This window comes from Acanthopagrus latus, chromosome 11 (assembly GCF_904848185.1).
Source record: "Acanthopagrus latus isolate v.2019 chromosome 11, fAcaLat1.1, whole genome shotgun sequence".
NCBI lineage: Eukaryota > Metazoa > Chordata > Actinopteri > Spariformes > Sparidae > Acanthopagrus > Acanthopagrus latus.
Window position 1 is genome coordinate 2,439,447 of NC_051049.1, and position 1,144,624 is coordinate 3,584,070.

The 1,144,624-nt window shown below is 41.6% G+C and overlaps 14 protein-coding genes and 7 long non-coding RNA genes across 42 annotated transcripts; 10 read left to right on the forward strand and 11 right to left on the reverse strand.

Annotated features, from left to right (window-relative positions):
- The first annotated feature begins 837 nt into the window (after positions 1-837).
- On the forward strand, positions 838-394,389 carry nlgn1 (neuroligin 1). Of its 4 annotated transcripts, XM_037115594.1 has the most exons (13): positions 838-922; positions 3,917-4,546; positions 114,879-115,960; positions 116,811-116,870; positions 204,475-204,534; positions 214,554-214,706; positions 376,880-377,092; positions 379,459-379,725; positions 379,822-380,183; positions 381,514-381,674; positions 383,462-383,618; positions 384,769-384,846; positions 385,733-394,389. In XM_037115594.1, the coding sequence occupies exons 3-13, from the start codon at positions 115,423-115,425 to the stop codon at positions 386,333-386,335; spliced, it is 2,652 nt and encodes an 883-aa protein (XP_036971489.1). In that variant the 5' UTR covers positions 838-922; positions 3,917-4,546; positions 114,879-115,422; the 3' UTR covers positions 386,336-394,389. The 4 variants fall into 4 exon arrangements, with proteins under 4 accessions (XP_036971489.1, XP_036971488.1, XP_036971490.1 ...); XM_037115593.1 differs by lacking the exons at positions 838-922; positions 3,917-4,546 and adding an exon at positions 82,592-83,077; XM_037115595.1 differs by lacking the exons at positions 838-922; positions 3,917-4,546; positions 116,811-116,870 and adding an exon at positions 82,592-83,077.
- A 4,210-nt stretch (positions 394,390-398,599) lies between these two features.
- Positions 398,600-400,179, reverse strand: LOC119028040. The gene is made up of 2 exons (XR_005077553.1): positions 399,485-400,179; positions 398,600-399,234 (listed from the first exon to the last, which is right to left on the reverse strand). It is a non-coding gene; the product is annotated as an uncharacterized LOC119028040 (long non-coding RNA).
- A 296-nt stretch (positions 400,180-400,475) lies between these two features.
- On the reverse strand, positions 400,476-401,478 carry LOC119028041. Its single transcript, XR_005077554.1, has 2 exons — positions 400,769-401,478; positions 400,476-400,655 (listed from the first exon to the last, which is right to left on the reverse strand). It is a non-coding gene; the product is annotated as an uncharacterized LOC119028041 (long non-coding RNA).
- An 18,532-nt stretch (positions 401,479-420,010) lies between these two features.
- Positions 420,011-813,813, forward strand: LOC119028127 (inactive N-acetylated-alpha-linked acidic dipeptidase-like protein 2). Of its 3 annotated transcripts, XM_037113698.1 has the most exons (19): positions 420,011-420,050; positions 425,898-425,960; positions 463,470-463,504; positions 520,992-521,029; positions 575,223-575,399; positions 578,220-578,397; positions 578,650-578,811; positions 631,813-632,080; positions 642,424-642,543; positions 646,552-646,684; positions 676,091-676,234; positions 688,474-688,566; positions 695,388-695,575; positions 696,949-697,077; positions 713,249-713,395; positions 749,121-749,210; positions 783,604-783,697; positions 796,407-796,605; positions 807,555-813,813. In XM_037113698.1, exons 5-19 carry the CDS (start codon positions 575,231-575,233, stop codon positions 807,799-807,801), a joined length of 2,361 nt encoding a protein of 786 aa, XP_036969593.1. In that variant the 5' UTR covers positions 420,011-420,050; positions 425,898-425,960; positions 463,470-463,504; positions 520,992-521,029; positions 575,223-575,230; the 3' UTR covers positions 807,802-813,813. The 3 variants fall into 3 exon arrangements, with proteins under 3 accessions (XP_036969593.1, XP_036969591.1, XP_036969592.1); XM_037113696.1 differs by lacking the exons at positions 420,011-420,050; positions 425,898-425,960; positions 463,470-463,504; ... (2 more) ...; positions 578,220-578,397; positions 578,650-578,811 and adding exons at positions 624,061-624,178; positions 711,153-711,347; XM_037113697.1 differs by lacking the exons at positions 420,011-420,050; positions 425,898-425,960; positions 463,470-463,504; ... (2 more) ...; positions 578,220-578,397; positions 578,650-578,811 and adding exons at positions 624,061-624,178; positions 711,156-711,347.
- Positions 453,171-455,361, reverse strand: LOC119028131. Of its 2 annotated transcripts, none has more exons than XR_005077611.1 (4): positions 455,089-455,361; positions 454,810-454,926; positions 453,928-454,031; positions 453,171-453,528 (listed from the first exon to the last, which is right to left on the reverse strand). It is a non-coding gene; the product is annotated as an uncharacterized LOC119028131 (long non-coding RNA). The 2 variants fall into 2 exon arrangements; XR_005077612.1 differs by having other exon boundaries at positions 455,053-455,361.
- Positions 650,342-654,406, forward strand: LOC119028130. The gene is made up of 3 exons (XR_005077610.1): positions 650,342-650,564; positions 652,670-652,757; positions 654,275-654,406. It is a non-coding gene; the product is annotated as an uncharacterized LOC119028130 (long non-coding RNA).
- Positions 813,814-816,593: 2,780 nt separating the features above from the next.
- si:ch211-51h4.2 lies at positions 816,594-888,202 on the forward strand. Of its 3 annotated transcripts, XM_037113699.1 has the most exons (18): positions 816,594-816,812; positions 824,238-824,279; positions 826,274-826,347; positions 826,850-826,918; positions 827,833-827,935; positions 832,494-832,632; positions 836,718-836,783; positions 842,128-842,251; positions 856,054-856,153; positions 856,608-856,666; positions 857,974-858,038; positions 868,411-868,560; positions 880,765-880,807; positions 882,908-883,022; positions 883,548-883,650; positions 885,061-885,130; positions 885,267-885,370; positions 886,291-888,202. In XM_037113699.1, exons 1-18 carry the CDS (start codon positions 816,668-816,670, stop codon positions 886,499-886,501), a joined length of 1,782 nt encoding a protein of 593 aa, XP_036969594.1. In that variant the 5' UTR covers positions 816,594-816,667; the 3' UTR covers positions 886,502-888,202. The 3 variants fall into 3 exon arrangements, with proteins under 3 accessions (XP_036969594.1, XP_036969596.1, XP_036969595.1); XM_037113701.1 differs by lacking the exon at positions 882,908-883,022 and having other exon boundaries at positions 886,291-886,430; XM_037113700.1 differs by lacking the exons at positions 880,765-880,807; positions 882,908-883,022; positions 883,548-883,650.
- Positions 888,203-888,950: 748 nt separating this feature from the next.
- On the reverse strand, positions 888,951-925,925 carry tbl1xr1a (tbl1x receptor 1a). 3 transcript variants are annotated; one of them, XM_037113703.1, is made up of 16 exons: positions 925,866-925,925; positions 911,109-911,174; positions 898,268-898,369; positions 895,825-895,970; positions 895,516-895,741; positions 895,201-895,333; positions 894,569-894,710; positions 893,996-894,059; positions 893,624-893,721; positions 893,461-893,521; positions 893,227-893,348; positions 892,891-892,965; positions 892,588-892,715; positions 892,293-892,458; positions 891,522-891,623; positions 888,951-891,350 (listed from the first exon to the last, which is right to left on the reverse strand). In XM_037113703.1, the coding sequence occupies exons 3-16, from the start codon at positions 898,323-898,325 to the stop codon at positions 891,324-891,326; spliced, it is 1,548 nt and encodes a 515-aa protein (XP_036969598.1). In that variant the 5' UTR covers positions 898,326-898,369; positions 911,109-911,174; positions 925,866-925,925; the 3' UTR covers positions 888,951-891,323. The 3 variants fall into 3 exon arrangements, with proteins under 3 accessions (XP_036969598.1, XP_036969597.1, XP_036969599.1); XM_037113702.1 differs by lacking the exon at positions 925,866-925,925 and adding an exon at positions 924,521-924,868; XM_037113704.1 differs by lacking the exons at positions 911,109-911,174; positions 925,866-925,925 and adding an exon at positions 924,521-924,868.
- Positions 925,926-976,929: 51,004 nt separating this feature from the next.
- Positions 976,930-980,885, reverse strand: LOC119028095. 3 transcript variants are annotated; one of them, XR_005077586.1, is made up of 4 exons: positions 980,636-980,885; positions 980,145-980,205; positions 979,459-979,674; positions 976,930-976,950 (listed from the first exon to the last, which is right to left on the reverse strand). It is a non-coding gene; the product is annotated as an uncharacterized LOC119028095 (long non-coding RNA). The 3 variants fall into 3 exon arrangements; XR_005077587.1 differs by lacking the exon at positions 976,930-976,950 and having other exon boundaries at positions 978,281-979,674; positions 980,689-980,885; XR_005077585.1 differs by lacking the exon at positions 976,930-976,950 and having other exon boundaries at positions 978,281-979,674.
- Positions 980,886-984,302: 3,417 nt separating this feature from the next.
- si:ch211-247n2.1 (calcium-activated potassium channel subunit beta-2) lies at positions 984,303-1,002,431 on the forward strand. 7 transcript variants are annotated; one of them, XM_037113864.1, is made up of 10 exons: positions 984,303-985,114; positions 985,825-985,917; positions 986,007-986,281; positions 988,147-988,385; positions 990,204-990,333; positions 994,770-994,949; positions 999,763-999,870; positions 1,000,568-1,000,738; positions 1,000,830-1,001,025; positions 1,001,464-1,002,431. In XM_037113864.1, the coding sequence occupies exons 6-10, from the start codon at positions 994,882-994,884 to the stop codon at positions 1,001,746-1,001,748; spliced, it is 828 nt and encodes a 275-aa protein (XP_036969759.1). In that variant the 5' UTR covers positions 984,303-985,114; positions 985,825-985,917; positions 986,007-986,281; positions 988,147-988,385; positions 990,204-990,333; positions 994,770-994,881; the 3' UTR covers positions 1,001,749-1,002,431. The 7 variants fall into 7 exon arrangements, with proteins under 7 accessions (XP_036969759.1, XP_036969758.1, XP_036969760.1 ...); XM_037113863.1 differs by lacking the exon at positions 985,825-985,917; XM_037113865.1 differs by lacking the exons at positions 984,303-985,114; positions 985,825-985,917 and adding an exon at positions 985,281-985,400.
- Positions 1,002,432-1,002,886: 455 nt separating this feature from the next.
- Positions 1,002,887-1,009,458, forward strand: LOC119028193 (meprin A subunit beta-like). Its single transcript, XM_037113859.1, has 15 exons — positions 1,002,887-1,003,003; positions 1,003,091-1,003,118; positions 1,003,818-1,003,868; positions 1,003,959-1,004,002; positions 1,004,404-1,004,482; positions 1,004,553-1,004,670; positions 1,005,376-1,005,554; positions 1,005,651-1,005,869; positions 1,006,738-1,006,887; positions 1,007,429-1,007,629; positions 1,007,745-1,008,001; positions 1,008,364-1,008,574; positions 1,008,662-1,008,838; positions 1,008,928-1,009,178; positions 1,009,292-1,009,458. The coding sequence occupies exons 1-15, from the start codon at positions 1,002,887-1,002,889 to the stop codon at positions 1,009,334-1,009,336; spliced, it is 2,127 nt and encodes a 708-aa protein (XP_036969754.1). The 3' UTR covers positions 1,009,337-1,009,458.
- A 1,552-nt stretch (positions 1,009,459-1,011,010) lies between these two features.
- Positions 1,011,011-1,021,822, reverse strand: uhmk1 (U2AF homology motif (UHM) kinase 1). Its single transcript, XM_037113860.1, has 9 exons — positions 1,021,005-1,021,822; positions 1,020,560-1,020,689; positions 1,019,982-1,020,168; positions 1,019,704-1,019,901; positions 1,019,349-1,019,443; positions 1,019,143-1,019,219; positions 1,018,959-1,019,057; positions 1,018,761-1,018,849; positions 1,011,011-1,018,438 (listed from the first exon to the last, which is right to left on the reverse strand). Exons 1-9 carry the CDS (start codon positions 1,021,306-1,021,308, stop codon positions 1,018,292-1,018,294), a joined length of 1,326 nt encoding a protein of 441 aa, XP_036969755.1. The 5' UTR covers positions 1,021,309-1,021,822; the 3' UTR covers positions 1,011,011-1,018,291.
- Positions 1,021,823-1,023,931: 2,109 nt separating this feature from the next.
- Positions 1,023,932-1,029,943, forward strand: akr1a1b (aldo-keto reductase family 1, member A1b (aldehyde reductase)). 3 transcript variants are annotated; one of them, XM_037115202.1, is made up of 9 exons: positions 1,023,932-1,024,081; positions 1,026,861-1,026,956; positions 1,027,443-1,027,562; positions 1,027,739-1,027,890; positions 1,028,187-1,028,382; positions 1,028,480-1,028,679; positions 1,029,153-1,029,225; positions 1,029,406-1,029,492; positions 1,029,637-1,029,943. In XM_037115202.1, exons 2-9 carry the CDS (start codon positions 1,026,876-1,026,878, stop codon positions 1,029,700-1,029,702), a joined length of 975 nt encoding a protein of 324 aa, XP_036971097.1. In that variant the 5' UTR covers positions 1,023,932-1,024,081; positions 1,026,861-1,026,875; the 3' UTR covers positions 1,029,703-1,029,943. The 3 variants fall into 3 exon arrangements, with proteins under 3 accessions (XP_036971097.1, XP_036971096.1, XP_036971098.1); XM_037115201.1 differs by lacking the exon at positions 1,023,932-1,024,081 and adding an exon at positions 1,024,088-1,024,236; XM_037115203.1 differs by lacking the exon at positions 1,023,932-1,024,081 and adding an exon at positions 1,025,838-1,025,992.
- A 716-nt stretch (positions 1,029,944-1,030,659) lies between these two features.
- On the reverse strand, positions 1,030,660-1,037,163 carry c11h19orf44 (chromosome 11 C19orf44 homolog). The gene is made up of 10 exons (XM_037115200.1): positions 1,036,684-1,037,163; positions 1,036,429-1,036,590; positions 1,036,160-1,036,290; positions 1,035,582-1,036,062; positions 1,034,224-1,034,590; positions 1,033,589-1,033,668; positions 1,032,547-1,033,093; positions 1,032,309-1,032,398; positions 1,031,359-1,031,525; positions 1,030,660-1,030,942 (listed from the first exon to the last, which is right to left on the reverse strand). The coding sequence occupies exons 1-10, from the start codon at positions 1,036,792-1,036,794 to the stop codon at positions 1,030,853-1,030,855; spliced, it is 2,226 nt and encodes a 741-aa protein (XP_036971095.1). The 5' UTR covers positions 1,036,795-1,037,163; the 3' UTR covers positions 1,030,660-1,030,852.
- A 2,261-nt stretch (positions 1,037,164-1,039,424) lies between these two features.
- On the forward strand, positions 1,039,425-1,040,852 carry LOC119028687 (G-protein coupled receptor 84-like). The gene has a single exon (XM_037114932.1). The coding sequence runs from the start codon at positions 1,039,425-1,039,427 to the stop codon at positions 1,040,700-1,040,702; it is 1,278 nt and encodes a 425-aa protein (XP_036970827.1). The 3' UTR covers positions 1,040,703-1,040,852.
- A 5,290-nt stretch (positions 1,040,853-1,046,142) lies between these two features.
- Positions 1,046,143-1,057,927, reverse strand: LOC119028748 (protein shisa-like-2A). The gene is made up of 3 exons (XM_037115007.1): positions 1,057,620-1,057,927; positions 1,051,383-1,051,519; positions 1,046,143-1,049,178 (listed from the first exon to the last, which is right to left on the reverse strand). Exons 1-3 carry the CDS (start codon positions 1,057,799-1,057,801, stop codon positions 1,048,991-1,048,993), a joined length of 507 nt encoding a protein of 168 aa, XP_036970902.1. The 5' UTR covers positions 1,057,802-1,057,927; the 3' UTR covers positions 1,046,143-1,048,990.
- An 11,353-nt stretch (positions 1,057,928-1,069,280) lies between these two features.
- Positions 1,069,281-1,070,007, forward strand: LOC119028944. The gene is made up of 2 exons (XR_005077859.1): positions 1,069,281-1,069,534; positions 1,069,773-1,070,007. It is a non-coding gene; the product is annotated as an uncharacterized LOC119028944 (long non-coding RNA).
- A 6,234-nt stretch (positions 1,070,008-1,076,241) lies between these two features.
- On the forward strand, positions 1,076,242-1,106,274 carry slc1a7b (solute carrier family 1 member 7b). Its single transcript, XM_037115938.1, has 11 exons — positions 1,076,242-1,076,382; positions 1,089,830-1,089,909; positions 1,091,917-1,092,132; positions 1,095,186-1,095,228; positions 1,095,347-1,095,572; positions 1,095,686-1,095,785; positions 1,096,563-1,096,796; positions 1,097,268-1,097,462; positions 1,101,423-1,101,557; positions 1,101,702-1,101,801; positions 1,102,133-1,106,274. Exons 1-11 carry the CDS (start codon positions 1,076,242-1,076,244, stop codon positions 1,102,391-1,102,393), a joined length of 1,731 nt encoding a protein of 576 aa, XP_036971833.1. The 3' UTR covers positions 1,102,394-1,106,274.
- On the reverse strand, positions 1,097,682-1,102,121 carry LOC119029237. The gene is made up of 4 exons (XR_005077933.1): positions 1,101,877-1,102,121; positions 1,101,682-1,101,779; positions 1,099,041-1,099,138; positions 1,097,682-1,098,096 (listed from the first exon to the last, which is right to left on the reverse strand). It is a non-coding gene; the product is annotated as an uncharacterized LOC119029237 (long non-coding RNA).
- A 132-nt stretch (positions 1,106,275-1,106,406) lies between the features above and the next one.
- podn (podocan) lies at positions 1,106,407-1,121,540 on the reverse strand. Of its 2 annotated transcripts, XM_037115826.1 has the most exons (12): positions 1,121,359-1,121,540; positions 1,118,955-1,119,025; positions 1,116,615-1,116,896; positions 1,116,408-1,116,501; positions 1,114,708-1,114,772; positions 1,112,399-1,112,508; positions 1,112,151-1,112,307; positions 1,111,919-1,112,034; positions 1,111,396-1,111,609; positions 1,110,851-1,111,294; positions 1,109,472-1,109,620; positions 1,106,407-1,107,560 (listed from the first exon to the last, which is right to left on the reverse strand). In XM_037115826.1, the coding sequence occupies exons 3-12, from the start codon at positions 1,116,876-1,116,878 to the stop codon at positions 1,107,431-1,107,433; spliced, it is 1,743 nt and encodes a 580-aa protein (XP_036971721.1). In that variant the 5' UTR covers positions 1,116,879-1,116,896; positions 1,118,955-1,119,025; positions 1,121,359-1,121,540; the 3' UTR covers positions 1,106,407-1,107,430. The 2 variants fall into 2 exon arrangements, with proteins under 2 accessions (XP_036971721.1, XP_036971723.1); XM_037115828.1 differs by lacking the exons at positions 1,116,408-1,116,501; positions 1,116,615-1,116,896; positions 1,118,955-1,119,025; positions 1,121,359-1,121,540 and adding an exon at positions 1,114,844-1,115,068.
- A 4,015-nt stretch (positions 1,121,541-1,125,555) lies between these two features.
- scp2b (sterol carrier protein 2b) lies at positions 1,125,556-1,133,782 on the reverse strand. The gene is made up of 5 exons (XM_037115839.1): positions 1,133,626-1,133,782; positions 1,132,240-1,132,330; positions 1,130,533-1,130,662; positions 1,130,102-1,130,181; positions 1,125,556-1,126,209 (listed from the first exon to the last, which is right to left on the reverse strand). Exons 1-5 carry the CDS (start codon positions 1,133,646-1,133,648, stop codon positions 1,126,114-1,126,116), a joined length of 420 nt encoding a protein of 139 aa, XP_036971734.1. The 5' UTR covers positions 1,133,649-1,133,782; the 3' UTR covers positions 1,125,556-1,126,113.
- Between the last annotated feature and the right edge of the window lie 10,842 nt (positions 1,133,783-1,144,624).

A 1,144,624-nucleotide genomic window follows, 5' to 3' on the forward strand; every position in this document is an offset into this window, starting at 1 on the left:
AGGTCCATCTCAAGGGGAGCTGGCCTGCTCTGGAGGAGAAAGACATGGGACTTGTGGGATTACAGTAAAACATGGCATTATCTTCACTCCTGTTTGTATACTGTAATGTTGACTGCAGACTGGAGCTGTCGGGAATAGATGGACTTTATGTTATGAAGGAGACATCAGAGAGGAGGAGAGAGGACCTGGGGCTGATCGCTGACTTTAGTGAGAGGTTGACTTGAAAGCAGTGACACACAGCCCATGCCGTGGGTCGCTATTTTACAGCTCATGTAACCTGTGAAGTGATCCGGCTGTTTCTGCAAGGTGAAAATTCACCTCACTGGTGATGAGCGTACCACTTAACATCCATGACACATTTTGTGTCATTCACACAACTCAACAAAATTCGTAACAAAGGTCTGGTTGCTTTTAAACTATTTATTACAGAAATCTTACATATCGTATTACACTTTTAATGTCAGTACCAAAGATAAACAGCAGGCAGTGTGCTTGGAAAATGTAGAACATTCTACAATCCAATTTAGATCGATTGTACTGCTGAAAGTATAATCTGCTAACATTGTTCTTCCCCTGATGACTTTATTTGATCATTGCATCCTAATGGCTGTAATCCGTGCTACTCAACAGGTCAATCGCAGTGTCAGACCACTCTGGAAATGCCATAATTCAGGGCTTTTAACGCTTCAGATCCAGTTCCCTGAAATGTTCTATTGTCTGTTTGAAAGAGGAAATCATGTTTTCACTGGATTTTGAAAAAAAAAAAAGTCTTGTAAATTTACTTTGTTTGAGTGCAAATCTGATTCCTTTTCTCTTTACGGACTATTGATCAGATTAAGTGTGAGTTGTGGAGACGAAAAATGATCCTCTGCTATCAAGAAGTGCATTTGCTTTCAGGCTGAGGCGTCAGAAAGCAGCAAAGGTGAGAACATCCATTTTTTCCCTGAGCATTTTTTTTTTCCCAATTCTATACTCAGTTTCAAGCACCCCCCCCACCCCACCCCCCATTATCCACCACCCCATTTCCTGGCAGAAAAAGGAAAACACATTTAAGAACATCAACTCTGCACTTCTAAAGGTCTGACTGCACGCTCGCTACAGCAGAGCAATACAATGTGCCTGTCGGAGGTTTTCAAATCTGGGACACCAAAACCATTTCAGCATCTTGTTGTTTGAGAATAAGGTTTCCGTTTGTGTGAGTGTGTGTATGTGTTTGTATGTCTGCTATTAGCAAAACAAAATCTGTCACAACCAGGCAGTTCCAGCAAAGTGCATGAGCTGTCTGATGAACTGAGCTGAAGGGGAAAATGCAGTCACGGTTGTTGAGCGTGTAAACAAGTAAATATTTCATGTATGCAAACCTTCAGTCACTGTATACTATAAAAGTATTGATTGGTGCCACTTGTACTTCTCACCAGACTTAGGAATGACTTTACAATGTGAAAACCCTCTTTGAAAGTAGTTACCTGAGTAACTTTCCATCTTTATTTTCACTTGAAGTTGTAAAAGACAGTCTCCTGGCTGCGCCAAAGATGAAATTGTTGAGTTTTTTCATTCATTTAGTCTTTAATGCAGACGTGAAACCAGACTGAAATGGTTCACCAGTCAGCCTCATTTTTCCAGGAGTGCCTGGTGACAGACAAGTGAGGTATATAGGGAGCCAAAAAAAATGCTGATAGTGTCATTATTCTATATGCATTACATCACCAATCACCATTAACTTCATAATGACACAATGAGGAATGATACTCAGATTTGTTTCTGAAATCAGATCTGAGAAATTTGATTTTTTGTTTCCATCCATCAGCAACATATCTGCATAGGTTGATGTAGTAACGTTGTAAGCATCAGTCCCTGACCCTGAGAAATGGTGATCCAACCAATCAGGCTGTCAAGTCGTGGAGCAAACAATTTATTTCAGCCTGACAGCTCACGGACTGTTGTTCTCTATGTCGTCCCCCGTGGGACATGGCATCATTGTTGTGTGTCTCATTGTGCAAAGGACACTTTTAAACCCGGACTGAGACACGTCTGTAGAGGTCTGATTGGAACTGCATTTCAAATCACCTCCAAATGTAGTTTGGTTATGCAAAAAATTGCATTGTTTTTCCTGTCAAGACTTCCTAAAATCAATCAGGACATATTTTGGATATGCAAACAAACTTATCTGAGCTGCCCGTCAGAACAAAGCCAACAAAGACAACACCCGCCCAAGCCTGTCTGTATGTCTGTATACAGAAGTATCCACTGCAGTACCACCCGACTACAGAGCAGCTTCTTTCCTCAGGCTACAAGACTCCTGAAGTCACCATGAACACTGCACCTCTCACCCTTCTTGTATAGCAGCACATTAACTGGTATTTTCTCATATTTACATGCAAATGTTATATCCACAGAGACATTTAAAAGCTGATTTAATTGCACAGTCTGACAAAATGGGGAACTGTCTAGCTCCTTGTGTTGTCTGCTGTCTTACCTTACATCTAGCAGGCAGATTAACCTTGAATTAATTAATCAATATCCATTAGCATGATTCCTTCCACATATACAAACAAACAAACTTAAGACTGTATCTAAGTTTTTATAAAAAATAAAAGTACATCAGCAAATCACCATGGCCATCTTTAAAGTCCTTCAAAGTGATGTAGATGTCATTTTTTTTAAACCTGAACCACTTATCAGAACTTATTGAACAGGGGATCCTGTTGAAAGTAAACTTGAAGACAAAAATGTGTCTCGGAGGAAGTCAGGTAGTGTTGTGTGCCAAGTGGACTCAAAAATCTGAATCATCTTCTACCATTTCTCATTTCAGTCTGATTTGCTGGCATGAAAGTAAAGGAAAACCAACCCACTCAAAGCAACAATATTTGTGGATGAAATTCATCATCCCACCTTATTTTTGTGCATATTAGCTGCTCGACAGTAGAGTCTACAGAGAGTCAATCTATCACCAAATGAAGGATTCACTGGCTGATGTGTGACTGTGCCTTATGTGGAGTGTCCACTGGATCAGCTGTTTGGTGTTATTTAGCACATAGTTTCTGTTATCACATATCAAAAGATCGAGATATCCAGGGACAGTCATTAAGATCAGTATCAGGGCTTATTTAAATGTGTGCTATCAGCTAAAATAAATCTGACAAATCTGTGTTTTGTTCACCTCAGGCTGCTCATCTTTGCATCTTTTATCTCTCTTGTTTATATCAGGAATGAGCAGTGCACAAAACATTCAGGTGTCGGTTTTGCATTTTTAAATTAAATTGCTGGAACCCACTTTTCCACAACTCCACCGGTCCTGTTTGTGATATTCATGGACAGAATCTCAAGTCACAGTCACGGTGAGGACAGTGTCCGGTTTGGGAACCTCAGAAATACGTCTCTGCTTTTTGCCGTGACCCGGTTCTGCTGGCTGCTTCAGTCGGTGACCTCCTGGTTTGAAGCTAAGTTTGAGGTAGTTGGGACAAACGTCAACAACTTTCAGTACAAGGCCATGGCTTGTTGCTGTCGAGAAGGATGTGACTGGAGTGACTGGAAATGCTTTGTGCTGCTGTAAGACTTGAACCCTTTTTAGTCCAAATTAATCTGACTTCCTCATCAGTGAGTCATGGCGGATGTTTTCCATTAGAACCTGCTGTGACATCACTAAACGGGGTGTGGCCACCGTTGACAGAAGGTCAGAATCTGGTAGCTGATTAACATATGTGCGCTGCCTGGAGCTGCAGAGAGGGATGGATTACTGAATCAGCTTCTGGAGGAACCAGGACACAGAGTTGTTTTTTTCACTAATGGCAAACAATTTACAATTATCACTCAGTTTTTTCGTTTCACATCCATTTTCACTCCTGTGCTTCTTAATTCACATGTGGTTTTATCTTTTTTTATTTTATTTTATTTTTTTTAATTTGTTCCCCTGTAGATTGATGATCACCACCCATGTTTGAATGATATTTCCAGAAAACCTTTAACAAGTTACAGCTAAACTAAATGAGTGACAAACCAGCCAGTCCAAGAACAAGTGTGGCACAGACTTTAAGTATGGATTACTGAGCTGGTCAGGAGCCCCGGAGTTTACAGGACAGCCTGCAGGCACCGCTGCGCACCACCAGGGCGCAAACCGGCACCTCTCCGGTGGTTTCGTCTCCCGGATTATCCCTCCGGTCCTGTTCGACAGTTTGCTCACGGGAGCCCCGCTTCACGAAGGCAGGGAGGAGTGATCGATGTTGAAACTTTACGGAGAGGACGGACGAGGGGGTTTCCAGCACCGGCTCGACATCGATCCTTTCCCCTACTGAACTATCCCGAGTTGTGCGGCGGAGGAGAGGGACGTGTCTGGGATTGTTTAACGGAGAGTAACCGACAACCGAGGGGGAGCACAGGGACACAGAAACCAGCCTCCGCCTCCTCTTCTTCTTCTTGTTTTCATCCAGAGTTTCTTCACGTGGTCTTTAATGGAACGGTGGATTTGCACTAAAGACGCACAACTCCAACATGGGAAGGTTTTAATTCATCTGTGTGGACACTGGAAGAAGACTGATTCACAGCGCAGGTGGGTGGGATGGTTATTCTTCTGGTGATTCCGTTTGCGCACGCTTGTGTGTATGTGCGTGCGCGCGCGCGTGTTTGGCTCTACTCTCCCTGTGGATGTGCAGTTCATCAGAGTCTCTGTTTCTCTGTGTCATCCGCACACACACGCAGACGCGTCTGCAGCAGCGCACAGACACACATATCCACGCTTACACATACATTCACGTCAATATTACCAACAGGGCACTACATTTCAAGACAATTTAAGAGGGGACCTGAGTTTCTGGTCATTTTGAAGCAGCAAAACACGCGCGCGCACACACACCGTCACTCACTCACACACACACGCACACACACACAGGTGCAGTCAGTAACCCGTTTCACAGCCGTCAGTTTGGCACTGCGGAGCTGTCTGTGGTGCTGAACAACCCAACAGACTGTTTCTGTCTCTCTCTCTCTCTCGCTGTCTGTATCTCTCTCACTCTTTATATTTGCTTGTAAACTCTGTTGGAACTGTTACACACAATGAACTAGAGTGACCCAAATAATTCAATCAAGGCCCAGTGACTTGCAAGAAGCACTTTGGATTTAAGTTGCAGTGCAGCCTGCAATGATATTGCACACCAAAAAAAAATACACACACACACACACACACACACACACACACACACACACACACACAGTTGTGTCTCTTTCACTAGCTATTCCTAACTGTTACTGATAATGATAATTGTGGTAATGTAGCAGTGGCTCCTCCCTCTGTGTGTGAGTGTGTGTGAGTGGTTATCGCTCATGATGAGCAGGTGGCACCTCTCCGCCTCCAGCGTGTGAATGTGTGTGTGAACGTGTGAATGCTAGGTTGTGTTGTAAAGTGCTTTTAGTGCCCAAGTCTGGAAAAAGTGCTGTATTAATAGAGTCAATTTACTATATCCAGTTAGCTTAGCATTTTATTTTTGCTTAATCTTTATACAAATAAAGGTGTAAAAACAAGTTGTGGTTTTACAAACTATTGCAAAGGTTGAGGTTCTTTTTTTTTTTTTTCCAGAAATAGTCCAGCACATGAAACCACATGTTGACATTTTTACTTTGAGACACAAGAGTGGTTTCAAGATGGATTATTCTCATCCAACACTCTGCAAGAATGAGAATAAGTATTTTTCCTAAAATGTTGTCCTTTAATAAATTGATAGTAAGAGGATTTTGGTCTGTGAAGATAAATGAAGTGTCTGTAAAGGAGACCTTAGCAAGGAGATTTGGCCTAACCAAACCACAACCATTCTGTTATGTTAATAACAGTCCAAAGGTTGTAATGTCATAGTATATCTAATGTTTGTCTGCAAGCTTTATTTTGATAGTCTAATTGGATGTTGCATATTTATTTATGCTAACTTTAGAGGTGAGAAGAGCAACAAGGCTGCTGCTAGCCATTAATTAAGCACTAAACACTCAAGGTGATGGAAAGTGGAACCATAGTCTTTGGTGGTGTGGAGCTATATCTGCTGATAGTGTTCTAGATGAAATTGTCAATGCGAACACCTTTTTAACTTTTGCGATGTGTAAACTGCAGCCTGCCTGTTTTTTATTCTCCAAGTGAAACAAACCATCACTGCTCTTCCTACCATCAGCATCATAAGCACATTAGCATGAAGCAGCAGGGATGGCTGGCCAGCAGTTAGAGACAGGAGCTTGTGACTTGAAGGTTGCCAATTCCAGCCTGGCTGCCACCGAAAATCTGGAGGCAGAAGCTGTGGCAGCATCGGCCAGCTCTGAGTGGGAAGTGTATGATGCTGGTGAGATAACACACTCGTTTATGAAACAAAAGCAGGAACGCAGTGTGATTTCTGATTGGTATACGACCATGAACAGTCATTTCAGGTCCACATCGTACTGCAGCAAATGCTCCTGTAATCTCAGTTTACATGACCCTTTCCCGCTCTGTGGTTGGGTAAAGCTACTGCTAATGCACTTTTGTGATGCCTTTTCCACTGGAAATATTTTCATACATCAAAACAGCGGGAATGTAGTGGGAGGTAAAGCCATCTGAGCTCAGCCAAAGCTCGCTTTTCTGGATGACTTTAACATTTAGAAGATTAATTCAGAGAGAGCAACGATAAATAGTCCACAGAAGAGGAAATGAAGGTAGAGTTGATGTATGTTTATCTTGGTGCATTGCCTCACGGTGACTGAAGGTCATAGTTTACCAACCTTTTATTTACTACGTCAGTTATGAAGACAAAGCACCCTCTCTCTCTCTCTCTCTCTCTCTCTCTCTCTCTATGTCTCTCGGCCACCAGTCAGACTGTGTGAGGGGCGCTGCTGAAAAGAGAGCAAGCACACTGAGTCACGGCTGACACAGACTGCCCGCTGAGCTGAATCAATTCCATTTGACTCAGTTTGATTTGAAGTCTGTGCACTTCTTCTCTTTTTGTGTCACGCAGCTTAGTGTTAGGGCTCCATATGTGCTGTTTGTGTTTGTATGCACACATCTGACTGTTTTAAATGCACCCACTGTTGCCATGTGGGTGTAGACCCACGTGTGATATTGTCTTCTGTCAAGGACTAAACGGGCAATTTGGTCTGTGGAGTTTACTGGGAGTACATCTGTGCTATTCAATTAAAGCTGGCCTGGTAGGTTTCGGACGGGATTCTGGATAAGCTTTGATTATTAAAGCATTTATTTTTCACAATATCATATCTTGAACAGCTGTTTGGCATCTCAAGTTTTTATTTTGAAAAGAAAATGCATGATGATATCTATGAGGTTACTACAGGTTCATTGGCCTGATGCATGCTGCGCTTCAATATACAGACATGAAGGTTTCTGAGAAGAATGCACTTTTATCCATCTGATAATATTTTAGACTTAAAGTGGGAAAAAATGGCGAGACAGGGGATTCGAATGAGGTTGCATGTTGCCTTTGCCATCAGCAGTAGTTAACAGGACAATAATACAAAAAGATTCCATCATCCAGCACAGTTCACTCAGCTGGACCCATCGAGCAAATCGGCACCGATAACATAGTCTGTTATTATAATGAATCCTAACATTATTTAGTTAGGATAATACCATGCATCATAAGTTTCCCCAGGCTTAATTCTGGGAAGGTTTTCTTTACTTCAGAATACAAAACACTTAAAGTGCCCATTAAAGAACAATCTGCAACGATTGAAAGTGGTTTACATATAAATAGAAACCATAAACATATACATATAAGGGACAGAGTTAGAATGTGGATAATATTTGGGTTCAAAAGGCATTTATCAAATACAAACCGCGCCTTAACTAGGGTTGGGTAGAGTCATGTTTTTATTCTGGCCTGGTCCAGTGTATGAACTTAACCAGTTCGATTCTTTGGGTTTCAATTTTCAAGGTTCTTAAGGTGAAACATTTGCAGGAATGTGTTGTGCTGGGCCAGAGTCTTATTTTATTTATTATGTTTTGGATGTTGAACTTTAAAAAAGTTTGGTTGAATCATTGTTGAGAAAAAGTTTTTAAAAAAGACACAATAGTGTTTCTCACACTGCGCTCAGACCCAGGCAGACAGAGCTGAAAGCTTCCACACTGGTTCAGTCCTGACACATTAGAACTTTTGCTAACCTCAACTGCAGTCTGGGGCTTTCTGGCCTGGTCTCAGAGCAGAGTTAGCCCCCATTTAACCCAAGGCTAGTAGAAGGTGCAGTCTGAATTGTGCAGGTCTTTGCTTTGGTTAACCCTGATGGAATGTACAGTCTCTTTCATAGGCTCTTATTTGTTTAACTCAGGAAGTGTCTGAGTCACCTGCAACCCAAACAAACCAGGTATTACTCCTCTTGTTTGATGTTTGGCTAATGTCAAGCTGCATTAAACGTCTTTAACTCAGCTCAACCCTTTGGCCTTAACACATTCAAATTGAATTAGTTAATATTTTACACAATTCCATACCAATTTACTGTACTTTTGTCTGCCATACGACCACTGGCAGTGGTTCGTAGTAGAGCCTGACTGATACATCATATATTGGCCTATCACAGATACATTGGTATCGACCTATATGTTGCCTGGTATGTGCCAAAATAAAAATAAAAAAAACTTTCTCTTTAGAGATTATAATGCAGATAAAGATGCTTCTGATAATTATTCTTTATTACATTCCCAGTGAAGTTTATTGTTTCAGCGCACTGTAAACTGTGATACAATATATTGTGACTTTTACCACTCACAATCAAATTTCAGGGATAAAAGCCAAAACATGTGTATATCAGTCAATACATGGATATCACAATTGTAATATCCTGATATTGTTATCTGGATCAGTGCTCCAGTGATTGAGTATCATTCAAACTGTAGTTTTTACTGTTATTCATGGGACAATTTGTATTTGTTTAACAGAAAATGTACTTAAAATGTATCTTTAAAGGTAGTTACAGTACATTCTTTATGGTAAGCACAGTGACTGCAGTCCTGACTCTAGCTCCGTTCTTAGTGCACAGAACACAAGACTGATATTTATCCTATCAAATGGAAACAAGGCAAATAATCACATCCTTGAAAGTGTTGGTTCATGCATTTAAAGTCCATTATCATTATTCTTATACAATATAATCCAATTATTTTCTGGATATTTGAGGTTTTCACATGCGGCGGCGCTGTTATGAAACAGTTTGGTAGATTACAGTGGCTGCTGTCTGCACTCAAACAGTGAGTCCTTGATTACTGGAGAGGCTGTGTGGAAGCCAAACACACACACACAGACACACACACACACACACACACACACACACACACACACACACACACACACACACACACACACACACAGCGCCTGAGTCAACATGCCACTACTGTCTATTTTGGTAAACACTTCAGAAACAGGTGATCACCTAATCTGCTACTGGTTTTGCTCAAATCCACTTCCTAACTTTGATGTTGAACTAAACACTTCACATTTAAATGACGCGAGCAGAACTTCTCAAGGATTTCAACAGTAGCTTTTGAAATAATCTGTTAGGAAGTTTCAGCTTCCAACATTACTTTTTTTTCCTACATTTTCCGGGACAAAACACAACTTTAAAATATCTCCAGTTTCTTTTGTCTGGAATAGATTTAGGTGCTCAAAATGAAGTCATAATTTGCACTGCACATTTTAATCAATTTGCACTTGCAATCTGTGCGTAATTAGCGTCTGATTCACTAAGGCAGCAGCTCATTATGCAATCAGTGACTGGCTGCCCTCTAGATGCTCTCCAAGCGCAAAGAAGAAGACAAGAAATCTGAATATATTCAGAATAATGATCTTCCAACACATTTACTAAGGATACAATACGTGTCTGAGAAAGTGATCTATTATTGATTAAATGTTAAAAATGTTTACTTTGTAGAAATGTGTCTAATTAAAGCAGAGGCAGTCATTAAACACACTGTTGTCATGCAAATGTGTGATAAGAAAGGGAGCAGTCACCTCAGTACAGCTCTGTGAATGTGAAGTTCAACTATATTGACAACCGCTGCCTCCTACAAACAGTGTACACTCAAGATTAACAAATGCAGTTTAACTGGAATGTACTGAAGAAACATTTAAAGAGCATCAGCTTATCATTCACTGATAACATATTAAGGGAGTGAATTAATTAAAATGTCATTGATTTTATAAATGATTGTCTATTGTCAGAAACAGAGTAAGATATGTATTATTAGGGTTTCATCCATGTATAACCACGTGAAACTACTAGTCATTTAGAATGAGCCTACCATAGGGGGACATCACGGGGGGGATGTTATGAAAACATAATTTTAAAGTATATAATAATGTGCAATGAAAAGACTTGCACTAATTGAATGTGCAGAATGATGTAGATTAGTGTCCCCCCTCCATATGCCTCACAGTGGTTTGGTCCACTGCTAATCAACCTGCAGCTCACACACCTGTCTCTGTGGAGCGTCTCAGCATGGTGCTGGTTGTGCTGGCGGTGCTGGTGGACCATAGTAAGTAGATATTTTGCAATAGTTAACTTTAAAAGAAAGATGCTGTTTTTTCTCTTGTCACAAAGTTTTAGGTTTAAGCACAAAAAACAGAAAAAAAATTGTTTTGGTTTAAAACGACTCCCTGTTTCAGTCGCCACAGACACCACTGTGGATGTCCTGAGCTCTCAGTTAAAACGCCTGGTTTTGTGGTGAGAACATTGTCAGGTGTGTCTTTAAAGATATTCTGGCAGGGGGGGCGGCTCTCCTTCTGGAAATTTATTGTCCACCCTCAAACAATGAAGTGATACATCCACCCTTGCCTTGTGATTCTGAAAAGAAATACTTGATATTTAGGAATCTTACTACTTTTAAATATTTTTTGATGGGGGAAAAAATCCCAACATATTTAAATGATATATCGGCTAACTGATGTTATTCCCACCGGCTTTGTGTTTGCATGCTAACAAGCTAAACAACAATGTTGAGCACGGTAAGAATTATACCCGCTAAATATCCGCATGTTGGTATTACTGATGTTAAAATTGAGCTAAGTCAGTCCCATAAGCAGAGAAAACATTATCTTGGATGGGCTTCTGATTTCTCTTGGCAGACTGTTGATTAATAATTAAATGCTATTACATTTTATTTCATTTATTTCATTTTATATACATATTGTTGGACAGATTTCACAGAGTAATTGATTAAGTTCATTTTGTGAGAGAGCATTCCATCATGATTCTTCTGCAGGATCCACAATATTTCCTGATGCAGTGTTGACTTTCTTAATTCATTCATGCAGTGTATTTGTAAGTTAGCCAATAAAACCATTAGACTTAACACATCAGACTGTACATCACACCTTGACAGCACCATATGGTATAAAGTAAACTAAATACTACGAGAAGATGGAGAACCGTGTTAAGAAAAGCTGACTACTAAGGCGTCAATATTTGATTGCAATTTTATCAAAATCACAATATGGACAAGAGGAATATCCAAATTGCAGAAGCTGCAATTTGTTTAATGTAGGTAAAATGTTTAACAGACTGAGTTAAAAAGTGCTGTGGCCTGCAAATCTCCCGATGTGAGAATGGACTGGAGTGGTTTGGTTTAGCCCCCAACAAATGTTACATCGTCATGATTTTAATTGTTGTTTCAGTGAGAATAAAAATTGTGTTGTGATAATGATCACTCCCACTTGTTGTGAATCACGCCGTGTTTTTAATATCTGTCATAATAATCCCTCTGTTTGAGAGCTGCGTTTGGAATATACTTTATATAAGACAGTATCCTGTCTGAACCCCTCAGCTCAACAGGCCTGCACACAGAATGTTACATAACACTATAATAATAGTATATCGAAGTATCTGAACAGCTCACACTGATTGCAGTAAATAAAATCCATGACTTCATGGGTGATGGACTCGGGGAAGGTGGGGTGCAATGCTACATAAAACAAAACACATGATGCACCTCACCTGGGTGTGTGTGGAAATTTCAGAGGACCAGCTGTGCGAGGTGCACATGAGTCATCAATTAAGTGGTCAATAAAAACACAATGCACCATGGGTATTTCACATCACTGCCCGACCTGTGTGAGTGTCCTAGTAGCTGCAGATTCTTAGTGTTGTTACTCAACACAGGGAAAACCTTGTTTTTATTATTTTGCATTTCTTAGATTTATATAAAACTCTAATTTAATCTTCCCACCAAAAACGTCCTTTAACATTGCTGCAAAAATCTGTACAGCGGCAAGGAGGCGAATCTCCTGCACATAACTGCTCCTCTCAAACTGCGTGAAGCTTCATAAATCTGGCCGAATGAACGCATCAACAACATTTATCTCCTCCAGTCGTTTGTGCAATCTTGTTTTTTTTATTTTTTAAAGCTCCAGGTTACGCATCTCTGCATACATAGAAGCACACAAAGTCTCTAAAATGAGTTGCACGAGCTGTCAAGGCCATACATTTCAAACACGTTTTCTCTCTTTCATTTCAGTAAGTCTCATTCCAGGTCTGCACTCCATATTCACACAGTGTTCACTTTTCTCCTTGATAATGCATGGAGGGCAAAACTATGAAACATAGTTTCAACACAACAATCTTTTCATTGTTTTTCAGCTGTTTGTTTTTTTGTGGCTCACTGTAGAAAAATAAGAGCAGAGAAACAGAACCTGCATTATTTATAACATCTGTAGGTCTAATGGTATGGAATCAGTTGGCAGCAGTAAGCTATCATGTTGGAGAAAAAATGTGAATGTCACACCTTATTTGTTATCACAATCCATATCAGTAAGAGACATGCAGAATTACATTCATTATAATGAATTTGCTATGAGATTAGTATTGTTTATATGATTCCCCCAGTTAATTTCACAGGTGGCGGCAGGATGATTTATGAGACTTGATACACTTGATTTATTGTATGGACGTTTATTATAATGTTTTTTTTTTTTTTTTTTTTAGCCTTAGTGATGTGAGCCTAATGAGAATTTGCGACAGTCAGATTATATAAAGATAAAACACATTATCTTTACCACTGTCCAGATATTATAGGCCCATATCCACGCTGAAGAAACCCATTATCTTTTTTTCAGTATGATATTAGAAGAAGTAAATCAGAGCTTCATGACTCCTATGCTCCACAATTTATTGTCTTGAATTTATTGCCTCCCTCTTCATTGTTGTTTTTACAATGTTCATTTTAGTGAAACTCACCACATCAGGGGAAGAAATGACTCACGTTCGTCTGCTGTTACGGCTCTCTAATACAAGATTTAAGAGTCAGACACTCAACAACAACATTTTTGTATGCAAAACTTTGCCCGATTAATTTCCGCCTTTGTTTCTTGGAGTGCAATTACTTGAAGGAAATTGAATCAACAAACAATTTTTAAATTTTAATTATCAGTTATTTATCCAAAGTGAGGAAAAAGATCGCAAACATTCTGATTTTAGCTTCACAAATGTGCAATATTTGCTGCCTTTCTCTGTCTTGTAAATCCAGTATTATTCAAATATATTGGAGAAAATGATTGACATGACTTTAGAGACTAAACCTCACACTAGAATTGCAGCCTTGACGTCTTTCTGGTTTAGTTCTCCCAAAAAAGTCCCAGATGTCTGAGCTTCATAAAACAAGCCAGTAATGACAATGATGATGTCACTGGCTCGGGTATAATTACCAGCAGCATCCGCTGGTAGTGTTTTCACCGTTGAGACTTTGTTTGTGTGTCATCATGGTTAAATGTGGTCCTGGAGACACCTTATGTTGCAGGAAGTGACACAAGTGGTTTTGAGTACATTGGCTGGTGTTTATATTTTGGCCTGCTTAGTCAGAGCAGTTGTGTCACAACCCTGCATGGTACAGTCATGAAACCTTACAGGTGTAAAGTTGCACTAAGTTTTGGTAGATGGTTTTGGTCCACACCATGAGTTAGAGGGTGAATTTGTTGATGGGCTGCTGTGATCCACTTGCAACATGGTCTCTTGTTTTAAGTTTGTTGCTAAAATAAGCTACACAGAATAAAACAATACAACAATAGCACAGCAATAGTTTTTCCACAAGTTAGTCACTAAATTTGTATGTCTAAAGTTGCAGAGTACAGTGAGTTAATCTGAGAGGTTTGTGAACCCCCTGCTGCTCATTTGAAGAGGTGAGTTAGACTGTTAAACCAAAAGACTCTGAAGCTCTCACCTTTCACCTCCCAGTCGTGTGATTCACTTCCCATATACAGTCAACATGTATACACTGACATACAGTGTGTGGACACACAACTCCAGCCCCACCTCGCCTCTTATAGAGATGTCCGCACGCTGTGATAATCCACTCCAGTACCCTTCCAGTGCCCAGTGGACTAATGTTGAAATGAGCCCAGAGCTTAGCGTCACACAGACCTGAACTAAGATGACCTGACTTAGATGATACAGGGCAAACATAATTCCTGTGGCATCCATCCAACATCCACTTAACTGTAAAACACTGAACCAGAAAGCCCAAACTATTTGCTCTTCATCGCTTTTTTTCCCCCTTGCTTACATTACAGTGATTTATGAACTGTGCAGTTTGCATATCACTTGCTTAAGTAAGGAAGGTTATGAAGAAGGCTGATTGAGGATTTTATCCCCCACTGCAGAGATTTTAGATCATGAAAATTACAATAATGTTTTAACATGCATCTTCAAGATGCTTCCAGTAGAATTAATTGTTTGAGCAGGTTTCTAGAATAGGTTTACATGCTTTAATGCTCAGTTTTCTCTTAGTGCTGCAACATTTTATCATCCCTCTGTCTGTTTTATCCCCTTGTCTCTTTAATGCCCCCTCCTCCCGACTACCCAGCCTCCTTTGCTAGGTCAACCTGACCCAGCAACGCTAACAACAGAACAGCTGTGCTAAATCAATTAAAGAAGTCATGGAAGTAAATGGACATTTCAGGTCTTTTGATATGAGGTAGTATGAGGTACTTATCTGTTGTCAGTGTGTTACTTGCTCCCAACCTGTATGGAGAAACAATGAGTATCCCCGACAGGAGACGGGGTATAAACTGCACCAGCAGCAAGGTGTATTTTACCAACCTAATATAAGTCCTACTAGGAAAATATATACCAGCAAGGTGTGATTGAAAGAGAGAATTGTGACGATTGAAAGACAAACCGTACCATTTGTACCAGAGATGTGGACGGATCATTGTGATGTGAGGGTGTGAAGTGTCTGTTAGGGTTGTCAGGGTGATGGAACAATCCAGTCAACTAATGGAGCCACTATGATGGCGACAACAGTCACTTCTTTTTTTTTTTAAAGATATTTTTTTGGCCTTTCTGGCTTTATTTGATAGTGCAGCTGAAGAGATAGACAGGAAACAGAGTAAGAGACAGGGAGTGACACGCAGCAAAGGGACCCGGGCCGGGAGTCGAACCCGGGTCTGCTGCAGAGCCTCGGCACATGGGTCGCGCGCGCTACCGACTGAGCTATGCGGCGCCCCGACAACAGTCACTTCTGAGTAGAAAACTGGCACTTGATCTGCATAGCGAAGAAATGTTAAATCTGCAAACTTGTTTATTTTTATTATGGCATTTTCAGCCATTAAAGTAAAATTTTATAGATAAATGGTGAAACGTGATGGTCCAACCTATTTGACGTTTCTACCCACGAACGTGCTGCCACCTACCCGGTCTTTAAGGCTCCTGTTGGTACTCGAAGTTTTCTGCAGAAACTGATGCATATTCTTTACTGTGTTACCTGTGTTTCTGTTTTTAGATAGAAACATTTGAGCTATTTATTAGTGTTGCACTGCTACGTGCGAGGAAATGACAATAAATTGACTCTAACCCTAACCCTTGAGTTAAACAAGAGGGAGGTGTTTGATGAATAGCTGCAGGCAACAGGCTGCACACCTCCACCTGCTCAGTCGGTAACCAACTCCATCATGTGAAAGATAGACTGCTCAATGAGATTTCTGACAGCAAGACTACGACATCAGTCGTTGTCATTGTCACAAGACTCCTCCATGAGGGCTGATGCTGTGATGTGGATCTGTCAGCTCTGAACTCTGACTGAACTGATCCACCTCTTTAAATGCACTCGAACACGTTGTGCTGTGGACTGTTCTGTTTCCATGAAACCTGTTTCACGATGGTTACAGTACTTATGCTCACATATATGCATTAAATCTGTTTTAGGTACAACTGAGCAAAATAAAGCAGTTTTTACCTCACAGATGTACGACTAGTATGACACTACACCTTCTTCTACTGTGTGTCTTTGCCTTAAATGTAATGCTTTCAAGTGAAACACATATCGGCAGTTTCATGTTTCAACTCTCATTTTACTTCATTTGACTCGCTTACCACACAGTTACTTATTCAGTTGTTCAGGTACGAGAATGTGTCGACTGCATTCATTACACAGTCCCTTTGCTTTAGAGGCACTGAGCCTTTAGGCATTCAGCAGAATATAACATTCAGCGAGGACAGGATTTTTATTATGTTTATTACGACAGGAGTGAATATACAGTACATTCAGCATACATAATGAAATGCAAGCAGTGAAGTGTTTTTTTTTGATTCAGTTGTTGAATAAATGTAATGGTGTTCTGTAAGCTTGGTGCATTATGCCAGTTGTTGTACATGAACCCATGTTGACATACTTGTGGATGTAAAAAGCAATTAGTTTGTGAAATGTGGGCAGAATGGGACAAAACTGAAAACCCTCCCTGTAGTTTGACTAGTCACATACAGTATTATTTAAATTTCACTGTTTATATCACGTAAAGTGCTAAATGAATGGTGCATAGTTCATCATAGATTAAATCATTTGTTCGAGTAGCAGTGCTTTATAAGTACATATGTTTCAGTTAAAAGGTATGCAGTCAAAGCACATAACTGTTTTTGTCGTACAAAGTTTATCATAGTAAAACTTTTTTGCCTTCTGTGTTGAAAAACTGACTCTTTACATTAAGAACTTAATGTGAAATCACACTTTATTGTGGCCGGCCAGATATACACAATCAGAAAGCAGTATTGTTATGACAGGAACAAGCTGGAGCTCGATTAACTTTTGTTAATAATCATACCCACTTTATTATGTGTGTATCTAGAAAAGCCTCAGACACAAACAGCTGGAACTTCAGAAGACAATCAAAGCAGCAGCAGGTGCTGTGATGAAGAATTGAGGGTGACTACAGGCTGCTGATGCTGAAAAATGTGATATTGGTACAACCTTTTCAATTAAATGTTATTAGGCCCTCTGCATTTCATTTAGTGGCTGCAGCTAGTGTGCCTGTGTGTTTGTGTATGTGCTTGTGTTTGTCTGTGCCAGCACTGTTCTTTCACGTTGACTAGGGTGTCAGAGGAGAACTGTGTCGCATGTGTGCAGACGGCTGTTTGTGTGTTAAATGTGAGTGGGGTATTGCATGCAAAGTAAGGAAATGCGGTATGTGTGTGGGTGTATGTTTGTGTGTAAGTGTGCGTAATGAGATTTGTTACACTGTAATAACCAGTGACCAGGGAAGTGAAACGGAGAAGGTTCTCAACATTGATCACCGCCAAGGATTCCCCTTGGAATCAAGAATCAAATGTGTGTAGTTGCAGTTTTGTGTGTGTGTCTGTGTGTGTATGTGTGTGAGAGATACGGCCAAAGTTAATTATCAGAGAAAGCATTTTGTGTGTGTGTGTGTGTGTGTGTGTGTGTGTGTGTGTGTGTGTGTGTGGGAGAGGGTTGTTATTGCAGCCAATGAAGCAAAGAGTTGGGTGCAGATTTGTATTCAAAAGCTGTGCTGTTGGTCGCTGTGCCTCCTTTCCTCTTTCGCACACCAAGATCACAGCATAAACACATGCACACATGAACAAAATGCTCACAAGCACACAAAACTGCTTTGCACTCACTTATGAAAATGACTGCTTCATTAAAAAGCAGCTGACCCCTTCACTGTTACACAAACACACACAGATCTTGCAGAAGAACATGGTGGCACATCTGGCTGGTTATTTAAAGAGTGTCCAGTTCCTCCCGTCAGTCTCCCATCAGCCCTTCCTTCCTGCAGCAATAGGTACAGTTTGAGACAAGTGTAGATCCACATCTAAAGTCTGTGTCTGTTGGTCTTTGCATGTCTGGGCCTCTCAGCTCTCTGCCATCAGTCTGAAATTAGACCGAGGATCATTTATACGTCTTCTTCACTGCTGTGGTATTCCAGTCATGCATAACTGCTGGGCAAATAAAGACGGGCTGCGACAACCAATTATTTTCATTAGAGTCATCTATTGTAAGATTTTGGATCCATTTTTTTAAATCTAAAAATGTGAACAAATAGCAAATTGCAGTCACAGTACATTTGATTTATTTAGCAGATGCTTTTCTTCAAAGCAACTTAAATAAATAAAGTGTGTTCAACCATTAGGATACAAACCGAAAAACAGATGAATATTGTTATGTTTTTTTCAAATGGACAGATATGTTGTTCAGCTTTCTACCAAACTTGTGCAGAGTTTCTGCTGATTTGATGTCAATGGGGAGTTTGTTCCATGAGTGAGTGAGCCAGGACAGCAATCAGTCAGGATTTTGTTAAACGGTGACGGGGCCACACTCACAGTGAGGGTGTGGTCGAGAGGCCGCGGTGTCCTGGATTTAGAACAGGACCGAGCCTTTCACAGCAACAAAGGCAAGCACCAGTGTCTTGAATTGAGTTCGAGCAGCCCGTGCAGGGTATGGAGGGTAGAATGAAAACCAGTTAGGCTGCAGCATTCAGAATACTTTGCAGTAATCGGATGGCCCATGCAGGCACATCTCCAGTGAGTTGCATAATTCTAGACAGGCTGACAAGAGCCTGTCTGGACCAGAACCTGTGCCGCCTCATGGATAGGGAATGGTCATACTCTCCTGATGTTGTGGAGTATTTGCAGGAGTGGGTTGTTGCAGTGATGTTGGCAGCAAAAGACAGCTTGTCATCCAGTGACACACCTGGGTTCTTTTTAGTTTGGGCCAATGATACCACTGTGTTTTCAGTGGTAGAGGAGAGGTCATGAAATAGAAATAACTTCCCGTGAAGGAAGAGGAGCTCAGTTTTGTCAAAAGTGAGCTTCAGGTGGTTTGCAGACATCCACTGAGAGCTGCCAGCCAGACACGCAGAGATCTTATCCCTGTTTGAGATCCGGGAAAAGACAGAATTAGCGAGTTGGTGGAAAGAGCAATGTGACTTGGTGTAAAGACAGAAGAGGAAGGGACCCAGAACTGGACCCTGAGGGACCCAAGTGGTGCGGCAACAAGGTCCAGACACAGATTGACTCCAACTCACCCTGTTAGTATGGACCTTGAGGTAAGATGTGAACAAGGATGATCTGCTGAGAGGTCCAGCGGTATGGAGGCGACAGACAGACGGCTCTAGAAAGGCGGAGTTCCTCTTTGACAGCAAGAAGGGCAGTCTCAGCTGAGTGGCCTGCCTTGAAACTTTACCGGTGGGGTCAAGACGGTTGTTCTGGTGGAGATACGCAGAGAGTTTAGTTGCACTCTTGATTTCATTGTTTGCTTAGCTTAAAATGACAATAACAGCCTTCAGGTTCTGTGACTGCATGCAGTGTTTTAGAAAGAAATGGAAGAGAGGGATCACTAGCTACTTTAAGACTGTGTGGAAAACAGCCAGCTATCAGAGAGATATTGACGAGAAGAGGAAGGAGGTCAGCAACAATATACTGAACGGGTGAGAGGGGATGGAGTCAAGAGAGCAGGTCACTGTGGGGTGGGAGGTTACCAGGGTTACCAAAACATTGGAAGGGGGGTTAAGGAGGGAGGAGATGGTAGAAAAGAGATTGTTGGTGTTGAAGAAGGAAGGTTGATTTTTTTTTTTTTTTATTATTGAAAGGACAGGCTTTTACCTGCAGATAAGGAGACAGAGAAAGAGGAGAGAAGAGACTGTGAGGCAAGAAGGTCCTCAGAGTGCTTGGATTTGCACCATTTTTCCACCCACGAGGTGGTTGAGTCAGACAATAACAGAGCAGGAGGGGTCAGGTGAGCCTGCTGAGAGGTGAAAGCATACAGAGTCCAGAGAACAGGAGACAGTAGAGAGGTCATTGTTTGTGGCAGAGTTGGGAGGCATGAGGAAGAAAGGAGTCAGGTGAGGCGAGGGAGGAAGGAGAGAGGTGGCGAAGGTTTCAGAGATACAAGGCGAGCAGAGCAGAACACGTGTCTTGTTGTGTGATGGCTGGAGGTTTCATTGAATGTACATGCACTTTTTAACCCAGGTCACTCTGTTTTTCACTGGCAACTGTATACATCAGCATTACAAAAAAATCTAAATTGAGGAAATGAATGTGTCATGCATGCTTTAACAACATGCTGTAGGCCAGGAACAAGGACTGCGTGACAGTAGTGTGTGCTGGGGTTTCTCTATTGTGTGAATCTGGCCTTGCAGGGGGAGTCACTTTATTTAAAAGGTGTCAGGACCGGTGCAGTATTGCTGAGGTTCTGCTGGGTCACAGTGCCTCAGGGCTTACAGGCTGGACACATGGGATGCATCCCGTGTGTCCAGCCTGTTTAAGCATAGATCTGCTCTGCTGAGGGAAGCTGAGAGCTGAAAAGAAGGAAGACAAACAGCGAGGGAGGACGAATTCAGCTTGGTCTCTAGGATCTAGGGCAGGTGAGGCAGTTACAGCAGCCAGGTCTGTGGAGTAGTTGATGATGACCCGCATGAGTAAAATGAGGTGAATTAAGAACCATGATAATCAATTCTTGGACATTCTTGACATTGTGAATGCCAACAAATGAAATGCTCAGAGAAAATGGCAAAGACTTGACAGATGCTTCTTCAAAGTCAGATACAAATCAAGTTGATTAAGCTAGTCTCTGGCTGTGTACAAGCAGTTCTTGAAACTTCTACTGATACAATATAAATTGAACGTTACAAACAAAAAGATGTCAAATGATTTATTGAGCTGCATTTTATTGATGACAACTCAAATTGGCTTTACTTGATGTGTCTGGACTTCACATTTAGCAGCTGCCATGCCTTGAATATAAGTCCCAAGACTCGAGTCCACATCTCAGAAGACTTCCCCACAATATGTAACATCCACCTTTTTGCAGAAACACTGCACTCTAATATGAAAAGTGGTCTACTGTAAACTATTAGTCGGTCTTTGCAGTATGTCGTAGGGAACTGAGACTCGGCTTGTCAGAGTTCTTGTGGTACTCTGACTCTGTCCGTGGTTCTGATCCTCCTGACTCGCTTCAGCAGGGAAACCTGGAGCCAGACAGGGTGAACGACTAGTATTTAGCCCTGAACCATGTAGTCAATATCCTCACTATTATTTCTCTCTTTTTCACACACACACACACACACACACACACACACACACACACACACACACACACACACACACACACACACACACACACACACACACACACACAAACTTGCAGATTAAAGATTACAGAGATTACAGAGCAGCAGATCTCTGAAACTGTCAGGGTCACAATCAAGGGCAAGCATTACAGACACACACACACACACACACACACACACACACACACACACACACACACACACACACACACACACACACACACACACACACACACACACACACACACACACACACTCCCCTGACCAGTACTTGTAGAGCAAATTCACTTTTTTTCCTAATAGAATTTGCTGAAATGTATATCCTCGCTCCTCATCTTCCTCTCCCTCTCTCCCTTTGTCTCCGGCTCTCTGTAATGAGTTTAGCCTCAGTCTTGGGGTTAACACTTGTGGTAAGTACAGAGTGGAAAATGTAATTATTCTAATTGTTTATTCTCCCATTCTCAAACTCTTCAAGCTAATGGGTTGGTACTATCAGCATTTGCCTGAATAGCCTCTTCCACTTGGCAAACAACCAGAACTATTATTCCACTTCTCCCATATGTACAACTGTAGCCCATCAAACACAGGGAACACAATATTATGACATGTTCTCAGCGCTGCCATGTGTAACCTCTTTCCCTCTTGGAATTCATGTTATCCATTGGGCCTTTGTTTAGTCTTTTTAAAACATTTTTCTTATAGATATTATGTGTCATTGCTGACTTCTGATTAGTGTGATTGCTCTGAGTCGCTCATTGTTGGTCAAATCCTTTGGACTGATATCTTGTTATGAAGCAGGAATTACATCTGCTCCCTCTTCCCAAGGAAATCTGTGTTAGTGTCTGTACTGTACTGACTTGGATGTGAACTAACAACTGAATGTACTGAGGAAAAACTATATCAGACAAATGTTACTGTTCCTAGCATATTTTTGATTGTATCCAATTTCTTTGAACAAATTGGTGTGATGTAACAGTAGGTAATGGTAATGGTTATAGTGCATCTAAAAAAGTACTTTTACATACCACGTCTTTGCATGCCAGCAATCAGTAAAGGGTTAATACGAGGGAAAAAAAGGGGGATGCCTCTTTAATTCCTCCCAAGACTAGACACCATGTAAATATGATCTTTTTGTGACAAAAGGTTTAAGTCCCACTAGAAAGTGCTAATCTTAAGATAATTCTGTTTTATGCAAAATGTCAAGTTTGGTAAGACTGGAGTATGCAATCAGAGTAATACTGGAGAGGGGTTAAGCTGAAGTTTCCTTATTATTAGATGCGATAGTGCTGTCACCAAGGTGATGGTTGAAAAAACAATTTTGCAACAAGTGCCACTTTAATTTTCAATTTCAGCAAAATGAAATAATATTTAGTAATCTCACATTCACATCCTGTGGGATGGAAAAGATCACAGTGGCAGTTGGCTCAGTTTCTGTTGTTACTTCCACCAAAAATGTAACCAAAAACAAAGCAAACAAACCAGGAATATATAGAAATCACAAACTTTGCTTCATATTTTACTTTTTTTATTTTAACAAAACAAGATCCATCAGGCATTTAGGTAAAAGAGATGTACTTAAAAGCTTTTCAGGTCGAAAGATATGAAATGGTAATCATGTATAATGTTATAAGGATTACGAGTGAAGGAAAGGCAGAGAGGAACGATCGAGTTCTCAGCGACTGCAAGAAGATTTAACCACAGCAGCACAATCACATTCTCGACTTTACACTCAGCTCTGTCCAGGAGATAAAGCATTCTGCACCTCCACAGCTCTGTCCTCTCACTAGTCTCTCTCATCTCTCTCCTCCCTTTCTGCTTTTTTTTTCTACTTTTTGGGCTGGCGAGACAACGTTTGCAACATTAATGGAAGCTTGAAAACATCGACCGCAGGCTTTTGAGGCAGCAGATACAGCCCCTTCTCCCTCCCCCTCTCTTCTTTCTCTTCTCTGCTGCTGCTGGAGAGCTGATAAATGTTGCATGGAGCCTGCTGGACAGATCCTTCTCCTAATCCTCTGGTCAATACAACAACTCTCTTTTCGGCTGGTTTGGAAATGTTCCTGAAAAATACAGCAGACTTAAGTAGTATTGGCCAACAGGATGCTGACATGACTCTTGCACCTCATCAGATGACAAGGACTTCCTTTTTGCCCTCACTACATTTTATAGCGGTGCAGGAGTTGTGTTTGGCACGTTCATACAATCAGTACACTCAGGGACTCCAGTGAGGAAATAAAATCATAATTTCAGAACATGTACTAGTACTCATTATGTAAGTGGGAGGGGCAGGACATATTCCCAGAAGGTTTTGTGAGTGACAACATAGAAGTATAGATTTCCAAGTCACAAAATCAAACAGGACCTTGAGTTAAGTCTGAAAATATGACATGACAGCTGCATAATAACATAAGATAAAGCTGCATCACGCATCCAACACGCCTGATTCAAATGTTCAGCTCACCATCAACACCTCGTGTAAATCAGTGTGTGTTGGCGCAGGGAGACAGCTCAAACATTTCAAAACAAACTGGATACATTAAAGAGCACTGTTCCTGGGGGAAAAGATCTAATTTCAAGTTTTAGTCTTCCATTTAAAAAATATATATATATATATTTATTTTGTCACATTCCACTGATAACACATCTCACAGTGTGTGTCTGATGGTTTAGATCCCATTCAGCTTTAGAATGAACAAAACTGTAGTCTCAAAAATAACCATCAGACCCAACACCCCTCACTGGTTATATTATCATATCACCTGTAAGACATCCACAGCAAAAACAGAAAAATAAAGTGCTTGGCACATAAGATGCAATTAAGACACTTACTGAAAAAGGACTAAAGCTAAAGTAATTCAGTTAGACTTGTTATTATCGGTCAGATGTTCATACAGATCAACATCATTCAGTGTCTGTCACAGTCCCAGAGAGAAGTTACTCTGTGTTTTCTCCTGCAGCACACCTCCCTCAGGTGTCTCTCTTTTGCCGCTTTTCATCTAATTTAATCATGTTAATACTTGGAGTTTTTTCTCAATCATATGGCCCTCATGTCCAAAGTGAGTGTATGTGCTATTACATGTAATTAAATGCAGACCGAAACACACGTTCGCACTCTTTCATCAGGATATTGCTATTGTATTGCTGGACGTGGGAGGTGGGAGGTTGCATAATCATATCAGCTCGTGGCTTCTGAATTCCAACAGTCAGACATAATGAATACAAATTTGTCTTTAAGAGTGACCAAACCTAAAGAAACACTCACATACTGGGCTGGAACACCTTATTAAAATGGCTTCAGTGAGGAAACAAATAATGACTCGAAGCCTCCAGAACAGGAAATGCAGTGCAAGATGAAACCAAATAAAAACAGTGGGAGAGTGATTAACTTATAATGAATGCACTGCACGCTGTGAATGAAGAGGTTAGGTGTTGCTACAGTATGTGTACTGTACTGTACACACTGAACCTGAACCTGCACCTCTGGGGGTGTTGATGGAGACTGAGGGAGGAAACGATTAAAAAAAAAAAAAGTGTTCCTCTAAAAATACAGTCATTTTCCACTTTATTAGGAACCCACGTACAGTAAAATGCAATGAAATATAACCGTTCTGTCATAAAATCTACCTTTTATTTTTGTCATACAGTTGAACAGGTCATAGTTAGTTAAAGAGCACGTTCATTGAACGGTGAACTGAACAAATCCATTTCCAATGAATCATGTTAAGCTGAGTGCTGTTAACTCCTACGAGAGCTGACGACTCATGTTCTGATGATCCGCCCTCCTCAGCGTGTGATTGGTTTCCTTCCTTGGTTGCTGTTTCTACACTTGAGTCAAACAGTTACAGCAGTTCATGTGTTGTACTTTTACTGGTAAAAAGGCCGACCTATCCAGCCTAGAGTGGCTCTGACTTATTCCGGTACAGCAGACTGGCCAGCTGTCTGCAGGATGTGCTGCCACCAGGCTTGTCCACCACCCGACCTGTCCGCTCTACCTAACAAGCCCAAAGACACTGCAGCTGCGACAGCCAAGTGGTCGTTGTGTTCACCAGGGAAACTACAACTCATAACCCGCTGCATCACAAGAAACACACAAGCACAGAACATTACCATCAGACAACCTCTAAACATACAGCCAAAAGAAATATAGAAGTATGTGAAAGAAATGAACGTGAGCTAGTTCACTTTTGGGACTATAATCTTGTTCTTGTAAGTATTTACTCACACAACACCAGTCAGGGATGTTTCCAATATTCTGATCCCCTCTCGTATGTAAATTGGACACACAAAATGCGGTCTAGTGTGTGCATGTGTTTGTGTTAGAAGGTAAAGTTAATGAATAGCTATCAGCACATCATAATAAAACAATTATGGCTAATGGATAATGTTTCTGATCTGAGAAAGATCATGACTTGGAATAAAACAACTACCTTAATGAGGTTTAGGGACCTTTCACATCATGGTTAGAATAATAAATGCCTAATAATGACTGTGGTCATGCTATATAAAAACAGTGTTGACTGAAATTAGAAACAGTCTGTGTGAAAGTCAGATGTTTTGGTGACCCATCCATCCACCTTGACCTCCTTTCTGTCTATGAAAGTGTTAATGTTATCCCCTCATCTGTCCGAAGCATAGTCTGGAATGTATTTATATTTAATCACATTATGCATATTTCTGTGTTGGTGGATACACAAACTTTTATTTGTCTTCCTCCTGGCTCCACACTGCAAACTGACACAGGCTTTGGACCAGCTTATTTCAGAAGAATCATTATTTTACTGAACATTGGCAAAAAAAAAAACACAACAAATGGCCCAATTGAATTATTTTTATCTCAACAGACAGCACCAAAGTGTGTTAACCCAGGACAAAACAGACTTTGAATGAGTGTTCAAGGATAATGAAAAAAATATAGGCCAAACTTAGAGCTCAGGTGCAAGGATGCAGAAATAAAGAACCGTTTCTACAGGGATGAATGAAGAAGGTTTAATTTTGAATATGAATGCAGAATTTAAGTGATTGATTGAAACACAGGGAACACTGCATTGTAGGTAGATACAAAACATCCTTACCTGTGGTCATGTCAGTGTAACGCTCCGACCACCTGCAGGGTTCAACTTGTTCAGGTAGTCCTATTTATTTGTCCACAGCTATGGTTGCTGCCTGTTCACGTGGGTGAACAGTGAACAGTATACTTTTTGGACTGAAAAGCAGATGAGAACTCCCAATATGGGTCGTATAATAAACATGGGATGTTCGATATGTCACATTTTGCACAAATATTATATTCAATAGCCTATGAAACCTGCAGACCAACCAAACCTGTGGCTTGCAGAAACGTTGACTACACAGAGTAGTTGGTTTGAGAAGAAGAGAAAGAGAACATGACTCACTCTCCTGTTGTCTCTTGTCTTGTCTTGTGTGTGTGTGTGTGTGTGTGTGTGTGTGTGTGCCTCTTTTAAACTCAGTATTTTCCCTTCTCTCTCTGCTTGCTTTACAAGCCAGAATTACCACTTCCAGGGTGTGAGAGCCATAAAGAGGCGGGTGAATGTAAATGCAACCAGGATAATGGGGGTGTGATGGGCAGTGCTGAAAATTTTACTGCCTGTTAGTACCTGTTACATGTTGCTTTTATTCATTTATCCCTCTACTTTATAGGGAGGGACACTTAAATGGGAATACTGCTTGATTTAAAACTGCCTAGCATAATGGTGTTCCCACTATCCAAATTCGAGAGTGTGAGCAACCCTCTCCCCAAGGACTCTGACTAAAGGACCAGATTTAAATACACTTTCTCCACAGGATGTAAAAAGGGAAGCATTTTCTTAGAGGGCTGTTTTTATCAGTACACATAACGAGTGTTTGAGCTTTTACTGTGTCTCCAAAATGAGCTTCATTGCGTTGTACTGCTAACTTGCTAAAATGAGACGACATCCCATGAAATCACCCGGAGCACTGTTACTTTATGTGCAAAGTCAGTCCCCGGGAGTGATTATGAAAAGAACTGTAGCCGTGCTCTTTCCAGCTTTGAGGTTGACTTGTTCACATTCCACACCTACAGCCATCAGTCCAACTTCAAAGCTTTGTGTGAATTATTTTGGGTGTGTTTTTCATTGTTCTGGTTCCTGATTATGCAGTATAAAGACAGACATGCTACAGTGAAGATGCCCTTGATTCTTTTGACGTGCTACACAAAAGAATAAAGTAACGAGGGAACAAATTCTGTACTGCGTTGTCTTTACAATTTTCTGCAAGTAACTCTGGGCCATGTCTTTTGAAATGCATAGAAACTCTTCTACTTGATGTTGCTAGGGTCTTGTTCATCATGTGTGCCATTCTCTGTATTAAACCCAGATCGTAGGCGTCTTTTTGTTTTGTATGGAATAGTCAGAGCAAAGCAGTGACGGAATGTAAAGCAAATCACTGGCCCTCCTCTGTGTGATGAGCCTGTCCAAGAGCACCAGCAGCCGAGAGAGTTTCCAGTGACCGACTTTCATGCCCTGAAAGTCAGGCCAGCAAAATTCAGGAAGTAAACACAGCTGTGTTTACTCTGAACCGAGTTGTAAACGCTTAAAAGTGTTCACTCACATCGTCAACGTCAGCATTTCTGTACGCACAGTGTGTGTCGTCATGAATGTGCGGGCTGAATATAAAACATAAACACTGTTAGGAGGTGTCCAGACGCTGGTAATGATGGATGATACTGAAGTGATGAAGTCACCACAGCACAGTTCCCTCAGCTGGATCTGGATCATGCAGACTGCTGGACTCCCCGATCGAACACAACAGGTGCCACTGAGTGACAGAGACCCACAGGTGTGCCTAGAACACAGGATACATCATAATCAGGCTAAATGTCAATGTATTAGCTGCAGGTAAAATCAGAGCTCAAGTGATGGGACATGTAGCACCAATAAGAGTTATTACACAAACTGTGTTTAATAATTTGACCAGTGATTAAATTTCACAGTCTGCATCATAAAATCATAACAACTCCTTGTTGATCAGGCAACAGTGTCTGACGCACGTATTAAAAAATAGGGGCAATAATTCAAATGTACTTCAGGTAAAGCATACACAGAGCTGACATAATGTGACTACTTCACCTTAAAATAACTGCTTCAGATTCATGTTACTGTTACAGAAACATTTAATAGAGTGACGCTTGTCTCTGTCTCAGCCACTCAACTCTCCTGTTGTTTTCTGCACTGGGTAACTCATAGCGCCTCATGCTCTATGGCAGCACGTCACACACAGCACCAACTATTAGTGATTTTTGGGAAACTGGATAATATTTTATTTGCCAAAACAGACACCAGAAACAGAGCCGGGCGTGCGGGAAACTGAACCAGGCTCAGCAGAGACCAAAGAGGACGTTGACGGAGGAAGCCAAGAGTCAGATTCAAATATACTTTATTGATCCCTGAGGGGAATTTGGTAACATTTCTAAGAAGAGAAAAAAAGACCTTGACTTGAGCGAAAAAGAAGAAACCAGAGCAAATCTCAGACTGGCTTTTAGTTGCTGCTAGATAAAAAGCTGCACGACAGACTCTGAGCTGGACTTGTTGCTGTTAAATAGTAAATAATATTGGTCTTGCTCGGTTATACTTCTTCTGTTGTTGCTCTCGCTTGATATTTGGTCGTGTTACCACTATCGACCACCTGCTAGTTTTTGATCATAAGCCAAGTCAGCCCATTTCGACAGAGGTTTAACCGGTACCATGTTATAGCCCGGTGTTATTGTCCCTGGTTCAGGTACTGTTAGCTTGGCATGCTGTTGTGAGAGAAACTGAGCTTGTGCGTTAACTTCAAGACATACATTTATTTTATTTTTTGGACCCTGCCATCTTTGTACCTTCAGGCAGTGTTCTGGGGAACTTATTTTCCTTTGAGAACAGCTTGTTTATTCAGTTATGGATTCATTACTGAACTGGAGTTTGTAATGCTCTCATTTTAACAGCAGAGACTTTGGTGATACTGTTTGTAAAAGCCAAGCCAGCAGGAGAAAGTGAGAGCTTTTGTCAGAGCCCAACTGAGAATACAAGACTTTCTAGAAGCAGCAGGGGGAAAAAAAATGGTCCATTACATTTTTGCCTGCACAGGTTCAGTTGTTAAGAGTAACAGACGGTGAGAGACAGAACTCAATATTCAGACATACCAACTGTGACCTGGGGGGAAATAATGGCAAGCTATAGAACTTCAACTCGAAACTAAAAAACTCAAGTCAGTTCAGATTCAGCTCCTTTATTGATTTTTGTCATTTCTAAACCTGAGTGGCTACAACCATGAAGGAAAGCCGTAAAGGTCCTGGTGACTGACATACTTTAAATCTTTTTGGTGCCAAAGACACAGCATTTTGTCACTTTTCCTCATTCGAACTCGCTGACTGACAGGTCGAAGCTCTGCGGGAGCTCTTGTGTCTGATGAGGGCTGATATTAAATGTGTTTTTAATGAACATTTCACACACAGCTTGGCCTAGCTGAGGCCTGATAAATTATTCCTTGTTGATAATGGTTTCTGTTCGTAGCAGAGCTTTTTCATCAGCATTGCACCAGACATCAGCCGGTACATTGGTAGTTGTAGAGGGGGAAACCTTTTTTGCTACCATTGAACTGTTCTGATGTGTTTCGTTGCATTTTTTTATGCCTGTGACAATATTTTGAATAAAAATCTAAGCTTTTAAGTCTCCCACTTTTATTTAATTCCTGTAACAAGTAAAGCCAGATTTTATGCTTATGACGAGGTGCTCCTACAGTTCGACCGTAGCTGCCTCTTGCGTAGGAACCGATTTATGTTTCAGTTTAGGATTTACTAACCTGCTCATTGTCACAGCACCTCTGCAGCATTACATTGGTTAATGTCGAGTGGTATATTATAACCAAATTTTATCTTTTTATTTTTTTTTAAGTGGACAATATTGACTCAATTCAGATGCATGTTGAGAGACATCAGCAGGGCCTCAGAACTGATATTTGTGCGATAAGTTTAAGTTCATGCGTGACCTCAATAGTCCCCATCAAGAGGCAGCAGCAGCGCGACAGTACACAAAGTTCACTCACTACAGTAATTGTTCACTGTACTTTTCTTTGATTATCTTATAAAAGCATTAGTACGCTGTGCACTAAACTCTTTGCCCCCCCGGCTTATGATGACACCTTCTGTAGCTGCTCTGTCGGGCTGAGGGCCCAGAGTTTACTTGTCCTCGTCGATATTACTCTGGAGCTCTGCCAGAACTCACCTCTGCTACCAAAGCAGAGAAAGTTACGGTCTGAGAGAAAAGTGGATGGAAATAGAGTTAGTAAAATGGAGAACAGCTCATAGAGAGATGGAGATGGTATGGGTAAGATCAACATTTGGTTTTTTTTCAGAGCAGATATGCATTATGAACATGCTGACATGTTTTGTTTACTAGTTTTCACAGATTTTTTTCTTCATCTCTGTTGTAAATTGGCACAAACTGGATTTAGGCATAGTTGAGATGATCTCAATGATGACTTCCCTATATATGAGTCAGCCAGTCTGTTTTTTTTCTCCTCAAGTTGCCATGCTTTAGCATTGTCATGAGATAAAGATATGTGTGCAACGTCAGGCAGGTGAATGAATCTGAAATGTTTTAAAGAAATGTTTTAAAGATCAACTTCTCTGAAGGTCTGAATACTGAATAAAAAAAACCTCCACCTCCTTATTTTTATCATATTTGTTGTAATACACACATTGCCAAAATGCAAACAAAGTGGGAATGATTATTTTTTTATGATCAGACCCCATCTTCTCTTTCTATCTTTCTATATTTGTTTATATCGCAGATGTAGGGTTCACATAGTTCAACACAAATTCAGTTATGGATGTATTATCAGATGATGAGCCTCAGGGCTGAAGCACATAGAACAATCCTCCCTCTTCTTGTGTGTTGCCAAGTGTCTCAGCACTGGTGGTTTAGAAATGACAGCTGATCTTCCTGACAGTGTTCACAGCAGACTGTCTCTATGAATCTTTCCCAAAGTTTTCTGCAAGCCGATAAATACCTTTCGCACTTCATTATACCCAGGAAGTATAGCTACAGCATTAAATAGGAAGCCATCGTGGAATTCTATGCAGTGTTTCCTCAGGGAAGGAGTTGTAGCAGCAGAGGTGTCACACACACTCACACAAAGTAAACACTTCAAAAAAAAAAAAAAAAAGGTTATGAGAACTCTGTTTCAATACATTATGGTCCTTTTCTTTATAACAAGCATGAAACAATCACTCCAGGTTTATTGGTGTCATGGTAGCTAACTCACAAGCTGGCTAGCTAACCTTCCATTTTTATTGATTGTCTATGACAGTCCCACATTTTGATGTATTTATTAAATGTTGTATTAAACCCCTTTTGATGGCACATGACACCCATGGTGGATGTCATGTGCCATCAAAAGGGGGTTAATACATCATCAAAATACATCATCAAAATGCGGGACTGTCATGCAGAGTCTGAACATGTTGCTTTATTAGCCTATAAAGCATGTGATGAAGCAGGGCTCTTTTTTATTTGATGACTTGATTAATAGCGAGAAGTTGTGAATGAGTTGCATCACTGGTATGTCTTTGGGGTGTTCTCTAGTAGTTAAGGGTCATCGGGTTTTACGTGGACTTGTGGGGTTTTCATTGACTGTGATGATAACAGGGTTACCATGGTAATCCAAGAGAAATCATTTTAGCTGAAGAAGGCATTTCGGAAAATGTCAGGTTGTGTCTATTTACATACATGCCATTGACAACAACTGACATATGAAGGCCTTGAGAGGGGGCTCGTTTCATAGGGGGAGATTTCAGTTCTTACCCCTTGTAACTCTGTTCTGAAGGCACTCAAAAATGAGGGCTAGGGATCAAAACTAGAAATGGAACAGAAACTAGAATTGCTTTGTCACCAAACTTAACATCTGAATGTAGGCTGGATGACAGTTTCTGGTTTTCTTCCCGGCACAGAACCAGTTGGAAATGAAACATGAGATAGGATCTCTTTTATTTATAACCCACTGCATCATTCATGGTTGACACTCTAAGTGCTTATCCAGTCTTACATGGAAGTCCTCATTAGCATAGGTTAAAAAGGCTTTGTCATGGTCCCCACATTACTGTTTTCCTCACATCTACTCCACTCTTGATTAATATGAGAATTTCCTGGCAATCTTTTCTTACTCTCGCAGTGAATGGGGTTGAAAAATTAAGTCTGACAAAAAGTGGATGTTGGTGATTCTGCACTCGTATTCAGCTGCCATAAATCAGCTGCAGTGGCTCCTTTATGGATTCCTCATCATGCATACAGGATGTCTTTACCATATGTTACAGCAGGGACTGTTAGCTGCCTCATAAATCAAGCCATATTTAGTGTGCCGGGAGCAGTGATACTGACACCTGTGAGGTACCGAGACACGTCAGTTCTATATGTTAGGTCTCATAATGCTGTCATGCGTTAAGTAGGCGTGATGATCAGACGGCTGGCACTATAACACAGCATGTGATGGGCCATGCCTGCCAGATGTTTCCAAAAACAGTGGGAGGATTATTAAAATTTTCAACGAGGAATAAGCCTCTACATGCTCTGTGTGTGTGTGGTTATCAGTCACTGTGCAAAAGTTATGTCATAGATTAAGAACATAGATGTTTTAGTTCTCAGAGTTCGAAAAGCTGAGGAGGGACAACTTACAGCCAGAAAGAATAACTTCTCACCTGAGTCTCTTCTTTGTTAAAAACTTTGGATGCTTTATAGACTTTATTTAAACTGGCCTGCTCCTCTCGCTCTGCATTTCTTCCTTTGTTTTGTCTTTTTTTTGGGCTAACTCACTTCGAAAACACTTCATCTACAGAGACAGTCTGGGCTTGATTTAATTTGAAAAACAAAAATTTGAAAGCTTGCTACCTGTATGCAGCTTCAGCCTGAATATGGTCAAAATGGAATGTGAATATAATTTTGATTTATTGTGACAAGCAGTGGCAAATGTAGATGAGATCTAGTTACATTTATTGTGAACAGTTGTTTAATTTACTGAAATAAATCAGTACTTTCCATTTGATTCTGGAGCCCACTGTACAATAAGAGCTTTTAGAAAGGTATAACAGCCAACACTCTGACATAAAACATGTCTTCATCACCGTAGGAAAACATGGAGAGGCATTAAAATAGCTGCTCCGAGATAACGGCTGTCTCTCATAGGATGGGACAGACGGTTCTCACTCCCAGTGCGTCATATACAGCAGGCAGGTCAGTGACCCTGCGCTTCTAAGTATGACGCAGTAGTTACCCCTCCAGTGTCAGTTCTGGAGGCGGCCCTCTGCGCAGTTATATAAAAAGCAAGCAAAGTCTGATCGAAAGTCTGGTGGTTGGATGGGTCATACGCAGGACTTTACTGCAGCAGACTGGGTTTTGATTAGTTGATCGATTTGCTCCAATACAGGTAATTAAACATGTGAATGGCATTGCCAACCGTGTCATCTAAGTGTAGAATGTAAGAATAATACTGTAACAATGGTGAACTGGATCTGTTTCAGAGTAAAAGCTAAGTCCCCCTCAATGCAAATCAAAGAACAGATGCAGACATGTCAGTGGGTCACAGTATCAAGACAAATGCAGGAGGCTGGAGCGCTCTTTGTTGTATAATTCAGTGATCTTCTCTGTGAACACAGTGTGCCCTTTGATGTGACTGCACATCCTCCAGCAACAGGTTGAGAAGACAGGCCAGCGACTTGATATCTGTCCTCAAGTTCTGACTTCTCCCTGCATGAGTTCAAGGCTCTCCTGCCGGGCAGGTCCTGAATTTGGCATGTACTGCTGTGTGCACTGTAAGTTTGGTTCGGGTTTGAATATGCCACAATATTGCTCTATTAGGCTTTATAAGTTGTCACTAATGGCTTTGTTAATGGGTATTATATTATTTACTAATTCCATTAAACAGAACAGCACTATAGTTGTTGTTGCACTCACAGCTGCAGACCAGATTGTATTTATCATTGGACCAACTTTTAGAGCATCTTTTGTACCTAATACAAAGGCTAAACACACCCATAAATCCCATACATTGTTTTTAATAACAGCTAATCTATAAAGGATTGGTGAACTTTTTGATATTGATATAAAAATAAGATATAATCTATGTTAAATATGATAGAAATTAAACAATGTTGAATCAGATGGGCCAACATCGTTTAAATTCACCTCTCCATTGCCTGAACTGGCGTTCATTTTCTTTTTTCACTTGCTGGAACAATGTCTGACAGGCACACCCAATTAATACAGATTGTCCAGGCGAGTAGAGGTGAGAAAGTTAGCAGAAGTTGAACTTGCATCTCACCCAAACGTATATTTCAACCTTCGATTGTAGCCGTTCAGAACTGGACATAAACACTTCTACCTTTATAGACAAGTGTGGACAACATATCACAAGACCGAGCTTGTTTAAAGAGTAATGACACCTTTGGCAAATAATGTTATTGCTAGAATAAAATCCCTCACCAGCTTCCCACCAATCCAGATTCCCAATTGTGTTCGTGGAAAAGTCACTGACCAATTAGAAGAAGTGGGTGTGTACTGGAAAAAAAGACTCTAAAAACCCTGCATAGGAAGAGAAGGAGGGTTGGCTACTTGGGCGGAGGGTGAAGCATTTTGACCTTGCTTTTGCCAAAGATTTGAGAATATCAGAGTGCGGCCGATTCTGATTCGGACGCGGGCATGAGATCTATTTCAGTAAAGATTGCTCTATCGTTCCACCCAGTCTTGCTTCCGCAGAATTCTTTAATCATCAAACTACACGCCGACACCTTTTGATGAAGAGAGCCCAGAAACCACACCACAACAATCACTGCCTGATAAGAAATGAGCCACATTAATCAATTAATGAATTAAATGCAAGTGTGCTGCTGTACCATTAATTTGCTTGATAATGAGCCAAATGGTCCCGCATCCTAAAATAAGCGTTTGTTATACATATTTGAAAACAACGTAACTGGATTTTAACACTTGAACCTGAACTGGTAAATTGTGTAATGATGGCTGGGGGGTGGGGGGCAGAATAGCTGGAGGAAATGACTGTTCTCTTCACTTTGTCATAATCCCATTTACTGAGCGATGTGTATTACATCAGGAGCAATACATCCATCTTAGTCTCTCCTGACAGGTGACTTACTGTGCATCCCAGAGAGACACACTTCAGAAGCTTCACTCTGTGTGTGTATTGTATTGTTCCCTTCTTGATATTAAATCGATTTTGCTTTTGTAACTTGTTCTTTCTCTCTCAATTATTTGTGGTGCAGTAATGAGATTAATGGCTTGGTGTTGTGTCATCAAGCTGCAATAACACCTCTGGTACAGTCAGGCAGCTGCAGAGTGTTTTTGATAGAGAGGAGGAGTGAGTGTTAGGGGTGATAGCAGGGAAGGATTCACATTTTTGGACAAGAATGGGTAACAGAGAGATTAGGGGAGTGAGGTTTGTTGAAAAAAATATCATTTTTATATAGGTCAAATGTTTTTTTTTCTTGCCTTGCTGCTGTGTGTTGTACACCAAACTTAAATATATGATATGAAATGATTCTGCAGAAAATGTCCAAAAACTAGACTGGACTAGACCTTTGTAATATATACAAGGAAGTAGGTTGCGTTCAGAGACTGTGCCTGTCCAGCTTTGAGGGGCAGACAGACAATGTTAGCAAGTCACAGATAAAATAATTTAAGCCTTTAGCAGCTGTAGGACCTGATATATGGCCAAAATCTTGGTGGAGTCCAAATCAACGTAGAGACTAAAAATTGGACTGGATGTGTCAGTTTGACACATGAACAACTTGAAATTAATGCTAATATATCTTTGTATGTACTTGATATGTCAATAAGCAACTATGGTATTCGCTACAGTGATGACATGTCAATGCTGACTTCACAGCTTATTGTTTTTCTCAATGTAGGAGAAAAAATGTAATGTAAGTTTGTAATATGATACCATTGGACCTGGTGCCTCTCCAGTTTACGTAGGAATATGTTTTTAACTTGTGGGGGAAGAACAAGTAACCATTATAGTCAAAATGTAGTAAGCTTATGTGTATTTTGCGTATGTAGTTAAGGACAATATTGTATTTTTTCTAAATCACTCAAAAAGAAACAGAGTGAAACCATATGTTTGTCCATATAGTGCGCTTATGCACTTATGAGTTGTTGAATGATTAGCATGAATGGCATCATGTATGTAGTATAATATGGTGATATGCAGGATCGTCCAATGTCCTTTTTTGAATTGTGTCAGGGAGAAAAACGAGGAATATGCTAACTCATCAGATCTGTTTTATTGATGTTGTCTTAACATTTTCTTTGAAAGCCCATTGTGTGTGTAGGAGGCATGAAAGAAAGTGACGAGTGTACGCATAAATACATTACTTTCACTTCATGATGCACCAAGTGAAGATCACAGTTGAAGGTTACATCAAGGGAGAGCAGAGAAAGACGAGCAGAGTGAGCAGTATATTTTGCGTTTATGCCATTGTAGCTGTCATCCTGCTAACATACAACTCTCAGTGAGCGGTGTTATATGGTAAACGGATTGCGTTACATACATCTATTGTAAATGCTTTGACAACAATGCATTATAAGGAGCATTAAGAGATGACTACAGCGCTTGAGAGTGCTTTCTCCTATCAAACTTATATCATATGTGGCTGTTTATTAAAGGTACTCTAATGCAGTGCTTCTCCTTGATGCTGCATGCAAATCCACAGGCCCGAGCAGGCCATACTTTGAGCATTGTCATGAAAATATACTGTAGCTATGCAGTATAGATAGATAGATAGATAGATAGATAGATAGATAGATAGATACTTTATTTATCCCGAGGGAAATTAACTTATTAAAGCAACTGTTTACCTTAAAACAACAAATGTGATGGTACACTGATTTGTATATGAAGAAATGTTCCTCTGTTATTCCCATTCTGCACCACAAATGGCTCTTTTAGCACTGTGAATCTTGGGTGGGTGGGTACTCTCTCCTCCTCCTTTTTATGGAAAAATAATGTTTTTTTGTTCTTCTGAAATCCTCTAACTGCTCTCGATCAACTCAAGAGTTTGCTGAGTATTGAAAAAGTACAATGAGGAGGAAGCTCCTTCAGCCATCATCTGTAGATAAAGAGGAAGTAGAACTCACTGAGGCAGAGACGGAGACCAAAGAGATGAAACAAGAAGCATCCAACCAACTTATTCAGTCGTAACTCTTCTGAGACAAGGGGCAACCTTTTTTCAGAGGCATCAAAGCCTCTAATTATTCTCCTGCTCTGTTTGGCTACAACTCAACAGGATAGGATGCCTCCTCTAATCTCTGAAAATCAGCTGTTAACCATGGGCACCAGCTACTGATGTAGCGTATCGCTGATTGAAGTCTTTTCCTTTTTTTTGTATAATGTTTCTCTTGAAGATCCTCTGAAGCATTGCCATGTGACTTGATCAGAGCCACATATTGAGCCTCTTGTGTGTCTGTCTGTCTAATAGAGTTTGGCTATTATACAGAACTGACTATCAGTTACCATCCATATATGAATGAGTTATTATGGAAATGTTCAATTAAATGTCTGCAGCCATTCTTAAAAGCATTACCTGGGCATAGTGGTGTTTTTGGGTTAAAAGCTAATCCTTGTGAGCATGTTTGCTGATGTACTCTCAATGACAGTTCTGACATGTTGGTGCTAAGCAGATATACAGTGTTGAATACAATCAAAAGTCCTTATAGGAAAGTCTCATCTTGGCGACACCCTCAGCTTGTTACTGTGGGCTAACGAGTGACGCCATTAGGTCATCCTATCAGCATCAGGACAAATAAGAGTGTTTAATGTGTTTGAATGACTATGTATTTGTGTGATATTCTACTTTTGAAGTCCATCAGCACCACACCTATCAGCTGAAACAGTTGTAAATCCCAACCGTGTGCTGGCTAGTGTGCAACAACACGATCGGTTAATAATGATAATATAAGTCACTGCAAGTTGTTGCTTTCATCAGTCTTTCTGAAAAGGTTTAACTGATTTTTTTTTCTTTATTCAAAGCTGAATATGTATCTGTAGACAGTCAGGTAAGTAAAATTCAAACATCTTTTTAATAATTAAAAAAAAGGGATAGAACTCAGCAGCAGCATAAACCGTCAGTGAGAGCTTTTGTTACCCGTCAAATCAAGGTGAAAGGTGTATAGAAATGGTCCATATGTACATACTGACTGAAAACTCTTGTCATGCAAGTTAATTAATGATCGTAGGTGGGTGTCAGTCATCTGTAGGTGTCAAGTATGAAAATCCAATCATCTGTCTTGACAGAAGACTTTCATGGGTTCATGGACTGCCAGTGTCTTTGTGAAGTGGTCTGGTAATATCACTTTAGTATATTACTGTCCAGGCTGTTGCTCTCTGATGTATATCTCTCTTATCACCTGCTACTGTCTCTCAATCACAACTAGACAGGAAATGATTTAGCTGTGAGCGCATTCACAACAGACCTAACACGATTTATATCAAATGTTCTCTTTTGACATTGTGTGTGTTGCATTATCACAGGCAAATATATTTCTTTAGACACAAAGGTAATTTTAGTCTTCGAGCATCAATCGTGTCCGTCCCGTATTTTCTGGAAATGCTAGCAGCATTGTTCTGGGGATATCTCTGTCGGTTGGCGGATCCACAGGTTTGATACAAACCAAAATGTCTCAACAACCCGGTTGCATCGATTGAAACTTCGCACTGACAGGAAGCTAAAAACTTTGGGGATCACCAGACTTTTCCTTTAGCACCACCATGAGGTTGATATTGGTGGTTTTGAGCAACACTGGAACTTCATTCCACTGTAGGATGACTTAAAAACTTAAGAGTGATCTTAAACTGTCTGTAAAGCTCTGGAAGGCCAGCAGCAAATCACAGTGTAAAGTCTTTATGTATTCATAAATATGATCCCTTTAATATTGTCACATTGTTTTCACATTGATTGAGCTGCTTTAAACAATGAAGTAGAAGAAGAAGTAGTTTTGGAGCATTCACTGAACTTTTCTGTCCCATATTTGTCTTTCATTTATCTGCTGTGTCCCTCCTCGCTGTCTTACTGATCCGGTGGGAGAGTGGTCAAAGCCTGTTTACTCTGACTCCCGAGGAAGTTTCAGGGTCAACCATTAATATGCCTAAAAGTGGTTTAGCCCCAGGTGAGAAATATTGAAGTGAGATGCAACAAAAGCTGCAGCGATAAGTCAGAGCCAAGGACAAACAGATTGGCGCTCTATACAGATGCCAGAGAAGGAGCCTATTAGATTATCTGTAAACGTGAATTCTCCCTCCGACGTTTGGCGGCGGCTGAAAACAGATCCATATTTCGCCGGAGGGACCTACAACACGCACGTAAAAACTATTTAAAGGTCTTTAAAAGAATGAAACTTCATTATTTTAGGCCTGCTGCCGGATCCAGTGAGGCACACACACACACACACACACACACACACACACACACACACTGCTAAGCGAAGCAAAATGATGAAAATGTAGTGAAGGAGGACAAAACAATGTACTCTAATACATTGTTTGTTTCTGTGTGTGTGTTACTGAATTGTCTAGATATTATGTCTGACGATAAGTTTGGTTTGTTTTTGCTTGAATATATAAATACAGGTATATTTGAAGTTATTTCTCAGATTCATACAGCATGCTATAACTTTACTTTACCTGAGCTGCAGTGATCGATTAAAAGTGTATAAGGGATGCTGCAGTGAAACAATAATTAAATAGAAACATTCAGTTGAATTGTTTCACAGCTATAGTTGTGTTTTTTGAGCCTGTTGGGACTGTATGGTAGGCTGCTGTATAATAGACTATTAGTAAGATGAACTGTAATCCTTCTATTAGCAGACTGAAGCCTGACTCCACCTGCTACACCTGCTACACCTCTGTGACCTCCCCTGTTTTGTTCAGTCCCCTGCGCAGCTTTATAACACGACTGGGAGTCTCTCAGAGGTGGAGTGCCATGTCTGCCCTGAAATTGCTCAGATTGTGTTTATTTCGACACTTTTCTTTAGATTTGTACTTCTTCCGTTGTTGATCAGGTTACGTGGTTAAATTTCCTGCCTGGTTCGATCTGCTCTGTGCAGCTCGACATGGCTCCTGTCCGCTTCTGTCAAACGTAAACTCCGTAAATATTCTCCATGGAGCAACTTTAAGGAGGCTTATGAAACACACTGTGGCACTTTTGTAAGTCTATATATGTAGGAAGGTGTTTATAACAATGGGGTGTGGTTCGTGGTCTGTATATCATTCATGGCAGAATGTTTCTGAGGTGTTTGTCTTCTTGTGAGATGGTGATCTTCCCCACCAAGTATTTCAGCTGAGAGATATTTCCTTTGATTTACTGATATATATAAGTCCTAAATAGGATATTCTGTGGGTGTTTTCTGCTAATTTTTTCACTTCTACTACTAGTTTGGTGATATTGTATATCCAAAATTCATGTAAAGATATCAACAGTATGACAACCTTAATGCCACGAGTTTGATTGGTGAGCTACTCTAGTTGACAGTGAGCTTTGTGTACTGGGAAACCTGAGGAAAAGATGATGATACAACCCCATTAATCAGCCACCAATCTCACTTCATAATACAGACCAATGGTCTCTAAAACAATAAAGTAACAGATAACAAGGTATATCTAAAATGTTTAACTGAAGTCACTGTAACGTAGCTTTCGATAACACATTTCATTTTTTTATACCCAAAAAATTAAACGTGAAGCTCAGAAACACAACATGTATTGAGAATTTGTGCTGCATAATTTACCACATATGAAGTGAAAGTTTACATTACATTTTACCCCCTGAGTAGACGGACGAGTATCAAAGGAGAGACTGAGCTCTGTTCAGACAGGATTAGTGTCTCAGGGGCACATACAGTGTAGCAAGGCTCTTGACTTACATCACCTATTGATTTGCCAGGGTTTTAAATTCACAGGCTGCTGTTATTGTCACACGTAGGATTGAGGATGCACGCTTCACTTGCATTCCAGTGAGAAATTAAAGCATACATAAAACTGATACATCATGATCGTAGGGTTTCCAAAGTCGAACAGAGTGCACTGATGCTGATGAAACCACAGATGTTTTTTGGGGCTGGACTTCATTGTTGAAACATGCTCCGAGGCAGAGTGGGGATTAGGATTACGGAATAGAGTTGTTACAAAATATGACTACCCAGAGAACAGAACTGTGTTAAAACCTTCAAGCAGCAAAATGAACTAAATGTTGTCTTGTGTAATTTATTAAATGTGGTTATGACACCACAGTGTCTCATTGTGTAACCAGTTGTTTCATTTGTCCTCCATCCCAGGTCGCTGCATCGTTTGTTTTGAACAGCAAGATGTGTAAGAGCCAGTAAAAGCCTTTGATAACAGCCAATATGTATTCAGACTCAGTAGATAATACGAGGCTAAATTAAGTTATATTGGAAGCATATGAAAGAAGGAAAAGTAAAGTACAACAAAAACACCAAACTCAATATAAAGTACAGTGAGGCCACAGATAAGGCTGCCAGTCTTGTCCCTGAGGATGATAAATGTAATAGTTAAAGGGATATTCTGGTGTAAATTTAATCCATGTTCTAACACACCTTGACACTGAGTACGACCCCCCCTCGAGAAATAAAGTTTGCGGACTGCTAGCTTACGTAGTTTTAGCATCCTCAGAAACGACCGCACAAGAACAATACACTGCAGCAAATGGATCCAAGTATAAATCGCCATCAAAAAGCCACAAATAATGCTCAGAACAGCACCAAACGTCAGCAACATTAGAAACAGGCACCCAGCACATTTCGAGGAATCAAACATTGGATATCATTGCCGGCTTTGTCGGAAAAGATAAACAAAACTCACGACCCGAGAAGCCTCCTTGTTGTGGGGAAGCCCTGCGAGTCGATTACCGAGTGCAGTAGAGTTCCGCAGCTCAGTGAATATCATTACTGCTTCATGTCTCGAGGGGGAATCAGAAGGGTCTTTGGTTACATCCATCCTTATCACATTTAGATTAGATATTTTTGCAACCATGGTGAACGTTAAAGGTCCAATTTGTAAGGAAGTTAAAAAGTATCAACATTTCCATACGTAAAAATCAACTTCTATACGAATTGAACCTTTTAAAAGAGCAATGTGTGAGATAATTCCCAGGAAAATATGTGAAAATGTTAGAAAAAATAACTGACATTATCAACAGAGAGTGAAGAAACAGCAGTGGTGATGCCATGTTGAAGATACTGTGTTACACTGATGTGTACCGTGTTGGTTCGTCTTTCCTCAAACACCTCTGGTTTGGTTGAAATAAATCCTCAACTCACAGAGAAGGATGTGAGAATATTCCAGCTCAACACGCTGTCTTTCACCCGCTGCTGATGTCCGACTCCCTGTCGTTTCCCTCCCACTGCTCGCCTCTCACGTCCCCGGGGATATACATCTTAGTAGAATGATTTGGTTTTCATCTTTTCATAGCATTTGTTGACACCTATTGTCAGTGTATCCAAAGCCTGATATTTCCCATTCCATTGCACCGAATTTTGTCAGTTTTCCACATCAGTTTCCCGCCATCTGAGCGGTAAACACCACAGGGGCCAGCCGTTGACGAAAAAAGATGTTCCTTTTTTAAAAAACAACATCCTAACTGGAGGTATTTCTTGTAACATTTATGTTTTGCTGTACTCTTGTTACTACTGTTGCATTGTTCATTTTACCCCTCCCAGTAATGACTAAAATAGAAAACATTACAACCAAGCTGCATGGAGAAGAGAAGTCTAAAGAGGCCAAAGGTGAAAAGATGTCCATGGATTTCAGAGTATCTTAGAGTTTTGTTTGGTCCCCTTTTGCTTTAATGACAGCATGTGAATGAGCTGGTGTGGACTCCACACCTGATGACACATATTGTACCAGCATGATTTGACAGTCTTCAGGTGCTCCCGTTAATGTTCAGTGGGGCTGGGTTCAGGTGACTGAGCTCCGTGACAGTCAGAACCCGATGGTCTTCTTTTTGGTGTCCAAGTAGTTCCTGCAAAGCTTTGTCATACTGTGTCACACAGTTCTCTGCCAGTGGCTGCTGTCAAATGTATTATGCTGAGTTGTCAGGTACTGAGTAAATATTATGTTGCTGTGTTATGTTTCATGTATGAGAGAGACCGAGGAGCCAAATGTTTTCAATTGTGAATTTCTCGCTTCTACACATCCACATAAGAGCACCATCAGTCACTCATTATCCTTGGCCACAGTGGCATCCTGTCGATCAGCTATAATGGGCCTAAACTGTGCATTCCAATTAATGAGGCTGATTGGAGGTTTCTGCTATTTTCAGGGACACGACATGTTGAATACTCTATGACACAAATCAATAACAGTGAGAAGGAGGCTACAAGAGAATACATTTGGTTTCTGTTGTAATTGAGAAGAGGTAAGAATGTGATCATCTGTAATGATTTCCACTGTCAATCTTATAATTCCCTTCATGATGATCTTAATTAACTGTACTGTGATTTCAGTGTTTGGGACTGCAACCATAAAAAAAATGATTTTGTTTTGCTTATTGGAAAGTTTAAGTAAATGACGGGTGCCAAAAACCTGTTGACTTGGAAAGAATGTATGATGCACTGACAAGGTTACATAGACTTTCTTTCATCATCGATCATGGAGGTGCAGATGCAAGCTGTGTGCACACTGGAGTTGAATATCTGGACACCTGATGAACGCACATCCCTCCTTTTTGCATCAATTTGTTCTCCACCAATTCCTGAAAGTAACATCAGGCTCTTTTATGCTCCTTCACCGTAGCATATGTTCAGCAGCTTCTGGATGTGTCTGTAGCTGCTGGGTGGGTTCCATACAATGGTTTTTTTCCAAGCCATTTTTTTTTTTTTTTGCTCATATCCCAGGAGCCAAAAATCTGTGAGACGATAATAAAAGCTATGTCTTTCTGAAGGGAACTAGAGTTGGATGGTAAGTGTTGGGTGGGGGTGAATACAGTATTCCAACTGGTGTTTTTTATTAATATGTAGCTACCTAAAAATGAGAATTGTTGCGTTTTTGTTGCCTTAAGATGAGCCTTGAAGTCAAAGGGAGCTCGTCCTCTTTCATAGAGTCTGCTAATGTATAGTGACATGTCCTCCAGTTGGTGAAGACGTGTACAAAGGAGCAATATTGTTCTTATAGCAATACAGTGCAGAGTCATTTTTACATGAGGACAAACGATCTGAGGACAAATTGACAACTGAGCAGGACAAAGATGCTAATGTTACCAATAACCACTCATATAGTATCGTCCTGGACAAGATATACACCAGCTCCTAAACAAAAGTACCTGTAACGTGCACAATAAGGTAGCTGGCTAAGAATATACTAGTGAGCTATGCATGGTAGCATTGGTAGCAGACAAATATCTAATTGAATTCATTACTAACTCTTCCATCCTTGGATTTTTGGGAAATTTGGTTTGGAAAGGTGAGAAATCTCTGTTTGGGGATAACCAGTGGTCAACTGAGCTCCAAACTCGATAACATACCAATGGCCTTGTGTTGATGTATAAATCCCAACAGTTATATTTAGCCAAATATTGAATGCATATGTTTTATCTTCCCAGAAACACATTTCAACTCCTCCAATAGTGCACACAGAATCCATTTCGTCATTAGATATCATCTGGTTCAATCAGCAGTTACAATGTTAAAATGGAACATCATTAGAGGTTCTCGACTGCAATCAGCGCTCACTGCTCAAAACACAGCAGTGGCTGTGACTTGGAGAGGTCAGTGCAATCAGTGACTTTATTGGTTAGTTTAATGAGCAGCAGATTATGTAATCATTGCTCTATTTTATGAATGAACCCAACAGTTTTTAGCCTTTGAATCGACTCGGCTGTATCACAACCGTCTCTTAAAGCTGACTTTTATTGACTGATCTCTCATACTTTGTTTTATTGGTTTTGCTAGCTGTGGATTTACTTTTCAGGCATATTGCAAAGCAGTTTCTACATGTTTATAGAAAAGTGCTACTTTGAAATAATGATGACTATTAGTTAATTTAGTTAAACAAGCACTTCATGCAGATGTTTCAAAGTAAAAGCACATTCAGAAGGCCTGGAGGAGTATGGTTTAAGCTCTTTGAGCAAAGTTTTTCATTGACAATAATGGACAAATAGAATGCTAAATGGTTACAAATCTTCCATGGAAACATTAATTCTAGGAAATGGAGAGAAGCAGAGAGGAGGGTAAGATGTGATTGTTTTGTGGTAATTGACTAAGTGCCATGAAAATGCATATTATCTTGAATTTATCAAGATGAGAAGAAAAAAGTGTTGAGTTTGCATTAACAGCAAATGCATTAGGGAAAGTTAAAAACCAACAGATATAGATGTGTACAATATATACACATATAGTTAGAAAACACGGCTTCATTGGGACAAGATGGGATGTTTACAGAAAGTCATTGCTTGTGTGATATTTGACACCTCATGCTGAGAGCGACTTTATCACTGTGACCGGAAAAGTTAAGTTGTGGCTCTTGTTAAATTCATATTTCTTCACATGTTGTAGCCTATCTTAATCATTTCAGTGGATTTTCAGCATGAATTAAAGTTGAAAATATGAGAGAGAGAGCTGCTCTGCTCTGATCTTTTTTTTTTTTATTACAGTATTTCAAAGTTCAGCTGAGTGTATTTTCTTTTAACTTAGAAAAGATTATACTAACTTCAGAAATGTCTGAATGTGATTTTGTAAGCAAAGTCAAGATGTGCACACACGATTTCTATATTCACTTAAACACTTTTTTTTCTGTGAGCACAAATATATAAAGTTTTCCTTTGGTTAAAAGTTTGCCACTGGCTGTGCATGGAAACAAAAAGCTGTGCTGGGAGAATAAATCAATGCTGCCTCGGTCTATTTGAGATTCCATATGATGTACAGTAGCAGAGGTTGGACAGCTCTGTCCGAGGACGGGTCTGTGGCCGTTTCCAGCCAACAGCGCTTCATCGTTTCAGTACTTCTGACAGCTGAGTCCTGAGAGGAGCTGGAATCAGACCAGGTGAATATCAACTCGGATCTCACACGCGTTCACACGAAACAGCTTTTTATGCTTTCTATGTTCCCTCGAGCTGTTTGAGTTACACCTCTATGTCTTGTCATGTCCTTAAGCCACGGCGTCTCCAGCACACACTGACAGAGCACAATGTGTGTGTGTGTTGGTTAGAGGGGCAGGCTGCACTGCAGGAGTAAACAAAAAGAGCAGTGTGTGGTGTGTGTATCTGTGCCCTGGAAGGATGTGTTGTGCAGCTGGCTTCTACCTCTACCATCTCTCAGTGTGTGTGTGTGTGTGTGTGTGCGTGTGTCACACTCATGAGGCAGCTGATGAATGTATGTCGTGTCATCCCAAGGTAGCAGCTAAATGGCCCAAGTGGCACAGTGCCCGCCACTCATCTGTTAGCACCTGCTGACAGTAACTGACAGACTTTCACTCACACACTGCACACGTTATGTGTTGTAGATGCAGGCATGTATGCAGCAGAAGTGGACTTTCATGTAAAGATACAAGATACAACATAAACTGAAGTGAGAGGGAGATAAGAATCCTACTGCCGTCGGTTCAGACTTACAGCACAACATCCCGACCTTGACACAGAGCAACATTTGCCTTTATTTAAAATTGTGTTTCTGTTAAGCTGATGATAAATCCTGGTTTCACTCTGCTCATTCTTTAAAAAAACCCCAAAAAAACAAAACAAAACCCTGAGAAAAGTATTTGTTTCCTCAGCTGCTGAATGCTTCACTATGTTCCTGAGGGTGATCTCATTTATTTTCATCCCTGATGGGTTTTTTGACTGGATCCATCCAGGTTGGATGTTCTATGTACTTGCCACACTCAAGATGAAAAGACGACATAAGGGCTTGACTTAACTTGGCAGGTGTGAGTGGCTCAAGAAGTGGATGTATCACATAGTATCTGGTCATTCTCTTGGAGACGTTTCTGTGTACATCATGGGTAAAAAAACAAATCTAACCATAACCCTCATTGACATTGGGACAGTTTGGCTTCCTGCAGCGTACGAGGTTTGATCAAAAAAGCTACATGCTAAAAGCAAAATGTTTTGAACATCTCTTCATGGACCACAGAAGCAGGCAACCAGGTTCTGCTGCTGGTCTGTACTTTTCAAATGTGGGTTGAGACACTGTCTAATGCACTGAGAGCACCACTGCCAGCCAGTTCTGTTGGCTGCCAAAGGAATGTTGAGGAGAGGAAAAGCCAAGCTGGTTAACTAATTAAGAGGAAGATGGGTCTGGCAATTATTTGGCAGTAATGTTGGTGTCAGTCTGTTTTTTTTGAAAATTACATAAAGAAAAATATTAGAAAATATGCTCATGTTCAAGAGGTGAGGAACTGTGATTTAGATAAGCAGAAAGTGGTTGTGTTTTTTTTTGGATGATGTGTCTTTCCAACACGCCATGGAAGATAAGTTCAGTCCTTCTCTGGGCCAAGACTCCTCTTTCTACAGGCTAAGCTCACTGAAGCAGCTGCACTGCTCTTGTATTATACCTTTAATGATCACTAACCAGGTCAGGCTACTCTCATTCATCGTGGATTTATTCTGAAGACTCGTCTGCAGAATACAGTCTGCACTGCCTCTCTGCCAAGATTTGGGCCACATTTTTCTATTCAATCTGTGTATTATAGTATGGAAGCTTAGCTGGAGATTGCACAAAAGGAGAATTGGCAGGGACATGTATTTGTCTGCGTGTAGAACAATGTGTCTCATCACAAACACACACACACTCGCCAATTGTCCCTGTTTTTAAGGATAAGACACATTTATAGCTCACAAACAGGCAGCATTGTTTCTGGTGGCTAAGCTCCTCATCCACACATCATACTCCAGACTTGATGAGGAGAAAATTACCAAATGAGTTGTAAGGATGCCATAATAGGATTTCCAGATGAGGTCTGTCTTGTATTTGGAGGCAGTGCAGCCATTAAAGACACACCTTGACACTGGGAGTTTGTAGTTCGCAGCGTTAAGTCTTGCAGTATTACAGAGGGAAAAAAATAATACCATGCTGGCACTTGAGCTAAATGAAGCTAGTTTGGGATTTTCCCATTCAAACTATGGGAATCTTCTGCTTTCAGGATGGGCTTAGCAACTGTAAAATTGGAACAAAAAGCCTCGGGCTGTGTTATTTCAGTGTCTTTTCCCCACCGCTCAAAACCTCCTTCCACCACAGGTAAGTATTCTCGTCAAGAAGTGACAGAGTTTGTAAACCTTTAACAATAACTTTCATTTATCTGAGCATTTTTCAGCCCAAAGACCCGATACCAGTTAGAGATACAGAGCAGGGATCAGTATTGATTTTGTTCAGTATAATTATGTTGCATACTTAAGCTGAAGTAGAACATTCTAGAAAAAGATAGTTGATTATTGAGTCTCATTCCAAATTTATCGCATACTGAGTGGACATCCACTGTCCCGCTCGACAATCGTTCTCTAGTGTTTTCTGCTACAGCTTGAAACTTGGTTTCCATTAGAACCAATAATCTCCAGCAAATATGAGACGTCTGGGTTGACATCAACTTCATTCAACTAAAAAAAACAAACAATTGACTTGCAGTCACTGATGAGGCCAAAATTGTGTATTCCTTTAACTTGAATGTTCAAGTTATCAAAATGTGTTATCATCATAATTTAAAGAAACTGAAACTATGTTTATATTATAACTTAACATTGTACTCACTTTTAAATTAAACAAAACAGCTTTGGTCACACGGTTCCATTCATACTACAATGAACTCATGTAAAGCCTACGTATGGGAAACACTGAGAAACCTCTGATATTATCTAACAGTAATGGTGGCCTCCTTTGGGTCATGGACCCCCTGATGAATACCCAGGGCATGAATAATGAAGTAGATAAATACAGTTACATTAAATGTTCCCTTGTGTCTGTGGCAGCTTTTGCTGTTTGCTTAGCTGCTAAAAAGGAAAGTTAAAGATTTGCTGATATACTTCCTTTTGTGGTCATCTGAACAGAGACCATCTGTACTCCGAGGCAATGATAGAAGACTTAACAGCTCCTCTTTCTAAACTTTTCCCTGAAGTGCAGCTGAACCCTTTTTAAATCGCTGTTGCTCAGCAGGTGGCATCAGGCTGCTCACTAGTTCCCAGTGAATAACGGCTTAAAACCCTCCCAGCTTTGAATGTATGCTGATGGCCCATTAAGTGAATAGTCGGTATGGCTGGTTTGCTTGCTCAGAATGTCTGACTTTTACACCAAATAACACAGTTTGCAACTTATCTCTGACCAAAACGCCAACACTGGTTTGTTGAAATCACCAGGATCTTTTTTATAAACTCACAGCTGCACTGATGCTGATGTGAGCGGAGATTGCGGGCTGGAAAGTCAAGCAGGCTTAGAGAGACGAAGGCAGAGTGGAACTGTGGCGTAAGGTAATAATTTTTCCAGCAGCCATCATTACACGCATTACACACTGTTATTTGATCCATTCTACACATATTGGGTGATATTTCTCACTTATAAGTCATTTTTGGAAGGTTTATGACTCCAGAACTAGCAGTGTTAGTTTTGTCAGTGATCCCTCCACATGTTGTTCCTCCTGTTCACAGCTGGAGGAGGTTTGGAGAGGACTGTTGTCACATGCTGTTTTATCTGTGCATGTATAAAGCTTGATGAAAACTGGACACAAACAAGGGAGTCAGATGAATAAAAAATGGAATCCACCAACGCTCATCCATTTATGTCACATTTAGGAAAGAAATAAAATAGATGCACCACCTCATTTCACTCGCTGCATTAATGCCTTCATTGGATCCTTAAGTCCTTTTATAAGAGATTGTTTCTAGGTTTGTACTTTGAGTTGTATCTGCCTGATTGCATTGTTTCGCTTCTAAATGGGATAATGGGAGCTCATGAGTTTGGTTGTAATTGGCAGTACTCACTAGTGAGGCTGAGGAGTATTATCCGCTGCTTCTATAAGCCTCCCTAAGTCAGGAAGCCAGCAGTTAATGGGCCCTCATGATGTGAGAAAGTCCTTCAGTGACATGTCCAAAGTAACAGCATTAGCTCTGGTTAGAGGTGTGTGTGCTCCATAATTACAATAAGTACCTTTGCTTGATATTCTGACACTCAGTTAGACATAACATATACCTTTTCCAGCTGGATTGAACAAGTGGCTTCAGTGCTGAATTCTTGCTCATTGCGGTGAGCAACATACACTGGGTCTCTGTTTGTCGGATCAGATAGGTAGTCGATGTTTTTTGTAAACAGTGTGACCTTCACCGCTTCACTTATCAGACAGCAGCATTAGATACGAGCTGTTACTGCAGCAACAAAAGGTAAAAATGAACCCCAAAAAGCTATCCAGTGTATTTTTACACATTCCCTCACTTGACTTTCAGCTGAGTCCTCAAAGGGAGAATGCAACCTCCTGCATGTTTTAAGTTAAAAGTCAGATTCGGACTGTGAAGCGTTACCTCCACTGTCACTGGTTTAATCACACAGGTTTGGCTGGTCGCTGTCCTCTCAGCCCCTCAGGAGGTGGGTGCTGACAGGATGGCTGGTCCTGATGATGGTGTCAGCAGGAAGTATGCGTCACTGTGGACTGAGCATGAATAACAGTTCAAGTGCGGTTAAACACAGCTGATGATTCACCTCCAATGTCAATTTGGAGTAAGTACTGTACAATGTCAGGGATCATTAGACACCTGGTATTCTTCAGTTATGATGACTTTTGGTTGTTCGGCAGTTTCTCTGTTATAATCTCTGCCTTGGTTCTGACTGAAACATCTTTGTATTTGTCAGTGTTTTGTCCTGACACAAGTGATGAGATTGCATCATCTAGTATGCAATTTAGAAAGCCATCACAAGCCACTTGGTATCAGACAGATGTAAAACTTTGAAGTCAACAACAACACAGTATAGTGAAGTACAACAGTGCAGACAGATATGAAATAAAACTAAATATATGTAACATTTCAGCCAGTGGAATGTACGAAAAATAAACTTTTTTTTCAAAAAGTCATTAAAAGGCTTTGAATTATTTAGATGTCTAGTTTCTAGGATATTTGCATTTCCTTCATGCAGAAAAATGCTCAGTCCAAATATCATAAAAAATGTGTTTTTGAGCGCTGAATCTATATTAAACAAGATGTGTGAATCACATCGCCTCTGAAGGGAATTTCATAATACTCAGAGAATCAATAATTGGTTCTAAGTTCTGATTTTTTGGAAATAAAATATTTATTTTTGGGGGGTAAAAAATATGTATAGGTATTATTGAAAACCTTGCAACAACTTTTGTGCATTTTGGATATTGAACAGAATATGTATGATTATGAATACATATTACATATTCCATCTGATGAGCTGGTGTTTGGTTTGTCCATTCTGGGCTACTGTATAAAGATGGTGGTGCAACATGGCAGACTCCTTTTAAAGAGGACTGGCTCCCTCTGTAGATATAAAAGGTAATGAAAACATAAAGAGATTAACACTAATGCAAACAGAGATCCTTCTAAACCTACACAACAGACCTTTAGTGTTTGGACCGACATTCCCCGTATGAGGTCATGTTTTCACCAGGGTCTCGGCCCAGAATCGACTCCATTAACTCTTTGTACAGATTCTAGATTTTCTTCTCACTTTTTTTTGACATTGTGAGAGAGGGGTGTTATTCTACATTTACCTTAATCTCTCAGGGAATAATGTGTGGATCTTGATGAAGAAATCAAGTGCATTTGCAATTGAAATTGTAATTTTGTCTGCATGGTTTCGTTGTCCCAGCAGTTGGTTGTTACAAATCTTGTGAGCTTTTTTTTTTTTTAATTTTATTTTGTTGGCTTTAATTTTCGAGTGAAACAGGGATGTGTCTGACTTTGGATTAGGCTTGATTGAATTACAGGGGCATTGTGGGGTTTTGGCAGAGGTGTGTGCTCAGATAAGTGTACCAGTTTTATTGTGAGTTTGTAAATCAGTTGATCACAGTTATAAGGTTTTGTTTAACACAGAACAGCAGCATTAATAGTAGTTATTTTCCATTTTAGATATTAATTAATTTAAAAAAGATTGTCACTTGTTTTCTCTGATCTTTCCCTCCTAATCTGCATTTGTTTGCTTGTCACATCATTTACACCTGTATTTCCTGTCTGAGTTCTGTACTCGTGTAAATGTGTTTTTATAAGATCCCCTCCTCACATGTTTGCTAAATTTATCATTACTTTTTTTAATTTGGTTATGTGACCTTTCAGAATCTTCAAATCCAAAATGTGGTGGTGGCGTTGTGCTTGTGACTCATGAACACCAACATTTGTTTGTTCATTAACTTTTGAAAATGTTATACTTGCTGCCCTGGGAGCGTTTATTTTTAACAGAGCTTATTATGGTTTGCGTTACACATCCACAAAGGACACTTGTGTTCTCACTTACAAACAAAATGAAGGAAAACTCAATCAGCTCTCCTGCAGCGAGCAGGGAACACAAACAGCGTTGATACTAAATACTTCTGTCATGTGCTCGTTGATGAAGTGAGGTTTGGATGTTTCTATCCAGAGACAGGCTCCAGTGTTTCTCACTTATACTACTCAAATTTCTCCCATTACCTCAATTTCTGTTGTAATCCATTCCCTGACTCCAGAATATGCTCCGAGATTAATATATCCATATAACGCTCCAGTGATTAGATCAGATTTAAAAGAATTGGCCTTGATTGACAGATTTCATCTGCACGACTGCGTTTGCTGAAACATTTTACAGAGGCCCATCCCAGCTGTGTTTCACGGGACCAGTATAGCTTGGATGATTATTCCAGTAGGAGTTGTGATGTGCATATTAATCAGGACGAATGTTCACTTTCCCGATCCTGCATTCTTCACTGCTAATGTATTCCTCGCTGTAAATACCTTGAGGAGTAGCAACGCTGCCACTGATAAATAATGCACCACTGATAAATGAAGCAGTGTGCTGGTTCTGTGTGTGTGTGTGTGTGTGTGTGTGTGTGTGTGTGTGTGTGTGTGTGTGTGTGTGTGTGTGTAAGAGCACGTGAACCCTCATTTGAGAGAATATGTGCAAATGCAGTCACTCCATTTTGTCTGATGGGGCTTGTGTGTGTTTTTTTGTCAGTGTGCCGCTATGATAAAAACGCAGCATATGTTCCTTGCTGTACCAGCGCCTCTGTCACAACCAGCAGCCTTGTAAGGCTCTCTCCCCTGACAGAACAGCTGTACCAATTACACACACACACACACACACGTGCACACACGCATGCACACACACGCTAGCTCTTGGTTGGGCCCTAACCCACATTTCTGTACAAGCATATACAAACATCTCTCTTTGCGCTCTTCCTTGGATATGATTAGAAAACACGCAGGCATCATAAAAGATGAAAACTTATGAAGGCGGATGTCTTTGTGTGTGTTAAAGAGTGTTTTCTTTCTTTCAAAAGGTGTAACACAAGTAACTTTCTTTGCATATAAGTTAACATGGAGTCTCTTAACTATTAACTAAAGTTTGAGATCAGAGCAGAGAAAGCTGACCGAATTTTCCATTGTTGTTTTAATTTGTTCAGTTTGATGTTACATTATATGCAGAGAAATTGCACTCAACACTCATTCAGAACTGCATCTTCCATCATAGCATCGGTTTTACTCAGTTGCTCTGCATATCTGATTGTACAGTTGACTATCATGTGCATAGTGTATATTGAAAGGCAACATATTGGTGCACTGCATCCTGATGTTTTGTTCTTGGTTTCTACAAAAATAACACATGTCAACTCAGGTTTGTTTAAGGTTCGGAGCATGTTGTCATATTGAGTTATTTTCTCAAATGTTTTTGACGATGTCCAAACCCAAAGAAATCCACACGTTTGTGAAAAAATTCACATATTGTTGATGTTCATCAACGGTGATAGCTGTTTAAGAGTCTGTTCAATCACCAGTGAGGCAAATTTTCACCTTGTGTTACTTCCACAAGTTTTCCCTCTGGATAATTTGTTGAAATTCGTTCAAAACAGCTAGATTACTTCACTGGACATTAATAGTAATCTAGCGAACAAAGACGTGCGTTTGTGTCTGTTGGAATTCAGTTCAATGTCTAACTAAACTCAACACTCACCAGAGACTTGTGTCTCTGTACCTTTTCTCTCTGTATATTTCCCCTTCAGCTCCAGCTCCAGAGCACACATGCCCTGTGATAACTGGAAACCCACAGTTTAAAACAAGACTCAAATGTCTGATGAAATGAACAGTCTTTACTGGCCAGTACTCAGGAAAGTCAGTCTGGTCTGTGGCAAACAAATCAAATAAGGATCAGGCAAGAAAACAGGCTAAAAGAATTAATCAGAAAAATTAAGACTAGAGAATAGATTGAACAATTGACTCAGAGGTCAAAGACAAACCAGCACAGAGGACTGGGCTTCATAATGATTAAATACACAAGGAAGGCAGGGAGAAATGGGCACAGGTGAAAAACATCAGGGCAGGTGGGGGTCTGAAACGAGAGGACAGGTGAGGCACACGTAGAAATCACTGAACTTCCTGGTAGCAAACCAAATTAGTAATGGAAATTTAACTTGGATCTTTAAACTCTGCGTCCTGTTGTTTTACAGTGGCAAAGAGAGAAGGCCTTTTCTTTTTTAGCTGGCTCAGTTTTATCAGAGCTGACACAGACTGGAGGGTACAGCAGGATGGACAGTGAAATGGGAGGGCAGCGGCGGCCTGCACCCTCACAAATAATACCAGAATAATAAGCATGCTGTGTAAATCAGAGAGGCCACGCTGGCAGACATCTCTGCATCTGAGACGTCACTGCAGCCTTCCAGCACATTCCCTGGTGCCATCTGGAGCTGCAAACCCTGCACCATGTAGCCATTCAAACACCTCTAATTTGTGTTGAAGGAAGGTATCTCAGGTTTTTAAATAGAACTCAGGGTGTTTTTAAAAAAATGTTCAGTGGTACCTGGAACTGAAATGAACAAAGCCGAGAAAGTGAGTCATGAGTGGACGGTGAGCTGATTGAAGGTGTGAAACTTAACATACTGTAAACTGAATAAAACCAGGCAATTAAAATGTTGAATCTTGCTCAAAACTTTAGCATATTGGCCAAGAGCTGAGCGAACTAGTGTTGCTAAGTCATATCTGAGGTTGTTCCATTAATTGGGGTAGTGAACTTTTCCATTGTGAGAACCTTCTTGGATTGCAATGATTGCTTCAAGTATTAGTCAAACAATTTTGTAGTTGTTTGATTCAGGGGCTTGTCATCAGGGTGGATGATTGGCTATACATGCATTCTGGGCAAGAAACACAACCAGTCAACAAGCTGCAGTTTTGTCAGATAAGCTTTGTTTGTTGGTTGCCAAGTGCTGCCTGTAAAACTCAAAACTATTTTTTTTCTTTCATTCATTTCTTGTCATTGCCATATGTTGTGCATGTTTTTTTTGTTGTGTGTGTGTGTGTGTGTGTCCCTGTACTAGTTTGAAATGAGGTCTTCTTTATGAGGACGTTTTGCAGTAAGGACACTTAGTAAGTGGAGTGTCCTTGTGAAGACTGAAGTACACAGATGGATGTGTGTGTGTGTGTGTGTGCATACAACAAGGTTTCTTTGCACACACTGACATCCACCATCATGCCTCATTGTGAGGATGGAGTATTTGTGGTGATGTGCAAGGTTCCATTTTGGTCTCATTAGTCCAGTGGTCTGTAACCACAGGGCCGTTTGGTACCAGGCCACAGAGAAAGAATACATACGTTATTTTATTTCCGTTATATTGACGAACATACCTGGAAAGTTATTTTATTTTGAAAAACAGATTCTCTTTTAATAACGTCAGTCTGTGCCTCTTGGTGCGCTTGACACCTACCTGTTTCAGTCACAGTATACCTTAAAAAATAAGCTGTCAAGCTTGCTGAAATTAGTGGAAAACAAACATCTCCGGAGAGCTACTTTGCAAAGAAAAAAAGGAAAAGGCCCAATAATGAAACAAAAGAAGAGGGAGATGGACAACTGTATTCAAGTTGTCTGATAAAATGGCTGACCTGCAGCTGCGGGGACGGCGAGTGGATAAGTGCTGGAGATTGCAAATGACGGTGGCCTTAAAGTACGTTACCTTAGTAAGTTACGTATCAGACTGGAGAAAGGAACAGACTTCGGGTGTTTATTCACTTTGTTGTATAATTTTTTTTCCCACGTAATCAAGCTGATTAATGGAGTCAGTTCTGGCCAAGACTGATGTCAGATTCCCAGGCTGAATTATTCCTCTGGTTCACCCCTGTTAATAACAATGAAAAATAATGGTGCCCCAATCAGGATTTTTGGAGCCAATCACTGATCATTGTCACCTACAAACTGTACTTCAGTACATTTGTTCAACTTCAAACTTTCAGTTCTGTTGTGACTAGCTCAGCTTTAAGCTGCCATCCCAATCAGCCGTTAGCTCTGTTAGCTCTCATGCTACAGGGCTTGTAAAGAAACAGGGCCACACTGTCCCACCACTCGGGACGACAGAAAATATGAATATATTGCTCTGCTTAAACTAAGAAGGCACTGAAATCCGCATTGACACTGGCAAGAAGAGAGCAAGTGAGCTGTTAGCAGCAGAGTTCTGCGATGTGTGTGGCACTTATCTGATTGGCTCTTCTGGTCGGGCTTTATAGAGACCGCCACTCAAAGGTTTTACAATGCATATCGGCTGATAATGATCGGTGCCTGATCAATCGAAGTGCCCTTAATGAAAAACTAAATCGACAGACGATATACAATGGGTTTTGATTTTGGGCAATACCTTCTGCTTCTGCCCTTCTTCTGCCACCAAACTGAACTCAAACATGACTCACTACTTCTCAGACTATAAACGGAATCAGGAACACTGATACCAAAACTTTGTCTCTTGCCTACAGCTTCCTCATTCATACACAGATCTGTTTATAGAGATAATCACTGTCTAAACACATCCTTTGTGACAATCTGAACAATGAAGGAACATTAATTGCAAACTCCACACAGGAAGGATTTCTTTCAGGGCTATTATGCTGCATTATGTTGAAAGTTCTTCTGTTATTTTTACGTCCTTTGTGTATAAATCAATCAGTTTTTGAATGCACACTGGTAAGCACGATCAGATGAATGTACAATTGTAAAGTGACAAAATGTGTGAGCTCACACAGACCAGCTGCATGGTCAGGACCACTGCGGTGCCTTGGCTACCAACTCCAGGATACTGAAATGGAAAACTTCATGTGCCACAGTAGTAGCACTTGTAGCTGAACACAAAGTCAAAAGACTGTTTTCTATGCAAGATCACACACTACTGGCTCCTTGCTGCACACTAAGTGTTCAGAAGAGCAAAAGCAAGCAGTAATTTTATCACTTACACCCCCCTGTTTAGCAAAAATCAGCCACTGAAGCTTGACTCCTACTTCTGTCTGTGATGTCTCTGGTGTGTGTTAAAATGATGCAACACTATCACACAGTAGAGTTTCACTGTTGGTAAACCACGCGTGTACGTATGCATCCCCCGTTCATGTGCTTGCTCTTTGTCACCATTGTCGTCCCATCTGAGTTTGCAGACCGTCATTGGCAAACAATCACAAACTTAAACCCCTGCCTTTGCCTGTGATGTTGTGCCACACGTGCCTCTCATATAACCTTGGCACATCCTGAATTATAAAGATCTGCTTCACACGATCTCTCGCTCCTTGTCTGTCTGACACGCACTCACACACTCAGACTCTCGCCCTCAACAGCTTTCACATTGAGGTGTTCTGAAGTGCCTCTCCTGTGTTTTTTTTGAGGTTATCCATACTGTGCTTCGCATAATGGCTCGTCTCGTGTCCATTATGTTGAGGCCTAAGCAGATCAAAGTGAATTATGGGTGGAAAAAACAACCTGTAAATGATACAAGTGCTCTGCTCTCACCCAGAAAGAGTCTCTTTTCCCGCATGTCAGGCACGATTACATTAGAGGAGAGAAGTGTGGAAGAGAGGGTACGAGAGAGCGGGAGCAGGAGAACGACAGATCCCATGCCAGGCTCATTTTCAGGTTCAAACTTTTATGTGGAGTGTCTACTATGCTTAGGCTTTACTATTGAATTATGATTACTGTTCATCGGTGCTGCGCCTCTATCCACCCTTTGTCTGACTGTTCCAGCTTAGCTGCTGTCTCTTGAGGGCTGCCCCTCTGAAAAGCCTAATCTGCTCTGATTGGACAGCTCTCACAGGCCTGATCAGGCCCCGCCCACCGGCTAAGGATGGTGATTGTATCGTTGTGACATCACAACCTTACTGAAGTCCTGCCGATTCATTTGAGGGTGATTTCTTTTGGAATACTGAAGCATGTGTGCATATTTACCTCATGATACCATCACACTATTCACAAGTATAGTGCCTTGATCTGCTTTATAACCAAGAAGACATGGAAATCTCACCACGAGCCTCAATGACAATTTCTCAAGATGGTCATATTTCTAGCTTTATGTTTGATTGCAGCTTTTACAAACAGCTGAGGAAAATCCAGCCACATTCTATGTAAACACAATGCTGTATACAGGTCTAAACCAAGGTTACTGAGGTCCCCTCTTGAGCCCTTTTCATGCATTTGCATGTTTTAAGTAAGTTGTTTTTTGTTATATTGAAGGTAACTGAAGATACAGGATGCACAGTGACGACCTTCCAAGGGCATCAAACAAGAACTCAATGTCAGTGTTTAGGTCAGAGACGGAAGTTGAGGAGGAGGGAATGGGGGAGCCGAAAGAGAAGTAGTAGGAGGAGGAATAGCAGGAGGTGCGTGGAAATCATATAGCACCGGCCCTATCTGATTGACCTTGCTAGAAAATGACAGAAACAAATTGTTTCCGTTAGTCGCCTCTCCTCCCCTCTGCTCTCCTTCCCATTCTTCCCCCTCCCACCAGGTTCTCTCCATCCTCCTTTTCTCTGCAACACAGAGGACACTTGATTGGATGAGTGACTTTAATAGAAGCAGATATTTTCAGTTTCTCCTTTCACTTATTGCTGGTTCTTTCTCTACATCATCATCTGTTCATCTCTTTCAGTATATCTGTTTCTCTAACAGTTTCCTTCCCCTCATCCTTGCTGTCTACTAACACTCACATCCTCCTTATCGCCTCCTTGCCTCTTCATTTCTCTGTCTCGTGTGGTAATAAGTCCGGACTGTTTGGGCCCTGGGGCACTTCCACTTGTTGGCCCTGTGGTTTAGGTTTAAACTTGATTTAATGGCCGGTAAATTAGTGCCGGCAATACTTCCGCTGACCACATTAGAGGCAAAATCCAAACACACAAAAGTAGCTGATAGCTTGAGGACAAAGATGTGAGGGTACTGGCCAGAAAGCCAGGATACTGACATGGCAATAATTTGCCCGCATGAAAAGTTTATGTACTTATTCCTTCATTTGTTTTGCTAATAACAAGCGGTGATTCCCTGATTGCAATGCGAAGCTGCATGAGACAACTCAGTGGCTGGTGCCTTCAGCCAGTTAAAAAAGTGGATCAAAACATATCAGGTATGGAATTCATTTGAAAATGCCTGGGTCCAAGATGAGACCAAACATATCTGTGGATGTCACTTTTCAAGCAGCGACAAAGACCCAAATGGGTCCAGTAACACACTGCAGAGATGACTGCCGTAAAGCTGCGGTGATATAAAACAGAGCTGTCATTAAACAAGTTGTTTTTTTGTTTTTTTTTAATTGAGTTCCTTGATCATACCATTACATATAAGGTTGATCAGTCCAGTAGTAGGCAAGATGCAGACAGAAGGAAAAAACAAAATGTGCGATTCTAATGAACTCATTGTACACGTGGAGGTGAGCACATCTTAACAAATCCTATTTTAGATATATGAATCGGCAAATACGTGTGTGTAGCATGAAGGTACCACAACTTTCATTTTGTTGTGTAACCCCATGTTGTTCAAGGACAGATAAATTGCTTGAACCTGAGTAATCAATTTAAGACATGACTTTTGCCAGAATGCATTATGGGTATTTGATCATCAGATTTTGAGGAAGCTCAGCCATTGTTTTTTTTTTGTTTTGTTTTTTTTACAGTTAACTAATAACTAATTAAAAATTCCGATGGTTTGATTTGAAATAGCCTAAACTCACCTGATGCTTTTGTAACTGTGAATGGTGACAATAATGGAGAAAAAAATTGCCACAGTTTGAACTGAATAATAGGATAAATTTAAAGCCCTTTGAATCAGAAAATTGCATGAATTTCGAGGTCTCAGGTGTTTTCTCCCCCTCGGGTATACGATCGCTGAATTCGGCCAGAACCAGAGATAAATAATCCATTAACACTTGAAAGAGCAAGAAAAACTACACTGCCCGGTCTCTATTGCTTTAGACCGTAATTAGAGCATAATTATGGAAATGAAGGAGCTCCACTAAAGAGGGCTACCTAACGTACCTAGTTTGTATCTGCACGTCCATTCTTTGAGTATCTGGGCATCTAGGGCAGGAATAATGGCGTGGTTAATTGAGGCAGACAAACCTGGACGGCGAGAGATAATGATTTCATCAGTCTCTTTCAGTGCTCTCATGGCTGATAGGTAATTGAATTGTAATTTGACTCCGTTTCAGACCAGCTGGATAATGTGATGATTTTCATTTACAGCTTGTCAGCAAGTCACTACAGATGACAATGAAACTGTTGATAATTTCTATTTTGAACCAACAAATTTGCTGTTACTCGATCTCCTCCCCCCCCTTAATCAGGATAAATCAGATAGACACAAACCAGACAGACAGACAGAGGAAGAGCAGAGGAAGAGGCTGTGCCAGATAAAGTAATGAAATACTCCTGTGATTTCCTTAATTCATTAATCATTCTGTGTGGCCAACCCCTAATCTCTGGCTGATAACCTTCCTACCTGCTGCACTGAGGATAAGCCTGACCGTACTGTGTGTAACTGGATTACTATAAAGGTTTGATTTTAAAAACAAGCCAGTCATAAAACAGCACAATCTGACAAGAAGACTGTATTGCAAATTCAGAGATCATTCAGAGGCTGAGTTGCTCACAAATAAACCCAGGCTGTGAGGATGATAGTTGTCATTAGCAACTGATGAGGTGCTTTGACGCCCTAGTGAGGAGGCAGTTCGGTCAACTAAGCAGAGTGTGTGATGTTAATCTGACAAGACCTGAACGATTTAGTCGGAGCGATGCTGTTTTTTCCTGAATGTACACTGAACAATGACTGCAACCTCATATATTACTATATATCTATATACTGTGTTTGTAGTGTGTGTGTGTGTGTGTGTGCTGTAAGCTAAAAAATGAAGACCACATTTCAAAGAGAGACGGAGGATACAATCAAAATACCTGGACAGTAAGCTTGAGACGTGGAGAACGGTGATGTTTAGGCCTTATATATTGAAATACTATTTCAGTTTTGACCAAGTCCTCTCTCTGCTGTTATAGGAGTCTGGAGTAGAGGGTATGTGTAGGCTGTTCACACACTGATGTCACTGTTTAGCAACATGGAAACTGCTAACAGCGTGGCTACTCTAGGAACCCCAGTTTGACCTAGAAATCCTGATGTCAGTGCTATGAAAAGATGGAGGAAATCTCAAGTCACAGTGGTAAGAGGAGAAACATAAATGGGGGTACAGATGTCGACACAGCACCGGAGCGACCGGGGAAAATGATGCCTCTTCCTGTTTAGATTTACACAATGACAGATGTACTTCCAAACAGAGACGAATTATCAATTCAACGTAATGTAAGCAAAGAAAATTAAACATCAAGTTAAATGCAGTATTTTATTCACGTGGTGTCTATGTTATAAGGGGGCTGTACTTTGAGATCACTATTAAAGGGGAAGTGGCAACGTTGAGTTGGGAAGAAGTGAGATTTCCACACCGTCACACATTCCTCATCTCCACTAGCAGCTCGAGACTACATTCACTGTTACTGGCATCTGAATCTGGACTGGAACATGTCGGCAGTCCAGTAGCATTGTGGGTAATGTAGTGGTGGACAAGGTGTTGCCGAGAGAGAGAGAGAGAGAGAGAGAGAGAGAGGGTTTGTTTTGGTCTTTGCACTCGCTTCACTCCCCATAATTTAATAAATGCCTGTTTCATTTCTCCCCCTCCGCTTTTCCATTCCAGCCTAAAACTCTTCTATTTCATTCTTGTGTCTTCCTATTTTTGTTTACGCCCTCTCACCTCCTTTTCCCTTCACTCCCACATCCTTGTCCCTCAACTCTCCTCTCCTGACGACGTAGATTCATTACAGTTTGATGATATCAGATGATTGCTCTCTCCCAGCTGGAACAATAGGTTTGTATCCTCCCCTTCCAATTCCCCCAGGCGCTGACCGACTCATCCCCTCTTCTTCTTCTGTGTCGTCTTCTTTGTCTTCTTCTTCTTCACCTTCTTCTTCCTCCTCACCTTCTCCTTTCCCCCATCTGTCATCTCACACTCATAACTTCTTTCTCTCATCTCCTTTACTTAGTTTTCTCTCTAGAGCCCTGTCGATACTGGATTTAGGAAATCAAAATCAATATTTGAGAGTGAAAACAAGCACATATACGGATGTTCCTGTTGTTTTGTAATCCTCAAACTTTATTGGTATAGAGCCCTCTGATTGGTTCTGACAATAGTTATGACAAAGGTGCATTTGTTATTGTTGATTAATATTTATTTGTTTATTTCATGAAGTCCAATACTAAACATCATTATCATCATCATACTCTAAATGAATGACAGTGGAAACTGATCAGTACGAACACAGACGTTTTGTGAAACTCTGTAAATAAAAAAAAATGGTCATAAATACATAATGATAGACTTTAGAATATGAATGTGCGGCAGTTTGAATTTGCATATCCATTTGTCCCACAGAAATGTTGCCTGGTGCTCTGTTTGTTAGCTCGGCTCTGTCAGCGGAAGTTTAATTCATCTGTCAACATTTCTGCAAATCTCTTCAAAGTTGTGCCATATTGACATTTTTACAGTATGTGTCATATCTGCTGACTTATCAGCCAGGCAGTGGAGAAGGCTTCCACTCCAGTGACCACAGATCATGTTTGAGTTTCAACATCTGTGAGCAAGAACCTACTGATATCTTTGACAAGGTACATGTCAATTTCAGTATATCTAAGTACGACACCACAAAAGTATTTTTAAGGAGAGCTCGGGACAGTTTCCAGCCGTGTTTGTGGTGACAACACCAGATGTTTCAAGTCAAAACAGGATATTTTCCGAACTCTAGCCAAGTGATCTTTGTGTCTTAAGCTAACTAGACCATAAGGAATACGACACCACAACAAAAACTGAAAACTGAAGAAATGTAAAGATTTATTCTGGTGATAAGTGTGTGCAGCTGGAGGAGTTGTGCTTTGACAAACCAAAGTTTTCTCATTTACAGCTTAAACATTTTTACATTTCTTGTCACCTCTCGATTGTCTTTTCTGTTTGTTTTTTTTTTTTGCTTTCTCTGTTTTCACCTCCTTGTTTCTCATGTCTCCTGTTTCCTTTCCTTTTTTCTCCCCTACCACTCCTTTAAGAGATTTACCCCCATCAGCCTCAGTGTTCTTGATGTAGCAGCAAAGTCACAAATTGAACAAAACCATGTTGTCTTTATTTGTACGTGTGTTTGACCATGTTTTGTTGCACTTCACCTGAACTCAGGGCACAGGTCATGACACACTGTATTCTGTACAGCCATTAAATCAAATTAACCTTTCCTCCAATCCATGCAGTCAGCACCCAGGACAGAAGAGCAAAAGTAGTGTGAACATAAATGCTTATCAGATGACGAGGCTGCTGCGAGACCGGGGAGAAGTAAGCAGTGCGTTAGGAGGATTTAGAGCCGGTGAATAAGCCAGCCATGGGAGGGTTCAGGGCTACAAATAGCATCACATTGAATTAAAGGTTATGCCGGAAAGGGGTTTCATCCTTATGATTCATCAGATTGACAACAATGCAGGGAACAATTTGGTATAAACTGTGTTTTCTCTGACTTCAATGATAGAAGTTGTACAAATGTAAAAAACATGATGTGAAGCCATTAAATGACTGGTTGTTACTGTGTACCAGCCCTGTGATCAATCCCATATGCAGCTACTCACCAGCTGCTTATCTGCATTTTTAGGTCAAATGTCATTCTGGTGATTAAATTAGTTAATTTAATTACATCAAGCAATATTACACGAGAGGGGGCACGACAAACTAAAGCCAATAGTACACTGACTGCTTTTATTATATCATGGATATGTACGACATATTATTCATAATCAGCTCTCTAAGCAACAAGCACAGAATTGACCAATAAAAAATAATGTTTCTGGATTAATATTACTGCTGTATTGCTGTGGTGTAGAGGTCCAGCTAGTCCAAGAGGGATTTTAAATGCTTTATTTAGCTTAAAGAGGAACATTTTCCCAAAGCAGAAGGGAACATCATCCCTCAATCTGTTGCTAAAATTCAAAATCCATACATTTATAGATACTTGGCTTCCCCTGGACTCTATCAGGCAAATGCATTTAATTGAAAAAGTCAAGTAAAGCACAAGTACTTCAACTTTGCATTGAGTTCACACATTCAGTTACATTCCACATGTGATATTTTGGATTCATCATCTGGACACCATGAATGTCTTAACAATGCCAATTCATTGTTTACAGTCCAGAACATTACCTCCCGTAAAACCTTGGATTCTCCTTTCTACACTTCCAGACATCGATCTATTTTTTATTACCAGACTAGCTGTTCAGTCTTGGTTCCAGTCTTTTTTCCATAGCCCATGTGATTGTAGCCTCATATTTAACCGATAAATAAGAGTACCATCCTTCTTCTAAACTAACTCTCTGGCAGAAAGAAATAAACATATTTCCTGGAATGCTGAATTATTCATCTAAAACTGGAGGTTACAAATCGCTGAACATCTCGTCTCCAAATCTGATCCTTGGTGATAAAGATGTGACTAGTGACTTTGCGCGATCATTATTCGGCTTTTTCCGCCACAATATAATGTTGCTACTTGTTCGAGCTGCACGATACATCGTTTCAGCAGTGATATTGTGATGTGTACAAACGTCACATAGCAACATGTGCGATGTCAACTATGGCAAATACCACAAACCTATCACGCTTCAATGTTTTTCTGTGTGCTGCAGAGAAAAACGTGCACAGTGCTCATTCTCCATGAGTTGGCGGTCAGTTAGTGTAAAACCTGCAGCAAACTTGTTGTCTTTCTATTTTGTGGCTGTGAACTGGATTGGAACAGAACTATTGTGGGGTTGTGGCGAAAACAAAATGAGCGTTTCACAAAGTAATTTGAACTCTTGTCAGTATTGCTCTACCTGCTTGATTTAATACACCCATCGGAAACTGTCAGTTGAACTGGGTTGTCGTCTTTTTGTTTTTGAAAATCAGTTTTTTTTGTCTGCAGTTCTATTTTAGACTGGCACTCCGCTTTGTTTTGAAAGTGTGAAACCTGCTATAAAACTGGGTGGAGGATTGAGCCAGTACGTGTGATGAAAACTTCCACCTTGTGCTCAGAACACATAACGGCTAGAAACACTTTATTTATTCGATTCATGTATGATGTGTAATAAATACACATTTTGAATGTATTTACTCTTCACTCTTCATATCTCTCTCCATGATATCTTGCAGATCTTGTTTCCATTGCAGCATCAGGCAGTCTTAGAATGGAAGTGTAAGTGACACCAGGCCGTACACTGGAGATGTGTTGTTATCCCTGTAGATATGACATGTGATCGCAGTGATGGAAACCTATCCGTCATTAAACACCATCCATCACTATAAGACCCTTTTGGATCCTCAGAGTTAACAGATCTGACAAATCTGTTGATTCGTTCTTATCTATAAAGAAAATAAAGCACTTTTTCAGTCGAGAGGATATTTGTTTTGCGTGCTCAGGCCTTTAGTTTATCAGTCATACCATCCTGTCATTCTCTCTTCTCATGCAAGCTCACCCATAATTCCATCCTGTCATTGTCTGGGGTTGTAATTTTAAATAACAGGTGTTCTCATCTGCTGGTCACAACAATCCAGAGACACACCGCGATTGTCATCTTGCTGCTTGCATCATCAACATCATTCTGTCTCTGCCTGCAGCTCACACATGCTGCTGTGTGTGCCCCTCTATCTCCCCATCACGGCCCAGTCCTGGCAGATTCACCAGCTTTATCATCCCATCAGCCTCATCAGTCTCAGTGGAGTCATGAGCCACCACCCGTGTCTTGACTTGTTTTATTGACAGCTCATTTGACCAGATAGGAGCTTCTATGCCTGCCCTGGAACCTACAACAGCCAACAAGTAATCCTTAGAAAAAGAGATCCACTCTCTGTTCCTTCCCCTCTCTCCTGAGCCACTAACACACCATCTGTTGGATGACTGACACATCATGTAGCCTATGAGATTTCAGCACTTGTTTTATGACTGTTTCATATGAACAAAATCATTGTTCATCTCAAGCAGGGGTATTACTTTTTGCATTAGATAGACGGTGCTCATTAATCTTTCATGGTTTGGTCCTAGCTGATCTCAAGCTTGTGCTTCTATATCATCTCTGATCACTTAGTGCATCATTGTTAACACAAAAGGATGCTCATGAGTGTGGAGTACAAGAATCATGACTTTAAATAATCGATAAATACATGTCAGGTTTGGGTTGGTTTTCCACAGCTCAGGTCCAAAGTTCAGGATTTGCTCTGAAAGTTTTGATCCAGTCTATAAAGTAACTGCATCCTACCACCTCCAGTCTCTTTTGAATGGAAGACGTGCTTCCTTCCAGCACACAATGTTGTGGTTTGCTGCACTGTTACAATTCGTGTTTAGCGATGAAGGAGTCATTTCTGATCGTCTTGGCTGAAGAATTTGTGTTTGGCATGTCATAATGCCGATGCCTCACTCTCTCTCCTCCGACGTCCTAACCTCTCCCCGTCTGTCTGTCATCAGAAAGCTGACACTGCTGAAGAGTCGAGTGTGTTGTGTTGTTCTCGTAACAGACAGCTGCTCTGTGGTTATTCAGCGTGTTCGCTGCCTTGAGGGAGAGACGCTGCAGCCATCGCAGTTCATAAATAGAGTTTCCTCTTTACTGCTTTAGCACTTTCCTTTGAAGTGAGTTTTTTTTTTTTTATATATATATATATTTTTTTTTTTTATTTTTTAAACAGTAATGTGAAACGTTTTACTTTGTAGTTCTATTGGCAGAGTGAACAGTGACTCCTTGATGAGGAGGCCAATTCCAAAGTTGAGAGTATGGGCACACACACACACACACACACACACACACACACACTCTCACACACACACACACACACACACACACTTTTATATACTCATTACAGGGCACCTGCATAACTAATTAGTGCTGACAGCTCACTTGCTTTCTCTCTCAACGAAACACTCCCATACTGTAGTCACACAGCAGCATCAATCACAAATGGAAGCATTTTCATTTCCATTAATTTGGCTGTGGATTAAAGCTGACCCAGTTCTGCTAATGGAGCCTGCTTTGGACAGGATGGATGGGGAAATGAGGACAAACAACACCAATGGTTATCATACACCTACATGAAAGGACGGGCGTACCTGCAGGGCCTCTCTGACAACAGGTTCACTCCTTTTGGATTTTTAGTCCTAAACCACACACGAGCACAGGATTTGAATATCTAATTGTTTATCAGAGACTGTATTAACAGTGTACATTTTGCTGGGAATAAAGGAACCATGTTTCATATATTTGAAAGTATAATGCAACAATTTTGTTTTCACCTTATATTCCAAGGATGCTGTTAAACTTTCTATGTGTAACCTACAGTAGCATCAGAAACTGGTCTAGTCTGCAATCTGCAACACTCTGCTCGTTTTGAGCTACAGTTAAAATGAGCAGACCGACTAAAGGATACATGTAGATATTGGATGTAATTAGCTGCATGCACAGGTGACCTATATGTCTGTGTTTCAGGAGAAATGGAGACTGGGGTGACAAAGACAGTGAAATGGCATCAAATTTATTGATGGAAAAACAATTGGCAATATTTTCTTGTACGTATCTCATATTTACCTCAGCTAATATGCTTTTAATTTATTTCTCTCTCTTTCTCGAGACTTTATAAGATGCAGATGTCAGTAAATAAAATGCTCAGTATTTCAGTACAAGCAGTACATGTGATCCACACTTTATGTTGTCAGTCCAGCTGTCAGCTCCTCAGATGTCGTCCTGCTTTTCTTGCTGAAACTCTCAGAACAGGACGATCCAACAGTCACATCCACTTCACACAGATGAGATGAGAAAGTAGTCAGTGTTTGAACCTCTCTCTTCTGTTCTTTCTATAAACAACTATAGTACTTCTTCACATTTGTATTGTTCAACCTTGATTGCCTTCATGGAGAGACTGGCCCAAAAGACGCAGCTGAGGACAGGAAATGCTAATATTTGATCAACGACCACCAAGGACGATGTTTTATGTTCATAACGAAACAGTAATCACACACAAAGCAATTTAGTAACAAGTATTAATGGGAGCACTTGTCATAACCATTAAAAATCAACAAGGGAGGTGCGTAGAAACAGCTGCTTAAGGTTTGCATCGCTCTCTCATTGTCCTTTTCACTTGCCCACAGATCTGTTTACAACCACTAAAAGCAGGCAGGCTAAAGAAACGAACCAAATAACGTCTGCCTGTCTGTATATTTCTATCAATTGATTCCCTCTGCTTCATTTCAGTACTATGGATTTTCACCATTTCTCAGCACAAAGGCCGAATTGCTTGTGGGCTTTAAGTGATACAGTGCAAGAAAGTGAAGACACCAGAAAGTATTAAACCTTGAAAAAAAACAGCCTAGCTCATGTGACGTGCACAAACTCAAACCCTTTAGATGTCAATGGATGACCGTACGACTTAATTTTTCTTAAAAATGATATTTGAGCATTCGAAATAGGCAAACAAACAACTTAAGAATAGTCTAACGTTAATAGAAAGGTGGGATCCTGCGCAAATATAGTGCATTCCATAACCAAATGCTTAGATGATTCAAGAGGCTGCTTTTAGTTTTTGTTTTTTTAAGGAGCAAAACTAAAAATCTAATGATAAAATTGTCAGGATAGAGGAAACTCTACGGAGAAAACAAAGTTAAACTTTTAGCTTCTGCAATTGAATAATTTTAAACGGCTCTGAGGGAGCTCAGGATTCATCAGGAGGATGGCTGCTTTATGAAGCCAGACTTTCTGTGTCACCTTTTAGATATGTAGAATATTAACATTAAATCCAAATGAATCCTGCCGGCCTGTCGAGAGATTTGAATAATTAGTGAAGTTGAGCTGCTGTGCGTAAATGTGCACAGGGGACGCTGATCTATCTGAACTACGAACTATAATAAATTTACAGTCGAAAGATTCATTTTTTGTATTTGTTTGTTTGAATTTTCTGTTAAATCCCCTCATTTCATTCAGTTTATTTATTTCTGACTCTGCAGTATTTGCGTTCGGGCAAATTCCCGGTCCCACATCTTGATTTACTTTACTTGCTGAAATCATAATCCACCGACTGCAAGTAAATGTAGGACTGTGTTAGTACGTGTGTGAGAAAGCTTAGGATACATAGTACAAGAGAGGCTGTGTGCAGAGTGGTTGCATGCATAGACTTGTATGTGCATCTCTATGAATAGATAGGTGTGTGTGTGTGTGTGTGTGTGTGTGTGTGTGTGTGTGTGTGTGTGTGTGTGTGTGTGTGTTCACTTGGCGATAGCAACCAGTCCCCAGACTCTCTCTGTCTCCGCTAACATCTGGCCTCTCACAGACTTTGCCTGGAGACACGTACATACACAAACTCAACATGCAAGCTCAGACTGACTCACCCAGTCTATCTTACAATTGCCCACTCACTTACACACACACACACACACTTTGTCACTCATTTAGTCTCACACAGACACACACACACACACACACACACACACACACAAGCAAGGCGGCTCTGGTGCTGCAGGCCAATAAATTTCTCCAGTCAGTGTTCCAGGCTCCTCAAGTGATTGATTGATCAATTGTAGTGAGGAATCGTTTGGTCCGACCAGGACTGACAAAGAAGCGCTATTATCACATTGGTAAAATATCGGTCCTGGCTCACAGCTGATTTGTTCCTGCGAGGCAGACATACAGTATCAATTACACACACTGCCTCTGCTGTGAGTGGTAAACATCATACAGGAGCGTCCTGGTGGGCGTCTCAGTGTGAGTATGAATGTTTCCTTCCAACGTGATCGACCTCAGCTCAAAAACCTGCTGTTCCATCTATCTCAGCACCAGTGATTACCGCAATGGGGAATCTTCCTGAATTGCTTTGTGACACTTTTATGGTGTTGTGCTGCAAATAGATGTGTTAACTATGATTAAGTATAGCTCATATCTCTGACAACTGAATGTATTCAAGAATAATTGGGGGTGAGAATGAATCCCAGTCCCTGTACACTCCTTGATCCTACCAGTGAGCTCTACCCCTCGGTTTTGTTCATTCACACCTTGGAGGAGGGTGTTTTGTTTCTTGTTGGGATGGAAGTGTAGTGTGAAGTGTCAGGGCAGCATGTCCCTTCAAACACTTCAAACTGAGGGTTATGAGGACTGATGTTTCAATTAAGTACGATCCTTTTTTTTTCATAACAAGCATAGAACTATGCCTACTAGTTTTGCCAATGTCTTGGCAGCTAACTTGCTAGCTAGTTAATTAAAAATAGTTTGTTGTATGTGACACGTCAGCAAGAACTGAAGGGTTTGAAGGTTTAAGTTCTTGCCAGCTACTGTCAGCCTCAAGGACTAGAACCTTCACCGCTGCTCAGCAGGGACGGTCTTGGTGGGTCTCATACTACCAGATAATCTGTGCTGAGCAGCATGTTTTCATTGAGCACTGCACTAGTTAGATAAATGTCCAATAGTTCCACGATTATACCTGGATTACCACAGCAACACATAAGACATCACCACAGCTGAGGGCAGCGCAGTGGAAATGTCTTGTTGTGTCTTTTTACATAAACCCAATCGGCAACGACTAATGAGTGAAGTTTGAGCATCTTGATGAAATTTAAACAACTATCCCTTGCTACCTAGTTCTTAAGGGGTATGGGAACACAAGCCCAGCATGGAAGTGATCCAGTCAAACCTTGTTGGAATAACATTGCGTGATGCTTTTGAAGCAGCTAACCAGGACTGCAGGACTGTAAAGAATCAGTGCTGATTGTCTAACCTGGTTCCCTCTGATTTTCTTGAGATTTGTGTGCTGATTTTCATCCCACTGGGCATTTGTAGTGAAGGGCAGTGTATTTATGATCAAAATGTAATTTATTTTAACAGGACAAAATCAGCAAAAGAAAATCATTGAAGCTTGCACAGTTCCCCTTTGGTAGTTGGATTTCTAACTTGATGATGGGTTGACATGTTTCATTGTGTGATCTTGGACCAGCATTTTTTACATTTTTTTTATTTGACCACCCAAAAAATACAAAATCTAAGGCGGCCTCATTTGGTTTAAGGACTAATTTAATCTGCCTATACACAAAAAAGACAGAAAGGCCTTGTGATGATAAAAACACCTGACTAATTTTACTGCTGATGAGAAAATATTTTCCCTGCTGACTTATTTTCCTGCCCAGAAAAATTCCACAGCAAAACATACAGTTGTCTTGGCCTATGCACTTTGGCAGCATTAGACAAGTTTTCTATGTCTAATTCATTTCTATTTTTCTCCACCAGGCTGCGGAGGGACAGTAAATTACTCTGGGAAAGATTTTGGATAGATGCCTTATTTTCCAACTGTCTTTTTCATTTCCATGCCAATGGGAGAGCCAGTGATGTGCCTAGTGGCTATCATCTTGGAGAGGCATATGGAAGCAATGGCACAGCGTGACGACATAAGAGCCTCACAGATCAGATGAGGCTGAGAGAGAAAGGCAGAGAAAAGGAATCACAAAATAAGAGAGGGAGTTGAAGTTGCTGATAAGGTTCTAACTTGACAAAATGCATCCGAAAAATGTGCTGCAAACAGGCCGGAGTTACATTAGACGCCAAAGTATTACATTTCAGCATGTTGTTATTTTATCTCTTAACATCATCTGGGGATTAACCTACTTTTTCCATATATTGGAGTAGTTATAGTCGCACCAACAATCATCAATCATAACAATAAATGTGACAATGGTTTATTTGTTCTCGCACAAGTGGAACAGAAGTTGGTTGTGAACCATAGCTGTATGCCAACAAGTGAAATCAAATATGTCTTTGGATATGCTTAGAACATTTCATAGACGTCCTTCATGATGACACTGAAGATGTTGATCAGCAGACAGACTGGAAGGTGAGTCCTGGTCTGTAAAGTAGCACAAGCTGTAGCTGTCCAGGGATAATTAACATGATGAGCCTTATTGACAATTTAATATTTTGTATTTGTTTTATTTGAAATCTAGTAACGTGTCAGATACAGTGGAGTAAAAAATGGCATTTTTTTCCTCTCAAATGCAGCAACATATAAGTATAGCACAAATATCTCAAAATTGTACTTGAGTACAGTCTCCGATATTAGTTAGCGACAGTGGTTTGGAATGTATTGTATCTGTATCTGTGTGTCCTGTATGTGCAGTAGAACATTTGATTAAGAAACCTTGAATTGACTTAATAAATCAAATAAAAGCTTTCGTCCGACTCAGGATTTGTAAGGAGTGTGCGTGCTCGTGCAATCCAATTTGCAAATAATGGCAATCTGTTCTCTCAGTCAATATATGCCAAAAGAGGAGAGGGTTACAAAAAGTACCCACTGTGAACACAACGGGGCCAATCTGTGTCCGAAAATGATGAAATATCAGCAAGGCCACCCTCAGTCCTCACTGCTGGAATAACAATCACAGCCACAGCAGTGGGGGCGAGAACAAAAGATGCAATGAGATGATGAAAGAGGCGGAGAGAATGGGAAGACATGCCATTATTGCTGGGAGACATGTCAGTTCTCCGTGTTGAAGGTCACACCAGGACTTCTAGACGCTGAAAAACAAAAGTTCATAATAACACTTTGACTAATGCGCTCCCTGCAGTCACATGATGTGGAAAATGGCGCCGCTTAATTAATTAAAATACAGTGTTTAAAGGCGTTACGTAACACAGAGACACAAGAACACATAACAAAGTAAGTCACCATTGCCAGAGGGGTGGTGAGGTGGTGAGGTGGCCCAGCACACTCAGATAAAAACAGATATTTAGGTATTTGAACATGTACTGTACGTGTACTGGGAGTGTTACATCCTTTCAGAGACGTGATGTTTCACTCTGGAGAAATGTTGATTTCTCTGACATCGTGAGAACAGTGACTGCAGTCGACTGTGAACGTTGTGACAACAATCACTCACAAAGAGTTTTTACAAATACAAAAAGTGAGAAGTGACAGGAGAAACGTTTTCAGATGTATTTTTACCTTGTTGGTGAACATTAGTGCCTGAGTAATGTAGAACGATTGGTGGTCGTTTGTTTAATGTCACATGTTACGTTAGCATTAAGCTAGTGAGCGCGCAGCTAGAGTTTGTTTGTCTGTTTGAATTCAGGTCTCCAGTTGTTGTCGTTCTCTCCTCTCCTCTCTGTAACATCATAATAATGGAGTATAGTTAATCCTTCTCTTGCTATCGTCTGCGATCAATATTACACCTGACAGTGGAGGTCACCTCTGTGGATCACTGCCATGGTCAGAGGGATAAACGAGAGTGATGATACATCCAGTTTTTTATATCAAAAGGTAAAAAGTGATACCTGAGCTCTCCTCGTGTCGGTTACCTGCTCCAGATCAGATCGGATCAGAATCTGATGTGTCAGTGGTGTTTACTCCTCCGCAAGTTCAGCCTTTTCACCGGTCTGTCCTCCAGAACCGGCCAGCTCAGATCAGCTGAGCAGGTAGATGACGTTGAAATTTACATAGTCCACTATTTATCATAAAAACAATTGTAGCCTTTTCCGGCGACTGTGAGTCGCCTCAGAGGGTACAAATCACACAGTGTCTTGATTTAAGCTTTTTATTCAGCTTAAATCGTTTTCACCACAATAATACAGTCCGGGCCGAATGCGGCTCGTACATCTCGGTCTGCGCCTTCACTGGCAGCTTCCACATCGGTTCTCCGGAGCGTCTCCCCGGCGTCTCCTCTCTCGAGGGCAGGTGTGCTACTGCATTTAAAGGGAGTGAGTGATTAATAACTGGGTGCCAGCTCTGTCAATCTCTCACCTGGCTCTGCTCTCCTGAGCGCTCTCCACCTCTCTCTCTCCTGCAGCCCCGACCACAACAATTTATGGCTATTTTTTTGTAAATGCCTCTGTCATGGCCGGCTACTTTTATTTTACTGTAGACCGAAAGCAAAAATTTGTCAAGAAAACAGTCAAAACAAGTTGAATATGAATAATAAATGCTGTAGACATCACATTTATTATTAAAGGACTAATTACCATGATATTATTGTACATTTTGCATTGCTTACATTCCTAGCAGTTTATAATTTAGTTTTATTCACTTAAATTTACTTTAGCTTATGATTTCATCATGATCCTTAATCATCTGACATTTCTGTCAAACACATAAACACATGATAGTACCTGGTTACGAGACATTTGCTAAGATTGTATACAAGTTTTCAATGTGGCTTTGTTTGTTTATATCAGATATAAACTTAAAGTAATGTGTTTGACACTTGACACTCCTCTGCAAAGGAAGGAAGCTCAAAACTCGTGAACAAGATGCTTCAGCTCTACAGAGGGAGGTCTTGTGGTAAATGAAGACTCAGTCCTAGTTTGGTGCATTTAGCCAAAATGTCATGCCATCAAGATGTGTTCACTCCAGCAGCTAGCATGTGCCTTCTGGAAAACATGTCACGGTTTTTCCCTTTTCATTGCCTGCTTCACAACACTGTTAGTGAGCCACACATTGAGTTGTTTGCCCCGTTTTTGTCAATTGTCAGCAGGTGCGATCGACTGCTACAGTAGAAACAGCACTTAGCCTTCCTCCCGACTGGCTGAACCCACTCGCTTTTTCTGGCCCTTAAACACACAGCACACCCACACATGTGATTTTAGTTTGTTCAGGATGATTTAACCTTAAATCAGTTTCAATTAAGGTTGTGACAAGACTGCCAGAAGACTCATACCTGCTTTATAGCTTTCAGTGAATCTTTGAAAGATGATCACAAATCGGTACAGTTTGATTTTTTTGTCTTTTGTTGTCTTTGCGGACGGATGCATGGAAAGCGTGGTGCCGATGGACTGGCTGGTGAAAGAGGTAGCAGCAGGTCACTCCTGGGTCATGGGAGCCTGCCAACTAAGAATAAGAATTGATTTGATTTTAGACGCATATCTGTGCTTTATTTTTGATGAACCCCCCACAATTGCTTATACGAACATTTCAAAATCCTGTGGATCAAAAATAATTTGATAACATGCATCCCTTTGGGTTATAATGACAAACATGAAACTTCAGTCACGCAAAACAACAATTAAATCTGAAGATATCAGTTATCATCTATGATCCTGTTGTAACTGTATAACATGGTTCATGTTGAAGCAGCTTGTGGAATACAAAAACAGGCTCACAGCTCTGATTGTGCCCTGAGGTGATGGTGATGGTGATGGGAGCACTGGGTCTCGAGCCCTGTGTTTGTGCAGAGAGCCAGAAGTAAGACACCTAACCTGACCCAAAAAAAAGGAGTCTAATGCACGTGTTAGGATCTTGAGAAAAAAAAAAAAAAAGTGGCACAATTGAATCTGTTGTAAAGATATAAATTTACTGGACCGAACAACACTGGGTCGGTTTGTTTGTGTGGAGAATCTTTAAACCAAAGATTTCACATTTGTCAAGCTTCCTTATTGTTTCACCTGACATCTCAATGTGGATTTGAATGTTTGAGCCTGGGGTGTGTGTGTGTGTGTGTGTGTGTGTGTGTGTGTGTGTGTGTGTGTGTGTGTGTGTGTGTGTGTGTGTGATGGGCTATAATCTTAAGGGCGCCGTTCCTAAATGCTGACGCAATACTATAGATTTAAGTGACAAAAGGTAAACAGAGAGCTTTTTGTGATTTATAAGTCACAAAAGAAGGATGCAGAAATGAAAAGGAGAAGATGGCTGACTCATCTACTGAGAGGCAAACGCTGGTAGATCTGTGACGTACAATCTTATTGCTAATTTTCAGCGATGTAAACAGACGCTGCACTGAAATGAGTGTATGACTCACTGCACTTCTTTTAACCAAGGGGGAAAAAAAGCGCAGTAACCCAAATGGTTTTGTTTGAATTTGTATATTTTTGTTGTCACATTTGTATTTTTGCTCTTTCTTCTTCTTCACATCTAAAGACGTCTGGTCCTCGGATGACGCAAGACACGCAGCAAGCGCAATTTCAAGCTGTGATCCAAACTGGCAATGCAAACATTTGCAAAACTCTAAATATTGCAAGAAAGTTTTTTACAACGCCTGCAAATCCAAAACGTGTACAACTAATGATTTCAAGTTGATCTGACTTCTGGTCAAAGAAAAGCATCGAAAAAAAACAATGTGGTGAAGTTGTTTGGCTTGCAATCTCTCTCCTGAATTCCCGCGTTTTTCTGAACGTGAGCTCGTGCTGCACGAGTGCCGACTCACTCTTGATGCACCGTCTCTTCACATTGTTGATGAATGATTCTTTGGAGTAAAAATAACCTTTTCTGTGACTCTGCTGAGCACCCGCTCGAGTTTCAACATTCCATTTCAGCTTAACTTTTTTCTGCCTGAGCTTAATGTTATTAACGCCAGATATGAACAATAATGGTGTGAGCACTTGGGCAGAGGTCAGTGAGAGCAGGGATGAGCTCGAGGAGATCTGGGATTTAGCCACCAGACAGACAGTAGGTTAATCCATAGGGCAATTCACAAATCAAATTATTGAATCTAATTATATTCCCACAGAAGAAGACAGTGTGAGGTTTTGTCTGGACATCACTGTGGGCAGGTTTCAGTCAGCGTAAATGGGAACGGAAACACCATTAGTGTTGTCTTTGCTGACTGAATTCACTCAGCTCACTGTGATCCACGACTCTTCTCAGGGAACCTTGTCATTAGCGTTGTGGAGGTGTCATTTTTCACTAGTCCTTTTAGCACAAATATTCATACCTTTAACAGTGCATGTGCTGAAGGCCAGCAGCTGAACGTGTTGATTAGATGACATCAGGTTGATGGTCTTCTCATCAGCCCTCTCAGTGAGTTTTCAACATTTTCTATATTGTTATCACAGAGTGGCAAAGTCGATTTAGGGTGGGGGAGGATGCATCAGTCATCAAAAAATCTGACTTTTTAATGATTCATGAATTAATGATTAGCAAAAAATGTTGGGTCCAAAATTGTCATTTTTGTTGGTGCCAGTTTGAAAAAAGAAAAAAAAAAAAAATGGCTTAATGTTAGCTTCCTCGCTTTAGCAACATTAACATTAGCCAGCATTATGTTCATTTAATACCACCTAGAGTAAATACCTTTTGGTTAGGGAATTAAGCAAATCTGAAATCAGGTGAATGTGTTACTGTACTCTCACTGTGTAAGAGTGGAGGTTCCATCTATTTCACTGTTACTCATTTTAAGGAAAACCGCTCTGGCCAGTGTCTGTTTTGACAGATTGCTTTTCTTTTTTTCTTCTTACAACTGTCGCCCTCGCTCTTCTGTACATTCATCACAGTTACAGGTGTAGTTACGGTGCACAGATGGAATCAATGTGATGTCAGGCTGACAGCAACGTATACTTCCAGGTTGACTGCTGCCGGTGGATTTGCTTTGTGCATGTGTGAAATATTGTTGTCTGACAATTGTGTAGCGCTTATTTGTATGCACTGTTTTGCATGGCGAGCGATCTACCCAACAGCGCCTCTCTGGCTAACTGTTGTCAAGGGGCGATTTAGGTCAAACTCTGGCTGTCTGACCAGAACTGCTCTCTCAGTGTATTCTCTAAGTGTTCTCTTATGCAGAGCAGCGAGATCATTTAGAGACAAGTTTCACTCAGTAAAATGCTGTTCAGTGTGGGTCAGGGTTAAGCATTAGAAGAGTGGCGAAAAAAAGTTGAATACCATTTTTTACAAAAATATTTCTTTAGTGGATATCCAGAGGAGTTTTTAGAGGAGATCATATTCATTAATACAGTAATCCTGTACTCATTCCTACCCACAGCCCTTTAAAGTGTTAGCATACATTATAAGAAAGGTCGTGTGCTGGCTACATGTTTTCGTTTTTAAATATTAGTTCATTAATCTCTTCTTTGTTCTTTTTAAGAGCTACTTACACTGGATCTTGCTGATGCGGAGATTTTTGGCGGGAATGGGTAGGCTGTTCGTTCATCCAATCAAAGTATCACAGAAATATACTTTTCAAAGTTTGATCCAGTCTAGACATTTTAGGCTTGTGTTTTACATAATGCAGCGTGACTCAGAACTCTGTGGTGATCCACTGATGGTGCGTCTCTCCAGCAGTGCACTCATGGAAACAAAATGTGACTCACACATGATCTGAGTGTCTGTGGCTGTTTTGCGACAGCAATGATCGGTAGAGTAGCACAATGATGATCGTGTCAGTCGCCTGCTGAAGGGGCAGCAGCGAGTGACAGGAAAATGTTGACATGTCACCCACCCTGACGTGCCACTATTCTAAAGAGAGGCTCCCTCAGATGATCTGTGGACATGGAGGGTAAGCAAGTCAGTAGCCGCTTATTTGGACTGGAACATGTTTTATGTTGCTTGGTCAACAGGTAGCAACAGAGAGGCTGTGAGTTAAAATCCTGGACAGTTTCCCCAAATCCCTCAGTAGAAGTGGCCACACAGCCTGGTGCTGTGTTATACAACCCTGTCACCAGAGTTTCATGATGGCAATGTACGTTTCTGCAAACCAAGCATATGTTAAGATTCTACATAACTTCATGTTGCAAAAAAAGATGGCTGTAAAAGATCATGTTTTGGATCCAGTGCCACAAACATGGCTGGAAATTTGTCATGTTGTCTTGTCGGCTATGTTCCCATTAATCGGGCTGGATAATGAACTGACGCCTCCTCAAGAATAACCAGTTTTGTTGCCAGTGATACGGCTGGGGGATTCCCCATCGTCTTGTCAGAATTACAGTTTTGTTGCCACAAACACTGCTAGAAAATGTCTCAACATCTTGTCAAAAAAAATGGGATTCATTGTTAGCAACGTGGCTGGAAAATATTCAGACGTCTTGTCAAGAATATTTCTTTCCACTAACATGGCTTGAAAATGTCAAGGTTTCTCCTCAAACAAATATTCGGTTGTGTTGCCCCAAACAAAAGTAGGAAGAAAGTTTTGTTCCAGCGTTGAAGGAAACCAGAAACCCCTTCAATTAAACACGAGCTTAATAAATTGTTTAATATTCCCATCTTAAAGAGAATCAGAGTCGCCCTGAAAGGATGTTGATATGATATAGAAGACGTACAGATTTGAACATGGTTTGCAGAAACTTAAAGTACCAACATGTTCTTCTGGCGCCTGGTCCGGTTATACTGTCCCCCTCAGGCAAACCCCCGACTTGAAGCCAAGGTGCTGTGGGATGCCCAACTGCAGCACCATTACTGACTGCGAGATATCTTTTGGTTTGATTGAATGAAAGCCACACAGGATATCCTGTACTACAAGGCTGAATAAGACACGTCTGCTCCACTTTCATGAACAAACAAAAGTAATTCAGGGTTGAAAATGTTGTGTTTTTGACAGTTTAACAATCGGGGTCAAGCAACAGAGGTCTTAGAGAAAATTTAACAACAGCTTTGGGGTGGAGATGACATCCTCAGACTCGCCTTCATTTAGCTGTAGAAAGTTTTGTGACATCCGTGACTTCTTATCAGCGAGTGGGAGGCTGAGAGGTGCCAGGCCACCGGGGTCGTTCCACTTCACCAGTAAGATACAGCTGTGTATGGTCTGCATATCAATGAAATGATACATCCGTTTCTTTATATTATAGAGCCAAGTTGAGATATATATACACTGGGAGGAAGAAAGAAAGACTCGACCGGGAGACAGAGGCCAGATTTACAGATGGTGGAGGAAATTATAAAATGCTGCTTTTAAAAGAAAGCATAGAGAGGCATCTTTTGTAAAAATGTACTAGTTCACAATCAGGGTAGGAAATGAAAACATTGTCATGCGTCTCATTTTTAATTGTCTATTATTTCTCTATTATTTAGCCAAAGCTCGCACCTCATGCACAGAGGCTGTGAGGCCCCTCTCTCTCTCTCTGTCTCTCTCTCTCTGTCTCTCTCTCTCTGTCTCTCTCTCTCTCTCTCTCTCTCTGTGTGTCTCTCTCTCTCTCTCTCTCTCTGTCTCTCTCTCTCTCTCTCTCTCTCTCTCTCTCTCTCTTTCTTTCTTTCTGGTTCCCGTTGCTGTTCGTCTATCCTGTCAAATAAAAGCCATAAAGGTGGAAACTGTTTGATTGACAGCTCACAGCTCGAAGTCATCCTGTCATGAGGTGTTCGCTGCACGTGTACGTCACATTTTCTTAAACACACAGTATCTAATGACTGTTCACAGACGCGGTGACGGATTAACGTTTGAGTCACATCGAGTCGCGCTCGCAGACTTCCTTCATCACTCTCTTGACTTTCTCCCGGAAGTTATGGCAGCCAAATGAAATGTCACCTGAAATGTACCGTCACCTTGGTTCAAACACGGATTTCTCTGACTTTGAAAACTGCTGGAAACATCTCGGATGAGTTAAAAGTTCAAAAGATGAACAGACCTACAATGGTCCAGCTGTTTTTCTTGCCTCTCATCTCCCGTCAGTTGTAACAGTTTGCTGCTTTTTTGTCTGAACCCTCTAAGAGAAAGCTCGATCCTCTCCATGTGATTTATGATCAGCTTTCAGTGGTGTGACACGTGTCTTGTTTGGGATGATTTGGCCTTCATGTCCCACCCACATAGTTTATTTCTTTTTTTTTTCACTGAGCTGTGGTTGTTGGCAAACTACTTTTGTTGATTTTATCCACTGGAATATATATATATATTGTGTTGCTTGAGTGTCTTCAGTTATGATTTAATAGCCTTTGTATTTACTCTCTGAACTTTATTAGACACATTTACATGTTCAGTAACTGAGATACAGGATTACATCAGTCTTTCACTGAAAGACACTTGTAGGATTATATAATGTTAAATGGCTGAAGTCTGCTGAGGTCACATGTGGGCAATAATCTATACAGAAGTCTAAAACATCTAAATACATCTTTTTAAAATTATAGTTAAGAAAAATAAACTAATGATCCCGAGGTTCTGTCTGAGCGTATAATAGACCAACAAGACCAACTTAAGACTGTTTTTAAAACAATATATCTGGTAAATTCATCCACTCTCAGGTGAAGCAAATATAAAATTGGGACTTTCAGTGAGTCGGACTGAAACTTGTGATTCTCCTGAAGTCGTGAATAACACCTGATGTTGTCTGCTGGAATATGACAGGATGAACAAAATACAGTAAATAAAGGAGAGTTAAGTTGAAGTTCTCAGTCTTGGACGTAAAGATGGCCACTCCTAACTTTATATTATTTCTCATATTAAGATATGAGGATAATAACTTGTTGCATCCTTCTATTATTCAGTTCATGTTTACAGTGAATTCAGTGGCCTACCTACAGCATTACTTTATGCTTATTTCTTCCTACTCCTCAACATGCACTGTTGTCCCCTCCATCGCCTGTCTGTCCTGGTGGAGGGATTCCTCCTCCTCTGCCTCCTCTGGTCCCTGTTGAAGGTGTTCGGGCGGGGCGCAGCGGGGGGCCATGTTCTCTGCACACAGCTCAGCCTGTTGCAGCACATTTGGAAACATTCCCTACAACAATCATCCTCCTCTGTATCTCTGTGACTAATGTTTTTTCTCCCTCTTCATAATTCATTTTGGCTGGTTGTCAAATTGCACTCGGATCTTTTCTCCCGTCATGTTTATTTTATAACATGACCGATGTCATGTGTCATGTCTCCCCTGGGAGCCGCACATGGATGGAGAGCCGCACATCCCCGTGTGACTTTAAGAGCAGCCTGCGGTGGGGGCGGGGTGGAGGGGTGAACCGTGGAGTTCCCTCCAAGGCCGCTAGGCGCGTCTCTGCTCCATGAAAGCTACCGAGAGAGACCGAGGGCTGGAGGAGTGGAGGAGGAGGAGGAGGAGGAGGAGGAGGACGATGAGGAGGAGGGAGGGAGGGGGGCAGGAGAGGAGGAGAGAGCAGAGAGAGAGGACGGTGTTTTATCAGCCAAGTGCAGCCTGGATCGTGAGGAGCGGACGATGAGGGGGAAAAAAGCCCACTCTTGTTTCTTTTTCTCCAACATCACCGTCATTAACATGTAGACCGGCGCGCGTCAAGAGACCCGGAGCGTGAATGGTATCTGCTGTCTAGGATGAACATAATTCTAATTATAGTTGTGAATTAAAAAGACATTTTGGATTAACAGCGGACTTGTTTCTTGGACTGGAAGAGGTTCCCTTAAATTGTTTTTTTCTGCGCCTGTGTAGATGTTTGGACCGCATTTAACCTGAGTTTCAACCCATCTGGAGTGAAAAGTGCGCCAGTCTTATTTCTGAGGCTTATTTCCAGCGCTTGAGCGTCGGGATTTTTGTGGAGGGGGGCTATGTGGCTTTGGAAAAGGAATGCACCTTACCCTAACGGGACATAACGCACAGAGGAATATAGTCTGAGGTGGAACACGAGCAGCGGATGGGGATCCCGCCTTCACGGTAAATACACATTCGGACTTTAATTCTGCAGACATGAATGAATGAATGTGCTGTGAGCTTTGACACTTGAGCAACTGCGATGCAGCGGGCTGCTGCTCTTAGTTCATGGTTTACTCGGCAGGATGATGTGCTGATGGTGGAGGACAAGTTCGAGTGGATGTTGAGATAACGAATGCCGTTTTTCCTCCCCATGACGTTATTTTGTGCTCAGTGGAAGGTGGGGGGGTTAGTGATGAGAGGGTGAAGTGTGAGAGGCTGTTGGGGGAAAAAACCGTCCTCCGTGCACGGGCTAGAAAAAGCTGCATCTCCTCTCCGCTGCTGTCTGCCACTTTGGGTCCCTCTCACTCTGTTCCAAGCGCATGGACGCACAGAGCTGCGCACTCTCAGCCCCAGCGAGCTGCGCAAAAAAAAAAAAAAAAAGAAAAGAAAAGGTTGGGAAAATAACGGTGCGGCTGGAATGTCTGAGTGGTGAACGTGTTTCTCAGAGATGTCAGCCCCGCTGCAGAAACTGTGTGTGAGATATCAACCGAATTCAACAACCGTCGGTCCCGCCGTCGTTTGCCACCTGCAGACTGCGCGTCTAAATCTTCCGTCTCCAACTGTCACCGCGCGGCACAACACCGATTCCATTCATTCTCATCAGACATGAGCGATCTGACCTCGTACATTTTTTGTGGGGGCTTTTGATTGTGAAACACTTGCGAATCAAATTAATGCAAAATAAAACTAATAAATAAACAAATAAATAAATAAATCAAATCTCCTCCGAGCTTATTGCTGGGGGGTCAGGATGGAGGGGGGGCGAGAGGAACGGTGTGTGTGTGTGTGTGTGTGTGTGTGTGTGTGTGTGTGTGTGTGTGTGTGTGTGTGTGTGTGTGTGCGCGCTGAATGGAGTCTCTCTATCCTCTGTCCGAACCGGGAGGAAGAGGAGGAGGAAGAGGAGGAGGAAGAGGAGGAGGAGGAAAGTTGCGCCCGTCGGCCGCTGCGGGGGCACCATCACACCATCACCATATAAAACTGGATGAATGCGGTATTTGTGTGTGTGCGCGCGCGCTCCAAGGACTTGTCATACCCCCCAAAAAAATGAAGCTAGAAAAAGAGGCTTTGGATGGTGCGATGTGTCCCCCCCCCTCCATAGATGCTTCTTTACTGACATTACCCGGACACAGGTAGAGGCCGGAGCACGCCTGCAGGCTGAGGAGTGAGCGCAGTTAAAGAGATGTTAGTCATGACTTTAGCAATGTGGGCAGCTGAAAGACTCGCCTGGCAGGTGATCCTAATCAAGCCTGAGTGATCATGCATATTTTGTGTGTTTTTCATGGAGGCTGCTGTCAGGAAGGCACAGCAGCTCCCAAATGTTAAACGTGATCTCGTGTGTTCAGGTTTGTCAAAAAAAATACAGCAGGGGTGACTCCGGCTGTCCTGGACTACATGTGGCAACCCCCTGCTGCCACCCCCCAGTGGGGGATCACAGCACCTTGAGGCCCACATGAATGTACCTCAGCTTGCTTTTTTTTTTGGGGGGGGGGATAGTTTCTCAATCACCAGGATTGAACGTCTGCTTTTAAGGTCACATGTGACATCTGTGTGATGGGGGATGTTTCTCAGTGTCTCCTTTTCATTAGCTGAATGAGAGAGTGAACAGGACGAGATCACGTTGGGAGGAATAAAGCAACTCCAGACATTAGATGATCTGCACATGAACCCCCTCCTGTTCCTCACCGCGTTACTGTGTTCTCCTCAAATGGCGGTGGAGGCTGCATCCATGCTGTTTCCGGTGAAGGCTGTCGTTGGGAGGTGGGGGGCTCCAGTAGTTCACACCACTCAGTCCCAGGGGCTCTGATCTACATAGCTCAGCCCTCAAGGAAAACATCTCCTCACCACTCATGGCTGTCTCTGTCTCTTCTCCCCTCACCGATCCCTCTCCTGATTTACCCACATCCCTCCCCTCTCCTCCCCTCTCCTCTCCTCTCCTCTCCTCTCCTCCCCTCTCCTCTCCTCTCCTCCCCTCTCCTCTCCTCTCCTCTCCTCTCCTCTCCTCTCCTCTCCTCCCCTCTCCTCTCCTCTCCTCCCCTCTCCTCTCCTCTCCTCTCCTCCCTCCCTCCCCTCCCCTCTCCTCTCCTCTCCTCTCCTCTCCTCTCCTCCTCTCTCCTCTCCTCTCCTCCTCTCTCCTCCCCTCTCCTCTCCTCTCCTCTCCTCCCCTCTCCTCTCCTCTCCTCTCCTCTCCTCTCCTCTCCTCTCCTCTCCTCTCCTCTCCTCTCCTCCCCTCTCCTCTCCTCTCCTCCCCTCTCCTCTCCTCTCCTCTCCTCTCCTCTCCTCTCCTCTCCTCTCCTCTCCTCTTCCGTTTCTGTACATAGGAGGGAGCTAGTTGGTAAATTATAGATTCCTTGTTGACTCATGCTGTGGTCCTGTTGTTTCTGGAGAAAGTGGCCGCCTCACTGCCTGGGTACCTGTTTCGTTTCTCTTTTGTTGTTTTGTTTTTCTCTCCATGTGAAGCTGACTGTTGGAATTGCAGGAACGGTTTGAACAGTTTAAGTGCAATTGGCACGTGATGCCTCTATCTGTGGCTGAATCGAGTCGTCCCAGTTCAACAAACCGCTCAGATTTTTGTCTTACTAACACCAGTAAAGATGAGATGAATGGGTTTTTGAATAACGTGACACAAATGGACATAATTCACACTGAGTGCTTCAGTTTTCCAACAAGTGTGTCCCAGTTCACTGGTTGGTTGTGTCCTTCTGAGGACGACTGTGTGAACATGTATCCCTCAGACAGCTGAGAGACAGTGTGTCTCCTCCCCAGGTGTCATAGTCTCCTTTGCATTTACTGAACAGTTGGTGTTCATCAGCTTGTGAATTAGGAAATCCTGCAGAAAATGTTCAAAATGTTGTGGCAAAGTACGATACGACTAAGAGATATTTCATAAAACTGCAGACACACTTCATGTTAATTATATTCAATTCTAACACGTGACTGTAGCACAACGTGTGTGGTGCAACTTTCCTGTGACCATGTTTGCAGATACACATTGAAAACTGACCTGCATGTGACAGTTTTCTAGTGTCCTGAAGGCAGCAAACTGCAGTGAAACATCAGCCTTCATCTCTCAACTGCATTTTGATCGAGCTTTTTGACTGGGACAGGAATTGATGGCACATTATGCATCCACTCAGAATATAGATTTGAAAGGAACAACTGAGTGAGTTACAGTTATTCTTTGCAATACAGTCGAGTGTCTGCACTTCATTAAATGTGTTGCCAAACCCAAGTAAAGCAGTCGTCATGCACATTGCCACCGTAAAGGTCCTGTGTGTTTTTTTTTTAAATATTTGATTTTCCAACTTGTTTGGAAAACTCAAAATTTGACGAGTTCGGAAATGAGACTCCATCTTACAAACAGGACTAAAGTATTCTGAATTAACATGAACTAATGAGTGTATTTGCTGAAAAAGTGAATGGTGGTGAAACAATCTGCCATGACACCATCCAGCTGATCACTAACAGCTAGCTACCTGCTACTGGACTACAATGAAGAGCAGCAGCTTTGAATAACTGAAGATCGTTTTCCTCACAAAGTAATCATCGAGTTCCCGGGGGAAGGTTTTACTGGGGAAACAATTACATGTGACACTTCTGGTGCTTGACTGAACAAGCACAGTTGCTGATGTACTGGCAGCACTTTCAAAGCATTAGAAGCGTTAGCTAAGTGGGCTAAGCAATAATAATAAATACCTGACGACTCCTGCACGATAACGTCGCTAATGCAGATCTTTATGAATGAATGTTGCTCTGAGGAAGAGAGTCCTGATGTGACAGGACGCCTCAGAAATAATACCAGAATTCACACTTACGGGATAATGTGGATGCATAAAACATTTAAAAGAGCATTAAAAAGTTATCCCAGACAATACTGTATTTACTGCAGATAATGTATGTGAACTGAGGTGACTGCAAGGTTCACCAGTGTTGTGCAAAGAATTTTACCAACCAATTTGTCAAAGTACAACAATTTTCTCTCCAGCAAAGACGTCACGTGTTGTTTGCTAACAATTATTAATGTACTATCATTAATTAATGTTCTCAGGGCAGATGGTTGGTTGTGTAACATGTGTAACTTTTACTAGAAGTTTACTTTGGTTTCTTTCAGCCATGTTGGTGATTGTTTCTTTAAAGCTCCTGCAAACACAGAAGTAGAAGTAGACTTTACCTGATATTTAAATTCAGGTGTGACTGCTTGTTATACGGGACATAACGTGTGTGTCTGTGCAGTATGTGTTGTCGATGGTCCGTGGTGCAGCAGGTCAGACTTGCCATAGAGGCGGACTAATGACTACGAGGTTGCCGGTTTGATCCCCAGCTGTGTTTTCTTAAGGCTACAGTGAGGATGTGTAATGGTATTGAATCAATAGTGTAGAAACACTGCTGAATAAACCATATTTTGTGAAGATCTAATTGCACTGGATTCGTGGCAACAAGGAAACAATTACAATATTTTAAATATGCATCTTTCTTTACTGAGACAGCAGAAAATAAATTAGGTATTGACAGGGATACAGAGAGGGCACAAGTGCTTTCACCCAGCTAATCTATACTTTCTTCCAGAAGAAAGCGGCTCAGTTTTCCACTTCTCACATGTTGATAGAATTTTTTATTGCTTGCTTCTGCTCAAGTAGCGGGCTGATATTTACCGGATTGAATGGAGAATAGTGGATTTGTCAAGGTTGCAAATCGGGAACCAGCTCCAGCTCGGCCAGAATCGGCCAGGAAAGAGAGAAAGAAGTGTAACGAATAGTTGGATTTTATGTGTGACCATGAAATATTCTAACACTACTATCAGTGTGAAGCCTGACAATAGTGTTAGAATATATTGTGATATGATTACAAAGTGACACTTGTTCATTTGCTGCTTTAACAAGTAACATGCACTTAAGAAGACAAAAAAAAAGGTTTAGGGTTCTTTTCTTAGTCTTTCTACAAGACAGGGTTGTACAATGAATTGCAAGTTGTAGTTCCTTTGTGCTACACAAGAAAATTTAAACAAATATACATGGTTGAGTCTCACAGCCTGAGGAGAGAAGCTGCCGTCTGCTAGTCTGGTTGTATGGCGGTGGATACTTCCGTATCTTTTACCAGCCGGCAGCCTGGTGTTGTCTTTCAGTATCCTTTGGGTGGAAATCACTGATGTCTCTGACACTCGGTGGATGGTTCCCCGTAATGTTCTGGGAGGTTTTTAATCTTCCTGTCCCGGGTCCGTGCACGAACCAACCTGGTTTGTGATGTTTCCAGTCAGAATGCTTTCTGTTGCTCCTCTGTGAGAGCTGATGAGAACTTCTCAAAATTGAGTTTAGTTATCACAGTTGAAATGTTGTACCAAACTGAAAATAGAAATGTCTGCTCAACATCCATTTGGATTAAATTGGATGGAAATGTAATTCAAAAGCCCCGTCCAGTATTTGCATGGAGAAGTCCCGGGATGTGTTCACACCTGGCCTGTGCGGTGCAATTTACCTGAATCACATTGTGTTCCTGTTTGTTTAGGTGTGGTTAATGAGGGGACTGTGAACTCAGTTTAAGTTATGTGGAAATGCATAATCATACCTCAAGAGCAGTGTCATCGTTTTAGTTTTTTTTTTTCAGTAATTAATTCGTTTTGTGTCTCATTCCTCAGTGTACAGCACGCTCCATGAATCCTGTTTTGTTTTGGTTGTCATAATGTCATTTCTTAAATTGGCTTTTTTAAGACATCCTCATTTTGACAAAGGTATTTAGAGATTATGTGGCACTTAAGATGGAGTACACCATGTTCTTCATAGAGGGACATTTCTGTCATATAAATCAAGTCTTTTGAAACATTGTCTTTTGAAATTGTGGGACTGTAAATTATGATTTTCCTTTTGATGAGCCTCATTGTTTCCATCCAGATGCATTTCAAATTTTAAGTGAATATTGATAATATTTAAGCTTGTTGTTACATCAGTGTTTATCATATGTCTATCATCCACTATCATTATACAATTATCAGGAGTTGGTTTGTTGAGATAAGCGAGGGAGCAACGCTACGTCGTTAAATGAGTGACTGTAAAACCACAAACAGTGAAAAACAATGTAGGAAACCTGACGGACAAACAGGATTTCAGTTTGATGAATGTTACAGTCTTCACATCGCTCTGATGTTCCAGTCTGCTGCTATCCAGTGGAGCGGAGGCTTCAGGAGATGTTAAAGTCACATGCTTCATGTACATCATGATGAATTCACTGTGGTCTGGGTTCACTGATCCTCTCGCATTTTTCTTTTACTGACTCACAAACTTCTTCACCTCAACCAACCAAGTCTGAAAACCGGTTGATATTAAATCCAGTTAGAGCGTTACATACGTGAGCTCGTCCATCCACACAGATCACAACCCCATCATGTGGTTATTACAGCTAGAACCTGCTGCTTTTTGCTTTTGGATGCTTCACTATAGGATGTGAAAGCAGAAACAATCCTTTAGGAAACCAACTCACGCTTTTTGTTGACGCACAATATTAGCATGACTATCATTTTCTCGCAGCAGCTACCCGGCCTGCTGTAGGTGCACATTGCTGCTCGGCTCGTGCTGTTCCTTTTGATTTTTACAATGTTGTATTTGCATTGAATGAAAATAAAACAGAACAACTGACAAATGTGTCAAAATACACCAAAGAAGCGCCCGTCATTTGAAGTGATCGTGTGCATAGACGTGAGGGTAAAACGTAACAGGGGAGTCGTGATTCCTCCAACAGCCACATTCAAATAAAGAATTCAGAGATGGAAGACGGGGAGGAGGCTGTTCCTGCTCAAATAAAGTAGACCACAGGGTGTACTGATACCTGCATGTTATCAGTGATGACAGGCAGAGGTGATAAGAAAGACAGCAAGCGGGCAGAAAAGATAGAATACCGTTTCACAACGGCACCTTGTTCATGGCCGGTGGCTGCCGAAAACAACTCCATGTACCGAGAATCCAATACAGCAGTGCAACGTCTCAGGAGTCGAGGGCCGGGCTATTTTTAATGGTGGGAGGACTTTGTCTGTTGCACAAAATAACACGGTGTCTGTGCGGACCAACACTTGTTGAAGCTCCTGGCAACTGCAGGCTTGTCATCTGCTGTGTGTGGCCACTCCTGTGCTCACTGATGCGGATGTGCAACCATTGGTTGGTCTTATCTGCACGCTATAATCCAAAAGGACAGGAAGAGGAGGAATGAGATGGAGGGAGGTGGAGACCAGACAGGATGTCCAGGAGAGGACTGGACCTCCGCTGCTACGCTGTGATGTTGTACATTCACCCTGCATCAGACACATGACTGGTAGCAGCTGATTATTATATCAGAAGAAGCTTCAGTGCATACATGCTCTCTCTGAAAAACAGTATTTGCATAGTGGGAATTGAACTGATTCATCATCTCTCTGCTTTTTTTCTGAGAATTGTGTTATTGCTTCTTTCAGTGGACAGTTTTAGTGTTATTGTAACAAACCGCATGAAAGCTTGGCTGGTTTTAAAACGCACTCATACCACTATTCAAGAAGCTCTCTGTTGAAACAGTGCTGATTAAATTCAAATTTTCTTAGGTGAATCATTCACCTGTAAAATTGTTCAGTTTACAACAGATAATGTGGAATATTTTGTGCTGCGTGATGATTGATGATGATTCAGAGCGTTTTAACTGTTCAGCACTGCAGGGACAGAACATGTCAACATTAAGCAGAAAAACAGAAAGCAGTTTTTATACTTAAAACTAACTAAAACTGTTACAAATAACAATGATGAAATGCGTCTTAGTCACATACTTCAGGTCACTTTTATACACTTTTATGAATGTGATCCACATTATTTCTCTTTATTCACAGTCTGACAACAAAACAGATCCTTCACTGGTTGACATGCAGAATACAGTAAACAATATTGAAAATGAAAATGTCCCACACTTTAACTTTCACTCGTGGGTCCTGCTGTTTCCTGATGATGAATATGTGATGTGATGTTGAGGAAAAGACATGAACTTGTGATGTCTTTTCACTTTCCACCTGCATTGCGGGTCAGGATCTGTCTCACGATTCAGGTTATTGATGTTCACTTAAAGTATGAACAATGTAAAGCTCAGGACTTTGTTCTGTTGATGGTGGTGTCATTGTGTAGAAATACTGTCAGCAGCCAACTGTGTAAATGGAAAGTTTATGTATCTAAAGAATCAAACCCAGTGAAATGGTGCATAAAAGCATTTTGTGTTGCGGGGCGTTCAATTTAAATCAGCTGCCGTACTGTAGTTTCCACTGTAGATCCTGCAGATCTGAGAAGATCAGAGAAATAGTGGGTAGCAGCACAACATTCATCTGACTGCTCTTCAAACCACTGGCTACACTGTCTGCCTTGCTAATGGCTCCTGACAGAAAGGTCTATATAGAGTAATGGGGATCCCTCGTTCTTGCTTAGTTTGCTGAGTGAACACAGCTGAATGAGCTGAGCAGCGGTAGCGGTTGAGGATTTGCATCGATGCATAAAATAAAGTATCGTGCCTTTTCCAGACAAAACCATCAACCCACACTTAACATCACGATGAGGTGGAAAACACAGAGAGGGACAGTCAGGACACCATGATAAGGGCCTCAAAAAGACGAAGCACTACGCTGGAAACCAAACGGTGAAATTAGCCGTTGCTAAACCGCCGAAGGAAATGCCGTCCTCTGAGAGGATGAGCCGGTTTAACATAGAGTTGCCACCATAATGCAAACACACGTTCATTGTCGCTGCATTATTAAAACGTAATTCTGATATGCTATGTTGTTGGAGGGGACAGCATGTGCTTTCAGTCTTCACCAAATGTTTGTTAGTCTGGTCATAAAGCATGTGACACATTTCAGCACTGTGATACATGTAAACAGATATGAGTGGTCCTCAGACGAGTGGTGTGTGTGTGTGTGTGTGTGTGTGTGTGTGTGTGTGTGTGTGTGTGTGTGTGTGTGTGACGTGGCTGAACAGAGCAGATTTCTACACGAGCCGTCTCAGAAAGGGAGCATTTATTAGAGTGTTGCTCCATCTCACCAGGAAGTTCATTCATATTAGATGATCCTTCAAAACATGAGTTGCGGTGGCAAAATGAAGTGCCAGTGCAGTTAGTATGTCGACGGGTCGGCTGTGTACTGAATGCACAACATGTTGTACATTCGTGGACGATTTCTGAGTTGTTGTTCACTCACAGGTGTGTAATTAACAACAATGACACATGTAAAGTGTTTCAGTAAACATATTTAACTGTGTTCTGTTGACAGTTGAGGTCTTGCAGTTGCGAGCTGTCATACGAATCTGAGTGAGGAAGACGCAGTGGATGATGGATCGATTAAAAAAAAGAGCTTTTATTCACATTTTTCTTTAAAGAAAAAAAAGATGAGATTTTAAATCACTGGCTTTTTCATGGCTGTGTTGGAAAAGACCAGCTGCCGAGTGAGAGGAGAGGAGGGGGGATGATCGGAGTGCTCAGCCTCTGTACCTGCTCTACCGACCGAGCTGCTGGGTGATCAGATGACTTCTATATGAAGTGGGTCAGGAGGATTTCCATCATAACAATACAGTGTTATGTTGAGTGACCTATAATTTGCTTGTGATTACTTTAGTGTGACCAAATTAATCTGCCCCCGCTCCTGTTAGTGGATAGATTTTGCCGTCACGCTGACACGCCTGAATACAGAGCATGGTGCCGCGGTGAATCAGTTGGTGTTTGCAAGAGTCATCGTCCTCCTTTCAAATGTAATAAATATGATCGACAATGAGCTCAAGAATTTAATCACTTGTTTTGTCTAGTTTACATGTGGCAGAGTAAATAAATGGCCACAGGAACCGCAAGGGCAAAGAAGGAAACTGTGGAAAATATGATATGTATACGACAAGATTACTCATTGAAATGAAAAATGGCATAAATTGGTAAAAAACATGGTTAGATAGTTTTGATTTGGATCCAACTGAACTAATATACAATGAGATGATTCCCCCCTCCTCTGTCTTGTGTCTGTGCCCAAGGGGTGTCTCTTTAAAGCCTTCAAATCCTTTCACACATTTGTGTCTGCTGAAAGCTCACCTGAGGATAGAGCTGAAAAGAACAGACTGTGCTGGCAGGCTGATAGGGCTGTTAAGGTTACATGGCTGGAGTGTGTGTGTGTGTGTGTGTGTGTGTGTGTGTGTGTGTGTGTGTGTGTGTGTGTGTGTTTACATGGCCAGAGTGTGTGACTGCGAACCGACTATGTTGATAAGTGTACGTGCAGACAAGCGTTACTCAGTCGAGGGGTTCCTGGAAAAAAACACAGTACAAATGGAGCAGCATTAATACACTGAGCTGCTTCTGTTACACACGACTGCCGCCGCTTCGTTCCACTCTTCCCTTTATCGTCAGCATCTATTTGTTTTTTTTAATGCCAGCAGGGTCATTTAGGAGACCTTGGGTGCACAGAAAATACCAAACCCTTTCATATTTTTGAGAGGATCTTTTATTCACAGTTTGTTTATACGTTTATCGATTTGATCCCTTCATTTCATTATTTATATTTTAAGTTATTTGAAAATCAGTCTGCTCTGAACCTTGATCTGCAACAAAATACACATCATGTTGTTTTGATTAACTGGTATTGTAAGAATGAACCTTCACATTCCATTAACTACAATCATTTCCAGTCAGTGGTCAATCTGCATTGCAGAGATACGTGACATCTGCAAACATGCTTAATAAAGTTCTCTTTTCCAGCCTTAACTGAACCGTAACTGCACTTCAACTGTGTTTATAGATATATAGCTTACTTGTTATATAATTATTTAAAAAGTTATTATGCTGTAGATGAACACGGTGGTACTTCTGATCTGAAGTTTCTGCTGTGCTTATTTTATGTGCTGGTTTGCTTTGCTAGCATAGCCCCAACCTCAGTGGACTCTGATAGTCAGGCAAAATAATGTTGTAATATGTACAAACTTTAAAGAGTTACCAACCCAGGCTGACATTTCTGGGATCTGTTACCACAAACTGTGTTTCCACAATCAATATATTTATGCTTTTTGTTTCAGTGTGAATTTCAGTTCTCATGTTGCCAAAACCAATATTTTTAGGGGGGCAAATTTCTTTTTTTTTAAGTTTGAAGTACATGCTACACGCCGCCTTAGGGTCCATAATGTTTAAACTTCAGTCTGTTTTGATGTGTGTTGGCCAAATCGCCTGAGCATACCAACCTCACTAACTCTGTGATTTCAAAAGGGACAACCTAGGCTCCTCACAAGAGATGACTTTCAAAAAAAAAAAAAATAAAAACTTGAGCGTCCTCAGAGAGGCAATTTAGACATCACGCCTTGAAGTCAAAAGTTATATAAAACAGCATCAAAAAGTCATGAAAACAAAATCCCAGACCACCGGCCCCAGCATCGGCCGTCACATAGCCCGGGGACGCAGCTTTCCACATATGTACCTCAAACTAACTGGCTAATTATGTCTTTGAAGCGGGGTTGAACTCTCTCAGGTCGGAACGCAGGTGGGAAAGACGAGTCGAGTGATTTAGAGATGAAAGCAAATGAATTGGATTGAGCAGAGTTAGAATGTAAAAGGTTAGGAACACGATATAATGAGCCAACCTGCCCGGGCTCCCTGAGATTCGGGTGTATAAATGAGTGCATTTTTTTTGCTGAGAATTGTGTTGACACTTGAATGCGTGTGAGCCTTCTGGAGGCAGCTCGCTTCACTGTGCCTGTGTCCTGAAGGGATCCATCTCGCACTGAGCCAGTGTGGTGGCGAGGAAAGCCGGTTTCACGCCAACCCACCGCTTTCCCCATTGACCCTACTGGCAACCAGGCACAAAATGTCTGCCAGGTGAACCAAGCAGAGAGGGGGAAAGCTCGGCTCTTCCCCCACCCACACGGATAACACCGGCCTGCTTTCCACTTTATCCAGTCTACGGAATAAAGCACCAGCCTGCTTAGTATGAACGCCCACTGACCGACTGTGTGACCGAGAGAAAATATCCACGCATCGATTCTGCTCTGCCGAGATGATGGAGTTGAATATAGTGCAGGCAGATTGGTGCTTAATGCACTCGTCCTTTGTGTGAGGTTATTAGGCTGCTCCTGTTGATGTAACAGACACATTTTAAAGCAGGTGTGTGTGTGTGTGTGTGTGTGTGTGTGTGTGTCCCCTAGATAGATTTCTAGTCTAGTGCTTCTATCACAGCCAGTTATATAAGCTTGTTTTTCTGATTTTAGTGTCTTGTTTTTATTACTAAACTTTGATTTTACCAGAGTAGATTAAGCACGTGCTGACATCTCTGTTGTGAGTCCGTAGAGGGAAGAAAAGGAAAGGAAAGGGAAGGAAAGGGAAGGAAAGGGAAGGAAAAATGTGGGAGATGAGAGGAAGAGGAGCAGAACAGGAGGCAAAGTGAGTTGACACATCCTCTCGGTGCTCATATACCTTACCGCTCCCTAGGCGAGCATGTGTGTGTTTGTACGTGTGCTCGCGTGGCCTGTGTGTGCGAAGTGCTGGAGGCTCTGAGCTGGAGTTAAACTCTGTTCGTGGCAGTGCAGGGCACGCTGATCCAGACTGACAGGCCTGAACACAGGCTACATTCCCCGGTCAGCAGCCTGAACAACAGTTAGCCAGCCTCCTCCACAGGCAGGCGGCCTAAAGACCGACATCTAACAGTCAACAGGCAGACAGCAAACAGACAGCAAACAGACAGCACACCTTGTTTAAAGAAATGGAAACAAAATAATTAAAGGCATGTGAATGCTTTACATGTAGGTCCTTAAAATGAACATTAGTTAACAGGTATTGAGGCTCTCATAAGTCCTTATGTGTGATACTTTTTCGAGGTACGATATGGAAAATTAACAAATAATCTACAGAACGTTATGAAATTAAAAAGTTTTAACAACGATGTGTATTCATGAAGATTACTGAGCTCCCAGTCTGGACCGCTAACTGCACAGCGAACTGAACTAGCTAGCTAACGGCAGCAACAGTTTTGAGGGGTGGACTATTTTTACATGTTGCACCTTTTACATGATCGTATCTAAGGCCAGAGCAGTGACTTATTAAGGTTAATTAAATCTGTAACATGTCTTCATACCTAAACAACTGAATAGGTTAATTGCCAGTGACTCCCACAGCGACATCCAGCTACATGCAGACCAGACCTTCTTGGTATGCCGGCAGTCTGGTTGGCTTTGGGCAAGTGAACTATGTGGTTAGGATTGGAAATTATCGGCATTTGTGTTGGAGGAACAATGTTACTCATGCAACTCCAGTTGTGAACGTACCTAACTTCAGTTTCATTTTGTACATGACACAACTTCACTATGTTAGTAAGTAAAATAACTCACCAACCTCCTCTGTTTCACTCCATATATTACTTTGCATGTCTTCTGCCACAATCTAACAAGAAACATACATTAGGGCCATTATAAGCTGATTTTATACAATGGATCTGTAGTCTTTTTTCTGATGAGGACAGCCTGAAATCTTAATCACTGTTGTGTCATTCATGCACAGACTGTATAAGGATGGACCTTAAGACCCATTAACTAACCCGGTTTTTGACTGGTGTTTGTCTCTTATTCAAGATTATACAAGAGTCCATGAATGTCTGTGTTTAGGCTTGTAGTTAACGTCCTGAGTACAGGAAAACAACTGAGACACCCTTGTTTGGTAAACTTAAACCGAGGCCAAGAGCTCTTTTATTTAATGATAGTCTCAATTAAGAGCTTGTGAAATGGACCAGCCAGCCTTAAAGGGCTTCTGTGTCTAATCCTAACGCAGGCTGACTGAAGGATTGACGAGGCTTTGCTGTTTCAAAGACCAGGAAGCCCAGAATGCGTGTTTATCAGAAATGACCCTCATCGTCATTCAAAAGATGAGATGGCTGATCTCAGATAAAACAAATCCAGGCAGATGGAGTCAGAGGAGAGAGATTTTCAAAGAGAATACTGTGTGACGTGGTTGTGTGTGCTGTGCTGTGAGCTCCAGAGAGAACTCCTGCCTGCCACTCCAGTGCTGAGTGAATTGAATACTGTTTCACTCCAGTCCCAATAAGTGAAGTGGTTGTGGATCGGGGATGGCTGCTGCTCCACACATCGTGTCTGAGTGTTTTCGAGGGAGACCGATAAACAGACAATCACTTAAATGTGTTACCTGAAGCTGCAGTAACTCCATACCTTTTTACTTTTATGTCGCTCTGACAGTTTTGACCCGGAGCTGCGTTGTTCCAGCCAAGATGACTCACATGATGCTACTTTACTAATTATTTATTGTTCAGCTTTATTGTTCCCTCATTACACCTTCGTTCTACTTGTTATTACTTCCTCTACACATCGATTGTTGGTCTTTGTTTCCCGTGGATATTTCTGATATATTTAATAATATATAGAGCATTTTGGTGCCATTGATTTAAAGAGAAACATTAAGAGACAGCTGGTGGTTTTATTAGAGGTACAGTAACGATGGCATTTGCCTTTACATTCACTTTATGCTGTCATTGTTGAAACCGGGACAGTATCCTGAGGAATTACGTCCATATTGGACATTTTTTCTTAATTTCTGCCCAACATTCAGAGGCAATGCAGAAAATATTTTGCCCTCATTGTAGTGGGATGGAGAATAAATGAGTGGATTGGTAGAAATTTCTTAAATTACCACAATAATTACCTCAAATATTTATTGGAAATTACCCCAACATGACTGATGATCATAGTCTGCAATTTTCATAGCAAGCACAATTAAATGATAACATCTTTAATACTTTGTCAGGAAACTTCCAACTGGATTCTGCTTGACTTGCTGCTGTTCCTGCCAGTTTATCTTCTAACTAGTTTCTGTCTAACATCCTCTCAGCAGGTCACTGAACTCAAGTGAGCTGTTGCAGTGTAATTGTAATAATTGCCGAAATTGGGGATAATTTGAACTACAAAATAAAATATATGGCTTGGTAATTACCATCTACTTACCATGAAATATCCAGACCTGTAAAATGAAATATTGCTCACTTTGTAACAGTATTGAATGTGAATGGAAGCCGCTACATTGAAGTGAGTTGTTGCAGCTTAGTTTTTTAATAACTGTGGTTGGGGGTGATATCAAATTATTTTTTTTATTAAACAGGGACCATGCATGTTAACATATCCAATAAAAAATAATGTAACTGACATGCTGCACAGAGCTGTCGCTAATTTTCAACTCTTGTCCCCGTTTGGACTTTAACATGTAAACCATCAAACATACAGCTTTCACTGGTCAGCATCATAAAATCACCATGCAATAAAATATAGATACCTCACTACATCAACTAACACAGAAACTGGCTCAAAGTGCAATAAGCTAATCACTGGTTTTCTGAGGTTGTCACTGAACATATTCAAAGGTTTGGTACAGTTGTTCAGTATTTGTGTCTTAAATCTAAATGAAAACTGTGTGTGTGATGCTCAAAGTGTCCGTGAGCCAACAGCATCATGCACGCTGGATTACTGAAGCCTGGATAACTTCCCTTCATGGACACAGCAGTAATTGTACAACTTGTGATGTGAAACTATTTATAGTGGACTTTGTCAGAAGGGTTCATCCTCCTCCCCCCTTTTTGCTGGCTCATCTTGCCTTCTTCCTCCCTCTCTCTTTTTCTCCCCTCTAATGCACACACACACACACACACACACACACACACACACACACACACACACACACACACACACACACACACACACACACACACACACACACACACACACACACACCATATTCTTAGGCTGACTGGTTCTCTCAGACCAGCGAGAGGTTGAAGCCGGATGGACCTGCAAGCTAAGCACATCCCTCAAATAGTCATAAGCACCTCTTCAATAAATCCCTTCCACAAGCCCTGATGTGTGTGTGTGTGTGTGTGTGTGTGTGTGTGTGTGTGTGTGTGTGTGTGTGTGTGTGTGTGTGTGTGTGTGTGTGTGTCACAGGCAGAGGTGAGATGAGATGCTTAAAATAGGACAGACAAAGGGGTGGAGGGATGGCCAAAATGCTGTGATGTTGTGAGGATTTATCACACGACGGCGGCGAGCGGAGAGATGGATGGATGGATGATGGGAAGTAGAAGGAGGATATGGATGAGACTGACTAAAGCACAGGCTGATGGAGTGTTTAGCTGGGTGACTGACTAAGCCATAAGTCTCCCGTGAGCCCTTATGCTCCCTCTCTCTCTCCCTCTCTTTATCTGTTCTATCCCTCTCTCAGCCTCTCTTTAAAATAACACTACGTTCTGTGTGGTGACAAGCCGGGATGAAATGATTGGCCCTTAGTTTTCCCCCGACTGCCCTCTCAGATAATCACTACACCTACTGGCTGCCTCCACATGCTGACTCTACTTTATTAAAGCCCATCATTCAATACATTATCTTACTGTGGTTAAGTGTCACTGCTTTGACCGGGGTGGGCTTGAAAAACTCGATCGATTCAGCAAAATTTAGATGCTTCCAGTCCCGAGCGTATCTGTTCTGGGATCAGTTTTAGATGGATATCTAAACACTGCTATCATCGACAGGGACACGGTAGAAAGTAGAGGTCGAACGATTAATCAGCTATTGGCTTTTTCATTAACTACTGTTATTATATCAGCCTTTGAAGAACTACTATCGGTCGACCTCTAGTAGAAAAGTAAAAAGGCTATCACCAGGACCTTGGTGGTGCTACGTCTCAGAATATGATGAGGTTATGCAGCAGCTGTCTGAAGACGAGGAGAGGAAAAGTGCTGCTAAGGCGAGACAAACAGAAGTCTTTTGGTTCTGGCAGACATTAACCAGGTCCAGAGACGGAGAGAGAGAGTTTATCACTGTCATTGACTGGACATGATTCATGTCCGTCTCAGCCTTGGTGTGTGTGCTGATGTTTGAGGAATTCCCCGCGTTCTTAAAGTAATGGAATGCTGTTTTCTTTTGCTTTCCTACACAACATTTCTTTGTATTGTGTCGGCACCAGCGTTAGCAGCCGGTTTAACCACATATTGGATTGGAAATGAAACCAGTTGCATCAAACATCTGTAGTTTTCACCTGACAGGTCTGATATTCACTCTCCCTATAGCTGTTTTCTTCTCTGTGTCCACTCTGTAGCACCTAAATGTTCACCAGCCAGCTGATAACTTTGTCAGGTGATCGGTGTTGGCGAAGGTAAAGCAGGTGATGTTCCCTTATGCAGCTGAAGAGAAGGTTAGTAATAGTGTTTGTAGGTTGGAAGATCACAAAAATGAGCTCGGATTTTCTTTTTCTTTAAATACACTGTAGAGTCTGAATGTTGATCACTATGACTGATTCCTTCCATGATAATTGAGTTTGTTTGAGCGTGAACGTTCAGTCACGACCTTCAGAATAATAGTTTTGACCAAAGAATCACAAGACCTTTTATTTTCAGTCAGTCATAATCAGTGTTCTTAACATCTCAGAGAACACAGAGCTAATGTTGGCAAATAAATCAAAACTGCAGCTTAAGAAATAACACGTTTGTGTAGTATTTTGTCAATTTTGATAAATTATTTATGAAAATAAATATTTATTAGTGCAGCTTTAACATAATGATAGACATTAACATTGAATTTTTAACACGGGTTTGTGCTGCACTTTTTTAGAATGTCCAAAAAAGGATTATGGCAGAATACTGAGTCCCTGCTGTCCCACATTCAGAAAAAACAACAACAACAAAAAAATTAAACGTTGCACCAATTATATCACAGGACACAACACAAATCTGGAGATTTGTATCCGGTGGAACAGTGTGGTTGCTCAGTAGTTTGCTTGTTAAGAGCCTTTATGCATGTGTATCCCCGTGGGTTTATTTATCTAGACAGGCTACATTAGCCTTGTGTGTTAAGTGTGTTTCTGAATATACAATGAGAGGACGCTTTCACCGACTCCACATGCAACATCTGGCTGCTTGTTACTGAGCTTTGAATCACGACTGAGTGGAAATGCATGTGGAGTGTTTATCCTTCATATGTCATGAGTTCAAACTCTGCTAAAGGCCTCTGGTGAATCGTGACTTTTGTGGACTTACGCAACAGGACTTAATTATAAACCTGAGAGATGTTTTGCTTTTGTTTCATCACAGTGGTTCTGCAAATCATTCTGGAAAACCATAGCTGAAGCCTTCAATGTCCCTTATGAGACATTTTCTTTCCCCGGCGTTTGTTAACATGACGTGTGTGTTTTAGTTTTTAACCCGTTGAAGCAGTATGACACTGATTGAATAAAAATATCTGTCCCCATCCAAAATCATTTTAATGACTGTACTATTAAACCACCAGGAAAATACTTTTCGTGTTGAGCGTATAAAGAGTTGTACAGTAACACTGAATGTACAGAGTTGTGTCACATTCAGACTGTACTCCAGCACCGGAAATGTTTGAGAAAGATTCATCTGCACACATATTTATTATATACTTTCAAGTTGTTTTACCGCCATTTTTCATGTTTTGACAGCCTTAAATCAGTTTCAGGCTCAGTTAGATGTTGTAATAGATGCTTATATGGCTGTTCCTAATTATGAGAACATCTCGTTGCTGTCATCATTGTTGTGATTAGGATTTGTATCGGCTACAATTCAAAAGTGATTCATTTATATATATAAAAAATATAACATTTATCTTAATTTGTGGTCGTGTTTCACATTTGCTTTCAGGGGATTAACGACACAGGTGACACACAGAACACTGAAGCAAGTGACTGATGATATTGCCCCCTTTATTGTTCATTTAATCAGGTCTGTTTTGAATAAAGAACTGTTTTGAAATTAAAATTAATTTTGAATCAAATCTGTGAATTGGAAATCAAATTGAATAAAATGGTGAGAATACCAAATATTCACTACTTGCTTGTCTTTGACACTGGGCACATTTCCCCACCACTCTCGGAAATTAACAATTTTGTCCCCTCTCCTTTCAAAAAGTACTGATTGCATCAGGTAATATTAACTAACAAATGAGATTGAATTAATGTTAATGCTTCATTATTATATTTTGCATTAGCATAATTTTCTACCCTGACCTCATGTGACCTCCTCATTACTTTTCCTTTAATCACATGCTGAAGACCACTTCGTCCGAGCCCTAATGTCCACATGACTTGTCAACAACAAATGGACTCTTGCCTCGGTGTTGCAGTAAAATCATGATTTGACTGAACACACTGTAGTTTTAATGAGGCCAAATCTAATTCTTGTTTTTTTTTTTTGTCTGAAAACAGAAAATGCGGATGAAACTGTCTACAATGTGAATTTGAGTGTGTTCCAACACGATCATGATCGCAGACAGCAGGAGGAGATGTCGATTTGTATACTAAGCAGCCTTAAGCTCAAATAGTCCACACACGTGCAGATCTGCATCACATTTGTGACACACACACACACACACGTCACTTTAATAGCCGTCACTCAGTGTCAGTAAAATGGCAGCAGAGTGGCTGCAGGCTGCCGTGGCTGATCTGAGCTCATTAGACCAGCGACTCAGACTGAGGGGATTCAGCGGGGATTTGTTACGCCGCTATAGCACTCCTGCCCCCGCCAGGAGGTGAAATTAGGAGAGATGAAGTGAAGGATGAGGGAGAAGGTAAAGAGATGGGGGTCAGGGGAGGAGAGGAGGATAGAATTGGGAGCAGAGTGAAGGAAGTGAGCTAAAAGTGAAGAGGAAGAAGGGAGGAGAGATGAGATGGGGAACGGAAGAAATAAGAGCGACAGCCGGGAAGAGGAGGGTGAAGTGACTGCGAGGAGGAGGAGACGAGGAAATGATGTAAGGAAGTAAAAGTGAGCATGAAAAACAAAGATGATAAGGATAGGATAAAACAAGAATGAAAAAAACATGAGAAGAGAAGAGGAGAGGAGGTTGTGAAGAGCTGCAGCACAGAGGAGGAGAACAGTAAATAAGTGGGAAGAGATGGAGGCTAGATGATCTGATTAAAAGTGTTAAAAGAGAGAGGGGAGAGGAGGCGATGTAGGAGTGAGGACGAGAGCAGGAGCTGTGATGGTGTGAAAAGATAAGATGGAAACTTTATTGATCCCTGCAGGGCGAAGCAGCAACAGAAATGAGTAACAAAACAGAAGAACACAGACGAGAGAGGAAGCATGAACTCACAACTTCAAAACTACTGAAGTGACTGAATGAAAATATTTTCGACAGCAGCGGCAGAAACTGATGAAAAGGTCGGAATTATTCAAATGAATGCCAGTTTGTGCATGCAGAGAGAAATATGAGAGTGTGATAAAAGGATGGACGGCTGAGTGTATATTTAGAGCAGGCAGTGAAGACGTGCTGGTATCCACATTAACAGGTCTACAGAGGGTCGAGCGTTCGTACATGTGCGCAAACATGAATAATGAGAAGCTGAAAATGATGCTGAGAAAAAAAAAATAGATATCAGGACAGAAATGAAGAGGTGCGAGTGAGCAGAGGATGGGAGCCAGAGGACAGGGAGGAAATGGAACGAAGACGCGGGGTGAAGATTGAAGAGGGATTTTCCAGTTGGTTACCCAGTCCCGACCACGTGTGAAATTTGCTCTGAACACCCGGTGGCGTTCAATCACCAGTCAAGTGAAGCAACAAGGAAATTAATGCCAAAGTGTAGAGGGAGAAACGGAGAGAGAGAGAACGAAAAATAAGTAGAAAAAAGATGGAGAAATATATTTGTGATATTTCACAGCGGTATTCTCTTTTGTGTGTCTGAAGTACTTTTGAGTACCTTGGAAATGCTCATATAACAAAAGTCAATGAGTGCAAAACATTACATCTATGAAACCAGAAGAAATAATCAGCCAATGAGATGATGTGATGATTATTTTCATATTTACATTGAGTCTCTAGTTCTGATTACTGTACAGTCCTTTGCTTTCTTTTCAGCTCATGTCTGTGAATAGAAACTGCTGTTAAAACAATTATACTGTGTATTTGTTACGACTCAGTGTGTTTCCAAGTGTTAATCCCCAGGATGATTTGTTTTGGTGAATTAGAGGGCAGCTGGTGACACGTAGCGCATTTTATTATATGTAACCTATAATTCAATTTGAGACCCTGCAGGGGGTAGACGAGCAATTTTTGTGTTGTGAAGCCTGCTCAAATGTTTTATTTTAAGGTAAAGCTGGTGGCAATATCTTATTTTTTTGTGATGATTGATAGATGAAGACGCTGCAACCAATGTTGAATTGATCCTATTAGCAAATATTTCTCTGTGTTGCCACATAGTTCTATTTTGAATTGGTTTAAGATGTGAAACTGTGTTTTTCTGGACAAATGGTAATATAAGCATAACAATTTTTCTTTTAATTTTTGAAGAGTATATGAATTTCACAATATTTCCAGTCATGTTTGGTCGGCATGATCGTGCTGTGGCTACAACGCAAAACCCCTCTTTGCTTAGAGTAAAAGTTTGACTTCTAACACGTTCATTTAGTTTGTGAATCCTCAAACATCCTGTTTCTTTCCAGGTTCATGTAATACAATAAGACTTTTGGACCCTCATGTAGTTTACACCACTGAGCTATACAGTCTCTGTTGTCCAGAAACTATTATAATTGTACAACACTTTCTTTTAAACTTTTTTTCTTTGACAAAGTTAAATTACAAGACTGTGTGACTTCTTGGATTATTGGTGCAATCAAAATGACTCAGTTTGAACATGGCATACTTCTGTGACAGAGGTCAAGTTCTCTAAATTGCTTCAAATGAGCTCAGAGCAGCAGGAACAAGAACAACAGCTGTGCTCGTAACCACATTCATCATCACCACACATGATTGGCTGATAAGTGGTCAGTTCAGACCATATGAGTAACAAGACACAAGCTACACTTATACCAACTACCAATGTCTATACATATGTAATCATACATTATGGCACATTTAATGGCATTATTAATCATAGAAATCACAGAGAACAAAATTACTGTGCTATTACGTGAGTAATCATGTGCCTGGAAGTGCTGGTGATGAGCGGCATGTCCATGCTGCTGACGTCAGCCTCAACCTCTTGTATAGCTAAGTTGTTTTGATCCTACTTGTCACCATTTTCTGGTCATTTTGAAGTCATTTTCTTTTCTGGCTCTAGCACATGAAGAGGGCCCCTTCTTTACCCTGTCTGAGGGGCTCTTAGCAGTCAAACCCGGAGAAAAGAGCTGTCATTAAGATATTGGTGTTGCCAGAAAGGTATGGTAGAGTTTAAAGGCTCATCATCACAGAACAGAACAGTCAATTTTTTCTAAATGTGCCACAAAATCTTCTACTCCAGGGAAACACCTGTTAATTCTGCTATTTATTTGTGGGTGTTTCTTCATTGGACAATAAACTGGCCAACTGTGGCTCATAACATTTGAAAGGATGACTCCTTCTTTTCTCTGTTTCTTGACTTTGTTAAGGCAGGGTCCTCATTTGATGGCGATTTCCCTGTTGCTTCACAATGAGACAGAAAGAGACAGAGAGAGAGAGAAGAAGTAAAAGAAGAGGGCAGCGAGATGAGAGCAGGCTGTAAAGAATTTAATGTTACAAACCACAAAATACCAAAATACCAAAGGCAAAACAAAGAAAGAGCAGTCATGTGGCAAACACAAAACAATTTCAAAATAAGAAAATAAATCCACATATAGACCCTCAAGAGACAGTGGCATTAGCCTGTCATCCAACACTATTATTGTCCAGCAATCTGAGGGCAATGCTTCCTTTTGTAATCTGGTAGTGTGATCTTGCAATGAAAAAGGTGATTGCACACTGGGAAAGATTAATAACTGTTTCAGCTGGCTGTCCTGTACTGTAATAGTTAGACAACACTGAGCCCTGACCATGACAGGAAACACAACCTGCTATGTGTCAGTTGTACATGTTTTTTTTTGTTTGTTTTTTTTTGTGGTGTACAGGAATATTCACAGTGATCATTCTTATTGGGAAATTGTGGACTTTCCTCCATGTTTTGCTTCTATTTAGTGAGGACTGTAATTCTTAATTTACAACAGAGACAACTGAATTGGCCAAACAACAGGTAATCCAGATGATTGGTGGGAATTAGAGCTCTTTGAAGAGAGCTGGCTCTTACAACTCTGTTCCCATCTAAGAGACATTCAAAATAATGGGTTTGTCATTTTATTTTTCTTACCAAACTACCAAGTTTATCTGACAGATAATCACAAGGATAATATTAGGGTAAGATTTGGATCAGACTGAAACTTCAAGACATCCTACCACTGGAATGTAATTCAGCATGGCTTGACTACTTTGGGGTTCAGCAGCACTCAGTAGGGTTTGCATCAAGAGTGAGACCAAGAGTAATTTGTTTTTAAGTTATGTTTACATGAGAAAATAACAAAATGTACATTACATATTTGGCATCCCTACATCACTGACTTTAGGTAAGTGATGTACTTATGTCATGAACAATGCATAATGCGACAAAACGATTCTGAACGTAGTTATTTGAACCCAAAGTAGGAGTGAGAACAAGTTGCCGATAAAATAAAAAATAAATAAATGTTCTCACCGAGTACGTCTCACCTCCATTCGTTAAGAGCAGCTAAGTGAACTGGATCGTTCTGCAAATATGATATCACTTTTTGAGATGTTGCTCACAAGTCGATCCTGTGCCTGCAAGCCGCTAGTGGGCCAATCAGTATGCACCATTGGGTTTCAAGGTTTGACCAAATCACATCCAGGTTATCAGATATGAAAGAGTAGACCAGATGAATGTTTACCTCTTGGTGTACACTGTGATAGGTGCTTTTTTCTGTGTGCTTCCAAACTACCGGGGTCTGACTCGTTGCCTGGTTTATGTTCCTCTCAGCAGTTCATGTGTCTGTGATGACAGAGAGCAGCATGTCATTTTCTTTCTTTTCCAGCTTCGCCATAAACACTTTTATGGACTCGTTAACAAAACCATGGAACAATCAATAAAAACAGCTTCCTTTTCAGTGCCCTCGCTGCCTCTCTCTCTTGTCGGTCCACTTTTATTCTACGAGCTCTGGCTCCCAGTTTTGCATTCATTTGTGTACATATCAGTTTCTGTGTGTTGTTGTCAATAAACGGCCATTTGTTTTGAAATATAGTGCTGGGGAGGACGGGTAGGAGGGTTTTCTGTCTGCCAGTAGGGCTCTTTGGGGGTTGGGAGGATGGTGGAGTTGACTGTCAGCTTCATCACCATGTGTGGTTTGACTGGAGAGAGGCACTGCGTCTGGGATTACTTAGTCTGACTCAACAGATGTTTCACAGAGAAAAAAATGGGGGTTTCTACTCTGTTTCTGAGCCGGCAGATGGGAAACTCAAATTGTTTGCTCCAGTAATGCTTCACCTTCACTCCCACGTTGTTGCCACTCGACCGGCTGCCGCCTGTATCCCATAAGGCCTCCGAGGAAATAACACCAGCAGACAGCAGGAAAAGAAAGAAAAAAAAGCCACCTGAGTGAGACATTAACTGCCAATATTCACTTGTTATTACATATAACATGAGAGAGAATCTTGTCCATCTTCATCTGGTCCGACTGTGTGAGAAATAGAAAAAAAAAAATACACCATTATTTATACAACATGCACATCAAGAGGCTGGCAAGCTCTATGATGGCAGCTGTGGTTAATCATCCAAACTACCCTGAGTAATAAACATCTGATAACATGTGCATAGGAAAAGTGTAATCAGGAACAACAGAAATACAGAGCCATATAAGAAAATATTAAATATACAGCTTATGTATCAAATGAATGCATGCATATCAACATCATCCTAGCGTCAAACAAGAGCCAAAGTGACCTACATTTTCACATATATTGAAGTCAGATAAGAAAGAAGACTCAAGAATTGTATAATCATGTCCTGTACATTCAGCCCCCAGTATATTTAAGTCCTTGTAAGTCTTTGTTGGTTTGTCTGTGTCCCTCTGTCTGTTTACCCAGTCCTCCATTGTGCCTCATGTGTCCTCTGTGTCCTTTAACACTTTAACCAACTGAGAAGCAGGAACGGAAACAGCAATCTCTTCAAAAAGTACCTATAACTGAAATTGTGATTTAGTGTGTTTTTCTCAATATATAAAGCAGATAGAAAGAACATAGTTTCCTTGCATTTAAATAATGCTAGAAGAAACATATTGGATATATACCAGTGTTCAGCCTATTAAGATGTGAAGCATGTTCGCATGAACAGCGGCGTATTGAAGAGACAGTAATATTCCTTTAATATACAGAGAAAGTGGGTTTATTCCATTGGTTTCCTCATTTCACCTGATCCGAAGGGACCATTTAGCATGCTTTGGTTTGCTAAAAGTAAAAGAGGTTTAGTAGGCAATTCTTCTGTGTCCCTGAACAAATAAGGGAAAAATATGTGTGTATATATATGTGTGTGTGTGTGTGTGTGTGTGTGTGTGTGTGTGTGTGTGGTGAACTAACACATTTAAAAGCACCTTTAAAGTAGGTGTTCTGTTCTATGTAAGTTTTTTTTTTTTTTTTTTTTTGAATGACCAGAAACACAGGTCCCCTCTTGGATGGTAGAGACATTGAGTGCCCTGTTGGCAATATGGACATGTAAGTGTGTTTGTGAGTGTGTGTTTGTTTTTCATGACAACAGCTCAATGCAGCTGTTGATTAACAAAAAAGCACTTTGATTGGTTGATTTATTTTTTTTTTAAATGTAGATTGTTTTTTTTTGTTTTTTTCTACAATACTATTCTCCAATCAAAATGTTACATTCTCTTGATAACATGTATATTTACTTGATATATAACAGATGAGTAACAGATGCTGAGTAAAGAGGGACAGACACAGATGGTTGTGGAAAAAAACTGAGTGATGAAGCTGTGAAGTCAGCTTCATCATGTTTTTACTATATAGAACATTTATTGAGTACAAGTGACATATTGGTGTCATCTAAGCATCACTTCCAGATACATATGTTTGATATAAAGCTTTAGTTGTACAGCGTCACACATGTCCATTAAACATCAAAAAACAGCTTTCCTTTCCTGCTGTATGTTAGTTTTTAACCATTTGTTTATCACACCCCTCCTGTCTCTCTTGCGTTTTTGCAGTGTCAAATTAATTCCTATGAAAAGTGTCATCATTTAGAATAACAAGTAACAAGCACAGTTTACCCAAGTACTGTACTTCAATACAATTTTGAGGTACCTCAATTCAGTATTTTCTGCTACTCTATGCCCCTTTTTAACTTTAGTTACTAATGTAGTTACTTTGCAGATTGTGATTACTCGGTTTTGATTGCTATTATTTATGATATGTTATGGGTGGGACATTGAGCGAGAGCACAAAGTGGGGACCAAATACAGAGTAAGGATGCTGCATCACAGCCAAAGTAGTGTGTTTTTGGATTAACTAATTTAATGGCCGATTGGACACAAAAACCCGAACCCTGCTGAATATCAGCCCTGAGATCCAGCTGGGCCAGTAATCTGCCTATCCCTACTGCCCAGTACATTTATTTCCTGTGGAGGTTGATGGAAGTGTAATGAAACATGTCACTTCTTTGCAACCTGTGCAGGTGGAAGTGCTCCTTTCACTAACACTTACTTTACTCCATCAACACAGACACTGTTCCCCAATTTCCCTGCGTGTGGGTCTCAGTGGGTATTGAGAAGCTTTTATTCTGACAGTGGTAAACAGCTGCACTTAAAGCAGGAAGCATTGCAAGAACGTGCCGCTATTCCCAGCAACGGCAAACAAGGGTGAAAGCAGAGCGGCAGTGTTAGAGAGAGGGAGGACAAATAAGTTTAGGTTGACTCAAATAAACCTTGTGTGACAACAGTCTCAATGCATCTGTGTGTGTAGTCACACCTGTGTGTTCCTGCTGAGCACAGCTGGGATGTTGAAAGATCAAAAAATCCTTTTCTCTATTTTGGAAACACAGTTCTGTTGTTTGAGCGCTGAGATATGGTGAAATAATTTGTATTGCCGGTGTAGTATCTGTCAAGCAAAATGATTGGTTGTCTCTATATTTCAAGCTGCAGTGAAAGTTCTGAAGTACTGTGTTACTGTACGGTCTGATGGTGCAGCCGCATTCCTCATTAAAACCTCCACTCCCCTGACTTCAAACAGAAATAGAACACATGATCGTCGCCATTGAATTTAGGTCTTCACTCGCAAATATAGCAGGCAGATTTGGGCACACAAATAGACCAACCAAACACGGCAAGACGGAGGAGGAATCAGTCTGTGAATTTTGGAAATGAGAGGACATGCTTGTACACAAAAGTACAGCAGGGTGGATGATGAGGACGAGAGCTGAGTTTGGGGAGTGGGATGATACAGGAGCAAACTGGTGTCAGAATGAGGCTCTGACTTCACTAGAAAAAGAGCAAACATGGCACATAATGATGCAATTATTTATCGTGCCAACTGAAACAATAACATATTTGCGTTTTATCATGTTCTAAATTACATTAACTATTAAGAGCATTGTAATATACTTGATCCTATGCAATACGAGGCACTGACACTCTATATGAATAAGACGGTAACTTTCGCTGACAAAGCTCAAAAAATACATACGTCAATCTGTTGAGGGAAAGTTACTGTAGACAAAAAGTAGTTTGAAGATAAATAGACATGATCTAGTTAAGTAGTTGAAAGGTTCCTGGAAATGCATTAAGAAATGACCAGCCGTTTATTAATTGCCTGTTGGAAAATAGACTAATTATTAAAGCATGTAGAGGTAATTTCAATACATTTTCAGTACATTATTGTGGTAATATAGGAGGTAGTTGTTAATGCACATGCTGATAATCAAGGTTTACACAGATGAGAATATGGGTGATCTTCCCTCATCTGGATTTTAATGGCTGGCTAGTAAAAAAGAAACTGTTAATAGCTGTGGTTTCCAAGAAGTAGGGGGAATTGAGCATGAGAGTTTTATTTTTCCACTTTTGGTTCCTGATGTTTCAGCAGAAAATGGGGAGGAAGAAGAAGAAGAAGAAGAAACATGAAATCACCATATTAAAGAGCCTGTTGAATGTGCAATTATGCTGCAGCTGAGATTGGTGACATGATTGCTCCTTTGTGCTGCTTGTCATGGTAACGCAGGCTTTCCGGCTCATGAGTTTTGCTGTTGCACAGAAATCAAACTTTGTGACTGCCAGGGCGAATGAAGGAAACATTCTCAGTGTAAATTAAGCTCGAACAAATGCTGATTACAGTTGGGCAATAGAACGTAATTTTTAAACCCACACGAAGCAGATACCAACACTTTAATGACATACTTTTAATTAACATGAACAAGGAGAAGCCGCCTTGTTAAAACCAAGAATCATACTGCAGTATTCTTCCTATAATTATTTCACCGAGCATCTCATGTTGAAAATCTTTTGCAAATCATGTGTTAAAAGTAATTCTGTTCTGCAAAACACAACATCAACATACAGAGACTATAGCATTAGCTAATTTATGCAAATGTGTAGGCACACACAGGACTTGGTTAAGAGTAAAGAAAGTCTTGATTTCTCTGCCATCCATATGCAAAGTCGGGTGAAGTTTTGTACTCAAAACATTTCTGGTGCTTCACAGCAAAACAGTGTTTCAGCATTCTCCTAAACAACTGAGGTCACTAGGGACTGAAAAAAAAGGAACGATAAAATGGCTCCATGCTGTTCATCCTGTGTATTCCAAGTGTTTGGGAGCCCCAAGATCCCAAATTGATTTGAAAAGACGTCATGTACAGCCTCGAGTTGGGCATCCACTTCAGACAGGCTGGCTGCTTTTAGCTTAGCAGTTACAGAAAAGACTCTGGCTTAAAAAGAATTTGTACGTAGCATTTTTTCAAAACAGTTTGGCTTCCAGAGACTTGGATTACTCTGGACAAGCTGCAGGGAGCCATTCTTTTTACAGTTATTGTTTTTTTTTTCCAAACTTTTTTAAAAAGTAGTCCAGCTGTTTATGAGAAAGCTTTAGGGGAAACGCTGTTTTGATGTGAAGCTCCAGAAATGCATCTCAAGCTACAAAACAAATTTTAAATCATGGGTGAAGTGTTCCTTTAATACATTAATAGGTTTGCAGTGTATTAAAGCTTGATAAATCATGTGTTTAACTTTTAATGGAAACCACAATCTTTTCCAAACCTGAACCAAAGTGCTTTCATTGAATCTAACAACACATGGGAGTCAGCTGGCCACCCTGACGCCTCCACGCCGCTTCAACACAAAAGTAGCAATTACTAAAAATGGTGCTTGTGAATTTTTGGTCATCTGATTGATTTGACTTCATGGGTTTGGTGTTTATGAAGATGAATGACTGAATCAAACTGGAAAAGGCTTTGAAATTCTCTAAGAACACCAGGCTTGATGATGTTAAAAAAAAACAAAACAAACAAACAAAACAAAACAAAACAAACATATGATCCGAACACTGAATATTGTGCAATTAGACCCGCTGCGGACACCAATCAGTCACCTTGAATTTCCCAGGGTGTGTGTGTGGGTGTGTGCATGCGTGTGTGTGATACATGAACTCATATCTTAGTTCCAGTTTCTGACATCCCTCTGTTTCTCATCATGTTTCTGTAATTACCTACAGTTTGCTTGTGGATCATGCTAAATTATCCATGATCAAACACTATCTCTCTCTGTCTCTCTCTCTCTGTCACACACACACACACACACACACACACACACACAAACAACAGTGTGTATTTCACACTCTGCAGTTTGATCTATATCTCCTCCTGTCTTTGTTCCCCTTTTCCTCCCATTATGGTTCAGCTGCTGCTCATGTTGTAAATGTCTGTACGTCTTGTTCTTTCATACCTGCCTGCCACTCATTTTCTGCATTTCTAACTTGGATGTGTGTGAGTGTGTGTGTGTGTGTGTGTGTGTGTACTGCTGTGAGGAGAACAGGCTGTGTGTCTTGCCTAAAGTGTGTGTGTGTGTGTGTGTGTGTGTGTGTGTGTGTGTGTGTGTGTGTGTGTGTGTGTGTGTGTGTGTGTGCATATTTCCATGTGCGTGTGTGTAATCACGTCATATCTCCCTGAAGGCGTCTCGGCTCGTTGAGGTGTTTGCGTGTGAAAATAGTGTATTTTTGTCAGCCGACCAGACAGCTTGTCATGTCTGTGTGTGTGTGTGTGTGTGTGTGTGTGTGTGTGTGTGTGTGTGTGTGTGTGTGCATGCAGCTAAATAGGATTTCCTCAGTGTATGAAATCTGAAGGTGAGCTCATCCAGGTGGAACATTGACTCCGAAGCTGTGTGGAAAAAGAAAAAAAATACAACCCATCATGTTCCTTAACACACATGCACACACACATATACACACACTTGCATAGATAACGAACACACAACAACATATACATTTTGTACTGAAAATCCTTTCGTCCTGGTTCTGTAAAGCGAGAGATGGATTTGGATTTATTTTAGTCAATTTGCTTATTTTTCCCTCTCTAACCTCACTCTGTATATTTTATGATTTATTGTTTTGCAGTTAGTTCCGTGTGCATTAAAACAGACATGCCTTGCACAAATGGTGACTTATTAAAATAAAAAATAAAACAGATTAGTGGTGAGTATGAAGCCTTGAAGCAGCCTTTAATGGGGAAACAAAAACAGCCTATTTTTGCACTCTCTCAAATGTTTTTGGTTCGGATTATCACCATTTGTACAGGAGACCAGAGAAAGATGATTCAAAAGTCTGTTTATGTTCAGTTTTCAAAACTTTTCTAGCTGCTTACTGAATCTCTTTAGTTTCTCTCCTGCGTCCCTCTTTGCGCTCTCAGATGTCTGCTTTACTTTATTGCATTATCATCGTTCGCTTTCAGCTATTTCAGGAGTTGTGTAGATTTACTGCTTGTGAAAATGCAACATTTCATACTCTTGCTTCAGAATTAAAGCAGTTGAATGCCTAAGTAATTGGGGGTTTTCATTGTGGAAGAAAAAAGAATATGAAGTTTAGCTTGTGAAACTGAATACTGCAGGGAGGAAGAGTATTTAGACCCGCACCATTTAATGATATTCAAGACAAGTGTATCATCAGTTAAAGACACACCTTCAAGCAGGTAGCCATGTTGTTCTGGAAATGTGAACCCCTGCCACGCTGGGCTGATGTTCTGAGTCACTGGATGGTTAAAGTCCTTAAAGCTTAAGCTAAAGGTTAAAGCTAAGTTGCAGTTTTACTGTCTACAGCATTTGTGCATGGCAGACAGCACAGGTGAGGATTTAATTAAGGGAAAGTGGTCACATTAAAGTGGGACCTTAATTGCAGGTTTGTTGCAGGACACAAAGTCCAGCCTCCCGTGTGATAGTCTGACCTGTCACAAATGCATCCTCCACCTTGACCTCCACACTTTGACTCTCTGCTACATTAAAGGGCACAGTACCTCTTCCATCGGCACTGAGCCTTGGCATTTAAAAACCTGTCACGATATCCACTTTTATTCTGAACGTGTGTCTAATACAGTCCGTCTTATTGCTACTGGCAGTGCGCAATCAAGTCTACGACTCCGTCCCAAAAAGATCCCCACTTTCTAGCCTGACTCTGGAGGGCAGTCTGCATTAAGTGCAGGATGTAAAGTTAAACTGGAGGACAAACCTGTCACACTCCACCATAACCACGAAACATCTGCCACCATGAATACTAATGGAACCCTCACTTTTTAAGCTGTTGAGTAATATTACCTGCTTTCATGTGCCATAAATACATATTATGTTTCTGTGTAACTGATTGATGTGTGTGAAAATCAAATGGCGCTTCTGTTATTTGTTGATCTTCTCATGTGCTGCGAAAGTAAAGACTCCTGAGTAAGACTATCTTCTCTTCATGTAAACGCTGATTGTTGCTGTGTTTCTGTGTTGCAGGGGACAGACTTCGGACTGGACCAACCTCCTCCAAGTATAACAACCACGACCACAGCATCACTAGTCCTGCTCCTGCTCCCGCTGCTGTTCATGGCGGTCTGCTCGCCTCAAAATGATGGAAACCATCATCACTGACTGGCTGGTCTACTTTGTGAAAAGTGGAGCTTAAAGATGGTATCTTTACCATCGTCTTCATCACAGCTGTTGTTCAAAGGACCTTTTTGAGGAATATTTTCCATATTGTGAGGAATAATTCCCCGTTTTCCCCTTCAACGAGGCAGAGGAAATTGATGGCTGCAACTTTTCCACCGGATGGTTTGCACTGCCGGGATTTTCAAAAGGATCACTAACAACCACCACTCCGTCTGCTCCGGAGTTACCCTCTCACTCATGCCTGTGAGTGAATGTGATTTTAGTGTGATTATGTGGTTGTGTTTGCGTCTGCATGGCGTAAGTGAGAGCTGAAACATAAGGATTTCTTTTTTTTTTTACTCTGAAAGGACAAGAGAGGACACAAAGAAATAGAAAACAAGGAGTAGCAGCTATGTCCCAGTGGAGGCACCATTCGAGGACTGGGTGTCGACTACTTCAGACTGCCAAGAGTGGGAGCAGGATGATAGGATTCGTAGGGCTTGAAGGTTCCTTAAGCGCCAGCCGGTGGGTGTCCTCTCTAATATGGCTGGGGCTGCTACTGCTGCAGGCGTCTCCAGCTGCCGTGTCTGCTGAGAAACTGGATGAAAATGACCCTGTGGTCACCACCACCTACGGCAGGCTGCGCGGCATGAAGAAGGAGCTCAACAACGAGATCCTGGGTCCCGTGGTGCAGTTTCTGGGCGTCCCCTACGCCAGTCCGCCCACTGGTGAGCGCCGCTTTCAACCACCGGAGCCTCCAGCGTCGTGGCCGGAGATCCGCAACGCCACACACTTTGCCCCGGTTTGCCCTCAGAGCATCGTGGAGGGCCGTCTGCCGGATGTGATGCTGCCGGTGTGGTTCACCAACAGCATTGATATTGTGTCCACATACGTCCAGGACCAGAGCGAGGACTGCCTCTATCTTAACATCTACGTCCCCACTGAGGATGGTGAGTTAGCCTGCGGGCTCAGGGGCAGGATGACTGTGGGGGGTGGGGGGTGGGGCGGCTATTTAACCCGCAACCTTCTGTTGGAGAGATGAGTGTGTCTGTTGGGGTGTGTTTTATTTGTGTGAGGGTGCATTTCTGTCTCTGTCCATGTCTGTCTGTCCGTCTGTCTGTCTGTCTGTCTGTCTGTAGAAGGAATGCATGACATTGTGCATGTTTAATGTGCATGACACTGCTTATACTACATGAGTGTGTGAGAGTGGCTTTATGAAAGAGAGAACCGTATGCATGCGTGTGTGTGTGTGTGTGTGTGTGTGTGTGTGTGTGTGTGTGTGTGTGTGTGGGTGTGTATGGCATCTATTGAGGCCAACTGATCCTTTCATTGAACTCCATCTCCTCCTTCCTCATCCTCTTCCTCCTCCTCCTCCTGCCTGTTGATCCTCTATCTCCTTCCTGTCTTATCCTCTGCTCCTCTCTCTGCTTTCCACTCCCCTCCCTCATGTCTGTAGCTCATCATAGCCTATTGTGCTCCGCTACAATGGCTACAGTTCATTAAACAAGACAGTCGTTGTCAAGATCATCACCGATTGATTTGGCTTACTGGCTGAATGACTGGCTGGCCGACTGGTAGACTGAATACTGCGCTGATTGAGCTGGAGTGATTCATTCTTCCCCTCTGTCTTTGCGTCTCCCTTTCCTTCCTCTTTCCTCTTTTTCAGTCGATCAGCTTTGTGCGTTTGTGTGTGTGTCTGTGATGTGTGTGTGTGTGTGAGTGTGTGTGCATGCCAGCTCCTGTGTGCGTTGCGCGTTCAGGGGCTCCATGTTATTCTTTAGTCTTTTATTCATTTTACAGTCAAAAGAATATCCAAGGAATGTGCCAGGAAACCGGGCAAGAAAATATGTAGACAAGGAGGTATGTATGATCTGAACGCAACCTATACAATGCCACAGAAAGAAGAAAACCATCTGATATACGAAGAAGAAAAGAGCAGCGGAGAGCAATCGTGAGATCAAGGTCTACGAATTATTCAGGTCTCGACTCAGGGATGCTGCAGGTTTCTAGAATGCTAAATTTGAGAGATGGGACCTTTTTTAAACACTGCCTGGAAGTGAATTTAAGGCCAATTTAAAAAAGTCAAAGTGCGGCGAACCAAACCGTCAAGACCAGTCTACCTCTGACTGAACATACCTAATGCAGTTCAGAGAGTATAAGTGAGCAGAGCGAGCACTTTCTCAGAAAGAACCACTCAACACCCTGCAGACAGTAGCAATGACATATATGCAACCAAAATAAAAACAAACCCTGAATTAGCCGTGTAATTTGTAGACCTTGTGACGGCGGGATGATGGTGAGGCAGTGTCGCACCACACTCATTGACTCAGACGTGTGCTCTCATTGGTCAGCCTGGTTTGGAAGACTTGACTGGCTGCCAGATCAGGGGGTCAGAAGGCATGTATAGTAATGATGGGTGATGTGTGTGGAGATAGCAGCATATTAGATCAGGCACATTCTCACAAACACACACACACACACACACACACACACACACACACACACACACACACACTCACTCAGGGTGATGTAGTTGTATGCAGTGTTAAACAAGATGAGCTCAGGCTGGACCTTGACTGTGTAATCTCCATTAAAAGAAAGCGGGGCTGTGTTCAGGTTGGCTCGGGCTACTGTATCAAGCACTGTTTCATCAAGATAATGCCTCCTCCTCCTCCTCCTCTTCCTCCTCCTCCTCCTCCTCTTCCTCCTCTCTCTGTCTTACTCTGCCTGTCTCTCTGCCTGTTCCTCCCTGGACGTGGACAAGTTCCTGTTTATGTGCCAGTGTGTGTGTGTGTGTGTGTGTGTGTGTGTGTGTGTGTGTGTGTGTGTGTGAGAGAGAGAGAGACTGATGCCGACAGTGTCCTTGATAAGGTCTGGGCGTTAATGTCATTGTCTTGGCAGCCGGCTACATTATCACTTAGTGTACATTCCTCCTCTTCCGACTACACAGATACATGTAAACTCTGACCTGGCTGCTCCTCCTCCTCCTCCCTCCGGAGGGGGAAATGCATTTAAACAGGGAGATTATGGAAGCTTACATATTTGTCACATAGCACTGAGAATCGTTATAATTCCACGTCCTAGACAATCTGTTGTGGATTTTTTTCTTCTTCATTTTATGGAAAAGGGAGATTAGGTTTAGAAAACAATGTATTTTGCACATAAAAGCAAAGCAAGATGTGGCGCTGTGACAATAGAGGCTGCTTTGCTTTGGTTTGTCTCCTTCTGCTTGGGTTTATTACCTGCTGGCTGCGCGTGGAGCAAAAATTAATTCATTCTTATGAAATGTCAGAGACCTACTCAATTTTATATACAGTACTCTCACAGTAAGTACTTCATTAGGCAAAGCTCTATGCAGGCGGTCTACTTGTCTATACAACAGTCCATAGGCAATTAAAGTGTCCATAAATTACCATCAGATTAATGCTTGAAGGCCATGTTAATGTAAAGTGAACAATAATTTATGTGTGATGCTCAGATTGAAGTAAGAAATGCAGCGGTGATTTCTATTATGGGATTTGCGGTCAAATGTCGATGCTTTGACCCACGTTTTCTAAAAACGGCTCCATCAAAAGACTCATTTGAACTCATTGGTTTGCAAATTGAAGCAATACAACTATTATAGATGGATGACAATTGAAAAAAATAAATAAATAAAACAAATAAAAGAAACGTTGCAAATGCTGAAGGGCGCTAAGTTGTGTGAAGTATTAATATTATGCGAATGATGTGCTACGACCTTCACAGTCACCAGGGCCCAGATTAATCAAACTGCTAACTGACATTTTTTTGACTTTAGTGAAATAATAAAAGTAACCTCTATTTGCAGACCTAAAAATAAAAGCTATTAATGTGAACTAGGAAACACCAGGCCCACAGAGGTCTCTGAGGTTGATTAAATGTGGGATGAGTGATGCTGGAAAAAGATAGTAGTTGTTGAGTCTCATTAGAAGGTCGTCAAATTCCATCGTCCCGATAATGAGACACAACAATCAGTCACTCACCTCAACTTTTGGAAGCTGCTCAGACACGTTATGTATGTTTGTCCTGAGTGATCCGATCTCTGACTGTCAGATTACTCCGGGCGTTAACATTAATCCTGAAGGACCCCGTGTGATTGGCTCTCACTTCTTTGCTTTGCAGTGCGCAATCAAACATTAACATCAGTGGGACAGATGGACACAGTGTTTTTTTTGTTGTTGTTGTTGTTGTTTTTCTCACAGAGAGTACTCAGTGTATAGCAACTGCCAAATGTACAAGAAGGCCTATATATTAAGAATTTGTCAGAGACAGCATTTTGCAGTTTTGAATAAGTATCTCCCAACCCAGCAGCTCTCAGAACTGACTGGGTTACAAGGGAATCTGTGGACTTTCTCCAGAGGTGACAAAGAAGTGGCCTATATTGGGCCTTCTTTGTAATAGTATTCCATCTAAATAGTAGTGTGGACGTTAAGTGTCGGCAGGGAGAACACACTCACGACACAGACGAAGACCGCCTGAAACTTTTTCAGAGGAAAAGAAACAACTTAGTGTATCAAGTTTCGTTGGAGAATTGAATTGAATGATTTGGAATTTGCCATTGATTATGTTTCACAACCCTTATACAGTATCTCCCTCAAGCTCTTCAAAACGGCATGCTTTGTTAATGTGGTCTTGGGGATATTTCAGTTACTAGCGCTGGCTGGATCAGCTGAAACAGATATTGTGTTCACAGACATCTGCTGCTAACATCAAAACATTTACAAGAGCCCAGACAGGTCATTAACATTACAGTAAACAGAAAGGAAATCGGATAATGTGTAATCTGTTGGGGCTTCTGTCGTTGTTCTGCGGAGGAGGTCAGTTGAGTCGGCAGTCATTCATCGTGGCCCAGGACACGTGTGCGTTCACACTGTTCCAAGATTGTGGTCACCAGCAGCGTAGACCTCCTCTGAATGTGATCAGAGTGACTGGATGTTTCTTAATGGCATTCACACCTGTACTAAGCACGGATCACTCTGGACACACATTGATATCAGGTCTGAACAGTGTAGCTGTAAGTGTAGCTTATCAGGGTCTCTACACGTCTCTGTGAATTCATCGCTATATATAGCATTGGTGATTATGAGCAGTCATTTCAGAAAGGGGTAGTTTTATCGCCCTTGAGAACCGTTTTCTAAAGGACGCACTCTTGATAAGATGCTGCACCTGATACTCCTGAACATGATAGCTTCCACACCTCGTCTAAGGACACGTTGATGAAGCTTAATGATCATGGAGGAGCTAGCCAGATGAGTCCTTTCAAACAGATGGTCACATTTCATGACATCTAGTTAAAAACAAAATGACAGATGACAGAAACCAAGTCATCTTTCATACTTTCACTTTGTCCCATTCCAGATGTGATCTGTGCCATCCCATTATACCCAATAATTACACCCAAAATGGATTTTGCACCTCAGTATTTACCTCCACTGCAAACATTCAGTGTAAATACAGGAAGTGCTGTCCTTTAAATATAGTTCAGAGTAGTTGATGGGAGTTTGATATTGGTATTGATGCCAAAAGACATCTGGCATGCAGTAATCTCTATTGACAGATATCTCCATATGAATGCAGCATTTGACAGCGAGGGACAAGAGATTCGAAAGCATTTTGGTTTCCATTTCATTCCAGAATCCATTGTTGCCCAAGTGAACTTTGGTTCCAAGCAGGTAAACAGGCTGCATGGAAGAAAAATAAAGACAATATTTTAAATCACCTGCAGTCAGATGCAGATGTCTGTTCATAAAGATGAACTGTGATGATGTGAACACAAATTACCTTGCGAACCCTGAAACACCCCATGGGTAAATCATCATCAGGCTCTGGGTTCTGAGATTCTATTGATGTTACGACTGTCTGACTGACTTGAGTGTTGTCTGTGCAAGGTGTAAAGTGTACCTTAAGACTGATGCAGGCCACAGATGTCCAGTTTCAGTCATCAGTGGTTCTCTGGAATTGTGAAAGCTTTTATCATGTGAACATGCCCACTGAAAATCTGCACAAACAACATGATGTGATTGAGTCACAGCACCAGGACTCTTATGGAGATGAAAGCAAGCATACTAGTTAGTAAGTGCCAACAGTGTGGACTGCTGCAGTAACAGCACACATCTTTCTGGAGTTTTCTTTTACAAAGGTAGAGCCCGAGTTTGCAAATACTTATAGAAGTTTATTCATTATCAGCGTAGCAGTAACACAAGTAGCACAGAGTGCAGTCAGTGGTGCGTGGTGTGAGTGGACATATCATGGTTATTGAGCGGGTCATTTCATGGCTAGATGTGTGCAGCCACAGTCCGGTAACAGGGAAGAAATAGATTATCACTGAGTGTGGTCGGGGCTCAAATCAGTCATGATTGATCAAATCAACTGTGTTATGTCTATTTAAAAGTGGCACACTCAGTACCACAACACTATGACGGTGTTGTAATGATGAGAACAAAACTGGTGTCCTTGAGCTGCAGCTGGAAAAGCATCAGGGGATTTGTGAAACTTTAGATTTAATTGGCTTGTGCCGAAAATACTGAACTCACTAACAATGTTGCCAAAGTGTCTATTGATTAATTCTTGAAAAGGTTGAGCAGTTATTCCGACAGAGAAGTGGTGACAGATTTCTTGCACCATGGTAGGCTTGTTTTGTCTGATTCAGTTGGGAAATTGGATCGACACTCCTGCCAACAATACCCACATAGGATTCTGGAGAGCATTTCTTACTATCCCTCTGCAGACTAACCGTAGAGATCATGATGTGCAAAGAGAAACAAGGTCAAAGTGGGCCAGAGGAGGAGAGCCAGATGTGTGGACAGTGATGAAGAGCAATGATAAAAGGCAGACATGGAGTGAAATTAAAGTAAGAAGGACAAAAACAAAGACCAAGACTCAAAGAGTCAAGTAATAGAGCAGCACTTAAGACCCATCTCTTTGTCCCCGTAAGGACGATTGTACTGTCCTGCGCCTGCGCTGGTTCAAAGAAGTCTTCTGTGGTTAAAACTAGTGTCTTTGATGTGTCTGGGATGGAGTACGGTCATTAAGTTATCACATGCTGGGATAGCGGTCTCTGTAATGAGATCAGACGTAGCACCGCTGCGGTTGGTCTCCTCTCCCAGCAGCATACATTCACAATTCATTTTTAAAACTGAGGTAAATGTAGAAAAGACACACTTATTACAGATTACAGTTAGCTGAGCGGCAGAAAGACGTCAAAAATGACAAAGTCCGAGTGACACAGCAACATGGTTGAAAAGAGATAAAAAGGAATGTGCTGCTGTGGCTCTTGTGGATCGCAGTTTTTACAGTGCTCGTGTTGGATCAGAAAAAAGCTCCAGCTCGTTGAATATCACATTAACTTTGAACGACATTCCCCTGATGGTTGATGGTGACTCTAAAACTAGAAATGTTTTTACATTAGAATCTTGCATAACATTAAGAGCTGTGAAGGATCATCCATCCATGTGCAGAATGAAGATCGCTAACAGAAGATGGCTGCACACAGTTCTGTGTTTTGCTGCTTTAGATGTTCCTTTTGTTATTCAGAGCGGTTTAATGTGTCGCTGCTTGGTGTGCACTGGCAACTGGCAAAAAAATAATCTGTGACTATTCTGATAATTGATTACTTGTTTAAGCTGTTTTATAAACACCCAAAATGCTCTGGTTGCAGATATCCCAATGTGAGGATTTGCTAGTGGTCCATTTTATATTCTCCTTGCAAGATGGCTGGTTTCTGTCATCAGAGTTCATGCAGATGTGTTTGGCTGAACACAAAGGTGTTCGGTGTCTTTTGAGGGACAACCAGCAAGAAAAGTGACCGTTTGAAGAGAATAATGCAGCTCTGGAGGATGTTAACAAAGCTGTGGTGGCAGGAGTTATGTCAGAACCAGAGTTTATCTAATTCAAGCAGAGCGAAGAACAGCAGTGAAGGCTTCTGTCAACAGAAAAGATGTTTTCACTTTTCTCTCGCCTGACTTTGGTAAGAGTTTTTATTTAGCAACAGCAACACTGTTTTGGGCTGTTTGCTGCAAAACAAACATGACAACATCAACAGGATTATGGAAAATATGATGCAGTTTTTCTCCATTTGATAACAATTTACTGACCAAAAATGATCAATTAATGAAGTTTACTATAATAATGAAAAGAATAAGTTATTTACAGCCTTAGATTGCAATCAAATCAGTTGCATATGCAGTCATGCTGTGTATTCTGGAACATTTTTCATTGCTGTCCATCTTGCAAAGGGGGACGACATTTCGCACAAAACACCATCTCTATATAAATTACATTTCTGGGGGAGATGGGGTGGTACAATGCCTGGTCCCAGTTCTGAATATCTACTCTGTGGTGCATTTCAGTTTTTGGAGCGTGTTCCTCATTCATTCTGTGCTCTTATTATCGCCGTCTCCATCTAAACCCACAGTGGACTGCGGGCATGTTCATGCTTCAACTCTGCAGGTTGTCAAGATGCATTATGTTAAACAGCAAAACACAAGCTGATGCACAAGTACGTGCGAGAGGGTGAAGAAAAGTTCATTTAACACAAATTATAACACTGAGGAATAATAACAGGACATATATTATGCATTGATATCAGGAAAAAGCAGTTCCAGAATGACAGAGTTGCTTTTTCGTTTGCAGTCCGTTGGTTTCCAGTTGGTTTAGCAGCTGGTTGTTTTTTCAGATTTTGCTGTCACTGCAGTGTCCTGAATGCACCGCATTTTATATGTATTTATTTATTTAGTAACATTTTAGTAGGAACTTACAAAATTTGTCACAGTAAAAAGAGACTGCTTTCTGAAAACAAGCCTGAAGCTACGATGATGGCGGATTAGACAGAACATACGGGTCTATGAACAGTGTGTGAAATACAAGTCAGCTTTGACTGAGGGTAATGTGGACCCTGGACTCTGAGCAAGTATGTCATTCAGGATACAGTGTACAGTGAAATCCTCCATTCTGCATGGTATGATAACGACACCCTGCCTTTATGCCTTTATACAATATCTTCCTGCTCTAGTTTGTCGTACAGCAAACTGCCGGTATGTTTCATGGGAACAACTGCTCACCCTTCAACGCTGTCAGACCTTGTAAAAAGAAAGGAAAAGACAAAAAAGGTGTCTCTGTGGTGGTTGGAACTCCGTTTATGTTGAATTAAGGGTTTGGCTTTTAAAACCCAAACTAGGACATTTAACTGCAAACTAGGCCATTTCCCAGCGCGTGTGCAAGCTGTTTAATATCTCAAATAGTTCCGGAAGTATTTCAACATGTTGCATTATTCTGAGATTTCTGTGTGCCGTCTCCACTCCAGGGGGGTTTACAATAGAAATGCCATTGTAGATGTGAATTTCATCAAGATGCAGGCAACTTCACAGACGGTGAAATGTTGGCTGTCTCCCCCTCTCCCTCATCTCTTTCTTCTCCTTGTGTCTCTTTCCATCCGTCTTGATGTCCCTCCACACAGGTTGGCCTTTTCCCTCACGTCCGTCTCTCTCTCTGTCTGTTCTGACCTATTCACCGTCCCACATCTCACCTTCCCTCCTGTCCTTTGCTCGAGTCCTTCTCTCTTATTCCTCGGGCTTTGCCCCAGTTTTGTAGTCGCTGAAGGAGGATCCTGTGGGAGGCGGCGTGCACACATAAGACTCTCAGAGTGGAGGAAATAGAAGGCAGAATTAAGCATGTCCCTTCTTGTGTTCGGGTCTCCCCAGAGGGCCTCTGTCACCTCCACTCACAACTTAACGTCTTTGCACTGGTGTGTCTTGTTATATTGGGGTGTTGTGTTGTGCTTGTGTGAATGTGTGTCTGTGTCTGTCTAGATGCACCCATGGATATCTGTGTATGTCTGTGGATATGTGAGAATCAAAAAAGTTCTGTCTGACAGTCAAGGCAGAGCTTGGCTGGACTTTCTGTGCTGGTTGGCAGGTGCTGGTCTTCTCATTTTCAGCTCAGCCCCATTGGACTTTGTGTTGATTCTTAACCAAACTTAGAAACACAGAGAGACTGAGAGAGGTAGTGCAGGGAGGAAGAAGGAATACATCTCATTTGGGGAAAAAACATCTCATGGCATATGGCAGTATTGGCAAATGCAAGCATGCTGTGGATCTACTGTTGGTTATTTGAACCAACGTTGTGTTTTCTCTCCATTTTGGTTGTGAGCTGACCTGCTGTGGTAGAAAGGTAACCTGGCTGTTTGGAAGCATACAATCTTTGTGAACATGACTTTAAATCAATATTCCCCTCTATAAAGACTGTTATTCAGGGTGACTCTTTAATAATAATGAAAAAAAAAAAAAGAAATACAATGTTGTGGTCCAGTTATTAGAGAAGCTCGACTCAAAGTGCACTACAGTGTTCAACTGGACCTTCGTCAGCACAGCAAGGTATCTCAGTTTTCATGGCTAATCAGCTTTTGTCAAATGAACAAATGATAAAACGTCAATGAAAGGAAACGGAAAGTTCTTTAGAAAAATCTGACGTTATGTGATTTAAGTTTTGGAAAAAAAATGTTTTCAGGTAAAACCCCTGAGTTTTGTCAGAAGTACACAAAAGTCATAAATGAGTAAAAGCGAAGATATCTAGTCAAAATATGGCTTTGCTAAAATTAAAAGTAAACTGTTCAGACATTATTTAAAGTATCTGATATTCTTAGGTATCAAATGTTAAACAACAATGATACATATATTTATTATGGGTTGACTCATTTTCAGTTTGGCAAATTATCAGATCCCATATTCAGCACTTCTCTGATGCAGTTTGCCATCTAAACTAGCAACTACGGGAGGTCGCTGATTCGAATCCCCAGCTCCCCCTGGCCGCATGCCGAAGTGTCCTTGAGCAAGATACTGAGCCCTAAATTGCTCCTGATGAGCAGTTAGCACCTTGCATGGCAGCCTGTCCATTAGTGTATGAATGTGTGTGTGATTGTGTGCTATAAAGCACTCTGAGAGGTGTGTAGACTGGAGAAGCATTGGAGAAATGCAGAACTGAAGTAAAGTTACTCAAAATCGTACTTCCTGCATTACTAATGTACTTGGATACAATCCATCACTGAAGCCCCTGTTTTGCCAGATATTGTGACAGTATTTAACACAAACAAGTATTTTAACACAAAACTGTGTGTTAGTTTACTCAATAGTGGACAAAAGTTACTGCTGATCATAACCTGAGGCAAAATCTGCATTTTCTATTGTCTAACAGCTGCATTGATACAGGCATAAAGTTGTGTGTGTTTTTATTCACCCACTTTGCAGTAACAGATGTTCAGCTCTCTGGAAAGCTGTGATAATTACTGCGGGATGGTGACGACACGCACCCGAGGTCTCTGTTTGTTACGGCAAATAGTTTTTAACCGGCTGAGTTTTTACACAGGTGAATATGGCTTGAATTAATTTGGGAGAATCTGCGTGATTGTAATAATTATACATGAGACAGACTGACAGAGAGAGAAGGAGAGATGGAGAACAGAGACAAGCACACATTAATGAGCAAGGTAGAGTAAATCTAAACTAAAAAAAAAAAAAAAAAAAAATCAATGTCAAGCATCGTTCTCATCCGTACCAGGGGCGATGGAGAGAAAATGGTCCCATGAGTCCCAGTAGCCAGGATTAGGGTTAGATTTATGGGGTCAGTATTGCAATCACAAGGCAAATCCCTGCTGGAGGCCATGATGTGTACCTCAACAGACAATACTCAACAAATTAAACAACATGCTAATGAGTCTACCATTGCTAAAGACTCAGAAACGGTGCAAAAAATGCAGCCTTAGTCCTGCAAGTGGTGGACAGAGGAAAGGTCATGACAATCCCCCCCAGCAGCATAAATACATATTCTATCTTTGCCATGGTAATTCACATCCAAATCCATATTCCAATGCTCTGAGCTTTTCAAAAAGTGGAAGGAAATGCTGTGTCGGCTTCACCAAAAAAAAAAAGATTTAAGAGACTCATGAAGAGTGACAAAATGGAGCTCATCTATTCCCTCTAATTAGTCTTAAAACCTGTCAAAAACATGCAAATACAGAACAGTAACCTCAATTGGAAAAGCAGCCATGTGAGGGAGAATTTCTGCTCCACTTGCACAAAAAATGGTCAAGCAAGCATGTTAGCTGTGACGAGCTCGATCTCAACCCTCCCTGCGACAGACAGTGACTGATCTCCCCCATGTCCGCGTCTCTCATTAGACTCAATTACGAGAAATGGCACAGTATGTACGGAAAAGAAAACGGCTTCTGAGAGGAAAACAATAGTTTGTGTTGTTCCCCCTCCCCCCGCCACCACCAACACTGGCTGGACTCCCACCTTTGGAATATTTGTCGGTAACTCTCAATGAAGCTTTGAAACCCCAAAATACTATTCAGGCCAACCCTAATAAAATAAGTGTACTACATTTCATGCCGATCTGACCATTGCTTGCTGACATATCTTGCTCTCCAATCTGTGACAGAAGATGTACTTCCAGCCTCAACATCTGTCAATATTCCTGTGAGGGCAGCATCTTTTACATCGATCCGGACTTCCTGCCTCCTGTAACTTACCAGGTGACATGTGGTCTAGCTGTCACAGTAGATGAGGACAAATGTACGAGTTATTTGTGTTACCCACAGTCCTGACTCTACAATGATGCATTAGACATTTCCTGGTAGACTGTGGAAGAAACAATACAACAGACTGGAGACATCCCACAATCTGTAAATAAACCTTCACATTTAGTTTTTTCTTCCAAGAGTCAAGAGAGAAACACAAGTGCTGAATAAATTGCAGTTTTATCACAACAAACTGCTTCACAGACACAAACAAAATTATTAAACAAAGCGAGGAAACCAATTTGGGCTACTTGATGGGGAAAAAAACGAAAACTACAATCCAAAGTAGAGTCAAATATCATCTGGTTAATAATGAGGACTGTGAATTGGCAGAATGTGTCTGCACTGCTAAGAACAGTGAAGAGCATCAGATACTTTGCAAAAAAAGTGATTCATGCTTCAACATTTTTTGATATACTTCCTCTAAAAGTCGATAGCAGTCAAGTCTTTGCTCTCGAATCTGAGCGTGGAGAGAGAACCAACATCTAATCATGCATCAGAAGATTCTAAAGTGTTGGAAATCAGATATACTAGTTTCTTGTCCATCGTTAATTTGGAGTGGACGTCTGTCAGTCGTTAAATTCCTATCCAGCGTTGGTTGCTTCTTAATTTGATCTCTGCCAATTTGCATGAACTTCACAGAATCTCAAATCTGACTCATCAATCTGGCCGTCTTTATCAAGCCCATAATGATCAGTTCTCACTGGAAATGAGTAAGCCCACATTCGATGGGTGCTGAATGTGTTACCACACATTAAATATGAGATGATCATATACATAGCAGTCTATGTATACATTCATCCATCCTAAGGATCCTCCTAGTCACTCTCTGTACGTATCTTTGTAGAAATTATTCCCCATATTGAAAGATTCAACGCATCATTTTGTAACATTGTGTTTCGGTGCAGGAAAGAATGTGCCCGTGTTTTAGTTGGGGAGAAAGTGGGGATGTGGAGGTCGGGGTGGTGAACAGGGGTGTGGTGAGTCAGACTTTGATGCGATTTCACTCCCATCATTGACCGGGAATTAAAGGGGCTCTGTGGAAAATGTATGTTTCGCTGGAAGCCGGTTGTAAGTTTAAGTTAGCGGACTCCATCTCTAAACTAACATGTCTAAAATTGATTAAATCCAACCTGAGTCCCTCACAGAGAAATCCAAAGTCCAGCAGCATTAATCAGCTGAATCAAAATGGCCTTGTATAGTGAATTGTTGGCATTATGTGTAATCATTATTCAACACAGTCCAGCGTTTTACAGAATTTTTCACTGCAAGTGTTCTCGCCATAGATAACAGACAGGGCTTTGAATTACACAACATACATAATGCACAATATCTCTCTAAGTTAAAGGGATTTAATGTGAGCTGAACAAGTCACTGGTTAAAATCCTTTATTGAAAGTCGACTAGGTGCTCGTTGCCTGGTCAGGGAAATGTCACAGGTAAGAGAAGAGTACAACCTTGGCTGCCTGCACAAACTGCCTCCGATCTTTTGTTTTCCCAAATAGTCAGACACACACACACACACACACACTTGCATACATCAGCATCCTAAACTGAAACCTGCACACACAAACACACACACGTACATGTGTGAAACTCTGCTCAAGGTGACAGCATTGATAGCTGCTCATACATATTCATGACACTTGCATTACAATAAATAAATAAGCGGCTTATTTTTCTCTTTCCTGAATATTAAATGAAGGACATTTGAACCTTCGGCACGCCGCCAAAACACCAGCCATTGTAGTTCCACAAATTACAGCAACGGCAACTGCACAAAGAGGCCGGGATACAAATGTCATAACGTTGCCCCATTTCTAAGATTCATCCCGTGAAAAAAATCAATCTTTTCTTCTCCGTCCCTCCTTTTCTTTAGCGCTCCGTCGCTGTAGCCGTAGCGAGGACACATTTTGCCTCATGCATATTTCAGTCGCAGCACATTGTGAACAACGCATATAGACACGGCGTGGTGAAAAGTAACAGCTTTTTTTCCATAGTTTCCATTTCACCCCTAGCCATTATTTATGGGGGCCCTTTCCAAAACGGCCATACAGCTATGTAATGCATGAAGCTATTTGCTTCAATGATGATGGAGAGGCAGCTGTAAACGAACTGCAGGCAATAATGTTAGCCTCTGCACACAAACAGCAGGAGAGAGGGAATGAGAGCTGCTGAATGAATTATAATATTGTTTGTGTTGTAGCGTAGTCTTGTTTTGATCATTGTAAGGTGAATGGTATCAGCAGTGTAGCCGACTGTGATGGTAAAACAGGTGCACCTGGATCAGAACAGAGATAAAGACGGAAGAAGAGTTAATAAGAGATGAGTAAATGAATTGTTGCCAATGAACGTGCTGCAGATAGATGTTCGTTTTGCTGCTCCTTGAGTCAGTCACGTTTAAGACACCATTAACAAACGACCTTCACTGATAGCAGGTGAAATGGAACCACACGCAGGTAAAACAGCATCGTTGTATCCTTACTTGATGGCTGGAGTAAACATGTGACATGTTGAATTAAGATTATCTGGGCTGTGGATTAATGGCTGAAATGATCTGAGACTAGCCAACAGATAAGTCCTTTCACAGCTTGTTAGCTATGAACCGGCAAACCAACCGCCAAAACAAATGTTGGCACTGAATGTTTCTGCTAACCAGATATGTTGAAACTTTATACATTTCGTTATGTTGCAACATTTCTTCAGTTTACGTATTCAATGTAATGTTGTCGAAGCAGCACCAAGAGATCCTGACACAACAGATAATCAGTGAGGAAAACGTCACAGTACTGTTGATCTGACAGCAGTGACCTCTTTACACGACTCAACAAGCTCAATTAATTACAAACTCAATTACAAACTCCATCTCTGCTGTCAGTGAAACCACACAAAAGGCAGAATTCTGACTGAACACTTTCACTCTTTTGATCGAGCTAGTTTAGGATGCAGGAGGATATTTTGTTGAACATTCTCCTCTGTTAGCTTTTTAATTATTTAGCCAACCTCTGTGCATGCTAATGATTTAGCAACAGGAGTTTGTTGAGTTCATGTATAAAGCACTTTTTGCATCATCCCTCGGTACTAAATGCACAGACCTGAAACTGCAACCAGTGTCCTCACCATGACACACTAACTACACCAAGAGGCTAATTGTTTAGACAGCCTGCACAGTTCCTTGAGATTAACTTCCAGAAAGTCTTTGAGGCCTGAGCACGCTGCACCAAACATGGACCCTGTGCAGTGGTGCAATTAGTTACATCGAATATCTTCTTTTACTTTTTGCTCTGTAAACTGTTCATGCTCAGGACATGTAATTGTTGTAATTGCATTAGAATATAGCAAGTCAACTCATACTGAGATCTGAGACAGCTGTTAAAGATGTCCGACTTTCTTTGACATGCAATACTCTTTATTTAGGGGAACAAGAAGCCACCCTCCTGTGCTGGTGTGAGATTCTGTGCTACATAGGATCCTGCAGCCCCATACAACGAGCTCTGGTCTCGTGCAGGGCACCATCAAATCTGCTGTTTGGGGGCTGCCAAGTTCCTTTAATTATGCTGTGATGTTAAATTGGGTATGGAGGAGTCGAGCAGGCTGCACGCTGTAACGCTGGCCTCATGCCCAGGTCCAATGTACCCATAGATACATACAGACCACCACTGCTACCCAGTTCTTTACAGGGCTTGTTGGCACAGTGAAGTTAGCCAAACCTAGTATTTTTTTATTTATTTTTTTTTTATGTGTGGCAACAGAAAAACACAAAGATTTTCTGTAAAGCTAGCATTATAACAGGTGAGCCAAAAAATAAATCAAATGAAAAACCTGACTTCACCACACCCCAGTTTGTCCAGTGCATGAGGAAATATCAAGGTTTTTTTTCTGTCTTTTGTTTCTATGCACGTCCACATTACTGTGTGTGTGTGTGTGTGTGTGTGTGTGTGTGTGTGTGTGTGTGTGTGTGTGTGTGCGTGCGTGTGTGCGTGCGTGCGTGTGCGTGTGTGTGTGTGTGTGTGTGTGTGTGTGGGTGTGTGCATGAGAAAGTAAATGGACAAGGTGATGCTGGGCCAGATGGTGTGTATGTTGGATGCTCAACACAGAAGCCAAGGTGTCACCTTGGCTCGGTAATGAGACAGGGAGTGGTGTGGCAGGAGCAGTGGGGTGGTTACAGAAATACAAAAGACCTAATGAGTTGTGAATGCGCACTTTCTTCGGCTTACACAGCTGCGGTGCCAAGGTAACACATTCTTGAAGCTTTTTACACAGTCTTTCTTTATGGGATAAAACAGGTCTTATGATCATCTCCTGCTGTCCGAGACGTTGCAATGAGTTGTGAATGACACTGATACAACAGCAAGACCTTGGAAATGCTTTTAACTATTCATTCATGAGTGATATTTATACTGAAAACAGTCTGTAGTGACCATTATTTCTCTTCACATCCCCTTCATATATGGCATTAGCCCGTGGTGGAGGAAGCACTCATCATGCTGAGTTGCATATATGAGATTAAGGTATATCATAGTATCGGATTTATATTTGATGCATTAATACAATCCTCACTTTCATGTTAAGACTTTAATTAGAGTATCTGCTAACTGGTCTGTGAAACTCTCCTCCACCTTCCTGTTATTCCACACTATGATTTATTTATTCGTTTTATTTGATATTATTAAATTAAATTTGTAAATAGTAATTAAAGTTGTCAAATAAATGTAGGAGATTAAATAGTACCATATTTGGAAAATAAATGATAAACAGGTACAATAGAAACTAATGGGTCGTTAGCGTTAGCTAATGTTGCTTTGTGTTAGCTGAGCAGAGAGAGGCACTGAGATGATGAGTACACAGTTACATTCTTTGGACTGTCACAGAACATCTAACCTGAGTCTTTCATAAAGAACGCCACAGTCCAGCAGCATTAAACAACTTGGACATAAGTGTCCATAAGCACCCGGGACAGACGAGGAAGGTCTCTTTGTTCATGTCACATTACAATCTGCTGGATGGATGAGTATATTCTAACATTTTTAGACTTCAAGTCCTACTAGAGATTAAAGTCTGAATACTTTGGTCTCTGCCTCTTTGATTTGCACCATTATTTTCAACCTGTCTCCTGTAAATCCTCCACATTAATTGAAGTGCAATGGTGAATTACTGGAATAACCTTCAAAAGTGGAGGAAAAAAACAGAGAAAACAATTTTACGATGTGTGTGTGCCTCTGTGAATTTGGCTGAACATCACTCAGGTTTGGTGGTAAACTCTGAGGAGTTACCTTTCAGAAGAGAGACGTTTTATGTGCGTAATCAAAAGAGCTCAAGTACAACGAAACAGTTTCAGTAGTCTACACACAAACAGGTGTGCTTGTTCAGTGAATCCCTGAATAAACATGTATATAAGCATGAGTGAGGTTCTGTAGATGTTATGTGGCAGGTCCATGATGTATGTTCAGTAAAGCTGTCTCATATAGGATTAACCTTTGGTGTGACTGCACATGAATGAGCTGTAATGCTGTCAAAATGTCCTTCATTAGCGTCACTGCCACATAAATAAGCTCCTTTTGAAACCGGATTAGTTCAGAGGAGGCTCGGCAGCCACTGGAAGCTCGTCACGTCTCGCTGTCTTGATTATCTTGATTTTTCATTTCAAGACATTTGGAAATGTGCGGATCTCGTCCACGTCCACCTTCAGTCTCCTTCCTCTGCTCTGTTGGCTGTTTACTCACACACGAGCAGATGAAAAGTCATTAACTCCATCCCAAATTGCTACCTAGTGTCTCCTCTGTAATATTTATGTGCTGCACTAACAAATACAGAAGAATGACAGAACAGCTTATTGCCACAATGAGAAGTAATGAGATGTAATTTGCTTTTGCACTACTACATAAATCACTTAAAGCCCTGCAGTCATATTCACTCCAAAGGTGCTCTGCAACGGACGAAGCTTGGCATTAATCGATGTCTCTCTTTCTGTGTCTCTCCGTCTGTGTGCTTTGTATATTCATGCTTTGTGATTCAGGTTGGTAGTTTAGATACATCATCTATATCACAATTATGTCTGGTGAGGCCAGTTTTCATAACTACACACAGCTTTGCTTTTAACCTACATATGATCAACCAAGCTGTTTTAACCATTCATGTTGTCTTCAGGTCATAAATGTTGTTTTCTCAATTGGAAATTTCACGATTTTTCCTAAAGTGACCGCAACCCCAAAACTTATATAACTAAATATTGCCTGCATTCTTATTTGGACGCTGTACGCCACAAGGGTACAAAGATTGTCTTCAGGTCATTTTTGACCTGGCAGTTAAAATCACAATCAGAGAGTCAGTTACAGATCACAAAACACACACACACACACACACACACACAGACACACAATAGTGTTAATTGATCTCAGACAGAACTAAAGACACACTGCCCAGACTCAAACCAATAGCCAACTGCCCCTATCCGACCACTCTGTTGCCTCTTGTCTGACCCGTTCGGCAGAAAAGTGGCATTGAACACACCGCTTCAACGTGCTGCCAACTCCACAGACTCCCCAACGCTTCAGACGGCCACTGGTTGGCCCGGTGTGCTTCAGGTTTAAGGCTCTCTGGTGCAGGTGTTCCGTCACCTTTCCACGACCTCATACACAACTTTCAAAGATCAAAGTTCAAATAGTTTCAGACACAAATATCAAAGTGTTGTTTACTAACACTTCTACATTCAGACTGTAAACATGCTGCAGGTGACAGAACCCTCAGTGCTCTCTGAGCTGCAGAACACAGATCTGGGACCAGTGGGTGAAGCAGCTGCTGGTTCTGCTGTAGCAGAACACTGATCTGGGACCAGTGGGTGAAGCAGCTGCTGGTTCTACTGCAGTGGTCATGGTCGCCCTCTCAGGTCACCTTGTTGCTTCATGTTGTTCACATTTGACTATTATTGGAAGTGCCTTCAGTAAATTGCATTCTAAACTAATCACATGAATAAAGATTCAGCATTGGAACGACTCAATCATAATTACAAGGCAGCAAGTGGGTCATGATGTTAATTGCAATCAGAAAAGAAAAACAAATGTCACTCACTGCTGTAAGAGTACACATGTGAGACTCGAACAGCATGTGGCTCCTTACCAAAAAGGAATATTTATCCTTGGCTTTATTGCAGCAGAATGTCAAAGGTGCCTAAAAGTAAAAATCATTAAAATCTAACAACAGATGTAGTCAGACTGCTAACAAAGATTACTGTGATGTGGGTGGAGGTCAGTTCACAACTCTAACATCAAGTTTTCTGCAAGTGTCATAACCTTGTTTCCAACTTTTATCCTGAAGTGTGACTACTGAGTGTTTTAATATTTTAGATGCTACAATATTGTGTCTCAATCCATCAACAAACAGAGATGGAATAAACAGGCTGCCGTGGCTGCAGCAGGCTGCTCCATGTGTCCAGCCTCATTATAAAGTTTAATATGAATACAAGTTACAGTTCCATCGGCCGTTAATAGCGCTGGAGTTTCTTTGATAGAATTCCCAGCAGCGATTGGTTCAGTGCAGCCTATTGCACTTATATTGCATCAGTGCACAAGATGAGGCCACTTTGTAAACAGAAAATATACTTACTGAGATTGCATACAATAAATGAAAGTTATGCCCACAAGCCCTTTTATGATGGGCAGTAAACATATATGATGAAGAATACAGCTCAAAATAATTTATTCACTTAGTGTTTGTGTTTATCAAATCTGTCTTTTTGCACATTTACACAATCTTTAGTCTGTAACCGTTTCTGGTTATACTGTTTTCATATTATTATCTATAAATGTCTCTGTGAGACATGAGTAAAGCTACTTATCATCCCTTTCTTTCATCAGCCTATCTTTTTCAGACACACTGTTAGTTATTTATTGGTGAGTGGTAACAGTGCAGGGGTATTGCAGTAACTCCCAGCATGCTTGAGGCCGGCCTGACACGGCCGAGCTAACATTTCCTCCACAACAAGCTACCGAGCTGCTGTTCATTTGTGTCCCTGCTCGTTCAGCCTCCCGCCTCCAGCAGCAGTGATAACCTGTGGGACGGATGTGAACAGCAGACTACAGCGCTGGCTAATACTCAGAGGGGTCATTGAGTTTGAAGACCACAGTTACATAGGTAGTATTAACAGGATGATCAATGTTTCTGCCTTTTTAATGAATCTTGCCATTATATTCTCGTCCTCAGAATCTAACTTCAAAAGGATTTCTACCTTTTCATCTCATTGGTTTAAAAATGCACTTCTTTGTAGGTGATGCATGCGATTGTTGAGGCGTCTGCAGCTGATTGTAGCTCTATTGGAAAATCCTGGAGAAGGAGTCCGAGAATCACAAAGGCTTTTAAAGAAGCTTTATGAGACGGCCTCAGCTGACACGGTGTAACTTCTTGTCAAAAACATCTGGTGTCTGGTGTCGCGAGCACAGGTGGAAACGTGTTGTCTCAAATGTCCATCTTTTAGCTCCTTCCCTGTACGTCCTAATAGACTCTGAATGTGCCTCCTCTCTTTTTTTTCCTCCCTCTCTCGACCTGTCTCGCCGTCTTTAGCTATTTCTCCAGAGAAATTTATTAGGAAGTCGACATCATTAAGCACCTTGACTCATGTGCTGCTGGGCTTTAATGTTTAATTTCACACCAAACGAGGGGAGGAGGACAGGCAGGAGGAGGAGGAGGAGGTGGAGGAGGTGGAGGAAGGTAGAGGATCACAGGGGTGGATGTGTTTGTTAATTTTACATGTGCGTGGGGATGTGTGTGTGGAGTCGTCACAACTAAACCGTGAATCCGTCACGGTCCGTCCTCCTCAGTGTGTGTGTGTGTGTGTGTGTGTATTGGGGATACACAGTTGTGTACATATGCTCATTATTGTGAATCCAGTAATTAGCCTGAACCTCGCATTGAGTCCATGGTCCTGATTGGATACTTAAACCCGCTGCCACTCAAATGTCTCCATGTGCATCACATAAAGGTGCTGAAATGTGCACACACGTTAAAAACACACACTGATCACTGAAGCTTCAAAGCGTGTGCACAGCTGGGTGTACTTCTGCGCACACACACACACACACACACACACACACACACACACACACATAAACGCACACACACACACACACACACACACACAAGATAAATAGCCTTCATGGACCGGTGTGCTCAAAGATGATGTACTCAATATTCACTCATTACCAATAACATCCACTCACACACACACCCAAGGAGACACGACCATTTTGCTTGGAATGCTGTATCGGGCACCTGTGTGTGTTTGTGTGTGTGTGTGTGTGTGGGGGTGTGTGTGTCAGCAAATTGACAGCAATAGACACCTCAGCAGCTTCAGATACCAAGCATCTGTCAATAACTCATCACTTCTTTCATTAAGCGTATTGGCAGCCGGTCAAACAGGCCGTGTGTGTGTGTGTGTGTGTGTGTGTGTGTGTGTGTGTGTGTGTGTGTGTGTGTGTGTGTGTGTGTGTGTGTGCGTGCGTGTGTGTGTGTGTGTGTGTGTGTGTGTGTGTGTGTGTGTGTGTGTGTGTGTGTGTGTGTGTCCTCTTATGTTTCTGTTTGTTCAGTGACTCTTTGGCGGTTTTATGTTCACTCAAAGTCCATTTGACCGGTCAGCTACTGTGTGTTTTTTTGTGTGTGTGTTATAAAGTCTTCCACATATGGAAATGTACCCAGGAATAAGTCTCTGCAGGCAGTGTGTAATAAAAATAGATTTATTTAGAAAGCATTTTTTCTTAACAAGGTTACAAGTAAAAACAGCAGACAAAACAGAAAACTAAATAAAACAACACGCGGACGATGAAACACTGCGGGAAGAGGTTAAAAAATGTTACGCAGCTGAAGTAGAATGAAAAACCCAGTAACTTAATTAAGAATTCATAAAAGCTTTCCCATAAGGCAGTTTTAGGAAAGGATTTAAATGATCCTAATGTTGTTAAGGGTAAAGGTGATGAAACATATTCAGTAACAGGTGTGTGCGTCTGTGAGTACGTCGTCGGTGAACAGGTGAAGGTTAGAGGCAGAGTGGAGACTGTAGAGCGACGACACTCTTTCATGGATCACCGCTGGATGCAAGTTTATTGAGGTTAGAATATGAACACTGGACAAATATTCTGCATTACTGCATAATGAATCTAATATGAATTATTCTTACAGCACCTGCTGTTGACAGCAGCTGTGTATGAAAAGCTTCTCCTCCACTTCATTAAACCCTTGCAGCCGTCTGAAGGCGACAGAACACGTGCGCTGATAGATCTATAGTCTCTGGACTGAGGATTGCAGCCCCGGAGCGATCGTTCGCTGTGTTTATCTCCGTTAAATTGTATGCGAACAACACCAGACTGCTACAGAGGAGCCTCACACACCTCAGCACTGGGACTCAGCGTCCTGTGCATCATCATTTCTATTCTCTCTTATTTACAATGTTTGAGTCGACAACACCAGGTATATCACGCCAAAATGTGATCCGTTTCGAAGCCTAACCAAGCGGTTCCTCACCACAGCATTGTCACAGCATGAAATTGAAAACTGGACCTAAAGAAACAAAGTTTGCAACATAAACTCTTTGGCAGAAAGGTACATTTCTAACGTTCTCTCTGGCAACTGAGTTTGAGCTCAATAAGCTGCTGTTCTTATGGACACCCACACAGTCTGTGCACCCAAGCCCTATCGCTTGCACCATTAAAACAGACCCCGGCCTAGCGCTGCACGAACTACCGGCACCTTAAAAGGAACATCAGTCTTAACTTAAGCCCAGTGAGGATGGAAGCTATTGTGTTGTGGTGTCGTCTGTTTTTCTTTTTGTAATCTTATTTTTAACAAAGGCCAGTTGAATGCAGCAAATGTAACGTACCCAGGGGCCTGAACTCAGTTGCTCATGTCTTTGTACGTTGTCTAGAATTCGCAGTCCAAAAACACAACGAGTTTCTTCTTGTCTCAGAAAGAGCTGACACTTTCTCAGAGCCTCAAGGTTTTTTCCTCTGACGGTAGCGATATGTTGATGCCACGAGGGAAATGCTGCAGATGGACGGGTGCAGCAGCGGCTGTTGGCAACTCAGGGACTGTCATCGAGGTGGAACAAGTACAAAAAGAAAAAGAGACTGGATGGTGTTGATTAAAGCAAGAAACTGAGGTAAAGATATGAAGGAGTTAAGTGGGGGCGGGCACGGAGGACTTCAGAAGGCGTAGAAGAAATGAACCGAATGCTCTCACATACAGTACACCACCTGCAGTCAGCCTCACTGTACAATTATGGATCGATTCCCGGCATTCAGCCAAAGAAAGTGACGGCAAAAGATATCTACATCAGCTCCTCTCGTGACTGTACCGAGGACAATCTGCCTTCAGAGGAGCTGTGCTGCATACTCTCATCCAAACCTACAGTCCCTGTTGTTGTTATAGTGCACAGAATCACACACACATCCCCCAAATTCCTCCCCGCTCACCTCTTCCGTACAAACGCAACCGTTTGCTACTCTTTGGGAAAGTTTTTTTTAACCACTCAGATGGGAGGTATTAAAAACACAGATAAAAAAGATGGATAAACAGACAGACAGCCGTTTGAACTTCGTAATGAAACTTGCTGCGGCACTCTATAGGCGAAGCAGCCTGATTATTTATTCATCCCACTTTTATGTTTTGCGCCTGTACTCTCATCGCCTCTCCCATGTGCCGCCTCTTTCTAGTTTTTCCCCCATGTGCTCCCAGATTAGGTGCGTCCACAAGTTAATGTACTGCATCAATAATTCTATATAGGGGGTGATGAGGGAGCAGAGGGAGTGGCAGAAGGAGACAGAGATGGATCCATCACATCCTAAGCTCCTCGCATCTTACACCATTCACCACCAAAACCTTTGAAGTCTTCCGATCCTCTTATGAAATGCCTTTTACTTAATTCTGGTTTATTATGATTATTATTTACCACTTTCACTCCTTTCGTCTCACATCCTCTTCACTTTTTTTATTGTCATGGCAGCTGTTCCAGTATTTTCTGCTGCTGATGAATGAGGCCCAAAAGCAGGAGAACCTGGAGCACATCCACGGTTTACTGGACTTGCTTGGCACTAATTTAGCAGACAATTTAATTTAGATCTGTACCACTGTAGTGTAGTATAGTTACAGTCATCACAGCCAGGATGCAGTGATGGTGCCCCTGCAAAATGGAGTCAGGGACAACTTGTTTGGTGTGTAGGTAGGGAAGCCCTGGTAGTAAAATCGGTAAATCCCTGCAAAAAGAAAATGTAAGACCTGCTAGCTTGTTAGAGGAACTTGCTATTTCCAGCATGTAGGTCGCTAGTTCTGTTTTTGCTGTTTCTTGGAGTGACAGAGTATTTTGAAAAACAGCACGACAGCAGGAGGAAGGACAATGCTGCCTGCATGAGGCCCTGTTCACACTTACACAATAATTATTGTGTCTCAATTCAGGGTCTGCAATTCGAAGGATCCTCCAAATGCTCCTTCTTTTCCATCTTTTTGGAAGATGCATCCCTTCTATCCTTCGTAGCCTCACATATCCCAAGATTCTTTGCGCGCCCGAAAAAGAAGAAAGAAAGAGAGAAAATGACGACATCGCATGGCGTAGATCGTCACTTTTTTGCCGGGGTGGCAGAAATCGTGACATAAGGTTAAAACATCTGGTGATGCAGGATTTGTGGAAACAATGAATACTATTGGCTCACAACCTTGTTACAGGCTGGAACCAACTGTCCAAACTCTTACACTGAGATACAGAAAACATTTTGGATCCAACAAAATCTTTCAAATTATTACTTCACAATGTCTCCACTAAGTATTCAGATGGGTTCAGACATGGCGACTGCGACTCGTCAAGCCTTTATGACTGATCTGAAAGCAACTGAACACTCCTGTACTCTCCATTTGTACAGTGCTTATTCCACATTCATGTTGGCCCTCTGATGGCTGGATGGTTGTCAGACCATGGCACATTCATCCAGGGAAGTGTGTCAAAATAAAGGCACACTGACTACACACCAAAGCTGATAATATGCCGAACAGCAGCTAACATTCCAACGCTATCTAAACATAAAATCGATTTCCGGAAATGAAACAGCTTGGGGATGAAAACTTACCATCCAGGACCAGGTTGCTCCAATATGTCCGACAGAAGGTTGTGTTACACTGTTGAAAGGCTTCGCTGTTGATGCCCATGATGGAGGCAGGTGGAAAAAGACTCAAAGTATAGGGGATAAAATGAGAATGAGAGACAGGAAGAAGAGTGGAAGAGAAAAAAAAAAAAGGAAAAGACCGACAAGAGATGTGAGAGGAAATGCATCCCCCTCGGCACAGCTGGGCTCGCTGTCATGTCGGCCTGTCACATGGGATCTGGCTAGAAATACTAGTTCTCTGTCTCCTCCAAACAGAAAATAGGCCACATCCTGTTGAACACAGCCCATGCATGGCACTCGTTCACAGTGCAACATAATACACAAAATACAGACATGACAACACGGCTTCAAACAGAATTATTCAATGTAGAGATTTGCAACCGAAACATCACCTGTTACACTGTTTGTTGCTACGTATAGATAATGAAAACGGTGCAGTTTGTTTATGCCTTTAATGTTCTTTTAAGTTGAGTTCAGCACTTAGTTGAAGTGTGTTAGTGCCCCCCAATACCCAGGCGCCAGTGTGGTTTTCAGGATTTTTTGATGAAGTCTGCAGCAGCTCTCAGCATGTGGTGTCAGTATAGTGGGTCTTCAAAGCAAAGCATAGGTGGTGGTGTTGAGAGGGGAGGGGGGGTTTAGATGTTCATTAATATGGAAGATTGTAGTGTGTATTTGTTTTGTAAATCATCATATCATCATGCATTTTCTGGCATTTATTTATTTATTATCTATCTTTGAAAATCATTTTCTAATGTGTATTTTACATGTAAAACTGTTTCGGTGTGTTGGGGTGGAGAAAAGGATTTTTGTCCATTAAATATTTGATTTTTCATTGTTTAATAGCCATCAATAATCACTGGTAGATTTATAGCTGATTAGATTTTAGTTTATCATTATTTCATTGTTACTGGACAATGAAATGCTTTATAAGCTACTATTAAACAACTGTTTATTGTTGCAACGGATGTTGACGACACCAACAAATATTTTGTAAAAAGTCAAGAAACACAGTGAAGTTCATCTTTAATCATTATTTGGATTGCCATTATAAAGTTGCAACTGATGTTCACGGAGCTCTATGATTGCTGAATAAATGGTATGAATCAATAGCCTCATTCACACTGCCCTTTGAGTACGAGGATCCTGCGCCAATTCTCCACCTCCTCCTCTGTATAAAAGTCTCAGAGGCGGCGAGGGGTGAAGTTTCACTCCAGCACTGATCCGCCTCTGGAGGTCGTATCAGAGGCGCAGTACTGGCAAACTGAACCAGTGTGAATGGATAAGCCAGCGGTGCGTATCGAGGGCGTGTCGGTCTGCTGTGTGATAACCACACAAGTCCTTCACTCAGTAAATTGAAAGACAAATGTTCCACAAATCAGTGTTACATAACCAAACAACAGTAATGCAGTAACTGGTTGTGTCTTTGGCAACTTACATGAGGAAAATAATAGTGCAGCTCTACAGGGAGAAGCGTCTGTCCTCCCGCCAGTCTTACCAACTCTTCATCACATTTCTGCAAAAAAACAGCATCTGTCACCAACAAAAAACTTCAACTGACCGAGTGTTTGTTTTGAAAAAGAAAAATAAAATACTGCAACGGTCAGCCCTGCAGACCGAGACTTCAGCAAACTTTCCCCCAGAAAACAGCCTCCTTCCCCTGATGACGATTATATAATTATGTAACTGAGAGCGAAAAACTTAACTTTGTCACTGTTCAGGATGTTTGGTGGGTCAGGATCTCAATTACTACACACTGTAACAGCATCCATATGACTATAAACTGTCCACAGGTTTAGATTGACAGGGGGGACACCGGGGACACACTTTGAAAGAAGACACACAGACGTCATCATCATCATGACATTTACCATCGCGCATGTTTAGGCTCCGCGGCACCAGCTTGCTGTGTGAATAACACAGTCAACGAGTTTGACATCTGAGAAACACTATCTATCAACTCTGACTGTGTGCGTGAGCACCAAGCATCGATATTACAAACACAGAGTCCACCTCTCCTCGTCCAGCTGTAGTCCTGTTCTCTTGATTTTGTGGGCAAAACGGTCTCAGAGTTCACATTGTTGAACATTTGTCCATTACCTTTCCCTGCGACTGGACACAGACCAGGAGAATCCTTCAAACCACGCTGGATTAGCATCGCTCTGGATCCTGCTCTCTTCTTCCCGGGGGTGATCCGGCTGGTCAGTTTCAATGGTCGAAAGATGCCGTGGGCAGCGACTGTCTCAAAGTCTGCTGCTCTTAATCTTAAACACTCACTTTCTTCTCTAATGCTGGCGACAGTATTTCTGCCCTAGGCGATATGTGTATTTGGCAATAAAGCCAAAAAAAATGTAGCAGCTCCTTGGCAAGAAGTTGAAACGGATTTAACTTTTGGAGGGACACAGCCTGATGTCACACTGCAGTAGACAATCATTAGGCCAGTGATTAGACTGTCTGGTCGATAATGATGTTACTAAAGCCATTTATAATATAAAATAACAATATGAATGTAGCCCACTGTATAATTTGTTTATTGGAAGTTTCTCATATTTTATTTTAAGCTCTGATGAAATGGCATGTTTTAATCATACAGCTTCTGTCATATAGGCCCAAAAAAGACACATTGACAAACATTTGATTGGCCGAATTGATCTGAGTTTCAGTTATTGTGCTTGGTACCTCAAAAGACACGCTGCTGTGAGGACACTGCACCAGCAGGGAGGAGAAAACCTGCCTGGAAGAGTTGTTGCTCGCGAGCTGGGGAGCTGGAACCGAACAAAATGATGATACTCGCTTAGTTGTGTCTTCCCCCCTCAACTAATCGCCACAGCGCCTGATTTGGTCTGAAAGAGGCCTTAGGGTGTTTTTTGCAACTTGAGATGAAAAAAGGTGTTGCGTAATGTAGCCTGAAGCATGACGTGAGCCGAGAAGTCGGGTCGGGTCAAGTGTCACTGTACATTTCAACGTACTGTGCTTTGTACCAAGATGCAGACCAAGTGTTGAGTTGTGAAGGAAGTGTAGTGTGAAAAAGTCATTTCATGTTGATTTCTTAACTGACTAATTAGGTCACGTAGGACATTTATGTTCTTTTCTTCAGACACCAACACATTCAGCTGAGCTGTATGTTCCACAGCAAGCAGTGCTGTGTTGCTAAGTTTCAACTATTTAGAGACCAGAAATTATAGTTTTAACTTGAAATATTTGATGTGGAAAATATATGATTAATGGAAACAAATAGAAAAGAGTTACTCAAAATGTGTTTTCCATTTATGATCCCCATAACAATCAGTCAAAATACAAAAAATATTTGAATATTGTTATACAAAATGATAATGATTGTGACATTCAGGCTATAGACAGTTTATAACAGTAATTGAATTAAAATAGACTGGATTTGAGATTGTCACACAATCCATGTCTGCTGTGGCTGTGACTTTAGATTAATAACCTTCCCGTCAATTCAGAAGGTGTACATCTCACTGAGCTCATTAAGCACATGGGGCATATCATATGACATCATTTTCTGAGGATAATGATCATAAGTCACTCCGAGTGTCCTTTCAATGTCTTATTAATGCCATGTGAGTGGCCATTAGCAGCAGCTTCTGTTCCTCCTCTCCTTTCTGCTCTATTTGAGGTGCCAAACTCAGCCGTCAATGACACGTTTGTCACCACAGCTCTCTGATTTGGATCCATTAGAGGGCAGACGCTCGAGTGACAGCTGGGGCAGAAAACAGGAAGAAACAGAAACTGGTGTGATGACTATTTGTGAACAAGTCTTGAATGTGAAGAAGAAGGAATGACGTTGGATAAATAGATTGATTAGGTTGAGACGTCTCAAGACTTCAGCAGAGCTCGGCTCAGTCGGTGATATCGGTATGACTGATGCTGCGCACGAGACCTGCTGCAGCTCACAGGTGAAATGGGATTCAAAACCATCCACTTTCAAAAAGCTGGCTGAAATATAAAAGATTTCTCAGAGCAATAGCTGAAAGGATAAAAAACACAGAGCTTTAACATGAACTTAGAATATTATGACTTATGATACCACCATGCCACCATGACATCACTCATAGGTTTCTGAAGAGCCGCTGTGAAGATCAAAGTGGGGCGGTACCGGCCGTCAGCATCTTGACGGCTGTCACACTCTCCGGCTACTTCTGGTTACTGAAACTTGTTCACCTGGCTGGAAGGTTCCAAGCTAGCAAAGGCTAACAAGTGCGCTCTGTTCACACAAATTCATTAAGAGGGATTATTCGCCCAAACCAGATTTCAGTACCTCCATGACTCGTTACTGCAGACAAGTTGAGAAGCGAGAGAGAAGATAAACGTTTATTATAAGACGTTTATCCCTCCAGAAGCTCCAGGCTCTGCCCATGCCTGTCTAGTGATTACTTGTTGATATACAACACTATTGTCTACCACTCCATGATGGGATGTTGGTCCAATTATCACAGTTAGCCATATCAATTATCTAATATTTGCATTAAAAATCATCCATAAGTTACCAACACCTAAAACACGGCCAAGTCCTTTGACTCAGTTTAACTCAGGTGAAGCCTGGCAAGCAGCTTTCTGCTAGCTGACACTCAGACCAGTCACACCCTTTATTATGCCTAATTTAAGCCTCAGTGTCACTGAAACGAGCAAGTTGCATAAAAATTCAGCCCTCACACAGTTGCCATGAGTCAGGACGACAGCTATAGAGACCAAAAGCTTTTTTTTCTGTACCACGCTGTTATTGCGTTGAGCAGTTTAACTCGAGGTCTAATGGGGACTGACTCGCTTTGTGGAGCCAGCCTCAAGTGTCCATTCAAGGAACTAATTGTTTTCATGGTTTCTTATTTTTATGTTGATTCAAATTCAATGCTTGGGCAGCATATGAAACACAAACATGAATTCCTATAGAAGATTTTAATTTGCATGTCAGGTTTATTTTTTTGTCAGAAATGCTGACAGGAGTGACGCCCCGACTGAAGAACTAGCATGTGGTAGGAAGTCACAGATCTCTCCATTATCCTCTGTCTCAATACTGTCTCAATTCACTTTCAGATGAGAACTCCACAGTGACAGAGAGAGCAGGAGGCTGAGTCACATGGAGAAACAAGTCAAGGATGTCTTTACCTGATATTCATATAACCTAGTATCAGCATATCAAAGCCCGTCACCTGGCTGAGGTCTTGTCTCAGCTTTCCAAAGGGAATGTCAGAGATGAAAGAGAGTATTTGAAGAGTTAAGGAAGAGCTGTTCTGAAATGGCATCTCTTTTTAAATAGTCGTTTTAGGGGGTTTGAGCCTTCTGAACTCCTTGAGAGTCGACAAGTCGCCTTGAAGTGATGAAATGCTGCTGTGACCGCACATTCAAACTTAAAGAAATTCACTGCTGTCATTCCTTTACTGTTAGTCATTGATCAGAACCGGGTGTGTGTATGAGTGTGTGTACACTGCCGTACTGTTTCCCTGTCTGGTGCACTACAGTTGCAGGACACCGTGTACTGCACCGTGCTTTTGTTTGACTCATTTCCGCATAAAATAACAGATGATCTGATTTCCTTACCTTCCAATGATGCACTAAACCTTCAGAGTTTAAAAAAAAAGAAACCTCAGGAAACCCGACCAGGCGCACACTCTCCTCACTACCTTGCTTTCTGTTAGGCCGGTCACGAAATTCATCATTCAGAGATGAACAGGTAACATTTTGTGCTGATCAGATGGAAATGTTCCTGATTTTTTTGCAGTATTTTTCAATAAAAAATGAATCCAGGTGCAGCAAATAAAGTTAAACTTTTGGAGAGACACAACCCGGCGTCACGTTGCGGTGGCCAGTCAGGTGAGCTGGTGGAACGACTGCGCTCGATTTGTCTCCGGGTTGCTTACGACTATATTTTAATCTGTCTATCTGACCTACAGCCACTAGTAGTTCACAACATAACGTCACACAAACACAGGGAATTAAAATGCCCGATTCAGTCTGAGTGCAGCCTTACTCTTGAGACACCTTAGCAACTCACAAGAAGGCCGCTTGAGTCAACGACCCACAAGTGGCCCTAACGACTTTGTAAGGACACTCCCACACATTGTTTCAAAGCCTGCGACTCCCCTCTAGTTAGATGGAACTGAAGAAGCCTCTTGGCTGAGAGGTGAAACGTCTTCAAGAAACTGAAACAAGTCCGGTTGCGTTCGATATAGAATTACCATGAGCTGGATGACTGAGAACCTTCATCAACTTACACTTACAATGATGAATATGAAGACAAACATTCAACACATTTTCTGGACTGTGATGAATTATTAGGCACAAACAGTGCCCATAGCTTATCGTATTGTTAGCATAGTGCTGGATTTAGGTCAGATCAGCTGGGTCAGTTAAACGACTGAACACTTTCCCCCATGAAGTGAAACGTCTGAGTGTAACCACTGCCTGGGAAACTCACTTCAAGTCAGGAGATGTACTACGGATGCTACGTTGTCCCAAAAGGCTAGACAGATGCAGAAACAAGTATTCAGGGATAATCAAATGATTCAATCATCAAACTAAATAATGAGGAAGGAAAGGGATATTATTATTATTATTATTATTATTATTATTATTATAATTTTGGAAGTTGACAAAATATTCAGCACTTGTTTATGCTTCCCCTCTGGGGTTTTGCTCTAATTTATAACTTCAATAACTTTTTTGTTTTATTTTTTCCAATGGCTCACGGATTCACAACTTTTATTATCAGCTCTGATAGTTGAAGCCTGACTACATTTCAATCGTTTCACCGTGCAATTCATATTTTATTTTGAAAGTCCAAAGAGAGACAGAGACATAAGAGTCATCCCTTCACTTTTTTTGTGTTTTTGTTCTTGTTGTGCTCTTAGGTAAGTGTAAAGAGCCGCCCGCACTGTAAAATGAATGCATCACAAATAAACCGATGCATTAAGTGTCCCCTTATGATTGTTCCTGTTTTTATCTTTAAGACTTAATGATGGACAGTGACAGGGCTTTTAATGTTAGCGGGACAATCTGCGCCAAGCACAACAAGAGCAACGATAAAAGATCACACAGCTTTGAATAATTATACTCAGGGCATGGTGTTAGGTGTGAGTGATTAACGGTGTACGTGTGTGTGTGTGTGTGTGTGTGTGTGTGTGTGTTTGTGTGTTTGTGCATGCGTTGCAGAGAGAACTTGAGGAGGGAATGATGATTAACGATGAAGCAGACCTTGAGAAGGACAGGCTGCCGGTGGGACAGATGACAGGAGATGGAGGGCTGGGAGGAGGGACTGAGTGGAGAGGTGGACAGGGCTACAGAACCCTCTCATTCTGGCAAATGGCTGTCGAATGCTGACACGTACAATAGCAGTCATTTGCTTACCGTATCATTTATTTCCCCACAGTGCATTGATTGATGATGCATCATGTGTTAATGCCACAGCCTTTACGTAGAGTTTTGCAGACAGCGGGGGGAGGGCGGGTTTCTACGCTTCTCTACAACTAAACAATAACACCACGTTTGGAATCGTTTCCTCAACTCGCCAGCATTTGTTGTTTCTTGATTCATGGTTTTGTTATATTTTTCAGTTATGCACCTGCACTCTAACTGTAGCTGTTTTAGCAGACAGTACACAGAGGAAAATAAAGACTTTTCAACGTGCTCTAGACTGAATGTTGGAGGGTTTTAGTTGCAATTGTGTTCTTCTCACATCAGCTTTTCACTCAACACTCTCCAGAGGTTTCTTTCTGGTTCGCTGTTAATGGTAGTTTGAAAGCATGATTTGTCATTGGGGTTTAGGATTGATGAGTTTTGTCTATGTGCCTGTAATGCTTTATGAACTAATGCTTGCTGAGAGCTGTAGTTTTAAACACCATCGTCATGTAATCCGTGTACAGATTGCCCTCACAGTTCAAGGAGAGAAGGGCAAGAGGAGGGAGACAATAATAGACAGCTGTGACGTCAGAACTTTGGCTTTGGGCTTTCGGTTCTATCAGGCAGTAGTTGAAGAAATATTCAGATCATTTACTGAAGTGAAAGTAGCAATACTGCACTGGGAAGTATTATCAGCTGGATGTTTTTAAAGTGCTCATAGGTCATTTTGCATTTTACTGCTGTAGCTGTTAATGGTTGAGCTCATTTTCACTACCGAATTGACTGTTGGAGAATTTAACTTACAGCAATGCATCATTTTCTATAAGATCATCATATATTTTAATGCAGCTCGACACATTCAGAGACACAGTTTACTGGACAGATTAGCTATGAGAAGTAAAAAGTAACACTTTTTTCTCTTCATAAGAAACATACAGTAAGTGTTATATAGATATTTTTTCTCTGAGATACTGTTAAGTAGAATATGAAATTATAAAATGAAAGATCTCAGCAACGTGTCAGTTACAGTGACTGAAGTAATTTACTCATGCACTCTATTTCATACGTAATATGGAGCTGGACCTCCCAGTCTGCTGCCAGTGATCAGAGGCTCATTAAAGCTGGTGTTCATTACCTCTCTATGCAACCAGCTAGCAAACACTGATTCCAATCATCCAAATGCTACATATCTGTATAATATTGCTGAAATATACTAAAGTACCAGTATATTAGATATCTGAATATTTCAAATTAAGTACTGTTTGTATGGGTTACCAAAGTCATTTGCGCCACTATAACTTTTTGGTCATTTTTACAACATTTAGTACTTCAGTAAATACTTTTTTTTTTTTTTTTTTTTTTTTTTTTACTCCACTGGCATCAGATTTGTGTTTCCTTCATGCCAGAAGCCTGAGCGAGCTTTAACACGTTTAATCTCGTTCATTCAGACTCGTACGGTGACTGAAATGTTAATGCGTGCTGTATGTGTTTAGAACATTGGTTGTTTTGTGAGAATGAATGCAAGAAAACACCACAAGAATCTGTAAATCTGTGAATATTTAAACAACAAAACTGGTCCACTGAGATGGAGGCTCAGGCAGCCAGTTTTCATGTGACGAATCTCTGCTGTGTCTAAATGTTTCCTTTGCATGTGTCTCTTACACATGTCCTTGGGATTTAAACATCTCTGATTGAAAGCATTAACTTAGTAATGTTGAATAATGAATAATATAAGGCATTTAGTTAACAAGTCCTAAAGAGATAAGATAATTAAGAATGGCTTGTTTTTGATGATGAGCTCAGACTCATGCGATCACATGTTCCCATTCAGATATAATAACTGTGCAAATGTTAAATGTAAGAGTCGACTGTGAATACAAGCAGCGATACTTTTTTTTCCTCACATAAAGACCTTACATAACAGTACTACTGCGTTTTCATAGCAGTGATTCCTCTGAATTGCCGTGAGATGAGTCCGGTGTGGGCCGGAGTGAGGTGGCAAGCCGACTGCCTCAGATTGTACTTTTCTCAAATCCATTTGTTCCAGGCACTCATCTGAGGATTCCAGTCAGCAGCAGCAAAGAAAAGGCTCCTCTTCACTCCCATCCACAGGGACAACACCATGGCTAAAGCACAGGCACCCAGAGAGGCTGCTGCCGTCTGCCACACACACATCATATATATACGCTCACACACTTGTACAGTCCATTGTCACACACACTCTCTCTGGGAGCCAGACTTGGGAAACCACCCTAGTGTGAAAGCTCTTAGTCGGGGGGCAAATTAGCCTCGAGGAGTGGATGAAATGTGGTTATGGGTTTTTGTGTGTGGATGCATACTGTATTATGCATGTCTGCAGTGTGAGTGTGTACACAGACATGTTGTGTGTCTGCAGACGTGTAGCTCTGTGAACTCGTGTGCATGTGACACAGAAGGAAGTGAGCTGGAGCAACGCGGCCATATTTGGTCATAGATGTTTGGCGGTGAAGATGCCTGACTCCTTTTGACTCTCTCACACACACCGTTTTCTGTCAGGATGAGGATGCTGTTTTATCGTGACCAGACCTCCTGCTTTTGTCAGAAAAGCTTCTGACTGAATATTACGGATAAGGATGGCAGTGTGTTAATATTGTTACTGCTGTGACAAAACTAAGGTTTACTGTCTTTTATTCATCTGTGCCATAGAGCTGCATATTTGTCCAAAAAGTATTAGAAACCCATCATCACATGACACGTTCTTTCATTACCTGCTGCGTGTAATCTGATACACTGCCTCCAGTTACGCCACTGTAGTGGCTAATTTGCATTGTGGGTAATGAAGGCACCGGATTTTGCAAAGGAAATAATATGTATGGAATAAAAAAGGCGATGCCTCTGGTTCAGTTGTAATGATTTTAAGCAATTCTTTTTTTAAAGTGTGCATAATGAGTCCTGCAGGAGTGCAGTGCTACATGAGTGGACTCCCTCTCAAAATCTGGAGCCTACATTACCCACGATGCAAATTAGCCACGCAGCGACATCACTAGAGGCATTTTATCAGATTACATGCAGAAATGATTTATATTACTTGTATCACATACGCAGGAGCACTTCTCTTGACCTGTAAAGTCACTTTGATGTGTAAAATTGTTGAAGTTACCCTTTAAGGACTCATTTTTACAGACTGATGACTCCAGACAGCAACAAATAACAACCTTTCAGATGCAGTTTGTATGGAAACAGTTTGATAAAAGTGAATCTCTAGTTTATCTCCACTGAGTTGTATTAAGAGTGAATGTCGATATGTAATACAAGGCAACAAAATAAGGGGACATTTCCAAACTTTGGGGTTTTTGTTTGCATTTCTATTGATTATAACGTTGTGACTTTGCTACGATGAGGTCGGACAGAGACACAAGCAGTGATCAGGTTGCAAACGAGCCTAATTTGTTGTGTTGAAGTGTTAATATTACTCCCTCGTGGCACAGGACAGCTGTGTGGACACAACCACCATAGGTCAGGGGGATGGTGATGGATGTTTACAATTTTGATAATGCATTTACCCTTCATCAGGTTTTCTGTTCCAAATAACGTGGAATCAGATCCAGAGCATTCTAAAGTTTACCTCATCTTATCCTGAGGGACGTTTCAATTTTTAATCTTGTCTTATTTCACATCAAGCTGTTCTCGTTTTACTTGATTTGTCTGCTTTAAATTTTAATTGCTTCATTCATACCTGGTTTTATTATTTCACTAATTTGGGCTTTTTTAAATTTTGTTTTAATTATTGTTAGTTTTTAAATTCCCTCTTTATCCGAGCTGCCTGCTTGTGTTCCCTAGCTGCCTTGGATCTTTTGCTGTGCTGTTTTATATTCACCTATATTGTGAATGAGATAACACATTTTAAAAGAATAAATTAATTAAAGATTAATTAAGTTTGTTTAAAAGGTTGACTTGTTCAAGTACAATCTTATTACAACTATAGGAATAATTGGTCGAAGCTGCAAAAACAACCGGCACTAGTGGGATTCAGTATGTGCAGACTGAGACTTGGTTTCTGGGTGGTTGGAGCAGAATGCAGAATATTAATTGGTGTGCGTCATTGACATTAATTAAAAAAAAAAGAAAAAAAAAAAAGCTGGAACTTGCATCTTTGTGTGTTCACAGTTAAATTATCCTCTCAAAGTGTGTCAATCAAGTGGAATGTGATGGCTGGGGGTTGCCTGGGCTCCCGCAGCCGCGGTATCAGCTGTGAATTTATACGCTGTAATTGCCTGATGAAAGACACATAATTGAATCTGTAGAAGGGCACAATATTACAAACCCCTGACTGCGTTTGTGTGGGTTTGTCTGTTAGCAACTGTGATAAATTAAAGAAATAGCTTCCTTCCTAACCTTGGTCAGATGATGATTTGAAGTGTGTTCTCTTCTTATCTTCGGTCACTGTGAGGAAAGAATTTAGTCTCTTATTATGATAATAATCATGTCATGCTAATGCTATGCAGCCTGCACACAGACACACGGTGAGTCATGCAGTCTATTTTCACGGCGAGTTATTCCGGAGAGGCAGAAACTGCTTTGTAGGTGGGAACGCTGTCATCTTTCACGCTACAGACTGGTATGTGAACCATGTCAAGCATGGCTCAATCACAGTGCTTTGGTCCTCTAACAGGAGGTCATTTTCAGCTTGTAATTCATTTAATTTGTATTTTGCCCACATATACAATGTCAGTTATGTGTTGATGATGTGAAATTTAATTCGCCTGACGCGTCAAACATGTAATTAAATCAGCTTCAGGCCAACAATGTTAAACCTCTCTCCATCTCTCCCTGTTCACCCAATCATGGGCCGAGAGTCATGTAAGGACCAGCCAACACAATGATACAAGTGATAGTTTGCAGCAGAATGGAAGAAGCATACCTGATTAACAAAACAGGTCTGTTACACAAACTTCTCATTAGAGCTTTCTCCAGTCCACCACCTCCGCTGTGGAGGTTTCTTAGAGTTTAGGCAAATAAAGCGACTTGGTTAACAAAAGGTTTGTTGTTAAGAGAAACTAATTAATGAAGACAAAATGATCGGCCATCTTGAGTGCTCTTCTTTAGTTTAGTCAGTTAAATGCTAAGATCAGAAAAGTGTAAAAAGGTATATTATGCAGGATTTTCCCCCCCAAAAAATACTATGTTAAGGGTCTTACAAAAATAAACTCTATCAATCATCACTTATGACTCACTCAAAGTGTTTTTCAGTGTCCGTATCTGCAGAGATTGTGCCTTCTGATGACGTTTTCTTATTTTTTGGTGTTTTGCTGTCAACCTTTGGACAGTGGCATGTTGCCCCCCAGCCATCATCAGCAGGAGGTAAAAACACTGGGACCAGATTACATTCCTGTCTGCGTTCTCCTCTGTTCTCGGACTGTTGTTATGGATTCCTAGAACTGCAGGTCTCTGGGTCTTTTCGAATGAGGGCAGGGCTGAGCCACACACACACACACACACACACACACACACACACACACACACACACACACACACACACACACACACAGGCAGAGCAGAGAGGATGAGGCTACACTTCAGCTGCATTCACACAAAACCCACAGGACTGATCAGACTTGTGAGGGTTCTTATTCGTGCTTTAGAAAGCAGCAGCCATGAAACAATCAGAAAATTAGGCACTTTATCGCTTCTCAAGCAGCAATAGCAAATCCCACATTATGTGTTTTTGAGGCATTGATTTATACTCTGCAATTTGTCCTTACTTGATTTCTGTCAAGCTCGTCTTTCCAACAATCAGACGCTCCGGGCTATCAGATGCCAACATCTGTCTCCCAATCAGCCATAACTATTATCTCCGAGGTGGTGCGCTGTGTCAGTCCTTGTATATCACCCTGCATTTCACTCCAAATTCACATTCTAGCCCAAGTGTCATTATTTGATACCACCTGAGATCAAGCACCACTATAGCTATGACCGTGTGGCACACTGCACCAAAGGAAAGACGGAAACACACACACACACACACACACACACACACACACACACACACACACAACAGACAGACAGTCAATTATTCTTCTGTCTCTCTATCGGTGTCTCTCTTTCTTCCAGTCAGGTCACAGAGAGCCAGTTGACTCCATGTTGCTTCTGCCTCTCTGTCAGCCAGCCGCACCGGGGCTATGATGGTTAATTAAGAAGTTGTAGAACAGCAGACAGCTCTCCCTGTCGCTTCCTCCCAACCTCTCCTTTCTATGACTCTGAATACAAATATCTGTGGAACCCAAGTGTGTATGTGTGCGTTTCCTTTAATATGACTGCAGACTCAGGTAATTAGCGAGATATCACTCTGTGATCTCCCTGTCAAGAGTCAATTAGCCCGGTGGGTTTGCGGATGTGGCAACGTCAGTCCTGCGGTACGAGGAAGTATTTGTTAATGTGTTTGTATAATGGGAAAGGGTACGTTGGCATGTAGAGGTGTTTGACAAGTATTAATTACCTCAGGGCTTGTCAGAAGCCCAGGGCAGAGAGAGAAGAGAAGACAAAACGAGGGTGACGAGTTATTATATACTCCATATTGTTCAAAACCAAATAACTGGTCATCCTACCGAATGAATTCATCGTGATGTAGTCAGCATAAGCCAGATAACAGAGCTGGTCGGTGTTGTCTGCCTCATCACCAGTCCCTTAAAACGGTTTGTAAAACTCGCAGTTAAACTCTGTGTTGTTTTATTCTTCCAATCAGCTGTACGGTGGTGTTTTAGTAAATGAATCCTTCATTTCCTGCAGAAGTCTAGAGTTTTAGCTGCTATTAAATATACAGCGTGGGTCACCCTGCCTTCAGCGACTGCTAACCTTAAAGTGTTTCATTAGTCTAGAGTTTAACAGCAGAGCTTTTGTGTCTCATGAGAGTCGAGCTGATGTTTCAGGGGCTTTTCCACCTTGAGAAGAGTAAAGCTACAGGGTGCACATTAAATCTTCCCAGATTTTGTTTTTTGTTTTTTTGAAAAGTGGTCACATTTTTGATAGAACCAACTTTTAGCATGTCGTTATGACCTAATTATTTTTGAAGAGGATTTCATTAGTGGACTGGATGCTGCTCCTGTGTTTATCTTCAACACAACCAGGAGCTTCAGGGCAAGATTACAGGAATCCATGTTGAAGAAAAAAACCCACTGTCAGTTGAAACCCTGGAGGTGACATCTATTCCTGGCCCCCATTTGTTCCTTCCAGTACTTTTACCACATGCAGCAGTCCTCCCAGGGTCCCTTCCTGCCTTGGTGGCTGTCAGCTCAGCTTCCTTGCAGCTCTAGGTGTTGGTAATGAGCAGCTTCAAACCTCATTGCCCCCTCATTACAGTCAGGGCCTGCTGGAATTGCTGCTTCTTTCCTTCGCTCCAGGATGTCACGATCAAAGACTGAGCGCGCTCACTGCTGGACACAGGTAGACTTCTGAGAGACACGGTGACGTGTGTGTGTGTGTGTGTGTGTGTGTGTGTGTGTGTGTGTGTGTGTGTGTGTGTCTATCCCGGGCTGTGTACAGTAAAGAAAGGCCATATTCAATATTTTCTTGTGTGCCATACCTTCCATCTTTTGTTGGTCACGGGTCTCGAGTGTATTTATCTGATCATATCCAGACTGGTTCTCCTAAAAAGCATATACGTACATACATGATATACACTGATACTTGTTTGAATGGTTTTGAAAAGGGACATTGAAGACTCACAAATTTCAGTTTAACAAAGTTGACCCATCATGGTTGTTTGAATATTTCTCAAAAACCACGTGCTCTTTTTAATTCAGCTGAGCCGCCAGAGTCCCTCGGTTCAAGGACAGAATGGGAGGCAACGCTGGAGGTGGTCATCTGCTCGTCTGGCTGTCTGTTGAGGGGAAACCGTAAGAACGAATGATAGATGTAGTTAATACTCATCCAGCAGGGAAATAGATTTTTCCCTTTATCAACTAGTTGGCTGACATTACTTGAGGGATCATATCCTCAGTGCCAGCATGTAGTGGCACTGCTTAGCGTTCTGAACAGTAGGATGTTGGATCAGGATAGGTGTGTAATGTGTCCAACTTTTATGCCAGTGACTGCAGTTTGTGTTTCTGTTCAATTAATGTTGGCTTTTTTAAAACCATGGTGTGATCTTTTCCCAGCTGGGTTTACAGGCACTGGACAGATTAATTAAACGGGCCAATAGTATTTGTTATACTTAATCGTTTATTCTAAACAACATCACTAAGTTTAGTTTATCTGGTGTTTAATCAACCTTTTTCTATTATCATAAACATCCCAACAATGAATAGCTGGTTTTAGTGTTTTACAGAAACAAATTAGAAAACTACACATTTAAGGAAACAGAGTTGCAAAGTAATAAAGACGTTTTCCCTGAAAACAAGCTAACAATGTCCTGAACTGAACTTACTGACTGTTCCAGGCCATCCTAAGCAGAGAGATTGTCATGTAGATGTACTGTGAACGCAGCTTATTACAACCAATAACTACATTTATTTTTAGGTGGTGACCTTAAGCAACTTTATTGATTATCTCCTCCACAGGCAAAGTCTGGGAGGAGAATGTGGACAGTCGGGTCAGACAAGCTCAAGACTTTCAAACGTAGTAAAGTGATGGTATGTGCATAATTTAACTGACGTTACAGAAATAACATAGTTACTTGGTTAACCCTAACCCCGACCTAGAGGGGTTTTTTTTAAGCAGAACTGCAATCTTTTCCTAAACCTTACCAAGTTGTTGTGGTGCCTTCATTTTGACCACAGTGTCAGACCACAATGTTTTCATAGGGTAGAAGAGGCTAAACACAACGGTGTCAGGGTGGATTTTATGGTTTGGTTTGATATGTGGTCAAACTTAGTCGACAGAGAGGTGATATGATCCCATCACTTCCTCCCAGCCTCACACTCTATAAATTTTGGACTGGATCAGTCCGTTTGGCTTAATTGGCTGGTCCTTACATGACTCTTGGCCCATGATTGGGTGAACAGAGAGAGATGGAGAGAGAGGTTTAACATTGTTGGCCTGCAGCTGATTTAATGACATCAAGGCACATTTTCTCTGTGTATTTCCCAATCCCTCCGCTACTGCAGTCATGCTAATGCTGTCCTGACTATAGGCTTTTACATCAACAGGAGGGTTCAGTGTCAGTTTGCGCAGCATCATTCAACAGCATCACAATAGCATGCCAGCATTCCCACACAGGCTCACCACATGCGTGCCAGCGAGCAGAAAAGGAATTGTGTCTGCTATCGGCTGCTTCAGTCCACAACAATAAACATGTAATTGTGGATCGGGCCAAGTGGGAATCCCATGAATGTGCTCATTGGTTTAGCAGTTAAAAAACGCTAAAAAGCTTATTTTTTTTTTTCATTTCATTAAAATCATAAGCTGCCTTTGCTCAAATGTACTGTACTTGAGAGAGGGTGCATGTCAAATCCAGGCCTCGTTCCTGCCAAAAGTACAGTATCACCAGCTGTCTTATTGCCAGATCCCTGTATTTGTTTGATTTCCCACACTCAGGGCCAATCCTTGCACCTACCAATGCATCTACAATGATTTTACCCATTGCAGCCTTGACTGTAATGAATCTGCCTAGTGGTGCTATACGCAACATATCCCCCAGTCATTTGTTTTGCCTATTTAACCGCACTGCACCTGTCTCCCTGGAGAGTATCCCTCCACCCTGCAGCAGGTAGCTCATTCCAGCGCCGCTAGCCACCAAGGCTCAAAACTTTATTACCCACACAGGCCAGGGGTGGTATTTGTGCCTTCCTCTCTCAGTCTCCAGGAGGACTTAACCATCATTGGCGAGGCAGAGTACTGAGCCCTAGAGAGGAGCTATGGAACCCCCTGCGTTTAAATTTAGCCCCCCATTTTATCTTGGCTTTCTCATTAGCAGCACTGGAGACTAATTGTCACTGGTTAAGTCTTTATTGCTGCGGGTTCTTTTACTTGTTCCTCTCTCTCTTCCTCTCTCTCCCTCTCGCTCGTCTGTTTTTCTCTCTGCTCTTTTCCAAATGGCACAATGGCAGGGGCGGCTCTTTGTATGGCGGTAATTAGCTTTTATGGTGTTGCTATGATCGGGGTCTTTTCAATGCCGTGGCCGTCACTCTGCTCGGCCTGTCGCTTCATCACCCCACCATGCTCTGGGCAATTAGTCTGCAAGCTCACCTCCCACCCCACCCGCCGCTGCCATCGTCCAGCCATATCCTTTTAAACCCTAGCAGAGAGAGGGAGACTTTCACCTCCCTCCCACTCTGCACTTTCACAGCAGGAATAAAAATCAGCCGGTTGCACAAAGACCTCCTTTTTGTTCGGCAGTAGCGCTGGATCTGACCCGCTGTATAAAAACTGGAAATGTCTAATTGTGTTACAGATGCAGCATGTTATTTTGCAGAGGGCCCGGCACTGAATGGGATAATTGTCAACACACAAAAACAGGAATTAATGACGGTCGCTGTACTCTGCATCAGCAGACAATTGTTATTTGATTTCCGCTCCTTTGTTTGTAGTCCGCACTCCACAAAAATTATAGCTGTAGTGTGCAGAATCCTCCTCACTAGGCTTGCTTTGGAGCATCATTTGTGTTCTCATGGAGACTCATCTGCCCACACACACCACACGTTCTCACCAAATATGAACAGTGATGCAGATCGCACTAGAGAAGCACCAAAAAAGCAGCCAACAGGGAATGAGGATTTGTTCAGCCTTGGTGCTCCTATTTTCATTACAGCTGCTACAGTCGACTGAGTGGACACCGTAAGGCACTATAAAACGAATACGCAGTTATTTACTACTTTTTTAATGATTACCGGGACCCCATGTGGAGCCCTTTATTGTGAAAAGGAAGCCTCCCTGGAAAACTCCCTAATCAAATGATTGTATTAATACCTTGGTGCTGCTTTGAAGTGAGCTGCTTTTGAATTATACAGCAAGAAACGTAAAAGCGGGGCTCCCTGCATGCACAGTTTGGTTTAACAGCACTTTGATATCTGCCCCCTCCGGAATGTGTGGCTGTTATTCCGTAAACAAAAGTGTGACAGGTGTGAAATGTGCACATTTTATCATGAAGGAGGTAGAAGAGAGCTGAAAGGACGAGACTCGGGCAGAGCAAATACAGTTAGATAGAGCTTTACTGGTTAATCAGACAGGCAGGCTAGAACACACACGTGTTGTTAGCTTTGTTAGCAGCTCATGTGTACAAGCATCCAAAATTAAGAACCATTCAGACTTGAATGTGTCTCTTGTCTGACAAAGCCCTCCACTTGTCCTTTTGGGAGCAAAGGAGGGAATAGTGAGATGTCGTTACCAGGGTAACTGGCACAGATAATGCACTATGAGTATCATATGATGTAGATATCAGTATTTGTGCTGAAGGAAAATTCTCATTTGGTAGTTCTTTGGATGATACCACATCGATGTCAGACTCAAATTTACAACTTCCTGTCAGTCCTGATGACTTTAAGCACTGTCCACCTCTACACCTGTGTCAAGTACAGATACGGATACAAGTAATTTAGTTGGATGAAAATAGCGTAATTGTTCATCTCTAGTCATTACACAGTCAGACAGTCCTTGGATCGAAAATGTCGATACAGTCGGATGGTTTGCTCCCATCCGTGTCGCCTTTTCTATCGACAGTCATCATTGATTTATTTTATCCACAGGGGAGCAATCAGTCCGCAAACCGTTCCTATTATCAGACTGTTTGTTCTCCAAAAGTCGGATCAGAAAATGGTTTTATTCGTAATGGTTTTAGAAGACAATGGCCAAAAATGTCATCCTGCCATTCTTGATGCCAGTTACAGCTCATGACATCTAGTGGGCAGGCATGTCACGACAGCTGGCTGAAGAAATCACTTTATAATAGATATATTTGCCTAATCACAAATATCTGGTTGGTTCCTCTCCTCTTGCACAGTGCATGATATGCTACTGTGATCAAAGCAATTTATAAAAAAGTAGAAAAAAGATCTGGGTAGTCTTTGTGTTGTTATAGCAGCATGTCTGAACAAATGCATAAAAAAAAAAAAAATGAAACCAAATCAAAAGAAATACCTCAAACTCAGCAGAAAGGGAAGACATGTCACAAATTATTAGAGCTGAGCGCTGGTTTCTTGCTAATGCGGTACAAAACTGCCAGCTTCGGTGAATGCTAAACTCCAAGTGAAAAACCATTTATCTTTGCAAATTCAAAATCAGGGTCAAGTTGACAGAAAAATGTCTTTAGCCTCATCTCTGACTGTCAAGGCAACATATTTATTGCCTCAAGTAATTTTTGGGAAGCTGTTCAAAATAACTGCAGATGACAAATGGTATTAGTCAACTAAATGTGTTGTGATCGTCTTCAGTCTCTGAAACGTTACCGATTCGGAATATAAACCACATTTTTCTTCACAATAATTTTCACCGCTCCAGTAAGAATGACAAATCCCAACTCAGGGGAACATTTGAACTCCTGGGACCTATTGGCGGTCTTGTCACTGAGCTGTGGTCTTTCCCTCTTAGCTCAGATATTGATCTGCCGCTTAGGCAATTAGTCTGAGCAGACCCCTTTCCCCTTCTTATCCCTTCTCCTCCCTGCTTCAATCTAAAGCTCTAAGAAAATACCAACGGATCGCCTGAAGTCAAAAGAAGCCAAATTACCTTACTTTTCTTCCTCTATTGTGATCACCTGCCAGCTACAGAGGCAAGGAAAAGGTGTCAACTGTTGATAAAACTCAATCAGCCCTTTCTTTGTCCCTCATACTGCACCCAAGGCCTCCTGCTGCCTGGACTGGAATCACAGAAAACAATGAGGCAGACACAGGCCTGTTTAGCCCTCTTAAGGTGACTGTAAGTAGGTGACTGAGAGAGGAATGCTCCTCCCTTTAATCCTGAACAGCTAAGGTAGCACTACTGAAGTGTCACATCCCGCAGAGTTCAATCCAGTTTCTACTCCTAACACCCGAATGAAATCCATTCCAATTAGAAAAGGACCAAAGACTCACATTCACTGTATCTGTATTTATGAACACAAACAACTCTCAGTCAACAGTACGACCGGAAAGATTGTCCAAGACCAAAGAATCTACTTCTTTTATGTGTTGGTCTTTGTCAGTGCTGTTGTTAACTGAAGTTCAAGGTTTAAATCTACTAGCCATCGCAGCTGCCTTTCATTTTACCAGCTTGACACTGGACTCAATTTGGACGGTCTCCTTGTTGAGGCAATCTCCATTTTGCTCGTTTTCACCCAATATCGTGTTCTTTTTTCCTGACGATGGGCACTGAAATAAGGGGCGAGCTGATCAAAACAGTTGCTGCTTGTTTGTCTGTTTGCGCTCGCTGTGTTCTCAAGGTTTTTCTAAAAAAAAAAAAAACAAGCAGCTACATGGCTCAAAACTAAAATAGTAGGTCTTACTGGTGTCAACAAGTAAAGTCCGCAGCTGCTGCAGAGAATGAACAGGAGCGCCGGTAAATACAGGAAGGAAACAAGCCAGAGTGCTTTTACAATGTCTGACAACCGAGTGGAAAACCAGACCAGACTCCCACCCGCGTTCACACCCGCATACATAATTTGGCCTCAGTGTCCACTCAAGTCCACAGTGCCCTTCATAGTGTTGGAGAGCAGTGACATTACACGAGTATTTACACAGACATTTGTTTCGGACGATGCAACAACTGCAGATTAGATGGCTTGTGATTTGGCAGGGGGGGAGCATGCAGAGTCCTGACATGTGGTTAATTGTGTCAAAATCTAATTGGCTGAATTTAGCCGGTTGTGTTAGATGCAGACGAGACGGGAAAGAAAAAAAAAACTCAAATAAACAGATTGTGCATGAAGTCTTTCTCATCGAACCTTCAAGTCACAAATATTTAACCATATTGTTTCATTACGGTCCAAGAAATAACTGATAAGCAAAGTTACCAAATTAACTTAACGACATGGCTGGTATACGACCGGACTACAAAGCAGCTTCCTCCCTCAGGCTACGACTCCCCAACTCATCCACAACACTGTGCCATGAAATGGTTTATTTTCATTATATTTGACTTAGTCTATGTGGTTTTAGTTTGTCTGTGGTGGTAAAAACAACTAAACTTCCATGACACAATCCTGTGTTGCTTGATGAAAATTGAATTCCTGTTGAACTTTTGGATCGTACAGCGTGGCACAACAAAGCAGAAGACAATATTTAGACAACACAAGAAAGGGGAGAATTCTCGACACGCGCTGCCGTACTGAGATGCCGGTATTAACAATTCTCTCATCTTTCATCTTCATACGATGCCTTATGCTCATATAGAGAATAAAGATATCTGTTATCCTTTAACCTTTAATGATAACGGCCTGCTGTGTTGTCAGTGGGAGCTCAAGTTCAATCCTTTACATCGCAACATCTAACCAGTCCAAATGTCAGCCTTTGTCAGATTTTCGCTTCCATATGCATCCGTGTGTATCAATGCAATATCTCTCCTCCTGACATTTGGTTAGCAGAAAGTAAAAAGGGAGGGAGCATCACTTTATTTAATTACTGGGTGACGCTGTGTTCAGGAGGCTATTACAAGCTAATGACTGCAAAGACACGTCCAGAAGTCCTGCTTACATGCGTGACACATAGTTTTACATATACATCAGCCATACGGATTTGTGAGGGCGTGTGCCTGGGAGTGCATATAAGTATTTAACTGTGCAAATACATGTGCCTTGCCCCCCCGTGTGGTTACATAATGCGGCTGTCATTGACTGATGAAGCATCCTCAGCCATTTAGGATAAAAGACGTCTCACTTTGTCATCGTTTCTCAACTCGCCTCATCAAATTGACATAATTAATTTACCTATTGACAGACTCTCCGTGCCCTCGATGGATAATTTTTTAACTCAAACAGAAATTTCCAGAAAAAGGCAGCAACATTTTTAGTCAGCTAATGAAGCAGTAACGGCGGTGATTGTTTTCCTATTTGGAGGAGAGTTTGGTGAAACTAATGACTTCTAAGCGATAATTAATTGATTCTCGGCCACCTGAATAAGCAGAGTTTTAATAAGAAGTGACAGGGAGAGCAAGTCCTAGTATAAGTGTTCCTGTACCACGTGAGGGGATCACTTTGTTTCAGTGTTTTGGGAGCAAAATGAAATGACTCGGTGAGTTGCTGCCTCTCAGTCCTAATCAGTGAGACATTTACTGTATTTATGGGGAAGCAGAGCTTTGAGACAATTTGAATTGTGATTGTGATTGTGATTTTATGATGAAGAGTCTAAAGAATGATGGGTGCAGTGGTGGGATTTTTTCTTCACAGTAAATTCCTTTCATACTGTATCCTTGACTGAGAGTTCAGAAGGAGAATAATAAGTGGTGTACATTAATCATATGAATCGATGTCTTTCAATTCGAGTCAAGTGTTACAGACAAAGAATTTCCCTTATCAGAAATGTGAAGCGTTTGTTTGTGGAATGAGGATGAATTCAGCTGCTACAGTAGAGCAGCAGTTCTTACATCAACACAAAGGTTGCAGGAGTGAAGCTGCTGATAGGTCAGTGCAAACCTCTACAGCACTGTTCCCAAGTGAGGGCGAGTGATATTTTTCATTGTAAAGCACATTTTCCACATGCTTGAGGTGCAATTGATTGCTGCTTCTCCACGTCTCTCTCTCCAAGGTTTTCACTGAGAGATCTATTACATCTGTTCCTTTGGGCCAACAAAAGAAGTGCCAAGTTTACTCCAGCAGCTTCATATAAATATGTGCCACACATATGCACAGTAATACTCTGTGGGCATCGTGTCAGTCACAGAAACAACTGCATATATTGTTTAATTTGAAGGTGCGATTGGCTCTGCATGGCACATTATTATGTAAAGGTTTCCTAAACAGCCCAGGCTTGACAACATAGAGCATCAGAAACATGCCGCTGTAAAGACAGCTCTGGAAAGAAGGCACCTTTTTAGTCGTCGGTACATCGTCTGATATGCTGTTTGTGAGTCAAGGTGATTCCCTGAAGGCCCGAGGAGCTCTTATCTGCACTTCACTTTGAAACCGATCTCTCTTTTTTGTTTATTTCTCAAGGAGCATGTCTTATGCTCTACGCTATCTTTATTTAGTTTAATATTTCTAAAGTTTGTTTCTAAAGATGCACTTTTACCTGAGTTTGCATTTCAAGTTGGAGTACAGCTTATGACTAACTTTAATCAGCGGAAGGACTTTGATGTTGAACATTCTACAAAGCCCCAAACTGAGGCTTTTTTTTTTTTTTTAATTTATTTATTTATTTCCAGCTAAATTCTTTATTTATCAGTATCTGGTAGGTCATTCACAACTGCTGCATAGTACTAGTCACCAATCAATTAAGTGGTCAAAGAGTTGGAGATGTATTGTTTATAAATGATCAATTGCTGTCAAATAAAACCAATGAAGGGTGAGTCTCTGTAGATGGGACCAACCTGGGTGTAGGTGAAATAGCAACTGGCTCCGTTTGCAAATGAGCCGTGATCTGATCAGGCCGTGATTGGACGAGACGCCCTGCAGAGATTGTCTGAGCTGTAGATACTGTTAAACTGCAGCAACAGCTCAGCCGCTCTCTTGAAGCGATATCAGGAGTCTTTTCTTCTCTAAATCCCTGAAGTTCTGTTCGTTCGAGATGGCATTAAATGACTGTTTAAACAAATGTATGTTCAACAGCTGAAGTTACGGGCACCGGCTGTTGTTAGATTAGTATCTCTAAAGCTCTGAAGGATGATGCATTATGATGTCACTTATTGCTGCCTACATTGTGGATGAATATTGAGTCCATAATAATGTACAGTGTGGAATAGATGTTTTGATCATTTAACTAGTCTATTATTTGGTGAAGCCATGAGTATCTGCCCATGGCATCTCGGCCTACATGAGGACAGGGAATGATCAGCAGTAAAGCACTTAAACTGAAGTCAAGGTTTAATGTTAATGAAACATCGATATTTGAATGTAGGATTTTTATTCCTATTGAGACTGAGCTGAACAAAGAACAATGATAATAATCAAGCATGGCAGAAAATACCAGAGAGGATGAGAGTATCAGATAGCAAACTGGTTCAGGTATGGATGGTGTCAGTAGCAATTAGCTTTGCTACTGTTAAGGATGGATAATGCTTGCAATAATGCTTAATCATTTCATCTCACAAATACTTTATATATGCGGTTGGTTGTTATTTTTAGGGTTAAAAAAACAGGTGTGAGTGAGTGTGTTGCTGGTTTAAGTTGCTGCTTTCAGTTCAGCATAGCCACTAAACTCTAAGGTTTATATGCTCGACGGTTTACTACTTGTGAAACATCCCAATTGTTTCTGTAGCTTTCACAGTCTTCTAATAAACTTTTAAAGAGGACACAACATGCAAGATCCTTTTTGTTTAGTTGTTCACATCACTGGGGACTTCACTGCACTTCTGATGCCAGCAGTCAGCCCGGTTAAAAAGGCTTGGAGCCTTTCAAACTCGTCCCCATGACCTCTCTTGGCCCGTCACTCTTTTTCTCTTCTGCCTCTGCCGTCTCGCTCTCCACCCACACCCTCTCATTCACCTCTTCCCTCTTTTCATCCTCAAACTACGTGTTTTTTTTTTTCTTCTGCCCTCCGAACCCTCCTCTTTCTGCTTTGTGTCATGGTGAATCTATTATCTGTTTTCTCTGCTTTATCTTCTTCCATCTCATCTCTTGTGTTCTCCTTCACTCTACCCTTCTCTTTCATACTCATCACACTCTGTCCTTCTTCCTCATCGTCATTTGTAAAAAAGAAAAACATCTTTATTTGATTGTGTGATAAAATTGCAACAACAACATTTGTCATATTTTTTTTATTATTTTCTTTCTGTCATTTATGGATTTGACAAGTTTGAAGACAATTTTAGAAATGGAGCAAAATAATTATTCATATAATTTGAAACAATGTCTCAAGTTTTTCTTTTAAAACAAACTTTGACTTGTTATTCTTATATTTAAACATATTTACTAAAAATGCACTTACATGCTAAAAATATACAATATAGAGGCAACAGAGAGACACCGGTCAACAGTGGAAGTGGAACATTTAATAAGTGATTATATTTAAAGAGTGCCATGTTGAAATGGATGAAACACAAACTGGAAAGACTAAATCTGAGGACTATTACCTGTAGGAAATATTGATATTAATGAATGCATTCATTCATTCACTACTTAAAGAAATATCATTGAAATAACATCACATGTTCAAATAAACTTAAGCATCCATCTTTCTGTGTTCAGCACCTCCATCCTCATAAAACATTAAGAAGACAACATTTAATTCACTGGTATCACCCTGAAGGATTTGCAGGGTTATAAACTCCTCAAACATCCTCCTCCACTGTGTCAAGCTGTCTGCTTCTGCTCTTAGGACAAATTAGTATTTAAATACAAAATGTTACTTTCCAGCTAATGGAATCAGCAAATATGGAGTTATGTCAAGAAGGAAAAAAAAAAAAAAACACACACACACACTGAACTCTAAGTCTGACTGGAGACAAGCTGAGGGCGGCATGAATATTAAGCAAACACCATTCTGTCAAGTGAATGCTAAGTGATGCTCCCTGTATGTGTTGTACTGAGGTAAATACAGGATGTCATGTATGTCACTGTTATGCTGTTTATGACATCAGCGACTGAGCTCTCTGGATACGGGTGTGTGGCTTTGGGAGTTTTGTGTGTGTGTGTGTGTGTGTGTGTGTGTGTGTGTGTGTGTGTGTGTGTGTGTGTGTGTGTGTGTGTGTGTGTGTGTGTGTGTGTGCGCGCGCGCCACAGCTCGGTGGCACAAGGGACTCAGCATTCCAATGCACAACACGTCCTAGGGCAATCGCCACAGCGATTTACCCTCTGCTCTGTTGCCGTGGTGACTGAGTCACTAAGGAGGAGTGTGTGTGTGTGTGTGCGTGTGTGTGTGTGAGGTGGGGGTGGCAGACAAGGACCCTTGTTACTTAAAGATGATGCCCCCCCCTCTCTCCCTTCTGTCTTATTTTCACCCACTCCTCTTTGCATCTGTTTCTCAGAGCTCCAATCACACACTCCTTCCTTTTTATCATTCTGCAATTTAACTTTAAACTCAAGCTTATCAAAGCCTTTCCTTTGCTTTCCTTTCCTTTCCCACTGTATGCTGCTGTACTGTAAACTAGACTGTACATCTGTGGCCATGCACCTTTCAGCAGGCTTGTCTGTCTCAAGGTTTATGCTTACAAATTATTAAAATGATTGTAATCGCTCTTTATGAAACAATCCAATTATCGTCTTCCACGGCCTCTGGCTTTGTCAGTCTGCCCGTGCATGTTGGCCGTTTCTGACAAAGTGAGAGGCTGAAAATATAAGACACTCAGAGAGAATAATGCTTAATAGCATGGATGAAGCGTAATACACTGCTTAGTGCTTTATTAAAGGTTTAGATCAGGGGCTGGAGAAAAGAGAGAAGTGCTCTAAATCCTGGAGCCTTGGAGGGCTTAAGGTATGATGGGAGAGGTATGAAAATCGTGCAAGTCAGCGTGTGCGTGAGATCGAGGGGGGGAGGGAGGGAAGATAAGATGCCAAAAATAGGATGGACCGAGCAGAGAGAGATATTTAGAGAGAGATAGTCGTGGTGAAGATTAGTATTTAATAGGAATCTGAGCTTCCTTTTAATCGTCTCTGTCTCTTGTACTTAGCCCACGACTGTGTGTGTGTGTGTGTGTGTGTGTGTGTGTGTGTGTGTGTGTGTGTGTGTGTGTGTGTGTGTGTGTGTGGTCTGATGAAACAGCTTCATTATAAGACCCGGTGCTGACCAATAACATGCTCTCATCAGTGTGCACCCTCCTGCAGTAGTATGCTGATGTTTCCTACAATGACTTCCTTGTGAAAGTCCATATAATAAATATGCATTCAAAAACTACGATCAGGCTAGCAGCTAGCATCAATGTATTCATCACTGCAGCTGGTATGTGCATACGTTTTAAATGGATGAACGTGAACATTAGGCTGTTGAGTGTCATTAACTCTGCAGACTAATTGTATTAACCCAAGGTTTTTTTTTTTTTTAACAATGTATTATTGAAGCCTGTCTGTCCTGAATTGTGTCACAACATTTATGTGCTTAAATGGATAGAAGCTGCCAAAGAAACCATTAAAACATGGCTAGTAAACTAGAGTCTCCTGCACACATGATTAAATACATTTTACTATGAAAAAACTTACTAGAAAATAAATGCATGAGTACACTGACCTTGAAGCATTACACACAACACGTATAAGAAGCTTAGTCTTTTTTTTTTTTTTTTTTTTTTTTGAGGAGTTCTCACTTTTCATGATGTTGTTTCTCCACCTTCTGCCACGATCATTGTCTATTAATAAAACCCACATAGAGAATCGCCCACATCAGTAGGATTTTTAATTATAGCCTCGTAAATACACGCTAATACCTCAATGTATCTTTACTACGTGCAAAAGCCTACTGGCTCAGACTTTTCCTTTAGTCTAACCAGCAGATCCGAGTTTTGACCTTCATAATTTACCTCAATGTTTGGTGCAAATATGTTAAGGCATTCATACTAACCAGAGGATCAAATCCCATCGATATGAATGTCTGTGGTAAATAGCTGTTTCCTGACTTTTTTCTCTTGCAACACAGTGAAATTGGTAGTGCAATAGCAACGTCTCAACACCTGTAACATATGATGTGGTCTTTTGAACTAGGTGATCTCCTGAATTTTAGCTAACACTATCATTAAGTTTCATTTATGTTTTTTAACTGTGCTATACTATAAATTGGTACATTTATTTGTGGGTTTTTATTATTAGCATACAGATCTGTACTCCATTCTAAATATATGCTCTATAAGTACACATATATACTTGGCAGTGTGCGGTAGGTCTACATGTTTCCTTTCACACATCAAGTAACAGGACGAGTAAGAACCGAAATAACACCTCATACTGAGGACGCAGTCGAGCACTGCCCATATAAACATAGCAATACTGACAACAAACCCAACACATAACACTCCACCTCAGTAAACACACAACACCTCCATCAGCAATATGGGATTCTGAACATTAAACAGTCTGACCCGGAGAGTTAATGACCAAATATTCGCATTACCTGGCAATGGATTTGACACGTCGAGGACATTTAGATACAGCGGAGAGATGACAGGGCATCTTTGTCTATAATTAGACCGATAGCATTGTCAGTTCAACAGAGTGAGTGGATAAAGGCAACACTGTTAAAGGTTGTCCTAATAGCACTATTACGATCAGCCAATCTGCCTTTTCTCCCTTTTGTTCATCCCGCTGATTATTATGCCAGTGTAGAAATGGAATGGAGATGAGATGGGAGAGTGTGCAGACATTCACTGAGTTTGACATTGCCCTTCGGTTCCTCTGGGAGGAAGCCTTAAATTAAGTTGCCTGAGATTCAGCCTTTTCTGTCTGAGGAGAGGTCAAGGAGTGTGAGGCAATGCTTATTCACCGGAGCAATCCTCCGTATGCCTGTTGAGCTATTAAAGAGGACCAAGTCAAATTGTTTCACAGGAGAGGGAGGGTGAAGGGGAAAAAGGAAGAGAACAAGTAACTGACATTGCATCCTGCTCATGTTATACATCTTGTAAGCAGCAGAAGATGCGTTCTATAAACCTCCAATTTAAACAAATAAAATAAAAGACGTATCTCTGTCTTTCTTGGAATCTGTAGCAAGGGTTGTTATCATGTCCATCCCTCTGTCGTAGTCTCGTGAACTTGATATATCAACAACACACTGAGGGAATATCTTACAAAATTGGCACCGATATCCACTTGGACTTGAGAATGAACTGAACTAGATTTCAGTGGTCAAATGTCAACAGTCACTGTGAACTCACAACCAAATTATTTGACCATTATTGTACACAAATGTCTAAGAGGATAAGATGAGGAGGATGAGATGTCATTTTATTTCCCAAAGGTTAAAGATCAACTGCTGTGTTTATGCCACTGCATGGACGAATACAACAACAAGGCAGTCTTTTTAGTTTTTTCAGTGCATCTTTACCCCGAATGCTCTAAACATTTCTGCAAACCACACATGGGTTCAATGTCATATGTACCATATCATGTTCATATTACATGTATATGAGCTGACTCTGAAGTTACGAGGAGGAGGAGGAAATGACAGTGGTGTGACAGCTAACGGGAAGACTTCAAAGCCAGAGATCACTGTTCAAAGCTCCGTTTCAACATTTGAAACACAACAGTATGAAACAGCTAGATGTTTTTGATACATTAGAACATTTCTAGCTGTGTTTTGGCAGCAAAGGAAGGTATTTCATGCAAAAATATGATCTTTTCTGAACCCTAACCAAGTGGTTTTTGTGTCTAACCCCAACTAGACTCTACCTAACCTGAATCCGATGACTTGGTTGGGTTCATCCATCACTTGGTTGGTTTGTCTGATTTCTATGTTCCAGAGTTGTCAGCGTTGAAAGGGTTCAGGTGAAAGGTTTGATAAAGGATCCAATCACATTACTGCTTGGGTCTTGTTAGACAGCAGGTTGCCACTCACGACCTCTCAAAACCTTTAGTAATGGAAGTTCGTAACCTTGATTAATGGTAGTTTACCTCATTAGTCTTCTTGAGAGCCTTCCTCCACATCAATCAGTCGTCATTAGTGAACACAATTGGGTCAGTTGTTCATGTGAAACCTCTGTAACATGATGGAAGATGATTTCAAGTCCTTTTTTTGTTTTTTAAAACTTTTGCACTGAATGGGTTAATGTATTTTTTTTTTATCCGTTCCTTGTGTTTGATACCAAAAAACAACAACATTGCATGATTAGCTAGAGTACCTGTAGCAACTGTGTGACTAATGACTGTTGTTGTCTGTCAGGATCAACCTGCGTCAGTAGCATGTCGTTGTTACAGGAGTAGGTGGAGGCAGATGGAATGAGTGGACCAAACAACAGAATTTGAGACAGGAGACAGCTTTTATTTCTGGTTTCCTAACGGCTGTCAGTGTTGTTTTTCTTTAAACTGCCTCAAAGAGCATTTTCATACCACAATCAAGTCCTGTATGTTTTGTGTCCTTAGTTCTGGCTGCACCGTAATAAGAGTTTGAATATGTGAATAGTTTTCAACATGAAACCAATTCACTCTTTGGATACTATGAAAGGTTAGCTCATGACCCCACTTCAATCCCTGCTGCTGCTGTCGCTTTATCGTAGCACTCTGTTTATTCAGGATTGCTAATTAGGATTGTCTTAAAATGCGCCTGTGAGAGAACGACTGAGAGGAAGACAAGTAATGGGAGTTATCCGCATAGTTCTCATGCTCAACGCAGGATCTTCAGATTGTCAGAGCGTGGGTTCATTCTGATGGCTTCCATGGCAACAGCAAAATTACCTGCAACAAAGTGTGTGTACGTATCCGTGTGTGTGAGAGTCAGAGAGAGTAATGAGCTGTTCAGATCTGTCAAGGACTCGTGTGTGTGTGTGTGTGTGTGTGTGTGTGTGTGTGTGTGTGTGTGTGTGTGTGTGTACACCAACACACTCTGAAAAGCTTCTCCTCTGTTCCCTCCTCTCTCCATCCACCCTGCTCACGTCATCGCCATTCTTATCAACTGATGTGCACAAAAACTTAATCACCACAACTGTTGACTGATTAACTGTATTGTTCAAGAGGTTGAAAACATGCAGTCACATCCGAGCAACAATGACAAACAATGATTAGCCTGTTCGTTTCACAATAATACGCTGATTAGTTCATCTAAAAAAAAAAAAAATCATCTTGATGGAATTTAGAGCAAAAATTGTATAATTACAACCATCTGTCACCCAGCGAATTAGACAGTTCCAAGTGTCTGATTTCGTTAGTTTTAAGTCTATAATATGTTAAAATGTCTTTAATGTCTTATTTTGTCACCAAACATACCCTACCCACCACATAATTAATACAGGATAGAGTTGGTAATACAATATGTGTCATATGCAAAATGCAACGGGTCCAGAGGTCCCTTAACAATTAGTTTTCTGGTGTCATTTTTCTTACTCTGCCTATTAATAGTTTCAGATTTTTATGAGCTGTATTCAGAAACAGGCTCTGTTGTTTCCCTTAAACTGCTCTTTAATTCAATTCCAGGCTGCATTAAAAGAAGCTTTAGTGAGTTTTATATTTCACCTCCTAAAATTTGTTGTAATGTGTGTGTATTAATGTAGGATTTCTGATGTGGGTTCTGTTGTGGTGCTGATGCGGGTCCGCCACAGACTGAATCATTTTCATCATGCCAATTGGGCAGAACAAGCACTAAATACAGTATAAAACTTGAACACTGAAGACCGCAGTAGTGACGACCGCTGCCGTGGCTCTGTTGGATTGTTGCAGGGGGAGTGTTCATCATCCCTGAGTGGCTACAGCTGAACTGGGATTACAGACGCTACTTTATTATTCCGGGCACATAATGAGGTGGTCTGAAGGGGTCCATAACACAGAACGGTGCAGTTGAATTCTTCTGCAGACACACAATAATTTCTTGAGAAAGGATCGAACAATCTTGAAGGAAATCGGTGCAGTCTGTGTGGCTCTCATGACTCTTAGTCTTCCATGTTGGGGCTGATTTCAAGACAGTTGTATGATTGATGAGTTTCTTGCAACACTACCATCATAAATACAAACCCCACGTCTGTAACAACTCACCAAACAGTCACCGTCCTATCACAAGAAACTGTAGCTTTGCATTTGTTCAGGTGTTTAAGTGTTACATAGTGTTGCTTTAACAACTCCTTTGCTAATAGTGCTCTGATGGATGAGTTAATAAGCTACGTTTTGCTCATATGTTTGTCAAAATACAAAATTTCAATTGTACAAAAATGAGCTTTAAAGTTCTGTTTTTAAATAAAACATACAGATTAACATACTTCCACTTAATAGGATGTACTGAAAAATGTATAAGTTGCATATCTAATAACTTTCTGTATCGCTCTGTTTAACTGCCCCCTCGAATAACATGTAGAGAAGTAACCCTCCACCATCAGTCACATATGTGTGCCTGTCTGACAGTTCATGTGTGTTAAGCAACACTGGAATCACCAGGGATGCCCATAGACTCACCATACGACCGAGATCAATGGAGCAGGAGAGGCCTCGCAGTCGATGTGTAGTGCGGTGCATTCTGCAACGATTTCCTGCCGACATTTTAATGTATCTATAGGACAGGTCGATGAGCACGCCGGGAAGAATTCTATATTTCTGCTTGATGAACTACTTAATCATCTCGGGGATGGTCGGCTGAGTGAGAAAAATCCATATCCATTTTACCTTTTGTCTTTCATTGGCCGCTGCCTCTCAGGTCATCAAAAAATAGACGGAGGAGTGAAGCGGGGGAGGAGAGCGAGAGGGTGAGAAAGTATAGCTTGACAGAGAGAACAAGAGGAGGAAGAAAAACGAGAATTATTGTCGATCATAATTTACAGAAAGAAAAGTTGCACAGGGCAATAACTCTCCGAACGATATGACGACCGTACTCGACGCTGAGACTTGTGTAAAAGTGTAATAAGATTCTGGGGGAGTTCTGCAGAATACACAAAACTTTGAACACAATTCAACTATTAAGAATTCAGAAGTCTGTGTTCATACAGTTGCTGCTGCAGGTCTGTACATCCCTCGCTCACGCCTCATCTTCACTGGCCTCTCGAGTCACCTGGAAACAGTCTGCTAACTCTTCAGAAGATCTGAACATGAAGGATTCACTTCTTCCATATTTTGTCTGATCTTGTCTTAGTTTCGGTCCTGAGATCAGAAGTGTTACTGTCAGTCCAGTTAACCTTTTTAAACAGTTTTTCAATTAACATTCCACCGGCATCACAGATCTTGTCAGAGCAAACACAAGCAGCCCGAGCTGACCATTCATAATTCTTCACAGTCTCCATGCTGTATTTTCTGTAGCCCCCACACGCCTACACACTGGCTGTGTGAGCAGCGCGTGTACTTGGCAGAACATCTTGCTTTTTTCAATTCAGCGCCCATTTTAGTAGCGGTGTCTCCTCTTGAGATTCAGGGTGTCGCCTGTTTTTTTTTTGTTTTTTTTCCCACTTGGTGCTCAGGAATCTCAGCAAGAACAGGGAGAAATGATCTGTTGACCGTCTTATTGACATCATACCAGCCACGTTACACTTCCCACAACCACGTCAATATCTATATCTGTAATATGTCAACGCCAGGTGAAGGCAGTAAATCACATCATTATAATTCTGATGGCAGTTATCAAAGGAAAATTCCATTTGCTCTGCGGTGAAGACAAGTTCATGATACTCATACCGTTTGTTCCGCAAGAAAATGTTGACAAATGAACAACACTTTCATGCTTTTTGAAGCGTAGAAGTAGAAGAGGTCAGAAGAAGCTAACATCGAGCTATAAATGAACTACACTGTGGTAACATCAGTTCCACATCACCAAGCTCAGTATGTAAGCTGTAAAGTTAAGATTAGAATAGTCTGCCTGTAGATGGACTAGTCAGTAGATGAGTGTTTGGCATGATGAAACAACAGACATGAATCTTGTCCTTTGCAGTTCACCAAGAAGTTTTGGTTAACTGCAGCTTTCCTCAGCCGATGCTTTATTCTGCTTGTCCCGCCCCTTTTTCAAACATCATCAGACCCATCAGACGTTCAGACAGCTACAACTGATTCTGAGGTAGTTTTCACTCCCGAACGTGGACACTTGACGCCTTTCAAAAACATCGGCTATGATTGTCATTGCTCAAAGCGTCCGCCACATGTAATGCGAGCTGTTAAGCAAAGTGCCTTCATAAATTACTCCACAATTGCCACTGCTTTTTGAAGGAGCAGAGAAAGGTGACGGTGAGACCATAAAGGAAGGCGTGAAACAGATGGAGAAAAAGACTGATTGGCTGTAAATGATTGTGCTTTATCTTTTGTCACTAATTAGGCTTTCTGTGGGTAATTTGCTTGCCTATTAAAGCACCTTTTCTGGAAGTGGAAGAAAACTTTGCATTTTGAAGGCCACCGATTTCTCAGAAGTGACTCTGTCTGTGTCGACTAAAACAAAGAAAGGCAGGGGACTTTCAGCAAAGCTTTCCATTAAGTGAAGTGCTGCCACTGCCGGCTCTAACGCCACTCCGTCTCTCTCTACTCGTCCCCGTGATCTCCTTCGCCTCACTCTACCATGTTCCAGCCTTGTCGTTTTTCACTCCCTCACCTTTATTGTCTCACTATCTTCATCTCCTGTTTCCCCCCACAGCTCACTTTCTCCATCGTTCAGTCTCACTTCTTCTCCGTCATCTCCTCGCAGTCCCACGCCTCTCACTCACACCGTCCTGTGCCAAACGTCTTTTTATCCATCTCTACAGAGTTTGTCTGTCCGGGGACCGTTCAGAGTACATATTGGTAGAGCAGGAAGACAAACACCAAAAAGGCATTGGAAATGGAGCGAGCAGGAGAAACAGCATGATAGTTATGTTTTATGTTTCGAGTCCCATCGTTATTTGCACAGTTTTTCTCTTTATCTCTGCGTCTCACACAAATATACATTGTGTGGGGATTCAATAACAGAACAAGCTGACTGAGCTTTGTTTCACCAGAAGTCTGTTGTGTAGGTGGATGTAGGGACTCTGACCCTCCAGGTGTCAGAGTCCCTTCTTGTAATCCATGCATAGCTGCGTTATTTTTTAAGCTATATTTGTTTTAAATTAAATATAATTTTCTTTCTACATTTACAGGCACTGACATATATACATATGTACAGTTCATAGAAATTCCGCACCCACCTAAAATCCACACACTGGACCTATAATAACAGGTACAATAGGTATCCATTTGAATGTTTTATAGCATGAGACATTCAAAAATAGATTAAGAAAAAAATCTATATTAGTACATATTTTCTCTTTTTCTTGAAAGTAAGACAGTTTTTTTTTGTATTAATAAATCAACAAATCAAAGTGATTTGCCTTCAGCAGTGTTGAGTGTTTCTTCGTTCAGCTGCACTAACACTTTGTTTTCATGTAACATCAACATTATAATCATTTCCCTGGTAAACTGCGGGATGGTTAACCCGCTTTCTTCTTGCACCGTTCTGTTCTCACTGCAAGATCGAAGGTCACTCATCATGCCGCGGTTTTAGTAGTTATGTGACCGTTCACTACTTCAGCAACACGAGGAGAGGAAAAAAGGACTCCTGACAAAGAGTTGAGATGGGGGGCATGACTTATTGACTCGACTCTCTGTAACTGCAGCAGGGTGCGTCGTACTGAAATGTTGTGGTCGCTCGGTTCAAATAATAATTGATTGGAAGGAAAAGAAAGTCATTAAGTGATTTTTTTTTTTTTCCTTTCCTTGGTTTAATGATTGAACAGTATTTCACATCTCTGAGGGGTTTCCATGAAAAAATTCAACACATTTTTGATTAAGTAAATTTTTACAGCATCACATTTCCAATTTGCAAACTATCGTTGAATGATTTAATGTGTTAGATTTTTTTTTTTTGTTATAGCATAACAAAATAAAATGAACTCCATGCAAGGTCCTAGATGTCAACCTCCATGTGCTGATAAACGCAAGACTTTTTCATATTATATTATTTCACTTGTTAAAACACACATCTTACACACGGCATTATTTTATTTTCACATTTTATTTTTTTAGTTCACTCATAATATATCCAATGGCAAAGGAAAATATGTCACAATGTGGAATTCACAAGTGAAATTTGGTGTGAACATGTTTTAACGGACATGTGGAAACAGCCAGTCACATGTAAAAGGTTTAATTCCCCTCAGAAAACGTAAATTCCACGTGCAAAACAGCAGAGACATCAGAACAAGATGTCTGCTGACCAGCAATACTGACACATTTGAACCTGTCGTAGACCTACATTCATAAATAGAGAGTGGCTTAATACATTTCCCATTAAATAAATGATTTTGAGATATTCAGGAGAGTGTGCTGCAGCTTTCTTCCAGTGGAAGGTGAGGGTTTAAAGACGGTGTCAATAATGCCCAGGGCCTTGAAATTAAGATCAAATTAAGTGTAATTCTTAACCACCTACCCACGGCCTCAATTAGATAAGTACTCAACCTACTACTTCAGTGTATGTTTAGTGTCTTCATTGATTCTGGAGTAAGTCAAACGACCATAGGCAGGTTATAGTAATCCAGTGGGCTCTACAACTAGTTGCGATTCCAAGCGAGTAGTCAGTAACCTTGAAACAGATTTTATTTTGAATGTCTAATGTGATTGATTTGGGATTGCTGCTTGAAGTGTCGGTGCCCATCGAGCCACGGACCAGTTTAAAAGGAGGAGGAGATCAATTAGCCGGGCATTACAGCTGAAGCTATCGACTAATATGCAAACAGAGGGCATTGATTGGGCTCCAGGCTGCACCGTAACATTTTCTACCCAAACTACCATTAGTCACAGAGAAGTGAGCCAGTGGCAGTCAGGAAGGAGGAAGCCGGGTCGGACTGATTTATCGTTGCCGGTATTTATCTCGGATTTACCATCCGATCCAGTTTGTGTGGTCCCCAGCTTATATGATGTACATGCAACCTTAGCAGCACTTTGTAGATGACTCACAGCAGATATCAGAGTCATGCGGTGTGGGAGGAGTTTGTTTAAAACCTCCCTAAAGTCTGCCTTCAGGGAGCTGCTAGCCTACGTAGGAGAAATTCATTAGAATGGTTTCTAAAGGAGATTAGTGTCTCATGATGCTCCAAATGCCGTCTCCTCTGAGACAAGCATCCATTTCTTACGGGGGGGAAAAAAAAGAATACTTGGCATGGAAGTGGATAAATGTAAAGATACTTAACGTCAAGTCTCCGAACAGCAGCTCTGACTAAAATATATCTGGTTCCTTGACACTCCTTGTCCTATCTGTGGATTGTTTAGGAGATAGTGCCGTGCTGCCAAGCCTTTGGTGCACGTCTGAAGATAGATGAGCGAGATTTGTAATTCAGCCAGTGCACCTTTAATTACACAGAGGAATTATTGCTGCACAGTAAAATTACTGACAGAATAATAAGCAGAATTGTGGACACTTAGATTAATTTCACAGGTGCTTCACACTTAACTAATAACTAATTGGGTGTGGGACACAGTTTTCGGAGGAAGGCGTCAGGTTTAAACGCGTCACTTGAGATAAGATGTCTTGGGTGAGAGCTGCTATTGTCTCTTCCAGGTGGAATCACAACGTTTCAGGATAAAACTATGTATATCCATGGTCTATTCACGTATGTGTTCACTTAATTTGCCTGCAACATCACTGTCATTCTCCTGTTAATCCATCATCTTGCTAACTGATAGCAAGATCTGCTGAAATCACCAGGATGGATGAAAATCTGTTGTGTAACAAGTGATTTATAAAAACATTCAGATTGCGTTTCTGTGAAACTGTTAGAGAGCGCCTCCTCACGTTGTTTCTCGTCTCTTTACCCTTCAGCGGTCTGTAAAAAACTTCTGCTTGAGTTCCCTCTGAATCTGTTTGTGCAGTCGATTACACAGCGGCTCTTTACCATTTCAGCAGTGTTTCCCATGTTTTTCCATGTGAATGCATCGGTGGCAGATGCTGACTGTTACGTGTTAGCCACTCCTGGGAGGAGGGACTGTAGTGACTCCTGTGTAAACAATGACGTCAAAGCATCCTCTCCTCTATTAAAGATTAATTAAAGAGGGCGCATGATGATCACCAGGGGAGGAGAAAAACTACTACAGGTTTTTTTTTTTTCAAGACTTTTGTCTGATCTGTGCTACAGCTTAACCTATTTAGGCCTCATAAATGATTCAAATGAAAGAGTCTGGGAAGAAAAAAAAAACACACTTGAACTGCTCACAACTCATGAAAGCACCTTGTGACCCGGAGTCTTGAATATATTAGTTCCTGGCATTAACATGCGTTGATCCGTTCACCCCTGACATTAAAATGCATCTCAATATCCATCTCGAGTGACCGCTGATGGGATTTTAGTTCCCCACTCTGAATGCAAATAAACACCTGATTGGGACAAATGTGTCAGTGTCACATGTGCCGAATTCATAAGGAGGCCTAAATACTTACAAACTGATCTTAGATACCATTTTACAAATTGTATTATGTCCCTTCTAACTCATCAACTCACAAAATTGAGCAATTTGTTTTGGGAGTCTGGGGACTTCATCGCCAGGCAACAAAGAAGTAGACTCTATTAGTTACTGTTTACCATATTTGTAAAGTTTTCTTTTATAAATTTAGTGTGAAGATGCAATCAGTTGAAACAGCATTCAGACAGCTGCTAAAAGGACGGCGCACGCTGTAGACAGCCTGGCGCAGCGATGCCACGATGGAATGACACATTTTACAAGGAATGAAGCAAATTAATGAATTGCATTTAATGCTGAATTTACAACAAAGGCTCGGATGATTCAGAAGTTGCCACAGCTGCGTCACCAAGAGCTTTCTAAGTTTCACCTCACTCAGTGAAATCATGAATTCAGGCGAAAACATTCGGCGTGTTCACAAATGTTTGCTGTTGCCGAGGCAGGTAAAAGAGTCAAGGCATCCATTTTATCTAGTGTTTTGGCTTCTTCTTCATTTTTTTTCTACTGAAGATGTCAGTTAGCATCCTGTCGCAATAACAACCGCCACAGTCCTGCATTCATGGCGTCCTTGTTGTAGATGCATCAATGTGCATTAGCATTTACGCTACAAAAAAAAGCACTTGGTTCAATGTGTCCCAGACACAAGTGCATTGAGTGATCGGGATCGCAATGCCTCTTTGTGGTTATTCACACTTCAGAGCTGCTCACTTCTGTTAAGATCACCCACGATGCATGTTGATGCCAGAGACAACAGCATCTGAGTGTTACAAGTAGATATCAGTGCGTCACTGGAAAAGGCTGGAAATGAGTATAAAGCATAATGTATCCACTGTTGCTACGGTGACTGGACTAAAATATTAGCTGTTGAAAAAAGAAATATTCCTACACAAATGAATGCAGTTTAATATAATAGCTCTTCAGTACAGGCTATTTTATTGTATTGTATATTTAGTATATCCTCACACATGATTATACCCAAACGCAATGCAAACTACAGCCTACAGTAGAATCACCACCATTTCATTGTAACCTGTTTTTTTGTTTTTTTTTAATTGCAGCACTGTCATATTCTGTGTTGTTAGTTTTAGCCAAGGGGACTTAAAGCTCACAGCTGAGTCTGAGTCACGTCATGCCTCAAAATGCATCTAAAATTCATTTTTCCGTTGTCCATTGAGGACTGCAACATAAGAGGTAAAGACGCAGAAGTCATTACACACCTAATTTGTGTGTTGTATTTTTAGGGGTAATATAATGAAACTGCATAATCACAGATGTGAGCACATCAAATCCCTTAAATGGTCCCTTTTAAATGGAGCCCTGATAGTCACAGAAAGCAAGAGTGAAAACACTGTTCACAGGTATTTTTTTATTTTTTTATTTTAGTAGGTAAGTAGATTTCTGAAGTTTCCACACAGACCTGTGGAGGATGTATTCTGCCCAGCTCTGACTGCCAGTCTCTTGCTGTAACCATAAATATCAAAGATGAAATGATGAGCAGTCGCTTGACTAAACAAGCAACACGGGGGAGAACGGTAAATCAACATTCAATCCCCCAACTGTGGCACTGCAGATAATAAAAGCAGTTCAACTTAAAGAAAAAAATAATAAAAAAAAAAGAACACCTAGTGTTTTTTTGGTCCTTTATGCTTTTTGTCTTTTTGCCATGACAAGAAAATATCTTCCTTTCTTTGACTTTATCTTTTTTTTAAAGCTGCCTCTCCTCCCTTCCCGTCTGCCTCATTATTCCCTCCCCTCCTCTCCACCAACCCTACCTGTTTTAAAAATAAAGAGAACAAGTGAGAGAGAAAAAGAGGTAAAATGTTCCTCCAGGGTGTTTCCTGCTTTGCTTTGGTAATGTCTTCTTCTCCTGCTGTCAGGAAGTAAGTTTAGATTTTAGCCTCCAACAAGGGATGTTAGGGCAACTTTTAACTATTTTCATTAATGAAATAGGATGGAAGAGGAGCGACTTAGATACAGATGGGAAAAAAATAACAGTGATGTGCTGAGTGTTCTTTGCCTGTCAGTGCTGTAGTTTGCAGTGTGCACATTTTTATTCACAGTCAGACTCTTGATTTGTGCGATTCTTGTATTCGTCTGCTTATTATGTGTGAAACTCAGATTAGCTTTATTTGTATTTAGATTCAATTTTTCTTTGTTTTTCCCTTTAACCTTCCCCTGTTGAAGTGGGGGCGTGGATGGCGTATTCCATTTTAATTTCAAAGTTCACGTTCACCCCTGCCATCAGCCAAGCAATACAGAAGCATCTGCTGCCACACCACCACTCTGACAGCACCTTCACTCCTCAGACTGTCCTGAATAAGTCCTCTGCATTCCACCCCCGCCCCCAAAAAATGATTGTTTTATTTTTATGACTTATTATTTATTCATCCATTTATATAATTTTTGTTTTATGGTAGTAGCATAATGGAACTGCTAATTAACATTTCATTATATAACCCTGTGTTGCAAAAATGATGAATAAATGAGCCATGTATCATGTACCTTGTACCTTGCAGAGAGGGTTTCTGCCTTCCCCCGCCTCAGTTCATTCTTTTTCTGCTTCACTGTACCTCACGTTCTCACACACTATATATATATATATATATATATATATATATATATATATATATATATATATATATATATATATATATATATATATATATATATATATATATATATATATATATATATATATATATATATAATTGATCAGGCAGATGGGCACTCATTCAGCTTTTAGCATAAAACGCCTTGTATGGATGTATGTCACAACACACTGTAAATGACCTTAAGCACACTGCTTGTTGGCTCCATGATTTGAGACCAAGATTTTCCTTATTTAAAGTGCTTTTTTTTCTGGACCTTGGATTTTAAGCCCCTGTACACAGCTCTGAGCCTCCCATCCCAACAGTTTGACCCAACTGGCTCTGGTTTTCCTTTACACACCGAGGCAAATGACCCCCAACAACCCGCCCCAACAGCCAGTGCTGATTTAGAGAAGTAGAAAGAGCCGAGCCCAGGATGGATTGATGAAATATTGATGAAAAGCTAAGTGTGTGATTTGTAGCAGGGCATCAAAGGCATCTGCTTCACTGCAGTGAGGGAGAGAGGAGGGGAGATGGGAAGGCAGACGGAGGCAGGGAGGATACAGAGATGCAGATGAACGACATGCAGCAGAGAGCCGAGATCTCGAGAAGAGCTGGTCAAAGGTTAACTTTTTGTTAGACAATCCTGTTGTGAAGTGAGTCACCTCGAACTTAATGAAAATTATACTTGCAAGTTAATGTGATGGTATTTAGTAGGATTCAGATCAAGATCAGTCCATTACTCAAACAGTCCATACATCCAAATGGTTGGCAATGGCAGTTTTGATAATCAATAAATCATTTCACTTATTTATCAACTAAGATAGTATTTTAATATTCATTTTTTTACATTGTTCAGTTTGTCAAATGTGAGGAGTTGCATTTTCCCATTTCATTTAATTGAAAAGGTAAAACTTTAAAGCAGCTTTTGCATTTCAGACAGTTATAAGACTCATTTTATGATTGTGATAAATTCCTTCTCACTCTTTATTATTTCCCCAGGCTTTCAGTTGGAGTATTATTTAAAGATGTATTAAAAGCATCACCTACCCAGGTGCTTGTATAGCCACACTGGGGAAATCTAAAACTGAACTTTTGTTGTACTTACCGGCACAGAAAGGTTTCTTTTGTTAGCACAGCGCCTCCTCAGCTACTACCTTCTGTGGAATAATCGGCTTCTCGTTGTCTGTATATATGGTAGCATGTCCCTTGTGTGAAAGTCCCCATGCCTTGATCCTCCATTGGTCACAACTGCTTTATCATATATATTTGGTCAAATTAGATGAATGTTTGCTTTATAGTAGAGGTGCTAATTACTTTTGGGCTGCTGTGGTTTACGTTTCTTCTTCTCAGATCATTGTAACTCAGATTAGTTAGATTTTTCCACTGGAAGTCAAACTGTTTTTTTTTTTTTTTTAACTTGGACTTCTGACTAGCTGTTTAAATATCTATATTTCATAATCAAAGAAATCAAGTGGTACAAACGTACTTTAGAATCAAAACATGTCTGCTGGTAAACACTCATCATAAAAGATTCTGGTCGAATAGTAGACAAAAAGGACTCCTAACTAGAAGAAACCAACTGGCTGACTGAACTGAAAAACTGACACGAGAGCATTCAGAACAGCCCGCTGCATGGATATAAGCTTCTGTCACTAATTTTAGAAATGAAACCAAAATATCCATGGCAGGATCAGCACATAAAGTGCATTGCTCATTGCTCTCATTGCTCTTCTCTTTCCTCCACCCTCTCCTTTATGTTTCCACCCTTCCACCCCTTCACTAACTCTACTTTTATCCAAGGCAAATGCTAATGCAGCCAGACGGCTCTTTGAAATTGAAATGATGTGAAAATAGAATTGCAGTGGCAAATGAGCTGTGTTTGCTGGTCCCGTCGGGGCCAAATGAGCCCTTTGAACGTGCCTCTCCCCCAGCGAGGAGGCCCTGTTCTGGGCCGCGGTCTCTCTGGCTCTCCCCTCCCTTTTCACGTCAGCTGGAAAGCTCCCAGAGGAGCTCAGATCAAGCTGAAACTGATTGGGCTGGAGTTTGTTTTACACATGCGCACACGCACATAGATATATATGTAGCCACATTTGCACATATATGCATCCTTGCAACACAGTCAAAAGCATGCAGAGATAGGGTTAGGGTTAGGGTTACAGCACAGTGCTTGAAGGTCATATGTATGCAAATGCATAATAATAAGCTGAAAAAACACACAGTCATGTTCAGTTCTTAACAGACAGTTTCTACAGTACAGTCTGTATGTTAAGGTACAATCATATCATGCTGTTCTCCAGCATATTGGAATGGATTGGAAATGAAACAATGAGGCTGATTTTAACTTTCATGCTGATCAGATGAAAAGTGTGAGACTTATACAACACATCCTCAGACCTAAACAACTGAAAAGGTCCCAAAACCACAGATATCACCACTCCCAAAACAGGAAGACTAACAGGCTCTTCATCGTACTCTCACCATTTGACAAGTCTTTAGGTTTAAGAGAACATTGTATACATAGTTCCTAGTTTCATTTTCCGTTTTGTGATGATGCAATGGTACTGTTCTGTTATCCAACAGGTACAAAGAAATATTTGAACAAGGAATCGAGGGCTGGATACAGAAACAGCTCACTTTCAAAGTAAAAGTTGTGCATTTTCAAATGTGTCGGCTGCAGTTGTTAATTCAGGAGACCTGAAGTAAATAAATAGAGAGAGAGTCTGAGTAATGAACATAATTCACAACTGTTATACAGTCATATTTCTGCCACTTTCCCACAACTGATCGTGAATAAATTGCCAATGGGCACAGAGTGCTGTGATTCATCTATGTAATGATTCATTAATATAATCTTCAACCTTTTTGATTAAAGCTACTTAATCTGTGACTTTGGGTGAATGTTAAAAAAAAGCTAAAATAGTGTTGATACTGTGATGAGTAACACCAGTATCTGATGCAAAAATCCTTCTGGTTTATTACTGTTCTGAGATACCCTAAGTCTGATAAATAATATCATGGTCATTGGTCAAAGGTTTCCTAACCCTAAACAAGTTGAACGTGTGCGTAAACTGAACCAAATACATTTTGGATGGTGGATGTTTCTTTGAAATCCAATGTGCAGGAGAGCAAATGAATGCTTTGCTTTGCGGATGAACGTTTGTGTGAATATCAGACACATGCAGACACACAATTGTCTTTAACAGTTTCAACAAACTTGCCAGTGTCACAACAAAAAGCTGAAAAACTTTGTGACGAGTAATCCGATCATCAGCATGTCGGTGAGGAGGAAGACGACGGCACTCAGGAGAGAAAGCAGAGAGACGGACAGACAGACAAAAACAGAGAGAGAGAGAGAACGCAAGAACGTAAAGACACGGGTCGACCGAGACGTGAGAAGAGAAAGGAGAGGAGGGAGTGTGTAAAAGTCAGTGTTTAAGATGACAGCCGTCCCAGCCCTAATCCCCCTGAATCTGTTTCTGCTTTTTAACACAAACAGCAGCGGAGTGGAGCGAAGCATCCGACTGTCATCCTGCAACAGAAATGGAGACGAGCACGTCCCAGAGTCTGATTAATGAATGACAGAGTGCAATATAAGGAGAAGAGCAAATACTCAGTCTTTCAGTTCAGCATCTGAGCAGAGAGATGATGCTCTCCTGCTCACATGCAGAAGAGAGAAACGTTTTTAAATTATGAAATGATGAGCATTAAATGGGTAATGTACTGTAATTACGTGTGTGTGAGTGTCGGCCCCTCACTGGGCTGTTTTTGATTGAAGGCCGATCACATGTTCACTCCCACAGCGGGGTTTCCGTTTCTTCTTCGCCACGCTGTGAACAAGCCACAGTTGACGCCTCACTTCCCTCTCTCGATTTTACTCTTCACTCAACCCATTTTTCCTTCCTACTCTTCAGCTGTCCTCACATTCAGTTAAAATTTCTTCCAAAGTTTCGCACATTTCATTATTTTAGATGGCAACATTCAGGCCAGCTGTACTGTTAAACAGACTCCTCAGAAACCCTTTAGAGCCGTGACGCCAAACGAAAGACTTTTCTAACTAGAGAACTACACAGCTCATTTGAGACGTCAAAAACAAGTATGGCAAAGTGAAGACAGGTGCAATATAACATATTATCTTTCTCCAACAACGTCAGAACAGCTGTTATTTCGACATTCTACCTGGACATTTATAGCGCCCACACATGCACCTGAAAACATCTGCATTTAACGCCAGAAGGATGATGAATAAGCATCTCGGAGTGACATTTTACACCTACACCTCATATTTCATGTCAGCTTTCTCTAGAAAACGTGTGTACACACGGTATGATATTAGCCTGAGGTATGCACATTCTTCATTTATTCATACAGTTCAAGTGTATTTATGGAAAACAAGACTCTCCTTGAGGCTGGTTTGTGATGAATTGAAGCCGATAAGGGCATCGGATTAGAAAATGCTCTAATTGACAGTTTCGGTAAAAATCTTTCCACTCATTGAAGATGAATACTAAGTGATGGAGAGGCATGTGGAAATTGTCACTTTTTTTTTTTTTTTTTATTCCAGGGCACATCAAACAAATGCATGTTTTTCTAAATGAGGGAGAAATATGTATTCTGTTAAATGTCTCATGGGGAGATTGGATTAGAGGACAGAGTGAGTGAATGAGACTGAGCGACAGAGATCGGGACGGATTGGATTACAAGAAGGAGAGAGTGAGTCACAAGAAGGGACAGAAGGAGAAGAGAGAGGAGGGAAAAAATGTGATTGTGCGCGAATGTGTCTGAAGGTAAATCCCTGTGTGTAAATACAGCAGTGTGCATGTGAATATACATGTACAGGGGGAGGATGCTGCTTGTTTATGTGTGTGTGTGTGTGTGTGTGTGTGTGTGTGTGTGTGTGTGTGTCTGCGCCCCTGAGTTCTCCCTGCCCACATGCTGGTGCCTGTCAAAGTCAAGGAACTTCAAGCGATTTCTGTCTTTAAGAAAGAAAAAAGAGCTTCAGCTTCACAGTCGGTGGCTGCATACGAAACGGCAGCGTGGCTCGACTTCGCCTCACTTCAGTCTCTGTGCTGCTGCCTCCGGCATCACTCTGGCGCTGGCCTGCAGCCCGGTATGGTAATACCCCTCAGCCTTAATGGACATTTCATTTAATAATCAGTGATTGATCCGCGCTGGTAATGATGTATAAGCAGGACAATTCAGGGATAAAAAAAATTCTCAGTCAATAATTGGAAAAGGTAGAGCTCTGTGGAGAGACGGGCCACTCTGTTGCCAATAGCAGCGTGTCTCCTTAACTCTCCAGTTGTCAATATGGCATCTCTTCATTTGCCAGTGGCAATTAGCGCTGTGGAGCCGTGTTGTTGAGTTAGAGTCACATCAACCTCACACAGCTAATTAGACACACTTGACCTTTTCTACATGAGGCTACTTTTAGAAATGGGACTTCACTTGAAGACGAGCAAGGACAATTAGATCAGGGGAACAAGAAATGTTTTACAGACCTCCGGATCAGCACAAATAACAATTCAGATGGATGATTCACTTGTGTCCTTTCTCCTTTTTGAATACAATTAAAGGGCGGTGATACTGATCTGTTGTTGTGAGTGTATGTGCCAAAAGTAGCACAGATATAGAAACCAGTCCCTGGATCCACCTGTCTTGTCCAGGTAGCTATTCACGAAGCAGATCTGAAGTTAACAAATTCACTCTCTGTATGCTAGCAGTGGAAAAGAGTTGTTACATACATATGTTCTCAAAAAAATGATGTAAAAATTGTGATGAAGCTTCTCATCAGTCTTTTAGGTCTTTGTCTCTTTCAGCCAAGCCTCCATTTAATTCTCCCTGTTTTCAACTCCAATGGCTTGTAAACAAGTTTACATGGTTATGTGGCGAAATCAGTCCTGTGTGAATTGGCTTGTGGTTTTTGCTGTTAGACAACTGAACAAGTAAGAAATTAGATCACTGCTAATAATTTGCTCAACAGCAGTGAGCAGCTGAGGTTTGCTAGACTGACGCTTAAAATTAGTGATGACAGAAAAGGTTAGGAGTGACAAAAGGTTGTCATATTCATGTTCTACCACAAAGCAACTTTTGTCTAAATAAGCTTAAAATGTATGTTGATGCCTGTAACACATGTAGAAACTGGGCAAATCAACACATGACTAATTTGGCTCCAAAATAATAGATTTTTTTTTGGCTTCTGAAAGTTGACTTTACACAACCTTAATATCATATCCAGGAGATAATATTAGTGAATAAGTGTAAAATTCAGAATCCTGTGCAAATGTGCCACACAAAGCTCAACCACGGGATGGTTATTTTTGAGCCTAATGAGGCCCCCTGGTCATACTTGTCCTGTGCAGCAGGGCTTTAGTTGGATAAAGTCGACACTGACTAACCTCCCATTCTTCCATTCTGTCCATAACCATGCCATAGTTTTCATAGCTTGACCACATGTGGGACGCAGAGCGCAAACTCTGTTCAAACACTTTTTATGTGAACGTGAATCAGGCAGCAAAACCATTTTAGTAACTGCTGTAAAAACATACATTTAAAGACATGCGGTTGATTCTTTAAGTAGGGGCTTTGACATTTTAGGCTTAATGACTGCAAAGTGATTGAAAACCTTTCAGTATTAACTGTTTTTTTTTTTTTTTTATCAGCATTAGTAGCAGCTGACTACCATATGGTAATGTAAGTTGAGCTGATCTCACATGGATGGTTTTAGTTTCTCCTCTCCTCACTTAATGAGGCAGTCTCTCCAAAACCTGGTTGCGTTTTTTATTTTTTATTTTTCCAATCCATCCACTGTGCTCAGGCTGAGTTTGGCTGGGGTCGGCATACTGTACGGGTTGGTCGTGTAAATAATTCAACAGCGCGCCTTTCTTCACCACACTGTAGACCTCTCTTGTGACTAATGAGCTGTCCACCATCACGGTCTTCATTGATGTTTTTGCCTCCTCAGGACCCGTGGGGAGCTTCTCCAATCAAACACACACTCAGGGACAACACACTCTGCCACACACAAACTTATACCTTAAGATGTTTGAAAGTCAACCATGCTTGTGACATTTAGTGACATTTAATATTCATGAAGATGCCGGTGCTGTTTCCATATGTGACAGACTTGTGCTGAACGGGATACACACACACACACACACACACACGTTGTTATCACAGTGTGACACACACTCGTACATCTGCTCTATACTTAATGTGATGTATGCATCAGTGACTGTGTGTGGAGAAAATCCATGACTGTGTGTGTGTGTGAGACGTATTTAACATTGGAAAAAAAACAAAAAACAAAAAACAATGCCAACAAAAAGGGTATTCTCAGTCGAGTGTGTTCACATTCAACATACTGACACGATCTTTCTGATGACACTTGGATACTTGGAAAACATTCTAGCATCTTCTTTTGACAACTTTACCATGATTAGATTATATGTTAAAGTCAATGCTGAGGCCTGACTTCTCTCCCAGAATAAATCTTGAGGGAGTACTTTGTGGGTATTTATGGAATCCCAGATGGTCAAATTTAACTGCACGGAATTTAATACCAGTCTAAAATATAAGAATCAGTCATTGGCCTTCAAAATCAATCCACAGATTATCTATGACTTCTGGACTCACTTGTATTCCCCTTTAAAGACACGTCTTTAGTTACCTAAATGAGAGCCGGGCGGTCTGCCCCCTTTAAATGTTTTACTACACATTTCACTGATGTTATAGTGTCGAGACAGACACCAAAGGAAAGCTATGACAGCAGAAAATGAGCTGGGATTCATTCCCATGCAACTGCATGTACGTGGCTTTTACACTAATTAGTTTTGTCACCATGAAGCCCAGAGCTTCCTTTTTAAGATCTCCTTTACGTCATGTACACACAGTGGGGGAAAAGCAGTTTGGAAGATGCTGATTTTCACTAAAATGTGGCTTCTGGCTGTCGTGGTAGCTCAGCGGGCCAAAGCACATACAACGCGTGTGTGTGTGTGTGTGTGTGTGTGTGTGTGTGTGTGTGTGTGTGTGTGTGTGTGTGTGTGTGTGTACTAAATTTCATCCCATTTCACCATTTATGTCACTGTCACTGCACAATGTCTAAGAAAGGAAACACAATTTGAAAGTATTAATGGTTCGAAGAAAATACAAGAGACGCGGTTCTGTCTACAGGGGATTCTGAAGAGGCAGCGCTGAACCCCAACAGGATATTTGTAGCATATATTTGCAGCAGCGAGTCTCAGTCTTTTTTTATGGAATGCAATGAGCATGTCACTGTTTAATTTACCAGTGCTAAAAGAGACTAATCACATAACTACACTGTCACAAACACAGAGAATTATTGGCTTATTGGATTTCTGGTTGTATTTAATAAAAGTAAAATCACATCCTAATTGATGGATGTTTTAGTGAAGTCGAAGCATTGCATTTTTTTTTAGACTTTTAAACTATTCCCAAAGTGGTAATTATAATTGAAAGATAATTGAATTAAAATTATTTGAAGTGGAATTTTTTCAAACCCGACCTCCTCGTGTTTCCCAGTAGTATTACTGTAGCAAAGACAGCAATACAGCTACCGCTAGCAACCTAACGGCAAAATGCAACCGTAAGAATCCAGTTTTAACCCAGAAATCCTGACCTTACTATTTATAATAGTAATACAGACCATAGTAGACTTGTTTTGTCACTTACTGATGTAGTCAACAGAAAGCTGCCTTTGACTGTCTCAACATCGGGAAGCAGACCTTGACACAACACTGGCGAACTCCACTGAATGGAGCCCGTCCGTTAATGCTTGTTTTCTGTCACTCTTCCTCTTCATTATATCTACCTGGGGTTTGTGACCAGGAAAAAAAAAAAATCTTTTTTTGGTTGTGCAGTGGCAGATGCACTTTCAACCTCTGTGTATCTGGGAAAAATCAGAATACTGAATATTGTAGCGAATGCAAGACTTACAGGGAACCAATCTATACGTCGATGACGTCCTTCTCTACAGCCATTAAAACGTGCAATCAGTATTTTCTTCAGAACGATATGTTTGAGCGAAACAGTTGTCTTTTGCAAATTAAGATTAAATGGAATTTAAGAAATGATGATGTTACATTATGATCAGTAACTAGAAACTATAAAAAAAACAAAAAAACAACAACAACAGCAAAAAAAACAAAAAAAAAAACATTTTTTTTGGGTGCACTAAGCAGTCTGTGTAACAAAGAGGTTAAATGTTATTGGATACCCTTTAAACACCTAAACCTACGAGCTAACAGCCAATCATTAAAAATGAATTAGAATAAATAGAAAATGACTTGTGTTCAATGAGGTGGATGTTTTTATTTCACTGACTCCTCTTTTTTTCTTTTTCTAACCTGATTATTTAACAGCCACAGACTGCTCTTTTTACTCCATCACCCGCAGAGATGATCTGATACTACGCATTCATTCAGTCTGTTTCATTGACTTTCCACTTCATGTGACAAAAATAGAGCAGAAGTACATGTGAAAACATCAACCCCTGCACCTGGCCAGTGTGATGGCCTCCTCTGGGCGAGCTGTCAGGAGCTCAGCAGCTGAAGCCAGGGAGGAAGCGCTCTTCATCGCATTGGCATTTTGTCACTGAACCTGGATTACAGGGTGCTTTTGATATGCTTTGATAGTATGATAATCCCTGAGATTTTTTCCACTTCACTACCTTGGATTTCCAGTAAAGGCACTCAAATGTCAGCCTCTCGAGTACAGCAAAATGATAGACTTTACAAGTAGAGACGTAACTTTGTAGTGCAAAGCACGCAGTATTCCAAAACACAGTTATCTGAAGATTAACCGAAGCATTTTCTTATCTGCATCATTAAAATGAAACAGGAGCTGTAATATACATATTACTGGAGCTTCAAATCATGCATAAATTCAATGCATTCTGCCAGTGGAGCCATTCCTTATATGGAGTTACGCAAACATTCTGCTGAGTCTTGCCTCAAAGCCTGAAGTCAAAATCCATATTTCTTTCTTGTGTAAGTAGGGTCACAAACTCGGGTTTAAAACCTCTGCAGTTCCTGTCATGCCATATTTCACAGAGCAGTGGGCAAACACAGAGCAGAGCTGACAAGTCTCACTGCATGAGGAGAGAAGGCTCGGCTCAAAAACAGCTTGACTCCTTGATAAATGGACTGGCCACTGGCCTATTAGCTGACAGTGTTGGTCAAAATGAGTCACTTAACAACAACAAGAAAAAAGAAAACTTGTCTCTTTAGATGTGAGACATGCAGTCCTGACACATCCTGAGATATATGTGGAGAGACTGATCAGTGACTACTGAACTGCTTTGGCTGAGGTTCAGCCCCCAACTATGACTGGTGGTGAGCTGAGTCAAGTCCTGACAAAGTCAGTAACATAATGGGTGCCTGCAGTGTGGTTATGACAAACCTCAAATCTTTGTTACATATTTTCCAGTCAACAACTTTTCAGATGAAGACATATAGTTGTTATTATGAACTGGAAAGGAAGAATGGTTCAGACATGTTCTTCAAAGGAAAATCCTGAATTGGTTGAGCTTTTGGTGTTTTCCCACAGAACATGAAGGGAAGTTTTCACACATCGAAATTACAATGAAAGATTATGCAAAGATGCAAATTAACATGAATGATGTGCCAAGATAGGAGAGCCAGACCTCCTGGAGGAATAAACACCCAGAGTCTGTTGTGATCCAGAGCCGTTCCTCAGTACATGCCATTGCCTAATGGATTACCGACAATGTACGGTAAAGTATTCTGGCAAAATTTTCAGATTCCAGCTTCTTAACCGTGAATATGTTCTCGTTTCATTCCTAACAGTAAACTGAATATCTTTGGGTCGTCGACACAAAGGCATTTGAGGACGTCATCTTGGGCTTTATTGAGCATTTTCCACCATTTTCCAGCTTTTTATAATGGATTAAATGATCAACTGAATAACTGACTGAAAACTCAAAATTATTGTTGGCTGCATCCCTGCGGTTCTGCTTCAACACAACCTCCTGTTTTTGTCCCATACAGGGAGGTGTTTTGTCTCACCTGATTTGAGAATCAAGAGACAAAGCAGGACATCCATTAACTGCAGGGTTGGCAGTTTGATCTCCAGCTCCTGCTGTTCACTGAGTGACTGGAGGCCATCACGGCAGGATTTTTTGGCCAATTTTGAAGTGGAAAACTGGAAACAACTTCTTAAAATGAAGAGGATGTGGAAATGCCCTTTAATGCTAGTAAAGTCATTACAGTACATGATGTGCTTTCCGTTTGATCTGCTGCTTTGATGTTTTACTAAAGCCTAATGCTCCCACACTCACATCTTACTGTGAAGGACATTTGACTAATATCCCACTATGTAAGACCTTAGCCAAGATTTTTGCTGCTAGTCTCCTCTTTCATAAGTCAGAGCCTTGACTGGAGGGAAAATCTTGTCTATGTGCCTGATGCGGCAGGTTTTCCTAGTGGATGAATGTATCTGGAAAAACTACCAAAAAAACAGCAAAGGGCCCATGACATTTATTTCTAAGCTCTCCACATCCTTGCTCGTTTGTAATAGTCACACATCTTGTCCTCCCCTTGCAGGCCTTTTGCTGCTTTGAATTGACTCACTGTCATTGACAGCGTGGGTGTTTGTTTTGTCAGCAAGCAGTAGAAAGAGAGAGAACAGTGGGGGAATGGGGGAATAAAATTATTAATACAAGGTAAGAGGAGGAGGACTATGGGAAGTGTGAGTAGGTGAAATGGATATAGAAAATGTACTGTGGGGACGATGCAAGGTGAGAGGGACATGAGAGTGGGCTCGGGAGCTCTCAGATCTCAGATGCATCGTCTCTCAGATGGCTCGGCCATTCATTGTGTGTGTTTGCAGGTAGACATTTATGGATAGTTCAAGAAAACAGCGAGTTATTGACTTTTTGGGAGATCTGGCATTCCTGGATTCACAGCAGCAGATGTGCTGTTTGCATGGAGCCTATTGCTCCACTGGTTTTTGTAGTTGTAAAGTTATTGGCTAACCAGTTTCCACCTGTTTGTTCTTTTATTTGCGTGTCTGTGTTTTACAGCCATCACCAATATAAATTGGTAATGAATGCAAAGTATTTCCGGTCTTTTTATTAAACCACTCAAATGGGCCAACTTTTATTGTCCCTGAGAAATTACTGAATTGTTTTGATAGATACAATTTTACTGAAATATAATTACTCTTTTAAATGATTATGTTTTTATGTGTCCCTTATTGTGGATAATTAAGATGCACATGGTTTGTATTCAGAAACTAGGACTTAACAACTTGTCTTTCTAAAGATGGCAATGACACAGGGTGAATCGTGGTGCTGCAGGAATAGACAGTTTATAAACAATATGTTTCTTGTAGACATCCAAGTATGAACATCAAAATGAAGATAATATGGAAACTTTAATGTTATTTCTTTCTTTCTTTCTTTATGTTTTTTTTTTCAAACTGGCTATGCAAAAGAAAGCAGGTGTTAAACAATCGGGGTCATCTGGTTATACCTGTTGAGTGTATGGAGTTGTCTGATGCAAATTACGGTATGCACAAATGTTTTTCTTCATTATTTCATCTCATTTTCCATATGCTGTGCTTGAGACCAGGGGCCTCATTTATGAAATAGACTGGAGATCGATTTTCTGTGTGTTTGGCTTTTTTTGTTGACCCACTACTCACTCCAGGTGAACATGTATGCTGCCAGGCTACAATCTCCACTGCCATCGTGAGATCTCGTCTTCCAAAAACATTTTCCTCTGTTGGTCCAACGCTGTACCTGACTAAAAACTAATTTGTTCTGACATTAAATGAGGGCAAATCTCAAGGCAGGTTAAGCATCCCATTCTCACTGCACACAGCCTCTGTTAATCAAACGTTTGGAGATTGAAGCCTGACTTAAGCAATGTTTTTTCTTGCTTCAGGTCTAATGAATCAATGCGTGCATACCACCTGAAATTATTTTAAAATCAAGTATAAATCTGAGAACATTTTAAAAAAGAAGCCTCAAGTTGCCCGCCTGTAACTACACAGCCATGCACACTCTCACAAACAGAAACAGAGTGCGGCATTTATTTAGTCTGGCAGTCTCCCCGATAACATCAACATAACTTTTACGATACAATAGACGAGTGATCGTTCAGAAAACTCATTTATAAAACTATTTTTTAAGGTTTAGTTTTGTTCTTATGGAGAGGATTGTCATGAAATGATTCTCAGTCCTATCTGCGCCTCTTCTGGGTAATCCTACTTCATATGCTGAGGGCATAAGAGCCTGATGCTGATCTGGAATATTAATGCATCTGTTTCCCCCGACACATTTAGGATTGCATAATCTCATGATCGATGTTAGGACACATTTTTCCATTTACATGACATATTTAAGTCATTTCCCAGACACCACACACACATTGTGTTCCACCGTCATCTGGATAAATGGCAGCATTATTCAGTTCTCGAATGCGCTAACTGTTTAGATAGATGGTTTCACAGAGGCCTCTTTTATTGCTCTTATATGTAAAGTATCAATTTCAGAGAAGGCGTAAGAACAATAAACAGCTGTAAACATGAAATGCAGGTGGAATAACAGCAAACATGATCATAGCAAAGAAACTGAGGAATGCAGGATAATAAGAAATCTTTAAGTGCTACTTTACATTCTTAAAGCTGACAACACTTGAGGTAAGGGAAAGATTCTGATTGGTTCAACAATATGCTGTAATAGATGGTGGCTGCATTATCACTTTGAATGCCCAACCTTCCACCCACGCCTCGTCACTGAGGCTTTTTCTGATGTTTCTGATGTCAAAAGTAACAATCCAGCAAGCTCTTTGTGCAGTGATTGGTCAGGTGTGGCGAAGTGAGAAAAGCAGGCAAGATTTGAGCTCCTCACACAATCTGTCTTTTTTTCATTTTTTCCAGATCTTCTTCTGCCACTTTCAGTATGTACAAATGAGTGCAGATCCATTAATGACTTCCAGGAGACACATTTCCACTATTCAGTTTCAAACTCAATTGGGCTAGATTTTTAAATCATGAAATATAGCTGGGCCAGACATTTTCAGCAGCCTTCCGAAAATGGTTTTCAGAGTCAATTTTACATTTCAGGTGTTGACAGAGAATAGATCACTTAACTACTTATGACCGCCTATAACCAAAAGAGTGGAAAGAGCGGTCAGAACTGTATTGCATGACAAAATATTGATTTGTTAAAGAAACCTGATCTGTGCACCCTGCCTGATTAATACAACCCTCAACAGAGATGAGAACACAAAGATTGTTAGAGAGAAGAAAAAAAAAAAACCTTTAAGCATTTTGAATAGAAACATCTTTGATGGCTGTTCAGTGACACATATCCTTCCTCTTCCCCCAGAAAACTTTTTCATAGATTAACTGGGAAACATATCAGCCTATCATGTTGTTGTTGAGGCATGAGAAGGATATCATGCTAATGCAGAGGATTAACAAGACAGGTGAGGTTATTCAGACATTATACATTCGACTCATGCTTGTTCTTGCGCTCTGTTGGGGTGAGCTGACAGCATCACGTCACAGCACTCTGAATTGAGCCGTAACAGAAGCTAGTGATGTCAAACCGTGTGCGTACGAAGTGGGTATATAACCTGTGGGGGGGGGGAATCAATTTTAAACCTGAAAGGCAAACTTCTTCTTAATCACACCCGACTGGTGCAGTTTTTTGTCCCTGTAAACACTGAAAGGGAAGCGATGGCTCTCTCCCCATTCATTTAGACAGGGTCCTTGTCTTGTTCGCTTGAAATAACTGTTTTAGGTGTTTGCCTGCCGAATAGTTTCTATATTGGTAAATTTGTAATTATACAGAACATATTAGGCCTGCAGCTATCAACTGTTTTAGTAATCAAGTAATCTACAGATTATTCCTGCGATAAATCGAGTAACCAGATAAGCATGCAGGAATGTTTTCATTTAATTACTTTTGGTTTATTAAAGATAAATAGTAATATACAGAGGAGAAATCAGATAGTCAACCGTCTCTTATAATGAAAAGGCAACTAATTGCCTTTTCCTTCATCAGTATTTTTGCAAAAATGTGTCTGTGCAGTTTGCACCAAAACAACTATCACATCTTATCACCCTGAGTCCTCCTGACATTAACATGCCACAAGCTTAGCTTTCTTCTGACAGAAAGCTATATATATATATATATATATATATATATATATATATATATATATATATATATATATATATATATACAATAAAACAAACAAACAAAAAATACTGCATTTAATCATTATTTTATGTACTTCTGAAATTTAAAGTGCAAAAACAAAACATTTACATTACCTTAAGGTAGGGTATATACATGTTGGTAATTGATGGTAGGGCAGGTGTGGTTATTAGATATTAATAATTATTGATGATAATGACTTAAATTAAACCAATTAAAATGTATAACAATTATGGCTTAGTCCTCACACGGGGCACCATATGCTGTGCACTGCATCACAGAAGGTAATCTAATGTTAATGTATCCCTGATAATCTTTAATTATTATTGCTAGCTATATTTAACTCAAAACTCCCTTTTAATGCTACTACATAACTGTGCCTTGTGTGATGCAGTGTATGACACAACCTTATAGGAAGGCATTGTAATTGTACTTCATAACATTCCATCACTGGTCATAATTTGTGTTCCTGCCGTCATCTGCAGTACACGTTCCCTTACTTCACCTGATGTATTTCAGTCTCCTGTCTTTTCATGCACCCAGCCAGGCTTTAATATCTGATCATGAGATAAAAGTAACATCTGTGGATGATTGGCCAAAGTTTATTCCTTTACTGCACAACTAATCTGAACGTGAGTGAAAACTGATGAGAAGATATTGACGAGGAGCGCTGCGGAGTGTCTGAGGCAAATTTATTTTGCAAAAACTTTCTGATCGAAATCCATTAAAATGCATTCATGTCTGTCTACAGCCCTATTACGTGAATGTACCACAAATTGTTGAAGCGTGTCGGCGAATGAAACACTTGATCAGTCTCATTCAGGCTTTACCAGTGTGGGCGGGACGCACAGTGAAGAACAGAGTGGGGAGATGGTCAGATAGAACACAAGTGACTGCAGAATACAAAACAGATATAGAGTCCACTGTGCAAAGATTGAGTTATACCTTTTCTCACTCGATAACTCCATACACACACTATATGAGTGTGTCTTTATTAGACTCTTCTGTGACCTATGTTCTGTGTTTTAAGAGGTGAGCCTCATCATCACACACCACATACAGCAGTGTTCCTGAGCTTACTCACCGCTCACAGCCTCTGTTAATTCCTCTCATCAGAGGCTTTGCTGAAGTGCATTAGACTCACAGTTTTACCTTGGGGGATGGATTCTGTATTTATAGTTTACAGCCTGTAGGGATTTTATCCAAGGTCAGTAGTAGATTACCTATTTGGCTCATTGAGCCGTGTGCTCTGTTAGATCCCCCTTTTTTAATGTGCATTGGTGATTGATTAAGCCGCTGCGTTTCTATGCCGGTGCGGACCTTGACTAATGCGTACCGAGAGCAATATGTATGTATGGATAGCTCTTGTGCTGAATGTGCGATCGATGCATGGACTCTCCTCGTGATAATTACCTCATCCAGGAGAGGGGGAACGCCTGAGGGTTGAGTCCGTGTGTGTGTGTGTGTGTGTGTGTGTGTGTGTGTGTGTGTATGGGGGGGTGTTATCCTTGATTCCCAGCTGGCTTTTTTTGAGTCATGGATTGTTGCAATGTCAGAGAGCGTGAAACTCCTCTTCATCAGTCTCAAATCAATACTGATGGTGGAGAGAGGAAGGTTTGATGGTAGAAGAGGGAGGCAGATGGAGAGGAATCAACAAACTTTACAAGACAACAGAATACAGAGGGGGCAGATTATAGATTGAGAGACTGAAAATCAAAATGTAACATCGGCTGTGCTGAATGATGGACCGAAATCACAGAGAGGAAAAAATTGATTACGTGTGCTGTTTTTGGTTCTTCAAGGCTTGGACAGCAAATTTGTACCAGTCATTCCTCTTGTTAAAAATGCACTCACCAAGCGAGCTGCGGAAGTCTGGGAAAATACTTCACCGGAAAAAAGTTTAATGCCACACCAAACATGAGCTGCCACATTCTAAATTCTAAACTACTTTGACTCTAATTTTGTGTGCACACAGTTTCTATGTTCCACGGGAGATTAATGTTTACAAAGTACTCTACATGCACAAAAGTAGTAACAAATCTAAAGACCAAGACAAAGAGGTGGAATTAAAATCATATTGAGGCTTTAAGTACAATTGTGGGTTGAACAAATAACTGAAACGTGCCAAATAGCATTTCTCCACAAAGAAAATATTATAACATTATTACTGATTTGGGGGTCACTGGCAGTTCATCTATCATTAGGTCATTGAGGTATTAGGATGAGATGCATATTGGTGTTGATTTAATTAAATAGTTCAACACAGAGGTCACAATGATGGTTGTTCTGAGCTGCTTTATATTAAGAGCTATTTCTAATATTCTGCCCCACCATGTACATAATTGACAAATGCAATTTGAAGCACTTCTCAGTATAATACGATGTGATGGCAGAGCTGTCCTATTGGATTGCATTAGATTAGACTAGTCATCAAATATTGTGGTCGATAGGTGTAACTTTGACATATTAGATTTGATTAACAGAATCCTCTGTGTCCTTAATAACACTAAACAGTAGTAGCACCTGTTGATCTATGTCCAGTCAGAGCCGCATTTCCATAAGACATTCTTATATTATATCCTGGCAGAGTCTCTTCAGGTGTTTTAGCTTTTGGTGGTTTTGAAAGAAAAAGAACCAATAAGACTGACTTCCAAATCTGACCTCGTGTCTCTGATGGTCTTGTTCTTGTAGTAATTTCAGCATGAAAGTCTTCTCTTGCAAATATTAGTTTGACAAAATAATTCTGACACATCTTGATGGCTTTTCACTCAACAATAGCCTGAATGAGCATCTGAGACAGACGGTGTGACCAAAGCCTCTCACAGTACGTCTCAAAGTCATCGACCAGTTGTCAGCAGAAGGCCAGAGGACGATCAAAGAGGACATTCACATCTGACACCAGAGACAGAGGCGACCGTCCTCCCGACCACCAGTTATCACATGACCAAAGTTCAATATGACGCCAAGGAAACGGGATGACACTCGAGTACATTTCATCCACGGATGAGGAACACTAGGTGCTTGAAAGTGGGCCTGGAGTGATGAGTACTTACTCAAATAACTTTTAGTTATGTTTATAATGCACAACACGCTTTACATAGAATGTCGGATAATAAAGAGGGTGGATGGGTGAGATCATTCTGACATTTTCATGAACACTGAGATGGAAATCAATGGAATGGAAACAAAAAGAATGGAAACAAAAAGAATGGATTGATGAAAAACAAAAGAAGTTCGAGCAGAATGTGAGGCAGAGAAGATACAAATAAAAAGTACAGAGCGATGACAGACACACAGTTGGATGGAATGAAATGAAAACATCTCGGGTTCCTAATCACTGATCAGGGCTGAGGCCAGCTGAGACCTCACCAGTGTCTCTCACACGCGCACGCACACACACACACACACACACACACACACACACACACACACACACACACACACACACACACATATGCTCACAGTGGCAGGTGTGGGCGTCCAGGTCAGTGTCGGGGCCTTCTTGTCACTGGGCAGTTTAGAATTGACACCTGATTGCTGTGTGATGTCTCTCTCTCTGTATGTGTGTGTATTCATGAGTGGGTGAAAGTGTGTGTGTGTGTGTGTGTGTGTGTGTGTGTGTGTGTGTGTGTGTGTGTGTGTGTGTGTGTGTGTGTGTGTGTGTGTGTGTGTGTGTGTGTGATAGGACCTGTCATGCAGCTGTCTTGTCTGCTCTGATCCCCACTAACCCTCAGTCAAACAACATGCCACTGTAATAGCGGCACATGTGCAGTCCAGCGAGCGGCCACATCAATCACTTCCTCTTTGATTCTCGCAGGATTTCAAGTCGCTCATAACTCACTCCGCCAAACTTTTTATTTCTTTGTAGGCTGTTTATTTCACAAAGGCAGTGGTTTACAAAGTGTTTTCATTATATAATACATTGTGTTGATTAAGACATGTTTACTGTGTTTGGATGAAAGTATGTTCATGGTTTTGAGCCTGTGGGATGGTGAGTAAATAAGACAAAAGTCTGGATTTGTATTTGATTCTTTCTCGGCCCTGACTTTATAATGCTGTAGTGTATTGACCCAATATTCTTTTAGTTGTTAGTATTTTTCTTAAGGGGGCTATTCATTGTTTAAGTATTTGTTTGGGCACCTTTAATGAGGTTTGATGAACAATGTGTCGGTTTTAAACTATAGCCCACCTCTTTTATATAAACTGACCAAGGCCATTCAGAAAAGACTAGTTGTACAATACAGCATCTAAATAAAGTTAGTTATGGCTGAAAATTGCACATAGAAACCATTCATTTTACATACATACTGTCAAACAATCCTTGGTGCTGAGCGTGTCTCAGAAGTTTGTTTCGTCTTTGACTGACGGGATATTTGATGGCGTCTCGTTCAAAAGCATGAATAAAATTAGACATCAAAAGATGACAACTTCGGAACGGAGTGTTGGATTCTCCCAACTCCTCTCATCTTTGATTCTTTTTTTATTTCTAAAAACATCGTTCTCTTGGGGCTCTTTTGAGGAGGAAGGTGTTTCTCTGTAGGTCATCAGTATCCACGTTTCTAGCTGCCAACACAGCTGAGGTGTATAGTGTGTGCTCGGCGTCATCATATGCAGAATGTTAGTCTTCATCACTGTGGATGCAAACGTTGTTATTGCTATTGCTGCTGTTATAGTTGTAGTTATAGGAGTAATTGTTATTGTCGCAGTCCTTAACACCAGGGTAAATGTGACTTTGATTAGTCTTCATCAAATGACTCTAAATGCTAGTTTGGGGGATTTGGGGGACCTCAGGAAGGTAGTTCTGGCTCCTCATGCTACTCTACATACTGTTTGTGAGCGGAGCCATGTCTCCTGACATTCTTAAAACCAGCCCACTTTAGTTTGCATTAAATGCAGTATGTGTGCCGAATCAAGAACAGGCTGTAAGGTCACGCTGAAGTGCTCTTTAAAAATGTGATTCAGAGTCAAAATATACGATATTCCCTTAGGCTGTCACAGAGCTAGTTGTCTTGAGTTGTTTTCAATGAGACCATAGGTCAAAAAGCAACATATAGACATTTAGACATTTTTCAGAGTATGAAACAAGTTTCTTCAAGAGATTATATCATAGATAGGCAAAGGAGAACTGAAGAGGTTCAACAGCCATCTTAAAATGTCATTTTCTGTTCTTTAATCTTTCATATTATTACCTCATTGATACATTATAACAAGAAATATTAATAATGATTAGAATCCAAAATTTAATTGAAATTAATTGCAAGGAAGTTTCACCAAGAATTCTTCAGGCATGATGTTTTTGTGAGATCGTTCCTGTTTTAAACTAAAGCAACTATATTTTCTGACTAGAAAGTTTTGTCAATAAAATAATATTAAGTAATAAAGAAAATAATAGGGCACACACAGAATAATACTGTTACGACAAGACACAAGTATTCAATATAATTTTAATACGGCATCCATTTATTTTATACATGTATCATATCCTATTTATAAATGTTCTCTCTTCTATCAAGTAGAATCTGGATGCTGAGTTTTTTTTAAATACATCAGAATAAAAATCTTTAATCTGTGGTGAATGTTTAAGTATCTGAGCACCTTCTATCCATAAACAGCCTTTACATATCTGCTTTGACACTGATGTCTCAGTAAACCTTATAAACAGGTAACACGTCCTCAGGCAGCGGATACCCAGTGTTTCTTAGACGTTCTACATTTTGAAAGAAATGATTCCTGTGTCTTGGCGCTTATTCAGCACATGGAAACCACAAGTCAGCTCTTGCTTATCAAATTGCTTGTCAAATTCACAAAAGAGAGCAGGGAGACCGCTGTAGGACGGAGTGATACGCAGCGAGCCAGATCTCTTGTTAAAGTCAGTGGAGAGAAATGGTTGGTCTTGAAATAAACCAGGATGGTGGATGATAGAGGAATTATTACTCATCAACACGAGTCTACTGGCTTCGAGTACATTGAACCTTTCAAGTGATTCATCTCCTATTTTTTTATTCCACTAACACATATGTAGCTTACTCCTGTTTTTTTCAAGGCCATTTTTCGACATCAAGAATTGAAATAGATTTGCATCCATTTCCTGGCCTTTTGGTGCTGCAGCTCATAAAGGATAAACAGGACTGGAAAGGTCTTTTCTTCATCTGCAATCAATAGATGGACAGTTGAAGCCATGTGTGCCGTATGTGTGTGTGCTGTATGTATTTGTGTTACGTATCAGGGAATGTTTCTGGCATAAACACTGATAAATAGTCCTCATGTCGACCAAAGACCAGTCCTAATGCAGCAAAAAGTGATTTCTGAGGTCCTGATTCAGTTTAGGGGTAAGCTAGGAATTGAGTTGAGGTTGAGGTGATGGTTAGACTGTACAAATGAATGGAAGTCTTAACAAGGATAGCTGTGCAAATGTGTGTGTGTGTGTGTATGTGTGTATGGAGCATGCAACCTGCTATCATTCATCTTAACTTCAGTACTGCATGTTTCAGATCTGGTATGTAGCATGTCTATCTGTGTGTGTGTGTGTGTGTGTGTGTGTGTGTGTGTGTGTGTGTGTGTGTGTGTGTGTGTGTGTGTGTGTGTGTGTGTGTGTTACTTTTGTTTAAGCTAGCATGTGATTATGTCTTCAGATGTAGAAGGCAGTTGTATTAAAATGTCAATGTGATAGTTCTGATAAAGAAGCGGAGACCACTTCCCCTGTCAAACGATTCCACACAGGTACTTAAATGCTGTTAACCTCTCTCTGGTTCAGTTGTTTTTTTTGCCTTGACAAGAAAATCATAGCGGAAGAAGAAATAGTTTAACACGTTGGAAAATGCACTCAGATCACAAATTATATCTTGGGTGCAGTGACTTCTTTGAGTCCTGTCATTGGCTAGTTTTCCCTCTTTCCAGTTTTGGGAAAGCTAACAAGCATGTTTTCCAAAATGTTGAACTATTCCTTTATTCCCTGTCCATCATTAGATGGCCACTGTATGTATCGCGGCAAAGAGGCATGATTGGAATCGATCTGTCAGTTGTGCAGTATGTGCATGTCAACACATAACAGGGGGAGTTTGTCACATGCTTCTGTTAAGTGCTCTGCTCCTAACATGCTGCTTCCTTTACAGCATCAACCTTTTTTCTCTGCTACAGTGATCATTTCAAAATGTTAACATAATGTCTTTGATATGTATAATTGATGCTACTGTACGCACTGATTCAAAGAGGTTTATGTCTTTTGATCCTAAGAGGTTCATCCTCAGTTAAGTCCTCATCTTCAACAGAGAGATCTAATATTTTTTTCGCCTCTTTTTTTTTCAAAGTCCCTCTTTTCTTGCTCCTTAGCTTTCTTAACTGAACTCAACCACAGTAAATTTCTACTGTAAACATGTGAAGTGGACACTGTGGTAAAGTTTGCCCACTGTCCTTCTCAGTGTGAAGATTTTTTAAAAAATGGGGCTGCAGAGACAGTAATTGTTGACGTACTTTCTTATCTTTTGAGAGCATCTTTTGAAAGCTGTGTGTGTTCTTGATCACCCTGTTTTCCTCCATCTTCTCCTTCTTGGTCCTATAGGTCCCCTTACAAAGAAACACACTGATGATTTAGGTGATAATGACCGCACGGACGACGAAGGTATTTTTTACCCCCGATGCCAAACTGATTTGCATGACAAGGGAATCCAAACTTACCCTTTCTCCTCCAATTTTTATCTTCTTTGATTTTCTTACATTTCTTGTCCTTTTTTTGAAAGTGATGGACATTTTCTTTTTGCTCTTTACTCGTAAACTCTCTTTTTGGGCTGGATGTGTTTTGTCCTTTTCAGCTTGATGTCTACAGTTTACATGTCTACCACCATTCTTTGATATTAATACTGTAATGTAGATTCTCTGCTTGGATTTGCTGTTTCCTTTACCTTTTCTTTCCTTTTCTATGTTGCATCCCACCAACAGATCAGATAACTATTAACCCCTCAGCCAGCTCTTAACACATTTTTGCATGTTTTTCTTTTAATTCGTCTCGTTTATTAAAAAAAAAAAAAGAAGAAGAAGAAAAAAAAAATCAAATCATCTTCTAAAGATCTACTACTGGCTAACTGGCTTGCACCTGTACTAACACTTGACCCTGTTCATATTTTGGGCGTCAAACCAACAACCAAAGTACATGAAGAGTCTGCAACAACAAAGTAAAACAAAAAACCAAGGAAGCTTCTGTCTCGGTCATTGTTACTGCACACACGTGTGGGTTGTTATCTCTCCTGGCATGGGTTCCTCTTCTACAGGGCAGTCGGGGCAAATTTACTGCACACCAGTTTGTGAAGCTAACTTTCTGGTCAACCTCCTGCAGTTGCTGTTAAATTCTGAATCTAAGTCCCAAGCTGCCAAATTAGGGGTATTGTTGTTACATAAAATGTGGATTGGCGAGCAGATATGACAGACTTGGCAAAAATAAAATGAGCAAGCGTTTGGGTGGAGCTGATTTCAAGTGCCATTAAAGTCATTATGCTTTTAATTGATCATCTGGGCTCTCCATTTGTAATACATTGTGCAAAGCACACAATCAAAAAAAAGCACATAAATACCTTGTTTCTATTGCATGATCATTTTGATGGCCCACTCATGTGGCTTCTGTCAATATCATGAATCCCAATTTCTGAGGACTGCTTGCGCAGCAGATTGTCATTTAAAATTTGCAAGCATGAACAGACGAGGCAGAAAGAATCCTACTGGCTGAGTTCAATTTCCACAGAAGTTTCTGTGAGTAACAGACTGACGGTAAGAGAACAGAGCAGATGGACCCATTTTAATAATGTCTGACCATAAAAGTAGCATGTAGTATACATGTGCCTGTAAATGTATGTAGCTGAGCATTTAGTCTCTTTCCCTCCTGCAACATGATTCTCAGAAAACCAACATATAAATTAATAAAACAAATATGGTTAATTCATCTCATTCATTCCATTTGTTTACTTAAGTGAAGTGAGAAATACCACACAGTAGAATGCACATGTACAATCTCTGCATCCAAAACTCTATTTGGGAAATAAAATGTATACAAATATAATCAGTAAAATGTATTTAAAGGATAATAACCCTGTCAGGTAGTGGGCTTTCTTCCATTTCCATGTAACACCTCAAAGGTTTATTATCACTTGAAATAGCAGTTAATAGTTTTATTTTATTGATGATACTAAAACGATATCTTATTGAGCAATTGTAAAGGTTTATAAATCAGCTGCAACATTATAATGACCATCCAAATAATGTTTATAATTGAACTTCACCATATTTACTAACCAATAGCAGCTTTACAATAAATATTGCTAAATAAATGGTTATAAAATCATTTTGTTGTTGTTCATCAGTGAAATTACTGTCACTGTAAGCTCAGAAAATGTTTTTTCAGAGAAAAGTTTTCTTAATTATCGCTTGCATCAACGTGCAGTTAAATGGTATGTGTACTTTATATATGTTTGCCTCATTCAGTACCTATATATCATCAGATTGAATTGCAAAAGGTGATTATTTGCTCTCCGTAGAGTGACACGCAACAATAGATGTCAGGTTAATGTTGTAAAGTTGAAATCATTTTCTTTTCTTATTTTAGGTATAAAAGTCGAAAGTATTGTACTGTAAATATAAATTAGAGTAAAGTTGAGTACAACAGCTTCAAAATTTCACTGTAGGTAACTACTGATTCAGTTGCCTTTATCCAGTTAGAGAAAGAAAAGATTTAACGAGACGGCTCACTGCATCTGTGCTCCATCTCTCTTGCTTCTTCCCACTGAGGTCTAACTCAGATGTTACAGTCACTTCTACTTCCGTCAGTCGTGCCTCTGAGAAATGTTTCTGTTATGTTTATGAACCTTATCCTTACTCAAACTCCAATCTGTGCGAAAGCCTCGCAAAGATCTCTCGCACCGCCCACAGTTTCCAATTGAAAAGTAATCTCCAGTGTGATTAAAGCGATCACTCAAAAATATTGTGCAAGTGTAAGGGAATGGATCCCATATCAGCAAAGAGACTCCACACCGCCTCGGCGTATTGGTACTGTGCAGCTCAGTATTTAAGCGCATGCATACATGCAAGACATGCAAGTTACCTCATATATCAGTGGCCTGATTCAGTCAAACTCTCAAATGTTGGAAACTAAATCACATGGCAGCACTGAGGTGTGTAGAAATGCAGTAAAAAAAAAAAAAACCTTTTCCGCATGCTGTTGATGCTTTAAAGGCATTTAATCCTATACGAGTATTGGGAGTACACTGATGAAAAGGAATACTTAAGGGATCCAGTGAACACCCAACACAGGCTATATGACTGAAACATTGCAATTGCTCTTCCTGATATTTAAATTAAGCGTTGTTTGAAAGCTGAGACGGTGTGCTGCTAAATCCATTACTCTCAATAATACAAAAAGATGAACCTTTGCTTGGTTGTCATAAACAAGCAGCCCCCTTTGAAAAGTCGTATTAGAAATAAAATGTCCTTGATAAAACCCCCGCGATAGAGTCGCATCCCCTTAAGGCTGCCGCAGTGCAACTTTAATGACAGGCAGAGAGTCTTAATAAGGCACCTCTACTGTATAATGTGACGAAGTAAACAGCAATTACATCCAAATAAGACTCACAACCCTCCCGATGCCTTTGATCTATGCCATCACGCTGTTTTTGTGAGAAGTCACACACACACACAAACACACACACACACACACACACAGACACACACAGACACTCACAAACCAATAAGATTAGAGAGAGTCGCACAGATCCATTCAATGAAATCCCAGCGAGCACCAAGCATTATCTCGATAAAGGGATGCGGGGCAGACGACTAATCCAGTTTAATATAGAGAAAAATATGCTCGAGAACACACACACGCTCACACACACACACACACACACACACACACACACACACACGCATACAGTCACACCATGCATTGCCCAATCCGAGCCGACTCTGATTAGCTCGGAGCCCCCCGTCAGTGATTCCTGATGCTCTTAACCTTTGACCAAGCGTCGCCTTGTAGATGCAAACTGAGTGAGGACATCCCCCATCCTTCTCACCCTCCCACGCAGCAAATCTTGGATTTTACAATCTCTTTATACTCAGTAAAGCTGGTGTTTGTAATCCTTTTGTGCTGGGAATAGAGATGTAAACAGGAAAGTCCCTGAGAGCTGAGGATTTGTTAGACGCTCTATTCTTTTTTTTCCATTCTCTCTCTCTTTTTTTTTTTTTTTTTTTTTTTTTTTTACAGCGAACACTGCCGTAGTAGTTAAGAGTCAGTATACAGAAGTGGAGATGTCATGAACTGTGGTGTCTACAAGGCTCTTATAGGGCCCCTGGTACCCTATATAAATTGTTATATAGCAATACCTGTGAGATATTAATCCTCCTATACACTATGGATGTATTACTTTGAGTGTGGAGGGCACGAGGATATGGATTTCTGCTGACAGCATAGGGACAATCCTGGAGCTGGAGAAAGGATGATAAAAGATCAACGGGGGAATGTGTTGGCTTTGTTGTATTGAGCTCACCCAGAGGCTCCAACTGTGACATTTCAGGAGTCACTCCAACAGCTGAGGCTGCATGACATCACATAGAGGGAGTAACAGTGAAACTTCTGTCATCATCATACTTCTCATCATCGTATACAGATGAAAACACAATGATTTATAAATTCTTAAAACAACATAGAAGGATTAAAGTTGCCTGTGAAGACAAAGTTGAAGGGATAAAAATAAAATGTATAATTGTGTAACAGTTAGTTTACCACAGAGCCCTTTTTGACAAATTTGAATGTATCCCTGGTTTGCAGAAATATGAACTGCCAGCATTTTATTCTAACACAATTCTAATGATGAGTTGAGCAAACTGCATTAACACCGTGGCAGTCATGGAAAATCTTCTTTTCTCTTCATCCCCACATGCGACCAACAAGCTGTAATACTAAACCCTAAAACAAATAAATAAATAAAATGACCCATATGTTCCAAAATTATGATGATATTCAGATGTGCAACCTCAACAGTATGGTTATTTTAAGACATTGATGTTGACAGCTAGTTTCAAAATCAAACACTGTGTTGACCCGACCATCCATTCTGACTCCTGTCTCAGCCATTTAGCAAAAGTACTACTATGACTTTGATCCATCATGGTAACCCACCTGCAACTCAATGGAAAAAAGTGTTTACAGTTTTCAGACAACTCAAGAAATTGGTTTTGTATATATATGATGTCGAAACACAGTGGAGGATTCCTGCTCAGGCCTGTGAGAGCTGACCAATCAGAGCAGATCGAGCTTCATAGGAGGGGGCCCTTAAAGAGACAGGCACTACAACAAAGTGTTCACACAGAGGCTGAATAAAGGCGCTGCAGCAAAAGACAGTTTGTGAAAACAGCTGTGTTTTGTTTCAGTGTTAAAGCATGTAAGCATTTTCTTTTAGACAACCCAAACAGATATATGAACTTTAAAAGGAGTACAATATGGGACCTTTAAATGTGGGTTTCATTACCTACTTGTTTCTGATGGGAGGCATACAGATGTGTTTCTGCATTTTTAACTGGAGCTGTACGCCTGAGTTGAATTATGACGTGAACACTATTTTCAAATTGAAGAGCTGGTAATCATGAACTCCATGAACACGAGCAGCCGTATGAAAAGACAGTAATTACCCTCCAATTTGCAAGAGGTCACTTGTCAGCAGCTGAATATAAACATTGGCCATTTAAGCAATAGAAATGATTTACCAAGCTTTTCATTCTTCATCCAACAGTGTTTTTTTCTGCTCGTAAGAGCAGTATCACAGCTCAAACATACATATGTGTTATGTGATAATATAACAGAACAATGTATTAGTTCAGCTCAGATTCATTTTCTTGAGAATATCAATCCCCTTTTTGCAAATGAAATATCATGCAAAGCAAATATTCGCTTGCATATGGCAGAGGTACACTAAATATGCCATCATATATGCATGTCAGTCCATGTTAGTATTCATGTCATTCTACACATGCAAGTGGCTCTAATGAGTTATATCAGTACAGTTGCACTGACTACACAGGAGCATTTCCCCCCGGAAGCTTTTGAATCGGTCTTCACCACCAAGCCTAATTTTTTTTTTCCTGTTGCTTTTTCTGAAAGTCCCCATGGCTTTGCTTCCTGCAGCAAAAGGCTGAAGCCAGGATAAAAAAAAAACAGCTCTGGTCCTTGTGTCTGCCGTTGGTTTGATAAGTCCTCTACACCGGCAGACGGAGAGGATACCGAAGGTATTGCAACAGCCCGGGGGCATCTCTCAGGGTTTGCTCAGAGAAAATCTAAAGCACCTGAATCTCTTTGATCATAACCTCATCCTCAAGGAAGCAATGATCTACTCCATGTTGGCATGGCACCCATCCTCTGACAAATTCTCCCTCACCAACACTCATCCCCGAGAAGATTGAATGGTCGGATCACTACAAGATTGCATCTCATTTTGGCTCTTCTCAAAGCAAGCTTTAATCTTACTGGCCTGCTGTGAGGAAAAAAAAAAAAAAAAAAAGGAAGAAGAAGAAAAACCCTGGAGGACAGTTGGATGTTCTTGCCTGTTTCCAAACAACTTTACAGGAAACTGAAAGCATTTAAAGTTGCTTTACAACGAACACAGCGGACACAGGACACATTGATATTAAAAATAACCATGTAAATGTTAGATGTTCCCGTAATCACCTCAAATATACTGTTACCTCACTTCACACAAGAGGACGATGGAAAGAGATTAAATTTGCAATCAGCCGAATGAGGATTAATTGATAAGTTAGGGGAATGAAGGGAGAGACTGGAGTTTAGAGGATTTTTTTGGCACTGGGTCTTGCGTTGGCAGCCAACGGAGGATGCCAGGAAATCAAACTGAGAGCAAGCTGGATTGCATAAACCTAAAACCTCAAGGCACGGCGAGTTCAATATACACTGGGACTTGTTTCAGCCAGTAAATCCAGGTAAATTCAGGTAAATCCATCAAATTCTCAAACTCTGCCAAGACAATTTTATCCTAACCTCACCTCATTACCGCTGACCTTCAGGGCTGAACAAAAAGAGGCCAATGAAACAGCAGCGCTGGAGGTATCTCACCTCAGCAGGAGTTAATATATTCATGTAACACCAGAGAGCACACATTATGATCATACAGGAAACTGTTTTCATTTCATACAGCTCCGACAATGTGTGTATGGACATGATAAATCATTCATATTAGGTTTTCTAAAATGAAAAAGGCCTGACCCAGAAGCCTTTTTTACGTATAATCAACAGATACAAAAATAAAATCCCTAAAAGTTGTGTTAAATAAAGACACTGTGTTAAATGCAACTAAAAACAGATGGCAATATTTGCAAACGAGCTGTTTAACAACAACAGATTGATAAAGTGTTACCAGTGAACCTGTTTACCTGTGGAATGTGCCTCACAGGTGTATTGTCGCCCATGTCCCGGCTTGTTTGAGACATGTTGCATCAAAAGCATAAAGAGCACATATTTACCAAAATCAGCGAGTGAGGTAAAAGATGAAATATATTGACTTATTATTATAACATGATGTTTGTTTAGTGTTTAACACAGTGTCACAAGTAATTAGGAATTTGGGTTTTAATATCACCATCATCATGTTATCAACGTCATAGCTGCTATGATCATCACAGTTTCCAACGTCAAAATTAAAGTAATCGTCATGCTTATGATTGCATCATCAGCGTAACTGTCATGGCTTTCCTCATCACTAGTATCAACAGTTCATCATCATGGTGTCTGTTGTCATCACTTATAATAGTTACAGCAGTAGTAATAATAATCATAACACTATTGTCAACATTACCAATATGGTACTTATGATGATGATGATGATGATCATCATCATCATCATCAAGGCTGATACCATTACAGTCACTGAAATGGCAAACAGCAACATGTTTAACGAACATTGTCATCAACACCATCAGTGTCATTGTTGTCGTCGCCACCTACACAGTTGTTGCTGTATACCTGACCATATTATTCTATCATGTATATCATTTGAATAAGTATCATCATCATCATCATCATCATCATCATCATCATCATCAATCAATAAGGCCGTTACCGTTATTATCATCCCAAGCGTCGTCCTCATGGTTGTTCCCATCATTGTCTCCTGATGTCCTCGCTGTAATAGCTGAACATATTATTATAACCAGAATCATCATCACTGTCATGTTTATCATTACCATCATTGTTATTGATATCGCCATCCCCACAACTGTTGTCAGCATCATCATCAAGACTGTCAGTTCCCATCACCGCCACACCGCTGTCATGTCTGTCACCACGACTGCTGACATCACCATCACATCGCCATCAGCATCATCACATTACCCACGTAATAAACAGAGTTATAATCGTCATCAGCATTACCATTATTGTTCATTATCATCATCTGCACCTTTTGTCTCCCCTCCTCCTATCCCTTTGTCATGCTACACACATATCCTCGCTGTGTTGTCCACACACACACACACACACACACTCTCTCTCTCTTGCCATAGTCCCCTGACCTTCTTTGTCAGAAGTTTCTGGAAGGCTTCCAGAGGAGAGTTATGATGTGCCGCTACACTGTGGCCGCTGCCTGCTGCGACAGAGGGAGCCGGAGAACCACGAGACAAAAAACAAAAACCCTACAAAGGACAGAGAATGATAGAAGTGATGTAATGAGCTCTGCAGCGAGAGACAAACGGAGGAAAGGACAAACGTAACGCGTGCACAAACACAAACATGAGGAGGCGGCGTTTCACCCACATGTGCCCAGATTTCCCTTTTCTTTTACCCCGTTTCATTTTGTCAATCAAATTTTTTTTTTTTTTCTAACGCTGTGTCTGTTTTATAGTCTCTGTTGGGGAGAAAACAATTTCTGTAATATTTAGTTCCTCCCTCCGATGTATAACATCCTCTTTCCTCAGTAATGAATCATATTTCCGCCTTTACTCTCACACAAGGAAGGTAAACCCACCAAAATTTCACCATCCTAATACAGTACTTTAATAAGATAAGTCAAGACTCCAGTTACATTATTCACAATAGAGTACTTCAGGAGGCCCAATTTAAAAGCATAATCAAGACATCTTCATGGCAGTGTTTGTTCCTGTGATTAAGTTCCCTCAGAGTTGAACTTCTTCCCTGAGGTGTTTACATTATTTCGTCTACCCCTGCATAGTGAGTACTTTAAACACACTGTGGGAAAACTTTCAGACACAAACACTATCGTTCTGCCTCTCGACCTTCCCCGCACAATTGAAGCTCTTTTATTTATTTATTTATTTTTTTACTCTTGTCTTGGAGGTAACGCTTTTCTAGTTTCTTGCTTGGTTAATTTTTAATTCCGCGTAGACTCACTGATCTCTCTCTGGACCCGAGTCCCTCAGTGGTAAGGCATCAGCGGGATAAACGATGTGTGCTGCAGCATGTACTGATGGAGATAGTTAGCAAGCGAGATGAAAAGCTTCATCTCTGGGATACAGAAGATGAAAGCGAAAACCTTGTTTTGAACGTGGGCTGCAGCAAGTTGTTAGATCTCTCCAAGTCGTCTCATCCTTTTTGCTCATAATCCAGCCCATATTACAAGCACGTCAAGGGCTAACGCTTTACAATACGGCCCCTCTTTCTTCCACTCTAATCAGCCAGATGTAACACATTTTAAGACCAATTCTGCTCCCGACAGCAGGCTCACCATTCTCCTTACCTTGACCTCATTTTAACAGAAGCAACTGCACATTTAAAGGAATATTTCCTCGCTAATAGAAACACACCTCCTGCTTTGTTGCAGTATCAGTAATTTCAGTACGACAAGTGATCGTTTGCTGCATATTTTGTTTAGCTATTGTCTTATTAAACTGTAATTATGAAGATGATTGAGCAGTAATTTCAAAGCTGAGTCAACATCACGTCCTTCACATTCAACAAAAACCCCTTTCAATGATTTAGAACGACGAGCGTCCCCATTTAGTTCCCTTTAATTTCCTCTGCTGCCAGTGAGTTCTCGCATGCATTTATATTCACAAAATCAAGGGAAACATTCCCCTCCAGCTAAACAACTGTGAAGTGCTAACCTGAATTTATATTAAAGTTTCAATAAAGCGCTGCTTTTTCATAAAATTGTCAAACTCAAAATGCCATTTTATATTAGATTTTCCTCCAGATTAATCGTCCAAGTTTTTTTTTTTATTTTTATTTTTTTTTACCTCAACACGGTCTGACAGTTTAGATTGCCACTCTTGCATGTTGACAGTCCATCGCCTGGAGGAAAATTAAAACTCACCACATTAAATATCCTGTTTTATTAACACCTATATGGAATCTAAAATAGCTTAATAAATAAATAAAACAACATTTTTCCAATCACCTCAAACATGTCACGGCCTTCATGTAGGAAAATGATTGGTTTGACGCCTCCAACTAACAAGGTCTCCATGTTAAAAAGCCAGTATGCCAAGATGACTCAGAAAAAAAGAAAAAGAAAATTCAAATTAAAGAGGTGGCCAAAGCCCACTAAAGTATTGAAATTGCATCTCTGGCTGTCACCTTCAATCTGTCATCTAATCAGTCCCTCTGCCTTCTCCACCTCCTCCTCCCCTCTCCTCCAGACATTAGGGAGAGTGGAAGCCCCAAGCCGGTGATGGTTTTCATCCACGGGGGCTCGTACATGGAAGGAACTGGGAATATGTTCGACGGCAGCATCCTGGCCAGCTATGGGAATGTGATTGTCATAACTGTCAACTACCGGCTCGGCGTCCTAGGTAAGGAACCTGCTGTATACAAGCAGTGTTGTCATGTGATATCCCCTTTTTTCTTTACTCCTAGCACTTCTTTCTTTCTTTCTTTCTTTCTTTCTTTCTTTCTTTCTTTCTTTCTTTCTTTCTTTCTTTCTTTCTTTCTCCCTTTGTGTGATTTTATGTGCTGCTGCTGGTATTTAACGATCACTTGAGTTTAGCATGAAAGCTCTTGGTTTCTGGGTCCTTGCTGTTGTAGTGGCTCTCACTGCTTTTTATTTAATTACAATTGAAAACATTTCTAGCTGAAGGCTTGGTTTCAGTTTAGGTTGTGATCTGTCCCTCTTTTTTGTTGTGGACTAATATTGGGAAGGTCAAAGGTGACGTGTAACACAGCGTTGTATCAACAATTCTTATTACAGTCCATTTATGTTACTCACACAACAACAGCAACAACAAAGAAATGTCATGAAAATAAGTATTTTTTGAAGTGGATTCTCATGATTCCTGTCAGTTACAGTGTGTGATGATACAAACTGATGTTGTTTGACATATTTTGGGCGTAATGCTACCAGCTCCTTTTATTGTGAAAAGAAAGGCCGGAGCATCCGATGCTCGTGATTGATGTTGTGATTTTGTTTGTGTCTCAGCTTCACCAAATTTTGTGGTGACAGACTTCAGACTCATAGTGAAGCTATTCAACATCAAAGTGTTTGCTGGGACCTGAGGTGTTGTTCCTGCGCTGACACATGTATCTGCTGGAAATGACACATCCATAGCTGAGCTGACTCCTGGATTTAACCTTGATTGCCATGCTTTTCGGCATTTACCGTCCCCATCTCCTTCCTCATATGTACTAGCATTTAATCTATCATGGCAGTATTTTCTCTGATGGTTTTTTTCATTCCCACCTCCACCTCTGTTTTCTCCCTCCTCTGTCTTATCGCTTCTCATCAGTATAATTCCTAATTTCTTTTTCTCCTGCGTGTGGATGTCACTGCCTTACCCAGAGGGTGGGTGTATATTGCGACATATGACGGAAACAAAGGTTCTCTGCCACCATCCTGAATGAGATTATGCTGTCACTTGCATGGATGAAGGAAACCCATTCCATCTCATATTTTGGTTGCTGGGGGATTTCTCCCTTTCTTATTAAACTTTACCACAGTAAATATATAGGGCAATATCCTCCTTTCACTCAACTATAACAGTGCTTGTCTGTGGGCGCTTGTGTGTGTGTGCATATAGTCATGTGTTTGCAGACAAGAAGAATATGCACAAAGGCTTAAAGGCGATTCTCTGAGATTCTGATAGACGTTAATGTCCTCTGCAGGTGGTCCGCATCGTCTCTGTGTTCCCTAATCACGTATTCAGGCACCGATCTCTGTTACATGGATTGTATTTATTTGTTTGAATTGCAAATACTGAGCATAACTACTTTTGTGCACATAATCTGGTTATAACACTTTGATATTTAGATTCCTCACATCTGGAAATGAGGTGTTGCAAAACTAAAATAAATAGAAATGTTCCATCCGTGGATGCCAGCAGAGGGAATAGTGGTTCACATCTATGGAAATGTAACTGTCAGTCAGCCAGTGACTGGATGGACAGCCGCCCTCAGCAACCTTCGAGCCCTGCCAAAACCACAAAAGTCTATCTTAAATAAGTACTCCATCATCTGCGGTAATCATTCATGAACTCCTTTTCAATGCCCACTTATTACCTCTTAGGGTCATGAGGGGACAGGAGACTATCCCAAGTATACAAATGGTGATGCATAGTGTGAAAAAGATGATGTATACATTCACAGCTATGGGCATTTTGTCAGTAAGCCTGCGTGTGTTCAGGGCTGAGATTCAAATCCTGACGCTCCTGTTGTGATGAACAATGCTAACCACTGCGCCTGTGAATACTCACTTTCCACAACACGACCTGGAGTCTGGAGTTACAACATGATAGTGAGAAGCTTGGCACAGTGATATTGTCATGGAGACGTTGTTTGACAGAAAGAGATTCAGCAATTGAAAAAACTGATCCATCATTAGCCAACCAAATATGGCAGACATTTTTTTTTCTGTGTTTTTAGCAGTGTTGGGCGTAATACATTACTTATTACACTATGTTTTAGTTCCTGTTAACAACATGCCGAAATGTCCTACAGCAAACAATTGAATAGCCTAGATCTTTTCAAATAAACCAGTGGCTTGGACGCAGGGATGAGCAGGCAGGAGGGGAACAAGGGTAAAGGAAAGAATATTTTTAATCTTAGGCTTGGTCATATAAAACACTTTAGTAATACCTAAGTGAAATATTATTAGTAATGTATTATCATTCTCTGTTACCTCTCTGTTACTGCTAAGACAAATATATTACTGTAACATGCTGCTTTTTGTTTTTAAAGTTAGAATATGGCCTCAACCAAAGCTCTGAAACCAACAATCTTCCAAAATTGTCACATTTGGCCTCGTCTACCACTGGTCTTGCAAATAAACACTTCCTTCTCACCATGTTGTATAAGCTTCACATAGGATTTAAACCCTCATCTCTGGTGAAAGTCTTGGTAACGACCCATCCACTCAACCCTGACCGGCTCCCTATCTGGACTTTCAAGCGGATCAGTGGGTCTATAGAGACCCGGCTGATGCAACAGTTATGATATTTCTCAGGGAAAAAAAATGCTGTTCAGTACTGAAATGTTACCATGTTTACTTTGAATTATTAAGAGCATCATGTTTACCAATTCTTTCTTCATATTACAAGTTAGAGTCATCTAGAGTGCTAAAGTGCATGACACTGTCTACTGTAAAGCAAAGGAAGGGAAAACAATCTATGAAATTATCTGTTATATTGTATAAATCCTAATTATTTTGAATGTGGCAGAATGCCCATGTTTCAGGTCTCTCTCTCTCTCGCTCTGTCTCTCGCTCGCTCTCTGATGTGTGAGCTTGTTCAGTGCTGCAGGCCTCGTGGTGTTGAGCAGAACTGTATCCCTGCTGGTTAACATGAGGCGCCGCTGTTTGCTCTCAGATTAGGCTCTATGTGTTTGTGTTTACCCCCCTGGCAATGGGCAAAAAGCATACGGCTTTACCTCCCCAAACATGTGATGTGATGGTGCGTACGTGTGTGTGAGTGACGGGTAGAGAGTGTGTACTCAGCTACAGTAGGTGTAAAACTCGTAACCGCTGGGCTTCCCAGTCAGTCATCCAGTTTTTAGTAAGTAGAAGAGAGTTCAGTAGCTCCAGTGCCCGAAAGCTCCCCTCTTGACAAGGCAGCTAGTCTTGTACAGAATAATGCAAAAAAAGATATATGTTTCATGTATGCCCTAACATTGTCTCAGTACCTTTTTTGAGATATTACTATTGACTGTCAGTGGATGACAAGATACTTTGGGTTATAATAAGATGCTTTCACAGTCCACCTATATGGGTTGAATGGACAGTTTATAAGTATAAGACAGGTATAAGTATAGTATACCTTATAATGTCATGTCTATGTGTCATGTTGACCAGTCACATTGTTCAGATGCTCAGTGTATGAAGTGGTTTGTTTCAATGATTGGATTGACCATAAGTTAACCCCATCAGAGCTCAATCGAAGCTGAACCGCCACCATATTTTGTTGTAGACCCAACAGTGGTTTTACTGGACCCACAGTTAACTGATGTCACGCTCAAGACCCAAATAGACAGAATTCCTTTGTAAAAATGACCTTGAGTCCAGAAAACGACTCTGATTGGCTTATGTCTAGAAACCCACCTAGGTCAGGGCCAGGCCAGGGCTTACCATGCATGACAATGAATGAATGAGTTAAGGTGAGTTCTGTCCACAAGAACCCAGAAAGTATTTTTTAATGTTTCAGGACAGAAATACTCAAAAGCAATGCAGAGCCCCTAAACACCTCCCTATATTAATTACTCTTAACCATCTCCCAGACTCATAATTATGTTCTCCAGACGGCCAGTTAGCCTCCTTGGTTAAAGCGTGCGATTGACCTTACCCAGCCAGCCACAGCAGCACCTGTTGGCTTGGCGATGCTGCTCTGCTGACAGAACTCCCTACCCTTGCACCAGTGATTTTTCTCCTTGGCTTAGTGTGCGTTTGTTAGTCTGTTAGAGCCAGCGCTTTGCAGGAAGCCATTAGTGGTTTTAAATATGCAGAGCTGCTGACGCGGAGCTGTATTTATTGTTTAGGGGCCTTGGCTACAATGGATTTGGCCATGGGGCACGTATATAGTATGCTACTGTCAGTATGTGTCCGCGGGTGTGACTGCACATCTCTGTGTTTAATGAATCAGGAGTTGCTCCTGTGTGCAGAGGAGGTGTTAATGGAACACATGGTATAGCGCCGTCAAAGTGCCATCATTAAGGATGACAAGTATTTATTGTGTTTGTCATCTCACTGCCCCTCGCTCCTTGGTCTATAATGGGATACTGTGCTGTAGGGTTGTATTTATTTAACTTAACACTTTTATTACTCAAGAAACAAAGTACCCTATCATCCAGATACAGTTTCACATATTCGGACAAGTGATGAATGGTGCTATTCTGGGGGGCGCTTGTGGGTAGTGTCATTATTTTTGTTGATCCGTGACTCTGCCCCCAAATGGATAGGACATAATATGCAATACTTGAACAATTAGGAAGATGGTGAACTGAGTTGTTGGCACTTGAATATCTTGGAAATCCAGTCTGCTACCCCAACATGAGCCATAGCGGTGTTCTGACCAACACAAAACCACAAAAGTCGAGTGTAACTGCCAATACCTCTGCAGGGCTTGTTTGTAGTGCCGCCAAACAGTGGACTGTGCCTTTAAGGCCAGACCCCTAACAGTGTTGAGTTTGTTTCGGCCCAGCCAAAACCTTTAATCATGCTGATTGATGAGGTGCATTTCCCTGACTCAAACCTTCTCCAAATACCCCTTCCATTCCAGCCATACATCAGCCATTGAGCCAATTCATCAAGCCTCTGATTGTTTTAAGATATACCTGGCCAGTAAAATATCCATTTCTCTGCACGGCACCACTGTTCTAACTCTGCCTGGCTTTCAGCAGCACAATCGCATCTAAACAGACCCGACTTGAGAAAAAGGCCATGCGGTAAAAAGACCAGCGAGCAGTCAGAGGCAGGAAATGAGCTGTGCAAGTCTTAAAAGCAACTGATTGGGTGTAATTGGATTAATATGATAGTTAGTGAATAATTAATTAATAATCTGTCTGTAGAATTTTGGTGTATGTACTTATTGTTGTTATTTTATGACTCGATCAACCTGACTAAAAAGTACAAATAGGGGCTATTTTTGACGAACTACACACTGAAAAAGAATAGATAGTCGCTCTGCGGTGCAAACTCAGATAAACATTAGCTTCATCATTATCACTCTGGATGTCAGTGGAGTGATTTAGTGCCCCATGATGGTCCAAATCCTGCGGAAATTCACAGCGTGTGTACTTGTAGCTTCTTCAGCATGCAAAAACACACATTTATCAGATCCAGCTAGCATGGCTTTAATTGTATCCAAATTACCACACGTGTTTGCTCGAGGAGCATTTCCTCTCACACAGGCATCATCCCTGATGTTTACCCTCCCCAAATATCACCCTCCCTCACTCCCACCCTCTTTATCTCTGTCTCTATCTCTCTCATTTATCTTCTTTCCTTTTCTCTGACCACAATAATTTGGCTTTCTCTTCCCTGTTAGTTTTTGTCCTGCTGGACTTTTATTTTCATGCTTATTAATTTCTTTCTCCCTGAGACAAATACTCCCAGTGATTTAGGTTCATTAATCTTTCTATGCCTCTGCGCCGTATCTCCTCTCCCCTGCCCTCTTTCTCTTCCTTGCTGGTAGCCCTGACACAGCTCACTCAAAAGCTCATGGTATGCATCTGATCCTTAGAAAACAAAGCCCTTCACTGGAGTCTTTATTAGCGGCTTAAAGGTTGTTTTGAGGGGTATAAATAATTACCCACTCTCCAAACATCAGGATTTGGGTTAGTACTCTTTCGCCCTGTACTGTTGTTGAGATCAGCTTTCCCTTAAAAGCATAAATACAGACTTTTTTTTCTTCAAATTGTGCATATGCATACACATCCCAGTGGCCAGAATAAATGTTGGCAATGTACGTTTCTGCAAACAATGTATACCTGGAAACAGAGGATCAGTTTGTTTGTTTGAAATGCTTTAGTTTGGTCACCAAAAACATGGCTGGAGACATCCCAAGGTCTCCTTCAAAATACCCACTGGTTCACACTTTCAAATGTTGAGACACAGCCTTGAACTGCAGTCAGTGGCTTGGCAGCTCTCTCACCTCTATCTCCATCTCTGTCACCTCTGACCCCCAATATGACAGTCAGGTCATAAACATAAGGACATATAAGACACCTACAACAAAAGCTATTTTGTGAGAGTTCCGTCAGCTATTTAGTTCTTTATCAAGCCAAAATGTTTAGTGTGTAAGCTTTGCTGCCCTGTTCCAATTTTTGTTTTTGCTCCCAAGGCACTCAGTGCTGGAAGGCTTGACAAGTTTATGCTTTTGTGTGTGTGTGTGTGTGTGTGTGTGTGTGTGAGTGTGTGAACCGTCAGAAAACCTTTGCCATGCTGTTTGGATGTTCCCTCCTGTAAATTAGCCAAGTGATGCTCAAACATTTCCTCAGCTATTTTAGGGCAGCGGCAGCTTTGATCAGTGGACAGGCTGCATCCAGACATGTTGTAATTTTCACTGCAGTATTCCAGACTTTCACTGCCCTGCTGTGCCATAATCTCACAATTGGTGTGGAGAAATGGTTCAAGATATTTGAGATTTGCAGTAATATATATATATATATGTATATATATTTTATATTACCTCTGGGTATTGACAGACAGACAGTCAGACAGAGAGATAAATGGAGAAATAATGTCCCTGTCATTGCGAGAGGTTGCACTAGAATCAAACCTCAGACGGAACAGAAATATAACATGAGGCCATCAGAGACTTCAGAGTCCAAAGCGTTCCATCAGATTTGCTGTGAAATTGGCCCAAATTTTCCATCAGACTGCGGTCTGCTTCAGTCAGTGTGGTCCACATTTGATAAGATAATTGATTACATTTTTTTTTTTTTTTCCAAACTGAATGGTTAAAATGGAGCACTTTACTTAGCTTTTAAAATCCATCTCATATCAGATGTTATCATCAGCCAGTTTTTCATTTGAGATGTGCTGGTACTTAATGGTCTAAATGCTGTTTCAGGCTTGGTAAGAATACAATTTGAGTCACTGAGTCATTGTGAGAATCTGCAATGTTTCGGTTGTGTGTCATGCTTTTAAAGTTATGTTTTAAGTTAGTTATGACAAATGAACTCTGGCTAACTAAGAGCAGCTTTATTACAAATGTAATAAACACACACACACACACACACACACACACACACACACACACACACACACACACACACACAGTGTCTTAGTCTTGAAGCTAAAACCACCAGGACTGTATTCACTATTTGGAAACCACTTTTTGCTGTTTGGCACTATGATGGCATTATATTGTAGTACACTCCTGGCCATTGTGTAGTTCCCTCTGTCTGCCATTGCTCATCGATTAAGTCCTGCTCCTTTGGCTCAAGGGCCCTGGCATAATGATTTACCCATTGAGTGAGCTATGATACCAATGGAAGCTATGCTATGTTAATGGCGATCTGGCAACAACAGGGCTGGCGTGGCAAGGTTTACAGCAGCTCTGCTGATGCGTCAGGGATTGGATTAATCTGGCCGAGGCCGAGGCAACAGGCGACCATCTGGGCAGGCTCAACAGCGCCAAGCGTCAGAAGCCAGAACTTGCCACCACACAATAATATGCATGTTTCATGTATTATGTGTCTGGTTCCAATATACAGTTGTTCAGTAGAAGGCTCACAATATCATATCAATATTAACGAATCAATGTACAATTGCTGCTGGTTTCATCGGAAGGCAAAGGTGCCAATGCTCCAGATTAGCAGCCTGCAGAGCATGCACATGCAGCATTTTGAAAACAAATTGTGTGCAACAGTTAATCTGAGTTTAAGTAATCTGAGAGTTTAAGTGAGTAGTTTGACTGATCAATCTCAAATCAAGGTCCATCTGCTAGCTATAATACTCCATGTTGGTTTAAAGATAAATATGGAAGTGTATGAAGCCAACGTGGATGAGAAGTTATCAAAGTCCTGTGGGTGAAATCATATCAGCTACAAGTTTCCATCTCCATGAGAACTGATTAAAGTACTGATCTACTGATGAGGACCTTGTTATGTAGCTGACAGCTTGGAAAACAGTTAGTAATGGATGCCAGGTTGGGATTGTTTTGTCAAAATACTATTGGAGGTCATGAATGATCCTTCACTTTACAGATCACTAATCAGTTACTCAGAGCCCAGCTGTTGGACACCTAAAGGCAGAACTTTAAAATGTTGTAATATTGACTTTAACGTCCCAAAACTGCTCTGTGAATGTTGGAGAAAAGTCACAGTCACGGTTAAATAATAAATTCCTCTCTGACTTTGATTGACTATTAACTGCTCTCTGGTGTCTTCCATTCCATGCAGTAATAATTCTGCAAGACACAAAATGTTCTGTGATACCAAAGTGTTCAAATGAAACCAGTAGCCACACTATTCATGTAACTTTCTTGCATGTGCATGTTTTTTTATCCCTGACAAACTGGGAACTAACACCTGACCCTGCTTCTTATCCTTTTCTGATCTTGTGTTACTTTAATAACCTCTCCTCCTCTGACCTAAATACTAAAAATACTAACATCAAAAACACTAACTGAAGCAAAACAATTCTACTAAAGAAACTACTAACTCTACTAATCTCAAAACATACTAACTAAACTGCAGAATGTGCTTCCTGTATGCTGAAAACTAATGATGTTACTGATCTAAGAGCCTGAATCGGCTCTGTGAGGTCTGAAAACTCATACAGCTCGTAAGCAATTAACCATCAAATCCAAATGTATTTTATAAAATAAGCTGCACTGACAGATTTTCCACATTTTGTATTGATGTTACCCAGTCATAAGAATCAGTATGAGCCTTCAGACCAAACCGGTTCTTTGTTTTTACTTTTTTAACCTCCTTTCCTTTTGTCTTTCATCTCATTTTTCTTAACCTTCATTTCCTTTGCATGCATTTTAGCTGCATTCTTTCTGCCCGGTCTAATCAACAAACCGTCTAAATGCTGCAACTGATGCTGTGTTTTTCTTTTTTTTTTTTTCTGACGAATGTTTGAATGGCTGTTCAACATGTTTGCCCCAAAAGACCCATATTACAAATAATCATACATGAGAGGGTAATGACTCAGAAATGGCATTTTGCAGGCGGCCAATCCCAGCATGCACTGGGTGAGCAGGACCCTGGAGAGGTTGCCACTCTAGCACTTTATAATTTTACATTTAGTTGATACATAAGTGGATTAGGTGGATTTTTAAGCTGGACAAAATATAATATTACTTATATTTGCAGTTCTTTCTAACCCCTAAAAAAACCTTTTTGGATTTGATTCCTCAAAATGACGTTCCACTCTTTCACAGCCCCTTGCAAGAGGCTGCGCAGTGGTGAAGAGTTCAGCAACAAATGAATTTCTCCTCTCAGTTACTGTCTCCCAAATACTGTTCACAGCTCGATTCAAATTTAAAATTCCACTGAAGTATGAAATATGGGCCTGCTCACAAAGTTTGCCTCCTGGGCCAAATGGGATTCACCACTCAAGTTCAGCTATGTGTTCTTACGTCAATAAGAGTCTTGTACTAATGCTGCTGTTGGCCTGGCAGGAGTCATACAGGCCATTCGATTGGCTAGAGGATAGATAGAAGCTGATTGGTTGGACAGGGAGGCAGGGGGCAGATGGAAAGTTGGGTAGAGATACAAACAGAGATAACATCCTTCCACACTGAGCTATCACCAGGCACCTCACTGCAAACTGCACGTTTGTGTGTGTGTGTGTGTGTGTGTGTGTGGATGTACAGAACCCCCTGTGACAGTGTTATTTATTGATCAAAGCTTTGGCCTCTGCTTGTGTGTGAATGCATGCTCGAGCATGCGTGTATGTGCTTGTGTGCATTTGTGCTTCCCTGTGTGCGTGCGCTGGGGCTCATACAGCAGATGGACATGTGCAGCAGCAGGATCAAAGTGTGTGGTGTGTATCACCTCTGATCGCTGCAAACTACATATGTAGGGGAGTGGACCAGTCCAGTCTCTGAGCAACTGTCTATCTGTGTGATGATATTTTTGAAAATCTTAATTTAAATGTTGTTCTCCTCACATACAGTGTCACAGTCTCATTTGATTCTGTTGACTGGTTTGATGGTGTTCCAGGTAAGCCTGGTTTCGATCTGTTCAGATTCTCAGGCTGTCAGCCTCTCTACAGCCCGCTGAGGAACTCACCATACTATCTGCCGGCACCAAATAAAACCATCGCCAACAAGCAATAAAGAAGACAGAGAGACTGAGGGAGAGAACGATGAAGAGAAAATGTGATTTAAGACTCAACGGGGGTCGTCCGCCCTGCACGACACGAGCCATCTGATTGGTTATCAACACGAGCCACAAATCTGCCGTCGCCATATTTTTAGAGGTCAGATAGGAGCATGTTGCTGAGACTCCAGGCAGCCTGGGAGTGAAGGGAGGGAAACAGCATGTGTGTGTAACAGTGTTAAGAGATACATGTGTATGTATGCATTTGAAGGTTTGACTGACATTAGTCTGGTCAATGTATGGCCTTAATTAAATATGTGATATTGAACCGAATAGTGGTTTACAATTTTAGATTTCATTAAAGATGTCATTTTAAATGATGTTCTAACATGATGAAACTTTGCCCTAAAGATGTCATTAATGACCTGCCCAGTTTCTTAGAAATTACATCATAAACTATAATTGCACCTATTAATTTACATCCAGTGCAGGAGGACGTATGCATTTGCATTGTGAGGCAGAGGTTGCTGGGGTTGAGGTGGTGTTCTGACTGTCTGATCATGAGTCTACATTACAAATTCACATTTTAATGAACTAAAATGACTACAGGACCTTTCACAGTAGTAGAAGTAGTTGTTGCTTATTTATCTTGCAGCTAATGTGTCTTTTTGGGGCATATAACCCCCCAGTGAGACTCACATGAACACCGGGTGCCATCATGGTGGCTCAGTCCGCTGTTGCATTGTTAGCCAGCAGATTGTCAGAGGAGAATGAGGAGTAGCAGACATCAGCCGACATCATGAAAGCATCCGATCCAATATCAGTCCAAGGAATGTAATGTAATGACTCGCCGGTCAACAGTGACTGAAGTTTGAGCTCGAAAAGTCAATATGTCTCATCCTATTTCACAGTCAAGTGGGCAATATGGAATACACAATGTCCCTTTAGAATGAACAAAAAAACAGTTTGCTCAGAAATGTTTCAAGTGGAAGTCACAGCTGGGTTAGTTTAAGACACCAAGACAACTATTACCGACTTCATTTCTTCACTTGTTAAGTGGACCCCAGTGTCAAAGTCTTGTCTCTGACCCGCCTGAGATCCCTGCCCTTCATGTCTTAGATGTTTCTCTGCTCCAACACACCTGATTCAAATGATCGACTTGAACATCTGAAACATGCAGGACAGGAGCCCCTCAGGACCAGGACTGGAAAACACTGATCCACAGCCTCCTCCCTACGTAGACTTTGTTGCTCTGCATACTACACCCATCCATTGTACCCCCCTGCTGATACTGCACCTCCGTAAGTGTTTTTTTCACGGTATCCTCTGGTACAGGGTTTTCTCATTCCTGTCACTGAGGCCTGAGAATGACCCATTCATCTGAACCAGGTGTGTTTGGATGGAGAAAAATTTCGAACGTGCAGGGCAGGGGGCCTCGAGGACCGGGACTGAAAAAACCACTGCTCTAGTGGATCAGATGTGAGAGATTAGACTGAAGCATCACTACTCTGACCATGTTCAGTCAGTCTGTCTTTATGTCCATCCTTTTCTCCTCTGCTCTTCATTGGTTACCACTTGCCCCCTCTTACATGGCACTAGAGTACTGATATATAGTTCAATATCTCCTAATTTGACAGTTTTTACAACGACATCTTTCAGGGAAGTGTTTTCTGTGTGTGTGTCTGTTCTGAAACAGCATTAAATCATCATGGGACACTAAAACTTTCTCTTAGAAACCCAAAATGAGAGTCATAAAAAGCCATACTCCTGTGGGGAATCCGATCCAATTGTTTCACTAAAAACTTCCAGGAGAGATGGTCTCCATAGACGACCAGTGTAATAATAAGTTAAATAGTAAATGTGCAATCCATCAAATGCCCATCCCCCAGCAACACACACACGCGGTACGTTAACACAGTCATCCTCTCCTTTCGTCTGCCACTGTCTTAGTCTATTTACAATCAAGGCATCTCACTGCTAAATAGTCTGTTCTACAGAATACATCTGCCATATTGCTCTCCTCCCTTTATTCTAAGACAAATCCCATAATCCTCTCAAAGGTCAGCCTTCTCTTCTCTCTCTGGTCCCGCGCTCACCACTTGCCATGTATTCATTTGTCTTTCCTGACGGAAATAATACAACAATGTGGTGGATAAAAAAATAAAAAAATAGAAAATGTGAGGAGGTGGAGGAGAATGAGGGAGATCCTGATGTTTCCCTCCGTACCCCTCAATCCTCGCTGTTCGCGCTCACTCCCTGTTAGTTTTTGGCTTAATTTATTTGAACTCAGTTGAATGATTTATTAGCACACACAGCATGGTATTTTCAGAAGCTCAACAACAAGCGCTTTATACGTTCTCAGTGTCCTGAAATGACTGATAGGGAAACTTGTATTATCACATTGTACACAAGTCATCAATATCTGTAATAAAAGAAAACATTTTTGTCATATGAATAATTCAAAAGCCAGGCAGGGGATATGTGTGCATGAGACGCGAGGATGCTTCAAAATAGCCAAAGGCCTGACTGTTTATCTGCTTTTCTTTTTAGCTTCTGTGAGTCAACATAATCTCTCACAGACTGAGTTGTTTATGTTTACTATCAATATTCTAAGAAAAATTAGTATTTATCACAGCGCTTGATATTAGAAGTTGACCCCTTTGTGATTTTGACAAAGTAAAAGAACTTTCCACTTCTTTCTGGCAGTGAATCTTTTAACAAGGTCGATTTGATGAACCCGTCAGCTAGGAGTTGTCTCTGTTAACACATCCGGGAGAAACAAGGTGATGTTAGCATTCATTTCTGATCACATCTCAATATTCACTCCTCTTTTTGCTCTGGTTTGGCCTCCACCACTTACAAATACCTGATGCAAAGACTGCTGCACCAACGTTCCAGCATCTCGCCATTTAATGCCTCATTGTGTGTGTCTGCTGCTGGCTGCCGGGCTGCTGTCACACAGTTGTTTTAATGAGAAAAGTGGAAAGAGGGGGTAGAGCTGTGGAGTAGGTGGTAAGTCTCAAATCAGTTATTGTCATTTCATCCTCAGGGTATTAAGTAGTTCACTGTATCTGTTGATTGCTGATTGATGTCTATCATATTCACTCTTCTCATCAAGGTTCATCTCATTCTGTACCACAGGGCTGTACAACAAAATGCTTCACAAGAAAAAACAAACAAACAAACAAAAAACGTTTTTCTCATAGCAGCGTTCTTCTGTGTGGAGAGGGGAGTGTCATCTTTGCAGACTCACTGTTGATTTGCATGTGTAAAAATAAACCTGCAGCATATTGCATCCTGCTGCTCATTAGAGAAGTAACCATTCACATAAACCACTTAATCATTAATATTAATATGCATAATTATTAATAATTCTGTTTCCCCTCGCCAACATGATGGCACTGCAGGGCCTCAGCCACTTGTGTTTACACCATCATCTGTCTTCATTATACACACACCTTCTAATAATCAACTCAATCTCTTGTGACCCCCCCCATCTCTCTCTATCTATTCCTCATGCACTCGCAGTATGTGGCTCAGTCATCTGAAGCCTCTCCCTTAGTTAGTAATAGTAGTAGTAAGTAATTAGTAGTTAGTAATTTTTAAAAACACAGTCTTCTTACTTGGTGTGTTAGTGTGACATACATTGTGGCTTTAAACAAGACTCACTACTTGCAAAAAAAAAAAAAAAAAAAAATCATCTGTTCACAGCCTCGGATGACATCCACAAACACATCCACAATTCATATTCACATGAACAAGTAAATAAAAGCCTGTAGGTCTGCAGTGCTCGAGTGTTTAATTGTGTTTTTCGCAGAAAACCTGAAAAAGTTGGAAACATATAACACCAATCATCACAAATGCAATGCTTTTTTTTAAAGGCATCATTTTGTAGGAATCTTGATTTTTGCATAATTGTCTGCAACAATGCTGACTTTATCATATTGGATATGAATATTACTTCACAACTTTGATATAGGGCTGCACAGCTTATTGCAAGAACTGTATTTATTTTCTTAATATGAAATGAGTTTATATTTTGTAGGGCTGCAGAGATGCTCTGCTCTACAAAGTTTGTTCCCCAGATGTCATAAAACATGTTTGTTTGGCAGAGACCAGGATAAACTCCACATCATCATGATTATACTAGTTTTACAATGAAAATGAAAATTGTGATGTAAACTGAATCAGACATTAATCATCATGAATTATATCGCAATCGCAGCATCCATCAGAACAATCACAGTACCATGTTTTGAACATCATGCAATTCTACTTTAGTATCACTAGATGTGTCCTGGATTTTATCTGTAGATCTTGTAACATCATGAACACATGTTCATGATGTTACATCTTGTTTTATTTTTTGGAAAAAAAATATTTTAAGTTTGTTCGTCAAACTCAAGGCAATACACGCAACCCAGACTCCAAAAACATAAATCTAACAGGAAGTCATTATTTATTGACTCCTTTTTTTCCTTTTACACAGTTACCCAATTGAAACGCATCCACAGACAATATGTTTAATATATGATTTGTATTATATTTGATTTATGAATATTTTCACATAATTCATCATTCTGAATTTGATGCCAGTAATAAACATATTATAGGTGTACTGATCCTTTAACTAACTGCCATTACATCGCACCAGACATGCTTTCATACTCTTAATCACAGCTTAAGTTCATTCAGGTCCAAGCAGCAACCACAACAAATACCTCTTAGACATATTAGTCGTGTATTAGTGTTCAGTCCAGTCACACACATACAACCTGTGTGTTTGTGTAGGTGTGTGTTTGTTTGTGTATAGGTGGAGGGAACTGGAGGAGAGATCTATAAGTGCTGGCCTTGCAGGTTCATAACTGGCCCCATGGGAGCCATGAACTGGTCATGGTGTTGACAAGTTGTGTGTGTGTGTGTGTGTGTGTGTGTGTGTGTGTGTGTGTGTGTGTGTGTGTGTGTGTGTGTGAGAGAGAGAGAGAGAGAGAGAGAGAGAGAGAGTAGGTGGTGTTGCCACAACTTCTCTGATGGAGAAATGAAAGTGGAGGAGCATTTCATTTACTGCTCCAGGGAGACCTTTCCACCGCCATACATTTATTGACGCTTGCACTTTAACCGCTGCTGACCCAGCTCATAGCCTGAGCCTAGCCTTTACCTGCATGTAACACAACGTTAGAATCCAAGACCAACCACCACATCCTCATTGCTATCAGTCTTTTGCCTGTTGACATCACAGAATCTGAGGAAGTTGGTATATTTAAAACGGAGATACATTTCAGATGAGTAAAGATAACGTGTCACTTGAAACGATTGGGATGGAAATCATGAACATCATGGCAGTTTTTTTGGGCTCCTTTCAAACCGATCAAAAGATTATCTCAGTAAATATATCACAGAAACAAACAGGTTTATGTAAATTCTTTTCTGGTTTCACCTGATTATTATCCAGCTGTATATTAAAGCTCTGCAGCGTAGTCGTCTTACTTCATGTCTTCTTCAAAAGTCCTTTGCAAAAATCTGCCTTAATGCCACTTCTATGAAACGTTTATTATTATCTCACTGAGTTTGTCCATTTAGGGAATTCAATATGAAGCACATAAACAGGATCACAAAGCTTCAAAGTCATCTTTAATTTGAAGGCGGGCAGGGGAAATATGGGCCAAGTAATTTGATTCACGGCAGTGGATTTATTTATTGATTTTACTTTTTTTTTAGCCTTGAAGCTTAAATCCAAGAAATAAATCACTACAGACAAATAGTAACATTCTTCAAAATTAGATTATTTAATATCTGAGGGTATTGTTTCATTATGTCTGACCCAGGTCATAGCCACAGCCTCCTGATGGCAGCACTGCTGTGAGTTGGCAGTATTTTAAACAAAGTACCAGCCTTAGCTGTGTTGTTGTTGCCCTCCAGTTTAACCTGATTGCCCCTAAAACACAAATCAAACTCTGACCAATTTATCATCGCAGTGCCTGATGGCTCATTTCACCATGATTGTCTTTACAAACCTTATCTGTCTGATGAGATGGGGACTGCCATCATATGAATGTGAATAATTACTGTAATGATAATTAGAAGATTTCACCAGACAGCCTAAGTATCACATGATGGCCCACACTGTTTCAGACGTATCCCACTAAGAAGAGTAATAATGTGACTGGAAATTAAAATCTTTTTATTTATGTATTTATTTTTTTGAATATTCACATGCATTGCTATTTTATCTGGGTAGAATGACACCAAATAAACTGATAAATCACAATACTGCTGCACCGTCACAATCCAGACTTGCCACTGGTTAGACTGCAAATATCCCAAGAGGCCGTGCTCTCGCCAGTGGGCCTGACTGTAAAGGCAGAAAAAAAAAAACAGTGGCAGGTTAACATGCTTTCCATATGCCCTTAGGTCAGGTTGTAAAGCAAAGCACAGGCTCATGGATTGGCACAGAGCGTAATGACACAGTGTGTAAAGATGGTGCCTGGAGTTTATGTGCAGAAACACTGAAGGAAAGCAGATAGATGGATCGATGAGGCTGCGTTGTTCTCCAGGACTCTTCATTCTTTTCTGGCTGATTCGGAAGTTTGTTTTTAAGTACGTCATCGTGTGTGTGTGTGCATGTATATGTTTGGGTGTTTTTATATTTCTGTGTGTGTGTGTGTGTGTGTGTGTGTGTGTGTGTGTGTGTGTGTGTGTGTGCATGTATATGTTTGGGTGTTTGTATATTTCTGTGTGTGTGTGTGTGTGTGTGTGTGTGTGCATGTATATGTTTGGGTGTTTGTATATTTCTGTGTGTGTGTGTGTGTGTGTGTGTGTGTGTGTGTGTGTGTGTGTGTGTGTGTGTGTGTGTGTGTGTTTGTGTTTGCTGTTCTGGGCAATAGAGTAACATCTGTTGTGCCTGAGGGCCAGAGAGAGCATCGACCAGGGGTCTATCCCAATCAACACACCACACACACACACACACACACACACACACATACATGCAGACAGACACTTATTCCAAGCTACCTTTTTTTCAGGTCTGCATATCTGTCTCTCTCTCACTCTCTGCCTGTCTCTCTCTCTCTCCATTTGTGACTCTGCACACATTGCAGAACTTAGTATTTGCCAAATAGCCCAAAATACCCAGATACAACACACACACACACACACACACACACACACACACACACACACACACACAGACATTTTAGCACAGACGCACACAGAAGCATTTTTTCTATGTTTGGAAGTCACACATGGTGACTGGTTTCTCGCAGAGCCACGAGGGGCGACCAAACTGTGACACATCACCAAGGGTGACAACATTATGTATGTGTGTATGTGTATGATTATACCCGACATTGTGTATATCTGAGTGTGTGTTTCGGCTTGAAACACTAGAAGAAGGTCGTCAGTGAGTGGTGACGGTACCATTAATAAAAGTTATTAGGCCGGCTTGTGTTGAGTGACACAAAGTTTTCTGAGTCAAAATAATATCGATTATAACTCTGTGTGTGTGTGTGTGTGTGTGTGTGTGTGTGTGTGTGTGTGTGTGTTGGTGTGAACACTTTGGCGTGCATGTATAGAGCTCTGTGATTCATACTGTTAAAGATATTACAAGTGACACATGGTATTAATCACAGTAATCCAATTCTCTTTATCAGTACCCGCTGCTGTGCTTTAATGAGCGATCCACACAGAGAGGCTCTCACATAGACAGAGTGTTGCTGGAAGATAACCGAGGCGCCAACTGTCTCTCTTAACCACACACGCCTTCTTGTCAAGCTCACATCTCAGTCAAGCGAAAAAAATATACAGGTATTCCTCTAAATAGCGCTTCTGTATGTTGCATTGAAAATGAATATAATGTGTTAAATGAGGTGTGAGGTAAGGAGCCACCATCCGCACACTGCTAGATTCTCCGCCTGGCTGTTCTTGAGTAAATAACAATTGGCTGCGTGGTTGGTAGCCAGGAATATGTGATCATATGCACAATCCTGATCATGACGCAAAACTGTTTTTTTGGCCGAGCATGAATTCTGGTCTCTAGTGCTGTGGCACCGAGAGACATGCTACACACCCAGCTAGCACCCTAATACCTAATACTCTCTCCCTTGCTACATTAAGGGCAAACGACTGTGTGTGTTGGCACTGAACATCGGCACATGAATCTTCCAAATTCTTAGGGATACTGGGCTTTCCTTCTGCTTCAGGGGGCTTACCACTGATGAAGCCTGCTACGTTTTAGACGTCTTCAGGCAGATCTGAATTCCTGAAAAACAGCATAACTCTTGCCAGCACTGTCTAAGGTCGGGTCAAACTCAGGCTGCTGCAATGAATGGCTCAGCACGTTAAATGTTAGAGATGAATGTGGCTGATCAAGAGTGAGGTGAAACTGATTTTGGGTGCACGAATAGTTGAATAAGCTCTTGTATGTCAAGAGTGCAGTGGGCCAGGTGTAATCTGTATTATGGAATAATGACTTTGACATCAAGGGATAATGTGCTTAAAGTGTGATATTACTTGACATTGTCCAAGGTAGTCTGACAAGGTAAAATGAAACTAGAAGTGCTGATCTCTTATTAGCAGGTGTCTTGCATTATACATTTCAATTTGAAAGTGCTGTAAAAGTCCAGGGCAACCCAGCAACAACCCTGGTATTTTTTTTTTTTTTTCTTCTTTTTTTAAACTTCAGTATTACAGTCGGCGAGCGGTGGAAGACAGTTTGGCTCTGTGTAGCCTTGCTGTGAGAGTTGCAAGTGATTCAAGTGATTGTGATTGGCCTGGGTTAAAGGAAATAGCTGCTTGAGCTGGGATATGGAGTGCTTCTCTGATATCACTGGTTTAGAGAGCAAGACAGTGAAAGAACAAGAAGAAGAGAAATAGTGACGGTTTACTGGACTGATACTCTCCAGCCTAAAGTCAATGACATGTCATTGGCACATCTAGTGCCATATCATAATTCTTGAACAGACTCAAGATATTACACTGATGTTTAGTATGCAGTAGCTCTTTAATGTCTATAAAATCATATCAGCATGAACCCCAATTTTAATACTTGGGACATCGTGGATTTCGACATTGACTGTTTTAGTATTTGTGCTAACCAGTGGAATGTGATGTGAAACTGATGAACTGAATAGCAAACGCATAGCCCAACAAAAAAATAAAAATATTACTATACATCTACCCATTATTTTTATTTATTTATTGTTTCAGGCAGACTAATACTAATCTTGAAGAAATATTGTGGTTTGCTGTTAAACTGCCTCACGATAGGGTCACTTCCCAACAGGGCAAACAAAACCTCTTCCCTCTGTTTTCATTATGATTTTTTTTTTTCATCTTGTTCCCGTCTCATTCTCTTGTTTTAAGCACAGGGTCATTTCCCCAGGTTGCAGCCCTCTGCAACCATATCTGACCACAACTATTGATCTGTGACGAAGGGGTGTGCGACGGACTCTACAGCTTCAGCCTTTGTGAGGCTGATACAGTGTGAGCAGCAGTATCGCAGTGCAGTCTCTGCTGTAGCATGATCCCACTGTGTTTTAATCAAACCTGCCAGAACCACTGCACAACTGTTTGTCTACGAAGGCCTTGTCAGTTGCGGGATTCTGCCACGGTCTTGTTCTTGGCTGATGCTCAAATGATGCTTGGATCATAAAACTACACATCCACTATGTGAGCAAAGTAGAGTATGAGTGAAGAAATTTAATATTGCAGTGAGCAAAAGTTTCAAAAGCACTTTTAGCAGCATTTTTTTTTTTTTCAATTCTGTGCATCATATTGTATATAAACATTTGCTGTTAATGGTCAGAAAAGTTGTAGGGTTGGGGTACAAGGGTGAGCATTTGGGAGGATAGCAGGAATTGTTTGCACAATCACTTCTTGCCAAGAAAACTTAAAGGGAATCTCCACCAATTTCACACATTAATGTATGTTTACAGGTCGCAGGTACAGTACGACTGTAGATGTGGGGGAAAAGTACTATAAAAAAGGTTTGTAGGCTCCAGAGGGTGCTGCATGTAATCTGATAAATTGTGTCAACTGATGTCACTCATGTGCTTTGTTTTACTTTGGGTAATGTAGGCGCCAGGTTTTGAACAGCAGTCCACTGGTCTAGCATTGCGCCACGATAACGCTGTTACAGTGGCGTCACTGGAGGCAGTTTATCAGATAACATGCAGCTTCCTCTGGAGCAACAACAGGCTTTACAATCCTTTTTTTTTATATTTTACATATGCAGTAGGACTCCCTAAAGACCTGTAAAGATGCTTTATTGTGTAAACCTTCTTAGAGCTATCCATTTAATATGCGCTGTTTTCACTCTTTGAACATAGCACCAGTACTGTCATCATTCTAACGAGGGCAGTGTTGTTGTTCAGAATATTCAGTCACACAAGGTCAGTAATGGCGAGGTCAACAGCTTTGAGATGACTTCAGGCTCAGCACCGCCGTGTCCGAGAGGGAGCGAGACAGCCTTTCCTGCTGACAGATGACTTCACAAGTGAGCTGGGTGTTAACGTTAACATGAATGTATTCTGAAGGTCAGGGCTTAACTTGAATATGTATCCATCATATGGTCCGCTGATGATGACACAAGCCTTTTCATGTGCTTATGTAACAAGAAATCGCAGCGTCCAAAATTCTTTTTATGATTCATTGTGAGCAATTTATGAGAATGTGTGTTTGATGTTATTTGTGTTCTTTTAGAGTCTGCAGTGTAATGCTAATGCTAATGTTTCTGTGTTGACATGCACTGAAGACCTATTTAAAAAAAGCTGTATATCAGGACTATAGTGCATACCCATGTGTTGCTATAAATGCAAGAGGCTACACAGAGCCACTGGACAGACGGATATAATGGCTGGTGTATATTAATTAAGCTTGCTGCGACTGGACACTCCTGGGGTTATGTAGAGACATGGGTGAAGAGAGGACAAACAGAGGAAAGAAATTCCATTTACAGGTACAGGGTGAACTGTTTCTTATGCATTCTGAGCAGGGATGATCCTCCAGTTTTCATAATGAGCAGCTCGCCAGTTCTCTCTTCTACTTGTCCACACTTTCTCTCGCCCCCCTCGCCTACCTCCGACTGTCTCCCCCTATCATCTCTCATTTGTCAGGCTCTCTTGGTTTATGTATTTTTAAATGCAATTTCGCCTATTCAAATTTAACAGTGAAAGATTGTTTTCATTAGCGTGTGACAATAAATGGGATATTTAAACAGCCGACTGGCTTTTCAATTTCACATCTCGAGCGTCACGGCTACGCTAGGTTCATAACAGCCCAGCCACCAGTAAGGAGGAGGAGAGACAGAGAACAAGGGGGGAAAGGAAAGCGCGACGAGCGGCAAAGGATGGATTCACTAACGGTTAGCGCAATTTAATTTCAGCCTGAGATGAAATTGAAACATTTGCATTTGAGGGAGACGAGTGTGGCTCCGCAGTCGTATTAGGAGTGTGGGAGGAAATTAGCTGCCCACCGGAGAACAGCTGAGTCGGATTACACTTTAGTTGGGTTTCTTTTGGTTTTGTAGATTTAACACCACATTATCTTAACTTATATGTATATATATACACAGTGTGTTTTATATGTAATGCAAATGAAACAAATTGCATGTGCCCTGTTTCTCCAGTCTTCCCTCTCCATAAACATACATTGCCTGAGATCTTAAAGCTCTGTTTATGGCCCACACTGACTCAGTGGATCATTGAGAGCAGGTCCAGGCCACAATAATATTGGTGCAGCGCTTCATTTAGCCATATTTGGAAATGTTCCACCAGATACATTGTCCTTGTCAAGGCAAATTAAGCAATCCTCAAGTATTCTTTGGAGTGCAGAAAATCAAATTTGATCTATATTTATATCCCTGCCAAGCCGGTTAAGCAGCAGTCTGAGCATTCTTGTAGAGACGATCGCAGTGTTTGTTTATTCTTACTGGAGCCAAGGCGGATCAGAGAGTTGGATAAATTCAATCTGATCCATGTTGTGTTTTTTTACCCAGACAGTCGAGTTAGTAAGTAATGTGGGTGTTACTGAACTTCAAGAACTGAGCAGGATATAACTCCATTTGTCAGTGATGATGGCGCTGAACGCTCCCTGACTTTGACTTGGACCAGTTGATTTTCAGAGAATATGCGTCTGATTGCTTTGGATTATCAATAAGCGCTTCTGATGTCATTCCACATCTCTCGGTTAAGCAAAGCAGAGAGATGTATGACACTTTTCAATGAGTCACTGCAATTTCTGCCACTAGACGTGTTCATAAGTGCTCGTTTATAGGCTCCAATTTACAGCTGAGATCATGGACAGCCCCTAACAACTTTTAAGGGACTAGCCACATCAGAATTTATAAAAATATACTCTTTCCAATGGGATCCATCTTGATCATTCACTTGCAGAGGCAGGGTAAATCCACACACAGAGATTTAAACTTTCTGGTGAACTCTGACATTCAAAATCGCACCACTGACCAACTACGATCCATCTTGATAGTGCAGACTTTTTTAAGGTCCAGGGCGTCCAAAATGGAGGAAGCTGTCACATTAGCTGTGCCACAACATTCACATTTATATAACCCTGTTCTGCTCGCATGAAGACTGGAGGGTAAAGCCTAAGAACGGAGTGGATGGCAAAAATACCTACCCTTGAATTGAATTGAACTGACCTGTTATTGTACTGCAGAGTTAACACCTAGAGCACGCGAAGTCGCTACATCACTGAGCCTCCAGCACCACCCTTATCATGAGAAACACAACCTGGAGGTCCTAGTGGACGTTAGGGAAGCAAACTTGTGACCAGGGTTTTTTTTAGTGATCCGGTTTGACTAAAAAACTGCCAATACGCGTAGTCATCTTAGACTGATCCCTGAATGTTCCCAATTCTGAAAAAAGGGAGGTTTTACCATTTCTCCAATTCTGCCAACACATCAACACATCTTAAATGTTTCATTTTGGCATTTGCTTGGGCTGAAAGTGGTGTGTTTAGCTTTGGATACGCCTGTGCTAATTATTTTTAGTCTCTCCCTTCCTTGATGAAGGGGATCTCCCTTGAGGTGATGGCACACCTAATAATACCAGAATCTGATGTAAAACTATGATGAATCTTGTACAAACGCTGACGCTGTAGCTCCTCACGTATGATAACGCGGCAGATAGAAACAGAACGGTGATGGAACGAGAGCTGGCACACAAGATTGTAGAATTAATTCAGAATCCCTGGAAAGGACATAAACAATCTGTAGTTTCATTAATCACAGCAGCTGGTTGCCATTGTGTGCGTGTGTGTGTGTGTGTGTGTGTGAGAGAGTGAGATAGTGTAAAAGTTAAACATCAGACACATTCACACATATGTTCTTTTTTTCTGCACACAAACACAGAGTGACAGATGCCAGCGGGACTGTGTGAGTCATGTATGAGACAGGAAGGTCAGGATTCACAGCAGTTGCAGCAGCTCTTGACCTGTTCTTTCCTCTGTGTTTACATGAGTATCGATCGTTTGACATGCTTCTGTGTCCTCTACGTGTGCTCATTCACTGTGTAGTTGTTCTCAGTTCTTAACTAACCATTTACAGATTACCTGTCTTTGTCTTCAAGACAAGAACTCTAAAGGGTGTAAGAGGCATTCTTTGTAAGAGTAAATGTAGGACATAAAGTCCACGTGTCATTAAAACCCCCACATTTCCTGAAAGAATAGCACTAAATCTAAATCCTCTCATACATACACTCATTCTAAAGACAAAAACCTAACCTGTTTCCATTCAGAACCTCATCTGTCCAGTGTGTCTGACTGCCTCCACATATGTCCAGAAGTATTGAAAGTGTCGAGGCAGGAGATCTGAAATCAGAAAAAAAAATAAACTAGTTTCCAAGTTTCCAAAAAGACAATTAAAACCCTAATGCGCCAAATTCAACTCGGTACAGTTTGGACAAACTTTTCGCTCTGGTTGCTGTTTGTGTGTTCTCCGGGTGTCTCGCTCTCTCTCTCTCTTTGATGCGTGAGGCAGGTTGTTTGATAGAGACATGACAGCTTCACACAGTTGTGTGTATGTGTGTCTATTGACAGCTCCAGATTGCTGTGAAACGCACAGAGAGAACAGTCTATTCCCTTTTCAGTCTGAAGCACAGGCAACATCCATCACCAGTGACAGAGAGAAGGGGGAGGGAGGGGGAGAGAGTGAGGGGAGGGAGTGGGGAGTGACAGGTGAAGGAGTGATCTTAATTCTGAAGGGAATCTCTGTGTTTAAAGCTTGAATACACATCAGGTTACATTAGAAAGAGAACTGCTGGGGTGGAGATGATGCTGATTTTCTCCTCGTCGCCGCTGCTTTTTTCGGTGTGTGTTTCCTGTTTTTAACTCACCCCCAGACAGCGCCTCAAACACACACACACACACACACACACACTGACATTGCACAAGGCTTTTAATATAGTTTTCAGCTAAAGCCAAGCTGGTGGGGGGGACAGAGTGGAGACACTTAATGCAAACCACTCTTCCTTGTCTCTGATATGCGTGTGCATGTGTGTGTGTGTGTGTGTGTGTGTTTGTTTGTGTGTATGTGTGTGTCTTTCTCTATCATTCACCCACATTGATCCTCTCTATCTGACTCTCCTTCTGAAATTGACCATTAGCTTTGTTAACTTCCAGGAGCTTTGACTTATCGCTCTTTTTTATATTCTCCAATTTCCCTCCTGTTTCCTTTTCTTTTTTACATCGCGTCCTCCCTCACTCATACCTCAGCTCCTCTTCTCTCCCTCCTGCCCTCCATCCCGCATCTCTTTTTATCTGATTAGAACTAGAGTTATAACTCCTTCAAGCTGATCTATATAGTTGTCTATCCTATTTACAGGGGCATCCATTGGATTATACTGGCTCCTCTGCTTACATCTAGTTAGGCTTATAGGATTGATGGCTCACATGCACACACACACACACACACACACACACACACACACACACACACACACACACACACACACACACACACACACACACACACACACACACACACACACACAGGCAACACAAATGCACACTCACACAGACAACCACACAAGTACACAAGTACACAGGCATAAACACAAAGTATATTTACACATGCAGCAGCTCTGGCATACTGTACACACAGATACACAACTGTGTAGATTCATGCAAATTAATGCACGTGAGCAGGAACACACACACACAAACACTGCACTCTTGGCTTTATTATCTTGGAAAATATAAATAGTGTATTTGTAATTTGGGGTCAGGGCTGCAGATGGACAACATCAGGACTCTCACCTTTAGTTTAAGATGTACACTGCGTAACTGTATATATATTCACAAATCATGTTAATATCATGGTCAAAAAGGACATTTTACCAAGTTACAGAATATCACAAATCAAACTGATGTTCAAACTAACTGTAAACTGTAAACATAATTTATGAACTCAGAAAGTCGATTTGATGAAGTCACTCTTTAAATCTAGTTCAGGATATCTTAGGAGGAACAAACTAAATGTGCGGGCGCTCCACGACTGAATGTCATGTATTTCCTGCTGTGGCTCTAGAACGTGTCTGTCTTTGCTGTGTGAGCAGCTGGAGGAGAGCTGATATTAAAAACAATAGATGAAACTAGTAAACTTTTATTCATACAGCACTTTCCAAAACAAAGTTGCTACGTGCTTCACATGGTTGAACCGGGATTAAACATCACAGGACTGAGGCGTTGAGGAGAAGCAGTGCGACTCGCTCTAATTTGCTGCTCTTGACTTGAAGAGCCTCGCTCAGGCAATAATTGCAGACCCCTTGCTCGGGGTAAATCAGTCTAAATGGAACAGGCCTGGTTGATGTTACTCTACTTGACCGACTCTGTTTCCTTCCTACTTCTGATTTTTTTTTTTTTTTTTCCCCAAATTGCTTCTCTGACGCTCAAGTGACTGTTAAATAGACTTTGCAGGAGAAGACACGCACAGGAGCGTAATCGTATGCACACACAAAATGTTCTATACATGCTCGCACAAATTACTGCCACTCCAAAATGCATGAATAAGTCTGTCGGGGAGTAGAAGGAAGATTTGATAGACGTCCTAAACCAACCTGTGAGACCAACTGTCCTTACTGTGTGTTTAAAATGAAAACTGAAATAACTTAAAAACACATAATTCATGAAGTTGATTTGATGTTACGTCACTGTTTAAATCTGGTTCAGGACATCCTCCAGTTTTCTCAGCGCCAAACGAACAAAACCAAATATGCACATTCACAAAATAGTACAGTGAGCTACATTTCTGCTCATTTTCAGTGACTGACTTTGATTAATCACATATCACACATTATTTGCTGGGTGGTGTTACGCACTGGGAAAAGAATTGGGGTGAAATTGACTTCAACACACTTTCTCCTTGTTAGAAACACAGAAAAAAAAAAAAAAAATCAAATGCCGTTACATATTCCAGAGACGCAGCGACTCGTGGGAGCTCCGTGATCAGGCGCTGTACGACTTTATGTAATTTATTTCCTGCTGTGGCCTCAGACAGTTTCTGGAATACCCGACGTAGATGCTGTTCGCCTGAGTCAAAAAGATTATTTGACAGACATGTTAAAACCCAAGCACAGAACATCACATAAATTAAAAAAATAATAATAAATTTAAATGTATGAAATAAGTAATCACATCTCAGGCGATGGGCCATGAGCCGGATGTGTCTTGGCGGGTTTTTGAACACTGACTCAGAATGAAGTTGCGAGCAGCTTGTGGGATTTTGTTTTTTTTTTTACTAACATCTTGACATTTGACCGTGGGCCTTTGCATTTACACCCGGTATTCTTGTTATCTTGATTCTGCCTGAGGTAAACAGCGCTCGCTGGCGAACACGGGAAGCCCAAGGTTGAGAGAAACAAAGCTGCTGCATGGGCTCCGCTAATTGTTCCTTTGCACTGGAAGAGATCCTCCAGATACAGATCGCACACACAGTAAATATGAGGCACAAACGAGGGTATTTGTGCGGAAATTGGCAGCAAAGTAAAAGCACTGAGCTGTGTGAAATACACAAAAGCTTACAGGTCACAGCAGCAAAACACCATCTATTCCCTCTGATATGTTACTTGGCTTTGGATACAAAAATGAGAATTTATTTTTCTTATGTACACAAACAATAAGTGCAGTGAAACGCAGGGCGGAGGGTTCGGATAGCAAGGCTGCTGCAATAAAAACAAGAATGATCAGAATTGGACGAAGAAATAGAATTAGAAAAACAAACAAAGGATGAAAGAGGCTCATCACACACAACATGTAGCCCATCATAAATCATTCGATGCCCCTTTCTTTTACAATCACCAATTTAAGCGTCTCTTCACATAGCTGAGATGACCCTTACATTGACTAAAAGATAAACATGCCATGATTCACTTCCTGCCTTCCTGCAGACACAGTAGTAGTGAATACATCCATATTGTGCCAACTGAAATACTCTGCCTCTCTTTCTCCGTCTCACCCTCCCACCATCTCCCAGGTCTAGCTAAGCACTCATAGAGCCTCCTATTACGCTGTGTAATTGCGCGTGGTAATTATTTTGCCATTATGATTTCACAGCGTGTTGCTGCTTATCAGTAATGTGTCTGTTTTGCCAAGTTTTTGCTGTACTGTTATGAAACAGGGCTTTACTGCCTGTGTGGCGTGTATCTGATGAAGTCCAGGCTCTTTATAGTGTGTGAGATAGTGTGGAACAACTCATGACACGCTGAACTTCTTGAAGAGATCTATAACCTGCATGTCTGTCTGTGCCGTCTTAAACGAGTGGCAACCAAATATATCCACTGGGTTTTATCCAGCCTACCTGTTTGCTTTAGGAGCTGCAAGCAATGGATCAATAACAGATTGTGTCCTGCAGCCAGTAGGACCATGGGAAATCAGTGATATTTAAGAATTTATTGTAGAAGCAGTGATGCAAAATCTGCCGCCAAAAGATGTTGATTCTATGAGGTGGACCAAAATGTTGCATCTTTAAAATGAAAATCAAAAACAATTTGAACATGCATGAATAAAAATAGTTAACATATCAACCGTGGCAGAAATAAACTCAGGTCCTGTAGATGGCCTGACTCCTGAACATGAAGCTGGTGTCGGACCTTCTGTTGAGGAGAGAATAATAAGAAAGGACGCAGACATTTCACCCCGTAATGAAGGAGGGAGATTAGCCCGTGTTTGCCCCCTGAAGTCCGACTGCATGTTAATTTAATTCTGCTGTTTGAAAATATGTGATGCAAATGAAAAAGTTCCTTTGAAGCAGACGCATTACATCCTCTCATGCCGCAGACTTTAAACTCTGACGGTGCATATTCGATGAGCTGAGTCGAGCCTGTGTCTAGAATATAAAACTTTTACTCCTTCAACTATAAACTCAGACAGATACAACGGAAAAAAAAGTTCATTTATTTCATCACAGTGAGAATAATCTTATTAATTACACATTTTACAAATATTTAATTACACATTAGAACCTTATTGCTACACCGAGCGCAGGTAGACATTGTGGTTCAGCTCTCTGGTAATGGTGTTGGAAATGTTATCACTTTCTGTGTAATGCTCCATATGTACTGATGTATTATCACTGTGCTTCTGTGTCTCCAAAGCTAAAGAATTCTATTTAAGATTCAAGATAATTTTTATTGAAATTCTACAACACAAGATAGCAGTTCCCTAAACTACACCCGCAAAAAACATCAGAGACTAGTGAAAAAATAAATAAAAATAAAGTCTCACAGTCTAAGGAAAAGAGGCTGCTCTGTAGTCTGATGGTACAATAGCAGATACTTCTATATACTTTGTATAGCAGGGTGTATTAATACAAATACATTTAAAAAAAAAACAAAAAAAACATTCACATTAATCGATTCAACACTTCTACAAGTAAAGAACAGGAATTGGTTTTCTTTCTGTAGCGAAGCAGTAGGAAGGGAAGCGAGGTCCGAGTGGTGCTCATATAAAAAAAAAAAACTGGAGCTGGTTTCTTTTCCACTATTTTGAATATCCATAATATCCAATCTTCACCACAATGTTGTTTCCGTATGTAGCTGTAGTAGCATGTGAACAGTTTGTAATAGTGTGGTACAGTTTAAATTATCCAGCATCACTGTTCTTCACTGTCTGATGGTGGAAGTCCATCTGGGGATTTCTTGAAATAATAACGTAAACTTGAACATGTAATTGCACATTAGCTTTGTAATTTGTGTTATTTGAGAGAAAATTAAAATGCAGTGCTGATTAGTTTCATGTACGGGCCTGTTACACAATGCCCCAAAAGCAAAAGATGGTGCTTTGACACAACAGATTTCTGCCCTGGAGTTCCCTGATAGGCTTAATTAAGCGAACCATCACTCAGATAAATTTGACAGCACAGTCACTGCCATGTGTTCGGCTGACCGGCCAGTCTGTCTGCCTGCTGACCAGTCGGACCTTTAAAGCGTCGACCCCTCTGTCGATCAGCCTGCCGGTAGCTGCTTTGTCCACATTGTGCCTCTGCTGTGTGCAGCTTCACCCCCTTATCGCCCTCTCTCCCTCTGTCTGTCTCTGTCTCTCTGCAGCCCCAGGTTCACGTCACACCATAACAGGATTCATCTAAGTCAAGGGTTAGATAAAGAGCAGTGGGAGGGACTGAAATAAAAGAGGAGAGAATCCTCTTTTTCATCTCAGCCTCTCGCTGTCTCTCTGTCTCTGTAAGTGCTTGTAGACTGTGATGGAGCGTTGGGTGTGCGCCGCAGGTCTCGGCCCCAGCCAACCACTGCTCTAATCCTGTTTCCTCTTTCACACGCTCTGTGATCGACTACTTTGGTGCACGTTCATGCTCTGAAATAGTCTGTATGAGCTATTTCATGCATGTTGCGCCATGTTGTCTGCCTGCTTGTCTGCGCCTTCAGTACCAGGACACGAGGTGAGATAGTGAGCGTGCGAGTGTGTTGGTCAGCGGGTCCAGCAGAAGGGATAGTGATGATATATGGGCGACACACACACCCCAGAGGTCGTTGTGGGAGCATGGTGCATTACTGTGATTGAAGCCGATAATGCACCAACAGACTCCGTGCTGTGCCCCTTCTAACCCAATCACAGCTTTGCTGATGGCGAGCCCCGCCATCTGTGCTTCTTTGATTGGATGGGGGAGTGATTGATGTGCACTTGAACCTATTCCAGTGAGTTATTGTGGCCCACTGTAGTCTTTAAGACAAGACCCTGTGGTCATTTTTCAACCGCGGACGCCAGTTTGTCGTACTGTCCGGCCTTATCCCGCTTCCATTGACTCCTTGATGCAAAGCTGAAATGCAATTACAGTGTTTCACAGTTGGGGGCGGGTGTATGGTAGTCATTTCCTCTCGTCTCTCATGAGTCCTGATATGCTCCCATAATCATTCAGATAAACTGACAGCAGAATGACACGGAGACAAAGCTACAGGTGACAGAATTGGACTTTTGGAGAAGTCTGGCAGTGCTAACTGGAACTGGATTGAAACATACCAATGGAAGCAAAGCTGTGGAAATCAGTCTTAATGAGATTCCTCAAGACTGATGAAAACTGCCAAGAACATGAATAGAAACAGCTTGTGGAGACACGAGACGAGATCTGTGTATCATTTGAAATGTTTTCAGTGCTGGTGCAGATATGATTGAGATCATTTATTCTCTTTTTATACCAGAATTCTAAATTCTCCATGTTTCTTCACAAACTTCTTTTCTTATTTTGACAATACTAACTACATGTTTGACTGTATCAGTAGAGGCCAAACCTCGTAAAATATTAAATCTCATATGGACATTATTTAGTAAGATACAGTCTGAAATTGGAAAAGTTATCACCCTGGAAACAATCAAAGACAATTTTAACAAAGAGTTTAACAACTCAGAAACTAAGTCAGTCTGCTTCATTAGGACTGTGTGGCTTCGTCATATTTCATCATATACACAGAACATTAAGTGTCACATAAAGCAGAAGCTTATCGTACTGCACACCATGTTCTGATGTTTTTAATACAAGGACATAAGCAGATTCACCCGACGCACAGGCAACAGCTTCACACTTTAGTTCCTCACAGTGTGAGTACATCTTGACTTACTTAAGTTAAATCTGTCATCAGCCAGAGAGTACACTGTTGACCGTGGGAGAAGTTCAACAAAATAATCGTAGATCAAGGTTAACTCGCTCAACTTTGTCACTTTTACTGCACAATTTTTAAACCCTGATTTCTGACTGATCACACAGCTGCACGGGCCACTCAAAGTCATCATCCATTATCACTCCAGCGTCCACTTGTTGGCTGCACCAGTAAACTTCCAGATGACACTCTGGACCCTTCCCTCTTTCAATTTCCACTCCTCTTCCATCGACTCCCACATCTGCTGGATTGCAAATGAAGTGCCAGACGAGCGAGGAAGAGTAGGACGAGGAGGATTCCACAGTGTGACTGCGCTTAGCGTGGACGCTTTGAGTAGCAGCAAGAGGAAGATGTTTATAAAAAGAAGACAAGGACTTTTAATTGCGTGTGTCCGTGCTGCTGTCCATGTCCATAATTCTGTCCATTCAACGCTTCATTCAGTCTGTTTTCTCCCTGCTGACAACAAACAGCCTCACTTCCTGCCCGCCTCAAATGAGCCATGCTTCCATTTCTGCTTGTGTGTGCATCTCATTGAGGGTGTGTGTGTGGATTATTTTTCCTTAGCATATGAGTGTCCTAGTGTGTGTGAGTGTCTGTGTAATACGTACTGCAGAGAATAGTAGAAACATCGCTCCAGTAACTTGCTGCATAATTCTCAGTGCCAGGGGAGACTCGCCTGGTTGGTTCATTTCTATGGAGAGATGTCTCCCAGTGTTTGAAGAGTCTAAAATAGAACAGTACAAAGCATGTCAGGAAAAAAAAAAAAAAAAAAATCTGTATTCCCGCCACACACTCTGCACTGCAACAGGGGAATAGCTGCTAGTCTGTCTGCCTGACTGACTTGACTAATATTTTTTTGCAACCCACAAAAAATAAAAATAATGGGAGGGACTTTCATCTTTGAAGTGGTTGTAGTCAGAGATTTGGGAGTCTCTCAAATCTTTCTACTGCTGAATGCACAGAGGAGGCAGCGCCTTCCACTCTGCATGCGACGAGTCCACTGAACCAACTGTGTCAGTTCCCGGTCTTTCCATGAATCCCAAGAAAAGACAGAGAAAAAAAGGGATAGGATGGAGTCGAGCAGCTGTGCAGGCAGGCAGCTCAGCAGAAACATAACAGGAAGACTCTTTAATTATCTCTATTGTATCAACATACATCTGAAATCAAATATTCACCCACTGTCAGAACAAGCTTCTATGTAGTGTTTTTTTTGTTTGTTTGTTTGTTTGTATACCTTTATTTAAAAATAATATGGATCATAATCAGACAGTGTTATAAAGCTCCTGAAGGTAAATCTGGCACGTTTGTGTTCTTATCTGCATGACAGTGCATTGTGCCATATAGCATATGGCATATGTTGTATACTTGGAGTCTTTAAATAAGACATATACCGTGGGAAGAAATACATAATTTAACTTTCATAACTCATCTTAGCTTCGCAGAACATTATGATGGGATATTGAGGATCTGCAGTGCTGTTGCTCAGCGGTGGGAGTGAGAGATTGAGTTAACTTATTTTCATACCTGCTGTTTCAAAGACATCTCAGTCCATTATCACCATATTCCATAAAGGTACAATCGCTCTTTTAGCTATCTTGGAAGTTTAAAATAAAAATAATAAAAAAAAAAAAATCACTCTCAAATGAAAAAGCTCTTATGTAGAGTCTTACTTCCCAGAGGAACATTTTACTGCTCAAACTTGCTCCTTTATGACTATGGAGCTGTAAAGGAGCTCAGTGAGAGTTCTCATTTCAGTCTCATTGTTGTCTTTTTTTGGTCTCAAACATTTCTCATTTGTTTCTCCTAAAATTTCTTAGGAGCAATAGGTGAGACTTGAGACTTAAACCTTGCTCCTCTCCAGCACTGGGGAGACATTCTGAAACTTCACTGAGAGCTTGATGAGATCTCCTTTGAAACTTACAGGAAGCCCAAGTTGAGATTTTCTGCACCTGTTTCTCAGGAGAAACAATTGAGAAACAGGAGAAATCAGCCACAGCCTCACTTTGGCCTCACATAGATCTCATAGTTGTCTAGGTGAAATGAATGAGACACTTCTGAGATCTCTTTCCCAATTTTCGTTTCCTCTGGGTTTGCATTTTTACTGAAGATCCTGATACAAGATTTCAATCTAGTGAATTTGGAGAGTATTCCAAAATTGAATGTGAGCAATACAGGGAGAGAGAAGGAGAGAGTGAAAAGAGCGGAGGAGTGTTGTTCCCTCCAGGATGGAGGTCAACACCGCTCAAATATAACCTTTAAAGAAATGACAACCTGTATATACCCAGATTCTCCCAGCATCCCTCCTGTTCCTCAACCTCATGAGAAGGGCCAGAGGTGAAGGCCTTCATCCAATCAGAACATGTATGTGTACAGCACAGTATGATCAGTGTGCCAGAGCTGCAGACAAAACCAGCACCTTACGATCCTCACATGGATGAAGCCTTGCAGGTCATAGCATCAGCTCAACCTTCCTATTCATGGTTACATCTCCTCTTCACAGTCACAGGAGCCGTCTGACTCGACCCTGAATAATGACTTCACCGTCCGGGCTGGCAGCATCAGAGACACTGTCATGATGGAACGGTGTTTGCACCTTAGGGTGACCATTATCCAGCCATTCAAAGGAATCATGACATCTAATGGCTGCCTGTGCCGTGTGTTGACTTGTGTTGGTAAACCAGCAGTACACATTGCTCAGTACACACTAGAGGTTGCCAGACAGATGCAGAAAGCTTCAAGTGCTATCTTTTCATATGTAAGCCTTGTGAAACAGCTGGGCTCCTTTAAAAAAACATAAGAGGCATTGAGAGTGAAAATGCAAAAACCTCTGTGCATGACGCCCCTCGTGTTGTATTCCTTTCTCCCGGCACATGCACCTCGTGCCCTGACTTATTCATCACGCTTCCTTCCATATTTTGCTCGCATGAGGCCAAGCCCGATCCTTTAACAAGGACCAAAGGTGACGGGCTGTGCCGTCTTTTACTATCCACAATACAATCAGCACACGTCAGGGTGAAATGCAGCGTGTGCGTGTGTGTTTGTTCTATATAAATGTGGAAAGACTGGAGAGGTTCTGCAGGAGACGTGAGCAGGTAAGAAAAGTGAAGGACAAGATACGAGAGCCGAAGGAGATATGAAGAGAAGAGTGGGGTGTAGAATGGTTGCCAGGGTGACGGTCAGGGTCGCGACCCCTTATGTCAATCCCCCCATTTGGAGCATATTGCAGAGTAAGAGGATTGGATTTTTATGGAGATGGATTTCATCTGCTGGAAAGCTCTTTCTCTCTCTCTCTCTCTCTCTCTCTCTCTCTCACCTCCTCTACCTGCTCTACCTCTCGCTCTGACTTTTTTTTTTTTTTCCTTCTTGTGATTCCATGTGTGATTTCTCAGCTGACTGGATTTCTCAAGCTTTTTCCTCTCCTCTCCTCTCCTCTCCTCTCCTCTCCTCTCCTCTCCTCTCCTCTCCTCTCCTCTCCTCTCCTCTCCTCTCCCTGCCTTCTCAATCTCACTATGATGGTGTTTATTCGGCCACATCAGGATCGACATGATCCCTTGTGATATTTTCCAAATGCCAATTTGTCTCTCACACCTAAGAGATTATAGTATATGTTGCAAGTCTTTTTCTGTTTTTTTTTTTTTTCTTTTCTTTGTGTGTGCTTTGTTTCTGTCCCTGGGTCTCAGTCAGAGGTGACAGAGAGGCTGTAATAGAGAGAGCTTAGCTGGCTGCCTTTTTTTTTTTTTTTTTTAAATGTCACACTATTCTCTTTCCATCTACTGCACACAGCAGCTGGTGGAACATGATAACACACCAATACTGTTTGATGTGTTCCACTATGGAGGGCACACATTAAGCTTTAGACCCATGTGTTAAAATAAGTTGAGTTGGACATGTTTGTGTGCAGTTAAATGGAATTCTAATGGGAAGGAAGTCGGTACAGTGGTGGTTTTGAACTCCCTGTGAAAACAATGAACCTACAAGAATCGGTCCAGTCCTGATGAAAAGCTGTTTTTCACCATCTGATGGTTGTATATCGTTTTGTTTCTTCTTGTCTCCAGTCTGTGTTTTAGTGCTGCCATGATATCAGATTATCACAATCAACAACAACGTTATTTTTGCATTACTCCACGCCCCTGCACAAAACACACGCATCTCTTGACCAAGGAAGTGAAGCAGCTGCAGTCCAAACAGCTCCTCCGTGTCAGGACAACTTGTGCATGGTGCTACAGTGTGTCGGCTGGTGGAAGAGAAGAGACAATCGCAGATCAAAAATAAATTACATTTTTCAATTTGAGTGACTCTTAGGCAAAGAATGACGACTTAATCTGCACATCTGCAAATAATGTGGTCTAATTAATGAATGAATGCAAACAAAAAATGGCTCAGGAAAAAGATAAGTCATCTGAAAAATAAACATAAAGCTAACTGAGCAACTATTTGACAAACTGGCACAAATGTGATATTGTAAGCTGTTACGATATTAATATTTATTTACTTAGATAGTAATTATGCAGAGTCTACAGGGATGATTATTAGTATAATTAATTTGAGTGGTTCTGGATTGTGCACTTGATATTATCATGCGTGTATTATTGACATTGTTTCAATATTTCAGTTTTAAATTTGTAGCTGTAGCTCGTCTCCTCTGCTGTTTGCGTTCATCTGACTCGAGAATACTCTGATCTGATTGGCTGAGTGGCATCGCGTGAGGTGATTAACAACCCACGGGTCTGTGAGTTTTCCTGGACCCACTAGTGCCAGAAAGGGTAGAAAAGAAACGCTCCACTAAATGTAAATATTCTCAGTGATTGATCTTCATCTGCGGGTCTTGGTATGGATAGGACAGCGTCCGGATCCACGACCCAACACCAGTCCGTCTATTGTTGACCTCAGGTGGAATGGAGAGGGATGAGAGGTGAACAAGGAGCATGTTGGTCTTTTGCTAATGAGAGGGATGATGCCCCCTGTGCACAGTCACAGCTCACTGATTGCCCAGTTTTCCAATCGACAAGGGGATGCAGATCAAAACTCTGCTCAGAAGAGCAAATTAACTGTGTGTTCTCCTTTGTGCCTTGCAGTCACATAGCTTTGTCTTGCACCTGAATATTTTTGCCTGTATGCACACGTGATTTTTCAGCTTTCTAAAAGAGCCTATCAAACAGTCGATCTAGCAGGGAAATGAAATTGGATTGCCTCTCCGGCCCGCGTTCGGTGATGCCGTTTTGTGGCTTCTCGCTCGCTGCCTTCATTGACACTGGAAATGTTTGCTGAGATACTTCTCTTTAGTTGCCGCGCTTCCCACTCACGCATCTCCATGCATCCTCACATGGGAGATACCTAGAGAAATCAGCGCTGAGGTCACCGCAAGCGCCTCGCTAAAAGGCGCCTCGCTCGCTGGTGTGTCTCCCACCCACCCCATCCCACCGAGTTCCCCAGCTGTTTCAGGGAGTTCAATTGGTGACCTTAACTGCATAATGCTGCTTCTTCAGGCTGTGCCCGCCCACGCGCCAGAAAAAAATGTATAAAGCGAGTTTTAAATAAAAATCTGAGTTTCCTCTCAGTGTATGCGTCAGGAAAATAGAATAAAAAAGTACAGTGGTGACTGCTAATAGGGTTGAAACAGGATCTTTAGGATTTTAAACAAACTACAGAGCGTTTCTAACCTGACAGAGGAAAGCCCGCTAAATGTCAATCAATCTTTAATTCATGTTTTTTTCTGCCTCCTCTGTGTTGATTATGCAGCACAACTGTTTCGTGGTGCCCCCTGTGTATGCGTGCACGTGTATGTATGCCTGTAAGTGTGTGTGTTAGTGTGTAGGTAGGTGTGTGTGTGTGTGTGTGTGTGTGTGTGTGTGTGTGTGTGTGTGTGTGTGTGTGTGTGTGTGTAGGCAGCATCTTGAATCAAGCTTCTGAGTAATCTTATCATGCCGACCTCCTGCCTCGGTTTACATGCTGAGGGTAAGTTAGAGTGTGTGTGTGTGTGTGCGTGTGTGTGTTTTGTGTTTAGGTGTATGTGGGAGGGTGGCAGGTTAATAAGTCACTCAGTGGGGGGGTTCTGGTAAAAGCTGACTTCTTCGTGACACCCCACATTGCACCAGTATGTTTGTAAGTGTGTGTCTGTTTGAGTGTGTGTGTGTGTGTGTGTGTGTGTGTGTGTGTGTGTGTGTGTGTGTGTGTGTGTGAGAGAGATGTGTGTCGAGGCTGTGTGAGTGAAAGAGATCCAGCCAAATCACATCCGCCCCAGCGCGAGTCACAGTGGAAATAGCCTCTCACCGTTAAACGAGCCCATCCTTCAGAGATAGACCGGTGCTCTGCATAATGTCTCCTCTGTGACACACACTTACACACACACCACACACACGTTCGTACACACACATGTTCGCACACACACTCACAGGAGAAACAGAGAGTTTCAGATCATTAATCTCTGTAGCACTCACCCCCTTAACCCCCCACCTCTGCTCTACTGTCCTCACTCCCTTTGGCAAAGTCATGGCTGTCTTCCTTGACCAACACACACCCCCTGAGGCCCATAAGTGAGTCTGTGTGTGTGTGTGTGTGTGTGTGTGTGTGTGTGTGTGTGTGTGTGTGTGTGTGTGTGTGTGTGTTCTCATTGTGCCTGCAGGCCAGGCATGTGTTTGCACTTTTTAAGGTACGTGCGCAGTGTGCAATGTGTTTGCGTGTGTGTGTAGTGCTGAAGGAGAAACACAAAACACACAGTAATAAAGATGCAGAGTGTGTGACATGGAAGAGGAAGGAGCATGTATCCTTATTTGACTGCCAGTAAGAGGACTGCACGCCAGCCAACCGCATGGAGCTCTCTCTCTCTCTCTCTCTCTCTCTCTGGAGGATGCTGTCCTCCTTTTTTATCCCCCCCTCCCCAAAAGAAAAAAAAAGAAAAAAAAATCACTAAATCACATGCTGGCACACAATTCACTGTCTCTCCATTGGTGTCAAAATGAACTGTGAGCTGCCAGTTGTCTTCACATGGAGGCTCGAAACAGATTGGGATTTTTTTTTGTTGTTTTCTTTAATCACTGTAGTAACTAAGACATTATAAGACAGCATAACCACATTAAAACCAGAATACTGAAAGCAAAATAGAATTAGTGACCGCTGACTTCAGGTTGACATGAGAGTGTTGTGGAGATTAGAGAGAGAAAAACACACTGTGGAGATAAATATTAGCAGGATAGCTGGAGTAGAGCACAAAAGACATAATAATTAGAGCTCCATTAAACAAATCATTGTTACTTTTATACTACAAAAATTGCAAATATGCCGTTAATGATATGATGTTTTATCAAATGGGACTTTTTTTTATGTTTGTCTGCTGATTATGTGAAGTTACTATACACTCAAATGTTCTGTATAATAATGGATGTATTGCTCTCCTATAGGTGCACTGCTATTACTTAACATAATATTCAGCTTTAGGAATCAAGACAGTATTTCAAATTACAGTTTGTATATATGTAAATGTACAGTATTTTAAATTAGCAATCCCGGTTGTCATTGTCCTTCCTGTGATGGACATTAATTTTCACATTTGCTTCAGTAAAATGCGATAACCACACATAGTCCCTCCCCATAACAATATAGTGAAAGCTGTAGTCTGTAGGCATCCCCCCGCTCACATATTTATTCTGCAGAGGTTGCTTGGTCTTGGGGTTTATTATCAGAAGCACAGACACAACTGAATGGTCATATTATAATAATGATAAATTTATAGGCACATTATAGGAATACTAAAGGCAGCTGTGAGTCTCACTCTTGGCTGAAACAGGAAGAGATAAACACTGATTTACATAGACTACAGTATAATATATAGTTTCAAGGCTTGTTGATTTCTGAGTAAATTTACAGAGCGGTGGGAACGAGAGAGAAAAAAGGTGCATCACAAATATTTCTGCTACTTCAGCACCACGGACAGCGCTGTGGCTTTATCACCCTGCAGCAGCAGAGTTTGGTTTCTGATGTCGGGGCTTTGGCAGTTTAACAACGCAGATGCATTTTAATTAATTGAATTTTGCTGTTGCATTTTTTTCAATTCTGGAATTTATTTATTTTTTTCTTCACAATTAGACTATATACAGACCTGGAATATTGGCCTGTAAGGAGATCGGCTAAAAAAAAAATCCAATCTCAGTACTCTAAGTGCTAATTTTTTCATTGGCATCTTGGTTTTGGGGCACTGCTGCCCTTTGTTGTGATAGTTGACAGTGTGGAGACAGGAAGTGTGACAAGAAAAAGGAGGGACAACGTGCAGTAGGTCCCCCGGCTTGAATCTCCCAAAGGGATGTGATATTCACCTTAGCTCGCGAGGGTGCTCACAGCTGCGTGAAGTTGGTGCACAGTTATGATGGAAGATGATCGTATCGATCGTCTGTCTTCTCTTATCTGGATTTTGGCAGCTGAACTGTAAATGAACACTGCTTAGGGCTGCTTAAGTAAGTAAAACCAAAATCGCAGCTATGAAAATAAGGGGAGACAAAAATAGCATTCTGACATTTGAGTCGCAGAGTGTTTCACATGCAGTGTTACCACAGCTTCAACTTAAATCATGCAACAGTGTAATGAGGGTGATATTTTCAAGCTGCTCCCACAGTTACGTAATCCGCAGATGGTGCTGGATTTACCTCCACATACCGTTCCCTCGCTGCACCCCTGCCTCGCTCCAGATTGACCTATTCACTCTGCGTCTCTCTGGATTACCCCGACACAAGAGACTGACACATGACAAAACACCGTTGTTCCCGATCCCTGGCTGAGAACAGGCCTGTCAGGATGGTCCTCTAGCGTACCTGCCCTGTAAGAAGGAACATCCCATAATACATGTGCTCTGATCCACACAAAACCAGCTAGTTACCCACCACGCTGAAGATACTGCAGCTTCTTTTCACTGTCCATTGCTGTAAAGTTGGCCGAGCTCACAGTTGAGAAAAAAAGACTTCCCCTCAGTGAGAGGACCTTGTGACTGTAGGTTTGTAGTCAGGGAGGAGTGTTAATGAGGTTTGGTCCCAATTCTCCCCATCGTTTTAGCGTCATTCTTTGGTTGGAGTGACCCTCCAAAAAACTATGGGGGGTGGGGGCAGTGCTAATTACTCCACTACGGACCAGAGAAGCCAGCAGTAAAAACCACACGAGTGAAGCCAAAGGGTGTGCAGGCACATCTATTTTTTTTCTTGTTGTTATTTTAAAGCATCAAACTTGAACCTAATTATTTGTAACAGTTCATTTGAATTCTAAATCAAACTGTACGGTGCTGTGGACGGTGCTAGTGAGAAGTTTCTCTACAATCTTGATAACGAAGTGTCGGGTTGGGGGCCTCTCACGTAATTAGACAAAGAGATGAAATGGAAAGCGTAATCATGTCATGCTATCCTCATGTTCATATTGTAAAAAGGGTCTTTGGCATTGGGTGTTATTGTCAGATGTAATACAGTTTTAAGGATGAATGAAAATCTGTGCATTAGCCGACTAACGGGGAAAAACAGGTCCTCCCACAGACGAGACATCTGAGGCAGGATCTGGAGTGATGAGATCTGATGTCACTGTAAGACAGTTTGACATGAAGCGTGTTTCCGTCGTCCCTTTTTATTCCAGACCCTTATAGAATTACATTCATAAATCACAATTATTTCTGGTGTCTGGTCAAGTTATCGAAAACAATATGCGACACGTGATTTTCATTCGTAACCCGTGAACGACATCTATTTATAGAATATGTAAATTGCAATATGTAAATCCAGTGAAATGTATACAGTATATGTACTGTGTGTGGGGGGTGGGAATGTCCTGTGAAGGCGGTGGTGGACTCTCTAGATAAGGAGATATAACTGTTCTTGTCTTCTGTTTGAGCTGCTGTGTGATAAAACCTCCAGCACGTCTTCCTCACTCGGTGTATCGAAGAGCTCCACATTTTACACCTTGTAATTGTGTAATTACAAATCCATTAAACTATTACAGTACATATCCATGTAGTATAATTTAATATGACAGTTCAGATAAAGAGAAAGCCAATACACAGAGGCCCATTGTCTTAACATAATCCCTGCACTGTGGGGGCAGAAGCCCCTTATTCTTCTCCCATGACACTATCAGCCTGCAGCCACAGCGGCAAATCCAGCTGTTGTTGGATGAAGACAAGGAATTACTTCCTGTGTCAGATTACGGTTATCGTAGCAAGGCTGAGAGTTATTATTGTTGTGACTGATATAGGCGCCCTTACACACACACACACACACATACACACACACACACACACACACACACACACATTGCATGGGAAGCGAGAGAGCATTTACAGGGTTATCAACCCATTATAATGTTGGATAATCTGCACTCCAGGGCAGTTAGCTGGCAGCTAGATTCTTCATGGGGAATTTGGCCTGCATAAAAAAAAAAAAAAAAAACTACAACAAGCAAATCCATAGTCACATTCTGTAGAGACTGTGCTGGGTATTGTTACATGATGGGGGGGAAAAAAATAGTGCAACATTTTAGTCAAGAGGTGATTGTTCAAGGCAATTTGGAAAATGTAATTCTGCAGGCTAAAGAGAGGCGGTGGTGGTGGTGGTGGTGGTGGTGTTGGGGGGGAGGATGTGAGACATCATAAAAGTGAAGAGGAGAGAAAATGGCTCTGAACGCTGATTGTTTGGCAGTTGAACAAATAAGACACAGATGGAGGAGCAAGAGGAAGAACGGATAAAAGAGGAAGAGAAATAAAAGCGAAGGGAAAAGGGAAAAAAAAAAATCATTTTCAGTTCTGACAGAACATGAAATGAAATAAAATGCCTGGATGTGATACTGAGCGAGTGCACTCACACACACACGCATTCTTTCTGCCCTGTCGCCGTTGTAGAAAATGCAGACTTTATGCACTTTGTGGCCAAATGCATGCAGATTATTCAACATTAGACTCATACTTGCTGAAAAATCTCACTCCAGTTTCATACCTCGCTGCAAGGATTTGCTCCCATTCTAGTAAACAACAGTAAGACTCCACAGTCTTGTTACCACATACAGTTGGAAGATGTCTCAGGTGTCCATCAGTGCAAATCTTTCACCCATTCAGCCAGCAGAGCATCACTGACGTCAACCTCTAACGTCCGGAAACGCAGTTCGTCTCTTTTCAGTTCATCCCGGAGGTGTTGAATGTCTGTCGTCTTTAAATGTCAGTGTATGCTAAACAGAACCTACAACACAGGGTCAACCACACACGGACATAACCTGTGTTTCTGTAATAATAAGGGATCAAATGACGAGGAGGAGGTGCTGCTTGATGAGCCTCAGGAGGATAACCACCTGAATCTGCTTTCATCAGCTTTACTTCACGTCTCAGCTCATCGTTAAACTGTTGTTTTTTGATCACAGCTGGTTTTAGTGAAAAAGCTTCAAACACCTGCTGGACACTACTGTTTCAGCATCAAACGCCTCGCCAGTGAACAACACAGTGAAAGATGTTGTAGCTAAAGAGCCGGACGTTTCCAGAGACTAAAAGAGAACAGAATGTTGGACTTACTTTTATCCGGTGGAAAATAAAAAATGGAAACATATGACTGAAAACATTGAAGCTGAATGTGCTTCTGGTTCTTTCTGCTGAACACTGCAGGTGCTGTTTAGAAACTTCATGATAATGTTGCCCAGAAACTGCAGGATGAACTTATTTGCAAATTTCCGCAAACAATTTAATTTTATCAGAGTTGTGGTCCAAACTTCCTGTTGCCCCAACGAGGTCAGAGAGATCAGGCACTGTTGGAGTTTTTTTCTGAAGTTGGCTTCAGGAAATTCAACTCAATAAATTAACCAAAACTGCACAAGATGCATTTTTTTTTTCAATCTGAATTTAAGATCCACTTACTTGCTTTTTCATGAGCTGTCAATCATAACACAGTGCCTGGAGTTTAATGGGAACTTGGCGTGCATTATCTGCTGATGATGACTGTTTAATATAATTGAAAGCTTCACAACAAGCAAATATTTTGACCTTGAGTGGAGATTATGTTGTCGACTGCTGTCGTTTGCACAGACAAGAATGAACTGTCAAGCTCAGGATCCCAATTATTCAGATCATTTGTAAAGGCATTAAATACATTTGTGTTATTTTATGAATAAATGATACATGCTTTCTAAAAGATTGGACACTGTATGTATTTTTCTGTACCGTATATTCATTTGGAGTCCAAAGGGAACGCACTGTTGATCTCTTTGTGACATATTGAGATAAAATTAAACACTGAACGTTCCTTGTTCCTGTCGATTCAAACGCACAAGACAAACAGTATATTGTTTCATATCCAACTTGGCAATTTAATGTTTCTTTATTGATTTAATAAATCATAATTTCTGTGGAAAATATGCATGTCGCTCCCTTGTTAGGTTAATTTCCATGCACAACATCCACATCAAGTCTCTTGTTTAGGTTAATTCAAGGGCAGCAGATACAACTCGGGGCCCTCGGTGTGATTAATTTACTGGAGGTACACAAGATACAAATCATCCCCGTGTTTTGGTTAATTGCAGTGCATATTATACCTTTTTAGTCTGCCGTTTGGTAATTTGGAATAAGGAAGGTTATTGTTTAATTGGCGTGAAACAAGGTTATTTCATCAATAGATGTTATTAACCTTTTCCACTTCCTTTCAGTGACACTGAGTCTTATTTTCCCTTCTAATTCAGATAAACAATCCCCCAGTTTTGGTTCATTTGAGTGCACATTGTTTCAAGACCTATGTAGCTGTTAATCACGAGGGCACCTGTTTGTGTAAGTCATCCGTGGTAATGAGTGATTGCTGTACGTGTACGTCAGTGCGCAGAGCTCTGTGGGTAAGCAGGGTGCAGAAGGACAACACGGTTTATTTTAGGTGTGAGGATGTCCCAGCGGGTGTCGAAGGTTAGGACACACAGACGGAGGGATATTGACTCTGCCAGAGAGCTGATGAGTCTGGAGGCCAACGCGAGCAATGTGGGACAAATGGATGGATACATGCTGAACCCGAACCTTGAAGCTGAGGTTGTAAATCCAGCTTTCGAGCAATAAGGGACCGCTGCGAGAACAAAATCGGTGAAGGTGAAAGGGCGAAAGGTCAGAGTGGATTGAGATGGATATTTCTGAGAACACATGGAGGGCGTAGAGAACCAGTCTGATAACCGGCTGGGTTTTGATGATGTCATCCATGACTGTCACTCCATCCAACTGCAGTCAGATCAATCACTGATCATGATTAGCCGTTGATAACTGTCGTTGACAAAGAGTCGCGGCGCCACTGAATTAAAGTGTGCATGTTGATTTTGCCTCATGATTCAGCAGCTCTGTGGAACTTTTTTTTTCACATTTTATGCAACAACTTCACAATTCTGTTAATTAAGCCGACACTTAACGGGGTATTAGAGGGCAAAGCAGGCGACTGGCCCGGGGCCTCAGACCTCAGAGTCAGGTTTGGGGTTCACTGAGTGTCAATTAGACTTTAGCGACTTTAGACTTGTTGGATTAATTGACTATTTGTTGGGGCATTTGTGCCACTGAAGAACAATATTAACTCGGATCAAGCCTTATTACCAGCTGCAGAGGGGGGCCTGTGTACCTTTGAGAGCTTAATTGTTTTAGTTCTCATTGTTCTCACGTCGCTTTCACTGTGAAGTTTTTGTAATTTGAATGACTACAAACCAACTTAGAAATAAAGACAACGTATCAAATCGTTCAAAATCTAAGACTATAAATATTCTCATATCAGGATAATAATAACTTTACTGTATTTGTTGCTCAGTCCTGTGTAATAGTCAGTTTCTAACTGTGGATGCCTTGAAAACAATGTATGATTAAATATTCATCTCAATGTATTTACATGTTCTTCTTACAGTACATAGTTTGAAGTGAAAACTTAGTCTACATTAATTTGTGAGGCCATCTAGACGAGCCCTGTGGATGGGGTGTAGAAAACCTCTTCATATAAAGACTCAAGTTCAACATTGACTTGCAAAATTTCACTGACAACACTCTAAAAACAACTGGTTTTAAAATCCAAAGCACATTTATAATGCAAACATAGGACCATTACAGTTGAACAATGAAAAGCAGCCATCAATGTGACATATACTGGGCATCTGAAACAGATTCAGAAGAAGAAGAAGTAAAAGAACTTTTCTTCTCCTTGGTGTAACTCCAGCTGGTGGCGGCCTCGGCAGCTGTCTCATTCACCTATGCACAGAAAACTTCCCTGACCCGGGGCCAGGTTGTATTATTGGCACAGGTGTACTGTTTGGTATCTGGGTGAATAATCAAGCTGATTTGCACAGTCTAGCATGTGCACTCTATGAGGAGTTGGAAGTGACGGTGTATGAAGGAGGATCAACTGAGGCCCAGGAGCAGATGAGCAAATGTGTGTGTTTACACCATCAGTTCCAGCAATTTCTCAGATCTGTTGGTTTGATGAAAAGTGAACCTGCCTTGATAGTTTAGGGTCTTAAATCTCACCTGGATTTTGGTTGCTAGTCTGTTCAGGTTCATTTATCTGTCAGCAGATACTTCTGTATCTTTTGCCAGATGGCATCAGGGTGAACAGACTGTGGCCGGGGTGGGTGCTCAGTGCAGACATCTCACATCACTGATCTCACTGATGCTGGGTAGATTGGTACTGATGATGTTCTGGGAGATTTTTTAATCACCCGCAGTAGAGCCTTCCTGTCCTGGACTGGTCTCCAACCCGGCCAGTTTGTGATGTTTTCAATCAGGATGTCTATTGCTCTTCTGCAAAAGTTTACTAGGACTTGTTTCCTTTGAAGTAGAGCCTTTTTCTGTGCTTTGCTCCCATGGTTAGATAAAGTGTACATCCACAGTGATTATAAGTACTATGGAAATAGATGGCACTTGGCATTTAAAGAAGTGAATCATAGAAAAACAATTGCTGCACATTGCACATTTGGTCTGACAATAACCTGTGAATTGCTTTATATAATCGATGTGTGAGCATTAACATGTCGTACGCCTCTTTAGTATTTGCACCCATTATAGTACAATCAGCAGATACTTCGGAAGGCAGATTTATATTCTGAAATCCTTTGCAATTCACATGGCTCCCATCATGTGTCCTTTTCTCTAAGAATGAGCCTGGTAAACCGGTCTATGCTCACCCGTGTTGCTTCGATCGCACACATCAGCATCTCTTTTTAAAAAAAAAAAACAATGCTAATAACTTGCGGAGTCGCTGCCGCCGCTGTCGGACAGGGGGAACAGCTTGTTGTCAAATCAATAATAATTACACGATGAAAGGCCTTTTCCACTAATGATTTTACACAGCAGAGCTATATTAGAGGACTCGGTGTAATAAACATTGCTCTTTTGTCTATAGAGAAGGAACGGTGGATGGGGATCGGGCTGCAGTGTGGGGGGATTAATGTGAAGAAGACCAATGGAGGCTTTGACTTTGCGTTCTTGTGGCAGATAAAACTTCTTTTAGGGCGTCTGAGCAGCATCAGGAGCACCGATTGAGTGCATTCTACTCTCCAGACATAATGCAGTACACTACGACACAGATTATTAAAATTAAGGGTTAGCTCACTATCAGAACACAAGGTATTATCACGATTAGATTAGTTCAGATTAGATTAGGTGCCAGTGATCTCCACTGGGAAACAGAGCTGTTACAGCAGCGAGCAATAACAGCAGACAGCAAATAAGACTGTAACCAGGCGGGGGCACATCAAGGTGATGTAACAGTCGTGGTTTGGAAACACTGCGGTAGAATTAACAAAATTATTAAAAGCAAAGAAAAGAGATGTGACGTGTGAATTTGACAAGCTGATTGACGTTTCCCTTTGTGTGTGCAAGTGTCTGGCTTTTTTTTTTCTTTTTTTAACTCTGTCAAAGAGTCAATTTCCTTCTCTAATATTTGAAATAATGACTCAGGGCTGAATTATTAATGTCTGCCAATGGCTTAGAAGGGCGGAGGAAGAAAGGGCGGAGGTCCTTTGAGTGAGAGACGTGGGGATAGACTCAAACGGAGAGGTGAAAGGAAACAGAGATTCAGAGGATTCATTTAGACTCAAAGCATCAGGACGCTCGTTACCACACACGGCGTGACGGATGCATCATAAAACTGCACAAAACGGCCGCTGCATATATCTGTAACACACCCCCACACACACTGTTTGCAGGTGATTGGTCAGTACGTCATGTCTGAGGTGTGTTATGGATATTTTCTGTGGTCCCACACTCGATAACAATGTCATTATGGACACATACAGTGTGAGAAATCACATTAGTCTGGCTCACAGCCTCTCACACTGTTTGCTCCTCCGGCTACTTATTAGATAGACTGTGCTCTCCCTTCTTTTTATCTGTCTCCCTGTCACTGTCGCTCCGTCTCTGGATCTTTTTCCTCTGTGAGAAGTATTGCTTTTATCCGCCTGATATTGCCCTTTTATTAAAATTCAGATTCCATCCCGTCCCCTGCCAACGAGATGGAGGCGAGGATGTGTTGTTTTTTGCTCATCAGCTCTGAGGGTACCAGTCTGTAAAATCTGCAGTGAGAGTGGCCTCACCCTGGCTTAAGGAGCTGCTAACCCACCTAAAAACAATTTCATTTGTCATGGTGTCAGCGGAGAGTTTCACTGCCTCCAAGATGGTGTGTAAGTGCTGTTTCACAAGGCGTTTTCACCCCAGCTGGAGAAGAGGAAACACCTGTGGTGGGGAACCTGTTAAATCAACTAATAAAAGCATTCACTCACACCCAAACTCAAGCACACAAACAAATCTTCGCTTTCTGCTTTTATTAGGTGTAAACTCTGGACCACAGTAGCTTTATCCAAGCTTAGATAGGACACATATGACGGGCATGTGTATGGTTGTTCTGTAACACTTTTTAAGTATATTTAAGTATTTCCATTACAGTTCATTTTCAGAGCAATGTTTGGTGACTCGCTGCCTTTAGAAGGGTTGGGACATTTGCATAAACTTAAAGATTCAGTGTGTCACATTAAGTGGTACATAGCAGTTTGGGTGCAACCAACTGAATACTCCTCATCTCTCCATCTCCAATTATGGCTGCTGAGAATGTGTGAAAAAACTCAAAGGCCGTCTTTACAGACAGTTTTTCTGGGCTGCTCCGGGCTGTTAGCTGGCCTCATGATATTGTCATGATGCCAAAATATATCACTTCGATACAATACCAATAAAACTATTGATACACGATATTGTGTTCACTGCACAGGGAAAAATTGACACAAGGGACTATAATTTTCGACAGTTATTATAAGACAAACATAACATGACTCGTGTCCTTTGTGTTAAGAACAACAACATCTAAGTTGGTTTACTTCTGGAGGCTTTGTCAGTCGTGTCAACTCTCTGTTGGAGAGGAGTATTGGTGTATCAATACAGCACAATCATGAGTATTGCGAGCTGATAGAATATTTAGAATATACAGTATATATTCTGATATATTGCTACTTTTGACGAGACAGGTGAGAGCTGTTTATGTTTAACTTTTGGTCAGAACATCACCTGATCTCTAAAGTTCTCAGTGGAAAAAGTTAAAGATAAAAACTCACAGAATATCTGCTGTCGGCTGCTATAATAAATCAACAGAACTGTATGTGACCTCTTAAACCTCTGAGTTGTTAAAGTCTATTGTTTCAGAATCTTCTCCTATTTCTCTCCTCGTCTGTCTTTTGTTTGTCCCCACAGCGCTGGTCTGAATTCCTCATTATTACTTCATGCTCTGTTTGCGGTGTGCCCTTACTAAATCTATTTTGCATGCTTTAGGATTTTTGCATTCAGAGCCGATGTGATATAGTCGAGGCTCGACGGGCCGAGGCCGCTGTTTGTCCTTTTTCGTGTCTTGTCTTGTTTATGGTAACAAGATGAACCCCACCCCGGGTAGTGAGCCGGCAGCCAGGCGTACACGTCAAATCAGAGATTTAATGAAAAAGCCTTCTCATTCAGGAGTAACATCAGGTGCTTTTCACTGCTGAGTACATTGAGGTAGTAAATAGAGAAATGAATGGTGCAATAAGTTGGTTGTGGCATTCGGTTTGTTCGTGAGCTAATTTCTGTTTCATGCAAATGATGATGCAGTGTGTGCTCGGCTCGCTTCATATCCATCCTTGAAAACAGTGTATTGTTCCATAATGAGTCATCATTACTATTCCTCCAAATTTCCAAAATATTGTTTCTTGTAAACCAATGCAAACTTATTAGTCATTCATAGAGCTCAAGTTAACTTCTCCTGACTCTCCGGCTGGCCCTGTGCACCCTGTGTATCCTCCAGGCCTGTTTTTTGTATCTGACGGTGATATGGGGGTCACCTCAGGATGGCCCTGGGGCCAACCCATCCAGGAAGAGCTAACAGTGTATAAACACCTCCTCCAGCATCGCCCACAGTGCCGAGCGCAGCAGGAGACTCAGTAGGAGAGAGCGTTGATCACAAATTAAAGGCCTCCCCCTGGTCTCCTACCTGCAGAGAGAGGTTGAAGCTCAAGGCGCCAGGGAAAGACAAAATCAACATCATCTACAATGCAGGCGCAAATAAGCAAGCTTGAGGGGGTCATTAGATTCTGTGCAAGGTGTTTATGTGTCAAAGAGGTTTTCAAGGCATTTACTCAGAGATAATGTAGAGATTAAAAGTTTACCCCTCTGTAAATATTAGAAAAACACCTGGTGTCAGATGTTGTGTTAAGGAAGAATATTTATGTGTGTTTATACATATATATATATATATATATATATATATATATATATATATATATATATATATATATATATATATATATATATATATATATATACATATATATATATATATATATATATATATATATATATATATATATATATATATATATATATATATATACATATATATATATAGTGTGTGTGTGTTTGTATGTGTCAGGATAAGTGGTGGAGACGTGGTGGCAGCTGAGCAGGATGAGCTCCAAATGTTTGCAGTAAGAGTCTCCTCTCATTTTGCCCCCGGGTGACTCTTACCCCCGAACACTCTCATGTTTGAGAAATAACTGGTCGACAACAATTTAGTTTTCTGCATGGCTGAGCTCCTACTGGGCATTCTGGATGACTGCCATGGTATATACATGGATGGATGGAGGGAGAGATGGATGGTTAAGCAGTTTCTTAAGATGCAGCATTGAGGAAGAAGAAGGGGAGAAAAAATTAAACAAGGATTAAAACATTTAAAGACCTCAATGAGGCAGATAAACTCAGACAAGAGAAAATATTAAGACATAGAACAATGTTATAGGATAATAGAGAGCCTTTTTTAAAGAAGAACCTTTGAGCAGTGAGCCTCAGATCCTCAGGCTCCCTGCCTGACAGTTAACTTCAAAAGCCTGGTCACCTTTAGCTTTAAGCCAGGATTCAGGAGAAGCCAGCAGATCTCTGCCTGAGGTTCAGAGGCTGCACGCTGGCTTACAGGAGAGCAGCAGCTCAGCACATTATGTGTTGTGGCTTTTTTATGTGGAACCAGCATCAATATGCTCTGAGGCGGGCGTTCCCCTGTCACTGGTTGACTGACATCGAACAGCCGGCATTGCTATGAGAAACACTGTCAACTGTGCAACTGGCTAGCAGCAGAGGTGGAGTTTATTGAAGCTAGTGACAGAAAAAACAGATATTTTTGACAGGAAGTGGGGACAGCCGTGTTTGTGGTGACCAAAGCAGGTATTTTGAGCCAAAACATGATATTTTCCCAACCTTAACCCAGTGATATTTGTGCCTAAACCCAACCAGACCATAAGCACAAAGTTGTCACAGCATAGAATATAAAATATGTAATTTTTCAGTGTGTCTGTGGTTGGCGGAAATGCACATGCCCACATTTATTCTGGTGATTGGATTGAATTACCAGACATTCTCTTCGGATTGGATGGTTGTATTATACAGTTTCATTCTAAATAGTCCTCCTGAAACACAATAAACTTGAACATGTTCTGTTTGTCACAAGTGGCACAGAAAACACATAAATTAACTTTTAATACCGACACCACTCTTGAGTCCCCAGCTGACTTCAGTCTGAGGGGTAAACTGACGGACGTGTTCCATTTACATAACACGCACGTAGCAGACAGATACTTACGGTCAAGAGACTGCTCGGAGCGAGCGGAGCCGTGCACGTGCGACGACGTGCCATCAGCCCGTCTGCCCCGAGAGCGCTTCCATGTAATTGTGCATTTTAAAATGGCCGTTGTTATTGTTGTTGTCGCTGCAGAAGGAGCGGAGAATGAATGGACAGATTTGGGCTTTATGGTGCGCCGCTTAATGTGGCGGCAGACACCAGTTGCTGGAAGCGGGAGTCAGTGTTGTGTGTGTGCGTGTTTGAGTGTGTTGACAGGCCAGACATCAGTGTAATGGTCTCTGCGTTGATTGAAAGGCCCAGTAGAGGAGTTCAGGGACTAATAACTATTATGAAATTGATAACCTTGGCAGATGTCGGCTCAATTCACACCTGCTACTGTTTTCAATAAAACAAGGGAAAAGCGACATCATTCACAAATTATGGCCCGAATATGAGCCCACTTCATTTTATTCTGCCGTTTCCACTCTGCCGTAACAATAGCAGAACAGGGGAGGAAGGAGTGAGAGGAGCAGGTGACTGGCAGCTCATTGATTGATTTGAAAGGCCGGATCAGATGCAAATCCTGGTCAGGAAAGGTTGACGGAAAAACGCTGCGCATTCCATCTGCAGCCGCTGCCAGGAAGTGCCCTGAAGCAAGGCACTGAACCTTCTCGTTCTCTGTCTCTGGCAAACAGCCCAGAGCACGTTCATTACTTGTTGAAAATGTAAATCTTTGAAATAGGTCAAATATACAGTCACATTAAAATAAAATGCTCTGTAATTCCCTTAAAAACCTTGTCACCATAGTTTTTTAGCGATCGTTTCTCCAACACGAGGTAAGAGTTCATTTGTTTGGGACTGTTTTCAGCTGTGGATTCATTCACATTCAGTGCTCTTTTGTTTTCAATGGGATCGAGTGATAAATAAACTGCAATGAGTGTGTGTGTGAGTGTGTGTGTGTGCGTGTGTGTGTGTGTGTGTGTGTTTATTCTAATGAAGGACCATGTCAGCCAGTGCATCATGTGGCTCATTAATGTGTTCTTAATTGTTCTTGGACAACAATGGAGCCCTGTGGCACGGAGGAATGACATCACTGCGATCTACAGGACGGCATGAAATGACTTAACTGTAGTGAGTATGCAGTGTCACACTGCTTTTGTGTTTGTTTCTTATTTCCTTTTTGATCACCTTACTTTTGCAATGCCAGCTCTGGTATTCACCGTTTGGTGAATACCTTTGTACAAACTCTATTATAGCGACCGCTATCTAATCGTCTACCTGTCTACTGATAGTTCAGTAGAAAAGTTTGAAGTTTTATTCAGCCGACGTCTCCCAAATGTTGTAGAACTGCAGATGTTGAAGCTTTACTGAGTACTTTGAAGACTTCCTGTATTTGTCTGCTTATTCAATTTAAATAATCTGTTATTTTGTCACTATTGTCAATATTCTTCCAGTATTTCGCATAATTCATATATATATCTAGAGAGAAGATGCTTTGTGAGAGATGATTGATTTGTGGAGAAGTGAAAACAAGTTCCTTTTTTTCTCAGGTCCCTCATTACAGCTCCCACTGCTCTCTAATGCACAGACAACAATGACTTAAGAGTCTCAAGTGTTCATGAAATTGCTCGACAAAACTTTGAGATATTCCGGCGTACACATGAAAAATAACAGACAAGATGTTTACTTTAAAAAGCCTCACAAACTTTAAAGGCTAAATGAACAAGTAAATCAATAAAATATTTGCTTTTTTACTCATTTATTATATTTATTGTTAACATTATGATATGTGTAAATCTCGTCATTCAAGCTATATGAACATGGTAAGTTTCGGCTTTTTATGCATAAATCTCATCTTCATCATGTTTTGCATTCTATATCTAGCCATCTAGCATGCACACACACACACACACGCACACACACACACACACACACACAGACCTGGCTCTGTATAGGGAGCAGCAGAAGCTCAGGCCCCATAAAAGATGGAGGCACGGGCCCAGAGAGTGACAACAGAGACACATTAGGACAGAGACAGATGAGTGAGAAAACACAGAGAGATCTCCTTCATACTTTATATGCTAATTGAGGTGATGCTCCGACACGCTGTAAGCATCCTGAACACAGCAGTCAAACAGTGACCTCGAGGTGATCGTGAGGTGTAACACACTGTTGGAAGCTGATGCCAGGAGAGCGTCTGCAGCCAGAACTAGTCTGTGAACCGTCAGCTCATCCTGTGCACCGCGAGCCCGACAGCCTGGACTTTGTCGATTTGCCCCTTTGTCTCATTTACATTTTACTCATCAGATTGTCACTGATTGGCGCATGTCAGCTGGAGCAGACGTCAATAATGTGATAAGGAGTTATGTATTTCACACAAGTTTGAAGCTGGAATGGCTTAAGATTACGTTCACGTATCTTCACTCTATAAAATAATCTCCAGCAACATCAGTGGATGCTTTATTGGATTTTCCACTATTTTTGAGATTCTTGATAACACTGCTTGTCATTCATTTGATGATTAGCAGCAATAAGACAAGACCAATGTGCAGAATGGTTTGCGGACTGTTCCACAGAACACTGGTTATAGGGGGTCGCCAGATGGTTGTCGAGAAAAAAAAGAATATATTGTTGACTGTAGATTGAGTGTGTTTGAGTATGAAAGAGTCCTTCGTCTGTTTTGACAGTTTCAGTGAGGTATTTGCCATTAAACAAACATGAAATAATAATACATAAAAGTTGTTGAATGATGTTGAAATTGCAGCCTTTTAAATCTTCTATCCATCTTTTTTCTCAGAAATGATACACAGATAAAGCTGCAGTTTCTTTTTCTGCAGCTCTGGCCATAAAAGAAACGTAAAATAGAAGCGAGATGAGTGAATCCATAAAAACACGTCCTGCATTCAGTTTGTTTCAGCTTGTTGTGCAACTGATGTTTCTTCAGGGAATTCAATATAATTGGAATGAAAAGAAAGGGAACTCTTTACAAGCTGAATGATTGCTTGAATCCATATCCAAAAGATCTAAAGGAATCCGTCCAAAGTTTTGTTTTTCACTGCAGAGCTGTTTCTCCGCCAGACACCCTCTTCACAGAACGAGTGTGATGGGGGGATGAAGACGAAGGAGGCAGGTCGAAGATGGAGTCAGAGGCGTGAAAGTCTTTACACATAGTTATGCTGATGCATGATATGAATGACATGATATGAGCTCGAGCAGAACTGTGTTAGAGGTTGTTGTGTTTTTTGTCAGCTGACCTTGAAGTTCAGCATCCCCGTCATTGCTGCAACAAAAAGCCTATGGGATGTTTTTACCATTGGATTTCATATCTGTGCAAATATTAAGGTCTTATATGATTTTTGAATGAGCAAACAGTTAAAGCTGGGCTGAAGACAGTTGCAATGTCACCACCAGCAAGTGTTTTCAGTATACATTTTGAATTAAATTAATTAATCAACTATGCAACTTGTAAAATTAGAGCTAGAACAGTTTGCAACTGAAGTCTGTTTGACTAGTGAGGAGATGAGTCCGGTATGATGATGTTTAATATTATAATATGTATGACATACAACCTTAGCAGTGGCCTATGTTTGTCTTTTTACATGTTGTTTTATGGCCTTATATAAATGGGACAGTCTAGAGACGACAGGAAACTGGATGAGAGAGTTGGGGTGACATGCAGGTGATGGGAAACGGGTCGGACTCACTGGCTTCCAAAGGGATGAAACTGGAAGAGCAAAAATAACAATGTATTTCTTGGTTTTAAGGCTCTAATTCTCGCAGCACTCTATTTAAAAGCAAATTGCCACTTTGACAAAAAAAGCTGAAGTTAACCAATGCTTCCTTCATGAAGGGACACATGGTGACATTCAGACTGATAACAACGGCTGCTGACATTTAACATGTGCCTGTTGAGATCACTTATTGTATGTTGGTAATGAACCTCACCCTAAGTAAAAAACAGACTTCTTCAGATCTAAGCCATTGCAAAAACGTATAAAAATGTTCTCTTCACTCCTCTGTTTGGTGATGCTTTGTCATCTGACTGAGACTTTCCTGATAACGTGGTTTACTCACCATTTTCAAACGCAGTGTTTGTTTAGCAGACACTATTTTTCACAGTGAAGCTCGGGGGAGCTACCTTTATCACTTCACAGAGTATTTCAACAATATAAGGAGAATAAACAGCTATAGCTCCTTTCTGTTTTATTTTCTCTCTTTCTGGGACAAATTCCGACCCTCAGTAGATGTGACGAACAAGACAAAGTGTGCCAAAGCGTAAAGTTTTAACCTAATTAACATACACTGTTTCAAGGTCTTGAACTTGGGATGAGTGTGTGCCAGAAGAGGTCATGACATTGATGTGTGTGTTTAAGTGTGTGGGTGTGTGTTTGTGTGTGTGTGTGTGTGTGTGTGTGTGTGCGCTGTTTGAAAATCTGCAGGCATGCCAAAGCCGCAGCCGCCACAATAGCCTAATTGTTCTTTTGGTTGACTAATACTGGGAAAAGCCTTGTGGACACAAAAGCTTTAATTAAATTAGCTGGAGGGTTTACAAGTTTGGGAAGCTGCTCCTGTCGATGCCTCCGCTCTCCAAAACTCTGCTTTTGTACAAAACCGAACTAATAAGCCAAACTGGAGGACGCTTTGCGGAGCGGAGACACTCTGCAATTACCACAATGACCCATATGTCCTCGCTATTGTTTGAATGATTTGTAACCACGAGCCACAGCTGTTTTACGACTCTTTGAATGCGCCGATACGCCGTTTCGTGTTGTGCAACCAAACACAAACTGAGCATCGAATGCGTGTCTGTCATTTTAAAGAGTATAATTTGTTTGCTTCCGATACATACAGTCATTGTTTTTGGATAAAAAAATTGTGCCAGTAAGGCCACTGAACAGAGAGAGAGATGGGAGGCATAAAAAGAAAGTGTGAGTCAGGCAGGACGGGTGTGTGAGTGGAATCCTTAGCGCCAACGGGCTAATTTATCATCGCCCCCGTTGCTATGGGAACCAGCATTCTGGGCAGATCATGGGATGCTGGAGTGGTGTTTTTCTCCTCATTTTCCCCTTCTTTCTTTTTTCTTTCTTTTCCATCTTCAGCCTGGGTGGAGGGACTTACGAGTTCATCCCGTCTGCATTAGAGAGGAGAAGAGGTCTGGGAAGACTGTCGCTTTAATAGGTAGTTTAATCGAGCATCTAGCGGCTTCAGATCCAGCCTTTGTTATGATGAGTGAGGGGGAGAAACATCAGGCAGTGAAGTGAGATAACTCCACTTGGTTCTGATGTAAATCAGCTCGCATCAAGATGTTTTTACTTGAGAACGTCGAGGGGTCGCAGGTCGCTCGCATCCGACTTTCTGACTGAATTACCAACTTAATGACTGGATGCTTTTGTTTCAGCAGACCGATCTGACGGGGTTAACCTCGGCAAACATATCGACCCAAAAGGACCACGTGACAGGTTTTACAGGGTGTAAGGTCGATGGTTCTTGACCAATAACAGTTACGGTTTATTTTACAGACATTTTGTATATGTTGAGTTTTTACTGTATGCTTTAACTGACATTTGCAGCCCAGTTGGCAGGACGAAATGTTGGCAGTAATGCATCCCCAAACCAGTACTACTTCAAATGTGTCATTGTGCCATTACATGTTTATGACCTGACTTCCATATCAGGGGGTGGAGGAGACGGTGCTGGTGGTGGTGGTGTAGCAACTAGGCAAGGAGGATCTCAAGCCTATAGCGACAGTTCAAGACAGTGTTTCAACCTTTTCAAGTGTGAAGCCATCGGATCTTTTCAGAAGATCTTACCTTTCCAAATGTGATTGTGGCCACAAAAGCAGATGTTTTTAACTAGACCTCAGGACATCTCCAGCCAAAGATCAACATGTTCTTAACCAAATATTTTGTGTGTCTAAACCAAAACAGTTTAGAGAAACCTTCCTGACAGCACCATCTGTGGCCCCAAAACAATGTACGCTTCTTTTATCCATGACCATGACTGTGACCGTTTTCCAGTCTTAACCAGCTAGCTGATGCTGTGATATGATTTGTTTTCAGTGGTAACATGTAAGGGCTTTGGAAGGCACTGATCATTGACCTGTTGTCTTGTTGCTCGGGGGTGTCAGGGCAGAAATGTAATTAGAAACAACACATGTCATCATTAATTGTTGTTTTATCTACATGGTATTTCACATTGTGTTTATTACGATGACCTACAACGCCTCACTGACCTGTGACAAGTCAGATTAGTGACAGGGTGGATTTGTCGGTAACACTGTGGGGTTTCGTAGAAGGAATATTCTTCTGGAAATTTCAAAATCCCAATGTTTTGAGGCAAAGTAGATATTTTGGAATTAGATATGTTGTGTGGCTCACTGACACTTATCATATTATAAACACTTTTAATAAGTGTATAATCATAACGCAGTTCCGTGTCCATTCTGTTTGTCCAAACCACGCAGAAGATTAACATTTTGTCGGCCAACCACATCTAAATTGGGACGGGAATGTGTGACGAGGGAGCGAGTGGGAAGGGTGAGAGTTTGAATCACAGAGATGGAGAGAGAGGATGTCATGGTGGAGTATCAGAGCTGATCGCCATTAACAGACGCCCACTGCACTCTGTACGAGGAGGACATCGGATTGGACTGCCGGGAGCAAACACGCCTGTGTGTGTGCGCTGTGGTCGTCATGTGTGGAAAGAGAGGAATTCATATCGGGATTAATTAGCACATATTTGTTGCACATGTACGTCTCATTAATACAGATGTATTACTGAGATTTTAAGCTGCTCTGTGCTCAGAGCTTTAGTCCTCCAACACAGAGGCACAAAGCTAAAGGGTCGTCATATGATTTACATGAAGGTCTAAAAACCTGGTTCCCAACCTGGAGTGGGTTGTGAAATGATTAAAAAGAAAGGCAAGCAGCTGCAGAACATTCTGCATTGTGTATTTTCTACTTGCATCTAGTTTGACATTTTTTTTATTTTTTTTTTACTTTTTGGGGTCTCTAAATGATTTTCAAATTTAATTCTCACACTGATGAATAAAAAACTTCACAGTTCCACACTGAGTTCTATTTTTTGCGCTCACACGATTAGTAAGCAGATGTCTTCGACCAGGCTGCAGTAAACTCACCTCTTCTTTTGCATGAGGATGCTGTCTTGTTCTCATTTATTCCGTGAGAAAGATTATGATAAAAGCACCCAGCTGCTTTCCCTTTTTTCTAACCTCCTCCCCTCAAATTATGGAAGGAAGGAGGAAAACATGTTTACTATGCTTTCTCATTCTCTCTCCCGCTCCCTCCACAAGTTGACAGCACATCATAAATCCATCTCAGCCTGGAGGAAGAGCATCTCAAGGCTGCCGCTTCTCCCCAACAAAAAAAAAAAAAAATCTTATTCTTAAAGAAAAATATATAAAGAAATCCTCCAGAGCTCCTGTGAGGAGGGAGGAGGAGGAGGAGGAGGAAGAGGAGAGGCGAAGGGAAGGAGGAGCAGGAGCATTGAGAGGAGAAGCAGGAGGCTCAAAGAGAATTATTCATCCTCTGTTTGGAGAGCAAGTTGGTCTAAATGAGGCTTGGCGAGCTGCTTTAGCAACAAACATACACTTCAGCTGCAATTCGTAGTGTTACAGGATACACACACACACACACACACACACACACTTATACAACCCTTCTCTACACACACACAGATCCTCTCACGTGTGTTCCTTAACACTTTCTGACTGATCTGGGATGACACCTCAGGGCCTGAGGCAAAGGTATTAGAAAGTGAGTGAGTATGAAGTTCCTAAACACTCCCAATTACAGCACAGTGAGTGAGTGTGATCAGCAGCACGTGTGTGTGTGTGTGTGTATGTGTACGATACGTGTCAATATGTGGCTGATTGTGTTTGTCCGGTCATGCTGTGCTTGTGCTCCTTTAATACTTAAATTGTTCGATTACCTTAAAACAAACTGCATTTCTTCTCAGTCCCAGATGAATTCAAGGACGGAGTTTCTTTTTATCTTCATTTGTCATGAGCAGCTTCTCAGATTGCTGCTCAACATGCACAGCCTTCATTTTTTCCCCTCAGTTTCATTGTGATGACAAACCTCATTACTGCCAAATCACGTTTGCAGGCTGTGTTTCATCAACACAATGTATAAAGCGCCAAAACATGAATATGGCGCAGCCTTACATTTCTTTGGATTTAATTTAGCATTTTTTTTGTAGTGACTATGTGCTTAAAGTCCGGTTAGTTTCTATCCTGAAAAATCAGAAGGTTAGGGTCGGGTTTTGGTCGCCACACGGCTGCAGACTGGGCTGTGTTTTATTTCAAAGGTGCGAATGTCAACTATTGTTTTGGCCACTACCAACTAATCCGAGAGGTCCAGTCTGCAGGATTAAGTGGCATCGAGTGGTTCGGTTGCAGATTGCAATCAACTGAACCCCCCCTCGTCTCATTCTCCCTCACAGAGGCTGTTAAAAATGTGGAAAATACAGACAAAGTACAATTCAGGAAAACAAACTGTAGCACATACATACACAGAGCTCCTGCTCACAGCTCTATTCTCTAGAACTTGACTCCATGTTTTAGTAATTTACAAAAATGCAAATATCTGTGTCTGAGAGAGCCACTCGAAGAAGTGCTGAGAAACAAGCCACCCAGCGCTTCCACTCCAGATAAACGCTCCTACATGATGTGAACGAGGCGCGGCACTCAAAGAGTCCAAAGTGAATAAGCTGTAACACTCCAGAGACACACCAGTGAAATACTCCGACTCTTCAGCATGAGTGAAGAGCATCTGAGCATCTGTCATACAATTTCCTACAATAGGTAGAAAATACCCACAAATCACCGCGTCGTCGGCTGTTTCAAAAAGCAGCGCTGTGAGATAATGAGTGGAGCTCGTTCATTTGCTCGATTAGAAGGTCATTAAACACACCAAAAAAAAAAAAAAAAAAAAAAAAAAGACAGCAAATTAAAGAAGGCAAATTAAAAAAAAAAAAAGAAAAAGGTTTGTTTTCTCTCTGAGGTTTAAAACTAAGAAATCAGTGGAGTCAGTCAGTCCAGACAGAAGAGGGCACAAACCTTTTTTTTTGTCAAGTGTCTATGATTTCAAGCTTTAGACTGAAGAGTGCTTGTCCTTGTCCTTGGCTGGTCGGTCGGGCTGTCTGGACAGAGTGTTCACTCTTTTCTGTTTCAAGAGCACCTTCGTGTTTTGATTTAAATACTTGACGTTCTTTTCTGAACTCTGGAAGGACGAGACTGCCCTCGCCACAAAACAGAAAACACAGGAGCAATGGCCACTTGTATGAGAACATAAAGTGACCACGTTCATGCTTTCTGTCCTCTCTCAGAAAGGAGTTTGACATTGTTGTGCCTCAAAAAACCTCTGAGAGAGTTGATCAAGGCCAAAACTCAATGCTGCAAGTTAAGTTATTGCTGCTTCTCTGGACATTTAGTTCGTACATTGGTCTGTTTCACTGCACCTCGCTGGTTCTACCTAAACTTGATCAAGCTTTAAGCACATATTGGAGGTGACGTAGAAAACAATTAGCTCACTTGGGTCATTTATCAGGGGGGTTCTAGTTGCTCAGCTGATCTGAGCTCTCCACTGTTTTCCACGTCTTTTTTAATCTCATTGTGTTTGACAACAATGTTTGTGAGTTTGTGAAGAACACTATAGTAAGGGTTAGGGTTAGTGTTTGTCCTGAGCAGGTGTGTCTGTGTGTGATGGATACCACAAATATAAATCCCAGTTTCAGCTCGGAAACAGTTGAACTTTTAGGCCCAGCGTGTCTCCCGTCCTGCTTCAGAGCACCGTTTGACCCGTCGTTTTACCCTTTAATCTCTGACACGCCTGTCGCCCACAAGCGCAGGAGAAACCCCACCAATGAGGGGTTTCTTTCTTTCTTTCTTTTTTTTTTTTTTTTTTTATGTCATTAGAGGGTTTGAAGTGAATCTAGGCCAGCTATTTCTGACTCATTTTCATTACCGCTAAAAGTCAGAAACACTGTTGGAAAGTGGAACACCCGAGTAGAATGGAGCATGGCTCTGTAAGTGTGTGTGTGTGTGTGTGTGTGTGTGTGTGTGTGTGTGTGTGTGTGTGTAGAGCTATGAGGCACTCTCACTGGTTCACTGAAGGGCCAACTAGGTACATGACATCACTGCAGAGCAAACAGAGAGCACATGCATGTTGTGCCGCCTGTCTGTCTGTCTGTCCAGTCAGAAGAAGAAAAAACACTCTCTGTCCTGCTACTTTCTCTATTTTGAGTTTTATTAGCGAGCTCTGTATGTCTGGGGCAGATGTGTGGAGGCAGGGAGAGGAGGGGGGATCAGTGAAGGAGAGGGATGAGGAGAGGGAAAGCGAGTGTCAGTAAAAGGAAGCGGAGTGGCAGAGAGAGATAGACTTTCACACAGCGAGCTGCCACCGCTGCGTCTGCTTCCTGCAGTTGTTGATGTTCCCTGTTTTGAATCGGTGGCAGCGGGGTGCCGCTCCACCACCGCAGGGGCCGCATACATCTGATCCTACCGGCAGCCACAGCATTCTACAAAGCAGGCTGAAGTTGAGCTCATGGTCACCTGACAAACTCAACAATGTCTCTATATACTCAGTTGAGCTCCTGAAGGAAATATTTAGCTGCTGAAAATGTCTGCTTTGCTCACCAGATAGTCACTCAGTCTTCCTGTCTGCTGGTGGGAAAAACAGTATTCCATCACTTTTCAGAGCTTTGCTAGTAAAAACATGTGATTATGGATCCCACTGCTTTTCTTGCACTCCGTGTTGATGTCAGCAAAAGAATCTTAATAAAGAGACAAATAGAAGCACTTCTTCTAATCCTTCAAGCTGTTCAGCAGTCAGCGTGGTGCACAACTGTGCCGGAGCTGTTCTGCAAAGTACGTGCGTCCAGTGGAATTTCTGTACTAGACTTGAAAAATGAATCTTCCTCACAAGTAGTTCAAATGTTATTATTATATTTAACTGTTGGAGTGTTGGACTGTTTCATTAGGTTTAGGCACTAAAAAGTTCATGGTTAAGTTCAGGAAAATATCATAGTTTGGGTAAATTACTAAATTCAGACTCGTCATGTAAGTGACGTGAGTTGTGTCATTTTAGGTCCGCTAACTTGGACCCTCTTGGTCCAGTATATGACCTGTCTACCCGTTCTGTCCTAACTTGCCCTTTTCTTGCTCTGTACACCACTAGTGGCTCGTTCAAAAAAGTGACTACAGCCCAAACATTGAACGCACAATGACATTAAAGATTCCTTGAATCTTGGATCTTGTGTTGTGACCTTGCACACGATAATCTTGACTAGTGTGTTGAGAAGAAAAAGGTCTCTCCACGCTGCTTTCAACTACAAAAGAAGCTCTGTTGATGAACAACACAGGCTCTGTTGGTTGTGTAAGTTAAAAGAAATGCATCTTATATTGTTGTTTAATTTACGATCTGAGAACGAGGTCACTGTCATGCCGGCTTTGTCGTCTTTTCTAAGTAAGACGTATTATCCAGCTAGCTGACAAAGCCATAAGCGGCGCAGCAGCTCACTATTTCTTTCTTTTTTTCTTTTGTTTTCACTTCATCTTTTCCATCTTACACGTACGTCTCCTTTTCTGCATATTTCTTTGTTCTCCAGGCAGTCATTGTGGCACAGGAACACTCTAACCTTTTGTATTCCTCTGTTTTCATTAAAGCATCCAGGGAGACGAGAAGGGAGGCAAAACGCTGGAACGCTCCAGCAAATCTCAGCCAATTAGCTGCGTTGCGTCACGGTGCTCAATGCCAACAGCTAGTGACATTTCACTCGAGCCGCACACACGCACACAGGGACATGTGTGCACACACACATGCACGTAAAGGTGCCAGGAGGTATTCCCACCCACGCATATAGTCACATGCTGCACTGTACAAGTTAAGACAGTCTTCTGAGGTGCATACATATGTCCAATACATATAGAATGAAGTCTGTGTGTCAGTACACACACGAGTGTTTAACAAAGGATTAAGAATTCATTTGGTTAATGTTTAGCGTCGTGGCTCATATCAAAGAGACCGCTGTGAGCTGCAAGGCTGGTTGGTCTGAACTGGCTCTGTGGCAACTGAGTGAGTGTTGGTGTGTGTGTGTGTGTGTGTGTGTGTGTGTGTGTGTGTGTGAGAGAGAGAGAGAGAGAGTTTCTGAGGGCCTTATCAGTCTGTGGGAACGGAGTGTGTGAAGTGTTGAGGCCGGGGTCACAGTGAAAGGAGTCCCCTGGTTATCAGCGTCCATACACGCTGACAAAGAATGGGAAGACACACAGGACGGAAGGTGATGGAGAGAAGAGACGGTGTACATGCTCGGAACAAAATCGTAACACCTGGCAGACTGTGGTGCCCAGAGTGTTCATGTTCTGTAACTTCGGGGAGAGACTCAGACAGTCAGGTGGGTTCATCAGTAATGGTGGCTGTTTAACAATGAAGACACACACCTCCAGTATACAGATAGCAAGTTACTTAAAGTCTTATAATGTGTTGTTATTGGTATGACCCTTAGTGACAAAAGTTATTCTCCTCTCTGTTTAAAAAAGATACTTCATTTCAAATAGAAGAAATTAAGGCAACATATCACGAGACACTGCTTTTGTTATGCTGACATCAGTTGTAGAAAAGATTACAGGTCACGTTCGTAAGGGTTCTGTAAATATAATAATAAGCGGCTCCCAATAATATGTTCTAATAAATGGATTTTTTGAAGGATTTATCACTGCCTGGTGCATAAAACATGCAGCTAAACACAATGTGAATCAAATCTTTGTCATCTAATATAGTTCAGCACTAACAATCACATGTATTCGTTGTATGTTACCAGACGTTAAAATCACATGCACACAAATACATGTTATGAACACAACTATATTGAAATTCTGGCATCAAGAGAAATGAGCCACACAGGAAGTCCACATGGTCGGCTGCCAGACGCTGGGGCCGCATCATGGCACTGGAAGGTGCTCATCACCCCCGGTGTCGGTTTGGTCTGTTCACAGTAATAATAATCACCCTCTTATATGGAATATCAGAGAAGTATCCTGCTTTTTTTAAACGGCTGAGAGAAAAGAAATGAGCGATAGATTGAGTCTGAGTACTAAGCAGAGGCAGAGAAAGTGCAGTCATGAGGATTCACAGAGAAGAAATGTATCCGCTAAGAGGAGGATTGAGAGATGGGGGAGGAGGGCCAGTTGAAATTGGGGGCAAGTGTAAGGCGAGAGGGAGGAGGAGGAGGAGGACAAGGAGGAGGCGGAGAGACTGGAGAGGAGAATCATTACTTCAAAATGTAACACTGAGCGCCTCCTGAGAAAGAGCAAGTCGAGCTGGAGGGGGAGAGGAGCATCATTCACGGAACCAGTATAACAGATGAAGTGTATGTAGTTGATGAATTGAATGTCGTCTGATAATTGATGTTTGGTATCAGGACAGAGATTTTCTTCACAAACTTACAGTATTAGAAATGTTCATCAGTGGACAGTGACCCGCAGGAAACCTGCATCATTTCAACTCCACCTCCTCCTGGACCTTGAACACACTTGCAGTGCTTTATCTTCCCACTGTCTAGACAGGGTACTTTAAATAAAACATCTTTTCTGCTGCAGTCAGATCCTCTTCAGTTCCTTTCAGTTTTTTTTCTTTTTCAAGCACATAAGAGAAACAGGTAGAGAAACAAGACAAAGAAGAATAAAAGCGTCTCGGGTAAACTGTAATAGAGTCACTGACTGAAGCCGGAGGAGGAGGAGGAAGCAGGAAGTGTCAGGCTGGTCCGATACACAGCAGTCTGACAGAAAACTGCATCATAGAAGGCGTTATGTGAACATGTTCCATACCATGGCAGGATTTTTTCTACTTCTGCTACTTGCATCAGTCGGTGTATTCATGGTGTAGTGTTTTTGTGACGAAGTAGAACAGAACAGTCGTTCAGGGGAGATTAAAGTTCAGGCTGTGGTGACAGCTGAAGGTGAGTTTAGTTTGTTTTCAGTGAAATTCTGATTACAGGAAAAGTCAGCTTGACATAATACAAAGCACAAAGGGACAAAGAGCCGAAGTGATGCAGAATTAATGTAAATGTGAAATGTAAATGTAAACATGCTGAATACAATTAATGAAGTCAACAGATGGCATTCAACTCCATACATAAAATAAGGGCTTATAATGATTTATATTTGTAATTCTCACAATAAGATTGATAAATATTTTGCAGTTATATTCCAGTAAAAACGTCTGACTGGCGGTAATAAACCTGCGTTTCTAACACTGCGAGTCTCCGGTGAAGCTGCTGTAAAACGGCTGTGAATAACTCTGTAATTGTGCCCCGGTGACACACCAAATGCATTCTGGCCAAATTGTGCAGCCCTCGTCAAGGAGCGGCAAGCTCAACAGAATTACTCTCCTCGAAAAGTAAAAATTCATGAATTTATTGATTTTTCATTTTCCGTCTGTTTGGATCGGAGTGTGTGAAGAGCTCTCTCTCTCTCTCTCTCTCTCTCTCTCTCTCTCTCTCCAAGAAGGGAGTGATCGTATCAGCGGGGGGACGAGCTGCTTCACCGACGGCATTTCTGGAGTAATGGCATGTTTCTTTTATTTGGCCTCACAGCTTCAAGCTAATGTTGTTAAGGTAAATATTCGTACAAGAGGAGGAAGGCGGTCTGGTTAAAACAGTCAGGAACGTATGTCAGTGTGGTTGTTAAATGAGCTCAATGAGTGAAAAAGAGCCTCTGATAGTCCTGAAAACGATGGCGCTCTCTGTTGTTTGAAGCACGAGTGGACGCTTGATCGTTCTCTCAATGCATCCCACGTTTTGGAGGTTGTTCACAAATGCACTGGAGGGTATGTAAATAGCCGCTGGGTGTTTGCTTCCTAATGCAGGAGTGATCCTCTGTTGCTGATTTTACAGTGCTTGAAAAGTGCTGAGTAGTTCTTGATGCCGCCCGCTTAGTGTCTGACATCCGAACAGTTGTGCGTAGCTAAACTCTGCGCAGACTCCCTCAGCTCTGTTTTTGTTGGATGTGCTAGAAATTGCATACAGCTGTTGTTGTATATCACCCATACGGTACTGTACTCCGTTTAAATTCCTGGCAATTAATGTTTCAATGTTCAAAGCTATACGTGGGTGTTCAGCCTCCCTGTACACAGTGTGAAGTCCTCCAGCTGTAGTATCTGTTCACATGACTACTTACTGTGGTCTCGACTGAAGTGTCCCCGTTCATCACTTCAAGATCGCCTGCTCCTGCTAATTGAACCTCGGTCCAGAATACTTTGTTTTTTTTTCTATGTGCCGGCTGCCTTCCTAGTTTCATCCCCCCCGCTGCTTTACATGTCATTCAGCCCAAACTTTTCCATTACAAGCCAGGGGTGGTGCTGCTGTACGTATGCTTGACCTTGAACCGAGCTGCTGTCTACATAGTTGAGCATCGTCTCCCTGACCTGTCGAAACACGTCCTCAGCTCTCGGCGCTGAAAGCACTCTCCTCTGCCTCTGGATCCGACCTGTGTTGGCTTTCTGCGGTAGCTTCCTGCAGCCTCTCCTGCTCGCTACCATTACTGCTACCCACATATGCCGTCATCACCATCCTGACTCACTGAGGAGCATCATGCTGTGGATTTCTGACAATTGTCCTTTGCAGTTGCAGACTTCTGATCCTCTCTGACTTCTGGCTCTTGGCGGTTTGGCCCTTTATTTTTGCCTGTTTACATGACGTCAGCTTAATTACCCAGCAAGCCCTTCGCTTAGTGTACTAACTCTAACAGTTAGAACTCCAGACTATTAAAGTACGTATAAAGGCTAATAGAGAATATGAAGTGTGAAAGTTGGTCTGTAAATGAAAATGTCTTTTTGAATTTGATCTGATGTAATTTAAACCACGTGAGGTACCGGATCAGTGCAAATACTGTAGGTACTGGAACACAGGCAGGCAAACACCTGAAGGTAACAGGATCCGGCACAAATTAAACCCTGGAGACCGCCGGGCTGCAGAGAGAGCAGAGTAAAATAAGTCAAACCTGAACTTATTTCTGTTATCAAAGAGTCTGCTGTAGCTGACATTCTGATTAGATCTCACATACCATGGTTATTTTCCAGCCCAGAGGCAATGCCTGGGACGTGTGTGTGTGTGTGTGTGTGTGTGGAGGGGTAGGCATATGTTTTGGTATATGTGTGTGTGAGTCTCATGCATCCGGTGCTCCATTGAGCCAAGATTGGGCGCGTGGCCTTTTTGATGAGCAGAGCGATTGTTACATCCTCAAACGACTGAAAGATGGAGCCGTCCTTCATCTTCTGTCAGGTGGTGAGGAAGCTCTCGCTGCGACACGGTCATTGTGTGTGTGTGTGTGTGTGTTGTGTGTGTGCGCGTGCAAACACTGTGAGGGATGTTAAAAGGTTTTTAGCTCAGGTCCTTAAATACTTTGTTACTGTCTAAAGACACTTTGGCTCTCTTACCTCTCCCTCCACTCTTTCATATAAAACATGAATTGATAAATTGTATACGAGGTGAACTGGACACTTTGATGCTTTATTCTTTATGACGGATGGCAAAGAGTCATGCTTGCTTGCATAATTACTTTCTAATTGCCGTGTTTCAGCAAATGACATTTTAATCAGTAACACACTGCTGCAAGTATTACTGAGGAGATACACCGACTGTGAAGAAACGCATGCTAATGAAGGAAGCTGCAAAACCGTATGAGACAGAACGCTGCAGTGAAAACAGAGAAAGACCAACACGAGATGAAAACAATTTATATTTCTGATTAGATGTAAATGAATTGATCGTTATATTTTGAGGTTTCAGCATGAACATGTCCTGATTTATGACAAATTGAACACATCTGGGGTTTGAACTGTTGGTCGTGACAAAAGAATTTAATTGAGAAGGTCACCTTGAGCGTCCGCTGAGCCCGAGGGACGACCAGAGGTGACGGCTCAGAGTTAAATGGTCTCGGTGGGATCTGGGGATTTAAAAGGTCAGATAAGTGAAAGGGAGCCAATCCTTGAAGTGCTTTTAAAACAAATACTTAAACTTTAAGTCTGAACTCTTAAACTGACAGAGAGCCTGTGGATTCAGAAGTCCATACTTCATTCTGAAGTCCATACTCTGTGCCTCCAGTTCACTGAACTGAGATTCACGTTGGACACGGATGTTAAAAAAGCCTTTAAGTGTGCAACTATGCTCTGAAATCACCCTCACAGTGAAGCTAAAGCATCCGAAATGAAGTGACAATAAACAAAAGGTCTTCTTCAGTGACACTCATTTATTAATTAAACATTTCTGTCAATCCCAGCACTGGCTGCAAATAGGATGCAGAAACACTTTACTGGTGACCATGCTGTGAACTCTCGGTAAATTCAGAACTCCTCTGTATAGGGCACAGAATCGTGCCACGTCTGAGGGGTGTTCGCCTGCCAAAGCAGCTAATTCAACTGACAGACATAAAATCCTAAAAGACTTCTAACACGATTACCACAGGCTGGTGGTTAGTATTAATTTCAAGCTCCACTTGCGGTATTTTGATATTTAATATGTGTGATGGCTGCCAGAAAATTTCCCAAGTCAACAGGCTTCCGTAACATGACAGTCTAACAAGCAGCAAGAGCCGAGGATCAGGCGGAGCAGCCTGTTGACACTCTCTGGCTGCTCCGGTAATAAAGGCGAATGATGGCGAACAGCAAGACACAATTTTAGCTCGGCGATGGAAAATAAAGCTGTGTAATGAAAGCACAGATGTAATCTGTACACTGTCTGCAGAGGGAGAGGAGAGACAGCAGAAGAAAGATAGAGGCAGAGGGAGAGAGGCATTACTCGCAGATCGATAGAAGAGATGAAAAAATTTGTTAATAGCGCAGTTTTTGGGGTGACAGGGAGGAGTGTTGCTTTTGTAGCGTTTTCTGTTGGAATGCATGAGTCATCAGAACAGTTTTTTTTTCCTCCCTGTTTGTCACACTCTTCTTTCTTCTGGATGGAGTTCATGAAACGCTGCAAACCTCATATCTTATCATCTTATCTAATTCAGTATCAGTTCAATCAAACAGCATACCGGTGACACGCGGAGCTGATTACAGAGACAAATTACACTCAGATTAAATTTGTGTATCTGCTGGACACTTATCAGCTCTGTGAGCCAATTAAACCCTCATCACCTGACACCATATACACTGTTGATACAGCTTTGATGAGTTTTTGATAACTATAATGGCTCCATTTCACCATATGAGGTAAACGGCCCAAATTATTTATATTCAAGAAAAGCCACTGTATGGAGGAGAGTGAACTGCCACAATATAACACGAATCAAGAAATGGCTCATTAAATAAGTTAACATGGCATTAAATGCACCAAAATTAGTGTTAACAATAAATGTAGTCATTATTTAATGTATAAAATGTGTAAAATTGATATTTGCTTCAGTCTATTTATGGGGAAATGCAAAGGGGAACGACATTATCACACATCATCTTGCATCTGACACCCTTTTGATGATGATGATGATGATGATGATGTCACACCACATGATCAGAGCTGTCGACGGGCTTCGTGACATATTAACACACAGACCTGATTGTGACTGATTACATCTTTGGATTCAGCCCAAGTGAGATCCCAGGAGGAGTCCGTGAGCAAATTCTATGAATAGGTTCCTCACATCGGCTGCTGATTGAGCAAAACCAACCGCATTTAATATGTTGTCAAGAAGAATAGAGCCACAGCACACCTCTGCAGTGGGTTAGATTTGTGGGTTGTCCCTTTTAAATGAAAAAAAAAGAAAGGTTAATTGAGCTAAACCATCATTATTCTGTTGATTAGAAGACTCAGCATGGTGATTTAAAGGTAGAATATTTGGAAGTGACCCGTCCTCTGCTTGTTTTTTTGTCTGGTCTGTACGTGTATTGTCTGGTGTCATATTGCATTACACTGCAGAGAGGCAGATTACATCATTATTTACACACCTCCCTCCATCCAGTGTTTTGTTCTCCTCCACTTTCCCCACATCGTCGGCTGATTCCGTGTCTGTGTGCTGTGTCCTTCCCCTCGTTCGCTGTGCTTTTAGTAGCAATATATGGGTCAGTCAGCTATGATGAATTAAAACTATGTGCTTGTGTGATATATTGCAACATTGTGTGTGTGTGTGTGTGTGTGTGTGTGTGTGTGTGTGTGTGTGTGTGTGTGTGTGTGTGTGTGAGTGTGTGTGTGGTATGTGTTTGATATATTAAAACAGTGCGTGCGCTGCATCCATCTCAGGCAGCCATTCTGTGGCGCCGATAAATCACCATCAGTCTCAGCGTCACGTCCAGGAAACCTGACAGGAGATGCCACTGTACAGCGCCAGGACGCAGTGTGTGTGTGTGTGTGTGTGTGTGTGTGTGTGTGTGTGTGTGTGTGTGTGTGTGTGTGTGTGTGTGTGTGTGTGTGTGTGTGTGTGTGAGGTGGCCACCAGCTAATATATTGTAAACCTCACTAAGGAAGAGCTAGAATGTGGGCTAAATGTTCAACATTTACAAGCAAAACAATGACAAAAGTCTGAATTCTAACTATTTCCTTGTGTCATTTTTGAAGATCCGATTTACACAGAAGTATCAGAACATACTGACAGTTGATGGATTTCATTGGTCTGACACATTTTAACCTTGTGACAAAGCCAGTAGAGATATTAGGTTGAGTGACAAAGTAGGTTTTAAAATACGACAGCGTGTACAGATTTACAGGAACGCTTCACTGTTATAACGACTGTTGAAGAGAATCATTAAGAAAGACTGAGGAAGACTTGAAATGATCAGACAGAGAACACATTTACATAAACAGCATTCCAACAAACAGTTGACAAGGAACCATCTTATGTTTGACTCTAATCTATTTATACGTTTCAGTAGAACAGAAGAGAATAACGTTTTTTTTAACTTGGTCGGATGGAAGAACAATCTTAAAAATCTTTACAGGAGACAAAGATAGAAACAAAAACTGCTGAGTAGAATTTTTTTTTTAAAAAAAGGTCCCTGCAGATTATTTCAGTGAGGAACGAGACAGAGAATAATGCATGAGGGATGAAATAAAGGAAGAAAGTGGGGTGAATTTTCTGGGTGAATTCTTAACTTGAAAAAATGTTCAAAAAATGTTCAAAAAATGCCTCATCAGGAGGATTCAAACACGACAGAACACGAGTACATTTTAGTTTCACCAGTAGAGTGAAGTTGGGGAAAAAAAAACTGCTTTCACTTCTACATTCATTAATTCTGGAATTAAATGTCACATCAAAGTTTGTTTTTTTTCTTCTGACATTTGCACAAAGGTGACAGGGCTACCAAGCTACGGTGGCAAACTGTTTCTCATCGGTGAGCGACATTATACGCTGCGGTTATATTGTTCAGCTCTGACTGAATCTGCAGCTCGTCTCCCTGCCAAACTGAACCGAATTATAAATTCTGTCATGTAACGCTTCCACGCGAAATCCAGCTGCTCGTACGATTCTAAGATAGAAAAAGAGGTGATCCATTAATGTCGGATAATGTCTGGTGCTCAGTTAGGATCAAGCTGCTGGTGTCGGGTCATGTGCGTTTGTTGCCGGCCCAGTTTCCCCCCAAAAAAGCTAAAACCTTACACAGTAAAGAGAATAATACCATCCAGCACAATACAAGGAGACGGTAATCCATGCTTTAGTACACAAATCGTACACAAAAAAACATCCTCTAATCTGAGAATGGCTGTCCAATCTAGTAAAAGGGTTTTTAGTGCTGTTTCATTGTGTAAAACACACACACACACACACACACACACACATACAGAGGAACACCTCAACACCTGGTCTGTATGAGATGGCAGTTGGTCACAGATGTGCCCATCTGGCCTCCACTCTCAGTGTGTGTGTACATGTGTTTATCCTCATGCATGTGTGTAACTGTGTGTGGGTGTGTGTGTGTGTGTGTGTGTGTGTGTGTGTGTGTGTGTGTGTTTCAGTGCCCTAAAAGAACAGTCAGTCCTAGAAACAGAGCAGGATCACTCCACGTTAGAAAACACCTGGGGGCTGGATTGGGGAGTACAAGCATTTTAGCTCAAAAAACAAAACAAAAAAAACCTGAGATGAGATTGTGTTGTTGTGGGGTCAGTGATGTTCAGGAACGAGAGATAAAGGACAGTCGGATAGAGATATAAACATGGTGAAGAGAGACAGAGGGAGTTTTCTTTTTTTTTTTTTTTTCTTTTTTTTGTGGGAAAACATGAAGCCGGTGAAGTTTAAACTACCTAAATAATAATTTACCGTCACAGATGACTTTGAAGGTTGATAACTAACTCTAACTCTTAACATATTCAGACATTTGTTTCTCTGCTATAAATGTGCGTGTGTGTGTGTTTGGGTCACCTCTGAAAGGGCTTGCAGACGTTCTGATGAGGGTCTTTTTCATGACACTGATCATTTTCCAGAGGTTCTGGTGTGAGACATGAATGAAGATTGAAGGGTAATTCCACCAACTGTTCACCAAGATCTATTGCAGATGTGAAAGACAGTAGTTTAACGGGATAGTTTGTTTTGGTTTTTTTGAAGTGGGGTCATATAAAGTACATATCTATAGTCGGTCTGTTCCCTATACTGTAATCACCGATCAGCACAGCCTCAGTTTGGAGCCGCTCCAGCCCAGACGCTCAGCTTTGTTCTGCAATGAACGGAGTAAGTAGGGAACAGACTATCTATAGATATGTACTTTATATGACCCCACTTCAAAAAACCTGAACTATCCCTTTAAAGCATGTTGTGACTCCAGAGGAAGCTGCCTGCAATCTGATAAACTGCCTCCAGCGATGTCAGTCAGTGGGTCAAAAACCTGGCACCTATAGGTGATGTATACATCACCTGCACGTCAAATCAACCACTGAGTGACTGAAGGCAACGTTTGAAATCACATGCAGCTGTAAAAAATGCTCTATGCTGCATCTTTCACATAAACAGAAGTTCTCCCTGAGATCAGTGGGCTTACCCTTTAAAGAATGTACATCCTCCATCTTGTTAAATATAATTTCTATAATCTTGGGTCAAATTGCCAAAGGGCTTGTTTCGACTCTCTCTGACTCCCATTTAAAGTGAATTAGCTCATATGCTGGCTGTAAGCTAATGCTGCTACCTGCTGCTACCTGCTGCTACCTGCTGCTACCTGCTGCTACCTGCTGCTCAGTTTGGGTCACAGCTGTCATTGGCTTCGGGTGGAACAAGCAGCGACCTGCTGGACAAAAATGAGCAGCACCTAACGTTACTGTAGCTTGTTTCTATGGCTCATGGTAATATGTTCCCATAAACTCGGCCTCATTTGCTGCTGTTCATTTTAGTCTGGCAGCAAACCAGCTGGCCTCCAATCGGTGCCGCCCCTCCTGCCAGGGGAATCAGAATAGTAACCCCCTTCTGTGCAGCTCTGTGGTCTTTATTACCCTCATGTCTGTCTGCACACCCTCTCTTATTCTGTGCTTTTGGTACCGTTCCTTTCTTTCGTCCTTCTACTCCTTGTAACCAGGCCATGAGCACCTTCTCCCCTCCGGCCTCCTCCCAGCCTGTTCTCATGTAACTCCTCTTCCTCCTTATTCTCTTAATTTGTTTCTTTGCTGCAAATCCCTTCCTCTTTCCTCTGTGTTGTCTTTCTTATCTCTCCTCTCCTCCCCTCTCCCTTTTTAACCTCCATCCATTCTCCCTTCTGTCGTCGTGTTCCATTCGAGGTCGACCCCTCCGTCTGTCTCTGGCTCGGCGGAGGAGGAGGAGGAGGAGGAGGAGGAGGAGGAGGAGGAGGGTGGCGCTGACTCGCCCTCCTCCTCTCGTTATCTCATTAAGATGGCTGTCAGAGCGCACTGCAATTACCAGAGTCGCCACGCCACTGCTCCGCCTCCGCCTCTGCCTCTGACTGTGCCTGCATGTCTGTATGCATACAATATGGCTGTGATGGGATTATGGGAATATTGTGATAACAGTGTGTTATCTTGCAATCCTTGGTGTAAGGATTTTGTATTTCTCGACACTTTTGCTCAATCGTAGTGGACCATCAGAGCTGTAACGATTTAATGTGAAATAATACTGGAGTGATGCTTCTGGTTGAGTGTTGATGCATCTGGATTATAGTGTGAATAACCTGGACAATCGGTCATTTTCATTCATCAGTTTGTTTGTTTCTTCCTCTCGGTGATTTTACGCTGGTTTGCCTTACTGACTTTGGACCCAAGATGGAGTATAAAATGAATACATTGGCTGTGTCTCAATTCGGGGTCTGCATTCTTCGAAGGACCCAGCCTTTGCGGTCTTCGAAGGCAAGTCCTTCAGAGAGACCTCGTTAAAGGGATAGTTTGTGTTTTTTGAAGTGGGGTCATATAAAGTACATATCTACAGTCGGTCTGTTCCCTACCGTAATCAGCGACTAGCACAGCCTCAGTATGGAGAAGCAGAGAGCCGCTCCAGCCCAGACGCTCAGCTTTGTACTGCAGTGAACAGGGTCCAGAGAAAAAGCACCTAAAGCAAGGCTCACCTAAAAAACATCTATAACAGTTCAATTGTAAGATGCATAGAGAAAATTCACACTGCTTCACATCGCCGTCAGACCGCCCTGTCTTTTGGCACTACATTTTCTCAACCGGAGAACCTCCATATCCCTACACAGTGGTGCTAATGCGTAGGGATACAGAGGTTCTAAGGTCTGTGTCTGAAATTGTTAAGTTTAGTTTTGATCAACAGTAAATTGTGTCACTGTAATGTAGCTGTGATAACTGAGCATTAAATAATTCCAGGAACTAGCTGTTGTTAGCACAGTTAGCCATGCAGCTAGCGGTTTAGAATGGGGAGAGAACCAGCACAGGCTGCTTGGTATTGGGGCAGGCCAGGGCTAGCTCGTTAGCAACTTCAGTCGAATAGGGGACAAAAAAAACCAACTTATTTTTTCACAATCTGTTGATGATTTTATTAAATCTAGAAATATTTTTAACTAAAATTATTCTACACTGACTTTTCAAGAGTAAAGATTGTTAATGTGTCCTTACATCCTTTGTGTTGTGGTTCAGGAAAATGAATGTAGATACTGAAAGGTTGTTTTATCTTCATTTTCAGACACAAATAAGCTTTTAAATGTGACTTTTATTTAAACTACCGGTCCTCTGCAAAAAAAAAAAAACAAATCTCTAATTGAATCCAGGCATCATTAAACGTCCTAATTAATGATGAAGATCGTCCTGCACCCAGTCTGTTTTAATACATCACAGTTTTGTATGCTCTGATCTGAACCTTTTCCAGAAACAAAGGCCCCTTTGCAATTCATTCATGTTTGTATTGATAATATGCAGCCTTGGAATGGATTTTTTAAAATAAATTACCTCATACCAGGAAAATATTTCAAACTTACAAAAGATTGCAACAGAATGAGCCTGTCACTTCCATTCCAGGATTTAGAGGGAGTGATAATTCTGTGAGTGTGGGTTTGGAGTCGGAGCCTTGACTGAGTCAGCGGTTCATTGCAGGTTTGATCTGGTTATACAGAGTATACAGGCAGCTCAGAGAGACGCGTCAGAGGCAGAATGAGATGGAGAGCTTGATGAAAGAGATTTATTTTGGGTTGAGATTTGATAACCTGTATTCACTCTTACCTCCGCCGTGCTCAGCCAAGGCTCTGCAGATGCTGTGTGCCTTTTTCTTTTTTTTTTCCTCTCACTCCTCTTTCATAATTTCTTTTCAATCAGTTCCACCTGCCTTCTGTGATGGCACTGGGATAAAATATCGGGCTGCCTCGAGCCTCTAAAGTGGTTTATCGCCACAGAGACACGGTACAATTCTGCACTAAGGCCCGAGATAAAACACTGAAGGACCTCAGCGCGTAAAAGAATCGACAACCCGTTGGACTAATGCAGCATTCAGATCTCATGGACGACCGTTCACCTCAGCTTTCAACACTTTATGGCGGGACGAATGCGAGCCAGGTGCTTTTTATTTGCTGCAGAATATAATTTGAATCATTAAAGTTTGACGTGTCGGGACGTCTCGCGGTCATCAACCATCAACAGCTGATTTAACTCCTGCACTTTGTTTTGTTTCTGTACTAATGTGACTTATCTCGCACCGTCAGGCTGCACTCGCTCGGCAACTTTTAAAATCGAAAGAATAAAAGAAATGAAAATCTCAGAAATGATGCTCGGAGAATTGACATATCCATCATCGTTAATGATGGGGTTCCGTCGTTAATGTCGTCTACATGATTTGCTGTTTAACTCGTTATAATGATGCAGTGTTCCAAAGGCAATAACAAAGCAATAAAAACTAGATGACTTGATTCTTTAATTGTGGCTTTACAATACCGTCTGAAACTCAATGTGAATAATGTTTTCATGTCACAGACTATGTTGTTTTGGATGCTGCACAACATGACACACATCATTTAAAATACAACAGAAGACGGGAACTTTTAGTGGTTTTGTTGGACAGGAGGGAAGCAGGTGACTCTGATTACATCGGCACACGTACAGTATGTCTACTAATGTTGCTGCTGTTTGCTTACGGACGTCCTAGTTTGTCTGGATTAACGCCCAAATAAGTCTGTCTGTCTCCTGATAGAGTCTCAGCTGCGCTCGCTGTGCACTCTGCAGAAACAGCCTGATAGCAGAAGCATCATCAGAAAATAATATCCAACCTCCAACCAAGCATGCACCGGACACCAGCAGCACACAGCCACCTGTGTGACATGTCGTAAATCCAAAGTGTTGAGTGCATTTCAGGTGTTTTATTCACTGGTTAAAAGTATTCTTCAAGCATGAATTAATGTGCAGGACGTTGATGGCAAACTGTCCGCACAACAATCTCCAGTTCTTTGTTAAATGTACATTTGGACGGACAGGGTAACATCTAGTGTGCTCAGTTAGCATGCGCCGTGTGTCAGCAGGACTTTTGGCCGGTGCTTGTGCGTGGGACTCTATCACAGATGCAGACAGGGAAGAAGCGATGTTTCCATTTTCCAAAATGAAGCCATCCTCAGCCGCACTGATAAAAATCCAGCCGGTATAGCAGTTAATCCCCCAACGCTGAGTGAGAAGATAGGGGCTAGCATGTTTTTATCGATTATTGATAATTCCTCTTCACATTTCCGTGGAAAATGTGATTTGCACTGCTTTTCACCGATTATTTCTCCTTCCATGCTCACAAAAGTTAAGTTTTGTGTGTGTGTGTGTGTGTATTGCTGTTTTTGAGGACACTGCCACACACAGGGTCAGCTCAGAAACATCTGCTCATAGCATGAATGTAGACAGAGTTGTGAAATGACATCCTTGATCTTAGCCTTGTTTTCTTTATCATTAACATTATGTGTTAAAGGACAGTTTCCCTCACAGCTGCATTTTCCATTCCATCGTATTTCTTTTCCATATCTGACTGTGTTGTTGAGTGGCCAGTGTCACCGCTGGGATGAAAACCTTCCTCTTTCAGTATAATGACATGTAATGAACTGGATCCTCAGCTGGTGGCTCTTTGTCTTTGCTGCTCCTGATGAGGGGACGCAGCTGCAGTCTTTGGTTTTCTTTAACAGAAGCAGCTCGCTCATCCGATGTGTTTCACACTAACTAGTAAACAAACAACAACAACAAACAAACAAGAGAGCCAGAGGCCGAGCAGTGTCCTGCAGAGTTTCCATGGTGACTAGTTAAGAGTGCTCCTAGCCAAAAACCTTTTTCTTTCTTTTCTTCCATGTTGATTTGCATTGCAAACAGTGGATCTCCAGGAGCTGTGTGTGTGTGTGTGTGTGTGTGTGTGTGTGTGTGTGTGTGTGTGTGTGTGGATGGGATGACTGACACCTAAGCCAGACAAAGGCGGAAGGGTTTAGTCTGGAACTCCGTGGTTAGTGTGCTGAGAAAAGGAAAAGGAAAAAAAAAAAAACCTCTCCTGTCAGTCCTGACATCTTCAGTCTGATTGGGTTTTTGTAAGCATCTTCTTTCTTTGGATTCACTTTGCTTTGTTAAATTGCTCCACAGTAGGAACTGCATGCATGAACAGGTTTGCTTTTTACTTGTGCGCATTTTATATGAATTCTTATTAGCGCTGACTTGTGGTTTGGCAACAGAAGGAGGAATTGTTACGATAACAAAACCGCTTCCATTCTCATTCTGTGAAAGTGACAGGTTGATGGACACGCGGGTTAATGCTGTCTTCTCTTCAGTCACTGCTGTGTTGGTATGATTTACCTTATCATATTTTCCAGTGGCTTAAACTCAAACTAAACACCATAATGAAGCAGCGCAGACACAGCTCTCTTTCCCCTGCTTGAGTTTTCCATTGAAGCCCGTTTTTAAGTTGATTGAATTTGAACATTTAAAAGCATCCAGCTGCAAGAATCAATGCAGGAGCGAGATTTCATTATCAGAGATTTAATCCTCCGAATGATTCACAATTTCTTCAAAATTCAAAGTTGAGATCGAGAGTGACAAATTCACAACAAGTGGAATATTTTTCAGTAATACATTTAGTATGTGCAATCCTTTAAATTGCATCATTTTCAGCAATATATGTCCCATAATCCCAATTAAAAGCCAGCATTCAAACAGTGGCCAAGTCTCAATAAGTGCCAGTTCAGACAGATGAAGGCTAACAGGCCGGGTCACAGTCACAAAGTGTTGTGTTTCACTGATCATTGCTGTCAACTGACACAGTAACAGACCATGTTACTGTTCCTCAAGTCAGTATTCATATAACAGTGACCAATCAATCACCTTTATCATCATGTGTGTCACATGCATTCTTCAATTATCTGCATAATATACAGATTATGGCTGTCAATCGATTAAAATATTAAATCACATTTAATTGCATGATTGTCCACAGTTGACTCTAATCACACATTTATATCTGTTCTACATGTATCTGTGAGATACTGTTCAAGTTTTTGAGACTCTTATCAACATTGGAGTGAATAAATGGGCTTTTTTTATGCAAATGTATTTTTATTAGTAATGCAACGATCCAGAACAATGTCACATATCGTCCAGGATTTTCTCTAGATAACCTCAAAGGAACTGCAGGCTCAAAAACTATGTGTTATTATCACTCTAACTTTGACAGCACTAATACAGATAGAAGAAAAATCATCAAATGCACTTTAATGCAGACTTGTGGAACGACCTCCTCATATCTGTGACATTCAGCACAGCGATGGCGTTCCGGTGCGTCCGTGGAGAGGCTCTGCAGCCGAGGCAGTCTGATGCTGACTTGTGTTTGGCCTTTTAAATGCCATACATTACAAAATGTGCGTACGTAAATGCATAATGGGAATGGGTTGTGCTCCCTGAGCTGCTGGAAGGCTTTACATGTGAAAGGGCTAACGTGGAAGTGTTTATTTCAAATGACAGTAGATTAATAGAACGGTTCAGTAGAGATGTTTTCAATCACTTAGCATCGCTTTCAAAAAGGGCAGAATCCCAAATTCTCAATTAAACATTCCTGTTTGGATCGTAAAGCCCACTGAGGCAACGTGACTGTGATTTTAGGGCTGTATAAATAAAGTTGATTTGATCAGATTTTGATTCCAGGCGTAAAGAGGACACTTTCCACACGACTGGACTGTGGTACTGATGCATGTGATGTCATGGAAATGTGCATTATGCTGGACTTAGCGTGACAAAGGCTTGAACAGGGACAGGGAGGAATCTTTTAGAGCGTGAACAAAAATAACGGAAATGAAAACTTTGATCGAAATAAATAATAGAATGGATATAAAATGTCTCCCGTACAAACCTGTCAGCGTTTCCTCTGCAGCTGAGGAACAGCTGATCAAGAGGATGAGAAGGATGACTGGCAGAGAGATTTGACGGAATAAACTCTGAGAGGGAAGGAACGTGTCTGTATGAGTGAAGAGAATGAGCCAGTGAGAACACATGCGGACATCTAAAAGTAGATAGAGAGGTAGAGCGAGGGGTGAGAGACATCTAAACAAGGCGGGAATGATCCAGAGAGAGAGAGAGAGAGAGAGAGAGTCATAGCTTATTTATAATCTCTGTTATTCTCTGCTTTGATTCAGGCTCAGATCATACATTAGATCTCTCTGAAACAAGCCATGTTTCCTCTCCGCGCCTCTCAAACTCAGCTTCTATCTTTAGCTGCCATCACTGTTCCAAATAGACTGTCTCTGCATCCGTCTCCCTCAAATCTTCAGTGCCGAGAAAGAAAAAAGAAAACTGGAAAACAAAAAAAAAACATAATAATACAAGCGATGACAGAGATATATTGTACATCCCTGGTGCAGCTTTTATCTAAAAAGCATCAGCTTGCAGCAGAAATAAATCTGGTGTGCTCCCGGTTTGTAGTCGGGGTGGAGCAAACCGTCACAGGTCAGGTTTGTGGATCAAATCCAGTCGGCCTCTGCCGATAACTGTCCCACCTTATGATTGGATTATAGGTCAGTTTATCTCAAAATGGCTCTCAGTCATAATTAGAAGTCTGGACCACGTTGACATCAGTCGACATTCTTGAAGTTTGACCGAGCTCGAGCTGACATACAAACCATCGATTCCATCTTGTGATACAGCATGAAGTGCGCGTTTGTCACAGAGTAATACTGTGTAATTGTGGGGCGTGCACCCCTAGTGTTCAACGTAAGGAAATACAAGCAAGCTCAGTGTGTTTCTATACGCACACGGAGCCCGTTTGAGAATTAAGACTCAGCTCCTTGTTTTCTGCAGCAGTGATTTAACTTCCAGGCAGAGAAAGTGGCTCAGACTGATGCCTCTGATATTCTGTGTCAGTATCAAGTATCTTTGAATCTTACTTTACTATTGACACTCATCAGACGTACTGAATGTTTCACAGCATCTTATATACTCACTTTATTCCACAGGTCTGTTTTTCTGTGTTCCCTCGGAGTGTTTTCCCGAGGCTCTCTGCGCCCAGCTTCTTGGCATGTTAGCCAGACTATTCCAGCGCCGGTGTGTTTTGAGCTCCCCAATGATAGAAAACAATTGACTTGAAATAACAGCACTCTCCAAATCCATTCCTGGTTGTGTGTGTGCAGCGTGTGCAGTGTGTTTGCACCCTGTATACAGCAGATGTAGTCGATGGGTCACCGGCCATCTGGTGGCTACAGTTGTCTGTCTGCCACGCTGGCATCAAGGTCAAATAACTCACTTTCTGCTGAGGACCACACACACACGCACACACACACACACACACAGGCGCACACACACGCTCTAAGAGTAGCAGCACAATAGTTACAGACTTTTGGTTTATGGAATCTCACTTCAGAACACTATCAAGTGCTCATGGCCGTGTACAGTGAACACACGTCCTTTCATCAGACACGTTGGCACATTTCAGGTTTTTATATGTCGGATAATTTATATTTGTTGACTCATATTTTTTTTTTCTTTTAGTGATTAGAAAGAGAAAAAACAACTAAGAACATTAATTACATTCTCGCACAACACTTCCATTAATGTTACTCGAGTGGGATTTTCTATCGTACGATAATGAGACGTTCAAGGTAAAACACGAACAGCTCATCATGACATCATGGTAAAGGAGCTCAGATGCTCATTTTAGGGCATCGTAACTGTTTTTCCTCATCAAATCATTCTTTGAACATTTCGTTCATATTTAATTGAATGCCATGAAAGGCAGAACTCTTTATGATCTCTGTTGGAGATGAATTAACTACAGCTGTACATACTGTTTGTAATGAGAAATGTGTCTTTTATCATCTGAGCTGATCTTAAAAAACGTGTTTCAACTCTCTGTCAGCATAAACACATTGAGAAAGCAGTTCATGGTTCTGATTACACAACACAAGAGAGAGAATTCATCCTGTCAACTTATTTGATGCAGAAAAAAAGGGACAATCAGCAATGTGGTCTGACACAGTGACACCAAACGGTTTGTCGTTAAATGCGCACGAAGGCTTCACATTCATCACTGACGTCATATTCAGTGCATGCGAGTCATTTTACAGGGTGTAAAGGTCGACCGTCGCTGCCTGCTGTGTCTGAAAGCAAAGCTGGTGAAAGCGATACAACACGACATTGTGTTTGAGTAGGGTGATAATTATCTGCGTGTTCGTCGCCATGAGTGACCCCGTTTACATTACACGAAGCCCCTTGACCCGCTGTTAGTACAAACACAATGATGAGTGCAGCTTAAACAAATAGACAAATACAGCCGATGACGGCTCTGCATGTATGTCGACACTTGTTGCAGAGAGAGAGAGAAAGAGAGAGAGATGAGTTTTCACAACATGTTTCCTCAGGAAATCCATGTTGCTGTGGAAGTGGGTGGGTTGTTCAAAAAAATGTGAAGGATTAAGCAAGGATATCAGCGCAAATCAATATGTACCAAAGCCTCAGCCAAACACTTTGTAGGCCACGCACTCCCGTATCGCTCTCTTTCCCTCCGTCTCTCTTCTATTCTGCTTCAGCTACCTCTCTCTATCACTCCATCTCCACAGCTCGTAGTTCTCGCCTCGGGTGCAGGCTGTTGCTAAGAAACGGATAGGGGAGCCGGTGTATGTTTTAGATATGCTTTCTTTTTTTTCTTTTTTTTTTTCCAGCTCTCTGTGACGAGTTCAGAACTTTTTCAGCGGGAAATGTCACAGAAAATCAATCCCTTCCACCCTCCCCAACTTCTTTTTACTTTCTCTCCAGATCTGTTCCTTCTGCCTCGCTCTGTCTCTCGCTCTGTGTGCTGGCTTCAGTCTAAATATACACCAAGAGCTCAGCCTGCCGCTGCTCGGTTGTCTTGACTTCATGACAACAACATGTTGACTCTCCCGTGTATTGAAACGTTGCTCGGCTCTGCTCGGCTTTTCTTCAGTTTCCTAACAAGAGGTTAACTTCATGCAGTTGACTTTCTTGACTTCCTTGATTAAAAAGGAGAAGAAGAAACAAAAAAAAAAAACCTCCCTCTTATGTTTGCCGTTCAGACAGAAGAGCTGTTTTTTTAATGAATATCACATCAGCTGATTTTCTAAACCCTGAATGTCTTTAGTTGATAATTCATGACAGCAAACCCTGAAACACGGCTCACATCTTGTTTTCTGTGATTCAAAAAGATCTTGTGTTTTTCCTGGCTGGAAAAACAACCAAACCAATCAGAGCATTGTCAGTGAGATTTAGAATGAATATGTCAATTTGACAAATGTGGACAGAAATTGCCATGAAAGAAGTGGACAGCATGGATCAGATCAGTGCTGTTGAAAGTGGCTTTGATCAATGGTACAAAAAGTGAAGTGCTCCCATCAAAATGCTGTCAGTGGTCAGGATGTTAATACCCTCCAGGGAGCCCCCATCAATTTCCAAAAGACTAAAGGCTAATGTGAACTTGATGTCACACTTAATGATGAAGTGGAAATGAAATGGCAATTCGTTCTGGTTTTAAGGCTCCAACCTAAGAAGTCATCCTCTCTATGTTTTATTGAATTATCTACACATACAGACTCAGCCTGGCTTTTTGATTGGTCCTCATGTACCTGAAATGATCCTTAACACCTTTTTTTTTTAAATAATATCTCTCAATTTATGTGATGAGGCTGTTTGGAGAGTCACACAATGACACTCAGGCTGTTTCTCCCATCAACCCATCCAACATCCAGTTGACATTGCCCAAGTATGTGTTTGTGAAGTTGTGCTTCATCTGTACCAGTGATGCACTTCATATATGACTTAGAATCAAAACTGCCGTCACTGCCAACAATGGCAGAACTTAACCCGGAACCTCCATCAGCGCCCCTGTGGGGCACTTGACTTGGTTCAGCCCACCATTAACCCAAGGTGAAGGGCAAGACCACCTTGGGTGAAATGAGGGGTGAAGGAACACATTGACTCTGTCTGCTGAGGGGCAGAGCTAATGAAGAATAGATTATGTCAATTAACACTCACAGCATGGAGACATTAATCAGCTAATGATGGTTCAGTGACACCCAGAGAGGAGGTGGACAAAAAAATAAAAACAGTACGTCGCTGAGGGAGAGGAAAGATGTGCAGGGTGTGCATCCTGTACTTACTGTGTATTATTTATGTCACACCCGCTGACATTACAGTACAGTTTCCATGGTACACACACAAAGACCGGGACGGTGGACACATTTCTAAACACTGGAGATCAATATGATCAATAATAGTATGATATTTCATGAAAAGTACCAAAAGTCAATCCTTAAGTTATCGCTACATCGATATCAGAGTTGGTTTGAGGTTTTGGAGTTTTTGAGAACATTTCAAAATTGTTGTTGAATTTTGAACTCACAAACAAATGTTCATTGTGTCCTATTCAGATACAATGAATCTGTCCGGACGATACAGAGAACATGGTTTCACTTCGTAAGACATATGTGGAGTTTTGTCAAAAACAAAAGTAATGTGTATTGTTGAGAAACACATGCCCCTATTGATGTCCATACATGTACTATAGGCAGATACACACCCACCGATCTACATGTACCTGCATATATGAATTTAATGTGTGCAATTTGTTCCCTACTTCCTTTCATTTGTAGCTTTAATTATTCTTTATTTCTTCCAGAAAAAAAAATCATCAGTTCTATCTGTTTCTTCAGGAAGGTGTGTACAAAATAGATTAAATACCAAATAGATTAAATATACATTTTATTCCTCCTTTAACACCGGTCCAGTAATAGATTGCATGACTAAAAGATGTGGGAGACATTTGCGCACATTTCTGCCCGCCAACACACAGATGATACAGAAACAAATGATATTCAATTCATGTTATCCGATATATCTCGGTCTGTATTTTCCCCGACCCGCTCTCTGTGTAACTTTCTAGTCGGGAGCCCACTTCTCTGACCTCCATGTCGCTGCTGCCTCCTGTATGCTGTCTCTTCCATGTATCTGCATGCATAAACTCGCTGCAGCTTTCACACATGTTTGCTCTCGGGGATGAGCCTGCAGACAACACAGTCATGCTCCCTGTCTGTATATTTTGTGCAGCTAGTCTTCGTATAGTTAATGAGCTGTAAAATGTAGGCCAGAGATGTTTCTCTGTAGAGGACGATATATGGACCACTGCTTCTCAGAGTGGGCTTTCGGGGATCCTGAGGGATTGTCGGCTGCAGGCAGCCCCCGGGAAGAAGAGGCAGAGTTTAATTTCTCCATAATATTATGTGTTTAAAATGAAAGTGCCTTTAAGAATGAATAGTTTAATCCTACATTTTATTCTCAGCACCACTATCTTGTTGAATATGTTAGTGTGAGATGAACCACCCATACTGACTTTTAGAACATTTTGAAAAAAAAAGAAAATGACTAATTAAAAGAATAAGGAATAGGTGCAGAATACCAGCCAAACAATATGAATTCAGCCTGTTTTCTGAGGATTGCTTCGCCTCCATGTGCGGCTGATTAAATTTGGGTGCGCTTGATTTGCTCCAGCAGGCAGCTGTGCGCCGGTTGAGAGATGACCGCGATCTGTATGTGAAGAGGTATGCAGTCATCAGAGAAATGGTTATTTGCCTCAGCCTGCTGCCGGACGGCATCGCAGCACAAATGTGTGCGTTCATGTCGCTTTGATCTAAAACGGAAATTACAGCAACAGCTCCCATCTGTTTCCACGCGTGACGACTTTATCTGCTGACATTTTCAGGCATATTTGCATCTCACATTGATTTATGGCTGCAATAAAGCCAATTAAAGGGAGCGCCAAAAATTCCATTTTCCCACAGAAACGGTCAGATATGCTTATTTTATTCTTTGTTCGAGCATGCGGTCTGGATTTGCCTTTTTCTGCTGAGAGCATTACTCAACTCACACGGTCGCACACACACATGCAAATGCTCACACAGACAGTGTGTGATTAGCCAATGTCTGGCCAGCAGCCAGTGCAGATGTGACAGAACGTGTTAACATGTGGGGGAAGAAAAAAAGTTACAGAGGCAGTTGGACAGACGAGAAAAAGCGTGAGCATTCAGCCTGATGTTTGAAAAAAGAGAGAGTGATCACAAAGCGCTGCGTTCTGCAGTTAAAGGACTCTTAAAGAAAGCTGTGTTTGTCATACTATCACACAGAAACAACAGCAGGCACAAATGCTACATCCTCAACCGGCATCAGTATCGCTGCTCGGCTCTGATTAAAGCTGCACTTGGCACGCTCTCTCAGTGGCAGCATGAGGTACCTGTGAATTTTTCATCAGCCAGAATCCCTGAAAGGAGAGCTCAGTAACATAAACATCTTTCTTTCTGGCAGCACTGAGGAGTCTCTGACGTCTCCAGTGCAGTGACAGTGCTCATGGAACGGCTGCTCTTTGCTCCTTGTATCATATTTTCAGACACGTTTAGCATTTGTCATCTACTATCATGTGCTGGCGTTAATACTAGCACGAGAATCTAAATTGGAAAACATCAATTACTGAGAATAAAATGCTTGCTTACCCTTTTTTTTTAAATTCTCAGATCCATATTTGATGAGCAGTCATACATATATTAGGAATGGAATTTTGCAAAGCAGGCTCAGCTTGCATGCAAGTAGGGCAACGCTATGCAGTGAATATCTCACACAGACGTTAGCGCTGCGGAACGAGCAGAGACAGGACGAGGACCGCGGCGCACATGAAAGTCAAACTGCTGAAGATGATCTCCAAAAGACGACATCGCCAGAATAATACAAGCAACAGCTGGAGTAAAGCTGAATAAACACACTGAAGGATGTCACACTAATATCACAGATAATAAACAGAAATAAGTAAGACAGAATTATGGTCAGCTATTATTGTAAAAGCAAACAAACTCTGAAAATGTACATACAAATTTTGCTGGGTGACGCTGTTTAAGACTCACTGACCACGCGAGCAAGTCAGTCCCGGAAAAGCTCAGCCAATGGCTGAAGACTTCCTGTGGAATGTTGCTGCCAGCGTGAACTGAGGCGAACCCGTCAGACATCGACTCCCCCAGCTGCTGACAGCTCTGGGATCAGCACCTTGGAGAGCGCCAGAGCACACAGGCCTGTTTCGCCCACTGAGCTGCACACAGCCATCATTCAGAGATGATCTGTAATAACTGGAACACGGATACATCGTCTGCCTACAGAAGATATCGGACGGAATTTACAGAAAAAAAAAACTGATAACGTCATAAAAAAATAACCCTTATTCAGTTTAATGTGTTGTATTAGTGGACACCTAATACTCAGGCTCACTCCTCTTGCTAAAACTGATGCAAATTCAGTTATTAATGTTCATCCATGATATATTAATTAATAACTACTAATATGGAAGAATAACAAAAGGAGGCGTTGTTGAGAATTGATTGTATTGTATCAGAAACAGCGTCTTGAGCAGTGCAGGAGAGTGAGACTGGAACATGGTGAAGACAGAATAGATAATCTCGGTTGAGCTCAGTTAACCTCGGTATCGATTGGCTGCAGAAGTTTCCAACTTCCTACTAGGAAGAGATAGCTGACCTCACCACACCGCTGAGCAGGAAAGAAATGAAAAATAAATAATACATTTGGTTTATGGCTTCCGCTATGGGTGCAGAGGCTGGAGAAGGGAGGTCTGGAGGGGGAGGAAGTGGAAGAAAAGAAGGAAGGATGGAAGGACGGAGGGAGGGACGAGGCTTAAAGGAAAGAGAAGAGCCGGTGAACACTGAAGAGGAGAGGAGGCAGTCGAGATTGGCTGCGGGAAGGTGTTTCATTTTGTAGCGTAACAGGCCAAACATGAGTGCCGAGCTGACCACCTGACTGACTGGATGGCGGACCCGCCACCTGCGTGACTCACTGGACAGTAAAACAGTCGTCAGTGTGCATGGCAACCATTTGACAGTGAGTACATATGTTGAAGTTCTTAAAGCAACTATCCGTGACATGTTCCATCTAATAATTATGTTCTATATCCATAAGCAGCCGTTCACCTCGAGGCCAAGTCATGAAGGCTAATGCAGGAAATATTAAACATTTCTGGGCCTATAAAAAGAACCGACTGGATGCTTGTGTGAGCACTAATAGCCACAATGGCTGAATAAATAATAAAGATAAGGACGCCTCCTACATAGAACAACAATGTACCAGTGCCGGCGCCCACAGGATTTGATTTACAAGTGAACCCTTGGAGGTGTTGAGCAACAATAAAAAACACAATGCAGTGCTCGTCGATGCATAGATTATATAAAGTCTCAAGTTTTGCAGGGGGAAGTAAACAAGTATTAAACCAACAAGTCAATGATTTAACAAATTAATTGCTTGACAGCGAGGGTCAAAACACAGCATTTCAGATAATATTACATCCAAGAACGCTGGAAAAACACTGAAAGGAATTTGTTTATTCTCATTTTATTAGACGTATTGTGCAGCTGTGAGGAAGAACATATTTTTCTTCAGCTGAACAGCAGCTTTTTTAATGCTAATTTTGTATAGTTGCATTCAGTTATCCGTCTTTAAGAAGTTAGCTCAGTGTTCTCGGTAAAATCTACGGTGGCTCCCAGGGGTCAAAACACAGCAACATTTTAGAAAACATGACCAAAAAAAACACAAGAAATACATTTTTTGTGTGTTTCTCTGAAATGTTCTTGCGTTTTTCAGTAACAGTGTTGAGTTTTGACCCTCAGAGGTCGCCGCAGTTTCAAGTCTCTAGAAAATATTCTAGAAATAACTTCTTAAAGACGGGAAGACTGTGAGTCGTTGATGATTATGTCGACTGACTGTTCAGGCAGCAGCTCCTCAATAGCTGATTGAGAATTTTCAAAAGAAAAGAAGAAGAGGACGATCCTCGAGGCTGCAACAACACGTCCAACTGAATGAGATCTCTTTCTTTTGACTTTCATATTCAGTTTGATTTATCTTTCAACTGGTGGCCACCTCAGCCAATGCAAATTCCTCTTCAATCCAGCGAGGTGACAGTTTCAGTCCCTGTTTTGATCCCATTTGAGTTGACAGACAAGTTCGGTTCTCTCTCTCTCTCATTTTTCCTTTCATTTCTTTTGAGAAGAGAATAATCTGTCTTCCAGTGTGATGATCCAAACTCTGTCTCTCTGCGGAGTTGGACTTATCACGTTCGCCCCCCAAGAGTCCGATTGTCACATTTTTTCCAAGAAGAAAACTAACAGCAGGAGGTTGAATAAGACAAGTGCTCAGTAACATGAGGACATTAAATGAATATAATGCCTAAATAAATAAAAAATATATATATATCATCTTGAATATGTCTCTGTAAAAGTTGTAGAACAGGTAGAGTTCTGTTGTTTTGTTACGTTTCATGGAGTCGGTAGAAATCCAGACACAAAGTTCAGATTGTTTCCAGTATTTATTCCACATGAGCTTGAAAATGTGTTTATCATCCTTCACATCCATTTACTTTCCTTAGGACATAAAATTCTGCAGGTGATTCAGATAGTAATGAGATAATATAGGTAATACTGCTGTTTATGTCTCAGTCTGCCTCTCTTTGTGTGTGTGTATGTGTTTGTTTGCAGATTAAGTTGAAAATTGTGCCTCTAAACAAGTTTATAGCCAAACCTACTCCCACTGCGCCGGAGTGTGTACAATTAAATAAATAAGGATTTAAAAGTGGATCAGCACATTTCGAACAAAGACGCAGACGGCTCCCTTAATTCTCACAGGTTAAAGTGAACATCTGTTCAAAAAAAATGTGCGTTTTTAAATGAAATACCCGGCCTTGCTCCTTGGCGGTTATTCTTCATCTGCTAATGCAAAAGAAAAAAAAAATACCAACAAAAGGGATTTAGTGGTAGAAGGGAAACAATAAAATCCACTTTAGAGTAGCTCTTTTGCACAAACACTATAGTCCCCTCAGACAGTCTAAACACATTTATTATTGCGCAGCTAGTAGTTTACAAAGGCCCAGACAAGTTAAGTATCTACTATACCACATGCTCTCTTTTTCTCATTTCCCTTCTATTTTCTCCATACTGCCCCTCAGTCTGCCTCTTTACTCTAATACAACAAACAGAGGAGCCAATGTGTTTTATTCCACACGTGGAGATGTTTGAGAAGCTGCTCTGACATAACTGAGTGGGGAAGTTAGAGATGCTTCAGAGCAACAGATTATTTATACCGATTGTGCCACTTTCACTTTCATTAGCATCTTTTTGTTGCGGAGGATGTTTAAGTTTCACCGTGGCTGTGATCGAATGATTTTATCTGACGTGTGTTTCGTGTGTCATTTAAAATGGGACACGATATACACGACAACGCAGCTCGAACATTCACGTGCATCATTATCCGCATGTATGAAATTGACCTGATCTCTGGTTTGGATGTGAAGAACTGAGCCTCCTTACTTAAAAATATAAGCTCAAAACAAAGATGTATCTATTGACCGAAAAGATGCAGGCGTGCATGTAAGTCTTGGTTAATGGTGTCTCTTCGATGATTATTATTTTGGGAGTCTGGATTCTCTTCCAGGTTCATCGGATCTGTATGGAAAGACACAAAAAGTCGTTCACAAGGAGAAAGAATGACCTGCAGTTATTTGTTAATTTGCTCATGAAGACTTGTGTCTTACTTGTCTCCAAGGTCTGAAAAAACTGAGACCAGCTTTTAAAACCTTGAAACTCGACATGGACTCTTCGACCTTGAAACCAGCTCACAAAACGAGTAAATAGTTCCTGATAGTTGGACTCTACAAGAATTAATAGTAACAATCAGCAGAATAACAGATATGATGCTATTCTGTTTCTTTATGTGTCTCTTTTCTTCAGTTAATTTGCATGAGCTTATGTTCTGGTCAGGTTTAAGCTTTAATAACACTTTGGGGTTATCAAAACTCCCGGTTCTGTCGACACAGTTGGAAAATGTCCCAGCACATCGTTATATATCCTGAAGTTCTCTCAACAGAAGATGAGACACCAGGCTTGGAGGCTGTCGTTGCCTCGCTGTCATGTCGCCACCGTCCCTCTCACCCTCCTGACACATGTCAGCTCGTATGCATGTAATGTGAACATAATGTGACATATATTGGAGAAATGCTGATATGAAATGTATGTCATGTACGGATTTTAACATCTGTGGTAACGGTTTGTTCTGGCTGCTGGGCCGACGCAAACTCATCTTTCCTTCTGGACATCTCTCGACAAAAGTGTCATCACAGAGGTCGCAATTGTTGGCAGCGGCACTTTCTCTTTATCATCTGAATAATAAAGTAATTGGTTAAATTTATATTGGCTATAAACCCCCTCTACAGAAAAGCAGACCGCAGCCCTCTGTTTCCACCTGCTCGTTCTGCCTTCTCGTCTCTGCTCATCCAGCAGCTGATTAGACTAACAGAGGTGGATTTTCCAAGCTTTTAATGGTTCCCATTGAGAGGCTGGGCAGTGTGCTGCTGGATGGTTCACGGTGAATGGACATCAGGCTCTAATGAGGCACAAAGAGAATGGAAGGGGTTTGTCTGGCCTAATTTCATTAGCATCCTCCTGTCCCCAGTTATTGTAGTCAGAGATAAAGAGGACATTCTCCGATGGGGTATAATAGTCCAGAGGACAGCATGACGCTCAGATAACAGCTGATATATTGTTTATGGAATGGTGGCTGAGAGTGCTGCATGTGTCCGCTGATGAGTGCATGTGAGTGTTAAACAGGAAATCAGAATTACAGGGTTGTTTCTCAGTTGCTACGACAGAGTTCTTACACGATGAGGATGGTTTTTTTTTTACATCTATTAACATTCTCATGGGATGGAAAACATTCGAACCACTGTCATGACCCTTTAAAATCCACTTTTATCCAAAGTAAGGATACTGGAGTTTCCGTGTATGAATAGAAAGTAAAGATTTAAGCAACACCGACAGCAAATTCAGTGTGAGCAGCCAACAGAAACAGAGTGGAGGGACGACAAACACGCTGTCGTCGCGCTCAAAGCGCCGAGCTGCTGCATCCGTGTAGAGCCGCGCAACGTAGACAAGAGTCACACGTCATCACTTGTGTGGACGTTTTTTTGTTTTTTTTTAAACGAGAAAACAACATGAGGGAAAAAAGTCTGATAATCCTTCTTTGCACACTACATCTTATACTTATGCATCGGCCATGAGAATCAGGTAATTATTGATTAATCGTCTTGGCTGAAAAAAATCCATATCGAACCTGCCAAGTAACGATGGTCCTGAAACTGGGCTGAAGGAACTGAGAGAAACAGTGAAAGAAAAGGAACTCAGCACTGTGTTTGTATTTGTTCTAATGTCACTTGGTAATGAACCACTAAAAAAAAAAAGTAATTGAAACACATTTCCACAGTTCCACCCTGGAAAGATTATGAGAAATGTGAGGTTTCATTTTCATTTTGTTCTCATTCTGTTTCATTTACCGTTTCACTCTGTTGACATGGCATGAATGCAGCTTTATATTTTTCCAACTGGAGGCACACAATGTAAAATGTAAAATGCAGCGAGGGACCCCGCGGCAGCTGCCAGCTGACTTATTGATGACCCATTGATGCCAGAATTATGCACAGAACACTTAGCTGATAGTTGAGGATTAAACCGAGTTAAATTGAATTCTCCCGCTGTTTGATTCCGGAGATGTTTGTCAAAGTGTTCATTTGTGCGTTTGAAGAAAAGCAAGCAGCAAGAGAGCGTCTCTCTCTCTCTCTCCATGTCTCTATCTCTCTCACCCTCTCACTCTCTCTCTCGCTCCTCCTCTCAAGGTGCCATTAAAGAAATCCCCAATTACTCCTAATAATGATGTAATCAAGCACGGCTGACGTGCCAGCGAGCTTTAATTAAGTTATTAATTAGCTGAATAATGGGGTTTTTATTCACCGACACAGACGCCAGAGTCTCCCACGGTAAGAAGGTGTGTGTGTGTGTGTGTGCATGTGTGCGTCTGTGTAGGTGAGCCGTGACAAGGTGTGTGTGTGTGTGTGTGTGTGTGTGTGTGTGTGAGCAAGACAGACAGACAGTGTGTGGGTGAGCGGATGATGTAACTGTCAGAGAGAAGACAGAAAATTGTCGGGGAAAATGTTTAATTCTGCCACTCCTGTACAAAAAATGAGTTGTCATTTTTTCATGAAGGACAAACACACCGATGAAGTCATTTACTTCATCTATTGTTTTTTTTTTTTTTCCTCCAATTACAGCATAGCATCGTGGCCCCTGAAGAGCGTTATGATAATATTTCACCCTACGTGCGCCCTGTGCTCCGCTGCCGGAGGCCAGTTTAACCTCCTCACATGTTTTGCTTAGTGCGGGCCGTAGAAGGCGGGCTGACAAAAACACATCCACTCAGTACATAATTACCTGGATATGAATAAGCCGAGGTGACCCCAGTGACTGCAAAGGTGCACCGCCGGTTGATCCAATTAACTTTAAACTAAGGGCCTTAATTTATCTGCAAATGGCTGCACTTCTCCAGGGAGGCTGATAATGTCAAGCTTCTTATTCGCTAAACAGCTCCTCTTTCTTTATTCCTTTCTGTCTGTAGACTCATTTTCCTCCCCATCTTCTCCTAACCTAAAACAAAAAAAAATATCTCCCCTTATTTTATAAGATGTCATGCGGCACAAGGTGACGAGCACCCACAGCCTTCTGCTCAGCTTTCCCTCCCTCCTTTATATTATGTCGCTGCTCGGCTGTTTACATGTGTAACCCTTGTGAAGAGACATGAGGGACGTGGGAGCAAAGCAAGTGAACATCCTCCCCCGGTGTCGACTGTCTCTTATCTCACAGTGAGCCCCAAATCATCAAACCACCGGAGCCAAGCTGTCGCACCCAGGTTCCAGCATGAGTTACACATACGTCGGTGTTTGGTGGAGTAATGGCAGTTACATCAGAGAATATTGGACGCAAAACACGCTGCTAAATGTTCGGGTTAGGCAACTGCAACATGTGTTCTTTTATTTATTTGTGGCTCAAGAAAATCCAATGTCTGGGTGTTATCTCAAGTGACAGAATACAGATTTACATGCACGCAGCATCAAGTCCAACACAATTTCTAATTTAATTCATGTACTCATATCAAGATATTTTTCAGTAAAGATTCTGAGGAAAAGAAGGTGTGTTGGATCGTAGGACCAGCTGTGAAACGACTCCTTTGAGTCAGCAGCTTTCACAAACGACTGAATGATCCTCAAACACTTGAGAAACATCCAGTGTCGCACTCTCTTTTCCCCATTTTCATTTTTTTATTTTATTTTTTTTTACCATTACCAGACATCACTGATAACTTTGTAACATCACGCATTTAAATTGAGTCCTCCGTATGTTGGGTCCTTGAGGGTACAGCTGGGCTTTAAGGCTACGAATGCTTACAGTGGCCTCCTCAAAGCCCGTCTGGGTTATCACTGAATGGGAAAGCTATCAGGAGCCAAAGTGACTGGCTTTAATAGAGATTTAGAGATTCCTCTCGCCTGTTTCCATCCACTGTGTGACCTTGGTGCGTGATGCAAGGTCACAGCGCTGCAGCCTGACGGTCCAGTTAGCATGCAGCCGTCTGTGTGTTTATGTGTGAAATATGCAGGTGATGCCGGTGTGAACGCTCCTCCTCACCTCCTCCCCATTCACTCCTCTACGTCTCTGCCGTCTCCCCTTCTCTCCCCCTTCACCCCCCGTCGCTTTTGTCCTCCTTCCCTTTGCCCTCCCATATATTGTCTTAGCTATCAGCCAATCCACCAATAGCTCTTATTCTTCAATAAGTGGAGGCGATCTCGGTCCACTGGGGAAAAGAGGATGGAGGCCGTGTGAATACAGAAAGGCCTTTTATCTCTCTCTCTCTTTATTCTCCTCTGTCTCCCTCATGTTTCCATTCCCTCGCTCCCTCTCTTTATCTCTCCCCTTCCTCTCTCTCTCTCTCTCCCCCTCTCTCTCTCTCTCTCTCCCTCCCTCTCTCTCCCCCTCTCTCTCTCTCTCCCCCTCTCTCTCTCTCTCTCTCTCTCTCTCTCCCCGACTCCCCCGTCTGTGTCTCAGGAGATTGCTATGAAAGCTGGGGTGCATGCTGAACGGGGTCGCTTTGCCTATAGCGGCCTATGCTAACAGAATTATCAGCTCGGCTCCAGACTGCGTTTCCAGTTTGACTCACCTTCACCTCTCTGCTTTTTGCACACTCTCCCGCCCCTGCCAAGCCTGTACAGCACCGACCGGCCTTGGCTGGGCAAATACAGAGATCCAGGCCGTGGAGGAGAAGCCTGAGGCCTGTGGAATAAAGATGTATTAGGTTTTAGTCTATAGTACCCGCTCAGCCTTGAGGGTATAATTCAGGCTGACTGCAAATAAAAAAAAAAGTGGCGCTTCGGGAGGATAATTCAGTGAACTGGGTGATCAGAACCAAAGGGAGAAGAGAGAGAGTCGGTCTACTTAGAACCACATAATTATTATGTCTGTAGTGTCCAGGTAAATTAATCAAATTCCAAAGTCAATCAGCTGTTCAGTAACACTTTATTTGGATGACCCACCTACAGAGCGATCGCAGCGAAACGTAACATACCAACAGCTGATTATGTCAACAGCTTAGCTCCATCTGTAGATGTTACACAGATCATCTGTCTGTTACACCATCAAAATAATGTGTCATCAGTCTTCTAGTAACACATGCAAAGCCAAAAGAACGACCTCAATCAAAGCATCACGTGTAAATCTACAACTCACACAGGTTTACATACAAAATGTCAAAATATTTAGAACTGAACACTAAAAGTAGCAGGAAAAAAAAGGTTCTAGTTGCAAATACCTGTTTTATTTTAATCTTTAATTTGATATCCCAGGTTTTTTCTCTTAGTGTCTGACTAATTCAACTGTTTCATTCTTTCTGTGTTTAAAAATCCATTTCTGTTTCTATTTTCCTCTAGAGACAGTTGAAAATGTCTGCCTCTCCTTGACATGGCTGAGGGCTGAAAGATCTTTATTTGTCACAAGCAGGTGATCAGTCACTTGCATTGTGCTTTATTTTGAAAATATCCAGTCCAGCAGACCATGTCCTCGCTCTGTTAGTGCAATAATGTGAATGTATGTATGCAGACCAATCACCAAAGTAACTGTCGGCACTGTATGTTTCTGCAAACCGTGGAAATGTTAAAACGTATTATCGAATTCATTTGATTTGATTATTTAATCCTGCTAAAAAATAAACCTGATTTGCTTAAGTAATCATGTTAATCTTGCAGTATGAAACCATCCACTGAACTTTACTCAGACCAACCAACCAAACAACCAGTTACCAGGATAAATGTTGGCAGTGTGCGTTTCTTTGTGTTGCAGCTCCACGTCATAAACATGTGATGTGAATTTGATACGATACGTTTTTCTAGAAGTGTCAATGCGGTACGTAGCTTGTACATGCGTACAAATATGAACGCGTCAGTGGTTTGCAGAAACATTCAGTAACGATATTTTATCTTGGTGTATACAGACATCACAGCCAAAGAAAAAAAAAAACGCACAGTATGACAACTACAACTGTCCCCTAGACTATGATGACTGAGGGCTGAATGCATTGAGGTCAGTGAAGTGAACACTGAGTGGATGCTGTATTAGCTCCCTCCTGTACCTGTTTATTCCAACCTCTCACAGACCATCTGAACCTCGGCCTTATGGGAACTGAACAGTAACCGACATCAAGGCAGCTTCCTCCGCCTACGTTTTATTACACGTAATTTACCTCCATTGCAACATATGGCCACGTAATGCATATGAGACTGACCTTATGCTGTGTGGTTGCTGTAAGTATCCCGACCTTTCCCCCCTGGTGAAATGATGTAGGATGGTGGGAGAGAGCTCTCATCACACGCTGGTTAATCTAGTTGCATTTGAAACTTTTGGAAAAACTTGCGGACAAGATGCAGATTAGCATTCGCTCTTATTATCATGTTCTCCAACTCATGGCAGCAAACGAAGTGCGGTGAACACGAGGAATATATTTACACATGGGAGCTGTGAGTTTGCATGCATTTATTTCTGTCACGTCGGGGCAAACGCTAACGCTCGCTAACATGTTCTCACCACAGGAAGTTATCACGACTGAGATCTACAACAACAGACACGTGTTCCTGCAGCGCCACACGTAACTGCCTCACGTCACGTTAGAGTCAAGGCTTTTTTTTTTGTTTTGTTTCATTATTCTGTAACGTCGTAGATGTAATTATGCTGTTTTCATATCAGATATGCTGAATCTCCCCACCACTTCATTAGCTGGTCCAATTATAAAGCCGTGTCCACTTGACACTGTGTGGGAGCAGTCGGCTGGTCAGACGAGCATCCCGCCTCCAAACACAAACCCTCCCACACGCCGACTGTGTTCGCTGCCGGTGCTCCTTAACAGGCAGGGAGATATTTATCTGTTTATATGAACCAGCCTAATTATGTGTCAGCTATAGATTGCGTCAGCATCATCAGAGGGTTTAAGTCTTAAACCAGCCTCATTACACAAACTCCTATCAGTCCTAATTGACAATACAGGAGCTTAAAGATTCTGCACAGCACTTCATATCACAGCATGTCTGTGGAACAGATGAGGCTGTTCAGTTGTCCTGTGTTGATCAGTGCTTTACTGCTACAGGTTCTTGAGAGGCGAGGATCATTTCTTTTTTGATTTTGTTCTAATGCAAACTATGAAAAACATGAGACATTAAAATATTTCAAGTATCTTTTTCACCTGAGTGACAAGGCGGAAATTTTGCCACGCCAGACACCAGCGTTCAAAATAACAATTCAATGTAGCGTGATCTGAGCGAGGGAGTTTCATTTTGCAAGATTACTATGAAAACTTATGAAGTAGATATGGCGAACTTATCACGCCCCCCCCACACACACACACACACGCACTCTGGCATTTCCCTGTGCTGTCACTCTTGGCGTTGCTGTCACCACACGGCTACAGCCAGCAGCTTGGCTACTGTCCAAAGGAAAAAAAAACAACTGTAAAAATCCAAATTTGAAATAGAAACCCTGATCTCAGTGCTGTGAAAAGGTAGAGTATAACACCTGGTGGTGTTGATAAGTGGGCAGGTTCTTATCTAGTATCTTATCTACTGTCTCAAGTTCTGAAGCTGAGGTGAAATGCATTTGAGCAAGGGGGAGCAGACTTTAACATAACTGATTTTACTTCAGAAAGACACATCAAAGCAAAAAAAAAGTTGTCTACTGCAAGTTTAAGAAACAAGATGTATTTTTCCAGGAAATTCTGTTTTATAAAATGGCATTAAATAATCCGACGAAATGAAAAGTCTTCCCCCCAGACGGGCCCGGTCCTGGGCAGACTGGTTTTCAGACTTAATCAGCGCTGCAGTTTACAGGGCAGACTAAAACACAGCACTTTCAGTGATCCTCTGGGGCAGATTCCTGTTTTTACTGCTGTACTGTGAACAGGAGTCTGAGTTGAACTGCAGCACATATCAAATGTTTCACTTTTGAACATTGTGTGAAATGCTTGTGTGTAATCACTGACTGACTTCAGATGTAGGGATCAGAACTCTGTAAATCTCAGCACAGCGTCTGCGACACATTTCAGACAATAACTGCTTTGCTCCATGACTGACAAATCTGCTTTTGAAAAGAATTTACGTTTTGCAATACATTAACATGAATGTTTTGATTAATAAATAATTCTGATCAACGGCTCTTACCAGATGTGCCGTGTCCACAAAAATGAAGACAGATACAACAATATTTATATGATCAAAAGGCTCTTCTGTCACTTGTACAAACCTAGAAGTATGCACACTAAACACAGATTAGATCCCTGAATGTTAATCAATTTATGTTAATATTGCAGTTCTGTCTTCACACTTGTGGTTTCTCCATTGTGAACTGATGTGCTCTGCGCCTGTCTTGAATCTGTGCTTCATGAATAAGCAGCATCCAGCTAGTCTGATCATATTGTTTCCAGATTGTTTTTTTATGAACCAGCTGGATCAGTCAGGCTTGTATAAGCCATGCTCTCCACACTGAGCCTCGCTCTGGGAACTCCTCCTGAAATAATACTCGGGGCTTCTAAAGAAACATCTTTAAATATGATCCATTTCTTTTGTCCATCGGATGTCAGAATGGCACAATATTGGTTGTACTGTATTATAATAAGCAGCTAAAGACAACTGTATGTGTAGTGTGTGTGTGTGTGTGTGTGTGTGTGTGTGTGTGTGTGTGTGTGTCTAGTATGTCTACATCTGCAGAGCTGAAAGTCTACGTGCTGTTCCTTTTCTTGCCTATAGGTGGTGCATGCTGCCACATTTAGAGCTGCAGCTCTGGAACTGCTGGCGCAGCTCCTCTGCAATTGGATGATATTGGTAGCGGGTTAGTCTGGTTGGTCTGGCTCGCTGTGTTGTTGACAATAGATTAGTCAGAGCTGCCAGTGTGTGAGTGTGTGTATTTGCTTGTGTGTGTGTGTGTGTGTGTGTGTGCATGTGTGTGATTGAGTGTGTTTGGGAGAACATTGATCCGCCGGGCTCTGATAGTCTGTTGTGTTGCAGTCTGGGTCAGTTCCACACACACACACGTGTCCCATGCCGCGGGGCAACGGCTGTTGTTGCATTGCCCAGAGGGTATGTGTGTTTACGATGTGTTTGCTATGTGAATGTGTGTCTGTGTGAAAGAGTGTGTGTGTGCATGTGTGTGTGTGGCTGGGCAAGGTTCAGACTCGATCCGCTGGCCTGCCGGCTTGGCGTTTTGTCTCTCGTACACACTGAGCCGGTGGGAGTTGGATGTTGGTCGTTGTTCTTTCAGCAGCTCTGCCTGCTTTCTGCAGCGCCTCCCACCAGCACGCACACACACACACACACACACACACATATATACAAACACATCCTCCCACAACCACTGCAAAATACTCAACATACTATACTATACTGAACATCCATGTAGATTAATGCATGAATAACCTGCATGACTTTTGACCCCCCCAACCCCCCAAATAAACACACACACACACACACACACACACACACAAACTACTTATCTAATGGCCTCAGTTGAAGCAGCTTGTTCAGCACAAGCCTCAGAGGAGGAGAAAAAGGCTGTGGGAAATAGACAAAGACAGAAAGAGAGAGATGCATTTCCGATATCAAACTCCACCCTGTCAGCATATTACCAGCTGCAGTGGAGGCTCGTTGCATTCCGAGCACATTTTTCTTGACTTTTACCACCTTATGCTCAGGCAATGAGCTCAAATGGTAAAACAAGTGGCCTGGGAAAATGTTCAGCAATCATCTAGGAGCTACGCATGGGGGGGAGTCATTCAGAGTCGGGTGTTGTGATGGATGAATTTGAAATAACCATCAATAATGATATTGCTGGTAATGAATTGATTCCAGAATTGCAAACAGCTAAAGATAGAAAAGGATTCATGACACTCAAGGGCATGAAGTGTGCACACGCCTATTTCAATATCGCCGAGGAGATTAGAAGTGGATTGAGAGTTTCCTCAGTTGTCATGGAGATTTGGGTCGTTGATTTGATGTATGTTACGTCAGTTACCTGGCAGCACTATCGCTGTTCAAAGATCAAGTCTAGTAAATCTGAAGATGTGAGGAACTTTACACTCAAGATCCACTCTCTCATAAATAACCATAACACAATTCCATTACAGTGGAGGTGGATATATGATGATAGTGAAGTATTATCCTATGTTCTTGCTGGTTAAGCTCGATGCTTCTGAGTCTGACACTGTAGCTAGCCCTCTAACATCTCTCCAGGATAAGTCCCTCCAGCGTTGAGGTATACGATGAGTTATAGAGAAGTGTTTGATTCCTGTGTGAGACCAAGAATCAAGACGGATTTGTTTTTAAATGATGTTTTCTGAAAAGTAAAGCGTGATCTTCTTCTGCACGATCGTCACCAAGATGGGTGAGATGTGTCACATGTTTGTCAGCAGGCTTTATTTTGAAAAGTCTAACTGGATGCTGCACATGGATTATTGCTGCCCTGACAGCAGAGCCCTTCACATGCAAATCTGACACGACAGGGGTCAGTAGAGCATCTTGAAGCTTAAGGTCACCGACCAAGTTGTCGTATTTTACGAGCTGGGAGCGATAGAATGTGTTTTAAGAACCTTATGTTGTTTCAGATGCTGGTTCCCTGTTCCACTCATTGTGTCTCTTTATTATAATTCATGTATTCTTATTAAATGGACAGTTTTCCCTGAGATGCAGTTGCAAAAATAAGTATTATTAATGAATATGAATGCATTTTTTTTGATGATATTGTGGCAAAGGTGAACTGATGCTTTGACGTAGAGTCTAGTTTATCCATAATATGTGACTACATCTTTCTTGTAAAGGGTCACCAGTATTCAGTCACATCGAGCATGGCTGCATACTCGTGATGAACAAAACGAAGGAGCTGAAGCGCTCTAAGACAACCTTTTGCACACCACACACACACACACATACACACAAGCCATTGTGTGCTTTGTGTATGCGCTTCTGAATTATTAAGTTTCCCACAAAGAGCAAAGAAGGGATTTCACTTCTCTCCCTGTGTGCTTCAGGATGGAGAATCTGGGCAGCAGCAGAGATGGAAGGCGAGACACAAAGAGATGGATAAGATAAAAGCATCATTTTTTAATGTTTAACACTCAGTGTGACTGCTGGAGAGTGTGACTGAATCATCACTGCATGTGTTTAACTCTGTCCGTTTTGAGGGGGGTTTTTTTGCCATTAAAGCTGCAATGCTGTTCTTTCTTTTGAAGCCACTTAGGTAAACAATAAATGAAAATGTCTCCATATGAGAAAAGACAGAGGTGTTTGTTGGTGTCTGTTGTGTTCACTACAGCGACGTAGAGGGACACGTCGCATACAGCAGTCAGACGGGGAGACAAAGCTGAGAACGTGGTGACTTGAAAGGAAGATAATGAACAGGAACATGAAAGGACAGAAGAAAACAGAATAAAGAATCCAAATTAAAGTTTCACGAGGGGGGAGATTTTGGCAGTAAGATCGCTGGATGGGGGAAATCAAGAGTTTTGTAAGGTTTTCGCTGCTGTGCTGTCACACAGTGCGACTGTCCACTGGGATCTGTAATGTGAAAATGCTGTATCAGTCGTGTTTACCTTGAAAGTGGTGGCAAATCGCCATTTCTTCCATTTTATCCCCTCTTGCTTCCGTTTCTTTCTTTTTGTCCCGCACAATAGTTGCCACACACAAACACAACTAACACACACACGGATTTCTCTCCCTGTTCATGTCACCTAATTTATGATAAAGGACAGATTGCCATTTGTCTGAAAGCTTTTTATGACTGTGCAGACCTTGTTAGGGTACCACACCGTGTATTCTGTGCCGGAGGTGTGTGTGTGTGTGTGCGTGCGTGCATGTGCGTGTGCGTGACATGGATTCATGCAGTAACACTATAATAGGACCTCTATCCTGCAGGCGTTATTTATGCATTGGCCACTCTCTGAGAAACCCCGCTCTCTATGCCTGATTCATTATCCTGAGCGAGAGACAGAAGAGGTGAGAAGGGAGAAAGAGAAACCCGTAGCCAGCCCTCTCCTCCTCCTCCTCCTCCTCCTCCTCTTCCTCCTCCTCCTCCTCCTCCTCCTCTTCCTCTTCCTCCTCCTCCTCAGGCTGCTCTTCCTCTTCCTCCTCCTCCTCCTCCTCCTCTTCCTCTTCCTCCTCCTCCTCAGGCTGCTCTTCCTCCCCTCCCCTCTGTCCTCATCCTCCCCGTCACATGGATCTCCCCCGAGCAGGCGCTGTGAGTGCGTAGTGCCAGTGCAGCAGGCTTTTATTGTGATTGAGTCTGCCGCTTACAAGGAATGATGCAGGGGAGGCTGTCTCCGTCTCGCAGACAGACAGATAGCTCAATCCTCAGCTGTTTCAGCCCAATCCAGCCAGGACGTTATATGCACGTAGAGAAACCACTGCTGGTACATACAACTGGAAATACATGATTCATTCATTCTCTCTCCACTTCTTATCTCTGCATTTATCTTTGTTTCTCTTTCTATCCACTCCACTGATTGAGTGGATGTCTTTCCTCTCCCCCTCTGAACTCTTGTCTCTCCACTCTCTCTCCCCACTCATTTGGCCGCGGACGGATAGAGGCAGGGTGAAAAAGAGGAAAAGTGATTGAACATTTACAACTATCCTGGAAATCTCATTGCCGAGGCCTCGTCCCTGCTTTTATTGCCTTTCACTGGGAACCTTCAGACAGGAGAGCCAGCATCATCTGAACACACACACACACACACACACACACACACACACACACCTCCACGACCGTGCACACATACAGTACACACTTGATTGCTCATACATATATTATGAAAGCATGTCCACGCCGGCAAGAGAAACACACATGCGCACACGCACATATACGCACAATGTCCCAGAGGTCTGTCATAAATTGGATTTTGTCAGTATGAAAGAGATATGGGAAGAGAGAGAGTGACTGACAGAAAGCTAGGACCATGTCGTCAAGTGTGTGTGTGTGTGTGTGTGTGTGTGTGTGTGTGTGTGTGTGTGTGTGTGTACAATCACAGCATCGTCTCCTGAAGGAAGAGCGGGAGAGAGGAAATGGAGGGGAAGTGAGATGACCATTTAAAATAATGTGACAACTGATTCCATCATGTCTCCTCTGCATCCTCTGTGTGTGCATGTGCAGGATCATGTGATTGTGCATACTTGCGTGTGTTTACTTCTACCTGAGTGGCAGGTTTGTGCTTTATGGTCCCTAGCCATCTGATAGCAGCGCGGGAAGAATCCATTGGGATTGTGCATCTGTCTGGAAATGAGCTCCCTGTAGCTGTTGGAGGGAGATTAAGATGGACTTAAAGTGCTTAACATACCAGCCTTCCGCTCCCACCAACATTATCAAGGACACATTTTATTCTTAAGATGAAATACAGCAGCACTGTAGCTGCTCTGCTATCAGCATCCGGCATCTAGTCCCATGGAGCAGTGTCAGTGAAAGGAAAATAAATGGCACTTGGTACAGCTAGCAGCAGTGCTTGTATCGAGAGAAGTACAGTAGTGGCAGGACTCCAGTTGTTTTGAAAATGCAGGAAACTGTATCGGTGAGTGCTTGAGTCTATGCACTGATCAGACACCACGTAATTTAGAAACGGGACCCTGCTTCTTCCCAGTTAGCTCCGTTAACTCTGCTTAATGTTGCACACCAAGAATCAATTCTTCTTCGCTGCTACAAAAGCCGACACGGGAAGTTGTGCTGTGCTGCTCCTGGAAACTACTGTTTTTCGTGCGGTGAAGAAGATGTTGATTCCACGTGAGTCTGATGGAGTTAGCAACATATTTGCCATTATTTGACTCTGGATAGCCCCACCAGTAAAATGGCGACATGTTCGGTATGCAGGGCTGTAGTTTCGAAGGGATTGCACAAGTGTTGCCAATTTCAACAACCAGGAAACATACATCTGAAGACATATCACACGAAAAGAGCACAAAGAAACTGCTCCCTAAACTTTATGCAGCAGTGAGGGAACACATTTCATGTAGGCTGAAAGACTGCTCATCTTTACCACTGACATTTGGACTTGTGTTGTGTGCTTTATGTCTTTGCTGAGACTGCACACTGGGTGGACGCAGTATCGCTGACAACATTTGCTGTTGAACGTGCAATGCTGCAGGCAAACAAGTTCAAGTTTTAAGGTCATCATTCATTCCAAGATTTATTGAAGTTGCTGTTGCTCTGCTGTTTTAAATTACTCTATTATTACTGACTTGATACATTATGGACTAATGCAAAAGCATGATTTTGAAAAAGAAACATCTAACACAAAGGCACTGCCGGTCAAACAAAGAATCATCTTGCATCTTCGACCTATTAAAAGTACAGTTGTTTACAATGAACTGCCAATTATACAGTCAGCTTAGTCGGTTCTCCTCAGTTTGCTGCATGTGAACACCCTGTTTCATCATTAGCATCTCTGCTTCCCCCATGTGGATATGCTCTCCACGGACCGGTCCCGGAGAAGAGGTATTGTTATGTAAATTATTGCAGAGCCTGCAAAAAGGGCGTCCGGTTTGATCTCATACACCAAGAACTATGGTAGAAATAATTTAAGCATCACCCAACCGAGGGACTGTTCTCGATAGGATCTATGCACCAGGAAGCACCGTAGCTCAGTGATTTTCTGAGTGCAGCGACTCAGTCAGCACATGCATTAAACAATTTGTTTACCAATTCTATTACTGCCACCAGCATTGTGCGAGCACAGCACTTCGGTGATAACAGTTGAAGTTTTGTAAATTCATGGTACTATTACTTACCTGAGTCATGAACAGCACCCACCTAAAAATAAATAAATAAATAAAAAGCAAAGTGCGCACACTTACAATGATCACTGAGTGTGGTGAACGTCGGCTCTAATGTGCTGCAGCACAGAGCAACCCTACTGTACATACCTCGTACTTCAGCTGAGCGTAAAGCACTTGAGAGCACTGGCCTATTTATTTGACTAGCAGACGGTAATATTAGATCTGCACAGAAGCCAAAATCATTCTGTGATTACGTTTGACCCTGAGGAGCGTCAGGTACTTCTCAGCTCGATGCGGATTGCATTACTTAAAACACAGCCCCTGGCCTCTCTTCATTGTACAGTACTTGACACGAAACCCATTCCCCTTTGGCAGGCGCTTTTGTTCACGCCCTGACTTGCTGTGCAGAATAGTCAAGTGGCTGCTGCTTAGCATGCACTGTCACACAAAGGGGAAAAAAAGTGGGAATCAGCACTATTCCAAAATAGTTTTTGGTCCTGCTGAATACTGAGAGAAGCCACAGATTCACTTCACCTTTTCAGCCTTATTCAGCCCTCTGAACTCTCCATCAGAATACACCTAAAATCCTAAAAACCTGAAATCAGGCAGTTTATCACCACAATCCCCAGCACTTACTGATCTGATGCTTCTAATGGTAAGAAGCTTTGTTTGTCAGTGCATTCCAAAATGACCCCTGCTGACACAGCTCAAAATAGTGAGTAGCTAGAAAAATGTCACCATTCCTAAAAGGGAACTTCACTGAGTTTACACATGCGGTGGAAGCTGTAGAAAGCCTGTTGTTGAGGCACCAGAGGGAGCTGACTGAAGCCTGATGAGTGTCCTCAAGTGATGTCACGTGAGTCGGTGTCGGAGCTGAAGACTACAAGTCAAATCATCGGTATTCAGGGCTGGTTTGGTCGTCTCTCAAGGCTCAAGGCTACTGGCACAACGTACACACATTTCAAACAGAATATTAGCGGTTAAATCTGCATAGAAGAAGAGAGAGAAGAAGAAAACGTAGACCAAAATCTCTGGTTTTCTCTGTGAAGTACTTTTTTAATTCCGCCTGCAAAGTTCAGATTGTTTGACTGTCTCTTCAACTGACGTAAACAGCTGTCAGTGGGCGGCAGATGCATGTGAAATGCTGAACCAATTAAACGTGTGCACGGTGATTCAGAGGTCTGGAATCAGGCAAGAGATAAAGGGTAAAGAGCAGAAAAGGTCAATAGTTGAAAATGCTCATAATTGAAGCTTCCAATTGGCTGTGATGAATGTGTACCTCATAAAATGTGTGTGTAACAGAATCAGATATTTTAGATGGAGATTTAGGTCTTACAACAAACAAATTATTAAAGTGTTATACACACATTTACTGTGTGTGTGCATGCATACACACCTACCTGCGCTCTCCATGTGGAGCAAAGGCACACACACACACACACACACACACACACACACTGAGGCATATGTGGTGGCACACAAAGGTACCTTTTGGACAGATTGGGGTTTTGTTCTGTCATTCTTCTCCAGAGAGTCATTTTCGCTCTGTCCAGTCTTTGTGGAGCGAAGGGTTCCTCCCTGCCGTTCTCCCGGAGGTAAAGGTAATTAGGCTTGGCATGAGAGCTGGACTCCTTGGTTTACCTTTTCTCCTCTTTTCTCCCAGTCCTCTTTTCATGTCCCCCAACCCCAACTGTCTTTTTAAGTCCAAAAATATACCCTCACCATCAGCTCAGGTAACTTCAGATATATTCCTTCACTGTGTCCTTCTCACTTTCTCTCTGACCCCCTTTTTCTGGTACATCAGTCCATCGGAAATTAATAATGTGGTTCAACCCGTAGCCAAAGTGTAAAAATATAAAACAGTCTGGTTAACACATGTTACACAAGTCCACAAGTTAGTGACCTAAATACACCAAAGTATTTCTATTTAATTGCACTAAAAAGACATGCTATAGTCAAAAAGACACAAGATACTAAATTGATGGCACAATGTTAAAGCAATGCGTCTTCAAAAAAGAAAAAAGAAAGAAATAGATCTGTGTTTTGCCACAGGCCAGAGAAGTCTGACTTTTATGTGTCCTTCTTTTGTCCTCTCTTTCTTTCTACCTGTGTGTGTGTGTGTGTGTGTGTGTGTGTGTGTGTGTGTGTGTGTGTGTGTGTGTGTGTGTGTGTGTGTGTGTGTGTGTGTGGCCAGGTAGATGTGATGTATGATGACCCAGTTTGAGTAAAAGTGTCCACAGAGTTGCAGCGTATCACAGGTACAGACGAGCGTTTTACACTGCCAGCGATCACTCAGTAAGAAGAAGTTGGCAAGTTACATTGTTGAGGGTTATTTTCTGTCATATAACAGCATCTGATCAAACTGTAGACACTGAATAAACATGCAGTGTACATGAACTGACCTTACACAGCTGATCATTACACATCCAGAAACCAAACAGTGCTCACACTCTGCCCCGGTGTGTCAGTAAGCTCATAATAATACATTAAAACACATTTGTTATTTGGAAATGTGCACCATGTGACCACAATAAACTTAAATAACATATGACAGAAGTAGATTTTAAGACCAGGGCCCCCTTTCAACATGACGTACCCACCCAATTACCTGAAAATGCAGAGTCTTACTTCGTTGATATGGTTTAGTGGTTTTAATTTCCAAGCAAATGTGTTATTGATCAAACATTCTAAAACTGTTTGAGAGAACCGGGGGATCTGGGACTCCTGCTTTGCGTGGTTAATAATCTACAACAGCCTTGGGTTGAGACTGAATCTTTATCAAACCACAAACTGCTTGTTTTGACTCCTCTGCCTTCATTTGGATGACTGTGCTCTCGGCACCAATCAAATTCACATTTGTGCCTGGAGGATCAACACGATCAGGTTAGATTTAGGGTTCAAATAGACCCTTTCACGATGTTTCAACATGTGTTCAAAAGGATAAATTCTCCCATGTGTGCATTCTCCCAGTCTGTCTCCTGAGTCACGAAGCTGTAACAATACAAAAACACGATGTCGCAATAATGTTGCTGGAGCAACATGAATATTGATGTTCTAGGAACAATACCAACACGGCGATATAGTTCATTGATCACACTAGGTATTGTTGAACTCAAGCGGATGTTCATCCACCTTTGTGTTTACTGCCACATCAGTATAGAGCCAAAAGACTCTCTTCCCAAATGTAACTGCTGGGCCGGAATCCCAAAGCCCGGAGGAACACCCGCCCCCTCCCAGCCCTTTTTTCCCTGTGTTTTCCTCTGTAGCCGGCTGTAAAGGATTTTGTGTCAATTAAGGATCAAAGTTGTAAGTGTTTCACAGCGGGGCAGAGCAGTGTCTGAACCGCTGCCCAACCAACGGGTCCACTGGAGCATAAAATGAATGCCAGACACACTGTTCAGATAACAGACCATCAGCTGGATATCTGGACAATGAAGAGTCCTGATCCTCAGCCAACTCAACTCCACCATTCACTTCAGACTGATGGAGCTCTGCATTCACTATAGGCCAGTAGCAGAGGAGGCTTCTGGGTGATCACGAGGCTCAACTTGGCCGACTGCAGTGTCGACTTGAGACAGGTCATTAAGAAGTCCGGGTAGAGGTGTAGGAGCAGTGTGAAGTGAGGGATGGGCCTGCTGCAAGGCCAAATCCACACTTCACTTAGCTGGTTCTGCTGTGGTCCCGTGTACTATCCATTCACATTTTTCTTCCCAGTCCCTTTGCCATCTTCCAAGTTTAAGCATTTCAGACATTAACGGGGTTCAGCCCTCTGTAAACGAGCCCCTTGAGGTGGCCAGGACCAGCCAAAATGTTCTCAATTTGTTAGGAAAAAAAAAAAAAAAATGTCCTCGCCCTGAAGGTGTAATCCTCAAACTGGGTCTCACAAGGATAAAAGTCGGAGAACACATTCTCACTTACACCGAGGTGTGCTGTGTCTGTCGGAGATCTAGCACAACCTGGATTTCAAAAAAGTTGGGAGACGGCAGAAATAAACTAAAATGAGGCAAACTGAAAATCCTTTTCGACAAACACTCAGCTGAGGACAGAACAAAGACAATGTATTTAATCTGCTTTTGTATTAGTTTGGTGATTGAAGGCAGCACTTGCATTTGGCAAGCGTCTGCAAACAACTGTACTTGATGTTCACTTTCCTGTCCATGGTCTCTAAGTTATTGAAATCAGACGGCAGAGGATGATGCACAGTGCTTCTCATACAACCTAACATCTTGAAAGCAACTGTAAACACTTACAACGCTTGAGTACTTGAAAATAATACACAACTAAGTTACAGCACCTAGATATCTTTCTTTGAAAACCATCTGTTTGTATTTATGGAGTTTTCATTTCTCTCTGGTTGAATCTCTAGAGGGCACTTAGCTGCACGTAAGAAGTTTGTAAATTACAGAACAAACATGTAATGAATTGGATTTAACAACATTTAGAAGATGTATTTTTGCACAGCTGCAATTCAGTTATCAAGGAAAAGCTGTGAAACCTGAATGAATGCATCACGCTCTCTTCCCTGTTTGGTTCCATTGTTTCAGCCTTATCATCTGAACACATTAACAGAAGAGGAGGTCATATTTTTTAGTTTATTTTTTTCTTATAAGATGTTTGATTTAGTGCAATCAAAGGTCTCAAATGTTTTTTTTTCTTTTTTACTCACCTTACAAACTCAACTCATGTGTTACATCAGGTAGCCGGTCTATAATATTGGTTTCTGTGGCCTCTGAACTTAATCTTGATATAAATATACAGTATTTATAGGCAGTGATCAAAACAGCATCACTGACTGGATGATTAAAGCATTAAACATTGATTTTAGAACATCTAAAGGTCCCATATTGTAGACAAAGAATGTTTTTGTTTTTCGAACATTAATGCATGTCATTATTTTCCTGATTGATCCAAAAAATAAGCTCAGTATCGGTTTATTTGCCCACCAAATGAATTTCTGAATGAAGTGCCTACATGTGGAGACCTAGGAGAGTGGTAGAGCAGACATGCGGAGGGTTGGCTTTGGATTTGAACCCCAGTGGGGATGCTGCAGAACATTATATATTCAACTAGACAAGACCAACTCACCTTTATTCTCTAATATCCTCAAACCTCCCAGAAGTAATGAGGTACTTCGAGGAGAGGGAAATGAAACGGATGTGGCGGTGAGCATGGTGTAATTCTATGCATGAGTTCCGTGTGCTGCCTTCCCGTATGTGATATGTGTTTGGGTGTGAAAGTGAGGCATCTGATTTGACTCCTGATAAATGTTCCTGTGCTGCGGCATCAGAATGTACGACTGAGCCAACAGCCAGGGCCAAATCCATTTTTATCTGAGTGCAATTGATGTCACTCCAACTTCTCACAAAAGTGCCTCTGCCCGAGGCACCAGATGTGAGGTTTTTTCCTCTTTGTGTGTTCACGCGAGGATCTGTGTGTTTGCATGTGATTGTGTAGGTGTCAATGTGTGTGTGTTTATGAGGCAAAAGGTGAATCGATTTCCACGAGAAGGCTTCGGGGAGGAAAAGGTCTCAAAACTGCCCAGAGCTGTCTGTAGAGAAATAACCCGGTTATATGGCGGCACACACACACACACACACACACACACACTGATCCTGTTTTGACAGTGGTTTTTGGCACAGCTTAACCTTAATCTCATGTCTGTGCAGAGAGCGACAGCAAATCGCGGTTTTGACAAGGTGGTTGTTCTTGCCAGAATGCTTCACACGCCTCTCCCTGCAGGCAGGATGAGCGGTCACCTTTGATGGTATCATCGCACAGACCGCTGGCATCGAACAGCTCATCCAATATTACCTAGTGTAATACCGCTCACTGATGGCAAGATGAAGGACATTCATCAATCCAAATGTCTTCATACTCCAAACTTTGTGTCACAGTCGACAGGAGCAAGATGGATCTTAAATACTTTATGGCGAAGGTATTAGGACTCTTTTTCTGGCTCCCTCTACTTGTTGCATGTCCTTGTGCCGCTCGCCTGTGATCTCTCCCTCCTGTTTCATGGCTTCACAATGTTTTCTCTTGGCTTCATGAAGCCAGCTGATTAATTTCACAGGACTGGCTTTAGGCTTGTTGTGGCACCTCCGCATTTTACTTACAGTGGGATGAAATTTTGTGGCTGTCTGATGCATTTATGTAAACTCATCCTGGCACCTCATGTGAAGTGTTAAAGCAAACTGACCGACTGCATGAATCTGTGATAGAACTAGTATAATAACAAAAGCCAAAATAGTAATAAATCCATCTGCTAATGTGACATGATGTTTAACAAGTAATCTCCTTATCAGTCTGTATAATAATGAGTTAGAACTGTGATCCCTGTTCAAGTCCGTTAAAAAGTACTCCAACAGTAATCCCCCATATAGCTGTACCAGCTTTTGGTATTGCAACAATATATATCCTGATATAAATATAAATATAAATATAAATATAAATATAAATATAAATATAAAAGCAACAATTGTTATGGTTGATTACTCTCTGAGTGCTTTGTGACACAAATATTATTAAGTGAACTGTCCTGTACACACAACAGGCATCTCCTTGCAGTTTGCAGAATTTAATTTCCCCACATGGGTCATGATGACCCAAAAACAAGACGATAACAGAAACGGTGCCGGCACTAGAGCTTCATTTTTGATCCTGTAGTCTGGTTTGTACACAGGTAGTGTGAGCGGTCGGTGTGAACTTTGGTCTGGATTAAAATGAACTGAGCTCCAGATGTAAAATCTCCCTCGGGCTGCACCGACACGCTACTACGTGGCCTCTTGCACGCTTCCAAGATGCTGCTGGAATGTAACATGTGTCTAAACGTAAGCAACAAAAGGTGTCACATCTGTGTTTCCTCCAGCTCAGGTAATCAGTTGAGAAACGTACTGACTTCTACGCCATTTCCGTTATTTCTCTTGTTCTTTCATTTCCCGGCAGCCGGGACGTCTTGAGGGGAATGATGTCACAGTTACTGAATGTTTTGGTGACTGATTCCAGCAACAAAATGCTCATTCTGTAGTCTCACGTTTCACACGCTCACAGTTTGATTTCATGTCAGATCAGCATATATTAAAAACATGAAAGTGAGCGCAGCTATTTGTTTTTTTCAAACTGCAGACTGAAGTCACACTGTTTCTGAAGAGGATTCTGGAGTGTGTGTGTGTGTGTGTGTGTGTGTGTGTGTGTGTGTGTGTGTGTGTGTGTATGTGGTGCATTCATTTGGAGGGTTGTGACCTTGGTTTGTTGCTGAATTCAATGTTTTCGTGGCCATGTTCACTGGGCTGAAAATTGATTCTAATTATTCCTGGAGTGGTGGTACTCCAGAGTGATCCCAACTGTTCATACAAGCCCACTCACTCACATAACAGACAGTTCCACTGGAGTAACAATTCAACTCACTGACATTTTCTACTAGATCTGCATCTCAACACATATAAGTGTTAAAAAGAAGCGAGATAAACAACCCTTTTAATTTGTAACTTAGGACGCTTCCCCGACAACCACCTCCACGCACTGTGTCGACCCACCCAGCCGAGTAACTGTAAGTGGAGCGCATCCACATGCTGAGCTTTTAGCCTCAGACAGCAATGAGAGTGGCTCCTCGGTCCAGACATGGGAGGGCTGTCTGTTCAACAGCCGTCCTTTGCTCTCCCTACGTGCCACCGAAAGAATGAAGTAATATCAGTGGGCTGAAAAAGCAATAACCTTGCCCGGCCTTACCCAAATGATCTCCAACACTAGCTCCACTGCAGAGAGCAAAGCAAGAATAAACTCTCCTTCTGTAAGCTGTAAACCACAACAGGGAGCAAAAAATTGAGGCTCAGCTGATATTTGAAAGCCAGCGGCCACAAGGCCAGCTCCATATCAAACACCTCCTCCAAAACTTTGTTCATTAGCGGGGAGAGAAGCATCTGAAACAGCACGCAGAGCCGAGACTTTGAAGCGTCCATTAGAAACATGAATAATAAAAAACAATGATTACAAGCATACATAATCATGCATACTTGAGGGGATGATCAAAATGTCTCATTTGAATCAGCATCATCTAACAGCTTCCTGTAGAGTGCACTGTTAATTATACACTTAGTATTCCCTCAAAGAGAGAGAGCATCATCTATCAGATGTGGACCAAAAAAATAAAATCACCATGTCGAGTCCGCGAGGTGACAAACCTGTGATAGACCGGACTATGACATGGTTGGATATTATTTCTGGCTGACAAGATTCAAGTAACACTTTCATAAAGTAGTTAATAATTAAGGTCCTTTTGTTTTGTTTTTTTGTTTTTTTATCAGCCAGCAATTGGAAAAACTACAATGTCACAGCTATATGGGAACAAACTCAGCCCTCAGCACGGCGGTGAGGTGCAATCTTCTTCTCCTCTGCATTTATTGCAGCGTAGCCGTTTATCTTTGCATGTTATCACCGCCTGCTGATCAGTGAAATAATGAGAAACCAGTGGCAGAACGCACACATGTGCTTCCTCGTGCTCGACGTAAACAACATGGGGATAAATAAACAGCTCCATACGGGCTGAAAAACTCCACAGGGAACCCTTAGCCTTCATGAAACACAACATTTCCAGCACCTTTCACGTTAAAAGCCTGCTATAAAACAAGTGGCATTATACCCTGCAGGAAGTGTTGAGTTTCACTGACAGTAACACACTAGTGATCAAAAGATCGACAAAGGTGCGGCACTAGAAATGATTACCGAGTGACAACAGGCAGTCTGAGAACAACAGCCTGACGAGGATGGAATGACAGAAAATAAAGAATAAATGAACATGAAATGAGGTCACTTCTCGTACGTAAGCCTGCCTCAAATAAAGGCCTGTTTCTCTCTGCAGCTGAGGTAAATAAGAGTCAGAATTTACAGTAAGTAAACATGAGGCAGCTAGGTGCAGGTAGCTGCTCCAGCAAGAGAGAGAAGCAGGAGAATGGCACAGATGGGAACGGTAAAAAAAAAAAAAAAGAAAAAGAAAAAAGGCTGTTAAAAGTGAGGGAGATTGAGTAAACGAGCTCTGCAGAGAGATCGAGAGCGGGAGCAGCGTGAACGAGTGGGATTAGCCTAAAAGTGAAGGATTAGTGGGGCTGAAAGGAGTCCCATAACAGAGAGCAGAGGAGCCAGCATCAACAAGACAGCAAGCAGATAGCTGGAGGGGTTAAGCCAACATAACTGGATCCTGCTAACAGATAGGGAGGGAGCCACCACCAGGAGAGAGCTACAACCACTTTTAAATGTACCGCCGGTTTGAGGCATCTACTCCTGTCGGCCTCAAAGAGTGTCGATTGTGTGGGAACAGGAAGGTTGAGTGTGTTGCTGAGGCAGCTGTCGGCTCTAGAATGAGATGAGGGTCGAGGTTTCCATACTGATACAGATCATTTAAACACAATGGTTACATTACATATATAGCTGATGATGAAACTGATAATGATAATAACTTGGATTTATAAAGAACCTTTCATGAGACCCAAGGACGCCTTACACAGTGGAGTATTTATAAACATCCATAGAAGTAGGAAGAAAACCACGGACAGGTGAAGTGATGAGGTCACTGCCATCTGAGAGTGCTGCTGCCATCAGGGGCTGGAACATCGAAATTACAAAGAGATAATGAATGTTTTTCACTTGTAAGATCAGTGGTTTTAATGTTGTGGCTAATCCATGTGCACTTTAATACAACTACACGGTCAAGTGAAATATCACAGTATAATGTGAAAAAATAACATTTTCTTTTTTGGTTTCGAGGATTGAGGATCAAGAGGCCGTGCATGATTTTTTTTTATTTTCATTTCAACAATTAGCGTTTGTGCATACATTCAGAACATTCATACTGTCAGAACTGCTTATAAAAGGTTGCCAAAACTAACTAAAGAAGAAAAAAAAAAAGAATAAAATAATGTAATTAAAAATTCCCAAAAGACACTCCAGTCTGATGGATTACAGGTGCAGGCGGCACAAACCTAGAGGCACATAAGTGAACATTAATGTAGATGAATGCTTCCACAGAAGGGAAACCATGGAATGAATGATTACTTTACGAACATCACCAGAACTGTTTCAACTGCCAACTGCACGTAGACCGTCTGCAACACGCAAAGCAAATATGACGTTCGATCTGATTGTCCAAAGAAAACAAATCTGTTCAAATTTGCAAATGCACGTACATTTCTATCACGCTTGTCCAGTCTGCTGACCAATCGAAGCGTTTTCCAACACTTTCACACATTCATACAAGGCAGAGGCTTCAGTATCTTGCTCAATGGATAGCTGGATATTTGAACCATCGACCTCCTGATTACTGATCGACCTGCTCTACCTCCTGAGCCACAGCTGCAAATATTTTAGCCACTTTTTTTTTTGTTTGTTTTACATTTACAGACAAAGATTGGTTTAGCATCCAGTCTTTTGAGTGATGTTGTTTTTCAGGAGGGTTAGCAGAATATTTAATTCAGCTCTTGTTGGCAGCTATGGAGACAGAAATCTCTCCAGTACGCACTGCAGAACTAATTGCAGCATAGATGCAGAATGGAAGACTCGCACCATGGCTAACGCTACAGATGCTATCGTGCCGCAGATTTGTTCGGTTGTGGAATGTTTGCCTGCTGGTGCCAACGTGGAAGGTGGAGGAAAAAAAGCATTTGTGGTGTATTCTGACAGTGCAGATAATTTTCCACAGTCCACATCAAGTTAAAATGCAGATGGGGTGAAGGAGTGCGTGGTGTCTCATTGGTATAAATAGTCTTATTTCGGGCTCCCTGTGGTGTCTTCAGAGAAACATGATGAATAATTCTGAAGTTCATGTTGCAGTCATTGCACCAACAAACAGGCACACATATGCATGCCCACCCTCCCGACGCATACGTACACACACGAGCAGCCAAAGTCACAAGAATATGCACATACATAAATACAAAGTTACACACATGTTGACACATTCGGAATACATCTTTCCGAAATGTGCATTAAATGTTGAGTATTAGAGCTTGAATTTTCACGCTGTTCTGGCCACCCACTGACGTCTGGGGCTGTGAAATTTCACAAGTTCCTCCTCTGAATGAAAAAACTCTCTGAAATGATTTGACAGAACTTTTCTTCAAAGACATATTTGATGGCGTTTAAGTTTGGAGATGGAAGAGAGTGTGAGAGTGAAAGGGAGGGAGAAAGGAGAGGAGAGGAGAGGAGAGGAGGAGAGGAGAGGAGAGGAGAGGAGAGGAGAGGAGAGGAGGAGAGGAGAGGAGAGGAGAGGAGAGGAGAGGAGAGGAGAGGAGAGGAGAGGAACACGTGAAAGAAAGAAATTTATGCTGCTTGTCAAAATGTTGGTATCAAACATTAAATGCACACGGCCAAACCCTATTTAAAAAAAATGATATTGTATTTCATTAGCATGTTCAAATGTCATTGGGATTTGACTTTCTTTTGCTCTGTGCATTCCTGCTGCAGCGTCGCACCACACCCCTCCTGCAGGTTGAGTACAAGCGCTGGACGGGAAGATGCCCGCTGCAGGATGTCGCAATTTCTGCTATGATTCAGTCAGATTCTTTGAGGAATAATTCACTATTAATAGCAAAATCCAATTGACCTTGGCTTGGCTGGATTCAAAGCAGCTTTTGTGCCCACTACTCCGCAGCAAAGACTTTGTTAGAACAGACTGTCCTCACATGAAGAATGACGGCAGCAGTCGCTTCAACAAAGGGCCCCGCAACCACATCTGGGCTTTTCTGTTGCAAAGCCCTCTAGTGGCTGTTGTAAATACTACGGGAACAAAGGAGGAAGTCCTTGATATGATTTGACATCACAGAGCCACAAAATCCAATCAGAGATGGAGGTCAGACTGACTGGATGGGTCACCTTAAAGGGTAACTCCACCAATTTTACACAATTCTTTCAGGTCTTGAGGAGTTCTACTGTGTATGTGGAGAAAAAAAAAAGTTTTTTCTGGCTCCAGAGAAAGCTGCATACAATCTGATAAATCACTGGAGGGAACTTATCAGATTGCATCCAGCTTCCTGTGGAGCCGCTGAAGGTTATGCAGCTGTCCTCCCGAAGACCCATTAAAACACTTTATTATGCCTAATTCAGACAGGCATAATACGCTTCATTGTAACAAAGACAGCTAAACAAATTACAAAGTAGTTATTTTAAATCCAAAGTTTCATCTTCCCCTTAAACTATTCAGATGGCTGAATCTTCCCCTGAGCATATTCACACCACTGAAAACAGTTATTTTACGAGAGTGATTCGTTACTGTTTTGGAAGATGAAAACAACGTCATTCTGTTGGTGGGGGGGGCATCAGGTCAGATGAAGACAATGAAACAGCATTCTACCAAAATTCCCTCATCTAGTGTTCTGATGATGGTGATGGAGAGTGCTGTCTGACATTTCTCTCCAAAATCTCCCTGAGGTTTTGAGTTGGAACCAAAAAGAAAAGAGCAGTTTGACTTGTAATTTGCTGTGTAATGAAGAGAAATGTACAAGGGATTTCATTGAGACTGCAAGTTGAAAGATAGAGCTGCTCGACCCAGCATTAAAGGCGTTTTTGTTTATTTTTTTTGCAAAGCAGTGTGTCTTAATTTGTGTTGGTGATGACTTATAGATCACAACGGAGTACTAGTCTCTCTTCCTCTGGTTTCATGATACGTCCCTGGGTCCAAGGAGCACCCACATGTTTTCTGATCCCTGCTTTTGTGAAGTAGCACTCCAGGGGCCGATTCACTGGCAGTTTGCTCTTTTTGTAGAGGCTTGCAGTTTGGTTGAGACCATCTTTCATTTTCTGCGATCAAGTCTGCGTCATATCAGCAGCTTGCTCAGTCGCCTTAAGCTTCAAGCTATGTCACTCTACCTACCGACCCATCAAGTTACAAAGAAGCATACAAGGCAGGTCAGACTTCTGTGGTTTGGTTAGTTGAAGCATAAAACTACCTGGTTAGGTTTAGGAAAAGATCATCTTCTGAGTTAAAATAACTAAATTTTGTCTCGAAATAATGGTTATGTGAGTGTTGTACATTAACTCATAAAACATAACATACACACAAATCCCGTTCTTTGAATTATTTTAAATGTTTTTAGGTTTCCAACTTTTCAATGGTGTATGCACTCTATTCAACTCTATATTGTGGTGGTGGCAGAAATCTCAAGACCCAGATGAATGAAACTTAAAGTGTAGGCATACAGTAAACTAAATGTAACAGTGATGTCAACGATAACATTTGATTGTAATCAACCAAGACGTAACTTAACTAGTTTGATACATATCGTGAAAATTAACTGTGAGTCAAATTTCATCCCTGACTTCACTGTGAGCTTCAGCTGCGACACTCCTCTTCCTTCCAGCACGATAACATGAACAGTCATAGCTGAGTCACAGCCAACTGCTGCTGCACAGCGACTTCCAGCCTCCCGTCTCCTTACTACAAATCAAACACGTTAATTAATAGCAACTTGTGTTTGCTAATGAGGTGTTGACGTCAGACGCCATGTAGGGGGATGAAGATGTTGCCCCGGAAGAATCTCGTCCTGCTCCTCACAGCGTGCGAGCTGTTACGTCAGCTGTTACTTCAGTCCAGTTTTGCGCCTCGCAGCCACTTGAAAACAAAGCAGCGGTGCATTTCAAACCAAACCAAATGCACTCGAGGTGAGAAAGGTGTCCTACGTCTAAATGTGGCTCTCATGCTGGAGAAAGTGTTCAGTGATGTTCAATATTTCAGCACACACACACACCAGCACACGCACTTCTTCGGGGCACAGGTGATGTAAGTGCAGGTGTCGTCAGAAAGCTTTCAGCTCGGTGAGTGCACTGGAGGATGGCCAGATATAGATACAGATCACACACTTTCTCTCTCTCTCACATATACACACACACACACACACACACATCTTATTATCTGTGTTCCAATTTCAGCTCAGACCAAAGAAAAAGGAAGTTACCTCAAAAAAAATAAATAAATAAATGTAAAAAAGGAATTCCTCTTGAAAATGACCTACAGCGTGGAAGCTACAGGGACATTCTGGCTTTAATATGTCATGTGTATGTATTTTTCCATCTGTTTATTTATTTATTTGGGTTTAGAAGTGGACATCAACATCTGTCTCATGTTATTTCCTTCCCTCGCTGGGCAGCCTGCACTTCTTTTTTTTTTTTTTGCGGCCTCACTCTGTTCTCTATTTGTGCGCCTCTTCTTCCCTCTCTCCAACTCTCTAAATTAAAGAGGCTTTTAGCTCTCCAAAGAGAGAGCTGTCGGCCCAGCTGTCCACTTATTAAACAAATTGTCAGCACACACACACACACACTCGCGTACACAGACATGCTCACACAGACGTCTCCCTCTGCCTTTCTCTCTATCTGGCCCCCGTTATCTGAGAAGGTCAAGTATGTGTTGCGGCGGCCTCACATATGCCTGGATCCGTGAATTACAGCTGTCCAGGAGGGAGCTGAGCCGCCCAATCAGACAATTAACTCGGCTCTGTAAAGGCCAGCGCAATTTCATCTTGCACACTCATTCACACAAACACCCACACATACACCTACGTGCATGCGCGCTTGTGGCGCAGTGCTTGAAAAGACCTTGCATTGATTAGATTCATTCCCAAGTTAACAAACTTAAATCTGTTTCTAAACTTCAACCTGAGCCCCGTAAGTTTCTGCCCAACCCGCTGCAGGAGAGCGTTCGAGGTTGAGGTCTTCAAATGCTGAAAGGTGCATGTCGATAATAAAGTCAATGAGTAAACTGCTGCATCCGGATACCCTGAAGGACGCAGCTCACAAAGCTGGCTAATGGTGCATTCAGGTGCTCCTCCACTTGTAAAGTCAAATATTTAAAAGTTTATGAGCAGGAAATCGCCCTTTAACAGCCGACTAATTGTAAATTCATGTGATATAACGGAGCAACTGTCGTGAGGGAAGAAGCAGGTGGCAAACACGCTGATGGCAAATGTGTCCTTACACTTGTTTTTTGCTCGAATAATTACGTAGATTAAAAAGATATCGAGGCTGCCAACAATGACAAAGAGCGGAGTGCTTGGCTTACGTTGTAGGAGCCCCACAGCAACTCTTCATAGTTCAGTGTCTTTTAAATAGTTTACCAGTGATCAATATCCGCACACATACTATTTGCTATGCATGCATGTACTGGCAAGGGCAGGAAAACTGTTTTAAATGGAGTTGAGGCTGCACATACGTCTTTAGATATGATGTTGAGTCTCTGGTCAGTGTCAGTCAAACAGCAGCAGGTTGCAGTGAGGTTTTGTTAAAGCGTTTATAGTCCTCTGCCTCCACCACTCAGCCCTTTACCTCCATTTTGTGCAGAAGTGCACAAGAGAACGCTCCACAGCTGCAGGCAGCTTATTAACGGCATCAGTCAGGAATAATGACGTATGGCTGTCTTGAGGTTGTCCGATTTCATAAGGGGATATTTAGGCCACGCCCCCTTTTTAAAGTCTGCTCTGAGGGGCACGTAGGGCTAAAAATAGAAAATGGGACTGAGCTTCCGAGTGCACCTCACATGTTAAATGTAACATACGCATATGATATTTCATGACTTTTCAAATGCCAAATATCTCTTGGTGTTTTATTAAACAACTGCCCAGTGCACAGTGGCTGGAATCAGACAATTTAAAGATAGATAAAAAAAAATTATGATAATAATTAATGTAGATGTCAATCCATGCTTGTCTTTATCGCTTTATTTATTCATTTAGTTTTGGTTCATAGGCGTTTGTTCTATATTCTTCTCGACGCGATTGTAAAGTTGTGTTCTGCTCTCAGTGGTCTCTCTCTCGTTGATATAAAAATGTGAGCGATAACATAGCATATGTACATTTATGTAGTATTTTTTTTTCCTCCACAGCCTCTCTAGGAGGTGAAAAACATTAAAATTTGAAAAGCCTGGAAAGCGTGGGATTGTAAATGAGCTCCTTTTGTCTGTTTTGAAACACTGGGCGGATTGTGTGATTTTAATCGTCAGTAGAGAGATCAGACGCAGCGAGCAGGTAATGGAGGAACTGAGGAAATGAGACGACAGGGATAAAGACAGAGGAGACGGTGTCACAGAGCGACGTGGCAGGAAATTGGACAAATCTCCTATTTTTGGAGCATCTGATTACACGGATCATATTCAATAAGAAAGCAACTGTTCACTTGCAAGAGCTGACAACGGGGCAAATGAGACGCAGGTGCACTGAGAGTTATACAAGACAAGAGCTCAGAATGAGTGAAGGACTGAGAGACAAAATACCATCACAGCCTCCAAATGTCACTTTAAATCATACCCAGTCACTGTTGCACTGATGTTTACCGAAATATGACATAATCTTTTTTTTCTTGGATTCAGTTTCTGTAAAACAGCTTCTGCGTTTAGCTGCACTGTGTTCTCCAAATACTGCATGTATTACCATCAACTAACCTTGTGCTACTTCAAGTCCAGATTCATATTTTGTCAAAACATTATTGTGAACGGCACTAATTAGTAGTAAAAATATTAAATCCATCATTGCTGTCAGTTCACCGATGTGCGCTAAGTGCTATTGCACCTGCACTGCAGACACAAACATGTACGGAGACCAAATATGAGGCAAGTTAGATTCAACGTTACCAAAATGCATCATGTGTAAACGGCCTAATGAATGTGATGAATGTATTTCCTGCCTCATAAAACATACAAACGAGTTAAATAAATAGAACTGAAATAGAAACGGAGAAATAAAAAGGGACTGAAATAGAATTAAAGATCAAAAGAAAATAGAGAGAGGGAGAGGAAAAGGACGGCAGAAGAGCTGAACTGAAAGAAAAGGAAAGAATGTCAAGTGAGGTGAAGACAAATGCCTCCCAATCAATTTTCAGAGCAGCGCGGACTGTCATGATACACAATTCTCATTACATAATCATAATGACAATAACTGGCCATGGAGACAGACTGATGAATGGCCAGAACAACCTCTGACTGTACAAACCTGCGACACTACACATCATTAACCTCCCTCAGACACTCTGCTGTCGCCGCTCACACACCTTCTTTGTAGTCTTCTTGTATGAGCGCCTGACACGCAGGTGGTGTCCTGCTGCAACACAGCTGCACCCCCACATGTTCACAGATGTCAAACATAAGAACTATGACGGCACACATCAGCACAAAATAATGTTTTTGTCACGTCATTTCATAATCCATTTACAATGTATAGACATTCAGCAGAGTAACACCCAGTTCTCTGGCTAATGCTTGTCTCGTTCACCAAATTGTCCAGGATTAGATCAGAGGTCCGGCCGCATGGTCTCACTCTCTGAACTGAACTAGAGGCCGAAGGTTCAGTTCAGGCAAGTGTCAGTCAGAGTTTTAAAAACAAAAACTTTCTGCAAACTGAAAGCTGCTAGTCTGCCCCATCATGTACAGCACGTACTGTACGCTTCACGACAGTTATCAAATGAAACTGTGTGGTACTTCCTACTCTGAACCTTGAGATCATGAAGGGGAGCAGGAGAGGGAGCCAGGCGGGCTTGAGTGACTCGGCGGCTTGTCGATCACTCGGGGCTCACTTTCACTGTGTAGGTTCAGTGATCGAATCATTGGACATGCACCGCTCCCCTCGCAGTGAGACAGTCCCGGGGACGGGGAGTGTATTCCTGCAGGTTGACTCTCAGCGGAGGGAGAGCTTAACTGAACTCACTGAGAAATGAAGGGATTGAGTGATTCAGTCGAGTCTGTTCGCCAGAAAGATTTGAGCAGATTGTCTGCAAACTAAACACGTGACTATAACTACATACAAATGCAGCTTCATTAGAAACAGGTGGGACGACCCTGAAGACCATTTGTATGTAATCATAAAAAACAAAATCATTATTTTAGAGATGGGCTCAGGGGTTAATTGCAATGTTTTGTCAACTGGTACAACTGAATCCATTAACTAAACTATTGTTGAGCAGAGACATTCAGCAGAGTGATTGACAAACATCACAAAATACCATTTCAGATGTTGATTGAGTTTGATTGTAGTAAAACAGGGAGGCAGGTGAGACGAGGGCCTCGCTCTCTTCACGTTACATATGATGAGCAAATCAGAGCAAATCTTCTTGGCGCTTTCTGTAGTTTGTGTTACTGAGCTGACAGTAGAGAGAGAGAGAGATGTGGAATGACATGAGAAAAACAGCCTCGTCCTGTTCTTGAATCAAGGACAATGTGCTTCACAGTTGATGCCTTAACCCCCCCTTTCATCCACCAGGGTGCCCCGCGAGTTACCCAGTTAGCACTTTTGATATCCAGCCATGACACCTGAATCATCAAAAAAGAAAAAAAAAAAAAAGACAATACCTGCAGGAATGATTGAAGAATGGGTTGTGGAGCGCCGCTAGATCCAACCCCTGAATTAATCCCTCAGTAGATTGTTATAGTGTGTTACAGGATGTCTGAATCTACCTTATCTATAAAAAAAATAAATGATATGCAGATGGACAGATGGAGGACTTACACTGCTGACCTCTGTGTACATGTCAAAGGTGTGTGAGTACCGCCGAGCGGACCTGAGGGTGCTGACGTGCAGGCAGAGCCGCTCGCTGCTCTTAATGGACAGCTAATATCATGAGTGAACGGTAAAAGTAGAAGCCGCTTCGTGAGCAGATGGAAAATCAATAGCCTATTAGAGTGTACAGGGCAGGAGGGACATGACGGGGGGGGAGCCGGTGAAGGTGAGAGGGGTTAGTCAGGATTAGGGGGAAGGTGAGACGGAAGTGGCAGAAAAGACAATACGTATATTCTCGTCTCTTCAAATTGTTGTCCAAATGTTTTCTGGGGGATTTTGACGTTTTCTGCGAAGAAGCTCCAAACACCACTGAGCACAGCTAAGAGAGTATTTGTAGCACACACGCACACACACGCACACACACAACGACATGATACCCGCAGATGTTTGTCTACTAATTAATTTCTGATATTTTTGTTTAATTGCATTTTAACGCTTTTTTGCAAATAGCTTTCATCTAAGAGTCGTTCCAATAAAGCACAGTGAATTTAACTGAAAATAGAGAGCGTGACACACACACACACACACACACACACACACACACACACACACAGCTAGACAAATGGATGAGGCCCATAACACTGATGTAACACACACAGCGTTTCATACACAGCAACCCAGATCCAACCATTAAAAGATCTTTTAATGCATACGAGCTCACAGTCGTACCGATGCAGCTTACTGCCGTGCGCTAGTTATTTTTATGATTTCTATTCATTACGGGACGCTCTGACAATGGGATTCATCCAACATTCGTGCCAATAAAGGCAGAGCGAGTCGAACCGGATAAACTAAAATGGAGCTCAAACACAGACTGTGTGCAAGACAGAGAGGAAAACGAGAGCGGAGGCCTTGAGGGTAGCAGCGATAATGAGAGGAGAGTCCGGCTTCTCTGTGTGTCCGCGGTAGCCTCTAGCCGGCTATTAGTAGCTGCAGCACAACCACAAGGCCCTGTGACAGTCAATTAAACCTCTTTATCTGGGATGCCTGCATCTCTTTCAGCGCTTCCTCCTCCTCTTCTCTGCTCTCTTCTCTGCATGCCCTTTTTCCTTCAGGTGTCTTTATTCTCCCTTTTACTCTCCCCGCTTTTCAGTTGCTTCTCCCTTTGCAGCCTCCTCCTTGAACTCCAAATATGCCGGGCTCACAACAACAAAAAAAATAAATAAAAAAACTCCCAAAGGCGGTAGCTTGCCGGGCAAAATGGTGTTTACACGAAGAGCCTTAACAAGACGGCTCCGGGTTTGTGTGTCCACGTGATGCGCCTTTGGCCCGGCTGCTATCTAGAAAGCGTGTCCTGTCTTAAGGCAAAGCAGTGGCTGTTTGTGGAGTCAAACTGAGGCTAAGTGTCTTGCCTTTGGTGACTGATGGACTCACTTACTGTAAAGTACGAAGACAAAGACGGATCGAGTACAGTTCCATGCTGCAGCCGTGGCCGTGGCATTTAAATGTAATTAATTATGTGTTGAAATGTGAGCTTTGGAAAAGGCTTTGCTCACTAACGTTAGCACCTGAACCCTCCACCAAACACAGCATTGTCGTACTTATTCATTTTATTTTGGTGGTGTGTGAATTGTATAATGTGAGATCATACAGCAAGAAGAAGAAGAAGAATCTTTATTTGGTGAGTTATATTTTACCTGCAACATGCAAACGCACCTGAGATTAGTCCTCTACATTTCACCCATCGCTAGCTGCACATTGTAAGTATACACATAGACACACACACACATTTCTAGCTAGGAGTAGTGGGCTGCCATGTCAAGTACCCGGGGAGCACATGGGGGGGTTTGGTGCATTGCTCAAGGGCCCCTCGGTAGTAACCCAGGAGGTGAACTGCTTCCAGTCCACTTGCCATTATTGTGGTCTGTAACTGGACTTGAAGCGGCCACCCTCCGGTCCCCAAGCCAAGTCCAGTAGCTCTGACCAGAGAATCAGTTAATTAATTAGATATTGAGAACATAATTAAGTCAACATGACAGCACGCCGAGCTCATCACTAAACATAGAACTCTGCCGTGTCCTTCACATGATGCTACTAGCTTAAAACACATGTACAGTTTGTGGACATAGTACTTAATCTGATTCTTCTGGTCATGATTCTTCAGTTTGGGAAATCTCTGGTGAGCATTAACGTTAGCTCACATTTGCTAGCTGCCTCACCAGGGACTAGAAATCAACTGTGTTGCTCGGTGTTAACAAAGGGTCGGCCTGCTTGCTGGAGGAGTGAACTGTGTTTCATTACGTAGGAGTACACTGACATGACTGAGTTTAGTCCGACCCCATGCGTTCTGATGGAAACAGAGACAGCACTGGCAATTCTTTTTTTTTTTTTTCTCATTTGAGAGCAAATTATCTTTAATCTCGCTCATTATGTTGATCACGGTTGATTAATCACAAAATGACACTTGAGGGCTTTACCATCATTATTGGCACAACAGGGACGCAGTCAGGACCGAGGCACTTTCACACCCTCTTGTGCAAAATCGCTTAATTGTCTCTATGTCACGAACGCTCAGCAAGATGTGATGCCATCTTGTCTGTCTTGCAGTTTAAGAGTAACATGTTTTCATGAGCACTTGATAGAGACTAATTCATAATGTAAAGAAGACTCAATGTCCAGAATAACACCTCCAATGTCAAACATATGTAGCTATGTGTGCTAAGTATGGAAACTCAATGAATGCATGCAAAATGTGCCTGTCAGGACTTTTTCTTATTCAACTTTAACCCCAAATTCAGTCCCTGAATATTAGCATCAGCCTCTTAATAAAAAAATGGAAATAGTCAGCTCATGGCAGGTTCCATAAGAATCCTGTCTTATGGCGTCTCTACAAACACAAATGAGGCCTCCTGGATTGTGATTTATCATTCCACTGCGACGTGAAACAACCAACTTCACCAATTCAGCTCATAACATTTTTTTTGGATGGCTGTTATTTTTTTAAAAAAAGGAGGCAAAGTGAAAGACAGACATGGCTGTATGATATTGTATGACATTCACAACCAACACGGCAACTGAAATCACACCTACCATGAAAAAAAACACAATAATGGACTAAAATGGGCCTCTGAAGGGTTCACATTCGACAGCGGTTGTACGTGGTGTAAATAAGCAGAAGCTCCGCATCCGAGCCGCCGCGGTCTCGTTAAGCGGGACCATCAGTGTCATGTGGAGGGAGCCGTTAGAGAGAGAGGGAAGTCTGCAGTTACACAGCGGCTGAACGAAGCTCGCGTCCTGTCACCTGCGCTCTCTGTCGGTATCGTCCATCTGTGTGTTTCACACCATATTTATCGTCCGTTTGATCAGCACCGCACAGGTTGTCCGCAGGTCGACCTTAACAAGTGCTCATGCTGTTGCCACATTTTGAACGGACTCTGCTCAAAATCGTGATTATTACTACTGGTTCCAGTGGTTTCTGATTGTTAGTGCCAGATGGTGTGGAGATGTTTCAGAGGTTTTTACATCTCTGTGAAAAAAACCACAATGATAAAAAAAAAAAAAAAAAACATTACTATGAAATGCTGCATTATTTTATAGCGTGAAAAGAATCAAGATTAACCACAGCCCCACTGAGCATCATCAGTAAGATAACTGAATAAATCAAAATTATATTAACCATGCGTTTCAATCACATTTTTTTTTTCTTTTTGGGAGCAGACAGCGTTACAAGTCTTCAGGAGCGCAGACAGCGAAGGAGGAAGAAAGTTAAAAGCAGAGAAATGACAAAATGCGCCAGCATACATATAAAACACATTGACGAAGACCAGAGAGAGCCGACGTTTCCGTCTGTGTTTTCATGCTTTATCGTTCCTCCCCTTCTCCTGTCTCCCGGCTTCCTCTGCGGTAGGCTGGCTGCTGTGACGTTCAGTTGTCACAATGGTTATGGCGTTGCGAGCTGATCGGTGCCTTCAGCTTCTCCAAATCACAGAGCAGAGAGGGAAGGAGGAGGGATGATGAGTTGTAGCAGAGGTGAAAGTGTCTAAAATTAACTTTTGTTTACAGAAAAGAGGTTCATTTGCTGTTTTTTTAATATTTTTTAATAATTACTGGTGAGACCAAGCAGAACTGATACAAATTCTACAAACTGCTGACAGTAATGTAATTTAAGTTAGCCTTACATCAGGTCGGGCTGTCCAATTACCAGATAAGTGAAGAGAAAAAGAAAAAAAAGGACAAGACAGCAGGTCAGAGGAGCTGTCGGAAAGAAAATGGAAAAAGAAAGACAAAGGTGGAAAGAGGACAACAAAAATGTGTGCGTGCATTTAGACTAACTGACCTGGAAGGGCTTCCACATGGCAACTCTTAGCCAGAGGCCATGAGTGTGTGTGTGTGTGTGTGTGTGAGAGAGGTGAGTGTATATGTGATCTTAGCGTGAGCAGCCATCATCCCGCAGGTTTCATCCCCCCCGGAGTCTCTACACACACATTTAAAACCTTTCACAACACGCGCCTCGCTCACTCTCCCTGAAACATGTTCACACTTCTTCAGGACATCCGTAATAGAGATAATAAATAATAAAACGATCTGACAGTTTCTGTATTGAGCGTATAACCTCATGGCTTCACACACTGAAGTGAAGGATCACGGCACATTTGTACTCGGTGGCCCCACGCTCCTACGTCCGATGCCCCTCTAACGTCGGGGGCAACTGGGTGAGTCCGACACAGGACTTGGAAATTGTATCTTGCAGATTTGTTTTGAGTTATGTTGCTTGAATGAGTGGCATAATATTTTTAACACAAAGCCTGATGTTCTCCTTAACCTAACCAAAGAGTTTTGGTGCCTAACTTGATGGCGGAGCTCTTTCCTTGCAAATCTGATGGTACAGGAGCAGGTTAGAACATCATAGTTTGAGGACACTTCCTGTTACCAGGATATGAAACTTTACAAAACTCCTTGTGCCCCTGCGTGAGTTGTTCGAGTCTTTCTGTTATTTCCACATGGTTGAATTTTCACTGGGTCACACAACATTTTCTACATGACTTTGTCTACATTTGTGTCCTGAACAGACTGACTAACACTGGAATACTTGCGTGGAACCTGGATTTTGTTGGTTTCCAAGTGGTGGGTGAAAAGGCATTGTTTGCAGCGCGTGTTAGAAATCAGTATTTCTTTGCTATATTTTCCATTTCTCTTAATGCCCATGCTTTTACAATCTTTGATTCGATAATGCAGTTTGTAAAGCATTTTGTATTCCCTTTTCACCACTCTAAAGGAAGTCACGATGTCGTCCATTAGCACAGGAATTTAAATGCAAATTCTCGCAAATTGTATTTGCATACCATCCCGAGGCACATCACCATACACTGGAGTTGGACTTTACTGGACTTATTACCTTTCTCATCAGCTCCAGGAAAAATGGAAGGAGGACAAAAAGCAGTTAGAAGCATGTTGTTATTTCTGTAAATGTATTTCTCCTGTGGAACAATATTTAAAAAGAAATGCATGGCTTTTCATTACATGCGACTGCACAGAGCACACGTGTGAATGTCTATAATTAAGTGATAAATACAGATTACCTTTGACCACCTGTGAATGCACAGAGTACATACATCATCCTGATTTATGTCAAAGCATTGCAATCAGCAGCGTGATCGCGGCTTGTGGACGGATTATCATTATTATTAACTGTGAAAGAGACTTTTTATCTGTTACTCTTTCCTTTCTCTCTCACTCTCCGCCTCCATCATGGCCTCTCTGTCAGTCTGTCTCTCTCCCTCTCTGTGTACATTATACATGTGGCAGTGATGAAAGCATCTATCAGGTCTGATTTCTCAGGCAGCATCATTATTAGATGAGCACAGACTCATTTTTAGCTAGGAGCCTTCACTGGTCTGTTCACACCGATGCAACATTCATACTGATGGCTCATGACACCGCACTCGCGTCAGCCGAGCCCCTCATGAGGTATTTGTGTTTGCGTGTGTGTGTGTTGAAATACTGAACATCACTGTACACTTTTTTCTTCAGCATGAGAGCTCAGAGGGCTGCTTTCAGATGTGGGACGTCTCTCTTACCTGTGGCGCATTTCTGTTGGACTCTGGATTTTGCTTTGGTTTGTTGGAGGGATGCAGTTCAAAACTCGACGTGGAACTCTGTTGTTGGCCTAATTATTAAATTTCCCTTTTTTAATTTTTGTATTTTTTTTTTCTGATATGTTTCACATGAACAGCAACATGTTTAGTCTGCAAGTACATCTGAGAGGGAGGCTCAGTGTTTGAGCCAGAGAGCAAACAGTTTTCCACTACAGTGAAAATGTGTTTAAACACCAACAAATATGGAATTAATTACTATATCTATCAGACAACAATAAAATAACATATATAACATTGTATTTTATTTCAATTAAGTTTGACTTTTGGACTGTTGAAAATGTTTGGTTCGCACAAGTCATTGTCACAATTCAGTAAAATCTCACTTTGGATGTAATTCCATGAATTTTATGCTATTAATAAAATTCTGTGCATCGTAAAATTTCTATACAAGCACAGAAATACTATGGGTTACCCTAACCCTAACCCTAACATAGACACCGACATTTTTTTCAAAAGCAGCACAGTAATAAAATGTTGACTTAGAATTCAAATGTCAACCTTATGAATGAAGCTTTGACGCTCCAAACCTTTAAGCACAGCCCAAGCATCAAGGTTGGTGGATTTTTTTTTTTCATTTATTTACTTTTTTTTCCCAAAGCTTACATGTTTTTCCAGACAGACACCATCAGTTAAATTTACATATGGTTTTAATCATTTGGTTGAACATAACCTGTGATGAATTGTAGATACATCTCCCATTGCCCCTGCAGGAGATACTAGCAGAGCTGTTCTATAATGGACAGTGCTTCAGACACGTCCCTTTGACCAGTGGACCTAATGGAAACTTTATATAGGGACGTGGTAACACAACACCTCCCTGTGCATCCGCCCACTCACACCATCGCCTGGAGTGTGCAGGGGGAGCAGGCAGGAACGTCACAGCTATTACAAATCCTGTTGTCTGTGTCTCTGGGACAACAGCAGTCACCCAATTAACCTTTTGTCTGAAGGCACACACCCACGCGCATGCAAGCAGACACACACACACACACACACACACACACACATAGACACACACACACACATAGACACAGCGCATATCAAGAACATTTCTTTTGAAGAGGAGGCAGCTCTGCAGTCTCCCATTCGATTATATGTTATCTCCAAAAGAGTTCATGTTGCAGGATTGTAGACTAATAGAAATTGCCTCTCCTTTCTGTTTTCTGTCCTCTTTCCTCACCTTTCATCAGCATTCTGACGAGAAACCAGAGGAGAGACATTGTTAGACAGCTCCATCAGCAGATTCTTTTTTCTACATGTACAAAACAAAGGAGATCAGAACAGAATACTTCAACTTTATTTTGATCAACACACAAGATAATTTGCAGTGGATTAATTTCGTTATAATGTACTGCTGCTTTTGTGCATGCTGTGTTTTGCATATTGAGTTTGTTTGTGCATCACAGGAGCTCTTTATTGCCCTAAATACCCTATACTGGCAGGAAATGATGTCTAAATGTAATTATATTTACATCTAAATGTCCATCACGGCACTGAATCAAAAAAAAATAAACCGGGACCCCCACTTGCTTGACAGGTTGACACATATATTGACAAGCAATAGATGTCAAAAGACGATCTTTGTAGTAGTTTTCGGGGCAAAATCATTGTAAATCAAAAGTTGCCTTTGAAAAGGCAAGATTTATTGCAGGACTGTTGACTCAGCCTGTATTGGATGTACCTGACTGGCCAAATCACTGCGACCAGTGACCTTAAAGATCTTTAAAGACAGCACAGATGAAGCAGACACACACCAACACTGAGTAGACTGGACGGGGTCTGAATAGCACAGTTATGCTGAAACTTTGCTTTTCTTTAGGTTAGATTTTATATTTTTTATCTTAGTAATAAGGCTGTACTTCTGCTCTGGTTAGATTGATTGATGTTTTGGTTTTCTGCTGACAACCGATGACACGCCGTGTTGAACAGTGGCTTCTGGGTTGGCAGCCATCTTGCCAAGCTGTTACACCAACAACCTTCACCCCCTCCAAACCGCAGCATTAAAATTGGTTCATTTCCAGCTACTGCAAACGTGATATGGTGTTGAAATATTGATATGTTACTTTGAAATGTTCCTTTTTAACATATCCATGGTTTGCAGAAATGTAAGAGGTGAACATTTTTATTTGGGCAACTCAGCTGAAATGGTAGAAAACTAATTGGAGCATTTTCCATTTTCTTAACAGCGTTAAGCCAGTGATGTAAATTCACAGCTGGTGTAGCAGTTTGTGCTCCACCAGCCTCCATGTGTTTACACTATGGCATCTTCCATTCCAATAAAACTCCATCCATTTTGTCATTAAAGCCATCATTTATTGACGTTGCTGTGTTATTCCCTCAACTGCAGCTTCTGTGGCTGCTTGACCCTTGTTGAGGCAAGTTCACTGTCAGCTAGTGTTACATCTTCTCCCCCATTCCACCCCCCTCCCCCCCTAAAAGGGATTATGTCCATAAACGGGATTGCTTTTGCATCAGATCAGCAGGACGGCTAACAGTTTCTGTCATCCGGCATGGATGTGTGCACGCGCGTCTTTGAATATTTGTGTGTCTGTTGGTACATCGTCGTTGTAGTGCTTGATAAACAGCCTAAGCCAGTGTAAATGTGTGTTGGGGAGTCACTGGGTGACTGACTCAGCTGCCTGTCCGTCACCCTCATGGGACCACAGCCAAGTCCTACATAACATTACTATTGGAACACGCAGTGACACACATGCATGCATGCATGCAAAAAAAAATGATCCACTTTAAAATTGAGTAATCTGCTTTCGTGGAAAAAATGAATAGAAATTACATCATAACTCAGCTAAATTCATTACTTGCCATTTTTAGTGAAGGCATGGATTAATCCACCAGCAAGGTTAATTAAATTCTCCTATTTCCAACACAGTTTGACTTATTTTCTCGAGCAGAATGTAATTTCTCTTTAACCTGCTTGACCTAGTTTCAAATAAGACACTGAATCAAGTGGAAGTAACAAAAAAGACATTGCTGTATCTTGGAACGTTGGAAAGATGCACAGTTCAGTCGATTATTACAATGATCACTGGTTGATCAATAGTTTACAACCAATTTCCTTCTTTGTTCACAATGAAACAAGTATTAACAAAAGTTTAAATAACTGTAAATTCGCAAATGTATCCAAAATAGTTATTTTGAAGTGAAATGAGATGTAGTAAAGGAAATAGTGTTTAACTGAGAACCGCAATTTCACTTTACTGAAATGATGTGGCTGACATACTGCGAAAAATGTGGAAAGTATTCAAGAGACCATTCAGCTGAACTCTGGGGTCCATTGGACTGGAAGTCACCATCATTTGCTACTGCTTCTGAATGTAGAAGTAACATGCTGGTTTTGTGTGTGTGTGTGTGTGTGTGTGTGTGTGTGTGTGTGTGTGTGTGTGTATGTGTGTGTGTGATCTGTGTCACATCGGTGTCATGGTACAGGAAATGGAACAGGTGCTCTGATGGGCCGACAGCTGGTAAGGTTAGCAAGGATACATTTTGTGCTCACAGAAGAGATCACACACACACACACACACACACACACACACACACACACACACACAAACACACATCAATATTACCAACAGGGCACTACTTATCTCCACTATCTAAGAGGGGACCAGTGTGTCTGTGGTCATTTTGAAAGAAACAAAAATAGAGTATAAAAAGCTTCTTTTAAGTTTTTTTTACCATAATGTTACTTCAAATATATGGGGACTCGCATCCTTCAGCGACGTCTACCTATCAAGGAGGGGGCTTCTATATACTGCATTGGAGCTGTCTGTACCCATTCTCTCACCTAATGGTAGTTTGTTTGCCAAAGACATTTTCTGGCCGGCAGCTGGTAAGGTTAGCAGGGACGCAGTTAGTGCTCACAGAAGAGATCCCACACACATACACACACACACACACAGTGGCGCATTTGAAACCACTGTCTGCTACTTTGCATCGTCCTCTGTTGCATTGTGTTACTATGAGATTGAAACCATACTTGGCTGCCCTGAGAAACTAGGCATACTCCCTCCCACACACACACACACACACACACACATTCACATCCAAGCTCACTCACGTATGTGCGGCTGGCACTAACAATAAAAAGCATCCAGAGACTCTTCTAATTGCACTATCCAGCAGATCATTAAGTGAAGATTGCATTCTGCCAGCTGAGATTCAAAGAAAGAAAGAAAGAAAGAAAGAAAGAAATTCAATTATAAGAAGATAGAGCCAGAAAGAAATAAAGTAACAAAATAGGAGACCATCGGCTATTGCGACGCATCAATCTAAACAAGTCATTTCATCAAGTCGTTGTCTTTAAATGAAGTGAGAACTTGGTGTAAATTTCTTCCAATCTAAATGTCAAAACAGGCTTTTTCTAAAAAAAGAAAGATTCTGTTACGAAAGAGGCTCGGTATCTGATCTGTCACTACACATATTAAAGGTTTGATTTATGTTAAAGCAAATAAAACTTCAAAGAGGTCAAAGTCAGGCAAAGCCAACCAAATGACCCCAACCAAAAATGGTTTCAGACAAAAAAAATAAAAACAGAGCAGATTTTTCACATTAATCAAGCAGATTTGACGGCCCTGCCAGGAACATCAGGTACTGTGCCCTTTGAACTACTGGAAGGACTAGTGAGTTAAAGTGCTGTCTTTGAACAGCAGCAGGAAATAAATATAAAATGAAAAGAGTTTGTTTTATCAGGGTGAAGAAAGTGACAGTAGCACAATGCTGAGGATACAACAGATGCTCAATCCCAGCTCATCATGTACAGCAGCTTTTACCTTCCCCTCCTCTGTATGTTTTGGATGTGATATGCAACGTCCAAAATAAAGCTTGATGACAAACAGTTCATATGTAATGACTTTTTGTGACTGTTATTAACATTGTCAAAGTTTGTGCTTTGGTTAAGTTAAGACACAAATCCACTTGATCAGGTTTAGCTTTAGTCTGCATGCTGGGAGTGAGAACAGGCTGGAGTATGACATCCCTCTGGTGTTGTTGTTCAGTAAGGGAACAAGCGGAATAAATGTGGTGCAAATGTACATTAAATTGAATTAATAAAGACAGCGTGTCAACAGAAAGGGAGATCAGAAAACAACATTAGCGTAACATTAAAGCAGGAGCAGCTCAGAAAACAGAGAGGTTTGTTAATAAAACATGGTGGAATATAATTAACGGGTGAAATCGGGATGAAGACTTCATTTAACAATGTTCCAAATTAAAGGCTTGGTTTTCTCCTCATACAGCACCCTCAGTATATTCTTAAATATAATAAAATGAACATTAGAGAGTGCACTGACTGGACAGACCAGTAGATCTGCTATGTAAGGACCTTACTCTGTGACAACAGTGATTATTTACTGAGACCATATTCTCAAGTAATTCAACAATAAATGAGGCTTTTCTCAGAGTGGCCACCAACAGCTGCCTCTGCCATCTGAAATGTGCTGCTCAAACTCCAGTGAAAAGGCTGAGGAGTGGATTATGTGCCTGGTTATCACATGTCAGCGCCAGCAGATGGCTCGCCTGGAGCGAGAGAAGTCGATGACGCTGCACATCGCTGGAAAAACAACCAGTCGTACTCTAGTTACAGCCAGTTACACCATGGTACAGCATGTCAGCGCGTCGTTTGACTGACGTAATGTGGGAATATAGAGTGGTGTGTGTGTGTGTGTAGAGAGGGAGCTCATCAGCCGTCATTACCCAGCAGTCTGACTTTGCCAGTAACTGTGTGTGTGTGTGTGTGTGTGTGTGTGTGCGCGCGCCAAGGTCCACTCCATTGTATCTATTAGATCTATGGCCAAGGCCTTGGCCTATTCATCACCCTGGCCAGCCCTTCATACCCAACCCTGAGGTCATATATCTGCTCTGTGTGCGTGCGTGTGTGTGTGTGTGTGTGTGTGTGTGTGTGTGTGTGTGTGTGTGAGAGAGAGAGAGAGAGAGAGAGTATGCTTGTTTGGCTACACTCCTACACAGTTTACTCACGGTGCCGAGGCACTGAGACTGTTATGGCCCCCTCAGTGGCTATAAGCAACACACACATACAGACCCTCTCCACACACACACTGAGCTGCTGTGGCTTGTTGAAGAGCCCCTTGTGCGTTCTTTTAGGAAAATGTGTTATTGAAACCATGGCTTTATGGTGGTTGTTGGTCTCACCAGTGACCACACACACACACACACACACACACACACACACACGCTCACAAATAGGGTAGTATCTGTCATTCACGGTCAATGAAAGACATGGTGTGTGTCTAAGTGTTCGGCTAATGGTCCTGCGCTGCCCACCCTGCTAGCAGCTGCGTATGTGTGCCCATCTTACTATGATGCATTACTGTGTTGTTATGCTTCTGAAAATGTTAAAGGTTGCCATGAGAGCACTCTGAGTGATTTTCTGCATATTAGCTTTTATTTTCTGCCTCCAAACTGCGAGCAATAAACACATTATACTCAGTCAAATTCATCTGGGGGAAACAAAAGACGGAACGAAAATACACTCACCCTCACTGAAAACCAGTCCCTCATTAATTTACTTTGAAGCAGGTCAAAATCTGATGACGGTGTTGCAGGTTTTCAACTGATTGTAATCAGTTATATTAGGATAGATAGATGAAAAGGGTCTGGAGACACTGTGGTGAATGCAATGCAGCCTGTAACATCATCCAGCGTAACAGGGTTGACAGCGGGTCAGTGGTGGTCTGGGGAGGCATATCCGTGGAGGGTTGCACAGACTACAGTCAGTGGTACCCAGACTAATGTTAAAATCCTCTGAGTGATTGTCAGATCTTACGCTGGCGCAGTGCACCCTGGGTTCCTCCTGGTGCAGGACGATGCCCGACCTCATGTGGCCAAAATCGTCTAGAGTGTGTTTTATGTTTTTAACTGGGTAAGACGAGGGGTATTCAGTTGGTTGCAATCTGCAGCCTCACCACTAGATGCCAATAAATTCTACATGCTGGAACTCCAAGTTGCCAAAGACCAGGGCCCTTAGGTGTGTCTATGACTGGCTGCACCAAAAAGCTATGCTTATATGCCTCAAAATGCAAATTGCAGTGCCCCTCCAGGACTTCCATAACTGCAGATGGGAGATGACACTGAACCAACTGCAGTGTAGTCTGAAAACAGTGGGTTCAAACAGGGGTTCATGTGTAAATTGAGATAGAGGAGAAGATGACCTGCACTGTTGAATTCACCTCACTGTGTCCAGAAAGCTTAACGTGACAAAATGAAGCACAAGCTAATTGTTGTCTGGACTGATGTTTAAGAACGAATCGCCTCCAGCGAAGCAGTTAACAAGCTTGTATTTAATCATGTGAACTGCTTGTTGCAATGTTATGACATTCTTCATAAAAACAACAACCAACTTTTGGAGAAGTTGCTGGGCGATGCAACACTTTGTAAAGTCCCAGTTTGCAGGTCTTATACCATCTGTCTCTGTGTGTGTCTGTGTCTGGACTTCATACTGTTTTGATATTGAACGCTCTTTGCCCCCTGATTCGGAGGATATTCAGCATTTCACTCTTGCGAAGGTGCTGTCTGGGCTGAAGCAAAGCCTTGTGGGAGTACTGCTTAGTGATGTTTGTATAGAGACTTCAATAGGCGTCAATTTGCAAAGACCTGCTGTTGAGATGTGTGTGTGTGTGTGTGTGTGTGTGTGGGTGAAGCTGTTTCTGTTTCTGCTCACATTCCTGGAGAGGTTTGACAGCGAGTCCCCAAAGACGGCGCGTTGCCTCTTCTTCTTCTTCGTCGTTGTCCTCCTCCTCCCCTCCATACATTTTCTTCTATTTCTCACTCTTTCTTTTTCTTTTTTCATCCTCTCTCTCTTTCTGTCCTCTTTTCGGAGCCTTCTTTTTTTTTTGGTGCCCCGTCCTCCCCCTCCCTCTTTTCTCTCCGTGCTTCAATCTTTTTTACCCAGCATGCATAGGGAATCCGACAGCGAGTCCTCATCTTTGAGTTCGTATTCATTGACAGTTCCATGTTGAGCCTCACAGCTCCTCCTTTCTGAGACAAAACAACAAAATCTGCTCCCCATCTGCGTGTGTGCGTGTGTTTGTGTGCGGGCATGTGTGTGTGTGTGTGAATGCCCCCCCCAACCAAGCCGGCGTGCACATGTGGCGCAGACTGATATATGGATTTGCCAATATTGGCCTTGAATTAAAAATCAGATAGCAGCCAGTCAGAGTGAGCTACCTGGCTGATATGACGCAGGATCGCAGCAGACTGCAGCCCGTCAATATGTTTTTATTATTTCATACCAGATGTCTGAGCAGAGAAATGACTCCTGTGTGCTGTGAGGGGATTTTTCATCTTCACTGCTGAAAAACCTGACTCACCAAGCAGCTGCTCACCTACCTGAGGTGGCTATAAATAAGCTGTTTTCATGTCCTATGATTATTTTTAATGTTGTAATGAACGCTTATTTTTTGTGGAACTGGAGCATGAAAGGGGGTAAACGGCGAATCTGGAGGTTAAACCCGACAATCAACGGGAAAAAGCCAGACGTGTGTAACCATGGCAACCACCTGGCACAGGCCACAGGGGCTTCCAACACCTGTGTGTGCCGTGCAAACGGAGGCTGGGCTATCGGCAGGCATCTCTGAGTGTCAATCGTCACCCATTTGAGGCGAGAGAGGAAAAAAATCAAAGGCAGCTTAACGTGGCAGACGCCAGAGAACAAGATCCTATCGGCCAAAGAGGTGAACTGGGAGCACTTAAAAAAACTGTTCAGCCTGTGCTGCAAGGTTGCATCAGGAGCTACAATAACAAAATCCAAGCCCAGAAATCATTTAAATGTAACATGAGGCAGCTGTGCACATTCTTAAGTCACCTCTCATATTCATGATGCCCACCAACACACTCGCTCTCTCATCTTAGGTTGTTTTCTAAAACTTTTTGAGATCAAATTCCGCTGACTGAAAGCAGTTTGCTCCTCTTTCCTGTTGTCAGCTATGTCATCCATGGTGTCCACTGGACAAACATCTGGAAGCACCTGGGGTCCTGGGGTGGACCCCCAAAGCCTTGAGTACTATACCATTGAATTGTTATCCTCGTATCTCTTTGGGATTTTGACATACAGTACCTTAAATTAAAGCTGGCTTAGGAAAGAGAAGATGCACAATGTAACTCTGGAATAACTATTAAATCCTGTTATTCTATATATAAATATTTGGTGTTTTGCTTCCATCCAGAACTTGATGACACTTCTCTTGCATGTATCTCCATTTAGTGAAGCTCAACACCAAAGTGTAGATTCTGCATATAGGTTCTACCTTTTTTTGTATGTTTTATATACATTATGACCATTTGTGTACAATATGCAGGATGTACTATTTGTTGCGTAGCCTCGTCTGCAGTGAACAGATGCATTTGACAGAAAAATACGTGCAAGAAAGATAAAACCTGGTACTTTGAGCATTTTACTTGAAAAATATGTTTTTAACTTTGTTTTTTTTCTAAAAATATAAGGATTTAACATTATTTTGAATCACTTTCATTGTGTTGATGCATGGTGTCCACTGCAGTTGAGTTTTACGTCTTCAAAAGAACACATATTTGAAAAAAAGAAAAAAGTTATTTGCATTGCAATGTGTAATCTGAGAAAGACAGATACATCAAGCAAGCCACAGAATGAGTTCATTACTGCACTTGAGCTCTCTGGGGAGCAGTGGAACAGAATTGCACTCCAGTCTGATTATCTGATTGCTTGTGTATCTTGCCTTGCCGGACTTCCTTTTTTAGCAGTTTGCAAGAATGATGAGCAATCAACCTTTCAACAGTCATCATCACTGTAACAGTAATAACCCTAAACCCTTTATTTAGAAACCCGGATGATCTTCTCTTAGAATCCCACAAATCCACTGCAACGTTAAAAAACATCCATCACAAAACAAAATAATGCCACCTGAAAGCTGCTTATCACTTTTCAAAGACATCTTTGCAGTCATATCCTTTGAGGAAATGTTACAGCCACAGCATGGACTTTGTGAACGAAGTGTGGACCAGACTGAACTCTCCAACGAGTCTGTTTGTGTGCGGATGTTGTTGTGCGCATCTGTTTGCAGACATGCCAGCCATACGACAGATGAATAAAAGATGCCTCTGTTGACGGGTGACGATGAGATGAGCCATGCTTAATTAATATGTGAATATGGCGCTGGTTCTGCTCTGTCGTTTTGCAGCAGCAGATGAAGTGTTAGATGCACGATGAGCTCATCAACATTTGAGAGGAAAACTTTTGTCTTCTTTAAAAGGAGGACTGGAGCTTTATGTGGAGAGAAGTTAGTGAGTGTGTTGTTGCTCAGGATTAAGAGGGACAGGGTTTGTTCTTTTGCAGCTAAAACCAATGGGCTCATTTATCAAAGTTTGGTACAGTACTTAGACCTTAGTGCCAGTGTCATGACAAATTGAAACAAGTCTATCAATTGATTCATATGTTGCAGAACATGCCTGAACCACTGCAGAACACATGACAACACAAAACTCAACTGGGAGACGTGTAATTAAAGGTGAACCAATTCCACGGCTGTCAAACCTGTCAGCATGATTTCCAGATTGTAACCTGTTATGCCTGAAGACAACTTGACCTTGTACCCAGCATTAATTGAAATTAAGCATGGCATAATCCATTAACATCAGTCTTTCACAAACCACTTTAAACATATTTCCTGTTATTTTGAGGACTAGTAAATCATATCTTCCTGGGTGAAATTTAGTTCCTTTAAACATGCATTAACCTCCTGCTGATCCTCCTTGAAGCCTGGGTTTCCTCTGACTCTTTCATCTCATTTCTGTAATCCTGCATTACTGAGCATACACAGCTATATCATCCAGTCAGTGCAGCTTGTTGAGCCAGAAATGTTGAATTCAGAGGATCTGGTAATGGCATTCAATTTCTGCATGAAATGAAATTTAATGAAATTGATGTGCTCTCCTTGAGAAACAAAACTAAGAGTCTACAACCATGCTAGCAGTTCTGTGTGGCTGTAATTATGTACCAAGGTGCTTTAGGCTAAATGATAACACCAGGAAACATGCCCTCAAGGGTAATTCTAGGGTGATGACAACTTTGAAGGTGTAAGGTAATTTAATCGTCCTTAACAGGTATAATGTAAAACCTGTTAACATTTGCAAAATAGTTTTAAACATAAAATGCGAAGTGATGAGAAATATTTTTTTGCAGGTTATAGACAAAATTCTTGGACAGTCAGGTCAGTGTATAAAAATGTTAGCAATTCATTCGTATCTGTGAAGCCTGCTTACCCTGCTGCTATCTGGCAAAAGACACAGAAGTATCCACTGCCGCATGACCAGACTAACAGACAGCAGCTTTACTCCTGAACTCATCCTCAACACAGAAACAGTTTTTCTCCTGTGCCATTAAGGGTCTACAACTAAAACAGTTTTTACAACCCTGTGTTGTAGCTGACAATTAAATGAACCTTGAACCCTTTAAGGGGGACATGGAGACACTGAATGCACCAAATATGATGGCAACCCAGATATTTCACTCCAAGCCAGAAGTACAAACTGCGAGGGACACTAGAGGAAAAGTCATTAAAGTCATTAGACTACATAATTTGCAGAAACCACAGATGTCTGCAAAAAAATCCAATCCATCAAGTAGATGTTCAAATATTCAACTGAACATGTAAAAACTGTGACCTGCTTGTGGCACAAAAGGGAAACAACAGAGAATCACCAAAGCCAGTAGAAAACATCATTTTATTTTATTTTGTTTCATGGCAGTTCATGGAGTTGTTTCACTCTGGAGCACAAATGTTAACCCCTTGGTGGCACAAGTGGAAAACCTGAACCTCACTGAGCAGTATCTCACTGTCTCTGTCATTTGCTTTACTTTTTAGTCATCCTGCATTTTAGCTAATAGGGTCCAATAATAGATGCTGATTACTAATTTTGTAAATAAGCTTGTTTGTGCACAGACATGAGCTATCTATCAACCTTGATGTCATACAGGTGTGTGCACCTGTGTTTGATTAATGCCAGCTTTCTAATGCGTATTTAAAACTTGTTCTATGTGTGCTTTGATAAATGAGTCCCCCAGGTTGGCAGCTGCAGTGCATGGTGGGTAGTCTGTGGGAGTTTGAAGTTTATTTGAAAAATTATGTGGCGCTGTGTCTGGGTGTGCCTCGGCACTGTGTACCTGCACGGATGCCTGTGTGTTTGCTCACCTCCCTGTGGCTTCGTCTGTATTAGAGAGTCTGCAAGCGAGTGTGTGTGTGTGTGTGTGTGTCTGTTTGGTAGGTGGAATAATGAAGTGGATTATGAGTCACTCAGCAGTGTGACAAGGAGGAACGGATCGATAACTAGATATGTGCAGGAGCGTCAGAGTACAGCAGAGAGAGGAGAGAGGTTGGGCCACAGAATGACATTTTGATTCTGGAGAGAGAAGATGTGTGGGCGGCAGAGAAAGAGACGGAGAAGGGAAAAAAATGGTGATATTGAGGTGAAACAAGAGGAGAGAAAACACAGCAGAGCCACATTCATTGTATTTCCTGTAATCATTTGATTGTGTCTCATGTTCTTTTCATATTGTATGTTTACATCTTTCTGCCCTCGTCCTTTATCTTCTGACCACTTCCCCCTCGGATGGATTTACTAGTTGAGCTAAAACAAGATGAAAATGTTTAAGGCCTTACTGTAGAAGAGACAGAAGGGAGGGGGCAGGCTCAGAAGTGTACAGAAATATAAGACAGCCATTGTAGCAGGACTCTTTTCTCCGACTTTCTTCTCTCGTTGTCAAATCCCCCGTGTCTCCTGCAGACAAATGGTTTTTAAGCAGAAAAAATTCTCCTTCCAGAGATACACCAAGACAGTCTGGACCTGACGGGCTCCACAAATCAAAGCTAAACCCTTCTTCTGCTCTTTCTACCTTTTCCAGAATTCATTTTTGGGTTTGTCAGTTCACATCTGAAGGCTTTTCCTTTGTTGCATTTTATGTTCTTCTTCACGGTTATTTTCTGGAATGTTGCGCTTCAGGTTTGTTTGTGGAAGTTTCTGGTGTCGACCCACTCGTGATGACTGCATTTTATTTTGGGTTTTCATCTGTTACAGTTTGTTGAAGTGTGTGGGTAATGATTTTGTGTGTGTGTTAGTAATTCTGTCTATATCGGTCAGCTCAGTGTGGAGTCTACCACTGAGATGGGAATCTGAGGGAAAAGAGAGCCAAGGCAAAGTCTCTGCTGGACACCGAGAATGAGAACAGATCGTCTGAAGAACCTGGCAGGGTTCTGCAGCCATTTCTCAGTCTCTCCCTCTAGATCTGTCTGCCGTCTTGGATTCTTTCTTCCTCAAATCTCAAATCTCACCATGACTCTTCCTTTCTGTTTATTAGTCTGTCTCTCCATTGGAAGTTTGAATTTAACTGGAATTTTGTTGTTTTTTTTTTGGCTCCTATCTTCCGTGGTGTAGTCCTGTCGATTCGGAACGCGGTCCACCTGTTGAGCTTGACAGCTTGGTCCAAGATGTTACAGTGTAGACAGGTTTCTGGCAAAAATGTGGATACAACGAGTCTGTGATTTCTTCTCCAATTTGTTAATCTTATCTCCTTGCGATGGGCCAAAATTATGAGCTGGCTCCCATCCTGGATCCCTCCCCTCTCCACCCTGGGCTGTTCATCCTGTCAGGTTGGATGTTTGAAAGACACGGTGGACAGTGGTCGTCTCAAAGTCTACAGCTCTTAATCCAAAACCTGTGCTTTCTTCTCCAATGCTGATCAATGTATTTCTGTCACAGATGAGAATTGTTTCATGCATAGTCGAAAGAAAAATCTGAAGGAGCTACCAGCCAGGTTTTGTTTTTTTTTACTTTTGTTATGCTAACTTGCCAATTCCTCTACTTTTACAAAAACAAACAAACAAACAAACGTGTACATTTAAACACATATAAATATGTTATTTGAAAGCGGGGCAGCAGACGGCAGTTTCCAGCAGAAGAGCTTGAAAAAGCTCACTGAGCACCAAACCACAGACAGACAGACAGACAGACGATGTGGGCAACTAGTTGGAGAGCATATTGGGTATCTGGCAGCTAAAGAGGCAGATTTTTTCTTCAGATATCAGATAAAAGTGGCTTTTCTTTTTGCTATTTCAGGACATTAGCTCTGTGGTGAACTTTCACAAACTGAAGCATTACTGTCTTCATCTCTTAAGTCACGGTGGGAATTTCCTCAAACAAAGCCCTATTTTTTTTTTAAAAAACTAATGCAGATTCTACAACTGAATCCTTGAAAATGTTTTTTATATACATATGATCTCTGTCAGACCTCCAGGCAGTCTGTTAAACCACCAGTGTAATACATCCCTGAGAACATTATGAGAAGTTCATCACAAAATCTATAACAATGAAAAATTGTCCATTTATTTTAATTTAGGTGAATCGCCCCATAAAGGATGGTGGATGTGAGAGGGCTGGAGATCGGTGCACTGAAACGTAACATGGGCCTTGTTCTGTTTGTTTCCAGTGAGACTTTTCCACAAATGTCACCTGTCTCCACACAAATAGCCCTCTGTCACAGCGAGACACTGCATCATGTTTCTAACTGAAGTGCTGTGGAATAACTCGTGTCTTGGCAAGACTCTGTGCAGCACTGCTCTCGTGTTCATAGTGAATAAAGGATTCAGTTTGGGAGTTTTCATCGAGTCTGAGTGGAGATGATCAGCGGTTGGCTGTGACACTGTTGTAAACAAACACTGGGTGGATTACTCATATCACGTTTCTGATCATCCTCCTTCTGGACCGACATTGCCTTTTCCACTTCTGAGGTTTACTGTGGGATACTTTTTAGTCTTTTGTTATTAACACAAACACAGTGTCCATCCATCAGAGGGAACAGTGGGATATTCTCAGTTAAGACAATAATAATAAAATCATTCCAGTCGCCTTTCCACACTCTATAGTATATCCTGTTGTGTTTGCTCGTGTCTTATGTACCAAGCAGCTCAATAAACTCAGTAAATGTTATGAGTGTAAACACTGGTATAAGACGGTTAATCCTCTCCCAGCCTAAAGAAACACAATCCTTGCCTCTTTCACTTTCTTGGATTTCACAGTAATCCTGGTTCTAAGCCAAACAGGGTTTTCATCCAGAAGGATCTGATGTAAATAACCTCTATACCCTCAACAAGTTGGCAGAGAGTATAGAGGAAGAAATCCCCAGTTAATAGGTGGTGGACCAACTGACCACATCTAAACCACAAAGCCTCAACCTGCAGCTGTGTTGTTAAAACTGCACAAATTGCTGTATCGCAATGGCTTTTTGAGAGAGGTCTACTGAAGTTAGCATGCTGACTATGTTGCCCACGCTGTCATTAACCTAATACACTAATCCTGAGAAAGGAGATATTTTTACTCTTTACTCAGCAGAAGGATAAAACCGTACACCTTCTGAATTCAAGTTTATCTCTTTTACCAGTTGAAGACGAGCTTTATTATCTCACCTGAAACACACACCATTCAACCTTCAACTCACCACTGGTTGGGTCGAAAATAAACTCTCAATTTAAAGAACGACGTGAAAACATTCTGGCTCCACACGTCGTTTATGAACCGCTCCTGATGCCCGACTGTCTCTCTGCTTCTTCATACCTCTTGTGTCTCCGCCTGCTGTGTCTCCTCTTCCCTGACGTTAAGTTCTGGGCAGAGCCGCTGTAAATCACTTTCTGCTGTATCTGTCGGTCTCAGCGGCTGCGTTCAATCCCCGCCTGGTGTCCCGGTGTTCACCTGGAGGCTGTTGAGCCCTGTTGGCCGTGGTGTCTCCCCTCAGTCATCTGTTCTCACTAACAGTGGACTAGCTTGCTCCTTTTGCTGCTGTAATAATTACAATTGCTGCAAATATTGGTTTGTAATAAGCTGCTTTCACAGTTGCCCTATGTATGGCAGTGTTTCTGTTGAGGACAGGCTGCTTTTATATGTGTGGAGACCATTCTCATGTGAGAAAGTGCAAAGTCAAGCTAATTAACAGCACTGCCACGTTCATCTGTTCATTTGTGAACATCATAACTTTTAACACCATCGTATACATCAGAGTGACAGTACGGAAACTAATTAAAGCTGCATCGCACAGACTTCCAGTGTGAAACACACATGCTCAGTCACTTTAAAGGATCCTTTTTTCAGGTTTTTCCAAATTGTGGCAAATTCAGATCATTAACAGGCAGCATGCCAGTCGCATTACTCACATGAAGATACAAGCCTTTTGTTTTGCTTTCCTTTGCCCTCTGTGTTTCTTTCACCAAGGCTCAAATTAAAGTCTCACTGGAGGAACACTAGTGAAGTCCAAAGCCGTAAAGGCCAAAGAATGAAAGAAACGGCCACCAAGAAGTGCCTCAACGATGCTAACCTTTACTCAGACTCACACAAATTGACAAAAAGAAGAGGAGAGAAAAGAGCAGAGTGTTCCATCTGGACGAGTAACCTTTTCTCCAGCTACCATTCAGGCGACTGGTACACATATGTGTGTGTGTGTGTGTGTGTGTGTGTGTGTGTGTGTGTGTGTGTGTGTGTGTGTGTGTGTGTGTGTGTGTGTGTGCGATTGTGTGCAGGTATTTACTGTATAAGTGTGTGTAGAGTGTTTAGATGCTTCTCTGCTAATCTCTGTGAGTGTGTGAATTTATTTTTTTTTCCAGCCAGAGTGGATTCACGTGTGCATATTTTTAGTCTGAATGTTTATGTGGACATGATAACAGGAGGAAGGAAAAGAGGCTGTGATTCTGTGGAATTATGCATGACAGTGTGTGTGTGTGTGTGTGTGTGTGTGTGTGTGTGTGTGTGTGTGTGTGTGTGTGTGGGTGTGTGTGTGTGGGTGTGTGTGTGTGTGCAGGGCTGAGATAGTGCAAGAGGCGGACTGACATTTCCAACCAGCCTGTTTATGACTGGAGGCAACAGGCGGCCGCACAGCGACATCACTTCCTGGGTGGCCGGGGCCTCATTAGGGAGGAAAGGTTGACAGACTGAGAGAGGGAGAGGGGGAGAGAGGGAGAATCGGAGGCCTTAATACATAGACAGAAAAGGATTTGATGTAGAATGTTGATCTTTTGCCCTGTCGCTTTGGGCAATATTGTGCTTTACTTTCATTCCAATATATAATTACTCAGAGAGAGGGGAGGGGGGAGAAGGGAGACACAAGGAGACGAAGCCTTGAATACCTCCCAGATCTCACTGTGAAACCTGAGACTGAAATGGCTCCTAGCTTATACAATTAATAATGATGTGTGTGAGTTCACCTGAATTGTTGGATTTTGAAATGCTGAAGTATTTTGTATTTCCCCAAATTTTGTTTGTGTCCCCCACATCAGTGTCCAGCAGCAGCTTTAAGCTATTCGGCTAATTAATAAGTCTTTAATTGTAGCCCCTTTGCCAGCGTTCTGGAAGCAAAAGAGGCGAAGTCTAACTCTAAATGGAACTCTACCTCCAAACACGACAAAATATTCCATCAAAGAAAACATTATTTCAGAAAACACAATATTTCAGAAAGCATACAAACAACAGCACACATTTTTTTAGAAAACGGTTTACTTCAGGTCGTGAAAAATGTAAGAAAATGTGTTTTGTGAAATGATGTGTTTTGACCATGAAGGCCACCGTAGTTGCCCTCTCTACAGTGTAAGTTCAGCTTTGATGATACCACCACTGCTGGCTTACTGCCCATTTGTGACCAGTGAATTCAGTGCATACTGAGATGTTTGAACAGTTAGCACCTGACTATATCTACACCTCAGCGCCTTGTGCTGGACCTTGTGCTCCTTTTTGCTCATTGTTTTATGCAGACTGTACACTCAGCTATCATTAGCTTCACCTCCAACCGGACGCTTTCAGCTGAAAGCTCAGATTAACCAACTGTGAACAGTTAATATTGGACACTTATATGTGTATGGAAACATAACAAATACGTTCCTAAACAGACTGTGTCTACCAGAAATTATATTTTAAAAATTATCCATAACAACTTTACAAGGTGTTAAAATATCAGATTTTGTATTCTCAGCCCACTCTGCTGCTCCCAGGTGGACGGAAAATGCAGCTTTAAGTTAAAGAAGCAGAAACGCAGTCTAAAAAACTTGCAGTGTTGTTTAACCTGAAGTTTTAGCCTTAAGTATAACAAGTAAAAACATGCATAATACAGAATTCAGTTATTTTTAATCTATTCCTTTAATGGGATATTACCACGGATGCATCAAGGTGTAAGCAGCATTTCAGCGTTGTGGCTTGTTAAGTTAGAGTTAATGTTAGTTTATAAAATGTTGTGGAGAGTTTAAACATCTTCAAATATGAATTGCAAACAGCAATTAAGTGAACTGAAGTATAAAATAAAAGCACGCCATCATGTGCTAACAGTACATCTATAAGTTGGCTGAAGGGGAACATTACAACTTAATTCTATGTAAATAAAACACCTGAGTTATCGTTCCTATCATCAGCTCTCTGGTATAGATTTCTTCCAAGATTTTTTCACCAGCTCACATTCAGACTAGATTAATGCAAATGAATTGCACTGACGTCTCTTGGCTGATGTAGGGAGGAACTGCAGAGGGCGATTTCAGTCTCGCACGATGATTCATTTCTTCTGTCCTCGTTTGTCTCTCGCTCTTTTCCCACCTTGTCCTGGAGTTTCTCATTCAGCTCGTGTAAGATAGCATGTTCTGCCTCCGCTCCTCTTTGCAGTGGCGTAGCAGGGGGGCTGCTGATGCACAGCTCCATGGCTCTGAATCCATCTGAGTGCCTTCACTATAAAAGCACTAAGCCGCTTATGCTGCTCTTATAAAAGACATGCATATCTGAAAGCCACCTCGCCTCAAGATTTTAGCAACATGCTCTTAGAGGCTGACCTATATGGGGTTTTGAGGACCGGCGCTGATAGAGAGGCATTAGGATGGCAGGTGCTAGTGCTTAATGCAGCATAGTGTTCAGCATTTACTGGGGGATATAATTCTGAGCATTACGACTTGTATAAGATAAAGTAGTAAGATGAAATAATTTGTTTATAATTTCAAGCATTATTTTTTGCATATCCATCATTACTGTTATGTTTGTCGCTAACTCTGACCGCTAGTTGTACCACTTTTCTCTGCTGGATTTCTCATGTTATCAGTATGTTGTTAGCATTAGCATTTCTCTATAGATTTAGCGTTATGACGTCTTTATATAGCACCTACAGTAGAGCTGCTTTGTAATAAAAAAATAAAGGACAAAAGCTCACTTTCTACAATACGAGACCTTTATAGAAGTAAATACTATATGTTCTCCACTCACTCCACTAAAGCCTTTTGATCTCGGCTGCATTATTCTTTTAGTCGTCCATCTTTGTGCCTGCATCTTTATTTTATTACCTGTCTACAGGACTTGAACGTGTCAGAGCTATCTTTGACTTCACTTCCTATGCAGGGCTCATGTTCTTTTCTGCGATGCCACTTCCACATTCCGAGTGCCCTCTTCCACCCTGCCTCCCTTTTCTGACTTCCACCTTTATTTCCCTCTCTCGGCACCTCCCAGACTCCTTTTCTCACATTGTCATATACCTCTCACACCCTTTGTTTTTTTTTTCTCTTCCTCTCTCTCCGTTCTCTCACTAAAATGTCTTTGCTTTCTCTCCGTTTGGTTTCCGCCACTCTGTTTTCATCTCTCACTCTCCGGGGGTGGGGGGGTTGCAGTCCTCCCCTATATGCTAATAATGTTCCTGTGCTCAGAGTGGAAGCTGCTTAACCATTCACATCAGGACTCAACACATGCACACATGCATAAACAAACGCACGCTCGTCGCACACCATCTCCTTTTGCCTGTGGAAGTGTGCACCCCTTCTCCTCACCGCTTGTCATTCTGTCGAGCTCTGTCTCTTTTTTCATTTCCTAAAAGCATCATTGTCAATAGGAAAACTTTCCAAATGTGATTTTCCTGTACTTCAACTGCAACATCGTACTTTCTGTAGTCCTCTTAAACACATCAACTTTAGTCAAAGGCTACTCAAGTGCCTGGTTTTATTCAGGCAGTATTTTTTGTAATACTGCATTTTTTTTTTGTGCGTGACTGAAAACCAACTTGTAGAAATGTGACCGTGACTGGACACCAGTCTGCTCTTTCAACATTACATTCTTGTATCTCGATAATGCGCGCTGACACTTTCCAATTCAACCTGTAGTTACAGCTGCATTTGCCATACTTGACACCTTCCATATGCCAGGTTGCCACAATCTTATTGTCTCTCTGGAGGAGGCTTTTGTAATTTCCCCCGTCCTCAAAGTAATTATACAAAAAAATCAGCAATAAAGGATCCGTCTCATTAGGTGTGCCAGGTGGGAGAAGCTGCCAGAGCAGACAGTTCAACTTTTTTGTTTTTTTCAGATGTCACACTCTTTTCTCTTCAGCCTGGCCACCCGAACGTTGCTCACATCAAGGAAATAAATTAGGGTTCTCTTTCCAAAGTTAATCATTTGGCAGACAGTTTCTGACGAAAGCATCCAAGTGATGATGTACAAACAAGCTGCAAACTGAGCAACAGTAGATTAAGGAGAAGTGTGCCTGAATACAGTATTTCACAGCCAGAATATCTTGAAGCACTTAAATAAGAAAGTGAATCTACTTGACTGAATAGCTGCTGTCAGTGTATTGTACTTCCACACTAACAGGGTCTAAAGGCTATCTCAGTTTGGACACAACACATTTTTAAAAGATAATCCGCACTACATACTGTACTGGTAAAGTCGATTTTCGCCTTGGCAGTTTATCTTAAGGCTCCCTGTTAGAAGCACATGGATGTGTCTCTAGTCTTCCTGAGTTCCTGAACATAAAAATACAATGCAGACCTACAATAAGAGACTACTGACTGTTCAAAATGCGAAAACAACCAAACGAGCTATGCAGACACACAGAGAAGAGAGTGGGTTGGAAGAGCCAAGCTGGGCCGGTAATTGGTACTAATGACACTTCACATGACATGAAAAGACTCAAAGTCAGTTTCTGTTCCCTCATCATCCAGGCCGGTTGTATCTGCATAAAGGTAACATTCGTTCTGTAAGAACAACAAAGTGCCAGATCGGCCGATTGCCGGTTTAAGTCGAGGGTTGTTGGTGCTGCTGTTTCATCTTTACACATATATTCACTGAGGTAACTTCGTGAAAAGAAGATCATTCAACCTAGCGTTTAAATGTGTGTCCAAATATTTATTTCAAGCCGTGTTTTGCGTGTCCCATTCCGAAGGGGTATTTAAAACTAGTAACATTAGTATGTAGGTTTATCTCATTTCTTTCTTGAATTAATTACTGCTGTGTAAAAAGAAAATTTAATAGAAGCAGGTAACTCTGTCCTGCATTTAAGCATTTAATCATTTATTTAATTCTGTCAAGTTGTCTGATTTTCCATTCAGTCCGCTGCCTCAAATTTACGGATATTTCAATGTCATTTTCTGAGAAAAACACTTCATCACTAATCATTTTTTTACATTTTCTTAATTATGGGCCATTACGTATTCACTCCACAAGGCTGGAATAGCTTGAGTAACAGTTTAATCACATCCACACCCACACACAGAAATCCTCCCCACTCCCTCACCGCCTTCAACCCTGCAGACGGAGGTAATCTATACCAGCTTGCCCTAACAGGCAAATCTGTAAGGACAGCGGCACAAATTAACACATGTTTGTGTTTGCGCAGAACAAGAAATATGAAAGGCGGCTCATTTCATTTTTGAAGTTGACAGCATAATTTGATTTGCGCCGGATGGGGGAACAGAAAGGAAGAGGATAGATTTGATAATCAAGATGGAAAGTGAGGAATGGATGGGTGAACGGATAAAGGAAGAGATAGTTGTGTTTTCAACAGTGAGGTGTTGCTACACATGGGTGTTTGAAATATCAGTTGATATAGAGCGTGTGTGTGGGGTATATATAGCACTTTCCATAACATATGTATACTAATAGATACCTGGGACTTACCGCCTGTCAACCAGCACCTGCTGTGTGTGTGTGTGTGTGTGTGTGTGTGTGTGTGTGTGTGTGTGTGTGTGTGTGTGTGTGTGTGTGTGTGTGTGTGTGTGTGTGTGTGTGTGTGTGTGTGTGTGTGTGTGTGTGTGTGGTGTAAACAGCTGGTATATAGAAGGACTGGCAGAGCATTGATGAAGCTCCAGTTTGATCATTTCTACCTTAACATAATCTGCGTTATTCAATCATTCCTGATGGGTTCCACATTAGCTCACAGCGCACAGTTTATTTATTTGCCTCCCATTTGCTGCGACAATTCCAACAACAGAGTTTGAATGACGAGGATATGATCAAGGCAAACACCAACACACACCAATCTATCGCCGGCCGGAGGTGTGCGCTGAGGCCTTATCTCTCCCTCTCTCTCTCTCTCTGTGGCTGTATTATTTAAATGGACCTTTAACTGCTGCAGCGTCAGTTTACCTGCTGAAGATAAGTAGCGTCTTTCAAATGCAAATGTGGACACTCACACAAGCATGCACACACACAAACACATGAACACAGTTTTCTGTCCTGGGTTGTTGTATTTAGGATAGTTAAAACCTGCAGCAGCAGATTCTTTGGCCACTTTTGGGACAGTTAAATAAGCTGTAAACACAACCCTGACATAGAGGTTGATACGATACTCCCTTTTAGTACAGACCAAATACAGAGCAATCTTAATATCCTAAAACGTTTCTTATCAATATTATTTGTTAACCATTGAAGTGACTTAGCATGACGTGGAAGGGGTCGATTGTAATGATGAACACTCCTGCATCATTTATTGAGAGTTTCTTTATTTATAAGCTCATTGTTTCTGACTCTCTGTCTGTCAAACTCAGGCCTTATTAACCTTGTTTCGTGCAGCATCAGGAGTGGCAGTGGTTTTACACCAGAAAAGCTCCTATCGACCCAGCTGCAATCTCCTGGTCCGGCACAGAACAGTCAATAGACCAAGCTAGCTTCCTGGTGAACACAGTAGACCAGTGATTCCCAAAGGATGGGCTGTGAAGGTACAGCAGGTGGGCCAGGATACGTCATTTACAGTGAATAAATCATTTTCAATTGTGGTGATTATTTTGAAATTACACCAAAATTAATAAAGTCATTTTTGACTGGGGGAACAGACTTTTACTTAACATCAAATTGTATCATTATACAGGGAATTGTACCTGGCATGTAAGTAACTTGTGGGGGATATTTTTAGCATATTAATCATAGTTAGTCTATACTGTCATACGATTGATTGGGTTTGGTCAAAGTGCAATGCAAATATTTGTACAGTAAAGCGTGAAAGCGCAGCTGTTTCCTTCAGCTCAGACAGTTGAGACATGAACAGCTTTCATTTATGTGTCACAATGTGCCACTGTACATGTGTCTATTCTAGTAAAGAATAACTTCACATCGCCATCCATCATATTTCTGTTATTTTTCAGTCACATATTTTATTTATCCATATGATAATATAGTCTACTTTTTAACACGGATGCACACTTTTTAACTGTCACCATGCAAACAGGGCACACCTGAAAATGAGAGCTTGCTCCGTGTTTGTCCCCAGTGCTGTCTAAATAAAGGTTGAATGAGTGAATATCCTGTAGCTCCATATTCATTATTTCCAGTGAGAAATGCTTTGTGCCTCATCAGCATATTCCCCAGCTGGTTGCCCTCGGCGTGCTGTTGTCTTCGGGGTTGTTGTATGGGGGGAGCAGATATAGATGTATCGCCACTGAGGCTCTGTAAATATTTGGAGCTGTTGTTGCACCATTTGTTTTAAGCAGACAACTGCAGACTGTAGGGCAGCGGAGATAAGCAGGAGTGTACTGAAGATGGGGAAGTTATGGTGTGAGCATGTGGGAACATCACAAATGATTCAGCCGTGCTGCTGGAAATTTCTTATAGCTGATCAATATTTTTCATTATTTTTCTCTATGTCTTTATAGCTCAGCAGGTGTCACGGGAGAACAAAAGAAGAAAAAACTACTTTTGTTGATAAATCATTGAACAATTTCAGACAACAACAGTCGTTTGATGCCCAAACTTTATGAAGTCTGATATCGTAATTTCATGAAGGTTATCTGCCGGGCTCAGGGACGATGCGTTTAAAAAGAAATGTAATGGAGTTTTTAAAAAGGTTCCAGCGTTCACTCAGCAAGGGAGGTTTTGGAACCCAACTCGTATTAGTGACTAAAAGTCAGCACATCTTCATTTAGACTATTATTTGAGTGAATATTGGAGTGAATAAAACAGACAAAGCTAAATTCAAAAGGTCTCTCTGTAAGTGCTTGATGTGAAAATATGCAGCTGTTGTTCGCTGTATCAAACTTTAAAGGTCACATATATCTCCCCAGCCGTGACGCCCGTCAACATGTTGATGTTCCGGCCCATCAGTACTTAGTAGTCATTATTATATTATTACTCAGTATTCAGGACTATACTCAGGACTCCTGGGTGGGAACATACCCATCTTTGAACTTTAGAGATTTTATTTTGATCTTAACTGCACAGCTGCAAAGTGTCATGACTGCACGTTTGCACCTTTGTTCAGTGTTCACTCACAAGGTAAACACAGTGTGAGACACACATGTTGTGGCTGGGGACTGAGCATGTGGTACCATCGAGGTAAACATGAAACATATCTCTTTAAGGTACATTTAGAACAGGTACCAAATGTGCAGTTAATCTCGAGTTAACTATGAACAATCGTGATTAAATATTTGAATCGATAAAACTGTCGCCACTGTTTCTTAATTGAATATTCAAATGGATACATGGAAGGCACTCTATCTAACAATCTCCCATCGTACGCTGGGGGAATACTAATCCATGTAATGATCAGGTTTGACATTCTGAGTTGAATTCAGATCTATAGGCAGTTTAACGCAGCCACCTCAGACGTTTGTCTGCAGGGACTGAAACAGGACAAATATCCACAACTCATCAGTCATTAGGAAAACACAGCGGAGGGTTCTGTCTTCCAGTGTTCATCTCTACCGCTTCCAGCTTCCGTGTCTTGTTCTCCATGTGCTTGTTTATCTAGCTACATTCTCAAACTTTATGTTGTTTTTCATCTTCCCCTCGAACATCCCTTCATTTCGTTCTCTGAGCCCTCGATCTTCTTTTGGTTACCCTGACTGTAATATGGCGCATCTCCTTCTGCGATGGTGTTTCCCATCTCCCCTTTTCCTCAACTGTTGTTCTCTCTTCTATTCTATTCTAGTCTTTCTTGACATGGAGAGTCAAAAGGACAGAGAGTGAAAGAGAGAGAGTGCAGAGAGAGGATTATGGCATACAGACCATGACTGTGAAAAATAGATGTGTGTGGAGAAAGAAGTATTAAAAAAAAAAAAAAATCCCATCTTTCTCTTCGTCTGGCGTTGTCTGTGGTTCAACAGAGATAGCGGGGATAAAAGCTGGATTCCTGGATCAGGGTTCACCTTAATATTGTCATCCCAGGGAGCTTAGAGGCCGAGCGGCCGTATCACAGTCTCAGTGATCACGGATGGTGGCTTTTAGCCAAACCTGAGACACAGACACATATGATCTATCCTGCACGGGGGAGGAAAGTGGAGCGTGTCTGGTCTCACAGAGCTGAATGAAGGCAGATGGAACTAAACATTTACAGCACGTCACCATCGATATGAAAGACTGACTGACTTACTTCATCTTTTAAATTGTAATGTGAGTTTTGACATCATGTTAAATTTTAATACACCTTGTCTTGATTTAGTTTTGTTGATTCATGGGTTTTTCTTTTCTCAGTAAGTTGTGTTTGTTTTGTGGTATGTTGGAGAAATTAAACTCAAGACTGCACTTTTGAAAAATTACCTGACTACTTAATTGTTGTGTTTTCTCCATCAGAGCCTCCTTGTTATTTGTATAACAGAAAATAATTAATAACAAAGTTACAGGTGAAAAAAATCTTGTAATTGCTTTGCTAAAGTTTTAATATCACATCATCTTCTTTTGATGCAAATGCATCATCATATGAACAAGCCCTGATAGGAGAACAGTAACTGGAACAAAGGAGGGTAGTTTACAGCCCTCTCCTCTTTAGACTGGATGTTTCTGTCAGAGCCAGTTTTGGCACAACCTTGTCCAATAGGCGGGATGTGACGCCAAATGACCAAACTGCATCCCACTTTGTTCACCTACCATCCTCCCTCTCCATCCTCGAGTCGACGAGAGAGTGCAGGAGCAGAACAAATGTGTTCGTGTAGCCTGCCTGATTCATTGATCCTTGACTGTGCTCTGAAATATCAGTGAGCTAACAGTGCTGTGTGTTGATGAATCCACGGCTCTGTCCGTGGTGCTCAAACAGCAGATGAATGTGTTATTGCACCCATTTTCTCCATCCTGCCCTTCAGTCAGTGTCATCGTGGATCTATAATATTCTTTATCGTTAACTATATACTCCAAAAACTCAATGATATACTGTATTGTAGCCTCCTCTGAATTGTAGGAAAGTGTAAGTGTATCCATCAGGACAATGGTTAGGTTTGCGTTTGGGTTAAAAATTAGACTTAAGACATTTTAGTGCCTTCTAATCAAAGCAGGATTGTCACAGCAAGAAGCTCCCGGGTTCTCATCCTAGTCAGAGCCTTTCTGTGAAGATTTTGCATGTTTTCCTCATGTTTGCTCTGCTATCCCCACCACCAAAAACATTTCAGGTTAATTCTCCAGTCAGGGCCCGATCAAGGCACTGGCTTTAAACTGGGTTGAATGCAGAGAATCAGTTTCACAACTTTGCACACTGTGGGAATGTTTGTGATAAATACAGATGATAATTATTCAGAGGTTGCAGGCTTACAAGTAATTGCAGCAGGTGTTTCAATAGTTATTCAGCAGTTTCACCACACCAACTCTCGCCTACAACTCGCTGGCTAAATCTTTTTGGACTCAAGAGATGACCTTTTCTCTTAGTTTCCATTGCTCAACCATCCTACAGAACATCTGTTTTAGTCTTCTGCTTTTTGTTTTGGTGTCTTTGCAGCAGCTTCAGTCCTCATTCGGTTCAACCTGACACATTACTGTGCAGTATCACAACATTCTTAGTTCTTATCAGCCTGTTTTGTCTCACAGTGCTGTACTCTTGGATTACAGCCGATGACACTCATTATGATGATAAAAAGGCAAAACTATATGATGCTCGTGTTCCTACCGTACCATTACGAGGTGGCCTTCATTATGGCGCCAACACAAACATGTTATTTGAAATTACATTTCAGAGGTTGCACCGGCGGAGGTAAAGTGCTTCACACAGATAGGATGTGAGCGTCAGCAGTGGATGGATGACTCCATGCATGTAGGCAGTATCTTATTATCTAGAGCAGCTTTACTACCACATCTACTCACTGCTAAGAACTCAGTGTCAGTAAATCTGTAAAACATCATTGTCTTCTATACTGCTGCCAAGGCTAAGAGAGCAGCAGCCGTGAAATGTAAGTGAGTTCAAACCTGCAGCCACTCCCTCTGAGCTTTTGCATGTAACTGAATAGAATTAAGAATGGAGTAAAATTACAGAACTTGAATGATTTATTTTTTCTTTATGGTTCTTGTATCGCAGCATGTATGCTTCAGAGTACTGATGTGTGTGTCTGTGTGAGCGAGACGGAGAAGCAGGGAGAGCCCGACCACTGTTGGCGGACCCAATCATTCTTCCTGCCTCGCTCTTTGTGATTGCCAGCCCATCCCTGCACTGCAGCTAAATTGAATCAATTAAAATCTTTCTTGTAGATGGCTGCTGTTGCTTCCACAAGATTAGGCTTTAATCAAGAAACACACAAATAAATAAATAAATAAATAAATAAATAAATAAGGCAGTGGGAAAGGGAATAGAAAGGGAATGAACTCAATTAAAAAGTCAGCCGAGGGACGTGCCTGTCGCTGGGTGTCGGCGAGGGTGCGTGGATGCAAATGTACTGTAGTTGTTTGTGGGGGAGTCAGTGTGAAGTGTGAAGTGGTGAATAATGTGTGAAGCACATGTGTGCATGATTGAATACATCACAATACATTAACAAACCTTTTTATATCTGCGCACTTTTGCATTAAGCACTATTCAGAGAAGTCTGTATTCCATTACAGTATAAATCCATTATAAACCCTATGTTTGCATTGTGGTTACTATAATAGCAATCTCAGCTGCTGTCATATATACAGTAAACGCATCTCATAACAGTCATATCAGTTCATATCATCGTGTATTATGCAATCAAAGACATTAGAGATTTCCTACTGCTATTGTCATGAACGATCTGTGTAGAACAGTACAGTAATGATGACTCACTGTACAGTACAGTTTGTGTGAATCTTGCACACACTGTCGGTCGGGCTCATATTTAGAGGAATTATATTTGCTTCTCCTTCACAAGTCTACAGCCGTGCTAGCAGCTCTGTGCAACACTTCAGCTAAAAGCTAATGCCTGCATGCTAATGTGCTTTCAAGTAAACTGTAAACATGCAGTGCTAACATATTTAATGTCGCAATGTTTCAATTAGCACTAAACAAAGCAGTGAGGCTGTCTATGGTCTCCTCCTTCACTGCAGGTGTTTTAATTGTAAGAATGTTAATGCAGTGTTAGGTGTGTGCTGTATGCTAACTGGGATAGCTTGGCTCTGTGGCTGGTTGGTTTGTGGTAACATTAGCCACTGAACAAGGGGTCACCTTCAGGGTTTCCTTTGTGCTAATTGGCTAGCAGCTCAACGACAGTCTGTCATTACCACTGCCGCTGATTCAGGGGCTGTGTGCTGAGTGCTACAGTGTTAGCTACCTGCTGAGCAACACACTCAGGGGCTGCGTACCTTTGTCATCGCTGAAGAAATCCAACTACCTCATCACGTAAGATGAATGTACTCTCTCTCTTCCATTCTTGCGTGACTAGTTAGCTATGTGGGATGAGCAGGCTGCACAGGCAGAGTGTGTGCAGGTGGGCAGGTACAGTACACAGGTGTGCAGACAGGTGGCCTGTCCAGTGTTTCCATGTGAGCCGAACTAAACGACTGGATGGTTTATTAAAGGCCTTCAAGAGCCACCGTCAGTGGATTTTCTTTCATTTTTATTTGTCAGAGCATTTGATGTATTGATTGCTGTGGGAATGTTAAGAGACTTCTGGAATAACTTTAACAGTGAACACAAGAGTTGCAGAGTAGAAGTGACTGGAATTAATTCAAAGTTGTATTTCTTTTCAAAATGAAAACGCTTAGCAGCAGATTTAGGAGAATGACTTAACTCTGTTGTTGGGATTAGTGCGCTTAAAGTACAATTAAACTATCTCTCAATGTTTTCTAATTGGCTTTTATAATTCAAACCAAGGAATTTACAGCACATAATACTATTTTTCACCTTGAAGCCAAAAACGTGCAGAATATATTCACAGAGAAGTGATGACATCATCCCTTTCTGCATCTTATTACAAGAGCTCGAAGCTCCTCTGAGGGATTGCTCTGAGCGCCTCTGTGCATGTGGCCTGAATGCATCCCTGTGGAAATGAACTGCAGTGCTGACTGATGCTGCGTAATGAGCACTCCATTTAGTCACAGAGTGGGACAGCGGTGAGAATAAGGAACGCAAGGAAAGAGGACAGGGAAGGAAGTGTGTGAGCGAGGGGGTTCATGGGTGGGATCGGTGGGTGTGGGGGACTCCCCGGACGCCTGCGGCAGGTAATGGAGCTTTTAGTATGGAAATCAGAGGGAGAGGGAGGTGGTGATGGGAGGAGTGGTTGTAGCGGAGGGGGGGTGCTGGACATGAAATTGCTCTAAAAGACCAGAGCTCTCCTGTGGGTATACTTTAGGTGCCTGTTCTTGTCAGAACATTCATGCCTTTGCGAGCACCGGATCTTTATGCAGCCGCATTGACCAGGAGTACCTGAGAGGTTTAATTGGACAAGGGAGGAAGATGGAGGACAGGAGGGTAGATGGAGGTGGGACTGGATTCACGCTGGTATGGAGAGAGAGAGAGAGAGAGAGAGGTATGACTGATTATATGACTCCTGGTAAGGACTCAGGCGTCGATGTGTATGCAGTACTTGCTTATGTATTACAGTATATCAGGCCAATTTTAAGAACCAGAGGTTTAAAGCATGAATGAATGTTTGCATTTTAATTAACTGTTGCCTTACTGTGTTACCGTTTCCTCATTATTACAACTTGGGGCTGCCAGATTTATTCAGGGGAGAGAAAACAAAGAGGAAAAGCAAAATAACGACTCAAACATCTGTCCCGCTCTGACCTGCTGCATCTGCTGAGCTCCAAGTTACACAAATCACAAAAAAAAAACACATGACTTTGCAGTTTAATTTAGTTGAAATGTTGTCTGTAACATCTTTAGAGCAGCATACACTTTGTTACATTAACACCCATGACAGCCTACACTTACAATAATGTGAATTTATGTTGCATTTCAGGGGATTTGTTGAGACATCAGTTATTATTACAAGTTCATCACATCGTAAAAGATCTTTGGTCAAAACTGAATTTCAGTTGTAAAGTCTACGTAACGGTTTATGCGGGGTGATAAAGTACATCATGAAGCATTATGTCTTCCTGTAAGCTGATCCATCAGACATTAGTGGTGGACTGTAATTTTAAACGGCCTTTTAATTCAGTTAAGAATGTGATGCAGTGGTTAAATGTAAAGTTAGTCAGAAACTGATCGAGTGAAGAATCTCTATTGTGTCTTTTTGTGTTTTTTTATGTGATCTGTTTGGGCCAACTGAAAAAGGATTTTGATAGTTGATTTAATGCAGTAAAATATGTTTAATTGTATTTACCTTTTTCATATTGCTTTGCTATGAGAAACAAAATGCTGGCATGTGACTCTTTGTCATCACCGCCAACCTACTGTAAGTTTTATTAGCAGATGTAGATTTAGATACAGTATGTTTCTCTCCAAAATGAGTGTGTCGGTGTTATATTTAGCGGATCCACACTTTAAGTGGCTCTACAGGGTAATAACTCTTGCTTTATTGCAGCAAATTATTAAACAGCCGCGCTTGTTGGTTTTTTTCTCCGCACAATGGAGAAATACGTCTCGTTATCTACTGGCGGTCCTGCTCAGGCGCTCCAAAAGTAGATTGTTGTTTATTTTATTTTAATCAAGGAGATCAAAAAGAAAACGAGTGCAAAAGAAAAAAAAAAAACGGTTGTGTCCCCAGTGATCTGCACTTTGCATTTTATTACAGATAATTAACTGTAAAGCTATGAATTAATTAGAAATTTAAAATGAAATATATCTATAAATTCAAAAAGATCCATCTCAAGTCATGCTGGTGTCAACTGCTCCTCTCTGATTGGTCTTCATCTATCCAAGCTGACCACGTGATTAAAATGTAAATGCAGATTCTGTGATGTCAGGTGATCCATCCTGTCCTCCTGCCAGTCTTCATAAATCTTGCTGTTGTTACTGCGGTTGAACAGGAACACACCAGAGCTGTTATTTAATATATTCACGGTTTGAAGACTGGCTTGTTATACCTGTTCTTTCATATCTGACTTGTGTTCTTGGATTCAAATCAATACCTTATTTGCTTTGAGCTTGTATATTTCAACATTAACTCATGTAGTACTTCTCGCTGAACAAAGACATGCATTTCCCGTTTCTCAAAGAAAGCCTGCAGCCATGTTTTCATCCCAGCAGTGTTTGTTACGCCATTACAGCTCCTCTTTGTTTCAGTGGTGAAAACTCCATGTATATCATGTCAGGAAACAAGAAAGCTTTCATGAAATTCCATTGATTTCTTTTTTGATATATAAAAGAAGAAACACCTCTTACTATTAAAAGTCACATTTTATTTAGCGCTTTTTTATGTCAGTTGTTAGAAGATGAAGTAGTAATATACTGAACCCTTCTGCTTACGACACTTCTAACAATAAAAAGAAGGATAACACTGACGTCTCCTCTGTTCTTTGTCCTCTCCTGCAGGGTTCCTGAGCACAGGTGACCAGGCAGCCAAAGGGAATTACGGTTTGTTGGACCAGATCCAGGCTCTGCGTTGGACCAGTGAGAACATTGCAGCCTTCGGCGGCGACCCGTTACGTATCACTGTGTTTGGCTCGGGCGCCGGTGCCTCCTGTGTTAACCTGCTCACGCTGTCTCACTACTCGGAGGGCAACCGCTGGAGCAACTCCACCAAAGGTACAGATCACCTGGGGATGCATGCGGGATCTTCATGTATATTTAACCGTGTATGTGCACTTCAGCAGTGCGCGACCATGTGAGTGGCGGAGCAGAGCAAACCCGAGACAGTTCACAGTTTAGCTTTGCAAGAGGGCTTTTGACTGGATGTGCACTGAATGGAACATTTTGTTCTCATGAAGGCGCAGCTTTTTCTGGCATTTAACTACAAACACAACATTTAACTGTGATAATGAGACGCAACCTGAGTTCAAATTATCTTGTTTTCACCTGCCCAAACAAATTAAGAGGAATCACTCCGGAGAATCCTCAGTGTGAACGCACCCTGACTAATTTAGAGGAGTTTGGATCAGTTATGATATCGCAGCTTTGAAGGCAGGTAGACTCATATGATACGTACATGATAAACACCAGCCTACTGTAGATGTAAAGCATCGCCTGGAGGAAGGTTTGCTCAGTCGGCTGTTGTTTTTCCACCCAGACATAGAAATTCAAAGACTTTCCATCCCAACATGACTTCATCTGACAGTGTGTAGCGTAAGGTCTGATGCTTTGGGAGAAACAAAAAGGGTCTAACTGTAGACTTAGACTTCATTCAATTTTGCATTTTAAAGTCAGTATGGAAAAAAAAATCTAGAGACAGAATTGCAGACACATGAACATCTTTCACTGTGATCATACAGAGCAAAGGATGAAAAATAAAAGTTAAAATATGCCAACGCTTACCAATTCTGTTTCATGCACAGAATCAGCTAACACATCCAGTAGAGGAATGAAAGAGATTCAGATTTGCGTGTGACAGAACAGACAAAAAAAATCCTTCAGGCTGATGTTATTTTTTTTTTTTTAATTTTCAACTTACCGCATTAAAAAAAAAAAACACACACACAATCTGTTTTTCTATCAGAACCTGCTTCCCCGACCTGTCTGTGACACCAAAGACTCAAGTGCACTGGCTCATACTGGTGATGATGAACGTCCCAGAGCAGCAACAGTGTTGTTCATAACAAACATCACTCAAACGACAGGAAACAGTGTGAGAGACTATTTTTAGTCACGGATGAATATAAAATACTTGTTTTCAATAGTGTAGTATCTAGTATTTACAGAAGACTCTCACAGGACCACTGTGACCTGTAAGGTGAAGGTCTCATGACCAACAGAGGTAACGCAGCGAGCACTAGCTGGCATGTGTTCTACCGACTTACCATTATTGATTAGATGAGATAAACCTTTATTGATCCCCCAGCAGCACAAGTGTAGATAAAAAGAGAAATTTCAAGAGAATGAATAACTAAATGTGTTTAAAATAAAAAGAAAAGAAAGAATAAAATAGAAACTATACACAAGTGATTAGACTCCACTTACACAGTTTTAGGCAGTAGCAGTAGACATACTGTACCTAGTGATGTGAACAAGTGATGTATTTCAACAAGGTTGGGTTGTGTGACAAGCTATTGCATTTTTCCAGAAAAAAAAAATGGTCATAATGGACACATTTCAGGACAAACTGGTAGTCATAAATTATGGTGTGTAACATTATAAACAGAATGTGACGAAACAACAGTGATGACTTTATGTTGAAAAGGATCTGTTTACTGTGTTGCAGGCATGTCTGCTGAGGTTGGTGTGCTAACTCGCTATCTCCCACCTTGTCTCATGCTCTGCAAGAGGCAATGGTCTAATAGCTCCCGTAGTTTCAGCTGCGAGATGTATGTCATCGGGCAGTTTGTTACATTTGGCACAATCTCTTAGCTTTAAGACCAATACGTGTCTGAAATAAACTCACAGAGAAATATTGTCTCTCTTTCGCCTGGACGAGAGACGAGACATAAACTAAATAAAACTCACCACTGTCTTGGTTCGTCTTCCCACAATCACCTGCTGCGCATGTCTGACTCCCTTTCGCTCCTCTGTTGAGTCATGTCCCCCCCACCCCACCCCCGCCACGTCTCCAAACTGAGCTCCATCAGTATCAGAGGCTGTGTTCTGTCCCAGTCTGGTGACCAGCCGTGTTCACTCTCAGGCTGCTAAACCCTATTGAGCTGGTCCTCGCTGCCTGTGGTGACCCCCCACCCTCCAGGCAAACTCCAGGGCCACTGGCTCCATGGCAAACTGAGCCATGAGCTCATTAAGTAATGGTAGCTAGCTATAGCCAACTGGAAATCAGTGGGATTGTTAACATTTATTTATTTCATCAAGGTAAGACAAATGTTTCTTGCACTTTTCCTTTCGAGAAAGTTAGATTATCCTTAAGACACTTCACTTCACTCACCTCAATCCCCTGATCCTCATGTCATTTCCTGTTGCAGTTCTGTCAGCTCATTGTAATTTCCTCTTCGCCCCTCTCCTGCATCCGTCTCCAGGCCTGTTCCAGAGAGCCATCGCCCAGAGCGGCACAGCTCTGTCCAGCTGGGCCGTCAGTTTTCAGCCAGCCAAGTACGCCCGCATGCTGGCCCGGAAGGTGGGCTGTAACCTGGAGGACACAGTGGAGCTTGTCGTGTGCCTTCAGAAAAAACACTACAAGGAGCTGGTGGATCAAGACATCCAGCCAGCCCGCTACCACATCGCCTTTGGGCCTGTTATTGATGGAGATGTTATACCTGACGACCCTCAGATTCTCATGGAGCAAGGTATGAGTTTACTCTGCTCAAGAGCCAGAGGTTTCCAACAGTCTTCTTACCCTAAGTTTGTTCTTTTTAATAATCATCTGCACCATCTTGTTCAAGGTGAGTTTCTCAACTACGACATCATGCTGGGAGTTAACCAGGGTGAGGGCCTGAAGTTCGTGGAGCTTATCGTGGACAATGAAAATGGCGTTCAGGCCAACGACTTTGACTATGCTGTGTCCAGTTTTGTGGATGACCTCTATGGCTACCCAGAGGGCAAAGATATCCTCCGGGAGACCATCAAGTTCATGTACACAGACTGGGCCGACAGGCACAACCCGGAGACCCGCAGGAAGACTCTGCTGGCCCTTTTCACTGATCACCAGTGGGTGGCACCTGCTGTCGCCACAGCTGACCTGCACTCCAGCTTCGGGTCTCCGACATACTTCTATGCCTTCTACCACCACTGTCAGACAGAACAGGTTGGTCTATGGATGTCTGGCCAAAGATTTAAGTTGCTAATTGGAAATGATTAAAGTTTCTAACTGACAATCTATGCAATATTTTATATCAGTTGTACTGTCTCTGAAGGTGCTTTCAAGGAGTCTGGTTTCAGATCTCAGAATCACTGTCCATATGTCTGTTTTTGGTGATTCAGATATCACAAACAGAAGCTGGCTAACATGAACACAAAACGTGACTGAATGTCTCAAACAGCCAGGATGGTACAACTGTGCAAATGTTAGCTAACAGCATGCACAGATTATGTGTGTGTGTTTATATTGTGTATGCTTTGAGTCTGCACTGATCTCAGAACTCCATGTCATCTCTTTACATTCCTATAGCGGATCTGGAAGTCGAATTATTTTCTACTTTGCCAGAGTTTGCACCTCCTACAGCGAATTAGCATGTTGGTGCATCCATTTGCATCTTTCACTGACCTAGTGTGCAAGTCCATCACCTCTGAAATGTATATTACTTCAGCTACAAAACACCTTGAGGCTTTAAATCTTTAGATCCCTCTAAAAACTGAAACCCAACAAGAAGTTTGACTCTAAAAAGCAATTTTGTTTGTCCTCCATGATTGAGACGAGACCTATTTGTGTCAGAAATCTGCAGAATGCAAATGCTTTGTGAAATGAAGGCAGATTGCTAATTGTAAAAAAGAGGTGGTACTGTATTGTGGCACAAATCAAGGTCTGATTTCCAATAACATCACTGTAATTGACGTACTAGTTTGCAGTTGAAGAAGACATGCTTCAGTTCACTTCAAGTCTAGTTTTATTTTCCTCACTTTTTACTTCCAGTTTTACTTGTACAGCTACTTTCTGCATATTTAGGTCTATATATATATATATATATATATATATATATATATAATGTAGTCCTGAAATATTTGAGGAGTGGTAATTAAATCCCCACATTATATTTTGGCATATTTTTCATTCAGCAGACGGCACTGAAGAAAACACTACTACATTTTAGTTTAACACTCAGCCCAAAGCCTCCCCTGTTCCATCCCTTTATTTCTCATGTTGTCTCTCTCTGTAATACACTGAATAATGGGCCAGATATGGTAGGCAAAATAATATTAAAAACTTATCTCATTTCCCCTTTTCCCTCCCAAAAAATGTTGTTTCCCAGCCTCTTTGATGTGTCTGACTGTGTGTGTGTGTGTGTGTGTGTGTGTGCGCGCGCGTGTTGCAATATCCATTGTGTGTCAGCAGCAAAAAATAATCCCTTTCATTGCGCTGTGTCTGTCACATGAATGTAATAATAAGGATCTGATGTGATTCATCTGCTGCTCATTAGGTACCACCATGGGCAGACGCAGCACATGGAGATGAGATCCCGTATGTGTTTGGCCTGCCGATGATTGGACCAACAGAACTCTTTCCCTGCAACTTCTCCAAGAACGACGTGATGCTCAGTGCCGTGGTCATGACCTACTGGACCAACTTTGCTAAGACAGGGTATGACGACGCTGCAAACTTGTCCCCTTAGGGCCAACACAGATCACATTGTATATGCTAGTACGACCACTGAAAGCGTCTCTCAACTAGCTTAAAAGATTACGAGCTACTTTGAAAGTGCAAATGTATCCATCCATTGTTTCTTGAGCCTCTAACTACACAAAGATTTAATGTTAACTAACACTTTTAACACAGTACTGCCTGTAAACTTAAAACATTGATCACATTTATTTTTGCTTCTTGCAAAAAAGTGCAGATAACACAATCCTGTAAGCAGGTCGGCCAGCGGGTTATTGAAACATGTTTTGGAGGCATTTATTCTGCAGTTACTCTCACAGAGACTGATCAACATGCAATTACCATTACAAGACCATGAACTAATTGATAATTACATTGTAATTGTGTTTCCTCAATATTAACCCACATTTGATGACCAGGAGTGGTGAATTGTGCTTTTGTGCTTTATGGACTATGCAGTATAATTGGTATTCTACGCAGATTCATTCTACATATCGTCAAATACATTCTTAATTAATGGTCGTAGCCTGAAGAGTGACATTCTCGATGGGACAAAATTAAAAGACTTTCTTCCCCCCTGTCTGTCTCACGTTGCCTTTCAGCATATAGTCGTGGCGGTAATTGTTTTTCGAGAGCGTAATGGGGGGACATTGGCTTTTTTCTGTGCACTGCCCAGTAGCCCTGAGGGGAACAGAAAGGCACTAATGATCTACATATATAACCCCAAATTGACGTGGAATGCCGGGTACCTGGGAGATTTATGCCACCAATTTGAATGGTTAAGCGTGTTCCTGATGAGGTCTGGCTGGCTCCATATGCCGCTCTCAGACAATGGGGCGCTCAGTGGGTCTGAATGGGCCTCCATAGCTCACGTGGCTGGCTCTGTAGTGCCCAGATTAAGTGTAAGTGGGTCTGTTTAGTGCAGGATCCCATGCTGAATGTCCTCTGTAAGCTTCTCTGTATACTGACTATAAGAGGGGAGTTCATTCGGGGTTGCTGACCTGCATTTACAGCGCACTTCATTCTTGTGTTATTATTACAATGTTTACCTAAAGTAGATGGTACATCACATCAAACTTGTTGCTGTTTTTTTAGTTCATAGCAGCTACTGAAGCATTAGATCTATAGAAACGATCAGCACAGTTGAACTGCATCTTTACCCAAACTTTCCATGACTGGAAGCTTCATTCTACTTATACATGATATATAAACTGGTTTGTTCCCAATAAGAGAGCCATGATTTAAAAACTGGGGCATGCTCATTTTTTTTAACATTTGAACAAAACTTCAAATTAAAGACACTTCTGGGGTTATGAGCAATCTTAAGAACTCTTCATTTAATCAGAATCTTGGGAAAACCAATCATCTGTGTGCAATAATACCCCTTTTGACCTTCTTTTTGATTTTATCAGGTGTCATATCTCAACTGTTGATTAATGTTTGATGAACCTAGGGGCTGCATCTCACGCCTGTGTTCCAGTATTTTCATAATTACACTGATTAGCCTGAGGGAGATGCTACACTTAAGTCAAAATTAAAATGTTAATAAGCAACCTCTAAAGGTCCACTCCACTTTTATTTTAGCTTTAGTTCCTCCTGTCCCCTAGAGTAGATACAAGCATTTCTGACTGGCCAGGAAAGGACTGCATCACGCATGGGAGGTGACATATCTTCTTCATGAACTGTGATGCCATACAACCATGCACAGATCTCACCTCTCTGTGAATTCTTTCATTTAAAACTATTTCCTTCTTTGCTCTTTTTGTCAGGGACCCAAACCAGCCAGTCCCCCAGGACACCAAGTTCATCCACACCAAGCCCAATCGCTTTGAGGAAGTAGCATGGACACGCTACAACCAGAAAGACCAGCTCTACCTGCACATTGGCCTGAAGCCTCGGGTCAAAGAGCATTACCGTGCCAACAAGGTACAGTCAGACATTACTGAATTCACTCGCTGTGTAACACGTTCAGGACTGATGAAAGCCCTTGTTGGATGGAATACACAGATGAGACATCGGCTCAGCTGTATTTGGGTTTTCATTAGGTTTTCAGTTATCACTGAAATGGCTTACTTACATTGGGAATAGATTACAGTGGTAATCCACTGTATACTGCACAACTAAACGCATTGTTGTACCTGAACGTCACATACGTAATGTAGCTTATACATGCAATGTAATGTAAACAGCGGTCTGCGGGGTGAAAGTCCTGTGCTCGTATGGCCCAGCCTCTTGCCTGCTTCACTCTTTCCACTACTTCCACCGACCTCCTTCGTTGCTACGTTCAACAGCCACTAACAAGGAACATAGATACAGGTCGTAATAAGCCGCTCCCACAGTCGACCTCTGGAGGAAGGCTGTGACTAACGTGCTCATGATCAGCAAAAATTTAGAGGATAAGATCAAAATGTATTAACAAGGAAACTACTGACCCGTCTGATCACATTGGTCCCTGTCGGTATGTACTTTAGATCAGTAGTCATTTTGCAAATGGTGATTGTAATTTTTTTTTTCTTGACTGTTGGCCTTTGAAAAAACATCTTTGGTTAATTATTTCCCAGTATATTATAAAGACAACATTTTTGTTGGAAAGATCTTTTCCCCATCAAGCATTAATTGTTTTCTATAGACATTAGGTTTCCTTCTCTAGTTTACTAAACAGAGCTGGAACACTTTTGCCATTACATTGTTTATTTTTTGCACTAATATTACTTTTGTAATAGCAGTTATAGAGGATCACCAATGTAAGGCTCTGTGAATCAAAGGTAACACAATGAGAGGCAGCTTTGCAGTAAAAACTCCTGTAAGAATGACAGTCTTTGTTGATCTAATAGGTTGACTTGTAGATTTTGGACTAATGAAGTAAAATGTTTCCATAAAAGGTTGCCTAATTTTACTTCATCAAATCAAAGCTTCTAAATTATTTGTATTAATGTGTAATTAGCACTCAAAGTGTCAAAATGGCAGATGTATGACTCATCCTAATGCACTGTCATACTGACTTTGGGATGTTCTTACTCAAGACAGTTCTTATATCCCTTCATTTTCTCTAACACTTAATAATTTCTCTCCTCAGGTCAACTTGTGGTTGGAGCTGGTTCCTCATCTGCACAGCCTCAACGAGGTCACCCAGCTCATCCCCACCACCACCAAGGTTGGTACTCAATCATCTATATCTCACCCGCCTTCTAAAACTTAACTACCTGAATCATTCCCTCCACAGTGAAGGTTTTGGAATAGACCCAAGCAACTTCGAAAAGGAATTTTGAAATGTAATACTATGATTGTTTTTGACTCTTGTGTGTACTTGAGTGGATAGACATGATATGACTTGTTGCACCTCAAAGTGCTGTACTAACAAAATGTTTCTTTAAGTCAGACAGAAGTGTATTCTCATGATGAGGAGGAGGAAATTCACACATCATGAGCCATCAGATTTACTGTCGGTTGTCATACTCCATTATCTAGTGATGCAAGTGCCATGATTTAAGAACTAGTGGATAGTAATTTAAGAAGATAGTTTGTGATCTGCAGTGAATCGTAGGGCCCATAAAGGTCAACAGTCAGCAGTTTGTTTGTTTTTCTTTGGTGTGTGACTCACTGTAGGAAATTATCGACCCTTGTTGGCAGCATTTTGGCCAACATGAAATTTGGACTTGGCAAAGGAACCTGTAAGTGAGAGAAGTCACTCTGATTGGCTGTTCAGTTAAACCAATCAGTGTTTGAGAAAATAACTGGAAAAAGTAAAAAGCCCCTTTAGCCTGTTGTTGTATGATGTTGCCATTTTAGTGCGGTTTCTCCTTACATTTCACCTCAGGTCTTCTTCACTGCCATGTGCAACTTTTTAGTTGACATATCCTTGATTGAATGTGTGAATTAGTGAGAGTGGTATCAAAATGGTGCTCTATCATCAACCAAAAAGAATCAGTTAAATACTCTATCATCAACCAAAAAGAATCAGTTAGATACTCTATCATCATGCTCTATCATCAACCAAAAAGAATCAGTTAAATACTGAATTTTATTCTCTCTATCTTCAGATTCCTTCACCAGAGGTTACTAACCGCACCCCAAAGAACAAGGTTCAGTCGACCAAGCGACCTAACCCGACTCCATTCCCCACTGAGACCCAGGACAGCCACAACCAGCCACACCTGGTGGACCAGCGTGACTACTCCACTGAGCTGTCGGTGACCATCGCTGTTGGGGCCTCTCTGCTGTTCCTCAACATTCTGGCCTTCGCCGCGCTTTACTACAAGAAGGACAAGCGAAGGCATGATGTCCACAGGCGCTGCAGCCCCCAGCGGAACGCCGCCAACGACCTGGCTCACACTCAGGAGGAGGAGATCATGTCCCTGCAGATGAAGCAGCACTCGGACCTGGACCGGGACTGCAGGGGTGTCGGCGACTCCCTGCACCCACACGACATGGTGCTGAGGACTGCCTGCCCGCCGGACTACACTCTGGCCATGAGGCGATCGCCGGACGACATCCCGCTCATGACGCCAAACACCATAACCATGATCCCCAGCACCATGGGGGGGCTCACCTCGCTTCACTCTTTCAACACCTTTCCCAGCAGCGGGCAGAATAACACCCTGCCTCACCCGCATCCACACTCACACTCCACCACCCGGGTATAGCCCTGTGTATGCACCCACGCAGGCAGGACTCTGATGGTTGAGGCAAAATCTAACGCCACTCCTGCAGCAGAGACAAACAGCCAACATGCTGACAAACACAGATATGTCAGGAGCTGAAACGCCAGCCTGGAGTTGCCAGACACCCATGGAATTACGCTGGGATTGTACGACACCCTGTTAATACCTGAGGGAATATAGTCAAGGGATTTCTGGGGGTTTGGACCAGAGGGGGAAAAAAAAAAAAAGTCTAATTATGTTTTTTGTAGAAAAATTAAAGACAAGAAGAAAAAGTACAAATATGGAGCTGAAGAAAAACACCCTTACAAGCTAAAACATGAAGGCGGATGTTTTTTTATTATTATTATTTTTGTTCTGATATTGCAGAAAAACAAGGTACAGTAAACTACTTTTTCTTTCTAGCGACAGATATGGCCTTCGGGATCTCTTGAAAAATGAGTGCTTGACAGTATTATCTGGAAGCAGAACAGAGCATCAGACACGCCTCGGAGGTGAGAAGACGGGAGCACTTTGTAAAAGCAAGAAAACATATTGTTTTCCTTTGGCGTCACACTGCAGATTACTGTGTGTGTGGGGGCACAGAGTAGATGCGCGCAAACCAGTTTAGGCATGTGTTAACTTCATAAATGGAGGCTATGTAAGATAAAGCAAAAACAGTTGTTTGAACAGAGCAAAGGAAGGACTGAAGACTTCAAGGAAAAAAGAAACCCTGTATGCACAATGGAACAATTTTGAGGAAAAAAAATATGTCACAGATACTTTTCATCCATTTATTTTTGAGGATCGGGAACAATTTTATTGTATAGAACCTATTTACATATCTAGATCTGTACACTAAGCACCAAGGCTGTTTAAGCCCTCATCTCTTGGGGGGCGTCTATACTGCAAACCTGCCAGCAGGACTGAACCAGTGGGACGTGGGGATCCACCTACTGGCTTTCTGGCAGTTTCCAACTTCAACACAGAGAGCTGGAGGACAAAGGATAATTGGATATTTTAGCACGATGCGCATGACAATTTATCTGCTTGATGGCTGCTCTGCTGATTATGTCATTATTAAGAATAATTTTCACCCTCTCCCTTGCATTGGAGCAATTTCTGATGGATTTCCTGATTGGATTACGGGAAAACACACACACACCCTCGCAGGACCATGGGAAACGCAGTTCCAGGTTGTGGATGTTGTGGGCTGGAGTTGGGGACAGAAAGGGGAGGGGCCGGGGATATGGTAAAACTTTCTTGCATAACATAATATAGCTTGAGTGGAGCTGGGCATATAAGGACTAGTTTTGTACTCTGTGTGTTGGTACTACTTTTTGATAGTGGTTAAATCACATTACACTGTATCAATCAAACTCATCGTACCTTCAGTTGAGATCAATGTTCTTTGCTATTCTACCTATTGGACAACTTTACCGTATAGAAGTAATTACCTGCACTGTTTAATCCATTGCCCATTTTTCTTTTCTTTAACTGGAAGGTGTGTTGATCGAGTGCCATAGCGGAAGCCCATTTGTATGAAAAAAACAGAGGAAGAAAGTAGTGGAAAATATGATGAAGAGTGAATCTCTGGGCTACATAGCTTTTTTTTCTTTTCTTTTTTCTTTATCCAGCCAAGTTCTGTAGAGCTGTTAAAACCTGAATGCCTGTACATGACTAATACAAGTCAAAGGCCAAGCACAGACAGATCACATTGGGTGGAACCTCGGTGGAAACGCACCGCAGGTCGATGTGAGGAAGAGCGTGGGTCAGGGTAGGTAAATTCCCATGATGCATTTTTCATCTAGTTTCAATCATTCTCTATGGTTGATCTTTTTTGGAGGTACATTGCGTTATGGAAAGGAAGAAGAAAGGCTTCCCATAGCAGCTGAGGCCCGCAGTCAACCCTCTTTACCTCACTTGAAAGAGCTAATACTTTTCTTCTTTTGGCCCCGCTCTTTTTCTACTGAAGATTCTCTACTGTCTCATCTTTTGTACTGAGCTGACAGGTCGGGCTGTTTAGTAAAACGGTTCCCCCTCGCATCCACACCGCCTTCAGTTCACTGTCTCCTGCAAGGCTGCCTGCCATCGCTAACAGCTTTAGGTCAGTGAAGCCTCGGCAGCTAACGACGTTAGCCACCAGAGTAGGAATGTGTCATACAGAAAAGCAGACTGCAGTCGGATGCAGTCACTTGAGAGTCATTGCGGAGGTAAAGTGGTGATCTTCAAAACAAACCGAGAGGAATACCCTGGATGGCAAGCCTATTGTGCTCAAATATAAGATCTGAATGCTGGCGCAGAGATGCTACTTGGTAAGCTGAATCGCTTGCCTCCCTGTTTTCCCTCCACTAAAGTGTAGATGTGTGGAGGCCTCTGTTGTGAGAATACTTCCTGCCCCTTTTGGCTCGCTCACAGGCACTGTGCAGTCATTCAAAATAATGAGTGCAGACTACTGTTACCCCATATAACTCTGCAGCAGACACACTGGATGGGGGATAAAATGTAGTTTGTCACAGGGAGTGTTGCTTTTTTGGATGTGATTTAAATTGAATCAACTAATTACAACTGTTTGCTCCAGATTTTTTCCCTGGATGGAAATAACCACCAGGGCTTGATCTGGGATTTAAACAAAAGGAAGAATCCAAGCCTATTATCACACTTCCCCATCATGGGCAAGGGACTTTCTAAATCCCCCTCCTCTGTAGAAACAAGCCAACAACATTAAAAAGGTGTGAATTTCAGACACTGGGGACAGTCTGTCCCGTAGGTCTGTTGGCACTGCACCAGCAGACCACTAGCTTTTCTAGCTCCAGCACTCAGCTTGCTAGTTTCTGATTACAGACACACAAACAGTCATATGCAAATGAAATTGTATGTGTGCTAACACCCTCACACACAACCCTGCAAAGGAATTGGGCCGAGGTTTTCCAAGTGTTTTGGTATCTACTCAAGATATTGTATATAGACTAACACCCTCATTGCCTGCACTTGGACTCAAGATTTATTAGATTCATATAAAAGAAAACTGGTGGTCTTTTTTAATAGATTTCACAAGATGTGGAACCAAGCGTTGAAAAAAAATTGAAATGCTGATGGTGGCTGGATAGCTTATTGACAGAGAGTGGTGCAGACATTATAATGACTGTAAAGACTGTCATTTTGAAATATACTACAAGGGTCTGAAGGCTAATTTATGCCCAAAAGTAGATTCAGATGGAGCCCTCGGTCTGTGCTCTGCATTCATTTTGTCTGTATTTGTATTTTTGTATTTTTCTGAAAGTTTGTGGATGCTGACAAAAACTGGAACAGTACGACCAGAAATCGCTGGGGGGCAGTGCAGCCAACAGCCAGAAGTACTGGAAGTTATCTATGCCATCAAATTTGTTCAGTGGTAATATTAGTGAAGAGATTTTTCCCCCCAGTACTTGTTGTGATATATTTAATGGCATCACAGACCACCTCTGTCTACAATGCTGCATCTAGTGGATCCACTGCTTCACATCCATGCAAACATAATTTATGAATGGAGGCATGAAGGCAGTTCTGGTTGCATTATTTCAGGTGGACGCATCTATTTTTTAAATGTAAAGTGGGCAAATATGAGCTTTAACTGTCAGCTATGCTACAATCAGACTACACAGTATCAGCCCAATTATGGCAGACGAAGACCAGGCAACACTATTCTTTCAAAGCCCAAAACATGCATAAGTAAACAAGGAATGACAATTTTATTTTCTTTTAGTGAACCTGTTAACATTTGGCCATCACCCTTGGGTCAGGAAAATAATACCAAATTAATGACACCCATCAGTGAGACATGACTTGTATGCTGCACACCTGAACACTCTCACCAACAGCATAACTTTCATCCATAATTCTGTCTATGAATATTTAATCATTAGTTATCTGCCACGCAGATTGTGAAAGGCTGCATGCTATGGTTGCTTAGGTCCAACATGTTGTGGATCATATATTTCAGCCTCCTAGAGCTCTACAATCATGTACAGCTGATACAGTAAAACCACTGTGTAGTCTGGTCCCCAACCATCCTGCTTCCATCACATTTGGGGTCGGCATTTCACTGCTCACTCGGATTCATGTTAAATCCATTTGACTCAAAATTGTTCTGGATCATGACGTACCTGCATTTTCAATGAACTACAAGGCGACTAAAACCATAAACCTTATCACTTGTGAGCTGTAGGATGGCAAAGTTTTAGTAGCTTTGGAAAAAAATAAATTAAATACAATGTCCAGTCTGGTCAGCCCACACGATGTAAGTGGGTAATTATTTTATTGCTGTGAATAATATAATTGGCACTAGATAAGCTAAACCCCCCAGCACCCCCCAGGACCGGCCCAGTTCAGACACTCTCCTGAGAAATGACATCGGGGCAAAGCATGGGCCTCCCATTGAATTAAACATGTAACTGCACCAATGGGTAAATAGTCAAGCAATTGCAGGGCCATGCTAATTAGCTGACAGCTGAGGATGAATGCTAATTAATAACTTCCCTTGCATTCAGTTGTCTGATTGGTCATAGGTAGAAAAATATTCCAGCAACTGCAGTGTGAGGAAAGTGAGAGCGGCGTGCTGGGCAGCACCCAAAATGTTTCAAATTAAAAGTTGAAATTGAACTCAATGCATGGTAGCAATTGCGGATAAGATTCAGCATGTGTGGTGACTGCACAGAACTGGAAGGGTCATATTTTACTTATACAGAACAAGCAGTCCTGCTAGATAGCCTTGGGATGTAAAGGTAGATGGACAGACTCAAAAGGTGTTTGAGAGGAGGTGCTGCAGTGACTCATGAATCAGGGGGTTACATAAGTGTGGAAATGCATTAAATTGATTCATCAGGGCTAAAAACTGACATGAAGAGAAGCATGGCTATGGAAGCAAATTGGAAGAGTATCATTACTGAGAAAAAACCTGCAACTTTTGAACGTAAAAGCATCGGATGACCTTCACACCCCGGAAGAGAAGCGCTCGCTGTGCAGATTGAGGGAGCTAATGACAGCATTATTCGTATCACTGAAAAGTTATGTAAGCAGGACAGGGAAAAAAAAGAGGAAGTGTTTGGAGATTGATTACATTTTGAGCTAGCTGCACAAATTGAGAGTCAGCTACAGTAGACCTTAGCATGACAGATTGCAGCACTAGTTAGCCGCCACATCCCTCGTGATTGAGCAGATGTGAAAAACACTTTGAAATACACAGCGGCAGAAAAAGGAGAGACTGGGAGGAACCGCCGCCTGACCACAGAGACAGGATTAAGCACTTTCAATGAGACTGAAGCTCCTGCTGTCCATTACAAGTGGCCGGCTGCAAAAACATGATAGACAGGATGGTAGTCCTTACAAACTAAACAAACCTGCACTGAAACATGCTGGAGTGTGTATTCACATTTGGGCAGAGTAGCAGTTCACTCAAAAATGAAAACCCAGTCATTATCTACAAGAAACAAAGAATCTGAGACGGCCATTTATATATTTTAAGTGACATAACTTACTCTCTAGCAGCCATATTGGATGACGTCAGCTTTGTCGTAACAAGCTATTTTCAATCGTTAATGTTCACGTTAGCAAGCTACCGTACAGGCTACACGTTAACATGTCAGCTGGCTTAGTGTCATGTGGCTCATGTCGTCTTGTTGACATTGACTCTGATATTGAAGGTGCCCTGTGAAGTTAACAATATTTTGTTGATGCAATGTTCCTTAAAAAGTTACTTCGCTATGACCTGCCAAACATATCAAATGCATTTTCCTACCTCATACAACATTTGCATTTCCGTTTTCCTCATTGCTCCTTCTTTTTTCCCCCCTTTCCTGTATAGTTGAAGTTTGTGTTGTCCATTACATTCCTTCACCGTCAATATGCAGCAATGCCCCTATAAAAGTCAGAAATGTAGGTCAAGACACCCACAATACTGGGACTTTCTCATTACAACATTGCTCAACAGCACCTCTAGAGGTCAAAAACTCCACAGGGTACCTTTAATGATGATGCTGCTTGTGTTGTGCGTTGTGTATGTTGCCGTCAGTTACAGCATATGCTTTAGAGTAAGGGCTAGGACTTAACAGACGAGGGCTAACTGTGGTTTTTAATAGTAAATCTGAACAACAAAAAAAAATCTTCTCAGATAATTAATTTTTAGCAGACAAGCAATATTGTCATTCACATTAACTAACATGTCTGATTTCAGGAGATTATATTGTTTTTGTCAAGGCAGAAGCAAAAAAAAAAAAAAAAAAAAAATCACTCCACGTGCATCATCATCATCATCATCATCATCATCATCATTATCATACATCATCATAGATGACGTATGATAACAAATCAATATTTTTCATAGATGAAAATAATTGATTTGACTTCTTGGTCAAATGTACAGATTCCTAATTTAACACATCTGAGATGACGCTCCCAAATGTCTGGATCTTCAGAATGAATTAAATCCTGTTTGAAAAGGATTAACCATAATATTTTTTATTATTTGGAAACATAAAAATGCTAAATGCTGTGGGCGAAAGTGAAAGTGTGCATAAAAGAATGAGGTGGGAAAGATGGGAACTGTTTTTTTTTTAGGCTGCCTAAAACAAGCGTTTCCCCAAGTGTTCGGTGTTTACCCAGGACTGTGTTCATGTCACAATGGAAAACTAACATTAGCATTTTCATCATCATGGGGCACTAAAACTCTCTGACAGCCCAGCTGGCTGAAATTATTTTAAAAGCTCTGTTTAAAGACGAGGACACCCACCCTTTGACAGAGGAAACATTAAGCCTTTAAACTAAGAAATAATAAAATATAAAACATGGCTGGATGGTTAAATCTACTAATAAAACATGTGAAGAAGCTCAAATTTAATTGCATATTTTATAGCATTTTATATGCCGTGGCAATTTTACCAGAGAACATCACGACTACCTTTGGTTTAAGCTCACAGGACCATAAAAAACATAAACACACACCTGATTTTCAGAACTTTTTTCAGACGTAAGCGCTGGTTCATGACTGAATTTATGTTTGTTAGATCACAAGTATTCTCTATTTATTCAGGACTTCAGGGTCATGTCGGGCACAGCATGCAGCAGGATTTCTTTTGTGTTGTGAAACAATCACATCCTTCAGTCATAAAGACTCAGAACATATAGCTGTACATTTCAAAACACAAACACTACAAAAGATATATGTCAGCCCTTCTTGAGTGCGTTTATGTGGGAATCCATATGCTGATATTCTTAATTTTGTAGTTAAAAGTATAATTCACTGTCAGTAACCGAGGCTTGTACACATCCCATCCACCCGTGTTTATTTCTGCAATGTGCCTAATTTCTGTTTGTGTTAAGATTTTTAATATTGTGTTAATTTTATGTGTTATTTGACATCTGGCTTGTCCTGAATAAGACTTGAATTGGGATTTAATTGGCCACATGCTTGTAATATTGTCAAGTCAGTGTTCATATCCAAATGGCAGATGTAAGATATAAGTGTGACAAAGCCCCAGAGTTGAGACTATCTACCGTCCAACGTCTCCTTTCTGTGCGTACATCATTCAAAGAGGGGAACTCTGAACCTATCCAGGTAGCATTTCTTCAGTCATTTCTGTTGTATCCCAACACCAGTATGTTTTAAAAGAGCCAGTCTAGCAGGGTGACTATGAATCCACACAGTTTGGGACTGAAGACACTTGAGAAAAACCCTGTTCTAGGGGGGACGCTCCACTTTTGTGCCAGTGTAAATCTGCCCCGACCGTAGTCCACAGTCAGCCTATGCCGTAGTGTGCGGGACGGACGGGGGGAGGGGAGGAACGAGCACTGCGAATGAATGTAACGCAACGTGCCATTTTCTAACCTCAAATCACAGCAGAGACTTCAACAACAACCGAACCCTCAGATTCATCCTGAGAGGTTTTTGCTAGCAGTCTGAAAACTTAAAGGTGGGTTTGTTCTTTGAATGCCATGTGAAACAGGGGGCACATGTGAGCGGGTCTGGCATTTGTAATGTATATTATTTGTCACTTGTCTTTCTTTCTGGTTAAATAGTAATTACTCTTCTGGAGCACAATAAATGATTTTAATATACTGATATGTTCTGTTTTTCTCTGCAGTCTTCATTTGTTTTTTTCTGTCGCTGCTCTCGCTAAGTTGACTAATTCAATTGCTGAAACATACATTAACTCCTGCACAAGTAATTACTCATGTTGCTAGACTGAATTTGTTCTCTACGACTGAACAGCAGAACAAGGCAGGCACATGAAGAAAAAGAGTGGACGCCTGTCAACACTTGGGTTTTTAAAAATCCTGCCCACCATATTCTAACAGGGAGACACAGTAAGTAGGTGAACACGTCTCGTCATCAGATGGACAGGACGGGATGTAAAGTCATCACGATCATCTTCACAAACCCCTCGCAGTCTGTTTTTATGTTGAAAATTGTTTCTCTGTTTCCTTGTTGGCCTTCTCCGTCCGTCTAACAGCATGCTGGGTGTCCACACTGCCCTCGGCCTCTTGGAATTATGTAATGTTCGCAATATGAGAAAATCTGCTGTCAGCTTTACATTGTTATTGATTTGTAAACCCACTCAGAGCTCCTGGCCTCACTATACATCCGTCATGGGACGGGCCTTCAGTTGTCTCCACGTTGTACCGTGGCCCTGAAAGCTCAACGTGCTGCAACTCCACAAGACAGGTGAAACAAAAGTGAATGTACAAAACAAAACAGTTTGATATACGTGGAGAATTTAGAGAAGAAAATGCAAGTGAGAAAACACAACCAAATACAAAATGCACAACTGAAAAAAGGCTGCAACCTGTATGAAACACAAAGCGACGGAGCAAACAAGGTACAAGGTTACACAGATATTCAACCCCTGGTCCTCCATTAACAGTGTGAATTGTAGTTAAATTCATTAAACGATGGTCATATTAGCTGTCCACTAATGGACAGCTAATATGAGGCTAGCTAGCATGGAAGGAAAACACCTACATCACTTTTTCAAGGAAAGAAATACTCGTGCATTTATTTTCTATATTTTTTACAGAAATATTGTGCAACACTTTTGCTCCTGAATTCAAGCTTAATTGTCTCATTAACCCTCTGTAAAACACATTTCACAAACACAAACTAAATGACACTAACCAGATTGGTCTCTGTTTTTCTTTCCACCACTGCTTCTGGTTTGGTCAAAATAAATCCTCAATTCACAGAAGTAAAATGTGAAAACATTCTGGCTCAACACGCCATTTTCATCTGCTGCTGCTGCCAGATTTCCTCCTGCTGCCCTGCTGCTTCGTGCCTCTCCTGTGCCTGGCTGCCATGTCTTCTTGTCCCTGGAGTGATAGCCAATGTCAGAGCTGCTGTAAATCATCTCCATACTGTATGCTCTGTCTGCAAACTGACCTCCGTTGGTCTTGGAGGCTATGTTCAGTTCCAGTCTGGTTCCAGGCACGTTCACCGGGAGGCTGCTAAGCTCTGTTGAGCTCAGCTGAGTTTCCCATGGTGACTCGCCCCCGATTGTCACCAATTATTATGATTGGGGACATTTTCTTCCAGTTCCAGAAAAACAGTCATGTAACATGTTCATGAGACTGCTCCTAGCAACCAAACATCACTACAGTGAAGCCGTTAAAAGATAGAAAACTCATTCTCTCTACCCGCAGTTGCTTCTGTTAAATACTCATTATACAAGAGATGAGACCAGCAGTAAGTGCGTGGAATAGTAAACTGAAATGCAAAGTGTCATTTGGGTTGAAGAAGTAAATTCCTCCTCATTCTAACTAATCTCTCTGCCTTTATTAACTTTAGCTAAAGAGAATATTCCACCCTTTGTTGTCTGTATTGTCGACGCGCTCTTATTTTGCTTGCACATGTTGTTTTCTGTAGCACCAAATAGGATTTTGAATCATTCAGCAGTGCTTAATGTTTTATTCTTCTATAACATGCAACGGCTTTAGTTATGTATTTTTGGTGCCATAAATGCACGATAAGAGCTGTAAAATTTCAGAGCAGTGAGCTTTGGTGGTGCTCCGCCTCCAGACTTCAGGGTCTGTTGATGTGCCTTCGGGGTTGCAATGCTGCATTATGTTTCCTCTGATCTTAACTGCCACACCAATACAGGCACACACACACACGGAGGCGCACAAAAAGAGGCATTTTGTTTTAGTGCTAATTGGAAATCAATCGAAATTCATCCTCCTTGGAAATGGGTGACATTTTCCCACTCTTTGCCAATGATTAGAAACAAATTATGCCAGAGACTGAGTGACATTTGGGGAGCAGGCGGCTGTTTGCAGTGGAGTGTAAAGGATCAACAGAGATGTATTTATGCTCTCTGCTGCTGCTGCTGCTGTGTGTGTAGTGTGTGTGTGTGCCAGTGTGTGTGTACATGCATCTATTTGTCTGACCAAGGGCATACACTGCTGTGGGCTGCTCAGCCAGGGGGCCCTGTAGGAATAGCTTGATAAGGGCGGCTTATTTACCATAATAATGCATCTCATCTCTGCACATCAAACACTCCTGCCTGGTCTGATAACCCGCTCTTTAATTTAGCACAACTGTTTGATCTCACTGTGCTGCCGCTGTCCCAGGGCCATTGTCACTGGCAGTACAACAGTTGGGTAATTGCTGTGTACTTTAGCAGTGTTTCACAAATAGGACAGTTACGTAACGTTGGTGCACCTATAGCGCAGAGCTCCGGCAAGTTTTTGGGGAGCTGAAGGAGATGTGCAAAGAGGAAAGATTATATCGCCTAATTTTGGGGAATAATGGTAATCATATCTATGCACACATACCTTTTTATTTAGAGGTCGGAGGATTCATAAAAGGCTTTTTTCCCTGGACAGAGTTGGTGGCTTGTCACATTGCAGGTTTTGTTGCAAAGTCATTTTTCAAGGCTGTAGCCACCGCTGAGAATACAAAGGTGATGCCCTTGATAATATAAAAATCCCAGATATAAAAATCCAGCCCATACTTAACAACATACATGCTGACCTGCAGATGTTAAGCTGGATGGATGATCACCATAAAGTTAATTTATCAGCCCGTCCTCATCAGACAAACGATCACATGGTCAGCTGTGGAAGCAGCTTATCACGACCACATTTAGTTTTTTAGTTTGTTAGGCAGTGACATCTAGTGGCTGTAGTAATTATTTCAGCAGCAAAGGAGGAATTCAGGTGGCAGAAGTCAGAGCCGCATACACAATATGTACCGTACCAGCACTTTCTCGGTTGCGCTGAAGCTGAAGCCCCCATTTTTTAAATCGGTGTCTTTTTTAAAGGAGAAATGAATCAGCAGGTAACTTAAAACTTTCCAGCATCTGTAATGATGGACTTGTTAATCTGCTTTATAAATAGAAATGCAGTGATACATTGCCCCTTTAACCAAAACAAACAAGAGTCCAGATGCTTTTTCTTGATTCAAGGTCATAATGCAAATCTGCTTTAAAACGTCAGCTTTGAAAGGCTGTGTAAAGCTGGCTGCTCTCTACAGACCTGAACCTGTTTTGGAGACACAACTTCTGGGCGTTCTGCCACTCAGTTTGCGCTTAGCTACATTATAGCAAATTAATTTTGGGGTTATATTTTTATGATGGGTTAAAACAATGAAATTGTTAGCTAAAAGTCCCCGGCCTCTTATTAGATATCCAAAATGTGCTCTGCTTTGAGGCAGATGAGTCACATTTTCCCCCTTAACAAGAAGTTTTAATCACTCTTTTGTTCTGTTCTGACAACACACACAGCAAAAAGCTTTGTTCATTGTCTGTGTTGAATTTAATTGGGATTTGCTGAGTTTCTGCATCGCTTCAGTCGGTCCACTGGATGCTACCCTCAGGTAAGGCAATTATAATCAGTGCAGTGTTTCTCTCATGTTCAAGGCTTCTTCTCAAAGAGCTTCTTGTGCAGAAAAACACACAATGGACTTGATCAGAGCTTGGTTTACAAGTTTAATGATCAAACACTTTTGGATTACAAATAAAAACAGTTCAGTATCTTTGAGGAACTTCAAATCTGAAGACTGAGTTCCAGCTCAGCCAACATCATCTGTCCTATTTTGGGTACCGCAGGTAAAAGATGCGACTGATGTTATTTCAACTGTAAATAAATGTAAATGCAGGTTTAAGATGTAGAAAATGAGAAGATATCAGATTTCACTTTTGTTGTTGTTAACAGATGTAAATGCAGCTCACTGAGAGCTATCGTCACATTTCCTTTTATTTATTTCATTTGATCACAATGGCACAAAAACATAGACCCATATTGTCGAGTTAGAAAATGATTTAATGTCAACACAAGTGAGTGAAGCGTCCCTCTCGTGTTTCATCCTATGTCTACAAGCGATCAGCCTGCTGTGATTGAACCAAACAAATTAAATCTGAGAGGATCTGATGCTTCTCCCAGCCTGTCCTTCTGAATATCTTTGAGGTTAATGAGATGTGGCAGTCGGCCTGTTCCCGTAGTCTCTTTGGAAGGGAAGAAAGTTGGAACTGTCCATAGTGAAGCTAATTCAACAAATCTGACAGCAAGCCTATCCGCATCAACAACAGCAGTCTGTTAGCTGCATGGCATGTATAGGCAGCACCTTGAATAATGTGCTACCTTTGTTCTCTTTCATGAGAAATATTTCTTCAGATGGTTGGGTAAATGGTCTCCAGAGAAGGGTTGGGCGATGTCAGTCCTGTGCTAAAGCAGCAGTTGCGTATTAACTCACCACTGTAGCCACCGCTGTTTCCCATGAATCTCCAACTGTCTCACCCTGCAGAGGAAACTATCTCCACTTACCACTGACGTACATTCCTGTTCCAGGTTTGAAAGCGTCTTGTCGCTGCATCACATCTCTTTAAATTAGTGTCTTCATATGCACAAAACAACATGGTTGACTAGCCAAGGAAGCTGAGCTAAAAAAAACGGTGTATAAAAACAGCATTACTGAGAAAAACAGCGGCCCACGGGAAATACACACCACTGCCACAAATTTAACAAAGTGTCTTGGGCTCTCCTAACTGAGCTGGTTTGACAAGAAAACATGTAATGCGACATGGAGAGGTAATGTTAGTGCACTGAGCAGCAACATACTCCTTTTCATTTCCTCTCCCCACGTATCACAAACAACAAAGCTTGCCCTACGGCAACTCTGAGGGGACACACCTCCTAATTGTGCTCTCTGTTGGGGAGCCATCAAGGACCCAACGACTTTGACTCCATGAGTGAAACAAACACTTTCCATAAGTCATCATCTCTGCAGACATCACCTGTGGGAATTACCCACAGTTCATAGCATCATGACGTTAAACACAGGGTTACCAGGGGAGACCAGGAAACCTAAAAGAAAATTCAAATAACACACAAGGGGGAAATACAGCTCCTACAACAAAAAGTCCATAATGTTGTTTTAAGAAAAACAAATTAATGAAAAATATCCACTATGTAAGACAACAGCCTGAAGAAATGAAGAATGTCAGAAACTTCACATCAACATTCACAAACCCACGTTTGTATTGGTGCATTCCATTTGACTGGGAAGTCAAGTGGAATTTGACCCACCAAGTCCATCAGACCTTCCAATTTGGAAGGTCTGACGCACATCTCTAACCCAGCTTTTAAATCCAAGATGGATGCTGCACTTGTCAACGGCTGTGAAAGCTGTCTAATAAACTGTTTGTCAGCTTTTCTCATGAAATCAGTCTCACACACTTCTGTGGACATGTTGCTTTGATGTTTTTATACACAGAATACGTTGTAATACCTCGTTATCAACAGGTATTGCTATGACTTAGGACTAATGCTATGACTTTTACCGGAACACAGCATGACGTCATTCCTAGTTCCAACTTCATACTTCCGAGGTAAATGAAATGCACCCATTCCTTTTAATACCAGGTTTTGTTTTTTTTGTTTTTTTTACAAGGCTACATTCTTGACTCAATGCACAGATCAAGACCTTGCATTCAGTATTCAGTAATGTTTATCTTTATTCTTCTGAGCAAAAACAGATTTTCATCATTAATTTCATTAAGGTGAGTTCAGTAAGCAAAATCATATTAATTTGTTGACAAACACGTTTCTAAAAGCCTTTAGACGTACACAAGTCGAGGCAAGTTTGGCCCTGACATTTTCATAGTAACAGAGTACAGACATGTCTTTTGCAAATGCAAATTAATTACACAGTTTGTTTGTGCTGAATGCCCTTCACTGAACCAGCTACATCATAATCATTGAAAGTCTTCAGTGTTTGAGTACGAGGGTGATACGTGTTCCTGTCCAGCAGGTCCTCTACTGTCAGCTGTGTTCATGGAACTGATCAGCATCCATATTCCTCCTGTTGATTCAAAAACAACACAGCATAGCATCAGTAAGTGCAGGGACATAATTGACAGTGATATACCACCTGTTGCTCGCCGCTTTGCTGGTTAATAAATAAATGAAAACCACCTGCGATAACAGGGCTGTTCAGAGCTCGTCCCTGCGAAGCGAGATTAGCAGGTTACCACTGTCTCGCTTTTAACTGGGGTAGATCACCATGGTAACCTGTGCTGCACAGCTAACCCCAGAAGATCAAATCAAAACCTGTCAGCAGCCTGACTACTGACCAATCGGATCACTTGGTCTTTATTCCCACAGGAGAACCCACTTATATTTTTAGACATCAGTTGAATCACCTTTCTGTTCCACATTTTCCACATGTGGTTTTAAAAACAGAGCTCCTGACACGATGAGGATAATTGTCGATGCTGCATTTTAGCCACACAGAGGTTGTTAGATTCACAGCAGGACTCCTGACAGTGTCACTGGTTTTACACTCTTATTATCACTGCAGCTCAGAGTAACATAACGTCTAGCTTGCACATCACATATTCCTAATACTTTCTTCTAAATTAAAAGAAAAAAACAAAAAAAATTGTCACTCTACTGGAGACATAATTGTTTCCAAACTTTTTTTAGACTTACTCTTTATGATTGGAAATTATATGTAGTGTTTCTGCAGCTTTGTATCCTGCTTATGTTTTGTATAGTTAACCATCACTTTTCTGTGTTTCTATGACCACATTTTCTTGCGGGTATCACCACTTAAAGTGAAACTCTCACCAAAATGCAACCTCGGCTTTTTTGTGAATGTACCCGAGTCAAACCTTTGTGTAAAAGCATAATTACAACAACAAAAATTTGTTTTTGGGTCAAACTCATTTTCAATGGGAGTGCTACAGACACTTTAGCGATAGCATCAAAATCTCTATTTTTAAAACACTAAGAAGACTCAACACACGTGAAACTTTGCTCGTAGTATCACCAGGGTCTCTACACATGAACACCAGCATTGAGAATAGAGATTTTGATGCTATCGCTAAAATTCCCGTAGCACTCCCATTGAAAATGATCAGTTCTAGGATGAATAACGAAAATATGGTAAGGTTGAATTTTGGTGAGAGTTTTGCTTTCAGTGAAAAGTGGCACATACTAGCTTCTGGCTTTACTTCCTGGTTATGCAGCCCATTGAATCTGCACGGCGGTGTCCTATGGATGTTACATTGTGATGATGTGGGATGGCATTATTTCCTTCACATCCTTGAAGGTTGGTGCAGTGTATCTATGCTGGGGGAGATAAGAAAGGAATCAATGATGCACCTTTCCTTAGCATTTAGAGAGCTCTTATCATGGCTGTCATTGAGATACTTCTGGATCTTTTAACTCATTTAACGTTCCTCAGCAAAACAAAGACTTGAACTATGACGACAGCCGTCTGTTCGGGTGACTGAAATTCAACTTGTTTATCTGTAACAATGAGATAATAAAGACTAAGTGTGGTTTTCACTTCAAATTGCAGTAGAACCTTCAGTTGCGGCCCGACTTGGGTATTTGTGTTGCTCTGTATCAAAATCCTTTAGCCCCATATCAAATCTACGCTTCTTTGACCCAAAGCAAAGATCAATAGTTCACTGGGACATTTAATGTTTCACAGTGGATTTCTCGTTTTGAGAGTGTGATTAAGCTAAATCAATACTTCTTTATCAGAGGTTCAAATGAAAACATTAATCCTGAGGCCGACCTGCATGATAAACTGTAGACGGCCGTGCAGTAAAACACAAACACACACAGCCACAATATTGCCACCATCTCTCCCACTCAGGACTGAGAAAATGAGTTTGGATAAAGTCGTCTCTGGGAAGAAAGTCTCCGTGTTGAGCTCTACAGGCTTCTGAGTGACGAGACTATGAGTTCTGTCTGCTACAGCACAGCTTTTCTCAAAATTATCTGTAGTTCAAACAACACTAAAAGTCTATAGTCGCACTAGCAGCGCTGTGAGGCTGTTCTGCTCATTGCACTCTATGAAGAAAGCCATTTTATGACTTAGCAAACTACAGACCTGCTCAGCTTCCATCAGTTCTGAGCTGGAGGCTGTCACTATCAGATGTACTTGGTCTCAGTTTAGCACTGACCGCTCCAGCTTTCCATGATAGAATAAAGTGTAAAGAATAAAAGTCTCAAAAATAAATAAAAAATAAAAAATAAACATTTTGTTGCTTTCGGAGACATATTTAGCTGGGTTCACTCCATTTTGAAACTTGAAAGTCAAACCCAGATCCATGAAAACATGAACATCAGGAAGCAGAATGTACAACAATCTGAAATTAGCATTCTTCTCCATATTCAAAAATGACATCAGTGGAATAAAACATGATTCACACAAACTCTATCATATTATTGTCTTCTGCTTATTTGTCTTCCTTTCCTTCTCACCTTGAAATACAGCTTTTACAACTTGTTTTTTGGGGTTTTTTTTTTTAAATTTTCAAAGCGTTAACCAACAGTTCTGTCTGTTATAATTACAGTGTACTCATCATTGTAATTGCTGAGATCTCAGAACAAGGCAGAGTCACTAAAAATAGGTCCAGGTCAGACGCAGGTTTTAAACAAAGCCCACATTACCACATTAATCAGCCTGGTGGAAGAACACTTCCTGATTTAACTTTGCGCTACCTTCAATGCCAGAGAGTTGGACAAAAACAACCCTGCAATCAAAGACTATTAGTGGAGCTCACTTTTAGTTTGACATTCCAACAAAGTGGCAAAACTCCAGCGAGGCAGGATGGGGGGGGCGGATGGGTCAAAGAAACACAGGACTTTAACTCAGGAGACTGCTGGTTGTGTCCAGTGTGAAACCACAAGTCAGCTGTGCATAGGTGTAGGAAGCATTTAAAATGTGGGGTGGGGCAATCTAATCCCCCACATTTATAACAGTATATAGTATTCTAGATTTTGTCATTTCGTTCATAATTTTATCCAAATCACATATTTGAACCTAAAAACCTAGAAGTACAGAAATGTGTCTGCTGACTAATTTATAGGCTAACAGCTCTATGGCTGTATACAACATACATATTGCAAGACCTGTTTTACTCTGCCTCTGATTGGTTAGCTTTGTTGGTAGCAGTCTATATGCATGACTTAAACTGTTTACTTACACAGTAGCTCTGATAATGTCTGGTTTGGGCGGTTTATACACTGTAGTTCTGCCTCTCTTCTGGTCTTCTGCTGCTCTTGTCCTGGTCACTCATCCTCTGGAGCTGCTATTCACCGTCAGAGTGTCTCTGTGCTTGTTAGAAAGAGCAGACAGGTGGGCTGCCGCTGAAATGCCCTGCCACCGTTCACCACCCAACCTGTGTTCTCTACCTGACGAGCCCAGAGACACTGCAGCTCTGACAGCCAGTCGTGGTGGTGTGTTTATCCAGGCAACTACGGCTCACAGTCCGCCACATCAGCTCCACCTCTGGCTGTTTGCTCTATACAACAACAAGGAGAAAGAAAAGATAGATTTTGTTTTAGCGTAGCAGCATCAAAGACAACAAGCATTAAAAGACCTAATCATCTAAATTTGGGTTTTATCGTCATATTTAAGTATTATTTTCTTGTATCTTTATCCTGAAGATAGAATCCACATGGGGAAAAAAATCAGACAATTAAGCTGATACAGGCTCACAGTGAATAGAAGTTACATTTTAATGTTCAAAGTTAGATACTTTAAAGGATGAGGGCAGGAGCATCAGTACAATCTGCCTCCTCTCTCCAGACAGGACAGCCTCCTCCTCAGGTGTTGTGGATTTCCAGGAATCACCATCCGTCATCCCGGTCAACATTACCCACCAATGCTCCCACAGGACCAGATAGGACAGGTACAGAATATCTCTGTCAGCCCTGACACACAAGTCACCCGAGAGGAAAAGGCACAGAAGGGACGTAAGGGAGAAGATGGTAACGATGGATGTGACGCAAACAGACACAGTCCCCTGAGAGGAAGGCAAAGAAAGCATCAGCGGTGTGCGAGGAGGTATGATAAGAGAAGTGAGGAGACAGGACCTGAGGAGAGTGGCAGGGAGAGATGTACGATGGTGTCGAGCTTTAGAAGACGAGGGTCTCCACTGTGGCTCGACGCTGAAGCATGTGGCCAATGGCAGCATTTTAATCTGTGTCTTCATCTTGTTCATTGACTGCTTTAGGATTTATTGTCCAATTTGTCCAGCTACTACCAATAAGCTGGCACTAGACTGGCACTGTTGATAATCTGTATTCTCAGAAATAAACCAAATCCCATGAAAATGTCTCCTACGATTGAATATTGTGTGACGACCAAAAGCCTGGAACATCTTCTTCCTCTGCGCCACAGAGCTCCATTGTTTTAAAACTATTAAAAACTCATCAGTGAGCCACATTGTTTCACTGACTGACGTGTTCCCACATGAACACACACGCTGAAGTTTATTTTCAGTCAGTCCTCCGTACACTGTCCTACGGCTGGAAGTTCTCGCAAGAGAACCGGATGTCCCCCACCAAAAAAAACGATGTTTCATCCTGTTTGAGTAAAGTTTGTAAAGTGTCCTGCTGATTTGGGAAATAGCTCAGCCAATTTACAACATACTTTTTTTTTTTTAACTTTTATTTATGAACTGAATAAAAACCAGAAATAATACTGGGGCAATAACGTATTCATTGTTTGTTTCGGTATCAATAATGAAAGAAAAAGACAACAGCATATAAAGAATCTTGTTCTTGAAAGCTAATTTTCATCTTCACTCCCTCAACAGAGTGCAATAAAAATATCACACAATGTGACAGAACAGTGCTGAACAAACAGGACGGGAAACAAAGACAGCTGTAAGAATGTGCAGTACAGTGCACAACATCATGAAACCATTAATTACAAGTTTGTTGAGTTATAGGGCATTTAAAGGTCTAGTGTGTAGGATTTAGTTGCAACTGGCTGTGAGGCTGCAGATTGCAACCAGCTGCACACCCCCTGGTCTCACCGTCCTCTGCATGAAAGCGCCTCTCTCTCGAGCCAGTGTTTAGTTTGTCCATTCTGGGCTACCGTAAAAACATGGCAGCGCAACATGGCGGACTCAGTGGTGGACCCGCTCCCTCTGTAAATGTAAAAGTCTCATTCTAAAGTAGCAGAAACACCATGATTATTAGTTTCAGCTGAGTATATGCAAATTAGAACATTATTCCGAAAATTATATTCCAAAGTCCGACACACTGGACCTCAAAATGGAAACATTATTCTTCTGCGTAGTGAAAGATGACCGAGTGTGATCGATACTTGCTTTTACAGTGTTTTTGATTGATTGAGCCGCCACTATGATGGATGGAGGATAATTCACTTAACATATGACAATCAGCATAGTCTCATTATCTTCCTTTCTCTTCTGCCAAATTTACTCCAACAGATTTCTTTGGAGTAATGAATAAACTAGCTGCAGCTCCAGAATTTTCAATGCACTTTGTTCAACCGTTCTGTGAAAAGCTTCAGCATCTTAAACCCTGCTGCTGTGATGTGGCTGCTACAGTCACCATGAAAAGTACATCCAAATCCAAATCCAGGCTTTCAAAAGAGAAAAGCACAACAACGTGACAGCAAATTAAATATCAGAATTACAATATCATCTGGAGAAAAAAAGACATTTTCCACTGCTGCTGCAGAACACTTAAAAACAACCAGAACTGTTCTGTGGAAATTAAAACTCAGAACCAACGAATGCTTCATAGCACTTGGCCACTAAAACAATTGCTAAAAAATGTGTGAAAAAGTTCAACTCTGATGCTTCCAATGTATTTCTGTCTTAAGACAGAAGGTCACAAGATGCATGACTTACAAAAGCTTGGCATAATAGGCTGCAGAGCTGTCAGTCAACAGCGGGGCTTCAGCACTGTGTTTCTGATGCCTCTGCAGCAAACCTAATGGAGACGGAAGAATAACGTAGAAACTATATATATATATATATATATATATATATATATATATATATATATATATATATATATATATATATATATATATATATATATATGTGCTGTGTGTGTGTGTGTATATATTCTCATCTTTCTAGCTTTTATTGTGTGCACTTTAGTTTCCGAAGGCTAAGGGATAGAGAGGTCCCTGGGGAGGTTAAGGAGAAGCATACATGTATGCTAGAAAGACAAAGAGCATCAAAGGGAAAAGGAGAGAAGACGAAACATGACAGAGGTAGAGGAGTCATCGCGAGGTGTCTCAGAGCTGTCAATCATGGCAGAAAACAGGATGGCTTGCTCTGAAGCGACCCGCAGAGTGAGAAGTGGAATGGAAATGAGGGGTTGCTCTTTCCTGCGGCAAACAAATGCGCTCGAAATCTTTTAACGAAGTTGTTGGATTGAAACAGACTCGTGACAGACGTGAGGCTGGCGCGGGTCAGATTAAACACAGGTAAATATGAGAATGGTGTCAGCATGGAGAATGAAGCATGAGGTCCCCTGAGAGAGCAGGAGACAGCGAGGAGATGTCAGCAGAACAATCTTGTTCAGCTTTAAATAGGCAGAATAATTGTCTGCCAATCTGTTCATGTCTCAATGTTCTTTGCACAGATTGGCTATCATCACTTTGTTCAAAGTTTCCATTTATACTTACGGGAAAAAAAAAAATCTTATCACCATCATTTTTGTCAGCTCAGTACAGATCAGGATATAAATCAAATCACTATTTCTGTCAAGGTTCCATTTTACTCCGTAGTTAGTTGAAGACTATGATAAGGTTATTTTTTGATAATATTTGAACATGACAAATGTATAACACATATATAATAAAAGCAAATCTAAACTATAGCAATTTAGTAGGTGATTGCATTTGTGATATCACTGTCTTTTATTTGTTTTGTCGTATAGCACGGTGCTGGAGAAAGAGGACGCTAGTCTGTTGTTGTGCAGGTATCACACAGGTTGTTTTAGGGAGACCACCAGCATTCGATTGAGTGCAGGATGTAAACATTCGATTACTGGCGCCTCCTTCAGCTTAGTTGTAACATTAGCTAGCTTAGTTAGCTAACCGCTCGTCCATGTTGCCCTGGGATACAATGAGAAAAGCGTTCCAACGTGAAGCCGCTCACAAGAAGGACCAAGATTATCAACAGTAACTGGATCACGAATGCTAGAAAGAGACAATGACAATGACTTTGGTTCAGTGTATTTGTTCTGTTCTTATTTTCAGCAACTCAAGCTGAGTGTAATCTAGTTGCAATAATTTGGAGAGAAGCCAGACATCTGTACAGCCATTTTCCCAGAGTGGCTCCCACCAAAACAATCCAGATTGATAAATATGACTACTGGTAAAAGGAATAATATGTATTTTTGAATTCAGGGTGAAGTGTCCCTTTAAAGCTGAATTAATCAACATTAGCTCTATGGAATGCTCTAGCCTTGTTGAGTGCACATTTTTTTTAGCCTTTCGGAGTTCACAAACTGACGAGAAATGATACCATGTAATATCATTAAATGATACTCGCCACTTTGAACAACTGACAACGCCCACAGCAGGCTCTGATAAACTCAATGTGCTCTACCTGCTCAGCACCACACAGCAGACAAGGTTAGCATCGAGCTAGTGAATATACAGTCACATTTAGAACTGCAATACATTTATTCTTGTGAAGTTATCGGCAATCAAAACACAATCTGATGTTGGATTCATCAGGTGGACACACCACTCCAAAATGCTTGTTTTTTGCTTTGTCTCAACAAAACCTTTATAGGTTGATTGTATGCCACTGTTGTGTTGTCATCCTATTTGTAATTATATTATTATATAAATTATTATATTATATTAAAAAAAAAAATCAATTAATTTAGTTTTAAAGCAGGAAGAAAAACTGAACTTACATGAAATAACCTCAAAACTCCTATTCACAAGTTTAACACTGCCTTCCGTGAATTCAGAATCACAAGATTCAATTAATTGGATGAAAGCCCATGCTTATATTTCAGATCGTCAGCCTTTTTTATTATCAGAGTTTGAAGTAACTTTTTTAATGATATTTTCTTAGACAAATCTTGGATGATAGCCACCGAAAACCTTGGAAGCTGCGACAAAAGGCAGCGCCCCATTTACAAAATTGACTTATTCATAAAAGCACAGACTGAAGCCAGCTTTTAGTCTTTTTAGTCTTTTATTGTTTAAGTGTATTTTCCTTTTGTCCATTTTTTTGTGATTTGGTTTATCTGTAAAGTGCTTATAAACTCGTTTCACACTGTTCCACTGATCAACAGTTGGAGGTGCTGAAGCACAAAGTGTAGCGACCCACAGAGGCAGTGAAGAAGATTGAAAACTAGTCAGTGTTAGCGGCCTACTTGACGTTTCTCTGGCTGTCCACTGACTCGACAGTCGGGTCTTGTACTGGCCTTGTGGTCACACACAGTTGATGTCATCTGCATCCAGTATTTGTTCGGTTCAATCGATCTTTGAAAATATGCTTCCTGTTCCAAATTGTTGGGATCTGAACTTGCAATGTCCTCCGGCTATTACTAAATGTAGGATGTGCAAAATTAGCCATGTTGTATGCTAATCTCTCACAAAACAGTTTTAATATGAGCGTTTGTTTTCCTGCTAGAGCACCAGTAGCCTGCAGGGATGTGTGATGCAGTCTGTCTCTTTGTGGCTGTGCGCTCTTTATTTTCTGGATACGACCTTTGGATATTACAATACCTTTTCCTCTCCTGAATTTCGGTTTTCAGCTGTTCTTGTAGTATATAGCTGGCTAATGTTCCATGAAATATTGGTAAAACAGCCATAAACTGGATATTTGAGCACGACAGAAACAGCTCTAACCATAAAATATGTGTAACAACTATCCAATTATTGTACACTTAATTTGGAGAAAACTGACCTAATGCTGAATTATTCCAACAGGAGAACCATCACGTCCCAAACTTAAATCTGTTTACCAGCTCAGTTTGTTCTGTGTCAGTCTTGGCTGAACTCTGTGTGGCCTGCAACAAAAACTTCAAAGTTCCCATTTGGAAAAAAGTGGAACAATCCAACACAATGGACAGCCCTCAACTGTGACAGTCGATGCAATCCTCAACACCACACGGGTCAGCGAGACACTTTTTTCTCAAGTCCAAACTGTCAGTGTTGCATCAAAAGGGATCCCCGAGGTACAGCAGCATTCCATATTTGCTAACTTTGATGCCTGTGACGAAACGGTTGGCAACAGTTAAGAGCCAAGCCGTAGAACCAGGGACTCAAGATGATGATATCAAAGCAAGAAACAGTTAGGAAGCATTTAACGGTAACTGCCGACATCTCGAGTAGTCAATAGCAACACCAATAACACCTCAGTCGATATGAATTCAGAATTATGGTTTCCATTAAATACGTTATTGTCAAATCATCGCTCTCTTCTGTTTTACACTCTCCCTATATCTGTGAAATCTTTTTTTACAATGAGTACTTTTTGGCTCATTATCTTGTGTGGCCCAGGTCACCGCAGTGCAGAGGAGGTTCTGAGGCTTGGGCACCACTTGGTGATGCCTTGGCCTGCTCAGCCGTCCTCCTGGATCCTCGCGCTTCACATACATGTTATATAATCTACGTGTATATGGTGTTCTGTCAATTAAATCTGAATACTTTGACATCTTTTACATATCTGTATGTCCAGGTACGTTCTCCTCACTCTTAGGACGGGATGTTGTCTACTGTACAGATTGCTAGGCCCACTGAAGCGATATGATTGTGATTTTGGGCGATATAAAACCTGATTTGATCTGATTTGAGTTGGGTCTGTGCTCTACGCTGGTGATGTAAAGAGTGTCCTGGTCTGTGGACTGCATTGAGAGTGTGCAGGGAGTCTTTACTTGTACTTTTTAGCATTTAGAAGTATAGACTTATTGTAGAATTATAGTATTATAGAAACTTTTATAGCTGTTTTAATCTCAGAATGTCATTCAGCCTCTAGACACATTTAATACTAATTTCATCCATTTCACTGTTGTTTAGTTCAGGTTTACCTCAAATAAAGTTCATATGTTCATCTGCACGTGCTGCATCCATTTTCACTTATGTTTAGGCTTACTGGTGAAAAAATACACATTGTGGATCAATGCATGTGATGCTGGACAGACACTACACATGAAAAGCAATTTAATCTCAGCTATACTTGATACGAAATCAGTCTTGTTTATTAGATATTCATGACCTGTGAACATGATAGCTGTGAAAGGGTTTGCAGCTGTTGGTCTTCACTGAGAATGGAAGCTGTGGTCACCTTTAATTCATGCACAATGAAGTTCAACAATCAATTAACCAAGTGTGGAAGCACCTTAAATCAGCACAATCTGCATTTAGACTGTCCGCACAACTTCTGCCTCTGCTGCCTGACTCTGTCAACACCTCTTAGTAAGTTGTGCAGATAATCATCACTCTCTGATGCACGAGTGCAGCCAAAATAAGAGGGTAATTCAGTAGACATTAAACATATCAAAGAACTGCACTATATACAATAACATTCTTCTTATGCTGTTAAACAAATACAGTATAATCTCTTAAGATTTCTGGAGACTAAATTGTTCCACAGAAGAATTCAAGTCTTAACATCTGTGATTCTGAGAAAATTCACTCTCCAGAAATTTAACTTTGTGCGTCATTAATAATGTTATTTTGACAGAACGCAACTGGAACATTTGGCACACAACTGCAAAGGCACAGCAGGAAGGCAAGTATGTGGGTGCAATTTTGATTTAATAATTCAGTCATTAGTTTTGCAAGACTAAACTGAAGTGTTTTGTTTTAACTTCATATGAATGTGTGCTCACACACCTCTCTGCTTCTTTTTTAATTTTCACTTTTGCTCACAGTGAATTTAATCAGGACCATTTAACTGCCTGTTGTGTTTCACACTGGACTTCTTCATGTTGTGTGACCTTTTTTCTTATTTAATCAAAAATATGGTTTGAATCACGACTGGACACTGGACCCAGTGGAGACACAGAGAACTGAGGAGTGAAGACTATTGCTTCTAATATTAAAGGTCCCATATTATACTGTTTTCATCAATGTCATGCAGCTGTCAGAGGTCCTAAAACACTGTATTAGATATGCATAACAACGAACCCATCCATGGTCCTGAGTTTCAGCTGTCTAGTCGCTCAAATGAGCTCTGCTGAGAGCAGCTATTTCTGTGCCTGCACCTTTAAATGCTAATGAGCTCCATCTGTCAATGCCTACTTGCCTGCTACACGCCCCTCTCAGGGAGATATGTATATATATCTATATATATATATATATATATATATATATATATATATACAGTTTATATATGTAGAGACCAGAAACAACGTGTTCCATAATGTGGGACCTTTAAGTTATTCTCATTATATTAATGTCATGACAGAAAAGTATCCATGTGTTTGTATGTAGACAGATTTTTTTTCTGCACAGTAGACTCACAGTCATGCAAGACACAGTCAGGAATCAGATATATAGTTGAGATTAAAACGAAGGATGCGTTCAAAGTGCTTCATGCTGATGTAATAATGTAGTAATGACTATCGTGTAGTCCTGGGTTGGATTGTAAACATGATGACTGCTGTTACAGCTGGTGTGATTTAATTTGCAAAATGGTCTTTGGTTTAGTGTTTCACTTCATCTCATTCTCACTTTGCGCATGTTTTTTTTTTTTTACATATGTGTTTGTTTTAACCAAAATATCTCTAACACAGCAAACCTGGAGGAACATAGTAGGTGTTCTAGTTTGTCCCTGGGGCTAAAGGCACAGTGCACTGGAGCTGTGTCATGTAGACTGCCATGTGCTGTGTTCCTGGATGACACCTAAGGGCAGCAGGATAGACAAGGAACAGATAGTAGGAGGTCTGGTGGATCAAAAGGGGCCAACACTTCATTTTTGCCCTGGGGCCCCCTAGTGGGTAAATCTGGTCCTCATTAAAACTTTTCATTCCCTTGCACAGCAGTGGATCACTGCGTGCACTTTTTGTCTCAAATACAAACACAACAACAAGGCTTCAGTGTGTGCACAGCTCTCATTAAGGTTCTCTCTCTGTTATGATCATTATTATTATTTTTTTGTTTTTTTGTGGAAGATCATTAAACTGTTTTGCCATTTAAAGCAGTATACAGACTCTATTGATGTCCATTAGTGTAAAAGGAAAGTAAATGGCAATTGTTACATCCTGACCTTTATCCTACTTATGGACCAATGTACCCTATCAATAACACAAAGAGAACAGTGGGCTGTAATTATTGGCTTATCGGATGTAGTATACACAAGTCATTTAGCTTCTCTGTTGTGCTGCTTGCTTACCCAGTGATTAAAGTTTGATGAGTTACATCAACATGATTACTGTCTTAAACTCATCAATTTAGGAACACTGTTGAATGGATTGTTCTGCATCGAATCAGTTGCTTGTGCATTAATATTCAGAGGACCAATTAATGAGAAATGTGCAGCTCTCATTGATTGCAAACAAAAGCATGTGTCATGGTAATTGCAAAGACGAATCTGTAGCATTTAACGCCACGACCTTATTAGGGGAGATTGCCACTTTCTTGCACGGGGAACCCAACAGAGGTGCAGTGGTGTGTGTGCAGGTATACAGCATATTCTGTATGTCACAGGTGAAAACATGCTTTTTGCAAATGTTAGGTTTGTGATGCCCAGGCCACTTAATCACAAACCACAAATAGTCATAATGTATAATTCTTTTTTAATAATAAAACACTGGGATAGTAAATGATGCAATTAAAAGAGTAAGAGGAGCATGTTGATTACCATAAAGTCAATGGAATTAAAAGACTTAGAGTCAATCAGCCAGCCAAAAGCTTGTCATTTGCCTTTGTCCAAAGTGTATTGGTTTAATTAAACAATTCAAACAACATTCAATACTGCACAACAAGTGCTTGGAGAGTGCTTAGACATCTGTGTCTGTTTGTTTCAGACCAGAAATACACAATTTGTCAGCTTTCCCCCGCTCTGAGTCCACTGTCACAGAGTTAGCATCACTGGCTACTGCTAGCTGCCTGGCTACTGCCTAAAGCTTGAATCAACCTTGAGAATCCCAGTTTGACTTTGAAATCCTGATCTCAGAGCTATGGAAAGGCAGAGTGAAATACCTGGTTGTAAAGAGGTGGTATGGTGGTAAATAGGAACACATTTCAGCGGGGGAACAGACTCTCAGTTCGGTGAATGTCTGTCTGTTCACTCTTGGTTTACCTCTGTTTCTATCCCCCCTCCTCGTAACCTCCTTTTGCTCCTCCTCCCTCTTTGTCATGTAAAGTTTCCATATTTATGTCAGTTGCTCCACCATTATGTGGGGATAGGGGCAGGGGAAAAGAATGCCCCTTCCTATTACAGCAGGCTCACTTTCTTTGTGCTAATTTGGCCTTTATATTTTCTAATTTCACTTTATTTTTCTAATTTGACCTTTGGTTTATAGGGAAAAATCCAGCCAGGTGCATTAGTATAGTGAAAGAAAGTCGTAAATGGAACCAATATGTAGGAGCTTAAATGCAGTTTTCTTGTTTATAGAATAATTAAGTTTATTAAGAAGGAATAAGAATAAGAATTTTTACATTTTTTACAGTTGTATACATATGGTTTGTTTATCACAAGGCAATAAGTACATGTTTGGGCTATTTCAATATTTGTGGACTGCTAAAATGATCCTTTATTGTTTATTTGTGGTATTTCATAGTGGACAGATGTAGTTTTGTTTTGTGCAGACTGCAGCTTTAATGTGTCACTCTCTCTCATGTGTTTGGTAAGTAATATGAATTTGTGGTCAGTCAGAACAAGCGGGGAGTGGAGCCATATAGTTTTTTGACCTCTTGCTCTCAATAGGTCACGATTTGTATTGTATTGTGACAATTTATTTTTTGTATTTTTCCTGCATTTTTTAAGTATACCTTTCAGGTTTACCTGCTGGTCTCTGTGGATTCTTTGGATGTGGACACGAGGGAGATTGTCAAGAGCGTCAGAACTAGGCTTCACCTACACAACACGGATGTTGTCATTTTTCTAAGTTGAGGCAGAAAACTTGTCTATTTCCAGTCTAAATAATGGAGCAGTAACTAATTGCTAGCATGGCTTGCTGACATGTGGAAGTTTTCTGCCTATGGCAGAGGATGGACAGTGACTCTGCTGTCTTGACTTCAGTGAGAAGTTCATTCTACCACTGTCAAGCTCAAAAAAAAAAGAAAAGAAAAGAAAAGCCTTGACAGTATTGAGTGACCTCAGGGTCCTCAGAGACATGGACTGGCTAAACCCCCAGAGGCAGAGTGCATAGTTCAGGTCAGGGAGGAAGGTAGGAAGTTCCCCCTTACTGTCCTGTAGGCCATCAACAGAGGCTAAAGCTGAATAGAGTCAGCAACAGAGAGCTAGCATAGCGAACACAGAAGAGGAGTTACATGTGAAAACTTGGAAAGGCTGAATTCAGGCGGGCAGCAGCATTATGGATTCGCTGCAGGAGTCTGATGGCAGTTCCATCGGCTCCGGCAGGAGGGAGATGCAGTTCTCCAGGTGGGAGATTATAGAGCACCAAATTTTCCAGGTGGGGGGATTAACATGAATAGTGGAGTGTGAACAACATAACGGGGTAGGAGAAGCCGTGCCAATGTATGACATTATAAAGCTTGTATTTAGGGAGAAGAGGGCAAAGAACAAAGCCTTGTGAAACTTTGTCTCCTTCCATGGAGGACCTCACTGTGTTAAATTCAACGTATTTGTGAAGGAGTACGAAGTTAAGTCTGGAAACTCTCAGAGTTTAACTGTAAAGTAGTTTTTTAACAACTGTTGTGGTGTTATTTTTGCTGGTATTAGGACTGGTGCACTTTAGAAAATAGAAAGTCACCATGAGGAAGGAGGATTATCTGCAAATATCCCAGGACATAGCTAGGAATTTGAAGCTTTGTTATTTAATTCAATCTTCAGGCCGGACCAAAGCATACTGCCAAGTGAAAAAATGACTTGGAGGCAACAAAGTAAAAGCACTGGAGTGGCCATTACAAAGCTCTTAGTTGAATCCAACAGAGAATTTGTGAACTGCACTGAAAAGGCCAGCATAAGTAAGGAGTTCGACAAGCTTGACTGAGTTACACCAGTTTTGTCAGCAAGAATTTACCAAAAAGGAAGGGACTGGTCTGCCTGAACAAAGGACTTCTGAGCTTCGTCTCAATAGTCTAAAGATGTGATAATTATTCTGCTTTTTAAAAAAAAAAATAATAATCAAGTCCAGTTTGAATCCGAGTGTGCCTATGAAATGCCAGGTTTCATGGTGGTGATAAGGCGTCCCCTCAGCTTTAGGGTCCATCGCCTGCAGCTGTTTTGTTATTATCACAGGAGCAAGAGAATCTCTTGACCAACAATATTTGACATGAGAGGTGCAGTAATGGTTATGCTCTTGAGCAAATTGAAGCCCAATAGATAAGAATCCTTTCCACAAACTACTCAGTTTCCAAATTTATGAAGGATTTCCACCAAGGGAGGTTGTTTTTTTTTGTTTTTCAAATAAAGTTTATGAAATTCAAGATCCACTCATAGCAGACAGGAGAGCACATGCCTCCACCAAAGCCCAACAGTCCTGTTCAGTACTCACTCATATACCACCCAACTCTATTCCATGAACAGAGAAATGAACGGAAATGTCTACAAATCCCTTATCTTGCAATTCCAAAGAAACTGAGAAAAAAAAAAAAAATCCTGGTTGTGTATCTGGATCCACACAAAAAGTTAATGGTTTCTATTCTGACCAAAGACCCATCTGCCATCTAAGTTTCTTGGAAATGTGTTCAGTAGTTTTTGTTTAATCCTGGTGACAAACCAACCAACCAGCCAACAAACAAACAGATACAGGGAAACTTCACACTTCATTCTTGTTGTGATGTGTCCATACTTGCTGGATGAACTTGCATTTATGGCAACAATTAATAATTAATAACACATTCATCTGTTAATTGTCTTTATCTACTTGAAGGCATTAGAACCTGAGAAAAGATGAAGCATCGATGCAACTGTAACAGAAAGCTTTCACTATCTCGAGGGGTGTAATAAGTAATAAGTATTCAATGAGTACTGACTGCAGTACATTCTAGGCTCCTGTGCTGGTTTGAGAATAATTTTGAGAAACATGTGAGCTTGCAGCAAAAATGATGGCCTTCAAGTCCAGGGCCAGTGAGCTGGAAGCAGTGATGGTCTGACCTTGCCTCGAGGAACCCAGTGAAAGACGAGACTTTGTCAGCTGGAGAGATCCTCATCCAAAGAGACAAGGAAATGATTCAAACCCTCTGCTTCATTTAATGCAGGGGTGACCACCGACACGCTCCCTCAGTTTGACCCTCCTCCGTTTGCCACTCAAGAGGAGCGAGTCACTGCCACTGACATCACCCGTCTCCAGCAAATGAACTGATTTACTGATTTTTGAGCTTTAACTGAAGCTCTGTTCCCTATCGACAGCAGTTGTGCATGTCAATAATTGGTTAATGCAGACAAATCGCACATGCCCTTTGCACATGAACAATACAGTTTTATTGACAGAATGAATGATGAAATTGACACTGACAGGGAAATTAGAAAATTAATGTTTTGCCCAAGATTTTCAATCCAGGCTCTCCTGGAGCCATTAGTCAAGGGGGGTTTCCACTGACATGTAGATTGACATTGACTGGAGGAAGTGTTCACTCAGAGGCGACAGTAATAAATGTGAGCTCACTGAAGCACAATGTTATTCAGCTCCACTGCCCAGTTGTTTTATAAAAGGCATCTGTTTTTATTTATGCTCAGACATTATAGAGATTTAAAATGGGATGAAGCGGGTGCTTAAAAATCCAAACCGTCATCTCCATAATCTCCAGCTCAGTAGGCTCTGCTGGAGTGAGAGAATGGAAATTACAGCCTGTCAGGCATCAATGACAGAGAGAAATGGGAAAATGGTGGACTTTTAACAGCCTTTCCTTTTACATACCCACAAAAAACATTCTTGCTGGTCAATTTAACACTGTGTCAGGCAAGGTCACTCCCCTTTAAGTTAAGTTTCCTGGGAAATTGAACCTGTATTTTCTTAACTGAAGATGAAGCAACGCCGTAATTTAGATGAAAGCCTAAGTGGGCTGAAGTCCCATAATGTAAGCATAGTAAAGGCAGGTGTGCATGCACCCGAGCTATAAGGAGGATGCTATTCAAGTATGTAAGCATGGTTTGAGGATGTAATTCTGGTGCCTTCTGTAAAAGTTATTATTGCAGTTAAACCGTTATCACCACAGAAGTGAGGAAACTGTTGCACACTGTCTGGAGTTACTGTAATTTTCTGAAAGATTATTGCTTTAGGACATATCCAACTTGTTCTGATTGAAATAATTCAGCAACCAGTATTAGTTTAACATTAATAATACTGCACCACTAGGACACTTGCAGACAGCATGCAGATCTGACAGATTTCATTAAAACCTACAGGCATGTGATTACCTTTCAAAAGAAGCAAATAAAAGGGAGGATTGTGACTTAGCAACAGGAACATATGAGTAGAAAAAAAAGGAGAAAGATGTCAACAAAGATGTCTAACAAACCAAGACCAGCGATAGCATTGACAGGACAATCAGACAACATGACAAAATATAAATGACCTCTTTAAGGAAGTGTGATATTTTCTACAACAATCAGGGTGTGTTGTGACAGTGTGCAAAACCTCTGTGTTGTTTTAACATACATACATGTTCTCTCACAATGCACAGGTCAAAACATGGTATTAGTCAAACCAATTCAACCAATTCCCACATTCAAAAAGCAGCATCGTACTTATAAATTAGTGCTGTTTAGTAATGTTGACCGTAGCAACTGCTGGTAAGTCACATCTTGCAATTAAAGCTCTCAGTGTCCCGTATGGCTGCTGAGCTAACGTCAAGCTAGTTTCATGGTCTGACTCGACAAGCTGCTGCTGAGCTCCAAGTGCTCCGGAGATCCCGACTAAGGTGATGAGCTTGAATTATTGATTTCATATGCTTGGAAGTATAGCCTCTTTTGAGGGATTTTGACTTTGTGTTTACTATCCGCTAGCATTAGCTATCAAATGTTACCTGACTGCTATGAAGCTAGACCATGTGTTGCTGGATTAACGTGTGCAGTTAGCTGACGTTAGATTACTTATGGACCAGCAAACTCACCATTGTCTTGGTCTCACAGAACAGTCCACCAGTTTGTGCTGCACATTTATTTACATCATTCTGTAGTTTGGCTCACGCAACACAAATCACAAACGTATCGTTAACTGCTTAAGACAGATTTTTTTTTAAAACGAGCGATGGTACGCCTGTTGTCAGCATTGATACCCTTATTTTCATGGGTACAATCAGACATAGAAGGCTAACATTAAGTTAAATGACCAATATGTGTCCCGCTTGTTTACCTGTCGTCCCTGTCCACCAACCTGAGATCACGAATACAGAAGGCGGACAGGACCCAGGCCTGGAGCTATAAAGTGATAAAATACTGAGAATTATCACATTTTGACAAAATGTTTCTATCTTAATCGGTGCAGCTTTTCAATGCTTTACTCAACCAGCTGTCCAGAAAACTCACAGACCAAATGGGTGCATTATAAATCACTCAAGTGACGCTACTCAGCCAATCAAATCTGTGTTTTGATTTGAGCATTGTGATTCGAGAGACATATGTGGATGTGAGCAATATGAGCAACAACAGTCGGTGAAAAACAGACAGCAAAAAACAAGGCTTTTATTTAAGAATGGATTCTTTAAAGTTCTGATAAAAAGACTGATGGAGCCCTAATTGCTTCAGCATAGTTTCGTGTTTCCTATAAAAATATAATATAAAAGGCTGAGGCCAATAGCTAGAAATGTAGGTCATGCTCCGCCAAATCCTCTTAGTCCTTAATGTTGCTTTCCGCTTCAAATTGGAGCTTTCAGTGAACATGGCTAAGTCTCCAAAAAGATGGAAGCCATTTTGATGACAGGAAATACAGCACAGAGGTTGTTTTCTTGCAAGGTCTGGTTCCTGGAATTGCATTAGTGAATAGAACCGCTAACCAGCTCATGTCCAGAGGCGGTTATTGGTTTGTTAGCATTTGCTTTAGCAACAAGCAAAGCTATCTGTCCAGAGTTGCTCAAGGCAGGAAAACCAAATTGCAAATATTTTCTGCACCTTTAAATGCTAATGAGCTCCGTCTGTCAACGCCCACTTGGAGAGCCCTTCCTGCTACGTCACTCTCAGGGAGAGGATTCCCCTTGCGTTAGCAGTAGCATGCGCTAATCTTTACGGTGGATGTATATATGTATCGCTATGGCTCGCGGAGATTTTTTCCTTCAACCGAACCAGTTTGACCCAGAACCGGACCCAGAAGGAGAGGCTGCTGAAGAAGTACAGACTCTGTGGCTGCAGCAGGACGTTTCAGAATGGTTAGTTTGTCTGTATAATGTTAGTTTGTTCGTATGTGTTGTTACAGTTAAGACAAGCTAGCTAACGGCTAACAGCTAGCGAAAGCTGTGTTTGTCTCCAAACTCTTGGACACTGTTAGCATCGTCTCTGTCTCCAGTCTGCACATGTTTCCAGACTTTTTACTGTGACAACCAAGCTCCATCGTAATATTATTAACATTAAACTCGCTTCAAACGCCATTGCATAGCGGACCGAAGCGGAGCTAACTAGTTAGCCAGTTTCCAGCTGACTTCTCCATATTCGTTGCAACTATAAATACTATGAAAACCGCGGCGACACTTTTCGGTGGCTCGGGTGCAGTTGCTGGGTCTGGTATGGTTGGGACTGATCCTTTACGAGGGTCAGTGTCGAGGCAAAGCCAGCTTTGTACTGACCCTCCTTACTGAAGCAGTCTGATGTGAGGCGATTAGCAAACACACATACAAGCTAACACGAACCGCAGCCGGCACTTTTTCTTAAAATATGAACACTGTCTCTTCTGTTGTTCTGTAGCTGGGACAGAATATAGACACTGATGTTGATTTATACAACCAACAACAGAGCTATTTGCGTGTCCAGCTCTGAGCGACGACATTGTGAAACACTGCTGGACACACCGAACTTCACCTCGGGGATGGACGCCCTCCTCTCAGATATCTCCTATCACCGCTCAGAGGAGGTCGGCCTCTGATAATGACTCCTTTAGTTACGTGACGACAGGAGCTGAATCTGACCAGCCTGTAGCAGCGCCTTGTCACCAGTGGGTGGGCTGCAGAGACCATGCAGGGCTACTTTGTTTACCTCATTCAGGGAGTTGGCAGGCTCAGGGAGGACCAGCTTATATATGTAGAGACCAGAGAAAACATGTTTTTTCATAATATGGGACCTTTTAATGTTTATTCTTCCCACAGGCAGTTCAAAATCAGTATGTCTATTTGGAAGGCCGCGGTCTCTTAACAAACCCACTCTGCAGGAAAACAGTATTTATTCACAAATATCAAAGATCAGGAATATGTCCTGGATTAACAGGCTGTTTGGTTAAATAATCAAATAATGTATAGATACAGCACTGGTTTAAACCAAATGCAATTTACTGCTTTAGAAGGCCAACATATGTTAAATTTTATCTAACAAAATGTGGTATTCAGATGACCTTGGCTTTAAATATATGAGTGCTGACTGAAGCAAATTGTCATGCACCTGGGTGTTCAGTGTGACCAACCCATAGACAGTATTTTAAAAAAAGTACCCCACTGTAATGCTTTTGTTCATTACCTGATGATGTCAAGCTCCACTAATGCCCAAGTTACTGATATAACTTACAAATATGTATTTAAATTGAAATGGCGAAGGCAGCGCGCGTCCCCTTTCCCCCACTTACTCAAACTGTCAAAGCATTAAATTGAAAGTCAGGATGTCAAAATGCTCATAAAAATAACCACTTAGTCTCACCCACTGAGGGGAACTTAATGCACGGTTACAGGCTATTTCAAGGCTATTTTTATGCAATTGCTGTGACTGAGACATCTGCTAGTGTCGCCTAGAGTCACCGCATCGTCCAGGCTTTTTACAAAAGCTTGCTACAGATGTTGACACATGTGTAATTTCACTGGCAGATAATATGTTAATGTCACAATTGGCATGTTGCCTGGAAGTGCTCAGATCCTAATGGGCAGCCACTTTACAGGGGTGTAATGTCCATTTTACAGTCATCTCGTGGTTCGGATGCTTTTAGCATCCACACACTGGTGCCGGTTGTTTTAGTTACATAGGAGTCCAGTGAACAATTTATGACTTAAAGTTGAAGAGATCATCTACCATCAGTTTTTATTGGTAGGACATCTTTGAGATTTACATGCCACTGAAAGAAGGTGTCAACTTTGAGATAAGTGAAGTCGATGTTATTATCTGTTCGTATTTCATTGGTGACCTTTACGGCTTTTCTTGCATTGATTTTGCAATTAGCAAAGATAAGACGAGAGGGAACGGTTAACTGACCTCAGCGTTGGATTTTACAACAGAAATATATAAAAACACCCCATATAACTTTTTTTTACACCCCATATTTATAAGTGTATTTACAAATTGATGGCATTTTGGACTTCATTACACTTTAAATGAAACATTTTATTGTTTAAAGCTCCTAAATCTTTGAGTCTCATTGCCAACCTGACCTACAATCTCAAAGTATCATTGTTTGATGAGTTGTGAAAGAGACTCAAAAAGCGACTCTTATAAATACAAACTTTAAGAACAGCTAATCAACTGATATACTATCCAACACGTACCTTGACAACTGAGTTGGTCAGGGAATCCCAAGTTCGAACGGTTGTAGTTTGGTTGTGTTAAACAAGAAAACAACTTGGTAAGGTTCAGGAAAACACTGTGGTTTGTGTTAAAATAACAGTGTTACCAATGTGACTTCAGTTGTACGTACACTGCTTAAGTGCATTAGCAGGTTTAATAACAAACCGTTGACTTTAGGTCAAGCAGTTGTCTTTTGGATGATGATTATTACAGCTTCTGGAGCTCACAGCCTTATAGCAAACATAAATATGGGTCATAATATGATGTGTTCACAGTTGATTTGTCACATTAAACTGGATATAAAATCAATATCATGAAAATTAATATAACGTTAGATTTAAGAAAACCTTTTTGGGGCCATCCCGATGGTATGTGATACTAAAAATGGGTCATTCAAATTAAAACTTATTAATTACAATATATGTTGTGTATAGTGGAAAACATCTGACTGTCCCCCCCCCAGTGGTAGCATTATAAAATACACTGTGGCACAAAGCAGCTCCTGCCACTGATAATGAGAGCAACCTATCAACTGCACCAAATCTTACAACAAAGTGCATGCCATCATGATAATTTGTGCTTGTATCACAAAATGTCCACATGAAGTGGCTCTTATTAAATTACGTTAAAAGTAGAATCGCTAAGGGCTCTTCACAGCAGATTTTTCAGCTATCTCGGCTAACTGAGACTTCTGTTTGTGCCGAGCTGAGTTGGATAAACAGGAGGTCAGCAACCTCAAATCACCATTACAAAAGACAAATGTGTCCCACCTCAAACGGTGCTACAGGGGAGTAAACTGATGAAGAACGGACTGTGCATAACCACACAGTCCTGCGAAAAGGTCCAGTCAGGAAACATAAGTGAAAACGTCTGTCGGGTGTTTACTGAATAGCTGACATCACACCATCGACTCTGTTACTGCAGATACAGTAAACAAATGCCTGCATCCTACAGATTCAGAGCAACATGGACTATTTTTTGAAGTCATGTGTCTGGCTAATTGGTGGGAGTGTAAGTTCAATACTTGGTTACAGTTGTAGCTCTGTTTTGGTCTTTTCAACGCCTGACAAAAACATGAGTTGTTTAGCTGGCTAGCTGGTGCTACACTGTGTAAACGAGCTAGTTGTGAGATCTGTCTGCATTTTAGTGCTTGGCAGGTTTCTACCGTATCGAGTTAGCTAGGAAGTGGTTGGATGATAACGTCAGTTGTATAATTGAAGCTAATAGGCTATCAAGCATGTTGTTTTGCCTTGAAATATGGTCCATTGTTACACACTGAAATGATTTGTCAGAATCTTTACTTATAAACAACTTGTAACCTGGAACACACAGTATAACATTTGCGCTACTGAGTGTGGTTTCACAAGAGCAACAACATCGTGCACTATTACAACTACACACAAAATCTCTGTGCAGGTTTAACAAGATGAAGGTTTACTGTCCTACTGAAGGTCTGATATAATTTAAATTTAATCACAGCAACTTGGAGACCTGGATTCATGCCGGTGATGAATCTAATTACAGCTGTGGAATTATTAAAGAATAAGTTAAAGAAGTCAGGATGATAAATTAGTTGCCACTGGAAACCTACAGATTGTTATCCACGTTGGTTCTTAATATAGGCCCGAATGTTTCTTTCCACGTTAGTGACACCTTGTACAACTTGGTCTCGGCCAAACACCTTTACCTACATTGTTATGATGAGCTGTGACTTTGTGCTCCGCAGAGCTAAATATAGCTCACGGCTGCTAAGATGGATTGAAGGCGACGTGATATCTGGGAGGGAAATTACTTGAGCTTAATGAAGTACATAACTCATTGCTCACATGCTGCCCACTATATAGCACACTCTCTCAATCTGTGAGGACAGTTTAGAGGGCACCACACACACTTGTAGAGGGTAATAGTTCATTTTCCTCACTGGCTCTTCCACTGAGACCTCTTTCCAGCTTGACCCAGTTGTGAGGAAAAGTTATGACTCAATCATTACTTTTAATGGTTGTTCAATCATTTTAAATGATAATGGGTTTTGTATTTCCTGTGTGTCAGATGTTAAGGACCTCCTGGTAGGACTAATGTAACTTCTCATTTGTTAAAGCGTCATCATGCTGTGTACTGTTTTTAACATTTTCAGCAGTGGTACTCAGTTCTCAGATCCTTTACTTGAGCAAACTCCCTGCATTTTAAACCCTGCTTCAGTTAAAGTCCAAAATTACTTTCAGCTTAAGCACGTGTTTATGATGTAAAATATCAAAACCAAAAGTAAAATTGGTTACTCATATGTTGCCCGGGCCACATTTGTCTGTTGCTATCTTAGTGGTTCAGATAAAGCTGTAACTGAGCCTGACCCGGACTCAATAGGTGTCCTGTTTTTTTACGTCTAAACCCAATTCACTGTCATGGTCGATTAATGTTAACGTAATGATTGTCGTCTGGAAAGTAACACAAAGTCTGTGCTCAGCTTGTAAATAGCAAACTCAAGTACTAAGCAGGACACAAAGCACCAAGACCAACATCAGGTCCAATACTTACTCTATTATCAGTTATCACATAATATCACTTAGAAAACTTACCAATTACACTATATTTATGTATTTTTACACTGTATTTTCAGCACTTGATAGCGATATGTCAATTGAAGTGACCAAGATCGACCCGAGCCCAAACATCATTTCAACATTTTACATGCGTTCCGACAATTCTGGTTGTACAAATTCTGATACACCAGCTAAGCAGCAATTTGTTAAGGTGTGACAAGTCAAAAATGTTGGGAATCACTGGTTTTATTTTGAACGCTGCATTTTATTTTGGAAGTAGTATTTCATGTAAAATCTCAGAAAAGCAACTTGCATCTATGGAAGTAAAAATTACCGTATTTCTCTCAATAATGTCCCGTGGAGGTACAAAACAGCACTGAATGGAGTTACTCGAGCAAAGTAAAAGTACCTCAAGATCGTACTCAAGTGCATTACTTGAGTAAATGTACCTAGCTGCTTTCCGTCACTGTAAGTCCGTGCTTGCTGCCTCAGACGTTGCCCGTGCTACAAATTTTTGGCAGGTATTTTGAATTATTTTCTAAGCGTCCCGCGGCTCTAAACGCTCCGAAATCCTTTTGACAAAAGGCATTTGTAGCATCAAAGGCATCTCTGACAAAATAAACCCACAAAGAATGTTTTATCGGAGCACCAAAGAGGGTTAGTGTAGTTTTTCACAGGGTTAACCGTTTCCAAATGGTTGGGGTAGTAAATTGGAAGTGAAGGGCGTGCTCCTGGGCGAGAGAGGGGAGAGTGGATGAGAGAACGGCCCTAATGCGGCATCTCATTACAACCTCTGTCAGGATCCCTCTATTCTACCATCAGCTCCCCTTAACTTGGTAAGAGCCCAACTGTCGTTTCGAGTGAGTGTGCCGCCAAGGAGGCATTTACAAATAAATGAAAAATGTCACATTTGATTTCACTCCTCTCGGACTGCGGCGCCTCAGCTTTGTCACAAACTGTCTTTGTTGTTCTGGTCTCTCGCAGGTCCCGCTCCCGGTCGCCGTGGATAGGTTCTGGCAGGTTCAGGCCCTCTGCGTCTCTCCCAGGGTAAGCCCGCAGACAATGACCTTCCCTTAATGTTGTTGAAACACTGATTCCTCCTTCTTTTTTTTTCGCCCCTGCTCTGCTTCTCTCATCCTTGTCCTTGAATGGCATGTGAGCGGGCAGGAAGTTGGTGCTGCCATTCGATGACAGGGAAATAAAGAGCTGGTAAAATGGCGTGGCATGTCGTTTAGGGAGAGTCAGCATGGTATCGTTTTTAACCCTTGGCTTTGTGGTTCGCCTGGGATGCCCTCGCTATTGCTGCCGCCGCCACAAAGGCAGGGAATTAAAGACACACTGCACCTTTTTGATCTCGTATGTTTGCTGAGGTTATTTCATTCTGTCTTTTTCGAAGGAAATATCACTTTGCTTTTTTCATGTTTCGCGATTGAAATCTTTGGATATTTCGGCATTTCTTTCGCGACGCTGTATGATGGCTTTTTCGCTGTTATTGTTATACGTTTTTTGTCCTACGTCGGAGAATTTCTAGTCTTTGTCATTCGTGTTGTCAACAATACGGTTTACTGTCATTATCACTGTGAGAGCATTAATGTTATTAAAGCTTTAAGGTTTCATTTCGTTCCACAAAATGCGAAAAAGCTTTGCGGAATACGAAGAAAAAACGCCAGAATATCCTGTTAAAATAAACCCAGTCGCGTTTTTTGCACCAATAAATACATCGGACGAATATGATGGGATTTGAAATTTGTATACAGTGCACAGTGTTTACATTCTGGAGGTCTGTTAATTTCCATTCATCACAGTCATCATTTTAGTCCGTAATCCATTGCTTGTGAAGCCATTTTAGATTGTGCCTCGCAGTATTTGCTGTTTCATCGGTTTATACGTACCAAACAGTTTCATAATCGCTTTAAGGCATGTTTAATCTCATAGACTGAATTCCAGTGCAGTTACAGTTACAAGGATTTTACTTCAGCTCCTTGACACTGACTGACTGTCACATCAGTTTGGAAACACAGCAGTGAGGTACAATTTTGAGTCCATCACTATATATAAAAGCCTATATATATATATATATATATATATATATATATATATATATATATATATATATATATATATATATATATCCCACAATACCTAGTGCAGCTCTCAGTCTCTCCCTTAACAACACACCCTCAGCACGCTACAGCTAAAGGCACTGAACCACATCAACATCAAACACTAGCACTTCTTTAAGCTCTATTGTCAGATGAAAGACAGTCTTTAGATTATCGTGTGTAATTGTGTGTTTTAATGGTTTGTTACAAGGATCCATCACCTCACAGCACGTTGACCCTGATAAAACAACCAAACGCTTTTTTTGATGTTGAGCGTCACCGCGAGAAACGTCTTTTTCATTAAGGATTACCTTCCATCAGCCCGCTAATGCAGTCGCTTCAAAGTAAAGACCTGCACACCGCAACCACTTCAGATTTGTCATCCCGTCCTGACATATTCATATCCTGAACACTTGTCTAGAGACTTGAAAGTATGTATGCATATATGTGTACGCTTTCAAGAAGTTGTTTCAAGACTGTGTTTGTACCCACTTCTAACAATCCTCACACCTCTTTGAACAATTATTGGAAAACAAGTGTGCTGCAGAGAAAACGCTTTTACTCACCTGCTGCTGCCCTTAACCGTCTCTGCACATCAACTGGTGTCTGCTCCAGAAGGGCACTCAGTGAGCTACCATTTGTAGCTTGTAGCATTTTTTTTTCTTTAATGGAGTACAAATGCCCCATGCAGGCTTTTTGGAATGGGTTGTTAAGCCTCTTTAGTAACACTTTAAAGACTGTGTGTAGTGGGTGGGATGTTGCAAGGAGGGGGAGACGGACGGCCTGTTATAAGATCCTGAAGGCAGGACGCCTCTGCAGTTTAAAAGCTGTTAATGATGCATGTCGCTCACCGAGGAATCAGTGGACCGCAGCCAGCAGGTTTCTTACATCAGGCATGTGTGCGTATGTGTGTGTCTGAGCCGGACACCTGTTGTGTTCTCTGAATCCAGTCGTCCATTAGGTGATGAGGACGAATAGCAAGTAAAGCCTTGTGTTGAATAGAAGTGGCAGCAGTGTCGGTTGCTAGTGCATTTTTGAAGGAGCGAAACTAAACAGCTGGTTGAAACTTATTCAGACATTAGTTCAATACTGGATGGATGTTTTTGGTTGGATGTTGTGTGAGAATCCCGATGCAACCCTTGCTCCTCCCACTCAGCTGTGACGCTGTGTTTTGTGCATTCACATCTATAAGCGTCCTGATTCTTGTTGTGAAAGAGGGGTAGGGTGAAATAAGAGGGCTACATGGCCCTCCAAATGAGTCACACTTCAACCGAGAGTTATGAAAACTCTATGTATTATGGTCATTTTCTTTATAGAAAGCATAAAACAACTGCTACTTGTTTTTCGATGTGTTGAAGGCTATTTAGCAAGCTAACGATACATTGTTATTGCAAATGTGTGCATGACAGTCCAGCCTGCATTTCGCCATTTTTGGTGGCATTTGATGGCCAAAGTTTAACTAAAGTCCATGAGTGAAACTGCTGCATGTGGTGACGCTGCTGTAATGTCAGCACAGACTGGCACTCGGGTTGCTAATGTTAGCGTGTAAAGCAAAGCTTATGTTAGTGACCTGGTAATGAAGCAGTGTGGTAGCAGTGAAGAAGATAAATGGAAAAGGGCATTGCGTTAACACCAGGATTGCCACAGTAACACAAGAGAAATCACCACAGCTGAAGAATGCATACTGGAAATGTCCGGCTGCACCACTGATGTTACATGATGATGTTTGAAGATCTCAAGGGTTTCAACCCCAACCCCTTGTAATTCTGCTCTGCATGGCAGGGGAAACTGAAAACTGAGGTGTAGGGGTAACAATTGTAAATGGGATTGAGCCTTTTAATTTTTATTGTCTTAATGGCTGCAAACTGTGAAAGTATAAGTGGTTTTAACCTATCAGAGAAACATACAATGGATATTACGTCAACATCTAGTGAGACGTGTCTCAGAGAGGTTACACTCACAATCATGCGCAACTGGGAGCTGCCCACACGAACCACGTCTTCTACTGGAGCTTGTTGAATAGCTCTATCAGAGCAGTGAAGGGTTAATTCCCTGCCTAGAGGGAAGTTCTTCAGACGGTGTTGAGGCCAGGGTTATATTGATTACGGTCAATGTTCAGATTATTAGTTCAAAGGTCAGGATTTGAAAACATGATGAGCGAGGCACTGAGGTTATATTGAAATCACATACATTCATAACCCACTGGAGTTAATTGTTATGAGTACACGATGCAGAATTGGGAAAGCGCGACCTTTTCTAATGGAGCTCAGTGGGAATGTGGTTTGAACCCCTGGCCTTTAGCTTTTCAGTCATCTGAGCCATTAGAGCTCAAATCATGAAAAACATGGTGGGTTAGAGGTTAGAGGGGTACAGTGGCTATAAAGATATTTGATGGTTTGACATGAGGTCTAAGAGTCCTGTCTCGTGTCATGATTGTTATCTGTCTTACCTTTTTCCCATGTGAAGGCAGTTTGTCAGGGACAATTTGACGCAGCAGGTTTCAGTGGTTACACTGAACACCTCGCACATTAATGTATGATGGAAGAAATGTTTAGGATGCCATGTTATTTTAAAATTGACCAATTCAGTAGAGAGAAACTTCACATAAAAGTAGGTTTGGAATGTGCATAGTAACAGAGACATTGTTTAACGAAAGGCACGCTGTCATTATTATTTTTTTATATTCCCACCATATTTTAAAGAGGGCCACTTGTTACCATGTGCATTGGAGTAGATTTTGAAGTGGACATGGTATTTAGTTGTGTTTTTAACAATCTCAAGCATCTTGTTATTTTTATTTATTACATTGTCTGGTAAGTTCCCAAGTAGAGTTGTATGATCTGTGTTTTTCCTGTAAAAAGCTGGCCATTTTAATAAAGAGTGAGACATGTGTCATACCTGACCACATGCTATGGTAATCTTAGACTCAACTACAGGTATAGCTATGCCTAGTTCCAGCACTGACAGGTCTCCTCTAGTGAATAAATAAAAAGGCAAATTTGAAGCAGCCGGTATTAATTGGTCAAACCTCTTAAACATCACAAAATTAAAAGTAATCTTGTCTCGGAAGCAGTATTGGTTTGACAGCAGACTGCTGTCCCCAGCTTGCTGCTGGCAGTGGTGCCGTCCATGATTACAGGTCTGCCTGATGACTTGGCATATGGGAACCACACAAGTTCCTTTTTTGAGGGAACACAATGGAAAAACCTTTTAAGGGCCAGATGCTGGCATTGTGCTTTTGTCAACTGTAAACTAAGAGTTTAAAAGATAACTATGACTAATGAACTATTCATATAACAGAAACATGGTGGTCATTTATATCAAGATAGGTTCTAAAACGTAAAACTGAATGAACTTGTGTCATTTATCACAATTACAATTATTATCCAATATCGGGGTAGGTGTGATGTGTAGCGCACTAACATTACCATCCCTCCCTCTCCTTTCCGTGCATAGTTCAGGAGTTTTTTTTTTTGGGTCCTTATGAAATCAACATAAGTTTGTGCAAAATTAACCACAGGGAACAGATTAGTTGATTAGTTAGACATGTGTGGCAGATGCATAGGTAGGTGGAACTGGAGACTATAACATGAGTTCTGATGTCAGAGGGAAATGGCTGGCTGTACATTCACAAGTTGGTTGAAAAGGAAATACAAGCTTTAAGATGATGTAGTGCCTTCATAGCTTAATGTTCTGCTCTGTGAATGTACTACAATTTTATTAGCCCCAGGAAACTGTTGAGTTTTGCAACCAAATCAACAGACTACACAAGATGACAGACCTACAGAGCCACAGATGATGGTTTTAAAATGTCTCAGCGCAGACAAGTGGGTAAACAGATTAGCAAAAACTTGATAAACCCAATCATATTTCAATGCTAAGTCCCATTTTACATTAAATAAAACATGAAATATCACTTTGAATAGACGGATCCTCATTATGCAAGCCCAAAGCTTCTTGGGCAGGTTATATACACAAATTCATATTGCATAAAGCAACAGTTTTGTACCATGTACAAGCATGTGAGTCAAACCTATGTCTTTGATTATATGCCCTGTGTGGAGAATACTTCGCCAAACATGTATTTTCAAGTTACTTTGTTGACTTTGTTTCAATTCATTTTAGTCATTATTCACGCTGATTTATAAATGTTTTGGACTGATGGCAAAGCTTCTTGAGTTTTTGATGAGGGTCATTATAATGTAGTAATCAAACTATTTCGTTGGAAAACCATATCAGACAAATATTATTGTTCCAAGCAGAGTATTTTGTTTAAATAGATCAGTGTGATGTACCAGTGCAGTGCTGTTGTGGGTCCTGCTGGTTGTAGCACATTTTGCTGAATAACTGACTCATCTGTGCTGCTTTAACCGTCAGTCTTAATTTGTTGATTTGTTATTTTTAAGTTTTGTCTTGGTCAAAAGTCCATGTGAGTGTAAAGCCACATTCGCTCAGCTTCATTGTTCTTACTTAGTTGACTATGAAAAAAAAATAGTTGGAAAATTTTTTTAGTAGGTTTTTATCTTTATAAAAAAACAGTTAAGCTCCCATGACAGCGAGTGGGGTGCTATTTGCTTCAGCATAGTTACACATTTCCTGTAAAAACAGGAGGCAGCTTGTTACAACACTTGTCATGGACATTGACTTGTTTTTATTGTAGCTATTAGTGCTAAATGTGCATTACACTTTGCACTGTGGAGCTATTCTGTCCACCTAATCTGTCCAGACTGACTCTGTCTGGACTGGAAGCTCCTCTTAACGACGTCATCAGCATAAACCTTCTCCACAGAATATAAAATATGATCCAGTTTCACCCAAATCAATGACTAAAGATTGAAAGCTGTGTTTTTGGAGAAGTCACTGAGGCTGGGACCATGGAAACATTCCACTCTGGCGGCATACTACTTTTTACACATCCATTGCGGTATCATAAAAATTAAGAGAGCGTTTATTGAATAAAAAAATGTGTATACGCCTCCAAGTACGGCAAGGGTCATCGATATTTTTTTCTCATTTTCCAGAAAATAATAAACTTTAAAATACCATCTAATATTGAATTTCTATAAAAGTGACTTTTCCGCCCCTGTTGGGCTCGATGCTGACCTATAGGTGAGACACAAGGCCAGACATGACATGGTTTTAATCAGACCGCATATGAGCAAACTTTAATCCCTATAATCAGACAATCAGTGCTGAAAATAGCCAACAGAATTACATCTGTGTGATTAAACTTCAACTCAAAAGTGTGTCTTATATGTGCCATCAAAACCAACGCAGGAAACAATATCAATAAATCAAAAAAATACAAATGATGAAGAAGATCGCACACCAATGCCATTAGTAAAGCTAACACATGACAACAGAGGAATGCACAATATGGACACATCTAACAAGTCTTAGGCTACAGGTCAGACCTATTCAGTGCTAAAACAAATTGGCCTGAAAATGTGAGGAACACATATAAATAACATAAAAATGAAATTGAATCTGCTAACAAACGACGTCACTGTCAGAGGTGTCGTCTGTGGTGATGATGGAGGCAGGTTTGGTAGAAGACACGGCTGATGAATATCACCCAGCACAGTACAACATGCTCGCTGTCCTTAATGTGACAAAGACCTTGGCCGGCTGTGGAGAGAGAGGTCGGACGTGTGTGTTTGTGTTTGTGTCTGTGCGAGTGTGTGTGTGCATGTGTCAGCGTGCGCATGTTCGGCATATGAATGATGAGTTCTATTCACTCAAGGTGACTTCTGAGGAGTCATCCATTTCTCCAGTCATTGTCTCCCATTACTTGCTCCAATGCACCACTTACGCTACACACACAAAAGCAATCATGGCCTGTTATCTGACTTTAGAGTGTACGTCAACCTATATTGTGGACAGAATACATAAAAGGCTAAAACATTTTAAAGGTTTTCAAACTGACAGTTGAACAGAAATCAATCTCTGACAGCATGCTCGTGTAAATTAGCTCAAAAAGAGAAAATGTTATTTGTATTGAGCCTCTGGATTGATCTAATTATAGGCTTGCTTTACAAAGTGCTGCATGATCTCATGTGTCTGCTCCCTGAGGGCATGTTATCGCTGACCTGACTCTGCACTCTGTGCTTCAAAGACACCCGCTGTGTACATAACTGATTACTTGACAGATTGATGGTGGTCTGTGCTGCAGAGTCAAGAGTATAAATACTTCTGTGATATCTGCAGTGGTATGAGTGTGTATCACTGCAAATTGGTTCACAGTGGTTGGATAAGGCAGAGGTTAAGAACATCGCTATTCAACTTGGCGATCAGAGTTCAAGTCCCAGTCACAGAACTGGGCTGGATGAGAGAAGCACAGTGGAGACTGTGGGAGCTTAAGTGGAGGTGAAGTTCAGAAGTGGGCTGGATGGATGTCTATAGTAATCCAGGAGAGTAAGGTAAAGAACACTATATAGCTTCTTTGTGAACTCTTGGCCATGCCTGAAGAGGTGGAATTGATGACAGTTTATCCAATAGGCTGACGTTATCCTGCAATAAACTGTCCTGCGAATTGGAGTTTGGGGTCATTTTGATGTTTTGATGGAGCCGGTGTCCCGATGTGTCGAGAGCCATTTTATGATTTCAGGGAGGGGTGCTGAAGGGGTCCCATCACAAATTAAAGCAGTACTGATGATTATACTGCAGTAACATTAATCACCCACATTTTATGCTGGTTGTCAAGTCGGTTCACAGCAGCTAGACTGAGTAGAAGTTAACAATGCTGCTTGCCAACTGAGGCTTTAGGTTCCAGTTGGAGCACCACTGGAGATAAATGACATGGTGGATAAGCAAAGTGGAGTTGGGTAGGTTGATGAATGAGCTGGATGGATGGTTAATGTAGAAGAATCATGTAAGGTCAGACTGGTAGTTCAGGAAACAGTTGGGTGAACTAGCTGACTGGTTGGTTAGGTGTAGGGGTTAAGAAAGCTACTTGGGACTCGTTGACAAGGGTTCAAGTCCCAGTTGAAGCAGCTACAAAGATACATGAGTTGGCTCATGGGAAGTGAAGTTGATAAATGTGCTTGATGGAAGGTTCGAGTTACGAAGGTAACCCAGTTCACAGTGGTTGGATGTCAGACGGAGCCCTTCCTCCAATAAATGAGGTGCTGTAGTTCAGTGGAGGTGGAGTTTGTATGTCTCCGCTATCTGAGCTTCATGAGAGGTCCAATTAAGATGACAACATTCAAACACAGAATGGCATAATTAACTCTAATGACCAAATCATATTTGAATGTGAATGTCTGTTTGATTCATTGTGATTTTGAATGAGTCACTCACTTATTTAACATTCTCAGCCCGATACCTGAACTGTCAGTTTCCCTCTGTGTGCAGCTCCCAATTTAGACCTCTTATATGCATATTCAAACATTCAAACACAAACACCCCTCAAGTTTACTCTGTTGTTAACCAGGCTTCAAGAATACTGCCTGTAAAGACCAGCTTAGCTCTTACATATAGAGGAAATGGAAAAAAAAAAAAAAAAGCTTGTTATGAAAGCAATAAGTTACATCACTGCCCAGAAGAACTTATAAACCTGAATAAAAAAGGTAACAAATGGATTTCCAGGTGCCCTTTAAGCATTCTAACTTATTTGGCTGATTTAATGCTATCGTGAGTTCTTGCCCGCAGTCTGGTTGCAGCCACAGCACAAACCCTGTCACCTATCAGACTTAACCTGGACCTTTAAAACCCCCCAGAGGCCCCTGATTAATGGACCTGAAGGACCTAATAGCTCTGCACAGAGACAGATTTACTACAGAGCCATATAGTGTTTTTTTGCACCTAGATGCGAGATGATATTTTCCTCGCTTGAGGCAACAGTTTCACTGTGTTGCACAACACTTCTTTGACACAAAAGGGCACACAGATTGTTTCTGGTGTCAGCCTGAAGTAACAGCTCCAATCTCTGCAATCAGCAGATTTATCAAATGTATAGTTGCTACAGTGTAGTCTGTAACAACAACTCTGACACGTATGAAGGCTGTTGGCACTGGTGTTGAAGTATTCTGAGAAGCAGGCAATGAATACATAATGTGTATCACTCAAAACAATATAAATATGTCCACTGTGTAGTTTTAAACAATACAGCCTGATTACAAACTTTATTTTTGCATGATAAAGGAAACAGATATTAATCCAGATGTCACTGCTCTTCTTCTGTACGGACACCTGAGGATGGTGTTGGTTTGTCTGTCCATCCAACACTTCCAGAGCTGACTGTATTTCAACAATCTGCCAGACTGGCATCAAAATGTTAATATGGATTTTCACAGTAAGGAGGTGATGATTCCTATTCTTTTACTGTGTATTTGATGGGTTTTACGTTTGTTTATGTGGAACCCAGGAATTGACTTAGAGTTATGACTCGCAGGGAATGATGTCATCTCATTTGTCTCCCGAGGAAGTTATTGAACAATGGCAGAGGCAGAGACTAATGTTACAACGGAGAAACTCACGATTATATGTTGTAATTCATAAAGAAACGTAAAAGGGCAACTGCTGCATCCTACTCACAGTGGTTTAACATCACCTACAAAAATATCAGCATGTGAAATGAAATCTGAACCAACGTTACACATCTCGACATATCAGAATGTTTTAGCCCAAATGGTGGACTTTACCTTATTTCGGGTTTGCTGCAAGTGTTTTGTTGTTGTTGGATTTGAATTGTTGAAAAGGAGGAGGCATTTTGTAAAGTCGTCTTTAATACAGATCCTTTCAGAGCTGGACAAGGGGCTTTTCACTGCTCAGCACCTTTTATATAAGTCTTCTCCATTGCAGCAAAATATCTATCTTCCTAATTTAGGAAATGCTGTTGTAAAACCTGCTTCGCTCAGGTGTCTTTCTTCAATTTTATGAATATTAAAATGACTAAAGAGGTCCAGGGGGAGTATAGCAGCGCTGTCGCAACCATCCTTTGATGTTTCTCGGAGGTCCTTTGTTTAGTACTTAACTGGGGCATGTTCCGGGTTTACTGGGTAAATTGATTAACTTTGATTAAAAATCCAGAACAACCTCAAACCTGCAACATGGATTTGATATAAAAGACCTGTTCTCAGTTTTACTCTGCTTATTCACATTATCAGATAAGAACATGCATCTGTTCAACCCCTAGAATTGTGGAGTCAGAGCTGCGGGTTCTGGAAATAATTTCCGCTCAGTGATTGGATTTTTTTTCTGCGCTGCTTCTTGGGTGTCATAGTCGACTTCTTTCATGAGTTTCATGCTCATTTAAGCCTTGGAAGAACGACAACCGCCAGTTACCTAATATTGTCTATGCAAACATATCTTCAAAGCCCTAATATACCTGGAATAACTCCGTCTTTGCCTCTCTAGTCAATGCAATGCAGGAAAGAAAAGGTGCTTTTTTGAGAGATAGCAAAAATTGAAATTACACATAGAGCGTCTGTGGAGAATCAATTTGGAGGCATTAATATTCTTGTATCAAGTACAATTCAGTGCATATTGTCACATATAGTAATGACCAATATATTGTACAGTCACCTTCTAAGCAAAAAGGCATGAGTTTTAGGACTTTATTTGAAACATAAAAAGTGCGAGGCTTCACTCCCCCTTTAAGAGCCTTTCTATGTTTGTATTGTCAAACATTGTCTGGGTTGAACAGACGGAGCCATTTCCCTCACGAGAATTTCTGAGAATTGTCCAAAGCATTCTTTGTCACCATGTATGACAAGATACAACATATCAACGCAGTAATCTCCCTCTCAAAAGGTTAGCTTTGCATTATAATTGCCGCTGACATTTCCCACTTAAATTGCACACGAGCGAGTCATGCAGGTGGGATGAGCAGGCTGCCAGAGTCCCTTTCTCAGAGTCCTTTGTCTCTTTTGCTACGTTCTCCATGAATTGTACTTGTACATGTCAGAATTAGATCAAATTGGATTGTTTACTGCTGGTTTTGGTTGTTTTTTGGCAGATATAGCATATCATCTTGTGACTGTTTTGTGCCTGTTAGTTCCTCAGTTAGTGTTGAACCTTCTGGTCAGGGACATGCTTGCAGGGATGTCCCGGTACTATGTCCTCTCGCTACTCTCTGCTCTCTATCTCCCTATCTTTTCTACCAATTTCTCCCTCTCCTACCCAGTCTCTTCTCGACCTTATCGCATCCTACAATGACACATAACTCAGCAGCACACCTGCGACCCATGACAGCTGAGCCCCTGGCCTGGTGCAGTGCTGTCACTCAGCTAGCTAACTGCCATTAAACAGCATGACCCTGCCGCCCCATTAGGCTTGAGTCAGATGGGAGTGTCAGACCATTCCCCCATGCGCCTCACTGTTTGGCGCTGCTGCGCAGATGTGGTCTTGGTGGAATTAAACCATAAGTGCAAGGGGCTTAGTTAACAGTACAGTCACATTAGAGGGGCTGAGAGTCACTCTAAAGACAAGGCAGGTTTGTAAGACAAAGATAAATATGGTGACAGAAAAGAAAATCAAAAACCAAAATTGGACAACAAGAGCTGCACTTTAAGAGAGCTCCCAAAACACTGTGTACAAATGTAGTCCTGTATTTGTCTGATGATTTTATTGGTTCAAAAAGACAACAGAATTTATGAACAGAATGACGTGCCAAGGTGGCTGAGGTGCCAGTCAACCTTTTCATTGCCAGTATTGACATTAAAAAATATAAATTCTCTCTGTGGAGGAATAAAAACTAACAATGTACAAACAAAAGTATAAGAAAAGAAATAATAAAGCTTGCACACAGCTCCAAAAATTTCAACCCCAAAACATATCTAACAAGAAAGCAACATTCCCCCCCCCCAAAAAAAAAAAAAAAAGAATATAGTACCTGCCTTTGTGATGATGGCAGCATAATGATGGGATCCCTATTGTGAAGAAACAGTGCGTAAGAGTAGTAGACCCTGTATAGTGTAGTCCTCGTGGGTTTAGAACAACCCTAGCCGTAGTGTTTGCTCAGTTCTTTATTGGTTCACAGCTGTGTTATGTAGTGTAGCATTTATTATGAATATGTAAATCAGCTGTTCCACATCCATTTCCACCAATTACCTTCTCATTGGGTGGTAATTAGTATTGATGATGAGATGTCACCCTTTGCAGTCACCTTCTGTTTTCAGAAAAAGTGATTTCAACAAGGTTGATGGAATTACTTGAAGTGGCCCATGAAGCAATACTGGCATATTAGTGTGAGAACACCGGCTGCAATGCCAAATCAATGTGCGTGTTGCAGTGGAACACATGACATTAGTAAGTCTGGTGAAAAGGCTGAACTGTGCCTCATTTATTTAACATGTCTAACCACCCTTGCATGTTCAATTTTAAAGAGAATATTATGTAGAAATATATATTGCGATTATTTGGCCCTGCTCAACAGCACACAAAGCTAACATTACCAACAGCAGAGACGGTAACACCTAAACCTCTGTCAAAAGGGGGCGACTTGACTTGGCAATCCAGTTCAGTGAGCCGAGATCACATCGCGCTCACAGGTCCATTCCATTCCAGGCTCATCATGAAGGTGTGAAGGGATTCCATTGTGTCACATCTGGTGATCATGGCCACTTGTGGAGAAAGTAAACATCTTACTGTCCAGAATTCTTCACCTTACCTCACTTTGCTGCACTAAAAAAATATTAATATTGGTGCCTTAGAACCACAAAGATGTTAGAGTTTAAGCTGAAACTGCAGCACTTCATAATCCCTGAAGAAGAGAGGGAGTTCAGCTATGGAAAGAGAGAAATTGTAATAATTAGAGATGGGAAGTAGGATAGGAAGAAGAGAGGAATAGGAGGGCAGTTTGATATGTGAAGATTTACAGTCTGAAGATATAGTAGAAGTGGCATTAATCATAATGGTTTTGCCTTATAGCTATGCCTGATTTGCAGTATGTTGCGTGATCAGCATGGTAATCAAAGATGCTTCACAAATCACAAGTCTCTTAGCAACCACGGCTGGCACCAAAGTGGAGATTTACCCCAATGGCTCAGTTAGCCAGTAAATTGTTCTTGGAAATGATGCTTGGGACTAATTGGTGTGTCATCAGAACTGAAAGGACTGTGTCAAGGAAGTACATTTTAACAAAGCTGGTTCAAATGTACCACACCTAAAATAAAATTGTGACAGCAGGGCAGCTGTAACTCAGGGTGTAGTGCGGGTTGTCAGGTTCTGACCGCTGCATCGTTCTAAAGTTGAGGCTGCACCAGAACCTCAGTGTTCTACAAAACGCCTCCTGGCCTGAGTCCAAGCTCCAGCTTTGCCAAGACTGCCCAGAGATACACCATGTGGCTGACCTCATCCTTTGGATCCCTGCTTCAACATCTGTTGGTGAGCAGGGATTCAGTGCCATGTAGCTGGTCAAACGTGACTGGTGGGCCAGTCTTAAGAGTCAGACCTTGTCATACCTGCTGACTGACTTCAGCTGTCCTCTGCCTCCATCACAGACTTTGATCCAGCTCCAGCCATCCGGCTGTGGCATATTGGAAACCTGTGGTCTCGAAGAACATCGTTTATGGAGCAGAGAGATCAAAAGCAGTCAAAAATATTCAAATGGACAGTTTTCTTTTAGTTTTTTCTCTTGCTTTTTTCAGTTTATCACTTATTGTACTAAGTGTGTTCCTTACAAGAGTTTTGATGAATATCGACTTTTATATGACTTTTGTTTTACACGTTATGTAGTCTTCATTTGGGTGTTTACAGTGGTCATTTACAAGGTGGGGAGATTTAATAAACTAAATCGAGAATTCTCATAGAACAAAACTTGTGGCTGCACATCAGCCTCTGGGATCAAAGTCACGGTCAGTTAAGCCCTTCAGACTGCAGCTGAGGGGGCTGCAAGGTGCCATGATGCTAACTGTGGATACTTAGTTGGAATAAAGGAGATTATTAGGCATTAAGAGGATTGGCTGGTGAGAGGCATAATGTGGGACAAGCCTTTACCTCTCAGGGGTCTGGACAGCGAGCAGGGACATGATCACTGTTAGAGGTAGAGATAGCAGCGCTGTTTAGAAGGAGATTAAACAGATTAACACCAGTTGGGCATTTTTAAACCCCAAACACTTCTTAAATATCTCAAGGTTCAGTGAAGGGTTTTGCTTCAGATATGAGCTCCCAATTCTCTTCAGGCTTTTCTTCCCTTCTTTTTTGACTTAGTCTGAAAATGTTCACCTGAGGCAGCTGTTCAGCTTTTCAGTTACCTGACCCCCTTTAAACCCACATTTAGCCAAGCTTACCTTTCTCTGTGGAGCAGCAAATCCTATGGAGCATGTCTAAATTGAGAGAGGGGGGAGGAAGAGGTTGGTTGGAACGTCGTCTAAAAATAATGTTTGCTGGCTGGAACTTCCCATTTAACAACACTTTTAAAAGTCCTCCAGAGAAAAAAATCGAAAGTGGGAGGGGGCTGCTCTCACCCCACAGAAGTGTTGTTATCAGTTGGGCATTCTTTGATAGAAAAGGAGTGCGGATTATTATTGCAGAAGCATCAAGGATGTTTTGTCCCTGCCTGAGCCCTACCGATAGCCATCGGTACTTTCACTAGCCTGTCGATGCTGCTACCTTGGAGCTATCTGACACACACAAACACAGTGAAGTGGAAGAGGTTGCTGGGTGATGTTATGGGGCAGCGCATGCTGTAACATGCATTTCAAATTTTAGATACAAAGTGTGGAGCATATTATTATTACATTAGTCTCAGTTAATGATGTCACCTCCCCCATCAGACTCCCTTTTCTCCAACCCCATCACTTATTATTCACCTCTCCAGACCTTGTCATTCACCATCTCTCCACCAGATGCCTGCAGAGTTCCCCACCCTTTACCAGTCACTGATTCTGCTCCTCCCTGCACACCTGTTCCTAAATTAACCACAACTGTCCCTCGTTCCCCCATTAATCCCAACTTAATATTTTCCAGCCATTTTCTTACTTTCATTGTAATGCTGTGATGCCTAACTATTCCCTCCCCCCATCCATTGTCCCAGTACCTCTCTGCATGAGCCCCAGTCTTGCACAGCCCAGTGAGATCAGTGTCTTCTGTGTGATCACACGTCCGCGGAAGAATGAAACCTTACCGGATTAGCAAAACATAAATGAAAGTAGATCTTTAGTGTTTTTATGTAGGTCGGTGCCTTCGCCTCTACTCATTCAATTAACACAATTGTTACAGATCACAGATGATACTGTGTGCTGCAAATGGGTGTATAACAAGAGCTGGGTGCAGCGTCCACAGCAGAGCCCCGTCCTTCTAATGAAAGCTGCTCAGTGGCGCATGAAGCCAAAAACTCTAGCTGTTCCCCATAGCTCCCATGTTGTCAACCCATAGAGCATGTGCAGGAGCGTCTTCTGCTGGCTGAGACAGCTAACTTCTGGTTTAGCCCTCTGCTAACCTGAAAGGGTTTTGAATGATTTAAACATGCAGTCCTTCTAGACATCAGACTGATGGATCAAATACGGGAAAATAGGTCTTTTGTGGAGGTCATGATGCCCCAAACATGTGTCCACTGTTCCTTCATAATGTTAGCTTATGGGAAAAGGTATGTTAGGGAGGATGACCAGATGAGAAGGCCTGAAATTTCAGACAAGGGAGTTGGAGTTGGATGTGATCAAGTGGTCATGATGGCAATGAACATTCATGAAGTCGGCTGTCTGACATTAGGACAAACAAAAACAAAAACTCAATGATAGTCAGCAGTGCATGGTTTAATGTCCCTTCATAATTCTTTTTTTTTAATTCAGGTTAAATACAGCAGTCATATACAGTAGCTGCCCTTGCAGCAGCTGTGTATTAACTGGTGGCATTACTGTACAGAAAAACAAGAGCTGTAAAAAAAGGATAAAATCTGCTGTTGCCACTCGAGATCTGGCTGCAGGGTGACGTGGAAAATGTGTTATGTAATGATCAGTATTCAATGTTTTTCCAAGGCGAAAACTAATCCAGACTCCAGCTGGACAGTTGGGACAGAATTTGGGAATTTGGACAGGAACCTTTCATTTGAAATCCAATTTTTTCAAGATATCTGGTCACTCTACTGCTACTTCCCCTGCGCATCATGTAAAGGTGCAAGTATCTGCTTTCAGAGCTTCATCTTGGGGACGTGGTCCTGCACTGATGTCTAGCTCTGAGCAGGCAGATGGTGGACCACGTGAATCAACACACAGTCATCCTAAACACTAATATTGTAGTGAGCCATTCCACTGTGCACCAACATGGGGTCCTAAAGGGTCTGAACTCATTCTTAACCTTGTTCAGGGGGATTTCAGTTAAACAATTTGATATCAAACCCAGGAGAACTGTGAATTTATTCCACTAGTGCAGCTGCCGATTGGGGTGCTTACCTGTCTCAATACATGGTTAGGAAATGTACTGCAGCACTAATTCTCTTCAGCATGACGCCTTGAAAAGGTGCAATGTGCAGAATTCATCACATTGCTTCATGATAAAGAGACGATGCACATACTTCTACATCCACCACCAATGTTTACAGACATTTTGCAAGATAGATGCAAGGCAATAGGACCTATACTATACAATGGCATGCATGGTATACACCTTAATAATGGAGTATTGATCGCTAGATGTGAATCATTGCCAAACAGTTGGAGGCCTTTCGTCACATAAAGGGAGATTGGGTACATGCATCCTCTTGACTGCAAACAATCTCAAGGACGATGATTGATAAAGACATTTTTCTATATAGAAGACCGGCTCAAATAATTTAGTTTTAGGGGACAGCACTTCAAAAGCCATTACCATGAAGTGGTTGTATTTATCCTGATGTGAAATAGCAGCTACTCTATCAACTCTTACATTTTTACGATGGGTCTCCCTTTCATAATCTCAGCTCTGCTCTAATGTGTTGCCCTAATCAGCCTTAAATTGTCATCTTGGTTTGATTTAACTCTGCCATAATGAGAAATCTGCCTTTAGAATGACAGTAGCCATCCATTTATCCTTTCCATCTCTCTCTACATGGCCTCTCAGCACCTCCTCCAGACCATCCAAATTGAAGTGTGAGGAGACAGCAGGGCTGATTGTGCCATGACAAAGAATATATTTATTTTCTTGGACAGAATATTGGGTTTTTCATCATTCATATTGTAGGCTTATGAAAGAGTGGGGAGACTATTTGAAAAGTTTAATTCAAAGGGGTTCTTTGAAATAGATCACTAATGGGCTTTGGTAAAATATATTTATGAGTTTTGTGACCGTGTTGACTCGATGGAAGCACAGAGTGAGGGCAAAGTCTAAATGGATCATTTGCTCAAGGAAAAGGTCCTTTGTGCTCACCAAGCATCATTCAAACTCCATTTCCCTCATGTCTGCGAGCGATTATCGAAGAATAAAAGTAAAATGTAAGCAGACCTATTTCCATTTAGGCCGTGTTCGGTTGGTGACATGTTTGTTAGGTCTTTGTTGTGTTTTAATGGGAATATGCCACAGAGTCTCGGTGTGAGAATAGCGCCTCAGATCTCGGCTGTTTTTGTCACGTCACGATGCATTACTTTCACTTTGCCTTTTCTGTGGTTCTGACACTTGTTTCAGCCTACTTGAATGTCAATCGAGTAACAGTGAAGTGATTCCCACCTGGATTGCCGCTCTGCTGGTGTGTGTGCATTTATTTATTAGGGTACGTGTTTGTAAATGTATTTGAGAGAGAGCGATTTGCATGATTCCTCGTCTTTACGCTTGCATGTTCAGACACACAAGTCGGCATGAATGACTGCTGCAAACACTTAACCGTGGGCTTTTGTGCTTGTGCTGCTTGTGCTGCATTCAACAGGGATCCGAACGCTGACAACCAGCTGATTCATTAGAGCTCTGTTTTTCAATCTGTCAACAGATGCCTGCTCTCAATAAAGAAAACAAGCAAATGAAATAAATCCCATCGCAAATGGGAAAGAAGCCTTCCTCTGACTGCGCTGCTCTGTTATGGTAAAGGTCTATACAGTAAACAAACACATTTGTCTTACATTTCATTTCATTTCTCTTCAGACCCATCTCGGCACTTCAATGTTCGTTTGTTTTTTATATATATTTATGTTATTATTACGTGTGCACATTACAAGGTGAAAAAGCGGCAGTGAGAATGGCAGACCTGTTGATAACCCTGTATTATATGACAATTTGATAAAGGTTACTTGGAATGAATGACCTCGACTGATCCGTGCACAGACAGACTGCTGTACATGTGGGATTTACCGGCGAGGAACTAAAGATGTAATATCCCTCTGAGCTGTCTCCAGATCTACCAGACTAATGTGATCAAAAGCCGTCATTCAGCCTCACAGAACATGGGATTTACTTGTCCACCGCTGCCTCGATTGGTGTGGTTGTAACTTTGCTGTTTCACTTATTAATACATCATAATGGATCGCAGTGGAGCCCTGTCACAGTTGGCTGAGATGAACGCAGTGAGCGCGACCTTTGTTGGCCCGTCAGCGTGCCGGTCAGTGCTGCAGTGCGACCCGAAAGATTACTGGGACATTTTTGGAGGTCTGCAAGCTGGCACTGGTCTTCTACCACCTCCTGTGCTGCAGTTTCATTTCAGTGTTCAAATCAGAACATGCTATCACAAATTTTGTAATTGCATTTCTGTCACTGCCTGTGTTAATAGTTCATCGAACATTTTCACAGGCGAGTATTGAGCGTATCCTTGCTGTTTATTTGTCAAATCACCGGTGCGTAAGGCCTTTATTTATTGTCAGCTCAACACGTCCCGCATGTTTCAAATTAAAAGACAGCCACCAGAAGAGAAAGGATTACGCCACTGGAGCTGCATGAAGACATGTTAATGTGGAAAATCACGACCCTGGAAGTGTTGCGTTTCATTGGCGGCAGCTTTATAATGATCCAAAAACACCAAAATGGAAGCGAATGAAACCTCTGCTGATGGAGAAGATACTCGTGGCCGCAGTGAGTCTCGCCCCCCCTCTGTGCTGTTGTACTGACAGAACTAGTGCTGTGGGAATGGACATTATCCTGAAGTTGTCAAGAGAAACCAGTTCAGTTGGCACATACGGCAAACAAAAAATAGCAAAATAAGAGAGGAAAACATGAAGGCTTCCTACTAAAATATTATACAGTGTTTATTGTGAATTATGAATAAGCTCTCCAATGTCAGCTCTCTTCTTATATACATACAATTCATGTTTGATAGAAGGTAGAAGACAAATGCCTTTGTATGGAAAATGCAGATTCGGTCCATGATTTATCACCTGCTTTAACACAAACAGATGTATGGTACAAATGATTTACTGGTGAATCATTGGTGCGCACAGAGAGAATACTGTTGAGTTACCTTTATGGTCTGCTGTGGGTGATAAATAATTGCTCTCACTAAATCCTATATTGACACAGGTATGAAATTATGCCTATATGCCCCACAGTCATATAATACTGTGTGTGTACTATATCTGGCACATGTGTTTGTGTGTAGGCAAACAAGGATTAATGAATTTTATATAGCGGTATCAGGGAGGGAATGCCTCCAATGTAGGGCAGATCATGAGCCGCTACGGTTTTTTAAATCTCCGTTTAGGCACTATTTCAGAAAGCTATATTTAAAGCCTTCTGAATGAAGTGATTGACATGTGGTCTTCAGAGGACCCGTTAATTTCAAATCATGTAGGTCGAGAAGCCTGTAGGTGTACGCAGACAGTGAGAGCTAGATATAAGACACGTGTCTTGCGTTGTTTAGCTGCCCTAGCAGGACCGTGTACATAGCAGAGGGAAGCAGGCGGGCTAACACACGGAGGATATAATACACATCAGTGTGTAGTTTTGACGGCGTGGTTACCAGGAGAGTTCATGCTCATCAGTTTGTCTCTCACCCGAGCTGCAGCAATTCAAACCCTGCAGCCTCTGATTGATGAACTCTTCATACACATCTCAGAGTGGTGCTCTGATTGATAATGTCTGTTTGCATGATGCTGCTCACAGACACGGTGAGGACACTCGTGTGGATGGAGGATGTGGTGCTGGGGCCCACTCAGCTTTAAAGACTGTGACAGCTGTGCAGGAGGAGGAGATCAGTGTCGTTACATTTCCTTGACACGTCATTTGTAGTACATGTGTGTGTGACATTGGCCTCAAGTAGCCTGGCGTACAATGAGTCTACGCTCTGTTAAAATCGCTACACACTGATTAGATTTTCATTTTTTATTTCAGTTGTGTCCCGATCTTTTCTCATCTTAAGCATGCATGCAAATGATTCTGTCCCATATCTCTATATCGTACTGGCGCACTTCATGTCTGTGGTGCTTTTGGACTAAGTGGCTGACTCAGACATTACACAGACTTTGGGGAGCTCACAGGTTATCCACTGCCTCCTTTCATACAGCCTGTATCTGTACATCTCAGAGATTATAGTAAAGTCTATGCTATGGATCAAATGTAAATGTAAATTTAAAGGTCTAGGATACGTAATTGGTTTAATCAACTTAAACCTCATCAGACCCCTCGGCTGATGTCAAAATGAAAAAATAACAAAGAGAACAGCACTGAATTGATTTTAAAATTCAATAACTAGGCTCAGTGCCCCGCCCACACCGGCACCTGACTGTTACCTGTCAGGAGGAACAGTCTCTCTAAACTGAGAGTGACCTGCTGTCGTAGGAGTGGAGCTGTGAGTCAGAAGCACAATTTGCAGATGTTGCAATAAACATCACGATGTATTGATCCCTCTCATGATGACAAGATCGCCCATTTTCCTCGTTACACCGACGGAAATACCAAAAGTCAAAGCCTACTGGTGTGTATGTCGGTACCATGTATGTGTTTTTGGTCTCATTGATTATTAATGACCGATGTCGTCATGCCATATCTGTCGACTTCTCCAGTACAGGCCAGAGCTCGGCGGGTTTTAGATTTGGACCCTGTTTAAATGCCAAGCCCCTTCTGCTTCTGGAGAGCCAGCCTGCTGTCTAAAATCACACACCGAGGGCAGCATTGTGCCGGCGTCCTTTAGTCTGGTGTATAAAAGCAGCAAAGGTGGTGCAATGACGTGCCTGCCTTATGGTAGAAATGCCAGATCTCTGTTAAAAAAAGGGCTTACGTATCTATCTTTCTTCCTCTTGTGCCCACAAAAGACCTCTGCCTTTGAAAAACGTAGCATTAGCAGCGCTGTGTTACAAAGCTGCTCCACTCAGGCCTTTTCTTACAGGCAGCTGTGTCTCCATATGCTCCCAGCCTTTGCTTTGATGCCTCATTCCTGATTATTCTCCTTTCACCTAAACACATTTCCCTTTAATGCATTTCTCCTAACCTTAATACATTTATTGTCCCTCGGCAGGCTGAGGCACGGCCTGTTTGAGCTCCACGTATTGATTGTTGTGGGGAATTTGATGCCCAGAGACTTGCTGTTCTCCTCTCCTCCTCTCTTCTCTCTCCTCCACCCCGGGGGAGTTTTAAATGGAAACACATTACTATGAATCACACAGCAGGGAGCGCCATGATTGATAGCATTGCTTACCATTTACTAGTCACTGTCTGGAGATAAGCCCTGAATTTATGGAGTATTGGAATTCCTTGCCGCAGCTACATGCGGATTAGAGTGAGGAACGGCTCCCCCCGCACCGCCGCTGGAGTCACCCGGTTAACAGCTTAAGTGGAAAGCAAGGAGCCCATTTTATTGTTTATTAAAATAATATTTAGTGTTTTTTTTTTTTTTTTTTTTTTTTTCTGGAGTGTTACTGTAAATGGAACAGGGAAACGCCTGGAGAATGGTGTCTGAGTGTGTGCGTGTGTGTTTATGTGTGTTTTTTATGGCGCGTGGTCATTTGCTTTTACCTCTTCCCCCAACTCATTCTAAGTGCATCTCCGTAAAGCATATGCTGACAAGCCGCGGTGACTTCGCTCACCTCGAAAATCACTGTAGCAGATCAGTTAAGGTAAATGGACTGAGGCCACACACAAACACACACACACTTGGCACTGTGTGTGTGTGTGTGTGTGTGTACGTTGGAACGTTGAAATCCAACATGAGTGCATCATCAAAGGATTGTGACCTGGGTTATCTCCCCCTCAAAAGCAAATTACAGACCTGCGGTGATGTACTTCAAAACAGCTGCTTCAGGTTTGTGTAACCCGGGTACAGCTAATGGTTTTCACACCTCACAGCTGCCTACAAGTTTTTCTACCTCGGAAACTAAATTAAAGACCTCAGACTTAGTAGTGGCGTTTCACTCACGCCACGCATGCTCGAGCTTGTCACGTCTATTTTCTTCTGTTTTACGTGCATAACTACAGCGATTGTTTTATGGGCTATGAAAGCCGCTAAAATGCTGTTGACCTTCACTCTGCACCGTCGCCTGGAGGCATCCCGCGCCGTCACCAGCAGAGGACGGATGCCGAGGGTTTTGCTTAGCGTGCCGCTTCAGCTACGCAGGTGTTGTAGACACACGATTAGAAGCTTTTAACACGGACTGTTTCTCTTCTCCTGAACCAGTTTATGGACCCCTCTTCTTATAAGCTGTTTACAGACCTCAGGTTTTTCTTCCTTTTTAAAGCAGCTTACAGGTCAGGTGTACTTCCAGAGCAGTTTGTAGATCGTAGTTTTTATATAAAAAAACAGCTTTCAAAACCTTTGACTTCTTGCTTGAGATTGATCCTTGCAACTTTTTTACAGCAACCTCAGATACAGTGTTCTTCTTCATCTTACAGACTCCGCTTCTTTAGAGATCTTACATTTCACATCTCAGACGCAGCATAAAGACATTACTCTTTAGACACCAGCCTGCCTCACCACACTTTTTGCACTTTAATAACCGACTTAGAGACTTCGTGTTGTATACATCAGACGCACACAGACCTCGGCTTTAATATCTTAGACAGAACGTGCAGGAGTTTCAACACAGCTGAATCATCTGCTTTTATTCCTCGGAAACACTTCCAAGATGTCAAATCTCAGACCCACAACCAGCGTGGAGACTGGAGGATGTTCTCGTGTCGGAGCGTTTTTAAGAGCACTTCAGTTTTTGTGCCTGCAAAGCACAGAGACTTCTGTTTATTGAACTCACTTTACCTTCGAAGCAACATGCAGTTCTCAGTTTCTGTAGCTTATATATATTTATACCTTTATTTCATCGCAGAGTTTTTTTTATATTTCAGAAGCATTGTAGGGAGCTTTTATCACACGGCAGCAGATTTCATTAGCTTTTTATTCATCAGGAGCAGCTCACAGACCCCAGTGATTTTTTATTTTTTTTTATTTTCCATCTACTTCCACACTTTATGTCTCATAATAACTCCAGATTCTCTTCATCACAACCAGTTCACAGACCTCAATTGTTAAAACTCCAAAAAAAGGAAAGCCCAACATCCTAGGAAGTGAATCCATTTGGAAAGCTCCACAGCTCGTCATGAATAAGTATAATTTCCATATATAATGTATCTAGATTGTGATACTACTAAGACAAGAAGTCAGAGCCACTCCATTTTCACTGCTTTCAAATCAATATTACTGATAAAGACTGCTGACCTGACATGTCAGAAAGACAACTACAGTGTCCCAGAGAGAGAGAGAGAGAGAGCAGAGGAGCTGAGTTTTTATTCCAGGCTGCTTTCTTCATGATGGTAACGCTGCAAAGTGTTTGATTGTGGTGTTTGGGGACAATTATCAATAATAATTTAGATTCTAATAATAGAAGTCCAGCCACGGCTGCACTCTGCAGCATCAGAGCTGTCTCACCGGGTTAATATCCCGCTTCACCGTGACCTAACATTTCATTTGCACGAGCTGATATTCAACAAGTGGTTTTACAGCCACATTGTGCCAGAGCATCTCACACGGGGGCCATTTCTGTTGTGCGTGCTTCATTATGGAACATGACTTAATTCTCCTTGACACAAAGCCAATTCGGGGAGTGATTGTTTCACAGGTTCATCCTCTCTCCCCCACGCAGCGTGAGGGCGACAGGGTGGTGGTGGTGGTGGGGGCTTGTATTATCAGCTGAAAGACCACGGCTGAGGAGGAAATAGCTGTCAGCCTGTGTGGAGGGAGGGAGAGGACGCAGTATAGCCCATCGCTTCTGCTCCCTGAGAGACTTATTACAGAGGCAGGCTGGGGCGAGAGCTGGTAATTAATTTGCAGTGAGCTGATATCGGTTTTGATGCACCAGAGACTGACAACACTGGCTGTCTGGCGCATGTGCCTGTACATGTTGGATCTGTGTTTTTATTTGTATATTAAAAAAAAAGAAAAAACAGGAAAAAGGTTCAGCGAGGAGAGGAAGATGTGGGAGGGAGCTGAAGGAAAAAGGAAGGAGAATGACAGAGACGCCTTTGCTCTAGCTTGCAACAAACGTCAAAGCTCCTCTACAAAGATAGCCCATGGCGATGCATATTTATGCCTCCTCTCTTGTCCCCGGCCTCCCTGCTCCTCTGCAACTCATATACTCATCTCTCATCTCTCGCTCCCCTCTCTTTCTCTTTCACACCTATCCATCTCTGCAGTCGTCTCCCGCTGTCTCTTGTTCCTCTCTTCCTCCTGTCTTCCTGACTGTGTGTCATTCAAATCAGCTTTTTTTCTCTTCTTCTTCTTCTTCTTCTTTTTTTTTTTTAATAATAACCCTCTTCTCTGCGTGGCAAATTTTTAATGTCGCAGGATGAAAATAGGCGTCTATTCCATCAGTTCATCCATTTAGAAAACTCCCGGACTGCGTTGCCGCAGCACAATTACAGCGCTGAGCAATCGCAGAGATTGAAGCTGGCGCAGAATTTGTGCTCTTACTCATGCAAATCCACTGTTAGGTCATGATTGAGGACAAATTCAAGATTGTTTTGTAATGACCGAAGAAGAATGAGAGAATAAATTGGAAAAGACAAGATGACAAATGGATTTATATTATTAGCTGGTGTTAACTTAAGTCTTTTTATGATGTTCTGGACATAGAAAATGATTTAAGATTTGCTGAAACACCTGACTGTACTCGACCTTTGAGCAGTGTCTTTGACCTTGTTGTATAGTAAAGCTAAGGACAGTGTTTGCCATGCATTTGTTATACTAGGTCATCCCACATGTGTATGATAAGACCCACACAGGAAGATAAAACTGAAAGAGAATTTCTCTTTTTCTCTTCAATCAAGACGTTGCTCGCTTCATAATGCACACAGACGAGCAGAGCTGCGTGTTAAATTTTAAGGTGTGTTGACTAATTCATGACATCAGCTCATGCACTGAGTAATATGCATAAAGTGTCCCGTTGAAAAAAAATGTGTGTTGATGTGTACTTTCTGTCTACACAAGCATCTTGGCTGAGATATCATCAGATTTATTGTTGATTTATTGAGGTGTTTTGAAATTGTTCTACAGATCAATATCCCAGAACTCGTCCACATTGTTGTTATTCAATTACTGCAGTGTTGTCACACTTTGAACAGGGCTCGTCATCAACATTAACCTCCAGGAAACTAGCTTCCCTGCTGGAAAAACCAGCATCGACCAGCACCAAAACACAACACACTGGTCTTGGTGGTGACTTGGTGGAGTCACTAGCAAGACCGGCGTAAGTTTTTTTTTAATTTTTTTTTTAGATCAGTTGCTATCAGATCAACTCAAGACGCATTAAGAGTCTAACTGCTCATAAGTTAAGCATATGTTTACTGCAGATGTACTGTAAATGAACTGCTCCAGAACGGTACCACCGGCACGCTATGCAGCTGAACATCTGGGGTAACACAGAGGCCACAGCACACACGGTTAAAAATGCATGACGTGTTACATACAGTCTCCATTCAACCTTCTCAAGAACACTGACATATGTGTCACAAAGATTTCAATAAACTAAGGAAGACGATAGATGAATCACTTTAAATCAGCTGATAAAAGTTATTCTATTCTGTGGGATTTGTTGCCTCCTGTTTTGAAGAATAGAAATAACCTGTTTTATTTTGTAATTTTGTTCTCATGTGTCGTGTGTTGCCTTTCGTTTCCTCCCGTTGTGTGATTCACATGCTGTGTCTCAATTCAGGATCTGCATCCTTCGGAGGAGCATTTGAAGGCTGTCCAAAGTCGAAGTGCTGCCCACAAATGCTCCTTCTTTTCCCTGTTTTTGCAGGATGCACCGGTACTATCCTTTCTTGCCTCACATATCCAAAGATTTTTTTTTTGCGTGCCCGGTAAATAAGAAAGAAAGAGAGAAAATGGCGACATCATGTGGTGTAGATCGTCTCTTTCACGGGCTGGGCGGCAGAAATCGTGACGTAAGGGTTAAAAAAATCTTTTGACACAACGACAAAATGCTCCAAAGGCTAGTGTAGTTTCTGGGCTCTCTTCATCAAAAGGTGCCGGCGTGTAGTTTGATGATAAAAGAATTCTGTGGAGGCAAAGATGGGTGGCCACATTCTGATGCTCTCAGATCTATGGCAAAAGCAAGGCCACAATGCTTCGCTCACTGCCCTATCAGAACTCCTGTTAAGCCTTCAGTTGTAGGAGATATACCAAGTGCCACTCTTCCTTCTCTTCCTATGCGGAGAGACAGTGTCTCTTCATGGTACGTTCCGTCTTTATGATCCTTGCGTTTGTACTAGTTTGTATTTTGCTTTTGGTTGTACTTTGTACTGGTTTTTGGATTTTACTTTGTAAATTATGTTCAGCTTTTGTTTCCCTTTCCTGCCTCCCTCGCCTGCCTTTTGCATTTGTGTCTTACTTGACAACCACCTCCTAACTGCAGCAAAAACATCATCAGAACATCAGTGTCTGTCTGTCTGTCTGTCTTTTTTTAATTCATGAACGTCCAGTATCCATTAAAATGGCTTACAGGCAGCATGTGAGACATATTGAAGTTAAAAGAGTCTTAAGCTAATTATTAATGATGTGCTGACATCATATATAATGGTTATCAATCAAGGCTTTAATAAAGCTTTCACCTCGGACGGGAACAGAAAACGTAATCCTCCCTATACATGTAATTTACCACCGTTCTCCACCAGTGGAACCACTTTGTCTGTGTTCTAGATGCTAAATATCACACAAGCATTGCAGCGTGATCTTTAACAGTCCTGTCGTGTTCAAACTAAGATATTACCAAACATTTATATAATGGAGACCCGTGTTTGAAAGCTTTTATTTGTTTTAATGTCTGCAAATTAACATCAACCACAAAAGCGAGTCATCCTTCCATCCATTCATCCATTTTCATACTTCTTTTCAGGGCGACATGGGACCCAGCATGCTTTGGGGGGGAAAAGGCAGGCAGACTCCCAGGACAAGTCAGTAACTCATCACGTGGCTAACCTTCACCGCTGTTCTCGTTGTAAGTGAAAGATAGAGGCTGTCCTGTTGGATGTAATTGGCCTGATTGCACGTTTATGTGATGCAGACCTGCTCTGGGACGAAGATTTCCTCAAGCAGTACTTGTCACGGTTTACAGTCAGCCACAAAACTCTCCTCTATCTCCGTCTCATTCTCCCGCCATCTCATTCTTTTCTTTTATAAATTGTGCATCTAAGACAGGGCCCATGGTAGTGGTGAAAGTAGGTCCTGGGCTTCAAATAGCAGCCCGGTGTATCCCAGGGGCCTGCAGCCGAGGAAAGGCCAAGAGAAACGGAAAAGACACACACCCGGAGAGGGAGAGAGTGAGAGATAGAGGACGAATTGTTTGATGAAAATTAATATTTGTCATTTGGTGCAGCAGACAATACCCTGCGGACACGTACAGTGCAACGGGCGGTGTTTGAATCCATTTCCCTCTTCAAGATAACGCAACGTGCCTGTGTTTGCAGCATAGTCGGGATTGTGTGTGTGTGTGTGTGTGTGTGTGTGTGCAGTCCCTGTATGTCGTCTTTGATGTGCTCTGGGACTGCTGGCTATTTCCCACTTTGTTTCAATCCTTTACCAGGACCTTATTGTTCGCCACGCTGTGTGATGTCATAGACGGGAGCTTTTGTCAGTGTGTGTGTGTGAGTGATTTAATAACCTTGACGAGGCAAACGAAGAAGAAACCGCCTCATTTCCTTCTCGACGTCCATTTTCGCCCACTCCCACAGAACTCCTCGTCCTTTCGTCCTTTTTTTTCTCATCCTGCCACAAAAGTAAAGCAATCTCTTTTTGTGGCAAGATCCCTGCGACAAATTCTTCTCTTCCATTTGTGAAATTTGAAGGCAAACAATAGCTGTGGGTTGTTGTTAGCACAGTTTTTGTCAGTAGGTGTCTTCAAAAGTCACTCTTACAAACACTATACCTAGAAATAGTACGAGGAAACACAATAACATGATGTTTTAAAAAGCTCAGAATAACATGTGAAACGTTGTGACAGAAAACCTGACAACACTGTGTGAAAGAAGGAGTTGTAACCATTCTGATTTTTGTGTTTTTTTTTGTTTTTTTTCTATATTTTTCAAGAAACAGAAAATAGTTGAAAGTCAAGCAACACAACAATCAAGTTCAGTGATTTTACAATTTCTCCCAGTTGTTTCAACATGTTTCCCGGAGCCACAGCTCAGTCTCCCAGTAACAGTAACACAAGTATTAAACAAAGTTGCAATATAAAATTATCCAAACTTTATGACCAGTGTGTGTTTTTGGGACGATACAAGATGTTGTTGGAAGTAGTCAGGAACATTAATGCATGCTTATATTTGCTTTTCTCACTATTATAAATCCTAATGTGAACTGGCTTTGTTGGGGGGTTATTTGTGTCTGCAGAAATAAAAGTTTTGGAAATGCTCATCGTGGACATTTTGACCCAACACACTAATGAAAAATGCAGACATGACTAGTAACACGATGCCTGTTAGGTGCCCCAGTGACGCTATGTCAGTAAGCCAGCATGCACCAAACCAGAGCTGCGCTTAAACACCTGAAACAGAATGCAGCCGTCGTTAATTTTCTTAATTGCGCCTCTGAGAGCGGTCTGTTGGAATGTTTTACAGCATCCTCGTTCAGCAGGACACACGAGACCAATCACATTAGATACCTGAAAGGAAAATAAGATGATAAAACAACAAGGCACCTGCCAATGTAGAAGAAACTTAGTGTGTGTGTGTGTGTGTGTGTGTGTGTGTGTGTGTGTACTGATTCTGCGAGTGGAGAAGAGACGTACAGGCTGTGATCAGATGAAGCTGTACTAATACTGTACCTATTTCCCATCTCTCGTCTGCTTGCCGATGTGTCTGTGTGGCTCAGCATCCCATAATGCCAACCTGCCTCAGCGTCTCCTTAGAGACACACAGCAGCCTTTAAACAGGGGTTACCGTGGAGACCACAGCAGTGCCACCGGCGGCAGCAGCCACTCGCTCGTACCGGCTAACATTCAGACAAGCCCCTCAAACACACACACACACACACACACACACACACACACACACACACACACACACACACACACACATACACACACACTACAGAACTCACTCACATGAGAACAGAACCTCACACTCACCCCAACACATGCTGTACACACACACACACAATTACTCCAACAAACACAGCCTGACACACATGCACACATACAGGCGGATCAATGACACCGTCTGACTGCGTCCTGCATTATTAATGACCTGCTTACAGCATCTCAGCACGGAGCGCTCAACAGGCCGACACTGGTGCCCAGCAGAGCGATTACTGCACATTCATGCATTTGTTCCACCAAGAGAACACTTGTTTTTGCACAACAAAATTCTCATTTCCATAGTAATATTCTCTGTGTCACATGTCATCTAGTTGTCACTTCAATGTTGGATCCATTTTGTCATTTAGAGAGATGAACGCGGGCTGTTTATAACCGAGCGTTGGAGGATAAGTATGACAGCAACTGTCAACAGCACTGTTGTGTTGATTCATATCCAATTTGATGCAAAAAATGTTTTTGATGCCGCTCAGTGTCGTGTTCAATGCGTCACCCTCTTGGTCGTAAAAAAATTGGATTGTGGAATAATCATAATCTATAGTGTGATTGCGAAACACAATAAGACGCTTCAAGTAACCATGAATTGGAGGAAATGAGGACTGTTTAACACTCTCTTTAGAGCAGGGGTCACCAACGTGGTGCCCGCGGGCACCAGGGAGCCCCCAAGGACCACATGAGTAGCCCCCAGGCCTGTTCTAAAAATGAAAACTGAATATTGATATTATTTGTCTCCCAGGTTGTTAAGTCATTGTTGATAATTATTGTGAGAAATCATTAGCGTGATCTGTGTCTTCACATAGATGAGTATCATTAATCATTAATAATCATATGTAACTAAAGGCAAACTGAGCAAATTTGTTATTTCAGAAGAGTGTATCAAACTGGTAGCCCTTCGTATGACTCGGTAGCCATGAAGTAGCTCTCAGTTTCAAAAAGGTTGGTGATCCCTGCTTTAGAGTGTCCCTGTGTCTCCTTAGAAAATATTCAGTGGAGGCGCTCCAGTAGCTCAGTTGGTAGTAGGCTGAATCCTCACTGTAGTGGCTGAGGGTTCGAGTCCAACCTGTGGCCGTTTGCACATCTCATCCCCATTGAACAGAGAAAATATTCAGTGGTTCTGTACTAGTAAAAGTTTGAGGCACTCTCTGGAACAGTGGTCTCTGACTTGCCAGCCACACAGTTAGTTCAAACTCCTTCAAGACCTGGCCTAGGTTTCAACCTAGGCCATCTAAAACATTCTGAGCTTTTTGTTTCCCTTTTCTTGAGTATATTGTCATACAGGGACATACATGTGTTCACTGTGGAGCAGCAAGCATCTTAATTTCTTCTATGAGCGGCTGGGACTTGTCAACCAAACCCAATTCACACAGTACGATTTACATTTTCACAAACCTAACAAACACTGCTGACAGGGAGCTTCATCTGATTCTTCAAACACTTTCCATGCTTGGAACAAGAAACGGAGATTGTAGGTTTGGACCCCCAGTGTTTATACTGGAGGGCAGCAAGGATGCATTTGTTAATGGACACTTTAATCACTCAGTGATTACGCTGGCTGGGTGAACAAACTGGAAGTAAAAGTAAATTGAAAAATAACTGTATGTCTTTTGGCTTCAAATCCAGGGACAGTTTGTCGACCATAAAGGATGCTGTTTGATCACAAAACTCTGGTGTAACAAAATGCTGGTAGAGAGAAAAGTGGCTTAATTCACTTTTACTCTCATACACTGAAAAAACATCTGAAATGACAGAAAAGAGATTTGGTCATGTCAAGTACTGTGTGTGTGTGTGTGAGTCAGTGTGAGTCAGCTGTTGCAGCAGGACTGTCTGCCTGTTCTGTTTCCCCCAGTGAGTTGTTTTTTGTAGACAATGTCAGCTGTATGATATCATTGTGTTAATTGGACATGCAACAGCTCAGTAATATCACACCAAACGTGCTGAGAGGCGTCACACTGTGCGTGTTTCACAGTGCTGAGATCATGATGACAGGCCACTGATGCCTCTGACCAAGACCTGTCCGACAGCCAGCACAAATTACCGTCATTCTGATGGTTTAATTGTAAGACGATTTTATGCGTGTTTGTATGCGTGTTGGTTGTGTATGTGGCGGGTGGCTGTGGAGGCGGGCTGGGTCACTGCTGTGGGTCATGGCTGGACTGGATGAAATGATGAGGACTGTCAAGGTTCAAGGTGGTTTAGTTGTCATTATTCATTCAGAGGGTCACATAACAAAATTAGATTTTGTGAACTTCTGCATGCTACACAAATACAGATCATTCATAGTTATTTATACGCATGCCAGTACCATGTCAATTAATGCAGATATAAAGAAAAAAGTGTTGCACTACAGATTTTCTATTTAACCTATTTTGCTCATTATGTCACATTTACTTTATGGGTCAGTCTTGTTTCCAGCAGCAGGCAGCTTATTCTTACAAACAAGCTCAGGTAAAAACCCTCATACTCCAACTACCCACCACCGAATGGTACACAAATATGTTGATTATAGCGAAACCTTCAGCAGCTGAAGGTCTGGATATTTCTCAGGTGAGGGTGGTGACTAATACAGTCCAAAGGAAAATGAAATGTTGGACCAAAACATGGCTCTAAATGAATGCCATTGTTAACCTGCTGGGTGTGTGAATAGGCAGTTGATTTCTACTCTCAATTGCTGAAATGATATGAAAAAATAAAAAAAAAATACTCTTTGAAATTATGACAATAGTGCTCTTTCAATATCTGATGTGACCAATTTTTATCTCGACATTTGGTCCTCCTTGTGTTGCTTTATAAAATAGCCAAGTTTGGGGAAAGTTTCTCACCTGTAAGGAGAGTTTTTCTATGTGCTTTAGTGCTGGAAACCAAGGCAAGACTGATGAGGCGGTGATGCATTTATAACTTCATACCTTTCAACAGGAAGGCTGAGTCAGTGAGATCTACAGTTTGATGACTCATGATAGATGGCGAATTTATTAACAACATCAATGCTTTGACCTCATTGGCTCATCATCAGGATTCCAGAAGGTCTTGTTCTGACCGAGTGGGTTTGAACTGATGCCAGAGCAGATAAATTCATCACAGGGTGTTCAGTGGTCAGGTGTAGTTTTGTGTGATTGTTGCCACCAAACTATGCTTCCACCTAGCTCCAAGGATTGTCCTTTTTTAGGTAGACAGAAACCTTCACTTTTGCCTACCTGACCTACCAGCTCCTCTTCTCACTCTCCCTCTTTTTCCCTTTACTGTTTCAATGGATTTTGTGAAATGACCCTGATGTCTTTAAATGCAAATACCCACTCCATGAACTGAAGTTAGATATGCTAGGGGAAGATTAGGTGGAGCAGACTCAGCTGGAAACAGGCAGTAGTCCGAAATTAAGATTAGGCTGTCAACAGTGAAAGTGTGAAGGTGACCCAGATAGTTCTCACTTCATGCAAAGTTTTCTTATTGAATAAAGTTTTCAGTTTCAGTGAAGGCACTCACTTTAGTCTTTCCTTATGCCGCCAGAAATGAGCCTTCAGAGACAGAAAGGCCTATTTGCACTTTATCTGAATACTTGGGCGCTCAAATGGTTAGAATATTTATTTGCGATGACTTGCATGATTGTTCAACAGTTAACTCACGATTCATTGCAAATTAATTGCACTTTTTTTTTTATCTAAATGTACCTTATTGGGATTTTTTTCTTTTTTTTTTAATACTCTCATGGGACATGGGGATGGACAACTACGCTTGCTTTATGCCAATGTATGTTTGGTATTATTACAGCAATCCAATAAGATGACAAATACTGTCCAGAATATTCTCCTGAATAACTTTAAAGGTACTGCATGCTGAAAATATATGCTGAAACCATAACATGATAAACAAGTCCAAGTCCAACAAGCAACAACAGATGGGCATAATGACCTGAATGAAACATTCCTTAGTAAAACTAACACAATGTAGTGTTCAACTGTACACTTGTAAAGGTTAACTAGACAATGTTAATCTGCCTGCAAGCTGTAGCGGTCCATTAGCGATGGGAGGAGGCCTCTCTGCATCAGCTGTGTGCTTCACCACTGAGTGGTACTTGAGACTCGACGTACTCTGGTGGTTTCTCCACATCGACAGTAAATGCAAACTGTGTTCTTGTGGAGAGAACCACCTGGCAGGGCTGTGAAGATGAACTTGGCTTTCAAAAAGAGCCTGTTCCTTATCCATTTCTGCTCAAGGAGGTTTGTTTCTGCTCACTATCTTAATTTCCCAAATTCCCAAAGAGCAGACTGAGGGTCAAAACTTGTGTGCTTTAATCGCACTGACAAATTACTGCCATTGCCCTGCTAAAAAAATCCTCAACAAACAGGTGTAGAGGATCCCTTTGTCCCTCAGTGGCTTATCATATCCTGACCACTCCCCCTTCAACATGTATTCATTCATAGTGAAGCCCTAGGAGCTTTCTCCTTGACCCACTTCATTATCCCCACAAATCTGTTCACATGGATGATTCAGTATCTCATGATTTACATCCAAACCAACGTCCCATGTAAATACAGGATGTACTGTGACCTTTTATGCACAAGAATGTGGAGAATTTGGGGTGGTGGACCGGCGCAGCACCTTTGATTTTCTTGGTGAAATCAGGGTTCCCGTGTCCATGTCCCGTCACAGATCTTGAGTTACCACTCACCTTTCTAGTAATCATCCCTGTGATCTTTCTATTCCCAAGTTTTTTAGTTGCCTTGATCACAATCTTCTTCTAATCCCACCCTTAGTGTAGTTGCTATTTGCAGATGTTTTCAGAACATATCTACAAGACCTTAAATGTACTCCCAATGTATTTATCTTATTTTCTGACAATATCTAATTTAGAATTTACTGTACATCTTTTTATGATTGTGTTAAGAAAACTTAAAACACTTAGTTATGGTCAGCAAAGGAACTATGGCTCGAGGCAGAAGTAGCAGCAGCTGTTGTTCAGGAGGTAGAGTGGATAGTCCATTAATCAGTGTTGGTAGTTTGATGTCTGGATCCTCTGACTGCATGTCCAAGTGTCCTTGGGCAAGATGCTGAACGTTAAATTGATCCTGATGGCTGTTCCATCGGTATGTGAGTTTGTTTGACTGACATAGAACAAATCAGTAGACTAGAAAATGTGTAAATGTTCATGTCGGGTAAAATATTGTAGCAGGTAAGGAATATTATTTATGCACATCCAGCATATCTGCAGGTGAGCCAATAAGATTAATTGAATTCATACATCACACTGACATCAAGCTGTCCACACTGCACAACTTGCTCTGCTATTTTGATGGACCACAATTAAACTTTGAATTGTGGCGACGGGCAAATAATCTGCCACTGTCCATCATTCACCCTCCACGGGAAAGACGTACTTTTAACAATACGGAGCATTCGACATTACAAGTGTCTGAAAGTACCAATGCGATTTTGTTGTCGCTGATGTCGGCTGTATAATAGCTTCTTTCAAAAGCTCTTTTCAACCAAGCATCTTTAGGAGTCAAGTGTGTTTTCTTTCATTTGTAACTACAGTGATGGTGTATTCTGCTCGGTGCATTGCCAACATGCGTCTTAGTGCCACAGCTTTGTCTGCAAGCTTCCAGCATAGACAAGGTCATTCTACTTTTTTTTATAAGAATAAGAAAAAAAATATATTGATCTTGGTTAGTTATAAGAATACAATAAATAATAAAAACAAATCCTTCATTTAAAATCTGCCACTGGTTTAAGCAGGACAATCACTTGAGATCATAATCATGATATTTTTTTCAGTCAAAGATAACTGCAACATTTACCACTCCTGACAACTTCAAAATAAAATCAGGACTCATATCTCAGACTCAAATAATTGCAATATGTCTTTTTATGCTTATCGTTCAGCCCTTGCTTGAACCTCCCAACATGTGTGTACAGTCAACTAACTATTCACCTCAACCTCTCGGTGACTTCTTAAGTGTGAAGATGTTACGCTTCCCGGGTTGGAGAAAAGAAGCCTTGCCAGTTCCTCTCAGACACATTCGTCAAGGCACATCAGCGTCATAAAAATACATTATAAACATATGATAGGGTTGTGAGTGTGATCGTCTGTGAATATGGACAACTGTGGATATTATCTCAACTAGTTTGTCGCTATATTTACACATGTTTCAGCATAGCTAGAGGCTGGTGTATTAACATCTAGTCCGTGTCAAATCATTTGCTAAGCTGTTGCTTAGTCTCTCATATGTGCATTTCTGCCATCTAATCCATATCTGAGTTACTCCAACAGCTGCAGGCGTACAAAGGCTTGTGAGCTGCACTGGGGAAGATTGCCGACTTGTAATATTTTGTCATTTCACATTAAATGCTGTGCTCGGGGATCACGGTCACAGTCAAGTCAAATTAATGGCAGACAGCTCAAGAAGCAATATGATCTTTCCACATCATGCGACTGATATTTTCTGTTCAAATTCAACACAATGGCTGCTGTTATTCCGGGACAGCTTTTGACTATTGAATTTCAAAGCGCAGCCGTCTCCCACTGACACTGAGCCCCCAGAATTAAATCAGCGGTGTTTCAGCGCTCGTATTCCTTTCTGTGCTCTCTGATAACGCTCCTAATTTAGCACCAGTCAAAGTGTTTTATCTTTAGTGACCAATCGAGCGTCAACTGTTTTTAATTTTCAGCCTCATTGTGATATTGTAAGATCCATTTCACAGAGCTAAACTCAGACATTTAGGGATGGAATGATGGAAGGAGTGTGAGAGGGAGAGAAAGAGAGGAGGATATGGATAAACACTCAAACACCTTCTGTTTTAGTAGAAGCTACTGAGTCTAATGAGTGCCCCCTACTGAGCACCATTATTCTCCTAATACAGATGTGTGTTTGTCCGGTCACCATGTGTGCACAGAGTGTAAAGTGGTGTATATGTGATTATGTATTTGTGGAATTAAATATGCATACAGGGTTATTGATGTTGAAGCTGCCCAGTATTGCACATCGTTGGCTACATTCCAAACTGTACATGTACGACGCAAATACATTTTTATCTTGTAAAGTATAGAATGGTTATCAGCCTCATTTAATGATCACATATAACAGCTTTGCAAGGGAACGTCATGCTTGAGTTCAGCTGCAGTATTCACATATGTAGTGTACATAATATCTGCTGTAGCAAGAAACACTATAAAATGGTTTTAATGTTAAGTTACAATTCTTTTTTCACATCCACAGACAAATTAGAGGGGAAGAGTGGGTAAAAGTCGGCTCCCTCCTCACTTTGACTCTTAACCTCTAACACTAATCGCTACAGCAAAACTGAGAGTCTGCCGCGCTTCATGCCAAACTTCTAAATTGCCTCGATGATGTCTTTGGTCCTGTCTGCTTTAATTTCTAGAGGCTGATTAAAAAACACGCTGAGAAGTTGTTGAACTCTTTTTTTTTTTTTTCCCTGTTGCCTCGCTCCGGTGATTGACACACCTGATGATGCTGATAAACATTATCATGTTCGACCTGTATCCATGTATCCTGTATCTGCTGCTCTGTTGTTTAATGGCCATTAGAAAACAGCTCGTAAGCGCATTAACACCTCTCACTGGGTAGGATTGTGGATCACAGTGATTATAATTTTGCCTGTGACATCCACACAGAGATGTTTGGGGATGAATACATGAACTGTTGCAGCTCTACTATAAATACATTTACCTGATCATGTTTTTTTTGTAAGCACTTTATCATATACTATATGATCCTCCATCACTGGTTGTGGGTAGAATAAGTCCAGTTTAAACGTTTTCTGGTTAGGGTTTTCCTTGTGCTGCAACCAAGTGAAAAACTAGTGACGTCCAGAGATAACAACTCCTGACGTCTGGATGTTTCTTTATTACAATCGGCATTAAGCGAGTTAACTGCCTTTGGAAATCACCAGCACTTACTACTTCCTTATTGACACCAAGGGCTGTAGATGGGGAAAGGATTTATTTGGAGATATTATAAAACATTTAACACACTGTCAGGCAATGTTCGTCTGACTGTTATATAACGACAGACGCTGTGTCTAATTTGTAGTCTATGATACTGTGCTACACATTCAGTTGCTAGACCATTTCATATTTTTGATTTTGTCATTTCTTGCAGGCGAAGAGGATTTGTCACCAGTAGTCCAACAGAAAGTAAGCCACTTTGTTTTATTGCATCTTGCATGAAAGGAGAGCTTGAGTTTCACTGAAACCTCTCGCCCAGTGTCCTCCTGCTCTCTGCTGCTGGAGTCTCAGCTCTTTCTTGCTGTTCAGCACTGGAACAAATGCCCCATTGTAACTTTCTCCTATTGTTGGCCTCTCTCCTTCTTTTTCTTCCTCTGTCTTTCTTTTCCCACCCTCCCTCTCCTTCTCTTCGTCCTGTTCCTCTACTTTTCTCTTGTAAGCCTTTAATGGTGATTAGCTGCACCGTGCTGAATGTGTCCCTGTGTCTCCCCTCTCACTGGGAGTACAAGTGCTGTCACTGAACTCAGTCCTGCGCTGTTAACTGAGCTATTGATTCACCTCAGATGAATGGTGGGGATACAGTATGGGAATGTGGTCTGGGGATACAGGTAGCTGTGTGTGTGTGTGTGTGTGTGTGTGTGTGTGTGTGTGTGTGTGTGTGTGTGTGTGTGTGTGTGTGTGTGTGTGTGTGTGTGTGTGTGTGTGTGTGGGTAGGGATGCCCGAGTGGACTCCTGTTACTGTTGACAGAGCTGTGTGTGACAGGGCTCTGGCTCCAACACACTGGTTGCTTCTTAATATGGAGATATGTTTGATAATGCAGTTACCCATGCACACACACACACACACACACACACACACACACACACACACACACACACACACACACACACACACACACACACACACACACACAAAGACACAGTGTGTTCACCCTCTTAGATCCCCTTCAGGGAGCCTGGACAAAGGTTTCCAGTACAATGGGGGCTGGAGCTCCTTGAGCCCTCTTTTAATACACCAAGACTTCTCCCACTCACAGATGCACTTGCTCAGCACTCCGGCTGTATTGTGTGTCCGTGCTCATTGGGGCAAACGTACAGTTGTTTATGCATCGGCAATACAACCCTGCTGTTGCCCGTTAACTTCTTTGCAAGTCACACAACAAACATGAAGGTTGATGAAGGTTCTCAGTGATCCAGGCCATGATGTTTCTAAGTCCTGCATCGTATAATTTATCCTGAAAGAAGAGTAAAAGAATTCATCTATGTCTTTGAACAGAGGAGGTGAACTAAGACTTCACTTATCACCCACCTACAATCCTGCGGAGTTCTCTCCCCAGACAGCGTAACAACCATTCGCACCTGGGCTCACCTAGTCCTAGCAACCCACATGAAGGCCGGTTGGGTCAACAACCCACAAGTGTCCCAAACAACTCTGCAATTCAGAGCTCACAAGTGTCCTTAACAACTCTGTAAGGACACTCCCACACAGGGCTTAAAAGCCTGCGACTCCCCTCCAGTTAGTTAGAGCTGAAGAAGCCTCTTAGATGAGAGGTGAAAAGTCCAGCTGCCTACAATATAGCACCAACATGTCTGTTTAGTTAATAGTGAGCTAATAGCAGCTTGTTATTGTGGTTACATGTTTTTAGAAGGTAAAAGAACACATTTAATTCCAACCCTAAATTTTTGTTGCCTGCAAAGGTAGAATGTTACTCAGTACACTCTGAAGTTGTAATTTGACAGCTATAGTTAGCACATAGATTTTAAGATGGAACCCTTTACAGACTGTAGAGGACAGCTGACCCAAGAATTGAAATTAAAGTGGGAAGATTTAAAGTTCAGAGAGAGAGGAAAAAAAAAAAACCTGATCTGAATTTTTACTTCCAGTTTTTCCTCATACATGTTTCATCTTCCTTTTTCAGTTACATATGTTAGTTCAAGCTTTAGCATGTAAGCTTCAAATAAGCACATACCTTACATATCTTGATATTCAGAAGTCGCCTCAAAAGCACTTCATACATATTAGGAATGAGCAGTAAGAATATGTATGCTTTAGTATACAACCCCTCAAAGCGTCGCCTGTGGCCCAACAGCAGCCTTCAGAAACATTCTGTGCAGCCTCCAGACATGACATGACAAGCACACATTATACTTTAATCAACCACTGTCCATATTAATACTTTCGCTTGCGGTAGTCTGTATTTAATACGCTGCTCAGCCACAGCGGAGTTTGGTGCTCACAATGTTAAAAATGTAATGTTAAACTGCATTACGAGACCAGTCACAAATCCTGTGACAGGTTTATGGGTCTTCCTGTGCGGCCATCACTCACATGCCGGCTCCTTAAATTGGTGTTGGGTCATCAAAAGGTTGAAGTCCTGCTTTAGTGGGTTTGTTGATTTGTTGACAGGAAGCTGCTCACAGTGGGAGATGCTTGAGGCACAATGCACAGTGGGACCACACGTCAACCTGTCATTATGAACCACTTCCATTGTAATACATCTAATAACACCAAATGTTTTAACAGCATGTTAATTTGATGGTCTTAGATCCTAATGGAACACTTAGTGTGTATTAAGCCTGGTGCAGTGAAAAGGTCAAACAGTTTTGCATTTACCTTTTTTTTTAAAAAATTATGCAGGTGCTTAATTAAAGCTATGAAGACCAGGCACATTCAAAATGAGATCCAAGTCATTAATAATAAAATGAAAGGTCACAAACGGTATTCTACCTACCGACACCTACACTCAACATCTGGTCATTTTCTAAAATTTAAATAAAGGAATTATGACTGCATTGCTCAAGACTCCTGTCTGATACTCAGTATAGTGTTAAACCACATTGCAAATGACAGGCAAATCTAATTCATGCCAGTAAAACCACAGTGAAATGGGGGTTTATCGACTAATTTGGTTACTTGTCCTTCATGCGTATGGATGGAGAAGGCAGAGAAAAGGCAGCCTCCTCCATGGTTGGCCCATTATGTAGTCTTATACTTAGAAAATTATCATCTTCATGCCTAATGGTGCATAAGGACAGACAAGCCTCCTCCACTGTTGGCGATCTGTTGCTGACTTGGCAGCGTGACCGCAACTCATCATCATCACTGCCGTTCAGCTCCGCTTTCTATGAGCCTAGAATCCATTTCTTTTTACTTCTTTTTACTTCTTTTTTTTTTTTTTTTTTAATTCACAATGAGTTTTGGACCGAACACTAACATTGCTTTTGCAATGTTGACATCTTCAGACACTGCAGGTCAAAGATTAAGGAAGATCTGTTGAATATCCGGTTTAATTCAAAGTGTGAGTATATCCCTGTACTCATGCCTGGTGGCATATAAACGAGAAGGCAGACTCCTCCAGTGCTGGCAGTTCACAGCCTGCTTGGCAGCCTGACCGCAGCACATCATCCCTACCTCCCTCAGCTTCTGCAGCTCTTCTCCAAGTTTTTTTTTTTTTTTTTTTTTCATTTTCTGAGGTTGTTTGCTTTTTACGGTTGTGTGTATTCCATGCCTCCAGGGCTCCCTTAATGTTACAGGCATGTGCTCATCCTGATATCCTTAAATGTGGCCAAATGTGATTTTAAACCGATTAAATTAATTGATTTGTTGATTATGCAAAAAAGCAGAGGAAAAAAAAAAGAAAAAAAGAGAGAGAGAAAAAAGATCTACATAATTTCACCCCCCCAGTTTGTGTCTGTGCTACTACTTTACATTCAAGTCAGCATGAAATGATACTTTTCCCATCAGTACCTTTTTGCATGTGAGGGCTGTAGGAATCCCTGCAAGGTGATGATTGAAGAATATGGCCAGAGCCCTCATTATAGGAATACATTGACATTCACACATTTAAGAGTGCAATATCTCACCACCGGTGGCAAAATGGCTTCGATATCACAGCCCAGAAAAGTGAAATGGCATGTTGACATTGTTGCATTTATCACGGACACCTTATGGTGCTTCTAACTGCATGCTGTCTCATTACAGTGCAGCTTTCAGCACCAATTGGTTGGAATGAAGAATGCTGACTGGAAACTCTAAGAAACTGAAGCAGAGGGACAAATTATGAAACTTTTTTTTTTTTTTTTTTTTGTACGCAACAGTGTGACAAGCACTTGGCAAAGGCCAAAATTCAAAATGTCAGAATGTCCCTTAAAATATATATTTCAGTCAGCATGATGAAGAGGCTGCTGCATGATGAGAAACCATAATCATTCACAGTATTCAGTCTTTCAAGCTTTCACCGGCTGTCATCTCTTTTTCTGTGCTCATATTCAGCTTCACCTCAGCACAAAAAGCAAGCTTAACAGTAGGCAAAGTATTATCCCCGCTTTAAAGTGAAATCTCATTAAATTAGTTATCCGGCTTCGGTGTTTCTTACCATCAGTTTGCCAGATGTTTTTAATGCATCATCATCACCTCTCTGCAACCCCACAAAACTTTTTGTCTCTGCCAAAACATTGTGGGCGCCGGGCATCGAGTGGCTGTCCTTTGCTGGGAGCTTATTGATGAGCTGCTAATGAAAGGCCTATTAAAGGCGAGCATATTGATCCACCGAGGGCCTGATGACAGTATCATTGCAACGGGGACACAATTGAAAAAGACATGCACTGCCAAGCGGCTGAAGAGCGAGGATGGAATAATCATCTTATATACTGCTCCTCTGGTCTCACTGTTTTTGTTTTTGTGTTTTAATTTTCTTTTAGTTAGTGTCTGTGTTCATTCCTCTCTGTCTGTCCTCTTAATCTCACATTTGAATGCAAATCACTTATCATACATAAAATGAATAACGCTGAGGCAATACAAACAATAATATCAGTGTTTACAATGATTTATGCTAACTTTGTTCCTGTCTGTCCCATCATTCGGCAGTGACTCTTGGTGATAATTTTTTAACCCTCCTGTTGTCTTTGGGTCAAAAATGACTTTTCCTAAAGTGGCCTCAATATTAGAAAAAGGGAAATATTGCCTTTATTCACACAGACACACAAATCTCCAGCAAGGTGCATTTGATTTGGAAGATTGAGGAAGTATCTGAAGAGAACTTTTTTGTCAAAAAATAGCAAGATGACATGATTGTCATCACCATATGACAACCAGGACAGGATGGCAGGATGACTCCAGGTCTGCTGTTTCCCATGTTGAGGACATTTCGCCTGTTCATCACACTAGCTATCAAAAAATCATCCTGGAGGAGACACATTTTGAGGGTTTTAAAAATTACGGAGACAGCTGGAAAAGCATGGATGAGGTCGACCTGCATGCCTTCATTGGGTTGTTAATATTAGCAGGAGTTTATAGGTCAGGAGGTGAAGCCGCATCTCGTCTCTGGGATGCAGAAAGGCAATTTCTCCTCTTTTTGGCAATCATAGACTTGATCTTAATTCCATTTCCGTTCCTTTACCTGCACTCAAAAGGCTAAAATTAATTACTTTAGTACTTGTATTATGGATTCAACTCACCAAAACAAGATTTTTTCTTGTAGCAGTCAAATAAAAACATCAGCACCTGCAGGCTGATATCTGACCTCCACTGATTCAGAATTAAAATAAAATAATAACATATACATGCATGAGGAAATGGCAATAAAACAGTTCAATCTCTCCATGGGATAACATGATTGTAGATGTAACAGTCACCTTTAGAGCACAGCTGAGAAGGTGCACACCTTTAGACTCCCTGTGGACTGCTTCCCTTTCCAGTTTCCTTTTGTTATTGGACTACTACAACCAGTTCCTCTCAGACCGTGCCCATATCCAGTGTCCGTCCTTCAGGGAGGAGTAAACTGTGAGTTTGCTGTATGACTCACTCTTCACACCTCTACAGTGAAGCCATTTCAAAGCCAGATTGTTGTGATGTTGTAACATGTAGTTGCATTGTTAGTGAAATCTTATCATGGCCCCAAGTGAAACCTAATGTAATCAAATCTCAGGTAAAAGAACGATGGTTTGCACGTTAACAACAAACAAGAACCACACTAACATATCCAGCCCTTTCAGAGAGACACCGGGGTGAAATGGAGTGTGTTGAAACACTGAAGGACATTACACTTAAATTAAACATAACGCAGTGTGTTATGTGCAGGAGTTACATTTTTTTGCCCATAAGCAATCTCTGCCGGACGAAAACCCTGTGTGTCTGAAAAGACGATTTTCATGAAAGTTAGTCCACCAAACACAACGAGCACGCATTCGAATCACCAGTAAATAAGTCAAACGTGTCGAGGAACGATTTCTGATAGTGTAACACAACATGTAGGACTGTTTAAAAGTGATCTTGTACGTGGCTGACATTAACTTGCATAATTTTAGCTGACGCAGCAGAATGGAACACTAGAAACACGACTTTGGTGTGAAGGTTTATTACACTTGTCAATATAGTTTATGACACAAGACAGACGTCATAAAATGTGCCACAGCAGACTCTCATTAGATACCAGTATAAGTATTCATTCAGCAGCTAGATTACTTTAAAATATCTCTCAGTATCAGTTAATCTAGCTTATTTTCACAAGAAAAATAGGGGGAATCATGACTCTTTATCAATCATCATCTTTTTTTTTGCGCAGGATGTGGGGTCGTGCCCTCCCTGCCGCCCCGGGATTTACTTCTATGATTTGACAACAAGCTGACCTATTATTTTAGGCTATCACCCACTAGGTGACCATTTCCATCTGCTGATAATTCTTACATTGTTGTTTCTTAACTCTCCTTTTTTTAAGAGTTAACCTGCACTGTCACAGTCTCGTATTATCAAACAGGTCCGATTGGCTTGAATTTAACAACATCTTCAGTGATAAAACAACTTACATTTCTGACAATCTTTTATGAATCCTGTCTAATTAATCATCGATATCTCTGAGGGAATGTCAGCCGTCTTTGATTGACAGCTGTCTGTCGTCACAGTAGGCCGGCCTCCAGGATGAAGAAACAGTCGGTTCATGCAAAATACCTACTGTCCTTACATTAACATGGATCCACCAACAGCTGTTTATTTCACAAATTCCTGTTAACTTTCCCAACACGTGACTGTTTACTGTAACCTAACTGTACGATAGCCATGTAAAGTTTATATGCTCCACGCTGTGTGTGTGTGTGTGTGTGTGTCTGAAAGGTCTGGTCGTGAAGTAATCCAAAAATACAATTTGTCAATGGCACACTCAGTCACACACAAACTGCCAATCACAAGCACACGCACACACATGCAGGCAACGCACTGTCAAACAGGTTGGATGAGTGCAGGTGAGAGAGGAGGAAGGGCTATGCTAATGTCAGCACACACACACACACACACACACACACACACACACACACACACACACACACACACACACACACACACTCAAGCTAACATTCAGGCAGACAGTTCAACTAAAACGTAGCCAGGACAGACTAACAGGTGTAAAGGTGAGCTCGGAGGGCAGGCAGACACTGTAGACAGGTAAACAGGTAGAAAGGTGTAGGCAAGCAGTCATACAGGTAACCACGCAGTGTGTTTTATAGGCAGGCAGAGAGTCAGGCTAGCAAGCAGGCAGCTCTCCCTGCCTGCTGTGGTGTTGTAGCTGGAGAAACACTGGCAGCAGCAGCAGCAGCAGCAGCACAGAGAGGAGCCATCAGACCGGCCTTTATCCTCTGCTGCCCCCTCTTTGAGACAGACACACACAGACTGAGGCAGCCACTGGGGCGTTCAACCAGCTCAGCTCTGCAAGGTAAATGTATAGATTCAGTTTGCTTACAGCTGCAGTACTTCAGCTGGATGTGTGGATGTGTGCATGCTGTTGCCTTCTTTTTTTTTTTTTTTCCAAATTGAGGTAATTAGTTGCCTTCTTTCATCCATCAGTGGCTGTGTTTACATGCTGCTGGTCACTCTCCAGTTAAACAGTCAATCAGGTTAATCAGTTTACATGAACCTTTGAGACTGAATCCGGTAAACAAGTTAACAACATTTCCTTCCTTTTTTTTTATATAATGAGCAGCAGTAGCTTAGTTCAAATACGCAGGAGGGAAATGAAGTAATGCACGCTGTCATGTTTGAGAGCATACACTACCCATAATGCTGTGTGAGTTTAATGGTGGAGAGCCAATGTGAAAGTAGCCACAGAAACCAGGTTTCTCACAGTGAGAGTTTCGTGGGTAATTGCAGCAGAGTTTCATTTGGTTCCTGAGTAACCAAGTGATAGGAGCTGATAATGAGTGTGTAGGTGCACCCGTTACCATGCAACACACCACACCAGGCCGGCCCCCGTGACTGAGAGCTGAATTTACACGCTGTCCTCTGGAGGATCCTCCGCAGTAACATTCATTAACGGAGGGCCGGGGGGGGGGGGAGTAAAAGGACCTGCAGGACAATGTTGCCTACCTGCTGTGGGTTTGTCTTACCGTGTTTTGCATGTGTCAGGGGTAGTATGAACACACACGAACACACACATGTACATGCGCACACACACAGAGATGGGGGTTGGTATTTAACAGGTGTTGTTGCTGCAGGCATCTGGTAGCAATGTACCCCTCTGTGTGTGTGTGTGTGTGTGTGTGTGTGTGTGTGTGTGTGTGTGTGTGTGTGTGTGTGTGTGTGTGAGACAGACGGAGGAAGAGGGAAGAGACTTTTGAATCTAAAAGATTATTCATTTGTTTAAAGGAGGGACATGAGTGCTCACTTAGGACATGAATATACGTTCAATGTATAGAGGGATCATTTTTATTCAACAACATTAAGTTGATCTATTTTGCAGTTTGCTTGTGGATGGAACACAGTGTGCCATCTGTGAACACACAGATCTGTATTGCGAAAAATGATAGACGGGAAAATTGAAATTGTTCTGCATTTTCATGCGTTCGTTGCTCGAGCTTACGTTACAGACAGAAAGTAAACCAGAGGGTTTGAGTGGGATGTTTTCATTTAAAATTTGAGACAATATTTTTGACAAAATAAATTTTAAAAAATGCGCTTCTTGGTGTTACAATTGCGTGTCATGGAACACCTGGCTTGATCATTTGACCGTTTACTTTTTAAGCAGGAGGAGAATAGAGAAGGAGCTGATAACAGGCCATTTCACCACATCATTTGCAACAGCGCGGGCCGCTGTGATGCCACCAGGGGAGATTAGCCAGCTCATCACAAAAAAAAATGGTGATGGAGATATGTTGGAGTTAATCTCTGTGGAAGAGCAACATTTCCAGCATTTGTTGAGCTGGAATGCAAACCATACAATAACTGTGAAAGTGGAGAGTATGTTCGAGAAAAGGGCAGCAAAGTGTTGACAAGGTAATGTTAGCGACTACTGACAGCGGTGCTTAAGATTTATTGCTCAGCCTAACCCTCACTTTCTCTTGGTGGTTTGTTTTGGACTCCGTTGTAACATTAGAAATATGTATTTTCTTGGGGAACTTGAGCACTCTGACAACTTAATGCAAGTACTGGAATATGTAAATAATTTGAAATACTTAATTGCAGTACATTTAAAACATACAATCACATTAAAATATCATCAGCTTATAGATTAAACTACCTGACTATGTGTACATACTGTCATATCTGTAATAATAAGCATATGATATGTTATACAGTGTATAATGACATAAGAAAACAGTAGGTCAGGACAATATGAAGATGGTAGATTACAAAAACACCTGGAATAGATGTTGGAGCAGCTGAGCACTGCACAGGTCCTTCCTGATTTCATGGACATTGTGATCAAAAGTAATGTTACATAGAAAATAAAGGTATTGCTAGGCTGAGACTGTAGGGTGACACTGATGGTGACATGTTTACTCCCAGTACTTCCCTGGATATGCATATACAGTGTCTCTTCAGTGGACCCTCCTCTACTGATGAATGCCTTCCCATGCTTTTGTACTGTACACATCAGCAAAGACAACCAGTATCATACACATCATTCTTGTTCCTGGTAGTCGGTACCAAGAACATCCCTCCCAATAACATCAGGCAAGCTGTGAAACCTGTCAAACTATGATTAATCATTGACAAAACATGCAGTCTGTCATGTCTTACGACAAGACTGTATGACTGTGTGATTGCCTAATCTGTCGCAGTGACCGTCTTAACTGACAACAGTGTTTTGGAGTGTGAAAGCTGCTCACCTCACAAACTTGTTAAACTCATCACACACTCACGTAGTCTGCTTGACTACAGAGGGTTAAAGATCTTTGCGCTGTTTGTTAATCACACTCTCCACAATCAGAAGAGAATGTTTCAAGGCTGTTTGTATGTAGCATGAAGACGAGGCGGACGCTTCTCCACTGTAGGTCAGTTTCACATGAAAGGCTCGATAAATGAAAAGCAGCTCAGTGCAAAAGAATGCACAAAGCCCCTCCAAAGGCCGAATGAAGAAAATAAAAAAAAAAAAAATCATATTTTTTACAGTTTCAGTGTAAAATAATAGGCTTGGTAGTTGTGTCAGAAATTTCCCAGCAGCCAGAGAAATCCATTAAAGAACCGGCCGTAGGCAGAATGATTCATACGACTGCAGATGTGTACCGTAGCTGTTGATGTGGTCATTTTTTCCAGGAGGGGTGGCTGTGACTCAGAGGTGGAGCCAGCATCTTGTTATCTGGTTTGATTCCTCTGGTCTGTATGTTGAAGTGTCCTTGGGCAAGATACTTGCTGTGTCTCAATTCAGGGTCTGCATCCTTCGAGGGACCTGGTATTTGTGGTCTTCGAAGGCGAGTCCTCCAGAGAGACTTTGTTAACCATGTCAGCCGTTGTTAAATGGACGGTCTAGTCTTTGGAGCATTTCCTGGTTGTGTCATCAGATGTTTTACCCTTACGTCACGATTTCTGCTGCCCAGGCCCGCGAAAGTGATTATCTATGACACGCAATGTCGCCATTTTCTCTCTTTTTTTCTTCTTTTTCGGATACGCAAAGAATCTTGGGATATGTGAGGCCGCAAAGGATAGCAGCGGTGCGTCCTCTGAAAAGAGGGAAAAAGAGGAGCATTTGTGGGCTGCGTCTGGAGGAGCCTTCGGATTGGAACAGCCTTTGCACAGCATTGTGACATAATTGGCCTTCAAATGCTCCTCTGAAGGATGCAGACCCTGAATAAAAAAAAAAAAAAAAAAAAAAAGTAGTAGTTTCTGGGCTCTCTTCATCAAAGGTGTCGGCATGTAGTATGTTGATAAAAGAATTCTGCGGAGGCCAGGCTTTTGGTTTGAGTTAGTGATGGGAACGGCAGTTCTTTTTACTGAACTGAATCTCTAGAATCCGTTCAGTAAAATGATTCGTTCAAAAGATTCGTTCACCGAATCGTTCAGTGCTCTCCAACTCCCTGAACTGATAAGCAGCCAAATGATCCGTCATTCAGTTAATAATTCAGCCCTTAGGTTCACGTTCACTTACTGAGGGACGGTGCGCAATCATTCACAGGAGACGCAGTGCTGCTCTGAGTGGTATACATGCACTAAAATTATTACACGGTGAAAGTGTCCTCTGTGCACAGTAAAATCACTTAACATGATGCTACACAGATGTTAGCCACACAGCGCTAATTTTAGCAGTACGGTTACTGAACGTGAATCATCTCCTCTGCCCTGGCTGAGTGAGAGACACAGCACCACTTTCAGCACAGTACGTGAACGAGAATCACGTCCTCAGCTTCAGTTCTCTGCCTGCAGTAGGTTCGCGAATCATGAATGAATCACATCACGAACGTGATTCACGTCCTGGCATCCCTCGTTCGCGAACAACCTGCTGAGGATGCGAATCACATTTGCTCTTTCACTGAGTCAGCATCTTGAACGTGAGTGACGGCAGCTGCTGAGAATCACGTTCGTCAATGTGAGTGATTTTTACTGTGCAGTAAAATCACTTAAGATGATCCTACACGGATATTAGCAACACAGCGCTAATTTTAGCAGTACGGTTACTGAACGTGAATCATCTCCGCTGCCCGGGGTGAGTGATACAGCGCCATTTTCAGCACCGTACGTGAACAAGAATCACATCCTCCGCGTCAGTTCTCTGCCTGCAGTAGGTTTGTGAATCATGAACGAATCACAGCGCAAATGAGAATCACGTCCTGACAGTTCTCTCTCTGTGTGTGTCGCGGCAGTTCCACTCCCGGCCGGCATGATCACGGCTGAGCTCAACTGAACTGAGAAAGGACCAAATCAGTCCATGAAGTGATCCCGTTCACTTCGTTCACTGAAAAGATCCGTTCGTTCGAACGACACGTTCGCGACCGACGCAACACTAGTTTGAGTTTAATAGTCTTGACAACAATGGGATGGATTCATTGTGATGAGGATTGCACATTAAAGGTCCCCAGAGGATCCGACTTTGCGGACCACCAAACTTTCAATTCTTTCAATTCAACATTCAGTGGGCATGAAGATGAGTAGAGAAATAGTGAATTTCCTTCTTTCTTTTTTTTTTTGGGGGGGGGTGGCCAGACTCAAATGACCCACATCAAGAATTTGTGCTGACAACCTGCTTAAAAAGAGGATGTACTTTTCTGTTTAGTGGGTGAACCATGTAACTGAGAATGAGTACAGTGAGGTCGAGCAGCCCAGGATCTCATTTTTACTGAGCAGCTGGGCTCATTTACATCATTTTGTCATTTATGTAGCCACAAGGGCCTTTTGTTGGTCCATGTGACGTAAATTTCATTATCTGGTCATGTCTGCGAAGGGCCACATGGACGTCTGCAGCCCAGAATTTAAGGGCCGTTTGCACGCTGATAGCACATATTTTGCTCATGCTCATAGTGTTGCAGTAATTTGTAGTTAGGTGACAGATGCTGAGTGTTAATTATTGATCAGTATGGCTTATTTTTTAACTGTCACAACCGGGCTCAAGGCCATGACAAAAAAAAAAAAAAAAAAAAAAATAAATAAATGGGAAGGAGAGCAAAATGAACATAAGTAATTCATTATAACCAACATTAGAAATTAAACAAGCTGCAGGGTGGGGTGTGTATGTCAGAGGCATCAGTGGTGCAAATGTGGATGTGTGGAAAGATGGTGTGTTGTAGGTGTTGGTGGAGCACAAATGTTAAACAGAACCAAAAAGGTGCAGGTGCCGGTGATGAAGATGAGATGACTGAAGTAGAGCCGGTCCATAAGCAGATAGCAGTCACATGACACTGTTACACTGTCGACAAGCAGCCTTCTATGATTATTTGCACGTTTGTGTTCTGATAACAGCTGGTTGTGACAGTCAGTCCTCTTCATTCACCTCTTAATGTCAACCATTTCCCAAATATTGGTATTTGTTGAACTCCCTTTTCATTCATCGTTTGCTCATTGATCACAGATCCCAGGGTGCTCTGCGGTTATTATTCATTAACTTAAAGCTGCTGTGAGCGTTGTCATCGTCTGTTTTGCAGTCAGTGTTCCCCTCCCTCCTCTACGTCACCACATGAACGTGCAGCGGTCATTAACAGACATTTCAGGAAACAGGAAGATCCTGTTGTCTGCATGTTCACCAGCAGAAGGACCGTCTCTTTATAGGCTTCTCTGTCCTGATTGGATAAAGTGGGCAGGGATGTTGAGCAGGGATTGTTTAATGGGTGATGCCCCGATTTAAAGAGTAACTTAGCCCAGTGCTGACTTATTATCCCCTCAACACTTCTAGGCAGGTAAAAGCTATTGGAAAGGACAGACAGGGAGAGTTTGGCATTCAAAACAGTGTAAAAAAAAACCTTTGTCAAAAAGTCACACAAAAAATACCTGGTTGCATGCAGAGTGTGCAGGAGAAATGATGACAGTGGTCGACTGTTCACACGCTGAGCATCAGGACCGTCTCACTCTGGCTCGATGTGTTATCACCACCAGTGTGATCCATCTCTGTCACAACTGTAAAACATTAACATAAAACTTCTGTTATCTTAGAATATCAAAAATTCAACACCTTAGTCAAAGTCAAGCAGTCAGCTGTGGTGAGATACATTCAGCATAATCCTGAGGAATAAATAAAGGCAATAAACTAAGATGGTGACTTAAATCTTGGAGCAAATATACATAATGTAAAGTGAAAAAACTATGATTTTATGTAATTCAAAATGAAACCTTCTCAGCATTTTTTATTGTCACTAACCACATGAATTATTAAGAAAAAATATGATACAGAACAAATTGTCAAGATGTTTAAGTTCATTCAAAGCAACAGAACCAACAGAAGCTTCAAAAGAGTTTTTTTTTTCTTTTTTTTTTTTTTTAAGTTTGTTTTAAACAAATAAGAACCTGAAAATGGTTGTGTTATATAATGACTGTACTCCCCACTGCAATCAAGCTGCAATCAGTTCTATTTATTAAATTTGACAAAGTATGAGTGACTTGTGAGAAATAATAGTTAATCAGTCCTCCACAGAAGTAACGACCAGAAAAAGTCTGAGGCTGCTGAAGTTTGTACGTCTACATCTTCGACACCTTGGCGCCTCTTCCTTGTTGAACTGGCCTCACATTATTAAGTTAGTAGTCATCCTATCAAGGGTAAACTTTTCCATGTTTCAAGTGATTCTTGTATGTTTTTTGTATTTGAGGGTTTTCCCTGTATTGTTTTTAATACAAAGGGGGCTGTTAACAGTGTGTAGCATGCACATAGTTTTTTTTTTTTTTTTTTTTTAAGCTGAATCTGTTGGGTCACATGACATGTAAGCTGCCCCTCACAACAAAAACCTCTTAGTGGCCTGAAGAACAGGACATAAAGCTCAGGATGTGAACCTGAGCTCCAACTTCCCCTGGTCCTGAGCTGATCTAGCACTTATGGGACATGCTGGACCAAGTCTGATCAACGAAGGCCCCACCACAGAACCCACAGGACCCAAAGGACTCAAAGGCCTCATCGACAACGGCCTGATGCCACAGGACACCCCCAGAGGTCCTCCTGTGTTCAGGCCCAAACGAGGAAGAACCAAGTCTGAACCACGGTGAGGCTTCCATAGATCTGACACGTGCCACAGATGCCTGATCGAATTGGGATCTTGGGAACTTGGAGGCCAGGTCAAAGCCTTGAACTCTGGCCGTTCCTTCTCAGTTGTTCTGCTGTGGAAGGACACATTTCTGTTGACCCAACTGGCATTCACAGCAACTCACAAGTGGCCCTTACAACTCTGAAACATTCACATGAGACCTTAAGGACTCTGTAAGGACACTCACTCTCACAGAGTTCAAAAGCCTGCGTCTCCCCTCCAGTTAGTTAGAACTGAAGAAGCCTCTTGGCTGAGTGGTGAAACGTCCTCAAGAAACTGAAATAAGTCTAGTTGTCTACGAAACAGCACTTATAATTACCATAACCTGAATGACTGAGAACCTTAGTCAACATGCAGGCTGCTGAGGTTCGATGTATATTCCTATGTCCATCTCTTACTTCAAGGTCCTAAATGCCAAATTGAGCACCACTGTTGGTTGCAGTGCACCACCAGCATGTTGGACCAAAACAAACCAGTGTGTCGGCCTCTCACACCCTGCCCACTCAAAGACTGCTGTTCCCAGCAGCACAGAGGAAGGAATGAAGTTAACCTTTTGTGGACTGTATCAAGTGATGTTGTAAGTATATTAGGCAAGTGAGAGGATGTACATATTGGCCAGTATTTGCCTCAGTAACCAGCAGAGTTGGTAGCAAGAGGCAGGTGCTGGTATTTCAGCAGACTTGTGCTACTTTTGAAGTGTTAAAAGTTTGGTAGCACTTTTTTTTCATGCAAATGCAGTCTTGACTCTGATGTTTGTCCCCAAAGGTGACAGCTCAGGATGTCTTTACTTCACTCTATCTTTACGTATCCAGTAGCTGTCCCCTGACCTTCCTGACCGAGGCTGAATGTTGTATATTGGACCTTTGAACTCACCTTTTTCTGATACCTTGACTTTACAGATATTGTGAATCTATAGCTCCCTTGTTCCCTCCACAGTCAGTGCCAGATGAAACATGAATATGTTTGGTATACGTCTATCAAGGCAGTTGCTGATGAAAGGCTCAATAGTTATGCCAAAAAAAAAGAAGCCTTTGTGTCATTGTTGAAATGTTCAACAACAAGAAAAGGCAGCAGCTAGTTATACAAAGGCAGCCTTTGAGGTAGAAAGACAGGAAAAATGGTATATTATTTTCTACAAAGCACTTTATGAAGGCTCACTTTATACACATTAATATTTCCAGCTTCCTGACGTTGTTATGCACCTGCTGCTGTTGATTTTCCACAGCTTTCTTTTCTCTCTCAGCTTTTTTCTCCTCTTAATACCATCTGACATTCCTTACCTGCAAGCAGACGCGGTATCACCTGTCGTCTATCTGCTTTTTCTTCTGCAACACGATCTGATGTGTCTCTCAAACAACAAAAGGGAAGAAAGGGAAAGAAGGGTGGGGAGGCGGGAGAGGAGGATCGAGAGGACGGGAGGCTGGTCTGCGGCACGGTATCTCAGACAGTCCAGCACTTTCTTTGTTATCTGCTCTCCATGTGGGAGAAAAGCATCCCACCTTCTTTATTATCATCAAGAAATGATAAGGATGGCCATGACTACTCATCTCTGCACAAAGGCAAGCTGATACCTCAAGGTCTAGTATGTGTGTGTGCATGTCTGAGGCCATGTCTTCAGGCCCAAAATCACCAGGGGATATCTTTTCCTTTCATGCTGTTACGAGATAATAGTGTCGGTGCGATTCTGAGATATCGGCAAAAGCTCACCTTCGTACAATGGACCACAAGGATGGTGGCATTCACCCCACCAAGAAATGACTGAATTACAAAGTCTAGGGAAAAAAAAAAAAAACAAGTGCATTTTTTTCTCTTTTTTTCAGATAAATACATGTAAAGAGAGGCAGTCTGTGGGTGTACTTCTAAAGAAAGTTGATCACTTTTAAATGCTCACAATGAGGCTTTTACACCAGGAGATTCATTTGCTATGCTGGCACGCAACAGATGAACGAACACATGAATAAACAGAGCAGACCATGCCGTATTTTAAACCTGAGAACGAGACTCAAAAATCAACCATCATCAAGAATCAACTATTTTAGTTCTGCTGAATAAAAAAACCTGAAGGTACCTGTGCATCAAAGCTGATATGCTCATTTACACAAGGCTTAGACTGTGGTAGAAGTAAGTGTCTGCATCCCAGTCGTTCACCTCCGTATGTTCTGCGTGCATGAGACTGAACACGTGTGGTTGTCAGAAACAAAATATTCTGTTGAGTGGGAGCTTTCGGTTTCCTCTCTGTCTGTGTGTCTCTGTTTGAGGCTTGTTCAAAGGATCCATGTGTGTGGTTGGTGCAGGATAACGGTGCCAGGTTGGAAAGAGGATAGACGGTTTGCGTATATGACATGGTAGTTACTGCATGCAACTCCAGTTATGTGAGTAATGTTGAATGCAGAGAGCATTACTAACATCAGCCTGCTGGTGTGGATAACATACCCATTAACCTGACAATGAAAACACCTCACAACAACAAAGCTAATGGAATAATGTCAAACAAAACCAAAACGTGTACAAGTCACAAAAGAAATCCTGCGAGTAACTGTACACTCTTTTTTGTTTTTGTTTTTTTTTGCTCCCAGTTCTGTCAGTTGTTGTTGAGCCCGGCTGGGAAGAGTCGATGTTCCAGTGCTGAATGCAGTCTTTGTGCTGTGCAGTGTTCGGATGTTGCAGGTCAGAGTAAAAAAATAGGTCGCTCTTTTGTTCACCTTTCAGAGTTAGCAGCTCACATAAATCAGAGGTATAAGGCTACAGTTACAGGACGTGACTGCAGGAGAACATTTACTGTTTACGTATGGTTTACATACAGAATATTTGAAAAACAGTTGCAATACTATTTTTTTTTACTATTTTTGATACACCAGTGGTAAAGCTGTCGAACTCCTGTCTCCACACTAACATCTGATATATGAAAACATGAGGTGATTTATGATATTAAGTCAAATTTGATGGATGTGTGTGTTACAGTGGATGACTAGTCCTACTAAACAATGCTTGTAGTGGGACAGATGATGCACAAGAAGCATCCATCACATTTCACAGAACCACAGAAACTGTGAGAATTCACTTCCTTTTTGAGAGCTGTCGGGAGTGTCTCCGTTTGTCTCTGGAGTGATGTCAGTGGAGGACAGTTGATCCTTTTTGTTGTGCTAATTAAAACTCAGTGTAACACTGTAGATTGGGAGACAAAAAAAAAAAATGCAACAACAACAAATGCGTGGCCAAAATCCTCATTGAGGGAACCCCTCTGAGAATAACATGTTTTTTCAAGTTGTTTGTTTTATGAGCACAGAATGAGTGAGTTTTAAAGTACAAGCAAATATCCAATTAGAGAAAGATGAGGGTTTTGTTTTTTTTTTTTTATCATTATTATTGTGAGTGTGGTGGTGTGTCAGTGGACGAGGGATTATTGAGTTATCACACTGTTAAGTGAGTACTGTGATGATTGTGACCCGGCAGCGATCAAACTGCAGCACTCTATTACTGTGTTGTCAAGCCCTGACCTGCACACCTCCTCATTAATTCATAGTTCTGCTTGCTGTGTCCCCGGCATGCTAATTTAGAGAGAGAGAGAGTCACAACAAAAGGATTATATATAGAACATATTGTATGTAAGAGCAAATATAGTGAAGAGAGAAAACTGTGAGACATTCGAAGTCGCTCTCGTGTTCCCCAGCGTGATGAGTGGAAACCAAACTATCTAGATTCAAAAGTGTCAACTGTCTTTTCTCCTCCTGTGACATTTGTTTTTTTTTTACAATATGTTATTGTTGCTGCCACAGCTGAAGTTTCTCTTCTTGCCATCTTTTTTTATTTATTCATGTATTTATTTTTTTTACAATTTCCAGGTCACAGCTGTCTATAGACATTCAGTCTATAACTGTCTTCACATCCCCTTATAGTTTATATACACCAGCCATAATATGATTCTGACAGCAGGACAAATCTACGGGAAGATAGAAACGCCTCAAAGACAGACATGCACATGTTGATGAAATGTTGCATTGCAATTTAATTGAAGAAACTGTCAACTTCTCCTGTAAGGCTCATTTACACTTGTCATTTAAAGTGTGTATACTCACAGATCCCATGAAAACAATGACTTAAAGCGAACAAAAAAAAAGGAATTAAAAGGATATACGGTGAACAACATTTCAGACACATTCAAAAGTTGTTGTTTTTATCAGTCAAATAAAAATGGGAATTAAAATAGATGCCAACAATAAACAACGTGGAGAACAGGAATGTTTCTAACCTGTTTTTAAATAAGGAGATGGACGTGAATCTGCCGCATTGATTAGCTTTGGTATAGGTTAGTTTCACATACATACATTTAGACTCTGGTTTACAGCTCTCACACTTCAGATGTGAACTGTTAGCCCACAGACTGTATAAAGCCTCCAGTATAGATAATAATTATGATCATTTGAAGACACTTGACCTTGTAAGTCTATGATGGGTTTGGAGTGAACCTGAACTGACTGTGTGCTACTTTTTCTATAGTTTCTATGAAATGGGCTTGACAGGCAGATGGAAACATAACTTGCGTCTTTCTCGCTGCTTTTCTCTGTCTGCCTATAAATTGCTGCCTTCACCACGGAGCTGTAGGCGAGAAACAAAAGGGAGCAAATGAGCTCTGAAATACCGACTCCTTGGTAAAACGCACTCGGCGTGACCTTTTAGTTAACGGACAAATTGAGCTGTGGCCGGAGCACACTTCCAAGTCGAGACGGGTGAAGGCAGTTGGGCACTGTGGGGACTGTGTGTGTGTGATCATGAGGTTGGTCGAGTGTGTGGGTTGGAGGTGGGGATGTTTACAGCAAATACGCTAATTTAATGATTGAGTTTATTTATATTCAGTTTTGATTTGAAGTGTTTTTTTTTTTTTGGTGTGTGGAAAAAGTCTCCTGGGATTGCTGACACCCAACAGAATGGAGTGCTTCGTTTCATTATCTTGACGCGACTTGCAGACATTTGACGTCAGGTGGTGACCTTTGCTTCTCATTGTGTGTGTGTGTGTGTGTGTGTGTGTGTGTGTGTGTGTGTGTGTGTGTGTGTCAAACGCGTGGGCTTGTGTCTGAGAGATAGATTACAAGACTGAGCATACGAAGGTAAAAGTCTCAATATGATGTAATGAGAAAGTTGCCTCATCTATATTTGCAGGTCTATACGTGTTAATAATCTTTACTGATCTATACACACACTCATATTAAAGACATGTTATGAACATTAATATGAGGGTTTGCAGATGGTTGCAGTGAGGATCGCTGTCACCGATCATCAGTGAGTCAAATGACAGTTAATTAAATGACATGAATGAGAGCTGAGAATTAGTTTCATGAGCCTACAACTGTACATCAACACTGGGGTTCAAAAGTCTGAGACCACATTGACAAGGTTTGTTAGGGGGCAGTGCATTGAAAACACCTTTATGCAGAAAATGTATCCATTGCAACCAAATCACTATAAGGTGACCTTAACTGACCAAACCATCAGAAGGTCAATACATCAAGCTTAGTTCCCTGTGAGACAGGAGAGCATCACAGATACAGAATTTGCATTTGACAAGTGAGGACGTGACTCAAAACCACCTTTCTTCAGAAACGCTTTAAGAGTTTGCCTACATTAAACTGCGTGGCTTTAACTGCCCACTTTTAATGCAAACACACTGACTGCCTCTCAACCGGCACCATTATCTGCTTTTTTTTATGTAAAGTCGCCCAAAAAACACCCCTCTTCTTTATGATTTTATTTCAGCTGCAGTTTTGTTGTCGTAACAGCAGCCGAGCTGCTTGTGGAGGAAGCTTGTTAATTATATCGCCAATGAAAACTAACGTGCACCAAACGGCTTTGCAGCTACCAGGTGCACTTACAAGTTCGAACGATACAACGGCAGTAAGCCCTGACAGGAAACAGGAGAGGTCGCATCACGATTTACCAAAATAATCCCAGAGAGTGTCCCTCCAAATATCCCTCCCCGTTGAATATTCCGTATCACGTTGCATAGAAAGGACACCACTTTTTAACAGTGATCAAAATTAAATGTAAATCATGAGCTGCAGAATCTGAATAGTGTTTTTGTCAGACTGTGTAATAGACCTGCTGGTCCACCATGACACATGTCACATTTTGGCCTTGCCTACCCGACAAGAACACAGTCTCAATGGGCTCACTGTGAACAAAATATCCAGAGAACACCTGTCAATGTGGTGTACCAGGTAAATAGTTAAACAGCAACTGCACAAGAGCTCTACAGTTTGCAGATATTCTTGTGTAATAAACGTGAAGATGCTTTGTTTTAATTAAACAGTCGGATTCCCCTGGTCCGCACCAGTTCTAAGTCAGCTGCTAGGCGCCAGCCGAGGCGACCCGCCGGGGGCCCCCGCGCGAACGGGGGACCCAGCGGGCGCCGTAGCTGGGGAGATCCGCGAGAAGGGCCCGGCGCGCGTCCAGAGTCGCCGCCGCCGACCGCCGTACCCGATCCCCCCCACCGGCCCGCCTTCCGCAGCGGCGGCGGACACCGCCCCGCGAAGAACCCCCGCCCATCGTAGGAGAATAAAACTCACTCAAATTTCCAACACAAAATATCAACCATTGACAATGAACCCATTAAAAAAAAAAAAACATAGCAGGCTCGAAGTTTCTGTTTGTGTAAAAAGAATATTCATAAAAGTTTCTAATTTGTTTCCTCTCACAGTAATTTAAAAAAGAAGATAAAAAGAAAAAGTCTAGCTTGTGGCTCATGGCTTCAGTCGTGGCTGCATGTGGAATAGCTCCTCCCATCTGACAGGATTAGGAGTGAACCTTCACATTAAACCATTTGAAGAGCAAACTTGTTTTAAAATGTATCCCTCATAAAGAAATCAACAAACCTGAGTCGGGTTCAGGAAGTCAGTGTGCGCCACATCAGTTCGTTCAGATGATTTGACAGGGCTGTTATGAATGTGTCAGAAGAGGAAGAAGGTCTGAATAAAACAATCATCAACCCTTTTTTTTAAATTCAGGCTGGTGTTGAGAACAGTTGAAGGTCAGGTGTTTAAGATCTGCAGCAAAATTGTCTTTGTTCTCCGTGACAACCGAACCAGTTTAATTATAATTTCAGGATGAGACTGTAATGAATGAGGAGCATGGAACTGAACTGTTGGGTTACTTTTGTTGTAGAAGTTAATGGTAGGTTTTGATTCAACATGTTGTCATTGGACGTGTCGTCCGTGTTTGCGCTCATTGTTAGCTGCCAGTTAGCGGTGGACACCTTTTACATGTCTGTGCAGTCTCATTTTGCCTTAAGCTGGTAAATTCACCAATTCAACAGCTGACGTCTTGCTGCTGTGAGCGCTAAAAAAGCTGCTATTAACAGTCTCCTCTTAATCATCCCGTTCAGTTGTGTTTTTGATCTGACTTATACGGACTGACGCTGACTTTAAGTCGCTGCAGTAATCTTGTGACACAAAATTGTATCATTACAGCTGTAAATGGTTATGAATTTGATTGCTTAACTTGCTTTTATCAGCCTTTTATCAGACTTTCTGACTTGCTGTCCCGTCTGGGTCAGCGTAGATGTATTTTCGTGTTAACAGGCTGGCTGCATGTGTCAAGCGAGGCTGCAGTGTTGCGTAAACAGACCTGAAAATGACCTGTAGACGGTCAAATCAACATCATAATCATACCAACTTCTCACTTAAATAGAATCTCTGTATCTGTTCAATATGTCACAGAAATGAAGAGAACACACACGATATGTGAAGGGAAGTTTATTTTCTCTGCCCTCTCTTTCCGCCTCCTGCTTTCTCACTCTTTCTACTGGGATAAAGGAAAATCACGTAATCATATTTAGTGATAATTATCAAAAAGGAAAACTCCATGTAAACAGTCAGCAGCTCAGAAACGCAGCAGCAGCGCTCTACACAAGCATCCAGTGTGGCCGTCCCATAATGCTTTACTTTCTAGGATTCCTTTTTGCATTCATTTTCTATTTTTTTCTTTTCTTCAAATACAAAAAAAAAAAAAGCCTTTGACGTGATACTTTGTGTGTGGTGGGTGTCAGTCCCTGAGACGAAGCATGTAATTATACTTCAAAGGAAACGGAACTGAGTTCTGCAAATACAGCACGCGTGTCGACGTGACAGCGCACACTTGTCATGTGTGACAACCTGCTCCGTGTCAGGGCTGGTTGTCACGAGGTGTGAAGCGCTCTTTCATCTGTACTAACTTCAGCTTCAACTAAATTATTAAGACTTTAAAATTGCCATTTTCCGAGAAACCCTAATCGCTTCTTAAAAAAAAATGTATGTCAGTATTTAAGGTAAGGCTAAGACATACTCCAAGTAAAAAGTGAGTATTAGTTTCAGTCTCACGTGTGTTATCAGGTGTTTTTGTCGAAAAATGCTCTTGATGGCTGCCGACGTATTAAGACAGCAAATGATTTAGCATGCATGACGTTAAGACTACAGTGAAGCAAACTAGGGTCTGGTGTACATGCAAATAAATCTAACCCACACGTGTTCTTTCACACACATGCTCCACATGATCAAAGTCTGTGCCGTGTCCATTTCCCTCCCTGCAGGCAGCTCCCCTCCTCTTCTGCCCGGTCAATTTGACAAATCCATTAGGGATCCATTACATGGACTTTATAAGAGGCAGCTACAATATGGTACAATAATATTTTTTTCTCCCAGCCGCAAGAGGAGCATCATAAATAATCCCAGTCCATGTAATGATTGTCATGAACAGTTTTATTTGTGTGTGAGCACATGTTTGTGTGCCGTGAGGTGTAGACATTGTAGATATTTTCATATGGAAATGTTGCATATTAAAATCTTGAAGTTTTCTGGACTTCATGAGACTATGGAGGGTGGAACTTGCACCTCGCACTCAGGGGTCTGGGGGGGCATATTCACCCAGAAGGAACATTTGGCACATTTGAAAATTAACTCTGTCAATCTGACTGCACTTTAAGAGGCTTCCATGAATGCGTGTGTGTGTGAGAGATAGTGTGTGTGCACATACATCGGGGGGCATGGTGGGGGTCGACTGACTGAGATTTAAAGATGCTTTGCTGAAGCAACGGTGCAAAACCTTGGCCATGTTCAGCACTATTATGATAAGGTACAAACATTTTTGGATCAATACGAGACTGTGGTGCAGCAACTTGACCATGGCAGACCGCCAGACTCTGTTAATTAATGGGAAACACCACATTTACAGAACGGTCCTGGTCATACTGAAGACATCACTGCTGTGCTGTACAGCATGAGCCTGTCACAATGCCTCCTGCATTAGCAGTGAATGTTGGTACAGAAACGATGTCCTGCAGATTTTTCTAATAGTGTCAGTGGAGACTGAGCTGAAAGAAAAAATGTAGAAAATAATCTGTGCTTTTGAAGGAATTAACATTAAAATATACAAAATGAGACTGGAAATAATTGATAATCATTACTTGGCGTTATTAATGCATGAACTAGTGAAGTCATTGTGCAGTACAAGTTCGATATACCTCTAAAGATAAGTTGCGTTTTCTTGTAAACAAGACTGCCGCTTAGTGGCTTCACCATCACTGCTTCTCTAGTGTGAACTTGTGTAGTTTAGTGTATCTCTCTTCAGTTTGATCCCTGGAAACAGGACGGGAAATGCTGCAACAAACTGGAAATTGAGTCGAGATGATTCATACAGGGACTGTCTCAATGAAGGACACACACACACACACACACACACACACACGACACACACAAGTACACAGATGGCGCCTGCCTGTGCTACATGCTGGGGAAAAAGAGGGATCTCAGATGATAAGTGGCGTCCTGCAGAATACCAGAACTGCACTGGGAAGTTGGCTCACACACACAGATACACAGAGCCACACAAGTCGACGGAAAAACACACTACCTCTGTGCATGAGGACAAAAAAGAAGAAATGACACATCAGAAGTGAATAGATAAATAATGGTCTGGCAGGTGGAAAATTGAGATTTCTCTTAAATGGAGAATTGGCGCTATAAACCAGGCAATCTCACCTCGCTGGTGTTGAAAAGTCCTGCCACAAACAGGAAGTAAGTATAAGGTAAGCTGACAAGCTGTCACAAAACTCAGCTGAGGTGCACTTAATGTACAAGTAAGAAAAGGCCTAAAGGTGCATCTTCTTTCCACATTACTTCAAGACAGGTTTTCATCTTTATGAGGGTACTCCCATCTGAATCCCTCACAATCTGCCGTGCAGACGCCCAGATGTTTTATCTTTTTTTCCCTCCTTCTTGTCTTGCCCTTCAGCTCCATCAAAGTCCCTGCCTTCCGCTCATATGCCACATACTATTACAGCTGCTCCGAAATAATGTCAAATGTACACGTCCCTGGAGACTTCCTTGCTGCTTTTATTTAACTTGACAAATAGCTTGAGTCAGATGTTGTGCTACGGTGGGTTAGAAGTGATAGAGCACCAATCAAATGTGCACAAAGAGAAAAGTAGAAAACTTCACATTGGTGCATAGTGCATACATGGGTTTAGCTGCCCTTTTATGGGCAAACAAGAAGGGAAAACAGTGGCTCTGCAAGATTCAGAGAGCAACAGCTAATATATTTGCAGTTCTAGTCACCAATTTGATTATAACAAATTAAATACCAATAACAGACGGATAACAATGAAGAACCTACAGGTTACTAACCCTCAGCTTGTTGGTTTACTTTTTCATGGCCAACAGCTGTCGTGTGCTGGTTCAGTCTCACCTCTTTTCAACCTTTTCCAAGAGAAAGTTTGCTTTAAAAACAGATCAGCTACATCACTAAAACCACTGGCAGATAATGTCAATAACAATGATCAATGCAATGTTCTGTTGGGACACCTTGGGTCTGCACATTCATGTGGATGCCACTTGACCCGTCCAAACACTGTTTGGTGTTATTTGGTGTTTGCTGTTTAAGTTCTATCCATGACGGCGGCACCTCCCAACACACTGGACCCAAAACAACAAACACAGTAGTGCTAGACACCAGAGAACAACCCAGGAGGTCTTGTGACCATGCACTGACAGATCAGAACTGTTTTGTCTGCACAAGAAGAATCTGCACCATATTAAGCAGGTTGGTTTTAATACTGTGTATGATTATAACATCTTTTCTCTTGCGAACACTGTACAGTCTATTGTTGGTTTCAGCTTATACATCTCGGCACACTGGGATACGATCTAGGGTGTGGAGAAGGTGTCTGGTATCTGTCCCAGTATCTGTCTGTAGTGATGCTAACACAAAGGTCAACTAAATACAAAAAGAGCAACTAAAAAAAAAAAAGAAAAAAAAAACCCAGACCCAAATTTCTAAAATTATAGCTTTAACGTCAATAATACTTTCACTTAGCTGTATCACAAAATAAGCAGAACATTACCAACATAGCATTTCGAGAACCAAAATTTAAAATATGGCAGATTTACACCAAGCCATGTTAAGCAGTTATAAGGAATGTTTCTCTTACAGAACAATCATCTCACACTGTGAAAATGACATTAACTTGAATATCATGTAAGCACTTACACAGTCGCTTTCAGCTCTGTGTTCCCATCTGTTTGCCTCATCATGCTCATTATAATAATTACCATACAATCACATTGTTTGTGTGAAGCAGGTCTAATGAGAAACACTTACACTATACTGTTATATGATTATGGTAAAATGCATCTCTACAGTGTCACAATCATGCCTCATGATGAAAAGACGTGCCGAGTGTCAGTCTGACTCGAGTTTGCTAATTGTGTTGTTCTATGGAAAGCAGAGGTTGAGTTTGGTGCTTATAACACATTGTAGTTGGAGACGAGGTTAACATTAACATAAATACAAAGTTTATTCAGCCAAAGACGATGTGTTCTTTCCTGTTGAGGGTTTAAAGGACTTTGCTCTTTTTCTTTCCCTTTGCTCATTGATGGTATTCTTCCAGCTTCTCTTGGTCCTGCTGGAGGGTTCAGAACCTCTGACATCAGATTTATTACACTGTCAGTGGACTCAGCAGTACCTGCTTTGATATCTGGAGCTCCTGTTGTGTGTGTTTCTGTGTGTTTCATTGCGCTGTGCATAGGTGCAATTGTGTGCATACACAGATGTGTGCGTGTGGAAAGAGAACAATATGATTGCATGTGTGTGCGCTGCCCACGGATGGCCACATGGTGTGTAATCAGCACCTGTACCTCGGTGTGGGAGTCACAGGTCAGGGATTGCCGCTTTAAGCTTCTATACACCCACATCGACAACACAAACACAACTGACACAACCAGTGGATTAAGCCATAGTCCTCTCAAGGAGACAAACTCTTACCTGCACCACAAGCACATTGGCCTCACCGCTAGACACAGAGGGAGTGTGTGTGTGGTAACTGTTTAGCAGTGGCTCAAGATGTATTTGAGTTTTCAACACATTCTCATACCAAAACAACTGAATAGGTTGACTGCCAGTGACTTATGTGACATATATCATCCTCAGCAGAACCACATGAACCTTGCAGCGTATGAGTATCAGGTGTATCAGCCCTACATCATTCACTCGTAGTTTAATTGGCTCTAGACAGGAAAACAACATGGTTAGGTTTAGGAAAACATTCTGATATGGGTTATAAAGAACATAACCTAAATTGCAAACATACATGTTACATCCATTTCAAGTTACTTTATGCATGTCACATAACTCCGTTATGGTAGTTAGTTTAAATAACTCACTGTTGATTTTTGGTTGCATACTCAATGCTGACAGTGTTCACCTGCATTCAAACTCTTGTGCTTTTTCAAACCAACCATCCTCCTCGATATGTTTTTACGCCTCCTTTGCTGCTGTCATGATTATCATGGCCACTAGAGGTCACCATCGAGCATCAAAAAGCCAGTGGGGGTTGTAATAAGCTGCTTTGCTATCCACCTGTATGGTTATTGTCCTGATGAGGATGGACTGGAGCTTTTTTCCATCAGCACTATTATATAATAGGCCACTTGAATGTCTTCTCCCATTTCAAGTAAAACCACTGTAAAAGAAGAAAAGTTTCTGATGTGTCTCTATGCTTGGCTTGTTATGTCTGAACTTAATATTTTGTCATATCAGAAAAAGGCCCGGGCTGTATGGAGCGATGCGAAAAAACGAAAAGTTACTTAAACCAAAGTGGGGCTTTTTGTTTGTATTTCAAGCAAGTTGCAACATCTGTACAGAATATGCAGACAGCAGGCATAAATTAGTGATCAAGAGACTATGTAGATGTGCCTCCTTTACCCTGGCAGCATGCGCATTTTCACTTGTTTTTGAATGGGGGGAAACCAAAATACAGTACAGCATGAGTGCTATTGAGCTCCACCTCTGGCCTGCTACGCCCACTGGGGTTTAACTCAACCAATGAGATTATCTGTGCTTGACGAACACCACTGCCTCTGAGAAATGTTTGTAGAAGTAAAACTCCAAATCTGCTGGTTCTCAGCCTTTTGCCGTACACACCCCCCCCCCAAGAGCACGGAATAATTTCAAAAAGAAAAATAGATAATACAGCTTAAACCATTCATTTTACCCCAGCATGCGGCAGTTTCAGCTCACAGTGATATCCAATGGACACAAGTGTTTAGCGGCAGCGTAATACCCCAAGTTTTTCAGGAAGTGGGTTTTAATTGCTATATACCCACATATACCCACTTCAGCGTTCTCGAGTCCTCACTAATGGAAGAATCACTGCAGGATAAAAGCCGTGGATTAGGTTGAACAAACTGTAGCAGCCTTCCCTCTGTGAATACCAGCCGGTCCACTTTGGTCCACACTAAAATGTCCCAACAGTTGTCACAGTGATCACCGTGAAAATTTGTAAAGATATCCACAGTACCCAGATTGTGACATACACATGTGGACTACAGAGTAAACTACCTCTAAGAAACTCTTACCTCATCGCATTTTGTGCATTTTTCATGCATTTTTGTGCAGACAATCTTGTTTCTTGTGAGCTTTGAAGATCTCTGGACTTTTTGCCTGGCATCATCATCAGTGAAACTTTCAAAGCCTTTCAAGTAGGTTCTGTAACACAGTCTGTCTTTGAGGGTTTCTTTAAGTGGTGTATCTGAGTGAAATGCGTCTCTGGGGTTTTAATCCCCAGTCAAAATCCTAATCTTTAATGATAATTTGGCATCTGCTGTAGCATTTGCTGTCACTATTGGGACCCTTCATGGTTTAGAAAATGGTTAAACATCTTCTTGTATAGTTTTTCTTTATAGGGAGGCAGCAGTGCTGTACATCAAGGTGTAAATCAGTGGACTACCAACTGTGCAGGAAAAGACAGATAACTTTAATAGGATGAGCAAATTGATTGGATGGTCAGAACCTTTTATGTTGACCTTTGGTTTCACAGTCATTGTGTCCAGAGGATGAATCTTAATCAAAGGTTATCAGCTAATTTTTCCTTCAAGTTCCAACGAGAGAGGTTGAATTCTTTTATGAATTATAAGATACATCACATTGCAGTAGATTGTCCTATTACTATGACAGTAACAACAATATGACCCTATAGTTCTTGCACTTTTGCCCTCAGTCTCCATGGTACGAGATTGATTAATTCACAATTAGCCTCAAAGTCCATCCTTGTCTGCTTCTAGCAGCCAGGAACATCTGTTTCTTCCACACGTGCACACACAGTGCACATGCATTACTTGGATACACATTTATACTCAAGCACGCACAGACATGCCGACGTGTACACAAAAACAAATTGAAGCACACAAGACATGCACATGCACTCACACACACACACACACACACACACACACACACACACACACACACACACACACACACACAGCCTTTGTTAGGGGGTGAGACATCTGCTGTTTGTTGTTCACAAATTATTGATAGCAGTAAACAGAAAGTTGAGGGGAAAACAGACATTTCTCATGCTGATGAAATTTTCACGACCTGTCAGCCCATTCAAACCAACGCTTTGTTACCGAGCAGGACGGCACGACAACAAGAGACGCATCTCCGCCGCATATTTCCCACAGCGAGGAGAGAGGCACAGAGAGGCGGGGAGTGACAGAACAAAGAAAAAACACAGTGAGGATACCAGGGGCAGGTGGAAACCATTTTTTTCAGAGCCTTTTGTAACTGAAAAACCACCTACACTGCATCCGTTTCTGTATTTTTTAATGGTATAAATGGAAGTTTAACTCTTACAAATTGTATCCAGACTGATATATTTAAATTCTTTGGATGCACTCTAATTTAGTGCAAAATTGTTACAGAACATGAAGCAATATTTTTCTTTTTCCTTCTTCTCTACATTTTAATGCATTAAATGTTTGTTTTATGTTTTATGATGTTCATCTCGTAAATACAGAGAAAACGTTTTCTCATCCATCATAATGGCATGCTTGACATGTTGTGCTATAATCGAATTAGCAGGGGGGGTTTAAGCCTGTACTTGACAGTTTCTCCCTTTGCCTCTCACCAGCTGCGCCCATCTCACTCTCCAACATGTGGCCAATCATTACGCCTGTTATTGGCACTTGGAAATAGGATAAATTAGAAGCCCAGTATCCCAGAAATCCCAGTTTTCAATTCTCATAGTTGCATAAAAAATATCTAATGCTGCTTGTTTTCAGCTTCTTTCAGTTATCATGTTGATGAAGGTTCTCATTCATCTGGGTCATGCTCAATCTAAGTGCTGTATCGTAGGCAGCTGGACTTGTTTCAGTTACTTGAGGATGTTTCACCTCTTATCCAAGACGCTTCTTCAGTTCTAACTATTTGGAGGGGAGTGGCAGGTTTTTAAGCCCTTTTTAAACCCAACGGCCTTCGTGTGGGATGCAAGGACTAGGTGAGCTCAGGTGTGAATGGTTTGTTAAGCTGTCTGAGGAGGGAGCTCAGCACAGCATTGTAGGTGGGTGATAAATAAGGAAGTAGGCCACGTCTGCTGTTCAAAGACCAATGTTCCAGTTTGACATTGATGTCCAATACGCTTCTTACTTTGCCGTTGCAGCTGAGTTGGCAAAATTAGTGATTTAAAAGATGCAGAGGAGTCAATCAGCTTGTAAATGATTTTTAAATAATATTATTTTCCTTTAGGGGACTGGATGTATTCTTGAGCAAACACAAATACATAAACACACAATCTGAACAAACCTTGAAAAGGCAAGATTTTTTTTTAAAAAACGACTCTTTGGTGTTGTTTACCTCTCTCAGCTACATCCTCGTGCTATTCCTGGCCTCTTTATTGACTCCTGCAGCCGCCTTTGTTATCTCCCCACTGTGCTGTCTGGAAAAGTGGCCACCTTAAGTGTTCTTTAGTGCCACTCCTGTTGTGGATCGTATTTCTGAAACAACACAGGATAGGCAGAGTTTTTATGGCGTGGGGAGACCAAGCAAGGAGATAACCTGTTTTTACAGAAGCAATGCCTTAAGTGCAGATGTGTCCATGTGTGAAAGTGCCTGTTGTTTAAATCCCCAAAAAAATGGTACATGGAAGCATTCAGGCCAGGAAGACGAGAGTTGAATTTGGGGGATATCGGTCAACCTCAATTCTCCTAACCGGATGTTAGAACTGGAGTAATGATCAGAATAAATTAGAGAAGCTACTTTATTAATTTACTGCGTCACAGTTAGTCTATTTCACATACAGCTCACACTCTAAAAGGCTATAGAAGTTAGGGTTGGTATTACTGAGCGCCAATTCACATTAAATCAAGTGGTGCAACATTTCTGTACATGAGAGTACATCTTCAGAGAAACATTATAGAGAGAGGGACAGAGAATGAGATGTCAGGCCAGCAACAAGTCATAGTGAGTCAGAGGAAACACCTGATCAAACATGAAATATATCTAAATGCCAAAGAGTGTACCGTGTTTGCTAGCCTGAAAGCCAGGCCTCTTGCGTTAACGTTTTTACGATCTCAACCACTGGCTGTGCACTAAATTCCTTACCAACATGCTGTTGAGTATGTTAAAACTGCATTTTCAGTATGTCTGAAAACTTAGTGTTAAATCAAATGTACACATACTACTGTTGTAGTGCCAACAACATATCAACCCTGCACCGCAGTGTTTATTACTGCTCCTTTTGACAGTGATTTACATTGTTTAACAAAGCAAAGTGAACAAAGTAAAATGTGTTTCTGCTATTTTTAAAGAGAGAGTAAAGTACCAAAACAGGGCACCATTTGGCACCAGTTCTGAATTCCATGTGCTGTTATCAGTTTTGGTATCAATGTGAATCGTATCCAACTCTCAAAAGTGTGTAAAATTGCCTTAAAGATCCCAGTCTAAGAAACACACATCAAGCAATGCCATTTTACTTGCTGTGCACTACATCCCACTCATCCGTTAGATTCATTTGAGTAAAGCAACTTAGAAAACCTGCTTGAAACCTTAGTCGGAAGAAGATGTTGGATTATCCCTCCAAAGTTAAATAAACACAAGCGTCAAGTCAACGTCAAGTCCCTGAAAGGGTTGTTTTTCTTCAAAGCATGCTAGTGGGAGACCTCAGTGTTGTCTAATGAAGGAAACCCTGCAAGTTAGTAAAGGCAGTCAACTCAAGTCCACTGCTTGACTCGCACGGCATTGTCACTGCATCAGAACAGACAAGTAATCAGAGCTCTAGTCTCTGTCTTATGGTCACGCTTGCCACCACAATGCTTACCTCAAAACTATGCTGATACTTCCTGCTGATATGTAATTTCGTTAGCCCCCCACCTCCCCAGCATCCGCCTGAAAGATCTGAGTTGTTTACACAAAAGGCAAGAAGATCACTTATCCACACTCCCAACTCTGTGCTGTTCTTAGTTTGGTGTTTTCTCCTGCAGAGTGAGAGCCCAGACAGCTAACATCCAATGTGCATATTGATCTGCTCCATGGTGGCTGATTTACTGAAATTTGCTTCGTAGTGGGATGAATAAAATAGTCACAAGAGATTATTTCCTGGTTGCAGGAAATGAAGACGGAGGAAATAAGAGGAGGAAGCATAAAACGGGTCATGAGATTCACCTCTGGTCAGAGTAGCACATTATATGGTCCGCTGTTGGAGAAAAAGAATTAGCTTATGCTAATTGGCTGATCACTTATATAGTTAAAATTCATTCAGCAGCTTTCTGAGATGAAGCCTATAGAACTCCTATGAGGACTCCATGTATTACATAGAACAAAGTGATTAGGATAGCCACCGTAATTAAAATGTAAACTTAAAACACTAACTCACAGTGAAGCATTATAGGAGATGGAGATGACTTTGGTGTAAATCCTTCCATCCCATAATGGATTAAATTCCACATTAGAATTAAAAACAAGCTGGAATGAATTAACATTTTTCCAGAGCACTATGTTCAATTAGTTTATCATTTTAAGCCCTTTATAATACTCCTATAATATTGGGAAGGAATTAATGGAGGGAGTATCCTGTGGGGCTTAGTGACTTTACCGGGACCGAAGCACATTTGAATTTACTGTACTTTAAACTTTCATACTGTTAAATACGGGCACGACTCAGCCAATGAAACAGTTGTGTGATATATTTTGCGGCTCAGGAGGAACTTTGTGTGAAAACACCTCTGGACGTGTCTACACAGGTTTTTGTCATTGTCTCAAGCTTGGGCTTGGAGACCTCAAAGTTTCTGATCGAAAGCCTGCGTTGCAAGGTGAGTGTTGGCATCGTCCAGTCAAGGATGGTCAGATTAAAAAGACACATTGCATTATGGGATGTGTTGGATGCAGATTTGTTTTAGCTCAGATTAAAAAGACTAACTCATCATAAACAAAAAGTTGTACTATGCATTTGTAGTATACAATACAGAGCATTGCAATATCTGATTAGCATCTTATTGCTTTCAACCACTTTTGTCTTCTTTCAGTTCTCAGTTTCTTCTCAGTGCTCAGTTTTTCAGTTTGGCTTCGATAAAAAACAAAACGTAGCACTGGGTTCTTTACCCTGTTGGTAGCATTGTAATGCCACAGCCTTTGGGCATCTCTCTGTTGTTTGCTAACAGATGGGAGTAACGAGGCAGCTTCACGCGACAAAAAGTCGATGGAGAGCGATAGCCAGGAAGCCAGGATACTGTGTTCCATTGCAAGTTCCCCAGAGATTTATTATATTATATATTATTCATAATTCACCTGCATCAGAGAGACTGCACCCAACACTTACAGAGTTTCCAACACAGAGACTTTATTTGGGTGGGTCGTCCATATAGAGCTGGCCCATTAGTAAAGGGACACAACTGTATTACTGTTTCAACATGTGTCAGGTTGAGACAGTGAGGACGCTGCACATCTGTATTGTGCTAGTGAAGCACAGAAGAACAGAAAAAAAAAAAAAAAAAAAAAAAACCTCATGAATTACTTTTGTAATGGTATTTTTGAGTGATGGCGTGTTTTGTCATTTTGGTACGAGGACTTGTTAAGAACTGCCATTGCTAGTTGCGTCATGTTGTGAGTGTAGGGCCCTAAATGTTACTCTAAATCTAATAGAAGGGAATTTAACCGACCAAATTCAACTGTCTACACCCCTTTACTCCTTTCACGTCCATTTCCTCTCTCCTCTCCTCTCTCTTGTGGATCCTGGGATTCTTAGGCATGTGTGTTGTTAATAATTCAGCCTGCAGGATGGATTTTGGTCTTCATTTGCAGCAGGAAATGCCTTGCTCCACTGAACAATGCACTCACGCCCAGGTCCCTGACGTGTCTTCAGAGGCAGAAATAGGAAAAGCCTTTTCCCCTTAGATAGCTGCTCTCAAATGCAGGAGGAAAGAAAATGGACAAGAAAGACAGCAGCAGTGATTTTATGTTTCTTTTCTTTGCATGCACCGAAAAACACCGCCCTCGACAAAGAGGTAATACTCTCAGCAGAGGACGTTTTCGATGCACAGGTACAAGGCACCTGAAGAACATGGGCATTTTTAGAAACTTCCCTTCTTCCTACTTTAAAGCGTCTCTGATAGATTGGTGGCTCACTTGTGCTCCATTTCCTTTTCTCATCTTTCTGTATTCTGGCGTTTCCATTTTTTCCTCTTTCATGACACATTTTCATGTTGTGACACATTAGTATCCATCAGTTTTGAAGGGCAGGGGCGATCAGGGAGGCCTGTCGACTGCAGTGTGTCATACATTATAGCACAAAATTCATTTCCTGCCTGAGTTTAACAATGTCTGTGTCCTCTGAGAGGTGATACTATATGAGGGACACATCATGAGGTTCTACGTGTTTCAGGTGTGTGTGTGTGTGTGTGTGTGTGTGTGTGTGTGTAAGGAAAAGAGACCAAATACAGCCAGAAGGAAGAAATTCATGTGTCCTCCAACATGACATTCAGTGTCACTCTGGCATCGTACAGTGTGATTCATGAAACACATGTTGGGTTGAATTTAACATATATGGTCTTTGTCTGTGATTATAAATTCTTTATTAATCAAATTAATCAAGGAGCCTTCTTACTTAACAACACGGTTGTTGAACTGTAACTAGTATCGTTAACAATTTCAACAATTCTTTCAAACAACATGACAGATTGAAAACAAAAATCATTTGTTCAGTAATATAATTGGCGTGCAGCAGCTTTCTTTGGCAGATATCTATGACAGATAAGTTTCGCGGAGGGGACGATCGATCTTGGCCAGCTCTGACCACCCGCATGATTAAATGACACGTTCTCTAAAATGGCTCCAATATTGGCACATTCTCACCTGCTAAAAGAAAATTTCCCATAGATCTGCAGTATATTGAAAGGTCGAGTGAACGATTGTGGAGAAAGATGGTTATTTGTTCAGTCTCATTCTGTGGTTGTTGGACATGTGATGCACTCTTGAGATCATTGGCATATATTAACCCCTTTCTAACTTTCTTTATTGAATAGCATTTATGAATGTTTAATATGTTGCCAGATTTGTATTATTTCACTCTTTACATTTGACTTTTTTGTTTTTATGATTGTCTTTTTTTTTTTTTTTTGGGTTTTGTTTACATACTGTTTTCATCTTTCTCATTTTCTCATTAGGAAAACTGCTGTTTATTGAACATGTTTGGAATCTGGTCATTAAATGATTAACTATTCCAATTTGTTTAACAGTAAAGCATTAAGTACAAATGTCCTGCATGGCTCTGATACTTTGACATGTGAAATCACTTTTTAGTTAATGCAGCTGAGCCTTGTTTTCACTTTGTGCTCCGTGACGATTCACTGCATCAGAGCTAAAATATTAATTCTCTCAGAAGTAAAATAAACAATAGCAGCATTTCCAGGCCATTTTCCCCCGTCGGCTGTTCAAGATCGACTCTAACAGAGAGCCGATATCTTACATCAGATGAATCAAGTGATCAATTATTAATTACATTTGTTGTTGCATATTAAGGTGCGTTGAGATTCATTCATAGGATTCATGAAGAGTGAGTGATGCAACAGATTTTCCTACAGTGCCCGTCAATGTGGCCCTGGGCAACACGAGGCTGATCTGTGAATACAAAGTGTGATGACACAGTTTCATCGACGAGCAGTCGGCCCAGTGTGTCTCCATGAAGTGACGGCTATGAGCCAATTCACTGTATCAATTACAGAACATTGTGCACTTTTAGTACAGTAATCTAACCCCAGGAACAAGAAAGAGTGTTGCTCTTTACTGTTAACTCATCTCAATCTATTATTTAATGGGTTTTAGAAATGGCTGTCTTGTTTGTAAAGATAACATTAACTCTTTTTTTTTTTTTTTTTACTTCCATTTAGTAGATATTTTTATCTTCCTTTTCCATGATGGTGATTTTTACTCATTAGTTAACTTTTGCTTTGTTGCCCTATCTTATTTTTTGACTGTTTTTTTTAATGACTCCATAGTGTTAAAGGGTTTCCTTATAGTGCCACAGTCACCAAAGTCATTTGACCTCTTTTATTGATCTGTTCTTCATTAATATGTCCTCTCTGGAGTCTGAGGTGATCTCAACAGTTTACTCACCACGCACAAAACAGGATCAGTAAAAAAGTTAGTGACAATCTGGTGAAGTTCATCTTATAGACAGAAACACCTCTCCAAAGGGATGTTGTTGCTCCGTATCATCAGAAAAGACTGCTGTCTGAGATCCTCTATGGAAATTTACCTGGTGCAATAAACACAAACAAGTATCATATGAGAAACAAGGGGACGTAAAGCCGTCGAATACTTCACACTGTTGTGGGACTGAACTAACATTACCTTGGGGATGTCTAGTAATTTGTTATAATTGTGGAGGCCGTCTGTGATCTTAATCCTGTGTGAAGCTTCCATGTCTATAATTTGTAGAATAACAATTGTATTGCAAATTATCTCCCATATTTCAGTCAATGCAGAGGTCATGTGATAATGATAGTCCCCCTGGGAATCAGCATCCTTGCAATTTAGGGTGATTTTTTATTTAGAGATTGTTTTCTGTTATCAGATGACTGAACAAGTATTAGATATGACCGCAGCTCATGATATGCAAAAGAAAAAGTGGACAACTCTAAAAGTATATTACTAATGGTGCTACTGGAGAACAGACACCCGACTTTAAGAGTGTCTTTGTGAATGTCTCAAGGATTGTAAAGTAGCATTACACTTAAATCTTTAGCTCAGTGTCACAAAACTAGTCATACTTAAGCAAAAATAAACATGTAACTTACTCCTCATAGTTGTGCCCAGTGGATAGATATCTCCCCGTTTCCTCTATTTCCTCTTCTTTAATGTGTTACTGCCTCTCTATCACTCTATTTTTGACTTATTAATTCTAACTCAATCCTCTCTTCTGTCTCTTTCCGTCGTCATCCTCACTCTGAGATGACAAGTCCTCCCTCCTCCCCATCATTCTTCCTCTCAGACCGCACATCTGTGTCTATATTTGAAATAGAGGATGACTGACAGGCCGGCAACTGGAAATACCTATCACCTTCTTTTTTTCCTAGCGGCTAAAGCCCTTTTAAAGTGTCAGGATATGGGGGTGCTGGTAGACAGACGGGGGTCTTATCTCCCCCAAACACCTGTACCTGCTCCACAGTGCCATTTAAGGCTTCATCGCTGCATAAATAGGTGACAATGCTGATTTTTGTGTCCCTTTAAGAGATGCTGCAGGCTAACCGATTAGAGGGCCCTGGGGATTGTGAACGCCCTTTCTCTCCAACCACATCTTCATTCATGAATCTCAGATACCTCTGCTGTTTTTTTATTCTTTGCTCCCACAGATGGTTTTATGGACCAGACCAGCAATGTCTAAGATACAGTTCATAGAGCAGGGCTGTGAGGGTATGGACCGTTTATGATGGTGGTTTGTCATGATCAAATCCCAATGATGCCTCCGGTTGAATGTGGGAATCAATAATTTGGCGTAAGCTAACTTATTTGTGACGTTCCACTATAACACGCATTCGAGTCCAGAGATCACACAGGGTCTGATTCAAAAGGAGCAGAGTTAGTCAAGTCTGAGTTATAGAGTGCTGAAGGGATGACATATTTTTCATCCTGGGTTCCTCATCAAAAAGCCTGTGGGATTTTAGATTATTGATAACTCTGTGGCAAACTCGAGTTTATAATTTTTTGCAGTTTTTGCTCAGCAAAGCGATCTACACAGATGAGCAGCACTTTTATGACATTTTATTAAAGTGTAAATGAAACTGCCACAAGTAAAACAATAGTGTTAGGCTATAAACAGACCACATTGCTGTGGAATGACACCACTGAGGTTTTTACTGCACGACACAGTACTATCCACACTTTTCAGAAACATTTAATTTGACAATTTACTTTAGATTTTAGACTTGAGACTTTTGTTCATCCCACATTGGGGAAATTCACTTGTGACAGTAGCGTGTAGACAGACATACAAACATACAATAAGTACAAGACTTAAAAACACTAAAATTACTAAAAAAGGATTTAGATAAGAGAGAAAAGATACAATATAGAAAGGACTATACACTATGTGCATCATATACAAGAGCCAAAAAATGTGTATTATATACATTTAAATAAAGTGTCAGAGTATTGCCTTGTTGAAGGTTGAAATAAACAGACTCACTGTCAGAGAATAAATATGTAAAATAATCATGTTAAGTTAGAATTTAATATAGTTGGCAACTAAATTTGGTCTCCTGAGTTGATGAACCGTTCCACCTCAGATATGAAAGATCTATTCAGTGTTTTTTATCAAGCGCTGCTGTATTTGATGTATTTTCACTACCTCCAATCCAGAGGAGACATCCGTCTTTCTCTCAAGAGCCTGTGACCAGCACGCTGGATGAGGAGTGGGGCAGCTCTCCCAGCCTGCATGTACAGAGACGCTGCTCTAAAGGAAATACACTCAAAAGTCTGGTTAAGCTCTACTAGAGTCTGTGTGCCTCACACACATACAGGCAGAGAAATGCACAGACTGCCGAGCTCATAGTTCATCTCATGTTTCCTCATCCACCTCATGTGTGTCACTGAGCCAAAAATAAGCATTACTCATAAATTCACTCGGAAATGGTTGTTCTGAAATTGACAGATCGAGTTTCAGAACGCTCGGAGCTTCTTCTGAATGGAGGAAAATTAATTGGACATAAAAATAAATAATTAGAATTAAAATACATATGAAAAAGAGTTGCTGTTGTGTTGTTTTACAGTTTGTGGAGTAGGAATTCAACAGGTGGCTTTTTTAAAATGTTAAAGCTTAAATGGAAAATGCTCATGAATTGGAAGATGAAATTCAAAATGGCGATGGAATTAAGACAAGGGAAACACAGATTATTTCTCCAAAAATGTAGAATGAAGAAGCTTATTTACGAAACAAATATGTTCTATTTTTCAAGTCTGTCATTAATTAAATCAAGGGGAAATAATTAACCATGTTTTCATTCAGCTTGCCAATCGTATTACAGCTTAATGTTGTTTTCCCCATTCAGTATGAAGAACATATATTTGAATGTAAAATGGGGATTACCTCCAGTTTTACAGTGGCTCTCTGTTACAGTGTGAGCAGACTGGACACCCAGGTAGCTTGTTAAATCGCTAACAGTTAACGAATATGTTGATTTTAATTAGCTGTCACTGGTCTCAGAGTGAGGCAGTAGTAATAAGGCCGTGGTCATGGCAATCAAGGCATGGCTCTCATAAACATTAACACACTTTAATAAAATTGGTGTTCAAGTGTTTTAGTACAGATCATGTGGAGAAATGCCCACAAGGTAAATGTACACCAGTTAATGGGAAAACATAAAATACAAGTTTCTTTTAGTTTATGACAGTACGTGTTATTTTACAATGGAAGCAACAAGCTGTCGTCACTTGTTGAACAGTGGAGCTTATAAAACACCCTGTTTTTTTTATGTTGTTCAGTGCAACAAAGCATAATGACTTGGATGGACCCTAATACTTTAAAAAGTCCCATTTATATCCTATCACTTTCAGCTTGAAACAAGAAGAAACAAAGTCAGACAACGTTAATTGTTTTGCACCCGGCGGGAATTTCAGACAGCACTGATTCCTCCTTTTTAATGCACTCGTCAAAGTCAGAGACAAGAAAATTAGAGAGAATCCAATAAACTATTTATTTTTGTCCAATGTCAAAGAGCTGCAATTTCCCCGCTCGGTAGCTCAACAGTTTTATTTCAGAGCAGCATCCCTATTAAAATTTTGTAGAGGGGCTGAAACCTCCCTTTAAAAGTGACATAAATGCCCATCACTTCTTTCGGCACTATTATTTCATTAATGATTAAAGTGAAAGTGAAACTGCTTTGAAGCAATGTCATCAAAGTTGGTGAGTCTGCAGGGAGAGAGCTGGATCAGCGGATGGCAGGGATAAGAGGCTCTTAATGGAGAACAGTGCATTCTGCTTTGTTAGATGCAGTCAGATACTGCAGCCGGCTGTATGACTGCTAATGATGAATGACCAGCGAGATCTCTATCTCAAAACATTAAAACAACACATTTGAAATAACGTTATGGTAAAAATCTTTAGAAGAAGCTTTTCTATTGTTATCTATAGTGGAGAAATGTATTGCTGTTTTGGTAATATTGACGTGTGTGTGTGAGAGAGTGAGAGCTACAACAAGTAGGTACAGGTTTGTACAAGTTCGGTCAGGTGGTGAATATAAAATACAGTGCTAACTACACACCACTCTCCCCTCTTTGTCTGACTCTCGCTTTCTTTGCAAAGAATGTGTGATTGAGAGTAGATGGGAGGGGAATACCGAGGGCAGATTGTCCACTAGTTAACTAATCATCATTGATAGTATGAAAAATAAAGACAGGAAATGCTGAAATGTGCTGAAAGCAGCTGTGTAGACTTTCATTATTATTAGCTTTGATATACACAAACGTAAGTGTCCATGTTCCTGGTGTTCCACAGTATATGTGGAGGATGTTATGCCAGCATGGCAGGTGTTACAAAGTGGATTTTCTTGCTTATCTTTCTATGACTGTATATGTATTTCCTGCAGTGTGCTGGATGGGAAGTGCTGCTGTGATTACCTGCTACATACACTCACTGGTACTGGGACTGGTCTACCTCTGTGTGTGTCAGTAAGCCAGTCACACACTTCACATGGCATCCATAAAGGCCTTCTTTGTGAGAAACAATAGGGATGAAATCAGGTTTATCCTGGAATACCCTGCTTAGTGCTCTTCTTTCATTCACCCGCGCTCTCTCTGTCTCTCTCTCTGTTGATACGAGAGTGTTGGGCCCTTTGCCAACAGTTAGATCTCAGTGGGGCCCATCCATATGGCCAACATGTTCAGCAGTCATTACAGGACCATTTAACACATCTAATTGTTCAACATTTGACACCTTGTCAAGACAATTAGTTCGGATTATTCCTGCACAAGTCATCGTGATGTTGATCTTGTCTCGATCCGCAACTGTGCTGTTCATGAGTGAGTAATGTGATGCTTGTGTAACTGCCTGCTGTTGGCTTTTTATTTTTATGTTTTGGCATACTGTACATAATCGCATGGTGCCCCTTTTTCTATATTCATTTCTCTGGAATGTTTATGCATACTGTTGTCTGTTTTATTCTCCCTTTTTCTGCCTTTCTATAGATCAGAAATAATTTTGCCTTTTAGGTTTTGATGCTTCTGATACGTATGTTATTTTACATCATGTCAATGTTCCTCATCAAACCTTCTGCATTTAAAATGAAAGAGCTGATAGATGGTGATAGGTGGTGGACGACAGGTCTGTGCTGGGATTGTTCATTTGTGCAGAATATCTAAGGGGTTTTGCTTATTCTTGCTTCCTTGAAAATGTTTGATCTTAACTGTGCAGAATAATACATGTGCAGAGTTTGACATTAGAGGGATGTTCTCAAGCTCATCATAGTCGTTGAAAGGGTAAAGTTTTTGCGTTTACCAAAAATCTGGGTTCAGAGAAAGGTTATCAAAACTTTTCAAGTCCATCTTAAAATGAAAGTGTGCCGATATGTATGTTCAAACACTTTTTGATGGCTGTTATCATTCCTACTGTCGGTACTGGCTGCAGAGAGATTCCTCCCCAACAACCTCATTGGAAGTGAGTTGAGGACAAAATACCCATTTCATGTTTCGGCTGAAACGAAACTCAAAATTCAGCTGGAAAACAGGCTTCACCAATAGTTGTCTTCCAAGTTAGCCTTTCAAATTTAAAATATCCTCTTTATGTTCTTGGTGAACAGTGTTTACTTGCCGAGCTGCTTTGTTAGAGTCAGTCATACAAACAGCGGCCTGGTACAGAAAAAAGCAAGTTGTTTTAAGGCTGCTCAGTTATTGCAAAAACAATTACCTTATTGTTGTCATGCCCTTCTATAATTTCTTCTATTACTTACCCTGAGACATATATTCAGCGTAGTGTGAGATGAGCACAGGCAGGTGACAATATTTCCACCTGTGATTAACCGTGGGACGCTGATGTGCAGAGATATTTCCTTGCCAGAGTGAAGAGCTCACAGGATTCCCTGCACCATTTAAATGATTTCTCCTTAGTGTCCAGTGTCGTTTGCTGGTGCGAGGACTGCAGCTATGGCCTCAACCTGTCACCAGACATGTCGTGTACCTGTGCAACTAAAGAGCACCACCAAGGGCCCCCGCCTTCTTCCTCCCTCTTAGTTAAGCTTCGACTTTGAGATAGTCCATTACTTTCTTTTTGATGCTTTTAATGTGGTTGGTATCGTCAGCCTGTGCTTGCACACCAGAGAGTTTATTGATGGCCTTAAGTACATCTGCCCTGCCATGAGTGGCTGAGATGTTTATTGCTTTATTTAGTTTGAAAGGACCCACGCAATGGCCTTCCACTGCTTTAAAAGGACTTAAGCTCACCAGCTGGAGCTCCTTCATAAGAGAAGTCTTTGTTTTTTTTCTCTTTGCATAGCCCCATTGCAAGGTTGATCTGTAGACCTTTCATTACGTTATCTGACATTCCTCCCAGCATTTATCATCAGTGCAGAGAGTGCATCTTTAGTGACATGGTGACACAATGGCACCTCATGACACTTATCCAAAGTGTTAACTAGTTTCAGTAAACCCTGGTCGCCAGCAGTGCTGTGTGTCATATCTTTTCTGCAGAAACATTTGTTAGTTTTTCTGTGTATATGTGTGTGTGTGATATACTACATGGTGAAGGTGCATTCCTCCCAGGAGAGAGAAACAGAGTCAGGGAGGAGAGGAGGGGGAGGTTACCTTCTGGCTTCTGTCTCTCTCTACCTCATACACATATTTAATCCCATCAACCCCTTTTTTTTTTTCCTAATCTCCTTTCCTATCTGTTTATCTCTCCCTCACTATCTCTTCATCTCCTCAATCTCTTCGTTTCTGATTCCCACAGTCGGTACAAAACAGTCCTCTCCTCCCTCATTTATCCACATTCTTCATATTCCCTGTGTTTGCCCTTCCTACCTCTTCCCCCTCCTTCCTTGCAGCTACAATCTGTTTCTATGTCGCTGGGAGTTAACAGGTCAAGCATAAAGGCTAATCTAAATTTCATTCACTCCGACACCAGGGAGTTCATAATAAAGAGGGGAGGGAAGATCGTCTCTGTTTCTTTCACTACCTATTCTTGTCTATTTCTCTTGACCTTTTTCTTTCTCTGTGTTCTATGTATTTCTTTGGTACATACACACTATACTGTTGCTACGGTATCATGCTACTGAAGGGCATTGTGTCAAAAGGCAGGTCTGCAGGACTTAATGTTGACTTGGACTCTGAATCTGGGACAAGAATCGATGTCTTAGTTTTATGATTGAAATATGGCTCAGAAAATAAAGTTTTCATAAACACACAAACCAACTTTTCTTAGCACATTTAAGTCATAATTTATAGTCTCTGTCTTTTTATACTTGGGACTGGGGGTACTGCCTTCCCTGTCCAGATGCCCCAAGTGAACTGAAGGCTTCTAAAAAGTTTGGACAAAGTGCCTTTTGTGGTTCTTAAGTGGAAACTGTCCATTTTAATATTTTAATAACCACCACTGTGGTTTTGAAATTAAACCACCAACAAATGTAGCAGCTTCTATGTTATCTGAAAGGGAAGGGACAACAAAAAAAACACTGACAGTGAGTGAGTGTGTTGACTTCCTGTGTCAAATTAAAAGTCCCCCAGCCTTTTATACACATGCCAGCCACCAGTCACATAGATTTTGACTTAATTTTGACAAGAAACGGCTCCAAATGTTTGTTTTTTTTTCTTGTTTTTTTTTTCTTGCGACCAGTCGACCAATGAAATTTTGGTCAGCTAGTAAGTTTTTGGTCGACCAGTGCAGGTCAACTTTAAGTAGTCGATACTACTATTTATTAACTGCAGCCTGTTAACAGATAGGCGTTGAGATTAACTAAAAACTTGAGGTCAATCTGACACTTCAACACAGATGCAACTCTTTTGCTTTTTTTATTTTTTCAAAAGTCAATTTCATATCTCTCATTAAAACCTCTACAGAACTTCAGATCCGGTTGTGGTATTAAAATAATGCATGCACTGACTAAATTAAGGTGTTGGGCTGTGCGTAGCCCATGCACAGTTGTTTGGCCCACCATAGTTTGAAGTCTGTATACAAAAGCTCTTACCACACAGCGAAGAAGAGACGTCTGTTGAATTACTGAGCTAAAGCAGTCAAAGTATGAAAGCAAGCGGCATCAGCATTCAGAAAACCTTCTCTCTGTAATTGCAGAATGTTAACTCATGCTCAGAGGACTTAAAACCCCCTCATTCCCACAGACAATACCTGGGGCATGACCTTGGTGTCCTCAGTGGTAGTTGCAGAATACAGATGTCTGCACTTACTGTTTAACAGCCGGCAATTCACATGTGCAGCTGCATATTATGTGCAGTATTTTAAACTCATTTGCGCACTACAGTGGTTGTGTTTAGTGCACAGCACGACTGAGAATGAATGTTTTCAGTGGATGCATGTTTCTTTGTTTGTGGTTTTAAAGGTTCAAATATTGAAATGGTTGGTAATGTAAAGCAGAGTGGACCCTTTTGAAAACAACATGTGTTTTTTTTCTGGTGTCTGTAACCGCGTTGCTATAATTGCATATTCGTTCACACTTTGTATATTTCTTGGTTGGAAAAAGTTACTCTTGATTAAAGTGTCAAGGTTTTACAGTAAGTCTACTTGAGAGGGATGACATCCATTATTTGTCAATGACTCTCTGTTTAGAGCAATATAATCTTAACTTTCGAAAGATTCGACCTTCACTCTAAGTGAACATTTTATAAAGGACTTCTTAATTACATAAATATATGTAATGATGACAGTTTTTGATTGATGATTGTGAAGCAGCTAGCTCTGTCTCCTGGTGATGCCTTTAAAGACATTTGTCACAGTCACACACTGCACAGTCCAGTAACAAGAAAGAGTCAGAGTTCATTCCGATTTAGTGCTGTTTTGCTGTAATCAGCCTGAGAACTGTTTAAGTGTGTGATCATGTGCAAGGGGCATGCAGAGTACGTTGAATCACACCCCGAGGATCACACTTAATCACATGCACTTAAGAGAGCACATGGAGGGAGACTGTACATTGTGACTGCCACTGCAGGTCACATAACCGTCACGTCTTAGAAACGTGTCTCTTCTCTGGGACAGAAGTGTTAACAGTATGCATGAATTCACAGCGCTGACCTCCATGTGCCTTGTCACCTGTTCTTTAGATGGTCCAGATGGGGCAGTTGTACAAGCCTATTAATAGACTGCTGAGACGGAGCTTCCTGTTCACAGCCACTTCTGGGGAAGAAGAGTTTGTACGTTAAATAGTATAAATTTAACGGACAGTTGACCCAAAAATACATATTTTTCCTGTTGTCTGTTCTGCTATTTGCCCATCTGGACATTTTTGGTGTGACAGTATAATGGAACTAGATGTCACTCAGCTTGTTGTGCTCACAACGCCACACAAAAACAAACATTTCAAACCTCCATAGCACTGTCTCTATACAGATATCACAAACTGTGTTGATCCACAGACCTTGTTGTGAGCAGTTCCATGAAGGAACCGTCATGCAGAAGGAAACGTGGATGTTTCTCATGGATGAGAAGGTTTTGCTTGAGGATGTTTGCATCATGTAGTGTTGTATGATGTAAACTATGGATGCACAATATGGATTTTATTTCAGCCGATTATGATAACCAATGATAATTTCACATTTCAAGTTCATAGCCTGTAGTTTATGGAGCCCTTGATGTAGCAGGCAAATATGGATGATTTATTTCATATAGCTCTAATAAGATGTTAAACTCAGACTTTTTCCTTCCTCTCCAATAACTTGTGGAACATGTAGAACATCACTTGTTAAGTCAATTTAGCACTTTAACCGATAATGCACATTTTACATTATCGGTCCAATAAATATTGTGCATCCCTAATGTAAACATAAATGATGTCCTGCTAGCTGAACTGTAACATTAGCTGGCTTAGTTCACTTTCCCCTTTTGTGTGCTGTTGAATGTGTAATGCAGGTGTAGTTGGGCTGATGTATAGAATCTATTCAAACATCAACAACACATACATTTTGAGATGTGAAAATGTATTTATTTGTTCTGTTACTGAAATTCAGAGGATTTATGATCCTTTTTTTATCAACTGGCTGTGTTGCCCTTACACATCAATACTAGCCAGCGGATTTATGGTCCAAACTGATGGACAGCTGCAGGTTTGACATGTGTAATCTCTGTTGCCTCTCTGTAACTCCACTAATGCATGTAAAGAGAGCGAGAATGCTACAGTCGTCAGAAATCTTTGTAAAGAAGATGAAATTATTTACGGATAAAAAAAAATAAAAAAAACCTCTACAGTTATTGCTAGTTTACTGTAATCACTGGATTGACACAGTGTGCAAGAGCATGACAGGAACTAATCCCATGCTTGGGGTTTGGAGTCTGGATTAGAAATAGTTAAAACTAGTTGGATAATTAAGCTTTTACACAACTTGTAGTTATGTGTTAATGCACTCACATTGAACGTATCTACTCCATTAGCTTCCCTCCCCTATAGTCCATGACCTGTGTGACCTTCTCAGTGATTATGTGTCGTGATGGATGTGGCCAGGTACCTCTATTTAATCATACTGATTGTCATGATGGAGAATTTACTACCTAGAACTGGCAGCATGGCAGTGACATATGTTCACACGCCCACACACACACACGCACACACACACACACATCAAAACACAAAACCACACGTGTGCTTTGCCAACACATAAGCCCCGTTGGAAACATAGCTAGTGCTAGCCATCTGTATAACAGAGGGGTGTGTGGGGTTTGGACATGAATGCAGACTGAATTTACAGTTTTAACAGTTCACCAGTATGAAATAACAACAACAGGTAGACGTTATCCCATTGTTAAACAAAATATCTGCTTTATTTAACTTCTACACTGAAAACATTACCAAATGGGAAAAGTGCAGTTTTTTTTCTGTGCAGTAAAGTGCATTCCTCTTCTCCTTTTCATGAGGGAAAAAAAAAAGCCGACATGAATTGCATATCAATAATTGTATGTTTAAAATATAATATTATATCTTATGTCAATCATGGAGATCTCTCTGTGACCTATAATTCAGCCATTCAAATCACATGACAGATTAAGTACACTTGTCATAGCTGACTCATTACAGTATGGAGATGCATATATATATATATATATATATATATATATATATCTATATATATATATATATATATATATATATATATATATATATATATATATATATATATATATATATATATATATATATATATATATATTTTATTCTTCAATTCTATGTATCTTGGGAAAAAAACACATCTGCTACATTGTTTTTAAAAGTCACAGACCAAAGTCTAAAGTCCAGAATGCTTCCTACTGAACGTATTATAGTGCTTTTCCTCCATTTCAAACAGTATTTGTACAATTTGTAGGATATAGTTAATTAATTTAGTATCTTGGGATCCAGGTAGTTTCTAGCACTATTGGGTGAAAAAGGTCACAAATATAGAAGGAGAATTTTATTTTTCCCCAAGAGAAGAAACTCAGCTCAGCTTCTACCTATTATGTATGGCTAGACTGCAACAGGAGCTGAACCAAGGTCACGATGGGCAGGCTGTGGACTGGAATACAGTCTCTGAATGATGAGGGAAGGGTCTCATCTCAGGTCTTTTAGAGAGAACAGCAGCACAGATTCCTGAAGGATCCTAACTTGCCTGATGAAGAGGTTGGAGAGCTGTGCACATTACCGTGACACAAGACTGATTCTATCAGAGCGCAGAAGACAGATGAAACCGAGTTTGTATTTTCCATGAAGAACTGCCATCATAGCAAACAATGTAGTGTAAAGAGGACCTTAATTATGGGTCTCATGTTAACTCATGTTAATCTAGAACAGTATTTAACATAAGTCAGCTAAAAGTTCAGCATCTTAGAGACATAACTGAAAGGTCTTGTTTGCCTTCAGCCAAATGTTGTGTGGAGTTAAACACTGGCTGACCAGAGGAACCACTGCTGGTGTCATAGTCTTATAGGAGCTGTATGACGAGATAACCCGATCCAGAAAACCACATAAACGTCTTGATGGAGCGTAGCACATGCTGCTTTACAGTTACAATCATAACCCTCTTACTTTGAATCGGGATTTTGATATGTTGCTATATGACCGATGCAAATGTCAAACCCACCCATGCAAACCTATTCAACAGTGAACCCATCTGCCGGACATGCTAGGACCATGTATCACCTACATTATCCTGTATAAAGGTCAGCTGCTCAGTCGTCAACAGTACACAGCTCATAAATCACTGAGGCACTGCAGGCATGTTACACGTGTGCACAAGTGCATAAGCACGTAGCCATACATTCCAGATACCAGCGTTGGAGAAGGTCTGCATTATGATGCAAGTGTTTTCCACACATTACTCGATCAAAGAGCTGAGTGCGGTGAAACCATGTGAACAAGAGGGTTCAGCTGTGCTGCGACTCAAATGTCAGACTCTAAGTGTTGGCTGAGGATCTTCGACATCAACATAATGCTCAATGAGACATATACCAGATCAGAAAACAGCAAGGGATAACTCTCACTGAGATTAATGAGCTCAGAAACAATTAGTCATCCAAATGTCATCAACATACAGATTCCAGAGACTGATTTATTTATTTATTTTTTTTAAAACTTGCAAAACAACCTAATAACGAGCTCAACAAACTCGCCTGCTCAGGTGTTTGGTTGGTTTGGTACCTGGTTGGCCACGTCTGGTCCAAGGCCAGTTAGCTGGTGGCAGGACCTGATTCAGTTTCATTGATACCAGTCCCATTATTGATTCTGTACATGGGTCCAAATCTATTTTACTTATAGAACCTTATTCAGTTGTAGTTGAACTGACTGTAGTATGTTCGTACAAATGTTTAAGCATATAGCTGGTGCTGCTACCTTTACCTGAAAGACATTACAACCTGCTCTGTTGTCACTTTTCTTTAGAAATAAAGCCACACTTTGCACTGGCTCTTCCTCTCTGCCACAACTCCATCTTGTTTTTTCTAGCAGCATAGACACGAGTTTGATGTCATCATGCCAAACTGTCACCAACACGCAGCTGCATTAATACACATTTATTTATAAACTCGGACACACGCAGATTCCAACATTTCAGACCTTTTGGAGCAGGTTCTCAATGATTCTGGTTCTCCATTCCCATTACTTGTGTGAAGGTGCACATCCATTAAATTATGGTTGAATTACCTTGAATGATGGCGTTTGGTTAATGTGAGGCGTCTTTGCCTCGAGGCTTCGTATAATCCAGGGGAACTATACAGCGCTCCGTGTTTAGCATGGTTATTTCTTCTGCTTTGTATATGTAGTTGTAATGTGAGCGGAGGTTCAGGCCAGGCTGCCAGGATGGACGCGAGGCTTTGAAGCCAGTTTTTTGAAGTGGCCAAACCCGTGTAATTACATCGTCACATGAGCTTCTTCAGGAAAATGAAGTTGATCACTTGTATTGACAACCTAGATGTTGACCTGAAGGGTAACACTGATGTGACGGAATAAAGGAGAATTGAAAGGATGAAAAGAAGAAGACAGGAAATGTTGGATGAAACAGAAGGAAAGGGGGAGTTTAGAGGTGATGAACGGACACAAACAAACTAACAGGTAACTGAGGGAGAGATTGCTGTGAGTGAAGAGGGAGCTACAGGCTGGTGAACCTGGCAGATGGAAAGTTCAGACCCTGCTTGTTTTCGCTGAAATGTCACAACTGTAAAAAAGGTTTTATAAAGCATCAATCACAGTGGAGCTGCACCTCCAGGAATAGTCATGGGGCTTCGGAAATGAGACCCCCGCATTGAACTGCAGAGGCAATCAGCGCTGCACGGTTCAGGTCACAGCACAGCTCACGGAGAGGAGGAAATGGAGAGCAGAAGACCTGAGAGGGAAATGAGGGTAGTGAAAAGAGAGCGGTGAGAAGGGGACAGGTGGACATTTGCCATTAAAGCTGACCATAGGACCTTATTTTGCTCTGATGTCTTTCAATTTGACTATTTTCCTTAAGAGCTTTTAGGAGATCATGCAGGTTGTACACACGATACAGACAGAGTTTTTATACCGAAACAACCAAATACACCCCTTGTCCTTTTTCTTCCAAAAAGGACCCAAATGACCATTTCTCAAATCACTAATATGAGCAGAACAAGGGGAAGATCACCAAAGACTCTGTAGGGAGAACTGACTGCATTCTGCATTAAACTTGGTGATCACTTTCCATGAAAGTTGGTAAAGACAGCACCTTCAACAACACGATAATGGAAGGCAAAGACATTGTGAGTTATAGTTTTCTGCTCGAAATCCCATCATATAATCATAAATCATAAATGTTCCTATGATTGTTCAGAAAACACTGGTGTCATAATTGAAAGAGATTGAATTTAGATTGCTGTGCAAAACAGGATGTATAAAGCTGTTTCCCCCTCAGATTATCCCTAAAATATTTTGTTTTAGGAGAAAACAGTGCGTCGAACCAGAGGAGGTCGATGGAGAAGAACACATAAACACAGGTCATATCAGTTTGAACAGTGTTGCTGATTTACTTTTTTTATGAAGATGTAAAACAAATAACAGGTTTTTATTCCTGACTAAAACATCTGAAGGTCTACTGTCTTTTCCTGAAGCTTCAACCACATTTCAAACTCTGTATCTGTTCATGAATATTCCTTTCTGGTGGCCATACGTTAAAGGTGTCATCAAAACACATTATGTGCATCTTTCTAATAAAGATTTTCAATTCACAAACTCTGTTTTTTCTCGTGTACGTGCGAGCAGTCTTCCTTTTGCCAAACTGCAGCATCTCTTGCTGCTGCTGCTGCTCGTACATCAGTGGAATAGTGTGAAATCAGTGGAAGGGAGTGTGTGTCATGTCAACCTTGTGTATGCGCTTGTATGTGCATCACTGAACAAAAGTGGGAGCCACTCACTGAAAACCAGCTCCAGTGAGCTATATTAATTCACACAGCAGCAGATGACGCCCCCTCAGACCCCTCAGGGAGCATTGTCAGATACACGTGTATTTGTACAATAAAGAAAAACTGCATTTATTTTCTTTTGTATTCAGCTGCTACTGTATATCAAAAAATGCTTACCATACTTTTTTTTTTTTTTTAGTTATCCAGCATCAGTCCATGTGAGTTACTGTGGAACACCGTGTTCCTTTCAGATTGAACGAGGCTTTTTATATTGTCTGTTACACTGATTTTTTGGCGGCGTATGAAATTTTATTTGACATGCAAAGTGCTTCAGGTTCCTGGTCGTTTATGGACAAAATATTTTTCGTCTGACTTTGCAGAAGTGAGAAGCCAGGTCTTTTATGGGAGGTGTGTATGTGGCTGTGGCTGTTTCCACCAGCGTGTACGGTCTGTGTTTGTGTGTTCCTGGCTTGATTAACAAGGAGATGCTCGGAGGTAAATTATGTTGGATGAACAAGACAACAAGCTTGTACTGCTGATCAGACATTTACAATCACTTGCAGTGGTGACAGCTGATAAAATGTAAGGAGAGTGTTATTTGTTGTCCTTTTGTCGATGCATCTTAAAAGGAGAGCTTCAGGTTTTCAGACGCTTGTTCCAGAAAGCCACATAGTAACTCTACTTTATTTTCTCAGTATAAAGGAGGAGGTTCAAGATTTTTAAGGTTCAGTGCATTCGTTTATCTCCAATGTTTGCCTCTATATGTATTTGATAAGACAATCTCTGGTGATTAACGTGCCCAAATACCATCAGTCTAGTAATAGACATAGTTTACAGGCAACTACAAGTACAAATTACAAATAGGAAGTAACTCCTTGATTCCACTGGATCCATATCCGCTGTGTTCGGCTCTCGTCCAGTTTTGCTCAACTGGAACATTTTACTTTAGTTGCAGTTTTCTTTGAGTAATGGACACAGCATTATACTCAGCAGGTGATTTGCAGAAATATATATGAATGCAGCATAACTGCAAATAAAGAAGAAATATCCAAACTCTTGATTGTGAACATCCATCTGAATTGGACTTATAATAGAGGATTATTGGCAGCATTTCATGTGCATTCCCTTTTAATCTTACCTCCAAATAAAATGATTTACATGTAGATAATCTTACAAACCTCTCTGGTCCTCGTGGTTTTGCGTCATCTCATTTGACTGTTGCTGTGTTCCAGGATCTCCGAACTACTTTGATGGCTTCTATGTTATAATAACTAATAGAAAGTTGCCAAAATTACTTAATCAGATACGACATTTTTACTCAGGCAACTCAAAACTACTAACTTGCGTACAATTTTTTGTCAGATAGGTGCTCACAGATACAGCAGGCTTGGGTACTTTCAACACTGAACACTGAAAGCTGTGAATGTTCGAGATGGTGAGCTGTTATAATCAGTAGCTGCAAATAGTCTCTGAACGTTTCATTGAGCCTACGTGTCCTCAAAGCATATGAGCTTAGCAATTTGATCAAGTCATCGGGTGAATGCAGCGCTGATAAAGATTACCTGCATGAGACAATATCTGCGCTGAGTCATTAACTGACTTATTAACTCATTGTCTCATTGACAGAATTGTCAGGACAGTCAGGATCGCTATTGAAATTACCTGAAGCAGATGAAGAAGGTGAAAGATGAACTCTCTGGATCATCTGTGTGTGTGTGTGTGTGTGTGTGTGTGTGTGTGTGTGTGTGTGTGTGTGTGTGTGTGTGTGTGTGTGTGTGTGTGTGTGTGTGTGTGTGTGTGTGAAATCTGACTTTGTCGTCACTCTGACATTTATTTAATGTACTGGCATTTCAGCTTTATGCTTTCATGAAGGTGAATCTATTTCATAAGGAGGCACATACATTATTATCCAATTCTAGTGTGTCATATTTAAATCATCGGCGTCATTATCAAAAGCAACCGCAGCAGTTCAGCCAAGCAGCTGTTATTCACAGGTAGAAGTCGGCAGAGCGTCCCACGTGTAAGGCCGCAACCCGACCTGTACATCCTGCACACATGGCAGAACTGACAATAAAAGTTGACTTTGACTTTTCTTTACATTTAAGTACGTGCATCAAATCGCTGCTGCAAACAATCATTTCTGGAACATTCAGACTGTAGCAAGACAAAGAACGACTAACGTTGAAAGAGTTGAAAGAGCCCGAGGGCTCATACCTCAATCGTGACATCCCCGCTGACTCTCTGCCGTCATTCACACAAGAGTGCGAGTGCCACCTCACTACATGGTCACCGCGGGGCACCACTTCCCTTTCTCAAGGTAATAATGAGTTAATGGAGGAGTAGTGTGAGTCAGGGCACGGGAGCTGTCATGTGAATAAGATCTAATTTGTGGTTCAGGAATGGGTTCATGGAGCTCCACAGCCGGTCAGGTACACCGTGTGTTACATCCTGTTGTGTTGGAGGCTAAAGCATCCCGAATGAAACTAACGACTTTAAATATTTTATAGCTCACGAAACATTTTTTTAATTTTTTTAACATTTTTTAAGTACCTGATAGATTCATTATATGTGACTTGAGGACTTTTCACAGTTTATATGAATTGTTCCAGGTCTTTGTTCCAGAAGATGATGCATTACTTGGCTTCACTTCAGTACAATATATTTCATATGCATCATAATTGTTCATTGTGAGTCTTTTTGAAGGTTCAACCTCATAAAGGCCTCATCTTAACCATCTTAGGCTAAACTACTCATCACAAAAACAGTGCAAACAAATCTAACATTTTATCGTAGACCTGGTCTGTTATTCTAAACCTGGTTTTGAGTTGTGTAAATGTACATGTATTTATTCATGAACAGCCAACGTGATGTAGAAAAACATGACAATTTGTTATTAGGTCACTTTCATCCAAGCTTAATTTGTGGAAACTAGTAGAGTTAATACTTTAGCACTTTAACGATTGCGGTATTCTTATTGTTTTATACAGCAGTAAACATGTTCAGGGTCTGTGGGGCTCCACACAGTAAAGAAGGGTTACCAAAAAATCTACCAACACATGTTTATGTAGTATCCTAAAAGAAGGAGAAACTGGAAGAAAAGGAAAGAAGTAATTTAAATCGAAACTCAGAACTGTTATTTCCACTAACACCTACTTTACAGCAACATAATGTAGTTTCTGAGTCGCCCTGAAAACTGTATCCAACACTGCTGTCGTCCGTCGTCTCACTGAGGTTATTCAGTCATCCCTACTAACAGCAGTCCTGAAGGACTTCGGACTGAAGAGGGAATTATCAATTACAAACCTCCAGTGTGCTGCCAGGGACATTAAAAAAAAAAGGTGAATTGTGGCAGCTTTGAAATAAAGTTATTAGCGAGGCAGCCGGTTTCAGCGCTTAAGAGTGAGAATTGATAATAGCGTCCGTTGCAATGAAAGAAAAAGCAAAAGAGGGAAATTAGAGATGAAAGACAGCCACAGGTGAGGCCACAGTGAAAACTGTTTCATTTGGCCCATCGTCTCATCTCACACTTGAAAGCAGGTCTCTTTTGTTCTTTTTCATCTCCAGCTCAGCCACCAGCCCCCTCCTGAATCTTTTTTTTTTCTTTTTCTTTTTTTTACTCGCCCTTTTTCATAATTACAAAACTGATATTTCTGTGACAGCCTTCTTACATTAGATTTAGAAATGCCCTGCAGGGAGAGAGAGAGGATCAAAATACATGCAGAGCTCCACCGGGGTGTTCTTGAATTGCACATGGATGTATTTTAATAATTGGTTGTCAGAGAAAGCTTCTCTCCAATTTTATCATTTGCAAAATGAATGGTGGAGAGAGGCAATGCTGAGAGGGACCAGGGACTGAGCGAGGGGGATGGGTTGTTTTCTTCTGTAAGGGTGATCTCATTTCTAATCAATCTTTCAGCCTGCTTTTATTTTCAGAATTTGCACCTTCTTCGCTCTTTGCATGCCTTTTTTTTCTCTTTAAGTGTACCTTGTTTTTAAAGAAGTACTCTGGCCATTTACTGCACTTGAGAAATCAATAAATAACAACCCCTTCAGTCTGCTGCTCTTTTTTTAACCAACGTAATTCCCAAAGCAGTGAAGCAGAACCTTCTGAAACAGAACAGAATGACCCCTGGCTGGATTCCGGGAGAGCCCACGCACATTTATAATTAATGCAGATCCATTTTTACCTCTCTGTATTCTAATAATTGCTATTTTTGTAAATGGGGAAAGAGTGTTTAAAGGATCAAATGAGAGGAAGACTGGACACATGCAGTATTTGGAACAAAGATGCCTTACTCAAATAATTGTTTTATCACTTTTTATTTTGTGTAGCGTGGCTGTGATGCTCAAGGGATTCCACCACTGTGATTCTGACCAAAATTACTCAATGTAGATTAGGTGGATTACCACAGATTTCAAAGTAGATGAATCATTTCAGTTCACTGATACCTTATTTTTTTATGATTGTTATTATTATTATTTATTTATTTATTTATTTTTTCGTCTGGAGCCACCATGGAGTTGAGATATTTGGTTCTGGAAAAGAATGATCTCAGCAGTTCAATGGTTTTGCCGTTACATTGTATTTGTTATTCACTTCAGTGCTAAACATCATTGGACTGTACTTTGAATATTTGGCTGGTGGGAATGTGTTACACGGGGCTTGTGATGACTGCAGCTGCAGATTATGTTAATAACTTTGGTTCGTAATATAACCTGCATCATTGTTTTCACTGCTCTTTGTTTAGCATCAGTCCAACGTCAGTGTAACACAGTGAAACTGAAGCTGTGGATGTGTTGGTGTCGTATGAACTGCTCGTGCTCCTAGCTTTGAGTGCAGCCCTCGACTTGAGCCAACTGGGCCAATAGCTCATGAAACTTTAACAAGTGAAAAGACAACTCACGAAAATGGAACAAATGCAAAAAAAAAAAAAAATGGGCAGGATACATGAGAGTGAACCTCTGCATGAGATTGTCTTTGTGAGCTGGATGTTAAGGGTTCAGACCTCCTCTGCTTCACATGGTCGTGAATATGGCTCAGATTTAGTCCTGTTAAGAACACGGTAAAGATTAGAAAGCATCAGAACGGATCACCCTGATTCTGATTTGTTGTACTGACGGAGTACAACTTCTCAGAGTTGCTAGCATCGTCTTTTAATTCGGACCGATTTTCTTTGTTTATTTATTTCTATGAGCTATACATTTTTTCATTGTACGAATTGGGGACGCAAAATCAGAGAACTGTGGTAGAAGAAGATTCAATTACTTACTTTCTGATGACTTAATGGATTTCTAATGGAACAAAGCACATTTTCAGCATGACAGAAAGAAAATATGAGTAGCTGGATCGTAGGTAAAATAATAAAAGCTGCCTCTGAAACGAGTGAAAAACATCATGCTTGATTGTTGAGCAACAAGCTCAACACTGTTTGAAACCATTTTGAGACTATCCTTCAGCTCCCATCACTTTCCTTTCATTATCTTTTCCCCCATTATGTTTGGTTTCTCTCCTCCATCTTTGAGGAGTTGCTTTCTCTCACACACACACACATACACACACACACACACTCGACAGAAAAACACATCTGCTCACTCTGTCCATCTGCAGGATGTTGAGGATTCACTGGCATACGCTCTCAGCCCTTTATCTGTGCTATTTTCAGAGGGAGAGCAGTAAGTGAAGTATTGTGAGAGGTGATACAAAAGCGTCCATCTCAAGGGACGAGAAGGAGAGAGAAGCTAAGGAGAGGGTTTGTAAAATATGCCGCTGACTATTCATCTTCCTCTCTCTCTCTCTCTCTCTCAGACTCTTTCCAGTTTCCAGGTGAAGTCACGTCATACGCTCGGACAAAAAAGAATGTTCACTTTATTAAATAATGCAGGTAGTCCACAGTTCCTCCATCTCTCCTCTCTGTTTGTTTTTTTTTTCAGGCCATTTGAAACGCCAGATCTGCTCCAGCACACCAACCGTGAGTAACAAATGTGACATTTTATCATAGAATACATTTGTTTTACTCAAGAATGAAATAACCAAGTATACTTCCAACTAATAGGCAATGTGTGAATGTGTTTATTTCATGCTCTAAACACTCGACACAATTTCAGAGAGTGAAATGCTCCGGTACTCAGGAACTGTCGCGTTTTACAAGCGGGTTTGATTTGGAGTAAATGACAAAAAAATAGGGTGGTAAAAATGAGCAAGAAAAAAAAAAGAAAGAAAGAAAACACTTCAGTGAGTGACTGGCATTAAAAGTGGCAAAACAAAACGTATTTTTGTTGAGCAAAGAAAACCAGTTAGTGATTTTTTTTATGGAAAAACCAAAGGAATCCTTCTCAGAATTGACATATTTCCTTAGTGCAAAGATTTTAACATTGACATCTTTGACATGATAGTCAGGGTTGATGTATAAAATGAAATGATTAATGCTAGTCTGAAATTGTCGCAGTATTAATGGAGAATGCACAAACAGTTCACTCCTACTCTCCTATAACCCTTCAATAAAAAAACAAAAAAAGAAAAACAAAACACTAATAATCATTAACCTGTAGCTTTTTGTCTTTAATGTCCTGTATATGGGTACAATCAGCATTCACTCCCATATCAAATGACGCTGCAGTCATCTCGGGGGTTTATTTTCTCTAGCTCTGATTAGCTGCACTTCTGTATTATAATGTTAAAACTTGGGAATACAAAACAGGAGCACTTGAATGCTGCAGTGGCCCTACTACAAGATGACAATACCAACAGTAGCCCCAAGCTAATTGGAAACCCCTAATTTCAGAGTCTGTCCCACTAGCGGTGCTTCTCTGCCCCGTCTTGGCACTGTAGGTCTCTTTGTTGCTTATATGAAATGATGTAAATGTAGATGATGTAACCTGGTCGATGTATTTGTTCTACAGGCAAGATGATCTATTGCTCATCAGTGGAACAATTCTAAAGCTCCAACTGTTAATCAATGGCGCACACTCACACACACATGCACACACACACACACACTACAATGTGTAGGAAGTTAATGATTGGTTATCAATCGTTTACTCACCTCAAACAATCAAACCCATTTGGAAATGTATTAACGGACGTTAAGAGGTGGCACAAATTATCATATAATCCATACTAAACACATACAACTGCTCAGAGAAAATGCATTTAATTCTTAAGAAGTAGTTTGTCATTAATCTAATATGAAACAGTCCCTCGTCCTTTGCATGGATCAGTAATATAACATGGCTGCAGCAGGATGTGGACCTTTGACAGTGGCATCTCTATAACTCAGTAATAGAAGCTGATAATAGAGCTTATTTGCAGACCTCTCCGCACCCCCTGCTTCGACACGTAGCAATTTGGTAGTCTGAAATGTCAACACTGTTGTTTCCAAGTGGGTGTCATAGATGGCTTTGTCTATGACTGTATCTTTGTCAGTGTGTGTATACACATATGATGGCTGCCCGCGGTGCATCTGCTTGACTGCTCCATTTGATTGCTCACTCCAGTGGCACTCTGGGAAATGTTAATGGAGGGCAGTTAACATCAGATACAGTTCACCACCATCTGCACTCGACCCACCATCCCTTTCAATAGAGAGATGGATGGAAAAACAGCAGAGATTTACTGAGGAGGGCGTAGGAAGTCAAAGAAAACAAAGAACACCCACCGCTGTATTGTTGAATCTGTTTAATTGCATTTCTGTGTGCTATTACTTATTTGTGTGTGTGTGTGTGTGTGTGTGTGTGTGTGTGTGTGTGTGTGTGTGTGTGTGTGTGTGTGTGTCATGTCTTTGTGACTGAAGTGTGTGCTGATGTGTAAAGCATCACCGTGCGAGGAAGGTGTGAAGCAGACAGACAGTCAGGTACATCTTGTCCGATGGCCCGTCTACCACTTTGGCTACTGTTGTCACAGTTATGTCTCTCTCTCTCGCTCTCGCTCTCTCTCTCTCTCACACACACACACACACACACAGACACACACAGACACACACACACACACACACACACACACACACACACACACACACACACACACACACACACACACACACACCACTGCTCGCTCTGTTGCCTCCCTGACCTGAGATTGCTGTGTGCTGCTGCTCACATCCAGGGAAGCATCGGGCCGTGTACAAACACACACCGTGAGACACACACACACACACACACACACACAATGATTTATGGCCTCCAATACAGTCAATAAGAGCCATGGCCAAGATGAAGGACTTGCTAGCAGCACACACACACACACACACACACACACACACACACACACACACACACACACACACTATTCACTATTCCTTCCACACTATTCCTAGTCCATTAGCTAAGTGTAGTGGAGTGAGCTGCTTTTCACATCGGCTCTCTTTATTACATTCCTGGTTAATGTGAACGTCGCCTTGTGAAAAACCTATATCGTCTGTGTTTGGTATATGAAATATCATGCAGGTAGGTGTGTGGTAGCCATGAGACTTCAACCCGAAGAATGAAATTTATTGTCATAACTTTACAAACTGAAACAAACATACCTTATCTTGTGTACACTCAGGTGAACTCACACTGCTAATTCTGCCCCTGTACTGTACATCCTTCATCAACATGGCCTTAACAGTAGGTCCTTTCCTCTCCTATGATCTCTTTCCCAGTCCACTCTTTTATTATTTTTTTTTTAATTTGTCCTCTCGTCTCTTGGCTTCCTCCCACCTCTACTCTACTGACTTTTGTTTGCCTAATAAACACAGCAGTATCTCTTAGCTTGGAAATAAAATCAACACTCTTTCAGAGCAACACAACCTGTGCTTTCACATAAAACAATGGTCGATTAGACTTAAGACGCTGAGCCTCTTCCTGGACCATAAAACAAGGATAACAATGAGAGAAAACTTAGGTAAAAAAAACAAAAAAAAAAACAGAATCTATGGAATTGTAGAGTAGCTTGTTAATAGAGCTTTCAGAATAAGATATCCACTGCGAATGGTGATCATATGTTATGATATTTTAATGAATTTTGGTTTCCAAACATTGTGAAGATCAGTCTGTTGTGTTGCAGCTACAGATTGGCCATGGGGTTGCCACGGTGACACAATTTTCCCACCGGCTACAAAACTCATAGCGTGCTAATGCAAATCAAACATTTCCTACTGCTGCAGCTTCTTAGACTTTAACTGGCGAAATACAAAATGACCTTAATTACAATGTGTTTAATGTGCTTCACACTTACTCCTGTCAGTCATCCAAGACGTCTGTGGGAGAAATGAAACAAGAGGTTGTTGAAGAACTTCAGGCAACAGGCTTCTCACTCCCTTTCTCCCTCATTGGTGTCAACTGATTCCCTGTTAGTGTTGTGTTTAAAACCAAGATACTGCCAAATCAGCATTTTGTATTTCACTTCAACAAATCCTCCGCCATCATCTTGTCGATCGACTGCCTACAATGGCCATGTAATTTCAGCATAACTATTCGCTTAGTGGCTGAGGAGCTTGTGCAAAAACGTGTCTATCTGCTGTGTTGTAATGGTGCAAATTAGGGTTGTTATTTTCTATTTGAAATTCAAACATTTGTTTGAAAGTAGTGGGAAAAGTTCATATTCAAATGTAATCACCAAGCTGCAACATGATTCTTTGGATGGCTTGTCGGTATGTTGCTCAGTTGGACCTCGACTTTGGTCCAGAATGAAATATATTTGTTGCATAGATGACCACGTTACCAAGACCAAGAGCTTGAATCCTAATAACTTTACTTTGGTTTTCATTGATCCAGTGAAATACCCTGACATCTCCTGAACAGTACAGACTCTCAGTTAATCAGGTGATCCCCAGACTTCTCCTCTAGCATTAAGCCATCAGGTTGACATTTGCAGCATTAACTTAAATGTCATCAACTATTTAATGGATTGTCATGAAATCTGGGACAGACAGCCTCCATTCAGTGGCATTGTGGTTGGCCTGTACTTTTGTTTTGGTGAGTGTTTTATGATTATGACATTAGCTTTTAACTCACAGTAAAACACTCGCAGAACATTTATTGGGGGCAACTCTATAAACGACTAAAAGGTTTAAATTGCTTGAACGTCTTGCAATGCAAAGACATTGAGTTCTACACTAAGATGAACTGTATACAGTGTGCAACATTTTAACGCTTATAATTATACTTGGTGATGCTACATTATTTTGTTGTACTGATCAAGATGAATTTCAAAAACTGATAAGTGCGTAAACCTGATACTGAATTTTGACTTGACTGAGTAATATCTTTGCTGACTTATTCTTAGATCAGATACTTCCATATTGAGCAATTCAGAATCAGAATACTTTATTAATCCCCGGAGCGGAATTCATGATATTAAACTAATGTCTCTGTGTTGTTAGGCTCCTGAAACTCCCGTCAACACTGATGGAAATAAACTATGAACAGCGTGGTGTAAACTAAAAGGATTAGGATCTCTTTCAGAGTGTACTGCAGAGTGGCTCAAGTTCACTTTCTCTTAAGCCGAGCAGCGATGACTTGTCCTGAGCAGCCTGACCTGCAGCTTAGCCCCCTCATCAAACTGGCTTAACTGGAGAGGCTCACTGGAAAGATGATGCCTGGGTGTGAAGCCGGGTACCACAAGCACACTGAGAGATCAACATAGAGCACATCTACAGCTTCTCATTGTGCCGGTCAGGCAGCTCTGCTCATGGCTGTTTCCTAATGTTCTTTCACACAGATCTGCATTTGCCTGCATGTGTTATTTATTCAGTGACTTCAGCTGTGAGCTCTGCATTAGAGACTACCTTGGCACAAGAATAATCATAACCAGAGTAAGGATAGTCCAATTATGACATGTGCAGTGATTTGATGTATTTATTTAAGTGCCTTGCACCACATGGTGTCTGCAGAGCTTGCAGCTTGCAGAGGCTTACAAGATACTTAACAGCACGGTCATGTATTATTCATTATAATCTATGGTTTCATAAATTCACACACACGTTTCAGAAGTTTAAATTCAGACCAGAGAAAAGTCCAAAAAGTGGTACCTTTAAAAAAAAAAAAAAAAAAAACTCTTGCAGGGAGCACATCAATCAGACAACAGCAACACGTTAGGTTTGAATGTGAGTAACTATACTTGATATAACTGGCTATCTGTGATGCTTGTTCGGATCCTGTATGTATGCTGCTATGTGCTAATAACAACATGGTTTGTGTCTGAGCTGTGAGCTTAGGGGACCTGAATATTTCCCATACCGGCAAGCAGATCCAGAATAGAACAAGTGATTGGAACCCAGCCACCGATATCTTCATAAAAAATACATATTTTGCATTTATTTACATTTCAAATGTATTTTAGGCATGCATCCAACACTTAGCTACGACTCTGAAAGTTGTTGTGAGGTGTAATCGCGGTTGCAAACATCTTTAAAGCTTAAATTTATGCAACTTACTGCTACATAATTTATTGAAGCCAAATGTGAATGAAGGTTGTTTAACTGTCAAATGTGAATGTCATAGAATAACTTATGATCCAAACACCTCAGTGATGATGACATTTTGTTATGATCTATTATTAAGATTCTGGTTTATGATTACATTGCAAGATGCACTCAGATTCAGAATATCAGCCGCTCCTCTCGTCCTGCTCGCCTTCATCAGCTTCAGCCAGTGATCAGACGACGTCCTCTCTGTGGTTGGTTGGTTGAACTCATTAGGGCTATTTCTGCTTCTGTCTCTGACAAATGTTTATAGGACAAAAGTACTGTGAAAGCTTTCACTTGATTCAGATTTTAGTAATAACAGCGGCTTATCCGTGTATGAAAACGTTGTTGCTCAGTAGATGGCACACTTCTCTTCAGGGTGCTGGAGAAGAGCATAGACTCATCTGATGGAGAAAATATAAAAGCAAGGACCATGACCAAACCCAAATAGTGTATGAAAAGTGAAAACTCTGCACTAAAGTAGACCACAGACTTATTCTATTGTGTCCGAAAGAGACAGGAACAGAGAGAGACTGATTTGGTGTATCTCTGAGAGTGTGTCGGCCGCTGACTCTGCCTTTTTCCGCCGCTGGGTTATCTGTGCGGGGTAATGAATGGAGTCCAACAGAGTTAAGTTGAGATGAATAGATGTTCTAGATTCAGCACACGGGCCTTATCATCACTGGAGTATGAAGGCAGCTATTAAACAATGTCGAGAACATACTGTGTACAGTAAGGGACCATTGGTGATTTAACAGTAAGATAGTGCTGCCTTTAAATGAGAGAAAAAAAAAAAACACAATTTATTAAACATATGTTGGTAATATTAATCACTTTCAAATTCTTTCTTGGCAAAAAACAGTTCACTGATATTTTATTCTATTTTTTTTTTTTTTTTTGTACAAAGTGCATCACTCAGGAGGTTTTTGAAGTGTCTCTAAGGGACTGTAAGTACATAAAGTACACATGTGGTGTGATGAGCCAGTCTTTTAAACTTAGCGGAGAATTTCAATCTGCACAGGCGAGACTTGAAGAGGACACAAAATGTGGTGTTGTAACTAAACCTCCATTAATACTGCAACACTGGTTGTTGTGTTTACATGATATACTGGGGAGGGAAATCATATTTTTTCCAGGATGGGGGGTCTTGCCCCCTCACTTACCCCCAAAGCAACTATTTTGTGTGACCCCTATCAATATCACTATCACCCCCTGGGCGCCCGTTTTCATCTGCCGTGTAAGAATGAATCAGTATGAACCTCAAACAAAGCCATGTCACTGTGATCTGACTACAGATTTCCATGACTTACCAGCCAGTCCGACTTCCTCCCTCACTTTCCTCCATGCGAGCTCCTTTACTGTCCGTCTCGGTGTGAAGACTTGCTATCAGAACAGCTCTGTGTGTCCGCATGATGATGATTATCCTCCTCTCCATCATCCTTCATGAATGTCTGGACATCAGCAATGTTGACATCATGTTGCCAGCTCGCGCGATTGCACGAATTTAACAAATGTCACGAATCCAGTTTAGCACCGGAAATCATCAGTGGCTGCAGGTACAGATTAAAATCTTAAGGGTTGAGGATGAATTTCATGTTTTCAGAAAAAGTGTTTTTCCAGTAGAACGTTAAGAGAAAGGATTTTTTTCAGCCTCGTGAGTGATGTATTTTTCCAACCAGCATGAGAAAAATGAGGGACGCTAAAATATTTAAAATGAGATAAAATGAGGAGTTAAACTGTGTCATAGCAGCTTAACAGATGTTTGAGTCATTCTTTCTACGATTGCATAAAACTTTTAGTATCAACTTCGCAATCAGTGCAGAAGTCAGCATGGAATTATTTTTGTTAGACACATTTTTTTCTTCTGAATTCAAAACAACTAGAGGTTATTCAGAAAACATTTAACACAAGTACAGCTTCATCTTGTGTGCACATTGTTCAGTGACGGACTGACTTTCTTTGGGTCCAACGTTTGAACGGTGCATGCATCTGCCCCAACAGCCATTCATTAAGAATTTGGGTCAAAAGTGTAAAAGTTCAAGCCTGTGAGGATTCAACTCTCTCTTGAATGCAGATCAACATTTTAAGCTGATGTGACAGGTGTGTTTTTGGATAGAAATCATGCTCAGTGCAACATCTTGTAAAATGTTTTCACAGGAACCAGGCTTTTAGCTGACAAGAACGACAGCTAGTGCAATCAATTAGCAGTCTGAAACAATCAGCAAAGCATACTCACAGCGCTGCGCTGAAAGAGTAGTTTCTGATAATTGGTAGACTGTCCTCCCACTGACGTGATGAATAACCATGGTGTGTGTGTGGAAAGAAAGTCTCTAATATTTTCCTAAAGTGGGATCAACGCCACTTCAGATGAAACTGAGGAGTGCCTTTATGAGACATAGAGCCGGAGAGAGGGAGAGATAGTGAAATATATAGTGAGGGAGGGAGGATGTTCAGTGTGGGGCTCATTAACTCAGTAGATGTAATCAGTGGGAGGGAGTGAGACATTTTACCATCGATTAATGAGCAGCATGGGCAGTGTGGTGGTGGAGCCATACTGTATGTGCACCAGCTGAACTCCGCTGTCAGCTCCGGGGCCCTGATGTAACAATCTGTGGATGATTATGCATACATCTTTGAATATTGATGCTCAGGGGTGAAATTGGAAATTGTGATGTGTGGGAGTCGTGATGTAACGATGTCAGCCAAAACAGTAACAAAAAGAGTCAACCTGATGTCACGGGTGGTGGGGGGGCATCATAAGGATCACAGACAGAGCTTCATGTGATCCAGCTGCTACAGCACTGATTCGATTTCTTTGTGATATGAGTGATTTGGATCCGTCAAGGGCCTGTCGCTGAAAGTTTGTGTTTTCTGTATGAACTCCCACACGCTGGCTGTCATCTCGACACATGTTCACTTTAACAGAACGTGCCAGTTTCATCACATCTTCTCCCCCGGGTCATCACATCTGCCACTCTCTGCTTCGACTACTAGTTCTGTCTTTATAATGGGACTAATGTGCTTGGAAGGTGTGCTTCAGGTGTTGGCAAATTACACCCGTCTCCATGATGTGCTTAGTGGAGTTTCACTGCCAAGGAGTTGGGAGGAAGTGGAGAGTAGAAAAAAAGTGGCAAAAAAGACACAGTGTGAAACAGCGACTAAAAGCTCTTGAAATATCCACACAGGCCAATGGTTTATTAATGTACCCTTTTAACATTTGTTTTCTTTCTAAACCAGCATAGAAAAGTAAAAATGCTGTCCATAGCATCCCCTAATACAGTAATAACACAAGACAGCTTGCAACAAACTTTCACTGTAAACGTGTGACTGAGAAGAAGAATCTTTTTTTTTTTTGTTTTAATCAACAGAATGCGTTGGGTTTAATGCCACTACAAAAAGTTCAAAGACTGGACTGGGCTGTTTTGTGGTGGCCAGGTCAGCTGAAGACAAGACATACAAAGAAAGAATGTCTTGCTGCATTCTTTGCAGCAGAATTGGTCCAGACTGTGAGACTGAAGTAACTGAAGATCAAGTCAAAGGTCTTCCAGTTGAGGTTTGAAGCTGCAGATGGGTAAAGGTTATGTGCAATGACGCATGCATGGACACATAATGTTGGTTTGCCTAAAATAAAGCAGTTCATTTCTAGTGTAAAACACAAACAAAACTAGGAAGAAAATGAATTCACTGGAATCTATTACATAATGAAATGCATGATATCTGTAAAATACTTAAATATGAGCTTTATGCATTGTACAGATGATAAAAACGTAAAGCATGGAGTTGGTTTCTGTAAGTAACAGCGTGCATCTCCACCACAGAGCAGCCATATGGGACACATTATGAGCCCACCGTGTGGTGTCGTCAAACTGACAGGACACAGTGATTTAGCCCTGCTGGAAGTGGATGGATCCATGCTTACCTTCAAAGTCATCTGTCTCCTGCTCTGTGAGAGTCTAAAAGCCCCCAGGGACACAGTACAGCATCTTGGCCATCCGAGTACCCTTCAATTACTGCTTTTAATTTCCCCTCCACTGCTGGTCCGTCTCCATTAGCTGTGACGCTTCCCAGAGATTCGAACTGTACGGCAGATTTCCACATCGTTCCCACAGCCTGCTGCAGAGGTTTTGGGTGAAACTCTGTGTGTTTGCGTGTCATTGGTGGGGACGAACTGTGAGGGTGTGAAACTAAGTTCAGAGAGGCGTTACCCTGCAGCCAAACTGTGCAGCGATTTCATTTAGGTTCTCAAAGGTCACTTCTCCTCAGGCGAGCAAAATCATTTGATTTAAGGAATTAAGTTCTTTTGATTAAGGAAGTCTTTCATTTGAATGTACTGTCTGAGCGTATCATGTTTATTTGGTCTGAATCACCTGTGCTTTTATACCGTATTGAACTGGTTTACAGTGTAACTACTTTTAATTACTGTGACACTTAAAATACCCAAATCTTAGTGGCTTTACAAGGTCACAGTCTGTATTGTCTAAAATCTAGATTCAACTTTGGTTCTGTTGGAGTTTGAGAGTTTATCATGTAAACCGTTGTAAACCGTTCTCTTACTCTTGTGATCTAAATCATTGATCTCTACGGCAGCTGTGGTTCAGACGGTAGAACCAGTGTTTTGTTATCTGAAGGTTGCTGATTTGATTCTCCTGGTCTGCATGTCAAAGTGTCCTTGAGCAAGATACTAAACCCCAAAACCTCTCCTGATGTGCTGGTCAGCACCTTGCATGGCAGCCACCGCCATCATTGTATGAATGTATGAATTACTGTCAGTCGCTTCGGACAAAAAAAAAGCATTTAATAAATGCCCTAGAATGTAAATGTAAATCTGGATTCTATGGCTGTTCTGTGAATAGATTTTGCAGTTTCCTAACAACCTATATCAATGTGAGGCTTAAGTCCCAATCATTCCATGTACGGAAATAGATACAGATTGTTTCATTGATACAGATAATGTTGTCCTCGCTCATCTGTAGTGTGACAAAGCCCTCTACACAACTGGTTTGTTCAAGCTTGAAACACTGATGTTAAAATCCTTTAAGCACTCTGTTGCTGCCGTCCTCTGGAAGCTATGTCGGTCCTCCTTACATTTTCTACAATTTAACGATTTAAGCTTTTATTGTTTGTTTTTTTTAAACTTTCATTTGAAGGGCAAGTTTCCTGACATTACATGAACACTGTGGATATTCATCTTTTCCTCCTCTCTAAAGCACAGCACCAGGTTTACAACAGAAGGTCACAGCACAGGGAAAAAAAAAAAAAGAGCCTCGGTGAATATCCTTGTCGTCCAGGATAATAGAGTGGAAGGTGAAGGAATGAGATGTGGGGAGAAAAGAAAACGCGTAATGGTAAAATATTTTTTTCTGTCACTTTTTCATCATCATTTCGTAGCATTTCTGAAAAAAAAGGGTGGTCGTGAATTTGTAAATAAGGTTAGCTTGAGAAAAAATGGACTTAAACTGGTCATGAGATCAATGGAGTCATGAAAAATGAGAGAAATAAGCTTCCCTTCCCAGCGGCACTCTTGTTTGCTGGGACAACAAATCCACCTATATGTCTCTGTGAACACACACACACACACACACACACACAGAAACTTAGAAAAGTCTTAACACTGCTTTCATACACACAAAACAGTCACATTAGCTTCACTCGGGAAGTTGGAGGCTACCATGTTTTTTTGCTGCCTCTTGTTAGCAGACATGTATATCAGACAGGCCTGTTTCTCTCTCAGCTCTCTTCCTTCCTCTCTCTCTCCTCTTGATTTGCCCTCAGGCTGATTTGGCAGCAGAGTGACCAAATCTGTCTTATTATGTTTCATCCAGAACATGATTGGGCTGTTTCTGACATTGCAATTTTCCATGCAAACAGGGGAGAAGACAAGTACTAGACAGGATCAGGGTTTAAGAACACTTCCTTAGCCTGACAACATGGTGTATATGGATATACACATTCTATATATATATATATATATATATATATATATATATATATATATATATATATATATATATATATGTGTATATATATAGTATATATATATATATATATGTGACTGCGTGTATGTGTACGTGTGTTTGCGCTTGGTGGCAGTGGTCCACTCATTTTTAATCTGTCAGTTTTGCTCCGGAGGCACTGGTGGTCACACACAATCTATTCAGTTCTGTGTGCAATGTCACACACATGTATTCAAACACTTTCACATACACACTCGTACACACACCGTATCTCCTCCGCTCAGCACCGTGCCATTTGGTGAGTGGTCACAGAGTGTAGACACAGGAGGAAGCCAACTGTGTCCCTCATGTTTCGGCCGTCACAGTCACCGGGTTCCTCTACAACTACTGCTTACAAACTGCTGATAGGCACAACCAAACAGGTGGCGGGGACATCTACACACAGCTGCCACTGCTCATTTGAATGCAGAGAGAAATTAAGTGACAGTTAATGACTGTTAACTTACAGGAAAGCACCGAGCATATTTCCTTTCCTGTCAGGCAAGGAGAGCTCAATCAACAGATTCATTCATGTTGCAGAGTGGAGATCTCGCTCTCTCTCTGAGGGGATCAAAAAACACGATCGTACAGTTTACCTGATTTTAGATGATGATCACTGTGTGATGTGAGTGTGTTTGAAGCAGTGAAGTTATTTAGATCGGAAAACATAGTCTGTGAAATACCTCACATGCTAAATAAGCGTTGTTGGAGTTAACTTGTATAAAGACATTAGATAATCTATTATTTGTTAAAGTAAGGAATCAAGAAAAAACAGCACAACTTTCGAGTCCCTCAGCTTTTTAAAAATACAGTGGTTTGCTGCTTTTTTTCTGGTTTATTTCCTGGTAAATTTAATATCTTTTGTGTTTAGAGTGTTCGTTGGACAATGAAAGTAACGTGAAGACCTCACCTCAGGTTGTGGCAATTGTAATTCTTGGCAATAGAAAAAAAACAGCGCAGCCCCAGATGTTTGCAATGTTAATTCTGATTGCCTATGAGACGTTGAAACATACAACAGCCTTTCTAATACTTCAGTTTATGATTAAATACCTTGTCATAGATATCTTTAATTCTGTGGAAACATACACAAACTATCTGCACGACTAAATTTCACCATGGGCAAGAAAAAAAAAATGCCTGTTGTGATTTAGGTAAACAGACACTCTACATGAGAGTGGGACACTGTTCACATTGTTATCCCTTGATTGTTACTCATGCGTGTGATGTTTTCTCAAATAATAAAATAATATGTAGTGTTCACAAAGTGAAAGGAAGATGTGTAAATTACAGTGTTTTTGTTTGTTTTTTTGTGCTGCATTCACAATACAATGAATAACCTTTGGACACTGGAAACGTATTTAGCAAACTATTACCCAGAGTATTTATCAATCTGTTATCTAATTTATCACAATAAATTAACTGACATCTCGCCCATTACTAACACGGTACACCTCCACGATTCGTGGTGATTCTTCATTAAAGATTTAATATTATGTAGACTGGGAAACAGATAAGCAGACTTACCAATTTACACTTAATTGTTTGTGTTAAATGCTCCAAGGCTGCAAATTACAAGAAAACAGTCCTATTAAGCTCAGGCCAAATGAAAAACAATTTGTTTGGATTTTCACCTTTAAAATGCTGATAATGACTCTGAAATGATTAATGCTTGCAATTTAGCTGCTGTGCTGAGCAGAATGGCTCGCTGCTCTACAGAACGAGAACTGAGGGAGTGGGACAAATAAATAAATAAATAAAATCAAATGAAATGGTTTTCAATTGGAAATTTCCATTGAGGGGAGACAACTGCAAGTTGAAAGCAATTAACGGAATCAGAGGACAGTCTCTGCGGCTTCTTGAACTCTGATTAAATGTTCTGATTGCCACAGAAATCACTCCCTAAGAGGCAGATCCATAGCTGCCTGTACTGTAAAGTGGGCTATTGGTAAATCCATTATCCGCAGAGACGGAGGTGTTTTTAGACAAACGCCATTAAAGACATTGTTAAAGATCAAAGGGTCGTATTTCTCGGATGCTAAAGGCCACCAGACTGTTCTTGGTGGATCTGCAGCTTCTCCCGGCAGTTTGGGTTGCAGGCTCTCTTGCCAGCAGTGTCCCCAGACAGATGTGACGCTAAAGGTTAGACATCCGAGATAGCAATGCATCTATTCGTCAACTTGTCCGTCCGTCTGTGTTTCAGGCAATCACAGCGGCAGCAGATGATGTCCCCTGGGTCTTCCACCCGAATGCGTCCTTGAGCTAACAATGGATACATGGGGATGAAATTTTCATGACCCAGCAAATGTAGGAAATGGACAGCGGCATGGTTTGAGTGACCAGGGAACGATCTGATGGAGGGAGGGATGGGGAGACATGTATACAGCAGGAAGGAGAAATTAAACACCATTTTTTTTTTTTTTTTTTTTTCCCACCCCGGAGTGAGAAAGTTTTGAACCTTCCCCACAATCCAGATTGGTTTAGTTGGCTTCACTTCAGTCTAGTACATCCACCACAGGATTATGATGCAACACTTCCCTTTATACATGTTGAAACTCAGTAAGAGCAACAGAATCCTGATATGCCACGGCCATCGGGTGTCAAAGACGAAATGCTCACCAACACAGATTTTCACGCAGTCTTGAATCTTTTACTTCAGCCTCCAAAGAGTGAGACCAAAGAAAGTGTTCAGTTTATGTGTTTGATGAGTGTTTTTGTGCTTCCTCAACCAACACAGTGCAGCCATTTTATGTACTGCATAATCTGTAAAAAAGGCTACAAAAGCTGTCAACTTCTAAACTTCTCACACCAGACTTTCAAAGGCAACAGAGAAAATGAATGGTTGTCCGTTGACTGTGAATCGTGTTGCCTCCAGCATGAATGCACATCGAGTTGAGTGGTATTTGCTTTCAATTTTCCTCTTCGAACAGAAAAGTTTTACGTCTGTGGCTTCACCATGGCGCCTTCACACCACCACTTGTGTCCATTTGTATGATTGTGTGCAAATTATCTGAATTATCAACAATAATTTGACTTAAACTCGGCACAAACATCCATCTCACTTCCAACAAAAAGGTCTTTCCTTACTTTCCCCCTCGCCAACTCTGACATTTCAGTTTGGTTGGCTGAATGGACTGGAGGTTGACCTTTTCAGCAGACTACCACTGCTGATGGAATGGCTTTGGCTGTCATGGCTCCCATTAACCCCCCGTCCCTGGCTTCACAGGGCCATAGCTCTGTTATGTCAAGATAAAGTAAAAGATCATTCAAAGCCTTGTGCAGGCCCTGTCCTACTTTTAATCAAACAAGTGTGCAGGGTTCAAACATTGGGTGCGGACATGCATGCAGGAGATTAGAGGAAGGGGAAAGAAGAATGACGGCAGGTTACTGTAGAAGACGTGAATGAGGGCGGTTGGGGAGAAGATTGACTGTATGTTAATATGCACAGTGGAGCGTTTCTGAAACGAAGGGATGGAGGTATAAGTCAGTGACATTTTCATTAATTTGTTGTCAGGTAGATCCTCTCCCCACCGCTGAGCTTGACATATAAGACTATTTTCTCACACATTTTCAGATGGATTGCTCAACATAGAACAGCAGGGCTCGACTGAATTAAGAAAATTGGGTCGCTATGGTCACAAAAGTGGTGTGGAAAAGATTTACACTTACTGATACTGTGCATTTGCATGTAATCTCATTATTGAAAAGAAATTAAAAGGGCTGCTCATTTTCAGTGTACATTTTTATCTGAACTGAAAATAAACTGTGTCCTGAGCAACACTGATCAATTAGAATGAGATATCTAACTATGTATATATATCAATTCTCAATTCTTTGTCCTGGGAGACGACACACAGCAATGAACCACCGAGGTAGCGGTGTAGATAACATGCAGAACAGACCACTGATGGATTTATCAGTAGTGTAGCCTTGGAATTCACACTGAAATCATATATCAAACTATCATAAAATACTGTGGTTTGTCTGTTTGCTTTCCACTTGGACAGGCTGTGTGAACAGACTTGAAGATGGCTGTCAGTACAGGTACTTTCGTTCCACTCACTAAAGCTGTCAACACCAGCCATTTCCTGAAAGTTGTCCGTCTGTATGTGGTCTTCTTGTCACGAGAAATGCAGTCTTAGTTCAGTCGTGTTGGAAGCCAATAATTTAACAGCGTAAAGAGAGGGATGTCAATATAATTGCTATATATATATATATATATATATATATATATATATATATATATATATATATATATATATATATATATATATATATATATATATATATATATATATATATATATATATATATATATATACAGAGGTCTGCATAGCAAATCAAATCAGCTCAAGAATTATTAGATTTTGTTATATATTAAAGTGTTTAGTAGTAGTTGTAATTGACCAATTTGCCACCCACAGTTGACCAATCAGCAGTATCCCCCAACCCACCAACACAGAAAAGAAGGAGAAAAAAGTAAGGGAACAGCTAGATCACTGCCTTTAATTGCAAATGTAATTTGGTTTGAGTTTTTAAGTGCTTCCCTTCGTCTCTTTGCTCTCTTAATTGGCCAGATCCTCCTCCGCTCGTTAGTATGCCGTACACCTTTCCACGCCATAATTGAAGCGCCAAACGAATAGTTTCCTGAACATTTATTTTACTGCAAGAGCTTCAAAATGGTTTTGTAGTGACAAGTCAAGTGAGTATATTGGGATGTTGGGCCATTTCACACGCACATGGGAAAAAAAAAAAAAAACACAGCCGGGAGCTGGTATCCTTGTCAAACTTCTTTCTTCTTCGTATTTAAAGAGCTGAAAAATCTTGGATAAGGTGTGGATGTTGTTTCTTTTATTTCCTAAGTAGGAAATCAAGCCCTTAATGACTTTCTTGCAGCCGTGTTTCTTATGTTCAGCTGTCTGGTCTATAAACCAATATGTCTTAATCCAGAGGTTGTGTGTGGAGAGAAGACTTCTCCTGACCTTGACCTAATGCAGTGTGAGACATTTCCTCTGCAGCATAGCATGTTGCTCTTCCCTCAACACTCCTGCTCACCAAAATCACATTTCTCTTTCTGTTCCTTCTGTTCCCTGTGATTTCTTTCTTAGCTCTAAACCCATTATGAAATTATGGTTCATCCTTCCTGCAATGCTTTAACTGCAAAAGGGAGGATCCTGTTGAACACGTTTTTCTCCCATTGTGGCTAGCTTACTCTTTTGTGTCGCCACCCCCCCTTCTTCTTCTACACATCTCCAACCAAACCATTAATCTTTATCCTTCATCGTTCCCTAATTCATACCTCTCCCAATCCCTTTTCTCTGTCACTGCCATCTCTGCACCATTCTGTCTTCATTTTCCAACATCTCACATCCTGTCTGGTGGTGTGCACAGGTCCATTTTCACATGGTTGACTCTTGCTAAATGCAAAAATTCTGATATTTCTTTGGTGCTTTGGTGACGGACACTATTGCCGTATTCCCTGTTCAAGTGGCCAGTTTTATTCCATGTTATCAATCATGTAGATGATGAGAGCAGAGTCCCATTCAAGCATCAGTGAGATATCACTAGTTGGATCTAAGCTGTGATATAATTGTTTTGAAGTCACGGTTCCTTACAGATGAGGTGTTGAATTTGATGCAGGTGATGGTGTGTGATGTTGTTAATCATGATCGTTCCCTCACTCTTAAATCACTTTTGAACTCTTCCCTTAAGGCTCAGCTCCTTCGCCAGTCTGGTAATATGCATGTGTTACTGCTGACACTGCACTGCACTGATTCACAGCTACGTTTCACTCTCACTTGTGAGTGAGACCTCGAGATATTTGAACTCATCCACGTGGGGCACCATCATGATTCAAACATGACTAGACCAAAGAGACATTTTCCAGCGGAATATCATGGCCTCAGACATTTTACCTCATGTTGTCTTCAGTTTATCTCACATTTGATGTGGTACGGCATGTGTTGTTTATCAGACTGTCCCCTTTACCACCTCTTTTCCTGCACCATCTTTCATTCGTTCTATCTTTCCCCTATTTCCTTTAAGTCTCTCGTGTCCATCTTGCAGGGTTTCGAGTCCATGCCTTCCCCATCATAAGATTCCCTTGGCATCAATATTCGTATCTCTTTCATATTTTCCTCTTTTCCTCCATTGGATCCTCTCTCTTTGGTCATTCTCCCTTTTTCCTCATCGTTCCTGCCAGTCTTCCCTCCCCCCTCTTTCTCCAGCTCTTCCTCCGTCAGCACCGACTGCACTCCTCCATTTCCCGTCCTATTCTTCCCCCACATATTTTTATTCCTGATCCCAGAGTCCTCCCTCCTCCCTTCTTCCTCCCAGCAGGGGAGTGTAGCGTTGTCCTGTGGCAGAGAGGATGATTCATGATTGACTGGCAAGGGAGAAGGAGACGTATTAATCAAGGGGCGGCAGTAGAGCTCTGCCATAATGCAAATGGAGTGTTAATTGAGTGCTGGATGGCTTTGAATAATGGCTCTGGCTTTTCACTTCAATCAATGCACATCACAACAATGGGCTGACAGCGTGCTTTCACAATGTAGGATACATCCCATAATGCTATAATGCTTCCCCCCCTTCTTTGTTTTTTACAATAATAGGGAAGAGTGGCTGTCCGTGCCTGCATATTGTAGAGAAGATGTTAATTGAGAGAAATCACAGGTTACTGAATAGATTCCGGGTTATTCTCTGCATCTGTTTTGATATGCAAGTGTGAAATGAGATTCGAAGATGAACACAGGCGAATGGAATGGGATGATGATGTGTTTATTCAGCATGAGGCGCAATCAGGAGAAATATGCTGTCGCGAGTCTGTGAAAACACTGGCTTACTTAATTGCTGGTTTCTGAATATTTTAATGTCACAGCTAAGGAAGTAAACCTACAGCGGATGTGTTATGTTACAACCAGTCCCAGATAGGTTTACTGTCTCAGAGCCTGTTGCTCATCTAAAACCTGTTCTTATCAACCCTGTCTTCAGCTGCAGCACATACAGTATGTAAAGCTTTCATGCTGCCCTCAAGTGGCAAATAGCCTCAGTTATACACATCACACGGTCAATAAAGAATCCTCAGACATCAAAACATTTCAAATGATCCATAAAAACTTAATGTTATGCATCTTTAGATACTTGCATAGTATCCTAACATATCTGTGTCCTAATGAATCTATACACTAGCATTTTCATCTGAGCTGCACCAGAAAGAGAAAAAAAACAAAAAATAAATAATCCATTTATACAGTTGAAATGTATATACATATTTTTTTAATTCAGAAATTGCCCTTGAAAATGGTCTTTCATGTTTAACCACATGAAGGCACTGAGGTGTTCCGTCTTCTCTCCTTCTGCTGCTGGATCAGCTACAAGCTGCTGAATCAGGCTTCGAGCGCGACCACCTCAGTCTCGTGCACAGGGTGGTGGAGACCATCGTGGCTGGTTCCCTAAAGTGTCTGTTTTAGAAGAGCTGAGCTATATAGTAACTTCAATTTGAACCCTTTTGTGGGTTGAGTGCTGCTCCACCTGACAGTGAATAGATGTTATGTACAAAGTCCCAAGAGAAATGGAGGTCTGGGTTGATTGGCGGGTCACACACAGTTGTAAACCATCTGAAACCAAATTATGAATTGCATGGCTGTCTGGCAGGAAGCCTTTGCCGCTACATGCAGAAGCTCTACGGTTCTGCGAGGTTCATCCGAGGGATGTGAGAAAGTTCTGGTGTGACAGTCACTGCGTACACATCTGTCCCAACACCCCCGTCACTGACCCACACACACATGCATGCAGGCAAACACCCACTTCACTCCGTGTCAACAAACATCTGGTGCATTCCCCGTCACCCCACTCCAGCCCACCCCAGCCCACGCTACCCCGTCCCTCACAGGAGACTAATGGACTCATTATTAAACCCTCCAATAGAAAACAGAATGCAGAAACTAACTGGGCTCTGGTAATGCTACCCAACGCTACTTTTAATTACAAAGCATCAGGCTGCTAAATGAGCTCTGCTGAGGGACCCTGTGGGGAAAACAGATCAGGAAGCACGGGACCTCACCCGCTGCAGACAGGTGCTCCGGCGCTATTACACAGAATCCACAGGACTAAGACAATCTCAAAGGTGAGAAGAGGCCACGGAGGCACACGGAGCACTGCCACCATCAAATGTGTTGGAAAACCACCTATGACACAGGAAATAAGGATAATGGAGGGAAAATGTGTTTTTTACAACTAAAAGACAGCATATATAGATTTTAACACCATGTGGCTTCTCTTTTATCCTTAGCGCTTCCGTCGTAGCACTTATGCACTTAAGGTATCCTTGATAAGTAGCAGCTACGATGCTCAGATGAGGGCTTGAAAATTGTCTTTACTCCACTGACAGTGATATGATGTGGTTTCTTTCTCATGACAAATGTACTTATTGTAAGTCAATTTGGACAAAAAAGTCTGCTAAATCCTGTAAATGTAAATGTCCCATGATAAAAAAGTATTTTGATTTTATTTTATAGGTTTATTTAATGTTTTTTTTTTTTCGTGTTAGGGTTATACATTGTTAGGGTTTGTTTATACTACTCTCTCTACATTGAGAGCAAGGCTTAACCGGAGTCAGATTCCATGTTTGTGTGCACATACTTGGCCGATACAGCTGATTCTGATTCTGATTCTGATTCTGAACTGAAAGTCCGCCTCCTCCTGTAACTAGCCAGGAAGGCAGCACTTTAAAATCTGACAACTGAATATTGCTGTGGATCTCAAACCACAGGTCAATAATGAGGCAGAAACACTTACGGAGAGCCCTGCTATGAGCAACTGCAATCAGATTTTGGGATACTGCACAAGGCAATGATGTATTTCATCCAACAGGATGGAGAGAGGTGTTGTTTTACAAGATGTGATGGAGGTGTGCTCGTTACCACAAAACACATTTACACCATGTCCCCTGCAGTTCTACAGCAGTGCATTAGACATTATTTCTGCTTGTACAATTCTATCTAATATCCCAAACTCATCTGCTGAAAAAGATGCAGTAAAAAGTACAAATGTGAAAAGAAAGCGTGTGTTCATTTCGTTGTGACGCTAGCCTTTGTGTCCAGGCGTTTGTCAACAGTGAAACCCTCCATACATATGTGTGCATGCTGATGATGCGATACACCGATAGTTTCACACTAGTCCACTGATGCCAATACATCCTGCAATGTGCCAACAAAGGCAGGAAAGAGGAACACTGCCAGCTATACCTGGATGCACAAAACAGGAAATGCATTCAACATATTCATCAGAGCTCAAGGACGAAAACACTAAACTCAAAAATAACTTGTTGTTGTTCACAAGAGAGATGCAGCCTCTATATGGCTTAAAGACATTAAAGTAGCGCTACGTACAATGTGGCTGGTCATTCTTTAGCTACAGTGCAGCAACATAAAAATTCCCTGTGGCACCAAGAAGCATTTTTCCCCATAGAACACTACTGAAGTGCTTTGTGATCAACAAGTAAATCCACATCAGCGGGTTGTTGACCCCTACTTAACGACACAATCATGAACGAATCCTCACTGGCTGAAGCCTGAAAGTCTTCCTGAGATTAAATGCACTCAAGCAATAAGCAATATCTCCTGTGGCCAGGATCTATCGAAGAGATTCAGCTTTGTATTAAATATATTCTGTGTGGCATAAGCAAGCAATTTGTTATATATAGAGAAAGTGAGGCAGATATATGTTTGCTCCTGTTGAACTTGTTCAATTATAAGTTATTCAACTGACTGTGATAAGTCGGTCTGGCAAATAAAAGACAGACGATCATTAATGAGATGGTGTTGACAAGCTTTCTGTAAAGTTTCCTCACTCGGCATATAAAGCAGGAAAAGCATCCACGCTGACTAATGACAATTGACCGAAAGTAAAACGGCAGATTGCTTTAAGAAGATAGTGGGCCTGACTGCAGCTGGCAGCAAAAGATGAATGCAGCATGGTAGAATAATAAAAGAGAAAGAGACGTATACATATTGCTGAACGGAGAGGATTCATTAATCTTGTCTGCATTTTCTGCAACTTTCTCTAATTACACTGAATCTGCTTTGAAAGTTGTGAGGTTAAACCACTAATCATGCTGGCTGGGCGATGCAAAGACATCAGCCAAAACCACTGATCTGTCGCCCTGCTGCAATGTTTCACACCACCGTCACCACTTCGTTTTCCAGTCAAGTCATCAAACATGGCATCGTTTGAAGGCTCTGTTAGTTGCCAATAAGGCTAATATTAAATATATAAGAGATGAGGAACATTGGAGTGAAGAGCTTACAGTTGTTAAATAGATTTTCGGTTATATTTTCATTGTTTTGTTTTTTTGCCGTATCAATACATGAACTGAAGCGACATTCAAGCTGTCTGCATTGGACAGAGAGTGTTGGATCGCTCTCTGCAAATGTTGGACGCAGTGGAACGTCTCCGAGTCGAGAAACAGGTGTCGAGGACGCGTCTGTTGACACGTCTGACTGTATCATAATTAGTTTATTATCAAGCTATCTGTTCGAGAGACAAGTCCTCAGATCCACTGATTGAAACGCTGCTGGGCTGACACTGCATTTTCCACTTCGCTTCTCCCCGCTATCTCTCCCCGTCTGTCTGGCTTCCTACGGCACTCCAAAAATTAATAAATAAAAAAATAAATAAATAAATAACCCCTCTTATAATTGACAGGATTAAATTAACACAGTAATAACCTCGTGTTCCTCAAACACTAATTCTATTAATTAACCCAAAATGAGATGTTTAATTTCCTTGTGCTTTAACAATAGTAATACCTTTTATGCTAATGAAGGAAGAGAGTGAGGTTGGTGGTTAGAGATGAACTAGCAGAGCAGAATACACATGTAAATGTGGGAGTGTTCATAGGCTGTCCCTCTTTTACCGTGATTTAAAAAAAAATAAATTAATAATAATAATAATACGTCTTCCAAGTGCAATACAACATCTTTAGTAATTCACTTATTTTGAACAGGAAATGGAGCTCTATGACCCGGATGAATGAGATTAATTAGGTTTGGCTGAGTGATTTCACTCTGTTCCTTGATATTTTAAAGAAAACTGTATTTGCTTAAAGATACTGATTGTTTGTGACAGAGTGAGATATCTCTAACTTCCTCCTTGGTTGTTCTCATGGAGGACGTCCGTGAATGAACAAGTTTTGCTACCAACAGTTTCGGGATTATAATGACCCCCACTGTTTGTGTTCTATAAGCATGTGTTCAATGAGTTTGTCAGCTGTGCGTTGGAAAAGTTGTTGGGCAAACATCAAAGTCAAAGAAAAGCAAAAACCAGAAAATCTAATTTTTTTCCACTTAGCATCAATGAGTGCATCTGCTGTTTGGTGATTTTCTACTGATGTTAATGATGCACAGCAGCATCAACAGTAATTACACAGTTACTCAGTTGTAGATAAAGAAACAGAAAAAAAAAAAAAAAGATCAGAATTAGACTCAACTGTAGCAGGCCTAGATTATGTATCATACTTATTTCAAATAGCCATCTGCGTGTGTAATTGTATGCAATGTGAACATTGCTGTTGATCCTTGTAACAACATTGCTGGACAATGTGGCTGAAACTGTTTTAAATGTGACAATTTCTATACCAAACACAGTGACCTCGCACAAAGAGCTGTGAAGAAATGTATATCGTCCCCGTTAAATAGAAACTACTCTTAAAGATACTAACACGTCAACAAGAACAAGTGTGTTTTAGCCACTTGTTAGTTAATTACACACACTTCAGATATGTGCCACATGCACAGAGGGGTTTGCTAGCATGTGTTTGTGTCTGTGTGTGTGTGTGTTTCCATGGGTCTTTGAGTCATACCTAACCTAAGGTAAGGAGAATTGATTTCTGAGATGCAGCAATAATTACATTCCTCCAGAACAAATGGATTTGACGAAGGACGATGGGCACTGTAGGCCGGTCAGAATGTGAGAGAAAACTGCAAACCGTTTTCAAACAGGCATGACAATCAAGGTCACACCTTCAGCGGTGTGAAACCAAGCTGACTGACTAATCAAGATTCGGCGAGGGTTTAGATTTGCCGCATTATGGAGGAACATAGGAGGTTATGAAATCATCTGTTATCTAACCTCTACAGGGGACAGCTGCATAATGGGACTAGAGCTCCCCAGAGTTTCAAGGGTTAGCTGACCACAGATAATGTCCTGAGGGAGAAAAGCAATGGCTGTGATGCAAAATATAACGCCAGCACCGCATTTTATTACACACTGACATATTGTCAGAGCACAGGCTGATATTGTAATTGAAAATACTTCTGATTGTCACATGAAGTTTGGCAAAACTCACAACAAGTAACAATTTCACTTCATTAAATGTAAATGAGTACAGTCAGAAATCCACCAACCAAACTTCTACACATTTAACTCTCCTCTGTGCTGTTTCAATGTCAAACTGCTGCCTGTTGCTACTCATGTCTCCTTGACATAATCCTTTCATGGAGGGAAATTGCAATTTCTCACTATTTGTGCATGAAGCACATTAGCATTTTTAGAAATCATGCTCATGTCCCGAAAATTCTGAGAGATCAGACTCGACAGAAAATAACCTAAGCCTGTTAAGTCTAAAGAGAGAGTGGTTTCATAATTTAGTTCTTCTTTGGAGTGTTGCTGTGTCTCCAGACAGCTCGTCAGGCTTTCGTGTGCCTGTGGTAACTTCAGTGAAGCCTTCTCTGGGCCTGAGGGTCCACAGGAAATGGAAGGGGGGGTGCTTGATCGTGTTCTTAAGTTAGCTGTAGAGGGCAAATAGTGGAGGAAGGGGTAATTGAAGGCCATTCATTAGATGCTGATCCAGATCCTCCCAGAGGGCCAGGGGAAGCCTGGAGGGAATAGGATTCCTGCTGGGCAGAGAATTAGATGGAGGATTTGCTGCAGTCCTAACTCATACGCTCGAGACAGGCAGACTCACTCACTAAGACCACTGTAATACTCACATCATTAGTCGAGTTAGATTACTGGGCACAGGGACTTACATTTCTACCTTGATAAGGAACAAGAGCACCATGGAAGATTTAAAAATCTATCTGTGCAAATTCCATGTCAAACCCTTCATCAAGGAAGTTAGAAATGGAAGGTTTTAGGTTGAAATATATGCCAGTCACTGTCTTTCAAAATCAATCTTTGGTTTAATATTGTTCTCATAAAATGTCTGACCTGATCGATGCTGTTTTTATATTTTCTTTTATTAGACATGTTTGTGAGAATAAAATGGAAATGCGCATCCCAGTTCTACCCCCTCAATGTGCAAACCTCATCCTGAAATATTCCTAAAACCAGACACAAATCATAATATTCAAAGTCAATGAAAACAACATATTTTTTTGAAGTAAGATGTACTGAACGGTCATTAAAAGACACCACTGAGCTGAAAACCATGTTAATATACTAATCCGTTAGCGTATCTTTTAAAGCTGCTTAAGACCAGGCTTCAAGTGTTACTTTACTTGATCCCACATATTACGGTCCATGTGATAAAATCTACAGACAGATTTGTCTAGTGTAGATGTATGAGGAATAAGGAGGACCTGCTAACACATTATCAGCTCTCTTCTAGCAGCTGTGACACCAGGTGGTAATATCATTTCCTGCCGGGTTGAGAGCTCCAAAATACGAACCATCATTCAGAATTAATAACGTTGGACAATTTGATATTATGATTTTTATAATACCACAAAACGGCAATCTCTGTTGGTTGCCTGGCAACTGGTCCCAGTCAAGTTAAAATCTTCCCGTAACCTTCACAAAAAAGGTGAATTCCCAATTGAAATAGAAATAATAATAAGCATTAGCAGTGCTAGTACACACATGTTGTTACTTAATGGCTGCAAACAAGGTTGGCTGTTTCATGGGCAGATGTGTGAGTGGTATCCACCTCCTCCTCTACGGAGATGGACTGGGATTGTTTTGTAGATCTCCATTGTGCCAGACAGAGTCCCAGCAGATCTCACCAATCCAGAACCATCAACACTTCACAGGTCTTTGAGCCCAATATTGTATCCTGAACAGCTGGAATATAAGACATGTGAGAAAACTGAATTCAACACTGATATCATTCCATTTGTACTTTTTGTTCTACTCACTCATTTTTGTTATGTATGTGTTAGGAATGGACATCCACAAGAAACCATATGCTCAAAAAGCAGATCTTAGAAATGCAAACAGTTAACAAGAAAATGAAGAGCCCTTGAGCGGCATGCTGTATCATTACATGATCAACTGAGCGTGCCCAAACCCTGATCTCCATAAATATGTTATGACCCGAATTCCACCATTCAAACATTCACTTTATAGTGCTGAGAAAAATACAAAGTAAATTGCATGCATGTACTGTCTTGAGATAGGGCTAGAGAACAGTCGCTGCATTCCTCGTTGATTAAATGCGTGGCATGTTCCACTGTGGTTCTGCATCAAGAGATCTTTGAAGAATAATTCAATCTTATTAAGACACGCCAGAGTCTTTTTAACACGCTGTTGGTATTTGAAGTTACGGTAGATTATCCATGCTTTTATTGTGAGAGGCGGGCCTCTTTCAGCGAAAACCAGCCTCTGTTTTTTTTGTTTTTTTTTCCTGTCATTGTGGGTAGCATTAAACATAAAACACCCACCACTGAGATAAACCTTGAAAATCAATCACATGTATTTATTGTTTGCCAGCCACGTGTGATCTTTCATTAAATCACAACAGTCTCTCAAAAGATCGCACTGGTTTCATCAAATGAAATAAAATAATGTAAAAAAATCAAAAAATCAATATTTTTATATTAACAATGGATCAAATGACTGTGTGGTACATGAAAAGTGTCTGCAACAAATCCACAGAGAACCATTACACCAACTCCCAACTCTGTGGACCATTTGGGCTTTCAGTTGCTTTATTATTATCTTTTTTTTTTTTTTTTTTGTGGTCCCACAATTGTACTGATTTTGGTTTGCTTTCAGAAGTCTCATCATTCTCATTTCTGTGTTCAGTGGTAGGCCACAGTCCATGCAAGAATGCAGACGCTCTGTGCTACACAAGATTGATTTCATGCGTCATTCCGTTATGGATTGTGTCACCTGAAAATCATAATGCAACTCAAGCACAAGTTTGCTGTCTAAGCGTTGCAGCCTGTGGGCGCTATAGTACAAAACATCAAGAGAAAGCCACAGTAACAGTATCTGCTTCCACTCACACTGAGTATGTCCACTAGGGATGAATGTGTTGTGGCTTCTTGTTTGTGTACTTGCAGGGACCATGTTTCTGGCCATAAAGGTTTGTCAGGCTGTACGTTATCTGTCCAGCACCAAACAGTCAACAGCCAAAGTTAGTGATCAGCTGTTGTACAATAGGAACAAGAAGTAGACTGACCACTGGACTTCATCAGGCAGCCAGAAACTCTGAATGAATATTGCTCCAAGTCTGCTGAATGTGTAGATTGTCAACTGTTAGTAAGTGATAACATGATAATTATCATGCTAGTTTCTCCCGAGCTGCTGCTACTTTGCAGTGGTGTCCTCACGTAGTGTGATGGAAACCAAGTAAGCAGTACAGCTCTCACTTCAGACATTTGGACTTTTGTCATTGTTCCATTGAGTATGATCAGTTTGACGGCTAAAATCTAGTTTTCCAAAACTCTAACCTTCTAACTGACACAACTAAAACCTCCCCAAAAAACTAAAGAACAGATCTGACTCTCCAAATGTTAATTTTTCTTTTCTAGTAAAAACACATTGAAAAATGTCTTACTCTAGCTTTTACAGAAGTCTTTTAAATTAAATGCCCTGACGTAATCTGTCAGTCAGCTCAGTTCTTAATACAAAAACAGAAGCTCTTGTAGAACACAAAGAGCTTCCTTTTTTACCAATAAAAACACATTTGAAATGTCCTAACTGATCAAACATGATTGTTTTTATGGGCTGTGATAGACAGGTAATTATCGGTTGTGGGTATTGGTTGGAAAAAATCTATTTTCTCTTATAATTATGTAGGTTTCTTCACTATTGGATTTTAAATGAGATGTCAGCAGGGATAGCTAATGGATGGCTTGATGGATGGATGGATGGATGGATTTCACTTGATCTTTATACAAGTTCCAAGAACTTCATTAATATACTTAAAGCATTCAGTAGTTTGCGGCACTACACAGTGGTTACAGAGCCGTCTCTGGCTTTTTCTCAAAGATGAACCCACATGTTTGCTAACACACCAAGTGAATTCCAGTTTCTCAGTATCACTATGGCAACAGTCTGTGACAGGAAAAAGGTAGGTGATAGTGAGTGTCCTTATCAACTAAATGAGTTACAACAGCAGACGGCTCAACCATCTGCAGCACCTTCTTATTACAAAACATTTACCACACAAACCACTGTGGGTGAGCTGCGGTTGTCGAAGTTGCTGAGGTAAACCACTGAACCTCACTCATCATTTGGAAACACACCACCTGCTGCCAGTTTGCCTGTCCGACGGTTTGTGAAGTCTTCTGATTGAGTGTTGAAAGAACATCCGGAGTCGACTATCTTTTTGAATTACAGGTGTTTTCATCGACACAACACCTCAATAACGGCATGTTGTGTGTGTCATGGAGGACGCACTTAACAAATGCAAGTTCCTTGTTTCTGCCTTAGAGAGGGAAGTTTGGCCCAAAGATTCCCGCTGCCCAAGACTGTGATAGTGTTGCTTTATTCAGCTGTGAGTCAACCACAAACAGAGTTACACTCCACGACAAAATGTTGGAGTGGGCCTATCTGATCATATCGTAAGTTTCCTCCTGCTTCATGCCTTGACCTCTCCCTTCTGTAAACTATTATTCTCTTGTCCCTCTTGTACCTTGCATGTTTGCTGAACCTTTGAATCTTGGTTGGTCCTTGTCAGATTTGTTTGCTTGTTATGACCCTTCTCTGGTTTTGGCCCTGGCCTGCTTCAGCATCCTCTGAGCCATTGTACATGATTGTGTGAATTGAAATGATCTCTCACAGACATCTGAATTTGGGTCCCATACCATGTGTCTCTGTTACCCTGCCAGCACCAGCAACAATATTATCAATTTGATAGATATACAAAGCCCAAAATGGCCTCCCTCATCAAGATTTCAACAGCTTCACAGATGTGAACCTGTCGTGCTTTTATGCATTTTATGGTGCAAGATCACTAGTTGTTTGTTAAAAATTCCAATTAGCTTTTGTTTCGTACGATCCTCGAGATACCCTGCTTCATTTCATTAGATATGCTTCAACAGGAACAACTTTTAACGTCAGGCAACATATTTATTTCCTCCAGTTTTCTGTTGTTTTTAATTGGATCCGATTGTTTTAGCAGATAAAGTATGCATGCATACACGATTTTCATTCTCTTTGTTTTTCTGTGACGCACATTGCATCTCTTCTAGAATGAAATGTGCAACATAAATTAAGTTTCTATTTTGCTTCTCTGCAATTTGCTTCTTTTGCCTGGTGCAGTGGAATCAGGCAGGGTACTGTACATCTTTCTGCTGTTAGTGATGGTCAGCGCATCCTCATACTTAACGATGAAATAGGTTGATTGGCAGTGTCCCTGTAAATTGAGTAGGAGTTTCAGGACAAAAACAACTGTAAGTTCAATGAAAAACAAGCTCTTTCAAAGGGAAAATGCCGTCGTCCTATGAAAAAAGAAGAAGAAACACAGACAATGCTACCAGAGGTTTTGACCAACACAAAGAAACTCCAGGATTAGCGGTGGATCACTAATACCGTATATCAACACCATACTGATCGTAAACTAGCTCACAGCCACTTTGTCCAACTGGCCCCTGTTGTAAGTCACCCAGAGTTTTTAACTAAGTCTAAATAGTGATCAGGATCTGGTCTGCACCTCCACCCGCAAGCAAGAAGGGAAGGATGAGGGCGGCACAATGGCCGAAGTAGCCGCAGCAACTCCCAAAACAATGCGACCGCTGCAGCATTACCACCAACTCTTACTGGTTCTTGTTGCACTCAAGTTGGCATACCTTGTTCAAGCCCAATGTCTGTTTGGTAGAGCGTGCGGCCGATGTACAGAAGCCTTGTCCTTGCTACATCTTCTCTCTCTGTCACCCTGTTTCCTGTTATCTCTCTCAGCTGTCCTATATACAGCCATGAAAAGTCCAAGTAAAAGTAACTGTAACTTTAATGTCCATTTTTTTAACCAGTGTCCAAATGTACAAAAATGTTACACATAGTCTATGCTCTTTTTCTATGATCTGTTTCCATTTTGCTCCTTCACTTAAAGTGAATTGTTGGTGTGACACCATATGAAAAGTAATGTGTTTGTAGAACACCATAAATGGAAAATGCATGACTTTCTAAAGGAAGGCTGTTTGCTCCATTCAGCTCTGCCCACTTTCAAAACACATTGGCTGTTTGGCTGTTCAGGGCCTTTTTGTTTTTTTATGACTGACATTATTCATTATTCGTGAAATGACTGGATGTGATCTTCTTTTCATTATTACAAATGTAAGAAAATCAGACTGTAAACGCTTGATGTTTTGAAGACACATAGTTACAGCAAGAGAGGAGCAAATTGAAAAGAAACGACCAAGAAAAACCGAGAAAAAGCGTAGGGACTTGGACTGTCAATTTGTTGACATTAACCAGGTATTATGAGACAGCATGCCTCATTCCAGCATCATATAGGAGAAAACCAGGGTTCCTGGCTCCATATTCTGCAATAATCAATGCTGTTATTTTGTGTGGGAGATGTGACATTGTCTGCTCGAGGCGCTGAAACCCAGCCTGTGTCTCCTTTCCCGCTATGCTTCATGGTCTCATGCTGTGCCGCTTCTCAGCTGGGCTTTTCAGCATCAAAATCCCATCATTTCTACCTAATCCTCATTCAGTCAGCAACTGCTGCTCTTTGCAAAAGGCAAATGGAATCAGCTGCAGCCATCTCTCCTAGCCTCTAACCACACCCGCGTTCATTATGAATCTATTACAAAGGGTTATGCACTAATGGCATTTATGAAAGTACTGAATCAGATGTTCACACGCGGATGAGTAATACAAAAGCGGTGCACATATATTATGCGAAAAGTGAATTGAGGGAAACGCTGTGAGAGCAACACAATAACGCAAAAAGCAAAGCAATACCAGCATATATAACATCCAGTTTTGCTTTTGACTGTTTTTGGAAAGAGAGGGTATTTTTTTTCTATGCAGTTGAGTAACGGCGGCTGCAAGCGTATAGGCGTGAAAACTCCACTTGCAAGCTGTTCTTATCACACTGATGTTCCATTCCACTATCCTCCGATCAGAATCACTCTCCAGAATTTAGCATGCTTTTATAGTCCTGTTATAGGCTTTATCCTCCGCTGTCCTTTACTCTGATCTTCTCTTCTTTTCTTCTTTCTCTTTCATCTCCCCCCACTTCCCTCCTCACTTTTCCTTCTTTGATTACAGGCTCCCCTCTACCTTTTCTCTCCACTGCTCGGCTTTCAATAGCTTTTGCAGGTCCTCTTTTTTTTCCCTCCCTTTTGCCCCATGTATGAAGACAGGTATATGCTTTCTATGACCTGGTTGGATGGAGGCAGAGTACACAGCCTAGCAGTAGCAAAGCAATTTATTTATCTCTCTGCCTGGCTTGACCCCTTTTTGTGGGAAGCAGATTGCCTCTAAAAGTATATTTTGAGGGCAAATCTAAGGTCCTGTTTCTTAAACAGGTAAATATGCCATTTCCTCCCCATCAATGCCATGTCAAGGTGTTAGGTTGAGAACCGCCGTAGGTTTTTTCCCACAAATATAGAAGGCTTTCAGAAATGTGTTTTGGCCGTGAGCTTAGTGCTAACAAGAGAAGCAGCCAGTGCGTGATCCATATTGAACCTGTGCAAATCCAAAATGGGTCCTTCATTTTCCTTGTGCATCCACAGGATTAGAAAATGTCAGGTTTGGGTCGTTTTGAGAGCAGATGATTCACTGTCTACAGACTAGGCTGCTTGTAACAGGCAAGTATGTGTTTTTTTTTTTTTTTATTCCATATATTGTATTCATTTTCTAGTTGAATGGCATTGAGGAACAGAAGGATGGGGTCATTGGTGGTGGTCACTTAGACATTCAGGGTTTCTTGCAAAGGCATCTATAAAACAAGACAAGGCAATCGGGGTCAAGGTACATTGCTGCTTCACACAGTAGAAGCCATCTATTTTAATCTGCACCATACTTTAATCCCAGTATATAAATTGGCTTGTACTATTGGCCCAGTAGACATAAAAAAAAAAAAGCATTACTGGCCAGCCTTTAGTTGTGGGGTTAACAAAGTTAAAATGACCACAATTAATCTCGTCTTCATGAGGACTTGCTCAGTCTTTATATTACGTTATCTGACTTCCTCCTGTGCTGCTGTTGTAATTACTACAACCACAATAGGCTCACACCTACAATAAACATAGATACTGGTTTTGATAAGCTGCTTTTACCTATATAGTCATTTTCTGGTAAAGAAAGGCTGGTTTTTAACAGATGTTGGGCAATAGTGGAACTCTGTGGCACAGATAAATAAGACGTATTAGGCTTTGGATACACAAAGTAATTGTTAGTGGAATTAATGCATTGTTGGTTTTGGTCTCAATTCACAGGATTCACTAACAAAAAGAAAACTAATACCACCAGAAATCCTTTGAGATGCACTGACTACTCAGTACTGCAAAACACTGACTCCAGATTCTTTTTCTATTACTTTATAATTCACTGTATAGTGCATTAATTAAACACTTTAATCAAGATTTCACAGAAATCAATAACATATAAACAGTATGAGAACAATACTAGTATAATCTCACACAACACTGATTACCAAAGAGTTGTAATAGTAATGTGTTCCAGTAATTTAAAGGCAAACAATATATCACTCAGAATACAGACTTTATTACTTATTTGATTTTGTTAATATTTGAATGGCGAGAGCTGTATTAAAAATTGCACAGAAAAATCAAATCAGACCAGCGTTAATAGTGTGGTAATGTGTAAAGAATCCAGTTGTGTGAGTGAATTTTTTAACTCAATTCAATTATCACAACAGGAAGTGCAACACATAATTGTTCTGTCCGATTATGATCTTAAGACAGTGTTAAGTTTTCATAAGCTTTAATAAGTGGAAGTATTAGGTTTTAATTACTCTCCAGCAATTCTACTAAACAGACAAAACCCCCACAGTGGAATTATATCACCAACATGTCAGACAGCTCAGGTTTAGTTACATGTCCTACCAAACTAATGGCTTAAATGTCAAATGTGCAAATTTTTGAGCACACCCTTAGATTCAGACTCAACACGGTGCAAACCTCCGCGGATCAATACAGAAGCTGCATTTGCATTCGATTGTGTTTAACAAGTTCTTTGATTCATCTTGTGTATAGGATAAACAGTTAGTTTACATACCCCTCAACGCCTGACGGAGGAGACAGTGAATTCTTCTCCGGTGTTTGCTGCTAAGTATCTAGTGTGGGACACCAGATGGCAAACCTGAAGGTTGTAGCCCCTCCGTTGTACCTGCATGCATTATTCAAAGCCCATTTATCACAGGAAAAGTCCCAGTGTAGCCACATTAAACATCCGCTGGCTCGTTTGTTTATGCCTTATTTATGCCTTCAAAATACAGAGCAAGGTTCAATACTTGTACAATTAGTGACCTTTATTTAACCCTGTGTGAATCCCCCTGCATTATTTAACAGCCATCATTTTATTATGTCACTTTGTTATACTACAGTCTGTCTTAGAGGGAAATACATGAATATGGGATGTCTGTCATCGACCTCTGTATGTTGTGTACACCTTAATATACTGTATAATGTCATTATTTGGGCTACTAGTAACTTATCTTAGTGGGGCAGACATCACTGGTGTACAGTAAACTGTCTATAAACCTTACTGTTCTTAAAGAGGTTTCAGTAAAATGAATGTATCAAAAATACAGATAAATGACAGTATTATTCTACAGAACAGTAGCACCAGTAGATGTAAATACGTCTGCATCACATTGACTTTTTCTCTCTTTTGTCAATCTGTCTGCGCTCTGCTGGGCATTTTGGCGAGCAAGGGAACGTTGAAGGTGTCAGGGTTAAGCAAGGTCCAGACCCACTTTGATTTACTTACATGTACACACACACACACACACACACACACACACACACACACACACACACACACACACACACACACACACATGCTCACTCACAAAGCTGCTTTAAGGCCTTGGTGGTGAAGCTGTGGTCATGATCCCTGTGATCGATAGCCCAGTGGCCAGCAGGATCTCTGGAGGGCCCAGATTTCACAGTGGGTGAGGAGAAACAATATTGTGGCTGTTCAAGGTTTCAATCCTGCATTTCAAAGAACTGCTCATATCTGTTTGGAAAGTTTGACACTAAGACCGCTGTCCTGCTGAATGCATAGCCCCATCAAACTGTGTGTCTCATCTAGGGTTTTAAAGTTTAGAAGCAATTGTCTGGTTTGAAACTTCATATTTTTTATGTCACACACTTGGCTATGTTGTTATCCTAATTTGATTCCCTATACAGAATCAAATGCGCCTTGCTGGAGATCTGCAATAGGCATTATAAAGCCACATCATTTGAATAACCTGACATGCCTTGTAGAATTAACAGTAGACACACACACACACACACACACACACACATACACACACACACACACACACACACATACATTAAAGCAACAGATAGAAGTTGTTACGCATACACATTCACACACATACATGTCCATATTGCCAATAGGGCACTACATTTCTTCACTATCTAAGAGGGGACCATTTTTCTTTTTTTTTTTTGAAAAAACAACATTAAAATAGGAGAGTTTCTTGTAAGGTAATTTACCATAGTGTTACTTCAAACTCTCTGTTCCACTTTGACCATTCCGCTCAGGCTCTGTGTCCACGAAGTGTTCAGAGTTGAGCTGACTGACCGGAAGTCAGCACTGTGTCAGGTAAGGTTTTCTACTCTGATACAGAGTTAACATATTGTGTAAAGCAAATAAAATTACTTACTGACTTTATTTATGCATTTCAGTTGAATGAAATGTATTGTACTTCTGTGGCATTCTGGAGAGAGACGCTTTAACTCTGCCAACTATTGGTCCTCATTGGCATTTAACAGCATTTGTTCCAATTACCACCAAGATAAATTGCAGAGCATCCAATCAATGGCCCACAGAGGATTTCTGCTGGTATGATAAAAAGGCAGAGATTAAGGGCTAAAGGTATTTCTCATACTCATCGGTCAAACAGAAAACCAGAGGGATGATGGGAGATCGGTAAACAGGAAGTGATGCCATAAGGTCACTGTGGTCTTAATTACCTCACAGAGAGATGATGAAGGGCTAAACAAAGAATTAAAGATGTAAACACAATCTGATTGGACCTTTGGAACTGATGATTCTTACATCCTGTATTTGTTGTAGTTGTATAGATTTAATCAACAGTGCATTAGAAATGCCACTCATATGCACAAGATAATATCCACATTATAACCACACATAAACTAGGATGATGCTGATGATCAGTGACATGTGTGTGAATTCAATAATCTGAGTGGCATTTCCTCTGACCAGATTCTTAATAGCCCATTAATTGAATATAAGGATCATGTAAAAGGATTACTGTTTATCATTCCCATGTTAATTACAGTGGAACAGCTAATTAACTGCTACATGAAACAAAGTACCAACACCTCATCCGCTCCAACGTTTATTAATTTGTTCATCAATTTAAATGGATTTTCCGTGTTGCGTCATATTTTGTTTCCTTGTTACCGCTGAACGGTTTATTATGGGCAACCAATAAAGCATGGAAGGGAGGAAGTGAACTTCCCTGCACTATAATTTAATTTGCTGGATTTGGTTTTCTAAAGCCAGTGATTAATCGCATGGTCCGGGGCCAAATTTATCACACTCAAAGTGAGGTTGATTATTTCATTACATAAATTTTCAACAGAAAAAAAAAAACTCCTTGGTCAAATGTGCCTTTGCCGTCCTGTTTACCAGCAACCCACCTCCCAAACAATCCTCCCCCTCCACACTCCTGTCACCTTTCATTTCTCTGCTCCACCATCACTCTCCTTCCTCTCCCATTCCTGCTGCCCTCCAGAGATCCAGCAAATATATAAATTACAGTTTTGTCCCAGTTAATTAAGGCCACGGAGAATTAATGACAGCAATGTGAAAAAGAGAGATCCTCTGTGTTGGTGTGATTATTCCATTCCAGTCCTTCTAGCTCATAGGTCAATCTGTGCATTGTTGAAAAACTGTCTGGGTCACCAAAACGGATAAACAGAGCTAGAAACTGACACAAAAGCACACAAAAAGTCCAAAACACAGTGGTACATTGCCTGTAGCCTCATATGGGGCTGTCTCATCCGGTACATTGGAGGTAGAACAGTCATCTGACTGAACTGGATTTGGGAAGCTTCTGTGTGCTGCTATTTTATAAGAGGTGAGAATCATATTTCTGTCTGTAGTATGATGAAATCTGGCCTCAAAGTAGACTACCTGGTAATCCAGAGAAAGTGTGGTTGAGACTGGTCTTCATAGTATTGTTAAAACTGTTGGTAAATGTGCACATTTCTATTCAGGGCGTTTCCTCTCTTTCTTTTTGCCATTTTTTTTATCACATATTTGTCTATATTTACACTTTTACATGCTGCATTTTCCCAGTAATAGTAATTAACAAATGACACGGACAGTGATCTCCAGGGTGCCTGTGCAGACTTGGTCAGTTTTTTTACTACTTCACCTGACTTCCTCCTTTGCTGCTGTAATAATCAGTTTTGTGTTGGCTTGCTGCAGAACACAAAACATAAATATGGTCCATAATAAGCTGCCTGAACAATCCAACTATACAGGCTGAGGTTTCATATGTTGTGTTTTAAAGTAATTCTATCTTAATCACTCAAATACAGCCCCATACTACAGGCATAAAGCACTGTGTAAAAGGTTTTACATGAGCTGTAAATAATTATTGGATTAGTAGTGTGCAGTGCATGTTTGGAAACTGACTTTGCCTGTTGGAGATGGTGATCTTGCAAGAGAATAGTAATGAAACACTGATTAAGACAGATAAACAATTTGATTAGTCAGTCAGATGGACAAATCAGACAGTCAGAGTGACAGATCGAAACACACAAATTCAGTCAGCCTTCCAGTCAATCAGTCAGTCAGTCAGAGAGATCTAAAGCTAGACAGTCAGACAAAGTCAGTCAGTGGGTCAAGTCAGCAAGACAGATGGAGATGAAGAGATCAAAGTGGGAAAACTAGATGGAGCAGCAGTCCAGATGGCCGTGGAGACAGATCCCAGCCCAAGTTAACAGTGGCCCAGCCAACACATTACCAGACAGAGCCATCTCACCAGCAGCCAACTGCCCCGCAGCTCAGCAGGCTGGCTGTGGGTGCCAAGCGCTTTTAGGTCTGGGAAATGGGTCAGACAAACACAATCGTGGTCAGAGTTTGATGCAGTTTGGATCTAGTGCTCATTATGTCTTTTTGTTTTTCTCATAGAAACTCATATTCTAGATTCATGTGTGTGATAACATGCATACACATATTGTTCAGCAATCAAAAGAGAGTTGGATGCAACAGTGTACTCAAACAACATTATATACAATGCATACATATACATATATACTGATTCATATCAGCAGTCTGTCTTACCTATGTTAAAGCTGCATCATGCAGAGTTTTTATCTAGAATCACACATTAGCTAGTGAATCTGCATATAAAAAGGGATGCTCTCAGTTGCTAACCAACAATAAATATTGAATTGAATATCTAAAAACATATATACACATTGGCAAGCTACTTTAAATGAAATGATGTTAAAACACTTTGGAAAGAATAACGAGCTTTTCTTTACAAATCAGATGTTGAATTTACATGCCTGTGGCTAACGATGGCATTCTTCCCTCTCTACTCTTCTCTACTTAACCCTCCTGTTGTCTCTACTCCGTCTCAGTAGGTCACCTAAAATTATGTGTTTAAATCAGTTCTCCAATGTTTGATTATTGAGTACCAATTTAGGGCGCCATTACACGATTAAGGATCCAAAAGGAAAAGCAGTGAACTTTTACTTTTGAACTTGAAATCGCTTTGAGGCAGATCGCTTTTCACTGAGGTCAGACACAGTAAGAATCAATCAATTTGTTTTCCCCAATCCTCCTTTCATCTTAATCATTCAGCAGTTTGTCTATGGTGGGAGAAAATAGTTCGTGTAAAACACTAGTTAGTAACATGAGTACAGGTTGTTTAATTTCTGTTCATTGTAGTCCATTAATTAAAAGACTGTTAGGAGTTTACTGCAGTATGTCCAGTCTGACAGACAGGGATAGCCCTGCTGTCCAGAAGAAACTGGCATCCCACAACAGAGAGTTATTGGAGAAAATCTTGTTTCAGAGGATTTCATTAGTATCGGTTTCAGTGGGCAGTGCTAGTGCCATACAGTTTAAATGTTGATTCATAGAATTTCATTTGTTCTGTTTTCAGTGGGCAGTTCAGACCTTCGTGGTAGAGATGGAGTATCAGAGAATTTCATTAGAATTGGTTTCAGTGGAGAGTCTGCCAAGTGCTGCTTCAGAGGCCTTTCCACTCTGCCAGGAAAACAAGTCTAGGAGTAAGGCTGATCTAACGCCTGCATTCAAAGAAGGTTTTTAGACAAATTCATGTGTCTGGCCTTCCAATTCTATAACGGGTGAGTGTGGATGCACAATCCTTGATCCTAAAAACTTGTTAAGCATCCTAGCATCTCACATCTCTCTGAACCACCATCACAAATCCTCCCCTCACCCACTCGTTCTCCAACTCTGTTCATTAAATCAACCGCAACTTCATATTTTTCTCCAAAAACCTGGTACTCACACTGATCAATTGATCTTTCTCTAACTATCTGAAAACAAACCCCTCCAAAGTGAGGACTTGTCAGTTGTCACTTCTGTAGGAGGGTAGTTTAGCGCTCAAGACCATTCCTTTGGGAAAGAACAAGGATACTGAGAAGCTCGCTGTTTGAATACAAGTGAGGAATTTATATGTTTATGACTAAGACCTTAGGGTATCTTGTCAGGACTGCATATGCAGTTATTGTGAAATTGCTAATCATTGTCATGTTTTTGAACAATGAAAATCAAAGCCACAGAAGTTGGTGAACTAATGTTTTGAATCTATGACCTGATAACATTACAGTGAATTATACATAATGTATATGTTCTGTTAACCAGAAATATGTTGAGCAGACACAAATTAGTGTTTTTTAAATATAGTCACAGTATTTTGTACCTTACAGCAAAACAAATTGAACCAGAATTGATGTATTTATTTCTTTGAACACAACACATTACTGATTACACTGGCTTCCACCTTATTAAATCAGACGAAAAACCCAAATAACTGTGACATGGCTTTTCTTAACTAATTACGTCTTGCACTTGGCTCAGCCATCTTTTTAACATATTGTATTACAAACAAAAGTGTGCAGATTAATTTATGATGGCTCATGTTAAGTAATTGTTTTGGACAACCAAATATTTATTTAATCCAATCTTCCATTATTATTTTGTTTCATTATCTACTGGTACATTATGTACCTCATCCTCAGTAATGGCTTTTGCCTGTAGAACCAATCACAATGTGTTCCAGGCACAAAAACCTTACAAGCTCACAGACAAGTCTTATTTTCTATTATTCAGGATGTAATTTAAGATTTATCTAAAATTCATGTTTGATACTTTTCAGTGTGTCCTCTTGTAAGTTAGATGTACTGCAGGTTACACGAGAATTAGGATAGTCCATCCATCCATCCATCCAACTTCTTCTGCGTTATCTGGGGCCGGGTCTTGGGGGCAGCTGTCTGAGCTGGTTTTGGGGTTCAGGGTCTATATTTTTTATTTCATTTTACAAAGGAGTAATTGTTTAGCCTCGTGAGGATCATCAGGTGTGGATGACACTTTTAATTACCAATAAAGAAAGAACTGGTTCAAATGTTTTCTTGCTAATTTTAGCTTTTACCTCTTCGTGAGAGACATCGCTCTCATGTTGTATTAATGGTTTTATGAGAAACATTTCAAATGTCACTCACATTAATTATTGGGTAGTGTTTACACATATGTCTGAATACATGTAAAAAGGTCAGATCTCGTGCTGTGAGACAGTAAGCCTGTTGTCATCTGTCTCTTCCCTTGTCAAGCTGTGCTCAGATTAAAGCTCCCTGGGAGTCTAAAGGAAATATTAAATATAACCTTGTGTTGTGTTTTTGTTTGTCTGACTGCACACAACCAGTGCAATTCAATGCCAGTCTTGTTTGTGTGTGGCACTGAATGCACATGACTGTAGGTGGTTAAACCACACTAGAGTGTGAAATATGACAAGAAACAGGCAACTTCAGAATTAAATAATGGAAGAAGCAGGCTAAAATTGGAAATGGGAGGCGTGCCAGTTAAAAGATCAGTTTGGTTGTAGAGAGCATGAAGAAAAAAATCAACCCTTCCTCACATCCCTCTGGCCTCAGATTTGATGTTATGAAACAGATCTCCCCCGCTGATGACTTCCCACCCAGCCCTGCGGTCATTTTCACAAACATTGTGAGACTACTTTCAGATAGTTTTCAACTTGGCCAAAAAAGAAAAAAAAAATCCTTACAAGGACTTCCAGCAGGGAAGTGATTGAAGACAGGACCACTGAGCAAGACAAAGGTAAGTGGTGATCAGGTGATGCTGAGCCTGTTGCTAGGTGTTATGCGCAGTGCTGTCGCTGGTTGCCTGACAGCATCCCCGAGAAGGCAATTATAATCATTATTGCCTTTGTGTTGGCCTATGATGTGTGTTTCTGGTGGGAATAAAATCAATCAAGTCTGTGAAATAGCTTTAGTGGTCTAATAGGGTTATTTATTGACAGAGATTTGCTAACAATTCTATAACGAGACTAAGATCAGCCACAGTATCATCGCTGCACACACTCTGTGGCACTTTATCAACTCCCTGATTGCAGATAATGGCTACACTGTGGGTTTGTTAACAATCGTCACCATTCATGTTCCTGACCTTTGGACTACAATATAACCATGTTCTCAATTTTAGTGGTAATGTTCTTGACTGAATGTTATTACAATAAACCTGCTGTGCAGCTGTGTGAGGCTACAGTAAATGCTACTGGAACATTAGCTTCCAACATACTCACAATGACAATGCTAACATGCTGATGTTACAGTTCCCTGTGTTAGCATGTGAGTATGAGTACATTACATTACTGGCATATTTCTCAATTGCTATTAAAATAATTGAGTAAAAGTGTTCTTCCCCAAGACTGTTCAGAGTATTAGTTACTCTTTAACTGTTGATGTTTGGTGCATTTCCAGTAGCAGGTGCCTGTTCTGCTCAGTGGAATTGGGCCCAATGCAGAATTTGTTTCTGTTTTGTGTCTGAAAGTCAGGGTTTTCATTGGCCTGCTTCTAATTCGAAAGCCCAATTAACTACAACATTGCATATTAAAGATTTGGATGTTGATTCAAATTGTCCTCAGGACTGAATTATGATTTTAATAGTAACTGAGTAGGTTACATGGTGTAATGCATGTTTAAGTACCAGTAAAATTGCCAACCTGAAAAAATATAATAGCACAAGTACCCAAGAAGGTGATTTAATTACAGTAATTTGAGTAGATGTAATTAGTTACTTCCACTGCTGCTGTTAAACCGGTATGAATCCTGCAGTGATGCAGCAGAAACAATTTGTGAGCGCAACCTTTTCTGTTGATGCAGTGAACCTGCTAAATGTAATGGTGTGTTTGAATGTGGAGATGTGCGTCCACGGTGACGTATATCATGACAGGGACTTAAACAACAGGAGTGGATGCTCTGACGTCATTGGCTGCCACTGTGCGTTGCCCCAGATCTACACACAAGCTTAAACTGATTTGATGAGACAGGCAAATAGTTCATTTAAGGGTAATTCGACACAGCAGTACAAACAAATCACCGACACCACTGGTTACTCACTTGTATGAGATGCTAGTGTATAGCTTTTGCATCTATCGTGTGATTCATGAGATTAAACTAAGACTTTGAAGCCAGTTGGCAAAAGGATTGTTTTGTTTTTGTTTTTTTTCTTTTGGAAGGAAAAGCTTTGTCTTTAAAGCTTCCACAGAACTCTGTTTGATTTTGTACATAGGAAACACCAATGGCACTGACTATCTAATTCAGTTTGTACATCATTAATTCTTATGTGTTTGACATGGAATAAGTATTGTACTCACCATGTTTCATTCACTGGTCATTTAAAAGGTTTCCTCTTTGTAATTAGGCATCAGCCAAGTTTCTTTATTAAGTCATTGGTCATGAAACGACCACCCAGTCCAGGCACTGCACACAGAGCTGATGGCGAGCGTTGGGACCTGCAAGCAGGGAGCTGAGCTTGCCGGGTCTGCCTCATTTTGCTCCAAATACTTGAGGGAAAGTTTTCATCTCTGAATTACCCATTGCCTCAGGGCTGACAGAGACTTTGTCAGGCATCTCTCGCTTTCCCTCTCTCCGTCCATCAGCCTTGCTTTGACTTTTTTCTCCTCTCTCAATATCTCTCTATCCTTGTTTTGTTTTGTTTTTTCTTGTTTTTTTTTTTTTTTTTTTTTTTGCTGTAAGCAACAATGTCTCCGATCCAGCTGTCAAGATAATTTGTCAGAGATGTTTGAAATTTAACAAAAATATCCTTGTTTCCACTAAGCGGAAATTGAGTGAATAAATCAGCTTTGTGAATGTCAAATTAAAATCAGATGCCTGAAAAGAAAGAGAGGTTAGTCCTCCGTTACAATTGGTGTATTTCAATTTAGAGTTTTTTTGTTTTTGTTTTTTGTTTTTTTAATTGTCCTTTTAGTGATAATTCAGTAACAATATAATGTTGTGCTCTCTGACTAAAGGTAATACCTTTTAATGTGGCAACACAAGCAGTTATGTGATATGACAGGTTCTTTGGAAGAGAACACAGATGTGAGTAAAACAATTATCACCCAAACTGTTGCTTCTAAATGTACCTCGCAGCTTACATACTTAGAAAACTATACTGAAATCAAAGTCAGCCAATAAAACTTCAATTGGTACATCTCTATCCTTAACTATGATAAAAAGAGTCAAATTAAAAGACATTAAAGATATTAAAATATCTTTTTATCTATCTTTCACAAGAAAATGACCTTGACGATGACATCAACTGGTTATGCCAAGCCACCTTAACAAATCTGCTCCATTGCAGTTAATAGAATAGTTTCAATAAGCATAACAATATTGCAGTCTTAAGGAATGTGTTTGACTTGAGGAGTTTTGACTATTTTCATTCTGCTCCTCTGTATCAATACATTTGGTCTCAGCTGAGGGACTTGCTGTCCCTCTGTTTCCCTCTCTGTGGCAGTGATACTTTGTATCTCTGCTCTCACAAAGGCATAATCAATTTAAGAGTTTGTCTTGGGTCATTATAACCTGCTGGAGGACCATCTGTTCACTGAGGCTGGCCAAGAGCTCTGCCAGGTAGTGTTCACACACTGACACACTCTCACACGTGGGCACACACACATAGCCTGAAGGATTGCCGTGCCGATTTAGACCGCAGTAAGATGAGAGATGTGGAATAATTCAGCCTCGGGAACAGCTAAAAATGAAAAACCCTGGCGATATGAGCGTACATATACAGCTGCATAGTATACACATGCATATGTATGTCTCTGTTAAGGTGAGACATGTGTACGACTGCTTGAGGAGGTGGCTTGTGTGTGTGTGTGTGTGTGTGTGTGTGTGTGTGTGTGTGCTACAGATGGTGAAGGCCATCAGGCTTCTCACCCAGCCAAGTGGTTCAGCGACTGGTTAAGAGTAGCATGGCTAAATATAATTACACCCACAACCTTTAACGGCAGCCTGACTTACCTTTGCTGCTGAAGGGGGAAAAAAAGAAAAGTCGAGATGGCACCCAGCAGGAGGGAGTCAGCGTAGGTTGGATGCAGATTTGTTGTAAGATGATGCAACTGAACTGCTCCATCCAGATATTTTCTTTTCCTTCCTTCCGTAAACAAAAAGATCAATGTCTATTGTGTTTTTTGGGAGATGAAATTTTAGTGTGTAGTGCTGAAGCTGTGTGAAAACAGTGACCAATATGCAAGTTCACCTGTCCATCCACTGTACAAATGTAAATTTGTGTGTAATCTATTCAATGTGTCGTCTTTATTTATGACAATCCCCATATATACATATGTGCCATTGCCAACACAAACTCAGGGGAAAGGTGACACTCTTATGTATATGTGTGCAAATGGGTGATAGTATCAGGCGATAATGAGTTGATGATCCGAGCTATATTTAGATGTAATTGTGTTTGTGTGCACAGAGGGTGTGACTTTCAACACAGTAGAAGTTCATCATTTGTGAGTCACATGATGGGCTCATTTGTCTCCCTGATATCCTCACGACAATGAAAACATGGGTGTTCTCTGAGCACATAATAGAATACAGTCTAGCTGAAATTTGAAACACACTAATGAAAAACACACAATCTCTTGGGGATGGGGTGTTTTCTCAGCTGTGTGTCGAGCGAGTTAACCATCAGACTCATAATGTCAGTATCTTTTCATAGAAGCGTGGGAAAGTTTTATTTGATTTTCACAATCCTTTTTATGGTATGAAGGCGTTTCCTCTGAACTTGAGCTATCTGTCGTGATGAATGTGGTGAATGTTTTCTCAAGTACAACCACTTATTTTCATGTTCAGTGTCAGAGAAATTAAAGTAAACGAGCACAACAATGGCTTGAGAGAGATATAATGCATTTTTATTATTTTATTTAAAATTTAGTCGTTATAAAATAGGGACAAAACAGCAATCTTGGGGCGGCTGTAGATCAGGAAGTAGAGCGGGTCGCCTAGTAATCGGAGAGGCCGCTGGTTCAGATCCCCAGTTCCCCCCAGCTGTATGTTGAATTATCCTTGAGCCAGATACTGACCCCAAATTGCTTCAGATGAGCAGCCTCGGCCATCAGTATGAGTTTTCAGAACCTAGTGAATCAAATTCTGATAATACAAAGAATCATTTTTTAGGGATTTGTAATGTATTCTCCATTTTTGCAGCCACTGAACTTTAATGACGTTGTGTTGGCAAAATGCTTTTTGGGCCAGTGTGCATCACTTGTTGCTGCCAAGTGTGGCCGCTATGCTGAAATTGCCTCACAGCGTAGCCCTGGTCTGTGGGACTTGGTCCAAACCATCAAACCGGGTATTGTGTCAAAAAAAAAAAAAAAAAAGTGAAAGAAAAAGAAATTCCCGTGAATTAAAATCATTGACGTGGGTCAGAGAGCTGCGGCAAAAAAATAGTCTGACAAGAAAAAAAAAATCCTGACTCCATTTTTGCGACATTGTCAGTTAAATAAATTGTAACATGTAGCAAGCAATGTAGAAATTTAGCTTTTTGCTCCTTTGTTGACTCACAAGAGCATCAACACCTACGTTTTGCAGCTGGACTTTGTGACTCGTTTCATCCTCTCACCCACGCTAGTGTGAACCCATGTGCTGTTTCGCCAGAGGGCTGTTGTCAGTCTGAAAGTGCCCTAAGTGTCATATGAAAGACTCAGCTCAGGGCGAAAAAACGTCCCCTAACTGCTGCAGCATGTCGTCAGTATCATATGAAGCCAAGTGGTCTCTCAGTTAGCCTCTAGTTTCAGTCCATATAAAGTGAATGCAAATGTTTAACAGTGTGCACAGTAGTGGCTAATGTAAAACAATATAAACTTTAGATAGCTACTACCATGTACCAGACATTACTGGCCATGTTTGCTGACTCTTCTCTACTTGTACTGCAACAGTTTTCAAACATTTCTGGCTTCCCTGATCAGTTTTTCCATATGCAAATGGAGGATCTGAGGACAGAGGGTGTCGTTGACTGTACAGACTGAGAGGAAGTGTGATTGTCATTTTGAGCTATATAAAGAGAAAGGCAATTAATAAAGCATCCACATTGAATTTTAGTGAAACAAAGGTCACACTGTGCAACAGTGACACTACAACAATGACACATATGTCAGCGGTTTTATCAGAAAACTGAATAAAAAGTATCACCTAACTAACCTGAGACTTGTTTGTCACTTACTGCAGTTACATCCATTGCAACCCCTCTCAGGTATAAAACCTACAGTAAAATAGTGTCACACTTTTCATAGCTTTGCCTTATCAACCAAATGTGGTCGTGGAATGGGCAAAACAACAGTTCTAGGTCACATCTAACAACAAGTTACTTAACAGATGTTTTTCCAAAGAACAAAGTCTTGACTGATGATGGTCATGATTAGTTTATTATGTTTTGGTGCGTGGCCATTTCATAGATGACTTTAATTCTTTTCAAATTCCCACATAACAGCAGAGACTGAGAGAGGCCATCTTTCCATCCCTCCCACTGATAAAAGCTTCTCTGTCTTTCTTTCCTGCCCACCAAAGTCCAGAGTGGATGGGAACCCCAAGCCCCAGCTAACTGATAGGCTTGATGTGTAATTAATGGTCTGACACGGGCTAATGAAGCTAATGACGCTAACTGCGCTAGCATATGGGCGCCCCATGGGGATCCACACTCAGCGCTCTAATTTAGATAAATGACGCCCCAGGTTATGCTGGGCTATTTGCATTTCATTTGGTGGAAGCCAAGGGAGAAGCGGGGATTAAACAGGGGGATGGATGGGAGAGATCAAACAGGAGAGGTGTTTGGCGTTGGAGGGCTGGGGAGATGAAGGTGTTTACGGCTGTGTGTGTGCGTGTGTGTGGGGGTGTAGATCTCCCCTTGGCCATGCATGATGCTGTTGTCAGATAAAAGGACTGGTAGCAGAAGGGGCTTTTGGCAGCTGTCAGAAACAGACAGTGAAAAAAACAACTTGTGTGTATTTTTGTGGATGTGTACAGGTTTGTAATTACTGTATATTGGCCCTTGGGAAACATGTCATTGTCAGATACAAGGTCTCGAGAGGAAATAGAATGTGCCGTATTTTGAATTGCATCACTGTAATACAGGAGAGGCTTTTGAAGGATTCAGCCATGTGTATGTTTTAACCTACTTGTATAGTACCTAAAGTCACCTCACACGCCTTGAGATATGGAGCATTTTCTAAAGAATACAACGCAGAGAGTTTATTCTCGTGGTGTCGGGGGGCTGTATTGATCAACTTTTTTTTTTTCTGTTTCATGCCAGAAAAGTCTTCAAGCTTAATTCAGATTTACATAACTTTCAATCACATCACATCCACTAGTCCCTTGGGGGTTTTGTCCAGGATCTGGCATCTCCAGCAATAACAGCATCCTCTCAGAATTAAATATTCCAGTATGTGGCACATTACCAGCTGGTAATTCATAAAGACACTTGTGATAGCTGTCATCAATTTGAGGGCATTTTAAGACACATTAACACAATCTTAGATGAATGCCACATAGCATTTAGTTAGTAGTTTATCAAATATCTCTCAAAGTTTCCAGTTCAAAAGTTTTTACCCAATGGAGGGGGTAATCTAATCTGACTTTAATATGACTTTGACATAGAACAAGCAGAAGTGATGGTAATGTACTTAGAGCATACCGGTGCCATATATAACTAAATGTTGTTTAGAGTCTAAGTGCTGTTCATATTTCATGTTATGTTTCTTAAACACACTGAAATACATCCAGGGGTAATAAAAGGTGATATTGCGTATTGTGGGGGTCGTAATAAAAAAAAAGGTTTATGTTTAATTTTCAAAAAAATCTATCTTTTCAATCTTTAGTGAGAATTGCAAGGACACACATAGTCCTTGCTGTATCTATAATGTAGTGTTCCCCTCAGGTGTCACATATGTCAGTTTGTTCTCGCATTACTGTGTGTTTCTGCCGTATTTCCACTCATAACAGATACAGTCCCATTTTAATCAATACAGCTGGCTGCTTTATTGATTAAGTGCTCAGGTTTTCCTTGTGCCATATTTGCATGAATGGAACCCTGAAGCTCATTTAGCAGTCTGGACTTAAGTTTACATGTTGAGCTGAAATAGCCCGACAACTCTTTCATCCACGTCCTCCTGCTAAAATCATGCTGACAGGAGAAAAAAAAAATGGAGCCACTCAAAGTATTGGAGTGTAATGTACCAACCGCAGGGTCTAATATGTCTGACTACTTGCAATAACAACATGGTCAGACTTCTGGACACTTCTGTTAACATGCCAGTATTTCAGTAGTTGACAAGCAACACAGAGTTACTGATATGCTGATCATGATTTAGGTATTTTTTTTATTTTTTGACACTTCCTGAAGCAGAGCTTCATCTGTTATGCCATCCACCCACCTCTGCCTGTTCTCCTTTCTGAGATCGACCCACAATAGAACAAGAAAACCTGACCTTCAGCCATAATGGACTACATAACCTGTTGACTTGTGGGTAATGCAGTTTTTAATGGACTGGCTTGAACGTTCAGCGCATGTAATATAGTGGGAACCAGAAGGAGGGCAGGAAGCGAGAGAGAAAACAAGAATGAAAACTGGTATTGAGAGGAAGGAATACAAACAAACTGCTAGATAAGAATGTTTGGCTGTTATTGTTTTCCGTGTCTAACATCCTGAGACATGGCCTGTGGTATTCAGAAGATTTAATGCGGAGGAGAGAGAGAGAGATCCATAAAGCCTCCACTTTCCCTCAACACCCCAGGGGAAGCCATCTTTAATTCATGAACACTATAAAAATAAAGGTTTTTCTCTGATGGCCCTGCAGCCTGTAACAAACTCTCACAGCTACACGGCGCTGGGCAGATGTTGATGCAGTTATGGATGGATGTCGGCTCATGAGATGCAGGTTATATGTTACGCGGAAATGAACAGAGTCTACCTTTGGCTGTACAATTAGATGGATTCCAATAAAGCTGCATGTTGATTCTTTCTCTCTGCAGACACCAGACACACACATACATACACAGCAGATTTTAAATGAACAGACTGCCAATACAATACGAGGAGTAAGACATTGATGTGTTCCGTTCCTCCTTGTGTTCCCAGTAGAAGGTTCTGTCTGGTGGTTCCACAGACCAGATTATTATTATTAAATGTAATATCTTATCTGTGAAGGCTATCTGTCGAGCTTTTAATAATGGCATGATTCATAACAATTCAGTAGTGAACATGAGAGATGCAGAGAGATGTATGTGTGCTGGTCTTATGAAGGCCTATAGATTACACTGCTTTGCATCCACATAGAAAATTTTGTTTTACTAAGATACGCTGTTGGGGAAATTACTCTAAGGTTATATTGTCTGACAGCATGATACAGTTAAGGCAGTTAAAGGTCAAGAAACACAATCTTTTCATTCTGTAAAAGCATCTAAACAGAAAATCCTGTACTCCTTACAAAGAAGTTGTAACAAAGAAAAACACAGAATGTGATAATTAGTTAATCCTTTTGACTCTGAAAACTACAAAGACAATACATATTTAAAGTTTGAACTCATAAACGTAATAGATCTTTGTGTAAATGATGCTATATGTTAATGATCGCCGAAAGGTCAAGGCCACTGTGACCTCATGTTTTCCCATCTCATGAATGCAATATCTCAGAAATGCCTTGAGGAACATCCTTAAATTTGGAGCAGATATCCTTTGGGTGGTCAAAGGTCAGGGTCACTGTGAACTCACAAAACCAATTTTTGGCCATGACTCAACAATTCATATGTAGTATGATTTAAAAAAAAAAACAAACAGTTTACACAAATACACAAATGTCTGTTGTACCAGCTAGATCACCAGTGAACATTTCCAAGAAGGAAACACTCAGTTGACTGATGGGGTTAAAAGAAACCACAGACACACAGTTACACATCATTTTGCAAATATGCTTGCACCTTTACATTCCCACACGTGTGATTAAGCTTTTGACTGCGCCTCATTTGCCATTGACCGCTGTAAAATGTGAACCAAGTCTCCATGGAGACGCTCAATCACTTCATTACACTGCTGCTTTTATTATTTGTCCCAAGTGGTTCTTACCATTTCTTCTGTTATTTTAGAATACCACTAGGGGATCCATCAGGGCATGGGGAGGGGTTACTGTATAATCTGCATGTGTTTTATTCATGAACGTAAAAATATACATTGAAGTGCAACTGTGAGGTTGTTTCAATTTATAATATACATGGGATTGTGAATAGTTTGTCGTATTTGCGAGCGTTTCCGCTGCATTCCTGGCTGTGGGAGGGAAAGCCGTGACTGACAGCTCGCTTCATGCTCTGTAACTATGGCAGCTGACAAGGTCATGTCAGATGAAATGATTGGTGAGGAGTGTTTTGGGAGAAAAAAAAAAAAATCCTCTCCCTCCCGCCCTTTGTCTCCCCACCCTGATCACACTAAATGTGTTCGACAGCCTCACCGGCACCCTGGTGTTGTAGGTAATTTATGAATGAGAGGTGAATTTACTGTAAAGTAGTGAAAGATAGCACATACAACAGATGACCTGTCAATCTGCCCGAAGCTGCAAGAGACAAGATGAAAGACAACTTTGTTCCTCAAGCTGGCATTTGTCTTCCTATAGAAGAAGTGTGTGTGTGTGTGTGTGTGTGTGTGTGTGTGTGTGTGTGTGTGTGTGTGTGTGTGTGTGTGTGTCCTCATGTGCAACTTCTTGATATCAGAGGCATTATTTGAAGGGAGGCTTTGTCCTCGCATACCAATGCTGTTCTTGCTCACCTCTTCAAAGCCACAGCCCTGTTTCTGATTATGCGCGGCTGTGAAGGTCAAACAGAGCAGCTGTTGCGTCAGACTTTTTTATTTGTTATGCAGAATTTGTTCTCCGACTCGGCTCTGTAAATGACTGCGATTTAAAAAAGGGGAAAAAAAAACTGCTTTGATCTGCAACTGCATATAATGGAGGCTTTTACGACTCATTACATGAAGTACATACTTGATGAGGCTATTTTTTTTCACACCGTAGCGATCCTGTGGTCCCTTTATTATAGCCATGTTTGCCTGAAAAATATCGATACAGCAGTCAGCTACACAGTGCACAACATCTATGATCCACTCCATCACTTTAAATAGTAAGGATAAAGTATGAAGCAATGTGAAAAGTGTGTGTATATATGTATATATATATATATATATATATATATATATATATATATATACATACATACATACATACATACATACATACATATATATATATATAGACATACATATAGAATTCTATTTACATTTGTTTCTGCTGCCTGCACCCAATGGTGCACTACAGAAAAACACAATTCTAACAGGAGGGCAACATTATTTGATAGACTGAGATACAGGGAATTGGCTATCAGGTGGCTGTTGACGAAGAATCAGCATCGATAAGCGAATCGACAGAACAACACCACGTGTATTCATGTTTATTCTTTTTGTATAAGGTAAGAAAATCATATAAGAGAAATACTTGATCTTAGCATTGTGAGTTTGGTTAGGCTCCAGAAGAGTTTTTGATTTTAAATTGGACCACATTATTATGGATACGTACTGTTATATGCATCTCTCTATCACACATCTATAACATTGTTGGTGAAGTGGCTGAGCAGTTGACCAACTCACTGCTCATATTTGGCAACTCGTGGCATTTGGACCACTACTGGCGACTTTCATATGATCAGGAAATGTGCCCTAACAATTGGACGATATTTGATGTGGAACTGTTCCAGTTGTTGCACTATTTCTTTACTAAGGAAAAAAACTAGAGAAAGTGGAAAAGTCAAATTGGCAAAGACAAACTGTATTTCACAAAGCAACCGTCTAATCTTTAATGAATAGCTTCTCTGAAATCTGAAGAGCACATAGGGTACTGAAGTCAAACGGCCTGTATACACAAGGAAAAAAAAAGAAAGGAAAGGGAATCTAGTTACACGGCTTTCACTCTCCAGCAGTGAAAGGTATCAGGCCAAAATCCCACTGAAGTGTGTGTGGCTGTAACAGGAGGTCAGCAGTTAAATGAACTTCTGTTCTATTTTACTGAGAGGATCCTTCATCTGCATTGAGATAGAAGTAATGAAAGTGTGGTGAAGCATTGAAGATTGATGCCAGGGAACTCCCAGACCTCTTCTCTCTGCTTTTTACCCACTCCCCTTCATCTATAAACACTCTTCTCTTCTCTCCTCTTCTTTCCTGCCTCCCTGTTTTTCAACTGTTCGGCTTTGTGTGTCTGTCACTGCCACTGTGTCGTCTTTCCTCACTGTGCCTCTCTTCCCCTTCTCTCCAGGACTCTTCCTCTAATTGTCTCCAGCTGCGTACCTCTTTCCCCCAGTGTCTCCTCTTTCCATCTCAATCTCTCTTGAATGTGAAATCCTAAAAAATAAAAGTGGCTACTCTGTCTAAGCGAGGACAGTTCAGCAGTCACTACTCAGGCATCCGCGACCTGTTAGGAGCCAAACTGACGTGGAATTGTGACCGATCGATCAACATTCAACAACATCACATAAAGATATAGACATAAAAAAGAAGATCTTGGGTTTCAAGTATGACACCTAGATTCCACCGGACATGTTAGAAGCACAAAAATCATCTAAAATCTAAAAAATCCACTGTATCAGCCGGTGGCGCGCACTGTTTCTATAAGGCTCTCGGTGGGATGTGCAGTCGCGTGGCGAACAGAACAGAATAGCGTCCTACACAAATCATGATGACATGAGCCGGATGGAAACCAAGAGTGAGACTGAGAAGATCATTAACACAACTGACAAACAGTTCTACAATTAAATGTAATAGAATATCCTTTGTGTCAGTCTGAAATATAAAGTGTAATATTTGTCAATTACCATGTTGAACAGTTATATCCATATAATGCCACTCAAATTCAACAACCATACAGTCGTGTAGTATTGATATAAGTGTGCTAGTGTGTTCGCAATTTTCAGAAAGCTACTCAACAGATTTCGCTGGAATTTGCTGGAGGTGAAGCCGCGGTCGAAGGAAGCACTGCCCAGTTTTTGATTTAATTGCCACTACTTGGCCATTCATCACAGCTTACATTTACAACTGTACATCATGTAACACACACGTCTGCCTTCTATAAAGGAGTTGTTCTGGTGCCATTCAATAGTAACTACGTTATAAGCATGGAGTGATTTTTTTCTGCTCATGTCTCCTTTTCTCTTCCACTTGACTCCAGGTGGTTTGAACCAGTAATCATTTGAAGAATAACGTGTCCAGTAAAGTTAAAAGTTTTCAATGAATAATTGCCTATAAGTTTGACTGCATTTTTGGGGAGATTGATTTTATTTAAATGTTTTATTTTTTTTTATTATCCTATTGACTGGGCAGTTCATTTGCCCATTCTCGGTGGACTTTGATGATGGAGGGCATATAAGGGATTGTTAAACTTAATGACATACCAAAGACACGAGCTGGGAGGTTTTATATAGCTGATCTCCAGTCAGATCGCAGATGTCAAAGGCTTGCATGGGCACACGCACACACGTCTTCATGCATGTGATCCCATGGTGAGGTTTAATCGGAGCTGTGTAGGAGCTATAGTGAAGGTAGAGCTGGTTTAAGTGGGCAAAACACACGCACACACACACGCACACACACACACACACACACACACACACACTTAGATCCACTACTCAACTCTAGCCTGTGTTCTCTCAGTCACATTAGTATGTGTAAATGCATCACAGCACCCTGCGGTGCTCTTAGTCTTTATAATTGTGTGCTGAGAGGCTCTGGTCAGTAACTTAGCCCAAATAGCTTTTAACCACAGTTATCACATTTTCGTCTATATCCAGCACTCACGTAACATCCATTACCTTGAGTCAAATGAGCGGTTTTAATCTGACCCAGGTGGCTTGTACCAGGCTTTCTGCACTCTCTGCCTGTGTTAACTGCAGATAGGTCTCAGTAGGGATCCCAAATGTCTTCATGCCTTATGCTGATTATAGGCACTCAGTAAGTGGTGTATTGGAATGTAATGGTAAGATCTGTTAAATTTGGGTATGGGAAGTTAACAGCTGTTACATCATATTAATGTTTTATATTGTTGAGGTTGTATTGTTGAGTAACGTCTTAGTTGTTTTCAACTGGGGCCAATCCTTATCATCCTGCTCACACTCCCAACGCGTCCAACACGGCAGCTTTAAAAATTAGTGGCTCTAAGCTTCTAAACATGATTCTGTAGTTAGCCCTCTAACGTCATCTCTGCAGTCGCCCCTGTAATGCAGTAGTATCGAAGAGGCTGAGTTGGCAAATGGTTGAATGGCTTGTTCACAGGACCCAAGAAGACTGGGTCAAAATGTGTTTGTTTTAAAGCTATGATACATGTGTTTGTAAGGTAACTTACGTAATCAATATAGGTATTTTAACCAAAGGGAACCAAAGAAAACAACTCTTAAGTTATTTCAGTGACGGTCTGGCAAACTATTTTTGTCTGACACAGAAGTTTTACTGGTTTAATTTTTGCCCCAATGCAATGGACGTCAACTGGCAACCTGCTGTGTTGAGGGTTCACGTACATGCAAACCAAATAAAGGTTTGGCTTCAGGTTCAACATGTTCTAGATTCAGTGTTTCCAAGAGTTTTAACCCTCCTCACTTTTTTGTAACCCTGGAAAGTTTTTATGAAACTTTTTTTCCCTGGGACTCAAGCATTTAGCTGAACAGGGGCTTATGTTGAGTATTGAATTAGATATGTGGAAAACTGAATGACATTTTGTTGTGTTTGAATTCTAGGTGACATCATGGCATACAGGAAGGTGTGTGACGCCCAGGGTGGGCCACTGGTCGGTGAAGTCCTCCACTGCTCTGGAGGTCTGGATCTGGACTGGGACCTGGACAAGGAGGAGCTACAGGAACCAGGACCCAGCATGGACCGCATGCAGATGCAACATGTAGACTGCCAGCGATCAGGTAGAATCTGGTACACACTCACACACAATATTTCCTGTCCTGAGTTTGAAATGTCCACATCACCTGTCAGGGTGCTACAGTGACCAGCAGATGCCAGATTTTACTTTGACATTCATTGGCGGCGCTGTAAACACACAGTTTAAACACAATTTGTAACTGCTGTCTGATCTGAATTCCTTTGTGAACAGGTAATTGTAATACAACAGCCTATTTACAGCTTATATAACATGAAGATGCATATCACAGTGTGTCATGTCATGCAGCTGGTCCCACTTAAAGTAACATGATGTGCTTTCGAAGAGACGATTAGCATTCTGTACTAACAGGACAATTACAGCTCATATTTAATGTAAATGAATAATGTCTGATTGATGCCAGGACAGTTAACATGATGAATTTGTAAATTATTTATAAAACATTTTCCGACATTAATGAGCATCCTGCGGCTCATTTCTGTCAAACAAAACAGTAAATTCAGGAGTAAAAAGTATTTAATCAGATCGTCTTGGTTAACAATAATACATCTCATTTATATTGTTAACTTCTGCTTTATGACATGTGCTAATGTGATCTGCCTTAATTGTAATAAGGACAGGCTTGTTTACGCAGCCATTTCACGTCAGATTCAGTATGCATGTGTATGATTTCATCTGATGCATGACTTTAACATGCTTACAATAAAAACAGAATCCAGTGTTCTTTGTGTAATTGTAACTTGAGGTTTGTAGATTTTTTTTTTTTTTTTTCGGCATGCCAAAACAAGTTTCTCTCTCATGCTTTTGATGATCTTAAAAGGTATTTTTGCAGAGGAATTCTTCAGAAACTCTTTACACATAATTTGAAACAACCTGTCACTGTGAAAAAAATATATACTGTATTTAATATGAGAGGTTTGCTGCTACCAGGAGCTGCACAAGTGAGAAACTTCACAAGTGTCCTAAAGCTAGACTTGAGTTCCTCAGCTTTGAAGGACTCTGTTTTGAATTGTGCCTGGAGTTCTGTATCAGTGGCAGTTTTCTATCCTTACAAATGCCTTCTCAAGAAAATGGGCTGATGGTTCCAAAAGTGGGCATTACATTTCTTATTCCATTTTCCATTTACGGTTTGTTTTGACCACTGAATTTAAAAAAGCATGCAGTGATTCCGATGTCTTTTCTGATCTCAGTATACCGGAGAGTCTTCTTGGAATCATCAGATTGAAAATATCAAGAGTCCACAGCCATGCAAGCAGCTCTGTAAGGCTGTGCCTATCAAAAATGCTAATGTCGGCAAACTAACATGCTCACAATTACAATCCTAACATGCTGATGTTTAGCAAGTGCGATGTTTTCCATGTTTAAATCACTGTATTGCTGATCTGTTAAAATTTCATCCCGATGATAGCACTCAGAACAATGGAGGGACAGCCGTCATTTTCGGGGTTGACAGAGGATGAGTCTGAAATATTGCAGGGAGTAACAGACAGATTGCACACTTCTAACTTCTCGGCTAGATAACGACCCCCTTTCACTGTGCACCGGTCTTAGCAGACTCATGACTCTTGTTGCATTAAAACAGTTCTTGGTTGCTTGCAGGATGATGGAAAAAGTTGAATTCATCCTGATTTCTGTTTTACATCAATAGTTCGTTTTGCTACCCCAGAATTATGTGACTTGTATAGTATTAATCAATATTGACTGCAGGTTATATATCATGATTAACAATAACTGGCACAGTAATTGAAAAAGGAGAAACTGACTGTTTTTGCATATTAAAGAGAGAATATTTTTAATGTGTGTAGAAGTGAGACTATTTAAGTAAAGCAGGATTTACCTGGTGAATTGAATGGAATCACAGCAACTCTGTGTAACGCATGCAAAAAAGGTATCCAAAAGAATAATATGAGTAGCGTACAAAGGTATAGTGAGAAGTAAAAGTACTTCAACTCTGTATGTAAGAGGTGAATGGGAAAAAAGAACTAAAGAGAGAAATAACCAAAGACGAATGGTATAATATGTAATACACAACAAACTACTACCAGCTCAGGAGAACATTTTGGTGGAAAAACAAGCAACAAAATTTTATATCACACCCAAATTGAAAAGAGGGTGACCATATGTGCCACAGCTCAGCTGGAGACTGTGTGGGAAGCATAGTGCTGATCATTTTCATATTTACTGGCACCCAGTGAAAATAAATAAGTCCTGGGATGATGTATGGAATGGGTTGAAAGTAATTCCGGGAAATGAACCACCCAAGACTTGTGATGTGTTATAGTTGGGAAATTTAACGCAGGAACGCATTCAGAGCAAAGACAGTTACCTGGTTAAAATACTTCCAGTGGCATCACAAAAAGCTATTACAAGGAAATGGTGTAAAGAAGACCTCCCCACCCAGAGAAATCGGTTGGACAGAATTGCATTATATGGAGAAAAGCACACATATTCTAAGATTGCAATGGTCTGCATGCTATGAAAAATATGAAAAAGTGTACTGTCTATAAAACCCTTCACAAAAAAACTGAAGAGATTGGACTATTAAAAGGTCAACATGTGGACTATTGATTACCGATATCAAGTTTATGATGATGTTTAGCCAATGCTGCTAAACATAACCTGAATGAATGTCTAAAACACAACCTCATCTTTGAACTCTCCTGCCTGAGTCACATCAGATAGATTTTCATCAGCAATGGAGGTTGCTGAACAATTAGAATTACAAATCCCCTGCTACCTTTGTCTTCAAGACCTCTAGCAGCAGAAATAACACACATGATTTCACTGATTTTACCAGATTAATTGCTTTTTGCTTTCATTTTTATTTCTCACCGCTAACTATTAGGGTGTTCAGACCCCGGCCCTGACCCCGACCCTGAGCTGATGGAACCCATCCAGCCGTCCGTCTCAGTCTCACCACATGGACGATTTGAACGACTGCAGGAAGATCCCAACTACATCTCCCACTTCACCAGGGCTCCGGGCCATAAGGGGCAACGACGACTCCACTGTTTCCTGCTCAGGTAATTCAAAGACCGGAGTTGTCAAACTTAAGTCGGATATTCCCTACTGCAGACACTGGAAGGTCATATTTACAACTTGTATATATTTTGGTGAGCTTGTACAGCAGAGTTAGAAATAGATGGTGTCACCAAATCAGACATTTCAAGCATAAGTAATGCATGACGTGAGTCTACTTAAAGCTTTTTCAGGATCATCTTACTAGTTTTTCTCAGGCCTCAATTCTAATCAAACACCATCCACTCCGCTCATAGGTACTTCCTGGCAGGGATGGGGCTTTTTGTCCTCGGTCTACTGATTGGCTGGTTCGCTCACACACCTGCTGTCAAACCACCTGTACCCCCATCTGACAGCTCAGACCTGCTGGAGGAGCTGCTGAGAGGAATCACAGCCAACAAGATAGATGCTATTCAGAGGTAAGCTTGCTGAAAGAATCATGCTTTTGTTGTGTACAGAATGTGGAAATAAATGCCGTAAGTGGTCTGTGACATGCAGATCCACCTACTCAAGAGCCCTTTACAACTTACGCTGGCTTCACGGGGAGAGAGAGGTTGCTGAGTGGTTGATTGTTAAATGAAAACACAAGCACAAAACAAGGCTTAAATGTCAAGGAAATATCTTGCAGAATGGATGTTCAACAGAAGACAGGAGGCATTTTTGTCTGATAACACTGACCATGATTTTACTTAACCTCAACGGAACCAAAAACAAACAACTTAACCGTAAAGACAGAGTGTCTTGTTCCTTCTTATAAGTCCTTCAAACGAGCACATCTCCTTAACAAAGCGTCAAATAGACCAGTGTTCACATCTTGTCTTGTACAAACAGCCAACGCTGGCATACATTTACATTTGTTCCCCAACCTAAGCTAAACTGTTTTGCCTAGACTTGACCAAACTCAACCAATTATGATAAAACATCCGACTCTGACACGGCAGACCTTCTGCTCAGTCCAAGACCTCCAAATAAAATGTTCTGATCTGCTGGACATCATTTGTTTCCAAAACCCTTACAAATTACGGTTTGATAAGTTGATGTTATTGTATTTACAATTGTATGGCTAAGGTTTGGTGAGGTTCAAGGACAAAAACATCCTGATCACGTTTAGGAAATGATCTTGGTTTGGATCAGCATAAATACTTCCTTAAGATTAGGGAAACTCTGTTATTGGGGTCAAAAACAGTTTTTTTAGAGAACATTATCAGCTAGAAACAGAACCTGAACCGCAGTCCTCCGTGTCAAAGGCCAATGTTTTCTTAACCCACGCTTCCAGCCCTTTCTACAGTAACATCAGCTCAACCTTTTCCACGCTCCTGTCAGAATCACTACAGCTGCTATAGGGCTTTATCACTTGAATGTGAACAGATTGCACCTCCTGAAATGGATGATGTTGTCAGTTTCCAGGATTTTTTCCTTTGGACCAGAGTCTTTCTCTAACCTTGACCAAGTAGATTAAATTGACTCACCTCTATTAAACCTCGATAATACAGACCAAATGTCCAACTTTGGCCCCGAAGTCTCTTTACATCCAATCTTTTTACCGGCAGTGAGTGTTGGCTTCATGTAGCCTTCAGACTGCTTCCTGTCTGTGACCATGGCCACAACATTTCCTCAGATTTATAGTTTAAAATGTAGGTTTGTCAAGTTGTTGATACAGTGAGAGAGATGTGAGAAAATGCATGCTGGTGATGAGGACACTAAAAAAAGCCTAGAGAGACACAAAGTTTGAGGAGAAAAGAAGATTTGTTGGAAGAGCAGAACAACAGTGTCCGCCGTATCTCCCAGAACACTAAATTCAAATTAATCAAGAGTTTAAAAAAGTCTAGCCAGGCACACATCCATTCATTTCAGGCGAGGAAGGAAAAGAGATGATGATAGTATAGTGAAAGTGGAATCGAGTGATAACGTCTCTCCACAAGGTAGCAAATCTGTTTTTCCAACACTGATACAAACCTCTGTCAACCTGAACACTGCCTTCTCCAAGCCAAAGGATCATGGGATCCCTGGGTATATGTGCCTCTGTGAGATAACTGGCTTTGCCACTGAACTGAGACAATCATATCACCATGGCTTCCCTCTCTGAGTTTTTCCACAATTTTCATTATTTATTTTCTCATATTTATATTCCTAGTTGCAGAAACAAGCCACCCGTGCATCCATAACTAGCATAAAGAGCAGTGGCCTCTGTCTGCTCTGTTGAAATATACATTCAAATATTACTTTTAAACCTTGAATAATTGTGCCTTTACTTGCCCTCTACTCTACAATTAGCCTCATTTTCATAAACGTGAGGATTAAATGAGATAATTACAGATGAGATCCAACAGAAACATCCAATCAAACAGCAGTACGAGGTCATGCTGTGGTTTTGGTCACTAGACCTTATGACCTCTAAACAAACATTATTTCCTGTGTGCTATGAAGCAGTAGAACACTTCTCAGTCAAAACTGTGATATGATTTTATTATAATCAAACAAACCAGTCAATAAACCTGGAAACCAATCATATGCAAATCATTTGTAAAAGTGAGCTGCATTCATCATCATTATTTAGCACCATAGCATGTGCTAACTACAAGGTTGTCAAATACGGAATTTGGTAACACTTTATAATAACCATCATTGATATATGGTACATGTATAGTTAATTAAACATTAGGAAATAGTTATTTTATTTTTAACAAAGAAATACTTTATTAGCCATTTATAAATCAATTGTTTCATATTGCAACTGATGCTTTTATCGCTTTGTAAATGGTCAATAAATACATTGTAGTTAATATTTAAACATTTTTTGGATGGCCATTAACAAAGTTGCAACTGATGTTTATAAAACGTTCAACTGCTTAATAAATGGTTTGCATGGCTTTTCATTGTTAACAGTGAAACAACTAAAGTGTAATTTACTGTCAGTGTCAGGGTTTAAGTGTTTCCCTGACTTTTTGTCACAATCCTTTGCACTTCATACAGCCGCATAACTACAAATCCAATTTTTGAAAATGACCTTTTTTAAGACACGGAACTACCGTTTATGAATTCTCTGTTTATATAAGTGGGACATTTTAAGGCAAATAATGTTATGCAGGGACCTTTGGGAAGGGTTTAATGAGTGGATGCTCATGGATTAATTCTGCCAGAAGCTCTCAGGAGTTGACTTCCATTCAGCCAACATGTTCCTATGCATCCAGACCTTCAGGTTTTCCGTTTGGCTTGATAATTCTATTTACGTTATCAGGCACAGACAACTGAGAAATAAAGCTGACTGAGTTATTCTGTATTGAGTCTCGGAGAAGTGAAGCAAATGTGAGAGCGAGAGAGTGGCAGACAAAGTGGAAGAGACACATGAAAGGAGCTCTGAAGTCATAGAAAGACCTAAGAGAAGCAGACAAAGGAGGCGATGGCAGTTGCCGAGCATATTTTAACAGCTCCGTGTGACTGTATAGGAAATATCTCAGACTGAATTCATTGCTGTTAGGTTTGTTGGATTCTCATGACAGGACTGATTAAAAAAATGCTCCATATTCAACAAATAACAATCAACAGGTATGACATGAAGACTGTGCTTGAGGCAGATGGATGACTTCTGCTTGTTAGTTTACATTTCCTTCATTGTTTCGCAGCCAAATGGTCTATAATGTTTATTTTTTTTCCCCTCATGGGGAAGTCAAAGCAAAACAAAGCAAACTCGTCACTGTAGAAACTTTATGAGTCCAATTCTTTTTCAATTTACACTTCAAAGAGGTGTGCAAGAATGCAGAGTTACTCTGAGAGAAACTGGATTAAGTTCAAATCCCTAGAAGATGGTTTCCCCCTGCTAGCATCTTGGCCTGTCTAATGCTCATCTCTACAGCTAATCATACTACTGTAATAACATCTATCCATCTATAGGGAAGATTATTTTTTGGTTTATCTGCATATAGTCCCACACATATCTTAGATGTGAACAATGGTCACTCCGTTTGAGAGTTTTTACAGAGTGCTTTTAGGAGGTAATCCTTGAGATGCTTTTTTTTTTTATAAGCGCTGGGATGTAATTGCTACTGATTCCTGCCGGCTGATGTCTTGGGGTGACGGATCTTTATCTAGTTTATACAGCTTTATCTGGATGATGTATATCTTGCTGTGCCGGCGCCAGGACAACAAGCATCATGGATCACTATCTGCTATGCTTGGAGTGTTTCTGCTGTGAATTCTTTGTTTGTTCCTTGATTTTCTTCTAGAGAGGTTCTCTCTTGGCTACGAATGCATCACAACACAGACCTCACTTGACCCGTGATGAGATGGATGGTGAAGCTAAATCTTGCTATAGCTTCTACTTACTTGCTTGTTGTCTCTTTAGAGCGGCATTGTTTCTTCAATTATATATTTCAGTAGGACTGATAACTGCACTTTGGAGATTTGTACTGAGAGTTACCGCTCCACTTGATCTTAAATTGTTTCTACACAGTTTTGGAAAAGTAGAAATCTATTTCTATACGTAGATATTTAGATAGATAAACAGGTAGTTAGCTAGAATGCCAGCAGTGTGACTGTTACTAACAATACAATAGGTCTATTTAGATGCACAATACATGTAATTTTGGCTAATTAGAGTGGGATCATTGTCAGAGAGTCACCAGGGCTGATGATCATATCTGATGTCACTCTGGAAGAAATAATCAGGAGAGGGTAAAATATTTAATATATCATTTTTTATTCACATTAAGTTTCGCCGACTTCTTTCCCCACTCTTTGACTCACTCACTTAAAACGATAGGAGTTAAAATGACAGGTGACCGAATGAACGCACCACTGCAATGAACACCATTGTGAATTCTTTAACATTTTTGGAAACATTTTGGATGATGTAAGTACTCAACATAACAACATATATATGTAGATATTGTCTTGTGCTGGGATCACACCGGCAGCGTCAGCAAGATTATGTTTCAAGGGTCGGACCGCATTAATCTTCAAACTTGACCTTTGATCACAGCTGTAGAGTTTCATGACTATCTTACATGATTGTGAGCCATCACGTTAACAACAGAAGGACACATAAACACCTGAGAGATTACTTAAAACTGTCTGTAGTTCATACTATTATAGGTCCCTCCAGGACAACATTTTGCCATGATGACACACAGAAACAGACACACACACACACACACACACACACACACACACACACACACACACACACGGTGGGGAGCAAATGTCTAGTCTGTTTTAGACATTTTAATGCAGAAATGTTACGTATTATATAGTTAACCCCCATTTTTTGTAGTTTCCTTGCAGATGGTGTCTTTTCGGCACAGTAGCTCTGCTAATGCTGACTACTTCTTATGTTTATGTTTTTAACAAGGAATGTAAAACCTGCATAATTTAAGGGGGCACTCGGTCCCCTTCATCAAACACTGAGGATGTGGTGCCAAAGTGACAAGCTGGCAGCCGTGCATGGTCACTGGCACCACCAGCTCCTCTTCTGTGTGTTTGAAAAGCCTAACAAGCTCCATATGCAAAATGTGAGTCATTGTGTATCTGAATGACTCAAAGACTCAAAAAGCCAGTCATTCCATAACCAAACTGACAAAAATAGTTTTGGGGGAATCTTGAGAGTATGAAAAGCTCAAGAAGTCAGTCACAGTTAAATCCTTGTGTGGCGTGAAGATTACAGTAATTATAAAGCTATCCACGCCGCACCAGCTGGGCTCAAGGTACCCACAATTTTGAGATACTTGACTTGTGTGCCTCTGTCGAGGCGTCAGGTGGTAAATAAAGGTGTACAAAACCGAACACAAAGTGTTTGGGTGTTTAACTGTGTTTTGGACAACTTTCATCATTAAACAGAGAAATAGACATTGATGTATGCATATGTACAGCTCTCTGGGGATTTGAAGTGTTGAATACAGTTAAAATTAATGGAAGAAAACACAGAATAACTGAACATAGCCTGGCCTGGAGCCCCAAAGTGGAAAACTGTTTGTTCTGCTTCAGCTTTTCGCTTGCCAGCTGATTACACCGCTAATTTACTTTGTCCAGTTTTAAGTGAAAAAAACTTTAATATATTCTGACATTTCAAAGACTTTCAGACAAGCTGAACTCTTTGTAGAACTTGGTAAAAGAGAGGGATTTCAGGAGTTTTGTGTGAGAAAGCTGAGCTACCTGGAAACGGATTGTGGAGGGAGAGCAGCTGTACGTAGGAGTGCTTGTTCACTAGAGTCATGTCTCGGCAAAGTCATTGGGGGGTTTTATGGAGTGAGAGCTGCTTCAGACACTAATCACTGAGGCGGAGCTATAGTTAATTCTCACCCGCTGTGTTCGGCTGCATTTCTCACAGAGTCCTCACCACTAAAACAGCTTGTTTCTCAGAGAAATGAGGATTATTGAGACATATATGGCCTTGAAGAAATTATATTTGCCATTTATGTATAACGAGTTAATGTTGGTGCCTCCAATATGAGGGTGACACAATGTACTGTGCTGGATAATGGAGGAAAGTGCAACAATATCAGTTCAATTTGGTGACTGGGTTCATCATATTATATATGAACTGAATTTTAAATGGTGCAGCTCTACCAAACACTTTAGTGTATTTCAGTTCACTGTTTTGGAATTATCCAGCTGCAGCAGGTAGCCAGTTTTGTGACAATAAAGTTCAGTGCAAGATGGAACATGTTGACTAGCTGGTGAACATAGTGCAGCATTTATCAAGCTAAAGAGACGGATATTTCTCAGGACTGGGTGGAGAGCCAGGCAGAGTTAAAAGCATAGTGAATGTAGGAGAATTAGTACAGTATAGTATAAACAGACATGTGGGTAGGGAAAGAAACATGACGCTGAACGCTGATGAATGCTCATATGTCTTTGCTTCTGCTGGATGTGTAAACAGGAAACTGCACTGCTGATTTAACAGTTTTTATGGCTCTTTAATATTTCATTGGTCAATAAAAAAGCTCATCCAGCAGATGAAAACACTACAGGATTAGCAGAGTGGTAAGGCAGGCTGAACTCTGGGCGGCCGGTGGAACGCTAATGTCCAGTGGAAAAAAAAAAAAAAAAAATGTGTGGGAATAAAGTTCCTCCTGCCTGCAGGAGGAGGCCGGCTGGCTCAAGGTGACACCTAGCTTTCTTACTTTCTTTTTTTGATGTGGATGAGAATTAAAAGCATAAAACAAAAATTGCGCCTGATTAAAGATGAGGTGGTTCATGAATATCACCCCCTGTAGATATACAGTGTCTCTCCCGTCGCTCCGATTCTGAACATTTTCCCAGCATGACCCACGAGTCTAAAGGTTCTCATCTGCCGCCGTGTCAGTGCAGCTCATTTCGCTGATTACTTCCTCTTCTCATTAAAGAAGTGTTAATCAGGGAAATCAGCTGCTTTAGTGACTGATTGCTGTGACTCTCTGGCCATGATAGCACACGCACTTATCTACATCAGCCATTTGTGGGTGAATTAACATGAGTGCCTTATATTCCAGGGGGTTTATGTTATTTTGGTCCTCCCCTTGATGCTTTAAACACGCGTGTGTCGACTAAAGACTGTGGATATTATGTAAAACAGAATATTGGCTACTGCGTGTGCCTTAGAAATGTACCAGGCAGCATCAGGGATAGTTCAAGTTATTATTAATACAATATATTGCCTGTAGCCATGGCAAGAGCACTTATACTTAAAGCCAGCCTTTTCTGTATATTTTGGTATTTCTGTGATATTTCATATTTTCACGAGTCCTTTTCTGACAGTGTGGATGAGCCATACCGATAAACCAAATATTCTCTACGTCTAATTTATGTAAGTACCTGAGACTGTTGTAGAATCTGGGGGTTCATACGTTATCCTCAGATAGGAAAAGCAGTGTGGCTAACTCAGAAAATGAAATTAAAAGTGTTAAAAAGCTCTGTGTTTTTTTTTTTAAATCCAGGTTACATGTATCATTCTACGCGTACATATGCACACAGACATGCATGTGGTTGTATTTTTCCAACGCTGGTGTTTGTATGCATGTGGACTGAAACACAGCCCTCGTTGAAATAACACTGTGACAATATGACAGCCATATCTGTTACACTGTGTTTGGTTTTCCCAATAACATCAGACTCTGCAATATGATGCTGAATTGTTGAATACAAATCCAGCGCATAATAAGTGAGACAACATCCGAATTGAGACATTATGCAATTTGCAGCAGTTACGTTTAAATTATTCTAATGTTCAATGTCCCCGGCGTTGGGCGTTGAAATATAGAGGAGGCATATTTTATTCTCATGAAGATGATTTTTTTGCTGATACAAAGCGATTGCAGGAGGGAGAAAAAGGGCGGGGTGGGGGGAGGCAGATACACAGAGTGGGGAATAAGAGTAACAAATGAAGATGGAACGGGTGAGCAGGCGTCAGGGAGTGAATACAAATCGAGAGAGAAAGAGCATCCTAGGCCATAATACACAAACTCTGTGTTGATGCAGTGCAAACTGCCAGGGCTTTTGCTGCAACGAGGAGAGGAAACATGACATTGTGGTAAATTAAAACTTCTACGATACAAAGGTTTGTTTTACTGGACAGTTTTTTATCACCAACTCATGTTTAGGAAGTTTACTGTCATCTAAAGGGAATCATTTTTACTGAAGCATTAGTCAAATATGTAGACTAGACTTTGAAAACTTTAGAAAAAAAACAGAATACCCACTGATTGTGGAAATCTCTGTCTCAGTGGAGATCATTCCACTGAAGAAGACTGAGACGCATGGTTAACATATTCAGAAAAGAGAAAGAAAAGTTTTTCCACTTTATCTTGGAAATGATTATTGTCAACGTCAAGAATGAACTCTGTTGATTGATATTTGTTAAGTGTTCTAAACAGATGTCCAAAAGACAAAGTCCTTTCACTCCACAGGACTTACCTTGTGTTAGATAAGTCAATTCTAAAACTGACATTATTATTTTAACTCAAACCGTGACCCTTTCCTCCACCTTACCCAGCAGTCTGTGTGCCTAACCCTCACCAAACCTTGACCATTTCTAAACATTAACTGCATGTTTTATTTGTAATGCCATGCCGTCACTTTATTATGACGACAGGCTCATCTGACTTTGTCCACCTGCACATCGAACATTCACGATGCTTCTCAGTAAGTCTACCTGGATGCTAGAGGGGTAATTAGAGTGTCGACGTTTGAGTTTGGTCCACTGACCGAAGCTGCCACATTTGACGAGTTGGGAGTGATGACGTGTTGGTTTGTTAGCAGAGCTGCATCATTAGTCCTGTCTGTGTCTACACATGACTGTAGAGCCCAGGTGTTCAGGCAGTGCCACACAGTCACTGTAGCTAAGCATGTAGACTTTAAACACATGAATATGCTTTTGTTGTGTTTATTCGCATATAGCCAGAATAAATCTTGAGCCATTCCGTGGCATGTGTAGACACCTGAATTAATTGTAATAGGAACATATTTGTTCTGCCAGACTTGCGTGAGATGGATGACTGAGAAACAAGTCTGAAATGCCTCCTGTGTTAACATGCTGTTAGTATGTGTTTGTGTCTCAGGTTATTTATATAGGCAACTAATATAATTTGTAAAAAGTACACAAGCACTAAAGAGTGAAGACAGACTGCAAAGAGATGCTTATTAGGTTGTTGCCTTTTCCTCACCTTTAACTTCACTTTGCCAGTCTGTGTGGTATTTTTGTGTCTGGTGCGACAGACAAAGGACACGGCGTGCAGATGGAACTGTGGACTATGAGGAATAAATCATCTGGGGGCAACAAGACTTAGTCAAAATTCATGGAAAGACTGGCCATCTGCATAGTCTATAATATAGCTTGTGTATCCCACCATGAACAGAAAAGAAAGAGCAACAACAGCAGGAATAAACAACAGACTGAGAAAGAGTGTTGATAGGTTTTTGCTGAGCTTGCATGTATACTGTTCACTCAAGGCTGGGCTTCATTACAGGGATACACACTCCCAAATCTGTGGATACAGCACAGTGGGAACTAGTGATATATTCTGTGTGTGTGTGTGTGTGTGTGTGTGTGTGTGTGGGTATTTGTTTGTGGTCTCTTTGTCTGTTACTGTGATAGTTTGAATTGATTTCCGATTTGTGTTTGAATCAATATAAATGAGCCTTCAAGTAACATTTCTCTTATCCTGTTTTCACTTTTTCTCTGTCGTTAACTCAACACATACTTGGAATTTGACATAATTTAGTAAGTGAATCATCAGAACTGCAGAAGAAGCTTGAATCCCAAATTTTTAACATCATTTAGTCATATAAAAAAGACAGGTTAGGTGCCTTGACAGATTAAATATCCATGACCCTGTCAACTCGTGGTGTTACGATTTATGTTATACGATCTACGTTTTGATGAAAATATGATGAGAAAGAAACGTACAGGTGGAAGCATCCTGCCTTGTTTGTAGAAATCCTGCTGGTTTGTAGAAATTGAGTCAGGAGGGCTATTTTTCTGATGTTTGCCGTATCTCATTATGGTTTCTCCGCCTTTAACATAGTCAATTTATTGTTTACTGGTCTAACTGGTGATAGAAAAGTCTGTTTTTTTACTGTAACATATCATTGTGATATATATGTTGATGCAAAACGTAATGGCTATAGAAGAATTACATCATCAGCATATAGATTGGTTCTCTATGAACCTTGCTTGTATGATGCAGTTTTGTCAGCCACCAGGCGTTATATCTCAGGGAAATAAAGGCTGACTCGCTACGCTGACAGGCTGGGAGCATTTCATTTCTATCTGCCTTCACATCTCCGTCATAGAACAAGTGAATGAAGAAAAGTTGTGTTTAGCGTACAAGCTGAAACTTTATTTCATCATTCAGTGCTGCTAGAAACTTGCAACTATGTCAAACGCTGAATTGTGGCGACTGTGATGGTCTGCTTAATATAACATCTGCTTGTATGTCTTTTACTGATTTATCTGATGATCTGGCATGGAAGGCCATGCCAGTTCCTCAATGGAACTCACAATTGACATCTAACTCTCTATTTGACTAAATTCAATGGTTTGAAATGTAATCAAAATGTTTTTAAGACAAATTGTTAAAATGTTAGCTTGGATTTAGAGGTCTTGCAAGGGATTCCAACAGTGACACATACTCACATTAATCCTACATCACTGTCTTACTTGCATGGAAACAGAGAACACACAGATTTTGCTGCATAAGTGGAAACTTTTGATACTTTACACACTGTGACAGGCAGAGACAGGCAGCCTCCACTCTCTCAGGAGTCCAGACACACTCCGTAGGGTCACTTACTCAAGATGGGTGTCTCTCTTTTAACTTTTCTTTCAATTAGTCAGACTTGATTGAACAGCTCATCACAGCTTTGGGTAATTAATGGCATTACTTCCCCTCATCAGTGCCCAAAGGTAGAATTGTTATCGCCCCATGTGAGCAGAATCATCATCGCTCATTAGAGAACTTGCAGTGTCAAAAAAATGTATCGTCTACAAGCATTACAGCCCGGCCCTGACATGTCATCAGAGCTGGTATTGATGTGATTTTGGCTCTCAAACATTGCAGAATGTCATCATCCATGATCATTGTCACCATGTAGAAACAGACGGTGGAAACATCCTCGACAGGAGTTAGAATATCATCACAGCTGCCGCTGACGTTGAGAATTTTATCATGCTTGGCTGAAATGTAATCAATCAAGGTAGAAAAATAAAATCGTTATTGGCCTGGCACTTTAAAAAGGTAACAAATGCTTTACAGTGCAAAACAGACTTGTAAAAGACAGACAGCATCATGAAAGTTTGGAGGAGCACAATAAAGCTAAAAGTAGGAATGTCATAAAATAACAAAAACTGTCAAAACACTGAAATTGAAAATTAAAATTAAAGTATGTCTTAAGATTTGAGAGCCTAAGTCAATGGGTAGAGGGCTGGATATCAGAGGCCCATCACCTTTATGAGCCATTTTGAGGCTGATGGATTCTGCCATGCTAATAGTTTTATGAGTCTACTTTGGCACAGTGGTCATTTAAGCTAAATGCTAACATAAGCATGCTAACCGTCTCACATTGCATTTGTTTAGCAGGTCTAATGTTTAGCACTAAACACCAAGTGGGACTGCAGCTTACTGGAATATCATTAGTTCTAGTATTAATAAGTACTGGACAAATCAACATTTTTGACCTGATGATGGTGCTAGATGAAAAGTAGGGAGATAAACAAAGATAATACAATGTAGCCTGAGGGTAAGTGAATGTCAATATACAATTCCATAGAAATCCACCTTGTAGTTGGTGACACAGTCCGGAGTGACTGCTCAACACAAGAAGAAGAGCTGAGCTGCTAGAGGTGGTTCAAAATGATCCATTGATCCAACGACTGTATACTGTAGCCACATTTTTGTAAGCACTTACCTCCATCAGAAGCATACTGTCTTTACAGTTTACAAAATGACTCTGCGGTTTAACCTCGACCTTGAATGTACTTACTGTGCACCTTTTTTTTCCCCTTTGGCTTCCAAGTAAAGCAGTTCATCATCTGGCTAACACATTTTGTTGTAGCAATATCAGCATATTCTCCGAGACGGTACAGTTAACACTGTCATTGTCACTTATACTCTGTAAGCAATGGCCAAAGTCTGTAACAGAACTGCTGGTCCACTAGATGATGTTGTGCAAGTGCCACGGTTTTGCCTCGCATAGGGGTGAAAAGTAAACGCATGTATGCTTTGTGTCTGCTGTTTCCTCCATAGCATTAACATCTGACAGATTATATAACATGACAGTGAACACAGTATGAGTTAAAGGCACGCATTTCATTTAGTTTTTGATTATGAAGATGGCAAGCAAAGACGCTGATTTGATCTCAGTGGCATGTCTAGATCTAAATGTGTAACACAAATGTGCGAAACCATCTGTGCAGTGCAGGTGTCTCCCTCATGGTTTTGTTCCTTGGTCTATGCGGTTTTGTATTTTCCTTTGTACAGGTTACACAGTAGAGTTTGATTTAAGCTGTGAAGCCATGTTGTTCTCCATACAGCAGCAATCCAAATCCTATTTTGAAGAATGCAGGAGTTAGAATATAACATCACGTCTCCCAGTGCTTCAAACAGCACTGTGAATAATAGTGAGCCCGAATAAGATGAATAAAAGAGCTCCATAAACAAGTGAAATGCACACCATAATTGAATTCTACAATGTAGTCCTACTATGTGCATTTACATAATGTTCGCTGCTTTGAAGGTATAGCAGAAGTACTGGGAGGCTGATAAATTCCTCAGCTAAAGTAGAGACATTCACTGCTCATACTTGCACACAAGATCCTCCACACAGACCTTAACAAGCATGCACGGTTGAAAACGACAGTCATATAATGGAATTCTTATGGCTGAGAAAAGGTAAAGTAACAGCCATTGGCTTTAAACAGAGGAATGAGCTTATATTCTTATGCTTGAAGTCTTAGGGTTAGGGTTAGATGTAACATCATGCGGTCATGATAATAATCGTAAAATTGTAAATCCCCAGAGCTGCAGAGTACTTCAGCCTGCAAAGCTGCAACCTCTACATCCCAGCACTTGTCTCTCAGATCTTGGATAAGCACTTTAAATCACAATTATATATGTTGTATAATAGATCCATATGTTACTTTCATGCTTAAATAATTCTACACCCATGTACATTTAAAAGAGTTTCGTCGAACAACACAGTATGACATTACGATGGGTCTGATTAATGTGCTTTCCGTAATTATGGTATTCTTATTAATGCACAGTTCCCTCTAAAGATCATGTCTGGTTCAGACCAAAAGACTTGCTGGATCATATTTATTTTCCAGATTACTAAAAATGCTGATTAACATGAGATTATACTTTCTTTTTCTATAATATTTTGACTGAAGTAGAAGGTGCACTGGAAGATTGGAAGGAAAGGAGTTAAACAACCAAAGAAAAGCGACTAGTGTGAATTAACCACATTGTGCTCCTTTCAGTTCCTTGCAACATTTAACAATAAGATGATGTTTGTAAGACAGAACCACAGTTAATAAGGAGCTGAGAGATCACCATGCAGGTGTTAGACAAGAATGGTCACGCATGGACCAGATCGCAGCACTGAATGCTACCGGGCCTGATAACGGGCACTGGAACATGGACCCTCTCACCCTGTCTCGCTCTCGACAGGACGAGCTCCTGTAAGATCATTATTTATTTAATCATTAATTTATTCATATAGCTCAAACTGTGGATGTCATGCACGTGAACTAGCTGCGATACCAAAAGAATCTCCAAGAGGGATCATCATTTTAAAGTGCCCCAAATCAACTGAGTACATGACAGCAGTAGAAGGTTTTTATTTTCTTATCCAGATGTTAAATTTGTTGTAAATCTAAAAGGTGCTATGAAATTGAGTTTCTGCTCACTGCTGTCATCTTTCTGTGCACCGCCTCACCTCTTAATGTATTGCACATCCGCACGCCGACTTAGACGTAAACACATGCATGCAGAACACATACACTCTGAGTTTAATTGCTTTTCACAAAAACAAGTACCTGGAGTTTCACACTCTAATAAGTGTGAGTGCAGTTAATTGTATTTTTTTTGTCTGAGTGTGTTAGTGTGCGTGCTTCTGTGTATTTGAGTCAGGAGGATAAAGACAGGGCTGTACTATCCCCCTGTGAGTGTGTGATACCTGCCTTATTTACATGGTTCAGTCTTGCCTGAATTGTCAACTGGTATGCATACAGAGGAGAGGAGGGAGAGCAGGCAGCACACCAGCCAGCTGCTTCCTGCCTCTGGCTCTGTTCTGAGGAGACCCTCACTCCTTATACCGATGTAACCGTGGAACAACTCTGTGTTGTTTGCCAATAGTCATTGACTTCGACCTGTAACAGTTGAGGCCTGAAGTATTTTAATCAACTAAAAACATCAATATGTAACTAAAGTAACAAGTCAGTGCCGACTTGGAGATAATACCTGTCTTTACAAACACCGTTTATGAGGAATAGTTCATACGTACCCTGACCAGTTAACATCTCTAAAAGCCCTCCGGCTGTTGCGATATTTCAGTCCGACACCACTCAGCCACAGAAACCCTGAAGGACGCTGCTCCCAGTCCCTGCAGTGTGACTCCTGTCTGCACTGGGCCCTATGTTACCATCACCGCGCAGATGGTCGAATGATCGTTTGCCTCACAATAATTGCTAAAGCTTCAAGAGCGATTGAAATGATTCATAAGCAAATTTTATTCATGGGTCACTGTGTGCCAGCTCGCCCAGGGCCTCGCAGTGCACATCATGGATCTTCTTCGTGACCTTGCAAAATCCTAAAACCGTTCTCCAAATACTTTTTTAGTTCTGATGTTTTTCCCTCTGAACTAAATTTCAGCGTTTTTGTGGTTCTTTGTATGTATATTTTCAGCTTCACCAATCACTCATTTTTCACTATATTGGGTTGAAATTTGACACACTAAGGAAGCTTGGTGAAAAATCTGCTCATCTTTGTGTTGGTTGCAGTAATCAAATAAATAACAGGACATAATTTCTTTAGTTGAACAAAGAAGATCTCATGTGACAGAACTATATCAAAAGTACACATAACCAAAGTTTGATTGAAGGAAAGTGAAGATATTCATTTATTTGGGTACAAACATGATTTAAATAATGCCGCTCTCTTCAGGTCGCTTGGATGTTCGGGACAAATTTCAACCCAGTCCAGTGAAAAACAAACGAATGGTGAAGCTGAGAATATGCATCCAAAGAATCACCAAAAAAAAAAAAAAGATGAATTTGAGCTCAGAGGGCCAAACTTCCAAAATGCATTCAGCTTTAGGATTGTGCACGGTCCCGTGAGTTTAATAGAAATATTAAAGTAGTTTCAAAATGAATTTTTCAAGACAATCCATGATGTGAACTGAGGAAAGTTCTGGATTGTGAGTGAGCTGGCATGAAAGGACCCTTGTGTAGCATAATCATACAAAATGGAAATACAAATGCATAGGCCTTACAATTAAAACATTAACATACAAACTTCTTTTGTCCACATGGTGCCATTCATGTCTCCCACATCTCTTACTTCTTTCGTGTTGCATCACTTGGAAAAGAAAAAAAAATGTAGACATGTTCAGAACAGACAGCATCACAAATTAACATCCACCAAATGTGAGAACAAATCTACGCTGCCAAAGAAAATAAACCAGGTCAGTGTCACATTGTGACATTCAGATGAATTTCAGTGTCAAGAAGTGTTTCCACTAATTTCTACCGGCTGATTAGCCAGCGTGAGTGTTACTTGATGTCCTGATTAAAAAGGGCCAGTCCGTTGATTGTCAAGAGTCTTTCCTCATCACCATTAGTACAGCCACAAGTGAGGCTGTATTGAGCCCTTAGAGAGGTTCGGTCACTTTGATTAGTCATAGAAAATGAGAGACTCTCACTTGCTGTAAAGAAACGACAGTCACAGCATTTGAATGGTTTAAAATACAGACACATATTTTCTCACACATCTCTAGTGACATCTAACCACACAGAGCTCCGGTTTCATCTGCACGAGGTTCTTTGTTATCTGTTATTTAGTTGTTTTGTTTAATTTCCGAATCCGCCCAATAAAACTGAGCTGAATAAAGTGTTCCTTTGTGGTGCTCAAGTGTTTGGGAAATTACGTTTATAATCCTTTTGTGTGAATAATCCACTGAACACACCTTCTACAGGTGTCCAAGAAACATCATTTCTGGCTGGATTGTGATGCCCATCACTGTTTCTCTAGTTAAGATAGTTTAACAGTGCATTAATGTCGCACACTGAATTCATAAGCAAGTGGTCGCAGGGGCAGATGGCTTTATGAAGTGCTAATAATGGTTTGGTACAGGCGAAGGTTAGAGGGAGATTACAGTTTTGCTCAAACATTAATAAAGTAAATATCTCATCATGTCAATTTAGCATTTTCTCAAGCTTAATCAAGACCATGATCTTTCCTTAACCTCAGCCAAGTGCTCAGAGTGCCTAAATAAAGCCAAGAAAAAGTCTAATTATGTGTTAATTTCTATGAATTTCTCCAGAGCAAAACCAACTGAAATTAGAAGTAGCTTATTTATTTACTTTCATTTGGTTTGTCGTCCATCCATCCATCCATCCATCCATCCATCCATCCATCCATCCTGCCATCCATCCATCCATCCTGCCATCCATCCATCCTGCCATCCATCCATCCATCCTGCCATCCATCCATCCATCCATCCATCCATCCATCCATCCTGCCATCCATCCATCCATCCATCCATCCTGCCATCCATCCATCCATCCATCCATCCTGCCATCCATCCCTCCCAGCTGTCACTACACTTGATGGGTGGTCTGTGCTCTCAGCCCACAACCCTGGCTTGTCAGTGACTTTTAAAATTGTTTTTTAAGTGGCCAGGAATGAATTTAAGAAAATCTCCAGATTTGGTTGTAACATTTGTATTATTCACCAGAATTAAACATAATGGGTGGAACATGGGAAGGAGAGTATTGTTACATGTTCAACCAGCAGCAGGCCGTCCCAGTCGGGCTGGATAATACGACACGAGTGAAAGTCTGCCTGTGATATCAGTTTAACAGACTTCACAGCGGCTTTACTGGAAAATTCTTCTCTCATTTCTGAAGGCTTTGAAGGATTTTTCTGCACCCAGCCAAGACCATGGCCCAGAAAAAGCTGCTTAATGTATGTTTTGATGTCCTTGAGTTCCACATCTTTTTTTTCTTTGAGATGTTGGGAAGTACTCATTACTGCAGTGGGCATTTCATTGCTCATGGGATGCATTTGTGACTCGCTAACATGCTCTGATTCACCAGGTTGGATTTTATGAAACATGTGTTTCTGCACATGCACACATGGGGTTTTTTAACTTCTTAATAAGAGGGTGACATTACAGAACATTAAGTCTGATCTAGGGTTTAAGCAGAGGTGGGGGGACTCATACATTACACAAAGACTGTGCAGCTTAGCAGCCATCTTGAGTCATACACGTCTGTGTTAGTATATCTATTTTATAGTGGCGCTATATTGATTTGCCTCACAGCAAAGAGTTGGATGAAATCCTACAGCCGTCCTGGATCAGACTCAAACCGAGAATGTCATCTTTTGAGATGGCACAAGGTTTTTTACACGGTGTGCTTTAGCCCACTGAGACTAGAAGAACCGGGAACATTTTGTAACAGGACATCTTTTCAGATAAATCTTTATATTTACAGCTTTATTTATTTTTTTATTTTTTTAAACAAATTAAATCCCTCAGGAAAATGTTTACCAGATTTTTTCTGGTACAAGGTTGTCGGGGTCACGTCTGGTCCAGCTGTTGTACAGGTCGTGTGTAATGAGAAACACAATCTGTCCTCTTACAGAGAAAATTAATGTGTGCGTGGCATCATTACATCATTAGTGAAATTCTTGCATTGTTTGCATTTTTTATTTTTCTACAAGGACGGTCATGAAGGTGGGCCATTCGATTTCTCCTCATCATTTCCCACACATACGGTGTTTGTGATTCTGATTATACAAATAAACCTGATTTAATTTGAATAAGGTCTAAATGGGCACCGATCTTGTTTCCTGGCGACAGCCGTAAACAGCCGTGCTTTGATGAGCGAAGCGTCACACAGGTCTGAACAATGAGACAAATATATGAAAGCAGGCCGAAGTAAATTTGTCTCATGATCAAGACATGTTCAGACTCGGTTTTGTTCTTTCCAGGATTTTGTTCTTTTTCAGATAAAGCAAATGTCCTTGTCGCTGAATTAAAAGCTTGGTGAGGACGCAGGCTGGTCAATAATTTCAGGTCATGTGGAGGATGCATTGAAACAGACAATTTTACGGATGTATTAAATAACATTGCAGAGCACTTCTTTTTATTCCGACACCACACAGTCACATCTACAGTACACGCATGATGAACACACACACATGCTTGCTCAGATTAACCCCTCTGGTCCCACTCTAATATTCACACACAACAGGCCAAGCCTGTAAACGCACAGATGAAACTACAGCAAACAACAAAGTACATCCAGTCCAGTCCACAACAAAAACTCATCTTGCTGCCTTCAATCTAAATCAACATCACAGTCATTATCTTCACAAGTCAACACTCAATATCAGACTGATGTGCAGAGCCGCGCACACACACACACACACACACACACACACACACACACACACACACACACACACACACACACACACCAACAACAAAACAAGTGAAGCAGTGCAGTTAAATGAAAGTAAGCAACACAACAGGCCTACTGCAGCCACACCACGGAAAATGACATGCAGGTTGCGTCGCTCATTTTGCTGAATGACTTCCCCAGCAGTCATGTCCACTTGTGCCAGAACATCCTGGTGCATGTGGCTGCAGTACATCACGTCATCAAGCCTTCTCTGCGTCATAGCTGAACGCAGGTATGTTCTGATACGGCGAAGTGTTGAGGAAGATGTTTCAGCTGATGCTGTAGCGACTGGGATCATGAAAAACAGTTAGTGCACTTCTGACTGTAGTTCTTTGGCCACGAGGATAGCATTCATTGCTTCACTTGGTGACTTGGTTTGAATCCCTGATGTCTTTATGGTGTTTGGCAACATGTTCAACTGTGCACGCAGACTGAAGTCAAACAGCAGGGTCGTGAGGTTGATCAGGCTCTGTGAGATCCTTCCCTGCAGCACTCACTTGCACACTGGCTCTCGGTAGCTTGGCTCAAAGCCGGAGAAGAGCAGCTAGCCAGGGCCTGGCAGGTCGTCGGAGTCCGTGGTGGAGATTGACGCTCCGGGTCTGTTACTGAGGCCACAGTGGAAGCTGGAGTAGTTTGCTCATTTTCATTCACTTCTGTCAGCCTGGTGATGCAGCCAGCGGTTTGGCAGGTTCCCCGTTAGCTTGCGACTGCGCTCACACACGATGTAGCTGATAAACAGTGTACAACAATTTCAAATTAAAATGCAGCAGTTGGTGAGAGTGAGTGAAGGTGTGTGGTGACTAGTATTGTTGACTCGTAAAAACACATATATGGCCTTGCACACATTATTCTGTGCCCTGCGTGGATGCAAAATATGGAACGTCTTCCTGAAGACATTAAAAAAAAAGAAAGAAAAAGAAAAAGAGTGTCCCAGTTTTGCAGGATGTGTCCAGGTGTCCTGACAGACACACTCCAAATCAATATTTTATTTATTTATTTATTTATTTTTTTACAATTTTGGAAACTTATATGTGCAATTGTTTTAATTAATTTACCACAGGAGTTCAGTGTGGCTTTGTTGATATGAGGTTTAGATATGATCTTAATTCAATAAACCACTACCTGACACACTGAAAGCCACTGAGGAGTCATTTTACAAATGACAATGAAGCGATTGCTGAAACCATAACCTGTGCTCACATTTGTGTAGTTAAAAAGTTGGCCTACTCTTACTATGTGTGTGTTTGCATCTGTGTGTGTGTGTGTGTGTGTGTGTGTGTGTGTGTGTGTGTGTGTGTGTGTGTGTGTGTGTTTTGACTGACAGAAAGGTTTTGTTTAAGGTCAAATGCCAGGGCTGATCCAAACAATCTGCAGCAGGGTTGCAGTGCATCTGTGACATGTGTCACATCTCATTTATTATCATAATGTCATGTTGAAGGAGCATCACAAAGGTCAATAGGTCACAATCCACTTTCAATTATAAGGTTAGAGAAACAGCACGCTGTAAAAAAAACGTGTGCGTAGGAAAATGTTCTGACCTGAGCAGAGGTGAGACAAACATCAGATGTCTTGGTGTGTAGGTGATGTCAGTGTTGCTGTACTGACACTGCTCCAGACAGAACCACACTGCGTGTAGCATTGACAGCCTTCACTGCACAGCCTCATTTAGCCCGAGTTTGGGCCACAAAGTGACTTTTAGAAGCTCTCAGCACATTATTGAGTCATTGACATTTTAATGTCAAATCTCCTCGAGATACATTTCTCAGTCAGTCAGTATCGTCGGTCAGTAAACCTTCACTTATTTCAGCAATCACTTGCAATGTTCATTCATCACGCTGCGTTGGCTGGTAATGTTTTCACCTTGTGAGACTGTGTGTGCGCTCGTGTGTGTGTGTGTGTGTGTGTGTGTGTGTGTGTGTGTGTGTGTGTGTGTCAATGATAAAGAGAGACACCCTTTGTTGTGGGAACTAACTTAGAGACAGTGTTTCCAGCTGCATGTCTGTCCGTCTGTCTGTCTGTCTGAAAACTTCTGTCACAAAACTTCACAGATGTATAGTTGAGGTCACAACAAAGTTTGAGAGAGTTCGAAGATAAGTGAACAAGGGGGCCAAAATCAGATTTATTCTTTACAACCTCGGCCCACATTAGTTTTGATGAAGTCATGAAACTTCACAGGTGTTCTGATGAGGTGTGGTCCAACCTGTGTATTTTAGCACTAACCACTGAGAAACAAGAATCGGTACTAACATGTTCACTGGAATTTCAACCGGAATGTTTATTTTGGATGATGAGGGAATTGGTGGATATCATATAACAAATTATCATGGTTAAGCTCAATTTAAGGTCAATGAACTCGATTAGAGCACAACAAACAAAGAAGATTGTGTCTTACTGTTTATCCACCGCCTGATATATCTCCTCTCTCGGTGCCACAGAGCTTCAGTGTTGTTCGAAAACTATTAAAAACCCATCAGTGAGCCGCACCGTTGCACTGGGTGACATTTTCCCTCATTAACATGAACACGCACTCTGTAGTTCACTTTGAATCAGTGCTATGTGCACCATCCTGCTGCTGGAGATACTCAGAAACACTGGATAAAGCCGCAAATGTGTGTCATTCCGCCACTGAAAGTAGTCCTGGAGAACACTCCATATCACATGTTAATGCAAACAGCAGATTTTATACAGTTGTATTGTGCATTTTCTTTCCTTACTCTTAAATAACACATTGAACCTTTCCCTCTTAACTTACAAATTAAATACATTAAAACAAACAGTTAAACAGAAGCTTACATCTGTGTGCACAATAATTTCTAACAGAATATGTTTGCATTTATGATAAGGTATATAAACCATGCGCCAGGCTGTAGTTCCTGTTCCTGGTGTTACATGGTGGTCATGCTTACATCACTTACATCACATGCCCTCTGCCGTCACCTTCATCTTAGTTTTAAAATAAATCAATAGTCTGACGATGGACAGCGTGGAGAGAGTAGGGAGAGCTGACCGATGAGACAACAGTGGACGATTTGTTGTCAAAGCCAAAAGCAAAAGCACCTATTTGGCAATATGTCAGATTAAACTCAGTCATAAGAGAGAACCTGGTAATGTTAATGAGGGACAAAAAGCTGTTACCTCATTGAGGCGTTGCAGGTATGCAGCCTGTTGCCTGCAGCTCTTCATCAGACAGCTTCTTCTTGTCCATCCCTCCCACAGATGGAATGAAACTACCAGCAGACGTTTAAAACTGCTCTGCTGTCTGCAGATACCAGAGATGGCCGCTGTTATGCTCTGAAAATAGATTCTTGATTGCACCTCCTGTGATTAGTCTTCAAAATAAAGTGCAACTTGTATTTTCCCCCAACCAAAAAAATAGAAGTGTGTTTTTATGTCCATTGCATATGAAGGTGTAGCTTGATTGGTGTGAAACAACTAAAAAACAATAATTGAGTCACAAAATAATCTTGCGGAGGCCGGAATAAGATGCAGTGTTTTATGGAATTTGTTGATCCTGAACAAAAACCTACAACAGCAACCTCGTCCTTCACATGGTGAGAGTGGTTTCCTGCAGAATATGACACACTGTAATACTTTATGTCTTATATAATAAGTAGACTGAGACTGAGCCACCGCCCTCGCATTGTAATTCACAAAGATAATAATTCACGCTGTAAAGTACGTATATAAATCTTGCCTCCATAGACATTTCATATGCAACATTAAAAACGTGTGAATTAAGAACTCATCATGCAGGCACTGATGGGAGGAGCACAGGAAAAGGGTTTGATATAAAGTCTATTTTGATAGGACCGTATGTAGATGTGAACCTCTGCCTCTGCCGCTTTCACATTTGGTTGGGAACAAGCAGACGGAGAGTTTTCTACAGCATCTGCTCAGTTTTAACAAAATGTTTGAGCCGAGGCTAAAGCGACGTTCGGCTTCTGAATTGTCACTGGTAAGCAGACCCGACAGACAGAATTGATTTCTAAGAAAACAGTCCATGAACAATTTGAAAGGTCTTCACTGAGTCTTCATCGTGGACACGTTTCTGATGCAATCCTTGTGCAATGTAAAGAAGTGAATTCAGTTATATTTTAAAGACATCCCATTAGGAGCAAGCAGTGAAAAGAAGAAGCCCCGATGTGCAAAAAAACTGAGCGTTCTAATTCAAAGAGGAAACAGCTTAAATTCCTGAATGTCAATCCAATTAATTTTACGCAGTCGCTACTTCGTTCTACTCCAGACTGTATTTGCCATGTTGGAAAAAATCCCAGAGCAGGCAAGTGTTTGAAAGAGAAGAGAAAGAAAATAAAGGAAGTTTATAAGGAGAGCCCTTCTAATGTCATGTTCAGCAATCTGAGCCAAGTCTCTGTTGGTAATAATGCCGTTACAGCGGGTGAACACAATGCAGTAATGCAGACAAGCGCTGAATATCCTCCACCGCTTCAGACAAGCTTTGTGTGTGCATCTGGGGATAGATTTAGGAGTTTCGAGTGGAGCGTCTGGTCTGTTTTCAGGCTCCGTTCACCCGCTCTGCCTCTGCGATGTTTCATTTAAGAGCGTCAAAAGTCTGTGTTGCTCTCCGCTCACGCTGCTTTACTCGAGACATCCCATCCCACTTCTCTCCTTACGTAACACCCAGCATCCATCATTCCTTTACAACGCTGCGCTAAGACATGACAAGACAGACAAATGTCAGCGTTGTGTGAGTTGATGGGGCGGGAGCTGCGTCGGCTTGCCGAGATGTGACAAGACAGTCAGACATCAGCTAAAAGGTTACGCGGCCAATCAGCCTCGAACATGGCTGAGAGCTGCCGCGACGACAAATCAGCAGTGTTGATGAGGGCTGGTGCTAGAGGCGATCAGCAGGGAGCGTGTGTGTGTGTGTGTGTGTGTGTGTGTGTGTGTGTGTGTGTGTCATTTGCCATCAGAACAGATGTCTCTGCTGCCTGTCATTTTGACGCAGACTTACATCAAACAGTTTTCCTTGATGGCGGGCGACGAAGGTTTGACACGTTTCCCACTAAACGCTGAGCTGCTGGTGGGCAGGCACGCGTTCTGCTGCTGGCTTGCAGTTGGAAAAGCTGTTATTTTATTTATTCCTTCTTTTAAATTTTCTTGCTGTGAAAGAAAGTAGGCTCAAAAGTTTCACAGTCATTAGTCTCCCCCCCCTTTTTTTTTTAGAAAGCATTTGGAATTTCCCAGGTGTCATTGCTGCCCTCACACACTCGCGGAGCATAAATAAACAAAAAGTCGGTACAGTCGTTTTGCTCAGCTCAGTGCAAATTACAGTGGAAAGTCATTTATCTGCAGCCAGTGGGAATAGAGATCTGCGACTCGTTCACTCATTCAAATACTCACATATGAGGCTCAAAGCAGATTGTAAACCATTTGGCGAACACTTGAGTTTCCGCAGTGAGAGCGCGCTGTTTTATTACGCGTGGGGCCCCGGTGGGAAGTCACCTCGCCTTGTGCAATTCTACGTCCACGCAATCTAAAAACATAACAATATAACCTTGTTGATTATTTAGTTCAATTTTCTCATACAATTCATCAGCTCGGCATTAACGTTCCGATGATTACGACCCATGTCATAAACATATTCCCCGCAGGCTTCATGTAAATACAAACACATGTTTGCTCTTGTACATAAATATTGTCTTGTTATGGGGTCAACTGTGCTGTAAATCAACAAGCATGATGTTATTTATGTTTGCATATCTATAAATGTCCTGTTTACCCTCAGGCATTAGGGTGTATTTGCATATGAGCATGTGAGTGTGTGTGTGTTTTTTAAGGTTGGCTCTGTGACATTCTGATAAATGTGTTTCTGCTGTTACTCTTACTCATTATTAGGATTATACCTATAAGGCATTAATCAAGGATTCCCTTAACCAGTACGCATCCACTTAATGCTACACTCTCCCCCCCTGTGAGTTGCTCATGTCCACAGACTCCCCGGCTGGGTAATTACCAGACTTGTAATAAGCTGGGGACTGAGACATTAATGTAGTTTAGTTCTCTACGCGGAATGTGCTGAGGCGAGGCATCCACTTTCAATTACAGTTGTGCGCACGTGCATGTATCATCTGACAGGCGCTGCACGCACCCGCGTACACGTATACACGCAGCACCTCGGAGTGTGAAGCCGTCAGGTAATTACTTTGCCACAGCGCCGTCTTCCACAGCAGTGTCCCCTCTGATCAATACCGGTGTTAGCAGCCTGCGCTAGCAGCTCTATACACCGGAGCTAACTTCTCCAGGGGATTCTATTAAAGCTATAGATCGGGCTCCTAAGGACTCTCATGGAAGGAAGGAGATCGTTACAAAATATCCTTCTTAACAAGTTCTTTAATCTGATATTGACTTATCTTTTTTAGCGCAGGGTGCTGGTTCTGTAAGTAGTAATGGAATGATTTAAGCTCTCGGGTTACCAATGTACAATCATTTTATTTCAAGAAAGGTCGATGTAGCCGAACAGCGCGATGTCTAACATAGTGTTTGCCGACTTGTTAGTGGTATGAGTCCTGGTATAGAAGTATTGCAACATATTTGCTGCATACAGGCAGTTTAGTTGAAGCCAATTTTAAGGTATTATTGCTTTCTAGATTTATTAAAGAAAAGGAAAACAAAAGAGCAGATAAAACGGACTATATCTTTATATTAGTCTCAGTATAAACTAGATGGTTACAGCATGTTGGCGTACACGGGTGTGACAAGTGAGTCTATTCAATATTAAATTCTGGTTGTGTGATTTTGGGACTCCAGTGTTATACATGGTAAGTTTATGATATTTGTAAATGAGAGCTGTATTTTTTGTAGACATCATGTCATTTTTCTGATACATCATTTTGGAAATGGCACAAACACAGCGAATGCAACAGATGATGACAACTTTATACCTTCCAAGAGTTCATGATGTTCCCTGTGCTCTTAAACGGTTTGACAACTGAAAGGTGTGTTTCATATTCTCCCTACTCTTATTGATGAAAGTGGGATGGGCATTATGGTGCTGCTAGCAGATATAGCAGATATAAAATGAATGTAACGTGCAACCAGCAGACATCTGAGGGGATGGAGGACACTGTTACAGTTTTTAGTAGGTGCAGCGAGGTGTAAGCTACACCCAGACCTCATCACTCTGTATCTGTCTCATTATCTGGTCCTCTGAGGCACCAGTTTGAGCTCCAACTTGGCTGAAGCACAGACATTTTTTTTTCCCCCTCTTTGTCTAACCAGCTAAACCTTTGACTCGCATAATTGCAGTATAACTGGAACAACATTTTTTTCTTTTCTTTTCTTTTTTTTTTTTTTTTGGTGTGTATGAGGACCGCAGTGTGAATTTTCAAGCTCAGAAGGACACTGAATAGTACAATACAGCACTTACATACATATAATACAGTCAGTAAAGTGAGTATTGTTGTTATTATTGCTGAAGTAGAAGTTGAGCGCACATTCATCAAAGTTGTTTTATGCAACAGCCTTGTGATCTGCTGCATTTGAGAGCAAACAGCATATAACTGGTGGTATAAATGAGGCGTATTGTTGAAATCAATAGTGTTTATAGTCTTACACGATGGCAAACAAATGAATATAAACAGCCAGTATTGTTTAGAGTGGGACGGCTATGTGCCAGTTGATTCTTGAAATACAACAATAAACTCCTTTATATAACTATGCATGGTCCATTTATTAGGGAAAAGCCCTGGATAATACCAGGATGTTATTATCCCAACTCCAGTCTACTTTCAAATGTAAGGCTCTAAAAAGCACTTTAAAAAGTTTATTGAGCTCATAGCAGTTCACTGGCTAACAGTTCACAATGGTGAGACCCTGACCTCAGCCAAGTGCTGCTGTATTGTAGTTGCCTGGACCTGGACTGTGACTGGAGGGCGCACAGAGGAATTAAAGTGTGGACAATTTTGCTAAAATACAATAAATAGTAAAAAAAAAAAGTGGCAGAAAAATTGATGAAAATCATGAAAAGGTATAAAAGCATTAACACTCTTTAATTTGGAGAGTGTAGGTTTGTACTGGCCGTGTTCATGTGAAGGCTGTTGTTGACTGTTTAAAAAATAATTTCATTTTATTTTTTAATATTTCAAGGGCTTTAAACAGAATGGCAGAACTATTTTAAAGGGAAACTCTCAAGAGGAACGCTGCAAAGTTCAAGGAAAGAGTTGTGTTATGGACAGAAACAGGCGAAGGCATCTGGAGACTACCTGTTTTTAACCCAACCAAACCAGCATTAGAAGGTAACACAATTAGCTAATCAATAAAAAAAACACAAAAGTATTTTTCCATTGCTGTAGTTATACATCGATAGCTGTTTGACAGGCAGCTTTGACTTGATGGCATGCGATCTCCTCTGCATTTAACAAACCCTATATGTGTTTTCAACCAGACGTAAAACCAATAACAAGAACATGCGTGTTTGCTTCAGGTTCAACCTCAACAGTGGAGCAACAGCAGTTCTTGTGTGTATTGGCGTGCCAATGTGAATACAGTTTTTTGGTTTGTCAGATGCTCATAATGTAGTTCTGCCCCCTGTTCAGTGAGATGTAATTATGCCTTCAGGGCTCATTGGGCTGAGAAGCTGCTGACCAAGTGAAGCATTGAAGTCCTTAAATGTTATAAAACACCTTTTATTCCGACATTAAACAGCCAGCGAGGTATGAATATAGCATATGATGTTATTTTAGAGCAGAGGCACGTAGATAATCTCTGGAGATAAATGATGACAACATATGTTGGATATTTCAGCCTTTTGAGGAACTCAAAAAGCGCAGAGGGAGGTCTGGATGTGGAGGGAGACAAACAGCATAGCAGGAGCTCTCTCTCTCTTTCTCTCTCTTTCTCTCTCTCTCTCTCCTCTCGTTCTCTTTAGCCGTCTCTTCTTGAAAACTTGAAAGGGGAGAAGGAAGGAGGGAGAGAAGAGAGGGATTTGTGGGATGAATAAGCGAGAAAAAAAATGTGAGGATGGAGAGAGAGAGAGGGAGCAGAGGAACACAAACCGGGAGAGAGAGAGCAGGAGAGACGCAGACGTAAATGGGTCTCGGGAGGGTATCTGAGAGTGACAGGCTGCTGCCACGACTGTACTGTGCTGTGGGTAAACTGTCAAAACATTGACTGGTCCACCTGGCAGCCTCCACCACCCCTCCTTCCTCTTTTCTTTCCAAGTTTTATTCGTGCTCCTTCTCGCTACTCCCCCAGAAATAGATCCAACATCGAACCGGCTGCCACACGGAGACAAAACTAAGGAGAATACAGAGTCAAAACTAAACTTAGTCATATTAGTCGGCCAGCTGCAGCCAATAAGACTTAATTACGAAACTTACACTGAGCTTAAAAGGACAGTTGGCCCCCAAAATCAAAAATACCTCTTAAATTTCCTCTTGGTGTTTTCCAACTGCTGAGGCAGCTCAGTCGTTCTTCTTTAACTTTAGCATTACCAAGGGGAAATTAATATCACAGTCAGATGGATTTAAACAGAAAACATAATCTCATAGTGAAATGTGAGGGTGGCTGGATGTAGATGATTCAGTCATGTCCTCAAAGCTAAAACTTAATTGTGTAGAACTTGACTGTAGAACATTTCAGGGCTCGTTCAGGTCGGGGACGAGACCTTCTGTCTGAGTCCACCCCTGTCAAATTCAGGCACTTGCAGGTAGAGGCCCTCCTAATTGAAATGCATTACATTGCATCACAATCTGAAGTGAACATCACATATTAATATGTATGAATCTTGAAGCAAACTTGAGAGCATCATGAGAAATCTCAGGAAACTCAGACAGCTGTGTTTCTAAACGGACTAAGCAGGAGGAAATCCTCTGGAAGGGTTTATGTTAGCTGACGTATTCCAGCTTCTGGTTGAGATCACATGTAGTTGTTCAGCTGATCAAAACATTAATATGCAAAAGGCCAATATTCTGGACCAATGAAGGACTTTGGGAGGTGTTGGGAACATGAACGGGTTGCACAGACAGGCTGTGGGCATAAGTTGCTGTGGATGTGTATGTGTGAGTGCCTGTGTTTATTTGCGGGCTTAAGCAAATGTTTTGTGTGTGTGTGTGTGTGTGTGTGTGTGTGTGTGTGTGTGTGTGTGTGTGTGTCACACTGACTGATAGCCATGCCCCTCCAGCCCAGTGTGTGATGCCCTGTGAGACCCGGCAATAAACACACAGTCATCCTCCGGCCATGAATCTCTGCCAGCCTCCTCGTCTGCTGAGCTCCACCCAGAGCCGCACAGACACGCTGTTAGGAAGCTGCAATTTTCGACTGCAGGCGTTCTGCTGGTCCTTCACAGTCATCCTCCCTGGTTGCTTTAGTACTCCACCTATCTCCAAGGACCTGGCTTATGACTCCAGAATAAAGAATTAGTGTTAAATCATCAAGGTTACTTCGAAGTCAAAACAAGCATCAAGTAGTGACACTTATTCTGAACACTGATTAGACGTTAATTACCACTGCCACTACTGAGTCTGAGTCTTTAAAGTTTTGTCATTGTAGTTGAAAACAATATGTATAGAATTGATCTGTGTACAAGGAGCAATCAGAATCTTTGTCTTATAGACACCTAATATATCAGGAATATGTCACCATATTGCATTGTTGATGTCAAGCAGAGCTGCAGATGCAGAACCTGGAACGGCAGAGGCCGACCTTCTGATTGGTTGGTGATGAGGTAATGGCTAATGTGTATTCTGTCTACCTGACTTGAACCCCTTCTGAAAGTGACATAAACCATTCAGTCTGCAAACAAGCAAGTGGCTTAATGAAGCTGAACACAAAAGAACATAACCAGTGTCGAGGTTTTTATAAACCTGTAGCGACAAAAAAAAAAAAAATGGATGGAGCACGATAATCATAAAAATCATGACGGTACAAGCAGGTACAAGAGAAAAGAAAGAGATGATGTCATTGAAAAGGGTAATCCCACCAATTTTACACATTACAGTGTGTTTACAGGTCTTGGGGAGTACTACTGCATATGTGAATAAAAGTAGTATGAAGCACCCTAACCTCCAGAGGAAGCTGTATGTAATCTGATGAATTTCTTCTCGTGAAGTGGCTAAGTGGCACTGCAGGTGCCAGGTGTGGAGTAAAAGAGGAGGCATCTCCAGCTTTGTTAGAGCAGTGCAATGTTGACCAATGGACTGCTTTTTACAAAACCTGGTCCCGGTATTGTCGACAGTGGAGCTTAACAACTTTTGCTCCCAGCTAGTCATGCTCAAACTGGCTATGATGACTCCCAAATCTGCAACCGCATCTGCATTTTTCTCTGCACCTCTGCTGGTCACTGGTCCCTATTGCCTTTATTGAAATTATGTTTAGCTGCTCAAGCTTTCTTGGTAATTTCTTTATCATGTGTTGCATAGATGTATCAGGGTTTTTGTTTAGTGATTTACTTCAGTGATTTAAAAAATAGATAAATCATCAATTCTGTACTTATAAACTTGACGTGACAGAGGAAACTCTCCAGAGGACACAGAACTAAATATTTAGCTTCTGAAATGCTTTTCTGATTGTTCTGATGGAGCTCAGGATTTATCAGGGGGACGACGGCTCTACTCCAAACTGTTTCATCATCTGAATCAGACCTGTGTGGAAGAACAAACTATGAATTATCATTAGATCCCAATCAATCCTGTTGGTGTGTCGGGAGATTTAGATAATCAATTAAGCTAAGCTGCTGTGGCTCGTGTGTAAATGCACACAGCGTCTCTCTTAATGGAAAGATGCACTTACCGTTACTGCTATGGGGAGATCACTGCAGGTAATATAATTCATATTTTCCTCTTTCATGATGTAATATTTTTAATGATGTAATAGACTGATAGCTGTTGTGTGTGCAGTGTGGACGTGACCTACAAAGAAACAGCATAACATCTCTGGTTTTAAAGATTGTAGAACTGCACAATTATGAGTCTCTCCAGTGCCCCGCAGCTAGAATAACTTCAGAACGCATTTGCATATCATACGTACATGCAGGTTTGATCATAATGCCTAATGTTTTTCATGACTCGCGGGTAATGCATTGACTTCAAACAGAGCCAGGTGAGAAGTGTCTACAGCGCATCAGTGGGAGGCACAGTGGAGGGTTAGGTGCTTCATGGGGGATGTGAGTGCATGTGCCGAAGCCAAAAACATTCTCCTCCGGGCTGAAATCACACACGTACTGTACATACGTATCATGCAAACAACATCCAGCCCACACACTCACTCACAACTTTAAAACGGTGTGCTTTTTATTTCATCATGTGTGTCAGTCGACCTTTTCCTGCCTGTCAGGGCGAATGAATCTGTTAACGAGCAGGTTTGGGGGAGAAAAAGACAGTCAAACTCCAGAGTGATGCAAATGCTGTTGTTTCCAATTCAGTTAGATTAAGTCCAGAAATTGCATGAATGGTAGACATGCAAATTTATTTTTTGTGTTTACTGGCAAATTGCAGTATCTACTTTTAATACAGACGCTGTCTGGATAATGCAGGCCTGTAGTGTTGTCAAACAGCCCACAAATCTAACAAATTAGGAAGAAGATTCTATACAGCAATGGGAAAGCAATCGTCCTCACCAGCTGTGAAACTTTCTTTTTTGCTCAAACAAAGTAACACACAAAAGAAAGCCTCAGAACATCTTCATCTAAGACAGGAGATGAAACCCTCATTGGATATGCGTGCAAACATAACTTCTAGTTAATTCAATTTTGAAAAAAAAAAAAAACAGAACAAACCTTTGAGGATCTCTTCAACTGAAAGTTACTTAAAATGCTACTTAAAGTGTCTGTATTAGTCATCTTATGGCAACATTTACCCTAAAATTATTCAATATGTGTTTTTCTGAGCTAAAGACTTTCATACTCACCCACTCACACCAGCCACGCCCGATGCACCAGATACAACCAACCGGCAAAGAGACAAGAGCTACACTCTCTAGTGAAGGTAAAAAAACCCTCATAAAACAGCATCAATTAATCCACAATGTGAGATTTTATTACAATATTATGACACACTGAGCACTAGAGAACATAGATTGCCATGGTTGTGCCTAGCTGTGTGAAGTGTGTTCACCGTATGAGCGTGTGATAGCAAGAACTAGATAAACCTTTACACAAGGACCAGTGATGGCGCAGAGGATTACACCTTTCATGAAGCTGTTTAAGCCCGTGATAGAGAGCCACACACACTCACCGGAAGATGAGGCCATGATGGAAGGGATTGCAGAAGGAAGGATAAGGGACATGAAGGATCAACTAAGAATGATATAAAATGCCTCCTTATCAAAAGCCAACACACTCATGTCCAGAGTGTTAGTGGTATTAATAATAGAGGTCCACGTCACAGTCACTATATTTGAGCATGTACTGTAGAGTCCAATGGATAATATATTCACACAACCAAAGCAACCCACATGACGGCCTTTACAACTCTGAAACTCACACGAGCTCACACGTGTCCTGAACGACTCTGTAAGGACACTCCCACACAGGGTTTAAAGGCCTGCGACTCCCCTCCAGTTTGTTAGACCTAAAGAAGCCTCTCGGGTGAGAGGTGAAACGTCCTCAAGAAACTGGAACAAATCCAGTTGCCTATAATACAGCACATAGGTTGACCATGACCTGGATGAGTGAGAACCTTCATCAACCTGCTGTCTAGTTCGGTCCAATCACATCGATGCAGTCAGTGCAAATCACGACCACTATAACTGAACTAACATGGCTACAAAACTACTTCAGACACCAAAATGTGCAGCGGAAAAATGACTTAATAAGAGAAACCTCCCATCAATCTAACTTTTACTGTGTGTGTGTGTGTGTTTGGTCGGATGGTGAGTGTCTGTGTTTGCAAGTGATCTCAGCCACTTACAACCTGAACTGAAAATACAAACACACAGGTTGGAGTTGGAGTGGAATAGAAAAGGTGGCTCCCTGCAGAGAAGGTATGAAAAATTTAAATGTCACTGACTTACACATCAGCTCCTGCCGTACTGTGACATTGCGGTTGGATGGCAGCATATGGAAGCGTGTGTGTGTTTGGCTTACAGTGATGATCAGTGACCTTTTGTTCACGAATGTGAACATGATAGTTGATGCATTATGTAACTTTTACTGCATTAAGTTTAGCTGTTTTTAATACATTCTGATATTTTTCATTAACATATCTTGTCTGTTGGGCAGCAGTTGTCGTTGAAGTGGTAGCAGTTGGTGGCGTTGTGGGGCAGCTGTTGTTTGCATGCGATTCAGATTATTTGTTATCTGACATTTTAGTTTAGTTTTTGCAGTCTTACTCATCCTGATATGGATAATGAACTTCATTAATCTATTTTTCCAAGGTATGTAAGGTGTAAAAATGACATTGGAGTTTCGAATATATGCACTATTGACAAATAAGGGGGCTAAATTTAAATACATGGAGGAGCAACACAAATTTGCCTTTCATTTTTATTCTCACACTCAATGTGTGCAATAATTTGATTTACTGAGGCAACAGCTAATTATGCATTCAGTGCACATCAGCAAGCTCATAAAAGACATCAAAATGTTGCCTGATTCTCCAACAGAAATGCTCATTAATTAACAAACATCGCAAAACATTTGCAAAGGCTGCTATTAAACTCCACGTGAGCAAAATTATGTTTGCATCTATTACTCATAAGGCTATAATAATAGCTTTGTTTTGTACGATTAATTACGCAGGAGTAATTAAACAAACTTCTAAAATGACAAAGAGATGTAGCAACGTTGCCAAATCATTTCTGTTATTAAAATCTTGGCACAGATGTGCTGATGTCTGCACAGAATCCCAAAGCAACTGCTCACAAACACATTTTAAAACAAACATAGTGTTTCAACAGCACATCATCGAGCTCATGATACGGTTTAATTAGTCGCCAGCAAACTCTCCATCTGCTCTTTGTTTTGTTTTAAAACCATTTGTAAATTGTCGGGTAATAACACAATATTTGTAGGACGCCACAGGTGTTGGCGTCAAGATCTTGATGGCGAGATCATAATGACGATTATATATCTGGTTGATCAGCATACCAGCCAACCTCCGGACCTCACGGCTTAAATCAGGAGACGGGCTCTCATTGGGAAATGTTTGAATGTTTCAGAGTCAGAGACAAAGAGCATCCTCCTGACAATAGTGAGTCACCGTAACATCTCCCTGTCTGCTGTGGTAAGCTCATGCATGTTGGCAGCTCTGTTAAAAAAATGTTATCCTGATAATAATCCCCATTTTACAACATGTTTCAGAACTGTCCTTTATCTGTAACTTTAACAGAATACAGTTTTTAGAAAGTGTTCCATTACTGCACATACGCTCAATATGCCATTATTGGTGTGGAGGGTTTGACAGGGGTGAGTTGAGCAATCACGGTTCAGTGATTATTTGTTTGTTATTCTGGGCTGTGCAATATGCTGCAAGTTATGGTCAATAAATACATAGAAATAAATTTAAAGATGAGTCTCAGCCTGAGAAAAGAAATGCTAATAATAAGGAATGTAAGTAGTAAGTATTTTTTGGACTATTTCTAATAATTTGTTGGGTGTTAGTGGTTTTTTTTAGTCTTGATCCTGGGGAGCCCCTCGTCCTGCATGGTGTAGATGCTTCCCTGTCCTATCACACCTGATTAGAATGAGTCCATGATAGCTAGTTTGTTTGGCTATAGCAACATTTTGACAATGAAACTGGTGGGATACTGAGAAAATGGTGTGTTTTGAGAGAATGTGCAAGTGAAAGGTAATAACGGAGAATGAGTGTGTTAATGTGTGGAGAGAAGGAAAATAAGTGGGAAACTCAGCACTGAGCAGAACATGGAGAGAAACTGGATGAGCAACGACGTGAGCAAGAAGAAGGGAGAAAAAAACTGGCAACGTAACAAGAACCATGGAAGAAGAAGCACGAGCGAGGCAAAAGGCACATGGTAGAGTGAGCGAGGAATTTGAGGTGTGAGCGTATTCAACAGTCAGAGCTTTCCTGCTGGGATTTTCCGAAGGGTTAATAATCAATGCCAACACATCGGGCTGGGCCAATTAACACACAGCTAGAGATCCACCACGACCTGGTAAATGGAGCGAGAGAAAGTGAGAAAGGAAGGAGGATGAGATTGATTCTGTTTACATGGAACTGCAACACTGTCTGAAGGAGAAAATGCCTGTTTTGAATTGTTGACGTTATTCTGAAAGAGTCCTCGTTACATTGAGCAATCGTGGTGGGAATGCAGCCCTGTACAGTACGGGGGGCGGCTGTAGCTCAGCAGGTAGAGCAGGTCGACTAGTGATCGGAAGGTCACTGGTTCAAATCCCAGCTCCGGGCAGTGCTGAGCTGCATGTCGAAGTGTCCTTGAGCAAGATACTGAACCCCACGTTGCTCACTAGTGAGGGCCCTGCGATGAGCTGGCGACCTTTCCAGGGAGTACCCTGCCCTCGCCCTGAGACAAGGCTGGGATTGGCTCCAGCAGCAACACCCCGCAACCCCATGGAAAGGGATAAGCGGTTCGGCCAATGACATGACATGTACAGTACGTGCACCCCTGACAGGATAGATCAGCTACATACTTTTACATTTCATGCATTTACTTCAACAGCAACATATGCAGCAGATGGATAAAAGGTTAGGAGACGACTGTAGTCGGCTGGTGATTGGAGGGTCAGTGGTTCAAATCCCAGCTCCCCTGGGCTGAGCTGAGCTGTGCTGCATGCCGAAGTGTCCTTTAGCAAGATACCGAACCCCAACTTGCTCCTGATGTGCCCTCTGCCATCAGTGAAGTGCCCTGCGATGAGCTGGTGACTTGTCCAGGTGTGTACCCTGCCCTCGCCCAGAGACAGCTGGGATCGGCTCCAGCAGAAACCCCTGCGACCCCATAACAGGGATAAAGCGGTTACAGACCATGGATGGATGGATATGAGGTTATTCCCTTTAAACTGGTACATGTAATGTTTTAAACAAGGCTTGAGGTTTTAAGTAAGAAAACAGAATGTGCAACAAAGAGTCTGAATCGATGAAACTGTAAAATAGGACAAATAAAGTGGAACACACTGCGGAGTGATTTCATTCAGGGCGACTCAGAACTATGCAGCTGGTGCAGTGAAAGGCTGAAATTCTTAGTTCCAATTAGCAAATCATTATTAAATGTACCCCATGGAGCTTTCTTGTAAACAAACACAGTTTATGATCACATTCAGTGTTTCTTATCAAAAATGCACTGTGTGTGTCCTTGGGGCCTGATAGAAACCTGTTGAACACATTTTCCTTCCTCATAAAATTTTTGGATAAAATAAAATTCCAGTATTTTAACACGTGTATATATACATATAGGTGTTTTACATGCAAGGTCACATCTGCCGGTGCATTGCCGTGTCCTGCATCACCCAGATGATTTTATGCATCCTCATTTGCGTGCCGGCAGAAAAAACAACAACAAAGACCTGCTCATCAAAACACATGCTGCAAGTCCACAGGGTGCTTTTAAAGTTGCATTTGTGGAGTTTAGTCGTCCCCTTTGAGAAATGGAGCAGAGGTGAAAACACCATGATGTATTATTGCGTTATATTGGAATGTATTGTTATGGGGAACATGCTAGAAAAAAATGCTCATGGAGGAAAGAGAGAGCAGCGTTAGCCTTCATGTGGAGTCGGGTTTGTAGCTCTGTCCTGGAGCTGCAAGGTGAAGTGATCATTTTCTATAGTTTCATTAAGAAACGCCTTTCACATTACACATAGTAGTTTCATTTACAATGTAAGAAATTCTGATCATTGCAGCTTTAGATGAACCGTCCCTTCACCGACAATTCAATTCTCAAAGATTTCTACCTCACGGTTGTTTCTGCGGTTGTGTGTATAAAGCACAGCATCTAACTGCTGCCAGCTTTATGGCTCCAAGTGTATTTTTGTGTCAGAATATCTCACAGGTGTACCACAAAACTGAAACCATTTTTATCTCCGTTAGATGTCTGTCCCTCAGGACAGGTAAGTGTGTGTGTCTGTGCATGAAAGACGCTGCAAATCTGCAAATGTGTGTTAGTGTGTGCGGCTCAGTCACAAAAGTGTGCTCGTGATAAAACATGAAAAACATTGTGAAAAACATTAAATCTGAGGCCAACAAACACAACCTTTAAGAATCTATTGTGACTTTTTAGTTTATTTTTTTTCCTTCCCCGTTTTAATAATGATAAATGCCCAGAATTATCTGTTAGTAAAAATCATGCACATTACACTGTTATACCTTCTGAGTGAGGAAAACACATCGAGGGAAGATAATGAAGGTAAACAGTGTCTCTAATTTTGCAGGCTGATTAAAGATAAAACTCACATTTTCTAAAACACTAATTACCTTAAATCAAATCTTAGCTGATAGCAGCTAGGTTGGTATCGTGTGTTTGATTTTCGTCAGTGTGATATAAACTTCTGGTTCTTTTCTGGATCACTTTTATGCTCTTGATATTAGACGGACCTGCACCAAGAAGACAGTTTGTTGAGTAAGCTGGCATTCAGACAGATAACACTGTGTGCTGTGGGGTAGAAATCCCACCTCTGGAAAGTGGCCTCATTGAAATGACTGCAAAGACTGCATGTTTTGACACAGTGCTGAGGGTTGCCCAGGTTTTTTTTTTTTTTTTATTTATTTATTTAAGCCAAGTTAAATCAGTACATCTGCTCTACAGATGCTTTGTGTTTATTGTCCTGGATGTCTAAATACGGCTCAATGATGTGAACAAATGTGAACGTTGCTGCTAACACAACTATAACAGACAGTGACAATGACAGCAGCTTAAAGGTCCTACATTTTAGGGATGTGGCCACTTTATCTCAAAAGGATGCACAGACACCTGTGTGACACTGTGACTCTGATCCTGATCCATTTTACAGGAGTTTGGTTCATGCACCTTCGCTGACCTGCAGCCACGCTAAGTCAGACAACCTGACCTGACATATTTGATCTGATCTGACAAAACATCCCCGCTGGCCTCCACACTCCATACTCATCACGTCAAAACTCTTTTTTAAAAATTCATGAATGGAAATCAGAGTGGAAACACACAGCAGAGAGCATATTCCTCCACACCGGTGTCTTCCCCTTCCTTTGCTTGTTCTTCTTTTTCTCCTCATGTCTGTGTAGCTTGGACACAGTGTGACAGTTTGTTTTTCAACAGTATTAGTCAGGATTTTTACTGTTCTGTATTTGTGGTTGTCCTGCCTTTTTTGTTTTAGATCATGGTTGCTCGATTGGGAATGTTTGACTGTAAAGACCGTGATAGGTCCCTGCATAAAGTAACAGCAAAACAGAACACACACAGCAGCATTTTCACAGCTACAGTTGTCCTCTGGCTTCAGATCTGCTTGTCCCTTCATGTTAGTGCTGCAGGTTGATGGCTTTATTGGCCTGGACAGTTTAACTGAGGTAATCATAGACCTCTTCATCATCATGGCCCACTCTCCAGATGGTACCATGTTCCACATGCTTCAGTTGGACAGGGTTAGGGTTTCTGATAGCCTGGTCAGAGGAAAAGCTCCCTCCAGCCCTGCCAGCACGTTTATACCTGGCAGTGGAGCTAAAACGCTTCCACAGTGTTTCCACCTGCCCAGTCGCTGGGATGCAGTGTTAGCAGTTTCTGCAAACCACAGATACATCCAAGGTTTACATTTGGGCCAAATGTGGCATATCATGTTCACATTATGTGCGTTTTAACTGACTTTCATCACATCGGGTGGTGGAGGGAACAGCAGTTACGTTACCACAACCAGCAAAGTCTGCCAAACAGCCAACTGCAGTCCGAGTCACACCGGTGGATATTTTTAGGGATACCTGGGGGTGTTTCCAGTCTCTTTTTGTGGCGACAAAACTGGGTGGTATTTTAAGGAGACCTGACAACATTTGTTTACTTGTGTAGACCAAAGTCGGCTATTTTTCACGGGAAGTTGGACCATCCCGAACTGTGATGGTGCCGTCCAAATCAGGTAGGCCTATTTTAAGCCAAACCAGACACTCAGCATGTCTGTCCGCAAACCATTTAGAAACTACCAGTGAAGAACCAGTAAGGAGTTTGGCCGTATGGAAGCGGCTCCCCCTTCGTGTCCTTGTTTGCGTCCTCATTTTGGTTCAGGGCATCTCTTGACTGTCCCATGATGCAGCTGTTAAAGCACTCGGCATCCCCCAGAACCATCCAGAGTAGCATTTACAGCAAAGGCTGCACATTGTATCCCCGGCACCATGAGCTCAAGCAGCACTTGCTAATCTTGTCACCCAGCCACTCCTCAAGGCACTGACTTGAGTTTGTTTGAAGTTTTCTTTTTTTTTTTTTTTTTTGTATTATCATTTTAGAGTGTAGTGTAGTGCTTTGAATTTTAACACGGTCATGCTCTTAGCTGAATAGACAGCTCTAACCCTCATCCTTAGAGCTTAGCCTCCATCACATAACTCGCAGCAGGTCTAATATCCGGAGAGTATGATGTCAGAGGGCTCGTGTCCCCGTGCCGGAACGTGTTTGATGTAGTGAAAGTCCGATTCTACTCCTTTTAATTTCATAAAACCTGGGTGTTGTATGTCGCACTCTGCTCAACACTCGTTCCAGCTCCTTTCAGATTGTACTAGTCCACACGTTGCAGGTGTGACTTGCTCATTGATACAATAACGCTTTGGAACTTGGAAGTTTGTGTCGATTTAACCACACTATATCGTCTCGCTTTTAATCCTCCCTATTTCACGGTAGAGGGAACAGTACATTCAACGATTTGCAGGTAACCGGGGAGAGTTTGAAAACGATTATTTCGACATTAGAATTGTGAGATCACCTGAACTTCTTTCTTCAGCGACCCAGGATTCTTCTATCAATCCGTCCACCCATCCTACATTCTACTGATGTTTTGTTTTTGTTTGTTTTTTTTTGTTTTGTTTTTTTCTTCTTTGTGTGACCACAAAAAAATGCATTTCTTCCTTTGTGGGATTGAAATCATTATCTGATATTTGAAAGAAGAATCTTTATCTATTTCCAAAAGTGTTGAATTGAAACGATATTGTAGACACTATATTATCATTCAGTGGATATTATTTGATTGTTAATAATACCACACAAGGGCGACTTTTGCTTTCAAGACCAAAAACTCCAACCACGCTCCATCGATTGGGCCCATAAAGAAAGTTGTGTTTAACATGTAAATTGTGTTTAAATACTGAGATCTAGGAAGATTGAGCCATCTTGGACCACAAGCAAGATCAGGCTGCAGTTCATGACTGAAAAGTCGCAAATTTTGCCTCCAGAAGACTAATGTGGACATTTCCTGGAATCAAAATGCTAAGTAAAATGATAAGATCGTCCTTTTGAAGTTTCAGATTCACCTTGCACCGTTTTTCTTCAGCTTAGTTATATCAACGAAGATAAATCGGGTCGGCGAGAAAATGGCAATATCCCAATAAACAAAACGTAGATCCAGAGGATTAAGTAATTGATAAGAAATTGTCTCCCTTGGCAAACAAGGGACTCTTGCAGAGATACCAGTCCCATATCTTTCAAGCTTGAATCAATACAGAACCAGATAAAACTAAACAGGAAAAAGTGCTGCCAGCCTGTTAAACTTTCATTCTGCTGTTGTTAATGTCCCGGTTGTTTACATCACATCCATTACTTCACATTACTGATCAGGTTAAAGGCTTTTAGGACTGCAGGCTCTTCTATCTTTAACCCAGTGTGCACAGATTAATTTAGTTGATTACAGGTTGCAATGACTCTCTTGACAAATCTTTTATTGTCATTTACAAATGAATGCAAGTAGAAGAAGAAGCGCCCCTCATCCGACATCAGATTCTCCCTCTTTTTCTTTCTCCTTATGTGAAGATGTTGTTTCTCTACCAAGTGCAAACCAGTCTTACTGCCATAAATAAAGCACTAGAATTTGCACTTGTAGACATAATGTGCCTTGGCAGCAACATATATTTGCACAACCTTAAGGAATCTGTGCGCACGTTCAGTGGAAATAGCTTTTACTTTTAAAAGCACTGGTCTTTGATTTGCATTTCAATAGTATGAATGGTTCTGCTTTACTTCTTCGGTCATTAAAGACTCATTTCTGCACATCCGTTTGACAAAAGACATGAGAATGTTAGTAATCACATTTAGAGGCTTTCATTGTTTAACTGAGGAGAATTCTCTTTAAGCTGTCACACCACTTAAATTCATAATGAAAAGGCAATCGTACTCACGAAAAAGCAGCTGGATTCGCCGTCTTCTTTCGTGTCTTTGTGCTGTGTGTGGAGTGACTACGCTCACAAGTGCATCAGACACAAATCAAGACACGGAGAATAATAATCAATGCCTTAATCAGTATTTTTTACTTCACATGAAATGAAATCACACTCTAACATGTAATAGTTTGCATCTTTCAGCTCCTCGTTTTAGTTTTATGACCAACAGCTTCACTGTTTTGGTTCAGCGTCACGGCTCATCTTCAAGTCTGTTTCCAGCCGCAGCTTTCAGTAATGACTTCTGATAATTCTGGCGAACACAACGCGCCCATCACCAAAAAGCAGTCGGACAAGGTCGGTGACTAGCTGGTGAAGATTGTATTTATTATTCAGCAGCTAAAGAGACAGCTAATTTTTCTCAAGAGTTGTCATAAACTGAAATGGAGCATAGAGGAAATTGAATGTTGGGCTTTAATTCATCAGGTGCCCAGAGACAGATTCTCTGTTAATCGTCTGTGTCTGCTGTGTAAATATGAAACTTGTATGCGTATCATATGAACTTACTCAGGTGATAATATGTTATTAGTCGCTGTGCACCCCAAGTTGCCAAAAATCATTGAATTCAGATATTTTTTGTATTCTTCTTCTACATCTTCCTCTTCGTACCCTCTTTCAGTGCCTGGTGCTGTTGGGGGCTGTCAAGTGATAAAAAGAAAAAAAACAATCTAAGTAATTACAAGCTTAGTGATTAATTAATGAAATTATTGATTAATGTTGTTGCGTTGTTGAGTGAATCAATGAATAAATGGATATTATATCATTTAAAACACAGTGTGTTTTAGTATCTTTATCTTTATCTGTGGTATATATCTTTCCTAATAATTGTATATAATTTTTGACAAGCAAAACTACATATTGTGCTTAAAATGAAGATAAAAAGGTAAGCAGTTGTTGAAATAGAATGGACTTCAGTAGAATCAAGGATTTTTTTATGTCATCAGCCAAGCTTTGCTCCTGGTGTTGCTGCACGCAGGTGGTCTACGCCGTCGTGAGCATTTATACTGGTGGTGGTGAGAGGATTGTCAGCTGACTATCTGCATCCATCCCTTCTGTCTCTGAGCACGTTGTGGATCTTTGTGCTTCGTTCTGTGCTCTCGTCGTCTTCAGCCCTCCAAAGACCTGTTGAGGATTTTGGCTCTTGGTTTCACCAGATCTTTCAGCTCCTTTTTTTTTTTTTTTTTTTTTATGGTGGGTCAATTGAGGTGATGCTAACATGAATATACTCTGAACGTTTGTTGTCTGATTTGCCATAGCCCACAACTAAAACACACTGCCAACTAAAGTTTGCACTGCAGCAATGAGTGGCTTCTACAGAATTCACAGTGAAGATGTCAAAGATCTCGCTGCGCTACACATCCGAATTCTCGAGCCTCGTTTTCTCTTCCCCTGACTCTTATGTGGCAATATGTCAAGTTGAAATTTGGAGCCACAAATTGGAAATAATCATGTTCTTTTCTTTACGTGTGGGAGTATTATTCTTTTTCATTGCATGTCATACAGTTCCTGCATTTCCCGTTCTACATGCGAACCTGCCTGTGAGCTTCTCTGAGCGAGAGCTGCTTTGATTTGTTTTTTTTTTTCCGACCTCTGAACATACAGTCCTCGATATGTTCAAAGCTGATTCAACCTAATCACGTAAATTTGAATCAGTAACCGAGCTACAGCCTCAATGATGGGGGGGGGGGGGGCACGAAATTACAGCTCCTCGTGTCATTCTGCATGTGAGGCCTCCCTTTGAATTACAGCGTTCACTGTGAGGTGATTCATCCTGACACAAAAACACACACATGTTCTGAGTGCGTCTCTCTCACAGCTCTACAGTGTTAAAACAGCACAGATTTATTCTGTTAAACGACAGATAGATAAATGTGGCGCTTCCTTTGATTAGGTTAATGCTATGAAATACATTACAGTGAAAACTCAGCATCAAACACTCATTGTCACACATTGTATTTGATGGCAGTATATACTGTCAGATGTTTCTGTTGTTTTGCTAAGTGCACAGCATACAGCATGCCTTATATATTTACACATCTGATACGCCAAAACATTAAAACCACAGACAGATGAAGTGAATAACATTGACCGTCCCGTTAAAGTCCTGCTGGATGCCACTTGACACGCAACACCCACCCAGTCACCGTAGCAGCCCAAGTATCATCAAAGCCAGAACAATACGGGTCTATGTGGGGCCCACTTTGCAACCCACAGGACCCCCATACGACCTGATGACAGACACGACAGGATACTCCCAACAGGGCCTGTGTCCTGCGACAGGGTAGAGCAAATTCTCACCCAAGATGGAGCCTCCATGGACTGGACTTGTTCCAGCATGTCACATGGGTGCTGAAGCAGACTGGGATCTGGGTGAGGACACGTGGTTTCCCAGCAGAACTTGGGAGTGAGAATGTTATTCATTTGCATCTGTCTGTTTTTTTTTTTTTTTTGCGTTTTTTGGCTGATTGTCTATAATTCACAGAGATTGACAATCTGTCACCATACCAGCTCACGTTGTTCACGTTTTTGACCCCGATGAGGATTTTTTTTAATATTCAAAAATCTTCACCAGTTCTCATGTTGTTGCAACCAAATTCTTACTCTGTGTAGTACTGATACATCAAAAAAAAAACGTTACGTATTTTGGAACTGAAGGAACAACTTTTAAGGATTGGAGAGTTTCTGAATTTCTAAAGCTCTTTTCCTGTCTACTGACCGCTCAAAGCGCTTAATAACTATTGTTACATTCACCCATTCACAACACACAGTTTGGGGTTCATTATCTTGCTTGAGGATATTTCAACTGATCCAAGAGGGATTTTTTATTTTATTTTTTTTTTTAAATTTCTCTCCTCAAAGTATTTTATCTAAAAGTGTTGATATTTTTCCCTCTGCCTGGACAAAATATTGATCGAAGTTCTTTTGCTCAATACGCGCATTATTTTACAATTTCAAACAATCACATTTCTCACATCATCAAGCAAGTCTGGGCTTATCACACAGAGAATAGGTTTGGGAGGATTATTGCAAAATGGAATTGAAATGTAACCAGGAGTGAAAAGTGCTGCCTTAATGTATTCTATCATCGAGCAGTTCGATGTGATTGTGAGATCAAGCAGCCACGTCCAAAAAGAAAAAAAAGAAATAGCCAGAAAAGTTCTGAATTCTGTTTGAGCTGGCAAGAAATGACCATGTCCTGCATGTTACTGCACTGTCCTTTCAGCTTCTTAGTTAGAATTGGGACTGAGATTCGCTCATTAGCATTGATTATGAGCGATTCACATCAGGGATATCCAGTCTGTCCAGTCCCTTTAATATCTGTTTTATTATGACCAGAGAAATCCTATCACACTCTACGGTTCATTAGTAAGAAGAGGTCGAAATGAGCAATCACAGCAAATGTGACTGACAGTCTGTAAATATTAATCATTCTGTTTCTTACAGTAAGATCATACGTGCAGTGCTGTTTAATAATGACCCATGATTATCTGGAAGCCGTCATATTTGCAGCATAATCCTGTGATGCATTGCAGCCAAAAGAGCCATTTGCCTCTCAGTGAGTTTTTGTTTAAAGGTGCAGTTTACCTGAGCAGCCAGGGAAGCCTCATATTTTACAGAAACTGTCCTGTTGCTGAATGTGTGCAGGTTATATTTCAGGCAAAAAGCCAACATCGTGTCCAGCAGCTACCATGTGTTGTGTGCAAGTGTCCTTGAATGTGACTCCAAACCCCCTCAGGTGGTGTCAGTATTTATGGAGAACTCTGCCATATGCTATTGTAATACCCAGGACGGCTACAGTTTACTGTATATGTGTAAGTACACAAATTGGGATCCAAAGGCAGGCGCCCAGCCACCTGATGGGTGTTATTAAAGGTGAGGTAAGCTTGTAGGCTGCACGTTTATACCAGCGTCTCTCATCAGCTGACTTTATTATTAAATCTCGATTAAGCGAAATGTCAGTATTTCGCTATGCACGCATCTTAAATCTTGTAGCTCATGTTTTTTTTTTTGTTTTTTTTGTTTCTCTACCTCACACAACTATCTCTGCACTCCGTTTGTTTCTTTAAAGTTTGTGGGCGGCAGCAGTGTGGCAGCACCCAACAAACCATAACCGAGGTAATTGGCCTGCAAATGAGAAGGTGAACAGGTTAGACAAGAAAAGGCAGGAATGCCAAGGCAGGTAAGACAATGTATAAATGAATTGGGGAAATTGCTCACCTTCTCACTCTCTCAACATACACACAGTCTAATTAGATGGTGCGCTGCAGCTGCAGAGGCAGGCAGAAGCTCACCGGGCTAATGAGGGAATGAGCAACAGGTGTGTGGAGAAGGAGACATACTGAGGAAGGTGCAGGATGACGTGCAGACAGAAGAATATGCTACAGATATGTGAGTTGTCTTAATGTGGGATAGGATCCTGACACAGTCTTTATACTGCATGTGTCCAAAACGACCAACATGAACTGCCCCTCTTTAGATGTGGCTGAGAAACGTAGCCTTTGTTATCTGAACTGAGAGGAAGTTACCAGTTTGACTCACGATCCATAGCTGTTAATACTGGGTGTGACGGTTAATTAAGCAGCGGACTTTGAGATGATCACAGTCTGCAGTGCCTTTTGACCATTCAACCTGGCAGACTGGACCGTCCCAGGGAGAAAGACAGTTGGAATAAGAGCCATGTTAATCCAGCATTGTTCAGTGCTGCTCTGGGCTAATGTCGGGTCACAGGGTATATGTGTCGGGCCCAGGCCTTTCAACTTCAGACGTTTGGTCATGTCACAGCACGTGTTTAAATAATACCATTAATAATGGTCTTTGGCATGTTGGTTAATTGGAATGGCATCTGTACATTTACCACTGTGGCAATTCAGCCATTCCTCTGCATCTGCCTTTAAACAGGTCTCACCAAATAAAGCCGCCCAAAATTAATTGTGCTAATTTAACTCGACGGCACTGTGTTCCTGACTGAGATACAGCTGTTTTGGGGCATCGCTGAGTCCACTGAATTTCATTACCTGGGGGGGGGGACTTGCATAAACCAGGATCAAGATGGCTGTAAGTGGCTAGCTGATTTTCCTTCTTGTCAAAATTCCCCTCTTTTTCATCCTCTAACTGCCCTTATTACCAGGACTCAGAGGGCAAAATGTAATATTTTGTTCAGCGGTGTCGAAGGTTAATTGTACTGTGTGTGTGTGTGTGTGTGTGTGTTTGTGTGTGTGTGCATTGCTATTCAGCGTGTAGCTCGCCACGGCACCTGTTTTACATTCAGTGAGAAGCCGTTCCTTCACTGCTGCTTTACTCAAAGTCAGCGTGTCTCCGAACTCTGTCTTCATTTATCACCACAGTGTTAGATTCACGGCTGCAACGCCGTCCTCAGCAGTGGACTCACACAAACACACATCAGACACACAAACACAGGAGAAAAACTGCTTGTATTTGTATTACTGTTTGTCACTGAGCATTTAAAGGAAGACGGGGGGTCGTCCACAGGAACAACATCATTTTTATTTTAAAAACTCAGCTTCGTTTGATTGTTGCAGCACAATCAGTTTGGTAGTAATTACAATAACTTGCTACTTTTTTATGCTGTCATTATGCAGCCTAACATTAAAGGGCAACAAATGCATAGGCAACAAACATCGAGGCGCATCAGTACAACAGCCATGCACAGCATCCACATTACCACTCAGACAATGATGACATCATCAGAGGGCGCCTCAGTGTCACAGACGACACAATACAGCTGAGTTTGCATCTCCCGAAGCAAACAAAGCTTCACTGTGTGAAATCAGTGGTGCTATCTGCTCAGGAATGACGAGTCCTAGACTGATAATCCTGCTTGCACTGCCATTTATTGCTGCTTTCTCTGTTTATTGTTTGCACGTTCTGTGGAGAGTCCTTTTCAGATCAGCATCCTGAGTGTCTCACAGCAGTCTGATCTGAGGAGAGGGTGTTTAGAAGGACGCTGTGTCTCTCCTTTCATTGCTGACAGACAAGACAGATGTACTACTTTACTGAGTCAGAGTAATCCCTATTGTTGCATTTAGAGGTGGTACACTCTGTGTGTGTGTGTGTGTGTGTGTGTCTTTTGCTGAGGCCAGTGTTAAATACCGTAGTGTCATTCATTCATTCATGATTGAATAATGCCCCACAATGTTACATATCAAAAATGTCTCCCCGTATCTCCCGTATCTGGGTGGTACAGCGTCTAGAGAGCGGCCTGATGAAATCTGGAGGTCAATGTGAATATTTCTAGTTTGTTTCCCCCTGTACGACTGTAAACTGAATATATTTTGGATTGAAACATTTGCAGATTTCACCTGGGCTTTTGGAAACACGGATCAACATGTTGCACCATTGTTTAACATTTTATAGCCCTCAGAATTTGAGCATTCAAACAAACTAAATCAAACTAATCTACAGAAAACTGGCAATGACCTGCAGTTGCAGCTGTCATGACTTATAACTACCAGTTATCTTTCTTTTTATTCCAGACAACCCAGACATAATTTGTTCTTTGATGAATATACTGATTGTAGGTTTAACATAATTGTACCTTGCCGAACATCTTGTGCAACACTGCTCCAGACTCCTGTCCTGGTATCCGTGATTGAACTCTTAGATGATGCACCTTTTCTAATTCCTCCCTTTTGAGTTACACTATAAAGCAACTGCACAGAAACAGCCAGTGATGTGTTGAATCTTCTTTATTGGCAGCCTCCATCATCACTTAGATTTCCACCTTAACACCAGCCCTGGCACCTGAATAAAGATTTCCTATCATGGAGCTTGAGCACAGGCGCCACGCTCTTAAAATGTGACAAATGCAAATGGGATGAGAGAAATCAAATGTGACTAACGTGTATGGAAACAGAGAAAATCAATTGTCTCCTGAACAAATGGATGAGCTATTAAAATGATTGTGTGCTACAGGAATATATTATCCTCAGCAGCTGCCAGCAGAGGCAACAGCGACTCATTTTCCAAGACTGCTTGGCCCGAGACAGCACACAGAGCTTTCACTAAGGCAATTATATCCACACTCTGCATGAGCAGAACATGTGATTTATCAGCCCGCTCACATAATCATTATAACAGGCATAAAGCATGTAATAGAAATGAGGCTACACAAAGAGAAATGAGTGGATTTTTTAAAGTGGACTCATGGACCAAAAACATGCACACATGTTGCCAAAGTTAATTTGTCTTTCAAAAGCGATGGTGCAATGATGCTAAACACTCGGGTTTGAAGCAACATTACCATTTTTCCAATTTTGAATAATACAAAAGCTTTTGATTTGCACAGAAATTTCAGCTTGGGAGTTAGAGACCAGACTTTGAACTGTTATTTCAAATCACAATGAAGAGACGCTTCCTCTCCCCTGACCCGCTCGTCAGTGATATTGAGGATAAATAATTAATTATAGCCCTAGATGCCAAAAAGACAAGATATGAAACTACAACAAAAAAAGAAAGGCTTTCATGAAACACTTGCATCTGGCTGAAGTTAAGAATAAACAGCTTTTTTTTTCATCCCTCTCTGTGGGATAGAGAGTTTTCAGTCCATTCATCAGATAATGACAGTCGCTGGGCTTCAAATACTGCGTTAACACTTCAAAACAATCAGAGCGTCTCTTCAAGGATGCGGAAAAGGTTACGCAGCATGGAAATAACACAGATTTACTTGTTTTTGTTTTGAAGATTCTGAATTTGCTTTTTGGAATAATTCCCCTTAAAATAAACACAGATGATGTACATGATACTCATACTCAATCTTATTAGCCGGGAGAAAATGTCAAGAAGGAGAGCCATCTGCCTTGTAAAAGGATACAATCTCCACATGATACTGATGGGATTGTAACCTTCTGAAATGACAGGTTTAGTGGAGTCTGGAACGTGAATCTATTAAAATTTTAATAAACTAAATCACAAAAATGGCAGTGGCCCACTGCACTGAGTGACCAGTGTCCTTCTGGATGATTGAGGCGTCATACTTTCTCCCTGTTTGTCCTGATGAATGGAGGCGTCGGGTTTCAACACTGGTGGGAAAAAGGTCGTGAAACAATGGATACAAAGGGAAAGGAACTCATTCATATAAAGACTAATTGATTGTCTGTAATTACTAAACAGTATTTGTCCAATCATAGATAGAACGGTAACAAGGAGGAGGAGATTCATCAAGATTTGTCTTTTGAAGCAACTCTTCATATTAACAGTCAGTTTATTCATTGGTCATGTTATTGATAACTGAGGCTTTAAAGCTGTTTTTGTGTATTGACGAATATTTTTTAATCATTTTATTCTACATTGTGGTGTTACTTAAATAACAGAACAGACATCTGAATTTTGTGGACTGGGATGGAGGTATGTTTTCTCATGCGGCTGCAGACAGACAGATATAAAGACACACACCCACACACACACACACAGTTGTGTAGATCAACACACATATGCAAACAGACACACTCAAAGTCACTTGAGACACGAGGCGAGGCGTCAGAATCAGGCATGTGTCCCAAACCGCAGGGAGTCCTTCCAACAGCTTGGCTTATAGATGAAGGTCCCTGCAAGCAAACACATACGGAAATGCACACACGCACACACACGCAAAAACACAGCAGCACACACCCACACACGCAAAAACACAGCAGCACACACCCGCACACACACACACACACAAACACACACACACAGCCTCCTGCTGCTGCTCCTGGCGAGCTATGAGACGTGGCCTGCTGACTAGAAAATAGCAGAATTGTGGGTTTGGGCCATCTGTTGCTGAGACTGATATAGATATCACACACACTCACACCAGACACACAGAAACAAAGACTACATACCCAAAATGTATTCCGAAATTTTGCACGTGCAGCTGATGATTAATACCCGTAAATAAACCACTGATATATACTCAACACAATTAACATGGGACCTTTTCAAAATTCAGTAAATTGACCGTACAGCAGAACTTTGTAGTTCAACATTGTGGAGTGTGCTGTGAAAATAATCTTGATTTGGTGCAGCTAGATGTCTGAGCAGATGCTCTCTTCACAAGTCATTTAGATGTTATTTTTTGAAGGGTTTGCAGAGAGAGTCACGTTCTGTTTCTGAAGAACAAAACACCGTGCAACAGTTCAGCCAGACTGCCAGAGACGAGGATGCTGCTAAGCAACACGCAAATAAGAAATCAAGATATCGGAAGTCGGTGGAAAAGGAAGTTGAAAAATCTGTGGAGTGTTCAACTGGAGCAGCTTCATGTCGTAGAGTCGGGTGCACAGTAATTCCTATAACATCTGACCACTGAACAGACTACACAGGGCACAAAGAAACACGCAGTGCCAAGCCAAACTATTGTAGTGTGTCGGGCAACGTAGACAGAGTTTGAATGTGATAAAAGAAACGCCAATATTAGCTGCTGTGCAGTTATCAGTGCCGATGTTGTCATAAATGTCTCTTATCGATTATGGTTACTGTGTATAGTGTTCTGATGTCAAAGCTGATCCTTGATGTGAGATAACGATCACCTCCTGGACTCTCTCTGCCAATTTTTTTTATTTTTTATTCATTTTTTTTCCAAAAAAAACAAGCCCACCACAATATTTAAATCACACCGATGTGGTCCGAACTTGATAACTTCAGTCACTTGCGCTTTTTCTGGAGAACCAGAAAAAAACAAATTCAGAAACAACTGATATTGATAGTAATAGTAGCAGTATCGAAATCACAAATTACATGCTGTCATCAGGGGGTGTTTAGCTTAGCTTAGCTTAGCATAGACTGGAGGCCGGATGTAACATCAGGCATTGAGATCAAGATCAAGTTTATAGTAAGGAAAAATGTTAAACATCTACAAAATAAACACTTATTAATCAGAAATGGTGACGATTGTGTTTGTTGTCTTCTCACACAGGTAACTGCTTCATCCTGTTGTTCTGAGTAAACTGTATATTTGAGAAAAATATATTTTTTATTGAGATATCTTATCATCTCCAGCCCAGGTGTTGTTCAGCGCTGGATGGTATGTTTGTTCTCTGCCAGAAGGTTGAAATACCAGCGCAGTCCAGTCCTGGAAAACGTCTTTATTGCTGAACTTATGATTCCAGTCCTCTCAGAGTCAGAACAATAATGAGAGTAAACACCAGAAACCAAACAGAAGCTGCAGCAGAGACTCAAATAAGGCCCGGATCAAATTTTATTGATACGGCTTCCATGCAATTAGGAAAACAGGGATGACCGAGACCAACGGCTCCTGTGAGGAGGGTGTGGAAGGAAAATAAGGTTGATGAGAAGCTAAATGGGAAAAAGAATAAATAAAAATGTAAAGCTATTTTCAATTTAGCAGAAGCAGCACAATTATCATCCTCAGTTTTCTGAAGTGCCAAATGGATTTCTCTTCATTCAGTCTTTGAAGGAGTCTTTGATAAACATGTTCTGTTTTAGATTATTAAATAAATGAATAATAAATAAATAATAAATGCTGTCATGATAATTAACTTCATGATGATGTACAAAACATAACGGGGAAGAAAAAAACACTTTCCTCGTGTGTTTGTGTATGTTGAGTCAGCAGACGATAAACAGGAAGTGGTTTGCAAATTCTCGCTGCATGTTTTTCAGCCGATTGCTCACTTCAACAAGAGTTTTATACAAGTGGCCTCGTGGATTTACAGAACTTGGCTTCTCTATTGTGAGATGGTTAACTTTGGGCATTGGTGCATCCAGGTAAATGCTTAATTAAGTTTGTCAAGCTATACATTGAATTAGAGAACAAAGCCTCATAATTAGATGTGTAGAATATTTTATGATCTCACTGTAATTGACCTACATTTTTTTTTTTTCTTTTTTTTTTTTTTTTCTGTAAACTTCAAAGCGCCGCCTCTCATCATACATGTTGACTCGGCAAACATTCTGTTTTGGGTCGTTTATGATCTTGTTCGTACAAACAAAGGATACGATTTGTCCGACTCTGTGATGAATCATTCTCAGTGATCCATTAACAACAAGTATAAAGAATACAAGTAACTTAAAACTAAACTTGAAGTAAAGACAAAGCCGCCTCTACAACTTACATTAAAATACTTCACAAGTGCCCATTTTAGCTTTTGATTTGTCCTCATTAAGTCATGAATATTTAATGTTATAGATAAATAGGTGACTTTGAAACCAGGTTTTCGGCGACTGTAATGCAGAATTCTTAAAGGGGAGCTCGACTGAATTTTTGCACATCAAAGTGTGTTTGTATGTGAAGTCACACGGGGCCTGAAGCCTAAAGACTACCAGTTCAGAAATTAAAAAGTTAAAAAGGTTTCCAGACCTTTCAGCTGGCTACTTGTCTCTGATTCAGGTTTTCAGCTCAGGTTAATTTTAACTGCTGCTTGCATTACACACCAAAATCTCTGACCGAGCTGTGAGCGGTTGAGTTGTATTATGGGTAATGTAGTTACCATGTTTTAAAAGAAGAATGTGAAATTCAAATGTTAATATTTCTAGTTCTGCTGTATCGATGTTGAAACTGTGAATGTTACAGGCCTCGAGTGTTAAACAGGTGGAGCACACCCGTTTAGACATTAATGGTTTTTAATGTTATCTTTTCCCAAATAAAATAGATTTTGTAGTTATATCCATTAATTCCCTTCAAAGGTTTAAAAAAAAAAAAAAAAACACACACACACACACACACACATAGCGAATTGTTCTGCTGTTTTCCAGCAGGTCATTTTATCACTGTGAGCAACTGACCCAGTTACATTGCCGTAGTTTCAAATGACAGTTGCTGTGTGGTGGCACATGGTCGTGCTGATGAGGTTTGAACAAGGAGTCGTCACGGTAGCCTTTAAAATACTGACCATCAGGTTGACAGACCCAAGAGTCCACTTAGGTGAGGATTCCTCAGAAGTACCAAGATCTCTGTTCCATGTATTGAACATGAGTAACAAGTGTAAATGCCACTTGTATTTGTAGCCTGATGTAAATATGTGCTGTACTGTGTTACATAACAAGGACTTCCCGTCTCCTGCTTCCAGGTCTTTCTCCAGCCAATCAGACGACAGTGAGGAAGCCAGAGCCAGGTACCTCTACAGGCAGTGGGTGGGACTCGGTTTGACTGACGTCCGTCTGTCCAATCACACGGTTCTGCTCAGCCTGCCTGGCTCCACACCCAACACCATCACTGACAGGTCCAGTCACCAGTGTTTCCTGCCCAACGGGATCCCCTGTGACCAGCGTGGACCGAATGACCTGCCGAAGCAGCGCTTCTCCTACGCAGCTTACTCTGCCGTTGGAAGTCTGCAGGTACTGTACCATCACCCTGTCCTGACATTTCTTAAACCAAAGGTTGCTTCACCCTCCTGGCTGCTGCACTCTTCTCCTGGTCCTCAACACCTTCGTATTGTCAGATTGTTCAAGTCCTCGGCCTCCGACCACTGAAGGGCTATCAGTAAAGGTCATAGCTAGAGGTTGTGACTTTAAATGTTATAGCCGTTGTAGGCCAACCATAGTTCAAAGTTCCTGGAAGTCCGAAAACATTTCAATGCCAATTTTATTGTGTGCTGCAGAGATTTCAGATGTTATCTGAAGCAGATGTGAACGTAAATTCTGCATAAGCTCCTTTCATATTTTCAAAAGTGAACTCTTTTAGCAAATAACTGCAGTTTTTGCAGTTTCACTGTAGAATAATGGCGATGGCTCCTCAAGATACAGCAAAGCTCCCTGATATTATATTCCCAATCAACATAACACGAGAAGGCGGTTCCCCCCGAAGGTAAACACAAAACTTTGGCCCTAGAGGAAATCATCTCCCCTGTGCTTCCTGACCACAGTCTGGGAGCTGAACAGCCCCCCGAGAGATAAAGTTTGCAGACCGCTAGCTTACGTAGTTGTAGCATCCTCAGAAACGACCACAAAACAACAATACGCTGCAGTAAATGGGTCCAAGTATAAATCGCAATCAAAAAGCCACAAATAATGCTCAAAATGCAGCGTATTGTTGTTATGTGGCTGTTTCTGAGGATGCTAAAACTACGTAAGCTAGCCGTCCGTGAACTTTATCTCTCGAGGGGGGGCTCCCACTCGGTGTCAAGGTGTGTCAGACCATGGATTAAACTTACACTGGAATATCCCTTTAAGAATTTTAATATATCTTGTTTGCAGGAACATTAACAGTCATGAATCAATCATCATAAATCACCCACCATTCCACTTCACAAACTGATAACAAAAAAATTCTGTGTGCTTCTCTGTATGTTACACAAATGTGCAGTATAAAAATGAAACCATATGTTCACAGGGTTTAAGTGGGTCATACTCAAGAGGTTTTTATAGATGGTACAAGGGTGCCTCTGGCCAGACAAGTGGTGGTTCACACACATTCTACATTATACTGAGATAAAAATAGACTTTGTGATTAGATCACAACAGCAGAGAAATCCAAAGCTGAAATGAAAAAAAAAAAATCTTCAACATGGTATTTGCATCACACTAGATGCACTGTAAATCTTTCTGTCATCCTTCAGGAGTGTGAAGGTTAATGGAAGTCATTATGCATGTAGTTTGCACACGCTAGCCAGCAGATGCACGTGCACGCACACACACACACACACACACACACACACACACACACACACACACACACACACACACACACACACACACAAAACAACGACACAAGAAATACAGTCACTATTTTTAGAGGGTTTTACTTTTCTGTATCCTGGGAGCAGAAAAAAGGGGTTGAAGGAGACGCTTGTTATTCCCTTGAGCTGCTGCCGGCCTGAGGGCAGATGAAAAGTTGGAGTGATTCTGTGAATACCAAGTTTTCTTCCTCTTTTCTCTCCCTCCCCCTCTCTCCTCGTTCCCCTTTCTCCACTTTGCTCGATCCATCCAGCTGTCCACTCGTCGTAGTCTACCCAAAGGAGGGTCACAGTCATCCATCACTAGATTATTTCCTAGCCCCGTTCCTGCACGCTGCCTTGAATTAAGCGGCAGTTTGCCGGATCTAAACATGGCTTTCAGACAATTAAATATGGCGTTTGTGATGGATGGATGGCGGCCCAGAGCAAGTATACCGGGCTAATAAGTCCTGCTGTTGGTGGCACTGTTTTGCTGGAGCTGCAGGAACTATGCTCTGACACACAGGCATGCACACAGAAGAAAGATTAAATCATCAGATCAGAAGATTGTATTATTTTCTGAATGTCTGACAGACAAATATTATGCAAAGATGCTTGTTGTACGTAATATAGCAATATGCTAATGTGATAAAAAACATAAATGGAGGATAAAAGATGTGTTATACATATTTTATATTCGTCAGATGTAGTTAAAGGGCTGAGCATCTGTTCTCACCTTTGAAATGAATAAGATTTACAAAGGTACTTGTTGTCTGTTGTTGTCGACTCGTGACTACAGAAGAATCGATATTGTTATATTGTCTTTGATATTCATAAAAACCTTTTTCAAAACACAATCTGCCTTCATATCATGGCTCCAAAGTGTAATATTGATTCACTTGGTCATTCGCTGGAAAGGTATTTTGGTTGCAAGTAGAAACTTAAGACATTTAAATTAGTATTTAGTTCAGTTTAGTTAGTTTATAAGCTGCAATGTATTACGGATTATGGAATTTCTTCAAAAAAAGCAACCAAAAATAAAGTTATTCAGTAAAAACTGGAACTTAATTCTTCACATATGTTGGATTATTATGCATCTTTATATATTAGGGTCCTTTCTAGGAAATTGCAAGGAAGTATTAAACTTGCAAAATCTTGTAATGGCAATTCCTGTATTGATGAACAGCGTAAAGGGGACTTAGCACATGTTGTTAATGTGCCCATTAATGGTTACACAGTGAATGATGGATCTGTGGCTATTTTTCTCTATGATACAAGAAAAACAACAGTAATAACAGAGTAGGATGTGGACACAGACACCTGAGACAGACCCAGTTATCAGAGGCGCCACTGTAAAGAACACACTGAGAAAGTACAAGAGCAGCATCCCGGGAGACATCAACATATACACAAAGTACAACAAATCCTCCTGGCACTGTACTCATTCACCAGAGGAGTGTTATCCATCAAGTGAAGCAAGAGATCAGTCTCCCTGTAGAGCCACAGGGACCATCTGGTCACAACTGGAAGGAAAAGACGAGGTAACCACTGATCACTCTGCAGATTTGAATCAGTCCGTTCAGGTCAGTTTAAAGATTCAATATCAATTCATGTTCTTTTGTGAAACTAAGCGGTCACATCACTGGAGGTGGGTGAACGCAGATCCCCCCCTGTTGACAGTCCAAACTTTAACTTCAGTTCAATTTAAACTTCAAGCCTTTCACTGACTTTAAATAATCTATTAATGAGGATGTAATGTACTCGGCTGACCTGACAACAATGTTAAAAGCTACTGATCAGTGGGTCGGTGACTGTTTGAAGATCAATTGATAAAGATTTGTTGGCACATGTACTGAACACCACTAGCAAGGGCATATAAGAACATATAAAACAGATACATGTTAAAGTTGGTGCAGTCAGTAAATCTATGAGTTGGGACCTACAGTACAGATTAACAGATGGCATCTTCTGATTATGGCAAAAAACAAGTTCCCCTTTAGATCGCAGATTGTATTATTGGACCTTTTGCCAGAATATTTCTAATCATTTTTTTCCTGGAAGTCAATTAGTTCTTACTCATTATAACTTAAACTATTCTGGTTACATTAAAATGTCTTATCAAGTAACAGTAAGCGGCTGTACTCTCGCTTGACCCACCAGATTATAAAGCCTTATATATTTCTCTCCAGGCTCGATCGACCGCTTCATAGTCTGAGAGCTGCATGGTGTGAAACTTGAGTAGATTTATAATGGGGCGCTGAAACGGCCCCGTTTGTCTTCTTTTACTGTAAATTAATCAATGTTATAGCGAAGAAAGAATTACTTTGTGGGCTCTTTCATTTCCTAATAATTTCCCACTGGACAAGTTTTTCAAATTATAACACATTCAAAGACAAACCCATGAAATCATGTGGTAGTTAAAAGAAGAAGAATCTTTCAAATTATTTGATTATTTCCAAGTTCCTGTGAACTCTTAACAAACTGACCTTTCCAGTTTTCTATCCAAGTCTTTCTAAGTAACTGAACTCTGTGAGTTCTGTTCTACACTGTCCACCTATTATTAGACTAAAGTATTGTTTGACCCAAGTATGTAAACAGCTAATACTTGCTTATAGTTTTTTCTTGACATTAATTATTTATGTTAAAGGACCAGTTCAGTTCACGTTAAATCCAGCTGGATGCAAATGACAATGTCGAAGGTAATCTGGGGTAAAGGCGAAGGCTTCATTATGTAACTCACCATCACAGCATCAGAAAAAAACTCAGTGATGATTTATAAATGCTCAGTTTTAAGCCAACATGGGATACACTGTAGGGAAAATCATCTGACTAATTCAACACAACCTTTTCTTCTTCTCTTTTTTTCACCTTTTAGCTCTTCTCTTGTCCTGTCTTTTGGATAAATTACCATCTGCATCCATTGCACTCGTGAAGAGCCCTTTTTTGAATTCTCAATACTCAAAACAAATAAAGTCATTGGCCACAGTGACTGAGTCTAAGAATAAAAGCTCCCCAATGTGCTGTGGTGATAGTTATCCCTGCCAAGGTTCGTCATCAGACCAGTGCACTCTCTGGCAACACTGGCGTCACGACTGGTCCTTGAACTCTGAACAAGGGGGCAAGATAGGCATGCAGTTATGCACATACTCATACGACTGGCATCGTTCCAGTCCCAAGAGAACTAGTTCAAACTGGCTCTACTTTGTAAGGGCTCTGTCCTGTAGCAAGCTTCACAAGTGTAAGGCTCTATGCTGATATAATTCACTCCCTGCAGGATCTGCATCAGCCTTGGGGAGAAAGGGAAAGAGACGGTGCCATATTTTCCTATCGGCAAGTCTGACGAAGTCTGTATGCTATTAAAATGCTCGTTACATGCAACATGGTTGAAGGAGAAGGTTAATCATGACTGCTGGATTCACAACAGAGCCGGAAAGAAGAATGAAACAAGGAAAGCCACTGACCCCTTGACTACTCTCTACCTGAACTGCCTGGCAAAAAATAATAACACTAATAATAATGGGGTGCTGGCACCTCAAACCAATGAAAAGGAGGGAGGAAGAAATAAATGACTTCCTGATGTTAGATCTGGCTATTTCCCTTATGGACGTCACCTGAGGTAGGGTAATGAAACACCACAGTCCAGGTGCGGTGCCTCTGGGCAATAGCTGACATCTCCCACTGAGACTGAGCCTTAGATTTAGAGTCTACTTGAGAGGTTAGGAACTTTACTCTTTGAGGGAAGATGTAATGTATGAAGTGCTGCCCTTTATTAGAAACTACTTTTGGCCTTCTGCTGTCAGAGGCAGTAGGATAAATGGGGTCAGCCACTTTGCTACTTCCAGACTCAAGACAAACCATAGGGAGACAGGAAGACCTGGAATGGGCTGGACTGGATACTGCTGCAGTCAGGAGTTGGTCATCCCTCCGGGAGGATTCCTGTTGTACATAAAAAAAGATCTGAGGACGCAGGTGGCAGTCCAGTTGCTCCGATGCAGTTGTTCCAGCACTTAGTTGGATCCTGGTTGCTGAATGTCTGGGCCAAAGAAGAGGAGGGAAGACTTCTCTCTGCAGAGCAGTACAAATGATTCTCCCCCTGTCAACACTGAAGGCCTGGGCCCTTCAATGGGATGATCCCACAGACTACCCCCTGAGGATTTCATCAGAATACATCTCAGGACGGTTGATGCATGGAGATGGTTAAAGGAACTGCTGTGGAAGGCCAAGCTGACAGTTTCGTACCTATGTGACAATGGTTAAAGAGCCTGTCAGTTTATTTCTTTGGAGGCAAACACAGCCTTGCCAGAGAGGATAGATGGCTAACAATGACCGGTATCCTCCTCGGAAGGCCCCCCCACCTGCCTTTGCAGTGAGCTCATTGACAAAAGCTGGGAGGCATGGTGCCGAGCAAAGATGCCCACTGTTTCTTCAAGTAGTAGATTATCAGATTATCAGATTTTTCCCTGCAGATGCAGGGTTGTCTTTGTTGTACTTACACCACTGCACCACCATTTAGAATCGCATCTTCCTTAGTATGATTATATTCGTTCTATTTCCAGTACATCTCTGGCACTGCATGCAAGGTTTATGAGCGTAACCCTCAGCATTGTATCCAATCCCCGAGCAGCCGATTCTCTCCCTCCCTGTACACTTTATGGTGTCACACACCTCCTTACTTTCCCTAATGGCACTCCCCGTGTTTTACAGGTTTACACCCACCCCCACATTTATAAAAAAAAAAAAAAAACACCCACACATATACATACAACCTCTAACACACAAACAGACCTCCCTACCAATCATAATGAGACAATAACAACAAGAACATTAAATATATTTCACAAGTTCTACACGCACGCCTCGCTCCAGAGAGCATATTCAATAAATCCATCAGGTTAACGATATGTGTGTAAAAGCATCCAGGTACATTTATATGCATATGTACACTTGCGCATTCATAATCACAGAGTAAACATTGGCAGGATTTGCCTCCTCTGTGTAAACTATAGCTGCCTTGTTAGAACAATCTACACTCCAAAATGATATGTTAATAAATGATTAATTGTATCCCAAGTGAATAAACTGAATAATAACCTAATTTATCTGGGAAGTCCCTGCTATATTAATTAGCCTTATTAATTAGTCAAAACATTTCACTTTATTTATATCATTACATCTTTTCATTCTGAATGAAGATACGTACTGAATCTTTTTGTAAATGATACTTAATTTATTTCCAGGCATGCCAAATATGTTTCATTATATATGATACATAAAGAAGTATTCCAGATCTGTTTCCCCCAAGACCCAAAACGGATTAAGCGCTTTTACTATACTGGTCCTCAGTCAGAGTTAATAGACAGTTTAAATTAACAAGACACTTGAGCTCCCTAATCTCTCATCAACCACAATAAGTTAATATAAGAAGCTATACTAATACGATTTGTAATTAAGGTTATTAGCATTATTTAGAAGCAAGCGCTATGTCATCACACTTATCGTCACATAAATCATGGCTGCAATTAATATGAGCTATGCCTCTTAGAACATAATTGAGTTCTTGGAGTTTCAAGAAAAAATGTTTTTCCTCATTAATATGCTAATGTAGGCGCATGTGCTCTAGAACCTGATAAATCCATCTCCTCTGTAAGGCCAGCCCTCTGTGTGATTATGAATATTCTGCAATTAATGTCTGCACCAGAGTGAATCTCACAGGATTTATTTATTATTTACTTATTTAAAGCAAAACAACATATTGCAAAAAAAAAAAAAAAAAAATATGAAGCTTTAGCATTTCTTAACATATTTCAAACAATATTCTTACTGTACAGATTTCATTATGCTACATATTTCTCTTATGTATGTGTTGAACCTGGATTACAATTTATGTATGCACATTTGTCAACATATATTTCTTATGAATATATTCAGAAGAACAACAGTAAAGAACATATTTCTGTATTCATGTGTTTATATATTTTTTTTCTTTCTTTGATTTTCATCATCAAGTTTATGGTGGCAAAATCACCTTTCGCACCATTCGCAGAATGTTTGATATTGTGTTTTAGTGTTTTTACTGTTCTTTTATTTGTAGTTGTGCATACATGTTGGTTAGGTACAGGCATCAAAACTACTTGGGTAGGTTCTGCAAAAGTGTTCAAGATTTGGGTTCAAGTCAGTAAGTTACATCCGTTAAGTTACATATGAACTGGTGGTACTAGAGTATGTTTTTTTTCTTCACAGCAGTTTGGTTTTGATTTCAGAATAACAGGCTTTTGGTCAACTGGGATTTCAGAGTAACGGGCTATCAGAACGAATTTCAGTCTCTGCATTTTTCCCCTTACTAAAGTGTCCGTCAGCACCACGTCAGTCAAAAAATTAATAAAATGCTTTCAACCCCTCGTCTTAAAAAGTGGGACTAAAAAATAGACTCACTCATTTGTGACCAGTTAGGACTGATTTCCTTCCCTGAAATTTCCTATGAAGATATACAGCGATCAGCCGCAACACACACACCACTGACAGCTGCAGTGAATAATATTAATCATCTCGTCAGACCCAGCCCCCAACCCAAGGACCCACTGCCAGTGTCCCAGTGCCAGAGACCACAGGACAGCCCTCAGATGTCTTGTGTCTCTGCCTCGATGGGTCAAAGCTGTTTCTGGCGACAAGAGGTGAACCTGCACAATGTAAAGCAGGTGTTTTTAATGTTTTGGCTGATCAATGTATATAGATGGACTAAATGCAGGATGCAACTGTGGTCAGCACACAGATTTAGAGATGCTGGGCCCCAACATCTGTCAACAAGTCCATCAACATATATTGGTCTCCTTGTCATCCCTTCAAAACTGTAAAAATCATCTCAACAGGAGAATGATGCTCACAACTTCACCCAGACAGAGGCCACTTAAATTGTTAATTTCATTACCTCGCCATGATGAAGCGAGCGAGAAGGGGGAGGGAGGAGAGAGCAGGAGAGAGAGAGAGAGATGGATCTAGTTCAAGCGGCACCATCTCTGTGCGTAGAGAGATTCTCCTGTATTTCAATTTGCTGCGTCTTGTACTGTTCCATGGTCCGCAGTTTAAATGGAGAACTTTTATGATGCAAATGCAGGCAGGAGCGATAAATCTCTCTTGCTTTCCTCTCCTGGGCTCCCCTGATGCAAAAGATGTGCTCTCTCTCTCTCGCTCTCTCTCTCTATCTCTCTCACTCTCTCTCTCTCTCTCTCTCTCTCTCTCTCTCTCTCTCGCTCTCTCTCTCTATCTCTCTCACTCTCTCTCTCTCTCTCTCTCTCTCGCTCTCTCTCTCGCTCACTGGCACATCCAGGCACTCTTTGGTACTCTCCCTCACTTTCTCGCCACTGCAGCAGCATCGTGTTACACTCGCCCCCAGGCCACATGAAAAATGAATCAGGCCCAGGTGATGCAGTGAGGGGGGACGGCAGGGATGGGGAGAGTGTCAGAGAGGGGTGAGGAAGAGAGAGAAACGGTGGGGGGGAGGGCTGAGAGAGAGAGAGAAAGACCCCAAAAAGTAGCTCTTTGACTTTCCACAACAACTTCTAGGTCACTTTAATTTGGTGGATGATAACACTAGCTAACAGTCACGCACACGTTCACACAAAACGCTTTTCAGCGTGCTGTAGAGTAATCCTACCCTATTGTCAGTCAGCGCCATGCTACTGATTATAATGACTAAATCAAGAGTGATGACATTCACACGGCCAATTCATCAAATCTTTATGATCGCCTCTAAAATGTCTGTAACTGTTGTTGAATTGCAGGCTCTTTATTGTTTATATGGAAAGTAAGACTCTGCACCTAATATGATGTTGGATTTTTACTTTTTTACAGTTGCTTTGTGGAACAATAATTGTTCAGAACCTCTGTGAAAAGGTATTGTGTAAAGTTAAACTCTGACAACTTAGTACTGGACTTGGACCAAGCAACAGATTTTTAAAGCAATTGGATTTCAAAGCAGGAGAGAATTTCCGGCCTTGACCTGATTGTCATACTGTACAAACACTTTGGATCATGTCTTTCTCATGATGAAACCTCATCATGTCTTTTTGTTCACATTTACATCTTCCAATCTCACAACACCGAGTTTTGAATGGTGCATTTCAGGCGAAGCGGAGATGAGATGTGTCACGGTGGGGGTTATTGTCTCAGACTTTAAGAAGTCTCCTCCACAGACACAGATGAATAAACACAAGTTTTCACAGGCTGACAACTATTCCCCAAGGCGAGTTAACTCTACTTGAGTAAACCATTATCTGTTTTTATTGAACCAACTAAATTATCTGTATTTGTATCTTCTCAGATAGGTGCAGAAACAGAAAATGGGTCAGAAGTCACTATATTTATTATTTATCAGAAAGCTTTTTAAAGAACTGGCTCAAAATATTAAACTTGAATAGAAATTAGGATGTTCTTGAGTCTGGGCATTGGCATTGATTTTGCATAAACAGGGTGATGACGCTTGTACATGCACTGGATACTTGTTTCAGCCAAGTACTGTCTAGTTAATTTGTATGTATTATTATTTTGGGCTTGTTATGCCTTTAATTGACAGGTCAGAGGTAGAGGGACAGAGGACGACACGGGACGGATCCAAAACCTTGGCTGCTGTGGCAAAGACACAGCCTACTTTTAACATAATAGTCTTAACAGTGGCAGCCAAACATGAGCTTGTGTTGATCTTGATCTGAAAGAAGACCAACATAAGCCTTACAGTATATAAAGTACAAAGATGGCAAAGCTAAAACTGGAAATATCTCATCAAACTGAATGTTTGAACACAAAAAAAAACATGACAGTGTTTAATACTTTGTGCTGTGGGCTTACCGTGGCTGCTACCTGCCCTAATGCACACGTCATACACAAAGAACTATAAACCTAAACCTGTGAATACACAAAAGACTGAGACATATAAACAGGTAGATGTGATCTGACAGTTGGGAGGTGAGCGTGTGATTTAATGATTTTAGTACTCGCTAATCCATGGGCCTCTGTGCTGTTTCTCCTCATCAGGGGGAGGTGGTGGATGTTAAGTACGGCAGCGTGGATGACCTGAGGAGAGCCAAAGACAGCCTGAACCTGACCAACCAGATTGCTGTGGTCAAGCTTGGCCAAGCACCTTTGCTCTACAAGGTAAGATGCAATCAAAGCTCTGCAAAAAGTGCTGCTGCTCTGCTCTGTCCGTGAGGGAAAGCACACATGTGATTTAATGCTGCACTTGAGATCTACTTGATACTATAATCCCGCAGAAATATTCACCCAGACTGAAGATATTCAATCTTTTGAGCTTTAAAATATGTGCAAGTGCAAGTTACGACAAAGAAACTGATTTTCACATAATGAGAGGGTTTAAATCTGACTTTCCAAGATGATCCTGAGTATGTTAATGTACTCACATGCTACAGCTCACTGGCTTTTCAACAAGGTGGTGTAAACTAAACAGGGCCTAATTTATATGGCTACTCACGCATGACTAATTCTGTATATTATTTTTTTGCCATACATTTATCATACCTGACTCTTGTGACTGCACCTCTTCACTTCAAAGATGTCTGAATCCATTAGCCGAAATAAGAAATAACACAAGCAATGCAGTGATTGATGAGGCCTGTTCCTGCTTGGACGTGTGCCACATTCAGCTCAAAGCAGTTTTCCTATCAATTAAGGGGATGACAGGGAAAATGTAAATTCCAAATCCAGTTAATCAAAATCTAAGCATCCACTTACATGTTAATTACTGATACATTTATTTTCAGTTTCTGTTTAAAGTAATTCAATTATGAAAACCTGGATACAAACCCCATGTGGACCGCAGCGTTAGGTAATGGATATTACTGTACTGCATGTATCTTTATGACACACGGCTGAAAAAATATTGACATATTATAGTCAAATGTTGTCTTAGACTGTGCAATGATATAGCATTATTGAACACTGTATCATGACAGATTAAGTCATTTAGACGTGAAGATTTTCTGACCAAAAACTAAAAGCTTCACCTCTATTTTCTTCTCGATGTGTGCAGTAAACAAACAAATCTAATCTGACAGAGACTATTTGACGTGACTGAACTGAGGACCTGTGTCATTTTTCAGTTGTTTGCAGTGCAGTTGTCTGAGCACTTCTGAATAGTCACTGAATATCTCGCAACTTTGCATGAAGGTGCTGGTAACACGCACCCACATGCTCCCTTTTCTCTGAGGCTGATAGTGGAGCAGTGACTGTGGGGACGTCAGCATTATTGAGCTTATCTTCCATGGGTTAGAAAGTATGAAGGGCAAGCATCCTCCTTTTGGTGCACATAGTAAAAAACAAAACAATGCGCTTCAAGTGCTTCATCCCAGCGCCCCCAAACGCCACACTAGCACTTTTCTGCCTGCAAAAAACAGCTTGTATGTATTCAACAATTGTCTATAACTTAATATGTGCTTTTGGAAAACTAGTTAATGGAAAATGTATACAAACGCCTGCCTATCCAAACGTGATGAATTCTAGGTGCGAGACAAAAATACGAGTGAAAACAAAATGCCTGAATCATGACGTGGTGGCAGTCCAATAAATGTTCTTGTGAGATCTGCCTGAGCAAATAAAACACGAGCTTGCAGATTTGTCTGGTTCAGGAGCCATACAGGACCTGAATTTATTAGAAAATCATCACTGCTTTATCCACTTAACAATTACTCCGCTGCTGAATGTGAGGTTAAGGATAAATGACAGGCTAATGAGCCATAACGGGAGTAAATGGAGGAGATACACACACACACACACACACAAAAATTTAAAATAAAGAGGGGTCACCATGCTGCATTTACATACACAGTTAGACTTTGAAAACTCCATTAAATCGGACTGCAGCTCCTGTCACATGGGACCCTTCCAGCAACAGGCTGCTGACCCATTTTTCCTCCTCGCCCACAGTTTGTGACAAATTTGATCAGGTGTGCTTCATAATGTCTCCGTGTGTCGGCAGCTGAGAGAAATGATCGCCCTTTACATATAAATGGGGAGGAATGATTGATGAGCCTTGTACTCTCGCTAATGAGTGTGTGACGGTGACTGCAAGCCCAATGTTACACATACAGATTACACAGCAAGACTCAATATTTGATGCACACGCGTAAAACATGTTTCGACCATGTCAGCTAAACTCATTTGGTCCCATTACAGGTTAATAAAAATCGATAGGCAGCCCAGGCAGCACAACAGTGTGGACCAAACTCCCAAACTCAGAAATTGCTAAATAGATAAAATACACTTTTACACAAAGCCAATAGTGATATTGCGTTTGCTTGCTGTCGTCGGTCTTTATGCTCATCATACAGTGTAATGAGTGGCGAAGTGTTGCTGCTGGTGGACAGTAACAGATGTTGTCAGCGCTCTGGCACACGAGGTGAAATGTGAATCAAGTGTTTTGGTTTCTCAGCGCATTTTGAATGTGAGATGTGGATGTCTGGACTCTCGTGCTGAGCTGTCGGTGATGAAAGCTGTGTAGAGAGTTTTTTTCTAAAGTATACTCAGTACTGTATAGAGATGTGTGTTACCAAATGTGTATTACCAACTATTTTGAAGTATTATATAAGAATCATAATTTCAGGGTCAAAGTCAACTTTATTGTCAATTCTGCTGTATGTACAGGACATACAGAGCATTGAAATGTCATTCCCTCAGACTGACAGTGTGAAAATGAAAAGATGGAGAAAATATAAATTGTGAGTGAATTTCCAACGCCTCCTCATAAAAGACTGAATAAGTCGACTGCCAGCGACTCATTGTTGGTTCGATGAGTATAACATAAAAATGGAAGTATGTAAGCTAATGTTACGTTTGTGACATAAATCAACTATGTTGAAATGTAAATTGTGTTCACTTTTAGTTTCACGTAGGATACAAACAGCAGTCAAGGTGCTTAACATGCCCATCCATCCCGTCCTCCTCCCAATTCTAACTTTGTCCCTCTTCATACTTCCTCACCTGACTTCCTCCTTTGCTGCTGTAATAATTACAACAGTCACTAGTGGGTGCAATGTAACAAGACACTTTAGGGGGCACCATGTCGTTTTGGAGAAGTAACTCGAACTCAGAATTGTAATATTTACAACATTAATGAGGTAATAATACAAACCCAGGAATATAGATCTGAGAAGTTGTTCTCAGAGGACAGTAAGGTCCCGAGAACACTGTCTGAAGTTAGAAAGATGGCAGGGCCCGCCACATATAAACAAAGTTAAATGATAGGAAAACGTGTTCAGTTTATTCAGCCAGAAGATTTTTTCCCTTCTCTCTTAAAAACATGTGTTGCAACAAGCTGCTCGCACAATCAGCATGGTCTGACGAGAACCGTCTGTTCCTGCAAACGTATTGTATTATAATTCAGTTATTTATAATAAATAAATGACTTCCACTCGTCATAACATCAAAATCTGCGGCACACATAAACGTGTGTGTGTGTGTGTGTGTGTGTGTTTGGTATGCATGAATATCTCTGCATTAGAAAATTGTTGTGTAAGTGGGCAATTTGTTTGTGCATATAATTGAGAGTGTGTGTGTGTGTGCGTGCGTGTGTGTGTGTCCCTGTTCTCCAGTGAAGGACAGAGTCGTGATGAGAGGAGAATGACCGTGGCTGGTGTCACATATTCAATAAAATAGTCATCTACGCTCATAAAAAACAAGGACGCTACATCTCCCATGGACAACAATGAAATACTGCTCTGCTCTGCTCTGCACAGCAGCAGCAGCAGCAGCAGCAGCACACTTCCTCACACCCGCCAGCTATTCCCTATTATTACCACTGATGTCGGCTAACTAAACATCAATACAGTGTGACCTTTAATTGTCTGGAGGTAAAACAACCAGTCACACTGTTACATACGTACTGCGTCTCTGGGTGACTCAGTAAATTCCTGACAAAAACCAATGTCCTTCATCAAACTGAACATTTAGTATAAAATCGTATAAAAATCCAATGTTGGCATGAAGCAGTATACCAACATCAATCCTTCATACACACATGAGATGGAGAGTTAGCAGCTAGCTGTGATCTAAATAGTTTCTTTTCAAAGAACGTTTAACATAACAGTATTTCAGGGCGCCATCGCTCTTTCTAACTCAATTGTTCGGTTTTCCATGTTTGTGTGTGTCCAGCTATCCCTGCTGTCCGAGCTCGGCTTCGGCGGTGTCCTGCTCTACATCGACCCGTGTGACGCCCCCCCTGGCCGCCACATCTCGCATCAGGCCTTCAGAGTCACTCTCAACCCAGGAGGAAACCCTGCCGTCGGTGAGTGTGTGTGTGGCTCAATGACCAGAGTGTGAAAACCCACTTCCTGCTGTCCTTTCAAGATTGGGAAAACAGATTAAAAAATATCAGTTTGTGTTTTGTTTTGTTTTTTTCCTCTGTTGTCCGGCTGCGTTTTGAGCAGCGATGCCAGACAGCTGGAGTTGCAACACTGTGGAGTTATCGTGCCATTAAATCTCATCCTGTTTCAAATAGAGATAAAACAATCACCAGCTTTGATTTACATTGTATCCACATTTCAAAGAATTACATAATTCAGGTCAACAACAAGCCCTGATTTATCCTGAAACCAGCAGTTTGTTTTTTTTTTGTTTGTTTTTTTACTTGTACTTGGCTGTAAGGCACGATGCTAAACCACAAAAAAAAGACACTGAGAAATATTTTGCAATAACTGACCTCATCGAAATAAGATTTGAAGTTGAGCTCCACTGATGATGGGGAGGACGGACTCGGCTCCACATCACAAGTGTTTCTCAACCTCTAATAAAATGTAATTTTATTGTTATTGCTGATTGAAGCACATCTGAGGTCGGCTCTCTTTGGAATCTGGTCAGTGCCTGAAACATACTCACATTTCCCACCTCGCTCTCGGGACAGAGGACGTTTTATATCTCTGTATCTCTGTGACTCTTTTCTACTGTATTTAAATCACCCTCCCAGGATGGATGACCTCTCCGACACTCAGTCTTGTCCCCACTTCCTGTTTTTCTGCCCGGTCTGTCCATTAGGGACGTGTCATTACCGCTGAAGTATCTTTAGTCCTTGTAAGAGTCCCAGTACCACAGTGGCAAGACCCAGTAGAGCCCCGGCAGATGTCTGGACTGCTGTGTGAGCATGTGTAAGAGTGTGTGTGTGTGTGTGTGTGTGTGTGTGTGTGTGTGTGTGTGTGTGTGTGTGTGTGGTGGGTGTTTAAGTGGAAGTGAGAAAGAGAGACAGATGCTGGCTGTCTGGTCTCGCACCAGTCGCGGTGCTCTCAGGTCCCTGGTGCTAATACAGCTCAGAGGAACAGAAGATGTGAAAGGACACCTCATTACTCATATCAACCACACTTTACTCATCTGCCAGGTACTGTTTCAATTATTTATTTTTTTTTTTTTGATTATTATTGTTATTGGAAAATATTTAATTAATAAGACTTTAAATGTCTCGCAGCATGTTCCCCTCATTAAGCCTTTAAACTGGTAACAATCTGCAGTTTCCAAGTTTTTTCATTAAAGACTAAATAGTCTCACAGTTTTTTCTACCCAGGGGGTTTTCACATGTTCCAGCGGCACACGATGATGCAGAACTACGACTATTAAAATATAATAAAAGATCAAATAAAATAGAGATATTACACTGAAGAATCCTCCAGACTTTCATTAAATTAACCCACATACTGTGATACTATGGCAATACCCATTCAGCATATTTATATTCTCTAATTACCTCTCAGTATATTATAATGTAAACTGATCCACCATTCCCTCCTAGTGTTTCCATGTTATTACACTGTAATACTGCACTGATGTTCTAAAAACAGTGTTAGCAACATGGCAACCGCTTGTTAGAAGCCCAGTATGACCTCAAACTGAACTGAGAGCTGCGAAAAAGGCAGATTTTTTGAGGTTGTCATGTTTTGTTGCTTACTTATCTCCTACCAGCGCTCTCCATCTAATGAACGCCATCCCTTCAGTCGTGCTTTACCTCCGTTTCTGTCACTCTCCCTCTTTGCCTTCTTTGCCTCCTCCATCAGTAACCAATCAGCCTTAGAGTTATCATTCGCTTTCTTTACATAATCACAAACCAACCTCTAGGTCTTAAAGAATAGAAGCTTAAAAAAAAAAATGTAATATGACATTTTTCTCCCATTTCTGTTCCTTGTATATATCGGGAAAGTTATCGCTGCTGCTCTGATCTGCTGCCTCCAGCTCTCCGATGCCAGCTTGAGCATCACAGCTGGTAAATCCACTGTATGTGCTGTCACTCGCTACAAATACAGATTATTTGGTGGGAAAAAAAGCTGTTTTGTAAATCTGTTCCTTCATTACAAATTATCCTGTCCAGCATCCCAAATGTATGCCTTCATACACTGCCAGTAAACAAATGAATCTTATCGTGTGTGTGTGTGTGTGTGTGTGTGTGTGTCAATGCAGCTGGCACCATTTTGATATGCTGCCTGTGACTTATCATCCATTCAAGTGAATAATACATGTGTTGTTCCAGAATCCTAAGTAGTTATTTGTTCATTTGTTTCCGCCTAATCTAATTAGATTGCTGATAATGCGGCCATTTAAAAGTCTGTATTTTATAAAAGCTCTGAGCGTTGTGTAAAAAACACAAGCGCTCTCAAAATTTGCACAGTAAAAAGCCGAAAATGGCCTTCCAGCATCTTCTGGGATTTTTTTTTTGGGGCAATGGAGAAATATTTGATGTAATTTTAGTTTCTTCCTTTCTTGGTTTCCAGCAACATCATTCTTTTGAGTCATTTCACATTTCTTTCTACAAGTGTGGAGCAGTTGCAGATTTTTTCCCCTCGTGTCAGAACGTGATGCCCATGAGAGATCGGACCAACGCCGCCACATCTGTCATCCGGCTCAGTACCAATCAGATCTTTTGTCTCTTGTTGAGACTCTTTGAATCCTGGAAGAGTTACAGTAAAGTATGCCGGTTACTTCTATTGCTATTGTTTTCTTTATGTCATACAGTGTGAGTACTTGCGCAGTGCCCCGTATAAGTCAGTGTTCACAGTTATTACAACAATTAGCTGTACAGTGTTGATGCGACTGAATTGCAGGAGAAGGCTTCTATCTGTGAGAGGATGAACACGGAGTAAAAGAAGGCAGCTGTCATCATTTTCTAGTGCGAAGATAAAAACAACATCTTCAACGAGTTGGTTTGGGTGAATTGAACATTTGCATCATTGTGACTGAATAAATGTTTTAAAACTATCCAACATCATTTCACAGTCAACACACTTGTAAATATATCTCTTTATTCTTTATTCTCCACCCATACAAAAACACTACATGTGAAGTTTTCACATTATCTATCACCTTCGACATGTAAAATATTCAAATTTGTAATTATAGAAATATATGTGCCTGTATCATCGGTTTGTTGTTAAGAGTTGAATTTAATATTTATTTCTGTGTCAACAATTTCTTTTTAATTTGATTGTGTTGACAAACAACAAGGATAAAGAAATGATTAGATTTATGATTAAAATGAAGGGATATTACAATTTATCCAATATATTTCTAACATGCAGTCATTTCAAACATTGTTTCACGTTGTTTACAGTAGCCTAATTAATTATCTCTTATTTCTCCTCATCTTTTACCTGGATGACGAATCTTTCATTCTCAAAACTGAATATTTCAACTAGCTTTCACGTTGTCGTATACCAGTTTTAGCACTGCGTAGCGTTAATATAGTTATTACACATCCAGTTATTTTGTTCCTGCATAACATCTGAATGCTACAGATCTTTCAGCTGTGTAGCTGAACACCCCAGTTTCACATTTTTTTTTTCAAAAAACAAAGATTTGTAGTTCTGTTAAATAGGATTTATTGTTTTGATTCAAATTCTGTAAAATTACTGCAACAACGATTTAAGAAAAATGCACTTTTTGAATCATACATAAGGTTTCTTGGAACATTCAGGACGAACTTCAACCCAAACCAGCAAAAAATAATAGTTGGATTTTTTTGTATGCAGAGTGAGAAAACGTCGTCCCACTCTTTATCTAATTGTAGCCGGTATGAAATCTGCATACCAGCCCGAACAGTCTGCTGCCTTTCTTCAACTTAGTCTTTGAAAAATGATCCCTCGCTGGGTCAAGATGGAAGCTGGATCCATTACTGCGACACAGTGAGCAAAGTAAGTCCTGTTCTACAAAGACATTTTCCATTTTAATATAATGACAATAGACAAAGCATGATGTACTAGAAAATGACATGTTTTTTCAGTGTGACAGTGGTGCAGTGCTGTTTAGTGCCTGGCTTATCAGACAGACATGCTGCAGCCTCACTGCTTGTCCTGGTGGCTTGGGAGGGAAAAAAAAAAAAAAAACATGAATTCCACACACTGAGACTTTCAGTCACCGCTGCCACAGTGATACTTGTGCCACGAAACCTCGCAATTTGCTGAAATGTAGGCAATTATCCCCGCATTTCATGTGCACTTACGTTGGGAGAACTCGGGGTATTTCCTGCTGTTCTGTGCCGCTGCTGAAAAGCCATTGCGCCGCACCTGTTTTGCTAAATTTGAAATGCTTCTAGCGTTCAGGCTGTTGGTGTTTTAAGAGCTTTAAAACACACTCAGTTCTCTGTGGTGTCAACAGATCCTCCCGTTTTCAAATGGAAAAATAAGACACGAGGAGCTGTCACGAGTGCTCCCCGGTGGAAATGCTGCCGGTGGAAGAGCTGTTTGGAGTAAATGTAATTCCGCTGTTTGCCGGGGCCGTGTATAATATTCCCTAGACTTTCCCCACCTCTCAGTTTATTGTTTGGACTTTGTTGTCTTCCTCTCTCCACCCTCTCCTCCTCCTTCCTTAGCTTGTTAATTTGACTGTTCCTTGTACCGCTGCATTGTTTTCAGACGCCGCCTGCTGAGACAGCCACAGCAAATCAAAGTCTTTGGCATCTCATGCATACATCTGTCACAGTTCTGTTATGTAGTATGTTTATGTGCAGTGTGTGTGTCTGTGCACGCGAGTGTGTAAGTGTGTGTTATCTATGCACGTAGGCATTCAAGGAGAATGTGTTTGCATGCATAAACAACTCGGTAAGATAGAGGACGTGTCTGCAAGCCTGCTGGTTTTTGGTTCCGAGTTTATTTTCATGTGTGTTTTCTGTGTGTTTCTGACACACCTGTGAAAGTCACGTGTAGCGCTGCATTAATGAAAAATATAACAGTTGCTCCTGCAGAGCCGACAGCGTTTGGTTAGATATCATCGGCAGGTGTTTGCTGTCGGCTTTACTCCACGTAGCTCCGGCGTTCATCTAGTCTGATGTGCGCCGCGCTGCTGTAGCGTTCATTTATTCTGGGAGGAGACGCCACAGCTCGTCCTATAGCTGTCTTAACACTTGGTATAAAGCTGAACTGGTGCCAACAGGAAACGTCTATGATACTTAAAGATATGAACAGAGACTGAGAAAACATTCACTGTAACTTTGTTTGATTTTGTGCATTAAAGCTCAATTAGCAGTTTGATTTGCTTATTTCACGGTGCACAGATTTAATGAACAATTTGCCATCAGATCCAGGATCCGGCTACAACATCTCTATAAAATTATATTCCTCTTAGAAGTCAGCAAGAATCAAGGACGGGCTGGACAGTGATCATGCAAACTTTTCCTTCATTCTGTGTATAGTTTAGGCTAAAAAAAACACTTTAGTCAAGCTCAGAGTAAAATCAGTTTAATGTGCAAAAAGTCAAACATGGGATGACTTGGTTTACAATCTTTCAGGCTTACATGCCCGTAAATAAAGCTGTTTTATTTGTTTCTGCATTTTAACACTGGCACCTTTGGCCCTGCTGAGCCAAACGATGTCGCACTGATTTGCATTTCCTTTACCCGTGTTACCACACCGAGTTAAACCCTCTCCAGAGTACAGCCAAGTGCTCTAATAACTCACATGTTTAACCACAAAACACGATTAGTACATTATCATTAAAGACACACCTTCAAGCAGTTGTAATAGAAATGCAAATCCTTGTCTCGTCGGGCTTATGTGTTTTAACTACGACCACCATCTCACCTGAACTTTAAAAACGTGCTTTGAGATTCAGGAAACTTGACTAAACTTAAAGAGAAAAAGAAGAAATCATGCTTTAGCTGCAGCTTCATCAGATTTCTTCTGTAATGATATAATGAACTGATTGTACTCAGATATAGATAATGTTAGGTAATCTTTGGTTGCTGCATCATTAGCAGTGCAGATGCTAATTTTGGACATGTTTCTGTCCATCATAACAACAGGGGGAAATCTGCCTGAGAGACGTGCCATGTTCCAGACTCATCAGAGCAGAACACAAGAGGGAAATAGACGCTGTGTTCTCCATTTGTGGTAAAAGAGAAAAATAATTGTTTCTGGCACCTTTTTCTTATCAGACACCTTGTTTCTTGCCAAGCTGTTGCCCCCGGTTGTGAGGCAGTTTCCTCTGTTCCTTTGAATGTAGCTGCCATGTGTTAGGTTTGTCTTTCACTGATTTCCTTCCATTTCCCCTCGCTGTGTTTTACATGGGACAACTTTTCCGGTCACCAGCATGTGATTGTTCTCCGTACTCGGTGTCTTTGATGTCATGCACCGCCAGGTTGTGTGTACGGCTGCGTTACATAATTGTGTTAACCTTTAACATGCGGCACCTTTTCCTCTGCGCTCCTCTGATGTGCCCGAACACAGAGTGTTCAAACCCATTTCCCCATGTTAATTTTTGAACTGGTTGGCCTTTCATTGGGTCCCTTGGGTTATTTAGAAACCTCTTCTGGAGTCAAATAAAGCCAATAAATGGAACATGCACTTATTACCATATTGATTTAAATACAAGGTTGCTACAAGACTTCTGTTTTGTCTCCTGTATATGGACAATCATAGCCGCCGTGATGTGAATAATGAATTGGAGCAACGGTTGGTCCTCTGTTGGATGTCAGAATGTGTGATTAGAGTTTCTGTGCTACTTTCCTTCTATTGTGCTGATCTTTTGTGGTGCTATTCAAGAGAAGGAAGAACAAAATGGATGTTTCTACTGTCGAAACCAACTTTATGCTCGGTGGAATTGTAATGGCTGTGTGGATTATTTTCAGTGGCACTTCTTTTCCAGTCAGGAAAGTTTTATGTTTCTGACTGGTGGATTTGTGGTGTAAGAACTTTAGACACCGGGAACCAAGGTTTGTGTTCTGCATACTAAATCACCTACTTTAAAGTAAGGGATTACATTCAATGGGAACTTTATTTTACCTCCAGTGCCACTGTTAACTTACTAATGCTATGTATGACATGGTTTCAAAAAAGACTGTGATTCCAGCAAGTAAGCAGTTGTTAAGGTGTCAATGCATTTAGGTGACTAAAACATTTATTTATGGTGAGGAAGAGTGTGTTTGTAGTTAATGAAGATATTCAAGGTGTAGTATGCAGCATTATGTGGCATCTAGTGGTGAAGATGCAGATTGAAACCATTGTTGATTGTTGTCAAAAACGTTAATCAGTTTTAGTCAGATTTAGTTTATCCTCCATAGTCTTAGTTTAGCTCAAGTTGACAGACCCTCAAAACTTTTTTGTCAGCTTCAGCTGAATGTTTTCTCTCTTCAAACACAGTAAGACTAATACGCAGTTGCATAATCTGGAGCTTCATGTTCAAGACAGTTTGATCGATCTGTTGTGTCGACTGATGACAGACTAGAAGTAAAATTGTAGAGAAATCAAACATTGTTCAAATGCCCAGTAACCCAACACTTACTGTGTAGTCCTGTCTCAGGACTCTCGAAAACAAAGGTTTTAAACATTTAGTGAATTTAGTTTTTTGTTATTGACATAAGCACTGATTGCAACCAACTGAACACCCCTCCTCTCATCCTTCTGTCTAGTGGCTGCTTAGAAACTGGAAAAACACAAAAGACCCTGTAGAGACAGAGTATTGATCTTTGGAGACTTTGGAAACGTGGCTGTGCAAGATGGCGGTATATTGATATACATAAATGAAAACATGGTTATGACTATTATAGTTTATTTCTGTAAATATATTCTTCCAAATCCTCCACAGTGGACCTTTAATTGCAGTTCTGTGACAGGATGCCATTTGTTAAACTGTCCAACATGGATGTAAGCAGCATTTTAATTATGCATTAAAGAGTCACCATTCATGTCACCATCAACTTCTTCAATATTTAACAGAAACATGTTCTTTTACTAACCCCGACAAAATGCCTCGAGCTGCTTAAATACGACCATAAAACACTGATCATCACTTTAGTTGGCACGAGCAGAGAGGAATAAAACAATTGGCTGTCTGACTCTTCGGCAGAAATGTTCAGTATCAACATTTTGCAGCTTTGTTGATGTTGATAAGAATGATGTGGCTGCTCTTTCAACATTGTAGGTATAGAAACGTACATCTTTATGGAAACAGGATGCCAGCGCACGCTTTGACAGCGCTACAACTGTGGGGCACCGATTACATCAACCACGGTTATGACCAAGCTCAGGGAATTATGGTGGTTATGGTTAATGAAAAGGCAATTACCTGAAAGTTGCGCTCACTTTCCATCCATTGAACACCTTGACCGCTGACTCCTGCATCGGTACTGAATGTTGGCAGTGATTGTCAGGTGTTGTATCAACGAGTATTTTTTAATTTTGATGTTTACGTTTCATTGAATTAGTTGTGTTTGCATCATCAGTGAAGGAAATGTTTCATTGCAGGCTGCTTGAACGTTGTAGGAGCCGTCGCTGATATCACACTCAACTTTGACATTCCTGCTCTCCTCTTTCATCTCTGTAACGGTGTTTGTTCAGGTGGTAATACCCATGCAGGAGCAGTCTCAAAGTGACAGGGATGGCAGTTAGCGTCCCATAAAGTCAAAACTTCACAACAGATTGTTTCTATTTGAAGACAGTTTAGTCAGGGTAACAAATGGAGTCAGCCCACGCAGTTCTCAGCCGGCTCAAAATATAAGTGTGTTGAAACTAACACACTAAGCCCGACTTCTCAGCTTGTTTCAAGGTGAAAAACTTTTAGTGAGCTCTCATCAGGAATTGGCTCACACAGTTTTCAGGAGAAAGTGCTTTCTCTGTTCATTCTGCTGAGAGTTGGACTTTGTTGGATTCATTACAGTTAATTGGCTGTTTAGTGGGACACTACCGAACAGTTGAGTGTGGGAGCTGCAGCTGTAGCATTAGCATCAGCGCGGGGCTGAATTATGCATGGAGGTTAAAGCTTTTGAAAGCCTCCCCTTATGATTTATTAATATCTGCTCGCAGATAGGAATGGATTAGGTCTGCGAGAGGGATACCGAACGATGACACATTCACAATGGTCACGGCGGAGCTGTGTTACAAAACAGGATGGAAATCAAAGCCAAAATGATGATATTATTCCACCGACTTCCAACATTTGTGGAACAGTTGAGCGCTCACGGAATTTAAAGTTTCATACATTGTGTATGAGAGAGGCTCAATAACTGTAGGAGGATAAAATGCCTCACCGTGAACACCTAACAGGCTAACTGCTCTGTGGTCGGGCGCGGTTTGATCTCAGTCTGTATTGATTGGCCTGCTAGATAAAGAGCAGCGTGGGTCAAAACAAGACAAACATGTAGTAGAATTCAAACCAACATTTTGTTCATGTGTTAGAAAGATGAAAGATGTTTTCCTTTTTTCTTGTGTTGTAACTTGGGCGGTCACAGTCTATATAGAGTCTATTATAAAAAATAATAATAATGATAACAATACATTTTATTTGGAGGCGCCTTTCACCCACGGACACCTTACAGTGCAGAAGGACATTATTTACATTATTTAAAACAGCAAATCATGGCACGGACAAAACAAAACCAGACATAAAGTGGATAGATGTGTGTGGGAGAGGGGAACAAAACAGTAATACTGTGAAGTGGACAGTAAACTGAACATTACAGTGAGTATTCCAGTTTGAACAGGTGAGTTTTGAGGTGGGATTTGAATGCTGTAATGGTTTCAGACTGTCGTATATGTGGGTGCACCCATGGTGCTGAGGCCTGATGTGGGAGTGTTCAGAAGACCAGCAGAAGATGAACGCAGGGAACGAGAAGGTGTGAAGTTCTGAAATATAGGTGGGGGCTAAATTGCGGAGGGATTTAAAGGTGAGCATGAGGTTTTTATAGTTAATCTGATATTGAAAAGGGAGCCAGTGTAGTTGAATGAGATCAGATGAATTGGTGTGGGCAGAGTTCTGAATGATTTGAAGCCTGTTAAGCAGTTTGGTGGGAAGGCCAGACAGAACAGTGATGCAGTAGTCAATCTGTGATGTGACGAAAGCGTGGACCAGGACTTCAGCTTGACTGAGACGGTGATGTTTGAAGGTGGAAAAAAAGCTACGAGTATCAAACTATGTTAGGTTAAGTTATGAACAAATGCAAACAAGGAAACATTTACGAACTCACATTGTGATGACTGGAATGTGAGAAATCTGCATGACAGATTAACATTAACTTTATATGTTAACTAATATATCTCGCTCTTGATTGGACACCATGCTGATGAATGTTCCTGTATCCATCAGAATAAGGCGAGGGCGCCTCAAAGCTTGCGAGTGTATTTATACCCTCCCTTTTATTAGAAGACCCTCCACAGCTACGATCGTGACTCCCTACAGAGCCACACTCTGTCGTGCAGTGGGAAGGTGTAGAGATCGAATTGGAATTAGACGCACACCTCCCATTTTTTAACACTACTGTCTGTAGTCGCCAAGCCAAAACCAAGAAAAAAATAACCTTGATGATGTCATCAGTAGGTACATAGACAGGCAAATTAAAAGTTTTTCCACCGAGTGCATGGACTAAACTTGTATTAACTGTGTATATAACAGCCTGCAGAGTAAGAGGAAGGTGTTTTTAAGGTCTTTCTAGCAGCGTATCCTCTGGAGCTCGAATGGAAGAGCGAGCTTCTGATACCGAGGCGCCTGAGCTATAAATGTAGACTTTAATCTGTGTTTTTAATCATGCTGGAAGTACACATCGTGTACAGCCCTCAGCTCACTGAGCCACCAGGATCCCCCTCACATCCTCAGACTTTATGGTATAATCCTCTCGTACTGTCACAACAGCTAAATCTGCCACCTGTGTCATACAGGATCCTATTATCTTCCCTTTACAATCTAAACACCGCTGGAGCCGCCTGACACCTTGTGAGAAAGACAGACAGGTACATCCTGTTTGAAATTCCTGTCACACTGGCTTTGCTGAACTTTGCCTTCCAGCCTATTTCATGGCTGATCCATCATGCATGTCAAGTGTGTCTGTTTAACCCACTAAAGGACACAGTTGGCCTTCATTATACTACTTCCTGTCTCCCAAAATGCTTTGCTCTCCAGTTTTTACTGTGAGTCTGGTGTGTGTGGGTGGAGGTGTGGGTGGTTGGAGGATGTTGGATGTGCAGCAGAGCTTCAAATTGGCTCTCCTTGCCTCATGTCGAGAGTGGCGGGTTTCTGCGAGGTAATAGACATGCAAATAACACGAGGTGTGTGCGAATATTTCCAGGCGGCGTCGCGTCTCGGCACTCGGTCAATAACATTATGGAAATGTGCCGTGGATTCTTTGGGTCTCACTGTTTGAGTTGGATAACAAGGCAGTCCAATGAGCCTGTTAGCACGGCGACAGTGACAGAATGAGGTGTTTGTATTGTCACACACTGTATCACAGCGTGCAGCAGGAGGGAGAGGCGGAGTGAGGACGATGTATTGTCGACACGTAAAGAAAGGCAGCGGGAAAGATGGAAAGCACGAGTGATCAAAGTTTTACACTCCTCGTCCCTGTTTACTCCATTTACCAAACGAAACGTGTGCAAACACATTTCTCCCTCTCGTTTCATGTTCCCACTTCTTTTTTTTTTTTTCTTTTTTTTTACTGTCAAATTTTCAGTTTGTCGAGCCTAATTGCTTATCAAAACCGACATCATACTGCGGCGTGAATCCACTTCATGCTTGAATAATTGAGTTCTCTGAACTGCAGTTTAGTTCTGCAGCTCACATGAAGGGACCACTGTAAACAGAGCCCAGCTTCAGTCCCGTTCATATTCAGCTTTAACAGGGTGACAAATTAAGATGTGGCTTATGTGGAGCGTGTTTGCTTAATTGCATTGACATAATTATTGCCGTACTCAAGACAATTTCTCTGCCCGAAGAAGGTTTTTTTTTTTTTTTCAGCGCCGTTTCGATGTGCATGTGCGAAAGAATAGAGTCCAGTGGGAAATTTGAACATCTGTGTCTGACTGCCACACTATGCCCTGGAGAGAACTGAAAATAGATGGTTTGCAAGGAATCTGCTTCAGCAGGTTGAATATCAAAAGAAAAAAAAAAAAAAAAAAAAAAAGATATAACATATGGTTAACCTGGCAATTACGTATGCTTTTGTATAGTTGCAGCTTGCACTCATTACACTTGAATAAAAGTGTTCTCAGTAATTATGTCGTCCTTCACGGGAGAACACATTTAGAAAAAAAAAAAGAGAAAAGGAGAAACAAACAGAGGCCGACTTTAGGACACCGCCGGCTGGACTCAAACTCAGCCGGCTGCAGTTTGCTGAAGTACTGCATGTATTTGTTATATTTCTCTACGAGGAGACAGAAGCAGAGGGACTGATACGAGTCGTTGCTAAACGTGGGTCGTTTCCAAAGGTTGTGATCATATGAAACATCAGAACAACAGTAGCATTGTTTAATCACAGTTAGTCTCTCAGCCTCCTCGTATGATGGGACCTCCAGAGCCAATTCAAATAAAACAGTGGTAACACTCACACACACACACACACACACACACACATTGGCATAGCTTAGTGATTTAAATATCCATTCACAGGTTCACATTCACATTTTGATCTGTGGATGTTTTAAGGATTAAGGGGCAAACCTCCTGTACAGCCTCAGAACAGAACAGTGGTGATAACATTTTAAACAGGAGCATAATGTGAGATCATATCATTTCTTAATAGTCATAGAAGCATTGATAAATTAAGTTAGACTGAGATATTAAAGACAGTGGGGTTAAAAACTTGATGTCACAGGAGGTTGAGTCGTAATAACAGGTTTGATAGTCCGGCGCCACATCGATCGCCTGTTTAAGAAGAGCGATGGGACAGAATGAGACAAGCTGAGAGGTCATGAATACATGAACAATAGCTGGGATTCTGTATTTGATATTCTCTGAATTGCTCTCCCCAGCCATTGTTCTACTTTTTCTGTTCAGCGGCCTATAACAAGTCTGTTTTTCCTTCATGGGGTTTAGTCTTCTCTCCCCGCAAAGTAAGCTTAGATTGAATGGCAATAAGCAGTGAGGCAGAATTAGTAACCAAACCCTCTATCTTCGCTGCAGTTGCCTCTTCTGGCCAATTAAGCTGTATTCCATTTCCCGCTCCTCCCTCTGCCTCTATCCTTTCTGGCCCTTGCTCCCTGCAGCTCATTTGGGATGAGAAAGACACTTAAGTCTGGCCAAATGCAAAAGTGTTTCACCCAACGAGGATTTGTTGTGGCCACGACCGTGCAGCCTTGCCCCCCAGCACACAAATTAGTTCGTATTTGAATGTGCAATAGGGATGGAGCGGATTACTGGATGGGAAGGCAGCTGCCAAAGACATTTTCTTTTTTATCTGTTCTCCTCTCTTCTCTTATGGTTTTCTCCCGTACCCCTGTGTGTGCATGTTGATCCGTCTCCAGTGTGGTTGGTATGATTCTTGCAGCCCAGTCGCCAGAATGAATGGCCGGCATTTTACATTCCTGAAAACCACAGAGCGTATGTGCAGAGGCACACTGTCATTGCTACAGCGTTCACATTACATGTACACATTACATGCAGCCAAATGAACCTGAGCTAGCCAAAGACTGCCGAAGTGCCATCACTCCATGTAGTATGTGGGCCGGATCTGAGCCACAACAATTTGCTGTAATGGAAGTCAGAAACCACAGTTTCTACATTTGTCAAACATCTTGATAGTCTTATTGGGACATCAGGACTTTTTGCAGCCACAAGACTACCACACGTTTTTGACCAGACAAGATAAAATTGGAAATTTTACATTGAGAAAAGTAAAGTTTCAAACGATACAGTACCAACATTAATTCTGGTGACTGGGTCTGATTCTTGGCTTTAAATCCAGTGGCCCAAACTGGACTTGTGGATGCCAAAACGTGTCAACAAATGTATATCTCTGATCAAAATGATGATGGAAACATATAGTCTACTGGTTTCAGTGAGGATCTGAGGAACTGATCTGTAAAGCTACCAATGGGGCCACTTGGTGACATTTAAAATACCTCATGCTGCAGACATCCCTTGTTAGCTCTTCTCACTCCCACCCCCGTGCACAGTGACCCAGTTTGATCCTCACCTAAACCCTTCTTTATAAGACTTCCTGTGCTTGGAGGGTTGACAAGCAATGCAAAACTGTTCAAGGGAAAACCAGAGCAAAGGCATTTTTAGTTACGTTCTTCACAGTTTAAACACAGTTGCCAGTTTATTACAGCCAGCCAGGGGAAAAGAAAAAAAACAAAACAAATGTAGCTCCTGCAATCCTGAGGTGTGCAGTTGCAGATTGTCCATCATGCCAGTGAGCCTATAATGACCCTGAGGTGGAATATGTAGAGAAAATAAATGAGTCCTAAAAATATCCAGAGGGGAACTCGCAGGCCAGCCCAGGACAATGTGGCTCATATATCCCTTCAGCAGGGCAGCAGGGATGGTCAGGCAGTGTAATGCATGCTCATAGGGTTTGATCCTTTCCACACACACTCACACACACACACACACACTCTGAAGCATCCTTGGGTGGGACACTTAACCTCACACCCCAACCAGAGGGAGTAAAGAGTCTCTCTCTCCTGGGGTTGAACAAAGTCTGTCAAATCAAACAGTGTGTGTTTATCCCTCTCTGACTCATTTCCCCTGTCTGTCAGTGTCATTACGTCTTTTTATCTCCCTCGACCCCTCTCTCTCTCTCCCTCCCTCCCTCCCTCCCTCCCTTTCTCCCCATAAGCAGCTTTAGAAGCACCACTCTGAGTTGAAGCCACTAGCAGAGCATGTCTTCCCTCCGGCTTACACACCAACTGCAGTGGGTCAGACTCTTTAACTGTGAGCCTTGCTGTCTATACTGCGAGATAGTCCATACAGTAGCCACTTGTCTCTCCTGCAGGGATTAAAGCCCCACTCCATAATTGCAATGCAGTGGTGCCCTCTTGTGAAACAGCATTACACCCTTGCTCTTTTTGTTTATCCTTTTACTCAGTACAGTATATTGCTGTGTAATGAAGGTATTAGTTCTCTGTGTTATGAGAATTTCCAAAGGACCAATGTAGGAGCCATACATTTGCATTAGATTTGTTTTTATTTTGGGTTGGTGACCTGATGTGGGATGGCTACATTAATTAACCTATATAATTTCACCTGTCACCTGGATCCTTGAAGAATTCAGTAAGACCTTGATGTGGACGCTGATCATTGGACGGGGTGTAATAGAAATGTCAATCCTCCAAGTCTCAGCCTCTCAGCAGCTCCATGAAGCAAGAAGCCGCTCCCACTATATTTAGTTTTTGGGGGGCTGAAAGAAGATCCACTAGTTTTGCAGTGTAACATACCTTTAATGAAGGTTATTTTATCTTCATCCTTTTGTCTCTATGTTTGCAGTTGGTTTTGGATTTAAGATATCACAAACAATAAAGATAAATGGAATATTTTTGGTACTCAATGCATTGAAATGACAGTAAACTAGTAATAGATCTGCTTTATTTGAAAAGCTCCTACGTAAATTATCGTAAGGGAGTAACTGCAGATTGCATCGTGTCATGGCTGTAGAATATTGACACAATCACCATGTAGATTGGTTCCTGATAAACTTTGCTTTCACAGTGCTATTCTGGGACTGAAATCTCCCGGGGAAAGTGAAGGCTGACTGGTGAGCCGGGCACCATCTCTATCTGCTCTCCCTTCTCCGTTATAGACTGAATAAATGAATAAACTCATGTTTCGTGCTGTGTTGTTAGTAAAAACAGAAACAATCCGACAACAGGCCCCTTCATCAGACAAAAAAATAACCAGCAGTTTCTCTTTTTTTCTGTGTTTGGTCTTGGTTTTACTGAAAACATTCAAACATATTATGAAATATGGGACAGAAAGTCTGGACTTATTTTTTTCGCTCTCCTGTGTTTTGACATTTCTCCAATCTTGATCAAGATACCAAGTCCAACCAGAGAAATATTGTAAACTGCTAATATCCCCCAAAAAACTGCATCTTAAAAGATACCACCATGAAGCAGATTCCACTGACATAAACGAGAGCATGATGGATGAGATCAGATGGATTTTCTCCTGATCTGTTGCATCGATTCATAACGGATGGTTCCAACAGATGCTTTTACGCTCTGCTGGATGCTACCCATCGAGCATTCCCGACCCTGATACATTTGCATACTTATAGTTCATACATACTGTATGTTCACTTAGGATGTGATGTACTGTACATCCCAGAAACAACAGACAACAGTTGCGAGACCAGCAGCAATTCGTTTCTGAGGCATATTTAAAATGCAAAGACAAGGATTTTAGCATTTGAATCAGCATCCCGACATATGTCCCTCCGTATTATCATGGAAATTGGCTAAAGGCTAATTCTGCTTTAACCTGGCTCCTCTCTGGATGTTGCACACTGTCTGCCACGGCTTGCTATATTCACACACAGTCAAGTGGAAATAATTGTGAGTGGCACGACCTGCGTACGCACATGTATGGGTATATATACCGCGTGCCTATGTGCACAGCTGTGTGTGACTAGTGTGTGTGTGCTTTCTCTCCAATTCCTGTAATTCTGGGCCATAACCTCAATATTAACATCTCTGTAGTCGGAACAGTTCACGCTGTTGGCATCTGATGACTTCTGACTGGCTTCATACCTCGTTATCTTCTCTGGTAAATGGAAAGGAGACCTCTGGCATGTTGCCTGTGTTTCACTCTGTGTATCATATAATTTTAGATATGTGCTTTCATGGTAGGGTGAAATATTTGTACTACTTTCAGAAAATGTCCTTTTTAGCAGCTTCTATTGAAGAGAAAATAAGATGCAGTGCTGTTTTCACACTTAAGCGTGGCTACTAAACACACTGACCATTCAAAGGGACAAAATTGCTCATCTGCCATTAGGCAATTTAGCTCATAATGGATGGACTGGTGAGGAGGGAGGTGCAGATGAATTGCTAGAGTGCAGATTAAGTGACTTTATTGCACATACTAACAGGGAAAAAGGCAAATGCCTGCTGCGTACTCATAATCTGACTAGCTATCTCCGTCAGTTTGTTTAAATTGGTTTGACTTTGTTGTAGCGCAGACTAAGTGAATGATTTATGGCCAATGTCACAATAAAAAGTCATGATAGATAACTCACCGAACATTGAATCAGTGATAAATATGTAGGTTTTGCTGTTAAAGTGGTCTAAGGCGCTTCGAGGAGGAAGATTTGAAGGAGGTTTTCTAGCCATTCGCCGCTAAGGAGTCCAGGGATTTGTTGGCTACTAGTTCACTGGTGAAATCAATCTGATGCTCATCTGGGCAGGTAAGAGAGACAAAAGCCACACAAATTATAGTGAACTGAATGGAAATCAGACAGTGTGTGATCCATCCAGCCTGTTATTGTGGCTTCTTCTTCTTGACCTCAGGACGTCAGTTGTTGGCAGCCATTCAGTGCCGCCCAGGCCACATGTTGGCATCATGTCACCATGACAACCGCTATGTTAAAAGAAATTACGTCAAATGTGCCTTAGACCCCCTCAACGATCAGTTTGAGTGATCAGATCAGAATGCCTGCTGGTGGTAGTTTACACTTCTATTTAACGCCGTCCACTTGTGCTCGGGTATAAACAGGCTTCTTGATTTTCTTTGAATCGTAAGTGTCGGGGAAAATTGCTCTAATTCGCACCGTTTGAATAAGATATCCCATAAAGTCGTAGTTAATCATTCCATTTAAACATCACAGGCTATTTCTCCTGCACTGAACTCTCTGTAGAGTCCATGATTAGCATGGAGAGAGTTGGACTACACAGGGGGTGAGACGGTGCCAGTGATGGTAGTGTCAGCGTGGTTTGGAGACTTCAGTGTTCTTCATCCCAACATGTCTGTGGTCATGTCTCTCTTTACACCGCCTCCCTCTTGTCCTCGATCACGCCTCATCTTTCTCTGTTTTTGGCAGACATTGACAGTGAGTACACCAGGGTGTTAAGAGTGTCATTAAGCTTTCATTAAAACGCCATCATCATTAGAGAAGGATTAGTTATTCCCTGGATCCACCACTTCAGCAGCTCAGGAATATCAAAACACAATCAAAGTATATTAAAACAACAATGTTGCTGGTCCACTGAGGAGCACTAGTTGGATTCCACCTGCTTATTTTTTTTATTTATTTATTTTTTTTCTCTGAGTGAACGGTGGTCTATGCTGGCAGAAGGTGCGCCTGGATCTGTCAACACCATGCCAAAAACATGTTGGCAATGAGCTTATTAGCATGTGAAAAATTCTGCATACACATATCCACATTTACACAAGAAGTAAGAGCAGTGTTGATCAAAGTGCTCAACACGGTGTGCGTCTGTGTCTGTTTGCACATTTTTTAACAAGGCCTCTGAGGATTCACCTTCGGAAACTCTTTTTCACGTTTACTTCCCGTAGATTATAAAGTTACTGTCTGCCAGAAATACTCCTGAATGATAAGTGCTGCAGTCTTATAGTGTACCTAACTCACTTCAAGTAATAATGAACGTGTTTTAAGGGCCTTTATGCATTCAGGGCAACATTTGACATGTTTTTGTAATCCTGAAAAACATTTTCAAAAACCCAACGGCCCCATAGCGCTCACTCATCCATTGCTACTGGGAGTTCAGGTACCTCTCAGGCCAGTTAAAGGAATAGATCTCTGATTATGAAGGCTTATCAGACATTAAAATACTGCACTGCGGTTTATTATGAGGAAGGACATCAGCATTTAGCCAGGTTAAGTTTATGATCACCCTCCATCTTCTGTGTAGATTTACTGTTTGTCACCAATGTTGGAGAATGGTTGGTTTCAGCTTTAACATCATACTGATGAACAGGACACAACAAGGCACAAGCAACTGGTCCAAACCACTGATGTAGTTAATTAAAATGTCTCAGCAAAGTGTTCTATCCAGTGTTCCCCACAGAGGACAAACACTAAGGTAGGATCACACACGACTAAAGGTGGTCTTATCATTAAACTTTGAAAAGTAAAAGTGTTTGAAAGTTGTGGGGATGGAAAGAAAAAATGGATTTGTTGATTTTTCAAATATTGGATTTGTGAGACTCAATCGGACATCTAATGCAGTAGCTTGAGTTTTCTTTCTTTAGATTAAGATTCATGAAGGGCGAGACAGGATCAACTTCCCTTTTTTAATGCTGATATTATTTTAATTGATACCCTTCTGTACCAGGACAAGGAAACACTCAAACATCGCTCTCTTTTAATCAGTCCTGCCCATGTCACATCCTCACTTCTTTTTCCCTTTATACCCACTGTCCAAGTGCCTGCTGAGCTCCAAGATCAGTCAGAGTCAAAGCCAACACGCTTTTGCACATGAGGTCAGTGCGTACTGTATCATGAAGCGCTCAAGAAAATCTGGATACAACATGTAAGGCAGAATTATATTCTGTTTGTGAAACAAGTCATTTTGGTTGTGTTGTGATACTCATCAAATGATCTAAACCTTTCTATAGCCAGTTCTTTTACAATACAAGCCAATGTGCATCACATGACATTGTTATTGGCCACTATGCCAAATGGGCTCCAAGGCCTGATGCTGTTCCTGGGGAGATCGGTGCACACATTGCATCCACGCAGTTGTTACATCAGTCTAGTGACAAATTTCTGCAAATAACACAAACGCAGCTTCCTGGGGACATTGGCTTCACAGAGAGGAAGTCAAGGACGCCGTCTGGTAGCATGCACAGTGAATTTGCTTGATAGGAATTCACATCTAATTTTCTGAGACCGTGGAATAACATGTCAGAAACAATGGCATCAAGAGTCCCTTTGAGGACAGTACTGACATAATGAAGAAACTGCTCTATGTGATCGGCTTTAGAAAAAGACCTTAAACGGCATTTTGCACTGACTAGACAGAGTTGCCAAAGGCGAAAGCAGGAAAGCAAGAAATAACTCCAGACCAGATGAAACAAAACTATGAATAATTCTGTCCTAATGATTAAACCAGATTTAATTTTGGCATTGTGTCTCAGAGAAACTGAATCTCTCTCTTCTCAGAAGCGGCCTCTGTCTTAACGTCGCCATGCTTGTCTCTCCTTCTTCATCTCCATCTGCTGGTGTGAGCTTAGCAAAAATGTCTAATGGTGAGGTGTCACATATTCATGGAGACGACAGGAAAGGACCCTCCTGCAGTGCTTATTAGATGTAATGCATTCCCCCTCTCTGCTTTGATCACTGTGGGAGACCATGTGATGCTTCCTGCCATCTCATTTGTTCCTTGTCTAAAATCCCCTGACTCTCTATCATCTGTCTTTTATAGTCTCTGTCTCATTCCATCTGAGAAATATGCACATGCACGTTCACCCAGACACATGACTGGCCTGACTCAGCCAAGCCTTGGGGCTACATGCTGTATCCTGCGTCTGTCTGATATGGTATAATGTGTTTTGTATGGCATGTTATGTTCTATGGTAAGTTTTATAGGGCTACAGACTTTTTTATTTATTTTTTTTTTCAACACAGGTCTATTTTTAGTCATACTGGAGACTTTGCTGTAGGGTTGACAGTGTTGGTCAGTCACTCTTTCTGTCCGTTTGTTGTTGTAGATATTATAAGTTATCGTAAGATATCTGCATTAAAATGTTTAATGTTTTTTGTATAATTTGAGTTATGTGCCGACATTATTCTAGAGGTTTTTTTCGTGGTGAGGCTGTGTTTCAACTGGTCACGTGTTGCTATAACTTCAGAGTCAGAAGGTGAGGAAAGAAGCCGACAAACGAAGCCAAACCATGTCCATTTACAAGTGTCTTGTGAATGCAAGCGATGCAAAATAACATGTTTTAGGTTAACCTCTTTGGAAACTCTTGCTGTCCCAGAAGTTTATTTCCAGTGAGGAACACTGTGAGTCACTGAGGCATTTAAGAATTATATCACTGTTGTCACTGTGACTTCTTTCAAAATGCCCAGAGTTTAAACAGACATTTGTCTTGCACTGTACACCATTACATTATTAGAATGAGTGGAAACATCATGTATTGGTGTCTATGCTGCAAATAAACAGAATGAGTTTTATTAAATCTCGTTGCCACTGAGATTACTGTTCAAAAACATTCTAATAATATAATAAGACGTGTTGTTTGTTGATGCGTTACAAAAACATATCTGTCATTTACTTTGTCTCTTGTTTAGCCTTCAGAACATATTTCATCAAACGAGAAAAATATTCAGTGGTGAGACATTTCCACTTCTTCTCAGTTTTACAGAAATTGGTTCCAGCATTTTCGAGGAAAAAAAAAAAAGGTGTGAGCTTGACACGATGCTGCCTGATGAGTAGAATATTTTTTTTCACAGTAAAATACTTTTTTTTTTCTTACATGTTTCTCTAAAGAAAAAACAACTTCTTCAGAGCTGATGGTCGTACGGCACTTGGCTGTGTCTATTTATGTTATGGAGAGCATGTTGTGTTTGTTCCTGGACTTGAGTGAAACAGCCCTCATTTAGCTCAGAACGAGTTGTTGAATGATCACATCATTTGGCAACTTAGCGGTGTTTAATTAGCAGGCCAAGAATTCAATTTGTTGGCAAGCTTTGACACACTTGAATCCTGTTTGCAGGATAAATAAACAAATACGATGAAAATAACTCTGAAAGTGAGACTAGAAATGCGTTTGTGTTTCAAACATCTTGAAATCAAGCACCCTGCGACACACACACACACACACACACACACACACACACACACACACACACACACATATATATACATACATACACGTCAATATTACCAACAGGGCACTACATTTCACCTCTGTCTGAGAGGGAACCTCTGTTTCTGGTCATTTTGAAGAAACTGGGAGACTGTCGGCACGTTTCCTTTGCAGAACTTGTTTTTTATTAGGGTTAGTATTATAAAGTTACAGCTCCATTCCTTTGAAACTGCAGGTGAAAAAAAAAAAAGATTTACTAGCATGCCTTGACGGGTAAGGCTCTTGATATTCTACATTTTTCTGTCAACGAATCCAATGAACAAATGTCTAATAGATTTTCCACACAAAAAAACATCTATTAATCCAAAACCTGATTATTCCTCAGTGCCTTAGAGCTCCACTGTTGTCCGAAAAGTAATACAAAAAAAAAAACACATGAGAGACATAAAATGAAACCCTTCTTCTTCTGAGATGTGTCACTCCACACTTCACCTTTCATGGCGCACACCTGGAGAATTCTGTTACATTGCAAACACTGTCATATATAGTCACACGGTGTGATTTGGGCAGTCACATTGCATGTCACATTTCACTTCGCTCTGCGTTTCCTCTGGCTCAAGAAACAGCATCTGGTTACCATGGGGATGACTGAAAGCACTTTCTCCGAAGCATAAATTGAAAACGTCACGTGGCTTTTTAATTTCTGTCAAGCGACGTTCCATAAATCAGGCTTTACAGCGGCTGACATGTTCCATCGATACCATGACCACACACTGTATTTTATTACCCAGCTGCTTGGAAATACTCACCAAAAGCACAGAGTGTGTATTAATTTGCTGCTCATTACAGTCCCCAACATTTTCTTTCTGTTTGAGTGATTACAGTGGCTTTTGTAGTGGCCCTTTTAGGAAATAACTGAGCCCTTCAAAAAAAAAGATTGAAACTATTTGTTATCCTCTTTAAAAGACTTAAATGTTGAAGGAATAAATGGGCTTGGGGCCAAGAGCCATGGGCATGGTCAGAGAAGAAAGAAATTGCATCATGCCACCTTTAACCTTTAATCAAATACTGGCAAAATAAAATGATGATGATGACATATCATAATTTTGCTTTAACAGCATGTCTGTCTGTTCCTTCTTTTGTCGAACTCCAAAGAAATGTTACATCTATCGTGAGACTGTCAAGGCCTCCTGAACATTACAAAAAAAAAAACACAAACTGAAATATAACAAGAGAAGAATGCAACCTTCAAAGCAACAGAATGTTTTATACATCACATTTTCACGTATCCTCCCTGCATAAGACTAATAAAAAAGATGATTTTCTGCCTCCCCTGCACGTCATAGAGTCAGACGCTGCTCTTGATTCTGTGAATTTGTCAAAATGTCAGAGGCTACACACACACACACACACACACACACACACACACACACACACACACACACACATAGAAACACTGGCCCAGTGTTGGAGATCCAGTATGTCAATCCTGGCATCAGTTAATATCAGTGTCTAGTAATGGAAAGACTGATTTACAGAGCGCAGACACTGCTCAGGTATTGATCTGTGAGTTCTCGCTTTACTGAACATTCAGAGGATGGAGAGAAGAGTAGAGAGACGAAGGACTGAAGGAGGTTAAAGTCCGAGAAGAAAGTTAACAGCAAACGAGGAGTAGATGGTGTATGAGGAGCTCGGAGTTCGATTGATCAGGTCAAATGCGTTTCTTTGTTTGTGAAGTGGCCAAGCTTCTGCAAATGCAAAAGTGCGGTCAGTTTCCACCATTTCACATAAAAATAATATCGACATCAGGCAGTCATTGTTTGCCAGTAAACAGAAAGCACAAGTAAGCTTCTCTGATACCACTCTTCTTAATTACTTGGAGCACTGCATTAATTACGTGTAAGAAGCCACTTGTCCAGACTGGATTTATGTGGAGTGGGAGAAGATGAGGGGCGAAAAGAAAAGTCCAGCATCAAAGACAATGGTGCTCGAGCATCTTATAATGAACGGTTTAGAGATAGGTCTAGCATGTAGTAATGAAGTGCTGTGAATCTCGATGCAAAGTGCTACTATGAAGGGTCCTCTTCATTCTCCATGTTTTATTTGTGGATTGATAGTCACGCTCTCTGAAAAATACTTGTATCTCAAAGTCAGAGGGCCTTATAGTTTCAGGAAGTTTAATATCGTTCCTCAAACATTTGTTAAATTTAGGGCAAGGCACATGGGAGAAGTTATCCTTTCTTACACATGGTTATCATTGGGAAAGAGTTGATTTTGACCCAAACTAAGGATTTTTGATGCCTAAACCAAACCAAATTGCGACCGAAAGCTGAAAAAAGAATATTAGATAATGAGACACAGACCCTGGTCACCTGGGTGAGAGTCCTCTGTTTATCCCACTCAGCCACAAGATCTTTCTCCAAATAAGACTTTGTTGCTTTCCAGTCAGTTGGAATGATGGTCAGGGAACAACATTAATTAAGACGTTCTCCGAACAGCACTAACATAGCGAGCTCCCTGGAGCTCTTTGAGCTAGCTCGCTAATGTATGCTCATTAGCTCAATAACTAAGGAGACAATAAGGTCATACAGTTCATTAAAGAGAAGTGAATCATTGACTGCTGTCTCATAACAGTCTGCAAGCTGGTCTTCTGTCAAGGATCAGAAGAGGTTACATGTCAGTAATACAGGATTGGTGCAACACAGCTAACAAGCTCCGTAGTTTCCTCTGGTTTCGTCTCTTCGGCTCTTTGCTCCCTCATGTCAGCGGTGTCAGTTGGTGCAAACCAACGACATATGGTCAACTATCAAACTTGATATTAATGTTGACCTGTACGAAAACCACTCAAAAACCCAACCATCTCAGCGAATCTGTTGAGATTAATGCTTTTAACTGCAACATTTTGTAGCTTGGTAGGATGATGCTTCACAAGAGTGGCTACAAAATGGAAACTGACGGTCAGGTAATCAGAAGTCAGACGTCAGAATGATGATATAGATATTAGGGAACTACTTAGTAATGTCTCTATTAATTGTTGCGATACCTTGTCCCTTGGAATGTACTGTGTTTTAAGTGTTATCTGTTTTTCCTAGCCTATCCGTCACACTTGCCATCCATTATTTCTCCTCCGTCCCTCTACTTCCCTACTTTCTCCCTGTTATCCTCATTCTCGCCCTGCAGCTCCACATCTTTCTTTCCTCACACTCCCTTGTCTTCTCATCTCTTCTGCCCTCTCTGCCCGTCTTCCCTCAACCTTCTACCTTCGTGTCACTTCATCAACTATTCAGCTGTTGCCTGATTTCCTCTCCTCTCCTCAAACCTCTCACCTCTTTCAACGATCTTGTCCAGCCATCTCCTGACCTCCCTGTTTAACATTTTATTTTTTTTTCTTTGCTTTATCCTGCGCCCTTCATTCTCTTACCCTTTGCCTCCCCCCCCGTCCGTCTTCTCTCCAGCGTCGTTCATTGATTATTTATCGCCTTGTGGAGCTGGAATGCCACACTGACACTCTCTAGACCAGCCACAGAAAGCTATTGACTAGAAGTTTGGTTCAAAGAAACCACAAGGGAATTTTTTCAAGGGTTGCTGAACTTGTCCTCACAGCTAAGGTTAGAGTATAGATTATTCACAAACTTGGACAAAGTATGGATCAGCTACAAAAGAAGCAGAAAAGTAACAATATGCTTAAGTTAATGGGGTATACAAGATGCAACTGACTGAGGAAATTAGATATTAGGGACAAAGGATGCATGCCTGAGTTATGACTTCGTCGGTAAGGGCTGATTGCGGCTCCCATTTATTTGTGAGGATATTGTAGTTTAACGATGATAAAGGGCAAGAAATAGAACACTTTATTTTTCAAGTCAGAAATGTCTTTATTCCTTAATACTAATACTGTGAAATACAGTGTTGCTGTGGTGCAAAGAGGCTCTGTTGAAAATTAAACTGTAATATGTGTCAGTTTACCTCGTTAATGTGTGATGTTCATCAGCAAGCACAGCTGCTGACCGCAGCTACTAACTTAAATCAGAAACACTTCAGTAGTTGTTGGGATATATGTTGCTGATATCATTTCCATAAAGATAATTACTCTGGTAACCAAGTTGACCAATGAATGAAGTAAAACATATGAAAATCTACTGAACTGTCTCATTTAATATGATTCCACGCCGCTGATAGCCATGGCCCGAGGCAGTATGTCCGTACGTACACCTTGAGAGAATATCTTCAAATTTGGCACGACTCAATAATTCAATAACAATAATGAAATAATGAAATTCACCGAGGCATGCAGGCTAAAAGCTGAAAGTGAGCTTTGATGAAAGCTGATTGGCCAAAGTACAATAATGCAAAACACAAGCGACAAGGGGCTGCGAACAAAACGAGAGTAATCCCAGAACAAAAAAATGTCCAAAACAAGACACAGAAACAAATCAGACAAGCCAAATAAGAGTGAGAGAAAAATACAGGGAGCGATTAACTGATGAGACACAGGTGTGCACAGACAAAGGGCTGAAAAAGAAACAGTAGCTGTGTCCCAATCCAGGGGCTGCAGCCTTTGCAGCCTTTGAAGGCAACTCCTTTAGAGAGACCTTCGCAGGCCGCGTCCACGTTGTTTTTAGTCCTGCTGATTCTAGAAGAAGAGGAGAAATAGCTCTGTCGATGGCTGGTGTGTTTCCGGTTAAGAGAGCACCGTGGAGCGGTAGACCTGTTATTTGAACCCACAGTAATGTTATCATTATAATCATTATTAAATCTGCGCCACTTGATCTCACCGTTATCTTTTTTTTTTTTCTTTGGGACAGAGCAGTGGTGCACAAAGAATCTTGGGATATGTGAGGCCAGGAAGGATAGTAGTGGTGTGTCCTCCAAAAAGAGGGAAAGGAAGGCTGCATTTGAAGAAGCCTTCACATTGGGACAGCCTATGTGCTGCATTGTGATCTAATTGGCCTTCAGATGTTCCTCCAAAGGATGCAGATCAGTGAAAAAAAGTGAAGACATACTTGGCTGTTGATTAACTATGAACTTACAGTATACACTTATAGACCTAGGCCTACAGCTGTAGCCCTCGATAAGCTCATTAGCTTTGCTGATGTGGAGCTTCAGGTGATTGTTGCTGAAATGTCAATAAAGTGATAACTTCCAGTTCACCAACAACTGCACTTCATACCTTTTATCAAAGTCTTCTCCACATGTTTTATATGAGTCTGAACGAACATTAGGGTAAACTGCAACTTGACCGGTGTGCAGAGGCAAACTGCTGCACGGCGGTAATTCTGCTTTTATTTGCTCACAGATAAATTTTCAATGGGGGCCGTTCTGTGGGGTCAGCCAACTACAGCAAGCAAGTAACAGTAACTCCAGTGGTGGATTACATTAATGTTAATGTCCTGCAGCTGCTGAAAACTGCAAAATGATTTCCGATCGAAAGTCCAAAAAAGTCTCAGGTTAGTTTATCATTCCAAAGATACTGTAGCTTAAGATGGAAATTTGAGAAGTCTAAAAAATACTCAAAATTACATATTTGAATGTCTGTGCACTTAAACTATGGTGTCTGTCAAGCTGATGCAGGCTAACAGTGTTTACTGATTAATTCGTAGTGGACTAAAATGCAATTCTAGCTATAAATACATACTTTAAACTCTTTGTCTACCTGGGATGTTCTTCAGTTGACATTGGTATACCACTGTATTGGCATGTACAATAAAACAGATGTTTTGTTTGTCCGCTTGCAGGTCTTTGTAAGCACGGCTCATTTTCTCAACACATAAAGTCAAGTCAGGTTTATCTCCATAGCCCCAAATCACATTACATGCCCCAACAAGCTTCACAAACCCACTTTAGTTGTTTGAAGTGGACAAAATATTTCAAGACAATAAAAGTGCAAAATGCAGTAATGACATTGAAAGTCATCATAAAAGATGTTAGAAAAAAGGGGGCTTAAAAACAAATGAAGACAGTTTATGTAAAGTACCTCAGGAGGACCTACGACTATCTGATTCCTAAGTCAGCCTCAATCTGAACTGGACCTCCCGTCACGATTCATCAGAAAATATAACCGATGAGGCTTTTAATCACAAACTGGTTCCTTTCACAGAGTTTATGAAAAAGTGTTATTTATGTTGATGACTGGATGATCTTGCTTGTTTATCTGACAGAACATTTGCATTGTCCCAGCAGCTTTCTGACGTGACTCATATCTTTTTCGTAGGCTTACAGAATATTAGATTGCTTGTGCCGACATTTTTTTAAACGTATTTATTTATTTTCTCTTCTGTTTAAAACACCCAAGGTTGGTAAGAGATAATGTTTGCATAAGCAGCACACAGTTTTGTATTGAAAAACTTAACTTCATACATCTGCCAGAACCTCTGCTATGGTAACTATTAATGGGTGTGTGGACTTCAATGCCAGTGAAGCTTTGAAAGGACTAAAAGCCCCAAAGATTTCCTGAAATCAGAGGGTATCTCCTGTTTTCAACATCAAACCCAGAATGTAAGATTACACGGTGTTGTGCTGTGTTTTCGTCTGTGTATGTAATTGGGTTGAACTCTGTAAAATCTACTGCGTATCAACCTCCGTTAACTAAAGTCTGTCTATGAAGGTTTAAAGCGCTTTTCTCAGGCATTATATGACAGAGAGTTTCTCTCATCTGTGATCTCTCAAGAGTCATTCAACTATTCCCTCAATCACCCTCCACTTGAATACAACATGTAAGATATAAGATGGCCATAGTATTTCTTTAAGTACTGTTCTTTTCTGTAACAGCCAACTTCGTGCTGGTACTTACCACTCGGGCCCGACTTCTTCTGTAATTATACAACAACAAAAGAGTTTTGTAATTCACACCAAGCTGTTGGGGTTCAGTGTCTTGCACATGAATACGTGGACATGTACCAGTATGTGGCGACTGATGTATACAATACACATATGTTGTGTAACGGACCTGCAGGAAACATCAGTCTCCTAACAAGGGTAAAGCTGTGAAGGACAAACAGCAGCTCTGGTAGCCTACAAACAACAGTGAGATAAGAGTGCAGTCAGGCTGATCAGGACCCGCTGCCCATAACAATTACTGAGAGATGAAATAAACAACACACACACACATACACACACTTTGAGCCTTATCATACAACAGCCTCCACTGTGTTGTTAATAGTATTATTGTGTCATTTTTTGCTTTGAAGAATCATATACTGTGGAAGAGGAGGGGAGTATAAAGATGTGCATCCACATCATATGAACCTTTTTATATCATGGCTAGTGTTGTCACTATACACTATGTTGTAAATATTGAAATATGTCACCGTGTTTAATACCACGGAGCAAAATATAACAAGGTTTGTGTACTGTGTGTTACACACAACAGCATTTAAGGTAATTTACTTATGACTGTATCGGTCGGCCATTTTTATAACACTGCTTTGTTACAAGTAACAGTCCTGCATTCAACATCTTAAGTAAAAGTACAAAAATCAAATTACACTTTGATTACCAATTTAATCAATTTCGGAATAATGTGTATTTTGACACTGTTTTTTTTTTTTTTTTACATGAGAACCAGGCAATCAGTTGCCATAAGAATACAAACTTCCATCAGGATAAAGCGATGAGAGGACAGAGACCTCTGTAACACTGGAATCACCCGAGTTTGAATAGAACACTGCTTGTTTTTCTGCAATTTTTTTTCTGACTGTTCTGTTTCATTCTCAGTTCATTTTTCGTTTTTTTTTTGTGTGTTTCTCTGCAGGTGAGGTGTCAAGAGAGGCTGGAGGAAGTCTGACATCTCTGTTGGTTCAGCCCATCTCCGCCTTCCTGGCCAAGACCTTGCTGTCCTCTTCATCTGCAGGGCAGGGAGACTCCTGTGTTCCTCTAGCCATGCCTCCCAATGCAGGTGAATACACAGAGTACAGTGTGACGGAACTGCTGCACCAGTCTTGGACCAAATATTAGAAATGATTACAGTGTGCACAATTAATGTACAGAATCTAAAGACTGACGGGAAGATTTGCGCTGCGTTTGTGGTGATACAGGTGATAGACGGGACCATTGCGATGGAGACACTTTGGGTAGTTTGTAAGGTGCTTTCAAGTAGCTTTGATTATCTGCGTGGTGGGATTTACTGTAAGGCGTCAGCTGAGGTGCTCAAACATCAGGGAGGAGTTTGTGGTACCACTTTTCACCATCTCAGGTTCAAAGGTTTAATAAAACATAAAAACAAAAAAAACGAGGAGAGAGAAGAGTCTGCCTTCATCAGCAAAGATGATAATTCAGGTGTATGCCAATCTCTAGTTTCTTTCCAGGAACAGAGTGGACACTGCGTATGTATCTGTAGGACCCCTGAACGCCCCCAGGAGGAGCAGGAGGACGTGGCTGAAGGAGAATGTCTGGACGCCACATTCTCCACAGACACAGAACAGAAAAGGATTGTGTTTCGTATCTAAATGTGTCAGCTATTTGAGATTATTCTGAAATAAAAAAGAAATTTCATCTACAAGTATTTGGCATGATGGCAGTCTTGATCATATAATAGTCTGTCCCACCGATACCCTGCTGCTTCCAATTACAAGCTTTGTAGGGGTCTGTGATGTCATGTTGCTGTTAACAGAACATACAAATGCTCTTCTTTGATTCAGACTAGAGTTGAAATGATTGAGTCTGTTCAACAATTAACAACAACATGACCTGCATATATATATTTAATATAGTATTTACCTGGTGCCAGTTTCTTAACTCCAGTGGCCGTAATCAAAGCCTTGCATGTAACCAAAAGCTGACTTATTTTTTGAATTGTGTTATGGAAGTGAAACCTAAAACTGTGATCTTTTCCTAAACCTAACCAAGTATGTCAGTTGCCCAAGTCCTGTTTCATAATGTTAACAGTTAATATGCTAAATGTTTTATCAGCAGACGTTATTTTGAATTTTTTACCTCATCCAGTGCTGATCCTAATGATATCATATTATTCTACCACTATGAATTAATTTAATAGTTGTAGCAATAGAACCTTAATGGTTCTGTTGGCAAAAGCAATTCAAAGTACTATTTGTTATAACATCATTAGCAGCAGTAAAAGTCCCCCAGCTAAAAAAAAAAAAAAAAACCTTTGTCGGTAAATGCCCAGGTATATTTCAATTATATTACTACTGCATGGCGGTAACCATTTGAACCCAAACCATGATATTTGTGAGGCCTGAACAAAGTTGTGTTGTGCCCAAACCTCACCGAATCTTAATTATTGTGGTATCAGATCAGAAAACAGGTTGTCGGAGGAGCCCAGTAGAGACCAACAGGGCCGTCAGATCAGAAAACCATCATATGTGTCATTCTGGAGGGGAGTTTCAACATAATTTGACTATTTAATTTGGACTTATTGACAAATTGTACCACGTAATGGCAACAGTAAATGTTTTGGAGGCTTTCCAACTTTTACAGGCCAAAAAGTAAAATCTCTTGGAGACTTCAACCCAAAGCATTTTGGTATTGAGCTTCAAGAGCGCATATCTTTTTGACCCTGAGTGCGGATAAAGAAAGAGCAAGAGGTATAAAGGTAAGGAGGCATGCAGAGATAACATTTAGTCCATACGTTACAGCCAGTTGTACCTGTCGCCCAGCAGGCAGGTCAGTGACTCGTGTAGAAGGCTGCTCTCACTCCATTATTTCAACTCTGCCCTAACACTGTGCACTCTAAAAAAAAAAAAAAAAAGAAAAAGTCCACGAAAAAAGATTAGCATTCATAGGAGCGTTATATATAGACCTGCTCTCTAACCCTTCTTTTATTACATCCCCCTTTTTTATTGTAGTTTTACTTCATCCCCGCTCTTGTTATTGTGTGCTGTTTAATTACACGGACTACTTTTACTGCCGTACAGTTTTGATTGCCTTGAAATGTGACTTGGGTCCCGGGTGCACCTCATGGTCACTTCATCATAAATGAGATGCAGTTGTTAATTAACCTGCGGTGAATGAGGTGAGAGAAGAGATGCAGGGACGAGCTCTTACAGTAGGATCCGCCGAGACCCTCCCTGCGCACAAAAGAAGAACGATTAGATAGATGGAGGGATTAAATAAAACAGATACTGTCTTATGATTGGGGTTTCAGGCCGGCGAAGACAAACACTAAAACAAGAGGGAATCAGGGCAGGACATCACAGACACCTCAGCGCAAAATGACCATAAAAAGCTTGTGAAGAAATATCAGTGTGTAGGAGCAAACCTACATGTGAGAACAGACATAAGGAAGTTCAGTGGTGTCTGTACCAGCCAAAGAAGTCATTTTAAGCAACCCACACATAAATTAAAGCAGAAAATGTTGAGAAAAAAATAAAAAAAGAAAGATGTAGCAAGAGTTTAATTTCCTCTGCTGCAGGGAGATGAATAGATGATAAGAGGGCAGCCGGGATATTTTCCCCTTCATCTGAACGGGAGGCTGCTGGGTAGAAATATAGAGGGGAAAAAAAAAAAAAAAAGCCAAACAGGAGGAAGGAAGATAGAGGTGAGGAAGGTGATAATGGTGTTGGAGGAATGATTTAAGGGCTGGTTCAACCAAATATTAAAAAAGGCACTTTTTCTGATCCACCACTGGTGATATCTTATCATGCTTTTAGTTTTATCTTTTCAGCTTTCTAAGATATGAAGCCTTGAAGTTTTCTGCTACAGTGCCACTACAGTGGAGGAATGTAAAGTGCATTTGTGGTTCGCAGGGCATTGTTTGAACAACACTCTTCGTCCCGCCACTCTTTGAGGCTGTAATTTGTACTGCAATGTTTTGGGTGAAGGCTTGAGGGCTTGCCGAAAGGTAATCTCTTTTTATCACGAACATTATTCTGATTGTGAGTTAGTAATTTCAACATGTTTGTCAGGTCCAAAATGATTGTATTGTTTACCTCCATGTAAGAATTGTGATGATTATGGTTCCGGCTGCTAACCTGGTTTGTGAGCCAATAGTATAACGCCATTTCTGAATGTTACTAATAACACCTTTTAAACATGTGCGTGCTCGCTTGCTTCAATGACATTGTTACCGTGTTGATGTGTAGCAGGTATAATTTCATCCTTATCGAGGTGCCACAGGAAACAGCAAGGCACTGAAGTCAGTAGAAACCTTGCTGTGAACAGTAAACTGCTTTTGACTTAAAAAAAATAATAAAAATGGGGGCACAAATCTCAGAACCTGGCAAATAAAACCAAACTACAGTTTGCACGGCGAGAAACCCCAAGAGGTTAGTGACAAAAGCTGTTGTTTGTTGATGACCTCAATGTTACTTCCAGGTCAAAAGCTCATTTACAGACTGCACTTTGCAAAGTACAGCCTAAAGAAACTTAAGTCTGTGAAGTGAGGGAAGGATTTGTATAAAACATCACACTGCCTCCCGTCCTGCATCTGAGAGGAAACCATCATTAGAGACGGGTGTTTGCCAAGAACCTTAAACACAGGTTGTATTCTGGGTTGTTTTTTTCCATTGCGGACACTCTCTGCCTGTCATATCAGATACAGTTATATTTGTCTAGCTCTTGGCTCTCACTTACAAGTCCATACAAAGCCTCTACATGCAACCAACACTTGTATCATCTATGACATTTTTTTTGCTATAATGTCAAAGGATCAGTGCGATGATCTTTGGCCTGATCCCTTTTGCCACTGCTACACTAAGGGTACCAGAGACAGAAGCCTCGGCATGTTGAGGTGTAGGACTAGTGCGTGCGTGGTTAGATAACATATGTGTGTAACAGACTCAGAGACAGAGAGATGAGATGGGTGTAGTATTATGGGGCGATTCCTGCTTTCGAGAGCATAAATCCCCTCTTATCTCAGCATCATTGCCGCAGGCCTCTACCACACTGCCACCTTCTGCTCCTTCACTCAACCACTCTGAGCCCTCTGTCTTGCACTTGAGCCTCCACTCACTCCTCTCCCCGCCTCATCAGGTTTTTTTTTGTTTTGTTTTTTTTTTTTTTTTGGGGGGGGGGTCATCATTTCTTGTCGCCAGCATGTTTCCCCCATCGTACGTGTGCTCAGTCTGTCCATTTCCATTTATTCCCCAATAAATCCGAGCAGCTGGTCACTGACTGGAACACTGCTTTCTGCTGTTTCCCATGTTGCACAGATAACGGTCACGCACACAGACAGACAGGTCGTCACTGTTATGCACCCACGCTTCCTGAGTGTGTCACACAGACAATCAATGATGCAGCCCCCCCCAAAAAAAAATCCAGTGGCCAAAGCCATGAGCACAATTGATCCTTCAGTGTGAGGGAGGCAGATTGTGCATGTGTGTGCAGTGGTATTGTTTTCAGTTGTGAGCTTTAATCCCATGGTGTTACCGCCATGTCCGAACATTTCTGTGACATTGAATTGTGTGGGTTTTTTTTGTTTTTTTTTGAGTCAGATTGTTTTATGAGTGTCTTTTATTGACACCTTTGGCCACTTATAGGTTTGTAGACTCTTGTCTAAGTAGTAGGTGTCTGGCAATGGATATCCTTTGTGTGACACTGGATCTAAATTGCGTGTCAGAAGCCATTCCAGCGCTGGCGGAGGTACTGTTTGTTTTGGAGTGCGCATTTCGTGTGTGTGTGTGTGTGTGTGTGTGTGTGTGTGTGTGTGTGTGTGTGTGTGTGTGTGTGTGTGTGTGTGTGTGTGTGTGTGTGTGTGTGTGTGTGTGTGTGTGTGTTCCCCTTTGTGTTTATCCCCGCTCTCTGAAGACGGGTACCTGTGTAGACCGAGCTTAATGTACATCCAACGGTTCTGCAAGGTAGGCTTCTTTTTGAAGTGTTTCCATTACATCAAATGAGTACGAGAGAGGCAGAGAATGTGCACGAGAGTGGGAGAGAGAGACAAAGGCGGAGACAAAGCGAGAGAGCGAGAGAGATGTAATCTGTCTCCAATCGATTGGCTGCACCTCTGACCACTCTTGGGATCCCACTATCATTTGTTTCCATCTGTCTGCCTCCTTTCATTTTTTTTCCCACTCTCTTTAAAACCTTTTCTCCTTATTTTTTTTTTCTCTTTTAATTCCCATTCAATTAAGGGCTGGTTGTATTGGCTGGCCATTGGTTAATTGCTCAGGGGCCCTCCATGGAGATCGCCAGACCTTAACGAGACGATGTGGTCGACTTCACAGTACTCTGTGTGTGTGTGTGCAACTTTTTGCATCTATAAATGTATAACATGTATTAGTATTTATCTTTTTTGTCCGTGCTCTGCAACACACAGGCAAGCAAATTATAATATTGCATACATAATATTCCTGTTATTATTCTTGTAACATTTCAAAATCATACAAAAACAATATGCATCCATGTTTCCTATTGCACTACTGGAAATGTCACTGCACCCACTACAAGTTAATATCGTTAATATCCCGACAATAACTAGCCACCTACCACAAACCGAGTCAGTAGCACCTACCAGCCATTTACCGTCCATCTGCTCCACACGAGTTAACAACATGTCTGAACATGAAGCAGATATCAGCTCTCTTTTTGAAATGGAGAGTGATGGCTAATACAATATCTGCAGACACGAGCATAAAAGAATTGCATAATTATTTGCAGGAATGTAGAAATACCATCTTAGCGTTTATGTTTCAAAGTCATGCATGTTGCTGTCTTTCACGTTGATTAAATACCCTCTTTGTTCCCTTATGTCTGTTTATATGTGTGTTCACGGTGCCCGCCTCTCTCATCTTTTCAGCCCTTTTAGATTGATTAATTCACCGAACACACCCTGTCCCCATCAGGCCTCGGGGCTTTGGCTCTGACTCTATCTGAGTGGTCTGTCTGTTGACCAGACAATTACCCAGCTAGTCAATCACTACCTCTAAGGGGTGTTACAAGACCCTGTTTACTCTGGCAAGGCTGATGGATTGTACTCTGAATTAACACACTTGCACACAGGCGCAGACATACACACACTTTCCTGCTGCCTCCAGCTTAATGTTCTTGCTTTTCATCCGACTGGAAGTCAGAATCTTCACCAAAGTGTAAAAGGACTTCACTCTGAGTCACAGTGCCCTGCCAACACATCATAAACCACCACTTAGGCTTTTTGATTGGCTACGTTGGCTCATCTAAAACCATTAAATTTTTATTTGTGGTTAATTATGGTCTCCTGATAGACCTTATTGACAATAAAATAAGTTTCTCACAGCTCCTAGAAGTTACCCCTCACATTAACTGAGCTGCACTTTAGGTTTTTCATGGCTGATGTATACTTGATGTATATGTGAAATACAAAGATTTGTTACCGTTCAAACACAAGAGCATCAGTGAGGTCAGCCGCTGATCCGAGCCTTGGGTCTGAGTCTTGTCTTTAAGGCCGGGGTCTTCCACACCAAACTGGAAAACCATTTTTGTATGTACCTGGATGTGTGTGTGTGTGTGTGTGTGTGTGTGTGTGTGTGTGTGTGTGTGTGTGTGTGTGTGTGTGTGTGGCAGTAAGATCATTCACAAAACTGGATGCTTTAAAGTGCTGCAAAAATTGTTCTACATTGTAGCACTCAAAAACATGAAAAACAAAACGTAAACCAAAAGCACATAAAAATAATGTCCACGTACTTTAGGCCACATAGTTGATATATAGGTAACAGCTTGGATTAGTTATTTTTAGGTCTGAGGTCGACCTTTTACATGTATAAAATTGTACACCGCACATATTTAATGGTATGGGTGTCATTTAATCCTTATTGGTTATATATATGACACTCACTGCCACTAGACGTCACACCAGAGCACCAGCATCTCATATATCTCAAACATAAAAACAAGTAAAATACTGCTTTAGATTTATACTTAGATAACTATATTAATCCTTTTGGGAGGTTCCCCTCAAGGAAATTGAAGCTCCATGTCACACACAGCACTGTTACACACATATAGAGGATCAAGAAAGAAAAGACACCAAAGTACCCGACACCCATATAAAGATATAAAAAGATTTTAAAAAAAGATCTCAAATAAATATAACACACTGTACATAGACTTATGTGTATAATAAATATAACATGCTAATGTAAAAAGCTATATATATGTATAAGTAGTATGAACAATATAACATAAGCAGTAAAATATAGTATATAGTAAATATATATGAAATAAATATACATACACACATAAAATATACATATAAAATAAATGTACATATGTACAAATATACAATAACACCGTAAGAATAGATATATATGTATATTATATACACGTGTGTATATAATATACATATATATATAGTGTACACAGATAGACAGTATCTGTTATGGTTATGTTATTATTGCACATGGTTATTGTATTGGTTTAGGTGGCTTTGCATACTTTGAAGTGTTTCACAGAAAAGGGAACACATGCACATGAACACATACATGTGGCCGGAGCAGCTACACGAACAAAGAGCACTCGAGCTTGGATTACAACACCCACAGCGTGTGTGACTCACTCCTCTGACTATTCCTTTACATAGGAAATACTTACCAGCTTCTTCAGGGGCTGAAGGTACAAGTGACACACATCCTCTGTCTTACACACACATACCTTCATCTTAAACCAATTAATGCTGTTGGGCAAAATCACAGCTGAAGAATGGAACTCATCTGTGCTTGAACTTGCTTTCTTTGTCTCGCGTTCTCCTCTCAACTTTCCAAAAACATGCCATTCTTTCTATCTTTCTCTGCGCCATCTGTCTCTCTGTCCCCCACTCAGAACTAATGCCGAAAGTGAAACAAATTTCCGTGGCAATTACATTGCGAGGCCACAGAGGGAGAGGGCGAGCGAAGCAGAACAACTTGAAATGGCTTTATAGAAAGGACTCCCAGGCCCTTTAATTACACCGCTATTGATTGCTGTGTGCAGGTTTCTCACATTCACTTACAGCTTTTTCTTTTCAACTCTGCTTTTAAAACCCTGCAGATAACAGCGTGAGATGCTTCCGATTTTAGACTCTGTGATTATATATCAGCTCTTTTCATTAGATGACATTTATGGTTTTAATGGGGGGGGGGTCCCTGCGTGATAGAATGAGCTTGCCGCATGTGATTAATATATAGTTATAACAGGTTGTATTTTTAAAGTTGTTGATGTCACTGCTGAAACATGAGTCATGCGATGTATGTGATGCTGCTAGAAGGTGGAAAGATGAAGAACAGAAAAATCTCTCAGTTGAACCGGCACGAAAAAGAAAAAAAGAGACAGTGGTCATGTTCAACTGAACTTCAGCCTATGTTTCTACATTTCTTGATGAACAACAGTTTATCCATGCGTGCAGTGCTAATGTGCAATGTCTCTGGCTGGTAGCATGGAGACTGTGGGTGGGAGGGAGAGAACGAGCATCGGTTCGCCCAAAGTTAGATTAGGAAGAAGCGTCTGCAAACCACAGTAGCTGCTTTGTGAGTCAGTGCTCCATTAAGCACAAGTCATGTGCTCAAGGTGACAGTGCTAACATGCATGCAGGTGTGATGTTTATCATGCAGATTAAGCATAAACACAAAGTGCATCAGAGGCCAGCATCACCGAATACACAGACGTGAGGTTTGTAGCGTTCTTCTCACCAAACTCCCAAAATGCTTGACTTTGTCTTCGAGCAAATCTTCATCAGAGAAGGATAATGTAGGTTGTTTTGGAAGGCAATATTAAACATGTAGCGTTTGAACATTTTTGTAAGAGGACTTGTTGGAAAAAGTCCTTTTTTACTGGGTCGGTCATGTGTGATGTTCGTCGGAGCAGACAGGGGTTAACGATCTTGTTTTCAGAGAGTGAAAGGCGGTGCGAGGGGAGAACCTGTCTGTCTCACCGGTCTGCCACACTGCTGCTTACAGGGGAAATCATGAAATCCGTCAGTGGGAAATGGGGGGAAAAAGCACCGTAACATTGCACCTTTGGCCACATCACTATTCACCCGAGTGAAGCAAGGACACCTTTCTGCCATTGATATTCACTGTTTCGCTGTTATTTTATGAGAAGCGGAGTATGGAAATCGATGAAAGCTGGAAAAGGAAATTCAGACATATACTTTGGTCCCTGTAAATATTTTCATAAAGTCTCAAAACTTAACTCAGACTCACCCCTTACCTGTAGCGGCAGCACTATCTATAAACCCATTCATCATGAGGCGGAATTACTCGATGACAAATGTCTCTCGCTGCTCTCTGTGCGCACGTCTGCAGAGTGAATACACAAACGGGCCACATGTTCCAGCCCTGCTCTTTAGCCAAAGTCATTTGTGCCAGTGTCAAAAGTGATAAATGGGTTATGTGGCGCCTATGAGAGAGAGCAGTGAATTTTTATAATGTATTAAACAGGAACGAGAGGAGGGCGAGGAGACAGGCAGGGAGGGACGAAGGGCGGGAGCGGAGCGGGGAAAAGTGGGCTGTCATGCTGCAGCGCTGTGCTGTAGGCAGGGGACCTCTGTCACACACGGTTTGAGCACCGGCTTCACATCTTCACTGGCAGCTCGTCTGTATTTCCCTCAGATATCCAGCCATCAGGCCCCCGAGGGCTCACAGCCGTCCAGCAAGGCAGCAGAGCTGGAAGACGCAATATCCAGTGACTGCTCTGTCAGATGCATCGTACAGGAGCTGTACAGTGTCTGTGTGCACACGCTCTCATTTTGCTGTCTTTGTGAAGGCCAGTTTTACATTTAAGACCTTCACATGGAGGACATTGTTTCTCTTGGTGGTCGTTTTGATTCTTCCTCGCTTCGTTATCAATCTAGACATCGGATGAAAACCCGGAGATGTTTTCAGTGTTTCTGGCCATGATGCACCGCAATGGCTTGAAAAAAAAAATGTAAAAATGCATTTCCTTATTCAGATTTGTTGTTTTTTCTGCGTCTCCTGAAACCTGTGAATCCATCACATAGCTCACATTTTGATCGCAGCTCTTCTCAATCAACAGGAATGTCGGCGCATCCACCACATACTTGAACTGAATAGCTGGAGGATCGATTTTCGATTTTCAGTGTCTCCCAAGACAACAAAAACAAAATGACGACTTCTCCCAAAACAACATGAGCAATAAAATGCACCCGTGTCAGGCGTCCTGGACATTGGTTTCAACTTCAAACTTCAATTAACTCACCGCCGACTTTTTCTTTCTACAAGATACGAACAGAGGTCTCTTGAGCGAAAAGTCCACAAAGCTTTTTATACAACTTCACCTGACTTCTTCCTTTGCTGCCGAAGCATTCACTGCAGCCCGCCTAACAACAAACCTAAATACAGGTTGTAATAAGCTGCTTACACAGTCGACCCACATGGTCGTGTGTCTGATCAGGGCATTACTGGCTAACTGAGGCTCAGACTGTGATGATGTGCATCCTCGATCCTCCACAGTTCCAGCCACGGTCAAAAACACTGAATTGTACTTCTTTACTTTATTTTACCACCACTTACAGGGAAAATTCAACCATGAATGTCTTTCAAATTGTCACTCCAAGAAGGAAACTAAGTCAAGGTTTCTCGAACCAAATTCATTTTTAGATAACATACAGTTTTGCAAAGGGAACGCGAACACTTCCACTCCACTCTGAGAAGGAGACGGCCCCAGAAGCATCTCATTGTAAAGCTTAAGGTTGTTGTTAGAGCACTGCTATTCATTCGCCCTTCATGTTATCACAGCATGCATTATACAAATCACGTTACTGGAAAGTGAAACTTTTTTTTATGTGTATATATATATATATATATATATATATATATATATATATGTATATATATATGTATATATATATATATATATATATATATATATATATATATATATATATATATATATATGTATATATATATATATATGTATATATATATGTATATATATATGTATATATATATGTATATATATATATATATATATATGTATATATATATGTGTATATATATATATATATATATATATATATATATATATATATATATATATATATATATATATATATATATATATATACATTTGAACAGTTCTTGTCTGGGGGCCATGGTGTGTAATCTAAATGAATTGATGGCTGTACGGTACAGTTCTTTGTGCTTTGAAACCAAAGAGCTCAACATCCTGATATTTGATATTGATTTGGGGACACTGATGCGACTGGTTAGCTCCCCCTGATGTTAAACATCCTGTCAGCAGATTTGATGTAGTGTTTGTAATGCCAGCATTACATTCGCTATCTGGCTAATAATAAGCCAAAGGGTTTCATGAGCTGAGCAGAGCAGCTTTTTATTTATCCATAGTTGCTGAGTTTGATCTAAGGTTCGCTGTATTAAGACGTAACAGGTTTCTGGACAACTGGTCAATTTTATGACAACATAGAGTGAAGCTCATGTTGGCCACCAGTGTTACTTTAAACACATTTACCTGTACTTCTTCTTTCCTCTGTCTTTCCAGCATGTTTACATGAGTTGGTTTGCAGTTAGAAAATCATTTTTCTGGAAAAATAATACCTGATTTTAATTGTTTTTATTTTACCGCCATAATGAGGAAACAGTTGTGTTGAACCTGAAAAATGTTCTCTGCTTTCAAATGTTATCTATTAGCAGATTTCATTTAGTTTCCCAGAATGTTAGTTCCCTCCTACTTAGGACTTCTCTGCAGTAAAAGAATGACAGACTGTCTAAATTGGAAAACAAAAAAAAAAACAAAAAACATTGCAGATGAAAGTAATCTAAGCAGCAAAAAACATTTCTGACATAACATAGTTTGCAGTGTATTAGTAGTATAAGACATGCTTCGTAGGCGATAGGGTTCAAATATAATCACCACTTTAAGGACAAAGTGGCTGCTGACTGGATGAATCAGTCAGTGCTGCCGGAAACTAACCGATAGATTTGCTGGAAGCTGGACTTCTTTTTTCACCCTACATATGAGCAATCACACACAGCGGAAGATTTTCACTTACCACTGCTTTCCTCTGATTTTTAGTTTGCTTTTCTCCCAGTCTGGAAGGCTTAAGCTTAAACAGCCTCTTTGACGGAGCCTGTGAGCTGTGCTGTTTCTCATTTATTCCCTCTCTCTGGTTGATTACTAACAAAATAAGGGGTTCAGTGTCCTCCTGTATCATCACACCGGGGACAAATTTGGATTCAGTATCACTCAGCAGCTTTCAAACTGGCGAAAGCCATCTTAGAGTCTGTCTTCTCTTTTTTTTTTTCCTAGAACGAAAGAAGATCACACTGACTGTCGGAAACCAGCTGTCCTACAAGAAAATCTACAATGTTGTGGGATACCTGAAAGGAAAAAGGAACCCAGGTGTGTACATACAGTATTCTTCAATGTCTTGCCGTATAGCTGCTTGTCTCAGTGTGTCAGTATTTGAAAGGGCAGAAGCGTGACGGTGCCACACATTCCCTCAGTCATCCAACTCAGCCATCTCATAATCTGGATTTGGTTTGAATTTGTCAAAATCTGAGATTGAAGGTCACCATCCCAAAGCGTCAGTTTTTTATGAGGTCAGAATGAGACCCAAAAATGTTCAAATAGGACCTTTAAATCTAGTTTTAGTCACCCAAAAGAGACGCTGTCAGAAAAAAAATCCTGACAATTCTGAAAATGAAGTTGCATCCAACAATAATGTAATCGGTTCCACTTCCATAATGGCCTGCCATCATCAGCATGATCCAGGATGTGTATGAATTTAAAAAAAAAGTAACAGTGTAAAGGAAGTAGGTGTAGCAGTCCAGCGCTCCACAAATACTGATAATCTGAAGTGTATCTTAAATAGAGGACATGCTAAGAATGACTCATCTCACTGTGTTCATGATAAGACATCTGAGCTTCTGGCTGGTTATTTTACTCTCACTAATAAGCTTCAAAATGGAACAAAGGAAAGAAATCCCAGAATACAGCAAAGGACAACCTGCGAAACACTGCTGAGGAAAACACATCTAACAATCCAAACCCAGAATAATGCTGACGTTGTTACATGGATATGTTACATTTGTATGTTCCATTGGTAGCCAATATGTTGGAACTTGATGTGTCTTCATGTTAGTTTGTGTTGTGACACTGCTGTGGTTACGGTCTGGTTGGTGTAGATGCAGAATCATCTGGGTAAGGCTTTGTAAAAGATCATGTGTTGGTGTAATACACCTATTTGTGTTGCCACAAACATGGCTGAATAAATCCTGACATGTCCTTAAAAAAAAGTTGTGATTGTTGCATAGTCTCACCTTGCCGTCACCCCTCCGCCATTCACCAGACGACAACCTCTAATGATACACTTCAAATCTGAGCAACATCACTTTAAAAAATGATGATATGATGTGTAGAAAGTGAACAAACATGAACATATTCATGGTTTTTATTATTGCACAAGGCCAGCAATGGATTCTGGTGACTGGGCTGTCAATAAATAATAGCCAGATGAATACATCAGTCATTAATGGACCATGCATATTTTAGGCTGTTGGACACATATTATGAAATAAGGCACAACACAAACCCACAAGACGGGCTCTGTGTTCATATTAGCATGTTAATGACTTAAGATGAGGCGACCCAGAAGAGAAACTCAGTAAGACCGTGTGTTTGTGCATGTTTGTGTCTTCAAGCTGAAATTTATACAAGCTCATGATTGTAAAATGTGCGTGTGTGTGTGGTGCTTGCTAAGAATGCATCCTTGTCCTCTTAAAGGTGAATGTTTTCTACTTTTCTTTGTCTCCGATCACAGTAAGTGGAATCTTTTGGGGTTTTGGTCGGGAAAAAAAAAAAATAGTTGAATAATTACTTCACATAGCTCATTTTTAAAATTATTTTCTCATATTTTACACAACAATGTAGTAATATATTTAATTTTAATTAGGGTTGAAGTAGCCAATGAATTTTAAAAAAATTTAGCAGGACACTATTCTGGAATGAGCATACTTGTATGTTGCAGCCCAAGTGGAGGAAATCTTTCCCCCGTGGATTTTTCTGGCCACAAAGCGGCAGAAGAACTTATTAACAACCGTGGTAGAAATGACAAAGCTGTAACACATCTTCATACCTAAGCAGCTGAACTGGTCAGTTGACAAATATTACGGTCCGCATGTATTCCACCAGCGACAGGCGTACTGGACTACAGAAATGATGTAGTTTGGTTGTGCTAAGGTGAGGAAACTACTTGGTTAGGTTCAGGAAAACATGTGGTTTGGGTGAAAGTAACTAATGTAATGTAAACTTGTAACAGTACTAAGTATGTAAGTTATGTCACATACATAACTTAACAACATAGATAAGTTCAAATAACGGTTGGCATTTAGTTTCACACTGGACACTAACAACAGTCTCCTGGATGAAAGTCCTGTTGTTTAATCTGACCATCCACATGCATCTGACTTCGCTGCCATAATACTTCGTTTTTTTTATGTATACTTTATGTTTTTATGCACCCAGAAGACACAAAGTAACACAGGATTTATTTAAAGTCTTTAAGATAAAAGCCTGTTTTATCTTACGTATCTAAAAGCCCCTTTTTTGGAGCCCTTTTAGCTCTCTTGTTGGTCTCCACCAACTTCTCAGGGAATTATCTGCCCTCACTAGTAAATGCTCCACTGTGTTCACCAGCCAGAGTCTGACTTCTGTCGCTTGATAGATCATGTACAGTGTTTGTTTCTGAACACTGTCTACTGCTGCTGCTGCAAAATGCTAGCAGAGGGTAGAATATGAGAGCGGGACATGCAAAAACAATGAAAGATGCTCAAAAAGCTCAAGCACGAGGTCATCATCCTCTGCAGGTTGTGACCTCTTTGAAATCACAGTTTCAGAAGTTAACTTCACCATCCTTGTTGCTCTGCGTCGTCCTGTCCCCGTCTTTTCAGGTTATATCAGTGAGAGATTTTTTTTTTTTTCTATCACAGACCATCCGTGGCGTAGTGAGTGACTCATAAACATAAAAACATTTTAATTTTTTCATCAAGACAAGGTTAATAGGTTTGGGAGGTAAGATCGTGGAATATTTTTTAAATGAATCTCTTCTTCCTGTTGCTCTCCTCCCCTCGCCCAGTCCTGTGTCAGCTCAGGTCATTTCCAAACACATTCTGCCCTTTTAACGTTTAAATGGCACCCCGGCTCCTTCTGCTTAGCTGTGTTTGCCCTTATCCTTTTTTTAATTGTCATTCTGCAGAAGAGAGACCCTTTATCTTGTCCTTGCCTCGCCCTCCCTCCCCCCCGCAGACAATGTCCTCTCTCGCCCTCCCCTCTACTTGTACCAAAGCATTGCAACTGTACCTGTCCTGCCCAGTCACTGGTGGAAAATTACCCCGCTGATTTACCGAGTGATATTAGGCAGCCATAATGGACCACTAAAGCAGATAATATGGGCCACAAATCTCTGGAAGGAGAGACACTTTAACTGGTTGTTGGCGTTTGATCATATGTCTGTTCCGCGCTCATTTATCTCGACCCGGAACGGAATGAATATTCATGCAAGGTTTAGACAATAAAGAGGGCTATTTTGCATTAATCTATATGCAAACAATGCTAAAATAAAATTCTGTTTGCTTATGTGGTGGGACAAACTGCGACATGGAAGCAGCCCTGTGGTGTCTCCAAGAGCTTACAACTAGCAAACTATTACTACACAGCCAAAGGGATGGCACACAATATATTTACATTTACATTTACATTTACATTTAGGGCATTTAGAAGACACATTTGTCCAAAGCGACTTACAATAAGTACATTTGTCACCAGAGCGAAACCACGACATGTCATTGTCGATGGAGTAAAAGAAATATAGAAACAATTGTCAGGCCGTCATCTGTTTTCGTCACTCCCCATGTGTACGAACAGTTCAGCGTAAATGCCTTTGTAGATAGACTTTGACCCCAATTTGCACAATTTATCACGTCTCATTAAAAATTCAGTTTTCGGGAGCTTGACTCGACTTGACTTGCTTCTTTCTGACTGACAATAACTGGATGTTGAGGACTGATCTCAATATTTGGGGTTAAAACAATCCAAATACTTAAATTTTACCTCTCACAAAACATATAACACGAATAAATGATCTTGTCTTAAATGTCTTTGATATTTTTTTTACAAACATTTTAGAGTTTCCGCTGCTCTCTATGTCATAGTGACACTGCTTCTCAAGTTATTGACAGCCAACATATCAGCCTGACCAAATCGTGTTATTATACAGAACACGTCACAGTTCCTTATTCCAGCTCTGACTGAATGTGCTGATCATCACACAGCCTTTGCTTGTGTATCATGCAGCTTCACTGTTGTTACACAGCAGGACAGACCTGTACGGTTCTCGTCATGGTAATTGTTTTGTAATTAAATTAATATGATTCTGAGATTAGCTTGTACGGCCCCGGGGACAACTGTGGGTGTAACAGGTAGGAGAGACATTACATTTGTAATATTGGCTCTTATTAGCTAAACATTTACAGTTGCTTTAATCTGGCTGACTGAACAATTCTCACTGAATCATAAACAGGTAATCGATGAAGTACTTTCATGTTAAATTTAAGCCCTGGATTATTGAGAATAAAGAGACGCGAACATTAACCTCAAATCAACATGCCATCAACATCAGTCAGCTTCATTTACAACACCGGCTACCCCCTGGTCAATGCTAATTTGAAGATTTACTTATTTATTTATTCAAAAAACGTTTGTATGTAGTGTGAGCTGAAGTTTAATTGTAACTTCACACATTTTGACAGTAAAAATAACAAATGTCGTAGACTACACTTCAAGGATAAGGCTGGCAATTTTTGTTGACTAAAAATCTCATAAATTAAAAAAATAAATATAAATAATGTCGGGTCATTGGCCAAACCCTCCAGACTTTCAAATACGCCAGTAAATAACAGTGAAATCATCCACAGATAGGTTAAGATACAATTGTACCACAGTTGAAACTGGAAAGAAGAAGAGTTTAAAACCTACACGTTTATATAGTTGGAAAAAATAATGAAAAGATAAAGAGATCCCAAATATTACGATCAGAGGATCCAGCTGTCTGTATAACGCCAAATCATACAAGCATGGGAGGTACAGAGTGATGTGAGCAGGTGAGAATCTTTGTTAGGATCTATTTTTTCTTATTGCATGACAGTACGGGCTCAAGCATCACCGTCCACAGAATCAGGCCCTGAAAATAATGGATAAAAACGCCTGTGTGATGGCGTCACTGTCAGATAGTAAACAGAGACGATCTACTTCACTTGTTTTCTCAATTTACAATGAATGAATTTTCAAAGGTTTTAGTAGTCCAGCCCCAGAGCCTCTTTCCATATGTCTCCAAACACAAGACAGTAGCTGGGTAACAAGGAGCAAGAAACGCCAGTCTTTCAGTTCAGCCACTACACCTGTTAGTCTGATCACCTGATGGCTTTCTGTTGGTCCAGGGGTCAGTGGCACACCTGTATGAAGTCAAACTATGTTCGCTGCTTTGAAATAACTCCAGTTGAAGAACAAAAAAATCCCGACCATCAGCTGCACTGAACCTTAGTTGGTGCCTGCTGAACCGTTCATGATGTTTCCTGGCCTGAGGGCAGCAAGAACACAAATTATTTATGTTTTCTCTTTTTTTTTTATTTTTGTATTTTCTTTATTTTTTGTTTTTCTAGTAAGTAAGTGTTTCTTAGAAATGCCTCATTTAACCTTTTAGTGAGTTAATCTCTTCGGAGCAATAATTATTCAGATTGAATAAAAAAAAATATATATATATACAATTGAATTAGGAAAATAAAGCAAATTGCTCTTTCACATGTGACTGATTTATAGCAGTTTACAGTAATGGCTGATTTACCCTGGAAGCCGCTCTCAGTGCAATAATATGTTGTCAGACTCTTAGGCTAAGCTAGCAGGCTTCTCTGAGCGCCTCTTTTCTCAAACAAAGTCATCAGCGCTCTGTGTTGGAGTGATGAGGTTTTGCTCTGTACTGCTGTTTGCCTGCAGGAAGCAGCTTTGTGCATCCCATACTCATCATGCTGTCTTTGTTGAGAATGTAAAGGCATACAAAGACGCCTGGAGCCTTCGTGCCTGCGTGTTCCTCTGTGTGAGCAGGTTTCCATGAAGGATCGCACTGAGGCGCCGTTCTTATTGTTTTGCTCTACTGAGCTGTAGCATTGTGCATTTCCATTTTAAACAAATATGAAAAAAATATATATAAAAATATTTCATTTCTTATGACTGACGCCTGTTCAGAGTCTCTGGAGTCATGTGCTCGGTGTTGGAAAATGGTTCTTATTCTTTAAAAATCATAGAAAAATTATAAGGAACTCAAGCAGGTAATGAGTTAAAAAGCTGTTAACTGACCTTGGCTTCTGAATCACAACAATAGTAAAAAAAAAAACGTGCCTACGCTTTGCCTGAAACTCTGCTGAGATTCCTCAGGCCTGATGGCTCTGAGCAGGATTATTTCACAGATTACAGATGGATGTTGGAGCCAACAACTGGACGACACACTTATCTACAAAAGGTCATTGGGCCACATTGTTTTGTACCTCTGTGATGTTGAACTAGAACTTGACATAAACTATCAAAATCATCTCTAGAAGTTGGTGTGTCGTTTCTGTTCGGTGCTTTGGGAAGTTTGTTGAGCATATACCCGCTCTGCAGCGTCTCCTCCATACGAGCATCCTTGTGTCCTCGTTCATTTGCATCAAATGCAAAGTTTTTTTCCAAACAGCACTCCTGCTGTTTTCTGTGTCAGCCTACACCTGTCACCGAGGCTCTGCACTTGCCACCTTTAATGAGCTATAACACCATAACAAAACGGAGCGAATAAGACGAGTGACGAGGAGACAGCGCTATGAGTAAGGAAGACGAGGTGGCGGCAGCAGCGTGTGTGTGTGTGTGTGTGAATGAATTTGCTGTCACTGAGAAGTGACAGCGGGAAAACACAACCGGTACAAGTGTGTCTGTACTGTAGAGAATGAACACTGAAACAGTCTGTACATGGAACAACATCACCACAACAGCTTTGACAGGAACTAGGAACTTGTTTCATATTCGCCCTCACGGCTGCTTGTTAAGTTAAATATAGAAATCATATGATACAGATGTTATTTACCTACAACCAAAGAAATATGTCGACTTCACTTTCATCTTCTCTTTCCGTTTCTTGACAGATCGCTACGTGCTGGTCGGCAGTCGTCATGACAGCGACCAGGGGGGCGGGGCCTCGGCTATCATGAATCAGCTCATCGCTGCGCTGACGGAGCAGACCAAACGAGGATGGGTGCCGGACCGTACCACCGTGTTCTGCTCGTGGGGAGGCTCGGCCCTGGGGAACATCGGGTCCTATGAGTGGGGAAAGGTCAGCGGGCTTCATTAAATGTCACTTCAGGGTTACAAAGGTCGTGGCTCCGGAAATGATTTCAACTGAGGCATGTTGAAGGCACGGCATAAAACACAACTAACAGAAGTAGGAACAGGCAACAGACATGTGTACCAGACCATTATACAGTATGTAATGCATCAGGATGTCTAATACACATTATAACACATTATGAACGTTCTTACAAAGTGTTAAAAACACATGTAGTGCTGTGTAACCAGTTATAAACACTGACTTTCACTTTCAATGTCCACAAAGGTGTAATATATTAAAATATTGTTATAGCTCATTATGATCACTATTATAGTGCTTAAGACTACGATGAAATAGTGCTCTTGGTGCTTTGTAACACACTATAGGGACGTTCATACTGGGAAATAACTATTTTAGACACAGGGCTCATAGAAGGTGTTACCACCATCATGTTACTGGTTGGGTTTGTTAGCAGTTGGGTTTGTTAGCCGTTAGCTTCTAGCGGCCGGGGTCGTGGTGCGGCCGCAGAGTATCCAGGTCTTTTGAGTGGAAGAAGAAAACCACAGATTAGATTCACCAGAGACAAAAAAGGCAAAAGGCACCAGGAGACCGTGTTGACGACGAGGCCACGGCTTCTAACCTGATGCTGATTGCCTCAATCCGCTAAAGGTGTGTGTGATCAGTCTAAGCTCCACAGCACCTCTGAAACACATAAGCACAGAAAAAACACCCAAAGAACCCCATGAAATTACTCAAAATGTAACACTTATATATCATTTTTCAAACGATGTCATGAAGAAAGAGGGTCAGCGATTGAAACTGTGGGTTTTAATGCCAGAGATATTCTCCCATGCAGGATAGGAACGGTGCCACGATAGCAGAATAACACGCGACAGCTGCAATCAGACGATATTGTTTCCACTGAGTTGGTTTATTATTCGTATTGTCACAGTTCTCTTTGCTGACAATCACTTTTCCAAAATAATTATAATAAAAACACGTCGCCTGCAGCAGAAACAGTGTTTGTGCAACAACAGTCGTGGATTCGGACATAAACTCAGATCGTACCGCAATTAGAGGGTTTTTTTTTTTTTGTTTTTGTTTTTTTTTTTTTCATCAGATCGTCCAGAATGACATTAAAATTACATTGCAAGCTACAGCAGAAGACGAAGAATAACAGCCAATTAGAGAACAGGACCGTAATGTAATACTGGAAGAGACACTTATGTGGACGTGAGATAATGATGATAATGATAATGTGACGAGTGTGATGACAACAGATATGGAGTTATGAATATCGCTGGCAGTATAATGATGACAACCTCTGTGTGTGTGTGTGTGTGTGTGTGTGTGTGTGTGTGTGTGTGTGTTCCCTTCAGGATAACAGCGTCGTGCTGAGGAGCAGCGCCGTGGCCTACGTCAGTCTGAACTCTCCGGTCAGAGGGACGGAGACGCTCAGAGCGACGGCTTCTCCGACGCTGCTGCAGCTCACTTCAGATATACAGAGAGTAAGTGATCACTGCTGATGGCTCTACCAGGTAACGTCACCGCAGTTTCCTACAGATGATCTAATGCTGCACCACACCTTAGATATTAAGGGCAACCTGCAGTATTAAAGTCAATGCAATTCACCCAAAAACAAAGCGATGGCTAGCATCTTCATTATCTGATAATTCGATCAAGACACACTGAGCTGATCTGACTCTAACTCTTTGAAGTTGATGTCGTCTTCTTCATCACCTGCAGCTTCTAACACGTGTCATTCAACAATTCAAGTGTAATCATGGAGAACAAAAGCAGTGGAGAAGGACAGTCGTGGACAAACAGGTCATTCACATTTCTGTCCAGATCATTTTTGGGGGGCAAGCGGGGGAAAATAGCTTCAGGGAAGGTTGCTAAGTTGGCAACATTGGGCAGAAAATCTGTAACATTTTGCAGAGATGACACGAGTCAGAAGTTATTACAGTGAAAGCAGAGCAGGAAACACAGGAGCGAAAAGAAACAGACGACCAGACAGAGAGTGAGGGGAAACAACAAGCTTTGATACGAACTCAACCAGCGACGGGACGATGTGCAGGTGAGAGACTCTGGGGACGAGGCAGCGCTGATGAGGCTGATGAGAGACAGATGTGGGGAAAAACAAGGCTGTGGAGGAGCTCAGGAGGGAAACAGAACAGGTGAGCAGGAAGTGACAGAGACGTTGAGATGGTTAATAGAACATGATCACGGAGGAGAGTGTTGCCATCATAATCCTAACGAGTCTTCGTAAATGTCCTAAATCCATCCTAAATGATATCTTACAGCTTCAGGAGGAAGTGCTTCCATACATGGTTATCTGTTTAACAACATGGCAAGACGGGTGATGCAGAATCTCTCCTCTGTAGCCAGAGGACCAAGAGGTGAAACAGGTCGGAAACACGTAGTCTGTAAACGGATATATGGAAGGCTGATTTTAAAGGCTGCATTACAATGAGATAAATAATTTTACTGAACCGCTCTTCTCTAAGTAATACTTGCCTTTAACCACGTTGTCATTAAATCTACTTTAAGAATGAATATTCATCATTGTGTTGATATTTTGTGAAAGTACCAATAGTCATTTTTTTGTTGCAGTATGGAAATTGAGGAGTAGTATCATCCTTTATGCTTCATTATACAATGAAGTATGCAGTGAAATAACAGTTAGATCATTAAATAATGATGAAGTCCACAATATATAACTAATAAATCATATTAGCACATGTATTTCTGTGTTTACTACAGGTTCTGTTCGCTACTTCCTTTGACTGTTTCTCCCACACTACGCTTATTTTACCTCATCAGTGTTCCTAATTTTGTTCCGCTCTAATCCCTCCAGCTCCTGTAGTTCCCTCCATGTTCTGTCTTTGTTCTCGGTCTCTGCTCTCTATAACAGCTTGACATGAAAGATAACACAATGCCGAGAGAAAGATAATCACAGGAAGTTGAAGTATGTCACCTGTGCCGTGAGAGGGGGGGAGGTATGACACCGGACCTCGCTCTCACCCCGTCACACACTTCACACTCACACACAATCTGCAGCGGCCATTCTCCTGATTAAGTGCAGCAGCTCGATGATTCAGCCTTCCAAACTGTCTCTTTATTCCAACCCGGGGGTGTTTTGTAGATATGTTAAACCCCTCGCAGACATCATCTTCCCAACTTTCACCATCTCTTTAAACTTTGAAAACTTTTGCCTTAAAAAAAAAAAAAAAAATGCACACCTCATCGTCACTCTCTCTCATTTCCTTCCTCCACCTCCACAGCCTCCTCCTCCCTTTCTTTTTTTTGTTCTTCCCCTTCTCCCTTAAGCACTACATGCCCCTCTCTCTACATCCTTGTCTCCCCACCACGTTCCCTCTCTCTTTCTATCACTTCTTAATCTCCTCTTTCATCAGCAGCAAGCGCCGTATCTCCCCACCCCTCTCATTTTCCTCATTAAAATCTCCCTCTTGCCGCGGCTCTGCCTTCTCTCTTTGTCTCCTCGGGTAACGCTGCACAGTAATTTTTATTTGTGTCTTTTTTTTTTGTTAGTCATCCATCCTCTGGAAGGGGTTCATGTTCCTGCCAGGCGCTCAGGCAGGTACAAGAGGTCAGGAGTGGACAGATAGTACAACGTAATGTCCCTTCATTCCCTCTGCTCCGCCATAAACTAACTAATTAGCGGGAATGGTCTGGTCTACCTGTGACATTCAGCTGCTGCAGCCTCCGTCATATAAAGGGAGGAAGAAAAAAGGAGACGGAGAGAGTAACTTCTACTTTTGATGTCCCTTAATGAAATATCTTTCACAGGAAAAAGGGAAAAAAAAAAAACTGTGACAATGTGCAGGGTACTTAAAACTCTCTGCTTCTGCCCTGCATTTCCGATCAAAGTCATCCAGTCTGTCAGGCTTCATGTTCAGCTTTTCATGCAGCTGCTGCAGCAGCAGCAGCAGCTCCAGCAGCACCTTCTTTATGGAACGTGCTGTATATAAACCTTATGCTCAGGCATCACTCTTCCTGGTCATAAATACCCCGGGGACATTAGTGCAGTAGGAGTGAGGAAACTTACAGGGGGCTTGTATAGAGCATGCTTCAGCCTGATTGGCTTCCTCCTCATTGCCTGAGGACAATTCCTCACTCAACTCGACATTTTTTCGATTCAAATCCTGCTACCCGGTGCCTAATTGCCTATATATTGCTCCTTGGGTCCACTCGGATTGACGGTGCATCAACCCCACCTGTAAATTTTTCAGTGTTGAGTCTGAAAGCCGGCGCTGCGCCAGAGAAAGCTGCATTTTGGAGATCAGTCACGAGTGAATAATTTAATCCTTGCTTACAGATTACAATGGGGGGGTTATCATGAATAAATAATGCTGTAATAATGCATAGTGGAGCTAATTTGTAATGTATTTGTGTTTTGTTGACCTGTAGTAAGAACTCCTGCACAAACCGAAATCAAGACCTCTGTTGTGTGATGTTGACAACCAATCCCCTTAAAATGTCCCTGCAACACTAAAGATATGAAATGAGGTTTGTCTGCCAGTAACTAGTGTTAGTAACCACAACTATCTTCAGACTTGCACCCTTCATCGTGACGGCAGCAAGCGATTTGAGAGTAAATGAGGAGGACAAATACATCCCCAGTTTTGACCTGCCATCACTCTCCATCCCCACCGCAGCCCCCTCCTGCCAGTTCCCACCGATCCCATCTGGAGAGGGCAGTTGGAGAAAATACAAAACAGAGCTTTTAATCAAGAGTGAAGTCTTGCACAGTCATTTTCCCATGGGCAGTTCAAAATCAGCATGTCTCACATCCGAGACCGTGGGGATAATTGAAGGCGACAATGTGAAGCGCTGCTGCCAGACAAAAGCACAGAACGTGTTTTGTGCGAACATGCTCATTCATATCCAAACTGAGCGTACAGAAAATTAAATATTTTATATGGCACTGAACCATAATGCAAGTTAGATATTATAAATGCTCTCTGCTTTTGAGTGAGGAAACTCTCTCTGACTGATCTGATTTTTTCCTTTATCGCTTACTTCCTGGATCGATTAATATTCACGTACATGCTTACGACGGATATTATCCTCCCGTCATTTGATTTTTTTTTTACTTACGATAACAATCTGCTATCAGAGTTTACAGACCAACCTCTTGCTTCAACCGCTGTTGTGATAATACAAGGCGCATCGAGATTGACAGCTGGTCCCGCTAATTCTCCAGCCAGGTGCTGTTAAATGACTGCAGAAGACGAGAGCACGATGGGATGATGTTGTTCAAATAACATCAGTCAAATGAAGGCTCGTTTTCAGAAACTGTGCCTTTAAACGAGTCGTCAAGTTGTGATGTCACAACAATACAGTCACTACGCCTGGAGCCTGGTGTGGCTGCAATGTATCAGCAGAGCGTAAGGGGAAACATGATGGGCATCACCTGCTCAGGCCTGCGAGAGCCGACCAATCAGAGCAGAGTGCACTCTTCGGTCGTGAATTTTTAAAGAGACAGGCACTAAAATCAGACGGGGGGGAAAAAAGGCGCTGCAGTCATGGACGATACATAAACATGTTCTACACCCAAAAATAAGAATATAAACATGAAAATAAGCTTTAAACAGTATGTGACCTTTTAATGTAGCGACGGCTTCAATGGATATTAAAGTCACATGCTTCATGCCTGTCACGATTTATTTACTAAATCTGTTTCCATGGTGCTTTGCTTCATTTTGTTTTTGTCTGCACGCTGTTTTACAGCGAAGTCAAGCTTTTTCTGTTCAACATTTCCACTCAGCTTTTCCCTTCCATTGAATTTGTATCGCTGTGAAATCCTGTTTGCTGCTGTGACTCGTCCTTGTAGCAGACTCTAGCAGCGTGCTCAAATGTTTCCACGTAGCCAACTTTGCGGTCCCAACAGTGTTCCGGTGCGTTAACAAATCAAAGGGTAAAATACATCATTACAGCTCTGCAGAGTAACACTACCCTAACCAAAGATCCCTCCAAGAGTCCCTCCTCAGTGTTTACTTTTTATTTACCCTCCCGTCTCATCTTGCCTCGCCTTGTGGTACGTAATTGTCCATTCGGTGGCAGCTGTATCTCTGGCACACTCTATTGCACTATTCATCATCTGAAGAGTCTCTGAGCTGCCCCAGGTACGCTCCCCACCTCCCAATATTTAGAAACAGATCTAAGCATGTCGTTAATCATGTTTGCGCAACCGCCGTAATACTTCCTACTTATCTTACTTTGCTGGGATCTGTCTGCCAAATCGAGATGCTGCGGCACTGATAGTTTTGGAATGGGTGCTTGGGAACCAATTATAATGCAACCAGATACTTTCTTTTGAAGGGGACTTACACTGTGAGTGGGGACAACAGGGGGGTAGATGGACAGAAAGGAGGCGAGTGGAAGAGAAAAAAAGGGCTCAAACGGAGAAACAAAGGGAAGCTTTGGTGGCTAGAAGAATACAAAACAAATGGAGGGAGGCTTGTGCTTTAATTGGATATTGTTCCAAAGATGTATGTGAGTCTAGTCTCCAGTCGGCTCGTGGGTGGCTTGTAGCAGGTAGCTCCATTTGAAAACAAATGGCCATCGGTGGACGGCACATTGTTAGACTGAAAAAAGACCAAAGGGGCAAATCCTTCATCTGCCCTCTCTCCAAGAAATGTCACGAACTCGTGCAGAGGTGTTGTCTCCCTTTGTCTTTGTGTGTGAGTGTGTGTGTGGGTGGATGTCGATGTATGTCTGTTGTGTGTTTTCATGGTTTAGTCGGCTACTGCGGTGAGATTTAAACCCCTCTGAGTGTGGACCTGAGTTGTGTTGTACTACAGGCTGCAGTGACTGTGTTGTTCATATGAAATCCACCCACCTCTTCTAACACTGTGTCTTTCAAATATGTAATGAAGAGAATGACTCTAGGAATATGTTGCCTGGCCAGTTTAAGTGTTAATTGATGGTCTCACAAGCAACTATTTGACATGCAGAGCACAAGATTTCGACACCAGAAACTGGGATTTCCCATGTAGGGTGCTGTTAATGAAAGGTTGATTAAATATTGAAACGGTATTCAGAGATTTGACAGCAGCTTCTCTCGCTGGGGTTTCTGGATTGTCTTTCACTCTGAGAGGTTTCTTTGATACCGATCCAAAGAAGCTGCACTCTTTTGTGTGTCTTTGATATTTTCTCTTCCATGTAGTCGGTGGATGTCTTAATTTTACATTTTAATTAGTTACTCTTTAGGTCAAGAAACAAAGTAGAGTGAGAAGTGCATAGGTGGCGTCAATTTGACATCGATCAAGTTGGTAAATACATGAAGTTAATGAACAACTGAGCAGAAATGACTGGACTGTGGTGTTTCTAGGTTTCATTTACAGGAGTGTGATATGGAGCATGATTTGTTGACCCGTTATGACATCACTCAGTGCTGCAGTGTGCACTTTGATGAGACAACCACCTGATTGGACCAACAGCCATTTCACAGCCAAAATAATCTGCCAAAGTTAGAACAAGTTTGATGATTTCACCGGAGATTCTTGTTTGACAGTTTTTGTCCTTGGTTTAAAATAAGGCACAACTTTTGATAAGAAATAAAACAAAAAAAGGTACTTTTTCCCCAAAAACTTTTTTTTAGGACATGAGCTGATTTTTAAAGCAGAAACTTTATTTACTTTCTGGCGAATCGTGTGGTCATCGCTAAATCTGCTTACATTATGCCGCTGCCAGTTTATGAGCCAATAGGACGGGTCCATGCTCATCTGGTCCACCAACTCACTCCCATTCAATCTGATTGATTTGATTAGATAGAATCTCCAGTGGACCAACATTGTAAAGAGCACACATGCTGTAAGTAGATTGTGAAATACTGATGAAACGCGTTGCCAGTAGCCTCACTGGAGGCCGTAGTTGGTTTTGTTACTCGTTGTACGTAAGTGTTTGTTGTAGAGACGCCACAATACATCCTGATCGTGACCCATTTAACCTGTGGTGCAAATACTGAGGAGCGCGCCTCAATATCAGCTCTGTACTGCCGGAGACTCACTCAGCATTTGTCTTTATTTCACTCCGTCTCTACCTCACCCACCTGCCTCTGCCATGTTGACATCAATAGAGTCCGGCGGGCGGATGGTATTTTCATGCACAATCCTTTCAGGAATGAACAGGCGTAGTTGTTGGCTCCTTTCAAGTGAGCCAAGGCTGATTATCGCAGGAGTGATGTCCGTGTTTTCAGTGTCTGGTTCAGAATGAGAAACACGGTGATGTTGAGGCATTTTAAATACAGTGAACAGAGTTAGCTCATCACTGTCGACAGGTTTAAGCAAGTCTATACTGTATGTGCACTGTTACTATCTACATGGATGTGTCTGTTTAGCATTTCTGAGCAGTACATTTACGGAATAATCATAGTCCTTCAGAATTCCTTTCAGCAAACTAAAAAACGTAATTGAAACTGGACATAATCAAAATAAAACTCACTAATACAGTCTTGTCTTTCCACTTCTGGTTTGGAAAAAAATAAATCTTTAATTCACAGAGTGAGATCTGACCACCCAACTTCATACCTCTCCTGTACCTGCCTGACACTGCCTAATAGTTTTTACTGGAGCTCCTGTAAATCGCCTCTGTACTGTGTATCCCCCGTCATTCAAACTGGCATGCATTAATCTCAAAGGCTGTGTTCAGTCCCAGTCTGGTTTCCAGTCAGTTCACTGGGAGGTGGCTGAGCCCGGTCGAACTAAGCTCCTTTGGGTGCAGTCAGCTCACCCGTGACTCAGCTCCACAGCTAACCGAGGTACTTGCTAATGACGGCTAACTGCTGCAGCCAAAGATCAGTACAGCAAAGAGTGTAATGATTAGCAGTGGGCATTCATGCTGCCCCCCTGTACTTGGAGTTTTCTTTGAATTTGAGCTTTTTCTTGCAAACAACACATGTAAGAGTAGCGATGCCCTGTGTATGCATACAGAAGCAGCATAATACGTTATGAAAAACAGTGAAAATGCAGAAATAGTTTCACTCACTGGATGAAATAAAGAAACAAAAGGTAAGTGAATACTCAAAGCTCTTCCTCATGATCCTTAAATCTCACATAAAAGCTATTCCTCCAAAACAACAACCACACATAATCATAAATCATCCACACAATGTATCTCACTTGCCATAAACCTTTGCATACTTTCAATATGTTGTATTTTTAACACAGTTTGTATTCACTGTGACAAATCCTCCTCTTGTACTCGCTCTTAGAGAATGCCGCGGACTGGAAAAAAATTACGGCTGATATTTTAATTGAATTATGGCACCATGACAGGCTTTCAACTCCAAAGAAGGGCTGACAATAGGCTGGCTTCAGAATCACACTGTAAATGGTAAATATGAACATCATCCACATTAGGGAATATGCAAGAGAGTCTAATTTATACGTCTAATTTATATGTTTTCAGACATAAAACCAGTGGAAAAGAAGCTGCCAGTAAATCACCAGAATGAGTCTCTGACTTTACGGCCGTGCAGCTATCCAAGATGGTTCTAACAACACACTTGGCATAATGTTTGAAATAGTACGCTGTCTGCAATATGTTTGAATTACCACAGTTCTTGTATTGTCGGGGAAAGGCGTTGTGCGACTGCGGCAGGCTCCATGAATATGCATTATCACGAGGGGAAGGCTGCTCGGCCTCGTGAGGTATTTATGTGTCTGTCGGCGTGGCCCTTTCATCACAGTTTCATATCATAGCGACGGGAACGCATATGAAAATGTGTGTTAGGTGAAGAATGAGCGCTGTCATTGCTTGTGGCTGTGACATTCGTCAGGTGCTGTGAGTTTATGCATCGCCCCAGCGGTAGTTTGCAGCCTGCCTGGTAAGACACAAGCTACAAACAGGCAGGTGAGGTGAAGTCACGTATGCCGGAGCTTTCTTGAGAATCATGTCTACTTAATGTAAATGGCCCCTAAATGAATTAAAGATAGATAACAGCCTAATTTGTGTGTAACCTATGGTCCTGGAATATACATAATTACTCTCAGCCAGGATTAATCAATGCTTATTCCCTAAGTGCACTGTTTCTCTGTGGACCGTCCTCTGCATGGTTGACTTTTAACCTGCTCAGCAATCGTTTTATCAATAGCTGGAGAGAAAACTCCTGAGGATTCCTTTACTGTGTGTGGGGACAAGAGTCATTGTACAACATGTGGGTGATGCATAATCATGCATAACCTAATTACCTTGAGGGATATTTGAGTGCATTCCCATCTGTTTCACTGTGCATTTTTTTTTCTCCAGAACTTATTATTAATCATTGGTTGTTTCACTGATGTGATAAATATTTACTCTCAGTTGTAGTGACTGTCTGCAGGTTGTCTGGTAAATAGTGACACCTGCTGGATGTTCAGGTTCAGCAGCTGTTTCATCTCTTAGTACGAAATAAACTGAGGTCGTTTTGCCCAGAAAGCACTTCTTCCTCATGTTTCCTCTCTTATTGTTTGGCCCAGTCACTTGAGTATGCACACAATTTACATGAGTATAGTCTTTCCAGTTCCGCAACTTTGTGTGCAGATGATACTCCGGTCCTTCCCAGTAAGTTCTGTGGAAACCAGAGGTGACAGGTGACGTTACATAAAAGATCAAGAAAGTTAAAGCAAGGTGGAGGCTGTGACTGTGTGGACAGGACAGCAAAAGTTATGTTGCCATCAGAACTTACTGTGCTTTCCAGATATTGGGGGTGGGGTGATAAAACGGATGATGGCTGAAATGTATTTAGCCTGTTCAGCTTCAGGTAGTGACGAGCAGGTGAAGCCCGGGGACCTGTTTTTATGTGCTTTGAACGCTGGTTTTAGTTTAATTTCTGAGCTAATGCTAGCTACCATAGCTCTCTGTTAGCGTGTTAGAGTGCATAAAGTCACATCCTCAGGAAAATTCCTTTACAAAGAAGTCTAATGTCCAGCAGCTTTAAACAACTTAAAAAAATGTGTCCACCAGTTTGTGACAGCGAAGGTCTCATCACGTTACAATCCGCTCACATGTTGCCACTCAAAAAGCAGCCTGAGCTTCTTTTTTGTAATGATATACTATATTTTATGTAGGTTGTCCTCTCACACACACACACACACACACACACACACACACACACACACACACACACACACACACACACACACACACTCTCCTGATCTCCTCCTTTGCTCTCCGGCGGCTCTCCTCTGTGTCCATCTAATGATCTCCTCCTTCTCTTCTTCTGCTTCGTGGTCGATATTTATTCAATATTTCATAATCTGACGGTCAGAGAGGCGTTGATTTACCTTCTTTTTTTCATTTTTGTGGCTACACTTTAACACTGTGTCTTTATAGATTTGTAAACTGCAAATTCAGTGTTGATCAGTTTAGATCTAAATCTGTTTGGTGGTTCACAATTTAGACATTTCGAGCTAATCATATCCATTTTATCAAAGCTCTAACTCTATATACTGTTGATCTTGACTGATGTTCCTTTGCTGTCAGGTAAAAGTTAATTATAAAGATTAGTTTGTAGACCTGTTGGATCCTCTCAGTCCGTGTCGTCTCTCTCCTCCCTCCCTTCATCTCTTTGTCTCTTTAACATCCCAGTCACTCACCTCTGGATTGCTGGAACATGCTTTTCAGTTCAACAGCTGCAAATGGCTTTTCCAAAGACCACAGTCCGGAACGGAATTATTATTATCATCCACACGCATAATGCAAAGTTGTTTTTGTCATTTGGCACTTTGTTGCCGCTGTGGGGCTGCATGCTGATTACGGCACGACGCTGCTCTCCACTTGTTCCACGTGTCGCTGAATGTACAGAAATGTTTGGGTGGAAAATGTGAGATTTAATTTTAGTTGACCATGGTCACAAAAATAGGATATTTACAAATGTGGTGGAAAGAAACGCTTTAAAACCTCCTTATATTGTGATTTTATTCTGAAAATCCCCTCAAAATATTTACTTTACTGTACTCAGCCAAGGATTTAACCTCAATGTATTCACGCAGGAGGATTATCTATGTTCAAGCTTTCACGTCCGAGTCCAGCGAGCCATCCTGTGTAACGCAGATGATTCTGTAGATTGAGTGGTATCGAGTGGTGAGCTGAGATCTCACAATGATTTCAGTCGCTCCTTATCATAGCAGACAAAGGAATTAAATATTGATTCCTGGTGTGGCACCACAGGCAGAAATTACTCATTCTCTGTGCTCTCTCACTCCTCCCCTCCCTGCTCACTTGTTTATTCTCTCTGTCCTCCCTCTCCTTTTTTTTTTTTACACCTCTCTTTTTTTTTATTATTCCCTCTCTAAAGGACTCTACTTTCCTTTTGACTGTCTCTGTTCCTCTTTTACTTCCTCAGACACAATCTTTTAGTGCACCTTGTCTGGTTGTTGGAGAGGAAAGAGGAGAGGAGAGACACATGGCCTGGCTTTAAATCTCCTCTCCGGGAGATGGAATGATAGTCTATCTATATATAATCCTACTTTGTGCCTTAAGTTGAGGTATTTTTCTCTTTCCCCCTCCATTTTCTTTTATTGTTGGAATTCAAAGACCGCACAGGCCTTTAAAGTGCTGAATGAAAGCCGTAACCTCAGGTCACCTAAATTCCTTTAAAAACCGGCTGTATATTCTCTAAAATCTTAGTTTGATGAAAACACGGGTGAGAGGTTAAGATAGATCTTCATCCAATGCTGCAATCTAAGAATTCTTTTTTTCTTTTCCTTTGGAGATAGAAAATAAGAGATTGCAGCCAAAGTCAAGAGGAAATCTCTTATATAGGTTGGATCCCTGTAGGGTTCACGGACTGAAATACCTGCTGGGTTACAGCTGCGTGTCACCAAAGCACTTTTTAATGTACTACAAGGACACAACAGGTTATGAAACAGTTGTAATTTGATAGTAATCTCTACTATACATAGGCAAACAAGATCATCAGCAGGAACGTGCGTTATTCTGGTTCTATTATCTGTCACTTGCATGGAAGCATATTTCCCAAGTTTGGGACTTTGAATAATCAAATCATCTCCGGCGACCGGCACCGCAGTGTTTTTCCAAAAGCGCCGACCCTCAGAGAGAAACTACTGTAAATTGTTTTAACTTGTTCACTCATGGATACGAGGTCGACAGCGCTTGTTTTAATGGCATACTTGCTGGCAAATTGGATGGCTCAGTGGTGGTGGTGCCTTTTTCTAATCACAGACATTCATGCAAATCGAGTTCAGATGAAGTTCATCCAATATCTTGGTTCAGCAGCAGCGTTCCAGTCGGCAAACACAGAGGTGAGGACGTGCAGCTGCAGACTGTATTCAGACTGATGCTGGACGGACACTGGACACAATAACAGGTACAGCTGTGCAGCGTGATCCAGTATGAAATATATACCCGGTCTGAACCTCCGAAGTTGAGAATGGTGAATGCCTGACTGGTGAATTTGATTCCATTCAGTTGTACCATTTATTGAGTGAGCAGGCTTCAGTCTGGGATGTCTGAACAGCACATCGGCGTGATTATGACTTCAGCTGGACTCAGATTTGACTCACACATCTGGTGACATCACTCGTCTCAAAACCTGTCAGGCACATGGGGCGATGAGCCAGCGTTACATTTTATTTTAGATATAATACATTGCACTCCTTCAGAGTGATTTGTTTCATGCGTTTTTGCTGCTCATATCAAGCCACTAAAAGCTGCTGAGGGGTGGCGATAACGGGCAGGAGTGTGCTGGAGTCATTTAAAGGTAATCATACAGCAGCAGATCGTGTCCTGGCTGCAGGAAATGGAGCGCACTCACCCGGACTTCGAGCTCTTCCGAGTTCTGTGTGTAATCGCCGATGTTCACTGCGTATGAGTAGTCGTCACCAGCGGTATCACGGAAACACTGCTCTCTGGTCATTTCAGGCTCATGGGATCAACGGCTGAGCTGAATGAAGATGAAAATGCAGACACAGGGTTTCACTGAATATATGAAACTGATTATGGCTTTCAGCGTCACCAGTTCATCCGTTGGCACGTCCATTGGCTTTGTGCAGCTGGTGAATCATCTCTTTCCAACCTTAGAAAACATTCGAGATGATTCATGTCAGAAAATGGGATTTTCATTTCAGGACTGTGATCTCACTCAGTCCCAGCTCGGCTCAGCGCTGAATCAGACAGCCCTCCATTTCACTTGACCCTCTTCCGGCTCAGCTGGGTCTGACCTACAGCTGTCACTATTTCCAGAAATCAAGGTCGTATTCATTTGAAATGAATCACAATTTTTTAAAAATAATTTCAAACTTGAATGCCTCAAACAAGGTTGTACTTTTGGCCCTCCTCCGCTGCCTCAGTTAGGTGCTAAGCTAGCAGGCGAGTCTGCAGGTTTGTCGCTGTTGTATCAAAGAATATCACAGCTGCCTTTACTTCGTCATCCTCGATGTCCAACCCAAAATACTTTCACGCTGCCTCTCAGATGATTTGACGTTGTCACTGTCCGGCCAGGACGGCTCTGCTCGCTTTTGTTCTGTATCTGTATTTTCCACAGAACAACAGAACATTAAGGATAGCTTAATTAACTTACAGGTAAACTGGGACAGATGTTAAAGCAGATGTTGAAGTTTCAGAGCTCCCTCTGTTGGATCACAAGGCAAACTACAACAGACAGCCTAAAGCTTGAATATGAACTTTTCACCCTACATTCAAACAGAAGTTGGAATATTGAATATAAAGTGACCTAGTCCTAGTCTGACCTGTGTTCAGATTACCTGACTCATGAGATGACAGTGACTCGATGCCGTTTCTGCTGTTAGAGCTGCCGACCTCTCTTCTTTTTGCTTTTACAAATTCATAACTGCGCTGTGTAATTCCTCCAAAGTCAACAATGTGAGACACTCTAGTCAGGAGTCATACCAGGCACATGCAGTCAAGTGACAGATATCATCTGTGTTTCTCTTTTACCCTCTGTGAAGGAAATATAATCAACTTCTTTTTTTCTTTTTTTTTGTCTTGGCATAATTTTTCCCACAAAACGTTTCATTTCCTGGCCGACCACAGAAGCGATGCATCTCAGGCACGGAGACACACTGTTGGCAGTTCAAGGTTGCTCACATGTGCACATTTAAAACCACGCTGGTGTTGCCGAGTTTATCTGACCCGAGAGTGAGGAGACAGATGCCGGCCACTTTCCCCGGAAGGTAGAAACCAGTCCTGCCTGGTGAATTTGTAGAAATCAGTCTGTAGGGAATCCTTTGCTTGGCATAGCAGCAGCACTCTGCGTTAACCTCTTCATTCAGGGAGCGGAGTATGTTTGTAGTGTTGTGGCCCGCAGAACTTTTTGTATTGCATTAGCAGAATTGTTCTGAGTGAGGATGAAGGCAGAACTGTGCGCTGTTTTGCTCTCCACGGTGCTGATCCTGCCGCTGGAGGCGGAGGAGTCTGGTATTTCTTTGTTTTGTTGAATGCCAGTGAAAGAAGTTTGAACATTCAAATAAAATTAAACCTTGAACACCGACTGTCTTTTCGTCTCTTTCTCACTCACGAAAAAAAAAAAAGAACAACGCATTCTCCCCATCGACACAGTGAACTGATAGAAAATAGCTGTGCTGTGTCTCCTCAGCAGTGCTTTCAGCTTCGTGTTCGGCTGCAATGTGGAGAAAAAGAGGAAGAATTAACCTGTTTCCACACGTTCCCAACACGCAAACCTTCAGCTGAGATGAGAGCATGTTCACCGGATGCACATCGCTGCTCGAGCAGCGTGGAGAGGAGACAGATGTGTAACGGCAGGCTCATCGAGGTTGAGGTGACTCTGCAGGTAACGCTGCTTTGTCCTTCACAGCCCACCTGACCGCACCCGCTTTGTGAATCACACAATGTAATTTTCTGTTTTCTGTGCCGTAGTGTTGATTTGACGCTGATGAAGTTTGAACTTTTGGGTTCTCTGTTGAGCCACGGTGGGTATGAATGCTAAAAATTTTAAAAAGTCCTCATTTCCTGTGAGTATATTAAACACTTCAGGCTTCACGCACAGCTGTTCGCTTGACACCGAACAGCAGAATAAAAAAAAGTCCGTCCTCTGTGTGCAAGTTCCCCATTATGAATCTCAATCAACTTTTTACACTGTGCACACATGAACAAGCATTGATTCCCACCCTGTTAACTTCCACAATTAGCCATAAGTGGGTAATGAAACGCCCTTCATGAATATCAATATGCGTGTAAGTGTTTTTGTCCTACTGGTCTGTTTCAGGGAGTAAATGGAAAAAGTGTGAGATTAAAACAGTCATTTCATTGTGGCGCCGAGGTGCGGACAGGCGGGCAGGCAGGTTGAGGCAAGGTTAAAGTATTATTTACTGGCTTTCATTCAGTTAGAGTGTGAGCGTGTCACAGCAGCGGTCAATGTTCAGAGAGCAGCAGCCTTTAGGAAAAAAAAAAAACAGGTGACAACAGTGTGTCAGCGACGGTGGCAGGGATGATTGGACACCAGCGCTCTTTCCCCTTGACAGACCTTGATAAAAGGAAACTCTAATTAACTGCGATGTGACAGAAGAACACGGTGACATCGGACGGGCTCAGCAGACGTGGACGGTCGAGATACGCCTTTTAATTGATTGACTGTTACGTGCTGTCTTTCCTCCCACGATTTCTGTGTTATTGTTCTTTCTATCAGGAAATAACACCAGAAAGCGGTCGGGCCAGGTGACCAGCCACATGTCAGCTGTGGAGGACTGTGACTCGAGCTTAAATTGAGCAGTTAGCCACATGGCAAAAATGTTAATAACAGCCCCACCTCGGCCCTTCCTCTCTCAGACGGTATCGAACGCAGCGCAATTTGGATTTGTCCTTCAGTATTCAAACAACTTGGAACATTTTTTTTAATTGTTTAAACGGTGCGTTTAGCACTCTTTTACTCCCCCTGACTGACACGACACGAACATCGGCCATGTTTACACCTGGATTTAAAGGGAAACTCCGCCAATTTTTACAGTATAAAGTATGTTTACAGGTCTTGGGGAGGACTACTGCACCTGTGGATTAAAAAAAAAAAAAAAAGTTGAACATTTTTTTTAATCATTATTGCATTGTGGGTAATGTAGGCAACCAGGTTTCAAAAAGAGAGAAGACACAGAAGAAGTGGTGCGCTTCACACTTTAAAGGTGCAGTCTGTAGTTTTGGGGAAGAAATGTTAAAAATGTATTCACTTTCTGCGTAAACAAAAGAAATAAACAAATCATCTTTGTTTTGATGACTGAATGAACAAACTGACGTTAAAGAACAACACCGTTTTATTCTGTTTTACTTTGTTTATATGTGGCGGACCCTGCCACCTTTCTAGCTTTAAACAGTGTTCTCGGATTTTATTTTCCTCCGAGAACAGTCTGTTTATTCAGGTATGAAAAGAAACATTATTGATGTTGTGAATATATATTTAAAAAAAAAAAAAAATCTGAATTTGAATTTCTTTTTAAAACTACACAATGCCCCTTTAAGTTACAGATTAATATTACTGGTTCAATAACACAAACTACAACCTGATATTTCAGGCAGCTGTAGCAACGTATTTTATCTGCAACTCATTTAACTCATTAACACAGCAGCATCTTATTAACCTCTGTGGCTTTTGCTCTACTGATCCCTGTTTCCCTCATTTTCTCTTCCAACCAGTAAATGTGTCTGAAGTTTGTCCCTCCCTTCGTCTCTTCTCCTCTCTGTTAGAGACAGCTGCTGAGCTGCATTCGAGGTGGAAACTGCCCCGGACCCAACGTCAGCTCTCTGCAGTTGCCCGGAGATGTGAATTACTTCGCCAACCAACTGGCTGTGCCCACCATGGAGTTTGCCTTCGAGCAGACCAAAGCAGAGGAGGTAACACCCGAGCCAAAACGCACCAGACTTGTTTACTTCCACTGCTCTCGTTTTGTCCACCGCTGACCCTCCGTTTTCAGACGATCCTCTCGTTGCCATCTGCCTGTTGGTCTACGGTGTACGACCACTGAAGCAGAGGAGCTATTTCCACATTGTCTCTCGGTTTCTGACAGAAAGCTCTGAAGAGATTTTAATTGGATAAACTTTTGAGTTTGTCACAACATACAACCTGTTCTTCTTAAGCTCTTAATTGGAAGTAAACAGCTTTTCCACTGTGTGTATCTTCTGTTGAAGAAAAGTGTCATCTTATAAAGAAAAAGGCACCGTATCGCCATAATGATTTGTCCAATTCTGACACAGTGGAGATCGGATGTGATAACAGCCATCTGCTGCCTATCAGACTCATTTAGTTTTGATAGAATAAGCCATTTCAGCATCATTTACAGACCCGTCCTGACACACTGCAGTATGGATTATGTGATTATATGAGCAACAAATACACATCACAGAGCTTACAAATTATGCATACCCACATTTACTTCCATTAAAAATGCAGTATTGATGTTTGTTGTACAGCCTTGGGGCGACAACGCGGAGATTCAGCCACGTCTACGTCGGCCCCCTCAAATTTTGAACTCGCGGTGAGGACAGCAACTTTGAGCTTAATTACTGCGGGAGATCTTCATGATGTTTATCTGCCCTCGAGGCATCTTCACAACCTGAAAATAATAGGTAGTGGAGGGTGAAATCCACAGCACTGGCTTTATTTTGAAAGAGAGACAAAAAACAACCTAAATTGAGTTGATTCTGATGCATAAATGTGTTTGACTCTGCGAGGGGGGGAGTCCGGTGTGCATACATTACCATTAACTGTAGTCAAAATCTGTGGGTAATCTCATTCCCTGTATTATTTATTGTCTTTACTGAGACTTAATGGAGTGTTTCACAGCTGGACAGATGACCCTCGCATTAAATGACCTGTCTGTGCAGTAGAAAGACAAATATTTGTGTTATTGGCGCCACAGGAGCAGAGAAAACAGAGCGAAGGGCCTGCAGTATCTCCTTTTGTTCATTATTACATTAAGCAAATTATTTCTGGGATTCCCCTGCGCACCACTCGAGGTACCTGAGCCAAAGTTTGAGAAGAGTCACAGCAGAAGTGTCGATTTGATCTGCTCCCATTTTCCCTGTTGAAATTACTGCATCACACTGTTCATACCAACTCAACACTTCCCCTGTCGGTTGGAAATTAAACTACCCTGTCAGCTTTTATTGTGAAACATTTTTAGGAAGGTGTTGTGGAAACCTCATTTACTGTCAAGGTTCCCAGACGCACTTTGTAACGTAGCTATCGCTATCTTTTCTCAAGTCGCGCTCGGCTGAAGTCTTATTGGATTTATTATTTTGATGCTATACTTACAGAGATGTAAAGTTGTGTTCTAGAGTTCTGAAAAATAATAACAGGACGTGTCAAATTTAGACCGATGGACCAACGCAGCTACACTTTCTCATTTTGTTCCTCTAGGCAGCATCTGCTGATTCACGTGTGACACATAGTGGTGAAATTCAGTATCATCGGTCTGGTCCAGTATTTGGCTTTGGCTCAGGGGTAGAGGCAGCGTGTTGTTAGCGGAAGGGTTGCTGGTTGGATTCCTCTAGTCTGCATGTCAAAGTGTCCTTGGGCAAGATACTGAACAGATACCCAAACTGCTCCTGATGTGCTGGTCGGTACCTTGCATGGCAGCCACCACCATCAGTGCATTAATGTGTGTTTAAATTACTGTAAATCGTTTATTTGGGTAAAAGTGTTGAGTGCAAACAGTTTAAAAACATTTCCATCAGTAGAACATTAGGACATTAACTGCTATAGTCTGACCGTATAACTTCAACGAAGCGTCACCATCTATAATTTCAAATAAATGAATGAATAAATGCAGAGTGGTTTGGAAATAAGTGAATCTGGGGATAAGCAAGCAAAGATTTCTATAGTTCTACCAAACTTGTTGACTGAAGCTCCATTTTCCTCGTCTCTGTAAGGTCGGTGGTCGGTAATTGTGTTCTCCTCATCATCGCATTAGTTCAGTCGAGAAGAGCAGCGTTAGTCAAAAATATATCTTTTCAAAATCTCCGGCCATCAGTTCACATCTCCTCCTGCACACGTCTGGCTGAGAAACATCTCCTGGGGAGTCTAACAGGTGAGGACACCCACAGTCGTTTTAAAAAACTCAAGTTAAGAAAGTTGATAAAATGTTGTTACCTCCAGGCCGGAAGGCAGGACTGTGAGAATGTTTGGCCAGTTTGGACAGATTTTTCTACTCTCAGACGCTCGGGGAATACTGGCTCAGGTAAGTTACATATATCTTAGATGGTGAACTTAACTGTGATGAGGAAGGTCAAATATCCTGTAGGCAGAAAGTAAGTAGGTATTAAGTAATGCATGACCTGGATCGGTGACCTGCATGAGTTATCATATCACTTGAACTTCCCCCAGGACAACACTCTTCTCTCCACTTGAGCTTCAGTGACCTCTTATTGACATGAAGTTATCTTTTCACGATGTATAGACAGGTACGTATCCCCTCGCTGAGGACTCTTTGTGTTCTGACAGTCTTCTCGGGTGAAATTTGTTGCTGCAGTGGTTTTTCTGTTTACAGCAAAACATCCTCCAACACTGATATTCATGCAAGTAAGAGTTTTTTGTGCAAATTAAGTTTACCGTGTGGGCCGGAAGGAACATTTTAAATGGCAGATACCTCGGCACCTGGGAACATAATCATTGATAAAACTGTTTTTGTCAGATTGTATTGTTTTGGTCTAAACAAATGGAGCTCCAAATGCCATAAGCACCGTCAGCGGCCCAGATTCCCCTCAGTCGTACATCAGTCATGTTTCTTAACAGTCATCTCTCTCAATTTCCCCCCCCACGCTGAGCACAGATTGTGTTCTGCTCTTTGGTTTTTCCCACCATGACGGATTATTGATGTTGTCATGGTGAATGGCCCATATTTTGAAGAGGAGGCTGTGGTGGCTGTTATGATACTTTTCCTAATATCTAGATTTCTTTCCTGCCCACCAAAATATTCAGAGGAGTGGTGGAAAGTACCTAAGTAGCTTAACTTAAGGAGTGTTTTTGATTTAAATGTTGTGGCACTTTATCTATATAGTGTTACTTTATTCCATGTTTAAAGGAGCTAACAAAAGGGTAATGAGCCTCTATAGAAAACACACAGCTGAGTGTGTTAAGTGCTGAGAGGAGATGTTTCGTTGTTTGTGTAAATCGACAAGAGAAAGAGTAACAGTGTCCTGGTGTAGTAAAAGAGGGTTTTTTCGCCTGTGGCTAAAGATAAGCAGTGACTCTCTACTGTTCTGACTTTAGCATGCAGTTCATTCCACCACCGTTGGGCCGAAAACAGAGCCCTCACTGAGATAAGTGATCACAGTGTCCGTGGATTGACCTTGAGGCCGACCGTCCAGAGACAAAAGAGCGGAATGGTTTCACAAGAGTGTAGGGTGTGACCATGGAGTGGCCTGCATCACAGTTTTTAAGCTGGAGGGAAGCTGCAACAGGGAGCCGCTGTAGTGAATGGAAAAGAGAAATGGTGTTTGGAGGCTCCGGTGCTGACTAGCTGCAGAGGTCTGGTGGCAAATGCAGGGCCTCCGGCAAGGAGAGAAGTTGTAGCGGTCCGTGTGGGAGGTGTATCTGGATGAGCATCTGGGCCACATCTCAAGAGAGGAGAGGGCAAATCTGTAAATATCTGATGCTGCACGGGCGGAATCTAATGGTGAGAGCTGCTGTTGCCATGTTTGTTGAGAAGTCCAGGGTCACGCACATATTTCCAAGTTGATATGTGTGGAACACAGAGCGCAGACAGCTTACAGATGGCCTTCACTGAATCACAAATACATACTGAAACACATAGTTTGGAGAAACAAGGCAGAGTATTAAGCTCTCCATATTTAAATGCACAGCTTGAAAAAAAAAAAAGCAACATGTACACCGATAGCTTCGATAATGTCTTCGGCCCCGTCTGCTTTCACATCTAGCTGCAGCTTAAAAACAGCGGGGAGAAGGTGGAGAAGACGCCGCCGGGTGAAGCTGCCTAATATTCATTAACACATTTAAGTGTCGAACAATGCCGACACACCGCCCCTCATCCGATCAACCGCTCGCTCTCCAAACTTCCCCACAGGAGTGATCTGAAAGAAGTAAAGCGCTCTAACTCTGGTGTTTTATCTGAACTCACCAGAGCATGAAGTCGTTCACAGTTTCTCCTCCTGCATCTTGTGTTAGTGTGTCCTCTTCCTCTGCTTTTGTTCTTTAAAAGAAGTCGGAAAACAGCTTTTACATGCTTACTGGATTGGAGCGTCGATCAGAAAGATCACACGATCACCTCGTCACATGTGCTCTCACCACAGTGTGACAGATGATGTCCTGCGAACCACCCATCATACCGCAGCGCCCCGAGAGTCTCGTGTTGCAAACTATCACATCATATTGCAAAGTAAAAGTTCAAAAGGAGGACGTGATGCGAAGGTCTAATGATCGCTAGCAGAATACTTGGTTACAATCGACCAGTGGGAGGTGTGTAGATGTGTGTGTTACTAATTCTGGGAATTGGAAATCAGATTTAGGTGCATTAGAACTCAGTGAGAGTGAGATTTATGAAACAGATCCAAACAAAACAGAAATAAAAGAGCACATATGCAAAAGTTGAATCTTCAGATTATACAACTGGCCCCTGAAGTGCACGCAACATCACGCTTTGATTTCTCATAAAGTAAGATTAATTTAGTTTCAAGAAACTCATAAAATAATCCTCTCAGCTCTGTTGGGTTAGAAATCTCAGAAGGTTAAAGTTTAGAGGAGACAGGAGAGTGTGCTGAGGTGTTTGAGGTGATTTATCACAGCAGATACATATGGCGCCAACATCACAAACGCCTCTTTGAGCCACTTCTGCCTCCATGTTCCAGCGTTGTTCAATATTCCAGACCACTATATGTGATCCACTGTGTGTGTAATTGCATTCATTCATCCTCATATGCCCAATAAACCGAGTTGTGGTGCTGGTAATGTGTGTGAAAACCACCAGATGTTGTGTAGCAGTGCCTCGGTGTTCGTGACAGGACTGTGGTTCGGTGAACATTTGTTTTCTCGTTTAGCATCTGTTTTTCTCTCACTCCATGAAAGTTTTCTGCTCTTTGCTGTAGCGCTCCCCACACCGTCATTTCAATAAAGTTTTGTTTTAGAAAGTTTGCACAGTTGTTTTAAGATGGCCTCCTGACAACAGCTGCAATCTTTCAGGCATCACAGCAGAGATGTTCATTTGTAGAAGAAAGCAGCAAGTAGAGGAGGATAATCTGCAGATTTCAACCTCAACATGGACAGCTTTTTTTTTTTTTTTTTACATTACAACAGCAATAGAGCCATCACATCATTATATTGATTCATTGCAATGTAACACCATTCTCTAAAAAGCTCCTTCATTACATCTCTCCTCACCACCGTGCACAGAAGTCTGGAAGTCAGATTCCATGCGACTGGTGCGATGCATGCGTGGGAGTTGTCTCTGACATATGTCATCAAGCTCTGGCTTTGGGGGCCGGGAACAGAACTCAGACAGGCTGCTGAGGTGTGAGAGGAATATCTGACATCCCCTCGTCTTTGCTGCTCCTCGGTTCAGGGCCAAGCGGAGGTTCAGGTGGGGGATTAATAGAGCCGCAGGGATCTTCACTTTGACATTGGCATGTACTCTCAGACCGGAGGCCATTAGTGCAACTCTCTACAGGCAAATATGGTCCAAACATGTAAAGACTAAAACTGTGACATTTTGCCCTCCTGCCTTTTTTTGTTGCATCCTTAAAGTTCCCATAAAGTAAAAATCGGTAACATGTTTAGCTGAATATGTAACTTATTTACTATTAGCCCTACTGTTGTTTTTTGTTGTACTGGGTCAGGCATGTGTGAGCTCACCAATCAGAGCAGTCTGGGTATTTGGGAGGAGGGGCCTTAATAGAGACAGTGTTTCTGACAGAGGTGGAATGTTTTTGAGCTCTAGTAACCTAAAATGTAAGAATTATGAACCTAAAAATTAGCATATGTCTCCTTTAAAAGTCTCTTGAAAGAAGTGGAGCATAGAAAGCCACTCTGCAAGACTCCCTGGCATCTCCTTAATGTCTTCTCTGGCTACATCAGTAATAGGTGTAACTATGTCTAAGCAGATTGTACCTCTTGTGCCAGTAAACACTTGATGTATGACAGACTGTAATACAAACCTTTGCTGTGTTCAGACAGAAGGATGAGGTAATGTTTTGGAGTGACTGGGTCTCAATATCTGAAGGTTTTTGCTTTCATAAGTGGTCTCACATGTCCAACAATACTGTACGAAGTGCTGCTGGAAGAAATGCTTCAAATCCCTCGGTACGATCAAGCATTAAGTGGCAGTAGAGTGGGAAAGTAAGATATATATTACACATATGTCCGTAAACTTCACTTAACGCGTATTTGACAAGCTGCTTTAAATTTGGCAGCAATTTCATCACACCAGTTCTCCAGGAGCACATCAGGTCTTAATTTATTATTGCCTCTTACAGCAGAAATACCATTTTATTGCACCAATTTACAGTGACATTCAGTCCATTTGGTATGGTATCGCTCAGCCTGCATGTTGGGCTGTAAAACACAGTAAATGGAGTCTTGTTAAGTGGCAGTAGATACCTGTCAGTGCCTCTAACCAGCCTGGAAGTCTGAAGCTGATGAAAATCGATAGAAAGATATTACATCTGCATCCAGCTCTCCCCTGCACAGCTGTCAGGCCAACACGTCCTTTGGTGCTTCAAAACGGCGATGAAACCAGGGAGGACTCACACACGCTCCGACACATGCGTGTGTGTGTGTGTACATAATGCAAATCTGCCACCTGACGCATCGTACTTGAGGTAATTCCATCGACAACTTTGAAGATGAGGCTGAGTAACGTTGAGAGGGCATGTGAATGAGACCCGGGGAGCGTGAGGAGGAGGAGGAGGAGGAAGGTGGTGAAGTTAGAGTAAGATGATGGGCTGCGCACATCAATAAATCATTACCATATTAGATTTGAGCCGTTGGCACAAAAACCCATATATCTATGCTGAGAGGATTCTCAGTCTCTGGAGTTCTCCACGCTACACCTCTTACTCTTTTTACCAATTTGCTGGAATAATGTATGAACAAAAATGAATTGCGATGTTCTATTCTATTTCCAGACTATTTCTCCCACAACACCAAAGCATTAATAGACATTATAAAACAAGTTTCACAGTATCACGGCACGTGACAAGTAAACTGATCTCAATGTGTAAAACCAACTCAATCCCCAGACTGAATCTTATCTAAGTACATTTATGCAAAAGTTAAAAGTTTTTATGTTGAAAGTTAATGTTTGTTTTGGTTAAACTTTCTATTTCTCTCATATCACAACGCTGAACTTATCATCTGATAAGGTTTAGGCACACAAAACACCCCGACACTAAGAAAAACATCATGGTTCAGCCTAAAACAGCCAGTTCAAATTAAATTTACTATCACCAGGTCTCCTTAAAAAACACTTGATTTGTTGCCACAAAAGCGGCTGGAGGTCCTGTAAAAAATACCTGTATGGCTTCTGATGTGAAAGCCACTTAATGAGTGTATAATTTGAACCACAATTAAAATACAAATGTCAGCCTTGGATGCATCTGTGGTTTGCAGAAACATTAAGTGCTACATCATAGCCGGCCAACCAGTCTGGTAAAAGTAGAGTACCTCTTTTTTCAATCCATCCATTCATTTGTTGGGATTTATAAGCAGTTTATGATTGGGTTAACATGTATATGATCATTTATGCCCAATTTCACAGTTGTTGAGTACAGCAGTAATTATACAACTGACAAGAGCCTTTACAGTACGTAAGAGTAGAGTTAGTAAAATTAAAAAGACAGCGGGTGGTGTTTGTAGTTTCAAGCGTTCAGCTTTGCTTAAAGAGCGTCATCAGGAGACGGTGAAGGTGTCGGTCCAACGCTGCTTATAAGATCCTGACAGTGTCATGAGAACAGCTGCTTTTCCTCACAGCGTGTCTGTACACATGGTGTTTTGACCGTGTTTTCTCAGTTGTTACACAACAAGTCTATTTTTTTCTGTATCACCTGCTTAACGACAGTGACACTTGGGACTAGCAGCGGTCTGCTATAGGTTGTGCCTGTGTAGACACAGACAGACAGCTCAGCTAGCGTGATGCTCATGCTACGCCGCCTCTGTGGAGTTGGTGATTTTCATATTTTTATATACTTGTTTTTTTACCAGTGCAGATGAAAAAGTTGGATGCACCAGTGAGTCTGCTCCATTTCAATGCACCAGTGCATCGCTTAACACATAACAGCGAGGGCTGGTGAAAGTGTTTAAATGGAGAGTAATCTGTCAGCCAGCAGCAGCAACCATGTAATTGTCAGCTTCCAATGTGATTGTTTTGTAAGCCTGAATGAAATTCATCAGTTCTCTGTCTTATCCCTCAAAATGTTTGTGTCAGTTTGGGCCTCGATGTCGAGGTCACGGCCCTTGAACTGAGCAGGGAACCCCTCTATATCCTGGCTCAGACGTCTTTTAAATCATCAGCAGACTCCATCTATTCAGCACACAACTGAGGAAATGTTCTGATCCAGTATCAAGGTCCAATGTGCAGAATTCAGCTGCATTAAGCAGTGAGGTTGCAGATCGCAATCAACTGAACAACCCTTTCCTCACCTTCTCCCACGACCTCTCCAGAGTCAGCGTTTATTCTGTCTGTTGTGGACCAGATAATTATCAATATTTCAGCATTTCTGCTTCCATTTCTGCCAATAGATCTCTCTAAATCCCACACATTGGACCTGTAACTTCCCTCAGTAATGGTGTTTTTGCTGAAGTACTGTATCGTTGGGAGCTTTTATCTTGTTGCATTACCATGTTGTTATGAGTCTGACCTGTTTTTAGATTCTTGCCCACATTCAACATATTTCTTTAGCATTTCATCTCCAGTTTTTGATACATAAAAAGTCCAAGTCTCGGTGTTTGTTGATGACTGCAGAGACACCACCACCCTCTGGTTGTCACGGTTAGCTGAAGAATATTTTAGGCTCTAATATATTCATCTCTTTTGATTCTAAACTTTAGTGGTGTGCTGAAACAGCAAACTTCTCTGTCAGCTGTTCAACATGGCTCATTAGTGCCAAATGTATGCAGGCAATCTTATTATTTACTGTGGTGAAAATACCGCTCGTAGGCAAGAATGATCTCAGTGTCTGCAGTTACTGTAAAGTATGAACCTGACCGGTACCACAGTTTGGTGTACCAGGTGACACCTCCTCTCAACCCAAATTCAACGTAAATATTTGAGAAATATTGATGTTCTGTAATAATTATTGTGTTCCCCATTTTATATGGATCAAATATCAAAACCAGACGTAGTGCAACCATTTAACATGGAAACTGATTATATTCTGACATACATGTACATGACTGACTAGTTAAAACACTGAGCCTATGAATTACTTAGTATAGCTCAGTGGATATGTGGCTTGCTGGCACTATTTCATGTTTTATGCAGTTGTTGCACTGGTGAGTCACATTTAAACAAGTCAGACTGCTTGTGTTGTTGAGCATACCTCGGGCATGTTGGCCATAAACTGGCAGAGAATCCAGGAAATGAGTGACAGCACATTTTACAGACTAAGAGAGGGATTCTGTGAGCCCATAAATGAAGAAAATTGAAGTTTGTGTGGCGAAAAGTTGTGCGCCTGGTAGAACTGGTAGACTTATCGAAGAAATTGTGCAGAATTGTTGTTCAGGTATGACTCCGTGAGTGTTTTTTCTTACAGTAACTCTGAGTACAACACTGGTTAAACTCCCACATGAATGATTAAATATTCATTTTTTAAATTATTTTTTCCCCTCATCTGTTTATTGGGCTGTCGACTAATTTCCATGTATCAGACGATGAAGTACAGTCTGGCAGTGGCTGATGCAGCAGAAGTGATTTATCTGTGGATGAGCTGTTTGGTCCACTTAACATTACTGGAGAGGAAGATAATCAGCACTTTTCTGTACGTCCAGCATTTTAGTTCGCGCTTCAAATACTGATCGCCCGGAAAACATCCACCAATCTTTTTATGACACAGCAGTTTGTTTATGAAAGATATTATTCACCATCACGTCCCTTAAACGGCCTCTGAGTCACCACTTGAAGCTGGAGAGGGGAACAAGGAGAAGCTGATACTGAGCTGTTGTTTGACTCAGCCGAGGGTCATTCTGAGTTGAAGGTACACCTGAAGTTGTGAGACTGATGATAGACAGCAGAATTCATCCGGTGAATGAAGTTGTGACAACTTGTGAACTTGCTGATCGGTCAAAAGGCTGCTTGTACTATTAATGAGCAAAAACCCATCTTGTTACATCCCTTTTCTGAAACAGATCAGCATCCATCATCATGACCACTAAAATTTAACAAACCTGAACGGCAGACATCTGCCAAAGTCCAACAATAAGGACAGTGAGATAAAAAAAAAAAAAATCCTCAATCCGTCCATTTATCTGAATCTGCTCCAAAAGTCCTGAGATTCTCTGTCCAGGTCTAGCGGAGATCCAGTACAGCAGTTTTTGTGTAATCCTGCCGACAAACCAACAAAAAAAACTGACAAACAAAACAGGTGTGGATGGTGAAACACATCTGAGCTCAGGCTTCCTCCTCCGTGCACCAGTCAGTGTTATCACTCCGAGCAGCGACACGTATTGAGAGGATGGTGTTGGAGTTGAGGGTAAATCTACACTGAAGTCATTTCTGTAAACAGTTAGTTGCATATTGATGCAGTAAACTTTTTGAAAAATGCTAATCAAAAGCCAAATCATCATCAGACAAAAGCTGATGGGTGCCAAGATTTCATTTTGGCCAAAGCTCGCTGCCTCGTTTGCTCTCCAGACCTGCATTCAACCCACTCGAATGAGACTGGCCATAACTACTCGGACTACAAATGGACTACAAAGAGAAACAGAACGCGAGATCACGTTCCCCCGCGTGCAGATTCTGCATTCACATCCAGATATCTGTTTATAGAGATTACAGCATAAATAATACCACTGTTATTCAAGTTACCAACCCTTATCAAACCTCTTTGCGCCCCGCTGATCTGAGGCTGGGTGGCTTGTTTGATGGTTTGACGCTCCACACACAAATCAAATTATTCCTCCTTGAAACATCACTGTTGGAGACGTAGCTGTCAGTTCTCCCTGCCAGCCTGATGCACGTCAAAGCTCCGCTGAACAAAGTTGTACACTGAATCAGCCTGAGAAAAAAAAAAAAAAAGAACAAGCAGTTGCCAGATGTTTCATCATTTTCTACTACACTTTAAGAACAGCCTGTTTTAAACTCACACTCACAATGTACAGTTGGTTATGGGCTCGTCTGACAGCTGGATTTGCCTTATCTGAAATCCAGTATGGCTTTGATTCACAAAGTGCTTATCATAACAAGTGATAAGTAAGCTCAGAAAGGCTGAAGACAAGTTAATTCTATTCTTATTCTAAATCTTCTCTCCTGATCCACTGATCCATATTGTGCATCTCCACCCATACGTGTTGTATGGGTGGAGATGCACAATATGGATCAGAGATGCACAATATGGATCAGTTACAAGGCTTTTAAACTGCAAGTTTCCAGCAAGATTTATTTAAGGATCGTTTATCAGAAGATGGATCTCATCTTCATAGCTGTAGCGACTGTTTCTGTCTATCAACTGCTTATAATTGGTGAGAACTGCAAAAAAGTCCAACATACGTAACATGAATTGTTAGATTAGTCGAATCGGTCGTGAACAAACCAAATCAGCACTTTAGCCAACTCATCAACAACGATGATTCCCCCCAAAAAAGCATAGAATTGATTGAGAAATCCATCCATTGTTGACATATATTCAATTGAAAACAGTACAAAGACAATATGTGAAATATTTGACCTCATCAACTTTTTTACTACATGGGCTTGGAAACACTATGTGGTACTCTTAATGGAAATAATTTGCAAATGAGTGCATTCTGTTTTTTATTGACATTTTCGTCCTGACTTGTATCAGATGTAGTTATACAAACAACATATTTAAAATACAGATTGCATCTTTAATACCAGGCGCTTCCAAATGTGCCTTTACATTTTGTTCTCAACTCTCAACTTCTCCCCCCGAGCTCATTCTTTGTTCTTCACGATTTTCTGATTTCTTTGTCTTTGGCCTTTAGCCCCCCACCACCAATATTCGGTCCTCTGTGTCTTAATCCTGAGAGTTTTCACTGTTATTCTCTCTTCATCTGCGTATCATTAGTCTCTCTTTACGGTCAACTATGACCTTACGCTGTCAGAGCCATTTAAACAAAAGTCAAGTACATTTTTACATTTATTATTTATTCATTTCTTCCTTTCAGATACAGTATCCTCCTATTTTCTCTAACGCTATGATATATGCGACAAATTCCAAATAATAAAGATTAATGTCAGTCCAGTAAGGCAAGTAAATCCTATTCAGAGAATAAGAAAGTAGGTAAACTGATTTAAGGGTTTACCCTCCGCTGCATCCCGTAGTTATTAATCTTCATCACTCCTCTCTCACTCTTGTCCTCCTCAGTATCTTCTCCTCTTTGTGCGTCACCACACCACTTTAATAGGAAATGAAAGCTTCTCTCCAGCTCTCTCTCTCTCTCTTTTTCTCCTGCCTCAGCAGCACCCAACCCTCTCAAAGATACACACTCATACACACCCTCAACAGATGTTCGGTCCAATCAACTGGATTAGAGGGTTTAGTACCGGTATCAATTACCTCCTCAGGAACAGTCCGTGCCAGAATTTGTCCCTCGCCAAACTGCTGGACCCTCTGGAATCTGTGGAGAGGATGATGCAAATGAAAGAGGGCAATTTGTTGTTTTCATTTGTGTGTGTGTGTGTGTGTGTGTGTGTGTGTGTGTGTGTGTGTGTGTGTTCTATAGAGAAATTCCTCATTTCACGTTTCCTTTTGCTGAAACACTTCAGGAGCAAGGGAGCAAATTATACTTTTTTTTTTTTCAAATTTGTGATTTCACAGCGTGTTTGAACTGTGCTTCACCCTGATCGAACCCTGTGAGTGCCATTCACGGTGTTTTAGCATAAAGTACATATCGTGCATTGACCTTCAATCTCGCTACATCTTGCTGCTATTTCACATTGCGGTAGAAATCATTTAATGTTGCACTCTCTCTGTCCGGAGGATTTAACCAATCAATTAATATATTCTTTGTCTTTAACGTCCATCAGCTTTATTCAGATTTATTCCCACTTGATGTCCCAGTTTCAACATGCGATCATTTAAGTGCAATCAATTGTAATCTAGTCTAATGTAATTCTACCCAATCTCTTAATATTAATGTGTTGTCCATGATTCATTGCAGGCAGTCATCAGCCTTTGTGGTCCCAGTTGAATTCATCAACGCATCCTCGTACCTAAACGACTGAATAGGTTTGATTAGCAGTGACTCCCCAGTGAGAGGCATATCGTACCTCTGTTATATGCTTGATGCTTGAGAAAACTACTAAGAAACTAAGAAAACTACTTGGTTAGGTTTGAGAAAACATCCTGGTTTACTTTATTATGTATTAAGATGCTTTCGAAGTCGACCTATGTATATGGTTGTTTTTCTGATGAGGACAGGCTGGAATTCACAGTGTCTTTCTATAAAACACAGATATGTGCACAATAATAATCACACAACAGAAAAGAAGAGGGTGATGCCGAAGTACAAAAAGAAGAACAAGATAACGGAGGGAGGCTCAGACAAGGGCAACAACTGAGCAGAGGACAGAGATGAAAGCAGCAAAGTTACTGTATATTTCTTGTTGAGCGCTGAAAGAATACATGAAGGATAATTGTTTTACTTTACATTCTGGGTGTAATACCAATGTGTATTAATTAGTCCTCAGGGTATATTAGAGATGTTATCAGTATGATGCACAACAGATATAAACACTGATTAGTTTAGCTCAGACATGTTGTTCTCTGAACCCTTCAGTTACCACAGACACAGTGTTTCATTTTTAATCAGGTCGCGTCTTAAGTCTCAAACATACAACAAGTCTCAATTTTATTAATTAACTACGCTGAGTTCTCTATGGTTTTTGGCAGAAAGTCCAAATTGTCCTAAAGTGTAAAAGTTTCTCTAACTTTGGCCATTTAAATGAAAGGTTATCTGTTGGAAAGACCGCTCTGTCGTCTGCATACATGCAGCATGTTGATCTGCTTTCTCTTGTACAGCCCCCAGGAAGCTTGAGCTAACAGCAAGAAACAGACTAAGAGCACCTTTTACTTTTCGAGGCAAATTTTTGTTCTCTAACTTTTTGTCTGGCCGAGATCCATGCAGTCAACATAATCCAATGGCATTTCCGCTGCAGTGTGTTCTGAATTTACATTATAAAGATAGCATCTTAATGTCAGGTGTAAAGGGGAACGTTATTCCGGGAACTCCTCCATAAGAATCAAGCTCATTGGGACCAATTTAAATGATCTATAGTTACATTACCTGCAGGGATCCCTGCGCAGCAGAAATGATAAGAGATGATGTGGATTTATGCCCGCGGTATAGCAGCTTAACTTAAACTGGTTATTGAAAAAGAAAATGGTGCAGATACTTCCTGCTATTAATTTGCCATCAAGGCGCCAAACCACTCCTCAATCTAAGACCCAGGCACCGATGGCACACACATGGGTGCAAGTACATTTGTTTGTTTTATTTCAGCTTGTATTAAAGACGTGGCAGAAACTTGCATAAATTCCAGAACTAGTTGTTAATTAGTTTGCTTTGCTTCTCTGAATAAACATTTAGACCCTCACACTATCCATTCAAGCTAACTATCTAACTCTGAAACCACACTAATGAAAATCTCTTAACTGGTTGACAGATTGTCAGAGGAACTCTGAGATACATGAGGCCATTAACAAAATAATTGATTTAGCAATTAAATTAGCAAATGTGCATATAGAAAATAACATTTCACTGCGGGTTTTACTGACATTTTATACAGCTGTAGTCAGGGAAATTGCTGAGGTCAGGGAGGACCCTCCATCATGTTTAAGGTGATTTCCAATTTGACTCGTTGGTCTTCAGGCTGTTTAGTTGAAGTGCCTCTTGTCTCTTAGAGTCAGCTGTGCGGATGAAGCGCAATCAACAACATCTATTTTTGTTAGTTTTAGTAGTCTGTTTGAAATTACATAACCACATCCCCGTGTCAAATGTCTCTAAATAGGAGAGACGGGGGGGGTATGAGGCCATTTGAAGTTCAAACTCATAACCCTGTCGCTAATTTATGGCTTGGAGGGAGGCTGGCGGATAAAGCATGGCTCTCTGCAGACTCTTGACATCTCATTGGGTCAGCTAGCTCTGCATATGTCAGCGTGTGACCGTGTATGTGTGTGTATGAGCAGGCATGTATGAGTCTCCATATGTTATTTCATGCATGTTTGGTTTGGGTCAGCAAGTGAGTTTATGTCGCTGTGTCTTCGAGCTGAATCTTAACATGTCTGTGCACATGTTTGCACGAGTCTCTAAGATGAGATAAGACAAGACAAGATAAGATGAGATAAATAAGATAATCTGTTATTGATCCTCGGAGGGAAAATGTAGGTGTTACAGCTGCACCGTAGATAGACAGATAAACTTAAAAAAGAAGTATTACATGTGTATAAAACAAGAATAGAATGAAATAGAAACTGTATAAGAGCATTTAGACACAAAAAGTGCTCAAGTGTGTGTTTTCTCTATGTGTGTGTGGTTCTGTGTTGTCAGGTGCAGGAGCAGGTTTAACCAAGTGTCCTTCAGCTGCTCTGTGTGCCCCCCCCCTCACAGCTAGCACAATGAGTTTAATAGGATCATACATGACTGAATGCATGCAAAGTGCCCGAGTACCGGCGCTGTCTGTGTGTGTTGTCCTGTCATGCACCCCTAACACAGACTGACAGGCCAACATGCATCTAATTTAGTACGCTGGAGGATGCTGTAAGGGCTGGGATTCACTTGAAGGGAATGTGCAAAGACACGCGCCCACTTGGCCGCACATACAGATTCAGCACACGTGTGTGTTTCTAGGACACCAGTGTAGAAAACAGACATAAGAAATCTATGTGCTACTCATAGGAGGACTGACAGAATCCACGTAGGAGTAAATTCAAGACCTTAATCAATAATAGATGATAATAAATTCATAACAGCACAGAAAAACCTTTAATGGCAAGAATCCATTGAATGTAGTAAAGAAAGACTGACAGAGTGGGGACACTGAACACAAAAAGGTTCTTTTTAGTGGACCAACAATGTGACGATGATACTGTGAAGGACCTTAAAGATGCAGTCAACAATAGTTTGGATTAACAATGAATTAAATGACAAAGGCTTCCATCTCATTGTTGCAAGTTTCCTGTCTTGGTTAAAAGCAACGTTAAAGCATCGTAGCCGAGCTGCCCAGAGCCGAATGACTGACGCAGTTAACAACATCTAGTGAACGTAGTTGAGCGTTTAGCAGCTACAGGTCCAGATATTCTCCTCAGGAGTTGGTGGAGACCAGAAAAATCATGTTTTGTCTCGTCCCTCTGCATTTCATACAGGTGTACTTGGTATCCTTGCACACAGAACCTTGACCCGGGCCGTACTCGTCCCCAGCCATATGACAACCAATAGTAACTGATGTATTCTAACTTACTTACTTTAGTTAAATTCTGTAACACACTTAACAGGTCACATATGTAACATTGCGTACACATGTAAATCACGTCACATATGAAGCTTACGTGACATACATAATCTAACCAAGCTGCAGACGTTTCGTGTGAGCAAAATGTTCCAAAGGCTTTCTGGCATACAGATGCTTGATTGTACCTTGCGCATCCGAATGAGACGCCAACAACATGTTGTAATTTGACAACCGGGGAAACGAGCTGGTTGGTATTCATCAGGTTGACAGACAAACAACATAGAATGAATGCAAATGTTGGTCCATGTCTGCTGGATGCTGGTGTAAAAAGTAAATTGTTAGATAAAAAGGTTAGCCGTATCAAGTTAATGTGGAAGTCTGATATGTCCACGGGTACATTTACATAAAACATAGATTCTAGATCCACACCAGGCTTATTATTTAGTATTCCCACCAAGTGCCACTGCAGCAGCAGCCACCTCTGACATATGTCACCATTATATAACCACTGTTTCAGTATATAAATATACCTTTACAGTGTAGCTGGAAAATGTGCCTTTCTGACAAAAAGGCAGAAATATGATGGTAAAATAAAAGTCCCCTCTTGTTCTGTGTTCAGGTTAGATAATAAAATGATAACCCTGTTCCAAGGAGTGTAGTTCTGTGTTCCAGCCTGACCAACAGACTTTACAGCAGCTGTACTAAGCTGTGCTTGTAAAATTGCGCAGTGCTTCTAACAGGCTGTACAACACATGGTCTGTTGTAGTCATCTGATTTACTTGGCGAGTTTCCGCTGACTGATCTTGGTCTAAAGGTACGTCTGCATCTGGGTTTAATGACAACGTGGTTTGGCACACGGAAGCGCTGATAAAATGGTCGGACGCCAGTCGGGATTGGCAGTCTGTAAACAAGAACACATCCATCCACTTGTAAGACAAATCCAACATTTCTATTGACAATTACCAAAATCAAACAAGTCAACCAAATCCTTGTGATAGCTCCCCAGGCTGCTTTAATATCCCTGTATTGTTGCTATTTCTGGGCTGTAGATAAATACTGATCAGATGCGTTGTGCTGGATATGACCATCCTGCTTTCTGCTCTCACTCTGCTAAGAATACTCGGCAATAAATTCAACATTTTCCAGCATTAGAGGCGGCAAGAAGTGTATCTCTTGAAAAGTAATTGAAAGAAAGTGTTTATGGTCGGACATACTTCTTTTTTTTTTTTTTTATATATATATCTGTGACCAGCCAACTGAATTGAACTGGAAAGGCTTTTCATGAGTTTGTGCAGTCTCATTTTTCTTCTGCCTGAGACCCAATACAAAATTGTCTGAACTTAAAAAGTTGACCTGTAGTGGATGAGAATACGGCTCACCAAGAACATGAACGTCGAGTATTTATTAAACACCGTTTTTGAACTGCTGCCTCTGGAGCGACTTTCTGACTTTTAAGGGGATATCAATAAGAGTTAAATTGTTATTTTTACTTTGTGACTGTGTAACCAAAAGACAGCAGACTGATAACATGTAGAAGCAGTGTTTGTGAAATAATGCTAATTACTATTATGTTCTGTGAAACCAGAGGAACAACTGCCCAACTAAAAAAAATATGTACTCCTACGTTCCCATCAAGAACCGTCTCACCAGCATCACATCCTCAGGTAAAACTCCTGATGGCTGCCCCCGTACAGCCTTTCATCAGTCGGAAGCAGTGGACCGTGGCCGTACGGGGGCGTCTCTAGGTGAAGCTGTATCAAACCGTGTGTAGCAGAGCATTGGCAAATCAGTGAGCTCAATGAACTCAGACCACATCAACAAAGGTGTTAGACAGAAAAAGAGTGGCTGTACTGGGCACGGCGTGGGTGTGAAATAGCGAGGAGGACATTTCAGAAAAGCGTTAAGTGAAAGTGTTAAGATGTGCTCAGTGACGTCAAGAGTAAATAAAGAGATGCGCAGAGAATCTGCACTGTCAAACTCAAGCGACATCTGTAATGCCTCCTCTGTTTAACTGTCAGGACATCAGGAAACCAGTGATTAATGTCACCCAGCAGGCTCCATTTTAATGTGAAAGATTGTTCAAATTGTACGCTAGACACTCAAAGGGCATGGACCACTATTGTTCCCAGTAAAGAGTAAAGCACTTTGAAATGCGTCATCTGCATTCGGGCTGTTTTGCATTCCGTCTTGTGTCCTTTTCACAGATCAGCTGATGCAGTCCTGTCGTCTGCAGCGCTGCTAGTTTAGGCCTTCGGAAAAAATGTTTTCAAAAGGTTAACACTGAGCTAATTCCTGAACACGCTGCCAAAATAAAACGTCTCGAAAATGTCACCCTATCAAACTTATTTACCTACAAGTAAGTTCATACTCTCCATGTTTTATTGTCGGTCTGTGTGTGTTTCCTCGTGACAACATGTGGTCCTGGAGACTCAGCATGATGGCATCACAACCATGCAAGATGCAATCAAAGAACCTCACAGGTAGAGTGGCAGACTCAATATGGGTGATTCACAAGTAAGGGTGCCAGAATTAGGGAGGTAGGAAGTAGGAAAGGAGTCGTTTGTCCCACTTACTTTATATCCTGGGCTCACATTTGGCAGCTGATGAAAATTTCACCTTGTGATTCAAAAACACAAATACACGTACTGATTATTCTACTTTGTAATATATAGAAAATGGCCAGATGAGTGAGAGCATCATGTGCAATTCACAGTTGTCAAGTGTTTATGTGCTTTAGCTGGAAAAACAACCAGAGAGACGCTCAATCGAGTGATTGTCTCTGAGATGCAGGCGCATTTCTTTCCACTTCAGCACTCGTCCCTTCAAAGAACCCTTCAGATATCATTCAGTGAAAACACGGGGAACAAAACAATGTTTTGCGTTAATCTTCATGGCTGGTGTTTGTTTTTGTAACACACATCTCAGCCTCAGTGCTGCTGAAGTGCACCACGGCCCGCCGCTCTAAACAAGACAGTCATATTTGCTACCGGGTGCGTTTTAATTTCTCTCTTCCTACATAACTTAAACACAATGCACTGATACTTCCACATGGAGAAATCAAACACACGTGGAAGAAAACATGATTGTTTTTTTAGTCCAATTTAAAACATGGTGCACTTGAGCCCAAATGAGGATTTTAAAAAAACATATCCAACTCATCCTAAATGATCCGTTTTTTTTTTTTTTTGCCTGCTGAAACTCCTGCGTGCTGTTTTTAATGTTTTTCGCAGATGAAGAAAAAAATTAACTTGCCTCTCTTGGCTTCCGTAATACAGTCCAACCAGCAATGCATTGTGTATTCACAAATTGCTTGTTGTGGCATTGTTCAGTTCATCACTTGCACATTGTAGTAGTGATCTACTGTCTGGTAAAGCCTCAGCCCCAGGTTTCTCATATTCATGCGTCAGTGGCGGGCTTCCACAAAGCAGCGTTTTGATGAGCTGCCCTGTGTCTGGCTCCATTCATTGTGCACCTTTGAGACATTTCCCTTTGAAATGACCAGCCGCTCTACTATCACGGTGATGCTCAGACGCGCACTTCAGACGCCCACCATCATGCCTTTTTCATGCTCTGTTAGCTCAGGCTCGAGGACCACTCTAAGTAATCCATTCACATGCAAAGCAAGTGTGAAAATGGAGTTGCTGTTCCATGCAGCTGTTTATGTAGAGACTCTTTTGAAAAAAATGGGGAAAAGGAGAGCTCACTTCCTCTGCAGAGGCAGACTTCATGTCTGGCAGATTTGTGTTTGTTCCTCTGTTAATGCAGTTTGTCTGTGTTTGGCTTGTGTCATCTTGATGTCTGTCACTGCCTTTATAATATGTAATCATTTCCTCCTGCAATTTGGACGCGTTCTGTGTGAAATAGCATCTTTGGGCCTCGTTCTATGGCCCAGTTTTTTCGGCTTACGTGATAATTACATTGCACTTTTCTACCCAGGATCCTGTCATCAGTGTGCACTGTCCCATCCAAAAGTAAAGTGTTATTATTATTAATGCATTTATCTTAAAATAGAACCATATACAGTCGGTTATAGACCTCCCTTTTACATCCATTCTGCATTAAGATTGTGCAGTTTTTACGGTTATCTTTTAGTTTGGATCAGCTGACACCTTATTGTTTTACTTCAGTTATCCCTATCAATCTCGCTACCCTCTAATCAGCTGCTTGCACAGTGGGAGAAAGCAATGTGACACCAAAATGTTGGGTTTGTTTTTAATACAATTCCACTTTCATTTAAGGTTTACGGTACAGTAGTGCTTCTGTTTTTTGCCACTGAAATGGAAATGGCGTTTCAAGAAGGTCTTGTGGTCAACACAGCTTCTCCAAGTGTTTGTTTGGACATGGACATTAATTTTTGTAACAGCGCCGGGCACTTTGGCACAGGGAACAGTGCTCCGTCACGAGGATGCTCTTCTGCTTGCAGATGCTGTTGTGTGCACTCACAGAGCAGACGTGCCCCTCGTGAGGATGGTTTTCCACTCGCTGACACTGTTCTGTACATTTGTTTAACATGCAGGTGCCAGATGAACGTGGTTGAAGAGTGATGCTCGATGAAGTAAAGCAAACGCGCCCACAATAAGTCAGGGAACGTTTTGTTTGTCATCGCTACACCTGACATTTTATTTGGTGGGGAATTTTGACAGGGTTATTGAGACAAAAACATTTGCGAGCAGACGTTTCAAGAGCACACAAGAGCAGCCTGAGCGTGAGGAGAAAGGCCGAACCTCGAGTGCAGCAACACTGTACCTGAGTCCAAGCGTACAGTCTGAGCAATAAACAAATCTTGAGCACGATTTCAGGGCTATTTGAGGGCGAGCGAAGGTTTATTAAGGGCATTTCAAAATCAGAACATGAAATCAATGAGCCACGCTCTCACGCTGAAAGACCACACTCTTAAATAAAGATAGCAAAAAAAAAAAAACATAAGCTATGATTTGCTCTTCATTCACTCCGGCCATCCAGAGCCTCTCAATAACAGAATGAGGTTGCAGCTACCTCTCGTCGCCTCAGTGACACCCAGTGGTGAACTATCTTGACAGACAGGAGGCAGAAAGAGAGAGACGGAGAGATGTGGATACAAAGAGAGCAAGATAGAGGGACAGAAAGAGAGAAACAGAGAGTGTGTGCTTACTCCGGGAACCCCAACAGTGTCCAAATGAATATCTCAACACACTATTGATCCAGACACTGTCACTCCTATTCTTTATCTCAGCCCTTCCAACTCCCACTCCCAGTCTCTCCATCTTGTGCTCCCTCGCTGTCAGATTCAAATTCGTCTCGTGTTTTTCCTCCTCGCTCTCTCTCTCTCTCTCTCTCTCTCTTGTTCAGACTGTCTCTCATTCCTATGGTGCCCCAGGGTGTAATCAAATAACTGACAGAGAGATGGAGTGTATCAGGAACTGGCATGCGGTTCAGTTTATGTGTGTGTGAACATGCTCTTTTACCTAATGTTCTCACAAAAATAGAAGGATCCTCGAGGGGTTCAATATTGGACGGGCCTGGGTTTAGGGTTTGAGATTAGAGTGAGTTTTTCATCCTTTGGTTTTAAACAGTCTTTGCTGTGATCTTTTTTAAACTTTACTTCATAAAGATTATGTCAGTCAAACACTATTGTTGCTATACGCTCAGTTCTTCCTGTGCCCTATAGAATTCCCACAGGAAAAATCTTCCAAACCTGCCAGATTAGGTACAATCTTTTGTTAGATCAAGTAGAGAAGAGCTTGAAGGAAGCTGTAACAGTGAGGAGGTAAGGCTGAGATTTAGCTTCAGTGGTCACTGAAGCTAAGACTCAGATGTTGGTTGAGTTCAGGGAAGCTATGAAGACAGACCTTCAGTTGGCCTTAAAGCGAAACTCTCGCCTAAATGCAACCGCTCGTAGTATCACCAGGGTCTCTACACAAAAGCTGGAAAAGTCAAGTGAGATATCGCATGGATAGTTGTTGCTGGAAGACAGTAATTCCACCTTAACTGTCCTCCAGGTTACGTCACATTCTGAGATCGACACTTTTCCACTGGCAGGACGGTGGCGAGTGGAACAAGCTACTGCTAACATGAGTTGTTCAGAAACTTTCTTTTTAGTAAACTCTGTGTACACAAACAGTCTTCTCAGTGCTGGTGTTCATGTGTAGAGACCCTGGTGATGCTACCAGCAAAGTTTCATGTTGTGTCGAGACTTCTTACTGTTTTAAAAATAGAGATTTTGATGCTGTTGTAAAAGTGCCTGTAGCACTCCCACTGAAAATGAGTTTGACCAGAAAAAGAAAATACAGTAAATCTTAAAAGTGCCTCTTTTGTCGTAATTATGCTTTTACACAAAGGTTTGACTCAGGTACATTTAAAGCCAAGGTTGCATTTTGGTGAGAGTTTCACTTTAAGGATGTTCTTTGCCAGGAACAATAGATTGCTCCCTCCATATTGGGAGTGAGTTGCTGCCAAGAGAAGGAGTTCAGATATATTTTATTCAAGTGGCTACAAGTGTCTGAAATGAGTTTTTCCTCTGTAGAGTCGGTGGGCTCAGCCTTGGAGAAAGGGTAAGGAGATTGGACGACAAAAGACAGCTCAGAGTAGAGTCTGTTCCTGGGCATGTTAAAATGAGCCAGAGGAGCCATCTGATTAGGATGACGCCTTCCTCTAAATGTTTTCTGCCTGTGCTCACTTGGACGCAGGGTAGATCCAGGGTACACCCAGAATTCACTGGAAGGATTTTTACTCTCATCTGGCCCGGGAAAGCCTCTGGTTTCCCCGGGAGGTTCTGACCAACTTCGCCGGTGAGAGGGACATCTGGAATACCTTGCTCAGCATGCTTCCACCGTGGCCTGATCTGGTTGCCCAACATCGCAAACACCAACTTCAGACAGGACAACCACATTGGCGATCAAGGGTCATGAAGCAAGCATACATTCCTGTTGGATTTCATCAGGCTCGTCACGGCCGAGTTACGGTCGCCAGAACAGATTACAGCTGTTCTAGACGATGTTCAGTTTTCCATCGGCTGCACCATGATGCCACATTTCAGCAACAACAACCCAGATGCAGCTCTCAGTCTCTCTTGTGTTGGATTGCAGTAGACTGTACAGGTGCACAGGCCTTACGACTTTCAAGAATCATTGCTGCATTATATTCCATGGTCTCACTGGTGCAGCCCTTTGCAAAACCAAAATCTTGTGGAAAGCGTTTCCCAAAAGAGTGTTTGCTGTAACAGTCCACATACTTTTTACCATTTAGTGTATCCTGTGATTGTGTGTGTGTGTGTGATGTTGTCGTGCCTTCAGAGGAAGTTTGTGTTGAGAAAAAATAGAGACCATTAACCAGGCTTTACTTGTTTCTGCTGCCTAATCAGCCACTAACTCCCCTGGATCCCGATGCAGTAATACCACTGCCACAGAAGAGGAGACTGAGGGAGAGAAGCCGAATAAGAGACAATGAAGGATAAATGAAGAAACTGTGGGGGAATTAGAGATGAAGAAGAATGAGATCATGAGAAAAAAGGCTGCCAAATGGAAGAGAGGGAGGCAGGGAGAGAGAAAAGCCGGTCAGGGAATCTAAAGTTAAAGCAACAGTCACTTATTTCAAAGGAAGAAAGCGTCTCTGTGTCGTATTTGGTTTCAGATCTGAACTCTGGACTCTGGTGCATGTGAGGGTTCAGCTTCACACACTGCCTTATCCAGTCATGCCTTCACTACCGACTTTCACATTTCAGTCAATACCTGAGGGGAGGTAAACCATCGGTCAGAGGGAAACAGGCAGGTTTGGATCAAAACACAATCTTGTCATTTTTGTCTTTTACGTGTGCAGAAAGGGTCAGACAAAAATAAAAACATTTTATTTGTTGGTATAAAAGAGAACAATCTCTCGCTTGACCTTGGAAACATACCTGCGCTCTGAATGGCTTTGAGATACTGAACCTCACATGTTTTTTTTTTTACATCACTTCAGAGGATGCACAATGGTGACATGTCCTGCTGCAACTCTTTTTGCTGCTTGACACAAAAGGAAAACTGGCACAGACTTATTTTCAAGGAAAATCTGTCTCTTACCTTGGCTGGTTTTGATACGTTACTCTGAAGCTGCAGCACGAGCTACGGTCGGTGATTTACCTGGATTAAAAGTGAGTCAGCTCTATGATACCGGAACAGCCAAGATTACTGTTAGCCCACTGACCTCGCTTCCCATGCGAGTGTTGCAGTAAGTAAATGGGCCTAACAGTTTATATCATCTCTGAGAGGCAGCGGTGATAGATTTATTTATGTGTATGGCTCTTGTCTGTCTCACTACATAAATGAATTCGATTTGAGATCCATCATTGCTTGCCTCGCAGTCAGAACAAATCAAACTGAGCGGACATGCTAGGGAAAGGAAGGAGGCTAAATATAAGGCATTTCTTTACTAATCAGCGCAAAAGACGAGTGAGTTCCACAAACTGCCAGCTTTGTTTAGGATGAGTTCACGATCACACAGCAGGAGGGAAGGAATGTCTTAGCATTACAGGCTATTAAAGGCAATTCTCCAATTAATGTTTACGACACGCCTCCAGGGGGCTTGAAAACAATGACCTCATTAACCTGTCAAATGACACCTAGTTCATGTTAAACTTAATTGTTTCCAACACTCACTCCCCCCGTTCAGTCCCACTAAACAAAATGAAACAGAACTTCCCCTCGCTCGTTTCATCCAAAGATTAAAGATTTTCGACACGCTGCCCGTTGCTGCGCTGGTGCTTTGACCCCCGCTGACACCGCCCACACTTTCTCCACGCTCACCCATGAAAAGCTTTGGCCGGGATTTGGCAATCGCTCCCTGCAATCTGTGCCTCTCCTTTTGTCTGTCGATTTGACCATGTGTGTCCTTGAGCTCTGATGAAAAATATGATGAAATCTGGCAGTTGTTTTTTTTTTTTTTTTGTTGTGCTTTGCCTCAGGCTACACATCTAATTAATCATTACCACCCAGGGTAACTCTCCGCTGAATTCTTAAGTTTTTGTTTGAGCGTGCGTGATTCTGTTTAGAGGGTACCTTTACATTTTGAATGTCAGGTCTGTTCCTCTGCCGAGTGCTCCTTATGTTGTGGTTTAATATTCAGGTTTGGTACCTTTCAAACTCGGCCTGTGTGAATGCTAGAGGACCATCTAAATTGGTTATTTTGATACTGTGATTGAAAAACGGATGGAGGTTATCTATAGGTGTGATGCCATCAAGTTTTAAAGATATAAATATGTGCATACACCAACCCAACTATATGGTTTTAACTTTAAAGGCCCACAACATTACGTTTTGGGTTTACACTCAGTGCTCTCATCATCCACATTTCCAGGTAGCTGTTCTACCAGGTGTTGTCATCAGAGTCAATCAGGCTGACAGCCAATGTTTGCAAATAGCCGTAGTGGATGCAAAGTGGAGCGTGTAGCAGCTAAAGAGACAAATATATCCCTCAGCAGTTTGTAGAGAACAAAACAGAGATAAAGGAGAGGGATTGTTGGACTTCATTAGGTCAACAGACACACAGCTCAGAATATGTGCAGACTGCTGGAACTGGCTCGAGCCCTCCTGCGACCCTCAAGGATAAACAGGTGGGTGTTCCAACTCTGGTTTACTGCGTTTCTCTCCCTGGTGTTGTTTCAAAGGTGCCACGATGTCAATTCCAAATTTTGACCCATAATAATACAGATTGTGCAGGAGAATTAGGAGCAGCATCTGTGTCTGCGTCCGAAGTAAAAAGTTTCAGGTGTGTATGTATATACACATGCTTTATCTCTACAGTAGGGGTCAGACACAGGTAGAGAGGGTTTGCCACAAATGTTCATGGGCAGGGTGGATTTTTCAACAAGTACGACCGGCTGTCGAACTGCCCTGCACACCTCCTCGCCCTCCAGACTTTTAAACCTACAGTTTTACAGTGAGGGAATCCAATTACATCCAGCACCTAGGAAAGACAGGGAGAAAGAGAAAAAAGATAGACAGAGGGGAGAAAAAAAAATCAATGACAATCCAACTGAGGTGGAACTAAGCTTGGCAGTGCGGCTCCTTTCGCTGCTTCGCACTCGTTTTGTTTTTCCTGGAGCGATAAAAGTGTATGACTGTCTGGGTGTTTACTTCACACCAGCTCACCACATTAACCTCGAAACACTCTCAAGGATTTTTGTTTTCTTTATTCATTCCCTGTGTTTCATCCCTCTTCTCTACGTCTGTTCTCGGCTCCGTCTGCCTTTCCAGCCCCTCGTTAGCTTTCTCCGACTCCTCTGTCGCTGCTTTCATCCGTCTCATGTGTTTGAGTTTTTGGCTGCCTCCCCACACATAATGTGGTAGTGTTATCCATCGCTAATGTAACACATGTGATTCACATCGAGGTATCAGACTTCGTTCATTTGGTGTTTTACGCAGGGTTGCACATATAGCGTGAGCTGCTGGCCCTTAATGCTACTTTAGACACATAAATAAATAAAATACAACTAGAATTGCACTCAGTAGTGCAATACATCCACTAAGGCCCAACAGTACCTCTTAATTTAATCAAGCCTAATCCAATATCAAACTCCATGTCTCTGCTCAGCTATAATTTAAGATCACCGTATCTATTCACACATGCTGTAGATACCAGTCACCTCAATACACCTGATTGTGCTTTCATCAAGATCAATGCCTTATTGTTGAAAAATGCCATCTCCATCTGAGTTGTAGAAATTTGTTCAGTAGTTTTTGTGTAATCTTGCTGACACATGCAGTATATGTCTATATATCTACTGTATACAGCTAGAAAGTCTGTACAGTATGTGCATCTATTGATGGTGACGCTGAGATCCGGAGTGTCGCAGCGGGAGGAGTGAAGCTGCTGTGTATTCTGGGGAAACGGCAGGGGATACTTCTGCATCTTTCACCAGACGGAGTGTGGGTGTTGTCCTTAAGTTTCCGTTGGGCTCTGTGCAGACACCTCACCTCACTGTTGTCGCTGATGCTCAGTTGATGGATACCAACGATGCTCTCCGTTGTATTTATCACCCACTGCTGAGCCTTCCTGTCCTGGTCTGTGAACAAACCATGCTAGTTTGTGATGTTTCCAGTGAAAATACCTTTTTTTTTTTTTAATTTGTGCTTAATAAAAGTTTGCAAGAAGCTGGCATGGGAAGTTAGTTAGCCCTAACAAATAAAGTCATTTTTAAGCTTTCATCCATAACAGGGTCTCTGTGATGTTGATTAGCTGGAACTTAAAAAAGTTCAACCACTCCACTGAAGTAGACTTGTGTCTTTGCCTCCTTCTTCTCAAGGTACTCAAGCCCAGAGTGCTTAGTTTGCCGATCAGTTTCATGGGGGTGAATGCATTGAATACTAAGCCGAAATTGTGCAAATAGCCTTCTGATGTGTGTAGGTATACATAAAACAACCAAAGCGTGTAATGGACCCACTAGACCAGCTGGTGTCACCTCCAAAATAAAGGCACCAAAACTACTTGGTTAGGTTTCGGAAAACATTGTGGTTTTGCTTAAAATAGCAAACCAGCCAAGCCCGACCTCCTCCAAATGCCTGACTTTCTGCCTCCTCACGCTGCGATAGAGCTCTACTCCCATCATTATCACCTCCTGCTGGTACTGCACCAAATATGCATGTACTTCACAGCAGTACTCACAGTCTGTATAGTGGATTGGCAGGTCTAATGCATGTTTTGTCACGAGGCTGGGTTAATACATAAATAGATATGTTTCCCTTGAAAGGAGCTAAGACTTTAACTCAAACCATGAAAACATTTCCAAAAGTACACAGCAGTATTTAGACAACCGTGTCCAAATGTATCTGTCATTTAAATGAGAAACGAGAAATGCTCTGTGATTTGAAAATCCTCACCAATTTCTGCCATTGTCTTGTTAACCTTTAAAAGTAGACCTTCAAATTGTACACAGGTGTATTGTATCCTGAACAACACATTGTTTCACATATTGCAGCGCTGTAAGGAAAAGTGCTGTGGGTTTCTTTCATGCTGGATTGTCTGAAGTGTCTTCACCTCCCTGTTCTCTCTGCTCTTTTCTTTCATCAGCTGTCACGAGGCCTCTCTATACTGTCTAGCCTATAAGCAATACATTAATGACTTCAGACACTGCTCACATCACGTTGTCAGAAGTATGGCTCAAAGAGCCTTTACAGTCTTTTAGGTTAGATTTAATAATGTGAGGGTTTACAGAGTGGATAAAATGGAGTCTTTTCAAGGAGCACTTGCTGCACTTTGTTCAGAGATTAAAGATAAGAGTAATTTTTGGCTAATAAATCCCTCAGCCAGTTAATTGTTCCTTGACCTCGCTTTGAGGCCCCAAAAGTCACAGTATTATTACCAGAAATCATGGGAAAGTATCAAAGACTTTATATGGGTTACTTGTCTTTTCTATCTAGAGGTCAAGCATGATATTACATAACCTGGGGAGGGGAGGGAGTCACATGAATACTTTTGATAGTTTAAGCGTAGTATAATAATTAATACCTCACCTATAGTTGGGCTGAAAACAGCATGCCAAACTGAGTGTGCAGAATGAAGTGCATTGCATAATCCCACTAAGAGGCCATGGAGGATGCTGTGGAGCACAGAAGCATTTAAACAACACATATGGATTTTTTATACTTGGGTCAAAGTACAATTTAGTTGTGCTTTGGCTGCAAAAACTGCAGCACCGTCTTGCTAGAAACTGCTAAACTTAAAGTGAGTTGGTTAGGTTTACAGCCCACAGCAGCGTTTTCATCAGCCAAACAAGAGAATGGACCAGAGTTCATTTGATATGCAGAGAGTGTAGGTGTAGAGGGTTCGACACACTGCTAACAATCTGTAGTGAGGACTGCTGTGATGATTTCCCCTCTACAAAAGTGTCATTCTGTTTTGTGTGTTGATGACACAAAGATGGTTCTATCCAAAAACACCTTGAGGCTAGAAGTTCCTCTCAGCTGGCCGAGTCTGTAGCTTAAATAAGTCCTAAGGTTAGGACACGTAAGTTTTTGGTCAAAGATGAATTCAAAAGCTTTTCATGAAACTGCGAAAATTAGTTTGCAACTCAAGGAGAGGTGAGAGCAGAAAAATATCAGCCTCTGATGGCAGCTGATGCCAGATACAATATACTTGACAAGTCAGTATCTGACCTTGTGTCATGTATAAAACCTGTGACGCAGTTTATGAAATATCGATTTTTGTAATAAAATCCCTTTAAATCGGATTAGTTTCTCACACTCCAACGTATGAAGATAGTACAATCGATTAATGTTATATTTCACAATTTCCTGACACAGACCAAGCCTAGTGAGCGAGTCCACTCCTGAAACATGGCGGGCTTTTCTCAACAACCCTCTTCTCTGTTCTGGTGTCCTTGTGAAACCTTGCACGATCAATCCTCCAAGAACGCCAGTTTTTGCATTCTTGGGTTTGAAAGATGCCTGATGTCATCCATTTCATCTCAGTCGGCCCCGCTCCTTCTCTGACACTAGAAGTTCTCCAAGTCGCTCTTCATGAATACATTCATTTTGGAGGACTCTTGGTCGTAAGATAAGATCCTTCATGACTACAGCCGCTGATCTACTGAAAAGAGTCAGTACTCTGCATTTGTACGAGCACTTTAACTTCAGACTGACACTGTCGAGAACACCAGTGAAATCCTGAAAATGGATCCATTTCTAACCTAACATTTAACAGACCCTCATTTCTTGGAATGAAACCTAATCTATGCAATAAATTCAGAGCCACTTCATCTCCTGAGCTCAAAGAGACTCTCCTGGGTCTGCTTTAACAGAGAAACTACCCCTGTGGCAATCGAACAGAGACATGACTAAAAAATAGAGACAGACTGGAGGAAATCAAATGCAACAGAAATAAGGTTACTTACCTTTTTAAATTCCCGTAGTCTTCTAAACTCCAGTAGCTACTTAAAGGTCCGGGACAACGATCAGCTTGTTCTGATGATGACGTGAGACTGTGTAATGACTCTCAAAAATACTTTTCTCTGCCCACAAGCACTCCATATTACTGCCTATAAACAAGGCTGCAAGTCAGGCTGTGGCAAGAAGGGATATAAAACTACAACTAAGAGAAAAAGTACTTGTGCTGTACTTTGAACAGTGAAGCTTAGCACCAATACAGCTGGCAGGAGTGGATACATAAAGGCTTGAACCAAAGTTTACAATGTCACAGTAACCCCATAAGTGTTGCCTTAAATTTTTACCTCAGAATATATTTGTTGTTGTCAAATTAGTATATGTCAACAGCATATTTGCAAAGCTGGTTCACGTCCATCTAAAAAAGCGGTTGGGAGATTGTTGGGTGGATTATTTATCTAAAGCAACCAGAGTTTAAGTCCAGTTACCAGTTACCTTAAGCGAACCCATGATCTTTTTCTAATTGAACCCAGTAGTTTTGGTGCCTTTATTTTGAAAGTGTAGCTTGTATTTATTGGAAAATTGACCTCTGATCGAGACCACGTTGTTTCTCCTGATAGGCAATGCCAAATGTGTCATTGACATGGTTGACAGGCGAGTCTGTTACATGGTACTTGGTTGACTGGTCACAATGAAGTGCAGAATGCACAATAGTATATGCAAAAAAAAAGCGTGCAATACATTTTAACTATTAGAATAGGAGCAAAAATAAGGATTATTCTGTCATTCAAATGCAGTTTTCTGTTGAACCACTGAGTAGTTGTGCTGTGCAGTTATTCACTGTGAATGTATGAATGTAAGTTTGTGACAAATACAAGGCAAGCTATAAACTTTTGTCTGTACTCAATGTGCAAGGCCGTGTGAAGGATTCACAGAGGACATGTCCTCGACAAGGTCAAGGAGAGAAGCTTTGTCTTAGTCCCTCTATGACAGATTTGTCACTACGGAGGCATTCAGCAGAGCACAAGAGTCAAGTGCATCATTCAGATCGAGGGGGAAAGTCAACAAAAGATGCTCGGAGAAGAGGAAGCAATTAACTGCATACAACACGTGCTTCAAGGGTAGTTATGAATAAGGCTGGAGGAGCTTGGCTGTCAAGGAACATTTCTCAGGGCACACCAACGCCCACAACTGCTGATGTGATCAAACGGATCCTTCACAGCACATTAAATTCATCCATCCACCGTCCTATCTCAGCACACACCGGATAAGCTGCGTACTTTTCATACACCTACAGACAGTTTAGAGTCTGTAGTTTGCTTCAGTTACATGTTTTCTGACCGTGGAGGGAACCCATGACATCCGGAGGAAGCCGATGAAACCACAAGGAGAACTTTCAAACTCCACACGGCCGGGCAGCGTAAGACAAAAGAGCTTTTTTTGTGGTTGTGGCTGCACAGTCCTCAGTGACACTTTAACATTTCCTTCCACAGCATGCAGAAAGTGTCGTGTGAGGATTTTGAATTAACGTTTTCATTCAGCTCTTCTTGATATCCACGACTGTATTTTATTTTTGTCAAATTATGCTCATTAAAATACCCAGCGAGAGAATACGGACGGGAAGAGCAAGAAAGATGAAGGCATGGAGAGGGTCTGTGCTGTGACACATGAAGTGAGGGGTAGGTAAGCGCTACAAAGGGCTCTAAGTACAAAGTGAATGAAACTCTGGTATCTTTGATCCAGGCCTTCTCGCTTTGTTTTAAGGCTTTAGCTCTCCAACAACCCTTCATCCTGCCCCTGTGAAGTACTGAACAGGGTGCTTGATTCAGTCTGCTGCGAAGCACCAATTATCCATGGCTAATGGGACTGCACCGTGTAGGAGAATCATCAGGTGTTCTTGCATTTAGCAACATTTTTGTGCCACAAAAATCTAAAGCGATCACAGCCTCTCTTGTCGTTGTAGGCACTGAACAACCCCTGCGAGATTTGGTAAAGTGAATGCTTTAAAATTCAGCCCATCATTCTTAAATGTATACTTTGGTTTCCTTTCTTAAATTCTGTGTAAACCAGTGGTTACTAACTCTTAGAAGTATTTTTTTCTGCATTGTTGGGGCATGGACCAACGCAAGTATATGTGCATTGGCGAAACTCACAGTGAGTTTCCCTTCAGCAGCTCAGACGCGCCAAACTGACATGAAAATAAAAAACTAGCAGCGTTGAAGGTCGATCAGTCTCACCGAGTGTGTGTTCCAGGGGTTTACTGTCCATATCAAACCACTACAGCACGTACAAGTTCAACTTTCAACAGAGTTAAAGAGAGAGTAGAGAAACAGTCCGGCCTGACCCTCCACCATGGTGCTTACGGGAAAAATAGTTTCCATTAATTGCAGCCGAAGACTAAATGCTAGATGCTGTGATCACTCTCTGTAAGTACTTGGAGTGCTCATTGTGTCGCACTTGACATCGTCTACTTTATTATTTTATTCTATTGTCTACTTTACTATTTTGTTCATATCTTTATATCTTGTTTCCATTCGTGCTATATTTCTCTTTCTAATTTGCACCAAACAAAAACAATTTCCCCCCTGGGGGATCAATAAACTATTCTGATTTTGATAAATATTAAATAAGCAAAAGCATCCAGCTTGAGTAATGAAAGAAATATTTAAAAAGCGGCCCAGCACTCGTCACTTGAACACATTCGTGTTCTCCATCTCGATTTTAAATCATCACAACACGAGTAGCTGCAGAGAAACAGCTTGACCACACAGACTGACAGCTGCAGAATCCTCTTGGGTTCAAATAGCACTTGAAGCCGTGGTTTGTGAGAATGCACCGCAGATGTGTTTGATTTTAATTCTTCTCTTCAGAGCGTAGGCGGTGAGGCTTCTTTTTGGGGGAGCGCCGCTCATATTCAGCTTGACATCCACAACAGGGGCATATTTTGAGGCAGCTGTTGCGCTCAATAATTCACATATTTATTCAGAGGCAGCGCACGAAAAAAGGCCTCATAAAACTTTCTGCTTGTGCCATCTTGTAATGCGTAAATATGTGAATTATTAAGCAAAACCTCTATTTCCCATGTGTGCCGAATCTGCGTCTGCCATATTGACTGATTGAGATTGTTGATGCTTTCAACATTTCAGTAGCCTTTCCCCGCTGAAGCATTAAACCATTTGCTTTTGAATTTTAAACATGTTCCTGCAGTAACCAGGAGTAATCTTTCACACGCACACAAACTTCTGGACATCAGTTTTGATGTACAACACCCGACTAATCACCGCTGCTTCACTGAAACTCAATTCTGAGAAGCATCAGAAAATGTATTCCGGCTATCAAACGCATTTTCAATGGGAGTGCTACAGGCACGTTTACGATCAAAACTATTTTTAAAACATTAAGAAGGCTCGACACAACATGAAACTTTACTCGTAGTATCACCAGGGTCTCTACACATGAACACCAGCATTGAGAAGATTGTTTGTGTACACAGAGTTACTAAAAATAAGGTTTCTGAACAGCTCATGTTAGCAGCAGCTTGTTCCGCTCGCCGCCGTCCTGCCAAGTGTCGATCTCAGAATGTGACGTAACCTGGAGGACAGTTAAGGTGGAATCTACTGTCTTCCAGCAACAACTATCCACACAAGATCTCACGTGACTTTTCCGGCTTTTGATTTTAGTATTATTTCTCATATGAGGCTCCTTTTTCAACTTCAAGGTCAATATTGTTTTCCGCTGACAAAACAATGAATTATCCACATTTATATGGAGCTAAGCTTTAGGAGTGTTCGACTTTAACTATCCTCCATGTTACGGTGAATCTTAAAAGTGCCACTTTCATCATAATTATGCTTTTACATGAGGGTTTGACTCGAGTACATTCACAAAAAAAAGCCTAGGTAGGTCCGTAAATGGCCAAAAATCATAGAAAAAACTTAATGTACAGAATGCAAACCACACTAAACAGCCTCACCCGATACAGTAGGAAAATATATTAAACTATATCAGAACACAGACAGGTCACACAACTCCAGACGTTCTGATCAAATATGTGTACAAGTTTTTATTTGTGCATTTTCTTTCTAATTTCTTGTTTAGGAAAATATATTTTAGTGTACTGTTTTAACTATATGAGAAAGTTTCTTGACAGATAGCCAAAGCAGAGCTCACAAAACTCTGATCAAGCTGTCAAACTTGGCAGCGCTGATTAAATATGAATCATGAATCTGTTGCTGCAGAGCCTCTTCCATAAATATGGTATTTCAGTGTACAGGGCCACTGTAGTGAATACTGACGGGGGAACACGGACTAAGATTCACAGTCACAAACATGCGAGAAGCCAAAATTTCAGCACACACACACAGACCTGATTCTCTGTAGACGTCAGATTTGGGAGTTTGCTGCTATATTAATGTTCTGAATCTCACACAGTTAACTTTTAAACATAAAATCAACCCTAAAATCATTATTGGGTTCATCAGTGAGGCTCAACCTACACTGCCAGATGGAAATGTTTCTCCACTGTGTGTCTGAAAAGATTTCTGAGCTACACAGGAGGATTTATTTGATATTCTGTCTGCTACTTAATAAGACTCCATTAAAAAATAACAATCTGTCTACAAAGGCAGGACGATGACTTTGAAGTCACAATAAGAGGTGATTTGTTTCGGAACAATATAAAGTATGCTGAGGTTAAAATAAGGTAGTTTTTGAGAGTGTGCAGGCATAGTTACATGACTGTGTGTGTGTGTGTGTGTGTGTGTGTGTGTGTGTGTGTGTGTATATACAGCATATATGTGTGTATTTCAAAGCAGAACAAAACGTCCTGGCAGCTCGGTGGCCTTGAGAGCATTTACTGTTGTTTCTGTCAAAAGCTTGACAGGTCACACCACGCTTCGAATAGAACAGAACAAACAGAACAAACTAGAATGGAAAAAGATAAGAAAAGTGAGGCGAAGGGGGGGAAAACAAAGAGAAAGCTTTTCTTTCATTTTAGTTTGAACTTTGGAGCCATTGTGCCTCACGGAAAAAACGAAAAGGTCTCTGAGTGAGATAATGATACAAGTCGAAAGAAAAAAGGAGACGGGGATTAAGGAGATACTGTTGTGGTGTCATTTCTGACAAATGCTTTTTGTCTCTCTCCCACCTCAGGCCAGCAGTTTCCTGTCAGAGGCCCAGTTTTCTGCCGAGTTACCGGAGACTCTGGATCCACTTTTCAAGTTTCATGAGACCATTGCGAAGGTACGACCACCTAAATAACTTCAACCAACAGAATAATTGGATCCCAGTTGCTGTCAGTGATATAACACAATATTGACCGTAAAATGCTGTGTTGTGCGAAGGTAGGTGATATTTCTTTTCATTTAAAGCGGCAAAAACAACTTCAGGAATGTGTAAATGAACAAAGCGTGGTTCAGCCAGAGTACAGTCTGTGAGGAGAAGCGTGTCATTTCTGGTAGCCTTGAAAAATATGGATAAGGAAACTACAGTTTTTATTGCTGCAATACAGTCTATTGCCTCCAGGGACAGCAGTGAGCTGCACATCATTGTGAGTGAAGAAGAAATGGTGGAGCGTCTTTGAATTAACTTTTCAGCTGAGCAACGAGCATCAATGACGTAAACACAGAGTCCTGCAGTAGCTCTGTGTCGGCTCAGAACATGGCTGCAGGTGTCGTAGTGGAGACGTCTCTGTAAACATGTGGGCTCCTATTAGCCTATTATGTCAATTTTTAGTAATTAATGTTTCAGTTCAATCACTTTAAGGAGCCCAAATAGTTTCTCTATCTCCCAAAAAACACCAGTAAGGCTCCCATGTTGACAGAGCAGTAATTTCAAAAAGCTCATGTTGGCTTTTTAGTGTCCAGCTTTTAAGCTTTCGGTAGGTGAGGGGCAGGTGTACTTTCACTTTGAGATCCCTGCACAGACATGAGCGCTGGCAGCTTTCCTTTGCTGTTTCTTGGTAACCATAAAATCCAGCCGCTTTCAGTCACTCGGCTGGCGCAGGAGATTAAATTAGCAGAGTCATTATCAGAGAAAAACCATTCAAATGTCACAATCAACTTCAGCTTTTGTCGGTCAAAGCCTGATAGCATTCACTGATATTCACTTGAGATGAAGCAGGCTGTGCAGGAACAATCGAGTCCGTCTTAAAATGTTCAGTTTCCTGCAGTACTTCCAATTCAGGAAGCTGTGCGTCTGAGAGAAAAGCCACAGAGTTGCTGAGCCATTTTTCATCTTTATTTTGACCTTTGCACATACAGAACAATTTAAGAAAAGTGTGTGTGTGTGTGCTAAGTGAGTTGGCATGATTAAAAAAGGCAGCTGGAGGTGAATGGCGGTATGGAAGAACACGTATCAACCGCTAAACGGTCTCAGATTTTCAAAACAGTCCTAAATCCGAGGAGAGCAGCTCTGTTCGCTGTCACAGAGACAGTGACACGTTCATCGTCTTTCACGGAGGCCCGACTCTAAACAAGAATGCTTCATTTGCCGTACCTCGGCGCCTCATATGTGTGAAACTACGCATAGTTTACAAGTACTGCTCTGACAATGCCAACACTCGCACTCACGTGTTAGCGAGGATAGTAGCTCAGCCTGCTACTGTGAATTTTCAGCTCCTCAACGCCCGCTTAAGATAAGCAAAAAGAAAATGTATTCAGCACTGAAGAGAGTGGAGGAGATAGATGCTGTTTAATTTGGGTGAGCAGGGTGTGGAAGAGAGAGGACAACAGTGCCATCTGTGTACCCAGACTGTAGCATTCTGCCTGTAGACTGTGTCTGTTCGATGTATGCACGAGCGAGAGTGTGATTTTAAATGTATATATGCGTATACAAGTGTACTGTAGCACATGTTCTGTCTGAGTTGGAGTCTGGGCTGCATTTCTGTGCAAAACAGATCTCATAACAACCAAAGTCCAGTCCTAATGAGGCAAAACATCCTTTCTGAGGTCCTAGTTTTAAGGTTAGGGTAAGGCATGTATTGATTATGGTAAAAGGTGGGGTTACAGTGTGGGTTAGGCTGTCTTCCATTAATAGAAGCAGTGTATGGTGTTGTGTCCACTAGGCCGGCGACCTTCAAGTCCATCCGATCCCTGCTGGACGGTGATCGCTTGGCTAAAAGGCTGCGAGATGGCAGCTCATTTTTCTCTCTTGATGCTCTTGTTTTTTTCTTTTTCATTCGACACCTCTTTCGTTTGAGCAATGACCTCTGAACAAAGATGGATAAAGGACAGGTCATTCCTGTGACTTGACACGCACATGGACGATATTCCCATCTGCGGTTTCAGAATTGACGGTGGCATGTTACATATCACCCCCCCATCTTTGAAATCCACAGGCATGGTTTCAAGGGGCTTCTCAGAAACACTACTGGCATTTCTTTGGACTGAGGCTGCTAATAGAACTGCAAATAAGATGACAAAAAACATCATTAGTTCCTGCCACTCATAATGACACATACTGACCCGGACCAGGCTGTCAGCCGGCATGGCGTCATTTCTCTGTGCCTCAAAGAACCGTACAAAAAGACTACATACTGTGGTTAAAGATGGAGATGAGGGGACGATCCTGGTCATGGCTAAAAGTAACTGACTTTTGATGGGAATACAACTGAAACAATTTATGCCGTCTCAATTGTCAAGCTCCAAATTATAATTTCTTTGTGTTGCATCTGAGCTTATGTTTAGCTTCAGTTTTCTGTTTCTCTCTTGTTACAACGTTGTGCTGTTGCTTTGGTTAGAAAACCACTTGGTGAGCAGCATGGTTTGGCTTAAAATACCAGTTTTGGTCACCACAAAAAAAAAAATAAAATAAAATAAAATAACTACTGCCACCCAACAGATCACTTGTGGGATTTGCTACTGGGATGTTAATCAGAGAGGATGCCTGAGGAGGTGACAGTGGTGAGGGACATTTCGTAGACGCCTCTTGACCCAAGTGTCACCAACAGCATATGTCTCATGCACAGGTCCGGTCCTGATTGCGACAACGTCTCTGATCCGACCCCACTGATGATATGCCAAGATGTCCCTTTTTGACAAATGAATCCTTCTGCATCATCAAACAGAGCCATTATAGAAATGAGTCCCATCAATCAGCCTGGGGATATGTGGCATACATGGCTAAAATGTTATAAAAGGCCTCTCACATCTCCACAATGTGTTGTTGGGAATAAAGTCATTGTAGTCAGGGCCAGCCAGTATGTTCTGTGTATGTCACTTTGACTGTGGTCAATAAATAAGTCAATTAACTACTGCAGTAATGTAAGAGAGAATCCCCAACTGAGCTAACCTGTTTGTATACATCTTAGCAAATTGGCACCACCAAATTGTGCAAAATTAGCTATTTATAGTTACTTTTTTTTTTGCAGTTTGTCCATGAAAGTCTACTGAAAACTTAAAAATGTTATGGTACGTTATAAGGAGTGTCTGTGAAATCTATGATTATTTATGGACGTTTGGACCTCAGAGAAAATGATAACTTTGGAAAATGAGTGATGTGCCAGTTGGGTAGAAACCTGGTCACACCTGGCTGACTGTGGTGGTAACATGGACAAAGCAGCAGGTCAAAAAAAAAGCTTCCCGTCGGTAAGTAACTTCACTTCATGCAGTAACTTTGCCACTTTCTAACCGTTTGAATAACTCTGCTCTCAGATTTGAGTTCAGGTGCGTACATGTCTCTAATAACGCTTCCTTTGAAAACTTGTTGCCACAATGTCATGGCACAGAGTGTAGCACAGAGCGCTAGACAGGTCTGGTCATTGTATATGTTCTGTATTGTACTTGACTGACTGACTGACATGTTCTTCAGGCAACAGAGATGAAGCACTGATTACTGCAGCAAAGCGTTTTCTCTGTCAGTGTTTTGCTTTATTTAGTCGCAAAGCCTCAACAACCACTTTGGTAAAAGGGGACCAGGATTGAGGATTGCACTCGTGGAGGTCACGTTTCACAGCCTGTTTCAGGCAGGACTGCTCCACAGAGGCCGCACTTTACCAAACACCGGAAGAGGTCTTCTCTTCATTCGGAGTTCGACACCGAGCAATATACCGCAAGTAATCCTGACCAAACAATCAGACTGGTAAACAAGAACGTGATCAATTCACCATGACAGCACACGGAGTTCATCACTATAAATATAACTCCCACATTTCCATGGCAACATTGTAACTCCCAGAAGTGGAGCAAAAAACAGCAGATTACACAACAAATGCTCATGAAAATGTTATACAGCAGATTTATTGTTATGCACAGTGTGAGATTTGTGGAAGAATCAGAGGGAGAGAGAGACATTGTTATTCATGAAATTAACTCGCAAGCCACAGCAGGCATTTTTAGACTATAACCTCATTTTCAGCTGTTATAGTCATGTTTAAAGATTAAATATGAATTTTAATTAAACAATTTTGTAACTTTAGTAAAACAATTTCAGTGACGCTTATGGACTATAAAGTGTGATGGTATAGCACACACTCTCAGGTGATATTGTGTCTGGGGCCCCATCGGTGTTGGTAAGACTTTAGAAACCAGCAAAAGCACGCTAAAATTTTGGAAGTACCCAACTGAGAAAATCCCAACTCGTCCATTCAGAGCCACTGCTGTAAAACACATGAACATGAACGTTTTCTACATATAACATTAAAAATAAAATACTTCCAGAATAACTTACCAACCCCGGCATGAAAGAATAAAAAAGCACAGTTGATAATAAAATACCATCCTATTGTTCAATTTTTGATCATTATTCAGCTTGTTCTCTTCTGGTCGGATTAAAGTTTTGATTTCAAACTCTAAACATTTTAATCTTTTACGTTACTAGTGTAGAATAGTTTTTGCTACTTCAGCCCGGTTTCATCACGTTCTCTCTCCAGATCAACACATCCTCGCTTCTGTCTGTTCTGCGTCCGGTGTGTGTTACACTTTCATTATGCTAAAGAAATCTTCAGTGCCATGGACAGCGGCTGTAAGTGTCTGTTCTCTCGTACTTTTATTCTGCTTGATTTGAACTCTACTCAGGCTGAAACGAGGTGGAGCTATGCTGGGATAACGTGAAATAACCAAGCATGATGTGGCTTTTTCTGTAAGAATGATAAACAAGTAAGTTGTCCTTAAAAGGTCGCAACAAAAAAAGGAACTGTAAAGTATTTAGAGGAATATGAAGAGCGAGTGAGCTGTGTTTTGAGAGAGTGTTTGCATAATAACACTGAAGTGAATCGTGATATTAGCCAGGCGCACCAGTGTTGTTACACATATCTATTCATTGTTATCATCTGAAGTGACGAGTGTGTTTCTGCACAGCGGCGTTATCTGTCGTCAGTGATGAAAACGCTTCTGTGTGTGTTTGTGTCTGTGAGAAAGGTTGCCTGGATGGTGGGCAGAGGAGAAATAGGTTGCTGTTTGGCCTTAATCATCACACCCTTGGAGATCAGGTGAAGTGCCAGATGTTATTTGTGCAGCTTGTAAAATGGCTGGAAGAGAGCGAGAGAGAGAGAGAGAGAGAGAGAGAGAGAGACAGAGAGAGAGAGAGTCTTAGAGAGAGAGAGTCTTAGAGAGAGAGACAGAGAGAGACAGAGAGAGAGAGAGAGAGAGAGAGAGAGAGAGACACAAGGCCAAGAGTACACTGACACAACATGTCATGACGAAGGGCAAATGGGAGGTAGCAGAGATGTTATTCCCTGTGTTAAATATTCAGACCGGGAAGCCTGTGTGACCTCTTCTGTGTGTGTGTGTGTGTGTGTGTGTGTGTGTGTGTGTGTGTGTGTGTGTGTGTGTGTGTGTGTGTGTGTGTGTGTGTAGGTGTATTTTCTCAAATGTCTCGCTTCTTATCAGCAACAACTCTACCTGAAGAGAGACGTGGGGAGAAACAAAACACACTCACTGATACATTGTGTGGTGTCCTGCACTATAATGTTTCCCCACAGCTGAAGATTTATGCAACTTGTTTGCATTTGGGTGGTTATATTCTGGTGAAGTAGACCTTTAAGTGATATAATATAAACACACTCAATTACTTGTCTCTTATTAACTCGTGATGAATGGATCCTGCACATTACCTTTGTGCAGGTGACTGGAGTTTGTGTCCCCAAAGAGTTTTGTTACCAAGTTTTCAGATATTTAAAAAAACGTATTTTTAGTTTTCAGTTGCAGTTCGGTTTGGTTTAGCCGATAGAACTACTTGGTCAGGGTTTCAGAAAAGTCTATGGTTTGATCTAATATGATAGGTGTGAGAAGAAGAAGACGAAGAAGAAGAAGAAGAACACACACCATGCACTCAACACACACACACAAAACTCCTTATATTTTTTTGGGAATCCTGTGTCGGAGCTGAGCGACATCGTAAACATGAAGGGCCCTCATGAACAGGATTGAAAAACGCTGATTAAGAGTGATACGGGAATACCGAGTTTGATATCAGATTACCCTCCATTGAATTAAAGGAGATTATTGGGGCTTTGTGGAGGGACTGTCTGTGCTCTGCTGAGTGCTGCTCTTGTTAGGTTTCAATGGGCCCTTCTTCACAGCAGACAGCTCGACTTGTCAGAGCAGGAATACACACAGGTGCACTTCCTAACATCAGTGATGGCTGCATTCCATTTAGATGAGACAGTTCCAGGGCTGTAGTATTGTGCATGCTCACTCGCTGACATGACTTACTGGGACATTTAATAGAATTGAGCCATTGTAAACACTGCTGTTCACACCTGTGCTTTTCCTGCTTTGAAAAGCCAAAATGTCTGCCGTGTAAAGGGTCTATTTATTTTGTTAACTGATTTGATAAAAGGAAAGCTTTAATCCAGCTTTGTCTGTACTCCTCACCTGAGTATAAACATTTTTACATTTTATTTAATTATTTAACCAATTCTTTGGCAACCTCTTACTGCCTTACGTTGGTTGGAGGTTTTGTGTGAGATGTGTTCGAAACTCCATCTGAAGTCCTAACATGCACACAGAGATTCTGCTCACCTGGTGCCACGGAAAGAGTTGTGCTATTGTTCGTTCAATTATTTTATGGCTGCAGAAAATTCTACTGTACTATTTTCTTTTCTTTCTCCCTCCCTCTCCCTCTCTCTCTCTCTCACTCTCTTTCACACACCGTTCCCCTTGCTCTCTATGGAATGGTGTATGAGCATTGTTAGTGTTGTAGCTGAGGGACCGTGCCTATGCTCTGCATCCCTGTACTCATTTGTCAAGTGCGGTTTTGGACGCAGATTGGTTGGGAGGGTTCAGGGTGGCAGGTGGCAACAGCAGGCATCTCTCTTCCTCTCTCCATCTCTTCTCCTTCCCCTCTCGTCTCCGTAGCTCCGTTGGCCTCTAGCTGTCTCTGTGGGCAGTGTTCTCTGTAGCAATTTTTTTTTTTTTTTTTTTTTAATGCATGACGTGTGCGAGTTGGCTTCCCCTGACTTGGCGAGGCAAGGCTGGCATTGATCAAGCCGACAAACGACGGATAGCGCTGGCAAGCTCGTTTACTGGTCCCTGCTGCACACTGCTGGGTATACACATTAAACTTGGAAGGGATTGAGTGCTTGTATGTGTCGAACATAGGCATTGTGCACAAACATTAAGTTCCTTGCGGGTAAAGATGATGAGTTGTCCTCAACAGCATCAGTAGAACAATGAGTCATTCTTCTATGATACTTCAGATTATCCTCAATTCAAAGGCAACACTTGTTTGTTCACTGACCACTTAATACAACCTGTGCTTATGGTTCTGGCCTCTTGTGGTACTAACAATGAGAACAATGAGCATGTAGGTCGACCGTGCAGCTTGTTACAAACCATACTGATGTTACTACAAGTTAGTATTTATTACACAGTAAAGGAGGAAGTCAGGTAAAGTAGTGTAGTGTAGCAGTAGGGAGGTGAACGGAGACAGAAGGTCAGATCAGATAAGTACAAGAGACCGCTGTTTCTACCCAGTGTGAAACCAAAAGTAAAGTGTGAGTTATTCTAATTTACCAACAATTTAAGTCACACAGGTGTGTCTGTAACTGAAGTTACACAAGTAACAGAAGTATCTTAACCCAAACCACAATGTTGTTCCTAAACATAACCAAGACGTTTTGTTGCCAAAATGAATCTTATTTGTGCAGTTATTTACCTAATCACAAATGTATTCCAACTTGCTGCAGGATCAACTTGTCCAAAGGCAAAAAGTGTTAAGTGTCTAAATAGACGCACTTGCAGGAGGGGCAGAAGACCCAGAAACTTGTACAAATGAGAATAACATCAAATATGTTCAGATGGTCAGACACAAAAAAATGACAGACATAGTTGTGTGAAGAATAAAGAAAAAGCTGTAGAAGGAAGTCCGAAGCCGCTAAAAGGGGAAGGTAAAACTTCATAGTTTGAAGCTTAAGGCCACTGATAACATGCCAAATGTGACATGTTAGGAGTGGGAACGTGTTCATAGTGTCTTATCTCCTTTAACTACCTAATCAATGCATGAAACTGACATGCTTCTTGGATTGTTATATGGGAAGATCACAAAGAAATTGAAAAAAATATGGCGAAAGTTTCAGAGGCTCTTTGTTGATAAGCGCATCATTTGAAGCATACTGAGCGATTTACCTTAATGGTGGCGACAGTTTTTCTATTTTCGTATCCTCAAGTGACTCCCCTTGATGTATTCCCAGCAGCTTTTCATGGAACATGTTGAGTCCATGGTCAGTCAGATACGTAATGGTGCCATTAATACCTACAAAACAAAAGTTTTGCCATAAAAAACACATGAGCAGACCATCAGGGCAGAAGAATTTGATGTCAACAAAAGACTTGAGGATAAAAGACTTCTCCTGCCTTGGGACATTAATTTTTGGCAGGTATCACCACGTCCCAAGACATTATGACTATATTTACAAGCAATTTACAAGTATCATTGAAATTGATTCCATGTCCTTGTCTTTGAGGGAACAACAGAGGGAAGCATATAGAGGGAGACAGGGAGAACGAAAGAAAGAGTAGATGGTAAGAGACTAAACAGACTCAGAAATAGACACAGGGACAGAGGGAGAATGACAAAGTAGCATATAAGCCTTGAAGTATATGAAGGTGATCGCAATACAGACTAAATGCCCCAGATCCCTCCCAGAGAGAAACTGATTGGTGTAAACAGGACTGAAATTGAAGTGAGAATGGAGGAACGGATGATTTAGCCGACGGAAATAGAGACAAAACAAATACAAATAAAGACGCTATAGGAGCCAGTTAGAGAAGGAAAGAGCAGGAACCGACCACAAGAACTAAATGACAGAGCAGGAAATAATGAGAAACACTGAAGCCGGGAAGAGATTCAGACAGACGAGATGGTTAAACGATGCAACAACAGACATTTGCAAAGTGAAAGTATTTGATAACAATCATGACAGTCAGTTATATATGACCTGAAGATATAAAATACACAATGATGATATTTAATCTTTAAACTGATAACTGGGAAAAGCTGTTTCTTTTGGACCCTGTTCACAGATCCATAGGAAGGCAAACTTTACCATCAGTGAACACAGTCAATTTTTTTTTATTTTTTTTGTAGAAGGTACAGAGTCAGGCTCAATCGAACTGATCTTGTATTGCTGCTGGATTCAGGACTGTGATTCAATATGTCTCATACCCACATAGATCAGAGCAGACTTGTTATCGGCTGCTTGTTAATTAGTGGTGCATCAAACTGCTGCCAGTTATGATGTTCTTTCCAGCATTTTCAGTCGAATCTAATTATCTTTGGGGCTGTTTGGACTGTTCGGACCTTTTTTCATGTAGCGTGTACATGTCGGGTTTGGTTAAGGTGTTTCAGGGATTGCTTTCTGATAGGATCCAAATGTGTAGATCTCTGATCTGCAGTACAAAAGGCTCAATAAAAGCCCAGTGTTACATTATGCAAATGTACAATTATAATTCCATCATTTCAATTCAAAACTCTCAAAAAATGCCAGTTCTCCGCCCAGATTTAACATGATGACTAATAACATCCGTAGTTTCACCTGTTTTTTCCCTTCATTTTTAGAAAAAACACGAACAGTCACACCTTTCAAAATATGCTCTTATTTAACCTTTAATGAACTTCAGGATTGTCAGAGCACTTAAAGTTTTCATCTTACGTTCGAAGTGCCTTCTTTCAATTTCACTTTCTCCCTTTGAGCTCTATTCCTGCTTATCATTGACTTTATGGTTTATCATGGTTTATCTCACATATCGACACATTGCTTGAAATGAGCAGATAGATTTCGGTAGGTTTACATGGACAGGAAATGGGGGAGGGAGAGATAAATGAGGCAAAAGGGTTCAGGTGGTTGTAACGGGACCTGGAACCGTGTTAGTACATGGGGGACAGACTCTCCCAAGTGACTGGAACTCTCCAAAAGTTTGTAATTTCTTGAGCGATTATTGTTCAACTACAAGACATGCCCAGCTCGTGCTCATTACCTCACATTCTATGACATTTTGTGTCTTGAAAGTACATTTTTCCCTCAAACTTTGAATTAGCACAGAGCAGGTACCCAACAGCACAAACGAGTGTCTCGTACAGAGTAAAATGTGACGATACAAAGCAGGAAAATATGTCAACACCTGTATCTATGATGAAGGAAAATCCTCACTGGGTCACTCACTGAATATTATTCATTCAAGTTTGTAAAAAGTCAAGTTCTATATAGTTTTCTAATTAATAATAAATACTCCGCCCCTCATCATTAAACATCGTGCTGTGATGAACCAATCGTAACCATTGGCTCTAGTCTTCCCATCAATTACGCAACACTGTAACGCAGATGTTTTCAATGTTAATCTCGCTTTTGTTACTTCCTACTTTTGTAGGGATTACCCTTTAAATATCCACCATTTTAATTGAAGTATCTGTAATCTGATTACTGTGCCCTATAAGAGAGAAAAGGCTTTTTTTTTTTTTTTTTGCAAATCTGATTTGGGTAATGCATTTGCTTCCCAGGCTTGTCCACTGCCTTCTTGATAAAAGCTCAACAAGAGGGGATCATTAAAGCGGCCATAAAATGGAGATTACAGCGGAGCGAGACAGAGGAGGGAAAACCGAGGCTTTTCCATCCACTAAGATCAAAGCCTTGGCTTGTGTGTTGATAGATTGGACTTATCTCCGTGCTATTGCTTGTAGGGCCCGAGGCTTCCTACTTAGACACCGTGGCCCCTCAGACTTCTCCCGGAGATCAGCAGTGAACAAACAATTTAGAGAGGTCGGCATCTATAAATGTATTCCAGCAAGAAAACCCAAGGCTACTACAATGTCTGTCTCTACTACTGTGTTAGGAACCACTTGACCAGCCAGTTCAATATATTCTGCAGGGGAAAATGGAACAGTTGGACCGATTACAACATAAATACTGTCGGCCTGTCAATCAAGTTTTCTGAAGTACTAGGAGTTTTGTCTGTACGCCCCAAATCTGATGAAATATAACTTTAGGCCATGTTACATCTCTGCATGTGTTGTGGTCGCTACCCATCATGAACATGTTGGAGAAAACACCAATGAAGGACGAGTGAACCACCATAGTTCTGTTACAGTACGTCTGGATAGCCACTGTATCCCCTGCATCTGATTAAACCGTCGCTTCTTCATATATAAAAGACTGAATAGGTCAATTGCTTGTGACTCCCAAAACAACATATATCACTTTAAGGTTAGGTTTAGACAAGGAAATGACTTGGATAGGTGAAGACTGAGCAGATTTTCAAAGGCATCCGCGTATCTTGAATCTAAAAGCAGATCTTCTTTGTTTTAAGCCTTGAGTGAGGAACAAAAAAACAAACCCTGATCGCAGGACCTCACAGATCTGCTGGTAATGTAGTCCTTCAGTATATCTCTGCTGTAGGCAGGTGCCTGACCATGAGTGACCCCTTTAACTCATTTAACCTTTTTTCAGCCTGGTAATAACAGTAAAATGTAGTCAGCCATCTTGGGATCTGGGACCATTAAGATGCAGTGCCACTATTATCATGCAGGGACCCACCATAAATGGGTCTACCACCTGTTACGGGGGGCACAATTCACTGAAGGATGACCAGACATCTGCATAATACAGACCTCACAATCCATCTCAACACCACCCAGTCGCTCACCCCCAACTCCCTCTCTCACCTCTCTGTCTACACTACTTTGTAGTCATGAGAAATCGGTAGAATAAAAACAAAAGGAAAAGTGTGTCCCTCCTTTGCTGTATATGTGCAGAGAGAAGACTCAAACGCTGCAGTGCTAACACAAGTATCAACACTGTCGGGAATCTCACCCCTGTTCAAAATAAAGTGCAATTATGTACAGACAAACACACACACGCACATACACACATATACACGTGTATGCATACTTGCAAATGTGAGCAATAATCACAGCCAGACTGTGGGACCTCCACTTCAAGCTCAAAGCATTTGAACTAAATGTGTGGAGAATGGGAAGGTACTGTGCATGTAATTGTAGTTTGCCCACTCCAGCGAGGAAAAGTTATTTTGGGCCAGCTTTGGGGACAGTTTGGTTAAGATGTCCTGAAAATTTCAGTGCTCCTGAGTTATTCACCTTCATCATAATTCAGAACACTCACCTTTGTGACGACACTCAAAACAGACGGGCTCTCTCCGGTGCTTTAACCAGCAGGATGAGGTTTGAAAAACAACAATCTGCTGTTTCGCTCACACTTGAATTCAGGAGCGTGACGATCTCTGGGCAATCTTAAGGACAAAGACTTTGTCTAAGCACGTAAGCTTGCTGTGTTAAACCTATTCAGATCCAACCGTTGTTGTGTTTCTTTCCAGTTCTGCACTACATCTAGTAACTGGGTTAAATGAGATATCCAAAAAACTCGGTTTCAAACAGGGTCTCTTCATTTATTGTGTTCTGAGATGAACAAATGAACCAAAGTAAGCAAATAAATATGTCTACAGTTAATCTCCTATAGCTCTGTAGACACACAAAGATAAACGTTTTCTAGCTCACTATTTCTTTCTTAAAGCAGCTCATAAACATCTGCAATTTATTTATAAGCGCTAGAAATGACTAATGTTGAATCATTATGTGACATTTCTATGTGAAACATTTGACGAAGACGAAAGGACGATGGACAGTTTTTGTAATGCTGTTTGATGTGACATCCTCCGAAAGAAAAAAAAGAAAAAAAAGGTCGTGCAGACATTCGTTGACAACTCGTGACACTTTGGATGTTTGAATTTCAGCTGGTACCAAAAAAGTTCAGAGTCTTGATAATTAAATCTGGCAAGCACCTTAACAGCTGAGCACTCTTGTTCATTAGCAATGGGCAATAATTCAGAAGTGCTTGGAGTGTCAAGGGGAGCCATCGCAGGCATATAAGTCAAGCTGGGCTCACAGTTTGCATAGTGCAGAACGATCTGAGCCGAGAACCAAAGCCCCAAGGAAAAGCGTGTTAGTCACTACCCAGCTGTGTAAATAAGCTAAACTTTGAACTTAAGTTGTACCTCAGTTTACAGTTGTAATGCATACATCTGAATCGCTGGCGGTTAGTTCGGTGATAAGAGAGTGGAGGAGGAGGGAGACGGAGAGCTTTTGTCAATGTCTCAGGATGCAGTTTGTACCAGTGCAGAGCAACAACTTGGTTAAAAAATACATATATGTGTTTGTGCCAGGAGTAGATAACACGTGCTCGCAGCTAGAGTTTGTTTTGGGGGCCTTGAGAGTCCAGTTTCAATATGTTGGTTAAAAGGCCTGGTTATCATCCATCAAGTTGTGCCCACATTATTCTCCATTTATCAGAGGACAAGGTTCAAACATAGATAAAAAAGGAACGCAATCATTCGCAATCATACTGTGATTATGGACAGCGGTTTTACAAAGCGTTCCAGAGCCCATGTAGTAATATCCTTTATACAATCATCATCACAACCTTCCCAGTACCAACTAATCTAAACCATGTTTGCTAGCATTAAATTTAGATAAAGCATATATTTATATATATTGAGTGTACTTCAACAAGGATTTGTAAAAGATCACATTCTGTTCCTGTAGTCTCAGAAATCCACATTCACATGGGACGTTACAAATATAATCGAACATTCTGGGAGCAATTCTTTGATGAACGCTCATCAGACGGCGCTCAGGTTGAGGAGAGAGAGAGACAAACTGGGGGATTGATAATATCTCTGCCAGTCAGTCAGCCAATCAACCAGCCTGTCAGCCGGTGAAGAAGTGCTGGAGTCAGTCAGCCAACCAGCCACACGTTCGGTCTTAACAGCCCAGTTTACAACAGCCTGCTATAAAACACGAGCCGCTGACAGCCACAGTCACTTCTGTCTGACACTCTGCGGAGTTGCCATGACGTTACTACAGCAGCGGTCTGCATCGCCGCGATGACAAGCTCCTTTATCACCTGTTAACAGGAGGTAGAGTTTGCGCGTGTGCACTTTTGAGAAAGCAGTGAAGCAAGTACGAGCTGTACGTACGTGTTGGTTAGGCGTGTGTGTGTGTGTGTGTGTGTGTGAGGTTGTGTCTGTAGCTGTTTGTGTATGTGTGAGTGTGTGCGACAGAGACGGGCACGAGTGTGTATGAGAGCTGACAGAGGCATCCAGGTTGACAGCCTTTGTAATGGAGGAGAAGGTAATTTGTTAGACGGATCCTCCTCTGCGGCCGCCTGCATGTCTCCCTCTGTTCATCCTGCTTTCCATCGCTCTCCCTCCATCGCATCTCCTGTAAATCTCTCTCAACCACTCTTTCTTTCCCACTTACCCTCCATCTCTCAACATCCTTCTTGTCCGACGCACCTCCTCCATCCCTCTCTCCCTCCTCCTCCCCTCGCCCAGCTCAGGCCCCTCATCCATCAGGCCTAATGATTAAGCTGCTGCCCTGCTCATCTGAGCCCCAGCTTCATATTTCCCAGAGCTGAAAACTGGCTTCAGCAGCCGAGCAAACTGAGGCATAGCCTTTATACAAGGACTCTGATTAGATACCACTTATTCATTTTTAGCTAACCAAATAGTTATTTCTTAATTTTATGCATAAGAAGAGGAGGTCTGTGGAAAGGCTGTTGATTTATCACTAATCTGTTGTGGAATTTCCTATTGTGTAGTTGCAGATACCTTACATTTTGTGCCACAACCATCTAATACCATTCAGTCCTCCAAAAACTGACTGTTTTCAAAACCTGATGCCAGACTGAGTCTCCGATCGGAGCTCTGGAGCCATAACTCGGCACCGATGGTTGTCAGACTTAAGATTTTTTCACCACATAGCCCGTCTCAACAAACACCACTTTGGATGCCGTGTGTCCAGTTGGTTCATCAGGACTCCTGAGATCAAGTTTTGGATGGGTGAAACCAGAAAGACAGTAATCGACTCCATCACACACTGTCAGGAGAGTTAATCAGGGAACAACTGAGGGCGAGTTCGGTCTCTTATCCTCCTCCTTTGTAAATGTCACGCATATCGGGAGCAACATCTGTATGACATAATAATCACCGATGATTCAGGAGGATGTTTCTGTCCAGACCGTTTTATTCAAAAGAAAAATAGCTGAGTGAAGAGTCAGTCGTTTTCCAGAACAAAGCCAATCTGCAAACACCACTGCTGGAAAAAGTTTGTGCATCCCAGGAGAAAAACTCAAGATACACGGAAAAGTTTCCTTTTAGCCTCCCAGACATGTTACCATCGATCATGTCTGTCCAACAGCACAAAACTAAGAGAAAGGAAGTTCAGTCTTCGTGCCTGAGTTCATGCCGTCCATCAGTCTGCTTGCAGTTCTTGCAATGGTGGCGTGTCTAAAAGTTAATTCTTCTAAAAAATGAAATTATTATCATTATGTACAGTGTGTAACAAAATGGCATTAAGCATCAGATAGAGAGGTGTTTATATTGTGTTGTTTTGAATATTTGCTTTATATTTGTGCAGAAGGACCAGAACAGTGATGCTGGTTTGGTAAAAACAAAGCTGTAATAGAACTAAATTCACCATCGTGTCATGCAAAGTGTTACAAGTGTTGAGAGATTGCTCTTCATGCATGGTTTAGAAAGGGGCTTTTGTTTGAATAAGTTGCGTGTCAAGCAGAATATAATTATCTGCAGAATAAAATTATCTGCAGACTACACGGGCCGACGGCTGTTGCAAGAGGAGGCAATAATAAAAGTTTTATTTTTTTAAATCAGATCAGAATAAAACATGTCCACGAGCATCAGAGAAGATTGAGGGTGCTCTGTGACTCCGACAGAACTTCACTCGTCTGTCAGTCTCCTTTTTCATTTTCTACCTTTTCTTGGCATGTTCTTTTTTTTTTTTAATACAGTAACAGAACATTAACGGCTTCGGTGTGATGAATATAATCCTTTCTATTACAGCAGTGAATCACTCCAGCAACATGCACTTTCTCCCACCATACAAAAATGTAGCCAGAAATATATAACGATGACTGAACAGAACATACTGTACATCTGCATGATAAGGTTGACCTCAAATGCTAGAAACCATCTTTCAGAAACATGAATTCGATGTGTTTTATTTCGACTCGTCTGCTGACAGGAAGGGGGAGCAGTTTATGATCCACACTGCAGTCGGCCACCAGGAGGGATCAGGATGTTTCGGTTCGTGTCATCCATCATTATATCACGTGACGTTTTAACAACAATACAAGATGACAGACATGAGTGTATTCAGCCTGCTGCTGGTGTGTGGCAGCGTCTGTGTTAACACTCCTGTGTTTCATCTTTTTATCCAACTCTAATTGTGATAACTGTGTAATTTGTTTTCATGGTTGCAGTCCGTCCTGGGTAACTGCTTTGTAGCAACAGGTCATTTTTGGTTCGTGCTCCACATCTATTCCTGTTGGTCTTAGTTTTAGTTCTCGTGCTGTAAAAGGTTTGCAGCGCGGATAATGTTCATTTTGTTTAAGTGATCAGGATTAAAAGGCTTCGTCTGAGCTTCAGGTCTTCATGCTCGTTGGTGTTATTTTGTTTTGTCTTTTAGACTTCAATGTTCACTTCCCCATTTGCGCTAACTGTGGTGGTAATGTTCTCAGTGTGAGGGAGCAAAACTGTCCATGCGTGTCACCCAATGCTGAAACACTCAGCAAATGGTGTCAGTGAAGCCCAGATTAAAAAGTGGCAGTAATTAATAGTCGGCATAACTCAAGTTGTGCTGGTGGAACAGGAACAGGTTGCATGATTCAAAGCAAAGTACCGAAGTCGTTGACAATCACTGACCACCACAGCCAACTGGACGATATATGGAAAGCTCAGACTCATAAAAGAGACGTCTGAACTGTTGACAGGACACCTCGAACTGCAAGCAACGTCAGTTTAGACACTTTGTGTGTTGAATTTTTGATCCACTGAGGTCATATATTAGTAAAAAACCTTCCTTGAGCCGTGAACAACAATTTAATAATCTGTGACATCATCACAACATAAAGTCGCCGGGCGGAGCCAGAACCCAGCGTAGGGGAGAGACTGAGCGAGAGGGAAACCTGGAAAAGCTAGAAAACATTTTGTTGTGTTTGCGTCAGTCGAGCAGTACGTACCGGACTGGTTGGGTCTGCTACCCTGTTCTGAATAATACATATCTGGACTATATTAATCATCAAAGTTAGGCATAGTCAGGTGTGGCTCAGCCTCCATATGAGCACACCTGACTGGTCTGCGGTGCACAAATAATGAAGCCGCTGGACTCCTGAAGGTTATTTTTTCCTGCACGGTTGAAGGCGTCGCAGCTTAAGTGACCGACTGCCTGTCGTCTCCCCCGGATTCTTTGGGAGCTCCGAAAGTCCTCTCTCCATTTTGCTGGTGTTAATTATTTTACGGAGTGGAGAGCCGAGCTGCTTTGATGCCAGAAGATGTCTTTCTCTTCTTTTCTTCCTCTGTGCATGAATACTCCAGTGAGCCCCGGCTTCTTCTTACTCCCACTCTGCTCTCGCTCTATTAGTCACTCCCCGCAATCTGCCCTGCAGTGGTGTTACAAGTCCCGCTAAAGCCAATTAAAGCAGCCAGAAACAAATTTCTAATTTGGCAAAATGGCACTTAAATTGAAATTGTTAAAAGATGTATGTGGGTCTAAACCCCACTGATGAGTGTGTATATGTGCCCACTCACGCCCGAAAGGATGCGTGCACTCGTATCAGCACACGTGCACATAAACTCATTCAGGCGCGCAAAAATGACTTTACACCCCTAATAAAACACGTCTACATGACAGACACTTGGCTGTGTGTGCATCTTTTAAACACCACACACACACACACAGGCTGTAGGCTGAGCTGGCAGGTATAGCGCTCTAACTTTTAAACCCCATGTCTGATGAATTATTAAACCAAAACATAACGCAGCTCCGCTCCTCATGGTGTCAAGGAACACCACTGGATGAACGCATAGCAAAACAGCCCAAGGCTTCTTTACTGGGATGACTGGGAGTGCTTCTGCTCTGGTTTTTGTTATTACCGTCTCGCTTTTGTATTCTCTTCATGCCCTCTTTTCCTTGTTATCGCTGCTACTGTATCCCTTCTTCTTCTCCAGCACACAGTTTCACACCGGTGCTGAAGATGCCGAGGATAAAAAATTGATTGGCATTACAATTTAATCAATAGACGAACATGAAAATGTGATGCGGGCTGCTCCCGGGGAATCTGCTGATGGTGAGGAGTTAGATGTCGATGCGAGAAAAGGGGAAACGCCCGGGAGACCCGAAGATTCAGGCCGGCACACACACGGAGACGCCCCGGCTGTGAGCTGTATGGGCGGATTCGGTGTGTGCGCTGTCATTTAAAGTATTTCTCCTGGGAGTCAAAGAAGAGGTGTTATCAGGCTCCGATGATTGGCAGGCAGGGGAGAGGTGAGGTTTTCATTGTGTTTGCTGGGGATTAAAGATGAATGTGAGAGAGATCACTCTCCCTCAAGACCCAATCTGTGTGCATGGATTATGTGTGTGTGTGTGTGTGTGTGTGTGTGTGTGTGTGTGTGTGTGTGTGTGTGTGTGTGTGTGTGTGTGTGTGTGTGTCTCCTCCATTGCTGTCACATCTGATCACAGCCCATCAAGCCGGCTGAAAGCTGAGCTGACAGAACTGTTTAATAAACACAGGCGCGGCCGACACAGACACAAAGGTAGGAAACTTTAAAGAGACAATAAGATCCCTCCGTCGCCCATCAGCTCTCCATCAGCTCTCCTTATTTATATACTGATTAATAGAGACACCTTCTGCCAGACCTAAGACAGGTATGTGGTTGTATTGAATATAAAATACCAGGGACGGCTGTTTACCTGAAGGTACTGGTTTAAGTTTTGGGCTGTTGTTATTATTGTTATAATGCTAGCGATGGCACAACTCATCAGGAAAATGAGATTAGTGTAACATTTTTACATTAGCAGTAGATAAAATGACTGCATGTTTTTAAATGTGTGTCCTGCAGTGAGAACACAGAGAAGAACCGTCGCAGGTTCCCGTCGGAGCTGCAAAGTGTTTTTCAGCTCTTTGTTTCAATTCTTTTGGTCATCATGTTGCTGTTTTCAAAAAAAGCTCAGTTATATCAACCGTTCACTTCCTGCCTGGAGTTCAGTGGCAGACGGTGAAAGCAGCTGGTGAACACAGCTGAGGAGCTGGTGGAGACCAAACCAGAGCTGAAAGGAGAGTGAAATGACTTCAGATGAACGTTGCCCTGCACATTTTACCAGATGAAAGTTGTTAGTACTTGACTTACAGCTATTTTGTTGAACCATCTTCAAGTGGCCAAATAAGAGTTTGTGCATGTTTAAGATTAATTGTAACACAGGTGATCGATCGATTAAGTGTCCGATTGCTGATATCCATATTCATAGCGGGGGGTACAAAAATAACTTTATCGATATATATCGGACAGTACACACACACTTTTCTGCAAATATCCCTCAAATGTGGTTATCAAACAGGTACAACATGATTTGTTGTGGAGGCAGAACATTTTACAGATTAAACTAGAGTGACGTCTTATTTCCTTTATGTTAAAAACAACAATTCAATGTTTTGTATCTTTTTGCGTCTGTTAAGTGTGATTATTATGCGTGTTTATTCTCCATCTTTGATCAGATTAATTTCCTAGCTTGGCTTTAATTGGCTCTTCAGCAGAGGTCTGATTGGGCGACAGGTGACAACACACCTGTGTTTTTGGCCTCGTGTCAGCGAGGAGGCTTTAATACAGTCAAGCAGTCTGTGCAGTTATAAACTCTTCATCTGGCTAAATGCTCGTGTCACAGTTGTTGCATATGCTCATCTTGAACTTTTCGTGGTGTGACACATTTTGTTTTAGTCGTGCATAACTTGTCAGCTTTGTTGCCATTTATGATACAATAAGTCGGTAGCGTTTCGCAGTCGGTGCGTGCGTTTGCATCGACAAGTGTTAATGCGAAGCGTTATGTAGAGCAAATGATCCACCAGGGACACGAGGAGGATTTTGTTTTCTGTCTGTGTTCTCATCACTTCAAATCTGGGACAGTCTCCCAAAAACCTGCTGTATTCCTCACTTCCTTTTTTTTTTTTGTAATGCAAACTTCAGTTGACTCCGCGTCGCTCTTTGAGTTAGCGGCAGCACCATATGTTTCCTGGGAGCACAAAGAACATTTGATTCTTTTAATGGCGCTCTCCTCTCCTCTTCCTCCTCTCTGATGTGTTTCCACCTTTTCTTCTCTCTCATTTCTCACGGCCTCTGCTGTTCTTCCTCCTGCGTTTCTTCTTCATCTTTTTCTACTTTTATCCCAACTTCCACTCCTATTCGTTGTCATCCTCGTCTCTTCTTCCTCTTCCCTCTTTCATCTCCTTTCTCTCGAGCCTTTTTTTCCCTTTGTTTTCCTACTTCTACCACCCACCCTTCCTCCTCCTCCTCCTCTTCCTCCTCCTCCTCTTGTTCTCTCCTCAGGTCAAGTGATTCCTGACCTCCAGGTATAACAGAAATCCTCCCCGACACACTTCATAGCAGCGGCAGACATATACGCGACATGAATATTCATACTTTGCTCTTGGCGCTGTGTATACTCTGCACTCTGTGCAGATATTATACTTTTTCTCTGTTTCACTCGATTTTTTTTTTTTTTTTGTGATGTCTGTACGGACAAAAAACAGGTGTAGTTGTTTGAACGGTGTAACGTGAGGACGTGTAAGGACTCTGCGTGGGTTGATTTATTCAGAAAAAGAGAAAAAAAAAAGGCCCAGGCTATTGTTTTGCTGACACACACACACACACACACACACACACACATCCAAACCCCCAGTGAGACGAGCTTTTATACAAACACAGCAATATGGAACCACTTGACCTGGAAGGCTGAGCGCTGAGAATCAAGGTTGAGTGACTTACTGAAGGGCACGGCAGCAATTCAGCACCTGGATGGAAACTATGAACATCCAGTTTCCCCACAAAGTACAGACACAAAACACCAGGAGGAGTGTGATCTGCACACTGCAAATGTCAGTGTGTGTGTGTGTGTGTGTGTGTGTGTGTGTGTGTGTTCCTACCACCTTAAGGTCAATAAAAAAGGTCAAATTTGAATTTTACAAGCGAAAACAAAGCAACAAAGCATCCTAACATTTTAACATTTCATCATCGCTGCAGCTCAGTAACGCAGAGCGTATAAATGACTAATGCAGATTGTTTCACTCGCAGCGTGAGACGTGAGGCATTTCATTTCAAATAGCTGGCAGATAAATAACCCTGAATATCTTTGAATGTTCCGTTTGTGTGTTTGTTTGTTACATAATAATTAGCAGCTGATTAAGTAACAACTCGCCTCCTTTCCTTTGTTTCAACATTCGTGACCTTTGGAGTTTTACTGCTAACTTGCTGCAGCGCTTCGAGTCATCAGCAGGGCTTGAAATTTTTTTTTTGGGATAAATTCTCATTTCAAAGTTACAGGCTGCACTAAATTTCTACCAGCAGAAGCTGTTTTCATGACAGTGACCGACTGAGTTCATTCTCTGCATTTATTTCAACATAAAAATCAGAGACATGATATTACAAATCTGTATCCATAAACACTTTATGTCAATAATGTAAAATAAACTTGATTTGCCACTTAAACCGACAGTAGACACTTTTTAGCTTGCAGTATTGAAGGGAATAGACTGCTTCCCTATGAGCCTCGTTTTCACAATTGTGTTGGTGGCTGGACTTGAGAAAAGCGATTGGTCGCATCACAGCACCGAGGCACCAAAACAGGAAGAGGCATCGTTTCCCCCAGCCGCTGTCTCCAGCTAACGGTGGAACAACTGGAATAAACTTTACACTGCGATAGAAAAAGAACCCCGCTGATGGCAAAGAGAGACGGAAGTCAAGGTAGAATAAGATTGAACGGACGGTGAGCACCAGCGACTCGTGTTTCCTGCTCATTCTTACAACCAGATCATCAGTAAGTAACCAAACCTGAAGACGTTTTAATACAGATGTCAACAACTGTCTAACTTCTTAGCACTGAGATCACGGTCTCTTGGTCAAATCTGGATTTTGTGGGGGTTTTTTGTTTGTTTTTATTTTTTTGCTTTGGACAGTGTCCAGGTCGGAGCAACTCAGTTCAGCACTGGCAAGTAATTATTTACCCTGTTACGCTCTTGTTGGGCCTGAATCTTAAAATGTGCACGTCTGTAGTGAAACTGTGGCGTCAGGTCACTCGCTCTCTGTTAGCTTAGCAGCATCGTTAAGTTCAAGCCCATAGATCTGAATGTGGGTGTGTTAAAGAAACTGGACACCAGCTGAAAGTTTATTTGCATACATCAGGGTTTAATTATGACCACAGCAGCTCCTCCTCTGAGTCCCTGTCCTCCTGATTTACACATTTTGTCTGCTGAACTTGTAATAACACATTCATTGGGTTATTCTTCCTCTTCTTCTTCCTCACCAACCTTTTCCCTTTAATACACTCCTGCGTTTCACACTTGCTCTTCAGACGCAAACATATGTGAAAAATGACCCTCGGAAAGCACCCCGAGGCTTTTTTTGCAAATTCAGTGGAAGGAGCCCGTCAACCTTTTAAATGCACATGAAGTAAGAAGAAAAGGTTTTGTGTCACACACAGAAGTGACGAGCAAACCTCAGCATCAGTCACTGCACTGACATACAGATGTTCTCCGTATTAAACACAAGCTATACTGTACAACATCTGTCAGTCTGCAGTCTATACTGGCTCCTGACCCCCTCGTGAAGCACGTTCACGCACACACAGATACGACCATCTGCTGCTGTAACGAGCGTGGCTGAGTGCCGCCATTTGCGGCATCAATCTTCGGGGCTACATATGTCATGCGATGCCATGCAGAGACAGCAGGCGGGAGGGGTTGGAGGAAGTGGTGATGGTGGTGCTCTGAGGGGGGGGACGAGCCTCTATGGTCACCAAAGTGTGAATTAATTAGCACCGTGTCTGAGGGTTCTCGTTCACATCTCTCCAATATGTCACGCTCTGCGATCTAACAAGGCCTCGAGCAGATAAAAAGTGCAAGCTGAAGCAAAGTCACTCTGGCACATCCTCGACTCGTCCTCCGGCACATGAGCCCAGTCTGAATGGAGGAGATGACTTCTTCTTATTTTTTATTTCTTCTCCTGGCTGTGTGCTCAGTGAGTCGGGGATAAAAGAAAAAAAAAACAACAAAAAAACACGGATAGCGCCTCGCTCCCTTTTAGTTAAAGGTTTGTTTTCTTGACATCCTGATTACCTGAAGATGATGATAACGATCGTGGAATCAAAACAGCTGTTTGACGGGTTGATCGTGTTCACGTCCGTCTGTATTTCCTCCTCCGCTGTTGTTACACTCAATCGCACATAACAGAGGTTTAACTCCGTGTTTATCCAATTAAAGCGTCGCCAATTATGTATGTTCATAATTACTCATCTCTGGGAGGAAGATTTTTTTTTTTTTTTCTTTGATTTTATTCCACGTCAGTAAAATCAAGAAACACACACACAGACACACAGAGAGAGAGAGAGAGAGTGTTTAGAGAGAAGTTCTGCCGATGGGACCATCTGTTATTAAAGCTCAGGCCCGTTGAAGCAGGGAAAAGATATCTTCCAGAAACCAGCTCGTTGCATGTCTCGTGTCTGTAAATATTAGTCCTGGCACCGGCCACGGTGCTGGCTGTGAGCGAGCTCCTGCCTCAACAGCAGTTTCTGTTTTTTGTTGTTGTTGTTTTTTTGTTTAAATGAGTATGGAGGCTTTGCAGTCGTGCCAGAAATCAACATAATCACAGCGACCATAACTGGGAATATCACGAATGACAGTGAAGAATTGGCTGTGCGCAGATCGAGTGTTAGAGTCACTTAAAGGCAGAAACAGAAAGACACAGCTTCCCCTCCGTCCTCCTCGTCTTTTTTTGTGGTGTTACTGTCGGTGCCACTTGCCTCGTTTGTATTGATAAGTACGCAGGGTTTTCACTTGCTGTTATATTAGAGAACGGTTGTTTTGAACCATCTCAGATCTCGGTGGAAACACGGAGGAGGAAACAGACTTTGACGAGCTGCCGGAGCGTTCTCCATTGAGTGAACGATCGTCCCTTCACTCTTCTTTTACCTCAGTTTTTGTCACTCTCCCTCTTCACCTTCTTCAACTCCTCCATCTACTTATTTCTATTTTGCTTGCAGTTATTCTCGGGGTTGTGACCGGAGAAAACGATGCCTCTTCCTGGTTTGGTTGTAAAATTGTAGCCACGCTTCTGTTCCAGTGTTTTCCATGAAAAATCCAGCTCGTGAAAGTGAAAGTGAAGCTTACAGGGAACCAATCCACACACTGATGTTAACATTTGTCTACAGTCATTACACTGTGCAATCAGTATTTACTTCAGAATGATGGATTACAGTTGCCAGTTGAAAGGGGTATTCCGGTGTATGTTTAATCTATGGTCTAACACACTGTGACACCGAGTAGACACCGATCGCTAGTTTACGTAGTTTTAGCAACCTCAGAAATGACCACACGATAACAATACACTGCCGTATACACCTCCAACAAGAAACCACCATCAAAAAGCCACAGATAATGCTCAGAACAGCACCAAACTGCACATAGTTCGAGGCATCAAACAGCAGCTAGCTTTGCCAGATTTCTATTGTAAAGTGAACACAGCTCACCACTCCCCTGCAGCAGCTTCCTGTTGTGGGGAAGCCCTGACGAGTCGATTACCGAGTGCAGTTAGAAATGCTCAGTTCTGTTCTTTTCCCTGTCAGCTCTCAATAATACGTGTTATAAACTGGTAGGCAAGACACATATGAACTTTGATTGCATTTCCATGGAGTAATAATCATACATTTTCATCCCTGAGCTGCGGAACTCTACTATTATTATTATCACTCCATGGAAATGCAAGTTCATATGTGTCTCCTGCAGAGTTATTCAGACAAGGTGAATGAAGGAAACTAAAGGGTCCCGCCAATATCTGCGTGATTAATCATAACTGATGAATGCCTCATATTATTCACATCTAACATGGGAAAGATGTGGATTCAGTTAAGGAAAAGGGACGCTGGCAAGACATCAAATAACGGCTGCAGTGGTTCCTAATCCACCGGTTCTGAACCTGATCAGCCCTGAAGACAATAAAGAAATGATGTGGGGCATTAATCTGATCCACAGCTCCTCACAACGAGAGCAGGAACAATTCAAAGAAGTTTACACAGACCACAGACGGCTGAGAGATGAAAGCTTGACTTCAAATATTTCAGTATTGTGTTAAAAAAAAAAAACCCTCCCTAGTAATTATTAATTTACCACCTTCCCTTTTAAATACAACATCAAATATTAGTAAAGAAACACATCCAAACATTTATTTAATTCATTACAAATGTATTTAATTGCTCTTCATGAACGATCACCGCGTGTGATTAGAACAGTCAGTTATCGTTTGTTGCTTGTGAGTGACGTGCACAGCAAACATTCATCGATCATTCGCCGATCAATTTATCAAACAAAGCAGGGTCTACTTTGGTTGCTTGAAAAAAAAAATAAATAATGCTCTTCACTACAAAATTATCCCAATTAGTCCAGATCATTTTTTTTTAAACAGAGCTGTTCAAATTATCGGCTGAGAAGACTATTTTTTCAAATCACAATCTATACCGCAGATTTTGTAAACGTCCTCGTTTTAACCGATGCTCGGGACGCCTGTGGCTGCTGGAACGAGCTGTAAAAACAGTCATGACATCATCTTCGAAGCTCGTATCCACTTGGTGTCGGTCCGGATGTGTTCAGAGGAGTTCTGTTTGTCTGAATACTGCTGCTGTGAGCCAACAGTCACGGCTGTGGACTGTATAAAACTGAACAGATGAGCTTTAAGATGCTGAAACATTGTGCAGTGGTGAGGAGTAAAAATGTTCATGCAAAAATATTGAGTAGTGCAACAATAAACAGGAAGAAACTGTGATTGTGGGTAAAGCCAAAAGGAAATTTCCAGTGAAAATTGGTTCCGTCTTTGTTTTTTCTGTCAGTTCATTGACTCGTGTTTGAAAGAGTCATGTATTACCGTCTGCCATGTGTATCCACACTGTAGAATAAAAAGAAGCTGTTTCCCAGTGTACTGGCTTTACAAACACCTCCATAAAGCGTTTATCAGTAATGCTATGGGCAATAGAAGGAACACTGAGTACTGAATTCGTTACAGAATCCAAAAGGACAAGAAGATCCTCAGATTTCCTCCCAGTTCACTGTTGATGTTTTCAATTCCTGCCACAAAGACTCAACGTACATGTTAGGAGATACCGAGGGACCGTCTCCGTCTCCCTGCCTGCTACTCTCTGGCAAATCTGATCACCCAATTTGTTATTTTGCTGCAAAAAAGGCTTGACCCCTGAACTGTGAATGTTGAGAAAAGCTCTTAGCTGCCACAGAAGTGCTGTTTCCTCCTGCCTGGAGGCAGCAGACAGCTCATTGTCACATTGTCACAACAGCAGCGTAGCCGCCAGCTGAACCCCAGTTCATCTCCAGCCCAACGCTTTTCTTTTTTTTTCATTCCCCCTGCTCCTTTACCCTGAGCCGACTTCATCCCTTACTGCGATCACAATCTTTCCAAATCGTGTGCTGGAGTGGGGGGAAAAAAATCAGACATGTCTTTGTCCCCTCGAAATATGAAATCTGATGCTGGGAAAAATAAAAAATAAAAAATGTTCTTTCCTCTGATTAATCCTGGTTGAGTCAGACATTTTGAGGAACATTCAGACTTATACGGTAAAAAACAAAAAGAAAAGAAATGTCTGCCTACCTGCTAAACATCAGCGTGTTAGCTTTGTCACTGTGAGCATGTTAGCATGTTAGCAAAGCATTGTTTTTGCGTAACAACATCCTCGCAGAGCTGCAAACGAGACTCTCGTTCTTCATGTGTCCAGCTCCGGGGCTCAACCCTTCACTGATCCGGGGCTTTTAAGTCATTATATTTTCATGGGGCTCATGTAAGTTCAGCCGCGGTAGCTTCCCATGCTAACTATCCAGGTGTTGGGCACATTTACAGAAAGTGGAAGTGGAAGCAGTCCTCCTCAGTGGCCTCAGGTAACCTGAGTCAGCTAACGGCATCGGCGCAGACATTTACCCACGTGAAAATATTTCGGAGCATCACTTTAACACTTTAGCATGATATTTGTTTGTGCACTCTAGCACAACTTGAAAAAAGAAACCAAACCTCCTCCTCTTCCTCTTCCTCCTCCTCCTCCTCCTCCTCCTACTGTACTGCCGTTACGTAATTTAACTACATAGTTTATGGTTTATTCATGAGGCCTATTTTGGCCCAGAGAACTGGGCGTCCTGAATCAGAGGAGAATCTCTCCATCTTTCTACGGGCCTCGGGGGGGAATAACAGGCAGGCAGGCGAATGAGATCACAGACTTGGACAGAATTATCACTTCACTGAGAGAGAGAGAGAGGAAACGATCTCCCTCACCTGCTCTGCCTCTCGCATCCGCCCGTCTGACCATCATCATCTCATTTTCTCAGCCACTTCGTCCGCGTACATGCACCCGCGGGGGATGTGTGTGTGTGTGTGTGTGTGTGTGTGTGTGTGTGTGTGTGTGTGTGTGTCGCAATGCTGCCACATGCCTACATGCATGCATATAGACCGCCGGTGCAAATGATGCCACCAGTCTGAAAGAGGACAGGAGTTGGCTGTGAGACGGTGTCAGCTGTGCGTCACTGAGAATCCACTGTAGCTTCTCTCTGTATGTATGAGGGAGGGAGAAGCTAAGGTAGCTAGCACGTCACAGGAGAGCCCTCTGCTGTCTGAAGGAACCAAACCACCGAGCACCTCCTCTGGTCTCAGCCGCACAGCAAGTCTGTCCATCACTAATTATCATCTAAATACAAAAGCCTTTGAATATTACATTTGCATAGTTAAAAATATCAATCACCAACACACAGATCATCAGCATGATACAGAGTTACTGCAGATTTGGCTGCAAAGACTCATCTGAGGACGCAACATGACAGGAAAAGTGGAGAGTGAGCGAGATAACAATGGCGCCTCCGTCCTTCTACTCTGGTAACTCACGGCTCCGGGAAAAAAGTCTTGAGCCTGTGCAGAACACAAAATCCGAATTCAATCTGATGGAGCGTATACATGCAGGAGTAAAGCAACTATCAATCGAATAATCTAGGTGTTTTAATCCGACTATGAGAAATCAGATCCGGTCAGATTTTAGTCAGACTAAGGTGTAAACATGCATCTTAATAATCAGATCATTGTCAGACTAACCCAGTAATTCGGTTTTCTTGAGCATCATGTGAACGTTCTCTGTTTTTCTGGCATTTTCAATTCTCTTTTCGACTTCTGCACGTCTCCTTCACTACTCCATTCAGAAGTTAATGTTGTGCAGAAGTAAAAAACGATCATAAACAACTGTTGTTCGATCAATGCAACCTTTAAAAATCATGATGTAATAAATAATCAAAAATAAAGAAATCAACATAGACGGTCTCACATTTAAACACAAAGTCTACATTTGATTTGTAGCTTTGAGATGATTCCCCCCCCAAAGTATATATTTTTATCGTACCTGTAATAGAATAAATAAAAAATGTACCAAATCATCCCTGATCCAGACCAAAGAAAACACATTCTCATACCTTAATGACTGGAAATGTTAAAGGCAGCGAATACATCACTGTCTCTAAAACTACATGACAGCTGCAGCGTCAGTCCTGTGCTTGTTTGAACTCAACCGTAACTGAACCTTTATACCGCTTCACCTGAATTCATCTTTTGCTGCCGTCAGGATTCCTGCAGCCGCTTCATGTAAAAGAAATGTAAATATGTGTCGTAACAACCTGCTTTCACAGTTGACCTGCCTGTTTGTCTGATGAGGACCGACTGGAGTTTTCTCGTGTTTTGCCAACAATCAGACTACTTTGTCGATATTTCAGGGTTTTTTATAATAGTGAAACAAACGAAGAAAGAAATAAACAATGCAGGATTCAGATTAAAAGAGAAAGTCCACGGCGGACTGGGAGGAAGTGGCACCAGCAGCACATTCTGAAACACAAAGATCATTTGGGTAAAGGTCAACTGAGTGGGTGATTTCATAATGTCAACATATTAAAAATGTATGTAACAACATGCTCCAGTATAGTCCGAGTGAAAGTGACATTTCCGATGTATCCTGTGTATATTAAAGTTCACACACCGACGTGGAGAAATGAGGATGTCAGGCAGCGGCTGGTATTTGATGGACTTTATTGGTAAAGTTGCAAAAGAAAAAGAAAAGCTGTTGTAATCCCGTCTTCAATCTCAGTGTTGTCTTAATAATTCCTCTCATGTAACATACGTCAGCAGATCAGTTGGTGTGAATCCTTTTCAGTGTCTCAACGAGCGAGGCGTGTTGTTGTTCTGTCCAGAGGTGGTTTCAAACACTCGCTACAGACGAAACAACAACAGCGGATTTTCTACATGAAGTATTTTGTGACCCAAAATGAAAAATGTATGAACTCTAGCAAGAGTTAACTGACTGTGAGCAGGCTAGCTAGCTTTTTCCTTTTTCTTTCTTTCTTTCATTCCTCCCTTTCTTTCCTTTTTCTACCTTTATTTCTTTCTTTTTCTTCTGTTCCTCCCTTGTCTTTCTTTCTTTCTTTCCTCCTTCCTGTCTTCAGTTAATTCTTCCTTCCTTCCTTCCTTCCTTCCTTCCTTCCTTCCTTCATGGCCTGGCCCCAACACTTCCTCCTCTTTTTTTTCCAGCTCTGAATGTAAATGTGTTTATTTCTTATTAATTATTCACGACGTCACGTTTATCATTTGAACAGTTATAACTTTTACCGTTGTCTTGTTCGAGTGTCTGCTTCTGCTACACTGGCAAACGCCACTCAGCACTGTTTCAATAATCAATCAACCAATAGATCTCTGCCACTGATGCTTCTGTTGAAAGAGTCTGTAAACTGCAGCTATTTCAAGATTCCTTCTAAAGCGTACTGACGTGCTGAAGAATGTGATGTGTTGATTTGTAAATGTTTAAATCATGTTTTAATATACAGAGGGCGTCTAAACTTACACGTCAATGTATCGTCATTTTTCCCCCCGAATATTTTACAATATGTAATGAAAGCACACTGTGTTAATACACTGGAACTATATACTGACATGTTATATATTATGATCTACTCTGCTGACTGTTGGCTGCTCTTCTGCTGGTACCTGTAGGTTTCTGATGCAGTTGCATAATATTGACCTGATGTGAACAGGAGGGCTGTTCCAGAGCTTTGAGGTCAAACCTGAATCTTGATGTTTGACAGTCAATAATAACTTTGACCCCTTGGCCAGGTGCATAAATACATCAAATCAATAACTCTTCTGTCCCTCATCAACACCAGGAAAATTCACAGGGAGAGGGAGAGAAGGTGACAACAGCTGACGAGATGACGGGGATGAGGAGAGAGATTCATGCTAGTTTGTTCCATCTTCCTCTCCACTCTTGTCGTATTTCTTCAGTTCGTATCGTCTTTTACTTTCTGTTATGTCACAGCCTCTTTTTCTGCCTCTCTTCCTCTATCATTATCTCCCACCACTGCTCTCTCTCCTTCTCTCACCACCTCTCTCTCTCTCTTTCTTTCCCTCCTGCCTTGGAAAAAAAAAGAGACGATCCAGAAATAAGGCCATAAATAAGAAATCAACGGCCTTTTCTGTCCCACCACATTACAGGCTTTTGATGTATGCTTTCTGCAGTAGTATTACTCACCGGCCTCAAATCAATGCTCTAATCTTTCCACCTGCCAGATTGATTTCAGTGGCAGTGACAACAGCACGGGGAAGCTGCCGAACAGATCTGTGAACTGTAGGCCGTTTCACATATATATACTAGCGATGTGGTGTTATATAGGGACAGCTGCTCGCGTAGATTAAGTGAGCCGCCAGATATTATATAGGCACAGAGGTGTGAACGCGTAGTGTACCTGACTTCCACTTACGTTGCCTCTTTAAATCTCTTTGGTCCATTCTTTATTCTTTCCCAGCATGAGTACAAACCCAAGAATAAGATAAGTAACTATCATATTTCCAGGCTTTCACTGCCGCTCTGGAGTTAAAGGTCATTTCATCTAAATCCAGTCATCACACTGTGTTTCTCCTCGAGGGAGCAATCCAGAGCGAACATGCTCCAACAAACTCCTCGTCAGATCCTCGGATACCTTCACCGTGCAGGATTTGTCATCACTGTCGGTGCGCGCCATTAAAAGTCGTCCCCTCCACCTCAGCTCGAGGGTTGAGAGCAGAGATGTTGAGTGAAGTAATAAGAAGGAGAGGCGTCAGCGAGGAACAATTCAGTCGGCCATTTGGCAACACGCGTCGGTAGAATTGTAGGGTGCATCAGAAGAACAAATGAATTCCTTTTATGTGCTCGTTCCACTATACCGTGCACCAAATTAATTTTCTTTTTAAATCAGTTGATCGTTATCTGTCGCCGTTGCTCCCTGTCCTCCACTCTGCATTTTACATTTGGTGCCTTCTTGTTGTTTCTGCTCAATCATTACCTCTCCACGAAAGTAAAACATACATTAGATCACGTAATAGACACGAATGCTGCTGGTACAGGCTGTCAGTCATCCCCAACGTTACTGTATTACAAGTCCACCTGAAAACAAAACAATACTGATGTCTATACGGCTGCACGTACTGAGAGCTGCGGCCGTCTCCTCGCCTGACCTTGAAGCCAGGTTGCTGGCAGTCTGCCTCACCCTCAGCCCGGGTTTGGCAGGGCTGACCTCCAACACATCCAACCTGTGAGGGCCCGGAGTGTGTGTGTGTGTGTGTGTGTGGGTGTGTGTGTGTTCCAGCTGACCTGGTTCAATTCTGGCCAGTGAGCCTCAAGTCTGTCTTCAGTTCAGCAGACTCTCGGATGATAACCTCCCGTACCCCCACGCATATGCACACACACACACACACACACACACACACACACACACACACACACAGATAGCCGTATTGCACATTGACCTTTACTTTCTCTGCTGCAAAAGGGGCCTTCTGTCTTTTGTTTCATTTTTTTTTTTTTTTTTAGAAAAGGCAAGTTTTGCACATTTTAGAGACAGAGGGAAATCATCCATTGCATAATGCATAAAAAGCACTGAATAATTAATATAAACCCAGTCATCTAAATAAATGTTGGTGAGGAATGTGACAAAACTCACACACGCAGACTTGAACCGACTCAGACGCAGCTCAGTGTATTTGACTTGACTGGACGAGACATGACAGTGTGTTTCTGCAAACCACAGATCTGTTTTAGGTACTTTTCAGTTGTGACAACGGAGTGTTTCTCCTCTTGGCTCTAATGACGTTGGCTGTTGACTGATACATTTAAACCATCTTCACATTCAACCTGCAAGGGAACTTTTATGCTGTTAACTTTGTTGTCCGGTCATAAAGGGGAAGCTAGCGAGCTAGGCTAACTGGCATCATACATGAATTAGCAATGACAATTTAACATTAGCAAGCTAGGAAAGTGACAGAGTGTTTTATTAAAAAAAAAAAAAAAAGGACCATAATACATTTAAAGGACAGAGTGGTCTCATTACCCTCTGTCTGAAGTGTGAGGACTCCATTTGAGGGCTGCATTTGGAGGAGCCTTCTGATTGGAACAGCCTTCACACGGCCTTCAATACTCCTCCGAAGGATGCAGACCCTGAACTGAGACACAGCAAGTGACCTACCCTCTATCCCAACAGGAATCGGGACACCCTACCTCTAGGCAGGTATAACAGAAGGGCGGGGCTAAGTGGTCGGGGCACAAGGTGCACTGGGCCTGGGTCTGATTCCATGAGGGATGCCCTGGTAGCCAGATGGTGGTTATAGGGCACAGACCACATGTTAGCAACAGCTGGTTTGGTTTCAGCCTGGGGTGATTACTGCAGCGAGCTTGCAGCTGGGGGAGCTGGGGATTCGAACCAGCGACCCTTCAATTACTATATAACCCACTCTGCCTCCTGAGCTACACAGGCCTGTTCAAATCCAGATTCAAATGAAAGCACAATGTTATTGTCTGTGCTGCTTTTTCGACAGAGGACAGAGGTAAGAACAAGAAGATGCTCTGCGTCTTTGTAACGTTCATGTACACGAGTGCAGCTCAAGTTAAATCATGCATGTGATGTCCTTGGCTGATAAAGGTGATTCCAATTACAGTGTGGCACTGAGAAAATCAATTTTCTTCCAATACAGCGCGCTGTGTATTTCCTGTGAGGACGACACAGTCTGGGTGTGAAATGAGAGGACCAATATATCAGTAACCTCAGCTGTGATTTTATACAGAGGAGCCGGTTGGACCGGTGAGCTGTGGTGATGTTACACTCCAATAAAAATCCAAGTCCAAGCATGTCTGCAGAGAGTGGCCGGATCAGTGGCACTGTTTGCATTAAGATGACAGACACTTCAGCGCGAGAGCAGAGCCAGACAGACACTCTCTGTGATTTTTGGACGAGGCCTCTCAGTGTGGGGTGCCAGCACGAGAAGTGATCTCCATAAATGTTTGCTCACACTGCTGCCAAAGTTGTCCTGATTATTTATTTTTTCCCTCGGATGACAGCTGTTGTCAGATCAGTAGGAAAAGCAAAGTGTTGCCCGGGGTCAGACTTTACAATTTGCACATGTTGGACCACGAAAGGTGAGCGGACATGACACAACGTGACTCGACCGATCGGATCGCTCCATCTCCCTTAGGTACTAATCAAAATCCAAATGCAGGTATTTGAAAGCATGTTGAAACAAGTAAGTGTTGGCATATAAACTGACCTTTATTTTGAAACCTGCTGTCATTTCATATTGCTGCTGATGGAGAGGAGCCACTGAAGAAGGGTGTGGGAACTCAAAATATGCCTGTACTTTGATATCAGATGCTCATAGAAGCAAAACACAGCCGCCATTTAAAGAGGTGTGGTGAACAACAGAGCTTCAGAATACTTGTACTTTTGTATCCTTCTATGGAAGTATGCACAAAGTGGTGAATGAGTCTTCACACAATTGAGACAATCACAAACAGATAACGTAAGAACAGCAACAAAATATAGACAAAGACATGCAAAGATATAAAAGCACAAGAAAAGTGTACAAGACCAATAAGAGGTATTGATTTTTCTGTTGAAGAGGGTCTTAAGTAGTGAAGTGTGAAGCTGCTCAGGGTCAAATCTGCTGTAAGGAAAATGTATAAAAGGTGATTTTTCTTTTTTTCTCTCCGCTGAAGAGGGTATCCTCTTTTTCTGGTTGTGTTTCCACAGATGACAGCTGAAGCCATTCTCCGCCTGGTCAACGACCCCGTGCTGCCGTTCTACCCGCTGGACATCGCCCTGGATGTTCAGAACAAACTCAAAGGTAACATCAGCAGTGATGGCGGGGGACGACAACTGCCGGTGAAATCTGTTTTTCCAAACGAGATCTTCATAATCGGACAACCACTTAAAATAACACACCGAGGAACAAGCAAAAACTATTAGAGGGCTTCATGAAAACGTCAGATAATAAAGCTTTAAAAACACTAAGGGGATGAATGTGAAATGAACGACTATCTTGAGGGCAGTTCGCTGTTTCTTTCATCTGAAATATTTGCAGAACCTGAAACTAGTTCTGCCAAGATTAGTGCATCCATGTGGACCATCTGAGATACTGTTGCTCTCTGATAGCTTAATAATGTCACAAGTTTAGCTGATGATGGTACAGAAAATATCCTTAATATAGTGAAGACGTAGAAATGGATTGATCAGATTGTCTCATCACACTTGGAGCAGGTCTAAGCCGTACTGCAGGGTTGTGACAGCATTTAATTTTAATAGAGAAAGCCTGGTTTGTTTTTCATATTTAATGCTGTCTATGAATCTTGAATGCTTCTGTCAGGCTGGATTCCTCAGTGTTTGTGCAAGTCAGACAAGGTGGCGTGGGTATCACTGAAAATGTTTAATGGCAGGACAGACAGAGACAGTGATGGATGTGGAGAACTAGATTCCTTCTGCGAGTAAAACAAGTCTGTAGTTAAGAGGTGACAACATGAAACGGCATCGAAGACAGACTGAAGATGAGTTAGGAGCTGGGCTGTGGAGGAGCCTGGGGGCATTTATCCGTCTGGAAATGGTCGGTCTCTCCAGCATGTGGACAAGACTTTGGCCCCTCTTGTCCAAGTTGTTGTTGAGGTGAACGCCCAGCTGCTTGTATGTTCTCACCCTCTAAATGTCAAATCTCTGGATGTTCACTGGTTTAATCTGAGGTGTTTTCCTGCAGAAGTCTGTGACCATCTCTTTTGTCTCACTGGCCTTAATGTGAAGATGGTCGAGCCCCCTCCAGTGTTCCTGTTCGTTCTCCTCTGAATGCTATCCGGCGACGGCTGTATCATCTGAGAACTTCTGGATGTGACAGCTGTCTGTGTTGTGTCTGAAGTCCTCCTTGTACGCTGTGAACAGGTGTGAAAACTCCCTGGGCACGTAATATGTCTGAACGCTAACTGCCAGCAGCTCAGTGTCGTGCAGATCTGTAACGTGCCCGGGGTTACACCATCTGCCATTCGCGAACATCGCCACTCCACCACCCGTCTTCTTACCACTCTCAGGCAACCTCCTGTCCACCCAGCCAAAGTTACAAGTCCAGAGTTCTGGCATGACTCGAAACAAGACTTTGAAAATGGAGAAATCACACCTTTTTTCACTGGCCTGATGTAGTTCTGGGTGGATACTGTCTTTGATTTCATGCCCTGCTGGTACATACAGGCCTTGTGTTTGGCTTTTCAGTTTACTTATAGGCCTGTTTATTGCTTGAACACATGGTGAGTCCCAACAAAAACTAAAGCATGTAAATGTATCCAATTTACTAAAAGCAACCTTTTTAAACAGTCAATAAAGAATATTTTGTATAGTCTTTAATAATGGAAACTTGCTGCAGACAGCTTTAACAGCAAATGTCTTCCAACATATCAATAACATCTGGCCCTGGAAACATACATGGACCGATATAATACATGTGGGTTAGAATAAGATAATTTTTTTCATGCATGGAAGGCTTACAGTGAAATCTTGGGTACGTTGTTTTTATACAGGTACTGACTTGTATAGAGCATCAGGGCTTGTTGTCCTGTAGGTTAGAGAAGTGAAAACAAATAATTTTTAACCACGACAGACAAAAATTGACGGTGCAGGTGGATGTTAAATTTAGGAGAGTGCTCCTTAGAGTCACATTAAGGGATTTTCATATTTAGTGTGCAGCTTGCACAGTAACAAGAACAAAGCACTTTAGTCAAGGTCTGGATTGAACCCCGTGTAAATTTACATTGTCAAATATTCAGCACTTTAGCATGCTGCACGACCTCTCGGGCCTTGTGAACTAAAAATCAGCTTATTCAGTCACAGTCTGAGAGCGTGCACAGACGCCGTCCTTGAATATTAAGATGACCTTTGCAAAGAGGATGCACAACAGAGGCGCTGACACATTTAGCCCGCACGCCGTCCTCGCCTGCAAACGCAGACGGAAACTAAATGTTACGTTACTTTCCTCCTGCGCCCAGAAACAATCCACAAGTGCGGGAGTTGTCAACGTGAGTGAGGTTCATGAATAGTCAATACGGTGTCTGACCCGCACTGTACAGAATGAATTCTTTATGCTCGAGATGGAATAAAAAGCTGTGCACCGACGTCTGTCATCATTTACACGATAAGATCAGAGATTGAAAGCGATGGAGACAGAGAGAGACGCCCTCCATCACATGTACGGTAGCTCCGACTTCAAGTCTCATTCATTTTAGCGCCAAGGCAATTGCTCAGTGGCTCAGGTTCAGTGGCTCTGTCTAAGCATGTAAGCACTGTCCCATTAAGGCCCAGATTGAGTGGTTATGCTTCCCTGTCTGAGACTAATGGACAGATTATGACCTGAGAGAGATGACTGATTATTATACCTGCCCGTAGCCTCTGTCTGTTTCTTCATCACTTTGTCCCTGATTGTACCGCCAGCTCTGCTCCCTCCGCTTCCTCTCCTCGATCAATTCAATTCAGAGGCACTTTATTGGCATGAAAGATACACCTTCTTGGCAACTTTGCAAATCAGCGGTAAGATGAAGAACGGCGCTACAAGTGAGCATTATTTCATCAAGGCTAAGAGGCCTCATCATCCGGCCAAAACACAAAAAATGACAAAGCAGAATTCGCTATTAATTAGGAGCATGATGTAATACGGTGTCACTTAATGTTTCTGTTGGATCTGCGCGCCAATCATCTGAATTACTGTAGCAAATATGAAGATCTGAGTGTTTTATCATTCTCGGACATGACTCCCTTCAATTCCCAACCTCGCTGGCTGCCAGCATTAGATAAGAAACACGCCCAGCAACACACCGTTCCAACCATTTCACACAACTTTTCAACCAGTTACAACAATCTGTAAAACTGCGTCGATCTCAAAGTTTGTCATCATTTCTGTAGCTGCTTTCTACCGTATCTCTTAAGAATGTAGCTCAGCTGCTCGCTATTATAATTACGTCGGCAATTGTTATTTGCAGTGGTTAACAGTTTCTCCAGCTTTCTCCAAATTACGCTAATGAAGGAGTGCCAAAAAAATGCAATTAGTCCACTGGAGACTGTGTTTGAGTGACGGCAGAGTGATGAACATGTTGAGTTTGATACCAGGAGACTGTTTTCACATCGAGGGAGGAAAGTTTTCCAGAGACATGCACATACAAGACAGATTCTGTGACATTGCAACTAAGCCATTTATGGTCCACTGAGAACGGACATCAAGTAACACACTGAGTGGATATATAAGGGATGTTTACACACCATTTCAAGGCGATGATGAGGATGTCTTTACATTGCATTTATGGCGAATAAGATGAAACTAATCTCGTGAATTGTGCAGCTTTACTAAAAGGTGTGAAGGGGACCAGAGGTGGTGCTGCTGTCACATTTGGCCTTGTGTTATGTAACGAGGACGTGAGGGAACAGGCTTTATTTTAATTTCAGCCGCTTTATAATCCACAATGGGACATCATGTTCCTACAGTTCATCTCCAAGTGTCATTTTCCTTATGCCTACATTTACTTTTACTGTTTTCATCAGCTGTGTGTCATCAAAAAGAGGCTGCTTGTGACAGATTTGGGGCCCTTTATTGTGGTTATTAAATTAGTATTAAATTTAATTCCAGGTGGCATTATAAACGTCTTTAAGTTATAAATCTGACTTTGGTGAAACGTGCCGATACTCTCAATGCTTTTGCGCAGAAGCGGTTTCCCGTTCAACCAGGAAACAGGTGGGTGCGAGCTTTTATCTCCGCTGGTTAAAAATACAGAGAGGCAGCAGATGGAGAGAAAGAAGAGGAGGAGGAGGAATAGGACAGTGAAATAAATACTTTTTGATGTGTGTGTGTGTGGTAACAGATAGTGAGGCACGATAAATAATTCCTGGTGTGTGTTAGCGTTGCATGTGGGTTGGTTAATGGCACTGGTTGCAGGGTGAAATCTGGCATGTAGATAGTACAAATCTTTACACCTTAAAATTACACAGCAAGATAAAAAAGACAAAGGATTGTGTGAAAGAGTCGGATGAGTCCAGAAGTATTCTTCAGCTCTTAAAGTTACTATTTCAAAGTTTAATTTTTAGTAATGTCTTCAACGCTGCTCAACATAGAAACAAAAGACTATAGTCTGCTGGATAATTCACAAGGTGACGCACCTGGTGACGGTATCACCTCAGCTCTGCAGGACGTTTCAACAACTTCAATTTCACAGTTGTGGTTTTTGCGTCTTTCTATGTTTGCCATAAGTTCAACACTTATAAGGGGAGGGCTGTGTGACTGCATGTTAAACAAAGTAAACACTAACTGGCTTTTCCTGGCTCTTCATCAGTGAACTGAAGTGTACTCAGTTGTCATCTTGTGAGGTTGGAAAACGGTCTCCACCTCCGTGCAGCCCCGGGGGGCCTGCTGCCGCTCAAAATACAAAACCTCCGTGCTCTCTTGACTTGTAAAACAAGCTCCACTTTTAACAGTGAAAACTGAATCCCAAATGAGTGTAGATGATGTTTTGAACAAAGAGTTCATTTAACAGCATTCTGGCTGCCTTGGATATTCAGGCGTAATTTTCTGAGACGAGTATACTTCTGAAGAAGCAGCGGAGAGAGGCGAGAGCAGCGAGGGCTGGGCATCACGCCTGGAGCGGCGCAACAAGATATGGCCGGCGGGGACCGAGCACGCCAATCCCTCTGTTGTTGGTTGCAAGGACCAAGACAAAACGGCGGCACTTCTGGCACAGCTGAGCAGGAGAGCTCGTCTTTCTCTGTCAGTACTTCAGTTGCATCAAAATTGCTTCAATTGACTGTGTTTACCACTGATTGGACATCCACATTTCCCTTTTAAGCCCGAGCCAACACGGCGAAGGAGAAGAGAGGCAAATTTAGAATGCAGGGTGTTCTTCTGCTGATTGCTTTGTCAATTATCTACAAAAACCAACACAGATGCTTTATCTCTGCGGAAAGTTTGATGAAGCGTCCTAAAACCAGCAGCTTTGCAGAGGCTAATGGGACAGAGGTTGGCTTGGAGGAGGGATAAGGACATTTTTGCACAAAGAGCCTGATTACTGCCGCAACAAAGCCCTGCCATTTCACCGGCCACTGAGGGACTCATTTTAAACAGCATGGTGGCGTTCCAGAAGCAAACGAGGCATGACCGATGTGACGTTTAGCATCCAGGTTGTCATTTTGACCGGTCAACCATTTATCCAGCTTTCTCCAAATTGTGCCAAAAAAGTGCCAAAAAATGCAATTAGTCCTCTTAAGACTGTGTTTGTTTCATGGTAGAGTGATGAACATGCAGCGTTTGATACGAGGAGATTATTTCCACGTTCATCCACCGAGGGTGGAAAGGATTTTGTAAAGCGGTGCACATACACAAAGGATTTGGTGACACAGCAAAGGGCCATTCACTGGCATTCATTTTAAACAGTAACAATGGAGGATGAACTCTGTGCTGGCAACATGTGTGATCAGAAATTACAAGACACTGGAAAGAATCTGGAAGCAGATTGAGTTTGAGCTATATTTCTTTCTTTCTTTTTTTTTCTTATCAAGAAATAGTACTTGTATAGCCCAAGAAATTAAGTAGAAGGTAGTTTTGAATGCAATTTACTGAAGGCACTTCCAATAATAGTCAAATGTGAACAACATACAGCAAAAAGGCGACCTGAGAGGGCGACTATGACTACAGAAGAACCAGCAGCTGCTTCACCCACTGATCCCAGACCTGTGTGTGTGTGTGTGTGTGTGTGTGTGTGTGTGTGTGTGTGTGTGTGTGTGTGTGTGTGTGTGTGTTTTGTAGTCTGTAACTGTCTCTTTGACTGTGATTTTAACTGCTGGGTCAATAATGACCCAAAGACAATCTTTGTACAGTGGTGTACAGCTCCCATGGAAATATGAATAAAGGCAATATTTCTCTTTTTCTAACGTCTTTAAAATTTCAAGTGGAAAAAAAAATATTTAACAGCGTTTTCTCTGCTGTTGAACACAGTTTAGGATCATTTTTGGCCTGAAGACAACAGGAGGGTTAAACTCCCTATTATTCAGGACGTTGAGGCGGAATAACAGCTGAACATTTCTGCACTGAACCGACTGCGTTAACGGGCTTGTGACTCTCAACCAAGTGTGTCCAACAAACACAAATACTGGGATTTACTGGTCATTAGCTTTTTCAAGACGCCAGGGTGAAAGTAAGTGAAGTCCCGCTGTATTTGTAGTGTGTGTGTACAATATGCTGATGGCCGTAGTTGTGAGTGTGCCGGTGTGTGTGTGTGTGTGTGTGTGTGTGTGTGTGTGTGTGTGTGTTCTCATGTGTAGGTTACACATGAGTAGGTGGTGACGCATGTGTTTTTTGGGTCTGTTCAAAGATTAGTGTGAGTGTATTTCGGGGGGCTGTGAAATGGCTGTTCGTGTGTGTGTGTGTGTGTGTGTGTGTGTGTGTGTGTGTGTGTGTGTATAAGTAGAAAATGCTGGCGTGAATGTGTGTGCGTGTCTGGTCTCTGGGTGTTTTAGCAGCCCCCTGCGGCAGAGGACCACTGATATTTAATGGATTCTTCACAGCCGGTGTGGAGCACTGCAGTATTCATGACTGGCAGTCATGGAGGGGACTCAGATCAAACAACCAGAGCTAATTGAAACCCCCCAAAAACCTTTTGTTCAACTTTTTTTAATCACCATTCTCCTTTCTTTTCTCTTTTCATATAAAACTGCCTTTGGTCTAGTCTGATCTGACATAAATCTCCATTAATTTACTGCAGTGATGGTGCTCAGTAGCAGGACTGCCTTTGGTCCTCTACTTCAGTAACACAGAAAGGTAGAACTGGCTATTGTCATTGCTGCAAGTTACTAGAATACACTGAGGAAATCAAAGGAAACTGCGTGCCCATGTGAATGAATTATTTCTCAGATCTGGATGTCGCTTAAAACCTATTGTATATTTTTTCCAGTTTTAAGTAGGTATATCTCAGTGGCAGTGCGAAAGAAGGAAGTGTTGTAGTAGCTGCTGCTGTCTCATGTTTGCTGTTTGGTAGTGATGGGAGAGATGGTGACCCCCCCCCAAAAAAAAAACTTACCAACAGTGCCAAATAAAAGAAAAAACAAAAGAGTACACAAGTTGAAAAAAATCAACAATGCTGGCGAGCAGGTAAAGAAACAAAAAGCGAGCTTTAATAAAAAAAAAGATGGTATCCCAAAAACAAAACTGGGAGACAGCAAAACACTGAAGAAGCGAGCAGAATGGACTAATGAAGCAGCAAAACACAAAAACTAAATACAGTACAAACCAAAGATGCACTGGGAACACGGGCAAGAGACCAGAGAACGAAGAGGATGCAGGACTGACGGATGGAGGGGGAAAGGGAAGACAGGAAACTGTCCTTTGAAATGAAACGTTAACTTGTGACTGTGAGAGCAGTCTGTCAACATGGTCACTTTGCATGTTACATCACATTCATGCATAATATAACATGTATTTGGATTCACATCTCGGTATTTGTGTCACTAAATTAGGAACACGAGCACGTCAGTAAATACTAACACCTGCGTAGAATGTTCAACATGATAATGTAGGAAGTTTTGCCTTGTTCTATCATCTGTCCATCCATCCATCCATCCATCCATCCATCCATCCGTCCATCCATCCGTCCATCCATCCAATCCTATCTATCCATCAACAGAATGAAAACTGGATGGTAATTTGCTTACATCAAGTCATTTGCAATGTACTGGTGTACTGGTGCGAATATGAGCTGTTAGAAAAGAGAGTCTGACCTTTCATCTTCATGGTGTTGAACTAAAAAAAACTAATATTGTATATATATATTTTTTTTTTTTTCTAGTCAATGAATTCTGTGCTTCTAAACCTACTTTCCTTGGCCTCTTTCGCTCATATTAAGAAAGATTTTCTCTGACTCGTCCGCTTCTGAACTGTGTTCATAGAACTAAAACACCAAACTACCTCTGACACTGCAGGACCTTTTCTCGACACTGTCAAAGTGGTTAAATGGATGTAATGTATGTTCATTAGCAATAAAATGTGCCCATTTAAGTAGACGAGGCAGCTTTTCTCAGAACTTCTCTTAAACATCCTCTGTACTATTTGAATGAACAAAGCAGTGACAGCTTCAGACTTGCTTATAACTCATTAAGCAATGTTAAATGAAGAAGTGAGTAGATAATGACTGTCCATTAAGTGGTCAAGGAGATAACAGACAGCCACCAATAACTGAATTTAACCATGTCCACATGTGATTTCTCAGTACTTCCCACGTACTTGACACGTAGGTGAGATGGATGGACAGCATTGTTCTCAAAGCATTCATGTTGGGATATGGCATAAAGGCTTTGAAAAACACCAAGGCAGGCAGGTAATGAAACAAAGGCGAGCTTTCATAGAGAAGCTGTAATCTCAAAATAAAAAAACTGGCGGGCAGGGGAGAGAACTAATGAAGAGAAAAATACAAAAACTAAATAAAGGAAAAACCAAAAGACGCAGCAGGAACACAGGCAAGAACACGTTTCGCAAAAAAAAAAAAAAAAAGAGAACAGGAGAACGAAGGACTGATGCAAGGTAACACAACAAGCAAACGAGACCAAAACGTGGTGAAAATATCTGCATTGTGTGAGTTTGATCGCACAGCACAAAATAGCGATATTTCTCTGTGATCTGTCTGCATTAAATGGATCGGAAGTACGCCAAAATACCATGACGCCATCTTGGAAAGAGCCTGAGTTCATGCTTCGTCAGGTCTGTCGTCACAATATCTTTATTTAGTACGACTTTGGGGTATTTTTTTCTTGCTTATCTTTAAAAATATTCTGCTCCGTGCATTTTCTTTCATCATCATTCTCACTTGATCCTTTTATTGTCGCACTTTGCGACGTGTATTTTTCATGTAAGAGCTACAAACTGAAACATTATCGATGAAGGTACAGCATGAACAATGTGCCAATGATAATTAACCGATACATCTTATGATTAGTTAATTATTGATATTACATGTTGTCTATGAATAGCACGGCTCTGCGTGGTGAGTACGTGTTAGAATGACAGCTCTGGTGCCGCGTGGAGAAAAAGAAAATGATTAAAGTTTTGTCTACAGCCGATCTGACTGTGGGAGATGAAATGAGGCTCATGCAGGTGAGTCACACAGACTTAGATTTATAAAACAACACAGATGTGTACGCGCGGCTTTATAAATCTGATGAAAAGAATATCTATGCATATTGCTGTGTTTGTGTACACTCCTGTGGTCATAAACCAAAGTGCAAAACAACAAAGCTTCAACTTAAACATGGTGATACAGACGTATATTAAAAAAAGTGACACTTCAAAGTCATTTATGAGCCCAAGGCATTTTATTTCGGCTTTTTTTTTGTTTTCTTAACAAAATAAGTAGAAGAATTAGAGCCAGGATTCTTTAAGAACCTCTGTGAAGACAATGCAAATATTCATAAACATCAGTAGACGTCGGTGTATCAGAAAGTAAAAATATTCCATCGAATAAAAGCATCACCCCGGAGCTCTTCTGTGTCGCTCTCCTCTCTGCCATTCCTATCACAAGAGGCCAAGTCCCAACTGTATACCCAAATGCAAACACACTCACACAAGTCCCTGTGTGTCACAAGATGTGATGGATTACAACAATCAAACAATATTTCATGAGTCCCAGCTGGCTGCGAGGAGCCGGAGCCATTTAAATTTGTAGGAGAGAACAGTTCTCTTTGTCTATTTCCGTCCCCACTGTCTTCCCCTCTCATCTCCGATGAGTCACGCTCAGTTCCCGAGCCAAAGTGACTCACTTGTGATCCGACGCAACACAAACACACAAAGGTCTGCTAACAAAGACCAGAGCATCACACGTTATTAGTTTATAGTCTCTTTTCAGTTCAAATGAAAACGGTATATAATTCTAAATATGTTTGCACTTTCATCCGCTGTGGCTTCAGGGAGAGAGAAAGCTCTTCTTACACCAAACGAATGTGAAGTTCCTGATCTAAGAAAGAGGCAGTTTTTTTGTGCACATAACTCAATTAGGGACGCACCGATCCAACATTTTCAGTCCCGATACCGATACCAATGCCTGGGCTTCATCTATCATCTATCTATAACCCAATGCCGATCCGATACCGTTGTTGAATTAATAATAAACTGTACACCGGTCTCGGTAAAATACTTGCGTGATGGAGGAGAGTACTTTTGTTCTAAGTATTCCAGTGAAGCCCTCATCTTCAACAACTGACATTGGTTGAGCATCTAAAACAATGAATTCTAAAACTTCCTGTTTTATTGCCAATGCTTTCAAGCTTTCCATCAGAAACTTTTCACGTCATTGAAGTACATCTGCCAAAGTTAGTTGCTGGGCTGTTCTGTCTCCTGCTCCTTCGGTTTTGTTGAGCTGCAGGAATTCTGCATGCTCCTCAGCATGGTGCTTTTGGATGTGTTTGATTAAACTGGTAGTATTGTATGCTGCAGTAGTACCACCACCCCTTGAAACATTTACTTTGCGGACATTGCAAACAGCCGTCGAACTAGCTGGCGTCGCAGGCGTGAAATATCTCCACACAGCCGACTCTTTGGCTCGCTCCATGTTGCTTATTGGTTAAATCAACTCTTCCAGTTGATATGTAACAATTATAATAGCCGTGTAAATAAATATGTATTGTTCATTTCTTTTTACGGACACAAGCAATGCAGAAATCGCTTTGCTCAGTTGATGTTCTTCCTATAAACAGCACATCACAATAACATGCTCCATTTCAAATGTTTGCAGCACTCGAATCACATCTTCACCCTGGCATCGTATACGCAATCATGTTAACAGCTAATATTATTATTTCCTGAACCTTAAACCTGTTAGAGTTAAACACCTGGACGTGGATCTTTGTCCTCATACAACAGATTTCTTCCCTTCCAACACAGGCCCACTGGATCCAGCCAGATATCATTTAATAGAGCCAAGAGTACAGGCCAATTAACTGTAAATTGTAATTGATTTGCTGTGCCAAATGTACTGTAAAACAAGCCAGCTTTGTGTTGACAGGCTAATGAGGACAGCGCCGTGTGTGTGTGTGTGTGTGTGTGTGTGTGTGTGTGTAGACCGGTGGGGTAAATTGATCGACAGTAAGTCTCTTTAATGTACTGAGTGTGTGGTTAGTACGGGGGGTTAACAGGGAGACATGGGTGGAAAGTTTCAAATTATGACCTGAGTTGATGTGTGTGTGTGTTTGTCTTTGTGGTGTAAATCAAGACGTCGGGGAGGTCCGCTGGTCTGATATATAATTCTGTATTCGGATCCTACCGGGCTCAAGTGTTACGTGTGATTTTGACCATTAGCTGATGCCGAGATGCCGGCGTGTGAGAAGAGCATGTCGAGGCTAATTATAAATGTATGGCAGCGAGGTCTGTCCGATTTAATGATGTGACAGGATCATCACAGACTGACATGGTCGGTGCACTGACGAGGACAGGAAGGCTCCACAGCAGGTGATTAAACCGGTATCAGTGACATCGGTGAAGTATGATGTCTGCAGAGAGACACAAAGAGACTGACACAGTCCCTTTTTCATGGTTTAAGTTCATGGTTCAGTTATTTCCTGTTTTATTTTGAAGTTCTGTCCTCATGTGTCATGTCTTGCTGTTTATCGCAACCTTTTCATTCCTCACCTGTGTTCTACTCATCAGTCATCCCTTCTGTATTTAAGATGTTGTCTTGCCCTCTCGTTCTGTCGGTTCTGTTTGTCATGTGTCTCCTGTTCTTGTTCTGGTTCCTGTTTGGTTTCGACCTTGTGTTTCTGTTTCTCTGCGTCCAGTCTTCTTGTCGTTTTACTTTCTGTTTTTTAGATCCTGATTCCTTTGCGTCATTTCTGACTTGAACTTTGTTTGCATTTGTCTTTGTTTTCTCCTGTTTTGTTTTCTGCCTTTTGTTGCCTTGAATTTTGATTTATTACACTTCCACCGTCTTTAGCTTTATAATAATAAAGCTCACCTTTTGGGACACTGTTAAACCTGCTGCCATCTGACAAAAGATACATTAGTATCTGCTGCCGTACCACCAGACCAATATTTACATTAGTTTAGTTTCCAAAAAGATGTCAGATACAGATTGCATGTTTTCACCACGTCTGCAGGAAAAGCACCAGGCTTTGAAGCCAGTTTGACATGATGGCTGAAACCCGTAATTACGACCTCATGTAACGCACACTGGCCCCAAAAAGACTTCACAATGTTTGATTAATTAGTAAATAATTTCAGGTTTAAAGGCGAAAAAATAAATTCAACATTTCAAAGTGCCTTTTTCTCGCCCTGACACCATGTTGTGTGGTTTCGTTCGGTGGGCCTTGATACTCAAACATGTTTTGTTGAGAGTCGCAGAGCTTTTGGTTTGATTTCTGAGACAATGACCCTTCCACCCCTCGTTCTTTTACACAGCGTTAATAAATTCAAGTTATCCACTATTACTGGAACCGACAACAGTATACCTTACAGTTTGCTCATGTGTTGTTTTCTGTTCTTCTGTCTCTTGTCTCCCAACATACGTCACTAGAGAGGAGCATGGTATCTCAGCCCCTGCTGTCCTCGGCCTCCTCTCTGAGAGACCACGCAGCTTTCTTCCAGTCAGAAACTATGCGGCCGGCGAATGACCCTAAAGAGCGCGACCCCTCCCACGTACGGATGCTGAACGATGTACTCCGTGACCTGGAGAAGAGCTTCATCATCCCACAGACACCGCCTGGAGTGTTCAGGTCGGAGACAAGTCGCTGTCTCAGAGTTGCAACAGTGCTGTGGTGTTATGAAGGATTTGGTACACGCTGCTAACCCAGGAACACACACACACACACACACACACACACACGAAAATCTTAAAATGTGTGAAATTTTGTTATTTAAACTCAAGATCTTGAACGTAGTTGAATTCAGTTTCTGACATCTTAACGTACCTTCTAGCAGTGTTTCTCTTGGTGTTGTTTATCTGGTGAGAAATTATACAGGTCATGCAGGCTTCGCTTTTATGGGTCAACAGTTGCTTTCTGTATCTGTAGAGTCCTATTTTCCATTCCGGTTGTCAGGTCTCAAATCTGAGTCATCGAAACTCGTGGGCGACTTCACCTTTAGAAAAAAAGTTTTATGACCTTTGGTGCAGAACTCAGTGGGCTCATCAATCTCCACCGTTAGCTAAGTTGGTGCTTCTCCGTCTTTGAAGCGTAAATGTAACAATTATGTTATTTTGAGTCTGAACACAAATGCTGGACGAGTTAAGCTGGCTGTAGCCTGAGCGCTAGCAGTAGCAACAGTCTGCTACTATTTAAAATGATGAGATTTAGAACGTGTCAGGTCCATCCAACCCGTGATACAATATTCTGTCATCCATCTTGGTGACTCTGACATCTTTGTTTTCTTTAGCAAGCTGTTTTTTGGTATGAATTAATGTCAGATGATTTCTTTTTTTTTATCATTTCTGTCATGGTGCAGCACTGCAGTGACGTGGTTTTAACAGCTGGTGATCAAATTGCATGAACTGAACAGGTGACACTCTTCAGGCTGAAACAAGCAATTTAGAAAATAGAAAGTTCCGTTCAGAGTGTTTACTAAATCTAACTTGGCACACTTGTTAAACTTTAGCCCAATGAAAACAGGAAGAGAGGCATTTGATAAGGATATGAAAGGGTTCTGTAAAATGAGATCCTTGGAGTGCTACCAACGCATTCTATTGTAATTTAACCATTTCAGTGGGGTCTGATATCTTTCCTGCACAATATTGAGTGTAAGTTTCACCTCGCCCCACAGTGTACAGCATTCATGACAAAAATACCAAACACTTTTCTTTTGAATTTAAGGTTATGCAAAGGTTGGAGCTGAGACACCTCGCAGCTCGTCAAGCTTTTCTTACGACCGACTCATCTTCTCCACAAATGAACCTTGACGAGATTCTTTTGTTGAAAAGTGTTTTACAGAAGAAATCTGCTCAGGGTCTCGGTTACACATTTAACAGAATATTGTGATTTCACAGGAGGTCAAGGAGCAATATGACTAGAAGTCAGAATATGACGAAAAAAGTGGCAAAAAAAAGAAGTTTTAAAGTTATTTGTTGTTATGAAGTGGCTGGCTACAGGACTTGAACTTGAAGGCTTCAGTGGTGAAACGTAACTAAAAACATTTACTCATGTACTTGTCTAAAGTACAAATTAAAAGATATTTGTACTTTACCTGAGTATTTCCATTATACTTATCCTCCACTACATCTCAGCCAAAAATAACGTACTTTCAAGTCCAATTCATTCATCAGAAAAGTTTTGTTGACAGTTACATTACATATATATAATATTTCATGAACAGTAAAAACAAACTGCAATACTCTATAGGAAACAGCTAAATCAAAACAAAAGGCTCAAAGAAAAAAGGGGATGCACAGTATATGTCAGATGGCAAATTTATATTACTCATCTTGGTTTTTTTTATCAGATATATTAAAATAAGAAGCATTAATACAAAGCCTGCTTTCATTGACTTAAACACCGCAACTGCACAGTGATACAGTAGGTGGTGATATTCGCCCTTAAAGTGGTTTGTGATTCACCAAATGATATAGGTATAAAAAAGATATAGAAGATGAAGAAGAAGAGGAAGAGGACGAAGAAGACCAAGGAGCAGCAGAGGACCAAGAACAAGAAGAAGACGAAAAGGACGAAGAAGAAGTGGAGCACAAAGAAGATGAGGACGGAGAAGAAGAAGATGAATAGGAGGAAGAAGAAGAGGCAGAGGATGAAGAAGAGGACGAAGAAGAAGTGCAGCATGTAGAAGAAGAGGACGAAAAAGTAGAAGATGATGAAGAACAGGATGAAGAAGAAGAAGCAGCAAAGGCAGAAGAAGAGGAGCTATGGAATATAAATTCATCCATCTTTGCTCACTACCTTCAAGCCTGTGGTTCCCTCTGGTATGCATGAACTACTTGTTATGATCTTCTTCTTAAAATACAAACATGTGAAATGATCCCGGTGTCGACCATGAGAGGCAGGTAATTATCTCTTTTTAGTACCGACTACAAAAAAACATCCCTATTGTGCATCTCCGTAAAAAAGAAAATCAAAAATTCATACTTGCTCTTTCCTAAAAGGGGAGAGGAAAGACACTGGTGGTGGTGGACCCGTGCAGACAATACTAGTTCTAAGGCTTACACATTTACACACAGCGAAAAGATGAAAAATACATAACTTTCTCCCGTTTCCGTACCTCTCTCCCTGCCCTAATAATTTCCCCACAGTCCCTAAATCACACGCAGTCCTACATTGTAGCAGCCATGATTTAAATCCCCTGCCAGCCTTCTGTCTTGCACCCGGTGCATCCACTTCTTTTTCATCTTGTTCTACATATGGAGCCATAATGTAGCATAAAACTTGAGCTTCACAGTGAGCACATATTTATTCCTTCTGACAAAAAAAGGGAAAATAGGAATAATTTACAGATGACAGTGTTTGATTTTTTTTTTTCCCCCCCCACCCCCTGGCAGCAGTTTTTCGGGGGAGAGCAGCAGTAATTCATTGGCTGTTCGCAGACTATGCACGAGAAAGTGAGAGCTCCAGATTAGTTGGTGAAGTTATTTTAGTCAAACTGTTCAGCTAAAAAGTAAACACAATAAATCATATCAAATCACATTTAGTCGGAGGACAGCTGACCTTGACTGATAGTGGCGACTTTATTCCTCAGCAACTATATTTCTTTCTCATAATAGAACCACCTCTGTTCTGTTTTGATTTTAGCGTCCTCGCAGTGTTTGCGGCGCACTCTGTCTTCCCCCACAGCACTTTAGCTGTCTACTTTTCAACGAGATTCTAACAGAATAAATGGCCTCTGCTGTTCAGTGTTATTCACAGTTTATGGCAGTAATAGACATGTTAATTGTCCTAGACTGCCATTAGCACCCGAGCTAAAATTAGCTGCTTCATCATGCTCGGAAAGCATTAAGGCTTAATAGCACTCATTTATAAAGGAAGTTACCATTCCCTCACAGGACTAAGACAATTAGACTAAGAGCACCGAAGAGTCTTTAAAATGTTTACCTTGATGGGATATATTGAATTTTAAGCAACAAAACCCAAAGATTGATTTTTTAAGCGACATAAATGCATAATTATGACACTTTTAATGCCGTGCAGTGACACATACACACATTGATGCCTCTGATTTGTATTTTTTTGTGATATGCGTGATTCTTGGGTAAAGTTACTTCTCATTAAATCACACACTGAGCCTTAAAGCGCTTTGCAGACAGTCTCACCCGCTGTGTATCTGACTGCTATAAGATAGTGTGATGGGTATTTGGAAAGCCACTGCTGACCTGTTTGCGGGGCTGGTTGTAAATATTTCAGTTTAAACATGCTGTTGCTGCTGACGCTGGAATGAGATTCAGGATAATAAGTGCTGTAGGCACCAGCAGGGTCAGTCGATGGTCCTACAACTGTGGCTGAACAACTGCAGTCTTGTTTCACCTTGAAATCAATGCAATCAATGCAGAATACTACAGTATTACACTCTGTATTTTTTCATCAATGAATATAGATCTTTGAAAAGTTATGTTAATATTAGTGGACTTTTTGTTGTAGTGCCCAATATTCAAATCTCAAGTAGATTGCTAATGAATGCCATTAGCCTCACAAAGCAGACTATCAATAAAAGCAAAAACATCAAAACTCCAACAACAGGTCGGCAAATCTCATGATAGGTAGGTGGTTATTAAGTAACGTATTTGAAAATACAAAAAATGACTCAATAATATTCAGCTATTTTCCAATAATGGCAATTTCTATAAAGTCTTCAAGTTAAATGTAACAGTTTTATATTGTGAAACATCAATACTTTGGGAACAGAGACAGAAAGAGAGAGAGGACCTGATTATTGAGTTAACACGTACTTCTACTTACTGACCTCCAGAAGTTAGACAGAAACTAGTTGAAGGTTTCCTGGTAAAGTATTAAGAAGATTGCAAGCTATTCATCAACTTCTTTTCGGACAACGGCAGATTATTATCATCATTACTATGTAATGGAGAGGTAGTTTCCAATGAATTTTAGGATAATTATCGCTGTAAGTTGGGGGTAATTTCAGAGATGTTTCAAAGACTTTGCTTGGTAGATACCGTCTCCTTACCAAGAAGGCTTCATGCATCGCACACAGAGGCTGTCTGTAAACAGAGCCTTGAGCCTCAACACAAAAGGTGAAACTACCAGGGTCAAAGTACTGGCATCGATTCAAGTGCTGCGCTATGAACATACAGGGAATGAATGCATATATGTCCATTACTTGGGATTGCTGTGCTCTTTTGCCATTATCAAGGGAACTCAAAGAATGATGTCTTGAAGATGACATTGTGCTCCTATTGACTGAACTCACACAAAGGGCGAAGGGCACACACACACACACGAACACACACACTTTTTTTTGCTGATCACGAAGCACCAATTTCAAGACAGCCCAGTTTAATGTAAGGGTAGTCTGTCTAGCTTTCTCTGTTGTACCTTTAATGTAATTCCCTTACACATATATTAGTAGCCATCCTGAAGATATGATGTAGAATTATAATGTAATTAATTAGGAGAAGGAGGTTAAGTGTAGCTAAAAGAACCACCTGGACATTTGTAAATGTCAACAAAGCTTTTCATGTATTAGCTGATGTTTGTTTAATGTTCCATGCTAAGGTAAGGGGGGGATAACTCAACTTTCATTGAGTCAACACACTTTGCCTTGAGGTCTATACAAACCCAAGGGTACAATAATTATTGTTACTACTTAACATGTTTAACAGATGGGATATTCTTCTAATGTTGTAAATCAACTTTACATTTGATACATCAAACTCTCCCCCTTGGTGGCGTGTTAATGATAAAGTCTTAGACACCATCAATGTACATGCTAAAGAAAAGTGTATTAGTTATTAGGTTTTTTGTTAGTGCTGTTTGTTGAAGAGGTTTCACCTCTTATCCACGAGGCTTCTTCAGTTCTAACGAACTGGAGGGATAGATATTCCCTCGACAGAAGAGATAATGCATTTTATTTAAAGGCGCCTTTCAAAGCACTCAAGGACACCGCACATAAGAACAACTGTACAACAAAATCAGGGGACAATTTAGTGCAAATGAGGATAAATAAATAAGAAGATGCAATTACGTAGTGCCAGGAGCTCGGCACAGAATTCATACTCCGCAATCCTCACCATACGGAAAGTCAACCGGGCCGGGTTGGGCAGGGTTGAGCTTCCGGGGTGAGAATAGTGCAATAGAGGAATAAGTGTGTTTTCAGGCGAGATTTAAAAGTGGAGACAGTGTCAGAAGTGCGAAAGTCTGGTGGGAGAGAGTTCCAGAGGCTGAAAGATCTGCTGAAAGCTTGTGACCCCATGGTGTTTAGGTTGGCAGACGGGGCAAACAGCTGGATGGTAGAGGAGGATTGGAGAGTGCAGGAGGGTCTGTGAATATAGATCAGTTCAGCAAGATATGATGGTGCCAGGTTATGATGGATCTCTAAAGTGAGGAGCAGAATCTTGAAATTGATGTTGATGTTGCGTAGATGAAAATATGCAGATCGGGTGACATTATTGATGTGGGCTAGGATAATACCCAGGCTTCTTACCTGGGGTGATGGTAGGACACTGTAGATGGACATGGAGAAGGAGTTGTGCTTTGCTAGGGTGGATCTGGTACCAACGAGGGGGACCTCAGTTTTGTCACTGTTCAGTTTAAGGAAGCTGAGCAAGAACCATGATTCAATCTCCAGTAGGCAGTTGGATAGAGCTGTGGGTGGTAGAGTGGAAGTAGGCCTGGTGGAGATATAGAGCTGGGTATTGTTGGCATAGCAGTGGAATTGAATATGAAATTTCATGAGAATGTGTCCAAGGGGCAGATGCTAAATAGTGAACAGGAGGGGGCCAAGGACAGAGCCCTGGGGGAACACCACTGGAGACTGAAGAGGAGCAGGATCTTAGGTTATGTTTTTCTTTAGAGGTCCAGTTTGGGTAGCAACAGCTTTTACGCACTCTCATAATGTGCTTTTGTTTTTTCCGAGGCCGAGATAACCTCCAAACAGGTTAAAATACCATATTGTCAAGGGAAGACTTGGATTGTCTCTTCCAAAATCAATATAAGCATAAATGTATATACATATATATGCTGATGCTGTCTAGACATGTACCAATAAGAAAACTTCCATAAATTAACATAAGTATGCTACACTAACAAATGATAACCCCCAAGATCAATAGGTTGAATTTGACATTGAACAAGAACTTTCATATTGGATTTGAAAGTTGGCTGCTAACTTTAAGAGCCACAAGCAAGAACTGAAGAACTTAAGCACAAGGAGGTTACATATTTTCAACAACTGAAATCAATATTTCGAGCTGCAAATCGAATCGGGAACGTCAATATGATGATGAGACATTTTGGAAGTAAGCACTCTCCATCTGTAGGGTAAAAGACCTGGAAATGTAACTTCCAAAGCCAATATGGAATTATGCATTTGCAAACAGAGGTTTCATGTATCTTCAAATAAAATCCTGAAATACATATGTAGAGCTGCCTACTGCTATTGGAAATTCCATATTGAATTTGGAGGGTGACCTTGGTTTTGGACGCCTACATACTAGATTTGAATTGTGACATCAAAAAACAATATGCTAATACTGGTCCCCTTTCCAGTAACTCAACTTCAAAAGATCCAAACCTAACGTTCAGCGGCAAAATTAGATTTAAATGGATTTACATATGAGGTTTTTAAAGCATCATTTTAGCTTTAGAAGGTAAAACCTCTTGAACTTGACTTCTACGATCAATACACTGACTCACATCAATTACCCAAACCAGTGTTACTTTTCATTATATGCACACAAAATTCCCTCTCCATTGCGTCATTATTAAAGCAAGTACTATTGAACAGTACTCTTAACCTTGTACCTAAAGTTGGGCCCTAGTCTTTGAATACCCCTTTACAAAAGGGAGGATAAGCACAAATGTTCGTCCTTTCAGACTAAACTTTAATGGTTCTCACAGAGGTACCAGGACTCTCAGACACACCATGCAGCTGTCAGTGCTGAATGGATGCTGCTGCTCCAGCCTGAGTGACACCTGGGACCGGCACACACAGTTTAAACCCAATTTGTTGTGTTGCCGAACAGGACAGAGGCTCCATTAAGAGTGGATGTCAGGTTGCCGAGGGCCACACCAATCGATAGCAGATGTCTTTATGTACACTCTGAGGTGCCTCAAAAAGACCTCTTTCATAACCGTATGTTCACAGACAGGCAGCGGGTGACAGTCTTTTGGCTGGCAGACATAGACAGACAGGATTACATCAGCTACAAAGCACTTTTGAGCGTTGCTCCACTTTTGTTTTTGTTTTTTTTCTGATTATGATAGCTTTTAGTATTTTAGGGAATTTAATAACTGACAAGTTGTACATTCTATTGATTGCAAAGTGGTAGCTAGAGCATGGACACCTGACCCAAACCTGTTTGGACCCATCAGTGAACAACAGGCCTGGCCAGGTTTGGACACAAATTTGGAAATGATGTCCAGGTGCCTGGATGTAACTGGAGAGAAGTGTAACAGTACATCAGTGCATATGTAACCACAGATATATAGATTTGTTGATTTAATGTCTATGTAGTCAGTGTAAATAGATAACTAACTTATTGAAGTTATTGAACTTATTGAAGTTGGGTTGGGCTCAGTGGAGGCAAGCCACCCTCCTCCTCATCTTAGCTGGTTCTTAGCTTCTGCATTCTCATGTTCTTTCTTTTTTCTTTATGAAATGAACAGATTTAGTTGATATCTCCCCAAACTTCACATGTATTTTTAAGCTAGCAGTGCTGTGTCATGGAAATGGCCGAAAAGTATTTTTAGTGATGAGTTGAAAAAGGCTCATGTATTAAGTGATGACTTGTCCAGGCATGTGTACTTCCTCGTGCCCGATGTGTGCTTGGCTTAACTCCAGCCGGGAAACATAAAGAGGATAAGAAGGTCCAGACAGCGGATGGATGATGGTCTGGATGTGAAAAACACCAGGCTTTAAACAGTGTCTTACCTGCCAATAACTAGCGGGCAAAATATTTTTATATAGCCTCATTTCCTCAGAAAAACAACACCATCCTCAAAATATATTTGTTGTCCCAGGGTTACAGCTTTGTCCAAGACATGAACACAATACTGACCGATGGCAACAAAAACTCCTACTGGCAAGCTCATTAAAGCACTTGCCAGTGCACGGCCTGCTTTGTCTGGCTCCTTTTTCCTCCTTTAAAAGTCAAATTTTCTTGCTGACTCTTGTTCACAGTAGGGATGTTCGCAAATATGAATGCAATATTCATATAACAAGTAATACATCTCTAGTAAAAATCTTTTCAGTACATATTTATTCCGTATTACTTGTTTTATTGAGCCCTATGTTCCATCACAAATAACTTACTGGAGTATACTGGAGCAGTAGGAGTTTGTGTATGTTATTTTAAAAAAACATCATGGATTGTTCAAATGTATTGCTGATAATGTACCAAAGCCTAAGAGGTGTTACAGGGTGTGTGCAAAGAAATACATCCATATGGGATGACCCGGCATCTTATGATAAACGTCCAGCCACAATTTGTAAAATGTTTTCCTCAAAAATTCCCTATATCGACATTTTGCCTGTGATAAAGTTGCTGGCTGCCAAATAACATGGCAGTGATGACATACAGTATTTTGTAAAAGCACATCCAGAAGACGCAGAGCAGATACAAAACAAACATGGACGTTGCGGTGGGGGGCGACAGCTGCTTCTGCTCATCGATGTACATCATACTTGTTTTTTTACATCGCTTTACTCAATGAACTGTGCCAACACATATATATGACAGAAGCCTAAACCCCATTACTCACAGCAGCAGCCTTACTGGTGTCATATAATGGTGTCATATGGTAGAGTAGGCACAGAATCCTCAGAGTGCGGCTGACTTTGAGTCTAAATTGTGTGGTGAAGGTCAGCATTCGTTCACACCCTACAGCTCGCGACCTGTGTCTTAACAGATGAAGAATCACTCCATTTACTCTCTAAGACTGTCTGTTCAGCCACTTTAAGAGAAATCAATGTACTTGAGCCCCGAGGAGAGCAACACTCCAAAGTCTCTGCCATTCTGACCTACAAATGACTACTCTGCCACCCCCAAAAGGCTTGTCTGTGCTTATATATGTGCTTTGTGTTCCACACTGTGACGGGAAGACAAAGAGGCATAAATAGGGGTGTATTTGAAGAACAATAACTCAACTGGTGCGGCATGCTTGTTCGTTGTTTGGGACAAATATTAACCAGAGGGAAGTATTTCAGGTTTTCACAGGTGGTGGTTCTGTGAAGGTCAGATTAAAACAGTTAAGCGTATTTTGGCCTGTTAACAATTAATTAGCTGTGGGTCTGCTGACACACACACACAAAAAAATTGTGCTGAAGCTGCCAAAATCAGAAATGTCAACATTCAGCATCTTTACAAATGTATGAATAAGATTAACTTGGTACACTTAGACAACGAGTGGCTTCATAGTGGCTAAGTGATAATACCTAATGGATGATGAGGAGTCCATTAATTCCTGATTATGGATACCTCGAATGGCATTTGCGACCTTTATATGAAGTTAAAAACACAACTCCACTTCCCTGGCAAGGCATGAAAATCTGACAAATACCTGAAACAATCGTTATAATTCCATGAGGTTCTCACCCAAAGGAAATGTTTTTCACTACACACTACAGTAAATAAACAAACCTTAAATACAACTTAACATCTGATGTGTACAGTTGCCGCTAACTTAGAGCCAATGAGATGTAAGATGATCAATTTATTGAGAGGGACAACAGCTTTTGTAGGTTCTGTAAGTAGGATGGCTTGATGTGAGAGTAAACACAGACTAACATCTAACTTTGATACAAATGTGTTTGTATTTGTTTTTGTGGAACATGGGGTTGAGACACTTTAATGTGAAAAATCGTCTGGAAGTGTTGAGTTCAGTGAGAGTATCTCAAGATTATCGATGGGGCAATTCAGAGCAGCAGTGCAGTTACCAGATCTACTTCAGAAGATCCTCTCCAGGAAAACATTTGTTTCAAGTGTTTTGAACAACAGACATGGTCTGATATGGGTTTTCCGCATCGTTCTCCCTCATTTAACACAGCAGAGACATCCATGTGAATTAACCCCAAGAGGCAACCCAGTCAAAAATACAAACAAATGCATTCAGTCAAGATAAGTTGCCAAAAATAACAAACAGTCAAACAGTTGAAAATGGGTTTGTTAATTTACTTTTGCTTTAAATTTAAGCTGATTCCTTTATTAAGAGATTTGCCAGCTGTCTTGATGATCGTGTCAAAACCACTGACAGCATCAGGTAGCAAACACTACCAGGTCTCCGCATGGTGAGAGTCGCTATAATATTAAAATGTATTAAACTGTGATTAAATATGTAACTGTTGTTTGGACTTGTAATTAGAAAAGAGATCAGGACAGGGGGATATTGTGGATCCAATTACGAGGAGTGTGCGTTCAAGCTCAAATAGCATTTTTTAGTTGTACTTTGAGTACAGTTGATTTGCAATTATACAATTCATTCTCATGTCATTTTTTTAAACTAAGTTATTCATTGATGCTCTCCTCTCGCCGTCTCTCTCTCTCTTTCCCTCTCATCAGGAACCTGTTATACAGCCTCCCAGGGAAGACTCCTCAGTTCTCCATCCTCAGGTTCTCACAGGAAGCCGCCCTGCATTGCAACGTCACCAGCAGAGTAGTCAAACACAACTCTGCAGAGAAGGAAGTCCTCTGCCACAGCACCAGGAACCAGTCCCTGTCTCTCATCCTCAGGGCCATCCGGTCAGCTGAGCGGCTGGTGTGTTTCGGATTGGACTTGTTTGAAAACTACCCAAGTGACGGAAAATGATCCTGGCTGACACAGAACCGGCAGTGAGCTTGAACGCACACAGGGGGCAAAAACTGCCATCAATCAATTCCATCATGTTTAAATCCACTGCAAATCCTAAAACACAACTGACCCTCTGAGTGACCTCATCCAAACCCTCATCTTACTCAACATACTACAGTCCTGGAACGGTTGAACCTAAACATTATTCAACAGACAAAAGATTGAAGCTCCCACTTTATTGTAGCATGTATCCCCATGATTCCACACTGCAGCAATAACTAACACGTGACCAGTTTAGACAACACACAATCCAAAATATGGTGAGAATTTTTAAACATTTGAATGGTTTTCATATCAACGGATGTACAAACAAATCTGTTTTGCGGATCGATGAATGTATAGAAATTAACTTGTTGCACACTAGCTCTTAAATATGCAAATAATATTGATGCAGTGAGGTCATTTAAATTGCACTCTACCCCTTTTCTAGTGAAAGCAAACCAGTAATATAAGGCATAAGCTAATTTTAGATTATTCCTTTTGTGTAAACAGACATTTGCTCCATTGCGTAGAAAGCGTTTGTCCATCCTTTTTCCAGAAAAAGAGGGTTTTGAGGAAACTTAAGCTTGAATAAAAAAAAAAACTGTTACCTAATCAAGAAAATGTAAAAATCTTTTAGCTCTGTCTCTATATGTGAAGCTGTGTTAAGAGAAAGCAAGTGTTTACATGTTTTTTTTACACTTTAATTGCACACAATGAGCGACAGAGGTACACTCAAAAAAAGATCACGTGTAGGTTCAGAAAATGTCTGTTTGTGGTGCTACATGTTTTCACTGTGCTGTGTGCTCATAAGGGGAAATTGTAGTATTTTAGAACCTGGACGTCTGTAACTTCAGATTCTTTACTGACATTGTTCAGATACAGGAAATTCAAATTAATCAACCCAAGGTATAGTTGGGCAAGCAGCTCTCTAAAACTTTACAAATAAAACTTTCCAAGTGGTCCAACACAACTTAATGCTAGCTGGCTAACCAAACAGCTAGCTTAGGTAGCCAGCAAGTCGCCCTGGAAGTAAGTGTTTGATTGCTAGTGCAGGGGGCCAATCACTGCTAGAGCCAATTATCATTTGGGCTCAGTTTTAAATAATTTATGTACAATATAACTTTATTTGGAAAGTTTTGGGAGCCTCACATAACTTGCCATGATATTCTTACTTGTTTTATCTGGTTTGTTTTAATAAGTATCTGGGAAGAACAAACTTTGTCAGCACTCCCATCTCCCAAACCTTCTTTGTTTGGTTTAGGTGCCAAAACTGCTTGGTTAGATGTTCAGGAAAAAGAGCATGGTCTGTCTTCAAGTAAGTGATGTAATGTAAGTTCATGTATGTAACTTTTGTAACTTTGCATTAGTTAAAAAACTTTGAGAAACACTGAGAACACATTACTTGAACTTGGGTCTCCTAGGTAAAAGTCTTATGTTTTATTTTGAGCCCTGACACAACAATGCCATGGCTGTGAGTGAGTATACATGGCCATAGTCTTTTCAGTGTGTCCCGCACCATCGGGACGAGTCAGCTTAGGCTAACGTGTTGAATCAGTCTGTGATACGGTGACATAAGGCAACACAACAGTTGTCACTATTACTTCCTTGATGTCGGTTTGTCACGTCTGGGCACTTTCCCATCATTTATACCACTACACTAGAGGTGCGCCTCGAGAAATGACAATAGATGTGTACCGGCAGCTGCTGTATTTTGCATGCTGAGATTTAAAACTGGCTGAAATATGCATGAAAATGGCCAAAGACATGAGAATAAGGTTTGAAAATACTGGATTTTGCTTTAGACTAATTTTACCGTAAACTTCTGATTCCCAGTGATTCGTACGGGGCCTTGTTAAGCAATAAGTCTACTTTAAGCTGACCCAACGATGCCCTTTAGCTGTTCTATAATGACTGTAAGCCATGGCATTTTATGGCTCGTTGCTTTTGTTAAAGAGCAATAACTCACATTATAAAACAACAGCATACAGCTAGTCGAGGAATCTAATAATTTAAGCAATAAAAAGGTAGCTTTAACGTTTTTCATTCAGCAGTGTGGTCAATGAATAGCATCTAAAAACTAAAATAGTTCAGCAGTTTTAGGTGTGTGTTAATAGATGACTGTAATGAAGGTGTCCTAGCGGCACAGACATGAAACACTCACTCATCACTGCAGAGACCTGGGTTTACTGCCTCTGGCTTGGCCTGGAGCCCCATACCACAGCCACAGTCACTGGCAGTGTTAGCAGGTGGGATGCTGGTAGGGGGGGATGTCCTTATTGTTCACACTGGCTTTTCCTGCTGGTAAAACTGGTCCAACACAACATAGAGGCAGTTGGTGAGGCACCCTTTGTCAGACGCTTGGTAGGTAGTCTTTACATGACACAGGCCAACAAAGGGGGGGTGGCAATGACAGAGATCAATGACTAAATATGGGAGACAATGGTGGAGGGGGAAGCTGAGGTGAAAGAGGGATATGTTTATACTCAAACATGATATTTGTTACAGTTATAGAACACAAAACTTTTTGTAATTATTATTTTTTATTTTTTTATTAAATCTCATCTAATCTGCATCAGTTAATTCTTGACAAATGTTGCCATACTTGGCTGCCCAGAAGACTAAGTCCGGCATTGCATTCACAACAATCTGACAGAGCAGATCCAGCAAAAACACTCCACAATTTTTAGCATTAACACATGAAATTAAACAGCGGAATGAGCATCACAACACAGTAGTTCCAGCTGGGTGTATTTACAGCCATTATGCAGTGTTTGACAATTGCACTCTATCTCTACATGTCACTTTCTCCCATTCCCTCACTTAACTGTGCTACATCCAGGAGACTCTTAATATTATAAGTGGCAAGAGCCAGCGTTATCTTTCTGCCTCCTCGTTTTCTTTATTCTCCTCACATTCTCTCCCTAATTAATGCCACCATCCAGATCTCTCTCATTGCGCAGCAGTTTGCTCTGACTCATGACTAGAGATTTAGGAGTCTGAGGCTGATGTGCCGACTTTAATAGCCTACACAAGCTAGAAACCTGAGCAATATATCTTTTTTTGTTACTGCTTAATAAGTAATTGTTGGTATCAAATGGTATTCAAAACACATTATTATTGTGAGGACGAGCAATAGTGTATGTCGGTTTATGGATCTCAAGCTGTAACCAAATCGCTCAAATCAGCAGCTCGAGCAGTCCTTTCTAATTACAGGGAGTCGTGTGATTCAACATTTGTATGAGAACTACTGGTAAATGGGGCTTCAGGGTATTTTGTAGTTAGGCATGATGTGTACTAGAATAGTGTATGTGTGTAAAGAAATGAGTAGAGCACTATTTTGTAAAATGAAAAATCGATTTCATACCTTACTTCTTTGTAATAGTTTGAATGTGTCAGACTTTTTTTTTAGCATGATCGAAAGGTGGGAGGGCTCGGACTTGGCAGCTGTTAGCTAGTTTCTTATTAAGTCTGACTTTTGTAGTTTACACACTTTTAAAAAAAAAAAAACTTCTATCAAGAGTATTTAAGCATCTGGAAAGACAAATGTTTCTTTACTTGCGCGGATAATCTGTTTGTTCTAGTATTTAGTGTTTCCATGCATTCTTTAGTCTTAAAATAATGGTGTGGTGTTATTTTTTAATTATATACATTTCGATTTGCAGGAAAGATTTGATATGCAGCATTTTATAGTTCAATTAATAATTTGTGATTGTGTCAGTTTGCAATACTGATTTTAGAAGAAAAAAAAAGACTTTTCAGGGAACAAAAATATAAATGTTCATCGCTTTAAATCATGTGCCTTTTATCAGAAAAAAATGCTTTAATTCACAAGTTTTAATGTCAAATGAAAAACCAAAAAGCTATTAAGCTCCAAATTTTTGTTGTTGTAGTGCACTATTGGAGGTTCTCACCTCTGAGCTGATGGTCAGCTATAGAATTGGATCAGTTACCCTCCACTGTGTTGTTATAATACTGTAAATGTGCTTCTCCCTAAAACTGTTTACCATGCGTGTGGACAGCACCCAAAGTGAATTGTAATGGTGGCGCAATTGCATTCAAAAACGTACCAAACGAAAAATAACATTACATGTGTGTTGGGTTGTTAGCTAGCTACAGCTAACCGAGCTACGGTGTGTGTGTATTTGCTGCTTTTGGTAAATGCAGATGGAAAAAAAACATTGAAACTTCACATGAATAACCCAGCAGAAAATGTGACATACTCAGTCTGAATGCACCTCTTGCACCAGTTGCCAGGTTAACTATGAATGACAAAAATGCTCAGCTAAAGAAATAAGTCAGTAAGTTAGTAAAGTAAAAGTTAGTAAGTCAACAGCGTAATGACAAAATAACAATGAATTCAAATGGTCTAAAAAGCTCAACCTACTTGCAATAAATAAATGTTGGCAATGTGCATTTTTTACAAATCACAGATAGGACTAACAACTTGGTTTAGGAAAATAGACCTCATATGTAAATTATAATAAATAAAGAATATACAATCTAATAGATGAAAGTATAATAACATAAAATTACCAACTTATGGTATTTGATATCCAAGAGATCAGAGGTTAAATGCTCCAAATCCTCGGAACAACAGCTTGACTGTTGTGGGTAGACATACAACCGTGATCGACAATTTTAGTCTAGACATGTCAACTTGGTACATAGTCTAAGACAGATACAAATGTAGATGAATCTGTGCTTTGCCAAAATGTAAAATGCCAACATTGTATCATGGTGACTGGACTGAAAAGCCCTGAGGTGCTTTAAATTGTCAAGACAAGAAAAAAAAAAGAACGAAAAATCTGTTTAAACTTATGAAAAGGGCAAAAGTACGAGACTTTTATAGAAACTGAGCACATGAACAAGTTAGAGAAAAAGTTGCGTTGTTGATTGGCCTCTGTATAAAACTAATGTGTACTGCGTATCGTCAGATTGTTAGACATACTGTAAATTAATGCCGTTACTGTGGTTCAAACTTAACACACTGTAAGCAGCAGCACAAGTCCCAGACAGGTGCTGCTGCTGCTGGTATCATGGACATTATTCAACCATAGGAGACTTTGCTGCACATTATGTAGCACTGACACAGAGTTATATCATCGTAAAATGTATTTCAGATTCCTAACATGTTGATTCCAGTTGGCCGGATATGTTACAGTGTAAAAAGTCAGCCTCGCAGCACGAATCTCTTGCATCAATTCTTGCTTTTTTTTTTTTAATTTCCTAATTGCATGTTAACAAACCCACACAGAATGTCATGACTTCCTCATTATTGTGCTATGACTTCATGCTTACAGGTTACACTAGTGTACATAAAGACAGAGTGGCTCTCAACCTTTCTTTTTTTGTTGTTCTAAATTTTCCTTCCTATCGCTTTAGGATTAATTAACAACGAGGGGTAAATTAGAGGGTTCAGGCATTCACTACTTTACCGTCAGTAAAACATTACATTACATAAATGTGATGATTTGCAGTACAAAAGGCATTGTTGCACAAGCAGAGCCTATAGCCTACCTCTTAAGAGGTCTCAAGTCACATGTTGAAAGATACTTGACTTGGTTGAACCACGAGCTGCTTACTGTGTACAGTATTTATTTCAAAAAAATGTGGGTTGAAGGTTGAAGTAGGTTGACCTAATATGCAATGTTCAATATTTTTTAATAGAAACTGCTGTATTGTGGAATTTGCACAAAATTGTGAATGTTATCTGTGATGTTAGTGTTTTAAACCCTGGCGTTAGTTTTTCTGAATTTTACCTTTAAAAAAAAGAAAAAAAAAACTATAAAAAATGTCTTATTTGCAATTGTTTTACCAATGTAACTTTTAAATAAGCTGAATCATATTCCGTTTGGCCTGGTTTCTGTATGCATGATATTCCAACTTCAGTAGCTTATGCAGGGATTTTTCTGGCATGTGTTTTTTTGTCTGTTGAACCGTTCAAGTCTTGTTGAATTTTTATTGCAATAAAGAACATTTAAAGCATCAGCCTTTGTTCCTGCTGCTGTCACAGACAACTGGGAGGCAGTACAGAAGAACATACAGCATGAAAAATAATCTGCATTTCCAGCAAAATATCCAGTGGTTCACCTTCTCACTTTCCTGCAATGATCAAGATGTGTGTCTGCATACTGTGACATTAATGATAGATGTGGTTACATGCGCAACAAAACAGAATTCTGTCTACAGCACATCATACCTGTCAGAGATTCAAGATTCAAGATTCAAGAGTTTTTATTATCATTGGACATTCACATGTCAATCAATGAAATTGTCTTTGCAACCCCCGTGCATAAGGTAATAAAATAGTAAAAATATAGAAGAGCATGCAATAAAAATAGAAATATTTATAAATATAATAAGAAAAGAGGAAGAGAGTATGTACATCAGAACTGTAGTATGTACATAAGAACTGTAGTATATACATATGTTATGTATACGATTGGTGCGGTTGGGTGGTAATATATACATTAACAGTAAGGTACCGTTAATTAGTCCGTTGGACATAAAAAAAAGTGCAGTGTGCGTTCAGCAGCTTAGTCTATTGTCCTGCAGTGCAGGGGGTGATAGCTTTGACAGCTCTTGGAAAGAAGCTGTCCCTCAGTCTGTTGGTGGTGGTGCGGATATTCCTGTACCGCTTTCCTGATGGAAGCGGTACGAACAGTCTGTGGCCCGGGTGGCTGGGGTCCGTGGCGATGGCTCTTGTTCTCCTCTTGACTCGGTCTCCGTATATAGACTCCAAGTCAGGGAGGGGGCAGCCCAAGGTGAAACACACTTCAAGCTTACAATTAAATTAAATTACAGAAATGAAAGATAAACTAGCCTTGGTTTTATTTTTCACATCTTACTTTACCTTCACTATCCACCCTCAACTGCTCAACAGTGGTAATAATTGGATAATTGGTATTTAACTGAATCTGTGTCACATTATGTTGCAGCTGATTAATTTGAGGCATATTTCAAATTACTTGATATACTCTTGGGTAGTCTGTGAATTTCCTCCCGGGATCAAAAAGGCTTATTATAATCTTTCATAATGGGGAGACTAGGAATGGTTGTAACAGCACCACGTTAACTGAGGACAGATCACCTGAGAGTTATGTGATTACTTTTATGTAAACCCAATTCCTTTCTGGTCCAACATTTCATAGTCATGTGAATAAGTATGCAGATTTTTTTTTTTTTTTTTTAAAAACACTTAATTGCTAGACTTGTTCTTTTTAACTAGAAGTTGATTAAAACGTCATTTTTGCAGTGATTGGTGGAGGTGCTGGCATTAAACTTTATAAACTCTCCAATATAAAATATGCAAAGCCTGCAAAAGCTTTTCTTTAACCTGGAGTCCTTTCATAGACCTTGCTGAGGGCGTTTTCTTCCATTTAATGTACTGTTTACCTCGTCTTTAACAGCATAGTTGGGAAGTTCAAGTCTAGTCTGCTCTGTCTTTTGCCAAAGAATTCATATGACACTGACAGATACAGCAAGATTATGACAGCTGCCCTGTGCTGGCAGCAGCCAGACAGTCTCCAATCAGCAGCAAGGGGATGTCTTGACTGGGGCAGCAGACTTGTGTTTTGGACTCACTCCTGAGGTACCGAGTATTTGACAGGCGAGGTTAGCAAGGTAGGTCTCAGTAAGAATGTTCTATGTCTATGTATTCAGGGACTATTTCGACCTTCTTCTAGGTGGAGAAGTTTTAAAAGATTATTTTGGGGATGTTTTTTTAGCCTCTGGTCGATAGAACAGCTTTAGATAAACAGGAAAGTGAAGCGAGGGAGAGGCCTTTGAGCGCGGTGCCCTCAACTTAGGAGCCACTTTGTTAGCTGTGATTCTTTGATAGTACTGCGGGGATCGAGACACGCTTGTCATTGGTTTAAGACACACCTTCAAGCAGGTAGCTCAGATGTGATGGAACTGCAAAACCGAGTATAGCAAGGCCAGCAGATGTAATGGGAAAATGTCATATGGGTATCTTGTGTCAAAATTTGAGATGTCAGCAAGTAAAATGTGCCGAGACAAAAAGTGTTTCAACCATCCCCGGTCTCCCCTACATCATAGTTTACTTTTTTGAAAACACTTTGTATTATGTAAATCTGCAAATTTCCTAAAAGACCATATACATACACTCATGCATTCCTTGCTATGTGGACTAAAATATAAAGGCATAGAAAAATATATTTCTATCTTGCATTTTATTATTTATTATTATAGAAGCTATAGGTCTTATATAGGTCTGTGTTTCATATGACTGGGGCTACAATTAAATATATTTACTCCTATCTCATAATATATCTGACTATGACCCTTCTGTCTGCCTGCTCACCCCCGGCCATTCCTTTGTTTAAAAATATCTAGGCTATTTAATTGTGCTGTATTTGTTGTCCTTGGGCAAGATACTGAACCCCAAACTGCTCCTGATGTGCTGGTCGGCACCGCTGTATATATGTAAGAATTACTGTAAGTTGCCTGATTAAAGAATGTGTAACTTGCACATCAGTTGCTATCGAGTTTGAATTAAGAGAGACGAATGTACCTCTGTGAACCATCAGCTTTAAAGCTGTACATCCTGGTGGAGTGAACCGAAGTCTTTGCATAGAGGAGTCGCCTGGATAATTTAGCTCTCGGTGCTGCATGTGACCCAGGAGTCTATATGCTTAATTTATGACTCCCATCAGCTGTTTTTGTGCTAGTTTTCCATTCACAGAGCTGATGCTTCAGAGACCATCGTCGGCCGCGCGCAGCATCCGGGAGGACCGACCGTGCGCGTTCACGCGAGAGAGAGAGGAGAGGGAAAGCAGCAGCAGGAGGAGGAGGAGGAGGGGGGAGAGACAGGGTGCTGAAAATGATGGCGACCGATGCAGAGGAGATAAGAACCCAAACAAGCCCCTGCCCCATCCCCGACAACAGTCTCAGCACTCTGTCCATCAAAATCACGCGGAAAAACCAGGACAGACACTGGAAGTTGCGGTTTATTTACCTGCAGTGCTGTGAGTACCGACAACACAACACGACGTTTGCAGGCAAACACCGGTACACACAAGCCCGGTCTGGAGAATACAGAGGCATTAGCGAGGCACACTGTGTTGACCGACATTTGGTTTGTGACAACAGAAAACATTTCGGAGAAGAAGAGGCAGAAGAAGCAAACCTCCATTTTAGCTAACGTGTTATGGAGGAGGAGGGGGGGTTACAACGCTCGCGAGGACAGACATGGAGAAACAGCGCGAAATAAATAAATAAATAAATAAATAAATGGCGCTGATATGTTAATAAAGATACCCTGGGCTAACTAGCAAAACATCCTCATTGAGTCACACGGATTAATCATGTCATTCGGCATTAATGTGTTGAGGCTAGTAGAGCTCACTTACCTTAAATTTTAGCTTGTTAAACGTCAACGCCATGATTCATATTCAGATTTCAGCTGACTGAACAGTTTGTAAAAGTTGGGATTTATTGAAGTGTCGCTTGTATTTAGCCTTGTCAGTGATTTACTGCTCTGCAAAATAACAATTTGAAGCTCTCCAGTCAGATGTTAGCTTCATGTTTCACTGTTGTTAAAGTTTATGCAGTGACTTGCTAGCTAGAGCGCGGAAGCCACGCCCCTTCCGGTGGACCGGTGACTTCATTTCCGGTCAACGTTGCGTTGTTTTGAATGTAAAGACACAAATAATATTTTTAATCTGTTTGAGTTGTGCTATGAACTACACACATGTTGTTTGTTAATTGAAAACATAATTTACTAAGTCATTAATGTCATAGAATGATATCATGTAGTTTGTGTTAAACCGCTCTCAGTGAATGACGTCGCCTCATGGTCGCAGACTCAGCTCAGAAAAAAGTAATAACAAAAAGTGAAAATCACAATAAATGTGTCCATTTGTCAGGTCTGCTGAGCTGCTTAAATGCAGGACCAACTCTACAATGTTTAAGTGACGGGGTTTGGTGAGTTGTCAATGCTGCTGTGTAGTTTTTACAGTGATGTATTTTAATGTTCTTATATTTCATTAGTTTTATGACCAACTGTGACTTTCCTCAAGCTAAAAAGATATCTCTTACATGACAAACATCTGTGTGATTCATGGCACAATTCAAATGGGATCAATGTCCCATGAGGAAAACCAAAAGGAGCGTGACTTTGGCTTTGCATTGATGTTTTTTACCATGACATCTGCTGGCCTGGCTCTGCTTGGTTTGACTCGGTGCAGCAGCCCGGCCAATATTATCACTGGCATAGTCAATAGGGAGGATTCTGATAAAGCTCGCACAGGGAATCTGAGATTAAAGGAGTGTGTTTCACTGATGAACTGGTGACTCATCCAGTGTGAGGTGACAGACTGTTGGGGAATGAGGTGAAAGTAATCATCAGGTCAATGATTGAAGCTCCTTCCTACAGTAGTTCAACAGCTGCTGAGCTGCTGTTCTGGTGCCCTCAAGCAAAGAACTCAGACTCAATTAATGTAGTAATGCTGTTCAGTGACCATCAGTAGACAATAGGCGAGACCTTTTTTTTCCCCAGAGGGCATTACCTAGCTCACAACTAGCTCAACTAGCTTACTGTGTTGCAGCGGTAGCATGTTGATTTTCTGCACAATGATGCATAACGACGCGTGTTATACGACTTTTTTACCAAAGACATTTGAGCATGTCACAGCAAATGCGAAACCTCACTCAGATGATGTGGGCGTTAGTGGTGAGTGTGGTAGTTTGTGTGTGTGAAAGGCCGAGGCTGATGATGATGCATCTGGCTGGAGTATGGATGGGGGCTAGCCATCTAAGCTAGCTGATGTTACAGCTCAGCCAAGAAAGAAGCCATTTGGGAGGACGGCATATGTCAGGCTCATGAATGGAAAGCAGGTCAAGTGATTTGGCAAGTTGCTTAACTTGAGAAAACAAGCTGTTGAAATGCTTCATGCCTCATTTTTGTCTTTTTTTAAACACACTCAACAGCTCACAGCATGTCAAATGTTGTGCGCTGTTTATACTGGAGTGAGACCTTCAGGCTTTTTAAATCCAATCTATTATCCTGAGCTAGCTGGAACCGAAGAAGTTTATTTCCTTTTAGGAAACTCTTGTACAGTCTTTGGTATCAAACTTCACACAGCCCTGTTTTATAATGAAGTCAGAATTTAGAATCTCATCATGTGCAGGCAGCGATACGACACAAAGTGTTTTTTTTACTTGCCAAACTGTTGAAAGAAAACCAAGTTCAGTGTGTCCATGACAAATGGAGACCCTGCCACACTTTGTGCCCAGATTATCCTCTGTTTAACTATCAAAATAGACTTGGACACGCACTTAAAGCATTAGCGCCTTGCACTATAGACATGCGGCCCTATGAGTTGACTTGAATGCAACCTAGATAAACGAGGGGGTGAGGTGCAGGTGGAGAGAAGCGGAGAAACATAGGGGAGGGCAAACTACAGGAAACAAGAGAACAGGGAAGGAACTGAGGCCCAGGGAAATACATCGGGAAAGGAGGAGGGCTAACAAAGCTGATGTGAGACAGTTGTGGAGGGAAAATAGACAGGCGGAGGAACACAGGTGAACAGGAAAAAGGGCGGGAAAACAGAAGAAGACAACAAAGTAACACATAACACAAGGTTATAATATAATGGAAGATATAATTAACAAAATAAAACAGGAAATAACTAAACAAAAAAATCCCAGATAGTGAACAAAAACATCAAACTGCAACTGAAATAGTAATGATGATTACTGAAAACTGTCATGCTTCATGTATTGTATGTCGCTGTGTCTCTTGTCTTATGTTTTGATTTCATTGTCCTTTTTGTGAGTCTTGTCTGTCTCCCTGTCTGTTGATATTGTTTCCTTCATGCTTTCTCCTCTGTGTCTTCCTGTCATGATCTCACCTGTCCTCCTCCCTCCTCTCACCTCACCTGTTCCTCATCTCATCATTAGTGTGTATTTAGTTTCTGCCTTCCCTCTTCTCTTTGTCGGTCTTTGTTTCTGTTTGCTTCTGTCCGGTGTTATTGTGCGTGTTGTCTCCTCCGAGTTCCTTCCTCTGAGTTCCTTGTGTTTCGTTTCAAGTCCCTAGTTTTTGGTATGTTTTGCGTTTTGGATTTGAACTTTGTTTTTGATTTGTACTTCGTCTTTTTGTTTGCACTTTGTTCTACAGTTTGATTTGCTACTTTGCCTTCTCCCTGTTTTTACTAGTTTGTGGAACTAGCTCCTTTTTGTTTGTTTGGAATTCAGCTTTTGATCATTAAAGCTCACCTTTTGTTCCCCCCGATCCTGCCTCCTGCCTGAGCTGCATTTCGGTCCACCTTTTAGTTTTCCCTTTTAAACCTCCTTAACAAAAACCTTAATTAAAATGGCAAAAAACTGACAGAAGAGAGTTTCAGGTTAATGAAGTTATTGTTTTCATGTCTTTAAGGTGAAAGACAGATTTTACTTGCTATCTCACCTCTGTGTTTTACTTCTCTTTCCTCCTTGCTGTGTCCTGTGACTACAAGCTGATTCTGCTAAGTAAATTACAGCAGCAGCTGTATAATAGTGTGATAAAGCTGACATTCACAAACAATTCTGTTCAGCTACGGACAGAGAAATGTGTGCTCATTGGATATGTGACTCGCATGATAAAAATGCACGCAATTATCTTTACCCCAGTTCTGTTTCATGTTGAGATTTTACATCTGCTTTCACTCAATTATGCATCTAGTCGTTGCTCAAAAAATTGAAGGTATGCACATATTATTAAGGACGATCCATCTCCTCTACCATCTGTTTCAGTCATTAGGATGAGTAGGTCAAATACAGAGACTCGAAAGAAGTCATGCAAATTATTCACTAGCATGTAGCACATGAAGCGAAGAAATGCCTTCAGTAGCCCTGAACTGCAACTACGTTCCTTCTCACTCTGCCAGTGCAATGTGATCATGAACTCATCTTAAACAAAGCTGACAGTTTGAGGAACTCACTTGTCTTTTAGGCGGCTTAGTAAGGAATTACTTTTCAGCTGGCCCCTTCCTTTTCCCCAGCTGGTGAGTTGTTCTGACTGCGAGGCAAGCGGCGCCAGATCTCAAATCAAATCATTTATGCACTGAGACAAACAAGAACCGTAAACATCAAACATTACCATGCCTACCTGTTAGGGATATAAATGCTTTGGCCCTTTCATTTACTAACTATTTCATACGCGGCAGCATTCATACAGGCAAACAGTGCAGCACTTCACTCTGTCTTTCTGGTATCATAAAACTGACTCGCGTTTAATTCATGTAAATCACCATGGTAACTGATTCTGCTCTGGAGTAGGTTAACTTCATCCAACAAAAAAGCATCACGTTTGGCAGTAGAGGACCCAGATGCAGAACTCTGAGAAAGACGGGTTGAAAAAAAGACTAAAAGCAAGCGTTAATAAAAGCTGAAGTCCAAAATCCATTAACCCAGAACAAAAGGCAGGCAACAAAACAATCCGTAATCCACAAGAGAAAAACTAAACTAAGTACACACCAGAATAATATGAGGACATAGGCAGTAGGTGCAGGTAAAACAATTAATCCACACTGGTATTTGTTTCTTCTGCTGGACCCCCGACTGCCTCTGTTCTCTGTGACACAGCATCAGTCAACCTTTACCTCCTTTACCAACATGATTGACAGGAGATTCACTTACGTTTGATAAAAACTTAATAGGTGCGAACTTTGCTTCCTGTCATTAAAGACTCAGTGGGTCATCGCCCTCACACCTTCTCTGTGACAGCTGACAACAGGTGAAAATAACAACTGCTGGCGAGACACATAGAATGGCAAATTTCACTTTTTGAGAAAAAAGGAAGTTGATGGCACGTCAATAGTTTTTGTTCAAGTTGGGAGGTGAGCCCTTTAAAGATTTTCACATCAAATGAACTGAGATAAGTTCAGTCACTTTTTCGACACTATGTTCTTTAATGCTGTTGTGTTGTCAGATGCTTGATTGTGACTAAGGAGTGCCAGACGAGCGTGCCTAAGGGCACGGGACAAATGGTTGTGCCGACAAACATCAAAATGCCATTAAATGTCTATTAAGGTCGCTTTGTCCATGTTCCTGTCTCTCTCTTAGAATCCTGTCTGTCTGTGACACAAGTTATTGAGTCATTACATTACATGCCTCGGCAGCTGTGTGAACACAGACAATCTGAAAAAGATTATGATGACATGTCTAATTACTAATGCCATATGTCCCTCAGCCATCTTTAGAGAGGCGATGGGAGAGCGCAGAGAAGAATAAGGGAATCGTGAAAAACGATCAGGCTGATTTAAAATGACTGATGATTACTTATAGTGATGATGGGAAGTCCGTGGAGTGCAAGTGATGGATTTGAATGCAACAGAAAAGTGACCTGCCTCGTCAATACCAGCCATCAACCTGCGGCGACAGAAGGGCTGGTTGATGGTGTTTATTGTCTTCATAATGAAAGGTCTCATAGCTGCGTTACAGTAAGGACATTCTGGAAATATGTTGTGTGAACATAAAAGCTTTTGCATCACAGTAAGCAGTTTGAAGAAACCTTTGTTGAGCACTGTTTTCAGACTCCAGTCCTCCACGGCGTTACCACTGACGGAGTAAAAGACAAGTAAACCTTGTGTATTCTTTATTCTCTTTCAATGTTTTCCAAAGTTTACCACAGGAAACTGTCTCCCACGGGTTCAGCACCGACGCAGACACATTTCTAACCATATATAAAGACTGACCATCAAAACCGTAATACACAGGATTTACTTGGGTATTTCTTAATGAGACCTGCCCAAGAACATAAAGTCTGAATACCACTTTTATTCCACTACTATATCAGATATTGATGTTGGCTGGTAATTTCAGCCAACCGTTGTATATACACAACATCCAAGGTGTCTAATTGTAGTCACTCAAACCATCCTGTGAGTCAGATAGTTTATTCTGCCTGGGGGGGGGGATAGCACAGGTTTGTTAGAGAACATTAGAAAACATGGAAACCACACACAGATGTGATACAGTTGAAACTGACCCAGAAGCCAACATTATACGATGATAACAACTGTACAAAATTACAAACTGCAGCACGGAGAACAGTATTCAGTTTTCATAACATTCCCAGCGGTTGAGTTAGTGGTAATGATGGGGTACTGAGTCAGGTTGTGTTTCTTTGTGTTTTGTTTCCTTTAGCTGGAGGAGGGTAGTTCTGAGGTAGGAAATGTAGTGTGGGTTCTCGGGGTTGTTTGCTATAATGTTGGCTTTGAATCTCAGAACCATGGCAGTAAGGTAGGACAAGTTGGTTGAGCGAGAATGAATGATCTCAGAGACGATGTGTGCGGTTTTGAAAAATCTATTTCACTCTACAACTGGGAGTAAATTGAAAAAGCAGATGGAGCGGTGGAGGGGGACCGGTTACATTGAACGCTCAGCTGCGATATCATGGCTGCTTCTAAAGTTTGAGTTTGTGCTGCTAGTACATTTTCCATTGCTATCTGGCTTATATTCTGTGGTTCTGAACTGTCTCTGACCTGGTCATTCAGTATCTTTGGTAATTTTGATTGTTGACACTGGGTCAGAGGGGCATGAACTTATAACTTAACTATAACTTGTAGGAGTGTCAAGATTTAGATTGTAAATAAAACATTTTCATCACTGAATTGAGGCTGTATCTGTGATACCCCAGTGAAGAGAACACTTCAAAAACACTTGACAATTGATCAGTTTGGGAAGAGGGTTTACCCAGGACAGATTTTAGAAACAGAATTTTTTGCTGTATTTTGTCTTTTTTTTTGTCGACTCCCTGAAGGAAGGTACTTTTGTTGAAGTCTGTATTTTTGGTGAATTTTATCTGACCTTGCCAAACCTCTTTCCTGCAGAAGGGATAAGATAAATTCAAGCTGCTGCTGTAAAATATCACTGTCTTGAAGCTAGAATTGGACGTTGTAAAAGACAGTTGTCATGGCATAAAACCAGTGATCTGTTGATCTTTGACAAACCCAGATGTGAGTATAGCAATGTCAGTGCTTAAATAAAATATATAATATAAAAGTCAAAGAAAGGTGTGCAAATAAAATCTTCAATTTCTTTAAAAGAGATATACTCTTAATGAATCTCAACAGCCAAACTCTTTGTAGACCCACAAACAGTGACTTGAAACACAATGTTAAGGACTAGAATTTGGATTTGGGGCTTGTTGGTTTTGACTTCAAGTGTCTGCCTGGATTTGGGACTTGAAGTGTTTTTTTAATGTAAAGCCTTGAGACAGACTTGGGAGCTTCTGTCAGTCCAGAGCGGAAACACATTGGACACTACCAATTTTCATACTGCCACATATTCTGTAGGTGCCTGAATTTTCTTGATTTCTTTTGTCGTATCTATTCTGAAAAAGCGCCTTTTGACTTTGTTGTGCTATTTCAAACTGTTTTAATTTAACCAAGGTCTGTTTGTCTTTCTAGATTTCTTGACCATTGCAACAATACTGGGAACTGGAATCTTAGGTAAGTACCGGTGTTTTATTCCTTAAGATGCGGAAATCACAAAATGGACTTTACTGTCACGCTCATTAAAACTATGATGGAGGTAACATCAGTTCTGGGGAAGACATTATAGGCAACAGGTAGATCTGAGGATGATTTCAGATTTGTGGATCACACAGAAGTGGTTTGGTGAAGACAGAACATGATTAAGACTAAGCTGTAAAATAAATGTTGGTAAAATTGTTATGTTTTGGAGCGGATGGGCCCAGAAGCAGAGACAGGAAGATTGGAGTTGAGCTAAAAGGTTTATTCTGACAAAAAGGTGTTGTGATGAGGACGAGGGCAGGCAGGTGAACAAGGTTGAGCCAGGAGTCAGAATGGCGTGATCACACCTGATTGAGTTGATTGCTGAGCAGAGAGGAGGCTGAAATGTCTTCACGTGAACCAAGCAGAAACTCTGTGTTACAAAAACAAGGAAAAATCCACTCGAGATCAGAAAGCGTGAGATACAATACAGGAATGAGCTGGAGAGTCACTGGATGAGACGGAACAATCTGGCCCCAAAGAGAGGTGAAGACCGGGGTTACGTAGAGGCAGATGATGAGTTGATGAAAGACAGGTGCGTCTCTGTGCTGCAGCGATGACACCAAACACACAAACACAAATAGGAAGGATCAGGTGAGGGAAGCAGGAGTGGGGAAACTAAGCTGGGAAACATTCAGCAGGGATTGAAAACAAGAAAAACAAAACTGTGACAGTCTGTAGGCAACGTGATGGCCTCTGTTCTCTGGGATGCAAAGGAGGTGCTGCTGTTGGACTACCTGGAAAAATGATCACAGTACCAGAGAAGCATATTAATTGATCTCTTGAGACAGTGAAAATAGATTCTGAAAGATCCACAGCAGTGATCCAGGAATGCATGTTCGACACACACCTAGGCTATTTCCATTTACCCCCAAGATGGAGAAGGTCAGTGGTCGCCATTTTGACAGTGATGATGATGTTATCACTTCCGATGATCAATTTCAGGAAGTCCAAGATGCTGACTTCTACAAAAAAAAGGCATCTGTGTGCTCCAAACCCGCTGGACAAAGTTTGAAAATGGAGGAGGAAGTATGATGAAAAATACATCGGCAAGGTTTTCTGAAAGTGACTCCTTCTTACCTTAGGCCATAAACACATCAGTCACCCATTAGTCAGATTTGTGGAACACAACACTCTGTCTGTTCACGCTTGTTAAGATTGGATTGATTGGATTCGGGAAACAGGAGAATCAGTTGGATTTACATTATAACAAATCTGGAGATTCAGTTTTCATAGACAGGGTTCTGGAAAGGACAAAAATAACAACAACACTTTAATACATAATTCACTCAGGGACACCACACACTGCATCCTGAACATTTACGATGGAGTTAACTTCTTTCACACAGTCTCAACCCAACATGGAGCTCCATGATGGTCTTTAAATTATTGAGATCATACATTTGTGTGTGTTTCACTCGACTAATATGATGGTAAAAACTTTGATGATCTATATTTATGCTTTCCTCTGCCCTTCCTTTTCTTATAATATTAGTTCATTTGGACTATAATTAAGGCTTTGTCCATCTCTTGGCTTTCATTGGCAGTGCAAATTTAACTGTGGTTTATGAAGTGTAGTTAACACGAGGGAGATTTTTGTAGAGGTGGAAATTACATGGGACATTACATTTAACTGCTTTGTTTTGAGCCGGGTCTTCATGTAGTTCCACAAAGGTGGGGCCCCTTCCAAGTTAATACTTGTTCAATCACTTAAATCTCATATTGAAATCAGCACTATCCATAAAGTTTTACGGTAAGTTTGAGCCAGAGTGGAAGGGAGTGTCTGTGAGAGAACAAAGACAAGCCGAGACAGTGATGGACAGCCAGGGAGATGCGCTGAAGAAAAAGTGCTACGTTGTCCAGCATGTCTTCAAATCTTCTTCGATGGAAATTAAAATTCAGAAACCTTTCTGCATTATCTCAATCTCTAGGTCTTCCAGTGACAATAGCCCACGCTGGACTTGTGCCTTTCCTCGTCTCGTTTCTTGTTGGCTTCTTTGTTCAGGTAAGTAATACGTGGCCTTAATGGACTCATATTTTCTTAAAAGACTTGCATTTTCTGTGGAAATTCAAGATGCTGTGAAATGATCACAAATGAATCATAACAGTCTCCAAAATGACTAGTCTAACAAAGACCACGTTGAGAAAACAGCATTTCCTTGACAGCAGCTTCTCTGGAGGAGGCTTAGTTGGCTTAGGTTGTCAAAGTCCAGCCTGACCTTTAATAAAAAAACTATATTAGAGGAGATAAGGTTGTTCCAGTACCAGTAACGGAAAAAGCCTCCAATACAGAATGCTGCAATCGATACAAGCGAGTACACACATCTTAGCTCTGATCCAATACCATACACTTTATTTATGATGAATGTGACCCCCCCTTCTTACTGATATACACCTGTCTGTAACTTAACGGCTTTTTACTGCACAAGGAGCAAATATCTTGGTGTTAGGAAGGACAGCTGCAGACTATCCCTCGTGACTGCAGCTTTCCATCCTTTGTTATGCAGGCCTTGCTTATCTACCTGTTCGTTGAACTTCTTCAGAAATGTCAGGTGGTGCAGCTGGAATCTCTGAAGGTAAGCAACCGAACAAATCCTGTACCTGCATTTTACTTTCCAGCCAACATGAAGCGGACTTTGAGATCCAAATTCATAATGGAAAGTATTAGAATGCGTTCAGGAGCACTGAAGGAGATGTGAGACACAGATTTAACTTTTGTGTAATTCACAATTTGTTTTGAGTTCACCAATGCCAGTCTGTATGAAGTCTGTCCTTGTTTAACTCGGTCTTTACAATAAAATAGCTTTTTCAGGGCAGATGTTTCACCTCGTTATAGCAGGAAATTAAGCATAGTTTTGTTGTAAGTAGTTTTAAAGTTATCAGTTACACCTGCTTTTCTTGCGGTGTTCTGTGAAAAAGGCCTTTTTTTCATTGGCACACAATGTACAAGCCACTGAGAGCTGGAATTACTCTTGTGATTTTGTTCAGTTTTGGTCATTAAACTAATGTCTAGTGGTAAAACTTATGGATATTAGCAGAAAATGTAATAGATATAAACACAACGACATCTGTGGTACAGTGGCCTTTTACTGTGCGCTAATCATGCTGTTTCATTAGCCTCTTGATATGTCACACCTGTTCTGTGGTGCTCACTAACACAGATTTAATCTAGTTTGTGAATAGATACTGAGAGAACTAAGGCCTAGACAGCTATAACTCATGAAAAGCGGAGCAAGAACAGTGTTCTGTTAATATTGTTATTTGAGTCTTTGAGACATAGACACAGCTTAAAAGTCACAGCAGTACCTTCACACAAGGTCTGCTCATGGAAAATGTCCATAAAGGGTTGAAAATGTGCCGTGCACTTGAAGTTGTGAACGTGGGACAGCCCTAAACCTTTGAGGAATTACCTGGAATGCACCTCAACATGTGTGAGTGTGGACATCGGGATCGGGCCTGTCGAAGTTAAAACTTTCTTTGCTGATTACAGACAGGTGTTGCAGAGTGTATTGTCATGGATCAGGTGGGTGTGGAGGCTCCATCGCCCACAGAGGAAGAGGACGAGGATGATTCCAGTGAAAATGCAGAAGCAGGTAAGAAACTTTTTTTGTTAAAGGCCCAGTGTGTAGGATTTAGGGGATCTTTAGGCAGAAATTGACTAATATTCATAATTGTGTTTTCACTAGATTAGTAATCACATGAAACTAAGAAATATTGTGTTTATTACCTTAGAATGAGCCTTTATATCTACAGAGGGAGCGGTTACTGATCCGAATAGTCACGATTATGAAGGATCATACAGCCGCACTCACATGCAAACAACTGAGATTCTGAATTGTCCATAACATTGTTCTCTGAGTTGATGAAAAGAGGTTTAGAAGTACTTCTTTCATGCAGTTTCAAAAGTATAAGTGAAGTTAGCATGCAAATGTCTCACTGCTGCAAAACACTATTGAACTGCATCGTATTGCACCGTAACCTGCTGCATCAGTACAGGGCTGATTTAAATTGCATCGATCAGCTAACTAGATGTTTCGGATCACTGATTGCATAGTGAGATATTAATCAAATAGGTCTCTGTTGGCGAGATACACGCACCTCCTGAAGCCTAATTTGTAAAAATCTAATTTATACGCATCATTTTGAAAGATTAGGCTGAAGAGAATACTCGGGGTGATGGCAAATTGCCAAACATTTTTTCCCCTCTTTCCTTTCAGTGTTTTGGTCCATTTTATGAAACATCGGAGCTGCAGTGCAATATCAGCACTTCTTCCATGTTTACTTGTTTCATGGATGAATTCAGTCCATTGCATTTACAAAACACGGAGTCTGTGGTCAGTGTAACAATATAGTAATGTAATTCTCACCACTGTAATGCTCTTGACGTAGGTCTGGGCAAAATCCTTCCTTTTCCTAACATGGTTTTATTGTGAGAATTACAGTGTTGTGCAACATTGATGTTCCCCTAATAATGACTAATAACAGGACAATATAGAAACAGCTGGAATTAAAATCAACAGTGATTGAATACAATTTTTCTGTTGAAAGACATTTTGCAAAGTACAGACATGCAACTTGTGATGCATTATTATCCCTTAAAGTATTCAGCATTACATTAAAATTAAAGTTCCACCTTGAAAAGACATTTTCCCGGGGCCCACACTTCAACAACCAGCCCCTGAAAAACATGTCCAAAAAAAATAATAGTAATAATAGAGAAGGATCTCATTAGCAGAGGTATTTTGCCTCCAACGTTATTGGTGGTTTGAGATAGTGTGGCAAATTTTCATAATTTGACTTCCAGTGTTGCTGTAGGCTGTTCAGCTGTCCAACTGGTATTGGTGATGGCACAGATTATCTGGTAATTTGAGCGATTTACAGATCCAGTGTTCCTCAACTGCTCATATACTCATAGGGGCTACCTGATAATAACATGTTTGGCTGGATAATTACATTAGTGCTTTCTGAGCCACAGCAGCCAATGAGAGAGAGACCTTGAAGCAGCCAAGCAGCATGTTAGCTACCACACTACTGTTGACAGAAATTTAAAATCTGACCTCCAGTTCTCGCTGATGAACAGAAAACCCGTGTTGACCACGTCTCCCCACTCATCACGACTCATTCGACCTTCTGATTTTGTGTTTTTCCCTCACTGCATCTCATTACTATAGCAAGTTCTTGCAGGCTAATCTCCATTTTGTTTCCGTCTGCCTTCCCATGAGATCACACCAGAGGGATCAAATGTAATCCACGCCTCTGCTGTTTTATGCACTTTATTCAAAATCTATGATAATCAACATTTTGCGTGTCCAAATTGCACCAAATTCGACACTGCGCCTCCTTGTGTCTTCCACAACAAGCCCTGTCAAATGTGAAGTAGATTGATAAACGGTTCTTGAGGATATGTGACTAACAGACGGACAGACAGAAATTCCTTGCTTCACAGTTAGATTATGTGTGCAGACTATGAATTTGGGGTTCAGGTCTTCTTCTGTCCAGTGGCTCGTCACCAAGGTGCACATTTATCATACTATATGTGTACATGCACCAGTGTAGCGAGTGCTTGCCCTTGGTTTAGATGAGCAACCAGCGTAACAAAGCCATCTTTTATAGACTGAATAACAAAGGATGTTTTTTTTCCCTGAACGTGAGAAGGGAGTAAGAATAGCTAAGAATAAGAATAGCTGACGAATTTGATATTCAATTGTCAAGGTTTAATCTCCTCCGCGCACCTGTTTAATTTTCACCGTCTCCATTACAGCATCATGTGGCCAAACACTATCCACATATATTTACACTTTTTAGACTCTCAGGGAAATCAGGCAACATGCAGAAAACCTTTCAACCATGATTATTGGTGGATTAGCGTTGAGGCTTATTTCAGCCTGATCCTGTTATTTGCTAATAAAGTGTCAAGCTCTCTCATTGCAATTCTGAATGGGTAGCCATACATGCACACATGCATAGCTGCCTTTTTTCCCTGCATAGAAAGAACCACACATTGACATTTGTGGCTTTGACCTTGTCCTCTAATAATTGCTGTTATTTGATCGCATTCCTCCCCCCATCCTGCCTGGATACAAACTATGATAACGGCCATGTGTCAGTTGAAGATTATGACAGTCTCTGAACACATTCATTAGTCTGGGACTTACCTCTCCAAGTATTTCACGCGTGGAGAGGGTCAGACATAGATAGGAGGTAGAAGAGAACAGTACAAATCGGATTGTGACAGTCCGCTACTGTATCTTTGAAGCAAATTATGCAGTTAATGGTTTATTCATACATTTATGAGTACAGAGACGCTGGAATAAAGGTGGACTGTTACACATATTCCCCAAACACAAAGTAATAGCTGCTTCTTATTTCCTCAACTTTACTTTGATCCCGTTCCTGTGACAGGATAATTGGCGAGTGTTTGAAACATTTTCTTTTAACTTGTCCGGTTTGCTCGAGCGTAGACTACAAGCAAAAGCAATTTATGCTGTAGGCTCACCAAAGGGTTTGAACCATGATTTAAAAACTGATTTATAATTATATGGACCAGTGGCCTCCTTGGCCTATATTGCTAAAGTGATTGGACTATTCCACTGATGGAAAAAATGATATTGTATAATGGCTAATTTGTTCTCTATGTAACTTGCCTCATCTCATTACTTAGAAGTTTACTGTATTGCTGCTGTTTTCGTTTATTTTGACCATCTTGTATTTGCTGTTCCTGCATCCTGTCACTCAAATAATACATACTGCGGTTATATGAAGTGAGATGACATTTTATTTTTTAACATTCTGTCAAGAATTTTTAAGTCTTTTGCTTCAGAAAGAGTCAAAGAGAGGTAAAATGGAACTGTGATTTCGAAGCCAGTGGGCTGATACTGATCATACGCGATCCATCCGATGTTTGTATAACTGAAGAAAAGAAAAATATTATTATTATTATTATTACTGATATCTCAATGTGGCTGATGTTCCCACCAGCAGTAACAGAAGCTTTGGTGTACAGTTCTGTCACCTTTTATCGAAACTCGAGCGCTGACGGCACAGATGGTGACGGTGGCGTGTTTTTGTGTCTCTTATATAACGGACTTGTGCATTTCCATTAATTTAACATGCTTGTTTGCCATTAATTTAATATGCCTGTTGTGACTATCATGTTTAATATTGTACACTCTGCCAGGACCGCTTACATCAAAGTTATTGCACCATAAACAGTCAGTGCAATCATGACTGGCTGTACGGTCATGTGGTGGAGGCTCGCCACCTGTTCATGCAGCTCAAACCAAGAGCTTACTCGAAGAAGCCGCCGCAACGGCTGGAACGTTGTTCAAGTTCAGATAAGTCCGCAGTTAAAGGGCGCCTGTTCTCAAAAAGAACAGCACAATTAATAGTTAAGGCAGAATATGATAATAACGAATGGAGCGGTGCAGCTGAGGTTTGCAACAAGGAGCTGTGATGTAACCATGGTTGCAGCCTGTGCTAGAAAATTTAACCACACCTGTTATTTTATTTATTATTCTTTTTACAATTTTCCCACTTTTCTCATCATTTTTGTCTCTTGATCTATGTCTTCTTAAAACTTTGAAACAGAGCATTCATTATCCATGTTCCTCCCTTGCTGAGGGGTTAAATGAGGTGCTGGGAGATCCTGTTGGGGGACGTGATGAGTGCTTACGGGAACATTTAAGGACTATTTTTTTGCTCATGAAATACTGGATATTTTCACCTCTTCAGACCTGTTAAAAAAACAGTTCAAATGAAACTAGAACAGCACTAAGTAGAGCAGATGACCTCCTTGTCAGGTGATGTATTTTAATGTTGACTGCTGTCTGGACCTGTAGAGAAAACTTACTTTACCTCATGAATGTAAAGAGGAGTGGATAGAAAAAAGATGAGTGGGTTCAAGGCACAAGACAAAAAGTAATAACTGTTTTGTTGGTGGTGAACTGTTTTGTTTGGAAGTCCTGGTTAACCTCTCTAAGCCGAGTTTAGTGACTTCTCTCTGTATACTGTATATCTAATAATGTATGTGATTTACCAAATACTAGTACGTGTCATTGTTTTTCCTGAATGACACTGATAACATGTAACCGTAGGGAATTTGCAGTTTTAGGGGTTTCACTTTACTTATCCATTTGTCTGTCTGCCTTTCAGATACTGGTCTACTTCAGCCTGATTCAGTATCTTTGCACAACCAAGCAGAGAACCTGCAGCCAAACCTTCATCTGCTCGGCCACCTCTTCCTCTCCCGGCCAATGAGTCATGCCTTCAACTGCATCCTCCTCTTCCAGTTGTAAGTTACCGTAGCGACGGTGAAGTCCATAATTTAGCATTTTTACCACAGGAACATTTTCCGGTTATACAATAAATAAAAATGCGTGTAGGAGAGAGTATGTGGGTGGATGTGTTTTTCTCATCACTTCAGTCCATTTGTGCTGTATGTGAAGTTCAACCTCTGTCATTATGCTGTGAGGTGTTTCCACAAAGAAGCGGCTCCAATTTCAGATGTGCAGGGTTTTTTTTTGGCTTTATGAACAGAACTGATTACAATTTTCTTCCAACAATGTGTCAAAACTTTTCACCTGTCATTTTCAGTATAGCTCCACTTTACCAACAAATGTTTAAATTGAGGAATCCACACAAAAGTGTCGGAACTGTTTGCAAGAATCGCTTTTATATTAACCAGTTTTAACTGTTAGCGGCAAGGTGACTCAGGTGTCTCAATAAAAAAATGTATAAATATGGACCACGGCACAACCTAAGGGATCAAAAAATATCCTGCAGCTGCACTTCCAGACTGGTATCGCTGTGCACATGAAGACAAACAGCTGACTTGAAGGTAACACCAACAGCGTCAGAGATGCTTTATAGATGAGAAGAGGGTTCACTCGCAGGGGAAAACCAAAGTTATAAGATTGCCAAAGATCCCTGATTAATATACTTGAGAAGATGGTTCACTCTGGACACATTTGTTCATTTGCGACAACAAACTTTGGAACAAACTTATCAAACTTTATTTCTTTTGTTGTTTATTGTTGAATCAGTGAAGCATGATTTATTTTTTTTTTTTGAAACGCATGATCAGTCAAGCGTATTTTCCTGTTGAACTCTGGAAAATCTTTATTTTTGGTGAATATTATTTGAACTTCTTTAACCCTGACCTGCAAGAAGCCCCAGAATAAAATCAAGAGGATGTTTATAAAATACTCACATGGATAAAATATAAATTACAGTTTGAAACAATAGAATATAAATCATGACGTTGAACTCAAAAGTCAAATGGAATCGCGGATATGGAGAGTCGTGACACTCATAGCTTGTTGCGCTGCGATGATCCCAGAGGAGATAAAATCTAAACCCACATTAACCGATACACAAGACTACACAGCAAAGAAAGATGGGTCTCTGTAAATGAATTAAAGAAGTGAGGCCTCAGCCAATAATTTGGTGAATTGGTGCTATATAAATAAAATTGACCTGACCTGACTTGTCCTGCAGTTCTTATTAAGTTTTCAGTTACAAGTACAAATCATCCTACAGCTATGGCTGCCCTGTGCCTTTTAGTCTGTCCTTCAACACTTCCCTTCAACTAGTTTTACAGAGTCTCATTAATGTGTTTTGTCTTAATTCCAAGACTAATTAAATACTAAATCCTGACTGACTAACATTTATAGCCTGCTTCCTATATTGGAAAATTTTCCTTGAATTCATAATGATGAGAATACAGTGAACACACAGTTTGAAATGTTTCCTCTCGACTGCTGCATTTGGAGAAACAGGGTCATGTATATTTCAGTGCGTTAAGATCAATACAGACTGGTGCTGATATACTGACTCCTGAACTCCATCATATTGTTTCAGTTAAAACCACAACTATAAAATCATCAGCTGTCTGCTCTGCTTGGCTTTTGTTACTGGACACTGGTGCAATATCCCAACATGTTTACTAGAACAATGTTGGGGAGAAGCCTGCCGAGTCATTGCAGTTTCCAAGTTATAGGCCAACACACAACTGAGCCAGGACAGCAAACTTGTGTTAAAACTGTCCTTGAGCTGCAGACTTAATATCATTGGCTTCTGCTGCCCAGTCTTGAGATACTGCGAGTTACAAGCCTGAGCCAAATACTGATAAAATGTGATCTTTGCTCAAGCATCTGCAGGCCACTGACTTTTGGAAAGGTGTCCAGCTTGTTTTCAGTCGCTGTTTCCTGTCCGTGATTTACATCTGACAGCTTGGAAAGGAAAACTTCTGAGTCAAGACACTCAACCTGTAAGAATACAAATATAATGTTTGTTTTTTTATGACAAACATTCTGTGAGGTAAAGAAACCCCGTACCATGTTTTCTGCTTAGAAAAGATGATGTTTGCTTTCCCTCATGGAGAACCGCATTGTGTTTCTGTGTCTATCAACATCTCCAGTGGATCCAAATTAATGGTCCGTCTGTGTCACTCAGTAAAAATAATGATCCAGAAAAGTCATTGTATTTAGCTGATACGTAACTCTTACTTCACCTCAAAACACGTCTTCAGATAAGGACCAACTGGGAGCATTCACTTGTCCACCGTGTTTACATATCGAACGGTAATTTGTTTTGTTTTTTTGTAATTTTATTTTATTCTTTTTTCACAGTGTAACACTAACGTGGCATAAAGGACGTGGCTGTGTGTCGATGTGTGTGTCCTTACGGGGTGCAGGGGAGGGGGACAGGGCTCTTAGCATCACTGGCGGAAGGTGTTGTTATCAGTGTGCGAGCAGCTCTGTAACACCTGGCCGATCGATAGTTCCCTCATTGTGTTCAAGGAGGCTTAGTGGTCGATCAATGCCGAGGCTCGACCACACACACACACACACACACACACGGCACAAAACACGACCTGCATCTTTTACCCTTGGCGCCCCTTTAGTCTTTATGTACTGCCCGACAGAGTGCAGCTGTTGTACAACACATGATGACACACTGATACTGCAGGCCGCACACAGAGACATGCAAATATATGCACTACATGGGCACACACACAATTCAGTTAATGCAGCGTGCATTTAAAATAAGTTAGAAAGGCCGAAACACAAAATCCATGCATTAATACATGTGGAGAATATGTGTATATATATATTAGGTTTACATGCTCTGATATATATTTGTTGAGTATTGGTGCACAAACATTAGTGTACTTCATTCTGCCTCAGCGATGCAGCTTCATCACGCCCACACATGCACCAGCACAGTACTCTCATGCCCAAGTGTATAATGGACCCGCTGATCCAAGACTGCAGGGCTGAAAGGTTCAATATGACAGGCTACAAGTTTCTAGAGGAACTAAGGAGCGTGGAAATATTTATGAAAAACATACATTTTTGTTGTTGTTGTTGTTGTCTCTCCCAGTAAATGAGTGACCTGCCCACCTTCACACATCAGTAGATGTTGCCATGTTACAGCAGAGATAATGAGGTGTGAGAGGACAGATACACATTCACATGCTGCCTAAATCTTTTTTGTGTGTTAACATGCAAGTCTGTATTTATTGAAGCGTTAGAGAGGGAGTCAGAGTATCTGTACAAGTTGGCAGAAATTCTGCCTTGAATGTCTGATGATCTTATTTCCATTTAAACATTCTGTAGTAAGTATCTCGAGTTTTGTCGTGTTCACGGTCTGTTTTCTTTGCAGCTTCGGTAAGTTATTCTGTTTGAGAAATAACTGCTCAGACTGCTGCAGATTCAAAATGCTGAAATGTTTTGGGGGTTTTTTTTGGCTTTTCCTCTCTTAAGATTTGAAAGAGAGAAGATTTGAAAAATGTGGGTGTGAAGAAACACTTAGCTGTCTGGAGAAACTGCTAATGGATTTGCACTCGCAACAACCAACTGTTGAGGGATTACAGAGGCTTAAAGTTATAAGGAACAGATGTTGAGCTACAAAAACCTGTCTTGTCATTTATGTTGAATTGAAACCCGCAGTTAACAATAAAAAAAAAAAAAAGAAAAGAAAAGTCTCATGTTCAGCAACATCCAGCTCATAAATGAAGGCACGCCATTTTTGCAAACAGATTTCTGGCTTGATGTGAATGTGCGATGATCTGGAATGTACAACCAAAACGTTTGCTTTAAGTAGCCCCCGGAGGAGACTTCTTGTTTTGATGCACATATAGAACGGAGGAGTTGTGGAAAGATCAAGGCACTGCGCTGCAAACACGAAACGAGTTTAAGATGAAATCTCTTAGCTGTTGTTGTTAGCCTCAGGCGCTACAGTTAAGACAACATCATCATGTTTAATACAACGGGAGAGTGCTAACTCTGACAGGATGATGACCAGTCACCGCCTAACAGCCTCTCTTCCTCTCCTTTTTCTTTGCCTGTCTCTTTTCTCTCATCCTTTCTCCAGTATTTCTATTGGAATAAGTTACGTCTTAGCCGGCAGTGAGGCCTATGCTGCTCTTCTGAATGTCAGGTAAGTTTCCCACATACACAAGAAATCTATAATATTTGAAACCCAACTGAGTTAAGCAGTCTTGTAAAACATAATTAAAGTCAGACTTTAGTAAAAGAAGAGACATTACAAAAAGAAACAAACTGACCTGAACTACCGGTGAGAGAGGCATCCTGGAGCAGGTAACAGCGCTGCCAAGCAGCAGTAAACGCTGTAGCCCTTGAGGGTAACATTAACTAGTATACTGCTGTTGACAGAAATATTAAATCTCTCCCACAGACAGACAGATTATTTGCTTTATCGTTAGATTTAAGCTTAAGGGCTTTCTTCTTTACTGCAATGGAGCATCTGAGGACAGAGGATGTTGTTCACTGTACAGATTTTACAGCCCACTGAGGCAACGTTATTGTGATTTTCAGCTTTCTTAATAATGCTGACTTCTTGATATAACTGATATTTTGAGATATAAAGCATTTTAAAACGATTTCTGTTTTTCACTTTGGATGAATAGAAGTTAGACGTACTGTAAGAAAAGTTGAGTTGGTGCCTAGTAACTAGGCATGCTGTGTGGTGAGGCGAGCCGGGGCCTCGGATTGACTCCCGTGTAATATGTGAGTCACTTTTATCTTGAGTTTAGTTTTTACTCCTACATATAAATCACTAAAAAATCTTTTCAGGGCTATCAGCTCTTTCGGGGTGACTCAGAGTGAGTCATCCAAACACTTAAACTGCAAGGAAACAAAGAATGAACAAACCACTTTGCTGAGAGAGACATATCACTAATGATTTAAATAATGTGCCAAGAAAAATCAACACATCATCGCAGGTTTTCAGAAAGTCACATCGGAGGTGGAGAGAGCGATTATGAGCACAAACCTTTTATCTGCCTGTCGTATCAATCCGACCCTTCATCAGCTCCGCTTTCATTTCTCCAAGAGCCAAAAGTTGAAAGTGAATTGTCAGTTCAGGGAAGTGATGCTTAAGGCTACACGAGCTCACAGTTACATCTTTTTTCATTGGAATTACATTTTTTTTAAAAATCTGATGCAACCCTGAGAGATGATCGCTGCCCACCAGACTGAGAGGCTCTGAAAACATTGCACGGACTTACAGCATTCATTTTTTTTAATTAAAGCAAACACACACACACATAGCAGGCAAGAAATATTCCATTATCAGATGGCAAGGATTTATACATGTATTTTTAATTTGTGTATTCGATGACTAAACCCAAGTCTGAAATTTAAAACTCCACTAATGAATACTAAGTGAATAATTAGCTGTAAGCCTTCTCATCTGTCACTCACATCACTTAGCACTGTGGCTGCTACTTCCATGAGGGGTAAACTGGCCTAATTGGCTGACATGAGTCAGTATTTCTCTAAATGCACGAATGTACTTCCAAACAAATCGAGGGTGCTTGTGTTTCTCAGAGTAGCTCCGGCTGTATGCTTGTCATTACTGGTGCACCACATTTTGTGTACATATAACTTCATGTGGTCACGCTCTTCACTGTAAACTCACATCCGACAGTTTTCTTCTCTGAAATGTAGATTTTAATTTCATGACCGAACGTTGTCCGAATAGACTGACATCGTCTTGAAAACTGACACAACAGTCTCACCATAAGTGGCTGTTCTGGAGCTTAAAGTTGTTTTCATATAATCTTCCTCAGCAGATGAGTTCGCCAAGTTGACATGGAAAAATGTACTTTTAGAAAAGTTTTTCCTGCCCGAGTCGCCGAGACAGGGTGCGATGTTAAGCAGCTGCCTAGAAGTGGGTCAGTCGACAGCAGGAAGAGGCTGCATGTCTTCTACAACGTACTGTGTCCGTAGTTTGTTAAAGGTCCAGGTTGTAGGATTTAGGGGAATCTTCTGGTTGAAATGCAATATAGTAGCCAGAGGCTCGAAAATCGGCCTTTGAATTTCTTCTTCTGCTGTAGGTGAGGAGTTTTCAGTTGGTTTCAATTTTCAACCTCAACACTAGACACACACTGAACCTTTCAAAGGACAAGTTCAACTAAAACAACACAAATTCAGCCATTATCTTCTCACCCTAATGCAGACCAGGTGGTTTAGTAGTCTACAAGACATTCCTGGAGTGTTGCAGCAACTTGAGGTGCTGCGGAGAAAACAGCCGATTAAAAAAAAAACCTTCATAAAAATGTCTCTGTGCAGCCGGCTGGGTGTAAAATTAATTTAATAGGACACTATTTACAGCCTTGTGTGTTTGCGCAGTTGAGCTAGTGCCCCCAACTTCAGACTTCGGGGGTCGTTGGAATCAGTTTTGGATTCAGAAATCAATGTATGGATTCGAACATGTCAGCATGTGAGAGGACGGGGGATCCGGTCAGGAATTCGCACGATGGGCCAATTCTCTTTGCCTGAGGTAATGACAGAAAGTTAGAAAGGCTGAGAGTTATTGTCCAGTAAAACATCAGAGGATCATTGCTTTGGGGCAGGCATGATTAACAACTGTCGTAAAGTAAGTAAACACTGCTCTGTTGTATATAAGTCAAGACAATCTGGAAGACCGCAGAGAACACTGTGGGTCCTTTCTCCACACTGCACATATTAAAGAGAGCCGATTCTTCCCACCGGGCCTGAAATTCCACAGAGAATAAGCCACTCTCAAACTTCAAAAAGGAGAATTTCCCTTACAGTGTGTACTCACGCTGTAGGCTCAGCAGCTACTTCGAAGCTTTTGGCTTTTTAAACAGTGTGTAAATAACATCTTTTCAAATCAGTTTTGGATCTTGGGGCCTACAGAGACTAAGATTACTCTGGCCGAGCAGTATGGAGTCATTCATGGGTTGTTTTTTTTTTCTGTATGTTTCTTTTTACGTTTTTAAAACAGTTCCAGCTGCTCCAGATGTTGAGGAGAATGCTGTTTGAATGTTGTTTTAATGTAAAGCTGTAAATGTTTTGCAGACTATGAAACTTCACCCAACTTCCCATTGACTTTAGGGTGGGTAGATGATTAATAGATTTTCATTTTTTGGGTGAACTTGACCTTTATAAAGTTGGTCCTGGGTCTCGGGAGTCAGAGGTGAAAGTGTTGGCTGTTTATAAAACCTTTCATAGGATCCATACTGAACATGTACGTGAAAATATTAAGATTTCTAAAACTGGCATACGCCCAACAATGATCAGTTTCCTTTTATAAATCCCAATCTCTACCTCATATACAGCCCTCTCCTCACCCACATTCATCCATAAATAGTTGATGCAAAGTGTCTCATGAATGTTAACGCCTGGAAATGAGCCACTGATCGATGGCTCAGTACAGTGAATCACGGTGGTGGTTATGGAGTAGTTTAACTTCACCACAAGTGCAAGTACTGTACAAACGACACCAATGGATTGAAAATAACATTTGGTACGAACTGAAAATCGAGTTTTATTTCTACAATCAGCTTCAGTTCACCAACTCACCGTTTGTGTGGCCACATGCGCCGGGTGCTCATGCCAGGATTGTCAAGATTGTTTTTATGGATCACAACTTTTTGCGTGGGAAGTGGCGTAAACCACTTTCAGGCCCATTTTGTGCGTATGCAAGCTTCATAAATAAGACACAAGGTCTTTAGCAACTAGCTTCGTGCAGGCATGTTAGAGCTTCTTGGACTTTTTGTCCAATCTTCATCCTGTGGAGTTCATCCAGCCTCATTTCCTCAGTCATTTTGCTTTGAGCCCCACTCGAGATTTCTGAAGTGAGGCTTTCTTCTCTGTGCTGCCACGGTCTTATTGTTTTATCCTTTTGAAATTGAGGCTTACCTGCTTGAAATAGCTCGCAAACAGTGTCAAACTATTAAATGTGAGACTCACTCGCCTCAAATGAAACTCCTCCTCAACAGACATGATATCATTGATGCTAGGCTCTTCCCGTACTGGGCTCTTCGATTTTTTTCCTCAAACTCTATAGTAGAATAGGTAATATCTCTTTATTGAAACTTGTTGGGTTTCTGAAGACCGGACATAGAAGCAAGACAACTATGTGAAAGTTGATAGATCAAATTAAATAAAACATTAAATAACAGATGATGTGATAATACTGTGTACATATAGAACAAAAGCTCAGATGCCACTGTGTAAGCTGTAGTTGTTCATACTGAGCAGTGCATTATCATACTGGTGTCGCTGACTAACTCCCACAGCACTCTCGAGTCACTGAAGCAAGAATCAATGCGGCGCCGTTAGCCGTCTCTTCAAGTGATTGTTGTCTCCTCCCCCCACCTCACACCTCTCTTTCCCTCTCCCAAGCCTATAATTACCTTTATCAGTTAACAGCACTAATTTATTTTGTCATGCCCCAGTAAATACTTAACCCAAATAATATTATTCAGACTGTGCAGGTCGGTTGGACCGCTTCCTTGGCACGCCTGGGTGCTTCATTATCGGCCCGCTCGGCGCCAGGGGAGATGCTGCGATGCGTTGTGGGAGTGTGAAGGCAGGGTTACTGGAGTGAAAAAACCTTGGGCAGCCTCCTTTGGATAAACCACCTTATTCCTCCTCCCCGGGGGCAGCGATCGATAGGTTACTGCAGGTCTCTGTGCAGAAACTCTCCTCTCAGACCCGCTGCAACACGAGAGTGGGTGTCTTGGAAATAACCCCCCCCCCCCCCGTCCCCAAGAGCTCCATAAGATTTAAAGCATTGCTGAGATTCGGTTTCGACCCACAGATCAGATTATCAGCTCTTAATATTCCTTCAGCAGAGTTTTAGGTGTCAAAAGTGGCCCCCTTTTTTCTTCCCTCTATCACAGAATTAAAACAAAAACAATGAAGGATCTGTTAAATCTCATGTGTTTAATTAAAATGAAAACAAGTTCGCCCGTGTTTCTTCAGTCGGTGAACTTAAATCTGATAATCTTGCAGTTGGTATAATGAGCCAACAAATGACCTAAACTTTGATTGTTTTTATTTTACTTCTCTAATTATTCTCAATATTTCTATTTATACAGGAATGCCCATTTGTAATTATCATTTACTGTTTTCTTCAGTGTGTCTGTTTAACTTCATGTTAGGAAGTTGTTAGTGTGTGTCTTGAGAACACATCTACTTCACACGTCACAGGTTAGTTACTGAGGTTACGTTTACAGATCCAAGACATCGCAGAGGTCTTGACCGAGTCACGAATATGAGTTCAGATAGTGCTGAGGCGTTTGCTTTGGACCACAGTTAGGAGGACGTATTCCTCATCATGGTTAAGAAGAACCAGTCTTGATTTTCCACACATGTTGGATATGAATTTTAAATGCCTGCCAGTCAGGTAATGTTTGTTGAGGGGCCCAGGTTCAAGTCTGTGTTGTTCAAAAATAAAATCATTTAAATGTGTGACTTCTTCTTTTTTTTTTCTGTCTCCCCCACAGCCACATCTACGTCATCCCCGTCTTCACCTGGATTCTAACTCTTGCCATCTTACTGGCCCACACAGTCATCCAGCCAGTCACGTCGCTGCTCACCCTGCTGAAAGGCATCCTGCTCATTGTCACGGTAACCGTTAATCTATATTTCTTTTGGATGATTAATTAGCAACATATAATGAAACTGAAATGACAGGATCATGACGGGTGGTGTGCTCTGCAGCAGATGAGTTACAATTACACCATCGCATCAATTAATCCACAGGAGTTCAGATTAATTTATTTTATTGCTTATTGCAGAACCTTTTGTATGCTGAGTTGACTTTTGATTCCAGTTTGTCAGAAGTGTTTAAATCTTACGCTCAACCAGTCATGTGTGAGTCAGAGAATTATCTCCAGCCTTTCATAATTAGAGAGGAATACATCAGGGAGCTGTTCACTTTTTAATTAGTAACAAACTATTACGACGACTATAACAAAGATTTCGTAGATGATGTATTGATTTACTTCTCTGTTGTGTACATTTCGGTGCCTTGTTTGGAGATGCGTTCAAAGATAAATGGGATGTGTACAGATGTTATTTAGATCTAGAACTCATCCAATAAACCCATCTGATGAGGGAATAAAATATTTATGTATTACCATCCTCTTTCCTTGTTATGCCAGGGAATACAGCTTTACACACCAAAAAACGAAACACTTAAACTAAAATTAAGTACTGGTTGGGGATTATTCTTCTGTCCACAAACAAACTGCTACGACACATCTTGTGATTATCATCAGAATGAGGAGGCCGTGCTCGACTAGATAATATCAGAGAAGAGATGTTAACATGAACAGTAGATACATCTGTAAAAGATGTGTTTCATGACTGATATCCAAAACACAAATGTCCAAGAATTTCATCTTGAAGTAAAATAAGTAAAATAGGAGATAGTGATTGTACAAACCAGAGTTTTTTTTTTCAATCTGCGGGCTACCTGCGCTGCATGTTGTAGATGTTTCCCTGCTCCAACACACCTGATTTAAATGATCAGCTCATCATCAAGCTCTGCTGAAGCCTGATAACAACCGGTTCATTCGAATCAGGTGTGTTGGGGCAGGGGGCACACAAACACTGGAATAAACCAAGACAGAGCTTTATTGAAGTGGCGTACGATATATACAGAGAAATATATTTCTTAGGGGAAGTAAGAGGGGAGAAAAATGTAGCTTTGCTCATGTGGTGAGATAAAAACGATGTAAAAGCAGGAGGGGAGCAAGACGGATTAGTGGAAAACAGACTTTTAATGCAGTTTGAGACTTTTGAGGGAAATAATAAAACTCAGTTTAGTTTTTTTTTCTCTTTTCACTGTAAAGAAACTATAAACTTTTGACCTGTCCAACACTTTGTTCACTGTTCGTGCACTTTTGCTGCTCTTTGATGCTGTTCCAGCGTCCGTCTACAAAGACGGAGACATCATTCCGACAGCCAATCATGTCTTGCATAAAGCGGCGATGTCAGCCTGTTTTTAAAGGCAGAGCGGACGGTCACACTGAGCCAGACAGCAGCTGGCTGCACAACTCAAAGACCACAGACTATGACCTCGACAAAAACAACCCACATTGAGCTTGCTGCTAAAGTCTCCATCTCATATAACGTAGGACTGGGAAATAGAAACACAGGTCTCGTCATGCACCATAGCTCGCTGAATGGAACAAATAAGGAAAAAGTGAACTCCTAGTGTCAGTTTGCAGGCTCCATAGTTAATTAGCGGCTCAGCGGCTGCACATTAAAGAGCATGTTTGATATTCAGGGTAGTTAGCGGCCAGGTGTCTTGTCTTGTGTGTGTGTGGGATTCAGAGGAGCTGCTAGTCGCTTTGTTGCTCAAATAGCAGCGTTAATAGCTGGTCCACCTTTAAGGTCCGTCCACCTTGAACAGGATCTCTGTGTCACTACACTGCTGGTAGTATATACAACAGGAAACTTCTCTCCATTTCGCCTGAAAAATGTGTTCAGAAACATAGTTTATTGTGTTTTTTTCTTAGATGTTTTATGGTATTATTTGCTGAAGGGCTTGGTAATATAAATATATTATATTGCGATGTCAGACTATATATTGTCTTTGATTTTGGACATCATTTAAACCTTTTACTTGGTTTTAAAGGCTGCATTGCAGTAAGTTTATGTCATTTTCTGAACTTACTAGACCCAAATACTTTAAATTGTCTTTACCCACATTAGTCTTTATATCTACATTAATGATGAATACTCATCAGAAATATAAAGAACACAACAGAGAGGGTATTTTTGTCACGCAGTCGTTTAATTAATTTAAAGCATTAATTAAGTGCTTTTGAGAACATTTCAAATTATAGAGATAAATAAAGTATATCAGGATACAGCCTTAAACTATTGGGATATAATTTTCAGACCATATCGCCCAGTTCTAATCTGTAACCATCTGTTAAACTTCAAATCGGACTCCTCGCCCTGTTTCCTCTGGTCATGTAGCACCAATTATAAAAGATAACTGTACAGTTGTGGAGGAGCTGTGGCTCATTCAGTAATCGGAAGGCCGCTGGTTCGATCTCCCAGCTCCCACGGCTGCATGTCAGAGTATCCTTGACCAAACTGCTCCTGATGAACAGGCCGGCATCTTGCATGGCAGCGTCTGCCTTCAGCGTATGACTGGGCGAATGTGAAAAGTGTTGTAAAGTGCTTTGCGTGGTCAGTAGACGGGAAAGGCACTTTTAGAAAATGTCCATTTACCCAGTTTGATGTGAGTTTGAACTAACCCCCTTTCAATTTATAAGCCAACAAGCAAGACGCAGGAACCTGGTTTGGGTCTTGAGCTGGAGCATTTATAAACATCCAAACAACCTAAACTGTGCTCACACAGCACTGCTTCACTCACCGCTGCGTTACCTACTCACCACCACTCTCTGTAATTCTCTCTCGACGGCACACTTGCTAACATAATTTATCCCTTAAAGAAAATTTGCTGCTTGTAAACGCATGAAAGTTTAAAAAAAAAAAAAAAAAAAACATCTTAAAAACTTTGATACGTTTCTCTGATGCTCTCTTAGGCCCAGCGGGGAATCAATTTAGACCCAGCAGGCTGATGGCTTTGCAGTACACAAGCGGAAAACACGGATACATCACGCCTTATTGAAGAAGACTTGCAATAGTGATTGAGATCAAAATCTGATTAGGCGGCTGTATACTGAGGTAATAAATCAAAAGAGTAGTAGTAATCATATTTGATTACAAGCAATCAGACACCAATTCTGAAACCGGTGGCGTCGCCCCCCTGCTGGCCAGTAGACAGAATGCAGGTTTATGGCATTTATTCCACTTCTCAGACCAGGAAGTTTTGTCCATATTTTATACAGTATATTACAACATCACGTCATGAATTACGGTTCAGAGAAGCTGCACAAAGTCACACTGAGGAAAATCTAGAGGCAATTTACTCTCCTAGCGGTGAGAGGGAAACAAATGAACTGAATTTGAAAAAATGGCCTCTGGTGGCAATATTAAAATACCTAAATGTGAGTTATGTCACCACTTGGTATCTTAGTCTAAGAAGATTAGCAGTACACTTTCCATTTCTTTCCATAAAGAGCCCTAGATATTTTAGTAAATTGGAGTGTATATATAGTTATTAAGAAATAAATGATTGTAGTACAGGATGTATTGCAGAGTGTTTTATTCTTCTCATTTGATAAAAAGTAAACTCAATGGAAAGTCTTCTCTCACCTTCACGCTTCACACTTTAAAGGCTTTTAAGGTTGGTCATTCACTCCCTTAAATTGTATATCCCTCAGCCATCTTTGATGGATGTCGCGTCGCCACGACTGCCATGCTTGCGTGTGAGGTCATGCTGGCAAAAATGGATGGAAGTGGCACTGTACGCTGGTCACCTCATGCAGAAGCTGTGCTGCCCACTGAGCTCCCGCTGTGGCAGTTTGGGGGCTTTCCAGGTCAGTTCCTGCCAACATCAGGGAGTGTCAGCAGCTCAGTCGGAGGTCTTGAAGGAAGTCTTTAGGCTCGGGCCAGAGTACATTTAACACTATCACATTCCGCAGGGTTGCACTGCCTCAAAGCATCGCACAGCTGGCTGCTGTATCTGCTGCGATTGGTGTTGGCCAACACTTCGGCTGACACCCTCTTATTACGTCGCTTTTCCGCGTGTACCTCAACCCTGGACTTACCTAGACATTACCCAGAGGAGCTGCACAGAAAATGTCTGAGTCAGCTGGACTGGACACTGTATGACTTTATCCTCCCAGCTCCCTGGTAAAAGAAGTACAAGACGTCTTCTTGAGGGCAGTTGTGAATGGAGCAGGTTATTGTCTGGAGGATTTACTGCAAACAAGTGCTGATGTCGACTTTAACATGCGACTGGTGGATAAGTTGGCAGCTGATCTTCAATGTAATGCAGCACTTCGATTTCTGCGTTGTACGTTTTGCGCCGTGTCCTGCTTCTACCCAGACGACACCTTCGATGTGATAAAAACACACACAGGACCAACGGAGTACATCCTTTTCCTTGTGTGATAAATGTTGCATGTATGGATTTAGAACTGTTAATATTAATTGCACAGCCGGACAACGCAGCCACAACACATTATATTTGCCTCTGGGTGCTCACAAACAGGCCCGGCACTTCCTATATTTATGTGATGCAAATGATTATTTTAGAATTTTTTTTTTTATGTTAAGGTTTAGTTATCTTCAGGGACTTTTAGGTGTGTGAAAATTCCAAAACTTTAGTTCATTTAATGTGCTGTAGATAAGATATAATGACTTCATCTGTGTCTGAGAGATCCCCGGTGCCTCTTTATGATCAGATACATGATAACTTTTCAAAAATTGCAGCCAGACAGTGAAAGGAACTTTAAAGCACCTAACTGTGTTATGTAACATTTTGTTATTGCTTGGTGTCTCAGTGTGAGATACCCACCAGTTCATATCACTTTAACTTTCTCCATCTTCCAAGAATATAACATCTTAACTTCCAAAAGAATTGTCTCAGTCACGAGGTGAAATGCTCTTGCAGCTCTCCACTGTTTTTCCACTGGGCTCGCCTCTCTTTGACTTTGCTATTTTTGTTGATGAAGACAGTCTGTCACAGTTCTTTCATTACATAAAAATCTCCCCAGGGACAGAGCTTTCATATTTCTTGTATGCCCTCTAACTTCATTCCTCCGCACTTTATATACCGTGATAGTTCAGCTTGATCGCTGACATATTGGCAGATTAGCTGATGCTGGATTATTACCACAGGGGATCGATGTCAGTGTTATTTAATTATATCCCACTAGCAGCAGGGGAGTCAGCCACGGGTTATCTACTCACATGACAGTAAAGTAAAGCAGTTTGGGCCGTGGCGCATACAGAAATCTTGGGGTGGCAACCAAAAGGTAGGCAGTGGGGAGGCGATCGGTCTATCAGGAAACTCTAGTGTTTTGTTTGTGACAATCTGCCATGAAGCGGTTCACATGCCTCCTGGAAGTTCCCAGCATTCCACTGAAATATCTTTACTCTTAATGTGGGTCAAGTGGGACTGCCAGAGACACTAGTCGCCATATTACAAGTCAGTTTACCTTTTTAAAATAATTTGAAAGCTAATAATTTAAGGTAAAATGTTAAGAAATTGTTACTTCAAGTTAGCGTGCCCCACAGTCATTGTCTATAGAGCCACATAGCCACACATAACTAAAATAACTACTAGTAAAACACAAAATGAATACAGATTCTTAGAAGCAAATAGATTCAATAGTAGATGTCCAAATAAGTAAAAGAAGGAGGAAAAAAAACTGCCTACAAATCCCTGTTCAGAATTCACTGGAGAAGTATAATATAAGGTTTCCCCAACATATAGCCAGTAGCTTTTTTTTTTTAATTTCTTCATTATCTACTTATTTATTCTGTTTTATTCTTTTGATCTGAAGTGATTATTTATGTGTCAGTACCCTGTTTTTTCACATGATTCAGAGCTTGCTGATATCAGACTTTCATGCTCTGTAATATGCATATAAGCACTTTAGTTAAAACACAAGTGCTGGCTCTCCTGTTTTAAATAAAGGTGCAAATAATGAATTAATGTATACTGTAATTCACAACCTCTGTGTGTGTGTGTGTGTGTGTGTGTGTGTGTGTGTGTGAACAGTTCATTTCCCAGTAAATGTACGTAAGTGTAGCATCAGCACACCAGGGAGTGCATTTAAACACGGGCATTTGTAACTGGATGATATTGCAACAAAGCATTAAACATTGTGAACTCTCAGCACGGCGTGCAGGTGGTGCACGATCATCAGGGCGCTTCAGGAGGCCTTTTTTTTCCTTCAGGATGTTTAAACTTCATTTTTTGACTTATAGCGTTATGGTGTTTATTACTCTCGGTTGGCTCTGAAAGACAAAGGCTGACACAGTATTAGACACGTACTGACAAAAAAACCCTCTTTTTTCTCTTCAAACAGATCTGGTTGAACAAATTCTTGGCTTGGATTTTATTTTGATGAGGGAAAATTAATGACACTTTTAATTACTATGTGGGGTTAAGTATGTGTACGTACGCAGTGTACTGAGGCCAGTGACTTGTCCCTAAATGCTATAATGTGGTTGAATGAATATACAGTGCCTATAAAGAGTGTGCACCCCTTTAATTGTTTTCCCCTTTTATTGCTTTTATACATGGACTCATGGTCAATATACCACAAAATATGGAGAAATTACCAAAAATACTTAATGTTAAAGCAAACCTTCTTTCACCTGACCTTGGAGTCTCCCACATGCCTTTGGGTGAACATGAGTTGAGATTTAATGAGCTTTCTTCAACAGAGGCTTTGTCTTTGCCATCCTCCCATAAAGTTTTGAACCCGGCAACATCTGTAGTTTGAAGTCCAATCTCAGCTCCTTCAGAGTATCACAGGTGTCTTGGTTGTCTCCTTTTTGCACAGTCTCTCATTTCGTGAGGACGTCCTGTTCTTCCATTTCTTACTGATGGACTTCACTGAGCTCCAGTGGATGTTCAGTAACGTGGCAATGTTTTTGTATCCATCCCCTGACTTATACTTTTCAATAACCATTACACAGAGTTGTTTGGAGTTCTTTTGTCTCCCTGGTGCAACTGTAGCCAGGAATAATGATTAACCAGTGACTCGACTTTCAGACAGAGGTACACGGAGGGTACACTTTTTTCCGCCTCCATTGCTACGTAAATCTCAGCTGTCGATGTGCTGGCAGTTGCGTGGGATGGGCGGAGGTGTCGATGACCTGCACTGTTGTGCGACCCACAGCCGGGGAGTTTTAAAACCAGGAAACAGCTGATCACAGCAGTCAGTCCATCACTTCATCCGCGGACGTCAAGATGCAGCGTCTCCTCGGCCTCTGTAGCCGTCTTCGTTCTCCAAGCTACTAACGGTCGCTACTTTCAAATTAAAAGCCCTCCGCTGAGAACCCAGTTCCAAACTCCAATGGGGTGCAATGTAAAGCTCTTATTTTGAAGACAAATTCAACCTGCTTCACTGTTCATGCCGAACTTCGTGCTTCACGTCACGTCACATGTTTACACCGACCCAAGTGGCGGCTAAGTGGCGGCTTTTTGGAAAAGAAGGAATATTACACCTCCGCTTTCAGAAAGACAAGGCGGCACATTGCAGCCTTTACCTCGCAGCAAATGTGTCACCTTTTCTATCTAAAAGGGGCTCGTGAGACTACTAGCACCAAGTGGCTGGACCTCTGTCGAATTAGGTCAGTCAGTTTGAAAGGGGTGAATGCAACCGCTTATTTTACAATATGTATGTCATTTTGACATGACATTTGGCATTTCTTGTAAAAAAAAAATGTTTTGTATATTTGTGGTATAGTGACTTTTTCATTTATAGAATTCCATGTATAAAAACAATAAAGAGGATTAAGGGGGTGGATATTTTTACAGGCACTGTAAGTTTGCTGTTGGAGAACAACTATCCATATACCAACATCAGATCAATGACTCTATCCCTGCAGAGCAGACAGCGGCCAATTGAACCTTTATGACTCCTTAAAGGATCCCCTGCCCTTGAACAACAATAGAGAAATTGGACAGATTGATTTTAGATTGCGTTGATAGTGCGCACACACACACCGAAACCTCAAGACACTATGGACTATTTCATGTGAAATAACAGACACTCACTCGGTTATGTAACCTCAACCTAGTTTGTGTCACAGAGGTTTTATTCTGCGGCCATGTCTGAGGTCGTGTTTTTAAAGGGGGTCGACTGTCACCTCTAAAAGTACTTGCTGTTGTGTTGGAAGGTTGTTGTTTCATCCTCGTCCTGTAGGTGGAGCTGTTTACACAGAAACTCCCTCACGTATCTGCATGCACACGCATACACAATATGAGAGAAATGTGTCCTAGCACCAAATCCCACACAGGGGGAGGCGTTAAGATTTAGAGGTTCACTTCTGGAGCAGGGCACTGAGAGCCATTCCCTGTACTCTGCATCAATATGAGAGAGAGCCGGGCAGGCAAGGCCAACTGCACCAGAATAAAACACACTATCGTGGAGCAGCAGCCATTTATGGCCCCGCAAATGTGATTTTTCTCTTTATGGCTGAAATATTAATGTTTCTATTTTGGTATACATGGAAAGAAAACAGCAATTTCCAGGCCCTGAGCTGCCAAGACAGAGGGGGCACAGAGAGACAGGGGGGCTTTAATAAGTGATGTCACAGCAAATAAAAGGAGGCATAAAATATGACCTTCAGTCAGTGACTACTGTAAAGTAAAAGTAAAGCCAATGAATCGGGCTTGAAATGTTTTTTAGGATCATTTTAATCCCATTTTTATATTTTTTTTTCCTGGACGAGCATCCATTCCTGTACTTTGTATTTATGACTTGGAAGTGAAACGATTCATCATGTAAAAGCAAAAGGTAGCATCCCGGCTCCACCTGGCTGAAAGCTGGTCGGATGTTTTCTTCACAGACATTTTTGACTAGTTTTGAGTCCAGACAAGAATAGTTGTCCCTTCTCTTCCAGTTGTCAGGGTTCAGAGCTGATGCGAGCATTACCTTAACCATTCCTACGCTGCTGTATATTAAGGTTGTGCCAAGTGTGATAGCTGGATCGGGTCTACTGAGGTAGCTGCTTCTCCAGCAAGCTGATGGGTATATTCACACCCAACTGTACTGTATATTACCAGATGCCAAAGAGCACCAGTCACTGGTGAAATAAAATACTGTTGTATTTGTTTTTTTACTCCATCAGCCTCAGATCAGAAACAGCAAACCACTGCATCTAAACTCCTGCCCATATTGTTTTTGCTGCATGAGGCTGACATTCAAAAGTGCTTACCATGCTGAATAACATGAACATAACAATCTACTACTGCAATGAGTTATATTTTGTAAGCATAAAATGATATTGTTTCTATACTAACAAGTTGGGTTTCTGTTCCAACAGACGGTAATATTAGCATTCAGTCAGATGTAACGCTTGTTTTTAGGAAAGGGATAAGTTTTCTATTAAATCTGTCTGTTATTACCATGTACAAAATAATCAAAGAGCTTTAAAGTCTAAAAGAAAAGGAGCAAAATCCTGATTTGAAGAGCGAGGATAAAGGGTGACTTTTTTGATATAAGTTTGCATCAACTGGTTCCGTTGTCATAAATGGGATTTTTCAATGTTTTATAAGACAAGTCAACCCTTTATAAATCAAATGTGGGGTATTACCTAACGTATCTTATACCATGGAACCATGGAAGCTTCTGTTAACCACAGACTTTACGTCATTATCTGAAAACGCACTTGTAAAATCTGCATTGACTTCAACATAAAGGAACCAGAAGTCTAAAATATGCAAAACTTATTTCTGACTTAAATTCTACCGAACAGAATCTCTGTTATCCCCTGCAGAGCTGATGGGTAATGCATACAGTATACGTTTGTGGTATCGTATTTATTCAGAAAATTGGGACTTTTTCTTGTATTTTGCTTGTTGAAACAAAATGGAGACCTGGAATGACTTACCTTGCTTTATTTATTCCATTTCTCTGCGTTGAAAGTCAGAGAATGTATTAAAATGGCCTTTACAGCATTTACCAGGATTTCCGAAACGTTGGCAAAACAAAATCAATGTTGGCGTCTCTTTGAGTGCCTCTCTTCACAGGAGTATAATCCAAAATAAAGCAGTCCATAATTTATTCCAGTCTCCAAACACCGGCCTCGGGGAGATGTTTCTCCAATGCAAAAACCACTTTCAGAGAGCCAAACTTAGATTACTGCATCCAGCCCCCCTTTTTAAGTCAACTTTATGAAAAGTGAATGTGGAGGTAAACAACTTGTGAAGCTCACTGATGTTTTGAACAGGATTTGAATGAGAGTGTGTTGGAGGTCTGTGAGGAGGCAGAACGGGGGGGCTTGTAAGCAGCCCCCAGGGTAACTTTGTTGATTGGGATCGATTCTGGTGAGACAAAGGCCAACAAACACATCAGCACTTTGTTTCCTTTGAGGACACTAATAGTCGAACCTGTTCACGTCGCTGAACCCTTTACATGTCTATAACAGTGATGGTCTCGGTGGGAAATGTCATTTTGTCATTCATCCTCACCTGTCGTGGGGTTGCTCAAAGACAGAAGCACACGCTTGTTCTTAGGTGTTCTGTTTTACGGATAATTGTCCCACCTCAGGGTGCAATAAAGCGAACAAGAGTCAGACAGAAGTCAATCAATCATAGACTCTGTCCAAAAACAACTCTTCCTTCTCTCTTTCTCCACTCCTTACGTAACAGGCACTCAATACTTTGCTCCAACGTGAGCAGTGAATCAATATTTCCGACACTCACTTATCATCATTACCTTGCATCATAACTGACAGATTCGTATCTAGCATTGCATCATGGGACAGTTAGCAGAAAGTGGTGCACATGTCATCGACGCCACTTTTGTGTTCCTTCTAGTTTTTGAGGGCATTTTATCGAGACTGAGCACCATATTAAAGTGAAATGAATGACGTAAATTTCACACCTGTCCATGAAATAGGAATTAAATAGCACTGGAACCAGGAGATGGTTAATTTACCTGTGCAAGAAGACTGGAAGCTTGGAGATGCTGTTAGCCCGACACTGTGTAACATCATCATTCACAAGTTTGGATTTTCTTGAACGTCTGTTTGAGCTTCGCATTGTCATCGTGTTTCCAGTCTTTAAGCTAAACCGAACTAAATAAGATTTGCTCTCTGATCGAGCACATTGTAGATATATAGATATCAAGTCAAGCCTTTCCTCATACACCTTTTCTATTTCATGTTGTATTTCCTACTTGAGTTTTCCTACAATCAAGCCACAGTATTCTGTACAATAGAAGAGAGAAGCTGGCGAAAATGGCCGTCATCAGAACACCACTGGTACCCATCCAGCGAGCATCATCTTGCAAAAGATACAGAAGTAACCGCTGCCTCACCAGACGACGGAGCAGCGTCTTTCTCAAGCTGTGCAGCTCCTTAACTCACCCTCAGCACCTCAACGTGACTACAGCTTGCATTTTGTTGCACAACCCTGTGGTATAAAATCATAATAAATGGACCTTAAATCTTGTTACGGCTATACGCATGCAAAAAGGATAAAAAAAAAAAAAATGTCTGTAATGTCATGGCAGCTTACTTTAGGATTATACTCCAGGCTGCTCACACTGATATCGTGGCATTTCCATCTCGGTCAGCAGGGACCGGCAGAGAAAGTACACATGCTGAGTAAAGAAAAAAGTCACACCTGCTTCTCCCATATGGGACCTCTCACTTCTTGTGAAAATGATTTTTCTCCTCTCCTCTTTCTCCTGTCCTCTCCCTTTTTTTTTTTTTCTCTCATCTCCTCTCTATGATTTCATCCAAATCAATGTGCCGCTCCAGCAGCTCCTTTTAGCCTGACATCTAACTGATTGCTTCACACAAAATCCTGCAAGCCAAATAAAAAAAAAAAAAGAAAAAATAGTGAAGCCCAAATTGAAGTTGATACACCTTGATAGGAGCCCTATCCAACCATTGTGAAATAGGCCTGAATGAGGCTTTGGCCATTACTTCAACCACACACACACAAAAAAAAAAAACCGTGAATGAACACAGTTTAACACAAACACACATACACACACTTTTTAAATGAATCTCATGCACCGAGCTGTGGAATTGTGTTGGAAGGTAGATTATTCACGGAGAATCGACTACAATTTCACGGCTTTCTGGAAATAATTAGCGTGACATTTATTCAGGCTTTATAATTGGTTAAGACTCCAGACCCTCACCTCTAATAAAGTTGTCATTGAACCTTTAATGCCGCTCGCTCCCATGACAGCAGGGGGATATTGCTGCCTGGGTGCAGGGCGGTCAAATCATTTGGAAGAAGATAATGCAGTCAGGTTTATGGTGCGTGTGTGTGTGTTTGTGTGTGTGTGGTGAGTAGTTAAGTAAAATGCAGTCTATTCTTTAGTCCAAGCCTTAATGAAACCCGCCTGTCGAGAGGCGATGACACAATTGAGTCCGCTGACGTTCCAGTCCATCTAAAAAGCATTCATTGGCACCTTTACTTAGAAGTTATTGGAACCGGTCATCCTGTCTTCCTCGTCAATAATCAGCACTCCCCTCCTCTCTATTTCACTCATTCTTCTTTATTAATTTTGCGTCTTGTCTTTGCATCCTTTGTCTTTCCGTGCTGTCTATATTGTTACACTTTGGAAAACAAGGTGAGGACCCAAATGCAGACAACACGTGGGAGGCAGGACTGGTGAACAAAATGCAGGGTTTTATTAACAAAAGCTGAATGGTACAAATCCAGGGAAAAAAAACAAAAATGTATCTCAAGGACAAACGACAAAGTAGTAATGAAAAGAGGCTTCAAGAAAGTGCAAAACAAATGAAAACTCAAGAAACAAAAAAAAACAGAAACATACCACGGGGAGACGCGGAAGTCGACGCTGGTGGGAAAAACAGGGTGGCATTACGAGAGAACACGGAACAAACAGACAAAGACCGGAGGGAGAACAAAGACTATTAAAAGACACACTGATGAGGGGATCAGGTAAAGGTGGCGTGAGGTGGGAAAAGGACAGGTGAGGAAAAGTAATGGAAGAACACTGGAGGCAGGGAAAATCACAGAGGGAGGAGCTGAGAAACAACACGCGGCGCACGAGGGTGAAATTTCAACATAGAACAGGATCGTGACATATGTTGTCCTTTCTCTTCACATCTCTCTCGTGTCTAGTTAATATTGACTTTATTCACTCCGCTCCTCTTTCATCTTATCCTCCCATCATCCCCATTTCTTACCTGTGGCTCTGAAATTGTTTACCGCTGTGTCGGTCTCTAGAGAACCGGACCACAGTTTGTTCTTGTTGCACTAAAACACCAAGGTAACTTTTCACTCTGGGCACTCTCTCTCTTTTTTTTTTATTTTTGGCTACACAAAGACTGCACTCACTTATCGCCCTAAATGTTGCACAGGTTTCTAACTTCACCACAGTGGAGCTCCCAGTGTGCATCGAGTTGTTTCAGTACAGAGCGTTTCTGTTGGGGGTTTTTTGTTTGTTTTTTTTAGAGAACTTTAAACTCAAAGGTATCAAATCAGACATGACAGATGAACATATCAAATGAAAGAAAGTATCAAATTAATCAAGTGTAAGAAATTAGCAAACAAGTTGTATTTTAGCCGCTCTCGCGTTTCCAAATTCCAAATTCAAGAATCAAAGACACTCTGAGTCACGATGCTCAACGATTGATCCTCTGACATCGTGATTCTCTGATTGTTTTAGAACAAAAAACAAATGTTTATTTGATGTGACTGTCCTGTGCCGCAGACATGACAAATACTTTGATGTTTATCTGCTTTCATCTTGTTCTCAACTTTGACAGAATACCTATCGTGTGTGTGTGTGTGTGTGTGTGTGTGTGTGTGTGTGTGTCCGTCCCAGGTGGCTGTGACATTCGCTGTGGGGTCAGAGGTCGGCCTTCAAAGCAGCAGTGACTTCAGGCAGATGGGGAAACCTTTCCTAATGGGCACAGTGGCTCTGGGTGAGAATCATCTTTGTAAAATATCACTCACTGTTTCTTCTTTTTTTTTCCTCTACACCTTTTCACCTTTCTGGCTCTCTAAATTTCTTGCATTTTTGAAAGGCCATGCTCCCTTTTCTTTGCCATTCTTTATTTTACTGCACCAAGAGTACAGAATTCTTTACGATGAATGACTGGTAGTTTGGTAAACGGTCCCAAGTAAGGAAAAATCAGCTGATGTATTACTGAGTTTGGCCTTTAGATGCTGAAGACTCTCAGCAAACCGGTTCTTAAAAGGTCTGCAGGTTGAACCAGCTCGGAACCAGCACTTGGCTATCATATGAACAAAGGGTGCAAAAATATTTCCTAGGGAAGTATTGTCTGCATGCAGTGAAGGAAAAACAGCAAATATATATATTTTTATCTAAGATTTGTGAGATTAACCCGCTGACCTGTTTTTCTTGTGTGTCAACAGGAGGGATTGTAAATGTGATGCCGCTGCTCTTCTCACAGATCTCACACAACAGAACACAGGTAAATCTACTCCTCTGGTCTATCCTGCATCACCTGCTGATCTGTAGGACCTGTATTGTAATTTTTCCACATACTGAGAGAGACTATTAAATGTGGGGAGCAAAAGGCTGGGCTCACCTCTCTCCACCATCTTTTAACAGCAGTCAGGCTGACCGAGATGGACAGGTCCAGTTGAGCAGTTCAGTGACAGAACCGTGGTTGTACTGGGTGGTTCCTGCTGTTAAGTTATTGGGCACATATAAGACATTATTTGCATATGTTCATTATGTTAAAATATTCAGTACGGACACTCATGGTACCGTGAATTCAGAGCTTGATATTGAGTTTTGGTTCCATATGCTTTTTAATACCACATTCGGTGAGCACTGCTGGTTTTTTACTGGCTGTGTCTCACTTTTCCTTCCAAGCGACAAACCCTGCCTGCTGGTTGGGTCAGGTTAGAAGTGCTGCTGGTTGGGTTACAGCTCTGTCCCAGGCACATGGTCCAGTTTTTGTCCAACTCCACTCCATCTGCTGCTGTAATGTAGGAGTTGCTGGCAGTATTTCTTCAGTTGGGTGCGATTAAAAAGGGGTTCCTACGCAGTATGGAAAGCTGTCTCCATTGCACTTTTCTTCCATATTCCTTTGTTGGCTTGACAGTCCAAATTTTTTCTCTTCAGCCAAGAGTTCACAGGATGACCGGCTCCGCCCAACATCAGTGAGTCCAAACTGAAAGAAGGGATGTCTGCACGCTTAGATCTAAGCAGAGCCGGCTCTGATTAATGTCTGACGGACTGAAGTCTCAAAGGAAAGTGAGACGCTGCACAACAAAGTGTGCTGAAAAAACTCTTCTATCAGTTCCCTCTCAAGCCAAGAGTGGAAACAAGTTTCTACCGTGAAATTTCTTCTTCTTCTTTTACGCACAATTACAAAATGCGCATATGAACGGGTGAATGAAAACTCACCAGTACCCTGCATGTGTCCTCCTGTCGTACCGACTGCAGGCCTGCTTCTCCACTGCTACAGCTTCTCAGTGTCTTTGTCAGAATAACACAAACTCTGATTCATGTAAATAAGCACCTGCGTCCGACTCCTCTCGTACATGACAAGACGTATCATCATCTCCGACATGATTTGTATACTTCGAGGTTATTATCTTAAAATTGGATCCTCTGCCTTGAATATTTTGCACAAAACATACACAGACAAGGTCAAATCCGCTGAGTGCTGTGGCTGAAAACAAGTACATCACAAACAAACTCCTGCTCGTACTCAGTCCAGCACAACGTTGGTCATCATGTATTTTCTCGTATTTTCTCTCCGTCCAGATCCTGTGGTTTCGGAGAGCAGTGCTCGGAGGTCTGACAACCTGTACTGTGCTCAACATCCTCTGGTAAGCACGTTATCCTCTTATTTCCTGCTCATTAACTTATTTATTGATATTTATTTCCATGGGATTTTTCTCCACAACCATTTTTTGCAATATAAATATCTGCAAAAAATGTATATATTCAGACACACACACCTTTTCTCCGTCTCATCCTTTTTTCAGTTCACCTCATTTTTCATTTTGTGACCTATCTGGTTTAAGTGTGTGTGTGTGTTGTGGCTTTCATATGATTTAACAGCGTTTCAAATTCATTCTTAAATCATTTCCTGTCAGAGTTTGTCAAAAGGGACCTTAACGCAAAACACACAGATGAAAGTGAGCTTGATTTAAAATAAAGATGAAATCCAAAGTCCAGGCAACAAAAAGCCAGGCCAAAAAAAAGTCCCATTAATCTAAAACAGAAATCTAAATACTGAAGACAAAGCAACAAAGCCACGGGGAACAAATCAAGGATATTTGGTTATGTGTCTGTTTGTGTCAACCGGTGAGAAAAACATCCAATTTCATGAGAGACATAAATCAATACATTTAAAGATGCAGTTTAAAGATGCAGTTTCATTGATTTTACATGTCCGAGTCAAAGCACCAATCATGAGGAGATTCACTGAGCCAATGAAAACTGTTGCATGATGTCTTTTGTGAATTGCTTACTTGATTTCACACAGTAGGCTCAGCTTGGTTCAAATGGCGATCGCGCATTACTTCCTCCTGAACCACAATTTAGTGTGCAGGCAAGGTCTTCAGTAAATGTGGTATATACAGGGTGGTTGGATTATGTGAAATCCTATGAAAGTCAGGATATCGCAGCCTCTGCTAATTTGTTAGATTTTGCCAATTCTTTGTCTCTGGCAAAGACCCCAAATTAATGCAAGTGCAGCGCTAAATCATTAGACTGTTCCTTTAAAACCACTGCACAAAAACTGGAATCATGGCCACAAGCGCTCGTAAATCTCTTCCCTCAGTTCTCAGGCTAATTTCTCTTCTCCTTTCCATCGCATGATCATAGCATCAAATCGGTGCCAAGTGTGAAGAGATCGTCTTTGCACACCCGTGACAAATTCCACTGAGCTATATCCAACAATTGGCTGTATCTGACCTTCGGTGTACTTTACTGATCAACTTCTGGCAAAACAACTTACAGCAGCTCCACACAATAAGTCTCCCTCCTCTGGGATACTTCTCTGAGATTTATGAGCTTCAGGCTGCCTCCCCCCCCCTTTTGTGTCCAACCTACACACCAGATTCTGAAGGCAGTGTTGCGTGGCAAAGCAATGCTCTATAATGGCAAGGTTTTTGGGGTTTTTTTTCACATGGGAGCTCCATTTATCGATTCACAATAGCATTTCGGAGGGATTTCAGTGCCCTGTATACAGGCTTCACTTTCTATCAGCACACTCAGAGCCCCTGCACTGCAAAAGCTTAAACTGTCCTTGTACATTTTAGTTTAGTAAATGTATAGATTAGCCTGCAATCCAGACTGTTAACAGGGCTCTAAATTTCATATTCACATGCAAGGAGGATGAAATGTGCTGTACGCTAGTCACTATATTCACTTTTGATTTTTGAGATTTCACCTCTTGATAACACCCCTCCATCACTGAACGGCATCATTTTGTATCATGCGGCGACATCGTGCACTGACATGACTTTGCTCAGGTTTCGGGGCTCGTTCAATTTAAAACAGCAGAATGCTGACGTCGGTTCATTTTAATGGAATTATCAGAACCAGTACCAGCAGCTCGTGTACATACGAACTTCAAATTAGCATGGAGAAGGAGGTAATCACGTGAAGTTATGTTCCTCTCCCCATTCATTTAGATAGATTGTTGACAAGACTTGGCTTCATAGTCGTGACTTCTCCAAGGTTCCAGCACCAACTGTTTCATAAAGGTTTTCACAAGAATTTCTTGAAATCTGAACAAGAAATACCTGGCAGCTGATGGTCTCACTTAGTGTTTTGTTGGTGCCCCCGACTGGCCCTGAAGACTTCGACGATAGAGTGAAATTGAGGGTTGTAACACTCCAGTGTTGAGCCAGAAAGTCCGAAAGAGCTTTTGAGACATTCAAGCAGCTGAAAGACAATTGAGCAGGGTCACAAACGTCGCAGTTAGGCATCCATTCCTGTACATCTGCTGTCTGCCAAGCAAACATCAGCCTTCACGAGAAGTGAGAAAGCTTCTCTCAGCTTCCTGGAAAGACCGATGATAAACGCTTCCTACTGCTGGGATGAGACCTGCTGCCATTTCACTCTGTCCCTCTCTGCAACAGAGCAACAGAGGCCTGATACTGTAGTCTATCTTATGGTTCACTCCTCTTGTGTCTGGATCCATTCCTATGATCCATTAGCTTTGTTTTGACCGTATATTGTCTGGGTCACAGCCTGTGCGCAACACAACAGCGAATATGTATTATAATTGCATTTCTGTTAACATCAGCAGATCCCACTGATTCGGCTACCCTGCCACTTCACTGGGCACTAAATTTCAGTGGAAGCAGTAATTAGTGCACAGCCCCTTTTATGGGGCTCATATTTTCAGACCGGTGTTGGGTAGGCTGACAGAGTGTGCATTAAAGGTCATTATGCTTCAAATGAAGTACTTCTCAGATCATCGAACAGTGTTAGAAACCACCTCTTTCCTAAAACCAGTTTCCGAACTGGGGCTGCATCCGGCAATGTTTGAACTTTCCAAAACCAAACTGCTGCAGACGGCCAGGTATGAAGTCATTTTTTGTGTACCAACACCTGCAAAACCACGAAGCCTTTAAAGGAGACATCCACCATGTTTTATGTTGATGACCAGTCAGTGGTGTTAATGATAAATGTAGTCAATTAAAGCATAAACGTCTGCGTTGTGTGATTTATTCACGAAGAAAGCAGAGTCCCTAAACTCGAGGATGCCTAGATTCTACTGGCGAAATTCCCCTTTGGAGAAAGATTGTCTTGGAATTCACTTCATCATGTTGTCCTGGGCATTTCTATGATAGAAAGGTTTTCCTCCCATCTTTGAATGTTGACTTTAGAAACATTTTGGCTTCAACCCACAACCCAATCGGCAAAACCACAGTTCAATATATCTGCAACTGTAGTATCTTTGGGCTCAGTTTTCAAGTGTTTGTTGTGATAATGCTATACTTCTGGTCCAGTTGGGTTTAGGAACCAAAAAAAAAAAACACTTGAGGGTGATGTTTGGGTTAAAGAGCATGTTTATGAGCAGCGATGACTGGCTTAGCATACTCTTTGCATAGTTATAACTCCTCCACCTCCTGACATGAATCATCTAATGTCACGTGAACCTGATATATGGGCAGTATGGTGCTTACGTAGCAATCAAATGTGAACATATTAGTGGTTTGCATAAAATATAAACTGCCAACTCTCTGATGACTGACCCAAAGTTGTATCACCTTCATGAAACCTAAACAAGATGGTAGCTCTCTGGTTTCATAATCCACTTTGGAACACTGTACAAACTAGTGTCCAGGCTAGTAGTCCACTAAAATGGATAGCATACACTTATTTTTTTTATTAAAACTGTCCGTCCATACAGAAAAGTAATGGCTCGCATTACACTTACATTACACAGCCCCAAACTTGAGTATAAGGCTAACAGGATTCTGAACCTTTTCACACCTAAAAAAGCAAAGCGTTCAGTCATTTATTGGGAAGATTTATTGCTTTCTTGCTGTCACACATTTTTTTTTCCACTAGCTTCCTTTTTTTGTAGACTGCCAGGGATTATGAACACTTCATTTTGTTGTTTGTTCTTCAAAAGGCCTGAAGTTTGTCACCATAAGTTGACTGAAATCATCACTGCTTAAACTGCACAGATGCAAATCCTCTCTATCGCCTTGCTTCCTCTCACCTCTCCCTCTGTTATCACACTACTTCTTTTTGGGGGTCCTGTTCCCACTTGACGTCCTGGTAAGCAATTTCCTCTGCCTCCATTTTTTAGACCATAATTTTGATTGATAATTATCGTTGGGGACATAATTCTGTTGAGCCACCCAGCAGAGTGAAAGACTAGTAGAATAAAATAGAAATGGTGTGTTGTTGGGTGCATTCGAGCGTGGCCACAACAAATGAATGGATAAATCTCTCAGAGCTGCACTCTGCACCGCCGATTCAAAGAGACCAACAGCCGCTGCTGCAGAGAGAGCAGAAAACATACTTGTCCATGACTTGCCTTTTCTCTCCCCCCTCTCTCTCTCTCCCTGCAGCCTAACTTTATGGCCTTTGGTTTCGAACAAAGAACTTGTGATTCATCCTCTGTTTCCCAGTCTCCTGCTTTTGTTTCCAGAAAACCTTCAAAGACTAGCTGCACCCTTAAGGATTATCAGGATGATTTTCACCAGACTTAAACACTGTTCAAAAACTCAAGGGGGGAATCCCTGTTGGGAGTCCTGGTCGGCGATGCTGGGCAGCCATGATTGCCTCCAACAATACACATATAGTTTTTGATATTAATAGAACATGTGACGTACCAGTTGACAGTGCAGTTGTGTTGTTAAAGCACTGGATACGCCGTCCTTTGTGTTATCCAGTGTGAACGTCTGTGTGTTTGCATTTGGTGCGTTGTGAGTCTAGATGAAACAATAGTTCATAAACCACAGAAGCCATTTAGTAACTGTTCTGGAGTTTTCATCATGTCAAAAGTCCGGGGGCGGAGCGGGGCACCAAAATCCACCGGGAAAATTCTGATTGCGCTGGCCGACCAGCTCCACTAACTGTTGTTCTGACAATTCACCTGCAGCACTCGCTGACGTTTGATTTCGGAAAAAATCCGTGATTTTTGAGCACTTTGATGCATCCCCCCTCCATCATCCACTTCTTCTTCATTCTGGTCTTTCCGGCCCCTCCTTTCTCTTTTCTCTTCTTGCCTTCCATGTGTAAAACAACAAGCAACTACACAAATCCTTTGACTGTCAAAAATCCTGTACTTTTCCCCAAACTTGCTCACTTTCTCTCTGTCCGATGTACATGCCGTTAGATGAGGGGCCGCTCAGTTATCCTCCTACATTTCTGTAAATAGACTTGACCTGCAACCGGTTCATTGGATAAACGCATTTCCCATTCCCAGGAGGTTTTGCTCCATTCTTCATTAATTTAAGAACAAACAAACAAATTAAATTGCAGGTCATTTTTATATATATCTTAATATATATATATATATATATATATATATATATATATATATATATATATATATATATATATATATATATATATATATATATATATATATATCTTAATCAAGATAAGGCTACGCAAACATCAGTAGATTGATGGGAGAGATCAGAGATGAGTGTGCAGGGTAACCATGACTGAGATATAGAGAGTGAGCAAGTGGTATGAATATTGGTTGGACTTCTACTTCATTATAATATAGTAGATCTTCAATCTAGAGATTTTCATGGAGAATTTAAACGATGTCAGTAATTTCAATGAGTCCAAGGGCCGGCCGCGTACGTCTCACGGCCACTCAGAATAATCTGTGGGCTGACCGGGAAAACTCCCAATCGTCCTGATTGTCACTCCGCCCCTGCAAAAGACCATCGTCATGACGCGAAGTCCGCCTTGTTTTTTGGGTAAATATACACATTCAGAAGCCTTTTTTTCTGCAGGCCTTTCTTATTCAGCCCACATGCAAAGTTGAATGGTGGCATCCACTCATGTTTGCCAGATCTGAGCCACAGACAGACCGCAGCATGGCAGCATGTCTGGTCCAGATCCAACCCACCTGAATACAAATTAGCTGTTCCGCCAATTTGGTGGAGGTCTGGTTCATTCTGTTCGATCTTACTGTGTGACTATTGTATGTTGTCCGTGTGGCTCAGATCTGGAGTGGACTTCACCCAAGTGCTCAATTCCAGATGAATGTGTCTGGTGAGGTTTTGATCTGGGCAGCAACAATTTTGCTATCTTAGAAGTTCATCCAGGAAGTTTATTTTTAACCTTGGAAAGTTTGATAAAAAGCACTCAATGGAAGAAGAAGGTAACAGTGTGGCACAGATAGTGACTGTGAATTGGAAACGATGCTTTATAACATGAAGGTGCCTCCTGCAAGAACAAACATCACTGATCTGATTCTGTTTCATCTTTCATGTTGTGACCTGATTCATGATTCATCTTTTCTGACTGGTGGCACATGTGACGGTCAATAAATGATGGTGCCAAACCAATAATAATACATATAAACTGCTTATATAGCACCTTCATACAGAGGCTGTACCGCAAAGTGCTTCACAATAAAGTGAAGGGAGTAGAAAACAAAACAAAATACTACGAGACAAAACCAAACAATCAAATGAGTTAAGAGCAAGAGAAGAAGCAAATAGCAAGAACAGGTAAGCAGCTGATGTAAGAACAATAAGATGTGTAACAAAGAAAAGCATAAGAACAATACAATAAGCAGAGAATATTAATTTAACACAAAAGCATCTGAGTTAAAAGCAAGGTTGACAGAATAAGTTGTCAATCTTCAAAGAGCTGGCATGTCTCACAGCCTTGGGTGAGTGTTCCATAGTTTCGTTGCTGAGCTCCCGATTTTATTAATTGGGTGATGGATTGTATTTAAAAACCAGCAGCAGAGGTTTAAGATGCCGTGAAGGATTATAAAACAAACAAAGAGTCGATAATGTATGCCAGTCTGCAGCCAGTAAGAGTCTTGTAAACGAGCCGCAGGATTTCGAAATCAACCCCCAAAAAATACTGGGAGCCGCTGCAGGTTGGCTAAAATTGATATTTGATACACTCTGTCTTTCTTGTTCTAGTTAAAATCGTGGCAGTACAGCTCTTAATTCATTGTAGCGTCTGTTGAGGAGACTTAATTTACGACCATGTACAATTAAGATTTCTGTGTCTTCACCATCGGATTTAAGTGACGCACCCTGGAAATTATGTAATATTATGTATTTGTCTCAGGAGAGACAATGAAACAAGGAGCAGGTCTCCTGTCTATCAACTCATCGATTGGTTGTTGCAGGCCGCGGGGCGGGCATAGAAGCAACCAACTGGTCAAATGAGGTTTAAATCAATAGTTGAGCGTTCGGCAGCCATCTTTGGTAACTTTGCTTCACAACCTTTTTGAGGACTGTCTCAGCGCTGTGATTTTTCCCTGAACTCTGACTTAAGCAAATCAAAATGTGATTTTATATTCAACATTTAGTTCAGCACTAGCACTGGTAATTAATTATGCTCACGCTTCAAAAGAAGAGCTCAATATTTTTTAAGAGAAATACCAACGGGTCAAAACACAAACCGAAAAAAAGTTGAAAAACTCAACTGTCAGATAAAAAGCTGTGTTTTCAGATTGATGTATGATTAAAAGTTAGCAGATATAAATGGTTGCCTTGGGCTAAAGAGAGAAATTAGAGCAACTTGACAGCATAAATGTTACCTTGCTGGCACATTGATTTTACCATGGAAGTGGCTTGTTAGCAGACATCTCCCTTTGGTAAACCTGCTAAACTCCCCCTTTTTTTTTTTAGATGAAGCTGAGTGTGTCACCGCCGCAGAAATAATGACCAAAGCTGCGACAGACATCAGAGAAAGTAAACAGACTCTAAAGATATCAAATAAAAAACACAACATATATTTAAACATTTCACCAGAGGATGATCCTGCGAACTTCCCTGTGAGGAGTAGCTCTGTTTCATTCATCTACAAAGGCAAAACTCGTCTGTATACATCAAACTAACGGTGAATAGATGTTGCGGAGATCACTTGTTTGAGATTCCTGCTTGATAATGAGCGTATTCTTTCACGTCGTTATTTGATGCAAATTTAATGAATTCTTCAGGGAATTATTTCAACTTGGAAGTGTGATCTTTTCACAAAGTAAACTTCAGCTTGTTGAGGCGGACTTTTTTCTTATATTGCTGCTTTTTTTTATTTTTATTTTTTTTTTATAATAATTACTGACTGGAGACCAAGTTAATAAATCTGCCAGCCTCAGATCTGCGCAGTGGCACAACAGAGACGTTCACTGTGTTTACCTCGATTACGTCATGTGCGAATGACAACAGGCTGCTGTGAAATAACACAACACACTTTCACACACATCAGACGACGTCGTGTTGTGCCTGTTTAGATTAATCCTGTGCATCATCGCCTCCTCACCTGCTTCGTTATTTGGCAAACGTTGCACACCTGACATCAGTTATGATATGACGTGATTATTTATGACAAGATATTCAGTAGAAACAAACTGATATATCGTCTAAAGATTCATCACAGGATCGTTTCTGTGATGTGTTTCTATCATCATTGTATAGATTAATTGTAATAAAAGCCACTCCAGCTGCCTCCGACTGCAGATTTCGTGATGCTGTTTGCTCCGTCATGCCATTCTGCACCTTTCAGACGACGAGACTAACATCTAGAACTGGACCTAGTTTCAGAGCAAACCGCAAATGATCTTTTTTTTCTGAATAGGCTTTGCACGTGAAATTCTTTCCTTTTGAAATCAATCAGCAAACGATTCAGGAGAGAGCAGAATAAACACTGAGGAGGACCACACAGTACGAAACCTGGCAGACACTCAGCACACAAGGAAATGGTTTTGTGGTAGAAAATTAGCCACACAGCTACTAACAGTGTTGTCCTGCAGGTGGGTGGAAGCGGTGCAAGCAGCGGCTGCAGGACTGAAAAATCAAATCATCGTCAGTTTCCTCAGACCGCTTCATTTTCCTGATTGAGCACGATTTGTGATTCAGCGCTCTGGCAGAACTAAGGCCATGCTTCATTTCAGCTTACTATGACTCAGTCATGCTGATAAATGTGTAATTAATTCATGACGGTGTCCTTGTGACACTTTAAATAGCGAGTCTCAGTTTCCGTGTAGCGCTTGAGGGCAATCTTATTCTCAGAGAGGCAAGAAGTGAAACCAGGCCAGGAAGTTAGACCGGCATGCCGCCATGTCAGTGCAGTTTCTTGGAAAGTTTCAGAGTTAAAAGGGAACATTGAGATCACACTCGGACACCCAAACCTCTGCTTACTCTGCACGATGTAGCTTCTCCGACTAGAGAAAGCACAAAATTATATCACCTTGCTGAAACTATTAGTATGTCTTAATTTACATGCCCTGATCTAAGAGAAAACAGTCATCACTGAATATTTTTTGAGCATCTCAAATATACACCCCTCCACCTTTCCCACTGGTACAGTCCCCCTGGAACACATTAATTAAAGGTAAGTAATTGAACTGACCCTGGTTTAGCAGTTCAAGATGGTCATTTAAAGCGCAGAGGTGTGGAAATCAGCGTATATAGTCCAAAAATGTGTCAGCATCATTCGTTTGGGGTCTTGTTTCTGGCCACCTGATGAGCTTAAGTCCAATATTAACTCTCCTGTAAGTTCTGATTACATCCTGAGTTAAATATCCGGTTCTTAAGCTGCTCGGTGTTGCACTGTGTTCACTAGCTCGTCGCTAACACTGCTAACATCTTGTTTTGTCTGTCTGTCCTGGACTGTTTTGTGCCTAGCAGGTAGTGAACAGCGGGTTTATTCAAGCTTTTTTTTTTTTCACTGAACGCAGCTGCCTGCTGCTTTTTGAAATGAGGTTGATAACCGTGGTGAAGAAACATGTTTCGGTTGTTTGCCATAAAACGAAAAACAATGAGCAAAGAAAAGCAGACGTATATCTTTCACAAACTCTTGACGGGGCGTCTTCCTCCTGTCAGAAACTGAAGCTTATTCTCTGGCAAATATTAAACCATTAGGGTGAAGTCAGACTTATGTGAGTGTAGGTGAATGACCTTCTCCTGCCAGTGCTGAATGTTTTTATTTGCCTTTATTTACCACTATTGATCTGTCCATTGTTCTTAAGTCCTTATCTGGGCACCGATTGCATCTGCTTCCTCCACTAAAGCATTTATCCTGAAATTTTGTCACGGCCCGGTTTGAGACACTCATGATATCTTCATGTGAACACAGAACACAGAACAAATGTTATATAGCCACTCATACCAGCCATGACCAGACCTTCGTATATTTTGTTGAGTTGTGTGCTTTTACAGTTAAAAGTTAAAACCCAGAGAAATCCATGATTGGTTGCTTGCAGATGATCACAGAGTGAGGAGGGAAGTCGGCAGATGTGACAGAATATCACGTGAATAAAACTTTGAAACGTTCCCTCGTCTATGAATATTTGTGGCTGATGGCGTCACGACTGACGTGATCCTGCACTTTTGTTTTTGTTGTTTTGATTCAGAGACGTTTGGAGGCAGAAAGTACAACCCTGCGCTCAAGACCCACTTGTAGACCAGATCATAGCAGTTTGCTAGTTTAAGTATCTGCTTTTTAATAGTCAGTGCTTCCTGTTCTCCAGTAAAGGTTTGTATTCATTCCTTTAGTAACTGTGTGTGTGTGTTCCAGGTGCTGGGCAGTGCTGGAAATCGTCCCCCAGACGTCGTTATCAGAAAGACGGACGCCGGCTGAGACGACGACCCATCCCGACCTCGGCAGCCTTCCTGGTCCTCCTCCGTCCGTCTCTCCTCTGCTGTACTCCAACATCTCACTGGAAGAGTGAGTCTTTATTCTTGTTTTGTGTCTTTTATCATAACCAACAATGCACTTGGCCACAGGCCCTGGAAGTGGACATTTTGTTTTTGTTGATTAAATTATTTTTTTACGTCACGGACATCAGATGGGACGAGGGTTTATCACGTGGAAGTAGCTTGTCTTCCTAAGTCAGAGTTTGAGTCCAGAACATCAGTTTTGAGTCCATTCAACTTGATCTAAGCATGACGGACTTGTCTGTGATCTTCGCTGTAATAGATTGAATAATGAAGTAGTTCCCATTTGAAATTGTACAAATGTTCCTGGTTTAGAATCCATTGATATGAATCTGAGTATCGTCCCAGAGTGCAGTTCGCCCTCTAAATTCTTCTTCCATCTCTCTGTGTGCGTAACAGTGTCTCTGTCTGCTCCTGTAGTCAGTTCGAATTACATTTTTTTTTTTTTACCTACTTTAATAAACCCCACTACTTTTTATTGATTGAAGGCCAACATTTCACTGTAAATGTCCCAGTGCGGTTATTTAGTGCAGATGTTCGAAGGGCTTCGCTATTACCTGATCAAATGAACCAAAATAAAGGAATAAATGCTGCGGAGGTCACTCTGTGGTTGATGAGAACAAGCCCGTACGTGATGTTGGAGCCGGGCCAGAACCATCGATATCAGATTGTGCTGTAAAGCTTTTTTTTTTCTCGATAGAAAATCCGAGAGCTTATTCAGCCTCTTCAGCAAAAACCCTCAGTTGAAACTCATTGCAAAACTATTAAACTGCTGGTTTTAACTGAAGCTGACAGTCTGTTCCCGACCTCGTTAACAGCAGTTTGCTCGTCAGCTCAAGCTAACAGTTACTTACTTGCTCGTCCTCATCAACAGATCTGTGCACGATTCTGACCGTGTCGCTTCCCTCAAGGTTGAGCTTTGACTTCGTTCTTCGTTCTTGACCTCGGAAACAGCAGTTGATGGAAAATGTCGTCTTAAAGGGAATTTTTACTCGCTCGCTTGTTGTGGGCCTTTTATCCTTTCTACCTTTTGTCCTCCTCAGCAGATGCAGTTTTCTCAGTTGTTGATGATTTTTAGGCAACATCTTTTGTTGGTTGAGGTTTGAACGATCTTTGTTGATGGGATTATATCTCAACTCAAGGTCTACTTCCTTGTTCTGGAGTTCAGAAACTGTTTTGAGAGCTTGTTAGACAGACCCGATAACAGACCATGTCGGTTTTGGTTAATTCTGCTTTCAATAAGCCCACACTCCTTGTAACGAACTGGTTAATTATTAGGGGGACAAAAGTGCTAAAATGAGGTGAACTGCAAGCACACCAATCTCCCATAACTGGCTTATTTCCTCACACTTGCTGACTGGACTGCATTGACCCAGTCAGCACTGACGGAGTTACAGGTCGTTGTGGAGTAACTTTCATTTGTGAGAGCTTTCCATCACTCGCTTGTCAGCGCTAATGTTAGCCTGTCTGCCCTGGCTACGCTGACTTTTACCGTCTTCTCCTCAAAGTGCTTTTCCATGTGTTTAGTCACAGTAGCTCTCCACGTTTTGATGTGCTCAGCGTCGAGGTAACGTCACTGTTTTTTTTTTCCCTTTGCTGCGGTGTGTTATATTCTTTCACGTGCGTGTAAAAGATCATCAAACTTAAAGATGTCAAGGACTGCACCATCAGACGCTCCCACAGAAAGCACACAACACGATACAACACCGTGTCACGCATGAATTTGTGAGGCGTGGATAGTTTGGCAAGTAAGAATTGATCAGGCGTGTGTGAGCCGACCAATCAGAGCATACTGTGTTTTTTGAGCATTAAATCAGGTAAATCTGTTCTAGTAGTAACCCAAAGTTAAATTCTAAACCTTTAAATGAGTATAATATGTCTTATTTTATGTCGCACAGTGTCACTGTAGTAATACGAAAGAGTAGCGTCACAAATTTTAACTTAAATTTGATGTTGTTGCCTCTCTGGAGGAAATGTTTCCCCCACTGAGCTTCTTTCAGCGTCGCTTCACTTTGTATCTCAGTGTGTCTGCATGCAAATATTCCTTTAGACAACGCGTGTATCCATTAACACTCCGAACTGCACATCTGGATTATGGTTTACTTCAAGGTCACAAAGCAGAACGAGAGCCTGTCAGCGCCACCATTCCAAACTTAACCTCTGTTATCTGAGGTAGAATGACGCATCGCCAAGTAACTTCCATTAACATCAGCGGAAATCAGTCCTGAAATAATTTGGCAGGCACGGAGCTCTTTTTTTTTTTTTTTTTCATACCATCGCATTGTCCTCTCCCATTGTGAGCTCATAAAATGGCACCAGATTGGCATTTCTGATGCTTTTTGTCACTGGAATTGTGCGGCACACCATTTCCATTGATGCCCCCAAAAGTGACGGTGATGATACATCAGCGGGGGATTGTTGGAATGTGCACAATTAACAGCTCTTGTACTGAATATGTAATTATTTCAAAGCATCTTTGAATTGTGATAGCTCCTTGGCTCAGGCCTCCCTTTCCCATTAAACTTTCCTTCATTCCACTGATTTGCAGAACAACCATTTTTCATTCTGATTGCTTGGCATGAATTTTTATTTCTGTTATTCTTTCCCCCCTACCGATCACTGCTCATTGTTCATCTCTTTAAAAAGCACGGCTCCTGTGACCCACATGGCTGAGACAACCTCTGTCACGGGTACTCTCCTCGGCCAGGCTCGGCAGAGATGTGTCCTCTGCGGCGCAACAGTGCCCCCTGGTGGATTCTTATAACCTGTTGGTGGAAAAGCATGTGTTGGGAGCACATGGCTGTTAGACAGCTTCAAATCCCAGTCCTCCGACCTTGTTCCCCTCATCTGCCGAGTCTTTCAGAGAGGCTATGTGCATTTAAAGCCATGTCGGGATGACGGGGGTAATAAAAAATGTGAGAGTGTGTGGTCTGTCACTGGGATCAGAACCAACAGCTTTCTAAAGCCCCTTGGGATCCTTGGTGTGCCTTACTCCTCTGAGCGAAGCAAACTGAGAGCAGTTTTATGTCTGGAAAAGTTCAGGAGATGAACATGAAATAGATGAATTTGTCCACACGTTGTGAACGTGAGCGGCGTTTGGCTGTAAATCAGAACCTACAGGAGCCTGTTGAGATTATTCTGCACCTGATTTTGCCCCTCAAAGAATATTGATTACTGCTTTTAACATTTCAAACCTGAGAACCTAAAATCGTCACTGTACCAAATGAAATCCTGCTAAACAACATTCGGTGTATATTCATAGAGAATTTGTTTTAATTCACTTTTAACTCTGATTATCTAAATAATAAAGGGGACGATAGTTGTTGACAGTCTGGCTGGCAGATGTTTGACAGTCTTCCTCTTGTTTGGCTTTCACATTTATTGATTGATTGATTGGGTTTGTCCGAAGCGATGCAGAGATGAGGTCCAGAGAGAAGCCTTTTGAGATTAACAATACAAGGCTCACTGCTGCATGAAGTTAACTTATGAGTTTTCTTCTCAAGGGAGCCATTGAAGGACTGGCGGCGATAGGTACTCTCAGAGGAGGCGGGACTTTTGACGACAGATGGGGATTCTGATCGGCAGCTCGTTCCGCCGCCGCCGGCCCGCAGGAGAGGAGGGTTGTGATTGAGACGTCCCCCCTCACAGCGACAGCAGCGCTCGCCGTCGTTAATTTGCTGCCGATAGCGAACGAGTCGTCTCATAATCCCGAATGAGGTGATGCATGTGGGTTCGGTGCCGGTGGCCTCGCTGTAGGCGAACATCAGTGACTTGAACTTAATGTGAGCCGCCACAGGGAGCCAGAGGAGAGTAATTGAAAGTGGAGTGAACGCGAGCTAGTGGCTGGTTGATGATTAGACGTACTGGGCCAATGGCATACATACAAAAGTGGCTGACCGACGATGTATTTCTTATTTTATTTTCATTATTCAGTCGCTGGGGGGGGTAATAAAGTTCCATCTGTTAAATATTGTGCATACATTACTCTCCAGGGGAAGGACGGGCACAACTATAAACTATAAGTTAACAATACAAACATTTAGCCGGCCTGGACGAATATATGTGCTTTTTATTTTTGCTCTGAAAGACAGAATGACTCAGGCTCTGCAGGGAACGACCTGGCACAACTGCACACATTTTGATTTGTTTAATTTTACAGATATAAATATAAAAAATGTAAATGTGGCAACTGCAAACCGCTGGCACTCAGTCAGTCCTCGGTGATACCTTCTTTTGGCAGCGACGACGCACTCCAAACATTTTCTTGCTGCCAGTCTTGCTGTGGGAATATTTACCCTGCTGTAAAAATGGATTTCGATCATCTTGCTTCTTTAAGGACTTTTATTTAAAAAAAAAAACAAAAAACAAAAACAAGCTGTGCAAATAAAGTGAAATACAGTCACTGGCACAGGAGAAGAATGTGTACATTCACACAAACAATGGAAAGTTTTATCATCTTTTTCTTTATTTGGAAAAGTAATTGACATAAAACTCTTTTTAAAATGTGTAAAGGCACGTGGAAAGGAAGTTCTTCAGTAACTTACAGAGAAAGAAGATGTTAATCTGCAAATCAAGGAAACAAAAATGCCAATACTAAAGATAATCTCCGCACTGCATTATAGTTTTTATTCTGTCATATTAGTGTAATCTGATCTTACCTGCAGCAGGTGTGACAGGTACTTTTAACAACACGGAGGTCAGACCACGCTAACACACCACACACCTTGTTTCATCAGGATGGATGAGGAGCAGTGTTGCATGCTTTCGTTCAGGGCATTCAGATGGATACACGTGTCAAGATGTGCCAGCTTGGCAGGAGGCGCCGGCTGAGAGGTGTGCAGCAAAAAAAACAAAACAGAAAAGGCTTGTCACAGAGATCAAACAAGCGAGTCAGCACCTTGCTCCAGGACAGCCACCTGCCATCAAACACGCCAACAGGTGCGGGAGACTTCCAGCTCGTTTCCGTTCTTCCGTTTCTCAACAAAGCCGAGATTAAATGCCTCCGCTTTGATCGTGTTAATCGTCTTAATTGACCTTTGAGGTCGATTTTTTTCCTGTAACCTTCAGGCTCAGATCTTTTTTTGCATCATTTGAAGCTTAGCTGTTGATTTTGGCAGCTTTTTTTTTTATTCAGTCTTCGTCTCAGTCATTAGTTTTGCTAACGTTGTAGTCATTTTTATCCTTAATAATTGTAGCCTAGTTATCTAACGGCTAAAAACCTTGTAGTCCAGTTTCAGTTTTCCAGCATTTTCATCAATTTTTAGCTCTAACACTGAGAGGAACAGGTTTGAAGAGCCACCACGTTTTCCTCAAATGTTTCACCCGCTAATAGTTCATAAAGCTTTCCACTCGTCCCACCACAAAATGTACTTCTCCAGAACAAAGTCATAACACTAACAGTCCTGCATGTTTCTCTCACAAGCTCTGAAGGTCGCAAACGGATGTAAGCTAACATATGATCTGAGCCAGCGTTAGCCTGGAGGACGGACTCATTAATGACATTACCTGCGTCAGCAGCCTGCTGAGTAAATCTGACAAATTTATCTGCTAAGTCGATAGTAGGCTAAACCAACTGCACACACACTGATTCCATGTATGTATTTTGATGGATATACTAGCTGTTGGTAGATATGATGCATTTTTTGAATATCCGTCTCATCTCATGTCGTCAATGAAAACAACATTTTGTCGCAGTTTTTATTATCAAAGCTCTATTTTCTCAACTAGTCAGTGTCTTAGGAAGGATAAAAGATCAGTGACAAAATGTTTTGTCACAGTTTTCCTTAATGAAATGAACCCTGAGCTACATATTTACAACCCTTTTCTCAGTTCTCTTGTTTGAATGTGAATAACGTGGAGTCAGCCAGACAAAGTTTTTAACAACCACAGTTAATAGTTTGCCAGCTAGCTCATAAAATCTGCCGGCAACAGTTGTTCTTCCGCCTTAAAAATTAAGTTTACGGCTAATTTGAATGCTGAACAGCAGATGAGAGATTTTAAAGATTAACGGAGGGGAGGCAGGACCGCAGCATCTCACTGAAGACAGGATGTAGTTTTTACTGGCAGCAGAGGAATCTCCTGCACCGCCGTGATGAACCCACTCCATCTCTCATCACCGCGGCCCGTCCACTGAACAGTCTGCTAGCTGCCCTCTTTGTCCACAGTTACAGAAGATACACACACGCCAACCTGGAGTTTAAATACGAACACACTGCTATTTTGGACTTTTCACATCCGATTTGCCTCCAAATTTTAACTCTCCGTTTGTATCTGAAAGTGGAACGCTGGGTTTCTATTCCTGCAGCTTTTCTTTCCTTTCACAGCATTCGCTCAGAAACCAGCGATTGAGAAAAAAAAAAAAAGTCTCTTCCCTGCCCGAGGAGCCCCTGTATGAGGCTTATTAGCTCCGGCGATTCTCAACTCCCCACCCAAAAAAAAAACGATTCACACAGTGCCGTGTCATCGCCGTCTCCTGTCTTTTTAATTAGTTTAGTCTCCCTGATCCCCCCTGCTGTGACTCAGCATGTCGCAACCCCAAGTTTAAAAAAATAAATAAAAGCATACATAGGATGAGCTGCGGCAGAAGAGATGTAGAGGAGAAGGAAGTTAATGAGAAAGTGACGCGGATGTGAGCGACTTTGGCGTGTTGCGTTTCCAGGTCCCATCTTAGAAACGACAGTCGTGAAGCAAAACCTCACATTACGTTATCTGAAATACAATTACACAGCCACACACACATACACACACATAATGTTTTCAGTTAGGCTGCGCTGTTATTCTTTATCTTTACAGCGTCAGCAGTGTCTCTCCTCGACGTGCAAAAGAAAATATTTCTAACATTATCTGGCCGTTTGAAGGCGACTTAAAAATATACAGTTACGTAACACTGCTTCATAACGCGCGAGGTTCATTATCTGATAACCTTTGCTTCTGTTCAGCTGGTGTTTTATGGATGGTGAACGCAGCCGTGGATATTATTTAAATCGTTTTTTTAACTCGAGACCGTGTGTTAATTTTCTTGTCAGTTTTTGTTGCAGATGTTTTCTCGGTGTAACTTTGTAACTTTGTGGTCAGTTTTGAGGTCGGGAAAGTGCAGAACAGTGTCAATTCAGTTCCATCAAAACTGAAACGGACTTATTAGTGTTTATAAAATATCTTTCCGGTCCACCGTCTACTCGGGTTGAGGCTGCCATGCTGACCGAACCACGTTATTTCTCTGCTCAGCCATCAGGGGCGATTCAGAACTCAGTCATTTGCTAAAAGACGCCACGACATGCAGCCAGAACTGCAGGATCGAAGCACATTGTGACGTCTGCAGTGTCCCGTTCTCGTAAATGCAGTTTTTCAAGAACACGTTTGTTCAAATGGTATAAAATGTCCACTTTGACTCCATGACACCCAGTCCACTTTATCCAATCAGGACCGAGAACACCGTAAAGAGGCGGTCCTGTCCTGATGGTGCCGATCGGACAGGAAGTTATCCAAAATGATGACAGTGATTCCAGCAGCTTTAATGTCTGTACCATAGAGCTTCTAGGGACTATAAATGTCGGCAATTATAAATATATTGAACATTTTTTGTTGTCTGAACAAAATATTACACTCCTGCAGCTCGCAAGCTCGGTTTATTGAATTCTTAAGAACAGAAAAAGCCACAGGCTAAATTTAAAGTCACAAACAAGAGCCACGAATAAAACGTGTCAGAGTCGGTTTACGAGCCCTGATGAGTAAAAACTTTGAACCCTGTCTGAAGCTGTTGTGTTTTCCGCGGCTCTGGATGAGATGGAAATACCGCCGACAGCTTTGAGACAATATTTTTAACAGAAAATCAGTCCCGCGCTGGAGGGCTGTAACAGGATCAAGTGGATTTGGAGCTCAACCAACACTAACGACTTAAAGTCAGTTTATGTTTTTTTTTTTCCTCTGCTGCTTCACTTTTGGCTCGTCTTTGTAAAAACCTGTCTCTCACAAGTCCCTCAACTTTATTGAATTGCGATACTAACCACAGAAGTGTGGTTGAGGCATATTGCAGTATTACACATATTGGATGTAAGATAAGAAGACAGGTGTATAAAGAGCTGAGGGAAGAAAGCAGCCCCGTTCAGACCGGCTTTTCGGTGTGGCTTTAGTACGCCTCGTCTCAGTGCTGGTCCGCCTCTGGAGGTAGTATCAGAACCGAACCAGTGTGAACGGATAAGCCGGCTTTGCGTATCGAGGGCATGTCGATCGGACGGTCAGTTAACTACACGGGTCCTTCATTCAACTTAATACAGAGAAATGACCAAACAACAGTAACGTAGTAACTGTAACTGTCTTGGGCAACTTATACGAGGAAAAAAATACCATGGATATATGAGGAGAAGCGTCCGTCCTCCTGTCTGTCCTCCTGTCTGTCCTCCTGTCTGTCCTCCTGTCTGTCATGCTGTCTGTCCTCCTGACTGTCCTCCTGTCTGTCATGCTGTCTGTCCTCCTGTCTGTCCTCCTGTCTGTCATGCTGTCTGTCCTCCTGTCTGTCATCCTGTCTGTCCTCCCGACTCTTTGTCACATTTCTGCCCGAAAAACAGCGTCTGTCACCAGCAGAAAACTTTAACTCACTGTTTTTGTGATGAAGATAAACTGCCGCGACGGTCATCCCTCCGGACCGAGACTTCAGTGAACTTTCCCCCAGAAAACAGCCTCCATCTCTGTGAGATTGACAGGGAGGACACCGTGGAAACACCTTGAAAACATACTGAGGCACGCCTCTTTAGGAGCCGCTGCACAGTTTTCTGTGTGAATTTACGGCTGCTTGTCTTTAAGGCGGAGATGCTTCACTCTGTGTGAATCACCATCGGCTGAGAATTGTTGAGCTGCAGCTTTTACATGTCTCCTCCTGTGTGAATGGGGCTACTGATGCTGGTGGTAGAAGGAGCCAATCAAAGGGCCCCTGACTCTGAAAGAGGAGCGAGGAGGAGGTGCGACGAGGCTGAGCTTTGCCTTCCAGAGCGGAAGATGAAGCCGACTTTGAGCGCCTGACCTCTGAGCTGAAGGGCCGGGAGCAGAGCAGAGGAGAGGGAAAAACTCTGAACAACAACTGGGTTAACGAGCAGAGAGCAGTCGGTGAGATCGAAGAAGAAGGAGCTCCGGCCAAACCAGCAAAACCAAAGTCCCTGTGTGGCTGCTGGACAACTCAGGTTCTGGACTCTCGTTAGGAGAGAAGGATGGAAACTTGGAGGCTTAATACAGGAAGGAAACTGTCTTCAAGTAGAAGTGCTGGAGCCGGTTGTGATGATGTGCTCGAATACTCCAAAGTATCCGGTCACGTCGTGTTTCTAAATGACTGACAGTCTGTGATTCAGCAGCAGCAGAATGCTCGAGAGCTGTTTTACGAAAAAAGGAGGAAGGACGAGCACAGAAAAATCCTCTTGAACAGAGCAGGGTTATTCAAAGATAAGAGGAAAGAGGCTGAGGTCAATTAAATCTGAAGTGGCCCATTAACCCTGAGCTCAGAACACATTACAGTGTGTGAGTGCTGCCTCTCGTCACCGAGGTGCATCCAAGTTATTTTTAAAGTCACGTGTACGCTTCAAGTATTTTGAGGAGCAGCCGAGCAATGAGAAAAAAACTAACACTGTCACGTTTATATGAAGACAGATTCAGCATGTCTTAGTTCTTCAGAAACACATTTCGGCAGTTTTTTTTTTTTTCCTTTATACAAGAGAAAGTTTCTAAATGAGCCTGTTTGAGATCCAGAGCAGCGTTCGTCCAATCAGGTGCAGAGAGTTTAGCCTGTGGACATGTAGCATTAGCACAAGTCCAAGTCTTAAAATTGGTGTTTTTCCTCAAAATTACTTCAACATTTGTGGTTTTAAATAAATGTCTAGACAACCAATATATATATTATAGAGTTTTCTCGTCCAAAACTGTAGTTTATGTCAACATCCCTGCAAAATCAGCCTTCGACTTTGAAAGGGACAATTACATGAAATTATCTCAAGAGCAGCTCCCGACTCGAAATCTGCTCAACAAACACTCTGCCAGGTACGCGCTCACTGCACCAGATCCAACCAGCTTGCCAACACTGGTCGACGTTACGGCTGTCTAACGGGAAGAGTGACCTGTGATTAAGAGCATCGTCTGAGCTGCTTAACGTGGGCGCAGATCAAACCACCGGGCAGAAGTCACAAACTTCAGGAACTTTCAAATGTTTTGTTTCAATTACAAGTTGTAAAGTTGTTTATGGTGATATTTTAGGAGGGTTAAATAATATTTTCTGGGTAATAAATTATTAAAAAGAAGCTAAAGAAATAACACTGGAAAAATATTCACGTATTTGATACTTGTTACGTCAGCAGGCGTTTGTCTTGATGCCGGAGGTGGAGGAAACATCAATGGACATAAAAATTGAGCCATTATTTTATAAGACTTTGGTCGTCGTCCAGAAGTGGAAGATTTTTACCAGAGGAGAGACTCCAGATGTTCAGGATCTGTCCTCAGGACATCGTTTATATCTGCACGTTATCTAACGTTTACATCGCTGTTGGCCGGTAGTCCCTCAGATGTCTGTCTGTTGGGTGATGGACCTCTGTAAAAACACTCAGATTATTATTTTTTTTGGGGGGGATATTTTTGACAAGCTCTACAATTTGGTGATTGCAGCACACAGTTGTTGGTAATAGATGTGACGTTCCCACCTGCTTTCAGAGTGAAGTTCAGCGTAATGAGAACCTGCAGCGCTCCACAGCAGCAGGAGACAAATGGCCAGAATTAGTGTTTAAAATGGAAACACTGATTCATAGGTTCGGCCCCGACCCGCCATATGTTTTACTACCATTTGTGCCTCATTTAATATTTAGGACAATATTTTCCCCCCACTGTAGCGTTCTTGTATCTCCCCAGGAGATCCGTCTGCTGGCCGGCGACCAGAGGAACACAGAGAAAGCCAGAGTCTCTTTCTTAATGAAGATTAATTAATGTCGAGGGCGGCCGCTTTATAAATGATAGTTACTGTTAGAAATGTACAGGAACAAAAACACACACACACACACACACACACATACAAACACTACGATCTGATTATATTGCAGGAATATCTTCTCAAGGTTTTTAACTCTGTTCATTTACACTAACGAACAACAAATCTAAATCGCTCATTTCTTGTGGAGCTTTTCTCAATTTATGATGATTTCAGTGTTATTAAAGCACATTGTCCCGTTATTAGACACCTAATTATTTAGTTTTTTTCTTTGAAAAACAACATATCACTTTTGTTAACCTTCTTGTTGATTCACAAAAGCAAGATATCTCATTATGATGTTAGAACCATAAATAAAAGAAGTGTGTTGTTGTAATGAGAAACTAAGAAATCTTTTTTTGTTGGTCATGATGGCAGCGCTACACTGATTTAAGAATATCAGGTCATTATGTCGTTCATCTACATGAGGAATCAGCTGATTGGCCTGAAAGTTAAAGCTGTTGCATGTTATTGTAAATAAATATTCTCACACTGGGTGATACAGGCTGAAAATAATATTGCAGTATTTTTTGGCTATATTCTGATATACAGTATTTGATATTAGATATGTTTTATCTCCTTTAAAGCACCAAACATGCCGATAATGTCACAATATGACTGTCAGAAAATATTGTTCAGAAAATAAAATTGTGTATTACTTGAACGATATAACATCTAAATGTTGAACGGCTCTTCTCCTCCTACAAGCTCACTGAGGAGTGACGACAATATAACACAATATTATCTTCATCGTTTAACATTTAGAGCAAGAAAAAAAAAGCAGGATAGTTTTCTATTTCTGACTTGAAGTTTTGTGCTTTTGTTGTTTATTTCCTGTGAGCCATTAGATGACTCGATACTCTGAAAACTCACTTAGTCTGTGAAGTCGTCACTGTGAGTGGACTGAAGCTTCACATAATACTCAGGATTGTCAGTTTACGTTATCAAACTTTTATTTTCTTCTTCATCGTCTGACTGACTCACTCTTTTTGCCTTTGGAAATGTTCTCAAATTGAAGAAAATGAAAAGAAGAAATGTTGAATAACACATCTGTATCTTCTTTATCTACGTATTTGTGGTTCCATTTGAATCGACGCAGCGTTTTAAAACCTTGTGGGTGTCAGAAAGCGTCGGCGTTGAAAGATGAAGCGCTCTAATTGTCGGGCCATCGACGCTCGATAACGGCATCAGCTTTTCTTCTGTCTCTGTTTTGCCCTCCAGGTCTGAGAAAGCAGGAGAGATTGCAACTATTCCACTGACGAAGGTAAAACTCCACACTCCTGACTGTGTGTCTGATGCACTCGGCGTTAGAATAAACAAAATAATACCGAGCAGTGAGGATATTAACCTTCACACCTGAATGTCTCTTGAATACCTTCAGTAATATGTGAGCCGTGCGCGATGGGGAAGACTGAAACATTGTTGGATCCTTTGAGTCCTGATGAAACGCCGTGGAAGCGTAGATAAACAACATCTAGAGCAAACAGCCGCCCGGTTTCCTTCGACTGAATATACACAGATAAACAGAAGTTGGGGTTTGAGTCATAAAGGTTGGTTTAAAACCAGAACACCCGTAATTACAAACCTCCTGCGACGCGTTTGAGTTCATTTAACTGACATCAGTTTGTGTTTCAGTCTTCACACTCCTGAAGTATCAGCAGTAGAGACGCTTCAACACTTTTTTTTTTTTATACCCTTAAAGACTTGCGGGGTTAAATTAAGCCTCATATCTCACTTCTGAATGAGTTTATGTGATGAAACTTAACATGACGTGTCCTGTGAGGTGCAATCGAAGTTTATCTGGGAGAAGGGAAAAAAATATTCATTGTTAGTATCATTGTTAGCCAACAAAATGACAGTTATATTACTTTTGTACAGACCTAAGTTGTGAATGATGCAGTTGAAAATATTAAGAACCACATTAGTTGGTTTTCAAACACTAACTTCATTCTCAGGCTCACAGTTAGCAGTTAATCTCGCTTCAGGCTTCAGTTCGTACCAAAACCAGCTGATCACCACTGCAGAGAAGAGCTGTACGTCTTCTGATAGTTAACTTGACAACAGAACTGTGAACTTCCGTAATTTTAACTTCATCGCCATATTATAGCCGGACTAGCTGGATATCTGACATAACGGGAGCTGCAGTAGTGTTGTAGTTGTCAGTGTTTCATGGGGTTGTTGGTGCTGCCATTTTTATCACCATTTTTATAATAAAGTATTCAGCTGCTATGCATTAAACTCCGCCAGTCAGCCAGTATTTCTTCAAACCCGTCTTGAGTGACACTTAACCGCGAGTGTGGTGGAGAAACTTTTCATTTCAACATGTAGGCTGATAACTCTGTTGAGATTGGGGTTTAACAATCAGGAGGAATTGGCCAGTGGCAGGCTTATACCAACAGTCTAAGTCTAGACAAACAAAGTTTTCCTGGCGCCAGAGGTTTCGCCAACATCGGGGGAACAGTTAGGAATTTGAAAATGCCAGCTAGTGTTCTATAACTTTGTTAGCATTCATCATAATATAGCAGCACCATTTCTCCTGGAGCTGATGAATATTTTGGTGGAGCCAGCACCAGTCCGTGATGCTGCCGGCAGTGCTGATCCACTTGGATCTTTGTTGACGTCTCAGTCTTTGTTGTGTTGTGTTCGTTCGGTATGTAGTGCCAGCAAACACTGCGAACACTCACATGTAAAGCCGCGGTACAGTGTAATTAGTGTGTTAGAAAAGCCTCATGCAGCGCCAGATAATTGTGTGTTGTGAGTTCGTTTGCTGCAGGATGTGCTCGGCCTGTGTTTAGATCAAACAAATTCGATTCAATTACACTGGAAACTTTTTTTACCCTGCTAACAGCTTCCTGGGTTGCTAATAGAAACATGCAGCAATTAGCCGTAGCGGCTGGCCGGGCTGACACAGTAATTGGTAGTCAAAAACTGTACAACGGAGCGGGCCGGGCTCAGTTCCTTTAAAATTAATATAGCTCGGGAGCATGAAAACCGGCTGAGGCAAGATTTTTATGTAACAATTAGCTGAGCTCACAAAGAGAGAGGAGCCGCGGACCCACCGGTACAATTAGCGATGTGACCCGAGTTAATTGCGTTTGTCACGACAGTTAAATGTTTCACTCGTGGAGGGACGAGTCTCTGCACGTTTTCATCCCACGCAAAAACTGCTGATTTCACCGATCAAAGATGGAGAGAAACCAGCGAAAAACGGTCTGAGGAGGCCGACAGATCACAGAGTGTCTCTAAACTTCTGTTCAAATACAAACCAAATAGATTAAAAAAAAACGTGCCTCCCTTCTTCCTCGTTTGTCCCCATTTTTCCAAATCCACCAACATCCATCACCCTCCCCACCATCACATGTAGATTATTAATGAACGTTACAGGGCGTACTCCTGGGTGGCTGAGCTGATCCAGGTCTTCATCGCCATCAGTGTCACCGTGTCCTTCCTGGTGATGGGATCTGCCATGAAACACACCAGTAAGTTTCCTCCTGCACCACCTCTGTTACCACTAACGTACACGTGTTGTGCGAGTGAATTGCGAGTGTTATTGCAACTGTTTAGGGGCGTTTTCCTTCAGAGAGTTTCAATATTTAAAGTTACAGTGTGTAATGCATTGAGTATTTAGCAGCATCTAGCAGTGAGGTTGTAGATTACGACACTCACACCTCCCCAAGACGTTGACGAAGCTGCAGAAGTTACGTTGGCCCCAATGCACGAGAAACTCATTTTCTAATTATGGACTCGTTCACAACAACATTGATTATTTCTCTGTCATCAGAGGTTTCCATGTTGGAATGGCAGCTCCGGTGTTTAGTGACGTCGCTTGTCCTGATCTGGGCCTCGACCTCCATCGGCCGTTATAATTATTACGGCAGTAAAAGGAGGAACGTTAGGTGAAGTCGTGTAACGAGCGACCGTGCTCAGGTCGGCTGCAGGATCATATTAAAGTATCTTCTGTCTTCGGGTGTGATGTGTTTTGCTTTGACTGTGTTTTGTGTCAGTTGACGGCCTGGTGGCGGCGCTGTGCAGCAGCAGGCTGGAGTGGCTGTCCAAAGCCTGGGAGAGAAACCTGCCAAACAAACAGCGCGTCTGCTCGGCGAGAAGGTGAGAGCGAGGCGGGAGTGAAGCTCGAGCGTTTGGTTCAACGGCTCACGTTTGTCAGAACGCATCGCGGCGGCACTCTGTGCCGTCGCCTCACCTGGAGGGAACGAGAAAAAGTGTGAGGATATGATGTGATGCTGAAGGGACAGAACCAACAGATCAGGCGTTATGTTATGAGTTACACCTGTGGTTCTCCAGATGTTAAAATGTCTTATAGAAGCAGTTAGCAGGCAGATCTGTGATCTGTTGATGCCTGATGAGACGTCACAAGGTGAAGTAGAATTATATCAGTGAGACAGTGTACACCAAACAGTTTCAGGTGCATCACCACCTCACCTGTCATGACAAACACGTCATTAATTTGTCAACTTTATCCACCAACATCCGATTGTTGCCATCGTTTTGGTCGTGCAGCGATTTTTAATCTAATCTCAGTGGCATAAAGGAATGAATGAGTTACTTTATAAATATTCCAATTTCTGAATCTTCACTCTGTGAAGTTGTGCTTTTATTTTATCATCATATCAGCAGTGTGATAGAATCTTACAGTCTTAAAACGACAATAATATTGTTAATCATCCAACACAATGACAGGCCACGTCACCCTGATCTGCATGAAGCTGTACACACTGTAGCTTTGTGTGAAAAGAAGTGAATTCAGTTACCTCTGGATTTTTTTCTGCACCTGTTTCTCGTCTCTCGCTCGCCACACAAAAGTTTCCTACGAAGACGAGAATAGCAGCCCACGTCTCCGCCGGCGTCGCCGTCATCACCCTGAGTGGTTGTTTTTCTTCCAACCCCCCAAAATCTTTTCCTCTCCAGTGCTACTCAATTAAGAGCTGAGGCCAAAATGGTTCATGTCACTGCCGTGCTGTGAAATGATGGAGGTACATTGTGTTTCTAAAAGCTCTTCAATCAGCCCACAGAAGCCCGAGCGACCAGAAATCCAAAAAAAGTTTGAACCAAAAACAGTCCAGAGACATTTTCTTAAACCACCGGCAGTTCTTCCACAACTCACGTCGCGCTGCAGCCAAAGTTATTACTTCTTTGACAAATGTTACTGTCTCGTCGTAAATTTGAGTTTAAAGCAAACATAAAATGTGTGTTACACTGTTGAGGGACTTTCCTCCAGGCTCCAGACTCTCACTGTTTCACTGCGCTCGCACCATATTTCACCAAAAGCCGTCTGAAACCTATTTCACCCTCAGTTTACTGTTGGCTCCTTCAGCTGTCTCCGCCGCCTGTTTCTGGCTGTCCTGCTGTAATTATTTAACCCGCCGTGTATTTTTCTGTCCGTGTGCGTGACGTATAATTCACCTGAAACAGTTTTCAGATGTTTACTTTGATTTTTTTTTTTTTTTTTAAGTTGATTTAAAGCTCCATCTCCGTCTCTCTGTCTCTCATTTCCTCCAGCTTGGTCAAAGGATTCATGTCGCTGCTCGGATTCACGATTATTTTTATCGTGTCGGTGTGTGATCCCAGGGTAAATAACACACACACACACACACACACACACACACACACACACACACACATTAACAGTGATGATTGAAGTGAATGTAGATCGCTGATGATGATGATGATGATGAATGATGGAAGTTTTCCTCCCGTCTCTTCAGGGTTTTGTCGTCATGTTGGACAAAGTCGTGTCGTTCTCACTCAACACTGAAGTCGGCCTGTTTGTCTTCATCATGCTGAGAGAAGCCAGAGAGGACAGATTCCAGTGAGTGGAAACACTTCAACAGTGTTTGTTTGGTTCCTAATAAATTCCTAATACAGGGTTTCTGCAAGGTCGTAAAAAGCCTAAAATCCATCCAGATTTTGCATATCGGTCTTAAATCTGTACGTTCATTTCATTTTGTCGCCTCTGTTTCGTTTTGTTTTGGGGAAATTTGTTGGTGAGATTCACAGTCAGTCCTGGTGTTAAAATCAGAAAAACACCAGTTAAGCTTCTAAAAGTCTCCAGCGAAGTCACGGCATCACACACTTCTGTACGCTGCTGTCAACAGTTCCCGGTCCGAGTTCATCCAGTTCTGCTTGACCCGAAATCTGCGCCGCCTCTGCCGCCAATCACACAGTCAATCGACGTTCAAACCATCTTCGGCTCAACTCTGACGTTGAAAGCGGAGGTGCTTTGGATTTTGAACACCATTGCTAAACATTTTGGCAACAGATTTGGATGTAAAAAGGTCTTAAATTTAGTTCAAATGATCTTAAAAAGTCTTAAATTTGACTTGTTCACACCTGCAGAAACCCTGTAATAAATGAAACCTTAGTAAGTGTAAGTCACTGTCTGAGCTTCTGTTAGTTGGACTGAGTTGTATAAACACACAAATCCCAATGAAAGATCACAACGTGGCCACTGAGCCAAAAGTAACAGGTGTTGTTGCAGCATTATGGCGTTCTGTCTCCTGCATCACGTACAGTTTTACACAATTCCCAGAGAGCGAAGATGCTGTCAGTGTTTTGTTGTTCGTCTGCTGAAATCTTCACTAGAGTTGGAAATTAAGTTCTGAGTTTGTCTGTCAGGCTGCACAGCTCGGTCAGTCGGGTTTAAGATAATAAAAAAACAAAAACAGAAACATTAAAACCTCCGACTCAGTAACCAGAGATGTAACCGTTCCGTCTCTCTCGTCCTCTCAGGCACCTGGCCGTCCCTCTGCCGGTGGGCGACTGCGTCTTCAGCCTCAGCTGGCTGCTGCCCTGCTACTTCCTGTTTGCGGTCACCTACGACGTCCTGCAGACGCTGGCGGACGTGGCTCACTACCTGCACCTGTACAGCCATGGTCTGGAAGCACACGTCCACAACCTGACCGAGAACTTAACGGCAGCCAATCTGTCCGTCCTGCTCTGATCCCTCGCCGCAGAACAGACGCAGCAGCAGTTTCAAATAGCCAAAAAAATCAAAGTGCTTTTATATCGTATTCATACTCATCAAGCTCCTGATACAGTTACAGAATATTTTACAGACGAGCGTTTTCATTGTTTGAATGCTTTTGCACTCTTTTCTTTGTCTTCTTGAACTCCAGTGGCCTCCCTGCGCATGCAAGCTGTAAAACTTTTTCCTTTTTTTTTTTTTAAATATTTAATATTCCCAATTAACTGGGAACATTTTGGGGTGCCGGAGGATTTTTTCCCACCAGGGGCCAGATGTGTGTGGACGAGACGTAAGCACAAAATAATTCATAGGCCAGTAAAAAAAAAAAGATAGATTTGTGTCTGTAGCAGCGTGTGTTCGGGGGTGATATTTGAAGAAGAAAACTCCAGACGCTGAATGTACAGAGTCTGATGCATCTGGTCCCCGGTGCTGTGCAGCTGTTAATATACAAGTTTGACTGAAATACTATTTAATCACATATACAGTAGGTTAAGTTATTATAATGCACTCTGCAGAGAATAAAATGATATTTATGTGAATGAAAATGTAATATAATTATGTTCACTTCTGCTCTATTATGTAAAATATGAAATTAGCCAATTCAACTGTTGGAGTAATTTATTAAGAAGGACTGACACCTTCATCCTCTTCATCCTCTTCATCACCTGTCACTGTACAGATGAACCAGAAGTTTAATGCTGTTTGGTTTAATCTCAGATTTCTACCATCGACTGTGATCATTTGATCCGTCCGGCCGTCTGTGGGGAGGGAAGATGGAGCTGACTGAGGAAATACTGATGTGAGATTTGACTTGGCTGATATTTTTACAACTGAAAAGCTGTTTACGGATCTATAGTCAGACCATTAACGCCTCTCATCCACACAACGCAAAGGACTTGTGACGCGTGATGCAACTGCAGCTCGTGTTTCTAACATCACCTGTCATGACAGCGACACTCTCAAACTGCATGTTCACAGATCAGAGTATCGTTGTTTCACACCGGACGAACCCTGATGTTAGAAAGTTAGATCATCTGATGTGACGGCTTCTCACCAACATTTAGCCTCAGTCTCATGTTTGCTTTCACATCTTATACACACATAAATCATTTAGCTGTGGATTCCAGTCTTCTGTCTCTACAGTAGACATGAGTCACCTGAGAGGAGCCAGCAGCAGGTTTCATTCAGGAGAGACAAAAATCCAAGTGGCTGCAACTTCCTTTTGTTCTCCTGTGCAAACATGCACGCCGCTTTAGTTTCACGTACACAGAAAGCACCAGCATGAGGGAAGATCGAGCTTTATTAAAGCTGTTACTCTTTGTTTTGACCTGAATTAAACACGGATTCTTTATTTTTCTTTCTGTCTGAGTCACACACTCACAAATAAAAACTCCAGACTCTTATCAAAATATATTTTATTCTGGACTTTTGTTCCACTGATCTGACTGAAATGATAACAGATCGATGTGATGCGAGTTGCAGGAAAAAAAAAAAAGAAAGAAAGAAAGAAAGAAAAGGAAAAAATAAAAAAAGAAATCAAAGGCTTGGAGACCCCGCGGGAGAGAAGACGCTGCTGGGCTGACATGATGCTCTGTGGTGACAAAGACCCGAGGACGGCATGAACACACCAATCGAATCATCAGAACTGTTGGCTCAAGTGCTTCAAATACAGGAAAAGTCCATTAGTAGAAAAAAAAAAATCTCCAATTAATAACAGAAGAAACAGGAGGAAATAAAGCTGATCTGCGGTCGTACAGTTTCTCTGAATGGCTCTGCAGGCAGATGTAACGAGTGTCGTCCAATCACACATATTTGGTAATTACTTAACATTTTCTAGCCAGATTGATTATGGAGGATTTAATTAGTCTTTGGCTCCAGACGCAGAGGTTCAATTCAACTTTGTTCAGTGCAGAAAACATATTCATACGTGTACATTTATTGTTTTATAGCTTCTGTAGCGAGAGATCACGGCAGGAAATCTGAGAGGAACCGCACAGAGACTTTTCAATTTAAATTATTCTTTGACTGTTTCTCCTAAAAAAATAATAATAATAATAATAATAATACAACTTTCTGTGCTCAGAAATGTTCCGTTGTGCGTCAACCAATGAGATTCCATCTGACTCCAGAGCAGCTGTCGCCACCAAAACATCTGAGACTCCCGATTATAGCGATGGGGGGAAAAAAAAAAGTGGGGGGGGAACCAGAATAATTCCCTGGAGTCTTGGCTTGATTGAAAAATTACAATTTTTATTTAATTTAAAGACTTCCTTCTTTTTTTTCTCCAAACTGTGTGTGTGTGTGTGTGTGTGTGTGTGTGTGTGTGTGTGTGAGCCAAGAGGTTCTTCTTCAGGGGAAAAAGTCATTTTCTGAGACCAAACGTCCCAAAAAGATTCAAGCAAAAGAAAAGGGGGAAAAAGAAAAATTAAAATTAAAACATTTCTTTATTAAAAACAGACAAATTTAGTGGTAATTTACTTCTGGGAAAGAAGAAAAAAAAAAAACTCTTCCCAGTGAAGGTGCCTTCAGAACGACAGCTCAGCCCAGTAAGCTTTTACATTACAGGGTCAAACCTTTTAACTGTTTGCATCAAAGTAACAAAAGAAAAAAAAAAATCTTTAAAATTTATCGAACATGTAAATTAACACTGCCCAATAAATCATCAATTCACATTTTTTGTTTTGTCTTTTTTTTTCAAATCTACAAAGAAATTACAAAAATGTAACTTTAAATTCGTCTTTTAAAAGAGTATAAAACGTGTCGTCAGGAAGGAGCTCGGGACAGAAACGTGAGCCGGAGAAGGTGAACGAGTTCAAACGCACTGCAGGCGACTTCTTCTTCACTTCTGACCGTTTTAAATTCACCAGGATGTTTTTTTTTTTAAATGTCAGCAGGGTTACAAACAAATGTGGTTGTTGTCCCCACATGATGACAAGAACCTGGTGATAAAACACAGACGTGAAAGATGTCCACATATTGCTTAAACGTTTCTGGTTCTGGATCAGCCAGTGAGATCCAACAGTGGGGAAAATGTCTTCATCAGCTGCATTTCTAAACTCGACGTTTTTCTATGTCTGAACGAGAGAAACGAACAGAAGGCGACGTCTCTTCAACAAAGGATGAACAGCAGCCTGAGAAACGTGGCTGGTTGCAGGTTCTGTTATTAAAACAGTAAAAAGACTTCAGATTTCAGTTGTACAGGTTCTGGAGGCAGAGCTGCTGTGGAGTTATTAAAGGTGCAATGTGTTAGAATTATTCTTGTTTTTCGTTTCGTTCCATGACTGTTGGCTCAGTTAGCAGTGCTAAGAATTTAAAAACATATATTTGCTGCTAAAGAAAGCCTAATTGTAAATTGTTTTTCATCAGTCTGCCAATCGAGGGAATTTGGGGTCCAAAGTACCATTTTGCATCTTTAAAAAGGTGTTAGCACATGTTGAGCTCCTGCTCCAAACCAACAGGGGGCAGCATTTCACCAGAGTGAACTTTAACTGCTGCTAGCTGTAGGTGCCATTAAATTTGCAGCAAAGTTCAGCAAACTTTAACTCTGTGGACTGCAACAGAAACACATTTTGCTCACGTGATTCTCTGGTTTCACTCGTGGACCTTCGCCAAGATTGATTTCTGTCTCCAGAGCTTCTACAACTTATTCCAGAATCTGCAGAGATCTGAAGCGGGTTTATCAGCTTGTCCAGCACCACACCTGATGATTTGAGCTTGAATCAAAGTGACAGGTAAACTCTGTAAAATGTGGATGCCAAATTTGTTTTAAAAAAAAAACAGTTGAAAAGATTTGCTTGGATCCGACTGGCTGAGTTACAGGATGTAATCTGAGGCGGGAAGAACAACTGGGGGAAAAAAAACCCATCTAGATCAGATAGTGCACAGAGGAGCTGTTTTAAAGCATCTAGATGTTCCGTCAGGTGAACACCTGTCGGCAGGTGGATGAATACGGGGCGTCCAAAGAAAAACACACGTGGATAATTATCATTATTATTATCATTACTGCATCTGGAGGTTTTAACCGTGTGACGACTGCAGAAGCACGACTGAAACACATGAAACAACAGAAGCTGTTCGTCTGAAATCGTGACGAGGACACCGATTTTTGAGAGCTGTCTGGTGTGTGTGTGTGTGTTTGTGTAGGTGTGTGTATGTACTTCTCCGATGTGTTAAACCTCGACCAGCCCCGCCCCCTCCCCCCCACAGATAAAAAATATAAAAACATTGAAACAAGAGATCTGAAATTTAAAAAAAACTAAGTGCCATCCTATCGTATGGTGGAGAAGTTGATATGTCTGCACAATGAGATCCAACTAGTAACAAAGATCAACACTTTTTTCATTGTTTTTCATTTTGATGACGATGAGCATTGGGGGGGGTTAAAGATCAAAAAAAGCAAAATAGCTTCCAAATTTTGGTACATATACGGATCTGTAACTTTTTTTTTTTTTTTTGTCTTATCAAGTTTTTTCTTTTTTTCACTGCGTCCCTTCTGCATCTCTGGAAGAGTCTGCACAGATAGAGAGGGGCGCTTCCATCCATCCATCCATCCATCCGCCCGTCTGTCTGTCTGTCTGTGTGTCTGTCTGTCTGTGTGTCCGTCCATCTTGTTCGTCCCTGCGTCTGGACCTGCTGTGTCGGGTGCTTTTTTTTGCTTCCTGTTCCTGTTTCCTGCTTCCTGTCTGTCGGTGGGCGGGGCCGTAGTCGTAAGCGTGAGCAGTACGCAGGGCAGGCAGGGACAGTCATTTGGCTATGTACACATTCATGGTCGGTCCATGGCTTCCAACAAACAGCAGCACTATTTCCGAAGGTCTAGTACACACACCTGGGACAGAGGAGCAGAGGGATTAATGTGCGGGGCTGATGGGTCGTCGATCAGTTAGGAGTCAAAGATGAGAAAAAACCTCCTGTTTTCATACCATTCAGGCTCATTGTAACTGATGTGAATCTCATACTGTTGCTAACAAACGCTCCAGTCAGTCCTGTGAACACTTACAGATCCGTCTGATGCGCTGGCTCCCACTTTGTCCCCCGCTGCGTTCCAGCAAACCTCGAAGATTCCCCCCGTCCCTCTGTAACTGTGGACTAAAGCCCCCGTCTGAGAGACAGAAGCAGGGAGAGAGAGTCAGGGATTATAAGGTGGAAATGTTTAAAACAAACACAATGAGCCTTTCACAACTGCTGTAATTCATCTGTTTGGCCACCGGGGGGCAGCAGTCACGTGTCTGTCTGTTGGTGCTGAGCAGGTCACATACAGTCACATGCTACGTCTCAGTTCATCCTCATCATGCATCCTTCAGAGGAGCGTTTAAAGGCCAATTATGTCACAAAGCCACATGAAGACTGTTTTTTGCAGGATGCACCGCTACGATCCTTCGCAGCCTCACATATCCCAAGATTCTTTGCACACCCGAAAAAGAAGAAAGAAAGAGAGAAAATGGCGACATCGCGTGACGTAGATCCTCACTTTCGCGGACGCAAGTGTAAAACATCTGGTGACGCAACCAGGAAATGCTCCAAAAACGGCTGACACAAGGTCTCTCTGAAGGACTCGGCCGGGTCCTTCAGAGGGATGCAGACCCTGAACTGAATTAACGACAACATGGAGCTAAATGATGCTAAAAGCAAAGTTCAACCACTTCTGTCACCAACTGATGACAAAACACTGCAACACTCAAACTGATCTAAAGACCACAGCGGAGTGTTCACACTGTTCTGAGGTGTACAGGTCACGTACGTACTGTCCCCTCCCCCTTCTCCTCCTCACCTGTGTATTCCAGATGTGCACGCATTTGTCAAAGGAGCCGCTGGCCAGATGCCGACCGTCAGGACTGAACGCCACGCTGTAGACCGGCTCCTGGTGTTTAGTCAGCGTGTGGATGCAGATGCCTCTCTCCACGTCCCAGAGACGGACCGTCGAGTCGAACGACGCACTGCGGAGGAGGAGACAGCGACACACATAAGGTGATAAAAGTTACAACTACAACACGGTGTGTACTGAACACAAACGTCACTCTGTATTTATTTATTTCCTTGTTTGCGTCACACACATAGTCGCTCACCTGGCTAGCATGAGGTTAGCGCTGGGATTGTTGGTTCCAGGGCCGGTGGGACTCCATTTGATGGTGTAGATTTCTTTACTGTGGGCCTGCAGGTCGTGGACACACGAGTCCTGCTTCATACTCCAAATCTGTCAAAAAAACAAACAAAAACAAACACTTTTTTAACTGACTGCAACCTGGAAAGACATCCTCCCTTTAAACAGATATTATTTTTGGGAGGGCATCTTCTATTAAAAGCAGAGGAAGAAGAAGAAGAAGAGAAATCTCAAAGGTCAACACACGCTGTGAATAATCTCAGCTCACCTTCAACGTCATGTCGTCTGAGCAGGAGGCGAGCAGGTTCCCTGTGGGATCCCACTTGATTGCATTTACTTCATTCTGGAGAGAGAAAGAAGACGAGGGCATGAGCACAAACACCGACGCCTTCCTTGTTCCGTCTACGCGGCGTGTTTGTGTTTATATGTTTTGTAATTAAATACTTAAATGCCCAAAAGTGTTAAATGTTCCTCGGTGCTTCAACATACGCTCATTAAACCAAACATCCATACGAACTTCTGCTCTGGGCCCTTAGAAAGTTACACATCGGTCAGTGCGAGATGTGCAACCAAACACAAACACACACAAGTGAAACACACTTACTGTGTGTCCCTGGAATGTTTTAATGGGTCGGTCCTGTCCCAGTTTACAGACGTGGATACACATGTCTGTACTACAGGAGGCGAACGTGTTGTTGCTCTGCCAGTCCACGTCTAGTGCCGGAGCTGAGGGAGGAAGACGGACGGACGGACGTCAGAAAGATCAGTATGTACTGGAAGACATCACAACCGTGTTAAAACTTAACAACTCTACGTCACAACATTCAGTGTTTTGTACCTGAATGGAAGGGAAACTGCTGTTTGGCTTCTCCTGTATGAGCGTCCCAAATGATTGTTGTCTGCCGGGAGACACAAACATGCAGTTAGAGCTGATAGTGAATATTACAGATCATCAGCTACATGCACACGAGTCGAGTTACGTGTCGTGTTGGTTGGTTTACCTTGTCTACTCCTGCACTGAGGATAAAATTGCCTTTTTTATTCCACTTGAGGGCAAAGATGGGACCTTTGTGTTGGCCCAGTGTGCTGGCCAGGTTTCCTGTGGAGCACAAACATGAGCACAATCTGTAAGTATCACCTCCACACAGAGTATCAGTGACCCTGACACGCTGGTTTATGCTAACCTGCCACTAGATGGCAGTGCTGTTCAACGATTCAAGGGCATCAAGAGGCTCAACAGCACAGCATCATTATTTGGGTTTTCCATGATCCAATATACAAACAGCTGCATCAGATACACACTCATGTTGTTTTCCCTGCACATGCTGCAGGTTAACTTCATGCTTCTGTCTAATGAGATCAAGTCGTCTCACCGTCCTTCGTCCATATTCTGGCAAAGCCGTCGTAGGAGCCGGTTGCTAACAGCGTGCCCTCGCTCTGCCAGAGAGAGAGAGAGAGAGAGAGGTGTAAGAGTGTGTCAGACAGGTGATGACAGGCCAGTTTGAACACCTTTCTGTCTGATGCAGTCGAGGCTGGATGAACTGTTTTGCAGTGATTCAGCTGCTATCAGCAGAGAGGTCGTGTGTGTGTGTGTGTCGGTGTGTGTTTTCCATCAGCGTGGACTCGTTCCAGGAAAGTTTTGCCTCTGCCCTTGGCTCAGGTTTGAAATCCACTGGCTGAACTGAAGGAAAATTTCACTCACTGATTCTCCAGCGTGAGACATCGCCGACAGTTACGTTCCTCTGCTGAGGTGTTTGTTGTAATGTGCCCGTCTGCTGTCTGCAGGACTGCACACGCAGCACGGTGGAAATCATCATAACACGATAACGATGTTATGATAAAACCACGTATAACTCTGACAGTGAAGCAGCGGGATGATACATGATACGGCCTTATTCCTGTGTGTGTGTGTGTGTGTGTGTGTGTGTGTGTGTGTGTGTGCTTACATTCCAGTCTAGTGAGGTGACATCTTTGTTGCTGGGGACGTCCTGCCCTCCCTCTCGTATGCAGTGTCTCAGGACCAGCTGTGTGGAGCTGCTTGTACTGTTCTCACTCAGGTTCCAGATACGAGCCGTCGAATCACCGGACCTGAGACACACACACACAGACGTGTTACTGATACTTGACCTTCCTGTTAAACCAGAAGAACACACCAAAAACCACAACATCCACAGGGCACTGGTTCCTCTTTAAAGTCGTTCGTCAGCAAGTTTCTTTTTTTCCTCATCGGTGGGGCAACATGTGGGCACGAGGACACAGTGATTGTGAAAGTCAGCAGGACGACATGTTAGGTCTGTCGCAAGAAATCTGATATCAATATCACACTGTTGTTAAACGAAATCTAAGTTGTAATCTCTTTATACGACACAAGAAAACAATAGTTTTTCATGGTGGCGTGTTGAGGATGAGTTCAGGAGTCTGAGGAAAGAAGCTGCTTTGTTACTCTTGCGGTGCGACAGCAGAGGTTCTGATGCTGACCGGGAACCACAACGTCCTTTAGGCACAGAATTAAGATTTAAGTAGAGTTTAGCTGTTTGATCTGAACAGAAAGCCAGAGCCAGAAGAGAAGGTGACTAACCCCGATGCCAGCAGGTCACTGACTGGGTTCCAGGCACAGATGAAGACCTCCGACTCGTGGCCTCTCAGGACCATGGCCTTGTTCTGAGGGATCTCCACATCTCCATCCACCTCCATCAGGTCTGCGTGGTTGTCTGAGGATGACAGGTCAAGTTAACGAGCCAGGAAGGAGCAGGACATACGTCGTCATCAACCGTTCTGTGAGATCTTTCATCTACAGTAAACCTGCTGCTCGGGTAGTGAGAAGTGCCGTCGTCGTGTCCGTTAGCGTCCCGTCGCTACATGTGTTTTTCTGTTTGTGAAACACGTTACTCACTAGCTAAGGCGTGGGCTCCGTTCTCCTCCCCGTTGGCAGTGTTCTCTCCGTTCTTGGCGTTGCCGGCGATGCTGCCTCCGGTGGCCGACGCCGGCGCTGAGGCGGCGGCCTGCTGCTGGGCCATCTTGTCCCGGTAGGCCTGCTGCCTCGTCTGAACCACATCAGGCATCACCGCGTCGATCAGGGACAGAGACTCTATGGGCCGCCCGTCAAATAATGTGCCGTCCTGTGGAGTGGCAGAAAAAACCAGTTTAGAGAGGAAACGCAGGAGAGGAGGACAGAAGATCAGCCGTCTCGTTCTCGTCCCACCTCATTGATGCTGACTTCAGCCTCGACGTACTGCAGGCCCTTCTGGATGATGCTGATGAGGGCAGCAGGGGGAACCAGAGCACCATTGATGTTGGACTGGCTGATGTGACTCTCTATACCGAACGTGAACGCTGAGTGGGAGAACCCTGCAGAGGGGAGGGAGGGAGGGAGGGAGAGGGCAGGAGAGGAGATATTTTGAGCAGCGGAACGTAACGACATACTTTATATCACAGGAAATCATATTCCCCTCGTACACTTTCCCATGATTTATTAAACGAGCACATGTTCTGTTTTCATCACTGCTGCGACTGTTCCGTGCTTCTTTAACTCCTGACATGTCTTCAATTCACCAACATGTTTCTTTTTGAGGTAAGCGAGAACGTTTGTACTACTTCAATTCTCGGTGTTGGCATTTCACAGAGCTTCTGGTAACAAAGCTACGGAAGCCCTGAGGGGCAAGTGAGCTCCATTTTCTGAGTTTTAAGTATTTTTATGTGCAGATTGAAGACAACAGCAACAAAAAAAAAAAAATCACGAAAACCGTTCTGTGTCAAAGTGAAAAAGTGAAATAAAAATTGTCGCAAGGAAATTAAAGCTCACTTTTCGAAGCGTTTATTTCTGTAATACTCATTTTGACCACAAGAGGCTGCGTACGAATGATTGTGGGGAAACTGGCGCCACAGATGTGGTTAAAGCCAGAATGAAGAAATCAAACATGGAAGGTCTTATTCAACACAAAATGATGCATCTCACATTTAATGTCACTTCACATCAAACATATACCTGCACTCTTGTGGTCAAAATGAGTATTACAGAAGAAAAAAAATGCAGCTTAATTTCTTCATGCAAAATTATTTTTTCACTTGGATCGACAGATGAACATCTCACCTAGTTATTCCACATCTAATGTGCGGATCTCTGCAAAATTAGCCACGAAAACATCTTACATAAATGCCCGTCTTTCAACGCAAGTTAACATTTAAAAATGTCCGTTTACGTCCGTGGAAATTAACGCTACTCGTCCTCGTCCTACTCGATGCAACATGCACATGAACCGCAGGGGCAGCACAGGGCCGGTGTGAGGATGTTACAGGTTCAGGAGTCAGTAAACACGTCAGCAGCAGCGACACAACAATGGGACGACAAGCTAACATGTGGCGTCACGTAGTATCTACCAGGGACACGCGTAGCTAACAAGCACATGAATAACTCAGTTCATCCTGCAGCTGGTTGTCTGTGCAGACGTGTGATTCATTAGCAAGTAGACAGACAAGGCCAGAAAATTAACAGCCAACAATTAGCCTTATTATTCCTATTAGCCCTCTATAGTAACAGCTTATGATCAAGAAATTTCCATGAATGTAAACGTTCGTATCAGTCAACAGACGAGTTCTACTGTAACTGCACCAGCTGTGAAACATGCACGACTTCATCACATGTCCAGTCCATAACCCCGCGCTGCAATCTACAGATATTAGATCATTTTATACAAACACATAAATCTCTCTCAGTCTGCTGATTGTACATCATTTTAATTTCTGCCAGACTGGTGTCAGCATGAAACACAAGAACAACAGTGGCAGGAATTTGTGAAACACACAAGCCATCTGTGCCTTATCAAATATGTTGTGTAATAAAAATGATACGGGGCAGGAAGGAAAGTAACAGGGCGTTAAATCCTTCGCTGACACACACATGAAACGGTGGACCAGTGCCAGCAGTGATATGGAGCTTGACATGGCTCACTATAGTTAGATTAAACCTCATTGTCATACCTACATTTCCTTTCACAAAGCAAGTACGTAAAGTTTGTCCCGTCTGAAAAGCACCATGGTTCATCCAGCCGACCACAGATTTACTCCCAGTGTCCGAGTCAATACTTAACATGGCGGAAACTCTCGGTACAACCTTTAGCCCAGTTCTCTGAGTAAATACAGACTGTTTACCATCTATGATTGATTCGGTAGTGAATCACTGTCTCAGTCTCACTGACTGAGGAGTATTGTACACACACACATTTGCTGACAGACTGTGCTGTTCATCCAACTGATCCACACACACACACACACACTTGTGTGTATGTTGTCGTTCTTCCCTCAACTTCCTCTCTTCCCCACATTGTGCCTTTCAAACAACAAGCTGACCCACACACACACACACACACACATGCACACACACACTGTTGTGTACACAAGGCAGCCAGAGTTGACTTAACAAACTGACTCGCAGCTCGCAGGTATCAACAAGCAACAACAGAGGAAACCATCCTGCTCACGTTCGTCTCTTTTATAAACTTTTATCAATCGTATTGGTTGAAAAGATCAGGAAAACAGAATGACATCAGATGTAAAAACCTGATAAGTAAGAAAGCAAAAGAAAAGAAAACAAGCAATAATGACATTTTGTGTGCAGCCGTGATGAATTGCAGGCGCCGGGACGATACCTGACTCCTGTAGGTATCTGTAGACCAGGAAGTTGACCTCATCACTGCTAATGCTCATCTTTATTCCTGTTACACCATGAGGTCAGCACGCACACACCGAGCCTGGAAAACACACAGAGGGAGAGAGAGGGAGAGAATCGTCAGTGAAGGGAAACACTCATTAACACGACTGCTCAACGCACACAGCCATCACCGCAGGATGATGAAGACGGTCTGAATGTGGCTGCAGGGGCTCGAACAGAAGTGTAGTCAAAGTACTCTGGTGTTACACTTTTTGATTTACAGCCAAAACGCAAGATCATTTCTTTACTGAACCGCTGCTGAGATAAATGTTGACCTCACCTAGTTTAAGGTTTACGACAGAGGTACTAAACTACATCAGTCATCAGTCCTGCGGTAGCAGATATCCATATTCTTCAAGCCATTGCATCAAAATTAGAGAAGTCCAGCATCGTGACAACAGCTACCACAGACAAACATACATTTCAAACACGATTCCATTCGGTGTTTAAGAGCAGTTAGCTCGACAGACAGCTGACCAACTCAGCGAGCTCTCACAGAGACGCTTGAACCCGTTTCAACTCTCGCTGGAATGTCATCTAGCAAGAACGGTGTTGGCTAACCAAACACAAACAAGAGCACATTCCTGGTGACCTCATGGTCGTCACGACTGAAGATAAAATCAGTATCGCTACGATCACTTTCTGGAGCTGTGACGCCCCGTCTGTCCGGGAATTATTAATAACATGTTCGAGCAGCTGGCGACGCTCATTTTTCACTCAAACTGAATAACTCGTCAGCCAAACCCTTCGCTTTTCTTTTCAAAAGTGTGGCCGTTGTCTGTCTCAGTCTCACTAATGGAGCCACAAAAACATCCTGGTCAGCTCGACCTACAATTTTTGCGTCTTTAGATCCAATCACAACGCAATTCAAGATTAAAAAAAGACTATACTTTAAGTCCATTTATATGTGCAAATGCTACGTGATCAGCATTCAGATCCATCTTAAATACAACCATCAGACCTCAACAACATCTTTGCCACCCTGTGTCGCCACAATCCTAATGTTTTTAATGTGCCAGCTGGGATCAGATGGATGATAAAATGTGTGAAATCACTTTAATACAACACTTGGGAGGGAATGACGTACAGTCCATCGTGTAGAGAAACGCTGAGGCAGATGTCGGGTGATTAACATTAAGTTTCTGGTTAGCTGGTGTTTCCACATAGTTGCAGTTATCTTGCCTGGAAGTACAATTAGTCCAACACACGTTGATGCACTTATGTTACACAAACCATGTGTGTTCGCTGGTTTGCACATAACAGAGGTGCAGCAGCAGTCGGTGCATGGACTGAATATTTCCTTCTGCACTTTTACTGCTCTCTGCTTTCATACCGGCTTCTCCTCCGCCTGACCACTCATAAATCATTGAATACACTAATTTGTGTTTGCAAACTACTCAACTGAGAAATGGGGAAGAAGTCTCCAGGACCGCAACGCCTCCCGCAGTGTGACTTCTTATGTTTGTGCAGCCGAGCACATGTCAGGGGATCATGAGTCTACGCTGCTATTGTCTGTGGTTTCATGAACTCAGATGGTTGGGAACCACGACTTTGAAAAGCTGACTGAGAGCCAGAGAGCGGAGTCCAAATAAGGCCCAGCTCAAAGCCCATTTCCCCTGAGAATAATCAGCCATGTAATGCCTGGAGCTCAGTGTCTGCAGCCCCCCTCCCCCCTATCTCTCTCCCAGGAGAAGGCGACTTTCTGTGCATTTAATGGCATTTAAGTGGATGAAACTCTCTCCGGGGTCCTGTGAGCGCTGGCTTACATTTCATTTCCCAGGATGTTGGATTTTCTTTGTCTGGCACGGACAAACATTAACGTGACCTGTGGCCTTAACGCTGCAGAATGTCAAACTCAGAGGGGTTGTGGGGGACCAGGAAGTAAGACAGGATCAGTTATTAACAAACATTACCCGCTTCTCGTGACCAAATATATCTAATTATCTTGTGGAATTTCAGCAGGTGATTAGCAGAGACGGTGTGATGAATCTTTAATGTAAAGCTGAGGGGAAGCTGGTCACTGCAACAGCAAAACAGGATGTAATTACACAACACACATGGCATTGTGTGAAGCAACAGAGGGCCCGTGTGTCTCTACTCCTGTGACCACTGACGGGATTAACAGTGTAGTCAAAGCCACAACGGCAGCAGCACACTTCACACCGAGAGACGTCGAGATCTGAGCCAGTTGCATCACCTTCACAGGAGAGCACTGCTGCCACGGCTGAGCTGTTCAGGGATCCGTCCTTGACCCAGGAGACGAGCAACAAGTCTGTGGCCTAGACAGCAGAAGAAGAGGTGATGTTGTTTTCTGGCATGCCGGCTCTGAGATACTTATCTGAGCCTGGACCCTTTGTCTCTGGTGAGAGACGACTGAGTTTTCCATAGAGACGACTGTCAGCGGGGTTAGATGCTCAGCAAGTAGCAACTTAATCCCATTTTTAAAAAAAAAAAAAAAACAGTGCAAGAAGAGCAGCTCAATGCTAACCGGCAACATCTTGAGATTTTTCCAGTGAGTAGTTGCAAGCGGCCAATGAAACACTGCCACTGCTGACATACTGTACGCTAAATTAGGTCTATAATTAACCGGAAGCAGCTGTTGGGTTTGCTCTCACTTCTGATTCACTGCAGTTTCATGCTGCACACATTTCAGCTGCCTGCTAACTTTTAAACATGCAACACACCCCGGCACTTTGTGGTTAGTGCGTGTTTATGGCACACACATAAATATGTGCGTCACTGTAGAAAATACTGCAGCCAAGTACAAACAAACTACTCAAGACTCCAGACCACATCCACACAGGTGTAGTTACACCTGTGCAGGCATTAAATACACAGAGTGACCGGAAATATCAACACCTGTGAACTGTTACACAAGCCGATGGAAAGTTCAATAATGGTTGAAAATTGTGTCAGTGTATCATTTATTCATATAAATATTTCCGAGGCTGGAGTTCATAGTGTCACATTTATAATCATCCATCTAACAGAAACTATATTATAATCATTTCAACATGATGCACTTGAATACAAAAACACAAATAGAAACTAAATTTAAAAAATAACCATTAAGTTCAATCAACAAGCAGTTTTTCAGCTCGTCCTTTTAAACTCTTGCGAGATGTAAGTCTGAGATCAACGTCCTCACATTTCACCAAATGATTACAAGTAAACTCCAGAATTACAAAGCTTCCTGTGGGGCCGTCCCAAATGCTTGGAAAGCCTTCACTGTTGCCGTGGTAATCGACGATCAAATCAGTATTCGTTGGAAGGAGTCAAATGGAGCGAGCTTATTTAAGCCGTTTCCATTGTGATGGCTGCTGCCTTCAAACAGGGAAGCGAACAGTAACTTAGCTCAGGACCGGATTATTTTCATACTGGTTTAAGAAAAACAAATATTGGAGGCTAAATCTGAGACATATTGTGATATTACTCCAGATTAGGGGTGCACACAGATTGAGGATCAGATCATTTCTCAGATCAGCAAAAGATAAAATGGGGGTTAAATGCAGCTGCGTCTTTCTTTCTGTAGTCACAACTCTGTGGTCCAACTCGATGTCCCGCCCACACCTGACTGGTTACATGTCAAGAATCAGGAATAATAATAATAATAATAATAATAATAATAATAATAATAGTAGACTTGAGAGAGCTTGTTGAACGTAGCGAACTAGCCGCTAACACGTCCACTTGGTGTGTTTTGAAAAGAAGGCCCAGATACTTTCGAAGTGAAGCTCGTCCTCGTTGGGTTTCGTTCCAATCTTACCAACCTCAGCTTTAAATCAGTCGCTCCTTCCCTCAACCAATCACTGCGCTTCAACGTAAAACGCAACACGTGTTTGTCTTGTCTACCTTTAAATTCAATTACTGCTTTAAATAAGTAACAGAGGCAATTAAACGTATAGGTGTATTGTGCGATTTATCTGTAAGTCTCACGCGTGCGGCACCTTTAGGGCGGATTAATACAAATGACCTACATTATATTAAACTAACACTTTGCATATTAATTCAGACATCAGTCATAACAAACGTTCTGTAGCAGTACATCTTTCTTTTTTTGGCTGTGGAGCATGCAGGAATTGATTTTAAACCAAACACAACAGCAGCTAATTTGAATGCCACACTTCAAACAATGATGGGAAGCAGAGAAAGAGTAAAGTAAAATCACCTGCTGTTGTGGCTAGTTGAAATGAAAACCCGCGGACTGTTGAGTCACAGATCACTAAGACCCTCTGATCAAATCCCATCTGACAGCAGCTCTGCCCGAGGAGGACCACAGGTTTGTAAACAGAGAGCTGCAGTTCTCCTCCACCACCATCCCACTGCAGTGGCGCTGTGGAGCCACCATCTGCAGCCAGGATCATCTGTGTTGACAGTGTGGGAGAACAGAAGGGGGGGATGGGAGAGGAGAAGGGAATCTCTGTCTCTGCAATTCTTCCCTCCTCCCTCCTCTCTCTCATTCTCTCTCTCTCTCTCTCTCTCTCTCCCTCCCCTTGTGACCGCTGCCGGTGGCGTACCGGCCTGTACAGTAAACCTTAAATCAAGTCACAGCTCAATGAGGGAGGAAGGGAGGGAGAGAGACAATCAATCAACATCAAGAGGGGTTAAAAAAAAAAAAAAAAGAAATCTGGACATGAGAATTAAACACATGCAGCACACATAACCTGCTTCGTACGTGTGGCGTGCTTACTGACAGAGCAACACTGACTCCATATTGATGAGAGCGAGGGGGGGGGGGAGGCGGTGTCACAATATGAAATCAATATCACTGAGTGAATCATATTTGCCTTAGGTTATCAGCTGGCATGCATCATTCATTGAGTCAAACGCAGGCTAATGAGACATCCAATCTAAAGGCTTTAGCTCAGTCAAAGAGGTGCGATCTAATATAACAACACCTTATCAAATATGCAGTAATGTGCCGCTCGCTGTCAAAACACATTCAGCCGAGTATCGATCAAATTCCATTCTGGTGGGGTTTTTTTTCCTTTGTTAGCGAGAAAACGAGTGATAAAACGCTGCTTGCACAGACGTTAGAGCCCAACTGGCTGCCACACTTTTTGTTTTCTTTGAAGGGGCGCTCGTTTCGCTCGCCTGTACAGGCAGACGACTGCAGGTCTCCAAATCAAACCGTGCAGGCTGCATAAACAATGAGACACATTCCTGCGAGTCATTTATCTGTATGAAGTCACGTATGTGTGCTTATAACAACGCCAGCTATGAGCTTTTATAGCAACACACGGTCAAATTCCTACACAACTTAACAGCCACTGCAAAATAAATCGCAAATCTGCTGAGTCTTCATGGTACAAGTACATTGTGCAATGTGCGTGATGGTAGTGACACACCCCGTCATTCATTCTTCAGAAACACTACCGCTTATCAGTCTACTTATCAGACTGATTACATGAGGATCGTGCAGCACAATAACTCGCTTCTCTCTTTTGTGTTTTATGATGTCACACAGCCTGGTTAAGGTTAAGTAATACAAGATGATGTGGCCTTAAAATAACATCACAGCACTTTTAAGATAGATCACGATAAACGATGTATCTCAACACTGCAGCCGTTAAGAGAGACAACACTTATGTTATCACAAGATATCGTATATATTAGCCTTAGCCCAGCCAGGCTAGCTCGTCCAGTATGACTGTACAGATGTGCATGCATTTGTTTCTTTCACCTTTATTTCATAAACTTATTACACGCCGCACCACGCTGTGCACTTCCATTGTGTTGTGTTTCCACGTTATTTCCCTCATTCATTTGCCTTTGTTTCACATGTGCACCGGCCCCACCCGTGTCGAAACCATATAATAAAGAGAAATAAACCACAGCTTCGCAGCATATGCTCGCTGCCATGTTATGTAAACACAGAGTGTCATGTCAGTGCTATTTGCACAGTACGGCGCTCTTTTTACCTTTCTCAGTGAACTATTTCTAAGTATTTACGGTGGTATGTGGGTGGCTTTTATCTTAAAATAACAGGAAGGCATTTCTTACGTCGACAAAAAAGAAGCAGCTGCGTTTGCTGTAAGAGTCTGAGCACGTTACTGTGTCAATGCTACGGGCTGATGTGCAAACGGGCCTCTTTAAAAAAAAAAAACGGCAGGTGTGTGCCCTGAAACTCTAGCTGAGGAAACTCACTAACTGCCACCACACACTGATGTGTCTCGCTGCATCATGTGTTCTTTTGTCCCTCCCAGTCTGTGATAATAATATCCACCATGTCGGTTTCATGTTCTTTGAACACACTGCTGCATAAATCCGTAAAGCCGACCCGAGCTGTGATGGCTGCTGCACTGAGTCGACTCTGCAGGTAGAAATGGGGCTCATTCCTATTTAAAGGCTCCGTCAGAGACCTGGCAGTTTGGGTCTATTTTCAGAAAAAGCGGCAGGAAAGAAATTCAGGCAGTGGGGGGATGGGATGATTTAGGGCTCATATTTTTCATAGTCTCTCACTGTAGAATGCATCCAATTGTCGTGCCCCCACAGTCAGAGTCACACATGAAAAATAGATTCACACTTACACTGTTGCCACAGCGCTATGAACAAAAGCCGGGGATGGTTTACTGTGAGCCTGCAGCAATCCACGGCTGAGGCTACCATCCTCCCGACAGAGAGCCGCAAATGTGCCGAACACAGGACTGTACTACGAAAATATATCTATGGTTACAACATTATTACTAATTTTGTTATTGTTCAGGGGAAACTCCACAGCTCTGATGCATAGATGTTATTTTAGGTCACGAGGAGAACTGCTGCATGTATGGAAACAAATACTTTGAAGCCTTTTACTGCACTAACTCTGGAAAATGTCCTCAGGTGATGTCACTTTACTCAGCATCTGCCACAGCTGAAGTCACTTGACATACATAAAAGAGGAAAGATTATTTAGATAGTTTAAATCCACTGCTTTTTTTTTTTTCTAAATCCCACCGTGTAGTTGTGTAAGATGCAATGACAACAAATATGAACTCTAATCTGCATGAGGCTCTCCCCTCCCCCTCTCCAGGGTTACTGGTTTCTTGGAGTGACAGATTGCATTGGCAAGCCCGGCTCTTCCTCACATGGCCTATGTGAGGTCAGAGAGGCTAGCTGTCTGTCGGTGACAGATGGTAGGATGCAGGCCTTGCCAACTAGCCTCGCTTGACGGGCAGTTAAACCTGCTCTAGGCAGCTCAACCTGCTCTAGGCAGCTCGTGTCCGTCTGAATGCCGTGGGTCAGCGGTGGTTATCTCATTGCAAGTTCCCGTGCTGGCTTGGATTAGGAGACATTGTCTAGATCAGAATCCCAATCGCTTCAAGAATCTCTTTAGAAGGTCAAATTCACTGCACGGCTTGCTTTGCAGTTCAAACAGTGGGAGTGGACTACACACTGACTGCAGCAAAACAGGTGCGAACGGACATGCGAGTAAACCATCATTATACAGGTGTACAACAACAGGTACGGGTGAGATGTATCTCTGCAGTCAAACAGTCAAGAAAAAGGGACTTCATCGTCATCAACATGTTAATTAACTCAAGAGCATCAGCTGACAAAAAGCTCAACTGCAACATGATGATAGAAAATATCATCATGCTAAAAGAACGATGTAAATCACCAAAGCTGAGAGAGAACGTGTTCTAATATGACACCAGTCTTAATATGTTAAATCTTATGAGTTTGGTGATTAAAGATTAATTTATGCAAGCAACACATCGTATTGTTCTCCCAAGATTAAAGTAAATTCAACTGTTAATTCTGCTCAATTTTCCATTAAACTTTTCGACCAATCGTCGTAGTTTCCTGCAAGTTTCTGCAATCGCAGCAGCCCCCCCCCCCCCCGATGCAAAATGTCGTGCCGTACATGTACATCACTCGTGTCTGTGGTTTCTGGTTGTGAAGATGCAGAAATAAAACAGACGTCTCACATTTATCAACAAAAATTACAGTTTGAGACTGTGCAGAGAAATCCCCTGATATTCTGGTAAGTGTTTTGCACTGCTCGTAAAATTTTATGGTGTGCAACCTTAATCTAGTCGGATGTGTAATGAGATCAAAGATTATTTGGAAAGCACGTGTCTAGGATTATACAAAACAAAGGGGAATTATTTACACAATTTTAACTTCCTCCAGCAACTTCATTGCAAAATATCGGCCAAAACATTGCAACTCGCACCACAGTTTTTATTCAATAAAAAAAGGCTGTTGTCAAATCAGAAATTTTACGCTGGAGGGAGAAAAAGTTAAATCCTGGAGAGAGAGTGGCTGATGAATTTATTCTGTTCAGTGTTTCTACATCCCAGATTAAAGCGTTTGTTTTAGTTGTTTAGAGTGGTTTTATTGTAGTAAGCTGTTAATCCGCATACCCCTTACCTAAGAACCAGACGAGCATCTATTTCCAGTAACAGAACGAGGAAGTGGAGGTGGTGTGACAGACAAACAGGATGAGCCAATTTATTGACAGCTGCGAGTATTAGGCGACCGTGGGTGGGTGAGAGTGAGGCAGGAGTCTTCGGCTCGAGTACAACGTGGTAAACTCCGTTACCTGTGTGAGAACCCTGCGAACTGCCGGCACACCACACTTGTATCTACAGAGAATTGCTTCCTGTCAGCACTGCTCATAAAATAACCCATTGTGCTGCAGTTATCAGAGTCATGTTCAGGCTCTGTAAACTGCACAGTTGACGATTACTTTACAAAACAAGGTGGCTACGACAAATCTAACATGTTGAGGTTCGGTTGGAGATTTTCACAAACAGAGCACTCAAAGCGTCGCCGCCGTTAAAACTCAGCCTGGTAAAGAATAATCGTATTATTTTCAACTCGGGTATTATTTTTCAAGCTTTTGTTATTTATACTAGTTTGCTGCTTTAAGTACCTCCAAAAAAAAAAAACTGTATTGACAACAAGTCAGTCCTGCCCATCAAAGTGATACATTCCTGTTTTATCTTTTCAGCGCTCATTGAATCGGACGTGTAATTGGTTCCCATAACCTCTTATTGTCTACACTTTCAGAAAAATATTGCTCTTCGGAACAACTCATCCACGTAATGTTTAGAAGACACTTCCTCTGACAGGAGACACTGAAGTAAAATCGAAGAAAATACAAAAAAAAAAACTTATTATATTTGTTTATAGGCCCGGACGAGCCAGAAAGTAGCACTGTGAATTTCATCAACACAACTTCCTGAACTATGGGGCGCTCGAAGGTGACGTGGTGGCGTCCTCGGTAGCCGGAGACACATGCTAGCCCTATACAGTCATGGTAACCATTTCCAGCTACTTTAAAAATGTGCTGTGACGTAAGGTTGGGCCATAGAACGATGCCATCGTCCTTCACCAGTGGCTGACAGCCATCGAGCCCTGTATCATCGTAACATCCTGATTTAAAAAGCCCCCGCCGCCAAGAAGCACAAAAAAAATGGTGTGTCCCCTGAGAGTTGCCTTAACACAACGTCGTTGCTGTTCGTTACATGTGGGAGAGGAAATGAAAAGAAGCGTGTTGCTGCTCAGTGTGCAACGTTACGTCGCCATGGCCCATTTATTGCCAGTTAGGCGAACACAGGACACTTTGTTTAAGTTGTGGCAGTGGTGTTTCTTTCAATCGTGCTACTGTGTTTTCCTTTTTTATAGTTTTCTTAGCTTAGCTTCCCTCAGTAACATTCTCTGCTGGGTGAGACAGCTGGAGTTTGCCATCAGAGCCACAGTGGAAAACATTGGTGACTACATTGGTGAGCTAATGAGCAACTGCTGCATCCAAAGCTTTCGTCCATCACAATGCTTTGCTGTGGACGTTCTCAAATGCCAATTTAGAGGCCGTTGTACATCATTTCATTATGAAGAGGGAGACAAAGCTTCCTAAATTTGGTTGCTGAGGCTTCTTCGTCATCTGTGATGTGAAAACGTCACATTTGCAAATTGTCAGATTAAGTAAAAGTGTGCATCAGACTCAGAGTTCAGTTACAAAATCCCACCGCACCACGTGCCGAAATACAGAGTCAATCGAAGTCGTCGGTAGCAGAGGCGGTTGTAGAACAGAGAGCGCCAACACAACCAAAACTCTGGAGTCACTCTGCCTTTCCTCACACCGTCCTGCATTTTATAACCCTTCTCCACTGCCATCACAGTTAATTTAGTGCTGTAGGGTCACTTTGAGACTCTGTTGCTCTTTAAATTTTACAGCCTGCCATGCAGTTGCTCTGTGTACAGTGACGCAGCTGAAAAACAAAAGTGCACTGATTCGATTCACTTTTGGGTGCAGCCCTGTAATACTACATTTCTGCCAGAGAATGAGCACCAATAGGAATAAACACAAAGCAGTTGCAAGCCTTATCTCATGCTGTATCTTTCAAACCTTATCTATGTATAACCATCTCACTTTCTGTCTCTTCCTCCCCCTCTGAATCTCCTGGTGTCTCACACTGAAAAGGTTTTCAGTATTTGGGTCGAGTAGGGACAAGTCCTCTGCAAGAGGTGTGGAATTTTTTTGGCTTCCTTTTCGGACAAACTAGAGGAGAAGTGTCTGAAATATTTGTGGTGTATTTTGAGAACGGGGGCACACTCTGGAAGAGGCGTAGCATACGAGCTAATTTCTAGGCAAACTGCTGCACCGAATCAATACTGTGCACTGAATCATTTCAAAACAAAGACTTCTTTCTCCACATCTCGGCCTTGTGGGAGCAACACGGTTTTCCACACAAGTTGCGTCAATAAAAATACAAAACACATTCTGAAAATCAGAGGCTATGTTTTTGTTAAGACTTTCAGCAATCCAGGAGAAATTTGACACCCTGCCAACTCTCTGCTGAAACCAGAAGCAGGAAAAGTGTGTGAAACAATACTAGGAATCAGTGTGAAATTAAAGACAAAATTGTGGGTGAAAGGGCTTCTGCAGGGCACAAACAAATTGGGTATATTGTTTTTGTCATTAAGTCCTTGCCCACACAGCTCTGGCTTTAAGTCAGTAATTACTTTGTATAAATCTACTTAAAAACACGAGAGCAAGCTGAGCTACATGCCGTCCAAAGCTCAAAAACAACACAACACAGATCAATATGCTTCTCTGACATCACCTTTCCCTTTTGATGCCTGGTATCTAGTGCTAAACAGTAAGGAAATGAGAACAGTGAACAAGTGCATACCAGCAGTTTGTATAAATAACACACTGGCTGGATGACATAAGAACTACAGTGCAGAGTTATGGCTTCATGAATGAAATACTTAGCTGAGCTGAGGGCTCTACAGTGAGGGGAAACTAAGGCTGACCTAGCATTAAAACAGCTAGATGCCAAAATGGGTGCCAGGAGGAGTATAGCTGTTAAAGCACAGCATCTTGAACCAGAAAACCAAATGAGCCACGTCAGTAAGTGAGGCAGAAAAGACCTTGGGCATCTGATTCTAAACGGACACGACCGTCATGTTGGATACCGATGGCATCAATGGTAACTATCCTTCCTTCGTATTACACTGTGCAGAGCTGAGCAGAGTTCACAGGAAATCTGCCTTCATTCTTCAACAGCTCAAAACAGGAAGAGTGAGCCGTTCTTCCAAAGGAAATCAAACTTGAGCTTTCAGACTTTCTGGCAATCACAGATTTTTTTGTGGCCACATGTCTGTATTGGAGAAGGAGAGCAGCGAACAACGCCAGACTTTGCCGATCAGACTGGGGCATTTTTAAAACTGCATTGTTTGGTGAGACTGAATCAAGACTGTGGTTTGTTGTTTCTCTTGGTTCGTTTCATTGGTGCCGACCAAAATGAGCACACAGAAAACCCTTTGGAGGAAGTCGTCCAGTCGTCATAAACAAATTCTGGGGCAGTTCTTTTGCGGTGGGTATGCGATCCAACCATGATCTGACCAAACCACATGGTGTAGTCTACAAGTCTGAGCTTCGCCAAGAGCGCTTTGTGTATCAGAATTCAGACGAGTGAAATCAATCTGATCTGGACAAGAAACGAAGTGCGTTTCCTTCTTGATATTTGGGCAGATATGATGCTTCCTTCCATCTAAGCAAGGTGCATCCTCATCTGTCTTTCAGTGATGCAATCTGGTTTGGTTTCATTATTATTATTTTTTTTTTCCTGTAGAGAAACTAAACCAGAATGTCCCAATGGCTGAATGGTACAACAACTTTAACATTGTGGGTTTGTCTGTATGTCACACAGAGCCACTTGTTTCCTGCTCGCTGATACCAGCATCTCAAATAAAGACGCATGTGCCAAAGCAAACGCTCTTAAACTACATGTTCCTTTTCCATATTGATCTCTGTAAAAACTTGAGTCCTAAAGCTCTTTAGACTGTATAGGATCCTATGACACACCTGTGTGCACTGCATTTGAATCAGCTGCAACATGATACTAGATGATAGTACTGCACTATAGAAGATATAACCTTACATTCAGAAAACCTATCATTTTTCAGCCAGCGACTGCCCAAGTAACTCAGACAAAGAAGTCGCTCACAAATAACACAGAATACAAGCAATTACTAATGCAAATGTAATCTGAGATAAGTGGGAACATTATCGAGAGTACACATTTAGCAAAAGGGAAGTGTTCGTTGAACAACAATGACTGAGAATGAACAACAAGCTTCAGGGACAGACATCAAGCAACACGAGCCATCATCATCCCGCACTAATAGTGGGTTATTCAAAAGCCATTACTGTGAAGGGACCGACTACAAAATCCAAGCTGCCTCGTCTTTTGAGAGTTATGAAAACTTCACATTGCATGCTCCGTGATGTGAATAACATAGATGCGTCTTGCAGCCTAGCCTGGCTGTAGATCACTCACCACAGTAGTAAGTCTGTAAGCACCACCAGTATGTTTAGTCGGGGCCTTGCAGCATGGGATCAGAACCTGCAACAACAAGAGGTAGAAGGCTCGGTCAGAGGTTTTTGAATCAGACTGGATGTGAGAAAGTGTTTTGGTAAATGCCTCACAAGTCTGCAGTTCTGTTGCATCACCCAATATAACCCGAACCCAACCTCTGCCCAAGGCCTGTAATGAGATCATCCAACACAGAAACCATCTCTCACAGAACTACAAAACAGAGCTGGAAGATTAATTTATAATAGTAAAAAGAACTGCAAAAAAAAAAAACTGTACTTGGGTGGAACTTTTTTCATCCTTTAACATGTAATTTTAAAAGAAAAGATCAAATTCAGCCCTACTCAGCTTCTGATTGGTGGCCTGGGTTGGTTTGGGGTCATTAGGTTTAGCCAAGTGGAGTAAGATCCGTTGGGATTAGTGTTAGAATGTGGCGTGTTGAGTGCAGCAGCAGGATCCATGATAAAGACATCTAGTGCTCTACTAGCAAACACACAAGGATGAATGTGACCATGTTTCCAAGTCAAGTTTATTGTTTCCGTGCACTTACAACTGATAGAAATAGAAATGGAGTGGCAGTCACGGCTCTAATGATGAGGTGATTTATCAATTTGTCGGTCAACCAAAGATGTGTCAGCTCTGCTAATCAGTTGGGCTTCTCTTGAGTGTTCTAATTAAACATTTTAATATCCTCTACGTTTCTCAATTTGTGGATTTGTTGCTGTTCTTCGTCTTACGCGATCGCAAACTGAATATATTTGTGATGAGGACTGTCAGCCGAACAAACCGAGCTGTTTGGTAACGTAATCTTAAACGAGATGTAAATACTGCTGGTTACAAACTCAGCCGCGTATAAAATAAGCTTTGCAAATGTTTTTCATGGCGGGGAATTTATTTTTGTTCAGCCTAAATGACACACACAATGTAAATATCATCGACAAAAACTGGTCACCTTTTTAAAGCTGATTTCAATGCTTATGTCACTTACTGAGGTCGCAGTGCAAGAGACGTTTTCACAGACAAGTATAATTGTAAGTGAAAAAATTATACATACATCAATCTTTGACTAATGCCACACATTAAAAGGGCTAAAAGCTCAGCCAGCAGCCCATGAGGATTGAATGGTCTAACCATGTGACTGACACTCATTCAGAAGTCTGAACAATGGTTCACCTCTTCAGTCTGAGGACAGACGGAGACAACACTGCATTTACAGCACTGTTCACTTCCAACGTTTGCATCAGGTGGCCATCCTAAAAACACCTGTGCAATGTAAATGCATTTCAAAAGCCCTGCGATAATTACTACCTCTGTGAAGCCCGTATTATTTCCATTTTGGTAATACTGTGAGTCAATTCTGTGGCATTTATTCATCCGCAGACTGAGGCGGCATTTGAGTGCTGCTGTATTACATAATGCTGTGAAGTACACTGCAAATCGCTGAACATTAAGATTTCTTTTCTCTCCTGGCTCCGCTGCTTCCTCCCCTATTTTCCCTGACCTTGGTTGCTTCTGTGCCTCCTGTCAGCCTCTCTACACAGTGCTGGTGAAAGCGGTGGAGGATGCCGCGGCGCAAAAGAGAGAGATATAATGTTACCACGAAGAAAGAAAAGCAGGAGTAGCTGGGTGTGGCCAGAGAATCGCAGAGAAGTGTTGAAGGTTGTAGATGACTTGCTCAGTCTGGGCATGGCAGAAATTAGGTTTAAAAGCAACACAAGGCTGCTGAGATATTTATCTCTTCGGTCAAACATGAAATATGAAACACCTGTTCTTTTATCTCTGCCTTCATCGGAAAACCCTCTTAACGAGGAACACTGATCACTAACATACTCTTATTTCACGGCAGCATCCGGAGGGGGAAGTAGCTGCGGGCCCGGCATGTATATATCAGTTTCCGGAAATAAGTTCACATAATACTAACAAACTTATCCTCGAACCTTACTGCTGCTCGTAAATGAAGATTCAAAGAAAGACGCTGATGCACTGCAGTGTTTCAGCTATTGGAGCTGATTCAAATAGGAAATGTATAACTTAACAAAATCTAATTTCCTTTTCCAGAAAAAGCACAAATTAAGGCCAACTAAGTTGGCAGACAAGACACCTCAGCTTGGCACAGTTTGCATGATTTCGTTTCACCTTACACATCATCTCAGTTTGTTTGGTCAGACCAGCTGTTCAGCATACTGCCATAAATTCCTACATCTCGACGTCGAGTTGCAGTAAACTGACAAGACAAATGTGTTTTGTGTTTTACTCTGAAGCACAACGATTAGGTTAAAGGAGAGCGACTGATTTAAAAGCCGTAACCCTTTCACCTAGGTTGCGTAAAATCCCGTAGGCTTTGACTGGAAGCATTTTCAGTGGTGTAACCAAGAATCTCAACAGTCTTGTCATTATATAAATAGATCATGCGATTGTTTATTGCAGCTTTGGCAAATATCTGCGGTCGTCCCTTTCACACATGGCTCCTCTTTCTTTCTGAAGCAGCTTTTAGTCTCTGCCCGTCTCTGGCACAACAGCCGTCAGCGCTGATAGACTATTATTCGTGATGTGTAACCAATCAGGAGAAGGATATTGAGCAGAACTACACAGTATTGACTACAGACAGAGTCGGCAACATCAGCCAAAGTGGTATGTTTTTTAAATTAACCAGTGATACACTCTGAAACCTGAGTTTTGTGATCAGTTGCTTCCCCAGCAATTAAACAAGAAGCTAATATCAGGCACGGACCCTGTATCAGCCAGGCTCTGATTGTCAAACCACCAAGAGTACAATGGTTTCACAGTATAGGAAGGATAACAAAGATTCAGTTTATATTTTACAACCTCAGCCAACACCAATCAATTTAAAACGCTTGGATGATTCCAAATATTTTCCCCCGAGATCAACCCTCATTCGAAACACACAGCTCCACTCCTGTGTAAACATTAACAGGCATAAATTAAGACCGATACACTAAATCAATACACAAACTGCGCTCGCAAGACAACCCCCCCACCATCTTCTATATTTCTGTCTCATTATTGTCGAGAAAGCCACTCCAACAGGTGTGCTGCTCGTCTAACAAAATACGACAAGGACAACTACCTGTGTAGCTGAAGTCCTCTTGTTGCCGGTGGCTTTGTTTTTGGGCTGATGACAAAAGAGTGCCTGCAGACCCGGATTAGCACGGAGCCAGTTTGGCTCAGACAATATATATTTACAGTGATACTGAAATATCTGATATCGCCTGATAAAAACGGCTGAGGGACTCACCCACTGACATAATGAAGCCAGTATGTGAAAGGTGCTATAAGACCGTGTTTTGCAACTGAGGAAACACTTGAAAACTCGTCATGCATGTCGGTGATGAACACCGAGACCTCTCCAAGGACAACAACATACATCATATTCATGGAAAGCTATAGCCGGCTAGTAGGAGGGCTGTTAAATGAGATAAGATATGTAGAAGCGTAGTGAATCATTGTCACGTCTATGGTGTATCGTGAATAGCAAGACAAACATGTTAGAAAATGTGAGTTCCCAAAACACCACACGTATTAAGCTATAGTTATTTGGAGGTTTCGTAACAAAATAGGGCCTGTTGATAGAATAATGGGCTCCTTCATTTGTCCACAAAGATGGGATAGTTGCCAAACTACTTACAGGGGCAGCCGCAGAATTCATTGGCTTGAGATATATGGCAATTATTTTTTCTTTACCATTAAAATTGCAGTTAATATCTTAGCTTTCCTTTCAAGTTGACACAAAATTGACCCTTATTCTAATTTGGAGATCCAGCAAAAACAGTTTGTTTGCTGAGACTTTTCCAGAAATTTCACAGCGTGTGACAAGACGTTTGCAGACTGTTTCGAAAATGTGAATTTATCAGGTTGAGAGTATCAAATCAATATCATCTTTTTTATTTAGAGTTATTTAAAATATAATACTCTATATTTCCAGTGAATATAACTGTGCTGCATAGCGACCAGTAAAACAATATCCAAACATTTTTATACACAATATCGGCATTTGCCCCAAAAATCCAGTATCAGCTCTAGTAGTGATCTAAAGTAAACCGTCCAAAACCTTAAAACAATCAACCTGCTAGTGTTTATAGTGTTTTTAAGTGTGTCTTATCTTTAAACAAACATGCAGATTACTGTTTGTTAGGATTGTGTTTGTTAAAATTGATAAAATCCAAGGCAACCAATTATTTGAATTTGTAGTGTTTCGTTTGCTTTTGTGATAAGGCTACCATGAAACTTTCTGCTACAATCAACTTTATATAGGCTACATAATGTCTCGATAACGTCCAGCTTGACAGCTTGTTCTACTATTACAGATCTGTTACTTAATTGTATGTACCAAAGGGGGAAAACCACTGGCAAAATAATCCTCAATGGCAAAACACAGCTACACTCCGCTGAAGGTTTCACAATATTTTCTTACTTGACTCACGTTCTTTGATTCCTCTCTACACTCTCACTTTGCATTAAAGATGAAATATTATGCTACACCTTAAAGCTCTCTTCTCTCCCATAACAGACACTGTAATCCACATCAGACATAACAACTACAATGAAACGCAAGCCACAACTGTTAACATCGCACCTTCATTAAGTAATATAATCACCGCTCCCAATATGGGGAGCTTATGGACCACAGGGCTTTCACACGGCAACAATGCCACATCATAAACACGGGTCATATCACTAAGTACATGTTAACACCACAAATCCACAGTGAGATCAATCTGCTTTGAATTTTAGCCAGTCCATAGCCGTACGAGACACGGTCGGCTAAAGCACAAAACAGTCGAGATTCAACCCTGCGTTACACATCAACTTCTGAAGCAGAGTTAAGCTCAGGCTATCCCTGATAATAATGCAATACAGTACATCAGAGCAATGCAAGCATCCCATGACATTTAGCTGGAATTAAATACACCTCGGCTCTCTCCCTCTCTCATAAAAGTACACAAGCAACGCCTCATCATTAGAAGGGAGAAACCCTGCCAAGTAAAATATGAAGTCGGAGTCACAAAGAGCTTGTTAGAGGGTGAGATGGGCTGTGGGACATGTTGAGCCTTAGATCTTAGCGAGGTTTAATTTTGGAAAATCATATCGCAATAATGCTGCACTATGTGAAATGGCATTGCTCATGGTCTTGTACTCATAATTAGTGCATTGGAAAATCACTGAAATATCAAGACAGCCAAGAGCCAGCGCTATTAGATCTTGGCACAACAAGGATGCTGCGATGCTTACTTGCCTTAGGTATTGAAATCTGGTATCGCACGACAAGACATTTTTCCATACTCAATATCATCGAGCCAATCCGGTCTGTGCCATAAAAGTATCAACGTCTGATTCACAAACTGTGTTTTTAGCATTCCTGGCTAACTAGCTTCTTACCTACAGTGGTAACCCTGAATAGCTAACAAGGCCACAAACTCTTTCATTAGCTGGGTTAACTACATTATTTTGTCCCGCGTGTCCACAGTTTGGTAGCTGGTCCCGGATGCTACCGTACCAGAGTTAAGGCTGACGTTCGCCATCTTGCTCTTTATTGGAACATTTACACCACAATAGTTGCAGCATCTGAGCGAGCATTTACCCAAGTCATCAGTTAATTATCATTCTCATCAACAGTGCATCATGCTTTTATAGGTAGCACCCAAATATGATTACTCTAAAACATAATGACATTTCAATACTACTTCTGTTTTATTTTAAAGCACAGTATCAGGACCGACTCGCTCGGTGTCTTAAGAACAATACTGCATGTGTCTTTAACCTCAGTCTATTATGTACATTGCCATTATGTGCATATTTTCTTTTATTGCTTTTTCTTGGTTCGCCTGTCAAAACTGGCAACATTCAAGTGTCCAAAAGTCGTAAACAACTGGAACATGAAATGAGCGGGCTGTTCGCTCCGATGTTACACAACAAGTGCTTCTCAAAGTCATCTTGTGTATGTTTCACCTCTGAGCAAAGGTTCTGCCTCTTCATGATGATGAGGCCTTTTTATAATGTTTATGGTAGTAGCATCTGTACCATCAATAATCAGTTAATTCAGTTAAGGCCTACATCACAGATGCCAGATGATACCACCATTTAATCTTCTTAAACAGTTTTCTGTGCATAAGGAAAGACCACTGTATGATACGTTTTTGAATGTTAATAACACAGCAAAAGCTTTGGGGTAGATCTACTGTAGAGTACATGTTTGCATAACCATCCAGACATTACCAACCAAGTGGACAGGGTTAATGTTCACAGATACCGTTGGCAGGACTGACTGTGCCCATCCATCAATGTCGAGCCACTCAACATCTCTACCGATGCACAGACAGAGATTTGACTTTAAACCAAGTCTACTGTCCACTTCAACACAGGAATAAAGTTAAAAAAGACTGAGCCCTAGAGAGAGAATATCATTTTACTCAATCAATCTTACATTTCATTCACACTCTCAACATGTTTGACAAAAGCAGTATTGCACTGGGCCACACAGCCAGCGTCAGCAGTCCAAAGGCAGTTCAGCAGTTCACACTACAGGATTTAATCTGCACCCACAGTGCTGCGGCAGCGTGGCGTTCCTGTGTTGGCGGGTCAACCCGGTCCTGGAAGCCGTGGAATGCCCACTGTCCCTGTCTTTTCTTTCTGGCAACGCAGGGACACCAGCTGTGTCGGGGCGTTCCCATCAGCCCAATGAGCAAAGTGAGCATTCCTGTCACAGTCCACTGTCAATTGTAATGCTTCAATCGCAAACACTTGCATCGAGGAGCTGGCCATTTATAGCAAATGATTGTGCGCTCACATTTGGCATAAAAGGGACGGAATGCTCGAAGAATTTGAGTAGTAACAAAGATGGTGCTGGGGGAGATAATCCCCCTTAATTCAACGTTAGGGCTCTATTGACTTCCATTTTTGGGGCTTGGAAACCTGCAAAAATATCCAAAGCTTTTTGACATAATTACAACAGACTGCTATTATTGTAGTTTCGAGGCTAATGAGACACAGGGACAGGAGAGGCGACATCAGCCACTGTCCTCACCTCTGAAGTCTCAAAAGTTAACTTGACAGGCAAACGAGTGTTGTAATTGTGAGCGTGGAGGGGCTCACACCTGTCACACCTCCTTGCTCATCGGTCCACATTTGTGCACACTATGGTGCTTGTGTACATGGTTTTTGAAATTACTCTAACACCATAGAGAAGCTCCTGTTATCAGCCGTATTTTTAACAATGCAGCCGAAGCAACGTCTCTTTCCTCTGAATGCTGATTTGAATGTTGACTACCTTGATCACGGCAGAAGCTTCAAAAGTAGTTGGGTTAGCCCTATGAAATATACATGCACCTTAAATAAGTGATTAGCTGATAGCCACACAGCTGTGAATGGGCCAGTGATTGTGTAGCATGAATAAAACAGCTGATGCCAGCAAATACAAGCACAATTACAGAGCTCTGCCACAACCAACATTATGCCTCAGACACAAGGCTCACGTAGGATTTCCATCGCCACCGCACAACAACATGAAGCGACAAAGTGAAAGTGCCGCAATCTCAACTCTCGAGAAGACATTAAACTGAGCAGTCATTCCTTTTCTCATATTGGGTTTGCTTCAATACCTGTAACAGTGTTGATTGTAATGGACTTTCCCAGAGGTTAGGGCGGAGGCTGCAGAGTACAAATCATCACCCTGAGTCTCTCTGCAGCAGACGGGAAGAAGGGCTGCAGGCCTGTAAACTTCAAAGCCTTGTGGGTAAAGAGGGGGAGGGCCAGCGAGCACCGACACATTCTTCACAATGTTGAACTTGACCCCTGGGGGTTGCCACACACACACACACACACACACACCATGTGACTGCTGTCAACTGTGTGTGTTTGAGCAGGCCTGAAGTGTGCATGCAGTGTGTGTGTGTGTCTAACATTATCTACACCTTTAAACTTGTTTGACTTCAGTCTTTATCTGCATTTTCTTGTGCAAATGTTCTAAAGATAAGGCAATCTTCCTTGCTTTTTTTGTTTTACACAACAACTTGCGCATTGTATAATTTCTGCATTTTTCATAACTTGTGTGCCTTAGCGACACTGTTTCGACTGAGTAAGCTGTCGAATTAAATTTCCTTTCCAACTCCACGTTTCTCACAGACAGCAACATGCAGAATAACGTGCTGTACCATGTTGTTTACAGGCAATAGATTTTCTTTATGCACCACACACACACACGGCTGAATCATTATGCATTTCACTACTCGTACTTTGCAGGGTGGTGGGAGGCAGGAACCAATCTCACCTCACATTCGAAAATAAGCAGGATACAAAAAAACTAAAGGACGTAATTTGAGTATGTGATCATTAAAGGGAGTTGACTGACAAAAGGATGGCAGAGGATTTGTTGTCAAACAAAAAGAAAAAGCGCCTAGTGGCAATATGTGCATCATTTCTGATGTAAACCCAGTGTTATTAGGGAACCAGATAATGTGTTGAGGAGTTGGTTTCCTCACTGAGAAGTTGGAGGTGTGTGACTTGTCACCAGCAGCTCTCCAACTATTAAAGGTGGCTCCTTCTTTCATTACTCCAACGGACTGTGTGAAACTTCTTACTGACACATTTCAAATGTATTCAAACGCCCAAAATGACTCTGTGGACTATTTTTTGATAAGAACAGCATTCACTGCTAGGCTCAATGATCCATCAACCCATTTTGTTCACATGAGGTACGAAAACTGTCATCTGCCTATGCCAAAATATACAACCTTACACAGAAACAGGTCCACATGTGCATACATTTTTGCACTTTCAGCTAATATCCAGGTAGCAGTGCTGCAACACACTAGCTCACATAAAACAAAATGTCATCACTGATAGTGGAACAGTCGTCAACGTGTGCTAACAATGACGAACTAATATCTGACTGATGAACACTGTGACATCATTGAGGGCTGTATCCTGGAGCTGACAACAGACCGGCTAACTCACAACTCTGAATCCTGGAGATCCTCATTCAAGGCACTTAGTGCCTGAGCTTAAAATCTAAAAGTATCTAAGGCAATTTGGCCTTAAAATAATATCACAATAGACAATATATATCTATGTATTTTGAATTTCTCTGCAGAGCATTTTATAAATGGTAGGAATGGCCAACAAAATCAAATCTCACAATCATTTTTTTTTTTTTTTACAAAATACCTTGATATCGATGCAAAATTGCAGGGATGACTATTGGTACGTTTACGAAATAATAACACAATGTGATTTGTGATAAATAATCATTCGTATCAAGTAGAACAGACTGTAATGTTCAGAAAATGACATCGCTGTACTGTAACTGCAGCATTTAAAGCCAGGAAAAGACAACCCAACGTGCTAATATCACCACTGACTGGTATCCAAAACCTTCAACAATATACAGTTTCATAATATTAATAATAAAAAAGTAATATCTTATATGTTTGTCAAGGTGGTACTGTTGTTTTGATCCCTTGCCATTACAGTCATGTGTAAATGCTTTTCAAGCCACACCTCCTTGCCTTACACTTGATTGTATTTCTACTATAAGGCAATTTAATTAAGCCAATCATTCAAATTAATGTCAACACCGAAACGATGCACACAGACTACGTACTAATTTTGGAGGTGGCTGATTGGAGAGGCTCAATTATGTTATATATCACTGCAACTGTTCCCTCTCGTCTCTGTGCATGTACTGAATCCAGGGCTGCTCCATATTTGTGTGTCTCTCCATCTCATGTCAGGCGGTTACCTAACAGAGGAAGACATTTTCACTCACTGCACTTCTTTGTCCATTTTGTCTTTCCCTTTTCAATTCACAACACTGACGAGAACTGGTTACATAACTGTACTACTCCGCCACTCGCTCTGTGATTTAATAAGGCCAACTAATCAATGTGTCCTGTGCAGATAATATGACTCAGCAGGCTGCTCTGCAAATAACCATATTCTTGAGTCCTGTGCTCAACGTTTGCTCTGGAAATGTAACATCGAAGACAAAATAAGCAAATCCAGTCCATATTAAAACTTGTTTACATTATATTTCAAATGCTGGTTCTGGTCACAGCTTAGCTGCACTGGAGGATATTTAAAATTACATCTACCGTTCCGTTCAGTCTGAAGTCTCAAGTGAAGCTGCAAAAAGAAAGAAGTGATTACACAAAAAGAGACTCCACAGATTTCTCGCAGTGCCTCATTTCAAATTCTGGTGTCAGGTACAGTACGGTCATTAACAGAAACCTTGCGGTGTGCTCGGGGAAAATGGGCCAACATGAGGACAGTCAGCAAGCTTGTTGGGTGGCCACATCCAATCGGCATTCAAATACCAATCAGATTACAATGGATCTTTGCCTCCCTGCCTTTCTGACAGGCATTGCTCAGGAAATTGTAACATGTACAACAAGTTGATTTCAGCCATTCAAAGCTTTTCACTGGCTACAAAGACTTTGCTCAAGAGCTGATGCAACCACAACTGAGCTCAAAATTGAGCATGTTGTTATTTTAACAAAGCTTTCTCAAACTTTGATTGGTTTTCTTTTACTTCAGTCGTTCTTGCAAACTCAGCACAGATTAACCGGTCTGGGATTGAAGGGCTACAAGTAACATACAGATCAACAAAATGAAGATGTATTCAGAAATAGCTAAATGCTACATGATAAACAGCCAATCAGGGCTTGCCAGCACAATATGAACTCTGATTAAATATGGTACGTTTTACAATGTGTTTTGATCTCTGCGGATGCTACTTGTCTCAGTATGTTTAGGTGGTTTACAATTTAGTTAGCCAACAAAATTATGATGAATGTTGTTGATTAAAATCATCTAACCAGTTCTAATGTGGGTCACCTGTGATGGACACAGGTAAACTGTTTTTACACTAGCACTTGACCCACATCAAATACGGGTGGAGTAAAAGGATTGTTTCATAATGCTGTTGTTCAGTCCTTGGTATGGTTTCCAACAGTTATTAATACGTACTTAAAATATAACAATCTGCGGATATAAACACTGCCATTACATTCAAATAAGCTAATGTAAATAGAAAAGTATAGTACAAAAACAAAAATTATGAACTCCTTAACACCATCATGGAGATGTAGTTATTGTGTTTCTGGGTAAATGCCTGGTGTCCCTGCTTGGCACGCCGTTTCTCCATTCCTGCCGGCCCGGCTCTACTGGGTTTGAGTTGGCACAGCAGCCCGGGGCAGCCGGGGCAACTAGACTACCAGCTTGAAGGTGCGTGTTAAACTAATGATGCTGTTGTCTCAATACCCGTAGTACTATCGAAGAACCGCCATTAACAAAGTGGCTCCGCTAATTCATGTGCACACACGTTTCATTTATTATAACTTCTTCACAATAAAAGCCCCCCCACTATCTAGTCATTTCAAAGCTTTTATTATGAAGCAACGTTACAGGAAACGTTGAGTTTTCACCAGCAGTCACTAAACACGCGTGTAGTTATGGGATGTAACCACGACCCGCTTACAGGCAGGGCGGCCCCGGCTCGGCCCAACTCCGGAGCTGGTCCATTATCAGTGCGGCTCAGCTCAACTCGGTGCAGTGAAACTGCTGATGGCGGGGCAAATCAGCGTGGCCCGGTGTGACTTGCTGCACCCACAAGTGCTAGTGGAAAAACAGAGTAAGCTCAACCTCAATGCACAAACGCAGCCACTGAAGGATGTGCTGCCTCACTTCTTCTGTTGTAGGTTGCATCTGAATACACCACAAACACTGACAGCCAGCTGACTGCTGACAAGCACATATGTTGTGCACCTGTATAAGAGGAAATACCTCGACTGCAGTCAGCAATCCTGAACCAAAACAATGGAGATGACGTGCTCAACCAGGTAACAGTCAATAACGGCTCATAAACCGCATTAACAACAAGCCAGAGTGCTGTACGTTATGTTCAGCATTTATTGTAAAAAAAAAAATAATAATGATAATAAATGAATGTTGTTTCCTGATACACAAACACCAAATGCTGGAATAACCAGTACTGTCTGGGCTCTATGACAATCAGCCCATTAAAAGCCTGCATACACACAGCCTCATTTTTTTTTCCCTTTGGTAAGTGGCCATTGTTTATGTGTGATATTACTCTCCCAAGTCTCAGCAGGACACCTTCTCGTACAATATTTCCTAATTGACCTACATTTCATATTAGCTGCTATGGACAAAAACAGCACCGGCGTAAAAAAAATGTGGGAAAACAGGACAAAAGAAGATGGTAGAAACTTAAAGTTGGGAGTTCAAAAAACAAAAATGATGAGTTAAATTAGAATTCTAATCCAAGTCTATATATATGGGGAAAAAAAATCCTGATCCCCACATGGCTTGAGAATCCTGACTCTGGTTTAACAGTGTCACAGCCTTTTTTTTTTTTCTTATCTGGGACTGGTACATTGTGTCATTGAGTTGAGCTTCACAAGGTTGGCTTGGCAAGTGGCCCTCCTGGGTGTGTGAGTGTCTGTGCATGTGCGTGTGCGTGTGTGTGTGTGTGTGTGTGTGTGTGTGTGTGTGTGTGTGCGCTCACCCCTCCCCCACACCGCCCATGGCTTTGGAGCAACCAGCTGCAAAGCACACTAGAAAGCTTTATATGAAATGTAATACAAAGATAATAAAAAATACATTATATAATGTACAGTGCACTTTGGCACATTAATGAATCCTTCTGCTGCTGTCAATTAAGTTTGAACAGCAACATAATCTCACACTGTGGTCACAACTGTGGGCCTGCAAAGTACACCACCAGTATGTACAGGACAAAATACCAAACTGCCCACACTACTACAAACTTTATACTTACTATAAACTTCATTTCTCAGCAAACTGTTGTTTAACACATGTGAACACCAAAGTGTTATAAAAACTGGAACAAAGTGTGTCCAAACACAAAAGCACTTAAATAAATCAAATAAAATATGAATCAAAAAGTTGTACAGTTGAACAAATTACTGAAGAAAAACATTAAATCAATGTTGTAAAATAATCATACACATAATAATAACAATATAACAATAATAATATTATTATAATATTTAATAATCACTTTTGTGTTTTTAATTGAAAGCTAGCAGTTAGTTGCAGGAAGGAAGCGCGCGCTCACAAACACAAACCAGCCAACGAGAACTGCCCTACGAACACGTGCACGGCGTGTGTGTGTGTGTGTGTGTATGTGTGCGCGCGCGCGCCTACTCACGCGCTGACGCTGCCCATCCCCCAACCCGGAGCAGAAAATATAGAAATAAACGGTCACATCGGCGCAATAACGAGCCCCGCACCTCGTGTCGAGACGCAGACGTGCCCGCTGTACGCGGCAGGATCATTTATAACGACAAAAACAGCGTGAAAAGACGATAAACACTCACCAAGAGCTCCAAATCACACAAGGGGGTTGCCTTCTCCTCTGTGCTCCTAATATGGAATCTCCTCCTCCTCCACCACCGTTGTTTTCTACCTCTAATTAAACCTCGAAAAACGCGTTATAACGGCCTTCAGACCCGGCCAGCCGGTGCTGGGAATCCCCAATGACCGATGTGTTTTGGTACACGGGCACATATGATGATAAATCCCCTTAAAAACTGAGCTGGATGGGCAGTTGGGTCTAGATTGTAGGTTGCTCGCTAGTAGAGAAAAGAGCCAAACGGTTCAGTAGCAGCCAACGGCTTCAGACTGAAACACAGAGCAGCTGACCCGCCAGGCGAAAATGAGGTAGGCCTGAGCCGCGCGCGCGCTGCAGGAAGCACACTCCAGTCACATAAACATCAAGATGGGTGTCGCAGTGTGGAGAGAGGGTGGTGTAGGTGGAGGCGGGCTGGGGTCGGCGCTAATTCATCACAAACTACAAAACACACAGGCACACATATGTAAAGTTGACATGAATTAATTAAACAAATAAATACATTTTAAAAAATCCTCAATGTTATGATTCATGTGTAGCTATTTTTGTGTTGTTGCTGCTGCAGGGCGCTGGAAGCTACTGATTGGAAGGTAAAGATTGTATGTATTTAACAATTATGTCGTGTAATTAAAAAAATAGAATAATAATTAACCACAAAACTGATTAAAGGAACGATATGTAAGAATTTCAGGTTACGTTAAATTACATTTAAAATTTTTTGGATTACATCACGCTCAAAGATTAAACGTGCAGTATGTAAGATTTGGCCACCTGTTAAATTCATGCTCAAAACAATGAGAGGGGCAGCGTATCATTAGAGTAGTCTAAGTAGTTGTTAGCTAGTTAGCTCAGTTAGCCGTTCAGCTAAAGGGCCGTGGACCAGGATGGGCTAGGGCTAGCTAGTTAGCATGCTAATTATGTTAATTTCTTCAAATTATGTTGTTAGTTTAGTCGAGTTTTGAAGATTTCTAACTAAAATTCTTACATATTGCACTCACATAAACATAAAGATGGGTATCACAGTATGGAGAAAGGGTGGTAGGCGTAGGCGGGCTGGGGTCGGCGCTAATTCATCACAAACAACAAAACACACACACTCACACATGTAAAGTTGACGTGAAATAGTTGTTAGCTAGTTAGCTGAGTTAGCCGTGCAGCTAAAGGGCCGTGTTAGGGCTAGCTGCTAATTATGTCCATTTCTTCACATTCTATTGTAAGTTAAGTCGAGACTTGAAGATTTCTAACTAAAATTCTTACATATTGCACCTTTAACTAAAATCATCAATAGAATACGAAGACAAATATATATTTACCAAAGTTAGCGTCCTAGCCAGGGCCTGTTCTTTTTAATAACACCCCACATGTCTCCTAGTCCAGATCGTTAGCTTCATGGCTGACTTAGCTAACTGACTACAGCAACAGATAGCGGTTACCCTGGTGATATGCAGGCTGTATTTTCATGAATTCAATTAACTGAAGCATAATTAAAAATACATTTAGCATTTATTAATGATGGTTATTACAAAGTGTTAAATCATCCATCATTTTTCATTGAGGAAACCCACCCACATGGTAGAAACAGTATCCCGCATTATTACAGGCTGCTTAAAACCATCTACACCCACCCAAGTTGGAGCTGGTGGAGGGTGGAGCTGGTGGAGGGTGGAGCTGGTGGAGGGTGGAGGGTGGAGGGCATCTTATCAACATAAAACCAATTCATACAAGCAGAGATGCTACATTGCCGAGGGTTGAATAAGAAACGCATACGGATCCATATTCTGCAGACGTAAACAATGAAAACAGATTACTACTCACGCGTGCACGAAAGCATACAGTCATTAACACACACTCACACAGCAGAGATAAAGCCCAGACACACACACACACACACACATAAAGCCCTGGGGTTGGTGTGTGGTGGTGTGAGCGTTAGCGTGGCTGTAGCAGCAGAGTGGAGGATGGGTGATGACTTTTATGCAGACGGGGTGGGGAGGGCAGCCTGTACTTCCACATGCCTGGGAGGAGATCGGACCAGTTTACAGGCCGCCCCCCCACAACACAACACATTTGATAGTAGCAATCATTTTTTACATTGCTCTCGTCTCAACACTGTTTTGCCTGGTGCGTGTTTTGTTTTGGTTTTGTTTTTTTTTCTCTCAGCAGCGGTAAGTAATTGTGATGCTGTTGTGGCCCGTCTCCTCTGAATGAATGAATGAGGAGGAAAAACAGTGGTGTGGAAACAACTCCAGTGTGGCACAATTGTTGAAAAGTGCAGCACCTCAGGGGCGAAGCGGACCACCGTCAGGGTAATGACTTTCTGGGAAGCTACATCACAACATCTTATATGCAGCAGATCACCTCTGTGTGTTTTCTTTTTTTTTCTTCTTCTTCTTCCTCTCTGTTCAGCAAACAAATCACCTGATTATAATACAGATCCTTGGACTGGGGTGGACTTTTATAAATCCTGAAGTACTCTCCAGCTACTATAAATAAAATCACAAAACCATTATTAGTGCTCCTGCATTTTGCACACAATAAAATAAAAGGTTATTTGATCCTCGAGCAGAAAAAACAAAACAAAAAAAACCACATTACCCTGAGCTCAATTAGGTGAAATAGACGTGATCTAATTTTGAAGGTATTTCCTTCGCAGACTAATGGGGTTGACACAGATCTGTGTAATTGTTGTTAAACCTGACCTCGCTTTTGCTTTTGTGAGAGTGCAGTTTATTAACCCGTGTCCTCCGCTTGATTTTCACAATGCAAAAGGTGAACTTATTATGAATTTATTTGTTTACTCATTACAATCGGTTGGTGTGATGCATTTAAAGCCATCTTCAAGCGTGGGTGTTTTCAGTTTTCCAGGTCGAGGATACGAGACGGAGCAGGGACCCCTTACGCTACAAAAATAATAATAATCTGTTGCATATTAAACTGTGCCGACAATAATGTATAAGTCAACCTGTAGTTCCATGTATAAATAAGTCAGCAGAGGTTGTAGCATTGCTAATGGTAAGCGTGTCAGCTGCACCCTCTGTTATTTATACAGTGGTTTCTAAAATGGAGGGTATGTCCGACTAAAACGATCCATTGTGGCTCACGAGGAAGTCCGAACAGTGGAGATAATAAAAAAAATATAGTCGATATGTTTTTAATAATATGTAGTTTGCTGACTTGTTCACCATTATGGATATGTCGGTGCCTTTCTTTGTGTTTCTAGTACCTACGACTGAAGTCCACGAGGGCTCGGTCCAGATATCCGGAGATTTGGATGCAGCCTTCGCTGGTGAGTGCAGGTTGAGTGTTTCCATCCCTCTGGGCTGCCTGAGGACCTGATCCGGGTGCCATCCATCAGCTCGTCAGCACCGGTTCATGGACCCTGCGCTCAGTTTGGTTCTGAGCTCTCACCACCGCTGAAGTATAGCGTGTACTTAGCTCAACAGCAGAACCACCAATATAAAAATCCTAATATGATCAAGCAATAATTTGCCGGCGCCTCTGGAGTTCTTCTGAGGACTCCTGCAAGACTGAGTTGAAGTAAACGCAGAGGCCCGTGGATCAGATGTCATTGTCCACATAATGCAGATCCAGTTACGGATCACATGATTAGAACTGAGCCATCATTAATGCTGTTAGTAACACCTGCGCGTCTCCTGCTGTGACAAGTCAAAATGCCTCCACGTGTTTATTAATTGCATTATGTACAACGTCTTTTAATATGATAAAGATATATGAAATATCAAAGTCTAGTCTTTGAGTACCAAAGGAAGACAAGGAAGCAGATTTAACATGTACTTAACGTACGTATTTGTTTGCAAGCGCACATACACAGAACTACAAAAAAGGATCGACACTGTGCCGTTTAATCTTCACGTCGGCGTCTCTCCCAGCCAACGCATCACAAGGGACTCCTGTCATCTGTGTTAGCCAGGAGGTGTTAGATGACAGCTCAGAACGAGTGTTTACCTGAGGTGGAACAGTAGGAGTTACAACCTGCGACAGAGAGATTTGTCTTCGGCAAACGATTCTGATGAATTTCTCTCTCCTCTCCTGCCGTGCGAAGCTTTATTTGCACAGCTCGTTAATGTCGGAGTGAAACGCCGCCGTGAAAAAATAAGGCTGTGATGTCTCACTCAAACTAGTCAAGTTATTCACAGTCGTGTTGACAGGCGGAGTAATAATAGTTTATAGCATTATTTAACTTCAACCTGTTTCTGCAGGTGCTCTTTGTTTGGCTCATTTTAGTGTCTTTCAGCTCCTTGTTTTGGTTTTACTATTCGTACTGTCACACAGCTCTCATTAGTGTTGTTTCTAACATCAGGATTGTCAGTAGAAACGTTTTTATTTCAAGAATAACTATACCTGCCAAACACCGAACAGCAAACGTACCAACCAGCTGATGAAAACAGTGGAGCATTTAGCAGTTCAAAGCTCCTGAACCCGTTTCAGTGTATCTACGGAGGATCCCTGTGATGAAACAGATTATCAAGTTACATATTTTCCCTTCTAGAAGATATTGGAGCAACAATAGTAATCATTTGAAGTTGTGTTTCTGGCACCTGAGTCACTCTCTTTTAGCTCTGTTTTTGGTCTCTTATCAACTCCTGAGGAAAATATCTGGTTCATTAGCTGCTAAATGTGCCACTGTGTTCCCACAGCTAATTGCTAAGGCCTCATTCAGAACAAATCCTGCATTGCAACGATTAGCTCCAGGGTTTTGCAGAGGTGCTCGAGTTTAACCCCCGCTGATCAAGACGGTGCAAAACAAAACAAAAAACAAGCATTTTTCCAACTATCATAAAAAAAAGTTTGTCCACGTCGTTCGTCATTCATGTTGCTGGTTTGGTCGCTAAGTTCACGTTCATTGGTAACTGCGATGTGACATCAGGTTGCGTCTCTGCAAGTTACATCTGCCTCAACTTCACATCTGAAGACACCACCCTCATTCAAATTAAAGCTGCTGTGTTGTCGTTAGTTAGAAATCTCCTCACTCCTGCTTGCTGCTCGTTCACCATCACACAGGACCGCCTCTGAAACGCCTGGATTCAGTCTGAATGAGGCCTAACTGTGTCGGCCTGCTGCTTGGTGCAGAGCAGGTAGAGTACAATCGTTTTTAAAGAGTTTCAAAGAGTTGAACAACGAGCTGGAAACTCCACAGTTGTTGAGTCGGCTGATTATTCTCTGTTGGCTCTTATGAGGGATTTGATCATTTGGGTTACAGCTGCTTTACTCAACTGAAACAACAGAAACAAGCAATTGAATCTGTGACTTTCTTTAATGTATCTTAACCCTAAAATTATACTTCCCACACGTGCGTCGCTGCAGGGGTCGACACCCGCTCGTGTGTCCGTGTGGATGTTCTTGTGCAGCCAACATCTGCCGTCCGTGTCCACTGCAGATTAATCTCAGTGAGCTTCCCGTTCCCTACACTCGCCTCATTCTTTCTCTCTAACTAACTAACCGGGGAATCCAAACATATGCACACAAAAACACACACACACACACACACACACACACACCCTGCCTCTCCCTCAGCCACTTTTTCAGTCATTGCACTTCCAACAATAGCAGCCTCAGCCTTTAACAACCCCACACCATCATTATACTATATCTACTTCAAAGGGCGTGTAATACTTCACTCCACCTCTGGCATATTTAGTGCTTTGACAATGACAAGGTCTCAACAAAGCACGGCTCCCTAATATGTCTTCATGAGGCCTTACAGTAATGGCTGTTCCCTACCTACGGAGATATAATTTACCCTGTGCGAGGAGGGAGAGAGAGAGAGAGAGAGAGAGAGACTGGAATATCGTGGTTGGCTGAGATGATTAAATTATTTAGTAAGGCTGAGATGGAGACAGAGAAACAGATATTGCATGGGTCTGTCTATGTATGCACGGAAGAGAGAGTGAGAGCGACGCGGTGTGTTCTGCCTCATCAGGCTGAGAAGACAAAGAGAGGCCGGTCGGTTTAATATCCTCATCGATCCCGGCTCACCTTGCTACACATTAACATTTACAACTATCGCGCTCAGACAGACTAAAGACTCTCCTGAGTGAGAGAAAAAAGATGAAAAGACGGAGACGTGTTCTCAGAGGGAGGAGGAGGAGGGGGAGGGAAAACACCAATCATAAATCTAAGAGTGAGCAAACAAACCAGAGTTATAAAATCCACCCACTGTCAGCGCTGGTGATTTTGGTTTGCTTAAAATTGAAAAGTTGTCCTCTACTGAAGCTCCAAACACCAATAATTCCCAATAACCAGGGAGGAGAGATACTAAAATATTGGAGTATTCTCTCCGGAGGCTGGTATCTAAGTGTTATTAACCACGGAGCTGAGGGAGTTCTCGTTTTAGGGATGTCAGTGTGACTGAAGACTGAAATATCTCGACAAATATGGATGGATTGGTACAAAATTGGGTTCAAACGTTCAAGTTCCAGAGACGATTAATTGTATTAACTTGGGTGACCCCTGAAAGCTGCTGTAAGTGATAGATGTCTTATTGAAACAAGTCTTAAATAGATTTATATTCCAACAGTAACCGCTGTTACAGAGTGTTTGGTGAGTCACCCATGTCTCGACTCCTGGCCCACGTTTTATCCAATCAGGACACAGAACTCCAGAAGGAGGCGATTTACGCTGCGCATTTATGCAATAACTCACACAGGAGCAGCTTTAACTTCTCCTGTAGCGCCATCATCAGGTCAGAATAACAATTTGTCCAAAACTTTGGGAGACTTGCGGCTCCCATCAGCCGTCAGACAATTCTCTTGTGCTAATTACCAAATGTTAGCATGCTAACATGCTAAAATGGGATGCTATCCATTGTAAACATTGTAGAACCAATCAAATGTGTGTTTACAGCTACTTTACTTTAAAAACCTACTTTACACACATTATTTATTTATTTATTTATTTATTTATTTATTTATTTATTAACCATTTTTAGCTTTAAGCATTTATTTAATGTTTAAATGTTAGCATGCTGGCATTAGCATTTAGCTTGACACTTCACAGTACCTAGCAGGCCTGTAGAATCTCACCATAACACACATTTTTAGACTGAAGCCTGTGATATGAAGCAACAGACAGTCGCTCAACACTTGTGTCTACGTCTCAGACGCGATGCTACAACATCAAATTTGAGCTTGCCTCAGCTTTCAGCGTTGACTTGGCGACAGTGAAACTGGCCACGCTTCGCTGTTTTGTAACTTCATCGGACGTAGAATAAAGTTGATGATTTGGAAGTATTTTCACTTCACCTTCAGAAATATGTGAATTTATGGCAACCAGTTTTAATTCTGTCAGCTTTGTTTTTTGAGGCCACTTCTTTCCTGTCAGTTGAATTTATCCACGAGTTTTGCCCACCGGTGCAATGGAGATGAAGCCAGTGAGAGAGTGATGAAGTCAGAACGCCTCGTTGCTGCAGTTCTGAGAATAACGCGGCACCACGGTTGTTGAATTCATCTAGAACTCGGCCTCAACTTTTGATCTGATCACTTAATATTTTCTAACACTTACGTTTTGAATGCTGATGATTCAGCTAGGAGAGTTTAATGCTGATCCAAGTCATAAAAAGTGCTTCAACTGTGAGCAGCTTCAGGCTGTTTATGGGAGAAATGAATGAGATTATTAACTTGCAGAATGAGGGTTCTAACAAAACAGCTCCTCCTGCTTCACAACTGTGAGGCAGGACATTAAAATTAGGGCAACACTTATTATCGACTAATCTCGCAATCGTTTTCTAATAAATCATGCTTCCCTTCCCTCAGCCCAGGGTGACATCAGTCAGTTCAAAACGTATAGATTTTCAAATTAACGACGATACGAAACAGCTGGGGAAAAAAATCAAACGATGACATCTGATTAATGACATCAATGATAAATCACTCCTTAAAGAATGCCGTCTCCTGTGCCCTGAAATAGTCTGATAATGTTAAGCACCGGCTCTGGGCGCCATCTAACACATCCAAGTCATGTCATATGACAGATTATCATTGACTTCTATAAATAGGGCCGTTCTGTGTGGAGCGCTTTGACAAAATGGAGCGAGAGGCTGTGAGTGACGCTCATGTCGAACGCTGGATCGCCTCCTGAAAAGTCTGCAGACGTTCGAGTCAGTTAACATCAGTCCATTGCTCAGCATTAATATAATACTGACTAAAGCTTTATGCAGCAGGTTTTTAGTTTTAAGCCCTCTCTGTTGTTTCCAGCTCTGTGGTAAAATACTGATTTATCTGCATGACTCCCGACAGAAATACGGATCCCTGTGAGAAAAAAACCTTGATGATGGATATGTGAACTGAGGAGGCTTCAAATTCTGTCTGTCTTAAATTCTTAAATTCTGACGTATTTAGATCGTGCATACACAGAAGCTGAATAGCTTAGCTTAGCATAAAGACTGGAGTCAGAGGGGGAAACAGCAAGCTTAGCAGAGCGGTCCCTAACATGTAAGTCAGTTAGCTTTACAGGTCTTGGATTTAACAATTAACCTTAAACAACTAAACCATTAATTCCCAGGAAAGCTGCCTGGTGGCACACAAAGCTGAAAAGCTAGTCACCATGACTTCCACTTAGCCGAGCCAGCTAACTCCCAGTTAGCACCCAGCTAACGTGAATGGGAATACAATTATGTAATCCTGAGGTACGTCTTTCCAAAAGTCATCAGAACGAATTACTCAAATTATGACAGTGAAATCAGCCATTTCATAGAGGTTGTTTCTTTCACAATGTAAAATTATAGGTATTTTTGGCCCCAGTGGATCATGAGATGTTGTAATTACAAGGTTCAGCCACGGAGAAAGTTGGCTTCAAAGCCTGTCGCTCTTCCTGGGGGCTTGATATCCGTAGGTCGATTTTTCATCTCAAAGCTGAATTATTCTGCTGCTGGTTGTGGTTGGTTGCATTCAGGCACCATCTGTTGTTCCAATCTAGCTCTCAGAGAGAAAACCAACAAGCATAATCCCCAAAGGGTCCAACTATTCCTTTCATTCAGCTGTTGCTTCATACAAAGTCAGAGGAAAAAAGCAGAAAATAACAATGGACAATCATGAGAGGAAAGATTTGAATCTGGTACGAATATTTACTGAAAAACGGGGTTGGCAATGCTTCTCATTCAGAGTATTTCCTGCATGTATTGCTTTCAGACATACTGTACCACCATGTTGCACATTTTGCTGAATATAATACACAAAGGCTGAATGGAGGGTCATTGCTGTAAGAAAGAGTTCACCAGCCAGGCGGCAGGACAGGGATGTGACATTTTTGGCAACTCAAAGACGAAGAATTGAAACTGAAAATGCCTCCAGACTGAAGAGACAACGTGAGGTCCGGGAGCTCCTTACCCTCCGAGCACAGACAAGATCAACCGCAAGATAACATAGAAAGCGCTGCCCGACCCATACGTGATAATGTCACACCTGATAGAAACTGTTGTGTGAAACGTCATGCCCTCACTCTTTTGCTTGCAGATCGCCGGCATGCGATTGTAAAATCACACACCGGGGGCGGAATTACGTTGCCTCAGTTGTGAAGACTCAAAAGAGTTTAGAGCGGTTTTGGTATGAAGATCAACACAGATCAAGATCAAGGTGTAACAGAGTCGTGACAGACACCTTTTCATGTAGACTTCTGCATGAACTATTCATTACCATCCACCTGTATCATCACAGTGATGGGGGCCAATTCTGTGCTGTAATTTTTAAGAGCTCTTCAAAACGCGTAACAACGCTGAAAGGATTTAAATATCTAACAGTCGACCAGAGCGTTAAGTGTTTGTTTGAGTGTCCGACCTTTATCGCTTGGCTGTCAAAATACATTTTGTTGCTCCATCAATCACACATCACCAATTTTACTACAGCTGACATACACAAATGCAACAATAATCCCGTACATGTTGGACACTGACTCTCTGCGGCGGCGCTGACGTCGTCAACATGATCCCACTCAGTCCACAGACTTTACGTTGGTGTGCCGACCGCTGCCGTTGAGTCGGCACAGGAGGTGAAAGGATGTGCAGTTTGTGAAGTGGATGTACATCAGGCTACATTGTGCACGTGGAGAATGAGACGTTGTCCGACGGCGTCTTTAAAGCCACTCGCTGCAGAGCATCATGGGAAATGACAGAACATTTAGCGTGCTAATATTCTCTGGTTGGTTCTTGTTTTTTCAGTAAAACTCTTCAGAGAAAGACTTTTCAAGAGGTTACAGTACAAAAGTATCTGTTAGTGAATTCTCCCTCCCAAGAAACTGTTTCAACTACAAGGTCTTTCACTAAAAACACACTATTTAGAACAGTCTGTGTTGTGTATGTCAAATTGTCATTTTTTGCACTGATTACACATCCCCGAGGACAATATTTACTCAAGGATGACCTTCACAGAACAGAGCTGAAGAAGCTCTTTGTGTAACGGCAATGCCTCAGCTGGAAGACGTAAAAAAAAAAAAAAAAAAAGGAAGAAGGACACACAGAGCACACAGAAATGTTCCTGAGGCGGGGAGGACGTGACCGAGAACCTCGGGCTGAATATCAAACAGTGTGTGGGAGCGGTTCACATGTGTGAATCTCAGTCCATCTGACTAAAGCCCCCTTTATACATGGAATAATGTTCGGCTACTGATACGAGTGAAACTGTCACTTCATTTGCATAATTAAGTGGAAGTCTGTGTCCCCACAGAGCACAGAGGAAAGTGAAAATGCCACTCATGAGCACAAACGCTGCATCAGCTCAGCTGTTTCCATAAAGACGTTCATTCAGCTTCACTGGCGTCCGACTGACTTCTAGACAAAGTCGTTGTGAACGGCGATATAAGACCATGTAGAACTGGCCGTCATACTCAAAGCAAATAGTGTCACAGGCTGTCACAACTGTAGCTGCTGGTTAGCTCGATTAGCTTGGCATGTAGCGGTCTGCACATGAGATTTGGACCAAAACATGCCAGGGCTTCACTAGATATCTCTGCAAAACAACACCATGTGAAAATGGTTATTTTCTTATATATTTTCTTATTATATGTTTTCAGCCAAAATGATTGCATGTTGCAGACGACATATTAGTCTGCAAAATATGGTAAGTGGAGGCTAGTTTTGTTACATTACTCACGTTTGAACTAATTAACACAATATGTTTGTTTCTGCTTGTGTTACTTCTAAATAATCAAATACAGAAGATAGCTCGACTTCCTGGTATAGAAAAATAAAACCTGGATCTCTGACCGAGGCAGCTAGCGTCCGGTGTAGCGGCTAACTTGAATGAGGATAAAATAATTTAATCCTGCGGCTCTTCTAGACTTTCTACATGTTGTCGGACTGAAAATTATGATAGTGAAACGAGTCATTTTTCTGGTGTTGTGGTGCTCAAAATAATTTATCCACTGTCTTACAGACGCTTCTTTCATAATGTTGTTTTTCACTTCTGTTACAACCGTTTCCTGGCGACTTCCTGACAAAAAAAAACAAAAAAACAAAACCTTGTCGTCGTCTTAATTATGGTGGAAAATCTGCACTTCAGTGTTTCTCACTTCTTATTTAGAACAGTTTCAAATGTATCAGACTAGAAATCCCCAATAAATCATCCCACAAGGTCATTCAACCAATTATTCTATCTGAGCTTATCTTATTATTGTTGTTGGTCCTCTTTCTGGCCATTATGTTCATCTCTCTCTCTGCCTCGCTACTCAGACGGCATCATCCATCTCCACACAAGAGGAGAGAGAAAGAGAGAGAGAGAGAGAGAGACATCAAGAGAGAATGAGAGAGAGAGAGAGATCAAGAGAGAAGTGGGGGAGGGGCAGAGAGAGAGAGGGAGAGAGAGAGCTTATTGTAAACTGTAAGAGGTGTGCAGCAACTGGGACAGATTATGTCTGCGGAAACGAGGACTGCAGGATCCCACCCATCCCCCACACACCACACACACACACACACACACACACACACACACACACACACACACTAGCGAGAGCTCATTTGTGCCTGGCTGGTCACCCTCACTGCAATAGATAGATTCCACCCCACCCCCTATCCTCTGCTCAGTCATTCAGACCTGGGAGAGTCAATAACAAGCTGACATCATCATTGGTTTTTGTAGGATACAGTGCTGCCTTTATTCTAGAGAGGGAGAGAGAGAGAGAGAGAGAGAGGGAGAGCAGCATCTTCAGTGCCACTGATGATGAGAGGCCGAGCGACCAGAATGCAGGTCAGAGAGCATCGTGGGTAGAGATAGGTAAGACACAAGCAGGGAGAGAGAGAGAGAGAGAGAGCGAGCGATGGCGGGATGGGGGGAGGGGAAGAGCAGCGTGGTTTGGCCTGTCTAGTCTGGCGGTATCAGTGACGCTGACCCAAGATGCATATCACACTCCTATAAGTACAGAGGGGGACACCCTGGTGTGCACATGTACACACAATGACACAACCACACACGCAGCTATAAATATATATATGTATATATATTATAGCACACACAGTCGGAAGTCAGGTAAGCTAGTTTAGCAGTGGCTGGAAGCCTGGCTAGCTTCCCAAAGTCGCGCCTGCACATGTGCTGCATTCCATCCGCCTCGGAAGTTGGAAGTTGTAAGCCGGGGCGTGAAAACAGACGTCACACCCGAGCTGACGACGTTCCAGCTCGACAAGTTGGGAATACCAGTTCGAGCCGGGTTAGAGGTTGTTTCGCCGTTGTTTACAATACCAGCGGATTAACAATGCGTGACACAGCGTTTCGCACAGACGAGAGGTCGGATTGAACCGTTTGTGAGACTGATTTAATGAGACAGAGGCGCTCGTAAAATAGTAAATTCAACAGCTTTAATGAAGCAGCCATCTTGGATTCTGAGGCATGGGTTGGTGAGGCACGTCCAACATTCACGGTTGAACATCCGACTTGAAAAGGTTGACCAGGAATCGCACCAAAACACTACAAAATATATCAATATCAATTTCGTAGTTTCTTGCTGTGACTCAGGTGATAGACATGTCAGTCCAACACCAATCATATCACCCACAATGCTTCACTGTACAAGATAAAAACACATTTTTGTCTGTCTTCTCCACAAAAATGGAGTCTGAGGTTGACAGAACGGGGAAAACATTCTTGCCGGTTGAATGAGAGCTACGGGAAAATTACAAAAAGACATAAACGCACCCGATGGAGTTTATCACCACTAGGGGAGCTGTGGAGCAACATTTAGATGAACATTTTGTTCTTTATGTCAGAAGAGTTCGGGCTGACACGCCACATTTAACTGCTGTTCTTTGGGGGGATTTATTGCTGGTAACGTGGCGATGATGACCGCAAGCTAGCAAACATGAAAAGCATGTTACAAATGTTTTATAAGGAGGAAATGTATTCAAGGATAACACACAATGCCAGAACACATTTAAATACAGAGTGGGAGAAAGTGTTATTAGGTTAGCTTAGCATGAAGACTAGAAAGAGGTCAAAAAAAAAAAAAAAAAAAAGGTACACCGTGCAGATCTTAGCAGCTTCAGGTGTATTTTCAGAGCTGTTTTCTCTTTCTTCAAATCTTTATGACATCAAATCAAATTAATTTCATTTATAGAGCTCAAAATCACAATCACGTTGCCGCAGTGACACAGTTTACAAGTTGCATTGACAGAATATGACACAAATTATAATATATGTAAAAATATATATAATATATGTAAAGTGTGTAGATCCATGAGGACGTCGCCACCGTGGTGACCTGGAGGAGGACACACGAGATCATTAGCAGTAAAACAGTAAAAATCAGAGTGAAGAGGCATCAAATATTTACAAAAAAAACCCCCCAGTCTTTCCAGGTCCTTATTGTGTCGCTTCTTACTGCAGACGGGACATTAATATCTGTCCTCTCATGTGACTCTGGCAAAGAAAGGAAACAGACCTATTTGCCAATTAGCTGAGCTACTTCTTTAAAGGCAGACACACACACACACACAGACACACACACACACATAATCAGTGTCTCAGCCATGACACCCTCGCCTTCCCCCATTACACAAGAGACACACACACACACACACACACACTAACACACAGCCTGCACTACATTCCAATCAATTCTCCACACTCGGGTTCAGCATTCCAGCCTGGTGTTGTTTTCGTCCCACTGCACACAGGAAACTGTGTGTGTGTGTGTGTGTGTGTGTGTGTGTGTGTGTGTGTGTGTGTGTGTGTGTGTGTGTGTGTGTGTTTAAAGCTTTAGATATTGCTATAGCAGGGGGCCCCAGTGAGAGGCTGTCAGATCAGCTGCCCCGAGCTTAGCTGCTAATCTGTAGCTGCGACACTCAGCCTTCACAAAACTCTCAAAAAGTCTCAACCAGCAGCATCTTTAACTACCTGTGAATAAAACGTATTGTTTCAGGTTTTCAGCAACAACAAAAACAACATTATTTTCTTTTCATTGTTGTGGTTCCTTCAGGAAGACACGAACCACACTGGTTCAGAGCAGGAAAAAAAGTTTTTTTTTTTTTTCAAGAGCTGCAAAAACTGTGATAAGAGTGAAAAGAGCAGCGCAGCAGATTACGCACCATAATCCTAAAAGACGAGAACAACCAGAGGAAATAGTAGAACTACTGAGTGCTGGCATTTGGAGGACGAGCAGGAAATGGACAGAAGTTGGCTCTCGCTAAACTGTCAACACTCTTGGTACATTTATTTTCGAGCTCTTGTTGTGGTGGTTAAACGTGTGATTGGTGAATTACACCAAATAAATGCACCAGGCGCGCTGACAGTTTGTTGGAGCCGACTTGTGATTATTTCCAACTGCGACTAACAGAGATGCCAATACCTTCCTGGCTTCTGGTCCTTCGTCAGGGCAGGCCCACTGACTTACGGTACAGATTTCAAACCCTCAGTACTGGTTACCTGATGGATGCTGGAATTTAATGGCGCGCTCACACTCGGCCCAGTTGCTCTGCACGGTACCGAAGAAACCCAATCCCCCCTGCTGCCCTGAACCGGGCCTGGGCATGCTGACTTGCGCTCTAAGTGGCATTATGATCCAGAACCAGCACTGACGGCCGACATTACAGTTTCACATCTGGATTTGTACAGTTCAATAGATGGTTTTAGGCTTTAACAACTATCATTGAATTCCTCTTTAAAAAGAAAGGCATTTTACAACAACTTAACTTTATTCCACTGTTCGTTTGTTTTTTGCAGACACATTAAAATAATAGTCACTCAAAATAAAGACTCCAGAGCTCAACAAAAATAATACCACCCTGCTGGGATTCAATGGTAAATAAATAAATAAAACAAAGAAATTCCGTTTGTTTCAGAGTTTCTCAAATCTGTCCAGAGTAAACCCTCTTCTCAAAGAAAAATCAATAAAGGATCTCTGAGGAAATAAAAAAATTAAACCCAACCAGTCCTCATCAGAAAAACAAAGCTACGGGGGGAAAATGAAAGCAGTTTGTTATGACCCATATATACGTTTACTCATCTGCGGTGACGTATAGCAGCTGTAACTACCGCAGCAGCAAAGGAGGAAGTGAGGCGAGGACGCAAAGTGAATGTAAAGACCACACAGGGAGGTCAGAGGGCTTTTAATTCAAGAGACTGTTTACATCCAGTGTGAAACCACAAGTCAGCCGTGAGTTCTTCTGTGTTACTCACAGGAGGAAGTTACGTCACATACGTTACGTATATAAAGCCCTAACAAGTAAAGTCATGTTGTTTTTGGAACAGTGATGAATGTCGTTTTGGGAAACACACACGATCGAGCGATTCAGTCACTGAGATATCAGGATGTTCTGTTTGCGGTTTCAGTATCTCACAATCTGGATGTTCAGCTGCAGTTTGCGTTTTTTTGTTCACTGGAAGCTCATCTTGATGCGGACGTCCCTTTCAAATAAGTTCACGAGTCAAAACAAAGAACATCTACCTACGTAAGTTTATATCGCCGCGGTGGGCGCGTGGCTTCCTCTGCGTCTACCCTACGGAGAAACAGGGAGGAAGTACTTCCATTGTTGACCAAGCGAGCGGCCGAGTAAAACACCCTCAATGCGTCAAAAATACAACGTAAAGAAGGAGGCATGCCAAGTTACAGACACAATCCCAGACGCACTCCCACAAACCTCTGCTGGCACGAGTGCAAACCCACACCGGTGTAAAGGGAAGAACATACAAGAATACAAAACACACAGACTCACACAGAGTATAGGAAGGAAAAAAAAAGATATATTTGTGTGTGTGTTCAGCTGTGGCGACGAACATGATGATGATGATGGTGTGTGTGTGTGTGTGTGTTTGTGTGCTGCACAGTGGACGAAAATTAAGGTAATTTCACGGCCTGGTGAAGCCGACTTGTAGCTGTTTGCTTTCCTTGCCGTCGCAGTACGGCCGGGTTCACGTCGGCAGATCAACTCCACGATGCGCGACATGAAAACTAGTCGACAGTCTGCAGCACGTCTAAAGGTCCAGTGTTAATATTTTAGAGTGCAAGCCGCTCAAAAGGTGATAATGGGCGGCATTTTTCTTTCTTATTTTTGGTTTATTCCCCTCCGCTGCAAGAAAAGCTTTCAATAACACGAGATGAGATGATGGTGATCTGACTGTCACCTCCACTGATAAAAATGCAAATTGAAAACTTTTTATAGAATCAGATTTGAAGACGCATTTGACTCAATTTGGGTTAAAAGTTTGTTTTTTTTCCGCAGAGGTGCACTCACGCAGCCAGCGGACCACGTAATCGATTCAGTTGCGCAATATCCTGTCAGAAGCGGAGGACACTGACAGGACGGATGTGGTCTAATCTTTTAAAAGAAGGGTCAGTGGCAGCTCCTTGCATCAGTGTAACCTGAGCAACAAAAAAAAAACACCTTGTGAGAGACGAACGTTTGGTCTGTGCTGATATTCACCTTTTCAACCTGCCGGAGTCTCATGTTTTACACATGAGAGTCGAGTCTCAGAGTCAGTGTCGTTATCTCACAGCTGTGAAATGAAAATCTCTCCGACTGTCACGCTATCAAAGAACATAGAAAGACTTTCTGGCTCTAGAAGGTGCTTGCATGGTGTGTGTGTGTGTGTGTGTGTGTGTGTGTGGTGATCGTGCCTGCCAGCAGAAGATAATGTGGTAAATAAAGTCATTTCCTGCGTGTGCCGCGGCTCAGGAGTCGTATTGCCGTATCTTTACTGGAGGCAAACTTGCATGTTGTGTCTGTCTGAGGTTGCGAAGCTTAAATAAAACAAACTCGAAAGCGTCTCAGTTTTTTTTTGTTTTTTTTCATTTCTCGTCTGAGATCAAGTTGCCTGTTCGAGTTTCATCTTTTCATCTTGGCTGGTTACCGTTCAGAAATCCCTCCTCCTCACATTCAGGCAGAGCTCAGCAGTCACAACCAGCTTCTCCACATGCTGATGTTCGTGGAGCTCAGGAGCAAACGTACGCTGACAGTTTATTTGGATCAGAAGAAGGGAAGGGTGGACTCGCTACGGTTGGAAGACGTGCGCTTCGGCACGGTAGTGCTGCTCGGGTGCACAATGTGGACATGAAGTATAAATCTTGCGTATTTACACCTGCTTGCATGATCAAGAAATCCAGGAACGTGAGAGGCCGTCTACGACCAAAACAACACAAAATAAGCCACAAAAAGTCAGGAAAGTCGTGTTCTCTGTGTCAGCGTGCTCAGGCCCGGTTGCGGTACAGTACAAAGCAACTGGTCCAAGTGTGAGAGCACTCTAAGAAACCTCCAGACACAACAGCATCAAGTCATATACTGTCACAGACATGTATATACTGTACATCACACACACACACACACACACACACACACACACACACGTATATACAGAGTGCCAAGTAATAGATACCTCCGCCAGGGCAGCGACAGCCCTGATGGCCTCCTTACAGCAGTGACCTACATAGACCAAGAAAGACCAACTGGAAGAACAGAGCAATACACACAGTGAGAGAGTGTGTGTGTGTGTGTGTGTGTGTGTGTGTGTGTTTTCCTCGAGGACAGAGGGAAAAAAGGAGCAATTACACAACACTTATGAGAGAATCTAAAGAACGCAATTTTATTCCCCCTCGAGTCGAGTCTGTTTCAGTGGGCAGTTTAACATTTCCATAACATCGTCAGCACACGGAGTATTTAAGGATAAAGTATTTCTGTCACATCATGAATCAAGGGTTGACATCTTACATTAGCAGACAAATGTGACAGACAAACATCAATACGTTCCTTTTTCCACCACAGATCTGCAACCCGGCTCGATGTCGTTATCACCAGGTTGGAGCGTTCCAGCTCTCCTCGGCTCTCGACCATCAGATCGCTGATTTCATCCGTTTTCCCCAGTACCAGTTTTCTTGCACTGACTTTCTGTAATGAATTCAAACGCTGACTGGATGTCAGCTTCTTTTCAATAATCAGAATACCCAGAAAACAACTGGTCTTTTTTTACTGTTCCGACGTCCTTTTCCAGGAGGCTTCATTATAAGTTTATGTCAGCAGAATAAATGTGGGCTGAGAGTCCTGTTCTTATTTTATTGTATTCTCTTATTTTCCCCCCCTCCGCAGTTTCATAAGAGTTTCACAACATCAGCCCCAATTTTCACTTCTCTCACTGTGTGGGAAAAAAAAAAAACATTCAGCTTCAGACAGATGTAATTTCAAGAAAGCTGCTCAATAGATGATTCACAGTTCTCTCATTAGATGAGCACACTGGTCTCTAGGCTGCGGCTGGTTTGAGTCTGTTTCACAGAGCAGACAGAAAAAAAAAAGGTTCTACTAGAAGAATGAAATCGCAAGAATAAATGTTGGCAATGTGCATTTCTGCAAAGCACAAACCAACTTAACAAATAGATACAGGTGAAAACAGCCTGATAATAATCACTTCCTACTGAAATGTTTCCATTGTGACATAAAAACATATAAAACATCTTCAAACTTTGCCAACGTAGCCTACAAGATAATGCTAATGAGCTCACACAGCTACGTGGTCTGCTAGCCGGCAGAAAATATGCTAGCATAGCGGCGGTGCTAGTCCAGGGTCCCTTCAGTCCCCCATGTTGCCAGATTAGCTTGTCATCGCTAAATCTGATTTCACAAACAGTAACAAGTATTTTTATCCACGTTACTCCAGTAAAGCTGTCGGGGGGGAAGGTGTAGTAACGTCTGCCGTACATCTCAAAGTAGAGATGGAAGGACACTGAAGATATTTAAGGAAATTTCGATTTAAAAAAGCAGAACCAGTTGGAAACACGCAGAGACGGAGGTGTCTTTAAATGCCTACAGGCCGGGGAAATGCTTTTTGCTGGAAATCATGCAGGCAGGAATGTTTGGCAGAACACGAAGCGCCATAAAACCCTTTCAAGGAAAAGGGAAAAAACTCGCCCTGTTATCCAAGCCTCACATTCTTCAGTCACAGATGGTTCTGCTTAGCGAGCACCTCGTACTGGATCTGGATTGGATGGAGTTTTCAGGAGAAGCCATGCTCTAAAAAAGAAGTGGCTCATTTGGGGGAAACAAACGTCAGCTGCTTCTTTTCAGGCATTATGATTTGTGGTTCTTGTGGGCTGCTGCACATGGAAATATTTCTTTTCAACTCGCTTGCCTTCTTCCAGCAGACAACGTGAGCGCTGTTTGTGATTGGTCGTAACTGTGAACAGAGCTGGGCCCATTTATATGGCACACATGGTACCCTGAAACAGTTTTTTATAAAACCAAGGCCCCAATCGGAGATGAAGGTGGTTTGGGTTCACCTCAACGAGGCCGCGTCTCGGTTCTAGCTAACACAGGAGGATCTGAGGGTTCAACAAGCCCCACCCACTGTTTGTTTTCTTTGCTCGAGTGGAAAATTGAATTTAATTAATTTAGCCGCACTCTTTCCAATTACCTTTAAACCAAACGCCCTTGTAAACAAAAATTACAGGGACTAACAAGCACCGTTTTTATTGGATGGGGTTTTTTATCCTGTTATCCTGCCAGGTTCTTTCAGTCAAAACATATCTTGGAGTGGATCTTGGAACGACTGACTCCTCTACAGTCCTTCTGTGATTTCCCCTCCCTCGACTTCTGAAAAGGTAAGAAGATCCAAAGAATTAGCTGATAATTATCATCAGTCCAGACTGTGGTCTGGCCTCGGTTCGTTCTGTTATGCCAGGCTTTCCAAGCACGACAAAACCCCCCCCGACATATCAAATGTCAACATCTGTCTCCTTGTACCCCTAAAACCCTCGTATGTTGCTAAAATTCCACCCAAAGTCCTTTTCAACAAACCGCAGTGCAGCTGTCAGAGACGTCTTTGTCAGTCTTACAGTGCCTGGTGCCACCCAAGTTCAACTGGCATTGTTCCCGCTTGGCCAAGCAAACAAAAACTTATGAAACACAGTCACTGGAGTTCATATCATCTGCTCCAACACGCTTGCTGTGAACACACCCTCAGTCCTGGACAAGAATGTGAGATTCAGAATGCCAAGGCATGCCGTGAGTCTTTTTTTTTTTTTTTTTGGTTTGTTTCATCATGTAAGCTGACTGACTGTTGTCCTCCACACCAAGGTGCAAACTGAAACACACAGTTCCAGCCAATTAAGACACAAAATTCTGAACATCAGACCGTGTGGATGATTAGAAAGGGGTCGCTGCTCCATTAAAACATTTACATGGCTCAAAATAGTGCCGTTATCTGTTCCGACCCAGATTTATGTAACTCTGAGGTGGTTCAGTATCAGACCGTCGACACACACTGGAACATTTTATCAGTCTGTGTTTACACTTGGAGCGTTTCAAAAGCAGTTTGGAACCCGTCCAGATGTCGGGGCGCTGCAGAACCGTCCACAACCGAGACTTCCAGCATGAGAGATTTCATGTGATTGAGGTTTTCTTGTCTGTGGGTTTGAGTCAGATGATCGCACGTATTTTAAGAAATTCCTTCAGCTGCCTCTGCGTCAGGGTCCTGGCAGGGCCGGGTTGTAGAAGTACCACACTGCCGGACAGTACGGTCCCGTTTCCTTGAGTTCTTGACTAAAAATTATTCGTCAACTTCACTGCAAACACCGGAGAGACCTCGGAGGTGGGTCCTGGTCTTCCTGCTGTCGTGGCGCACTGGGACGCTTGAGTCAAACACTGATAAACCTTATCTGTGACTCCAGTGATGCTCACAGAGTCGGTCATGTTTGCTGTGAAACGTGCCTGCTGTGAGGACGTCTGCCGGCGATCTGTTAATCAGATTTGATCAGACAACACCCACACACATTCCTGATTGTCCTCCAAAAAACTTGTGCAACCTTTAACTCTGGTTGTTGCTCGTGTGATCGTAAATATATCAAGATTTATGGAGAAACACTTTCCAACTTTGATTTCAGGGGCCTCGTGTATTCCAATCCTATTCCAGGACAAAGTCAATTCAAAGCTGACCCATTTGGAGTAAAGTACAATGGAAAAAAAAACTGCCTACACGAAGAGCAAACTGCATAAAATGTCATGAAGTTGCAATCCAGAGGCTGGATGTCTTTCCCGGGCACTCGTTGGCTGTTGGAGGCTGCAGGGCGGGCGTAGAAGCTCCTAACTGGTCAAATGAGGTGTCAGTCAATAGGTCAGAGGTCGGCAGCCATCTTGGATATCTCCATATTGATGTTGAATGCCACTTTGCTTTCAAAAAGTGGAGTTTTTTGAGCAGTTTGATTATTTGAAGTTAATATCCTGGAAACTAATGTGTGTTTATCACTTACATGAGTCATCTTGTTGATCGTGAATTTTGATTGTTGCTCGACATGAAGGAAAAACAGGTGACATCAGGTCTAAATGTTCGTGAGAATATTTATTAACCATAATCAGCCTCATGTTATCAAGATTAACCTGCATAATTAACCTGTAACGAACTAGCATCTATTCTGTGTCTCTGCAACTACGAGGTCTATTTGAATAATCAAGGTATCATAATGAAGGGAACACTTGAACATGTTTGTTCAGATAAATTAAAGATTATTAAAAAAAAATTACAATTTTAGAATGAACATCGTCAGCATGATGCAGCTCCAGATCAAACCACAGCAAAACATCTGAACCATTTCAACAGACTGGGCTCCGCTCGGGTTTATTTATCAGCTCACAAATCTGCATTGTGTGGATCCTTATTAGCATTTTCATCAGTTAAATGCAAAAGTCTGATTTGCATGTGGACGTCACGCGCGCCTCGATCAGGGAAATCCTGCCAGATGTCAGCGTGAGAGATGTAAACCAGAGGCAGGTGGAGCTGCGACTCCGACCTCTGACCTCCCTGCAGGCTCAAGCCTCTTAATGACCTGCCATACTTCATTTGCCTTCATCGGTTTTAACATCACTTGCACTGCCGTTATGAAAGTCTCATTCGTTTTGGCGGGACACGCCCATCCCCCCCATCTCTCTCTCTCTCTCTCTCTTTGTACTGTATCTCTGCTGCACCACCCGCTCCACCCTCTCTCTCTCTCCCACAGCTCTGACGAGAGAGGCTGCCATTTTCAGAAGTCTGGCAGAGAAGAGCTTAACTCTGGGGAGCTCTGGAGATCAAAGTATTTACACACACACACACACACACACACACACACACACACTGTTCCTGCTCTCAGTAACCACAAATACATCCACACACACACACACACACACACACACACACACACACACTGTTCCTGCTCTCAGTAACCACAAATACATCCACACACACACACACACACACACACACACACACACACAGAGAGGGATGTGAAATATCAGCATCAAACTGGAAGCGACAAGGTCTTTCCCATCGCGCTTTTTTGCCGCCTCCTCATGAACACACACACACACACACACACACACACACACACACATACAAGCATGGTTGCACACACACACACACACACACACACACACACACACACACACAGAGAGGGAAAATATTTGAAATCTGTAAGGGCAGATTAGGAGAAATCTCTACGGGTGTCTCTGCAACCCCTTCTCTTTGACAAGAGGATCCCTTTGTGTATGCACTGCACTGACAGCCTCTTAGTACTCTGTGTGTGTGTGTGTGTGTGTGTGAGTGTGTGTGTGAGTTGAATAGGGGTGACTGACAAAGATGCCCTACATTACCTTCTTCCACTCTCCCCTCCTCTTCCTCTTTGTCTCTGTCCTCACCCCCCTCTGCAGCATCCAAACATTAAAGAGGGGGGTGGATGAGATTATCCAGGCAAAGCTTCTTCTGCGGTTTCAATGCAAACCCCCGAGATCTCCCGAGAGCTCCACATTCTTTTTTTTTTTTTTTTTTTTTTTTACATAACAGCTCATCATTAACCGTGCACCGGGGAGATTAGGATGTAATTTTAGATCTGTCTCCAAAGGCGAATAATAAAGAGAGCCTTGGGGTTTCACTTGGCACTTGGAACGGGGGATTGTCTGTGATGCTTCAAGCCCAGGACGGCCAGTTTAGGAGTCTTCTGTGTGCAAACAAATCTGTCCCTGTGTTGCTCGCGGGCAGAACGCTGTTCAGCTTTAGTCTTTAGATGCTCGGGCTTTCTCCTCCTAGAATATAATGACACGAGCTGTAGCTGTTAGTTCAACACGGAGTCTCTCTAAATGGCGCATAAAGGACTTTCAACCCTAGGACAGAGATGTTTGTGTCAGTTCGAAAATGAAAATAGTTACGTTAGGTCACCTAGAAGATGCGTACGCAACGTGAGTTTGTTCGTAGCTGAAGTTATTCAAAGCACCAGCGTCCAACAAAAGGTTTGGTGTTGGCTGTTACGCTGCGGCGCTTGTGTAGTTTTGGGAAACGGTGATAAACCTCGTCAGTCGTTTAGTTATCAAGGTGACACGGTGGTCGCTGGTGGTCCATGTTGGGATGCTTGATTTTTTTTTTTTTTTCTACCAGTGTTTATTCTAAAAATCATGATTTTGTTGTTATAATGTGCCAGAAGGAAAAGACTTGACTCTGCCCGCTCTGATCTAATCGGCTCAGAAGAAATACTCCCTGTAAAAACAGTACTGATGTGAAGCTTAACAACGGGGGGAACACAATAAACGGCACCCATGCGCCTTTATTTAAGCGACACCACAGAGCGGGGGCGCTTTATTTACAGCTGGGATCAACAGACGACTAGAAAATCTCTCCTCCGCAGTGTGATATTAACAAACTAACACGAGGCGCGTCCGTGCGCATGAGGCTTTTTTAACACGACTCGGTTCAAAACACCTCAGGTTTGAGTCGACACGTGACGAGACGAATGATCTTTAACCTGCTTTTGAACTTGAATTTGTCATTTTTATTCAAACAGAAATGATATATTTAAGAATAAAATGTAAAACGTGTGTGTTCGCAGCTAATTCTTGCTGCCAACAACGTATTGAATATGTGATACCACCAGAACGAATTGTTCCGCCTTGTGAATTTAGTCAATTTGCTACACCCCCAGAGCATACGCAGTGTTTGGGTAGGCATTATTTTGTTTCAATGTGTGTGTGTGTGTGTGTGTGTGGCAATATAGGCTGCCTGGATACAGCTGAGCCAATAACAGACATATCCTGGGTTTCCTTGGCAACACTGTAGCAACCTTTTGCTGTGAATGAGGCTGCTATTTCCAGGAAAATCAAAAGGGATGAAAAAACATGCGTACAGAGTACAGTACAGTTCACATTTGTTTGTTATTTTTCACCACGTATGCTCCGGGGTAATTATTACTGAGGCCAGTGTGCACGGCGGGGGAATCATCAGATGAAGAGCAAATGCAGAAACCCAATTAGAGCCGAGTAAAAGCAACGTGCACATACAGGTTTCGTGACATGGCCCTTCAAAATGAATCCCAAAAAACGTAAAGCTGTTCTGATTATTTGAATTTCTTAAAAAAAAAAAAAAAAAAACACCAACCAGCTCATCATGAGAGCTTGAAGCTTGTTAAGTTCACGTCCTTTAGCTGTAATAACATCAACAGGTCATGTGTTCATCTTCAACTTTAGTAGTTACAGAAGAGGAAATACATCAAATACTAAAGAGGCAACATCAGCAACATCACGTCTCTATGGCGATCTTCGATTCAGACTCGAATATCTCAACAACCGTTGGATGGATTGAACTTAAATTTGGTGTCGATATTCATGCTCCCCTTAAGATGCATTGTTATAATTTTGGTGCACATTGATGACTTTCCATCTAGCGCCACCATCAGGTCAACATGTTTACTTATCCAGTGAAATATACCTAAATCTACTACCCAGAGGTCGAATCCGAACCCCCTCTCACCCTGAAATTGTCCAAAACATCCTCCAGAGAAGCTGTAATGTGTCACCTCAAACGTCCTCATCAGTTGGCCTGGTCATTAACCGGACTTCACCCGGCCAGCGCCGAGTACAAAGTGTGTGTAATGGCCATTGAGCTATTGTATTATTAGAGCAGGTCATTGCCCGACGTTGCACTAAGTGCAGCTGCTTCATACTCTTTTATGTCTGCTGATTTATTGCTTTACACCGCTTTGTTGGTATTGCTGATAAGTCCAACAGGAACAGTTTGCTTGACCCAGGCGCCTCGCCTAAACCAGACTGAGTATTTCCAGCAGGTGAGAACGTGTCTGACAATGACCTGATTCTCCGGCTGCAACGATTAACGACTAGCATATCAGCTAACAATCAGCAGCACAGTTAATAATATCACCTGTGTCTTAAAACATCAAGATGAGTCATCACCTTCTGGATGCTGGTTTTATATTTTCTTGAACAGTTGCTGTTAAAGTTTTTTTATTCTTTGCTGACAAAAAAAATGTCCAAATGTAATGATTCAGTGTTTCAGCAGTTTCAGCCTGGAGGTGATTGAAATGAGGCTTTGAACTTCATGCGGAGGTTCTGTACTGAAGCCAACCCGCCGCAGTCGGACTCCACAGCAGGTACGTTTGCTGCTGGTCCACTCTGGTGTCTAACTCCTAAAATATTCATGCTGTACTATAAACAGTCTAAATAATTCTCTTTAAATCCTCCAACGCCACCATTTCTACTTATTTTGCCACTCGTATTTCTATTAATATTATTACTTCCATGAGTGAAATTCATTTGCATGCATGAAGAATTGAGCGCTCTGCTCTGCAATGTGATCTTTGCCTTTATAGCCTTCAATTTGTGCAACGTGCTCTCATTAGTATATTGATAAGACGGCGATTTGCATCGCAACGTGCAAAGTTTGAGCGCGATAACAGATACGAGTTGGAGGCTATTACAGGCAGTCACACTATATTCTGAGTTGCTGACAGGAAGCTTTAGCAGGATGAAATAATCGTGTGTGTGTGTGTGTGTGTGTGTGAGGGAGATATGAAGAATGGCCAAATCAGCACGGTCTAATTTCAGTCCCAGCCAACCCTGAGGCGCCCTAATGAAGACAGAGCTAACAATCAGCTCCACTGCTGGGAGACAAGAGGGGGAAAACATGATATTTATTCCAAATTGCTCCATCCTACTCGGGTTATTATGTGCAGGACATGAAACCTGACAAGATATGCAGCCACAGGTGACATCTTCCACTGTTTAGATGGTGGCTTAGATCGATGCTGATGAAGGTTATCAGTCATCCAGGGTCACGGTAAGTCTAAGTGCTGCTTCTTCAGCTCTAACTAAGTGGAGGGGAGCTGCAAGCTTTTAAACCCTGTGTGGGAGTGTCCTTACCTTGCACTGTTACTCTTCTTCTGTATAAATGTTACAATAACAGAGTGGGAATTGTTGTTCTGAGCATTTAAAAGCAGCTAGCTCAAAGGAGAAGAGTCCAACATGTCTGCAAACTGGGAAACAACGAGGGAGCTGGGAGCTCCTTATCCACCGAGCGGAGGTTGGACGGCATTATGCCACCGGTTGGATCAGTCCGTTGCAGCAGTAATGCTCGATATCCATGTGGAAGGACCAGTCGAGCAAGGCAAGTTTAGTTACCAAGCACCATTCAGACACCAGGCAACCCAACGTGTCCGTACAGAGACATAGAAATAAGACATTGCAACGTAGAAAAAAAGGTTAAAATAGTATTTAAAATGTCAAAAGTAGCCAACAACTGTTGTTCTGAACAGGATGAATCCTAATTGTTTTGTTGCTGACTGATTTATCTTTCCTTTGGTCAATGTTTCCTTTTAACAAGCAAGATTTCTGAGCAACAGCACTTCCACATAATTTGGATAGTGAACATTCACGGTCCCCAGTGGTTAAACCTCAATGTTGGATCTGAATTATGAGCCAGATTTGCTACACTTACGTACGAGCAAACTACGTCTTTGAAGCTGATCGTGAGCTCGTATGTGGACGCTCCTCAGAGGATGAACCCTTCTCACCTTCACCGCTTTCTTTTCACACAAAATAATATCTCAGAATCTAAAAGGCAGATTGCCATGAAAGGGGTAAAAAATAAGTTCTGATGTATAATTCTGTGAGACAAAGTCTTTGTAAGAACCAGAGGCTATACGGTTATAAATATCCAACATACTGTCTCTAATCTACCGCGGATATACGAACTCCAAACACTCAGAGAAAGACTGAGGAAAACTTCACAGGCTCGAGTCGACTCTGATCTGCACAACTGCACGCCAGAGACTCGAGATTCTCTGTGGTTGAAATTACACACCGACTTTCATCATTCATAAAAAAAACAGAAAGCAGAGCACAAAGAACCTGCAAGGAGTCCAATTAGAAGAGACCGAGAGGCGCCGCGGTGAGAAATTCATATAGTCGGAACATTATACAGCGCTCCGTGTTCAGAAGAGGTTGAACGATGAGACGACAAGCAGGTGTTATTCATTTAGTTTTAAATACATTTTCTGTACATCTTATCTGCAGCTACAGGACGACGGCTTCACTGTTGACGTGTAAAGTGCCGCAGCGTGTGAACATTATCACAGCAGATCAGTCTGATAAACCCCCCTGTAACCGGCACCAAGCAGTAGATAAACCTCGCAACTAGCTAGTAAACACAGTGTAGCATCCTAGCATCTCAAGTGTTAGCTGAAATGAAACTTACAGCTGCTAGGGTACAAAAAAAACCTACTCCAGATGAATCAATAAACTACAGATTACAACATTAGTTAATGCATCTTTAGAGGACACCAGATATGACTTGATAGTAGTTGTTTTCTTGTTCACCTCTGGTGTCTGTAATGATCATTACAGCAGCAAAGGAGGAAGTCAGGTGAAGTATCAGCTATTTTAACTCACTGATGTAGTAATCGACACGTCACTGAGGTCTGTTCGCAGCCGAAGTTACGTAACCAAGTGTTTTGTTGCTGGTACACTGCAACAGTAAAGTTGTTTTTGGGAATGACCGGTTGTTCATTTAGATTTGAGGATGTGTCAGACCTGTTAAATGTGCTTTTAAAGACACGTAAACTCAGCTGTCACACACGTTCAGATGTAAATGTGCACTTGTGGCACCTCACACACGAATGTTTGTGTGAGCGGCTGAATGTGACGATGTGTGTTGTTGCTGAAGCGCTCTGAGCGGTTGGTGAGACGAGACAACTGCAAGATAAATGCAAATTAATGACACATTTTGTTTGGCCTAGTTGAACCTCCGCTAATCGTGATCACATTTTCTAACATCGAAATTTCCATGATTGCAACATCGTTCATGTGACTCCGATTAATCCTAAAGAGATGATGAAGCCCTCTGCTCGTTCCCGGGGAGGCTCCAAAGGGACAGCTGGTTCATTGTGTTGAGTTCAGAGTGCACGTAATAGATATTATTGTGCAGATAATTGGGCTTTAAATTAAACCGTATGTGTAACAGTCGAATGGATTAAAATTGGATGCATTTTGAAAGAGCTCAGTGTTCTCGGCTCCACACACGAGAGTAATCCTTGAGAGCGCAGCATCGTGTCGTACAGTAACATTAAGTCAAATAATCACCATTGTGCTTATGTAAGAGCTAATTGTGGCGCACAGCTCGCATCCTTTCACTTCATCTGGTCTCCTCCTACAGCATTTCCTCCGTTTTTCCCTCCACGCTCCTCGGCTTTCTTTTACTTTTCTTGCGTCTATTTTAGGGAGAGCGGAGGGAGAGAGAAAGGAAAGAGGACGAGGGCGAAGCAGAAAGAGATAGAAAGAAAGGGAACGTAAACGCAAACAGATGGTAAATACTTCCCTCCTGTCGGGAGCCATGTCAGACTGCAGAGCGCTGCTGTACGCTGCATGACAAGACCAGGCAGGCAGGCAGACTGTGTGTGTGTGTGTGTGTGTGTGTGTGGCTCGGCAGACTCTCAGTGAATGTAGGTGAAAGGGCTTTGCTGTCAGAGCAAGGCAATGCAGAGTCGAGCAGAGCAGGGATAAGCTATAATCTACACTCCCCCGCCATCTTTCCCAAGGGGGAGGGGGTGGAGAGGCGGATCGATTTGGGAGGAGGAGGAGGAGGAGGAGGAGGAGGAGGAGGAAGGGGGGGGGGGGCCATAAGAGAGAAAGGATACTGAAGTAATCTGGTTTAGAGTAAAAGCTGCAGTTTCTGTTCTTCTCTCGAGCGGCGAGTGTTTGCAGTCAGCTCGGATTCTCGTCTGAAAGCACAACCTGGACGTTCGTATTCAGCAATAATAGTTTGTGAAAATCAGAATGTTCTGAAACTGATTTCGTCCACACGTACAGTCAAGTAGGGTCCAAGGTACACAAAGTTCACAGTGCAGTGTTATCATGCATCAGCTCGACAGCTTCAAGGCTCGTGTTTAGTACCAAATATACAGAGTATTATATGTTTATACCATACAGTCACCCGGAGATTCCACCAGATGTGTGTTCGCTGCGTTACAGCTCCAATCCGGTTTTGCTCTGTTTTCGAAAAACCTCACCAGTTGCGTTTTGAGTGGTACTGTCGACAACTGGTGTCACCAGACCGAGGAGTTCCCACAATAATCACATAATCACTTGCAACTGCAGTTATAGGTCTGCATTATAAAAGTCTTTATAAGAGTCTTTTACTTTGAAGAAATGACTATCAAATGTCCGGCGAAAATGTAAAATTGTGAAATTGTGCAAAACTCCTCATTCCTACCAATCATGTATCATAGTGTAATATCTTACCAAATAACCACATTACCTCAGTGTTAGCGACACCTCAGACAGATGTGGTCAGTCCCCATGTTTTGGTCGCGCGGCTAGTGCAACAAACCGGAAACCACTTGAGGTGGAATAACACATGAAGTGGCCGAACGTCTTCAATGAACAACATGATTTCATTTAATCTTGCTGTGGGCCTTTTAATTCTGTTTTGTTTGAGGTGAACCAGGTGAGTGGAGGTTCAGGTTGCTGCCTCTGCCTTCTTGTATTTGTTGTGAATGTGCAGCTCTCACTGCTGATGCTCATTAAAAATATATTTTAAGAACACATAAAAAGAGTTGTTTTTGTTGTTTTGTACATTAACTTCCCCAGCAAGTACAAGAAGATGTAGTCTAAAAACTGAAACTACGGGATAATTTAGTATTGAGGCTGCTACGGTGGAACTGTGGATATATTCTTTATACACTCACTGACAAGGAAACATGGGCCAAGGAGAACAGTAACTGTGTTTGTATCGCTTGTTAATCTGGATATTTAAGATTCATTTTAAAGAACAAAAACACCAGTGTCGTGTTTGCATTTTATTAAATCTCACCACTGAAACCAAAAAACATGTCGTCCTTTATCCCAAATTAAAACCATTTAAAAACTGTAACATAATTGAGCAAATATGTATCTGTACACCAATTATGTAATTTTATATCTAACAGACTTAATAGCCTAACAGCATGCACTACATAAAACTCAGCTTCTCTGTATTTTTGTCGCCTAAACCTGAACCTGTAGCTGCCTCAGCAAACCAAACAGAGGCAGCTGGGAGTCAAACCCTGATCTCCTGAGCGAGAGTCCTGTACTCAACCTGCGAGGCCGAAACCAGAACTTAGGATGTTCCAGGAAGAACACCAACACGACCATGTCAGATTTGTTTTGACGTGGACTCCTCTGCATGTGCATCTGAGTGGCTGTCGTGTCTTCACACATGCAGCTGGGGTTGTTTGTTCACAGTCCAGCAGATGAGGATACAGCTTGTACTTTTGGGCTTTGTGTGTATGTGTGTGTTATGAATAAACACAGTCATACCAAAACCATGGCTTCCTGTTTCAGTGGTTTCATAACCGTCTGGCAGGGAAATCTAAAAAGCACAAATAAGCATCCCCCATTAACATTCATGAATCTCATCTTTGGAGAACGTCAGTAAGGAGGGAGGAGTTGTGGAGTGAACTGCTCATACTTCTGTGGCATACTTTTAAGTCCCAAGTTATATAACACAGAGCAGTTTTTGGCTGCAGGAGATGCTTACTGTTCACTGGGGAGAAATCTGCTTTCACTGCCTAACAAGACAGGGCTATAAAAAGATAAAGATTCAGAGTGTGTGTGTGTGTGTGTGTGTGTGTGTGTGTGTGTGTGTGGGCGTCTACGTGAGCTCGCTGCAGGCACAAACTAGAAAGGACAATCAACAATTATGGGCAGGCAGGCGTGGGGCTGAAGGAGGTGGTGGGGGAGGTTTAGCTGAGAGAGAGAGAGGGAGAAAAATGAATCAGGGCTTGTGTGCTTGGTTGGGTCAGATAATGAATTGCTGAGTGTAGAGGGGGAGGAGGAGGAGGAGGAGGAGGAGGAGGAGGAGGGGGAGGAGGAGGAGGAGGAGGAGGAGGAGGAAGGCTGAGGTCACTTTAGGCCAACATTGTCTCACAGGAACAGGCAGATGAAAACAGCACCACTAAACAAAGTCCCCCGGTGACATTTCCGAGCACTCGCAGCTCTCTGGAGCCGTGTGTGTGTTTTATGTGTTTTTGTTGTTGTTCGGGGGAGGGGGAGGAACGTGCACTTGCAGGAGGACACACATGCACGTGCGTGAGCATGTGGATGATGCAACACACATTCCTGTCACGCTGTTCATTTCACGGGATGACAACCTGGTGTGTGGCAACAAGCAAATAAGTACAACACCGCGTGGAGGCAGAGACTGCAAGGAATGTAAACAGTGCAGGATTTGAACCGACGCTGTGTCAGACGGTGAGGAAGTTCACGCTGAATATGAATGTGACATTTGTTTGTTTACAAGAAAACCCCACAGGGCATCTTTAAAGTCAAGTTTACCCCAACAGTGGTTGAAAATCTCTTCTTACGAATGGAACAAACAATCGAGACTCAGTGGACGCCAGCGGCAATTTCGTAAACAGACGCAATTTGGGCACTTCCAATATGGCGGCTTCAACTGTGTTACTGTGGCAATCCTGGTATTATCACATTGACTCCTCCCAAATATCTGATGGAGAACTTCACACCATCATCCAAGTCATCACATTGAACACTGCTTCATCAGCCATCAAAGAGTGTCGCAAAGTCACAGTCACTCAAAACTCATAAATAATACTATCTGTGACGCTCACAGAGGTCGACTACTGCCAAAAGTCTGATCTCTCTTACTGCGAAATTTAAGAATAAATGGATCATGACGTGATCGGCTACACCGTCACCAATCTGCTTTAATACAGAGCTGAAACCATGTCGTCATAAATCCTCTGCTCCGCTTGTTTTAAGCACTTCTCTCATGTCTTTCTGTGTGTGTGTGAATGTGTGAATGCTGGCGTGTTTTAAAAAAGACTTTGAGTGGTTGGTGAGACTAGAAAGCTCTTTATAAATACAGTCCATTAACCATTTATACTGAGTGAAAGCAGCAGCGTGTTGGTTCAGGCAGAGCTCTCAAGGCTTTTCTGCCTCAGCAGCTGATTGGCAGTCAACGTGCTCACTGTGGCCTGTAAATGATACCAAACATGAGCATGTTTCTGTGTAAATGTATATAAATCACTGACTGTCAGCCATGTATGCATCAGCATGTGCTTTTTTTTTTCCCTGGATGCATTCACAAGGAGAGAAACAATCAATACTTTCAGCGTGAGAGGTCACTGCCATCATTTCCATTAAAGTGGCTGAGTAATGGTTCAGTCAGCAGGTCAGAGTTCAGGCACACTGAGGTCAGCAAGGTGACATCTTCCTGCGAATGGAAGCATGTACAGCTCAATAGTTCTTTCTTTAAATAAATGTTAGTGTGAGGTTGAGCTGTACTGAAACATTTTTATAACCCATTTGTTTTTGTTTATACCGACTTCCTCTGTTAAACATTGTTAAAACAGCTACATATTTTAATGATAACAATATATCAAAAAAAGGGAGAAAACCTACAAAGAATTAGCTTCAGACTCTGCAGTGAAAATTATTTTACCTCCAATTTACGTTCCCCTTCAGTCAAAGCTTGCAAAAAGACATTCATGACTTCCTCATGATTTACTGTAAACAATATGTTCCTGTGACAGACAGCTCAGAAATTATTCGTATTATAGACGGTGAGGAGAAAAACAGGGAGAAAATATAAAAAAGCTTCTGATTTCTGAAGCTCTCCAACCAGATTAAATGTCGACAGTGATGGATATGTTGCAACTTCACACTTCTTCTTGTGAAATGTTCTGTTTGTTTTGGCCTTTAACACCTGTAACACTTACAAATGTTGAAACGCTCTCCAGCTGGGCCTTGCCGGCCTATTCGCCAACAACTTCACCACCATCTCTGATATGAAAGTCTGGTAATTGATGTTTTTTTTTAATTTTTTTTTTATCTTTTTATAAACAATGTTAAACTAATGAGCCCTGTACGTGAGTTTCTGGATCCTGACTGTATTGTTAATGATTTTGTCTTTGTTACTTTTCTTTGTTTTCTTTGTTTTGGGACTAGTTAAGAACATTGTAATGCTTCTATAAATGCATTCTCAACCTTCCCAAATATCCCAATGATTCACTCAGCAGAAGCTGAACAATTAGTACTGGTTGTATAATGATGTAATTCAAACTCCAGCCAGTGTAGCACCAGGCTGCGATATTTCCTTGATAACAGTTACAAAGGTGCAACTGTTAACGTCCCAATACTGCATACAAACGCCGCTGTAGCTTCCACGGTGGACCCTGAGGTCTATACCGCAATATCTACAACCACAGGCTACGATTTCTTGGTTGTTTTTCTAATTGAAAGTGATTTTTGTAGCCTAATATCATTCATAAGCACACCTGTGGTCGAACTTTAATGAAACAGGCAAATAAAAGCGAGCAGTCCAAATGTATCTTGATCTCTGGCAGTAAAGACGTTCACCCGCCTGGATGATCACAGGATGGATGGAAGAGTTAACATCAACATGAGCACAATGTTCAGACCAAACGCGACGAGGAGAGGATGATCAATCACATCGTGGTTGTTTGTGGACATCCAGAGACAAAAGAAACAAACTGCGGTGAAGAGAAAGTGAGCGAGAAAGTCAGACTACCTCGTAAGTTCTGGAAATATGTCTCAGCACTTACATCTCTGATGGATCCGAACTCTGTTCAGGGAACAAGAATTTCAAAAACATGAATTCAGGCTTTTTAACAAGGCTGCATTACGATGTTGTTATTTCTGCGTCTTTCTGATAATAATTATTGATTTAAGCTTTTTTCTGACATTAACTCTGCTCACATCAATTATTGGTCATGGCAACATACAAAACATCCTGTGAATCACACTGACTCATATCTGCTGCAGTGTGGACCATTAGTAAATGTTGTTTCACAGGTAAAAACAGCCTTCAGTGTCCTTCAAACAAAAAAAAAACACTCATGAATCTCCACAGCTGCTTCTGTTCAGGTACACAGTACTGATCTTGAACCAACATGGAGGTCAGTGATGGAGTTACAGTTGATACTTTTTCTTTGTATCTTTCAAACTCAATCCCGACTTCACAATGCTCGAGTGCTGCTTGGACAAGTTGAACAATGAAAAGCTAGTCATGCTCCAAAAAGCTAAACTTCAGCACACGTCATAACGTCGCACCCCAAAAAGAGGACAACGTTCACCTAGAAGTCCTGTTTCCATCGCCGCCAATCACAGCAGGAGACTACAGCAGAGACATGTGACCTGGGAATAAGTTCCAGATGTAAACTTTGCAACTGAAGACGATAGCCAGATGTTAGCTGCTGTTAGCATCATCCTTTAGGCATGTCTTGCCCCTCAGCAGCCATCTTGGCAACGTCCCCAGTAACGACACCCGCAAAATATTTATATCTGGTTTCACTACCAGAATTCAATCTATTCGGTCTGACAGCATCTAGAAAGTGGAGAAGAGCCACATGATTAAACCACTGTTTAATTCAAGCTAGCAGAGGGCTGAACAGGACGTCTGTCGTGCCCAAGATCCAAAGACGTAGAAGATTCATCATGGAGGTCAAACCTTTCTGGGCTCCACCTGCGGTGCAGAACCCAGTTCTCATGAGTAAAGCAGACAAAATTAAGACTTGTTACATCATGTGATGATGAAATTATCCTTTGAAACCAATAGAGGATCAACAAAAGACTATATAAATCCATCAAAACTCTTATTTGAAGCAAACACTGTAATGCAAACAGTTACATAAATGCAATACATTAACCATGTTGAGCCTGATGTCCTCAGCTACTGTCGTCCTCTAGGAGCTTGTTCTAGGAAGTGTGTGTGTGAGCAGAGGGAAGGCATAAATGGTCTGAGAAAGTGATTCCCTTAAGTGCATGTCCTCATAAAACAGGAGGTGTGTGAGGGAGGGCAGGAAATGGATAAGAGTATTGAATAAATGCGGAGGATAATAAGGAGAGATGGAGCCGTGAGACGTAGGACGGGAAGGAGAAAAGAGGCAAACAAATCACAGAAGTCTGATAAAAAGGAAAGAGGGGGATGGGTGGAGACAAGAGGGAGGAGGGAGGAGGTGACAGAGAAGAGGACGGACAGATAGATGGATGGATCGGATCAGACTGGATGAATGTTTAATGGTTCCCACTGGGGGGAAAAGCTGGATATCTGGCATAGTAACGGAGGAAAAGGGCTGCAAATAAAAACAAATGAGGATCACGGGGACATATAATGCAACTGATAGTATAAAGAACTCAAAGTTATTAAATTTAGATGATGCTTATGAATAAATGTCATTGAAAAGTCCAGCAGAAACCTCATCAGAACCCGTCTCGGAAGAAAAACAGAATTTACATGCGTGATATGAATCTATAACATCGTTATGAGATAAATATGTCTAGACTTTCTTCACCAGTGGAGAAATGGTGGTATGTGTGGACTGTTTGGATGGATGGATGGATGGATGGATGGATGGGTGCGTAGCAGAGTTTGAGCCTGATGTTGCTTCAGTATAAACCATTTCACAATGGACACTTAAAGGTCCAATTTAAATGAAAGTTGTTTCTCTTGAGTCTGATTCCCGACACGTCCAATACTGATGCTTCAGGATGGCAGCCGACCCCCAACTACAATCTCAAAGTGTCAGTATTTGCCCAGTTGGGTATGAGGCAAAACAATCCTTTAAAACATTGTATGTATTTGGAAACCACCAACTATCAGGCTGTACACACTGATTTGGCCAAAATATAGGAAGTAAACAAATAAAAGAAAAACATGTAGAGTGCCAAAAATACCTGGATGTCGTACTGATTCAGAATAAATCTCCAGTACGCAACAGACCAGCCTACCTCCCAAACTGTGTCCAACAACGCAAAGCACTGAACTGGTCAGTTCTAGTGACAGACTGAAAAACAGTTGTAAGCGGAACTTGACATGTAAAATATCTGTTAAATTGCTTGAATTCCCCTTGTATTGAAATCAACCCACAAAACATTATCAACACTAATCCTGCTGAAAGCGATCAATCCAAACTGCAGCAGTGAGGTTCTTGGCGGATGGGCAGGAATATCAGGAAATCATAAATATGTTACTTACAGTACGTGAACTCAGTTACAGACGATCCAGCGTCATGAACGTAACTTGCCGTAACTAAGTTAGTATGTCACCTATATTCATCGTTGACTTTTGGTTTCACACTGGACACGATCAGTGGTCTTCTGGATGGAGGTCCCGTCACGAGAAGTCGCCACCAAACAATAAATGCCAGTATGGGTCGTAATAAGCTGCTTTCACATTTGACCTCTATGTTTTTGTTTTTCCTGGATGGGTTTGTAGAGGAAGTCTTGAGGGAAGCGAGTACGTGCAGGTTAGCTTGAGCAAAGACTCGTGGGACGAGGCTGGGGCTATTTCCTGGAAATGGAACATACAGTGCAAGTGCAGGACTTATGGATGGATGGATGGAAGCATGGATGGATTGGGGGATGGGCCGGTGTGAGAAGAGGGATAGAAAGCAGAGTAGACAGCCAGACAGTGAGTGCTGGGTCAGGGTTAATGGATAACGTCCCTCTGGACCACAAACTACTTCCACTGAGACACGACTAGTATTCATCTGGAGTGCTCTCAGCATCCAGCTCACGTGAGCTCACTGATATAACTGTTACAGCTCTGTGTGGCACCAAAAAAAAAGAAAGTGACCTTAATATTCAGTATGTTTTGTTAGCATCAAAACAGAAATAGTGCCGGAGCACAAATATGAGATATTGACACAGTTAATGGACACAAACAACGTTTCTGCCAAGACAGAGTGACTCACAGGGTGTGGTTAATGACGGATCAAGACAACAAGAAGTGAAGTAAGTCATTTGATTAGAGATTAGAGAAAATTAGAGAACAGAAAACATATGTGAGCAGTCAGGGGTTGTACTGAGGCCACAGAGACAGACGGACAGAAACGTTTCCCAACTGACAACATCTGATATCAAGCAAACACTAAACTAAGCAGGCAAAACTGAAAATGTAAGAACATGGATTTCTGAAGTTATCCATTAATGATGGGTATGCCGGGATTTCAGTCGGTTCAGTTCACTTTTTTTGGTCCAGACTGAGATATCTTAATAAGTAATGGATGGATTACCATTAAACTCGTTGAGACGCATCCAGAGAAGGACGATGAGTTTGGTGATCCTCTCACACTCCTTCTACACCAACTTGAGATTGGCATTTGTTGTTTTGAGCAAAATACCCCCAACAACTATTGGATGGATCAAATGTGGCGTCTTTGATTATTATCAGGATTTCTCGACTAAATACCAGCTGAGCTATTGAAATTCCCATAAGCCTCAGCTGTACTTTGTGTTTGGGGCTAATAAGAGAGTGTTAGCATCCCAACATGCTAAACTAAAGAAATGAATGAGGGAAATTTGACCTGCTTAACGTTAGCGAGTTAGCATTGTAGCTTAAGGCACACATAACACACTTAACGAAATCTCACTACCTCAACATCACAGTCAATCCCGTATTGAGCTTCACTGGATGATGTTACCACTCTCTCCACATTATTACTGTATGCTTGTGAGTTTTGGGGGCGAACGGTGAACTGTGACTGTGAACATTTATGGCACCTTTGTCTGCAAGGAATCTCTGGACTTTCCATATCCAGTGGTGATTCTGCGGTGGGTTTTACAACTGCAGAACAGTCTATCATTAAACCAGCCCCTCCATCCATCCATCCCTCTGTGTGAAGATGAAAGAAGTGATTGGATGGGTTAACAGTTAATGAGGAAGAGAGAGAGAGAGCGGAACGTAGACGGGAGGGAGAGTCGACCAGATGAATGGAGGAGGTGGATGGAGAGTATCAGCGGGGGTTAGCGGTAGATGGAGGCTGCGGAGTTTTAACATGGAGAGAAATTAAATGGTTAGAGAGGGAAGTGAAGGGAAGCATAATGAGGGGAATTGAGATGAAATGAGAGTTGGGGGGGAAGGAGGAGGGATGAGGAGTCAGAGAAAATGAGTGTGGATGGGAGAGAATAGGAGGGCGAACATGGAGGAGAGTGTGTGTTTGTGTGTGTGTGCTGCAGAGAACAGGCAGGCTGTGCTGCATGATCAGCACTGCTATTTATAGATCTGTGCAAACAGGCAAAGGAAGACAAGACCGGCAGCACTGCAGACCTGCGCTGTTATCAGCCTTAATATAGCTTCATATTATCCCCGGTTCAGCAGAGAGAGGGGCATCTGCTGCGTGCAGATTTGTGTCCTTATGAGAACCAATTATGGCGCCCTCATAGCTAGTTAGGGTTAGTGGGCTGGCAGCAAGGCTCGTTCGATTCCCTCCTGCCTGTTTTCCGGCTCGTACGGAGATCCACATAGGCGATGCTGTAAATAAGTATTAAGGCCTCAGTATGGTTCGATCGATGTGTGTGATGGGACTTGAAACCTCCTCTCTAACGTCTAAATTGTTCGACAATTTCATCTGTTTCGATGGTAATAGAAAGTACACTTCTGGCCAGGTGGTGCGTGGTTTAAACTTCCCTTTTAAGCAACCCTTTTACACAGCTACTGCCGTCATTTCTTTTGTACGTGAGGTCCAAACATCAATGTGTTTCCATTTTGTGTGACTCCTCATGTTGAGACGACTCCCACGACACGCAAAGGACACTGAGTGCTTGGATGCTCTTTTAAATTCTAGCTGTTTTTCTGGCGGTAAATATGTGGCAGAGAATAAGTGGAGAGAACAGGTACTGACATATAACAAAGGTCTCCTGGCTGGATGTGAACCAGTTTTTGGTCGGCGCTCTAAATCCCTCGCTCACAAAGGGTTGCCCTTGAGACATATTGTGTGACATACTGAGATCTGCTGGGTAACAATAACACTTTTGGTTTGCTTTTTTTCGGCTACTAGCTGTCAAAACAAAACAAAAGATGTGTGTCTTTGCTTGGGGGGAGTCGAGTACAGAGTCGGAACCACGGGAGGAATAAACACCCAGTCACATAGGATTCTGCTCCGATCCAGATCCAATCCCAAGTTTGGGATTAAAATGTGGATTTTTCTTCACTCCTGTTAATCACCCTGACTGCAGCAGCGACCCGCAAAAGGAGGCCTCCATTGTCCGGTGTTAACGTAACTAAATGTTGACTGTTGGAGGGGAAATGTTCTTCACTTTGTGAATGTAACACAGAGAGGAGAGGGGAAAAGAAGAGAGGGAACCAGAGTCTCATCTTCAGTGTGCCGTTTACCGCTAGCTTACGGCTAAAGAACAGGACTGTAAAACAACATTTCACAACTTACCATTGCTGATGAGAATCTATCTGGTGTGTCTTAGACAAATGTTGAGGTAACGTTTTTGTTTTACATGTAATCATGTCCGCCACATCCCAAAAGTTATAGCAACAGGCGACCACATTAAACACACCGTTACCTTAAGAAACCTTGTGGATTTCTTTGGGTTTTAAAATTCTTGGAAACATTTGGGATAATATAAGAGCACAACTCAAAATACACTGTTTCATATAACCAACATCTTGTCGTTTTTCGATGCACATTCAGAATTTTTACATATTATCTCTTTAAAAGATGATTCACTAGTTCCCTTAGCATGTTGACAACTTCTGTGAAAAGATTTACTGTATAAAGTCTTCAAACATCAGCAGGGACTTCTTCTCTGGTCAAAGACTGCCCGGCCTTCAGGTCTCGCATGTTCTGGGGGTTTTATTCAGCTGTAGCAAAGGGAAATACACGATCGGCTGGACTGAGGTCAGCTGAGTAACAAGGCCAATGTTTGGTCATGAAAAATGAATTAGTTGCCGTTCTGTGTGTTGGATCATTGTTGTGCTGCGCTCTTCTCCATGTATAAATCATTTCTATGAACGTGAATGCTGTCAGATGCCCTTAAACCCCCCAAAAAGTCAGTGTTTTCATCCCTATAGTAATAGTTTTTACTCCAGATCCACCGTGCTGAAGCAAAAGAGCCAACGCGATAAAAAATGGAGAAGAAAGAACAGGTACTAAGCAATGAAGGGAGGAACATTACCTCTCTACGGATTCCAGCTGCTGGATCGGATGCCTAACCACTCGTACTTCCTCTCTCGCTGTTTCTTAAGAGTTGGTAAATCTTTTTTAAAAATGTGATGCTGCTCTGGTACAATGAAACTACCGTCCTGAATTAGATACAGCATTACAGAAAGGTCTTTCTCCAACTCTTTTCAAACTAATTTTCACAATGTTGAGTGCAACAAGAGAGAGAAAAGCAAGTAAAAACCTGAAGGGAACACGGTCGGACACACATTTGTAAGGAGTTGGACAAATCAACCAAACAACTGACCAACAAATGGGTACAACGCTCAGGTACAATGAAGAAGAGTCTAAAGAGGAAATAGTGCAGGGTAAAGCCGATAAAGCCTTTAACCTTCACTACTCTAAAAGCCAAGTGTTTTAGGCTGGTCGCTAAATTATGCAGTGAAGGCCTAACTAGATAACGACTTTAGTACCTGTCATTACCACAGACAAGCCACAGCAGCCGCCTCGGGATGAATCACGCTGACGAGGACAGGGAGTGTACCGTAAGGCACCGGCTGGGAAACTGTGTTAGGAGGGAACGTAATCCAGCTTTACCCTCCCGTGTTTCATCCTTTCTCTTGAATTCTCGTCTCATTGTCTCAAAGCAAGATGATCAGCGCCAAGGTCAGCTGAATGGTGTGAAAACCGAGTCTCACATTACGTTCTCACCCTCCTTCCCGTCTCGACAGCTCACGCTGCAACGCTCTGACTCACAAATAAATACTTGAGGGCTTTTAGCTCACTCGTTAGTATTATTACACTGATTAAATGTGTTGCAGTGACACGCACGTATGCAGCTCCAGTTTATCCACGACTACAACACCAACAATGAGTAACATCATTGTTTGCTGATACCAACAATCCTAACCTGACCGTAATCACATTTACAGGCCACACTGTTTTTGGCTTCATCTGAAGAAAGTCATTCTGGGAAAAAATACAAAAGCAGCTCTCGGATCCTTCTGTCTCAGTAGATTCAACATTATTCAGAGGAGGAGGATCAATTTCTAATATTTCTGATCTATTGTGAGACAATTATATATCACAGCTTCTTCTCGTGGACTTACATGTTCACCAGCAGCGAGGACATATTTGCAATAAGCTCATGTCGATACTGTTTATTGGCTCAGCTGATATATTGGTCTGGTGCTAATCCATTAATAACTTGGATGGCACTCAGTAGAGTCCACATATCTGCCAAGGCCCAGCAGTCCTCTTTTTAGCGACTTTGCCAAAATTTGAAAAATCCATGCATTATTCCTGGAGAAATTGACAAAAATGTCTCACAATGTAAAAGAAAGTTAAACCAAGAAATCCTGGATTCGTCCCTTAAACATGTTCGCACCAAAAGCCAGCAGGGTCTGTTAGAGACCCAGAATAGACAGAAGAAGAAGAAGAAGAAGAAGAAGAAGAAGAAGAAGAAGAAGAAGAAGCCACAATCATGTAAACACAAGCAAAATAGTCAGTACGAAGGTACCTGACACTTAGCGGACTCGGGTGTGTGCTTTGTGCTAACATCAGCAGCTGAAGGAGGCTAACTGTATGCTAACGTTAGCGGCTACAGGAGTGTTTTTCGACAGCCCCGGTTCTTTTACGAGCTCAGGAGTTGTGTGTTTTGTGGTACTTGGTTAGTGGCTGAACAACAAGCCGTCACTGCTGCTGCTCACTCGATCAGTGGGTCAGGGGCTGTGTGCTTTGTGCTACTGACTTAGCAAGCTGCTAAAGAACTGGCTCAGTAGCAACCTAACGTCTCACTCACATGTTAGATAAACATCTTATAGTGTCATAAAGAATGTAAACAATGGACACTGTTGTTGTTATTGCTACTCATTGCTGTCAAGCTTGTATGTTAGCCTTGGGAAATGTTTGCTGCACTTTCTCTGCCATTCTTGTGCCACTAGCTCGCTAATATCTTCAGCAATGCATCCGTCTGCCAGACTTTGGTCAAAGGCGATGAGTATGAAAGGTAAAGTCAGGCAGGTAGATACATGACGGACAGGTAGCCTTTAATGTGGGCAGAATAAGACAATTGGACGGGCAGCATCTGATTCATGATTCCTGTCAGGATGTTCAGGGATTTTCTACAACCCAAAACATTTCTTGAAGATTGTACCAACTTTAATTTTATATTATTACCCTGACAAAAGATAAGACTTTCTTGCTTTGATGCATAATTATAGTGATTAAGTGTTGATTGCAGAATGTTATAACTACAGAATAAAGAAAACAGCAGTCTTTTTGTTCCCACTTGAACATAATGCTTAACTCTTTTCATCCATTATGATGCAATGTCTCACTTCTGTAGTTTTACTGTCATTCGCTTCAATCTTGACTTTTTAAATGCCCTGTCTGTTTTGATTTCATGGTGGCCTCGTTTCCCAACGTCACTTTTATTTCATCAGTCGTCAGCGGTGACCACAACCTCACCTCGCAGCAGAAACTCTCCCTCTCGGCCGCTGTATTTTTAATCTCAGAGAGAGATTTATCCCAGACTCAAGTTTCACAGCACGCTACAAAATCTGTGAGTCTGAGTGTTTCAACCAAGCGAATACAAACATACGAACATACAGTGAAAGATGAAACAGAACATGCCGGTGTCTCCCGAGAGGGAAACACACGTCTTTGTCATCTTGATATCATACAAGCATCTGAATATAAATATTATGTCAGGATTACACCCACAATATGAAAAGATGGAACAAATAACCGTGTGACTCATAATGTATCACTTCACAGATAAATAGCAGCTCATTCATTACATAATGTACGGTAGAAAGTGTTCCAGCAAAGCCTCGTCGTTCAGAAAGAGTGCAGTCCAACCAGCCTTTCCCCACGTTTCACCAGAAGCATTTCTCAGTCATCTGTTTTTTAAACTCACTGACACGGGAGGCAATAAAGCAAACAGAAGAAGAAGAAGAAGCTCTTCAATCTTAAAAGAGTGCAGATGGAGGGGAGCCAGTGGGTGGCTGAAGAGGTAGGGACACGGAGGCCATGTGAAGGCGAGGAAGAGGAGGAACATTAAGAAATTGGATGAATTAATGATGAAACGGCAGGAAGGCAGCCAAGAGCTGAGACACACACACACACACACACACACACACAAAGAGATAAACAGTGGCAGAGGGGGAGAAGCATACAGGATGAGAGAAACAGAAATAGCGAGTGTGAGGCAGAGTAGGTACGTGAAAGGGGTCCAGATGGGCTCGGTGCCGGGAGAGACAAGTCTGTGTCAATACAAGGTGGGTTTGTGTGACAGAACCCGGGCGGTTTGTGAGTTTATGTCACGACAGACAAGGTTTATTCTGAGGTTGAAGCTAAGCTAACGCAATCTGTCACCACATCTATTTCATGTTTAACATTTGTGCATCGGCTTGTATGCTTGAATTATATCAGAGGATCTGAAAATGCTGCAGGCTCTTGCGAGGCTGTTGACTTTTCGCTCACCACAGCGTTACTTTTCGTTCGGGGCTACAGCTCCGTTTTTGTTCCCCCGCTGACAAACGTCATGTCCGTGCCACAGAGAGAGAGAGAAAGAGAAGTCCGAGGGGAATGAAAACGAGAAGCGCCGCTGCAGCTGTTTGGCCCGTCTTCAGCCGCCATGACATCAGAGAGGCCATCTGATCTGGGCCGAGCTGTGTGGAGCTCTGTGTGAACAAACTTCAGCAAAACGATGGAATCTTCTCCTCATTAGTTTCTTAATTTGTGGACACGAAACACACCTGCGGCCAAACTCAATCAGGGGTTTCTTTATACCGTCTTTACGCTGGCTTGTTTACATTCTTGCAGTTAGCAACCAGGTTGGCGTAACTTGCCACTTTCAGCATGTAGTTTGCTAGCTCAGGTTGTCGTGGTTGTTTCCTGTAGCGACAGGGACAGTTAGCACAAAGAAAAGAAAATGGCAACTGAAACTATAATTTCATGAGTCTGGTCACCGCTGTCATGTTGCCAGGTTTGGTACCATCATGCCTGTAGAGAAGTTTACAGCATGCATGGTACATGTTTGGACAGACCCAATTCCCCACGCTTCCAGTCTTTAAGCTTAGCTGGGCTAAACAAAGACACTAGGTTCATATTGTAAGTATTAAGTCAACAGCCTCGTTAGCTAGCTTTTAGCCGTACCCCGCCATTAAACAGAATTTTGTGTAGCTGTCGTAGGATCTTAAGTTGAATTCTGCATCTCCATCATCCTCTCCGCCTGTGGGACTTTTATTTTTAACTGTCCCAGAAAGAACCTGGTCTACCTGGCACAACTATTCTGTTTTGAAATGTTAAACTTTTTTTTTTTTTTTGTTACTGTAAATCCAAACAATCATCCATAATGTTTGCTTGCTACCACAACCTATGAGCCAAGTGTGGGATGGTGTTAGCGAGTCACTTCCATCCAATCACATTTAAATGGACAAAATTATGGAATAAATTCTAGATGAGTAAGGAAAACAAAAGAAAAAGGTTAATTTTATTTCTCTGTTTCTGTAATGCACAGAGTGGTATTGATTTTTCTCCAACTCTTAGAAAGCAAATAAGCCTTAAATCTATTCCTGTAATTGGTTCAACTTGACAAATGAATTGTTTTCTCTACAGCCTTTTACTCATTTCCCACCAATTCTTATCAGTTTTGTTGTTTTAGATTCGTCAGCATATATAACGAAAGCGCCTCTCCTGCCAGGTGGCTTTTCTCTCTCCAGACTCCGTCCAAGAGGGTAGAATTTTTTAAAAAAGGCGTTTTTATGTGAGTGTTAGAGAACTTGAAAGTTGCACCGGTGCCAGGATAGAAAATTAAAGCCTGCCAGAGAAAGTGTGTGTGTGTGTGTGTGTGTGTGGAGAGTGAGTAAGTAACCTGCTCTCGCCAATTATTACTGTCAAGGTGCCTTTGAAGATGCTGCAGCATAGAAAACAGCAGGATTACAGTGAAGGCTGGTGTGAAGCTGACAAGGACCATCAGTACATTAGTGCAGACGGACACGTGGTTCTGTGTTTACGACCTGCAACAGATCGCAGGTACGAGGATGTCTGAACGCATCCATTGGACCCTCAAATTATACTGTTCTGCTTTGTTTACATGTGGCGGACCCTGCCACCCTTTCTAGCTTCACACAGAGTTCTGGGGACCTCATTTTCGTCTGAGAACAGCTCGTTTATTCAGTTATGAGTTTGTTTTGTGACCTCATTAATAGTTAAGTTTGAATTTCTTCCCCCGAAAACAACATAGTGCCTCTTCAAAACACGACACAAACGGATCAAAACGACTCATATTTGATGATAAAGCCAAAAGGTTAGACTACCCGCGGTGTTTTTCTATTGCGTGATTCAAAGCGTGCCCTCTCACTAAACCTTTACACAGAAACGTGTGTGTGTGTGTGTGCCGACACTGACGTGATGTCGTGTGACAGATCGAGGCCACTGTGAAGCAATCATGAAAGAGTGGTTCCAGTTATTGATCCTGGGATTAACACCGGAGCTGCACGGATAACGGCGGCGCTCAGGACTGTGTGTGCACGCACACGCCATACAAAGCACCAGACACACACGCAAACTCTCCCACACTGCATGTCCACGTGCACGACACCTTCTTCTTTCTGTGCTGTCTCACATTTTTGTGCGAGGTGCTTCATTTTTCAACATCCTGCGCTGCACCCACAGGTCACAGAGCCTGCAGGAGCCGACAGACGCGACTGAAACGACCTCACTGCTCTGTTGATGTCTTGAGAGAGGCGACAGACTTCATTCAACGCCTCCAACCTGCCAAAAAACAGATAAAGATAAACAAAAATGTAGCCCCGCTGCAAGCTCTGACTTCTACCATCGATACGCTGTGAACACATGAGCACGCAGACAAACTCCTCGTTAACCTGCGACCTGCTGGCAGCAGAGCGAACGAGCGCTGCGGCGGAGGGATTCTTCTGTTCAACAGTCTCGTCTGCCCGACTCGCTGATCCTTTATCTGCCTGAGGGTTTGTGACATTTACAATTAATGGCCTCAATCGTGCCTCTGAATTATCAGCCGCCTGACTTCTGCTGCGTATCGATAAAGATCAATGTCCGGTTCTGGTCCTGAAGTAGCAGACGGGTTTGTGATTGTGCTTTTTTCCTCCTCTCAGTCTCTGCCCTTCTGTCAGTTTGGTGATGGAATTATATCACATCCATAGTATATCTGAGCCTTTCTGCTCTTTACAGTCGTCACTGTCATGATAAGAGTGACAGTTATCGGTGTGTAGAGAGGACCACAGAGACGCGCTGTAGTGGTCCTATAATACAGTATTTCTATGATCATGCTGAAGCGCCTGTGCTGTTTAAAATACACCGCGGGACCTTTAAAGCTCAGTGACAAACTACAGTGATGGTAACCCCCCACTGCTGAACAGTTACGGCTCAGTGGAGGCTCAGCATCCTCTTTTAAAAAGGTGCAGTATTTAAGATTCAGCCACCTGTTGCATTCATACAGCATATCAGGAGAGTAAAAGCTAACTGTAGCTGCCGTTAGCTGAGTTAGCCGTGCAGGGATTGGTCCTGATAGCTGATTCTGCACAAACTGGGAGCTTGAGGATCCGGGGGAGTGTTGGTGTTGTTCACACTGCTAGTACAGGAGCTGCTAGCAGGAAGCTAATACCACGTTTTCCACTGAACTTAGTGGGTCTACACAGGATTTTTTAAACACGGGTCAAACCAGTAAAATTGACCCAATTCCCACTTCCTGCAGGCGAGGCAGTCGATCTGTTTCATGTCACAAATATGCTGGAAACAGTTTTAAAAGAAGAAAAAACAACAACAGATCCAATGTGAGAGAAGAGTCTGTTGCTGCGTCTCAGTTCAGGGTCTGCATCCTCTGAAGGACCCGGCCTTAGCGGTCTTTGAAGGCGAGTCCTTCAGAGACCTTGTTAACCTCGTCAGCCGTTGTTAAATGTGACGGTCGGAGCATTTCCTGGTTGCGTCACCAGATGTTTTACCCTTACGTCACAATTTCTGCTTCCCAGACCATGAAAGTGACGATCCACGCCACGTGATGTCACCATTTTCTCTCTTTCATAAGCTTAATTAAACACACACAGCAGTGACACTCACTTCATTTCATCCTCGTCCCAACAGAGACCGGGGGAATAACAAGCTAGTTATCATCAAACATTGGACCTCCGTGTACCTTTGTTTGTTCCGTCGCGTAGAACCGACAAACTCGCGATTGGTCACGGAGAACAAAACCATTTTTCTTTCACTAGAACAAAACCACTTTCCATCTCTGGCTACCGTTCATTCGCTGAACGGAGTGCAATTGTTGTGTCATGTTATCCATTATGCATCAGGACAAAAAACTCCCACACGCTGTTCATCTCACTCACAATCAAGAGTGAATTTTAATAACAAGGTTTTTATGTTCGGTGCAGCGAAGACCTTCATCAGGTTATCTCGAGGAGACGGAGGACGATGAAGGTCTTTGTGCTCAAACACTGGAGCAGGAGTTTCTGTCGGCCACTGGTCTTCTACACATCTGTCGATCCACAGTTGTGCAAATGTTTTACTCTCCTTCATGTATTCGGTTTATTGCCCCTTTGCACCTTAAACCCAAACCACCAGGGTTTTCTAAAGCTAACCAACTGCAGTCGACAACAAAGTTCTGGTACGTTTCTTACTGGTACGCTGCATCAGTCACTGACAGTCAACATATTCAGACCACATCCTTCAATTTGTGCCACTACCTCCAGTTGGGTTACTTCCCGATGAATTTACTTGCAGGATTGATTTGTATGCGAGTATGTGTTGTGGGTTGCTACTCTGATTGTCTCAGTTGCTTATTGACGTTGAATAAGTGTGACAGTTCAGACAGATGAGAAGCGTTTCATGCACTTAAGTGTTTGGTTTCTACCACGTCGAGCTTTCAGCAAGACAGACTGTCGTAACAGTGAACATTAAAGCTGCATTATTCACACAAGTTCATGTTGCTATCTTAAAGCCATACGACCCAGATGAGCTATGGAGGCTATCATTAGTTAGCCACCTTATTTTTGGACATAAATAAAAATATGGAGCTACAAATAAACAGATCATTACCATGAAACTTTACAGTCTCGGATGAAAACAGGCTTCCTTGTTAGCTGTTAGCTTGTTATCATGACTGTGAATATTTACACTGAGCTAGCTTACTTCCAGGCAAGAACTGCAAATAAAGACTCTCTACTTAAAAATGTTTTGTAAGATACGGTCACCTGTCAAAGGTGAGCTTCAAGAATATATGGGGCAGCGTAACAGCTAACTGCTGCTAACTACACGATTTGCTGTAGTGAGTTAGCTACCTTTAGCGAATTAGCATAGTTGACCCTGCTGGAAAAACACAACATATGCTGGTCTTGCTGGTGCTGATCTACGCTGGTTTATATTCCAGCAGGGAACGTGGGCTCGTTAGCTGACTGGTTTCTGCTGGGGACACGTTTTCGGACCATGAGGCAACACAACGTAAAAACATGCATATAGATATACATGTTTTTATAGATATACATGTTTTACGCTTGCCATCTTTTCAGTGGCTAACATACGTCCTGCTGTCGATGCTGCGAGCTGCTTCTCCACACTCGTAATACTCTGACCGGAGATACAAACCTCATACAGCCCCACATCAAAAACACCTCGACTATCACGTCACGCTCGCTAGCATGTGGGTTTGGGATCTACGCGGTTTTAGTCGTGGGTTTTGTTGAGCGTTAAACAAGACGACATCACGCACACGTCTGTTGAGCGCATCGTCCTTCTTACATACGTGTTTCCACACTGTTGTATGTGGTTGGTTTTGTCAGATATCATACGTGCAGCTCGCTATTTACAACCCTACACGTTCTCCCTGAGGCCTCATGCTGGTCTGTCTACGGTTTAAAGTAGAACTGGGGCATTTACGAGCCTGTCGGTGTGTTCTCCCTCTGCATCTGACTCGCTGTCTTCCTCAGTCTGATGTGCTGCTGTGTCCTTATGCAACTCTGCCAATGTCAGTTATAAATAGGAGTGTAGCCTAGAGTGCTCTCACACACACACACACACACACACGCTCAACACTGCTGGAGAATACATGCATAATAATGACCAAGCCTTCACATTCAAGCTGTTGTTACTGGGTTTGACTGAAGCCTCCTTATTGCAAAAACATTATTAATATTTAATGTGTCGTACTTTGTTAAGAGAGTGTTGCTCCTCCACCAGCTGGATGTAACCGGCTGTAAAAACCTGCGCATCAAACGAAATCATGAAAAACCTTTACATTTCTTTTTCACATTTTGCTCACTAACAGCAGAAGCTTATCACGCAGTTTGAAAAGAGGAAATCGGGGCATCTGAGTTCACTGAGATCCACTGAACTTGGTTTTGGCGTTTTAACTCGGATTGAACTTTGATGCAGCCGAGCTTCCCTTTTAATCATCTTCTGCATTTTCTTTTTCTTCTGGAAATCTGTCTGTTGCAGACTCGCCGTCTTCTTTCTTTTTTTTTTTGGATTTCTCTTGCCTTTGCCTTTATCTCCGCAGGCTGGCAATCCTCCATGTGTCTGTCTGTCTCTCCGACTCTCGTCTCTGTTGGATACTGAGCACTTCTGAAGACTCTCACCCTCTTTCTCTTTCTCTCTCTCTCATGGGAGGCAGAAACGAGAGAGAGAAACTGAAGGTTAGGGGGAGGGAGGAGAGCTGAGGAGGAGAAAAATGTAATGTGTTTCAAAATGAACGCTGACTTGTGAAGCGTTCAAGTGTTGTTGGAGTGGATATTCTGGTGATGGTAACTAACCAGGGACCTGATCGGAGCCAAATCCAAATTCTGCTCAGTCGTGTTCGGAGGAGCGGATTCACGTTGCGTTGCTGCAGATCAGGATCTGTGTATCAATATGTCTGCTGCTGAGCTCTGATCACAGGCCGTTTGTCGTAATCATCCAACAAGGACATGTGTTTGGAATATCGACTCGTGTCGCTGCCCTTTTCAACCGAGCCGGCTTGTTAATTGGTCGGTGCGTCGAGCTGCTGCCAGTGTCGTTGTTCTCTCTCTGTTTGGGTCTGTTCAGGTCCAACGCATTTTGGATCCGGTCCAGTTCTCCTCAGATCTGTTTTTGGGATCAGGTCCAGCTGTCCGCCAAGTGTTTCCATCACAGAATAGATTTCAGCCAAAACATACTGTCTGTAAGCTAGCAAACAACGGCAGCATGGAGGGTGTTTGAATTCAGCTCGGCCACCGACTCAACTCAGCACTCACCACAGACTCGGTTCTTCTTCTAAACGCTCTCTACCACCTGAAAGTGATGCTTGGCCATTTTATATCCACTTAAAGCCACACATATATCCACAGAAATATGCTCTGAGCTCTCCTTTCATCAGTAAACGGCTTCAGATCGAGCAGAATCCCAAACTCTCTCCTGACGCTCAGAAACACTTGCTAACGCAACGATATAGGAAAAAAAAAATCAACTTAATGTTAATCCTGCCCATTTCTGAGCACTAGTTCAGTGGAGAAAGGTGTGAAACCGAAAGGATTTTTACATTTCTTTGAGGTAAACAACATCTTTGTTTACCACCACGCTGCCTCTGCTTTTTCCAGTCGATGTGTTCGTCTTGAGTTAATCATCTTTTTAGTGTCTTTTTTTTTAGTGTCTTTTTTTTTTTAGCATCCAGCAATGCTCCTTAACAGAGGCTCAAAAACAGCATGCGATACAAACAAAACAAGAACCTGAGCCTCAAGATAGCACCACCTGTGGTCAAGAACTCCACCAGGAACCCCTTTAAGTCACAAACTGTGTTAATAAACTTAATTACTTCCATTAAATCAGTGGCAGATAACACCAACTCAAAATAATTCATTTTCAACATGACATTTTCACTTGTTTCACTGACTGAGTGATTTATCAGCCTCTTCATTCAGTTCTTACATGTGTGAAATTATTTTGCCACACTCTTAAAAAAAAAAAAAAAGAAAGAAAGAAAGAAAAAAACACACTTCTAAAGTCAATTTGTCTAATTATCTGTCCTGCAGGGGCGTCAGGCGATGTGATGAAGGATATTCATCTGTGTGGGGATCCAAATCTGAGCTCTCATGATCTGAGTGTGAGCGCGATTCATCGGGAGCCACCGCCTCCTCACTGAACTGCAGCACAGCTTCACAGTGATTATCTTTTCCTTTTGGTTTCCGTCCTTGTCTCGTGGTGAACATTATCAGAGAGTCGGGGCAGTTCACACACAAAAAAAACGCTCAAATCTGTTTCATATGCTTAATAATTCCATTAATTTCTCAGTTTTAGGATCACGGCAGGGGTCGGTCGGTCTCTCTCTCTCTCTCTCTCTCACAGCTCTGGAGATTGTTAGCGGTGAATTGATGTTCCAGTGCTATTTAAAGCTCCTGCCGCAGCGAGAGACAGATAACTTCCTTCATTAGCGATAACCTGAAATATTCAACAGGAGGGCGGGCGGAGAGCCAGAAGGAGGTCGACGCAGAGGAGGAGAAGAGGGTGTCGGAAAGCTTTTCCCCGGCGCAGCTCCGCTTCAGCCGTTAAAGCATCATTAGCCGCTTCCATCGATCCGTCACGTCCCGTTGTAAAGCCCATCACGGTTACAGTCTCGAGGGTCGAGTGAAGTCTAAAAGCCTGTGAGTAGTTTATGACCTCGGTTGACCTCTAATGACAATTAACTACTCACACATGGATCCCAGATGATCACAGCCGCCTCCACCTCCACCTCCACCCAGCCACGTCGTCATAACCTTGAACTATAGCAGCCTGTAACAAAATGACAACATCGCAACAGAGACGCGTCACCTCGTTAATTACAGCTCATAGATCCACAGAGTCTTTGAGCGCAAAGGCCAAGAAGAAGAAGAAGAAGAAGAAGACGAAGTGCAGCTTGGGTTGTGTGAGCAGGCCGGGAGGAGTTTGTAAGACGGTGCGGTCAGAATCGGCGTTAATTTATCGTAGCGTCTTTAAACATTTTGGACATCGCACACAGATGTTAGCGACTTCCTCGTGTGAGCTGTGTGACGAAGCAGCGTTCAGTTTCTGACGACCTGAGATGAGAAAACATTCTGAATGTTTCCTATAAAAAAATAATAAAAAAAAAACACTCCATTAGATCACAAAAAAACCCTTTTTTTAAACATCCTGTTCAGTGGTTTATGCTCACTTGCAGGGTTCTGGGCTGACCGGGCCTCACCAGAACCTTTCCTCTCCTCTCCCCCCCTCTCGTCTGTTCCTGTCAGTCTGTGTCAGAGCAGAGGAAACACTCAGGGGAGCAGACTGACCTCCTTCTCTTGTGAAGACGAAAAACAGAAGCGCCGCACGCCTGAATCAGTCCTGACACACGACGTCGCACGACACAGATGCACAGGTTGTTTTTATTATTTTATCAAGGCCAGGTCCGGTTCTGTTCCTACTGGAGCTCATTATAGATAATTTCACAGATGAGCACATTTATGTTCCAAACACTGAAACTGTTTTTTTTTTTTTTTGTACAATATTGGTAAGTGTTTTTCTCATTTTTGTTTTTTTTTTAAAGTGGTGCAAAAAAAAAAAGGCCCGAAGCAAATAATGGACGAGAACATTCACGAGGCAGCGTTTTATTAACCTCGTGTGTCAAAAGAAGTGATTGAACCTCATGTAACGCACTCAGCGTGTTTGTGTTGTGTTGCTCTGCAGTGCGTCGCGGTCCACTTCATGAGAAAAATCACAACATTGGAAAATAAAATGAGCTTTTTCAACCGCAATCAAAAACACTCCAGCAGTTTGGACAGTGTGAAGGTTTGAGTTGAGTCATCGTGATGATGACGGGTCGAGGTGCACGGAGGATTCACTCAGCTGTTTGGGTTGTTTTATTATAAAAGAGAATATGCAACAGTAATGAAAAAGAAGTTAAAGAGTCGTTTGAAGGCCGATGTGACAATAAGCAACTATTAATGCAGTCGGGTCGTCTTGAGAAAAGACTTGAACTTCTCTTTTTTTTTTCCAAGTTCTGTTTCACTTTTCTTTCTTTTTATTAATTCCTCAACGTTTTGTCTTAAAAACTTTTTTAAAAATTCAAAATTAAAATAGAAATTACACATTATAGACTACAATTCAGGAACGTATACTGTAGAAGGCAAAGCACATTTTTGTTGAAGAGCATTTTTTTAAAAATTGGCAGCACGTCTCCAGAATGTTTTTGAAAACCGTCGATACGTTAAATTTGTACATTTCATACACATCATATCGACATTTCTACAAAATGTCAAATCATATTCACACTATGAGTATATGAGCTCACTTACATGTCAAGAGGAGGAGGGGACTGTGTTCTAGATGATGTTTCAACATTTGAAAGCGTCAAACCACTGGACATGTGGCAACAAAACCAGATGTTTGTGAGGAGATGTGTATGAAAATATCTTTTTCCAAGCACTAAGCTAATTGTTTTTGAGCCTAAGCCGAACTAGATCATGTAAGTCGATATAGCCCATATTTCCATTCCTTGCTAGGCGGTGACCTCTAGTGGCCGTGGTAATCGTTACAGCGGCAGAGGAGGAAGTCAAGTGAAAAAAACATAAACATCAAGTCTTAAAGTCCAGATGAGGAGGAGAAAGTGTTGGAAGGTTGAGTAAAACGAACACAGGACTTTGACCCAAGACGCCGCAGTTTGTGTCCAGTTACGTACGTTTTTAGTTAAGTTACCTGATGTCACTTAAGTTACATACGTAGGTATGTTTGAAACTGAGGTTATGTAAATAACCTGAACCACAATGTGTTCCTAAAGCTAACCAAACTTAGGACAACGTCCAGTACATCTGTTGCTAATGTGCTACATGTTTGTTCTGGGAAAGGTGATATATGTCGTTTGGGAGTCTAAATTTAGTGGAATCAACTTCTTTTTTCTGATAAATTTAACTTAAATATACAAGCTTGATTTGTTTCAAGTTGATTAAACTTATCATTAATTGTTTGTTTTATTTTCGGTCAACAATTTTACTTAATATCCTTTTCAAATACTAAAGGCAGTAATTGATCTTGGACTTATATTATTAGCAGTGTGTGACGATGTGTTGGCAGAAATGTACATTATCAACGTTTATCCTCGTTTCACTGACAACATTTTGATTCATTCCACCTCGAGAGACAAATTCTAATCAGTCAGTCGTCATGAGTCAGTGAACTCCTCGACAGCTGCACAGTAACAAACTCTTCTGCAGGTGTAGGTGGACACTGAAATACCCAAGTTTGAAAAAAAAAAAAGCAGGTCATGAGTTTTTCACTGTCTCTTACTACACTGTGTGATGTTTCCCTCTGCAATGCAGTGCTGGCGTGTTCTCAGGTGATGTCCTTGGTGAATTAGTAGGAGGTTATTTGCATCTCCAGATGGCTCCCTTATCAATAATTCATCATGTGTTTGAATACTTTCTCTGCTCTTCATTCTTCACGCTGCATCCAAATGTGAAATCTCGCAGAAAACGCTCCCCTGGAAGCTTCTGTCGCCCAAATCTGTGACAGACAGAGTTGCTTTGACATTGTGTTTTTCAAACTTCACTCTATTTTAATGTCTTTTTTAATATTACTTTGGGTCATGAGCGATTTAAACTTGCTACACCTACATTTACACTGATCTTGGTTTATAACTGTGATGATGGATGTAATAAATAACAAACTGACCCAAACTAACTTTAATTCCAAGCGATAATTCATAATTAGGTCGTGTTTGATGTTGTAAAGAGCCGGGTTTTGGTTGTAGGTGCAGTGAAGGGTCCTTGTGTTTCTGCTGGTGATGTTTTTCCACCACAACATCACCATCATCTAAACTATTTCAAATGCGGTCACTGACGCCGTGCGACAAATTTGCTTGGCAGCCATTTTCTTCTGCCGTCACGCTCAGAGTGGGAATCCTGGGATAATGTTATGCTGCTGTGTTCCAGGTTAGAAGCTGTTTAAATGTAGAGAATCTGCCAAATCGTTACCCGTTCACTCTCCTCCTGAATGATCAGCAGCAGAAGAAACCGTCTCGTGAACACTCCGTGCCTAATTTGGATGTAAAACAACATATTTGATGACTAATTAGCCAACATTAGCATTAAACCGCTTTCCAGGTTTAAATAAAAGCAACACTATCAAACAGTCATGTTAGCTCAAAAGTGGTTGAGCGCTAACGGTAGCTGTTGTCGATAACAGAAAGCTAACAGGATTATGAAATACTCTGTTTCACCTTGAAATGTGGCCCACTGGATTTTCACCATCCATCGATTTTACAGTTGCTGAATATGTGAATACGGTTCTCAGGACATTATCACAAAATTTCTATGATCAATCTCGTGTGGTTTCAGCGAGCCTTCAGGTTTGGATTAGATTCTGTCTACTGAGAACAAAATGAATGCATAACGAGTAACGCTTCCTATTCTTACTGCATTACATGTATATCTGTATTTGTACGACTGCACTACAGTTTACCGACGTTTGTGTAACGCAGAAGATTACGATCAGCAGATCAGCGTTGCCCCCACACACCAGTAAACACAGCGCGTCTGTGTCTCTGCACGGCGTTTCATCAGTAGTAAGAGCCGAGCTGCGACTCTCAGCTCTCCATCCGTGAGCACGCAGCCTCTGGTCTCCTAGGCAACAAGCCAGGTTTCCCGCGGTAACAAATCGCTGAAGCCCATTGGTGGGAGGAAGAGGAGCTCCCTGCAGCATTCCCATGGCAACCAGCTCTGTGGTTTCTGAGAATTGACAGTGTTTTTGTTATATTTATATATATATATATATGTATATAAATATATATCTCTGTAACACTCAGCTCACCCCCATACTGAGTCACACACACAAACACACACACACACACCTTATATTACATTTCACACACTTCATCCAGCCGACAAAAGACATGAGCCAGTTTGTTGTTTTTTGTTTTTTTTCTCGGTTGCCTTTCACCAAACTGTTTCCTCGTTTACTGGCTTTCTGTTTCCTACTCGACTTGAGAAAAGAGGACAGACTGTGAACCGTCTGATAAACACTCGCTCGGGAGGATTTCTCTGGTGTTCAGTAATTAGCGCAGAGCGACTGCAGGGAGAATGAGATGTGACAAAAGCCATGAGCTGCCTGTCATCGTTCAACCAGCGCTGCTGCAGCCACTCAGACCGTCCTCGATACTGTCTCAGGTCTGCTGGATGTGAAGTGATGCAGGAACAGACGACCGTTAAGCCCACAAAGTCTAGTAGCAAGGTAGATTTACTGAGCCACAGTGGCATGATGTTGATATGTACGGTCGCTGTTAATTAAAAACCATAAATACATAATATACCACAGATTATCAGTGATGGCTGAAATGTTTTGAACTGAAGAGATTCATGTATCGTGTCTAAATTTAGCAATATTACGCAAGAGGGTGTTTTTCACTTCAAGTTTGGTACAACAGTGACCAGTTACCAACAAAATATAATCAAAATATATTCTTGTTGGCATCAGTCGCCTTATGTTCAGTCACTGGACCATTTCTAGCCCACGTCAAGTCAGCTAGCTGACTTGAGCTAATGTTAATTCTCTCTTGAGATTGTGGGATTGTCAAGCGGAATAAATATCACACACATAAACCAAAAATACTGCCTAGCTAAGCGCAGCCTTGTAGAAGATCTCTCCATCTCTATTTCCCACCGACAGGTTTAGCTATGTCACCTACAAACTTCATACGTATTAAGCTAGCTAGACGTGCCACGGCAAACATTTCATGACTAAAGAACATTAAAAAGATATAAAAGACATTTTAGCTGTCCCTCAATCCACATTCGTTTAGCCTTCTTGTATACTTGAAACTGTTGTATAAACGTGCTTATGTTTCTGTTTCAGATTGTCCTGAGCTCTGCACACATGTTTCAGAGGCAGAAGTATGCGCTAATGACCCATTAGTTATTTTAATCCTGAAACATACTAATACATCTGCACGAGTCCATGGGCGTGCAGATGTTCACAGACGTGTCGGCCAAGATGTCTGAATGCAATTTTTTTTTTATTATTAGGGCACTACGGGGCTGCGTCCTGTTTACAAAAACAGATGTACAGGAAGCAAAAGGCTAAAGAGGTGATCAGTGTATCGCCGGAGAGGGAATACATGTATCAAATGTATTGACGAGCTCCCATCCTTTACTCGCTCCTCTAACTGCTCCAGTGGGTTTGATCTTGGCACAGTTACCGAGTGCTGCTCTCCTCCCACCCACAGGACAGCACATAAACATGACATGTAGCTGAGAATTTACAATGGTTGGACTCCGACTCTTCCATCAGCTGCAAGAAACCCCCGAAAAAAACACTATATAGCCAGTATCAGGTTCCCCGTCTGAAGATTTAAATCTTAGTTACTCTCTGAAAGCGACAATCTGACGAGCACGGCAGCTGTTTGCAGGATTTTAACTTCTCTCTCAAGCGCTCTTTTTCTCTCTGCACAAAACTACTTCTGTTTAAAAACCATGAATGGCCTCAAGGAGAAGCCGCACAAAAGTATGTGCAATTATCCTGGGATAATCCCTCCAACCAGACTTCAATTGGGGCTGTTTTTTTAAAAAGAAAAAAAAAAATCTATAAACGCCTGAGCTTTTGATGTGGTTGGACAAAACCGGTGAGACAAGGCCAGTTTCAAGTAGGAACTACTCAGAGACTTCTGTTCAGTATCACCGTGCAGGAGCATTTTTTGTGTTTCTGTTATTTTTGTTTAGAGGTTTGTTGGTGAAACAGTTTGACAGAAATAAGTTGGATTAAGAGTCGCGGACTTCACTGATCGCTGCCCGCGGCATCTTTTCACCAGCCGGACTGTCCTGGCTGGGACAGGTGAGAGATCCAGGACGGGCGCCGTAGTGATCCAGCTCAGACTTCAGATTGCCGATGGGCAGATGGGACCACGGCTGGCAAAACAACAGGGAGCGTTGTGCCCACATCTTTACAGAGACCTGTCTCCACCACAACATCTCGGATCAAGCTGCTGAACTCAGCGGGCGGACCGAGTTCTGAGCCGACGGAGAGCAGGACCAGCAGATCAGGACTCTGTGTTTACGTCACTGATGCTTGGTCCCAGTCAAAGCTGATGGACAGTGTTTACCTGATGTCGAACCGTATTATGACCTCACTTGAAAGAAAAATGAACTATGTGTTTATTTATTTGCGTATAAATAACTGTATATTTGTTCTATATTTGTGTGAGCATGAAGAAGCTCACACACTTCCATTTCAGCATGCATACCTCTGATGTACAACGACAGAGAAAATCACCTTGAACCTCGAAGTAAGAAAGCATCCATTCATGGACGAGAGGCGAGTGTAAGCTAACTATGCTAGCTAACGTTACATCCCATGAATGTTTTTCATTCCTTCCTCGTCATGAGCACGAACCTCTTCTCAACAAGATGCAAACGTCCTTCTGTGCTGTGAAGGTGAAGAAAGAAAATAGATACCTACATAAAAACTGCAGCCTGCAGATTATTTTTAGTATCTGGGACATGAATTCTGCTGTCGAGTCATTCAAATGCATTTTTTTTTTTCCTGCTGCTTTGTTATTTGCTCCATTTGCTTTGAGCCGATTACCATCTAGTTCCATTATATCTGAGAGAAAGCAAACAGCTGATATCTCCCCAACCTTGGCAGCTCGTACGATAGAACAATCCAGGCGGATAAGTAGCACTGCACACTCTCCCCTTTGACCGCGACCGCAATCTCGCCCCGACCTTAAACCAGTAGTTTGAGCGGTTTGTAAAAATGTAGCCGGACCTTAACCACAGACGAGGACGATCAGAAACAACGATGGCGTGTCGTGAAGCATTTCCTGCGTCCCTCACTCACTACTGACGCACATAAAAACAACATAAACTATAATTTACATATCTAGATGAACAACAAAAGCCACGTACGTTCCCTTTTGACACCATTGACTTACAAACGACATAATATGCTGGAAATCTGACAGTGTGTTAGGTGAACACACACACACACACACAGACGGGGTAATCAGGGCCCTCTTTGATCATCTTCGTTTGACTCACTGGTTGCTATGCCAACAGGCGAGAATAAAGCGTTGCACTGCAGCACTATGGCTTTATGACTGATGCAACGTTTACCATAAACACACACACACACACACACACACACACACACACACACACACACACAGAGCAGTTTCTTCTCCAACAGTTTGGCAGCTTTAGTATTTAGGTCACCTCTTTGTGGAAGGAGAGAGAGAGAGAGGAAGGGAGGGAAGGAGCATCCCAATGTAATGGTTCTTGTTGATTGGGTAACACACACTCACACATACACACTCACACACACACTGGTGATCGATTCAGCACCGCTCTGCTCTTCTTCATCCCTCCCTGCGTCTTCTTCTTCTTCTTCTTCTTCTCTGTCTCTCTCTGTTCCTGCTGTCCGTTTGCCAGCGGACTCATGAGGGATTCTGAGAGGCCGATGTGTCTGTCGTCCTCCTCCGTCTTCCTCCCTCTCGTCTCTCCTCTTCTTCATCTCTCCTTATCGAGCATGACCTACATTTCTAGCCCTTTTTGCCTTGGACCTTTGATTCCTCCCCGTCTTATCCCACCTACACACACACCCACCCACACACACACATGGTCTTGCAGCAGGATGGGGGTGGGGTGGAGTCACTAAGTCCATTTAGAGCTGTTAAGGGTGGAGTTCTAAAATAGGATGCCAAGCTAAGCCCTGAGTGAACCCAGTTTCAAAACACTGCCTGTGTGTGTGTGTGTGTGTGTGTGTGTGAGAAACAGAAAGAGAATAGTGAAGGTTAAGGAAATAGTGCCTCCTATGGACAAACACCATCTCCTCAGTGTTAACATGTGCACCTCCACACTGCCACCTGCTGGACCCTGTTCATGATTACAACCATGTCTGATCTTCACCTGAGCGTCACATCACCTCTCTGCTCCCACCTGGTGGTGCCGGCCAGGTAACTGCAGTCTGAACAAACCCTGTTTTTTACATGACGACCCTGATGAATGAACATGTTTCCCCACTGAAGCATGTTTTGTGTCAGGAGCACTGCTGATAAAAACTGGTCTCTGGTCAGTCTGCAGCAGGAGTTTGGCCTGTTGCCATCAGAGTGAGTGTGTGTCAAATGCAATAAAAACACTTCAGTGACTTGAGAGAAGCAATAATATTAATATACAAAGAAGAGAAACATTTATAAAGCTGGATTAATGTACATCAGTCCTGCAGATAACCAGCGATGGAAGGTAACTAAGTACATTTACTCACGTGATCTACTTAAGTACACTTTTGAGGTACTACATGAGTATTTGCATTTTTCTGCCACAGTCAGGAGGCAAATATTGCACTTCTACTTCTAACGACTCGTGACTTTGCAGATTGAATGCTGCGTCAGAGTAGTACAGTTTTAAATTAGATTTTTTAATCAGCCATCGGATTGAAAAAAATATCTGAAAAAATGCTGACTATTGGATCTGAGACCACAGTTTTAGCAAAAAAAAAATCACCATTAAATATGCTTCACACAGACATGATTCCTAATCGCACCATCGTCAGGTCGAAAATGTAATTTGTCTGCTGAGCAGATCTTCCCTGTCAGGTTCAGGGCAGCAAAAACAATTCTAGTGAGCAAAAGTGAAACGAGGGGTTGAAATGTTCTTAAATCTCCAGAGGAAACTACAAACTTGATGCTACGTTTACGTACGTAACCCACATGAATGACAGAAGATAATTATGCCTCATCGCTGCTTATGATAACCTGAGGTAAAACATTTGGATATGACTGAAAGTCAACTGTGAGAAAGCCCCTTTTTAAAAAAAAAAAAAAAATCTCTAATGTGTTTTTTTAAAAGTCCGGCGTGAAGGAACATGAGGTAACCGTCGACAGCTACCTTCAACAAGTGGAAGTGAATCACAGCGTGGACTGGATTACAAACGTCTAATCTCTGCTGCTGCCCGCTCAGGAAAGTCAGCAAAGCCCCTCGACTTCCTCCAATTCTCTCTCACTGTTTGCTTTTTGGATTGCACTCCATCCTGTGGGTCCGTCAGACGGGTCCACGTGAGCTCGGCACCGGCACGCTTCACCACGGGAGCTTCAGAAAAGGTTGGCGCCCGTCGTACCTTAAGGGTGAGAAATACAATCTGTTTCTACACTCATCGACATCAGATCGTGTGTCTGATCACGTCACCTTTTTAAACACACTGAAGAATTTAATCATCTTTTTGGCACATGTTGGTTTTACTACACATGGAGGAGGGACTCAAACAAAGTCACTCGCAGGTTCTCTGGGTGTAGAGACAAAGTAAATATGAGTAGAAACAATAGAAAACCAACAGATCTTATCCACAATCATCAGTCCACTCAAGTATGTCTTAGTAGAAAGTATAAATATCCGTTATCTGCTGACGTATTTTAACAGGAGTCTAAACTGGGAGCAGATGGAAACATCGCACAGCCTAAAAATACAAACAAAACTCACTCATCAGCACCTATTAAGTTCACTAATTAACACATTGTGTGTTAATTAGGGAGCTGTAGAGGAGCTACAGACACTGGAGGTAAAGACTCAACAGCTGTCTGCTGCTAGAGGTCGCTGTGTGTAAAGTTGGCAGTAAAGTTTAGCGCCGAGTTCTTCGATCCCCGTCCTCGAGGCTTCTCATGCTTCATGTTGTGGATGTTCTCTCCAATCCAGAACATCTGGTTCAAATGATCGGGTCGTTATCACGGTTCAGCAGAACCTGAAGACGAGCTGACTGTTTGTCTCTCCACTGTCGTCTCTGTTCTTGTACAAATTAATCCTCAACTTACAGATAAAGATGAGAACGTACTCCGAATGCCCGACTGTTCGTCACGTTCCTGATCCGAGCTGCTGTAAATCGCCTCTGTACTGGACCCCCTGTCTTTAAACTGGCATCTTCCTTCTGTAACACATCTAATTTTCTCCTGTAATGATGTCTTTCATGCTTGTTGTGCTATTTCACCTTTTAGTTTCAGACTGTGGATTTGTCTTTGTAATATACAGTATTTTAACATGTTTGAGCTTGAGGCGGATCCCCAGAAAGCAAAAACATGAAATGATAGAGGGGAGGATGTTTCTGTGGTGGACGGTGTTCAGTTTCTTTAAAAGGATATCTTTATGCTAGCTATGAATAACAACTTTTAACTTTGAAAGTTCCCAAAAAACAGTGTATATCAGAATGTGAATCTGGGGCATTTCCATAATCCGTTTTGAGTAAATGAACTGGGGTACGTGAAGCATAATTCCATCAGAGGATGTCGCGGTGTAGGCTACGTCACGCGTGAATGTGGAGGTAAACAGAGGCCAGAGGTGAACAAACCAGGAGACAAAAGAGAGAGAAGTCTTCAGGAATTACTTCTGACAGGTTGCTGCTAGCATCGGCCATGTTGCACGTGACTGCAGTGATTATAAAGCAGACAGCGGAAACAGCTGATCAGTCACGTATGTTGAGTGTTCGCTACGTCAGAGTTAAATCGAAAAAATCTGTTTGAATCAAACAAGTTGCGCATTAGCAAAAGACAAAAAAAATAACAAAAAGGACAAACTTTATTTGCAAATTAGTTAAGTTTCAGTAATTTTGCCATTTTGGTTAAATTTCTATTATTAAATTTCTACTATTTTAGTGTCTTTCAGCTCATTGTTTTGCTTGATATGTCAAATCATAGTTTGGAAAAAGTTACCTTAAAACATGTGGAGGACTTAAAACATGAGGTCTGTTGTTGAGCTTGTTCCCTTCCAACACTTTGAGCTGCCAGTCAGGCGTTATTATCTGTGCTTAATTTAAAAAAAAAGCTTTAAGCTTGCAGCTTTAAACTGCTTTATTGTGTGTGTGTGTGTGTGTGTGTGTGTGTGTGTGTGTTATTTTATCCCTCCCCATAATGTATTTCCTCCCTCTGTCTGTCATCTCCTCCTTTTCACTCTCCCATTTTTCCCTCCCACATCAAACACCGTCTCCCTCCCCCGACTCCCACAGACTCCCATCATCACGCACTGATGATTAGTGCGAGCAGCGAGGGGCAGTGTGGAGATTATGGCCGTCCCTCGGACTGCACTCTGCAGAATGGGAGGCGTGCTGAGGGCTGATCCGTCCCTGATAGACACAATATCACTTGTTGGCTCGGCCTAGAGGACACTTCTTAACATGCCATGGGATTAAACTGCAAAATGAACACCTGCGGCCAGGAAACTTTGTGACTTCAGCAGCATTTGAAGGTAAGTTTAGAAAGTTTGACGGAACGAGGAAAGGTGGGAAAGTCATCTGATGGTATTTTGGTGTTTAGGAGCTGTTTGATTTCACTGCACAAAAGTTTAAGAAGGTAAAAAGTGTGAACTTGACAGAGGTGCTCTGGTGTAGGAGTAGGTCCAACACTATGTCCACCACTAATTGAAGCCCTTATGTGTAACGGCTGTCTTTGTCAATCAGTGAAATGAAAACGATGCCATATTTTTTTTGTTATCTTAGCTGTAATTTTGCTAACTTTACCAACGTTGTGGTGATATTAAATCTCACTGGTGTGATGTTTTTGCAGTATTTTGCACAGAGCTAACTCTCGACCAACAGCAGAAATGTGGGGAGTATATCAGTAAAGTAGCTGCTAACTGCTGCTAAGTGTAGCTCCCATTTGCTAGTTAGCTCGGTTAGCCTTGCAGCTGGAAGGATCGGGAATGTGTCAGTGTTCAGACCTCTGGCACAGAAGCTTTAGGACCAGCTGGGAAGCATGTAGCTATTACTGTTTTCCCCACTGGTAAAAAATCCCACTTAAACCCGCTAAGTTCCAGCTTTTGTACACAATGGGAATGTGTAAACTCTGCATTTACATCCGGATCACCCGGCAGTAGACCCGGGTTTTTAAAATCTCGGCTCGGCTTTGATCTGAAAGGTCAGACCCCGGTGAACACGATAAATTCTGCCATTTGGAATTTGGGATGCGGTCCATTCAAGGTCGTTTTATTACTGGTTGGAGCCCCGTTCAATCCTGTGAAAGCTGCTTGTTGGTGTTTTGAAGCCAAAAAAGTTTGACTTCCAGGCTGTGAAAATACGTTGCTCTCCGACCGAGCCGGCTGACTTGAAGGGGGTTAAAATAATTTAATCATGCGGCTCTTCCAGACATTTCAAATTATGACAGTGAAATTAGTCATTTTTCAGGGGTGGTGATGCTTTTGTTGTTTTTGTTGTTTTCTCCTCTGTTACAAATGTTTCAGACACATTTGCCACTGTGTTTGAATGGCTGCTTCATAGACACACGAGATGATCAACATATCCTTTTATTGGAAACAGCGTACTGGATATATCCAACAATTTTATCAAATGTTATAATGTGAAACAAATATTCTTGGTAGTTAATCTCACATCTGAGGAGCATTTTAGCGTCTTTCAGCTCTTTGTTTTGGTTTTGTTGACCGCATATATCAAAATACTTTCTCCAACGTGGAGTCGACCTTCCACCCAGCTACTGTAAACTGTAGTTGAGCTGATAATTTAATTACATGTACTGAAGTGACTTCCCAGCAGTGTGGATCATTCCATTAATGGTACCTCACTGTGGGGAGCCACCAAGTCTGGTCTGAACCATTAACAGCAGCTGTCTCCTCGTCTCCTCCATTAACACTCATTCTAACACTCACAGCAGAATATGTCTGAGACCAGCCAACTCTAATCCCATCTACTGTACATTACTCCATCTTTCTCTCTGGCTGGGTTTATATTTATGTTGTTTATGTGTCAATCATGCCCACTTTGGCATACGAGCTACAATAGAGATGGCTTTCAGATGAAGTGAATCACCTACTGGCAGCCACAGTGGAGGTCATGGGTTCTTGTGCAACAGTGGTAGCGGTCACAAGGATGGATAAAATTACCAGTCCGCCATTCTTCCTTTTGTTATTTCAGACAGATTTCCATCTATGAGCAACTGAATTCATGCTCTCTGATATTTCTATTTTATAACCGTCACCATTTCGAATCAAACACGCAACTTTAACGTATTCAGAAATGTGATCAGAGTTTTCAAAATCTATCTTTTACACAAGAACCCTCAACAAGACGAGGGAGGAGAGTGCAGTTTATGTCAGGCAGTCCATGAACAGTGAACCAGGCGGGCTGCAGTTGCCACATCTGCCTGGTAAACAAATCTGGCATTTCAAGTGGACATCTCAGGAGGTAGGTCCCGGAATCTGAAGGTTGCTGGTTTGATTCCCAAGCTCCCCTGGCTGCATGCTGAAGTATCCTTGAGCAAGATACTGAACCCAAAATTGCTCCTGATGAGTCGGTCGGCTCCTTGCATGGCAGCATCTGCCATCAGTGTCGTAAAGCGCTTTGAGTGTTCAGCAGACTGGAATGACGCTATAGAAATGTCATTTATATAATTTAGTCCATTTGCCATTTACACATTCTGGTACAGGCAGCGCTCCTCATCAGTCATTTTGGTATAAGCCCTTCACCACAGCTCAGCACAGAAGTACAGTCCAGGGAAGCACTGAGAGGGACATTTAGACCATAAAAGGCTGAAGATAAGATCTGTTGGGTGATATATTTTGAATTTTACTGGCTTCCTGAAGATTGTGTTGTTTGTACGTGGTTGTCAGAGGCCTGTGATCTTGGAAGATGTACTAACATCACACAGGAACATCCAGTTACATACATTTGCACCTCGAGGCTTCCCACTATAGTACAACCACATCTGATCTGCTAGTCAATGAGCTGCTACACTGGAGCTCATATCACCACCTCAGTATCGTAATACGGGAAGGCACCAAACTTAGTTTAGAGATGAGGTCAGTAAGCTAAATTAGCCATACAGATGTCTTTGCCATCTCTAACAGTTAGGGGCTGCAGGTAAAATAGACCTGAGAGGACTTAACTTTACCTAAATTAACTGCCTTAGTCTATTATTGATCCATATATAGTGATGTGCAGATCGCAAATATCTGCAGGATAATCCATGGATTGAGTGGCCTGGTCATAAAAAAGTATATATAATAGTGGTTGGGTCGTGGGCGAAATTTGATCATTAATGTTGATTAAAATATAAGATCTCCCAGCAGCAGACACGATGTGCATCCCTGCACAGGTGAGATACATTATGTTTCCATCTCCCTGATGAATCCAGAGCTCCATCAGAGCCTGTTCATGTTTCCTTCCTCTCTCGTCAAGTTTTCAACTGTAGGTTTTTGTTTTGCTGCAGTTGTTTTAAGTATCATGAATGCTCTGAATAATACATCTAACTGAATAGCTCCCATTTGTGATGATTAGTTTAGTTATGAACATGATAACTGTGTCCTCCAAGTGTGATCGTTGGTCAAATATTAGCCTTTCCTCTCTTCTGCTTCACTTCGCCGCCCATTTAACAATTCAAACTGAAATTCAATAATGAAATTAAATCAATGTACAACACCATAATAAACGTATCATGTTTGAAGTGAAAATGTGAGAATGTGGCACGACTGGATAAAATGTTTATGAACAGATGCTGCAGACGTGGATTGGCTCTATGTGATGCATAAAGGCTGTTTCAGCATAAAGGCTAACTCAGTGTGTATCACCAACTGGTACACTGGCAAAGAGTACAGCAAAAACACTCCAGAGTGAGATTTGGGTAATAAAATAAGGTTAAGTTTGACTTTACGTTATGTCTGAACGTAGCTCGGAAGCTCAAGTTGAAGTAAGCGATGAGGGTTAAAGTTTGTTTAACCCCACATGTATCTCCAGTATTGACTTTACAGTTAGTTCATTTTACTGCAGCCTCATTTTATTAGCTGTACTTCGACTGAACAGCTGCCGCAGACTCACTGTCTGTACGGCACGTAGTCAGGTGGCAACAGACAACTGCAGGCCGCGCACACTGAAACACATGCCACCCAAATACCCTTCCAGAAACAGAACCATGACATCACTGCTGAGATACACCGCGTGTGTGTCTGTGTGTATGTGTGTGTGTGTGTGTGCAGCCCAACCCTGTCTCAGAGAATGGCAGCACCTGTGCCGTCAGCATGCCACCTGACGGTCCCGCCTTCCAGGAAAGCCGCAAAGTTTATGTGTCAAAGAGAGACAAGTGGCTCAGCTTATGAACTGCTTGACAGGAAGCCAGCGTGTGTGTGTGTGTGTGTGTGTGTGCGCGTGTGTGTCAGTAGATGCACAGCAGCCTGCAGCTATGTGGACAGTATGTGCCAGCATGTGTGTACAGTGTTGGATGTATGACCACATCAGAGAACATTCCTCTTTTAACAGCACATGACCTTTTTAACACTCGTGTGCGTCCGTATAGAATATCGACACATGTACGAACGTGATTTCTGTCACCGTCTTATCGGCTTTTTATAAAACACATGTAGACTTTCATGTTATATATACACATCCTGAAGTCATGCTAAAGTTACAGCTTGTCCATGTGTGTTTGGATCTGCCCAGAAAACACACTGACATCAAGTCATTACTTCTTGTTGTTTTGCCTTCTCACGCCTCTGTTGTTATCCAGCACGCTCTAACTGTTGGCAGTCATCAACACTGAAATCACCACACTCTCATACAGACAAAGCTATTATTTGAGATGTCTGTCGTCAATCGTAAAGGTCAGAGGCGGTGTGTGTTTCAGACCCCAGGAAGACACTGCCAGACATTAGATAACGGCTGGCAGTGCGATCTGGATTCTGGCCTTGTCCACTGAAAAAAGTAGCAGCAGCAGCAGCTCGTACTCCAAGTGTTGCACGTTGTAAAATCACCATCTATCTTATTTGTCAGCTTGCAGTTGCATATCACAGGCACCAAATTTAAATTTGGAAAACACTACTTTTGGCTCGCTTCTGTCAACGCCCCAAAGATAGAATGAGCTCCTGCTGCTGAGGAAAATATCTGTCGCTGCTGGATGTCTAACTTTCTTCGCCGGTTTGTTGACAACCTTCTCTGCACACCAGAGCTGATTGTTAGAACAAATGCTGGCAATGTACGTTTCTGTAAACCATGGATATATTGAAAATATACATGAGGCAACTTTTAAGATTTCTTTAGGCTCAGTTTTTAATAGTTGCTGTGTCTCAGTTCAGGGTCTGCTTTGTTCAGAGGAGCATCTGAAGGCCAATTACATCACTACGCCGCATGAAGGCTGTCCCGATTCGAAGGCTCCTCCAGATGCAGCCCACAAATGCTCCTTCTTTTTCCCTCTTTTCTTTTTTTGATGCACGGCTACGATCCTTTGTGGCCTAACATATCCCAAGATTCTTTGCGCGCCCGAAAAAGAAGAAAGGAAGAGAGAAAATAGCGACATCGCGTGGCGTAGATGGTCACTTTTGCTTATTGTCTGGTTAGGGTTAGGCACAAAATCTACTTTGTTACGGTTGGGAAATCATGTTTTGGCTTAAAATACCTGCTTCTCTTGTTGCAGACACAGCTAGAAAATTGTCCTAGACAGTGATTTAGTCCAGTAAATGTCGAAAGTATATAAAAGTACAGAGTTTGCACCATAAAACTAGGACTACGGTAAGATCTGTATTATTGGTAATTTGCAATATTCTATTCTTCACATCACTACTATAATCAACTTCATTTTGACATATTTTTCTGCAGCTTAATGAAAAATCAGGCAGAGAAAATGGAAGACAAATCTTTTCCTCCATTACATACAGTTATTATATCACAGAATTAAGTTGCTGTAAGGTTAATATACTGTAAAGAAAAGTTGAGGTAAGTGTATTGTTCTGTAAAATGAAACACACGTCTGGTTAAACTACTGTCAACAGGAGGAACAATAACTCTAAAGTCTGTAAGTTACATGTAATATTACAAATAACATATTTTAGGACCTGTCATAGTAGTTTTGTTAAGCTAAAGCTAAAAGTATCAACATTCAACATGGTAGCAAAACCAAGAGAAATAGGTAAATTATAAACCAGCTCTTCTGCTGCCGTAGCACCAGACTACAGAGCAGCTTCTGTCCTCAGGCTGTGAGAGTCTATTTTATTTATCTGGACGAGTGAAAGAATAGAAAAAGAAAGGCATCAGTATTTCATAACCAGTTCAAAGTTAACTGGAGCGTCAGTGCAATGTCACAGATAATTATAAACAGCAGTTTTCATCACTTTACTGGGTTTCAATCAGCAGCTGCTGTTTTCCTGAGTTTTATCAGTCGTTGTTGATATCACTGGAGAGGATTCCAGACTTTAGTGTTGCATTTGGGCAACATCAGTATTGTCATGTTCAAAACACACACACACACACACACACACATCCGCACAGTGCAGCCACCTCCCACATCCACACTGACAGATGCTGATGAGGCTGACGTAAACTACATTATTGTGGAAACCCGACACCTCCGTCAGGGCTTTTTCACCTTAGCCACAAACAACTTGTGGGTTATTATTTGGAGAATGGCTCCAGACGATGGACCATTATTGACTGCTTCCTGTTTTTTCCCTCAGTTTTCATTAGTCAGATCCATTAGCATATTTTATCATTAGATGCTTTGAATCCAAAGTTCATCTCATTTCTTTTTTTCTCTTTTAATCATAACGTCCGCAAATTTGGACAGCTTGTGACGCAGGAAGTAAAAAGAAAACAATCCAAAATCCTTTTTTTTTTTTTTTAATCTTTCTGTTGCCAAGCTTCAGCAGCTTCAAGTGCTGAGGGAACACAATGTGCATTAAATGGAAGCAACAGTCTGGATAAAGATAAACACGAGCGCATGGGTGGAGGTGTTGTAAAGTGCAAGGTGCTATGTTAGGGGACAACTGCTCCGACAGTCCGACCGTCAACTTCTGTCTGACACCACCGTCAGAAATCAGGTGAGCTCTATTTTATCATCACTCCACTCTTACAGGACCAAAGCAGGTGGAGGGTGTTGTCACTGTGTTTATTGTTCAGTCCTCATATATTTGGGTTGAAACAAACCTGATGATGTTTTTGGTTTGAATCCACTGTCTGCCTCTACGTCAGTCAGATGAGAGTGATTTTGTTTTTTGCACTACAATCAGCATTTATACATGTTTGTTATTGTTCAGTTCAGTGGGATCTTATTTTTTTGTTACTCATTATTTGCCACTTCTGTGGAGAATTAACATCTCAGCAGGGCAGAACAATTTCTGGAAGATTTTGTATTCTTTGCTTTTCCTGAATGACTATTTAAGTTCACTAATTTACTTTCAATTTAACTTCAACTACCTGTTTGTGTGTCATCTATATAATATTAAACAGCATGTGATTTTACCAAGTCAGTTATCTTGTTCCTGGATTTATATAATCAGACAATCAACAGTTGTTTTTGTGCCATTTGATAGACTTGTAGTGTTATAATTGACATTAATCAACAATATTAAAATCAAATCACAACATTCAAGAGTGATATAGAGATGCTGAATTGACAGAACGTATGAAGTGAAAGCCTAGAATTTTTTTTCCCTCGATCCCCATGTTAGGAGTCACTGGTTCAGAAGAGCGCTTGTATTTCCGATTAAGTTTAATTCTTCAATCCCAGTGTTGACATTTCCCGCCAGTGACCATCTTATCACCTGTGTAGGTTTCAAAGAGCTAAAAGCTGTTGCTAAGCTGCAGCTGAGCGCTCTGCGGCCTCTGAAACAACCAGCGAGCAGACGGCGTACATGTACAGGATAAGCTAATATTGACTCAGGCACCCCATCAGGTGCTCCATCATTCATGGCCTTATTACTTTTATAGACCAAGTCTGTGTGTGTGTGTGTGTGTGTAGTGTAGTGTAGTGTAGCGTGCCTCGGTCAATATTTAGTCCCGTCATGTTGACTGCTCCTGTTTTAGTAGCCAGCTGCCGACAGCTTCCTCATGTTTTGGTTGCCTGGTTCCTCTCGCTCGTGTTGAACTCACACACCTGACTTCTGTGACCTCATCAAGAGCGCTAACCTAAAGATAAAACGTGTTATTAATGTTAGTGTTCTTTAGCTGGTTGCCTGAGTTTGATCTGCAGGTGCTGCTAAACTCATTTCTCATTAACACTGCATTTCAGGGCTGCAGAATGAAAACACAACACATGAGCATTCAAAATAGGAATGCTACATGAAATCAGTTTAGTAATCTTATATATATATATATATATATATATAAGATTACTAACAATTTTCACTGATATCAACGAGTTAGCATGAAGTAAATCAAACAAATCGAAAAAAACAATAGTGTTATTAATTGATTGATAGCTTGTTCACGTCTTCTCAAGCGCTTTAAATTGTTCATACCTGACTGGATTGGTGCTGGTTCGGTTCCTGCTCTCTCAGTCTCAGCTTTTCCAGTATTTCTGTCCATTTCCGGCTTGGGGGGGGGGCGAGCGAAGTGCGCATGTGCAACATATAATGCGGTGCTGCGGCCGCGACCGGAAATACGTCACCTCCCAGTAACTTTACACAACGTAGAACATTTTTAATCTACGTTTTTGTTGGTGATAATACATGTTACTCACGAACTGTCTAATACTATGGTTGCTCATTTAAAAATATAAAGTCTTCTCCGTTTACATGATTCTTCTTCATGTGTGACGATGAACAGATAACTACCGGAGCACGAGCGTGCGCAACTAGAGAGACTTCCGCCGACCGAGTTGGCTAACTTCCGGTTTAGCGTCCGGCAAGCTTAAATTGCGATAAAATAATTTAATCCGCTCTTCTGGACTTTCCAAATGTTATTGGTCCGAATGGCTAAAGTTGTGACAGTAAAACGAGTCATTTCGCGGAGTTTTGAATTGTTTAACCACTATTTTACAGCTGCTTCTTTCACAATGTTAGCTTGTGGGGAAAACGTATTTCGGGGGCGCAGTGAATCATGGGACATGTAGTTAAATACAGTGTATTTTCTCAGTTTATTGAGCTGCAAGTAATGAAACTAAATTGTATAGACTTTTACATCATTTAGAAGTTCTTCCTGTGTAGCTCAGCTTAGTTTCATTTAGATTTTTTAAAGAAAGGAAAGAGCAAATTATTTAAAAACATGGTGATACATGAGTTAAATTGCCAGGAGAGGCTGTTTTTCATGTGTAGTCCTCTGTAGGCCAATGTGTTAAAAGGGATTCTTAAGATACAACAAGCAATAATTAGATAAATAACTGCTGTATATTTGTAATAATTACAGCTATCAGGAATAGGTGGTGGAGTAAAAAAGTACAATATTTGTCTAGATGTAGTAGAAGTATAAAGTGTCTGTGCGACGGAGGCAGAGTGCAGATACCCCAGACTTGTTTTGGTCCTTCTCTGTAGTTTTGCCAAGGTCACGGCTTTGATTGGATGCTGCGAGGAGAAATAAGAGGCGTGTTTGTTTTGTTTTTCTGTTTTACAGGCTTATAAACATTGTTGTATGACAACATGACGTCGGTTTCTCCCTGTGCTCTCAGTCACGGTGCTGTCTGACCTTGACGACGTCAGCTTTTATGAGACAGCGTGGTTTCCATGAGTGCAGGAGGTCTTAAACTGTAGAGCAACGACAGTTATGTGTTTAAGACAGAGTGTCCACATAGCGTTTCACCTGTGTGTGTGTGTGTGTGTGTGTGTGACTTTCCATTAGACACAAAGATAACTCTCTTTAGACAGATATAACACTCAAAGACGCACATGGAGGCATGCGGTCAGTCAACACACTCATCGCACATAAATCAGAACACACGTGCACACACACACGTGCACATGTTTTTCCACACTAACAGGGAGACACACTGACGTACCGTCACGATGAATTAGTTTCTGTGCAAATACTTTCTAGAACCAATGGCTGCTCTGAATTATCAAAGAATAAATGACTAACGAATCTGAACAAGCTCCTCTGTAATGTAGTCACAGATGTTTTTTGCAAGATATACAATTACGGTTTGATATGCAAATTATGCTATCTGATTAAATATTTGCTAATTAATATGTATACATTTCCACAGCAGGCATCTGAATCTGAACAAATGGATAAATGTGTTTTCTTTCCACACGTCTAAAAAGGAAGTCGACATGTTCAAACAACCCAAACTCTCAAATGACCAATTCACAAAGAAAATAATACTGAGAGTTTATATTATTGGCTCTTTTTATAAGCCTGATATATATCGTGCATCCCTAAGCACAGGCTGACCTTCTTTATTTAAATTTGCTGTACCATGTTGGATTATGAAAACTGTATAAAAACGAGGGTGTTAAGTAATGTTTTTATGTGTTTCAGTAGTAACTTACTTTGAGAATGTGTGAAGACACATGAAGAACACTGCAGAGGCAGAGATATCCTCAGTCCCTAGTCCACCTGGGCCTACATTTCCCATAACGCAGCTCAACAGTTACCATAGGGTCACTGGAGAGCTCTGTCTCTCTGTGCCCACAGAGTAACCTACAACTGTCTACAGCACACAAATAACAGAGCTGAAGACCCCAGAACCTCTCAGAGCTACGCCGACTGATGAAAGAGAGCTGTTAAGTCCTGGTTGTAAATAATTGTGAGGCACGCTGGGTCAGCACAGTGACGACATCTGAACATGTGTCCGGAGTTGTTTCTGCCTCTTTGATGTTTTCTACAGTGTGAACACTGCAGAGGAGAGCAGAGTCTGCAGTGCTGGGCTGTTGGATCAACAGCAAACACCTGCTGTGCTGCATCGCTAAGATGGAAACTGGTACGATTGTCATTACTTCCTTTAACGAGCTGAGCAAAGAATCACTCCACCAAGTCGACCCGGAGTGTTCACACAATAGTTAATAACTAGGAATCCTATATATTAAAGATCCAGCGTGTATACCCACTCTCACTAAAGATCTAAAATACAGCAAATTCTTTTCATTTTAAATGCTAAATCTATTTTGCATGAAGAAACAACCTGTCATTCATCAGAGACTGTGTGAATATCAGAGTTTTCCCTTTCTACAGTGCAGAAAGACATTCTGCATTCATTCAGTGGACACCACTCGTTTTTATTTCTACACAGCTGTCATACAAATGTTGTGGCTTACACGGTTGTCCATGATCCTTTTCCCCTCAGTGTGGTGACAGAGGAGCAGAATATTTTGTCCTAGTAACCCTGATAGGCTCAATATCTTCTGGAGCACGAACACAAGCATGTAGACCGCCATTGTTGTTGTTGTTGTTGTTGTTGTAATGAGACGTTACGCGGTTCAGTGGTTGAAAGTTCGAGGTCGAGGGGCGGGGTGATGGCGTCATCGATGCGCAAAGTATGCAGATTCACTGTCCACAAGAGAAATGATGCAAGACGTGTGTTTTGTAGCCTGTAACTGACTCTGTGACTGTGACCTGAAGACAATCTTTGTACCCAAGTGATGTAAAGCTTCCATGGAAATATGAATAAAGGCAATATTTCCCTTTTTCTGATGTTGGGGAAAAATCATGAAATTTCAAGTTGAAAAAACAACATTTAAAGTGTTTTCTCTGCTGTTAAACACAGTTTCAGGTCATTTTTGACCTGAAGACAACAGAGGGGTTAAACTAGTTTGCTCTACAGACCCGTTGGTCCTCTTTACTTAAAACCACCTCATATCATTCACGACTTCATTGTGGTTTTTCTGGCTGATGTCTCCTGAACTGCCAGGACAGCAGAAGTCTGATCCTGTAGACTCAGCAGATCTTTTTTTAATAACAGACTTATTGTATATTTTGCAGGTGGGTCGTCCCCTCTGGCAGCAACGGTGGACTCCAGTTCCCTCATTCCTCACATACGATGTTCCTGTGGGCAGGAAGTAAAGCCACAGATGGCCGAAGTGACCAAAGGTACTGAATGCTGGCTCGCACGGTTCATTTCAGTGTTCATGCAAAAATGTATAAAACAGGCGAAAATGTACCTTGTTCACGAGATCCGTGGGAGTTGTAGAAGCAGCTGCACCTAGTTAGTTGTAGCTGTAGCTGATTGTCATTTAAAAGTAGAGATAAAGCAGTTTTCAGGTGAAGTTGACGCACCACAGATAGTTACAGGCTGTGTGTCTTCTGGCATGAAAGCCGTGACAACAGTTGAAATGTCATTTGTACTATTTAATCTGCCAGTTGAAAGCAGAAGAAGAGTTTGCAGTTGACGTATGGAGGCTGAAAGAAGGAGAGGAGATTAAAGGACACACTTCATCATTTTAAGTGTGGCGACAAAAGCAGTTGTGTCGGAGATAGATGAAGTGTGTGTGTGTGTGTGTGTATGTGGACTTTAAATAGTTCAAGTGTCCGTTGGTGTGTGAGAAGTGACAACAGTTCATCTCTCGATTGAAGAGTGAAAACAAGAGACGGTCTTGGCGTGGGGTCACACCTGCCACGACATCTTTCGACACTCGACTTTCTTTTTGTTTTGGTGGTGAGACGAACAGACGGACGTATAATCGCCTGGCAAAATAAGGACACACACACACACAGGAGAGACATTACCAAGCTGTGGTCTGAAATAGGAGATACATTTCCAACTGTTGATTTTTAATTTTTTTTTTAGATCCATCTACCAGAAGATTCGAGAGTATGAGGTCCTGGACAGGAGGAAGACGGTGACAGCTCTGAGGGCAGGAGAGGACAGAGCCATCCTGCTGGGCCTCAGCATGGTCTTCCTGTCCGTCATGATGTACTTCGTCCTGGGAATCACCATCCTGCGCTCCTACTCCGACAGGTAGCAACACTAACTGACAGTTCGGAAAACAGAAATGGTCTTTTTCCTGCTATTACGTCATGCTTGTGTTCCACTGTGTTTTTCTGTACAGTGTCTGGACGGACGAGACGAGCTGCACCATCGTGAACTGCACCATCGTGTGGGATGTGAACTGTTCGTACAGCTGTGGAGCAGAGTGCTGGAAGGGCTCCCGTTACCCGTGTCTGCAGGTCTACGTCAGCCTCAACTCCTCGGGGAAGGTCATTCGACTGTTTCACAACGAGGAGACGCAGGACAGCAACCCTGAGGTACTCCGCAACTGTCGCCTCCAGCAATCTTTGAACGCATCCTCTTACCGAAGCGACTGAACTGTAATATGCAATCTTTGACTCCAGTCAGTGACTACACTGCAAAAAAAAGAAAGGAAGTTGATTTCTAAGACATCAACTGTGTTTAGTGTAGAGTCAGATCAATATATCAGGTTGTTAATAAAATAATAATAGCTTGGATTTTGGCCACATATGTGCATATAATCAGCCTGTAAATCACTTTTTGACTGTTACATCAAAAGACCTCTATAAATAAATACAAACAATCATCAGTTCTTGGTGCCAAAATTGGTCTGATAGCCTGAAACAACAGCATTCAAGTGAAAGTTATTATCTGTTTTTTCGACTGCAGGACCAACCAGCTTTATACAAATGAAACAACATCTCTGTTTTCTTCTTTTCTCTTCTCTCCTTCAGTGCTTCTACATCCCAAAGTGCCATAAGGACTACGCAGCCACACATGCAATAGTTCAGAACATCTCTGAGCGCCTCAGGTCTCAGCACACGGTCCAGTGTTTCGTGGACCCCAAAGACAGAACGGGCAGCGCAATTATGACGCAGATCTACGGCCAGGTCGCCGTCTTCCACTCCCTCTTCTGGCCGAGCTGCACTTTGATCGGAGGAACCATCATCATCGCCATGGTGAAGCTGACCCAGTATCTGTCCATCATGAGCGAGCGACTGAACCGCATTAAGACGTGAACGGTGGGAAAGTCACAGCTTCAGAAGGGAAGTTCCCTCTGAATGGACACGAGGGACACCTGAAGCGTCTTCAGCCGGCTGAGACTGGAGGACAAAGAGGAGGGACAGCGGACATGTTATCCGTCTGTGACAGCTGGAGGACGGTGGAAGGTCTCAGAGACTAAAAATCTAAAAACAGCTCTAGAGACAAACGTGTAGTTTTGAGACAGGGTGGAAATCCAGAAGATGAAGATAAACGGATGTGGATTCGACCTGCTGGTGGTTGAAGCTCTGAAACTATCATTTCCATTATTTTGGTTGGCCAGTCAGTAATATTTCAGTGACATAAAATGTGACATAATGATTTTAACTACTACTGCTGGACTCAGTCAGGCTGAGCAGTGCGTACTCTTGATTTGAAGTTTTCTATCCAAAGATGTTTTGTTACGTGAACGATTTTACTACCAAATAAACACAACGTGCCTGTAACGTGTTGATACTGATGTTTCAAAGATGGATCTCACAATGATTGGCTGAATGGTCTACATATCATTCAGTGGCTCACTGTGTTGCATTGTGGGAAGTGTAGGCACCATGTGGTAAAATCAGTCCACTGCTATAACACTGAACACCTAAAACACTGTTGGAGTCATTTTTGACAGTTTGGTCAAATTCGATACAGCGGAGCCTTTTTTTTAAACCTGGTGACTACATTACCCACAATGCAATTCAGCCACTGAGTGACATCACTGGAGGCAATTTATCAGATTACATGCAGCGTTCTCTGGAGCCACAAAAGACTTTATATCACTTTTTCACATATTCAGTAGAACTCACCAAGACATGTAAACACACGTTTTGAGTAAAACTGGTGAAGTAACCCTTTAATTTTTAAAATGATATCTGTTCTCTGTCTCCAGGCAGATAAAACCTCTGTAATGTCCAGAGAAAGTGGTTGGGATGTGACCTCAGTGTCGTCAGTAGTGGCTACAGACCCGAACGTCCTGAACGTGGTCATGACAATGTGTTCACCTGCACCAGTGTGTTTACTAGCGTGGCTACAATACTCAGATAATCTAATCAATACTAAATTAATTATTAATTTGACGGCCGTGTAATCTCTCTCAACCGGGGTCATAAAAAAGACAAGATCATGTGAATGTTGCGTGTCCTGCAGCGCCGTCCTGCAACAAAAACAGAGCGACGACGTCTCTTCACACGGCAGACGGGAGTCATGGAGCTCAGGTGTATCGTTGTGTTGTTGGGCCTGAGCCTGGTGAGACTTATTTCAGTCTTCAGTGAATCATTTTTAAATAATTTGTTCTAATTGTTTGATTAATGTGCTTTTCACTGTGTTAACTAGGCTGCAGCCAAGCTGACAGGTGACACAGGTGAGTCTGCATAGAACTTGTGCACGGATTTAAATACCTCCGCTTCAACTTTGACTTGATCTTTGGGCATCAAATGCACGATTCAGATGTTTTGTATTTCAGAGTTTGCATCGCGCTAAATGTGCTGAAGCTTTTGACTAAAGGCCTTCCATTCAAAACAACTCGGAACTTGGGAATACTCACTTCAAATCTCAAACCTGAGTCAAACTCTAAATGTAGGAATAAATAAAGGTAATGCTTTATATGAAGGTCCTTCATTAAATGTTAATTAATAGGTAATAAGGCCTTTTATATCTCTTATGAGACAATAGTAAGTCATGTGTTAAAAACATCACATTTATTGTCAGATTATGAGACATTGTCAAATATTTCTAAGTATTAAGTGAATAATAAAGGATTAATTCATCTTAACAGGCCTTGTTCTCACTTTAGATTCATTAGCTACAAAAAAACACAGGTAACGTTAATAATTGTGTAATTAACTGCTAATTTATTATGATAAAGTTTGAGCTAAAGCTTAGTAAAGGTTTAAATGTGACATAAAAGGTAAATGAGTTTAACTAAATGTGTTTTTAATTGATCAAAAGCGTCTGTAAACTTTTAACAAGCACTCATAATCTGTCACAATAATTACATTAGTAAGATTATTTTATTTTTTTTCTGTAATCTCATTACAAATGATTGAATCTACATCTGCAGAAACGGACGTTGACAGAGGCGTTGACTGGGACATCTTCAACATCAATGAAGGTTTGTGGGCTCATAATTTATGTTGCTTTGTTGTTTAAGATTTCGTCTCTGAGGATTTTTGATATCAGTGAATATAATTTGGTTTTGCAGCGGCTGGTCTGGACCTGCTGGAGGGAGATATTGAACAGGACGAAGTAAGTTTCTGTGCACAGACACCGAACTCTCCAGAGACTGAAAGCTGCAGCTAATCTGAAGATTCAGACGTGTTATTTGTGTCTACATTTTGTCGATGCAACAAATATATTGTTATATTTGTGCTTCCTTACTCACCCGACCATACTACTGAAAGATGTCAAACAGTGAGAAATTATCTACGCAGATTAGGTTGAACAAAAACTGTTCTACAAAAATGTAAATGCATAGTAAAGATATAACAACGACCTCTGCTCACCAAAGTGTTTTAACTCATGAAAATTACATGTACAGATGTAATAAACAGGAGGTCATTTCAGCACTCAGAGATAATAATTTATCAGGTCTTAGGTTTTACATCCATCTGTAATTATATTCCTGTGATTTTCTTTGTTCCCGTCAGACATCCAGCAGAAACTCCATCATAGGAGAGAAGTATCGCTGGCCCACAACCATCCCTTACTACCTGGAGGACAACCTGGGTAAGACACCGTGATACAGAAACTCATATTCACATCATGCACAGGGTTATTCATGTCTCACATTTTGTAGACATGAATGCAAAGGGAGTGATCCTGAAGGCCTTCGACCAGTACAGACTGAAGACCTGCATCGACTTCACGCCGTGGAACGGCGAGGCCAACTACATCTCTGTGTTCAAAGGCAGCGGGTGAGCCCAGGTTTAAAGCTTTAAACTGGACACAGACGAAACTATGTCAGGTGCTTATTACATGTTTTCTCAGAGTCACACAACACAACTGTCGTAAAAACAAACCCAAGGTGTCGGTAACAGTTTGTCAGATGTAATGCAGCGTTATGTGCTACAGCTGCAGACAGAACTCGTCACAACAGTTTGATGTCTTGACGTAAACGTGTATGTTCAGGGTTTTTGTTTTTCTTGCCATGTCAGACAAACAGACTATAAAATGGGCTTAAACTTTTCTAACACAGCCAAAGATCAAGCAAACAACGCAAGACAGATCACGTAGCAACAACAAGTGGTGTCTCTTGACTTTTGCTTGGTCATCATCCAGTTTAGTTTCCTCCGTCAAAGTGGCGGTGTGCGAACAAGTCCTCTCACAGAGCTAACTCGTAGCTACAGCAGGCTACATAGCGTTCAGGAAACTCTGTGAATTACAGAGAGTTGAGGGTCAGACGTCTCAGCCACAGACGGCTGCAGGTTTTGATGAGGAAGCTCTAAAAAAACTGACCAAAAGGCAGAAGTTGAGGATGTATCAGCCAGACATTTCTCTGTGGGGATCACTGAGCCCAAACTGAGCTGAAGAGAGTAAATGTTGACTATACAGTTGATCTTAACTACTGGGAATATAAGACTATCTTATAAATAAGTGTGTCTTGTTTCCCCTCCCTGCAGATGCTTCTCCTCTGTAGGTAACCAGCATGTGGGGAGTCAGCGGCTGTCCATCGGTAATAACTGCGATCGTCTGGGAACTGTTGAGCACGAGTTCCTGCACGCTTTGGGCTTCTGGCACGAGCAGTCCCGCGCTGACCGCGACGACTACGTCAACATCATATGGGATCAAATTGAACAAGGTAACACTGACTTGTAGCGCCCAGTGAGCTGCTTGCAAATCCTGACACTGCATCCCAAGTGCTGAAAGTTTCCTGAATGTTTCCTGTCTTCCTCAGGTAAAGAGCACAACTTCAGGACATACGATGACAAAACGTCCAGCGCTCTGGGCGTTCCCTACGACTACGGCTCGGTGATGCACTACAGCAAGACGGCCTTCAACATCGGCTCCGAGCCCACCATCGTCACCAAGATCCCCCAGTTCATGGATGTGATTGGTCAGCGGATGGGCTTCAGTGAGAGCGACCTAACAAAGCTCAACCGTCTCTACAACTGCAGTGAGTCAATCTCAACCCGACCATCAGACAATAAGTGAGACGGGTTACCTTCCTGGTTGTGCGTCCCGTCTCCTGCAGGCCTCAAGTTCCCATCAGTAACAACACTGCATGGTTGCCAGAAAATACTGCATTATAAACTAAATTGTAATAAATCAGGAACGATTTCTGACCTGTAATAAACGAGCAGAGTTACAGGAAGGGTCAGAGTTTTTCTGGCATAGACTGATACTAATACATATTGGTTATCAATATCATATAATGATATAATCTTTAATTATTAGCCTGTTGTAACATGTCAGGCAGCCACAAGGCCTTGAAGTGTCCCAGCTCTTTTCCACGTCTCTGTTCTGAATCAAAACTCTTACATAAGAAGTTTTATACTGAATAATAATTGAGACTGACTTCTGATCAGATGGCCCCAATCAACACTTTGACTCATGAGTAGAGTTGAACTATTCAAGATGAAGATTCATCGTATCTATTGCAGTTGATTCCACCTCAGATTGATGTTTATAGCTTCAGGTTTTTAATAGAAATTACACAGAAATGTGTCAGAATATTAGAAAAAACGTCAACTTTCTGGTTAGAAGGAGGACTTTTTAAACTTTTAATCACTCTTAATCTGTTGGATGAAGTGCAAAAGTCTTTCGCTTGGAAAATGTGAATATATGAATGTATATTTTACAGAACATAATGCTGACAAAGATCCTGTCTTATTTATATTTACTGAATTAATCTTTGGATATAAAGTTTATGTTTGAAACTGTAAAATATTGCTGTTGAAGTGTCACTGTACAGGATTGTTAAAGAAAGCTCCAGTCAGACAAATATAATTACGTGACCGTTCAGTCGTGTCTTCTCTCCGCAGCCAAGTCTTCTACCTTCGTGGAGAGCTGTAACTTCGAGCAGGAGAACATCTGCGGGATGATTCAGGGTCCCGGCAACAGGAAGTGGGAACAGCTGAGTTCTGTGAGCGAAGGACCTCAGACCGACTTCTCCAACATGGGACAATGCAAAGGTACCAGTCCACCATCACAAACACATGCGATGGTGCTAAACTTCGTGTAAGACGTTTATATCTAAATATCATCATATTAGAACTCAAATGAAGTAATCTTGTACTTGGAGATTCTAGTTTAGCTACAGATACATAAGTAAACATCATTATCTTACATCTTGTATCTGATTCCATGTCCTCCAGAGTGACTGTCAAGCTAGCTGCTATTCAAAATTAAAAGTTAATGACTGACCTCGGTGTTCAGTCGAGATAAAAACAAAGACGCCTGTGGTGACATAATCTGTACAAAGTACAGGCTGGCAGTAAAATTACTGTTGAGCTCTCAAGATGATTAGTGATTTATTAGACAGAATTGAACAAGGGTTTATTTTATTGCTGAGATAAATCAGCTAAAAAGTTATCCACCGCTGCGCTGGCTGATAAAATCGAAGAACCTCAAAAATCTCTCTTCGCCTTTTATGAAACATCAAGTTCACCTAGCTGACGTATTCTGAACCTCGCTAACAGCAGCACAGATGTTAACCGCTGTTGTGTCCACCAGGTAAAGGCTTCTTCATGCACTTCAGCTCAGCCTCGGCTGCGCCCGGTGACCAGGCGTTCCTGGAGAGTCGCTGGCTTTACCCCAAACCCGGAGCCCAGTGTCTGCAGTTCTTCCTCTATAACAGCGGAGCAGTCGATGATGTTCTCAACATTTTGGTGCGAGATTCTGACGGGAAACTGACACTCGTCAAGAGTATTTCAGGTAGCGGATTAAATGTAACATTCTGTTTCTGACCTTCTGGTTGGACCCATTTCCTCAGGACGTCAAAGCTACTTATAAATAAGTGATTGATGTCTATTCTCTGTTGACGTTACAGGAGACGTCACGGGCTCCTGGGAACTGCACAACGTCAATCTGGATGTGACGAAGAAGGCCCGCGTGGTGTTTGAGGCCGTGAGGGGAAAGAGTCCATCCACCGGAGGTTTCTCCCTGGACGACATCAACGTGTCGTCCATGAAGTGTCCGCAGCACATCTGGCACATCCGCAACATCACCGGCCTGATGGCCACCACACCTGTGGGGAGGAAAACCTACAGCCCTCGCTTCCTGTCACCGGCAGGTTACTCCTTCCAGGTAGAGGCCTTCATACGAATAATACAAATACACCCGCATACAAGCATGCTTTTCATTTCTAGTCTGCAACTGTTGATTTTGGTGGCTAAAACTATTATTGCAGCTGGAAGATTTTATTAGCTGGTGGTAGCTAACAAACTGAGCTCATGTAGCTCCATGAATGGGGGCTGAGTGTCCATTAATCTGAAGCACCAATAGTCTGAAATATGTCTCACTGGTTTGTCCAACTGCCTTCTCAAAAGACTGGTGCTGAATCAGTGGGCGAAGAGTTTATCTGCCCTTAATCCTGCACACTGGACCTTTAAGTTAGCTGCTGTGACTGAAAAAGTAACAGGTACCTCACCCCGCTGTGTGATCTGTAGGTAGGCGTGTACCTAAATGGAAGAAGCGACCGCCCCGGGTACGTGGCCACCTACTTCCACCTGACCTCAGGCCCCAACGACCACCAACTCAAATGGCCGTGTCCGTGGCAGATGGCGACGATGGCCCTGATGGATCAGAAGTCTGACGTCAGACAGCAGATGAACATGCACCGGATGGTCACCACTGAACCTGACAAGATGTCGTCTGATGGTGAGTTTGGAGTTTAAGCTCCACTGTCCACTCGTTCTGCTGTTTATATCAGTGAGACGTCGTTCATCTGTTTGGTTTTTCTTCCAGGTACTGAGTTCTACTGGGACAATCCCAGCAAGGTGGGCTCTAAAGTGACCGAGTCCGACGGCAGCACTTACTACCGAGGCCCCGGCACAGGAACGAGCGTCTTCATCACCCACAGCAGGCTGAAGAGCAGGAACTACATCAAAGGAGACGACGCCTTCTTCCTCTTCAGTCTGGAAGGTGTGGAGTCGTTCAGGACGTCACACACAACAATAATCTGAGATCATCCTGTTTATGAAACATCGTGGTCGCTGTGTGCTTGTCTCCAGATATTTCTAACCTGCTGGTACCTCAGCCTCTTCCCCAATCTGCTGCCCGCGCCGACGAGGGCTTAATGAAGGCCGCCGTACAAAGTGCTCCGCAGGAAGCTGCTAATAACCCCGCAGTGATCACAGCTGTGGCGGGGTCCGTGGCGGCGGCCATGCTGGTGGCCAGCATGCTGGTCATCTTGAGGATGAGGAGGAGACGGCAGGAGAGCGACGAGGTGGTGATCGTACAGGACATGCCCGGATTCACCGAAGTGAGTCTGAGTTCATCTAATTTACATCACAGCAATGTATGTTAGCGGTTACTTACCGTGACTCGTTTGTGCTTCGGTCGTTAATCTAAATCACGCTAATTATGTCATTACAGGAGCGCCCGGCCGAGAGCTCGCCATCTGCTTTCATCGCTCCATGAAGTCCTGATCAGAGGAAGAAAATCAGCACTTACAAGAAGAAAGGACGCAATTAATTTTAAATTGTCGACCGACTCGTTTTCGTTTTGAATAAAACCTCTTCACAGCACACATGTTCAAATCATCTGCTCCCTTCATCACATCGTTGTCATTACCAATCAGAGAGTGAGTGGTTATTTTCAAGGGTCCTCGCCCATGTAATTACAAGCTGTGATGGTCCTCAGGCAGCCTGTGGATTTATAAATGAAACACTTCCCCGTCATTGATTTGTCACTGGTGTTGTGGCTGAGCTGCAGCTCCAATTTCAAATCACCTGAAATGAGGAATCATGTTTTTGTTTCCTTAAAAATTTTTTTTGGGTCCTTTTCCACAAAGCACAACAAACAGATCGGACAAACACCGGCTCTATAATACGGTCTTTCATGTGTTCAGGTGAAGGGTATTTTGTTCGTTGCATGCTGCTAGATGCCACGAAATCCTCCGGTTCTGGTCTCAAACTGAAGGAGTTTGGAAAATGATGACACACTACAAGATGTTACGAAGATTTTTGTGCCAGAAGGGGTGATGCACTACGTCACGTGATCTCGTGGGGAAGCAGATGTAAACAAATCGGAGGCCGTGGCACCAACAACCTGCAGTAGAAACATTACAAATGCAGAAGAGTCCGGATGAGAAAATGTGACTGGAGGTGAGATTTTAACCGTCAGTGTGCTAGCTAACGTTAGCTTCATGGGCTACAAGCTGCACCATAGCTTATCAGCTACTACGCAACGTCTTTCTCATTAGCTTTTGTGGTCTCGTCTAGAAAGTACAATCATCCAGATGTTTGTGTTGTAAATGTCCAAACAGCAGCTGAACAAGTCATATTTAAAGGTAACATTTAAAGAAGACACAACCCAACACAAAAAGTACTTAAATACTTCTTTTGGGGTTTTTTTTTGTTCATCAACTCTGGCTACGGCCCTGAATTCGATTGATTAAGGAGTTCATGTTTAGTTTAGTGGTGGTGTTGTAGGTACCACACATCTGACCCTGCAATTAAAAAGATCACAACATTCTCAGGTAAAAGAAAAAAAAGACATCTTTGAGTACAGACGGTGGTTATCATCAATGGACAGAAGCGTGCAGAGATCTGCTGGGTGTAGCTTCGACAGCAGCCACATGGAGGCGCCACACTCAACGTTATCAGTCAGAGTGAATTCTGGCATGAAGGTTTTTAAAAAGTGCACAAGAACTCATTTTACGGGTCATTTCACTGTTAGATTTTGGATTAAACCATTTTTTAAATATCCAAACATCACAGTCAACATGATTCAGAGACGTCTACGGTCCTGAACGCCCATCAGTCAATTAACCAACCAAAACACGAGTCCAAGTCAAGCATCATTTTATTATCATGAGATACTCAAAACACAACAGCATGAGCGCCATGATTCACTCTCAGCTGGAAGGCTGTTAAACATGGACCAGCTCACACGGGTTCATACATGTTTGTGTGTGTGTGTCTTGTACACAGTGACCTCCTCACATCGCGCTTCCTTTAAATAGAAACAAAACAGTAACAAACACTTCAGCTGTCAGTCCAGTTTGACCTGTGGGACATTCTCCTGAAGCAGAGCTGCTCAGGATGGATGGATTAAAAAAAAAAACACAAAAAAAAACCAGAGAAGCAGAAATTAAAATCAATTTGTATTTATTTGGCCGAATTAATCATCACACTTCTTCAAATATCCCACATATCATCTGACTTTAACCAAAAAATGCTTCAGCTGGTTCAAATAAAACTAAAAGGAAGAACTCAACCAAGAAAAAGCAAAAATTTGTTTTTAGGATTGTCTTTAAAAAAATATAATACTGACATCTTGATATTTTTGATCAGTTCAGACTCTGATTGCATGGTTTTGGTTTGTTATTCTTCTCCTTCAGAGTTTGAGAAGCCGAACATTTATTCTACAAACCCGACTGGACGACAGAAACAAGGTCGGGTTGGGTCTCATGGCGTCTAAAAAAGGTGCACTAATCAATATTCTTTACAGAAATAATGTGTCAAAGTGTCAAACCTACAGAGATGTATCACTTAACTCTGCTTTTTCTTCCTTTCAGTCTATTTTGGATCACTGCTCACAAAAATAAATCTATTATTGCAGCTTTTAAAGGGACAGTTCAACCCAAAAATCAAAAACGCATGAGAGGAAAAGTATGTATTCTTGATTTTACTGGGTGAACTGTCCCTTTAAATCAGAATTGGAAAGAACAATGAAGTCGGTTATTCACATTTTTCAACATTTTGTTTGATACGAACCATCAGATTTGCATTTAAAAAGGTACAATTATAGTTTTTATTCACCTTTAGTCGACTAATTCATCACAACGTCCTCTCAACACTCTTTATTAAAGTTTTTCCGTCGCCACGCTGAGCAGCCGATTGATTTTTAGTTGTATTTGATCCTTTTTCTCGACTGCGTCAAACTTTTACTTTTGTAACTTTTGTGCTGTGAATTATTTCGACATTCGCCTCGTAACGTGTGCTTTGTTAACAGGAATGGATACTGGAGACGTCACAGCATTAATATCAGGCTGCATCTTCGCTCTGACTTGTTGCTCACACCGCCTGCGATTTCAAATGATTAGAGATTACAAGCAAACAGACACACAGCGCCTCGTCTATAACACAACACACACACACACTGATGGTGGGAAGCAGTCCGACACACAGCGGAACATCTGTCTCACACAGATACAGCACACACACACACAGGTAGACGCTTCCACCAAATATGATAATGACGTGTTCCTGCAACTTCCTCCTCTACGTGAGCACACACACAAACACACACCTCTACTGAGAGCTTATCGTAGTCAGAGGTCACGTTTCATAACCCCTGAATCTCTGTCAGTGCACGAAGGAGCCACTCTGAGCAGCGAACGACAAAAGGAAGGAAGGAGTCGCCTCAGGTGATGGAAAAAAAATGGAAGATAAACAGATTTCAAGCGGATCAGCGGACCCGAAATGGCAGTGAGAGTCAGAAATGTTAAGACTTAAACACCCAGTAATCCTGTAACGAATGAAAGAGAGAAACAAACATTTTGCTGTATTCGCAGAAGCCTGTCCGGATTTTTTCCTGCCAGCACAGATTTCCCTTCAGTGTTCGGATGGGAAGACGAGCACAAATCTTGCCTGAGGGCGTCTTCTAAAAACCGATGTTTGGGCCAGAACCACACAGTCGGATGTAAAGACAGACGGGAAGAAAATGGAGCCAAGCACGAAGGATAACAGAGCGAGAACAGTGAATGCAAACTCACTGAATCCTAACAGGACAGAGACCGACACACTCAACACACAACTAGAAATGTTTGGATAACATCCTTTATCAATTCTGGTACCTGAACTTACGTACTGGCCGCTAAAGCTCGGACACAAAGTGTTAGAACCTCTGAAGAACGTGAACAACACGACCAGAGGAAGTTCTGTTATCATCTAGTTTCACAATCAACCATGAAAACAACTGCTTGCCCTGTGTGTGTACATGGTGGACTGTACTGGTTACTGTACTGGTGAACTGGGAAGCCTCTGGGAAGTAGCAGGGCCCGGTTTCAGGCTGATAAACCAACTGGTATCAGATCTCAGCTCACCACTCGCTGACACCCAGTCCGGCATGTTCGGCAGCATCAGAGCCATCGGTTTCGTCACAACCCGACTCTAATGTCATAACTGGAAGAAAATAGTTTTCAGCTCAAGATCCCCCGACAAGTGTGACAGAGCTCTTAAAAAAAAGGTCCAGTTTGCAGGATTTAGGGCAGGGCGGCCCAACGAGGGGCCCGCAGGCAACCAATGGCCCAGCACGAGGTTCACTTTGGCCCTCCAGATGTTTCCAACAGGAAAATAAATAAATACAATGAAAAGTTTGGTCATCACAGATTTTGGGGAGATCTATCGGCAGAATAGTATATTTTCATAGACCTGGAACAAATGAATCGCTTAGAAATTGAGCCCTTAATATCTGCAGAGAGCGCAGGTCCAATTCTGTGTCTGCCATGTGGCTGTAAAACAGGGACATTCAAGTTTTCAGCAGTCAGATGCCACCAAATCCTGCACACTGGACCTTCTTCACACCATCACCTCTCTATCTCTATGACAACTTGTGCTCATCATCAGTACAGCAAGTCGACAACAACTCGACGCTGCAGCCTTAGTTTGCATATTGTCGATGTCGATATGATGGAGGTGTTTGATGCTGAGGAGACGGAGGGGTCGGACAGCTCAGATCAGGCCAAAAACATTAACAACGTGCACACAGACTCACTCCAGATATAACTGACTAGTGCATCAATATCACATTAACAGGGTGAAACACAAACAGTGTGAAGTCTGTGTAGTTTTTTTTTTTTTTACTTTTGTGAGCACACTGCTTCATGCAGGCGTCAAAATCATCATGTCCTCTGCACAGAGAGTTAAAAACTAACCAGTCTAAAACAAATCCACAACATTAAAGTTATAATAATAATAACAATATATAAAAGTGGTAATCAGGGAGTAAAGAACACAAACAAAACTGCTTCTTTTGCATATCCTCGAGCTCAAAGACCAACTCCAAACAGGACAGCTGACAAATTAATGTCGTATCATTCAGATCAATAAATATGAGTCTAATATTCAAACACAGCTAAATAATTTCCACTGCAGATGTTCGCAGCTCTGTGGCTGCAGGCTGTTTTCTTAGACTGTTCGTGCTTTCAGGGCCAAAGCTCGGCTGACACCTGCAGCAAGCAAACGTCGTAAAAAAAACAAACGGATCAATCAATCAGTCAGTCGTATTCATCCATAAAGGCAGCCATCAGTAGAAAAACCTGCTCCGCCCAGCTCAAAGTAAAAACAAACAGCAAAACTCAATATACAACTGACAACCTAACGCTAACATTAATGCACACACACCCAAAGCTAAAAACAGATCCAGAATCAGCACCATCCAACAGGATGACAAACAAACCAACGAAAGGATCAATCAGAAACTGATTGTGTTGCAGATCATCAACAACGGCAGTGTGGCTTTTCAGCAAAGGAGTCAGCGGATGGTCGCCGTTATTAAAAGTCAAATTTGGTTCCGTCTCTGCCTCTGTGCTTTTTGTTTCATCACCTGTTGGTGCTTCATGTCGGCTGTCAGGTGTGATGTTGAAGTGAAGTGGGACGGCGCCAGCTACTGTTCAACTGAAGGGAAAACAGGCAGGACTGAGTTCTGGAAGGTAGATTTCACTTTGGGTGCGTGTCGCCACGTGTCGAATGCACGTCCGAGGACGTAAAGCATCGATTTTTAAGATCGGCATAAGTGGAAAATATCATTTGTTTAGACACACACACATCATGTAACTGCAACAACACTCTTATTATTCAAGTCTACACTCGCACAGACGTCAACACCATGAAAAGAGCACAACCTTCCTACTTGTGTAAAAATTCTCCCACTCCTGCATCTTAAACGCGTCATTTTCTAGTTTCTTTCTTCTTCTACGACAGCAAACTGAATATTTTCAAATTTCAAATCAAGTTTTCTAACAATAAATTTGGGGAAATCATCGACAACAATGAAAGTAAAAGTTAGTTGCAGCTCTCATCATTTGCATCATCGAGCACGAAGGGAGTTTTCTTTCAGTGTAAAATACATCAAGGACAACCAAAGACAACATTAAACTTCAAATGCTGTAAAAGAGTATCAAAGATTCATTTTCTGTACCAAGTCTTGTGGACATATGTGGAAGAAAATGTGTTCTTTAGTTTTTAAACCTGGTTTTTGTTATTTGAGGGCGACTGGTTACGAGTTAAACTGACGACGTGTACCGCAGATTGCAAATCCTGAAAGTGCTGTGTAGTCGAGTGGTTGGAGTCCGATTCAAGTTTCAAATCAAGATTTTCAGGCCAGTGTTGCTCTCGAAGCGAGAGAACCACTTGGGAATTCACATTTCAGGCACGTACAAATAAAGTTTATAGAAAAATATGTTTGTTTTTATTTTTTGGTAGAACTTTGGACAAGACAACTTTTCCTCCAACTTGTTTTTTTTTAATATATTTTCGGTTGTAGAATTTAAACATGCTGTCTAATAGTGGAGGGAGACATCTTTTAATAAAAAATAGGTCTCCGACAGGAACATTTATATGTGCAGAAGACTCAGATATTCGCTCATTTTATCTGGCTTCTTACACATAGTTGAATCACATGTAGAGGGAGCAGTGATCTGTATTTGTGCTCTAAGACGTGAGTGAACAACTTGTGGCTCTTCACACAACAGACGACCTCAACTGTCGAGCTATCAGAGAAGAAAGAGGATTTGATCCTGGATGATCCAAGATGTTAGCTAAAATTAGCAAACTGAAGGTAAATATGGCTTTATAATGCACATCACACAGTGACTTTACTGACTCCTCCCCACTTGTGTGACTCTCTCAGTTACCAAGCAATTTATCTAAACGCTAAACAGCAGTTTATGTTAATTAAGCATTTTAGTATTTAGTAGTTGAACTTTTCACTAAAACCATCTGTTCAGCATTTTCTGATGCCAACACTAGCAACAGCATGCTGGTATTACTATCAATTAATATAAATCAATGTAGCCAATACGTACATTAGCATTTGCGTAGAAAACACGAGTATTAGCATACCAGTTTACAATCAATTAATAGCATTTATTTTAGCTAATTCCAGCATTAGCACACTGGCATTTATTGTAGCTAACATCGACAATTTGCATAACGAGACTAACTCTTATTTTCTCTTGTAGCCTGTTCCCGGGCAGGAGGGACGTTACTCTCTAAGGCATCTGCGATGGCTCGGGCTACATTAGGAGTCGATGCGCACAGGCGTAGCACAACCTGTTGTTATAGCAGCATTTTGGTTAGTTAGCTAGCTTCAATGTCATAGGGCACTTGTGTAGAAATCGTCTGATGTTTCAGTGGGCTCAATGGGTACGATTTTTTGGTTTTTCCATGGTTACCATGAAGTGGAAGCAAGAGAAGAAAAGCACAACACAAAACTATCTCTAACGTACATTCCACGCTGCTGAATCTTAGTCGCTGCTATTGAACATTATCTCCCTGTTTCCTGGACTCGATTAGTAAAATTTCAGTTGTATTATTGATTCAGAAAAACACAATACGTTGTCGTGCAACTTGCAACACTTCTTAAAACTTACAGAAGAGTCCTGCATTTTGGGGATTAACCCACTGGTTCATGCACAAACTGCGGTTGAAAGATTGTTTGAGATCGCACTTTATCTGCGTGTTGACTGCAGTAACTGCTGCACGGTGCTCTTCACCTTGCATCAGTGCTTTACAATCTTTTAAGTCACTACGTGTAGGATTTGAAAATGTCCCATACGAAGACTTTGCAAGTTTTTCTACAACAGCAACCTTTGCTATAAGAAACATTTGTTTACATTCGTTACTCTACACATGCGCGCGCACACACACACACACACACACTGCTGCTGCTCATATTACACCGTGCCTACAAGGTCAATTAGAGCAACTTTAGAAAGTTAGAGGACATTTTCTATCCAACTTTCTATGTTGGAACAGCTGCGATTGTTTTGTTCACCGACTCATTTTCCAGCTGGACTAAAAGGTGTTGGACAGTTCTGATTGTATTCACACGTCGGATTTTTGATCATTTTCAGCAAGTACACTAAAATATTTACTTCTTGTTCGTGTGCCCCCTCAGCGTTGCAGTCAAAACACAAAAACTCATTCTATGCCCTCATACATGGGAGCATCAGTCAACTGATAGTACAAATATTTAAATCATAAGGCTACGGGACAGGTGAGCACATGGAGCGGCGGGCTGCAGTCGAATAGTCTTTTTTCTGACTGAGATAAATGACACTGAAGTATCCGAACACAGCCAATGTAAGAGCTGTTTAAAATCAAAGAAAAAATGTTTCAACACTTCCTTCCTTTGTCTCCTGGACCGTCCTTTAAGAAAGGAAATTAGAAGCCTTTTAATATTTCCATGTTGAATTTTGAGGAGTACGGTTGTGTTATTCTTGATCCTCGTGAATTCTTCTTCACTTCTTTCCGTGAACTCGTCAGGTTTTCCATCGAGCTCATGGGAAAGAGTTGAGGAAAAGACACAAGAAATTATTTTTTTAGGACTATTCAGCTGCCGCCTCGGCTCGTTCAGGTAGTATCAGAGAGTAAGTGAGTAGTAGTAAGGTCACTCCAAACCACTTCTCTCTGAAACCAAGCAGAGTTCACCTGTATGTCCCCTTGTACCACACTGTTTCCTCTCATATATAGGTAGCAATAATTCTTATCATTCATGTAACAAGATATGACACTCATTTCACCGCAGAAGAAACTCAGTTCAGTTTTATCCTGCTACAAGTTTCTAATCACATCCCCAACTCAACTGATGAGATTAGTTAATTTTACTAATAATGTATTAAGAGATGCAACTCCTCAGATATGTAGAACTATTTAGTTATGTCGAGCACAGATTCTCAAACTTCCTAATTTTGATCATTTGTTGAAGGCTTTTGCTCGAGCGACCCTCGTCAGAGAAGATCTTTTTCTTCCAGCGTGGTGATTTCGATAAATGAACGAAAAGTGAAATAGAAGCTCAAACAGGAACTAGTGTTGTTACGTGAGGTGGATTCAAGGTCACCTTATAAAGCACTACATGGATGTGCACTGATATGAGCCGCGCACAGACTGGAGGCAGCAGATATAAAGTTGCTGTCGCTCCTCACAGCAGAGTTCAAGTCACACTTTGCGTGAAACACAGAATCTACTGTAGGAAACCACATGATAACATGCAGAAGTTTGAACTACACTCATTAATAACTGAATCATCTGAACTCAACCTGCAGGGCATCCGCTCGTGATTCTGTGTCGGCTGTAGTAACTTGCCCTGTGCAGTAGTGTTGTTGCATGCAAACAGCGCAGAAGGCGAAAAGTGAGCTGTGGGACTTCACTGCACAGTCTGGTACAGGTACCCTCTTTTATAGGCGCTGAGGGGGTAGAAGGTGGCCACGACAAACTTCCCATCAAAGGTGCGGCCCGTCAGCAGCCTCTGAGCCTCTTTGGAGTCACTGGCGTTGGCGTACTCCACAAACACCTGGTGGACACATGAAGGACACGAAGATGAATTAGTGGGTGAACGGCTGAACTCGTGCCTCAACTCAGACGAGCAGCTGCGTCGACTGCGGTTGTTTTTGGGCAGTCTGTTCTTTAGCAGCCACATTTCAAATGCTGTTTTGTTGACTGCTTGTGTTTAACAGCTCATTTTGTCTAAACAGATACTTAATGGCCGTATGTTGCATGACTTTCTGACTGTAACCTTTGCAAATAATTATACTGCACAGAAAATGATTGAATGAACACATTAATTATTCCCTGTACGTTTAAAAGTTTCCTTGTTCACAGATCAACAGTCTCACCTGTCCTTTCCCGGGGTTCTCCTTGGGGATGAGCAGAGAAACCACTGAGCCGTACTTCTGGCACTCTTCCTTCATGTCCTCCAGTATATCTGGCAGAAAACAATGAAAGGTTACTTCAACCTCTACACACTCATAAGAAAACAGGAAATCAGGTCATTCCACTCTGAGTCACACAAAATGAACAACATGCTGCTGTACCTTCATACTCTTCATCATTGTGCAGATGGCTGTCATCGATCAGGTTGAGCAGACGCAGGACGGGAGAGGGCAGCAGGACCAGGTCTTCAATGTGAGGCGCTGACACACACACACACACGCAGGTGAATATGGCGAACTGATAGTTGTGTTGATCTTGGTGCTAGTCTCAAATATTGACACATACCAAAGGGAATACTGAAGAATGGGCTCAGCAGGGCAGTTTCAGCTGTGCATCTTTGCTTTGGGTCGTTGAGAAGCATGCTGCAGACACAAAGAAACAAAAGTCTGACGTTTAGCTGCAGACAAGAGTCCTCTACTTCCACAGGAAAGCAGGTCAGTACACAGTGAAGTACACAGCGTAACGGTCGCTTCTCATGTGTGAGAAGTTACCTTTTGATAAGGTCTCTGAGGTGATAGACGGGAATGGCAGGGCACACGAGACTGTTGCTGGCAAAGATGTGATCTACGATGGCAGCACAGTTATCCTAACGGAGAGGAGAGCAGACAAGTGTTGTTCATTTCATTGTTTATTCAGGGACAATTGTCATGCTTACTGTTACAAAGACAGATATATTCAATCAAACACATACTGTCTAACAGCAGAAATCACATGTCCACTATCTGTATCGATTAGTACTCCTTTAGTCATCAAATCTGTTTTACTTTTCACCATTTCTACAAAGAATTCAATCTTGCTCAGTCAACTTTATATCAGCTATCTCTGACGAGCAGAGCTCTGTCATACCTTCCACTCCTGCGAGCGGATGGTGTCTTTGAGTTTGATTCCTGAGAACATCTCCAACAGGATGATTCCCAGGCTCCACAGGTCTACGGCAGACGTGCAGCCTGAGTCCACGTCCATCTCCACGCCGGCCTGAGCGAGGCTGTTCTGAAGCTCCGCCTCCGGAGCGCGATACCCATCTGTCTGGATGTACTTGACATCCTAGAGGAGGTGAGGGCACTAGAGAGTTAGATCCAAAATGCTACTTTTCCACTGACCTACAAATCTCCAGATGCACTCACCTGGTTCCCCTCTTTGAAGCTGAGGCCGAAGTCGATGAGCTTGAAGCACTCGTCATCGGCGCTCCAGAGAATGTTGCGTGGCTTGAGGTCAGCGTGGACGTAACCTTCCCTGTGGAGGAAGCTGAGAGCCTCCAGGATGTCTCTGGCACAGTGCTGGACGAGCCACATGGAGTGGCCCTGCTGGGGTCTGACACAAGATGTGATAGCATTAAGAAGCTCTCCTACATGCAGCCTATAGCTTTCATTATCAGACTCAGAATCAGCTTTACTGGGCAAGTTTGTGTTCTTGGCAACACGACATATAGTGTTGCCAATTCATTAGGACCACCTCGCTAAAACTAATGATCCTTAATACAACAGTCTGACTGCACTAAATCCTCCCTTCATGCAGTTTACGATGTTTTACGATGATCGGCCAGAGGTTGCATTTAATTTGTGGTGCTGTCTAACTGAATTACATTATACTGACAGCTTTTTCTATTAATTTCTCCGCCCCATTTATATCAATGATGACAGGGTGAATAACAGACACACAGAGCAGACTGTGTGAGAAGCAGTGACATCATGACTTGACTTACCTCCCACCCTGGGTACCACTGCTGCCTCTCACCAGCAGCTCCGACACGCTCACATCCAGGAGCTCCAGCAGAAGACAGCGGGTGGTGACACCCATACAGCTGTGGTTGGTGAACACCCCGTACAGCGTCACTGAGAGGAGAACACATCGGTTGTTACAAAACATCCCAGCCTGCATGTTAGCATTTATATCAGCTCACAGAAAAAGCATTTTACAGTCTTCCCACTACATCTCAGAATCACTGCAATAAATGAATTACTGAACCAAACTTCATGAATGTTCCTGTCATCCATCACAGTAAAATGAGAGCTGTAGAAATGATAGTACCTGAAGACTGATGATATACATGTTTTGAACAGGTGTGTGTAAACTGTGGAGCACTGTGTGACTACACTACGTTTCGTACAAACGTCCAAATGTTTTTGGAATGAGTGAAAAATCCTTACCGATGTTTTTGTGTCCCTGGATGTCCTCCAGCACGGACCTCTCCTTGTGATACCCGTAGTCCCCTCCCTGAGTGTCGGCCTGGAACTCTTTCACAGCGGCGGTGGCGGCTCTGCCGGAGCTGACCCGGTACACCGAGGCCGAGACCCCCTGACCGAGCCGCGACTGGACGGTCCATATCTCGCCGAAGATCTCGAAGAGCACCGGCTTCATGCTCTGGTCTACGCTGCCCGACGATGGCATGATGCTGTCCGGACGTGGCGTCTGTACCTTGGCGTTCGGCGCGGAGGAGCCGCAGTGAGCCATGGAGGGGGGGTGGGGAGAGAGACGGGGGGAGACAGGAGGAGAGGAACCAGCTAGTTGACAGGTGGGAGCAGCTGCAGGAGCATTGCGAACCGGGGCTCTATCGGCGCCACATAAAACCACGACCAGGACGTGTCAGCGAGAGCTAGCAGACAATCCAGCTACACCCACAACCTTGTTAAAACTACGCTCGGAGTAACACCTGGGCATATTACACAACTGTTCTCTCACCGCGGCTGTCAAAATGAATTCACTCCAGTCAGCTGACAGAAAGTTAGCTAACTTAGCTAACTTAGCTAACTGCTCCAGTTGGCTAAATTAGCCACCGAGCTTGAGCGTTAACGCAAACCACTTCCGCGACGCGCAGGGAAACAACTCCTCCATAATACACCCGGCGTCAAAACAGCATTTGTAGCGAGGGAAATAACTTTAAAAGGCGTTTTAGCTTTAACGAGAGCGAAAGTTTTGCCCGAGTTGTTGTGACTCAGGTTGTTGATGTCGATGTTACTTCCGGTTCCGGTCTCCCCCGCCCGCCCGCAGGCAGCTCGCGCAGTCTGCAGTCCGCCCCCTGCCGGCAGGGAGCGTCACTACACCCACTGTCACCTCCACAGACAGATAGATAGATAGATAGATAGATAGATAGATAGATAGATAGATAGATAGATAGATAGGTCATCATAGCAGCAGGTACATTCAGTAAATATAAATATCTTGTTTCCATCAAATCTTCCAACATGTTCTGCAAGATTATAAATGTAGCATTATCTTCAAGACAGATATTGCTCGTGTATTTATATGTATATGACTAATGATTTAGTTCAGTTCAGTTCAGGTCTTTATTGTCCCTCGAGGGGAAATTAGATTTACAGTAGAGGGTGAAAGATGACACAAAGACAACATAAAGAGGATGTGGGATTAATCACAGTAACAGCAAACAACAAACCAAAATATTAAAAGTATAGTATCAAACCATTTAATTTAAGCCATAGTAAAATGTTGCTGAGCTTATTCACATTACTATGACTAATGTGGTTATAAATGTGTATTTATTGTCCAGAAAATTACCTTTTATTACAGGATAAATACTGGGTGAAACTTATGAATGACCTCTGTTCTACTGTCTTGCACACTTATATTCCACTTGTTACTGTTGGGAGGTTTGCTTTTGCATTTCTTCAAAAGTTGTCTGTGCCTCACGATAATGCCTTAAGCAACTGTAGAAGAAAACAAGTTATTAGACATCAAAGCCTCATTTTGAATATGATAAAATAAAATTATTTTTCCTTGCTTCTCCATGGAGGTTTCTGTCTCTTCCTTTGAAGCTCTTTTATGTCCCTCCTCTCTTCTTTAGCCACGGGGAAGCAGCAGATCACAGACATTTATCATCTTGTCCTCTGAAGTAACTTTCAAACATCAAAAATAACATTATTAGATTAAGGGAGCTTGAAGTTAACAGTGTGACAGCAGAAGAAACCAGAGTGGAGCCCAACTGGGCTATGTTTTGGTATTGATGGCAACATAGAGGAGAAAAATATAGTTGAAATGTTCCAAAATGACACATTTGGAGATTCTGCCTGAACACCCTGTACTCAAGCCTCTAATTCTGCTGTGATTCACCTCATTAGCATAAAAGTTGTCAGAGCTAATGTTCAGATGTTTTGCTATGGTTTGCTTGAGATTTGGAGCTGCAGCTGCATCATTCCTAAGATATTTATTCTCAAATTGGAATAATTTATGGTGTGTGCCAACTTATATTCTATCTTATATTATATTTATACTTACTCAAAAAATATATCCAAAATAAAAGGACTGATGTCTCGGCAGGATTTGGAAAAACTTGTCCATGCATTTATCTTCAGCAGACTCGACTACTGAAACAGGGTATTTTCAGGACTCTTTAACAAAATCCATCAAACTGCTGCAGCGACAACCAGAAAAGTACATCACATCACTCCAGTTCTTAGATCTTTACACGGGCTTCCTGTCCGTCCTAGAACACAGTCATCTGCTTTATGTTCCTACAGTCAAAACTAATCATGAAGAAGCATCGTTCAGTTATTATGCACCACATATCTGGAACAAACTCCCTGAAAACTGCAGGTCTGCTCCAACTCTCACCTCTTTCGGATCCACACTGGAGACCTTTCTGTTTGCTACAGCCTTTCACTGAAGCGATTTCAAGGTTTTGAACTGCACTCAGACTTTTATTCGTCTGAACAACCCTTAACCCTAACCCTCCCCCTTTATTATTATGGTAATTCAAATAGAGTTTGTAGTTGCAGAGACACAAAATAGAGGCTAGTTTTTAACAGGTTACGGGCAAAATAGACAAAACTAGCACTGACATTGTCACAGCATGTGTCAATGCTGTTGTTTTAAATAAACTACCTGAAATCACAACCATGTGATTTAATTATTATTCAGTGCATTCATACAAATATTAAGCTTGGTATTTGAAGATTTCCCATTATTAAAAAAACACATTTTGTTTGGAGAGCCTTATCATAACCGGTGGTGACTCATAATTTATGTAAAACCATTTTAAAACGATGAGAGCATCTCTTCATCTGTCATCTCCTCCCAGGACTGAACAGCATCCTCACCGGAGGTAGAGGAAACATCATCCCGGAAGAGGAAACGTCACCAAAATGAGGTGGTGTTTTTGAACATTTGGCAGTGAGGAGAAAAAACAAACAACAACAACAACGCTCCTGCACACTTGTCCTGCTCGGGAGGACTACAGGAAGAGGTCGCAGGTTTTTAACGTCCTGAAACGGTAAGTTGTCTCCTTTAGCTGAGGAGGCGAGAGGAGCAGCTGCTGCTAATGACGACCGTCGTTTCTGTGCCGAGCTGCGCCGGGTCATGCTCTCATTCAGATGTCAGGTGTTTAAGCGGATACTCCGTCGTTTATGTGTTGACACCGGTCACAGGGTGAGTGAAATCGATAGTTTTCTGGGACTGTCTAAACCTTGAAGCGTCGAATAAAAAAAGCTAATAAAAAAAGGTTGTTTTCAGGAGAAGCTAAAGCTAAAGCTAGCTGTTGTGTTTGCACCGATCGGAGCGGTGACTTGATTGTTTGTTCTGGGCAGTTTTTGTTGATTACATGTGGAGGATAGATGACGGAGATGTCAATGAGCGAATCAACTGGGTGACAACACAGTTATTAATCTGTTATAATCGCTTAATTAACGCTGGGAGCCTGATTGCGTCACCCGCTGCTTGCTAACGGTCGCTACATGTTTACACATCTGGAGGTTCTGAGCTCGAGGTCAGTCTACTGGGCGTGGCCGAGAGGCGCGTGACCTCACCTCCCCAAAACATCAGCTGACAGCTGGATCTTGTTTTGGAAAGATCTGAAAAATGTGTGTTTATTTCTTAATGTATTTGACAGCTGATGTTTTACTTTCACTTTGCTTTACTCACATCAGTGGCTAAAGGTTGGTTTATTTGACTGACAGGTTGCATTCTGGGTGATTTTAAAGGGTAAACCCACCAGTTTTACACATTAAAGTGTGAATTAATACTAAGAGTACCGCTGCATATGTAATAATAGTAGTATGAAGTGGTTTGTGGCTCCAGAGGATGCTGCATGTAATCTGGTAAATTGCCTCCAGTGATGTCATTCATAAGTGATGTCACTGATGTAACAAGCGCTCCAGAAACAGTTGTAAGAAACGAGAAAACATCATCAAACCCACTGTGAAAGAAGCGTCTTTTTAGCGTCACAATCCCCTGAGAAATGGCTTGTTTCTCTTTCATCATTTGAGCCATTTGGTCCTATAACATTTAGTTTGGCTAGAAGAGCCACATGATTGCATTATTTTTTAAGATTAGCCCCTGAGATACATTGTGGGAAATGTAGACGCCAGATTTTGAAAAGGAGGAAGAACGTGCAGAATAAATAGGGCAATATCTCTGCCGTGTCTATTTTGATAATATGTTTTTAAACTGTTAGTAATAAGTAATTGCAATGTGAGACTGGTCAGGCTGCTTTTTAAAACCTCGTGCCTACATTACCCACAATGCAATTTAGCCACTGATTAAAATCACTGGGAGGCACTTACCATGCAGCTTTTTTTGGATCTATAAACGGATTTAAAGGCTACTACATTAATCACATATGATGTAATACTCCCCAAGACCTGTAACACACTTTAATGTTTAATGTGTCAATTTGGCGTAGTTAACCTTTAAGCAACACGAGGAGAGCTTAGGACAAAGGAAAACAGGACAGGTTTTAATCAGAGTTTTAGCAGACAAAGATGGCAGAAAAAAACATGGCTGCAACTCAAAGGTTTGACATTACTGAACGTTTTAACTTTTCCAGGACTTGAAAATAAGCAAAGCAAAAAACATGCACATAAAATAATAGTTGTTTATGTCTATTTGCAGCAGAGCAGCAGCTTTACAGTGTCTGGTTCTGGTTCTGGTTCTGGTTCCCTCTTTGTTGACATATGCAGTGATTTTTGTTTAACTAAAGCAAATTATTCCATATCCTCTCAGAGTGTGTGCTGAGAGTTTACAGCCCAGTCTGGTGACTTTTGAGGAAAATGCAAAGTCATCACTTCCTCTCTTTCCTTCGACGGTCAGCTGGCAGAGCTCTGTATGTGCTTCGACTCATTTTCTGGGATAGAAAATCCTTTTTTACACAGCATTAAACCAGAATCAAGTGGGACTTGAGTTTAACGTAAGTTATTCTATGCATCTTCAGAATGGGCACAACATTTCCAGCAGTATGTAGACAGTTTCATGCCGTGTTAGATCAGCATGTGTTGCAGCTTTCTCCTGACGTTAGCTCTCAAGTTGTAGCTGTGTAATTGAAACCTCAGTTCATCAGGGAATTGAAAAATGTTGGTGCATGCTTTATCATCATGACGCGCTTTGGGGATTGACTGACAGTTTGCCAACTACTTCTTTTGCTAAACTGACTCTCTATCTTTGCCACTCGTGCCGTACTGTTGCTTTATTTGTAATATTGTGTGTTTCCCCTCAGTTCTGCCTGAACTGCTTTAGTATTAGTTTCTCATCCAGGTGATGTGACTACTTAACAGTTTGCTCCTTCCTTCCCATAGTAATGTTTCTGCTTTCATCCCAACTGAGTTGTGTAAAAGCGTATCATGAAAATGCTGTGACGTTGCAACCCTGGTCTAAATAGCTTAATCAGGCTGATAAGAGGGGTGAATTTTGAAGAGATGCACGTCATCTGTATTTGCTGATACAGGCTTTAAAATGAGACATCAGCGTTGGCTCGCAATGAACATCTCTGCTGATAAGATGATGCTCTTACTACCGTGAGACAGTAGGTTATCAAGATAAGAACAGGCATAACAATATTATTCCCATGATAGGAGAGACTTGATGTTCTCTGCAGTTAGGTGGACAGTAATATTAGCGTATATCAGCAGTAAGGAAATATCACACATCAGATGGCGTCTCGAATCCCAGTGCATCACTCATATTTCTACATAAAATTCTTGTTCCTGCAGCTTTAAACATCAGAGTAAGCCGAGCAGCTCCCCTCGCCGACTGAATCCTCCTCTGCTTTTCCTTTTTAGGTGCTTCAGAGAGGCATGAATGACTTTGCAGTTCTCAACACGGGGCGGAAGATGCCCCTCCTCGGACTGGGAACATGGAAGAGTGAGCCGGGAAAGGTAGAGGCTGCGCTGATCTCCTGTATTTTAACAACGCCTTCTGAAAAATAGCTCTCTGTAATATGATTTTGCTCTCTTACGGCTGAATGTCAGTCCTTCTTTGTGTCTGTGCACATTCGCTTCTCCTCATCCTTCATATCAGAGCTGCACTAATCAGTAATTTTTACATTAGGAATGCATCTATTGACTGTGTCAAGGGAGAAATGTTGCTCGTAGTGAACCCACAGAAAATACTCACTAGATTTTTAGCCACCGATTAACGTTAAACCAGTGACATGCACAAAAACATTTTCCAGCCATATCTGTAAAATCTGTTAATTATTCGTATTTTTTTCAAACAATCTGTGTGAAAGATGGAATGTGTAATCATGGAACGTAATATTTAGCTAGATTCACACCTTACTAGTTGATGGAGGCATGACAGCACAAATCTGTGCAACTTTTTTTAAGTCAGTGTGTAACTGTTTTATTTTATCCTCATAACAGGTGAAACAAGCAGTTGTTTGGGCCTTGGAGGCAGGATACCGCCACATTGACTGTGCAGCCATCTATGGCAATGAGGTGGAGATTGGAGAAGCCTTACAGGACACGCTCGGCCCCGGCAAGGTGAGCAACAGCTGGACTACTGTTACACAAAATGTCTCCTTGGGGGGTTGATAGATACTTGTGTTCTGTTGGTACAGAATGTTCTGTCCACCCTGGACTTTGTTGTTCTGAAATGTCAAGACACTTACAGTCCCTTTTTTTATCAAACTGTATCTGACGTGTCGTCTGTGCCTCAGGCCCTGAGACGAGAGGACGTGTTCATCACATCCAAGCTGTGGAACACCCGACATCACCCAGAGGACGTGGAGCCGGCCCTCCTGAAGACTCTGAAGGACCTGAAGTTGGAGTACCTGGACCTCTACCTCATCCACTGGCCCTACGCCTTCCAGTGAGCTCAGCCTCTGCCAGCGTCTGATAATGAGATGATTCACTCTTTTAATCCCCCAGAAAACTCCCTGTTGTTTTCTTAAGACGAAGCGCTAATTAACAGTTGGTCAGAAAAAGGAAGTCATTAATGTGTTATTCCAAGATAACAGTGTAGTTAAATTGTAGTTTTGATGCAGCTAAAATTAAAAATGAAACTTTTTAAATGATATTATCACTGCATTTACCTTTCAACAGTTTTATTTTTTAACTATTTCATTTCAAATCTTCCCTCTGTGGCTCCGTCTGAATATCATTTAGACAAGGAGACAATCCTTTCCCCAAAAAGGAGGATGGCACTTTGCTGTATGACGAGATAGACTACAAGCTGACCTGGGCTGCCATGGAGAAGCTGGTGGAAAAGGGCCACGTCAGATCCATCGGCCTGTCCAACTTCAACAGTCGGCAGATTGATGACATCCTGTCTGTGGCCAGCATCAAACCCACTGTGCTACAGGTACAGCCCGTTTGTGTGAACACAGCTGTAGCACGTCGTAGGTTTGTTGTTCTGAGGGCTACAGACCACCCTGCTATCTCTCTGTTCGCTTGGACAGGTAGAGGGGCATCCTTACCTGGCCCAGGTAGAGCTGCTGGCCCACTGTCGGGACCGGGGCCTGGTGATGACGGCCTACAGCCCTCTGGGCTCTCCTGACCGGGCCTGGAAACATCCAGATGAACCGGTTCTGCTAGAGGAGCCTGTGATCGCTGCTCTCGCAGAGAAATATAAGAAGTCTCCTGCTCAGATTATCCTAAGGTGATTTAACTCTGAAATTAAACAACACGGTTTTTAATTTCAGATGTTGTCTTTACTGTCTAACGGCCATCATTAACGATAAAAATGTATCTGACTAGAGCAGAAATCTTCACCAATAAGATCATGTTTTATTCCCAATATGTTTAGTCACTCTCACTGACTCCCTGCTTGTTATAGACACAGGCGATCGCAGTCTTATACTGAACAATATTAGGACCTCTGGGTTTCAACATTGTTGGAAATATTTTGGAGAACGTTCGTACAAAACTTAGAAAATATATAAGGTGTTTTTTTTCTGCTGAAGCCTGAAAACGACCCTTTAATTTGAATCAGGTGGAAGCAGTGGAAGTCACAATTTTAGTGGGAAAGAAAAGGAAAATATAATGACATTTTTGGAGTTTGTACCACGGAGGGCTAAAATCCACTGACCTGACTGAGGATCTCTCCAGTGACTGAACATGTTGTGCTTGCAGGTGGCAGACACAACGAGGAGTGGTAACAATCCCCAAGAGTGTGACACAGTCCCGCATCAAAGAGAACATTCAGGTGGAGTAAAGTTTAATTCATCTCCAAACCATGAGGCTGTTTGTTTTAGATGGAGAAGTTTTGAATATCTCATTAAGGTTCAGTTTTGTCACCAAGTAACTAACATGAACAACTCTCTACGAACGCCGTTTCAAAGGATATTGTGCAGGTTGTGAGGTGTTGATTTGTGTTTGCCGTCAGGTGTTTGACTTCACCCTTGAAGCGGAGGAAATGAAAAGTATTACAGCGCTGAACAAAGGCTGGCGCTACATCGTACCAATGATCCAAGTGAGTACGCTCTGGGAAACACGACGTCTTCTCTCAGTAGCCCGTATATATGAGCCTGTGATCATTACAGGGCAAGTCAAAGTAAACACGAACACGTTACTGAGAGCAGAAGAAACTGTATCAACTCTGGTTCTGATGTTGCAGGTGGACGGAGAACGCGTTCCCAGGGATGCAGGACATCCTCACTACCCCTTCAACGACCCCTACTGACCATCCACACTACACCCTGAATCTGTGCCTTCAACAGCCCCACCAATACCACATAGCCCTCCTATATCACTTATAAATGTTCCTGGATCCTGACATCGGAGTTTGTCTTTAGATTCTGTCAAATCCTGCACTTATCATTAGAACATTTCAAGTTATTGTTGGTGATGAAGACTGGAAGCTCTGGCGTGACTGTATACGTACTGTACGTGTTATTTTCTAAAATAAACATTTTGTTACTTCACTCGCAGGCGTTATGAATTCATTTCTGACAATTTGTCTGTTAATCAGGGCTGGTATGGTATTTTGTGGCTATATTGAGATACATGCAGCAATGTTGTAGAGATGACTACTGGTACTGGGGATAACAGAATATTATAACTGTCATATTTTTCTTTATCGTCAGTAATGTGAGTGTGAAGTTGGGCATGGTTGGCATTCAGCTGCAGGAGGAAAAGGTGTGGAGATGGTTAAATGAGAGCAGTGCCAGGTGAGTTGATTGTCTCAGCTGATGCTTGTTGGCTAATTACACTCCCTCTTTTAATGCAGCAATACACCAAAATAAAAATCACATGCGTTAAAATTAAAGAGGTCATATTATTCTAATTTTCAGGTTCATACTTTTATTTTGGGGTCCTGGTAGAATATGTTTAAATAGATGTCTGAATACTGACACATCTCGCTTCTGTTTAATCTTTGGTGAGAGTTGCACGTCGCATTATTTAGTCGGCCAGGATGCCAGAGGACAGAGCAGGGTGTGTGAGTTGTATTGTAGGTATTGTGGAGGCAATTTATCAGATTACATGCAGCTTCCTCTGGAGTAGCTATACAGTACAGCACTTCTCCACACCTGTAAACACACTTTGATGTGTAAAACTGGTGGAGTGACCCTTTAAGTGTCATCGTTTCCACATCTTTCTTCTTTCAGAAGACATGTTGACACATTTGTAAACACAGAAATGTACTTCTTTTGGGATTTATTCAACCAATGTGTTTAATCAGACAGTCATGATGTTGTAACACACAGTCCAGCTCATCGATGTATTACCATCAACTGTTCTTCTTCCCACAGTAGAAAAACATCTATGTATAAAACATATTTCAGTAAGAACAACACGGTGAATGTCTCTTGTTCCAAACACGTGGTCGGCGGTCAGATGTGATGGTGGGTTCTCATCTCCTGCAGCGCCTCCTCTAAGGCTTCCTCCATTGTCAGTTTGGGAGGTCTGTGTTTGCGAATATACTGTGGAGAGAATAAAAGTAATATTGTGGCGTGTGTGTGTGTGTGTGTGTATGTATATGAGATATCTACAGGTGCCAGGTTACAGCTCAGAGAGTTCTAATCTTTTAAATGCAGTCCTGAGTTTGAAATGTTATACCAATTTAAAGGACGACTGGTTTCTGTTAGTTTTACTTCTCTGTCTCATCACGCCGACTGATTTTTCTACTAAACTGAACAACACAGCAGCTACATCCAATCAGAATGCAGCAAACATCTGCATTAAAGCAAATTAATGTCTCATCATGCAAAGAGAAAAATACAGTGAGAAAACATCAGCCTCAACCACTGAGGCTTTGCAGCAGTGATGAAACACTGAGTTCAATGAGTCAAAAAGCTTCTGACAGCTCTACAACAGTGTCTGTGTGAGCAGGTTTTACCTCCGTGGTGTCCTCCAGTGTGGTGTATCTGTAGTTCGGTGGTTCAAGGCTGCGCACCAGGCTGGAGTGAAGGTGTCGGGTGCTGTCGATGAACCGCCTCGTCATGGCCAGCTGCTGCTTCAGCAATTCATTGAGTGCGAATACGGTTGGATTGAAGGTGCTGATAGCTGTGGGAGGGACAGACAGACATTAACCGGGTTTATAGTGAACGTGGTCTCGGAAAAATGCACTACTATAGATGAAAACAATTAAATGAATGTCTTAAATATTATATGCTCATTTTTTAGCTGACAGTAAAAATCAGTGGATTTATACCACTTTTATCTGCATGCTATCTATGTAGCTAAAGCCGGGACATAGTTAGCTTAGCATAAAGACTGGAAACAGGAGAAAACAGATAATCTGGTGCTATTAAAAGATAACAATCAACATCTCTAAAACTCACTAATGAACATCATTTGTCCTGTTTAATCTGTTCCAGACTACTTCTTGGCCAGACGCAGCAACTCTTTAGCAATTATACCAAACAAGCACATCTGGTCCATTTCCTGCGTTGAATATGTGTTGGACAACGACAACTTTGCTACCTGGATTCCCTCTGGATGAAGGTTTATAGACCCACTGTGCCAACTAAGCGATATAAAAACAGCTTTGTTCCAGCAGCCATTGCTCAGATTATTAAGTTGTAGCACAGATGCTATGAAGCAGCTCTCCTAATTATTTTTCAGGGATTTTTCCTGATATTTTTACACACAGAGTCAGTCAGTCCAAATGATTTCGAACAACCTTCCTGCAGGTGCCACTGCAGCACAGAGCAGCAGACTTACCAGGTATGTACATGCCGGATGTTATAAATGTTAAGACTCACACTGTCCCCTCAGATGTAGGCTCTGCATTATAGTCTTCTACGTGTATTTATGTTGTATATTATTTCATCTATGGGGTCTTACCTTCCACCTTTTCTGCACTGAGAGTATGTGTGAACAGTGGTGAGGGAGCAAGGTAGTTCACATCCACTGCAGGACCCAAAGCTGCTGCACCTACAGAGCAAGAAGAGCTTTAGTAAGAAACTCTCTACTTTCCTTGTGTCATTGTCTAATTAATCTTGATAACGTGATGAGTATTCTAAGGAAATGTGACAGTGGAAAAGATGATTAGAGGCCCTAACACCATGTAGGATGGACTAACCGGTGGGCCATGCGTAAGCCAGTGGATCAGTCTGAGTCTGTACTGCTGCCTCTTTTAAAACCGTTCTAGCTGAAGCTCGCCTCCTCGTCTGGCGAGAAAAGCTCTGGCTGCTGCGTGATACTGACGATCTGGAAGATCTGGAGGATCTGGAGTCCCTGCTCCTGCTGACTGTTTTACTGTGATCTGAGGTCCGTGAGGTGTAGGAGCGGTTCGCGTCTGAGAAGTTACTCGAGTAATCGTCTTCTGTCCTCTCATGGCGAGACATGTCTGAATCTGAAGCTTCATCTCTGACCTCTGAAGCGACTTCCTCTTCATCCCCGTGTCCTTGCAGGTGCTCTGACACCAGGCTGGCACTGTGATCCGGTTCTGTCCTGCTCTCACTCTCAAAGTCACTGTGGTAGTCCAGCATGTCCTCCTCGTTCTCCTCCTCCTCCTCCTCCATCTCCTCCTGCTGCTGCTGCTCCGCTGCCTTCTTCTGCTCCTTCAGTCTTGGCAGCTGTTGTCTGTTCAGGGATCCATGAACAGGTGTTCTGAGTTTGGCATCTCTCTGTTTTAGGCATCAGGAGGGAAGCAAACACATCAGTCTCACAAGTCCTTCAGGGAATAAAATTAAGTCTCAGTGTGGCCGATAGATATCTGTGAGCCGAGAGGGAGACAGATGTCTAACTTCATAACAGTTTCTTTCAATGCATCTGATGATTGTAACAGATTGTTTGTGTTTGTTCAGTTTTGGTTTCATCTTTTGATCATTACTTATAGCTGCACTGATCAATACAGTTATAATAATTTATTTAAAGAATGCACCAGATGACGGTTTGTAATGTGAAATGTGAACTCATAGAAAATAATAATCAGTTCCTCTGCACTTCCCCTCAACTCTACAGAGCGTTTAGCTCTTTCAGCTCATTTCTTTGGGTTTTTGTCCCTCAACTTTACTGCTGTGGTTCAGTCTCTTTTCTCTCATCAACCTCGTTTCCAGGAGAAAAATCTACAAATGTTATATTTATTCCAGCATACTTTATTAACTGATGTCAACACCCACCTTTGTTCTTGGTGCTTCATCAGTGAATCCAAGGTTAGCAGGGACGAGGTCGTCCAGCGTCAACACATTCAACTTGAAGTCTGCAGTAACACAATATCACAACAGAATTTTAAACGGCTAATTAAAGTGTATCTTCTGTAATCGACGGGTTATTTAGGGGTCTCCTGCTATTAATGCTTAAGGTATCACACATACATTAAGGAGCACTTGGTAGAACTCTTCATTTCGAGTCATTAATGACAAAGAAAAACAGCAAATTCTCACTTTTAAGAAGCCAGAACCAGCAAGCGTTTGACAAGTTTGCTTGAAAAATTACTGTAATAACTAACAGATCAATCAACTTCTCAACTAATCGCTGCAGCTCTACAGCACAGAGACTCATTGATCCTGTTTTCTGTCTATTGCACTTCACAGAGAGATGATTAAAGTACCTTGTTGTTCATCTAAGATGCATGTGATTGAGGAATGAAGCATAAAACATAATTACTGATTAAGAATATTCCCTCCTTAAATAAAGAATTACAGGCCTGTCAACAAGTAATTAAACCATGAATTCTGAAACCCTTCTGGTTTTAAGCCCTCTTAACTCTTGATCGTGATGTTAGTAAATAAAACATGTGTTATGAACTTCTCACCTTCGGAGGAAACTGCACTCATCTCACTGTGTGAGTCTTCAGAGCCGGGCCCAACAGGGAAGAGCTCCTCCAGAGAGAGCACCTCACTGCGGCCCGACATGGAGGAGAGGGAGCGCTGGGGACTCCTCGCCCTGTAAGCGGAGCTCAGTCTTCCGGGAGGAGAAGGGGAGACACAGGGAGGAGTGGGGGACGGGGAGAGAGCAGAGGGGCTGAAGTGGGCCTGAGGATGACCGGTGAAGCGAAAAGGAGATCTGCGGTGAGCAGGAGAGGCCGGGGAGCGAGGTGGTGCTCGGTGGGAGGATGACGAGCGAGGGACGGCAGCAGGAGGAGGCGTGGAGTCGAGCCTCTGACTGCTTTTGCTCAAAATCTGTAAGAGAAGATCGTATAGTGCAGGTTCAAACTGGAAGAAGTGTGAGTTTGGGCTGCAACTACCAATTAATGTCATTATTGTTTCATCAGATGATTATATTCAGGATTTATTGTTTAGTCTATAAACTGTGATAAAGTGCTAAAGAACCATCTTTAAATTGCTTCATTTCTTCCCAACAAACTGTTTCAAAACACAAACACTTTATTTACTATTATTCAAAGACAAGAGGGCAGCAAATCCTCACATTTGTCTAAGAATTGGTACGTTGTGCAACACAGCAGTCGTTAAATACAATTCCCAGGCTTCTGTATCAATACTGTTTGGTGTAAGCACAATAAGCTAACAAGCTAATAAAAGCTACAGTGACTTTAGCAACTAGTAAAGCTAACTGTCCATCAGGACACTCTGAAGAGTTGAGGCAGAGCAGTTGAAGGATATCGAGGGAAGAACCAGAAAACATTTTTAAAATATAGTTGGTATTGTGTGACATGGTGCCATGAAGCATTACACACTTCACCTGGAGGGTCTTACCTGCCTACCTGAGTTACATGGTGCAAACACAAACAATTGGGGCAGAGAGTACATCTGACACAGACAACCATCAAAATAATGTTGAAGCAGTTATTTTAAAGTAAAATATCTATATAATGTTCTTTTAAGAAGCAGGAATCAGCAAATGTTTGACATTTTTGCCTGAAAAATTTCAGATTTTTGATTGATTAGTCAACTAACTGTTGCAGCGCCAACATTTTGTGGTTCTTATAATAGTTTCATATTATATGATTCAATTTAATCAGCATGAATTGATGTAAGCAACAGAAAGTTAATTAGTTAATTGGTTAGGTAGTTTTTTGTTGAATGTGCACACCTCTGATGGTGCCGACTGAAAAACAAAAGAAAAAAAGAAATTAACAGCCTGTCCAACAGTTTTTGAGACAAACAAAACTAGTCGCTATTTTCAAGGTTGTGATTCCAAGTTGAATGATACCTTGTTCCCAGGTGTTAGGAGGCTTTTGTCTTCTGAATCCATTGAGTCTCCGAGCAGCTTCTTCATGTCCTCCTCATCACTTTCCAGACTGACACCACCCACTACTCTTAATGATGCCAGTGGGACCACAGCATCCGCAGCTCTGGACCTGGACCTGACACCGACATGTGGGCCTTGTGGAGACGTAGCAGCAGAAACAGCAGCAGCAGTGTTACTGTTGCTCAGAGCTACAGCTGTTCTGCTCTTGAGGAAACGTTTCCCCCTCAGGCTCTGATCGCTGCTGGACTGTGCTGAGTGTTGCACAGGAGCCTCCAGAGACTGAGCAGCTAAAGGTGGAGGTGAGACTCCCAAGTCTGAGGTTAAGTTCTCAGCAGGTTTCGCTGCCTGTCCGGCCTGCTGCCGGCTGCGGATGCGGCTCTCAATTTGAGCCAGTCGACTCAGAGCAGCCGTCTGGGAGCCTCGCAGGGAAGATGAAGCATTTCTGAGCAGAGGTGGTGAGAGGTGAAGAGAAAAACAGAAATATTAGAAGTGGAAATACTTTGACGACATTTGTTCCCCTTGAATTCACAGAACTGTACCTGGGTTCAGGCACCTGCTGCATTCGGATCTTGCTGATGGGCGACTGAGTGCTGTTTACTGCGGGTGGTGGCGGTGCCTTCTTCAAGAACCTGCTCCCTCCTCCACCCAGAGAGCTCTGAGGTCTGACATCCTGGCAGCAGAAAACAAGAAAAGCTCAGGAAGAGACACAAAAAAATAAAAGCTTGGAGTCAAACTGAACTGACCAGCGCCCCACAGTTTGATTGTTTGTATGTATGTCTTGAACAATTTATATTGGAAAGTTATGTACCGTGGTAGAACCTGGACCCTGGACCTTCCCAGCAGCACCAGGACCCACAGCAGCTTCATGGTCCGGAGCTGAGCTGACCGAGGACAGGTCACTCAGATCCGAGAGCACAGTGTGTGAATTTGGGGGAGCAGACCTGCTATTCACAGACAAACCCACAGCACCCTACAGAGGGAGAGAAACGAGGGACATGTTTGTAGTGTTACATCACCCACAGCTCATTTAAACACCTTTCAAACTGACTATACCGTAACGAACCCGTGTTTGGGCTGCAGGTTCTGGCTCCGGGTCTCCTCTGCTGCTCCTCTTGGCCGACAGCAGAGCCTGAGCTCGGTCCAGAGCCGAGCTCCGACCGCCTCGTTTCCACATCTTTTAAAACTATTAGCTTGCGTTTCTTCCATTAAGATATTAAATCTTCACGGGTTCTTTTAACAGCAGCTAACCCGGTTCGGTTCCGTTGCGTTTCTGCCCTGGAGACAGCCGTGTTAGCTCGTAGCTAGCTAGCTACGAGCTAAAACCATGTTAGCTAACTTGAGCTAACGATACAAAGCGCGTCATAGCTTCATTTGGAGTCCGTTTATAACTTTCTACACTTTAACATCGCCTATAAAACATAAACTTTTAACAGTGTAGAGAACTTTATGCATAACGACCACTGGAGCGTCCCTCGTCTCCAAGGAAGAGGTTTCATTTCTTCTTCGTCTACTTTTAATGGCGTCTGGCCAACAGCTTTTATGCGCTTTACCGCCACCGCCTGGACCGGAAGTGGATCAGAAGGGCTGTTAAATTATCCTACATCACCTGAACCCTGCATCACCTGAACTCTACGTCACTTGAACCCAACATCACCTGAACCCTGCATCACCTGAACCCTGCATCACCTGAACTCTACGTCACTTGAACCCAACATCACCTGAACCCTGCATCACCTGAACTCTACATCACCTGAACGCTACATCATCTGCTCCTCCTGGCCGTCAGCAGAGCCTGAACTAGGTCCAGAGCGGACCCAAGCCAATTTTCTAGGCCTCTGCTCAAAAATTGCCTATCCATAATAAAATGAGTATATCTCTTGTTGAGATGTGTAATTATCAGTATATGTGTTACTGGTGAATAGTAAATAAAGATGGCACACAGCAAAAATTCAACAATTTTTAGTCTAGCCTAAAAATTTTTTTAAAAAAAGCAATTTGCATCATGTACAGTAGCATAAGAGCCAGAAATGTGGTGACTGGGTCCACACACAAGTTTTAGTTGTTTATTTGAGTAGTGTTTGGGCTGTGTTTGGGTCAAATAAACGTGTTTTTTTACATGTTGTAGCCCAGCTTCTGCTGTTTAATTTGATATAAAATATGACTATATTCTTTCATAATTAGTTACGTTAAACTATCATCTTACGTTACTTCCATTGAGCTACATCACCTGAACCATATCAGCTGAACTTTACATTACCTGAACCTTACTGCACATGAACCTTACATCACCATATAATATACCATATAATCACCATACATATATACTGTATATATATACACACATATATATACACACACATATATATACACACACACATATATATATATATATATATATATATATATATATATATATATATATATATATATATGTATATATATATATATATGTATGTATGTATGTATGTATATATATATATATATATATATATATATATATATATATATATACACACACACACACATATATATATATACCCACATATACACGTATATACATATATATATTTTTACATAACTGGATAAACAAGCTCCCTGTCGGAAGCTAGAAAGGTGGCGGGGGTCAAAGGTAAAACACTGTGTTGTCCTTTCAAAACGAACAGGAAGTCACAGCGTCAGCAGACCAGATCACTGCATGAAGCTCCACGACAGCTGCTGGAAGTCGTTACAGGTGAGGAACGCATCATTTTACTTTGCTTCAACACTTTTGATTAACAAAGTATTAACAGTAAACACGTCAGAAGGTAAACGGCTGAATACTGTGTTTGTCAGATAAAACAAACAGGCAATTTGTAGACATCACCCTGGTATATTAATATAGATGATGGGGAGAGCTGCAGAATGAGCTACAGACAGTTGATTTAGTTTAAAGATCAGACAACAGTCTTCCACTGCAGTACAGGGAGAGAACAGAGTGGACATCAGGATTATATTTTTACATATAAATATTTTGTATAAATATAACCCCGATGAATATTTTGCATTTAGAGGATCTGCACAGTCCCTGATATGATGCAGCATCTCCAGTCAGACATCACTCGATCTGACGTCACAGGCGGGATGACAATTAGTGATATCTGGGAGCATTTCTCCAAAATAAACTAAATTACTGCGCGCTGCAAGCTTTACCGTTAAAGGGGCACTACGTAGTTTTGGAGATTAAATATACTGAGTCACCATTTCCGCTTTGAACACACAAGGAACAGATAATCCCCCCAAAACCTAATTTGCTTGCTGTATTTGCATGTGCCGCTGTGATGCTGACGAGACAGCGGATATTCACATTTTTCAGTACAGTATTAACATTTCTCTTGCGGTTACGTTCATTTGCATGAACATTTTTCTCTTCCTCTTTCATATTTTATCCAAGAGGCGAACAAAAAAATAAAACAAACCAAATAAAAAGCTGCATCTATGTGTTTGTGTAGACGCACACGTATGAACCTGCGTATTTAAAAATGTGGGAGATGTTTTCATTCATTGAGTTTATCTGCACATTAACTAAGAGCCCTGATCATTAAACGCTGTCAGGTCATAAAGAAATAACACAATGAATACATGATTAAAGGTTGCCTTTCTATATGTCTGACGGTGGTGTTTCCTTCTCCTTCATCTGCTTCTGTTGTTTTGAACCCTCTTCTTACGTCTTATGTCAAAAGCCCCTCCAGATTATTTAATATCTTTATTGAACCAGTTGGTGATGATGACGAAGCTGCTCCTCCAGGACTGTTCCTCTTCGTGATTATGTTTGATTACAGCATCTTATGTTTCCTTCATTTTCTCGACAGAATAGTGATGAACTGCACCAACCTCACCACCTGCCGAGACAACTTCTCCTGCTACAGTACTTCAGTCGAAGGCTACCGGTACTTCGCCGTGACGTGGGGATGCGCCATGACCATCATCGGTACGGTGGGGAACCTGATGACCTTCCTGGCCTTCGCCTTACAGCCTCATCTGAGGACACGCTTCAACATGCTCATCCTCAACCTGTCTCTGGTTGATCTCCTCTCCTGCTCCATCCTGTATCCCGTCTCAGTCGACGCCTATCTACACCTCAGATGGCGCAGTGGTCAGCTGTGGTGCAACATCTTCAGCATGGTCTTCTTCCTCCTCAACGCCGTCTCCATCGGCACCCTCTGCCTTATAGCAGGGGCCAGATACCTCATGGTCGCAAAGAGGGCCGTGTTTGACCGTGTCTTCTCCAAGCTTGGTCTTTCTTTGCTCATCATCTCACAGTGGGCACTCGGCCTGGTCACCCATGGCCCGCTATGGCATGCCAACCGGTTTGACCAAAAGATGTGTGTATGCACCATCAACCATGATATTTACCATCCCTACCCCATCATCCTGTTCACATTCTACTTTTTAGGCGGTCTGATATGCGTCGGCACATTCTACTTCCTCATCTACAGACATGTCCGGAAGTCAACACAAGCGCTCCGCCGCCATCGGTTCAGCCCCCGGCGCTCCCGGAAGAGACCAGCTTCTCCAGTCCGAGACACCATCGACAGCGGCATCGAGAGCAGCACGACCAACACATGTGGCTGTGAGACGAGCAGCCAGAATGAGATAAATAGTGAACGCTCCTCCCAATCTGCCCAAAGCTCTGCCGCTGCCGAATCAGCCACCGAGTCTCACTCTGAGGTCGTCACTACGTCACCCTCACCCACGCCTGCGCTGGCAAACGTGTCCTCCTCGCCGCCGCGCTCCACGGCTTCAGGCGAGGATGAAGAAAAGACACACGTGGCAGTGATGTGTTTAGCTGTTCTACTGGGTTTTGTGTTCTGCTTTGTCCCCTTCATGTTGATGATGTTGCTAGGAGCAGTCGACAAATGCAGTCATGTCCCACAGGTTTTCTACATGTTCTGCTTAAACATCTCCTGGATCAGCAGCTGTATCAACCCCGTGCTCTACGCTGTCATGAACAGACAGTTTCGACAGGCCTACATCGTGCTGCTCACGAGGGCTGCTGCACCGTTCACCTGCCTCTGGGTCAGCGGGAGGGACAGTTCAACCTAAAATCAAAAATGCATGTTTTCAGGATGTTTATCCCTCAGGACTGTATGGCTGTGCGTTGTCGATCTGTAGAGGTAGAGCTGTCAGTCTGCTTGTGATAAGTGCCAGAAAAATCCCTCTCAGATATCATCACCTGGTTTCTCAAGATAATTTACAGAAACTAGTTTCAAAAATATTTTCTTTCCGAATCACCGCGCAGAAGGAAACTTTTATTAAAAAAAACTTTTATTAAAACTTTTATTAAAGGGGCACCGTGTAGTTTTGGAGAAGAAACTCATCCAATTAAACAAGATGTTCTCAGAGGAAAATAAGATCAAACTGTTTGAAGCTAGAAAAGGTGGAAAAGTTTGTTTATTCAGTCATGAAAATGAAGAAAGTTTGTCTCTTCTGACGGAAATTTCTTCCCCAAAACGACACAGTGCTCCTTCATCTCACAAGAACGAGTCTCTCGTCCGTGAGCAGATGCACATTTCTTTCTTCGTGGTTATACAATTTCTTGAGTGCAGCTCCTGCATGATGAGACAGCTCACAAAAAAAGGACTTTTGATTAGAGTCACCGGGTCATGGTTTCTGTGAGTGCCTTCTAGTTCTGATATATTCAAGAGAAACCAGACGTCTCTACAACTGGTATCTACAAAATTCAGCAACTCAGACCAAAAGAATTTGAATGGAGAAATATCTCAACAACTACAATGGGAAAATAAAGTGGCCTTTCCAGTCATAGAAATGAGCTCCACATGATATTTTGATGAAATAACATAATCCAACTTGTGGAGATGAAAGCCAAAAAGCCAGAAAGCTACAGATGTAAGATACAAACTCAACAAACAACGGCATGAGTCACTCTTAGCTTCAGTTTGACTGTGTGTAGATAAAACTTCCCCACCAGCTACGTTAAATGTCATCGGTATTCTCAGCCGACGTTATGCTGACATGCTGGTGATGATTCAGAGTCCAAGAGGGTTAAATGTGGAGGCACACGAGGGTCAGTATGGGGTCCAAGATGTTTTAATTCTATAAATAAAAAAAAAGATTTGTTCAGTTTCTTTTATTTGACAGAAAACAAAACTTGACAATACTTAACTCGAGGGGTTTTCGTGGCAAGACTGTGATAAGGGCTTCCGTATACGACATAAGACGAAATACTTCTGCGACGCGGACAGGGGAAGACAAAGACTTTATACACATGAGGAAGGGGAACACAGGTGAAAACAATCAAGGATCAGGAATGACGTCAGACCGGGGACACGGGAGGAAGGGCAAGTGACCTGAAACGAGAGGAGAGTTACCTTTCAAAATAAAACATGAAAATCACAGGACAAAACCCCAAGACAGGACATCCCTCACCGCGTTGTGACAATTTGTAGATGACACAATATATTTTGCTTTTGGCACGATGTAAAAACATGCACAGACAGGCTGTAAGTATGTGAACTGGTCAAACTTCAGATGTCATTTAATGAACATAAATCCACTTTAAGCACTTTAATCGGAATGAAACTCAATCTGTTGTATTAAACAGACTGTCAAATGAAAAATATTTAAATATGGTGAGCACGTTGAAAGAGTGTATGAAGTGACATTTCTGTTTACATTTGTATGTTTGTGGGTTGTTCTAAATACTGAGATCACTTCCAATCACAGAGGTGTACACAATGTTTTTTATGTTGAGGGTTTAGTCAGTCCTGCCTATTACAATGCTGCTTTTTGTGATTTTGCACAGCTGCTACCTTGGCCATGTCTTTTCTTGGACAAAAAGATCTTGATCTCAGGGACTTTCTGCTAAAATAAAGGTTAAAAAAAACTCAAAACATGCTGCTTTAATTAAACTGGACCGTAGTTGATCTCTTGTCCTGAGGTTTAATTTGGTCTGATTGTGATATGTGCTGCAGAAATGAATTTGACAGTGATCAGGTTTTCAGGTATTCTGTTTGGCTCGTCATTCTGCTAAAATGCGCATAGAAAAAATAAACTGTAGTGAGCTACAGCAGCTGGATCAAGTCCAGTTAACGTCACAATACATCAGCTAACTCTTTAATTTTCATCAGTTGGGACACAACACGTTTCTGTTTTCCATTTTTCAATCATCATCGAACGTGTCAGAGGATTTAGAGTCAGATGTTTCTCTGGTAGGAGACGCTGCTGATTGCTTCCTGCAGAGGTAGGCGGTTCACAAGGTCACCGAGTGTCTGAGTGCTCAGAGTTTGCAATTCTGTGTAAAATACATTGACCTTGTTCTGACTTCATCCTGCCAACAAAAAATAAAACTGAAGGAACATGTCGCTGTTGTTTCCAGTTTCTCTCCCCCGACACTGAATCATCTTTGCACGTACCTCTAAACATCGCTCGGTATCACCAGCCGTCTTTGAATCAGGCTGCTGAGTTCTACAAAAAAAAGCTAATTATCCTCAATTATCGTGCGTTACGAGCGAGGACACTCGAGTCAGGCCGTCAATGTTTTCTGTCAGTTTTGGCAGCCTGGAGATGACGTACAGGTTAAAAAGTGTTACTGCAAAACAGTACAAACAGTGCACATTTCTCTGGGTGGAGCTTTATTCTTCATACGTTTACAGTGTTAATACAGCAGCTAAAACTGCAGGAGGTCGTTAAGTTCAGACAACACACTTGTGCCAGAATCACTCCCGACGAGTAGAGATGTTGAATGTACCTGTTTGGTATGTACGCTCCGGTATACACCACCTGTGTTGGGAGAATGCAGGAGGTTAAATGTTTGTTGTTTTTTTTTAATACTCTTTCTTTCCTTCCTCTGTGCAAATGTGTTTCTACAAGGTCACATTTGCGATTTCCCAACGAAGGTCTTTAGCACCAATTACGTGCTAACCTCAAGGAACCTTTCAAGTTTCTTTCACGAGTGCACAAAGAGACAAATTAGATCCAGCCATCCCCACAGGTGACCTCTTGGATACAACAATGCAGTTATGTTTATTGGATTTTGAATACCAGCTGTTGCCATGGCTCCATTTCTGTCAACTTGTCATCTCTGGAAAAATTCCCCTTTTTACCTTTCCTTCCAACATTTATATTCCGTTAGCTCTCCTCTTTGCCCTCAGATGTTTGTTGCTGTGGTTTGTATTTTTCTGTTGCATCTTTAATTATAAGAGCTGTAAAACTAAAGTCACGCCAACACGCCGGTCCGCCCTCGTTTGTTGAGATGTTGCCAAAATCAGTGGTAACTCAACTTTTTTAGCTCCAGGCCAAACAAAAAAGTTATCTGTTTTTCCCTTTTTTTTAATTTTTTTTTTTTAAATCATAGTAATAGTTATTTGCAAAATGAAAAGAAGATTAACTCGAATTGCTGCCAGCAGTTCAGATATGCTCACTGATCTTTGATTGAAGAAAACAAACAAGCAAACAAACACAGGAACAGTTCAGAAAAAGGAGAATTTCAGTTTCTAACATTCAATTCATCACGTCTGACAATAAAGTTTGAATGCTAACCAGCTGGCATCGGTCAGGTCCGTCTTGTAATGGCACTTTGGACATCAAGAGGCGAAAGAGAATCACCGCTGTGTTCAGTCTGCCCTCAGTCCAACAACATACCTCCTGTGGACGGGTCATAGGAGAACGATCCCCGCCTCACCTGTCCCTGCTGAACCTTCACCGAGTCCTGCTTATTATTGCCGTAAAAGTAAGAAGATTGCTCGCCGACCATGATAGATGCCCTTTTTCCCCACTCCAGAGTCATCACACATTTTGTTGAAGCAGCCGAAGTGATTTAAAAAAAAACTTCCTCCATCATTATTTACCTGAGACGTTTCAGACAGCATGGTAGATCCCAGCTCTGAGCAAAATTATATGATTTTGTGGCTATAATTGTTGTTTTGGATGCCTCTGCTGTCATGGTTGAAAACTGAAAATGGATGGTTATTTGGCTGCACACAAAATGTCATAATAAATTCCCTTTTTTCCTTTGCGGCTCTGTGGAGAGTATTGGACCTTTCTTTGCTACATTTATCTGAGAAATATAGTTACCAATTACACTGCGGAGAGATATTCTACATACAAAATGTACGTAAAACTTAAATTTGCAACCTTCTCATTAGTTATTGTCATAGTTTGAGTTCAAGCAATGTTCTCGATGCTGGTGTTCATGTGTAGAGACCCTGGTGATACTACGAGCAAAGTTTCATGTTGTGTCGAGTCTTCTTAGTGTTTTAAAAAGTAAATTTTAAAAGTGGCTCCTTCATCGTAATTTATTATGCTTTCACATGAAGGTTTGACTCGGGTACATTCACAAAAAAAGCCAATCTTTGGCGAGAGTTTCACTTGAACTGTTAACGGTCGAACAAGCAAAAACAATAACAGTGGACGAGGAAACTTTAAGAAAAGGTGCAGTCCGTTTTCATGTGGTGTTTTTAACGGAGGCAAAGCTGCCAACTCACACCTGACTGACGCCACACAGGTGACACCAGGGAAGCAGTGAGGTTAAAAAATACACCTGCAGCTTCCACTTCTGGAAATCTTTGCGATTGCCACTTTAAGTCTCCTTGGCCGTGACTCTGAACTCCTCAAGGATCTGACCAAGCAGAACCGTTGAATCATTGTTTGGTACTCCTGTAAAGAAAAGAATAAACTCGATAAATCTCAGGTGTCCTCACTCGAATAAGAGTTGTATAAAAGACCTTGTTGCAGCATGTTCACTTTGACAGAGCAAAACCTTGAAATAACATTAATGTTGCTCAGTTTTATAGATTTGTATCATCATGTCATCTGACACGAGGCCACCAGAGAACATCTGCGTCATTCTTGTGCAAAGTCGTCATTTACCTCGTTATAATTCAGTGAAGGCTTGGATCTCTTCAAGGTTCATTTTATCATTTTTTTTTAGTCTGCTGCCATTAGTATGCCAAGTGTGAAGGACGGTCGGTTACCATGTCAGCTTATTGTTCTCATAAGAGACAGAATCTGCTTTCTCCCCACCATGACACCCCTGACACCAAGAACCGTCATTACATTCCTGTACTTTTTCAGCCATATTTTAATTTCCATAGTGATTTTAAGCTGACAGGCTCCAGATCAAAGCACACAGACCAGGCACTGGTTCAAATAAGATGAGATAAATGAGCACTGGGTGTCATTTCTAAAGGTGTGCTTCTGGATCTCAGGGGAATTGGAAGTCGTTCCCTTCAAGATTTCAGGGACGAGCATGAATTTCAAAGCATCGACCGCTTCATCGAAAGAAAATTTGGGGGTTTGATCGGTGTTCAAATAACAATTAGGGGGAATATAAAAGGTTTGTGTACAGGAATGATTTTTCTTGAGAGCCATTAGACATGATGCCCAGAGAATAAATAATCTAAGGCAGGTTCAGCAGCAGTTCTGGTGTTTGGTACTCATTAGATGCATCAGCTAAGATAAAAGGGAAACACAGCGACACCAAAGTGAAGTCAGGCGTCAATGCACGAGACGACACGCCGGCATGTGAAGGTCGGAACTTTAATAACTTTGGAAAATACACATTCATTAGCAAGAGGCACTTGAGCTGCCAGATATCTTCCTCACGAGTCCATTTAATAATAAACAGAGATTGACAGCACATCAGCTTATGAAGTGAATAGTCATGACACGGCACGTGAATTTTTTAACAGCTACGACGTTAAGCGATGGCGTCTTCTGCAACACCGTGAAAGCAAAAACACAAACTGTTCCAGGGGTTTTGTTTCACTTTACAACTTGAACGTTTAACACAGCGCAGATTCAGTGAAAACATGAGACGAAGGTTTTCCCTCATTAAGGTTCACATCTATGATTGGAAACAAACGGTTCCGCAGAAAACTTTGTGAAGTCGTCAAACTCGACTTTCTGTAACTTAAACATGAACGTCAACCCACAACTTACAAAAAAAATCTTAATTGTATGTATAGGAGGGGTTCATGTAATCGTTCTTACTTCATTTAACTGAGCAAACAAAGAGAGATTTACACACATTTCACCACAAAAGAAGTGATCGGCGGGGGGCCATGGCCCGTTGGATACAGTTGCTAGCTGCGAGCTAACACACCAACCAAGCCACTGTTAGCCTTTCATTATTCTGCTCCTGCAAGGATGTATTCTTTTTATTGACAAAACCTTTTTTTGTGTGTGTGTTGAAGCCATCCTGTCGGGGATTCTGGGAAACTAAATCAATCTGCACGTCAATCAGCGACAAAGATGCACTCTGTAATTTTTTCATGCACGCTTTGAATGTCCAGTAGCAAAAAAGCAACATTTTAGTCTCGTTACAGAAAAAACAAAACATACACATTTTTGTCATCACAGATTTATATTTAGCTTGACGCCATCTTGTCTTAGCCGTAAGAAAAAGGTTGTATTAAAGGTTATATTAACAAAATGAACTGTGTCCATGTGCTTTTTATTAATAACTGACTTGTCTAACTCAAGAAAGTATCTTCCAGTTGTTGCTCTGCTTTTAATAGTATGCACAAAACAAAGATAACAGGACGTGCACACAGTCTTTAAAACAAGTAAAGCAAAGTCTGTTCCCATGTGATCGTAGATGAGTGCTTGTGAGTCTACAGCCATGCTCGCCTCTCTGAGGCTGTAGCGAGGCACAGCGGTGCTTTGACCTTAAAGCTAATAGCCTGCTAACAAGCTAACAATCACAGTGCTAGCATGCTGATGCCAAGTGGGTATGATGTCACACATGTTCTCCATCTTCACAAGCTAACGTTTGCTCATTAGCACCAGTGGTGGAAATGTGGGGGGACACCGCGCTATGAACAAAAGCTGCTTTCAATCAATAATAATGAGCCTGTTGTCTGAGTGATATATGAGGGACAGACACAGAGACGCTGCTCCAAAGACAGAATGCAGTTTTTCCATTCCATCAGCTGTACTCGGGTTTGAGTCGGTGCGGGAGAGATTTTGCATTTCCTCCACCAACCAGAATGACAGCTGAGAAAGCGGCTCCGCTAGTTCAGCTACAAACACGTTTCATTTACTGTAACTTCCTCACAATAAAATACCCTCATTATTACAGATATATACATATCACCTTTTTTTTCCCCAGGCATTCTTTTTTTTTCCTCTTTAAATGTGATGCCTACATCACCCACAATGCAACTTGTGGATGACATCACTGGGGGAAATGTATCAGATGTTTAAATATGCAGTAGTACTCCCCCAAAAACCTATTAATTCACTTTGATGTTTTAAATAAGTGGAGTTACACTTCGAGCTCCAAAAACACTTACAGCCTACATTACCCATAATGCACTCCCTTGAGATTTTTTTTTTCTGGATTTGGTGCCATGAACCTGATGATGTCACGGCGGTTCTCTAAGATGTCATGTTAAATAAACGTATCCGTGTGTCGACTCAGTGGAATAGCCCTTTAAAAATACCTTTAAACTTTTCTTTCAGATCAATCCGTCATAAAACTTTCAGCAATAAATATTCCTTGTTCGCCTCACGTCTTCACTGAACGCTCCAGTGCTTTGTAAGAGCAGAGTTTAGACCCTGTGGCTTCCACAACATGACAGGCACAAATAAATCAAACAACACAGCATGAGGGGAAACTCGGCGCCCTCAGAGACGTGGACGAGCCAGACAGTTCACTCAGATTAAGCTGTCTGTCCAATTCGCTCCGTCTCTGAGGTTCGACAAAACCTCTCTGAGTCAATGACTAATCATCATTCAGAGAGCGTGTGGACGTCGCTCCTCAGAGGACTCATTTTGAAAACATTTTGAGTAATTTTTAATCATCCTTACAGAAAAATGCACGACCAAAGAGGCGCAGACAACCTCTGGACTGCACGGAACGAGCGCTAATACATTTATTACAAGTCAGCTCATCTCATCCATCCCAGGCCAATTATAACTTTCCTAGAATCTGTATTCAACTCGTGCTTTTGCAGTCACAAAACATCATTTTCTGATGTCTCGCTTCTTCTGATTTACTGCCTTTTTAAAAAAAAAACAAAAAAACACTGATTTTCTACATAATTGTGCTGTTTTGTTTCATCTGCTTGCCTCCGAGTTACGTTCTCTAATAGTTTTGTTGCACAGAAGGACGCAAACAAAACAAAGAGGAATTAGCAATCGCAGTTTGGTTGTGTATCTTGATTACGAGGAGCACAAAGTGTTGCTTTGATTCAGTCCTGTGAGAAAAACAATAAATCATTTTTGTCCGACTCTCTGAGATCAAATTCTTATCAAGTTTTCTTGAGTCTGAGAATTTCTATGATTTCAGAAACTTGTTAGCAGTCGAGTCCAGAAACGCCGAGCCATATTTTTGTTGCGTAGGTCAAAAAGTCAAACAGTCCACCGATCTACGCAGGACCCTCGACGTTGATGGATGTCACAGTGGCCATGAAACATCGCTGGAAAAGGCGGTCAGGGTCCGGCGGCTGGTTGTCACAGTCCAGTTTGCCCCTCAGGAAGTGTTTCCTGAGGCCTTGGGGTCCAGCAGGGGCGCTGACGTGACTCGGCCCCGGTTCTTGTGGACTCGACGAATTGCCTGCAAGACAGACAATTCCCTCATAAACAGCTTATTACAAATTCTTTCATATTGATGAGTCAAAGCATCGGTTCTGTTCATGGTGACAAACAGACAATATTCCCACGGCGGCCATTTTCCTCTCACGTCATGCTCAGGGTGGCATGACTAGCTTCTGTCAGACAACGGCTAACGTTAGCATTCAAAATTAACTTTGTATTGTAAATTAACTCTTAAATATTAAACACACATCTTAGACACATTTATTAAAGCCTGGAGGTAAAAAACACACTGGATGTAATCAAACAGTAATGTTAGCTAGCTCATTACATGCTAACATTAGCTAATGGCTAACCAAATAAGTTGCTCTACTTGGTCGTCTTTTCATTTGACTAAATTCAATGTTTTTAATGACTTGAATCAGAGAAGGAGGCAGCAGCGTGACACCTGAGCTGATTACCAGCCGGTGTGATTTGTATGCAGGTGTGATTTGGGCTCATCAGCGTTGAAAGGCCACTCTAAACTGTTTTATCACACAACACAAAGCCACAGATGTCACTTTTGAGGGAGTGTGCAGTCGGCATGCCCAATGCAGAAAATGTTCAGAAGAGCTGTCGGCTGCAAACTGAATGTGAATTTTCCAGAATGTCTGATTCTCAACTCTGTGTGAAGAGATGTGTCGCAATGCACAAGGAAAACGTTGGTCCTGACTAGTTTCCTAACCAAAAGAAATTGTCATCTGAAGTCCATATTTTATCTAGAGTTTAATAAATCTTTTATTTCCAAGTTAAAACAGCTGAGAACCGTCTTTCACGACGATCAGTCCAAAGACACGCCTGTGCACCAATCATGCTGGTCAATTGGATGGACGGACGACCTGAAAACACAACGCCTGGCACACAGGAATATAAATGAGCCAGATTTAGAGAATTGAATTGTGTATTTTGAATTTTAAACGTTTAAACCAGGGTTTCTGCAACAGACTTTAACCACGTTGCACAGTAGTGGGTGCTGAACTGCATCCAACTCTGTAATTCCATAATTAACAGTTCGGTTGACTTGGTGTCTGACAGAATTATCACATGTAAATATGTAATTTGACCCTGAACTCTCTCTGAAGTTATTTGCTCTAAGATGCGACAGTTTATCACGTCTAAATTAAAAAGCAAGTTCAGAGCGACTTCCATTCGCTTCGACCTGCAGGCCAAAAGGTCCTGTCGCTGTGTGACACACTCCGGGCTAATTGTGAGGAGAGGGGCAGGGAAATCAGTAAGGCTGGTGAGCAAGGGATGCATATTTTACTAATTATTGGACTCAGATCATTTATAATTTATAATAGATTAACAGTGTTATTGCGAGTGGTAGTGTGTGAGGATGCACAATGCTGAGGTGAGCTGACAACAGTTTTTTTATAACATTTCACTCTCATGGAAAGATTCTTCCACCTTCTTCAGGACAGCCACCAACATCATGACGACCAGTCTAGTCCTGGGCCAGATTCTGGTCATCTTTTACTGAGGAGGGATAGAAAGCATCCTGACTGGAGACATCACGACCCCGGACAGGACGGCTCTACAGCGGGAGATTAAAAACATGGTGTTCTCTCCACTCCACTGACTCCTGGACGTGGTTTACAGCTACACTTCTGGCGCTTCTCTGTTACTTCTTCTTCTATTTATTCGCCTGCCTGACTAGTTTTGTTTTCTCCTCGACTTCTCCAGTGTTTTCCCCTGCAACTACAAATGCTGAGCCACCAGCCTGAGCCCACCGTCGCTGCCCACTACTACAGCTGATCAAATAAATTCATTTAACCTTCTCCCTGTCTTGGTGGCCAAACACCAGCTGTTATACAACTGGCTGACACAGATACAGACGTGACTTTTTAAGTTATACTTGGCAAATTCTTCTACCAGGAAAAAATCTGGTGGAGAAAAAATGTTGGGAGAAGTTTTGAAATACAGAAAGCGGGAAACCTTCCATCAAATCTTGTAGGTTGATTGTATTGCAGAATTTTCTTTGTGCTCGTTCAATAGCAAAGCATTTACCTCAATAACATAAACCATGGGAAAATAACGAAGTAGGAAAATAACAAGCAAGCAATTTCTTCCGTTGTAAACTCTTGGATTGGCAATTTGTAAATGTCAGGATGCAGCTCCTCAATAATTCATGACATTTCATCAATAAGAGAAACGGCTCCTGCATGGAGAGCAATCTGCAGTCGGTACCTGGTGCTCGCAGCGGCAGCCCGTTGTCTAGACCTCTGGGTTTGGTGGTGATGAACAGATAGCAGAGGACGCAGAGAGTGATGATGAAGGCGAGAAGAACCACAGCTGCTACAGAAAGTCCCACGAGAGCGCCCAGACTGCGAAACAGAAAAATAAAAACACACGCAGAGGGAGTTATTACTGTCCAACAGGAAATAAAATACCGCAGATGCACAAAACATCCAACTGCATTATGGTCCGTGATGACGACTGGTCCTGATTCTTCCCACTACACAAAAGAGATCATTATTTTTACTGATATAAGTCGCAAATACATGTAGTTCAGTTGGTTACCATCCTTTCATTCTGATGTATTTTAGTTATCAGCAACTTCAATTAAACATTAAAGACGTCATATGATGATTTGGGGATTTTTGCATTTGATTTATTGTGTGTTGACGCATTTTGAAAGTGCTTATAAAAGTTCTGAAAAGTAAAAAAGAAAACAGAATTTAGCTTTTAATTCTTTAACTTATGTGTCAGTATATAACATGTTATACAAAGATGTATTTTTATATGTGTATCATAAAATATATATATATATATATATATATATATATATATATATATATATATATATATATATATATACAGCTGTACCGAAGCCATGGTTACCAGCTGTAGCACCGTTATTTTAGATCACACTACCTCTGCCTAACTCTGCCTCTGATTGGCTGCATCCTGCTCGTTAAGATGTCTCACTCTGAAGCTAAAACGGAGCGTTCAAGACGTGGTGTGAAAACAGAAAACAGCTGCAGCAGTAAACAACATGAGAAAAATAATGTGTTAAAGATTAAAGTATTCAAACCTGCTCTACCAGGACCCCCCAGATAGAAGCATTAACCTTAAAATCAGCATAATACGACCTCTTTAACTGTGTTATGCATGATTTATGTTGTGGAACCAACCGAGGTCATTTTGACCCCAATGTAAAAGCAAGTGAAACAAGCCGACAGTCATTCAAGCCTCAATATTTATTAAATCTGCTGCATCTGTGTCTGTTCACTTCAACAGAGCCAGGACATCTATTCCCCCCACTCCTGCTTTCAATCTTTATGCTAATGCATCGTCGTCTCTCTGCAGTAGACATGAGAGGTAACAACCTTCTGAACTAACTCGCAGTAAACGAGCGAAAAATCTCCCTCTGACAAATTCCGTCTGCTGAAAGCATCTCAAACATGCTGCTTCATCTCCCTTCGTTCTTCAGGTTAGGTGTTGGATGATCATTCAGTCGACCACCTGAGTCAGAATTTGGGTGGAGGTGTTCACCAGACAGTTTAGGAAACTTTGAGAAACATTTTCAGAAATGTTATCAAGATACTGAGGGCGGATAGCCTTAACTTAAACATTCATCGTGTCCGGAGAATGAATAATTGAGACTCTGGTGATCCTCCTGACGTTTCCTCTATAAAACCTCTGAGGCTGACGTTTGTGTCAACATGTGGCTCCACGACTATCAGACAGATTATTGTGACATTTGCTCCAGATGTGACGATGATTGTTAACCCCTTGACTTTACATCTAGCGCTCTCATCAGGTCAAAAACTAATGATATTCCTATGTTTAATGCTAATTAGCGAATGCTAGCCTGCTAACACCCTAAATAATTAACATGTGTTATGCTCGCGTGGCTGTGGACTCTAGTGTAGTCACATCTGGCTTGTTTGGTTTCAGATTTGGAGTGTTTTCCCCCTCAAACATTACTCGGTTTGGGTCTTCATGAACACAACAATCACACAATTTCCAAGGCATGTGATGTGTCACCCCGCCTACAGATGGACTTTGTGGTGTGACAGCAGGTGCACCAACCACAGTGATTTTGTTATATATGCACATCAGCGCACCCCCCGCCCCATGATTAATTGATGCAAAGCTGTTAAAAAGATGTGAGTACTTTTGTCAGTTCATTCAGTCCATTAAACAACATGTGACAGTAATCCCACAGTGATAATCCCTCAATCATTACTGTGCGACCCACGAGTTAGTCATTAAGCATAACAGGTCTATTTGCAGTCTAATAAAAGCCTAACAGATGATGCTTTCGATCGCTTATTTCTTTAAGAGCTTTTTGTGACGCAAAAGAACATAAATGCACATGTCAGAGACTTTAAAGCGCTGCATTGTACTGTATGTTGAATTCGTTAAGTGGAGCCTGATGTTCTCTTTCATACATGCATACGATGTTGGACTGAGTGCTTCTGTCAGTCTAAATACACGCCTGGTAAAACAGAAAATTAACTGAGCGAGGCTTAATGCAGTCGAAGATGACGAAGACTGTTTACTTCCATATTGCGACGGACTGTGTTGCAGCTCGTTTGTGACGACATGTTATAAAAAGGTCCTCAGTCCTGCAGCTTCTTACTGTTTGTTCCCTTCGACGAACGGTCTGAGATTCATCTTGCAGTCAGTAATAGAGTTAAACATGATGATATTTACACACATCGATGCAAGATGTAGGTTTTGATGTCTCTATTCATTTCTTTTTACAACCGTCTCTAATTTCCTCTCTGAAATGAAACATATTCCACATTATGTTGTGTCTTTTATCCGGACCCTGAGTCTGTGGATGAATTTTAGTCTAAGAGATCGCTCTGTGAGGAACACGAATGCATCATCTGTCCTCACATGTATGTTCCGTCAACAGCATATAGACTCCTGGAGTGTACTTGAAGTTAAGTCCACAGCATTAAAAGCTCAAAAATACAACCGCAGCTGGATGAAAATGATTATCATCGTGCAGCAGAGGAGATGTTTTGCTCATGCCTTCCCTTATGAGCGGCTACTTTGTGCCTTTAAAGCCTCAAAGCACTCCAGTAAAAAGCAGAGCAGCGTTTCAGGAAAACTCTCACTACACATAATGACACATAATGATGCAGGATGGCGGGATATCGTGCCGCCCAGAGGCTGCTCATTATTTCGCCGAAAAACCTCCCGCAGAGATGATTTGGCAGCATGCTGTGAATTGCTTTGTGATATATTCTATTAAAAAAAAACAACAATAAACAAAGATAAACTTTCTTTATACAGCGAAGCCTCATAAAACACCTGAGCATCGCAAATGCTTTGTAGATTGAATACTCAGATTTTCAATGGGATTTATTTTTTTTCCTTTTTATAAAAATGCACTTCCTGTTAGAGCTGAAAGGATTCTGGAGTTTAGAAATGAGAGATTGACCGATTGACTCTCAAATGCAGCTATAAAAAGTGCATCTGAGAATCATTTTCTGCTTTATAACTTCTAAAAGAAAGTATATTGATCATCTGTGATCGGCCAAGATATTAGCTGATGATATCAGTTGGCTGTAATATACTGATATTAAATTGTTAATCGTGATTTGGGATTCTGTGCAGTCTCAGATTTTTGGATACCGTTATGAAATGTTTCTTTTCCGGATTTGAAAATGCGTTCTCACTCCCAACTCGTCAAATTCAGCAGCTTGGTCATCGAATTTCAGCTTTGAACAGCAATAACATGTAATATGTGCATCTGGACAGACTTACAAGACTTACATTAGATGCGTATTATGGACGTATTAGGTCTTCTGGACTGTTAATAACACTGTCAGTTGAAAAGATCATATTTTCACTCACTGACGAAACTCACATCACCTGAAATACACGACGCGAGCTACGTCGTATACGTACGTTATCTTAATTTAATCAAAAACGAATCATTCTGGACTCTTAGGTGCCATCCACATGGAAACACACATGTTTTGTCCACATGGATCCTGTAAATGCACTTTTTTGAAACCTGGTCTCAGGTGGAAACATTTGAAAACGCCGCCCTTGTGTTCATGTGTGGACAGTAAATCTGCATAACAAACAATAACATAACAACAACAACAACATTTATTGAGCCTATCAGGGCAAAATATTCTGCTCCTCTCTCACTACGCTGAGTGAAAAAGGATTATGGACGACCGACTAGCAATTTTAATCTTCTTCTTGTTGTGTTCGGTTTCTCCTTCTACTGTCTGTTTGTATGCAGCGTGCAAGCTTTATGTGCATGCTCCGCCTCTTCTTCTCTGTTTTTGGTGAAATTCAAGCGCCACCTGTAGGTCTGGAATATGAACTACAGCGTGTTGAGTCGTTTTCAATGGATCCGTTTGGACGCAAATAAAACAAATGTAAGGAAAAAGTCCCGTCCTCCTGCTGGGTCTCACATGTTGTGAGTGATGACAGGCTGAACGTTCATGTCGTGTCGGTCTTATCAACCATTCGAGGTGCTTTTACAACACTAGGCAGCATTTAAACACCCAGTCATACTCCAGCCACCCATGTGTTTGTATTGAATTCAGACCTACACAATGTAAGAACAATCAGTAGAAGCCATTTTAGTTTGCAGGGGCCAGAAATAGAACCAGCGACCGGAATATCCGTCCGCCGCTGCATTTAAGTGACGTATTTTCTTTTGTTGTAATACTTGACTACTTGACCCTCTTAGTCAATACAACCACACGAGGATTATTTCTCCAACATCTCATTGTGCTACTGCTTTGCAAAGAGGACCAGTAGTCATCACGACAGTACTGATGCATTATTTATGTATTTGGTTTAAAAAAATATTGTGATATTTGATCGGATTACAGCCTAAAAAGCATTAATTTAGTCCGTCTCGCCCTCTGACGATGTGACTGTGTGTGTTTTTACTACACTTTCTGTTTACTCACTATTATCACAACCTTTATTTGAAACAGCAAAGACCATGAGAGAAACACACGATGATTACATTTAAAATAATAAAATGAAAATACAAAACCCAGAGAGCAGCAGAAGTAGAATCAGCTCAAATAAAACGATTTAAACTGATGTGTAAAGTTATCTGTAGGTGTTCACGAGACAGCTTGTTCCTCCTCACTCAACACACTTTAATGTGTAAAACTGGTGGCGTGACCCTTTAAAGTCTCAATTCACAGACACATACTTACTGTTTTAAGCTGCATTTAAAACGTGGAGCACTGTGTAGTTCTGGAGAAGAAATTCAAACTCAGAATTTGAATTTTAACGAGGTAATAATACAAACATTCAATTTGAGGCAGAGGTCCTTTGTGTTCCCCTCATTCTTTCACCGAAGCAAATTCAAGGCTGTGGCTTCTATTTTCTAGTCTCGTCTCTATTTAAACCTCTTTTATTTAAGCCTACTGTCCTATTTCTTAACATGCTTTGTTTCTTGATGACTTCCTGCTTGCAATTTCTAATGTATTTTAAATGTAATTCTTATGCCCCTGTAAAGCACTTTGAGTTGCCTTGTGTCTGAACACAAATTATTTCTATTATTACTTTTACTTTCTTTTCCGTCACTGAGTAAACAAGCTGTTCCCAGAGTACAATAAGGTCCTGAGAACATTAACCCAGTTTGGATGCAGGGATCCTGCGACAATTCTCCGCCTCTGTGTGAATCTCTCGGAGGCGGCGAGGGGTGAAATTCACAACAGAGGATCTCGTTCACAACACACTGTAACAGCATCCATCAGCGGGTTTAGATTGACAGGAGGAACACCTCGGAAACACCTGGAAAAAAACACACAGACGTCTTCATCGTGCCGCGGACTGTCGTCTTTAAGGCGGAGATGCTTCGCTCTGTGCGAACGACCAGCGGAGGAGAACTGACGTTAATGCAGCTTCTCGGTGTAAAAGTGGGCTACAGTTTGAAGCTAGAAAGATGGCAGGGTCCGCCACGTGTACACAAAAGTAATGTATGTGTGAACTGTGTCGTCCTTTAATGTCAGTTTGTTTATTCGGTTTACCCAGTCATGATAAGAGAGTTTGTTTATGAAGATTTTTTTTGTCTTCTGACACAGCTCACCTTTAACACAACGAGGTAACACAAACAATATTACACACATGTTAAAAAACAAAACAAAACACAATGCAGCTCTCGTCAGGCACAAACACACACACTTACACACACGTTTATATGAATAAAGATCTTTCTCTTCCAATTAATGACATATTGCGCCTTTATTGATTTAATTTACTCCTCTTGTGTGGCAGCTGACAGGTTGACGGAGGTGACACCTCCTACATCTTTCCAATTAGTGTCTCCATGTCAGGACAGCCAATTAGAGCCAGAGGGTGGACAGCCCATCATCACACCGCTCAGACAGCAGCAGCTGATTGTAATGTTTCTGAACAGGATGTTGATGATGATGATGATGATGATGATGATGATGATGGACTGTGAGCCTTCCTTACCTCAGCCACCACATGTATCCGTACTCGTAGGGGAAGAAGCTGTTGGGGTCATCGCAGCAGTACTTCAGGTCACTGAAGCCGCAGCAGAAAAGTGCCGTGGTGTCACTGTCCGCCCTCGGACACGTGAAGCTCTCCACGAGCACGTTTTCTTTGCTGTAGTAACTCTCGCAGTCCGCGCTCATGTCAGACGCGCAGTGTCCCGCACGTGGACCCGGCAGGATGCGTGAAGACCCGCTCTCATACCGCCCATCTCCCGCTGCAGCACACACCCACACACCGCTGTCTGAGAGTGTGTGTGTGTGTGTGTGTGTGTGACGGTGGAGCTGCTGCTGAGACTCACTGCACCTCCACCAACCCTGACATACCTCCCTCCCTCCCTCTCTCTCTCCCTCTCTCTCTCTCTCACACACACACACACACACGCACGCACACGCACCTGTAAGGTAAATACATCAATACCTTAAGTGTGTGCACAGTCACGTTTATTTGCAGAAACCAACCGGACCGGGCTGCTCCGTCAACATCTGCAGGAACCACAGGAGCGAAAAAATATTGATTATTGCTTGTTGTGCAGGTGCAGGATCATTACATTGATTACCTGTACTGTGACCTCACGCTATCCGGGTCAAATGTTTTTACACTTCTGTATAAATCTGATCAGTCTTCCACTTAAAATCCCCACTGGTGTGTTTTTAATCTATATTTTTATTTTCGTCGTCATCTTTTAGTTGTTTTTGGGTTAATTCCTCTCATGTAAAGATTTACTTGGCGATGAAGTTGATTGTGATTGTGACATAGACAGCTGTTTACTGAACGTCATGAAGAAATACCAAATAAATGACAGATCTGAGGACAGCGGGTCGGTCTGATCCTCTCATGTCGGGGCAGGAGGTGATGACCCTCCATCATCCAGTTTATTGGTCTATATACTGTATATACACACAAAGACAATAAATTAAATTGCATATCTATAGTGTTTTTCCACTCTGCTGACCACACGAAGCACTTTACAACACTTGTCAAGATACTCAAGGATTCATCAGCGTGTTTGAACCAGCAACCTTCCGACTACGATCCGCTCCACCTCCTGAGCTAATCCTGAATTTAGGTTTAGGTTACTGTAAGAGTTTTAGGCCAAATGAGTGGAAGTCGATGTTAAATCCTAACAAGGACAGAATGTTTTGTATTGTTTGGGCAGTTATATTGAAAAGGGGAAAATGACGGCGTCATTGGTGAATAACCTCTCTGAGAGTCCGTGAGTGTTGCTAATAATGGAGTCGGACTGCAGTCTGCTAGATAGAGGATGTAAAAATAAAAGATACTAAGGAAATTGGTATTTTTATTTCATTTTCTATTGACTTTTCAGCTGCATTTAATTGTCTCAGGTCAGGTCCATTGTAGGAGCCGTTTTCCAGAGGATCCACAGCACTGATGTGTGTGAAGGTCGGTGTTCATTATTCCTCCTGTGGATCATCCCGGAGCTGCGTCCTCTCACCTCTGGATTATTTCTTTCGCACAATAAACGATGATTCTGTCGTTGTATAGGAAAAAAAAAAGCCCCTATAATATTAATTCTCACCCTGGTACGAACTGTCCTCCTCTAGCACATCTGTCCAAAAGTAAAGAGAAGAAATCTGTTTTCAGAAAGGATCCTACCGTCATCGTCCCTGCTGACACTGCACCGGATGACAAGCTGTCCTTCGGCTGCAGGGTTTTATTAAAGCGAACTTGCAGACGCGCCGCTGGACTCGTCTGTACAAGTCGAGAACTTTGAACAAAGCCCAGTTAATCTCGGCTGATCTCAGTCTCTTTGCCTCCTGATACATTTTGCAGACACAAGAACTCGTGTGTCCCTGCAAGCAATTTGCCTTTTTTAATGACTTAAAGAGAATATGTGGAACTTCTTTGTCGAGCTGGAAGCCTGTTTCCTCACTCCACTTCTAAACTGATGTCCAGCAGCATCAAACATCTTAAAACAGTCGCAGACAAATGTTTTGTTGTTTTTTTTTGAAAGAGTAATACATCTGCAGAGCAAACACATCTCATTTTTCTCCTTACAAACATCACTAATTAAGACATTGTGAAACATTTTGTCAGGTCCGAACAGACATTCGGTTCCAGCTTCCAACAACCTCCGTGAGCCAGCAGCTTAAAGAGGTTTGATTCACGTTTTCTCAGCAATGAAGAGTCGTGTCAGCCGCCAGTTTGTGGAAGAAAAAAAAACATGAAAAAGGCTGACTTTTATGTCAATATCAGCTAGTTTGTGTTAGCTAGTGCAACACATGCGAGGGCGGACTGAATATGTGTCGGTGGGCGGCTGCAGCTCAGGAGGAAGAGCGTGTCGACTAGTAATCAGAAGGTCGCTCGTTCATCAATGCACATCAAAGTGCCTCTGAGCAAAACAAAATACCGAACCCCAGATTGCTCCTGAGCAGGCTGGCACGTTGCACGGCAGCCATCACCATCGGCGTGTGAATGAACGATCTGTAGACTGGACAAGCGCTGTAGCAGGTCCATAGCTCAACAGCAACAATCTTTTTTTGTCGATTTTGAAGTTTTCAGAATAGCTTGTTAAAGGTATTATTGTGCATTCGGCACTGAAACATGAATCTGCACTGATTGTGATGCGAAACCTCCAATTTCTTTCACTGATATCAGTGATTTAACATATTTCTCTGTAATTATTGCTCAGAGGTATTTTTTTGTTTTGTTTTGTTTTCTTCAGTTGAAACTTTGCAAACAAATTTTTTTTCTTCACTCTTTTCTTTTTTTTTTTTCTCAGACCCTTCGTGTAGAATAGCATTTACTGGTCCTTGTACCGTGTGGAGGACAGACGACAGCTTTTGCACAGAAAATCAGGAAACAAAGACTCCCACGCTCTGTCCACTTCATTTTCAATTATGCTTAATGACGACAACGTCTCAGTTATAAGTTACAAGTCTTTTTTTCATCTACTTGTTCCTTGTAAAAGTGAATTGTGAATCTTGGTTTCATGGCAGCCACTTCCAAACTTTGAAGAGTGTGTGTCTTTTTGTGAAATGCTAGGCATGACCCTGTTCAGTGTTTTTTTTATCTGCTCACTGGCGCTTGAGGACGCGGGGTCATCCGTGGTCTACAGCAGTGAATACAACCTGATTGAGGAGGTTTTTTTTTTTTTTTTTTTTTTTAAGGCGGATAGTGTAGACGCTGAGCTTGAATTGCAGCAGAGAAGAATGGGTCAAGTTCAATGGGGAAATTCGGTTGGATCTCTCGAAACACAAAGAAACCACACTGACAGAATTAAATATTCTTAAACTGAGAATAACCAACGGTGCAGAGTGGACCACGACGGATGAAAGGAATAATAGAGAGCTGCACAAACGACTGCGCAACTTTTGCAACGCACATTAAACGTAACCTGAAGTTGTCCTGCAGAATTCACTCTGCCTGCTCAGTTAAAGCCACGCTCGATGCAAAAATGAATGTACGGTTAAGGAGACCGAAACAAATGTTTAGTCGTCACAATGGCCAACTATTAATAGATGATTGAAGATGTGTTGATTAAGTGAGCAGCTAATCATAACTGAGCTCTTAAAAGGGGTTTGTTAAACCTTTTGTGGCATTCAATTACTGAAAACTCTCGAGTGCCTCATGAGCTCAACTGACATTCGGTCTCATACGAAGCTGATTACCGTCGCAAAGAACACGTCGAGTTGGTCTTTGGCGATTGATTACATGTGAATATATAAGTGAATTTGCAACACAAGGGGGGATAATATCAGCATTATTGTGTGATCTGCCCTCTGACTCTAATCACCTTTCCCAGTTCTCTTCATGTTGTGCTCACATGTTGCAACGCTTCACTCTAATCTGACCACTTTTTTTTTCAGTAATGAGTAATCTAACGCGTTAATATTTTCAGACCAGTAATCAGACTAAAGTTACTCATTCACATCACTGTGCGTAACTATTATTTTTCTCGTTTTCCTTGGTAAAGATATATATTTTTGCTTTCTTCTTGCGTGTCGGGGAGTGATGTCACGTACGCGACAAGTTTCCAGCACGAGGACAGCTCACTTGTAACACCACCCAGCAACACAAACAACAATGGAGGGAGGAGAGAGCTGCACATACAGTCCTTATTTTGAGTTCGTGTCGGCTGAAGATGAGAATATTCAGCGTCGTCGTACACTCTGTGCTGGTGACAAAGGGTCAGAAGAAGTTGGTCGGGCGGTATGTTGTAGAGGAAATGCTGCCCTTAAACACAGTTGACTCGCTCTCGTTTCGTGCCACAATAAACAAGATCCCACAACTGTCAGTGCTGTGCTGCCTCACAGAACATGTTTTTCTTCCTACGTGGAGAAAAAGTATGCAGAGATGGAGAGAAATCGATTGAGGACTTAATGATCACATCCTGGAATATATTCTTTTTAAAGTTTTTCAAGGTCTAAACTTGTAAGTTATGCACATTAGTGTAGTCGTATGCAGGCGTTCCTTAGGAAATCATCCATTAAGGTGTCCATTTTCAGTGATATTGTTATTGAATTTTAACTTGGACCATGGAAGACTATGTGATGCGATGCCAACTATCAGTCATGGGTGCAGTAAAGGTCTTCAGGCTTAGTTTTGCAATAAAATATTCAGGCGAGAATACATCTAAAATTATTCCAGTGTGTTCGGACTCCTACGGATCAATGTCAGGAGGACTCAGAGAGCTTACTACCGCTGTGTGATCGCTGTAAACAGAGGTGTAATATACTGGCTATGTTAGATTTTGAAAGGAAGAACAACACTCAAGGTCCTTCTTTTAACTTGCTTCATATTGTTTTCAATTTCAGTCTTCGCTGTCTTCAGAAACTAGTAGGATTACGACAAACAATAGTCTGTCCTCGATCTTTAAATCGACGTGTACGAGATGTCGAGAAACGGCTTTTGAAGCGTTTTTATGACAATTGTGAACACACACATTTTAATGGGCTTCATGCATTTCTACATTGCTTTTTTCTTTCATACAGACCGCTCAAGGTGCTTTCCAACACTTCTCACATTTACACATTCACTGCCATGCAAGGTGGACGGCTGGACCGGCAAGGTTGTGATAATGTACCCGAAGATGTGTCACTACTTTCAGATGTCCACCATTATTCAGACCTTGAGAATACAGGCCACACTGCTTTCTTCTATTTACACATCTGTCATGTCTGTCCTGCGCCGGTGTTCTGTAATGTAGCGAGGAAAGAGGCTCATCTCGGGTTCAAGTGGCGCCTTGAAAGCCTATCAGAAAAGCAAAGCACTCCCGAGACTCCTCAGTGTTCATGCTGCCTGGAGAGGAGAGGAAACCATCCTACAGCTCTTTTGATACGCCTACTTCACCGGGATTATTCCCATTTAGACCAGCTTCTATATTCAGCCAAGTGTCACTTCACCTTTTCTGCAGACTCCTATACAATAGGATTCATCTGTGCAGCCTGATTATCTTTTATTTCTCTCTGTGATTGCTCTGAATTAATAAGAAGGTTTTGTTGCTTTTCTGATCTGGTAGAAAGAATCCCAGTTTTGATCCGTCTAACAGTGAGCACACATCGACAGGAGGAACAGACTGTGATGCAGCGCCGGCGCTCTCCGTTGAGTGAACGGCCGCCCAGTCACTCCTGTTTTCATCGTTTGCTCGTCTTCGCCTTCTTCATCAATAAGGTTCTTTTCCTTTGCAGTGTTGAGTTTCCACAGTTATTCCAGTTGCTCTGAAGTTACCTTTTTTTTTTTCATTTTCAGTCAAACGTATCCTTTGAGAACAGGACTTTTACCCAGGAGACTGTGGTTCATGTCTTAACTACTTACTACCAAACTGTTTTTCTGGTTGATTAGGCAACAAATGTCATGAGTAAACATACGGCTACTTTGCAAAAAAAAAAAAAAAAAGCACTCAAATGGAAAAAAAGTACAATGGAAGTTGGAACGCAGCGACTGTCTCTTATTAAATGTGGACAGACGGTTGTGTCCAAATAAAGGTCTGGCAAAGGATAAACACCAAGTGTCACAAACAGTGGAACATAAGAATGGACCGGTAGTATTTGCAAAACAAAACACAATAAATTGCACAGTGAAAGTAAGGAGAGTTGCACATGTGCAGGTCCAATCAAGCAGCTGACAAGGATCATTTAGTGACACGTCAGCATCTTTATCACACTCAGCTCTGACTGAACGATGTTGGATCACTGTCGTCCAGAGTCGGATGGAAAAGTATGTCCGCATCGGAAGAGAAAGAGGTGCAAAGTAGTGTAATCAGTGTAGTGGAACAACCTGTGCTGATCCAGCTCAGGTGAGCTGCTCCTGGTCCGTCTTTTTACTGCAGTGTTTGATGTTAATATGCTGAACAACCCAAAAAAAACAAGGGAGTTGATATTAAAGGTCACGATTATTAATTCCAATCTGATATCCCAACCGTGATGTATCAAATACCATACGACTGTATTTAGAGCAGCACGGAGAAGTCGGCTGGCTCTGGCAAAAGGTCACACTGTTCGTACAGCGATGTAGGAAAACTTCACAGTGTTGATTTTGCTTTGTGTGTCTTCCATATTGGAAAGTTGAACCTTGGAGAGAGAAACAGTCAGAAGTCATGTCGACAGTGAGGCAAACTGTCTTGAGTAACTTCTTCGTGAAAGCCTGCAAATTTGCAGTAAAATGTCTTCGGCGGCTCTGGTCGAGGTCTGTAAAGTTTCAGAAAATGATCCTAAAGATGTCGTCAGGGTTTAGTGTCTTGGCTGAAGCGATTATCCGACACAGATGAGACATTTTTTTACAGGTATGAGTATCACCTGAGAAAAAAACTGTCACAAACAAACACATTTTCATTAGGTAGCTCACTGAAGTTTATTTATTTATTTTCATAGTTTATAGGTATCTGACTCTAAAAATACAGTATATTGCAGCTTAGAACTAGATTATCTGGCAATGTGAGTGTGTGTGTGTTAGAAAACATAAAACATGTGTGACATTTAAGTACTTTTCATGCTGGATCACAACGGCGAACGGAGAGACATCTGACAGTCTTGCCAAGCAAAGAGAAACAATGAAGCCCTGGAGGCTAACGCTAAGAGCTAGTCCTGCTGTTTTTTGTCGTTGTTTACGTCTGCTTCCCCGTGAGACCACGTGAGGTGAAGAATCTCTCACTTTTGCAGGATTTCCTTATTTGCGTGATGCAACCCCATTTCCTCTTCTTCCACTTATTCTTCTTCTTCTTCTGTAGTCAGAGCCTGTTTGCATCCAAGATATTGTATTTCCACCTTCTCCCAGATGGAATATGTGCCTCACTACTCCTATTTACCCTAAAAAAAACCCTCTTTTATTTCTTTGATACACCTATTCGACGTACGCTCTCAGAGTACCTGCACTCCCTCTCCAGTAGCTCCTGTGTACACAGCCATAAACCCTGAAGGAACTGCTGTGTTTTTTTTTCTCTCTGTCAGGCTTCACGACTCCCTCTCACTGATTACACTTCGCTATTTTTTTTTTTTTTTTTACTCACAGTTTCTGTCGCTGCACATTTCATCCCCACGTTAACTAATTATTAGGCCTTTTAATTGACAGCCCTAATAATCATCCTAAAAAAAAAAACATGTAAACTGTGTGCACATTTTCAATAATGGCTGCACTCAGTGGGTTTGGGAACAAAAGGTCTCACTGAGTATCAATTATGATCTATGAATACTTTGCAGATGTTATGGGTCCTTCAGCTGCTTCTATTCCTGCCACACAAACAGCATCTGTGTGTGTCTGAATACAGTTTCTACATCATTTTCCTGCTAAAAATAATTCACCAGGACAATAAACTTAACATTCTATGCAAGTACCTTAAAGCAATAAGCACATTTTAGTTTATAAATGGTTTATATGTTTATATGTATATATTTATTTTATATATGTTGCTTGAATAATGTGCATCCCACTTCCAGTTCAACCTGCAGAGACCAAATTATTGGACCGCTGGATGGATGAGGTCGTGTTGGAATATTTCAGCAGTACCACTGATCCACCTGACGGGGGCGACATACTTAAAGGGCAAACATCATTTCCACATCACTCAGCTGGAGGTGGCATCATCAGAGGGTGACGCAGCGTCAGGGTGCTGCAAACTCTGAGAGACAGTAACGTGATGTGATACATCCTCCTGCAGTCCTTCACTCATTCATCATCATTCACTCCTTTAACGAGAGCTCAGCAGCGCATGCACTTTCTGCGCCGGATGAAGAGAGCACACCTCCGCCCCTCCAATTCTCACCACCTCTTACAACTTTACAGAGGCGCTGTAGAGAGCATGCTGACCAGCCTGCAGTGCCTCTGACTTCACTGCCTCCCATCCAGGACATTGCAAAACAAAACAAAACAAAACAAAAAACGCTGCCTGACCAGGACTCATGACATCAGGAGAGACACCTCCCATCCCCACCACGGGGACTGTTGAACACAGAATGAAAGAAAGTCTAAGAAATACCAGTGACACCCACAAGGACGTAAAGATAAGGAAGTAACCAAAGGTCAATGTAACTTTTCAGACATTCTGTGCCACTCAAAGTGTGAAAAGTAAAGAGGAAAACAAGGTCCCCACAACACCGTCTGAAGCTAGAAAAGGGTCAGGGTCCGCCACACGTTAACAAAGTGAAACAGTATGAAAGGTTGTTCACTCAGTTTATTCAGCCACGATGAACAAAGAGAGTTTGTTTGTTCAGTTTGTTGAGGCAGAAAACGACATAACATATATGCACATATTACACACATCTGTATACAAAGAACACAATCTGCAGCAGCACACTGCAGCTCTGCTCGGGCACAAACAAACACGAGACAAGCATTTGTGATTTGGTGTACGAAAGAATGACAGCAGTGTGTGTGTATGTGTGTTAAAATGATAAACACAATGTCTCGTGCACAAGTTAGTTAAAGAAAATGTAATTAAATATACAAATACATATATACAACGTTTTTTGTTGTTGTTTTTATTCCATTTCCCCCGACACTGTGGTCGTTATATGCTGCTATGTGCAGACATTTTGCAGCAGCACAACACCTGCTTATATTCTGCAAGGTGACTGAAATAGAGTTGGATGGGATGTCACAACGAAAGGGTCATTAAATGTCAGTGTCACTTGAACTGATCCAACACTGTTGATTGAAAACTGCTCAAAGAAGTTTTCTCTCTGCATGACTGAAGCAAAGCCATACAAAGGTGATACAAGGTGATTCATTCAACACTGACAGTGTCAAATGATTCAAACACCAGCTGGTCCTTTACAAGCACCACCAGAATCCAAGGACTGTAAAGGCTCAATTGTGTTACAATCTTATTGTCCCTCCTTTTATTTATTTGTTTTTATTTCTTTATAAAATGTAATAGGGGAAAAGGCTGGAAGTTAAAGATACCACATGTAGATTAATCCACCGCTGAAAATAGTCTCTAACAAATGCACTATACTGCTATGCAGGTGGCAGGGTCCGCCACATGTAAGCAAAAGTAAAACAGTAGAAACTATGTCGTCCTTTAAGGTCAGTTTGCTCACTCAGATTATTCAGACGTGATAAAGACGGTTTGTTAATTCAGCTTGTTAATGCATAAAAATACAATTCAATATACAATTTATAAAGAACAAAAGCTATAAAAGCACAAAGCAGCTCAACAAACAAACAAACAAACTCGACAGCAACGTGCTTGTAACGATTTGCAATGTGAAAGAACGAGAGCAGGATATGAAAAAGACAGAAAAGTCCTGCACACGAGTTGATAAAAAGAGTCCATGACATGCTGTCAGCGCTGCATCACATTTCCAAACACGGTGCATCTGTAACTCGGCCTTGTGCTGTTCTGCAGCTCCACAGTGACACTGAGTTTGTTTAACAGCAGATGTAAAACTTCAGCGGTGGATTTACTGTTATTCTCTTTTATGCTTTCCCGCTCTTTCTCCTCATCATCGAGGTTCAGGGCCCGAAATTTACATTGAGCCGGTGTGTCTTTCACTTCTTGTACTAATAGACTGAATACGACTGACACCCAGAAGGATGGCACAATAAAGACAGTAATTAAACATCAGTGTAACTGTTCAAAAATCGCCTTTGTCGCCACATTGTCGACTGTAAAAGTGTTCAAAGATGTCTTGTCTTCCTGCGTGATATAATGTCCGCGTCGTCCTTGATCGGCCTGACACGCAAACTGCAGATGAGGTCAGTCTCTTGACAGATTTGTGTGGAAGCCAAAGGTTCTGAGGCGTCTCAGAGAGCCTCAAACTTCGTTGCAGGTTTAACAACAGCTTTAAAATAGCGGGAGTGTTCAGATGATGAGTCGCATTGTTTTGACGCTGTTGTTCCTCTTCGCCGTATCGGAAAACAGGTACGAACACACAACCTGGGCAGATCATCACACCTTCAGGCCAGCAGAGGAGGGACACGCTCTGTAACGTGCATTACTGTGTTACACGTCCCGCCTCTTTTGATTCTGGATTGGCGGCATGCTATCCAAAATCACAGATCACTAAATCACAGACTTGGGGATGTTCTGACAGCGTTACAGGCGAGACTTTGTTGCATCAGTACAGAGAGTTGAAGTCAGAAACCTTCCGGTGAACTGAAAATATTCACAGTAGCAAACGGGGAGAGTCACTGAGGTCTGTCTGTCAATTTAAAGATCATTTTTAACTTGAGAGGGTTTGTTATAAAACCACAAATGTAGAAAGTTAAGACTCCTGAATGCTCATCAAAACATGACAAACATCAGATGTGTAATTCATGACACCCTTCAAACGAGATCAAAACATTTTTGTATCTCTGCTGCTGAATACTGTACAAATCTTTTCTCATCTCAGGGACTTTTCCCTTTTCACTTTGTGAGATCACCGTATAAAATTTTGCTGTAGACACGACTAAAATACAGTTCAAATGTCTCTCCTGGAAGGTTCTCATAGTGCTGCACTCGGTCGTTCAGATGTAAAAAGTGAAAGGAATAGAGAATGACAGAGAGAAGTTTAACTCCTCATTTCCCACTTTCTTCACACTTTGTCCATTCATGGTGTGATGACGAAACACAACAGATGTCGTAAAAAGATGTTTTTTTTTTTAAGCTGTTTGATCATCTGGTCGACACTTCTGATGGAGTCTGACTGCAGCGAGCCTCCTGCTCTTCCTCCTGCGTCGCTGTGACATTTATATAATATATATATATATATATATATATTCATTTTTTTAATATAAATATCTCAACAACTCTCATTGCCATGAAAAACATTCCTGCCCCCCCAGGACGACTTAAAACAACAATGAATAACAGCATCATAAGGTCAAAATTACTTTTGTTTTTTTTAGACAAATCCCTCCAAATGAAGAGCCGTTCCCACCAGCCTCAGATGTTCTGTGTGATTTAACTTTCTCAGCCTCACTGGCTGGCCGAGCTCCACACCCTTAATCTTATTTCTCCAAAGGCAGCATATAACAATTGACTAAGCAGGATGAAAACTTGTAATTTATTTTCACTGGGATTTAAAGAATAAATTAGATGTTCTGGTAGGTTTTTTTTTTTTTTTTTTTTTTCTGTGAGTGCACGGCCTGTTTTTAAACCCCACAGAATCTGAATTTGTGATGTTTTGAGAAATCTGCCGCTGGTCACCAGAGCAACCGGTTTGTTTTCCAGTTTGATTATCGACAAAAAAAGAAAGAAAGAAAAGGCCAATCTCAGCCCAGCGAGCGGTCCGTCTGTCCAATCAGCTGTCAGCAGGGCTTTGTGCCTGAGTCTGACTGCAGGACGGACCTGTCAATCATCTGGTGTGCAGCTTACTTGAAATGACATCTGTCCCGAGCAGATGTTTAATGAGCCTTAGCGGAGCACAATGAGAGCCGGGCTTTGTGAGGAAAAGGAAAACAAACTGGTTGAGTTCATGCTGCACCACCGCTGGGTCAGTCTCCTCGTTTTATATATCCAGCAAGACATCAAAATATATAAATATATCTGTTATATTTCATAAAAGCTTCAATTTCCTGTGAGATCAGGACACGTTACAGTGCCGTGAAATGTTTTTGTCATCTTGTCAACCCGTAAAGTTACTCAGCACACTGTAAAACAAACATAATGTGATTATATTGTCGGTACAGTATTATTAATTATGTGTTTCACACCTCGTCCTGTCTTCACAGAGCAGCGAGCAGCCAGAGGATCACGCTCTGCAGCTTCGAGGTAAAAGGCTGAGGCTGTTAAACTACAACCTCGATACCACTCCCACCCTGATGACATCCGGGCCCCCCGGGCTCACATCACCGCTGCATTATGTAATCACAGAGCACACAAGAACAACAATCTTGGAAAAAAAAATGCTCATGTGTCACCGAACTGAATCAGAATAAATGCATTAAAGACGTCTTAGTATGCTGATCGTGTTTGTTCTCGCTCTGAAACCTAATTGCTGCGTCCCGGCTGATTTGGAGATGTGTGAGCATCTGCATTTGTTTTTTTTTTGTTTTTTTTAATGAATGAATGCATGTTGGCTTCTGGGAGGTTGTCTAATCCTGTGTAATCCTCTGCCTGATGAAACCAGATAGAGTGGAAATATTGGCAAAAGAGAGGGATTAGAGACCATGGAGTCTGGCAAAACATGTGATGTGCAGCACGAGCACATACTTTACTCACACATATGCAGCTCTCCGCCTGGCACACGCCAACACGCCAACACGCCAACACGCCACGCCGCTCGACTTCCATTCATGAGTTCTGCCGCGTGTAACACTAAAGAATGAGAGCAGGGTGTGTGTTGTGTGTGTTAAAGGAGAGGTGTGTTCTCTCCATGCAAGTCCAACGGGACGAACGGCCCCAAAAAGAAAAACAAGAAAATTGCTTGGTCCAGTTTGACCCGACTGCCACACACACACACGGTCTCATCCTGCGGGCAGACTGTGGAGGACAAAGCGACCTGGATCGCTCGAGCTTTGGGCAAACAAAAGATTAAAACTTCCCTCTGGCTGAAATAAATAAATAAATAAGATGAAAATCTGTGCAGCACACAGAACACTTGAACACATAACATGGCTGAAACATGTGCAAACACACAGCGGGAGGCGTCGCTCTCAGAGTCGCTTTCAGATGGCGAACCCAGAAACTAACCTGCCTGCGTTCAGCTCGAGGTGCTTTTTTTAGCTGTTGACACTGAGATTAGACAGTTTTACATTGGGGGAATCAAGCTTTCAAACGGTTGTTTGCAGGAGGTTTAATCTAAATCAACAGCACTGCATCCGGCCTCGGACCAACAGTGGACGACAGCTGTCTCAACAAACAAGCAATGGTCATGGATCTCACGTGACGATCGGGATCTGCAGTAAACTCATAACCAGCACTGTGCGTATAAATAAAGGCCCAGTCAGATGCATTTGTGCTAATCCCCTTATTCTCGAAAAGGCATTTAAACATACATTACTGAATGAAATCCATCTGAACTGTAAAGACCTCATGCACGCCACTTCCTGACCACGCAGCAGAGGAAGGTGATCCTTTAAATACAGTCAGCTGCCGGTGAAGGTTCTTAGTCGTCCAGGTCCTGGTACCGTAGGCAACTGGACTTGTTTCACCTCTCAACCAAGAGGCTTCTTCAGTTCTAACTAACTGGAGGGGAGTCGCAGGCTTTTAAACCCTGTGTGGGAGTGTCCTGATTTTTACAAACAATTTATACAAAATTCTTACAAAAAAGAAAAGATTTGGGAGAAGAGCGAGTAAGATGACAGGCAGCTGGACTTGTTTCAGTTTATTGAAGATGTTGTACATCTTATTCAAGAGGCTTCTTCAGTCTTCACTGCGGGGAGTTGGCAGGCTTTTGAACCGTGTGTGGGAGTGTCCTGATTTGGCAAACAATTTCAGCAAAATTCTTATGCTGACAAAATTCTCAAAATTCTTAAGATGACAGGCAGCTGGACTTGTTTCAGTTTGTTGAAGACTTTGCACATCTCATCCGAGAACTGGAGGGCAGTTGCAGGCTTTTAAAGAATGTGTGGGAGTGTCCTTACAGGGTCATGATGGCCACTTGTAGGTCGGCAGTCATGTGGGTTGCTAGGACTAGGTGAACCCAGGTATGAATGGTTGTAAGCTGTCTGGGGAAGGAAATCAGTATTGCAATATAGGTGGGTGATGTCGTAGGCCACCTCCTCTGGTAAAAGATGGCCGTCACTCAGGGTTTAGATGATTAAAATGCTCAGGAGCGTCAGAGAAAGTTCAGCATATCACGTCACTGAGTGGACGGAGACCTCCTGAGCTTTGTGGAAAGTTCACGAAACAAAATTGACTAAATTAATTGTTTTCACTTCAGATCAATGCAAAACAGCATTAACAGATTAGCTGTTGCCAATCTGTTGGACACTTAATTACTGAGAAATAGATTTAGTGAGGACTGCGGAGACTTACTTATTTTGTCGAAGTAAGTTTTAACTCTGCTTTTCCTCTGAGACTTTCAGTGTTCCTTACTGACAAGTTTTGTTGAGATAATTCATAAAGGACTCAGTTAGGGAACCTTTTGAACCAGCTCGCTGAAGGTGCTCCTGCAGGGAAGGCTGAACGGAGATGAACGGTTTGAATCTGAAGGATACGGCCTTTAATCTGTTTTGTCCAACACGCATCAGTGATCCGTATGCACACTCGCCAATGTCATTTCAGCCACAACAAAATAATCAAATAAAGTATCTATAAATTACCACTGTAGCTGAGCTTCCAAAACAGGTATTTTAAGCCAAGAAATTATGTTTTTTCAAACCCTCGCGGTGTGGTTTTTGTGCCTGAACTGTAAATTGGACATAAAGAAATGTAAAGAATTGTAAAGTTTCAACATATCAGTGGTTTACAGAAATACACTGCCAACATTTATTCTCAGGATTGGGTAAAACTGTCGAAAGTCCCTTTCAGTTGGATGACTGACGACTGGGAGGTTCATCTGAATGAACCCTGATGAGCCAAAATAAGCATCTGTTAGATAACTTACAAAGTTAATGACTGTTTTCAGAATCAGCTACCTGTCATTTATATCTGGGAGAAAAAGAAGGCCACTCTGGATGGTGCTCAGCCGTCTCCCTGAACATCTCAGGAAATGTCAACTTGAGGACAGGTTTTCAGAAAGCTCTCAAAAGCTTTTACAAAGCCTGACGGTTTTCTTTTTAATGCCACCTGCGACATTAACAGCACCCTGCCCTCGTGCTTTTCCTGTGCTTCACAACACTTGTCACATTCACCCATTCACACGCTGATGGCAGAGACTGCCAGACAACGTGGCGACCTGCTCATCGGGAGCTGACATTTTAAGTCGAGGAACAAAACATTAGAATTTCTCAAGCTTGTGTTAACCTGCTGCAGACCTTCTTCCAGGCGTCAAACCAAAAACCCATGAAATTAGGGAATCAGAAGAGCAAATAATGCTAACTTATTCAGGGGTTTTAGGATTCATTCATGCAGCAATCTATAAATAAAACCGAAGCAGCAAATTGATATTAATGTGCCAGAGGGAAGAAAGTCCACGAGCAAAGTTCACACACAAGCGTCTGTTTAGCAGAGCAGCTAATTAACGGATGCATTTCAGAAGAGGTGATTTATTCTGAACCAAACTACGTGTTATTTTGGGGCTGAAGCAGAGACACATGAAGATTTGGAGTCGAGTTAAAAGGTTAATTTTTTTTAACATGAAGGGGGATTTGTGGAGAACGAGGGCAGGCAGGTGAACAAGGTTGACGAAAACGGCGTAATTGCGCCGTCTTCGTCAGGAGCCACAGGTGAGCAGGTGAAGGCAAGTTGAGTTGATTGCAGAGCCGAGACAAAAGCGAGGAAGAGTCCATTAGAGATCAGAAAGCACGAGATAAAACTCTGGAATCATCTGGATGATCCGGAACAATCTGGCCCCTGAAGAGAGACGACGACTGGGGTTACGTAGCGGCAGATGATGAGCTGATGACGGAGGTGACCAAGCACGCAGAGGCTAGGAAGGAAATCATCAATCATTTCATCTGAAATCATAAACAGCTCTGATTGATGCTTGAAGAGGCACAACAGTCCTGCCTGGCTTCTTATTTTCACTCAGAAATTACAGATGAGCAGCTTTAGTGTCGTCTGTCTGGAATCAAGGATCCATTGTTTGAAAGAATACTAAGAATCACGAGCGTCAGACTTGAACATATCTCTAGGACACATAAAAGAACACTCATTAAATCCAGGATTTATAAAGATGCAAATTATAATTTATTCTAAAAAGTTTTACTGCTGGACAAAACACGTCTTGATTTAGTTTTTTGCTCAGTTATTTTTCGTTATATTCTCGATTCTCACAGCTCGATTTCTGTGCCTGTGCTCCCGTTCTGATGGTTCGTCCTCAGTTTTGTATTTCCTCTTCAGCTTTCTCTGTGGACTTTCCTTTGCCTGTCATTTGTTACTTTGCTTTTTGGGTTTGATTTAATTGGACATCAGCTCATTAAAAACTCACTTTTTGTTTTTGAACCGGCCTCTGTGCGTCTCCCAGTCACTCTCGTCCAGCCCAAACACTCAATGACAAATTTTTCAGTCGCTCTCTGTTGGTTCGTCTGTTTCTGTCCACGTTTGTTCCTTGTCTTCCTAATTTGTTCCTTGTGGTTTTCTGGTTTGTCCTCCGTTTTGTAGGTCTTTTCTTTGCCCGTTTTTTCTTGGTTTTGCTTTTAGTTTGAGGATTTCATGTCGGGCATCAGCTCATTAAAGCTCGCTGCCTCCGTGTGTCTGATTTGGGGTCTTGACAATCCATTCTCACTGTGAAACCGACAGCTTCAACTTTCCAAAATCACACAGGACCACAAACATTTTGTGTGATGTCGGTGCCGGTGTGTCCTCGTGTTAAACTGAGATTTTTAAACTTTCTCCTCCAGCAGTTTATAAATATATATATTTATATATACATTCATAGATTCTCCAAAAAACCCTCTTCAGATTGGGCTCAGATGTCCAACAATGAAGAAAGGCAACAACATCTTTTGTCCTTGTTCCTCCTCTGTGCAGCCACATCTTCACATGCCTCACATTCATCTCTGATTCTGACATTGTGCTTGGATTTTCAACAATGACCGACCAAGAGAGCTGAAAATTGAAAACACAACCCTTCAGATTCCAGTCCATCTCCAAGGAAACCAGAGAGGGTTTAAATACATCGTCCTCAATCATCTCCAAGCTAGTTTCAAAGAAGTAGCCAACTCACAGCTGTCGTCTGATTAAATGACCTGCAGCTAACTGTCTTTCTTTTCTCCTCCAGTAAAAAGTCCAGAGGAACAATCAGTGCTGCTTCTCATTCACACACTTAAATTGCATTAATTGGGCATTCAGGTTTCGTCAGCGTCTGACAGATTAGAGTGGAATCTATTTTTTATGAGGAGATTGGACTATTGTGAGCAATAATCATATAATGGGTATGATGATAATGATAGTATTGGTATTCTAATTAGAATTGAGATAATAATGAAATCAGTCATTATGTAATTGATTGATGAGGTTGTCAGATGAGGCGAATGATCTGCTGCCGACTTCTGTTCTCTGTTCCTCCGGAGAATTCATGATGACGGACGCAAACGACAAATAAACGAACACCTGTCGATGGAAAAATAAAGGAGTACGGACTGTTTCTATCATCTGTACTCGCTTTTCAAAATCCGCATATACACGCTTACTTTGGTGTACAAATGGTTTTAGCCAGGTTGCTAATGCTAACGTTAGCTGCTGTGAAGCCCAGATTCAGGGATCAGCAGCTGAGGGGAAACATCTGGATCTGTAGCTGTGAAACACTTGACGGTTGTGAGCGTAAAGTGGAGCCTTCTCACTGAAAACTGCTTTGTGCTGCTACTGGAAAAACACGTTAATGAGACGGCTGCAACGGAACCGAAACGGTGGAAGTTTGGGGGAATCGCTAACTGCATGAACCAATCACCGGACGTGGCAGCAGACAGGAGGATCCTGCTGTCTGCAGGTTCTCCGTCCTGATTGGATAAAGTGGGCAGGGATTACAGAAAACATCTTTTTTTATATTCATATAGTAATGATTAACAAATCTCCTTTGGTGGCTTATTGCAGTATGAGCTCATTTCTAATCCATCAACAGCAGGAAGTGTTTGTGTTTGCACTCCTTCACACGTCGTGACGTCTGTGCAGAAGGCAGGTGAGGCGGCGCCGCTCTGCTAACCTTCGTCAGATTGTCCGTGGATCTTTAATCCTGCGTCAGACCTGTTTAATACAGCAGCAGCACTAACAGGATTGCTGATGTTAACTCCCGCGGGGACGTGGTTGCCAGCTGTTCCATCCCCCCTGGCGGTGGGTCAGCACACACAGGGCCCGGCTGATGGGTGGAGCACGGTGGGAGGGGATGCCTGGAAAGTGAGTGGATCTTCTTAGCTTAGCGCAGATTGCCGCAGCCAGAGGACGAGAGGGGATGCTGAGCCCGAAGGTGCTTTAAAACAAACAAACAAAAAAAACAACTTCACGGAGGAATTGGATAATCAAGTTTTTTCTTCATCTTCACTTTCTTTTTTTTTTTTTTGTTCCGGCCTGGTTTCATCCTCACACCTGGATCGTAGATCGCTTTGGGTTGGGTACATTTATGGGTTGCTGGTAGGACGCAGGACCAGGTGACTCAAGATGGCCGTGGCTCTGGACGCAGTGTGGGTGAGGGTGAAGAACGTCTGCAAACAGAATGGGCTCCTCATCATGTCGGTGCTGGCCGTGGTCATCGGGTGTCTTTTGGGCTTCTTCCTGAGGACGCGGCGCCTCACAGAGCAGGTCAGTCCGTCTCCTCCCCCTCCACCCGGAGTGACGTCACGCCGGCAGAAGAAGCGCTTTGACACGGAGCGTTTTCCCTCCACAGTGCTTCTCCTGCCTCACTGCAGTTTCTCACACTGATACTAAGCTGCACGTCGGTGCTGACCGCTGTGGAGTTTGGTCGTGATTTGCAGGTTTTAGCCCTTTCATTAGATTTTATTCACACATAACTGTTTATTGAAATTTGCATTGGTGCAAAGTAAGAGATTATTAGAGTTAGATATTTATTTTAGTGGCAGTTTGACTAAATATCCATTTTTTAGGGATTGCAGCCTGCTTTGTTGAGCTTTATACTTCTACCCAGCTACATTTCAGATGGAAATCCTTATTTACGACCCTGCAACATTTTACATGAAAAATGTTTGAGCTTCTCAAAGTTTTATGTAGGTGGTTCCTAAGTTTTTTTGGGAAAACATTTGTGTTTGTGGCTCCTCGACATGTTCCAGCAGATGTTCCATCGTAGAGACGTTTCATTTCACGCACGATCTGAGACTCGAACTGGTCAAATTCAGAGAAAAGTCCAACATAAATTTGTAATGCAGAACTTGTTTTCTCCTCATTTCTTATCTGACGAACATTCTGATTTGTCTCGTGACCCTTTGAGGAGACCTGAACTTTAGTTTTGAAAACAAAGGACTAAACCAGCTGACTGCATGTTGAGTATATAAACTGGCTCCAGCTGGAGCGGCTACAACAGTTACATGCTGCTTACACATGGATGTGGATTAGTTTTAGTTTCACATTATCGTGTCAAGAGGACAGATCAGTCCCAGTGGTTCTTCCTCTTCTCTTAATACTTGACGTACGTTAGGCACTGATAATACTTCTTAATGCAGGACTTTTACCTTAATGGAGTATTTTACATGGATTTTTTTTAAGTAAAGAGTTTGAGAACTATTGACTTCCATTCTTTACAGGATGAATATATGTAATCTGTCCTTGAACATCATAAAGATTTCAGTATATTATTGTGGTTACACAGTGCAAACTGCCAGTTGTACGGTGGCCCTGAGAGCTCACGGCACGTGTTTAAGAGAACACATGCAAAAAGACAAAACACAAGCAAATAAAGAAAACATCATCAATTTGACAACACACATGCGCAGCATTGAGAAAATGTGCTGCAAAGACCACAACGCAACACATTAGAAAAAAGCGATGCAAATAGACCGCAACACAGTGGAAGTGTTTCCAGAGGCCAGTTAAAAGTGATGCACACGTCCGGACACGCCTCCTGGATGTTTAGAAAACACAGATATAAAGTTTTAAAGTCTAAAAATCAACAACAGTTTTCAAACAATCTGTGAGTATTTAAAACTCTAGCAAAGATCCCGAAGATAATCTGGACAAAGTTTCACTTTTAAACTGAATTTCAATCATTTAAGAAAATGTGAAGTAGAAAAAAAAAATGTCCTTCAATTTACTGACCCACTGAAGTTAAACAGGGACCAGAATAATGTTTCCTGGAAATGTGTAAAAGAAATTATCAACTATTTATTTGGGGCTTTTTGCAAAAGTCATATTGGGGTAATTTTCCAAACATGTTGACATAATTATTGTGGTAATATTCTGTTTGACCATGAAATTTGAGGACCTGTAAATTGAAGCATTACTGAAGAAAGAAAAACAAAACAAGAAATAACCAATAAAATATAAAACACAATAATCATATATAACTTAATGTTTATCCTATTTACACATATATAATCATTGTGCCGGTGGTAAACAACACGTCCTCGTCCCTTTATCACATTGGAACTATTTTTTATCCACCTTTGTGAAGTGATTTATATTTTTGTTTGAGTTAAGCAGGTCCAGATTTCCAGGAAGTAAACTCTGTGTCACTTTGTACACTTCACCAGATCCACCAGATCCACAGCCCGTCTCTTTAAAAACAGCATGTTAGTGCTCAGATATCCTGTGTTATTAATTCTTTGTTGTGGCTCTTACGTTAACAAGTTTAGCTTAGTTAGCCGTGCAGCTAATGGTTCAGACTTAGAGGGGAGCCAAGCTGGGGCTAGCTGATTAGCATGCTAACTTCAGTAGATTTCTCTGTAATACAACACATAGACATCATAAAATCAAAACTGCTATTTCTTCCGATTCTTACATATTGCCTCTTTAACCGTGACTATCATTTGTACATTTTTTGAGCGTAAGCTTTGTTATATTAGAGTTCAATGATCATCACGTGTGGTTAAACAGTGAGGACCCAAACGCAGGAGGCAGAAAATAGAAAATAATAGTATCCAAAAAAGAAAAAAACAAGGAGTGCAAATACCAAAACACAAAGTAGCGACACAAAAGCTAAAAACAAAGTACAACAAACGCAAAGTATAAATCAGGAAAAACCCGAGTGAGTGAAGAGACACAGGAACAAACACATGAGGGCAGAACTACAAAATAAAACAGGAAATCTCAAAACAAACTTTCTCCCCAGAGCAAAATCTATTTGTGTCGTCCACAAGTAAACGCAAATTTCAGCATCCTCCTGTTCATGAGCACTAAGAGATCCCAGTGAACTTGAGTGAGGAACCTTCAGGTAACTTTTGGAGAAGAAATGCAGAAACTTCTGTTCTACACGACAAAACAGAGCAGAAAAACTGTCAACACTGAGCACAAAGGCTGCAGCCTTCAGTCTGTGTTCACAGTGTTTTCTGAAGGTTGGTCTCAACGGTTCAGCGGCTCCAGTCAGTGGGTGCTGATATTTGAACTGACTGTAAACACACGAGCTCGACTCAACAAAAGGTTTTCTGTTGGTGCTTTTGTTTTATTGAAGAAGAAAAGAAAAGCCGTCAATGCAACAAAATCCAGGCTACAAAAAAAGAAAATAAGCTGGCAGTAAATACAGTGAAGTGTCTCGTCCACGCTCGTCGCTCTAAACCATCCAGCGAGCAGCTTTACAAAGGAGCGCCGCCAACAGAACGCAACCTATTTCTTTCCCATCACCCCCCGTCTGACTAAAGCGCCGTCATATTCTCAAATAGGCCTAAAAATAGACCCAGGCTCCTTTTTTCTCTCACAATAGGGGGATTACGATCCAATCAGACAAATGCTTCCTCTAATTGTACATCAAATAAGAGTGCCTGTCAGTGGGACGGAGGACAAAGGTGCACAGACCTTCATGTTCTCAGACAGTTTATAGAGATCAGTGTGTCGGGGGGTTGTGTGTGTGTGTGTGTGTGTGTGTGTGTGTGTGTGTGTGTGTGTGTGTGTGTGTGTTTGCCTGGCTGGCATTGATGAAGTGAGGAAAGATGCAAAGTGTCTAAAGGATAAAATCGCTCAAAAGTAGAAGAATGTTCAGTGGTGAAGTCAACGCGTCATTTAAAAAGAAACGTGGTTTCCTGTGTGTAAGAAAGAGCACAGCGAGCAGAAATATGGACGAATCCGTGACATAAATCTGGATTATGGTATTAGGAGAGTCTGCAGAATCTCAACATGTGAGTGATATTAGTGTGATTGAACACCGAACTGTGATGTGCAGCAGACATGAAACCACACGTGCAAAAAATACATGTACAGTATTCAGAAAGTGTGGTAAACTTACCGTTTCACAGTTACATGAACGTTCAGATGCATTTTGGCTGTTTGTGTTTCACAGCTGACGCCTGGTTGGACTGAACTGTGTCAGTGCAGCTCTGGCTGTTTGAGCAGTTTGAGCCCACGGGTCGATTTGAGAGTGATTATTGAAGGCAGGTGGAACCAGAACCGGCTAATATCAGCTGTTTAATTAACAGTCTTGCTGCTTATTCAAAGAGAGGACGGTGATTTAATCGGCTGCAAATGGACGAATGTTCTGTTTTCTGTTTTCTGTTGAATGGATTTGCATGACACTTAGATGGAGGTTGGGTCTCGGCCCAGAATATATAGAACCCGTTAACATTTGGTGTGATTCCAATAATTTGTTCTCACTTTCTTTAAACATTTACAGACATAGAGTTGTTTTTTTTGACAATGTATTTAGGTGGCTGGTATCTATGAGTGAGTACAGTTTGATGATCTTAAACTACAGTTAAGCAGTTATGATGAGATTTAAATGTGATGCAGGTGTATCCAGGTTGATTTTGGATTTAGGCCAGTGTTAGATACGATCAAATGTCGCGAGTCGTTCATTCTTTGCAATTGCGTTATGATTAAAGAGTTAGAGAGACTAATAGTTTTAATAATACGTTTGTGTTGTGTGTGGAACTGCAAAAGGACAAAGAAAAGAAGTGAACAGCACGTCAACCTCTCAGTCCATAATGTGAATAAACAATATATATACAATTCTGTATTATTTGATAGAAGAAAGAAAATATACTTCGTTATAAAGCGCCAAGGCCTCCTTGCAGAAATATTCTCCCACCACTTAAAGAGAACTTAACATTTATTTCTATATTTCTTTACCTCGGTCGCTACGTCACGGAGACACTAAAACACAATGCCTGAAATCTGCATATAAAATAAAATGTCACATGTCACTGTCTTGTTAGACCATCTACCTCAAAGTTGAACAGAAGGCCAAACCAAAAAAAAAAAAAAAAAGAAACAAAATCATCTCTTAAGATGTTTTCCATTCAAACTTGTATTAACTTTGTCCTCCAGCGACCAGATAAGACCCACGTTGTTTATGTAGCAGCATCTAAGAGCTGCAGTTGTGCCTGAGACTCTTTTTCATTTGATGTTTTCAGGTTTATTTTAGTTTGTGTACCAACGTCAAGAGTGTTCACGTTAACATAAGTGACGTACCTGCTTAAGTTACAAGACTGAATGTTATTTTAACCCCAAAGTAAGATCTTTTCCTAAACCTAAACAAACCTCAACGTCGCACAACAGCCCAAAAATCATAAGTTTTATTTTGAAAGTCTGACTGGACGTTGCATAGTGAACATTATTGCTAACTTGACCTCTGAGCTGCAGGTAGAGCTTCATAGTTCGAAGCTTTGGGCCACAAATCAAGCTGCAGTGCTGGATGAGTTGGTTCACGAGCGGACTGTAATCTGAGAGGTGGAGGGGACGGTGGTGGACGAGCAGCCAAGCCAGTGACCACAGTTCAAGACTGCGTTTCAACATTTCAACACATGAAACCACAGAGTATTTAAATAGGAACAATTTCCAGCCATGTTTGTGTTTGACGGGAAATCAGAACATCTCCAGTCGTGTTCGTGGACACAAAACCAATTGTTAAAACAATGTTACGTACACAAGACCTCATTTATTACAAGATTTGTGCTGCCATCTGTGAAGGTACAGGTATGTTCACGTGGCGACAACATGAATATACAGAACCACAAGCACATCAGTGTCACAACATAACAATCAAGTCTCAACATGAAGAAATGTAAAGCTTCCGACCTCATCAGCTTATCAGGATGCTCAATTTGATTATTATTTGTACTTGATGTGATGTGTTATTGTTAGTACAGTATTTTTAAATCATCAGATACTGTTCGCTATACATCCATAAACCTATTACAGCGATAATCTCTATGACTTTTCCTCAGTCATGGAACTGAGCAAATAAATATTCTTGCAGGAAGCAAGTTTTGTCGATAGCTGTTGTCATTTTTTCTTTTTTTGTGGCAAGAAGCCTTTTGAGATCAGAGGAAACTGCAGCTGTGTGATTATTTCTGAGCTGGAACTCAGCAGTGAGTCTTTCTGGAGGTTGTTTTGACTTCAAAAGTAAAATGTAACTAAAGAAAAGACCTGAAACATTCATCTCTCTTTGTGCTGCTGCACGGGAAGTCTGTCAGAGATTTAAAGCACAGATTACATAAGCAGCAGCAGCATCAGTATTAGTGGGCTAAGCTAGCCCACCACTGTCGTCCCACTGAAAACAAAGCAGAGTGTGCGATGTTTGAAAGAAGAAAAATCTCCAGGAGAAAGAACCTCAAACATTGATGTGTCAAATCAGCTGCGTCTTTTTTTTTTTAGAGAGAGAATAAAAACGTCAGCCTTCCACAAATAAATATTTTTTCTGTGAATATTTTCTAATACAGTGCAACGTTTGTGTAACTAGGTAACAGTGGCCACTGTGACCAGATGGATGATTAAAGGAAAATAGAGTGAATCAATGGCACAAGTGGAGAAGAGTATGACAAGCCCAGTCTCAGATCCGGCATGTAATGGACCTGACGATCCAGCCCGAGAGAGGATGTTGCGTCATGTGTTGCCTGGACATGAAAAGTAAACAGTTTGTCTGCCCATCATGACGTAGTTTTGTTCCTAAACAAAGAGTTTGTCCGGTTACTGTGACTAAACACATGGAAAAATGTAACCTATAGTCCATTGTGCTTCTTCCTCCAGCACTTTTAATTGTGGAAATAAATCCATCTATGTGAGAGTACGACGCAGAGCGCCGGCGGCTCATTGAGTCAGTTCAACACCAGATTAAAATGAAAGCTCCCGTTTTATTTCACATTATTTTGTCTTATTGTTTAAGCGGTTAGTTACTGGTTTAATGGGTGGCAGCGTACTGAAACCAAGGTAAACGAATGTTGCTTATCTTACATTACGTAATTTATCTTTTTACTTTGGCGACATAACTCAACGAACCGACGTTTCTGTTTTGGTCAGTCGAGGGACACAACTCAGACAAGTAAGCTGTGGTTTTATTTTTCTGATTTTAATGCATCGCTTGTACGAACAAAGACGGATGTGCTTTTTCAGGTCTGACTTTAAGAAGAGTTACACAGTGTCTTGTCACCAGTCTGCAGCCTGAGGTTAAAAGCAAATTGCCTCATAAACTCATAAGTATTTCTGTGGTGTTGTGTCACTCCAGCACTTCATTTTGTGTCACACCTGGCTGGTAAAAAAAAAAAAAACCTGTTAAACTGCAGCTGCCCTGTTGACTGGTCCTTTGAAAACAGATGCACTTGCCCAATGTACCACAAACACACACACACACACACACACACACACACACACACACACAATGACAGACACACGATTGCAAGATGAGCAGAGCAGAGGCAAACCTCCGCCGGCTGTATGTGAGTGCTGATCCTGCTCTTATACAGCAAACTAAGCTCTCTCTGCTTAATGCCCAACAGAAAAGCTCTTTAGCCGTCATTATGCAGCCGCCTCGCCCTGCAGCCCCTCAATCCACCGTCCTCCCATCTCCCCTGACATCCCTAACCTCGCTCCTGTCAGCTCTTTACCACACGCGGCTTGTACGTGTTTATTATCAGAAGACGGACGCTTTCTCACTGTCTCAGCTGATCAGCAGTCGGCCGTCCCGATCACAAAGATCTCCCACGTTAGACGCAGAAATCCACGTAATATCTAAAGGCTCAATGTGTAAGAACTGACCACCTGTTTGAATTCAAATCAAACAGGAGGAAGCACAGAGAAGCCGCTAACTGCTGCCGACTGTTAGCTAGTTAGCTCCGTTAGCCGATGCAGCTAGCAGTCTGGACTTGGAGAACCAGGGGAGCGCTGGTGTTAACGACGCTAGCACAGGAGCTTTAATCCCAAACAGGCTGAGGCTAGCAGGTTAGCATGCTAGCTTCAGCATATATCTGAAACAATTTGTGAAGAGACTGATGTGTTGAAGTTACGTCAAAGACGCTTCTGTATTATATCGCAGATATGTGAGCCAGTCATTATACCACCTTGTATCTTAAGAGACGACAGTCCGAGAAGAGAGCGCCTCTGTCGGTGCAGCTACTCGGTTTAATGAGTAAACAAAACAAAACTACCAAAATATCCAGAAAGGAAACACTCGCACATCTATTTTTCTTCCAAGCTGAGATTAACTGCCTCGTTATTTCATCATAAAACACACTTCATTCGAACGTCTGTGACATAAATCACATCTGTTCTGGTCCAAAGATGAGAAAATATTCCAGATATACGCAGCTTCTAGTTTTTCCATGTTTCTCTCTCTCTCTTCTTCACCGACCTTCTGTGTTCTTGTCCCTGAAGTCATAGTTCTGGTCAAAACTGCTGCACTGCATCTCCTCAAACTGACCTCGGTCGGTCTCGGAGGCCGTGTTAGATCCTGGTCCAGTGTCCAGCCATGTTCCCTGGAAAAGCCTGAGGAAATATATATTTAACCCATGAAATCCTTTGTTTCAGCTGAGTTTTGGAAGCATTGTAAATCCAGTGGATCTGGCAGTTGCTCTTGCAGATTGAACGCCCATCTAAACTTCTACAGCTTTAGCAGCACAGGTAACCCTGTTAGCATATTGTACAGGTACTAATTTGATCCATGAGTAATATAAAATATTGATTATAGCCCCTTTAATGTAACATACTGTACATAACCCAACATTTTACAGGTGGTCACGCTGCTTTGCTAAACATGTTCCAATGGATTTTGTTTGTCTTTGCAATTCAGCTGTACGACACAATAAACACACTGTGCCATGATTGCTTTTCTCACTGAACGTATTTACATTTCCTAGTAATTAGATGTCATGTTTGCTGGTGAGACGGCTGATCAGTGCTGCTGATTAGGCAACAAGTGTGTGAGCAGGACTGCCAGCGCATTCACAGCGAGGTCATACGGACACAAAAGCGATAACGAGGACGACGTGTTCTGTCATGGTGAACCATCAAGCTTCGTGCCACTAAATGTTTGCTCAAGGTCACAAAACATACAAGTGAATTTGTTGTGCAGATAAACTGAATGTTCTCTCCTCTTCCCGTCTTATTTTACGGAAGAATGATGATGACCTTTCCAAATGTTATTTATGAAGGAATGATGCAGTTCATCGTGTTAAAGAATGCACCTCGCCTGATGTTAAATCCTCAGTTATTAGGAAACAACAACACCCACATCTCAGCCTCCATCAACGCAGAACAGGGACACAGTCATATATGAGAAATGATTATCTACACGTCCACTTTTTCCCAGTAATTCCTAAGAAGAATAGTACAATGTATGGGAGCTTCTGTGCAGCAGAAGAGAGCGACTGAATGGGTCGATCGCCAGCATCACAGTTTAGTTTGGTTCAGGGATAAAAACTACTTGGTTTGAGTTCACACAACTTCTGCTGCCTTTAGCTTGGTGTTTGTACCTCTAGTACAGGAGCTGTGAAACGTGAGAGGGCGAGGAACAACTCATCCGTCCATCCCGACATCCTCCAAACACAGACTTCGACATGCCTGACTTCCTCCTTTGCTGCATTAATAATTTCTACGGCTACTTGTGGTAAACATGAGACGTAATGAGCAGCTTTCACAGTCGACCTGTGTGGTGGTTTTTCCTGCTGAGGACTGACTGACTGCTGACATAGAGAGTGAAGGACACTCACACTTTAAAGTGCTGTATCACCACACACTGATCATCTCGAAGCTTTTTCAAACTCCCAGCACACTGTCCAGTTTGAGATGTGAGGTCTGTGCAGCTGATAGAGAACAGCTGTCCACTGCTGCGCTGGATGGAGGCCAGTGTTAAAGCCGCCCAGCGGAACCAAATACAGAAAAAAAAACAAAAAAAAACTGTGAGATGTGCAGACTTCTGCCAAACTGTCACACGAAACTGTCGGGCCTTGAAAAGAACCGAGCTCTCTGGAGATTTCACCTACAAAATGTTATGGCTGCTCTCCAAGATTTATCCAGCCTCCATCTATAACCTGCTTCTTTTTTTTTTTTTATCTCCTTTGGCAAAGTGGAAATTATCACTTGTCAAAAAAGCTTTGCTTCCACCTACACAAGTCCCGGGTGCAGCTACTGAGTCACAGAGGACCGTGAGGTAAAAGCCTTGTTTTCACCACAGAGCGTTGTTATCTTGCTTTGGCAGAGACTCAAAGTAAGTGGGAAGTGATTTCATGCCTGAAACAAAGTAGTATTCAACTCATCAGTGCGTCTGACTGATGGGATTCAGTGCTTTGCGGTCATGGACGTGTTTTTTTTTTTATTCAGGGTAACTCTTTTATTCCAACATACTGCAGTGTGCTCAGTGAGCTGTGATTCGTTCCTCTCTAGCATCAAATATGGAATAAAGTTACTTGTGCATTTTGCAGGCTTGCCATTCAAACACCTGTTCACAGCAGACGCACCGGAGCGCTCTCAGATTGAGAGTCAGAAATACCGTCTTGCGATGGAAGTCAGTGTTTTTCCTTCACTGCTCGTTGGGTCGTCTTGCCTGTGGTTTGTTCCTCTTGAGTCCTCAGTGTTCCTGTTTTTGTTCCCCTTGGCTTTCTGCTTCCTAAGTTCTTTAGTTTATGAGTTTTTCTTGGATTCTCCTTTGTCATTAACAAACGCTTGCTGTTCGCTTGTGTTAAAGAGTAGTAGTAGTAGTAGTAGTGGTTAGGAAGACATCGTCTGTAATATGAAAATATCTAAATGAAAGAAGTCCACCTCTTCCCGTCAGAGCCACTTCTCCACCCTGCCTGGTTTCATAGACTGGTTCTTAGCTCTCGGGTCAGCTGGGTGACGGGTTAGCGGCTAGTTAGCTTCGTTCAACGCTCAGGAGAGATGAACAAGACTCAGAAACACTGACGACTTGAACGTTGAAGTTGTTTATAAAAGCAGCACAACTGTACACACAGTGCATCGTCAAGTCCATCCTCCAGAGCCTCAGGAACGTGGGAGACAGTTAGTCTGTGAGTCGACATCAACAGCAGCCTCAGTTTGTCAGAGATCTGTTGACAACGGCTTCAAAGTTTTCAAAGACCCTGAGAGGTATAAACTCTGCCCTCATCCCTACCAGGCCTCATCTTTATACAGGGCACGGACGAAATCTTATCCATGCAGGGCCAGAAAGTTTTATTTATTTTCTTTCGTTGTCTGTCGGTGCTTTAGCTTCTCCTTTTTGTGTTACGCACTGAAAATAAAAATAGTTTGCTACGCCAGTATTTGGTTTTGGGTGATGTTTGGGTGACCTGTATCAGCTGGTTGTTAATCAAAACCCCACAGATGTCTCAGTCATGCTGAGGAAAGCCTCGTGCTGAAACCCATCTGTCACTTTCTGCTGTCAGCTTGTAAAAACAACCCCGATGTAGACACAGAGGCAAGTAAACTGAAGCATCATAAAGCAAGTGATAATCAGCTGAAGATGAAATGGCAGGTGACAAGAACTGCCAAGAGGAGAGGAGAGGAAAATAGAAGAATAACACACAAAAACAAAGGACAAATCAGGAGGACATGAGGACATGAGGACATGAGGCTGGGCAAAAACAGGATGACACAAGGACGAGAACAGACGATGAAGGGTCAGCTTGAATACAAGCTGAACTAACGAGGGGATGAGGTGCAGGTGGAGGGATGCTGGGAACAGGGCGGTGCTAACGAGGCTGATGAAATAAGACCGGGGACAATAAGACACACGATGATGTGACTTAAATTATTACTTCTGCTGCACCGTTAAACGTGTTACATACTTACCTGCAATTAACTGATGACTTCATCTGATATTTAGTGACTTTTGCACGCCGGTTCTTTGGTTTGTCTTGCCACAGCCAAATTCTGTAGCAGAGAAACATCAAAACTGAACTGAAATGAGGGATGAAGTGTGTTCAGTATCTGAAGGTTTGTTCAGTTTTGTCTCCGGGTGAAGACAGATTCACATTTTCCCAGAGGCTGTCTTCTTGTCTTTTTTAGTACCAAATGTCTCAAGTAAAAATCAAGTAATGTCGTCTGATTGCTGGAGCCTTTAGATGAGCTCGAATTTTAAAAACAGCAACGTTTCTACAGTTGCACGTCCGCGGTGAAGGAAATAAATATTCATGTGTGTTTTTGGAAAGTTTGCTTGCTCTCACTGGATATGAATTTAAATCATGAAGCTCTGGGAAGTCACTGGAAGGCACCTGGCAGAAAAGTGTTTACAGGTCTTTCATTTCCATGCAAATGCATCTTCTGCTTTTTAGAAAAAAAACAGAATAAACCACAGCTGACGTGCTGAAGGTGGTGAGGGACAGAGAAAGACCGACGAAACACACGAGGACAGGAAACCAGACGGTCTACAGATCTGAAGGACTGTCGCTGCCCTGTGGTGTTTTTATTAACACCTGTCATTCAGCATTTTCAACGAAAAGGGAAAGACTCTAATCACATTTCATACAGTGTGCAGCGTGGTGAAAGTGTATCTAACCCATCCTGAGGTGCAGTGGGCAGCGATCACACCTACAGACCTCCTCCAGATCTGAGCCAGTGCCAGTTAACCTGGTGTCCAAAATCACAGTCGCCTCAGTGGGTTTGACAATCTGTAACCGTCTGCTGGAGTCAGGAAAACCTCCCCAACTTCCCCATTCCCTGACTACAGTCAGAACAAGAGCAGGGAAATGCAAACACAAGTAATAAATCTAGTTCTTGTGGAAGGAGGCCGCAGCAAAATATACGCTTTTGCCACCTAAAAAAGACGGCTCGTCTTCTAAAAACAGTATCAGTATCATCAGTTTCTGCACTGCTGCTGTCACGGCTTCATAACTTTAATCCAGACAAATATTAAAACTGCTTGGAGTTTAAGTCAAGTATTTAAAATAAAACCTTCTGGTTCTACAGTTGAGGGAAAGTGTTTCTCTGAAACTGTCGTCACTGAATTAAGGTGTCAGCTGTTTTTAATTTGAGGTGCAGGATTGTTCAGAGCGTCTGACAAATAGTGGAGAGAGAGTCGACCCCGTCTCTCAGCGCTGCTCGCCACCCATGATAAGTTTTCTTTAATTAGATGATGTTTCAGCATGTGTTGATCTTGACCCGTTGATGTTTTGACTCTCAAATGCTCATCTAATTAATGAAAACTGCTTACGGAGCCAGTGTGCAACACTTTCTTCCACTTTCCAGTCTGCTGTCAGCGATCGGCGCCTTATTAAAGGTGCGAGTCACCTTTCTATGACACCCCTCATGAGGCAGGGCGAATTTGAGTTTCAAGGTTGTTATTGATCACATTCAGTGAGTAAACGTGACATCCCGTCTCTCCCCTTCCATTTAATTCAGTTATCAACGCCGCTGTTGGTTGAATCATCTGCTCCATCAAGTGATTGCTCTTTTTCTCGCTAGCTGTCATTGCTAATGCTATCAAACGCCATTATGGCTAATGCTAACATTACAGCAGTATGGTGATACCAACAGTGTTCTACTATTGGCTGACAAACCTTGTAGCCGTTCACATTAACTAAACAATAATTTCGGACCCTGTAAACCATCATTGTGCTCTGCAGATGACTTGTCTGGATTTGGCTTCTTAAGAAAGCTGCAAGCAATCAGAACCGGTCGATTCTGAAGAGGTACATTTTGAACTAACTATTCAAACGAATTACTTAAAAAAGCCTGATGATTTAATGACCGTAAAATGAGAGAAAATCATCCTGTTTTTCGTTTAATTCTTGGAATGGACTGAGTTCATTATAGACATCTTGACAATGCCCTGCAAATGTTCCCTCTTATTTTTATTTTTTTACATCAGGTTCCTCTTAACCAGCTAGTCTAATGGACTCTCTAAAATTACCTGTGAGTAACATTTCCTCTTCTCTCTTCTCCACAGGAAGTGAAGTACTTCCAGTTTCCAGGAGAGCTGCTGATGAGGATGTTGAAGATGCTGATTCTCCCGCTCGTCGTCTCCAGGTACTGACGACCGTCTCCGTCACGCCATTACAACCCTCGCAGCTTTAATCCATTCACCATTTGGATTAACACAGCTCGAGTTTTCTAATGTATTCTGTGAATAATGATACTGTGACTCAGCCAGGGTGAGATGGAAAAATGCCCCAGCCAAGAATATATTGTCATCCAAAATGTCTGTATATGAATTTAACATTTAATTATTTAAAGTCCATATCCAGCAAAACATTTTTCAAATCTGCTTGTGGAAGAAATTAGTGGGACTGATTTTAGCATCTAATAGTAATAAATGCTGAAGTGAAAGAACAGGAAAGTACTGACCCTAACCAAAATAAAACACGGCATAGTTGTGTGTTTCCCTGAAGAATAGGCGGGTAAAGGGAGACTCCTTCAAAAAAATGCATTTCTCTCATTTGTTAGACTTTATTAGGATAATTAACCGGATGTTATGCTGTTGTTTCGTTGTGTGACTTCCTGTCTGCGTCTTGCTGAATTCATCTGAATTGACGCGTCAATAGAAGCCCTGCGTATCTGCTACAGAAGGGTCCGAACTGCCAGAACCGCAGCGGAGTAGATCCAGTGGAAATAAAGACAGACTAGAGTGAAACCGATCAGCTCCACTGCCGTGGTGGATCGGACACGGACTGAACACGGACCTGGTGGAGTTAATTCATTGTTTTATCCCATGTGGTGTTTCACTGAGACAAGATAGAACAAGATGAATCTAAAAGAAAAACTGAATAGCTATTTTTTCACCTTCTACAACTTATAATCTGAAACCCTGAAGGCTGACAATAACAGGATGACAGCTCTTTACTTAACTTTAACGTTTCAACACTAAACATAACATTGCGTGGGTACAATCTGACGAGTTCATGCAACATTTGCAAAGAGAAAAGGTTGAATAATTATAAGTACATGAAAAATAAAACAGAGGTTGAAGGTCTCGGCCAGTAAATCTTCTTTTTAACGAGCAAATAATGAACTAGATCAATAAATATGTACGTTGTATTGCATACTACATGTATGTATCATCACTGTGTGTGTATGTATGTCGTGTTGTGTCTCTGAATGAAAGCAGTTGGGGGATCAAGTGTGGATCTTTACATTCACAAGTGACGTCCAACAAACACGGCTGTCACTGACGTGATTTCATGCAACTTGAACACAACACAAAGGACTGAATGGATCAGAAGCAGCAGCAGGAGAAAAGACTCGATACCGGCTACACTAAACAAAAGCGATGCCCTGAAGAAACCGACAGTTCTTTGAAATGTGGAGGCACATCTTTCTGGAAAGGCAGCTATATGTCCAACCCCACGATGTCTGATGGTTATGTATGTGTATGTGTGTCATGTTTCAGTGTGCATTCATTACTGTCAAACCTCAAAAGGTCCTCACAAAGAAAAGTGCAGCTATGAAAAGCAAATAATGAATGAATGAATGAAATTAATTCAGCAGAAGTTATTTATCTCTTTCCACAATGTTAACCACAGTTTGTGTATATAAATGCAATACGGAGGCAACCGGATTCACTGGAGTGTCTTGAAGATGCCAATTGCGCCAAAATAACGTGCACGGATCAGCCATGACATTAAATCCACCGACAGTGAAGTGAATTACATTGATCATCTTGTGTAAGATTGTTCTTCTCAGGTTTTCACATCAGGATCACACACTCCTGTACAGCTTAAAGGTGAACTTTGTAAGAAATCTGATGTTTGAGTCTCATTCCTAACTCGACCTGACCTACAATCCTCAAGCGTTCGTATCTGACGAGTTGAGATGAGACTCTAAAATCAACTCTCACACAGAGTTGACCTTTAAGAAAATTGTCCAAGGCCTTAGCCTTGTAAAACCCTCACTAGATACAGCGGCTTCACTCAGAAATACTTTGTTAACAAGCTGCTGGAAAGGCGACCATATGAATTTCACGGACACACGACGATAAGGAATGAAACGCCACATGAATCGTCAAGTCTCAGTCTAACTGTGTTTCTCCTTTTCCAGTTTGATGTCAGGACTGGCAGCTCTTGACGCCAAGTGCTCCAGTCGGCTCGGTCTGATCACAGTGTCGTATTACCTGTGGACCACCTTTGTGGCGGTGATAGTGGGGATCATCATGGTCTCCATCATCCACCCGGGTGGTGCGGCCCAGAAAGAGGACTCTGAGGACAGCGGCAAGCCCATCATGAGTTCTGCCGACGCTCTGCTGGATCTCATCCGGTAAGAGCACGAGAGTCCGTCTGACCAACGCGCCGCCACGGACGACTGATTCATAGTTAATCATTTTAATTTTTTTTTTAAATGACGTTAGTTAAAGTACAAGTGGAGCACATGCTGTTCAATATTCTGGCATTAAGGAGCATTAGCAGAAGTCTGTATCCGACATATCAAGTGGTACATTAATCGATCATCGTGTCATTCACATGCTGGAGGATAATTAAGGGAGTGAACAGCCAGAGTTTGTGAGGGCTGCTGTGAGTCAGTGTTCAAAGAAATGACACTTTCTGAGAGAAGGATTATAGATTAAACAGCGACTGAGCTGCAGGAGATTTCTGTTGTCGGGGGTTTAAAGGAGACGTATGGAGCTGAACATCCATTCATCCATGAATCAACCAGTATAGGTCAGAAATCCAGAAACAGGCGTTATTAACTGTATTCACAGGCTGAGTTCTGCCTTTAACGACTGATAAATATACAGTATGTGTTCACAGTGTGCCTGCTGCTTGTTCCCTGGAGTTACTTCTTGCAGCTTTCTCAAGAACCTCTCGTCCAAAACTACTCGACACGATCTCTAAACGTTAACCTCAGGTCAGGTGTGACCGACACTGTGGAAAAGCAGTGCAAACCCCTGATCTTTCTCTACTTCGTCTGGACCTAAAATGGTTTGAATCCTGACAGAAACTTCACTATCAAGATAATAAACTGAGGCAGAACGGCAGAATCAGCTCACGTCCTTCCATTGATCTTCCTCTCGTGTGGTTGCCATGTTGGAGAGGTCAAGGTCCAGTAAACGTTTTCCTTCTTCAACATTTCTCATCCAAACAACTTCACACTGTACAATTTACTCCCTGGCATCATCAGATATCCGCTGGCCAGGAGTGAAGTCTATCGTATCATTGTGAAGGGCATACGAAAACACTGACATAATAAATAAAACCAATTAAATAATTTATGAGAGGCTGTGAACAGAAATATAATGCTCATTTTGTAGCTCATTGTTATATTTTGGCTACTTCTTGCATATGTTTACATGTTAACCCTTTTCCACCTCTGTCTGAAATTCTCTGAAAGTTTAAGAAGCTTATCAATATTTTAAATGCACAAGAACCTATACAACACTGAAATCAAGGACAATGCAACTGGAAAAATGGATAAAACATTACGATTGTTAATTTCTCAAACATTTTCTCCAACTGTTCCCTCTTTACTCTCCTGGTACATTTTTCACAGCACAACCAACATGGAGGAACAGATCAATACAGAATAAAAACATGATGGTGATGATGTTTCTGCCTCCTGACATCTGTGACCTGCTGTCAACAGAAACACGTGAAAAGATTTAATAGCTCTGAGAAAACTTGTGGGATTTACGATGTAAGGACAGCAGTGGTTTGCTTCAGGAGTTCATTGTGAAAAAACAACATGTTGCTCATATGTTGTTTTATTGTTTGACTGCTGCCAGCGATGCAGTTTTTCTGTCTTGGTCATCAACACTGAAGCTCGTCTGTGAGCTCTGGTGTTACAACAGAAATGATACAGAATGACTAATTATAAAAATCTATAGTTTTGAAGTAATTACACCTTTCCGGCGCAGACATCCTACTTTGTTTTGGGGTTTTTTTTTTTGGTTGTTTTCAGATTTTGTGGATTTGCCCTCAAATCCTGAGACAGGATTAAAAACACCGTTTGTATTAAGCCTCTCTGTCCCCGTATTCTGGGATGACTTCATTGTTGACTAATCTTCTTTAATAGAAGATGTTACTCCGTTTCTAAAACCCAGCATCGGTAAACAGGACTATTAGCGGTCACCTGTCATGCACTGCGCTTCCGGAAAGTATTTTTGTTTTAGTCGTCTGATCCGAGCTTTTTATTTCTTGCTGTGGAGCGACGGCGGTGAGTGCGTCTGAGTCAAGGCCGTCCATCAGACGCAGTGTGTGGGCAGGCGGAATGGATTAGCAGGTGACCTTGAGAATGCAGTCGGTGTAATGAGGGACAGGCTGAAAATGTACACATGCTGCGAATGTGAACAAAAAAATAAATAAATCGACAAACAAAGCTGCACCGGTTGCGAGGTTCATCAGCAGACAGACAGTTAATGGATTTATTTATTTTTCAGACAATTCTATTTAGTGACCGCTGTCAAAATGTTAAGAAACTTTCTACAAAAAAAAACTGGAGGTATTATTCTAAATAACAAGGAACATGACATGAGATGCAGCAGTTTGTAGCACCTTGTAGCCGTAATTCAATAATCAATTTTATTTCCTTTGTGTTTTTTTTATATTAGTATTACGTTGTATAAATGTTATCATATTTCCTGGACAGAGGTTGTCCAAAACCATCACAGGTGTTTTATCTGGACCCTGTCGATGATTTACGGCTTTTTTTTATTCGCACCGAATCAAGAACCTCTAAAAGCTTCGAGGTCCTCCTCAGCTTTGTCATGAGGAAGGATCTACAAGCTCATTTCTAAAAAGGTCGACTGTATTCGCTGTTGGTTTGAAGTAACAAACAGCAAGCTGAATGATTACCAGTGCTGAATCCTGATGACACTAAAGGCCGGCGACTAAAACAAGAAACCAAGAGAAACAAAACACCTGAGTACAAACCAGTAAGACACAAAGAACACAAGGAACATGCTGCACTGACAAGTTCCAGAGGTGGGAAATTTGTTCCTCTGACTTCACTGTGTTCACGTGCGTCACGTAGGAACGTGGGAGCAACATGGACGCTAAAAAGAGGTCGTTTTGCACAATATATGACTTTGGTAAATGTTTCTTACCATCAACATCAAACGTTTGCTTTCCTCTCCCATGTTTCAACATCGTGTGACGGCAACTCAGGCACCAAAACTTTCCCCATCTTTTCCAAGTTCTGGTTCCGACTTGAGAGGGTTTTCACATCGGTTGTTAAACAAGAAAACAGTCGTCAAAAACAAAATTTGGACAGCAGGAGCTAAACCAGGACTCGGGAACCAGAGCATGACGTAAAAACACAGGACAGATCAGAATCTGATTTGGTGGTGTTTTAATATGTGTGTCTTTGTCTTTCAGCAACATGTTCCCGTCTAATCTGGTCCAGGCCACATTTCAGCAGGTGAGACATCACACAGCACGTTCAAACACAAAGCCTGCAGCTTTTAAAAGGAAACTCAATGCATCTTTTATCTGCGTCTGTTTTTTTTGTTTTTTTTTCATCCCTCGCTGGGCAACAGTATCGAACAAGTAGCCAGTACATTGTGAAGCCCAAACCAACAGTGAGTCAGTCGGAGTCCACCACACGGCGAGCGCTCATCTACGGGATCCAGGACGACAACGGAACGGACATCCAGAACTTCGCCCTCGATCTGACGCCGCCTCCCGACGTGCTCATACGCACTCGTGAAGGGACGAGTGACGGAATGAACGTCCTCGGAATCGTCATATTTTCCGCCACCATGGGTAAAAAAAAACAAAAAAACAAACAAAAACCCTGAATTATTCCTCTCTGAATTTACTCAATGTATCGTTGTAAATGAGAATGCTTTTAAAGATTGTGCTGTAAACGTCCGCAGGTATCATGCTGGGAAGGATGGGGCCAAACGGCAGCGCGTTGGTGAACTTCTGCCAGAGCCTGAATGAGGCCGTTCTACGGATCGTTGCCATCGTTATATGGTAATGACTTCTTTTAAACAAGCTTTTACTTTTACTATTGGTACTTGTACATGGGTTTATTTATTAAAGCACAATGAGGAGCAAGAGGGAGAGGAGGACTGATGAGTGGGCCCGTGGCTCAGCCAGGTGAGCGTAACAATGGGAAAATCCAGGTGGGTCGAGCTGGTGGCAGAGGTGCCGGAGGCTCAGATCCAGAGAAGACATGAACTATCAACTCTAGAGAAACACGAGAGCAACGCTAGGAGAACATGCACCACGTGTGGCCGACAGAATAATCTGGCAGTGAGCGTGCAGGAGACCGAAGCTTTTATCCTGCCGCTGATCGCCTCAGTGTGCTGCAGGTGTGTGTGATCAGCGTCAGCTCAGGCCACCAGGACGACCACACCCAGCGACTCCTCAGCACCTCCGAAACACACACAGGCACCAGTACACCACCCAAAGGTCACAAAGTCCAAACTTAACATTTTCATTTATTTTCAAAGGAGACTAGTGGGACTTACTAGTGGATCTACACCTGTGACGACTGACGGACGTGGCGAATTGACCATAAATGAACATGAACAACAAAGATGGCTGCCATTAGCACTCACCTCTGTCAAGCTTGTTAGCATTGGGAACTTTTGCTGCACTTTCTCTGCCATTCTTGTGCCGCCTGCTCACTACCAGCTTTATCAGTACATCCACCTGGACTTTTATCGTCAAATCCAACACTTTTATGTTTTATATAAGACTTTACTGTCACTGGTTCTGACTTTGAGCTCTTCTTCACCCTGCCAGGTACTTCCCATTCGGCATCGTGTTCCTGGTGGCGGGTAAAATCCTGGAGATGAGCGATCCGTCGGCGATGGGAAAAAAGCTGGGCTTCTACGCCGTCACCGTGGTGTTTGGGCTGGTGTTGCACGGCTTGTTCATTCTACCCGCCATGTACTTCTTCATCACCAAAAAGAGCCCGATCGTCTACATACGGGGGATCCTGCAAGCCCTGCTCATCGCCCTGGCAACCTCTTCCAGGTAAAAAAAAGGGAATCAACAAATACGTTACTCAACCCGTTTGTACCGCGACAAGCCTCGAAGGAGATGTTTGAAGATCAGAAAACATCTGGCATGTGTGTGGAAGAAGAGACGGGAATGTAAAGGAGCAGTTCACCCATTTGATCTGACCGACATCTATCCATTTATGTGTGTGTTCAGGTCTGCATGCACACGTTTTTGAAGACACAGTTAAGTTTAGAATAATGTCAGTGCTTGTTATAGTTTGTACATTATATTCACGGCGGAAGAGTTCAGACTGGTTTCATTTTCAACCCCATGTGGGAACGAATGAAAACAACGTGGCTGCCTGGAAGGAAGAGAAGCCGCAGAATGAGGATTTAAATCACGACATGCTCAGCTTGTTCAGACTTTTTTTTAAAGCCATCTGCTGCATGATTGAGAGGGTTGAACCGAACCTATTAACACACTTGTTTCCCTTGACCTCCTCAGCTCCGCCACACTGCCTATAACCTTCAAGTGCCTCTTAGAGAACAACCACATCGACCGCCGCATCATCCGTTTTGTGCTCCCCGTGGGCGCCACCATCAACATGGACGGCACCGCTCTCTACGAGGCCGTGGCAGCGATATTCATCGCACAAGTTAATAATTACGAGCTGGACTTTGGCCAGATCATCACCATCAGGTCAGTGGAGCATGCAAGCCACCATCTGCGCCTTTAAGCTCATTAACGTGCTAAACGCATCATCTGGATTTCAAAGCGATGATATGCCCAACAATAAATTCTTTAGGCTGAAGAGCAGATATATAATATAACATATTTAAAACTCTGGTGTTTAAAATATCAACTCTCCATTTTTTTAGGGTGCTGTCATGTCATTTTCTGACGTCAGTAGTCGTTTGAACTTGAAACAGACGCACAGTGAGGACACAAAGATGGATCTGATGGTCTCTTTATGTTAAATACTTTTAATTGTACTTTACAGTACAAGGCAATGCAGAATAATTCCTTTCTGTCATGAACTTGCATGAATATTTGCAATAAACTGATATTTACCAGCATCTGGATAACAACAGGTGAAGCAGATTTAACTTCTTGCATGTCCCTGTCCTTTAAAACCGTAGGAAACATGATATCTTCTCTCTTGGATGTCTGATATTTTCAGTATTTCACTCTCTTCTCCGTTTCTCTGTCAGTCTTTCACTCACTGAAGAGGGCAAAGTGCAACAGTTGAGCAGAGAACAGGCTGTGATAAACTAAAAAAAAAAAAAAATGGTAATAGTAATAGATCAGAAGAAAGTGCAGGAGGATTGTGCACCTGAGGGGGAAAACCGAGAGAAGGCGATCCAATCAGATGAAGAAGAGCAAAGTAACAGTAAATACACTGAAGGTCACTGATGAGCAGCTGAACCCAGCATTCAAATATTTCATGGCAGTATATTGTAGCTGGAAAACTGAAAGCGGAAAAAGCTTCTTGACCAGGCAGCTCGGGTGACTCACAATGAGATGGAGAGGGCGGCAGAGCGTACTGATCATCACAGCGGCGGGAGGACTATTAATATATAAGATGTATTGAAATGGAAATCACAACACATTACAAGTGAGAGCACGCTACGCTTCTGAAGACAGGACTCCCCACAAGAAGTCCAATTCCATCTCTGAAGTGTCCGAACTTTTTCTAATTAACTCTGATAATACTTCACACAGGGAGAGTTTGAATCCAGAGTTTGAATCGCTGGAATAATGAATGAAAAACGTCCTTTATTCCAATTACACGAAACCCTGAAGAAAAGGTCCTATTTGTGAGAAAAGTTTATTTTACCAACTTGTCAGACACTGAAAGCTTTGGGATTGTAGGTCAATTGTTGGTCGCTGTGCCGAAGCGTTGTGTTTTCAGGTGTGGATGAGACTTTAAAGATTCAACGTGCAACAAACAAGCTGGTTCAACTGCACGAGTGACCAAACACATCAAATCAAGGAGCTCTGTTCTGTTGTTTTGTGTTTGTTTTGTTTCATATTTGTTCTCGTGAATGCGAAATAATTTACAAAGTCAAAAAGGCTGAAGCCAGCAGAAGCTCCCACAGAAAACCCTGCACCTGAAAACGCCTCGTCAGTAGTCCCGCCTTTAATTCTGTGACTTTGTGACATCACACCACATCACCATGTCACACGTTTGGTATTCAGGGGGAGGAGTTAAGGAGACAGGAGCTGAAACGGTGTATGAACCTGAAAATTAGCATAATTTATTGAAAATGTTCTTACCTTTCACAAATTGCCACTGTCACAAGGTTTTAACGTAACTGGCTTCATAAAACGACAGCTGACATGTGTTTCCATCCACGCTGAGCCTCTTCTGTGAACTGTGGAGAAAACAACAATACTTTTGTTATGTCCTGAATTTCAGCAACACTGTGATGAGTCTGTAAAATCACTGAGTGAACCTTGAACTGAGTCCAGTGTTTTGTCATCTGACGTTGAAGACTTGTTATTATTCTTTGCGCTCGGAGGAACAACACACCCCCTCAGTGTCGGGCTGCCATCAACAGCCTTTTATTAGACTAGGGGGGGCGACGATAAGCGTGACACAAACAGACACAACAATAAACAACACAACCATAAATGAGACTTTTTTTTCACTGCTGTGTCGTGATAATCAATTCCTGAAAGCAAATATTCATCTGTACCCATAAAGATCAGCGTGATAATCCAATCACATCAAGATAAGAATCGTCACATCGACACATCGTCACCATTTCACCGTAAACAAAGGTTGTGTGTTTTGTCCCTTAGTCGTCCTCTGCGTCTCCTTCATCTGCCGCTGTGCGTCTGTCTATATAATTCCATACAGCAACTGTAGATTGAAACTATCCGCTTATCTAAGAGCCATGTGGCCTCGATAAAACCAGCACATATCCCTGTCACGCCACTTGTGGACCTCTGACCCTCCCCAGCCCCCCCCCTCACCATCTCTCACCATCGAGCGGTGGGATCATCCCGTCGTCTGCCGTCCACACACTCCACCCGTTTTAACATCACGGGAGAGACGTTTCTAATTGGTGCGCGGTGATGGACAGTTGCTACGGCGACGTGGTTACTTTTATTCTGTTGTGATTAAAAAAACATCAGACTCGTGAGACCGGGCTCGTTTTATCACACCGGAAGAGAAATTAAAGATAAGATACGCTTAATTCGATTGATGAACTGGTGTGTGTGTGTGTGTGTGTGTGTGTGTGTGTGTGTGTGTGTGTGTGTGTGTTCAGCCTTCCCCTTCAAATTGACAGAATGAATAATTGCCGCCATGTTCGTCAGAGCAATCTGTCTGCTGTCTGCCCACCTTCCTGCCCAAATCATCTAATTTTAGAATTTGATATGTGATTATAATATCTTTTGTTAATATTGGACGATCCCACCATCCAGAGACGACCATCTTTAAAGCTCCGTGCTGACGTTTTTACATGTATTTTCTTTTTACAACTTTGACGTGTAGCAGTTCCAGTAAACTCTCGTTAGGGATGCTGATGATTAGATGGCGCTTCTTGATCCTCTTTGCTCTCTTTGAGACGTAAAGTCCTCTGTTTGGTGTCAGTGCGTCCGTCTCAGTGCAACCTTTGGGATTTAATCTCCACTAATCACACATGTTCCAGATGTGTCCAAGTCCATATGTTAAGTTAGGCCTGGGCGATATGGCTGAGAAGTTCTCAGAATCAGATTATCATTGATCAAGATCAACCTCAAGGTCACATTTAAACCTCTTCATTTTGATTACAGCCACTTTATCAAGGCGCACAGGTTATAATCACGTGAACACGGCAATGAGAAACTCACAAATAAAAACAACAACATGTCTATCACTGACACACATCGCAAGTGTTTTATCTGATCAAATCTCCACATATTGATCTCATCTATGAATGTCTGTGTGATCAGGCTCCTCAGGTGATCAGTGATGTTGTTGGTTTGTCCTCACTGCAAATTAGCTTTGGCTGTAAGTTCTGCAGTGTGTATCCGACTTGTCTCTGAACGAATCAACCTCATTCATTTTTTTTTTTCATCTTAGTTCTGGTGTCCACCGTACAGCAGGAAGAACTAGAGGCAGCTGTTGTATAAACAGACCCTCGATTATAGGCATCGCTTTGGTTTCCAGATGTTGACGGGTTGATTTAAAAAAAAAAAAAACAAACACATGGCGTGTTTTCTAAAAGCGCCTTGATGTTCGTCTCTGTCCGCTTGTCTTTTCTTTCATGAAACTGCTGAAATAAGTTTGTTGACGTGATGTTCGAGGTGTCGAAGGTCATTGTCTGTTTTACTTTGTTCATATGTGGCGGACCCTGCCACCTTTTTCTAGCTTCAGACGGTGTTCAGGAAGCTTATTTTCCTCTGAGAACAGCTTGTTTACTCAGATATGGAACAAATAAATAATTCTGAGTTTGTATTATTACCTCATTAATATTCTAAATATACAAAATGACAAACAGCTCATTTAAGGTATAACTCAATTTCTTATCAGCTGTTATTTCCCTTTAGTTGCTTTGTTAAATATATTACATTAATACATTAATAGTATCTATATTATTGTTATTATTATACAGTTCCCAATGTTTGTGTTGATTGGCTGACTTTCTCTCTGTGATCGTGACCCTCCAGCATCACAGCGACTGCCGCGAGCATCGGAGCTGCAGGGATCCCACAAGCCGGGCTGGTCACCATGGTGATCGTGCTGACATCCGTCGGGTTGCCAACGGATGACATCACTCTCATCATCGCAGTAGACTGGGCGTTGTAAGTGACGGATCCAAACTAATCTCACCAGAGTTCAAAAACAAAAAACAACAATGAAACAACAATTCCGTCTTCTTATTTCATTCTTCCAAAAAAAAAAAAGTCGTCCAGGAATAACTCTCACCTGTCCTCTTCTCCCGGCAGAGACAGATTCCGCACCATGGTGAACGTGATGGGGGATGCTTTGGCTACAGGCATCATGGCACACATCTGCAGGAAAGACTTCATGAAAGAAGGAGACGGGGTGAGTCTCAGCAGAAAGCAATTAAACTCACAGCAGGAGGACGATTGATTAAGAGGTAGTGATTGAGCTGCTTACAATCAAAGCTTGATCTGACAGCGTGCTGTCAATACGACTTCCTGACACTGAACAAGTCAGATTATTTCCTCTACTTCTTTAAATCTCAGTGTGTTTGCAAACCACTCCAAAACGGAAGGATGTTTTTTTGTCTGTACTTATAAATTAAACATCCAAAAAGATAAAATAATAAGTTGTATCCCTCTCAACAGTTTATAACCTTCCTCCCACATGCTTTTATTTTTTCTCCACTTCCTGTTTCCCCGTCTGACCCCAGGTGCCTTTGATCTGCGAGCCCAACCCTCCGCAGAACAACCCGCCGCTGATGAACTGCCACAACAACAACGGAAACTACCGGCCTCCGTCTTCAGGGGTCAAACACGAGCTCATCCCGTCAGACGTGGCCCGGCTGATTCAGCTGGAGGAGGGCATCAGGCCGCAGGCGGAGAGGAAGAAGCCTCCGATTCCTCCGAGGCACCTGAAGAAGAGCAAAGAACACTGCGCCATCGACATGAACGGCCTGGAGACCAACGTATAGCCTCCTTTTGGAGCGTGATGTTGCGTCGGTGTAGCTGTTGCTGAGCACAACCTGGACTCACGTACGTGAGGCAAAACCCATCAGTGACAAGGTGTCCTGAAAACTAAGAGGAGAGCCTCTGTGTGAGAAATCTGTTGTTTTGGGGTCATTATAGACGTACATCGCTTTCTGGACGAGCATCACACTTACTGAGGACGTTAAAACAGCAGAGGAACGACAGCGTGAACTCATTCATGAAACTGGTCCTGTATGTGCAGCAGCAGCGTCAGCTCACACCTGAACCCCCCCAGGACTGTGAATCCAGGTGTGAGCAGCTGAGCATGACGTTGATGAACTCATTTCTATCTGACTTCATTTTGTATGATTTAAGTTTTTCTTTGTCCGTCTACTTGGACGTGTTGTCGTTAATTATATTTTATACCAACTGAAAGCGGTTTGTGTCATATCGGAGACGAAGACGAAGGGGATCGCAGTTTGTCTGGTGTGAGCGGATCGATGACGAGGCAAAGCGAAAATGCCATATTAGTTTTAATTTTTTGCCTTAACAAAAGCTGGTGGTGCTCGGCTGAGACGGCGACGACTGAAACAGCCTCAGGGGGCGCGTGATCGAATTTAACTTTCCTGGCACTTGAAACAGCCGAAAAACAACAACTGGAACTTCAACATAAACCAGCTGGTCCGTGTTTGTTGGCTGGTTGAGTGGAGTGTTTTGCTTCTTAAAAAAAAAAAAAAAATCTGTGTTTAAACTTCATCTGGAACTTTCTCTGCTGCATAAATTGACATTACTTTTTTTTTTTTTTTTTTAATCATTATGCACTGAAGGCATTTAAAATAAAAGGTTTAGGTCTGGAACTTTTCAGGTCTGGTTTTAATACAATACTCACATGCAGATTTTATTATTCCCTGCAATCATTCCTCCAAAATCTATTCCTTTTATCCTTCACTCAATGCTAATTCCTGTACTCGGATATCAAACTTCTTGACACTTATGAATAATCATTGTGCGTCTCCACTAGTTGGGTTGGTAGTTTTGAAAGTCTCGGATGAATTTTACCATTTCTGAGCTGAAAATAAGTCGCCCGCTGACGCGAACAAAGAGTTGTTCACTGAGTGAATGAGGCCTAAAAGGTTTTTGCGGCCTCCAGGTTTACGTCCACGCTGTGCGGCTAAGGAGACCGTTTTAAAAAACAGGAAAGCCTCCATGGATTAAGACTCCAGAACACAAAGGGTGACAGGTGGGGACCCTGTTTGCAGGTGGAGGTGACCTCCACAGTCACGTCACCGTCACCTTCTTTGTATTCGCAGTGCTTTTATCATCCTAAAGTTGTTTACTTCACTTTTCACATTTTGCTTTGTACTGAATATTAACTTTTGTGAGTGTATTAATCAGCTTATTAGCGAGATTAGCCAGTCAGCTAGCCTAGCCGGATGCTAAAATATAGAAAGTCACCGCGTTCATTAGTCGCTTTAATTTTTTTGCCAGCTCTGTAAATCACAGAGTGGAACAAAGAGTCAAAGCCCTGAAAATAAACACTGAGGTGATTATCAGAACGCTCAGCTCTGAAGATCATGCTAGTACATCAATGAGTGAGAGGCTAATGTTGCTAACGGTTAAGACACTGAAGTCAAGTTGATAATTTAACTAACGAGCGCAACCACTGAGAGCTTAATCTCTTATGTTAGCTTAGCTTAACTCTAGTAGTTGCCTTTCGAGCTTTACATCCTCCGTTAGTTACTACACTCTTCAGTTAGCAGTTAGCTTCGTACATATCGTGTATTTTCTTGATCATAATTGTCTTAACGTATCGCTGTGGCTCTTGTTACCGGCTCAGTGTTTGGGTCATCTAATTAATTATAACAGCCAGCTGTGCTAGCGGAGTGGCTACCACGCTAATGATGTGAAAATTATCAAAAATGCTAAAAAACGCTTCATGCAAAAACAAAGTCAGGCGTTTTATCAATATGTGCAAAGCTAACTAGAGGAAGTGGAGTAGCTGTGATAAAGCAGTGTGGTCCAAAGGTTGGAGGTGGAGGTAACCACACAGAACTGCTGTTTAACATCAAGCCGAAGCTAAATTGAGGCTTCTGGTACAAATGTTGTCATCCGCATGTATTTCACGACTAGTTTTTGGACAACAGAAGCACACGCGTTGCTCGGACTAGCTGGCGAACAACATACTTAAACGAATTCCACACCACAAGGACGACATTTTGTACAATTGCTGCTGAAGCCACAAATTAGTGTTGGTTTAACTTTAGAAAGCAGTTTTGCGTGAATGATCTCTGAGACTGAACAAAGCTGTTTCCTGCCATCGCTTGTGTAAATTTGGGCACTAGACGGTTCGTGCAGCCTCCGAGTGACGATCGTTCGAACTGTTCTGACTCGACACGCTGTTTCACTTTATCGAGGTATTTCGATCGGGAGGAATTATTACAGCGTGTGAGTATTATATTAGGATAATCTTGAAAAACCTGAATGTTCACATGTGCAATTTCTTTACGGTACATTTCACTCTCGTCACATAAATTTGCTCCGATTATATTCTGGGCTTCATGTATTTTGTCATTTTATCATTTGTCATTTTATCAAACACTCCAGAGAGCTTCTCGCTGGAAAAACAGACAGGCTGCCAACATTTTTTCTCATGGGAAGATAACAGATCGTAGTCTTGAGGTGTATTTTCTTTTTATTCTTTTTAAGTATTTGGCTTCGTGACAGTGAACATACGGTACATATTGAGTAACGAGCGCCGCCCTGACGTGGGAGAAACCTGCTGAGTTATCGGGTGAATGTTAGGAAACGCACAGTCTTCCTCTTCAGCCTTTTTCAAATAATTTATTGCTGTGTTCAATGACTGTATATGTGACAGTATTGTACGTGAAAGTGACACTGTATTCATAGTAATATAGTGAGTTGTGATAGGACGAGTACTTTTAATGTCATATAAAAATATTTGCCATCTTTTTTTTTATAAAACAGGAAGTGGACTGACGTAGCAGCAGCAGTGTGGATTGAAGCTTCAGATAGATGTTTTGAAAATCACTTTCATGTTTGGAATATTGAATTCACAAGCACATAGCAATGTAATAACATAAAAAATGATGCTGAGATCCACAAACATCCAGGAATATTACTGCTTTTCATTCTAACACCTCACTGACTTCTCAACACCTTCGGCAGGATTTGAGAGAACGGCTCAAAATGATTAATAATTTAAGGGAAAAACTACAAAGCATTTACTTGCTTAAGTTACAATCCTTAAGATGTGGTTACTGGCAGTAACAACAAGTGTGATTTAACTGTGGAAATTCAAGAGTTGTTTTTGAAATGACACTGTCACTGAAGCAACCGGCTACAACATCCCACAGATGAGCAAGCAAGCTGAAGTGAAACTCTCTCCAAAATGTAACCGAGGCTTTTGTTTGTGAATGTATTTGAATCAAACCTTCGCGTAAAAGCATAATTATGTCGAAAGACGCCCTTTTAAGATTTACCGTATTTTCATTTTCTGGTCAAACTCATTTTCAATGGGAGTGCAAGGGGCAAATTTACAAAAGCATCAAAATCTCTATCTATAAAACTCTAAGAAGGCTCGATACAACATGAAACTTTGCTGGTAGCATCACCAGGGTCTCTACACATGAACACCAGCATTGAGAACATCGTTTGTGTACACAGAGTCACTGAAAAGAAAGTTTTTGAACAACTCACATTAGCAGTAGCTTGTTCCACTCGCCACCGTCCTGCCAGTGCAGAAGTGTCGACCTCAGAATGTGACGTAACCTGGAGGACAGTTAAGGTGGAACGCTCCTAAAGCTTAGTTCCATGTAAATGCACTGATAATTTGTTGTTTTGTTGTTAGTGAAAAACAATATTGACCTAGAAGTTGAAAAAGGAGCTTCATAAAAGAAATAATACTAAAAATCAAAAGCTGGAAAAGTCACGTGAGATATCGTGTTGTGTTGTTGCTGGAAGACAGTAGTTCCACCTTAACTGTCCTCCAGGTTACGTCACGTTCAGAGATCGATACTTCTTCAGGACGGCGGTGAGCAGAACAAGCTACTGCTAACATGAGTTGTTCAAAAATGTTCTTTTTAGTTTGACCCAGATATGAAAATACAGTAAATCTTAAAAGTGCCTCTTTTGTCGTAATAATGCTTGTGTACGAAGGTTTGACTCATATTCCAACATTCACAAAAAAAGCCCACAACAGAGTTTGGAGGTCAGGTGAGTGATTGTCAGGTGAAATGCTTGTTTTTGTTTCGTTGCTAACACTGTCTCTGCGGTGGAAAAAACATTAGTACAACAGGTAAAACACCTGGAGGGAGAGAAAGTTCAAATGCGGTTCGTAACACAATTACAGAATGTGAATACGGTGGATGAGTCACTTGTAGTGAACATTTTAAGGATCATAACTTCAGAGCATTTCAAAACGTGAAGGTTTTCTCTTATTATTCTTTCTCGTCTCAATTAAATCCTCGAAGGTTTTCTGATTGTCGGATGGATGAAGTGAGTAATTGGAAAATCCGCTTCAGGTTTGCGATGAGTGTCTGTCATTCTCGGTATTTCACAAGTAAATTGACATTCTTGGTCTTAAAACATAAATTTTTCAAAAGGTATTTGGAGAAAAGACACACACAGTGTGAACAACGTCAGACATTTTTCACTCTGCTTGAAATCTTTTTTTGGTTTTCTCAAACATTTACAGGGAAAAAAAAAAATCACAGTGAATTTGTGAATGCATTTTTCAGAATAAAGCACCAAAAAAAAAAAAAAAAAAAATCAGATCAGATGACGGATAGACAGTCAAACTCAAATATTAGCTCAGATATAAAAGATATGTAATACTAACCAGCCCAAAACAAGGAAAACTAAAAGGAACATCTGGTATCCTGCACCAGAAATATGTAACTCTGTCACTCAGCACGTCGCAGTAATGGACCTGGGACATGACATTCACAGGTTCATTCCCATTTTTTAAAGCCCTTTTCTGTCCTTGAAACAACTCAGTCCAATGTCAGTTCAGTCGAGCCGTCTTATGTTTCCTGCTCCTCCTCTCTTTTAAAGGACAGGTCGGTGCTTCCCGCGTTGATGTCCAGAACTTGCAAGTTGGACAGATGTGCGAAGGAGCTCTCGTCCACGGAGTCCACGGAGAGCCGGTTAAAACTGAAAAAAACAAAACAAAACAAAGGAGAGGCTGGTTTGTGATGACGCGGGGGCGTTGCAGAGACTAAAAGCAGAGGTTAACAGACAGCAGGTGAGATTTACAAATCACATCTGTCAGGAGGATCAAGCATCAGGGATCAGGACGCCGGGATCCATTTGTTGAGCGTTAAACGGCGCCAGCGCTCACGTTACGAGTCGATCAAACCTCGTCACAGGTGTCTCGCTCGCTCATTTAAAAAAATCTACTCCATCTATTCTTAACCATCTGTGAAACTGCATGCATATGTTGCTCGTGATCTTATTTTTTTTTTTTTTTTAACAACTAGCCAACATGCAGTTCACATGCAATCATTAGCACACACATAAATCCTCCCCCAACATACTGATGCAAGCGTTCCCAGCAGGCTCTAAATTGGCTCAGGTCAAAGGCTCCCATCTGTAGGGGGGGATTTTGGTTAAAAAAAAAAAAAAAAAAAACCACAGTGGCAGCAGCTGATATGAACAACACGAAGAGCACAACATCCTGGAAGGGGTCAAGGCCCCCGTCAACATGAGCCATAAAGCAGCTAGGTGGAGGTCAGGCTGACAACCAAACAGAACAAAAGCCTTGAAAGCCCTCGTCCGAAACCTCTTTACTCGGCTGTCTCACCGCCGCTTTCAGCCGCGCTCGCTTGTCGGCATAAGCCTGCACTATGTGGAATAAAACCGAAGTGGAAAAATTTGCTGAACTGCACACAAGTTAGAGGAGATGGAGAGATTAGATACCACAGGGCGCTACTCTGCAAAATGAAGCTCAGCGTGGACCAAACGCTTCAAAACACGGCAAATTTAGTTGATTAGCAACAGACCGGGATACAGAAGGATATTGTGTCAGGGCTTTTTTTATAAAGTACGACCTCAGGCGCACATCACTCAGACTGTAATCTGTCAGACTGAAAGTATGTTTTGACATTTGTGAAGAGTTAAAAGCGGGGTTTGGAAGTTAAAACTAACATTTCACCATCTGTAATAGCAGGTTCGTGCTCAATTCCCAGTGTTACTAAATCTGCAAATGAATAGTTTTGCGTTGTAAAATATACAGTTATTCACTTTTTAAAGCACAGAGTTACATAACAAGATTGATGCCACTCTCATGCAGTCGTTAGTCAACAAAAGAGACAATGAGTGAGCTTTAAAGGTTGCGGTTGACTTTTGGACCAATGTTCCCCTGATTCAAGTCTTTGTGCTAAGCTAAGCTAACCGACTTCTGGCTATAGCTTCATAAAAATGCCTCCAAAAATGTCAAACTAATGCTGTAAATTCAGAGTTTCTGAATAAAAATTTGCATTTTTGGACACTACTTTCATACTTTAAAGCAACACTGTGTAGACATTGGCACTGTGTGTGATTTCTGGTGCCCTCGTAAATACAAATCCAAGGTCTGTAAGGATTTATCAGATGTAATGCAGGCGCCAACTACAAATAAATCTATAAAAATTAAGAAATAAGAGATAGAGACACTGCTCACCCTGTTACAACACTCCGTACCATCATGAAGATGTTATTTTCTGGTTAAAGAGTTACATAATGTTGCTTCATCGTGAGTGAAACGTGCAGAAATCGAAAAACATTTCTACCCAAACTCACAGTGGTGTGTATTTACAGAGCAGTATAAACACACGCAACAATTTCCTCACAGCTAATTCTTCAGCTGCACTTGCATAATCACTTCCTGGAAGTGGAGATCAATGTGATCTTATGTAAGGAGCCATCGACCAGATTTCCACAAAGCCTCGAGGACAATAACGACTGTCAGCTTCGTGTCCGCCTGCTGAACGTGTCACGCAGCAAACGACAAGGACTGACGATCACCAGTGACACGTCTGAGTCCGACTACAGTCTCCTGGTTTGTTAGAAATGTGTGGCTCTTACCGAAGAAAGATGCCTTTGATGTTCGGAGTGCCTTCAAACGCCGAGGCGGGAACGCTGGAGATGCGGTTACTCTGCAGGTAAAGGTATTCCAGAGACTCGGGCAGGTCAGAGGGGATGTGTGACAGCTGGTTGCCGGAAAGGTCAAGTGTCTTAAAATACAAAAAAAACAAAAACACGATGACACATTTAACTCACCTAAACAATAAGACAAGTTATGACAATCGAGAAGAATCCTACAGAAATATGCTTCACATTCGTAACTAATATCCCCTTTTTCCACTGCAGGAACCAAACAAATCAAAGGTGTATTAACAAACTCGTATATTAGATCTGAGGAAGAACAGCGTGCCCTTTAATCTTGCTGCCGAAGAGATGCCAAATGCGTAAATACTAAATACCAGCAAACTCAAATATTCAGAGAGGCAATAAATCCAGAGGCGGGATAAAACCTCCTGGAACTAAAATGCACATCATCAGGTGTCTGGCAGAGACGGGGGTTCAAACACACAGCCAGGCAGTTCTGGGAAAGAATTTGAAAAGATGACACAAGATTACAGAAAAATACGAATCACACTGGAGCAAATGGAAAAATGACAAAGGGGTTCAACACACTGGAGGTTGTTTGGGGACACTAACCGGCAGCTGGATTCTCGGTCAGTTTCTGCTCACGTACACTGTAGAAAATATGTGAAAGGGGTCTAGAGAGCGACAGGTGTGATGTAGTTTCATAGCCTAACCTGGAAGTTTGTATCACCAAGACAAATAGCTGAACAGGATTTTGGATAATTGCAGAAAATAAGTTCTGAGGAGTTCACAAGTTTACTTATACACTCAGCTCATTAGCTTCAAAAATAAACACAGGTTTCCTAAATTTCATAAAGAGAAATAAAGAGAACGTCAACGGCTATAAACAAACTAAAACTCAGTCGCCTGACTTCAACTGAGCTTCCTTCTGCTTTATACTCCACACATTAATCTACAAGTGTGAAGTAAAAGTTAGAAAAGTTGGCGACTGAAGCCTGAAAAGACGGACTTGTGAGTCTTCAGCATTGTGACATTTAACGTTCCAGACAACCTCCGTAGTCTGATTTAGCCTCTTGTCCTCTTGTTAGCAGCCGTCTCTTTCTATTTATATGTCATAGAACAAAACATGCAAATCTCTTGATGCTCTTATTTCAGGTATTTTACTGAAAACCCACCGACATCGAGATGAGGGAACTCATATTTGGGGGTTTTGGGACTCATTCCTGCGGCACACTGTAGTTATGATATTGCATGACACCAAAGCTTTAATCTTTGAATCTTCCTGCAGTGGATCAGGGCTCAGAACCAATTTAAACTTCTATCTGATCTGTGTCGTCCTTCCCCGGCCCACTCACTGTGAGTGCACTCAGCTCCATCCAGGCTCCCTGGTAGATAGAATTCAGTTTCAGCTGGTTGTTGCTCAGGACGAGCTTTCCCAGCTTCTCCATGCCCGTCAGCGCCCCGTCCGGTATGGAGTTCAGCTGGTTGTTCTTGATCTCGAGCTGCCGCAGGCTTCGAGGAAGACCCAGAGGCACCGAGTGAAGGCTGTTCCCTGACAGATCCAGGGTTTCCAGCAGGCGCAGCTTCCTGAAGGCCTCCCGGTGCACCCTGGGGCTGGTCAGCTTGTTGTAGCTGAGGTTGAGCTCCGTCAGGGTGTAGAGCACAGCCAGGTCATTGCGGCCAATTTCGGCAATGAAGTTGTGGAGTAACATGAGGGTCTTGGCTCGCCGAGGCAAACCTCTGGGAACCCGCTCAAGCAAGTTGTTGTACATGTGGAGCGTGTGCAGCTTTTTCAAGCCCTGGTTGAAAAAAAAATGGAAATGCAAGATTCAAAAGGTGCTCGAAGGCCGGCCGTCCAGGGAAAGATATGAAGGAATACAAAATGAAAAACAAACCGTACCATGAAGGCAGCCGGGTGGATGGAGCGTGATCGGAGCTTGTTATTGTGGAGGACCAGGTATTCGAGGTTTCGGACAGATGTAAGAGAGTCTCCAGGGATGCTGCGGATGGAGTTCTTCTCCAGATGTAGCAGCACTAGATTGCGAGGCAAGCCCTTTGGGACGACACTCAGGTTGTTATTTGACAAGTCCAGACACTCCAGGCTGCTCAGCTGGCTGCCAGGAGAAAAAGGAGAGGAAGTCATCAATCAGTCGTTTGATTCGTTACTGTCTGCTTTCTCTCTGAGGATTCACATTCACACGGTGCCTGTCGAGGAGATGCACTCGTCTGGTAAAAACATACTCATAATCAACGCTTTTCTTTCACTACAGTTGCAACGAATGTCACTTATCTCATCTTTTCTCTTTTTTTTTTAATGTAGGTTGAAACGGATTTGCAAGTTGCTGCATTCTGTTTTTTAAAACTGTTTTGGAAGCAGGGGATGTGATATTTGGACCCCTGGTGGGTTTTGATTTCACTCCCACCTGAAAGTCTCGTTGTCGATGCCTTCGTTGTTGAGGTTGTTGTTCTGGAGATACAACTCTCTGAGGTTTCGCAAGTTGTCAAAGGCCCCCGCTGGGATTTTCTCCAGTTTGTTACTCTGTTTAAAAAAAAAAAAAGTGCAATCCTTGTGTTGTTGTTTTTTTGCTATATTCATGAATGAGAAGAAACATCAGCCAGCCAACATTTGGATTGCAAACTTAACAGGTGCCTGACCTTAAGATGGAGGCGGTAAAGGGTGGAGGGCAAATTCTTCGGGACAACCCGCAGGAAGTTGCTGGACATGGTGAGGATCTCCAGGTTGTCAGAACCGTTGAACATCTGATCCGGAAGGCCTGCGTCTGTCAGCTTGTTGTTATGGAGGTACACAGACCTGAGAGACCAATCATCAATGGGTCTTCATGAGTAATCGGACATAATTCAAGGAAAAAGGAGTTGATTGACACGAACACAGACGTTCTTACTTCAGTTTTGGTTTCTGGCCAAATGTATAGGGGTAAATCCTTGTCAGCTGGTTAGCAGCAAAATCAGCGCTAACCAACGAGGGCGGTAAGCTTTTAGGTGCTGAGGTGAGCTGCAAGAAGAAGAAAAAGAAGAAGAAGAAGAAGAAAAGATGCATGACGGGACATTGTTAGATTTCTTGATTTTCTTGAGATTGTCTTCATCAGGAAAATGACAGCATCGAAATGAGGTACAACTGGCAAGTAAAACCTCTGGGTGGGGTGGATGGGGAGCGTACAATACCAACCAGCCTTTGAGTCTTTAAACCATCTTCCCCCAAATTCAAATGTATACAAGTCTGTAGACGCCGTAGCAGCGTGGATGTTGTGACTGAATTCTCTCAACCGAAGATCAGATGAAAAGCCTTGAAATGTTATAATTTTTGTTTTAGAAATTGCTCCCCAGATGAGGCATCGTAATAACTTTGGTGTTCCCACAACTTTCCATCTAGAGCCACTGGAAAACTAAATAACAGTGTCCCATGAAATGTCATCAACATGGTTACTTGAGGATGTACTGCACACTCATGACTTTGGTGATCGCCTAACATTTCATCTAGCGCCACCAGCAGGTTGGTATTATTACTTTCCAATAGTTTTAGCGCAGATATTCACCTTTCCAACAGGATCAATTGTCAGAATTTTGGCCACATGATCTCACCGGGCTTTAAAACACACAGGTGGAACCAATCACCGTTCTTTAGGGAACTACTGGCAGCTACGTGTGGTTTAAGAGACGCAAATGTTTGTTTGAAAACAGCAATGGCGGCTTCTTAAGATGTTAGCGTAGCTACTATAGCATCAGTTATATCAGATCTAGAGAGTGTAGTTCATTGAAAGCAAAAACCACACTGAAGGCTTTTCTCAGTGGAAAAGATGTTTTCAATCTGGCTTTACTGGTGATAGCAGGTTCATACTGTTGATTTGCCTTTTACCAAAATTTCACTTTGTGTAACAAACCACCTGGCGAAGCGTGTTAAATGTTAACATGCTAACATTGGAAAACTAAGATGGAGACCATGTGTCACGTCTGGCAAAAGAAAAATACAGCCCAAATGTAAAAATCCTCAGGAGGGAGGCAAGATTAGGAACAACAACAAAAAATGGGCTTTTAATGACGAGCAGGAATTCAAAAATCACAGAATCCAAAAAAAACAAGAAGTGCAAAATTACCAAAGATACAAAGACCAAAAACAAAAAGCTGAACAAAGTACAGCCAAAAGCAAAAGTACAAACCAGTAATGACGTGAGCAACAGGAACATAAAGCCAAGAACAAACACCAGAAACAAACCAGACGACCTGACGGAGACGAGAGGAGCACAGAGACTTTATACTCCAGGGCTGATTGACAAACAAGACACAGGTGAGCAGAGAAAAAGGAGGAAGTGACAAGCAACACACGACACATGGCAGGGCAAAACTTCATGACACCATGGTTAAATGTATAACCATTAAACATTTAACATTATCTTTGTAAACATGTCAGTGTGCTAAAGTTACACGTGTATAATTAGCATCTAGCTCTGTAGGCAATGCATGATCACAAATTCAGCTTTAGTTGCCAAACTTGACTCAAAACCTTAACTATTTTTTTTTTAAACTGGCATGTGGGTTGTTTTGAAAGGAAATGTTTGCAGAATGACTAACTTTCTGTGTGGTTTTTTAAAATATTTACAGCCTCTCAAACAAAGAGGATTTTACTCGCTGCAAACCAGAAATGCGACTGTGCACCTTCATGAACGCAGCGTTTGTCCTCGAACGCACGAACGCTTCACTGTACCAAATAGCAGAGAATATAGAAAATTCTGAGCAGCGCTGGTGAGATTAGATGTTCATTTAGAGCGCTTCCTTTATAACATGGTTGGTGGATTAAAGCAGCATGGGTGTCTTTGAGGCTTAGTGAGCACTTAAAAATCCCCCTATTCTTCCTGTATCCCATTTGCCTATTCATCCCTGCGAAGGCACAAACAAATCTGTCCCATCCTTTTCTCTCGCTGTGTGTCCAAAAGGGTCAGTAACATTTTAGCTCGGACCAGCTGGCACAGCCATACTGGAAGTGATTACAAGCATAAGCTCGAGCAGAGTGTACGAGAGGAGACTGCCACCCCTCACTGCCAGCTGGCACTGTGTCACTGTACCAGAGTAGAGTAGAAATACAGTAAAATTACAGAGATGGACTCAGAAAAGATAAAAACTCGCCATCGGAATCGTGTAAGCAGATTTGAGGTCAGCACTGACAGCAAACATCTTGCAGGTCTGGCTGATGACTCACCTTGTTGTTTGCCAAGTATAGATAAGCCAGCTGCTCGAGCATCTCAAAACCTTCATCTTCAAGGCCTATGAAGAGAAAAACACACCGTCAAAAGCCAATAAACAAGGAGACAAATGCTACATCTGACAATAATCACCTTTAGTAATATTCCCCTGCGATATCTGCCTGACTTGAGACAGGCTAATAGAAGCTACAAGTCTGAAAAGCCGACCACGCTTGCTGTGCAGAGGTGGAGATGACATATCATGTTGCTAATTAACCACGTAATAACATAACCATGTTGCCAAACAATGGTTTCACTGTCCAAACACACATCAGTGAGGGAGCGTGTCACCTTTCATAACACCCCGACGTTAACGCACAATCCTAGCTGAGTGGTGGAACAGCAGAGGGTTCAATACAAACTAAACTAACGAGGTGATGAGCTGCAGGTGGAGAAACACTGGGAACATGGGAGTGGTAAGGCATGGCACAGGACGAAAACTCAAACTATCACCTGCTGCTCAGAGAAAACTGGTGAGGATGGTCAAGAGTCAACAAAAACCCACCAAAAAAGCAAGTCTGCAAGGATTAGAAGCTGCTGGAAGCTGAAGAAGGCGAGGCCTACATGGTGCTGCTGGTGTTATGCTGTGGATCTAATGCACTAAAGAAAGTAAAATACTGAATACTGAATAAGGAGAATTAACTCCAAATTCTTAATGAAAACCTGAAATCATCTGCAGAAGACTGGTTGAATCCGGCTAGATTTGAGGTTTTGGATCGACCTTCCCACAGTCCTGACTTGAACCCCATCGAGAACATGTGCTGACGAAACAAGTCTGTGACAGCAGGCGGACAAATTTGGTTAAAATTTCAGCCAGCAGCTTGTTCAAGTTTCTTGTTTATACTGAAATAGTATGAATCAGATCAGAAAACACATACACACACACACACTGCAGCCAAGTCTCACCACATGAAGTTATCTCACGTAAAATCTATAATAATAGTCGCGTGTCTCTTACTGGCGTCATTACAACACAATTCTTAATTCACAATGATTTTGGGAAATTGCAGTTACCTCTTGAGAAACATAAGCCACAGCTGGCCAGGAAGACAAACATCCAGCGAGCTTTTCTGTTCATCTTGGCAGCACTGTTCGCCAAAATGATAACGACCAACTGGCATTAACCCAACACCTCTAACAGAAACAACGCAGGCCCAGCCAGCGAGAGCAAAACAGTTGTTATGGAAGCCTCGACCTCGGTTTTGCCATTTAATATTTATTTTGGATCCGTGGCAGAATGTCGGAGCCACAACTGGGGCTTGACATTTTCTTTCAAGGCAAACAAGGAATGAACCGACTCCAGTAGGAACAGCAGGGCAGATTAGTTTGCAGAACTCGACCTGGATCGACACAACATTTAAAAACTTTTCCCATCCTTTGAAAAAAAAAAAAAGAGTCTGATGCCGAACATTTCCTGGATGTGAGTTCTGGCCCAAGCATAAAAAAGGTGTAATAGAAATAATTGAATCGGGCAGCAGCTGGGAGTAAACAAACACCAATCTGCATTTGCTCTGTTACTGTTGGCTGGATTTGAAAAGAAGAAAAAAAAAAAGTCAACTCAATAGTTACACGCAGCAGACAACAGCTCTCAGAGAGGCATATCTTTAATCTTCTGCCCCCGGAGTACAACAACCTCAGATGGTTTTCCAGTGTTTACCGTCTGTGGTGAGCCAGTTGTTCTGAAGGTTCAGAGTCTCCAGCTGATGCAGATGAGAGATGTGCTCCACTGTTATCTCCTCGATTTTGTTGTTCTGCCATCAGGGGACCAAAATACAAAACAGTAAATACAGAATGACAGAATCACAAGATGTCGGTGTGAACATCTCGGGTAATGTTTACGTTTGTGTGCAGCTGTGGTAAAGACCTGTAGGGAGAGCTGGCGGGTTTTGTCGGACAGCTTGGCGGGGAACTCTATGAGGTCGACTCCGGCACAGTCCACTACCCCCTCTGCCGTACAGCTGCACTCTGGCGGACATTCAATTGGGTCGGGTTTCGTCCCTATTGTTACGATGTTTGTCTCTTCCTCCTCCTCTTCCTCTGGTTCTAGAGGGGCCTGGCAGCGCACCAACACCCAGGCCAAGAGCAGCACACTCAGGGCCTGCAGGATGGAATGCTTGGGAAAGGCCATGTCCACTACTGAGCCGTCCTGTTGCACAAGAACAGGGATAGTAAAGTTAAAAAGGTCACGGGATGTTTTGTTAAAGGTCTGTTATGATGCAAGAAAACGTTTACATGCTTTGTTTTTGTCATACTCACCATTGCTGCCATTTATTCACCCTGCCTGTGTCTTCCAGGCCCCGCCCCCCTTTTGTAAAACCTAGTTTGCTCTTATTGGTCAGCTCTCACATGCCTGAGCAGGCTCCACCCACAATCACAGCTGCGCTGGGGGCGTGGCTGAGGGAGGTGACTGTATAGTTGTGACATCACAACCTTACAGACGTCCTGACAGCTTGTTTAAGGGCACAGTTTTTTAGTACAAGGCCTTAAAAGCTACAATCTGCTACTTTTTGGACAATAAAACTGTCCCATTTCTGTCCTATTAATTCACGTATGCAGCCGCTCCTCTGCTGTAGCAGTGTTTTCTGTAGGAGATAGGAGCTTCTGCAATTTAAACTTATTTATTTTACAGATTTTAGATACTGCATAGCGCAGAGATAGAACTGTTACAGCTCTGTATCTGAGGCTAGTTTTCCTCCCAGCTCAAAGTTTACATTCTCACAGCTCAGATTAAAAACTCCAGCAGCGAACTAGAGAGACGTGGGACATTGTGTGAGCAGCAGGAAGGACATTTCTCAAACAGAGCTGAATTTACTGCTTTTTTTATAGTATATCCTCTGTGTTCACCACCTGTTGGAGCAGTTATCTCAGCCTTGAACTACAAGCAGTTTCAGAGCGAACGGCCCAAACAGAGCAGAGTGTTTTGTGTTTTGGCTGACAGATCCTCAAATGACAGGACTGGAGGTTGAGAAAACAAATCTTGCTTCAAGGCAAAAAAAGCAGCATGTGGTAACTTTAAAGAGGCACTGCACCAATTACACATGTCAAAATCAATTTACGAGTCACAGGGAGAAATACTGTGGGATACGGAGCCCACCAGGAGTGAAACCAAGGTGGAAAAAATATTGGCATGGAGGTCTGTGTGCTTTAGATTCGGTAAAAAAAAACAACTGCAGTGAAGTCTGCAATGGAATATTTAATTGTCACACCACCAAAAGAAAAGCAAAGACTATAAACTGGAGTCTGGAAAATAGATAAAAACTGTCCTTTATCTGGTATGAGGTGGCTGACTTCCATCCAATCTAATAGTACTACAACAACTACTGGATGGATTACCCTGATTCTTCATCTTGCGTCACTATGAGTTTGACATTTGTGTCCTTTTTGTGTGGCTTTGTTAACAGGACATCTTTGGAGATTACAGGAAATGCGGGTGAAAGAGAGAACCTGGGGACAAAGCCTCTGCACATGGGGCGCCTGCGCTACCAACTGAGCTAATGGGCACCCAACATTTGTGGTTTTGAATCAAACGTCTCAGAAACAATGGGACGGATTGCTTTTAAATTTGGTGCAGACATTCATATTCCCCTCAGGGTGTATTGTCATCATTTTTATGATCCCCAGACTTTTCTTCTGGTGCTGCAGTCACAGTGTGGTTAGGTTTAGGCCCCAAAACAACGTAGCTAAACTTCGGCTCTGAAAACTGCACGGTCAGGTTTAGGACAAGAGCAAACTTTGGGTTAAAATAATTATGTGCAGTCCTGTAACCTTCGTAACTCACATCACGCAGGATTTGTCATTTATGTAGGTCAACTTTCTTCGCTAACATAACAATTCTTGGTAACAATCGGGAGAGGAACGCCAGCCTTGGGAAAGTCCAGTGTATGACCCATCCAACCACCCCAACCAACCCCCTGACGTGGACTTTCCCCCCTCTTTTTGCTACTGCATTAGTGGTTTTCTTCAAAAAGTGACACTAAACGGGTAAATACAGCTTTAATCTTAGAGTGCTGCTGCATTTGATGCACTGAGACTGACAACAGGCCAGTAGAATCAGGGTTAAAGGAGCTTGATCAATACTACGTATGAAAATGTAGGATATTCAACCTGCTTCCTTAATTTTTCTTTTTAAATTATTACCTTTTCCCTCGAGTGTCTTCAACCTTTAAAGCAAGAGAATGATGGATTGTTTGCATCGTTTACGCACCAGGTGAAGAACAAAAGACGGTCGGCTCTGTTTCCTCTCTCTGCTGAGTCTGAAGCTTCAGTCGGCACCAACTGCAAGAAACACAGAATATAATCATCACCTGTAACAGCCCGACCTCTGTGCTCACACACAAACATTTATGAGTAAGATTCACGTCTTCAGGTATAGATTAAATGAACTATCATCCCACCTAGGTGCAAAACACTGGTGCCCACTACCATCACAGTCTCCTCAACCTGACGTTGGACTAATTAAGAAGCAGACTCCAAACAGTTTGGGTTTGTGGTCGCACCTCTTCTACTTTAGCACTCAACTCCGGAGTCCCCCAGGGCTTTGTGCTCATCCCACTCCTGTTCTCACTGAACACCCATGACTGCACTCCCAGACATCAAGAAAACTCTCCGGTGAACTATGATGCCACCATCGTCGGCTGCATTATAAACAACGTCCAGATTGTCCATATTGGTAGGAAGTCACCAGTCGTGCAGATTGGAGCACAGAGAGCAATGTATTGCTAAGTGTCAGCAAAAACCAAGGAGCTGATCGTTGATTTTAGAAAAAAGGAGGCGAAGACACACAATCATGTCAGCATCAGTGGAGCTGAGGTGGAGCAGGTGAGCAGTTTTAGGTTCCTGTGAATCAGCATCATAGAGAACCTATCACCGTCATCGCACATCAACTTCCTGGTAAAAAAGTCAACAAATAAAGTACCTAAAAGGCTCCACGTCTTAGGGGCCATCCACATGGAAACGCTTCTGTGTGTAAACGCACGTTTTGCATCGTTTTGGTTGATCGTCCACATGGATCCTGTAAACGCACTTTTTTAAAATCTGGTCTCAGGGTGTAAAAAACGTGAAAACGCCGCCCTTGCGTTCTCGTGCGGACAGCGGATTTGCCTGCTTTGCGTATTGCTGACGCCATCGCCCGTCCCTCGACCTTTCTTCCTCTTAACCCCGCAACGTCTCATAGCAACAACAACAACAACAATGGCGGACTACATGCTTGTGTTGGTGCTGCAGAAGATATTGAGCCAATCAGGGCAAAATATTCTGCTTCTCTGCCACTACGCTGAGCAAAAAAAGGTTATGGACAACCGACTAGCCATTTTCGTCTTCTTGTTGTGTTCGGTTTGTCCTTCTACTGCCTGTTTGTATGAACGATGCCAAGGAAGACAAAGGAAAAAAAAGATGTTTTGGTCCATGTGGACATGGCCTTAGTAGAGTAGAGAAACCATCCTGACTGGAAAACATCACGACCCGGCCTGGTTGGTGCACGGAGGTCTCTACAGCAGGTGAGTAAATCCGACCAGAACATCACTGGTACCATCTTCAGCGCCTCAGTCACACTGGCTGCTGCTCATCCTGCTGTCATCTGCTGCCGTACCACCAGACTACAGAGCAGCTTCTTCTCTTGTTGCATCGGTGTCTTTTTCTTTTGCATAAAGAGCCAAAACTCAATTTTACAACCCCAGTGTTGTAAAATGATAATAATTGACTTAATGATATCACCCTTACAGATACTGTCTTGACTTGCTGCCACTAATAATGTCACTTTGTTTAAGAGTGTATTTCAGTTCTTCTGCTTTAGTTTGAGTTGAATTCTTTTTGTTGTATTGTTGTTGTATGAATTTGTAATAAGTCATTTTATAAGTTTCTCTAGTTGTTTATAGTATTTCTGCCTTTTTGCTGCTCTGACTCGTGAATTCACCCTGTGGGGCTCAATAAATTATGATCCGACCCCATCTTCTCCGGACAGCAGCCTCTGTGAGGGCAGCGTTTTTTGGTAAAGCCGGGGGGAAAAAAGCTCTCAGATCATCTCTTGTTGATAGAAAAGCTCCACTCATGGGCACACATGGCAGCTCTCAAGACAACCCAGTGAAAAGTCATTTCAGAGATCCGTCTCTGCCGGAGAGACTGTGGCAAACATGGACACACACACACACACACACACACACACACACACACACACACACACACAGATGCACACACACACCGTGGAAATGGAAAATAAAAGCCTGTTGCACTCTGCTGCATTTATTGTCTGATGATAAAATGAAAAACATGTATCATTACACTCTACTATCTGGAGTGTAGAGGAGAGGAGAGGAGTGTAAAGTCACAGCGCTCTCATGTAACCCTGTGATTACTAAATTAAAAGTCATCATGTTGTTATCAGCCTCGGCCGAGCAGCAGCAGCAGCAGCAGCAGCTGCAAAGTGGCTTCTCTGCACTGTTAAGAAGTCTGGATCGTCTGAAAATACACATGCCAGAGTTGTCATGCACGGATGGGTGACGCTGACACTTAAAGCTCCGTCTAAGCTCCATATAACATGACAGCTGACCATAAAACATGCAGCAGGAGAAGTCTGCAGAAAGCAACGTTTGTCTGCCTTTTTACTACTTTACCTCTTCGACCAACGCTTGCTGAAAGTCTGACGTCCAGTCCCAACGCAGGCTGTCCCATAGCAAGTGAGGAGTCACACAGCCACACCAGATACCCTCCAGATGTGCGAGAGAGAGAGTGGGAGTGGGACAGGGGAAAGTTAGGAGAAAGAAAAAAGGAAGGGGAACAGGCGAGAGTGAAGAGGAAGGGAGTGAGTGAGGGAGACAGCTCCAACCTGACCAGGAGCCAAAAACACAAATTCTTTCCTTTTTTCTCATATTTTCTTTTTTTTTCTCCCTTTTCCTAAATGTTGCAGGTCTTTTCCAGGTTTCACGTAATCAGCATGATTAAGCATTTAGTTTGGAAGATGTGGCTTTGGATTCAAGAATTTTATAATCACACAGTCTGGATAAGAAGCCTGATTGCTTCTAGGAGACATAGTTAATGAAACTGCTAAGAAAAAGTCTCGTTGCTGAAGATTCATGAAATGTGTTATCAAACTCACAAAACACAATCTGTATCTCTGTTAGTGAACATGTTGTGATATAACTTTCATCTGGGGAAGAGGCAGAGGAGTTGTCCTTAATATCCCAGTAATAATAAGAGGAAGAGTAGCCTGCCAAAAAGGGCCGACAGGATAATGATCTAATGTCCCACGTGTTTCGGGATTAGGCCTCTTTTTTTTTTTTTTTTCCAACAATCCCACCTCTCGCTAGACCCAGTGTGTGAACATCTGCTACCATTACGGTGCATTAGCACAGTTCACTGAACTTCAGATTTACATGGACAAGAGTCCGGGGCTGATGCATTAGAGCCTCACATGCCTCAACGAAAATGTTTTGTCTGGGTTTGTTTGGTTTTTTTTTTTACATACACACCTCATCTCTGACCTTCTGCTTCTCATTTTCAACAATCTGTGTGTGAGCAAGCGTGAAAGTCTTCTCGTCTCCACCAACACCATGATGATACAGCCTGCAAAAACAAATGACATCCACACTGGCAGGAGGCCATTAGCTTAGCTTAGCATCAAGACTGGGAGCAGACACAGACAGTTAGCCTAGCTCCATCCTGGAATCTCTGCTGATTGCCTCGCTACGCTGCGGTTGTTAGCTACATGCTAGCTCTCTCCCCTTTAAATCCAGTCGTTAAGCGAAGCTAAGCTAGCCACCTGCTGTATTTTACATGTAAGAGCTGAGAGTGGTAGGTTATAAATCTTTTTTAGCTTAGTCTCAGCCATAAGACAGATAAAATGTATCATTTTTTAAATATATCGATTGCTTTAATTCCCACGAAGCAACTTCTAAACGTACGTGTTGAACTGTGCTACAATCAACGACGCAGAGAGATGTTTTTTCTACCAAAAGGCTTCGTGATGTGATAGTAATTATAAAAGTAATGCTGACAGTGTTCAATTCAATAAAGAGGAGAAACTTCTGGATGCTCTCTTTCTTCTTTTAAGATAGCGACGTGAAAGCTGATGTGATCACTTCAGGAACATCTGCTCAGTCTCATTATTCACCAGCGATTCCTTTAGTTATCCATCTTGTGTTTTTTTTTATCATTATTATTATTTGAAACCGTTTTTATTGAGTGCATCTGGACTTTCTCGTCACAGAAAAATCGCAGTGAATCTTCCAGAAGTGACTTATAGTATTTTATTTTTTTATCCTGGGATATAAATCTTCCTCTTTAAGCTATTTGCGCAGGAACTACTGCAGCAGCCGAGAGCAGACGAGTGATGGATTGCTGGACCGGGGTCGAAGATACTGGGTCGCTTGCTGTTAGTGAGTCTGAAGGGGTTTTTAGGAGTTTCACTTAGGCTACCAATCACATGCTGAGCTGCTGCTGAGAAAGAGAGAGACGCACCTTGAATCTCGCAACTGAAACAGGAGAAAACACACTCCGACTCATGCTCCTGTTATTACTCATCACAGATTCTGGCAGGCAGTTTTCCCCTCAGAGGGGCTCCGGTCACTGCTACATGTTTCTAATAACTTTCCACTGTTTCAGTGGAACATGTTGAGACCGCTCTCTCAGAGATTCGTTTTTTTTTGTTGTTTTTTTTTAAGAAAAAAACAGCTTCGAACAGGTTGCAGATTCATATGATTCATTCTCCAGGACACTGCGCAGAAACAACAGGGAGCATGTGAGCTATTATTGTGGCCTCTGACCACTTCTGCCCTGCTGTGATACAGTCAAACAACCCCAGAAAGAGTTTCTGTTCACAGTTTCTGTCGGTTACAGATGATATCCTCTCCTCTCTACCCACACAGCTGTCTCTATTTTTATGAACTAATACTTTTCAAACACTTTTCCACTGAGCGCTGCACTTTAAAGATGAGCTCTCTTGTCTTATGTTAAAAAAAACAGGCTCCGAGTTCCATCGAGTGTGCTTGTGATATAAAATCTGTCAGATGAAGCTTCTTGGCCGCCGCTCTCGCTCGTCACTGTTTCACCAAGTTGACGTTTACATAAGTGTGACATTTATGACATCGTGTGGAGTTTAACGGCCTCGGTTTATAGTTTCTACAGGTTTGTCTTGACATTTTGTGAGCTGGAATGTCCTCGTTTTTTTTTTTCTTTTTCCTGCTTTGCTGTATCGATGGAGAGGTGTTTGTTCGGTGGTTACAGCTGCTCCAAAACCAACCAGTTCATCATCTACTTGCACCAAAACGAACCCCCGTTTTTTTTTAGGAAGCGTACCACACAGCATGTTCTGCACCAGATAATTATCTCCCAAGATAGACAGGACCTGTACACAAGCTGAATTACAGCTGTGGAAGGTAGCAAACATGTTATGTGGGTCAGGGTCATGGTGACACCAGAGCAAGCAGGGACATCATAGTAACAGTGCTACAGTGTTGACTTATATTCCCTTACAGCTCCAAAAACACATTATTCATTATGAAGCTGACTGACTATAATAGCATTATAATATTGAGCGAGATGAAGAGGAGGGACTTCGCCTCTCTTTTGCTCGACCCTTCGTTCCTGATTAACATCCACATCTTACTTTATAGCAATAAATCTCTTTCTGTGATTTGAATACCTCATCCATTCTACTTCACGCTTGGCAGGTTTGTTGTTGACAACTGACAGAAGTGCAGCGTCGAATTTGGTGCGATTTGGACACACAACGCGTTCAATATGAATACATTTTGAATAAAGCAGCAGTCAGCGTCATGTGCAGCGGCGCGGGGGGGGGAGGGGGCGTGGCTTCAGCGCTCTGGTTTACTTGCTGTTAGAGAAACAAACAAAAGCAGAGGGTTAAATGAGTCGGGTCGAGTGGGGAGACGCTTTTCTGTTCTTCAGTGAGAACTGGAGGTGAGAGTTTTAAGTTTCTGTGGACAGAAGTATGCTCGCTAACATTAGCTACAAGGAACAGAATACAGACTGGAGTCCAGAGAACCGGAGGAGAGATTTTAACTTTCTTTAAACAGGTTTTAAAATGTACGTTGAATTAAATGGATGCATTTAGATCGGAGCTTGTGTGTCATGTTTCTTCCTCTCTGCATCATGTACAAGAACTTGTGAAATCTCTCACATTTATAAAGAGCAGTCACTTGTGACCGATGAAATAACCCCACGGCGCCTCCAGAGTAAGACCCAGAAAACTACAAGAGCCGAGCCAAAGCTGCAGTGGAATCTGGGTCAGAGCTAGTTAACAGATTTGTCTTTTAGCCACGGCTCCTCCATTTACAAAAGGAAAAACTACAGCGTGGCAGTCTGGAATCAGGTCGCTGCAGTGCTGGAAAAGCGCAAGGTCCTCCAAAAGAGGGGGGGGGGAGAACATACACCCACACAGCCCGACAGTGGCATCCAAGTATTGTGGCGTCTGAACAGAGGTCCATTCTTGTGGCAGGTCACACGAACATAACCTCGAACAGAACCCTGAAAAGGCTGCAGGAGGAGTCGTGCGTGAGTTAATATCTCGCGGAGCCAGGAGGAGTGTGATCACACCCTTCACACTGAATAAACACTGCAGCTCGTGTTAGTACATCTGGACAATATTTCCATTTTAACGTCCATAAACTCGCCATTACCGTCTGATCATAAAAGCTGAGAAGCCTTCGATCTATAAAAACAAAACAGCACCAGCGTGTTGTTACATCTAGTTTGCAGATAAACACTTCTGACTTTTTCTTTTCTTGTGTTGTTTGTGTCTTCGAAATGATTGTGTCAGCAGAATTAGTCAACAGACCACCCAAGAGGCCACCCAGTGGACGTTCCAGCAAAGACAGATTTATTTAGTAGAAATCTTCGTACAGTAATGGTGACACTGCGGGAACATGAAAAACATTTCTATCTCGTTGGCCAAAAACCTTAAGAGCAAAATGCAAGTCTGAGACGAGGAGGCACTTAGACTGTTGTGTCCATGATTGTGGAAAAATTACATCAATCTGCTCTACTCAAAACATTTCCAGACACACTCAAAGAATGATTTCATTAGCGACAGACTGGGGAAGATTATTTAAAAAAAAAAAAAAAAAAACTGGACATGTGGTGAATTAGCGGGGAGTACCTGTCTCGACTCCAGCGTACTGACGGCGTTATCATGCGAGGGACTTGATTAGAGAATTAATTATCTGTCCGTCTATTCTTATGCTCCAGCTATATTAGCAGGGATGCTGACTAATCCCCGGGTCAGTCAGTGAGGGTGCTAGTAGGAAAAGTGGTTCAGTCCAGAGCGGTTTCACATTAATCTGAAACCAGACTTGGTGTTAAATTCTTCTACTCAGCGTTCAATCGTGTCGTTAGAGCGAGCGCCGACGTCTCGTCTACAGCTTGGCCTTCCCCGGCTGCAGCTGCAGGCTCTGAAGCTTCATGGCGAGGCCCATGTTCCCTGTGATCTTCAGTTTGCCCTGGAAAAACGCCTGTGAAAAAAAAAAAAAAAAAGTCATCCAGACAGTCCTGAATCTGGAGTACAGCTCGCTCTGTATCGGGGGGGAAGAGAACTACATGCTGCTGGTTTTAAGAGTTACCGTGAGAGATTAACTCAACCCAGGGGGAAAGTGGGGCAACGGCAACAACAGCTTATAAACTGTCAGGAAACTGCGTGGCACAGAGACGCGGAGGGGGCAGAGTCAGAGATATGTGACCGTATGTGGAGATAAACAAGAGAAACTGTAATTCAGATCAGCAGGCAACAATTTGAGCTCTTATTATATTAACTAAGTTCCCGGAAGGAAAATTAAACGTCTTTCATGTGAGTTTACGTGAGACAGAGAAGAAAACTGAAACTGAAATCAAGTTTGACTTTTTAGTAAAAACATTACGCGGAAAGATGATCGAGTCGGGTCCGAGTGTGTGAATGATGAGGGGGATAAAGAAGTGGAAACACTCGGCTATCCATCGTGGCACCAGCGCTGCACGGCGACAGCTTCTCTGGGGACTCGTGAAACATGTAATCACTGCGAACGCTCTGATGGCTGAGAGGTGTGTCATCGCAGCACTCCCCCACCACACAACACAAACGACCTCGGTGGCCTTGTGATTCACTGCTTTTTGTCCATAATCACTCAGAGTTGGAAAAAAAAAAAAAACATGATGTGAAAAACACAGAAACACCATGTGGAAAACAACATTTCATTATAAAGACACAATCAGCCTCGAGCGTCGAATAATGACAAACTTGAATGCTGAAGCTTATATCAACATACGGTGCTTCGTTTTAACTCTGTGTGACATATGTATATGACATTTTACGTTGGTGTTTTAAGTAAATTATGTACAGGTAGGAGAAAATATCGTTCAGCTATTCATCAGATTGCTTCCTCTTGTAATGTGAGTATCAGCACACTGGATCCATATATTGATATTTTTAATAAAACATGCAGATGCTTTTAACAGATTCACCAACAATCTGTCCTACCAGAGTTCCTACTTCATGACGTGTTGTGGAGTGAACTTATGTAATCTTAATTTACACAGATTGAAAACAACGTGTTGACTTTAAATGTTTAAACTACAGCGTCTCATCTCAATTCATGTTGAATTCTTTGAACAGACATCGTGGCGAATCGTTAGATGATCGTCTGGCAACACATTCCCACGCCTCATATCAAGCGATAGTGCAGCCGGTGCCAAAAGGTAAAACATCCATTGAAGTCCAGTGATGTTGTATAAATTGTCGTCACTTTCTAACCTCATGTTGCCACCTTCCTCTGGTGAGCATTCTCCCGCTGGTCCACTCTCAAAACAAACCCTGGTCGTTGTCGTCCGTCTACTTAACCTAACAACCTCGACAAAACCACAGATGCAGCTTTTCAGAATTATCGTTGCTCATCATTATGTTAAACAAGGCTGATCTATTGTGCCGGCTCTCTGGAGAAGTACACTCATCTTGTATGCTTGGATTAATCAAAACATGGGAATGAATTCAATAAACTAAACTCTGGCACTTGCAGATAAGTACACTTTTTGTGTGTGTGTGTGTGTGTGTGTGTGTGTGTGCAAAGCCAACACGTTCCAGCTGGAGGGCCTCATCAGTGTGTGACTGCAGGAGTTGTGTTTATATTTAATCTTCCTGACGGTACAACCAATTTATTATTTTACATTTGGGAGCAGTGCTGACTTTTAATTAATTAATCAAAATATGGGAACGACTTGTATCTCCTGCGCACACAGTTGTATTTCAGGCGCTCAAATGTGAAAACACGACGTAAATCTTTATATTAATACTTTCCACTTCTGGTGTCCTAGTGAGTATCTGGGACAGCATGATGGTGTGTGTGTGTCTGTGTGTGTGCCTGTGTGTGTGTGTGTGTGTGTGTGTGTGTGTGTGTGGGGTAGAGTCAACAAAAACTACAATGTGTGTGTTTTCATGGAAATGAAGGGAAGCGTCACCCAATACAACAGTGCGGCTCGCTGACGTGTGTCGGACTAACTTCTGTTTCCACTGACATGTTTGAGAATATCTGACGCCGACTGCAGCTTTATGCTCTGCAGGGAAATTAAACGAACCTCTGCCATGTGTCGTGTTTCTCTCCCGTTAAAACTGCATGCAGGAGAACTGAATCATGACTTCACCGCAACGCAGCAACGGCTTTATGGCCTCTGGTCTAAAGGGCGGTTGAATTGGCAAGATCGGCAAATAATGAGGCAGCGCAGTGTTTCCTCTTCGTGTTCGTACCGCATCCAACTGGCGAGCGAAGCTGTTCCACTTTTTCAGGAGAGCCTCTGGAACGAACACGCTCCGGCTGAGGTGGGGGTGAAAGAAAAGAAGCCAGGATGACACACCACGAGGAAAAAGGCCTCGGCATGTTAGTCAATTCCCGACGTGGAGCGCGCCTTATTTTCTTCTTCAAATCAATTTTCTTTTGTTCAGTGTTGGAAGTTTGTTCTCAACAGCATTCAAGACTACATGTATAACAATATAGACTTTTTTTTTTTTTTTTTATTTGCCCCCAAAGCAGACATGAATTTCTCTGCTTGGCTACAAACTTGTTTTTCTTGCTCAGAAAACATACATAAAAACATATTTTCACTTATTTTTTCTGCGTCTACCTACTAAAAAGAAAAACACCTTTAGCTGTGTATTTGTCAAAGGTCAGCTTAATGGTAAATACATGTTTTTTTTAACATTCATAAACAGCGAGCAGATAATGAAGTGCGACTCCCTCCGTGTGTGTTGTAACTTGGGTTTTCTCTCTTTAGATACCATAGTTGGCCCACAAGCGTTTCAGCGCCTGTGAGCGAGCGAGCGTCGGTGTTTGGCGACCTTGAAATGAGACGGAACAATCAACTCTCGACTTACTGCACATTCAACATTTCTTACTGCCCTAAAAAATGGCTGTCAAGTGGTCCCTTCCTAATACGATTCACCACAAGTGTTCGACTCAACACTTCAGGACGAACTCTAAGTGGAACGACTTCTTGTATTTTAATTTCTCATGTACTAGTGATCCCTCTTCTTGGATTCTTAAATACAGAAACACAGAAATTAATAAATGATTTTTTTCCTCTTTCTTACAATTCAGCTGATTCTAATAAGAGGGCTTCAACTGTTTGAGTCCAACTCATCATCATGCAAAGTTTTGTATCCCCTCGTTGTGTTACCGTCCTTTCACAGCAGCTCAGCAGGGAAACACACAGACGGGGGGATCTTCATACTTCACCCACTTTAGTTTGACAAACTCAGACTGGCTGAACTTTAGAGTTTATGTTTGCACTTTGTGGAAAATTTGTGGAATTTTGTGACCCTTCAGCTGCATTCAGATTCCTTTATGATGTGAGGGGAGGTAGATAAACATGAACCAATATCGATGTTAGATCATTATTGAGTCATGAGACTTTATATCGTCGTAGATTTTGGATAAGTGTTGTCTTTTCCTGATCTTAAAGGATCAATTACAGTAACTTGTAACTACTTGTTCTCATACTTGTAACTAACTTAGTCATTATATCCACATTTAAAAAATGTCACTGTGTTCCAAAGTTAGAGAGTACTTTAGAAATATTGATCTTGAGGTAACTGGTTGAAAATATGGAGGTTTTGGATTTATTTTCACCCAGTTCCAGGATTTATGAAGTTCTTTTGAAATTTTGAAAATATCAACATGTACTTACTATTTTAACATCGTATCGCCGTGCCCTATCCAAATGGTAACGAAAAAACAAGCATCTGTATTAATCCCAAGTCCCATAATTACTGTTATTCATAACCTGTATATTCATTGCCGATACTGCTCTTGAAAAAGTAGATCTGTTCCGTACTGATAAGGGAAAATAAATCCTCTCAAACTGCCCTCGAGATTGAGTACTCACAGTTTGCGGATTCATCTTCCCCGTCATCAAGGCCAACAAGTCTGTATCCGACATGGCAATGGTGCAGTCTGCTTTCTTATCTGCAGGTAAACGAAACACAAACATACATCTCAGCAATATTCATGACCTGCAGGCAGGACACAACATTAGTGACCAGCCACCTGCCAAATGCTGATTACTTCATTCAGTAGCCAACAAAAAAGAAAATGGTAATCTACTGAGTTGCTGTGAAAATCTGAACATTCATTTCAGCGTTTGTCTGGTGGACCGTACATGAAGGTATATCTGCATGACAACAACACTGCGTGCAGGCCTCGAACTTCAAACTGCATTTCCATCCGTAGTAGAATATTAACATGACGACACGTCACTGGATGTCACCGCTGCCAGTCGAGACAACAGAAAGCCCTCCGGGCAGCTGAGGCTCTCACCCGTGTCATTGTGAACACAGCCGTTGCCGTTCTTCACGTCCACAAACCACGTCGCCTCCTGTCCATTCGGGCCGTCCTTTACTTTGAAGGCAAACACTCCCCCGATCTTCTTCACAAACTGCGCTCCTTCCTGCTCAAAGTACACAAAGGTTTGACATACATTAGACTGAAACACCACAGGATTGTCAAAGATCAGAGGCAAACAATTTTTTAACAAAGTCTGGCCCTGATCATGGCACTATAATGACAATCGGATCCATGTCAGTGGGTGAGCCACATTCATTTCTATGAAAGCTTCTCAGTGGTGCATGAAGCCAAAAAAAGTTCAATTTCCAGAGTACAGAATTACCCAGATCTTCCGTATTGTGCGGCCCAGTGATCGCCTGAACTTGAGAGAGAGACGTGCAGGCCGGCTAACTTCAGGTTTGCCTCTGGCTAACTCAAAAGGGCATACAATTATTTAATTGTGCAGCTCTTTCATACTTTCCAAATGTTATCGGACTGAATGGATCAAATTATTACCGTGAAATAAAGGACTTCACAGGAGTTGCGACACTCAAAAAATGTTTATCCACCCCTTTACAGCACTTCTTTTACAATATAAGCTCATGGGAAAACATCTTTATGGGCCCCAGTGCATCATGGACGATGTAATCACACAGTTTTGGCCACTATGTCAACGTAGCTTCAAAGCCTGGTGCTCGTCCTGGGGGATAATGGTTAATGTGTTTCAGGTACTTAGATTTTGATTCCTTTTTTCCAGCTCTACAATTCTTAATCTCCACTTTAACTATCTATAAAGTTCACCATATGTTAGTAATACGAGGGCGTGTGAATGCAAAACTAAATGTCTGAACGTCACGATTTGACCCCTAGTTATGCTGAGGAGAAATGTTTTTAATCAGTGTATCCTCGCTTTGCAATGGTTTATGAGCTGGGAAATGTAGTCAACATGTTTGTTAGACCTCGGAGTCACACACAATGTGAGGGAAGTTTGTTGACAACATCTTTGTGCAGACTGCAGAGGTAACTGGTTTAAAGCTAAAGCTCTTCCTCAGGTGACTACAACTCATTCTTGTTAGACTATGAAGTGTTTATGGAGATCACACTACAGCTGAACGTACATCAATCGACAAAAAAAGGTAGAGAGTCCAACCCTGATGCTGCCGAACAAACTGGGATCAAAATAGAAACAGAAAAATCCAGTTCCCTCTCCACATTCAAATAGTATGGAAACAAAAATAAACAGACTCTCTCACTGAAGATAAGCTCCACATCGAAAACTTTAAATCTGTCTGTTTGATCAGTTGCATGAGATATTACACTAAACCCCTGTTGCCATTTTCTCACTGATGACAAATCCCATTCATTACACAGACAGCACAGCCTGCGAGTTTGAGATGAATCTCATATGATTGAGGTCACGCAAAGAAAAAACAAAAAAAAAAACAAACAAAAACGACATTTGGAGGAAACCATTTGTCTGATTGGGTCAACATAAGCTTGAAATGTGCAATAAAATGAATGTTTGGAAATGGATCCCAATGTGCCACCGCGAGGCTCACAGACCCAGAAACACTGTGCATGTCAGGGTGGGTTGATAGAGCCTTGAGTAAAGCAGACAAGTAAAAAAGTGAGAACGATTTAAAGTCACACCGGACTGCGACTGACAACATTATCTTGTGTTATGTTATGTTATGTAATCACCTCCTGGAGCTTCTTGTTGATTTCCTGGAACACAGCATGAGCCTTGAACCCCTCCAGTCCGTCACTGGCACTGGTGTTCATGGCTTGAATCCTGCTCATGGTGAAAACAGGAGAAAGTAAGGTTAGCTGTCCACTGACATCACACTGACCAATCATTCACTCTTACACTAAATATGTATATTTTTCCCAGCCTCATCAATGTCAAACGAAAAGAGAAAGAATAAATACATTATTTTATTTCCGTTATATTGATAATCATACTCGGAAAATAGTTTTATTTTGATAAACGGATGCTCTTTCAATAACATACGTCTGTTCCTCTTGGCGCGCTTGACACGTACCAGTTTCAGTCATGGTACACCCTAAAAAACAAGCCCTCAAGCTAGCTGATATTAGTGGAAAACAATCTTCAGTGAGCTACTTTGCAAAGAAAAAAGAAAAAGGCCCAATGATGAGACGGAAGAAGACGGAGATGCACAACTGTATTCAAGTTGTCTGATAAAATGGCTGAACTGCAGCTGCAGGGTCAATCAGTCCCAAATATTGGCTTTCAGTCTCCATGATTTCTAATAATCAATATCAATACTGGCCCTGACAGTAATATCGCTTGACCCCTAATGTGAATACCACTGAATATTCACTGCAGCTGCAACCATTAATCAATTAATCAGTTACTTATCATCTACTGAATCAGTCACCAACTATTTTGATAACCGATAACTCGATGATCTCCGATGCCACGATTTTAAATGTGAATACTTTCTGGTTTTCTTCACTTCTGTGTGACATTAAACTCTTTGATTGTGGACAAATCTAATCCTTTGGGGACGTCGTCTTGACACTTTTCTTTCTTCGAGAACCAAACGAGAGAGAATAATCGACACATCAGCTGACAAATTAAAAACACTAGGTAGCTGCAGCTCTTCTCAGATGACACACATCACAAAGCCCAACCCAACCGTGTGAATGTCCCACTTTTACTGCCTCCTTCATAATCCTTGTATCTCAGCATCAACACATCCAGCTAACTCCAGGATGTCACCATCTCTGAGCACCTGTCTGAGCCTCTCGTCCACGCAGACCTGTTGAGGAGGACAGCGGTACCTCTTCGCGAATGCCCTGCCGCAGTTTACGACTCTTTAACTACATAATTACATGCTAATTATGTTGTGAGTTAGCATAATAGCTGAAGCGTTGTAGCAGTGTATCAAATAGCTAACGCTACAGGGGTTCAACGTTTGTTATTACAGCTCGTTTGTTTGACATTTCTTAGCTAACTAGGTGAAATGTTAAACGACGGTCACCTCGATGAATTATTCAATAACTCGTCGCCAAACGCGCCGCAGTTATAATTAACTGTAACAAGGCTTAAGTTGGTATTCTTACCTTGGTTTCAGTATTTCGGGCATTTTGCTTTAACGCTATGTGAACACAGTGCCTCAGGTTTTTACAGTCCCTCTGATGTAGCTTCGCCTGCTGCTCGCTAGCTGCACTTCCTGGTTTCTTCCTGGTGCTCTGGGATCATCGTCAGACTCGACGTGTCGATGTCAGATAGTCGATCGTCGATGATCCAGATGTGGACTGAAGCCTGTCAACATAACCCAGAAAATATTCAGAGCAGCCTTCTGACAAAGTTCAACGGAAAAGGGAATATAAATATATTTTAGATAGATAGATAGATAGATAGATAGATAGATAGATAGATAGATAGATAGATAGATAGATAGATAGATAGATAGATAGATCCGAGATTATATATTTTGCTCACTAACTATTTAATATATAGTATTTACACTACTCATTAAACAAATAAAATAAAACTAGTTTATTAAAGGCCTCACTAAATAAATAAATAAATAAAACATAAATAAAGGCCTTTATATAAGCAATAAGAAACAATAAAGCAATAATGATATCTATTGGTATCTATTAATATATTCTTAGTAATAATAATAATAATAATAATAATAATAATAATAATAAAATCAGTGTTTGGCAAGTTACTTTCTAAATGCTATATATTTCATATTTTTAAATACCTTCATATTTTATTTATTTATTTTTATTTGACCTTTGTATGGCCTTTTATTGACAGATGACAGAAAACAGGATGAGAGAGATTTTAAAATAATATATTACCGTGATGTACTGTGATACGTTACTCTTTTATTATGTTTATTCATTCATGAATTATTTGGAGAAACGCAGCCCGGCTGCCAAACATGTAAAAGTGGCATAAATCTTAGTTTACCACCTCGCTTTGTAGCTTTTTTGTTCAACATGACGGTAAGGAAACTGGATCCAAAGTTAATCAAGCCTTAGAAGAATGAATACTTCCTGTGCATTCTAATACAACATAATGTATTGAGAGTGCTGCACCAAAAAATGTTTGCGTAGCTATCCTTGGTTTAACTTTGCACATAGTCTTCTTCTCCAGTGAATGAGTCAGGGAAAAACAATTTCATGAACAAGGAAAAACAATTTCATGACCCACTTCATATGTTCCAGGGCTGTACAGACAGTAGAATATGTGCTACAGTGGCAGAGTTCAATCGTTAGTCTGTGTTGGACTTTTGTCAGTACAGATAAGACATGTATACTGTGTCATCCTGTATATGGGTTATCCTACAGGTACACCTAATGAGTGATCCAGTGCTTGACGAAATAAGTGAAGCCTAATCTCAGCAGGTCACACCATGACAAACACACCAAGCAATAATAATATCCATAGCAGTGACACTCTCAGACACATACTGATATAAGTACACACGATATTAGAAAGCACACTGGAAGTGGGATCAGCTGGAACAGACAGACAACAAGAGGATTTCATTTAAAGCAACGTTGTGTAGAAATTGACATTTTGTGCAAACTCCTCAGGTCGACACTCACATCTGGAGGAGAAGAATCATTCCTCTGAGGACAACAATGTAAACATCTTGGCCAGAGGAGACAGATGGTTTGAAAGAGGAGTAAAAGAACTCATGTATCTCAAACCATAATGCACAGAGGAGGTGGCCAGAGACATTTTGCATTTATCTTAACGCTTTTTGTCCAAAATGACTTACAATAATTCATTCATACATACATACACTGATGGTGGTGGCTGCCATGCAAGGTGCCAACCAGCACATCAGGAGCACACTGGGGTTCAGCATCTCGCCCAAGGACACTTTGACATGGGGAATCGAACCAGTGACCTTCAAGACGCTGGCTCTATCCCTGTTCTACAGCTACAGTGCAGTACTGAGTTCTTTCCCCAGGCAGCTCAACAAGCATTCACACCTGTGCTCACCTAGTCCTACTACCTCACATGAGGGCAGGTTGGGTCAATGACCCACAAGTGGCCCTAACGACTCTGCAAGGACACTCCCACACAGAGTCTTAAAGCCTGCAACTCCCCTCCAGTTAGTTAGAACTGAAGAGGCCTCTTGGATGAGAAATGAAACATCTTCAAGACACTGAAACAGGTCCAGTTGCCTATGATACAGAACCTAGAATTACTATCAGCTGGATGACTGAGAACCCTCATCAACATTATGTCAACAGCTGATTTAAGGATCAGTTATAATTTTGTTTAAATTGTTGTACACGTCCTTGCACTCAAAGCTTTTATTTTCCATCAGAATGTTGTACATTTTTGCATACAGATGATGCAGACAAGTCTTGACAGGAATGGAGGACAATCCTCATCCTGTGGCCTTTCTCAGCAAAGCACAAGAGGATGCTGTTTTTTTTGTTTGTTTGTTTTTTTATCCCTGTTTCTGCACGTTTCTACTCCAAGCACACATTCACACACTGATGCTCCGGGCTTACTGCCAAAGCTACTGTAACTTTAAGAAACATGGTGGTGTCAGAGAGGGAGATAAGTAGACATATCAACATGTGCATTCAGCCACTCTCATATTTTAACATCACTATTTGAAGATACAGTCAGTTTTTACAATAACTGCAGGATATCAACAATCAAGACAGCCGGAGAAGAAAGAGTTGTGAAATGTGTGAAATCAGAATCAGAAAAGCTTTATTGCCAAGTACGATGCTCTTGTCTATGCAGCGCAAAGAGGACAGGTCAACAGATGAAACTGCATCGTATGTGCAGCATGAGTGGAAAATCTCATCAGTCTAATGGAAGCAGTGAACTCTCACCCTCAGTGCCTCTGCAGAGGGAGGTCCGGGGGGGGAGGATGCCTCAGATTGTGTCAGGCAGAGGCTGGTGAGTGGGGGAGGGCTCGAGGCCAAGTGCCCGACTGACACCGGCTTGATCGGCTCAGTGATCGCCAAGCCACAGGAAGCCAGGCGGTGCTGCTCTGTTACAAGATTCCCACTGGTGTGTTTGTCTGTGCTCGATGTGTGTGGAGGGTTTGAGCTCAGACAAACACTATTTTGGTGGACTAAAGGCCGGATGATAATCAGGAAAACACTGCCGTCTGCTGGCCAGAAGACCTCATCATAACACGCTGGGAATGAATGTTTGACAGGACGCGGGGTTTCATCGAGCATGTTTGAGATCTGATATGAGCCACGTGAGCATTGAATGACCTCTCGGATACGGTCCAATGATTTTTACCTGTGAAGAAATAACCCACTGTGTAAATCACTTCACATCCAAGGAGTCATTATCTTGACTGTCAAAGTGACGATGGGTTTTTGTGGCTTGTGTTTTGAGCGGTAGAGAATTTAAAGTCAGTCAGAGGCCTTTGAAACTGGGAGGAGCTCCTGTATACTGAGGACTGATAGTGACAAAATAAAAATAAATGATGAAGATATCATTAAATGTAAGAACGTGATATTAGAAAGAGATATAGGCATTAATTGATTTATAAAATGTATTTATTTACGCTTGTAATAATTCCTTCTACAGCGATGTGGGGAACATTGTTTGTTACTCGGGATACATACAGTGATCTGCATGAGGCACTCGTCATCGTAATTTAGTTGTAATGATCAGAGACAGAACAATCAGGGCTTATGCTGTCGTTGTTGTTGTTATTCTGAATGTGCCATCTTGGTTATCTGGCGTCCTCTGTTACCGTGGTTACAAGAGAGATGAGGGCACACTGGAAACAGGTGTGTCAGTGTCACAGTCGTGGCTGTAACATAAAGTACACCTTCAATAAAGTGCAAAGTTAATTAAATTGTACTATGACTCAGGGCTCACTTGTCGGTATGAGCAAAGAGAATGAAACAAGTAAACTGAAAGCATGTTTGTAAGGGACGACAGACAGATGGGTGGCTGTGGGTTTCATTTACATGGAAATTCAAGTCAGGATGACTTATGAGAGAATCCCTGACTGTCACACATTTGGTAAACCAAATATAAAGTAAAGATGTGTAATTTCACTTCGACCTTCTGACGTGATCGGATTTAGTTTCCCAGGTACAGCTGAATGTCTTCAGAGTTACAAACATAAAAGAAATCACATAAATTGTTGGAGAAACAAAGCAGGATTTTTGCTTTTGAATGTGCAGTTTGCTAGTTTGCCAGCTAAATAACAGCTCCTCCCCTGTTGGGTTGCTTTTATTTCTTTTGGGCATTATCATAATATCTTCTGTCTGAAACTTGCTTCACTGTAATCTTTGGAGTATTGATGAATGAAACTCCCTCATCAATCATGTTAAGATATGTCTTATAACCTGAATATTATCACCATATGCAACTGATTGTATTCACAGAAAGTTTGTTAATCTGTGTCCCAGCAGTGAAAAATATGAATGCTAATAAACAAACATTATTTGCACTTAGAAACCTTGTTTTGTTTGCCGCCAACGCTGAACATTTGAGAGAGTCCCGATGAGGCTTTTTTTTCAGAATCATTTTCTAATGAGTTTGTTTGAAATAATTTATACAGGAGCATATTACCTTGAAAGAAAAAGTGATTTAAACCAAAGTGGTTCAACATCTAAAATAGAAATCACTTGCAAAATAAGCCAGAAACCAAATCAAGAAAGACCGGGAGGAACCTGCATCTCTTTCACAAGTCCTGGCGGTGGCACTAAAACGATGAGTCTGTGCCACAGAGATGAGGAAGTCTGGTTATTGATTATCAGAGATCTTCCCCTGTAGGACAGCAGAGGGAGCAACCAGTTCAATTTAGACAACTCGGCTCTCACCTTGTTTAGCACTCCCTCCCAGTTCTGCCTCTGAAAGTCCTCAGCTCCTCAGTATAGTCCGAGGATTGTAGTTCCCCTTTTTCCCCAGTTAAGAGTTGAATCCTGTGGACGACCAGGACAGATGCTACAGATACTAACCCTATTTTTCTCAGTAAAAAAGCTAGTCTTGCAAATCCCAGTGAAATACTGTCTAAACGTGAATCATCAATATAAGTCTTCAAACTGTGAGCAGTCACACATACACTCACGACTCATAAACACATGCTTTAAGCGTCACGTGCGTCATGTTTACTGAATGTTGTCAAACTTGCCATCATCCATACATTCTGTTCACTGATCAGCGTGCGCTACAGACAGACAATAATTCTTATGGCGGCATCCCAACGGTCTCTTGCCATTCATTTTTACAATGTAAGTGCATATTCCTGTGATATCTATTCAATACACCACATGCACACAGTCTTTAAAAACAGTTTGTTTAGATTGTTTAGATTAGAACAATAAACCCTTTTGTTAATTGAAATCTTGGTGTGGTCTCCCATACTTTGTCCAAACCCCGAGCTGGGGGATTGAACTATTTCTATTTTTATTTATCTGTCTTTTTCTTTTTTTTATGTGGCCTTTAGACCCGTCAGTTTTCTGCAGATCAAGACTGAGAGGTCAGTGAACAAAACTCCCTCCTTTAACTAAAGAAACAGACCAGAGTCAGATGAGAAGACGGTTTCAGGTTCAATACAGAGGACGAGTTTAGCTAAGAACAAAGACTGGAAGTAGGTGGAAAACTGTTAGCCTAGCTCTGCCAACAGAGAAAACATACATTTTCTCAAAGCCTCTGATTTTTTTTCTTTAAAGAGTCACTTTATTTTGTTAAGTTCGGGGGTTCAGATTTCAAAAAGTCTTTGCAGCAGGTTTGGATGCTAAGTAAAGTACTTGTGTCTGTCAGGTTTGTCTACTTTAATGACCGCAGACTGAATATATAATATATGTGATGCTGAACAACAGATGATTGTTTGTCTGACTCGTCACAGGATTTTAAATCCTAAGAGCTAAGTTGGACCATGCACTGTGGACTGTCCTCTACACACACACACCCATACACTTCATACACTACTGATAATGCTGACTTACACACTTTATCTCATTTTTGTATATAGTTGTTTAGATTATATCAATAAACTCTTTTGTTATTTGAAATCTTGGTGTATCTTCCCCCTTGAATGTTGTTGAGTTTGATGTTGTGAGGGAAACACCCACTGTGTAAAGGAGTGACTTTGAATAACCTTTCATTACGTAACAATTTCCCTCTCGCGTGCTTTTTGCTTTTCAGGATTTTCATGAATGTTGTAATGCTGGCAGTGACAACGATCTGTGCACATGATCATAGCATAGACCTAACAGGTTACGATACATGTTGTTTTTCCGCTTTTACCCGTGTCAGTCGAGGTCATGAACGTCACCTCGACGAGAATGTGATGGCCTTGGGGGAATTTTTCAAAATTTAGCACAAATGCCAGTTTGTTTAAACTGAATTTACAAACTAACCTTAAAAGGACAACACTATTTCATAATGTCTAACTGTGGCGGACCCTCCCACCTTTCTAGCTTCGAACACTGTCGTAGGGAAGTTATTTTCCTCTGAGAACATCCTCTTTATTCACTTGTGGAAAAAAAATACATGATTTTGTATCATTACATCAAAATATTGTGAATATAGGAATAGTTTGAATTTCTTCTCCAAAACACCATAGTGCCCCTTTTAAGACAAAGACAAAAATTAAGACAACATGTCACATAAATGTCTCACACTATGAAATGATGAAGTGATAATTCCTTTATCCTGTTTTAGTCTTTCACATCTTGTGTTACATTCAGTTTGAGGCTATACAACAAAAATGTAAAAAATGTACTTCCTGACTGTAAAATTAGCTTCTGTTAGCTAATTAGCTGAGTTAGCTGTGCTTATAAACAACACAATTCTTATCTCTTATCCCTGCCAATACTAAAGGAAACAACAATGTGAACAGTTAATGTAGCGCCTGGTCCTAAGACTACATTTAAAAATGCCTGACAATGCCACCTCCTGCTTAAGGGGCAGGAGGAACCCATAAACCTTTAATGTCTACAACGGAATTTGTGACCCACTCTGACTTCCCTGAACAGAAACCATTTACCAGATGTGTGTCCTGTGTAAAAGTTTAGTTGGCTTTATTACAATATATTGATCAGATCTCACTAAAACACCAGCATGAGGCAATAAACAAAACAACAATCTCATTGGATGGTTAAAGTCAATCAGTTCTCCTCACAATAAGGGCCGGTCAGCAACAACAAAATGACTGTGGGAGACAGCAATTGTACCACCACACGCATGCACTACACATGCAATAGCACTACACACTTGACCTCTATTTACATATGATTTATTGCAATGAAATACATGCAGTGTCACGACCAAATATACACACCACTAGAGAGCGTCATCCGTGCAGTCCCACCACAGAAGAAGGCTGAATGTCCGTGCAGACCCGGCCTTTCACAGGATCAAGCTGTAGGTACAAAAGAGAACAGAAACATTAAATGACATCATCATCCAAATGACTACTACCCAGTACATCAAGTATAGTAGAAAAATATACACAAATTTCCTCAGATCTACAAATCAAATAAACAGCAAAAAGTAAATTAACAATAGAAAACAGTGGCTGGCCTGGTCCTTTAAAGAAAGCACAAAAAGGCATTAGTTCCCAGTCCAAAGTTCAAGATATTGCACATAAGTAAAACCCAAAAAACGGTAATAAAAATATAAGCCTACTTTGCAAGGATACACAAACTCCCATAATTAATAATGTGGGAGCAGAGGGAGCAATCCATTGCATCAACTATTAAAAAGGAAACAAATTTATATATACCATCCATCCATCTATTTTCCATTTTCGTCCGCTTATCCAGGACTGGGTCGCAGGGGCAGCTGCCTGAGCAGGGACACCCAGACTTCCCTCTCCCCGGATACTTCCTCCAGCACTTCCTGGAAGATCCCAAGGTGTTCTCAGGCCAGCTGGGCGAGATAGTCACTCCAGTGTGAAACTTATTTCAGCCGCTTGTATCCGGGATCTTACTCTTTCGGTCATGACCCAAAGTATGACCACAGGTGAAGGTAGGAACATAGATTGACCGGTAAATCGAGAGTTTCACCTTTTGACTCAGCTCTCTCTTCACCATGACAGACCGATACAACCGCCGCATTACTGCGGCCGCTGCACCGATCCACCAGTCATTTTCACGCTCCATCCTTCCCTCACTCGTGACCAAGACCCAAGATACTTAAACTCCTCCACTTGAGGCAGTAACTCTCCCCCAACCCGGAAGGAGCAAGCCACCTTTTTCCAGGTTGAGAACCATGGCCTTGGACTTGGAGGTGCTGATTTTCATCCCAGTCACTTCACACTCAGCTGCAAACCGCCCCAGGACATGCTGGGGGTCCTGGCTCGAAGGAGCCAACAAGACCACATCATCCGCGAAAAGCAGAGATGAAATCTTGTGGCTCCTGAACCAGACCCCCTCCAGCCCATGGCTGCACCTAGAAATTCTGTCCATAAAAATAATGAACAGAATCGATGACAAAGGGCAGCCCTGCCGGAGTCCAACATGCACCAGGAACAGGTCTGATTTACTGCCAGCAATGCGAACCAAGCTCCTGCTCCGGTCGTACAGGGACCATACAGTGTCATGACTCTTCTTTCTGTTTGTTCTTGTATCTGGTTTTTGGTTTTGGGTTTTGATGTCTTGTCTTGTGTTGTGTTTTTTCCATGCCCTCATGTGTCCTTTAAGTTTCTCCTATGTTCTCCCCTCTGGCTCCCTCTGTCTGTTGTCTTGTTCCCTCCTGGTCTGTTCCTCTGTGCTCCTCCCCCTCATTATCACACCTGGCTTCCTTCCTCCTCTCTCTCCTCACCTGTGCCTCGTCTTGTCATTAGTGTCTGTGTATTTAGTCTCTGTGTTCCCCTCACTCTTTGTCTGGTCATTGTATTCTGTTTGCTGTTTTCTGTCTTCTGATTGCTCTTGTTCCTGCTCCTCGCTCCCGTCCATGCTCCCGTCCATGCTCCTGTCACGTTTGGTATGTTTTTGGTTTTGAGTTTTCCATGTTTGATTTGTACTTTGCCTTTTTCTTTTGTACTTTGTTGAACTGATTTATTTTGCTACTTTGTCTTGTTGGTTTTGTTTGCTACTTTGCCTTTTGATCTTTTTGTCTGCTTTTGTTTTTTTGTAACAGCTTTAAATAAAGCTCGCCTTTTGTTCTCCTTATCTTGCCTCCATTTAACTGCATTTAGGTCCACCTCCCTTTTCATAGTTTTCCCTTTTTGCCCCGACGCGACATACAGCCCTTAACAGAGGGCCTCCAACCCCGTACTCCCGGAGCACCTCCCACAGAATGCCATGAGGGACACGGTCAAATGCTTTCTCCAAGTCCACAAAACACATGTGGACTGGTTGGGCAAACTCCCATGAACCCTCGAGCACCCTGCGGAGGGTATGGAGCTGGTCCAGTGTTCTGCAGCCCAGACGAAATCTGCATTGTTCCTCCTGATTCAGAGGTTTGGCTATTGGCCGAATTGTCCTCTCCAGTACTCTGGAATAGAATTTCCCAGGGCGGCTGAGGAGTGTGATCCCCCGATAGTTGGAACACACCCTCCAGTCCCCCTTTTTAAATAGGGGGACCACCACCCTGGTCTGCCAGTCCAGAGGCGCTGTCCCCGACTGCCATGCGATGCTGCAGAGACGTGTCAACCAAGACAGCCCTACAACATCCAGAGACTTGAGGTGCTCAGGGCGGATCTCATCCACCCACGGTGCCACCGAGGAGCTTCCTGACTACCTCAGTGACTTCGGCTTGGGTGATGAATGAGTCAACCTCTGAGTCCCCAGCCTCTGCTTCCTCTATGGAAGACATGTCAGTGGGATTGAGGAGATCCTTGAAGTATTCCTTCCACCGCCCGACAATATCCCCAGTCGAGGTCAACAGCTACCCACCTCCACTGTAAACAGTGTTGGTGGAGGACTGCTTCCCCCTCCTGAGGCGCCGGACGGTTTGCCAGAAGTTCGTCAAGGCTGACCAATAGTCCTAATCCATGGCCTCCCCAAACTTTTCCCAGACCCGAGTTTTTGCTTCCGTGACTGCCCGTGCTGCCGCTCACTTGGCCTGCCGGTACCTGTCAGCTGCCTCAGGAGTCCCCCGGGCCAACCAGGCTTGATAGGACTCCTTCAGCTTGACAGCATCCAGGGCGTCCTGGTGCCACGTGCACATATGGACACCCTTATGCTTGAACATGGTGTTCGTTATGGACAAACTGTGACTAGCACAGAAGTCCAATAACAAAACACCACTCTGGTTCATTTTGCCTCCACACACTGCTCACCTGCTGCTGTGGAAAGTGAATCATTGGGCATTTTTACAAAAACATTTTAACTGCTGACAAAGACAATCCACAGAGTTGACACATACAGGCAGTGTGAGAGACAGAAAGATGCTAGAAGCGCTTCGGTGTAGCCACAAGAGTTATTTTCAATCTGTAGTCAGTACTGATTAGTTCATGGAATGTACAGATCGTGGCCAGTTTGACAACATTCAGCAAACGTGACACAGATGATGCTTAAAGCACATGTTAATTAGTCATGTGTGAGCGTGTGACTGTTAACAGTTTGGAGACTTTTATTGACGTTTCACATTTAGACAATATTTCACTGGGATTTGCAAGACTGGCTTTTAACTGAGAACACTTCTGATGTGATTTCTTTGAGTCAGGCTTCAAGATGACCAGATGTTCCTATTTGCACATTAGAAATGATAAAGGCTGTTTTTTTTTTAAAGCAATAAGAAATATATGAATAGGATCAGAACTACTAATCTTCCAAGTGAGAGACCATTACTTAATCTGTTGGTGGGACTTTTATATTTGGATTACTAACTTTTGTTGATATTTGTGGACTGGAACCATTCTGCTTCTCCTACACCACCTGGCACCCTGGGCCAGTTCTAGCCAGTTTGGTGCCTTAGGCAACATTAGGACGCCAACATGTTGCAGAGCAGGTTCAGAGTTTAGAATCAGTTAAAAAAGCAAAGCTGTTTCACTTATAAACTTTGTTGGAATTGGTGTCACCATTTTTGCAGGATCCAGGACTCACCACTGGACTGTTAGGGGTGATTTTAACTGGAAGTCCTTTCACAGCATCAGTTTTGCTGACTCATATACACATATTCATAGTGCCGCAAAATAAA

Bases quoted from the DNA above. Each gene is read 5' to 3' on its own strand.
- nlgn1 (XM_037115594.1), top strand. From the start codon at position 115,423: ATGTCCCAGTGGAGGCACCATTCGAGGACTGGGTGTCGACTACTTCAG. The intron at 115,961-116,810 runs GTGAGTTAGCCT...TTCATTTTACAG, and splicing joins CTACGTCCCCACTGAGGATG to TCAAAAGAATATCCAAGGAA. The intron at 377,093-379,458 runs GTACAGATCACC...ATCCGTCTCCAG, and splicing joins CTGGAGCAACTCCACCAAAG to GCCTGTTCCAGAGAGCCATC.
- LOC119028127 (XM_037113698.1), top strand. From the start codon at position 575,231: ATGGCATACAGGAAGGTGTGTGACGCCCAGGGTGGGCCACTGGTCGGT. The intron at 575,400-578,219 runs GTAGAATCTGGT...GCTAACTATTAG, and splicing joins TGTAGACTGCCAGCGATCAG to GGTGTTCAGACCCCGGCCCT. The intron at 796,606-807,554 runs GTCGGAGACAAG...CCCTCTCATCAG, and splicing joins ACACCGCCTGGAGTGTTCAG to GAACCTGTTATACAGCCTCC.
- si:ch211-51h4.2 (XM_037113699.1), top strand. From the start codon at position 816,668: ATGATGGCGACCGATGCAGAGGAGATAAGAACCCAAACAAGCCCCTGC. The intron at 856,667-857,973 runs GTAAATCTACTC...CTCTCCGTCCAG, and splicing joins TCTCACACAACAGAACACAG to ATCCTGTGGTTTCGGAGAGC. The intron at 880,808-882,907 runs GTAAAACTCCAC...CATCACATGTAG, and splicing joins CAACTATTCCACTGACGAAG to ATTATTAATGAACGTTACAG.
- tbl1xr1a (XM_037113703.1), bottom strand. From the start codon at position 898,325: ATGAGCATTAGCAGTGATGAGGTCAACTTCCTGGTCTACAGATACCTA. The intron at 895,742-895,824 runs GTGGGACGAGAA...GCCACTCCACAG, and splicing joins CTGAAGTCAGCATCAATGAG to GACGGCACATTATTTGACGG. The intron at 893,722-893,995 runs GTGAGACGACTT...TGTGCTCCACAG, and splicing joins CAGAATATGGACGAAGGACG to GAAACCTGGCCAGCACACTG.
- si:ch211-247n2.1 (XM_037113864.1), top strand. From the start codon at position 994,882: ATGTTAGGGGACAACTGCTCCGACAGTCCGACCGTCAACTTCTGTCTG. The intron at 1,000,739-1,000,829 runs GTAGCAACACTA...TTTTCTGTACAG, and splicing joins CTGCGCTCCTACTCCGACAG to TGTCTGGACGGACGAGACGA. The intron at 1,001,026-1,001,463 runs GTACTCCGCAAC...TCTCTCCTTCAG, and splicing joins CGCAGGACAGCAACCCTGAG to TGCTTCTACATCCCAAAGTG.
- LOC119028193 (XM_037113859.1), top strand. From the start codon at position 1,002,887: ATGTTGCGTGTCCTGCAGCGCCGTCCTGCAACAAAAACAGAGCGACGA. The intron at 1,008,575-1,008,661 runs GTGAGTTTGGAG...TTTTTCTTCCAG, and splicing joins TGACAAGATGTCGTCTGATG to GTACTGAGTTCTACTGGGAC. The intron at 1,008,839-1,008,927 runs GTGTGGAGTCGT...GCTTGTCTCCAG, and splicing joins CTTCCTCTTCAGTCTGGAAG to ATATTTCTAACCTGCTGGTA.
- uhmk1 (XM_037113860.1), bottom strand. From the start codon at position 1,021,308: ATGGCTCACTGCGGCTCCTCCGCGCCGAACGCCAAGGTACAGACGCCA. The intron at 1,019,444-1,019,703 runs GTATGACAGAGC...CCTCTCCGTTAG, and splicing joins TCCGCTCGCAGGAGTGGAAG to GATAACTGTGCTGCCATCGT. The intron at 1,018,850-1,018,958 runs GTACAGCAGCAT...GTTTTCTGCCAG, and splicing joins CAATGATGAAGAGTATGAAG to ATATACTGGAGGACATGAAG.
- akr1a1b (XM_037115201.1), top strand. From the start codon at position 1,024,168: ATGCTCTCATTCAGATGTCAGGTGTTTAAGCGGATACTCCGTCGTTTA. The intron at 1,024,237-1,026,860 runs GTGAGTGAAATC...TTTCCTTTTTAG, and splicing joins GTGTTGACACCGGTCACAGG to GTGCTTCAGAGAGGCATGAA. The intron at 1,029,493-1,029,636 runs GTGAGTACGCTC...CTGATGTTGCAG, and splicing joins ACATCGTACCAATGATCCAA to GTGGACGGAGAACGCGTTCC.
- c11h19orf44 (XM_037115200.1), bottom strand. From the start codon at position 1,036,794: ATGTGGAAACGAGGCGGTCGGAGCTCGGCTCTGGACCGAGCTCAGGCT. The intron at 1,033,094-1,033,588 runs GTGGGTGTTGAC...TGCCTAAAACAG, and splicing joins ATGAAGCACCAAGAACAAAG to AGAGATGCCAAACTCAGAAC. The intron at 1,030,943-1,031,358 runs GTAAAACCTGCT...TTCTCTCCACAG, and splicing joins CACTGGAGGACACCACGGAG to TATATTCGCAAACACAGACC.
- LOC119028687 (XM_037114932.1), top strand. From the start codon at position 1,039,425: ATGTTTGATTACAGCATCTTATGTTTCCTTCATTTTCTCGACAGAATA.
- LOC119028748 (XM_037115007.1), bottom strand. From the start codon at position 1,057,801: ATGAGCGCGGACTGCGAGAGTTACTACAGCAAAGAAAACGTGCTCGTG. The intron at 1,051,520-1,057,619 runs GTAAGGAAGGCT...TCTGTTTCGCAG, and splicing joins GGATACATGTGGTGGCTGAG to TCTGGGCGCTCTCGTGGGAC. The intron at 1,049,179-1,051,382 runs GTACCGACTGCA...TCTGTCTTGCAG, and splicing joins GCTGCCGCTGCGAGCACCAG to GCAATTCGTCGAGTCCACAA.
- slc1a7b (XM_037115938.1), top strand. From the start codon at position 1,076,242: ATGGCCGTGGCTCTGGACGCAGTGTGGGTGAGGGTGAAGAACGTCTGC. The intron at 1,089,910-1,091,916 runs GTACTGACGACC...CTCCTTTTCCAG, and splicing joins CTCCCGCTCGTCGTCTCCAG to TTTGATGTCAGGACTGGCAG. The intron at 1,101,558-1,101,701 runs GTAAGTGACGGA...TTCTCCCGGCAG, and splicing joins ATCGCAGTAGACTGGGCGTT to AGACAGATTCCGCACCATGG.
- podn (XM_037115826.1), bottom strand. From the start codon at position 1,116,878: ATGGCCTTTCCCAAGCATTCCATCCTGCAGGCCCTGAGTGTGCTGCTC. The intron at 1,114,773-1,116,407 runs GTAAACACTGGA...TTCTCTTCATAG, and splicing joins CAACTGGCTCACCACAGACG to GCCTTGAAGATGAAGGTTTT. The intron at 1,111,295-1,111,395 runs GTACGGTTTGTT...TTTTTCAACCAG, and splicing joins TCCACCCGGCTGCCTTCATG to GGCTTGAAAAAGCTGCACAC.
- scp2b (XM_037115839.1), bottom strand. From the start codon at position 1,133,648: ATGCCCGAAATACTGAAACCAAG. The intron at 1,130,663-1,132,239 runs GTGATTACATAA...TACTTTGAGCAG, and splicing joins TCAACAAGAAGCTCCAGGAG to GAAGGAGCGCAGTTTGTGAA. The intron at 1,130,182-1,130,532 runs GTGAGAGCCTCA...GTTTACCTGCAG, and splicing joins CTGTGTTCACAATGACACGG to ATAAGAAAGCAGACTGCACC.